Source organism: Gorilla gorilla, chromosome Y (genome assembly GCF_029281585.2).
Source record: "Gorilla gorilla gorilla isolate KB3781 chromosome Y, NHGRI_mGorGor1-v2.1_pri, whole genome shotgun sequence".
NCBI lineage: Eukaryota > Metazoa > Chordata > Mammalia > Primates > Hominidae > Gorilla > Gorilla gorilla.
Genome location: NC_073248.2, coordinates 19,217,207 through 20,223,799, shown reverse-complemented (window position 1 = coordinate 20,223,799; position 1,006,593 = coordinate 19,217,207). Strand labels below are relative to the sequence as shown.

The following is a 1,006,593-nucleotide window of genomic DNA, read 5'->3' as shown; positions in this document are numbered from 1 at the left end:
AATCTTGGAAGTAGTTTCTAGTAAGTTGATTTTTCTCCTATGACTATGCATTAGTAATTTGTGTTTTCTTAAATATAATTGTACACTTTTTAAATAAAACAAAATCTAAAATCCTTCTGGGTCCAAAAACTGAGCAGAATAAATACCCATAATGCATTTTTCACCTAGTACATTTTTGCAACCTATGCGTTTAATTTAACAAGTGTTTGTAATCTACCGTATACATGATCAGTGATCATTTTCTTTTCAGAAAGAGTACTTACCACAGGTTCCCTTCTGTTCTTAAGGAGAACCTGAAAGAGAAGTCTTATGAGCATGCTCCTATTTATATTAACTTAAGGTAACTAAAATCTTTCTCATTAAACTTTGACTAACAGAGAGCAACTCATATTAATGCATCTTAAAGCACAAAAGCTGTTCTATTAAAAAGAAATCATTAGTTTAATAATTTAAAATACTAATTTACATTCCGAACAACAGTGCACAAGGATTCTTTGTGCTCTACCTTCTCAAAAACACTTGTCATCTTTCATCTTGATAACAGCCATTGCAACATGTGTGAGAGGAGGGCTCACTGTTGGTTTTAATTTGCATTTCCCTGATGATTGGTGGTGTTGAGCATCTTTAAATATACAGTTGTTCAGAAATTAGCTGGGCAACATAGCGCACACCTGTTATCCCGGCTACTAGGGAGGCTGAGGCAGAATTGCTGGAAACCAGTCGGTGGAGGATTCAGTGAGCTGAGATCACATCACTGCACTCCGGCCTGGATGACAGGGTGAGAATCCATCTCAAATTGATCAATCAGTGAATCCTTCAATCAATCAATATTAAATATAGAGTTGTTGGCCAGTTGTAAGTCTTCTTTTGAGAAATGTAAATTCAGGTCATTTGAGCATATTTCATAGGCTTAATTTTTTGTTGCTGTTGTTAAATGGCTTGAGTTCCTTCTATGTATTTATTATTCATCCTTTATCATGCATATGGTTTGCAGATATTTTCTTCAAATATTTTGGTTGTCCCTTCACTCTACTCTTTGTTTCCCTTTTCCCTTTGCTGTGCAGAAACATTTTAGTTTGATGTAACCCGATCCAGTTGCTTTTTGTTGTGCTTTTGTAGCCTGTGCTTTTTGGGTTACAGAATTGAGGTTTTGAAAATAAAATAAAATTAAAAATAGAATTACCATATGATCGGGCTACTCCAGAATATGTACTCAAGGGATATAAAATTAGCATGTCAAAGAGATATCTGCACTCCTATAGTCATCTCAGCATTATTAATAACAGCCAAGATTTGGTAACAACCCAAGTGCTCATCAACAGATCAAGAGATAAAATGTGGCACATATACAGCCTTAAAAAAAGGAGGGAATTCTTTTATTTATTTGTGACTCAATGAATGTAATTGGAAGATATTATGCTCAGTGTAATAAGAGAGGCACAGAAAGACAAGTATGGAGTTATCACAATTGTATGTAAAATCTAAAAACGTTGAACTCATTCAAGCAGTGAATATGCGAGATGTGGTGGCTCATGCCTGTAACTCCAGCACTTTGGGAGGATGAGGTGGTTGAATCAGTTGAGGTCAGAAGTTTGAGGCCACAGTGAGCCATAGTTGCACTACTGTACTCCAGCCTGGGCAACACAGAAAGGCACTGACTCTTTAAACAAACACACAAAAAGTAGTCAGAGATTGGAGTGTGCAGTGGTGATGGGAGTGGATAGAGAAAGGGGAGATGTTCGTCAAATGGTAAAAAAAAAAAAAAATCAATGAGACAGGAAGAAGTTCTGGTGATCCATTGCACAGAATGGTGACCACTGTTAATAAATGTCAACTTCAAAATTGCTTAATAATAATAATAATAGTAGTAATAGTAATAAAAAAGGGCAGGCATGGTGGCTCATGTCTGAAATCCCAGCACTTAACGGCATCGGGAGGATCACCAGAGGTCAGGAATTGGAGGCCAGCCTGGCCAATATGATGAAACACCGTCTTTACTGAAAATACAAGAATTAGCCGGGTTCAGTGGCATGCGCATGTCATCCCAGCTACTCGAGTGGCTGAGGTAAGAGAATAACTTGAACTCGGGAGGCAGAGGTCGAAATGAGCTGAGATTGCACCACTGCACTCAAAGGTGGGCAACAAGAGCAAAACTCTATCTCAAAAAAAAAAAAAGATTGTTTAAAAAGGTTAATTTATACATTCTTACCACAAATAAAGAAATGATAAATATGTGAGGTGATGGATATGGTAGCTAGCCCAGTTTAATTCTTTTGCAATATATACATGCATTATAAAATCACTTTGTGTCCCATAAATATTTACATTTGTTAATTTAAAATAAAAATTTTAAAAGAATGAATTACAATTAAAACAAACTTGTCTTAATATACATAGACAGTAATATACGATAATGTTTTCTTCTATTTTGACTATTTGGTTTCTGTTATTTCTTGGGGAAAGAATCACCATGGGAAGGGATGAAGAACACTGAAGCTTAATATTGTACAATTTTTGTCATTTTGTTGTTGTTGTTTTTTTTTTCCTTTCCTTTTCTACCAAAGCAATGGAGGCAACTTTCTTATTCATACTTTCTTTTGTGTTTCTTTCTCAGAAGAAATCACCAGCAAAAATAAAGCTTGTGTAGATTTGTGTATGTTTTTTACTGTTCCTATCTATGACCCTCTTCACTTTTTTCTTTGGATTTCACAGCTTTGTAAAATACTGATTTACTTATTATTTGTTGTCTCCCTGTAGCATGACTTCTTCACTCTACCTGCAGGACCATTTTTTTACTTTTTATTTTATTTTATTTTAGTTTAGTTTTTTGAGACCGAGTCTCTGGCACAATCTCGGCTCACTGCAACCTTGGCCTCCCGGATTCAGGTGATTCTCCCACCTCAGCCTCCTGAGAATCTGACATTAGAGGCATGTACTACCATGCTTGGCTAATATTTGAATTTTTAATTGCGACGAGGTTTCACCGTGTTGCCAAGACTGGTCTCAAACTGACCTCAAGTGGTCCACCCTCTCAGCCTCCCAAAGTGCTGGAATTACAGGTGTTAACCACCACACCCAGCTTGATCATTTTCTTTACTAGATCTACATGCTGCTTGTCTTAGTCCTAGATATGCCATTCTCAACTCATTTGCTTATTTTCCATGATAGCCAGACTCATGGAAAGAGTTTGCCCTGACAAGGTTTAATTTTATTTCTCTTTACCCTCCTTTCTTCAGGCATTTACCCTGTTTTTTAGAATCATATCTTATACTTGTCACTAAATCCCATATTTCATTTGTCTGTTGCATATTACTCAAACAGTCATGTGTATCTATAGAAATGATTCACACCCTCATTCCTAAAATACTATTTTGCTTTGGATTACATGACTCAACTTTCTTCTGATTTCTCTATTTAATTGTCAGTGCCCTTTGCTTCATTTTAACTCATAGATATCTGTTCGTTAGACCACTAATGTAACTACGCAGAATACCTCTTTTAACTTCTCTTTCTTTTTTCCCTTTTCCCTTCCCTTTTTCTTTTTCAGCCTGGAGTGCAGTAGTGAGACCTTGACTGGTACAGCCTCAAATTCCTGGACTCAAGCAATCTTCCTACATTGGTCTCCTTGGTAGCTGAGACCACAGATGCACTCCACCACGCCTGGCTTTTTATTGATGTTGTTTTGAGACAAAAGCCTTTTAGGTTTTAAACCTGCAGTTCTAAGGAATTCAACCAGTGTTATGACCTCTGAATTCCTACACATTGTGCCTTTTTTTTCTTACTAGCACCCCAAGATTAAGAGAGCTAAATTGAAAACTTCCCCTGAACTTCTTTACACATTCTTCATGCCTCTCTCTTCTATCTTTTTTTTGTTCAAAAATACATCATTTATATAACATAAAAGCTGGGGATATTCCCAATTCATTATTTTTCCTCATCTCTTTCATATTTTATCTACAATAATATTTTTATTATCTACCACTTACAAATGTTTTTTTTTTTCTCGTTGCTGTTTATACATTCCAGTTGAGGTCATCATGCATTGTTCCCTAAATAATAATATCAATATTTTAATTTATTTCCTGCTTCTCTGTTGCTCTATTCAATTTATTTTTCATTGAGTGTCTAGAATTATTCTTCTTTTTAATGAAGAAACACATCCCTTTTAATTTTCTTTCTATTCTTCTTCCTTTCCGCTTTTGTATTAACTGTTACTTTATGAAGTCAGGAGCTATTTCAGTGTTATTTACTATTATATCCTCCATTTTAAGCTAAAATTATGAGATATAATAACCTCTCTATAAGTGTTTAACATTATAATGAATAATACAACTTTGCAATTTCAGTATTGAATTTTTGAATACCAAGTCTATACATTATTTATGAAACAAGATTTTATTTGAGTTATAGATAAGCTTATGTATTTTTTACTCTTTCCTTCCATTTCTATCCATCCTAGCTTTGAGACATTTAGAGGTGTGAACTTGACATATTCTTCCCTGTTGAAGTTATATGAATGTACACTGACCATTTAATTCATATAACTAAATATAAATGTTTTATATTTAAAATTTATTGAAATGTTTTTGTTACTTAAATTTATTAGGACATTTATTATTTAGATGTTTTATTATTTAAAACCCAAACAATACAGGAAACAAACATGTGGGAAAATCTCAAATAATTCATTATTTATCCTTCTTTTTATCATAGAAGACAGAAGCCATCACCTTATTGTTTAGGGCCATATTTCCAGAACAGTTATAACATTTCACTTTTCATTTCTCAGTGAAATCTGAGGAGTATGTTTTGAACTCCATAGTGATATGCTCACAACTACCCAGTGTAATTCTGTCTTCTTAGGAGGGTATGATTCTACAAAATGAATGTGATCATGTCCCAAAATATCACCCTTACATTTAATTATATAAAACACCACTAATGTAACAATAATATATAAGCTATACATTATGTAGTCTAATTAGAGAGTTAATTTTTACACTCAGATAGTTTAGTCAGAAACTGTGAGATTAAACTGGTCCAAGATGGAACTTAATTATTTGTTACAACTGCCATACTGTGGTGAAATGAATTAACTGAAGTCTTAATAATTTGGAAAATAATAAAGTTATATCACTTAAAAGTTACTAACAAAAATGTGTATTTATTAACTATTTCTTATTACATGAAAGACAGAATGGCTCTCATGATAATGATGGAAGCAGCCTCAAATAAAATCTTACAAAACAGTCTGGACACAATGGCCCGTGCCTGTAATCCCAGCACTTTGGGAGGCTGAGGCAGGTGGATGACTTGAGGTCAAGAGTTTGAAACCAGCCTGGCCAACATGGTGAAACCCCCTCTCTGCTAAAAATAAGAACATTAGTCAAGCATGGGGGTATATGCCTGTAATTCCAGCTACTCAGGAGGCTGAGACAAGAGAGTCCCTTGAACCTGGAAGGCAGAGGCTTCAGGGAGCTGAGATCACGCCACTGCCCTCTAGCCTGGGTGAGAGAGTGACTCCATCTCAAAAAAATCTCTCTGAACATTAAAAAGCAACATAAATTTAATCAAGTTTCTATTTTAAGCTGTCATTAAAGTTCACTGGCTTAAAAGTGAAGAGATATAAGAAAGAGAAAAAAAACTCAGAATTGATTTTCAGAGCTCTGGAATCTAATAAGGTAACTCAGGGGACTGTTTAATGGAAGGAAGACTGGGCCTCTAAGTTTGGGCAAGACATTTGTGATATTTTTACTGTCCATCAACACCCACTCCATGACTTCATGGCAAGTGTGAAGAAGATGAAATTCTAGATGCAGCTTTTGATGCATGTGGGGAAAATACAGAGCTTATCTCAAAGAATTGTGTTTGTGTGATTTAAAATGACTGAGGTTCCCTAGGAGATTATTAGCTCAGAGGCTTTTCTTTAGCCCTCCTCATAGCGTTTTTGGGGCCAGAATTTGACTCCTACGAGGCATTTGTGGAAAGGAAATATACTAGTCAGAGCCACCTGTAACAAGGAATAAGAGTCAGATCAAGCAGTACACAAACAAAATGCCTGGAAGGAAGAGGCTGGGGAAGAAAATGGATGTGGAAAATCAGCTCTGAAAAACTCTCAGTTTGTTGTTGTTTGTTTTGGATTGGGTTTTAAATAGAGACAGAGTTTGCCGTGTGGCCCATGTTGGAGTCCTGTGGCATGATCATGGTCCACTGCAACCTCAACATTCTTGGGTTCAAATGATCTTCCCACCTCAGCCTCCTGATCATCTCACTTCACTGGACTCCACCTATCCTCCCACCTCAGCATCTCACAGTACAGGCATGGGCCGCCACAACCAGCTTATTTTTGTATGTTTGTTTAATATGGAAGAGATCTTGCCATGTTGTCAAGGCTGGCTCGTACTTCTGGGCTCAAGTGATTTGTTCTCCTAAGCCTTTCAAATTGGTGGGATTACAGATATGAATCACCACACACAGACTCCTACTGGTATATTTAGTAGGATATAAGTATGTCCACTTTGGGATGCATGCATGGAGAAGACACCAAAGCTTTTCATTTTTCCCTGACTTGGGCTAAACACTAGAGTTCCTCAAAGATTCCATATGCAAAGTCTGGGCAGTGTTTTTTTTCTTTCTTTCATCTTTTTTTTCTTTGCTTGGATTGTTTTTTAAAAATGTGCCAAGAACAGTAGATGAAAAAAGGGTGACAGAACACAGGTTAAGTGGCCATGTATTACAAAGAATACAGACTACAAGAATAGTTCTGGAGCATTGCTAAACAACTAAACAACCAACAGACTAAGCAATTGTGGAGGTCATTAATTTGTTATCCAAATATGCTGAATAATATCCAAAGTGTTCAGCATTCAACAATAAAATAAAAGGCATTCAAAGGAAAACAACAAAAAGGCACACTCAAAGAAAACATAATTAAAAGAAACTACTTCAGGAATCCCAGGCGTGTACTAACTAGGGAAATATTTCTATTCATTTAATTTAAAAAAAAATTTTATTATTATACTTTAAGTTTTAGGGTACATGTGCACAATGTGCTGGTTAATTACATATGTATACATGTGCCATGCTGGTGCACTGCACCCACTAACTCGTCATCTAGCATTAGGTATATCTCCTAATGCTATCCCTCCCCCTTCCCCCCACCCCACAACAGTCCCCAGAGTGTGATGTTCCCCTTCCTGTGTCCATGTGTTCTCATTGTTCAATTCCCACCTATGAGTGGGAATATGCGGTGTTTGGTTTTTTGTTCTTGCGATAGTTTACTGAGAATGATGATTTCATTTCATTTTAATGTTCTCAAAGACCTTAGGGAACCCAGGAGAACTGTTATTCAAAATTGAAAATACCAATAAAGACATTTAAATTATTTTAAAAAATGAAATCAATAATCTGTAACTAGAAAGACTGAATAGCATGCATGCGCATGCAGAAAGCATAATGAGGCAATTTGAAGATGGATTGTTTGATATTATTCAGTGTAACGAACAAGAAGGGAAACAAGAATAAGAAAAAACTACGGTTGCCATGGGATGCCATCAAGAATATCAACATATTCATAATGGGAGTCTCACTGGAAAAAGAAAAACAGGGAAAAAATATATTTGAAAAAACAGTGGCTGAAACTTCCCAAATGTGCCGATAGATGCAAATCTACTGATCCAAGTATCTCCAAAGAAAAAGATACTCCAGGAAGAATAAACTCAGAGATATCCACACTGAAACACATGCACTGAAACTGACGGAAGACAAATAAATATGGAACTTTAAAAGAAGCAAGACACAAGTAACTGATCACATGCAAGTTATCTTCCATGACATTAACAGCCAATTTCTCATTAAAAATATGGAGGAAATAAGTCACTGTGATGAAATCTTTAAAGTGCTGAAATAGAAAATAAAGTCAATCATAAATTCAATATCTGGCCAAACCAAAATTCAAATTTATGAGCAAATAAGGCATTTTCAAGCAAACAGAATTAAAGGGAGTACACCACCACTACTAGATCAGTCTTACAAAAGAAGATAAAAACAAGTAAGGAATGAAAGAAAAATAGTTACTCATCTGCAGATAAAGAAACAAAGAACATCAATAAAGTAATTACTCCAGGAAATAGAAAAGCCAATATTATTGTATTTGGGAGTTCTGCGACTTTATTTTTCTACTAGATTTAAATGACCAGAAGTAAGGCACAGTATCTCACACCTGTAATCCCAACCAAGGTGGGAGATTTCCTTGAGCCCAGGAGTTTGCGACCAGCCAGGGCAACAACATGTGACCCTGTCTCTACAGAAAATAAACAAAATTAGCCAGCTGTGGTGGCATGCACTTCTGTCCCAGGTACATGGGGGGGCATGGTGGAAGGATCCCTTGAGCCCAGGAGCTCGAGGCTGTGAACCATGTTTAGACTGTGTGACTGAAACCCTGTCTCCATGCAGTAAAATAAAATTCAATGATAAAATAAATGACAAAGAATAAAACAATAATTACATATATGGGTTCTTAGCACATATTGTATAACAAACAATTTTTGACAAAAAAACATAGGAAGGTAGGGAGAACAGTATGGGAAAATGATTTTTGTATCATGTCAACACTCCGTTGTTATAATTCACACTATATTATTATAAATTTAAGATATTAATTGTAATACCATTAATGACCACTAAGAAAATAACTGCTCATATATACTTAAGAGAAATGAGGGAGTCAAATTGTACCCCAGAAAGGCAATCAAATGTAAAAATGAGTAGTTACAGAAGAATTTAAGAATAACAACAACAACAAAACTTGTAGATAAAAGGGGCCAAAATCGGAAAATAAATTATTGTCACCAATTATTTTCAATCCAAATAAACTAAAATCCAGTTAAAAATCAAAGACTGGCAGAATAACTTTTAAAATGTTTTAAAAGTGAGGGAAAAAATAATGCAAACAGTAACCAAAATAGAGCTAGAAGAACTATGCAAATATCAAAATATTTTAATTCAGGCAAGAAGATATGATACTTACATATATACCTACTGACAGATTCTCAGGATATATGAAACAAAAATGAATAGATTAGAGGAGATAGACAGTTCTGCAATAATAATTATAGTTGGAGATCTCAACACCCCACTTTCAACAATGTGTGAAATGACCAAACTGAAGTTCAATAAGGAAACAAAGGTCTTCAAAAGCAGTATAAACCAAGTAAGTCTCTCAGACATATACAAAACACTCCACTCCACAAGCTGACTACACATTCTTCTAAAGTGCATATGGATCATTTTCTGTGCTATCTTCAGAATAGACTTTATGGTAGGCCACAAAGCAAGTCTCATTATATTTAATATTACTGAAATCACACATGATGCTTTCTCCAACCACAATGGAGTAAAACTAGAGATGCATTTTCTTTTCTTTCTTTGTTTCTTCTTTTGTTCTTTCATTTCTTTTTTAAAATAAGATGGAGTCTCATTCTGTCACCCAGGCTGGAATGCAGTGGTGTGATCTTGGCTCATTGCAACCTCTGCCTTTCATGTTCAAGCGATTCTCCTGCCTCAGCCTCCTGAGTAGCTGTGACTACAGGCACACACCACCATGCTGCCTAATTTTTGTATTTTAGTGGAGACAGAGTTTCATCATATTGATGAGGCTGGTCTCAAACTCCTGACCTCAGGTGATCCACCCACCTCAGCCTGTCAAGGTGCTCAGATTACACACATGAGCCACTGCACCTGGCTGAGACTCATTTTCTAAAAACTGAAAAATATACAATATTTGGAAACTAAAAAAATACATTCTTCAACAACATATAGTTAACTGAAGAATCTGCAAGGAATTATATAATTTTGGCAGATAAATGAAAAATTAAAACATACTAAAACTACTGAAATGCAGCTAAATCAATGTGGAGAAATATATATGTGTAAACATATAGATAAACCAGAAGAAATGTAAAATTTATAACATAAATTTATACACAAGGAAGCAGCAAAAGTGCAAACTAAAGGAGAGTATTTTAAAAAACAATGTCATAATAAAGGAAGCTTCCATCATTCGTCTCCAACCCTAACCCCCCAAGAACACACACGGAAAAACCAAAACCAGGTATACAGTGCTGAGATATCACCAGTGATGTATCAGAGCTCAAATATGATAATGAGGCAGCTCTTAGGGTGACAGAGAAGTGAAGAAACCAGGCAGATGATATGAATGTTTGTCTTTTATATTCATGACACTCTTCCCCTAGTCTGCTGACAACCAAGTGTGAAAAAAAGAAAGAAAGAAAGAAAAAAAACCTCCTGTGACTCATGGTTACTACACTGGATAAAATAAAGTTGAAGTGGATGACCAGTTTCCCCACCACTTTGGATTCCCTGGCAGGAGACCTATTCCTGCCTTTGCCCAAGGAGGCATTGCTAGTGCCTGAAAAGAGAAAAAAATCTCAGGACAACCAGGAACGAAGCAGAAAGGTAGGACTACCATCTCCAGCCTGGGTATCTCAGTCACAGGAGATGCCAAACCCAACTGACTGTGCAGCATTACCATGAGGTAGGAGATATATTTCATAATTTCCTTAATCACAAACCTATAGACAGCCTTCCTACACTGTTAGGACATCCCCTTCAAGATCTCTCAGATAGGATACTAGCAGTGTTTCAAAGTTTGTTAGAGCTGAAACAAATCTGGGCTTAAGGCACCATCTATTGACAAAACAGAGTCACTGACTTAGCCAAAAGCAAGCAAATAAAACCCCCACAATTTTCTTAAAGAAAACTCAAAGCAATCACATACAATAAAATGCAAAATTAGACAGAGAATAAAATGGACTAAATAACTAGTCCTTCAATAAAAAGATATAGATGTATAACCACAAGAAATAATATGAAACAGGAAATTATAACCTCCCTAAATGGACAAAGCAATAAACCACTGACCCATGCTAATTAATGAGATGGCTATCAGTGGTTATTGGATCAATAATTCAAAATATCAGTTTTCAGGAATCTCAGATCTCTAAAACAACACAGAAAAGAGAATTTGTCTCAAAAAATAAAAAGAAAATTAACACAGGTAATTAGGCAATGCACAAACAACAAAACAGAAAAACAATCCAAAAGGATGATGAATATTTACCAGATATACAAAATTACCTAAACTAAGCAAACATAAGTTTTAGCAATATTCATGAAAGAGCTCAGCAAGAGGAAGGTATATACAGCACATTCAAATGAATAGTGAGAACTTTCAAAAATTTGAGAAAGATATAAATATACTGCCTCAGAAAGATGAGAGACTACAGAAAACATTTATACACCATAAAACTACACCAAAACAAATAAAAATCAAACTCTCAAATTTCAAGAAATAACGAAAATTCTAACAGCACTAAGAGAAAATAAACAAAAAATGGAGGAGCTTGAAATCATTCGGCAAAAAACTTGTCAAAAATAGATTTCTAAGGAAGACATAGTATTAAAAGATACAAATTGTGATGTCAAAAACATAATTGGAAGAGATGGTAAAAGTCTAGAGTTTTTATGTGACAAAAGTTGTCAGCTTAAACTAGTTGATTATTAACTGTAAGATGTTTTCTCTGAGCCTTTGATGACCATCGAAAACTATGGCAGCAACACCAATGGTAAAAGACAAACGAATTAAAGCATATCACTACTGAGAATATTTAAATGCTAAATATTTAAAAGCAGACATGAGAAGAAGAAAGGAAAAAATGAGGTATGACTCAATCAGAAAACAATTAACAAGGTAACAGTAGTAAGAACTTACTTATCAATACTTACCTTGAATGTAAATGAATTAAATTATGCAATTAAGAAACGTAGAGTGACCAAATGGATTTTTAAAATGAGATTCAACTACATGTTACCTAAAAGACACACTTAATCTTTAAGGACTAACATAGGCTGAAAATGAAGGAATAGAAGAATATAACCTATGCAAATGGTAATAAAAAAATTAGGAGTGGCTATCCTCACATCTGATAAAAGAGATTTCAAGTCATAACCTGTCATAAGACCGAGAAGGTCATCATTTAATAATAAAGCAATCCATTCATCAAAAGGATATAACAATTATATATCTACACAGATACACTCAACATTGGAGCACCTAAATATTTAAAGCAAAGATAAATAGAAATGAAGAAAAAACGGCAATAAAATTATAGTTGGAAAATTCAGTACCTCAGTTATCAAAAAGAATAAGGAAATGCTGAAAATTAATAAGGAAATGCTGGATTTGAATTGCATTTTAACTAAATAGACCCAACAGATATATACAGAACTTTTCACCCTGTAGCAGCCGAAAATATATTTTGCTGTAACACACATAGAAGATTCTCTAAGATAGACCATATGTTAGGCCATAAAACAAGTCTTAACAAAAGTAAGATGGCTAAAAGCATATTTAATATTGTTTCAGACCACCATGGTAGCAAACCAAAAATCAGTAACAGGAGGAATCTTGGAAAAAATAATCATGAATACATGAACATTTTTAAAACATCGCTCCTAAATAACCAATCAATGAAAAGAAAAATAAAAAGAAAAATTCAAAAATATCTTGAGACAAATGATAGTGGAAACACAACATACCTAAGCCTATTGTGTGCCGTGAAGCAGCATTATTATGGAAGATTATAGCAATAAATGCATACATTAAAAAAAGTATAATGACTCCAAACAAGCAACATTTCATTGTACCTAACATACTAGATGCAAAAACAACTAAATTCAAAATTAACACAATGAATAAAATAATAATAATTGAAATAGACATAAATCAAATAGGGAACATAAACATCATAGAAATAATCAATAAAATTCAGAGTTTTTTTGGAAAAAAATCAACAAACCCTTAGCTAGATATAAAAATTATATTACAGTTACCACAGGCACGTTAGAAACATAAAAGAATCAAAGGGAATAATTCTGAACACTTATATAATAACAACTTGGAAAACCTAGTGAAATGGATACATCCATAGAAAAATATAACCTACAAAGATTGAGTCAGGAAGAAACAATGTAAACAAATCAATTACAAATGAAGAATGAAGAGTGATTTTGTAAAGCTTTCCAACAAAGAAAAGCTAAACAACAGATGGCTTTGCAGATGAATTCTACCACATTTTCAGAAAAGAATATTAATATGCTTTAAAAAAAGCAGTTAAATGTAATGCTTCCAAACTTTTTTTTATGAGGCCTATATCACCTTGACACAAAGGCAAACAAAAATATGAGAAGTGAGAACTATAGGCCAATCTCTCTGATAAACATTGGAGCAAATATTCTCCATAAAATATTAGCAATCTGAATCCATCAACATGCCAAAAATATTATACATCATGGCCAAGATTATATATCCCTGGCATGCAAGGCTGGTTAGATATACAAGTAAATCAATGTGATTCATCACATTAACAGAATAAAATATTAAAAACATATATACATCCGAATTAATGTGGCAAAACAGTTTGAAAATTTCCAACACCCTTTCTTGATGAAAAACCCTCAACAGTTTAGATACAGAAAGAAAGAAAGATTATTTGTATGAAAGGCCATTTAAGAAAAAAAGCTAACTATATCATCAAAAGGAAAAATTGAATGGTTTTCAAATGAGATCTGGTATAACCAGAGGAGGCCCACTCTTTCCACTTGTATTTAACATAGTACTGAAAGTACTGGCAAGAGTAATGTGACAAGAAAAACAATAAAATGTAACCAAATTATAAAGCAAGAAGTAAAATTACCTCTATTTGCAGATGATAGACTCCAATCAAATTTTCAATGGCATTCTACACAGAAATAGAAAACAAAATATGAAATTTGAATAGCAATATAGAAGGCCCTATATGGTCAAAACAATTCTTGAGAAAGAAAAATGAAGCAGGAAGAATCACACTACCTTGTTTGAAACTGGCGTGAACACAGAAACATGGCCAAATGAACAGAACAGAGTCCAGAAATAAGTCCAAGCATATACAGTCAATTAGTTTTGGAAATGTGCAGCAAAATGTTATCATGAGAAGAGGATCATCTCTTCTCTGAATAGTGCTGGGAAAACTAGATTTCCACATGCAAAAGAACAAAATTGGACACACATTTTACATCATACACAAAAATCAACAGATGAGTTGAAAAATCCTAAATTTAAGACTGCAACCTCTAAAACACCTCGAAGAGAACATAGAAAAAGCTCCTGAACATTGGACTTGGTAATAATTAATTTGGATACCATATTAAAAACTCAGTCTGTGTAAACAAAAATAAATGAGCAAGACTACATAAAATGAAAAGCTTTGGCACAGTAAAGGAAAAAAATCAACAGAATACAATATCCTAAATATTGGGAAAAATATTATCAAGCTATATATCTGATGATGGGTCAAGATCTAAAATTTATAAAGAACTCGTACAACTTATTAGGAGGAAAACCAATTACCAAATTAAAAGATGAGCAGAAGCTCTGAATTGACATTTCTCCAAGGAACACATAAAAATGGGCAACAGTTATTTGAAACATTCAATATCATTAATCATCAGAAAAAATTTAAATCAAAGGTATTTTGAGACCTTGCATAACTCACGTGGGATAGCTATTATCAAAAACTCGAAAGATCACAAATGTGGGCTAGGATGTAGAGAAAATGAAACTCTTTTTATACTTATTTATTTTATTTTTTTGAGAAGGAGTCTCACTCTGTCACCCAGGCTGGAGTGCAGTGGCAGAATCTCGGCTCACTGCAAAAAGAAAATGAAACTCATGCGGAGTGTTGCTGGTAATGTACAGCCATTATAAAAATTGGCATGGAAGTCTCTGGAAAATTAAAAATAGAACTATCATATGCCTCATCAACTCTTCCTTTAGACATATAACCAAAGGAAATCACTACTTCTTAGAGATATCCGCACTCTCACATTCATTGCAGCATTATTAACAATAGCTAAGACATGAAAACAACCTTAATGTCCAGTACAATGAAATATTATTTAGCCCTAAACAAGAATGAGATCTTGCTATTTGCCAAAACATGGAGGAGCTCATAAGAAATTCTGCTACATGAAATAAACCAGACACAGAAGGAAAAATATTGTATAATCTCACATATATGCAACAGAAGGGAGGGTAGAGCCAGGCTTTTTTGTAAAATGACCTATCAAAATATAATAGAACAAGAACTCCCTTCTTATCATGAGAATAATACCAAGCTCTTCATAAGGTATCCAACCCCATGAACCAAGCATCTCCCACTCAACCTCACCTCCAACACTGGTGATCAAATTTCAGCATGAAGTTTGTAAAGGCAAATATCCAAACTATAGCAGTAACTATGTGAGATTACAAATATGTTAATATGCTTCAGTATAGCAGCCTTTGAAATATCAATATGTATCCCATAGCATCATGTCATACACATGAAATGCACATAATAGGATGCATTGTTATTTATTTATTTTTTAAAAAAATTATTATTATACTTTAAGTTATAGAGTATATGTGCACAATGTGCAGGTTTGATACATAGGTATTCATGTACCATGTTGGTTTGCTGCACCCATCAACTCATCATTTACATTAGGTATTTCTCCTAATGCTGTCCCTCCCCTAGACCCCTATTCCTGAGCAGGCCCCAGTATGTGATATTCCACCCCCTGTGTCCAGTTGATCTCATTGTTCAATTCCCATCTATGAGTGAGAACATGTGGTGTTTGGTTTCCTGTCCTTGTGACAGTTTGCTGAGAATGATAGTTTCTAGCTTCATCCATGTCTCTGCCAAGGACATAAACTCATCTTTTTTTATGGCTGCATAGTATTCCATGGAGTATATGGGCCACATTTTCTTAATCTGGTCTATCATTAGTGGACATTTGGGTTGGTTCCAAGTCTTTGCTATTGTGAATAGTGCCACAATAAACATACGTGTGCATGTGTCTTTATAGTAGCATGATTTATAATCCTTTGGGTATATACCCAGTAATGGGATTGCTGGGTCAAATGGTATTTCTAGCTCTAGATCCTTCAGGAATCCCCACACTGTCTACCACAATGGTTGAACTAATTTACACTCCCATCAACAGTGTAGAAGCGTTCCTATTTCTCCACATCCTCTCCAGCATCTGTTGTTTCCTAAGTTTTTAATCATCACCATTCTAACTGGTGTGATATGGTATACCACTGTGGCTTTGATTTGCATTTCTCTGAAGACTAGAGATGATGAACATTTTTTCATATATCTGTTGGCTGCATAGATGTCTTCTTTTGAGAAGTGTTTGCTCATATCCTTTGCCCAGTTTTTGATGAGGTTGTTTGGTTTTTTTTCATTCAAAACAACATGAAATTCATGTAAATTCATGTAAATTTGTTTGTGTTCTTTGTAGATTCTGGATATTAGCCCTTTGTCAGATAGGTAGATTGCAAAAATTTTCTCCCATTCTATAGGTTTCCTGTTTACTCTGATGGTAGTCTCTTTTGCCTTGTGAAAGTTCTTTAGTTTAATTAGATCCCATTTGTCTATTTTGCCTTTTGTTGCCATTGCTTTTCGTGTTTTAGTCATGAAGCTCTTGCCCATGCCTATGTCCTGAATGGTATTGCCTTGGTTTTTTTTTCTAGGGTTTTTATGGTTTTAGGTCTAAATCCATTTAAGTCTTTAATCCATTTTGAATTCATTTTTCTGTAAGGTGTAAGGAAGGGATCCAATTTCAACTTTCTACATATGGCTAGCCAGTTTTCCTAGCACCATTTATTAACAGGGAATCCTTTCCCCATTTCTTCTTTTTTCAGGTTTTTCAAAGATAAGATGATTGTAGATGTGTGGTGTTATTTCTGAGGCCTCTCTTCTGTTCCATTGGTCAATACACCTGTTTTGGTATGAGTACCATGCTATTTTGGTTACTGTGGCCTTGTAGTATAGTTTGAAATCAGGTAGCTTAATGTCTCCAGCTTCGTTCTTTTTGCTTAAGATTGTCTTGGCAATGCAAGCTCTTTTTTGGTTCCATGTGTGCTTTAAAGTAGTTTTTTCCAATTCTCTGAAGAAAGTCATTGGTAGCTTGATGAGGTTGGCATTGAATGTACAAATTACATTGGGCACTATGGCCATTTTCAAGATATTGATTCTTCGTATCCATGATCATAGAATAGTCTTCCATTTGTTTGTGTCCTTTTTTATTTTGTTGAGCAGTGGTTTGTAGTTCTCCTGAAAGAGGTCCTTCACATCCCCTGTAAGTTGTACTCCTAGGTATTTTATTCTCTTTGTAGCAATTGTGAATGGGAATTTACTCATGATTTGGCTTTCTGTTTGTCTGTTAGCGGTGTATAGGAATGCTTGTGATTTTTGCCCATTGATTTTGTACCCTGAGACTTTGCTGCAGGTGCTTATCAGCTTAAGGAGATTTTGGGCTGAGTCAATGGGGTTTTCTAAATATACAGTCATGTCACTGGAAAACAGGACAATTTGACTTCCTTATTTCCTAATTGAATACCTTTTATTTATTTCTCCTGCCTGACTGCCCTGGCCAGAACTTCCAACACTATGTTCAATTGGAGTGGTAAGAGAGGGCATCCTTGTCTTGTATATGCTGGTGATTTGGGTTGGAGTGTTCTGTAGATGTCTATTAGGTCTGTTTGCTGCAGAGATGAGTTCAGGTCCTGCATATCCTTGTTAACCTTCTGTCTCATTGATCTGTCTAATATTGACTGGGGTGTTAAAGTCTCCCATTATTATTGTGTGGGGTCTAAGTCTCTTTGTAGGTCTCTTAAGAACTTGCTTTATGAATCTGGGTGCTAATGCATTGGGTGCATATATATTTAGGATAGTTAGCTCTTCTTTGTGAATTGATCCCCTTACTATGTTGTAATGGCCTTCTTTGTCTCTTTTGTTCTTTGTTGGTTATAAGTAAGTTTTTATCAGAGATGAGGATTGCCAACTATGCATTTTTTTGCTTTGCATTTGCTTGGTAGATGTTCTTCCATCCCTTTATTTTGAGCCTATGTGTATCTTTGCATATGGGATGAGTCTCCTGAATACCACACACTGATGAGTCTTCACTCTTTTTCCAATTTGCCAGTCTGTGTCTTTTAATTGGGCCATTTTGCCTATTTACATTTAAAGTGAATATTGTCATGTGTGAATTTGATCCTGTCATTATGATGTTCACCAGGTAGTTTACCCATTAATTGATGCAGTCTCTTCATAGCATTGATGGTCTTTACAATTTGGCATATTTTTTCAGTGGCTGGTACCAGTTTTTCCTTTCTATGTTTAGTGCTCCATTCAGGAGCTCTTGTAAGACAGGCCTGGTGGTGACAAAATCTCTCAGCATTTGCTTGACTTTAAAGGATTTTATTTCTTCTTCACATATAAAGCTTAGTTTGGCTGGATATAAGATTCTGGATTGAAAATCCTTTTCTTTAAGAATGTTGAATGTTGGCCCCAACTTCCTTCTGGCTTGTAGGGTTTCTGCCAAGAGATCCGCTGTTAATCTGATGGGCTTCCCTTTGTGGGTAACTCGACCTTTCTCTCTGGTGAACTTAACATTTTTTCCTTCATTTCAACCTTGGTGTACCTGACAATTGTGTGTTTTGGGGTTGTTGTTCTTGTGAAGTATCTTTGTGGTGTTCTCTGTGTTTCCTGAATTTGAATGTTGGCCTGCCTTGCTAGATTGGGGAGGTTCTACTGGGTAATATTCTGAAGAGTGTTTCCCAACTTGGTTCCATTCTTTCCATCATTTTCAGGTACACCAATCAAACGTAGATTTGCCCTTTTCACTTAGTACCATATTTCTTGGAGGCTTTCTTTTTACTCTTTTTTCTCTAACCTTGTCTTCTAACTTTATTTGATGAATGTGATCTTCAATCACTGATATTTTTTCTTCCACTTGATGGAATCAGCTATTGAAGCTTGTGCATGCATCAGGAAGTTCTCGTGTCATGGTTTTCTGCTCCATCAGGTCATTTAAGTTCTTCTCTACACTGATTATTCTAGTTAGCCATTTGTTTAATCTTTTTTCATGGTTTGTAGCTTCCTTGCAATGGATTCGAACATGCTCCTATAGCTGGGAGAAGTTTGTTATTACCAACCTTCTGAAGCATACTTCTGTCAACTCATCAAAGTTATTCCCTGTCCAGTTTTGTTTAATTACTTGTGAGGAGCTGCAAACCTTTGGAGGAGAAGAGGTGCTCTGATTTTTATAATTTTCAGTTTTCTGCTTTGGTTTCTCCCCATCTTTGTGATTTTGTCTACTGTTGGTCTTTGATATTGGTGACCTACAGATGTAGGTCTGTACATCTGTACATCTGTTTTGGTGTAGATGATCCTTATATTGATGTTGATGCTATTCCTTTCTGTTTGTTAGTTTTTCTTCTAACAGTCAGGTCCCTCAGCTGCATGTCTGTTGGAGTTTGGTGGAGTTCCATTCCAGATTCTGTTTGCCTGGATATTACCAGTGGAGGCTGAAGAACAGTAAACATTGCAGAACAGCAAATATTGCTGCCTAATCTTTCCTCTGGAAGCTTTGCCCAAGAGGGGCAGCCTCCTATATGAGGTGTCTATCCACCCATACTGGGAGGTGTCTCTTAGTTAGGCTACACAGTGGTCAGGGACCCATGTAAGAAGGCAGTCTGTCTGTTCTCAGGGCTCAAACACAGTGCTAGAAGAACCACTGCTCTCTTCACAGCTGTCAGACAGGGATGATCAAATATGCAGAAGTTGTATGCTGCTTTTTGTTCAGCTATGCCCTGCCCACAGAGGTGTAGTCTAGAGGCAGTAGGCCTTGTTAAGCAGTGGTGGACTCCACTCAGTTCAAGCTTCCTGACTGCTTTGTTTACCTACTCAAGCCTTTGACATGGTGGATGCCCCTGCCCCAGCCAGGCTACCACCTCATAGCTTGATCTCAGACTGCTGTGCTAGCAGTGAGCAAGGCTCCGTGGGTATGAGACCCACCAAGCAAGGCATGGGAGAAAATTGCCTTGTCTGCGGGTTGCTAAGACTTTGGAAAAAGTGCAGTATTTGGGTGGGAATGCCCTGTTTTTCCAGGTAGTCTGTTATGGCTTCCCTTGGCTAGGAAAGGGAAATCCCCCAACTACTTGCCCTTCTCAGGAGGGATGACGCCCTGCCCTGCTTCAGCTCACCCTCTGTGGACTGAACCTGCTGTCCAACCAGTCCCAATGAGATGAAACAGTTACCTCAGCTGGAAATGCAAAAATCACCTGTCTTCTGCATCAGTCATGCTGGGAGCTGCAAACTGGAGCTGTTCCTATTTGGCCATCTTGGAACACCCCTAGTAAAAAATAGGATGCATTTTCAAAGGCAATTTTTTTTTTGAGATGGAGTGTCATTCTGTCTCCCAGGGAGGAGTGCAGTAGCATAATTTTGGCTGACTACAAGTTCCACCGCCAGGGTTCACACCATTGTCCTTCCTCAGCCTCCTGAGTAGCAGGAACTACAGGTGTGTGACACCATTCCGTTGCTAATTTTTTGTACTTTTAGTAGAGATGGTGTTTCACCATGTTAGCCAGGACAGCCTTGGTCTCCTGATCTCATAATCTGCCCACCTCAGCCTCCCAAAGTGCTGGGATTATAGGTATGAGCCACTGCAAGGTAAATTTTATATTTAAGTGCTTATACATCTAGTTTTATTGAACACATAATTTAAACCTGTACTACTGAAAAACCTGAATTGCAGGGGTTTTTTTGCTTTCTCCACCCTGTTCTCACTGGCTGGCCTACATCTTGTCTGGCCTTCACACCATGTGCACATTTGCTCCTTTCCACATACCATTATGATATTAGCATCTTTCTTGAAACCTCTTGTGCCTGCTTATATTTAGATCCTGCACTGCCCAGGTGTGTGACCCTAGGCATGTTCATGTGACCTCTTACCTGTAAAATAGAGATGGTACCAGAACCTGCCATGGGGATTGTGGTAAAGGTTAAGTGGTGGTGCTTATCCAAAGCCTAAGAGTACCATTAAGACACAGTGAGAATTCATGAAATACCAATTCTTTGTTATGAATGGCTGCCTAATTGTTCTTTATAATCAACCATCATTTACTCACATAAGTATTATGCTCTTGTTAATTGTTTTCCTATTTTCAATACTGGAGAACAATACTTCATTGAAGGTCATTGTAAATAAAGTGCTAACGTATTATGGGTTTTCAGTAATAGGCTTTATTAAGTGTCTCAAGGGGGCCAAGTCAATCATAGCCTGCCCCATCTTCGCAGCCACAGGGAAAATGGTAAAGGCATTGCAATTTGTGATATCCTGGGGCCCACAGCCACCAGTGGCCAAATTGAAACAGGAACACACATTCCTGAGCTTGGCTTCAGTTTCTTTCCAGGTCCTACCGCTCGGGCCTGAGAGAGCCTCTGCCCACTAAAATATGGTGTTCTCTGTGTCCTCCAGGTCAGTTCAGGGTGGTGAGATGTACCAGCAGTGGCCTGACCATGATGTTGCCACCCTCTTCCTCATCTTTTCTGACCCTTTCCTCTGCCTTCTGGCCATTTGCAGTAACATGATGGACCCCTCTATGGCTGCACTTCAATCGTGGCTTATGCCTCTAGCACTGGCATCCTCCAAAGAAGTTTCCTTCCAGACTGGACAGTTGGTCTACAGTCAAAGGCTGGACTTCATGATGCACACCGCAAACACCTCTCTGGCTGTGTCTGTTGATACCCTTGGTGATTCCTACATGTGGACCTGCTTTGGACAGATCTTGAGTTCTGAGCTGGATGTTGTGGTTACTTGTGTCTTGTTTGAGGGAGTAGAAGTGTGGGTGGAGCCAGGATTTTCTGCTAAAATCTGTAGTGTTTAATTAGACTTTGAACCAGTACAGCTGGAACGGAAATGCTTCCTAGAGTCTCTGATGCTACAGATTATTTCTCATATAATTTATTTTGAAAATAAAATATATGCACATGACTGAAAAATATAGAAGTGAGGCAAGAGTTACACAGAAAGAGCTGGCACCATGTGCACCTCACCCTAGTCCCCTGAATTCCCTGTTAACACCAGGTACAACAGAGGAAGGCTGACCTTCTTCAACTCCTGTCCTTTCCTCCACCCTCAGCCAATGGTAGGAATATCGTGATTTTAGTTTATTTCTTAGTTATCATTGAAGCTGCAAGTAACTGTAGAGTATATATATATTTAGATATCTATTTTGTCAATCGAATGGAATCTTGTGTCTTTCCTCTTGTAGGGAATATATTGGTACTGTGAATTCACCTACATTTCTTAGTATGCTTTTTGTATATAAATATTTTTCTTTAGCTTTCTGTTTTCTTGGAGCTTCTAATTGCCTTTTTGTCTTTCTTTCTATTTAAAAATAATTGTTTCCTTTTATCACATTGTTAACATCTTCCAGCATTTCTAACTTCTGATCTAAAAGTTCACTGCTGGACACCTTCCTTTTTCCCCTATTCAGCCAACATCTCTCTAGACCTGGGGTGGAGCTCTCATTACAAGAGCTTTTATAATTGCCTCCCTGGGCTTTTACATGTCAAATGCTATTTTGCTACTGCAACTCTGGGACCAATCTCCCAGAGAGCTAAACACCTTTCCTTTTTTTTTTTTTTTTTAATTGTATGGGGTTTTAGAATATTTTTTAGGTTCTGTCTTCCATTTTTTGAGATTTGTAGAATTTAAGAGAAGTTATTTATTTATTTATTTATTTGAAACGGAGTCTCGCTCCATCGCCCAGGCTGGAGTGAAGTGGCACGACTGGCTCACTGCCAGCTCCACCTCCTGGGATCATACCATTCTCCTCCCTCAGCCACCTGAGTAGCTGGGGCTGCAGAAGTGCACCACCACACCCAGATAATTTTTTTGCATTTTTAGTGGAGACAGGGAACTTAAGGGAATTTCAACCTGTCTCTCCTAATCTCTCAATTTTCCTATCGTCTTCCTAAATTTTGTTACTTTCTATGGATGCAATATTTTATACTTCTCTGAGACTGTAGGGAGCATGCCTTCTGAACTTTCCTTGAATAGAAGTCATGGCACCAGAAGGAAGAAGGAACTTAGAGACTTGTTTCTATGGAGGTAAGTTGTCTGTTTGAAAATATTTGTCTTTATTTTTTGCATTTTTAAAAACTGTTGAACACTCATGTTTGCCTGTGCAATTAGCAATAAGGCTGAAATAGAGATGGTCACAGGCTCATTTCACATTGGGACAAGAGGAAGTGGCCTTCACATGGGAAGAGTGATTTCCTCTGGGAATCCCTAAGCTGATGGTTTTCTCCATGTGAGTATTCCCTTCACTGTAAGGCCACAAGTGTGATGAATATGAAAACATACCCTCCTCCTGGCAATGACGATCTCTGCCTGGCCACCCTAGGACCACAGATCTGCTTCTTTCACTAAAACTTGGTGGTATCTTATAGAATTACATGTAAATTCAGTACGTACTCAGGTCTTTGTGCATCGTTCTGATCTGGCTTCTTTTATTCAGCAGAACTACTTTCAGAGTCACTCTGTTCTGAGTGAATCAATAGTCCATTCATTTTCACACTGAGCCACGTGCCATGGTGTGGACGTGCCACAACTTGTTCACCCTTCTTCTGTGTATGGGCATTTGGGGGCTCCTGGTTTGGAACCATTAAGCATAATGATGTCATGAATATTTCTTTATGTATGTAGCCTGTGAACTTTCCTTCATTTCTCATAGTTCATTCCTAGGAGTGCAGTGGCCACATCATGTCATGGTAGGTATGCATCGACCTTGCTAAGGAACCCCTGCCCCTTGTCGTAAGTGTTTGGTCCATTCTCTCATTTCTCCCTTGCTCCCTCTGATTTAGTCATACTAACTTCTTGTCTCCTTCACCCTCCAGGACAATAACTTCTTAGCATACCACCCTTCCTTTACACTTGGAACCACCCTCCTTCTCCATGTGCTGGCTCTGATGCCCTCACTAAAGTTGGCTTCTGTGACCCATGTGTAACACATTCCCCTTGAAACACTCTGTGAGAGGGTTTGGGGATAAGAGACTGTTCCTGATGAGTATCAAGTACCTACAATGGCTCTGAATGGGAGAAAGATGACTGGGTGGGTCTTGTCACCCATTGTCCATGGCACTCATCTTGGTTGTTAGAAAGAAGACTGGGTGTGGCCTAAGCATATGTTCAAGTGACTCACAAACTTTTTCTAAATGACAACTGGAGACCTGGCTGTGGGCTGGAACCTGAGTATGAAGTTACTTGGAAGCTGTGTGATTGAAAGTGAGTCACTCAATCACCTGATCCTGGCCTTTTCCTCTACATGTGGGACACCCATACCATGCAGAGTTGCTGTGAATTCACCTGAGCAAGACACCTGCTCATGGTGGTGCTCAGAAAATTTTAATTTCCCTTTATTACAATGGAACAACTGATGGATATTATGTGCTGAGGTCTGGATTACAATAGAGCAAGATACAGAAAACCTTGTAAATCCTGAGGAGGCATCACTGATCACTGGGTGTCTGCAAAGATGGCCCAGAAAAACTGACCTGGAGCTTGAAATTGTCAGTGGGTCTGTTACAGGTAGTTAAACAGGTATGAATGGGGCAGAAGAGGGTTCTCCCCATCCACCTACAAGGACTGTCAGGACATCAGGTGATGGTTGGAAAGTTGTCATATTGCTTCTCTAAAAATAATAATTTAGCAGCTGGAGGTGGGGATAGACAAATTCCCATTGATACACAGCTGGGAACATTAAAGTGTTAATTAAACTCACACTCCAGGGAGGAGGAAAAAGGGCTTCCAATAAAATCTCAGATATTGGGTGAGTGAACCCAGGTGTGCATATTAAAAGACAAAATGGCGTAGTATGAATTTCTGGGGTCACTCCACCAAAAAAAAGGAGGAAGCTTCAGATGGGCATGCATATAAATGCTCAAACACACTTCCTTTGCGCACTTTGCAAGTGTAAGGAGGGCACTGTGCCTGTGGGCAGCCCATGCCAAGGGAAGAATCATGGGAAAGGGTGCACCAGATGCTGGAGGTAGGCCAGCCTGTAAAGTCCCAGAATGAGGGTTAATGGCCACATTTGTTCTTCAACCCATTTGGATCTCTTCCAAGTGCACTTTTCATTCTTTCTTGCTCTAAAGCTTTTTTAATAAATGTCCACTCCTGCTATGAAACTTGCCTTGGCATTTTTTTTTCTTCTTTAGGCCCACACCTAAAGTTGGCCTAAAGTTGAATTCTTTCACTTGAAGAGGGAAGAATTGACATTGTTAAAGACCTGGATGGATTTACTGCCAGTAACTCAGATACCTTCCATCGGTAACAGGTCTAGGAGCTGGTGGACATAGTGTCTGGAGTATGTGTCCAGAATGTGCCTGCCCAGTCCCCAGGCAGTTCTGGACTGTGGAAGGACTGGAACACCAGGCTAAGGGGACACCATGGAAAGAGATTCAGCCTGCTGACGGAATACTGCAGATAGGACTTTTTTATTGAGGTATAATTCCCATAATATGTTAACTGTTTTTAAAGTATAACTCAATGAAACAGGAATATGCTTGTTCTACCACCTCTTAATTACAAGTTATTTTAATCATCCCAAAAGGAAATCTCCTAGTTATTAAGGAGCTACTACCCAATCTGTCCTCTTTCTGACCCCTGACAACTAGCAATCTGCTTTCTTTCTCTATGAAATTATTTATTCTGGACATTTATGTAAATAAAATCATACAGCATATGACTTTTGTGTTTACCTTCTTTAAACATAATGGTTTTACAGTATCTTCACATTGTAGTATGAGTGCCTCAATTCTTTTTACAGCTAAATATTATGCCATTGTATGGATATACTTCATTTTCTTTTCCTATTATTTGTCTGTGGACATTTGGTTTGTTTCCATGTTTTAGTTAGTGTGAGTAATTCTGCTATGAATATATGGGTACACTTTTTTTAAAATATCTGCTTTTCACGTTTTGTGTATGTACCTGGGAGTGGATTTGCTGATTTTCTATGATAATCCTATGTTTAGCTTTTTGCAGAAACACCAAATTATTTTCTACAGTAGAGAAAATATTTTACCTTTGCATTTTTCATTTCCATGTCATCCTTGTTAGTTTATGGTTTTTAAATAATAATAATGATAATGGTTGTGAAGTGGTGTCTTATTGTGGCTTCGGTTTGCATTTCCCTGAAGTGAGTGATGTTAAGATACTTTTTATGTGATTTTTTGGTGTGTATCTTTGGAGAAAAGTATTTTCAATTTCTCTATTTTTTTAATTGGATTATTTGTCTTTTTGTTCTTGAATTGTAAGAATTCCTTTTATATCTTGAATAGTAGACCCTTATTCTTATATATGACTTGCAAATATTTTGTCCTATGCTGTTGGTATTCTATTGACTATCCTGATAGTGTCCTTTGAAGCATGAAATATTTTAGTTTTAATAAAATTCAATTTATCTATTTTTTCTTTTGTTTTCTGTGCATTCTCTGTCTTACCCAAGAAACCATTGACAAATTCAATGCCAATAAGCACACAAAAATATGTTCAACATCACTAGCCATTAGGTAAATGAATATCTAAACCACAATAATGTTACCACTTTATACCTACTAGAATGCCTTTTTTTTTGGAAAAAGGGAGAGTTGAAGAGTATGTGGAGAAAACAGAACACTTGTACATTGCTGGTGAGAATGTGAAATGGTGGTGATGGTTGCACAATAACTTAAACATATTTAATTCCACTTACCTATATACCTACAAATGTTTAGATTGGTAAATTTTATGTTATGTTTCTTTTACCACATACAACAAAGTCTTCCTGAGAACTGCTCCTGAAATAGTTTCATGTGTAAAGAAAGGAGACCCTTCTCTTCTAGAGTGAGTAGGAGCCTTTTTTTTTTTCCTTTTTGAGACAGAGTCTCACAGTGTTGCCCAACCTGAAGTGCAGTGGAGCGGTCTCAGCTCACTGCAAGATCTTCCTCTTGGGTTCATGCCATTCTCCTGGCTCAGCCTCCTGAGTAGCTGGGAATACAGGTGCCCACCACCACACCTGGCTAATTTTTTGGTATTTTTTAGTAGAGACAGTGTTCCACCGTGTTAACCAGGATGGTCTTTATCTCCTGACCTGTTGATCCACCCACCTTGGTCTCCCAAAGTGCTGGGGTTACAGACATGAGGCACCGTGCCTGGCTGAGTAGGAGACTTTTTATCCATGAGGGTACTACACAGTCCTGGCTCTTCAAAACACATAGCATGACCTCACCAAACAGAGGGATCCCAATTATAACTGACATATTTGTACCTCTTTACAACAACCTATTCCCCTATTCAACTCACTCCCTGTCCCATACAAACTACTGTATATCACAGGTCTGTTTACCTTCTCTGTAGACTTTTCTATAATGTCATAGAAATGCAATCATACCATATGTGATATCTTCAGACTGGTGCTTTTTGTTATTATTGTTTTCTCATTATTTCATAATTGCTGCCAAAAGAAGCATGCATGTGTTGTGCCACAGAAAACTGATCGTACTCTGAGATCTACTTAGTAAAAACTAAAAAAAAAATTATGCGAGTTCATATTGTCGCATTTATCCTGTTTTTTAAATTCATGATTTCTATAAAGAGATGGTAAGCTGTAGCTAATGAAACAATGCGCTGAATTAGTGTGATACTTCACTTTGTAGAGAGCTCTTTCAACCAACTGATTCTTTTACAGATGTCTGCAGGGCTCTGTCCCACAGAACCTGACTCAATGATGGGTGAATATAGTACACTGACACACAGATATTCTGCTTTGCCAGTCCAGCTGAGCACTGGGGCTGCTTACAGACTCCAGGCAGAGTATTGTAAACAGTTTTAACTGTTGCCCTGGCCAGCAAGTGAGACTCACATTTATTCAGTAAAGATTAATTGACAAAGGCTTGAGTCAACATTACTAAAGGGTAATTGACAGTGTGGACTTCCCTATTAGAAAGCAATTGAGCACCCGTTGAAAGTCAAAGGTTTGTCTTAGGACCACACAAGTAAGCAAGCTAGTTAGATAAGCACCCCACATTCCTTTGTTTCTACTCTAACATATTTAACTAAAGGGAAACGGCTGCCTCCAGCCATGTTTGTTAATGGAGCTTATGCCAATCCCCCAGGCCTTCCAAGAAGGTTTGCATCTGAGAATTTTCCCCACCATCCTGACTGAACCCTCACAGATGTCAAAGCAGCAACAGGAATTTCTAGAGTACAAATTAGTTTCTGTGGGAACTGAAAAAAGCCATTGATGTCTCTTTCAGTACATAATTTGCAAGGCTTAATACTTGATATAGAATAGAACTCTGGAGGTTTTCCTTCTCAAATCTTCTTTTTCAAAAGTGAGCCAACATGTAAAATCACATGTTTTTGGTCTGTTAGTTTTTCTTCACCTTTCACATCACACTGCTTTTGATTGACATTTGAAGACAGAGACTAATTTATTAAAAAATTTCTCACTGTTCTTTTCCTTGTTGCTTTTACACATTACAAGTGAAACTTCTGGTAATTTCAACAGTGCACACTTTAAATAAGAATAAAAGCTGGTGGGCATCTGGCAAGATGGTTGAAAAGGAAGAGCTCTGGTCTGCAGCTCCCAGAGAGACCAACACAAAAGACTGATGATTTCTGCATTTCCACCTGAGGTACCCAGTTCATCTCATTGGGACTTGTTAGACATTGAGTGCAGCCCACAAAAGGCAGAAGAAAGAGGGTGAATGTTGCCCCACCGAGGAAATGCAAGGGGCTTGGAACTTCCTCCCCTAGCCAAGGAAAGCCATCAGAGGCTGTGCTATCAAGCCCACATCCTGCACATTTCCCATGATTTTTGCAAGCCACAGACCAGGAGAATCCCTAGTGTGCCTACACAACCACAGCCCTCAGTTTTAAGCACAAAACTGGGTGTCTGCTTGAGCAGATACTGAGTTAGCTGCAAAAAAACATTTTTTGTGCCCCAGTGGCACCTGGAACCTCAGTGACACAGAACCATTCACACCCCTGGAAAGGAGGCTGAAGCCAGGGAGCCAAGTCAACTCACTTATCAGGTCTCCACTCCCATGGAGCACAGCAAGCAAAGATCCACTGGCTTCAAATTCTCCCTACCCGCATAGAAGTCTGAAGTTAACCTGGAATAATCAAACTTGGTAGGGAGAAAGTAGACCACCATTATGAGACTTGAGTATAAAGGTTTCCCCTCACAGTGTCAAGAAAGCTGCCATGAAGTTTGGACTGCATGGAACTCATGGAAGCATGCAAAGCAGCTGTGGCCAGATTGGCTCTCTGGATTCCTCCTCACTAAGTAGGGCATCTCTGAAAGAAAGGCAGCAGCCCCAGTCAGGGGCTTCTATGTAAAACTTCCATCTCCATGGCACAGGACACCTGGGAAAAGGGATGGCTGTAAGTGCAATTTCAGCAGACTTAAACATTCCTGCTTAAATGTTTAACTCCCATCTCTGTGGCACAGAACACCTGGGAAAAGGGATGGCTGTGCGTGCAACTTCAGGAGACTTAAATATTCCTCCCTGCTCTGAAGAGAGCAGCATATCTCCCAGAACAGGGCTCAAGCTCTGCTCAGGGACAGACTGCTTTTTCAAGTGTGCCCCTGACCCATGTGCCTCCTGACTAGGAGACACCTCCCAGCAGGGTTCAACAGTCACTTCATACAGAAGAGCTGTGGCTGGCACCAGACAGGTACCACTAATGGACAAATCTTCCAATTATTGCTGTTCTGCAATCTCAGATGGTGATACCCAGGCAAACAGCATCTGAAGTAAACCTCCAGCAAACTCCAGCAGACCTGCAGAAGAGATGCCTGACTGTTAGAAGAAAAACTAACAAACAGAAAGTGGTAACGTCAACATTTACATCAACAAAAGGGACACAAACACAAAAGCCCAATCCAAAGACCATCAGTATCAAAGATCCCAAGTAGAAAAATCCATGAAAAATGAGGATTAACCAGCACAAAAGTGCTGAAAATTCAGAAAACTAGAATACCTTTTCTGATCCAAATGATTGCAACTCCTCTCCAGCAGGGACACAAAAGTGGATGGAGAATGAGGTTGATGAATTGGCAAAGTAGGCTTCAGAAGGCCAGTAGTAACAAAATTCCCTGAGCTAAAGGAGTATGTTCCAACCCAATGCAAGGAAGTGAAGAACCTTGATTAAATGTTACAGGAACTGCTGACTAAAATAACCGGTTTAGAGAAGAACATGTATCACCTCATGGAGCTGAAAAACACAGTGTAAGAAACATTGTGAAGCAAAAACAAGTATCAATAGCTGAATCAAAGACAGGGAAGAAAGGATATCAGAGATTGAAGATCAACTTAATGAAATAAAGCATGAAGACAAGATAGAGAAAAATGAATAAAAAAGAACAAACAAAAACTCCAAGAAATATGGGACTATGTCAAAAGACCAAACCTATAATTGATTGGTGTACCTGAAAGTGATGCAGAAAATGGAACCAAGTTTGAAAACACACTTCAAGGCATTATCCAGGAGAACTTCTCCAACCTAGCAAGACAGGCCAACATTCAAATTCAGGAAATACAGATAACACCACTAAGATACTCCTTGAGAACAGCAAGATCAACACATATAATTGTCAGATTCTCCAAGGTTGAATAAAAAGAAAAAAACTTAAGGACATCCAGAGAGAAAAGTCAGGTTATCTACAATGGGAAGCCCATCAGATTAACAGTGGATATCTCTGCAGAAATCCTACAAGCCAGAAGACAGTGGGGGCCAATATTCAGCATACTTAAAGAAAAAAAAATTTCAACCTAGAATTTTATATTCAGCCAAACTAAACTTCATAAGTAAAAGAAAAATATAATTGTTAACAGACAACCAAATGTAGATGGTTTTTCTCACCACCATGCTTGCCTCAGAAGAGGTCCTGAAGAAAACACTAAATAGAAAAAGAAAAAACCAGTACTCAGCACTGAAAAAAATATCAAAATATAAAGACGAACAACACTATGAAAAAAGTGGATCAACTAATATGCAAAATAACCAGCTAGCATTGCCATGGCAGGATCAAATTGACACATAACAATATTAACCTTAAGTGTAAATAAACTAAGTTTTCCAATTAAACTAAGCTTCATAAGTAAAAGAAAAATATCATTGTTACAGACAACCAAATGTAGATGGTTTTTCTCACCACCATGCCTGCCTCAGAAGAGGTCCTGAAGAAAACACTAAATAGAAAAAGAAAAAACCTGTACTCACCACTGAAAACAATATCAAAATATAAAGACCAACAACACTATGAAAAAAGTGGATCAACTAATATGAAAAATAACCAGCTAGCATTGCCATGCCGGGATCAAATTGACACGTAACAATATTAACCTTAAATGTAAATGAACTAAGTTTGCCAACTAAAGTACACAGACTGGTAAATTGGATGAGGACTCAAGACCCTTTGGTGTGCTATATTCAGGAGACCCATCTCATGGGTGAAGACACACATAGGCTCAAAATAAAAAGATACAGGAATATTTACCAAGGAAATGGAAAGTTAAAAAAAAAAGAGGGATTGCAATCCTAGTCTCTCCTAAGACACAATTTAAATCAACATAGATAAAACTGGCTAGCCATATGTAGAAAGCTGAAACTGGATCCCTTCCTTACACCTTATACAAAAATCAATTCAAGATGGATTAAAGATTTAAACGTTAGACCTAAAACCATAAAAACCCTAGAAGAAAACCTAGGCATTACCATTCAGGACATAGGCGTGGGCAAGGACTTCATGTCCAAAACACCAAAAGCAATGGCAACAAAAGACAAAATTGACAAATGGGATCTAATTAAACTAAAGAGCTTCTGCACGGCAAAAGAAACTACATCAGAGTGAACAGGCAACCTACAACATGGGAGAAAATTTTCGCAACCTACTCATCTGACAAAGGGCTAATATCCAGAATCTACAATGAACTCAAAGAAATTTACAAGAAAAAAACAAACAACCCCATCAAAAAGTGGGCGAAGGACATAAACAGACACTTCTCAAAAGAAGACATTTATGCAGCCAAAAAACACATGAAAAAATGCTCATCATCACTGGCCATCAGAGAAATGCAAATCAAAACCACTATGAGATATCATCTCACACCAGTTAGAATGGCAATCATTAAAAAGTCAGGAAACAACAGGCGCTGGAGAGGATGTGGAGAAATAGGAACACTTTTACACTGTTGGTGGGACTGTAAACTAGTTCAACCATTGTGGAAGTCAGTGTGGCGATTCCTCAGGGATCTAGAACTAGAAATACCATTTGACCCAGCCATCCCACTACTGGGTATATACCCAAAGGACTATAAATCATGCTGCTATAAAGACACATGCACACGTATGTTTATTGTGGCAATATTCACAATAGCAAAGACTTGGAACCAACCCAAATGTCCAACAATGATAGACTGGATTAAAAAAATGTGGCACATATACACCATGGAATACTATGCAGCCATAAAAAATGATGAGTTCATGTCCTTTGTAGGGACATGGATGAAATTGGAAACCATCATTCTCAGTAAACTATCGCAAGAACAAAAAACCAAACACCGCATATTCTCACTCATAGGTGGGAATTGAACAATGAGATAACATGGACACAGGAAGGGGAATATCACACTCTGGGGACTGTGGTGGGGTGGGGGGAGGGGGGAGGGATAGCATTGGGAGATATACCACCAGGATGGCACATGTATACATATGTAACTAACCTGCACAATGTGCACATGTACCCTAAAACTTAAAGTATAATAAAAAAAAAGAAAAAAAAAAGACAAAGAGAGTAATTGCATAGTGGTAAAGGGATCAATGCAACAAGAAGACCTAATGATCCTAAATATATATGAACCTAATACAGGAGCACCCAGATTTATAAAGCAAGTTCTTAGAGACTTACACAGACTTTGACTCCCACACAATGATAGCGGGAGACTTACCACCCTACTGCCAATATTACACAGATAATGAGACAGATAAATGAGACAAATAGTAGTAGTAGTAGATAAATAGTAACAAAAATACTCAGGACTTTAACTCAGCTCTTGACCAAGTGGAGCTAATAAATATCTATAGAACTCTCCACCTCAAATTAACAGAACATACATTCTTCTGAGCACCACATAGCCCTTATTCTAAAATTGAGAACATAATTGGAGGTAAAACACTCCTCAGCAAGTGCAAAATAATGGAAATCAAACAGTCTCTCAGACCAGAGTGGAATAAAATTAGAACTCAGGATTAAGAAATGCATTCAGAGCTGCACAACTACGTGGAAACTGTAAAACCTGCTCCTGAATGACCACTGGGTAAGTAATAAAATTAAGAAAGAAAGAAATAAGTTGATTGAAACCAATGAGAACAAAGACACAACCTACCAGAATCTCTGGGACACAGCTAAAGCAGTGTTAAGGGGAAATTAAGTGTTAAGTAGCACTAACTACTCACATCAGAAAGTAGGACAGATTTAAATCAACACCCTAAAATCAGAATGAAAAGAACTAGAGGGAGAGACATGGTGGCTCGTGCTGTTATTTCAGCACTTTGGGAAGTTGAGCCCGGCAGGTAGCCTGAGTTCACGAGTCCAAGACCAGCCTGGCCAACAAATGTTGTGAAACTCCATCTCTACAGAAAATACAAAAAAAAAAAAAAAATAGCCTGCCATGGTGGCACACAACCATAATCCCTGATACTCAGGCGGGTGAGGTGGGATAATCTGTTGAATCCAAAAGATAAAAGTCACAGTGAGCTGAGGCTGCACCACTCCACTCCGGCATTGGTTACAGGGTGAGACCAAGACACTTTATAGGAAAAAAAAAAAAAAAAAAAAAAAGCAAGGACAAACAAATTCAAAAGCTGACACAAAAAAAGAAATAACTGAGATCAGAGTGTAACTGAAGGTGATCGATACAGGAAAATCTTTCAAAAAATCCATGAATGCAGTAGCGCTTGTTGTTCTTGTTGTTGTAAAGATTAACAAAATAGATAGATACTAGCTAGACTAATAAAGAAAAAAGAAAGAAGAATCAATCAGACATAGTAAAAACGGATAATGGGTATGAAACCACTCATCCTCAGACATACAAACTACCATCAGAAAATACTGTAAACACCTCTATGCAAACAAACTAAAAAATCTAGAAGAAATAAATAAATTCCTGGACACATATACCTTTCGAAGACTAAATCAGAAAAAAGTGGAATCCTTAAAGAGGCCAACAAAATATCAAATTGAGACAGTTACTAGTAGCCTACCAAATGAAATGCCCAGACCAGACAGATTCACAGCCAACTTCCACCAGACATACAAAGAAAAGCTGGTGCCATTTCCTTCTGAAGCTATTCCAAACAATAGAAGAAGAAAGACTCCACCTGAAGTCATTTTATGAGGCCAGCATCATCTTAATACCAAAGCCTGTCAGAGACACAACAAAGAAAGAAAATTTTAGGACCATATCCCTGATGAACATGGATGTGAATATCCACAATAAAATACTGGCAAACTGAATCCAGCAACACATCTAAAACTTACCCATCAAGATCAAGTCAGCCCCACCCTTAGATTGTAAGGCTGGTTTCAACATAGCAAATGAATAAACATAATCCATCACATAAACAGAACCAGTTACAAAAACCAAGTATTATCTTTATTGATGCAGAAAATGCCTTTAATAAAATTCAACATCTCTTTTTGCTAAAAACACTCAATAAACTGGGTATTGATGGAATGTATCAGAAACTGAGAGCTATTTGTGACAAACCCATAGGCATTATTATACTGAATGGGCAAAAGCTGGAAACATTTCATTTGAAAACATAAAACACAAGGCACAAGACAAGGATGGCCTCTCTCACCACTCCTATTCAACACAGTATTAAAAGTTCTGGCCACGGCAATCAGGCAAGAGAAAGAAATAAAGGGTATTCAAATAAAAATAAAGGAAATCAAATTGCCTCTATTTGCAGATGACATAGTTTTATATTTAGATTCCCCCATTGTCTCATCTCTAATACTCCTTAACAATAGACAAAGAACTTGTCTATTGTATATGTGTACATTGCTTAAGCTTATGAGGAACTCCAGCAATCTCAGGCTTCAAAATCAATATGCAAAAATCGCAAGCATTTCTATACATCAATAATAGAGAAACAGAGCACCAAATCAGGAGTGAACTCAAATTCACAATTGCTCCAAAGAAAATAAAATAACTAGGAATACAACTTACAAGGCATAGGAAGTACTTCTTTATGGAGAACTACAAACTACTGCTTTAGGAAATAAGAGACGACACAAAAATATGGAAAAAATTTCAAGTTCAGCCGGTGCAGTGGCTCACGCCTGTAATCCCAGCACTTTGGGAGGCCCAGGCGGGCAGATCATGAGGTCAGGAGATCGAGACCACGGTGAAACCCCATCTCTACTAAAAATACAAAAAATTAGCCGGGCATGGTTGGCGGGCACCTGTAATCCCAGCTACTCAGGAGGTTGAGGCAAGAGAATGGTGTGAACCCAGGAGGCAGAGCTTGCAGTGAGCTGAGATCATGCCACTGCACTCCAGCCTGGGCAACAGAGTGAGACTCAAAAAAAAAAATTCATGTACACGGAGAAGAAGAATCAATATCATGAAAATGACCATACCGCTTAAAGAAATTCACACATCTACAACTATGTGATCTTTGACAAGCCTGAAAAAAACAAGCAATGGAGGAAGGATTGCCAGGTACTGGAAAAACTGGATAGCCATATGCTGAAAGCTGAAACTGGATCCCTTTCTTACAGCACATACAAAAATTAACTCAAGATGAATTAAAAAACTTAAATGTAAAACCTAAAAGCATAAAAACCCTAGAAGAAAACCTAGACAATACCATTCAGGATATAGGCATGGAAAAAGACCTCATGACAAAAACACCGAAAACAATTGCAATGAAATCCAAAATTGACAAATGGGACCTACTTAAATTAAAGAGCTTCTCCACAGCAAAAGACATATCATCAGAGTGAACAGGTGACATGCAGAATGTGAGAACATTTTTTCAACCTATCCATCTGACAAAGGTCTAATATCCAAAATTGAAAAGGGACTTAAAAAATTTTACAAGAAAATAAAAGACAGAAAAACCCGGTCAAAAAGTGGGCAAACAATGTGAACAGACACTTCTCAAAAGAAGACATTTGAGAACATATATGAAATGTTCATATATGAACAACAAACATATATGAAAAAAACCTCAGCATCACTGGTCATTAGAGAAATGCACATCGAAACCGCAAGGAGATACCATCTCACGCCAGTCAGAATGACAACCATTAAAAAGTCAGGAAACAACAGATGCTAGCAAAGATCTTGAGAAATAAGAATGCTCTGTACTGCTGGTGGGAGTGTAAATTAGTTCAATCATTGTGGAAGACGGTGTGGTGATTCCTCAAGGATCTATAACCAGAAATTTGACCCAGGAATTGCATTATGTGGTATACACCCAAAGGATTATAAATCATTCTGCTATAAGGAAACATGCACATTTATGTTTATTACAGCACTATTCACAGACAAAAAAAGACATGGAACAAACCCAAATTCCCATCAATGATAGACTGGATAAAGAAAATGTGGCACATATACACCATGCAATAATATGCAGCCACGAAAAAGCATAAGTGCATTTCCTTTTTCAGGGACATGAATGAAGCTGGAAACCACCATTCTCAGCAAGCTAAGACAGGAACAGAAAAGCAAACGCTACCTGCTCTCACTTGTAAGTGGGAATTGAACAATGAGGACCCAAGGAGGGACATATCATACAATGGAGCCTGTCAGGGAGTAGGGTGCAAGTGAAAGGAGATAATTAGGACAAATACCTAATGCATGGAGGGCTTAAAACTTACATGATGGGTTGATGGGTGCAGCACATGGCACATGTACACCTATGTAACAAATCTGCACGTTCTCCACATGTATCCTAGCACTTAAAGTGTAAATTTAAAAATAGTCAGGATAAATGACAGACTAAATAGTACCCATGAATTTATGAAGACTACCTATTTGGGTTTACTAAATACTTTTTCTGTGTTTTGCATCTCCAAGAAAGCAAAATAGCAATGCAATGTACCAAACGTTTTAAAAGAACTTTACTAAAAAGAAATTGGAGCCAGTTCTTTAATCTCTTTAGGAAAACAAGTATGGGTTAAAAACCAACTATCCTAATGCTTGTCAGTGCCCCAAGGTGCTTAGGATAAAAATAAAACTTCAAACCTAAGGATACTTGATAGCCCCCAGAACTTTAGGAAAAGCCGAGAAATAAAGTATCCAGGCCCCAGCTCTTTCTGGAAGAGCATGCCCAGTGCCTTGGGGATCCTTGGACCCCGGAAGAAGGGTGGAGGTGGGGTAGGTGAGGGAGGTCTTTGGAGCCACTGCTACTCCCCATGGGTTGGCTTGGAGTCTCAGTCTTCAGCAGAAGCAGCAGATTTTCAGCAAGCAGTGTTTGGTGTGCCTGCCTGTTTTCCATCACTATATCTTCCTTAGTGATGTATCTACTCAGGTTTTTACCTTGGAATTGGGTTGCTTATCTTTTTGAGTTTTAGAGTTTCTGTGAATTTTGTGCATACAAGTCACATTTCCGGTGAGTTTACTAAATTTTTCTATCTGTGGTTGGTTTTTTGATTGATTCTCTTAATGAATTTTTTTTTTTTGAGGCAGAGTTTCATTCTGTCACCAAGGCTGGAGTGCAATGACCCAATCTAGGCTCACTGCTATCCCTACCTCCCAAGTTCAAAGGATTCTCTTAGCTCAGACTCCTAAGCAGCTGGGATAATAGCTCAGACTCCTAAGCAGCTGGGATTACAAGCACACACCAGAACTCCCAGTTACTTTATTTTATTTTATTTTATTTTTGTATTTTTAGTAGAGATGGATTTTCATCATGTTTACCAAGCTGATCCAGAACTACTGACCTCAGGGGACAGAGCCGCTTTGACCTCCAAAAGTGCTGAGATTACAGGCTTGGATTACCATGCCCAACAGTAACAAGGTATATTACAGAGTAGACATTTCAGCTTTCAATAAAGTCCGTATTATCGATTTTTTTTTCATGGACTGGCTAATAACTCATTACCAAACCCAAGCCCATGAAGATATTTTCCAATTACAACTTTACATTGAAAAATTTTAATGTATGGGTATTTTTGACTTTTTTTTTAGCTATGATATTTGTGTCTATGTTCATTTGTTTCCATATAGTTTCTAGCTGTTTTGTCGCCACTTGTGGAACAGACTTATCGTTTCCAAAGAATATTCTTTGCATTTTTGACAAAATCAGTTGACTCCGGTCTGTTTTGGGGCTGTCTATTCTGTTCCACTTATCTGCTTGTCTAGTAAATCATCAATGCCACACTCTTGTTTATTAAGCTAGCTTTAATGCAAGTATTCCTATCCATAAGTGTAAGTCCTTTAACTTTGTTCTTTTTCCATCTTATTTCATCTATTCTAGGTTTAGGAAGAGATTGTTGATATATTTACCTGGAATTTGTTTGGGATATGGCTGAAATAATAACAAATGTTCTTCTCCAGAACCAGAAACATCTCTTCCTTTATTTATTGAGAAATAGTCTTGCTGTGTCACCCAGGTTGGAGTGCAGTAGCAGGATCTCAGCTCACTGAGATTCTCCCACTTCAACGCCCCAAGTACCTGAGACCACAGGCATGCATCACCAAGCTCAGCTTATTTTTTTGTATTTTTGGTAGAGAAGGGGTTTCACCATGTTTCCCCAGGCTGGTCTGCAACTCATGGGCTCAAGTGATCTGCCCGCCACAGCCTGCCTGTGCTGGGATTACAGGCTTGTTCTACTGTGCCTGGCCTGTCTGCATTTACTAATATTTCTTTTAATTTCTATGGTGACTCATTGTTTTCTGAATGATTTTTGCATATTTTGTTACATTTATATTTAATGGATTCAATTTTGTAGGTACTATTGTAAATGGTGTTTTAATATTTCAAGTTCCAATTATTTCTATTCATTATTGCTGATATAGAGAAAATCAATTGAGTTTTGTCTATTGACCATCTTGTTTGCTTCTTTTTATCTCCATTCAAGGTATGGGAAGGTTGGCTCTATTTCACTTCAACTTCTGGAGACTACAGCCTGGATTAACCCACCCCGAATTTCAGAGATTTTCCAGGGCTACCACCAGGGGGTGCACGGAGCCGACGCACTGAACTTGCAAACCAACTCTCTGAGGAGCAGGGTGTCCTCACAGTGCCTCGGACAGAGCTTCCTTCTCCTCAGGACACACCCGGGAGAGGCCGTGGTTTCCAGGTACCTGGGGACACCTGTGGCCACGTTCATGGTGAAGACTAAGACTATTTCATCTCAGGACCCACCCAAGAGTGGGTGCGGCTTTGGGACACCTGGGGTCGCATCCACCGTAAGGATGAAGTCTCCTTCTCTTCTGGACCTGCCCCGGAGTGGCCATTGCCACAAGACACCTGGTGCTAAGTCCAAGGTGAGAATAAAGACATCTCCTGAGGACCCTCCCAGGAGTGGACATGGCATTGAGACATCTGGTGGCCAGGTGAGGAAAAGACACCCTGTCTGCAGCACCCAGAACTGAGGAGGGGCACTGCCCTGGGCCTTACTTCCCAGCCCTGGCCTCCAATTCTGACCTTACAAAAGTGTCCCTTGAGTGAGGCAGTTACCACGCATTGTCACAGCTACCAAAGTGTGGTTTGCAGATGATCTGGGCTTGCTTCTGGGGGTAGATTTTGGTACAGAGGAAGGAGAGCCATTGAGTGGAGCCACCTTGACAGGCTGAGGCCAGGGGAGCCATCATAACTTCCATCAACACTTTTTTTGTGTGTGCTTCAGTGACTCATTTTTCTTAGAGAACTAAAGTGATTGAAACAATGTAGAAAAATTTTTAAGTAGGCATATAAGAACTTGAATGATTACTTAAGTTTAAAGATATGATGGTTACCAACATTTTTTCTTTTCCTGAGTCACAATTTAATTGAGATTGCATTTGTAATGGTAGTGAAAATGTCTGTTTTATAAAGATTGACATCCTACATTAGCTGAGATATACTAACAATATCAAACTTTGATATTATACCATAAAATTAATTGAAGAACTCTGAGACAAATATGAGTGAGAAATAATCCATGATACAGCCCTACTCAGGAGATCCTGAGAACATGTGCCCCAGGTTGTGTATTCACAGCCTACATTTATGTATTTTAGGGAGACATGAGACATCAATCAAACACATGTAAGATGTACATTGGTTTGGTCCAGAAAGAATGGACAATTTGAAAATAGTGATGGTGCAGGACTGGACTTTCAAGTTACAGGTAGATTTAAATGTGTTTTAATTGGCAATTGGCTGAAAGAGTAAAGTTATTATCTAAAAACATGGAATCAATAGATAGGAATGACTTGGTTACAATAAATAATAAGATCAAAGTTTTATCATGATGACGAAGCCTCCACGTAGCAGGCTTGAGAGAATAGAAGGTAAATATTTCTTACCAGAATTAAGGTAATGTCTGGCTGTTACTGATGGTCAACTCTTCCTAGAGTTCAAAAGGGAGGAGTGTCTTTCCTGTCAGGAGGTGAACCAATCTTGGAATTCGCTTGGTCAAATGGAAGGGTCCATTCAGATGGCTGTGGTGGGTGGGGTGGGGGGGGGAGAGACTTAATTATTTTTTAAGTGTTTCACTTCTTTTTAAAAATTATAACCTACTAAATTGTTATAAATTATAATTAGTCTAAGAGATAAAAGGGATTTCTTAAATCCAAAAAATAAATAAATAAAACATTAAAAAACCGGCCGGGCTTGGTGGCTCACGCCTGTGATCCCAACACTTTGGGAGGCCGAGGCGGGCAGATCATGAGGTCAGGAGATCGAGACCATCCTGTCTAACACGGTGAAACCCCGCCTCTACTGAAAATACAAAAAATTAGCCGGGCGAGGAGGCGGGCGCCTGTAGTCCCAGCTACGCGGGAGGCTGAGTCAGGAGAATGTCGTGAATCCTGGGGGCGGAGCCTGCAGTGAGCCGAGATCGTGCCGCTGCACTCCAGCCTGGGCGACAGGGAGACTCCGCCTCAAAAAAAAAAAAAAAAGAAAAACAAAAAACATTAAAAACCTAAGCCACCACACCTTGCCAGATTTTCTTCTTCTTTCTGTTTTTAAAGTTGCTAAGGAAGCTTTGCTTGTAAGTCATATAGTTGACTCGTTGACCATTTGGGTATAGTTCTGTTTCTTCTTCAAAAATTGTACTTAGTAACCTTCCAAAATTGTTTTGAAGTAAGGTTCTTACATTTTAGAAATAAACAAAATGATAAGACACCTTTAACCAATACTGGGGTTTATCAAAGGACATAAAAAATTCACCTCTTCTTTCTTTTCTTTTCTTTTTTTTTTTTTTTTTGAGACAGGGTCTCACTCTGTTGCCCAGCCTGGAGTGCAGAAGTGCCAGCATGGCTCACTGCAGCCTCTAACTGCCGAGCTCAATTGATCATGGGCCTTAGCCTCAGCCACCATATCTGGCTACCTTTTTGTATTTTTTGGTAGGGATGAAGGTTTGCCATGTTGCCTGGGCACGTCTCAAACACCTGGACTCACATGATCTACCTGCCTTGGCCTCAAAAAGTGCTGAGATTATAGGCATTGATAAAACATTTATGTTAGAGTTAGATAAAAATCAGTCTTTGGGCTAAGTTATGAACATGCATATAACGCAATTATTCATTTACGCCTAATTTTCACCATTTTCTGTGTCAACATTACTCATTTTAAAAGTCATATTCAAGGGATAAGGCAAAATAACCTATTTCTCTATTTGTGAAAATGTCCTTAATTTGATCACAAAACAGACAAATTTCAGTTCTGTTATGCGAAAAACAGAAGAGAATCTTCTTTGCAATTAATTTTATAGTTACCTTGCATACAGGGTATGTGCTATCTATAAAAAATACCAACTGAACTACAGGCCTTAAACACTGAAAAATTAACAGTTTATTATAATTTATTTTATTTTATCAATCAGTTGTATTTAAGTACAATCTAGAAAGTTCACAGTCATCAACAGTTCTAGTGCAGTTTCAGGTGAAATGGGAATTTAGGAATCTCTGTGGAGCTGCAGGTGTAGTGAAACATTTAGGTAAAATATGTGCATACTTCTGGCAGCTCTTGTGAAGGGATGTCTCTGAAATTGACCTCAATGCTTTCCTTCTCAGCAAGATGACCTGGGCCATTCAACATGGCTTTCATTGCTACTGATGTTCACACATGTTCTCCTTTTATCATAAATTTATGACTCTGAAGATATCCATTTGACATCACAGCATCAGGGCTTTCAAATCCGCTGTAGGTTTTCTACTCCTCATCCGCAATGTACTTAAATAATTCTAGTTTGATTCCCCAGGAACTTCTGCATTTTCTGGTTAGCCCCTTGGCCAGTGCAGCCCAGGTCCCAATGTAGCAGCACAGACTCCACTCCAAGGCCTCCCCCAGTCCCCAGCTGCCTGATCCTGTGGATTCCAGGGAAGTTGAAGGACACGCAACTTGTTGTTTTTACAAATAAATTTGTTGTATTAATTTCATTTTCATATGGCTTATTGCTAGTGTTTAAAAATATATTTCAGTTTATTGATATTTTATACTGCATGTTTGTCTATTATAATTCATTATTTTGGTTTATTTTGATTTTCTGTATATGAGGTCATGAGATCCAAGAGTAGATAGTTTTACTTTTAGTTTTCCACATATGAATGGCTTCATATATATTTTTCTTTTCCAATTGTTTTGGATGGAAATTCTAGTACAGTATTGAATACAATGATGAAAGTGAGCATCAGTGCTGTGTTCCTCATATTAAAGCTTTGATTCCCAACAATTCAGATGCTGATTGTTATGGCTTTTGCATAAAGATGTTTTATCATGTGAAAGAAATTTGAAGCACAGTTTATTGGATGTTGTTATCATTAAATATGTTGACTAACTTTTAATATTTTCTGTAACAGTTGAAACAAATATGTACTGTTTTCCCATCATTTAATTTACATGGTATATTGAAAAGGGATGGATTCAGAATGTGGAAGAACCCTCAATTTTCTACAAAAAAGATCTTAATCATTGAGGTGCATAATTTCTTCCCCATGTAGGACATTCCAGGTACTATTATTTGGTTAAACATTGTAATGACTCTAATTATCAGATTTATTAACATTTAGTGTTTTGTCCCAGTGATATCATCTGTTTAATTCAATTTTCAGTTGGAGTTAATGAGAGGTAAGGTTTAGTGTAATGGGCATTGGGGGTTAGAGGTTAGAGTCATAGAGGATATATTTAAATTCTTTTGAAGGGTGACAGGATAATATTAAGGAGGGGATAGACGTTTGAGATTAGGGATAGGGGTTTACAATTGCAGGAGAAAGGTTAGATTGAGAGTTAGCTCTGAGGTTGGCTTAGAGGTTACTGTTGTGTAGGATTAGGGTTATGGTTAGGATTAGGATTTCAGACAGCTGTCAAGGTTACCATTATGTTTAGGGCCAGAGTTGGAAGCAGGATTGGATGTTAGGTTTGGGGTCAGGTTATACTTAGTTTTAGGGTAAGAAATAGGCTCACAGTTAGACGTTGGGGTTAGTGTAGGGTTAGATTCTGGGTTAATGTCATGGTGAGGGTTGGCGTTAGTGCTAAAGGTGAGAGTTCAGGCGACAGTGAGGGCAAGAGGGTTAGTGCATTAGTGTTAGGGTTTGGGTTTAGGGTTAGTGTTAGGATAAGAATAAGCATTTGGTTTAGGATTTAAAGTGTGGGTCCTGGTTAGGGTTTCAGGTTAGTGTTAGGGTTATCATTTGTAGGGTTATTGTTTAGCATTTAGGTTTAGGGTTAGGGCCAGTTGAGTGTTAGGATAAAGGGTTAGGGCTTGTCCTGGTGTTAGGTTTTAGGGTTAGTGTTAGGGTTGGGTCAGATTAAGGGTTAGAGTTTAGGGTCAAATTTGGGATTGGGTTTATTTTATAGGATTATAGTCAGGGTTTAGGTTTTAGTGTTAGAGCTAGGGTCACATTAGGGTTAGGGTTACATGTTTGGGTTAGGGTTTATGATTAGGCTAAGATCAATGTTTAGTGTTAGGTTTAGTGTTAAGGTTTAGGGTTTGGGCTAGCGTTAGTATTAGGGGTTATTTGGGTTAGGGTTAGTGTTAGGGTTTTCTGGGTGAAGGTTAGTGTTATGGGTTACATTTAGGTTAGGATTAGGTTTACATCTTAGTGTTTGTGTTATGGTTATGGTTAGTTGTTAAAATTACAGGAGTGTTACCATTTTGGGTAAGTTTAGATTTAGGTTTAGTAGTAGACGTTTATCTTTTGGGTTAGTATTAATTGTTAGGGTTAGGTTTAGGGTTTAGTGTGTATGGTTAGGTTTAATGTTATGTTAGGTTTTGTGTTAGCATTAATTCCTACTTTTAGTTTCAGGATTATGGTTATGATTATGTTAAGATTGTGGTTGGATTCGTCGTTAAAGCTGATGGCTTTGGTTAGGGATAGTGTTAGGTTTTGGGTTAAGTTGAGGTTGGAGTATTTATAGGGTTAGGTTTAGTGTTAATATCAGTGTTATGGTTTAGGGCTGTAGTTAATGATTAGGGTTAGGGTTAGAGGGTAAGGGTTATGGCATAGGGTTAATGTTTGACTTAGTAGTTAGGGTTAGGCTTAGATTTAGGCTTTAATTAGTGTTAGGTTCAGCCTCTGGGTTCAGCATTAGATGCTAGAGGTTAGGGTTAGTGTTTATTGTTATGGGTTGGTCTTTAGTGTTTTTATTAGCTTTAGGGTTTTCGAATTAGTGATGGTGTTTAGTTTGTGGTTGGTGTTGTGTCTGCAGTTAGGGTAGAGGGCAGGGTTAGGGCTTAGGGTTAGGTTTAGTATTAAGGTTGGGCTAAGGGTTAGGGTTACAGATTAATATTTACAATTATGGTTTGGGTTGGGTTAGTGTTAGTTTTTAGGGTTAGGGTTAGGAATAGGGTTTACCATTAGGGGTATGGTTAAGGGGTAGGTTTGTGGTTACCATTGTATTAGGGTTGGGGTTGGTTTGGTTAGGATTAGGTTTATTACTAGGGTTCAGGTTAGGGTTTCTGAGTTTGCATTAAGTTTGGTGTTTGGGTTAGTGTTAAAGTGTTAGGGTTAAATTATAGTGCTAGTTTTTGGGTGAGGGTTTTGGTGAGTGGTAGCGGTAGGGTTACAGTTTAGCATTAGAGGTAGGGTTTTTATGTTAGGGTTTGAATTTATTTTTGTGTTCAGGTTAAGGTTGGCTCAGGGTTATGTTCAGCATCAGCATCAGGTTTAGGATTATGGGTTAGAGTTTGGTTTAGGGTTATGGCTTAAGGTATGGGTTGGTTTTGGCACTGGGGTTAAATTTAGGGTTATGGCTGGGGTTGTGTTTGAGGTTGTGGGTTAGAGTTAGGAGTGCTGTTCGTGTCAGTGTTTTAAGATTACGCATATGGTCAATGTATAGTTAGAATTAGGGTTGGGGGTAAAAGTTTGGATTAGGGATTTTGGTTAGGTATTAGGCTTACATTTTTAAGGTTACAGTTTTAGTTTCAGGGTTAGTGTTAAGGTTGCTTTTAGGGTTAGGCTTTAAGGTAGCTTTAGGGGTTAGAGTTAGAGTTAGTGGTTAGGTTTCAGTGTTTAGAGTTAGTGTTAGATTTAGTGTTTGGTTTTGTATTTAGGTTAGGATTTTGGTGAGTGTTAGGGTTTAGGGAAGATTTAGAGTTTGCATAGGTTTAGGGTTATGTGCTGGTGTAGGGGTTATGTTTAGGGTTATGGGGTAGGGGTAGGGTTACATTTAGGGTTAGGGATATGTTTTGTTAATTGTTCAGGTTGGGTTTATGTGAGGATTAGGGTTATGGCTTGAGGGTTATTGTTAGTGTTTCAGCATTAGTATTAGGGGTTATTTTTAGGGTTAGACATCTTTTTCTTTTTCACCCATCTCCACCCGTGAACCAACCAGCCCACTCTTTCTGCCTTCTGAAGCCCTTATGCATTCCATACTTATTTGGATTTTTATTTATTTATTTTTAGTTTTTGGAGACAAAGTTTCACTCTTGTTGCCGTGGCTGGAGTACTATGGTGTAACCTCAGCTCACTGCAACCTCTGCCTCCCAGGTTCAAGTAATTGTCCTCCCTCAGCTCCCAAGTAGCTGAGATTAAAGGCATGCACCATCACATCTGGCTAATTTTGTATTTTTATTAGAGATGGGATTTCTCCATGTTTGTCAGGCTGGTCTCAAACTTTCAACCTCAAGTTATTCATCTGGCTTGGCCTCCCAAATTCCTGAGATTATAGACGTGAGCCACCGTGTCCAGCATCAGATTTTGAAATATCGTGACTTAAAGAGGATCTACCAACTGCATGTCACCCCTCTGCTGTGAGTTGTACACTTCCTGGGATTGCATGGCTGCAAATACATAGGTCTCCTCCATACTTAAAGTTTCAGATTTATCTCAACAACCTTCCTGCAGATAGAAACTACCCACTCTGAAACTTCTCTCCACTGAGGGCTTCAGAGATGTTTTAACAGTCCATTGAAGCTGGTCACTCTTGGTCCTGTATTCACTGAGTGTTGCACAGATGCAGGTATGTCCTGTTTTTGAAATGGAGTTACCCACTTTCTGTCTCCTGAGAACTGTATCTTCACTCAATAAAGCATCTGTTTACTTTGATTATTCTCCTGTTGTCGCATCAAGAACTCAGAACCCACTTAATGGTGAACCTGAAAGATTAGTAATAGAAACAGGACTGAAACACACAAACCCACACTTACCACATTGTTGGTTACAGGGATAAAAAAAAAAGGATAGAAGAGGTTCATGTACATTATGGGTGATTTATCAATTTAATTTTGATAAAGTCATCTGTATGCTGACTAAAATTTTTAGATATATCTTCAAAATACATAATTTATTTGATGTGTAATATTTAAACAATAGTAATTCTCTAGTTGTCTTTCTTGTTCATTTGTATGATTATTAGAAAGTTTTTCTATTTAGAAATTAATAGAAATTAATTTAGAAATTAATAGAAATTAATTTAGAAATTAATAGATATTTATATAGAAATTAATAGAAAAAGTTTAAAATTGTCACAGAAAGGACAGGCACTATATTCTTTCACTTCTTAAGGTATAATTAACTTCTTATTATAAGAAGATTTGTAACCTATATAATCAAAATATAAAAATGAAGTCATCTCCTAGGTTTAACAGTTCTCTAATGAAGCAAATGCCAAGTATATATATTTTTATCTGTATAGATATTTTAATGCATCTCTAAATATTTTTAAAAATTTTATGACCAGGGCACTGTTATCACACATAATACAAATTATTTTACAAGCTTGGGAAAAGTGACAAAACCCTGTATCTACAAAAAAATACAAAAATTATTCATGTGTGGTGATATGAGCCTGTAGTATCAGCTACTTGGAAAGATAAAATACCATTTCATTTACTAACTTTTGCTATTTGTTTACACTTTCTTCATTATAGTGTCAAGTTAGAGTAGTGCATCAATGATGTCTTTTAGTTTCTAGAGTAACTTTTATCCTTGAGATTTTGTATACTAATTACCTCAAAAATCAACATTATTCATCATCAAATAAACATTTTTATTATCAAATGAATATTTTAATCACTGACAAAAATGTACTGCTTCCTAGCCCTGCAAGAATATATATATATATGATATACTTATACATGAATACATAATGTATAACTTTATATTTTATATATATATATATATATATATATATATATATAATTTGTGCAAGCCTGAATGTAATCTTATAGTTTTTGAGCCTCTTACAAAAGTGGCCAATAACACTTGGTCTTTTTTTTTTTTTTTTTTGGAGACAGAGTCTCCCTCTATCGCCCAGGCTGGAGTGCAGTGGCACGATCTCGGCTCACTGTAAGCTCCGCCTCCTGGGTTCACGCCATTCTCCTGCCTGAGCCTTCCGAGTAGCTGGAATTATAGGTACACACCACCACGCCTGGCTAATTTTTCTGTGTGTGTGTTTTTTTTTAGTAGAGACGTGGTTTCACCATGTTGGTCAGGCTGATCTTGAACTCCTGACCTCGTGATCTGCCTGCCTCGGCCTCCCAAAGTGCTGGATTACAGGCATGAAGCACCATGCCTGGCCAACACTTGGTCTGTTTTAAGATTTGAAAAAGCTCAATTAGGTAGGCCAGGCCCTGTCATGCACACTGATAGCCTTAGCACTTTGGGAAGCCAAGGCAGGCAGATTACTTGATTTCAGGATTTCAAAACCAGCCTGAGCAACATAGTGATATCCCATCTCTACTAAGATGCAAGAAAGTAGCTGAGTGTAATGGTCTGCACAAGTAGTCCCATCAACCTGGGACACTGAGGTGAAAACATCACCTGAGCTGTAATTGTGTTGCTGCTGTGCAGACTAATGAAGAGAAGCCATGCCACACACACAGGCACACACACACACCACCACCAAACATATACACACAACCAGAGAGAGAGAGGAAAAAATAGCTTTATAGCATCATGATTTTGTTTCCTTTGTTTCACTCATTTTATCAAGGCCAAATTTATGGTATGTATGGTAATAAAACACTATTGCACAACTTTTCACTATATACTGTAGTATATAGCTCTTTCTAGTTTGTAGAAGAAGCTGCACCCCCTCATAAGAGTTTAGTGTTCTTTCAAGAAGGTAGTTAGCTCAGAGGTAAGAATAAAAAGGGATCTTCTGATTTCTGGGCTGCCTTCTGTTTCACTCATAGCTGTCCACCTTCTATGTATCAGCACATCACTTAGACTTCTTTTAAAAGTCATTAGTGCACCTGTAATGCACTGACTCCCCATTATATCTTTCCGTACAAGTTTCTAAATTTCATAGCTAAACTGTAAGCCTAGGTTATAAGTATGACTTGCATATATGATTCTAATTTACCTATTTCAGTTCTCTGTCCTCACACATCCCTCACTCTCATTTTTTCTTGTGTCAACTATTTATTTTCATTAGCTTTCTCTACTCAAAATATTTCTTTTTCTGCAGTCTAGTCAACATTTCTGTTCTTGTTCTTTGAAATTATTATAACATTTTGAGCTTCTGTCTTCAAAACATTCACTCAAGAATTTATATGTGCAAGCATCTGTGTGTGATCATTTGCGACCATTTGGCACCAGGGACCGGTTTTCTGAAATATAAGATTTTCATGAACTGGGGCTGTGGGGACAGTTTTGGGAAGCTTTGAGCGCCCTATATTGATTTTGCACTCTATTTCTGTTATTATTACATTATAATATGTAATGAAATAATTATACAACTCACCATAATGTAGAATCAGTGGGAGCTGTGAACTTATTTTCCTGCAGCTATGTGGTTCTATCTGTGGGTAATGGGAGACAGTTATGGGTGATTAGCATTTTGATTTTTATAAAGAGTGCAAAAGGTAAATTTCTCACATGGGCAGTTAATAGTAGGGCCCTCGCTTCTACAAAAATCTGATGCTGCCACTGATCTTACAGAAAGTGGATCTCAGGCAGTGATGTGAACCATACGTAGTCCTTTAAATAGAGATAAGGCTTCTGTACGTGGTCACAGCTCACCTGCTGATGTGTAGCCCAGTTCTTAACAAGATACAGATGGATACTGGTTGGGGAAAATCCAGCTCAAGCCCAAGAGTTTGAGATCACAGTGAACTGGAATTGTGCCACTGCATTTTAGCTTCACTGACAAAGAACCTGTATTCACAGGAAAAAAAGTAAAGAATACATTTTATAATTTGTATTTTAAATAATATCTTTTGATACAAATGTGAGAAATCTTTTACAACTTTAAATGTGGACGTCAACAGTCATCAAAATCTTGATTCTTTGGAACAGTATATCAAATGGAAGGTGCAAATGCGTATCATTGTAAAATGTGATAAACAGTATGTTTTGTTCAGTTTTGAAAAAAATAATTACCTCATTGAACACAACCAGAAGACATTTAGAAGTGTTTATACTCATCCAAAAAGTTAACTTATGCTTTCTCTTTACTGTTTCAGTGGTATCAGAGAGGTAGTCAAGGTGATAACTGGTTTAAAGGGAAATGCTATTGACAAAATAGTGACTGACTAGAACAAAAGTTATTCTTATTAGGTGAATAATTTGGGATGTAAAAAAATCTCCCAGATTGTTTTCTTCCCTACTTTAAAATAAAGTACAATTTAATGATTGAATCTTGAAGAGTTGATGGAAGAAAGCATTATTCTTTTTCTACTACAGATATCTCTTGAAGCAAAAATGTTCCTTAATTTTATGGGTTTACAACAGATTTTAACAACCGCTTGTAATTTCAGAAACAGATTTCTTTCTTCAGGCATAACTAGCTAATTTTATTTCTTTGCAATTTGATTAGGAGATGCCATATTAAACTGTCTTTGAAGATATTATATGTTAAATAACATGCATGTCTTTCTTGACCTTCATAACATCTCACCTCCAAGCTGCCTGCATTATTTTGCACCTAGCTGCCATTTAAATTGTGGTTTATTTTTAACATCCTTCTGCCTGCTATTTACACCTCTGAGACTTGGAACAATTTATTTTCACCCTACCTGCCACTCTTAATCCACACCTTTTAAAGTAATTATATATAGGTTTTACCTTTTTATAAGACAGAGAGACCAGCCTGGGTGAAGCCCCATCTCTACTAAAAATATAAAAATTAGCCAGGCATGGTGGCAGATGCCTGTAATACTAGCTACTAGGGAGGCTGAGACAGGTGAATCGTTTGAATCTGGGAGGCACAGGTTGCAGGGAGCTGAGTTCCTGCCATTACATGGCAGCCTAGGTGAAGAGAGTGAAACCTTGTCACACAAAAAGAATGGACAGTGAAGATTAAATTTATTAATATGTGTGCAGCTCTTAGTGTATTACCTGGTCTTCAAGCACTATATTTAAGCACTATAAGTATTAGCTGCTATTATTATTGATTACTATGTATCTTTAGCTTACTCACACCAAATTCTGCTTAATTGCATAACAGAAAATGTTAGAGAAGTAACACAGATAGTAGTGGGCTATACAGAACCACATAGCCATCAGTATCTGTGTCAGTAACGTCTTCTGGTTTGCAACAAATAAGGGACCTTTTACGTACACAAGTTCTTCAAACACAGATTTCTCTAATCATATATTAAAATGTTTGGAAATTAAAAAATCAGTACTATAGTAAAATGTACAAATTTAAAATCTGTTAGAGTATAATATCTGTCTACATAGCATTTACATTTAATAATTTATGTAGAGATAAAGTAAACTACACAGGAGGATGGGTGTGCATTATATTTGTGTACTGCACCACTGTAAATTACAAGCTTGAGCAGACACACATTATAGTATTTAAGACAGTTCCAGAGCCAATCCCCTACAGATACCAAACGATTACTATATATAAATATTTTAAGTTTTGGTAAGAAAGTATTGCTTAAGGTATGGCATAATTACCCCAATGATATTAATGATTACTTACTTATCTCTTTATAAATAAATTAAAAAGATTATAAACTTTAAATTTATCATGAAATTGTTTTAATGTTTGCTCAGGCAATGAGAACATTTGTACATGTTCTCTGTTTATGGTATGTTAACACAATTAAGCACCTGCTATTTAAATAATTTTCTTTTGTTTTTGCGGCCAACACAAATGATTTCAGTAGGACTAAAAAATGTGCTATTACATTCAGTGATTACTTTGAATTTCCTTGGGAGCTGGATATGGGACCTTACACAGTAGCAGACATCGCAAAGCTGGAACAGTATAATGTTGAATCAGAAAATCAGTTGATTAAACAGAAAGAGTAACCTGAAAATAAAACTACAAAGATCACAGAATACAGATTTGTAGGTGTGCCTGTACAGAGTAATCAAGGAAGCAGTGGGCATTATTATTCGGTACATTATTCAAAAAATCATAGGATGATGACTGAGATTCCTGGTATAAATTTGATGATGAAGATTTAGCAGAATTTAAAATGGATGATGATAAAGAAATTTAAAAAAATAGTGTTTTGGTGGAGAGTACATAAATATATTTGATCACACACTGAAGTACATGTCATACAAGATGGCAAAAGAGGTGTTAAAATGCTTATATGCTTTTTAAACAGTAAACAAATGGACATGATAGATAAAGATGATGAGATGACAAGATATAACTGTGGCTAACTCTTGCAAGACTGCATCACATCATCATGTCACCAGCCTTTGAGAAAAGTGTATAGTAGCAAAATGTGACATTTATGCATAAATGAAAGTAATAAAGTTGAGAGTATTTGCAGTTTGTGAAAGAACTGCTTATATATAATGGTGTTTATTTAAACCCTGCTCATGGTAACCTTTTAGATTAGCTTCTTAGTAATAAAAATAACGTGTGTGTGGCTTGTATGATTGTTTACAAGGCATCAACATGTGTTTAATACTGTTCTTCAGTCTTCTTTTATCTATTTTCCTGGACTCATTAGCCTCAATATATGTGAGTGTGTTGGTTTAATTGTTTTAAAGTAAAAAAAATTTAAGATATCTGTACGTTAGAATAGTGGACCTTAGTGTAAGGAAATATGAAGAGCTTTTATTTATTACATGAATTATTATTTTTTACTCAAGCATTAATTTGAAATATGGGTTAGTGAAGTGGCAAGATAATCACTAAAAACTTGTCTTACCTAACAAAAATTTTATTAAGAAAGAGCTTGAAAATACAAATGTTTTTGACTGTATATGTACTTTTTATTTAAATAGCAGCATTATTTTTCGGCCTAAATCAAAATAAAGAACTATGAGTGGTATACAGATTGTTGCTATATTCTTCATTACCACTGGATTTTACATTTTAAAAAAAGTAGTTTGTGTTCCTGCCAGTGACTGGTATATGGCTTTAGATTTTATTCATAGGGAAATTATAATTGGTTTGTTTATTATACTGCTTTACATTATCCTAAGCATAAAAATACTATTTCAAATTTTAAATATAAAATAAACATTTTTGCAGTAATTGTGAGAGAATTCTAGGTAAACTTAAAATGGTCTTATCTAAATTGGTGTTTATTATTTAAAAATTGGCTCCTAATCCAATAAATTAGTATCACACTTTATTCCACTTTATCATTAAGTGTGAAGATTTATCTTTACTAGATAAAATATTAAGTGATAATTAAAAAGACAGCGTATTTTAGATGATGTCTTGTGGCTCATATTCATAATTCTGATAATTTGGAAGGCCAAGGCAAAAAGATTGCTTGAGGCCAGGAATTTTGAACCTGGTTTGGCAAAATAGTGAAACACCATCGCTACAAAAAGTTTTTAAAAATTTGGAGGACATAGTAGCTCACACCGGTAACCTTAGCAATTTATATGTCCAAGGTGGGTGGATCACTTCAGGCCCATAATTTGAGGACAGACTGAACAGCATAGCAAGATTCTGTCTCTAAAAAACATAAAATAATTAATTAAATTAAATAATTATCTGAGCCAACTGGCCTTTTCCTGGAGAACCAGCTAATTGGGAGGCTGAAGCAGCAAGAACATGAGTATCACAGGCTGTCACTAAGAAGTTCTGACAGACATCTTATTCTTTCACGTAGCTAAGTGGATATAGCCTACTTTACATTTGTGTTTTTCATATGAAATTGCTTATTTTCTTGCCTTTTTTGACTAAAGTTAGGCTTGCAGTTTGGAGTCAGGGGACAGATTTAGCTAAGCCATCTCCCTCTGAAAACACCAAGGCATTCTACCTCCCTAAACTGTCACCCATCTTAACTCCTCAAAACGCTCAGCCACAATTTGACTTAGATTGTCCTATATTTAATGTGATTTTGTCTTTTGATCCTCCCATTAACTCCCTCTTTTTTCCACACCCATGTCCCATCTTTTGCTGTTGTCAGTAATCATTCATCCCCTCCTGTCACAAAAGAAGCCTATACTCCCTTCAGATAGAGCAAGGTGAAAATTCCCCAGAGAAGCGAAAAATAAAAAATATTTTAATTTTGCACTTTTTTATATTAAAAAATGGTCAAAACTGAGGTACTACATGCATCTGGTAGGAGCACCTGTTTTATCTTCACAAAGAGTTTACTGATGTGAACATTTTTGTTACATAATGTTAATATGGAAAATTCTGAATTAAACAAGCAGAAAAAAACCCAAAACCTAAACTATATTAAGCCAAGAATCCTCTGAAAATGACACCTCTTTCCAGTATGAGAGGACTGCCTCCTACTGTATGAGAAATATTAATATTATATTTCTTTCTTCTACACATATTCAACACTTATCAATGCCAAGGTGTTTCAATTTTAATATATCAACTTTCAACCATAAACATATAAAAACTCTTAGTGTAAATGGGCATGGTTATTTTGTTCAATACTAAAACTAGTTAATAAATTCAAGTCCTGTTTAATGATGATACCATTATGTGTAGGACACAAAGATTATTCCTTACAAAATCTTTTTTTTTAATAGAGATTTGGCCCTTGGAGCCAAATTTTAAAAAATTGCTGCTTAGACACACATACATATTTACTTTTCTTAAAACATTTTCTTCTTATTTTTGTTATTATTATTATTTTCACATCTCCCTCTTTTTGGGATCTCCTTGCAACAAAATCACCTGTTTTTAAAATGTCTTTCATCATTACCATTTGTCAGAAATTTACAGACATACCAAATAAAATCATTGTTTATTTTTCTGATATGACTAGAAAATGTTTTGAAGAGATATGCACATAAATAACTTTTTATTCTGAAATGTAATCAGTTAGTTTTATTCACATTTGTTTTCTCCTTAATTTTTCAAGGTAAGTTTCACGTAATATAAAATTGCATTTGAGTGTACAATTCAATGGAATTTAATATGTTTATGATGTACAATCATCATCTATCTCTAGTTCCTAAACATTTCTATTGCTCAACATATCTACTACAGAGTTCTTTTTATTTTCCAGCACCTAACAACCAGTAACCTACCTTTTATCTCCATGGCCATGTCTTTTTACCACGTAGGTTTTGCACTGCATCAGTTTTCGATTGAACATGCCAAAGTGATAGAGGTTTTAAAATCGTTCATTTTTCTTTGTCTTTTTTTTTTTTTGCACTTTGCATTTTGCAATTACCAGGCCCTATGCTCCTCTCATGAATCTAGTAAGAGTGTGTGTGTCAGGGAGAAAATTACATTCATTTCAGTGATTGAGGACATCATTTTCTTATTTATTTAAATGATGCTGCAGGGATGAGACGTTGCAGCTTACACTGTGTAAGTGAGCAGTCTATATTTTATTTCCACTGGATACATTTCTCAGACTGGGAAGGAAACACTTTTGGCCAGATTTTTGTTGGTTGCTAGGAGACAAAAGTCTTCTTGTGATGTCATTGCTACTCAGCTTGGGAACCATTGTGATGGTCTAGATGACTATACCTGCCTAGGCCTTCTGCAGTAGCATTTGAAGCTGCAGTCTTGAAAACCATGCATGCTGGGAGAGTAGCTAAACAAATATTTGCTTGAGATGACACATGTTTCTTCAGAAACTCAAGATGTTTCTCCAGAAGATGAATTAACTTTTTCAGAAACATCCACTACATCTCTGTTGTGTGATCACACATTCCCTGCCAACTCAGACTTAAGGTCAATGATTGAAGAAAATGCTTTTCAGGTTTTGTCACAAGGATCCTTGTTAAAAAGGCCACGTTACAGAGTTTGTGTCTCTGAACCAGATAAAGATAATGACTTTTTTTCTCTGACCTTTCCCAGGAAACTTTGGAAAATAGTTGAGTGACCAATTCAAGTCTATTTCATGGGATGAGAATGGAACAAGCATAGTGATTAATGAAGAAGTCTTCAAGAAAGAAATTTTGGAAAGAAGTCTCCTTACAGAATATTTCAAACTGACAGTAGCAGAAGTTTTGTTCGACAGCTCAACCTTTATGGATTTAGTAAAATTCAACAGAATTTTCAAAGATCTGCCTTTCTAGCCACCTTTCTGGCTCAAGAGAAAGAATCCTCTGTCTTAAGCAAGGTATTTAACATATTTCAGTTACAACTTTACGTAGAGTATATATGTAATTATGTAATTTTACTTTGTACTTCAGTAAATATGTTAATACATGCATTAAGACCAGATTTTGAAAATTATATAAAATATTAAGGTAAAAATTATTTATTTTTTGAAATTATTGAGTTCAGCTTGAGCCTTAACCTTTCAGGGTTTTCAGAAATTTTGCTAACAGCTTTGAATCTTACCAGTGAACTCCAAATAGATGTACCGAAGCCACTTAATGAAATGTTACTATTAACATAAAACATGTTTTCAATTGAGGGCTTAACAACTTGAGTGCTTTTTTCCCAACAAGCATATTATTAAAAATGGTAAACAATGTTCATGAATTATTTGATGACGTTAAGTTTATGTGATATGATGAAAGAGGAATCTGAAATTTATTGTATTACATTTGTTATTGTCAGTTGTCTCTTGGTTTAAAATGGCACTGAGTTACCTTTTTGTTTGGTTTTAGTTAAAGTTCTATTATAATCCAAATTTCAAATGTGGCTGTCCCCAACTTTTAGTAAGAGTGAAAAGAAGAATTGGTGTTAAAAATGCTTCAGTTATATCTACTTTCTTCAATGAAGATTTCAACCAGAAGCATTTTAGAGCAGAGGCTAACATGGAGAATCATAATTCTGCCTTAGCTGCTGAAGCTATTGAAGAAAGTTCATTTTCAGCCTGTAAAAATTTAAATATGCCTCTAACAAGGGAGTCTTCCGTCAGACATATGATTGCTAATTCATCGGAACTAATTAGAAGTGATTTCCTTCCTCCTTCACCTTCAACCTCAGTGGGACCATCAGAACAAATTGCAGCAGATCAACCTGCTATTTTAAATCAGCTGACCACTATTCATACGCAGTCTCATAGCACCTACATGCAAGCAAGGGGCCACATTGTGAATTTTATTACAACCACAACTTCTCAATACCACATAATATCTCCCTTAGAAAATTGTTTTTTGGGTCTGACAGTGGAACCATCTGCTATTCCAACAAGATATCCTGTGGTATCAGTCAAGGAGGCTCCATATCCTAATCTGCTACCAGCAGGCAACCCGTGGTTGCAGATGCCTAATATAGCTGATACACCAGCTGTCCGATTGTTCCAGGCCAGCTCTTCAACCATCACCACTGGACAAATATCACCCTAATTACAACTGATCTTCCATTTAAAAAGTACCAGATTATGCCTGACAACAGAGACTAACATTCACATGGACAAAAAACTAAAATTTTCTGCAATTATCTTATTGAACAATAAAATTGCATGTTTATTTTTATGCCTGCTTTTTCTTTACTTCTAAAAGTATGGTTAAGAGTAAAATGGTGTTTCGTTTCAGTGGCAGCCTATTGTACTACTTTTTATAAAAATATATGTGGACTTTATGATCATTTGAAAGGAAATTTGACATGCGCCTTTGTAGAAATAATAAAGTCTTCGGGTCCATTTGCTGCTGAAACAACACATTATCACTGTCTGGGTACTTTGTAAAAAGACTTATTTTGCTCATGATCCTAGAGGCAAGGAAGTCCAAGGGGCTGCATCTGGTGAGATCTTCTATGTTACAACATGGCAGGTTAGCCTTATACGGTTAAGGGCATGAGATGAACAGAAAATCAGGGCTAAACTCGTCCTTTGATCCAAAGCCCACACACACAATAACTAAATTGTTCTCCAGATAATACCATCAATTTAGTCATGACGTTGCACTCACATGGCTAATCACCTCTTTAAAGTCCTACCTCTCAATACTATCACAATGAACACAGAATTTCAATGTGAAATTTGGAGGGAACATACCAAACCATGACAGCAGGCAAGGGAAAAGATGCAACTGGGATTAGGAAAAAGTAATAAGTGACTTCTCAAGTAGTGTGGCATAAATCAAATGAGGGCATAAATTTGGATGGCACAAAGGGAATACATGCTCACAGAAACACCCTGCCCCCCCACCCACACAGACACACACACACACACACAGAAAATCTAGAGAAAGGTTAACACACATGATATACTTCAGTATTTTCTCAATTACATTTCCCCAGTTCTTTTAAACTTGGATTTCAGTTGGCAAAGATTTTCTTCATTGAAGTTCATGCCTAGTGAGCTCAGTAACCATGATCACAATTATTTGTGTCATCACTTGAATAATAAAGTATACATCATATTATGCAAATGGATCGCATCAACTGTCAGCACATGGTGGAATTTTACAGCTGGCATTAACGGTACACTCTTTTGGTCTTACGTCAAAGCATTCCAAAATGTTTGCGCCTTTAATTACCTCCTCTTAGAGTCCATCTTTCATGTTTTCTAATGCACATTTCCTTGCTTTTTTTTTTTTTCGAGAAAATCTCCCTGTGTTATCCCAGCTGGAGAGCAGTGGCATTATTTCAGCTCACTGATATCTCAGCCTCTGGGTTCAAGCAATTTTTGTGCCTCAACATTTTGAGTAGGTAAAATTATATAAGCCTACCATGCTGGGCTAATTCTTGTATTTTTAATAGAAATGGGGTTTCACCATGTTGGCTAGGATGGTCTTGACCTTCAGGCCTCACCATGGCTCCAAAAAGTACTAGCATTAGAAGCTTGAGCCACCAAACCCCACCTCTAATGCAGATTTTCATCACATTGATTTCATGCTCCATACAAAGTCAGATTTAATTGCATTTGTCAGGATTTAATACCTTTTAGATTCTGAGTCCAGATTCTCAGCATGGCTGAACAAATCTCTTCCAGACTTGATATTTGTTTTCCTTTCAGCTTCATGTCTTTCTGTTTCACTGCAGTCCATTTGAAGCAACATTCAGACAACTTCACTTTCAGCCATACCCTTTCCCTTCTGGTAACTTGGGGCCCACTTTTTTCTTGGAGATAAAAGGCTCTCTCCCTGTTTGCCTACTTAAGACTCCAACAAAGATATCACTCTTTCCAGGAGGTGCTTCTTATCTATCACATTAGTTTTCTAGTCTGTCTGTCTGTCTTGGACTCCCAGCACTGATGTAACACAGTACCTGATACACAAATGTGTGTGTGTGCATATATATATATGCACTTACATTGGCAGTTGATTTGGTCCTGGAGAAACACAAGCATAACCTGTACCCCATATTATTATTTTACCTATTTCCCAGCTTTCTGTTATTGCGTCTCCCCACCAAACCAGTTTTTCTGCTTCTGTCTTTGCAGCTGGCTTCTGTACATACTGTTCAGCTGCTGATAGCATGTGGCCTCTAGACAGGCTCAAAAAATTTAAAGTCAATAATGCTAGATTCAGTTTCATACATGGTGTCCCGTAGTCCCTGTTTCCTCCTTTTGCTTTTGCAACTGCTGTTTCAGGGAGAGAATCATTTTTTCCACCATGGCTTGTCCTTGAAAATTATATGAAATACCAGTAATGCGTTTAATATTCCATATAGAGAAAAATGTAGCTAGAGCTTTGCTAGTATAGCCTGGGGCATTTTCCATTTTAAAACAAGCTGGAATGCCCATCACCACAAAACACTGCAAAAGGTGACATTTAACAAAGGCAGAAGACTCTCCTGATTGGCATGTAGCCCAGACAAAGTGAGAAAAGGGGTGTACACACAAGTACATAAGCTAGTCTCCAAAATGAGGGAACATATGTTACATCCATTTGCCAAAGAGAATTAGGTTTCAATCCTCGAGGATTAATTCCTCCTGTAAAAGATGAGGAATGGGCCATTTGGCAAGTTGGGTATTGCTGGATAATAACTTTAGCTTCTTTCCAGGTAATGCTGTATCTACGTTTGAGACCAAAAGCTTTAACATGAGTTAAATTGTGAAAGTGTTTGGCCTTAGATATTGTAGTAGCAACTAGGCGATCAGCCATTTGATTCCCTGCAGTCAAAGGCCCTGGAAAAGATGTATGAGCTCTCATATGAGTAATGTAAAAAGGGTGCATTCTACTCCTAGCAGCTGTTTGTACTTGGGTAAATAAATTCATCAGTTGCTTGTATGTATGGAATCGTAGCTGAGCATTTTCAACTAACTGTGTAGAATGAACCACATATGAGGAATTAGAAATCACATTTATAGACATATTAAAAGCAGTCCATACCTCAATTACAGCTGCAAGGTCTGCCTTTTGAGCTGAAATATAGGATGTCCAGAAAACTTTAACTTTTGAGACATAATAAGAAGGATTACCATTACTGGACCTATCTGTGAAGATATTTTTAGCATTTTCAGTGGGTTTACATTTAGTCATTTTAGGGAGAATCCAATTAGTTAATTTCAAAAATTGAAATAATTTTGTTTTTGGAAAATGGTTGTCGAGAATACTTACAAAGTCATCTAAATGGGTTTTTCAAGTAAGACTATTTATAAAAGCCTGTTGTATTTGTGCCTTTATAACGGGGATCATAATTTTTCCAAGATCATATCCATATAATTTAAAAATTCAAGTTCTCCCATTTCCTATCATAGTAGTGATTTGATCCAAATGAGGAGTCAAAGTCCGTGAATTAGTATCTTGAAGAAAAATCCATTCTACAAGATATTGCTCTTGAACAATAACACCAGTAGGTCAATGTTGAGTTGAAAAAATTAACAAATCTAGAACCAGAGCCCACACTTTTCCCATTGTTACCCTGATGCTTCCAAGCTCCCCTTCTTGCTCAACATGGGATTGCTTAAAAGTACCCAGGTGTCCTTCAGTGTAGTTCCACATTCTCCAACCATTGCTCTGGCAACCCTTTGACCTGGGTTTGGGCACCCACTATGGTCACCACTTGCCAAGGCCAGCTCGGTCATGGAGACCATAACCCAGTGGCGCTAGTGGCATTAAAGACACACACACAGAAATATAGAGTGCAGAGTGGGAATCAGGGGGCTGACAGCCTTGAAAGCTGAGAGCCATGAACAGTATTACACATATATGTATTGACAGCAAGCCGTTGATGAGCATTGTTTCTATAGATTATAGATTAACTAAAATGAGAGACAAAGGATGGGCTCTGGCTAGTTATCTGCAGCAAGAATATGTCCTTCAGGCACAGAACGTTCATCCTATTTTTTGTGCGTTGGGAATGCGTTAAGGGATTTTCTGCCCCAGGTGTGCCTGGTGTTCCTTGCCCTCATTCTGGTAAACCAACAATCTTCATCATGGGCATCATAGCAATCATGAGCATGTCACAGTGCAGCAGAGATATTGTTTATGGCCAGTTTTGGGTCCAAACTCTCACCAGATTTTGGGGCCTGTTCCCAATAAAGTCTTTATAATATAAGTAAAATAGCCAATGATTTATAGCATATTAATAATATAGATCAATGAAGAAAAAATAAAATAGCTGTCCTACACTTGGAAATAAAATGAAGTTGGCAAGGCTTCCAGAAATATAAGCAAAATGTGTTCTTCCTGAACAGCAGAAGGGTTATGGTAGAAATACCTTTGTCAGATGTTTTATTTGTTAAGTGACAGATGATTTAATAGAAATCAAGCACTTATTTCTAGTTTACTGGAACACAGTTAAAAGTTGCAAAACCAACTCTTATGAAAGCAGACACTGTAAGTGGAAGACAAATTTTAAAAAAATCACACTGACTATCAAGAAAAGAAACAGCTGTGAGGTTTGGACTCCAACAATATGAGTTTGAGATGAATTGAAACAGTCAACTGAGGAGTAAATTTAGATATATTCCAAGGAAAGAGACCATTTCTGTGTTCAGTGGGGTTGGGCTCCCTGCCTAAATAATTGGTGACAGAAAGTGTGGTTCAGACATTTAGGTAAAATATTTAAGTCAGTACAGAAAGTCATGTCCCACAGATATTAGGATCTAACACAGAATGAGGTTATTATTGAAATCCATGAGATAAAAGATTTTTATCTCAACCTCTATCCTGTGAAAAATTAATGAATGAGGTTAGATTTTTCATGTTACCTACAAACTATAACTACCCCAAAAGCAGAAACTGGTATAAAATACTAGATTTAACAATTAAGTTTTTAAAAACCTAAAAAGATTAACGTAAAACTGCCCCCCTAAGAATCATTTTACAATCTAGAAAGAAAGATTGGTTTACCACTTCACAGACAACATTAACAATTCACTAATGGATATTCCATGTCCTAGGAGGTAGCCAAGGAAGACACACTTGTGGGTCATACCCAAGGACAAAATGTTGACTCAAAAAAGTCTTCATAATGAGTAGGTTTAGATGTTGTCTGAGATGAAGAAATGGAATCTAAAGACAAAAACAGGTCGCCAGGAAAACAAAAATAATTTTTTAAATAGGTAATTTTACATTGTTGAAAAATGAACCATATATTAAAGGAATCAAATAATTTTTTATTTGTTTCTTATGCATTAGATTCCACACAAATAAAGCAAGAATAAGTACTTTCCTAAGTAGATCTGTAAGTAAGTTTGCCAGGTTCAGGAGGATAATAATAAAGTTGGAATGTCACATTTCAATTTAAAATTTGATTACTTGTTGGCATACAATAAAAGAATTTGTTATAAGCCTGTCCCATGGGATATTGAGAATATTACTAAATTATAAGCCTGTCCCATGTGATATTATAAGCCTGTCCCATGTGATTATAAGCCTGTCCCATGTGATATTGAGAATATTACTAAATTAGTGGAATATTGAGATTATACTAAAATACTATTTGTTACTTATTTAAAATGAAAATGTAACTGGTAATCCTGTATTATATCTGGTGATCATAGAGGAAACAGAAGCGAGGAAGGTTGAACTCACTGGTGGAAGCTGTTACATACATTTACGAGAAACAACAGAAGACAAAAATATGTAGAAAGGGAAACTCACATATTATGAAAATAATATCTACACAAAATATTTACGACATGTTATAATTTACTAAAAATATATTTTTATCTCAAAAGATTATGCCAACATTAAAGACTTATCAAAAGACCAAGGAAAACAAACATAAAGGCAATTTTATTTTATCAAAGAGAAAAATAAATATCAAAATAAAAGATGTATGAGGGAAGTTTTTTTTTTTTTGTTTCTTTTTTGTCTGTTTTCTGAACGGGGCTAGAAATATGTTTTACTTTGTTAATAAAAATGCCAACCAACTGGGTCCTTCTGATTAACTACAGAAAGTGTAGACATATGATGATTAATGTCACAAGCAAGAAGAGAAAAAATGAGTAAGAAAAGCAAATGAATATAGTTAGAAAAACAGCTGGCGGGTGGGGAGAGGGAGAGAAGAACAAGGGCAGATAGGAGACAAAGGCAGAGACAAATAAAATCTACGGTAAATAAAAAACTGTCTAAGCAGTTATTAGTTATGTAGATAAGAGAGTAACCATATAAGATGTAAGCTGTTTAAGCTTATGCATTAAAATATAAAATACTCTAACATTAGATTGAAAAAAATTTGCTCTCATGGAGTGATAATCACATTGAAATATTGAAAATAAAGGTTTACAGAAAATTAAGTATTTATCAAAAAAGTTAGGCCACTGTTGTTATATAAGGTAAAGGAGAATTTTAGAAAAAATGCAGGGAATAAAAACGGACAATTATAGATAACTTAAAAAGCAACAGACAAAATATGAAATGTCAAAACATTAAAAAATTAAAGATAATAGAACAATCACAAATGTAAATTCCTCAGTAGCATTGTCTCAATATACACCCAAGGCAAATTTTTTGAATATCTATTTAAGTAGACAAGTCCCAATTATAGTGAGAAGTATTATATATATTACTCATCTAGACTAATGACTATGCAGACATTTAGTAGTTAATAGAAATATTTTGCAATGCTTGTGTACTTACTTTTCTCCATTTATTTTTTTGAGACAGAGTCTCACTCTGTTGCCCAGGCTGGAGTGCAGTGGTGCTATCTCAGCTCACCACAAGCTCCACCTCCTGGGTTCAGCCATTCTCCTGCCTCAGCCTCCAGAGTAGCTGGGACTGCAGGGGCCCCCACCATGCCTGGCCGTATTTTTGGAATTTTTGTAGAGATGGGGTTTCACTGTGTTAGCCAGGATGGTCTCGATCTCCTGACCTTGCTGTCCACCTCCCTCGGCCCCCGAAACTGCTGGGATTACAGGTGTGAGCCACCGCGCCCAGCCACTTTTCTTCCATTTCTAGTGTGAAGTGAAGTAACAGAGCACATTACCAGGATTTCACAGCTCTGCAAGTAGAGCAAGTATTAATACAGAATAACCCTTATCCCCTTTAACGTCAAGGTCCATCTAATCTAACTAGCAGGATGCTTTGCCTTCTCACATGCTCTCTAGACATCATACTCACCTTTCTCTTCTAGATCCACTCTCTCAAGATACAGTGTTCTAACACAGCTTATTCGGATGCCAGCATAATGCAGTCTCCCAGGATATCCAAGCAAAGAAAGAACAGGAAATGCAAGATATCGAGTCATAGTAAAATGAATAACTCAATTCTTACACAGAAATATTTGCCAGAGTGTTTCATCTGAAGCATTTACAGCTCTGACAAATCATCACACAGCTGCTCTGCAGTACAGATGCCTATTGCACCAAGTTAATGTAGACGTTTGAATACCTCACTTTCTGTCTCAACCAGCTGGGATGTATCTCCAAGGAAAACTTCCAAGTGTTTAAGTATTTTTCTTTAGAGCAAATATTGGAGGTTTTAGATTAGCAGTTTTAAAAGGCAACACTTTGTTAAAATGATTGTTCATAGTTTGGAAATGTATGGCATGTTCCCATTTATCGCTAGAGCAGTTCTACTATGACAGTTATTGGAATACGTGGTACTTCTTGATAGGGACTTGTGACATGACAGCATCAAGGGATGAGACCACAAATTCACATGTATGCCATCTGTCCTCAAATAAGTGCTATCTACATAGGAAATAAAATTGAATTGGTGTGAAGTTTCAATTCTTACAGCTGATATTTATTAATCTTTCCTCAAAGATAATGTGATTTTTATGACAGACTTTTCAAATTAGCTTTTCTTCCCAAGTCCAGCCTCCCTTAATTTCCTCAACCAATAAGAAAATATTTTTCAAAAATGCAAAAATTAGCTACAGTTATGCTGGCTCTACTAATAAAGAATTTGGATTCTGACTCATTGATAAACTTTTCAGAGGCAATTTTATAATCTACTACTAAAGGATCTGAATTCTGACTCATTGACAAGCTTTCCAAAAAATGTTAAGGGCAGCCAGAGAGAAAGGTCGGGTTACCCTCAAAGGGAAGCCCATCAGACTAACAGCGGATCTCTCGGCAGAAACCCTACAAGCCAGAAGAGAGTGGGGGCCAATAGTCAACATTCTTAAAGAAAAGAATTTTCAAACCAGAATTTCATATCCAGCCAAACTAAGCTTCATAAGTGAAGGAGAAATAAAATCCTTTACAGACAAGCAAATGCTGAGAGATTCTGTCACCACCAGGCCTGCCCTAAAAGAGCTCCTGAAGGAAGTGCTAAACATGGAAAGGAACAACCAGTACCAGCCACTGCAAAATCATGCTAAAATGTAAACACCATCGAGACTAGGAAGAAACTGCATCAACTAACAAGCAAAACAACCAGCTAACATCATAATGACAGGATCAAATTCACACATAACAATATTACCTTTAAATGTAAATGGACTAAATTCTCCAACTAAAAGACACAGACTGGCAAGTTGGATAAAGAGTCAAGACCCATCAGTGTGCTGTATTCAGGAAACCCATCTCACGTGCAGAGACACACATAGGCTCAAAATAAAAGGATGGAGGAAGATCTACCAAGCCAATGGAAAACAAAAAAAGGCAGGGGTTGCAATCCTAGTCTCTGATAAAACAGACTTTCAACCAACAAAGATCAAAAGAGACAAAGAAGGCCATTACATAATGGTAAAGGGATCAATTCAACAAGAAGAGCTAACTACCCTAAATATATATGCACCCAATACAGGAGCACCCAGATTCATAAAGCAAGTCCTGAGTGACCTACAAAGAGACTTAGACTCCCACACATTAATAATGGGAGACTTTAACACCCCACTGTCAACATTAGATAGATCAATGAGACAGAAAGTCAACAAGGATACCCAGGAATTGAACTCAGCTCTGCACCAAGTGGACCTAATAGACATCTACAGAGCTCTCCACCCCAATTGAACAGAATATACATTTTTTTCAGCACCACACCACACCTATTCCAAAATTGACCACATACTTGGAAGTAAAGCTCTCGTCAGCAAATGTAAAAGAACAGAAATTATAACAAACTATCTCTCAGACCACAGTGCAATCAAACTAGAACTCAGGATTAAGAATCTCACTCAAACCGCTCAACTACATGGAAACTGAACAACCTGCTCCTGAATGACTACTGGGTACATAACGCAATGAAGGCAGAAATAAAGATGTTCTTTGAAAGCAACGAGAACAAAGACACAACATACCAGAATCTCTGGGACGCACTCAAAGCAGTGTGTAGAGGGAAATTTATAGCACTAAATGCCCACAAGAGAAAGCAGGAAAGATCCAAAATTGACACCCTAACATCCCAATTAAAAGAACTAGAAAAGCAAGAGAAAACACAATCAAAAGCTAGCAGAAGGCAAGAAATAACTAAAATCAGAGCAGAACTGAAGGAAATAGAGACACAAAAAACCCTTCAAAAAATTAATGAATCCAGGAGCTGGTTTTTTGAAAGGATCAACAAAATTGATAGACTTCTAGCAAGACTAATAAAGAAAAAAGGAGAGAAGAATCAAATAGACACAATAAAAAATGTTAAAGGGGATATCACCACCGATCCCACAGAAATACAAACTACCATCAGAGAATACTACAAACACCTCTACACAAATAAACTAGAAAATCTAGAAGAAACGGATAAATTCCTTGACACATACACTCTCCCAAGACTAAACCAGGAAGAAGTTGAATCTCTGAATAGACCAATAACAGGATCTGAAATTGTGGCAATAATCAATAGCTTACCATCCAAAAAGAGGCCAGGACCAGATGGATTCACAGCCGAATTCTACCAGAGGTACAAGGAGGAACTGGTACCATTCCTTCTCAAACTATTCCAACCAATAGAAAAAGAGAGAATCCTACCTAACTCATTTTATGAGGCCAGCATCATTCTGATACCAAAGCCGGGCAGAGATACAACAAAAAAAGAGAATTTTAGACCAATATCCTTGATGAACATTGATGCAAAAATCCTCAATAAAATACGGGCAAAACAAATCCAGCAGCACATCAAAAAGCTTATCCACCATGATCAGGTGGGCTTCATCCCTGGGATGCAAGGCTGGTTCAATATATGCAAATCAATAAATGTAATCCAGCATATAAACAGAACCAAAGACAAAAACCACATGATTATCTCAATAGATGCAGACAAGCCTTTGACAAAATTCAACAACCCTTCATGCTAAAAACTCTCAATAATTAGGTATTGATGGAACGTATTTCAAAATAATAAGAGCTATCTATGACAAACCCACAGCCAATATCATACTGAATGGGAAAAAACTAGTAGCATTCCCTTTGAAAACTGGCACAAGACAGGGATGCCCTCTCTCACCACTCCTGTTAAACATAGTGTTGGAAGTTCTGGCCAGGGCAATTAGGCAGGAGAAGGAAATAAAGGGTATTCAATTAGGAAAAGGGGAAGTCAAATTGTCCCCATTTGCAGATGACATGATTGTATATCTAGAAAACCCCATTGTCTCAGCCCAAAATCTCCTTAAGCTGATAAGCAACTTCAGCAAAGTCTCAGGATACAAAATCAATGTACAAAAATCACAAGCATTCTTATACACCAACAACAGACAAACAGAGAGCCAAATCATCGGTTGAGGTTTTTTTTGTTTGTTTGTTTTGGTTATTTGGGATGTTTTTCTTTTAAATTGGGAGAAGCTCTCTTCTGTATTGAATGGCTATTTCAAAATATCTCAGTGTTTTGTTTTCCTGTTGCATGACAGATTTAACTATTTTTTCCAGCCGTGGTGGTATGTCAGAGTCCAGTGTTCTAGAAGAGGCAGTGTCTGAAGCCTAATTTTACTTTTCTAATTCTGGTAGCTACTGGAATTTTTGAAAGTTTTGTTTAAGTAGTCTAGTATTTTTTACGTAAACAGCATTACATTTTGCTGTGTATAAATTGTCAGAATCTAAAAGTGAATCGACATTTTTAATCCTTGAATCCCAGCACTTTTGGGAGACTGAGGCGGGTGGATCATGAGGTCAGCAAATCGAGACCATCCCGGCTGATACGGTAAATCCCCGTCTCTACTAAAAATACAAAAAATGAGCTGGGTGTGGTGGCAGGCGCCTATAGTCCCAGCTACTCCAGTGGCTGAGGCCAGAGAATGGCGTGAACCTGGAAGGAAGGGAAGAGATTACAGTGAGAGGAGATTGCACCAATGCACTCCAGCCTCGGCAACAGAGCAGACTCCGTCTCAAAAGAAAAAAAAAAAAAAAAAAGAGAGAAAATTTCCAATCAGTGCCAAGGGCCAAGGGCTTCCTGAAGTTCTATTGAAGTGTTACAATAAATACTTGTAGACAATAGTACTTATGCATGCTTATTTTAAAGATCTATTTAGGTGGAAATAGTTGAAGGTGTACTAAGAGTAATGAAATAAAATTATAGTTTTATTTGCTTGCCATTTTACCATATATGAATCCTATGTTTGTCCTCAGTATGGTGTCACTTTTGAATAATGTGCATAGTAAAGATTTCACATTGTTATAAAAGTCAGGTTTGTGAGTGCTACTTGTTTTATTTCTGGCAAAAAGCTTCACCAATTTAAGAAACTATTATAATGCACTGGGCTGTATTGGGCATAAAAGTGCCACTAGCACTTCTGTAGTACTCTGTATAAAGTTATAAGTTTTTTGACTAGTTTTGCAATAAATAACATCCATATACCTGTAAGATTAACAAGGCTTAAACTTGGACAAAGTACAACAATAAGTGTCCCTGTGTAGTTCATTATTTTTTCAAATCCATGGTACAAAAACCTATGGAAAGATTTACTCAGGTATATAAAGAAACCTATTTCTAACAGTTACTCTCTAGAGTAGCAGAGCTAAATATGTTACTCAGGATTTTATTTAACAATCTGTTTGAACTCCTTATCTGTCAACACGATTCCAAATTTGGATTCTCTGCATCTGATGTTTCTTAGTGAGTCCTAGTCTTTGTCACTATTGACCATTCCTGATTGAGGTGCTGACTCTGGATCATCACTCTTCTTTCCTGCATGGCGGGAAGAGTCCACTGTTCAATTGGTGTGCTATTTGTCACACTACTTACTACCTTCTGTTTAAGTAGCATTTTGTGCAATTATTTAATTCACATGAATCAACATAGGAAACTGTAAATAATGGATAAGATCAACAGCAGTCTCTAAATTGTCAAAAGTGATCTTGCCACTTGAGGAGAAACCCTATATTTATAAACTAATGAAATATTTGAAGCCCAGTGATGAAGGATGAGTACCAATGTTTCCACCACAAAGATGCTATCTCAGTATGTTCCTGCTGCTATAACTCAATACCTTAGACTGGATAAGTTATGAAACCAGAAATGTGTTTCTTACAGTTTTAGAGGCTAGGAAGTCCAAGATCAAGGCACTGGCAGGTTCAATGTCTGGTGAAGGCCTGCTCTGTGTTTCCAAGGTGGCACCTTGTTGCTGTGTTCTCCAGACAGGACAAATACAGAGTCCTCAAATGGTGGAAGGGTGAAAGGGTCTAGTTAGTTCCATTGAGCCCTTTTATAGGGTTGCTAATTGCAGTCTTAATTGTCTCCAAAAGCCCCAACATTTTAATGCTATCACACCGGAGGGTTTAAATTAAAACATAAGAATTCTGGAGGGACACACACATTCCAACCACAGGTATCAAATGTAAAGACAAGAGGCAATATCGTACTATTCATGATGCCTACAGAAATCTGTATTTTTATGTTCAGGGAGAACACAGAAAAGTGCTGGGAAAAAATGACTTCCTGTTTTACAGATGGCAGCCCTTCACTGGAGAGGAAAGAAAACAGCTTAATCTTCAAATAGGAGGCCTGAAGTTGATCAATATGGTAGGTTATACTCATAAAAAAATTTAGGAAAAAAAAGATTTAAAAAACAGCTCTTTTTAGTATAAGGAAGGAGAAATTCTGTGACTGGAGAAGGTGTTTGACATGACTAGATTATTCTTGGTTCATACATTATAGTATCAAATAAAATTATGCGAAAAATACACGCTGGTGTACATACAAATTTTTATTGAGAGTTTTATCTGCTGACAGAGAAACATTTACAAAGGAGTAGATGTTATGTAGCTTCTCATCATATGTAAGTTAGAAGCTGGGTGGTAAACGTGGTTACCAAGAGTCATCTGGTTATTCATGAGAAAAACATGTTAAATTATTAAGGGAAAGACCACAGTTATAATATAAAAAAATAAAAATTTGTCTCAGATTTATTTGATATCTTCATAATGTTCTTAAATTCCTCCCCGGGGAGTTTCTGCCTTAGCTTACAAGTTATACTAGGATGAATTTCTCAAGTTAAAAAACTCAATGAATTGTTTTTATAGTCAGTAATTCTTAATGATTCAATAATTTCTTTCAGGCAAATTTGTAATCATTTCTCTAGCCTGACAAAATGAAGGATTAACAGTCTGTGTATGGAACATGGTGTGTTGGGAAACCAGGAACATTTCGACTTTGTCACTAGATTGAAGTATGTCCATACGGAGACTTCTTGGACCATCTGTCTTTAGCTCTGATTACATAGGGGAAAGGTAAGAATTTTGAAATTAGGTATGCATTAATTTTATAAAATACTTTGATCTAAGACTCATTATTGGAACATATATGTAATTTAAAAGCCTAAAAATGTGGTGACTTATAAAAATGAAATTTAGCAAGCACATCAAAATAAACCATCAGATATGCATTTAACACCAGTATACTTCAGACTTATGTAAAATATTAATGTCAGTGCTCATGTGCTAGTTATATGTTGATAGATCTTTTCTTTCTTATTCCTAAAATAATGAGCCAGCCCAACCTTCACAAACTCTGACAAATCAAAATCTCTTAAATATTTTACCTTAAGCAAAAAGCTATAAATTTTTCTCAAAAGAGTGAAACATTTAAAAGACTCAAGGATACATATAAACTTTGGATTTTTAATGCTTTTTATCTTCTTGTCTTCAATGAAGAAGAAAGATTCCCATTCCCAGAAGTTAAACACACACACACACACACACACACACACACACACACACACACACACAGAACCCCTGGGTGTCTTCCACCCACAGATTCCCCTGTCCCTGGGCATTGGCAACTTAACTGCTGACTCCTGGTCTTGCTTCCACTGGATGATTTTTATGTATTTCTCTAAAGAATTTTCACTGTGAGCAGATTTATCTTTCATTTATTCATTATTCATTTTTTTAATCTAATTCATTTTTTAAATCTAATTCATTTTTTTCAAACTTCACCGAATCCTGAATCATCTGCTTTAAAACAGATGGGCACCACAGCAGAAAATACACAAATACATTTGTAAAACATTTTAAGTGTTTAAAAATACAGGAATACAATCCCAATTCTTCAATTACAGTGTGTATGCCTGTGAACAAATTTTTAAAATTGAATTCATTGCTATCATCAACGGAAGACAAATAGGTCATCTCAATGAACGAAGCAATTAATTTCCCTCAAGTGTCCTGTGCTTTAGATTTGAATTAACCAGGAATCTAGGGAACACACATATGCTGCTGTAATTCAAGCAAGACTGAGCAGCTGTGTTAATCAGAAAAAGAAATGTATCTGCTAGGCCAGAATCAGAACATAGAAGGGAAGCAAAGAACCAGAAGAAGGAGGGAGGCAGTGTATGACCCTGGAAGAAACCATGGACTGGAGCACCTCCACCCTTGGGTTCTTCTACTGCCAGCTAGCTGATGTTGGCAGCCTCTTATTTAAGCTCTGTTTTTTGTTTATCTGTTTTAGTTGTTGTTTTGTTTTGAAATGGAATCCTGCAAATGGATGGCAGCCATTCCTAGGGTTTTAGCAATTACTCAGATGTGGATCCTTTCAATATCTTTTACTCTACTCCTGACCTCTATACCTAGCCTTGCATCCACATGTCTGGCAATTTCCTTCCATACACATGTAGAAACTCCACAGCACCAGCTTCATCCCAGGTGTGATCATCCCAGTCCTTTGCTCATGCTGTATCTTCCATCCACCCAGTAACCAGCACTGGCACATTCCCACTCCCTGTCCTGTGGCTGCAACAGGGGTCTTCCTCAGCATCTCCCTGGAGTACTGAAACAGCTCTGTCAAGGCTCTCCTTGAATTCAGTCTCTGCCTTCCAGAAACCTTTGGTCATCTGTACCAGGCATTCCCTGAGGGCAAGATGTATATTTCATGTGCAGTGTCTCTGCTCTGGTAGAGTCCAAGGCCATGGTGTTCTGGGCTCTAATAATCTGCCTTTTTCTTTACAGATTGATTTCCTATAACACCACCAATGTTGTACTAGAAATGTTTCATCTGTACCAACCCACTTGCTGAGGCCTTCCTATGGCTGTATCTTCCTTGCTTGGCATTTGCCTTCACTGTGTCCTAAGCCTGTGGCACTCCCATTCTGTCATAAAGGCTGATATGCTGTTGGAGACCCAATTGAAATTTCATCTGGTCCTTATTTCTGAAATGAAAGGTAAGCACTCCAATACCTTACTTGCACAATATCTTGTACCTTCTTCTTGAAAATACACACATACATGTTTCTTCTACTTCTATTTTTTCCTGGCAAGGCCCATATTTTAACACATTGTCTGTTCCCTCTGCATCTTGGCATGGGTCCCTACATCTCAAATGTTTAAACAGACATTCTCAGAGACAATTATGCTGATCTTTCACTTCCAGTTCTGACCCATAACCTATTTTTTCATAAGTTAGCAATGCAATAAGCATAACAATTTACAGGCTCACTGGAAGGCTCTACCTTGTTCTAAAGTCATCAGCAGGGACTGAGATAGTTTCAAAAATAGGAGAAAAGCAACATAGTTTTTTCTCTATCTCCACCCGCCATCTGTTCTCAATCCTTCTCATGAAATTAATATACCTGAAGAGACAGTTGATCATTTCTGCAGGCAGAAATGCAACTTCCTCTGCAAGAAAAAGAAGAAGAAGAAGAAGAAGAAGAGGAGGAGGAGGAGGAGGAGGAGGAGGAGGAGGAGAAGAAGAAGAAGAAGAAGAAGAAGAAGAAGAAGAAGAAGAAGAAGAAGAGGAGGAGGAGGAGGAGGAGGAGGAGGAGGAGGAGGAGGAGGAGAAGAAGAAGAAGAAGAAGAAGAAGAAGAAGAAGAAGAAGAAGAAGAAGAAGAAGAAGAGGAGGAGGAGGAGGAGGAGGAGGAGGAGGAGGAGGAGAAGAAGAAGAAGAAGAAGAAGAAGAAGAAGAAGAAGAAGAAGAAGAAGAAGAAGAAGAAGAGGAGGAGGAGGAGGAGGAGGAGGAGGAGGAGAAGAAGAAGAAGAAGAAGAAGAAGAAGAAGAAGAAGAAGAAGAAGAAGAAGAAGAAGAAGAAGAAGAAGAAGAAGAGGAGGAGGAGGAGGAGGAGGAGGAGGAGGAGAAGAAGAGGAGGAGGAGGAGGAGGAGGAGGAGGAGAAGAAGCAGAAGAAGAAGAAGAAGAAGAAGAAGAAGAAGAAGAAGAGGAGGAGGAGGAGGAGGAGGAGGAGGAGGAGGAGGAGAAGAAGAAGAAGAAGAAGAAGAAGAAGAAGAAGAAGAAGAAGAAGAAGAAGAAGAAGAAGAAGAGGAGGAGGAGGAGGAGGAGGAGAAGAAGAAGAAGAAGAAGAAGAAGAAGAAGAAGAAGAAGAAGAAGAGGAGGAGGAGGAGGAGAAGAAGAAGAAGAAGAAGAAGAAGAAGAAGAAAAAGAAGAAGAAGAAGAAGCAGAAGCAGAAGCAGAAGCAGAAGCAGAAGAAGAAGAAGGGGAAGAGGAAGAAAGTTACTCTTAAACGAGATTGCTTTCTTATATGGAATAGTAATTTCAAGATAGCAATGTCGTTTAAGCACCCTTTATTAAGAAAGACAGAGGAAGAAAAACTACTTCTCTGCTCTGGTGTATATTTTGTACCTACACGGTGGACTACTAAAACCTCTTTGGACACAATGGAAAGAAATGAAGTATGTCCATTGGGCACCTTATATCAGAGACAGCAAATTTCAGCCTTTTCAATTTACTTTGAGCCCAGATGAAGAAGTGAAACGATGAATATAAAAATTTCTCAATAACACCAATGTTACTCACTATGCTGATTAAAAATTTATTATTATTATTATTGTTATTATTACTATTGAGATGGAATTTCACTCTGCTACCCAGGCCAGAGTGCAGTCAAGCTGATCTTTCCTCAGCCTCCCAAACAGCTAGGACTACAGGCATATGCCACCATTTCTGGCTAATTTTTGTGTTTTTAGTAGAGATGGTGTTTCACCATGTTGGCCAGGATGGTCTCGATCTCCTGACCTCAGATCCACTTGCCTCAGCCTCCCAAACTGGTGGGATTATAGACATGAGCCACCGGACCCGGTGAATAATTTTTAAAGCCAATATTATAATCTACATTCCATCTGAGAGGCAGAACACCAAGTTATTTAGTTGAAATCCCTTATCTTACTACGTTATTTTTACTCCCTTTCTCAAGTCTGTGACAAATGGCTGCCAGTCAGAAACTCCCTCTTGTGGCCATGGCCCCTACTCATCTACTTGTGCCCATCCCTGCTGGAGTCCTGGGTAATGGCTTGCTGACCATCTGCCTCAGTGACTAGAAATTCAGGATGACACGAGCTTGGTTTGATTCACTGTTGTATGATCAGCCCCAAGGAAACTGCGTAGCGGAGACAGGCTCTAAATCAGGTCTTACAGAATGCTTTCCAAAGCACACTTACTCTGGAATCAGCAAAATCAAACTTCTTAAAATCCCTTACCTCTTTAAGTAATTCTATATGTTCCTGAATGCCATCACTATAACCAAGAAACTGCTAACCAGACATTTTGGAAGAGTTTTTAAGATGATGTGTTTCCAATATTTTGGGAGGGACTAAGAAATGGCTTTACTTGAGAAAATTTCTTTCATATTTGAGGATTAAACACTTTGATCCCAAAAGAAAAGGGTCTGGCTGTTTGCTCATCCCTGGAAGAAAGGATTCCTCATTGTAGGAAGTAAGGGACAGGAGAGACCAATGGATGGAACAGGAAGATTTTATTGGCTGTTCCTTGACTTAATGAAATGACATTTAAACTCTGAGACCTGAGCAAAGACAGGGCTTGAGTTTTATATATGTAACCAAAGCAGGTTGGCCTGTCTGCAGGACAGTCAAGCAAGCTTATAGAAACAGAACAAAGACAGTTTTTAAAAAAGTTACAGGTGTTGTAACTCAGGTGTGTCTCATGACCTTTGCAATAATACATGGATGGGAAAACAGAAACTTAAAACATATTTGTAAACTTCCAGAAGTAGTTATAAAAATAGCTGTGAAAGCAGAACAAAGAATAATGGTATGGGGTGAGAGTTCTAAAGAGGGGAAACGGCTAAGAATAACTTGTTTTTCTCATTCCTGCTCCTAGAACCCATTCTTTACAGACCCCTACTCTGCTGATAGTGCTATTAGAACCCCAGCAGGGCTTGGCTGATCGCTGGGTTCTGGAGCGAGTCAGCTCAGTACAGAGAACAGTTTTTTTTTTTTCAAATTCTCTTCTTCATTCCCCCCTTTGATGCTTTTTATAAATGAGGTTTAATAGAAAGCCTCATCACAATTTAATGCTTCAAGTGGGGGCAGTTCCCTATTTGGCAAGGGTTCATATTTAGTTAATGCCATTAATTGAGTGGTGGTGTGTTTGTTCACAAGAGCCTCTATGGCTGCTTGAATGTTTTTAGCAAGGAGTGTAAGAGACAAGTGAGAACAAGGCAGAATCCAAGTATGGCAAGAACTATTTTTACTAAGGTTTTAAATTCTTCAAGGGGTGAAAACCAGCCACCGAAGAGGGAAACTGGAGACCACTATTTCCAGGTCTGGGCTGTAACGTGGGCCAATTTTGGGATTTTGGCAGTTGCATTCTTGATGACCTTTCAGTTGGTATTAATTTCTAGGCAACAATTAGTTAGATTGAACTTTCAACATACCCCTCCTGCCTGGACTAGGAGGTAGTTTAAGGCATTCTTCACTTCTGTGGCTTGTTGGGCCTGCAGATTTAGGGCCATTGTAGTGTTATTAGTAATGATTTTCAGCACTGCCTGTAACCTTATAATGTGATAGAGCATATAAATTGGGGTGCAGTATCCCCATATCCCATTTTCTGCCCAGGTGGCTGGGCCATGGTATTGGAATTTTTTTAAGGGGCCATTTATTGTTTTACCAATTTACAAATTCTTATGTATTTGTTTGTTTGTTTGTTTTCCTTGTTTTGTATTTGTTCTATCATAGACCTGGTATCCTAAATATTTTCCCTATTCTAATGGGATGAGAAAGATGACAGCCTAATTTTTTTGAGTACACAGACCCCTGACCATTTAGCCAACAATGGGCAATATGCCCATGGCCCACAGACCCAGTAGAAGCCAGAGGGAACCTAATAGGTTTTGGGAGCATTAAGTTGTTACCAAGAATGATTTAAAGAAGGGAATCAGGAGAATGGACCTAGTTGGGGTGGTTTGGAGTTATTTTTACCCCAACATACACTTTTTCCTAGCGTTTTGTTCTAGTATTGTTGTTCTAGGCAAGCTGAATTTCCTACTGGGTCTGTAAACGTTTTTCTCCAATGAGCAATGCAGAATTTTCTGATAATGGAGGTCTTTAAGAATGAGGAGATATGTAAGCTGCTGGCTATGTTTTCAGCCAGGTGAGCAAACAGAATTCTGGTTAAGGGAGAGGGCTCAAACTGTTTCCAGTTGATATTTTTATAGAATGATTTAAAAGCTTGGAGTTTTTGGGTGGAATGGATCCGAGATTTCTTGATAATATATAAATAGACTTTTTTGAGTCTGTTTTCTGGCCACTAACTTGTATTCCTGGTGGAGCCTTTAAACTTGCAGTCTATATAAGCAGATCCGGTTTTAAGGTGGTGAGATTTACAAGATTGCAAGTGCTTGTCTTACAATTTGTTTTTGCTAGTAGTTTGGTAAGTATGACTGGCCCCAGTGATTATAGGTTAGAGGACTGAATTATGCAGTTCCAGCAAGCTGTCTCTGAGAAACTGGCAAAGCAAGCAAGGGGTGCACATATACTTTGGGGCAACTATTACAGTGCTTTTCAGAACTGGGATTATGGGAAAGGTTGAGGCTGTGGATGATAACTGGCACATATTAAAGGATAAAGTCATACTTCCCCCATGGGAGGGTGAGACCTTAGTTTGGTATAGTAGGTTTCCTTCTTTTGACCCATGAATTTTAAAAGAGGTCCCAGGTAGGAATTTAGGGTTATAACATGCATAACCATGGCCATTTCCTGGGTCACAGACTGAGTAGGTTGTCTGGTTGTGAGCACAAATTCGTAGGTGGGTCTCTGTACACATTTAATAAGTGTGGTATCTCAGGGTTTTGGTTATGGTGCTCCCTGACCAAGTATTGTGAGTGCAGTGGGGGTACTCTTCTATGGTCTCCTTTTCTGAAATCAATAAGGGGAGTATTACAGTTAGGAGGAAAAGAAGTGGGCTTAGTTTTCCCTGTGCCTAGAGCAGGAACTAAGTAAAGAGTAACATGTTTATACTCAGGAGGAAAATAAGAAGTTTTTACCCAGGGGAGGAGATTAAGAAAAGTGATAGACTTTGCTCACACTGTCATAAAGCCTGATATGCTATTCGAGATCCAACTGAAATACCATCTCCTCCTTATTTCTTTTTTTTTTATTATTATAGTTTACGTTCTAGGGTACATGTGCATAATGTGCACATTTGTTACATATGTATACATGTGCCATGTTGGTGTGCTGCTCCCATTAACTTCTCATTTACATTAGGTGTATCTCCTAATGCTATCCCTTCCCCCTCCCCCACCCCACTACAGGTCCCGGTGTGTGATGTTCCCCTTCCTGAGTCCAAGTGTTCTCATTGTTCAGTTCCCACCTATGAGGCAGAACATGCATTTTTGCTTTTTTTGTCCCTACGACAGTTTGCTGAGAATGATAGTTTCCAGCTTCATCCATGTCCCTACAAAGGACATGAACTCATCCTTTTTTATGGCTGCATAGTATTCCATGGTGTATATGTGCCATATTTTCTTAGTCCAGTCTATCATTGATGGACATTTGGGTTGGTTCCAAGTCCTTGCTATTGTGAATAGTTCCACAATAAATATAAATGTGCATGTGTCTTTATAGCAGCATGATGTATAATCCTTTGTGTATATACCCAGTAATGGGATGACTGGGTCAATGGTATTTCTAGCTCTAGATCCTTGAGGAATCGCCACACTCTCTTCCACAATGGCTGAACCAGTTTACAGTCTCACCAACAGAGTAAAAGTATTCCCATTTCTCCACATCCTTTCTAGCGCCTGTTGTTTCCTGACTTTTTAATGATCGCCATTCTAACTGGTGTGGAATGGTATCTCAATGTGGTTTTGATTTGCATTTCTCTGATGGCCAGTGATGATGAGCATTTTTCATGTGTCTTTGGCTGCATAAATGTCTTCTTTTGAGAAGTGTCTGTTCATATCCTTTGCCCACTTTTTGATGGTTTTTTTTTTTCTTGTGAATTTGTTTGAGTTCTTTGTAGATTCTGGATATTAGCCCTTTGTCAGATGCATAGATTGCAGAAATTTTCTCCCATTCTGTAGGTTGCCTGCTCACTCTGATGGTAATTTCTTTTGCTGTGCAGAAGCTCCTTAGTTTAATTAGATCCCATTTGTCAATTTCGGTTTTTGTTGCCATTGCTTTTGGTGTTTTAGATGTTAAGACTTTTCCTGTGCCTATGTCCTGAATGGTATTGCCTAGGTTTTCTTCTAGGGTTTTTATGGTTTTAGATCTAACGTTTAAGTCTTTAATCCATCTTGAATTAATTTTTGTATAAGGTGTAAGGAAGGGATCTAGTTTCAGCTTTCTACATATGGCTAGCCAGTTTTCCCAGCACCATTTATTAAATAGGGAATCCTTTCCCCATTTCTTGTTTTTGTCAGGTTGGTCAAAGATCAGATGCTTGTAGATGTGTGATATTATTTCTGAGGGCTCTGTCCTTTTCCATTTGTCTATATCTCTGTTTTGGTAGGAGTACCATGCTGTTTTGGTTACTATAGCCTTGTAGTATAGTATAGTTTGAAATCAGGTAGAGTGATGCCTCCAGCTTTGTTCTTTTGACTTAGGATTGTCTTGGCATTGGGGGCTCTTTTTTGGTTCCATGTGAACTTTAAAGTAGTTTTTTCCAATTCTGTGAAGAAAGTCATTAGTAGCTTGATGGGGATGGCATTGAATCTACAAATTACCTTGGCCACTATGGCCATTTTCATGATATTGATTCTTCCTATCCTTGAGCATGGAATGTTCTTCCATTCATTTGTGTCATCTTTTATTTTGTTGAGTAGTGGTTTGTAGTCTTCCTTAAAGAGGTCCTTCACATCCCTTGTAAGTTGGATTCCTAGGTATTTTATTCTCTTTGAAGCAATTGTGAATGGGAGTTCACTCATGGATTGGCTCTCTGTTGGTCTTTCATTGGTTTATAAGAATGCTTGTGATTTTTGCACATTAATTTTGTATCCTGAGACTTTGCTGAAGTTGCTTATCAGCTTAAGGAGATTTTGGGCTGAGACGATGGGGTTTTCTAAATGTACAATCATGTCATCTGCAAACAGGTAGAATTTGACTTCCTCATTTCCTAAATGAATACACTTTATTTCTTTCTCCTGCCTGGTTGCCCTCACCAGAACTTCCAACACTATGTTGAATCGGACTGGTGAGAAAAGTCATCCATGTCATGTGCCAGTTTTCAAAAGGAATGCTTCCAGTTTTGCCCATTAAGTATGATATCGGTTGTGGGTTTGTCATAAATAGCTCTTATTATTTTGAGATACATTCCATCAATACCTAATTTATTGAGAGTTTTTAGCATGAAGGGCTGTTGAATTTTTTCAAAGGCTTTTTCTGCATCTATCGTGATAACCATGTGGTTTTTGTCTTTGGTTCTGTTTATGTGATGGATTACATTTATTGATTTGTGTATATTGAACCAGCTTTGCATCCCAGGGATGAAGCCCACTTCATTATGGTGGATAAGTTTTTTGATGTGCTGCTGGATTCGGTTTGCCAGTATTTTATTGAGGATTTTTGCATTGATGTTCATCAGGGATATTGGCCTAAAATTTTCTTTTTTAGTTGTGGCTGTGCCAGGCTTTGGTATCAGGATGATGCTGGCCTCATAAAATGAGTTAGGGAGGATTCCCTCTTTTTCTATTGATTGGAATAGTTTCAGAAGGAATGGTACCAGCTCCTCATTGTACCTCTGGTACAATTCGGCTGTGAATCCATCTGGCCTGGATTTTTTTGGTTGCTAGGCTATTAATTATTGCCTCAATTTCAGAGCCTGTTATTGGTCCATTCATCTCAACTTCTTCCTGGTTTAGTGTTGGGAGGGTGTATGTATCCAGGAATTTATCAGTTTCTTCTAGATTTTGTAGTTTATTTGCATAGAGTGGTTCATAGTATTCTCTGATGGTAGTTTGTATTTCTGTGGGATCAGTGGTTACATCACCTTTATCATTTTTTATTCTGTCTATTTGATTCTTCTCTCTATTCTTCTTTATTAGTCTTGCTAGTAGTCTATCAATTTTATTGATCTTTTCAAAAAACCAGCTCCTGGATTCATTGATTCTGTCTGTCTCATTTGCTTCTTTTTGGTTTGATTAACCATCTCTGTATGTGTTAAATTCAACACCCTGAGGTCATATGGGCTATAGTACCAGAACTTACATTCCAATTTTTCTTCCAATAGTGGCTGTTAACCAAGTATTGGTGAGCATCCCATATGAAGATTCTACTGAAAATAAAGATACTCCGACTGCGATGCTTGGATGATATAATTTACTGGATTTAGGAAAGAAAAAGAAAGTGTGTGTTTTGTAATCTCTATTATTGATAAGTGCTGAGACACTATTAGCTGGAAGACAAACTATTTCTGCCCACTGAAAGGTAAAAATGAAGGAATTGTAGGAAAGTCATTTATTACAGTTAAAACATTCTAATTTTTATATTTAGTTTCTATCGATATCTATGCAGAGAAGTAAAAAAAAAAACACTAATAAAGAGCTACAGTGTAAACGTTATGAAAATTTAGGTATTCCATATTCACTTATTTGGAGGTATATCCTAAATAGGTAATCTGCCACTATAATCTAACTTTTTACTGCTTTATTTGCAAATGAATACTTTTCATAGGCAGCGTAATGATAATTCTTAACTAATATTTTTCACAAGTTCACAAAGCAGAATTTGAAGAACAAATTTGTTTCTTTAGCAGAAAAAGACTTCATTTGAAAAAATATATAGATAATTTAGAAATCAGCACAGCTTCTGACACACGAGTTATATAAATATGTCAGTCATAGTATCTCAGAGATTTTAGCCATATTATGAAAAAGTACATCCCGCATAATTATTTTAAAGTACAATAATTTCAGATAGAAAAACAATAGCTGCTATCAGAATCTTCAAAGTAATAGTGATTAATAATTAGAATTTACCTCACTGTTCTGCTTCTCATTTTTGAAAAATCATTGTCTGTATTTTTACCTATGCATTCATAATACTGTTTCCGGTGGGGGGGAAAAATATATATATATATACACACATATGGCTGCTGGATCACAGAATTCATATAAGTGACACCAGCATTTTTGAGTCCCACAAATCTTTCTGGTGGGTGAGATCTAACAGGGAGCAGATAATTCCACTCAAAAAATGCTTCACAACCTGAGATAAGAAGAAAAAATAATGCTTGTACTATGGAAAATAATAATTCTGCCCACTCTTCCATCAAGTGACAAATTAATATTAACACCAACTCATTTATCAATACAGCCATTTTGAAAGTGTAAATTTTCATATTAACAACAAATCAAGAAAAGACAAATAAAGATCTGACCTTTTAAGCAGTGAGTTTATCTAGAAATTCCTACAATGTGCTAAAAAATATACTCACACGGAGAAAAACAAACAAATATAATTTCACATTTTCCAATTAAGGATCTGTACAGAATGATGTTGTTAATTGTATTCTTAACCCTCAGTTTTCTCTTAAACTAAATTTTGTTATCATTTGTTAATTTACTTATATTACCTCCCACCCTGAGTTTCAGTTCTGTCTAAGACTTGAACATTGCTACTTACTTTTTTGGACCGATGTGGACATCTAGCAGTAATAAAATGCACTCAAAAGTTCTCTTCTCACATTATGATTTTTAAAACAACACCTTTCTTAGAATTTAACTAAAATAACATTAAGCAACTTCAAGGCTTGGTTTACGAAAATATTTTTCATGCCTACATTTTAAATATAAAGTTTTTGTAGCATTAAATTAAGCTTCTTGTTATTCTAAGGTTTCAGTATTTTTTTAATGTACGATTCAATAAAACCCACTTTGGTTACCAACACCAAGTATAGGGGAGTGCTTAAGAAACACTTATTTTTTTAAATTTAATGTTGTCTGATGTAAATGGTTTCAAATATGTATGTGATGGCTACAAAATGTAAAACTAGGTTATCAAAAACAAACAATAAAACCATGAGTTTTTTTCAAAATGAAAAAATAGACTTTCAAAGTAAACTATTATTTGTGAATAAAAACAGCTTTATAATGTAAAAACTCACTAGGTATTGCTTTGTCTATGTAATATATTGCATTCAAAGTCTACTATCTTTTTGAAGTTCCTTACATGGCCTATAACTGTTGCTACAAGTAGCGCAAAATCAGGATTGATGGTAATAGGAGAGCTACAGACTGGAAGAGCTGGCTGTACTGGCAGTTCTTTACTTCTTATGTATTACAGTTAAACTTTTGATGCAGGGATGATAACAACATCAATTAATTCTTAGTAAGTTAGAAAAAGGAATCACATATTATTAGCAGAAAACATATATTTAGAAAAATATGTCTTTTCAAGAAAATACTTTTATGTTTATTTGACATAATTAAACATCTCATTATATCTTGAAACAATTTTGAATTTTGTTCCAAAGAAAAATCATTTTAAAAACCCCAAGAAAAATCAATAAATGTAATTCATTTCCAAAATTAGATTTTTGAAGAAATTTTGAAAACCTGAGAACTTTACCCAAAGAAAAATAACATTCTGTATCAACTGACTCTTTTAATTACACACTAATGGAAATAAATTTATTTTCAATAAAAAGAAAATGCATTCAAATTATGTTATTTTTGTTGAATTATGAGACATATAAAGAAATTCATCAAAAATATGATATAAAAATAAGTTTTTGCAAGACAGATGTTTTCTCAATTAGAAATTCAATCAAGGGCCAGGCATGGTAACTCACATCGGTAATTTCAGCACTTTTGGAAGCCAAGACAGGCAGCATGCTTGAAGCCAGGAGCTTGAGACAAGCTTGGACAATATGGTGAAACCCCATCAGGTGTGGTGGTGCTCACCTGTAATTTCAGCTAATCAAGAAGCCGAGGCAGAATAACCACTTGAAACTGGGAAGCAGGTGGTTACAGTGTGCCAAGACTGCACTGCTGTACTCCAGCCAAAGAGACAGTGTGAGATTCCTTTATAAAAATAAAAGAAAATAAATTCAATCAATTAAGAATTGAGATATACTACTTATTTACTTTTCAATGCAGTTTGTGGCAACTCTGAATTGTAATTACAAAAATGTCTTAAATAAAGTGTGGCACACATTTGAAAGTTATTATAACCTCACCTCTACAAAAAGAAAGCTCTTTATTTTTGTTTAGTGTATTCAATTTTGTTTTATATTAAGTTCCAGGGTATATATGCAGGACATACTAGTTTATTTCTTAGGTAAACTTGTTCCATGATTGTTCACTGCATCTATCAACCCATCACCTATGTATTCAGCCCCACATAAATTAGCTATTTCTCCTGAAGCTCTTTTTTTTTCCCTGTCCCCAACAGACCAAGTTGAATGCTCTTCCACTCCCTGTGTCTATCATGTTCACTGTGACCATTTAATGATTGTGAATATGCAGTGCTTGTTTTTTGTTTCTGTGTTAGTTTGCTGAGGATGATGCCTTCCAGCTTCATCCATATCCCTTTGGGGAACTTGATCTCCTTCCTTTTAATGGTTGCATATTATTTCATGGTGTATATGTGCCATGCTTTCTTTATCCAGCCTGTTACCGATGGACATTTGAGTTAATTCAGTATCTGCTATGGTGATTAGTGCTGTAATAAACATACACATGCATGTATTCTTAAAATAGAATGACTTATTTTGAAGGGGGGCTATATACCCAGTAATGAAATTGCTGAATCCAGTGGTATTTCTGGTTCTAAATGATGAATTACTACACACTTTTCCACAACGTCTGTACTGATTTACACTCCTAACAACAGTGTAAAAGCATTGCTATGACTGCAGTAACTCACTACCATCTGTTGTTTCCTGGCTTTTTAGTAATCTCCATTTTGTCTGGCCTCAGGTGATATCTCATTGTGATTCTGGCTTGCATTTCCCTAATAATTAGTGATGCTGACCTTTTTGAGTTAAATGGCTTCTGAAATGAAAGACACATAACTCTTTTCTTACCCCAGTGTGGCCTCTTTATATCTGCTAATCAGCACCCATTTCACCTGTGTTTTAACACTACCCTACACAAGAAAAGTATTACAGGCTCAACTTATTAGATAGAGTATATGACAGATATTAGAATAGCAGAAAGTTAGAAAAAAATGAGATGTCATATAAAATTTCTGCAAATTTTTTTTGAGACAGAGTTTCACTTTTGTCGTGCAGGCTGGAGTGCAATGGTGCAATCTCAGCTCACTGCAACTTCCGCCTACTGGGTTCAAGCAATTCTCCTGCCTCAGCCTCCTGAGTAGGTGAGATTACAGGTGCCCGACACCATGCCCAGCTAATTTTTTTTTATTATTGTCACATCAAATCTAGAGCTAAGTGTATGAAAAGATAATTAGGTATCAGAAAAATGAAAAATCAAACCACAATGAGATACAAATTTATATTGAATAGAATGGCCTGTAATCAGAAAGAAATGACAGAAATGGGAAAGTCATCCACTTGCTAGTGGGAACATAAAGTGGGGTTGCTTCTTTAGAAAACAGTCAAGTAGTTTCTCAAATAATTGGACATCCATTCACCATATTTCCCAAGAATTAAGGTATATTTATGTCAATTTTTATAGGGATGTTTGTAGTAGCATTATTCACAATATAAATGTTTCCATCAATTCCTGATATGGAGGTGGACCTAGGCCGATGCTACCCTTGCAGTGCATTTGCATCATACATTCATTTACCATATGTCTGATATAATTGATGCAAATCCATATATTCTATAACGAAATCACCAAGATAAAGAATTCGGACAAAATCCTGAAACATTTTTGCCTCAGTATGCCTGGCTTAATAACAGGAGAGAATAGCAAGCCTGTTGCAGAAATCTCAAGCTTACAAAACCCCAGTGTTTTAAAGAAAGGGAACTCTGCTTTAGAAGGAGGCATTATCTTTATCTTTCATGGGTGTTTGTTATACATAGCCCTTTGAAGATAATCTATAACAGAAGGCTGTAAGTCACAAAGAGCCTCATATTGTATGAATCCATTTATATGAAGTGTCTGTAATAGGCAAATCCATGGTGATAGAAAATGGCTTAATGGATACCAAGGGCTCTAGGAAATGGGGAAGCTGAGATTGACTTGTAAAGGGTACAGAGGTTTTTGTTTGTTTGTGTGTTTAAGGTGACAGAAATCTTTTGTATTTAGAAAGTGGTGACGTTTGCACACCTTTGTGAATATCCTGAAAATCACAGAGGTGTACTTTAAAATGGCTAATATGGTAGTTGGTGAGTTATCTCTCAATTAAAAAATGTGTTGAAACCTCGGTCAAAGTTTTGAGCACTACAAGCCTTAGCAGGAATGTATATGCAAGTTAAACACACAGACAAAAGTACTGAATGGACCCCAGTCACATAAAGTGGCAGAGAAGTGAACAACTGAAAAACAATGTGAGCTAAACTCAAAATTGGAATTGAATATGAAAGAATGCTTTCTCCAGTCTACATAGGAATAATGGGAGGAAATGGCCATGTAGTTGGATGAGGCTTTCCTTATAAATAACGCCTACAAATGTGCCCCCGGATGTTAAACCATTTTTATAAGAAAGCAAAACTCAGAATCTAGAAAGAAGTTGGCAATACCAGCATTAAATTATAAATTGTTCAGTGTACACCTGAAGAATTTAATTTATGTTTTAATTCTTGTTATACATAAATAGAAGCAGACAGAATTATCTAGTTTGATGATAAACCACAAGGATAAATAATTTAGACAAATTACTTCACCTTTTATTGCTTCAGCCTCCACAGTTTAATAAAAAGACCGAATAATAAGTCTGTTACAGAAATTATGTCTGTGAACTTTTTAGAACAAAGATCATGCCAAGCGTGGTTACTCACACCTGTAATCAAAACAATTCAGGTGGGCCAAGGCAGGTAGACCACCTGAGGTCAGGTGTTTGAGACCAGCCTGGCCAACATGACAAAACCCCGTCTGTATTAAAAATGTCAAAAAAAGAAAATCCCAGTTGGGCTGGTGGGCGCCTGTGGTCCCAGCTACTCAGGAGGCTGATGCAGGAGAATAGCTTGAACCTGAGAGGCAGAGGTTGCAGTGAACTGAGATCCTGCCACTCCAGGATGAGCAACAGAACAAGATTTAATCACACCCCACCCACGTGCCAAAAAATAAAAGTAAAAATAAGAAAAAGAAAAGGATCAAATTAACTGCGAGTATATCAGGTATTGTTTGCACCAGTTCACCTGACAGAAGACAAAAACCTATGTGCTGGTGTAACTTATGTTTTGGCTTTAGTAAAAAGTAGTGACAACAACTAGTGATTTTCTTTTTAAGTAATAAGGGTAAGGATGTTGGGTTCATTTATAATCAGGTGAATAGTATAAGCTCAAAGGAGATTTGAGCACTCTTCTTGACACAACAAAGAAAGCAAAACCTCTGAAGTCATAAGGTATACTGAGGCTCTGAACAAGAAAGAGAATGGTAGAAGAAGCTATGCAAAAGATAAGAAGAAGAAAATAATATGCAGTTGTTTGTTACATTATAAAGACCATGGTTTTAGCTTAGGAAAAAGGGAAGCTAGGCTTGAATGCTCATAGGTAGAGTTACTTTCAAAGGTAAGGGCAACAGTCTATATTTAAATTATAGTGATGGTTGCACAACATTGGGAATACCCTGAAAATCATTGAATGTGTACTTTAAAATGGTTAATTTTACAGTATCTGAGATATAACTCACCTAGTTGTAAGAGTGGTAATAGTGTAATAGTTGTAATAGTGGAAGGAAGGAGATCACTAAAGAGGCTGAGTTAATCAGATGAGAAATGTGGATGACCTGTATCTGGGTGACAGCAAGAGAAACAGGGAAACGTGATTAGATTCTGGACCTGTTTTAAAAGGAAAACATGCAGAATTTGAGGATTAATAGAAAGGATGAGATGAAAAGAAAAGCATTGAGGATGACCTTACAGTTTTAGGCCTTTGCAACAGGATGTAATTACTATCAGGTGAAACGGGAAACACGGAGTAAGTTGTTTGGAAGGAGCATCAGAATTCAGTGTGTAGCCTTGAGATCAGATTGCCTGTTAAACATGAGCAAGTGCAATAGAGTCATATATGATTTGGGCTTTGGTAAGAGACTGGCTGGAGATAACAATTTGGGACTCATAGTACCATTCAGAAATCCATCGCACAGGAAGAGATAACTGGGAGATTGAGAGTAAATTCATCAAGAATAGCTCAAGGAAGAAGGAAGCTAAGAAATAACTGTTATATTTGGCCAGGCCTGGTGGCTCACACCTCCAGTGCCAGCACTTTGGGAGCCTAAGGTGGGCAGCCTGCTTCACCCCAGGAACTCAAGACCAGCCTGAGATACATGGAGAGGCCCTGTTTCTACCAAAATTAGCTAGTCTGGTTGGCCTGTAGTCACAGTCACCAAGAGGCTGAGGTGGAAAGATCGCTTGAGCCCGGGAGGTTGAGGCTGCAGTGAGTTCTTGATCTCACCACGGCACTCCAGCCCGGAGAACAGAGGCAGACTCTGTCTCAATAAACAAACAAACAACAAAGACAAGAAATTTGAAAAAAAACTATTATATTTGGCAAAAAGGAATTTGATTAACTGAAATATACTACATTTGGTAGACTGTTGGGGATGAAAGCCTGACTGATAAAGGTAAGTGAAAATTTCAAATGACAGTGTATTATCAATGGTAAAAATGTTCACCTGAAATTTAAGGTAACATTTTAAATTTAGCAATTAGGGTGTCACTGATGACATTTGAGAAAGGACTGTGACTTCACTGTTGTTGGATAAAACCTGAGACAGAATAAGAGCTGATGGAAAGGAAAGAAAAAATAAAAATTCTAAGTGGAAATTAAGAGCAGAGAAAAAGGTCAGTAACAAAAGAGACAGTTTTTGTTGTGGATCATGGAATATGGAGTGTTTTATACATATGTGATAAGGAAATCAGGGCAGTGAAGTACAGAATAAAATTACACTAAAGAGGAAAAGATTAATCATACTGATGGGTTGGTTCCAGGAGGATGTATTTTAAAATTTAATAAAGTTTTCATCTTTGAATAAATAAGAGCATATAGATAAAGGTGTGATTTAGATCAGAGTAACAAACAACAGAAGTTGAGGAATTTAATACTCTGCAGCATCAAACTTAACAAATTGAAGGAAAGGATATTTGTGATAAGTTATGAGAATAAAAGCAATGCAAAGAAAGTTCAGGAAATGAACATCTTATCCAATAAAAATAAAATAGGTAACTTATTGATTCTTCCCTCCCACTTTTTTAAACTGCTACTTCTATTTTTCCCATTGATATATTTTAACAAATTACCAACATCTTCTGGGGAAATATTATTGTTTAATATTGTTAATTATTAATATTGCTTCCCACACATAATGACTAATTGATCTTCACAATGTACCAGTAATTTCTCTAGCAGTTTGTCTAGGAAAAACCTAATATAGGCTATTTTGCCCACCTCCCAACAAAAGAGAGTTTAGATATTCTATAACCATGCAAAGTCTGGATTTCACATCTATTTAAACTGAAACTTTACTTGATTAATAACTTCAGAGCATTAAATCAAGCCTAGAAACAGTATTTTAAATGCGAAATGACCAACATCTAAAAATAAATGGAACTTAAAGGGCTCACCATTTTGTATTTCTTTCCCAATCAGAAATATCTGCTAGATAGTTTTCTTAGTGTTGTCATGGTTAGACTTGACTTAACCTTGTGCCATTTTATTTTAGTTGACGTCAGTGGCAGAGGTTGGCTGAAGGGCACAAAAAGAAAATTTATGAGAAATATACAGCTTTTTTTGTACTACTTGAAGACAGGACTGTCATCTTGGTGTTAAGAGGTAGTTAATGCCTGATAGAAGTTTTATTGTCTATTTCCTTAAAAGAATGTTTGCTGAAGAAATAATATGTCAAGTTATTTGACATATTGACTAAATTATGTCAAATAATTTAATTGTTTTAATTGACTAAATTGTGTCAAGTGGTGGTTCAATATTCCCTAAACCAGACTTAGATTGTTTTTATTGTGATTAGTAATCCCTATTTACATTTTTACATTTTCCATGAATAGAGAATTATACAGAACCTTATTTTCTTCTGTTTGGATTTGATACTGAACTATACTGGATTCACTGACAAGAAGAGTTTGAATTAGCAGGATGCTGAGAATGGGCACAGTGTTCGAAGAGGCTGATAAAGAATGTACAGGAGGAGTTTTATCTTTGGAAGGAGAAATGGTCCTTGGGCACAGACTGCAGATGAGCTTTCCTTTCAGCATTCTCTGCTTAACTGTTTCCTGCTGTGGTGAGGCCACCTATGCTTTGTATATGTTTGAAATTAATTGAAAAGCTAGTGACAGATTCTGATGTCATTTACCATGAGCTTTATTGTTGTGGAGGCAATTTTGGATCAAATTACCCTGATGTTTTTCAGCAAAGACTTGAGGAGACATAAAGCTGCATTACTTTTTTTTAGTGCATTCTTCCTTTAGGACCTATACTGAGGTAAGGGACACAAATATCTCTCACTCTCCGTTTCCAACAGGTAAATAGAATATAAATAATGTGCTAACAAGATTAAAGATGTCATAATCATCATTTCTCTAACTGAAATGCATCCCTGTTTAGTTTTATTTAGTTTTCCCACTTTTGAAAATTTTTCTATGCAATTTTTATCTGTCATAAGGTAATGACAGTTTTTAAAAGATGCAAATGGGATTAAGTCAGTTGTTTTTTCTGTTCCTTTTAATATTATTCTCATTCAGGCTAACGGGCATTCTAAATTGTTGTGAGGGATAGAAATACAACCTTAAATTAAGGAATGAGAGTAGAGTCAGTGAGAATAGAGTATGGCTTGAAAATAATCTCATAAATTATATGTCTACTGATGTGATATAACATACTAGTAGTAGATTTTCTTGTCATCCTTAAATTTGTAGCTGTGACTTGCAATATCAAATGAAGCTAAGCAATTCATTTCCATATGACTTCTGGCTGTTACTATACTAATTTGCATGAATACTATAAATTTTGTAAGAACCAGTTTCATTCACATCTGCATTTAGAGTTCCAAGATAGTAAAATGTATAACAAGTTATATACCTTTTATAGAATTAGGAGTCACTGGGGATAAGTGTTACCTTTCATTAAAAAGGTAAGTGCAGAGGTTTATAAACACATGCAAAAATGTGCAACCTCACAATTTAATCTTCTATGCAAATAAAAATTAGTAACAGCAAGGGCAATTAGTAGCACTGGCGGGGCAATAAACACTCCTGCAAAGCCAAAGAGTTAATCCCAGTGACAATGCATGAAGTGATTTTGGGCTATACTCCGGAGCTAATTTAAGTTTAATTGACTGAATCTCCTGAAAGAAAAGGACTTAGGCAGAAACAACAAAAATTGAACAATACATTAGCCAGAAAACTCAACAAATAAATGAAACCCTGGACAATATTAGAACCAATAAATCTCTGTGCAGTAAAAACATACCTAATTTTGTTGCCGTAGCTGTTGCTTGGAGACAGTGTCTCACTGTCTTACCCAGGCTGGAGTGCAGTGGCAAGATCTCAGCTCCCTGAAACCTCCAACTCCCAGGTTTAAGGGATTCTCCTGCCTCAGCCTCCCAAGTAGCTAGGATTACAGGTGCACACTACCACGCCCAGCTAATTTCTGTGTTTTTAGTTGACATGGGGTTTCACTAAATTGGCCCTGCTGATCTCAAGCTCCTCACCTCGTGATCCACCCACCTTGGCTTCCCAACATGTTGGGATTACAGGTGTTGCCATCATGGCTGGCCAACTTTTTCTTTTTCACGAGGTTAATTTAAGAAATTTATAAAATAAATTTCTTTTTATAAATTTATGCATAGGCATATAGGTGTGAGGCACCATGCAATAGGCCGAGCATGGTGGCTCACACCTCTAATCCCAGCACTTTGAAAGGCCGAGGCAGGCAGATCACCTGAGGTTGCCAGGTCGAGGAAAGTTTAGCTAATATGGTGAAACCCCATCTGTACTAAAAATACAAAACTAGCTGGGCGTGGTGGCACTTGCCTGTAATCCCAGCTACTTAGGAGGCTGAGGCCCTAGAAACACTTGAACCTGGGAGGTAGAGGTTGCAATTCTGTGATGATAAGAGATGTTGAGATTAATTTTTATATATAATATATATATACTATATATATAGTATATATAGTATATATATAGTATATATAGTATATATAGTATATATATAGTATATATAGTATATATAGTATATATATAGTATATATAGTGTGTATATATAGTATATATAATATCTTCAGTTTTCAAAATATATATTTTATCTTCTGTTTTCAAAATAATATATATATCTTCTATATATCTATAAAATCTATGAATCATATATCTATAAAATCTATAATTTTTTTATATCTATAAAATCTTTATATCTATAAAATCACATATCTATAAAATCTATAAATTTTATATATTTATAAAAATAAGTGTCTTCTGTTTTCAAAATAATACATATACACAGGTAACAAGGGTGTGTGTGTGTGTATACACACACACCCAGACACACACACACACACACACCCTTGTTACTTGTGTGTATATATTATTTTGAAAACAGAAGATACTTATTTTTAATCGGGTTATCATTTTCTTGTTCTTTGGAATCTGTTTTGAGTTCCTTCCGTGTTTTGATTAACACCTTGTCTGATGTACAGTTTGCAAATGTTTGCTCTCATTCTATTTCTCTGGTGATTTATTTTATTTTATTTTTATTTTTTGCTGTGTGGAAGTTTTCTAGAATGATGTAACCTCATTTTTCTGTTTGTGTGTTTTTTGCTTTTGTTTTTGAAATCTTATCCAAAAAATATTCTTTCCCAGACGAATGTCATTGAATGTGTTTTGTGATTTATTGTACTAGTTTGACAGTTTGCTGTTTTAATTACATCTTTAATTTTAAATGTTTTCCAAAATATATTCTTTTAGGTGAGGTCTCACTGTACTACCTAGTGTGGAGTGCAGTGACATAAGTGTTTCATGCTGTATCTTTGAACACCAAGGCTCAGGTGATCCTCCTGTCTGAGACCGCTGAGTAGCAGAAACTATAGGTGCATAGCAGTGCACTAGGCTTTTTCATCCATTTTAGTTAATTCTTGCATGTGTTGAGAGATAGCGTTCTAATTATATTCTTCTGCATGTAGCTCTCTTGTTTTCCCAGCACCGCTTATTGAAGAGACTGACATTTCCTCATTTTGTGTTCTTGGCACCTCTGAGGAATATGAGTTGGCTACACAGGTGTAAATTTATTTTTGCTCACTGTAGTCTATTGTATTGGTTTATAGCATTGTGACATCTCCAGTTCTGTGGGTTCACTCCCCAACCCCACTGTCATCTTCATGATGGCTTTGGCTATTCAGGGTTTTTTTTTTTTTTTTTTTTTTGTGCATGTGTGGTTTCACATTAATTTAGGATTTTTTTTCAATTTCTGTGAAAAATGCCATTGGTGTTTTGATAGAGGTTGCATTCAATCTGTGCACTGCTTTGGATCATATAAACCTTTTAACCATATTACTTTTTTCAATCAATGAACATAGATATCTTTCCATTTATTTATGTCATTTTAACATTTTATTAAAGTTTCATAGTTTTCAGCATGCAGATTTTTTTTTACCTCCTTGGTTAAATTTACTCCTTTTAATCCCCCATAGATATTGTAAATGAGATTGTTTTAAGTTTTTTTTTAAAATATATTTTGCTATTAGTATATGGAAATGCTGCGGAATTGTATATGTTGATTTTGTAAACTGAAACTTTACTCTGAATTATTTCTAACTACTTTTTAGTGGTGTGTTTAAGGATTTCCATATTATGTCATTAGCATATATGGAAAATTTTACTTCCATCTTTCCAATTTGGGTACCATTTCTTACTTTCTCTTGTTTAATTGCTCTGGCTAAGGACTTTTAGTATTATGTTAATATAAGTTGTGAAAGTTAACATCCTGGTCTTCTTTCAGATCTTCACAGAAAAGGGTTCAACATTTTACTCCCATTGAGTGTGATATTAGCTAAGGGATTGTCATATATAGCATCATCTGATTATTTGGGTCTATGTCATTTGTTGTATTAAGTTACAGTTGTTCCACACATAATTTGTTAAGACATTTCATTGTGAAGAGTGTTGAATTTTGTCAATGTTTTTTTCACATATTGAAATGACTTCATAGATTTTGTTCTTTATTTTGTTGATGTAATGTATGACATTTAATGATTCTTGTGTACTAAACCATTCCTGCATCCCTGTAATCTCACTTGATCATGGTGAATGATTTTCTGAATGTGCATTGTAAGTCATTTTCCCAGTATTTTGTTGAGGATTTTTACATTATGTTTATCAGATATATTGGCCCATAGTTTTCTCTTTTTTCTTGTATCCTTGTCTGGTTTTGTAATCAGCATAATGCCTTCCCAGTGGAACGAGTTGGAACCATTCCCATATCTTCCTTTTTGCTTTAGTTTTGTTTTTGTTTTGGCTAGGTTAAAAAAAAAGTGGCAGTAGTTCCCTTTCTGTGGTAGGTAGAATGCAGCAGTGAATACATCAGGTCCTGGGCTTTTCTTTAATAGGTGACTTTTTCTTGCTGATTTGATTTCTTACCATTAATTTGTTTCTTGGTATCACTTACGGTATCTCTTTTTTGGCTCTGATTTTCTTTACTAGGTGCTTTGTTTTTCTACTTTTGGGTTTAGCTTTTTGTTTTTCTAATTCCTTGATTGAAACATCAGATTGTGTATGTGATATTTTCTTTTAGATGAAGGCATTTATTGCCATAACTTCCTGCTTAAAACTGCTTTGGTTTTATCCTATAGGTTTTGGTGTGTTGCGTTTCAATTTTTGTCTCAAGAAATAGTGTTTTCTCTTTAATGTCTTCATTGGCTCATTCGTTTTTCAGGAGTATGTTGTTTAATTTTGATGTACTTATGAATTAGTGAGTGCAGAAGAGATATTTGATATGACTTCGATCTTTTCAAATTCGTTAAGATGTGATTTTGTGCCTAATGTGTGATATATCCTGGAAGATGTTCCATGTATGCAGTGGAGAAGAATGTTGATTCTATAGCTCTTGGATGGATGGTTCAGTAACTGTTTTTAGCATTTGCCCTACAGAGTATTTTAATCCAATGCTTACTTATTGAATTCTGTCTGCATTATCTATTCATTTCTGAAAGTAAGGTGCTGACGTTTTCTATTATTATCTTGCACGTTTTTTCTTCCTTTGGATCTATTAACATTTGTATTTCATATGTGCATATATACTTAGGAGTATTCCTGATATAATAATTTTTTTCCCCTGCTTAATTCTGTATCCTCTCTTTGTCTTTGGTATTTGGTGGTTTGATTATATTAAATCATGGAGATATTTTTATTGAAATTGAAACTGATTGGAAGCCTTCGATACTCCTGTAGCAGAATATTTATACTTTTTATTTAAGTTTGGAAAGGTTTCTGTTATTATTTCTCTAAATAAGCTTTCTACTCTTTTTTTTTTTTTTTTCAGACAGAGTCTCTCTCTCTCTCTCTGTCGCCCAGGCTGGAGTGCAGTGGCGCGATCTCGGCTCACTGCAAGCTCCGCCTCCCGGGTTCACGCCATTCTCCTGTGTCAGCCCCCCGAGTAGCTGGGACTGCAGGTGCCCTCCACCACGCCTGGCTAATTTTTTGTATTTTATTTTAGTAGAGACAGCGTTTCACTGTGTTGGCCAGGATGGTCTCGATGTGCTGACTTCGTGATCCACCTGCCTTAGCCTCCCAAAGTGCTGGGATTACAGGCGTGAGCCCCTGTGCCTGGCCTCTACTCTTTTTTTATACTTTTTTTTTTTTTTTGAGGGGGAGGTTGCTCTTGTCTCTCAGGTTGGAGGGCAATGGTGTGATTGTGGCTCACTGCAACCTCTATGTCCTGGGTTCCAGTGATTCTCCTGAGTTCCAGTGATGCTCCTGACTCAGCCTCCTTCTGAGTAGCTGGGATCACACATGTCAACCAATATATCCGGCTAAGTTTTGTATTTTAATAGAGAAATGGTTTCACCAGGTTGCCCAGGCTGCTCTCAAGCTCCTGACACATAATCCACCTGCCTTGACCTCGCAAAGTGCTGGGAATATAGGCATGAGCCTTGTGGCAACTCTACCACACTCTTGAATGCAAGTGTCTGAAACATTTGCTCTTTGGATGTTATCCCATTAATCTCACGAATCTTATTTATGTTTTCTCCTTTGACTGTATATTTTCAATTGACCTGTCTTTGAGTTTTGCTGCTTGACCTCTTCTGCTGTCACTGCTGTCAATTGCATTTTTTATTTTGTTGTGTTTTATTCTTCAAGATTTCTGTTTGCTTTTTCCTCCCATTATTTCAATCTCTTGGGTAAGTTTCTCTGATAAATTTCGGAATCCTTTGTGTTTTGCTGAAGCCCACTGCGTTCTCTTAAAATAACTATTTTGAATTCCTTGTCAGGCCATGTGTCCGTGTCCATCACTTTTGGGTCAGTCATCACTAGCACCTTGTTTTGACCACCTGATGCCATCATGTTTCTCTCATCGATGCTAATCCTTGTGACTATGCATCGATGTCTGCACAGTGATGTAGATTCCTAATTCATTGTTCATGGTTTGGCTTTGTTTGGAAGCTTTCTTCCACAGTAAGCCTCTCCAGAGATTCAGGGCAAGAAGAAGAAGGAAATTAAGGTATTTAAGCCTGTGATAGCTTCAACCCTGGTAGCACTAGGGGGAACAATAATGAGCAGATTTTCGTGGCTGGAATAATTTGACCACCAAAGCTAACTCAGTGCCAGGTTGCACCTATAGCACACGGTTGAGCACTGGGTGCACTCAAGGCCTGTAGGTTCCATGGTCTGTCTTCTGAAATTTATTCAGGGCCTGAGGTTGCTATAGTCCATCAGCAGGAATAGTGACTGGAACTCAAGTCCATTCTGCTGAGGTCATAGTTTCTAATCTGTTGCCATTGTTGTTCTACAAGATTACCCCGGGTATTAGCATCCCAAAGTGCTGGGGTTATGGGACAGTCAAAAGTCCCAAGGCAAAAACGTCCTATGCCTACTTCCTTTGCCCCAGCAATCCTCTTATCTCCATCTCCTGAATAGTTGAGACTACAGGCATGTGCCACCATGCCTGGCTAACATTTTGTTGTGTTTTGTTGTTGTTGTTGTTGTTGTCTTTGTTGGGCTCAAGTGATCTATTCACTTCAGCCTCCTAAAGTACTAGGATTACAGGTATGAGTCACTGCTTCCAGCCAAAATGTGCTTTCTAAAATTTAATTTTTAGGTCATCTATTTTTATTCCTTCTTATTTCTCATAAATGCAGTTAACAATGTTATTGCTTCAGAGTTTGTCTTTGGGTATTCCTGAAGGAATAAATGGACTGTTGGTATTTATTTTTTAAATGGTGTTAGAAAATGAATAATTACTTTAGGTGAGTAATGACTATTTGGCCTCTTTTTATTTTCTGGCTTCATTTCATTGTGCATGAAGAGTGTATTTTTTTAACCCGCCGGTATATGTGAAATGAATTTTTACTCTTTCAACTGAGTGTAGAATAAAATTGTTTAAACTGATCATAAAACTACTGCATAATTTTGGTTTTCTTCCTGTGTATATTAGTCTATTATTGGGAGAACAATGTCACAATTAAATTGCTTATAAAATTCTTTCTGGTAAAATTACATAAATACACACAAACAAAAACACACATACACATACCACTTAATTTCTAAAACTTTTAATTTTTCTGTTTCTCTAGTACCTTGTATTCCATCACTCAGCAAAATCTGTCAGCTCCACTTTCAGGATTTACTTTAACACCACAGCTTATTTCCTATTTCCCGTTATCACCACCATCTAAAACACAGTTTATATTTCATTCACGTCCTACTTTACACTATAATTTCCTACTTTACACTCTTTCTATAAAAAATGAAGCTACCTTTTTAAGATCTAATTCAGGTAATTTTATTTTTTCTTAATTGAGACTTCTTTCAATGTGCTGTCACACCTTATAGCATCAGATATGAATGTCTCTATCCAATTTCATCTGTTCCAGATGTTTTTTTGAGGGAATGTGTATATATGTTTATAAATGTGGGCATGTATGTATTCACTTATTATTTGTTGTTCCCAAGTGTTATACATGTTTTGCATGCATATATTTACGAAATCCCTGAAAATAGAAAGTTAACAAATCTTTTTTTTTCTTGTTTTAAGTAAATTATTTTCTGAAGGGGGTGGGTTGGGATAAATATATGTTAATATGGCAAATGTAAAAGAAAAAGTGGCCATTACTAATGAAAATTATTCTCTAACATTTTCATGTTTATCTTTAATAGCATTGCTGGTGACATGTTCCCTCTTATCAGTTGTGTATGAGGACATTCACTGCAATATACTGCCCATCCACACCGGCAACAACTTTACTGCCATGAAACTACTGGTGATAAAATTCATCTATGTCATGATATGGCATTCCTTGGTGATTATCTCACATGTCATGACTCTGGCATTTTCCTCCGCATCTGTGAAATTGAGGTGCCTAATCTTTCTATTAATCTTATATTTTGTATTATTGTTGGCACCATGGCTGGAGTTTTGGAAAAGTGGAGCTTGTCTTGCTAGCAACACAGAAAATACTTCCAGCATGGTGGGTATAATACAGATGCTTATCTTAATCTTGCTAGTATATGCAGCCATCAACTTCTCCTGCTGATCAGCAGTGAAACCGTAGCTGTCAAATGAGGAAATAATTGACAAGAGACAGACGTGGGGCCATATAATTGTACACCACAGCTTTCAGTTTTTACAAAATGTGATAATAATATTGGTATTTCGGTTCTTTGGAGGGAAAATTTTACTGAAGTCTTGTGATTCATTAATTGCCATGTAGCTCATCATAACCTACCTATTAGCCATTTGGCTTTATGCTCCCCTTCTGTCAGTATTTTGCAACCAAGTTGGTCAGGCAAAGTATTTCCAGGACATACTGAAAATCATCCAGAAGCACTAGGATATTGTGTAAACATCAAGAGAAAGTTCAATTAAAGGAATAGAAATAAGCATCTGAGGAATTACTATCACTCATGGAGAAGAGATGGATATTTTCATTAAAAAAGTATGCAATATCCATAAAATATACATGTATACTTTCACAGAACAAACAGTAAAGAGGCTGAATGTGACTTTATAAAGATACTCATAAAAATTATAAACAGCAAAATCTTGGAAGTAATTTCTAATAAAATTTATTTTTCTCCTGTGACTATGCATTAGTAATTTATTTTGCTAAATATAATTGTACAATATATTAAAGAAAACAAAACCAAAAATCCATCTGGGTCCAAAAACTGAGCAGGAAAAAATAACCAGAATGCATTTTTCACCTAGTACATTTTTGGAACCTATGCCTTTAATTTAACAAATGTTTGTAATCTAGTATATACATTATCAGTGAATATTTTCTTTTCAGAAAGAGTACAACAGGTTTCAATCTGTACTTAAGGAGAACCTGAAAGAGAAGCCTTATGAGCATGCTCCTATTTATTTTAATTTAAGGTAACTAAAGTCTTTCTCATTAAACTTTGACTAACATAAAGCAACTCATACTAATGGATCTTAAAGCACAAAACCTGTCCTATTAAAAAGATATCATGTTAATCATTTAAAATACTAGTTTACATTCCTACCAAGACTGCACAAGGATTCTCTGTGCTCTACATTCTCAAAAACATTTGTAATCTTTCATCATAATAATAGCCATTCCAACGTGTGTGAGAGAAGGGCTCATTGTTGTTTTAATTTGCGTTTCCCTGATAATTGGTGGTGTTGAGCATCTTTAAATATACAGTTGTTCAGAAATTAGCAGGGCCAAGTAGTGAACACCTGTAATCCCAGTTCCTAGGGAGGCAGAGACAGAATTGCTGGAAACTAGTGGGTGGAGGATTCAGTGAGCTGAGATCACACCACTGCACTCCAGCCTGGAGGACAGAGTGAGACTCTGTCTCAAATCAATCAATCAAACAATCAATCAATATTAAATATAGAGTTGTTGGCCAGTTTTATGTCTTCTTTTGAGAAATGTAAATTCAGGCCCTTTGATCATATTTAATAGGCTTAATTGTTTTTTGTTGTTGTTGGTAAATGGCTTTAGCTTCTTGTATATACTTACTATTCACCTTTTATCACATATATATGGTTTGCAGATACATTCCCCAAGTGTTTGGGTTGTGTCTTCACTCTACTATTTGTTTCCTTTTCCCTTTGATGTGCAGAAACATTTTAGTTTGATGTAACAAGATCAAATTGTTTTTTGTTTGCGCTTTTGGGATCATAGAATTGAGGTTTCAAAAATTAAATTAAATTAAAACATAGAATTACCACATGATCCAGCTACTCTACTTTAGAATATGTATTCAAAGGATATAAAATTAGCATGTCAAAGAGATATCTGCACTCCTATATTTATCTCAGCATTATTCATAATAGCCAAGATACAGTAACAACCTAAGTGCCCATCAACAGATCAACAGATAAAGTGTGGCACATATACACAATGAAATATACTATACAGCCTTAAACAAAGGAGGAAGTTCTGTTATTTATTTGTGACCAAATGAATGGAATTGGATGATATTATACTGAGTGTAATAAAAGAGGCACAGAAAGACAAGTATAGAATGATCAAAATTATATGTAAAATCTAAAAAAGCTGAACTCATTCAAACAGTGAATATGCCAGATGCGGTTACTCATGCCTGTAACTCTAGTACATTTGAAAAACAAGGTGGTTGCATCACATGAGGTCAGAAGTTTGAGCCCCAAGTAAGCCATAGTTGTGCCACTGTACTCCAGCCTCACAAGGTAGCAAGGCTCGATTCTTTAAACAAACACACAAAAAGTAGTCAGAGATTGGAGCGTGCAGTGGTGATGGGAGTGGATAGAGAAAGTGGGTAAAAAATTTCAGTAAGACAGCAAGAAGTTCTGGCGATCCATCGTACAGAATGGTGTCCACAGTTCATAAATGTCAATTTCAAAATTGGTTAGTAAAAAAAAAGGGCAGTCATGGTGGCTCATGTCCAAAACCCTAGCACTTTGGGCAGCCATGGCGGGAGAATCACTAAAGGTCAGGATTTCGAGACCAGCCTGGTCAACATGATGAAACACCGTCTCTACTGACAATAAAATAATTAGCTAGGATTGGTGGCATGCGCATGTCATCCCAGCTACTCAAGTGGCTGAGGCAAGATAATAAATTGAAACCAGGAGGCGGCAGTTGAAATTGAGCTGAGGTTGTGCCACTGCATTCAAGTCTGGGCAACAAGAGCAAAACTCTATCTCGAAAAAACAGATGGTTTAAAAAGTAGAATTTAGGCCAGGTGCGGTGGCTCACGCCTGTAATCCCAGCACTTTGGGAGGGCCAAGGAGGGTGGATCACAAGGTCAGGAGATTGAGACCATCCTGGCTAACACAGTGAAACCCCACCTCTACTAAAAATATATTTAAAAAATTAGCTAGGCATAGTGGTGGGCTCCTGTAGTCCCAGCTACTCTGGAGGCTGAGGCAGGAGAATGGCGTGAACCCGGGAGGTGGAGCTTGGAGTGAGTGGAGATAGCACTACTGCACTCCAGCCTGGGTGACAGAGCTAGACTCCATCTCAAAAAAACAAACAAACAAACAAAAAAAGTAGAATTTATATATTCTTACCACAAAGAAAGAAATGATAAGTATGTGAGGTGATGGATATGGTAACTAGCCCAATGTAATTCTTTTGCAATATACACATGCATTATACAATCACTTTGTGTCCCACATTAAAGTAAAAATTTTAAAAGAATGAATTACAATTAAAATAAACTTGTTTTAATATACATAGACAGTAATATATGCCAAGGTTTTCTTCTATTTTGACTATTTGGCTTCTGTTTTTTCTTGGGGAAACAATCACCATGGAAAGGGATGAAGAACATTAAAGCTTAATATTATATGATTTCCATTATTTTTGTTGTTGTTGTTGTTTCTCCTTTTTTTCTACCAAAGCAAAGGAAACAACTTCCTTATTCAAACTTTGTTTTGTGTTTCTTTCTCATGAGAAATCACCACCAAAAATAAAGCTCATGTAGATTTGTGAACATTTTTTTTCTGCTTCTATCTATGACCCTCTTTGCCTTGGCTTTAGATATCACAGCTTCTTAAAACACCGATTTACTTATTATTTGTTTTGTCCTTGTACCACTACTTCTACACTTTACCTGAAGGATCATTTTCTTTTCTTTTTCTTTTCTTTTAATTTATTTTTTTTGAAACAGATCCTCTGGCACAATCTCGGCTGACTGCAACCATGGCCTACCAGATTCAGGTGATTGTCCTGCCTCAGCCTCCTGAGCATCTGACATTACAGGCATGCACTACCACGCTTGGCTAATTTTTGAATTTTTAATTGCGATGGGGTTTCACTGTGCTGCGAAGGCTGGTCTCAAACTGACCTCAAGTGATCCGCCCCCTCAGACTCCCAAACTGCTGAAATTACAGGTGTTAGCCACCACACCCACCTTGATCATTTTCTTTACTAGATCTACATGCTGCTTGTCTTAGTCCTAGATATGCCACTCTCAGCTCATTTACTTATTTTCCGTGATAGCAAGACTCATGGAAAGACTTCGCCCTGACATGGTTTAATTTTATTTCTCTTAACCCTTCTTTATTCAGGCATTTACCCTGTTTTTAGATCATATATTTGTCACTAAATCCCGTATTTCATTTGTCTGTTGCATATTACTCAAACAGTCATGTGTATCTGTAAAACTGATGCACACCCTCATTCCTGAAATACTGTTTTGCTTTGGATTACATGACTCAATTTTCCTCTGATTTCTCTATTTAATTGTCAGTGCCTTTGGTTTCATTTTATCTCATAGATATCTGTTCATTAGACCACTAATGTAACTACGCAGAATACCTCTTTCTCCTTCCCTTTCTCCTTTCCCTTTTCCCTTTTCTCTTTTCACTTACCTTTTTATTTTCTTTTTTTTAAGAAAGGGTTCTGTCACCCAGCCTGGAGTGCAGTAGTGAGAACTTGACTGACTACAGCCTCAAATGGCTTTTAATTAATGTTTTAATTATGTGTTATTAATGTAATTAATGTAATTAATTATTAATGTTTTAATTAACCACACATAGCTTTTAATTAATATTGTTTTGAGACAAAAGCCTCTTATGTTTTAAACCTGTAGTTCTAAGGAATTCAACCAGTGATATCACCTCTGGATTCTTATACACTGTGCCTTTTTATTTTCTTATGAGTTCCCCAAGATTAAGAGAGCTAAACTGAAAACTTCCCCTGAACTTCTTTACACTTTCTGCATGCCTCTCTCTTCTATCTTTTTTTTTTTTTTGAGACGGCGTCTTGCTGTGTGGCCCAGGCTGGAGTGTAGTGGCAAGATCTCAGCTCACCCCAAGCTCCGCCTCCCGGGTTCAGGCCATTATCTTGCCTCAGCTCCCAAGCAGCTTGGGACTATAGGAGCCCACCACCATGCCCAGCTAACTTTTTTTTTTTTTTTTTTTTTTTTAAGTATAGACGGGGTTTCACCATGTTAGCCAGGATGGTCTCAATCTCCTGATCTTGTGATCTGCCCGCCTCAGCCTCCCAAAGTGCTGGGATTACAGGCGTGAGCCATCACACCTGGCCTCTTCTATCTGTTATTTGTCCAAAAATACTTCATCTATACAACATAAAAGCTGGGGATGTTCCAAATTCATTATTTTACCTCATCTCTTTCATATTTAACTACAATAACTTTTTTATTATCTACCACTTACAAATGTTTTTTTCTTGTTGCTGTTTATACATTCCAGTTGAGGTCATCACTTATTGTTCCCTAAATGATGGCATCAACATCTTAATTTACTTCCTGCTTTTTTGTTACCCTATTCAATTTATTTTGCATTGAGGGTCTATAATTATTCTTCTTTTCAAATAATAAAACATATCTCTTTTCTTTTTTCTTTTTATTCTTCTTTCTTTCTGCTTTACAACTAACTGTCACTTTATGAAGTGAGGAGACATTTCAGTGTTATTTACCATTATGTCCTCCATTTTAAGCTAAAATTCTGAGATATAATAACCTCTCTATGTGTTTAATATTATAATAAATAATACAACTTTGTAATTTCAGTATTAAATTTTTGAATACCAAATCTATAGATTATTTATGAAACAAGATTTTAGTTGAGTTGCTGATAAGCTGACATTATTTTTTTACTCACTTCTTCCATTTTTATCCATCCTAGCTATAAGACATTTAGAGGTGTGAACTTGGCATATTCTTCCCTGTACTTGACAGCCTGTTGAAGTTATATGAATAAAGAAATGTACACTAACCATTTAATTCATATAACTAAATATAAATAATTTATATTTACAATTTATTTAAATGTTTTTATTACTTAAATTTATTATTGCAGTTATTAGATTTTTTATTATTTAAAATTCAAACAATAGAGGAAATGAACAAGTGGGAGAATCTCAGGTAATTCATTATTTATCATTCTTTTAATCATAGAAGACAGAAGCCATCTCCTTACTGGTTAGGGCCATATTTCCAGAACAGTCATAACATGTCACTTGTCATTTACCAGTGAAATCTGAGGAGTGTCTTTTGAACTCTATGGTGATATGCCTACAACTAAGCAGTGTAATTCTGTCTTCTTAGGAGGGTATGATTCCACAAGATGAATATGATAATGTCCTAAAATATCACCCTTACATTTAATTATATAAAACACCACTAATGTAATAATAATATATGAGCTATACATTATGTAGTCTAATTATAGAGTTAATTTTTGTGCTCAAATAGTTGAGTTAGAGACTGTGAGATTAAACTGGTCCAAGATGGAACTTAATTATTTGTAACAACTACCATACTGTGGTGAAATGAATTTACTGAAATCTTAATAGTTTGGAAAATAATAAAGTTACATCAGTTAAAAGATACTAACAAAAATGTGTATTTCTTAACTATTTCTTATTACATGAAAGACAGAATGGCTCTCATGATAATGATGGAAGCGACCTCAAATAAAATCTTCCAAAACAGTCTGGACACAATGGCCCATGCCTGTAATCCCAGCACTTTGGGAGGCTGATGCAGGTGAATTACTTGAGGTCAAGAGTTTGAAACCAGCCTGGCCAACATGGTGAAACCCCCTCTCTACTAAAAATAAGAACATTAGCCAGGCATGGGGGTGCATGCCTGTAATCTCAGCTTCTCAGGAAGCTGAGATAAGAGAATCCCTTGAACCTAGAAGGCAAAGGCTGCAGGGAGCCAAGATCCTGCCACTGAACTCTAGCCTGGGTGAGAGAGTGATACTCCATCTCAGCAAAAAGTCTCTGAACATTAAACAGCAAGATAAATTTAACCACATTTCTATTTTATGCTGTCATTAAAGTTCATTAGGTTAAAAGTGAAGAGATATAAGGAAGGGAAAAAAACCTCAGATCTGATTTTTGGAGCTCTGGAATCTAATAATGTAACTCAAGGGAGTGTTTAATGAAGAAAGACCTGACCTCTAAGTTTGGGCAATACAGTATGTGGCATTTTAACTGTCCATCATTACCCACTCCATGGCTTCATGGCAATTGTGAAGAAAATTAAATTCTAGATGCCACTTTTGATGCATGTGGGGAAAATAACGGAGCTTATCTCAAAGAATTGTGGTTGTGTGATTTAAAATATCTGGGGTTCCCTTGGAGATTATTAGCTCACAGGCTTTTCCCTAGCCCACCTCAGAGCTTTCTTGGGGGCAGAAGTTGACTTCCAGGAGGCATTGGTGGAAAGCAGATATACTAGTCAGAGCCACTGGTAGCAAGGAATAAGAGTCAGGTCAAGCAGTACACAAACAAAATGCCTGAAAGGAAGTGGCTGGGGAAAAAAACTGATGTGGAAAATCAGCCTTGAAAAACTCACAGTTTGTTGTTGTTTGTTTTGGACTGGGTTTTAAATAGAGACAGAGTTTGCCCTGTGGCCAACATTAGAGTCCTGTGGCATGATCACAGCACACCGCAGCCTCAACCTCCTTGGGTTCAAATGATCTTCCCACCTCAGTCTCCTGAGCATCTCACCTCTCTGGACTCTACCTATCCTGCCACCTGAGCGTCTCACAGTACAGGCATGGGCCACCAATATCAGCCTATTTGTCATTTTTTTTATACAGAATAGATCTTGCCATGTTATCAAGGCTGGTCTTGTACTTCTGGGCTCACATGATTTGTTCTCCCAAGTCTTCCAAATTAGTGAGATTGCAAATATGAACCACCACACCCAGACTCCTACTGGTATATTGAGAAGGATATAAGCATGTCCATTCCATTTTTGGATGCATGCATGGAGAAGACCCCAAAGCTTCTCACATTTCCCTGACTTTAGGCTAAACACTAGAGTTCCTCAAAGAGTCCATATGCAAATTCTGGTCAGTTTTTCTTTTCTTTATTTTCCTTTTTTTATTTTATTTGCTTGGATTTTTTTTAAATATGTCAAGAACAGTAGATGACCAAAAAGGTGACAGATCACAGGTTAAGCGCCCATACATGACAAAGAATACAGACTACAAAAATAGCTTTAGAGGGTTGCTAAACAAGTAAACAACCCACAAACTAAGCAATTGTGGAGGTCAAGAATTTGTTATCCGAATACGATGAATAATATCCGAAGTGTTCAGTGTTCAACAATAAAATAAAAGGCATTCAAAGAAAAACAAACAAACAAAGGCACACTCAAAGAAAAAATAATTAAAAGAAACTATTTCAGGAAGCCCAGGCATGGTACTAACTAGGGAAATATTTCAATTCCCTTCATTTTAATATTCTCAAAAACTTAAGGGAACCCAGGAGAACAGTGATTCAAAATTGTAAATACCAGTAAAGACATATACATTATTTAAAAAAAATGATATCAATAATCCGTGACTAGAAGGATTGAGTAACATGTTTGAGCCTGCAGAAAGTATAATAAGGCAACTTGAAGATGGATTGTTTGATATTATTCAGTGTAAGGAACAAGAAGAGAAACAAGAATAATGAAAAAACTAAGGTTGCCATGGGACACCATCAGGAATATCAACATATTCATAATGGGAGTCCCACTGGGAAAGGAGAGAGAGGGGGAAAAAAGAATATTTAAAGAAACAGTGGCTGAAACTTCCCAAATGTGTTGATAGATGCAAATCTGCTGATCCAAGTATCTCCAAAGAAAAAATAATACTGCAGGAAGAATAAACTCAAAGATATCCACACTGAAACACATGCACTGAAATTTACAGAAGACAAATAAATAGAGAACTTTAAAAGAAGCAAGACAGAAATAACTGATCACAAGCAAGTTATCCTCTATGACACTAACAGCCAATTTCTCTTAAAAATTATGGAGGAAAGAAGTCACTGTGATGAGATCTTTAAAGTGCTGAAATAAAAAATGAAGTCAATCATAAACTCAATATCTTGCCAAACCAAAATTCAAATTTATGATTAAATAAGGCATTTCCAAGCAAAATGAATTAAAGAGAGTACATCGCTGCTAGATCAGCCTTAGGAAACATGATAAAAACAAGTGAGGAATGAAAGAAAAATAGTAACTCATGTACAAATAAAGAAATAAAGAACATCAATAAAGGAATTACACCAGGAAATAGAAAAGCCAACATTATTGTATTTGGGATTTCTGAGACTTTGTTTTTCTACTAGATTTAAATGACAAGAGGTATGGCACAGTGTCTCACAAGTGTAATCCCAAACAAGGTGGGAGATTTTCTTGAGTTTGAGACCAGCCAGAACAACAAAGTGTGACTCTGTCTCTACAGAAAATAAACAAAATTAGCCAGCTGTGGTGGTGGCATGCACTTCTGTCCCAGGTATATGGAGGGCTGAAGTGGAAGGATCCATTGAGCCCAGGAGTTCGAGGCTGTAGTGAACTATGTTTAGCCTGTGTGACTGAAACCCTGCCTCAATGAAGTAAAATGAAATACAATAATAAAATGAAGAAATGACAAAGAATAAAACAATAATTACATATCTGAGTTGTTAGCACATATTGTATATTGTATATCAAACAATTTTTGACAAAAAAGAATAGGAAGGTGGGGACAACAGTATGGGAAAACGATTTTTGTGTAATGTCAACAGTTTTCGTATTTCACACTATGTTAATATAAATTTAAGATATTAATTATAATACCATTAATGATCACTAAGAAAATAAGTGTTCAAATATACTGAAGAGAAATCAGAGAGTCAAAACGGTACCCTAGAAAAATGATCAAATGCAAAAATAAGCAGTTTTGGAGGAATTGAAGAACAACAACAACAACAACAGCAACAAACTTGTAGAAACTAAGACAAAAATAGGAAAATAAATTCTTCTCAGCAATTACTTTCAATCCAAATAAACTGAACTCCAGTTAAAAGTCAAAGATTGGTAGAATGACTTTTTAAATGTTTTAAAAGTGAGGAAAAAACAATGCAAACAGTAACCAAAATAGAGCTAGAATAACTATACAAATATCAAAATTGTTTAATTCAGTAAGAAGATATAATACTTACATATATACCTAATAACAGATCCTCAGGATGTATGAAACAAAAACAAATAGATTTGAGGAGCTAGACAGTTCTGAAATAATAATAATAATAATAATAGTTGGAGATTTCAACACCCCACTTCCAGCAGTGTATGAAATGACCAAAACGAAGTTCAATGAGAAAACAAAGGTCTTGACAACAGTATAAACCAAATAAGTCTCTCAGACATATACAAAACAATCCAATCCACAAGCTGACTACACATTCTTCTAAAGTGCATATGGGTCACTCTCTGTGCTACCTTCAGAATAGACTTTATGGTAGCCCACAAAGCAAGTTTCATTTTATTAAATATTATTGAAATCACACATAATGCTTTCTCCAACCACAATCGGATAAAACTAGAGATGCATTTTCCTTTTCTCTCTCTCTCTCTCTCTCTCTCTCTCTCTCTCTCTCTCTCTCTCTCTCTCTCTCTCTCTCTCTCCTCTTGCTCTGTCATCCAGGCTGCAGTTTAGTGGTGGGATCTCGGCTCACTGCAAGCTCTGCCTCATGGGTTCATGGCATTCACTTACCTCAGCCTCCCTAGTAGCTGTAGCTGGGAGTACAGGCACCCTCCACCATGCCTGGCTAAATTTTTTTTGTGTGTTTTTAGTAGAGAGAGTTTTTCACTGTATTAGCCAGGATAGTGGCAATCTCCTGACCTCCTGATCCACCCACCTCAGCCTCCGAAAGTGCTGTGATTACAGGTGTGAGCCACCGCACCTGGCCAACCTCTTCCAGTGTTTCCAACCTCCCATCTGAAAGTCACTGCTGGACACCTTCCTTTTTCCTGTTCCCATCCTCCCAACGTCTCTCTAGACCAGGGGTGGAGCTGTCATTCCCAGAGCTTTTATAAATTCCTCCCTAGGTTTTTACACGCCAAAGGCTATTTCACTACTACAACTGTGGTACCAATCTCGCAGAGTGCTAACCACTTTTCCTATGGTTTATTTTTTTTAATTCTATGTGGTTTTGAAATATTTTTTAGATTCTGTCTTCCATTTTTTGAGAGTTATACATTTTAAGAGAATTTCAAGCTGTCTTTCCTAATCTCTGAATTTTCCTATCATCTTCCTAAATTTTGTTACTTTCTGTGGATGCAATATATTATACCTCTCTGAGACTATAGGGAGCATGCATTCTGAACTTTCTTTGAACAAAGGTCAGGGGGACAGAAGGAAGAAGGAACTTAAAGACTCATTTCTCTGGAGGTAATTGTCTGTTTGATCATATTTGTCTTTTTCTTTTTTGCATTTTTTTAAACTGTTGGACACTCATGTTTGCCTGTGCAATTAGTAATAAGGCTGAAATGGAGATGGTCACAGGCGCATTTCACATTGGAACAAGAGGAACTGGCCTTCAAACCAGGGGCCTACACACGGGAAGGGTGATTTCTTCTGGGAATTCCTAAGCTTCCTTGTTTCCTCTGCAGAACCTTCACCTTCGGTTGCCCTGCCGCTGCTGTGGCATGGCGATGCTCTTCCTCCACTTGCAACCTGTTCGCACAACGGTGGAGATTGTGCTCATGGCTTTTCCGTATTCTTTGTCTTGAAGACAGAAGACGCAAACCATTTCTCTACTGTGATGGAACCAGAATGTCCACATTAGAACTTTGAACATCATTTCCTCTACATCAGAGGGCACATAAGCTTCTGCATGAAAAAGGAAATAGCAGAAACCAGACACATGGACAGGAATGTCGCTTTGACTTATAAAGGTCCTGAGGGGCAGGTGGGTACTGTGTTAGGTGGTCACTCTTTTGTGCAGAAGGAAGGATTGTGGACTGTGGACTGTGTGAGTCTTTCTCTCAGGTCTGTTCTGTGTCTCAGCTCAGGGCCAACTTAACTATCATTGTACAGCCTCATAAATTAGGAAAAGAAAAGAATCTGCTTACTCAGGCCTCCTGCCCATCCTTATTCTTAGCTCCTGATCGTGTTTCCTTATTTAAAAACAACTTTGGGTGAAACCCCGTCTCTACCTAAAATACAAAAACAAAATTACCCAGGTGTGGTGGTGGACACCTGCAATCCCAGTTACTCAAGAGGCTGAGGCAGGAGAATCACTTGAAGCTGGGAGACGGAGCTTACAGTCAGCTGAGATCTTGCCACTGCACTCCAGCCTAGGCAACAGAGGGAGGCTCCGTCTCAAAAAAAAAACAAAAACAAAAACAAAAACAGCTTTGTTGATGTGTGATCAGCATATGGTAAACTGTACATGTGTAGATAGAAAAACTGATGATTTTCTCCATGTGAGTATTCCCTTCACCACAAGGCCACAAGTGTGATGAAGGTCATGAAAATGTACCCTCCTCTCAGCAATACCGATCTCTCCCTGGCCACCCTAGGACTACAGATCTGCTTCTTTCACTAAAAATTAGTGGTATCATACAGAATTGCATGTAAATACAATGTGTACTTGGATCTTTGTGAATCTTTCTGATCTGGCTTCTTTACTTAAGCATAACTACTTTAAGATTCACACTGTTCTGAGTGCATCAACAGTCCATTCCTTTTCATGCTGAGCCACATGCTATGATGTGGAAGTGCCACAGCTTGTTCACCCTTCTTCTGTGTATGGACATTTGGGAGCTCCTGGTTTGGGACCATTATGTGTAAGGATGTCATGAATATTTCTTTATGTGGGTAGCCTGTGAACTTGCCTTTATTTCTCATGGTTCATTCCTAGGAGTGCAGTAGCCACATCATGTCATGGTATGTATGCATCGACCTTGCTAAGGAAACACTGACCATTGTCATAAGTGTTTGGTTCATTCCCTGCTTTCTTTCTTGCTCCCTCTGATTTAGTCATACTAACCTCTTTTACCCTTCACTCTCCAGGGCAATAACTTCTTAGCATATCGCCCTTCCTTTGTACTTGGAATCACCAGCTTCTTCTCCATGTGCTGGCTCTCATGCCCTCACTAAAGTTACCTTCTGTGACCCATGTGTAACACATTCTCCTCAAAACACACTATGTATGAGAGGGTTTGGGGATAAGAGACAGTTCCTGATGAGTATTTAGTGCCTACAATGGCTCTGAATGGGAGAAAGATGACTGGGTGGGTCTTGTCACCCATTGTCCATGGAACTCATCTTGGTTGATAGAAAGAAGACTGGGTGTGGCCTGGACATATGTTCAAGTGACTCACAGACTTTTTCTAAATGACAACTGGAGACCTGGCTGTGGGCTGGAACCTGAGTATGAAGTTACTTGGAAGCTGTGTGATTGAAAGTGAGTCACTCAATCACCTGATCCTGGCCTTTTCCTCTGCATGTGGGACTACCCATACCTTGCAGAGTTTCTGTGAGTTCACCTGAGCAAGACACCTGCACGTGGTGGTGCTCAGAAAATTTTAATTTCCCTTTATTGAAATGGAACAACCCATGGATATTATGTGCTGAGGTCTGGATTACAATAGAGCAAGATACAGAAGACCTTGTAAACCCTGCAGACGCATCACTGATCATTGGGTGTCTGGAAAGGCAGCAAAGAAAAAGTGACCTGGAGGTTGAAATGGCCAGTGGGTCTGTTACAGGTAGTTAAACAGGTATGAATGGGGCAGAAGAGGTTTCTCCTCAGCTACCTACCACCACGAATGTCAGGCCATCGGGTGATGGGTGGACAGTTATCATATTGCTTCTCTAAAAATAATAATTTAGCAGCTGGAGCCAGGGATAGACAAGTTCCTACTGATACACAGCTGGGAACATTAAAGTGTTAATTAAAGTCACACGCCAGGGAGGAGGAAAAAGGGCTTCTGATAAAATCTCAGATATGGGGTGAGTGAACCCAGGCATGCACATTAAGAGACAAAATGGCAGAGTATGATTTTCTGGGATCACTCCATCCAAAAAAAAAACAGAGGAAGCCTCAGATGGGCATACATATAACTGCTTAGACACAGTCCCTATACTCAGTTCCCAAGGGTAAGGAGGGCACCCTGCCTATGGGCAGCCCATGCCAAGGGAAGAATCATGGAAAAGGGTGCACCAGATGCTGGAGTTAGGCCAGCCTAAAAGTCCCAGAATGAAGGTTAATGGCCACACTTGTTCTTCACGTCACGCATTGGAATCTCTTCCAAGTGCACTTTTTATTCTTTCCTGCTCTAAAGCTTTTTAATAAATGTCTACTCCTGCTGTGAAACTTGCCTCGGCATTTCTTTTTCTCGTTTATGCCCATCAGTTGAATTCTTTCACCTGAGGAAGCAGGAACTGACATTGCTAAAGACCCGGATGGATTTGCTGCCAATAACTCAGATACCTTCCACGGGTAACAGGTCTAGGAGCTGGTGGACATAGTGGCTGTAGTATGTGTCCAGAATATGCCTGCCCAGGCCCCAGGCAGTTATGGACTCTGAGGGGACTTGAACCCCAGGCTAAGGGGACACCGTGGAAAGACAGCTCAACCTGCCGATGGAATACTGGGGATAGGATATATCTTACTGAGGTAAAATGCCCATAATATGTTAATTGATTTTTCATGTATAATTCAGTGACATAGGAATGTACATATTTTGTTGCCTTTTAATTCCAAATTATTTTCATCACCCCAAAAGGAAATCCCCTAGCTATTAAAGAGCTACCACCCAATCTGTCCTCTTTCTGACCCCTGATAATTAGCAATCTGCTTTCATTCTCTATGGAATTACTTACTCTGGATATTTATATAAATGAAATCATGCAGTATGTGACTTTTTGCTTAGCTTCTTTAAACACAATGGTTTTGCAGTATCTTCACATTATAGTATGAGTGTTTCAGTCCTTTTTATGGCTAAATATTATGCCATTGTATGGATGGATATACTACGTTTTGTTTTCCTATTGTTTGTTGGTGGACATTTGGTTCATTTCCATGTTTCAGTTATTGTGAATAATTCTGCTATGAATATATGTGTACACGTTTTTGTTTGAATACCTGCTTTACATTTTTTGTGTATATTCCTGGCAGGGGATTTGCTGGTTTCTATGATACTTCTATGTTTAGCTTTTTGCAGAAACACCAAACTATTTTCCAAGCAGATGAACTATTTTACCTTTGCATTTCTCCATTTCCATGTCAACCCTTGTTAGTTTATGGTTTTTAAATAGTAATAATTATAATGGGTGTAAAGTGGTGTCTTATTGTGGTTTTGATTTGCATTTCACTGAGGTGAGTGATGTTGAGCTACTTATTATGTGTTCTTTTGTGTGTGTATCTTTGGAGAAAAGTATTTTCAATTTATCTATTCATTTTTTTTAATTGGGTTGTCTTTTCATTCTTGAGTTGTAAGAATCCCTCCTATATCCTGGGTACGAGGCCATTACCCATATATATGACTTGCAAATATTTTGTTCTATGCTATTGGTTTTCTATTGACTATCCTGATAGTCTTCCTTTGAAGCATGAAATATTTTAGTTTTAATGAATTTCAATTTATCTATTTTATTCTTTTGTTTTCTGTTCATTCTCTGTCATTCCCAGGAAACCATTGACAAATTCAAAGCCAATAAGCACATAAAAATATGTTTGGCATCACTAGCCATTAGGTAAATGAATATCTAAACCACAATTAGATTACCACTTTATACCCACTAGAATGTCATTTTTTTTTGAAAAAGGGACGGTTGGAGGGTGTGTCGAGAAAATGAAATCCTTGTGCATTACTGGTGAGAATGTGAAATGGTGGTGATGGTTACACAATAACATAAACATACTTAATGCTGCTTATCTATACACCTAAAAATGTTTAGATCGGTAAATTTTATGTTATGTTTCTTTTACCACATACAACAAAGGCTTCCTGCGAACTGGTCCTGAAATAGTTCCATGTGGAATGAAAGAAGACCCTTCTTTCCTAGAGTGAGTAGGAGACTTCTTTTTTTTTTATTTTTTAATGGAGTCTTGCTCTGTGGCCCAGGCTGGAGTGCAGTGGTGCAGTCTTGGCTCACTGCGAACTCTGCCTCCCTTGTTCGTGCCATTCTTCTGCCTCAGCCTCCCGAGTAGCTGGGACTACAGGCACCCACCACCATGAGTGGCTATTTTTTTTTATTTTTAGTAGAGACCGGGTGTCACTGTGTTAGCCATGATAGTCTTGATCTCCTGACCTCATGATCTGCCCACCTCAGCCTCCCAAAGTGCTGGGATTACAGGTGTGAGCCACCACACCCAGCCGAGTAGGAGCATTTTTATTCATGTTGGTACTACACACTCCTGACTTTTCCACACACATAGCACAACCTCACCAACCAGAGGCAGTCTAATTCTAACTGGCCCATTTTTATCTCTTTGCAACATCGTATTCCCATATTCAACTCACTCCCTGTCCCCTACAACCCACTGTACATCACGTGTCTGCTTTCCTTCTCTGTAGATTTTCTATAATGTCATAGAAATGTGATCATACAATGTGTGATCTCTTCAGACTGGCATTTTGTTATTATTGTTTTCTCATTATTCCATAATTGCCGCCAAAAGAAGTACGTTGTGCTTCTTTCCATGTTGTGCCATGGAAAGCTGATCACACTCTAACCTCTGCTTAGTAAAAACTAAAAAAAAAATTTGCTAGTACAGATTGTTGCATTTATCCTGTTATTTTTTAATTTACGATTTCCACAATGAATAAATGGATGAATAAAGTACACCAACACACAGATATTCTGCTTTGCCAGTCCAGCTGAGCATCTGGGCTGCTTACAGACTCCAGGCAAAGTGTTGTAAACAGTTTTGACTGTGGCCCCAACCAGCTAGTAAGACTTGCACTTATCCAGTAAAGATTAATTGACCAAGGCTTGAGTCAACACCCCTAAAGGGTAATTGACAGTGTGAACTTCCCAATTAAAAAGCCATTAAGCACCGTGGTAAGTCAAAGATTAGTCTTAGGATGACATGAGTAAGCAAGCTAGTTAGATAAACACCCTACATTCCTTTGTTTCTACTCTAACTTGTTTAACTAAAGGAAAAAGGCTGCCTTCAGCCAACTTTATTACTGGAGTTTATGCCAACCACCACAGGCCTTCCAAGAAGCTTGGAATCTGATAATATTCCCCATCATCCTGACTGAACCCCCACAGATGTCAAGGCAGCAACAGGGATTTCTAGAGTACAAACTAGTTTTTATGGGAATTAGAAAAAATTGATTTCAATTTCAGTACATACTTTGCACTGCTTAATACTCGATACAGATTAGAACTCTGGAGGTTTACCTTCTTAAATCTGCCTTTTCCAAAGTAAGCCAAAATGTGAAATCACATGTTTCTGATCTTTTAGTTTTTCTTCACCTTTCACAACATGGTACTGCTTTTGATTGACATTTGAAGACAGAGATTGATTTATTAAAATATTTCTCACTGTTCTTTTCCTCTTTGCTTTTAGACATTACAAGTGAAACATCTGGTAATTTCAACAGTGCACACTTTAAATAAGAATAAAAGCCTATGGGCATCTGGCAAAAGGAACAGCTCTGGTCTGTAGCTCCCAGTGAGGCCAACACAAAAGACCAGTGATTTATGAATTTCCACCTGAGGTACCTGGACTTTCAAGTTACAGGTAGATTTAAATATATTCAAATTGGCAGTTGGCTGAAAGAGTTAAGTTATTATCTAAAAACACGGAATCAATAGATAGGAATGACTGGGTTACAATAAGTAATAAGGGTGTAGAGAACAAAAGCTTTAAGATGAGGAACACAGCACTGATGCTCACTTTCATTATTGTATTTGATACCGTGTTACCAGTTCCATCCAAAACAACTGGAAAACAAAAATATTTATGAAGCCATTCTAATGTGGAAAAATAAAAGTAAAACTAACTACTCATGGATCTCATGACCTCATATACAGAAAATTGTAAGAAACCAACAAGAAATAATGAAATCCAGTAAACAAACATGCATACAGTATAAAACATCAATATATTTCTATACACTACAATAAACCATATGAAAATAAAATTAATACAACAATTTTATTTGTAAAAACAACAAGCTGCGTGTCCTCCAACTTCCCTGGAACCCACAGGAGCAGGCACCTGTGGGATGGGGTGGCCTTGGAGTGATGTCTGTGCTGCTACATTGGGACCTGGGCTGCACTGGCCATGGGGCTAATCATAAACTACTCAAGATCCTGGGGAATCAAAGTAGAATTATTTAAGTACACTGTGGATGAAGAGTAGAAAACCCACAGTGGATTTGAAAGCCCTAATGCTGCCATGTCAGATGGATATCTTCAGAGTCATGAATTTATGGTAAAAGGAGAACATGTGTGAACATCAATAACAATGAAAGCCATGTTGAGTGGCCCAGGTCATTTTGCTGAGAAGGAAAGCATTGAGGTCAATTTGAGAGACATCCCTTCGAAACTGTTACTCAGTTCATCTCACTGGGACTGGTTAGATATTGAGTGCAGCCCACAAAAGGCAGCAGAAGCAGGGTGAGTGTTGCCTCACCCAGAAGTGCAAGTGGCTGGAAACTTCCTCCCCTAGCCAAGGAAAGCCTTAGGGGCTGTGCTATCAAGCCCATATCCTGCACTTTTCCCATGGTTTTGGCAACCCACCGACCAGGAGATTCCCTGGTGTGGCTACACAACCACAGCCCTGAGTTTCAAGCACCAAACTGGGCTGTTGCTTTGGCAGATGCTGAGCTGGCTGCAAAATATTTTTTTTTGGTACCCCAGTGGCACCTGTAACTCCAGTGAGACAGAACCATTCACACCCCTGGAAAGGGGGCTGAAGCCAGGGAACAAAGTGGTCTCACTCAGCAGGCCCCACTTCCATGGAGCACAGCAAGCTGAGATCCATTAGCTTCAAATTCTCACTACCTGCATAGAAGTCTGAAGTTTCATGATGATGATGAAGCCTCCATGTAGCAGGCTTGAGAGAATAGAAGGTAAATATTTCTTATCAGACGTAAGGTATGTGTTGCTGTTAATGACAGTCAACTTTTTCTAAAGTTCAAAAAGGAGGAGTGTATAATGAAGCATGTCTGTCCCTCTTTCCTGTCAGGACCTGAATCAATTTTGGAATGCCCTTGGCCAAAAGGAGGGGCCCATTCAGATGACAGGGGTGGTTAGGGGGGCGGGAGTTGTTGTTGTTTTTTTTTTACAACTGTTTCACTTCTGTTCACAAAATTGAAATATTAAATCTCAAAATTAAATCTCAAAATTATTAAATTGTTAAAATTATAATTAGCCTAAGAGAAAAAAAGAGATTTCTTAAATCCAAAAAATATTCAACATTAGAAAACCTAAGCCACCACCCCTTGCAGGATTTTTTTTTCTTTCTGTTTTCAAAGTTGCCAAGGATGCTTTGCTTTTAGTCATATAGTTGACTCATTGACCATCTGGGTATAGTTCTGTTGCTTCTTCAAAAATCATACCTAGTAACCTTCCAAAATTGTTTTTAAATAAATTTCTTAAATTGAAGCAATAAGCAAAATGACAAACCACTTTTAAACAATACCGAGGTTTATCAAAGGACATAAAATATTTCAACTCTTATTCCATTTATTTATTTATTTATTTATTTATTTATTTATTTATTTATTGTTGTTGTTGAGACAGGGTCTCACTCTGTTGCCCAATCTGGAGTGCAGAAGTGTCATCATGGCTCACTGCAGCCTCCAACTGCTGAGCTCAATTGATCCTCCACCTTAGCCTCTGCGACTATATCTGGCTAACTTTTTGTATTTTTTGGTAGAGACAAAGGTTTACCATGTTGCCTGGGCATGTGTCAAACTCCTGGACTCACGTGATCTGCCTGCCTTGGCCTCCAAAAGTGCTGAGATTATAGGCATTCATAAAACATTTATGTTAGGGTTGGAAAAAAATCAATCTTTTGGCTAAGTTATGAACATACATATAATGAAATTATTCATTTATGCCTAATTTTCTTCATTTTCTGTATCAACATTACTCATTTTAAAAGTCATATTCAAGGGATAAGACAAAACCACCTATGAATTGGCATATTTGTTTATTTCTCTGTTTGTGAAAATGTCCTTAGCTTGTTCACAATACAAACAAATTTCAATGCTGTTATGCAAAAAACAGAAGAGAATCTTGTTTGCAATTAATTTTATAGTTACCTTGCATACAGGGAATGTGCTACCTACAAAAAAATACTAACTGAACTACAGGTCTTCAACATTGAACAAAAATTTAACAGCTTATTATAATTTATTTTATCTTATCAATCAATTGTATTTATATAGAATCTAGAAAGTTCACAGTCATCAACAGTTCTAGTGCAGTTTCAGGTGAAATGGGAATTTAGGAATCTCTGTGGAGCTGCAGGTGTAGTGAAACATTTAGGTAAAATATGTGCATACTTCTGGCAGCATTTGTGAAGGGATGCCTCCCACAATGACCTCTATGCTTTCCTTCTCAGCAAGATGACCTGGGCCACTCAACATGGCTTTCATTGTTGCTGATGTTCATGCATGTTCTCCTTTTACCATAAATTTATGGCTCTGAAGATATCCATTTGATATTGTGGCATTAGGGCTTTCAAAACCACTGTAGGTTTTCTACTCTTCATCCACTATGTATTTAAGTAATTCTACTTTGATTCCCTGGGGTCTTCAGTAGTTTATGGTTAGTGCCATGCCCAGTGCAGCCCAGGTCCCAATGTAGCAGCACAGACACCGCTCCAAGTCCGCCCCATCCCACAGCTGCCTGCTCCTGTGGGTTCCAGGGAAGTTGGAGGACACGCAGCTTGTTGTTTTTACAAATAAAATTGTTGTATTAATTTTATTTTCATATGGTTTATTGCTAGTGTATAGAAATATATTGATGTTTTATACTGTATGCTTGTTTGTGTACTAGATTTCATTATTTCTTGTTGGTTTCTTATGATTTTCTGTATATGAGGTCATGAGATCCATTAATAGATAGTTTTACTTTTATTTTTCCACATATGAATGGCTTCATAAATATTTTCATTTTCCAATTTTTTTGTATGTAACTTCTAGCACGGTATCAAATACAATGATGAAAGTGAGCATCAGTGCTGTATTCCTCATCTTAAAGCTTTGGTTCTCAACCATTCAGTTGCTGATTGTTATGGGTTATGCATAAAGATGTTTTGTCATGTAAAAGAAATTTGAAACACAGTTCATTGGATGTTGTTATCATTAAATATGTTGACTAACTTTAAGTATTTTCTATAATAGTTGAGATAAACATGTACTGTTTTCCCATCATATAATTTACATGTTATATTGAAAAGGGATGGCTTCAGAATGTTGAAAGACCCTCAATTTTCTAAGAAAACAAAGAACTTAAACATTGAGGTGCATAAGGTCTTCCCCATGTAGCAAATTTCATGTACTATTATTTGGTTAAACCTTCTAATGTCTCTAATTGTCAGATTTATTAACATTTAGTGTTTAGTCCCAGTGATATCATCTGTTTAATTCAATTTTCAATTGGAGTTGATAGGAGGTATGATTCAGTGTACTCTTATGGGCATTAAGGGTTAGAGGTTAGAATCATAGAGGATATATTTAAAATTCTTTTCATGGGTGATAGGATACTATTAATGATGGGATAGAAATTTGGGATTAGGGATAGGGGATTACAACTGCAGAATAAAGGTTAGATTGAGGGTTAGATCTGGGGTTGGGTTAGAGGTAAGTGTGGTAGGACTAGTGTTATGATTTGGATTAGGATTAGGGACAGGGGTCAAGGTTAGGGCTATGTTTAGGGCTACAGTTAGAATCAGGATTACAGGTTAGGTTTGGGATCAGGTTATGCTTAGGTTTAGGGTAAGATATAGGCTTACAGTTAGAGGTTAGGGGTTAGGGTGGGGTTAGGTTCTGGGTTAATGTCATTGTCAGGGTTAGGGTTAGTGCTAAGGGTGAGAGTTAAGATGACAGTGAGGGTTAAGGTAAGAGGGTTAGTGCATTAGTGTTAGGGTTTGGGTTTAGGGTTAGCGTTCGGATAAGAATAAGGATTTGGTTTAGGGTTTAGGGTTCGGGTCCCAGTTAGGATTTCAGTTTAGCATTAGGGTTAGTGTTTAGGGTTCAGTGTTATTTTTAGGCTTATTGTTTAGCATTTAGGTTTTGGTTTAGCATCAGTTGAGGGTTAAGATAAGGGTTTAGGGTTTGGCCTAGTGTTAAGGTTTAGGGTTAGTGTTAGGGTTTGGGTAGCTTTAGGGTTAGAGTTTAGGGTTAAAGTTGGGATTGGGTTTATTGTATAGGATTATTGTTAGGGTTTAGGCTTTAGTGTTAGATCTAGGGTCAGATTAGGGTTAAGGTTACGTGTTTGGGTTCTGGTTTATGATTAGGCTAAGATGAATGTTGAGTGTTAGGTTTACGGTTTGGGATAGGGTTGTGTTAGGGGTTATTTGGGTTAGGGTTTTTGGGTTAAGGTTAGTGGTAGGGGTTGCATTTAAATTTAGGATTAGGATTACATCTTGTGTTTGTGTCATGGTTATGGTTAGTTGCTAAAATTAGAGGAGGGTTTAACATTTTGGGTTAAGTTTAGGTTTAGGTTTAGTGGTAGAGGTTTTTCCTTAGGGTTCGTGTTAATTCTTAGTGTTAGGTTTAGTGTTTAGTGTGTATGGTTCAGTTTAATGGTAGGCTAACACAGTTAGCATTAATTCGTACTTTTAGTTTCAGGATTATGGTTATGATTATGTTAAGATTATGATTAGGCTTATTGCTTAAGCTGATAGCTTTGGTTAGGGATAGTGTTACATTTTGGGTTGAGTTGAGGTTGTTGTATAGATAGGGTTAGGGTTAGTGTTAAAATTGGTGTTAGTGTTATGGGTTAGGGCTGTGGTTAACGATTAGGGTTAGGGTTAGAGTGTTAGGGTTACAGCATAGGGTTAATGTTTGGCGTAGGGGTTAAGGTTAGGCTCACATTTAGGCTTTGATTAGTGTTAGGGTCAGCGTCTGGGTTCAGCATTTTACATTGGAGTTTAGGGTTAGGGTTTAGTATTAGCGGTTAGTCTTTAGGGTTTTTATTAGGTTTAGGGTTTTAGAATTAGTGGTGTGTTTATTTTGTGGTGGTGTTGTTTTTGCAGTTAGGGTCAAGTTAAGGGTTAGGGTTAGAGTTTAGGGTTAGGTTTAGCATTAGGGTTGGGTTAAGGGTTAGCATTAAGTTTAGTATTTGCAATTAGGGTTTGGGTTGCATTGGTGTTAGTGTTTGGTTTCAGTTTTTAGAGTTACAGCTGCCATTGCAGAGGGTTTAGGGTTAGAGTTAAGGTTTTAGGGTTGGGTTAGTATTAGGGATTAGTGTTAGGGGTATGGTTAATGGGTAGGTTTGTGGTGAGTGTTGTGATCGCATTGGGTTAGGTTATGGTTAGGATTATTTTTTATTACTAGGGTTCAGGTTAGTGTTTCTGAGTTTGGATTAAGTGTAGTGTTTGGGTTAGTGTTACAGTGTTAGGGTAAGAATTATAGGGCTAGTTTTAGGGTTAGAGTTTGGGTGAGCGGTAGTGGTAGTGGTAGGTTTAGAGTTTATCAATAGAGTTAGGGTTTGAGTTTATTTTTGTCTTTGAGTTAAGGTTGGCTCAGGGTTATTCTCAGCATCAATGTCAGTGTTAGGTTTATGGTCATGGGGTAGAGTTGGGTTTAGGGTTATGGCTTAAGGTCTTCGTTGGTTTTGGCTTTGGGGTTAAAGTTAGGGGTTGTGGTTGGGGTTGCATTTGAGGGTGTGGGTTAGAGTTAGGAGTAGTGTTAGTGTCAGAGTTTTAAGGTTAGGTGTATGGTCATCATATGGTTAGAATTAGGGTTTGCGTTGAAGTTTTGATTAGGGATATTTGTTAGGTGTTAGGCTTACATTTCTAAGGTTGTAGTTTTAGTTTTAGGGTTGGAGTTAAGGTTGCTTTTAGGGTTAGGTTTGAAGATAGTTTTAGGGGTTAGAGTTAGAGTTAGGGGTTAGGGTTCAGTGTTTAGGGTTAGTGTTAGAAATAGAGTTTGGTTTAGTATTTAGGTTAGGGTTTTGGTGAATGTTAGAGTTTAGGGTAGATTTAGGGTTTGGGGTAGGTTTAGGGTTGGGGTAGGTGTAGGGGTGTGTTTAGGGTTGCATGTAGTGGTCGGGTTACATTCAGATTTAGGAATATGTTTTGTTGATGGTTCAGGTTGGGTTTATGTGAGGATTAGGGTTAGGGCTTGAGGCTTATTGTTAGTGTTTCAGTGTTAGTATTAGGGTTATTTTTGGGTTTAGATATCTTTTTCTTTTCACCCTTCTCCACCCATGGAGAAATCTGCACACTCGTTCCACCCTCTGAAGCCCATATGCACTGCAGACTCATTTTGATTCATTTATTTATTTATTTATTTTAAATATATATATGTCATATATATATGACATATATACACATATATATGTGTGTGTGTGTGTGTGTGTATATATATATATATATGACATATATATATGGCAGCGAGTTTCATGCTTGTTGCCATGGCTGATGTACTGTGGTGTGACCTCAGCTCACCACATCCTCTGCCTCCAAAGTTCAAGCGATTGTCCTGCCTCAGCTCCTGAGTAGCTGGGATTAAAGACATGCACCATCACACCTGGATAATTTTGTATTTTTAGTAGGGACAGGATTTCTCCATGTTTGTCAGGCTGGTCTTGAATTTTCAACCTCAAGTGTACCATTTGCCTGGGCCTCCCAAAGTGCTGGGTGCACAGCGGCAAATAGATAGATCTCCTCCAAACTTAGAGCTGCACATACAACTCAATAACCTTCCTGCAGGTAGAAGCTACCCACTCTGAAACTTCACTCCACTGAGGGCTTCAGAGATGTTTTAACAATCTGCTTTTCCACTGGAGCTGGTCACTCTTGGTGCTGTCTTCACTGAGTATTGCACAGATTCAGGTATGTCCTGTTTTTGAAATGGAGTTACCCACTTTCTCTCTCCCGAGAGCTGTATCTTCACTCAATAAAGCATCTATTTATCTGGATTATTCTCCTGTTGTCCACATACCTCATTCTCCCTGGATGTGTGTCTAGAACTCAGGACCCACTTAATGGTGAACCTTAAAGATTAGTAACAGAAACAAGACTGAAAAACAGAAACCCGCACTTACCAAATTATTGGTTACAGGGGAAAAAATGGATAGAAGAGGTTCAGGCCTTGAAGGAGCCCAGGCCGAAACCTTTTCCAAGCCAGGGCTGTAACACCGTCTTTGAAGCTTTGCAGTTTCTGGCATTCCTAAGCTTCTGGATGCCACTGCATTCCTGAGTGCCTCTGGAGGAAACAGCTTGTGGTATGCCTGATTCAGTCAAAGATATGCAGGAAGCTGGCACCTGAGCTGGCACCTGGAACTGTCACCTTAACACACCTTACAGGCCTAGATGTGGGAAGTGGCTGGACTCAACAGTTGCTCACTCAGGCACATCTCCCTACTCTGTGCCTGGCTCACCCATTGCAGGAATGGGTGATATTGTTTGGGGGTATGCAAATAAATTAGTTCATCTTGCAGCTAATGGTGTATTTTGCTCAGCTCAGTTCTTGAGTCCTGAGCAGAGCGGTTGACTATTAAAACTTATCAGTTTTCTTTTGCATATACTTGAACACAGATTCTATTCTTTGTACTGAGCTTCAGATACTTTCTGGCACTTCACACTCTCTCATTGGCCTGTTTCAACTGCATTTTAATGTTACAGTAAATAAAAGCCTTACATTTCTCTAGCACAACTGCATCATATGAGGCAAGCTCCTTAATTTGCATCATAGTCTTTTGGGGGAAAAGTTGCAGTCCAAGACACCTGAGAGATCAGGCCTTTGCCTACCCATCAACATTACATAGGCTGATGCTTTGCCAATCATCTTGAGAAATTTAATGGTAAAACAGCCACCTGGACTCTGTCCAAAAGTCATATACTGGGTTTAAAACCAAGCCTTTTGTTAGCCTAAACCAAATCACAAAGAGGCAGTATGGATGGAGCTTGTCAAATAACTGGGCTATTGGCTGATAAAACAATAGGCTTCTTAAACTAATAGAACTATTCACAGTGTTTTTTATAGTATCCATTATTTCCATGCTTGCCCTCATTCTGCCATTTCTTAAATGTACACAAAATCAAGACCTCAGCAAAAGACACAGCTGGCTGCACTGGGCAGCATAAGCTTCCTGTCATCTGCAGCAGCCCTATGCAGAGCATCCTCAATTTTTTTCATTACTTCTATATTTAGAGAGTTATTCTCTGTCAATCTTCTTGATAGCACTTTCTGGGTAAAGCCATCCTTTTCCCTCACCACAGTGTCTCTGAAACTGTTGGCACTTTCTGTTAGTCTTATGGTAAAATACATCCTTTTGATAAAATGTGGGTCTTTTTCATCGTCAATAATCTTTATTTTCCCACCTCTCATGCTTGGAACAAATGTATGTATTTTTTTTGTTCCATTGGCAGTTTATGAAATTGCTAATACCAATGTATCTTCCTTGTTAGCTGAGACTGTAACCACAGAAGCAGTAACCAAGTCAGACCCCTGAGACATTAGAGGGTGTATCTGGGGCCTGTTCTCCCCTCCAGCCTGTTCAGCACTGGAATATAATAAGCTCTGAAGGGCTTCTCTCCTGCCAGTTTGAGCACCGTGATGTCCTGCTGATCTGGCACAATAGGGCTCAGTTTCTTGAGTTCCTGAAAACCACATGTTCTTGCTGTTAAAAGGGCTCTGAGGTGCAAGTGTCTTGATAGTTTAATTTCCTAGCTCCATATTCCTTGGATTGAAGAAAGGTGAAGCTGTGTTTCTCCTAGCATTGTGGTTGGTAGCAAATAACTGGCAGTTTTTGGATGTGTGGGGTTTGCCTGTCACTAGGGTTTCAGGAAATTTCTTTAAAAATTTGGAGTTGGTAGATCTGGAAGTTCATTTTCTGGCATTGCTTGAAAAAGTTCTGCTTGTTTGCAGTCCATGTCCTTCTTTTCCTGTTTTTTAGTCTGTCATCTTTTAAACATTTTTCACAGTTTACAAGGTGTTGCTCCGCTTCCCAAGTGTCATCCTGTTTGTCATAGCCTTTCCACTGAATGAAATACTCTGTCTTCCCGTTTTTGTCTTGTCTTTTGTCAACACAATTTCAACCTCAAACTCCTGGGAAGTGATAAACGAAGAGACAGGACTGGAGCAATTACTGTGTCATTTTTCTTTGTATTGAGTCTCCACACAGTCACTGCTTTCTGCCCCCAGTGTTTCACTTGCCCTGGGTGTGGATTAGCCTGTTCCACTTCGTGACCACTGATGTAGTAAAAGTTGTGTGAATAAGCAGCTATGCTTTGTGCCTTAGGCTCTCCTCACTTACTCCATGGTGGGACAGCTCCGGATTCCACTTAGTGTGTCAAGGTTTCTGGCTAGGTAGCCTCAGGTAAAAGCAGCTGAATCCATAGCTCCTCCTTTCTTGTGTAGTGAGGAGAGCTTTCTACCTTGCTATTACTGCTTGCTTTGTAGTTGCTCTAGTGATTAAATTGAACATCCTAAAAGTAAAACACTTCTACAGTCACATTAGTTTACTCTCACTAACATACAAAACTCTTACTCCTTTATAGCATGGCCTGCTTTATTTCACTGAGTTCTTAAATTATAACTATAGTCATTCTATCTCAAAAACACAAGCTAGTGGGTTTTTTGTTAATATAACAGTGTTTTAAATTATGTGGAGAACATATGTGTAGATGCACTTTTTTAATATTTTATAATTGTTCATGTATTTATCCTTAGCTTAATCTTTGTTTATTCATACTGTTGTTCAGTGTCCTTTCATTTTACCCTGGAATAATCCATAAGGCATTCCTTAAATGGTTGTCTTGTGACAAAAGAATGCAATTTTATTTGGTAATTTTATAATTTCACCCTCACTTCTGATGGACACTTTGTTTAAACATAACATTTCTGTTTGAAAGTTTTTTCTTACTGCACTTGGAATACATGAGTCTACTCTGGGTTTTCAGATAAGAAATTCCCTGATTATTTATGAGGATTTTTTACACATTGCTCATCAAGATTTCTCTTGCTGCTTTCAAGATTTTCTTCATCTTTTTTTTAAAAGAGTTTAACTATCATGTATATTTGAGTGTGTTTCTTTGAGTTTATTTTACTTGGAGTTTGTTGAGCTTCTTAGCTATTTATTTGTTACCTTAAATTTGTGACATGTTTGACCACTTTTTTTGGTCTCCTCATTTCTTTGTCTCTTCTCTTTGAACTTCCAAAATGCATAAGTGAGTCTGTTTGATGGTGTCCCACTGGTTTCTAGGTTGTTTTCACATTTCTTTATTTTTTCTCTTCTTGAGTTTATAATTTCAATTGCTCCTTTTTCTAAATTTACTGACATTTTGTTCTATCTTCTTAAGTCTCTTTTTAAATGCCTGTAGTAATTTTTTTTTTTTGAGATGGATTCTTGCTCTGTCACCAGGCTGGAGTACAGTGGAGCAATCTTGGCTCACTGCAATCTCTGCCTTGTGGGTTCAACTGATTCTCTTGCCTCAGCCTCTTGAGAAGCTGGGACTACAGATATATGTCACCACGCCCAGCTAATTTTTGTGCTTTTAGTGAAGGTGGGGTTTCATCATGTTGGCTGGGATAGTCACAACTTCTCAACATTATGACCTGCCACCTCAGCCTCCCAAAGTCCTGGGATTGCAGGCCTTTAGTGAATTTTATGTAAATAATTGTTTTACTTTTCATCTCCAGATTTTTTATTTCTGAGAGCCACTGAACCTGGCCCAGAAGTTTTTTTCTAAGTTTGAAAATAAGTTGTCATGCTTTTCCAAGAACCTGTATTATTTATTTTCCATCTCTGTTTCTTTGAACTTAAAGTAAGACTTGCATAAAATCACATTAGTAAATTGTTCTTTTAAAGGTGCATTTGTACCAGTCTGTGTGTTTTTATGTAAGAGCTCACATTTAAAGTTATTCCAAGTAAAAAAAGTATTTACTCTGACACATACTTACTTTTTTTTACATATGTTCTTTATCTTATTTGATCCTCAATTTCTCCTTTGTCCATTTAAAAAATGTTGTTAACTTTTTTAAACATTTTTTCTGTATTTTCCTATTATAATTAGTTATATTTGGGACTTTAACTATATTCTAAACTTAATATAGCCTTCTTTGAATAATATTAACTTGTTTGAATCATCAAAATTTTAATTTCAACAATATAAATATATGCTGCTCTTGTACTTTTCTCTCTTTCTCGATTTATATTGTTGTCTCAGACTATATCTGTACACACTGAGTGCCCATTAAAGTAAACTTTTAATTTTTTATGTAATAGCTGCCTACCAGAACTGTAATAGTAATAGCTAATTTTGCCAGGGTTGTAATAATAATAGCATTTTTTTAGAGAAAGATTAATCACACATTATTTTAGCTTTTCTATATCTAGACATTTTTTGCTTGAGTATCACTTGTAAAAGTTATAGATTTTCTTCATTTCTCCAAGGTTTTTTTTACTTATTGATACTTTAGAATGCATTCCATTAGCATTCTGAATAAAAGCAATATAAAACTATTATTTTTTAAAAAAATGGGATCTGTATTAACAAATCTGTTTTATTGACTTTTGTATGAAATAACTATATTCTTTGCTTTCGACAACTTAAAATTTTGTTTGACCAATTCCTGGCATTTTCTTTCTTTCTTTTTTAAGCAAAGATTTCTTTTTTTTTATTTTATTATTATTATACCTTAAGTTTTAGGGTACATGTGCACAATGTGCAGGTTAGTTACATATGTACACGTGTGCCATGCTGATGTGCTGCACCCATTAACTCGTCATTTAGCATTAGGTATATCTCCTAATGCTATCCCTCCCCCCTCCCCCCACCCCGCAACTGTCCCCAGAGTGTGATGTTCCCCTTCCTGTGTCCATGTGTTCTCATTGTTCAATTCCCACCTATGAGTGAGAATATGCGGTGTTTGGTTTTTTGTTCTTGTGATAGTTTACTGAGAATGATCATTTCCAATTTCATCCATGTCCCTACAAAGGACATGAACTCATCATTTTTTATGGCTGCATAGTATTCCATGGTGTATATGTGCCACATTTTCTTAATCCAGTCTATCGCTATTGGACATTTGGGTTGGTTCTAAGTCTTTGCTATTGTGAATAGTGCCATAATAAACATATGTGTACATGTGTCTTTGTAGCAGCATGGTTTATAGACTTTGGGTATATACCCAGTAATGGGATGGCTGGGTCAAATGGTATTTCTAGTTCTAGATCCCTGAGGAATCGCCACACTGACTTCCACAATGGTTGAACTAGTTTACAGTGCCACCAACAGTGTAAAAGTGTTCCTATTTCTCCACATTCTCTCCAGCACCTGTTGTTTCCTGACTTTTTAATGATTGCCATTCTAACTGGTGTGAGATGGTATCTCATTGTGGTTTTGATTTTCATTTCTCTGATGGCCAGTGATGGTGAGCATTTTTTCATGTGTTTTTTGGCTGCATACATGTCTTCTTTTGAGAAGTGTCTGTTCATGTCCTTCACCCACTTTTTGATGTGGTTGTTTGTTTTTTTCTTGTAAATTTGTTTGAGTTCATTGTAGATTCTGGATATTAGCCCTTTGTCAGATGAGTAGGTTGTGAAAATTTTCTCCCATTTTGTAAGTTGCCTGTTCACTCTGCTGGAAGTTTCTTTTGCTGTGCAGAAGTTTTTGAGTTTAATTAGATCCCATTTGTCAATTTTTGCTTTTGTTGCCATTGCTTTTGGTGTTTTAGACATGAAGTCCTTGCCCATGCCTATGTCCTGAATGGTAATGCCCAGGTTTTCTTCTAGGGTTTTTATGGCTTTAGGTCTAATGTTTAAGGCTTTAATCCATCTTGAATTAATTTTTGTATAAGGTGTAAGGAAGGGATCCAGTTTCAGCTTTCTACATATGGCTAGCCAGTTTTCCCAGCACCCTTTATTAAACCCATCAGCATGGAATATTCTTCCATTTCCTTGTATCATCTTTTATTTCATTGAGCAGTGGTTTGTAGTTCTCCGAGAAGAGGTCCTTCACATCCCTTGTAAGTTGGATTCCTAGGTATTTTATTCTCTTTGAAGCAATGGTAAATGGGAGTTCACTCATGATTTGGCTCTCTGTTTGTCTGTTATTGGTATATAAGAATGCTTGTGATTTTTGCACATTGATTTTGTATCCTGAGACTTTGCTGAAGTTGCTTATCAGCTTAAGGAGATTTTGGGCTGAGACAATTGGGTTTTCTAGATATACAATCATGTCATCTGCAAACAGGGACAACTTGACTTCCTCTTCTCCTAATTGAATGCCCTTTATTTCCTTCTCCTGCCTAGTTGCCCTGGCCAGAACTTCCAACACTATGTTGAATAGGAGTGGTGAGAGAGGGCATCCCTGTCTTGTGCCAGTTTTCAAAGGGAATGCTTCCAGTTTTTGTCCATTCAGTATGATATTGGCTGTGGGTTTGTCATAGAGAGCTCTTATTGTTTTGAGATACATCCCATCAATACCTAATTTATTGAGAGTTTTTAGCATGAAGCATTGTTGAATTTTGTCAAAGGACTTTTCTGCATCTATTGAGATAATCATGTGGTTTTTGTCTTTGGTTCTGTTTATACGCTGGATTACATTTATTGATTTGTGTATATTGAACCAGCCTTGCATCCCAGGGATGAAGCCCACTTGATCATGGTGGATAAGCTTTTTGATGTGCTGCTGGATTTGGTTTGCAAGTATTTTATTGAGGATTTTTGCATCAATGTTCATCAAGGATATTGGTCTAAAATTCTCTTTTTTGATTGTGTCTCTGCCCAGCTTTGGTATCAGGATGATGCTGGCCTCATAAAATGAGTTAAGGAGGATTCCCTCTTTTTCTATTATTTGGAATAGTTTCAGAATGAATGGTAGCAGTTCCTCCTTGTACCTCTGGTAGAATTCGGCTGTGAATTCATCTGGTGCTGGACTCTTTTTGGTTGGTAAGCTATTGATTATTGCCACAATTTCAGATCCTATTATTGGTCTATTCAGAGATTCAACTTCTTCCTGGTTTATTCTTGGGAGGGTCTATGTGTCAAGGAATCTATCCATTTCTTCTAGATTTTCTAGTTTATTTGCATAGAGCTGTTTGTAGTATTCTCTGATGGTCATTTGTATTTCTGTGGGATCGGTGGTGATATCCCCTTTATCATTTTTTATTGCAACTATTTGATTCTTCTCTCTTTTCTTCTTTATTAGTCTTGCTAGTGGTCTATCAATTTTGTTGATCCTTTCAAAAAACCAGCTCCTGGATTCATTAAATTTTGAAGGGTTTTTTGTGTCTCTATTTCCTTCAGTTCTGCTCTGATTTTAGTTATTTCTTGGTTTCTGCTAGCTTTTGATGTGTTTGCTCTTGTTTTCTAGTTCTTTTAATTGTGATGTTAGGGTGTCAATTTTGGATCTTTCCTGCTTTCTCTTGTGGGCATTTAGTGCTATAAATTTCCCTCTACACACTGCTTTGAATGCATCCCAGAGATTCTGGTATGTTGTGTCTTTGTTCTCGTTGGTTTCAAAGAACATCTTTATTTCTGACTTCATTTCGTTATGTACCCAGTTGTCATTCAGGAGCAGGTTGTTCAGTTTCCATGTAGTTGAGCGGTTTGAGTGAGTTTCTTTATCCTGAGTTCTAGTTTGATTGCACTGTGGTTTGAGAGACAGTTTGTTATAATTTCTATTTTTTTTACATTTGCTGAGGAGAGCTTTACTTCCAACTATGTGGTCAATTTTGGAATAGGTGTGGTGTGGTGCTGAAAAAAATGTATATTCTGTTGATTTGGAGTGGAGAGTTCTGTAGATGTCTATTAGATCCACTTGGTGCAGAGCTGAGTTCAATTCGTGTGTATCCTTGTGAACTTTCTGTCTCATTGATCTGTCTAATGTTGACAGTGGGGTGTTAAAGTCTCCCATTATTATTGTGTGGTAGTCTAAGTCTCTTTGTTGGTCACCCAGGACCTGCTTTATGAATCTGGGTTCTCCTGTATTGAGTGCATATATATTTAGGATAGTTAGCTCTTCTTGTTGAATTGATCCCCTTACCATTATGTAATGGCCTTGTCTCTTTTGATCTTTGTTGGTTTTAAAGTCTGTTTCATCAGAGACTAGGATTGCAAACCCTGCCTTTTTTTGTTTTCCATTTGCTTGGTAGATCTTCCTCCATCCTTTTATTTTGAGCCTATGTGTGTCTCTGCATGTGAGATGGGTTTCCTGAATACAGCACACTGTTGGGTCTTGACTCTTTATCCAATTTGCCAGTCTGTGTCTTTTAATCGGAGCATTTAGTCCATTTACATTTAAAGTTAATATTGTTATGTGTGAATTTGATCCTGTCATTATGATGTTAGCTGGTTATTTTGCTCGTTAGTTGATGCAGTTTCTTCCTAGCCTCGATGGTCTTTACAATTTGGCATGATTTTGCAGCGGCTGGTACCGGTTGTTCCTTTCCATGTTTAGTGCTTCCTTCAGGAGCTCTTGTAGGGCAGGCCTGGTGGTGACAAAATCTCTCAGCATTTGCTGGTCTGTAAAGGATTTTATTTCTCCTTCACTTATGAAGCTTAGTTTGGCTGGATATGAAATTCTGGGTTGAAATTTCTTTTCTTTAAGAATGTTGAATATTGGCCCCCACTCTCTTCTGGCTTGTAGAGTTTCTGCCGAGATCCGCTGTTAGTCTGATAGGCTTCCTTTTGTGGGTAACCCGACCTTTCTCTCTGGCTGTCCTTAACATTTTTTCCTTCATTTCCATTTTGGTGAATCTGACAATTATGTGTCTTGGAGTTGCTTTTCTCGAGGAGTATCTTTGTGGCATTCTCTATATTTCCTGAATCTGAATGTTGGCCTGCCTTGCTAGATTGGGGAAGTTCTCCTGGATAATATCCTGCAGAGTGTTTTCCAACTTGGTTCCATTCTCCCCGTCACTTTCAGGTACACCAATCAGATATAGATTTGGTCTTTTCACATAGTCCCATATTTCTTGGAGGCTTTGTTGGTTTCTTTTTATTCGTTTTTCTCTAAACTTCCCTTCTCGCTTCATTTCATTCATTTCATCTTCCATCACTGATACCCTTTCTTCCAGTTGATTGCATTGGCTCCTGAGGCTTCTGCATTCTTCAAGTAGTTCTCGAGACTTAGCTTTCAGCTTCATCAGCTCCTTTAAGCACTTCTCTGTATTGGTAATTCTAGTTATACATTCGTCTAAATTTTTTTCAAAGTTTTTAACTTCTTTATCTTTGGTTTGAATTTCCTCCTGTAGCTCGGACTAGTTTGATCGTCTGAAGTTTTCTTCTCTCAACTCGTCCAAGTTATTCTCTGTCCAGCTTTGTTCTGTTGCTGGTGAGGAACTGCATTTCTTTGGAGGAGGAGAGGGGCTCTGCATTTTAGAGTTTCCAGTTTTTCTGCTCTGTTTTTTCCCCATCTTTGCAGTTTTATCTACTTTTGGCCTTCAATGATGGTGATGTACAGATGGGTTTTTGATGTGGATGTCCTTTCTGTTTGTTTGTTTTCCTTCTAACAGACAGGACCCTCAGCTGCAGGTCTGTTGGAGTTTGCTAGAGGTCCACTCCAGACGCTGTTTGCCTGGGTACCAGCAGTGGTGGCTGCAGAACAGCGGATTTTTGTGAACCGCAAATGCTGCTGTCTGATCGTTTCTCTGGAAGGTTTGTCTCAGAGGAGTACCTGGCCATTTGAGGTGTCAGTCTGCCCCTACTGGGGGTTGTCTCCCAGTTAGGCTGCTCGGGGGTCAGGGGTCAGGGACCCACTTCAGAAGGCAGTCTGCCCGTTCTCAGATCTCCAGCTGCATGCTGGGAGAACCACTGTTCTCTTCAAAGCTGTGGAACAGGGACATTAAGTCTGCAGAGGTTACTGCTGTCTTTTTTGTTTGTCTGTGCCCTGCCCCCAGAGGTGGAGCCTACAGAGGCAGGCAGGCCTCCTTGAGCTGTGGTGGGCTCCACCCAGTTTGAGTTTCCTGGCTGCTTTGTTTACCTAAGCAAGCCTGAGCAATGGCGGGTGCCCCTCCCCCAGCCTCGCTGCCGCCTTGCAGTTTGATCTCAGACTGCTGTACTAGCAATCAGTGAGACTCCACGGGCGTAGGACCCTCCAAGCCAGGTGTGTGATATAATCTCCTGGTGTGCCTTTTTTTAAGCCTGTCAGAAAAGCGCAGTATTAGGGTGGGAGTGACCCGATTTTCCAGGTGCCGTCTGTCACCCATTTCTTTTACTAGGAAAGAGAACTCCCTGACCCCTTATGCTTCCTGAGTGAGGCAATGCCTCACCCTGCTTCGGCTCGTGCACAGTGTGCTGTACCCACTGTCCTGCACTGTCTGGCACTCCCTAGTGAGATGAACCCGGTATATCAGATGGAAATGCAGAAATCACCCGTCTTCTGCGTTGCTCACGCTGGGAGCTGTAGACTGGAGCTGTTCCTATTCGGCCATCTTGGCTCCAGCCCCAGCATTTTCAACTAAGAGTGACTTCTGAGTTTGGCAAAACAGAAATAAATATGTTTCATCAATTTTTTATTTATTTTCTACATAGTCTAGAACAAACACAATAAATTAACATATGAGGGCTTTTCACTCCTCCCAGAATTAGGAACCAGGGCCTAAAATGGAAAAATGTAGATTTCAATTTTGAAGGCTTCATCTGTGCCTGGGAGGCAGTATGGCAATCTAAAAAAAAATTACCACTTTAAAATGTTCTCTTTTGATGCTTTGATTTTTTGATACAAACTACTGATTTACTGGGTTCAGACAGTTTTTGATTGGTTTGATGTTTCTTTGAATGGTTTGAAGCTGGCTGCCCTGCAGTTTTGCCTTAATTTTTATTTGGTGTGCACTGACTGTTTTCTAATATCAGAGTTTATTTTTATTTAGGAGATCTATGCTTTTGTCCTATGAAAGTGTTGTTTTAGATACTTAAATTGAATGTTACACTTTTTTGTTTCCAGTTGTTAGGCTTTGTTTTAGTGGTTAAGGCATGAAGTTTGTTGCTTGCTTTTTATTAATTGATGTTATCAATTTCATATAAAATGCAAGAGGCAAGATTCTCTATTATGAAGTACATTTTAATTTTATGTAAAACATGTATACAATAATTTGTTTCCAAAGTGACTTTCAAGTACATATCTAAATAAAACAATAAGGGAATAATAATATAAGCATGCAGCAAGATCTACAAGTGTGATGATCTCTGGCAGAAGCCTGCATAAATTGTTTGAAAAACAACCAGGTCACTGTAGATGGAGCAGACTGTGAAAGGAAAACGATTGTAGACAATGAGATCATAGGGGTAACAGACAATCAATGTGATTGTTTAGGGTTTCCATATGTCAGTAGAATTTACTTTAGTTTTACTCTAAACCATATTCATGACTGGAAGTAGAATTGGTAAGGTTGTTACTAGCTCCTAGTGCCAAGAGGCCTGAAATGCTACTGAACATCTTAAAATCTAGTCTCAGGCATCTTTGAGTAATTAAGTGTTGAACCTTGTCTCCAGAAAATTGTAAAAAAGAAGAAGCACAATTTTAGAACACTTTGATTTTATATTTTCAAGGTTACTTAACTCAATCTTTGGTTTTGGTAAATGAGAAGGATTTTAAGAAGTTCTGGTAAAGTTCAATTGATTCAAGTTAGGGTAACTGTTAGTAAAGTGAAGTCAGTTCAGTTAATCAATGATTAGAAAGTAAACTATATATTTCCTTTTTCTTCCCTTTTCTTTTGCATTACTTTTTAAATATTTCTGTAAAACAATAATATAGCAAAATAATACCCTAGGCACACTCTGTTTTTGGGATACCATGGAGAAAACTCAATCAAAGGCTTTTGGGATAGAACTAATCTTGAATACAACTGGAAGGCATACAGAATACAGATGCACACATGTGCATTGGCACCCTATGTTATGCATACACATTGGGCATAATATTTGTCATAAGACAAAGATTAAATGTGTCTTATGACATAAAAGTTGCTAAGATATTACAATAACCAAGCCAAATGAAAACCAAGAGTTCAAGGATTATATAGCCAGGGTTAGAGAATTCTAGGTGTTGAGTAGAATGAATACTCAAGCATCTTCTATGGGAGGCCATCACTGTTTCCATAACCAGTGTAGGGACTATCTCTACAGACACAGGTGGAAGGGCTGACGGCTGCATGAACCTCATTCTTTCTGGATGCAGAAAAATAATTCACCTGAAAGGCAGGGTTGAATGACCTGGAACACAAACAGGGATAGAAATTTTCCCTTGCTTATCACATTGTCGTAGACAAAAATAAAAAAAGAGCTGTGGCCCTTCAGGGTGCACAGACCTAGGAGCTTGCAAAACCAGGAAGGGCTGTGACACCCTCTTTGGGACTTTGCATTTTCTGGCATCTCCAAGCTTCTGGGCATCAGTATGTTCCCAGTATCAGCTGTGGAAGCTGCTTGCAGTAGGCCTGGACCAGCTACAGCTTCTCAGTGATCTAGCACTTCTGTTGGCACCTAAAAGTTCCTTCCCTGACACAACATGCATGACTGACCATGTTTAGTGGCTGGAGCCCACACTTGCTCATACACCACTCACCCACCACTCATCCATGTTTGACCTTGGCAGGTAATAAATCCTGGCCGGTAATGCCAGCTGAGTGCAGCCTCTAAGGTAGTATGGGTAGAACAAACTTAGCAGGCTTGATTAAAACTCAGGGAAAGGTACCGCTGGCCACAGAGGTTTTCATCTGGCAAAGTGACTCCCCTAAAATCCCATGGCAAAAGAAGCATAGCTGGTTGTGTTTAAGTGACTGACTTCTTTCGGTTCTTGAAATACTGATAATTCAGTGTCCTATATTTTGGCATTTTTAACCTTATTTGGAAACAATTATATTTCAAAATTTTTACAAAATCAAACTTGAGAGTTTATTATTTGATTGAACTACCTGATCCATCATACTAACACTGCATTTTTTTTTTAAGATGGAGTTTCACTCTTGTCATCCAGGCTGGAGTACAATGGCATGGTCTCAGCACCTTCTGACTTCCAGTTTCAAGCAATTCTCCTGCGTCTGCCTCCCGAAGAACTGGGATTACAGGCATCTACCACCGCACCCAGCATGGCATTGGGTTTAAGATTAGCATTCTTCTAGCAGATTATGAAGCTTACCTATGAAATAGTATTTCTAATCCCTGGACTGTGACATTTTGTACTCATATAATTTCTGTTTGGGAGGGGCTTTTGCTGGGCATTGTAAGATGATGAGCAGAATTTCTGCTATTGTCTGCTAAATGTAATAGTAACATTCCTTTTCTGTGGTTGAAATACCCAAATATGTTTGTGTCTCATGGAATCTAAATTGTTGACATTTACTATTCTAGAGAGTTCTGAAGAAGAAATTAAAAACCCCTTTTTAAAATTTTGCAGAGGCCAGGAGGGGTGGTTCACACCTGTAACCCCAGTACCTTGGGAGGCTGAAGCAGGAGGATAATGTGAAGTTAGGAGTTCTACACCAGCCTGGTCAATAGGGTAAAACCTCGTCTTCACTAAAATTACACACACACACACACACACACACACACACACACAGAACAATCAGCTGGGCATGGTGATAGACAGCTGTAATCCCAGCTACTTGGGAGGCTGAGGCAAGAGAATCACTTGAATCCAGGAGGTGGAGGTTGCGGTGAGCTGAGATTGCACCGTTGCACTCCAGCCTGTATGACAAAAGCAAAACTATGTCTTAAAAAAAAATTGTGAGAAATTTTATGTGAGATCTCATTTTTCTCTAACTTTCTGCTATTCTAACATTCTGTCATGTGTGAAATAAACCAGTATGTCCTGCATGTACACTGGAACTTAATATAAAACATAATTAAATTAATTAAATAAAAATAAAATGTTTTTTTTCTTTTTTTTCTGGTGGTGAGGTTACAGAAACTTTGAAATGTGTGACACACTTTATTTAAAACATTTTGTAAGTATAAATCAGAGTTGACAGAAACTGCATTGAAAAGTAAATAAGTAGTATATCTCAATTTTTAGTTGATTGAATTTGTTTTCTTGTATTTTTAGAATGAAATCTCACACTGTCTCTTTGGCTGGAGTGCAGTGGTGCAATCTTAGCACACTGAAACCCCCTGCCTCCCAGGTTCAAGTGTTTATTCTCCCTCAGCTCTTTGAATAGCTGAGCTTACAAGTGTTCACCACCACACCTGATTGGTTTTTACCATATTGGCCACACTTGTCTCAAGCTCCTGACCTCAAGTACCCTGCCTTGGTTTCCAAAAGTACCGGAATTACATGTGTGAATCACTATGCCTAGCCCCTGATTTGAATTTGTAATTGAAAAAAGAATTCCATCTTGCAAAACCTTATTTTTATATCATATTTTTGATGAGTTTCTGTATATGTTTCATAATTCAAGAAAAATAATATAATTTTTAATGCATTTTCTTGTAATTGGAAATGAATTTATTTTATTAATATGTAATTAAAAGAGTAGCTTTATTTAGAATGTTATTTTGCTTTGGTGTAAAGTTCTCACATTTTAGAAATTTCTTTAAAAATCTAATTTGGACAATTAGTTACATTAGTTGATTGTACTCAGGTTTTTTTCCTCTGAATTTTCTTTTTTAAGAAAATTCAAAATTGTTTCAAGATATATTGAGATGTTTAACTATGTGAAATAAACAAAGTTGTTTTCTTTGAAAAGACAAGTTTTCATAACCTATCTGTTCTACTAATAATATGTGATTACTTTTTCTAACTTACTAGAAATTAATTTGTTTTCATCTTCCCTGCATCAAAAGTTCACCTGTAATATATGAGAAGTAAAAAACTGCTAGCAAAGAAGCCTGTTCTATTCTGTAACTCACCCACTACCATCAAGCCTGGCAGTGAGCTACTTGCAGCACCAGCTATTGGGTGTGTAAAAAATCTCAGAATGATACTAGACTGTTTGACTGAAATATATTACATAGACAAAGCAATAACTAGTGAGTACTTTAAATTATAAGGTGGTTTGTTTCATTAATCATACTTTTGTTTAAAATTCTATTATTTCTTTTAGAAAAAAATTAACTCATGGGGTTTTTGTTTTTGATCAACTAGTTTCCCATTTTGTAGTCATCAGTTATAGAATTAAAAATATTTAAGTGAACCTTAATTTTTTAATAAGCATGTATTTCTTAACTGCTCTCTTATAGCTGCTTTTGGTAATTTACCACAGTGGGTTTTATTTAGTTGTATGTGAAAAAAATACTAAACCTTTAGAGTAACAAGAAGCCAAATTTAATGCTACAAAAAGTTTATGTTTAGAATGTGTGCATTAAAAATATTTTCCTCACCCAAACATTGAAGTTGCTTAATGATATTTTAGTTACATTCTAAGAGAGGTATTTTTTTAAAAAATCATAATATGAGAAGAGAACATTTGAATGAATTTAATTACTTTTAAACATCCACATCAGTTAAACAAAATGGGTAGCAATGTTTAAATCTTACAGAAAACTGAAACTCAGAGTGGGAGCCAATATAAGTAAATTAACAAATAATAACATGAAATTTAGTTGATTTCAAGAGAAATCTGAGGGTTAAGAATATAATAAACAACAGCATTCTGTACAGATCTCTAATTGGAAAACATGAAATTATATTTGTTTATATTTTTCTATGTGTGAATATATTTTTTAGCACGTTGTAGGAGTTTCTAGCTAAACTCACTACTTAAAGGGTGAGATCTTTTTGTGTCCTGTGGGATCTATGTAGACAGAAGAGTTTCCTTTTTAAAGACACTTTTTTTGTTAATTTGTTTAACTATTGTATTGGAATAGTAAATATATTTTCAAAACAGATTATCTTTAAACAAACACTATTGTTGTTGAACTATTTCACCAATGTTTTCTTGTGATTAATATATATTTTTAAATTTATAAGAGTACATGTTCTAAAAACTATTAACTTGCCAACAATATTATAATTCTTGTCCAGAGATTTTCCTTGAGGTATATGCACATCTTCATACACAGAGCTATTTTTTTTTTACAAAAATAAGTGTATGCAATATACAATATGGTTAAGTTTGCTTTGTACTTAGTCACATATCTGTCAGCACATCTGTTTTATTCTGTTTTGTAGCTACATAACTTTCAATTCAATGTGCTCTAATTTATGCAATCCACCTCTAAGATGGATTGATGTGTAAGTTGTAATCAGTTTTACAAAAAGTAGAGAAGCATTTACAATTTTCACAGGTATTTTAAATACACTACCTAACTGACTTCATCTCACAAAACTGTGAACATAGATAAAGCAATTATCACTATTAGTTGAGGAAGAAAGTGGTGTGTATGTGAAGGTTATAGTTTTTATGAGTCAGAACAATAATTTAAATGAAGTGCTCAATTAAAACAGAAAACTCTAATCTTCTATTTACATAAAGTTCTGATGAAAGTGTTTTGAATACACTAAGTGCAAACGTTTTTTAATATGTAAAGTCATGATTAATGCTAAGTCTGTTTAACACATAATTTAGTATTATACCATCGTATATGACTCTTTCGAAGAAAATTGTTACAGAAGCAATGTCATTAAAAATGTGAACTTAAGAATTCTGTAGTTAATTGTGTTTACAGTGGCTCACATTGCTGATGTAAAAGTTTAAAGCACTCTTTTACAATTGCTGTGTTAGTCTGATAGAGCAAATTTCACAGCCCGATTAAGAGAACAATGGCCTGTAATCCCAACGCTTTGGGAGCCCTCGGCGGGCGGATCACGAGGTCAGGAGATGGAGACCATCCCGGCTAATACGGTGAAACCCCATGTCTTCTAAAAATACAAAAGATTAGCCGGGCACGGTGGCAGGCGCCTGTAGTCCCAGCTACTCAGGAGGCTGAGGCAGGAGAATGACGTGAACCCGGGAGGCGGAGCTTCCAGCAGGCTGGGCGACAGAGCAAGACTTCCTCTCAAAAAAAAGAACAATGGACAGAATCATTATTTTTGTTGCATAAGAATTATTTTTTCTTAGCTTGTGAAGTACTCAGTGAGTAGGAGTATCTGCCCCCTGTTGGACCCAGCCCATCGAAAAGGTTGGTGGGACTCAAGAGAGGCTGGTGCTACTTTTCACATAAATTCTGTGATCCAGCAACTATACAGAATCCCAGTCATCAGCAACAGTATTTCTACAATTGAAAACACAGTTAGTGATAAAGACGATGATTGTTCAAAGATGAGAAACAAAATTGTGAGGTAAGTTTTAATTATCATTTTTTGAATATTCTGATAGTAGGTACTGTTGTTCTTCCTGAGATTAGTGTACTTTCATGAGATTTTATCAGGACTGCATTTTGATGATATGGCTAGAATATCTGAGATACTATGACTTGCATATTTATTGTGCTCACTAGTAACTTGAAATTTTAGTTAATAATATTTATCACTGTTGTTTGTTGTTTTGAAAGCATGGTTCATATAATCACATTTGTACGACATAGTAAAAGCAAATCAGTGTTTGAATAATGAGAAATTTTTATTTTTAATAATTATGTTCTCATTTTGTTTTTTAAATTAGGATATTTAATTTTTTTTTTTTTTTACTGCTGTTCTATCTGTGTTATATACGTTGTGCTTACTTTTAGGATTCTCTAAAGATTTTTCTCAAATTGGGGATTTTTCTGCTAAGGAAAAAAAATGTTTTTCAAATAATGCTACATGGACCTGTTAGCAACATGATATAACAATTACAGTCAGGCTGCTAAAAGTATAAAAGTTTCTGGTTGAAAATAAAAAGCAGCTGGTCGAAAATAAAGCAGCAAAAATGTTAGGTTTTAGTGGCAGATTACATATTTAAGATATAGCCATTAAATAACTGAATACAGAAAACTTGAATTTTGGAAATGTTTGTACTCAAGGAGCTCATCATTCCTTTACTTTTTTGCATAGATATTGATAGAAACTAAATACAGAAATTAGAATATTTTAACTGTAGTAAATGATTCTTGAATTTCTACATTTCTCTTCCTCAGTGATCAGAAATAGTTTGGTTTTCAAATAGCATCTGAGCACTTATCATTTATGGAGATTAAAAAACACACACTTGTCGCTGCCTTTCTAGATCTGAGAGATCACACTATGCATACATTACAACCTGGGTAGCATTTCTTTTAGTAGAATCTCCATATGGGAGGTCCACTCTTACTTGGTTAACAGCCACTAATAAACAACAATAACAAAAAGTGTAAAATTTAATTCCTGGTACTATAGTCGGTTTTACCCCTAGGGTTTTGAAATTAAAACAGATAGAGATGATTAATTTTACTAGCAAGAAGTGAATGAGGCAGACAGAATATAAAATTCAAATTAAGTCTCCATCTTTGTGCTTGGTTGCTTGTGCTTTATGTTGTCTCAGCACTTTACTGTGGCATACATGACTACCTTGCTACTTTTTCTATGTGATGAACTTCATCAGGGCACAAGCTGGATATTGTTTATTTTTGTATCAAAAACCTCAGATGTAGAGAAAAACATATAGAAATATTAAAGATATGTATAAAACAACTGTATTTTGCTCTGTAGCTACAAGGAAACTATGACCTTTGGAGCTGCTGTGTATGTATGCTCTTGTTCCTTCCACAACTACTCTTAATAGCCATATTTATTGTGTGGTAATAATTCCAAATACATCACATAACCTATATCATGAAATCTATAAAAATGCATTATACTCACAAGAAGACACTGAATTCTAGGAGAAAAAACTATCTTATTCCTCATAAGTTATGTATGACAGAGCACTGATTTGTTTTTAATCTTGTCTACTTGAAAAGATTATTGTATATTTCATTACCTGCAATATGTGCTATTGTTTAATTATTTCTAATAATTTTTCTGTGAGTTCTTTCTGCTATTCCCCCTGTGAAATAACCACTAATGCTAATCATTAAAAACAATAATTTCTTTGAAAATAATATTAAAAAATGCATATCATTTTATTAACTATGTTTTGGTATTTATTACAACTTATTTTATTATACGTATTAAGTTAGATTAGTGCATCAACAGTGTATTTTGGTCTCTAGAGTAATGCTTTTCTCCAAGATGATGTATTTAGTTAGCATCATAAATTTGAAGATGAGCCAGCACTAAACAAGACAGAAGCTAGAAAAGGGTACAATATTGGTGTCCAAAGACACCTTCAGGCCATCTTTTACATTTAGTTGCATTCTGACTACAATACTATGTACCCAAAATATTTTGGAAAGAGTTCAGGTAAATTATGGGTGATTTATCAATTTAATTTTGATAAAATCATCTGTACACTAATTTTTTAAAATATATTTTAAAATATATTTAAATACATTTTTAAATACATTCTTAAATATATTTAAAGTTTAAGTTATTCATATATTTAAATATATTTGAATAAATTTTAATTTATATATTTAAATGTATTTAGATAATTTTAAATATATCTTTAAAATTCATAATTTATTTGATGTGTAATATTTAAACAACAGTAATATTCTAGCTGTCTTTCTTGGTCATTTTTATTATTATTATCCTAATAGAAAAAGGTTAAAATTGTCCCAGCAAAGACAGGCAGTGTATTCTTTCATCTCTTAAGGTGTACTTAATTTCTTATTATAAGAATATTTATAATCCATAAAATCAAAATATTAAAATGGAGTCATCTCCTTGATTTAACAGTTTTTGAATGAAGCAAATGTCAAGGTTTTTTTATCTGTATAGATATTTTAATGCATCTCTAAAGTTTTTTAAAAATATATGACCAGGGTACTGTTATCACAAATAATACAAATTATTTTACAAGCTTGGGCAATGTGGCAAAACCCTGTCTCTACAAAAAAAAAAATACAAAAATTATTCAGGTGTGGTGATATGAGCCTGTAGTATCAGTTACTTGGAAAGATAAAATGCCATTTCATTTACTAACTTTTGATATTTGTTTACACTTTCTTCATTATACTGTTCAAGCTAGATTAGTACATCAATGATGTCTTTTAGTTTCTAGAGTAACCTTTATCCATGAGATTATGTATAATAATCACCTCAAAAATCAACATTATTCATCATCAAATAAACATTTTTATTATCTAATGAACATTTTAATCACTTACAAAAAAGTACCACTTCCTAGTCCTCCAAGAAAAAATATATATGTGATATACTTATATATAAACATATAATGCATAACTTTATATAATGTACATATAATTCTTGCAAGTCTGAATGTAATGTTATAGTTTTTGAGCCTCTTACAAAAAGTAACCAATAACACTTGGTCCATTCTTATATTTGAAAAAACTCAATTAGGCCAGGCCCTGTCATGCACACTGATAGCATTAGAACTTTGGGAAGCCAAGGCAGGCCGATTACTTGATTTCAGAAGTTCAAAACCAGCCTGAGCAACATGGTGATATCCCATCTCTACTAACATGCAATAAATTAGGTGAGTGTAATGGTCTGCACAAGTAGTCCCATCTACCTGGGACACTGAGGTGAAAACATCACCTAAGCTGTAATTGTGTTGCTGCTCTGCAGCCTAAGTAATGAAGAGAAGTGATGCCACATGCAGACACCCACACACACCCACACATGCATACACAACCCCCCCCCCACAGAGAGAGAGAGAGAGAGAGAGAGAGAGAGAGAGAGAGAAATAGCTTAATAACATCTTGATTTTGTTTCATTTGTTTCACTCATTTTATCAAGGCCAAATTTGTGGCATGTATGGTAATAAAACACAGGCGCACAACTTTTTACTATTTACTGTAGTATATAGCTCTTTCTAGTTGGTCCAAGAAACTGCACCCCCTCAAAAGAGTTTATTGTTCTTTCAAGAAGGTATTTCTTCAATAGCTCAGATGTAGGAAGAAAAAGGGATCTTCTGATTTCTGGGCTGCCTTCTGTTTCACTCATAGCAGTTCCCCTTCTATGTATTAGCATATCACTTAGATTTCTTTTAGAAGCCATTAGTGCACCTGTAATGCACTGACTCCCCATTATATCTTTCAGTACGTTTCTAAATTTCATAGGTAAACTATAAGCCATTGCATATATAATTCTAATTTACCTATTTCAGTTCTCTATCCTCACATCTCTCACTCTCCTTTTTTCTTGTGTCAACAATTTATTTTCATTAGCTTTCTCTACTTAAAACATTTCTTTTTCCACAATCTAGGCAACATTTCTCTTCTTGTTATTTCAAATTATTATAACACTTTGAGCTTCCGTCTGCAAAACTTTCACTCAAGAAGTTATGTGTGCATGTATCTTTGTGTGATCATTTGCAACCATTTGGCGCCAGGGACTGGTTTTGTGAAAGACAAGATTTTCATGACCTGGGGATTTGGAGACAGTTTTGGGAAGATTCGAGTGCCCTACATTGATTTTTCACTTTATTGCTGTTATTATTACATTATAATATTTAATGAAATAATTATACAACTCACCAAAATGTAGAATCAGTGGCAGCCCTGAACTTATTTTCCTGCAGCTAGATGGTTTTCTCTGTGGGTGATGGGAGACAGTTACAGGTGATCAGTTTTTTGATTCTTATAAAGAGTGCAAAACCTAAATTTCTCCCACATGCAGTTAATAGTAGGGCCTTCGCTTCTCTAAAAATCTGATGCTGCCACTGATCTTATAGAAAGTGGATCTCAGGCAGTAATGTGAACCCTACGTAGTGGTTTAAATAGAGATAAACCTTCCATGCTTGATCACCACTCACCTGCTGATGTGTAGCCCGGTTTCTAAAAAGACACAGATGGATACTGGTTGGGGACCCGCAGCTCAAGCCAAAGAGTTTGAGACCACAGTGAACTGGAATTGTGCCACTGCATTTTAGCTTCACTGACAAAGAAAAACTTGTCTTCACAGGAAAAAAAAGTAAATAATACATTTTATAATTTGTGTTTTAAATAATATCTTTTGATACAAAAGCGAGAACTCTTTTACAACGTTAAGTGTGGAAATTAACAGTCATCAAAATCTTTTTGATTCTTTGGAACAGTATATCAAATGAAAGGTGCAAATCCATATCATTTTAAAATGTGACAAAAAGTATGTTTTGTTCAGTTTTGAAAAAATAATTATCTCAATGAACACAACCAGAAGACATCAGAAGTGTTTGTGCTCACCCACAAAATTAACTTCTGCTTTCTCTCTACTGTTTTAGTGGTATCAGAGAGGTAGTTAAGATGATAACTGGTTTAAGGGAATGTTATTGACAAATAGAGTGACTGACTAGGAAAAAAAAGTTATTCTTATTAGGTGAATAATTTGGGATGTAAAAGAATCTCCCAGATTGTTTTAGTCCGTACTCTAAAATAAACTGCAATTTCATGATTGAATCATGAAGAATGGATAGAAGAAAGCATTATTATTTTTCTACTGTAGATATCTCTGGAAGCAAAAAAGTTCCTTATATTTATGGGGTTGCAACAGATTTTAACAACCACTTGTAGTTTCACAAACAGATTTCTTTCTTTAGGCCGAACCAGCTGATTTTATTTCTTTGCAATTTGATTGGGAGATGTAATGGTAAAATGTCTTGGAAGATGTCATATGTTAAATGACATGTATGTCCTTCTTGACCTTCATAACGTCTCACCTCTAAGCTGCCTGCATTATTTTACACTTAGCTGCCATTTAAATTGTGGTTTATTTTTAACATCATACTGCCTGCTATTTACACCTCTGAGACTTGGAACAATTGCTTTTCACCCTACCTGCCACTCTTAATCCACATCTTTTAAAGTAATTATATATAGGTGCTACCTCTTTATAAGACAGTGAGACCAGCCTTGCCAACAGGGTGAAGGCCCCTCTCTACTAAAAATATGAAAATTGGCCGGACATGGTGGGAGATGCCTGTAATACTAGCTCTGGAGAGGCTGAAATAGATGAATCTCTTAAATCTGGGAGGCATAGCTTGCAGTGAGCCGAGATCCTGACATTGCACTGCAGCCTAGGTGAAGAGAGTAAAACCCTGTCACACAAAAAGAATGGACAGTGGGGATTAAATTTATTAATATGTGTGCACTCTTAGTGTATTACCTGGTCTTTAAGCACTATAAGTATTAGCTGTTATTATTTTTGCTTACTATGTATCTTTAGTTTTCTCACATCAAATTCTGCTTAATTACATAAATGAAAACATTATAGAAATAACACAGATAGTAGTGGCTACAGGGAACCACATAACCATCAGTGTCTGTGTCAATAATGTTTTCTAATTTGCAACAAATAAGAGACCTTTTACAAACACAGGTTCTGCAAACACAGATTTCTGTAAACATGTACTAAAATGTTTGAAAACAAAAACAAAAAATACCAATGCTACAGCAAAAAGTAACAAATTTAAAATCCATTTGAGTATAATAACTGCCTACATAGCATTTACATTTCATTAATAATTTATGTAGAAATAAAATAAACTACACAGGAGGATGTATGTGCATTATATTTACATACTGAACCACTGTAAATCAGAGGCTTGAGTAGACACAAATACTACTATTTAAGAGGGTCCTGGAGCCAATCCCCTACAGACACCAAAGGATCACTATGTATAAATATTTTAAGCTTTGGTAGGAATGTATTACTAAAGTTAGTTATGACATAACTACCCTAATGATGTTAATTATTATTTACTTATATTTTTATAAATAAATTAAAAAGATCATAAACTTAAAAATTATCATTAAATTGTTTTAATGTTTGCTCAAGAAATGAGAACATTTATATGTGTTTTCTGTTTGTAGTATGTTAACACAATTAAGCCCTTGCTATTTAAGTAATTGTCTTTTCTTTTTGTGGCCAACACAAATGATTTGAGTATGACTAAAAAAATGTGCAATTACATTCAGTGGTTATTATGAATTTCTTTGGGAGCTAGATATGGGACCTTACTCAGTAGCAGGCATTGCAAAGCTGGAACAGAATAATATCAAATCAGAAAATCAGTTGATTCAACAGAAAGAATAATCTGAAAATAAAACTACAAAGATCACAAAATACAGACTTGTAGCTGTGCCTGTTCATGGTGGTCAAGCAAGCAATGGCCATTATTATTCTTATATTATTCAAAAAATGGTGGAATGATGACTGAGATTCCTGGTATAAACTTGATGATGAAGATTTAACAGAAATTTAAAATCGATGATGATAAAAAACTTAAAAATCACGGTTTTGGTGGAGAGTACCTAAATGTATTTGATCACACAGTGAAGTGCATGTCACATAGATGGCAGAAGAGGTGGTAAAATGCTTATATACTTTTTAAACAATAAACAAATGGAAATGATAAATGAAGATGATGAGATGACAAGATACATACTATGGCTAACTCATGCAAGATCACATCACATCATCACGTCACCAGCCTTTGAGAGAGGTGTATAGTAACAAAGTGTGACATTTATGTATAAATGAATGCAATAAAGTTGAGAGTATTTGCAGTTTGTGAAAGAACTGCTTATATGTAATGGCGCTTATTTAAACCCTGCTCATGGTAAGCTTTTAAATTACCTTCTTGGTCATAAAAATAATGTGTGCTTGGCTTGTAAAATTCTTTACAAGGTGTCAGCGTCAACATGGGTTTTAATACTTTTCTTCAGTCTTCTTTTACCTTTTTTCATGGAATCATTGGCCTTAATTTATGTGAACGTGTTGTCTTTCTGATTTAGCTATTTTGAAGTAAAGAGAACCTGTACCTTAGAATAGTGGATATTAATATATGGAAATATGAAGAGCATTTATTACATGAATTATTATTTTTTACTTAAGCATTAGTTTGCAATATGGGTTAGTGAAGTGGCAAGATAATCACTAAAAACTAATCTTACCTAACAAACATTTTATTAAGAAAGAGCTTGAAAATACAAATGATTTTGATTGTATATGTACTTTTTATCTAAAGGGCAGAATTATTTTGCTGCCTGAATCAAAATAAATTACCCTGATTGGTATACAGATTGCTGCTATATTCCTCATCATCCCTGGATTTTACATTTAAAAAAAGTAGTTTGTGTTCCTGCCAGTGACTGGTACGTGGCTTTGGATTTTATTCATAGGGAACTTATAATTGGTTTCCTTGTCTATTATACTGCTTTACATTTTCCTAACTGTAAAAATATTATTTCAAATTTTAAATATACAATAAACATGTTTGCAGTAATTGTGAGAGGATTCTTAGTAAACTTAAAATTGTCTAATCTAAATGTGTGATTATTTAAAAATTTGCTCCTACTGCAATAAATTTGTATCACACCTTACTCCACTTTATCATTAAGTATGAAGCTTTACCTTTACTAGATAAAATATTAAGTGATAATTTAAAAGATACAGCATATTTTAGATGAGGTTTTGTGGCTCATATTTGTAGTTCCAATAATTTGGAAGGCCAAGGCAAAAAGAAGGCTTGAGGCCAGGTATTTTGAATCCAGTTTGGCAAAATAGTGAAACATCACCTCCACAAAAAGTTTTTTTAAAATTAGAAAGATATGGTGGCTCACACCGGTAACCTTAGCAATTTGTAAGTCCAAGGTGGGTGGATCACTTCAGGCCTACAGTTTGAGGCCAGACTGAACAACATAGCAAGATTCTTTCTCTAAAAATTATTAAAATAATTAAATAAACTGAAAAATTATCTGAGTCTACTGGCCTTTTCCTGTAGAACCAGCTAATTGGGAGGTTGAAGCAGCAAGAATATGGGTATCACAGGCTGCCACTAAGGAGATCAGACTGACATCTTATTCTTTTACATAACTAAGTGGATACAGCCTATTTTACATTTATGTTTTTCACACAAAATTTCTTATTTTATTGCCCTTTTGTGACTAAAGGTAGGCTTGCAGTTTGGAGTCAGGGGACAGCTTTAGCTGAGCTATCTCCCCCTGAAAACACCAAAGCATTCTTCCTCCCTACATAGTCACCCATCTTAGCTCCCTAAAATGCTCAGCCATGGTTTGACTTAGACAGTCCTACATTTAGTGTGATTTCATCTTCTGATCCTCCCGTTAACGCGCTCTTTTCTCCACACTCATGTCCCATCTTTTGCTGCTGTCAGTAATCATTCATCCCCTCTCATCACAAAAGAAGCCTGCACTTCCTTTAGGTAGAGCGACATGAAAATTCCCCAGAAAAGCAAAAAAGAATTAAAAAATATTTTAATTTTGCATTTTTTAAATTAAAAACATTGTTAAAATTGATGAACCGTATCCATCTGGTAGGAGCACCTGTTTTATCCTCACAACGAGTTTACTGATGTGAACATTTTTGTTACAAAATGTTAGTACGGAAAATTCTGAAAAAACACAAAATCTAAACTATATTCAACCAAGACAATCTTCTAACAATGACACCTCTTTCCAGTATGAGAGAACTGCCTCCTACAGTATGAGAAATATCAATATTATATTTATTTCTTCCACACATATTCAACACCTACCAATGCCAAGGAGTTCAAATTTTAATATATCAACTTTCAGTCATGAACACATAAAAATTCTTACTGTAAATAGGGCATGGTTATTTTATTCACTACTAAAATTATTTCACAAGTTCAAGTCCTGTTTAAAAATGATACCATTATTTGTAGGACACAAAGATTATTCCTTACAAAATCTTTTTTTTAATAGAGATTTGGCCCTTGGAGCCAAATAAAAAAAATGCTGCTTAGACACATATACATATTTACTTTTCTTATACCATTTTCTTTTTGTTATTATTTTATTGTTATTTTTTACATCTCACACTCTTTGTGATATCCTTACAATTAAATCACCTGCTTTTAAAATCTCTTACATCATTAACATTTGTCAGATATTTACAGACATGGCAAATAAAATCACTATTTTTCTGATATGACGAAAAATGTTTTGAAGAGATATGCATATAAATAACATTTTATTCTGAAATGTAATCAGTTAGTTTTATTCTCATGTGTTTTCACCTTAATTTTTTGTTTGCATTTTGCAATTACCAGGCCCTGTGCTCCTCATACCAGTCTAGTAAGTGTGTGTGTCAGGGAGAAAATTACATTTATTTCAGGGATTGAGGACATTATTTTTATTTATTTATTTAAATTATTCTGCAGGGATGAGATTTTTGCAGCTTACACTGTGTAAACAAGCAGCCTGTATTTTATTTTCACTGGATACATTTCTCAGACTGGGAAGGAAACACTTTTGGCCAGATTTTTGTTGGTTGCTAGGAGACCAAAGTCCTCTTGTGATGTCATTTCCACTCAGCTTGGGAACCAGTGTGATGGTCTGGATTACTTTCCCTGCCTAGGCCTTCTGAGGCAGCATTTGAAGCTGCAGCCTTGAAAACCATGCAGGCTTCAACAGTAGCTAAAGAAATATTTATATGAAATGGCACATGTTTCTTCAGAAATTAAATATGTTTCTCCAAAAGATGAATTAACTGGTTCAGAAGCCTCCACTAGGTCTCCATTGTGTGAACACACACTGCCTGGGGACTCACACTTAAGGTCAATGATTGAAGAAAATGATTTTCAAGTTTTGTCACAAGAGTGCTTATTAAAATGGCCATGTTACACAGTTTGTGTCTCTGAGACAGATAATAATTTTTTTCTCTGGCCTTTCCCAGAAAACTTTGGAAAATAGTTGAAGTCTATTTCATGGGATGAGAATGGAACCTACATGGTGATTAATGAAGAACTCTTCAAGAAAGAAATTTTTGAAAGAAAGTCTTCTTACAGAATGTTTCAAACTGACAGTATAAAAACTTTAGTTCGACAGCTCAACCTTTACGGATTTTAGTAAAATTCGACAGAATTTTCAAAGATCTTCCTTTCTAGCCACCTTTCTGGCAGAAGAGTAACAATCCTCTGTCTTTATGTAGAGTATATATATGTAATTTTACTTTATACAGCAGTAAATATGTTAGTACATGCAGTAAGACCAGATTTTGAAAATTATATAAAATATTAAGGTAAAAATTATTTAATTTTTTGAAATTATTGAGTTCAGCTTGAGCACTAACCTTTCAGGGTTTGAAGAAATATTGCTAATAACATTGAATCTTAACAGTGAACCCCAAATAAATGTACCAAAGCCACTTAATGAAATGTTACCATTAATATATAACATGTTTTCACTTTAGGGCTTAACAACTTGAGTGCTTTTTTCCCAACAACCACCTTCTTAAAAATAGTAAACAATGTTCATGAATTATTTGATGATGTTAAGTTTGTGTGATGAAACAGAAATCTGATATTTTATGTGTTATATTTGTTATTGTCACTTGTCTCTTGGTTTAAAATGGCACTGAATTACCTTTTTCTTTGGTTTTAGTTAAAGTTCTATTATAATGCAAATTTCAAATGTGGCTGTCCCCAACTTTTAGAGTGAAAAGAAGAATTGGCATTAAAAATGTTTCACTTATGTCTAATTATTCAATGAAGATTTCAACAAGAAGCATTTTAGTGCAGGGGCGAACAAGAATAATCATAATTCTGCCTTAGCTGCTGAAGCTAGTGGAGAAAGTTTACTTTCAACCTCTAAAAATTTAAATATGTTTCTAATAAGGGAATCTTCTGTCTGACAGATAATTGCTAGTTCATCTGTCCCAATTAGAAGTGGTTTCCCTCCTCCTTAACCTTCAACCTCAGTTGGACCATCAGAACAAATTGCAACAGATCAACATGCCATATTAAATCAGTTGACCACTATTCATATGCAGTCTCATAGCACCTACATGCAAGCAAATGGCCACACTGTGAATTTTGTTACAACCACAACTTCTAAATACCGCATTATATCTCCCTTACCAAACTGTAATTTCAGGCTGATAGTGGAACCATCTGCTGTTCCAACAAGATATCCTCTGTTATCAGTCTATGGGGCTCCGTATCATAACCTGCTACCAGCAGGCAACCCGTGGTTGCAAATGCCTATGATAGCTGATATATCAGCTACCCCTTGTTCAAAGCCAGCTCTTCAACCATCTCCACTGGACAAATATCACCCTAATTACAACTGATCTTCCATTAGAAGAGTGCCAGATTATGCATGACAACAGAGACTAAAATTTACATTGACAAAATAACCCTAAAAATTTCTGCAATTATCTTATTGAACAATAAACTTGCATATTTACTTTTATATTTGTTTTTTTCTTTGTTTCTGAAAGTATGGTTAAGAGTAAAATGGTGTTTTGTTTCAGTGGCAAGCTATTGTAATACTTTTTATAAAAATATATATGGGCTTTTTGACCATTTGAAAGGAAATTTGACATGCACCTTTGTAAGTTAATTAATTTAGTTCTCTAAGGAGGAAGAAATAATAAAGTGTTTGGGTCCATTTGCTGCTCAAATAACATAATACCACTGCCTGGGTAACTTGTAAAAAGACTTATTTTGCTCATGGTTATGGAGGTGGGGAATTCCAATGGGCTGCATCTGGTGGGATCTTCTATCTATGTTACAGCATGGCAGGTTGGCCTCATACATTGAAGGGCATGCAATGAACAGAAAATCAGGGCCAAACTCTTCCTTTGATCCAAAGCCCACTCACAGAATAACTAACTTGTTCTCCAGATAATATAATCAATTCAGTCATGAGGTTGCAACCACATGGTTAATCACCTCTTAAAGTCCTGCCTCCCAATGCTGTCACAATGGACACAGTTGTCAATGTGAAATTTGGAGTGAACATACCAAACAATGATAGCAGGCAAGGGAAAAGAAGCAAGTGGAGTTAGGAAAAAGTAATAAGTGACTTCTCAAGTAGTCTGGCATAAATCGAATGAGGGCATACATTTGGATGGCACAAAGGGAATAGACACATAAACACATACAGACATACATACACACACAGAGGAAAAATCTGGAGAAAGGTTAACAAACATGATATACTTCAGTATTTTCTCAATTACATTTCCTTGGTTATTTTGAACTTGGATTTTAGTTGGCAAAGTTTTTCTTCATTGCAGTTGAACTGACCATTGCAGTTCAAATGTCGTTTCACCTATGTCCATACAAAGTAAGCTCAGTAACCATGATCAGAATTATTTGTGTCATCACTTGAATAATAAAATTTACATTGTATTATGCTCATGGATTGCATCACTATCAGCACATGGTGGAATTTTACAGCTGACATTAACAGTACACCTTTGTGATCTTACATAACAGCATTCCAACATGTTTGTGCCTTTAATTACCTCCTGCTAGAGTCCACCTTTTATGTTTTCTAGTGCAAATTTCCTTGCTTCTTTTTTATTTCTCTGAGATAGTCATGCTGTGTTACCCGGCTGGAGAGCAGTGGCATTATTTCAGCTCACTGCAACCTCAACCTCTGGGTTCAAGCAATTCTTGTGCCTCAACCTCCTGAGTAGGTAAAATTAGATATACCCACCAGACTTGGCTAATTTTTGTAATTTTAGTAGAAATGGAGTTTCACCACATTGGCCAGGATGGTCTTGAACTCCTGGCCTCAGGTGATCCACCCACCTTGGCCCCCAAAAGTGCTGGGATTGCAAGCTTAAGCCACCACACCCTACCTATAATGCAGACTTTCATCACATTGGTTTCATGCTCCATACAAAGTCAGATTTAATTGCTTTTGTCATCATTTAATACCTTTTAGATTCTGAGCCCAGATCCTCAGCATGGCTGAACAAATCCCCTCCAGACATGGTATTTGTTTCCTTTCAGCTTTATGTCTTTTTGTTTCACCACAGTCCATTTGGAGCAACGTTCAGGCAACTCCACTTTTAGCCATGCCCTTTCCCATCTGGTAACTTGGGTCCCATTTTTTCCTTTGAGATAAAACCTATTTCCTTATTTGCCTACTTAAGACTCCTGCAACACAGACATCACTCCTTCCAGGAGGTGCTTCTTATGTATCACATTAGTTTTTTTGTCTGTCTGTCTTGGACACCCAGCACTGATGTAACAAACAAAAGTAGGTAATACATATATGTATGTGTATGAATTAGTCAATGTTGACTGTGGACTTATAATCTCAAGTTCATTTTCATTGTCAAAAATGAGCATTCTTGGTGTTGTGGCATTACTTTTTCTTCTTTGTTCCTTACCACAACTTTTGGTAAAAGAGTAGGTCACATTATTGTTCACTAGAGATGCAATAATTTTGACTTACTGCGACTAGCATCACTGGTTATCACTTCAACTATCATGCTTTCTTTTTAGGGCTAGTTATGATTTTTCTCTGCTTCTTCTAAAAATTCCTTTTCATCTTTTGCTTTAACTGGCAGGTCGTTGTCTGAAAGAACTAGCTGTATCCTTACCACTCCTTCTTTTATGTACAGTAGAGATTCCCAGTTGTTGGGCTGAAATGGGTTCACTGGGGATTCAGCTGTACAACTTTTCAGAAGCAGCATTCACTGTGGATTTGGTAAATTATGCAACTTTTGGTTTCATAAGCTAAGACCTGACAAGATTCATCACTCAGTTTTCTGGGACAGCTGGAATTGGAATGGAGTATGGATTTGGACGCCCAGATTCCTCAGGGTGGAAACCTAGTGGTGCCATCTTACCATATGCATATATTTTCAAGTTGTGCATAAGTAGAAAAGTTTAGAATCAGTGATTTACATGGGGAATCCTATTTCCTTTCCTGGCAGACCATGATACCAGACAAAGGTCATTTCATGTATGTCCACATGCTATTAACTTTTTAGTTTTCAAACTGGATTTTCAGAGGCTTGTCTCATAGACATGGTTAAACAGTTAACATGAAGAATGTTTTTAAAAAAATTTCTGGCCAGGGGTTGTGGCTCAGGCCTGTAATCCCAGCATTTTGGGAGGTCAAGATGGGTAGAACGCCTGAGGTGCCAGGTTTGAGACCAAACTGGCCAACATGGTGAAAGCCCATCTTTTCTAAAACTTCAAAAATTGTGAAGAATTGTGACGGGTGCCTGTAATCCAAGGTAGTCAGGAGGCTGAGGGAGGAGAATTGCTTGAACCCAGGAGGTGGAGGTTGCAGTAAGCTGAGATCTTGCCTTTGCACTCCAGCCTGGGTGACAGAGTGAGACTTTATCTCAAAAGAATCAAGAACAATAAAAAGGCTAATACCAAATACAATAAAAAGTGAAAAGATTAACTTGGGTGAACAGCAAGACAACAAAGAAAAAAGAAAATGACATTTTAGAAAGTGGGGATAAAATAATGCAAGATGGAAAGAGACAGGTTAAAATGTGGAATACAGTATTGTAAGTTTAAGGCCAGATTAAGGCAAGTGTCAAACAAACAACAAAAGCAGCAATAAAACAAGCACAGGGAGGAGGAGGGGGAGGGTGAAGGAGGAAAAATAGTAAGCAAATGCAAAACATAAAGTGATCAGCATGATTAGAATGTCCATCCATTCCCACCCTCTGCAAGTTCTTTGTATTTTGAGGAATATCCTGACAAGATTTTAATGTAACCAATCACAGAGCAGTCCAACCCCGAAAATATCCAAGCTTCCTCTAGGATTCAAACAAAGACACTGTACCTTCTTAAGTATTCTCTCCCTATGTTGGTTAAACTAGCTTAAAGTGATTCAACAACAAAAATTACTTTGAATTTTATGCCCAAAAGCAACATCATGGATGTTCTTCATTTTGAGTCATCACTCCAGTAATAAAGTAGATGCAGCAGATGTACTTTCCCCCTCACATAAATACAATTAATATCCCTGAGTTATATATATATATATATATATGTATACACACACACACATATTTATACATATATATATACACACATATATATATATACATATAAAGCAAACGTAAGAGTGAAATAAGGAGCAAGAAGATTAACTGCTGAGGAAATTTAAGATGCAACAAGTGATAAGATGTGTGAGTTCCCTGGATTCTTTTTGCCTTATATTATCACAGACTTGATCCTGAAGGAGCTGGTACCCAAAAATGTAAACAGGTACAGACAAAAATGTCCCCCAAAGCCCAAATTCTACAGCCACAGGGCTAGAGAAGGGACATCTTACTAGGACAAAAATCTTTTTATAATAGCAATCCTACTTCAGTCAAACATTACAACACAAAAGAAAGCAAATTAATAAACCTACCCAGGACAACAAAGTTTAAGTTGGAACATAGAGAGCATGAGGCAGTAATGAAGCACCCCAACCCTCTGCTGGAGTGGAATCAGAGGAGGTAAAATAGGGAGCTAGGGTTTTCAACCCTGCCATGTGGTAACAAGACACCCTTCCACTTCTAGCCAGGGAGGTATAAGTAACGCCCAGGTTGAAGCTGGAATCTGCATATTTATTTATCAAGTAATGAGGAGCACTGCCTGGGGTGCCAAAAGAAGTGAAGAAGGGAATTTGGAATTGTGCCCATACTTGACAAGCATACACTTTCCTCTGTTAGGGTGGTATCAGACAAAGCCAGCTACAAAGAACAAATAGGCCATCATACTATGGTCCAGAGTCTCCTAACAGTTGCCCAAATGTTTAACTTTCAAACAAAAATCTCACACAGAAATGTTACTGCTACTGTTACGGGATCATTTGCGATGTCAATTTTTCTTGCCAGAAACCTCTGTGGCCATGACACATTTGCTTGAGTTCTTGTCCTGTCTTCAGGAAGAATGAGGTACACAGACAAGTGAAGGATACAGAAGAAGAGTTCTATTTAGTCTTAAAATGGTTCAAAGTGTTGGGATTCACTCAGGATGGTGGCAGAAATATTAAAGGGAAATATTAGGGAAAGATATAGGAATAGTCCCAACCTTTTGAAAGGCCGAAAGTTTACATAGCTTGTAATAATTGAACAGGCTGAAGGCAGCCAGTTCTTACCTTAGAGCATTAGGTCATAGCATAAATACTAGGGATAATAGAGGCTTCCCTAGCTAAGTCTATTTACCCTACCTCCATTAACTAACCTTTAAGCCAGATTGCTCTCTTGGAGGGAGGTTGATCAAGGATATTGCCCTTCAATGGAATTTACTTCAGACCACAGTACCTGAGCTTTAATCCTTCATAGAACAACTCTCTTAGTCATGTTACTTATCCACAAGTATGCTAACTCAGAGCTTCTCTTGTTAATTGTATACTAAATAAATGCCTGGATGGTGAGCTGCTCTAGGCCGGCTGCAGTGACAAGCTTTTCTTGGTATGCAGGCTCTCGGACACTCAGCTGGAGTGGCAAAGCAGAATATCTATGTGTCAGTTTACACTTTATTCACTCATCATTTGGGTGAAGGTCTCTGGGAAGACCCCCAAAGCTAGTGTCCTCTTGTGAGGAACAATACCTCACAAAGGGGCAGGTAGCTCTTCTCTATAGACAAGTCTTCCCATGGCGTGTTCACTCTACAGAGGGAGGCTCCTGTCTGCAGGCAAGTCATTTAGATGTCTCTGCAGGTCTCTGAAGTTCTCTGCTGCAGCTGCTGGTCTCAGCAGAGAGGGTAGTGCTCTGCCCCATTGTCTGCAGCCATCAGCAGCTTTGTGTAGCCGATTGGCTTTTTAGTTTCTTCATAAGATCCTTCACAGAGCAGCAGCTTTTAATTTTGATTTGATCCAGTTTATCAGTTTTCCTCTTATGGCTTATGCATTTGGTATCAAATTTAATAACGTTTACAACTAAGAGGCTTGAATTTTATGATTCTTTTTTTCTGAAAATGTTTTATAACATGTGTTATAATTTTATATTACATTCAAGCTATTTTGAGTTAATTTCTATACAGTAAGGTTTATGTTAAAGCTTTATTTCTTAAATTGATGGATGTCCACTTGCCCTAGCACCATTTGTTGAAAGACTGTTGTTCCTCTGCTGATTTTTGCTTGCCAGATTTGTGTCATATCACTTGGTCATATCTACACCAGTGTGGCTCTATTCCTGGGCTTTCCCTTCTAATCCATTTTTACATGAATCTATCTCTATGTCAAACTGTTATGATCACTTTAGCTATGTAATAATTCTTTGAAATGTTTTGTTGATGGATTTCTCCCACTATATACTTATATACTCATAACTGTCTTAGCTATCCTAGTGAGTAAGTTTGCTTTGTCTGCAGAAATTCTTGCTGAGATATTGACAGGAATTGCATCCAATATATAGATCAAGCTGGGTAAAATTAACAGCATATATTACATCTTCATATCCATGAACACGGTATAGCTCTCATTATTTCTATTTGATTTCTTTCACCAGTGTTTTATATGGGTTTCATCATACAGATCTCATACCTGTTTTCTTTTGTTTAAATGCATGTCTAAACATTTCATGTTCTTTGGAGCAGTTGTAGATGGTACAGTTGCTAATTTGGTGTCCTGCTGACCTATAGTGTGGGGAAATAGCAAAGTGCTAAGTAGTTTAGACTTACCTCAACTGTTTATTTCCTAGGAGGATGGGTGGTGGTAGATGGTTAAATCCCCACTGAAGCTCGCTTACATGATAGGGTAGAGAAGGGTAGTGGGGAGGGCAGGCAAGACACACAGTGCAATCAGTCTTACTTAGCTATGGCTCTTTATTTGCTGTTGGGTGGATCTGGATGCTCAGCTTGCTGTCGGACTCTGCTGAAACAAGGGAATTGGAATGCTCTTCTCTGCTTTCTCTGGGAGGATGATAGAAGACTCTCTCTAGCTGGGCATGGTGGCCCATGCCTGTAATCCCAGCACTTTTGAAGGCCAAGGTGGGCAGATTACCTGAGGTCAGGAGTTCGAGACCAGCATGACCAACATGGAGAAACCATGTCTCTACTAAAAATCCAAAATTAGCTGGGTGTGGTGGCACATGCCTGTAATCCCAGCTACTTGGGAGGCTGAGGCAGGAGAATTGATTGAATCTGGGAGGCGAAACTTGCAGTGAGCTGAGATTGTGCATCATTGCACTCTAAAGCCTGGACAACAAAAGAGAAACTCCATCTCAAAAAAAAAAAAAAAAGATTTCCTGCCTACTTTGACTTTACAGGGAATCAGAGCATCACTGACCTGTGAGAAGACTCTCTCTGTATATGGCTCCACAGAAATGGCAATACTAGTTTTTGTTTGTTTGTTTGTTTTCTGGTAGCATTTGTCTGGAATTGCTTGGTTATTACCCATAGAAGTGCTTTGTGCAGTTGTGTATGGTTAGGTCATCCTCTTCTGGTCCTTTGGCTGAAGGAGAACAGGATTTCCCTGAAGCCCCTTTTATCTGTTCCTATTGCAGATTCTGGATTGGAAACTCTTACAGTCCATCATCTGGGGTATATGGAAGACAATAGGAAAACCCAGTAAAGTGACCATGTTACCACTCTTCTAGTCCTACAGTCCCTAGATGAACTGTCTTCCTGTTTCTACTTTCAGAGTCTGTCCTTGTTTTTGTCATTATATCTGTAGTGTTTTAGTTGTTCAGGGGAAACACTGGAGTGTTGCCTTGTGACTGGAAATCCTAGCAAGTGAAAGTTTAAAATGGCTTTTAAAGGACCATGCAAAATAAATCTCATAACGCAAAACATGGGAAGATATAATTACAGAGAATGACATGATATGGTTTACCTACCATAAAGTGATTTTATAAAATAAAGTCTTCACCAAAATTAAATAATCTCAAAGAACTCTGCTGAGACCAGCTCAGTTGTGGAGACCCTAACCCAGTGGTGCTAGAAGAATTAAAGAGACACACAGAGAAACATAAAGTGCAGTTTGGGAATCAGGGGGATGACAGCCTTCAGAGCTGACAGCCATGAACAGAGTTTTACCCAAATATTTATTGACAGCAAGCCAGTGATAAGCATTGTTTCTACAGATTATAGATTCAGTAAAATGGGAGACAAAGGGATGGGTTCTCAGTAGTTATCTGCAGCAGGAACATGTCCTTGAGGAACAGATAGCGCATGCTATTGTTTGTGGTTCAGGAACATCTTAAGTGGTTTTCTGACCTGGGTGGGCCAGGTGTTCCTTGCCCTCATGGTAAATGCACAACCTTCAGCGTGGGTGTCATAGCCGTCATGAGCATGTCGTAGTGCTTCAGAGATTTTATTCAGGAGTCAGGTGTTCCTGGAATACTTTAAATATTTGTTCTTTTTTAATTTTGAAGTATCCAAAGACATGTTTGTAGAATGTCCTTCTTGATGCTTTTTTATTCTTTCCCAAATTTTGATCTTATTAAGAGCCATTAATAATTTCCACAAATCCTTATGTTTAGCTCCTAGAGCGGGCCATATCATTGGAGGTTGATGTGCCATTATACTGCCATGTTTCCAGAGGAACTCTTGCATATTTTTTACCATTTCTACAATCTGACCATTTTGTTCAGACCAGGTGAATATAGTGTGGTCACGACCTGCAGACTGAGAAATGCAATTTAAGCTAAACATCCCCTTAGGGGACCAATCAATAATGATTCCATAGGAATTGTTGCACAGCACCTCTGCCTGTTCTGCAGCGCAATTTTCCCAAACAAGTATGTTCATTTTTTCTAGCCATGTCTAATTCTGTTTACAAATAAATTTTTGAGGGTGATATGCCTCAATTATATGAGCAGATTTATTATGATAAATACTGAGACCAGAAAGCATGTGTAACTGCGTCAGCCGTGCTAAAGAAATACTCATGTCAATGGTGATCACTGCTATCATAGCTATCATTAAATGACTCATTGTGGCTAGTTGTCCCACTTTCCTCAGGTTGTCTTCTGCCATCGGTGACAGCTTCTTGATCTGTCCCCAGGTAGGTGGCTGCATTTGATGGTTGTTGTTCCTGATAGTTGGGATCCTCCTCAGCATCAACTTGGACAACACTCAAGCCGGTGGGTCTTTGGGATCCTCCCAAAATGTCTTCCTAGCTATCTGGCTCATAGAAGGGCTTTAAATGTCTCAGTGGCACCCACATTGGCAGTTGATTTGGGCCTGGAGAAACACAAGCATAACTTCTACCCCATGTTATTATTTTACCTATTTCCCAAATTTTGTCATTGGATCTCTCCACCAAACCAGTTTTTCTGCTTCTTTCTTTGCAACTGGCTTCTGTAGATGCTGTTCAGCTGCTGATAGCATCTGGCTTTTAGACAGGCTCAAAAATTTAAAGTCAATAACGCTAGATTCAATTTCTTGTGTCCCATAGTCCCTGTTTCCCCCCTTTTGCTTTTGCAACTGGTGTTTCAGAGAGAGATTCATTATTTCCACTATGGTTTGTCCTTGAAAATTATATGAGATACCAGTAATGTGTTTAATATTCCATATAGAGAAAAATGTATCTAGAGCTTGGCTAGTATAGCCTGGGGCATTTTCTGTTTTAATAGAAGCTGGAATACCCATCACTGCAAAACACTGCAAATGGTGATGTTTAACACAGGCAGAAGACTCTCCTAATTGGCCTGTAGCCCAGACAAAGTGAGAAAAGGTGTCCACACATACATGTACGTAAGCTCATCTCCCAAATGAGGGAATATGTGTGACATTCATTTTCCAAAGAGAATTAGGTTCCAATCCTCGAGGATTAACTCCTCTTGTAAAATATGAAGAATGCACCATTTGGCAAGGTGGGTATCACTGGATAAAACTTTAGCCTCTTTCCAGATAATGCTGTATCTGTGTTTCAGACTAAAGGCATTAACGTGGGTTAAATTTTAAAAGTGTCTGGCATTAGATATTGTAGTAGCAACTAGGCCATCAGCCATTTGATTACCTGTAGTCAAAGGTCCTGGACAAGGTGTATGAGCTCCAATGTAAGTAATGTAAAAAGGGTGCATTCTACTCCTAGTTGTTGTTTGTAATTGAGTAAATAAAATCATCAGTTGCTCATCTGTGTGGAATTGCCTCTGAGCACTTTCAACTAACTTTGTAGAATAAACGACATATGAAGAATCAGAAATCAGATTAATAGGCATATTAAAAGCAGTCCATACCTCAGTTACAGCTGCAAGCTCCGCCTTTTGAGCTGAAGTACAGAGCGTCTGCAAATCTTTAACTTTCAAGCCAGAATAAGAAGCTTTACCATTACTACAGCCATCTGTGAAGATATTTTCAGCATTTTCAACTGGTTTAAATTTAGTTATTTTAGGGAGAATCCAATTAGTTAATATCAAAAATTGAAATAATTTTGTTTTCAGAAAATAGTTATCGAAAATACCTACAAAGTCAGCTAGATGGGTTTGTCAAATAAGACCATTTATAAAAGTTTGTTGTATTTGTGCCTTTGTAAGGGGGACAAAAATTTTTCCAGTATGATATCTATGTAATATAACAATCCAAGTTCTTCAATTTCCTATCATAGAAGCAATTTGATCCAAATAAGGAGTCAAAGTTGATGAATTAGTATATGGAAGAAAAATCCATTCTACCAGATATTGCTCTTGCACAATAACACCAATACATGAATGCTGAGTTGAAAATATTAACAAATCTAGAGTCTTTTTTGGATCTATTCTATTTATTTGAGCCTTATGCACTTGCTTCTCAGTTGGTTGTAACTCTGCCTCAGCCTCCTTTGTTAATTGCTGAGGGCTAGTGAGTCTACGATCTCCTCTAAGGATGAAAAATAGATTACTCATGGCATAGGTAGACATGTCTAGAGCAGGTCTGATCCAGTTAATGACCTCTAGTAATTTTTGAAAGTCATTTAATATTTTCCATTGATCCCTATGTATTGTTACTTTCCATGGCACTATTGTAGTGTCATTTACTAAGGTCCCTAAGTAGGAGTAAGGAGTAGTAGTCAGAATTTTGTCAGGAGCTATAATTAAACCAGCACAAGAAATTGAATTTTGCAAGTCATCATAACATTGGATTAATATTTCTCGAGTTGGGGCAGCACAAAGAATATCGTCTATATAAGGAATAATGTAACACTGTGAAATTTTTTTTATAAGTAGGTTCAATTGCTTGCTCTACATAAGTCTGGCAAATTATTGGACTGTTTAATGTGCCTCGTGCCAACACTTTCCAATGAAAATGCTTAGCAGGCTGCAGTTGATTACCTTGGAAATTGTATATGCAAACCATTGGCAGCCTTGCTCAGCTAAGGGGATAGTAAGGAAACAGTCTTTTAAATCTATGACTATTAAACGCCAACTTTTTGGAATCATAGCAGTAGAAGGCAATCCTGGCTGTAATGTCCCCATAGGTTGTATAACTAAATTAATGACTCTAAGATCTGTCAACATTCTCCATTTACCTGATTTTTTTTTGAGACGGAGTCTCGCTCTGTTGCCCAGGCTGGAGTGCAGTGGTGCAATCTCGGCTCACTGCAAGCTCCACCTCCCGGGTTCACGCCATTCTCCTGCCTCAGCCTCCCGAGTAGCTGGGACTACAGATGCCCGCCACTGCGCCCGGCTAATTTTTTGTATTTTTAGTAGAGATGGGGTTTCACCGTGGTCTCGATCTCCTGACCTCGTGATCCGCCCACCTCGGCCTCCCAAAGTGCTGGGATTACAGGCGTGAGCCACCGCGCCCGGCCTGGATTTCCATCTTAATCAAACTTAGAATGACACTGATTAGCCCAATAATTTCCTTTTTTACATTTTAGACATATTCCAGACTCAGTAGTTTTATTTTTTCCCTCAACTGGTGGCCTGAATTGCTGATTTTTTCTACATTCTTTTTTAGTGTGACCATGCTTCCCATGGTTAAAACAAGCTCCAGGAAGTGGAATATTTCCTTTGCCCTCTTTCACTCCTGCCATGGCTTGCACCAACAAAGTAGCTTTATGCAGATTACCTCTGAGGCTGTCACAGGCCTTGATATAATCAAGTAAATACGCTTTCCCTCTAATAGGTTGCAGAGCAGCCTGGCAATCGGGATTGGCATTGTTGAAAGCTAGTAACCACACTATATCCTGAGCAGCCAAATCTGCAATCACCTTTTTAAGAGACTCATGTAACAGAGCTATAAAATCTGCATATGGTTCTTTTGGTCCCTGTTTTACAGCACTAAAGGAAGGGTGTTTTTCTCCTCCTGAAGTGATTTTTTCCCCCAAGCTTGAATGCATACTCCTCTAAGCTGTTCTATGGCATCCTGCATGACCACTTCTGCATATAAACTAGCCCAGCGGCAACCCCCAAAATTTGGTCTGCAATTATGTTAATTTGAGGTTGGGACTGGGCATTGCGAGTAGCCTGAATAGAAGCTTCATCTGCTCACCAAGTTTTAAAGTGTAAGAACTGAGCAGGAGTCTGGCAAGCTCAGGTAAGAGCATCCCATTCAGTAGGAATCATCTAACTGGAGATGGCAACATTCTTTTAACAGTCCCATTACAAAAGAAGAACCTGGTCCACATTGATTAATAGCTTGTTTAAATTCTTTGAATAATTTAAAAGGAAAAGGCTCAAATGTAGCTATAATATTTCCCTGTTGATCTGGGGGGTGTATCTCAACAGGGAACTGTCAAGCCTCTATATCACCCTCTAGTGTAGCTTGCTGAATTCCTGCCTGAATAGAACTGGCAGTGGTCGCTGGAGGTGCTGCTCGAACAGTCATGGGGGCAACTACTTTTTGGCCAGTGATCTCCAGAAAAGAAAGATCTGGAGGGTGAGGCAATTCTTTTTCTTCAAAATAATGAGGGGGTGCAGAAGGGAAGGGACAAACCTCTCTCTCCTTTGCCACTTTAGCTTTAGCTGGCAAACAAACCTGCTCTGTCACCTCTTCTGTTACTTTGTTATGCTCTCCTTCCTCCTCATCATCGGTGTGAAAAGGTTCCAAGGTGGAATGAACCAGAGCCCACACTTGTCCCATTGTTACCCTGATGCTTCTGAGCTTCCCTTCTTACTCACCACAGGGTGTCGTCCAGCATAGTTCCACATTCTCCAACCATTGCTCCAGCGAAGCTTTGACTCGGGTTCCAGCCCCACATATGGGCACCATTTGCCAAGGCTAGCTCAGTTGTGGAGAACATAACCCAGTGGCACTAGTGGCATCAAAGACACATACACAGAGATACAGAGTGTGGAGTGGGAATCAGGGGGCAGAAGCCTTCAGAGCTGAGAGCCACGAACAGAGTTTTACCACATATTTATTGACAGCAAGCCAGTGGTGAGGATTGTTTCTATACATTATAGATTAACTAAAAGGAGAGACAAAGGGATGGGCTCTGGCTAGTTATCTGCAGCAGGAACATGTCCTTGAGGCACAGATCACTTGTGCTATTGTTTGTGGTTCAGGAATGCCTTAAGCAGTTTTGAGCCCTGGGTGTGCCAGGTCTTCCTTGCCCTCATTCCAGTAAACCAACAACCTTCAGTGTGGGCATCGTAGCAATCATGAGCATGTCACAGTGCTGCAGAGATATTGTTTATGGCCAGTTTTGGGGCCAGTGTATGACCAGATTTGGGGGACTGTTCCCAACAAAGTCTTTATAATATATGTAAAACAGCCAATGATTTATAGCATATGAATAATATAGATCAATAAAGAAACAATAAAATACCTGTCCTACACTTGGAAATAAAATAAAGTTGGCAAAGCTTCCAGAAAATATAAGCAAAAATATGTTCTTCCTCAATGGCAGAAGGGATATAGTAAAAATACCTTTGTCAAGGGTTTTATTTGTTAAATGACAAATTATTTAATAGAAATCAAGCACTTATTTCTAGTTCACTGGAGCAAAGTTAAAAGCTGCAAAAGCAACTCTTATGAAAGCCAGAGATTATAAGTGTAAGACAAAATTTAAAAAAAAAGTCAAACTGATGGTTAAGAAAATAAATATCTCTGAGTTTGTACTCCAATAATACTAGTTTGAGATTAAAACAATCAACTGAGGCATAAATTTAGATATATTCCCAGGAAAAATACCATTTCTGTGTTCAATGGGGTTGGGCTCCCTGCCTAAATAATTGGTGAAAGAAAGTGTGGGTCTGACATTTAGGTAGAATGTTTAAGTCAGTACAGAAAGTCATGTCCCACAAATATTAGGATCTAACATAGAATGAGGTTTGTATTCAAATCCATGAGAGGAAAGATTTATATCTCAATCTCTATCCCATGGGATATTCAAGAATGAGGTTATATTTTGCATGTTACCTACAAAGTATAACTACCCAAAGAGCAGAAACTGGTATGAAATACTAGATTGAACAATTAAGTTCCTAAAAACCTGAAAAGATTAACATAAAACTGCCCCCTCCAAGAATCACTTTACACTCAAGTACTAAAGATTGCTTTACCACTTCACAGACAACATTAACAATTCACTGATGGATGTTCCATGTCCAAAGAGGTAGCCAAGGAAGACACACTTAAGGGTCATACTCAAGGATAAAAAGTTGAATCAAAAAAGTCTTCATAATGACTTTTTATGAAAAGGTTTAGGTGTTCTCTGAGATGAAGAAATGGAATCTAAAGGCAAAAACAGGTGGGTAGAACAAAAATAAAAATTTTAAATACACAATTATACGTTATTGAAAAACGAAACATATATTAAAGGAACTCAAATAATTTTTGTCTGTTTGTTTCTTATGCAGTAGATTCCACACAATGATAGCAAGAATAAGTACTTTCCTAAGCAGATCTCTAAGTAAGTTAGTCAGGTGCAGGGGGATAATAATAAAGTTGAAATGTCATATTTCAATTTAAAATTTGATTACTTGTTGACATACAGCAAAGAATTTGTTTTCAGTATGAGCCTGTCCCATGTGATATTGAGAATATTACTAAATTCAGGAATATTGAAAGTTATACTAAAATGCTGTTTGTTGTTTATTTAAAATGAACATGTAACTAGTAATCCTGTATTGTATCTGGTGACCATAAATGAATCAGAAGTTTAAAAAATTGAAGTCAGAGTTGGAAGCTTTTATATACATTTACAAGAAACAGCAGAAGACAAAAATACATAGAAAGGGAAACACACAGATTATGAAGTTAATCTTTAAACAAAATATCCACATGTTTTCATTTACTAAAAATATATTTTTAACTCACAAATATTAAGCCAATATTAAAGACTTACCAAAAAAAAACAAGGAAAAGAAACATAAAGGCTGTTTTATTTTAGAAAAGAGAAAAACAAATCTCAAAATAAAAGAGGTATGCAGGAAGTTTTTTTGTTTCTTTTTTTTGTTTATTTTCTGAACGGGGCTAGAAATCTGCTCTACTTTGTTAAAACAAATGTCCACCAATTGAGTCCTTCTGATTGACTACAGAAAGTGTAGATACATGGTGATTAATGTCAAAAGCAGGAAAAAAAAATAAATACAACCAAGAAAAGTAAATGAATACAATTAGAAAAGCAGGTGGCGAGTTGGGAGAGGGAGAGAAGAACAAGGGCAGGTAGGAGGCAAAGGCAGAGACAAAAGAAAATCTAGGGTAAATAAAAAACTGTCTAAACAGGTATTAGTTATGTAGATAAGAGAGTAACCATCTTAGATGTAAGCTGTTCAAACTCGTGTTAAAATATAAAATACTGTAACATTAGATTGATAAAAATTTGCTTTCATGTAGGAATAATCACAGTGAAATATTGAAAACAAAGATTTAGAGAAAAGTAGCAAGTATTTACCAAAAGTTAGGCCACTGTTATTAAATAAGGCAAAGGAGAATTTTATTAAAAATGCAAGGAATAAAGAGGGACAACTATAGATAAAAGGTGACAGACAAAATATGAAATATCAAAATATAAAAAAAGTAAAGATAATATAACTGTCACAAATGTAAATGCCTCAGTAGCCTTGTCTCAATGTACACCTGAGGCAAATTTTATTAATATCTATTTATGTAGATAAATCCCAATTTTAGTGAGAGCTATTTTATATATTACTCATCTAGACTGACAAGTGTACAGACATTTAGTAGTTAATAGAAATACTTTTCAATATTTGTGTACTTACTTTTCTTCAGTTTTTTAATGTGAGGTCAAGTAGTAGAGCACATTTCCAGGATTTCACAGCTCTGCAAGTAGAGCAAGTCTTAATACAGAATAACCCTTCTCCTCTTTAACATCAAGTACACCTAATCTAACTAGCACCTTGCTTTGCCTTCTCACATGCTCACTAGCCATCCTGCTCACGCTTCTCTTCCAGATCCACTTTCTCATGATATTATCTTTTAACAGGGCTTACTTGGATGCCAGCATAATGCAGGCTTACCAGGATATCCAAGCAAAGAAAGAATAGGAACTGCAAGATATCCAGTCATAGTAAAATGAATAACTCAATTCTTACACAGAAATATTTGCCAGAGTGTTTCGTATGAAGCATTTACAGCTCTGACAAAGCATCACACAGCTGCTCTGCAGTACAGCTGCATATTCCATCGAACTAATGTAGACGTTCAAATACCTCACTTTCTGTCTCAAGCTGCCGGGATATATCTCCAAGGAAAACTTTCCAGTGGTTAAATCTTTTTCTTTAGAACATATATTGGATGTTTTAAGTTAGCAGTTTTAAAGGGCAACACTTTGTCAAACTATTTGTTCGTAGCTTAGAAATTTGTGGCATGTTCACATTTATTGCTAGAGCAGTTCTACCACAACACTCACTGGAATACGTGATAATCCTTGATAGGGACCTGTGACATGCCAGCATCAAGGGATGAGACCATGAATTCACATATATGACGTGTCCTCAAATAAGTGCTATTTACATAGGAAATAAAATCGAACTGATGTGAAGTTTCAATTCTGACAGCTGACATTTATTAAAGTTTGCCTCAAAAAATAATGTGATTTTTATGACAGACTTTTCAAATTAGCTTTTCTTCCCAAGTCCAGGCCTCATTAATTTCCTTAGCCAATAAGAAAATGTTTTTCAAAAATGCTAAAATTAGCTACAATTATGCTGACTCCGCCACTGAAGTATTTGGATTCTGACTCATTGATAAGCTTTCCAGAAGCAATTTTATAATCTACTACTAAAGGATCTGGATTCTGACTCATTGACTAGCTTTCCAAAAGCAGCTTTACAATAGGTTATATTTCAACAACATACTCTTCCATTTTTCATTATTCCCGGGAAATAAATGTCAGCTCCAACTTAAGGAGTATTTGTTTAAATTTGTAAGAATTTATATCATAACCAGAGACCCAAGTATCTTCCACAGAATTTTGTTCCATAAATATTTTTCTTAGTTAAAAAGCACTACCTTATTAAAACGACCATAATTTTTAACCATTTTTCTGTGGTCTGGGTAAACAGTTTCATACCAACTCTCTAAAACCTAATTTCAAACTGACCACAGAACACTAATCTCCTATTTTTATAGACTTGGAGACATAATTTCAATTAGGGTTAGTATTTAATGTTTTTATCTAAATCTTAGTTTCCTGGAATAATGAAGTTTGATGTTCAGCAAGAAAACTGCTTGAGTTTCAGCCATTTTCAAAACAAGCTTGCCTTCTGAATTATTATTGTGTTCCAGACATTAAGTGACTATAGGTACTGGGTATTAGTGGTTGTAAACTTTGCGGTTTTCATTATGAAATAATCTATGTAACTGTTGGGTACATCAGTGCTTTTAAATGGGTTGCTTAATATTGGATTAACTATGTATATTCATGTTAAGAATTAACTTGTGACTTGGCTGTTTCTTGGATTTTATAATATACATGTGCAGAAATGTTTTCAAAATTGAGGAAGGAAGCACATCTTTATCAGGATGCTATTCAACTTGAACATCAAGTATCATATATCGGTTGAGTTTTTTTTTTTTTTTTTTTGACTACTCCCTAAAAACACCTATTTGGGATTTTTTTTTTTTTCCACTGGGAGAAGTTCTCTTCTGTGTAGAATGCCTATTTCAAAATATCTCTGTGTTTTGTTTTCCTGTTGCATGACAGATTGAACTATTTTGTCCAGCAGTGTTTAAGAAGAGGCAGTGCCTCAACCCTAATTTTAGTTTTCTAATTCTAGTAGCTACAGGAATTTTTGAAAGTTTGGTTTAAGTAGTCTACTATTTTTTATGTAAAGAGCATTAAATTTTGCTATGTATAAATTTTCATAATCTAAAAGTGAATCAACGTTTTCAATCATTGGATCCCAGCACTTTTGGTAGGCTGCGGCGGACGGATCACGAGGTCAGGAGATTGACCATCCACGGTAAAACCCCGTCTCCACTAAAAAGACAAAAAATTAGCCGGGCATGGTGGCGGGCTCCTGTAGTCCCAGCTACTTGAGAGGCTGAGGCCAGAGAATGGCGTGAACCCGGGAGGCAGAGCTTGCAGTGAGCCGCGATAGCACTAATTCACTCCCGCCTGGGCAACAAAGCGAGACTGTCTCAAAAAAAAAAAAAAATTCAATCAGTGCCAAGGGCTTCCTGTAGTTGTATTCAAGTGTTACTATACATATTTGTAGATAATTGTCAATACTTGTGCATGCTTATTCTAAAGATCTATTTAGGTGGAAATAGTTGTAGATGTACTAAGTAATGAAATAAAATGATAGCTTCATTTACTTGCCTTTTTACCATGTATAAAACCTGTCTTTGTCCTCAGTACGATGTCACTTTTGAATAAGGTGCGTTGCAAAGATTTCCCATTGTTACAACAGTCAAGTCTGTGAGTGCTACTTGTTTTGTTTCCAGCAAAAATCTCTTCAGCAATTTAAGAAAGTATTATAATCTACTGGGCTGTATTGGGCATAAAAGTGCCACTTTCACTTCTGTAGTTCTCTGTATCAAGTTATAAATTTTCTGGCTAGTTTTGCAACAAATAAAATCCATCTATGTATAAGCTTAATAAGGCTTAAAATTTGGCAAAGTACAATAAGGGACCCTGCGTAGTTGCTTATTTTTTCAACTTGATGGTACAAAAGTCTATGGAAAGATTTACTCAGGAATATAAAGAAACCTAGTTCCACTAGTTACTCCCTAGAGTAGCAGAGCTAAATGCTACATAGGATTTTATTTAATAATCTGTTCTAACTCCTTATCTGTCAACATGATTCTAAATTTGGATTCTCTGCATCTGACGTTTCTTAGTGAGTCCTAGTCTTTGTCACTATTGCCACATGGCCATTCCTAATTGAGGTGCCGACTCTGGATCATCACCCTTCATTCATGCATGGCAGGAGAACAGTCAGCAGTTCAACTGGTGTGCTGTTTATCCCACTACTTACTACCTTCTGTTTAAGCAGCATTTTGTGTTATTTAATTCACAGGAATCAACATAGGAAACTGTAAATAATAGATAAGATCACCAGCAGTCTCTAAATTGTCAAAAGGGATCTTGCCATGAAACCTAGGACCCTCTAAAGGTTTGAGTAGTTTTTTTTTTCCAAGTCTGCCTTGTAAAATTTGATTTTTGAGAGATGAAAACAAAGTCAATTAAAGGGGAGGAACCCTATATTTATAAACTAATGAAATACTTGAAGCCCATTTACTATGTATGAGGACCAATGTTTCACAATAAAGACGCTATCTCAGTATGTACCTGCTGCTATAACACAACACCTTAGACTGGTTAAGTTATAAAACCAGAAATGTATTTCTTACAGTTTTAGAGGCTGGGAAGTCCAAGATCAAGGCACTGGCAGGTTCAATGTCTGGTAAAGTCCTGGTCTCTGCTTCCAAGATGGCACCTTGTTGCTGTGTTCTTCAGAGAGGACAAATACAAGTGTCCTCAAATGGTGGAAGGGTGAAAGGGTCTAGGTAGTTCCACCGAACCCTTTTATAGGGTTGCTAATTGCACTCTTAATTGCCTCCAAAATCTCCCAGCTTTTAATTCTATCACTCTCGATGGTTTAAATTCCAACATATGAATTCTGGAGGGACACACACATTCAAACCACAGGTATCTAATGTACAGACCAGAGGTAATATCGTACTGTTCATAACGCCTAGGAAAATCTGTGTTTTTATGTTCAGGGAGAAAACAGGAAAGTGCTGGGAAAAAATGATCTCCTGTTTTACAGATGGCAGCCCTTCACTGGAGAGGAAAGGAAATAACCTTCAAATAGTAGGCCTGGAATTAATTAATATAACAAGTTATACTTATATTTACAAATTTAGGAACAAAAATAAGGTTAAAAAAACAGCTCTTTTTAGGGTAATGTATGAGAAATTCTGTGACTGGAGAAGGGGTTTAAAATGACTAGATTATTGCTTGTCCAATGAAATTATGGGAAAAAAACTCACTGGATTACACACAGACTTTTATTGAGTTTTATCTGATGACAGAGAAACATTTACAGAAGAGTAATTTTATGTAATTTCTCATCATATTTAAGTTAGAAACTGGGCGGTAACTGTGGTTACCAAGAGTCATCTGATTCTTCTTTAGAAAAGCCTGCTAAATTATTAAGGGAAAGACAATAGTTACAATATAAAAAAATTTAAAATTCATCTAAGATTTATTTGGTATCTTCATAATGTTCTCAATTTTTTGTAAACTTCCAGAAGTTGTTATAAAAATAGCTGTGAGAGCAGAATAAAGAATAATGGTATGGGATGAGAGTTCTAAAGAGGGGAAGTTGATAAGAAGAACTTGTTTTTCTCATTCCTGCACTTGGTTATTTTTAACAAGGAGGGTAGGAGACAAGGGAGAACAACACAGAATCCTATTATGGCTAGAACTATTTTTACTAAGGTCTTAAATTTTTCAAGGGATGAAAACCAGTCCCCAAAGAGGGAAACTGGATACTACCCTTTCCAGGTCTGGACTGTAACATGGGCCAGTTTGAAGATTTTGGCAGTTTTATTCTTGATGACCTTGCAGTTGGTATTAATTTCTAGGCAGCAATTAGTTATACTGAACCTTCCACATACCCCTCCTGCCTGGACTAGGAGGTAGTTAAGGACAGTCTATTTTGATGAATAGAATTCATTTTTGTGACTTGTTGGGCCAGCAGATTTAGGGCCTTTGTGGTGTTATTAGTAATGATTTTCAGCACTGCCTATACGCTTATAATGTGGTAGAGCATGTAAAATGAGGTGCAGTATCCCCACATTCCATTTTCTGCCCAGGTGGCTGGGCCATGGTGTTTGATATTTTTAGGGGGCCATTTATTGTTTTACCAGTTTCTTATGGTTATGTCTTTTGTTTGTTTGTTTTGCATCTGTTTTATCATAGACCAGGTACCCTAAAGATTCTCCCTTTTCTAAGGGGATTAGAAAGAAGGACAGCCTAATTATTCCTAGCACACAGGACCCTGACCATTTAGTGGCGATGGCCAAAATGCCCATGGCCCACAGACCCAGTAGAGACCAGAGGGCACCTGACAGGTATTGTGAGCATTAAGTTGATACCAAGAATGGTTTAAAGAAGGGAATCAGGAGAATGGGCTTGGTTGGGGCGGTTTGGAATTATTTTTACCCCAACATAGAGTTTTTTCTAGTGTTTTATTGTAATGTTGTTGTTTTAGGCAAGTTCACTTTCCTACTGGGTCTGTAAAGGTTTTCTCCAATTAGCAATGCAGAATTGTCCAATAATAGAGGTCTTTAAGAATCAGATGCTCTGGCTTGTGGACAGATGTTTGGCAGAAGAGACAGTAAGAGTGAAGTTATCTTGGAGCATTAGCTTTCTTTCCTCCCATGACCATTAGTGTCCCATGTTCGTCCCCCCACAAACATAGCATGAGGAGATAGGTAGGCTGCTGGCTATGTTTTCAGCCAGTTGAGCAATCAGGATTCTGGTTAAGAGAGAGGGCTCCAACAGTTTCTGGTTGATATTTTTATAGACCATTTTAAAAACTCAGGGTTTTTGGATGGAATGGATTTGAGTTTTCTTGACAATATGTAAATAGACTTTTGAGTGTGTTTTCTGGCCACTAACTTGTATTCCTAGTGGAGTCTTTAAACCTGTAGTCCATATGGGCAGATTCGGCTTTAAGAAGTTGAAATTTACAAGATTGCACGTGCTTGTCTTATGATTTGTTTTTGCTGGTATTTTGCTAAGTATGACTGGCCCTGGTGACTGTAGGTTAGAGGACTGAATTATGCTGTTCCAGCAAGTTGTCTCTGAGAAACTGGCAAAGCAAGTAAGGGGTGCACATATATTTTTGTGGCAACTATTATAGTGCTCTTCAGAACTGGAGATTACGGGAAAGGTTGAGCCCATGGATGTAAACTGGCACATATTAAAGGATAAGGACATAACACCTCTGTGGGAGGCTGAGAACTGGGTTTAGTGTAGCAGATTTCCTTCTATTTTTTTTTTTCTTTTGAGATGGAGTTGAGTCCTACTCTGCCACCCAGGCTGGAGTGCAATGGCACAATCTTGGCACACTGCAACCTCTGCCTCCCGGATTCAAGTGATTCTCCTGCCTCAGCCTCCCGAGTAGCTGGGATTACAGGTGCCCAGACCATGCCTAGCTAATTTTTGTATTTTCAGTAAAGACAGGATATCAGTACGTTGGCCAGGCTGGTCTCGAGCTCCTGACTTGGTGATCCACCCACCTTGACCTCCAAAAGTGCTGGGATTACAAGCATGAGCCACTGCACCTGGCAAGCAGGTTTCCTTCTTTTGACCCATGAATTTTAAAAGAGGTCCCAGGTAGGAACTTAGGGTTATAACATGCATAACAATGGCCATTTCCTGGGTCACAGACTGAGTAGGTTGTCTGGTTGTGAGTAGAAGTTCCTAGGAAGGTCCCTGTACACTTTTAATAAGTGTGATGTAACAGTTTTGGTTATGATGCTCCCTGACCAAGGATTGTGAGTGCAGTGGGGACAATCTTCTATGGTTTCCTTTTTGACTTGAATAAGCGGAGTATTACAGTTAGGAGAAAAGAAGTGGGATTAGTTTTCCTTGTGCCTGGAGTAGAAAATAAGTAAAGAGTAACATGTTTATAACCAGGAGGAACAGAAGAGGTCTTTACCTGGGGGAGGAGGTTGAACAAAGTGACAGAACAACACTAAAACAATGATTGGATTTAAGATTTTAATGATTATTTTATTATCATTTTACTCCAGCTTCAACCATACATAGACAAGTCAGCTTCCAGGGTGACTAGAGCAGGGCTGTTAACTCCTCAAGTTTTAGGTGAGCAAAGACTGATCAGCTTTTGGAGTGACACGTGCAGGGCTGTCATCGTTTCCAATGGCAGCTTGGTCCTGTCATAGGATGAGCTGGCTCAGATGGTCTGGTTCATGTTGGCTGGTCTACTTGTCTTGGGCTGCCAGTTTTAGTTGACTGGTAGATCCAATGCACAGTTTCTGCAACTTTAACAGCAGTGGGAGTGGACAAAGTACAGTATGGGGCCCATCCCAAATTGGTCCTAGAGAGGGAGGATTTTATTTCTGACATACGCAGAGTCCCTGGGTCTAAAGTGGTGTGCTGGGTTTGTTAGGCTTATGGGCAATCTTTCCCATACCCAGCCATAGACCATTTGTATGGCTCTCTTTAAGCCCTGCATTTGCCTTCTTAAAGTTAATTTCCCTAGTTTGCAAAGGTCACCCCTAATTTGAGCTACGCAGAGGAAGACCATGGGCATGACTTGGTTCCATCTCAGATGGGTTTCTTGGTTTCTTGACAATAATTTTTAATAGGTGTTTGAGTGTCCGGTTCATGCACTCCACTTTTGGCATGCAGTGTTCCTGTCTTTTGGTACCTACTGCAGTGCGTAACAGCTATCTTCTTTGGAGCCCATACACCGTCTAAGCATTGCAGACTTTTTTCTTTGTACTGTATTTTTTTGCCCACAGCAGTTAAGAGTCATTTTTCTTTATATGTAGACCCACGAACATGCAATGTGGCAAAATTACATTTGGAATCAGTATAAGCATTGACCATTTTGCCTTTTGCTAGCAGAATGCTCTTGTTAGGGCTATTAGCTCTGCCTTTTGGGCTGATGTTCTGGTGGGCAGTGGCTGAGCTTCTACCACTGAGTCTAATGTTATCACTGCATACCAAGCTTGGCAGACGCTTTCAGTATAAAGCTGCTTCTATATGTATAGTATTTAACATCTGGGTCCCAGAGGGGTTGCTCTGTAAGGTCTCTCTGGCTTGAGAATATTGCATCTACTGTTTCCATTGAGTCATGAAGGGGGGACTCCCAGTTCAACTGGGAGCAAGGTAGCTAGGTTAAGTGTGTTTATTATTTCCAAAGTTACGTGGGGATTTTTGCATAATAGTTCCTGGTACTGAGTCATCCTTGGATATGATAACTAATGGTTCCCTGTCTAATCCATTAACATTAGAACAGAGTGCAGTACCCAGATGGTCAGTTGTTGCCTTAGAGTCAGTTTTTTAGCTTTTTGTTCCAATAGGGTGGTGGCAGCTATTGCACTAAAGCAAGGAGGCCACCCAAGCACCACAGAGTTCAATTATGTGGATAAGTATGTCACTGGGGGATGTCATGATTTCACGACGTGAGTCAGGAACCCTACAGCCAATCCCTTTCATTCATGGACATACAGAAAGAAAGTCTTAGTTATATTTGGCAGTCCTATGACTGGGTCTGAATTAAGGCTTCTTTGGTTTGTTTAAACCCCTTCTTCTCCTGGACAGCCTCCCAAAGGAGGGATTGCCTTTCGCTGCTCTTTGTGCCTTTGTATAAGGGCTTGGCCATTAGTGAGAAATTTGAGATCCAGATATGGTAGAACCCTGCTTTCCCCAAGATCTTTCTTATTTGGCACTGGGTGGTTTGAGTTGGGAGTGCATAAACAGCTTGCTTTTGCTCACTGCCGAGCTGGTGTTCCCCTTGGCTTATTATGAAGCCCAGATATTTGACACTTTCTTGGCAAATTTGGGCCTTCTTTCTGAATACCTTATAGCCAGTTTTCCATAAAGATAGTGGAGGAAGTCTTGGGTTCTTTGGTAGCAGTCCCCTGGGGTTGGTGCTGCCAGGAGAAGGTCATTTATATATTGTAGCAAGGCACAGTTGTCATTTGCCGGGGTGTAGGCCTTGAGGTCTGATACCAGTGTGTCTCCAAAGATTGTGGGAGAGTTTTTGAATCTTTGTGGGAGTCTAGTCCATGTGAGCTGCTTCCCTGTGCCTGTGACTGAATCGTCCCTTTGAAATGCAAAGATGGGCTGACTAATTGGTGCCAGGTGAAGACAGAAGAAAGCATTCTTTAAGTCTAGGCAAGTAAATTAGGCAGCACTTGCCACAATGAGTCCTATTAGCATGTATGGGTTTGGTACCCCCGGGTGGATGGTTACTGTAGCCTGGTCTATGGCATGTAAGTTTTACACTGGCTTATATTTACCAGACCCTGGATTTTGTATTGGCATGAATGGAGTGTTCCAGGGTGACTGGCACCAGACTAAGATTCTGTGTTTGAGGAGTCACTTTAAATGTTTGTGAATGCCCCATGTGGCTTCTCATGGAAGTGGGTATTGGTGAACCTGAACAGGAGTTGCTTCTGGTTTTAGCTTTGCTATTACTGGTGCCTGATTTACCACCAGCCCTGGTGGGTTATTCTTAGCCCATACTCCAGGAATTTTACTAAGTAGCATAAACAGATTCTCCAGCCCTGACTTATGAGACAGTTCTGGTGACTGTTATGTGTATAGTCTTTAATCCTCAGCCTGTGGGATGACGAGGGTTAACACCATGGCCTTTGGGTGAGTTAGGCTTAAGGTTACATCCTCATGTGGCCCAAAAGCAATCTGTGCTTGCAGTTTCTGGAGTAGGTCTCTTCCAAGTAGGGGAACTGGGCAATTTGGGAGGTATAGGAATTCATGTTGGACTTCTTGTCCCCCTATGACACACTTTCTTGGCCAGAAAAATGGTGTCTTTTCTGGGACCCCTGTAGCCCCAATAATAGTTGTATCATGTTTAGACAGTGGCCCTATGGGCTGTGTCACTACTGAGTGTTTAGCACTGGTGTTCACCATAAAGTCCATCCGTTGCTCCCCTACTTCTACTGTGACCAAGGGCTCCTGGGGGCCTTGGGAGATGGAGCCTGATCTTGCATGTTCTTCATATTTTTCAGTCTCCACCAGCCTGATCAAGTTGACGCCTGGCTCCCTTGGGGCGTGGTGATGCTTGGCTGGCTGTTTTATAGTTTTATGTCCTCTGTTATTTCTTTTACTGCCCTATAGACACTTATTTTTCCAGTGTCCCCTCTTTCTGCATTGTGCAAATTGATCTGTATCATGTCTCAGTTGACTTTTGGGTCTCTCCCCTGCTTAGCTCCTTCCACATCTGTGTCCACACTGCATCTGATTGTGATGATAACTTCCCTTTCCATGAGGGCTGCTTCTAGCACATTGGCCTTTTTCCTGAGTCTCCAATCAGTCTCCCTTTGTGCCTCTTGGTCACAGTTAATTTACACCTTTGTGGCCACTTCTAAAAGCCTGGTGGCATTCAGGCCTGCAAAACCTCTAGCTTTTGCAGTTTTCACAGGATATCCCCCTGGACTTGTCCTACAAATGTTGCGTTTGCCATCTGCTGGTTCTCAGTATCCTCAGGGTCAAATGTTGTTTAAAGCCAGAATGTCTCACAGAGTTTCCAGTGAAACTGGCTAGGGCTGTCATCAGTTTCTTGAAGCACTTCTGAGATTTTTCCTGTATTGATTGCCTGTTTTCTACCTTCCTTTAGCCTTTGCAGGAGTGCTTCTCCGTACCTCTGCACGTGCTGAAACTAGGTCGAATCATGTGGGTCCCAATTAGAGTCTGTTTCTGGGAAATGGACCTGAGCGTATGCCAGGAAATTAAGTGTGCCTTCTGGCACATTGGCTTCTAGCCAGTGGAGGGCTGACTGTGTCATCCTACAGTGCTCTTTGGTGTTAAAGAGCACCAGGAGAAGCTGTCTACAATTTGGATTATGTGTCTGGAAAATGGGTTGCATCAGATCTATGAGAGCCTTGGGCTTCTCTGTGTAGGAGGGAAAATGTTATTGCCAGTTTATGGGATCAGTGATCAAATAGGTCAGTAGAAGAAGGTCCATTGGCTCCCTTAAATATGGCCAAGTTCATTATAGTAGAGGGGTCTCCAAGTCTCCCTGAGAGGCATCTACAGAACCAGGGCATGGCCAGACCAGAGGCAGTTCACTTGATTTTTCTGACACTCCTCCTTGACCTCCTGGGGCAGGGGCTCTGATTTCTCCCTTTGGGATGAAACCTGGGGTGTGTCACCATCTGAATTTGACTCCTCAGGGACAACTGGCCTTGGTAAAGGGGGGCAGATTAGGGTATAGGGAGGAGGGATTTCTCTCTCCTCTGGTGGTTTTTGTAAAGCCAGTTTTTCTTGCCCTTCTTGTGACTTTTCCTTTTTCTCCATAGCTGCTGGTGAAGCTGATTCCTCTTTTACTTTAGGCTTGCAAGTGTTTTGCAATAAGCTGTGAGGCAGAACTGTAGCCGTGCTAGTCAACTTTGGATATTTAGCCATGAGTCAATATAAGAAAATTGATCTGGATGCCCTGGCTGTCCTTTTACCCCAGTCGCCACTCAATGTACATGGCCAATTGTTTCCCTATCTGTTGTTTTTTCAACTGGCCACCTGACAATAAAAGAGGGCCACTCTATTTCACAAAGTCTTTTACTGGTGGGGAGTCAACTTGATCCTACAATTCCCAGTGTAACCTTTCTTAAACGTTTTTAACATAACATTCTAATGGGGGTGGTTTTGATGACTTTCCTCCCATTTCCTCCCAGTTATGGTGCCATACACTTGCTCTTTTACTTTTGCTTCAGACTGATTAGACCGCCTCCCTTGTGGGAGTATTTCAGATGCTGCTTAGCTTTAATGGAGGGTTTGTATAAACCCTGAACTCAGAACACAACAGTCACTAAATTGTGGGATGCCTCACTAAGCTGTATGTGGTAGTTTCGGAGAACTTTGCCAGTAATCCTGGTCCCACACTTCACTCGGGATGTATGGTCTATGCTAAGAGACCTGCAGCCCCACACACATCACTTCACTCTTCCACATGCATTCACACACTTTCCCACTGTCAGTTCCTCTTCCTAGGTTGGGGTGTAGGTTTCATCTGAATTAGTGAGCAAATCTTGCATCCTGGGTCAGATAACTAGATACACCCTGGGAGGTGATCAGGCTCCCATTCTGTCCTTATGGGATGGGTCCTTCCTTGGTCCCCAAACCTTCCCATGGTCCGGCAGCTCGCTGTCCCTGGAATTGTGCTGTAGCCCCTTAGGTTCCATTGTGCTGTTGGGGGGTGCACAGGGTCATGGAACAACTGATCTCTCTTCTGGGTTGAAGTTCTCCCAGTGTTGCACCTGGGGTCATGGATCTTTCCTGGCCTGGGGCTCCAGTCCAACAGGCGAAAGAAAGCATCCCTGTCTTCTCCAGTCCCGGATGAGCTCCCAGAAAATGTTGCAGGAATTAGGGAACAGAGGAGACCAGTGGGTGGAAAATGAGGATTATATTGTGTGCACCCTGATTTAGCAGATTAACATTTAAACACTGAGCCCTGAACAAAGACAGGGCTTGAATTTTGAGTAGCTTAGTTATTCCCCCTAGAAGTGTTTTTTGTATTTGTGTGTGGGTAGGTCATCCTCTCCTGGTACTTTGACTGGGAGAGAAAAGGATTTCCTTGAAGCCCTTTTAATCTGTGCCTATTGGAGATTCTTGATTGGAATCTTCTACAGTCCATCATCTAAGATACATGGAAGACCTAAAAAAAAAACCAGTAAATTTATCATACTGTCACTCTTCGAGTCATGAAGTCCCTAGAGAAACTGTCTTCCACTTTCTACGTTTCAGAGTCTGTCTTTGTTTTCTGACATTATCTCTGTGGTGTTTTGGTTGTTAAGAGCAAAAACTGGAGTGTTGCATTGTAACTGGAAATTCTAAAAAGTGAAAGTTATAGAAAGGCTTTTAAAGTACTATGCAAAGCAAATCTCATAATGCAAAACATGGGAATATATTATTACAGAGAATGACATGATGTGATTTACCTACAATAAAGTGATAGTATAAAATAAAGTCTTCACCAAAATTAAATAATCTCAAAGAAGTCTTTATAACATATGTGAAATAGCCAATGATTTATAGCATATACATAATATAGATCAATGAAGAAAAGATGGAATGTCTACCATACACTTGGGAAAATAATATAGTTGGCAATGCTTCCAGAAAATATAAGCAAAAATATGTCTTGCCTCAGTTGCAGAAGGGATATAATAACAATACCTTTCTCAGAGGTTTTATTTGTTAAGTAACAAGTGATTTAATAGAAATTAAGCACTTATTTCTAGTTCTCTGTAGCAAAGTGAAAATTTGCTAAAGCAACTCTTATGAAAGCCAGAGATTGTAAGTATAAGACAAAATTATTTAAAAAAAATCAAACTCACTGTCAAGAAAGAAATCATTTCTGAGGTTTGGACTTCAATAATATTAGTTTGAGATCAACCTTGGTAGTTTGTTGAAATAGTCAAGTGAGGAGTAAAGTTGGATATATTCCCAGGAAAGAGACAATTTGTTTGTTCAGTGGGGCTGGACTCTCTCTCTAAATAAGTGGTTGAAAATAAGTGTTGTTCAGACATTTAGCAGGAACATTTGAATCAATACTGCAAGCCTTGCCCACAGATACAAGGATCTAACACAGAATGAGTTTTTTATTCAAAGCCATGAGAGAAAAGATTTATATCTCAGCCTCTATCCTGTGTGATATTCTAGACTGAAGAAAGGATTTTCATATGACCTAAAAGATATAACTACCTAAAAATCAGAAACTGATATAAAATATTAGATTGAACCATTAAGTTCTAAAAAACTTGGAAAGATTAATATAAGCTGCCCCCCACAAGAATAACTTTACATTCAAGAACTGGAGATTGCTTTATCACTTCAAAGACAACATTGCTAATTCAATGGTGGATGTTCCATGCCCTAAGGGATAGTCAAGGAAGACACTTAGGGGTCACATTCAAAGACAAAAAGTTAAATCAAAAGTCTTCATAATAAGTAGGCTTAGGTGTTGTTTGAGATGAGCAAATGGAACCTAAAGGCAAAAACAGGTGGGTTGCAGGACAAAAATAAATGTTTTAAATAGACAATTATTTATAATTGAAAAATGAAGCAATGCTAAATGAAATCAAATAATTTATTTTTTGTTTCTTATACAGTAGATTCATCATAAATACAGCAAGAATAAGTAATTTCCTAAGTAGATCTGAAAGTAAGGTTGCCAGATGTAGGGGGAAAAACAGGAATTTAAATGTCACATTTTAATTTAAAATTTGACACTTTATTGACAAACAACAAATAATTATATTTTAGTATAAATCTGTCCATGCAATGTTGAGAATATTACTAAATTATGAGAATATTGGGAATTACATGAAAATGTTGTTTTTGTTTATGTAAAATGGAAAGGTAACTTGGAATCCTTCATTTTATCTGGAAAAGAAATAAACATGAGTAAGAAAACTAAATCAACGCAATTAGGAAAACAGGTGGCAGGTGGGGAGAGGGAGAGAAGAACTAAGGCGGATAGAGAGGAGGCAAAGGCAGAGACAAAATCTAGGTTAGAACAATTGTCTAATCAGATATTAGTTATATAGATAAGAGAGTGAACATATTAGATGTAAACTTTATATTTCTGTGTTAGAATATAAAATACTGTAATATTAGATTGAGAAAAAATGTATTTTATGTAGAAATAATCACACTGAAATATTGAAAATAAAGGTTTAGAGAAAATTAACAAGTATTTATCAAAAAAGCAAGGCCACTGATATTATATGAGGCAAAGGAGAGCTTTAAGAAAAACGCAAGCAATAAAGAGGGATAGTAATATATAACTTATAACATGACAGAGAAAATAAGAAATATCAAAATATGAAAAACCTTTTAAACATAATATAACAGTCACAAATTTAAGTGCCTCAGTAGCATTGTCTCAATATGCACCTGAGGCAAATTTTATGCATATGTATTTATGTGGACAAATCCCAGCTGTAGTGAGAGGTGTTTCACATATTACTCACCTAGATTGATGAGTATACAAACATTTAATAGTTAATAGAATTACTTTGCAATGTTTGTGTACTTACTTTTCTTCAGTTTTTTAATGTGAAGCCAAGTAGTAGAGCCACTTTCAGGATTTGACAGCTCTGCTAGTAGAGCAAGTACTAATACAGAATAATCCTCATCCTTTTCACCTCAAGTCCATCTAATCTAACCTCATCTAACAAGCACCTTGCTTTGCCTTCTCACATGCTCACTAGTCATCATGCTCACCCTTCTCTTCCAGATCCACTTTCTCATGATGCTGTCTTCTAACTCAGCTTACTTGGATGCCAGCAAAATGCAGGATGGATATCAAAGTAAAGAAATGAAGGATACCAAAGCAAACAAAGAACAGGAACTGCAAAATATCCAGTTTGAGTAGAAGGAGTAACTCAATTATTACACATAAATGCTTGCCTGAATGTTTCCGCCATCGCAAACTTATATCCAGAAAGGCTGAATATTGAGTAAAGACTGAGCAGGGATTTTATAAGCAAACTTACAGCAGCAGAACTAAAGCAGCTAATTATACAATGAAAGGTTATGTAATTTATAGCATAACTGTTGACTTAGCATAACTTCTTGCCTTGCATAGCTGGGTTTTGCAGCTGTGTTGAAAGAAAAACAGGAACCTACAAATTGTAATAAATATAAACATTGGTAAAAAGTCATAATGAATGCTTCAGAGAAGGAGAGACAGTAAGGTAATTTGCTTTTCAACGTTTCTCCAGTGGAGGGTATTTGCAACCCATTCCTTTGGCTTCAACTTTTTAGGCAGTGTTATTTTATAACTGTCTTTGGAGTGAGCTAGCTAAGCAGACAAAAACTTTTCTTTTTTTTTAACCCTCGTCTTGCCACATTTTTTCTTTTTTGATACCTTTTATAGGAGAAATTTAATAGAAGACTTTAGTATTATTTTATTCTTTACAGGAAAGCATGTTTTCTTCTTTGGGCAAAGCTTGATATTTAGTTAGAGCTATTAACTCAGTAGCAGTGTGCTTGGTTACATTGTTGTCAGACTATGTAGTATGTGGAGAGGGTGGGCATCCTTTTACGGGTGCTTTGCTTTTATCATCGTTAGTGAGGAAATAACAGCAAAGCAATGAGTAGCATATGTATCTTTAGCATGGTTAGAAGAGATTCATACCAAGGGGAGTAGGTTGAGCATAGCAACAGAATAACAATAAAATTATTAGTATTACAGTGCAAGTTATTAGACTTGAGATTTCTAATTATATTTACTTGCTTGACAAATTTTTAAGTTTTTGCTGTGCATAGACTAGCTATTTTCTGGAGTGTGACTAAACAAGGGCTTGTTGTCTGTTTATTAAGCTTTAGTCGTGCATAGACTGGTCAGTTTTTGGAGTGACAAGAGCAGGGCTGTTGTTCTCAGTGACAACTTGGTCTTGTTGCATCATTAGCCGGGTTTGATGGTTTGGGTCCTGCTGGCTCATTTACTTGTATTGGGCTGCCAGTTTCAACCAACCATGATGAATCTAAGGCATGATTCCTGCAATTTTAACAGAAGTGGGAGTGGATAAGATTACAGTATGGGGCCCATGCCACATGGGTTCTAGAGAAGTTGGGTTTCATTTTTTAACCCAAACAGAGTTCTTAAGTTTAAAGAAGCATGCTGGCTCTTTTGGGCTTAAAGGCATTTTTATTTAATGTACCTAACTATGAATACTTTGTATGGCTATTTTTAAAGACTGTACTTGCCTTTTTAAGGTTAATTTCTTTAGTTTACAGAGCTTACTTTTAATCTGACTTATGATTGGGTGTGGCTGATTGAACAAAATTTTATGGGGTGAATACCTCGTTTGTTTACTGGGGGTGCACCTGACCCAGATGAACACCATGGGCAGGATTTGATTTGATCATAGTTGAGTTTTTTGATTTTTTTTTTATTAACTGCTTGAGTGTTTGCTTTCTGAGTTTTATTTTCTTTTTTCAACTTTGTGGTTGGTAGGATGTGTGTAACTTCATTTTATTTTATGCAACTTTGCTAGATTTTAAATTATTTCAACTATAATTGCTGAACTATTGTTTGGCTTCAAAGTTAGAGGCAGTTTAAACCTGGGCATAATGTATTTTAACCGTATTTTAGCTGCTTTTTTCTTTTTCTGTCCTGGTGGGAAAGCCTTAACTTATTTTGAAAAGGTGTAAATAAGTGCTAGTATATAACAATAGCCCCTGGCAAGGGACAGTTTTGTGAAGTTTTCAAGTAAGTTTTTACAAGGCATAGCTTTTATTTTTTGGATTCCTGGGGGCTGGGTAGGCCCTTGCCTTGGGTTGTTTTGAGCATAAGTTAAGCATTGTTCACAAACCATTTGAGTGACAGCAGTGAGTCCTGTCACGTACAAGTGGCATTTCAGAAGTTTTTAGTGCCGTTTTTCTTATATGAGTGTTTTTTGATAAATTTGCTTTACAAATTTAGGGGTTATTTCTGGAATGGCTAATTTTCTATTATAGCATTTTTACCAATTTTTCTTAATTATTTTCTAGTTTTCTTGGGTAAACCAGGCCAACTCATTTGGAGTGGAACTTGGGGTCTTTTGAAGTGGAGGTTCTGGGATGAGAGGCATATTTAAGTTTGTTTTTTTTTTAGTGTGGCACAATTATTTCTTCCTGTTTTGCCTTCCTGTTAGCTTTCTTGTTTCTTTTGGCTTTTGATGTCCCTGCTTTTTGGTGCCCCCGATAATGCATTATTGCTTTTTCTGGAGCCTATACAGGTATTAAGGGCTGTAGAATTTTTTCTTTGTATTTTATTTCTTTGCCTCCAGCTGTTAAGAGATTTTCTTTTTATATATAGGTTTATGAACATGTAGTGTGGTAAAATTATATTTAGAGTCTGTATAAATATTGATCTTTTGGTCTTTTGGTAGCAAAAAGTCTCTTGTTAGGGCTATCAATTTTGCCTTTTGGGCTCACATTCCAGTAGGCAGAGATTGAGCTTCTACTAGTGCTTTTAATGTTACCACTGCATACCCGGCTTGTTGGATTCTTTCTAGCATAAAACTACTTCCATTTATGAAGTATTTGACATCTGGGTTTTTGAGGGGCTGATCTGTAAGATCTCCCTGTCCAGAAAATACCTCATCCACTGGTTAGACACAGTTATGGAGGGGAGCTTCAAGTTTGACTGGAAGCAGGGTGGTCAGGTTTAAGGTGTTTACTGTTTTTTAAGTAATGTAAGGGTTTTTGTATAGAAGCCCTTGGTACTGTATTATTCTCAGGTTTGATAACCAGTGGTGCCTCCTTTGGTTCATCAAAGTTTTGACTGAGTGTGTCATCTGGACAGTTAGCTGCTGTCTCAAAGTCAGTTTCTTATTCTCTTTCTTTAGCAAGGTAATGGTGGCTAATGCCTTAAGGCAAGGAGGCCATCCTAGCGCCACAGAATCTATTTGTTTAGATAAGTATGCCACTGGACAATGCTATAATTTTATAATTTGAGTTAAGACCCTTATAGCCATGTCTTTCATTTATGGATATATAGAAAGAAAGGTTTAGTTACATTTGGCAGTCCACACTCTGGGGCTTGAGTTAAGGCTTTTTTTGATTTTTTTAAAGGCTTTTTGCTGTTTAGTTTTCCAGAGGAGGGTTTCTTTCTTTCCCCTTTTGTAATTTTATAAAATGGCTTAGGCATCAGTGAGAAATTTGGGATTTAGATACGGTGGAATTTTGTTGCTTCTAAGAATTTTTTTTAATTTGATGCCTAGTGTTTGGGGTTGCGAGTGTACAAACGGCTTGCTTCTACATGGCTTACTATGAAACCTACATATTTGAGCTTTTTATGAAAAATTGTTTTTTGTTTTAAAGATAATTTGTAACCTGCTTTTCATAGGAGATGAGGAGATCTTTGGTTTTTTGATAACAGTCCTCCCAGGTTGGGGCTGCTAAAGGAAGGTCATCCACATAGTGCATGAAGGCACAGTTATCATTTGGCAGGTGGTAGGCTTTAAGGTCAGTGCTTCCCTAAAGATTGCGAGAGAGTCTTTTAACTTGTGGGAACCTGGTCCAGGTGAGCTGCATAGCTTTTTTGTTTTACTGAAATGCAAATATAGGTTGACTAAGTGGAGCTAAGCACATATAAAAGAAAACATTCTTTAAGTTACAACTGTAAATCAGGTAGCACTTGCTGGAATGAGATTTATTAAAGTATAAGCGTTTGGTACCACTGCTACCACTGGTACATCTGCAGGCACTGATGATGGCTTGGATTATCTGGGTCTCAGTTGGGTCCTGCTTCTAGCAACTGGCCTTGAGTATAGGCCTGAGCATTTTCTGTGTTTGCTGGTGAACTGGCTTCTAGCCAATGAAGGGCTGCCTGCATTGTCCTCTGGCACTCCTCTGTGTTAAACAACATTAGAAGTTGCCTGCAATTTTGCCAGGTTGGACTGTGTGTTAGAAACACGGACTGCATTAGATTTATGAAAGCTTAGGGCTTTTCTGTGTAGGAGACAGTGTGGTACTTTAAATTTAGTAGATTGGTGGTTGAAAAGGACAGATACATGAAGGTGTGTTGTCCCCATCCCCACCCGGATGTGGCACTGGTCATTATAATAGATGATTCCTCACATTTCCCTGAGAGGCAATGGCATAGCTTGAGCATGACCAGATTTGAGACAGCCTGATTGACTATTCTGACTCCCTGTCCTCTCAAGGCTCTGATTCTTCCCTCTGGGGTGAAACTTGGGGTGTGCTGGCAATGAAACCTGGCTCCTGGGGGTCCATTGGCCTCAGCAAATTGGGGTAGGCTGTGACATATGGAGGATACTTTTTTTTTCCTTTTGTGGTTTTTGTAAAACTGGTTTTTCTTGCTGTCCTTGGGACTTTCCCTTTACCTCAGTGTTTGCTGGTGAAGCTGCTTTTATTTTCACTTTTGGCTTGGCCTGCAATACAAGTGTTTTGTATTAAGCTGCTAAACGGGCTGGAATCATGCTGTTCTTGCTTGTGTTATATTCAATTGTAAGTTAATATAAGAAAATTGGTCTGGGTGCCCTGGCTGTCCTTGGACACCTGTCATTGCCTCAAACACATGGCCAGTTGTTTCCCTGAGTATAGTTTTTTTTTTCAGTCATCTATTTAACACCAAAAGAGGGTCATTTTAGTTTACAGAGAGGTTTTCACCTTTGGGAGGTTGGCTTAATGTTATAGTTCCCTGCAAAGTCTGTCTTAAAGTTTTGTTTAGCATATATTTGAATGGTGTACGTTTTGATGACTCTCTTCCCATTTCCTCCTAGTTATGATGCAGTACACTCATGTTCTCTTTTCACTTTTGTTTGGGACTGGCTATACCTTCTCCTGTTATGGGGGCTTTTAGATACCACTTAGCTTTGGAGAGTTTCTTAAGCCCACCACAATTGCTGAAGTTGTGGTGTAGTTTCTATTAGCCATGTGCAGATTGCCACTAGTCTTGGTCAGCTGCACACTTGGCTTGGAGCACAGTCTTTGCTAAGAGACTTGTGGTTCCTCACTTTGTTGCTGCTTAGCCTAGTTAGGCCTCTCCATTCACACACTTTCTCATACCACCCCGCTACCAGTTCCCATGTTCCCAGTTGGGTTGGTGAGCCACTTTCATCACCTGCAATTTCCTTCTGAGATGACTTAGCAAGCCACTCTCACATGCTGTCTTGGTTGGGGTGAAAGTTTCTTCTGAATTGGTAAGCCAGTCTCACTGCCTGCAGCCCCTCTGGCTGGGATTACCAGTCATACCCTAGAAGGTTAGGAGGTAATTAAGCTCCCCATTGGTCCTTATGGAATAGGTCCTGCCTTTGGTCCCAATACCTTACTGTGGTTTCTGAAGCAGGCTGTTGCTGGAATCATCCTGTAACCCCTTAGGTTATCATTGCTCTGCTGGGTAGGGACACTGGGTTGCAAAAGGGCTGATCACCCCTCCAGGCTGAATTTCTCTCGATGGTGCTCCTGGGGTTACAGGACTCCTGAGACCCAGGGCTTAAGTCCGTAGAGGCAAAGGACACAGTAAACCTGTCATCTCCACTCCTGGCTGCCTCGCCAATAATGTTGCTGGAAGCAGAGGAACAGAGAGTCTGATATGGGGAAAGAGGAGCATTTACTTATGTGCCCTGGCTTAGCAGACTTATATCCAAAAAGATTGAGCATTGAACAAAGACTGAGTGGGGTATTTATAAGCAAACTTACAAAAGCAGAACTAAAGCAGCTAATTATAAAATGACAGGTTATGTAATTTATAGCATAACTGTTGACTTAGTATAACTTGTAGTCTTGAATAGCTTGTGGCCTTGCAGATGCATCTAAAGAAAAACAGTAACCTTCAAGTCTTACTAAATACAAGCACTGGGAAACAGTCATAATTAATGGTTCAGAGAAGGAAAGAGAATATAGGTATTCACTTTCCTTTTCAACTTTGCTCCAGAGTTGGGTGTTTGGAACCCATTCCTTTGGCCTCGAATTTTCAGACAGTGTTATCTTATAACTGTCCTTGGAATAAGCTGGCTAAGCAGAGGAAAACTTGTTTTTCTTTTCTATTTAACCCTTGTATTGCCACACTGGCACTTGTGGGGAGAACTATATTAAACATGCAGACACTGAAGCTCAAACCTAGAACTATGGAGTCAGTTCACTCTGCTTTGGGGACCAGGTATGGGTAGAAGTCTGCCCATGACTCAACTCACAGCCTGTGTAAACCACTTGTCTGGTTACTAAAAACATCCACTTCTTACTGTTTCAACAATCATGCTCTAGAGCCCACTGCCACTTTTGAATTTATTGCAATTATATGGAAATGAGAACCTTATCCACACCAGGCACTGTGGCTTAAACCTGTAATCTCAGCACTTTTGGAGGCAGAGGTGGGCAGATTAACTAAGACCAGCCTGGTCAACATAGTGAAGCTGATTTCTACTAACTATACAAAAATTAGCCAGGTGTGGTGGCCCATGCCTATAGTCCAGGCTATCTGGGAGGCTGAGGCAGGAGAAGCACTGGAACTCTGGAGACAGATGTTGCAGTGAGTGGAGATCATGCCACTACACTCCAGCCTGGGAGACAGAGTAAGACTCTGCTCTCACACACCAAAAAAACAAAACAAAACAAAACAAACAAAAAATCTTACGTTTATATTTCAATACCAAAATTTTTTAAATGACTTTCTAATGATGTGTATAATCGTTCCACCTTTAGAAATTATCTCCATTTGTTTGCTTTCACAGATTTTGTACATTTGTTGTTTATCTTAATAAACTGTGCCTATTCACAGAACTATGAAGATGTTTATTATTACCATATTGCATGGTCTATATGTCAAGTTTAGCAAATGTGCATTATCTACTTATTTGCTAAAAGCCATCCTTTTTCCTCCTCATAATTTAGATGATTCTCAAAGATGACATATCATTTTGCAATCTAATTCTAACTTCTATACTCCCACATGATCTGCAAAATTTATCTCAAAAAAATATGAGTATAACGAGTGAAGGCTGACAGAGGAAGTAACATGATTCAGCTGAAACCAGTCAATCAGAAAGTTATGCTTACCACAGCTTCTGCGCTGGAAGGATGGAGAGTCTGTGCCTCGATTCAGTGGGTGACTGCTGGAGCATTCTGTCAGAATAAGGACTGGGGCAAGTCCCGTGTGATCTTGCCTAAGGTTCAGAGGGAACCAAGGCAAGAATATTACTAATTTCATGAAGATACCAAGAGGTTTCTAAATAGCTCTGTTAGTTTGAAAATAAATTGTTATCCTTGAAAATTAGAAGCAATCATGGGTGCAGGTAGGACAGGGAAGTTCCCCAACTCCAGAGCAGCACATAAAGCTTTGTTCAGGTGGCTAATCTTTCAGATACATTTCACTTTTAAGGCTTCTTTTTGCTTTTGGAAAGGATGTGGAGAAGAGTTGTCTGGAGGAACTGCCCCTGTGTAGCCTCGAGGCTGCACTGCCTGTGAGTGCTTCCAAGATGTCACTCCTTTATTTTTTAAGTGTTTTCATTGAGGCTGCGCAGAGACAACTCTGTCCTCTGCAAATATAAGTCTTTCTGGAGAACTGGAAGTAATGGTTTTGAAAGATTTCAGCAAGTGCAGAGATGGTGAGCTCTTTGCCAGCAGTGGGCTTTTGGCAGAGATGTTAAGGGCTATCTGATGGCAACTTCTGAAAGCCTTTTAAAAGAACCCTCTTGCTTAAGCTCTTTGACCCTTGCTTAGTATTAACTACAAACTCAAGGTCAGAATTGGAAGGACTACCCTCTACACCTCCATTTGGATAACTCGGGATGCTTGATGTAACCATACCTGCTAGAACGCTTTTCTGTTTAAAAGAATTGTTCAAGAAATCCTGATGTATAGCACCATTGCAAGGCACCATATTGCCACTTAGTAATCCACAGACAGAATGATCAATCAGAGATTGCTAGGGATTGCAAGACACTTCATTCTCTAGGGCTGCAGTGTACAAAAAGCTAATTTCAGAAGTGAGTGGACAAGGAGAGCAGAAAATTCATATGCTTGAGAATATTATTTTTTTTGAAAAATTGAAGAGAGCAATAATAAGGACAAACTTGTACATTAAACTGTTTCTGAAGCCATGGTAGTAATAACCACTAACATTCATTGAGGGCTTATTGTACCAGCTACAGCTTCATATGTCTTTTGTAACATAGTATAATTTCAGAATCCATTATGCACAATTTTTACATCCCAAAAGCTCTGAAAACCTAAAATTTATTCATAACTTATTTGGTGGAAAAGCCTAGCCAGACTTAAACTCATTTGGTTAAAAAGTTTGACATGAACTCTTGTGAACCCATTTATCGTCTGTATTTATCCCAGCATGAATATTCGTACGGTTGAGTGGAAAATAATTAATGCATTTCACTGCAGCAGGTGCCTCAGAAGTTGCATGCTGCAGATTTTGTATGCTGTGAAATCCACAGCATATGGCCTGAGTTTCAGGCAAGGAAGTAAGAATCTATATTCCAGCCAACACTGTGGTCAAGGAACTCTCACAGCTCCAATTTTATAGATGGGGAACTAAAGCTTACTGAGGCTAGGTCACACAGTTGGCAAGTCCAAGAGCTACTAGACTTTCCTAAGGCAAACCCAGGGCATGTGTCCCACTCTCCTGCAATGCCTTCCTATGTTGCTATGAGAGAGTTGCTTGCCCTCAGCAATGCATGCACATGCAAAAGTTCTATCCCCATTCAACCATTTTTATTCACACGAGACTGTGGTTTCAGCTGTGAGAAGTTTCACAAACACAACTGAAAAAAAAGGAAGAAAATAAATAAGTAGAAATATATAAAGAGATAACAATAAGTGAAGTGCTGGAAGAAGAGAGCAAGGGACTGATGAGGAAAGAGTGCAAATTGGAAAGAGGAAGGCTCAGAGCAAGTATGATAAACCAGTTGAACTTGTAACACATACATGCTTTCTTTGAGCTTGAAAGCAATGGAAAAAGAATGCATCTCAGCTTCAATATCCTCCTTATGAAGTAGGAAGGGGCAGAGATATATCCACAGTGAAGACACAGTAATAAAATCATACCAATCACCATTTATTGAGTGTTTTCTTATGTCCCAGGCACTGGACTGAAACCATTCTCATTTCATCTTTTTCATCATGGCTCAGTAGGTATTATTTTCCCCATTACAAATGAGGAAATTGAGGCCCAAGGAAGTTAAGGTAACTTGTCCAAGATCAAACAACTAACTTCAAAACTGGGGTCCAAAAGAAGAACAGTTCTCTGATTCTGAGGGCAACGTTCTCTTTGCTAAATCACCCTGCTCTTCCTGTGTATGCATATATGTCTCTATCAAGGAATGCATAAAACTACTGAACTGATGTTAACATTGGTGTAACAAATAGAAAGAAAATTCTAAAATAAACGTGGAGACTTCTATGTCACGACCATGCCTTTTCCATTTGGGACATGAGGCTCTCCCAAGCCACGAGGCACCTATGAAGCAAGTCACTTTTGCTGATGATCTAGGTGGTATTACCAAAGTAGATACGGAGTTTTACTTCTAAGATGACACATATTTCTGTGGCTTTTCCCCTAACATAATAATTACTTAATATTCAATAAGTTAGGATCATTACATTTTCACAAGAATCAGAAGCTTTATACACACAAAAATATTCATGAGTTTAAAATGTCTCTAACCTGTCTGAGTTTGCTTCAGTTGCAATTTTACATCGGCCACCTGAATAGTTAACTTTTTTACGGAAGTTTTGTAATCTAGTATCTGGGCCTTCAGCCCTCAGCCATGCAGAATGCTCAATCTCAAAAGATTCAGAATAAGAAAAGAAATTACCGTAAAACAAATCACAGCTTGCTTCAAAAGAAAAAGTTTCCTTATCCTGTTTGTACTCTTAGTCGAGAGATTTATGTCAGTAAATGACAGGGTCTGTATTTTAAAAATTACAAACAGAAGAAAAACAGGGTGTGTTTCACAGATTTCCCCATCTTTTTCAGTGATATCAAAAAATTCTGGGGCATGCGGGCAGAAGATACAGTGACTATTTTTAATCCTCAGGATCAAGAGATAATAGTGGATACAATCAGGCACTCCAAAAATTTTATGTTGAGGTGTGTTTGCTTTCTTCTCCATGTTATTACTATTATGAATATAAGATCATATTATCACTAGATAATTTTTTCAAAGATGACAAAGAATACCTTTTTTTATATTTGTGGGAGTAATGTTTGATGTTGAAATCATTCTGATTTACACAGGCCAAGTTTACATATTGACGAAGTGTACTGCTATCAAAGTGGAACTGGCAAGGAGCAACACTCACTGCATCTTGCAGTTGTACTGCAGAGCTGGCCTGTGGTTTTTGAACTCCTCATGCTCAGCTATGATAGCATTTCCTGTTTTTGCAGTTCTTTCTGAAATACCACAATTTCACGAGCCAGCTGATCTAGATCTAAGAAGGTCAAAAGAAATCCTAGTTATTATCAACCTTACGTTTTCTTCGTTCATTTAACAAAAACATTTAAAGCGGTTTTACATTGTTGTTTCTTTTCCTGGTACTCATGCAGTAAATATCAATTCTATTTAATGAGCTCAGAGTAATTCCAACACTCAAATTTCAGAACAAAAGAATTTAGTGCATTTTAATGCAAACATTATTAACTCCTGGAGTCATATGCCAAGTAAAAGAACTCTTTCAAATCCTCAAATTAACCTAAGAAGCTGTTTCTCCCCTCTACCACGCACAGAAGGAGCTCTCTATCTGGTCTACCTGTTGATGATGTCCCCAAGATCCAAAATAATCTTTACATCTGTCAGCAGCAGTTGGGATCCAGGCAGAAAGCACATGGCTCCCATAGTCAAAGTCATCTAAGAGGTCTTTAATAAAGGGTGACTTATGCAGCATGCCCACAAATGATGGTGAAGTTCCATGAGGCAGTAACACGGCTAGTCTATTAACATTCCTTGTACCTGGAGAATCAGAGAAGGGAGAAATTCTCAGCACTGGAGACAAACAGGTGGCACACAGCACTGGGAAGAGGTCATCACAGGCACTATGACCTCTCTTGGCTGTGAGGTACAATGGTGAGTCTTGGGCCAGTGTATGTGGAGGCTGTTGTCCTCACTAGCCAAACCCAATCAGCAAGCAGAGGGCAAGGGATGCCTTGATACCACCTAGAGGTGGTATCAAGTATCAATTTTTATAAATCTTTCAAGTACAAAGCATAGTTTTATAATACTGCCTCAATATAAATTACTAAAACATGCAAATCAGGAAAAAATATATATGGTTTAGGAGATGCAAGTTTTCATTTCTACTCTCTCCCAGTTGCTGCTTAAGTAATTTATTTTGTGCCAGAAGCTCCAGTTTCTCTTTTTTAAGTAGTGAATAGTCACTCATCTTTTCATTCAGCAAAAGGTTTTGTTTTGTTATTGGCAAGACTGGGCTTTGACACACTCTAACTCAACCTGAAATTTAAAAAGAAATATTTACAATTGAATAATGACTTTACAGTGCTGCAAAACTAAAATCTGGCATGCTCCTTTAGGCATAGGGTCACAATTTAATTAAGGTCACTAAAGGGAGGTCTGAATCTCTGCAATAAGGACCTAGCTACACTAACAAAAATTATCTTCTGCCCTGGACTTGAGGCAGAGAAAGCCTATAGGCCATATCCCATGAAGCAATTCCTTCTAAGATTATCACCACATTTTCCAGAGACAATCAAGAACCCAACAACAATCACACATTATAGCAATGTGTATTTTTTAAATACGAAAAGGTCAGTTAAAAATGGCTAGGCATGGTGGCCAACGCCTGTAATCCCTGTGATTTCAGAGTCTCAAGGGGGATAATTGGCTGAGCTCAGGAGTTCAAGATGAGCCTGGGCGACATGGCAAAGCCCTATCTCTACTAGAAAGGTAGCTGGGCATGGTGGCTCATGCCTGTAATTCCTGCACTTTGAGAGGCTGAGGCAGGCGGATCACTTGAAGTCAGAAATTCAAGAGCATCCTGGACAACATGGTGAAATCCCATGTCTTCTAAAAATACAAAAGTCAGCTGGGTTCCAGGCACATGTTGTTTCAGCTACTTGGGAGGCTGAATCAGGAAAAGCACTTGAATCCAACAGGCAGTTTGCAGTGAGCTGAGAACATGCTATAAACACTCCAGCCTGGGTGACAGAGTGAGACCTCATCTCTGGGGTTAGAGGTGGGGAAGGAATATAAAAATTACCTGGTGTGGTGACACATGATTGTAATCCAAGCTACTTGGGAGAATGAGACACAAGAATCTCTTGAAGCCGGAATCTGGAGGTTGCAGTGAGCTAAGATCCCACCAGTACACTCTAGCCTGGGTGACAGAATAACACTCTACCTTGTAAGAGAGAAAAAAATTAAATCTGAACATGTGAAGTGCCTCCATTTTTCTAGTATACTATATCTCATATTTGAGTATGAAAGCCTACAAAGTTCTCACATAAGTCAAAGTTGCAAAAATAAATTTTATATACAAAATATGTTGTAAGTACCTAAAGTTCTAGCTTCCAATGAACGAAGAGCACACAGATGAAGAGAAAAGTAAAGAAGTAATTTCATGTGAAAAATGCCCCTCATTTTGTTTTAATCTATAAGACAAAAATGTAATGACAGAATTTTTACCTTCTGCTGATGGAAAGAGTGAACAGGCTGATGTAGACAACAATAGTGTTGGCCACCTGCTATGAACTAAGCATGTCAGTTAGCTCACTGAATACCCTCAACGACCCTATAATGTGGAAAACCTTCTAGAGTTTTCAGCTCAGGAACGTGCAGTTGCAGAACCTGCCCAAGGCAAACGAGCAATTAAACAGACAGATTGGTTTGAAGCAGGACTTCAGGACCCAGGGCATTATCTTAATTTTTCTATGTGACATTGATTGAAAATAAACATTACTAAATTAACTTCAGCCATCATCATCTTAGCCATACAAATGGAAATCCAAACATCTCTAGGGGATGACTTAGGATAAATTATCACTGAAATTTCATATATTGCTTAAAATCTATTTCAAAAAACAATAATTAATTATTCTTTCACTTTCAATTAGTCAATCAGTATTAATAATGTAGTCATCCTTTAGTTCAAATTGTTGCCTGAGAATCAGAATGAGTTTCTCAGTTATCTTTCTAGAAAGCCCAATATCAATGCAGGAGCTTATGTGTGGCACAAGTATACCTGAGAGCACTTAACCCAATATTCTGTAAACTTCAAAGTCCCTCAGTATTAAAGCCATGGATAAAAAGTCCACTAAAACCCTGTCTTGATCCTATAAAGCTCAATCACACAAAATTAAGGGTCGTGTTGTCACAAGGTAGCTGAAATAATCCAACATACATTTTTATAGCTGGAGCAAGCCCAATTCCTAGGAATGCTACACAAAACTGTAGAAGGTGTGCCATTAGCATTAAACAACTAGATCTCATCGAGAAGCCTGGAGCAAGACTTGATGCTAGGGTGAAGCCTTGCTACTTTTAACATCTGGCAGCAGCAGTTGTTGATGTAGGCCAAAAACACTACTGTAAATCCAGTGTGATCCAAGACATATCCTTAGAAACAGAATATGATTTCTTAAAAAATATATTCAATCCCACTTGCTGACATAGACTCCCTGCCACCCTCATCCTCACCTCCTCTTCTCCAGTTAATTCCCAGATTACCAGATCAAATGGCCACATGGATGACCTTTGCAGCCCTGGTGACTCCTTTAACTCAGAAATCTTGAACTTTGCTCATTTCCATGGCTCCTTCAAAAGCAGCACAGTGCATTTGGTTTCCTGTTTCCATCTGAAACCTAATCCTGCAATTCCATACTCTTTGACAATTGTTATAATTCCACCTGCCAGTCTCTCCAGATCTAGTGCTTGAGCGCCGAGACTGCTATTCAACCCTCACTTTCTCCTTGGTTAGAAGCCACTTGCCCTCTCCTCTGCTTCCCTTCACTGCGCAAGGTAAGCCCCGAATCTTCAGTTAAATAGGCTGCCATTCTCACATCAAATAAGTTAGGCTCTGCAAAGCTCCAGTCCTTAAATATCTCCATCTTTCCACCCTCACTGAAAGGTGTGGAAGAGAGACACACCTATAATTCCTCCCCAGAGCTACCAAAAAAATAAAAATAAAAAATAAACTCACCTACAAGCACGTGGTTTGGTCTCTCTTAATTTCCCCCAACTACAGCTGGGCCCTCAATACAGCTGATCAGTCATCTGTGCCTTAAAGATAGGTTCTTCCATTACTCACAAGAGCTACTCTCCACCTCTGAGCTGCTCCTAAAACCCATGCTCTAACCCTCTAATCTGCCTAAGAAGCTGGAGCTTATTTAGGGTGTGTTTCTCATAATCCCAACTTGACTGTTGACCTCTGACACTCTTCCTTTTCCACTTGCCCCAGAGGAAGCATATCGGTGTATATATTTCAAGGGCCACCCTTCTTTTTCTCTGCACTGTTGACCCCAGTTCCTATTGCTCTTCTGGGGCCTTGTTACCTCAATTGTATCATCTCATTCCAGGATCTTGAACCAACCTACTAATAACTTCAGGAAATAGCTACACCTTTTGAATTCTCTCAAGGATACTCTTTTTTTGAAAAAATCATGGCTTCAGACTCTGATTGACAGTCCTCAAAATTGTTCCAGAACACAGCTAATTTCTTCTCATGCTTTCTTTTTACTTTCATTTGAATTTTTGCTATCTCAGCATCTTTACAAAACTTCAACTGCAAATTGATCACAAAAAATTAAAAATTTTAACTCTTATACTATATGAAGTGTAGCAAATACTCTCTCCACATCTAGGCTCAACATTAATGCTCTGTCCAAATATATTACATTTATTTCATCTTTAGTTTTATCTCACTCACTGTATTTGTAGGACTCACTCAAAAGGAATAAACAAATGTCAACAGAAATACAAGTAATGTGCACAACAGTACAGTATCCCATTCTTTATTAAAAGTTCTAGATTTTTTTTCGATATACCTAAGATTACAACTTAAGAAGACAAACAAAAATGTCATTCTTATTAACAGTAACAAGTTAAAGCTTACCTTTTGACACATTTCTGCCCGAACTTTCTCTTTTATTTCTCTCTCATATTCATTAGCTTTATTTCTAAAGACTCCTCAGCTATTAAAACAAAACATGTCAAATGAGGACATAGAAGCATGGTCAGGTGTGTTAGAGCCCAGGACTCTTTTTCAAAAGTAAAAAGTATACTTAGGGGAAAGCACGGGTGTCTGCAATTTCCTTTGAAATACACAAAAAAGTAAGATGGATGTGTGGATAAATAGGTAAAAGTAATGAAGCATATATAACGCAATTGTAATAGTGGAATCTAGGTAGGAGGTTTATAAGTGTTTGCTAGAATTGATTCAACTTTTCTATATGTTTCAAAAGGTTCATCATAAAATGTTGGAGGAAATAGAAATCCAAGAGTACAGTTTAAGTCACAAAATACAGGTGTCTCTTCCTACTCTCTAAGTGCTAAGGAAGAGAGTTCTTTATTGGACTTTCATTAAAGATGACTTTAGATTCAAAACAATAACTTAAAAAGAACCAAAGATCATGTACTTCAATGCCTCCCCTTTGCAGATAAAGAACAAATGCCAGTATAGCTGAATAAGTGACTATATAACAGCATACCCAGGACTAAAATGAGGCTTACTGACTCTTTCTTCCATTAGTCGAGTGGGCCTGAAACCAACTATGGACAAAATTGAACCACAGAGCAGAGTGCAAATCTGAACCCAGAGTACTATCTCAACCATGTTTAACACCCACCAAAAAAGTATGCCCAAAGGGAGAAAGGCTGGCAGAAGTAGATGATAACATTGATAGTGTTTGTCCCTGGTAGGCATGACCTTAGACATATTTTTCCATCTACTTTTCTGTATTTTTCGAAAGCTGTCCAATACAGGACTCTCCAGCTACATGGGGCTATCGGCACTGGAAAGGTGACACTCAGTGTGAACTGAGATGTGCCTTAAATGTAAAAAACACATGAGATTTCAAAACTTAGTGCAAAAAAAGTTTATTATCTCATTCGTATTTTTATATTGAACACATGTTGAAATAATATTTTGGATGTATCGGATTAAATATATTATTAAAACTAATTTTACCTATGTCTTTTTACTGTTTCCAATGTGGCTACTAGAAAACTGAACATTATGTGTGTGGCTAACCTATCGGACAGCACTGCTTGATAATTATCAAGTAATATGTTTCTAATGGAATTAAACCTACACTTAATTAGAGGCATAGTCATATAATTCAAATTATGAATTTATCTTCTAACATGTTACTGTTACAATTTAAGAATAAAGAAGGCCAAGACATCCATTAAGCACATCATTTTAAATAGCTCACTCCCATCTCTACTGAGTACAAAACTGAAGGGCAAGATAGTATTGTCGACCAGCTGTATAGTACAAAAAGCTCTAGATCATGGAATGGGAGAATTTGGACTTCACTAGCTGCTCTGAAGCAGACTGAATGTTTTCAATTTGCTCTCCATCTGAGGACCTCAGTTTCTTCAGCTATAAAATGAAGCAATGAGCCAATGACTTCTCTAGTTCTTTGCAAAACAAATAGTCTATAATCTTCTACCGTGGTGGCTGTAAAGTTAAGACAAGACACGAGGAAGGACCTCCTAGTTAAGAGAGGTAAAACTCAACAAACAGGGAAGATTATGCGCCTTCGAATCCCTGCATGCTTTGGTCAGTGTAGCTTTGGCATGCATGAGGCCAAGAAATGACACTGGAGAGCTCTTCCTGGGCCCATGGGATGATTCCAGAAAAAAGTAAATTCCTTTGTTGCCTGAAGGTTGCATCCCTCTAGTTCAAGAAGCAACCATACAATATGGTAAATCAGGTAACTTCCTTCATTCAAAATGAACACAACAGAATTAAAATTAAGAAACAAGACTATAATTACCCAGATCTTCACAGCAGTTTAGGGAAGGTCAAAATCTTATAGCGTCCAGCTCCCTGACACCTAAGCCATGGGCCCTAACCTTGTGGCTAGCTTCTTGTTCTGGTTTCCAGGCAAGAAGAAAGTACATCTTGGGAAGCAGCTGTCATCATCTTTGTTTTAGACTGTAGACTGTAAACCAGTTTCCTCCTAAAGTTGGTTCAGCCTAAGCCCAGTGATGGGCAAAGACAGCTTGGGGGTGGGAAATGAAGTAGATTTGTTTAGGTCAATTCTCTTTCACTATCTCCCATCACATTTTTTGCAATGAAAGATTCAAAATCTGACTATCATTGCTCTGAAAATACCTTGGACACTCGCGGTTAAGTAATAACCTGTGTTGGTATTATCTGTGAGGTTACATTTTGTAAAGTTTAAAAGCCAAAAATCTTAACTGCTTGGCAGGGCTAAAGTCAAGTAATATGAAGTTTTTAAAGAATTTTCTTAAAAAGTGTTCAGCTTAATTAAAAGTAGATATTCAAGTTATTGATATATTTTAAAATGTTTCTGGAAGAAAAAAGGCTCGTTTCTCTTCAGTCGACTTAATTATTTTTCTCCATTTTTTTTGTTACCACTCTTAATGCATGCCTGAGAAGCCCTAAGGTAACTTCTGATAGCATGGGACTCCTGGGAAAAAATAGAGTAGGTGCCAAAGTCCCCAAATGGGAAAACACACACACAAACACAAAACAAAACAAAACACCCATGTTTTCCTCATGAAAGCCCCCAAATTGAAAGCAGATAGTTCTCTCTCAAAACCATAGGCTCTATAATGTTAATGTATTGTGTTATTTACCCCTGTGAGTTGTGGGGATATCAAGTTCCTTCATATTATGAGAGAGCTTTGATGTGTAATAACTAGGTAGAAAACACACGGTATGAAATGGCTAATAGTAGTTATAAATCAGAGAAGCATCCTCTTGTCTACCTAAAACATGGAGAAACATCCTCACCATTCCCGCCACTAAGAATCAAGACACCCAAGGGGAATGGGCTAATTGCCGTCAGCTGTGTCTGCTTATTAGACCCTAAAAATGTGTGCTAATGACCCTGTTCGTCCAAGGGCTACAACCTGAAGCCAGTAATCCAATGAAGAAACTGGCAAATAAAAAATCTCTGAATCTTCTCTTTGTGTTGCCATGTGGTGTGTGTAGTAGCTATAAAAAGCTCTAATTGTCTTAAAGAAAGTAAGCACTTAAATCAAACATTTTTTAATTCACGTGAGTTTAAGAAATACAGCCTTAAGGATTACTGGTAAAATGCAAGTGTCATCAAAATGAAAATAGGTTGTCTAAATCATACAACTTAGACACCAGGTTTGCTAAATGTTCCAAGGTTGTTTCCTGCCTGCTTTTCAGGTTGGTAAAATGTGGGATACATGGAGATAGATGCTGAAAACTCACCCTTTATCTGAACTTCTGTCTGGGTTCTAGGATCCTCACCTTGTGTATAAGTAAAATCGCGTATTAACCAGGGTTTTCACCAAAAATGAAAGATGCTAAATGTCAACAGGGAACATTAACTAAACTCAAAGGTTATTGTGTGGTCTTTTTACAACTTGAGCATTGAAATAAAAGCATGCCAAAGAGTTCTTAAGAAACTAATCTGCCCTTTAGTAAGAGGGTTTTAAAAGGTTGTAAATATTTCACCTCGTGGTCAAATTGGTTAAAATTAGGTGAAATGACCTATAAGCTTTAACTTAAACAAATTGGGGTTTACCTAACAAACTAATACAAGGGTAAAATTTGCCTTTGAACACAATGTCATAGCCAAATGACATGTCATGTCATAACAAAAACTAATGAGTTGTTTTTGCCTTTTGAGCCATCATTTTGGCAAAACAAGTAATTTATGGCAATCTGGATTTCTATTTCATAAAATTGAGCATTCTAAACCTCTAATATGTAACAGGCATCCTAAAAGCATAATTCAAGTTTCAAAATTGTCCTTCCTAATGCTTGGCTTTCTGGGTGGCTTAGAGGGCTTCTGAAACATTCAGAAAAGACATATACAGGACATATTTAGTCACATGAGACTGCCAAAATGATGTCCAATTTTTCTTTAAGTTATATTTTGGTGAATAATACTAATAGATGTCCCAAAATTGTAGGGTGTTTATAAAATTAATGTCTAAGTATATGCTATCAATCATAATTAAGGGTAAAGTTATTGTAAACCATGGAGACAAACTTATTTGTCAGTCCTGTTTTTACCTGTAAATATCCTGGAAATTTTGTCATTCGCAGACAATTGTTGTCTTTCTTTTTTCCTTCTGAAAAGACGGTTTATAATCATGCTATATTAAGGACTTTAATAGGTGTTCTCAAATGCAGGTTTTTAATAGCTTTGACGATTGTAACATTAGCATAGAGAGAGAATGACAAAGAATTGACATGTTCACAAATATCAAGTGAAAGAAGAGTTAGTTAACTGGGGTGAACTCAGAAAGTTAAAGCAGCCTTTTTAACTTCTGTTCAGAATATTGCTTATCCTTGTTTTGTTTTGCAGAGTCAAGAAAACTTATTTTGAAATATTTATGACCTTTAAAAACTGGGTAAGATATTCTCCTGTGAACAAAATTTGGCCCATGTTTGTTTTAAACTGTTAAGTACCCTTAACTTATGGCAAGATAGTTGTTTGCATCAGTGCATTAAGAATCTGTTTGCTTTGTCAACAGAGCACAATTGGAGAAACTGGTTACTTGACCAAGGCTTTGACTGAAAAAATGTGTTTCCTTTTAAGGAATCAAGCTTGGCACACAGAGCCAATAAAAGCCCCTTGGGGAAACTGGCCTCATACCTTATCTACACAGTCCCTGCACAGGGTTCCTCACCTGTGGTCAGTAAGGAATGGTACTCTCTGAAAGGTCCGAGAGCTCCAACTTTATTTGGGACCTCTAGAAGAGAGGATCACCCAACCTAACAGGTATTTGAGAATAGGAACCATGGCTGGTCTCAGCTTTAAAGATCTTATCTAATATTCTTTCTGGAACAGAGTTGCATCAAAGCTAATCCAATAGGCCTATAAAAAAACCATTCTTGCTGCACTTAATGCAAGTAATCAGTCCAAGTATAAGACTACAGTTTATTTTATGAAAAACACACATGGTTCTATAAATTGCTTTTTTTTAACCAAAAATGAGGCCTGAAGAGAGAAATTGTGCTCCAAAGCTTATCATACATTTGTTATTAAATCCTAGCCCCCTTAACAGCTTTTTGTCTACCTTTCAGACCAACTATGCTTATTTGTGTGAATGAAGTGATTATCTCCTGCAGCTTGAAGAAAAAAAAGATAGGTAATGTAAATATCTGGATCATTATACTAGTTCTGGGAAATTATCCTGCAAAGTATTTCCAGTAATAAAATTGAGTAGGGTGCCCATAACTCGGAGGTTTCTTTGTTTGGGAAAACAAAAGCAAGGAACTTCATAGACTTAGATTAACACCTCTAGTCAAGCAGAGGGAAATCTACAGGTACGTAAAGATCAAATCAAAATTACTGACAGACTAAGAAAAAATGCAGGCTTCAGCCCCTGGTGGCTACAATTCCTCTTTAATGAAATCGAGTATTCTTTATGAAATTGGTTAATCCCTGTAATAAGCCCTCTCTTCCTTATATGTCTTGTGCTAATATTTGAATTTTGTATACTCAAAACTATAACTCAAATTGTTTTTTTTTTCGTGTAGAAGCCATCATACCTTACATAGTGCTGCAAACTGAACCATACATGGGCACACTCTTCTTCCAGGGACCCTTAGATCGACCCCAGAAGGAGCCCTCGCTGCTGTTCCCCATTTTATGTACCCTTTAAGCATGAAGCATCAAGAAAGTCATCGCCCTAACCCCTCTAACATCAGTTAAGGTGACTTCTGCAGACGGGGAGAGGTGGAATGTTAAAGGAGTTATTTAAAAATTATTTTAAGCAGATAGAGAGGAAAAAGGACCCTTAGAAAGTTTTTGTCTCTTTTAAAGCAGCTCCAGAAAGGTTTCTTGTTTAACAGGAAAGCTCATGTCTTCGATCAGGCAGGCAAACTTTGGTATGAAAATGCTGGCCAGAAGAAACTGGATCCACCCCAGCATTGCAATTCCTGTCCTCTTCTCTTTAATCTTGCCTTCACATGTCCCTAGCAGCATGGCCACCCCCATATATCCCCACATGTGTAGAATAGCACCTGTATTTTCATATTGAAAGGCTAGGGTAGGAGGGCCAGGTTTTTCAGAGGCTATGTGAGTGACATACCTGGTCAAGCCAATCCCCAGAGACTATGCAAATCAGACACCATCTCCTCCAGCCTCCTCATATAACTGGTTGATTTCCCCAGCACTTGGGGTTTCCTCACTCAGCTTTGGAGTTCCTCTCCCTCCGTCTCAGTACAGGGGAGCTTCTACCTTCTTTCTTGTGTATTATACTCTCTTCCTTAAAACTCCACATGTGTTCGTGTCATTTTATCCAATTTGCATGAGACAAAAGTTGTGGTGTTCTTCTACTCATCAGAGGCATATCAAAATCAGGACTAAAGTGAAGACATTTTCATAATTTCAACGCTCTTAAAAATCTATTAAAAAAAGAAAAATGGGAAAAACATGGACAGTTTGCAGCAGAAAACAAAATGTCAAACAAAGATGAACAAAATGTTAAACAAAGATGAACAAAATTTTTATATGTTGAATAAACAGGAACAAAACTATACATGCAAATTAATATAACAGAGAAATCATTATTTCCCCTATAACACCACTAAGATTAAAACTTTGATCATGCTAATGTTGGCAAGGGAGAGGCTGTATAGGTATGCTCATTCACTTTAGAAAGAAATTTGTCAGTGCTTACATATATTCAACGTGCAGATGCCCTTTAATGCACTCGTTCCACTTCTAGGAATTTACAGAGCTATCCTTTCACAAGAGCACAAAGAGTGCATACTGCACAATGGTTGCCTCTAATGGCCAAAAGCAAACAATAAACACTTAAATCTCCATTAATAGGGAGATTCTTTTAAAATACATGCTTTTAAAAATAATCAGTCTAAATATACAGCTATGGAAAGATATATTCCTGAATTAAAAAAGCACATTACTTACAGTATCTATAATAACATCCCATGTGAGTGTGTTTTAATTACAAATACATAGAGTTTTAAACTCAAACAATACTACAAGAATAACCAAGAAACAAAAGTATTAATTCTAGTCATCTTTGGAGCTTGAGATTAGAGAACATGGGCAGAAATTGCTACTTTGCTGTTACTGTATATCTTTCTGAATAGTTTGAAACTTTCTTTTAAACCACAAGCATAAATTATTTAAGAAATTTTTAGTTTCTTGGAACTAAAAACATTAGTCGGATCAGCACCTTTTCTGCATCCCTACCCCTTTCAGTGAGAGGATTACAGTTAGATTGTTTTATCACAGTCTGCATTTCATCCTAGGATCACCTGACCTAAATTTACCAACATTAACGTTCTCTCTTGGTGAGGTAAACTCTATGGGCTTTGACATTGGGTCTTTTCATTCTCTTAACAGTGTCTTCCACGGAGATGTTTTTAATTTCAGTAAAGTTTAACTCATCTACTTTTTGGTTCGATATATCTCACTTTTGAGGTTACAGCTCATCATGAAACCCCAGATCACATAGACTTTCTCCTGTTTTCATTTGGGTTGTTTATACTTTTGCATTGCACATTTAGATCTATAGTTCATTTTTGTGCATATGAATATCCAATTGTTCCAGCAACACTTGTTGAAAAGACTATCTTTACTCTATTGAATTGCTTTTGCAACTTGGTAAGATATAAGAAATCAATCAACTATATTTGTTTGAGTTGATTTCTGGACTTTCTAATTCCGCCCCCATTGATGTCTGTGTCTATTTACTTGCAAAATGCAGATAAGAATTTGAGCTTCCAAAAGGTGAAAGACCAATGTTCAAATCTTCTTCCCTAATTCTGTGTGCATCATTTTCTCAAGTATCATTATCTCTGAAAGGAAATATTAGGACTAGAAAAAAATAGATGAATGTAACATGGACATTCAACAACTTGGCACCACGGAACACAGATATAGTGAGATACGATAAAACCACAGGTGTGTGAGTCAGGGGGACAGACAACAGTTAGGTACAAAATATCTTCCCATAGGTTTTCTGTTGGTTAATTGAAAGCCATCAATTTTTAAAATTATTTTATTTTACCACGAGCTATTTTATTTCTAGCTAAAGTTCTATCCAAATTTTGTCACTGGGATGTCTGCCATGTGTGCTACTCAATGTTTTCTGACTTCTAGAAACTTTATTGGGATGCGAGGTAAAGCTGGTAAGGGCTGATGGCCAGATTTCTTTCTGAAACAGGTGCATTAAAAAAAAACTGTGTAAAGGTAATAAAATTTTTTTTAAATAACGTACCTACTGCAGATACATAGTCCTCCTTTTTCCTTCTTTCCTTCTTTCTTTTATTTTTTTTCTTGTTATCTTGTTGTTTGGCAAGGCATCTAGCTCTCTCACCCAGGCTGGAGTGCAGTGCCATGATTTCAGTTCACGACAACCTTCAACATCCAGGTTCAAACAATTACCCTACTCAACCTCCCAAGTAGCTGGGATTAATGCACTTGTCACCAGGTCTGGCAAGTTTTTGTACTTTTAGTAAATATAGGGTTTCACCATGTTGTCAAGGCTGATCTCAAACTCCTTACCTTAAGTGATATACCACGTCAGCCTTCCGAAGTGCTGGGATTACAGGCAAGAGCCACCACGTCTGGTCCACAGATTATTTCTTAAAATTCCTTAAAGCCAGAAATTTCTTTTCTAAGTAAGGGTTAAGCAATAGATACTAGCTATATACCTTAGAATTATGCTACCCAGTATGGTAGTCATTATGCACCATTATGCACATGTAGCTAATTAAACATAGATTTAAAACTCAGTTATTCAGTCACACTAGCCACACTTCAAGTGCTCAATAGCCACATGAGGCTAGCAGATGCCACATTAAACAGCATAGATACACACATTTCCATTTTCACAGAGAGTCACACTGGATGGTGCTTAAAAACACAGAATGTAGTAGGATCATTTACCATGCTGAAATTTTAGTGGGAATGGTCTAGTTTGCAGGCCGCCCAAAATGTCTTCTGATCCAGTTTCTTTACCATATGCTAACGTTACTACCAAAATCCTTGGCAATTAACTTACAGATTTATTTAAAGTCTGGCAGAAAGTAAGTACTCAAATGATTAAGTCCTGCATGAATTGATGAATGAATGAATGAATGAATGAGTGAGTGTCCCTGTGGGGATGATAGCAACACAGGCAACAGACAAAACCCAAGGTTGTACCAACACACAAAAAAACCATTAATAATTCACATATTATTTTTGAAGACCCAAAGAATAAGCATACATCAAAAACAAGTTTTCAGCTTAGGTTTATGCTACGAAGTCCATCATCAAGTATAACCCATGATCAAGAACCTTCAGTTCTAGCAGATTTTATGAAATGTTATTACCAAGTCTAAGGCAATTTATCAGGTCTGTATAAATATTTAAGAAAAAAATACACAATACATTGCTAAACCATATCTCATCTTTAAGGACATATTCATACATGTAATACTCTATGAATTGTACTTGAGTACTTGGATCTAGTCTACTTGAGAGGGATATTTTGTATGCAAAGACACTTGGCCTAAAAGTCAGTTTTTTGAGATTTTTCTTTTTCAGAAATGTTCCCAAGAGTAAACATGTTTAAGAACAGTATCTTTCAGCATGTCTGTAGGGCCCTTGATAGTGTCTGTAGTTTTCATATTTGAGTATCTAAAAGTTATTACAAAAATGAAAATATGGAAGAAATAACCTGCAGAAGATGTGAACTCTTGTTTAATAGATAAGGTGCGGTCAGTGAGGAAAATCAATTAATTTAAAGCAAATTAAATTTCTTACTCTTCTCCCTAAAAATTAGCTTCATTCTTTTATAAGAAAAATTACATAGAAAAATCTTGCTATAATTTACAAACATGTAGCCTCTTATCTTTTTGGTTTTCTTTATCAAATACTGAAACCTGTTGAGAGAAAATATTTTACCTTTATTCAGCTATTTAATTATAACTAACAAACCAAAATGATTACAGAAGAAAAGCAATCTTAACAGTGATTTGTAGAGACTGGAAGTAGAGCTGATTTTAATGAGTTATAATAGATCCTGCATAGGAAATATCTTAAGGAAATAAAAGTTTCCTAATTACATATAGTATTACAGTAATATTTGAATCACACATTATAATATGTTTCTGAACGTGAGATTAAGAAACATCCTTCAGAATAAATAAGATTATAGCTATGGTAACAAAGCAAAACTAAGCCCTTTCTTACACTGTTGGATAAATTACAATGAACATTATCAAAATGTTTATATGAATAAAATATCTTTCTTGATCAAGTAATTAACCTTTAAGTACTTCAAATAAAAAAAAAGTCTAAAGGAAATGACAGGAATGTTTACTGGCCTTAGGGATGACACTGAAATATCTGAGGAACCAATGAATACATGATGGAGTTATTGTGTCACTCAATTACATTACTTAAGTATTCATTGTTAAAAAATGTAAATAAACTAAATATTTACTCTCCTTACAATCATGACTATAGTGTACTTAAAATTGTGTTAAAGAGACATTTTAGATAGCTATTAATATATATTTCTACTACCGTGTATGTCATTTATTATGTTTACTCTGAGAACACCAATATGTTTTTCAACTGGATTTCCTTTAAAGAAAATATTCTGTGTGGTCATTTCATATTAGTAGAAACTGTTAACATGTGTGAGTGGGATAAGTTTCTGCTATATATTTATGCAAATAATTATTCCACAATATGCAAAGGTATAAAGCAGTTAAAAAGTTAGAGAAATATGGCCGGGTGTGGTAGCTCATGCCTGTAATCCCAGCACTTTGGGAGGTCGAGTCAGGCAGATCACGAGGTCAGGAGATCGAGACCATCCTGGCTAACATGGTGAAACCCCTGTCTCTACTAAAAAAATATATAAAAAATTTAGAAGGGCATGGTGGTGGGTGCCTGTAGTCCCAGCTACTCAGGTGGCTGAGGCAGGAGAATGGTGTGAACCTGGGAGACAGAGCTTGCAGTGAGCTGAGATCATGCCACTGCACTCCAGCCTGGGTGACAGAGCGAGACTCCATCTCAAAAAAAAAAAAAAAAAGAAAAGAAAAGTTAGAGAAATATGTATCAAAAATGAATTCCAGACCAAGCACAGTGGTTCACAGCTGTACTCCCAGTACTTTGGGAGGCCAAGGTGGGGAGATATCCCAGGGTCAGGATTGGAGCCAAGCCTGGCAAACATGGTGAAACCCCATCTCTACTAAAAATATAAAAATTAGCCAGGCTTGATGGTGTATGACTGTAATCACAGCTACTACAGAGGCTAAAGCAAGATAATTGCTTGAACCCAGAAGGCAATGGTTGCAGTGGCCCAAGATCAAGCCTTTCCACTCCAGCCAGGGTGATAGAGCCAGGCTCTGTCTCTAAAAAATAACTGAGTATAAATATAGTCCTAATGTTGATAAATTAAATTTGGTTGCTTATGAAGAAATCCAGCGTATCTAACACCAGATCAGGAAACCAAACTCTACATTTTCTCACCATAAGTAGAAGCTGAACAATAACACCAGGAAAGAGGGAAGGAAATATCACACACAGGGGTCTGTTGGGGGCTGGGGGGCTTGGGGAGGGATAGCGTTAGGTGAAATATCTCATGTAGATGAGAAGTTGATGGGTGCAGCAAACACCAATGGCAGGTATACACCTATGTCACAAACCTGTATGTTCTGCCTATGTATCCCAGAACTGAAAGCATAAAACAAAACAACAACAGCAACAAAAAATTCATTCAAATATTCTTCTAAGGCCAGGTGCAGAGGCTTATGCCTGAAATCCCAGCAATTTTGGAGGTCAAGGCAACTGAACTGGATCACTTGAGGTCAAGAGTTTAAGACTAACATGGCCAACATGCTGAAACACTGATTCCACTAAAAATACAAAAATTAGCCAGGTGTAGGGGCAGGTGCCTGTAATCCCAGAGTACAAATAGTGGAAAGATACCAAAAACAGTGGTATTAGGGAGCACTTTAAAAATGGATATTAAGCTACCACAATTTTAAACAAACATCTTTAAGGAATCAAGTCCGGGTGTGGTGGCTTACACCTGTGAACCCGCCAATTTGAGAGGTCAAGACATGTGGATCACCTGAGGTCAGAAGTTCAAGACCAGCCTGACCAATAGACTAAAACCCCATCTCTGCCAAAAATACAAAATGTTAGCCAGGCATTGGAAAGTGCTCCTGTAGTCAAACTACTTGGGAGGCTGAGGCAGGAGAATTGTTTGAACCTGGGAAGCAGAGGTTGCAGTGAGCCGAGATCATGCCGCTGCACTCCAGCTTGGGTGACAGAGAGAGACTCCATTTCAAAACAAAAACAAAACAAAAGAAAACAAAAAGAATACTGTGCTAAGCTTCTTGTGTCCTTAAAAGTTTGAAACATAAAACTTTGGGATAATTATAGACAAAATAAAGAAAATAAAAACATATGAACAACACCAAAAGTGAAATCTAACATAAAACTATGGAGTTTGGGTGATAATGACATGTCAGGATAGGGTTATCAGTTGTAGAAAATGTACCACTTTAATGCATGATGTTGACAGTTGGGGAGGTTGTGCATGTGTAGGAGCAGCGGATGTGTGGTAATGCTCTGCACTTCTCACTCAACTTTGCTGTGAACTCATAACTGTTCTCAAAAATGAAGTCTACAAAAACACACACGTATCCACAGGGAACATTTGCTGCATCTGGCTTCAAAATAATAAAGTGGGACTAATTTTCAACAGTAATAGTGAAGAAATTAGAATAATTAAAAATGTACTAAAAATAAAAGTCTTTTTAATATTTTAGAACATTACAGATTTTTTAAATTACATATTTCTCACTTAAATAGTTACAAAGAAGAGAAACATCTGAAAAGCCTAGGGCAGAAAAAAAAGAGCTCATTTTAGAGAAATAGTTTTACCACCCGCATTGTCACTTAAAATTACTTGATTCAACGCTCCAGACTCTGGTTCCTCATCTCTAACGCACAGAACACCTGCAGTGTGCCTATCACAGTGCCTACCTCACAGTGCACATTCAGCAGATTGGCAGTCTTATTAGACAACATAAAGGATATAGATAGATCAATTTTAGCTCTGAAACATTTAAGGATTCTATATCACAATTTTACAAAAGACAAAATCAGAGGCCAAGGAATTAATTTCAAATTTAGCACCCACTTGTTATATAACAAATATATTATGTGCAGGTACAATATGAATTCAAAGAGGAAGGAGAAATAGACCTAGTCAATAAACACTTGGCTATGATTCAGCATTTTACAGTTAGCAGAGAAATAAACTGTTAATAAATAATTCAAAAACAGACAAGGAAAGACTTTACCCTTTCTTTGGCTAAACCACTTTTTGGGAAAAAAGAGTAAAAGTAGAAGTGTGTAGTTAAAGCCACATCTTTGTAAGTGATCGGCCACTAAATAGAAGCACCTAGTGAGAGGGAGCGCCCTTCCACTGAAATAAACTGAGGATGCAGTTCTTCATTCAATACAGGGCGCATCAGCACGTGAATTAGCTGGTTTTGAAGTTGTGTCTAGCAAAGAAAGAAGACAAAAGAAAAGAAAGATAAAAAGACACAGGGATGAAATTTCAGCAGGATTGTCTCAGTAGAGATATAGACAGATAGTCTACATTCATTGGAAACCTTCCTTTTGTTTTCATAACCGTTCTAGATCCATGAACAGAAGTTAGAAACCTTCTCCTGCACATGTCTTATCCTATGAGAGAAGCAGTCCAGTGGCTTCTAGAAAAACTTGTCTTTCCCCAGCATCCAAGTGAAACTGGTGGTTAGCCAGACCCACTTACAGACTCTTAATTTTGATTCCCTAGAAGCCCATTTCAGCAGCTTACAACTGGGATATGAAGTATAGAAAAAATTCTGTCAGTTTATCACACTTCTGAGGACTGTTGGAGAATGTAATGAAATATTCAACAAGAGACTGCCACGTATATTACAAAAATATCCAAATATAAGACTGTTGAAAGTGAAAATGAAGATTTCAAGAAGCCCTTAAGAAAAGAAGGAATGTTCACCCCATCTAACTGAAATTAAAAAATGATATGTACACAGGATATATCTACATATTTTAAATGTAAAATATGCTTTTGGAATGTATATTGCAATAAAAACAGGTTGAGCTAAACCTACTCCTGGCTGTTAATACAAATACAAAGTGTACTAATAGATATTTGCTGCCCAAATTAAATATTCAGACATTTCAATATAGTTTAAGGATAAAATTTTTCATTCCCAAAACTATTATTAAACAGTACACTAGTATTTTCTATATGATGTTTAGGAATCTGTAAGCCAGATTTATAAAACAAGCCTAACCTTACTAAAATGTTTTCATTATATAAATGCTTCCTGCTCCGATCTTAATGTCATTTCAATTAATTATTTGAACATGCCCCTTTCAGTTGACTCAAACTCAATATTTTCTCAAGCGTTTGAAAGAGACTGTAGTATTTCAGGACAGAGTTATACGGGAATATATAAATGTAATTCACAAACACAATCTACATATCATACGATTATTGAAACCCAAACTTTGGATGAATTTAAATGTGAACTACCTGTTACAGGTTGCACTTGTAAAAGTTATGACACAAATATGCCCAAATCCGATACCTTGAGTGTGTCCAGTACACCGCGATTCTTCAACGTCTGGTATAGCTTTTTGCGCAGCTAACTTTGACTGAACACGTCAGACACGGGAAGCATGTTGGACTAGAAGACACAGTGGTTACAGGTTACCTGGCGGGGGCGGGGGAGGGGGATGCAGAGGGACCGTAAATGACTGAAAACAGACCAGAGGTCTCTGGGAAAGCCCTAAGAGGCCTAATGGGAAAGGGGTTTGAAGGCACATCAAGAAAACTTCATTTCTGCCTGTCCCCAGAGAAGGACACGTGTGCCTTCCTGAGCCATCATCAGGTCTGCTCTTCCTCCTGAGCCGCCTGGCTTGCCCCGCCGTGTCCCGAGGTGAGTGCCCATCCTGGGCTGCAGAGCCAACACCAGAGGTAATCGCTGCCCTCAGAGCCTTGCCTCTGTTCCGAGGGACTAACAAGAGTACTGAACGCTCTCTGCCTCGCACTTTGAACTAGGTTTTCTATGAAACTCGCGAGCTTCCTCTCTTCCAGCCACAACTGAAAGGCCCCTAATGAATGGGCAGGAACGCGGACACTACAGACGGAAGTAGGCGAAGCAGGACCACGAGGTGACAACCCTCACATCCCATCATTCCCCTCCTGGAGACCTACTAAGTACAGCCGTCCTGGTCTGCAGAGACAAGGCGGATGTGCTTGGCTGCCGAGCACCGCCAAGAATCTCCACCCACGTCTCGCAAGTGCACATCCGCAGGGTGTCCCGAGAACTGCGCGGGAGTGGGTCCTGGGGGTGGTGGCAGTGGGTAAAGCTGCTGAGGGCAGTCTCCGTAGCGGGACTGACAGGTTGTCGGCCTGTCCCTGCAAGCAGGGGATGGATAGAGTCGGGAGCAGGCGTTTTGGCTCCCTGTGAGACTTTGCAGGCCCTGAGTGAAGGCAGAGGTTGGTTCTGTATCTCCACCCTTCCCTGGGGAAGCCGGGTAACCTGCCAGGCCCCGACCGGCTCATTACGTAGCCAGCGCTTTCACCTGCAAGTGTCCGCTGTCTCGGGGACTTTGCTTTGCTGTTTACTGGGTTATTCAGCTGATCAATGGTTTCTTAACGGCTCCACGGTTGCTTTTGGAGCCAGAAGATTGTTTTGGGAGGCTGTCGTGTGCATTGTAGATTTAGCTGTCTCCTTGGTATCTATTTTGTCAGTAACATCTTCGACCCCAAGCATGACAACCAAAAATGTCTACAAACATTGCCATATGTTCTCTCAGAAGAAAGATGGCTGTGGGTTGAGATCCACAGAGCAAAACGTTTTTCAGTACCCACACTTACGTGTTGTGAGGAAAGGTGAGCCTTTTCTCACGATGCTTAAATATAATTAGAATGAAAAGGAACCAAACCTCTCAGAATCAATAATGAAAATATCACAGCCAGGGGGCTGAGCAAGAACTAAGGTAACATTATAAACTAAAGAGTTTAAAGGGGAGGTGGTTGAAGATGGAAGTGATCCAGATCGTCTCTTGGAATATGTTTGACTTCATCAGGGCCTTGGGTAGGATTTGGGTGGTGGGCAAAAAAGGAGACCATTGCTGGAAGGGGAAAATGAGCAAAGGAATAAAAAAGAAACAAACGAAAATTCAGGAATTTTTTGGGGGCAGTGAGACATCTACCTTAAGTCCAGAGTTGTGTGCTGGGAATTAAGCCTCATAAACTATCCAAGTCCTGTGAGGACAAATTGGATCAGTGTCAGCTTTGTACACAGCATTGAAGAAGTGTACAATGAGTTTTGATCTGTGGTTGTAAAAAACTTAAAGCCTTTAAGAGGCAGTAAAAGTGACAGGACTTCTTAGGACGTGCAGAACCTGTAGGTTTTTGTTGGAAATAATCCGTGAGGAGGAAAGGAATTTGAAATCTGTCTCTACTAAAAATACAAAACTTAGCCCGGTGTGTTGGCACATGCCTGCAATTCCGGCTTCTCAGGAGGCTGAGGCAGGAGAATCTCCTGAACCCAGCAGGTAGAGGTTGCAGTGAGCAAAGATCGCACCACTGGTTTGAAATCATTGATCTAGACCTGTGCTGTCTAGTACCATAGGCACTAGCCATATGTGGCTATTATTGTTTAATTACAATTAAATTTAAAAAATAGATTTGCAGACACGCTAGCCACATTTCTGATGTTCGCTGGCTCCCATATTGGACAGCACAAGTGTAGAACATTTGCATCCTTGCAGAAAGTCTCACAGATTGGATTGTGCAGAATCCTAGTGTATTTCTTTATCTTTTCCCAATACCCTCAAGTATTTGCTAAGTGGTGGCAGTTATTCCCTTTCAAAGACAACCGAGTCATTTTCTCTCAGGATTTTCAATGCTCTCAGTTCACCTGTCAGTTTTTCCTTGGCAGGAATAAAAGAAAAATTACAGCCTTTCTTGCTTCTTCAGCTGTTTACAAAATCAAAATCAAATTGGCAGTTCAACTTAAGCACGGAATGTATACAAAGAAAGCATTGTCTTATCTTCTGCCCATCTGGTTCATTGGTAACAGGGCCCTCAAGTGGTCTTTGGGTTCCCTTTCTGTCTGTCTTCCTGCTGACTTAGCATCATGCTTCTCGCCCATTTGTGGCTTTCCCTGTAGGGGTGAGTGTGGAGATGCATGTTATCTCCCTTATACACACACACACACACACACACACACACACACACACAGATTTCTTTCTGCCTTATTATTATTTTTTTTTTGCTGCTGCTTAAATTTTGAAGAAAGTAACAAGCCCTTCTCTTGGCCACCTCATTTTTAAAACCTCATGCAGCGAGAATTCATGGTATCGTTGTCTACTTTATTCAAATTTCAACTCCCCATACTTTCTTTCATTGGAGAATGATGGCCGGTTCATCCAGTTTTGCAAAGCTTTTATATCATTCTTGCTTGTCTTTGTTATCCACCTTTTCTATCTCAGTTTGTTTCTCAACTTTCTCCTAAAACAGGCTCAAACATTTTCTTTAGAGGATCAGATAGTGAATATTGTTGGCTTTATGGGACAGCTGGTCTCTATTGCAGGTGGTTAACTGCCATTGAAGCATGAAAGCAGTGTTAGATGGTAGCAATAAAATGTGCAAGTCTATTTTCCCCCACTGCAAATAGTATTTTAAACCTACTTCATCATACTAAGAGTCTTCTATCTGCCTTTTCTTCCACAGTTATTGCCTTCCAATCCTTAAGTGAAAAGTGCCAGTGGTGTCTTGATTTCTTTTATAACATGTGCCGTTCATTAGCAAGTACATATCAGGTTTCTTCTGATTTCATTGTGTGTATGTGAATAAGCAGAAGGCCCAGTGAGGCTTGATGAGTCTTGGCTTCTAACATACCTCAGATGTATGTTCCAGGAGATTGACTAAGTCCTGGCTTACTCGATTTCCACTGCATGTTGAGAAGTTACTAGTCAACATATCCTAGAGTGCATATGGCCTTCCATGTTATTCTAGATAACATTAATTGAGCACATACTGTGAGTCAGAAAGTGTGTCAGATATTTTACCTGCATTAGATTGTATAATCCTCATAAATGCATGATAAGGGGCTACAAAGTTGACACTCTATTACAGAAGAGAAAACCGACATTAGGAGATTGAGGGCTGCTTGTGCTCAAATTGCCAGTAAGTATCGGAGCTAGACTAAAACTTAACTTCCTTTGATTACAAAAACCTTTTGTTAAAATACACACTGTTGGATTACCATGGTATATATCCATCCATACTCCCAGCCATCCATCATTAATCTATATTTAAATTACCAGACCTAGAAGCCGTGATATCCCTTGTATTTTTCCCCACTTTATTATAGTTCTGTTTCTTTTGAGAATCTTTTTACCTTTTTTTTTTCTTTTTTTTCTCTAGACAGGATCTCATTCTGTCCCTTAGGCCAGAGTGCAGTGGTGGTATCTCAGCTTACTGCCACCTTGACCCCCACTGGCCTTGGGTGATCCTCCACCATCAGCCTCCAGAGTAGCTGGGACTACGGGCACACACCACCATGCTCAGCTAATTTTTGCATTTTTTTGTAGGGATGTATTTCTTCTTTCACCCTGTTGCCCGGGCTGATCTCAAACTCCTAGGCTCAAGCAGCCTGCCTGCCTCAGCTCTCCAAAGTACTGGTCTTACAGGCATGAACCATTATGCCCAGCCCAATCTGTTAAACCTAGTTGCAAAATCTCTCGATGCCTCAGAATGTCTTTCCTTATAGATTACTTTTTCCACCTTTTCCAGATGGAAATTTCCTTTCATATAAATTCCTTTTGTATAAATTGGTGTTTCAAGAGGCATATCATAGTCTCCAGACCATGAGAATTTTGCCTTTGTGATTTCATGTTGGAGATTTTCTGGTTTTCCTATAAAAATATATGGGATTCCACAAGAAATATCATAGTTATATAATTTGTTTGTTCCAGAAGCCACATATATTCACTAGTATACAGGAAACGGTGCCAAGCTTACTGGCATCTTCTTCTACAATGTCAGGTTTACTTTAGAAAGCAAAACAAAAGAATTCTACACTTGCCGTTCTTCATTTTTTGAGTTTCAATATTGACTACTAAAGATATGTACAATTTTACACTTAATTAGGAGCCATATGTTGTAGAACACATCTCGGATCTTCTGCTTTGTAATTGTTGGCCACCATGATAATACAGTTATTAAACTGAAGTGTTTTTTTCCAGCTGGGAAGGTGGAATCCAAAGTGCATGTGAAACTTAAATTTCATAAGAATTTTCATGCCGTTATAATAATGTGTTATAATATTATTTTAGAACTGAAAGATAGGGACAGCTGAAGTAAATGAATTCCACCACAATTAAATGAGGCTTGATCTGGAATCTCACAGATGGATAGAAGCCAGCCAGGGAATATCCTTGGAGTTGTTTATTTATCCTTCAATTAAGCATGGACTAGCATGACCTCTGGCATTCCCATGATATTCAGTTCACTATGTCACCCACCATGAATTAGTGCTGCTTAAGCACTTAAACATATAATTCACCTGTACCGGGTTGCTGCCTTGAAATGCCATCCATGAAAGTCCAGGTAGTTTTCATGAATCATGTTTTTCATTAGGACCTACTGGGTAAAAAATAAAAAGACCCTCAGTTACCTTCAGCAGCACTTCCTGGTTGGGTTGTGCATGCATGCTTCCCTCTCTAGTGACACCTTGGCAATGCACAGGAAGCTCAAAAGCAGCACCGTAGGTGATGACACTCGCCTTTGTCATCAAGAATGTTTCAAAAACCAAGCTGGGCTCAAGAACACATTGCCATTCAGAGTAAACAGACCTTTAGAGTTTTTACCTGAGAAGAACCCAGTCATTTCCAATTTATGTTTCTAATAAATTGTGGGCTTATTTGCTCTGTTTCTCACAATGCCCCAAATTGGCTTTGATGTCCTCTAAGGAGTTAATGGTTTAAGTTAATTGTAATGTATAATGTTCACTGTCTGATACTTTTCAACTCTTCAGGTCTTGTCACCAAAATATGATAGTCAGGATTATCTGCCAGGTGTTGTGGTGACATTATTTTCTCGTATGTTGAGAACACTACTCATTAAAACTTGTTTTGAGTACCTGTAGCAGTATTGCTTTCTGGGATGCCATTATTTATACATAATTTCTGTGCACTCCACTGGCCTTGTGGTGGACAAAGGAGCACACATAAAAATACTTTGCTGCATAACTTGATTTTAGTTCTTTCTCCTGCCACCACTCATCTTGTTAAGGTATTTTCACAATTTGCTCCAAATCCTTCAGGATTGATCATCACTGTAAAGGAAAACACTGCTGTGAGGCACAAAGAAAAACATGCATTCTTCTAAGGATTCGCTTAGCTTTTTCATGGCAACATGAGTGAAATAAAACATGATTTAACTGTGCAGGGGATTTCAATGCAACAAGCCACCTTCATCCACCCCAGGAATGGGAACAGCCTCCTCAGCAAAGAGGCTATTCTGGTTCCCTGTGCCTGCTGTAACTCAGTATGAAAAACGGAGTGGCTTTGGGCAGCATAAATTTATTGTCTCAATTCTGAGAGCCACTGTCTGAAATCAAGGTGTCAGTGGGGTCATGCTCCCTATACATGCCTCAAGACCTGGATCTGTTCAGCCTCTCTCCCAGCTGCCAGAAGTTCCTTGGCTTACGGCAACGTAACTCCAGTCTTCATGTGGCATTTTTCTTCTTGTGTGCATCTCCAAATTTTTGCTTTGTCTAAATACACCAGTGGTTGAATTAGAGGCCCACCCTATTGCTATATAAACTCAATAACCACATCTACAACAACCCTCTTTCCAAAAGAAGTCACATTTTGAGGTACTGTCACTTAGGACTTCAACAAAAAAAATTTGAGAGGACACACTTCAACCCCTAAGTAAGGTTGCGTTCAAAAAAATCTTATTTCAAACTTACATTGGAGTAAGATTGCATTCCAAGCTGTGAATTCCCTCTTCACATGATATTTAGACAGTCCCACCTTCTGTTCACTTTAGCCATTTCAGCAAAGGAAAAGGACACTCCCAGCTCTGACAGAACTGTGTTCTGTTGTTGACACACACAACTGCTTATAGCTGGGGCTGAGCATCATCTCCAGCTACTCTCAGGACATGCTTCCGTGTAATCTCCATGCACTGGAAAGAGGCCTCCTGTAGCCATCACAGGTACCATTTCAACTGTCTCTACTGCTTATATGGTGCAACTTTGCAAAAAGCCCATCTTTCTCAGCTTCCTCCTAGACATTGAGGCCTGCTGTGAATGGCACCTTTCCTTTACAGGATATATATTTATACAAACATTTTGCGTATTAATTGACTGTTTCTGTTCTTTGAGATTCAGATATCAAATTTAAAAATAAAATAGAATGTGAAAATAGATCTCTCATATTTCTCTTGATAACAACAACAAGTGTAAAGCAAACTTTTTTTTCCCCACAAAGAAAGCATCTATGCAATTTATGGAATGGAATGCGGGCATTCATTATTCCATATGAAATGTTAATCTATTATTTCTCACACTGTCATCTAGGACAACAATCATGATCTGGGTGAGTTCATAGCTCATGCTGCTCTTGACCTTATAGAAGAGAGCATGTGGTTGTTGAACTACATGTACTTGAAAACTGTGGACAAGTTCGATGAGCAGTTGTTGTCAACTTTCAACACTGCAGGCCATATCCTTACATTTTTAATAAAGATAACTAACTAAAATTTAGGTTCACAAACCAGAAGAACATGGAACACAGATGCCATGCTCTAAGTCTGTAGGCTTCACAGTCAAGTATAAATATGAACGTTTTTATTTATGGGGCTACATTTCTTTTACTGGGAGAGGGGACATATTATAAAACAGCTAATTTTAAAACTAAGTTTCATACAGAGAAAAAAGTTTTTCTGAATCATATCATGGGTTATCTTACTTTACAGTTATTTTTGTTTTTTATTTTTATGAAAGATTATGCCTTAATTATGTGACATATGAGATGTATTATGCTTCATGACATAAGGCAAGAAGATGGAATAAAGCACTTCTTTACAGATGTTTATGATTTACATATAAAGGTATGGTATTTCCTATAATTTAAAAAATCTGATGATTAAAAAACGAATTTGATCTTTGTTAGGAAACTGGCTTATGTAAGTAATTTCCTTTGACTGCGCAGTTTACCTTTCAGACAAACTTTTCCACATCAGAGGTATCTCTGGCAACTCTTATGGCAAGCAGGTCTTCACAGCCAGCTGAATAGATATTTAGGAACACAATTCATGGTAGTTATTTTTGAATAATTGTGAAAATAAATTGTTTTCATTCTTCCCCTTTTGGTATTCGTTGTTGACTTTATTAGGGAACCCTAAAGAGATCAAGGAAGCAGGCTATATGAGGGAGAACTGCTTCATAGTTTAATCTAAAATGTTTCCCTCTACTTTACAAGTAAGACAGTGTGCTGTTAATAAAGATCATAAACTGGCAGGAATTGATTTTTCTATGATCAAACAGTCACTCAAGAAGAATGGTGCCGCTTCCTTTTTTTTTTTTTTTTTTTAGATGGAGTCTCAATCTGTCGCACAGGCTGGAGCTCAACAGCACGATCTTTGCTCACTGCAACCGTTGCCTCCCAGGTTCAAGTGACTCTCCTGCCTCATGCTCCTGAGTTGCTGGAAATACAGTTGCCCAACACCATTCCTGGTTTCTGTATTTTTAGTAGAGAGGTAGTTTTGTATTTCTTTTTTTTTTTTTTTGTATTTTTATTGGAGACGTACGCCTGCTACATCTACTACATGTTGGTTAGTCTTATCTGGAACTCCTGACGTCAAGTGATACACCTGCCTCAGCCTCCTAAAGTTCTGGAATTACAGGCATGAGCCACCATGCCTAGCCCCGATAGGTTGATCTTAATGTAACAACACAAAAATAAATGTCATAGTCTAGATTTGGTAGACACATTCAAAACAATAATATTCTGCACTTGGGAATAAAATGTGATAGCATGTACATTCACATTGACTTGTTTGTACATTCAGAGATGCTATAAAAATGTAGAGCAGCATACACAGCAGTACTCAAGAAGACAAAAACACACTTGTGCAGTGCTGAGTGTCACATGTCTGCTTCTGCCAGTGGCTAGGAATAGTGATTCTGCTACATTTTGAGATTGTGGATCCCTGTTTATAAAATAGGAGGCTGTGAGCAGTTGCAGGCCACAGTAAGGTGTGCTGCATCTGTCATTTTATATTCTTAAATTTCCTTTGCCTCAGACAGTAAACTGTTGATACTCATACTTGTGAAATGTTGTAAGGCATTTTAAAGATAGTAGTCAAAGGAAAAGTTGGATTACATTAACATTCGTACTCAGGCTTTTAGAGGCTTCAAAGGACCCATTTAAGGCAGTGAAAAAATTAAGCAGACCATGAATATGCACTGATGCCAACACAGGTACTTCAGTTATGGCAGTTGTATTGTTTGTGTTATATATTGGAATTCTAAGTAATACTTGTTTTGTAGATGAAGCAAAGGTGGAGGAAGTGGCAGATGTTTTATAAAACGTTTGGAATATGCCTGCGTATGGTGGCTCATGCCGGTAATTTCAGCGCTTTGAGAGGCTGAGACAATAAAACAGAAAGTACTGAGAATGTTTTCTTTTTTCCTATAATAAGACCTTAACGTAAATTCATTAATGTTCATTGAAAAACAGGTAATACCACTGATGAGAACTTGCATAATTTAGTTCCAATCTGAATTGCCTTTCAGCAAGTAATTCTAAGTTTTTCTTGTGTCCTTGTATTAAATTGCTACCATCATTTTTACTTAATTTATTTGATTTCATCAATAAAGAGGTTTGTTCAAGATTGTGGTATTTTAATATCCTTTTTTTGCTTGTTTATTTGTTCTGTAATGGAGTCTCGCTCTGTCACCCAGGCTGAAGTGAAGCGGCATGATCTCAGTTCACTGCAACCTCTGCCTCTCAAGTAAAAGCGATTCTCCTGCCTCAGCCAACCAAGTAGCTGAAAATATGGGTGCCTGCCACCAAGCCTGGCTAACTTTTGTATTAATAGTAGAGACAAGGTTTTACCATACTGTATAGGCTGGTCTCAAACTCCTGGCCTTGTGATCCACCAGTCTTTGCTCCCAAACTGCTGGGATTACAGGCGTGAGCCACTACATTCAGCCATATATACATACATATATATATATACACACACACAGAGACATACACACATACATATATATCTGTGTGTGTGTCTGTGCCCCATATAGATATACAGAATATATAATATGGTGTATATATCTATGTATATGTATGTATGTATGTAGTGTGTGTGTGTGTATATATATATATATACACACACACACACATACATATTCTCTGTCACCCAGGCTGGAGTGTAGTGACATGACCTCGGCTCACTTTAACCTCCACCTCTGGGGACCAAGCAATTCCCTGCCTCAGCCTCCCAAGTAGCTGGGGTTACAGGTGCTAACTACAGCACCTGGCTAATTTTTGTGGTTTTAGTAGAGACGTGGTTTCACCATATTGACCTAGCTGTTCTGGAACTCCTATCCTCATGATTCACTCACTTCAGCCTCCCAAAGTGCTGTGATTACCGGCATGAACCAACGTGCACAGCTCCAGCCTAATATTTAAAGTGCTGCCCACCACGACTATTTTTGTCCTACTTTCTCTGTTGGTAGTGTGAAAATTAATTTGGTATCTTAACCTGTTACACAGCCCTCAGATTGACTTAAACTAAATGCTAGAGCTTTGGGAGCAGGAAAAGGCACATACACATCTAGAAATCTGGGAGTAATTTCAGCAAACAAGTATTTCTTAATATGGTTGGCTCTGGCCTCTGTGACCATATAATTCGGAGGGCTGTGATGCAAGCAAGCCAAGAGCAGCAGGGTGACTGACAGTGGGAAGTTATAGCTTAGCTGCACAATAGTGGTATCCTGAAAATAAACTTTTCTCCAGGCTGGGGAAAGTGGGGTAGAAACTAGTAATACATTTTTGTGCATATATTACTAAAGTTAAATGCCTATGTTTTTGTGTGTGACTGGTATTTGAAGAAGGTAGAAGGGAAGTGGAGCATTGAGTGGGACTTCCAAGGTGGGCTGCAGAGGAAAGCACTGCAGGTGTGAAGGTGTGAAGAAGGGCACTGGGGCACACTGATAGAACTGACAGCTGATAGACAGGAGAAGATTATGAAGAAAGCTAAGCTGGCAAAGCTTGGATCTGGTAGGGGATATCTTTTGAAGGTTCTTTAACACAAGAGGAATAGGGTGAGATCAGTCTTGTAATCAGGCTCACCTGAGCACACGTATGTTAGCACTATGTTGGTTATCTGCTTTCGTGCTCCAAAAGTGATCCAGATAAAATGCACACATCGAGTTTTGTCCTCTTGCTGTAGCTGGAAACTTAGAATACTTCCTTCAGCATGAACCTAGAAAAAAAAAAAACCTGAACCCTCTCAAGGGAAAGGTTTCCACTGATAGCTTGAACCTAGCTGGATGTATGAGAGACCATATGGAGCAACTCCTGTACCACTGGGTCCCACTCTTTCTTCAAGCTATGGAGCATGATCTATGGTTCTTTTGCCTAGTGAGGCTCTACAGCAGATTTCCACCACTCCAGCTGCACACTCACCACCTGCTTTATTCTCCAACCGTCTTCTATTGTATTTTCCATAAAATATTTACAGATGGCAAAATCGACCCTTATGTTAGGACATCAGACTTTCAAAAGCTTAGCTTACCAGAATGTTTTTACATTGATTCCCATTGGGTGGTGCCAAGAAGAGAAATGTTTTGATGTAATTTTTCAAAAACCCTTTCCCTATGTGGCAGCCAGCTCCCCTCATCCAGCATGTACTTTGATATCCCCATCATTTCCCAGTTGAGGGTCTCATTCACACTCAGTGTGGGCTTTGGTTATCCTCTGTAGAATCAGATAATCACCAACCACACAGCATATGAACTTCATGCATGAAAGATCACAATTTGCTTCATCAAGTCTGATCATTGGAACAAGTATTTGGGAATCAAAAAAAATTCCTTGAGATAAATAAGTATACAATGTTCAGTGATAGAGAAGAAACTAAATAAATACATAGCTAAATCAATTGAGAGCTATAATGTTAGCTTGTGTCTTGTGTTAAAAAGGAATGGTTTAACTTCAACTAGGAGGCTTTCTCCAAGTTTGAAGAAAGTAACACAAATATTACCTAGTGCATTAGTGGAATGGTAATTTTGTATCCTCCACACAGCACATTGTAACTGTGATATCAGATGCACATTTGTCTGTTCCCCAGGCTCAGTAGTTGGCCTTTTTCTTAAAACTGAACTCCGTTTATGGAAATGATTTCCATTCCTGGGTAGCCCAAATTCAGCTGGATGTATGACAAACTGTATGAAGCAACTCTTGTACCACTGGGGACCTACCCTTCTCCTGGGACCATGGAACATGATCTATGGGGGTCGAAGTGCCCTCATGGCACACAAATGATGAGCAATTACTAGTGAGAGTAATTCTAATGAAACACAGAATAAAAATAGGGAAGGTTAAGTCATTTTGAAGAGAATGAAGAAGTAAACTAAGTAACAATGCATTGCAAATACATTAGATTTTAGTCTTCTGTATCTAACATTTTTGCTTTAGGAAATTATTTCCTTGAAGCAAGAATGCAATGCTAGTTGCATAAAAACTTGTAGATATAAAAAGAAGTAATCCATTTCCCCAGGAAAAAAAAATTCATGTATAAATTGTAGCGTAGTCAAGTTTCTTATTTTAATTATAATTCATCTTGGTTATCTCATTTCTTAGCTCTGTAACCTACATATGTAAATCAAAGAAACGTTTTTAGACAAATATTACAATTTAGAAATGCACAGTGCCATTGTGGAGAAACCATGTTCTTCCATGAGTGGATGTGTCCCTTCCCCCACCAACTAATAAAGCAGGACAATACACTCATTTGAAATTTATTAGTAGATGATACCGTGGTGCAAACCCTAATTCTTTTTTATCCGCATGTCGATTTTGTGTATACCTGTGAGTTGATTAGAATGCAGCAGCAACCTCTAACAATCCACAGCAAGATGAGCTAGTCCTGGGCTTTCGATGAAGATTCACTGTGTCTGTGTGCATCAACTGATCCGACATATCCTCGTTCACAGAAACCCCTCAAACCACATCCTGAAAGGCTGCTGCCACACTTGTGGCATCTTTTGCACTTGTTTCAAAATAAAAATAGTGGTCGTCGTCCCTGCACAAGCTTGGGCTTCTTCTGAAGACATCTGCTGTTATCTCATGTCAGTCTTGTTACCCAGAATCACAAAAGGAAAGCTCTCGTGTTCTTCCACATTTGCATAATATATGAATTCTTTTTTCCAGTTACTAAAGTTCTGGAAGCTTTGAGAATCGTCGGTACTAAAAGTAAGCAGGCCGCAGACAGAATATCTGTAAAATGATGTCCTCAGGCTTCAGAACCCTCCTGACCTGCCATGCCCCAAATCTGAGTGGCACCAAAATGTTTATCCACATCCAAATCTTATTTAAAAATTCTGCACCTATTGTCTTAAAGAGCTGGATATCAAAATTATTAGTTACATATCTGTTTATAAATGAACACCTCCCAACTCCACCATCTCCAAGGATAATTACTTTAATAAGTGATGAATTTCCTGCCATCGTTAATCTCAAGAGCTTCAAGAACTCTGTAAAATGTAAATGCACCACTGCATTTCTTTTTACCTACCTATTCTTCTACAGGATTCTATGGATATCAGCATTTAGCCAAAGTAAATGTATAGCCCCAGGGAATACCAAATAATAAGACTTTTGTTTACAAGATGGAGCATTTAGCCATGTGCAGGCTACCATACTAGCAATATTATCTAAAACAGCTGGAAAGGGCTCATTCTTCTTCTTTCTCGGGTCACAGTTGACTGTGAAGCTAACACTAAAGCCTAAGTCTGACCCCAAAGCTCTTGCTCTGGACTGTTACTCTATGATAAGTCCCTCTCCGCTGATGGTAAGCCCCACCACAGTTGGTTAAAGATGGGTAAGAGATCAAAGTTTGCATGTTTCTGATACAGCAATATTTATACTTTAAAGAGCATGTTCATGGCCAATGTAAGGGGGGTCAGAGTTTACAGAGCTGGAAACTTTATCACTATATCAAGGCCAAAAATAAAAGCCTGGTTTGGATGAAACACACCACCACGTTAGATAAATGCTGTCACAGGCTGGGTAAAGTGGCTCATGTTTGTAATCCCAACAGTTTGGGAGGCAGAAGGGGGCAGATCACTTGAGGTCAGGAGTCCAAGACCAACCTGACCAATATGGTGAGAAACCCCATCTCTACTAAAAATACACAGAAACACAAAAGTTAGCTGGGCATGGTGGTGGGTGCCGGTAATCTCAGCCACTTAGAAGGCTAAGGCAGGAGAATTGCTTGAACCCAGGAGGCAGAGGTCACAGTGAGCCGAGATTGCACCACTGCACTCCAGCAAGGTGACAGAGCAAGACTCCATCTCAGAAGAAAAAGAAAAGACTGTCTACAGTTTATCCAAATGTAAACTTTAGATCCCAATAGACTGAGAATGTTCATGGTTTACACAGATTGGAAGACGCATCCATATTCCGCAAGCGCACTTTATGTATATTTACAGACAATTATACTTCTTTATCAGGAAGGAGGAGGCCAGATTTTATTTAAATGGTTAACTTATGTCCATCGGAAAGAGATAAAAGCATGAGCATGCTCCTGTGCAAAAGGCTAGTCCATAATTTATAAATCTGGGTTGTTACATTTATACCTAGAAAATGGAAGGTTCAGGGTTTCTCAGTCAGAGAATAGAATTCAATATGCAAGAAAACAGCAGTTTATTGATTGCACGGCTCTGAAGGTTATCTTTCAAATCAAAGAGAAAGGTGAAGATTGGCAAAGACAGGAAGCCTGCATACAGCCCATGAGCCCAAATCCACCCCAAGAAAGCCATCAAGCTTATGTACAGCCAGGAAGCTCTTATTCCCCTCCAAGTTAATGAAGTTTGTAATTTTAAAAGCCAGATATTTAGCATGAGAAAGTTACTAAAAATGCCAGAAATATAGCTAAGATTATATAATCAAGAATCTCACTGGCTCTTCAATAAAACGTTCTTTTTCAGTTAATTGAGGTCATCAAATTACTATTCATGCCAGGAGGGAAGGGCTATAAATCAGACCTTCTGCCTACGTATTACCTGAACTAACTTGTGCTGTTAAGGTTAAAATCTCTCAAGTATAAACCTGGAGATCTCTTTTTTTGTTGTTTTTGAAAGTTACGAGTGTTTGGGTTGTTTGAACCATGTCACTTGCATATGAAGAAGGTCGGATTTTATGAAAGTTAGAGTTTACTTAGCATTATGACAAGTGGAAGCCAGAGTTTACACAGGCAGGGGGCATGCTCATATCTGGGTCAAGTAGTCAGTGATTATGTAGCAAAAAATAAATTTTGACCTCTTATTTCTGTAGTAAATGTACAACTCTCTGGTGGAAAAACTGTTGTTACATATATATGAGCTCTGGTTGTAGACCGGTATGCTCTTCTGTGAATTTTTTAGTTGCCATGGTTGTAAGATCATTGCTGCATAAATCCTGTGTCCTACTGTATTGAAAGTAAATGAGTGTGCCCTGGCCCAAAAGAGCAAGATAAATGAGCTTGCCTTTTTGATATTTTGATTTATGTTTGTAATTCTGTGTTTGTGTTTGAGGTTTTTCAGTGTAGCTGATTATACTTCTTCTATAGTGAGTACCATTTCTGTTTTCTGGCACCCTTCATTCTCATTGTTAAATGTGAATTTTTGGTTCTATTAAGTCTTCGCCCAATGAAAATGTTCTTATTTGTGACGAAAATGACTGGTAGGTACAAACGCCACACTTTTTCTTCCATGAATATAGCATTTATCCATGTGATTTATAACCCCTAGGCTGTCTACATTGAAAGCAGTGTGTAAAGTTAGCTGTAAGAATTCTTCTTTACATTGCATACATACATAAGTACACACACACATATGTATACATAAATATAATATAAGAACAGTAACCTACTTTGATTTGTGTATTGACATGAATTTTCAGACTGGGTGGAAAAGTGGGGCCCTGCCTCAAAAAAATACATATATATATATATATATATACATAATATATATGTTGGAAAGGGATAAATGTCTCAAAAACTTTCATGTATCTGAGAGAAGAAAAGGCCAGCATTCATACAAATTTAAATTTAGCATCTCAGTTCCAAAAACTAGAATTGAGAAGATAGCTCCTAAGCTTTCTTTTTCATATGCAATAATTTTAAAAATGCAAGAGTGTGTGTGTGTGTGTGTGTCTGTCTGTTCATTCACAATCAAGAAGCTCACATTAGTGAGCGTGTAGGATTAACTCAGAACTTATCAGAAAGTTCTAGATCTATGTCAGAGAAAGAAAAATTTCAGTTTGTATACAGCCAGTAAGGTTGTGTTGATTTTCAGTTGATTTCAGTTGAAATCAGTTGATTTCAGTTGATTTCAGCCAAAGACGGTGGATATAAAGGTAAAAAGGGTGTGTTTCTGTTCAAGCAGTTTCCAACGTTCATTTAAGAGGGATATACAGTTTTATAATCAAACAAGTGGCCAATGTTTCTGTAACACACGGGCTACCTTATATGCAAACTAAACAAGGCATGAGAGTACTCTTGCAGACATTGGAAATATTCTGCCTAACTGTATACAATTGAGAAACTTTGATTTATATCAAAGTTAGAGCAAAGCTAGGTTTGATTTACCTGACACTATGCACTGTTAAAGAAGAATAATCATAATCATAATCATAATTGTAATAAAACCGAACAACCAGGATTCATGCAACCTGAAGGCTTATGGTAATACCCATGCATGTGTAGCACAGAATTTATATAGTGAGGAAGAACACATCTATGTCCAATAAAGAAGAAGAAGGAGGCCTATATTGATATAAATATAAGCTTTTATCCACTTACAGAAAAGCCAGGAGTGTTACAGAAGAGACTCCATTATCTTTGTAAAATGAGCAGAGAACGCTCTATTTTTTGGCAAGATATTCTATAAAATTGAACCAATTATCATCAAGATTAGTTTGAAGCAAACAGAAAACCTAAGAACAAGAGAAGATATTTCCCAGCTGCACCAGCGAAGGTCTAAAATTCAGCATCTACAGGAAACTTTAACACACCAACAAGAAAAACACAAATAGCTATTGAAAGTACTCAAAGACATGAACAGGCCTTTCTCTAAACAAGACATGTAAGTGGCCAATAAGCATATGATAACAATATTCATCATCATTAATTTTTTCATGAATGCAAATCAAAACCGCAATAAGACACCATCTCACACCAGTCAGAATGGCTGTTATTTAAGAGTCAAAAAATTAAAAAAAAAAAAAGACAGGTGCTCATGAAGCTGCAGAGGATAGAAAATGCTTCCCCACTGTTGATGAGAATGCATAAGAGTTCAGCCACTTAGGAAAGCAGGCTGAAGATTTCTCAAATGACTTAAAATGAAGCTAACATTCCACACAGAAATTCTATCACTAGATATGTGTCCAGAAATGAAAAGCACATTATCCCAACAAAAAGACACATGCTTTCATGTCTTTAATACAGCACTACACAAATTTGCAAAATCATGGAGTCAGCCTAGGTGGACTGCACACATAAAACTAGTATTCAGTTCATCAGTGGTAGATGGGATTTAAGAATGTACCTATACACGAAGGAATACTATGCAGCAATAAAACAGAATGAAATGATGACATATACAGCAACACGGATGCAGACAGAGGCCATATTTATTGCAGGAACAGAAAAAAAATCACGTTTTCACTTATAAGCAGAAGATGAGCATTGAAAATACACGCACGTAAATATGGAAACAGCAGACACTGTGGAAATACAGAGAATAAAAAAATGAAGTGGGCTAAAAAGCTATCTATTGGATACCGTGCTCACTAGCTGGGTGTTGAAATTCACACTGCATAACCCACCATCATGCAATATTTCCATGTAACCAACAAGGACGTGTGATACTGGTATTCAAAATAAAATAAAAATTTAAAGAAGAAACCAAAAAATGAGTGTAGACATGCCTCATTCAAATGTAAATTAAAATGGGCTGGAAAATTTTTATGTGAAATGCACACCCATACACAAGAAAAAGACTGGTTTACATAGTGAGCACATTGTTTCTTTGGTCAAGAAAAGGAGATTTTGTGTGTATGTGGTTACTTTTCTTTATATATATGTTCAAATATGTGTGTGTGTGTGTGTATATATACATGTATGCATGATTAAATATATATATATACACATATATATTCAAACAAGAAAAAATAAACATTGGTACACCTCAGAAATTTATTGTTATCCAACATTAAAGGTCATCCCCTATTAATACAGCCAAGAAACCCATCAAGATATGTAAAGTTATTAACTCAAAAGGATTACCTTATCAGCTAAACTTCTAAACAGTCTTACTGTAGTTGGGTAATTACATCCACGGGCAAAGAGGGAGGATTTGGGAATTTTCATACCCGACCACAATGCATTCATACCGAGAAAAGAAAATTAGCACACATCGTGCAGCTGAGAGTTTGCATTTTAAACTCAAGAACAAAAAAGTAATAATGTGTATTGTCAACTCATATCTATATTCAATAATATATGTGCTCACGTTGGCAGCAAACTCAGTGTAATGATAAGGGGAAAAATAAGGTTTGTAAGTCTCCGGTTCCATTAAATTCTAGGTGAGAATGACGACAGGGTTGATCACTTACATTTTCTTACAATGGAAGAGCACATATTTTATAAAACCTGGATGCTTTCTTCTCACAAAAAAAGGAGAAGGTAAAGTTTGTACATGCAGGTTTCAAGGTATAAAAAATACCTAGGTAGTATACCGCCAACTAATTTCTATACATGTGCAATAGAGGTGTGCTGACGGTAAGAATATGCATTAGTCTTCAGGAAAACTGCACAACATATGCACTCCTCACAAATGTGTTCACACTAAGTAGCCTTTAAGGTTTATACAACTTGAAATTGTATATACATATGTAAGAAACTAAGAAGAATTTATAAAGCCTAAAAGGTCACAACCGTATTACAATAATAATACGTATAAGATGAATGCAGTAACCACATCTCCATCCACATGCCAGGGAGACATGTGCAATAGTTACACAGCTGAGTATTTCATAACTTTGTCTAATAATAATGGCTGTCAGGCTGTATTCTGTCAGAAAACTATATTCATAACAAAAGATTGAGGAGCACAGATATTACACAACTAGAAAATTTACATCCATCATAAGAAAAGAACAGTATCGAGATTTATAAGTTGATAAACCCATGTATAATTTCAACATGAAGTAAAGAGTTGAGGAGAGGCAAGGAGAAGGAATGGGAAATGGAAAACTTCACCAATCCGCTCCCACTCGTAGAAGAATCAATATGAACAAATATCCACACTTGAAAATATGTGCTCATACATAAGACTGAAACCAGGTGGGTGATAGGAGTACTGGGTGGTAGCACAATAATAAGATAAGACATAATTTAAAAGGGTAGTAACGGGAGTTTTGTACTAGTCTCGTCATCCTTCTAATAACCTGTTAGCAAAGTGCAGAGAGAGAAAATGGCTGATTAAAGGAGAGGATGATGATAAGCAAACTTTCCTTAAATGCTAACATTGGCATGCCACAGAGCACTGAGAAGGCTCTCAGGGACCAGGCCTCCAGACTGGTACCTCTACTGAAAGATGCCAGACCCATCCTGGCATGACAATGATGAAAAATGCAAAATCCCAGAAGCTAAAATATATTTAACAAACATTAAAATAAAAAGAGCATCAACATCAAAATTAATCAGGCACAAAAAAACATGCTGGGAACTAAAGACCAGTTATTTCAAAATATAGGGTCTCAGAAGAAAACAGCAGTAAAAAAGGAAAAAAGAGAGCTTGCGGGATTTATGAAACAGCATGAAGACAGTAATGTTACTCATCACAAGAATAAAACAAGAAAAAAAATAAAGGTAGAAACAACAATTTTTAAATGACAGCAGAGAGCTTTCCAAACTGGCATAAAAATGTAAATATTTAGACATACAAAGAGACTCTTCCAATCAGATTGATTTGTACAAAACGACACTAAAATAGTTTGAGGTGAAACTTTCAAACGTTTTTAAAAAGACAAAAACACAGAAGAGCCAGTCCTGAAAGCAGAAGCACACACACACACACACACACACACAAACACAAAGAATAAAATCACCTACAAGAGAGTCCTCAACAGCTAGCAGATTTGTCAGTAGAGACACTGCAATTAAGGAGAGTGAGATAACATTTACTTATTAATAATAATATGAAGAAAAAAATCCTGCCTACTAAGAGTAATGCACACAGGAAAACTTTTCTCCAAAATAAAGGAAAGATGAAGTTTTCCAAATAAGCAAAATCTGAGGAAGTTTATTGCCATAAGACCTATCTTATAAGCCATGATAAGAGCGGTGTTCATGCTGGAAGAGAAAAACACTAATTAGTACATGAAAATGTAAGAAAGGATAAAGCTCACTTATAAAAGTACTCAGTAAAATAAAGAACATTTTGATACTGTAATGGAGGTGTGTTAATAACGTGTATCTTTAATGTGAAGGTGGAGAGATAAAATGATTGCAAATAATAATGGCTGCTTTAATTTGACAAGGAATACAAATCACAAAATTATACATTTTGAAATAAGTAAATAAATATATCTGTATAAATGTGTGTACATATATTATATATAGTATGTATGCGTATATGTAATATCTATTATATAATATATGGGTATATACACACATACATTTCTCTTTGCTTAAATATATTATATATTATGTATATGTTACATACTATACATTATATATTATGTATATGTTACATATTATGTATGTTATATTTACACAGTATAAATTATATATAATATATATGTTATATATTATATACGCATATATACTATATATAAAATATATACACACATTCATACCTATATCTTTATTTTATTTACATATTATACATATTATTCATACACACATATACTGTATATAATATATATATGCACACATATATACTACATGAAATATATAGTATGTGTATATATAATATATAATGTAGGTACACATATATATTATATATACAAATGATATAGACACATATTTTATATATTAAATGTAACTATACAAGTATATATAATATAACTGTATATATAGTTGAGAATGACTCCCTCTCTCTCTGTACATATATGTATATGTATGTATGTATATATGTATATATGTATATGTATATATGTACATATATGTGTATATATGTACATACGTGTATATATATGTACAGAGAGATATATTTATATGCGTGTGTGTGTGTGTGTGTATATATATAGAGAGAGAGAGAGAGAAAGAGAGAGAGTTGAGAATTGATCCAGAGCATAAAGTTCAGAATTGGTGCATGCAATCAATTTCAACGATGTTATTATCAACTTACAACCACCATATATTGCCTCAGATATTTTTACATGAGTTTCGACTACACAGAGAATCTAAAAGGTTCGGCAAATATCACTACAGGAAAACATCAGACACACAGATTCAAAGTTAAATAAGAGAGGAAGAAAAGGAAACAAAGAAATGATCAGAAAGCTCAAGGCATAATTCACAAAGTGGCACTATTAAGTCTTCATCAAGCAGTAATTACCTTCAGTGGAAGCTGATGGTAAAATTACACAATAACGAGGCCTGGGGAGGCTGAGTCAGTAAAAATATTTTAAAATCTGTGTTCTCAGAGACTAGGAATGCAACTTATTGTTATTCCTTTGCTTAAAACTATTGACAGAGTTAAACAACCTACAGAATAACAGACAATTTTGCAAACTATGCATCTGACCAACTTCTAATATTCAGCATCTATAAAGAACTTGAAAAGTGTACAAAAACTAACAAACGAATGAACAACCTCATTAAGAGCTGGGCAAAGGACATGAACAGACACCTCTCAAAAGAAGTCATACATGTGGCCCACAAACCTGAAAACAAAGCTCAGCGTCATGGATCGTCAAAGAAATGTCAATCAAAACCACAGTGAGGTACCATTTCACACCTGCCCAATTGGCTATTATTAAAAAGTCAAAAAATGACAGATGCTGGTGAGTTTGTGGGGAACAAAAGAAATGATTTTACACTGTTGGTGGGAGTGTAAACTAGTACAAAGAGAGTGTGGTGAGTCCACAGAGACCTAGACAAAGAAATACCATTCAACTCAGCAATTCGATTACTGAATATATCTTGAAAAGAATAGAAAGTGTTATTTTTATAAAGACACTTGCACGTGTATGTCCAGTACAGCACTATTCACAAGGACAAAGATGTAGAATCAATCTAAATGGCCATTTAGATTGGCATGATAGCCTGGATAAAGAAAATGTCGTACATATATGCCATGGAACACTCTGCAGCCATAAAAACGTATCAGATTATGTCCTTTTTAGGCACGTGGTTGGAACAAAAGGCCATTATACTTGGCAAAGTAACATAGGAAAGGAAAAGCGAATACCTCATCTTCTCACTTATAACTGGAAGCAAAATAATGAGAAGACTTGGACACATGAAAGGGAAGAATGCACACTGGGGTCTACCAGAGGGTGGAGGATGGAAGGAAAGATAAAAACAGGAACAGTAACTAATGGTTACTGGCCTTACAACCTGCGTGGTGAAATAGTCTGTAACAGCAACCCCCCATGACACACCTTGACCTGTGTAACAAACCTGCACATCCCACACATTTACCCCTGAACTTAATAAATATTAAGTGTATTTAGTTAACGTTTATATTTAAAGACTGTATTCAGACTCAACTTCTGTTGCCTCGAGATATTTACTTCACCTATAAAAAAACAAAAAAAAAAAGGCTGAAAGTAAAGCAGCAGCAGAAGACATTTGTGCAAACATAGACCAAAAAAAGGCAGATGTAGCTTTATTTAGAGGAGACAAAATAGAGTTCAAGTGAAAAATGGCAACAGGAGACAAAGAAGGATATTATATAATGAAAAAAGAGTCAACATGCCAAGATAATATGACTAGTATAAATATATATTCACCAAATATTGAAACATGTAAATAAATAGAGCGAACATTGATAGATCTCAAGGGAGAAATGGACCACAATTCAATATTAGTAGAGGATTTCAACACCCCATCATCAGCGAAGCACAAATTAAGCAGGCAAATCATCCAACTAAAACTACTCTTCAGCCCAAATGAACCTAGCAGTCATGTATAGAATATTGCATCCATCAGTTGTAGAAGCCCCGTGTTTTCTCAACTGCACGTGTCATATTCCTTAAAATAAATTCTATTCCAACACCAGAAGGAAGTCTAAGCACATCTTAAAAATAGAAATCATAATAAATATGTTTCCTCAACACAATCACAGCTGCATAAAAATTAAACAATCAGTGGGTCAATAAAACAGTAATATGGAAATAGTTTGAATAAATAAACACCTATATCAACAGAAAGCACCATGTCAAACAAACAACCTAACATTATCCCCAAAGTTAGCAGAAGAAATAGGTTAGAACAACAATAAAATAATTCTGTTCTACAGTAAAAAATATCAAGAAAATTAATAGTAGGGTTTACTGAAAGAGAGGCAAAATTGATGCATGTTTAGGAAGGGGAACAAAGACGAAAGACAAAATACTCAAACAATAAATATAAAATAAAAAATTAACCATGGATACCACAGGAATGCAGATAGTCATAGGGACTAAAATTGACAACCGTTGCAATTGCTACAGTTGTTTTCAGGTACAAGCAATTGCGCACAAAAGACCAATTGGATAACTCAGAAGAAAGAATAAGTTTCTTGGTGGATACACTTACTAAAATTGAATAATAAAAAATGGAAAAGCAAAACAGATCATGAATAAGGGAAGCTGGAAACCGTCATCCTCAGCAAACTAGCACGGGGACAGGAAAACAAACACCAGACTTTTTAATGACTGCCATTCTAACTGGTGTGAGATGGTATCTCATTGTGGTTTTGATTTGCATTTCTCTGGTGGCCAGTGATGGGTGATGGTGAGCATTTTTTCATGTGTTTTTTGGCTGCATAAATGTCTTCTTTTGAGAAGTGTCTGTTCATGTCCTTCACCCAGTTTTTGATGGGGTTGTTTGTTTCTTTCTTGTAAATTTGTTTGAGTTCACTGTAGACTCTGGATATTAGCCCTTTGCAAGGACAAAAAACCAAACACCGCATGTGCTCACTCATAGGTGGGAATTGAACAATGAGAACACATGGACACAAGAAGGGGAACATCACACTCTGGGGACTGTTGTGGGGTGGGGGGAGGGGGGAGGGATAGCATTCGGAGATATACCTAATGCCGCACACCAGATGGCACAGGTATACATATGTAACTAACCTGCACATTGTGCACAGGTACCCTAAAACTTAAAGTATAATAATAATAAAAAATATATATATACACAAATATTTTTATATGCAGTTGAAATAAAAAACAAACAAACAAACACCACATGTTCTCCCTCATAAGTGGGAGTTGAAAGATGAGAACGCATGAACACAGGGAGGGGAACATCACACACTGGGGATTGCTGGGGGGTGGGGTGAAAGGGAAATGAGAGCATTAGGACAAATACCTAATGCATAAGGGTTTAAAACCTACGTGACAGGTTTATAGGTGAAGCAAACCACCCTGGCATATGTATACATATATAACAAAGCTGCAACCTTAGCACATGTATCCCAGAACTTACAGCAAAATTAAAAAATATTAATAAAATAAAAAATACACCCCAAAATAAAAATGAAATAAATTAGGTTATTAATAGTCCTTAAAATAATTTTGGAACAGGCTTTTTGTATGTTTCCAGAAATTGAGAAATTGAAGAGAAAATGATTTTTGATGATAGGTCACTATGTGACTTGGAGAATGTAAACCCCAAAATAGTTCACATAGTTGATGAAGTTATCATAATGAAAGACCCTCGCTTCCCAGCAACTTACACATGTTAGCAAAGTTAATCAATGTGCACATCTGTAAAAGCAAAACAAGCTTCCAATGACTAATAGGTTGATTTATATCCTTTCTCATTGTAGCAAGAAGGAATATTTATTTTCCAACTGGCAGATCACACAATTCTCATTAAGAGATATAGCCCTGAAGGGGGCCTGCCGTTCCACACCTGTGGGTATTTCCAAACAGGTGAAGATGAGAGACTGAGAAAAGGAATAAGACACAGAGACAAAGTATAGAGAAAGAACAGTGGGCCCAGGAGACCGGCGCTGAACATGGGAGCACCCGCACCAGCGCTGGTCTCTGAGCTCCCTCAGTATTTACTGGTCACTATTTTTACTGTCTTGGTGAGGGGAGTGGGGCAGGGCAACAGGGTGATGGTGGGGAGAAGGTCAGCAGGGAAACATGTGAGCAAAGGAATCTGTATCATGAATACGTTCAAGGAAAGGAACTGTATCTGGATGGGCATGTAGGCTAGATTTATGGTTCACTTTACACAAACATCTCGGTGTGGCACAGAGTAATAGAGCAGTATTGCGGCCAGCATATCTCACCTCCAGCCACAGGGTGGTTTTCTCCTACCTCAGAATAGAAGGAATGGTCAGCTTTACACTGAGACATGCCATTCCCAGGGAGGAGCAGGAGACAGAAGCCTTCCTCTTATCTCAACCGCAAAGAGGCCTCCCTCTTTCTCTACTCCTCCGCAGCGCAGACCCTTCACGGGTGTCGGGCTGGGGGATGTAAGGTCTTTGCTTTCCCACGAGGCCATATCTCAGGCTGTCTCAGTGGGGGGAAACCCTGGACAATACCCAGGCTTTCTTGGGCAGAGGCCCCTGTGACTTTCCGCAGTGCATTGTGTCCCTGGTTAATAGAGAATGGAGAATGGTGATGACTTTTAGCAGGCACACTGTCTGCAAACTTATTGTTAACAAGGCACATCCTGCACAGCCCTAAATCCATTAAAGCTTGATTCAATACAGCACATGTTTCTGTGAGCGCAGGGTTGGGGCTAAGGGTATAGATTGACAGCATCTCAAAGCAGAACAATCTTTCTTAGTGCAGATCAAAATGGAGTTTCTTCCGTCTTCCTTTTCTACACAGGCACAGTAACAATCTGATGTCTCTTTCTTTTCCCCACATTCATCCCTTTTCATTTTGAAAAAAACTGCCGTCGTCATCAGGGCCCGCACTCGATGGTCGCTGTCTCGTTGGAGCTGCTGGGTATACCTGCAGACTAACAACAGACAGAACAGGCACAAAAGGATTAACACAAAATTTACAGTAGTGGAACTTCCGATGGTTTTTAACCCAAGTGACCAGGTTAAGATTTGGGAGGCCATCAGCAGCTTCTGTGATTGCCTCAGTTCCTGGCACCAAATTTAAATGGCCTTTTGATGCCTCAAAAATTTGAAGTAAAAATGAATATTTTGGATCTGTTTAGAACTCCTTTTATATGTCAGTTAAAATATGGACGGATGGCGATGACTCCCACGATCGGTCATGGACACGGGGATCCACACACCTTCTCCTGCTCTCACTAGTAGAATATAGTGCTGCCAATTAAAACTTGAATCAGTGCAAGTAAACAATCTACAGTTTTCACAGGTTATAGTTTGGGAATCTAGGTTAATAACTATTTTTCCTACAACTAGCATATAAGGGAGCTTTACTCAAGTTTGCAAAGGAATTGTGAGACTGGAATTTAGGTCGATAGCATAAGATGACTTACAGTCTCCTGTTCTTATAGCTTGATTTCCAGACCAAATTCTAATGTGGTATGAGGCCACAGTAAGCTTCCAAAGTTCCGGGTGCTCAGGACCAGTAACAGGACTAACTAACTTTGGTTGAGGTGATGAGATTCCCTTTTCACCCCATTCCCAAGGGTAGAGAAGCTCTATCCTTTTGTACTGACTTTTATCTAAACCTTCTGTTAAGTCACTGTTCACAGCTGGACTCAACATGTGCCCTGGGACACAACCGAGTTTGTCCTGTGCAATTGCGATAGAATTGACCTTGAGGTGCCCAATCTGTAATAGTTCCCAATTCATTGTTTTGTAATATCACCGCACTATCAGCCACACATTCTTCCCAAACTAAAACTTCTGGGCCTTTTGATCCTTTGGGAATTACCTTGGGGCAAGGCTTCCTCTTAGGCCTAGATTTTAATGATCTTTGATAAGAAGGGTCCGGCAAATAATTTGCCTGTGGCCTGAGTGACATTCCACTTACCATGTGATAAGTCAATCTGCCGGTGGCACTGACAGTAGGTACTTCTGCCAACCAATTTTGGGTTGCAGGCATTAAGCATCCTGGTGCCCTCCCTAGGCAAATAGGAGGATAACGATACCCAGTGGAAATATTCATCATCATTCCTTCTTCCTCAGGTTGGGAAGGGCAGCGATCATCTAGGCGGCCAGGTTCCCATGCAATATTATTAACATACACTTCAGTAGGATTATCCACCCAAGTAACTGCCCGGATTAAGGGCGGGAAAGGCACATAGGCCCAGTAAGTATAATTAGCTGCAGCTGCTCCTGCAGACATGGAGAGACTTACCACCATTGATACAATCATCAAAGCTGCAAGCAGCATACTCTCTGGAGCTCGTGTCCCCTTTGTGTTCTCTAGGCTTTTTTTCAGCTAACTGTGTCAGCTTCTTTAATTGTGCCCAACTCAGCGGCTCCGCGTTCTTGGTGGATGTCAACTTCTGTTCCTCTGATGTCCCCATATTGTTTCTCATATGAGGGAAGTTGGGTCCATATAGTTTAACTCGTTCCTTCATGTCTTTTAATATTTTCATGGTGAAATGTTCACATCTAGCAAGAGCCACCGCAGGTGCTCCTGCTGGAGCCCCTTCCCCGGCCATTACCGGTGGTAAAATTACCGGGAACTGCCATGCCTCAAGATCTCCCTGTTTTCTAGTTTCATCAATGACCGCGTGCAGTGTGCTACCGTGTCCACTAGGTGGTGCTGGTGGATGAAGTCTCATAGTGGGCGGCTGAGGATACACCGCCACGCCCTGTGGTGCTGATGGATTACACACCCGCGCTGTGGGTTGCTGGTATGATGCCTTGCTCTTTGGCGTGGGACACACCGCTTGAGGTCTGTACTGAACCTGTGGAGGCAGCCAATACTGAAGCTTGGCTGGCGGCCAGTATTGATAAGCTACCGGTGTTTGGGTTCTATTTTCTACCAGCTGATGTTGTGGGTATTGTATCTGGATTGGCACTGCCAAGGTAGAGACTCTATCCTTTTCTATTTGATATTCTCTTGGGGTTTGTACTTGTCTAACCTGCATTTGAGGTTGTAATGTTACAGGTGTCTGAACCGTGGGAGGAGGAGTTGGCCATCGTGGGTTAGACTCTGATGGCCCCAATAATTCTGGACCTTTTCCCCCAAATTTTGATGATTCAGGATATATTACCGCCCGTAATTGATAGTAGTCAACATTTTGCACTGACCGAGCCATTACAGATGCTGCTACATGTTTACAATGTGAACTTCCCTTTCCCTTTTTGAATTCTGTCCCTGCCTCTTCTTCACAATCTATTACACAGCTTTCAGGGGCGTCAGAAACTGAAACGCTGTCTTCTGCTGTTTGAAACCGCTTTAAAACTGCTTTAATAATGGCTCAGTCACTCCATACTGTAAGTGGGATGATTTTACCTTCCCTCTTTGCTTGTTTTAATTCTTTGCCAACTTCTTCCCAATCTTTTAGATCTAAAGTTCCTTTTTCTGGAAACCACGGGCGAAATTGTTCTATTGTTTGAAATAGCGTAACTAGATTTTCTGTAAAGGCTCTAACTCTCCCTCTTCTTAAAATAGTTTTAATAAAGCTGAGATAAGAGGCATATTTACTTTCAGTTTGTCCCATTGTTACCCTGGGTTCCTCTGAGCACACAAGCTTACCGCAAGGCTGGCCGTGGAGGTACTTGGGAGTCTCTTGTCAACTTGCCCCCAGTGATCACTCTCTGTCCTATCTTCACCTTAGAGAAAGGAACCCACGTTTGGTGCCAGATGAAGGGGGCCCGCCCCTCCACACCTGTGGGTATTTCTCATCAGGTGGAGATGAGAGACTGAGAAGAGAAATAAGACACAGAGACAAGCTATAGAGAAAGAAGAGTGGGACCAGGAGACTGGTGCTCAACATGCCAGGACCCACACCGGCGCTGGTCTCTGAGTTCCCTCAGTATTTACTGATCACTGTTTTTACTGTCTTGGTGAGGGGAATGTGGCAAGGCAACAGGGTGATGGTGGGGAGAAGGTCAGCAGGGAAACATGTGAGCAAAGGAATCTTTATCATGAATACGTTCAAGGAAAGGTACTGTGTCTGGATGGGCACGTGGGCTAGATTTATGTTTCACTTTACACAAACATCTCAGTGTAGCAAAGAGTAACAGAGCAGTATTTATTAATACTAAAGTTACAGATTAACAGCATCTCAAAGCAGAACAATGTTTCTTAGTACAGTTCAAAATGGAGTTTCTTCTGTCTGCCTTTTCTACATAGACACAGGGTGGTTTTCTGCCGTCTCAGAATAGAAGGAATGGTCAGCTTTACACCAAGACGTTCCATTCCCAGGGAGGTGCAGGAGACAGAAGCCTTCCTCTTATCTCAACTGCAAAGAGTCCTCCCTCTTTCTCTACTCCTCCTCAGCGCAGACCCTTCACGGGTGTTGGGCTGGGAGATGTAAGGTCTTTCCTTTCCCATGAGGCTGTATCTCAGGCTGTCTCAGTGGGGGAATACCTTGGCAATACCCAGGCTTTCTTGGGCAGAGGCCCCTGTGGCTTTCCGCAGTGCATTGTGTCCCTGGTTAATAGAGAATGGAGAATGGCGATGAGATTTAGCAGGCATACTGTCTGCTAACTTATTGTTAACAAGGCACACCTTGCACAGCCCTAAATCCATTAAACCTTGATTCAATACAGCACATATTTCTGTGAACGCAGGGTTGGGGCTAAAGTTACAGATTAACAGCATCTCAAAGCAGAACAATTTTTCTTAGTACCGGTCAAAATGGAGTTTCTTTTGTCTTCCTTTTCTACGTAGACACAGTAACAATCGGATCTCTCTTTCCCTTCTTCACATAGTCCCAGTAAAGTTCTACTATGTTTAAGTAAACATTGATACAATTTATGTTATATTTATGTTATTTTGTTAAAGTACACGCTGAATTGTAATAATCACTCATTGAAGAGGTAATATTAACATTTGGAAACTTATGGAAACATTAGTATTAACATTTCTGATTACACACACACACTCTCACACACACACGTGCGCACACAAAGAGGTTGAACCAGCATTGGCAAGTATCTCATCGAAGGATTGCTCAGCATCTGATGATTCCACAGCTGAATTATACCAAAAATGTGAGGAGAACTTCAATCAATTCTTCTCAAACTCTTTCCCTTAAGAGATAAACCTTGCAAGACAGCCAAATAGGATCAGCTCTGGTCTGCAGATCCCAGTGAGACTGATGCAGAAGTTGGGTGATTCCTGCATTTCCAGCTGAAGTACGTGGTTCATCTCATTGGGACAGCTTGCACAGTGAGTGCAGCTTATGGAGTGGGAGGCAAAGCATGGTGGGGCGTCGCCTCACCCGGGAAGTGCAAGGGGACAGGGAATTTCCCTTTTCTAGCCAAGGGAAGCCTTAAGAGTCTGTACCGGAAAGAATGGTGGATGCCGGCCCAGATACTGCACTTTTCTTATGGTCTTCACAACTGACAGACCAGGAGTTTCCATCCTGCGCCTGGCTCAGTGGATCCCACCCCCACGGAGCCCAACAAGCTAAGATTCAGTGGCTTGAAATTCACGCTGCTAGCACAGCAGTCTGAGGCCCACCTCAGATGCTTGAGCTTGGTGGGTGGAGGGGCATCCACCGTTGATGAGGCTTGAGTAGGCGGTTTTGCCCCCACAGTGTAAACAAAGCCCCCTGGAAGTTCAAAGTGCGTGGAGCCCACCACGTCTCCCTGGGACACAACACCTGGGGCAAGGGGCAGATGGGGGTGCAGCTTCAGCAGACTTAAATGCCCCTGCCTGACAGCACTGAAACGAGCAGCGGTTCTTTCAGCACAGTGTTCCAGCTCTGATAAGGGACAGACTGCCTTTTCAAGTGGTTCCCTGACCCCACCTTGTATCCAGACTGGGAGACACCCCCCCAGTAGGGGGTCAACAAACACCTCATACCAGAGAGCCCTGGCTGGAATCTGGCGGGTGCCCCTCTGGGACCAGTCTTCTGGAGTCAGAAGTGTGCAGCAATCTTTGCTGCTCTTCACCCTCCACTGGTGATACCCAGAAAAACAGCGTCTGGGGTGGGCCTCCAGCAAACTCCATGCGACATGCAGCAGAGGGGCCTGACTGTTAGAGGGAAACCTAACAAAGAGAAAGGAATAGTATCAATTTCACCAACATCAAAGACCAAAGTTAGATAAATCCATGAAGAGGGGAGAAGCCAGCACCAACCGTCTGAAAATTCCAAAAACTGAGAATGTTTCTTATTCTCCATAGGATCACAACTCCTCACCAGCAAGGGAATAATGAGTTTGACAAATTGACAGAAGTAGGCTTCAGAAGGTAGGTAGTAACAAACACCTCTGAGATAACGAACATAATCTAACACAATGCAAGAAAGCTAAGAACCTTGAAAAAAGGTTAGACGAATCACTAACTAGAACAACCAGTTGAGAGAAGAACATAAGTTACCTGATAAAACTGAAAAACACAGCACAAGAACTTCATTGAAGCATGCACATGTATAAACAGCTGAATCCATGAAGCAGAAAGAAAGATATCAGACATTGCAGGTAAACTTAATGAAATAAAGTGAGAGGAGGAGATTAGAAAAGAAAAGAATAAAAGGAATGAACAAAGCCTCCAAGAAATATGGAACTATGTGAAAAGACCAAATCTGCATTTGATTGGTGTACCTGAAACTGACAGGGAAAACAAAATTAAGATGAAAAACATTCCTCAGGGTATTATCCAGGAGAACTTCCTCAACCTAGGAAGACAGGCCAACATTCCAGTTCAGGAAAAACAGAGAACACCAAAAAGATATTTCTCAAGAAGAGCAACGCCAAGACACACAATCCTCAGATTCATCAAGGTTGAAATCAAGGAAAAAATGACAAGGGCAGCCAGAGTAAAAGCTGAGGTTACCCACTAAGGAAAGCCCATCAGACTAACAGCAGATCTCTTTGCAGAAACCCTAAAAGCCAGAAGAGAGTGGGGGCCCATACTCAACTTTCTTAATGAAAAGAATGTTCAACCTAGAATTTTATATCCAGCCAAACTAAGTTTCACAGGCAGAGGTGAAATAGAGTCCTTTACAGACAAGCAAATGCTGAGAGATTTTGTCACCACCAGGCCTGCCATACAAGAGCTCCTGAAGGAAGCACTAAACATGGAAAGGAATAATCAGCCACTTCAAAAACATACCGAATTATAAAGACCTTTGACACTATAAAGAAACTGCATCAACTAATGGATAAAATAACCTGCTCGCATCATAATAACACGGTTACATTCACAGATAACAATATTAACCTTAAATGTGAATAGGCTAAATTCCCCAATTAAAAGACACAGACTGGCAAATTGGGTAAGGAGTCAAGACCCACTGGTGTGCTGTATTTGGGATACCTATCTCACGTGCAAAGACAGGCTCACACAGGCTCAAAATAAAAGGATGAAGGAAGATTTACCAAGCAAATGGAAAGTGAAAAGAAAAGCAGGGGTTGCAATCCTAGTCTCTGATAAAACAGACTTTAAATCAACAAAGAGCAAAAGAGACAAAGAAGGATATTACATAATAGTAAAAGGATCAGTGCAACAAGAAGAACTAACTATCCTAAATATATATGCATCCAATACAGGAGCACCCAGATTCATAAAACAAGTTCTTAGAGACATACAAAGAGACTTAGACTCCCACACAATAATAGTGGGAGACTTCAACGCTCCACTGTCAATATCAGACAGATCAACAAGACAAAAAGTTAGCTAGTATATTCAGGACTTTAACTCAGTTCTGAAACAAAGGGACCTAGTAGACATCTACAGAGCTCTCCATCGCAAATCAAGGGAATATACATTTTTCTCACCGCCTCATCACACTTATTCTAAAACTACCACATAATTGGAAGTAAAACCCTCCACAGTGAATGCAAAAGAACAGAAATAAGAACAGTCTCTCAGACCACAGTACAATCGAACTAGAATTTAGGATTAAGAAACTCACTTAAAACTGCACAACTACATGGAATCTGAACAATGTGTTCCTGAATGACTACTGAGTAAATAATGAAATTAACGAAGAAATAAATAAGTTATTTGAAATTAATGAGAACAAAGACACAATGTACCAGAATCTCTGGGACACATTTAAAGCAGTGTTTAGAGAGAAATTTATAACACTAAATGCCCACCAGAGAAACCAGGAGTGATCTAAAGTCAACACAATTCCACCTGTATTATAAGAACTAGAGAACCAAGAGCAAGCAAGTTCAAAAGCTAGCAGCAGACAAGAAACAACTAAGATCAGAGTAATAACTGAAGGAGATAGAGACACACACAAAAAAACCTTCAAAAATTAATGAATGCATTTGCTGGTTTTCTGAAAAGATCAACAAAATAGATAGACCACTAGCCAGACTAATAAAGAAGAAAAGAGAGAAGAATCAAGTAGATGCAATAAAAAGGATAAAGGGTATATCACTACTCATCCCACAGAAATACAAACCACCATCAGAGAATAGCTTAAGCACCTCTATGCAAATAAATTAGAAAATCTAGAAGAAATACATAAATTCCTGGACACATACGCCCTCCCAAGTCTAAACCAGGAAGAAGTCAAATTCCCTGTATAGACCAAAAACAAGTTCTGAAATTGAGTGAGAAATTAAAAGCCTACCAACCAGAAAAAGCCCAGGACGAGATGGATTCACAACCCAATTCTACCAGAGGTACAAAGAGGAGCTGGTACCATTCCTTCTGAAACAATTACAAGCAATAAAAATAGAGGAAATCCTTTCTAACTCACTTTATGAGGCCAGCATCACCCTTATACTAAAACCTGGCAGAGACACACACACAAAGAGAAAAATTCAGGACAATATCCCCTATGGACATCAATAAGAAAATCCTCAATCAAATACTGGCAATTTGAATCCAGCAGCACATCAAAAAACTTGATCCACCATGATCAAGTCAGCTTCATACCTGCTACACAAGGCTAGTTCAACATACGCAAATCAATAAACCTAATCAATCACATACACAGAACCAATGACAAAAAGCACATGATTATCTCAATAGATGCAGAAAAGGCCTTTGATAAAATTCAACACCACTTCATGCTAAAAAGAAAAAAAAACTCTCAATAAACTAGGTATTGATGGAATGTATCTCAAAATAATGAGAGCTATTTATGACAAACCCACAGCCAATATCATACTGAGCGGGCAAAAACTGGGAGCATTTTCTTTAAAAACAGGCACAAGACAAGAATGTCCTCTCTCGCCACTCCTATTCAACATAGTATTGAAAGTTCTGGCCAGGGCAATCAGGCATGAGAAACAAATAAACGGTATTCCAATAGGAAAAAGGGAAGTCAAATTGTCTCTGTTTGCAGATTATATGATTGTGTATTTAGAAAAGCCCATCATCTAAGCCCAAAATCTCCTTACACTGATAAGCAACTTCAGCAGTTCCAGGATACACAATCAATGTGCAAAAGTCACCAGCATTCCTATACAGCAATAACAGACCAACAGAGAGCCAAATCATGAGTGAACTCCCATTCACAATGGCTACAAGGAGAATAAAATACCTAGGAATAAAACTTACAAGGGATGTGAAGGACCTCTTCAAGGGGAACTACAAACCACCACTCAAGGAAATAAGAGAAGACACAAATAAATGGAGAAACATTGCATGCCCATGGATAGGATGAATCAATATCATGAAAATGGCCATAGTGCCCAAAGTAATTTGTAGATTCAATGCTATCCCCAACAAGCTACCATTGTCTTTCTTCACAGAATTGGAAAAAACTACTTTAAAGTTCATATGGAACCAAAAAAGAGCCCACATAGCCAAGACAATACTAAGCAAAAAGAACAAAGCTGGAGGCATCAAGATACCTAATTTCAAAATATACTACAAGGCTACAGTAACCAAACCAGCATGGTATTGGTACCAAATCAGATATATGGGCCAATGGAACAGAACACAGGCCTCAGAAATAACATCACACATATCCAACCACCTGGCCTTTTCCAAACCTGACAAAAACAAGCAATGGGGAAAGGATTCCCTATTTAATAAATGGTGCTGGGAAAACTGGCTAGCCATATGTGGAAACCTGAAACTGGACCCCTTCCTTACACCTTATACAAAAATTAACACAAGATGGATTAAAGACTTAAACATAAGACCTAAAACCCTAAAAATCCTAGAAGAAAACCTAGGCAATACCATTCAGGACATATGCATGGGAATAGACTTCATGTCTGGAGCACCAATAGCAATGGCAACAAAAGCCAAAATTGACAAACAGGATCTCATTAAACGAAAGACTTTCTGCACAGCAAAAGAAGCTATCATCAGAGTGAACAGACACCTATAAAATGGGAGAAAATTTTTGCAATCTATCCATCTGACAAAGGGCTAATATCCAGTATCTACAAAGAACTTAAACAAATTTACAAAAACAAACAAACAACCCCATCAACAAGAGGTCAAAGGATATGAACAGACACTTCTCAAAAGAAGACATTTATGCAGCCAACAAATGTATGAAAAAAAGCTTATCATCACTGGTCATTAGAGAAAGGCAAATCAAAACCACAGTGAGCTATGCTGTCACACCAGTTAGAACAGTGATCATTAAAAATTCAGGAAACTACAGATACTGGAGAGGATGTGGAGAAATAGGAATGCTTTTACACTGTCAGTGGGAGGGTAAATTAGTTCAAACATTATGGAAGACAGTGTGGCTATACATCAAGGATCTAGAACTAGAACTACCATTTGACCCAGCAATCCCCTTACTGGGTATATACCCAAAGGATTATAAATCATTCTACTATAAAGACACATCCTACCATAAAGACACGTACCTTTATTGCGGCACTGTTCGCAATAGCAAAGACATGGAACCAACCCAAATGCCATCGGTGAGAGACTGGACAAAGAAAATGTTGCACATAAACACCATGGAATACTATGCAGCCATAAAAAATGCATGAGTTCATGTCCTTTGCAGGCACATGGATGAAGCTGGAAACCATCATTCTCAGCAAACTAACAACAGAACAGAAAACCAAACACCACATGTTCTCACTCATAAGTGGTAGTTGAACAATGAGAACACATGGACACAGGGAGGGGAACATCACACACTGAAGCCTGTCGGGGGGTCAGGGCCTAGGGGAGGGATACCATTAGGAAATACCTAATGTTGATGGCGGGCTGATGGGTGCAGCAAAACACCATGGGACACACGTGTATACCTATGTAACAAAACCGCGGTTCTGCACGTATGCCCCAAAAGTTAAAGTATAAAAATAAATAAATAAGTATTATCCAGGCATACTGATGGGTGCCTGTAATCTTAGCTACTAAGGAAGCTGAGACAGGAGAATCACTTGGACCGGTAAGCTGAAGGTTGCAGTGAGCACAGGTCATGACAATGCACTCCAGCCTCGGCAATAACAGAGAGACACCCTCTCAAAAAGAAAAAAGAAAAAAAAATCTATACAGATAAAACAATATACTTGACATTTGCTTCAGCTGAGAACTGTTGACTCAAGTTGATAAAGACATTTTAATATTTTGCTTTTACATAATTTATGTTTTCCAAAATAAAAAAGTTAATTATATCTTAAGAAATATCTATCTTGAGTCTGACATTTTTTACCTCTCTCTGTTGAAATAACAATAAAGAAAAACGTAATCAAGGAGCACACCAATCAAATGCAGATTTGGTCTTTTCACATAGTTCCATATTTCTTGGAGGCTTTGTTCATTCCTTTTATTCTTTTCTTTTCTAATCTCCTCCTCTCACTTTATTTCATTAAGTTTACCTGCAATGTCTGATATCTTTCTTTCTGCTTCATGGATTCAGCTGTTTATACATGTGCATGCTTCAATGAAGTTCTTGTGCTGTGTTTTTCAGTTTTATCAGGTAACTTATGTTCTTCTCTCAACTGGTTGTTCTAGTTAGCGATTCATCTAACCTTTTTTCAAGGTTCTTAGCTTTCTTGCATTGTGTTAGATTATGTTCGTTATCTCAGAGGTGTTTGTTACTACCTACCTTCTGAAGCCTACTTCTGTCAATTTGTCAAACTCATTATTCCCTTGCTGGTGAGGAGTTGTGATCCTATGGAGAATAAGAAACATTCTCAGTTTTTGGAATTTTCAGACGGTTGGTGCTGGCTTCTCCCCTCTTCATGGATTTATCTAACTTTGGTCTTTGATGTTGGTGAAATTGATACTATTCCTTTCTCTTTGTTAGGTTTCCCTCTAACAGTCAGGCCCCTCTGCTGCATGTCGCATGGAGTTTGCTGGAGGCCCACCCCAGACGCTGTTTTTCTGGGTATCACCAGTGGAGGGTGAAGAGCAGCAAAGATTGCTGCACACTTCTGACTCCAGAAGACTGGTCCCAGAGGGGCACCCGCCAGATTCCAGCCAGGGCTCTCTGGTATGAGGTGTTTGTTGACCCCCTACTGGGGGGGTGTCTCCCAGTCTGGATACAAGGTGGGGTCAGGGAACCACTTGAAAAGGCAGTCTGTCCCTTATCAGAGCTGGAACACTGTGCTGAAAGAACCGCTGCTCGTTTCAGTGCTGTCAGGCAGGGGCATTTAAGTCTGCTGAAGCTGCACCCCCATCTGCCCCTTGCCCCAGGTGTTGTGTCCCAGGGAGACGTGGTGGGCTCCACGCACTTTGAACTTCCAGGGGGCTTTGTTTACACTGTGGGGGCAAAACCGCCTACTCAAGCCTCATCAACGGTGGATGCCCCTCCACCCACCAAGCTCAAGCATCTGAGGTGGGCCTCAGACTGCTGTGCTAGCAGCGTGAATTTCAAGCCACTGAATCTTAGCTTGTTGGGCTCCGTGGGGGTGGGATCCACTGAGCCAGGCGCAGGATGGAAACTCCTGGTCTGTCAGTTGTGAAGACCATAAGAAAAGTGCAGTATCTGGGCCGGCATCCACCATTCTTTCCGGTACAGACTCTTAAGGCTTCCCTTGGCTAGAAAAGGGAAATTCCCTGTCCCCTTGCACTTCCCGGGTGAGGCGACGCCCCACCATGCTTTGCCTCCCACTCCATAAGCTGCACTCACTGTGCAAGCTGTCCCAATGAGATGAACCACGTACTTCAGCTGGAAATGCAGGAATCACCCAACTTCTGCATCAGTCTCACTGGGATCTGCAGACCAGAGCTGATCCTATTTGGCTGTCTTGCAAGGTTTATCTCTTAAGGGAAAGAGTTTGAGAAGAATTGATTGAAGTTCTCCTCACATTTTTGGTATAATTCAGCTGTGGAATCATCAGATGCTGAGCAATCCTTCGATGAGATACTTGCCAATGCTGGTTCAACCTCTTTGTGTGCGCACGTGTGTGTGTGAGAGTGTGTGTGTGTAATCAGAAATGTTAATACTAATGTTTCCATAAGTTTCCAAATGTTAATATTACCTCTTCAATGAGTGATTATTACAATTCAGCGTGTACTTTAACAAAATAACATAAATATAACATAAATTGTATCAATGTTTACTTAAACATAGTAGAACTTTACTGGGACTATGTGAAGAAGGGAAAGAGAGATCCGATTGTTACTGTGTCTACGTAGAAAAGGAAGACAAAAGAAACTCCATTTTGACCGGTACTAAGAAAAATTGTTCTGCTTTGAGATGCTGTTAATCTGTAACTTTAGCCCCAACCCTGCGTTCACAGAAATATGTGCTGTATTGAATCAAGGTTTAATGGATTTAGGGCTGTGCAAGGTGTGCCTTGTTAACAATAAGTTAGCAGACAGTATGCCTGCTAAATCTCATCGCCATTCTCCATTCTCTATTAACCAGGGACACAATGCACTGCGGAAAGCCACAGGGGCCTCTGCCCAAGAAAGCCTGGGTATTGCCAAGGTATTCCCCCACTGAGACAGCCTGAGATACAGCCTCATGGGAAAGGAAAGACCTTACATCTCCCAGCCCAACACCCGTGAAGGGTCTGCGCTGAGGAGGAGTAGAGAAAGAGGGAGGACTCTTTGCAGTTGAGATAAGAGGAAGGCTTCTGTCTCCTGCACCTCCCTGGGAATGGAACGTCTTGGTGTAAAGCTGACCATTCCTTCTATTCTGAGACGGCAGAAAACCACCCTGTGTCTATGTAGAAAAGGCAGACAGAAGAAACTCCATTTTGAACTGTACTAAGAAACATTGTTCTGCTTTGAGATGCTGTTAATCTGTAACTTTAGTATTAATAAATACTGCTCTGTTACTCTTTGCTACACTGAGATGTTTGTGTAAAGTGAAACATAAATCTAGCCCACGTGCCCATCCAGACACAGTACCTTTCCTTGAACGTATTCATGATAAAGATTCCTTTGCTCACATGTTTCCCTGCTGACCTTCTCCCCACCATCACCCTGTTGCCTTGCCACATTCCCCTCACCAAGACAGTAAAAACAGTGATCAGTAAATACTGAGGGAACTCAGAGACCAGCGCCGGTGTGGGTCCTGGCATGTTGAGCACCAGTCTCCTGGTCCCACTCTTCTTTCTCTATAGCTTGTCTCTGTGTCTTATTTCTCTTCTCAGTCTCTCATCTCCACCTGATGAGAAATACCCACAGGTGTGGAGGGGCGGGCCCCCTTCATCTGGCACCAAACGTGGGTTCCTTTCTCTAAGGTGAAGATAGGACAGAGAGTGATCACTGGGGGCAAGTTGACAAGAGACTCCCAAGTACCTCCACGGCCAGCCTTGCGGTAAGCTTGTGTGCTCAGAGGAACCCAGGGTAACAATGGGACAAACTGAAAGTAAATATGCCTCTTATCTCAGCTTTATTAAAACTATTTTAAGAAGAGGGAGAGTTAGAGCCTTTACAGAAAATCTAGTTACGCTATTTCAAACAATAGAACAATTTCGCCCGTGGTTTCCAGAAAAAGGAACTTTAGATCTAAAAGATTGGGAAGAAGTTGGCAAAGAATTAAAACAAGCAAAGAGGGAAGGTAAAATCATCCCACTTACAGTATGGAGTGACTGAGCCATTATTAAAGCAGTTTTAAAGCGGTTTCAAACAGCAGAAGACAGCGTTTCAGTTTCTGACGCCCCTGAAAGCTGTGTAATAGATTGTGAAGAAGAGGCAGGGACAGAATTCAAAAAGGGAAAGGGAAGTTCACATTGTAAACATGTAGCAGCATCTGTAATGGCTCGGTCAGTGCAAAATGTTGACTACTATCAATTACGGGCGGTAATATATCCTGAATCATCAAAATTTGGGGGAAAAGGTCCAGAATTATTGGGGCCATCAGAGTCTAACCCACGATGGCCAACTCCTCCTCCCACGGTTCAGACACCTGTAACATTACAACCTCAAATGCAGGTTAGACAAGTACAAACCCCAAGAGAATATCAAATAGAAAAGGATAGAGTCTCTACCTTGGCAGTGCCAATCCAGATACAATACCCACAACATCAGCTGGTAGAAAATAGAACCCAAACACCGGTAGCTTATCAATACTGGCCGCCAGCCAAGCTTCAGTATTGGCTGCCTCCACAGGTTCAGTACAGACCTCAAGCGGTGTGTCCCACGCCAAAGAGCAAGGCATCATACCAGCAACCCACAGCGCGGGTGTGTAATCCATCAGCACCACAGGGCGTGGCGGTGTATCCTCAGCCGCCCACTATGAGACTTCATCCACCAGCACCACCTAGTGGACACGGTAGCACACTGCACGCGGTCATTGATGAAACTAGAAAACAGGGAGATCTTGAGGCATGGCAGTTCCCGGTAATTTTACCACCGGTAATGGCCGGGGAAGGGGCTCCAGCAGGAGCACCTGCGGTGGCTCTTGCTAGATGTGAACATTTCACCATGAAAATATTAAAAGACATGAAGGAACGAGTTAAACTATATGGACCCAACTTCCCTCATATGAGAAACAATATGGGGACATCAGAGGAACAGAAGTTGACATCCACCAAGAACGCGGAGCCGCTGAGTTGGGCACAATTAAAGAAGCTGACACAGTTAGCTGAAAAAAAGCCTAGAGAACACAAAGGGGACACGAGCTCCAGAGAGTATGCTGCTTGCAGCTTTGATGATTGTATCAATGGTGGTAAGTCTCTCCATGTCTGCAGGAGCAGCTGCAGCTAATTATACTTACTGGGCCTATGTGCCTTTCCCGCCCTTAATCCGGGCAGTTACTTGGGTGGATAATCCTACTGAAGTGTATGTTAATAATATTGCATGGGAACCTGGCCGCCTAGATGATCGCTGCCCTTCCCAACCTGAGGAAGAAGGAATGATGATGAATATTTCCACTGGGTATCGTTATCCTCCTATTTGCCTAGGGAGGGCACCAGGATGCTTAATGCCTGCAACCCAAAATTGGTTGGCAGAAGTACCTACTGTCAGTGCCACCGGCAGATTGACTTATCACATGGTAAGTGGAATGTCACTCAGGCCACAGGCAAATTATTTGCCGGACCCTTCTTATCAAAGATCATTAAAATCTAGGCCTAAGAGGAAGCCTTGCCCCAAGGTAATTCCCAAAGGATCAAAAGGCCCAGAAGTTTTAGTTTGGGAAGAATGTGTGGCTGATAGTGCGGTGATATTACAAAACAATGAATTGGGAACTATTACAGATTGGGCACCTCAAGGTCAATTCTATCGCAATTGCACAGGACAAACTCGGTTGTGTCCCAGGGCACATGTTGAGTCCAGCTGTGAACAGTGACTTAACAGAAGGTTTAGATAAAAGTCAGTACAAAAGGATAGAGCTTCTCTACCCTTGGGAATGGGGTGAAAAGGGAATCTCATCACCTCAACCAAAGTTAGTTAGTCCTGTTACTGGTCCTGAGCACCCGGAACTTTGGAAGCTTACTGTGGCCTCATACCACATTAGAATTTGGTCTGGAAATCAAGCTATAAGAACAGGAGACTGTAAGTCATCTTATGCTATCGACCTAAATTCCAGTCTCACAATTCCTTTGCAAACTTGAGTAAAGCTCCCTTATATGCTAGTTGTAGGAAAAATAGTTATTAACCTAGATTCCCAAACTATAACCTGTGAAAACTGTAGATTGTTTACTTGCACTGATTCAAGTTTTAATTGGCAGCACTATATTCTACTAGTGAGAGCAGGAGAAGGTGTGTGGATCCCCGTGTCCATGACCGATCGTGGGAGTCATCGCCATCCGTCCATATTTTAACTGACATATAAAAGGAGTTCTAAACAGATCCAAAATATTCATTTTTACTTCAAATTTTTGAGGCATCAAAAGGCCATTTAAATTTGGTGCCAGGAACTGAGGCAATCACAGAAGCTGCTGATGGCCTCCCAAATCTTAACCTGGTCACTTGGGTTAAAAACCATCGGAAGTTCCACTACTGTAAATTTTGTGTTAATCCTTTTGTGCCTGTTCTGTCTGTTGTTAGTCTGCAGGTATACCCAGCAGCTCCAACGAGACAGCGACCATCGAGTGCGGGCCCTGATGACGACGGCAGTTTTTTTCAAAATGAAAAGGGATGAATGTGGGGAAAAGAAAGAGACATCAGATTGTTACTGTGCCTGTGTAGAAAAGGAAGACGGAAGAAACTCCATTTTGATCTGCACTAAGAAAGATTGTTCTGCTTTGAGATGCTGTCAATCTATACCCTTAGCCCCAACCCTGCGCTCACAGAAACATGTGCTGTATTGAATCAAGCTTTAATGGATTTAGGGCTGTGCAGGATGTGCCTTGTTAACAATAAGTTTGCAGACAGTGTGCCTGCTAAAAGTCATCACCATTCTCCATTCTCTATTAACCAGGGACACAATGCACTGCGGAAAGTCACAGGGGCCTCTGCCCAAGAAAGCCTGGGTATTGTCCAGGGTTTCCCCCCACTGAGACAGCCTGAGATATGGCCTCGTGGGAAAGCAAAGACCTTACATCCCCCAGCCCGACACCCGTGAAGGGTCTGCGCTGCGGAGGAGTAGAGAAAGAGGGAGGCCTCTTTGCGGTTGAGATAAGAGGAAGGCTTCTGTCTCCTGCTCCTCCCTGGGAATGGCATGTCTCAGTGTAAAGCTGACCATTCCTTCTATTCTGAGGTAGGAGAAAACCACCCTGTGGCTGGAGGTGAGATATGCTGGCCGCAATACTGCTCTATTACTCTGTGCCACACCGAGATGTTTGTGTAAAGTGAACCATAAATCTAGCCTACATGCCCATCCAGATACAGTTCCTTTCCTTGAACGTATTCATGATACAGATTCCTTTGCTCACATGTTTCCCTGCTGACCTTCTCCCCACCATCACCCTGTTGCCCTGCCCCACTCCCCTCACCAAGACAGTAAAAATAGTGACCAGTAAATACTGAGGGAGCTCAGAGACCAGCGCTGGTGCGGGTGCTCCCATGTTCAGCGCCGGTCTCCTGGGCCCACTGTTCTTTCTCTATACTTTGTCTCTGTGTCTTATTCCTTTTCTCAGTCTCTCATCTTCACCTGTTTGGAAATACCCACAGGTGTGGAACGGCAGGCCCCCTTCAGGGCTATATCTCTTAATGAGAATTGTGTGATCTGCCAGTTGGAAAATAAATATTCCTTCTTGCTACAATGAGAAAGGATATAAATCAACCTATTAGTCATTGGAAGCTTGTTTTGCTTTTACAGATGTGCACATTGATTAACTTTGCTAACATGTGTAAGTTGCTGGGAAGCGAGGGTCTTTCATTATGATAACTTCATCAACTATGTGAACTATTTTGGGGTTTACATTCTCCAAGTCACATAGTGACCTATCATCAAAAATCATTTTCTCTTCAATTTCTCAATTTCTGGAAACATACAAAAAGCCTGTTCCAAAATTATTTTAAGGACTATTAATAACCTAATTTATTTCATTTTTATTTTGGGGTGTATTTTTTATTTTATTAATATTTTTTAATTTTGCTGTAAGTTCTGGGATACATGTGCTAAGGTTGCAGCTTTGTTATATATGTATACATATGCCAGGGTGGTTTGCTTCACCTATAAACCTGTCACGTAGGTTTTAAACCCTTATGCATTAGGTATTTGTCCTAATGCTCTCATTTCCCTTTCACCCCACCCCCCAGCAATCCCCAGTGTGTGATGTTCCCCTCCCTGTGTTCATGCGTTCTCATCTTTCAACTCCCACTTATGAGGGAGAACATGTGGTGTTTGTTTGTTTGTTTTTTATTTCAACTGCATATAAAAATATTTGTGTATATATATATTTTTTATTATTATTATACTTTAAGTTTTAGGGTACCTGTGCACAATGTGCAGGTTAGTTACATATGTATACCTGTGCCATCTGGTGTGCGGCATTAGGTATATCTCCGAATGCTATCCCTCCCCCCTCCCCCCACCCCACAACAGTCCCCAGAGTGTGATGTTCCCCTTCTTGTGTCCATGTGTTCTCATTGTTCAATTCCCACCTATGAGTGAGCACATGCGGTGTTTGGTTTTTTGTCCTTGCAAAGGGCTAATATCCAGAGTCTACAGTGAACTCAAACAAATTTACAAGAAAGAAACAAACAACCCCATCAAAAACTGGGTGAAGGACATGAACAGACACTTCTCAAAAGAAGACATTTATGCAGCCAAAAAACACATGAAAAAATGCTCACCATCACCCATCACTGGCCACCAGAGAAATGCAAATCAAAACCACAATGAGATACCATCTCACACCAGTTAGAATGGCAGTCATTAAAAAGTCTGGTGTTTGTTTTCCTGTCCCCGTGCTAGTTTGCTGAGGATGACGGTTTCCAGCTTCCCTTATTCATGATCTGTTTTGCTTTTCCATTTTTTATTATTCAATTTTAGTAAGTGTATCCACCAAGAAACTTATTCTTTCTTCTGAGTTATCCAATTGGTCTTTTGTGCGCAATTGCTTGTACCTGAAAACAACTGTAGCAATTGCAACGGTTGTCAATTTTAGTCCCTATGACTATCTGCATTCCTGTGGTATCCATGGTTAATTTTTTATTTTATATTTATTGTTTGAGTATTTTGTCTTTCGTCTTTGTTCCCCTTCCTAAACATGCATCAATTTTGCCTCTCTTTCAGTAAACCCTACTATTAATTTTCTTGATATTTTTTACTGTAGAACAGAATTATTTTATTGTTGTTCTAACCTATTTCTTCTGCTAACTTTGGGGATAATGTTAGGTTGTTTGTTTGACATGGTGCTTTCTGTTGATATAGGTGTTTATTTATTCAAACTATTTCCATATTACTGTTTTATTGACCCACTGATTGTTTAATTTTTATGCAGCTGTGATTGTGTTGAGGAAACATATTTATTATGATTTCTATTTTTAAGATGTGCTTAGACTTCCTTCTGGTGTTGGAATAGAATTTATTTTAAGGAATATGACACGTGCAGTTGAAAAAACACGGGGCTTCTACAACTGATGGATGCAATATTCTATACATGACTGCTAGGTTCATTTGGGCTGAAGAGTAGTTTTAGTTGGATGATTTGCCTGCTTAATTTGTGCTTCGCTGATGATGGGGTGTTGAAATCCTCTACTAATATTGAATTGTGGTCCATTTCTCCCTTGAGATCTATCAATGTTCGCTCTATTTATTTACATGTTTCAATATTTGGTGAATATATATTTATACTAGTCATATTATCTTGGCATGTTGACTCTTTTTTCATTATATAATATCCTTCTTTGTCTCCTGTTGCCATTTTTCACTTGAACTCTATTTTGTCTCCTCTAAATAAAGCTACATCTGCCTTTTTTTGGTCTATGTTTGCACAAATGTCTTCTGCTGCTGCTTTACTTTCAGCCTTTTTTTTTTGTTTTTTTATAGGTGAAGTAAATATCTCGAGGCAACAGAAGTTGAGTCTGAATACAGTCTTTAAATATAAACGTTAACTAAATACACTTAATATTTATTAAGTTCAGGGGTAAATGTGTGGGATGTGCAGGTTTGTTACACAGGTCAAGGTGTGTCATGGGGGGTTGCTGTTACAGACTATTTCACCACGCAGGTTGTAAGGCCAGTAACCATTAGTTACTGTTCCTGTTTTTATCTTTCCTTCCATCCTCCACCCTCTGGTAGACCCCAGTGTGCATTCTTCCCTTTCATGTGTCCAAGTCTTCTCATTATTTTGCTTCCAGTTATAAGTGAGAAGATGAGGTATTCGCTTTTCCTTTCCTATGTTACTTTGCCAAGTATAATGGCCTTTTGTTCCAACCACGTGCCTAAAAAGGACATAATCTGATACGTTTTTATGGCTGCAGAGTGTTCCATGGCATATATGTACGACATTTTCTTTATCCAGGCTATCATGCCAATCTAAATGGCCATTTAGATTGATTCTACATCTTTGTCCTTGTGAATAGTGCTGTACTGGACATACACGTGCAAGTGTCTTTATAAAAATAACACTTTCTATTCTTTTCAAGATACATTCAGTAATCGAATTGCTGAGTTGAATGGTATTTCTTTGTCTAGGTCTCTGTGGACTCACCACACTCTCTTTGTACTAGTTTACACTCCCACCAACAGTGTAAAATCATTTCTTTTGTTCCCCACAAACTCACCAGCATCTGTCATTTTTTGACTTTTTAATAATAGCCAATTGGGCAGGTGTGAAATGGTACCTCACTGTGGTTTTGATTGACATTTCTTTGACGATCCATGACGCTGAGCTTTGTTTTCAGGTTTGTGGGCCACATGTATGACTTCTTTTGAGAGGTGTCTGTTCATGTCCTTTGCCCAGCTCTTAATGAGGTTGTTCATTCGTTTGTTAGTTTTTGTACACTTTTCAAGTTCTTTATAGATGCTGAATATTAGAAGTTGGTCAGATGCATAGTTTGCAAAATTGTCTGTTATTCTGTAGGTTGTTTAACTCTGTCAATAGTTTTAAGCAAAGGAATAACAATAAGTTGCATTCCTAGTCTCTGAGAACACAGATTTTAAAATATTTTTACTGACTCAGCCTCCCCAGGCCTCGTTATTGTGTAATTTTACCATCAGCTTCCACTGAAGGTAATTACTGCTTGATGAAGACTTAATAGTGCCACTTTGTGAATTATGCCTTGAGCTTTCTGATCATTTCTTTGTTTCCTTTTCTTCCTCTCTTATTTAACTTTGAATCTGTGTGTCTGATGTTTTCCTGTAGTGATATTTGCCGAACCTTTTAGATTCTCTGTGTAGTCGAAACTCATGTAAAAATATCTGAGGCAATATATGGTGGTTGTAAGTTGATAATAACATCGTTGAAATTGATTGCATGCACCAATTCTGAACTTTATGCTCTGGATCAATTCTCAACTCTCTCTCTTTCTCTCTCTCTCTCTCTATATATATACACACACACACACACACGCATATAAATATATCTCTCTGTACATATATATACACGTATGTACATATATACACATATATGTACATATATACATATACATATATACATATATACATACATACATATACATATATGTACAGAGAGAGAGGGAGTCATTCTCAACTATATATACAGTTATATTATATATACTTGTATAGTTACATTTAATATATAAAATATGTGTCTATATCATTTGTATATATAATATATATGTGTACCTACATTATATATTATATATACACATACTATATATTTCATGTAGTATATATGTGTGCATATATATATTATATACAGTATATGTGTGTATGAATAATATGTATAATATGTAAATAAAATAAAGATATAGGTATGAATGTGTGTATATATTTTATATATAGTATATATGCGTATATAATATATAACATATATATTATATATAATTTATACTGTGTAAATATAACATACATAATATGTAACATATACATAATATATAATGTATAGTATGTAACATATACATAATATATAATATATTTAAGCAAAGAGAAATGTATGTGTGTATATACCCATATATTATATAATAGATATTACATATACGCATACATACTATATATAATATATGTACACACATTTATACAGATATATTTATTTACTTATTTCAAAATGTATAATTTTGTGATTTGTATTCCTTGTCAAATTAAAGCAGCCATTATTATTTGCAATCATTTTATCTCTCCACCTTCACATTAAAGATACACGTTATTAACACACCTCCATTACAGTATCAAAATGTTCTTTATTTTACTGAGTACTTTTATAAGTGAGCTTTATCCTTTCTTACATTTTCATGTACTAATTAGTGTTTTTCTCTTCCAGCATGAACACCGCTCTTATCATGGCTTATAAGATAGGTCTTATGGCAATAAACTTCCTCAGATTTTGCTTATTTGGAAAACTTCATCTTTCCTTTATTTTGGAGAAAAGTTTTCCTGTGTGCATTACTCTTAGTAGGCAGGATTTTTTTCTTCATATTATTATTAATAAGTAAATGTTATCTCACTCTCCTTAATTGCAGTGTCTCTACTGACAAATCTGCTAGCTGTTGAGGACTCTCTTGTAGGTGATTTTATTCTTTGTGTTTGTGTGTGTGTGTGTGTGTGTGTGTGCTTCTGCTTTCAGGACTGGCTCTTCTGTGTTTTTGTCTTTTTAAAAACGTTTGAAAGTTTCACCTCAAACTATTTTAGTGTCGTTTTGTACAAATCAATCTGATTGGAAGAGTCTCTTTGTATGTCTAAATATTTACATTTTTATGCCAGTTTGGAAAGCTCTCTGCTGTCATTTAAAAATTGTTGTTTCTACCTTTATTTTTTTTCTTGTTTTATTCTTGTGATGAGTAACATTACTGTCTTCATGCTGTTTCATAAATCCCGCAAGCTCTCTTTTTTCCTTTTTTACTGCTGTTTTCTTCTGAGACCCTATATTTTGAAATAACTGGTCTTTAGTTCCCAGCATGTTTTTTTGTGCCTGATTAATTTTGATGTTGATGCTCTTTTTATTTTAATGTTTGTTAAATATATTTTAGCTTCTGGGATTTTGCATTTTTCATCATTGTCATGCCAGGATGGGTCTGGCATCTTTCAGTAGAGGTACCAGTCTGGAGGCCTGGTCCCTGAGAGCCTTCTCAGTGCTCTGTGGCATGCCAATGTTAGCATTTAAGGAAAGTTTGCTTATCATCATCCTCTCCTTTAATCAGCCATTTTCTCTCTCTGCACTTTGCTAACAGGTTATTAGAAGGATGACGAGACTAGTACAAAACTCCCGTTACTACCCTTTTAAATTATGTCTTATCTTATTATTGTGCTACCACCCAGTACTCCTATCACCCACCTGGTTTCAGTCTTATGTATGAGCACATATTTTCAAGTGTGGATATTTGTTCATATTGATTCTTCTACGAGTGGGAGCGGATTGGTGAAGTTTTCCATTTCCCATTCCTTCTCCTTGCCTCTCCTCAACTCTTTACTTCATGTTGAAATTATACATGGGTTTATCAACTTATAAATCTCGATACTGTTCTTTTCTTATGATGGATGTAAATTTTCTAGTTGTGTAATATCTGTGCTCCTCAATCTTTTGTTATGAATATAGTTTTCTGACAGAATACAGCCTGACAGCCATTATTATTAGACAAAGTTATGAAATACTCAGCTGTGTAACTATTGCACATGTCTCCCTGGCATGTGGATGGAGATGTGGTTACTGCATTCATCTTATACGTATTATTATTGTAATACGGTTGTGACCTTTTAGGCTTTATAAATTCTTCTTAGTTTCTTACATATGTATATACAATTTCAAGTTGTATAAACCTTAAAGGCTACTTAGTGTGAACACATTTGTGAGGAGTGCATATGTTGTGCAGTTTTCCTGAAGACTAATGCATATTCTTACCGTCAGCACACCTCTATTGCACATGTATAGAAATTAGTTGGCGGTATACTACCTAGGTATTTTTTATACCTTGAAACCTGCATGTACAAACTTTACCTTCTCCTTTTTTTGTGAGAAGAAAGCATCCAGGTTTTATAAAATATGTGCTCTTCCATTGTAAGAAAATGTAAGTGATCAACCCTGTCGTCATTCTCACCTAGAATTTAATGGAACCGGAGACTTACAAACCTTATTTTTCCCCTTATCATTACACTGAGTTTGCTGCCAACGTGAGCACATATATTATTGAATATAGATATGAGTTGACAATACACATTATTACTTTTTTGTTCTTGAGTTTAAAATGCAAACTCTCAGCTGCACGATGTGTGCTAATTTTCTTTTCTCGGTATGAATGCATTGTGGTCGGGTATGAAAATTCCCAAATCCTCCCTCTTTGCCCGTGGATGTAATTACCCAACTACAGTAAGACTGTTTAGAAGTTTAGCTGATAAGGTAATCCTTTTGAGTTAATAACTTTACATATCTTGATGGGTTTCTTGGCTGTATTAATAGGGGATGACCTTTAATGTTGGATAACAATAAATTTCTGAGGTGTACCAATGTTTATTTTTTCTTGTTTGAATATATATGTGTATATATATATATTTAATCATGCATACATGTATATATACACACACACACACACATATTTGAACATATATATAAAGAAAAGTAACCACATACACACAAAATCTCCTTTTCTTGACCAAAGAAACAATGTGCTCACTATGTAAACCAGTCTTTTTCTTGTGTATGGGTGTGCATTTCACATAAAAATTTTCCAGCCCATTTTAATTTACATTTGAATGAGGCATGTCTACACTCATTTTTTGGTTTCTTCTTTAAATTTTTATTTTATTTTGAATACCAGTATCACACGTCCTTGTTGGTTACATGGAAATATTGCATGATGGTGGGTTATGCAGTGTGAATTTCAACACCCAGCTAGTGAGCACGGTATCCAATAGATAGCTTTTTAGCCCACTTCATTTTTTTATTCTCTGTATTTCCACAGTGTCTGCTGTTTCCATATTTACGTGCGTGTATTTTCAATGCTCATCTTCTGCTTATAAGTGAAAACGTGATTTTTTTTCTGTTCCTGCAATAAATATGGCCTCTGTCTGCATCCGTGTTGCTGTATATGTCATCATTTCATTCTGTTTTATTGCTGCATAGTATTCCTTCGTGTATAGGTACATTCTTAAATCCCATCTACCACTGATGAACTGAATACTAGTTTTATGTGTGCAGTCCACCTAGGCTGACTCCATGATTTTGCAAATTTGTGTAGTGCTGTATTAAAGACATGAAAGCATGTGTCTTTTTGTTGGGATAATGTGCTTTTCATTTCTGGACACATATCTAGTGATAGAATTTCTGTGTGGAATGTTAGCTTCATTTTAAGTCATTTGAGAAATCTTCAGCCTGCTTTCCTAAGTGGCTGAACTCTTATGCATTCTCATCAACAGTGGGGAAGCATTTTCTATCCTCTGCAGCTTCATGAGCACCTGTCTTTTTTTTTTTTTAATTTTTTGACTCTTAAATAACAGCCATTCTGACTGGTGTGAGATGGTGTCTTATTGCGGTTTTGATTTGCATTCATGAAAAAATTAATGATGATGAATATTGTTATCATATGCTTATTGGCCACTTACATGTCTTGTTTAGAGAAAGGCCTGTTCATGTCTTTGAGTACTTTCAATAGCTATTTGTGTTTTTCTTGTTGGTGTGTTAAAGTTTCCTGTAGATGCTGAATTTTAGACCTTCGCTGGTGCAGCTGGGAAATATCTTCTCTTGTTCTTAGGTTTTCTGTTTGCTTCAAACTAATCTTGATGATAATTGGTTCAATTTTATAGAATATCTTGCCAAAAAATAGAGCGTTCTCTGCTCATTTTACAAAGATAATGGAGTCTCTTCTGTAACACTCCTGGCTTTTCTGTAAGTGGATAAAAGCTTATATTTATATCAATATAGGCCTCCTTCTTCTTCTTTATTGGACATAGATGTGTTCTTCCTCACTATATAAATTCTGTGCTACACATGCATGGGTATTACCATAAGCCTTCAGGTTGCATGAATCCTGGTTGTTCGGTTTTATTACAATTATGATTATGATTATGATTATTCTTCTTTAACAGTGCATAGTGTCAGGTAAATCAAACCTAGCTTTGCTCTAACTTTGATATAAATCAAAGTTTCTCAATTGTATACAGTTAGGCAGAATATTTCCAATGTCTGCAAGAGTACTCTCATGCCTTGTTTAGTTTGCATATAAGGTAGCCCGTGTGTTACAGAAACATTGGCCACTTGTTTGATTATAAAACTGTATATCCCTCTTAAATGAACGTTGGAAACTGCTTGAACAGAAACACACCCTTTTTACCTTTATATCCACCGTCTTTGGCTGAAATCAACTGAAATCAACTGATTTCAACTGAAATCAACTGAAAATCAACACAACCTTACTGGCTGTATACAAACTGAAATTTTTCTTTCTCTGACATAGATCTAGAACTTTCTGATAAGTTCTGAGTTAATCCTACACGCTCACTAATGTGAGCTTCTTGATTGTGAATGAACAGACAGACACACACACACACACACACTCTTGCATTTTTAAAATTATTGCATATGAAAAAGAAAGCTTAGGAGCTATCTTCTCAATTCTAGTTTTTGGAACTGAGATGCTAAATTTAAATTTGTATGAATGCTGGCCTTTTCTTCTCTCAGATACATGAAAGTTTTTGAGACATTTATCCCTTTCCAACATATATATTATGTATATATATATATATATATATATATGTATTTTTTTGAGGCAGGGCCCCACTTTTCCACCCAGTCTGAAAATTCATGTCAATACACAAATCAAAGTAGGTTACTGTTCTTATATTATATTTATGTATACATATGTGTGTGTGTACTTATGTATGTATGCAATGTAAAGAAGAATTCTTACAGCTAACTTTACACACTGCTTTCAATGTAGACAGCCTAGGGGTTATAAATCACATGGATAAATGCTATATTCATGGAAGAAAAAGTGTGGCGTTTGTACCTACCAGTCATTTTCGTCACAAATAAGAACATTTTCATTGGGCGAAGACTTAATAGAACCAAAAATTCACATTTAACAATGAGAATGAAGGGTGCCAGAAAACAGAAATGGTACTCACTATAGAAGAAGTATAATCAGCTACACTGAAAAACCTCAAACACAAACACAGAATTACAAACATAAATCAAAATATCAAAAAGGCAAGCTCATTTATCTTGCTCTTTTGGGCCAGGGCACACTCATTTACTTTCAATACAGTAGGACACAGGATTTATGCAGCAATGATCTTACAACCATGGCAACTAAAAAATTCACAGAAGAGCATACCGGTCTACAACCAGAGCTCATATATATGTAACAACAGTTTTTCCACCAGAGAGTTGTACATTTACTACAGAAATAAGAGGTCAAAATTTATTTTTTGCTACATAATCACTGACTACTTGACCCAGATATGAGCATGCCCCCTGCCTGTGTAAACTCTGGCTTCCACTTGTCATAATGCTAAGTAAACTCTAACTTTCATAAAATCCGACCTTCTTCATATGCAAGTGACATGATTCAAACAACCCAAACACTCATAACTTTCAAAAACAACAAAAAAAGAGATCTCCAGGTTTATACTTGAGAGATTTTAACCTTAACAGCACAAGTTAGTTCAGGTAATACGTAGGCAGAAGGTCTGATTTATAGCCCTTCCCTCCTGGCATGAATAGTAATTTGATGACCTCAATTAACTGAAAAAGAACGTTTTATTGAAGAGCCAGTGAGATTCTTGATTATATAATCTTAGCTATATTTCTGGCATTTTTAGTAACTTTCTCATGCTAAATATCTGGCTTTTAAAATTACAAACTTCATTAACTTGGAGGGGAATAAGAGCTTCCTGGCTGTACATAAGCTTGATGGCTTTCTTGGGGTGGATTTGGGCTCATGGGCTGTATGCAGGCTTCCTGTCTTTGCCAATCTTCACCTTTCTCTTTGATTTGAAAGATAACCTTCAGAGCCGTGCAATCAATAAACTGCTGTTTTCTTGCATATTGAATTCTATTCTCTGACTGAGAAACCCTGAACCTTCCATTTTCTAGGTATAAATGTAACAACCCAGATTTATAAATTATGGACTAGCCTTTTGCACAGGAGCATGCTCATGCTTTTATCTCTTTCCGATGGACATAAGTTAACCATTTAAATAAAATCTGGCCTCCTCCTTCCTGATAAAGAAGTATAATTGTCTGTAAATATACATAAAGTGCGCTTGCGGAATATGGATGCGTCTTCCAATCTGTGTAAACCATGAACATTCTCAGTCTATTGGGATCTAAAGTTTACATTTGGATAAACTGTAGACAGTCTTTTCTTTTTCTTCTGAGATGGAGTCTTGCTCTGTCACCTTGCTGGAGTGCAGTGGTGCAATCTCGGCTCACTGTGACCTCTGCCTCCTGGGTTCAAGCAATTCTCCTGCCTTAGCCTTCTAAGTGGCTGAGATTACCGGCACCCACCACCATGCCCAGCTAACTTTTGTGTTTCTGTGTATTTTTAGTAGAGATGGGGTTTCTCACCATATTGGTCAGGTTGGTCTTGGACTCCTGACCTCAAGTGATCTGCCCCCTTCTGCCTCCCAAACTGTTGGGATTACAAACATGAGCCACTTTACCCAGCCTGTGACAGCATTTATCTAACGTGGTGGTGTGTTTCATCCAAACCAGGCTTTTATTTTTGGCCTTGATATAGTGATAAAGTTTCCAGCTCTGTAAACTCTGACCCCCCTTACATTGGCCATGAACATGCTCTTTAAAGTATAAATATTGCTGTATCAGAAACATGCAAACTTTGATCTCTTACCCATCTTTAACCAACTGTGGTGGGGCTTACCATCAGCGGAGAGGGACTTATCATAGAGTAACAGTCCAGAGCAAGAGCTTTGGGGTCAGACTTAGGCTTTAGTGTTAGCTTCACAGTCAACTGTGACCCGAGAAAGAAGAAGAATGAGCCCTTTCCAGCTGTTTTAGATAATATTGCTAGTATGGTAGCCTGCACATGGCTAAATGCTCCATCTTGTAAACAAAAGTCTTATTATTTGGTATTCCCTGGGGCTATACATTTACTTTGGCTAAATGCTGATATCCATAGAATCCTGTAGAAGAATAGGTAGGTAAAAAGAAATGCAGTGGTGCATTTACATTTTACAGAGTTCTTGAAGCTCTTGAGATTAACGATGGCAGGAAATTCATCACTTATTAAAGTAATTATCCTTGGAGATGGTGGAGTTGGGAGGTGTTCATTTATAAACAGATATGTAACTAATAATTTTGATATCCAGCTCTTTAAGACAATAGGTGCAGAATTTTTAAATAAGATTTGGATGTGGATAAACATTTTGGTGCCACTCAGATTTGGGGCATGGCAGGTCAGGAGGGTTCTGAAGCCTGAGGACATCATTTTACAGATATTCTGTCTGCGGCCTGCTTACTTTTAGTACCGACGATTCTCAAAGCTTCCAGAACTTTAGTAACTGGAAAAAAGAATTCATATATTATGCAAATGTGGAAGAACACGAGAGCTTTCCTTTTGTGATTCTGGGTAACAAGACTGACATGAGATAACAGCAGATGTCTTCAGAAGAAGCCCAAGCTTGTGCAGGGACGACGACCACTATTTTTATTTTGAAACAAGTGCAAAAGATGCCACAAGTGTGGCAGCAGCCTTTCAGGATGTGGTTTGAGGGGTTTCTGTGAACGAGGATATGTCGGATCAGTTGATGCACACAGACACAGTGAATCTTCATCGAAAGCCCAGGACTAGCTCATCTTGCTGTGGATTGTTAGAGGTTGCTGCTGCATTCTAATCAACTCACAGGTATACACAAAATCGACATGCGGATAAAAAAGAATTAGGGTTTGCACCACGGTATCATCTACTAATAAATTTCAAATGAGTGTATTGTCCTGCTTTATTAGTTGGTGGGGGAAGGGACACATCCACTCATGGAAGAACATGGTTTCTCCACAATGGCACTGTGCATTTCTAAATTGTAATATTTGTCTAAAAACGTTTCTTTGATTTACATATGTAGGTTACAGAGCTAAGAAATGAGATAACCAAGATGAATTATAATTAAAATAAGAAACTTGACTACGCTACAATTTATACATGAATTTTTTTTTCCTGGGGAAATGGATTACTTCTTTTTATATCTACAAGTTTTTATGCAACTAGCATTGCATTCTTGCTTCAAGGAAATAATTTCCTAAAGCAAAAATGTTAGATACAGAAGACTAAAATCTAATGTATTTGCAATGCATTGTTACTTAGTTTACTTCTTCATTCTCTTCAAAATGACTTAACCTTCCCTATTTTTATTCTGTGTTTCATTAGAATTACTCTCACTAGTAATTGCTCATCATTTGTGTGCCATGAGGGCACTTCGACCCCCATAGATCATGTTCCATGGTCCCAGGAGAAGGGTAGGTCCCCAGTGGTACAAGAGTTGCTTCATACAGTTTGTCATACATCCAGCTGAATTTGGGCTACCCAGGAATGGAAATCATTTCCATAAACGGAGTTCAGTTTTAAGAAAAAGGCCAACTACTGAGCCTGGGGAACAGACAAATGTGCATCTGATATCACAGTTACAATGTGCTGTGTGGAGGATACAAAATTACCATTCCACTAATGCACTAGGTAATATTTGTGTTACTTTCTTCAAACTTGGAGAAAGCCTCCTAGTTGAAGTTAAACCATTCCTTTTTAACACAAGACACAAGCTAACATTATAGCTCTCAATTGATTTAGCTATGTATTTATTTAGTTTCTTCTCTATCACTGAACATTGTATACTTATTTATCTCAAGGAATTTTTTTTGATTCCCAAATACTTGTTCCAATGATCAGACTTGATGAAGCAAATTGTGATCTTTCATGGATGAAGTTCATATGCTGTGTGGTTGGTGATTATCTGATTCTACAGAGGATAACCAAAGCCCACACTGAGTGTGAATGAGACCCTCAACTGGGAAATGATGGGGATATCAAAGTACAAGCTGGGTGAGGGGAGCTGGCTGCCACATAGGGAAAGGGTTTTTGAAAAATTACATCAAAACATTTCTCTTCTTGGCACCACCCAATGGGAATCAATGTAAAAACATTCTGGTAAGCTAAGCTTTTGAAAGTCTAATGTCCTAACATAAGGGTCTATTTTGCCATCTGTAAATATTTTATGGAAAATACAATAGAAGACGGTTGGAGAACAAAGCAGGTGGTGAGTGTGCAGCTGGAGTGGTGGAAATCTGCTTCAGAGCCTCACTAGGCAAAAGAACCATAGATCATGCTCCATAGCTTGAAGAAAGTGTGGGACCCAGTGGTACAGGAGTTGCTCCATATGGTCTCTCATACATCCAGCTAGGTTCAAGCTATCAATGGATACTTTTCCCTTGAGAGGTTTCAGGTTTTTTTTCTCTAGGTTCATGCCGAAGGAAGTATTCTAAGTTTCCAGCTACAGCAAGAGGACAAAACTCGATGTGTGCATTTTATCTGGATCACTTTTGGAGCACGAAAGCAGATAACCAACGTAGTGCTAACATACGTGTGCTCAGGTGAGCCTGATTACAAGACTGATCTCACCCTATTCCTCTTGTGTTAAAGAACCTTCAAAAGATATCCCCTACCAGATCCAAGCTTTGCCAGCTTAGCTTTCTTCATAATCTTCTCCTGTCTATCAGCTGTCAGTTCTATCAGTGTGCCCCAGTGCCCTTCTTCACACCTTCACACCTGCAGTGCTTTCCTCTGCAGCCCACCTTGGAAGTCCCACTCAATGCTCCACTTCCCTTCTACCTTCTTCAAATACCAGTCACACACAAAAACATAGGCATTTAACTTTAGTAATATATGCACAAAAAATGTATTACTAGTTTCTACCCCACTTTCCCCAGCCTGGAGAAAAGTTTATTTTCAGGATACCACTATTGTGCAGCTAAGCTATAACTTCCCGCTGTCAGTCACCCTGCTGCTCTTGGCTTGCTTGCATCATATTCCTCCGAATTATATGGTCACAGAGGCCAGAACCAATCATATTAAAAAATACATGTTTGCTGAAATTACTCCCAGATTTCTAGATGTGTATGTGCCTTTTCCTGCTCCCAAAGCTCTGGCATTTAGTTTCAGTCAATCTGAGGCTTGTATAACCGGTTAAGATATCAAATTAATTTTCATACTACCAATAGAGAAAGTAGGACAAAAACAGTTGTGGTGGGCAGCACTTTTAATATCAGGCTGGAGGCTGTGCACGGTGGTTCTTGCCGGTAATCACAGCACTTTGGGAGGCTGAAGTGAGTGGATCATCAGGATAGGAGTTCCAAAACAGCCTGGCCGATATGGTGAAACCATATCTCTTCTAAAAATACAAAAATTAACTGGTGTTTTGGTCAGTGCCTGTAACCCCAGCTGCTTGGGAGGCTGAGGCAAAGAATTGCTTGGTCCCCACAGTGGAGATTAAAGAGAGTCGAGATCACACCACTGCACTCCAGCCTGGGCAACAGAATGAGAATCCATCTTATATGTGTATGTGTGTATATATATATATATGTACATATGTGTGTGTGTATATATATACACATTATCAAATATTCTTAAATAATTCAAATTGCCTTATCTTTAGTGCATCTGTTGACCCTTTCATGGATGTTTACTTCATTATGGTAACTTTCAGTGATTTCTGATGCTATGATTATTTCTAGTAGGCACTGTCTTTTCTGGGAGCACCCTGCATTTTGGATGCTAGTGCACACATGAGTTTCCATTGTACCTCTGAGAGGCAGCAAAATTTACTCACTGCAGTAGATGCTCATCCATAAAGTAAAAATTCTAATTGAATTGCATATGGGTAGGCTTGTGTTCCAATTGCTTACAGGCCAATCTCTCCCCTACCACCCCCAAGAGATATGCAGAAGGATTGCTGCCAATGCCATACTCCAAGAGGTAAATCAGATCATGTCTCATAGTTCCTGAGTTTTATGGAGGTTCTGTGCCCTTCAAGATATGAGAACCTCCTCTTGCACCCTTAGTTGGGAACCAGAACCCATGATCTCACCCTGCAAAGTGTAAATCTGTGTTGGAAAACACTAAGCTCACCTTGGCTTCAGCTCTAGCTTACTAGAAGTATGATCGCAAGATCCTACTTCATATCCCACACGTGATTTTTTTGAGTCCCACTATTAATATTTAATTGTTTTCATTTATGCAGCATTCATATGTTTTTGGAGGAAAAGTTCACTCTGTTGTGTCAAATGGACATCTTTATATTTCCAGTATCTTCCCACATCTGTGGGCCATGGTGGTGCCTCCTGAATTAACCATTTAATAAATGAATAAAGCAGGTGTGAATACCCTATGAGAGTCACAATGCTAATGATCATTGAGATGGTGGACAATAGATACCAAAACGTTTCAGGAAACATAATAAGAAATAACGGGAAACAGGAGAGTACAAAACAGCAGACAGTAAGTACAAAACCAAACACTAAGGAATAATTTCTGTGACTTGCAAAAACTGCCCAAGTCCTGATTTTTGTAAGAAAGTATTTTTAAAATCAGAATAATGACCCTAGTTTTGCCATGCTGATGACTTATTGCATTTTATTAAGGTTCTGTAGCTCTTCACTAAATACATGCTATAAAACTTCTGCCCAAATGAAGGAAGATGCCATCAAAAATAAATAGTTTGGAATAGTGGAAATACCATCTAATGCAAATTTCTGTTAGCAAATTCCTTTCTGTAACACACCTGGCTTGACAAATTTTGATCATACTACGGGTGGATTTTTTATTTTTTTGGCAATAATGTTAGTTTTCTCTCAAATAGAAACTTTGTGCTGACTGCTTTCCAGACGTACCTACCCTGGCTAATTCTTACAAAAAGGTCTTTCGTTGTTCAAAGAAAAAAGAATTGAACAAATTTATCTGTGTATTTATTTTTCATTTGATTAAAAAAAAGTTACTTTAACTAACTAGGACATGCATTCCATTCTCTCAGCCCCTGTGGTAACAGAGCATTTTTTAAACCTGCATTTGCTAAATATATTATGAATGGCAGGATAATATGTGCTAGGAAAGTAGATTATAAAGATAAATGTAAGAAGCATTATGTTATTTCTCCAAGCTGTTCCAAATATGCCTTTATGCCTATTATATCCCATAAACACCAGGACAACTACACCAGCTGCTCTCTACTCTCAGAGGGCATGATATTTCTTCTTCTTCTGGCAGCAGCCACCACCCTCAAAGGAAAGAACCCTCACAAGCCTGAAGTAAGCAGGTGGGGCTTTCACCAGTGCTACAGATAAAACAGTAAGACCTTGATAGGCAAGTGGAGCTTTCAACATTGCTATAGATAAAACACTAGGACCTGATAGCTCTCTTTTGACAATGTGTTTCCGTTAAAAAAAAGAAAAATAAATGGAATAGAAGACATGAAATTCAGACATTAAAAAGTTCTTTGGATATTAAAAATTGTAGTTTTCTGATATTTTATAACAGTTATATCTATTTCTCTTGGCAATGTTTCACTCAGCATTAGTGAAAACAAACAGACTGAATTCCGTAGACAGACTGAATAATACACTGCTTACTCGCTTCCATTAGTGTGAACACTTTGTGTTATTGCATTTTTGTACAATGCACTATACAAAATGTATTGTACAAAATTGTGTTACTGCATTGTACAAAATGTACAATGTGTTAGATTATGTTAAAAATCAGAAACACCATTCAAGTGCCATAAAATATGAGATGTATATTATTCTTTATTTTATGGGTTTTATTATATTTTATCAAATGGTGAGATTAGATATTTTCCTTCTCTTAATAAAAACATAAGACTACACTTTCAAAAAAGCCTGAGAAGTGCTGTCCTGCGCATGTTGATTTCTTGAGTACTGGCCGCAAATTACTAAGTTGCTGTTTGATACTGGAAATAAAACATCCCCACACAACTCCCACTAAGATATGGAAGTACATCATTCCAAGCTTGACAAACTACAACATGATGATTGCCTAAAGGAGATTCCAAATCTTATAGCAATTTTTTCTCCCTTCACACATACTCACTTTAAGAATTTATTGAATTACCATCATGAACTCACACATGAACACACAGCACCCCACCATGTTCTGCAGTGGAAACACTGCTGGCTTTGTCGTGGGAAGGGCAGAAAAATCAAAATCCATTGAGTCCCCATCAATAAGCTCATAGGTTGGTACCTCTAGAGTCCTCTGACACAGGCAGAAGTAGCTTCAGAAAAGTTTCCAGAAAAAATCTATATTCATAATTTAGCCCTAATACTTAGGAGAGTTGATATCGGTATTTATTTATTTTTTAACCTCTGTTTGATCATTTGTAAAATGACTAAAATAACCTGTGCTATTCCTTACCCAATGATTTTTATCATAATCAGGTAAGATAATATATGTAGAAATCTGGAAATTGTTTATAAAATTTAATATTCCTATTTTTGGAGGGTTTATATTTGGTATATGTAGCAAACGCGCATGCCTTTCTATGCGCCAATTAATGTTCTAAATGGCCTCAGGTTTTAACTCTTTTAATCATCCCAATCTCTGTATGAAGTATAAATGATTATCAGCAGGATTTGATTTATCAGTAAACTGAGACACTGAGAGGCAAAGTAATTCATCTGTACTCTTAATACCTAACACTATACCAATGTTTTATGGATGTCACTGACTGAACTCATGCCATATATATATGCAATCCCATGCTTAGGCTATAAGACCAGTGACTGGTATATAAATTGGTTTAACTATACAATGTAAAAGAGAAATTCCACAGAGAAGCCCTCAAAATTCAGTGCAAGCTAACCCTAGGAAAGAGATAGGCAAGTGGAGCCTATCTATCTAGAAGAGAGAAATCAAAATATCTAAATTGTCTAAATGGAAACAATGGACTTTGGGTAAGGAGGAACAAAGGATAATGATAGTGACCTGCTGCTGAACAGCCCTTACCTGCATAAGATTGGGCCCTTCAATTGTCCTTTGTTAGTATCGTTATCATATTACTTGTAAGCAATAGCAGAAATTTAAAATGTGACAAAGAAGTGTTTCAGATACAATACATCCTACTGGTGAGAGTAAGATGATGAAAACGTTATTACATTAAAATGAGCAAGGGAAAGATGGGAGTACAAAGAAGTATCATCAAATTGCCCGGATAATGCAGAAAGAGCTAAAAGAATGTATCAGAGTAATTCTACCCATAATGTACTATTTGACTAGAACACCACATCCTTAAGAGCTAACCTTAAGTAGGCATGGCACCAACAATACTTTTGTGGGGAAAGCAGAAATTTAGATGCATTTACAGAGTGTGTAATGGGGTATATGCGACTTCCTTTCAGCTACGCAACTTCTCTCTGTTTTTTTATGACTACTTTTTTAAGAGATTTTAATATTGCTTCTCAGTTACCAATTACCCAATCACACAACGTTAGTTTCTAGCATGGACTTTAGCTGCCAGAAGGAGAGATGACTTTGGTAAGGGGGCATTGCTAGTTTATTTGTGATCTATCACTGAGTAACAAATTATGGCAAAACTTAGTGGCTTAAAAAACACCATTAATTATTTCACAGTTTCTTTGCATCTGGAAAGTGGACATAGCTATCAGGGTATGTCTGGATCAAGGCTTCTCACAAGATTGCAATCAAGGTGTTAGCTAGAATTTCAGTCATTTTAAAACACATGTGGGGAAAGATGCGCTTCCAAGCTTGTTCATCTGGGTGTTCACAGGATTTAGTTCTCCATGGGCTGTTGGGCTAAGGACATCAGTTCTTGACTGGCTATTAGCTAAAGGCTGTCTCTGCTGTACTGACACATGAGTGTGCTCATAATGCAGCTCGAACATGACAGCCAGCTGTCCCAGAAACAGCTTGGACAGAGGATGGGTGAGGTGTTCCACATTTGGGCTTCCACAGGTGAGATGAATAGGCGAGGTACTTTAAAATATTAGTAAAATAAGTGGTTAAGGGGACCATGTATGCTGGCTTATTCCTATCATTCCAGCACTTTGAGAGGTCAAGGCAGGAAGATTGCTTGAGGCCAGGAGTCTGAGAGTAGCCTGGGCAACATAGCAAGACCCATCTCTACAATAAGTATATAAATAAAAATTTCACTTGGCATGGTAGCGTGCATCTGTTTCTCCAGCTACTTGGGAGGCTGAGGTTGGAGGACCACTTGAACCCAGGTGTTCAGGACAGCAGAGAGCTATAATCACGACACTGCACACCAGCCTGGGCAACAGAGTGAGACCCTATATCAGAAAACAACATAGTTAAGAGCAAACAGTGAAATAAAATGGCCGAACTAAAATGTAAGAGAAGGTCTTTGGAAACTGGGAATTTCAGGAACTGGTATTATTCAGTGAGCCTTTGTGTGAATGTTAAACTCACTGTAATCATTCGCAGGAATTGAAATGGAAAGGAGGATTGTGAGAACAAAGGGAATGAGTCATAAACTTGGGAAGTGTACTAGAATATGATATTAGAAAGGGACGAAGAAGAATCTGTGACCTCATTCAGACCTTCCAGTATATAGAGTGTGAGAGAGTAAGTGGCCTCTGCTTGGGTGGGCTGCAAGAGAAGTAGTGACCTCTATGGAGAACCCGTGTTATTTCAGGCACAAAGGTTGAAGGTTATTAATTGAGGTTGTTGTGTATACAGAGGAGTTTCTTTATCTGAAGTATTAACTCTAAAATTCCCTTTCAAACTGGCCTACTTGATAAAACATTATAGTAAATCTCCTTCCTTCTATGAGTTGCTTGTTCTGTATCTCATATACCCCACTAAAGTACTCCACACATGCTCTTTTATTTCAGGCTTGTTTTCCAGGGAACTCAAGGTAGGACCAAGGGAAAGGGAAACATAATACTGTTTATTAACAGGGGTTTATGTGTGCACAAGTATAATATACAGGATGTATACCAGTGAATGTTAGTAAATTATAATCAAACAAAAATTAAGATATGAATTATCCTGTTTCTAGTAATCACCATCATTATCATCACCATCATCATTGTCGCTCTTAAGAATTCATGGTGGGGTAACAAGCCGTATGATTTAATCTGGGATGCTTACAGGAGGAGGCCCAGGCCAGATTTCAGGAGAGGAGGAGAATGTTTTTCTTTACCCAATCAACATGGATTTCATTAAGAAGACTAAATTTGTTTTTCCCTTTAAATTTACATACTCTGTTCAGAAATCCCTTAGCTTACAAGAAGTTTTAAAAGATATAGCAACACTTTCTATACAGAAGTTGGAAATTATATATTTTTACTAGCAATGAGAAAATGTTGAAAAGATAACAATGAGTAGATAATTTATAATAGGGGAAAATTATAGTTCTGGGAATGTATTAGATTCCTAGAGCTACCATAGAAAAAATACCACATTTTGAATGGCTTTAAAATCATGATTTTTTTTTTCTGCATTCTGGAAACTAAGAATCTGAAGTCAATATGTTGCCAGACCTCTGAGATTTCTAGAGGAGAATTCTTCCTTGCCCTTCCCAGCTTCTGATTGTTGCTGGTAATCCTCGGTGTTCATCAGTTTGTAGCTATATCGCTTTAGCATCTACCTCTGTCTTCACATGGCTGTCTTCCCTCAGTGTGTGTCTCTGTGTCTCTAAATCTCTCTTTCCTTACAAGACGTTGAATTTACGGCATACCCTAATCTAGTGTGACCTAATCTTAACTTGATTATATTTGAAAGGTTTATATATCCAAATAAGGTTACAGTGACATGTCACCAGGGTTATTGTTTCAACATAGTTTTTTTTTTCTAGAAAATTCAACCAACTACAGGGTTATTATCAAATAATTATTGGAATTTTGACACTAATTCCTACAAATCAAAGCTCCTACTAAAATAAATAAATAAATAAATAAATAAATAAATAAATAAATAAATAAATAAATAGATAGATAAATAGATAGATAAATAAATAAATAAGGTAGCAAGGTAACAAATGTATTACTCAGGTAAACCAAATCTCATGACCTGGAAGCAGTCATGAGATTTAGCAGTTTACCTAAGTCAATAATTCCAAAGAAATTATCTCCCTAACCACAATTAAGATAGTTCTTAGATTAGGCATATCCTTAGTCCTGCTGATTTTGTAGCTTTGTTTTGCTGTTCCCAATTACTGGAGTTGAAAACACCTCAGGGGCCTCATCCATTAAAGAAAACAAAAATAAAAGGGACAGTACATCAGAGTTGTTTTCCTACTTCCAATGACTGGATTTTGAGCTTCCCCACTATCTCAAGGTTCTCTGAGGTGGAGTGCTTAGCATCCAAACAACATGCACATGCATACTGGGAAACACTAAGCTTCTTTCTTACTGGAAACACCACTGGGAAGAAAACAAGGGAGTTTCTCTATGTTGGCAAATGACTTTGCCATGAAGGATATGTGAAGGTAAAGAGATTTCGCTCCACTCTCGCAGCCTTCAGCACTGCAAATATGTGCTGTCACGAAGACCAGCTCTCAGTTCTAAAATGTAGGACCCTCTAGGAGACTGGCTATCTACAGAAAGTACAAAAGTTGAAAGTCTTCTTACATGGCCTCTTTAAAGATACATTAGTTTTGTTGTTCTTTGTTTCTTAAGGCCGCCATGTTTTATTAATTTTACACCACTCTGTGCAATAATTTTCAAGGAAATATGAATATGGAGTTCACTTAGTGTAATATTTATGTTATACCCACAAAAAATTCCAGATTGCAGATGTTTCACATCTTAAAGCTCTTTGTCAACTTTGATAATGGTTTTCCCACTTTATATATAATATTTTATTATTGTTAAAAAGTTTAGCCTGATTAATTTTAGGCTTAATAATCTGTTATTAGAATTTGAATCTTTTATATGAATATATGACACAATCCTCTTGTATTTTTCTTTACCCCATTCTATGGACTCACTTTATTGTCTTCATTTGCATTACTGTAGTCTTCCTCTAAAACCAAGTAAGTTTAGAAATGGATCAAAAATTGTTTTTGGTTTTCATTTCCTCACAGGTGTTTTTAGCTCCATTCTTTCATCATTAGTTCATTTTGTCAACAAGTATTGTCACAAACTATGTAATTGTCATATTAAATTTTATGCCATTTTTCAGGTGACTCCCCATCTTCTAATACACAAACCTGAAATTCATATTTGCTTTAAAACCTGCTACTGGTCCCCCAGTACTCACCATTATTGAACTAGTTACTAACATTTTTGGTTTATGCATGTTTACCTTCCACTACACCCACCTGTTTTCAAAGGTCCTGTTCAGAACACATTTCTCAAATAATTTCTGAACCTAAAAATGAAAGTTCCTTCAAAATAATTCCTGTTTACAACTTTGCCTTTTCTATATGACCTTCAGTTTATTTATCTGTAAAATAAGTGATTAGGTCATTACTATTCGAGTCTACTACATCTTTTGCAGCCTTTTAAACTTGACACAAGCCCTATATGCTACGCGCTACCGTGAATTAATATTACAAAAACTCAGTAAGAAAGTACACTTGATGTAAGGCCGAGGGTGGTGGCTCATGCCTGTAATCCTAGCACTTTGGGAGGCTGAGGTAGGTGGATCACGAGGTCAGGAGATAGAGGCCAGCCTGGCTAACACAGTGAAATCCCATCTCTACTAAAAACACAAAAAAATAGCCAGATGTGGTGGTGGACAACTGTAGTCCCAGCTGCTCAGGAGGCTGAGGCAGAAGAATGGCGTGATCCTGGGAGGCAGAGCTTGCAGTGAGCCAAGATTACTCCATTGCACTCCAGCCCGGATGACAGAATGAGCCTCCATTTCAAAAAAAAAATTACATTTGATATAATAATATACTTAATCATATTTGATAATGTTACTCAAATATTTCAAGTAAAAATGTAATGTAAAGATAAATTTAATAAGTAAGAATACATAATTTTCCAAAAAAATACATTTGAAGACCTTTGCTTACACCATTTGACCTCATATGTTGCTGGCCTGCAGCTAAGTGTACATTATTCAATTTGAATTTCACGTTAAAAGAAGTCAATACTTTTTGTTAGTTGTAATTTATGAGTGATGGGTGATTTTATTTGTAGAGCAAAATGGAAAAATAGTATCTGATTAGACATAATCCAGACCAAAAGCAAAACAGAAGTTGTAATGTGTAAAACAAGAACGTCTACAAAATGTGTTTTCTCTTTTTCTTCAATTTCCTTCTATTACTATGTGAACAAAGGGAATCCGGGGATCCTGGAGCAGAGGAGCAAAGGGGAAAGGCCCAGATATTTAGGTTGATGAGAATATGAGTAATGCTAAAAACACAATGAATAAATAAACATTGAAAAATCCATTATTCACATAATGGTTGCAATAAATAGTTAAAATAAGTATTCATAATGCAGAAACTTTTCAGCATCTGAACTAAATACAATATGTTGTATTTTATGATAATCTGAAACTGGAGGGATGGTCCAAAAGTGGCTCTTGTTGTCTGTGTAGGAATTAATAGTAATAAATATACAATCCATGTTAACATATGAATTAGGTATGATTAAAGCTAATAAAGGAGAAAAAGTGAGAGAAAATATTTGATACCACTTATTAAAGAGAGATCTTGCTAAATAAGATTTATCTGCTTAACTTGTAATGTTGCTTAAGTTCAATTGTTTGTAACATTGTTTAAGTTCAATTGTTTAAATAAAATACTAATTTTTAAATAATAAAGATGTGAGTAATTAATATCTTGTATCTCAGACACATCTCTAACCCCTAATTTTTGCTATTCACCTAGTGTGATGGTGACCACTGATGACAGTAAACAAATTTATTCATTCATTAAATCAATTGTATGGAATCAACAAAAATGTATTGCTTATCTAAATGTTGTCAGCATTGAATCTTGAAGCATAAACAAACAACATTTATTAACATGCATGGTACTGTGCTGGTCATTATGACTCTATTTGCCTATGTGACACCTTACAATTTTCCAGACCCATGGTATTATGGGCTGAATTCCCAAGCTCCCCACCCATTTATATTAAAGTCCTAACACCGTTACATCAGAATATTACTGTATTTGGAGATAAGGTATTTAAAGAGGTAATTTTGTTAAATTAAAGCAGTTGGATATGGCCTTATTCCAATCTCACTGGTGTCCTTATAAGAGAAGGACATTTTGACACACAATGGTGTGCCAGGAATGCATGAGCACAGAGATAACACCACATAAACAAAGGGTGGGCTGCCATCTGCACACCAAGGACAGACATCTCAGAAAAAAATCAAAGGTGATGACATTTTGACTTGGACTTCCAGCCTCCAGAACTATGATATAATAAATTTCTGTTTTCTTTTTCTTTCTTTTTTTTTTATAATGTTACCAAGTGTCACCAAGTGTGTGATGTTTTGCTATGGCACTAACCCACATAAGTCAAGGGCTGACACAATATAAAGGAGTTTCTTCAAAAATCTTTCCATTTACAACATTATATTACTAGGGCTTTTAGCTCTGGGGTATGACCGAATAAGGTTTTGTTTCAGATCTTTGGTGACCCATTATACTACAATAATATGCTACCAAGGAAGGCATGTCCACTGGCTTTCCTCTACTCTGCCTGCTGGACCTCAGTTTTGTTTTCACCAGGTTGATTTTCCAGGCACTACATAGGGTCTCCGCAGGCAGGAAAGGCAGTGGGGATCACAGCTGAGAACTAAGGTTGCTGAACTTCATTCAGACCATCTCAGTGAACTAGACATCCCCCAGCTGCCATAGGCTGTCCAGTGCCAGGAATGAGCTGAGTTGACCCAGCACTGGTGAGGTCCTGACAGTGAGACCTCCTGAGGTTTTGATGGCAGGCACCTTACTCTCTTCACTTGAGTTCCAGCCCTGCTGATGCCACACCCCTCACAAGCATTTCTTGACATTCCTTCAGAGCATTTACAGTTTTGTTGGAAGGACACAGGCGATCGCTACAGGAGATTAGAAAAATGTGTTAGCTCTGAAAATAAGTGCTAAATAAATGATCTATGTGAGCTCTTCATGAGTTAGGACATAGATTGCTTTGTGTCAATGCTATAAAAATAGCTTCAGAGAGAATGGGGAGCTTGGATGATGCATAAGATTTTCACAATGCCTGGAAGCTGTTATCTTCAAATCAAACAAGGTAAAAGGATGGAAAATAAGTATTATTATATATAATTTGGAAACAGCAGAGAAAACATGAGTTATAGAGCAAATTGCAAACCCTCTGAACTCCTATTTCCTCATGAGGTTGTTTAGATAATTAGAAATAACGTATATTAAATGACTGACTTTGTGCCAGGCAAATGGCCTGGACTCACTAAATGGTTGTACAATTATTAACATTGTTTCATGATTAATGCCAATCTAACCATGATCATCTCAGCAGTTCTTATTTTAGCACTCCCATGAATGAAAGACTTCAGAATTCAAAATAGACCTCAGCAGTGATTTAGACCAGTCTCCTCATTTTCTGGAGAAAATGAATGCCCAGAGAAATTAAATGACTTGGCTGAGGTTACAGAGCCAGTTGGCAGCAGAGATAGCATCAGTCACAAAACATACAATTTTTTACTCTGGATCGGAATATTTTTCATTTTAGTTTTTTTATTGAAAGCAGTGCACACACCTTAAGTATGTATTTTTAAAACCGTACCGATTATGTATGAAGAGCAAGTGAACTGAAATAGATGGAAGGACATTACATCTAATGTTGTGGTAGTGCTACAAATTTACACACAGAACAACTGTGATGTACCAGTACTTGAAAGTTTTTGCTTGTGTCTCATAAACCTAATCTTCCTCACAAGCTCTGATGCTAACAAATTCATGGTGGAGGTTTTAAGTGGCTAATAATAAGTATCTAACACTACTGTTTAATTTTTTTTTCAGGGAACAGTTTTGTTTTACAGAGTGCTACTAATAAGTCCCAAAGTAGCAAATGAGAATGCGTGGAGGGGCACAACTGGAAAACTTGCCCTTGCAAAATTAGAAAAGAGATGGGGGGACTCCTGACAGGACCTTTGGGCCCCTGGTTTCACCCAGATCTTTGCTGTAGGATTTCTGGTTCATTTCTGAGATTCTTGTTCTCTGAGTGACAGCATTAATTTGTGACTTATTGTATTGGATAATTCAAGAATTAGTTGTGCTCTTCTTTTATTTTCAAAAACTTGAAAAATAAATAAATAGATAAACCTTCTATTAGATGACCAACTAGCCTGTTTATGCGGTGGCTTCAGCACCATGACTACCTTATCTCTTGTCAGGGTAGACCCGGGAATGCCTCCTAGCACTGTGCTGAGTCCTCTCTTCCAGGAGACACGTGAGCACATCAGATTCCCAGATTCCTATCCTTGGCCCCCCACATCAGGGCATCTCTGAGACTTCTCTCAGCATCCTCTCTCTGCCTAACAATGCCATATCTACATTTTACTTTTTCTGTGCCATGGGTGACCTATGTTGCCACAAACACCACATGGTGAAGTTCTGTTTCAGAGATCAAATCACAAGTGGGCAAAACTTTCCTTTAACTCCACACCTCTGATTCTGGGATTTCAGAAGAGCAGGAAAAACTTATGCTCCTTATGTTTTACTATTTTTCTTTTTTTCCTTTCTTTTTGTGTGTTTCACTCTCATTGCCCAGACTGGAGTACAATAGAGCAATCTTGGCTCACTGCAAACTCTGCTTCCTGGTTTCAAGCAATTCTCCTGCCTCAGTCTCTTGAGTTATCTGGGATTACAGGCATGCACCCAACACCCGGATAATTTTGTATTTTTAGTAGAGATGGGGTTTCTCCATGTTGGGCAGTCTGGTCTCGAACTCCCGACCTAAGGTGCTCCAACTGCCTTGGCCTCGCGATGTGTCAGGATTACAGGCATGAGCCACTGCGCTTGGCCTACTTTTTGCTTTTTTCTCCACCATGGTTTCCTTCTTCCCAGACATCACATGTCCATAAAAATTTGCATTATATTTCTTCTCTGACTACCCAAAATTCCTCTTTGGTTATTATTTTTGTGCCTTCTCTGCACTTTGGCTAATGTTAAATATCTATAATTTGTGTCAGATAGGCTAGGATCTTCATAGTACAATCTCAGGTTTCTATAAGCTAGTGTTTAATTAGGGCAAATATTATATTGGTTTACAAGTCCACAGATACTTTTTCTCATACAGTACTTACTTTTATATAGACCTAAATGGGGCTATGTCAAAAATTTCGTGAAACTATTCAATAATGTTTCCTTTTCACTTAAAATAAAATACAAACTTCCTACCCAAACTTGAAGGGCCTGTCTTCCCATCCTCCTCTATCTTCCAATGTCAACTCAACCCCTTTCTCCCAGGTTCATTCTTCCCTAAAACACATGTTTAATCAACCTCCTCCCTTTTGGGTCTTTTTCTCATTCTATTTTTCTGTATCTTTGCACACCCAGTTTCTTCTCATCCTTTAGGTCTAGGCTGTAGAGTCATGCCCAAAGAGGAATTACCCAAGCTTCTTGTTGAAAGATTTTTGAAATGAACTTCCACTCTCTCAAGCAAATTATTTCTCATTCAGCACCTTGGTTATTTTTCTCACAGTGCTTAGGACAATCTGTAATTATTTGGTTCATTAATGTACTTGTTCATAGTTTTTTGATAGTATAGAAAATACAGAGATCAAAGGTTATTCTTACATTGTTCACCATTTTATGCTTAGAACTATTAAGACACATTCCCTGAATAACTGGTGCTCAATAAATAACTAATGAATAAGTAGTCTAATGAATGAAAATACTGGAATCTACTAGGAGTTTTCATGATGTGCACATTTCTTTATGTCCCTAAAATATTTATACTTTTGAGAATACTGTGAAGACTATAATTGTAAGAATTAAAGAAAGAGGAGAGAAACACAAAGGGTGGCTTGAGCATCAACAAGGAGAGATTTATTTTAGAAAACAAACCTGATAGGGGCTTCTGGCCAAGTTGAGTCAGAGCCACACTCTCTTACACATTAATAATTTTTAAGGATTCAGAGCAGGAGAGTTTATTAGAGGCTTGGGCTCCTTCTATGTCTCTTTGTTGTGCTTATCTGGGAGGGAGGGTTGCGTGTCTGTTTCCATACATCTTCCTGCAGCTGCAGGCATACCCCTCGAGACTGCTTTTAGCTTCCCTATCTTAGTGTACCTGAAGGAAATGTGCTTATAAAAGCCCACTGTTTTACTGGCACCCACTGTATGAGGGTGAAGTTTGGCAGTTACTCAAGAGAGTTTCCCCCACCTCCCTCTGTGCCCCAGCTGGCTTATCTGTGTTTTCCTGTCTGCTCTTTCTGCCTGCTTCTTAGAAGACAAGTGATTTCTTTAAAATGCATGAGGTTAGAAAGGAAGCTGGATCTTCATTTGGTGGTGTTTGTCTAACATGATGGTGCCCTTGCTCTGTCATTCCAAACCCTTTAGTTACAGAAGAATGGGGGTGACCTGTTATTTCTGGCTACTTCCTGCTAATCAGGGGGTGGGGAGAATAGTTTTTTTTATCTTGGATCGATTGCAGAAGTAACACCATCTGTAGATATTTTGGGGTAGTTGTAAGCAAAATGGCCATCATTCTGTCGTTTAAAATATTTTGGAAAAGGTTATCAAGGTAGGGCAAAAACATTAGCCCTGTGCTTTTCAGCAGCATTTCGTATTAGGCCCGGCTCCTTGAGATAGAAGCAACATTTATTTCCCAATGACAGGGAGAGGTGCATATTTGGAAAGACCCAAGTGTTATTGTTTTATTAGTAACTGTTGTATCTGGTATGATGATTATAATTAAAAAAATGCTACAGTAATTGAGATTCTTTGTTTGCTATTTTAGCTGCAGTGTATAGTCCTACTGCAAATAGGAGAGTGAGGAAAGCAATTCCCATAAGGTTGGCATAGTAAATAACTTCCATTAGAAAACAACAAAAAAAGTTTTAATATCTGGCTTAAAGGACAGGTAAGAATAACAAAAAGTATTTGGTAAAATAGGGTTGAGACTAAGATGAGTAATTTTGACTTAATTACATTCTATGATTTTCAGCTTAAGATAGTTTATTCTTTTACATTGATATTTAGGAAATTTTTCTGGGCTGCTAGGCATTGCTGTCTCAGCTCTTTAGGCCACAGCTTTAGTGTGTAGTATCTAGGAGTTGATTTCTGTAATGGATATAATTTAAACAGTAGTAAATAATAAAAATGAAAAACATTTGACAGACTAAAATGTAGCAACAGGCGCACTATCTTTTTTGAAACATAATTTTCTCTCTTCAATTTCCCATTTGCATTAAAAAATCATGGTAGGACTGCTTTCCTTTATTGTACTTGGCTTAATAAGTTGTATACAGTGCAGCAAGAATAATTATTTGCTACACAGGCCTTTTAAGTGAGCTTTGATGGAACTTTGTGTTATAGAAGGAATTTGAGATAAAACTTTTTAAAGCCAAGCCTGGCTATGGGTTTGTACCATTCAATACCTATGAGTTGGGTGAATCCCTCTCCTCTTGAGCTTTTAGGATAACTTGCCTTTCCTGGCCTGTCAGAAAATGACATTCCTTATTTAGCACAGATCAGAAATCCTGCACAGGGTCAGTGTACACAAAATATGAGGACAGTTTTCCAAGGGCTTTCTTGGCTTCATAAGTGAAGTTTGATTCCTTAAAGGAGATAATACCATTCCTGTCAAAACCTTGGTAAAATAACCAGTTTTTCCAATTGTGTTTTGCTGCAAAAGAAAGTAGAGTCTTATTGCACTTATGTAAATGACTATATTGTTGTAGTTTAAGAATATTTATAATTCATTTTCAAATTCTAGAGGAACTAGGGAGCGAGAAACAAACACACTTTAATTTCCATTTACAGGAGTGTACTTTTACTTAGTTTTCAAATGCTGTAGCTAGTTTAAGACAAGTTTTCTTGACTCTGAAACATCAGGTAAAGATTAGCAGTTTTCTAAGCAGAAGGTTAAAAACTTGTTTTTGTTTTTTGTTAATTAGTCTATTTTGTTTTGGTTGACATTTATAACCATTTTAGCTTTTCATGTATTCTATAATTTTGTTGTTGTTGTTTTTGTTGTTGTTAGAAACCCTCCTTTGGGAACAATTGTTAAAAGTTCACAGCTTGCTAATAAACCATTTTTGAAGAGAACTTTAGCAAAGTAACAATTGCCTGTAAATAACAAAATGCCCAAGTTGGAAACAGTTAGAAACACAATCAAAAAAGAAATTTGGTCATTGTGGTTCACAATAACCCAGCATAACAACTTTGTGATTAATAGCACATATTTACATATTTAGAAACTAGAACCTTAGACATGACATACAGCTTTGGAACATATTTTAATACTATGCCCTAAAATATAACCTATCTGACATTATTTTGGCAATTTTATATACCTAAATATGTTAAATAATCATGTTTATCTTTTTTTGTGATGTTCTACTCTTTTGAGTTTAGTTAATATGTTTACACACAGAGTTTTCTTTGCAAGATTAACATTTACAATGTTTTTACTATTTCCTTATACCTTCCACTTTACTTTATTTAATTTTAATACTTTTTTTACTACATAGTTATGCCTTCTTATAATTTTTAACTAAAAACAGTTTTTACCATTTTTATACACCTTTTATGGAAATCCATGTTTAGCAGTTTTAACTACATGTTATAATGGTAAGTTTTAGTAATTTTTAACATTAATGTAAAGCCTATTAAGTGTTTTTTGAGACGGAGTCTTGCTTTCTCACCAGGCTGGAATGCAGTCGCTGGATCTCGGCTCCCTGAAACCTCAGCCCCTTGGACAAGAGATTCTGCTGCCTCAGCCTCCCAAGTAGCTCGGATTACAAATGCCTGCCACCATGCCCAGTTAATTTTTGTATTTTTAGTAGCAACAAGGTTTCACCATGTTGGCCGGGATTGTCTTCATCTCTTGACCTTGTAATCAATCCACCTCAGCCTCCCAAAGTGCTGGGATTACAGGTGTAAGCTACAGTGTCCAGCCACATTTTTATTTGTTTTTGAATTATGTGCTAGATGCGGATGAAGCTTGACTTCTCCCAGCATAGTTAGGGGCATGGTTACTTCCATATGTTTCTGGTCTTACTACAATAAAGCACATGGAAATATGTACACTGTTTGAAATGAGGAACTCCATCCAGGCAAGCACATGATGTCAAGAGTGGCCTGTGGTATTGGGAATGAGGAATGTCAAGTAATTGACATGGTGTTGCGGGATTCAGGAGGATGAGAGAGACCTCAGGTTGAAACAAGAGAATATTTATTGAGTGCACTCAAGCCAGCTGACTCAACATCCAAAAGACTGGTCCAGAACAAAGACTGCATCTGACTTTAATACACACTTCACAAAAGGGGAAAGGTTAGCTTGAAGCAAGTTTACGGTGGCATGAAAGTTGGGATACAGAGGCAGGACAAAGACAGGATTGCACATGACCTTTGCCAAGCAACCCAGATGTCCATTATCTAGGTTTGTCTGGGCATGGGCTTATCCAATAACTTTCACTATGGTGCCCAGGCAGCTGTAGTTCAGGCCTACTCAGGCATCTCACGACCTTTCTTGTACTTCTTAGATAAAACAGGATACTTGAAGTCACTAGCTACAGAGAATAAGAATCTGTAAACTCGTTCCATAAAACAAAGGAAAATTTGTTTTATTCTCCCTGTGTTGAGGGAGTTCTGAGAGAGTCTCCAGAGCACGTTAGATAATATTATTGAGACTTTTCCTGTGTCTGGGCTGTGCCTGTTGCTGCCTCTGGGACAAGTTGGCCTAATACAGGAAAACTTATTTATCTTTCTTTTTAATTTTATTTGTCTTTAATTTCACACCTCAATGGTACTTGTTAGATTTTAGAAATACTGTTATTTAGGCATACTCAAAGAAAATACTGCCTGTACTAACAGGGATAAATATATAATTAAATCATTTAATATCCATAACCCCCCTCAAAAAGCCCTTTATTCCCAAGTAGCAAGTAGTGTGAATTAATTGTCATCTCTTTTCTACCCTTCCTTTGCTAGAATTACTTATGCATAACTAAAACACCCAAACAAGTCTCAGAAAGGAACAAATCCAGTTTTTTTTACTGTCACTTGGAACTAAAAACACTTACTCATTTTGTAATTTAGGTGAAGTAGCTCTCAAATATAATTCTTTTTGTTGTTTCAGTAAAACGTGAGTGCTTAGGTAGAAATAAGTAACTACTGAACCAGTAGGAGCAAAGTTCACCTGCACAATGCTCTTTATGATACTGATAAGTGCAGGGTTATTAGTTTCAAAAGTGCTGACCTTATTTTTGTTGTCACAGAGTTTTCTAAAGGCAAGGCTTACCCAGCTCCTGGGTCCCATATGTACATTATTTATTTATTATGCCAGAATTTTCTCAAAGCACACTAGCCACTCAGGATATTTTTACTGGTGGGAACTGAGGTTTTCCAGATGTATAAATTAACTGCTAATTCTGGTTATCTTAGGGACATGTTCATTGAAATAGTATTCTTATTCAGCTTGAAACCTAAATTTTGTTCCTTTATTATCTTGTTAAAGTGATGAATATATTTAATGAGGACAACTTTATTTTGCCTCTTTAAGCTAGAGCTTCAACATGAAAAGTAAACTTTGACACAATCAGGTCTATAAGTTAAGTATAATAAAGATTTCTGGAAAGAATGAGACTCTACCTTACAACCACAATATGTGGCACTAAGGCCTGGTTCCTCCTTCTCCCATTATTTTGTCATTTTTCCCTAATTTTGGGAGTCAAAATCACTTTACTCAAATGCTGAATCCATAAATTGAAACAGACAATTAGGTTCTGTTATAAAGGCAAAGTAATAGCATTTATATATATCTTACAGGGTTATATAGTATAATAACTCAAATCCATGGTTGGATTTGACTGAACCTACATAGATACTAATCTGAATGACTTACAGAAAATGTGCAATATTCTGAACATAAAAATTTAAACGGGACTAGTTTGCTTTTGTTTTATGGTATAAATGAAAATAACCTGAATCCAGACTATTCAATTATTAATGCAGAAATTATAAATGGAAGATGTATTCCATAGCTATATGACTGAGGGATATTTTAACTTAAACTCCACAGTGGCAAAAGTCGTGCATAAAGTAGTGCTAGTGTATACAATACTAAAGTGCCAAGTTAGGTAACATGTCCTAATCTAACTTTAAAAATGAAAGATTGTTCTTGATTTCACTGTGAAGCACAATAACACTAAATTTTCCCCATTGTTACAAGTGAATGATTTACATGGTACATCAATATACTTAACTACTACCATTTCTGGCAAGCTGAATTTGATATAAACTTATTTTGAAAACATACTCCAGGAGAATAACCAGATCATCTCTCACAGTTTCTGAGTTTATGTGGAGATTTTGGGTCTTTCAAGTTACGAGAACCTTATCTTGCACCCTTAGTTGGGATCAGAACTCATGATCTCACCCTGCAAAGTGTAAATCTGTGTTGGAAAACAGTAAGCCCACTTTGGCTTCAGCAGTAGCTTATTGCATGAGCTTCGTGATCCTGCTTAATACCCTGCAGGTGATTTGTTTGATTTCCACCATTAATATTTAATAGTTTTCATTTACATACCATTCCTACGTTTTTGGAGGAGATGTTCACTCTGCTACGCCAACTGCACATCTTTATATTTCCAGTGTCTTCCCAAATCTGTGGGCCATGGTTGTGTCTCCTGAATTAACCATTTAATAAATGAATAAAGCAGGTGTGAATATCCTATGAGAGTCACAATGTCGATGTTCATTGAGAGGGTGGGCAATAGACCCCAAAACGTTTCAGGAAAAATAATAAGATATAATTGGAAAGGGGAGAGTATAGAAAAGCAGACAACCCAACACTTAGGAATAATTTCTGTGACTTGCAAAAACTGCCTGAGACCTGATTTCTGTATGAAAGTATTTTTAAAGTCGCCATAATGACCCTAGTTTTGCCATGCTGATGCTTTACTTATTTCGTTTTATTAAGGTTCTGTAGCTCTTCACTAAATACACGCTACAAAACTTCTGCCCAAACAAAGGAAGATGTCATCAAAAATAAATAGTTTGGAATAATAGAAATACCAACTAATGCAAATTTCTGGTAGCAAATTCCTTTCTGTAACACCCCTAGCTTGACAAATTTGGACCACACTACAAGTGAATTTTTTGGGGGGCAATAATGTTAGTTTTCTTCCAAATAGAAACTTTGCGTTCACTGCTTTCCAGAGGTACTTCCCCTAGTTAATTCTTATGAAAACATCTTTCATTGTTCAAAGAAAAACAATTGAACAAATGTCTCTCAATATTTATTTTCCATTTGATAAAAAAATAGTTTAACTAGGACATGGATTCCATTCTCTCAGCCCCAGTGTTAACAGAGCTTTTTTTTTTTCTTCTGCATTTGCTAAATACAGTATGAACGGCAGGATAGTACTTGTTACAAAAGTAGATTATACAGATAAATGTAAGAAGCATTATGTTATTTCCCCAACCAGTTCCAAATGTGGCCTTATGCCTATTAAATCCCATAAACATCAGGAAAACTACACCAGCTGCTCTCTGCTCTCAGAGGGCATGATAATTCTTCTTCTTGTGGCACCACCCACCACCCCCAAAGGAAAGAAAGTCTCATAAGCCTGAAATAAGCAGGTGGAGCTTTCACCAGTATTATAGATAAAACAGTAGGACCCGACAGGCAAGTGGAGCTTTCACCAGTGCTATAGATAGAACATTAGGACTTGATAGCTCTCTGCTGATAGTATGTATCCATTAAAAAAAAAAAATCTAAAGTAAAAATACATGAAATTCGGACATTAAAAACCGTTCTTTGGATATTAAAAATTGTAGTCTTCTGATATTTTATAACGGTTATATCTATTCCTCTTGGCAATGTTTCACTCAGTGGGAGTGAAAGCAAGGAGACTTAACTGCCTCAACAGACTGAATAATACATGGCTTACTCGCTTCCTTTACTACGAACACTTTCCTTTGCGTTACTGCATTTTTGTACAACGCGATAACACAGAAGCAAATTTTATTATCGCATTGCACAACATGCACTGAACAAAATGCATTATACAAAATTGTGTTATTGCATTGTACAAAATGTACAATGTGTTAGCTTATGTTAAAATCAGAAACGGCCTTCAAGAATGTAAAAATATGAGATGTATATTATTCTTTATTTTATGGGTTTTATTGTATTCTATGAAATGGTGAGATTAGACATTTTCTTTCTATACAAACATAAGACTACGCTTTCAAAAAAGCCTGAGAAGTGTTGTACTGAGCATCTTGACTTCAACATTCTTGAATACTGGCCACAGATTACTATGTTACTGTTTGATACTGGAAAAAACATCCCAACATAACTCCCACTAAGATACAGAAGTACACCTTTCCAAGCTTGACAAACTACAATATGATGATTACCTAAATGGGATTCCAAATGTTATGGCAATTTTTTCTCCTTTCACACAAACTCACTTTAACACTTTATTGAATTCCCATTATGAACTCACACATTCACACACACCACATCCCACCATGTTCTCCAGTGGAAACACTGCTGGCTGTGTCCTGGTGAAGGGCAGAAAAATCAAAATCCATTGAGTCACCATCAATAAGCTCATAGGATGGTATCTCTAGACTCCTCTGAGATAGGCAGAAGAAGCCTCAGAAAAGTTTCCAGAAAAAAATCCATATTCATAATTTAGCCCTGATCCTTAGGAGAGTTGATGCTGGCATTTATTTATTTTTGAACCATTGTTCCTTCATTTGTAAAATGACTAAAATAACCTGTGTCATTTCTTACCCAATGATTTTTATCATAATCAGGCAAGATAATGTTGGTAGAAATCTGGAAATTGTTCATAAAAGAGGAAAGTTTATATTTGGTACATGTAGGAAATGTGCATGCCAATGTGCCAGTCAATGTTCTAAGTAGCCTAAGTTTTTAACTCATTTAATCATCCCAATCTCTGTATGAAGTATAAATGATTTTCAGCCCCATTTGATGTATCGGTAAACTGAGACCCTAAGAGACAAACTAATTCATCTATGCTATTAATGCTTACATTATACCAGTGTTTTGTGGATGCCAGTGACTGAACTCATGCCATGCATATGTGATCCCATGCTTAGGCTATAAGACCAGTAGACTGGTATATAAATTGGTTTAAGTATACAGTGTAAAAGAGAGAATCCACATAGAAGCCCTCAAAATACAGCATAAGCCAATCCTAGGAAAAAGTGAGAAGAGAGAAATCAAAATATTTAAATCATCTAAATGGAAACAATGGACTTTGGGTATGGAGGAACAAAGGATAATAATAGTGACCTGCTCCTGAACAGCTCTTCACTGCATAAGATTGGGCCATTTGATTGTCCTTTGTTAGTATCATTATCACAGTACTTGCACGCAATCACAGAAATTAAAAATGTGGCAAAGAAGTTTTCAGATATGATACATCCTATTGGGAGTAAGATGATGACATGAAAATGTTATTAAATTAAAATGAGCAGGGGAAAGATGGGAATACAAAGAAGTAAGTATCGCCAAATTGCTCAGATAATGCAGAAAGAGCTCAAAGAATGCATTAGAGTCATTGTACCCATAATAGACTATTTGACTAGAACACCACGTCCTTCAGAGCTAACCTTAGGAGGCATGGCACCAACAATACTTTCGTGGGGAAAGCAGAAATTTACATGCATTTACAGAGTGTGTTATGGGGTATATGCAGCTTCCCTTCAGCTACTCGATGTCTCTCTCTTTTTTTATGACAACTTCTTTAGAGATTTTAATATTGCTGTCTATTTACCAGTTACCTAATCACATAATATTAGTTTCTAGCATGTACGTTAGCTACCAGTAAGAAAGATGACTTTGGTAAGGGGACATTGCTAGTTTATTTGTGATCTATCACTGAGTAACAAAGTATAGCAAAATTTAGTGGCTTAAAAAACATTATTAATTATTTCACAGTTTCTGAGGGTCTGGAAACTGGGCATAGTTGTCAGGGTATGTCTGGCTCAAGGCTTCTCACAAGATTGCAATTAAGGTGTTAGCCAGGATTTCAGTCATTTTAAAACACGTGGGGAAAGATGTGCTTCCAAGCTTGTTCACCTGGTTATTGGCAGGATTTAGTTATTCGTGGGCTGTTGGGCTAAGAACCTCAGTTCCTAATTGACTATTGGCTAAAGCCTGCCTGTACTCTATTGACATATAAGCATGCTCATAATGCAGCTCAAACATGACAGCCAGCTGTCCAGGAAACAGCTTGGACAGGGTATGGGTGAGGTGTTCCACATTTGGGCTTCCACAGGTGAGAAGTATAGTCAAGGTACTATAAAATATTAGTAAAATAAATCATTAAGGGGACCATGCATGGTGGCTTATTCCTATAATTCCAGCACTTTGAGAGGTCAGGGCAGGAAGATTGCTTGAGGCCAGGTGTCTGAGAGTAGCCTGGACAACATAGCAAGACTCATCTCTATAATTAGTACATAAATAAAATTTTCACTTGGCATGGTAGTGTGCATCTGTTGTTCCAGCCAACTGGGAGGCTGAGGTGGGAGGACCACTACAGCCCAGAATTTTAGGGCTGCAGGGAGCTATAATCATGCCCCTGCACTCCAGCCTGGGCAACAGAGTCAGACCCTATGTCAGGAAACAAAAAGTTAAGAGGAAACAGTGAAAGACAATGGCTGGGCCAGGTGTGGTGGCTCACGCCTGTAATCCCAATACTTTGGGAGGCCAAGGCAGGTGGTCATAAGACCAGGAAATTGAGAAACATCCTGTGAATGGTGAAACCCCGTTTCTACTAAAAATACAAAAAAATTAGCTGGGCGAGGTGGCGGGTACCTGTAGTCCCAGCTACTTGGGAGGCTGAGGTAGGAGAATGGTGTGAACCTGGCAGGCAGAGCTTGCAGTGAGCTGAGATTGTGCCACTGCACTCCAGCCTGGGTGATGGAGTGAGACTCAGTCTCAAAAAAAAAAAAGAATAAAAAAAAAAGAAAGACGATGGTTGAATTAAAGTGTAAGAAAACGTCTTTGGAAACTAGGAATTTCAAAAACTTATATTATTTTGTGGCCTTTTTGTGAATGCTAAAGTCACTGTAATCATTGGCAGGAATTGGAATGGACAGGAGGATTGTGAGAACAATGGGAATGGGTCATAAATTTAGGAAACCGTACTTGAATATGATATTAGAAAGGGAGGAAGAAGGATCTGTGACCTCACTCAGGCCTTCCAACATATGGAGTGATACCACACTAAAGTACTCCACATATGCTCTTTTATTTCAGGCTTGTTTTCTGGGGATCTCAAGCTAGGACAAAGGGAAAGGGAAATGTAATACTGTTTATTCAAAGTGGTTTGTGTGTGCACACATATAATATACATGATATATACCAGTGAATGTTAGCAAATTATAATCAAATGAAATAATTAAGATATGAATTACCCTGTTTATAGTAATCACCATCATTATCATCACCACCATCATTGTCACTCTCTTAAATTCCCGGTATGGTAAAAAGCCATATGATTTAATCTGGGATGCTTACAGGAGGAGGCCCAGGCCAGATTGCAGGAGAGAAGGAGGATGTTTTTCTTCACCCAATCAACACTGATTTCGTTAAGAAGACTAAATGTGTTTTTCCCTTTAAATTTACATATTCTGTTCAAAAAGCCCTAAGATTACTAGAAGTGTTAAAAGATACAGCAACACCTTCTATACAAAAAGTTGGAAATTATGTGTTTTTATTAGCAATGTGAAAATGTTGAAAAAGATAACAATGAGTAGATAGTTTATAATCATGAAAAATTTATACCTCTGAAAATGTATTAGATTCCTAGAGCTACCATAAAAAATTACCACATTTTGAATGGCTTTTAAAAACATAAATAATTTTTTCTGCATTGTGTCAACTAAAAGTCTGAAGTCAATATGTTGCCGGACCTCTGTCGTTTCTAGAGAAGAATTCTTCCTTGCTCTTCCCAGCTTCTAGTTGTTGCCAGTAATCTTTGTTATTCATCAGCTTGTAGCTATGTTGCTTCAGCATCTACCACTGTCCTCATATGGCTGTTTTCCTTCTGTGTGTGTCTCTGTGTCTCTAAGTCTCTCTTTCTTTGTAATGATAGAAGGCATTGAATTGAGGGCACACTCTAATCTAGTGTGACCTTACCTTAACTTGATTCTATTTGAAAAGTTTATATTTCAAAATAAGGTTATAGTCACATGTCCCCAGGGTTATCATTTCAACATCTTTTTTTTTTTTTTAGAACATTCAACCAACTACAGGGTTATTATCAAATGATCATTGGAATTTTGACAGTAATTCCTACAAACCAAAGCTTCTACTAAAATAAACAAATAAAGATGAGGTAACAAGGAAACAAATGTATCACTCAGGTAAACCGTGAAATCTCATGACCTGGAAGCAGTGATGAGATGTGGCAGTTTACCTAAGTAAATAATTCCAAAGAAATTATCTCCTTGACCACAATTATGATAGTTCTTAGATTAGGCAGACCCTTCATCCTGCTGATGTTGTAGCTTTGCTTTGCTGTTCACACTTCTGGAGCTGAAAACACCTTAGGGGCCTCATCAAGAAAAACAAAAATGAAAGGGTCAATACATCAGAGTTGTTTTCCTACTTTCAATGCCTGGATTTTCAGCTTCCCCACTATCTCAAGGTTCTCGGAGGTGGAGTGCTTAGCATCCAAACAACCTGCAAATGTGTACCGTGAAACACTAAGCTTCTTTCTTACTGGAAACACCACTGGGAAGAAAACAAGAGAGTTTCTCTATGTTGGCAAATGACTTTGCTACAAAGGATATATGAAAGTAAAGAGACTTCCCTCCACTCCCATAGACTTCAGCACTGCAAATATGTGCTGTCATGCAGACCAGCTCTCAGGTCTAAAACATAGGCCCCTCTAGGAGACTGACTATCTTCAGAGAGTACAAAAGTTGAAAGTCTTTTTACATGGCCTCTTTAAACACACATTCGTTTTGTTGTTGTTGTTGTTTGTTTCTTAAGGCCATCACATTTTATTAATTTTACATCACTGTGCAATAATTTTCAAGGAAATATGAATATCGAGTTCACTTAGTGTAATATTTATGTTACACCTACAAAAATTCCAAATTGCAGATCTTTTACATCTTAAAGCTCTTTGTCACCTTTGATAATGGTCTTCCCACTTTATATATAATATTGTATTATTGTTAAAAAATTCAACCTGATTAATTTTAGGCTCAATAATCTATTATTAGAATTTGAATACTTTATATGAACATATGACACAATTTTGTTGTATTTTTCTTTACCCCATTCTATGGACTCACTTTATTCTCTTCATTTGCATTACTGTAGTCGTTCTCTAAAACCTAGTAAGTTTACAAATTGATCAATTTTTTTTTTCTCACAGGTGTTTTTAGCTCCATTCTTTCATCGTTAGTTCATTTTGTCAACAAGCATGGTCACAAAGTATGTAATTATCACATTGAAGCTTATGCCATTTTTCAACTGACTCCTCATCTTCTAATACACAAACCTGATACTCATATTTTCTTCAAAACCTGCTCCTAGTCCCCCAATACTCACCATTATTGAATAAGTTTTTAATACTTTTGATTTATCCATGTTTACCTTCCATTATGCCTACTTGTTTTCAAAGGTAATATTTGGAACACATTTCTCAAATAATTTCTGAAACTAAAAATGAAAGTTCCTTCAAAATAATTCTGCTATTGACAACTTTGCCTTTTCTGTATGGCCTTTAGTTTCTTCATCTGTAAAATGAGTGATTAGATTGTTACTATTCAAGCCTACTACGTTTTTTGAGGCCTTTTAGACTTGATACAAGCCCTATTTGCTAAGTGCTACTATCAATTAATATTACAAAAACTAAGTAAGAAATATATTTTATATAATGGTATACATATTTAATCATATTTGATAATGTTACTCAAATATTTCAAGTAAAAAGATTATGTGAAATAAATTTAATAAATAAGAACACATAATTTTCCAAAAAAATATATTTGAAGACCTTTACTTACACACTTTGACATCATATGTTGCTGGCCTGCAGCTAAGGGTGCATTATTCAATTTGAATTTTGTGTTAAAACAAGTCAATAATTTTTGTTAGTTGTAACTGGCCAAATGGAAAAATAGCATCTGATTAGACAGGATCCAAACCAAAAAAAAAAAGTTAGTAACGTATAAAAGAAGAAAATCTACATAATTTGTTTTCTCTTTTCCTTCTATTGCTATGTGGACAAAGAGAAACAGGGTCTTGGAGCAGAGGAGTAAAGGGAAATGGCCAGATATTTAGGTTGATGAGAATATGTGTAATGCTAAGAATACAATGAATAAATAAACATTGAAAGTATCCATTATTAGCATAATGTTTGCAATAAATACTTAAATAAGTGTTCATAATGCAGAAACTTTTTCAGCATCTGAACTACATACAATATATTGTATTTTCTGATAATCTGAAACCAGAGGGCCTGTCCAAAAGTGACTCTAGTGTCAGTGTAGGAATTAATCGTAATAAATATCCAATCCATGTTTAAGTATATGAATTAGGTCTGATTAAAGCTAATAGAGGAGAAAAAGTGAGGGAAAATATTCAGTTCTACTTATTTACTAAAGAGAGATCTTGCTAAATAAGATTTATCTGCTTAACTTGTAACATTGCTTAAGTTCAATTGTTTAATTAAAATACTAATTTTTAAATAAGAAAGATGCGGGTAATTAATATCTTGTATCTTAGACACATCTCTAACCCTTAAGTTTTGCTGTTTCCATAGTGTGATATTGACCACTGATGACAGTAAACAAATTTATTCATTCATTAAATCAATTGTATTGAATCAACAAAAATGTACTGTTTATCTAGATGTTGTCAGAGTTGAATCTTGAAGCATAAATGATCGATACTTACTTATTAATGTGCATGGCATTCTGCTGTTCATTATGACTATATCTTCCTATGTGACAGCTTAAAATTTTCCAGACTCATGGTATTATGAGTTGAATTCCCAAGATTCCCACCCATTCATGTTAAAGTCCTAACACCATTACATCAGAATGTTACTATATTGGGAGATAAGTGCTTTAAAAATGTAATTATGTTAAACCAAAGCAGTTCGATATGGTCTTATTCCAATCTCACTGGTGTCCTTATAAGAGGAGGACATTTTGACACACAAGGGTACACCAGGAATTCATGAGCACAGAGATAAGAGCGTGTAAACACACAAAGAGTGGGCCGCCATCTGCAAGCCAAGGACAGAGTTCTGAGAAAAAATCAAAGCTGATGACATCTTGACTTGGCTTTCCAGCCTCCAGAACTATGAGATAATAAATTTCTGTTTCTGCTTTTTTTTTTTTTTTGATAATCACACGCAAGTGTCACCAAGTGTGTGATGTTTTACTATGACACTAACCCACACAGGTAAAGGGCTGAAACAATCTAAAGGTGTTTCTTCAAAAATCTTTCCATGTACAACATTATATTACTGAGTCTTTTAGCTCCAGGGAATGACTGAGTGAGTTTTTGCTTCAGATCTTTGGTGTCCCCTTACACTATAATAATATGCTACCGAGGAAGGCATTTCCACTGGCTTTCCTCTACTCTGCCTTCTGGACTTCACTTTTGTTTTCACCAGGTTGATTTCCCAGGCACTACTTAAGAGTCTCTCTTGGCAGCCAAAGCAGTGGGCATCACAGCTGAGAACTAAGGTTGCTGAACTTCATTCAGACCATTTCAGTGAGTTAGCCATCCACCAGCTGCTATGGGCTGTCTAGGGCTGGGAACGAGCTCAGCTGACCCAGCACTGGTGACGTCCTGACAGTGAGACCTCCTGAGGTTTTGATGGCAGACACCATACTCTCTTCACTTGAGTTCCAGCCCTGTTGATGCCACACCCATCCCAAGCATTTCTTGACATTCCTTCAGAGCATTTATAGTTTTGTGGGAAGGACACAGGAGATAGTTACAGGAGATTAGAAAAATGTGTTAGCTTTGAAAATAAGTACTAAATGAATGATCGAAGTGAATTCTTCATGAGTTCAGGACATAGATTGCTTTGCCTCAATGCTATAAATAGAGCTTCAGAGAGAATGGGAAGCTTGGATGATGTATAAAATTTTCACAATGACTGGAAGCTGTTATCTTCAAATCAAACAATTTAAAAAGACAGAAAATAAGTATTATGTGTAATTTAGAAGCTTCAGAGAAAACATGAGTGAGAAGTCTGGCTATGCCAGTTACTAACTGTGTAGCGTGGAGCAAATTACAAACTCTCTGAACTTCTATTTCCTCATGTGGTTTTTTAGATGATTAGAAATAACCTGTATAAAATGACTTACTTTTTGCCAGGCAAATGGCCTGGACTCACTAAATGGTTGTGTACTTGTTAACTTTGTTTCATGATTAATGCCAGTCTAACCATGATCATCTCAGCAGTCCTTGTTTTATCACTCCTATGAGTGAAGGATGTCAGAAATCAAAATAGACCTCAGAAATGATTTAGTCCAGTCTGCTCATTTTCTGGAGAAAATGAATGCCCACAGAAATTAAATGACCTGGCCTAGGATACAGAGCCAGTTGGCAGCAGAGACAGCATCAGCCACAAAACATACAATTTTTTTTACTCTGGATCAGAATACTTTTCATTTTAGATTCCTTTACTGAAAGCAGTACACATATCTTAAGTATGTATTTTTAAAACCGTACGAATTACATATGAAATGTCAATGAACTGAAGTAGATGGAAAGACATTAAATCTAAGTGTTGTGGTAGTGCTACAAATTTACACATAGAACAACTGTGATGTACCAGTACTTGAAAGTTTTTGGTTGTGTCTTATCCACCTAATCCTCCTTACAAGTCCTAGACCCTGACAAACTGATGATAGAGGTTTAAAGTGGCTAATGAATAGTATCTAACATTATTGTTTGTTTGTTTGTTTTTCAGAAAAGGGCTTTGTTTTACAGAGTGCCACTTATGAGTTGCAAAGTAGCAAGTGAGAATGTAGGGAGGGGCACAAGTGGAACACTTACCCTTGCAAAAGTGGAAAAGAGTTGGAAGACTCTTGATGTGACCTTTGGGCCCCCGGTTTCACCCAGATCTTCGCTGTAGGATTTCTGGTTCGTTTCTGAGACTCTCATGCTCTGTTCTGAGTGGCAGCATAAATTCGTGACTTGTATTGGATACTTCAGGAGTTAATTGTGATCTTCTTTTATTTTCAAAAATTTGAATATAAATACATACATACATACATTAATAAATAAACCCTCTATTAGATGCCCAACTAGGCTGTTTATATGGTGGCTTCAGCACCATGACTACCTTATCTCTTGTCAGGGTAGCCCTGGGAATGCCTCCCAGCACTGCGCTGAGTTCTCTTCAGTCTTTTCCAGGAGAAACGTGGGCACGTCAGAGTCCTATCCTTGCCCCCATACATAAGAGCATCTCTGAACCTTCTCTCAGCATTCTCTCTCTGCTTAACAATGCCGTATCTTCATTTTACATTTTCTGTGCCATGGGTGACCTCTGTTGCCACAAACACCACATGCTGAAGTTCTTTTTCAGAGATCAAATCACAGGTGGGCAAATTTCCTTTAACTCCACACCTCTGACTCTGGGATTTCAGCAGAGTGGGAAAAACCTATGCTCCTTATGTTTTACTGTATTTTTTCCTTTCTTTTTGTGTGTTTCGCTCTTGTTGCCCAGGCTGGAGAACAATGGGGCCATCTCGGCTCAACACAACCTCTGCTTCCTGGGTTCAAGTGATTCTCCTGCCTCAGTCTCTGCAGTTATCTGGGATTACAGGCATGCACGAGAACACCTGGCTAATTTTGCATTTTATGGGGTTTCTCCATGTTGGACATCTGGTCTCGAACTCCCAACCTCAAGTGCTCCACCCACCTCACCCTTGCAATGTGCTGGGATTACAGGCATGAGCCACTGCACCTGGCCTACTTTCTGCTTTCTTCTCCACCATGGTTTCCTTCTTCCCAGACCTCACATGTCCATAAAAATTTTCATTGCATTTCTTCTCTGTCTACCCAAAATTCCTTTTTGGATATTATTATTTGTGCCTTCTCTGCCCTTTGGCTAATGTTAAATATCTGCAATTGGTGTCAGATAGGCTAGGATCCTCATAGTACAATCTCAGGCTTCTACAAACTAGTGTTTAATTAGGGCAAATAATTTATTGGTTTACTAGTCCACAAATATGTTTTCTTATTACAATACTTAACTTTTATGTAGATCCAAATAGGGCTATGTCAAAAATTACTTGAAACTATTCAAAAATGTTTCTTTTTCACTTAGAATAAAATACAAACTCCTACCCAAATTTGAAGGATCTGGCTTCCCCTTCTCCTTTATCTTCCAATGTCATCTCAACCCCTCTCCTCCAGGTTCATTGTACCCTGAAACACATATTAAATCAAAGCTCCTCCCTTTAGGGTCTTTTTTCTCATTCTATTTTTTTTTAACCTTTGCACACCTAATTTCTTCCCTTCCTTTAAGTCTAGGCTGTAGAGTCACCCCCAAAGAGGAATTTTCTAAGCTTCTTGTTGAAAGACTTGGAAATGACCTTCCACTCTCTCAAGTAAATTATTTCTCACACAGCACCTTGGTTATTTTTTCTTACAGTGCTAAAGACAGTCTGAAATTATTTTGTTCATTAATGTGCTTGTTCTTTGTTTTCTGATAGTATAGAAAATACAGGGATCAAAGGTTATTCTTACCTTGTTCACTATTTTATGGCTAGAACTCTTAAGATATAGTGCCTGAATAATTGGTGCTCAATAAATAAATAATGAATAAATAGTCTAATGAATGAAAATATGTGGATCTACTAGGAGTTTTCATGACATGCACGCTTCTTTACGTCCCTAAATTATTTGTACTTTTCAGAATACTGTGAAGACCATAATTTTAAGAATTAAAGAAAGAGGAAAGAAACACAAGGGTGGCTGGAGAGTCAACAAGGAAAGATTTATTTTAGAAAACAAAACTGACAGAGGCTTCTGGCCAAGTTGAATCAGACCCACATTCTTACAGATTAAGACTTTTTAAGGTTTCAGGGCAGGATAAATTATCACAGGCTTGGACTGCTTCTACGTCTCTTTTTTGTGCTTATCTGGGAGGGAGGATTGTGTGTCTGTTTACATATGTCTTCCTGCAGCCGCAGGCATACCCGCTGAGAATGCTTTTAGCTTTCCTATCTTAGTGAACCTGAAGGGAAAGCAATGTGTTTATTAAGGCCCATTGTTTTACTGGCCCCCACTGTATGAGGGTGAAGTTTGGCAGTTACCCAAGAGTTTCCCCCGACTCCCTCTGTGCCCCAGCTGTCTTATCTGTGTTTACCAGTCTGTTTTTTCTGGGTGTTTGTTGTTAGAACACAAGTGATTTCTTTGAAATACCTAGGTTAGAAAGGAAGCTGGATCTTCAATTGGCAGTGTTTGTCCAAGATGATGGTGCCCTTGCTCTGTCATTCCAGATCCTTTAGTTACAACAGAATGAAGGGTTACATATTCTTTCTGGCTACTACCTGCTGTGGAGGGGTGGTGAGGCAGAGTTTTTCTGATCTTGGATCCACTGCAGGAGCAACACCATCTGTAGATATTTTTGGCTAATTGTCTGTGGAATGGCCATGATTCTGTCGGTTAAAAATTTTTGGAAAAGGTTATCAAGGCAGGGTAAGAACATTTCTTTCCCAGTGACAGGCAGAGATGCATGCTTGGAAAGACCCATGTGTTATTGTTTTATTAGTAACTGTTATATCTGCTATGATGATAATAATTAAACAAAATGCTACAGTAACTGAGATTATTGGTTCGATATTTCACCCTTAAGGTGCTACAGTATATATTCCTACTGCAAATAGTAGAGTGAGTAAAGCAATTCCCATGAGGTTGGCATAGTAAATAACTTCCATTAAAAAAAACAGCAAAAATGTTTTAATATCAAGCTTAAAGGACAGGTAGGAAAGACAAAAAGTATTTGGTAAAATAGGGTTGAGACTGAGTAAGATGAGTAGTTTTCACTTAATTATATTTTATGATTTTCAGCTTAAGATTTCTTATTTTTTTACCTTGATATTTAGGACATATTTCTGGGCTGCTAGGTTTTGCTTTCTTAGCTCTTTAGGCTTCAGCTTGAGTGTGTAGTATCTAGGAGTTGATTTCTGTAATGTATATAATTTAAACTGTAGAAAATAATACAAATTGAAAAATATTAGGTAGACTAGAATTTAACAACAGGTGCACTATAGTTTTTAAAACAATTTTCTCTCCGCAGTTTCTCATTTTTATTAAAAGAAAAATTATGATAGTTCTGCTTTCCTTTATTGTACGGGCTTAATTAGTTGTATACAGTGCAGCAAGAATAATTATTTGCTACACAGGCCTTTTAAGTCAGCTTTGATGGAACTTAGTGTTATAGAAGGAATTTAGGATAAGACTTTTTAAAGCCAAGCCTAGCCATGGATTTGTACCATTAAATACTTATGAGTTGGGTGAATTCCTCTTCTCTCGAGGTTTTAAGATAACTTGCCTTTCCTGGCCTGTCAGAAAGTGACATTCTTTACGTACCACAGATCAGAAACCCTATACGGGGACTATGTACACAAAATATGAGGCCAGTTTTCCAAGGGCTTTATTGGCGTCATAAATTTGATTCCTTAAAGGAGAGTATACCATTCCTGTCAAAGCCTTGGTAAAATAAACAGCTTTTCCAATTGTGTTTTGTTGCAAAAGAAAATAGATTCTTATTGCACTGGTGCAAGCAAGTATATTGTTGTAGTTTAAGAATACTTGCAACTAGTTTTCAAATTCTAAAGGAACTAGGGAGAGATAAACACAAACACACTTTAATTTCCATTTACAGAAGTATATTTTCTTAGTTGTTAAAGACTGTAGCTAGCTTAAGACAAGTTTTCTTGACTCTGAAATGTAAGATAAAGATTACCAGTGTTCTAAGCAAAAGGTAAAAACTTCTTTTTTGTTTTGTTTTGTTTTGTTTTGTTTTTGTTCATTTAGTCAATTTTGTCTTGGCTGATATTTATAACCATTTCAGCTTTTCACGTACTCTGTAGTTTTGTTGATGTTGTTGTTGTTGTGAGAAACCCTCCTTTGAGAGCAATTGTTAAAGTTTCACAGTTTGGTAATAAACTATCTTTTTAAGAGAATGTAAACAAAGTAACGATAGTCTGTAAATACCAAAATGTCCAGTTTGGGTACAGTTAGAAACACAATTTACACATAAATTTGGTCATTGTGGTTCACAATAACCGATGATAACAACTTTAATTGTGATTATTAGCACATATTTAGACATTAGAATCTTAGACATGGCAGACAGCTTTGGAATATATGTTAATATTATCCCCTAAAATATAACCTATCAGACATTATTTTGGCAATTTTATGTACCTAAACATATTAAATAATCATGTTTACCTTTTTTCCCAATGTTCTACCCTTTTGAGTTTAGTTAATATGTTTACACACAGAGTTTTCCTGGCAGAATTAACATTTACAATGTTTTTGCAATTTCCTTAAACCATCCACTGTATTTTATTTAATTGTAAGACAATGTTTTTATTATTAAGCAAAACATAAAGTTATGCCTTCTTATAATTTTTAACTAAAACACTTTTTACCATTTTTATACACCTTTTATGCAAATCTCTGCTTAGCAATTTAAAATTACATGTTATAACAGTAATTTTTAGCAATTTTCAACTTTAATATAAAACCTATTAAGTGTTTTGTTGTTGTCGTTGTATGTTTGTTTTTAGATGGAGTGTTACTCTCTCACCAGGCTGGAATGCAGTGGCTGGATCCTGGCTCACTGCAACCTCCACCTCTTGGATACAAGCGATTCTGCTGCCTCAGCCTCCTGAGTAGCTCGGATTACAAATGCCTGCCACCATGCCCAGCTAATTTTTGTATTTTCAGTAGTGATGAGGTTTCACCACATTGGCCAGGATTGTCTCGATCTCTTGACCTGGTGATCTGCCCACCTCAGCCTCCCAAAGTGCCGGAATTACCAACAAGAGCCACCGCACCCAGCCACATTTTTATTTGTTTTTGAATTATGTGCTAGAGGCAGATGTACCTTGACTTCTTCCAGCATAGTTAGGGGCATGTTTCCTTCCATATGTTGCTGGCCTTACTATAATAAAATCACATGGTAATATGTACATTGTTTGAAATGAGGAGCTTCATCCAGGCAAGCACGTGATGTGGTATTGGGGTCAAGGAATGTCAAATAATTGACATGTGTCATGGGCTTCAGGAGGATGAGGGAGACCTCAGCTTGAAACAGGAGATTGTTTATTGAGTGCACTCAGGCCCAGCTGACTCAACACCTAAAAGACTGGGCCTGGAAAAAAAGACATCATCTGACTTTTATACACACTTTGCTAAAGGGGGTGGGCTAGCTTGAAGCAAGCTTACAGTGGCATGAAGGATACAGAGGCAGGACAAAGACAGGTTTGCACATGACAATTGCCAAGCAACCCAGATGTCCGTTATCTAGGTTTGTCTGGGCACAGGCTTATCCAATAACTTTCACTATGGTGCCTAGGCAGCTGTATTTCAGGCCTGCTCAGGCTTCTCATGACCTTCACTGTACTTCTTAGATAAAATGGAATACTTGAAGTCACTAGTTACAGAGAATAAGAATCTATAAACTCATTCCATGAAACAAAGGAAAATTTGTTTTTCTTCTCCCTTTGTTATGGTAGTGCTGGGAGAGTCTCCAGGACACATTAGATAATATTATCAAAACTTTTCCTGGGTCTGGGCTGTGCCTGTTTGTGCCTCTGGGACAAGACAGCTGAGTACAGGAAAACTTACTTCTCTGTCTTTTTAATTTTATTTTTCTTTAATTTCCCAATTCAATGGTACCTGTTAGATTTTAGAAATATAGTTATTTAGGTATACTCAAAGAAACTACAGCCTGTATTAATAGCGATAAGTATATAAATCATTTAATATCCATAACCCCTCAAGAAGCCCTTTATTCCCAAATAGCAAGTAGTGTAAATTAATTTACATCTCCTTTCTACCCTTCCTTTGCTAGAATGACTTATGCATAACTAAAACACCCAAACAAGTTTCTGAAGGGAACAAATCCATTTTTTTTACTGTCACTTGGAACTAAAAACACTTATTCATTTTGTAATTTAGGTGAAATAGCTCTCAAATATAATAATAATAATAATAATTATTATTATTATTATTATTATTTTTAGTAAAAGGTGAGTGCTCAGACAGAAATAAGTAAACACTGAACCAATAGGAGCAAAGTTTAGCTGCACAGTGCTCTTTATGGGATTAAGAAGTGCAGGCTTATTCATTCCAAAAGTGTTGACCTTATTTTTGTAGTCACAGATTTGTCTAAAGGCAAGGCTTACCCAACTCCTGGGTCCCACATTTACATTATTTATTTAGTATGTCACAATTTTCTCAAAGTGCACTAGCTACTCAGGAGGCTTTTATTGGTGGAAACTGAGATTTTCCAGATGTATAAATTAACTGCTAATTATGGTTATCTTAGGGACATACATGTTCATTGAAAGAGTATTTTTACTCAGGTTGAATACTAAATTTTGTTCCCTTATTATCTTGTTAAAGTGATAATGAAGACAACTTTATTTTGCCTCTTTAAGCTAGAGCTTCAGCATGAGAATCATACTTTGACACAGACAGTCAGGTCTATAAGGGAACTATAATAAAGCATTCTGGAAAGAATGAGACTCTACCTTACAACCACAATATGTGGCACTAAGGCCTGGTTCCTCTTCTCTCATTATTTTGTCATTTTTTCCTAATTTTGGGAATCAAAATCACTTTACTCAAATGCTGAATTCGTAAATTGAAACAGACACTTGGGGCCTGTTATCAAGGCAAAGTAATAATATTTCTATGTATCTTATAGGGTTACATAGTATAATAACTCCAATCCATGGTTGGATTTGACTGAACCTACATAGATACTAATCTGAATGACTTACATATAGAAAATGTGCAATATACTAAATATAAAAATTTAAACTGGACTAGTTTGCTTTTGTTTTGTAGTATAAATTAAAATAATCTACATGACAAACTATTCAATTGTTAGCACAGAAATTATAAATAGAAGATGTATTCCATAGCTATATGACTGAGGAACATTTTAACTTAAAACTCTCCAGTGGCAAAGTAGTGTATAAACTAGTGCTAGTGTATAAACTAGTGCTAGTGTATACACTATTAAAGTGCTGCCAAGTTACGTAACATTTCCTAACCTAATTTAAAAGATGAAACGTTGTTCCTGTTTTCACTGTGAAGCACAATAACACTAAATTTTCCCCATTGTTACAAGTGAATGATTTATATAGTACATTGATATGCTCAACTACTACAATTTCTGTTAAGCTGGCTTTGATATAAACTTATTTTGATAAACATGCCTTATGAAACTTGATAGTAAAATTATTAATAAAGACATTGTTTTTATAAACACCAAACGCAAATACCTGTTGTCACCATTTAAAATGTCAAAGAAAAAACTTTGAAACTTAATATAGTGATAATAGACATGTCCTGTGTTTGCTATTCAATTTAAGACCAAGAACAACACCTGGATTGATCCCTTAAGTAATTAAATTTTTGAACTGGGCAATACTGTTTAGTATGTTTTTGGAAAACCCAGGTAGAGCTGGAGAAACTATCTAAGACTTAAAACTTACTCCATAAATAATACTGGTATATCTCAGCACAGCCAACTGGGACATCTAGCAAAAGCACACATGCATAATAAGACCACACAATTTTGCTTCAACAGAAGAATAAAGTAAAATGGCAATATATACAGCTTTACTTTGCTTAACATTTTCCTTAAAAATATTTGATTTAAGCGCTTTCTTTTCTTAGGGCAATTAATTCATTAGAGTTCCTTTTAATAAACATAACCTACATAACACATGTATAGCCACACAAACAACCAGAAGAAGATCCAGTAGTTGTAAGATTTCCATTTGTTAATTTCCTAGTTGGGTTATTGGCCTCTGGGTGAGGCCTTCTAAGAGAAAGGGCTAGGTAAAGAAATTTTACAGCCTAATAAACAAGCATAGCTGGAAGATAAAGAAAGATTTTTGAGAGGTACTTATTCACCTTTAATTCCAGGGGTTCCATAAGGAAAAGAGTTATTTTTTCCAAGATAGGATTTGTGGCAAATTTTCTATCTTTCTAGGGAGTAGTAGGCCACCAGAAGTTATTCTGGGGTCTTTTATGCATGCACCAAGAGTGGCAAGACAGAGTGAAGAAAAGTAATTTTGACTGAGAGAAAAACGTTTTCAGGAAAACAAGATTTATGAAGAGAAAATCATAAAGGCCTTTTGAGTGGATTTATAGCTTAGATACCCATTTTAATTAAGCTGAGCACTCTTTTTTATTAAGGGTAAGGGTGGAGATTAGACTTATATAAATGTTATGCCAAGTTAAGTTAAAGGATTGGGTTATGTGCAGGAATTTGCTGTGATAATGAGAGGAATTTTTAGAGAAAAATCCCAGAAGCTATTCGATTTGCCACAAATTAGACTTGGAGAAGGGGACATGAATGTGAGGATTGCCTTTAACCCTAGCCACTTCCCAGACAGGGAGAATGGCAGAGAAGTTTTAAATCGTTGGAGTAGTTTTTGAACAGGTAGAGAAGGAGGGGTGGGATTGACGATAGAAGAAAGCCTGAATATGGGGAAACATCTTATCATTTGCCCTTTCTGGTGATAAAGTTGTTAAGGCCATGTTGCTATAGAAAACTGAATGCTTTGGCTTTAAGGTCCACCATAAGCCAGACTTGGCGAGGTTGTGAATATGGCAGTGCAGTGGAGAGGATGTAGGGATGTAAGATTGTTTGGCACCCACTGGACTGGTAAGAGGAAGCTGTTGGTGTCTATTTTGTTCTGGGCATCCCCAGACAAAAGACAGAGAACCAGATCCTCTTCCCAAAAGCGGATCATTAAGCTGAGAAGGAACTGGGTGCCAAGATTTCCTCTAGCTCTGCCCCATCAGTCCCATTGGTTCTCCCAGGAGCTGGAGACCATGCCTGCCTTTCTCTGGCACTGACAGAAAGCCAGGATAAGGCAGATCTCACCAGTCATCTGAATTAGTATCTGACGTTGGATCTTCCAGCTGCAATTGGTAAAGGGTCTCCCAAACTGTAGCCATCTGGGGAAGAGAGAGAGAGACAGACAGATAGAGAGAGAGAAAGAAAGAGACACAGTGAAGGAAAAACAGAGAGAGAGAAGATGAAGGAAGAGGTGGCAAGGGAGGGTGAGGGAACAAAATACCCGTTGTGAGTGTTCAGTGGTGGACTCCTGAGACCTCAGTGTTTTGAGAGCCCACTGGGGAGTAGCCTCAGCCTAAGCCACAAAGTCCCTTCAAGTTAGTTGTCCTCCTCATACAAATCACTGGAAAATGAAGCAAGAGAAAAGATGGAGCATGTGGTCAGAGACCTTTAGGATACAGGAGTTAAATCAGGATGAGCTGCCATTGCCCACTGCTTCCTGGGTTGCAAGAGAACCTCTGATCCCAGCACCAGTCACGGGTTTTGGCACGAAATGTAAGAACTGAAGAAAGAGGAAAGAACCATGAAATGTGGCTTGATGGTCAAAGACAGGTTTATTTTAAAGAAAACAAACCTGAAAGGGTTTTCTGGACAAGTTAGTTCGAAAGACAGTCTCTTACACACTAAGAGTTTCTAAGGATTTAGGGTGAAACAGTATATCAGAGGCTTGGACTGCTTCTGTGTCTCTCTGGTGCTTATCTGGGAGGGAGAGCTGTGTGTCTGTTCCCATACATCTTACTGCAGCTGCAGGCATACTCTCAGAGACTGCTACCCTATATCATCTCTCTCAAGTTCAAAGTTTCACAAATCTTCAGGGCAGGGGCAATGTGCTGCCAGTCTGTTTGCTAAAACATAACAAGAGTCACCTTTGCTGCAGTTCCCAACAAGTTTCTCCTCCGCATCTGAGACCACCTCAGCCTGGATCTATTGTTCATATAACTATCAGTATTTTTGTCAAAGCCATTTAAGAAGTCTCTAGGAAGTTCCAGACTTTCCCATATTTTCTCTCTTTTTCTGAGCCCTCCAAACTGTTCCAATATCTGCCTGTTACCCAGTTTCAAAGTCACTTCCACATTTTCATCTATCTTTTCAGCAGCACCCCACTCCTCATAACAATTACTGTTTTAGTCTGTTTTCATGCTGCTAATAAAGACCAATGCTCATTGAAAAGTTTGGTTAATACATGAGTATATTTTTTTTAAAAAGCCAAAGTTATTCACTTACCATCTTCAAATTGCTCTCCCAGAGGGCATAAATGAGAGGTCATTGTGTAAACTTGCATGATTTTTCTTTGAATATACACTGACACATTTATAAAAATATGCATGAATACATAAATGTGTATTTCTAAGTAAAAACTGTATCACAGAATACATATTGTTGTTAAACCAAAGTTTTAATGTTAATAATTTTACAAATATGTATATTCTTAAATTATTTTTAAATTAATTTATTAGAATAAGTAATATAGATATTGTATTATATAATAATTATCAAAATATTATATTTTCTTTTGCTGCTGAATGGAGAATCAAAGCAAAACCAAAACCAGGCATGGTTCAGGTGAAATTGTCTTAAATTTTAATTTGAGATTCATTTTAAATTCTAGCCTTTATCTGTTTGTCATCTAAGTTCACAAATATGAGATGGGGATGTCAAGATACTGACCCAGATGGTTTCTGATAACCTGTCATGATAACTTTATTTGATTCTGTAGTAAAGGTTGCCCATACAATAGTGGTAGGGATAGCAGCAACAGTGGAATCAATGAGTCATTCTTCATTAAAATGTAATTGTAGTTTTAAATGAGACTGAAGTTAATTTTTCTCTTATATCCAAATCTAAGCTGATGTGGTGGCTCTAATCCTCAACGTTTTGAGAGACCCATGTTCCCTCTATACCGTTGTTCTGCCATCCTCAACAGGCAGCCTCTTATGGTGCAAGAAGGCTGTTCCCACTCCTGCCATCATGACCACATTCTAGCCAGCCAGATGATTTATAAGGGCAATGGCATGACAGCTCCCTCCTTTGAAAGGCACAGCCCAGAAGTTGCACAAACTTCGTGCAATATTGCATCAGACACAAATTTATCACGTGGTTATATCTGACTTCAGACACAGCTATAATATAATGTATTGCTCTGTGCAGCTATACAATAAGCCAAAAATTCTGTTCTATAAAAAAATAAGAATCGATATGGGGAACAAGGGATATCAGGGGTAGCCAAAAATTTTGAATAATTCTTAATTCTTATGAAGTGTATGATTTTATGAAGAAACGTGCTGTCTAAAAGATTCAGGGATTAAAAATTAGTTAAGGAACCTGAGGCTCAATAGTAACTAAATGATTTACCCCCCATGCCAGTTCCACCATGCTCAGGCTTTGGTATTTCAGATTTTTTGGAGTTTTCCAGTCTTTACACTTTTAAGGAAAAGACTAGCATATCTACCTGACTTGTTTTACTGCAGTGAGAAACTGCATAAAATTACACCAGACGTTCACGGAAACTAAATCAGGATATTTTTCTAAGATGGGTGGTGTCAAAATCAAACATTTTGGTTCTTTCTACTGGAGGTTATCCTTGTGACACTATTTTCTCCTCATTTTATGGCTGACAAGTGATACTGCTTAACATCCACTGCACTCATCTTTAACTTGAATTCTTATTTCTCTCAGTCCACCGGTTTGCTAAGTCAGCACTGAAACTCAAGGATAGTTTGGCATGCGCTTGATGTGGTTGAGTGATTGTTGGGGACTATAAAGACATGGGAGTTGAACTGTCATTTCTCAGGATTATTACCTTCTCAGGTGGGCACTGTGCCCTGACATGAAAACCCAGATGCATTTTCATCATGGCTGATAACGGTGTACCTAGCTGGTGGGTAATTACAGGCTTTCAATCTGCAGTTCATCTTCATGAGATTAATGTTGATTCAGAACAATAAATGTAAGGTAAGGTCTATGACACCTACAAAGTTATGCTTAAATGTGAGTCTGTGACCACTGACGAATGATTACAGTTGTTTCATGACTTGATAATCATACTTGGTTTTTCACAAACAATAAATTTTTGAAGGAGAAGTATTCATAGTGGTTCTAGGAAGATACACACATTAATTCTGTAGAATGTAGCTAAAACTTGTGTTCAGTCCAAGGGATGACATTAACAGAGTCTTGTGATCCTTCTTTGCATCTCGTGAGTGCTGAGCTGTTGGTAGGGATGGATGGTATTTTCCATACATCAGCATCTGCTCTATGCTTGGGCTTTGTTCCTGACAAGGGAACTAGGACTCTCCAGACTTTTCAGAGATTCTGTGAGATGATATACTTTACTATTTTTTTGTCTAATCTAATCAGACTAGATTTTTCTGTTTGCAACTGAGATCCTAGAATATATCCATGACCCTTGGTTAAAAAGCTTAAAGGGAAAGAAAAATTCATTCATTCATTGAATAACTTATTTACTATTTCTTATTTATTCATGTTTTCTGTTTTGAATAACTAACTCATTTAAAGTGTTTATTGAGCACCAATTTCATGCATACTATTGTATTAATTTTCTGGGAGGAAAAAAATAAATAAATTAGATAAAAATCTCTTCCTCAAGCAATGTTTGTTAAGTTGATTAACCATGCTACAAAATAGAAAGTGAATGGTGCTGTGAGAGAGACACACAGGTACTATGAAGACACAGAGGTACTATGAAGACACAGAGGTATTATGAAGGTTGAATGGAGAGAGAGATTGAGTACAGCAGAAAAGAATCATTTCTTTCAGAGAGGAGAAGGCATAGGAGATAAGGAAGAAAGATTTAAAAAGATTTACACAGAAAGACGGAGAGATAAGTATCTCTTGAGTAGAGAAGGCAAGAAGAAGACAAACTGTATGGACACTATGAGCAAAAATTGAAAAAGTATATATATATATATATATATTTTTTTTTTTGGCCGGGTGTGTTGGCGCCGGGTGTGTTGGCTCACACCTGTAATCCTAGCACATGGGAGGCTGAGGCGAGTGGATCACCTGAGGTCAGGAGTTCAAGACAAGCTGGCCCAAATGGGGAAACCTCATCTCTACTAAAAATAGAAAAATTAGCTGGGCGTGGTGGCACATGCCTGTAATCCCAGGTAATCGGGAGGCTGAGGCAGGAGAATCGCTTGAACCTGGAAGGTGTAGTGAGGCGGGATTGCACCAACACTCCAGCCTGCGCGACGGGATGGAGACTCTATCTCTCACACACACACACAAAATTCTGTTCACAATAAAATGGACAATGCATTGACTCTCTTGGTGCAAAATATCATAGATGAGGTAGAGAACACGTTTGGGAATATATTCACCTTTGACTGGGCGCGGTGGCTCACGCCTGTAATCCCAGTACTTTGGGAGGCTGAGATGGGCGGATCACGACGTCAGGAGATGAAGACCATCCTGGCTAACATGGTGAAACCCCGTCTCTACTAAAAAGACAGAAAAAAGAATTAGCCGGACGTGGTGGCGGGAGACTGTAGTCCCAGCTACTCAGGAGGCTGAGGCAGGAGAACGGCGTGAACCCAAGAGGCGGAGACTGCAGTGAGCCCGCGCCACTGCACTCCAGCATGGGTGGCAGAGCAAGACTCCGTCTCAAAAACAAAAATATATATAATATATATATAAAAATATATATAATATATATATAAAAATATATATATATATATTTTCACGTTTTCAGGAACACAGCTAGTTTCCCTATTCAAGTCCCTGGCAGACAGGAGCAAACAGCATGAAAAAGCAAAGCTCTACGTTTTTGGAAATAGGTATCTAATTAATAAACCAAAAAATTGTCTTTATAGAGTTAAATGCATATTTAATCAATCTAATCAAATACAACCTCAGCTAAATTCTTCCCTAAGACATACACACACTTGCTAAGCAAAAGGAATGAGACGTCCTGTCTCTAGGAAGCTACAGAAGTTAATTAGCTTCAAAAATACTTTATAGTTGCAATTAAAAACAATTTTAAATCCACAGTAGCACCTCATTAGAACATAGAATATGGTGACGGCTTGGACTATTTTATTAAAAATGGCTATATTTGGTCCTTATCTCAACCTTTGTGTTCAGGTAGTTGATTATTAATGTATAGTTAATTAAGAAATATATTTGCATATTACTGTGAAATCATAATGTATGAAATGGATTAAATAAAGCCTATAATGCCCAGGAAAATGTTGCACACTGCAAAGTTCAGTTCTTTTATCTATAGTTTTATTACTAAGTTGTATTTATAGACAGATGGTAGGTAGATAGATATCAACACACACACGAGTTTTTACAAATTACTGAGGTTAGAAATCTAAAACCCACAATTTTTATCTCAAAATAATCAAGATTATAATGTTAGCAATGTTCACTAATTGGTCATAATTTTGCATTTTTGTCTTGGATTCTTGCTTATATCAGTCAATTTTAATCTAGATCAAAACAAATAAATGAAAATAACATTAAATTTGTTTATGCACTGCACTTCTCTTCTAATGGTATCATCTGAGATAGTGGAATGCATGATGTCACATAATTTATGACACTGTTCTAGTATTTCAATACCTAAATTTAAAGTTAATAAACTCTTTTAACAGAAATACTGAAAATGAAGAATTATGATGAATTGAGTACTGATTTAAAAAAAACTAAAAATGGTTCAACTTTATATAAGCAAATTAGATGTATGTTTTAAGAACTTTATACGAGGGCTTACATGTATCTGCATTGTACTCAGAGGTATAAACAAGTCATAACTTATTTATTATGTATTCAAGTTACCTGATGTTCCTCCTGAGCAACTCAAACCTCAGAATAGGGAAAAACGGTATTCAAGGAATCAAGTATATATATACAATGACTGTGTATTCACACACAAAAAAATAAAACACAGAAATTAAGCTGTCAGCTCAATGCAATAATAAAAATAGTCACTTAAGCACAATACTTAAATGGTGAGTTTTCTCATTTCACTTCTCTCTCCCTTTTCTTATCTAAGATGGTATCTCATGCATGAGATTGACTTTACTAATTACACCGGCAAATGAGGAGACACTGACCAACAGTGTATTGAATCTATAAATAAATTTAGGAAAATTTTAAATATTAAAAATATTGTGCTTAATCTGTGAAAATGTTATGTTTCTACTATTATTAAATATTTTCTAATTTATCTCAATAATGAGTTAGTTTTGGTAAAATATCTTGTAATTACATTTAAATCTAGATATTACATAATTTGCATAATAATACAAATTCCGTATTTTTAGAATTTTATTGTTGAAATTTTCTTTACTCTTACAGAGACATGAAATGGGAGATGACCTCCACTTTTTCCATTTTACTGTAAGTCTTTTGGGTGAAGGACTGACTCCTCAGTCCTTATTGTATCCACAACACTGAACAGGATATGTATGCCAAATAAAATATTTATTGAACACAAGAAAGAAAATTTTGTAGGACCACGTATACATATGCATCCAGAAAACTCACTTCTGCATTTTTTGTTTGCTCCTTCTTATGACTTCAAACAGTAAGTCCTTAGAAATAGCGTCCTCTCATCACAAAATGGATATGATATGGCCCAAATGCATAATGCTAAATTATTTGATCATAAATTGGGAGTCTCCACTCTCAATGCTAAAGACAAGCATTATCTCCAATAGTAACCACATGCAAAAAGTGTACTGAGATTACATTTAGAGATTGTTCAAACACCAAAACCACTAATAAGGAAACAATTCTCAAAGTTTAATTTTCTCAACAAGGTCCTTTAAAAAAATACCATACTTCAAGTACTGGGGTACATGTGCAAAACATGCAGGCTTGTTACATAGGTATACTCATGCCATGGTGGCTTTCTGCACACATCAACCTGTCATCTACATTAGGTATTTTTCCTAATGCTATCCCTCCCCTATGCCCCTACCACTGACAGACCCCTGTGTGTAACATTCCCCTCCCTGTGTCCATGTGTTCTCATTGCTCAGCTCCCACTGATGAGTGAGAACATGTGGTGTTTGGTTTTCTGTTCTTGTATTAGTTTGCTGAGAATGATGGTTTCCAGCTTCATCCATATCCCTGCAAAGGACATAAACTCATTTTTTTATGGCTGCATAGTATTCCATGGTGTACATATGCCATATTTTCTTTTTCCAGTCTAACATTGATGGGCATTTCAGTTGGTTCCAAGTTTTTGCTATTGTGAACAGTGCCATAATAAACATACACATGTTCATATGTTTTATAGTAGAATGATTTATAATCCTTTGGGTATATACACAGTAATGGGATTGCTGGGTCAAATCGTATTTCTAATTCTAGATCCTTGAGGAATCGCCACACTGTCTTCCTCAATGGTTGAACTAATTTACACTCCTACCAACAGTGTAAAAGCATTCCTATTTCTCCACATCCTCTCTAGCATCTGTTGTTTCCTGAGTTTTTAATGATCACCCTTCTAACTGGCATGAGATGGTATCTCATTGTGGTTTCGATTTGCATTACTCTAATGATCAGTGATGATGAGCTTTTCTTCCTATATTTGTTGGCTTCATAAGTGTCTTCTTTTGAGTGGTGTGTTCATATCCTCCTCCCACTTTTTGATAAGGTTTTTTTGTTTTGTTTTTCTCGTAAATTTGTTTAAGTTTTTTGTAGATTCTGGGTATTAGCCATTTGTCAGATGGATAGAGTGTAAAATTTTCTCCCAGTCTGCAGTTTGCCTGTTCAATCTGATGATAGTTTATTTTGCTGTGCAGAAGCTCTTTCGTTTAATTAGATCTCATTTGTCAAATTTGGCTTTTGTTGCCATCACTTTTGGTGTTTTAGTAATAAAGTCTTTGCCCATGCCTATGACCTGAATTGTATTGCCTAGGTTTTCTTCTAGGGTTTTTGTTTTTTCAGATCTTACGTTTAAGTCTTTAATCCATCTTGAGTTAATTTTCATATAAGGTGTAAGTAAGGGATACAGTCAGAATTTTCCGCATATGACTAGCCAGTTTTCCCAGTAACATTTATTAAGTAGGGAATCCTCTTCTCATTGCTTTGTTTTGTCAGGTTTGTCAAAGATCAGGTGTTTGTAGACATGTGGTGTTATTTCTGAGGCCTCTGATCTGTTGCATTGATGTGTGTGTATGTGTGTGTGTGTGTGTATATATATATACATACATGCCTATATACACATATATACCTATATATACCTATATATATACCTATGTATATACATATATATCTGTTTGCAGATAACATGATTATACATATGATTATATATATAATATATATAGTCATATATACAAAAAATATATGTTTTGGTAACAGTATCATGCTGTCTTGTTTACTGCAGCATTGTAGTTTAGTTTCAATTGAGGTAGTGTGATTCCTCCAGCTTTGTTCTTTTGCTAAGGATTGTCATGGCTATGTGGGCTCTTTTTTGGTTCCCCAGGAAATTTATAGTAGTTTTTCTAATTCTTTGAAAAAAGCCAATGTTATAGCTTGATGGGGATAGCATTATAGCTATAAATTACTTTGGGCAGTGTGGCCATTTTCATGACATTGATTCTTCCCAACCATGAGCATGGAATATTTTTCCATTTCTGTGTGTCCTCTCTTATTTCCTTGAGTGGTGGTTTGTAGTTCTCCTTGAAGAGATCCTTCATATACCTTGTAAGTTGTATTTGCAGAGATTTTATTATCTTGATAGCAATTGTGAATGGGAATTCACTCATCATTTGGCTCTCTATTATTGGGGTGTAGGAATGCTTGTGATTTTTGCATATTGATTTTGTACTCTGAGACTTTGCTGAAGTTGCTTCTCAGCTTAAGGAGATTGTGGGCTGAGATGACAGAGTTTTCTAAATGTACAATCATGCTATGTGCAAACAGAGACAATTTGATTTCCTCTCTTCCTACTAGAATACCCTTTATTTCTTTCCTTTGCCCAATTGCCCTGGCCAGAACTTCCAATACTATGTTGAATAGGAGTGGCGGGGGCTGGGGGTGGGGTGCGGACATCCTAGTCTTGTGCCGGTTGTCAAAGGGAATGCTTCCATTTTTTTCCTATTTGGTATAATATTGGCTGTGGGTTTGTGATAAATAGCTCTTATTAGGAGATAGAGTCCTTAGAGATCTAGTTTACTGAGAGATTTTAGCATGAAGGGGTGTTGAATCTATTGACATAATCATGTGGTTTTTGTCATTTCTTCTGTTTATTTGATAAATTATGTTTATTCATTGGCCTATGTTGAACCAGACTTGCTTCCCAGGGATAAAGCTGACTTGATTGTGGTGGATAAGCTTTTTGATATGCTGCTGGATTCACTGTGCCAGTATTTTATTGAAGATTTTTGCATCGATATTCATCAGGAATATTGGCCTGAAACTTTCTTTTTTGTGTGGGTCTCTGTCAGGTTTTGGTATCAGGGTGATGCTGGTCTCATAACATTAATTAGAGTGGAGTCCCTCTTTTTCTATTTTTTTTTCTTTTTCTATTCTTTTTCTTTTTCTTTTTTTTTTTTTTTTTTGAGACAGTTCTGCTGTGATACCCAGTCTGGACTGCAATGATGTGATTTCAGCTCACTACAACCCCTGCCTCCCAGGTTCAAGTAATTCTCTTCCCTCAGCCTCCACAGTAACTGGAAATCCAGGCACATGACACCACATCCAGCTAATTTTTGTATTTTTGTTAGAGATGAGGTTTCACCACGTTGTCCAGTTAGGTCTGAAACTCCTGACCTCAAGTGATCCACCTGCCTTGCCCTCCCAAACCTCTGGGATTGCATGCATGAGCCACCATGCCAGGCTGGTACTTTGTTTTTCAACTGAAAGAAAGAAATATACTGTAATACTTTACTCCTGTGAGAAAATCCAACAAAAGAAGGAATCTAATAACATCAAAATTTCCAATTGATTTTAATAAACATTTTCACATAATCTAAGAAATAGAAAGTGCAAACAAATTTGTATTGGGCATTAAACTGAGCCATTTCTATGCGCTAATTTGAATCCAAGATTTGGCCTCGCTGGCCTCACTCTTTGGAATGAAGTATTGGCCAGCAGTCAAATGTCAAGCAACATGAGGTTGAAGGAGGGAAGCAGAAGAGCAGATTGTGAAACAGAGATTGCTTCTGCTTACGTTGTCACATTTCTGCAGCATCCATGCACTGTTTTCATTAACCGTCAGGGTCTTTGGTCTAATATTCAGCCCAGTCCCAACACCTGGATGGTTCAATACACTTCTGCCAATTAAAAACTCAGTGTTTTTAATTATAAGGAGGTTTCTGTATCTAAATATGACTTCCTATATTTTTATTTGATGAAATAGTGAGTCATTGTTACTCTTATTTCTACCATTTTGGATTTCCTTGCTTTCTGAGATATCTTTCAGCATTTCATTAGGTAAAATATCTGAGAGAAGTTTATGTGTTTCTTAATGACATATTACTTGACCTAAGATTTGGGGTAATATCACCATTAATGATTTTGTGTGTTGTATTTTCTTTGAAAATTTCTAAGCTGCAAACACTTTAATCTTCCAAGACTCGGTTTGATTAAAAAATATGACAGATATATGGCAGGCATTTCTGAAGTCAAACACATTGTTTAATGCTTTCCAGAATTTAGATAATTAATAAAATAATATCCAAATAACATAAATTAAAGTTTAGGTATTCATCTTATATGAGTGTCTTGCCAAGGCCATATTCATTAACAAATTTCCATCTAAAAATTCTAAGTAGGCACCTCTCATTACATTTCATAATATGATACTGTATAAGCCAAATGAATACTTACATTTTAATAAGAGCATTGCCAGTGGAGAAAGATATTGAAATAATGCTTAAAAGCTGAACATCAGTATTTTCTTAATATTACACATAGGACACAGAGAGAAGCTACTGTCTCTGCTGACAGCTTCAGAGGTCTGCAGAGACCTCTGAATGACTTTGCTATGGAGAAGAACCACCCTCTCCAGGGCCTCCTCTCTGCTAAGAGCTGAACACTTGACTGGACAACCTGCCTACAGAGAGAAGCAAACCATTCCTCTGAGCTGTACAAACACTAAATAAAATTTATCTTCTTGTTCACCATTCACTTGTCTGCATATCTCATTCTACCTCATACTTCCTGACACAGGACAAGATCTCAGGCAAAGGCATCACAGCCACAGACATTTCTGGATAGAAAAAAATCCACACCCTAGAGATCAGTAACAGTAAAACAGAATTTCCAGTTCTCAAAAAAACAATGAAATTAAGATAATAGGTAAAACATTAATTAGTTTACACAAATAAAAACTAATAGCAGCATCCGCTGTTGATCAAATTGTTGGTACTAGAAGAAATATGATTACTACAAGGCTTTGGGAAGCAATTCGGTATTTAAATAGTTATAATTTTATTTAATATTACATAATTTAGTATTTAAATAATTTCAATATGTAGTACTCACAGCACTTGGCCCAGTTTTCACATTTTGTACCACTTATTACAAATAAAATTACTAGAATTAAAAGATAAATATGCCATCACGTTTATTATAGCATTGTTATTAATTTTCCTTAAAATTGTAAAGATTAAATGGTACAACCACTGAAACCTTGGTATAAATATAATATTGATTATTATGTAGCTGTTAATGCAAATAAGGTTCATATATGTGTTGCTTTGCAAGAAAATCTAAAATATATATTTTAGCAAAAGCAAATTATAGAATGTGCATGTATTGTGTGTGTACATGGACATGTGTATAGCAGTGTCATTTGTATGTGAACATAATCTTTGCAAATGTTTTATATGCAAAATTAACTTCATGAAAATTATCGTCAAACTGCTGTTAGTGTTTATATTTGAAATTGGAAGAAGAAAAGAAAATTGTTAATTTATTTTCCACACATCTACTTAATTTCAAATGTTACAATGATTAATTTTTTGTAAGAGCACTGAAAAACCAACAAGTACTTCTAGTTTTTAATTTTACAGTCAAATGTAATTTGGCTAGTATGCTTACAACAATATTGTGAGTAATAATATATGCTTTTGCTTATAAAAAATGAGTTTCATAAAAGTTAAATGGCATATATAATGACACATGTCAGAAAGTGCTAGTGCCAAGACTCAAAAACAAGTGTATTTGTTGTTCCAAGTTCATGTACTTTCCAATTTATCTCATTATTTCTTGGCTGTGTGTATGTAAATGTGTGTGTGAATGCTGAGTTTTTCAGATGGGCATATTTGGGTAACAAATTGGGTATACATTAATTCAGTTTATGTTTTCTGATGTGCAGACCAAGGAATTGAGTAAAAGTCTTATATATCTCAGAGAATCATAAAGGTGAGATAAATCATATCAGTTTCACAACTTTTTTTTTTTTTTTTTTTTTGGTAAAAAAGAAAACCCGGGACAAAGTAGAGATGATTTTTCAGCTTACTGTAGTAAAATAAAAAACAAGAGCTTTACATTCAGGCAGTCCCAGCATCATCTTCCAACTGAGTCTTTTATTAACAACGACATTCACTGCTAAATATCTGTCAGCCACTATCAACCCACTCAAGACAAAACTCCAAAGGTTTATCCTCAATTTCTTCCTTCCTTAAAACTTTACATCAAATCCATAATTAAGTCCTGCTGAAATTGGTTTCAGATTATCCCCAATCAGACTATGCTTGGCTCTCAATATCCACTGTAAATCCAAGCCACCATTATATTTGCTTCATCTACTGCAATAGCTTCCATAAAGTTTAACACCTTCTCACTCTTGCCTTCTCAAATTTATTCTCTGTAGTACTTCCTTTTGAAAAAAATATACATTATAGTAAGTCATTCTTCTTAAGGGATGTTTGTGGAGGATATGTCTCAGAAAGTAACTCCTTGCTTTACCAGCATCCACAAGGGACTCATGATGTGGCTCCTGTCCAAAGCTCTAGTCTCATATCTCAGGCCCACCCCTTTTTCCAGAGTCAATAATATTTTATTCAAGTTGCCCATGTTTTCAAGTTCTATATTGTTTCAGAGCTTTTCCTCTTTCCTTTTTCCTATACAATTTTCTGTTGGTCTTGTCAGAGCTGACCTTTATTTTTCTTCAGATCTTAGATTACAGTGTATTTTTTCACAGTTATGGATATCAGAAGTGTGAAATGGTTTCAGTAAACTGTATTCAAAGTGTAGGCAAGGCTGCATTTCTTCTAGAGTCTCTACCAGAGAGTCCATTTCCTTTATTTTGTCTAGCATCTAGAAGCCATACTGCCTACCACATTCTTGAACACTGATCTTTTTTTCTTCTCCAAGGTCTTGCTAAAAACATCCACTTTTTAAATTTATCAGATGTTGAATTATCTCTGCTAATATAGCCTTTTTATCTTGTCTTTTAATTCTTTGAACACATTGTTAAGAACTGTTTTAAGGTCCTTGTGTGTTAATTCCAATATCTGGGTCATGGAGGAATCTGACTTCTTATTTATCTCTCCTATGTCAATATGCTCCTGTTTCTATATACATGTAATAACATTTTTCTATGAACTGCAGTTGCAGGTTTAGAGAATGGATTCATTTTCCTTCTCTGAAGAAGGTTGGCATTTGTTCTAGCAGAAATTGTTGGCTAGTCATACTGATGTTGCAGAAGCATTGTCTTATACTTTACTGGGATGAGACTGTTTGGATTTTATCCTTATTCTCATTGTGAATTCTTTATTCCTAGCATATAGATTTTCTTCCTAAAGTGTATTATTTCTGTAATTTCAATAGGAAGCCAAAGGTTCTTGTTTACACTCTGTAACTTAGTGGGACTCAAACTCAACTAACCTCAGTTGAACTACCAGTAGTTTGAGTTTCCTAACTGAGGTACTTCTCCTCACAAGAGGGCATTAGCTGCAGGAGTCGGCCCATGGATCCTGGCCCAAATGGTGGATGAATAAAATGTACACTGACACAGATATTCTGTTTTGCCAGTCCTGCTGTGTCCGACCACCTGCACACAAAAAGAGGTTCGTTACTGCAGCCAGCCCTGAGCAGCTGGCACTTCAGGCATGTATTTAGCATACAGTTACCAATGGAAGCTTTGAGTAAATACACTTGAAGATAAAGAACATGGTTAAGACAGTAATTCTATGAATGATTAAAGCTCAGGTACCACAGTCTAAAGTAAATACCATTAGGGGGCAATATTCTTCGTCAATCTCCCCCTGAGAGGACCATTTGGCTCAAAGGTTAGTTAATGGAGGTAGGATAAACAGACTTAACTGGGGAAGCTTCTATTGTCTCTTGTATTTAGTCCATGACCTAACGTTCCAAGGTAAGAACTGGCTGCCTTCAGCCTGTTCAATTATTACAATCCCAACATTTCCCCATTTTTTTGTTTTCTGTATTAGGGTTTTCTGATTGCAGAGTGCAGATACTTGCAGTGACAGGTTTTTCAGACAAGGCGGTCACTGTTCTTATTCTGGCTTTCCATCCTAGGATTAGCAAATAACATAAGACAAACATGAGCATAATTAGCAACATTCTTTTCCAGTCAAAGAATGACCCCCAGGAGTGAGGGTCTAACCAGGAGAGATGATCTTGTACACCCTTCCACATGGCTGTTTCTTGGGTTTGCAGATCTATGGTGTGAATGGATTCTAAAATTTTAGTTTTAAGTTGCTTCATGTCGGCTGTTAAATTGTTATGAAATGGTCCCCAGAGGTGTTGTTTCACCTCATCCCAGCTATGTACTGATTGATTCCATGGTAGAGAAGTGGAACAGGTATGTTTATGTTCCCAGTAGCAGTTTAACTGTTGACAGAATGCTAGTGCATCTTGTCACTCTCCTGCACATTATTTCCTTACTGTAGGAGAAGTTCATTACATACGTTGCTGGCCAGATTATCTACAAAAGCAGCTGTTTGTACTCATTCAGTAATAGATGCAACAGCAACACTAGCAGTCGCCAGAACAACTATCGCTGAGAGTATGAAGGCCGTAAGTGTAAACGTGAATCTTTTGTGTCTGACCTGGCATAGGGCACATTCTAAGGTGGCAAGGGCAGAGGAACCTTGCCAATCATGTGTCAAATTGACTGGTAGAAATGCCTCAGATTGCAGTTTGGGAGGCTGAGATGGGCGGATCACTAGGTCAGGAGATCGAGACCATCCTGGCTAACACAGTGAAACCCTGTCTCTACTAAAAATACAGAAAACTGCCTGGGAATGGTGGTGGGCACCTGTAGTCCCACCTACTTTGGAGGCTGAGGCAGGAGAATGGGGAACCCGGGAAACGGAGCTTGCAGTGATCCAAGATCGCATCACTGCACTCTAGCTTGGGAGACAGAGCGAGTACTGTCTTAAAAAAAAAAAAAAGAAAAGATTTTTTTCCCCACTTGTTTCCAGAGTTCTATGTTTAGAGTTCCTTCTTCCTGGAACCATGGGCTTTGGGTTACAACAGTTTGCATTAATTGAGTTTTTGGTCCCTTAACTGAGCCTGAGCCTGCAAAACTGATGCTCCACTAGCCTTAAGTGACTGTTTCAACACTTTTATGTACTGTTTCTGTTGAGTTGATAACTGTTGTCCCATGATAAAACCTCAGCTTGACCAATGCCCTCTGAACTTGGAAATCCCAAGTGGGCACCAATGACTTACTGATTACTCACTGACTTGACTGCCTGTTCCTTCTTCACCTTTGTTTTTTGGGGGTCCATTGCAATCCCTTCACATTGTTCCTCACACAGGGGCACCAACTGTGGTAGGGCTCCTCACACAGGGGCACCAGGTGCAGGAGTCTGACCCACAGAACCTGACACAGTGACAGATGAATGAAGTACGCTGACACAGATATTCTGCCTTGCCAGTCCAGCTGAGTGTCTGAACTGCTTACAGACTCCTGGAGCATATCGTAAACACTTGCAACTTTGACCTCAATCAGTCAGTGAAACTCACATTTATTTGATAAAGATTAATTGACAAAGGTCATGAGTAAATACGACTAGAGGGTAATTGACACTGTGGACTTCCTGAGTAGAAAGGAATTAAGCACCCATTGTACATCAAAGGTTAGTTTCAAGACCACATGAGTAAACAAGCTAGCTAGATAACCTACTCTACCTTTCTTTGTACTCACTTGAAGCAGTTTACTCAAGGTAAGGATTAGGTTGCCTACATCCATAACCTTACCCTGAGACTTTTGTAAACAACTTCAGGCCTTCCAAGAAGGTTTGTGTATGCATCTATAACCATCTTTAAATTTTTTCCACCAGCCTGATTGAATCCCTACAAATTGATTCAATTTGAGGGGTACTACTGTAAATGGTGTGTTCATGTTTCAAATTCCAATTATTCCTATCCAGTATTGCTGATATAGAGAAAATCAATGGCGTTTGGTCTATTGACTGCCTTCTTTGCTTCTTCTTATCTTCATTCCTATCAAGGCACAGGAAGGTAGGCTGTATTTCACTTCCACTTCCTGAGATTACTGGCTGGATTCATCCCCCATGTATTTCACAGATTCTCTATGCCTGCCGCTGGGGGATCATGGAGAAGATGCAAGGAGCCCATGCAATGCACTGCAGGGCAGTGTCCTGGGGGCATCAAACAGGCCTTCCTTCTCCTTAGATCCCACCCAGGAGAAGCCATGGCTTTGGTGCACTTGGGACACCTGGGTCTGCATCCACGGTGAGGATGGCACCTTCTCTCCTCTGGACCCACCCTGGAAAGGCCAAAACATTGGGACATCTGGTGGCCAGGTGAGGAAAGTTGAGGAAAAGGTGTTCTATCTGCAGCCCCCAGTACTGAGGAGGGATCGCTGCCCTGGGCCTTACTTCCCCACCCCTGGCCTCCAACTATGACTCTACAAAACTGTTTCTTGAGTGAGACTGTGAATACGCATTATCACAGCCACCAACATGTGCTTCACAGATGAGTTGGGCTTGTTTCTGGGGAGAAATTGTGGTACAGAGAAAGGAGGGGCGCTGAGTGGCACCACCGTGATAGGCCGATGCCAGGGATACATCACACTCTCCATCAACACTTTTATTCACACTTTCATGGTTCATTTTTCTTACAGTGCTGAAGTAGTTGAAACAATACAGAAAAAAATTATTTTTTTGAGACAGAGTCTCGCTCTGTCACCCAGGCTGGAATACAGTGGCATGATCTCCACTCATTGCAAGTTCTGCCTCCTGGGTTCATGCCATTCTCCTGCATCACCCTCCTGAGTAGCTGGGACTACAGGGGACCACCACCATGCCTGGCTAATTTTTTTGTGTTTTTAGTAGAGACAGTGTTTCCCCATGTTATCCAGGATGATTTCTATCTCCTGATCTCATGATCTGCCCACCTCAGCCTCCCAAAGTGCCATCGTGCCTGGCCAGAAAAATTTTTAAGTAGGCATATGAGAACTTAAATCATTATTTAAGTTTAAATATATGATGTATACCCTGTTAGCAACCATTTTCATTTGTTTAGACAGCCACAGTTGAGAGTGCATTTGTAATGGTACTGAAAATACTGTTTCATAAAGATTGAGATCCTACGTTAGCTGAGATATACTAACTTTATCAAACTTTGATATTATAGCATAAAATTAATTAAAGAAATTTGCCCTTTTGTTTTCTCAACCTTTACGATTTTAAATAAAATCAGAATCTATTAAAGGTCAGTTAGTATTCAACTGTGAGCCTGCATGGTTCAAATGTGACTTCCAGTGAAAGCCTCTGTAATACAAACAAATTTCCCAAGTATGTCTTGTTAAAAAGTGAACAGATATTTACTGAACTTTTACAAATAACTATATTGCCATGAAAATAAGAACATTCTATAAGAGTTTCAGAATTCTGGAGGAAAAGGCAGAGAGAAGAAAGAGAAATGAAAATAAGAACATTTTATAAGAGTTTCAAAATTCTGGAGGAATTGGCAGAGAGATGAAACAGAAATGTGCGATGAAAACCCTCAAACTCCGTAAAATATTTAAAGAGATTTATCCTGAGTCAAATGAATGACCAGTCACCCATGACACAACCCTTCTCAGGAGATCCTGAAATACATGCGCCCAGGGTGTTCTTGGCACAGCCTAGTTTTATACATTTTAGGGAGACATGAGACATCAATCAAATGCATGTAAGATACACATTGATTTGGTTCCTAAAGGTGGGACAACTTAAAATGGGCGGTGGCACATTCTGACTGGCAGTTGGTTGAAAGAGTTATCTGAAGACATGGAATCAATAGAAAGGAATATCTGGGTTACAATAAATAATAAAGGGTGTAGAGACGAAAGTTTTATTGTGAAGATGAAGCCTCCATGTCACAGACTAGAGAAAAGATTATAAATATTTCTTATCAGACTTAAGGTCTGTGTTGATGTTAATTATGGTTAACTTTTTCTGAATTGCAAAAGGTAGGAGTGTATAATGAAGTATGTCAGACCCTCTCCTTCCTCTTAGGACCTGAACCATCTTTGCAATGCCCTTAGCCAAAAAGAGGGGTCCATTCAGATGGCTGGGGCAGGATGGGCTTAAAATTTCATTTTTGGTTTACCAGTGTTCGACTTCTGTTTACAAAAGTATAATCTATTAAATTGTTATGAGTTATAGTTAGCCTAAGAGAAAAAATTGATTTCTTAAATCCAGAAATATAGAATATTAAAGAATCAGCAATCTTCCAAATAAAAAAAGCTAGAAAATTATACACATTTTTATCAGTTCATTCAGTGCAATGTAATCAATTCCCAAATTGTTTGATCTTGGGTTAGCAGTGCCATGAACCCATCAGTTTGTCAACTAGAGCTCTGGATAGTGTTCCTCAGTCCTGTGTTATAATCTTAAAGTTATCTAAACATTGGCATCAGATTTTTGTACCCAGGGGACCCATCATAGTTATTTCCATGATCTCACAGGAAGTTCTTTTTTTCTGGAGACAAACATTCTAACCTGTAGCCAATGCAGATGCAGAACGTTTTGGGAAAAAATGAGATTGAAATCCTACCTACCTGTACATTACAAAAGGTGTAAAATGGCCATGGTTAAAACTCTAATGAAAGCTCATTATATCACAATTAACAAGGACATTTGTCCTCTTGTGTGGCATACAAAATTTAAAATAGTAACTGGAATTACGACTCATGATATTATGCTAGGGCATATAATAGATAGGGAGGTCATTTACAAATTTCTAGGACTCTCATACAGTTTCCGAAAAGATAACCTTTTACCAATAAAAATATAACCAAGAAAGTTTAAGCATCTTTTCTTATTCATATATTTTGTATACTTCTCATTTCATACTGTTTGTCACATGCTAGCATTCCATAGTAGATTAGAAAATTTATGAATATACCAGCTCATAATTTCTAGAATTATGGTATATGTTTCCTCAGAGTACAATGTCTTATTATTACAGAAAAAAAGTTTTTAAATTGACCAAAATATCTTCAATTCTGTGTAAAAATAAGAAGCTACAAGCATATACAGTTCAATTTATGTTCAGTAATTAAAGGTTTAGTAATTTATCTCATTTATAAATGTTCTAGATATTTCCTAAACATCTTTTACTTACCATAACTTTAAGGTAGCCAACTACCAGGAAGATTTTGTAAATAATCATGAGATTTACTGTAAAACATAATTATTACTATAATAATGTTGGTCATAAAAATGACAACTTAATTAAAATCAAACTATAACTTTTAAGATTTTAAATATCTAGTGAATATAATATCAGTTTGTATCACTGGTAACCATACAGAATAAAAATATATGTCTTTTTTTTACTTAATAGTGAAAACTCTGAAGACATACTTGTTTCAGTAAGTCAAAATTATTGAAATAGTGCTACTTACCTAAGGTTTATCAAAATAATCTGCACTTGAAAAAATGTGGATCGGTTCCTATATTTTCTGGGTGTTTTGTTAATATTCAACTTATAAGTGCTTTTTCCAAGCCAACTGAGAATGGAGCACTTTTAAATGATTTTAGAAGTTGTTTGCAATGCCATCCAGAGATTTGAAAATATCTCCTACAGAAAACATACACAAACACCATACAGACAGATCTAAATAGAGATTTATAGCTGTTGTTCTAAAATTTTAGCCACAAATCAGGCATAAAAATTGTGATTGTAAATTTTAGATGTTCAGTTGACAAGATTAAGGGATACACACATAGCTGGTAGAGTACCGTTTCTGGGTATATTTGTGAGGGTGCTTCTGGAAGTCTTTAATAAGAGCCTCTGTTGATTTAGTCATTATTCTCTTACTGGTACTGAGAGGTAGACTCCAATAAAATGGAGATTTCCTTAGTAGATGTGTATTTTCCTTACAAATAGCTAAGTTCTGCTCTGTTTTCAGTTCCCTTGTGTCTGCATTTTCTGAAAATAGGTTCAAAATGATTTTTATACCTAGGAGTCATATTTTGTGGTGGCATATTCTGGTCTTCTATAGTCATATATCGGGGAGGCATATTCTGGTCTTCTATATTCATATATCGGGGAGGCATATTTTGGTCTTCTACACTGCCTTCATAATTTCTGTACCATCATGCATTCCACCAGCAGTGAATGCAATCCTGTTTTTTTCTCCAGCAATTCATTTGTCATGTTTTAAAAACAATTTAGCAGTTCTAGCACATATAGATGGGCCACGCCACCGCATTGTTGTAATTTTTAGTCCCTTAATGATATATGAGGTTGAGCATGTTTTGGTTTGCTTGACATGTGCGTATATGCATTGGTGAGGTATATGCTCAGCTCTTTACCATTTTAATCGGGTAGTCCATTTTATTGTTGAGCGTCAAGATTTCTTTGTATATTTTGAGTGCAAGTTCTTGCTTAGATCTGTATTTGCAGATATTTCTTGTTGGCTGTGGCTTGTCTATTTCATGAAGTGGATTTTTCACAGAGTGTAAACTTTTACTATGAGAAAATCTATATTGCTAATTATTTTTTCTGTTATGAATCGACTTTGATGTCATATGTTAAAACTCATGACCAAACCCAAGGTCACATACCTTTCTTTTTGTGCTTTATTTTAGAATTTGTATATTTTTATATTTTAAATCTCAGGACTATGTTAGGGAAAACTTTATATGAGTTGGAAAGTTTGAAACTGTGTTCATTTTATTTCCTGTGGTTTCCAGTTAATGATTCTTTCATAATGAAAACACACACACACACACACACACACACACACACATGATAATAGGCTCCATTCCATTTGAATTTCCAAAATGATGACACTGAACAATCTGAACTCTGCCTTTATTTGGTGCCAAAGGCAAGCCAGGAGGGGACACATGGTTGCCGCACCATGACCACCACATCGGGCACGTGATGCCACCTTTTCTGATTATAGGAGCACCCACATATTCAGCATCAGCAGACTTAGACGAGACCTGCATTCTACTCAGCACACACTGAGCACCACCACCTCACTCTGGGACAGCTGGAAGCAGAGGTAAGTAAAAACCTTCCTCTGATTTATGATCACCAGGGACCCAGTAGAAAGGCTGTGTGGAGAAAATGAAAAATAAAAAATTCCATGGTTTTTAAGATACTTTTCTTGTACTGGAAGGCATACTATGGGAACAGCCTACTAAGTCTTAATTCTCTTTTTCTAACTTATACCTGGAAATAATTCAAAGTCAGTTTTTACCTAACACTCAAACCTTATAGCACCAACTAGTGGGATTTATTTCTCTGTATGTGTTCATTCAATTAGCTCTTTGTACAAACCCTCTAGTCTCCTAATACCTCTCTCTTTTCTGTTCCTTTTTTAAAAATCAGGCTCCATGCCTCAATTACACACAGAAAAACTTCTTTTTCAATAACCAGAAGAAAAAAACAACCCTTGAGTGAAAAATTCAGGCCTAAGTGCTGTCCCCATCAGAGGAAAAATAGGCATTCTATTTTTATATTCTGTTAAAATAGTTGTTCTAAAGTGAGTTACATTTGCATTTTAATGATAAAAAGAAGAATTACATGTTTAGTAGTTAGTTGTTCTCATTATTTGGAAATCCAAAGCTTTACTAGAGCCATAGCTACAGAAGGCAGAAATGGGTGTTAGAAACACTCTTTTCATTAAGAGATCTCACCGAATCCAACTACTGCATAGTCTCTCCCACAACCTTAGAATACCCTGGGAGACTTATGAATCAAGTGAGACTAGAAAACACAGAAGGGTAAAGAGCTCTAACCTTGGAAAAGTGAGCATGACTAAGTTAGACTAGCCCTTCCAGAAACATGGGTGAAAATTATGCTTGCATTTATAGGCTCCACCTCTAATGGTAACTGGGACCCAGAGGATGTGAAAAAAAAAAAGTGGAGAAGTCAGGTGCCCTTTCTATCACTCTCTCCTCCCTTGGTCACTTTGAAAACGAATAAGATGGAGGAATGCCTCTGCTCTTTCCTTTTCTGGATAGGTAATAAACCATCTTTAGATTGCACTTTTCTCAAGCATGTACTGAAGAACTGGGACTCTTTTAATCCTGAGGCTCTGGAAAAAGTAGATTTATATTCTCATGCACAAGGGCATGATTATGTTACTAGCTCCAGCATGAACAGGGCTTTATGCCTGAAAAAAAAGGAAATGTAAATTTTAGTACTCGTGCAGTCTCACCAATTCACTACACACAATGTAGCAAATTTTTTTTGTAAGGTATCATCCAGAGTTTTCTTTTCTCACAGCCAAAAAATTAAAAATCACGAACACAAAGGGTAACATCTGAGTAAAAGTTTAATAAGCAAAAGAAAGAAGGTTTCTGCAGTGGAGAGTGGGGTCCAAGTGGATTACCTACTATGAGGCAGGGTTGGAGGTGCTTATAAGCTTAGAAGAGAAGAAATGTGATGGCTGGTTTGTAACAGCATGACTAAGATTTGCTCAGGGTTTGACCCAGAACCAATCAGGAGCTGAAATGATTATTCATGGAGCTATTCAGATTTGCCTGGGACCTCGGCTCAGGGCCAGTCAGGAGGTAAAGTTAAACCTGGGCCTGAGATCTTAGCCTGAGACCTATCAGAGGCTGAAGTGATGATTCATAGAAACTCAGCTCCCAGTGCAAAGCATGTTCAAAAGTAGAAAGAAAAGTGCCCATCATAACCCACTGAAGCCCACTGTGTACATGCCCACAAACAAAGAATAGACTTTCTTGGAAGCCTACTGGCTGTAAAACACGAAGAGGAATTTTTATGTTAAACCTTGCTCTCTCACCAGAGTACCTGAGGGCTTTTCTTAGAAACAAGAAAGGCTTGTCTATGTTTGGCCTTTTTAAAAAACGTATATGAGCGGGCCAATGTTTGATCCAGGTTTCTTATCAGTGTCTCCAGCTTAATTTATCAGGCTTTTTCTCTGCTTCAAGATATTTTACCAAAAACCCACCCTAGCTACTTAAGATTTCTCTCTTATTTTCTCTTTCAGGAATGGAGACACTAACTGCTGTTAGAGAAGCGGAGTGATAGGCTGGGCGTGGTACCTCATGCCTGTAATCCCAGCACTGTGGGAGGCCAAGGCAGGTGGATCACAAGGTAAGGAGTTTGAGACCAGCCTGGACAACATGGTACCTTCTCTACTAAAGGTAGCAAAATTAGCCAGGTGTGGTGGCACACACCCGTGATCTTAGCTACTCAGGAGGCTGAGGCAGGAGAATTGCTTGAACCCAGGAGGCAGAGGTTGCAGTGAGGTGAGATCACGTCATTGTACTCCACTGTGGGTGACAGGGTGAGACTTTGTCTCAATAAAAAGAAGGTAGAGTGACAATATTTCTGGTTACTTTTTTCTAAAGATAGGTATTATGTAAGTAACAGAAGTTAGGGTCTCTTCTGGGGCTGGTATAAGTGTCCTCAGTAGAATGATGAATCCACACATCACCATTTGGAGCTTAATAGCCTCTAGATGAGAAGCAATAATTCTGGTTATACCACTGAGTATAGACGGTCCAAACATTAACACCACACATACAAGGAATAGAGGTCTTAGTGAAGGAGCTAGTTAGGTCTAAAGAGAAGACTTAAATCTATTGAGGAAAGATTGTAGCCAACTGGACTAGAGTCCTCACTTTCTTTCAGTCCACTGATGAGTTTAATTAGGTCATTTAGCACTTGTATTTATTTATTTATATTTTTACCTGACTAAAAGTGCCGATTCAGAAGCAGCATGTCTCATTGAATAGTGCATAGGCATTCTCTACTCAGGCCAAAAAGGCATCCAGAGTTTAATTATTCTGCATTATCACTGAGGCTCGGAGATTTACCAATTGGCATTGGGCTTCTGTGGCTTCTACAGTTGCCTTCCACCCTCGTTGCATCATGATGAAAATACTAATGGCTAATCTTTCAAGGAAAGTAATACCGGGAAACCAAAATAGTCCTCCTGATCTTGCATGTTTCAGTTCTAATTTTTACAGTATAGGATTATAATGTTCATATTTTCATCAGTTCTCTCTCTCAAAACTCCATGTGATAGCATAGAGACAAGTGATCTATTTTTGTGTGTGCAAGAGAATGTACTCCAAAAAGAGTCCCTACTGAAAATGTCACCAGATGATGCTGGCATGTTGATGAGATATAAGAATAACAGACTGGGACCACTCTTATTATAGCACCTGTTACCATTTAGTGCCTAGGGAGGATTAAATATAGCCAGGAACCACAGAAAAAGTAAAGCCCCGTTTCCTAAACAGATGGGTCTAAGTTGTCCTTTGTGATGGTTCCTGCTAGATTTAATTTAGGCCTTGTAAGGTTGCCCCTCCTATGTCTAATTAAAGTGTTTACAGATAGTGATGTCCATACTCAGTACAGTTATTCAGAGTGTCATTTGGAATTCTGCATGCTAGTTTGGAAGAATCTTTTTGGCAGGTGGAGTTTCAGAAAATCTGAGGCACAGCATGTTCTACCCGGTATCTTAAGTAACCATCATTACAGGAGCTATTAGTCCAGATGTTTCCAGTTCTCCTGCATACATGTAAGACACCACCATTATGAAATATTATACAAGGGTTCAGGGTTCCATCTGTGTGCACATTTGGTTGGAAACAAGTGTTATTTATTATCTGATAATAATGTTGGAAAGAGGCAGCATTTCTGCTTATGGGTAATAATTTCTACTAGAAATACCAAAGGAAAAGTCTGGTTAGATTGTTAATGTTTTTTCATAGTCTTTCCCAAAGTTGGGTGTCACCTATGCTTTTACTCTCCAGATCTCTACATTCTCAGCAATTACAAGAGTGGCACTGCCATATTTGAGATTCTCCAAGTATGGTTCCTTCTGCCTCTAAAGCAGAGAAAGGCATTTGCTTTATTCTATCAACTTCATCTAGCCTAAGGGTTTGAGTCTTACACTTGAGAACTGTGTCTTTCTGGATGGAGTTAAAAGTGATTCCATACAAGGTTCCATTCATCCCTATCAAGTGCTTAATTGTAAAAGGTAAGCTAACACATACAACACTAAGATAATGAGTTCATATAATTAAAGCATCTGTTTTAAATCTGATAAAATTTTTCAAGGCAAAACTAGAAGTTTGTCTTCTTGTATAGATGGGCAATGGCTAATATTGTAGGGACCTTGGGGTGTGTGTCAGTGCTACATCTAACAGTGAATGTTAGTAAACTTGACAGTAACAAAATCTTCATGTTTATTTTTTATTTGTCACTACTATTTTTGCTATGATAATAATTAAGTGAAATATTATGGTAATTGAGACTGTTTGATATTTAACTCAGAAGATGCCTCAGTGTATAACCCACTACAAGAAGTAAAGTAAGAAACGTAATTTCTGTAAGTATTGTGTATTAGATAATTTTTATCTGATTTTTTTATTATAATACTTCTAGACTGTCAGGGACTGCTTTCACTGGTTTCCAGGCTTTCACTCGAGTGAAATAAATATGAGTCAATTTCCACCATCTTCACAGCTGAGGGAGTAAGGAGAAGAATGGTGTTAGGTCCCTCCCAACTGGGGTGTAGGGACAGGAGAGAAAGAGGAGGAGCCTACCCCAGTACCAACTCTTCTGGGTTGAATACAGGGGGATTTGGATTTTTGGGGTTGGACTTCTGATGATGTTTTCATTCCTCTTGAAAGTGGGGTCAGGGGGGTTATATGTTTAAAAAATTCAGAAGTCACTCATCTACTAAAAATATCAATGGTAAGAAAAGGCCATACATACACAATTTTAACACAGCTCAAAGCCAACTTTGTAGGGATGTACTTCACCTGTGCTAAGGCCATGAAAATGATTAATTGAAAACAGGTAAGTTTCTTGAGGAAGCTTCCTGAGGGATCTCTTGATGATATAATTTATTTTCTTCACCTTTTCTGAAGACTGTGGTCTCCAGGAACAATGAAGTTTATATTGTATGCCCAGAGCTCTTGAGACTCCTTGGCTAATGGTTGCTTTAAATGAGCAACCACTGTTGTTTTGGAGACACTGAGGGAGGCTGAAGCAAAGAATTATTTTTTAAAATATTTATCTTACTGCATCAAGGGACTTTTCTGTTCTACATAAAATGCCTCCATACAGTTAGTGATACTGTCCACCTATACCAGGAGGTACTGCATATTTTTGGCATATGGTTAAAGTCCATCTGCCGACCTTCCCCTAGGTTTCTTTCCATTTTTCTGAGCTTGAGGGAGGAGAAGTTGTGCATTGAGGGGATTATTTTTAAGGCATATTTCACATGCATTAACAGACTGTTTGACTATTTTCAGTAGATTTTTACCTGAGAACATTCTCTGGATCAGTTGAGTAGTTATATTCCTTGTAAAGTGAAAAGTTTGCTGAAGGACATTAAGAGCTTTCCACTGACTGGACACGGAAAAGTGGGGTTTTCTGTCTTTCATTTGTAACCATACAGCAGTCTGAAAATGGATCCTCCAGAAGTGACCCATTCTATTTTTGCAGGGAGATACTGATATTTTGCAGGGAGATACTTTTCCTATAATGCTTTCCCACATAAGAAAGGGTTTAAGTGTTCTGGGAACTTGGGATCTTTTTGCTGCTGACTTGGCAACCTATTTTTTTTTTTTTTTTGGTTTTCTGGCTATTTTATTAATCATTTCCTGGTGTCCTCTGTAAATGCATTACTGCTACTTCCCACACAAAAAATTGAGGACAATAATCTATTTCCCGGTGATATTTAATGGGAGACCCATTCGCAGTAGGGAAATGTCCTTTTTTTGCTGTTGTTCTAAACAGTGGCATGGGAATGGAAAACCAGAGGAAGAGTACTTAGAATCAGTATAAATGTCCACTGCCTTTTCTCTAAATCAGTTAAAAGCCATTTAACTTAGCTAATTAAAGACCTGTGCTTTGTACATGCTCTCAAGAATATAAATCAGGGTGAATATTGCACACACTGCCTTAGAGGTATTTTGTTATACAAAATAGCTTTCTCCTCTAAAGGAAGTTCAGACTATGTTTTCTAAAGGAATTAATTTTAGGTTCTTTCTGGCTGCGCAGATTTTCGCTAATCTAGGTTCACAGTCATGTTCAGGTTACTTCTTAAAGGAAAGTGGCTAGGTTAAGGCAAAGACACGTTGGCTTTCTTAACAGAACTGCAGATTTCCTTAGCCGCAAAGCTTGATCTTTAAGAAGGTGATTATCTGTTATCCAAAGACTTCCTTTAGAGGACAGTGTTCATTTTGTGGGGTGTAAACAGTTAGCGCATTCCCCATGCTCAACTTCCTGATTTCCAGGACAAGCAAGACCACCACCACAACTGCTAGGAGGGAACTTGTCTATCCTTTAGCCACCCAGTCAAGCTCTTCGCTTATGGAACTTACTGGCTGCTGGGCTAAATCTCAAGCCTGAGTTAAAACTCCCAAGCTATCCCTATTCTTTTTTAAGAAATAAGGTACAGGCCGGGCGCGGTGGCTCACGCCTGTAATCCCAGCACTTTGGGAGGCCGAGGCGGGCGGATCACGAGGTCAGGAGATCGAGACCAAGGTGAAACCCCGTCTCTACTAAAAATACAAAAAGTTAGCCGGGCGTAGTGGCGGGCGCCTGTAGTCCCAGCTACTCGGGAGGCTGAGGCAGGAGAATGGCGTGAACCCGGGAGGCGGAGCTTCCAGTGAGCCGAGATCGCGCCACTGCATTCCAGCCTGGGCGACAGAGCCAGACTCCGTTTCAAAAAAAAAAAAAAAAAAAAGAAATAAGGTACAATGCCTTATTTGTGGGTACACTGAGGACAGGTGCCTTACATCAGGATTGTTTGATCTGGTTAAAGGTATTTTGAGTTTCAGCTTCCTATGTCAGGAAGAGAGCCAAAGCTGCTTGAGATTCTTTGTAAGATATTATAAAGAGTTAGCTCTTTCACCAAACCTGGGTATCCACTATTCTCAAAAACTTTAAAAATGCCCAATAATCCTTTTAGATGTTTGAGTGTTTGGGGAATGGGAAAGAAGGAGATAGGATTAATTCTCTCCTTTACTAATATTTTGTTTTTTCAACAGCCTTATTAATGAGACAGAGGTTCTGATCTAGCCTCCATTCTTCATTGTGTTTCTGTACCTCCAATATTTGGGTGTTGTTAACATGTTGCAGGGTTTAAGGAAGTATTTGGCCTTTAGGTTATCTCTGATGGCTTCTAACCCTTTTCTCGCTTTTGGCTGTAAAATATATTGCCTAGTGCTACGGTGAAAAACGAAACTCTCAAGGCTAATCTGGATGAGTATAGCAAATGTAGTTCAGTTAATTTTTCCTTGATGCAGCCAGACTTCTGGATTAATATTGGCTTTAATTAAGGGGAGACAAAGCTTTGTCCTCAAGTCATTGGAATGAGGGTGTCCATATGAGCTAAAATTACCTAGTAGAAGAGCGAAACTTTCAAGGATAATTAAATTGGGATATTTAAATACCAGATCTCCACAACTACAAATGAGGGGTTTAGAAAATATCCTCCCTATTTCTACATGATAACGAACTATCTGCAGTCTGTACTCCCCTGATGTTTATTCTTTAACACAAGAACTTCTTTGACTCTGAGACTCTGAAGAAAAAAAAATTGCTTATATTATTTTGCACGAAGAAGTGGCCATGTTATGAGCAAGAGTTTCTGACCTTCTAGAGGAAAAAAAAACACATAAGTTCAATGGTATCCAATGACAAAATCTTCATTTGCTACTCCAGACAACCCAGATCTTTGTAAGCATTGTAAAACTAACCCTGATTTCTTGGCAACCATAGTAGACAAGTGTACAAAAGGCAGTTTTCTAACCTCAGAGAAATAAACTTTTGGAGAATTCTCAAATGCAACTTTTGGGTGCTCCATCTGCCTCCTTTATAAAAGGTCCCCAGCAGTCATGTTATCAGCTTCTTTAGTTGTGCTACCCAAAAAGTTTACAACTTCAGTGTTGCAGAAAATGCTCAATGAACATGATGCTACTTAGGTTCAAGTTTTTTTTTTCCTCACAGCAGGACATTAAATAAATTAAATAAAAAAGACTTAAGGAAGTTATCTGATGACCTCGATAAGTGTTTGGAGGCTTCTAAAAATCTAACCCAAGTGTTTAATCTTATGTAAAGTAATGCTACACTATTTTTAAGCTATATTCTAACTGCTGTCAAGAAACAGGCGGTGCTAAAGGCAGCAGAGAGATTTGGAAATGAACAACAAGTATTCTGTAGCCAGTCAAATAAAAAGTCAAAAGTAAATAAAATAGCAAAATAGAAACTGAACACACATTTCCAACTGGAAGAGAAACAATGCTTTTTGAAAATCTGAATTGGAGCCCTAGTGGTCCTTACATAAGTGAAAAAATTTACTTTTTAATGTGCATATTAACAGGCTTGCAAAAAACCGAGATAAACATTTTAATTACTCTAAAATGTTCTTGTTGAATCAGAAACAAGATAAAAATTTATCATTCCTTTTCAAAAGGTTGAGAAAACTTTAGTAAAACACATCTTTCTATTTCTTAATTCAACTGAGACACAGATAATCTTAAAAGATAAGTTTATTTGTCAAGCAGCTCTTAATTTTAGAGGAAAACTACAAAAGCAATCTGTGGAATCAGATAGCACATTGGAAACCCTTTTTGGGTTTGCTTCCTCAGTATGCCACAATAAGAAACAGGAGAAGGAAGCCCAGGAAAACGAGTAGAGGCACAAGAGAATAAAAGAGGCATTAGTGGCCACTCCATAGGCCTGTAAGATCTATAATCCCCAAATACACTTGCTAATTGCTACTGGTGTGACAAGCTGGAACACTTCACAAAGGCTTGCCCAGGCATCCAGAGGAAGCTACCTTAACCCTGTCCAGCTTATGATGGAAACCACTGTTGAGAGACATAGGTCACCATGCCCAGGGCCAGTCTTCAGATGATCAAGCAGAACTCACCTGTTCTGGTTTTTAATTTTCTAGCTTCATTGGCTCTAACTACCATTACTATTTAGGAGTCCCAAGCAATTTGGGAGGCTACAGAAAAAGGAAGCAAACTTTCTTCTAAACATTACAACTAATCATTTTTTATTCCCCTGCAATCCTGGCCTCACCTATTCCCACAGTGAAGGAAGTTAGCTAGTTTGCCCTAGACAAATAGCAAAGAGAGTTTCTCAGAAAAATCCCAGCTAATGGGTCAGTGCCTTATTCTTGAAAAACATAAAACCAGTCTTGAAAAGTAAGCCGCAGCCACCAATAAAAATCAGTACAGGGAGTTGTTCTTGGAAATACGCCCATGGTTTCAAAGATAGGAGAATCTTTAGCCCACTTAAATAAAAACTTGCAGAAAACTCTGGCTCACAAATATAAGGGAACTAGGCCTGACATAAAAATGACTTTGACTTTTGCATAATCAATGGGCTTCATACAAAATTTCTTGTGTTTGTGGACATTACCACAGTGGGATCCAGTGGTTTTTGGGGAGTCACTGTTTTTTTGTTTGTTTGTTTGTTTAATTGTGATTTGTCCTCTATTAAGTATATCATACCTTGATTTGTGTTGATTTAAAGCTGTGGGCCAAGCTTTCATTTTAGCTGTGTATAGATTTTATGCCAAGCTGAACAGCCTCTATTAATCATCACATCAGCTCTGATTGCTACTGGACCAACATTTTGGTGAAAGGTTTCTGATTGATCTCAAGCCAAATTCCCAAGCCAAGGTGAGTCACATGTTCTCCAAGACCGCCTGCAGAATAAGCACACTCCTTCCCCTTCTTAGTTTATAAAGACCCTGGACCCCAGCCTCATATGATCTGATGGATTCAGTCTCTTCTCTTTGCTAGTGCGGTGCTTTCATCTCTCACGTGTTAAAGTTTTGCTCCAGCCACACCTATGTGGTTGGAGCCTGAATTCCTTAATCTTCTTGGATGTAAGACAAAAAACTTGATATTATCTTAGACAATGAGTGACTCTTCTATCTAGGTGCATTGCTGAGGACTTCTGTAGCATTACCGTGATGGGCTTCTTCATAATGCAGTGAAGCTCTTCTTAATTTCTTAGATGAAAAGAAATATAAGGTCTCAAAATCTAAAGTGCAGTTCTGTCAGACTTCAGTAAAGTAACTAGTCTGTTTGTATCAGAAGAAACTAAAGCACCAGATGAGAAAAGAAGTTCTTTTCCTTTATTTTATTTATTTTTTTGAGATGGAGTCTTGCCCTGTTGCCAGGCTGGAGTGCAGTGGCGCAATATCAACTCACTGCAACTCCACCTGTCTGGTTAAAGTGATTCTCTGACCTCAGCCTTCCGAGTAGCTGAGACTACAGACATGTGCCACCATGCCCAGCTAATGTTTTTGTATTTTTAGTATGGACAGGTTTTCACCATATTGGCCAGGATGGTCTGGGCCTCTTGACCTTGTGATCAGCCCATCTCAGACTCCCAAAGTGCGGGTATTACAGGCATGAGCCACTGCACCCAGCCACCTATTTCCTTTAAGAGTTGAAGGGATATTTAGGAATTACTGCATTTTGTAGACTGTGAGTACCTCGGTACAGTAAAATAACTCATCCATTATACCACCTCATAGTAGGAACACAGGAAGCTAAAATTTTCTTGCTCACTTGGAAGCATAAAACTCAAGGCTTTTAACCAGTTAAAGCAAGCCTCACTTAAAACACAAGCCCTCAGTCTTCTCATAAGTAAAGCATTTTATCTGTTTATGTAAGAGAGGGGAAAAAAAGCCCTGAAAGTTTTTTCTGAGGTCTGAGCTCCAGCAAAACACCCTGTGTGTTATCTAAGCCAGAAATTTAGCTTGGTGACTAAAAATTGGGCAGTGTGACTCAGAATATGCAGCAGTGGCTTTGCTGGTCCCAGAGCTCACTGGGTTAATTGTGAGACTAACTCAAGTTTTTGCACCCCACACAGTACAGCAGATCTTCTCTTCTCTAAGGAGAGCCTCTTGGAAAGCTTTTCTGCTAGAGGAATGTGTAGTCCAGTTGAATACCTGGCCTTGCCTAAGCACAAATGCTTTCTTTCAGAGAAAACAGAAGAACCTGAACATGGTTGTGAATGGGTATTAGTAAAAATCAGTAAAATAAATTATAAGGATCTCTGTATATATTTTCTGTAAAGTTTTGATTAATAAAATAGGAGATTCTTAAAGAGTTCTGTGGTTAACTAAAAGTGAATACCCATGCTATAGGTATATTTTAAAGGCATTTATGTTTCTTTCTTCATATATCTTGTTTTTCTGGAAGAGGATTTTTCTCAGTTGACCAAATTACTTTTTTCCACTCTTGTCTTGCCACTCTTGTTCCATGCATGTAACAGCCAAGGATAACTTCTAGTAGCTGGGGATTCCTTGGGAAAACAATAATTGTGTCACAAATCTCACTTTAAGAGAGATTTCTGTGTTTTTTTTTTTATGGAACTTTTGAAGTTAGAGGTGAATAAGCCCCTCTCATAGTCTGTATTTTTCTTAAAGCTATGCTTGTTTCTTAAGCCCTGATAACTGCATTAGTAACCTTGTCCTTAAAAGGCCTCACCCCCAGTACTTTGGGATCCTAAGGCAAGTAGATCACTTAAGGTCAGGAGTTCAAGACCAGGCTGGGCAACATGGTGAAACTCCATCTGTACTAAAAATACAAAAATTATCTGGGTATGTGCCTGTAGTCTCAGCTACTCGGGAGGCTGAGGCAGGAAAATTGCTTGAGCTCAGGAGATGGAGGTTGCAGTGAGCCAAGATTCTGCCATTGCACTCCAGCCTGGGTGACAGAGTGAGACTTCATCTCAAAACACACACACACACACACACACACACACACACACAGCCTCTCCATAGGCAAATAATCTGATGAGAAAAATGGAAAACAAAAAATTGTATAACTATATCTTCTGTTGGTTTGTGTGGTTATGTATGTGTTATTTTTATTAAAAGACTGCTAATTCATTAGCTTAAGAAAAGATAGCCACTTGACGAAAATATCATAAAAAGGGAAAATAAAGGCAATATTAGCTTTCAGTTCCTGTGACTTTAATTTTTTAAAAAATAAACCACCCTCTGCCAGGTGCGCAGGCTAACACCTGTAATCCCAGCACTTTCGGAGGCCAAGGCAGGTGGATCATGAGGTCAGGAGTTCAAGTCCAGCCTGACCAAGATATTGAAACCCTGTCTCTGCTAAAAATACAAAAATTAGCCGAGTGTGGTGCTTTGTGCCTGTAATCCTAGCTACTCAGGAGGCTGAGGAAGTGCAGTGAGCCAAGATCATGCCACTGCACTCCAGCCTGGCAACAGACTGAGCCTCTATCTCAAAAACAATAAAAAATAAAATAAATAAAATAATCAGCCTCCAGGATTACAGATAAAATGCAAATATCTTCAAGATGTTAATATGTAGTCTATATTATGCAGGTAAAATGTAAGTTTCCTAAGTGTTTTAAGGTTGTAAACTGCTTCTTTGTCCTTTAAAAACCATAGACTTGCCTGCTTCACTACTGGTATAGCCTGGGGACATATGAAAGTAACTGCCCCTCTAAGTATGCTGAGAGAGTCAGCCTCTATCTGCACTTAGCACATAATTAAAACAACTTACCAGGTTTTACATTCAAGTTAAATATTGCAGAATATTACCATTATAACATGTGATTGAGACTACTAAAATTAAATTTAAATGTAAGATTTATAAGAAAATTAAAATATGCTTTTAGTAAAAATTATAAAATGGCATGTTAATGCACATTTATCTTAGAGATAAAGACTTCTCTTAAATCAAATCATATAAAGCTAAAGATTTAAGCAGATTGTAAAAACTACTGTACATATTAATCTTGTAAAAGAAAACACTGTGTGAACACATTAAATACAAAAGGATATTATGTGGTTACTCTGTAAATGAAGGATTAGAATAAAAGTGCAGCATGGTTTTCTTGAGAGGCTAATCTGCTCTTTAGCAAAACTTGTAAAGAGATGTTAAAGGGTTTTAAAAAGTTTATGAAAACCTCACCTCATTGTTAAACTTATTAAGATAAATTTGTCTATAAGGTTTAATTAAAAATTAGTAGTAAATTTAATAGTAGACTAATGCAATGGTAAAAATCTGTCTTCCACTCTAGAACAAGATTTTCATGTAATAGTAAAGGCTAATAACAGTACCTTTTGGTCATTTCAATTTTTTTTTTAACATTTTGGCAAAACAAACGATTTATGGTAATGAACTTATTATATATTTGGCAGGCATGTCAAACTCAAACTTTAGTTACAGAGTTGTCTTTTCTGAGTACTTGATTTTAAATGCTACAAAGGGCTCCTGTTTCAAACATGTTTTTAACATGCATTTTTAAAAGTATTTAACAACCGTATTGTTTAAGTTGTTTAAATACATGTGGTTGCCAAGCTAATTTTAATTTTCTTCGGGTTATATTTTAGTAAATAATATTAACATAAGTTTTATAACCATGTGGGGTGTCAAAAGTTTTGACGTCTAAATATTGGCTATCAAGTTTACTCAAAATTATTATGTTTAGCCATTGTAAAGCATAAAAATAGCCATTTTTTTGTCAGTCAGTCTCTGTCTGTAACCACCATAGGCATTCTGTCATTTACTGATAATTGTGTCATTTTTATCCTCTTCTAAGGATGGTTTATAATTAGCTGTAGGACTTTAATAGGTGCTCTGAAATACAGGTTTCTAATTAGATAAATACATACAAAACTCATGAAAAGTTTGACAAAATGGACTAAAAAAACTGAAACCATTTTTTCAACATTGACTTTAAATATTTTTGTATATTTTGTTTTTCAGAGTTAAGGAAACTTTCTTTTGTGCAAGCAACAGCTTTCAACAACTGAGCAATGGATACTATTGTAAAAAATATTTAAAATACTTTATTTCTGTCTCCTTGCTTTCTCTAATATTTGGTAAATAGTTTTGACTCTTCTTAACTTACAGGAGTATAGTTGTTTGTATCAGTGCAAAGAAAATTATATTTGTTTTACCAAAACACAAATGGAAAAAACTGATTGTTTTACTGAGGCTTTGACTGAAAGGATGTGTTTCCCTTTAAAGGATAAAGCTTGACTTCAATAAACAATGTAAGTTCCTTAGGAAAAAAAATGGCTTCGTACCTTGTCTACACAGTTCCCATATAGGGTTCTGAACCTGTGGTAAGCAAAGAATATTACTTTCTCAAAAGCCCAAGAACACCATGCTTTTGGTAACTCAATAAGAGAGGAGTTTACTCAAGTCAGGTATTTAAGGGTACAAACTCATGGCTGGTCTCAACGTTAAACCTTCTGAGATTCCTTGTAGAACAGAGCTCCATAAAAGCCAACTGAAAAATATATATAAGGTTAATTATTCTTGGCTGCATTTTATAAATTAGGCCAAGTGGAAGACCAAAATCTATTTTCCAAACAACTTCGTTCTATCATGAATGTTTTTTACAAAAATATGAACTGAAGAGAAATACTGTGTTTCAAAAGTTATTGTAGTTCTATCATTAACGTGTAGTCTCGTAAGTTCTCATAAGTTGTTCTTAAGTTGTTGCCTGTATTTTAAACTAACCCTACTGATTCCCATGAGCCAACTAATAATCTTTAACTTTAGATCAAAGTAAACAGAATGTAATGGTTAATGTAAAAAATTGGTACAATATTCTAACTCTTGGCAAACATCCTACAAATCCTGCCAGTCAATGAAAATGAGTATGTTTCCAATAACACAGAGTTTTGTTTTGTTTTTCACATTTTGAAGGATAAAACTAAAACTACTTGTTAAAGCTGAGTTCCATATACCTCAATCTTAGCAGCTGTAACGTAGCCATCGGTTGTTAAGGGTATATCCCCATGTGTCTGGAATTGGCAGGTTCTTGGTCTCACTGACTTCAAGAATGAAGCCGCGGACCTTTGCGGTGAGTGTTACAGTTCTTAAAGGCGGCACGTCCAGAGTTTGTTCCTTCTGATGTTCGGATGTGTTCAGAGTTTCTTCCTTCTCGTGGGATCCTGGTGTCGCTGGCTCAGGAGTGAAGCTGCAGACGTTCGCGGTGAGTGTTACAGCTCTTAATGAGGCACGTCTGGAGTTGATCAGTCCTCCTGGTGGGTTTGTGGTCTCGCCGGCTTCAGGAGTAAAGCTGCAGACCTTCAAGGTGTGTGTTACAGCTCATAAAGGCAGTGTGGACCCAAAAAGTGAGCAGCAGCAAAATTTATTGCAAAGAGCAAAAGCACAAAGTCTCCTCAGTGTGGAAGGTGACCTGAGAAGGTTGCCACTGCTGGCTCAGGCAGCCTGCCTTTATTCTCTTATCTGACCCCACCCACATCCTGCTGATTGGTCCATTTTACAGAGAGCCCATTGGTCTGTTTTACAGAGCTGATTGGTCCGTTTTGACAGGGTGCTGATTGGTGTGTTTACAATCTCTAAGCTAGACACAAAAGTTCTCCACCTCCCCGCTAGATTAGCTAGATACAGAGTGTGGACACAAAGGTTCTCCAAGTCCCTAGCAGGGTAGCTAGATACAGAGGGTCGGTTGGTGCATTCACAAACCCTGAGCTAGGCAAAGGGTGCTGATTGGTGTATTTACAAACCTTGAGCTAGATACAGAGTGCCAATTGGTGTATTTACAATCCCTTAGCTAGACATAAAGGTTCTCCCAGTCCCCACCAGACTCTGAGCCCAGTTGGCTTCACCAGTGGATCCCATACTGGGGCTGCAGGTGGAGCTGTTTGCCAGTCCCATGCTGTGCCCCCGCACTCCTCAGCCCTTGGGTGGTCGAGGGGATTGGGCACCGTCGTTGGAGCAGGGGGCGGTGTTTGTTGGGAAGGCTCAGGCCGCTCAGGGGCCCACAGCATGGTGGGGGAGGCTCAGGCATGGCAGGCTACAGGTCCCGAGCCCTGCCATGTGGGAAGGCATGTAAGGCCCAGCGAGAAGTCTAGCACAGCAGCTGCTGGCCCAGGTGCTAAGCCCCTCACTGCCCAGGGCCAGAGGGCCAACAGGCCACTCAGAGTGTGGGGTCCCCCGAACCCACGCCCACGCAGAACTCACGCTGGCCACGGTTTCCGGCCATGCCTCTCCCTTCACACGTCCCTGCAAGCTGAGGTAGCCGGTTCTGGCCTTGGCCAGCCCAGAAAGGGGCTCCCACAGTGCAGCGGCAGGCTGAAGGGCTCCTCAAGCATGGCCAGAGTGGGTGCCAAGGCCAAGGCCGAGGAGGTGCCCAGAGCGAGCGAGGGCTGTGAGGGCTGTCAGAATGCTGTCACCTCTCACCCAGGCTTGGGACACTTAAGCTGTCCTTACCCAACTTTTCTTGTTTCAATACATGTCCTTTTTTAACTTAATTTTTTTTTTTTTTTTTTTTTTTTTGCTTAAGGCTATCAAGCTCCAAATAGTAATGCCAATAAGACCATGCTTAATTTCACCTATCTTCTAAGGACTCTTAAAGAGGCCTGAAGTAAATTCTAGCTGCTGTTCTTTACGCAACGCCCCTCTGCAGCAGAAAATAGCCAGAAAGATCAACAGTCAATCTCCCTAAAGCAGTTAGGGCCTTTATTTCTGAGGGCAGACGGAGAAAAGTTAGCTAGCTTGCCTTAGGTAAAAAGCAAGGCAAGGTTTTCCAGAGAGCCCCAAGCAGATGGGTCAGTGCCTCAACACAACATAGCACAAAAAAACAGCATTAAAAGAAACTAAGCTGAAAGCACTGATACAGGGACTGCCACAGTGGATACTGCCTGAACATATTCCTGCAGATTTGCATAGATAAGAGAAAGAGGTGTGGCATAGAATATTTTTTGTCCTTTGTGTAATCAGTGCCCCCCACAACCCCAGTGAGAAAACTTTCATTTCCTTTCACAGGCGTAAATTCAGTGAGCTTCAGTGGGTTCTCGTTGGCTTTTTTTTTTTTCACTGAGTGAGTTTGGCATGTAAGAATTATCACTTAAGCTCCTGATTGATCCTGGGCCAAACTCCCAAGCCAGTTTTTCATTTCAGGTTTTAAGTGTTCCTAGGCTAGGCTGAGCAGTCTCTATGAATTATCACTTCAGCCTCCATGAATTATCACCTCAGCTTCCGATTTGTCCCAGACCAAGGTCTTAGGCTATACTTTCTAATTGGTCCAAGACCAAGGATAAGACACATTCTGTAAGATAGCTGACGAACTAAGAACATCCCTTTCTCTTTTCAGTTTATAAAAATTTTGAACACTCGCCTCATAGTTTGCAACTCATGTGGGCCCATATCTCTGCTGGTGAAATGGTCTCTTCTTTTGCATATTAAACTTTTACTCAAACTTTACCCTTGTGTTCACACTCCTTAATCTTCTCAATTGTCTGTGTATGTATGTATGTGTGTATGTGTGTGTGTGTATATATATGTGTGTGTGTATGTATACATATGTATATATACATAACTATATATACACATGCATCCATATATACACATACAAACACATACACCTAAATATATATACACATACAAACACATACGTACAGATACATACATACATACACATACAAACACATATATACACATACATATACAGACATACACACATACATACACAGACACATACACACATATCGTATGTGTATTTATACATATATCTATGTACACATACCAGACTGTATATATACACATACATATGCTCTGGGTAGTACATATGTGTATGTGTTGCTGAGTAATATCTAAAACAAAAAAGAATTGTTTCATCTTGCTGCATTGGTAAAACTAGAACATTATATGGACATATGACCTGCTTTGTAGCTTTTTTTGTTTTTGTTTTTTTTGTTTTTTAATCAGGGACTGCCTGAAAAATAAACTTCTTCCTTAAGATTAACTCACACTTGACTGAGTCAGAAAATACAGACGTGTTTTTTAGTCACCCTCTCTCAGCCTTTCCATGAAGGCTGAGGGATTCTCATCAGGTTTTAATCTATTATGTTGATCGTAGAGTAATTAAGGTGTTTGGCCGTGTTCTTTCGCTAGTGTTCCAGTACACACACTCTAAAGTGTTATTCTTTTCCACTCCTCTATCAAATGATGGGGATTCCAATTAAGTTTTCAAAGAGCACTTTTTTCCTGTCAGAAAAAACCTTTATGCTATCTGTCCACCTTAGCTTTGTATTTCACCCTCCCAATTTCTAGATTTCTTTCCCTTTATACCTTTAGGCTGGGTCTAGTAAATGTATTGTTCACCTCCAAATGTTTCTGCTACTAGTAAAGCTGCCAAATTTTCTGCCACATATAGGGTTTGGTTTAGGAGTAGTAATGTAGCATCTCTCCACATAAAATGAAACATCTATGTTAGATTTTGGAATGCCTCTCTCTATATATTAGAGTCATCAGAGAACTTAACTAGATTTACATTTATTTTCCTAAGGTCCTGCAATGAAAAGGTAACTTGAAATCTAGGAGTACCATGATTTTTGGCATTTTCTACAGGGCCAACGTTCAAGTTGATGGCTTACTCGGTGGCACAGGGAGAGAAAGTGATGATATGGGCACTAGAAAGCCTGGAAAAGGGGTGCAGGTACAGCACTTAGAAGTAGCATTTAAGGGTTTACCAGGGATTTGTGTCTCTGACTTTGGGGAATTATCTTCTGTAGGCCTGCTTTACATGATGGCCTAAGGCCAGAGTCAGTTTTACAATGCTTACAAAGATCTCGGTTATCTACCAACGCAACAGAAGATTGTACATTGGAAACTCAAACTATTGGCTCTGCAATATTAAGAAGAGACCTAATAATTAGATATTATTAAAATGAACATTTCTCTCAGAAGGCCTGGCACGTCTGTCTTTGAGCTAGTATAATTTCCATGCCCTTGTGCAGTATAATATGAGCTTTTTTTTTTCTCTGAGTCTCAGGTGCAAAGAAATTCCAGTGTTTCTGAATGCACTTGAGAGAAGTACAGACTGAAGATAGGTTGTTACCAAACTAGAAAATTAAAAAGATAAAATGTCCCTTATTTATTTATTTATTTATTTTTGTCAAAGTGTCCCTGGGTGAAGAAAAAGAAAGAATGTTCCTCATTATTTCTTACCTCCCATCTCCTCTGTGGCGAGAGACCAACATAGGTGCCCCTCAGTGATGCCACCGTAAGCTTCACGTATGCTTTCAGAGAAGCTAGCAGGCAGGAGTAGTCCTGTTTACCTGTGCAAGGGCCTAGCTCTCCACTACTGATTCTTTGTTTCTCTCCTAAATTAATTCAATCCAAAATATTTCCAAGTACCCTGGAAGCATGGGAGAGATTATGCAGTAGGTGGATTCAAGCGAGAGCCTTTAATAGAGGTTTTGTCTCTGTACTGTCCCTAGCTTCTCTTACCATGGCCCTAGCAAAACATTGACATCCCAGTACAAAAGACTGATTGACTTTGAAACATAACATTCCCTTCTTGTTTAAACACCAGTGTAGCTGGATGCAGAGCAGGTGCCTCAAAAATATAAATATTTAATGGCTTTCCTTCTTCTATGAAAACATCAGTGAGGTTAGAATTTGTCTCTCAAGGGCAGCTTGTTTTTGACTGCTGAAAGTGGAGATTTTCTGCTTGCAGATGGGACACAGAGTCTTACCACTTTAGAGCGACATGGGAGGAAGAGAAAGTGGGAAACTAGACGTTTGGGGCAAAGGGCTGACAAGGCTCCTCACAGAGAAAAATCCCATCTTACTAGGTGGTGGTGTAAAATCTGAAATATTAGATGAAAACTCTGATTCCAAAGACTTTTTCATCAAAAGTTTAAAAAGGAGAATTAAGGCTTGATGGACTTTCCACCACAGTATACCTCTTAGATTAATAGGGCAGTGTTGAGCTCTTTCTTGAAGAAGGAAAATAATGGAGAAGAGAGTACTCGTTCGGTGGAAAATAACTTTCCATACAGCATTATCAATGCCTATCATTGGGAGCCAATAAAGGCTTTTACCAGGTTAAAATTTAGACTAAAATCTTGGATTTCCTTTGTTTCCAATACATCATAGAAACAACAACTTTTTGAATAAAATTCCTGACTACTAAGACACCACCTGACTTCACCCAAAAAGAAGATATCCCCAGGTGCAAAATTGCATACAAAGAAGAAATAAGAGACATAATAGCTATTAAAAGAAAAGCAGAAAAATGCAATAGAATAATCTGAAATCCCTTGTGCCAACACCCTAATGGGCTGTCATGGACTGCTGTTAGTTCAGAAGCCTACCTTGAGGGGTAGCCATGACCAGAAAATTTTTAATTACCTCATGACCTCTTTCAAGCCCCATGCATGGGCATGGACTAGCTGCTTTGTGAAGAAAAACTGGGTTGTAACAGAGCCAATCTTTTCAACACCTGAGGATGAAGCCGGATTGTCAAGGTTCTCTCCAGCAGGCCTGTCACCTCATAAGGCTGGAAGCCATCCTATTGATTTTAACTGACTGACACTTGTTCAGTGTTCTGTTTGCTCTTAAGCTTACAAAAAGGGACAAGAATTCTCAGAAATGAAAGCAAAACATAGAGTTTGAGGGAGTGCTTCTATGCTCTTACTCAGTTGTCAAAGAAATTGCTTTCTCAGACCAGGTATCAAATATATATAGGTTGCAGTCTCATGAATGTGCCTCTATCTGTCTGTCTATCTATCTATCTATCTATCTATCTATCTATCTATCTATCTATTATCTATCTATCTATCTATCTATCTATCTATATCAGTCTCTTATTGATATCAGTCTCTTATTGTGAATTATCTTGCAGAATGTATTCTCTCACTGCAATAATAATAAAAATAATAACAATGACTCTAGATGCAAAGGGTGAAGTCAGAGTGAAAGGATAATAAGCAAAAAAAAAAAAGAAACTATTCACAGTAGAGGCAGGGGACAGAGTGGGTTACTCACTATGAGATAGGTTCTGATGCTTTTATGAACTAAGAAAAGAGTATTGTTACTAGTCTTGAAGAAAGTACTAGTTGGCTTTGCTCAGAACCTTGACACAGGTCTAATCAGTAGCTGAATTGAAAATTTATAGAGACTCAGCTTACAGTCTAAAGCATACCCAGACCAAAAAAAAAAAAAGATTCATCAGAACCAAATTCCTCGTTAGGCTTTGTTTCTTTATATGAGTGGACTGTAGGTTTGCACAGGTATTTCTTTTTTAATCTGCCTGAATCCCTCTGAGTACAAGGAATGAAAAGGATTTTCTGGAATTATGTGCCTTACATAAAGAACAAAGGTGATTTTATGCAGGGTCTTTGTCTCTTCTCAGATTATCTGTGGGCATGTTTTAGGGAAAACAAAAACAAAATACAAAAATACAGTACAAAAAATACAAAAAAAAATTTATTAGGCTTTGTTTCTTTATATAAGTGGACTGTAGGTTTACGCAGGTTTTTCTTTTTAATCTGCCTGCATCTTGACTTTTTAGTCTGTTTCTTTGTTTAAAGTAGTTTTACCAGGAACCCACCCTAACTACCTAACATTTCTCTCCCAGGGCTATCCAACAACAAGATGCTTTCCACAAGTGAGAGGGCAAATGTTCTGAGGTCCACTACGTGCCAGCTTGTTTCGACCTGAGAAGCAACCCAGATCTTTGTCAACATGGTAGAGTTGGCCATGCCCTCTTAGCATATCAGGCAAGTCTACAGTGGACAATTCTCAAGAGTCAGAGAAATAACCCCCCAAGAAACCCTCAGAAGAGACTCCCAGATATCCCAGGTTTTCTTGTTTCACCTATCCAGACACTCCTCTGATCACATTATGATTCTCAACTCCTTCAGTTCTACGAACCAACACCCTATTCCACTGCTACCCCTAATGAAAATGCCCATGAACATAGTGCCACTAAACTCCAGTTTCTCCTCTTATTACAAGACCCTAAACAAATAGAGTGGGACCTAGAAAAGTATTCTGATAACCTCGATGAGTATATAGAGGCTTTCCAAACTCTTACCCAAAGTTTTGATCTTGCATGGCAAGACATTATGTCACCCCTAAGCCAAATCTTAAATACTGCTGAGAAACAGGAAGCCCCACAGGCAGCACAGAGATTCAGAGACAAATAGCATGTGTCCTATAGCCAGTCAAAGATGAAAACCCGTCAAGAAAAAATGAGTGGAAAAAAGAATCTCCATATACAATAGGAAGAGACACATTGCCCCTTGAAAAACCTAACTGAAGCTCTAGTGATTTCATGGATGAGTGGAAATAAAAACAGTTTCTGATGTGCATATTGGGAGAATTTAACACCCCACTGTCAATATTAGACAGATCAACGAGACAGAAAATTAACAAGGATACCCAGGAATTGAACTCAGCTCTGCACCAAGTGGTCCTAATAGACATCGACAGAACTATCCACCCCAAATCAACAGAATATACATTTTTTTCAGCACCACACCTGTTCCAAAATTGACCACATAGTTGGAAGTAAAGCTCTCCTCAGCAAATGTAAAATAACAGAAATTATAACAAACAGTCTGTCAGACCACAGTGCAATCAAAATAGAACTCAGGATTAAGAAACTCACTCAAAACCGCTCAACTACATGGCAACTGAACAACCTGCTCCTGAATGACTACTGGGTACATAACGAAATGAAGGCAGAAATAAAGATGTTCTTTGAAACCAACGAGAAAAAAAACACAATATACCAGAATCTCTGGGACACATTCAAAGCAGTGTGTAGAGGGAAATTTATAGCACTAAATGCCCACAAGAGAAAGCAGGAAAGATCCAAAATTGACACCCTAACATCACAATTAAAAGAACTAGAAAAGCAAGAGCAAACACATTCAAAAGCTAGCAGAAGGCAAGAAATAACCAAAATGAGAGCAGAAATGAAGGAAATAGAGACACAAAAAACCCTTCAAAAAATTAGTGAATCCAGGAGCTAGTTTTTTGAAAGGATCAACAAAACTGATAGACTGCTAGCAAGACTAATAAGGAAGAAAAGAGAGAAGAATCAAATAGGTGTAATAAAAAATGATAAAGGGGATATCACCACCAATCCCACAGAAATACAAACTACCATCAGAGAATACTACAAACACCTCTATGCAAATAAACTAGAAAATCTGGAAGAAATGGATAAATTCCTCAACACATACACCATCCCAAGATTAAACCAGGAAGAAGTTGAATGTCTGAACAGACCAATAAAAGGCTCTGAAATTGTGGCAATAATCAATAGCTTACCAATCAAAAAGAGTCCAGGACCAGATGGATTCACAGCCGAATTCTACCAGAGGTACAAGGAGGAACTGGTACCATTCCTTCTGAAACTATTCCAATCAATAGAAAAAGAGGGAATCCTCCCTAACTCATTTTATGAGGCCAGCATCATCCTGATACCAAAGCTGGGCAGAGACACAACCAAAAAAGAGAATTTTAGACCAATATCCTTGATGAACATTGATGCAAAAATCCTCAATAAAATACTGGCAAACCAAATCCAGCAGCACATCAAAAAGCTTATCCACCATGATCAAGTGAGCTTCATCCCTGGGATGCAAGACTGGTTCAATATATGCAAATCAATAAATGTAATCCAGCATATAAACAGAACCGAAGACAAAAACCACATGATTATCTCAATAGTTGAGAAAAGGCCTTTGACAAAATTCCATAACACTTCATGCTAAAAACTCTCAATAAATCGGGTATTGATGGGACGTATCTCAAAATAATAAAAGCTATCTATGACAAACCCACAGCCAATATCATACTGAATGGGCAAAACCTGGAAGCATTCCCTTTGAAAACTGGCACAAGACAGAGATGCCCTCTCTCACCACTCCTATACTGTATAGTGTTGGAAGTTCTGGCCAGGGCAATTAGGCAGGAGAAGGAAATAAAGGGTATTCAATTAGGAAAAGAGGAAGTCAAATTGTCCCTGTTTGCAGATGACATGATTGTATATCTAGAAAACCCCATTATCTCAGCCCCAAATCTCCTTCAGTTGATAAGCAACTTCAGCAAAGTCTCAGGATACAAAATCAATGTACAAAAATCACAAGCATTCTTATACACCAATAACAGACAAACAGAGAGCCAAATCATGAGTGAACTCCCATTCACAATTGCTTCAAAGAGAATAAACTACCTAGGAATCCAACTTACAAGGGACGTGAAGGACCTCTTCAAGGAGAACTACAAACCACCGCTCAATGAAACAAAAGAGGATACAAAGAAATGGAAGAATATTCCATGCTCATGGGTAGGAAAAATCAATATCATGAAAATGGCCATACTGCCGAAGGTAATTTACAGATTCAACGCCATCTCCATCAAGCTACCACTGACTTCCTTCACAGAATTGGAAAAAACTACTTTAAGGTTCATATGGAACCAAAAAAGAGCCCTCATCACCAAGTCAATCCTAAGCCAAAAGAACAAAGCTGGAGGCATCACGCTACCTGACTTCAAACGATACTTACAAGGCTACAGTAACCAAAACAGCATGGTAATTGTACCAAAGCAAAGATATAGATCAATGGAACAGAACAGAGCCCTCAGAAATAATGCCACATATCTACAACTACCTGATCTTTGACAAACCTGAGAAAAACAAACAATGGGGAAAGGATTCCCTTTTTAATAAATGGTGCTGGGAAAACTGGCTAGCCATATGTAGAAAGCTGAAACTGGATCCCTTCCTTACACCTTATACAAAAATTAATTCAAGATGGATTAAAGACTTACATGTTAGACCTAAAACCATAAAAACCCTAGAAGAAAACCTAGGCATTACCATTCAGGACATAGGCATGGGCAAGGACTTCATGTTTAAAACACCAAAAGCAATGGCAACAAAAGCCAAAATTGACAAATGGGATCTAATTAAACTAAAGAGCTTCTGCACAGCAAAAGAAACTACCGTCAGAGTGAACAGGCAACCTACAAAATGGGAGAAAATTTTTGCAACGTACTCATCTGACAAAGGGCTAATATCCAGAATCTACAATGAACTCAAACAAATTTACAAGAAAAAAACAAACAACCCCATCAAAAAGTGGGCGAAGAACATGAACAGACACTTCTCAAAAGAAGACATTTATGCAGCCAAAAAACACATGAAAAAATGCTCACCATCACTGGCCATCAGAGAAATGAAAATCAAAATCACTATGAGATACCATCTCACACCAGTTAGAATGGCAATCATTAAAAAGTCAGGAAACAACAGCTGCTGGAGAGGATGTGGAGAAATAAGAACACTTTTACACTGTTGGTGGGACTGTAAACTAGTTCAACCATTGTGGAAGTCAGTGTGGCGATTCCTCAGGGATCTAGAACTAGAAATACCATTTGACCCAGCCATCCCATTACTGGGTATATACCCAAAGGACTATAAATCATGCTGCTATAAAGACACATGCACACATATGTTTATTGCAGCATTATTCACAGTAGCAAAGACTTGGAACCAACCCAAATGTCCAACAATGATAGACTGGATTAGGAAAATATGGCACACATACACCATGGAATACTATACAGCCATAAAAAAAGATGAGTTAATGTCCTTTTTAGGGACATGGATGAAATTGGAAATCATCATTCTCAGTAAACTACTGCAAGGACAAAATCCAAACACCACATGTTCTCACTCACAGGTGGGAATTGAACAATGAGAACACATGGACACAGGAAGGGAACATCACACTCTGGGGACTGTTGTGGGGTAGGGGGAGTGGGGAGGGACAGCATTAGGAGATATACCTAACGCTAAATGACGAGTTAATGGGTGCAGCACACCAGCATGGCACATGTATACATATGTAATTATCCGGCACATTGTGCACATGTACCCTAAAACTTAAAGTATAATAATAATAAAATAAAAAAATATTAGATTGGTTAAAAATGGCTTATGTATAAGATTGGTTAATTTGCAAATGTCAAAATAATGTAGAAAATTATTTGGCGACATGGGAACAATATTCTTTATATATTGTTAAATTAAAAAATTAGATTATAAAAATAAATTAAAAAAATCCTTGCAAGGAACCAGAACCAAAACTCTTAATTAATCTAAACTGGCCATATTGAATTAAAAACCATATAAAAATATTTCAGAAATTATAGAAATGCTCAGAGAGGGTTTTTTGAAACAAACCTCTTTATCACCTTATTTAAATAAAATATAGATAATCTTAAAAGGCCAGTTTATTATTCACCCTTTAAATCAAAAGGAAACTACAAAAGCAGACTATGGGACCAGATAGCACCTTAGAAAATTTGTGGGTGGCTTTCTTGTTCTTCTGCAACAGGGCCCAAGAAGAGGCCCTAGAAAAAGAGAGAAAGTAATAGAAGGACAAAGGCACTAGTTACTGAATTGCAGGTCTATAAAATCCAGGATTTTTGAGCTGCAACTTGTAACTACCACCAGTGTGGCAAGCCAGGACACTTCAGGAAGAACTGCTGCCACCTAAGCCCTGGCCAGCCTGAGGTGGTGACCACTGGAAGGTGGACTGTCTGCAGAACCATAGATTACACTCCAGGGCCAGATTTTCAGATGGTCCAGCAAGACTTATGTGTCCCAGGGATCAATTCCCAGGCTCAACAGTTGCAGTCTCACCAATGCAACACAATGTAGCAGTCTTTCATCGTGAGGTATCACAAAGACATTTTTTGCCTCAGGGCCAAAAAAATAAGGAAAGTGTACACAAACTGAAGTTGGAATGAGAGTTTAAAAAGAAAAATAAAATAATTGTTCCCATTGGGAACCCAACTTAGTTGCCCGCTGTGACACTGGGTTTGGGGTCCTCCTGGACTGGGAAATTGGAGAATGTGATGACTGATCTTAGAAGAAGCATTAAGCTCCTTGGCTTTGGACTTTTTATGTGTGGGAGGTGGCAATCAGGTTCTGAAGTGAAAGCTTGGCCCACAACCTTGTCCCAGGACTAATCAGAGGCTGATGTGATGATTCACAGTGGTTCACCTTAAATTGCAAAGCATGTCCAGAAAAAAAAGAAACGAGCCCAATGAAACTAATTGTACCCGACTGCGTTCTCCTACCCACACAAAAAAAAAATGACTTATTTTTTGGAAGTCCACTGCTTATGCAAAAGACAAAGCTCTTTTGATATTGGATCATTTTTCTCAATTGGTTTTCTTGTGGGCGTATGTTTATGCACAAAGAACAAAGATATGTCTATGTTAGGCCTTGTTCCTTCATATGAGTGGCTTGAATGTTTGTGCAAGTTTACTAATCAGTGCCTGTAGCATATTTTTGTAGGCTGCGTCTCTGTTTAAAGAAGTTTTACCAAGGACCCCTGCTAACTAACTTTTCTCTCTCATTGTCCCCTGCAGGTGTGAAAACACTAACTGCTGCTAGGAAGATTGAGCATTGATGTTTCCAGCTACTTTTTGCTAGGTAGGGTCGTTGTGTAAGGAAAAATAACAGCTGGAGCTCATGCTGAGGTCAGCTTAAGGTTTTCCAAAACCATAGTGTTCTCATAAGTGGTTTCATTTGCAGTACAATTTGGAGTTTGATTGCCTCTATGTGAGAAGAAACAATTCAGGTTATCAAAATATAAAGTGTTAAAATGAGATTAGGTGAGGAAAAGGATAGCTTAAAAATTCTGAGGCTGCTGACTTGCCCTTATAACTAAGAGCTATAGATATGCCTGAGAAGTTTTGGGTGCATGGGGCTTGGCTTTACTTATCTTCCTTGGTCTTATCCCCCAGAACACAAATACCCTTCCATTATGAGTCCACTCTGTATTCCCATTACCTGGCAAGATTTGTAAAGTAATTGCCCACAACAAATATATTGTTACACATTTTGTGATATTAATCTTTTTGTATTTTCTACCTAGCTGCAGCTAGAGATTTCTGGCTGGTTCACAGGAATCAACAGGGATATCCTAAGATATAGGCAAATACTAACAACGAGAATATAGTGGTAAATGTATGATAAGATTAAAACATACAGGCCAGTTGAGGTAGCTCTCACCTGCAATCCCAGTATTTCAGGAGGCCAAGGCGGGCAGATCACCTGAGGTTGGGAGTTCAAAACTAGCCTGACCAACATGTAGAGATGCTGTCTCTACTAAAAATACAAAATTATCCAGGTGTGGTGGCACATGCTGGTAATCCCAGCTACTTGGGAGGCTGAGGAAGGAGAATCACAGGAACTCAGGAGGCGGAGGTTGTGGTGAGCTGAGATAGTGCCATTGCCCCTCCAGCCTGGTAAACAAGAGTGAAACTCTGTCTCAGAATGAAAGAAAGAAAGAAAGAAAGAAAGAAAGAAAGAAAGAAAGAAAGAAAGAAAGAAAGAAAGAAAGAAAGAAAGAAAGAGAGAGAGAGAGAGAGAGAGAGAGAGAGAGAGAAAGAAAGAAAGAAAGAAAGAAAGAGAAAGAGAGAGAGAGAGAGAAAGAAAGAAAGAAAGAGAGAAAGAAAGAAAAGAAAGAAAGATTTGAAACATAATTTTTTTCTCTTCATTTCTTATTACTGTAAAAAAACAAAGTATGATAGCCTGAGTTGATAATAGTAAAATGAACTATAATTGTATATTTAACCTAAGTATTTGCATGACATGAAGCAAAAATAATTATTTTAAAATAGTCTTTCTAAATTGGCTTTGATGAAACTCTTCTTCAGGAGGAACTTCTGATAAGAACTCTTAAAGTCAAGCACAAATATGGGTTTTACTTTTAAATACCTATGAGTTGGGTAAACTTTTCCCTTCTTGAGGTCCAAAAAACATGAAAATCCTGGGCCTTTTAACAAGTGACATTCTTTACTCACCACAAGTCTGGAATATTTTGTGGGTTTTTAATACATACCAGGAGCTGCTGAATGCCTCCTTTATTTGGCATATAAATGAAGTTCATCTATTAATCTTTCCCTAGATGTTTTTTCATATATTGAGCTTCACAGATAGAAGCTGTCTTTTGAGATTATTATTATTTGTTTTTGTTTGTTTGTTTTTTGTTTTGAGATGCAGTCATGCTCTGTCACCCAGGCTGGAGGGCAGTGGTGGGAACTCAGCTCACTGCAACCCATGCCTCCTGGGTTCAAGCGATTCTCCTGCCTCAGCCTCCTGAATAACTGGGACTACAGGCACATGCTACCACACCCATCTAATTTGTGTGTGTGTGTGTGTGTTTTAGTAGACACAGGGTTTCACCATGTTAGCCAGGATGGTCTCAATCCCCTGACCTTGTGATCTGCCATCCTTGGCCTCCCAAAGTGCTGGGATTATAGGCATAAGCCACTGCACCTGGCCTGAGAAGATTATTTTTAAGGCAGGTTTCAAAAGTATTAACAATCTGTTTGACTCTTTTCAGTAGTTTTTTTTTTAAGTCAAAATGTATGTGGAGGACATTAAAAACATTTTACTGACTAGAGGCTCGTAATGCAATTATAAATATCTGGAGGGCTGAAAAATGTATCTTTCAAAAATTGTCCATTCTATCTTTGCAGTGAGAATACTGAGGCTTTATTTCTCTAACGAAGCCTTCTAAGATAAGAGGGACTTCCAGTGTACTGGGAAATTGTTTGTTCTTATTGTTTACTTGGCTCTCTGGTTTCTCAACCTATTTCCCTTGGCTATTTTGTCAGTCCTCTACCGGTGTTCTCTACAATGTAGTACTGCTACTTTCCACAAAACAAAAACAGGAGAAAAATCTATGTATATCCTGATGATATTTAATGAGTGACTCTCAGAAAATTTATTTCTTTTCACAAAGTGGCATGGTCATAGATGACCAGAAAAGCATATTTAAAACCAGTATAAATGTCATAAATCTTTCTTTTCTTTTGCTTTGTTTCAGGGTTCTACAAGGACATATAACTCAGAGATTTGAGCTCTTGTGCCTGGTAACAGAGTCACATTCTCAGTAACATCATTCAAAGTGACTATTGCATACCCTGCCTTTGGTGTTTCTTGTGTTATGAAAGAGCTCCCATCTGTAAAAAGAACCCATTCTAAATTTGCTAAGGGAGTTTCTTTAAGGTCCTCTCTGACTCTATAAATTTTCACTACTCTCTGTTTACAATCATGTTCAGGTTCCTCAGTTAATTCTGGGAAGAAATTGGCTGGGTTCAGGCAAACTCAGGTTGTTAAGCAAACTGCAATTTTTTCAGCAGCAAAGCTTGATATTTTAGGAAAAATTTGTCTATTATCCAAAAACATTCTTTAGAGGATAGCAGTTCTCCTAAATTATGTGGGGTGCAAACAGTAAAATTATTCCCCATCGTTAACTTTGTAGCTTCCAACACCAGCATGTCCAACACTGCTACTCAACTGCTTGGAGGCAGTCTGTTTATTCTTCAGGCAGCAAGTTCAGATCTTGACTTAGGTAACTTACCAACTGCTTGTCTGGACCATGGGCCTGAGTTGAAACTCTCAAGGACATCTATTTCTTTTCTGAAGCATAAAATTTAAATGTCTAATTTATGGGAAGACTGAGGGAAGGTGCTTTAAGTAAAGCTTGTTTTAGCTGGTTAAGGGTATTTTGAGCTTGAAGTGCCCAGATCAGAAAGTCAGCCATAGCTGCTTGAGTTTATTTTATAAGGTGATATAAAGGGTTACCTAGTTTAACATACGTGGGTATCCACAATCTGAAAAATCGATAATGCCCCCAAATCCTCTTAGTTTTTGAGTGGGAGAAAATAAAAAAGAGGAAATGGGCTAAATCCTCTCCTCAACTAACGTTCTGGATTCTTCTGATAGGACCAGGCCTAAGTACTTCACTGAGGTCTGACAAATCTGAGCCTTACATTGTGATTCTTCATAACCTCTGCTTGCTAGATAATTGAGAAGCCTTCTCGGTTGGGGCACAGAGGAGAATGTCAAATTGTAAAACTTTAACCTGAGGATGAGAGAACTCAGAGAGGTCCCTTGATAATGTCTACTAAAACAGGTGAAGGCTTTCTTAAACCGCTTTGGCAATACTTTCCATGTTAACTGTGTATTCTGTTTGGACAGATTCTCAAAGAAAAAGAGGTATTGGAAGCCAGGGTGCAATGATAAAAATAAAAAAGGCATCCTTCAGGTCTAAAACTGTAAACCATTCAGATCCCTTGGAAATCTGAGTTAGTAAAATACAAGAAATAAGATTAGCCAGCTAGAATGGAAAGACTGCCTCAGTAGTGAGACAAAGTTCTTAACTAGCCTCCATCCTCATTAGGTTTCTCTACTCCTAATATTTGGGGTTTTTAAAATATTTATGCATGGTCTAAGGAGTCCTTTCTCCTATAACTTATTTATAATGGCTTCTAGCCCTTTTCTACCTTCCGGCTTTGGGAAATACTGCCCCTGTCTGGAAAGAATAGTGAGATCCTTAAGGTAAATATGGATGCATATAGTGGCTGCATTTCAGTAAATTTTTTCTTGACATCCCGCACCTCTTAGTTAATATTGATTTCCACTAAGGGGAGACAAAGAGTTTGTCCTGCAGCCCTTAAGATGGTGGCTTCTATATGGGCCAAAATATCTCTACCTAGTTAATATTGATTTCCACTAAGGGGAGACAAAGGGTTTGTCCTAGACCTATTAAGATGGCTCCTTCTATATAGGCCAAAATAGCTTTACCTAGTAATAAAGTGGGACTCTCGGGAATGATTAAATTGGCATGAGTAAATAGAAGGTCATCACAACCATAACTGAAGGGCTGAGAAATTACCAGGTAAAAGACTTTGCTGACACATCAATCATTGTCATATAATGGGAGGAAAGAAGGCCTAGATTGGAGAAGAGAACAAAGAGACCTGCTCCAGCTTCCAGAAGGAATTCTATCATCCTACCTTCTACTTCAAGAATCACTCAAGTCTCCTGAACAGTACGGCCTTCAAAGAGTTTAGCAAGTCTTAGAGCTGGGGAATTGATCTCCAGAAACTATTAGTCCTGCTGGAGCATTTGTGAGACTGGTCCTTTTCCTAGTGAGGTATGCCTCTGGAAATAGCACTCCTTTCAGGGGGTTACCACCACAAGTTGGACAGTGGTAAGTTGGCTTCCTTTGCTGTCTCAGCATTTCTTGCTGAAGTATCCTGTCTTGCCACACTGATAGCAGTTATCAGGTGCCCTCAGGGACCTGTATTTTACAGACCTGTATCGTGGTCCTTAGAGTCTGTGTTCTCTTCTTGTCTTTTCTCTTTTTCTGCTGTGCCTCCTCTAGTTCCCTATTGTAAAAGTCTGAAGGAGCACATTCAGAGGGTTCTCTAGAATGTTACTGAGAGGAAAAAGAAAGCTTCACTTAGGGAGACAGCAAGGAAATTGTTCCTGGAAAACCCTCAGCCTAGAAGTCAGTGCCTCATTTACACATACCACACTAAGCAGCCTGAGAAATAAATCAGGCTGCAGACTCCAATAACGTAACTACCTTAGGGGCATTGTACTTAGAGACACACCTATGTCTTTACAGACAGAAGAACCTTCAATCCATTCGGATAAAAAATCTTGCACAAATTTCTGGTTCACTCAGATAAGAAAACTAGGCCTGGCATAAAAATATCCTTGTCCTTTGTATAATCAGTGGGCTCTCAGGAAGCAGTTTCTTCTTCATTTGGAAGCATAAATGGAGTGGGTTCTGGTTGGCACTGTTTTTTTCTTTTTGGATTATGAGTCAGGCCTCTATGAATCATTATTTTAGGTATTAATTAGGCCCGGGCCAAATTCTTGGGCTAAGCTTTCACATCAGCTCCTGTTAGGTCATGGGATAAGCTGAGCAGCCACTATAAATTATGACTTCAGTCCCTGGTTATTTCTGTGCAAGCCTCCTGGGCTAAGCTTTCTAATTAGTCTCAGGCCAAGACCCTGGGCCAAGCTGAATGACATGTACTTCAAAACAGCCCACTGACTAAGCACATTTCTTTCTCTTCCTAGTTTATTATAACCCTGATACCCAGCCTCATAGTGGAAAACACATTTGGGCCTCTCTTTTCACTGGGAGAGAGCTTTCTTCTTTTACTTATCTCTTTTGTTTTAATCTCATATTTGTGCCATAGCTTCTTAATTTTTTTGGATGTAATACAAAAATCTTTGGGTACAATATCAGACAAAGGGGTACTTTTAAATCTTGGTGCATTGGTGAGACTACAATATATATTGGTGCATGGGCTGAGAAGCAAATAAGTCACAAGAGGGTAAGAGTAGACCTTAAACCTTTCACATTCATTTCAAAAATATGTTGTTTGTTTCAATCTAGTTTTTTTTTCATGGAGAGCCTGGCAATCACATGAGAATTAAAGGAGATCCTAGGGAAACTGAAAGTTTCTGGTTGAGGCTACACCTCAGTGTAACCTGATTGCCTTAGACTAACTCAGGTCCCTAACAGTTCATAAGGCGATTGGCACAAGGACTTACAGTTTTTATCTATTAAATTTACCATTTTTTAATCACATCTGTTATGTCTTTTATCTATTTTTTGTATGCAATGTTCTGGGCATTTTTACAGCCTAGGTGTATAATTTTGCTGGGTAGAGTTACTCGATGACTTAATACTCAGGAATGTAATTTAGAAATGTTTGCTTTTGTGATTTCCCTGAAAAAAAGGGGAATTCAAGAAATCAGTATGAATTTTTACCTATTAAGTGCCTTTTTGTCCATCAATAATAGGCATTTATGGCACTGTATGGGAGGATATTTTACCTCAAGTGAATAACCTTTTCTTTATTTGGTTTTTTAAAAGATATTATTTTTCTCCGCATAGCAGTTATATCATGAGACAAGTTAATTTTTGCCTGATTGGGTGGCATACCCTGGAGACAACCAATCAGACCCCAAACTCTCTTCCTAACGTTTGGCTGAAAAGAGTCTGGAGTCAGAATTGATGGAATTTTTGCTCTTGGCATCCAGGATGGAGTGCAATGGTGGGATCTCAGCTTACCACAACCTTGACCTGCCAGGTTCAAGTGGTTCTCCTGTCTCAGCCTTTTGAGTAGCTTTGATTATAGCTGCCCACCACCATGCCCACATATTTTTTTGTATTTTTAGTAGAGATGTGGTTTTACTATGTTGGCCAGGCTGGTCTTAAACTTCTGACCTCAGGTGATTCACCTGCCTTGGCCTCCCAAAGTGCTGGGATTATAGACGTGAGCTACCATGTCTGGCCAGGAGTCAGGATTTTTAACCTAGCATTTCTACCCTTACATTAACCCTCTAGTGAAGTGAGATTTATTTTCTACCGAAAGCCTTGGCAGCTTATTTTCCAAAACTTAAGGTTTCCCAATTATTTTCCCAATGACATTCCTCTATCAGTGATTAAGCCCCATGTTCTATCTGTAAGCAGGCAGCCTCCACTATTAACTGTGGGGAGGAAGACGCTGTTAATGGGCAGATTTTAATATCTTTGCTGTTCCCATCGAATGAAAGACTAACCATTCGGTTTCTGCCCTCTTTTGAGGCACCTGTTCTCCATTTCCCTAATATGGGATTTAAAATGTTTGAAAGTCAATCTCTCTAATTCTCTGAGATTCTGATGTTTCTCTGGAAACATAGTTAGGGAAACCAAAGTTAGTATGAGGACACATTTTCTCCATTAAAAAGTCGTGCACAAATTCTACTACTACATAACATGTCCCTAAAAGCAGAGCAGAAACTTCGTGCAGGTGAGCATGCCTAGTTGCTGGCTAGCTCCCCGCAGTCCATGAGTAAATGTTGTTATTTCATTTATTGGAAGGACTTATGATAGATTTTGGGACCCAGATGAGATAGAGGAAGTAGAAGGATACTCTAACATTTTCTGTTTATCCTGAGTCACAACAAAAGCAGCAAGCTGTCTCAAGGACGCCTTGTCTGCCCTCTGTTTCTAGATGGCAACAGTGCACCTATAGACTACACTCCTCTCAAGTGCATTTGGAACACTGGAATTCCATTGACCCTGAGACTGTGAATAGAAAAAAAAAAAACAGCTTAAGCCAGGTGTAGTGGCTCATGCCTGTAATCCCAACACTTTGGGAGGCCAAAGTGGGCAGATCGAATGGTCAGCATGGTGAAACCCCATCCCTACTAAAAATATAAAAATTAGACAGATGTGGTTGTAGTCACTTTTAGTCCCAGCTACTCAGGAATCTGAGGCAGGAAAATTGCTTGAACCTTGCAGGCAGATGTTGCGCTGAGGTGAGGTTGTGTGTGCAGTAAAGCCTGGGAAACAGAATGAGACACCATCTCAAAGAAAAATAAAAATAAAAATAAAAAATAAATATAAATTTTATTTTATTTTATTATTTTTTTTATTATACTTTAAGTTTTAGGGTACATGTGCACATTGTGCAGGTTAGTTACATATGTATACATGTGCCATGCTGGTGCGCTGCACCCACTAACTCATCATCTAGCTTTAGGTATATCTCCCGATGCTATCCCTCCCACCTCCCCCGACCCCACCACAGTCCCCAGAGTGTGATATACCCCTTCCTGTGTCCATGTGATCTCATTGTTCAATTCCCACCTATGAGTGAGAATATGAGGTGTTTGGTTTTTCGTCCTTGTGATAGTTTACTGAGAATGATGATTTCCAATTTCATCCATGTCCCTAAAAAGGACATGAACTCATCATTTTTTATGGCTGCATAGTATTCCATGGTGTATATGTGCCACATTTTCTTAATCCAGTCTATCATTGTTGGACATGTGGGTTGGTTCCAAGTCTTTGCTATTGTGAGTAGTGCCGCAATAAACATCCGTGTGCATGTGTCTTTATAGCAGCATGATTTATAGTCCTTTGGGTATATACCCAGTAATGGGATGTCTGGGTCAAATGGTATTTCTAGTTCTAGATCCCTGAGGAATCGCCACACTGACTTCCACAATGGTTGAACTAGTTTACAGTCCCACCAACAGTGTAAAAGTGTTCCTATTTCTCCACATCCTCTCCAGCACCTGTTGTTTCCTGACTTTTTAATGATTGCCATTCTAACTGGTGTGAGATGGTATCTCATAGTGGTTTTGATTTGCATTTCTCTGATGGCCAGTGATGGTGAGCATTTTTTCATGTGTTTTTTGGCTGCATAAATGTCTTCTTTTGAGAAGTGTCTGTTCATGTCCTTCACCCACTTTTTGATGGGGTTGTTTGTTTTTTTTCTTGTAAATTTGTTTGAGTTCATTGTAGATTCTGGATATTAGCCCTTTGTCAGATGAGTACGTTGCGAAAATTTTCTCCCATTTTGTAGGTTGCCTGTTCACTCTGACGGTAGTTTCTTTTGCTGTGCAGAAGCTCTTTAGTTTAATTAGGTCCCATTTGTCAATTTTGTCTTCTGTTGCCATTGCTTTTGGTGTTTTGGACATGAAGTCCTTGCCCATGCCTATGTCCTGAATGGTAATGCCTAGGTTTTCTTCTAGGGTTTTTATGGTTTTAGGTCTAACGTTTAAATCTTTAATCCATCTTGAATTGATTTTTGTATAAGGTGTAAGGAAGGGATCCAGTTTCAGCTTTCTACATATGGCTAGCCAGTTGTCCCAGCACCATTTATTAAATAGGGAATCCTTTCCCCATTGTTTGTTTTTCTCAGGTTTGTCAAAGATCAGATAGTTGTAGATATGCGGCATTATTTCTGAGGGCTCTGTTCTGTTCCATTGATCTATATCTCTGTTTTGGTACCAGTACCATGCTATTTTGGTTACTGTAGCCTTGTAGTATAGTTTGAAGTCAGGTAGTGTGATGCCTCCAGCTTTGTTCTTTTGGTTTAGGATTGACTTGGTGATGCGGGCTCTTTTTTGGTTCCATATGAACTTTAAAGTAGTTTTTTTCCAATTCTGTGAAGAAAGTCATTGGTAGCTTGATGGGGATGGCATTGAATCTGTAAATTACCTTAGGCAGTATGGCCATTTTCACGATATTGATTCTTCCTACCCATGAGCATGGAATAAATACAAATTTTAAAAACAGCTTATATTCTATTGACAACAAGGTGGCCATTTTACAGACTCGTGGGCTGGCCTCCTCAAAGAATCAGAGTTTCAATACTATCTAGCAACTAGGTCTTGTTTGCCCTTCAAGAAAACCTAGATTTTGTAAGCATTCTGGAATTTGCCTTGCCTTTTTCTTAGCCATACAAGGCAAGTGTACAATATATAATTTTCCAAAGTCAGAGAGAGAAATCTCTGGAGAACCCTCAGATGCTATTTCTGAGTGCCCGATCTGCCTTCTTTATCTGGGGCTACCAATAGCCATATAGAAACTCCTCTGGTTGTGCTACCTTAAGAAACCTCCGACTTTGCTGTTGCCTGTATAGCAAATGCCCAATGAACATGGTGGAACTAATTTAAATTTCCTTATCATTGCAGTAACATTAAACCAATAAAGCAGGACTTAGGCAAGTTCTCTGATGACCCTGATAGACAAATATAGGCTTTCCAAAATTTAAACCGAGTGTTTAATCTAATGTGCAGAAATGCTGTGAGACTTTTAAGCCAAATTTTAACTGCTGCTGCTGCTGCTGCTGAAAAACAGGCAGCATTGCAGGGAGCAAAGAATTTTGAAGATGAACAACTGGTACCCTATAGTCAGGAAAGAAACACAGTTGAAGGAAAAAAAATTAGTAAAATAGAGATGAATTACTATTTCCAATACATACAAAAACAGTGCTTTTTGAAAACCCCAATTGATGTCTGAGTGATCCCATGGATAAGTGGATAAGAAAACACTTTCTTACATGCATATTAGCAGGCTTCCAAAGAACTAGAACAAAACCTCTTAAATAATCTAAACTATCATTGTTGAATCACAAACCAGATAAAAATCTCTTAGGCTCTTTGGAAAGTCTGAGAGAAGCTTTAGTGAAACATACCTCTCTACCTCCTAAATCCATCAACAGACAGATAATGTTAAAATACATGTTTATTTCTCAGCCAGCCCCTAATATCAAAAGAAAACTACAAAAGCAGGCCATGGGATGACTCAGCACTATGGACAGCTTCTTGGGGTGGATTTTTCAGTCTTTTACAACAAGAAATGGAAGGAGGAGTCCCAGAAAATCCAGGGGGGGTCATAAGAGAATGAAAGAGGCGCTACTGGCCACATCACAGTCATACAAGATGCAGAATCACCAAGGTGCACCTACTAATTTCTAGTTCTGTGACAAGCCAGGAAACTTTCAAATGGATTGCCCAGGCAGCAAGAAAAATATTCCCAACTTTGTTCAGCCTGTGGTGGAGATCAGTGAAAGTAAAAATGACCCCAGAGACATACGTCATCAGATCAAATGTGTTTTTCCCTGATTGTTCAGCAGGAATAATGGGTCTCAGGCTCTAACAGCCATTATTACAGAGGATACAAGTAATTCTGGAGGTAAAATGGAAAAAAAAAATTCTAAATGCCAGAATTGATTTCTTTCTTTTTCTCCTCAATCCATGGCCCCGTCCTCCCATAGTGAAGAGAGTTAACTGTCTTTCCTTATATAGACAGAAAGGGAAGACTCCCCAGAAAGTTCTCAGATCACTGGTCAGTGCCTCATCTCCACATAAGAAAAAAATCATCCTGGAAAATAATTCAAGGTGCAGGCACCAATAAACAAACTAGCCCAGAAATTTGTGCCTTAAGACATGCCCTCAACTGCACAGATAGAAGAAACTCCACCTCACTCAGAAACTTGCAGTAACTTCACACTTGCTCATATAAGGAGACAAGACCTGCAGTAAAAATGGCTTTGTCCATTTTATAATTAGTGGGCTTCCAGAAATGTTTTTTTTTTTCTCCTTTTGTGAGTGTAAACACAGAGGACAGTGGAATCAAATGGCTTCCAGGGGGCACTTTTCTTCTTGGATTGTGAGTTCTGGCCTCTGTGAATCATCACATCAACCTCAGATTAGTTCTAGAGCAAGATCCTGGGCCATGCTTTCACTTCAGCTCCTGATAGGTTGTTGGCTAAGCTGAGTAGCCTCTAGGAATATTAACTTTAGCCCCTAATTAATACTGGACCAAGGTCTCTGGCTAAGCTTTCCGACTGATCTTGGGACTAAGGCCCCAGGATGAACTAACTTATGCATTCTTCAAAACAGCCCATAGAAGAAGCCCATTTCTACCATTCCCAATAGATGAAAACCCTGAAGCCAAGCGTCATGTGGGTCAAACCATTTTAACCTCATCACTCCTGGTAGTGAGTTTTTTTCTTTTGATTATTAAACTTTCTCTTCAACCTGAGTGACCTTTATTCTTCTAAAATGTATCTGTGCTTTTTAGTCTTCTAAAATGTAGGAGCCAAAAACTCAGCATTATTTTAGACAAGTAGAGACTGTTATGTGTTTCTGCACTGGTGAGATGACAACAATAGCACTATCATGATGGGATTCCTGGGAATGCACTAATGCTCTGCTAAACTAGTAAGGAAAAAAAATACACACACACACACACAGACATACACACACACACATACACACACACACACACACACACACATATATATGTATATATGGACTCAAAATATGAATCTCAACTGTGCAGTACAATTCCTGAGTCTGGTCTTATCAGAAAAAAACAAATCACAAGGTCAGGAAGCAATTAAGCTCATTTTCCTTAACAGTTAAGATTCTTGAATATTGTTTTATTTTGCAGATGGCACATACCTGGAAAAAGAGAAGTAGCTCATCTTTTATACCACCTCATATAAGACACTAAAGCAGATACAACTCACTGCTTAATAACCTACTACTCAAAAAATTTTAACCAGCTAAAGCAAACCTTACTTAATGCATGAGGCCTCAGCTTTTCAATAGAGTAGGCATTTAGTCTATATGTATCCGAAAGAAATAAAATAGACCTTGAAGTTTTGACTGAGAGTAGAGGTCCAACTCAACAACCCGTGGTTTACCTGAACAAGAAATTAAGCTTGGAGTCTAAAATATGGGCAGTCTACCATTGAGCAGTTACATCAGTGTCTTTGCTGGTGCCAGAGGCCATCAGGTTAACCATGAAAAAATAACTGTATTCACATCACACAGCATAGCAGGACTGCTGTTTTCTGAGAAAAGTATCCTGCTAACTGACAATCACCTCCTCAAATATCAAGCTTTGCTGCTAGAGTGATCTGCAGCCCAGTTGAAAGCCTGCCCTCATCTGAACCCGGTGAATTTCTATGAAGTGAAAGTTGAAAAGTTGAACATGGTTGTGAACAGGTAGTGGTGCAAACCACTGAAATAAATTATAGGGATCAGTGCTTATATCCTCTCTGAAGTTAAATTGATAAAAAATTCTTAAAAAACATTCAGCTTTGTTAAAAACGGAGATTCATGCTACAGGTATATTCAAAAGACATGTATGTTTTTCTCCTCATATATCTTGTTTTTCTAGAAAAGTTTTTTTCTCTCACTCAACTCAACTACTTTTCTCCACTCTATCTTGCCACTCTTGGTGCATGCATAAAAGGCTCTTGGATAAAAGCTGGTGGTCAGGGACTACAGAAAAGGTGAGGGTTACAGAAAATGCAGCGCAAATCTCCTTTTATAAGAAATCATTTACTTATGTAACTCTGGGAATTAGAAGTGAATAAGTCCCTCTAAAAATCTATCTCAGTATTCCAGCTATGCTTTTTTTATTTGGCCCTGAAAAGTGTATTCATAGCCCTGTTTTTAAAGGGCCTCACCGAGAGTTCAGTAATCCAATTTGAAAATTGGTAAAATGAAATTTATAACTCCTGGAACTTCTGTTTCTCTGAGTGGTTGTATATCTGTTATGTATATTAGCAAAGAGATCTAATTAATTAACTTAGTAAAGGATAGGTACATTAATTTTTTTTAAGGAAATGAAGGCTGTCATACTCTTCAGTTCACCTGATACTTAATTTGGAAAACAAATAGAGTCTCAAAGGTACTGGTAAAATGCAAGTGCTTTCAAGATGCAAACAGGTGGTCTAAATTTTTGGCATTTGTAAACTGTCAACTTGCCTCCTTTGCAAATGGTAAGGCCTGAAGACATACCTAAAAGTAAACATGCTCCTAACTGTGCTGAAATAAATTAGACTTTACCTGCACCCAGCATATAATTTTAAAAACTCACCAGGTTAGCCAGGTGTGGGGGCTCATGCCTGTAATCCCAGCCAAGGATTTGGGAGGCCAAGGTGGGTTGATCACCTGAGGTTGGGAGTTTGTGGTCAGCCTGAGCAACATGGAGAAAACCCATATCTACTAAAAAAATTGCAAAATTATCCAGCTATGGTGGTGTATGCCTGTAATCACAGTTACTCTGGAGGCTGAAGGAGAATCGCTTGAACCCAGGAGGCAGATGTTGCAGTAAGCCGAGGTCATGCCGTTGCACCCCAGCCTGGGCAAAAAGAGCAAAACTCCATCTCAAACAAACAAACAAACAAACAAACAAAAAACTCACCAGGACTTACAATCAAGTTCACTATATTTAAAAGGTATTATTAAAAACTATAATTGAGACTACTGAATATAAATTTAAATGTAAGGTGTGCTAGAAGAGTAAAATGTATTTGTAGTAAAAACAATTATAGAAAAGCATGGAAATAAACATTTTTGCCTAGAGTTAAAGAATTATCTTTAATTAAATAAAATGAAGCTAAATGTTTACACAAGTTGTAAAAAAACTATAAAAATTAATCTTGCATAGTAACTAAATTCATAAGGGAGTTATTTTTTTCAAGTAACTATTGAAATGAAAGCACAACAGAAATTTATTGAAACACTAATCTGCCCTTCAGTAAATTTGTAAAATGTTATTAAAAAGTTGTAATAGGTTTACAAAGATCTCACTTCATTGTCAAACTTTCTAGGTTAAATAGAATTTTATACAAAGTTTCATTAAACTTAGGGTTTACGTTAATAGTAGACTAATGCAAGGTAAAACTTGGCTTTCTTTCTGAAAGAAATAAATACATTAATAATTACATTATTATGTAATAGTGAAGGCTAATTAAATGTTTCTGCCTTTTCAAATGTTTTTACATATGACATTTTGGCAAAGCAAATGACTTATGGAAATCTGGAATTAGATTTTGTAAGATTAAGTGTCTTAAACCTCTGAAATATTTGACAGGCTTCCCATAGTAAGATTTCAATTTCAAGAATGTATTTTCTGAACCCTAAATTTTGGATGAATCAGAGGGCTTGTAAGGCATAAAAGAAAAAAGTGAACAGGATTATATAACATATAAATACATGTGATTGTGAAGGTAATATTTTATTCATTCAGAATACGTTTTAGTGTGTAATATTAACATAGGTCTCAAAATCACATGGGGTTTTTAACATTCTAATGTTTGAATATTTGCTATCAATTTAAATTAAAATTATTATGTTAAGCTATTTGTAAACCAGAGAAATAACCAAATTTATTTGTCAGATAAGTTTCTTGTAACCACCTTAGACATTTTGCCATTTACAGACAATTGTCTTGTTTTAATTCTCCCAAAAACAGATTTGTAATTAGCTGTATAATTTTAACAGGTGCTCTCTTCTGCAGGATTTTAATACCATAAAAACCTATAGAACTTGAGAATACCTAAAATATTTGTAAGTATCAAGCAGGAAAAATAAAAAATAGATTAAACTAATATAAATCCAATCTCTTAACCTTATGTTTAAAACATTCCTGATCCTTCTTTATTTTTCAGAGTCAAGAACTCATTCTTTCAAACTAGCTGTAGCTTTTAACAATGTAATTTGGTATACTCCTGTTAAAAAATTTTGGGAATATGCTTTTTTCTTTGTTCCTGGTTCATCTAAAATTTGGAAACTATGTGTGATTATTCTTAATATACCACAATATTGTTGTTTGCATCAGTTCAACAAAATTTATTTTTAGTTGCAAAAAACACAATAGGAAAACCTGGCTTTGACTGGAAGAGTGTGTTTTGCTTTAATGAGTTAAACTTGACTTAGAGAACCAATAAAATTCCCCTAAGAAAACTGACCTTACACTTTGTCTACACAGTCCCAGTACATGTTTTTTAACCTGTGGTCAGTAAAAAAAAGTCACTTTCCAGGCAGCCCAGGAACCCCACACTCTTGGAACCTCAAAGAATGGAGGAGTTTACCCAAATAATAGGTATTTAAGAGTACAAACCCATGGCTGGGCTCAGCTTTACATGTCCCATTTGAGATTCCTTATGGAACAGGGTTCCATAAAAGCCAATGAAGAAAGCATTTGTAAAGATAATTATTCTTGCAGCAATTTATAAGAATAGGTCAAGTGTAATACAAATCTTTTTTTCAAACAACTCATTTTATCACAATTTGTTCTTAACAAAAATGAGGAATAGAGGAAAGAAATACATTACATAAACTATCACAAGTCTATCACTAACTTCTATTCTCATAAGTTCTTTTTAAGCTTTGCCTACATTTTAAATTAACCCTATTTTTTTTTCTGTGAGCCAACTGGTGATCTCTAAGTACAGTTCAAGGAAAAGAGAAATATATGAGTAATGGGGAAATCTATAATAATATTCTAGATCTGAGCATGCATTCTACAAATATTGTCAGGTAATATAAGAAAATAGGGTTCCCATAACAGAAAATTTATGTTTTAAAGGATAAAACCAAGAAAGCTAACAAAAGCCAAGTCTTATGTAAACAAATCTTAACAGGCATGAATGTAGCCATGAATTTCCTGTGCATATCAGCAGACTTGAGGTATTAGTTGTGATACATATTCTCTAATAACACAAATTATTTCTTGCAGATTAAAGTCTGTTGAGCTTCAAGATGTAGTGCAAATAAAGCCATATATTAACATGCCTTTCTTCTAAGGACACTTAAACCAATCCTGGGTAGAAACCTAGCTGCTCTTTTCTACACAACACCCTTCTCCAGCCAAAAGTAGCCAGAAAGATCAATGCCCAATCTCCCTAACAGAAGTCAGGGTTTCCATTCTGGATGGAGGAAAAAGACAAGTTAGCTAGCATTTGTTAAGTATACAACAAGGGTCCCTGATGGATCCCCAGCCCACAAAACAGGACCTCATTCCAACATAATACAATAAGCAGCCTAAAAAGTTAACTGTGGGTACCAATAAGGGATCTAACACAGAAGTCCGTGCCTGAGGACATGCCTGCAGTGACACAGATAGTAGAAACTGCAGTCAATTCAGATAAAAACTCACATAAACCTTCAGCTTACTCAGATGGGAAAGCAAGGGCTAGTATAGAAATGGTGTTCTTTGTTTACTAAGTGGGCTTCCAGAAAACAAGGTTGTGTGTGTGTGTGTGTGTGTGTGTGTGTGTATAAACACAGTGGGTTCTGTTGGGTACTAGCTGACACCTTTTTTTTTCCTTTTTTGATTGTTCACCCAGACCATATGAGTCATTACTTCAGCCCTAATAGGTGCTAGCCCAGCATCCCAGGCTGACTTTTACTTCAGATTCTAATAGATCCTGGGCCAAGCTAAGCAGTGTTTACAAATTATCAGTTAAACTTCAGATTGCTCCCTAGCAAAGTTCCTGGGCTAAGCAATCTGGCAGATCCTGGGCCTGGGCAAAGCTAAATCACACATTCTGCAAGACAGCTTGCAAAATAAGCATATAGTTTTTTTTTTTTTTTTAGTTATAAAAACCTTAAACCCCAGTGTACAACTTATTCAAGCTTCTTTCTCAGCTGACCAAGTGTTTCTTTTGACACTTATTTGAACTTTTGCTCCAACTTCTTTCTTGTTTATAAAATCCTTAATGTTCTTAAATGTAAAATGGAAGACTCTGTGTTATCACTAATGAAAAATGACTATAACATTTTTGTGCGTTGTTAATACTACAATATTGTCTAAACCTATGACATGTTTTTTCAGCTTCATTTTGATGTCAGGGGCTGCCTGAATAATAAACTTGTTTCTTGAGATTAACTGTCTCTCAACTGAAAAAGGATATAGGAAACTGTGTTTCACAAAAGCCTCTCTCAGGTTTTCAATAAAGACTAAATAATTTTCATCTGGTTTTAATCTGTTGTAAGTATCTTAGAGTAATTAAGAAGTTTGGCGGTATTCTCTCTTAAGCCTTCCAGTATGCTAATTAGAATATTTTCGCTCATCTATAAGATCACCAAGATTCCAACCGGGTTTTCAGGAAATGCTGTCTCCCTTCTTATTAGAAATAAAAGTTTTGCCTTTTCTTTAACTTTTTTTTCCTTTCACCTTCCCTTCTTCTAGATTTTTGACTGGCTGTAAGAGACATGTAGTTCATCTATAAAAAATTCTGCTCTGTGTAAAGCTGCCTGCTTTACTGCAACATTTAGGGATTGCTTTAGGAGTAATGTAGTATCTTTACAAGTAAGATTGAACACTTGGGTTAGATTTTGAAATGACTCTATATATGAATCAGGGTCATCAGGGGACTGGCCTATGTTTCCCATTATTTGTGTAAGTTCCTGTGATGAGAAGAAAACTTGAACTCTATTAGCACCACGTCTATCAGATATTTCCTGAAGGGGCAGCAGTGAAGTTGGAATTTTCTCTGGTGGCACAAGAAAAAAGCTGATTAAATGACTGTTGGAGGGCCTGGATAAGGGTGGCAGAAAGGGCATTCAGAAGTCACACTTGAGGGTTCCCGAAGGGTTTGTCCCTGATTTTAACAAATTGTCTGTTTTAAACTTGCCTGGTATGACTGCCAAGAGCGCAGTCAATTTTACAATGCTTACAATGATCTCGGTTGTCTCCAAAGTCAAAGTAAGCTTACACATAGAAAATTTCAAACTATTTTCTTTCCCATCTGAAGAAAAGATCTAGTTGTTGAATAGTATTAAAATGAACACTGCCCTCAGGCAGCGAGGCCTGCCTGTCCTGGAGCTGGTAAGATGGTCATGTCCTTTTTCAAAAACAAACAAACAAAACCACTTTTTTTCAGAGTTGCCTTGTCAAATAAATTCCATTGTTTCTGAATGCAACCTAGAGAAGTCCAGAATGCAGAATGTTTGTGACTTCAAAATATATAGAAAGAGAAAGAATCCCATAGTCTCCTTCCTCTTTTTGAAAAACACCGAGTGAAAAGAAAGGTATAAAGATTGTTCCTTGTTTTTTCATTTTTGCTGTCTTTCATGGGTCTGGCAACTATCATAGATGTCCTTCACGGATGCAGCTATAATCTTCACCCATGCTTCCAGAGGAGCTAGTGAGAAGGAGAAGTAATATTCACCTGCACAAGGCGTTAGCTCTCCACTGGTGATTCTTTGTTGGTCTCTTTAGCATACTCAACCCAGAAGATTCCCAAGGTAGCTTGTGAAGCTAAGAAAGATTATGAGTGGTTGGATTTGAGCAAGGCCCTTTTATACAGGGAGAAGTTCAATGCTATTTCTGGCCATGCAGTTGCCCTAGCAAAACATTGAAATTCCAGAAAATGAGCTCAATTGACTTTAAAACATAAAATTCTCTTTTAGTTTAAATGCTGTTGCTATTGGATGCAGAATGCATGCCTCAAAAAATGTAAAGCTTGAATGGCTTGTCTTCTTAAAATAGCCCTGAGTGGCTGGGTGCAGTCACTCATGCCTGTAATCCCAGCACTTTGGGAGGCCAAGGCGGGCTGATCACAAGGTCAGGAGTTCGAGACCAACCTGACCAACATGGTGAAACCTCATCTCTACTAAAAATACAGTAATTAGCTGGGTGTTGTTGTGTGCACCTGTAAACCCAGCTATTCAGGAGGCTAAGGCAGGAGAATCACTTGAACCCGGAAGGTGGAGATTGCAATATCCGTGAATGTGCCACTGCACTTCAACCTATGAAAAAGAGTGAGACTCCATCTCAAAACAGAGAGAGAGAGAAAAGCCCGGAGCTAGAATATGTCTCTCAAAGGCAACTTTATTCCAACTATTGAAAGTGGAGATTTTCTGTTTACAGATACGGCATGGAGTCTTATTACTGTTAGAGAGACACAGGAGAGAGAGGAGTTGAAAACCTCGGGATTCTGTGCAAAGTACTAACAAGGCTTCCCACAGAGAAAAATTTCATCACACTAGGTGGCATTGTAAGATCTAAAATGTTAGATGAAAACTCTGACTCCAAGGTTTTTATAGCCAAAAGTTAGAAAAAGAAGGTGAAAACTCTATAGGCTGTCCCCACAGTTCCTGTCTCTGCAGAAAAAAAGATTAATGTGTCTCATAAAGAAACTGTTTAGATTTATATGGCAATGTTGAGTTTTTTACATAGAAATAACCAACAAAAAGAAAAACTTTCTTCTGAATGTATACCTTTCCATACAGTGCCATGAATATCTGTCACTGGGGGACAAAAAGACGATCACCAAATAAAAAATTTTAGAGTACAATTTGAGTTCTTTCTGGTTCCAAAAATAATCACAAAATAGCATCTCTTTTAATTACATTTCTAATTACTAACGCACCAGCTGACACTACCCCATAAGATTATATCTCCAGGTTGCAACATTCATACAAAGGGGAAATAGAATATATAGTAGTCACAAAAAGAAAAAAAATGCAACAGAAATTTCTGGAATTTCTGGTCACAACACAATGATGGGATGTCAGAAACTGTAGTTAGTCTCGATGCTTTCAGGTAACACCGTGGTGTAGTCTTAACCAGAAACCTTCAGTTTTTCTAGATTTTCTTTCAGCCCCACATGACGACTAGGTCCTCTGTGAAAGAAAACTGAATTGGAACAGAGGCAATATTTTCGACACCTGAGGGTAAAAGGGGATTGCCAGAGTGTTTCCCAGCATGCCTATCTCCTGAGCCTTGTAAGGATGGTAGCCATTTTATTGGATTTTTAACTGACACTGGCCCAGTGTTTTGTGTGCTCTTGAGAAATTAAAAAAGAAAACCCTGAAGACAACGAGCCTCAGAAATGAATGTAAATAGTTTGGAGGTGCACTCCTACTCATCTTTTTAATTAATCTTTTTCCAGTTCATGCACCAAAAACATAGCTGCTGTTCCCCAATGCACCACAGTGTATCAGTTTCTCATTCTGAGGTGTCACATAGATTTTTTTTTATCTTAAGGCCAAGAAATTAAAAGCCATGAATGAAAATGATGAGATTGTAGCAAAGTTTAATAGTTAACTTATTGTGGAGGAAAGTGAATTGCCCACGATGAGGAAGTGTCTGATGTTTTTTATGGAATGGGAAGAAACAGAATGTCCTAACTATTCTTGAAGAAAACACTACTCAACTTTTCCAGGGACTTTGACCTGGGACAAATTAGGAGCTAAAGTAATGACTCAGAAGTGATTCAGCTTGGCTCAGGAACTTGGCCCTGGACCATTCAAGAGCTAAAATAATAGCATGGCCTAGGACCAGCCAAACTCAAACTGCTTCAGAGAAACAGACAGCCCTACATGCAACAAGAGATTTAGGGACAACTGCATGTCTTCTACAGCCAGTCACAAAATACAAAAGGTACTCAAACGGACCATATTGAATCAGAGACCAGATAAAAAATGTTCAGCCTTTAAGAAAAGGCAAAGAGGACATTCATGAAACACACCTTTGTATCTCCTGAATCAATCAATGCATGAACAATCTTAAAAGGCAAGTTTATTACTCAGGCACCCACTAATATCAGAAGAAAACTGCAAAGGCAGGCTCTGGGATTGTACACCATCTTGGAAAACTTCCTGGGCATAGCCTTCTTTGTCTTTTATGACAGGACCCAGGAACAGCCATAGCAAAAAGAGAGGAAGCAAAAGAAAGTCAAAGACTAGTGACCCCATTACAGGCCTATGAAATCCAAGATATTTGCCATTCACCTGTGAACTCCTCTCAGTGAGTTAACCCAGGGTACCTTAGGCAGAATGGCTAAGGCATCAAAATGTATCTATCTTGACGCTTTCCATCCTGTGTTGGCAACTACTACGTGTAGGACTGCCTCCAAGAGTTTGCATCACAATGTGGGGCCAGTTTCCCCAATGGTCCAGTAAGACTAAGGCATCCCAGATCTCAATTCCCACACTTCAGTTATTGTCATCTCATTAATGCACCACAATGTAGCAATCTCTCATTGTGAGGTATCTAGCAGAGCTCTTTGTCTCATGGCCAAGAAAATTAAGGAGCATGGATGCAAACAGGTTGAGGCAAACGTTTTACAAGTGAAAGTAAAAAGCTCTTTTCTGTGGAGGTGGGGGGTAAGTGGTTTGCATACCATGAGGCTGGGCTTCAGGGTTGATAAAGATAGAAAAGGAAAGAAATGTGCTTAGTGGTCATGGAGAAAGCATTACTCAGCTTGGCTCTGAACCTTGGCCTGGGATTTGTCAGGAGGTGACGTGATGATTCATAGATGCAATTTATCATGGCCTTCACCCTTGGCCCTGGACCAAGCAGGAGCTGAAGTGAAAGCTTGGTCTGACACCTTGGCCTGGGACCAATCACATGCTGAAGTGATGTTTCATGACCAAGATAATTAAGGAAACTAGACACAAAGTTCAGTTAGGACAAAAGTTTAATAATCAAAAGAAGAAAACTCTCCACATTAAAGGGGGGACCTATGGGAGTTTCCAACTGTAATGCTGGGTCTGAGGTTTTTATGAAGTGGAAAGAGAGAAATATTCTGAATTGTATGTGGGCTACCTTGAAGAAAGCACTAATCAGCTTGGTTCAGGTCCTGACCTGGGACAAATGAGAGGCTGAAGTAGAAGCTTTGTCTGGGACATTGGGTTAGAAAAAAGCAGAAGCTGAAGGGATGATTCAGAAACACTTGGCTCACAGTTCAAAGCATGTACAAAATAGAAAAGTGACCCAGTAGAGCCCACTGGAGCCTACCATATATCATGCACATAAAGACAGAATTGTCTATTTTTTTAAAGCCTGCTGATTATACGAATGACAAAGATATTTCACGTTTGGTCTTGCCCCCATATCTTTGCAGCTGTGCATATGTTTTAGGCAAAAAACGAGAAAGGAATTTTCATGTTCTTCCTGTTTTCTTATTAGTGCAGCTATGAACATATCTTTGGCTATCCTCTTCTGGTTCCCTTATAGATGCCTGCAGCTTAATTTTTCAGGCTGTTTCTCTGCTTAAAAGAGTTTATCCAAGAATCCTTCCTGGTTTCCTGTTTTTTTTCCTCCCACCTCATGAAGGTAATTTTAATGTGTTTTGTGCATAAAACAAAGAAATCTTCTGTGGAGTTTTCCACTTGTATCATGTCATCACTCTAGTTTCACATTGGAGTACATTTAATGTTTTTGTATCAGCAATGTTAAACATGTACTTTCTTCTTTTAAAATAAATGACTTTGAAAAAAGGAATAAATTGTTTTAATTCTCAGATCATTTGGTAGAATTCAACATTTGAACACTCTGGTCCTGGGGTTTTTTCTTTAGTAGCTGTAAGATTGAGAAATACATTTGATGTTTGTCTCTTTTTTCTGGCATGCAAATCCTGAGTTCTTTGGAATCTCCAAAGTGCTGTTTTTTTATATGCTAATAACTGACAACTTGGGCTTCTCAATAAAAAGACAAAAGCATGATTAGAGTGTAGGGACTCTTAGGTTCACCCTGCATTATTTTGGTATGGGAGAGTTGCTGCAGGTACTGGCAGCAGCAGCCCATTTAAAGGGCTGCTGAAAAGATGCCAGATTCAGTGAGGGAGGGTCAGGTAGGGCTCCACACTCTGTGAAGCTGGAGGGAACAAAGAACAGGCAGAAGCCACACCCACATCCAAGTGGAATTAGCAGGAACCCTACCTATTCAGGCAGAGCTGCAGCTGCCTAGCCACAGCTGCAGACTCAGGCATCCCTGTGCTTTCTGGGGTCAGGGAAGCCATGTTTCCCACAAAGGGTCTGAAATGCCTGATCCCATTGCGTGGCCTCTCCCAGCTCCTAGTGCCCCCTCTAATGTTGAAGAACATTTTTGGCTGGGCCCAGGTGCTGTCATGACCTGGCCAGGTATGCTTACACTTGAGGTTGTGCTGAAACAAAAACCTTCTGCCACCTCAGTTTTTTCTGGTCTTTGGGCCCCAGTGAGCATAGAAGGCCCATGGAGTTGGGTAGGGGCTGAGGGCAGCTTGATATGGACCTGGAGGTTTCTCTTTGCAAAAAAAGCCTTGACACCATGCACTGTAGCAGGAGACAGATAGGCAACTAGGCAGAATGAAGCAGTTTCTCACTAAAACTCTCTTCAAGCCATGGATTTTCTGAAGACTGGCAGCTGGGCTGCATGTTCTGGGGATGAGGGTGAGAAGTTGTCTCTTTCTGGGCCCACCAATGGCCACCCATTGACCAATCAGCACACTATTTCTGCCCAGTAAAGCCCATATGAACCCCACAGTTAGGCAGATTATGGATAACCTGCTTGCAAATTTGAGCTACCAACTGTGGGTCTTGTTTCCACTGAAAGTTGTACACTTACTGGAATTAGATGTCTGCAGTTAGATAGGTCTCCTCTCCATTAAGGGCTGCAAAGATATCTCAATAACCTTCCTGCAGATAAAAGCTTGCCACTCTGTATCTCCTCCTTACTGAGGGCTGCAGAGATGTCAGCACAACCTGCCTGCAGATTGGAGCTCTTCATTCTAGTTCTCCTCTTCACTGAGTGCTGCATAGATGAAAGCATGTCCTGCTTGTAAAAAGGAGCTACCCACTTTATGTCTCCTGCAAACTGTACTGTCACTCAATACAGCACGTATTTACCTTGAATATTTTTTAGTTTTTCATGTGCCTCATTCTTCCTGGACATGAGACAAGGACTCAGGACTGAATGACAAAACTGAAAATTAATAACACAAACAGGGCTGAAACTCACAAACCCCACTTGCCACATTGTTGCTTACCAAAAATAAATAAATAAATAAATAAAATAAAATAAAAATAAAGGACAGCAGAGCTTTGACCCTTAAAGAACTCAGACCTAAATGTTTCCCAAGACAGGCTTGTGACACCTTCTTTAGGGCCTTGCAGTTTCTGGCATCTCTAAGCTTCTGGATTCCACTGCACTCCACAGTGCCTGCAGAGGATACAGCTTATGGTATGCCAAATTCAGCCAAAGACCTTCACAGAACTGGCCCCTGCGCTGGCACCTGGCCTGTTCACCTCATCATAGCTGATGTGCATAGCTGTGTGCAGTGGCTGGACATGACATTCACTCACTCATGCACCTATCTCTGTGCCTGTGACAAAGATCACACTGATCACCATTAGCCAGTGGATTACTCAATTATACCTACATAATGGAGCCTCCTTAAAAGCTCAAGCAGACAGGATTCCAAGAGCTTCTGGATAGCTGAACATATTGAGTGTTCTAAGAAATTATGTGTACATAAAAGCAAATACCAGTAATTTTAAATGTCGTTTATAGTGTAGGTATCTTTTCTTTGCTTTAAAGAAATTTCTGCCTTTAATAACATGTCCAAAATTTTAACTTATTAAATAGAACATATTCAAAGTTAACCCAAAAGTATGCATTCTAAACATCAACACTTGGATATTTCTACCTAAATGATTTCATGATTCACTAATATTGTACAACAAGTTTTGCTTTAGAGAGATAAAGATTTCTTCATGTTAACTGGACAAAAACTAGACATTTATAAAGAAAAGGAAAGTCAGTTGATATCTCAGTATAAATTGTAACCTATGTTCAGTTTGTGAAAATAATCATCAGTGAAATTTGTGTTGGAAATATCCTAAAATATTAGCCTTTTAATTTAGAATTTTGTGTCTCTGTGGTATTTTTGCCACTATAAAGTCAAAGGCACCATCTCAGATGTTTCTGTGTCTCTATATTGGGGAAAGGGGAAAAGGCTGCCTCATACCCCATTAAATTCTGCATTCTAGAATATAAATTTTTTTAAAAAAGTTATTACAGTGTTTTGTCATTCAAATCTAATAAATCACAATTCTGTTTTTTTATAGAGTAATAGCCATAGATAAAAATTAGAATTTGAAAGAACAGTCAAGTGCTCACCAGTCTGCTTTTATTTTGGGGCTTATATGTGCATCAAATTATGACATTTTGGTAAAGAAGCTGCTTCATTATTTATTTATTTATTTATTTTTGTTTTGTTTTGTTTTGTTTTTGAGACGGAGTCTCGCTCTGTCGCCCAGGCTGGAGTGCAGTGGCGCGATCTCGGCTCACTGCAAGCTCCGCCTCCCGGGTTCACGCCATTCTCCGGCCTCAGCCTCCCGAGTAGCTGAGACTACAGGCGCCTGCCACCACACCTGTCTAATTTTTTGTGTTTTTGGTAGAGACGGGGTTTCACCGTGTTAGCCAGGATGGTCTTGATCTCCTGACCTCGTGATCCACCCGCCTTGGCCTCCCAAAGTGCTGGGATTACAGGCGTGAGCCACCGCGCCCGGCCCCTCATTATTTATTTTAAAGTCACAGTAATTAAAACCTCCTTGATAATATTAAATAAATAGCTTGGACATTTCCAGTTCTCCTTCCAAACCTTAGGTATGGAGGAAATTGTTTTGGGCTATGAAGATGGGTTAGGGCATCTTGCAGCTAATGATGTCTTCTGCTCAACTCAGTTACTGTGTCCAAAACTTATGAATTTTCTTTTGCACTTACATTACCATGGATTGTATCCCATGGGCTAAGCCCCAGATTTTCTTCAGCACTTCACACTCTCTCTCATTGACTTGTTCCAACTCCATCTTAATACTACAGCAAGCAAGGGCCTTACATTCCTCCATCATAACTGGATTACATGAGGCAAGCTCATTAATTTGAATCATAACCTCTTGGGTGAAAGTTGCAGTTCAAAACACCTGAGAGAACAGGCCTTTGGCACATGCCTCCTGTACTGTCAGCTTTTGCCCAACAATCAACATTTTATTGGCAGTTGCTTCACCCATCATCTTGGGAAATGTATCACTAGAAAGCCATCTGAACTCTGTCCAAAGGTCATATAAGGGGTTTGAAACCAAGGCTTTCATTAACCCAAATCAAGTGACAAAGTGGCAGTATGGATGCACCTAGTCCAATGGCTGGCCCATTGCCTGATACGACAATAGGCTTTTTAAGTTGAATGAAAGTATTCACAAAATTCTTGATATTGTCCACCATTTTAATGCTTGTTCTCTTTCTGCCATTTCTTAAATGCTTCATGAATTACCCAAAATCAAGACCACAGCAAAGCCACTGCCAGCTGTACTGAACAGCACAAGTTAGCTATCATCAACAGCAGCCCTGTTCAGAGCTTTCACAATTTCTTTCATTACTTCTGTATTCACTGTGTTTTCTTCTGTCAATCTAGTTGATATCAATATCGAGGTGAATCCATCTTCTTTCCTCACCTACAATGTCTCTGTATCTGCTGGCATTTTCTGCTAGCCTTCTGGTGAAATACATCCGCTTGATAAAGGGCTGGTTTCTTTTATCATCAATAACCTTTCTTTGCCCACCTCTGCCTCTTGGAACAGGTATATGCATATTTGTTGTTCTGTTGGCTGTTAATGAGTCCATTAATACCAATATACCTTCCTTGGTAGCTGAGCCTGTGGCCATGGATGCAGTAGTAACTGAGCCAGACATCTGAGACAATAGTGCATGTATCAGTGGCCTTTTTCCTATTCCAGCTGGTCCTGCACTGGGATCTGATGAAGCTCTGACAGGCTTCTCTACTGCCACGTTGAACACCACTGTGTCCTGCTAATCTGGTGCAATAGGGTTTAGTGTCTCAGGTTCCTGAATGTCAGTCACTCTGTTCTTGCTGTTAAAGAGGCTCTGATGTGCAAGTGTCTTGATAGTTCAATTTACCATCTCCATATTCTTTGGATGAAAGAGAGGTGAAGCTGCGTTTTTCCTAATGTTCTGGCTGGTAGCAAACACCTGGATATTTACGGACTTGTGGTGCTTGCCAGTCAATAGCATTTTAGGAGAGATCTTAGAAAAGTTGGTGTTGGAAGATATGGAAGTTCTTTTTCTGGCATTGTTTGACAAAGTTCTACTTGTTTTGGTCCATGTCCTTGTTTTCTGCTTTTCAGTCTGTCATCTGTTAAAGACATAGAAACATTTTTCACATTTCATGAGGTGCTGCTCTGGCTTCCAAGTGTCATCTTGTTTGTCATAACCTTTCCACTGAACCAAATACTCTGTCTTCCCTTTTTTGTCTTCTCTTGTGTAAACAATAGTTTCAACCTCAAAGTCCTGGGAGTCCATGGAGAAAGAGACAGATTTGGGGCAGTTGCTGTGGCAACTTTGTTTCAGTTAGGTCTTCACATAGTGACAATTTTTCTGCCTCCAGTGCTTCATCAGGTGCTAAGTATGGCCACTTCCTGGCCACTGGTGTAGTTAAAGTTGTATGAACGAGGAGCTATACTATGTGTCTTAGGCTCTCCATGCTAATCCGTTGTGGGACAGCTTATGCTTGGTCTCATGGTGCTAAGAAGCTGAATCCCCCGCTCCTACTCTGGTGTAGTACAGAAAGCTTTCTACCTGCCTGTTATTCTTTCCTTTATGGTTGCTCTGATGATTATATAGAACATTCTAAAGTTATAACATTGTTAAAGTTATGCTAATTTACCTTAATAAAATACAAAACCCTTACCCCTGTATAGACTGGCCCCATTATTTTACTTTTTGAGTTTTCAGAATTATACCTTTATGCATTGTATGTCAAAAACACAACTTAGTGATTATATGTATGTGTGTGTGTGTGTGTGTTTTAAATTGTGTGGAGAACCAATTATGAAGGTGCACATTGTTAATTTTTACATATATGTTTTAAAATTGTTCGTGCATTTATCTTTACCTTAATTTTTTTTATTCATACTGCTGTTTAGTGCCCATTTATTTTGCCATGAAGTACCCCATAAAACATTTCTTAAAGGGTACTCTAGTGGTAAAAGACATCAGCTTTTTTTCTGGAAATGTCATAATTTCTCTCTCACTTTTGATGGACATTTTGAACACAAAATTTCTGTTTGAATGTTTTTTTGTTACATCACTTGAAATGTATTAGTCTACTGCTTTCTGGCCTCTGAGTTTTCAGATAACAAATCCACTGTTTATTTTTGAGGGTCCTCTGTACATGACTAGTCACTTACCTTGCTGCTTTCAAGGTTCTCTTCGTCTTTGTTTAAAAAAATTGAATTATCAAGTAAGTTTGCATATGTTTCTTTGAGTTTATCTTACTTGGAGTTTACTGAGCTTCTTGGGTGTTATTTTCTCACACTTGTCACATTCTTGATGACTATTTTAAAAAATATTCTCTTTGATTCTTTGTCTCTTCTCTTTAAACTTCCCAAATGCATAAATAAGGCTGCTTGATGGTGTCCCATAGGTATTAGATTCTGTTCACATTTCTTTATATTTTTTCTTTCTCTTTCTTACTTAATAATTTCAACTGCTCTTTCTTTAGGTTTGCTGATATTATTCTATCTGCTCAAGTTTGCTTTTAAATGTCTGTAGTGAATTTTTATTTCAGTTGTTTCACTTTTCATATCTAGACATTTTTTAGTTTTTAAAATAATTTTACCTCTCTTTATTAATATTTTTTGTTCATGACTGTCTGTGCTTTTTTATCTATTACCTTCCTAGGAACATTAATTTTTAAAATATTATTTTTTAGTAAGCCTGCCATTTGGTCTGTGTAGGAAAAGCTTCTGTTAGTTTTTTTTTTTTTCTTAGAATGAGCCCTACTTTTCTATTTCACTTTACGGTTAGTGATTTTGTTAATGCTGAAAAAGGTGATTTAAATATTTATATGCTGCAATTTTAAAATCAGATTTTCTTTCCCTGTGATTGGCTAGGGTTTTGTTTATTTATCATTTAGGATCTTTCTATCCTGAAAACCAGTCTTACTGAACTTCTTGGGTCTACTTTCAGCCTGCACCATCTGGGGAAGATATGGTTAACATCCCTATATATCATAAATTTTTATTTATATATGTTTTACTTTTGAATGTTGTTTTTACAGAAATGTCTGACCTCTTAAAAGGAAAAGAAGAAAAATTAGGAAAAAATATTCTGGCTCTTTCAATATTCTGAAAGTTGCTTGAGCAGGAGGAGGAAAAGGTTGCAAAAGGTTTGGGCAATGAAACAATGGCTATTCACCTATGTCGGGACCTCTATAATCAGAAGCAGCAACAGGTGCACAAGTCCTCCTGAGATTGAAATGGCAGGGCCCCTTCTGTTTATCATAGCTCTTGCTAGCTGCTCCAGAGGTATTTGCAAGGCAGCATATCACAGCGGTGATTAAAAAGAATAAATAGCTGTTGTTTATCTATGCTATAAAATTGATAAAATGTAATTATTGTTTACTATACAAATCTTCTTTTGGAAGCTGTAAACCTTCAGATAGACTTTAGAATTCCAAAATTATTGCATCATACCGATTCTGACCCTGCAGCTATTGTGTAGTTGAAGAGACAGATATATAGTGCTCTGTAGTCACTAGTGATGCTTTTCCCAAAACCTTGTATCATCTTACTTTTGGCGTCTGTGTCTTTAAACCTAAAGAAAGACTTTCAGATAAATCATATACATGAATTTTTCTCTAAGGGTGCATTTGTGCCAGTCTTTGCCTTTTTATGCAAGAGCTCATATTTAAAGTTATTACAAGTAAAACGTGACTTACTCTGAGATTTACTTACTTGTTTTTAATATTTGATTTATTTTATTTTATCCTTAATTTCTCCTTTCCTCATTTTTAAAATTTGGTTAATTTAGAAAATTTCTGTATTTTTTTATATTATAATTAGTTATATTTGGGACTTCAATTAGTATTGTGAATTCAAAATAGCCTACTTTTAATAACACTACTTGTTTCAATAACCTCAAGTTTAATTTAAACAATATAAAAATGTGCTGCTTTATGTGCTTTTCCATTCTTCTCCATTTATACTATTATCTCACATTATATGTGTAAACACTGAGTGTTCAGTAATACACAAGTTTGCCAGGGTTCTGATAGTAATAGCATTTTTCTTTTAGAGAAGGGTTAGTCGCAAATTCTTTTAGCTTTCCTTTATCTAGACATTTTTACTTGAGTATCATTTTAGCAGCTATAGATTTCAGGTTTGATAGCATTTTTTTCTATTAAAACTTTGATATCCTACTACCTTATGACTTCCGTGGTTTCTACTGAACAATCATGTGTTAATTTTGATCAAGATTCCCTTGAACATAACAAGTTGCTTATCGCTTTCTGGTTTTACAGTTTTCTTTGTCTTAGCCCTTGACTGACTATAATGTTTCTTGATGTGGCTATTGTTGACTACATTACGGATGAAGATTTTGTCCTTCTTTAACTTTTAGATTCCGATTTTTAATTAAGTTTGGGAAATATTCCGTCATCTTTGCTTTCAGTTTTTTTTTTTTTTTTTTTTTGCCTCTTCTTTTTCTGTATTTATGAGATGCCCATAATGCATGTATTGGTATAACTCATCGTGTTCTATTTACTTCTTAGGTTTTTTTCACTTAACTTTGTTTTGTTAATTCTCAGACTGGGTTATTTCAGTTTTCATTTCTTAAAAGTGACTGAATATTTTATGGCTCAAGTCTGCTATTAAGCTTATTTATTGTAGATTTTCTTTCAGTCATTGTGCTCTTTAACTCAAATTTTTCATTTTTTTTAAATATTTTGTCTCACTGATGCTCTCATACTATTCTTTCTCAGTTCTGTATCATCTTTCTTTAACCCAACTTAAAACCATTGTTTTAAATTCTTTGTGTATAAAATTTGGTATATTTCCAGTTTCTCCATTTACTTTACATTAGTCATCTGTTTCTGTTGGTTTTTATATTTTCGTTTTGCAGAAAACTATATTCAAAATGTCAAAATGTGCTAACTCTGAATTCTAGGCTTTCTTCATTTTTCCAAGGTGTTTTCTTAGTTATTAAAAGCTTAGTTTGCATTCCATTAGTGTTTTGTATAAGAGCAATGCTAAAACTATCACTTTTAAAAACCAGATCTGTGTATTAACACTCTTCTTTAATTCTCAGGGGGATTGCTTATAATTCTGTCTTAGCTTTCACATTCTTCTGACATTGAAGCTATAGATAACCTTGATAATTAATGCATATTACTTTACATAGTTTTTGAGAATGTTTCCTGTCGTGAGCATGGGCATGATTTTTTAAATCTTTCAGTATTTTAAACTGCTTTTGAATATTCAGATTTTTGCAAATAAAGATCTCTTCAACTTTTGCTCCTTTTTATAGTTGTCTGTTGTATAAAAACTGTATTCTTTGTTCTCAGCAACTTAAAGGTTTATGACCAATTTCTGGCATTTTCAACCAACAGGGAGTTCTGAGTTAGGCAAAACAGAAATAAATGTGTTTCATTAATTCTTTATGTATTCCCTAGATAGCCTAGAAAGAAACACAATAATTTACCAAATAAGGACTTCTTTAATCCTTCAAGAAGCAGGATTCAGGGCCTCACACTGAAAATGTGGATTTCAATTTTGATAAGTCTTCGTCTATGCTTAGGAGGTTGTATAGTAATTCACAAAAAATTTTTACAATTTTATAATGGTGTCTCTTGATTACATGTTCACTTGGCTAATATGAGCTATTTATTTCCAAGGTCCAGGCTGTTTATGAGAGGTTTTTGGTTTCTTTAAATGGCTTGAAGCTGACTTCCCTGCATGTTTGTTTTTGCTTTTATCTATGAAGCATTGATTGTTTTCTAATCTCATAGTTTATTTTTATCTATGAGATTTATGTTTTTTCTCTTAAAATGTTATTTAAAATACTTAAATTAAGTGTTATACTTCCAATTTGGGATTTTAGATGTTAGGTTTGTGTTTTAGTGGCTATGTTACAGAGCTTTTTTGTTTGCCTTTTATTAACTGAGGTTCTACATTTCATATAAAACATAGCAAGATCAATATAAAGTACATTTTGGTTTTATATACAACAAATGTAAAATAATTTGCTTACAAGTGACTTTCAAGTAAATATCTAAACAAAATAATAAGAACTCAATGATGTAAACATGCAGCAAGTTCAACCAGTATAATGATCCCTGGTGTAAGCCTGTTTAATTGTTTAAAAAATAGCCAGGTCCCTGTGGCTGGAGCAGGCTGTGGAAGGGAAACAATTATAGATCATGAGCTCATAGAAGTAACAAGACAGTCCCTGTGATTGTCTAGGCTTTATATAGGTTAGTAGATTACAGGATAGATTTCACTCTAAGCCTGGCTTATGACTGGAAGTGGAATTGGTAAGGCTGTTACTAGCATCTAGTACCGAGAGTTTAGAAATGCTGCTAAATATCCTAAAATCTAGAGTCTCAGGCACCTTTGAAAAATTAAGTGTTGAACAATATTTCAAGAAAATTATTTTAAAAACACACATTTAGAATTCTTTGATACTACATTTGAAGAATTCTTAACTCAATTTTCTTATATTAGACGGATATTAAAAAGCTTATGTAATGTGTAGTTGATTCAAGTTAGGGTAAGCATTAGTAAAGTGAAATCAGTTTAGTTATCAATGACTGCAAACTAAACCACATATTTTCTTATTTTCCTCCTTTTTCCCATTGCTTTTTCAATATTTCTGTAAACCACTAATATAGAAAATTAAAACTCTAGGCAGTCTCCATTTCGGGAGTACCAAGGGAGAAAACTCAACCAAGGGCCTTTGGGATAGAGCTAATCTTGACTAGAGCTTGAAGGTATACGTAAAACACAGGCAGACCTGTGCTTTGGCACACTATGTTATGCATTCACGTTGTGCATACACATTGTCTTATGACATGAAAGTTGCTAAGATATTACAATAAGCAAACCAAATAAAAACCAAGCTTTCAAAGATTATAGCTGGGGTTAGAGAATTTTTGCTTTTGTTAAAATTGTTGAGTAGAATAAATACTCAAGTGTCTTCTACTGCTTAAAAATATTTTATAGAATTTTGCATAGTGGGCATCAATTATCAGAATTATTTCTCCACCATCTTGTTCTAAAATAATAAAAGATAAATGCATTTACAAAAATACATATTAGACAATAAGAAAATAAAGATAAATGAATGAGAAAATTAATGTAAGAGGAAAGATATGTGAAATTATTAAGGTAAATCCAAAAAGGAGGTGAATTCATACAATGTAAAATCTTTTACGTTTGAATCAGAAATTTGTTTCAGAACGTTAGCGGGTAGCAATATGGTAGTAATCCACATTTATAATGCTCAAGTTGTTCTCATTTAGCACCTGGCCTGTTGGCTATGTAACTGATGCCAGGGATTTCTCCACTAGGCAGAATTCCTACTCGTATAGAGCTTGCTTTTCCTCCAAAATTACTAAACTGCTATTCAATGCCAAAAATAAAAAGACATAATTCATTTTTTTGCTTAATATACTAAGGGAGACCTATGCTGTTTAGACACATTCTTGGAAAAATGCAGACAGTGTGAAATCAAGGCATCAGCAGATATTAAGTTGTGTATAGAAGCTGACATTATTTGTAGAAAAGAAGTTATTCAGGCCAAACTTGTAGTGAAAGTGCTATATTTACTGAAGTCTGTGCTTTACTTACTAATTCTTCAAAGTGCTCTCACTGCTTTATTATTATTATTATTACTTGTAAAAGTTATTTCACTGAGGCAGTTAGGTTATAGATTGCTTACTTTTATAACTGATTTAAATGGTTATATTTTACCATGATTACAGAAACAGCATTTCCTAAATCTGCATGAAAGTTTAAATTGTCATTTTCTAAGAAGACATAATATACCTCTATTCTTAAAGAAATAAATAGTATATACTAATTCATAACTATTTATTAAGCAACTCTTCTGATGTAGATTCTAGAGCCTTGACAGTAACTAAATAGAAACATGAGTACCTTTGGAGTGTTTGTTTACAGCGATCATTATGGACCATTTAAACACACACACACACACGTATATATGTGAGATTTTTGTATAGAATTAGTTTATTTTATGACTCTCAAATCAGTTGACTTATTAAAACAAGATTTATAGTGTTAGTATGTATTCAAAGCATGCTTTTTAAGAATACATACAAAAAATGTATATTTTGCCATCCCTTTATATGTGTGTCATATATATATATATATATATATATGTACTTATCTATATATATATGTAGAGATACACACACACACATACACACAAGGGGTGTAATATGCACATATATGGGAGGTTATGAAGTATTAACTTAACATGATCACAATAGGCTTTTTGCTAGCTGAGGAACAAGGAGAAAAATCCAAGTCCCAAAACTGAAGTAGTTGGAGTCTGGTGTCCGAGGACAAGGAGCATCCAGCACAGGAGAAACATGGAGGCTTTGGAGGCTAGGCCCATCTCACCTTTTCTCATGTTTCTGTCTGCTTTACATTCGCTAGAAGCTGATTCGATTGTGCCCACCAGATTATGGTAGGTTTGTCTTCCCCAGCGCACTGTCTCAAATGTTAATCTATTTTTGGGAAACTACCAAGAGACATGCCCCAGATTAATACTTTGTATCCCTCAATCCAGCGAAATTGACACACAGTATTAACCATCACATGATCACCCCTTTTCAACTTGAATCTATCCACATCTCCTGAGATAATACGTACCCTTCAAATAAAGACAAAAATAAGGTTATAATTACACCTAACATAATACAAAAATGAGGTCATATTTACACCTAACATAATAGAACTATCCTTCATACAACCAAGAACACACCAATCCCCAACCTGAACACTATTATGTAAAGTTACCCATACTCAAATGATGATATGAAGTCAATATATCTTATGTCACATAATAAAAGGAAAGAAAAAATGAAGATATTTTCTTACTACATGTGTATATATGCACAAACTTTTTTAGCCAAAGAAGGAGGAAATACTTAAGACAATTAAAGTCATCATTTCTGCAGCTGGTCACATGTTTTCAGGTGGTATGGATGACTAGCTTCTACTCCCCATTCTGCATTTTCTTTGCCTTCAGTAAGGTATTCAGCAGGTCATTTTTTTTTCCTGGTTTGTGACCCAAACCTTAATTCCCGAAGGATCTGAACAATTTGTAGTCCTGTCAGGATCGGGCTCTTGTAGTTTCCTATTGACCTTAATCACAGGTCATAGTAATACTAACACGCATCCTAATGTATCTTCTGTATTCCACGCATACTGTTTCTTACCTAAATTGTGGAGCAGTAGACTGATTTCCTCCTTGATAGTTTGCGTCAATCACCTCAGTCAACACTGTACCTTCCTTCTTAGACTGTTGACTCAAAGGTAGGAGAGGGCCAAAGTGTTTAGGTGTCAGTCTTAACTTCCAGTTTAACGGAATCATGGCCGTGTCTTCTGGTGGCAGCATTCCTCCCTCTGGAACTAAGATCTCTAGGCCAACAGAACTTAACGTCTTGGAAACAGAAAGCAAAAATGTTGCTAGTGGATCTCTTGGGGTGATGGTGAGTGGTGACATTTCTACTTACAACCCTTGATTTTTGGACCCATGAATTCTTGCTTTGAGAGAAACAGTACAACATAGTGGATGCTGATTCACAGCACACATGGTCTTCTGGAGAACTTTGCCACAGACCCTTCAAAGTATTCTCTCATAATTGGCATTGTAATTGTAACTTCAAAGGGCCATTTTACCATTCTATTTATCTAGCTGCTTCAGGATGATAAAAAGCATGGTAAGACCAGAGAATTTAATGAGGAGAAGCCCACTGCCACACTTCTTTAGCTTTAAAGTGAGTGCCTTGGTCAGAGGAAATGCAGCGTGGAATAACATGATGATGAATAAAGCATTTTGTGAGTCCACTGATGGTAGTCTTGGTGGATGCATTACGTGCAGAATAGGCAAAGCCATGAGAAATGTAAAAATTTATTCCAGCGAGGACAAACCTTTGCCCTTTCCATGATGGAAGAAGTCCAATATATTCAACCTGCCATCACGTAGCTGTCTGATCACCCTGAGAAACTGTCCCATAACACGGGCTCAGTGTTGGTCTCTGCTGCTGGCAAATTGGGCACTCAGCAGAGGCCATAGCCAGGTCAGCCTTAGTGAGTAGAAGTCCATGTTGCTGAGTCCATGTGTAACCTCCATTCCTACCAACATGGCCACCTTGTTCATGGGCCCATTGGGCAATGCCAGGCTGGGGAAAGAGGCAGAGTGGTGTCCACACAATGGGTCATTCTATCTGCTTGATTACTAGACACTTTCTCTGCTGAGGTCACTCGTTGGTAAGTACTCACATAAAATAGAAGTATCTTCAGTTTTTCACCACTCAGAATGACCCATCCACTTATCTTTTCCCCAAATTTCTTTGTTGCCAATATTCTAATCATGCTTCTTCCAAATGCCAGACCTCCAGACAAACCATTGACTAAGGCCCATTAATCAGTATATAAACACATATTTGGCTGTTTCTTCTTCAATGCAAAGTGCACAACCAGGTTCACTGCTTGAAGTTTTACCCTCTGGGAAGATGTATCTTCACCGCTGTCCTTCAGGGATGTCCTAGAAAGGAGCTGTAGTGCTTCAGCTGTCCACTTTTGGGTGGTGGCTGCATATTGTGCAGAACCACTTGTGAACCAGGTTCCAGTGTTAGTTCCTCTGCCAACTGATCATAAACAACTTCCCATTAGGCCATCGGTGCAGGCTGGAGGAGAGAAGGTGCCATGGCCGGAGTGGAGACCCATGGGCATTTGAGCCACTTTCTCATGTAACTTACTTGTGCCTTAGGACCTGCTCAAGCCTTGTTACATATATACCACTTCCATTTGATAATGAAATGCTGCTGTGCACAACCCACTTTATGACTAGATGGGTTTGAAAGCACACAGTTTATGATAGGCAGTTCATCTCACACAGTGACTTGATGACCCATAGTCAAACGTTCAGTTTTCACCAAAGCCGAGTAATGGGCCAAGAGCTGTCTCTCCAAAGCAGAATATTTATCTACAGAAGATGGCAGGGCATTGTTGCAAAATCCTAGAGGCCTGTACTGGGATTCACCTGTGGGAGCCTGGCAAGGGTTCCAAACAGCATTCCTATCTGCCACTGACACATCAAGCACCATTGGATATGTGGGTCATGTGGCCCAAGTGGCAGAGGAGCTTGCTCAGCAGACTGCACCTGTTGCAGAGACTTCTCCAGTTCTGGATGCCACTGGAAGCTGGCAGCCTTTGGGTCACTCGATAAGTGGGCCAGAGTGACACATCCAAATGAAAAATGTGTTGTATCCAAAATCCAGCTAGTCCTATTAAGCACTGTGCCTCTTTCTTGGTTGTAGGAGGTGCCTAATGCAGCAACTTATTCTTTACCTTGGAAGGAATATTTTGATAGGCTCCACAAGACTGGACCCCTAGGAATATTACTGAGGTAGGAGGTCTCTGAATTTTAGTCAGATTCATTTCCCATCCTCTGGTACAAAAAAATGTCTCACCAATAAGTCCAGTGTTCTTGCTACTTCTTGCTCACTGGATCAAATCAGCATAATGTCATTAATTATATGGACCAGTGTGATATCTTACAGAAATGAAAAGCAATCAAGTTCTCTCTGAATAAGATTCTGACATGAAGACAGAGAGCTGATATACCTCTGAGGTAGGACAGCAAAGGTATATTGCTGGCCTTGTCAGCTGAAGGCAAATTTCTTCTGTTGGGTCTTATAGTTATTAATAAAGAAAGAGGCATTTTCCACATCAATGGCTGCATACCAGTTACCGGGAGATGTATTAATTTGCTCAAACAATAAAACTACATCTGGTAAAGCAGCTGCAATTTGAGTCATAACTTAGTTAAGTTTTGATAATCCACTGTTGTTCTCCAAGATCCATCTGTCTCCTACACAGTCCAAATGAAAGCGTTGAAGGAAAAGGTGCTGGTAATTACCACTGCTGCATCTTTGAAGTCCTTGGTGTTGACACTAATCTTTGCAGTCACCTCAGGAATGTGATATTGTTTTTGATCTACTGTTTTTTTATGTAGAGGCAGCTCTATTGGCTTCCATTTGAACTTTTCCAGTGTAGTAGCCCTCACCCTACACATCAGGAAACAAATGTGGGGTTCTGCCAGCTGCTAAGTATGTCTATGCTAATTACGCATTCTAGCACTGGGAAAATGACTCCAAGATGAGTCCTGGGACCCATAGGACACTCTGCAAGTCCAACCTAACCTAAAACTCCATTCATTACCTGACCTCCATAAGCTCCTACTTTAATTGTAGGATCACGCTTATATTGTCAGTAATGTAGTGGGGTCGTTCCTCAAGGGAAACTGGCCTCTCCTTCTTTCAAGGGGTTCTTGGTCTTTACACTGGCTCTAGTTTGGAAACTGATTGGGGAGGGGGCTGCAATTCTCTGCTTTTATAATTTAAAGTAATCTTTTTTTTTTATTTGACCCAAAAGTTATCTGTTGGTTTAACTTAAGTGTGAATGCAGTAGGCTTTCTCTCAATTTAACTTCCAGGAACACCTTGATTAATTAGTTAATGCCAGAGCTCCATAGGAGTCTCATTATTGTAATTGCCACTTCCCTTAGTTACATCCACCTTGCCTTTGATGGTTGAGTACTGCCACTTGGCGCCTGCCACCTGGGGATCCAATTTTTCTCATCGTATTTAAATTTTGCTGTTGAGTGATTGTGTTTCCCACCATTAAATCTGACATACACAGAAGAGAAATTACAGGGCTATTCACAGATGCAAGTGCTTCCCTCACCAGTCTATTTCACAAGGCATTGGTAAAGGGCATCTCTTCCAGACCCTCCAAAGTGGAATGAGTAAAGTCTAAGGAGATGAATCCACTCCACCATCCCAATTTCCCTAAGCCTCCAGATCTGTCTCTCTCTACATTAAGCCAACGGAGACTAGGCATTTCCAGCTCACTCACAGTGGGACATCTTTTCATCCATATTTCAGCTAACCAGGCAAATCAACTATTAGAATTTTTTTAACTACCTGAGCAGAAACATTAAATGCAAATTCCCTGCTTAGTGGGCTCTACTCAATAAATTCAGTCTGATACAATTCCATGATTCCTCTTCCCCCATTATCCCCTACACTTAATATTCATTCCCATACCTGTCCTCCAGATTGCTGTTCAAATAAATGAGATAACTCTAACAGTTCTTTTTGAGCGTAGCACACCACTTCATGGGTCACCTCACCTCTAGGAGCCCACCAGAACTTTAATCTACTTATAGGTCTAGAAACAAACAGAGGTGTTGGGGATGGCTTCTGAGGAGAAATCATATTATCTTTCCTGGAAACTGCCTCAGGGGTGGAAAACACTGTTGCCTCAGCCAGTGCAGGGTTTCTCTCTTCAGACAGAGTTGGAAAGGCTGATGGAAGTATGGATCAGAAAGGGGATGTTGACACTTCTCGAGATGAGGAAGCCATTCTTTCTGGCAAAAAAAAATATATATCTATATTCATCAGATTTAACCACACACTGTCACTGGATTCATCAGGGTTCTCCTACACATCCCCATTGCAATTTGCAGGGTCTGTTTCTTTTCCCATCAATGCCCTCACTATAACAGTAGACACCTGGTGAGGCTGTGCATGCATCTTTTATTGCAGGTCAGTGACTCACATGATAAGAGCCCGTGTCTGTTTTCCCAGAATTTTAGCTCTTGTCTACAAATGATAAGACTCTCAGGGCAAAATTAGCAGATTTGAGGCTCAGTATCTGCTTCTGAAGTTGGGAGACAGTATCCCTGAGTTCATCATTTTCTCTCGTCATATTGTTCATTGAACTTAGGAGCTACCAAGCAGCTTCGCTGTGTTCCTTGGTTCTCCACATATGGTCAAAGATATTATGTATAGAATCACTAAACTCCTTGACTCTCACAATCAGTGAATCAGGAATGCCAAGTTCATTTATTTTGCATAAGTCTCAAAATGGTTTCTACCAAGGACTATCAGTGTTCTCCATATTATTAGAAGCAGAGTCCATAGAATTTTTGCATGAAATTATATTAAACAGCCAACTTCAGAACCTCCAAAACCAATGAAATAACTTTATTTTTAATGTTCTGTTCCTCTAGAACCATTTCTGGTACCAAAATCTGTATTAATCAGGATTCTTTCACAGGGACAGAACTAATATCTATAGAAGAGTTTATTAAGTGTGAACTTACAGGATCACAATGTCCCACAATAGGCTGTCAGCAAGCTGAGAATCAACGAGAGCCAAACTGAGTACCGAAGTTGAAAAACTTGGAGTCGGCCATGTGAGGGCAGACAGCATCCCGCACAGGAGAAAGATGTAGGCAAGAGGTTAGTCCATCTCGCCTTTTCACGTTTTTTGCCTGTTTTATGTTTACTGGAAGCTGAATAGATTGTGCCCACCAGATTAAGGCTGAATCTGCTTTCTCCAGTCCACTGACTCAAATGTTAATCTCTTTTGGGCAACACTCACACAGACACACTCAGGATTAATACTCTGTATATCTCAATCCAATTAAGTTGGCACTCAGTGTTAATCATCACAGGCTCCTAGGCATAAATTTGCTGCTCCCCACTGAAGCTCCACCTTCAAGCCAGTGACATCCTGAAGTCTGGGACATAGGCTGATGGACGAGAATGGGAAATGATTTTACTTTTATTAAGTGAACCTATTGCTGCCCAATAATCCAATCTGGAAGCACTTTATTTTCTTTGAACAACAATATATTCCTGGACTCAGCCAGACTTGAAGACTTGACAGAATACCTACCAGCTGTGGAGAGGAGCAACCCACTGAAGGGCCTTCTCTCTGCTGAGAACTAAGGAGGCATCAGAACTCTCAGCAGTACACTGGAGCTACCCAGAACAGGGTTTGCTGAGAGCTAGGGAGATAATGGAACAGCCTGATAGATGGATAAGCTACCTACTCCAAGGTCTGTTCTATGCTGAAGGCTTAGATGTTGGGACCACCAGATATGAGGAGGATTTCCCCACTCCACGGCCTTCTCTCTGCACAGAGCTTAAAACTGGGCAAGATGACCAGCTGGATGGAGAAGCTACCCGCTCCAGGGTCTCCTCTCTGATGAGAGCTGGATGGTAACCACTGACATCCCTGCCTTTAGAGAGGAGCTACCCACTCTCTCTGCTGATAGCTGGACACTCATCAGGACATCTGGCCTGTGTGGAAGAGCTACCCAATGAGGGGCTTTTCTGTGTTATCTGATTCAGTACAGCTTCTCTTCACATTGCACAGTCTCTAATTGTCCATCTATGTCTTTATTCCTGAATGCAGAACAATTATTTGAGATAAGCTGAATGGTGAAGCTGAAAGAGCTGTAACACAAACTGGGGAAACAGAAGATATCCCTTGTCATCACATTGTGGAAGACAAAAATAAAAGGAGAGCTATGGCCCTTCACGGTGCACAGACCTAGGCACTATCAAAGCCAGGTCTGTGACATCTTCTTTAGGCCTTTGAAGTTTTTGGCAGCTTCAAACTTCTGGGCACCACTCCATTCCTTAGTATAAGCTATGGAAGCTGCTTGCAGCATGCCTGATCCAGCTACAGCTTCTCAGTGAGATGGCACTTCTGTTGGCATCTAAAAATTCCTGCCCTGCCACAGCTGTCTTGCCTGGCTGTGCTTAGCGTCTGATGCCCACCGTTGCTCATACACCCCTCGCCCCTCTTTGTCACATTTGCCCTTGGCACATGTTAAATCAATGCCCATTATGCAAGCTGAGTGCAGCCTCTCAGTCGGAGTGGATATATCAAGCTTACCAGGCCTAAGCAAAACTCAGGCAAAGTCACCACTGGCCAGAGAGGTTTCCATCTAGCAAGGTGACACCACTAAAATCCCGTGACAAAAGACGCATAGCTAGTTGTTTTTTAATGCCTTACATCTACTGGATCTTGAAATATTGATAATTGAGTGTCCTACACTTTGAGAGATAGAGAATAGATAGATAGATAGATAGATAGATAGATAGATAGATAGATAGATAGATAGATAGATAGATAAGGTCTGTGTGTGTGTGTGTGTGTGTGTCAGAGTCTCACTCTGTCACCCAGGCTGGAGTGCAGTGGCATAATCTCGGCTCACTGCAACTTCCACCCCCAGGCTTCAAGCAATTCTCCTTCCTCAGCCTCCCAAGTAGCTGAGATTACAGGCACCTGTCACTGCACTCGGCTAATTTTTATATTTTTTATTGAGATGGGGTTTCATTATCTTGTGCACACTTGTCTTGAACTCTTGATACTGTGATCCACCAACCTCAGCCTCCCAAAGTGCTGGAATTACAGGCATAAGACACCTCACCTGGCCACGATTTAATATTGTTAAAAATTATTTGGAAATTGTTATATTTCAAAATTTTTTAGAAATTAAATTTGAAAGATTGGTATTTGCATTGAGCCACCTGATCTGTCTTACTTACACCCTCTTACTCTTTTATATTCTATGAAACTATATTTCTAAAATATATGGCACTTGGGTTCAGATTAGCATTTTTCTGGGAGATTATAAAGTTTATTAATGGAACAGAATTTCTGATTCCTGGATTTTGACATTTTGTATTCATGTCATTTCTTTTTGTGAGGAATTTATGCTGTGCATTGTAGTATGATGAGTAGCATTTCTGGCCTCTTCCACTAAGTGGAATAGTAACCTTTTTCTTCCATGTTAGAAATACCCAAATATGTTTGTATCCTTTGCATCCTGTGAAAGCAAAATTGATAACATTTACTATTCTAGAAACTTCTGAAGAAGAAATAAGTACCCACTTTTAAACAATTTGCACAAATTTTACATGAGAGCTCATTTTTCTCTAACTCTGTGGTGTTCTAACATCCTGTCATTTTCTACCATTGTCATGTAAGTTAAGCCTATAATACTTTTCCTTTTGCAGGATAGTGTTAAAAACACAGGTTAAATGGATGTTGAAGAGCTGATATAAGAGGCCACATTTGGGTAAGAAGAGACTTCTTGGTCTTTATCTCAAAAAGCTCACCATCACGAAGCATTAGGTAAATGTAAATCTAAATTGCAATGAGATACCATCTGAGGCCAGTTAAAATGGTGATTACTAAAAAGCCAAGAAACAACAGACGAGAGTGAGGCAGTGCAATAATAGAAATGCTTTTACGCTATTATTCAGAATGCAAATCAGTAGACACTGAAAAAGTGTGTGATGATTCATCAAGTATCTAGAACCAGAAATACCACTGGCCTCAGCAGTTACATTACTGGATATATACCCTTCCAAAAACAAGCTATTCTATTACAAGAATACATACATGTATATGTTTATTACAGAACTATTCACAATAACAAAAACATGGAATTAACCCAAATACCTATCAATGACAGCCTGAATAAAGAAAGTGTGGTACATATACACAACGAAATTATATGCAGCCATAAAATGGAATGAAATCCTCTCCTGTGAAGGGACATGGATGAATCTGGAAGCCGTTGTCCTCAGCAAACTAACACAAAAACAAAACACACACACAAAAAAAACAAACACTGCATGTTCACACTCACGTGAGAACTGAACATTGAAGACACATAGACGCAGGGAGGAAAACAACACACACTTGGGTCTGCTAGGGGAATAAAAAGAGCTTCAGGGTAAATAGTTAAATTATCCAGGGCTTACTACCCATGTTATGGGTTGATATGTGCAGTTAACAACCATGACACGTGTTTAATTATGAAATAAACGTGCATGTCCTGCATATGTGCCATGAAATTTAATATAAAATAAAATTGAATAAAAATAAGAACGCATTTATTTTTGTAGAGGTTATAGTAGCTTTGGAATGTGTGCTACACTTAAGACTTTTCGTTTTAAAGATGGAATCTCTCTCTGTGGCCAGACTGGAGTGAAGTGGTGCGATCTGGGCTCACTGCAATCTCCGCCTATTAGGTTCAAGTGATTCTCCTGCCTCAGTCTCCCCAGTACCTGAAATTACAGGTGCTTGCTCCCACACCCAGCCTTAAGATATTTTTTAAAATAATTACAAATCAGTTTTCTACAAACTACTTTGAAAAGTAAATAAATAGTATATTTCTATTCTTAGTTGATTGAATTTCTTTCCTTTTATTTTTAGGGTGGTATCTCACACTGTCCCTTTGGCTGGAGAGCAGGGTGCAATCTTGGCACTCTGCAACCACCTGCCTTACAGTTTCAAGTGATTAATCTGCCTCTGCCTCTTGATTAGCTGAGATAAGAGGTGTGCTCCACCACAGCTGATGGGGTTCCACCATATTGTACAGACTTGATGCTTGCTCCTGACCTCAGGTAATTTGCCTGACTTATCCTCAGAACATGCTGGGATTGCAAATGTGAACCACCATGGCTGGCCCTTGATTGAGTGTATAATTGAGAAAAATATACATCTTGCAAAACTTTATATTTTGTATCATATTTTTATGAGCTTATATATCTCATAATTCATAAAAATAATATAACTTTAATACATTCTCTTTATATTGTAAGTGAATTTATTTCCATTTTTATGTAATTACAAGAGTAGGTTAATTTAGAATGTTATTTTTCTTTTGGGTCAAGTTCTCAGGTTTTAGAAATTTCTTTAAAAATCTAATTTGGGAAACTAATTATATGTATTGATTATACTTGGGTTTTTTTAAGACTTGCTTATGTAAAAAAATTCAAAATTGTTTCAAGATACAATGAGGTTTATGTCAAATAAAAGTATTTTCTTTGAAAAAACTTTTTTACCTACGTTTTCTACTAATAATGCTGTGATTACTTTTTCTTACTTACTAGAAATTAATTGATTGTTTCATCTTCCCTGCATAAAACGTTCACCTGCAATATCTAAGAAGTAAACAACCGCCAGCTGAACTGGCTGTTCCACTCTGTAGCTCACCAACTACCATCAGTCCTGGTTTTAAGCTGCTTGTAACAGCAGCTATTGGCTGTGTAAAAAATTCTTAAAAAGATAGTAGACTGCTTGGCTGAAACACATTACATAGACAAAATATAACTATTGACTATTTCAAATTATAAAGATGCTTTTGTTCATTAATCATAGTTTTGTGTGAAATTTAATATTCTCATTTATGCAAAATTAACTCGTTTTACTTTTTGGTTACCTATTTTAACATTCTGTAGCCATCAGGTATATAACTAAAACAGTTTTTGTCAGAGAGTACAATTTTTTAAAAACATCTATTTATTTAATGCTCCTCTATAGTTGGCTTTGGTAACTTAACACAGTGAGTTGTTTTAATCACATGTGAAAAAATACTGAAACTTTAGAGTAACAAGGAGCCAAATGTAATTGCTATAAAAAGTTTATATTTAAAATGCATGCATTAAAAACTTTTTCATAACCCACAAATTGAAGTTGCTTAATGTTATTTTAGTTAAATTCTAAGAAAGTTATGGTTTAAAAATCGTGATATGAGAAGAAAACATTTGAGTGCATTTTATTGCTTCTAAATACCACATCAGTCCCACAAAGAGGGTAGCAATGTTCAAATCTTACGAAGAATTAAAACAAGTTTGAGGTAATATAAGTAAATTAACAAATAATAACATAAAATTTAGTTTATTTTAAGAGAAAACTGAATGGTAAATATATAATTAACAGCAGCATTCAGTATAGACCTTTAATTAGTAAATGTGAAATTATATTTATATTTTTATCCGTGGGAGTACATTTTCTAGCACATTGTAGGATTTTCTAGCTAAACTCACTGCTTAAAAGGTCAGATATTTGTCTTGTGAGTTCTATGTAGAGGAAAGAGTTTACTTTTGAAAAACACTTTTTTCTTAATTTATTTAACTATTGTATTGACATAGCAAATACATAATTTCAAAAGAGTTTTTTGAAATAAACACTGCTGTTTCAACCTATTTAGCTAACAGTTTTATGGTGTTAATATATATTTCCAAATCCATAAGAGGATATGTACTACAAATTATTAACTTGCCACCAATATTATATTTCTTGTCCAGAGATTATCTCTATATGTACACTAGTCCATGCATGTAGCCATTTGTTTATTTTTACACAAATGAAAATATACAATATACAGTATTGTTAATTTTGTTTGGTACTTAGTCAAACACCTGTCAGTACATGAGAATCTGTTTAATTCTGTTTTGTAGCTACATAACTTGCAGTTCAATGTGCTGTAATTTATGCAATCCAACTCTAAGATGAATTGATGTGTAAGCTGTATTACATTTTACACAAAGTAGAGAAGAATTTATAGTTCTCATAGTGATTTTGAATACACAACACAATTATTCCTATTTACTGAGGAGTAAAGCAGATATCCATGTGAAGTTCATAGTTTTATGAGTCACAACAATAACTTTAAATGAAGTGCTGAATTAAAACTAAGAAAATTCTAATATTTTATTTATATAAAGTCCTGATGACAATTAATTAAATACACTTATTTTGAGCCCAAAATTTTATAATAAGTAAACTTGTAATGATTAAGGCTAAGTCCATGATTAACACATGAAAATTCAATACTATATCATCTCATATCACTCTTTCGAAGAAAGCATTTTTTTCTTATGTCAGCTTGTAAAGCACTTCCTGAGTGGGAATATCTGCGCCTGCAGGACCACGCCCACCAAAAAAGATTTGTGGGATTCAAAGAGGTTGGTGCTACTTATCACATAAATCCTGAGAATCAACAGCTATACCTGATCGCTGTCATCAGCAGCAGTATTTCTACCATTGAAAACACAGGTAGCAACATACACGATGATTGTGGAGCTGTTAAAAGAGGGCCTCCATCCTCCAGCCCCCAGAATGATAGATCCCCTGACAGCTTGAATTTTGTGCCCAGAAAACCACAGGCACTCAATGTCAGTTGGTGGAAGCAGTTGGGAGGAAGGCTGTACCCTGCAAAGCCTCATAGGTGGAGCTGCACAAGACCATGGGAACTCGTCTCTTGAATATCATTCTGAAGCTTTAAGATTGTATTGCCTCCTTGGATTTTAGACTTGCATGGGGCCTGTAGCCCCTTTATTCTGGTCAGTTTCTCACATTTGGAATGGCTGTATTTTCCCAATGCCTGTACCCTACTGTATCTAAGAAGTAACTAACTTGCTTTAAATTTTACAGGCTTATAGGCAGAAAGAACTTGGCTTGTTGCAGCTGAGAGATTGAACTTTGACAGTTCAAACAGTGAGTTAATGCTGAACTGAGTTAAGACATTGCAGGACTATTGGAAAAGCTTGACTGGTTTTGAAATGTGAGGACATGAAATTTGGGAGGAGCCAGGGTTGGAATGATATGGTTTGACTATGTTCCCACCCTACTTGAATTTTTACATGTGATGGGAGGAAAGAACTGAGGGCAATTGAATCATGGAGGCAGATATTTTTGTGCTTTTCTTGTGATAGTGAATAAGTCTCATTATATCTGATGGCTTAAAACATCAGAGTTTCCCTGCAGAATTTCTCTCTTTGCTTGCTGCCATCTGTGTAAGAGGTGACTTGCTTCTCTTTGCCATCTACTATGATTCTGAGGTCTCCCCAGTCATGTGGAACTCTTAGTCCATTAAACCTCTGCCTTTAATAAATTGTCCAGTCTAGCATATGTCTTTAGCATGAAAATGGACTAATAGAGTACAAATATCAGATTGACTGATAAAGCTCTGTAACTTTAATTTTACAGAGTCAAGTCAAAGATGTACGTAAGATACATATATGTGTAGGTCTCCAAAAATTCATATCAACCTTTTTCTAGTTCAGTAACATTTTCTTAAGATATAGTAATATAAACAATGCTAAAAGTCATTAAATCAAGTTATTATAATGTACTCTATACTTTTATAATTAGTGCTAACTTAAAACTAGAGTAATTTTAATTTTTTTAAGAGACAAAGTCTCTATTGCTGCACTGGAATGAATGCAGTGGTGGAATCATAGCTAAGTGCAGCTTCTAACTCATGGGCTCATGTTATCCTGCTTCCTCAGCCTCCCAATGAGCTGGGTCTATAGGAAGAGGAGAGTAGGCTCATCTAATTATTTAATTTATTTATTTTATTTTTTTGTTAGAGACAGAATGTTGCTGTTGCTCAAGCTGGCCTCAAACTCTAGGCCTAAAGTAATCCACCCACCTCGGCATCATAAAGTGCTAAGATTACCGGTGTGAACCACTATGTCTAGCTAATTTTTACAAACTTTTTGTAGAGATGGTGTTTAACTATTTTGCCAAATCAGGTTACAGATACCTGCCCTGAAGGTTATTTTTACCTTGGCCTTCCAAATTTTAGGAATTGTGAATATCAGCTGCAAAACCTGGTCTAAAAAATGATCTATGTTTTTAATTATAAGTTAAAATTTTATCTGGCTATAAGAGATAAAGCTTCATACTTAATGATAAAGTGGAATAAGCTGTGATACAAATTTATTGGTGTAGGAATCAATTTTTAAATTAATGCACGTTTAGATTACAGAATTTTAAGTTTACAAAGAATTCGCAATTACTGCAAAAATGTCTATTGTGTATTTAAAATTTGACATAATATTTTTATGGTTAGGAAAATGTAAATCAGTATAATACAGAACCAAACCAATTATAAGTACTCTATGAATAAAATGCAAAGCCATGGACCAGTCACTGGCAGGACCACAAAATATCTTTTTTTGGTGTGAAATACAGGGGTAATGTGAGATATACCAGCAATTTGTATACTAATCATAGTGGTTTCTTTTGTTTTAGGCAGAGAAATAGTTCTACTCCTCAAATAAAAATAAATATACAGTCAAAAACATTTGTATTTTCAAGCACTTTCTTAATGAAATTTCTGTTAGTTAACACTAATTCTTAGTGATTAACTTACCACTTCACTAACCCATATTGCAAACTAATGCTTGAGTAAAAAATAAGAATTATTATAAATAATGATCTTCCATATTTACATATATTAATAACCACTATTCTGATGTACAGATATCTTAAATTTTTCACTTTAAATAACTGAACCAAAAAGGCAACCCATTCACATAAATGCAGGCTAATGATTCAATAAGGAAAAGTAAATGAAGACTGAAGAAAAAAATTAAAACACATGTTGATGCCTTGTAAAGAATCATACAAGCCAAACACAAATTATTTTTTATTAGTAAGAAGCTAATCTAAAAGCTTACCTTGAGCAGGAGTTAAATAAACCCATTACATGTAAATACTTTTACTCCATTATGGATAAATTTCACATTTTGTTTCCCTACACTTCTCTCAATGGCTGGTGACATAATGATGTGATGTGATCTTGCAAGAGTTAGTCATAATATATATCTTACCATCTCATCACCTTCATCTATCATGTCCATTTATTAAAAATAAGTACATAAGCATTTCACCACCTCTTCTCATCTCTATGACATGCACTTCAGCGTGTGATCAAATACATTTGTGTACTCTCCACCAAAATACTGACTTTTTCATTTCTTTATCATCTTCCTTTTTCAATTCTGTGACATCTCCATCACCCAATTTACACCAGTGATCTCAGTCATTATCATACTATCCTTTGAATAATATAAGAATAATAGGCTGGGCACAGTGGTTCACACTTGTAATCCCAGTACTTTGGGAGGCCAAGGCGGGCAGATCACCACGTCAGGAGATCAACACAATCCTGGCTAACACCGTGAATACCCGTCTCTACTAAAAAAAAAAAAAATTATCCAGACATGGTGGTGGGCATCTGTAGTCCCAGCTAATCGCTAATAGGGAGGCTGAGGTAGGAGAGTGGCGTGAACCCGGGAGGCGGAGCTTGCAGTGAACCAAGACCCGCCACTGTACTCCAGCCTGGGCAACAGAGCGAGATTCTGTCTCAATAAATAAATAAATAAATAAATAAATAATAATAATAATAATAATGCGCATTACTTGCTTGATCACTGTGTACAGGCACACCTACAAGTCTGTTTTGTGATTTCTGTTTGCAACGCCTGCTACTGTGTAAGGTCCCATATCCAGCTCCCAAAGAAATTCAAAATAATCACTGAATGCAATTACACATTTCCCAGTCACATTCAAATTGTTTGAGTTAGCCTCAAAAACAAAAGGCAATATTTTAAATAACCAGTGCCTTACTGTGTTAACATACCTTAAACAGAATATAAACAAATGTTCTGTTGTTACCTGAGCAAACATTAAAATAATGTTGTGAGAATTTTTAAGTTTATAATCTTTCGGGCCGGGCGCAGTGTCTCACGGCTGTAATTCCAGCAATTTGAGAGAATAAGGCGGGCAGATCACGAGGTCAAGAGATCAAGACCATGTTGGCCAACGTGGTGAAACCCCGTCTCTACTAAAAAAAAAAAAAAAAAAAAATTAGCCGGGCATGGTGGCAGACACCTGTAATCACAGCTACTCAGGAGGCTGAGACAGGAGAATTGCTTGAACCTAAGAGGCAGAGATTTCAGTGAGCCCACATTGTGCCACTGCACTCCAGCCTGGGCCACAGAGCAAGATGCTGTCTCAAAAAAAAAAAAAATTATAATCTTTCTCAATGTTTTTACATACACATGAGTAAATGATAATTAACACCGTTAGAGTAATTATGTCATAACTAAAGTAAGTAATGCTTACTTACCAAAGTTTAAATGTTTATGTATAGTAATCCTTTGGCATCTGTAGGGGATTAGCTCCGGGATCCTCGTGATTACGATAATTTGTGTCTGCTCAAGTTTCAAATGAACCATGGTGCAGTATGTTAATATAATGTACATACATCCTTCTGTATAGTTTACTTCAACTCTACATAACTTAATTAATAAAATGCAAATGTTATGTAGACAATTGTACTGTAATGGATTTTAAATTTATGTTAGTTTTTTATTGTATTATTGCTATTTTTTATTTTTGAACATTTTAATATATGTTTAGAGAAATCTGTGTTTGCAGAACTTATAGATGTAAAAAGTCACTTATTTGTTGCAAATCAGAAAACGTTACCGACACAGACCCTGATGCCTATGTGGTTCCATATAGCCACTACTATCTGTTTTATTCCTCTAATGTTTTCTTTTATGCTATTAGTTAGAATTTGGTGTGAGTAAACTGAAGATACATGATAAGCAATAATAATAGCAGCTAATATTTACAGCACTTAAAGACCAGGTAATACACTGAGACCTGCACAAATGATAATAAATTTAATCCTCACTGTCTTTTTTTTTCTTAGATGGAGTTTCACTCTCTTCACTAAGGCTGGAGTGCAATGTCAGGATCTCTGCTCACTACAAACTATGCCTCCTGGATTCTAGCGATTCGATTCAGCTGTCTCAGCCTCCTCAGTAGCTAGTATTACAGGCATCTGCTACCATGCCTGGTTAATTTTTATATTTTTAGTAGACATGGGGATTCACCCTCTTGGCCAGGCTGTTCTCACTACTTATAAAAAGGTAATAACCATATACATAATTACTTTAAATGTGTGGATTAAGAGTGGCAGAAAAGGCCGGGCTTGGTGGCTCACACCTGTAATCCCAGCACATTGGGAGGCTGAAGTGTTCCGATCACGAGGTCAGGAGCTTGAGACCATCCTGGCTAACACGGTGAAACCCCTTCTATACTAAAAATACAAAAAATTATCCGGGCGTGGTGGCAGGAGCCTGTAGTTCCAACTACTCGGGAGGCTGAGGCAGGAGAATGGTATGAACCCAGGAGGCGGAGCTTGCAGTGAGCCAGGATCGTGCCACTGCATTCCAGCCCGGGCAACAGAGCAAGACTCTGTCTCAAAAAAAAAAAAAAAAAAAAAAAAAAAAAAAAAAAAAAAAGAGTGGCAGAAAGGGTAAAAAGAAATTGTTCCGTCTCAGAGGCGTGAATAGCAGGCAAGATGACTTCATAAACAAACCAAAATCTAAATGGCAGCTAAGTTTAAAACAATACAGACAGCTTGGAGGTGAGAAGTTATGAAGGTGAAGAAAGACATACGTGTTACTTACCATATAACATCTTCAAAGACATTTTACCATTTCATCTCCCAATCAATTTGCACAGAGAAAAAATTAGCTGGTTAGGCCTAGAGAATGAAATCTGTTTGTGACACTACAAGTGGGTGTTAAAATCTGTTGTAACCACATTAAATTAAGAAACTATTTTTACTTCAAGAGATATCTACTGTATAAAAAGAATACTGTTTTCTTCTATCAGCTCCTCATGATTGAATCATTAAATTGCAATTTATTTTAGAGATGAAAACAATATTTGAGATTCTTTTATATCCAAAATTATTCACCTAATAAGAGTGAATTTTTTCTAGTCAGTAACTGTATTTTGTCAATATTCTTTCCCTTTAAACCAGTTATCATCTTGACTACCTCTCTGATACCACTTAAACAGTAAAGACAAAGCAGATGTTAATTTTGAGGATGAGCACAAACAACTCTAATGTCTTCCGATTCTGTTCAATGACATCATTTTTTTCAAAACTGACCAAAACATTCTTTATATCACATTTTACAATAATATACATTTGCACCTTCATTTGATATACTGTTCCAAATAATCAAGAAGATTTTTATGTTTGTTAATGTCCACATTCAAAGTTGTAAATGATTCCTCACATTTGTACCAAAAGATATTATTAAAGAAACAAATTTTAAAATTCCCTGTATAAACAGGTGTTTTGTTGTTGTTGTTGTTACACAGGCTAGAGTGCAGTGGCACAGTTATAGGTCACTGTGATCTCAAACTCCTTGGCTTAAGGTAGGGGTCACCAAGCAGTACCCATCTGTGTCCTGTTAGGAAATGGGTCACACTTCAGCAGGTGATTGATGGGCAAGCATGGAAGTTTTATCTCTATTTAAACCATTACCTATGGTTCACCCTACTACCTCAACTCCACTTTCTGTAAGATCTTTGGCAAAATTAGATTTTTAATGAAGCTAGGACCCTATTATTAACTGTGCATGTGAGAAATCTAGGTTTTGCCCTCTTCATAAGAATCTAAAGCCTTATCATCCGTAACTCTCCCCATCACCTCCAGATAGAACCATCTAGCTGCAGGAATGTAAGTTCGGGGCTCCCACTGATTCTACATGATGGTGAGTTGTATAAGTATTTCATTTAACATTATAATGTAATAATAATATAAATAAAGTGCATAATAAATGTAGGGCAATCAAATCTTCCCCAAACTGTCCTGCTACCACAGGTTTAAAAAATTGTCTTTCAGAAAAACAGTCCCTGGTGCCAAATTGGTGCAAATGATCACACATAGATGCACACACACAGAAATACTTGAGTGAAAGTTTTGAAGACTATACTCAAAGTGTTATAATAATTTGGAAGAACAAGAACAGAAGTGTGGACTGGATTGCAGAAAAAAAATGTTTCCAGTAGAGAAAGCTAATAAAAATAAATTGTTAACACACTTAAAAAGGAGAGCAAGGCATATGTGAGGCTATCGAACTAAAATAGGTAGATAAGAATTATATATGCAAATCATACTTATAACTTAGGCTTACAGTTTAGCTATGGAATCTAGAAACTTATACTGAGATACATAATGGGAAATCAGTGCATTATAGGTGGACTACAAACTTTTAAAAGAAATCTAAGTGATAAGCTAATACATACAAGGGGAGCTGCTGTGAGTGAAACAGAAGGCAGCCCAGAAATCAGAAGATCCCTTGTTCTTCTTACCTCTGAGCTATCTAAGAACCACCCTCTTGAAAGAACACTAAACTCTTATAAGGGTGTGCAGCTTTTTTTTTTTCACAAACTAGAAAGAGCTATGTACTATAGTATATGGTAAAACGTTGTGTGACAGTGTTTATTATCATATATGCCACAGATTAGGCCTTAATAAAATGAGTGAAACAAAGAAAACAAAATCAAGATGTTATAAAGCTGTCGGGCGGGGGACGGGGGGCTTGATAAAATGAGTGAAACGAAGAAAACAAAATCAAGGTGTTATAAAGCTGTGTGTGGTGGGGTTGGGGAACATGGCTTGTCTTCATTGCTCAGGCTGAAGTGCAGCAGCACAATCACAGCTCAGGCAATGTTTTCACCTTAGTGTACCAGGTAGCTGAGACTACTGGTGCAGACCAATACACTCACCTAATTTTTTGCATCTTAATAGAGATGGGATATCACCACATCGCCCAGTCTGGACATAAACTTATATAATCAAGTAATCTGCCTACCTTGGCTTCACAAAGTGCCAAGACTACCAGTGTGAGAGATAGTGCCTGGCGTAATTGAGCTTTTTCAAGTGTAAAAAGGGAACAAATGTTATTGGCCACTTTTGTAAGTGGCTCAAAAGCTATATGATTACTTTACAGGCTTGCAAAAAAAAGTATATTATGTAAAGTTGTATGTTGTATATTTATATATAAGTATATTATGTATTTTTTTCTTACATGGCTAGGAAGGGGTACTTTCCTGTCAGTGATGAAAATGTTCATTTTATAATAAAAATGTTTATTTAATGATGAGTAATGTTGATTTTTGAGGTGATTATTATACATAATCTCAGCCATAAACATTACTCTAGAAACTAAAAGACATCATTGATTCACTAATCTAACTTTAAAAATATAATTAAAGAAGTTTAAACAAATACCAACAGTTAGTGAATAAAATGGCAGGTTTTCTTCCCAACTAGTTGAGACTACAGGCTCATACCACCACACCAGAATAATTCTGTTATTTTTTGTAAAGACAGTGTTTTGCCACATTGCCCAAGTTTATAAAATAATTTTTATTATGTGTGATAACAGCACCATGGTCATCTTTTTAAATTTAAACTGTAGAGATGCATTAAAATATCTATACAGATAAAACCATATACTTGGCATTTGCTTTAATAGAGAACTGTTAAATCAAGCAGATGACTACATTTCAGTATTTTGCTTATGTATAATTTATAAATCTTCTACTAATAAGTTAATTATATCATAAGAGATAAATACACTGCCTGTCTTTGCTGTGAAAATTTTAAACTCCTTCTGTCAGGAAAATACTAATAAAAATGACCAAGAAAGACAGTTGGAACATTACTATTGTTTAAATATTAAACACCTAATAAATTATTTATTTTAAGGTATATTTTAAAAATTTAGTTAGTGTACAGATGATTTTATACTATCTTACCCATAATTTACCTAAACTGTTTCCAAAACATTTTGGGTACAAGTACTATAGTTAGAAAGCAACTAAATGTAAAACGTGACCTGAATTTTTCTTAGTACATCAATATTGTACGCTTTCCTATCTTCTGTCTTCTTTGATGCTGGTTTCTCTTCAAATTTATAATGATATCTAAATACATCATCTTGGGGATGAACATTACTCTACAGACCAGATGACATTAGTGATGCACTAATCTAACTTTAAAAGTATAATGAAAGAAGTTGAAATAAATATCAAAAGTTGGTTAATAAAATTATATGCTCTTTTCATATTATTTTCAAAAAAATTATTGGTTTTAATATTTAGTATTAGTGCTTATTTCACAGATGAGCCATCATAAAGAGATCACAGAAAAGTTTTCACTAGAAATAATAAAATAATAGCAATTAAAATCTGCAATTCATTAAAGATTAAAGACAAACCAGTGCCCCTCATAAATAACTTATGAGGAATAAGTTACTTCATTCTCCAAGAATTCAGTGTCTTCTTGTGAGTGTAATGCATTTTTGCAGATCATATGATATAATTTATGTGATGTATTTAGAATTATTACCTCTCAGTAACACCGCTATTAAGAATAGCTGTGGAAGAAACAAAAGCATACACAGAAGCTCCAAAGGTCGTAATTTTCTTGTAGCTACGGAGCAAAATGCAGTTATTTTACACATATCTAACATGTTTCTATATGCTTTGCTCTTCATCTGAGCTTTCTGATACAGAAATAAACAATATCCAGTTCATGGCCTGATGAAGCTTATCACATAGAAAAAGTAACTAGGCAGACACGCATGCCACAGTAAAGTGCTGAGATAATATAAAGCACAAAAGTAGGGGACTCAACTTAAATTTTATATTCCGTCTGCTGCATTCACTTCTTGCCAGTATAATTAGCAGTCTCTATCTATTTTAAATTCAGAACCAGAGGGGTAAAAGGGGCTAGAGTATCAGGATTTACATTCTACTTTTTTGTCCAGTAGTGGTTGTTAACCAAATATTGGTGAACATCCCATGTGGAGATTCTAGCAAAAGGAATCCTTCCCAGATCGTAATTCCTGCATGGTGTGATCTATTAGATCTAGAAAAGCAGTGTTTTATAAACTTCATAAATGATAGGTGCTGAGATGCTCTTTGAAAGACAAACTATTTCTAACCATTGAGGGAAAGAAATGTAGAAATTTAAGAATAATTTACTACAGTTAAATTATTCTCATTTTCTGTTTAGTTTCTATCAATATCTATGCAAAAAATGTAAACGAATGTTAAACAACTTAAGTATAAGCATTTCCAAAATTCAAGTTTTCTATATTCACTTACTTAATAGCTATGTCTTAAATATGTGCTCTATCACTAAAACCTAAATTTTGCCGCCGCTGTCTCTTTTCTTTAATTTTAATTTTAATTTTTATTTTTGAGACGTAGTCTCACTCTATCACCCAGGCTAAGGTGCAGTGGAGCGATCTTAGCTCTCCGCAGGTTCCTCCTCCTGAGTTCACACCATTCTCCTGCCTCAGCCTCCCGAGTAGCTGGGACTACAGGCGCCCACCACCACGCCCAGCTATTTTTTTTTTTTTGTCGTTTTTCAGTAGACACGGAGTTTCACCATGCTAGCCAGGATGTTCTCAATCTCCTGACCTCGTGGTCCGTCCGCCTCGGCCTCCCAAAGTGCTGGGATTACAGGCGAGAACCACCGCACCTGGCCTGCTGCTTTATTTTCAGCCAGATACTTTTCATTTTTAACCAAATGCCTTTATACTTTTAGCAGCCTAATTGTAATTGCTATATAATGTTGCTAACAGGTCTATGTAGCATTATTAGAAAAACATTTTTTTTCTTTAGCAGAAAAAAATTCCTAATTTTAGAAAAATATACACAGAATCCTAAAAACAAGCACAACTTTTTTAACACAGATAGGATAAAAGTAAAAAGAAAGTAGATAGCATACTTAAAAAAAAGATGAGACTATAATTATTAAAAATAAAGATTCCTAATTCTTCACATATTGAATTGTATTTCCAAAACCTGACAACTTATTCAAAAGAAAACTAACATGCTAAATTAACCTTCTTTTAATTATATATTAATAGAAATATTTATTTCCAATAAAAATGCATTAAAATTATATTATTTTTCTTGAATTTTGAAACATATAAAGAAACTCATAAAATATATGATATAAAAAACTAAGGTTTTCAAGATAGATTTTTTTCTCAATTAGAAATTCAATCAAGGGACTAACATGGTGGCTCACACTTGTAATTCCAGCACGTTTGAAGGCCAGGGAAGGGAGGGTATTTAAGGTCAGACCTTCAGACAAGCTTGGCCAATATGGTGAAACCCTATCAGCTGTGGTGGTGCACACCTGTTATCTTAGGTAATCAAAAGTTTATGCAGAATAATCCCTCGAACTTGGGAACAAGGAGATTTCAGTGTGCCAAGACTGTACAACTGCACTCCAGCCAAAGGGACAGTGTGAGATTCCATTCTAAAAATAAAATAAATTCAATCAGCTAAGTTTGTGACAACTCTGATTTGTAATAACAAAATGTCTTAAATAAAGTGTGGCATAAAGTTACTCTAACCTCACCTGTGCAAAAAGAAAGCCTTTTTATTTTTAGTTAATTTATTTAGTTTTTAAAATAATTTTGTTTTATTAATTATTGTTCCAGGGTACATATGCAGGACATGCTGGTTCATTTCATAGATAAACATGTCCATGATTGTTCACTGCACCTAACAATCCCTCATTTAGGTATTCAGCCTGCATTAATTAGCTATTTGTCCTGAAGCTCTTTTTTTTCCTATACCATGACATACCTAGATGTGTGGTGTTCCCCTCCCTTTGTCTATGTGTCTTCAAACTTCAGACCCTCATACGAAGGTTAAAATGCAGGCTTTGATTTTTTTGTTTCTTTGTTAGTTTGCTGAAAATGATGGCTTCCAGCTTCATTCATCTCCCTTCACAGGACATGATCTCCTTCCTTTTTATGGCTGCATATTATTTCATGTTGTATATGTGTCATATCCAGTCTGTCATGGATGGGGATTTGAGTTAATTCCATGTCTTTGCTCCTGTGAAGCAATAAACATACAGATGCATGTAGTCTTTAAATAGAATAACTTATTTTTTTTGTGGGTGCTACATACCCGGTAATGAAATTGCTGAGTCCAGTGGCATTTCTGATATTTCTGTTTACACTGTAAACAACAGTGTAAAAGCATTCCTATTACTGCACTGCTTTACTAACATCTGCTGTTTCTTGGGTTTTTAGTAATCACCATTTTGACTGGCCTCAGATGATGTTTCATTGCAGTATTGATTTGCATTTCCATAGTAATTAGTAAAAGTAAGAGAAAAATGAGATCTCATATAAAATTTCTGCAAAATTTCATCTTTTTTTGAGATGGAGTTTTTCTCTTGCCATCCAAGCTGAAGTGCAGTGGGCAATTTTGGCTCACTGCAACCTCCGCCTCCCGGGTTCAAGCAATTCTCCTGACAAAGCCTCCCGAGTAGCTGGGATTATAGGTGCTCACCAGCACACCTAGCTAAGTTTTTTTATTTTTATTTTTATTTTTGTATTTTTAGTAGACACGGGGTTTAAAAATGTTGGCCAGGGCCAGAATGGTATGAAACGTCTGATCTCAGATGATCCTCCTGCCTCCACCTCCAAAAGTGCTGGGATTACAGGTATGAGCCACCACATGCGGCCTTTGCAAAAATTTTTTAAGTGTTTTTTAAATTTATTTTTCAGAACTCTATAGAATAGTAAATATCAACAATTTTGCTTCCACAAGACACACAAACATATTTGAGTATTTCAATCACAGAAAAAGGATGTTACTATTACACTTCATGGAAAAGGCCACAAAGGCTTCCCAGGCTGCTAATCATCCTACAATGCACAGCAAAACTTCTCCCCCACAAAATTGTATGAGTACAAAATGCCAAAATCCAGGTATAAGAAATTTTGTTTCATTACGAGCCTTCATAATATCATAGAAAAAATGCTAACCTGAAGCCCAATGCCATATATTTCAGAGATATATTCTCACATGATATATTTCTGTGTAAGAGGGATAAGCTGGTTCAATGTTAATGCTAACTTACAAATTATATTTTTAAAAAATTTAGAAATGTAATAATTTCCTAACAAGGTTAAAACTACCAAAATATAGGACACAGAATTATCAATATTTCAAGATCCAAGAGAAATTCATCACTTAAACAAAACCAGCTATGCTTCTTTTGTCATGGAATTTTAGGGGAGTCTCTTTGCCAGATGAACACCTTTATGGCCAGTGTTGCCTTTGCCTGAGTTTTGCTCAGGCCTGCTAAGCTTGTTCTACCCACTTAGCCTGACAGGCTGCATTCAGCTTGCGTTATGGGCCGGGATTCAACACCTGCCAACTGCAAGCATAAGTGTGTGGTGAGTGGTGTATGAGCAAGTGTGGTCTCCAGCCACTAAACACAGCCAGGCATACCAGGCATTGGAGGGCAGAAGGTTTTAGGTCTGAATAGAAGTACCAGTGAAATGAGAAGCTGCAGCTGGAACAGGAATACTGCAAGCAGCTTCCACAGCTGATACTGGGAAATGTAGTGGTGCCCAGAAGCATGGAGATTCCAGAAACTGCAAAGTCCCAAAGGAGGTGTCATAACCAGGCTCTAGGTCTCCTCTTATTTTTGTCTTCCACAATGTTATGAGCAAGGGGTGAGTTTTATTCCTGTTTGTGTTACAGGTCATTCAGCCCTGATATTCAACAGACCTCAAATTATTGTTCTGCATCAAGAAAGAAAGAGGTATATGCTGCCTTCAGCCTTCCATTTCTGTCTGAAGATATAAAGCCTGAGCTAGCTGAGGCAACAGTGATGGCCTTCCCTGAGTCAGTTGCCAGGCAATATAATGTTGATTCTCCTTAGAAGCCACCCCTAACACCTCTGTTTACTTCTAGACTTATAACTGGACTAAAGGTCTGCAGGAGTCTGTCCCGCAGACCCTGACCCAATGACAGATGAATAAAGTACACTGATTCACAGATATTCTGCTTTGTCAGTTTGACTGAGCATCTGGGCCGCTTACAGACTCCACACAGAGTGCCGTAAATGGTCGTCACTGGGGCCCTGACCAGGCAGTGAGAGTTGCACTTATTCAGTAAAGATTAATTGATAAAGATTGTGAGTAAACACCCCAAAGGGTAATTGACATCATGGACTTCCTGAGTAGAAAGCAATTAAGCATGTGCAGTAGATCAAAGGTCAGTCTTAGGACCACATGAGTAAAGAAGCTAGATAGATAAACTATTTTACCTTCCTTTACACGCTTTAAGCTATTTACTCAAGGTAAGGATTAGATTGCCTTCAGCCATAACCTTATTCTAAAACTGTTACAAAAACCTGCGGGCTTTGCAAGAATTTTCCCCACCATCCTGACTGAACACCTACCTCTCTCACTTTTTTTTTTTGTCTTCTGCATTAGGTTTTTTAAATTGGAGAGCATAGATATGTGCAGCAACTGGTCTGTCAGATGTGGCAGTCATTGCTCTTATTCCAGCTTTGCATCTTTGAATTAGCAAACAACATAAAACAATCATGAGTACAATTAGCAACATTCTTTCCTAATCAAAGAGTGACACCGAGGAGTGGGGGTGTAGCCAGGAGAAATGATCTTGCACACCCTTCCTTATGGCTGTTTTTTGCATGTCTACACAGGCAACATAGATCACAGGTCTATGGTGTGAAGGGATTCTAAAATTTTACTCTTAAGTTGCTTTACGTCTGCTGTTAAATTGTCATGAAAAGTTTCCCAGAGGTGTTGTTTCACCTCATCTCAACTATGTATAGATTGAGTGCCTGATAGAAAAGTGACATAGATATGTTTATGTTGCCAGTCACAGTTTAATCGCTTTCAGAATGCCAGCGGATCCTGCCATTCCCCTGAAGATTTTAAAGCAGCCTCGAGGGTTTGCAGATGTGCAAGAATTTTTTGATGTATACCATGCTGTAAGAGAAGTTCATTAGACACATTTTTTTGTCAGATTATTTACAAAGGCAGCTCTTTTTACCAACTCAGTAATAGATGCAACAGCAATGCTAGCAGTTGCCAGGATGACTGGCTGAGACTATAAAGGCACATAATGATAAATCTTTTGTGTCTGTCCTGGTACAGAGCACGTTCTAAGGTGGCAAGGGCAGAGGAAACTTGCCAATCACGTGTCAGATTGACTGGTAGGAATGCCTCAGATTGTCTCCTTAATCCCATGATGCTAGTAATTTTTAGATTATATATCTTGTGATTAGTGATACATGAGGCAAACCAAGCCTGTCTCTGCATCCGGGTCAAAAATGGGGAGTTTTGGTGTGTAATGGAAATGTTAGTTCCCATGAGGAAACATATGGATGTGTAGGGCAAATTAGGCACTGAACAGTGTGATTATGAACAAAGGTTATAGTATAGTTGCAACTGGAATTATGATATGTACCATGCCAGGTGTTAAGGGAGGGATGTCCCAGGTGCCATAAGGTGACTTGGGACGGCATGGACTTTACTCGGAGTCTGGAATATGCCATCCCCCCATTGGCCCAAATTATAGGGGAAAGAGATATGGCTATGGAACTGTGATTGATGCTATGATGGATGAAGACATTAGTAAGACTGCCTTGCAATAGGCCATGGGGGCTCCAGGCTAAGATGTTATAATTGCCTAACCAGAGGCTACGGGCTTGTTTTCTGTGACAGACCTCCCAGCTAAAGTGGAATCCATTACTTTCCTGGCTTTGTTCTTTAGCACAGGAAGGAATGTTTGGGAAAGTGGCATTGACTGCATTGCCTAGATTGAGGCTTCCTGCAGCAAAGAATGTTAAGGCATTTCTTTTGCCGTGATGTAGCCATACTTGTTTTTAGGCAGGTACACAGTAAGAGTTAGAGCCTTTATAACTAAGACACAGTGGGAGGATAGTGGAGTGATATGTAGTGTTATTTGACATCTCAGTCCAATGTGTGCCATTATTGAGGAATGCCATGGGGGATAAATCTATCCCTCCTGGCCAAGCAGTGAAGTTATTATAGGCTGGGAAGGAAGTGTCTGTCCAGGTGACAGGGTGAAAGGAAGACGGGTCTAAGATATGAGCTCAACAGAGCATAGTAGGTGCAGGTTGCAGACAAAGTGAGAACATGAAAAGGATTAATACCCTACATAAGTTGCAATATACAACAGAAAGCAAGCAATAAAGAAATTATCTGGAGTAAATAGTGCCTGTGTCCACAGGAAGATTTGCTCAGCCCCCTGAGTTGTCTTCAGCATCCCCCAGGTAACATCTGGTGCTTGTATCCTTCATGAAAGCCTCATCATCTGGAGCTGTGGATCTTACAGAGTTAAGACATTCATTTCTGGTACCAGGTTGGGTCCTAGCCATGCCATGGTGTGATTTGATGCATCATGCTGAAATCCAAAGAGGATCTTAGGGGTTGTGGACACAAGCATACCTTCTTCCCCACATTAATAATTCATTAGGACCACACCCTTCATTACTGTTTACATCTTTCCATTAAACTGTAGGTTTTATACCTTGAGAGGTTTTAGCAAAGTGCTTTTCTACAGCTGATTAAAATTTGTCATCTAAATTTTAAAAATTAAGGGTAAATAAGGCTTGTGCCAATAGTGTTGCAGGATACTGCCCTAGCTTTTTTGACCATATTTTTAAGGGTGGAGTGGACCCCTTCTACTGTTTCCTGTCCTTGGAGTTTTATGTGATGCCTGTGGAATGGTGGATGCTTCATGTGTGAAAAAAATATTGAAATTGTAAACTGACATGAGCTGGAGCATTATCAGTCTTAATTTTCATGGATGGTCCCATAAACGCAAAAGTTAAAAGAAGATGTTTAATGACATATCGAGTTGACTTTCCAGGCAGATCGTGTGCACTAATTAAATGAGTGTTCATCTTAATGGATACATGTATATATCTTTGTTTTCCAAATTCAGGGATGTGTGTATCATCTGTTTATCAAAATTGATTAGGTTCTGGTCCTCTAGGGTTAATACCTGTTGAAGGAGGGGCATGCCTGTGAGCTGGCAATCTGTGCATTGTAGAATAATTTGTTTAGGCAGTCTCTGGATAAGTTGAAATTGTTTAGATAAATTTCTCCAATTTTGGTGGCAAAATTGATGCAATTGGGTGGCTTGGTTAAGCAGTAATGTCGTAATCTGAAGGTCAGCTTGATTATTGTCATATCCCAATGGGCCAGGCAGTGAGCGGTGGACTCGAATACGTGTAATAAAAATAGGATGTGTACGTTGATCTAGCAATTGCTGAAGTCAAAGAAAAAGAGCACACAGGGCTGGCTCCAGAGTAAGCTTAATTAAGGCCTCTCAATGTTTTGCAGTGAATAAACAGAGTATGCAGAGTCACATACAATATTTATGGGCCGAGTGGAAAAAGTTTCCAAAGCCAGTATCAGAGCTCCAATCTAAGCTCTCTGAGTGCTAGTAAACCCCGATCAAGTGATTGAATTGTGTGGTCTCCACCAGACTGCTGCTTTTCCATGTTTACCAGACCCATCAGTAAACATTGTTAAAGCATTAGGTATGGGGATTGAAATCTTTCTGCGGGCAAAATTACCAGCATATGAAATAAGAGTATTAGGAGTTTATTAGCAGAAAGCGTGTGCTCTATTTGTCCTGTGTAATTGAGAAAGCTATTTGCAGATCTATCAATAATGGCAATACTGCGTTTTACTTAAAGGAATCCTGATGATATCAGGATCACAACCTAGCAACTGATTGCATCATTTGCAGCCTGAATAGATGACTTTAGTAATTAACCGAATATAGGGAAATAGTGTTTTAATCCCATTATGTGAGCAAAAAACCCATTCTAAGAATCACAGCCCGGGGACCATTTGTCCTATTAACCCTTTAGGGGAGTGCTTGGTGGGAAAGATAAACATCATGTACTGAAATGCCTGGGTCTGTGTGATCTAGCTTCCTCTGAGAGATGGTGAGTTCTATTTCCTCGATTTCCCTTTCTGCTGCAGTTCTAGTTCTAGTTCTATTTCCTTGATTTCACTTTTTGCTGCAGGGGTTAAATAACTGGGAGAATCTAGGCCTGGATTGCCCTTTAAGAGAGAAAACAGATTTTGTAGTTTATCAGTAGATAAACAAAGAGATGTCTCTCAGAAATTTTTGATGATCATTTAAGATGTGTGGGTTGCTAGTATTTAATTGAACATTTTGAGGTCTTACTGACTGGGGAGTTAGTAGGTACCCAGGGTATTTCCAATTAGAAAACATCTGTACTTTCTCAGGAGCAACGACTAAATCTCTTAGCTGTGTGTTCTTTACAACAGAGGAATATAAATTTAAAAGTATTAGCTCCATTGGGGCTGCAAGTAGAATATCATCCATAAAATAAATAATCTTGCAATCAGAAAACTCTTTTCTACTAGGAAGCAAACCTTGATTTACATGATACTGACACATGGTAGGACTGTTTAGCATTCCTTGAGGCAGCACTTTCCTATGAAATCAACAAACTGGCTTTTCATTATTGGAAACTGATATTGTAAACACAAATTTTTCTCTGTCCTGTGCTGCTGAAGGAATTGTATAAAAACAATCTTTAAGTCAATAATGATTACAGCAAATCTTGAGGAATCACCACGGAAGAGGGGGGAACAGTTGAAGGCACCCCATAGTCTGTAAATCAGCATTAATAGCCTGTAAGTCATGCAAAATTTTCAATTTCCCAGACTTTTGGGAATGACAAAAATGAGCAAATTCCAGGGGCTGTGAGATAATTTGATGTGCCCAGGCTTTACTTGCTTTTCAACTAATTCATGAGCCATCTGTAATTTATCTCCATTCAGCGGCCACTATTCTTCCTAAATCAGATCTTGAGAGAGCTATGTCAGGGGTAGGAGAGGAATAACGACAGTGGCCATTGTTAGAAAGGGGTATGCAGAGCGACCTCCCCACATGTATTCAGCTAATAGGTCATGCCCCCAAAGATTAACAGGGATGGGCATGATTAGAGGTTGAATAACTGTCTTTCTTACTTCAGAATCATAGCATGTTAGGGGAAGCATGCTCTGTTTGGCTGTGTGTGCTGATGTCAAAATTTTCTGTTTCTGAGTGACCCAAGGCCAAGTTTCTGGCCAGTTTTTATTACTAATGATTGAAATGTCCACCCCTGTGTCCAATAAGCCAGTAAAATTCTTATTTCCAATTTTTAAGGTAATCATGGGTCTCGGATCAGTGAATAATTGATTACAATATACTTCCATGGCTCTTGTGCTTCCAAAGCTTCCCTTTCCCCTTTTCTTTCTGTGGGCATTAGGAACCCAGTATGGTAAAATCAGTAACTGAGTTTGATCCAGGTGGAAGAATATGCAGAACTGTACATTCTGTCATAACCAATATCTCACCTTGATAATCACTATCAATTACCTTATTGAGCACATTAATTCCTTTACTGGGTAGGCTAGACTACCCTAGGACTAATCCTACTCTTCCCGGAGGCACCAGGCCACAGATCCCAATTGCAACCCTTTTAGGGTCTTCTCCTTCTTTTAACACTAATTCACTGCGGCAGAGTAAGTCCAGTCCTGTGCTCCCAGTGCTGGCCACTCTGAGAGAGAAGACTATGAGCTTCCCATCTGACCAAGGAAAGCTGCTGGCATTGCCCCACCTGGGAGTGGGGCCTGGAGCCATCCCCTCATGAAGTTTCCGACTGGTTTCTTATGGGGTTGCTGTTTGTATCAAATTTAGACCAGCATTGATTTGCCCAATGCTTTCCTTTCCTACACAGGGGACATACAGAAGGGGACTCTTTCCCTGAGTTACGTTGGTCTCTACTATGGGAGCATTCCCTCTTCATATGACCTGGCTCTCCCCATAGAACACAATTTTGGTCTCCCACCCTTTTCACTTTAGGAGGTGTTAATGCCATAGCCAGTATTTTGGCTTTGTGTATCTCAGTTCCTACAAGCGACATGCTCATATTAGCTCCCCAGTGGTGGTTGCCTTTCCTCTGATTGCCTGCATTGCCTGCTGGGAATCCACAGTAGCACTCTCAAAAACCAATTGCAATGATAAGATATCAGTGGTCTGGGTAGTCCCAAGCCCTGAGAGCACACAGAGAGACATCAGCATGGGCCTGAGGATCAAAATTTAGTTGTTGTTGTACATTGGCATGAGGACCCCTTCCCTGGAGCATGTCAGCTGTTATATTTTGCCCAGCCACCTGATTCTGATTGGCTTGTTGTTCACACATCTCATCAGATTCTGACTTCCAGAAGACATATTGTCTAGGCTGCAGAGTTGCTTTAGCTAGCATTAACCAGTCCCATGGGGTCTTACAAAAGTAGTCTGCAAAGGCCTCAATCATTCCTTCATAAATGGGCTAGTGGCTCCATTTTTATCATGCCTTTTCTTAGCTTTTTCTAAGCATTAAAAGAAATGGGTTCATGTACCTGATTGCCAGGTCGGTCTTGCATTACTGGGCAGGCTAAGAGCTCCCTCTCTAATGCCACTTTCCTAAGACAAGCTCCCATAGCTGGAGCATGTTTCTCATCTTTTTTCCTACTTATTGGAGGAAGGGGCTTATGTAAAACCTCTGTTTCCTCTTTGTTATTTTGGCCAAGTGATATCAGGTTTGATGAAAAGGAGGCAATAAGGCAGATGATATTTTCTCCTCCTTCCCTTTGTAGGCTCTTCTGTGTAAAATGGGACTAAAGCCATCCTTACTAGGGCCCATAGTGTTAAAGATGATACTGGGACCTGTTGCCCTTGTGCATAATGCTGTTTAAGATTTCTCCCCACTTGTTCCCAGAGTTCTACCTCTAGCATTCCTTCTTCTGGGAACCATGGATTATGTGAGACATCAGTTTGCATTAGTTCCCTTAACTGAGCACAGGAAGTTGATGCTCCCCTGCATTAAGCAACTGTTTCAACACTTTTCCATACTGTTTCTATTGAGCTGGTAACTGTTGTCCCATGATGAAACCTCAGCCTGACCATCCCCACTGAACTTGGAAATCCCAAGTGGGCACCAATGCCTTCCTGTTTTACTGATTTGACCACACAGTCTTCTTCAACATTTGTTTTCAGGGGGTCCATCTCACCTCTTCTGCAGCATTCTTCACATGGAGGCACTGGCTGTGGGGTCTGTCCTGCAGACCCTAACTCAATGATGGGTGAATAACAAACACTGACACACAGATATTCTGCTTTGCAAGTTTGACTAAGCATCTGGGCCACTGAGAGACTCCACTCAGAATGCTGTAAACTGTTGTGACCATGGCCCCGACCAGCCAGCAAGACTTGCATTTGTACAGTAAAGATTAATTGACAAAGGTCTGAGTAATCACCACTAGACTGTAATTGACATTGCAGACTTCCCCAGTAGAAAGCAATTAAGTACCTGCAGTAGATCAAAGGTTAGTCTTAAGACCACATGAGTAAAGAAGCTAGTTAGATGAACTACTCTACCTTCCTTTGTACCTATTTTAAGGCATTTCCTCAAGGTAAGGATTAGGTTGCCTTCAGCCATAACCTTATCCTGAGACTTTTACAAAAACCTTCAGGCTTTGCAAGAAGGTTTGTGACATAATTTTCCCCACCATCCTGACTGAACTCCTACAAAATTCTTGTGGGCTCCTAGAGGTAAGATTGAGACTGCGACTGCTAAGGAGGTGTGGTACACACAAGAAGAACTGTTTGAGTTCTCTAATGTATATAAAAAGCAGTCTGGAGAACAGGCATGGGAAAGGATAGCACAGGTATGAGAAAATAGTGGAAGAAACAGAAAATTGTATCAGGCTGAATTTATTGACCAGGGCTCACTAAGTAGGCTCTCTGCATTCGAAGTTGCAGCCCAGGGAATTTAAAAAAGTTCTAGTAGTTTATATGCTTCATTAGCTGAAATATAAATAAAAAAGATGGCCAACTGTGAATGGGCTGTAAATGTCTGATCTTTATTGTTTTAATGTAAAGGAAGCGATCCAAAGGCTTAGGGAGACTGGGATGGTGGAGTGGATTTGCCACTTTAAACATACTTATCCCAGTTGGGAGGGTTCAGAAGATACACCGTTGATCAGTGCCTTGTGAAATAGACTTGTGAGATCAGCACCTGCATCTTTCAAGAGCCCTGAAATTTCTCTTCCCTGCATGTCAGATCTAAGGGTGGGAACTACAGTAACTAAACTACAAAATTTAAATACAATGGGAATAATTGAATCCTGATGTGGCAGGGGCCAAGTGGCAGCAATCAACTATTAAAGAAAAGCTGGGTGTAGCTTCTTGCCAGCTGTGCATTAAAGAAAGGGAAATGATCAGACTTTTCAGGGACTACTGGACACTGTCTTTGAGCTGATGTTGATTCCAGGGGACACAAAACATCACTGTGGTCCTTCAGTTAAATTAGGACCTTATGAAGGTTGGGTAATTAATAAAGACTTACAGGGGGTCTACTGGGTCCCTAGGCTCACACTGTGGTCCTTTTCCCAGTGTCAGAATCTGTAATTCGCAGACATAATTAGCAGCTGTCAGAACCCAATATTTGCTCCCTTACTTGTAGGGTGAGGGCTACTATAATGGGAAAGGTCAAATGGAGGCCATCAGAGCTGCCTATACCTAGACAAATAGTAAATCAAAAACAATATCCAATTCCCAGAGAGATTGTGAAGACTAGTGGCACCATCAAGGACTTGAAAGACACGAGAGAGGTAATTAGCAACATATCCTCCTACAACTTTCCCATTTGGCCTATACGGAAAACAAATGGATTTTGGAGAATAATAGTGGATTATTATAAGCTTAACTGCATGGTGACTCCAATTGTAGCTGCTGTACTAGATGTGGTTTCATTGTTTGAGCAAATTAATACATCTGCTGGTACCTGGTACGCAACCATTCACTTGGAAAATACCTTTTTCTTCACTCCTGTTCATAAGGCTCACCAGAAGCAATTTGCCTTCAGTTGGCAAGGACATCAATATGCTTTTATTTTCCTACCACAGCGGTATATAAACTCTGTTTGTGTCATAATCTTATTCAGAGAGCCCTTGATTACTTTTGGCTTCTGCAAGATAGCACATTGTTCCTTTATATTGATGAAATTATGCAGATTTGATCCAGTGAGCAAGAAGTAGTAAACACACTGGACTTATTTATGAGACACTTTTCTATCAAAAAATGGGAAATAAATCTGACTAAAATTCAGGGATGTTTTACCTCAGTAATATTTTTAGGGTTTCAATGGTGTGGGGCATGTCAAGATATTCCTTCTAAGGTAAAGAACAAGTTGCTGCATTAGGGACCTCCTACAACCAAGAAAGAGGCAAAATATCTAGGAAGCATATTTGGATATTGGAGGCAACACATTTCTCATTTGGGTGTGTTACTCTGGCCCACTTATTTAGTGACCTGAAAGCCTGCCAGTTTTGAGTGGTGTGCAGAACAGAAGGAAGCTCTGCAGCAGTTCAAGGCTGCCATGCAAGCTTCTCTGCCACTTGGGCCATATTACCCAGAAGATCCAATGGTGCTTGAGGCATCATTGGTAGATAAGGTTGCTGTTTGGGGACCTTGCCAGGCTCCCACAGGTAATTCACAGCATTGATCTCCAGTATTTTGCAGAAAAGCCCTGCCATCTTCTGCAGATAACTACTCTCCATTTGAGAGACAGCTCTCAGCCTGTTACTGGGCTTTGGTGGAAACTGAACATTTGACTATGGGTCATCAAGTCACCATGTGAACTAAACTGTCTATCACGAACTGCTTGATGTCTTAACCATCTAGCCACAAAGTGTGTTGTGCACAGCAGCATTTCTTCACCAAATGGAAGTGGTGTATATGTGACCATGCTTGAACAGGTCCTGAATGGACAAGTAAGTTATATGAGGAAGTGGCTCAAAAGTCCATGTCTCCACTCCTGCCTTCTCTCCTTCAACCTGTAATGATGGTGTTGTGAGGAGTTCCCTATGATCAATTGACAAAATAAGAGAAGATTATGGCCAAGTTCCAGTTAGTTCTGCACAATATGTAGCCACCACCCAAAATTAGACAGCTGCAGCACTACAGCTCCTTTTTAGAACATTCCTAAAAGACAGCAGTAAAGGCAAATCTTCCCAATGAGCAGAACCTCAAACAGATGTGTGATTATATACTGATTCTTTAGCTGTAGCAAATGGTTTGGCTGGATGATCAGGAACCTGGAAGAACCATGATTACAAAATTGGTGAGAAAGGAATTTGAGGGAAAGGTATGTGCAGGGACCTCTCTGAGTGGTCAGAAACTGATGATATTTATGTTTCATGTGAGTGCTCACCAACAGGTTACCTCAGCAGAGAAGAAATTTAATAATCAAATGGATAGAATGACCTGTTCTGTGGATACCACTCAGCCTCTGTCCCGAGCCACCCCTGTCATCACCCAATGGGCCCATAAAAAAAGTGTCTGTGATGGCAGGGATGGAGGTTATGCATGGGCTCTGCAAAATGGACTTTTACTTACCAAGGGTGACTTGGGTATGGACAGCAATGAATTCCCAACTTGCCAGCAGCAGAGACCAACACTGAGCCCTCACTATGGCACCATTTTTGTAGGGTAATCAGCCAGCTGCCTGATGGCATGTTGATTATATTTGGCCTATTCCATTACGGAAAGGGAAGAGGTTAGTCCTCAAAGTGATATACACTTATGGGTTTGCCATGAGTGTAATTTGTCTCTCAGGTGTTTTGGGCTGCAACTTTCACCCAAGAGGTTAAGATTCCAATTAAGGAGCTTGCCTCATGTAATCTAGTTGTGCTAAAGGAATGTAACACCCTTGTTTACTGTAACACTAAGATGGAGATGAAACAGGCCAATGTGAGAGTGTGTGATGTGCTGGAGAAAATCTGGGGCTCAGCACAAAGGATAGAATCCATGCTAAAGTGTCTCCCAGTCTGTCTTATCACATGAGAAATGAGATAAGCAGAATACATCATTAGCGGCAAGATGCCCTAATCTGTCTTCACAGCCCAAAACAATATTACCTATAGCTAAGGCTTGAAATGAGAACAGAAAATGTACAAGCTATTTATTTAATATTATCAAGGCATTTTAAGCACTGTAGCTTTAAAACAAATAATAAAACAGCTTCTTTGCCCAAGTATCATTATTTTATGCTCACATAAGCCCTAAAATAAAAGCTGACTGGTGAGCCCTAGAGTGTTCTTTCAAGCTTTAATTTTTAATTATGGCTACTACTATATAAAAGAACAGAATTGTATTATATTAGATTTGGATGACAGAAAAGCCTGTAAGAATGTTTGTTTTTCTGATGTTTATATTGTAGAATGCAGAGTCTAATGGGGTATGGGGCACTTTCTGCTCCCCTCCCCCAAGTAGAGACACAGAAACATCAGAGACGGTGGCTTTGACTGTACAAAAGCACAAATAGCTCAGAGACACAAAATTCTAAACTGAATATATGATTAGAATTTATGTTGAGATATCAGTTGATTTTTGTTTTCTTTCATAAGTGTCTAGTTCTAACTCAGTTAACATGAAGAAACTGCTATCTCTGTAAACAAAACTTGTGTAGTATTAGTGAATCATAGAAACATTTAGGTGGAAATATTTAAATTTTTATGTTTATAATGTGTAGTTTTTGGGTTAAGTTAGAGTATGTTCTATTCAATAAGTTAAAATTCTGAACACATAGTCAAATGCAGAAACTTCTTTCAAAATAAAGGAAAAATGCCTACATTATCTTTGACATTTAAAATTATTGGTGTCTGATTTTATGTGCTAACAATTTTCTAGAAAACTCTACAAGTTTAGCTATCCAGTAGCTCTCTGGAGCCTGTCCTCTTGGATTTTCATGGAGGCTCCATTACATAGGCATGATTAAATAATCTACTGGCCACTGGCGAACAATTTACTTTTGTCACAGGATCTCTCTAGGCTGTTGCTTTACCAGTCAAAAATCTCTGTGGATGGTGGCAGCATTGCCCAAGTTTCTCCTGTGGCTGCTGAGCTAATTTTACCGACTCAGATTGACAGGTTGAACTCAGCTCAAACTATGGGCTCAGATTCCATTCCTGCTACGGGTGAACCAGGCACAGAGTAGACAGAGGTGCCTGAGTGACTGTTGAGTCCAGCCACTGCACACAGTTGGTCAAATTGTCTGTGATAATGTGAGCTGGTACAAGTGCTAGGACAGGGGCCAAATCCCTGCAAGTCTTTGGCTGAATCAGCCATACCACAAGCTGTTTTCTCCACAGGCACTGGGGAATGCATTGGCATCCAAAAGCTTAGAAATGCTAGAAACTGCAGAGCCCCAGTGATGGTGTCAGAGCTCTGACTTGGAACATGTTTAGTTCTAACCTCCTCCAAGGGTTGAAGCCCTTCTATTCCTTTATTATTATTATTATTATTATTGTTGTTGTTGTTGTTGTTGTTGTTGTTGTTGTTGTTATGATTTAACTCTGGTAACTAACAGCGTGGCAAGTGTGGGTTTCAGTGTTTCAGCCCCATTTCTTTTACTACACTTTTAGTTGTGCCGTTAAGTGGGTCCTGAGTTCTTGTCCCATGTCCAGAAAGAATAACACATGTGGGCAACTGGAGAATAAGTAAGGTAAATAGATGCTTTATTGAGTGAAGATACAGCTCCCAGGAGACACAAAGTGGGTAACTCCATTTTACAAAGAGGACATACCTGCATCTCTGCAACACTTAGTAAATAGGAGACCCAGAGTGACCAGTCTCAGTAGACACACAGGTTGCAAACACATCTCTGAAGCCCTTAGTGGAGAGGAAGTTCACAATGGATAGCTTCTATCTGCAGGAAGGTTGTTGAGATGTCTCTACATCCCTTAGTTGGAGGGAGACATATCTATCTGCAGGCATGCAATCCCAATAAGTGTGTAAGTCTCAGTGAAGAGGAGGCCCACAGTTGTTAGCTCCACCAAGAAGACAAGTTATTTCAAAATCTGAATAAGTCTGGAGTCCATATGGTCTTCAGAGGACAGAAAGAGTGTGATGATTGGTCCATTGGTGAACATGAGTGAGACAGAAAAAGACATCTAATGCAAACCCTAATCACTAACACTAATGATAAAACCCCAAAATAACCATAAAACCCTAACTCTAATCCTAACCTTAACCCCAACCCAAACAATAAAATAACCATATCTTTAAATGTAAATGTACCCCTACACCTATCCCTAATCCAAAAACTACCCCTAACGCTAAACCAACCCAAAACCCAAATTTTAACCCAACCCCTAACCCTAAACAAAACCCAGTCCTAACCCTAAACCTAAAACTAAAACCATAACTCTAAAATTGTAATTCTAACACCTTAAACAAAACCCTAACTCCAACTTCTACCCCAGCCCTAATCCTAACCATATCCTACCCCTACATTAAAACCCTACCAATAACAGTAACCATAACTCTAACAACCTCATCTGCAACCCTAACCATATCCCAAACTGAACCACAACCCCAAAACCAATCCAGTCCCTACATTGTAACTGTAAAACTAACTCTAACCCATAATCCTGCAATTGAGCATGACACTGACACTGAACCTGACCCTAAGCCAACCTTAACCCAAACCCAAATATAAACCCTAAGCTAAAACTAAAACCCAACACCAATGCAAAACACTAGCCCTAATATTACCACTAACCCTAAGCCAAATCCTAACCCTAACACTAACATTATAATCCAAACCCTAAACCCGTAACACTAACCCTAACATTAAACATAACCCAAACACATAAACTCTAATCTGAACTCTAGCCACAAACAATAACCCTAACCGTAAATTTACCCCAATCCTAAAACAACCCCAACAACAAACCTCCCCCTTAATTGTAACCCTAATGCTAAAACACTAACTCTAACTTTAACCCTAAAATGCCATTCCTACCCAACTGCAATGCCAACCGTAACTATAGATGCTGAAACCAAACACTATCACCAGCACAACCCAAACCCTAACAACTAATCCCTAACACTAAACCTGAACACTTAACAAAACCGTAACACTAAACCAAACCCTGAGCTCTAACCCTGACCCAGACTGTAACTGTAACCCCCAAAACCAACCACAAAGCGACCATCAACACTAACCATAAAACACTAACCCTATTAAAGTCTGTAACATCTAGCCCAAAAGAATACACCCTAGATCTAAATTTTAATCACTAATGCCAAACCCAGGCCCTGACCCTAAAGATAACCAAAGGTGAACACTAGACCTAACCCTAACCCCAAACTCAGAAGCTACAGCTGAACCTTAACCCTAACCATGAACACTATGCCCTAAACCCTAAACTTCAAACAGTAACCCTAACAGTTAATGATAAACCTAACACATAATGCTAACATTAATTATAACCCTATCTCTACTCCAACCCCAAACCTAACACAAACTCTAACCAAAACCAAAACCCCAAATAAAAAACCTAAACATAAACCTAACCATAATCATAACACAATCATAACCATAATGCTAAAACTTAAAGCAAGCGCTTTGCTAACACAAAACCCTAAACCCTAACATCAATTCTAACCATACACTCAAAACCCTAAATGTAACCCTAACAATTAACAATAACTCTAATGATAACCTTCTAACACTTTAAACCTAAACCTAAACTTAATCCTAAATGCTAAATCCTACCTTAAACCTAACAATTAACCCTAATCATAGAACAGAGCTAACACTAAATTATAAACCTAAGGCTAAACCTAAATGTAACCCCTAACACTAGCCCTAATCTAAACTCTCAACTCTAAAAGTCAACCTCACAATAAACCCTGAATCCAAGACTAACCATAAATCCTAACCCCTAATTCTAAACAACTTAAACCGTAATCGTAAGTATAAACCCTAACCATGAGCATAAACCAAAACATTAAACCCAATCTTAACTGTTATCCTAAACTCTAACCCTAACCTAGCCCAACCCTAATACTGAGCCTAACCCTAACCCTTATCCTAACCCTGAAGCAACCCTAACCTTAAATGCTATAAAATAACCCTAAATATAACACTAAACCCTAAACACTAACTCTAACACTGACACTAATCCGATCTCTAACCAGAACCCAAACCCTAAAACCTAAACCAAATTCTTGTCCTTATCCTTATCCTAAGCCTAACCCTAACCCTAAGTCCTAACCCTAACAGTAACACACTAACCTTCTTACCCTCACCCTCACCCTCATCCTTGCCTTAATTCTAATTCTTAACAACAACCATAACCCTGGCCATGACCCTAGCCCAGAACCTAATCCTACCTATCTTAGCTCCTAACCTCTAAGTGTAAGCCTATTTTTTGCCCTAAACCTAAGTGTAACCTGACCCCAAACCTAACCTAACCTAAATTAACCTCTAACCCTGACTCTAACTCTAGCCCTAAACTTAATACTAACCTTGATCCCGACCCTAATCCTAATTCAAACACTAACCCTAATTCTACCACAACACTAGCCCCTAACCCAATCCCAGCCCTACCCCTCAATCTAACACCAACATTTGTTCTGCAGTTGTAAACCACTATCCCTAATCCCCAACTTCTACCTTATCCTTAATGTTACCCCATCTTCCTTCAAAATGTAAATGTAAAATTTACAAAATGTAAAATTAAGTATATCCTCTATAACTCTAACCTCTCATCCCTAATGCCCATAATAGTACACCAAGCAATACCTCTTTGTAATTCCAATTAAGTATTGAATTAAGCATAAGATATCACTGGGACAAAAAGCTAAATTTTAGTAAATCTCATAATTATAGACATCATAATGTTTAAACAAATAATAGTATATGGAATTAGGTACATTGTAAAGATACTGTACACCAGAATGACTAACTTTGTTTTTCAGGAAATCAAGGATTTTTCAACATTCTAAAGCCATATTTTGTCAATGTACCATGTAAACTAAATAATGGAAAAACACAAATATTAAAGAAAGTACTTAAATATAGTCAACATATTTATAATAAAAACATCCAATAAACTGGGGTTTGAATTTCTTTCATATAATAAAATGTCTTTACGCAAAACACATAACAATCATCATCTGAATTGTTGGGAACCAAAGCTTTAAGATTAGGAATGCAGCCCTGATGCTCACTTTCATCACTGTTTTCAACACTGTGCTGGAAGTTTCAACCACAACAATTAGAAAAGAAAAATATAAACCAACTCATTCATATGTGAAAGAAAAAAGTAAAACTATCTACTCATAGATCTTATAAACTCATATACAGAAAATCATAAGGAACTAACCATAAATTATGAAATCTTGTAAACAAATTAAAACTTACAGGACTGGAATTACTCCAACTGCCCTAAAAGCCACAGGGGCAGGAAGATGGGCATGGAAGGCAGCCCTGGAGAGGAGGCTGTGTTGCTACATTGAAACCTGGGCTGCAGGCGCAGTGGGGCTAACAAAAGCTACTCAAGTTCCTGGGGATTCAAGTGGAATTACTTAGAAACATAATGGATGAAGAGGAGAAAACCTAAAGTGGTTGTGAAAGCCCTAATGCCACGATATCAAACGGATATCTTCTGAGTTGTAAAAGGAGAACATGCACAAACATCAGCAACAATGAAACCAATGTTGAGTGGTCCAGGCCATTTTTCTGAGAAGTAAATCATTGAGGTCAATTTGAGAGACATCCCTTTACAAGTGCAGCCAAAAGCATGCACATATTTTACCTGCATGTTTCACTAAACGTACAGCTCCACAGAGATTCCTAAATTCCCATTTTACCTGAAACTGCAATAGAACTGCTGATGGCTGTGAACTTTCTAGATCGTACATAAATACAATTGACTGTATATAAATACAATGAATAGATGTAATAAAATAAATTATAATAAGCTGTTAACTCTTTTCAGTATTTAAGACCTGTAGTTGAGATACTATTTTTCTCATAGTGCATTTGCTGTATGCAATATAACTATAAAATTAATTTTAAAGAAGATTGTCTTCTGTTATTTGCACAGCAGAGTTGAAATACTCTGGGGACTGTTGTGGGGTGGGGGGAGGGGGGAGGGATAGCACTGGGAGATACACCTAATGCTAGATGACGAGTTAGTGGGTGCAGCGCACCAGCATGGCACATGTATACATATGTAACTAACCTGCACGATATGCACATGTACCCTAAAACTTAAAGTATAATAATAAAAAAAAAAGGAAAAAAAAGGAAAAAAGGAAATTTGTTTTCAGTGTGAACAAACTAAGGACATTTTCACAAACTGAGGAATAAACAAATACACCAATTCACAGGTGGCTTTGCCTTATTGTTTGGATATGGCTTTTAAAATGAGCAATGATAACATAGAAAATGCTGAAAATTAGGTATAAATGAATAAGTGCATTATAAAAAGGGTCATAACTTAGCCAAATATTGATTTTTATCTAACCCCAACATGTTAAATATTTTAACAATACCGATAATCCCAGCACTTTGGGAGGCCAAGGCAAGCAGATCACTTGAGTACAGGAGTTTGAGTTGTGCCCAGGTAACATGGCAAAGCATTACCTCCACAAAAAATACAAAAAAAATTAGCCAGTTATGGTGGCTGAGGCTAAGGTGGAAGGATAAATTGAGCCTGGGAGTTAGAGGTTGCTGTGAGCCACGATGGCACCTCTGCACTTTAGCCTGGGCAACTGTGAGACACTGTCCCCCCCACCAAAAAAAGGAATAAAAGTTGAAATTTCATATGTTCTTTGATAAGTATCAGTATTGCTTTAAAGTGTCAGCTGGGAGCAGTGGCTCAGGCCTGTAATCCCAGAATTTTGGGAGGCTAAGGTGGATGGATCACCTGAGTTCAGGAGTTTGAGACCAGCCTAGCCAACATGGCAAAACCCTGTCTCTACTAAAAACATAAAAATTAGCCAGGTGGGGTGGCAGGTGCCTGTAATCCCAGCTACTTGGGAGTTTGGGAGACAGAGGTAGCAGTGAGCTGAGATAGTGCCACTGCACTACAGCCTGAGTGACAAAGCAAGACATCCTCAATAATAATAATAATAATAATAATGATAATAATATAAAATAAAAATGTCTAGTCTTGTCATTTCGTTTAATGGTACAATTTAAGAATGTTTTTTAAAAAACTATTTTGGGAGTTTACAAGGTACAATTGTTGAAAAAGTAACCGAACCAAACCCAGAGGGTCAATGAGTCAACTATATTGCTTAGAGTTCTGTGCATTATGCCTTTTGGCCAGTTCAAAGTACTATATTTTTATTGACTGTGAAACAAAACATCCTTGGTAAATTTCAAAATAGAAAAAAAAAACAAAAAACAGGCTAGGTGTGGTGTGGTGGCTTATGCCTGTTAACTCCAGTTCTTTGGGAGGGAAATGTGTAAGGACTGTTTGAGCCAAAGAGTTCGAAGCTGTGGTGAGCTACGATTGTACCACCACACACCCACCTGGGCCAGAGAGTGAGACCCTTCCTCAAACAACAACCAAATCTGCAGTAATAATGTTTTTAAGAATAAATTTAACCATGGTGCAGGACTTAGACATGAAAAATTATAAAATATTACTGAAAAAAATTTCAGAAACACTAAATAGATGTAAAGACACTTCATGTTTCTGGATTAAAAGATGATATTTCATACGATGGCAATAATACACAAAGCAATCTACAAATTCACTGTGATTCCTATGAAATATCAAAATCCTTTTGGCAGAAATGGGCAAGCCAATCATAACATTCATATACATTTCAAGGGATTCTTAGTAGCAAAAATATTCTTTAAAACAAAAACCAACTTGGAGGCTTACATTTCTCAATTTCAAATATTACTGCAAAGGAATAGTAATCAAAAGATCGTAATACTAGCATAAAGACAAACATATAGATCAATGGAACTGAATGTTGAGTCTAAGAATACCTCCATAGACTTAGACTGCCACACAATAATAATAAGAGACTTTAACACCCCACTGTCAACATTAGAAAGATCAATGGGATGGAAAGTTAACAAGGGTATCCAGGAATTGAATTCAGCTCTGCACCAAGTGGACCTAATAGACATCTACAGAACTCTCCACCCCAAATCAACAGAATATACATTCTTCTCAGCACCACACCGCACTTATTCCAAAATTGACCACATAGTTGGAAGTAAAGCACTCCTCAGCAAACGTAAAAGAACAGAAATCATAACAAACTGTCTCTCAGATGACAGTGCAATCAAACTAGAACTCAGGATTAAGAAACTCACTCAAAACCACTCAACTACATGGAAACTGAACAACCTGCTCCTGAATGACTACTGGGTACATAACAAAATGAAGGCAGAAATAAAGATGTTCTTTGAAACCAATGAGAACAAAGACACAACATACCAGAATGTCTGGGACACATTTAAAACACTGTGTAGAGGGAAATTTATAGCACTAAATGCCCACAAGGGAAAGCAGGAAATATCTAGAATAAAACCTTGGGCTCAGCCAGAATTTCAAACACTCAGCACATTTACTCACTTTGGACCTGGTAAAATAGAATCCTACACCAAATATAGAACTACAAGATTTATAGCATGGATCCAATGTGAAACTGATGTCTTCTTCCTGTGTACCCAATATGAAGTAGGTACAATGAGATCCCAGACCATTTCTGAAGCTGATATAGTAAAACCACGGATCCAGTCTGAAGAAGGCACAATCCACCCCTGGACTCAAGCTAAAACTAATACAATCCTTGTCTGATACACTATTATATCAGGCTGAAATGCAGGCAGCAAAGTGCTTGACCATGCCTGACATTAATACTCTGAGTGCTTGGTTTCAGACCCAAAACAACGCAAGAAGATATGGTACTTAACTTTATTCTCAAACAGTTACTACCTGGACGTAGCCAGAATGGCAAATAATCCACCCATTGTACCAATCTGAAAAGAATGCAGTCAGACCCTGGACCCAGTCTGAAGGTGATGTTCTGCAACCTTGGATCTATGCTGAAACCAATACAGTCAGACACTAGGCACATTCTGAAACTGATGAAATAGAACAATTGGCTGAGCCTGAATCTCAAGCAATTAGGACGTGGCATGAGGCAGGTATGTTGACATGTTTGTCCCCAACTCAAAGTGCTGCAGTTTGGCCCTGGACCCAAATTGAATCTCAAATGAGACACTCCTGGACCCAAAATTAAGTCAGCATAAATGACTCTTGGACTCAGCATGTACCTGCTACAATTAGACCCTGGACTTCCTCTGAAATTCATCCCTGGACCCACCCTTAAGCCAATATAGTGATAAGATACTGGTTCCAGACTCAAATAAAATCAATAAGATCCTGGAACCAACCTGAAACTGAAGTATTCCAAACTTGGACTGTAAGCCAAGGAATAAAGCCCTGAAATATGACTGAAATTGATATAGTCACATCTTGCTTACAGACTCAATGTGATACAGTTAGACCCTGGATTCATCCTGAGAATCAGTTGCTATCTCCCTGGCCACAGAGTGAAGTTGGTACATTTTGGCCCTGGACTCAGCCAAGAGCTGCTACTTATCAAACCTGGACCCACCCTGAAACCCACGCAGTGAGACCCTGGATCAAGCAGGAAACTGACATAGTCATATCTTCATTTTACATTCAAATGAATAAAGGCAGATCATGGGCTTATTCAAAATCTCAAATAGTCAGTCCTGGGATCCAGCTAGAAGTTGATATTATGCACCCTTTTATCCAGTCTGAAATCTTGCTACTAAGACTCTGGCCCAAGGTTCTATCTCCAGTAGTAAAAACATGCACCTTGCTTACAGGAAGAACACTGATATCTTGGATACTGCCTGTAACAAAAGCAGACAGACACTGGATCCAGTCTGAAGCTGATATTATTGAATGCTTTGCTGTTTTCAAAGCTGGAAAAGTAAGAACCTGGATCCAGCCTGAAACAGAAATACTAAGACCCAGAAACCATTATAGGGCTGATATAATTGCATAGTTTTCTCCTCCTGAAATTGAGCCTAATGGAGAAACACTATTAACCAGTCATTTTGGCTGCTTCTCTAAACGTGTACTCTTTTTGCCAGTAAAAATTGTTTCTTTCCCAGACCAGGATTTTATCTCTTTGTTAACTGAAATAACTGCCACAGAAAGCCAAGGTAAAATCAATTCTTTCCAACTGAGCCAGCTTACAAGCACTTGGCTTCCTGGAAGACTGGTTTACCAGCACTACAGCAGGAAATTAAAAATTATCCAGATAAAGAAAGCCCTGGTGTTCCCAGGTACCTCTCTTATCTCTCTTTCTTCCTCCGTTTTCCTTCTTGTTTCTTATTATCTTCCATCTCCATGTATGCTGTGCTCTTCTTGTTCAGTCTTTTCTTCTTGTACATTCCCTTCATTCTGCATGTTCCCATCTTGTTCAGTTATTTCTCCTCTGGTCTACTCTCCTATTCTCCTATCCATAGCCTCTTCTGCTAATGCTCTTCAGAAAATATCTTCCTCAATATTTACTAAAGAGTCCACTCTTTCTCATTGTTTTTCATCCTTGCATGCTTCTCCAGCCACACTTTTAACAAAACAACCTCTCCTAATGCCTGAATCTCAATCTGGACCCAAGCCTAGACAACAACCTCTTAGGCATTCAGAACTCAATGTTTCCCTCATTGAGTGTCAACCAGCTGTGATGTGGAAAGAAAGTTTCCAGGCTTTCTGGCTCTTCAAGACAGCTGCTGTTTCTCATGAAACAACAGGCACCTTTAGTCTAGCCGTATGTTTGAGTTAATATACTTGGTACAAAGACTCTTGCTGAACCCTAAAACCAGAGGTATTTTTAGGTTATGTCCTCAGACCTTTGCAAAACCAAAACCTAGGTTATTTTATGAATCAGCAGAGACGTCTAAATATTGAGAGAATATCTTATTTTTGCCAAACAGGATTTATGGGCTATATTTTATAAACAGAATTCTACTCAGAAAACAGTATGTTAAAGATAGTCTTGCTTCTTAGAAATGGTTTATTATTCCACCTGAGGTATATGAATATATACACACACTATTGGATAATAGTATAATATCTTGGATATAAATAATAAGATGTATTTTGTATATATATATATATTCTTTACATTATTATTTGAAAGGAAACTATGCAGATAACCTCTGTAGTATATCTAAAATTGTAGGATGAATAATGTATATTTCCAAGTAGTTTCTCAGAATTGAAGATACCGAATTTCCAAGCATATTCCTAAAAACCTAAAATTAGATTTTAGAACTGGGAGAGTAGTAACACTAATCTCAGTCTATTCCACATGTTTATTCCTTCTGCAGAGTGTGGATTATGCCCTGGCCATGTCACCCTCTGTCCCAACTGCTGGGAGGCATAAATTGGTGAATTCCTTTGGATACTTTCTATGCAACTGTCTTTCTCCCATTCTGTGCTGGCTCCATACTAAATGAACAGTGGATCTTTACCACAGCCAGATGTGCCAATTTTATGTAAGTTTAAGTAATTCATCTCAAGATTAAGATATCATTATAAAGCAATGACAACATTGAGATTATTAATGAATATCTTTCCCTTTGTGTGTGTGTGTGTGTGTGTGTGTGTGTGTGTGTCTGTGTCTGTGTGTGAGAGAGAGACAGAGAGAAAGAGATAGAGACAGGGTCTTGCTCTGTTTCCCAGGTTGAGTCCAGTGGCATATGATTCAGAGTAGCCTCAAACTCCCAAGATTAAGGGATTCTCCTACCTCTGACTCCTGCGTACATGGAACCACAGGCACAGACCACTGCATCTGGCTATTGTTTTTTGTGGCAGAAATAAAGTCTTAGGTTGTACACCTGGTCTCAAATGATACTTGAAAATAGTTTCTAAGGTAGTATTTGTACTTCAGTGCTTACCTGGACTTCATCTGATTCACGTGACCTCCAGGGCTTTATTCACATTTAAATGTGGAAATAATAAGACTTTTCTTGATTTTTTTTCCCCAGAAAAAGCTCAGGAGCCCTGGCCCTGGTCCAAGTGAGGCTTAGTCATCTTCTGGATTCTGCCCAAGTTCAGACTGTCAGCATTGAATGTGCCATACCCTACCTAGGTCCCAAGGGACCTCTGGGACCTGGGTTGATCTTCCTGAAGAAGCCAGTACATTTTCAACCCTTGGTCTTTCCTATATGACCAGAGGAAACTCTGGGACAGGAGAAATTTGTGTAACTATATGATCGTTGGCTACCTAGTTGGTCCTATATGAGGGTTCAGTAATGAAGAAGACAATGGGATAAAAGAGAAGCATGTTTGGAAAGAGAATAGTATCTTCACTTGAATAGTAAAAAATTTGTCTTTCTCTTCACTATACCTCTCTCTCTAATCTAGGCTAAGTTTGAAAACAAATGAACACAAACACCTCTTCTCTGTTTTCTATCAGGAAGTCCTGGAATTCTGGAGTTAGACTTTGAATTCTCAGCATCCTCAGGTGGGGGAGGGGTAGCTGAAGGGACAGGCTGATCAGACAACAAAGGCCCTGTGGGAGAGGAAGGTTGAGGAAGAGGTGGAGGGTCATCAGATTCAGAAAACTGTGGTAACTGTAGGGGGTCATGGGATTGGTATGTCAGTAGGAGGACACGTATCAAGGCCCAATCACCCAAAACAGTGAGGGGAACAGAATTCCCAGTGGAGACCAGTTCCTGGAATGTTGCACCAATGTGATCCCATAGTTGTACATCTAAGGTTTCTTTTTCAGGAAACCAAGGACGCTGTTCTTCCACTGCCCTGAATAGAGTGACCATATTTTCCATGGTTAATGGGACACCACCCTATTTAAACAAAAGTTTAATATAGCAGAGATAAGCATGATGTTTAGACTCCGTGTGACCCATAGTTAACCGGGACCATGCACAGACTACTCACCAGTTGTCAGGGAATTGAACAAACATTTCTGTGGACTGAACTGATGATGATTCTCTGCACCTACCAAAGGGAATCGGGTTCCCACATGCACTTGGGAAAAAAGAAAGACCACGTGGGTGCCAGATATCAGGGGAACAAGCCCCCAGTGTTTCAAGGTAGGTTCTTTTCTATTTTCCCTAAGTGTCAGCCGGTCTCAGAAATAAAGGGAAAGAGTACAAAAGAGAGAAATTTTAAAGCTGGGTGTCTGGGGGAGACATTACATGTTGGCAAGTTGCGTGATGACCCCTGAGCCACATAACAAGCAGGTTGTTATGGATTTCAAAAGGGGAGGGGTGTATGAAAAGTGTGTGGGTCACAGAAATCACAAGGGCAATAAAATATCACAAGGCAAACAGGGTCAGAGCAAGATCATAGGACCAGGCAAAATTAGAATTGCTGATTGATTAAGTTTCCTGTACCACTGGGCACACATTATCATGGATAACATCTTAGCAGGAGACAGGGTTTGAGAACAGACAACTGGTCTGACTAAAATTTACTGGGCAGGAATTTCCCAATCCTAATAAGCCTGGGGGTCCTACAGGAAACTGAAGATTATTTCATCCCTTATCTGCAACCATATAAGACAGACATTCCCAGATCAGCCATTTCAGAGACCTTCACCTGGGAATGCATTCTCTTTCTCAGGGCTGTTCCTTGCTGTGGAAAAAGAATTCAGCAATATTTCTCCTATTTGCTTTTGTAAGAAGAGAAATATGACACTGTGCTATCTGGCCCCGCAGGCAGTCAGGCCCACTGTTTATCTCCCTTGTTCCCTGAAAACCACAGCCATCCTGCTCCTTTTGGATGCCCAGATTTCACATCGTTCAAACACACATGCTCTTCAAACAATTTGTGCAGATAATGCAATCATCATGGGATCCTGAAGTGACATACATCCTCAGTTTAAGAAGATGACAGGATTAAGAGATTAAAGTAAATGCAGGCATAGGAAATTGTAAGAGTATTGATTGGGGAAGTGAAAAATGTCCATGAAATCTTCACAATTTATGTTCAGAGATTGCGGTAAAGACAGATGAAGAAAATTTAAAAGTATTAATTTGGGGAACAAAGAAATGTCCATGAAATCTTCACAATTTATGTTCTTCTGCCATGGCTTCAGCCAGTCCCTCTGTTTGGGGTCCCCAACTTCCTGCAACAGAGTATTCTTAAAGGAATTTGGCTAACACATTTCATCACTTCTTTTTTTGAGTACCTTACCTTTTGGTGGCCTGTCTGTGCAGCGCTGCTTGGGCTGTGGGGCTCCGTGTTCTTTAGTTTTCTGTGGATCATAAATTTCCTGTGAATTGGGAGGCAGGCAGAGACCCATCGGCATGAAAATCACATCCCCATCCAAAAAAAAAAAAAAACCACTCTTTTAGAAAAAAGGGGAGCACACCTTGCCAAAAAACAGACATCCCTGAGTGTTTCATTGTCCTCTGGCCAATGCTGGGAGAAACACTAGCAATCCTCTCCATAGGGCCCTTGAATTTTCCTAAAATTCAGGTCCCAGCTAAGCAGGTGCTTCACAATGTGAGGGAGCACTACTCCATCATCTTGGGTTTTCATTTTGGAACATAGAGTGTGAACTGCAACAAGGTCAGCTAGGGGTGAGGATTCAATCTTGTGAGAAGTGGATGGGATCCCACAACTTCACCTGCAAAAAAAAAAAAAAAAAAGAACAGAGATGACACAAAAGGTGCTTCCAACTCCAACCTGATATTCCCTTAATTTCACAAGCAGTCCACCCATGGCCTGGTGTTCATGTGAATGTACTCCAATGTGCAAGAAACATTTGTAGTGCAAATTGGGGCCGACATGGCAAACTTCCAATTTGAGGGCTTTCGTACCCGGAGCCAAATGGGAATTAAATGGTTTGATGCTGGGTGGGATGTGGCCTCCATACTTGCCTCTTGTTTCCTTGACTTCCATGTTTTTTGGCAGCATAGGTTTTCCTGTGTCTGGCTCAATGAATTTCACAATAAACATTTCCCAGTTCATCAAGAACAACCCTAATGGGAATCCATTGCATGAGTGTTTCTTTCTGAACACTGACACAATTTAATGACTGGGCAGCTTTGATACTTTTAAAACCGTAAATTCCCTTTACAGCAGCCAATAAGGAAACTCTTGTTCTGTCACTTCTATCAGGATTCTGCATGATTCCTGCAGGATGAGAAGCAGGCAGCCCTGTCTGGCTTTTGCCTGGTAATCTAGCCACTGATTTTTTTCATCTTCACGGTCTTCTCATTGTGGAGGGGTACCTTCATTGGGCTGTGGCTGGATGGGACTGCCTCTCGCCAAAGATAATTTTGCTGCCAGGGATTTCAAAGAGCAAAATGGACTTTTAGGAGTCTGGCTGCACTCCAGGTTTTGGGTCATTGTCCCAATGTGGGATATGAGGTTGTTTGCAATTTGCAGGAGGATTTTGGGTCCCCTGACAGGAAGCATTGAACATTCTTTGGACTCTAGCTCAATGCAGCTCATTCTCTCAGGTGAGCCTTGATTTTTCTTTGCTTTTATGGGCAACCCACAGCGTTCTTCAACAGCTCTACTGGGCATCCTTTTCAGGCTTGCCATCATCAAAGACGACCTCTGAGACATGGTCTCTACCTCATCTTCACCCATAAGAGGTCAGTCCAAGGTGTGAGAACATGGTTCAACTTTTGACTTGCCTTTGTCATGGTTTCTGCCTTTCTCTGAGAGCCCCTGAAAGGCCCAGGATGAACGGAGGGTCAAGAGTCCGGCCATCTTCACTGAAAAATGCCTCTGGGGTCTCAGGTACGATGCTGTCACCCAAAGAGCCCTCAACAAAACACCAGACTATATTCCAGTCACCATGGGACCTGATTCTTGCACACACCCATTCTGTTTTCGGAATGGAGTTCAAAGAGCAGTTTCCAGAGACCACCTCATGGTGACCCTCCTCCATCAGGATGAGACCACAGAGGTGGCCCAAGTGGGCCTAAGGTTGAGGTGTTTATGGTCCTGCCATGGGTTTTCACAGGCAGCCTTTTTCTCGATACAAGGCCAGCTCCGACTGTATCATTTTCCTCTGCTTAGGCAGACTGAATGCTCTTACAGCAGGGCTCCCAAGCCTGCCTCACAAATCTGCATGAGCTAGTCTCAGGGCACCAGGCCTGTGTGTGAACTCTGTCTCGAGTCACAGTGAATGTCACCATTGCCTAGTGACAAGTCCATGAGGCTTGACAGAGAAGGCCAAGGAGGAGTCCTCCATGGAGGTTTGTCAGCTGTGGTTTCTCGCCTGTTTTCTCTGTGGGATCCGTAGGATAGGCCCATAATCCTAGAAGAGGGCAGATGTGAGCCAGCCTGAAGAAATGTCAAGCAGAGCCCCCTGAATAAACTGCCAAATCCCTAAGGATCAAAAAGCATCTGCATGATGTGTAGATGTTGGAAGGGTGAGTCTTTTTTAAACTTGCCTTACTGTGATTTTAGGTACAGTCCGACTCTTTTCCTTGGGATTGCTCTCTCTCAGATGGGGCTTCCTACATAATCCTACAGCCTCAGGAGCTGCCGGGCTGTGTGTTTTTGTGGGAGTGTTGCAAGTGTTGGATGTCCACAAGTGTGTTTGCTATTGTGTTTGTGTGTGTGTGTGTCTGTGTTATGTGTGTGCCAGTAAGTGGAGTCTGCTTAAAGGAATGTGGCTAATGCACTTCAGTGCTTCTTTTTTTTTTGAGTTTACTAACATTTTGGTGGCCTGTCTGTGTGGCTCCGTGTTCTTTATTTTTCTGTGAATCATGAATCTGAAGTGAATTCAGAGGTAGGCCGAGACCTGTCAGTGACCAAGGTATCTCCCCTTGCAATAAAAAGTACTCTTCTAGAAAGAAGAGGAGAACACCATACCAAAAAAACAGACATTTCCAAGTGTTTCATTTTCCTGTGACCACCCCAGGAAGAGACACCAGCAATCTGGTCCACAGGGCCCCTATATTTACCTCAATTATATTCCCAGCTGAGTAGGTGCTTCACATTGCGAGGGGGCACTCCTCCCTCATCTTGGGATTTCATCTTCGGACATAGAGTGTCAGCAGAAATAAGGTCAGATACAGGTGAGGATACAATCTGGTGAGAAGTGGAAGGGGTCCTGCAAATTCACCTGCAAAAAGATAAGACAGATGACACAGAAGGTGCTTCCAACTTTATACCCGCCTTTCCTTAATTGCACAAACAGTACACACCATGGCCCAGTGTTCAGGTGGGAGTACTCCAGTGTGCAAGGAACATTTGGAATGCAAATTGAGAATATCCTGGCAAACTCCTGATTTGATGGCTTTCATACCCGGAGCCAAATGGGTGTGGAATGGATTGATGCTGTGTGGGTTGTGGTCTCCACAATTGCCTCTTCTTTTCCAGACTTCCATCTTCTTCACTGGTGTAGGGTTTCCCGGATCTGGCTCAATGATTTCTGCACTAAACGTTTCCTGGTTCATGGAGAATGATCCTTAGCGGAATCCATTGCGTGAGTGTTTTCTTCTAAATAATGTCATGTTTTAATAACTAGACAGTTTTGATACTTTCAAAATCATAAATTCCCGTTACAGCCACCAACAAGGAAACTGTTCCTCTCCCACTTCTATAGGAGGCCTGCATGATTCCTGTAGAAGGAGAAGCGGCCGGTGTGTGTGGGTTTTTCCTGGTAATCTAGGCTCTGCTTCATTAAATCTGCATGGCTGTCTCATTGTGGAGGGGCTCATTCACTGAGCTGTTGCTGGATGGGACTGCCTCTTGCCACAGATTGTATACAGCTCCTTGGGGTTTCAGAGACCAAAAGGGACTTCAAGTAGGCTGACTGTGCTCCAGGTTTTGGTCCATGGTCTCATTTTGGTGGCTGAGTCTTCTGACAGGAATCATTGAACATTGCTTGGACTCTAGCACAAGGCAGCTTGTTCTCTCAGGCAAGCCTTGTTTTTACTTTGCCTTCATGGAAAATCCACAGTGCCCCTTAACAGCACTGCTGGACACACTTTTCAGGCTTGCTATCGCCACAGACAGCCTCTGAGACACTGTCTCAACCTCATCTGCACCAATGAGAAGCCAGTCTGAGGTGTGAGAGAACTGCTCCACCTTAGACTTGCTTCTTTCGTGGTTCCTGCCTTTTCCAGAGAGCACCTGTGAGGCCCAGGATGAAGGGAGCACGTGAGATCAAGCTCAAGCATCTTTCACTGATGCCTGCCTCTGGGCTTTCAGGTTTAATTCTGTTACCCGAAGAACCCTCAACAACACAAAATATATATTCCAATCTCCATGGGACCTGATTGTTGCACACAACCTCTTTCAGAAATGGAGTCAGAAGAGCAGTTTCCAGTGACCACCTCACAGTCTTGAAATGCCTCCTCCTCCAGTGGGACCTAACCATGACGATGACCCAAAGAGACCCCGAGTTTGAGATTTTTAGGGTCTTGCAGTGGGTTTTCATAGGCATCCTTTTTCCTGATACAAGGCTGGCTCTGCCTGTAGCATTTTCCTCTGCTTAGTCAGGCTGACAGCTCCGACATCTGGGTGCCGGGGCCTGCCTCACGAATGTGCATGAGCTAGACTCAGGGCACCATGCCTCATTTTGAGTTCTGGCAAGTGTCACAATGAATGTCACTGTTGCCAAGAGACAAGTCCCTGCAGCTTGCGGAGAAAGAGTTCTCTGTGGAGGTGCACTGGTGGACTCTCACCTGTCTTCTCTGTGGGATCCGTGGAATAGTCCCATGATCCTAGGAGAGGGAAGATGTGAGTGAGCCTGAAGAAATGTCAAGCAGAGCCCCAGGAATAAACTGCAAAACCCCTATGGATACAAAATCTTCTGCAGGATTCCTTAGGCCTGCCTGGATGTTTTAGGGGTGAGTCTTTATGAAACTTGCCCCCCTGATATTTTTAGGTACAGCCTGCCTCTGTTCCCTGGGGTTGTTCTCTCCAAGGTGGGGCTTCCTGCAGAAACACACAGCCTCAGAAGCTGCTGGGCTGTGTGTTTCTTTGGGAGTGTTGTGAGTGTCGGATTTCTGCATGTGTTTGTGTGGCGTTGTGTCTTTGTGTGTGTGTGTGCCTGCAAATGGAGTCTGCTTAAAAGAATGTGGCTAACACCCTTCAGCACTTTTTTATTTGAGTATCTCAGCCTTTTGATGGCTTGCCTGTGTCACTTTGCTCTAGTTGCAAGGCTCTGTCTTCCTTATTTTTCTGTAGATCATGAATCCACCGTGTATTGGGAGGCAGGTCGAGACCTGCCAGCATCCAAATCCAGGGAGTGACAGGACCTAGCCATGGACCCTGGCACCACAAAAGGCCCATGACTACCTCTGCTTCTGTGACCCTTCCAGTCTACTCCTACAAATCCCTTGGCTTTTACCTCCACTCCCACTTCTATCTGGCCACACTTCATCTCTCTGCCACAGCCTCAGAGTAAGGCTCAAAAACTTGGTAGGAGAAGTAAAGGAAGAAGAGAATGGAAATAGAAAAGAATAGAGGGAAGGAGAGGGGAGAGAAAGCTCTTCCTGAGAAATGCATGAGTTTTTTATCTACCAAATCATAGAAATTATTTTCCTTTTGGCTTACAAAGGCATTTCATACTTGATATATGATTCAATTTCCATAGTATCCCTAAAGATTACTCTATGATATAGATCATATAACATGATTATTATAGTTATCTTAAATACATATTCTAATAGATAATTACAGCGGATTGATGAAGTTCTCATGGCAAAAGATGAATTGGCCTAACATTAAGACACACTCCTAACTCAAAGACATTTCTTTACTGCCACACAGTAGCTTACATTTGTAATAGAGTTATTTTAAATTAAGTGTATGTTAAGTTAAAGATATTATGATATTTGGGAACAGCATAGTAGTGTTGTCGGTGAGTAATGGGTTTTAAGTGCTGGTGTGCTGGAATGTATTACATTGCGATTATCAGTTTCTCCCTTCCCTTGGCTATCAAAAAACCTATCACAATATTAGCAATAGTTATTTCACATTAGTGTATGTCCACTTATTTCCTCGGAAATTGAGGGATCCCTTTTGATGTCGTGAATTAAATGTGCACTTAACCACAGCTATTTTACAGCTACCACCTATTGGCATAGCTAGAGTGAATAACACATGCAAAACATAAAGAGGGACATAATTATTTGCTGACATCCTCCAAAGTCTAATTTAAAGACAACACATAAGATCTTACTTATGCTTCTAATTTCGTCTATACTTCCTTACCCCTTCTATAGACAGGTTATCTTCACCATTTTTATCCCTCTCTATTTATATATTAACAAGCATTCTTTCAACCCAGTTTTCTGAGGAAATCTAAAATAATTTTAAAAATATGAGCTCTTTCCTAAATCTCAAACTTGAATTTTCTATTTAAACTATTGGTTTGGTATCTCACTAAGATTATAAGTTTATGAAGATAAGCCCCCTCCAATTTAGAGTTAGGTGCTTTATCTCCAAATTTTTCATCATTTATTTTCAAGTCATTGCATTTTTTGTTGCCTATCTACTTCAATGACTTCTAAGTGGCTAAAATCATAGATATATAAATGTTGCAATGCAGGAGAAAGTTGGAATGACTCTCAGTCATTTTGATTAAAGAAACTTAAGCTAGGACATATGGAAACTATGAATGGAAAGATAAAAGAGGAACACTTCTTTTCAAGAAAAATGCATAAACACAAAATAGGTAGAAGTTTGTCTTTGCTAGTCATATTTAACAAAGCTGACTCGGTTAGCAGAAATAGGAGGGATTTAAAACTTCAAAAAAATGGTCTACGGATGGCAATTCTATTCAGATTGGCACAATTAGCTTATTTTTTCTTCTCAGCTTTGGCAGATCAGATTTCTCTGCTACATGCCATGCCTTGGCAGGCTGGGATCATCAGCTGCGGCAGTCAGGTCTGCAGTGCTTCCATAGTTAGCAGCTTTTGGGTTCTCACAGCTGCCCCCTGTGTCAGGAACATGTAAGATTTTGCCTGCCTCTTCCCATACTCTGTAATTCATTATCCCATAATTACATTGCTGAAGGTTTCTCTGTCAAACTTCACTTCTATAATGCATGACCATCTCACTTATACAGATAACATTTTTGTTTTAGACTAAAAAGAAATTGTCTCACTGTGTTTGGCTTGCTAATACCTCTGTTAGTTAATTCCTCTGCAATCCCATCGTCTGTGGACTCTTTATTCACAGATTTCTAATTTCTCTGAAGATGAGCTAGGGACCTTGTGTATCACGACTAAAGAAATATGCTGGAAAGCCTGATGTAGGTTCAAAGTTCAGGTTTTCTAATGCATGTACTATAATAAATCTTTGCCTATGCACAAAGGAATCCTGAAGACACTGCTTTGATTCTAGGCCTGAGGCACCCGGGGGCACCACTGAGGGTTGTGAAGGTGTCTACCATTCTACTGCATGAGAGGTTCTGGTTGGTGAGTGGGGCAACAAGAAATGACCTGGCATTGCTGCTCCTCCAAGATGTCCAGACTCCCATTTGGCTCTTTGCACCCTTGGGATATCTGAAGAACGTGAATAGTTCAGAATGCTGGCTTTCTGGGCCACAGATTATTATACTAGGTCAGTGGTTAGATTTCTTATTAGGGTAGCAGTTCTAAAAAATGAGGTTCATATTTTTAATATTATGGTTCAAGGAATAAGTATAATCACAATTGTATACATTACTAATTATAAGATATTTAATCCACATAAGAGACCCACTGGGAGATTCGTTTTTGCTTTATAACATGATGGTTCTGATGATAACTTCATAGGCTTTTATATCTGAAAACAATTATATGAGGATCTTTCTCTGTACAGTCAATTTTGCAAACTAAAGTAGAAATGATTTGCTTTCCAACTATTTGCTAACTTCAAAACAAAGGAAAATAAGTTTTTTGTTTTGTTTTGTTTTTACCTCTTTATGAAAATTAAGCCTAAATTTACTTGGAATTTGGAATTTCATAAGTAAAAATTTACTTGTTACTTTTGAAGAGTAGAATTTAAAAAGTGATTAAAGTGTCACGATGCTGTCCACAGTGGCTCAGTCCTGTAATTCCTGCACTTTGGGAGCTTGATCTAGGAGAACTCTTTGGGCCAAGGCATTTGATACCCATCTGGGCAATATAACAAGACTTCATCACTGAACAACAACAGCAAATAGTCTGGTGTAGTGTTGCACACATGTCATCCCAGCTATGTGGGAGGCTGAGACAGGAAGATAGCTTGAGACCGGGAGGCTGAGGCTGCAGTGTGTGAAGACGGTGCCAATACACTCCAGCCTGAGTGACCAAGCAAAACTTATCTCAAAAAATTGGGGGCTGGTGTGGTGACTCATGCCTGTAATCCCAGCACTTTGGGAGGCTGAGACCGGTAAATCTCCTGAAGTCAGGAGTTTGAGACCAGTCCGATCAACCTGGGGAAAACCCACCTCTACTAAAAACACAAAATCAGCCAGGGGTGGTGGTGTGTGTCTGTAATCCCAGCTACTCAGGTGGCTGAGGCAGGAGAATTGCTTGAACTGGAGAGGCAGAGGTTGCATTGAGCCGAGATCAGGCCACTGCATTCCAGATTGATTGACAGAGCTAAACTCCATCTCAAAACAAACAAAAAAAAGTCACTAGAAAGAGAATGAAATAGATAAATATGAGATATAAAGTGTTAATGGTGATAAAATAAACCAAATTTCTTTTTATAAGTTATACATTCAAGTTTAAAGTAATGACGAGACTGTGATAAGACAAACATGGTTTTATCTCAATACTTAGTGTTTAAATGTAACGTGTTCTTTAGGATAGTTATAATCCATTTTTCTTTCTAGGAGAGGTGATGAGAATCCAGAAATGTTAAAGATGCAAGTGATGGAAGCTTCCAGCTGTGCTCACCTGTACTCTGGCATAGGCAGTTCCATTGTTTGCTTCATTACTGAGGCCAAAGACTCTAATGCAAATGTGGTACACAGTCAAATTTTTTTTCTACCTACATGTTAGAGACTATAACTTTGTCCCTATATAAAAGGGTATACAGCATATGATAAATTCAATAAGTTTAATGATAAAATAAATGATAAATGATAAATTTAAGTGGATCACTGACAGGAAACCATTTTATTTTAATTTTATTTATTTTTTATTTTTTTATTCTATTTTATTTTATTATTATTATACTTTAAGTTTTAGGATACATGTGCACAACGTGCAGGTCTGTTACATACGTATACATGTGCCATGTTGATGTGCTGCACCCATTAACTCATCATTTAGCATCAGGTATATCTCCTAATGCTATCCCTACTCCCTCCCCCCACCCCACAATAGTCCCTGGTGTATGATATTCCCCTTCCTGTGTCCATGTGTTCTAATTGTTCAATTCCCACTTGTGAGTGAGAACATGAGGTGTTTGGTTTTTTGTCCTTGTGATAGTTTGCTGAGAATCATGGTTTCTGCTTCATCCATGTCCCTACAAAGGACATGAACTCATCATTTTTTACGGCTGCATAGTATTCCATGGTGTATATGTGCCATATTTTCTTAATCCAGTCTATCATTGTTGGACATTTGGGTTGGTTCCAAATCTTTGCTATTGTGAATAGCGCTGCAATAAACATATGTGTGCATGTGTCTTTATAGCAGCATGATTTATAATCCTTTGGATATATACCCAGTAATGGGATGGTTGGGTAAAATGGTATTTCTAGTCCTAGATCCCTGAAGAATCACCACACTGACTTCCACAGTGGCTGAAATAGTTTACAGTCCCACCAACAATGTAAAACTGTTCCTATTTCTCCACATCCTCTCCAGCACCTGTTGTTTCCTGACTTTTTAATGATTGCCATTCTAACTGGTGTGAGATGGTGTCTCGTTGTGGTTTTGATTTGCATTTCTCTGATGGCCAGTGATGATGAGCATTTTTTCATGTGTCTGTTGGCTGAGTAAATGTCTTCTTTTGAGATGTGTCTGTTCATATCCGTCACCCACTTTGTGATGGGGTTGTTTTTTTTCTTGTAAGTTTGTTTGAGTTCATTGTAGATTCTGGATATCAGCCCTTTGTCAGATGAGCAGATTGCAAAAATTTTCTCCCATTCTGTAGGTTGCCTGTTCACTCTGAGGGTAGTTTCTTTTGCTATGCAGAAGCTCTTTAGTTTAACTAGATCCCATTTGTCAATTTTGGCTTTTGTTGCCATCACTTTTGGTGTTTTAGTCATGAAGTCCTTGCACATGCCTATGTCCTGAATGGTATTGCCTAGGTTTTCTTCTAGGGTTTTTATGGTTTTAGGTCTAACATGTAAGTCTTTAATCCATCTTAAATTAATTTTTGTGTAAGGTGTAAGGAAGGGATCCAGTTTCAGCTTTCTACATATGCCTAGCCAGTTTTCCCAGCAACATTTATTAAATAGGGAATCCTTTCCGCATTGCTTGTTTTTCTCAGGTTTGTCAAAGATCAGATAGTTCTAGACATGCGGCATTATTTCTGAGGGCTCTGTTCTGTTCCATCAGTCTATATCTCCATTCTGGTACCAGTACCATGAGTTTTGGTTACTGTAGCCTTATAGTATAATTTGAAGTCAGGTAGCATGATGCCTCCAGCTTTGTACTTTTGGCTTAGGATTGACCTGGCAATGTGGGCTCTTTTTTGGTTCCATATGAACTTTAGTTTTTTTCCAGTTCTGTGAAAAAAGTCATTGGTAGCTTGATGGGGATGGCATTGAATCTATAAATTACCTTGGGGAGTGTGGCCATTTTCACAATATTGATTCTTCCTGCCCATGAACATGGAATGTTCTTCCATTGGTTTGTATCCTCTTTTATTTCATTGAGCAGTAATTTGTATTTCTCCTTGAAGAGGTCCTTCACATCCCTTGTAAGTTGGATTCCTAGGTATTTTATTCTCTTTGAAGCGATTGTGAATGGGAGTTCACTCATGATTTGGCTCTCTGATTGCCTGTTATTGGTGTATAAGAATGCTTGTGATTTTTGCACATTGATTTTGTAATCTGAGAGTTTGCTGAAGTTGCTTATCAGCTTAAGGAGATTTTGGGTTGAGACGATGGGGTTTTCTAGATATACAATCATGCCATCTGCAGACAGGGACAATTTGACTTCTTATTTTCCTAATTGAATACCCTCTATTTCCTTCTTCTGCCTGGTTGCTCTGGCAGAACTTCCAACACTATGTTGAATAGGAGTGGTGAGAGAGGGCATCCCTGTCTTGTGCCAGTTTTCAAAGGGAATGCTCCCAGTTTTTGCCCATTCAGTATGATATTGGCTGTGGGTTTGTCATAGATAGCTCTTATTATTTTGAGATACGTCCCATCAATACCTAATTTTTGAGAGTTTTTAGCATGAAGCGTTGTTGAATTTTGTCAAAGGCCTTGTCTGCATCTATTGAGATAGTCATGTAGTTTTTGTCTTTGGTTCTCTTTATATGCTGGATTACATTTATTGATTTTTGTATGTTGAACCAGCCTTGCATCCCAGGGATGAAGCCCACTTGATCATGTTGGATAAGCTTTTTGATGTGCTGCTGGATTTGGTTTGCTAGTATTTTACTGAGGATTTTTGCATCAATGTTCATCAAGGATATTGATCTAAAATTCCCTTTTTTTGTTGTGTCTCTGCCATGCTTTGGTATCAGGATGATGCTGGCCTCATAAAATGAGTTACGGAGGATTCTCTCTTTTTCTATTGATTGGTATAGTTTCAGAAGAAATGGTACCAGCTCCTCCTCTTACTTCTGGTAGAACTCAGCTGTGAATCCATCTGGTCCTGGACTTTTTTTGGTTGGTAAACTATTAATCATTGCCTCAGTTTTGGAGCCTATTATTGGACTATTCAGAGATTCAACTTCTTCCTGATTTAGTCTTAGGAGGGTGCACATGTCGAGGAATTTATCCATTTCTTCTAGATTTTCTAGTTTATTTGAGTAGAGGTGTTTATAGTACTCTTTGATGGTAGTTTGTATTTCTGTGGGATCAGTGGTGATATCTCGTTTATCATTTTTATTGCATCTCTTTGATTCTTCTCTCTTTTCTTCTTTATTAGTCTTGCTAGGGGTCTATCAATTTTGCTGATCTTTTCAAAAAACCAGCTCCTGGATTCACTGATTTTTTGAAGGGATTTTTATGTCTCTATTTCCTTCAGTTCTGCTCTGATCTTAGTTATTTCTTGCCTTCTGCTAGCTTTTGAATGCGTTTGCTCTCGCTTCTCTAGTTCTTTTAATTGTGATGTTAGGGTGTCAGTTTTAGATCTTTCCCGCTTTCTTTTGTGGGTATTTAGTGCTATCAATTTCCCTCTACACACTGCTTTGAATGTGTCCCAGTGATTCTTGTATGTTGTGTCTTTGTTCTCATTGGTTTCAAAGAATATCTTTATATCTGCCTTCATTTCGTTATGTACCCAGTAGTCATTCAGGAGCAGGCTGTTCAGTTTCCATGTAGTTGAGCAGCTTTGAATGAGTTTCTTAATCCTGAGTTCTATTTTGATTGCACTATGGTCTGAGAGACAGTTTGTTATAATTTCTGTTCTTTTACATTTGCTGAGGAGTGCTTTATGTCTTTAATTATAGAAAAAAATCTGAAAAAATTTTGTTTTTAATCTGTGAGTTTTCTTACATGGTTTATTAATCTCTAGTCTTACTAAATAGCTAGTATGCTGCTCTTGAAACAAATTAGACATTTTATATAATTCCGGTATTCTAATAATAATAGCTTTACATCTCAGAGTTTAAAACAAGTACCATCTTTTTCTATTTCCCCAATTAAAATAACTTTTTTAAGGTTTAATCTTCAGTGATTTTTGTAGTAATATTTTTGAATGTATTTGATTAGGATGATTCACTTATGTACATATCTGATGTCTCACTTTCTTCTGAATACATCTTTTGTTATCCACTTATTAGATCTAAGGTTAAGAAGTTGGAATAGGGATTTAAATCCAAATGCTACATTTGAATTTACAGGAGTCAGTGAGTTCAGGAAGTGTCATTATGTGCAGACCAATATCTGGCAATGGCAGTTGGAGACAAATAGGCTTCACCAGTCTCAAAGCCCTAGCTACTACCATAAGTCAACACTTCTCCTGGATCTTATCTACTTCAGCAAAGGAAGGCTACCCACTAAACCAGGCCCATGTGCTTTGGGTGAAAACTCCTAAGTCCTCTAGCCTCCTTAAACAGCCAAGCACACTGCCACTTTCTTCAATAACAATTACTGCAGCCCTGAGACTTTGGTAGCCTAGTGACTATAACTAGTGATGCTACAGTCTGGTCACAGTGTGATAAAACACCAGAGCAACAACAACAAAATATTGACTTAAGCCTTCTAAAATCTCTAAATATACCTTCAATAAATATGTTTTTTGCTACATAACAACTGCTTTCTACTTCCTGGACTAATGCTTGGCCTTGGATTGTTTTCATTCTTGAAATTGATTCAAAATTGTATATTTAACATGAAGGTGAATACAGAATTTCATGCGTCAGCAAATAATATTTTCAAAATGATGCAAAATACGAATGTGAAATTGTATTTTTGAAGTTTACTATTCTTTCAAATTATATTCTAACACCTACCCACTCACACAATTTTTTATAACGATCTGCATGTTCTTTTCAGGTGGGAGAAAAACAGTATCAGAGTTCTTAATAATTTATAAAAGACAGAATGACAATACTATACAAGGTTTAATCAATTCACAATATTGTATTTACTGAATGAAAAACATTACTTTTAAAATCTTACTAAAGTATTAAGTAAATAAAGTATATGATTTCAATAACTCTAAAATACACATACATGAAGAAAATAGAACAAGGATTAAAATACATAAACAAACACATGAGGCCTGGTGTGGTGGCCCACACCTGGAAACCCAGCATTTTGGGAGGCCAGTGTGGTTGGATCACTTGAGGTCAGGAGTACAAGACCAGCCTGGCAAATATGGTGAAGCCCAGTCTTGACTAAAAATACGAAAATTAGCTGGACATGGTGGCATGCACCTGTAATCTCAGCTCCTCGGAAGGTTGAGGTAGGGGAATCCTTGAAGCTGGGAGGCAGAGGTTGCGGTGAGCTGAGATCATGCCACTTCACTCCAGCCTGGGTGACATAGTGAGACTCTATCTCAAAAGAAACAAACAAACAAAGAAACACCCCAAAAACTAATGAATAAAAAAAAATCAGTACTAGAAAAAGTGCTCACAGGAAACTCACATATCTGACAGAACACAAAATTCCTTTAAAACAAAAGTTCCAGAAGGGGCAAATAAGAAAACAAATTTAACATCTCATATATAGAGTACAAATAGTAAACTGAAAAGAACCACGGGGGGAAAAATCAAAGTTTACAACTAGTTCTCTAAAAGAAGCTGAAAATCCCTCAAAAACTTCCTAGTGTCCATGTCTCTGTATTGCGAAAACGATCATAAAAATTTCCAGGAGTAGAACAATAAAAATGTATCTTACAACTTCATAAACACTTCAAGTCTCACATACAAATTGTAATGGAAAATGGATCAGTCTGCAGTTTTTTCATACAGTTATGAACAAATTATATTTCCGCATAATTAAATTTGTTTTTTCAATATTCTAAGAAATTAACTTTTATATTAACAGTAGGTGATGTAACAAAGCAGGTCTTTATCAAGATAACTGACACTGGATGTCCATGGCATTACTCAGGTGGGTCTTAATTCCCAGCCAGATTCCCTCCCTGGACACACACTGAGGGTCCCCATCCATTTTGTAATCTCTTAACATTTCCTCCCCCGGAGGAAACTCTAAAATACAAGTACATGGAGAATGTAGAACATTTCCTCACACTGGAGCCCAGTGTTGTCTTCCAGATTCCCTGTGCAGTGGCCTGTCTTATCTGGGAAGGAAGGGCAGTTGGAGTGAAAATGACAGAGGGGAGAATGCATATCAGGGGAGCCTGGGCTCCTTGAAACAGAACATGACGGGCCTGGGAGAACCATTCCGAAAGGACGTAGACCTAGAAGGGCCTCAGGTAGACATCCGCACAGGGAGGGAGGGGGCCCTGGTTGAGCTCAAACTGAGCCCCAGTGGGTAGGAGGCCTCAAGGCAGACGAGGGAGGTGGTGCGTGATGATAAGACAGCTATCCCTTAAGCCTTGCTTCTCACCCACTGACTTTAGCCACATATGCATCATAGGTAGCTTAGGGTTCCCCAATCCTTAAATGTGGGTGTTACAGTTCCCTTATGGGCCCTTCTGCCCCAACCCATGGATGGCGTGGGATTGCTCACTGCAGTCTCCTCCATGATCCTTGGGTTCTCCAAGTAGGGCACAGATCCAGGACTCAAAGGCCTTTCAGTTCACATCCCTAGGCTCCTTGCCTGGCCTCCTCTCTGTTCCCTCTCTAATGCTGTCCCTCCCCTCCCTGGGGTAGAACTGCAAGGGATTGAGCCATAGGCCCTGGCTGATGATGTGGAGGAATGTAGAAGGGGGTCCACTACAGGTCACTTCAGGGTTCAAAGCCAGTTCCCCAAAGGCCAAGGAAAGACCAGTGAGGTCCTTTCCATGATGCCCCTTGGCAGACTCGACCTCAGAAATCCTGCAAAAACCCAGGCAGTCATGTTCAGCCAACCAACTGAACAAGCTCAGGTAGGCCATATTCTGCCTGCAGCTGGAGGCTTGACCTTCACGATCCCAGAACCAGTGGACTGCAGTGGAATGAGACACCCTGTATCCTGGAGGCAGAAGAGCCAGGAAGGTTCAAGCCAGGCTGACCCTCTCACACACCAGCTCCCCTACCATGCTGGGAGGCATTCCTTACCAAGGATGCCAACACAATACTCCTGAATGATCACTTCACTGTGGAAGTAAAGGTTGTGATGAAAGTAAATCTTCTTCCTGCGGCCAGTAACCTGGATGTCTGTGTTCCTCCATCTGCCTGACCAAGAAGGAGAAAGAGGATGGACTCAATGGGACCATTTCATCTAGCGGGGCTGAGGTGGCCTGCTAGCTGGAGTGAAGCATGAGTTTCCCCTTCCCAGCTCTGCCACTGAGACACCACCGGGGCCCAGGGGGACCTCAAGCTGACTCAGACACCAGACCCCTCCCATAGCCCCCAGCTCCCCAGCCTGACCATCATGTAGCACAGCAGGACTTCATTATGGTTTCTGACCCATGCCGACATCTGGGTGTGCCAAACAATCTACCTCTGGTCAAGGAGCCTCCAGATGATTGGGTGGGCAAGCCTCGTGAAACCCTGCAATTTGCAAGAGCACAGAGAATGTGGAGCAGGGCTATATCCCAGACATATGGCCTGTCACCCTCCCTTGTTTATCCTCTGCCTCTGTCTGGAGAGGAAGCAACGTCACAACTATGGTTGTTTTTGGGGTGGGTGGAGCCAGGCCAAGACAGCTGAGCTGACCCCGGACCGGAGGCGGAATAAGTGGGCAGGTGGTTGCAGCTTAGGGGCAGGGGGCGGGGTGATGTGAGGCGATTGCTTACTCAGGGTTCATGAGCTGCAGGAGGCCCTGGTGTGCAGGGTGCTGGACATGCTCTGCTGATGTCCGGGTGTATGGTGTCCTCTTATCCCGGTCTTCCTGAGGGTTGGGCCTGTACACTTGAGGGAAGCCCTGTAGGTAGAATGGGCTGCAGCGTTGTGCCTCGTGCTCCCCCTGGGGCTCGCGTGGGTGCAAAGGAGGTTATATATGCTCAGGGCCTACACCGCTTTGGGTGCAGCGCCGGCAGAGGGAAGAAAGCATACTGGGGAGCTGGTGCCTGCCTTGTGGAGGTCAGCAGCCCGATGCACGGCGAACCCGAGTCTTCAGCACCTTGTGTTTCTGGGGTGAGCCTGTTGGAAACAGGCACTCAGAGCGGGGGTGGTTCAATGGCTGGCACGGGCGTGCGGACTCCCCTTCCTCCAGGGCATTTCCCAAGGAAACGTACCCTTTAACTTTCCGCTGTGAGTGAAGGGCCCTTGGTACTGCGATTCTCCCTTGTGAGTGCCGTGCTTGGCTCCCCTTCCCTACCACGTACTCTCACGGCTCCCACTAGCAAGCTGGCCTCTGATCTGCAGAAACCTGGCCTCGACTCCCACCCTGTCCCCCATCTCCTGCCTCCTGGCTGACCCCTTGCGCCTCCCACCTGGCTCCTCCCCCCACCCAGCCCCCATTCCCCCCCCCGAAGCCCGATGCCTAATCCCCTGCTGCTAGCCATCCCAAATCGGCAGCTGCAAAGATATGGCTCTGGCCCAGAAGCCGGAGATGCCCTGTGGCCTTGGGCATTCACGGAGCCCAGCTCCAAGTGAAGGATCTCCAGCAAGTCCATTGACTCCCCAGGTATGCTGGGTCCAGGGCCAGGCTTGCCCGCTGGTTCACCTTCTGCCACTCCACGTCGGTCTTCTCCTCAACCACCACCTCCACCTCAGCCGTTATGTCTTCCAACCATCAGCACCACCTCCTCTTCCAAGGCTGCGTCCTTGCTCTGTGCCCCGGCTGTCCTCTCCAGCAGAGCCTCCAGCCTGAACACTGTGCCCCTCTGGTGCTCCCGCAGACCCGGGCCTATGGAGTCCAGCCAATCCTCGTCACCCCGAGGCTCTGGGGGCCGCTCCTCAGGAGGCCCCCTCCCCAAAAGGCCCATGGGCAGCGACCTGCTGAGAACCTAGTCCCACACCTATGTGGACCCAGGTTTCCTAAGGAGTCCCGATGGGCCCGCAGATTGCAGCACTCGCCTTGGGGCTCAAGTCCCCTGCAGGGTCAACTGCGCACAGGAGCTCGGGAGCCAGAGGAGGAGGACCTGGGCTTGCAGAGCCCCACCAGCAGGCACGGAAGCTGCTGCTGCGCGTGTGGGAGCCTCTGGATCAGCAAGGCAGTGCACAACAGCATGCACGCAGGCCGTCGATGGCCAGTCCTGGAGGCTGGCCTCCTGTTTGCCCAGGGCATAGGACAAGAGGCCCTTTGGAATGCTCCTTGGAATACAGCTTCCTCAGGGAGGAAGCATGGAACGCGGAGCCTGTATTTGCTTAGGCCTGGGAGAGTGCGAGCCGGGGTTCTGGCCTCTGGAGCAGACGAATTCCACCTCAGCATAATCAGGTGACTTTCCTCCCATGCTCCGCCCCGACCCCCTTTCCCCGGGACACCCGCCGCCGCCCTCATCCCAGCAGCCAGAGTGAGTTCTCTGGATCTGCAATATTCCATACCACCTACCTGGCCTGCCTAATGAAGTGAGATGTTTCACTGTGGGTCAATGATTTGTTCCCTGTGGGTCAATGATTTGCCACACTCAGGATGTCAGTTAGGGCACAGGGCTTCCATACCCACAGTTCCAAAGGCCACGCCGCCTGCGTGTGCCTGGACACAGAGCTACCTGGCACAAGCTCCGAGGGCTTCTCAGAGGAGGCTTAACCCAGGAGGCTGGGACTGCAGGCCAACCTGGGTTGGTGCAGCCCAGGGAGGGGCCCACATCCTTGCACTGATTGGCCACGCAGGGAGGCCGGCGGTCTTGGCACGGCTCCCGGAGCCCTTTGAGTGCAGTCCATTAGGAGGTGTCTGGAAGCCTGGGGCTGGCGCCCTGAGGGACCGCCGACCCACAAGCTCTAGTAAGGGCAGCGGCAGGGTTCCTGTGGCGTGGGTCGGGCAGCACAGGTGGTGGTCTGTGGGAGTCCGGAGAAGGGCACTGTCTTCAGGATGGAGGCTCTACAGGAGGGGGCTCCCTGGGCGCAGAGCGAGGAGGCAGCCTGGGTGGAGGAGGCGGTGCTGGTGTTGGATGACATAGTCACGGAGGTGGAGGTAGTGGCCCAGGAGGAGGCCGACGTGGAGCGCCTGGAGGAGGACCAGCGGGCACAGCCTGGCCCTGGGCCCATGACCCCAGAGTCGACACTGGAGGAACTACTGGCCATTCAGTTGGAGCTAGAGCCGGTTAATGCCGGAGCCAGGAAGGCCTTTTCTCAGCAGAGGGGAAAGATGGAGCGGAGGCGCAAGCCCCACCTGGACCGCAGAGGCTCATTCATCCAGAGCATCCCTGGCTTCTTGGCCAGTGCTGTAACCTTGTCAGTGTTTCTTCTGCCTTCTAGTTGAGAGGTGCTCTTGGAGAAGTGTAAGTAACTTAACGGGCAGCTCGGCATCGATGTGACTATTTGGGGAAAAACAGTGAGTTGCCATGGACAAGTGTGGTTGTAGAAAGCCGGAGCAGACGCGGGTACTCGTTTCCTGCATGCGGCAGAGAAACCCTTCGTGAGGCCCAGCAGCAGACGTTTGGGGCATCTTTTTCAAGAGCAGAAGCAAGTTCTCACCAGAACAGGTTTTTCTGTGAATCAAGCTATTGTTAAGGGAGTGTGATTGCTCCCCCTTGCCAGTCCGATCTGGGACTGGGCGTCTTCCGGTATAAGCAGATTCTGCCACTCCTCAGACACAAGCAACCCTCTGCAAATCGCCCCTCCCCATGTCAGTGCAGTCGGCCTCAGAAGTATACACCCTCTGTGAACCCAAGAGGCCTTACTTCAGGGGGAAGAGAGGAAAAAAGGAGGTCATATATGGAAGCACATCTGAGAAATCCCCCACCCCAGCCTCTGGGTGCTCTTCAGCCTTCTTCCCTGTTGCTTCTAGCTTTTCCTTCCATTGCATCTAAAGGCTCTTTGACCTAAATCAGATTGCAAACCACCTCCAGATGTCAGCCCTGATCTCTGACCAAGATGAAGACATGCTGAGCTACATGATCAACTTGGAGGTGAGGCAAGGAAGACTGAGTCTAGAGGGTTTAGTAGGGGAGGGTAAGGGAAATAATTTATTCCTGTAAGCAACAGTGGGCACCTTATCTGAAAACGTATTTAAGTTTTCTCCACCTTGTCCTGACAGGTGAAAGAAGCCAAGCATTCCGTTCTTCTCTGCAAGATCATGTTGTTCTTTCAGAGTAACCCCTACTTCCAGAATCAAGTGATTACCAAGGAATATCTCATGAACCTCACAGGTAACAGGTGGCTCCCAGGATGGGTAGTGGAAGGAAGATGGTGGGTGGATCATTGCCATCATGATCCAGCCCCCTTCCCACAAAATCCTGTCTCTGTGGAATACAGGGCTTCCCATTCCACTCCAATTCAGTGGTATTAGGATTATGAAGTTAAGGCCTATCGCCTATCACCACAGACACCACAACAGGAGCCTTAACTTCTTCAGCTGGTTTTCTGACCACAACTTCGCAGGATCTAATAGGATTGCTAACGTGAGTCCTCACTGGGAAACATCAGGAATGACCCTGGTATGTTCCCGGCCACATGGGTCACCAGTCTGAAACCTGATGAAGTCTTTCCCGATTGATTCTTCTGATAGATCCTATGTAAGGGCCTGTGGCCCAGTTCCCTGCAATACTACACGAGGATGAAGCCACCTGAAGAGCGAACAGAGATTTCAGGTGAGCTGCTCAGTTGGAACTGGAGCTGTTTGATGCCCACTATGAGGGGTTTGACACACCTCCCTATTCAGGGAGCCTGGGTGCTCATTTCATACATGTAGAAATTCCCTGAGAAGAAGACACAGAGTGACAGAATCTGGGAGATTCAAGGCATTGGGCTGAAAAAGGCTCATTAGAGACTGCACTGTCAAGCAGGTTATAGCTGTGGAGTCTGAAGCCCAGGGAAGCATAGTGCATGTCCAGACTCACTGAGAAGTAAAGCTGAATCATTAACTTCAATCTGTGGCACTTGATTCCATGGCCGTCAACCCTACCGGCAGTCATCCTACCAACCCCTTAAGATTGGGCTCCCTGAATGGGCCTCCTTGTCACCTTTGCCACCGACCACAAAAGACTGTTTCGATTGATGGATTTTCTTTTTTTTTTTTTTTTTTTTTTTTTTTTTTTTTTTTTTTGAGACGGAGTCTCGCTCTGTCGCCCAGGCTGGAGTGCAGTGGCGTGATCTCGGCTCACTGCAAGCTCCGCCTCCTGGGTTCACGCCATTCTCCTGCCTCAGCCTCCCGAGTAGCTGGGACTACAGGCGTCCGCCACCACGCCCGGCTAATTTTTAGTATTTTTAGTAGAGACGGGGTTTCACCGTGTTAGCCAGGATGGTCTCGATCTCCTGACCTCGTGATCCACCCGCCTCGGCCTCCCAAAGTGCTGGGATTACAGGCGTGAGCCACCGCGCCCGGCCTGATGGATTTTCTTAAGCTATTGCCCCATCAGATTTCTGTGTGCTTTTAGTATGCAATGCATCTTGTAAGCTGACTCCATCATAGAGAATACTGGGAATGGGGCAGGTATTGCAGAGAACAGTTTGTAACACATGGTAGGAAGAGGCTTAAGAGATCACAAATGGGGAAGGGGTAGTCTTTTCTCGGCAGGCCTTAAAATTAAAACATTTTAAAGTATGGCCCCGAGGAAATACATTTTGATATGCATTTGTGTTTCTCTAGGGGACTCCCAGATTTTGAGTTGAATATGATGGAGCATCAGACTTTACCTAAAACAGCACAACTCCTAAAAAGTTACTACAGTATGCAGGATATCAGTACTCAGCATGGTCTTATGCACAGGAACTAAAGGAAAAACAGACCCAGTACCAAAAAATGCAGACAGGAAAAGGGGGTAAACTTGGATTGTATGGAATGAAAAATAAATACTATTAAGGATGTATGATTCTGCATGTATGTGTGTGTGTATGTGTGTGTGTCTGTGTGTGTGGGTATGTTTATCCTTTGGATTCAGTTGTCATAATGAATTGGTCAATCTATATGTTTTATTCTCTTCATGGAAATGACCACTCCATGTCAGAGCTAGGCCTCCAATGTTGTAGAGTGAATGGGTATGGAATACTTCGGGATTCTTCCTGCAGGACAGAGTTGGGGAGGTAAAAGAAAGAGAAAGTTTAGTTGGAGGCTCACTTCATCCTATGGAAACAGAGGTAGTTCAACAAAAGGGGTTAATGGGCACTAAGATATCCAGGGCCTAGTTTGCTGGGATAAGGCACTTCCAAAATCCTTCATTTTGGGTGTCATCAGACACACTAAGATAGCACAAGACGATGGAAATCTGAAAGTTCACTTTCGTGTTGAAGTCACATGTTCTCCTTTTAAAGCGGAAAGCATAATCCTTTTCTGGGACAATCAGCATCTCAGGACAAGGGGTCCCATCACTGTGAGAAGAAATAGGTTTGTAAGATGTATGGAGGGACTGTGGAAAAGTTTACAGAGGTATGTGGGAAGGCATTCAGGATACAACTTTTTTTTTTTTTTTTGAGATGGAGTCTCACTCTGTCACTCAGGCTGGAGTGCAAATTTCGGCTCACTGCAAGCACCACCTCCTGGGTTCACGCCTTTCTCCTGCCTCAGCCTCCTGAGTAGCTGGAACTACAGGTGCCTGCCACCACGCCTGGCTAATTTTTTATATTTTTAGCAGAGACAGGGTTTCACCCTGTTAGCCAGGATGGTCTTGATCTCCTGAGCCTATGATCTGCCCACCTCGGCCTCCCAAAGTGCTGGGATTACAAGCATGAGCCACCGCACCTGGCTGCCTTTTTTTTTCTGGCATACTTGACTAAGGGAAAACACAAACATGCAGAAGTGAGGGGAGAGGGTGGATTTGTGGAATATAAGATGGTCAGAGGATCCACGCATGGACTTTCCATCACTTGATGAACCAGAATATGGACACTGTTATTGATGTTTGCATCTTTAGTTGGGCTAAGCTTTTCTCCAAGATTCTTATTAGGTGAGGCACCAATAATGTATGTAGCTAACGGCATTACCAGCGCATTTGGAGCTCAAGCAAACCCTAGTGAGACTCTATTCTCCCCACTGATTGGCACTGCAGATTGTTTCTGGAGCCCAGGGCCCTTTTATTCTCTGTGGCCTTTTCAGCATACTTTGCATAAGGTTAAGAATTTAAAGAGTGGGAATGGGGCAGCAGATTGGTGTGTGCACTCAGGGCAACTCAGATTGGGAAATGTGTGGGGACTTGCCTACCATAAGGTCGTTTGAAAATGTCTTGCCGCAAATTTAATGCATAGGAAAAAGTTGAGGAAAGGATCTTGCAATGATTTTTCTAGGAGGTAAATAGATAAGGAAAATACGATGAGTAGATGCCAGGGCTAGTTTCGGAGCTAGCCGGTTTTAAACTGGTAGTAGGGGAAGAGCTTTTCCCAAGGCAGGCAGCAAACCAGGAACTGTCTATAATGGACCGGCATGCCATGGGCTGGTGACTCCGCCATATTGGCCACCCCAAAGAGTGAACATGGCTGACTGTGCTTCTTCCTCGAATCCTGCATGCAGTTCAGTCTAGTGATTTCACATGAGCTCCATTGTTTAGGTATTATCAGAGATCATGCTGAATTATACAGTCTGTCTAATGCTTCTTCCACTGAATATCCATACATGTGGGCCACAGATGCTAAGGTCACTGACGAACTTGCATTCTGTCTCAGTAACTCTGAAACACCTCTGTTATTTCCAGTGTCAGGGTCTTGGTGTTTTTTTCATGTTTAAACTGCCAAGTGTGTGTCTGTATTTGCGTATGTTTATTTCTCTATGTGGTTTTGTATTTTTCTCTGACTCCACCTATGTCTCTGTCTGTCCCTATGTTTCCACACTGCCTGTTTTAATTTGTATACACCTATCTCTACAACTGTGCTAGACTTTGTATCTGTGTCTTTGAACATCTGTCACTGTCTCTCCCTTCCTTTGTTTCTTTCCTTCCCTTACACCCCTCCTTTCTTCCTTCCCTTCCTTTCCCATGCCCCTCTCTCCATCTGCATCATCTATCTTCCTATCCTTTATCTGAATTTAGTTTGTAATTCTGAATCTGTTGGCAGTGGCATCAGATTATTGTTTTCATATCAGGGTGAAATTCCTCTTATAAAGACTCTCAGCTGAAGGAGATGAGTTCTTTTTGTGAGACATCATGAACCATTTATTTCAAGCCTATCTAGAAATGACAGTGTTAAAAAAAATAACTGGGCATTACAGCAAAGCCAAAAGTCACAGGGATCCCACTCATACCACTCAGTATATCCAAAAGGTGGAAAAGAGGAAAAGCGAGTTATGCCTGTGGCCTCCAAAGCAGAGTGAGAATTTTCAAGAGATTGTGTCAGATTATTCTCCAGGAGGCAGCTGTAGTTCATAGGTATGTGTTGTGTAAACACAAGTGCGATGATGAACCAAAGAAAATGTACTTATCCCTATGTTTTTCTTTTGTATTATCATTTTAAGAAACATTGTGTATACAGAATTTCTTCATGACATGTCATAAACTATTGTTTAATGAACTCATATCTGAGTTATTCATTGTGTCAAACAATGTCAAGGAATCATGATTCGTTATGACCTGTTACAGATGGGTGATGTGAAACAACAAAATGAGAGCATACAGAAAGGGCAGATCATGGTCTGAGAACCTCACTGAGAGGTTCAGGTGAGCTGAATGCATGTCAGGGATATTTGTTATTATGGGCTTTGAAGCCAAAGGACGTACTCTTTGTACTTTCATGTCTTTTAACTCATTTGGGGAGTTCGGTTTATTATTTACAGTGTTCTCTCTGCCCTTTCTCATTGTTTTTTCCAGCTGGGGCTGTTACTATTTGAAAGCTGGTTTCTTTCATCAGATCTCATAGACTTTAATGATGTTTCATTTATTTTTATTCTCCTCACACTACATAGTTTTAATTTACCTAATTTGACTCTTTTTTGTTGGTTTGTTTTCTGAGAATGGGTCTTACTCTGTCTTCTAGGTTGGAGAGCAGCACCACAATCTCAGCCCACTGCAGCCTGGACACCCCACACCCATGTGATCCTCTCAACTCAGATTCTCACATAGCTGGCACTACAGGTGCATGCCACCCCTCCCAGCTACGTATTAACTAATTAATTACTTTTTAGACACGGGTGGGCCCATGTTGTCCCAGGTTGGTCTGGAACTCCTGAGTACGGGCAGTCCTGCCACCTCACCTCTCAAAGTGCTGGGATTACAGGTGTGACCCAGGGCCCTGGCATGGCTTTTTGAGTTTTTTGCTTTTTTCTTCTGCCTCCTCACGTCTTCTTTTGAAACATGCAGTGAAGGTTTCAATTCATAGACTATAGTCTCCAAGCCTGTAATTTCTATCTTTCAGTTGATCATCTACATTGGGATTTATTTTTATTTGAATGTATATGTTTTAACTTACCAAACGACATTGCATTCTTTCCTGTGTCATGAAAAATACATTGATACAGGTAGAAAGGAATAGCACTTCTTTATAATACAATACTTTATTGACATTTATTCTCGAGGTATTTACAATTTTATGTTTATTTTTTAAATTGTCTTATGAAATGATACATATTTATAATTTAAGGGGTGACGTTCAAAAGGTCATATACGTTATGCATGAGATACATCCAGCTGATCAGCACACGCATGATCTCACCTACTTGTCATTTTTGAGGTGATAAAACTCGACATGCACTGTCTTAGAATTTTGTAGAGGAATTATGCGTTATCACTAGTTATAGTCAGCATGCTGTAGAAAAGTTTTTAACCTATTCCTCCTTTCTAATTAGAAATATGTATTATTGATCCAACATCCTCTTCACTAAACACCACCCCACCAGTGGAGTCACTACTGCTGTGAGGTCCACTTTTTAGATTTCATGTAAGAATGAGGTCATGTGTTATTTGCCTTTCTGATATATGGCTTATGTCACTTTAACAAAATGGCGTGCATACATTCAGCAGATTCAGACATACTGTCACAACTGGCTATAGCGAAACTGTAAAGAGTGCAGCAATAATTGTATGGGTGCATGCACCGCTTCAACATGCTGATTTGTGTACTTGTGGGTGTGCCCTGGTATTCTGATTTGCTGCATCACATCGTGGGTGGTTCTACTTGTAGACTTCTGAAGAGTTTTTATACTTAAATAAAAGCCATAAAGTTTCTTGTAATGCCTGCACTAATTTACATTCTCACCAAAAGTGTGCAAGGATTTCCTTTTCTCTGCATCCTCACCAGAAATGAGGTGGTGTTTTTTTTTTTTGTTTTTTGTTTTTGCCTTTTGGATAATAGGCATTCTGACTGAAGTGAGATGAAATATCACTGTGGTTTTTATTTGCATTTTCCTGATGCATTAGGGATGATGAGCACTTTTTACTGTGTCTTCTGGGCAGCTGTATGTCTTAGTTTCACAAATGACTATTCACATCCTTAGTCCATTTGTTTTCATGCTATTGAGTTGTTGGAGTTCCTTATGTACTGTAAATATTCACCCATTAACAGATGTATGGTGATCCAATAATTTTTCCCATCCTATAAGATGTCCCTTCCCTCTGTTTAGTTTCCTGTGGTGTGCTGAAGCACTTTAGATTGATATAACCCTATTCTCTATTTTGCATAGTGTTTACTTTGCTCTTGCAGTCACTTTGAGACCATCATTGCCCATACCAATGTCATGGAGCTTCTTCCTTGTATTTTATTTTGGTATTTTTATCATTTTAGGTCTGACATTGGAGTTTGGTGAGAAATAATCTACTTTTAAAATCCTTTATGTGGACATTCAGGTTTTCCCCAACCTAGTTTATAGAAGATATTCGATTTTCCATTGGGTGTTCTTGCTTCTTTGGGAAAACGTCGTGAGCTGCAAACGCAGTGAGTTAGTTCTGGGCCCTGATTGTTTTTAATAAGCTCATGTCTCTCCTTTTCTGCCAGTATTGTTCTATTTTGGTACGTAAAACTTTGTTATATATTGTGAAGTTAGGTAGTGTGATACCTCGAGATTTGTGCTTTTTACAGGATTGCTCTGGGTCTTCAGGATCCTCTGCCATTTCATAGCAAATGGAGGATTCTCAGATTGTTTTTCTATGAAGAATGGGTCGTTGATATTTTTACAGGGGTTGTATAGAATCTGTAGATCACTTAGGTAGTGACGATGTCAATCACATTTAGACAATGTGTGTCTGTGTGCACAGGCTCAGGGCCAAGAGATACTGGGTGTCATCATCAATAGTGAGATGGGCCTTAATGTCCAGCCAGATTTCCTTGCTGGACACACACAGAAGGTCCCCTTCCATTTTGCCATCTCTTCACATTTCCTCCCCGGTGAACCTTGTGTGGTCCTCCAGATTGCCTGTGTGATGGCCTGTCTTTTCTGGGGGTGGGCAGGGGCTGAGTGAATGAGCATGGCAGAGGGGAAAAAGCATGTCAGCAGAGCCTGGAATCATCGAAACGGAATTTGACAGACCTGGGAGAGCCATTCTGGGAGGGTGTAGACCTAGACAGACCTCAGGTGGGCAACTGTGTGGAGGGTGAGAGCACCCTGGTTGAGTCCAAACTGAGCCTCAGGTGGTAGCAGGCCTCAGGGCAGGGAAGGGAGCTAGCAAAGGATGATGAGGCAGCCATCTCTTCAGCCTGACTTCTCACCCATTGACCTTAGTTACTTATGCCTCTTAAGCAGCTTAGGGTTCCCCCATCGTGAAATGTGGGTACTACAGTTCCCTGATTGGCCTTTCTCCCCCAGCCCATGCATGGTCTGAGTATGCTTACCGCAGTCCCTGAGCCTTGGCTTCGCTATGTGTCCTAGCTCCAGGACCCACAGGCCTCTCATCCCCCAGCCCTGGGCTGCTCCCCAGCCTCCTCTCTGTTCCCTCTCTGAGGGCCTAACTCCCTTGGGTAGTGCTGCATGAGATTGATCCACAGGCCCTGGCTGATGATCTGGGGGACTGGGCAAATTGGTCGTGACAGATCAGGTTCTGGTTCAAAGCCAATTCCTCTGACGCCAAGCAATGACCAGCAAGGTCCTTTCCCATGATGCTCCACCGCCACCCCACCTCAGCAACCCTTCATATGCTGGGCTGTCACCATCAGCCAACCAGCTGAAGAAACTCAGTTAGGTGTGTCCTGCCTGAAACTGGGGCCTTCACCTGCATGACCCTAGAACCACTGGACACAGTGGAGCCAGTCACCCTCTATCCTGGAGCGAGAGGAGTTGGGTAGGCTCATGCCAGACCTAGCTTCCCACATACCACACCCTCTACCATGCAGGGAGGCACTCCTTACTGAGAATTCCAATGCAGTACTCCTTAATGATCACTTCATTGTGGAAGTAAATGTTGCGATGAAAGGCATACTTCATCCTTCCACCAGTACTCAGGATGGCTGAGTTCCTCCACCTGCCTGTCCAAGAAGGAGAAAGAGGATAGTCAAGGGACAGTGTCATCTAGGTGGGCTGAGGTGGCCTACTAGCTGGGGTGAAGCATGCGTTTCCCCTTCCCAGCTCTCGCAATGAGACACCCCCATGCTCCAGGAGGACCTCAACCTGACCAGGACCTTGGAACCCTCCCCCATGCTCCACATCCTGACCTGCAAATCCATCTTGTAGCTTTGCAGGAGTTCCTCGTGCTTTCCGAGCTACTTGTTCTCACCAGAAATAATCATAACTTTTAAACTGTTCTTTATGTCAAATTAAATTTTTCATTTTTATTACCTCATGTGTTGGATGAGGCGTGTATTTTTAAATTTATTTTCACACTTATTGTACTTCTGTGATAAACAGTTTACTAACATTCATACCATAATTATCTTTCAGTTTTACTTGTCTGTTCCTAAAGATTCACTGAAACTAAGAATTCTATTTATGCTTGTATCTTTCAGCAACCATATGTCAGATAATGATGCCTATTACTGCAGAAATCACATATACAGGTCCAAAGGGAGATGAAGAAGAAGAAGAAAGCAAGCTTTAAAGTCTATACATTCCTAATACTGCATCAGAATCATAGTGAAATCAAAGAATGATCACAGTCAATTCCATCTCATACCTACACTAAAATATGAAACTTCAAAAGAAAAGAAAGTTAAGAACTTTTGGCTTGTAAAAATTTTCCTATATAGATAAAATTATTGGTAACTGTATCTCACTAGAAAATATAAATAAAAATCCATGTTTTGTATATGTCTAAATATAAATATTTTTATTTCCATCAGTTACGACATGCAAGCAAGTAAGAAAGGTACAATACAATGATATATAGAAATTTCTGTCTCAAAATATTCAATTGAGACTATTAACATTATGAAAACCATAAAGAATGCTTCATGAAACTACATTATACATTACTTTTTAGTACTTTAGTTACGTTCTAAATAAACGGCAAATTAAAGGGAATTCTTCAACATTATTTATTACTAGTACCGTTTTTGTACTTGAGTAATCCTTTTGAAATTAAGTATTTAAATAAAACATTAAAAACAAATTATACTGACTGATTTCAGCTTTTGATGAAATCATATGTCTGTATTTGTAGTAATGTGAAGTATAACTTTCTCCCCACAATTAATCTTTTATAACACCAGTGTTATTGTTTGCTCTGATACAAATACTGTGATATCTCATGGCTTTAATGTATCCATATATTACGTGCTTCCAGAGAGTAGGCTTCAGACAGTTGGAAAAATTACATTTGTGACAAAATTCTAGGAGAGAATGGTAAAATGGGAGAATAGTTTCTAACTGTTGGTTAATGGATTTGTATATATTTAGATATAGACATATTTGCACACGGCAAGTTTGCATATGTACATATAAATTTATATGACATACACATAATATATGGCTTGTGTAATCTTTTAATTCACAATTTTATATGTTTGAAATTTGACAAGCAGTTACCTTAGCTATACTCAATTTGATGGAAAGCCAACAAAATCTCTGTGAACATTCACTTTAATTAATCCAATAATGTTAACTGCCGATAGCTTCATTCTCCTTGTTAGTTGTTGGCAACCAGAAGGTTGATTCTCACTCTAATTACCTCTCAGGGTGAGATCCACAAGAGACTGCCACCTTGCTGTGCATTGTGACCTCTGACTCCTCGTCTTTTTTCCTATAGCAGTCTTACCATTGCATATTTAATAAACTTTGTGCATGGTTAAAAGGATAAAAGTTCAGCGAAATGTCAAGCCATGCTGTGAAATGTTCCATTGTTTCTACATCTCTAATTGACCTTTCACATTATACAGGACAAGAAAAACAATTCAATAGGTTCGTTAGTATCCAGTCCAATGCACTGTTTCTTATTAATATGCCAGAACCATCCCTTCAAGGCACCGACATTTAAACACAGCTGGACATCTCAAAATCTCTTCTCATTAATAACCATTATGTTAATCACTGTTGCCCAGAACTGGAATCTGACTGTGAAATCCCTGGGTGGAAATGGCTCTAATAACTCAAACTATAGGAATGACTGTTTCTCAGCATAATTACTGCTGTCATCTTACTGAAACATATCATATTAGATGGCAGCTTTTAGTTACATAAATCCTGTTATTAATTTTTAATGTCTCACATTTATATGATATTGCACAAGTAAAGAACTTGGATAACTTAAATGGTTAACTCAGCGACGGTTAACTAAAACAACTCATAGCAATTCAAACATTCATTTACTTACTAGGAGTTCCATACATCATTAACTTCTGATTAAAACAAAGTTGGGAAATTGGTTACTAAAGTAGGTATCTCAGGGTATTTTAAGAAACTACCCATGCCATATAGGATGCCTCACCTGCAAGGATAAAGCTTTAGCATAAATGTTTGAAAGCAAAAAAAATCTGAACAATACTGGCAACATGGCATCCCAATCGTGTGATCAAGTGCGTATTTATGCATCTAAGGAGGCAACTTAAATGATGTATAATAATGCCATCTTCATCCACCCCAGTACCTCTTTTATTTAAAACAAACAAATGTTTCACTATTTGCAAGAAAAAATGAGTTCTTACTCTTTTGTGTAATTGGTATTTCTATTGAGTTGTTTTAATCTTCCTATAAACTGTGAATGCTTACTAACTTTATCTGTAAAGTGAGAATGTAACTGTATTTATCTCGTAATACTATACTATGAGATAATATGACTCAAGAAATATAGATTTGCCTAGATAACACCTGGGATGTACTAAGCAATACGTAATTCTTCTCATATCAAATGCCTATCATAATTCTTCAAATATTGCCTTAATACAAATACAGGTGTTTTATATATAAAATAAATGTCTTTTGTCCTTAATATCTCTCTACATTTGTCTTCACAACCTCAACACAAAACACCCATGGAATCCGTTTTCAGCTGAGCTGACTAGCAGTTATTAGGTTTAAACAAACAGAATAAAGATTTCAAAAGTAGATGACTAGATACAAGAAATCACACTGTTATCATAAGAAATAATTATTCTCAAGTGCCACTGCAAATGCAAACTTGAACAAAAAATTAACTCTAACATATTGCAACATTCTAAAATCTAAAATTTCCTCTTTGAGATCCAGTGGTTCATGCCTGGAATCCCAGCTTTTTGGTGGCTGAGAAGGGAGGACTCTTTCAAGCCCAGAGTTGGAGACCAGCCTAGGCAACCTAGCAAGAACTAACTCTACAACAGTAATTAATTAATTAATTAGGGCATCATGACATGCATCTGTTGTTCTAGTTACTCAGGAGCTCAAGGTTGCAGTGGGCACTGATGGCACACTGCACTTCAGCCTGGGCCACAGGGCAAGAATTTGTCTCTAAAAAATAATACAATAAAACAAAACAAAACAAAATAAAAACACTTTCAGGTGTTTTTTGGAAGTTTGTATAATTGCTCCAAAAGCATAGACATTGTTTAAAGTTGAGCAGGTCATGGGGAATGGGCAGAGAAAATTGTTTGTATTTTTTTCCAAAAATCAAGATAAATATGTTAGAATATTAATATAAATATCTAATAATCCTTTGTAAAATAAATACTGACAAATGTCAAGCCATTATCTTTATAGTCTTTTCCTTCAAAACACTCATAGCTTAATTGGAGAATGAAGAGAAGAACAATATTTGCACTGTACTGTGACAAGTATCACAACATATTTGGTAACTTAGTAGGAGGGGAAGAAAGTTCTTAACTGGGTTTAGAGGGGTTTGGGGAACCTTCTTAGGGTAGGAACAATCTGCTGGATCTGTAAGAATACACATTTGCAAGAAGAATGGGAGGAAAACATTGTGGGAGAAAAGAAATATTTTTTCTGTCAATGATAGAAGTACTAACAGACCATATGATGCCATCTGCCCAAATATTAGACCATACTAACTCAGTAAATATTTCTTGAATGAATCAATGAATGAAAGATATTGGGAAAAGGGTTCCAGAAGGGATTTTAAAAACCATAAAAGGAAAGGTAAATACCCTTGACTTTATGATTTTGCCCTTTTTTCTTTGCATTCTTGTTATGTTTACTACCTCATAAGCTCTGTTTTACTTTTTCGGTCTTCACAAATATCATTCATGAATCGTTCCTCATACTACTCCTCTCTTGACCCTTTGTTATTACATTTGTCTCTGATATTCCTTTGTGTGTGGTCGTGGGTTTATATGCTCATAGATACATCAGTCGCTCTCCTGGCACTGTTCGGTAATAGAGAGGCCTAGCCCCTGGGAGACATGGTTCCTAGGCTCCCATACAAATTACTTCCTGTTTCAGTTCATTCGAGGGAGGGGTGACGCTACAGAGATTAGAGAACAAGAAGAGGAGAGAAGCCAGTTTGTGTCCCTCTCCTTCTCAATAGAGGATATGTTTCCGCAGTGATACCATGGCCTGCAGGACACCGTCTCTGTGTTTCCAATACCTATACCCTAACCCTAGACTCTTCTAATGCCATTTCCTCCAACTGTCTTCTCTAAAGAATTTGGGTATTACTATTGGAGATTTAAATTAAAACTATTGATATGGAAGAGAGGGCAGGCAAGTGCTGGGTAGAGCACGGCATGGTCCTTGGCTAGGGCTCCACCCTCAAGCCTGTGCTCACTGACCTAGGTGAGGACGCGCACTTCTGTTTTCTTGCCCAAATGTTGCATTTCCGAAGACCACCCTGGCCTGCCACACCTCCATCCCGTGATAAAAGAAACCCTGAGACCCCAGCAGGCATTGACACAGCAGCTGGGCGTCGAGAGGAACCATCAGCAGAAAAAGACACAGCAACTGGACCTCGAGAAGACACTGGAGGAAGGAGAGCACAAGGACAGAGGCAGCAGGCAATCCACCGCAGAAGAACATGGAGTTCTGCCAGGCTGTGGGAGGAGAGTCCTAAGCTGCCCCATTCCAAGGGAAAACCACTTTCCTGCTCCATCTCCCTTCTGGGTCCTCATCTATCTGCTGAGAACTTCCACTCAATGAAACCTTGCACTTATTCTCTAAGCCCACCTGTGAACCATTTCTTCAGGTTCACCAAGGCAAGAAACCCCTGAATTGAGATAGCTCTCTGTCTTTCCAGTAAGACAGGGTGTCTGATGGAGCTGACTAACACAAGCCACCTACAGATGGATGAATAAAACAACACCGTGTAACACATGACCGCTGGGGATTCTGGAGCTGTGAACATTTATCCCTAGATACTGCCTGGGATCAGAGCCCCACAACCTGTCCTCATTGCGTGCCCAGAGGGGGAGGGGATAAGGGACGTTTTCTCCTTTCAGTATGAGTCTGTTTCCAATGCAGTGTGCTTTCTATAATCCTGCAGTGTTACCTCATTGCATATATTTGACAAAATAAGTTACAAACTATAAGTAATGTGAGAAGAAAATAAATGGTGGAGAATAAGGAAAACAATGAAATATTGTGTTAGTAAGGAATGTTTTTTACTTCATACAACAGAAAAAGTAAACATGAATTAAACCAACAGGGATTTCTAGTTTTCACTTGTGAAGTAGCCATAGTTAGACAGTTGCTGCGTTTAATCAGTTGCTCTGCTGCATGCTAGTAGCAGAGCTGCAAGGTAGTAGCAGTGAATTTTTTTGCTTCCTGGAAGGTGAAATCTAGCTGAAATTCAACACCATGCTGGCTCCAGTTGTTCCTAGCCAGCTTTGCCCACACCCTGGTTTTCCACAGTCTTATCAAGTCCTAGTTTATGCAGCTATTTTCATAGTATATTTTTGTTAGTCATGTGAAACAGCTGCCTGAGATTTGCTATGCTCCTGCAGTCACCTAGTATTTTTCCTGTCTCAAATTACATGCCTTGCTCACTTTTTTCCTCAGGACACTATAGGATGTTCCTTAGCTAATTTTTTTTAAAGAGCATTGCTACACAAGTTTCATTTCCCTCAAATACTTTCGATAATTTCTGAGAAACTTATACAAGTCTCACCTAAACACCTGGCACTAGACCACTGCCCATTCAGCTGCCTGTTATTGATTTCTTTCGTTGGATAAGATTCCCCCGGCAGCAACTGCATGTGTCCTCCCACCTCCACTTGGTGTCCTAAAGACCAACATCTAATGTTTTAACTCTTAGATATAGCGTAAAGCATTTATAGGATACAAAACAACAATCAGATACAAAAGATTGAGTCACTCTTTTTTAAACTCTTATTTTATTTTATAGTTTGTCTTATCGGAAACTAGAGACCCAGAGAGTAGAAACAGTGCTTCCTCTTCATCCACCCTAATGCATCTCAAACATGTCTCATCACTTGCTTTGTATGAGATGTCCATGTATGAGCTCCCATAAAATGTTGCATAATTTATACATGCAAATAGTCCTATGAAACATTATTAATTTTTAAAGATAAATCCACATTCAAAAGTAAAGATTTTCAAAACCAGAAATAATTTACAGAAATGTTACATATTGTGGCATAATTATCATAATGTGGAAATGGAAATGTAGACAAACTTTCACATTGTTATTGAGAGTACTTTTCCTTGAAGACCTATAGTTCTGGCTATCTGCATTCCAGGAATATTTTTATTACTTTTTACCACCTCATAACCAAATGACCCACAAGGTTATATTTTCCATGATAGAGTGTTTGACTAAAGAGTCAATAACTCTTGCAACAGAGAACATCCTTAGCAATTAGTTGACCAAAGTCTCAAAGTTCCCAAGGCCAATCCTTAGGGTTCAATCTCAGACTGTTACAGTGCTTTCTGTAGAACAGTGGCTTTAAGTAGGCAGAAATTTCCACGTTTATAATCTATTGGTGGAAAGTCTGGTCATAATGTAAGAGTAGCAGATGTAACTCTCCTTTCATGACAAGTTTGACCCTCAGGAGATGATAAACTTATAGGAAAAAAAATAGCTTTCTCCATTTTCCAGATGAAATTAGAGTAAATATATGAACAATATTTCAAAACATTCTGGAAAAAATTAAAGAAGAATATATTAGAAAACAAAAGTTTAGCCAGTATCAGTCTTTGACAACAAAGTTAACCATTTTACCTATACAGTATAAATGTATTTACAAATAAAGTGTATGCATAGGGAGATGTTTCTTGCATTGTACAAACTTTCTCCAGTCATATCGTAGGCACTCATTTAAAATAGGTCATTGATTGAGTTACAACCATCACCTTAATGCAAATAATACAGTAGAAAGTTTTTTAAAACAGAAGACATGTACACATTTGTTGGTCTTCCAGTTGTACTGTTTCTTTTGTATGCATGTGTGTATGTCTATGTAATTTTATATAGTTATAGAGAATTGATTTCATGCAAGTAATTCGAAAGTAACCAGATTTCCTTTGTAATAAAAAGGAAAATGATTACTTGAAATTTTAGTTGAAGAGTAAAACTGTGTAAGAATTTATCCTTCTCAGGGAAAAGAAGTGTTGTGCTTTGCAGACTGAAAGAGTTCTTTCCTGAGTAAGCCAGTGTTGGTATTTACTGCAGAAATAGATTTGTTTTGGTAGACCTCTGTAGCCAGCTACCTGCAGAGAAGGAAATCCTATTAGAGATAATTCTAAATAGAATAGTTAAATATTCTTTCATTTGGGTGAAGCTTTCACATATGATATTCTTTTATATTCAGCATAATTATAAGCATTTAGTTTTAACACACTTTCCAAAAAACTAAATTTATTATAAAAATTAACAAGAGAATTGTATATCCCTCATTTAAAATTTTTAGCCTATTCAAATCTAAGAAGTCCACTCTGGAATACATGAAAATGAGATATGAAATGAATAAGAAAAGAAAATACAGCAGAATGTACCAGATGTTTTTCATGTGTTGGGTGTACATATGTCTGTTAGCTTTTAGTGGCAGACATCGTAGATGCCTATGCATCATATAGTCACAGATAAATATTATTTCTCTGAAGGTTTAAATAGAAAGCTAGGAAAACACAACACGGCACATATACTGAATTACATTTAAGCAAAAGTGGATTATACAGTTAAATGATATCTTCAAGGAGCTTCTGATGACTCTCTCACTCAGTAGTTTAAGGATTAATTAAAGTTCCTAGGCTCTTTCAAACTTAGAAACACTGTGTAAGTGCTATGCATTATCATGGTAAAATGAGAGTGAAGCATAAGTGATTTGCAGCCTCACAGGCTCTTTGAAATGTGTGTCTAGCCTGATGGACAGTTTTTACCAACAGTGTTGGAAAGTGCTTATCAGATTTGAAGATGAAATTTGCTCCATTAAAATTGTGCTAATCTGCCAAAGCAATCTTTGTTGTATATATATGTAGAGTGATGTTTCTCAAAATAGAAGAAAACTTGGGATATGATTTCAAAAGTAATAAAATAAGGTAGAATTTTGACATCAATTGTAACTTGTCTATTATCATTTCATTGACTCAGCTGTTGCTCTTTTAATTAGTGCAACTAAAGTCCAGTTAATTTGCATAAAGGTAGCCATCCCATTTTTATAGTTTTAAAGACACTCAGGAGACTTTTCACTGTTTCCATAAAGCTTATATAGATTTTATTAGCATGTTTCCATTATGTAGCCCTGCAATAATGTCAATTCTATAATGTAATATATCATTTCCTTTAATAATGTTTTTTATTTTTATTTCCATTTTTATTATAGATTCAGAGGACATGTGCAGGCTTGGTTCAAAGGTATATTGCATGATGCTAAAGTTTAGTCTTCTATTGATCCCATCACCTAGATAGTGAACCTTGTACCCGATAGGAGGATTTTCAGCCCCTGCCCCTCTCCCTCTGTCCCCACTTTGAAGTCTCCAGTGTCTAGTGTTCCTATCTTTATTTCTGTGTGCACCCAAGTTGTAGATCCTATTCATAAGTGCAGATATTCAATATTTGACTTTCTGTTTCCTCGTTAATTTGCTTAGGTTAATGACCTCCAGCTGCATCCATGTTGCTGCAAAGGACATGATTTTGTTCTTTTTATGGCTGCGTACTATTCCAGCGTTCATATGTACCACATTTTCTTTATCCCATCCACCATGGATGGGCTCCTATGTTGATGCCATGTCTTCGCTATGGTGATGAATATGAGAATTCTTGTGTCTTTTGGTAGCTTTAATGATTTATTTTCCTTTGAGCATATACTGAGTAATAGGATTGCTGGGTGGAATGGTAGTTCTATTGTTAGTTCTTTTAGAAATTCCCAGACTGCTTTCCACAGTAACTGAACACCCTCACCACCAGTGTATGAGTTCCTTTTTCCCTGGTACCTTGCCCACATTATTCTCCTTTTTATTATTTTGGCTTTTCAATAATAACAGTCATTCTGACTGTGTATGAGATAGTATCTTGTTGTGATTTTGATTTGGATTTCTCTGATGATCAGTGATGTTGAGCACTTTTCTTATGTTTCTTGGCCACTAGTATGTCTTAAGAAGGTATTTTATATAAACATACAATTATTTCCTGTACCGATATGTGAAATTCTGCCTATGTCCTTCTCCTCCTACTACATGTTTTTACATGGATAATGAGTCAAAAAATGTGATGTGCTGGTGATATGTTTTATTTCATACATGTAAAATGTTTTTCTTTGAAAAATACCACATGTTCTAATTTTTAATTTTCTTAATTCCTTGGAAGTGGCATTGGGGACAGGGGAATTTTAAAGCAATTACTTAACAAGGTGATTCCAATGTAAACAGTATATTGTTCATTATAAAGTTATTTTGTTTTTGAGTAAAATTTAAAAAAATATACAAATAGAAAATAATATAACAATACCAATTTAACCCACTTAAAAATAACAGCTATTAAGATATTCCATGTTCTATTTACATTACCTCTGGTTGTAATTGGAATATATGCCCTCAGGTTCATTTCCTTACTTCCATTTCCTGAGGCACCATTATCATGAACTTGGTATTACCTTCATATTTTTTAAATCTATTAAAATATTTATTTCTAAATAATACTGGTATTTTATAACTTTTTAATGTTTATGTGAATAAGGTATTATTTCACATATTTTATTCTGTTAACATTTTTGTTGAGAGTTGCCATTATTGATGGCATAGTTATCAGTCTACTGAATTCTCATATTCCATGATGTGTTTATTGAAATGCTACAATGAAAAACCTTCCCTATGCCTCTGGGTACACATGTGTGAGAGTTTCTAATGAATATGCTAGAAGAATGGCTGGACTGCAGTGTGTGTACAGTTTTAACCTTGAGGGGATGAAATATTCTCACTGGCTCCCTGGACTACCACTTTATTACTGTTGTTGATCCATGCTAATGGGCTTAGCATATGTCTTAGATTTTTCTTAGATTTTTCATTTTTAATGAAGTATTATTATAAGTTACATTGATTAGAACCAGCAAGCATGTGTTAAATGTTCATTTTGTTTAATAATTACAACTATTGTCAGGCCTCTATCAGTATATGAGAAGAATAAAATGTTAGCAGAATGATGACTTTAGTAGGGAGATAAATCTGAAAATCAACTTTATCTTCCTGAAACAGTTCATGCAAAACACAGATACTGCTACTTTTTCAAGGGCAGCATGCCGCAGACTGAGTGATAATAAATATGCACTGAGTCAGTAGTGGCTGGGGATGAGTAGTTTCTTCCAGTCTTGCCTGGTGATGGAAGAAGTATCTGACATAGTTTTTTTTTTTTCCTATGTGGTCCACTTACATGACACTCTCGGGTCATCATATGGTAGGTCTTGGGAAAATGAAGGAAATAATAGGCTAGATATATGTAAATTAAGTGCTGGAAATAGAAGCTTAGCAAACAGAAAGTAGTCGATTCGTCTGGCCACAGTGGTTTTCTCATCTCTTATATACTTACAACTACCTATTTATGGGCTGTTTGCTAATGACTATTTAAAAAAATCTGTTTCAGCAGCAATGGCCTAAAAATGCAAGTAGGTATTTAATTAAAAACTACTCAGTTTCCCTTTCAATCAAATTATGGGTTAAAGAGTGCCAATAAACACATGGTGTAATCATGAAGCCTTGTAGTCCATGTTGGGACCACAGGCTAAAAGTGATATCCTGAAATCCAGAATACAGAGGGCTGAAGGGAAAAAGCAGCTGCTATTTCAGAAGATAATACTTAGTTAGGCTAAGAGAACTATGCCTGAAGATGACATTTTCACAGGTTTAGAGTGTGAATTCGGAAAAATTAAGCATATAATTCTGAGATGCCTGGCTTTTTATTTATATTATATTACTATTTTTAAAAATCAATTGTGTACATGTTAATTCTAAGTTTTCTGCACTTAAGAAATATGCGTCAGTAATTGTTAGCATGTTAGCTCCATTAGCTACAGAAGAAATTCCAAATAATTGAATAATGCCATTTAGATGTTTCAAATAGAAAATTAAATTAAAAAATGGTTTAAATTTTTAATCAATCATTGCAAACAAAATAAAGCTGTTGAATTCTATTGTGTCAGAAATAAAACATTGAGGCCGGGCGCGGTGGCTCACGCCTGTAATCCCAGCACTTTGGGAGGCCGAGGCGGGCGGATCACGAGGTCAGGAGATCGAGACCATCCTGGCTAACATGGTGAAACCCCGTCTCTACTAAAAATACAAAAAATTAGCCGGGCGTGGTGGCGGGCGCCTGTAGTCCCAGCTACTCGGGAGGCTGAGGCAGGAGAATGGCATGAACCCGGGAGGCGGAGCTTGCAGTGAGCTGAGATTGTGCCACTGCACTCCAGCCTGGGCGACAGAGCCAGACTCCGTCTCAAAAAAAAAAAAAAAAAAAAAGAAATAAAACATTGAACAATGTGTGATAAATGATTTTTAATGTTCAGTTAAAATGCTAAACATTGGTGATAACTTTCATTGGTGACAACAAGAAGCAACTTTGGAAAAGCTTGCAAGTAACTTTATTTAAAAATCAATATAAAATTAAAAGAAATGCATTTTCCAGAAAAGAACTATGTATAATTATTGTTAAGAAACACATTAATTCATATAAATATGTTCCAGAATCGTTATTCTGCCTACTATTTCTAATATTTAAATAATAAATTTAAAGACGTTATTTTTCTCTTTTGCTTCAAGATATACAATTGTGGTTTTAAATTTTTGAAGGGATTTCATTTTCGAAAATATTTGGAAGATAACTATTTTATAGATCCATCCATACAGTAAAAACAATTTGCCTGTAAGGAAATAATATATTAAATAATAAATGGTTTTGTATATGTTAGTACTCTTTTATCCTAAAAAAGTTTCCATTGGAACAATAAAGGTTTTAGTCACTCTAATTTTACTAAATATCATTAGATTGTCCTGTGGATTGATGGGAAAAAAACTATCATTCCTTACATTCTTGACTACACTCAGTAATTATTATTTTAATAGTTGACAAGCTAATGAACAAAAGTTAGAACCTAATGTGGTTTTCATTTATATCCCCGGATTACTAATGAGCTCAAGCATCTGGCCATTTTTCATTGGTCATTTGACTTTCCTCTTTTCTAAAAAGGATCTAATTATTTACCTGTACTGCTTTCTTCTACTGCGCTAGATTGTATATATTTTTTCTTGTACATTTGTATGAGTTATTTTGATTATTTTAGATACTGGTATTTTTATTTATATTTTTCTTAGTAATGTTCTGGAGTTTTATAAACACCCAAGATAGTTTTTAGAATTTATCATCTGAAGATTTTCCAAAAGCTAACTCAGAAGTCATTTGAGGCCATAATGCTGACTTCAAATGAAAAAATTATTTTGCCACTTTAGCAAAACATACTTTAAAGATGCTAATTAAAAAGCACTGAAGCGCTCACTTCTATCTTTTTAATAAAACTTGCATTTAAATAGTCATTTCAACAAAATCCTTTACCCTTACAGTAAGAACGAATTATTAAATGTTGATTACCTAGCTCCTGGATGGTTGTCTAAATATTTCGCAATTGTCATTTTGGTAATAATCACTTAGCATACTTGTGAGAATTACTCGTTCTCCAGGTCTCATTCCAGGTGATTGAACCAGGATTTTGAAGGAAAATAGCTATAAGTTTCTGGGTATATATTTTATTTATGACCCATGTAATTATTTGAGGATGTTTGTGAAACTGATCTGACACATAACAGAAAGTAAAACGACAACAAAAAAATCAAAAACAGAACAACAACAATAAAAAAAAATAAGCCACACACAAAGAATATCGAGCCAGGAGTCAGGAATAAATATGATATCTTTTCCTAACCGCAGCCTTCTCAATTCATATGGCCCTATCTTCTTTTTCATTCTTGGTAAATACTACTCCAACTGTCTAGCACTTCACGGTAGTAATTAACCTGTTAGTTTGCAATTTAGCAAAATATATGAAACCTATTTCTGAAGATTTTCTTTAGGATCATTTTTCTAGCTATACAACATGTGTCAGTTAATGCTATGTATGGCTATAAAATAGCAGTATTTAACAAAAATATTTGACCACTGTGGCAAAATTATCTTCTGTAATGATCCACTGCTACTAAGATTACATTGACATTTTGGAGACTGTACTGACATTTTGAATATCATATACTCAAGGAAGATTGGAAAGCGTCTTCAGATGTCATTGTCTATAATGAAAAGAGTTAATACTCATATTAACTTTCAAATTTTTCTATGTTAAAGCATGTGTGCAGGTATTGGATGAACAGGTAGGCCACTGAAGCATGGCTGTGCTTAAAGTTGTAAAAGTTTTGGCAAAATTGTGCATACCAACCTCTCCACAGAAAATTTGATTTTGGCTCAGCTAGGAGATGTTGAAGAAAATTATATTTTTTATTCTAAAAGATCCCCAGCTGGTTCTTAAAGGGAGATAGCACAATATTGTGGAAAGAGGTAGTTTTGCAATCTGAAATTAGACTTTAAGAGAAGTTAGTGACTTTGAGAGTCAAATTTCAGATATATGAAGTGGGGTCTAAAATATCTAGTACCTGTGTGTGTACTTACAAAGATCATATAATAACAATTGGTTCCATTTGCCTTGTACTTTTCTGTAAAACAAAGACATCATTTAATTGTGTTACTTAGTATAGATTTGTGTGGGCATTTTTAAGGATCATTTATCTCATCATAAATAAAATGGTAATACTGGCAGAGAATGGTACTTACTCCAACATTGACATTGTAGAGCTCCAGCTGTTCTGTAGAGAAACTGGTGTGAATTGAAAAAAAAAAACTGGACGATTGAGGGTTACTTAGGGGCCACCCTTTACTTACTAAGACTATGTAATTCTTGGAGAGGACACACAACCTGTGAAGAGTTGGATGTAAATGATGAAGAGTCGTTGAGAAAAGGCTGCCTCAAGGATCATCCTCTACATTTCTAGCTTGAAATACACGGTATTTGGTGCTGTGAATTTCTGAAATAGTGGAAGACTGTAGGAGGAAACATGTTTTGGGCATGAAATGAAGGTCTGGTTTTGGTATGTGGAGATGTAAGGCATGCAGTTGGACTTGCCAAGTCTGAAGGTAGAACAAAGATCTGGCCTGAAGTTGAGAATTTCTTAATGGTCAGCATAGAAAGGGTGTTTTAGCCTTGAGAAAACCCAAGAGGATCCATGACTGAAATCTGAACAACTTCAACACCTGTAGATTTAGTAAAGATGCCAACAAACTACAAACCAGGTTCATATTAAATGTAATAGGAAAAGACAAACAACTTAGTGAGAGGCATTCAGGCAACTAGCATTTAGCTAGCTATTAGCTAGAAATTTTGGAAAACATAAAATGTATAAAGAATCTTTGATCAGGTTTCCAAATCTACAAAATAAAAACCACTTACATGTTAGAAGACAATATACAAAATGATATTATGATAATGGTACTATTTAATCCTAATACACAAAAATGAAAATTATTGTGAATGAAATCAATAGACAATATATTTTCTATCACTGTCTTTTCTTCTCAATTTGTGTGTTGTTTTAATTCACTAAGCAATGACTCCTCTTAATTCCACTACTTTTTATTTAACACTGCATTTTTTTTCATATGTGCAATATTACACTGCCCAATAGAGAGAAAATGCAGAATTTGGGCTATTATAAACACCTTAGTTTTTCAGCTTTGGGCTTGTGCAGTGTGGTTAATTTAAAGGTTCTCATCAGGCTTTGATTTTTCTAGTTTCTGTAATCACTTCTCCAAAATAAACAATGTCTGAAACTGATGACTACAATAAAATTAAAATTATGCTGGCTTTTAAGATAATTATGTTTATGTAAATTTGATGCTTTTTTGGGGGGGTGTGGGGTGGTGGAGACAAAGCTTTGGTCTTGCGACCCAGGCTGTAGTGCAGTGGCTTGATTTTGGCTCACTGCAACCTCTGCCTCTCAGGTTCAACCAATTCTCCTGCCTCAGCCGACCAAATAGCTAGGATTACAGGAACCTGCCACCACACCCAGCTAAATTTGAATATTTAGTAGAGATGGGGTTTCACCATGTTGACCAGGCTGGTCTTGAACTTCTGACATCTGTTAATCCACCAGCCTTGGCCCCCCAAATGTGGGGATTACAGGTGTGAGCCACACCACCTGGCCTTCAAATTATGTGTTCATACCCATTCACTTCCACAATTGTTTGGAACTATCTGCATGTTCTCCTCGGGGGTGGGGTGATGGAAACAGTATCAGAGTTCTTGAAAAATTTATGAAAGACAGAATGACAATACTATACAAGGTTTAACCTATTCACAATACTGTATTCACTGAATAAAAACATTACTTTTAAAATTCTACTATTGACTAAATAAATAAAATACATTCTTTCAATCACTCTAAAATGTGTGTACATAAAGAGAATAGAACCAGGGTTCTAATACATAAACAAATAAATGAGGCTGGGCATGGTGGCTCACGCTGTAAGCCTAGCAGTTTGGCAGGCAAAAGTAGGTGGATCACTTGAGATCAGGAGTCGGAGACCAGCCTGGCAAATATGGTGAAACCCAGTCTTGACTAAAAATACAAAGATTAGCTGCACATGGTGGCATGCACCAGTAATCCCAACTCCTCAGAAGGCCGAGGCAGGGGAATTGCTTGAAGCTGGGAGGCGGAGGTTGAGGTTGAGGCAAGATCCTGCCACTTCACTCCAGCCTGGGTGACAGAGCAATACTCCTCCAAACACACACAGACACCCCAAAACAACTAAAAAATGAAAATAAAAATTTTGTACTCACAGTTAAACTCACATATCTAACAGAAAACAAAAAGTACATTAAAACAAAGTTTCCACAAAAAGCAAATAAAACAAATTTATCACCTTGCATATAAAATGAAAATAATAAACTGAAGAGAACTATACGGAAAAAAAAAAACAAAATTTCAAGTAAGTACTCTAAAAGAAGCTGAAAGTCACTCAAAACTTTTCTGGATTCCATGTCTCTACAGTGCAAATATGATCATAAAATTTCCCAAGGGCAGAACAATCAAAATGTATCTTAAAACTCAATAAACACTTGCAAGTCTCACATAAGAATTGTAACGGAAAATGGACGCATCTGCAGTATTTCTACACAAATCTGAACAAACACTATTGCTTTGTACTCATTGTTACACTATTCCAAGAAAATAACTTCCACATTAATATTAGGGGATGTGACAAAGCAGGTCTTCATCATGATAAGTAACACTGGGTGTCCACACCACTACTCAGGTCGCCTTAATTCCCAGCCAGGTTCCCTCCCTGGACACACAATGAAGGGCTCATCCATTTTGCAGTCTCTTCACATTTCCTCTCCTGTGAGCCCAGTGTGCTTGTCCAGATTCCCTGTGTAATGGCCTCTCTTGTCTGGTGGGGCAGGGCGGGGCACGGCAGTGTGAGTGATGATGGCAGAGGGCAGAAAGCATCTCAGGGAAGCCTGGGATCATTGTAACAAAAAATGATGGGCGTGGGACAGCCCATCAGGGAAGACATAGAGAGGGGCCTTGGGAGGATATCTGGGTGGAGGGTGAGAGGGCCCTGGTTGAGCCCAAACTGAGCTCCAAGTGGTGGCCGGCCTCAGGCCTCAGCCGGTGAGGGATGATGAGACAGCTACCACTTGAGCCTTGCTTCTCACCCAATGACCATAGACACTTATTCCTCTTAGGTGGCTTAAGGTGCCCCAGTCCTAAAATGTGGGTGTTACAGTTCTTTGATGGCCATTTCTCCGCCAGCCCATGGATGACGTGGGATTGCTCACTGCAGTCACCTCCGTGAGGCTTGGTTTCTCCATGTGGGGCACAACTCCAGGAATCAACGGCCTCTCAGTCCCCAGCCCTAGACTGCTCACCTGGCCTCCTCTCTGTTCACTCTCTAATGGCCTCCCTCCCTGGAGAAGTACTGCAGGGGATTGAGCTACAGGCCCTGGCTGATGATCTAGGGGACTGCAGAAGTGGGTACAGGTTAGTTCAGGTCATGGCTCAAAGCCAATTCCCAAGAGGCCAACGAATGACCAGCAAGCTCCTTTCCCATGATGCCCTACCTGGCGCTCACCTAAGCAATCCTGCCAGAACCTGGGCAGTCATGGTCAGCCAACCAGCTGAAGAAGGTCAGGTAGGAGCTGTACAGCCTGCAGCTGGAGGCTTGACCTTCATGATCCCACAACCACTAGACTGCAGTGGAATGAGACATCCTGTATCCTGCAGAGAGAGGAGTCAGGAAGGTTCATGGCAGACCTACCCTCCCACACACCAGCTCCCCTACCATGCTGGGAGGCGCTCCTTACCGAGGATGCCAAGGCAATACTCCTGAATGATCACTTCATTGTGGAAGTAAAGATAGTGATAAAAGGAAAACTTCATCCTGCCTCCCGTACCCGGGATAGTTACGTTCCTCCCCTTCCCTGGCCAAGAAGGAGAAAGAGGACGTACTCAAAGGACCATTTCATGTAGCTGGGGTGAGGTGACCTGTTAGCTGGGGTGAAGCTCCTTCCCAACTCTCTCACTGAGACACCCCCGGGTCCCAGGGGTATCTCAACCTGACCCAGACACCAGACCCCTCCCGAAGACTCAGGTTCCTTAGCCTGACCTGCAAATCCATCACGTAGCTTAGCAGGACTTCATCACCATTTGTGATCCCGGCCAACATCTGGGTGTGCCGCACAATCTGCCTCTGGTCAAGGAGCCGCCAGATGACTGGGTGGGCGTGCAAGGAAACACCCTGCAACTTTGCAAGAGCACGGAGAGTGTGGGGCAGGGCACCTTCCCTTCCAGGTCCTCTGTCTCTGTCTGGCGTGGAGGGCACCATCACAGCTGTAGTGGTCTTGGTGGTGGGTGGAGGCAGGCCCAGACAACCTGCTCTGACCAAGGGCTGGCACTGAAGAAGTGGGCAGGGGGTTGGGGGCGGGGTGGTGTTGTGTGAGGCGGCGACTACTTGCTCAGCGTTTCTGAGCTGCAGGAGGCCCTCCTGTGCTGGGTGCTGGACAGGCTCTGCTGCTGTCTGGGTGTGTGGTCTCTCCTTCTCCGGGTCTCCCTGAGGGGTGCACGTGTCCACCCCAGGGAACCGCTGTGGGTAGAAGTAGCTACGGGGCAGTGCCTGGCTCTCCCCATGGAGCTCGAGTGGTTTCAAGGGAGCTTATATATACTCAGGGCCTAAACACCTTGGGTGCAGCGCTGGCAGCGGGAAGAAATTGTGTCTGGGGAGATAGTGCCTGCCTTACATAGGACAGCATCCCCGTGCACAGTGACACCGAGTCTTGAGCACCATGTGTTTCTGGGGTGAGTTTGCTGGACACAGGCACGGGTAGCAGGGAAGTTCCATGGCTGGCGTGGGCATGCAGACTCCACTTCCTCAAGCGACTTTCCCAGTGAAACGTATCCTTCAACTTTCTGCTGTTATGATGGGTCCTTGGCGCTGCTATTCTCCCTGGTGAGTGCTGTGCTTGGCTTCCTGTCCCTACCACATGCCCTCAGGGCACATGCAATTAAGCTGCCCTCCTATCTGCATGAGCCTGTTCTCGGTTCCCCTTGTTGTCCCCCATGCCCTGAATCCTGGCTGACCCCCAGTGCCTACCACCTTGTTTCCCCCACCTCCGCTCCCGGGAGCTCGGCGCCCATCCCCTGCTGCCAACCATCCCGAATTGGCAGCTGCAAGGATATGGCTCTGGCCCAGAAGCCGGGGATGCCCTGCGGCCTGGGACATTCACGCAGCCGAGCTCCAAGTGAAGGACGTCCAGCGAGTCTGTTGCTGGCCGGGGCGTACTGGGGCCAGGGCCAGGCTGTGCCTGCAGGTCCTCCTGCTGTGGCTCCACATTGGCCTCCTCCTTGGCCACCACCTCCATCTCTGCGATGATGTCATCCCCCACTAGCATGCCTCTTCCCCCAGGGTTGTCTTCCTGCTCTGTGCACAGGCCATCCTCTCCTGCACAGCCTCCAGCCTTAACATGGTGCCCTCCTTGAGGCTCCAACAGAGCAAAGCCTGTGCCTCCCACCCCACCCCACCCCCGGCACCCCTCGACTCTGGGGGCAACTCCAGGAGAGGCCTGCGGGCCTTGCCCTGCTGAGAACCACATCCTACACCTATGTGGAACAGGGTTCCTGGGGAGCCCCACAGCGCCCTTAGCCTGTCACACTCACACTGGGGCTCAGATACCCAGCAGGGTTAGCTGCGCACAGCAGCCCTGGAGTCGGATGCCAAGGCCCTGGCTTCCAGAGCCCCGCTAGCAGGCACCACGGCCACCACTGCACTTGTGAGAGCCTCTGCACCAGCAAAGCAGTGCACACGGATCACTGGATTGGCGACCATGGCGGTAGGCCTCCCATGTGCCCAGGGCACAGGATGAGAAGTCCTTTGGAATGCCCCTGTGAGTATAGCATTCTCAGGGAGGAACCGTGGAACTCGGAGTATGTATTTGCCTAGACCTGAGAGAATCCTTGCAGGGTTTCAGCTTCTGGTGCAGATGAATTCCACCTCAGCAACGTACCAGTCGACTTTAGTCCCATGCACTCGCCCTGCCCCAATCCCCCCAAGCCCCCGCCGGTGCTGTCCCAGCGGGCAGCGCTGGTCCCTCTCTCTCCCCTCTGGATCTGCAATATTCAGTACCATCAGCCTAGCCTGCCTAATGAAGTGAGATGTTTCATGTGTTCCCTGTGGGTTAATTAATGTCTTGCCACACTCAGGATGCCAGTTAGGGTGTAGGTCTTCCATGCCCACAACTGCAAAGGGCTCACACTTCGCGTGTGCCTTAATCCACCGCCGCCCGCCCCATGGCACAAGCGTGGTCTCGGAAGAGTTACCGCGACATGACGGAGCTGCAGCCCAGCCGGGGCGGGGGGCCTCAGGACACGCCCACAACCTTCGCAGTAACTGGCTGACGCCCACCGCCTTCGCAATGATTGGTCGCTGGAGGTAGGCGGGATTTCCGGGCACGGCTTCTGGCGTCCTTCCCTCTCAGGGTAGCACCAGCTGTCCTTCCCGCAGTTGGCCCTGTGGTGTTCCGAAGCCGGTTACGTACGGCCTGAGGGCCAGGCGAACCTCAGGCTCTTTGTCCTGCTAAAAAGCGCAGGTATTTTCTGTTTCTCTGGACAGCTGGGTCTCTCGGCAAGAATAGAAAGCAAAGGTTTGGGATTTTGTCTATAAAAGGGGATGGGTTTTCTATGTGTGGCTGTTGAATTACGGGAGGAGTCACTGGGGAAAGAACTCCTCATTGCTATTAAGAGACTCACTTTCGTTAAACTCATTGATTTTTCCTGAGGATTCTACCTTTAACTGCCTAATATGTCCGACTAGTTGTGGGAGATGGTGCTAAGGCGCCATTGTTTTCATGTGCACTTTTTATTAAAGCGGGTTTTCTCTGTGAATGTGGTCATGATTCAGAATACAGGCGATACACTTAACCACTGCGATTAAAAAGTCACACTTTTAGTTAGCACATGTCGCGTGTCTGATTTGCTTGGAAGAAATTATCAACTTTTGACATAAATTGTGTTACTTTAGTGTATGTGGAAATATGGGGCCATAAATAATCTCAGTTTCAGTTTGCCTCTGTAAAGGCTGTAATTGTCTCCTTCGTTGTATGACAGTATTTGAAAGATGTTTCATGTATCTTTGGCACCGTAAATAATTTAAACCGAATAAGTGGGTGTAATGGAGATAAATGGAGTTAGATAGCCGAAAACTGGAACAAAATAGATGCGCTTAAGTTATTCTGTTAACCTGGCACACTGCCTTACTCCTGTAATCCTAGCATTTTGGAAAGTGGAGGTCGGAGGATGGCGTGAAGTCAGGAGTTTGAGACCAGCCTGGGTAACGTAATGGACTCTTTCATTGCTATTTTCGCATCAGGGACTGGTTTAGTGGAAGCCAGTTTTTCCTCAGACAAAGGTTGCGCAGGGGAAGAAGGCGGCGAGGTGGACAGGTTTGGGAGTGGGGGCTGGCGGCAGGTCTCCGAGGGGCACGTGGTGGGGCGGGTCTTCCGGTAGGAGCAATGTGACAGAGGCCAGGTGGGGCAGTGAGGCTGTCACGGGGACAGGGAGGGCCAGCGAGGGAGTAGGGAGGATGGTTTCCGGATAAAACTGTACCACCTCAGGTCATCCTCAGGCGTTACATTCTCCACAGACAGGTATTACATGTCATCCTCTGGCATCACATTCAGGCCACAGATAGGTACGGGTTGAAGGCTAGGGTTTGGGGATCTTTGACCTATTGTATATTTCAAATCACTAAAAGATGGTAAAATATTTAAAATATTCTCCTCCTAGAACATTTTCAGTAGCTTGATTTCATCTCTTATCCAAATATCATGCTGAGTGTGGTGAGTCACCCTTGAAATCCCATCACTTTGGTAGTCCCAAGCCGGCAGAACACTTGAGCCGAAGATTTGGAGACTAGCTTGGGCCCTATGGGGAAACCGTTGTCTATTTTTGAAAATACAAAAAATTTCCCAGCTATGGTAGAAAGCGCCTGTAGTTCTAGCTACTTGGGAAGCTGAGATGTAGGAAGATCAGTTGAGGCTGGGTGGAAGAGCCTGCAGTGAGCAGTTCACTTTGGCCACAGGAGACATACATCTCAAGAAAGCAAATATGCAAAACATCACACTGTACCTCATAAATAGATTGTTTTCAAATAAAATTACTTAAATGGGGACATTCTTCATATTGCAACTTAGGAAAATTACAATAGCTTTTCTTATCTAATTTTTAGAAATGAGATTTTGTCAGGTACATACTAAAATGCAGCGTGTGTCCATGAAGTTACTGTCCCTTCGCTCTGAGTGTTACAAATTTTACATATTTAAAGTAAGAAATACTAAAAAGATGTCAGCCTCGCGAAGGGAATTTTACTTGGGTTTTCAGCACAGTATGTAATAAAATTTTATCTTTTTAGCTTATTTATATCTAAATATAGATAATGTTTTACCATTTACAGCACAATGGTAGAAGCAGATCATCCTGGCAAGCTTTTCATTGGTGGCCTCAATAGAGAAACCAATGAGAAGATGCTTAAAGCAGTGTTTGGGAAACATGGTCCCATATCAGAAGGTAACTCTGAAAACCGTGTGTGTGTGTGTGTGTGTGTGTGTGAGTGTGTGTGTGTGTGTGTATGTGTATTTTCACATGTATATTTCAATATGTTTGTTTAAAATATGTATGTTATATATATATATGTTTTGAAAAAATATATTTTTTCAAAGTTCATTGTATACCTACATTAAAATGCCTTATGCGTTTTGAACTCTTATTTTGTAGTATCTGTTTGATATTTGGAAAATTCTCATAGTAGTAGGTTAAGGTTCTATGGAAAGGATAACCTACTACTTAGAAAGGAAAATGAGGAAAAGTAAATGTGCTGTGGAGTTCCGAAACAAACTGGAATAAAGTAGACTGACTGTAGGGGTGACTGAGTATTAAGAACCATAACAGTGATGTGAAATGCAATTATTTTTTAGTTTGATGTAACTTTTAGATGGTTAGTGCCTTGATGAGTCCATTATATGCATGTAATATGTTTTCATATATTTTAGTTCTTTTGATAAAGGATCAAACCAGCAAATCCAGAGGCTTTGCCTTTATTACTTTTGAGAACCCTGCAGATGCTAAGAATGCTGCCAAAGATATGAATGGAAAGGTAAGAGTCCCTTATTACTAATATTCTAACTCTGTTCTTCAATTAACAATATTTCTAGGTCTTTTTAATATTACTAAACTTTTGAAGATAGTAGAATGACATATGAAGCCATCCTCTTTTTTGTGCCATATACGTGCAAGTGTAGTCGGAAGGGTATTGGAATTAACATTATATAAATTAATATTTGATAACCTTTTTCTATGTTTGTATTTCGATATGAGTGCAAATAGATTTTAAAAGGTTTTGAAGAGCTTTAAAACTTATAAGGAACCCTCATGTATATGAAAGTAATAAGTCAATATTTATTAAATGCTGTTAATTGAAGTACATCCAATTCATGGAAATACTTTTAGAGTGTAGACAAACTGGATAGACATCTAGACAGACTCACAAGAAGGAAAGACTCTTTCCTTCTTGAAGAATACATTTTATGAAAATATATTTTTGCAAAAGTATATTTAAATAAGACCTTTACATTTACGGAAAGGTTAAGTAGTTGAAAATAGAAAATAATATGAGAACATTGAAGTCAGATAGCAGAAGAAGTAACTGGCATTTTTGCTCCATGCTTGCTTTTTCTGCTAAGGACATTTCTTTCCTGTCACCAGAGTGATTTATGTAACATGAATAGCTAATTACTCATTTCCCCAGTGTGTTTGAGGACTTGTTTTGATTGAACCAATGGTCTCTTTTCCTGTTGAGTCTTAAATCTAGAGATTGTGTGTTTACTTAAGCTTTAAACTTGTATGTAATTATTTTAATTATTGAATTCCTTTACATTGTAGTCAAGAGCATTCCATTCTGTGCTCTTTAGTGCTTTTTTGCTTTATAACATTACCCCAATCATGCCGGGCATGGTGGCTCATGCATGTAATCCCAGCACTTTGGGTGGCCAAGGCGGGCAGATCACAGGCTCAGGAGAAAGCAACCATAATGGCCAACATGGTGAAACCCTGTCTCTACTAAAATAAAAAAAAAAAAATTAGCTGCATCTGGTTGTGTGTGCCTATAGACCCAGCTAGTCAGTAGGCTGAGGCAGGGGAATCAGTTAAACCCAAGGAGGCAGAGGTTGCAGTGAGCCGAGATCACGCCGATGCACTCCAGCCTGGCAACAGAGCAAGAATCCGTCTCAAAAACACAAAAAATAAATGAAATAAATAAATGACCTTATCCCAATCTGTTTTTAGGTCCTGTTAGTCTTCACGCTATCCCCAAAGTGCTTTTTTAGACTTCTTGAGAATTATCCTTCCCTGTGTGTGTCTCATACATAAAATTTATGCTTCAAAAACCACTTAGATTTCATATTTTCTTCCTCATTTCGTATTGTAGGTATTTTGTACTCACTGTACTGAGTATTAATCTGTTGATCGTGAAATTGTATATAGCGCATATTTAAGTCTTGCTAGTTGCTTTTCTTTCAGTTACATCTAGCACACTTCCTGTCACATAGCAGAAAGTACATTTTCATTCACCCTTATAAATTAGTATTTCAAGCTGTGGTAGAAACCAAGAGTTACTTTTGGTTCATGGTTTTGTGGTAGGTATGGAGATAATTTTGACTTCTGTATAGGAATCTATGATAATTTCTTTTTTCCCTCTAGTTTTCAAGCAAAAGGGCAGATAATTTGTGTAAAGTTTTTGTTCGTTTGTTTGCTTTTTAAGATGGAGACTCGCCGTGTGCCCTAGGCTGGATTGCAGTGGGGCCATCTTGGCTTACTGCAACCTCCGCCTCTCAGGTTCAAGCGATTCTCTTTCCTCAGCCTCCCAGTACCAGGGGCTACAGAGGCGCGCCACCACGCCCAGCTAATTTTGTACTTTGAGTAGGGATGGGGTTTCACCCTGTTGGCCAGGATGAGCTCTATCTCTTCACCTCATGATCCACCCGCCTCGGCCTCCCAAAGTGTTGGGATTACAGGTGTGAGCCACCGCACCCAGCCAACGTTATTTCTAAATTACTTCATCTCACATAATTTATTGTGTTAAAATAACTGTGAATGTTGTATGCACATTAATGTTAAGATGGCCAATAAAGGAGGTTCTTCGAGTTTTCAGGGGGAATTAACAGTTAAGGAATTTTGGCTGACTTCAGAACACTGGGAAGGAAGCAGCCGTGGGCAAATCTGGGGAGAATATTTTGAGCCCAGAAATAACAAAAGAAGTTTCAAGGTAGGAACAACTGGCGATGTGGCTGCAAGGGGTCTTGTTCGGGGATTTAAGTCCTTCCTCCAAATAACAAAAGCCATGTAATTTTTAAATCGCATTATTAGCTGAACTGTTTTCAAAAATTGCTGTGGCCTGTAGAAAAGATTACAGTGAAAAATGTTATTGTGAAATTAATTAGGATAGTTAAGCATTTCTGAGAAATTACCTGAAGTACTATATTAAGATTCATTTTTTAGGGGCACGTCTAAGGCAATGTAAGAAATGAGTAAGGGAAGAAAACTTAATGAGATCAAACAAGGATCACATTTACAGAAACATTTTTAGAGTCAATATAGAATTGTAAATCATATGGGGACATTTTATGTAAGTGTTAGCAAATCCAACAAGAAACAACTCATAATGAGTAATGTGACTAATCACTCTGAAAAAGTAAGCTCATTTTTTTTAAAATGACGCAAGTTTTGTTGGGACACTGCAACTTTCAAATCAGTGATGTGAATACAAAGATGAAGTGGATTATATCGTGTAAAAAACAGATGTGCCACATTCTTCCATAGAATGTGTGATGGGTCCATCTTTTTTTTTATGTTTGAGTTTTTTTTTTTTTTTAATAATGGAGGAGTTTTCAAGGAATTTGAATAATAGAATTTGTGTTTGATCCCTTAATGGAAGGCATGTGCTCAGTAACTATCTCAAATTTGGCATTGCGAAAGATGTGTTCATTTTAGGAGAAAACAAAGTTTCCTTTTGGGAGAAAATACCTCGAATTGAACTAGAGTTGATGTAAAACTGTTTGTAAAATGTGCTTACGTTAAATGTGCCAATGTTATTGATAGTACCCTTAATACTTCTAGTCTTTGGATGGAAAAGCAATAAAAGTAGAACAAGCCAAGAAACCATCTTTTCAAAGTGGTGGTAGGCGGAGACCACCAGCTTCTTCGAGAAACAGAAGCCCTTCAGGAAGTCTGAGATCTGCAAGAGGAAGCAGTGGAGGAAAAAGAGGGTGGCTTCCCTCACATGAAGGACACCTGGGTAATGTTTTAAAATATAAAGATGGAACCATAGGACTGAAAGAAAATAAGTTTTGACGATATCGAAATTTCTCAATTTTTTTATTTCCTGTATGAAGAGAAAATTAGCTTATTGATAATAAGCAAACTTATTTCTAAGTACTAAAGGTGTATTATAAAAATGATTGAACTAATATCTAAAATTTGTTTTAAAATTATAATAAGTTTGCATTGAAGTAACACACATTTGAAACTGAGTTGTGTTTATGAATGCTGATTGCCTGTACTCAACCGGTTTTCTGCAGAACTCATTTTTATTCATTATACTTTAGAGTTTTCTACTTTAGGGCCCAGAACTTCGTGTCAGTTGTATGATCAAAGTACGATGTAATATTTAAAATTTTCCAACAGGAAAAAGTAATTGAATACTGAAGATTGATTTTGCAGTATTTGTTTTCTTGTGTCTACATGTGGAAACATCTATGCAAATGTATTGCTTTGTAATTTTGATACAGAGAGTTTGTACATTGGCCTGCCATAAAGCATGTTCAATTGAAGAAATGTAGAACTTTAATTTCTGAAAAGAGTCTGTGACTCTGGAAAGATGTAAAAACCACTGCTTCACAGATATGTATGAATCTTTCTTTGCTGGAGGCTGAGTCACTGAAAATGATATTTATGAGTGACTTACTTAATAGAAATGAGGGGTCCATCTTTACATATAAAAGAAAAACAAACCATATATTTAAACAAAAGGAAAAAGAAAAAACTATTGGATGGGCTGTGCGAGGTGGCTCACGCCTGTCACCTCAGCACCTGGGGAGTACAGGGCAGGTGGACCACGAGGTCAGGAGTTCCAGACCAGCCTGGCCAACATGGTGAAACCCTGTCTCTCCTAAAGATACAAAACAATTTGCCTGGGTGTGGTGGCATGCACCTGTAATCCCAGCTACTCAGGAGGCTGAGGCAGGAGAATCACAGGAACCTAGGAGGCAAAAGCTGCGGTGAGCCAAGGTTATGCCATGGCACTCCAGCCTGCGTGATAGGGCAAGAGTCCATCTGAATAAATAAATAAACCTGTTGGTTAACTTGTATTATCTATTAACCAACCTTCAAAACTCTAACAATTAACGTGGAGTTTTAATAACCAGACGTGTAATTAATTGGAGATTTTTTTCAAGTTGAAATTGCAGTGTTTGCTCCATTTTAAGATGCATAGCTTCATGGCTGTTTTGTCTCCACTGATCTTGAGGGTGAGGTTCAATTATACTCTGCCACGGATGAGAACGTATATACAAATTCTAACCTGTAACACCACCTGGCAGTTGGCATATATCTACATTTTTGTAGATGTATAAAAATATGTTTATATTACCGATTATGCAACTTTTAAAGACTGTTACAATTCAGCATAATCTCAACTGAAAATTAGTGTCTCATAAGGGAATTTTAAGAAGTCTGTATTGTGTTAACAAATTTTAGAGACAATGTATTTTCCTGATATGTGACTTCTTGGTATTGGAAATATTTGAGTTTCTTTGAATGGAAATTAGTTTATCTTTATGATGTGCTTTGAAAATTTTTCCTCATTACACAATGATATAAACAGTCATTTGTCATTTTTCTTTTAATATTTTTATGCATTTTATAGTTAGATATTTTAGTGATAGATTTCTGCCCCCGTTCACTCCCCATTTTTCCTTACCTCTCCTTCATACCGACGTATTATGATACTTGCGTTTCTTTCTAGATTTTCTAAATGAACTTTTATTGCTTGAAGTGTACTAATACCATGTAGGAATGCTAATTTTATTAGTTTAGACAAAATGTGAATTTGTTATAAAATGTAGAAAATATTTATAAACAACTAAAACTTAGCCATTTAAGAAACAGTGATGTTAGTTAACTAAAAAGATTTTGTTTGAAATACAGATGATGGTGGATACACTCCTGATCTCAAGATGAGTTATTCTAGGGGACTCATTCCAGTTAAAAGGGGTCCATCTTCAAGAAGTGGAGGTCCTCCTCCGAAAAAATCTGCTCCTTCTGCTGTGGCAAGTAGCAATAGTGGGATGGGAAGCCAAGGTAAATGCTACCTGACAGAAAGACCGTAGTTTTTGTATGACTAAAAATGAGCTGTTTTCCCTGAATGCTTAGCTTTAAGTTCATTGAACAAAAGGGAAGTGACACATACGTGAGCATAATTACTGATTGATAGCTTTTATTATAGTTTCTATCTCACTAGGTACATTTCAGATTTATGTTGAAGAAATACTTGAGCTTCTCATTGCAGATCAAAGAAGTGATTAGAGTGAGGCCAACATTCCTTTTAATCCTGTGTTTGCTAGAAAATTCCCCTTAATTTTTCTAAAAGTTCCTAGCAGTATTCTTTGATGGTAGGCTTCTTGATCTAATTAATTCTTCCATTTCCTAAGTCCCCTGGTGTCGCATTCTAAAAACTGCTCGTTCGGTGACTTTGCTGGGTTGGAGTCTTGCTCTTACTAGGTGAGAGTGCACTATATGAGATGACGGCTTACTGTAGCCTCAAAGTTGTGAGATGACGGCTTACTATAGCCTCAAATTCCTGGGCTCAAGCAATTCTGCTGTTTCAGCCTCCCGAGTTTCTGCAACTACAGGCATGCAGCACCACACCTAGCTACAATTTTTCCCTATGTTTTTGTAGAGAGAGGATCTGACTACACTGTCAAAACTGATGTTAAAGCCCGGGGCTCAAGCGGTCCAGCTGCCTCAGCCTTCCACACTCACTCACAGTGTGAGCCGCTAAGCCTGGCCATCCAGCTTTTGAGACCTCAGTAATGCGTATGTGCAAGGCATACTCACTGCTTGCATGAAGATTCAAAAGAACTACAAGAGCATTTAGCAGACAAGGAGTCATTGAGCTTAAATATGATTTAAAAATAAATTTAAGGCTCGAAAGGTAGACACATAGGAGTCCAAAATTCTTAAATTAAGTGGATATCACAAAAATGCAGAGCTGTGAAATATAGGTGTATGTAAATCAGTAATTGAGATTGTACCGGGTTGTTTAAACATTAACACAAGATCCTTAGTGTAAGATTTGAAATTATTGGAGGAGAGAATTTAGAACTAAGCAACATGAGGTGAGCAGTAGGGTTGAATGCAAGTAATACTTTTGAGAAGAATTGTAAGACTGCAGACTGAACAGAAGAAAATAAGACAATAAATAAAAGTTGTTAGCAAGGAAGTTTAAGCAGAGCAAATTAAAATTCTTTCTTAGTCCTCCATCCTAATATGGAGGAAGTTAAAAACTGCCATTTTCAATTTTACATTTCATACGTAGAGTATCGGTGAAGGGAGGTATTTATTGGCTTCAGGACACCCAAGCCAACACATTTCCATTGGAAAATTAGCCAGTGAAGGTATCATATGTGAAACACTGACCTGTAAGGAATAGCAAGTGAAGAATATATTAAAGGAGAAACTTTCTAGTTTGAAATAGCAACAATGTTGTAATGACCCCTTGAATAGCATTGCTTTCTTGGCAGTAAAAGCAAATCTTGACCATCATTAGAAAATCTTCACTAATACATTTTAATTTGTCAACATTTAAGATAGAGCCAACCAGTTAGAGATAAAGAACTTTTATGTAAACATTTAGCATATAGTCATTTACAGGTAGCTGTATTTATGTGTGTGTGAGATGGACTGAATGATTTTGGAAAATCCACCTTCTTTGGCTGAGAAACGACAATGTATGTAAACTTTAAAATCAGTGAAGAGTTTGATGGTTTTACATGTTTTGCCTGTGTCACTCACAGTCATCAGTAATTTATATGAAAAGGAAAATAATAACTAAGTAGTTATTAACCATTACATATCAACTTTTACCTAAGCATTAATGTTTGCCTTCAGCTTCATTAGAAGAACTGGCCTTGCGGGAGCCATGGGATTATCCAAAGCCATGAGAAATATTCACAGTGTCATGACTGTCTAGTAATTTAGGAAACAAAGAATGGAGTCATAGAAGAAATAATTTTAAAAAGTTGTTTGAGAGAAGAGAAAATAGTGTTTCAGATTTGGTGTTCTTTACATAATGTTCCATCATTTGAATGTTAAAGGTCCCATGTCACAAAGAAGAGAGAATTATGGAGTTCCTCCACGCAGAGCGACAGTATCTTCCTGGAGAAATGATCATATGTCACCAAGAGATGATGGTTATGCAACTAACGATGGGTAAAGGAAAAATTAAAAAACACGGTTGATTTTTTTTTTCTGTGGTGATGAAATTCACATGGCAAAATTAAATATTATAAGGTGATCAGTTAAGTGGTGTTTAATACATTCTGTGCCACGCAACAACTACCTCCATCGAGTTCCAAAACATTTTCATCACTCCAAATTAAAACTCCTACTACCAGTTAAGCAGTCCCTCCCATTTCCTCCTTTTCCTTAGCTGCTAGCAAACACCAGTCAGTGTTCTGCCTCTGAACTTACCTGTTGTGGGTATTTAATGTTAATGTGCTCAAACAGTACATGACTTTTTGTATTTGTCAGCTTTCCTTTTGCATGATATCCTGAAGGTTCATTTACATCACAGCACTTCACTCCTTCCACAAGCTATTAGCCCATTATTTTATCTGGGTGGTTTCCACCCCAGTATTTCTACGCACCAATATTTGTTTGAGTATGCTTATTCAGTTCTGGGTGTATATGAGTGGAATTGCATGGTCCTATGATGATGATGTTTGTTTTCTTGAGGAACCGCCACATTTCTCCATAGTAGCTGCATCATTTTCCGTTCCAACCTAGCGTTGTATCAGCATTCCAATTTGTCTACATCCTCTCAAACACTTGTTATTTCCTGCTTTTGGAAATTTATTCCCATTCAACTGTCTGTGTGAAATATGATATGTCATTTTGGATTTGAAATGCATTTTCTGCACCCATTAACTCATCATGCACATGTATCCTAGAACTTAAAGTATAATAAAACAAAAAGAAATGCATTTTCTGCATCACTGAATATGAGTATCTGTCCCGTGTGCTTTTTGGGCATTTGTCGATTTTATGTGGAGAAATATCTGTTTAGATGTTTGGCCTTTTAATTTTGTTTAAGTTGTAAGTTAGTCATGTATTGGAAACTAGAAGTTGAAAATTTAAAATTTGTTGCTTAAACTTATGCACACAGAAATCATCCAAGTTGCCAAGAAACGAGGGATTATGCTCCACCATCTAGAGGCCATGCATACCGTGATTATGGTCATTCTCGACAGTATGAAAGTTATTCTAGAGGATATAGGTACTGTAACTTTTTCTGGATTTGTCAAATAGATTTCTTAAATTGTTCATTCCAACTAACATTGTATCAGGGCTCCAATTTATCTACATCCTCTCAGACACTTGTTATTTCCTGCTTTTGAAAATTTATTGCCCTTCCAGTGTGTGTGTGTGAAATATGATATCTCATTTTGGATTTGGAATGCATTTCCTGCACCCATTAACTCATCATGCACATGTACCCTAGAACTTAAAGTATAATAAAAAAAAAAGACATGCATTTTCCGAATCACTGAATATGAGTATCTGTCCCATGTGCTTTTTGGGCATTTGCCTATTTTATTTGGAGAAATATCTATCTAGATGTTTGGCCTTTTAATTTAAAGTTGTAAGTTAGTCATGTATTCGATACTAGAAGATGAAAATTTAAAATTTGTTGCTTAAATTATGCACACAGAAATCATCCAAGTTCCCGAGAAACTAGGGATTATGCTCCACCAACTAGAGGCTAGGCATACCGAGACTATGGTCATTCTAGGCAGGATGAACGTTCTTCTAGAAGATATAGATACTGTAACTTTTTCTGGATTTATCAAATAGATTTCTTCAATTGCTCATTCCAACTAACATTGTGTCAGGGCTCCAATTAGCTACATCTTCTCAAACACTTGTTATTTCCTGCTTTTGAAAATTTATTACCCTTCCAGTGTGTGTGTGTGAAGTGTGGAAGCTCCTTTTTTATTTGAAATGCATTTCCTGAATCATTGATCATGAGTATCTGTTTCATGTGCTTTTTGGGCATTTGGGCATTTTGGGCATTTGGGCTCTGTGGGCATTTTATTTAGATGTTTGGCAATTTAATTGTGTTTAAGTTGTAATTTAGTTATGTTTTGGATACTAGAAGTTGACAATTTAAAATTCCTTGCTTAAACTTGTGCACGCAGAAATCATCCAAGTTCCCGAGAAACCAGGGATTATACTTCACCACCTAGAGACTATGCATACCGTGATTATGGTCATTCTAGTTGGGATGAACATTCCTCTAGAGGATATAGGTACTGTCATGTCATCTGGATTTATCAAATAGATTTCTTAAATGGTTCATTCTGAAATTGAAAAGACTTTTTTTTTTTTCAATTTAGTTATCATGATGGCTACGGTGAGGCCCTTGGTAGAGATCATTCTGAACATCTAAGTGGAAGTTCTTATAGAGATGCATTTCCGAGATACGGTAAGGGTCCAGGATGGATTTGTAAATTACAGAATTTTATTGAATAGACCAGATTGTTATTTTAATGAAATTCTAAGGAAAATTGTAAAGGACATATGCAACATGTTTAAATATTGAGTATTCTTAACAGTATAAAGCCTAGGGAATGATATGAAGGTGAGAACTTCAGTTAACGTTAAGAAAATGTGACTGAGCATTTACTTTAGAATTAAGTTTGTTAAGCTGCAAAATACTACTACTCTTACACTTCTCTTAAATAAAACCTTCTGACTATTGAAGACTTGATTAATATCCTGTCAACAAAGGCGGAGGAAAGCAGATATTTCCAAATAGTACTTTAACTAATTCATGCTTTAATGATAGCAGTAAAAATGTTTAAATGTAGTCCCACATATTATTTTATCAACCCTGCAGGGACCTCTCATGGTGCACCACCTGCACGAGGACCTCGGATGTCTTATGGTGGAAGCACCTGCCATGCATACAGTAATACACGAGATAGATATGGCAGAAGTTGGGAGAGTTACTCAAGGAGCTGTGGTGATTTTCATTATTGTGATCGTGAGCATGTTTGCAGAAAAGACCAAAGGAATCCGCCTTCTCTGGGTAGGGTGCTCCCTGATCCTCGTGAAGCATATGGTAGCTCAAGTTATGTGGCATCTATAGCAGATGGTGGGGAGCGTCGATCTGAAAAAGGAGACTCGAGCAGATATTAAAGCAAGCATTCAAAATAATAGTTATTGCATACCAAACCTTGTTTGCAAATCAAAAATTGAAATGTTATTTCTGCATCGTTACCTGCATATTACTAAAAGAAACATGTTGGTTTTGTGGAGAGAGGTAGATACTAACTTCCTCCATGAATTTTTTGAGGTATTCAAAGGAAAAGGAATTGTTTTCAAAGTAATTTCATACTTGTTGATGCTATTTGAAAAGTGTTTAGATGTAATATCTGCCTTAAAATTTTCACAATAAAATTTTACATGTACTGCAAGATGCCTGGTGTTATTGGTTAGCCACACATGCTTAAAGCAAATTCAATAGGAGAGTAAATTGTGTAGTTTGTTGTACGTTTTCCTTTGTTTCTTTGAACACAGATACAAAATTAGGGATGTGTTATGTCGCCCTTGCAAGCTGCTCAAGTTTTCTAATTAAGCTTTTTCTCTTTAAAAACTAACAAGGTTAAAATGTTTGAGAAGTCTTCAGAAAGACTACAAAACTGTCTGCCTCACCCTAAAATGTTTATTTTTTAGAGGAATAGTACAGGTCAAAGGAAATAATTAGATGTCATTGATACTAAAGTTTAAGACATCCGGAACATTCTCTGTGAAGCATTCTGTGACTGAAGAAGATAACGGTAATGAAAACTTTTTTTTCACCTAAATCAGAAGCGAACCAGCTAAGTTTCTCAGGTCCATAGCATAATGAATTTAAATGTTCGTAGTTTAAATAGTGGAAAGGAAGTGTTTTTTCTTGTGAGGTACCCACGTTAATTTTTTCTTGAATATTTTGACAATGGATGTTGTAAGTAATGGTTTAGTAATATGTTCTTACAAATAGGAATAATCTAGAATGGTTGGGATAGTATCAATTTTTTTTGAGATGAAGTGTAGCTTTGTCGCCGAAGCTGGGGTGCAGTGGCTCTGTCTTGGCTTATGGCAACCGCTGCCCTCTGGGTCCAAGCTATTCTGCCTCAGCATCCTGAGTAACTGGTATTAGATATGTGTGCAGCACAGCTGGGCCAATTTTTGTATTTTTAGTGCAGACAGCGTTTCACCTTGTTTGCCAGGCTGTTCTAAAAATCCTGATCCACCCTCCTCAGACTCCCGAAGTGCTGAGATTATAGGCATGAGCCACCACTCTCACCCTATCAGATATAATTGATAATATGAATGGAAACACTTTAAACCTCATACTTAGGGGAAAGTGAAGTATATAAAACATAAACAACAGCATAAAGTTTCTGATGGGATTGCTTAAAGTTTTCAGACATCATTGAATGATAAAAATATTTGGACCGAAATAACTAAATGAATTAATTTTCCTGATTATACAAACTAAAGAAATGAAATACATCAAGTTCCAGAAGTTTTGCAGTCCATAATTCTTAGAATTGACAGACTAATAGGCAGGAGGAAGTATTTTCTTGAAAAATTTTGACACAATCATCAATTTTTATAGGGTAAGGGTACAAATAATTTTAAAGGGAGAAGTTGCCAACTTTGATTTTGAAGTGAGTTATTCATGTTATGAAGTGTTTTCATTCACCTGTAGCATTGTGAGGATGAAGTGAAAAGATAAATCTCCCGAGTCTTATGTATCTTACTGTCCAGGTGTGGTGGTTCAGGTCTCTAATTCTAACACTTGGGGAGGCCGAGGCTTGCAGAGCACTTTAGGACAGGAGTTGAAGACCAGGCTGGCCAACACCGTGAAACCCCATCTCTACCAAAAATACAAAAATTAGCCGGGCATGGTGGTGCCTGCCTGTAGTACGTTGCAGTTAATTGGGAGGCTCAGGCAGGACAATGGTTTGAACTTGGGAGCCTGATGCTGCGGTGAGCCGATATCGCACCATGCACCCTAGGCTGGGTGACAGAGTGCGACTCCAACACAAAAATAATTATATCCATCAACAAATATATAAATAATAAATAGGGTATCCTTCAGTTCAAGCACTTATCGATTCTTTTTTCTTGTTTAGAGACAAGGTCTCACACTGTTGTCCAGCCTAGACTGCAGTGGCACCATCATAGCTCACTGCAGCCTTGAACACGGGGTTCAAATGTGCAAGCCTTCTGTTTCAGCCTCCCAAGTAGCTGGAATTACAGACACACACCAACCACCATGCCCAGCTTTTGTGTTTGTGTGTGTGTGGTAGGGACAATGCTTTGGACATATTGTTCAGGCTGGTCTCAAACTCCCAGACCGAAATAATCCTCCTTCCCTGGCTTCCCAAAGTGTTGTGATTATAGCCGTGAGCCACTGAGTCTGGCGTATCTTTTCGTATTATGAGCGACATTCCACCTCACTGAGTCTGGCATATCTTTCCTTGGTATCAGTGACATTTCACCTTTGCTCTTTTAATTATTTTGAGATGTACAATAAATCCTTATTAAGTGTAGTCATCGTGTGCCACTGAACACTAGATCTTATTCCTTCTAAGCAAGTATAATTTAACCCACCCCCATCCCCTCTTTGATCCCTCCCTTACCAGTTCACATTACTTGTATCAAAATATCACGTGTATGCCAAAAGTATTTACAACTGTTAGGTACAAATTTTCATTCCCTTCCTCCTTCCCTCCCTTCCTCTCTTCCTTCCTGTCTTTCTTTCTTTTTGTCTCTGTATCTTTTTCTCTCACTGATTTTTTTTTTTTAGGATAGAATCCTGCCCTGTCACCTAGGCTGGAGTGCAGTGGCGTGATCTCAGCTCACTGCTCCCTCCTTATCACGGGTTCAAGCAATTGTCCAGTCACACCCTTCTAAGCAGCTGCGACTGCAATCATATGACACCAATCCTGGCCATTTTTTTGTATTTTCAGTAGAGACCAGGTTTCACAATATTTGCTCAGGCTGGTCTTGAATTCCTTTCCTTTAGTGATGCATCCACATCAGCCTCTCAAAATGCTGGGATCCAGGCATGAGCCACAGTGCCCACCCAGTTGTATGCATTTCTGTCTCCCGTGATCTCTCCTATTTTATTATTTTATTCTCTTTTTATTTCTGAGACAGCGTCTTGCTCTGGTGCCCAGGCTGGAGCACAGTGGTGTGATCTCACGTTACTGCAAACTCCATCACCAGGGTTCAATGGATTCTCCTGCATCAGCCTTCGAAGTAGCTGGGAGAACATCCATGGGCCACCAAGCTTGGCTAGCTTTGGTATGATACTAGACGTGGCATCTTGTCATGTCTAACTCCGTATCTGTTTTAAAGCTCGAGTGATAAGCAATATTGACTTCCTGGAATGTTTTATGTTTACAAAACTATTATAGTACTACTATTTAGCCTCCTCCTATAAAATATGGTAACACACAACACATACATACACAGACAAAGACACAGTCAGTGATCAAAAAAATCAGTGTAGGCCATGACCTAAATGAAAGGTGAACTGCTGCAGTTGCCTAGAACTAAACCAGACCAGAGTTGACCCATACCAGTCGGAGAGATGTGAACAGAGGCTTTCAAACAACTCTATCAGATACATGTTAGATTATTCTCCAGCCATAGCGAAGGGACATTAAAGATCTGTTGTGCTTAGAAGAGTCTCGATGATTTGACTTTTCCAGGGTATTAGCATTCATGATGTTGGCCTTTACAGCTCTCTGCAATTAAGTCAGTAGACAACGCAGTTTTTCTAGGAGTCTAAAGTGCTTTTCAGAATTAGCTAAAACTTAGTGGCTTAAAACCATAATTATAATTTCCTAACTGTCAGTCTCTGCAATCGCCCTCAGTCTCTCAGCCAAATGAATGTGGTTCAGGGACACTCAGGAGGATGCAATCTAGTGATGGCCAAAGATGGGGACATTGGCGGGTGTCTTCTCATCTCCCTGGTGCCATGGCTAGCGTGACTCAAATGGCAGGGGCTGGACTGCTGAGATGCTCAGACATCTTGTTCTGTTTCTTTGAGTCTCTCCATTGGATGTCCCTTCTGCATAGTGTCATCAGGGTGTTAGACTTCGTGATGTACTGGTCGGGGGCTCCTAAGGGGGATGAGAGCAGGAGACTTGGGCAGAGCTGTGGCACCTTTTCTAAACTAGGCCAGAGGTGGTCCAGTATCCAGAAAATGCTTGTACTGTTTTCTATTCATTACAAGCAAGTACTGTGTTCAGTCCCATCAGGAATATTTTCAAATGGGTTTGAGAAGAATTTCAAAGTGTGTTTTAGACCACTACAGTGACCATGCCTATGAATTCCTTATTTTTACAAGTGCTGGATGGGTTTTTCCCAAAATAATGCTTTTTTCGGGGGTGTGGGGTGGTGGAGACAAAGCTTTGGTGTTGTGACCCAGGCTGTAGTGCCGTGGCGTGATCTTGGCTCACTGCAACCACCGCCTCTTGGGTTCAACCGATTCTCCTGCCTCAGCCTCCCAAATAGCTAGGATTACAGGAACCTGCCACCATGCACAGCTAATTTTCAAATATTTAGTAGAGATGGGGTTTCACCACGTTGACCAGGCTGGTCTTGAACTTCTGACATCTGGTAATCCACCAGCCTTGGCCTCCCAAAGTGTGGGGATTACAGGCGTGAACCATCCCCATCCGGCCTTCAAATTATATTTTCATACCCACTCACTTCCACAATTTTTTGGACCTATCTGCGTGTTCTCCTCGGAGGCGGGGGGACGGAAACAGTATCAGAGTTGTTGAAAAATGTATGAAAGAGAGAATGGCAATACTATACAAGGTTTAACCTATTCACAATACTGTATTCACTGAATAAAAACATTACTTTTAAAATTCTACTATTGACTAAATAAATAAAATACATTCTTTCAATCACTCTAAAATGTGTGTACTTGAAGAAAATAGAAGAAGGGTTCTAATACATAAACAAATAAATGAGGCTGGGCATGGTGGCTCACACTGTAAGCCTAGCAGTTTGGCAGGCAAAAGTGGGTGGATCACTTGAGGTCAGGAGTCGGAGACCAGCCTGGCAAATATGGTGAAACCCAGTCTTGACTAAAAATACAAAAATTAGCTGCACATGGTGGCATGCACCAGTAATCCCAACTCCTCAGAAGGCCGAGGCAGGGGAATTGCTTGAAGCTGGGAGGCGGAGGTTGAGGTTGAGCCAAGATCCTGCCACTTCACTCCAGCCTGGGTGACAGAGCAATACTCCTCAAAACACACACAGACACCCCAAAACAACTAAAAAATGAAAATAAAAATTTTGTACTCACAGTTCAACTCGCATATCTAACAGAAAATACAAAGTACATTAAAACAAAGTTTCCACAAAAGGCAAATAAAACAAATTTATCACCTTGCATATAAAATGAAAATAATAAACTGAAGAGAACTATACGGAAAAAAATTCAAAATTTACAAGTAAGTACTCTAAAAGAAGCTGAAAGTCACTCAAAACTTTTCTGGATTCCATGTCTCTACAGTGCAAACATGATCATAAAATTTGCTGGGGGCAGAACAATCAAAATGTATCTTAAAACTCAATAAACACTTCAAGTCTCCCATAAGAATTGTAATGGAAAATGGACGCGTCTGCAGTATTTCTACACAAATGTGAACAAACACTATTTCTTTGTACACATTGTTTGACTATTCCAAGAAAATAACTTCCATATTAATATTAGGGGATGTGACAAAGCAGGTCTTCATCATGATAAGTAACACTGGGTGTCCACACCACTACTCAGGTCGCCTTAATTCCCAGCCAGGTTCCCTCCCTGGACACACAATGAAGGGCTCCTCCATTTTGCAGTCTCTTCACATTTCCTCTCCTGTGAGCCCAGTGTGCTTGTCCAGATTCCCTGTGTAATGGCCTCTCTTGTCTGGTGGGGCAGGGCGGGGCACGGCAGTGTGAGTGATGATGGCAGAGGGCAGAAAGCATCTCAGGGAAGCCTGGGATCATTGTAACAAAAAATGATGGGCGTGGGACAGCCCATCAGGGAAGACATAGAGAGGGGCCTTGGGAGGATATCTGGGTGGAGGGTGAGAGGGCCCTGGTTGAGCCCAAACTGAGCTCCAAGTGGTGGCCGGCCTCAGGCCTCAGCCGGTGAGGGATGATGAGACAGCTACCACTTGAGCCTTGCTTCTCACCCAATGACCATAGACACTTATTCCTCTTAGGTGGCTTAAGGTGCCCCAGTCCTAAAATGTGGGTGTTACAGTTCTTTGATGGCCATTTCTCCGCCAGCCCATGGATGACGTGGGATTGCTCACTGCAGTCACCTCCGTGAGGCTTGGTTTCTCCATGTGGGGCACAACTCCAGGAATCAACGGCCTCTCAGTCCCCAGCCCTAGACTGCTCACCTGGCCTCCTCTCTGTTCACTCTCTAATGGCCTCCCTCCCTGGAGAAGTACTGCAGGGGATTGAGCTACAGGCCCTGGCTGATGATCTAGGGGACTGCAGAAGTGGGTACAGGTTAGTTCAGGTCATGGCTCAAAGCCAATTCCCAAGAGGCCAACGAATGACCAGCAAGCTCCTTTCCCATGATGCCCTACCTGGCGCTCACCTAAGCAATCCTGCCAGAACCTGGGCAGTCATGGTCAGCCAACCAGCTGAAGAAGGTCAGGTAGGAGCTGTACAGCCTGCAGCTGGAGGCTTGACCTTCATGATCCCACAACCACTAGACTGCAGTGGAATGAGACATCCTGTATCCTGCAGAGAGAGGAGTCAGGAAGGTTCATGGCAGACCTACCCTCCCACACACCAGCTCCCCTACCATGCTGGGAGGCGCTCCTTACCGAGGATGCCAAGGCAATACTCCTGAATGATCACTTCATTGTGGAAGTAAAGATAGTGATAAAAGGAAAACTTCATCCTGCCTCCCGTACCCGGGATAGTTACGTTCCTCCCCTTCCCTGGCCAAGAAGGAGAAAGAGGACGTACTCAAAGGACCATTTCATGTAGCTGGGGTGAGGTGACCTGTTAGCTGGGGTGAAGCTCCTTCCCAACTCTCTCACTGAGACACCCCCGGGTCCCAGGGGTATCTCAACCTGACCCAGACACCAGACCCCTCCCGAAGACTCAGGTTCCTTAGCCTGACCTGCAAATCCATCACGTAGCTTAGCAGGACTTCATCACCATTTGTGATCCCGGCCAACATCTGGGTGTGCCGCACAATCTGCCTCTGGTCAAGGAGCCGCCAGATGATTGGGTGGGCGTGCAAGGAAACACCCTGCAACTTTGCAAGAGCACGGAGAGTGTGGGGCAGGGCACCTTCCCTTCCAGGTCCTCTGTCTCTGTCTGGCGTGGAGGGCACCATCACAGCTGTAGTGGTCTTGGTGGTGGGTGGAGGCAGGCCCAGACAACCTGCTCTGACCAAGGGCTGGCACTGAAGAAGTGGGCAGGGGGTTGGGGGCGGGGTGGTGTTGTGTGAGGCGGCGACTACTTGCTCAGCGTTTCTGAGCTGCAGGAGGCCCTCCTGTGCTGGATGCTGGACAGGCTCTGCTGCTGTCTGGGTGTGTGGTCTCTCCTTCTCCGGGTCTCCCTGAGGGGTGCACGTGTCCACCCCAGGGAACCGCTGTGGGTAGAAGTAGCTACGGGGCTGTGCCTGGCTCTCCCCATGGAGCTCGAGTGGTTTCAAGGGAGCTTATATATACTCAGGGCCTAAACACCTTGGGTGCAGCGCTGGCAGCGGGAAGAAATTGTGTCTGGGGAGATAGTGCCTGCCTTACATAGGACAGCATCCCCGTGCACAGTGACACCGAGTCTTGAGCACCATGTGTTTCTGGGGTGAGCTTGCTGGACACAGGCACGGGTAGCAGGGAAGTTCCATGGCTGGCGTGGGCATGCAGACTCCCCTTCCTCAAGCGACTTTCCCAGTGAAACGTATCCTTCAACTTTCTGCTGTTATGATGGGTCCTTGGCGCTGCTATTCTCCCTGGTGAGTGCTGTGCTTGGCTTCCTGTCCCTACCACATGCCCTCAGGGCACATGCAATTAAGCTGCCCTCCTATCTGCATGAGCCTGTTCTCGGTTCCCCTTGTTGTCCCCCATGCCCTGAATCCTGGCTGACCCCCAGTGCCTACCACCTTGTTTCCCCCACCTCCGCTCCCGGGAGCTCGGCGCCCATCCCCTGCTGCCAACCATCCCGAATTGGCAGCTGCAAGGATATGGCTCTGGCCCAGAAGCCGGGGATGCCCTGCGGCCTGGGACATTCACGCAGCCGAGCTCCAAGTGAAGGACGTCCAGCGAGTCTGTTGCTGGCCGGGGCGTACTGGGGCCAGGGCCAGGCTGTGCCTGCAGGTCCTCCTGCTGTGGCTCCACATTGGCCTCCTCCTTGGCCACCACCTCCATCTCTGCGATGATGTCATCCCCCACTAGCATGCCTCTTCCCCCAGGGTTGCCTTCCTGCTCTGTGCACAGGCCATCCTCTCCTGCACAGCCTCCAGCCTTAACATGGTGCCCTCCTTGAGGCTCCAACAGAGCAAAGCCTGTGCCTCCCACCCCACCCCACCCCCGGCACCCCTCGACTCTGGGGGCAACTCCAGGAGAGGCCTGCGGGCCTTGCCCTGCTGAGAACCACATCCTACACCTATGTGGAACAGGGTTCCTGGGGAGCCCCACAGCGCCCTTAGCCTGTCACACTCACACTGGGGCTCAGATACCCAGCAGGGTTAGCTGCGCACAGCAGCCCTGGAGTCGGATGCCAAGGCCCTGGCTTCCAGAGCCCCGCTAGCAGGCACCACGGCCACCACTGCACTTGTGAGAGCCTCTGCACCAGCAAAGCAGTGCACACGGATCACTGGATTGGCGACCATGGCGGTAGGCCTCCCATGTGCCCAGGGCACAGGATGAGAAGTCCTTTGGAATGCCCCTGTGAGTATAGCATTCTCAGGGAGGAACCGTGGAACTCGGAGTATGTATTTGCCGAGACCTGAGAGAATCCTTGCAGGGTTTCAGCTTCTGGTGCAGATGAATTCCACCTCAGCAACGTACCAGTCGACTTTAGTCCCATGCACTCGCCCTGCCCCAATCCCCCCAAGCCCCCGCCGGTGCTGTCCCAGCGGGCAGCGCTGGTCCCTCTCTCTCCCCTCTGGATCTGCAATATTCAGTACCATCAGCCTAGCCTGCCTAATGAAGTGAGATGTTTCATGTGTTCCCTGTGGGTTAATTAATGTCTTGCCACACTCAGGATGCCAGTTAGGGTGTAGGTCTTCCATGCCCACAACTGCAAAGGGCTCACACTTCGCGTGTGCCTTAATCCACCGCCGCCCGCCCCATGGCACAAGCGTGGTCTCGGAAGAGTTACCGCGACATGACGGAGCTGCAGCCCAGCCGGGGCGGGGGGCCTCAGGACACGCCCACAACCTTCGCAGTAACTGGCTGACGCCCACCGCCTTCGCAATGATTGGTCGCTGGAGGTAGGCGGGATTTCCGGGCACGGCTTCTGGCGTCCTTCCCTCTCAGGGTAGCTCCAGCTGTCCTTCCCGCAGTTGGCCCTGTGGTGTTCCGAAGCCGGTTACGTACGGCCTGAGGGCCAGGCGAACCTCAGGCTCTTTGTCCTGCTAAAAAGCGCAGGTATTTTCTGTTTCTCTGGACAGCTGGGTCTCTCGGCAAGAATAGAAAGCAAAGGTTTGGGATTTTGTCTATAAAAGGGGATGGGTTTTCTATGTGTGGCTGTTGAATTACGGGAGGAGTCACTGGGGAAAGAACTCCTCATTGCTATTAAGAGACTCACTTTCGTTAAACTCATTGATTTTTCCTGAGGATTCTACCTTTAACTGCCTAATATGTCCGACTAGTTGTGGGAGATGGTGCTAAGGCGCCATTGTTTTCATGTGCACTTTTTATTAAAGCGGGTTTTCTCTGTGAATGTGGTCATGATTCAGAATACAGGCGATACACTTAACCACTGCGATTAAAAAGTCACACTTTTAGTTAGCACATGTCGCGTGTCTGATTTGCTTGGAAGAAATTATCAACTTTTGACATAAATTGTGTTACTTTAGTGTATGTGGAAATATGGGGCCATAAATAATCTCAGTTTCAGTTTGCCTCTGTAAAGGCTGTAATTGTCTCCTTCGTTGTATGACAGTATTTGAAAGATGTTTCATGTATCTTTGGCACCGTAAATAATTTAAACCGAATAAGTGGGTGTAATGGAGATAAATGGAGTTAGATAGCCGAAAACTGGAACAAAATAGATGCGCTTAAGTTATTCTGTTAACCTGGCACACTGCCTTACTCCTGTAATCCTAGCATTTTGGAAAGTGGAGGTCGGAGGATGGCGTGAAGTCAGGAGTTTGAGACCAGCCTGGGTAACGTAATGGACTCTTTCATTGCTATTTTCGCATCAGGGACTGGTTTAGTGGAAGCCAGTTTTTCCTCAGACAAAGGTTGCGCAGGGGAAGAAGGCGGCGAGGTGGACAGGTTTGGGAGTGGGGGCTGGCGGCAGGTCTCCGAGGGGCACGTGGTGGGGCGGGTCTTCCGGTAGGAGCAATGTGACAGAGGCCAGGTGGGGCAGTGAGGCTGTCACGGGGACAGGGAGGGCCAGCGAGGGAGTAGGGAGGATGGTTTCCGGATAAAACTGTACCACCTCAGGTCATCCTCAGGCGTTACATTCTCCACAGACAGGTATTACATGTCATCCTCTGGCATCACATTCAGGCCACAGATAGGTACGGGTTGAAGGCTAGGGTTTGGGGATCTTTGACCTATTGTATATTTCAAATCACTAAAAGATGGTAAAATATTTAAAATATTCTCCTCCTAGAACATTTTCAGTAGCTTGATTTCATCTCTTATCCAAATATCATGCTGAGTGTGGTGAGTCACCCTTGAAATCCCATCACTTTGGTAGTCCCAAGCCGGCAGAACACTTGAGCCGAAGATTTGGAGACTAGCTTGGGCCCTATGGGGAAACCGTTGTCTATTTTTGAAAATACAAAAAATTTCCCAGCTATGGTAGAAAGCGCCTGTAGTTCTAGCTACTTGGGAAGCTGAGATGTAGGAAGATCAGTTGAGGCTGGGTGGAAGAGCCTGCAGTGAGCAGTTCACTTTGGCCACAGGAGACATACATCTCAAGAAAGCAAATATGCAAAACATCACACTGTACCTCATAAATAGATTGTTTTCAAATAAAATTACTTAAATGGGGACATTCTTCATATTGCAACTTAGGAAAATTACAATAGCTTTTCTTATCTAATTTTTAGAAATGAGATTTTGTCAGGTACATACTAAAATGCAGCGTGTGTCCATGAAGTTACTGTCCCTTCGCTCTGAGTGTTACAAATTTTACATATTTAAAGTAAGAAATACTAAAAAGATGTCAGCCTCGCGAAGGGAATTTTACTTGGGTTTTCAGCACAGTATGTAATAAAATTTTATCTTTTTAGCTTATTTATATCTAAATATAGATAATGTTTTACCATTTACAGCACAATGGTAGAAGCAGATCATCCTGGCAAGCTTTTCATTGGTGGCCTCAATAGAGAAACCAATGAGAAGATGCTTAAAGCAGTGTTTGGGAAACATGGTCCCATATCAGAAGGTAACTCTGAAAACCGTGTGTGTGTGTGTGTGTGTGTGTGTGAGTGTGTGTGTGTGTGTGTATGTGTATTTTCACATGTATATTTCAATATGTTTGTTTAAAATATGTATGTTATATATATATATGTTTTGAAAAAATATATTTTTTCAAAGTTCATTGTATACCTACATTAAAATGCCTTATGCGTTTTGAACTCTTATTTTGTAGTATCTGTTTGATATTTGGAAAATTCTCATAGTAGTAGGTTAAGGTTCTATGGAAAGGATAACCTACTACTTAGAAAGGAAAATGAGGAAAAGTAAATGTGCTGTGGAGTTCCGAAACAAACTGGAATAAAGTAGACTGACTGTAGGGGTGACTGAGTATTAAGAACCATAACAGTGATGTGAAATGCAATTATTTTTTAGTTTGATGTAACTTTTAGATGGTTAGTGCCTTGATGAGTCCATTATATGCATGTAATATGTTTTCATATATTTTAGTTCTTTTGATAAAGGATCAAACCAGCAAATCCAGAGGCTTTGCCTTTATTACTTTTGAGAACCCTGCAGATGCTAAGAATGCTGCCAAAGATATGAATGGAAAGGTAAGAGTCCCTTATTACTAATATTCTAACTCTGTTCTTCAATTAACAATATTTCTAGGTCTTTTTAATATTACTAAACTTTTGAAGATAGTAGAATGACATATGAAGCCATCCTCTTTTTTGTGCCATATACGTGCAAGTGTAGTCGGAAGGGTATTGGAATTAACATTATATAAATTAATATTTGATAACCTTTTTCTATGTTTGTATTTCGATATGAGTGCAAATAGATTTTAAAAGGTTTTGAAGAGCTTTAAAACTTATAAGGAACCCTCATGTATATGAAAGTAATAAGTCAATATTTATTAAATGCTGTTAATTGAAGTACATCCAATTCATGGAAATACTTTTAGAGTGTAGACAAACTGGATAGACATCTAGACAGACTCACAAGAAGGAAAGACTCTTTCCTTCTTGAAGAATACATTTTATGAAAATATATTTTTGCAAAAGTATATTTAAATAAGACCTTTACATTTACGGAAAGGTTAAGTAGTTGAAAATAGAAAATAATATGAGAACATTGAAGTCAGATAGCAGAAGAAGTAACTGGCATTTTTGCTCCATGCTTGCTTTTTCTGCTAAGGACATTTCTTTCCTGTCACCAGAGTGATTTATGTAACATGAATAGCTAATTACTCATTTCCCCAGTGTGTTTGAGGACTTGTTTTGATTGAACCAATGGTCTCTTTTCCTGTTGAGTCTTAAATCTAGAGATTGTGTGTTTACTTAAGCTTTAAACTTGTATGTAATTATTTTAATTATTGAATTCCTTTACATTGTAGTCAAGAGCATTCCATTCTGTGCTCTTTAGTGCTTTTTTGCTTTATAACATTACCCCAATCATGCCGGGCATGGTGGCTCATGCATGTAATCCCAGCACTTTGGGTGGCCAAGGCGGGCAGATCACAGGCTCAGGAGAAAGCAACCATAATGGCCAACATGGTGAAACTCTGTCTCTACTAAAATAAAAAAAAAAAATTAGCTGCATCTGGTTGTGTGTGCCTATAGACCCAGCTAGTCAGTAGGCTGAGGCAGGGGAATCAGTTAAACCCAAGGAGGCAGAGGTTGCAGTGAGCCGAGATCACGCCGATGCACTCCAGCCTGGCAACAGAGCAAGAATCCGTCTCAAAAACACAAAAAATAAATGAAATAAATAAATGACCTTATCCCAATCTGTTTTTAGGTCCTGTTAGTCTTCACGCTATCCCCAAAGTGCTTTTTTAGACTTCTTGAGAATTATCCTTCCCTGTGTGTGTCTCATACATAAAATTTATGCTTCAAAAACCACTTAGATTTCATATTTTCTTCCTCATTTCGTATTGTAGGTATTTTGTACTCACTGTACTGAGTATTAATCTGTTGATCGTGAAATTGTATATAGCGCATATTTAAGTCTTGCTAGTTGCTTTTCTTTCAGTTACATCTAGCACACTTCCTGTCACATAGCAGAAAGTACATTTTCATTCACCCTTATAAATTAGTATTTCAAGCTGTGGTAGAAACCAAGAGTTACTTTTGGTTCATGGTTTTGTGGTAGGTATGGAGATAATTTTGACTTCTGTATAGGAATCTATGATAATTTCTTTTTTCCCTCTAGTTTTCAAGCAAAAGGGCAGATAATTTGTGTAAAGTTTTTGTTCGTTTGTTTGCTTTTTAAGATGGAGACTCGCCGTGTGCCCTAGGCTGGATTGCAGTGGGGCCATCTTGGCTTACTGCAACCTCCGCCTCTCAGGTTCAAGCGATTCTCTTTCCTCAGCCTCCCAGTACCAGGGGCTACAGAGGCGCGCCACCACGCCCAGCTAATTTTGTACTTTGAGTAGGGATGGGGTTTCACCCTGTTGGCCAGGATGAGCTCTATCTCTTCACCTCATGATCCACCCGCCTCGGCCTCCCAAAGTGTTGGGATTACAGGTGTGAGCCACCGCACCCAGCCAACGTTATTTCTAAATTACTTCATCTCACATAATTTATTGTGTTAAAATAACTGTGAATGTTGTATGCACATTAATGTTAAGATGGCCAATAAAGGAGGTTCTTCGAGTTTTCAGGGGGAATTAACAGTTAAGGAATTTTGGCTGACTTCAGAACACTGGGAAGGAAGCAGCCGTGGGCAAATCTGGGGAGAATATTTTGAGCCCAGAAATAACAAAAGAAGTTTCAAGGTAGGAACAACTGGCGATGTGGCTGCAAGGGGTCTTGTTCGGGGATTTAAGTCCTTCCTCCAAATAACAAAAGCCATGTAATTTTTAAATCGCATTATTAGCTGAACTGTTTTCAAAAATTGCTGTGGCCTGTAGAAAAGATTACAGTGAAAAATGTTATTGTGAAATTAATTAGGATAGTTAAGCATTTCTGAGAAATTACCTGAAGTACTATATTAAGATTCATTTTTTAGGGGCACGTCTAAGGCAATGTAAGAAATGAGTAAGGGAAGAAAACTTAATGAGATCAAACAAGGATCACATTTACAGAAACATTTTTAGAGTCAATATAGAATTGTAAATCATATGGGGACATTTTATGTAAGTGTTAGCAAATCCAACAAGAAACAACTCATAATGAGTAATGTGACTAATCACTCTGAAAAAGTAAGCTCATTTTTTTTAAAATGACGCAAGTTTTGTTGGGACACTGCAACTTTCAAATCAGTGATGTGAATACAAAGATGAAGTGGATTATATCGTGTAAAAAACAGATGTGCCACATTCTTCCATAGAATGTGTGATGGGTCCATCTTTTTTTTTATGTTTGAGTTTTTTTTTTTTTTAATAATGGAGGAGTTTTCAAGGAATTTGAATAATAGAATTTGTGTTTGATCCCTTAATGGAAGGCATGTGCTCAGTAACTATCTCAAATTTGGCATTGCGAAAGATGTGTTCATTTTAGGAGAAAACAAAGTTTCCTTTTGGGAGAAAATACCTCGAATTGAACTAGAGTTGATGTAAAACTGTTTGTAAAATGTGCTTACGTTAAATGTGCCAATGTTATTGATAGTACCCTTAATACTTCTAGTCTTTGGATGGAAAAGCAATAAAAGTAGAACAAGCCAAGAAACCATCTTTTCAAAGTGGTGGTAGGCGGAGACCACCAGCTTCTTCGAGAAACAGAAGCCCTTCAGGAAGTCTGAGATCTGCAAGAGGAAGCAGTGGAGGAAAAAGAGGGTGGCTTCCCTCACATGAAGGACACCTGGGTAATGTTTTAAAATATAAAGATGGAACCATAGGACTGAAAGAAAATAAGTTTTGACGATATCGAAATTTCTCAATTTTTTTATTTCCTGTATGAAGAGAAAATTAGCTTATTGATAATAAGCAAACTTATTTCTAAGTACTAAAGGTGTATTATAAAAATGATTGAACTAATATCTAAAATTTGTTTTAAAATTATAATAAGTTTGCATTGAAGTAACACACATTTGAAACTGAGTTGTGTTTATGAATGCTGATTGCCTGTACTCAACCGGTTTTCTGCAGAACTCATTTTTATTCATTATACTTTAGAGTTTTCTACTTTAGGGCCCAGAACTTCGTGTCAGTTGTATGATCAAAGTACGATGTAATATTTAAAATTTTCCAACAGGAAAAAGTAATTGAATACTGAAGATTGATTTTGCAGTATTTGTTTTCTTGTGTCTACATGTGGAAACATCTATGCAAATGTATTGCTTCGTAATTTTGATACAGAGAGTTTGTACATTGGCCTGCCATAAAGCATGTTCAATTGAAGAAATGTAGAACTTTAATTTCTGAAAAGAGTCTGTGACTCTGGAAAGATGTAAAAACCACTGCTTCACAGATATGTATGAATCTTTCTTTGCTGGAGGCTGAGTCACTGAAAATGATATTTATGAGTGACTTACTTAATAGAAATGAGGGGTCCATCTTTACATATAAAAGAAAAACAAACCATATATTTAAACAAAAGGAAAAAGAAAAAACTATTGGATGGGCTGTGCGAGGTGGCTCACGCCTGTCACCTCAGCACCTGGGGAGTACAGGGCAGGTGGACCACGAGGTCAGGAGTTCCAGACCAGCCTGGCCAACATGGTGAAACCCTGTCTCTCCTAAAGATACAAAACAATTTGCCTGGGTGTGGTGGCATGCACCTGTAATCCCAGCTACTCAGGAGGCTGAGGCAGGAGAATCACAGGAACCTAGGAGGCAAAAGCTGCGGTGAGCCAAGGTTATGCCATGGCACTCCAGCCTGCGTGATAGGGCAAGAGTCCATCTGAATAAATAAATAAACCTGTTGGTTAACTTGTATTATCTATTAACCAACCTTCAAAACTCTAACAATTAACGTGGAGTTTTAATAACCAGACGTGTAATTAATTGGAGATTTTTTTCAAGTTGAAATTGCAGTGTTTGCTCCATTTTAAGATGCATAGCTTCATGGCTGTTTTGTCTCCACTGATCTTGAGGGTGAGGTTCAATTATACTCTGCCACGGATGAGAACGTATATACAAATTCTAACCTGTAACACCACCTGGCAGTTGGCATATATCTACATTTTTGTAGATGTATAAAAATATGTTTATATTACCGATTATGCAACTTTTAAAGACTGTTACAATTCAGCATAATCTCAACTGAAAATTAGTGTCTCATAAGGGAATTTTAAGAAGTCTGTATTGTGTTAACAAATTTTAGAGACAATGTATTTTCCTGTTATGTGACTTCTTGGTATTGGAAATATTTGAGTTTCTTTGAATGGAAATTAGTTTATCTTTATGATGTGCTTTGAAAATTTTTCCTCATTACACAATGATATAAACAGTCATTTGTCATTTTTCTTTTAATATTTTTATGCATTTTATAGTTAGATATTTTAGTGATAGATTTCTGCCCCCGTTCACTCCCCATTTTTCCTTACCTCTCCTTCATACCGACGTATTATGATACTTGCGTTTCTTTCTAGATTTTCTAAATGAACTTTTATTGCTTGAAGTGTACTAATACCATGTAGGAATGCTAATTTTATTAGTTTAGACAAAATGTGAATTTGTTATAAAATGTAGAAAATATTTATAAACAACTAAAACTTAGCCATTTAAGAAACAGTGATGTTAGTTAACTAAAAAGATTTTGTTTGAAATACAGATGATGGTGGATACACTCCTGATCTCAAGATGAGTTATTCTAGGGGACTCATTCCAGTTAAAAGGGGTCCATCTTCAAGAAGTGGAGGTCCTCCTCCGAAAAAATCTGCTCCTTCTGCTGTGGCAAGTAGCAATAGTGGGATGGGAAGCCAAGGTAAATGCTACCTGACAGAAAGACCGTAGTTTTTGTATGACTAAAAATGAGCTGTTTTACCTGAATGCTTAGCTTTAAGTTCATTGAACAAAAGGGAAGTGACACATACGTGAGCATAATTACTGATTGATAGCTTTTATTATAGTTTCTATCTCACTAGGTACATTTCAGATTTATGTTGAAGAAATACTTGAGCTTCTCATTGCAGATCAAAGAAGTGATTAGAGTGAGGCCAACATTCCTTTTAATCCTGTGTTTGCTAGAAAATTCCCCTTAATTTTTCTAAAAGTTCCTAGCAGTATTCTTTGATGGTAGGCTTCTTGATCTAATTAATTCTTCCATTTCCTAAGTCCCCTGGTGTCGCATTCTAAAAACTGCTCGTTCGGTGACTTTGCTGGGTTGGAGTCTTGCTCTTACTAGGTGAGAGTGCACTATATGAGATGACGGCTTACTGTAGCCTCAAATTTGTGAGATGACGGCTTACTATAGCCTCAAATTCCTGGGCTCAAGCAATTCTGCTGTTTCAGCCTCCCGAGTTTCTGCAACTACAGGCATGCAGCACCACACCTAGCTACAATTTTTCCCTATGTTTTTGTAGAGAGAGGATCTGACTACACTGTCAAAACTGATGTTAAAGCCCGGGGCTCAAGCGGTCCAGCTGCCTCAGCCTTCCACACTCACTCACAGTGTGAGCCGCTAAGCCTGGCCATCCAGCTTTTGAGACCTCAGTAATGCGTATGTGCAAGGCATACTCACTGCTTGCATGAAGATTCAAAAGAACTACAAGAGCATTTAGCAGACAAGGAGTCATTGAGCTTAAATATGATTTAAAAATAAATTTAAGGCTCGAAAGGTAGACACATAGGAGTCCAAAATTCTTAAATTAAGTGGATATCACAAAAATGCAGAGCTGTGAAATATAGGTGTATGTAAATCAGTAATTGAGATTGTACCGGGTTGTTTAAACATTAACACAAGATCCTTAGTGTAAGATTTGAAATTATTGGAGGAGAGAATTTAGAACTAAGCAACATGAGGTGAGCAGTAGGGTTGAATGCAAGTAATACTTTTGAGAAGAATTGTAAGACTGCAGACTGAACAGAAGAAAATAAGACAATAAATAAAAGTTGTTAGCAAGGAAGTTTAAGCAGAGCAAATTAAAATTCTTTCTTAGTCCTCCATCCTAATATGGAGGAAGTTAAAAACTGCCATTTTCAATTTTACATTTCATACGTAGAGTATCGGTGAAGGGAGGTATTTATTGGCTTCAGGACACCCAAGCCAACACATTTCCATTGGAAAATTAGCCAGTGAAGGTATCATATGTGAAACACTGACCTGTAAGGAATAGCAAGTGAAGAATATATTAAAGGAGAAACTTTCTAGTTTGAAATAGCAACAATGTTGTAATGACCCCTTGAATAGCATTGCTTTCTTGGCAGTAAAAGCAAATCTTGACCATCATTAGAAAATCTTCACTAATACATTTTAATTTGTCAACATTTAAGATAGAGCCAACCAGTTAGAGATAAAGAACTTTTATGTAAACATTTAGCATATAGTCATTTACAGGTAGCTGTATTTATGTGTGTGTGAGATGGACTGAATGATTTTGGAAAATCCACCTTCTTTGGCTGAGAAACGACAATGTATGTAAACTTTAAAATCAGTGAAGAGTTTGATGGTTTTACATGTTTTGCCTGTGTCACTCACAGTCATCAGTAATTTATATGAAAAGGAAAATAATAACTAAGTAGTTATTAACCATTACATATCAACTTTTACCTAAGCATTAATGTTTGCCTTCAGCTTCATTAGAAGAACTGGCCTTGCGGGAGCCATGGGATTATCCAAAGCCATGAGAAATATTCACAGTGTCATGACTGTCTAGTAATTTAGGAAACAAAGAATGGAGTCATAGAAGAAATAATTTTAAAAAGTTGTTTGAGAGAAGAGAAAATAGTGTTTCAGATTTGGTGTTCTTTACATAATGTTCCATCATTTGAATGTTAAAGGTCCCATGTCACAAAGAAGAGAGAATTATGGAGTTCCTCCACGCAGAGCGACAGTATCTTCCTGGAGAAATGATCATATGTCACCAAGAGATGATGGTTATGCAACTAACGATGGGTAAAGGAAAAATTAAAAAACACGGTTGATTTTTTTTTTCTGTGGTGATGAAATTCACATGACAAAATTAAATATTATAAGGTGATCAGTTAAGTGGTGTTTAATACATTCTGTGCCACGCAACAACTACCTCCATCGAGTTCCAAAACATTTTCATCACTCCAAATTAAAACTCCTACTACCAGTTAAGCAGTCCCTCCCATTTCCTCCTTTTCCTTAGCTGCTAGCAAACACCAGTCAGTGTTCTGCCTCTGAACTTACCTGTTGTGGGTATTTAATGTTAATGTGCTCAAACAGTACATGACTTTTTGTATTTGTCAGCTTTCCTTTTGCATGATATCCTGAAGGTTCATTTACATCACAGCACTTCACTCCTTCCACAAGCTATTAGCCCATTATTTTATCTGGGTGGTTTCCACCCCAGTATTTCTACGCACCAATATTTGTTTGAGTATGCTTATTCAGTTCTGGGTGTATATGAGTGGAATTGCATGGTCCTATGATGATGATGTTTGTTTTCTTGAGGAACCGCCGCATTTCTCCATAGTAGCTGCATCATTTTCCGTTCCAACCTAGCGTTGTATCAGCATTCCAATTTGTCTACATCCTCTCAAACACTTGTTATTTCCTGCTTTTGGAAATTTATTCCCATTCAACTGTCTGTGTGAAATATGATATGTCATTTTGGATTTGAAATGCATTTTCTGCACCCATTAACTCATCATGCACATGTATCCTAGAACTTAAAGTATAATAAAACAAAAAGAAATGCATTTTCTGCATCACTGAATATGAGTATCTGTCCCGTGTGCTTTTTGGGCATTTGTCGATTTTATGTAGAGAAATATCTGTTTAGATGTTTGGCCTTTTAATTTTGTTTAAGTTGTAAGTTAGTCATGTATTGGAAACTAGAAGTTGAAAATTTAAAATTTGTTGCTTAAACTTATGCACACAGAAATCATCCAAGTTGCCAAGAAACGAGGGATTATGCTCCACCATCTAGAGGCTATGCATACCGTGATAATGGTCATTCTAATCGGGATGAACATTCCTCTAGAGGATATAGGTACTGTAACTTTTTCTGGATTTGTCAAATAGATTTCTTAAATTGTTCATTCCAACTAACATTGTATCAGGGCTCCAATTTATCTACATCCTCTCAGACACTTGTTATTTCCTGCTTTTGAAAATTTATTGCCCTTCCAGTGTGTGTGTGTGAAATATGATATCTCATTTTGGATTTGGAATGCATTTCCTGCACCCATTAACTCATCATGCACATGTACCCTAGAACTTAAAGTATAATAAAAAAAAAAGACATGCATTTTCCGAATCACTGAATATGAGTATCTGTCCCATGTGCTTTTTGGGCATTTGCCCATTTTATTTGGAGAAATATCTGTTTAGATGTTTGGCCTTTTAATTTTGTTTAAGTTGTAAGTTAGTCATATATCGGATACTAGAAGTTGAAAATTTAAAATTTGTTGCTTAAACTTATGCATACAGAAATCATCGAAGTTCCCGAGAAACTAGGGATTATGCTCCACCATCTAGAGGCCATGCATACCGTGATTATGGTCATTCTCGACGGTATGAAAGTTATTCTAGAGGATATAGGTACTGTACCTTTTTCTGGATTTGTCAAATAGATTTCTTAAATTGTTCATTCCAACTAACATTGTATCAGGGCTCCAATTTATCTACATCCTCTCAAACACTTGTTATTTCCTGCTTTTGAAAATTTATTGCCATTCATCTGTGCATGTGAAATATGATATCTGATTTTGGATTTGAAATGCATTTCCTGCACCCATTAACTCATCATGAACATGTATCCTAGAACTTAAAGTATAATAAAACAAAAAGAAATGCATTTTCTGAATCACTGAATATGAGTATCTGTCCCTTGTGCTTTTTGGGCATTTGCCTATTTTATTTGGAGAAATATCTATCTAGATGTTTGGCCTTTTAATTTAAAGTTGTAAGTTAGTCATGTATTCGATACTAGAAGATGAAAATTTAAAATTTGTTGCTTAAATTATGCACACAGAAATCATCCAAGTTCCCGAGAAACTAGGGATTATGCTCCACCAACTAGAGGCTAGGCATACCGAGACTATGGTCATGCTAGGCAGGATGAACGTTCTTCTAGAAGATATAGATACTGTAACTTTTTCTGGATTTATCAAATAGATTTCTTCAATTGCTCATTCCAACTAACATTGTGTCAGGGCTCCAATTAGCTACATCTTCTCAAACACTTGTTATTTCCTGCTTTTGAAAATTTATTACCCTTCCAGTGTGTGTGTGTGAAGTGTGGAAGCTCCTTTTTTATTTGAAATGCATTTCCTGAATCATTGATCATGAGTATCTGTTTCATGTGCTTTTTGGGCATTTGGGCATTTTGGGCATTTGGGCTCTGTGGGCATTTTATTTAGATGTTTGGCAATTTAATTGTGTTTAAGTTGTAATTTAGTTATGTTTTGGATACTAGAAGTTGACAATTTAAAATTCCTTGCTTAAACTTGTGCATGCAGAAATCATCCAAGTTCCCGAGAAACCAGGGATTATACTTCACCACCTAGAGACTATGCATACCGTGATTATGGTCATTCTAGTTGGGATGAACATTCCTCTAGAGGATATAGGTACTGTCATGTCATCTGGATTTATCAAATAGATTTCTTAAATGGTTCATTCTGAAATTGAAAAGACTTTTTTTTTTTTCAATTTAGTTATCATGATGGCTACGGTGAGGCCCTTGGTAGAGATCATTCTGAACATCTAAGTGGAAGTTCTTATAGAGATGCATTTCCGAGATACGGTAAGGGTCCAGGATGGATTTGTAAATTACAGAATTTTATTGAATAGACCAGATTGTTATTTTAATGAAATTCTAAGGAAAATTGTAAAGGACATATGCAACATGTTTAAATATTGAGTATTCTTAACAGTATAAAGCCTAGGGAATGATACGAAGGTGAGAACTTCAGTTAACGTTAAGAAAATGTGACTGAGCATTTACTTTAGAATTAAGTTTGTTAAGCTGCAAAATACTACTCTTACACTTCTCTTAAATAAAACCTTCTGACTATTGAAGACTTGATTAATATCCTGTCAACAAAGGCGGAGGAAAGCAGATATTTCCAAATAGTACTTTAACTAATTCATGCTTTAATGATAGCAGTAAAAATGTTTAAATGTAGTCCCACATATTATTTTATCAACCCTGCAGGGACCTCTCATGGTGCACCACCTGCACGAGGACCTCGGATGTCTTATGGTGGAAGCACCTGCCATGCATATAGTAATACACGAGATAGATATGGCAGAAGTTGGGAGAGTTACTCAAGGAGCTGTGGTGATTTTCATTATTGTGATCGTGAGCATGTTTGCAGAAAAGACCAAAGGAATCCGCCTTCTCTGGGTAGGGTGCTCCCTGATCCTCGTGAAGCATATGGTAGCTCAAGTTATGTGGCATCTATAGCAGATGGTGGGGAGCGTCGATCTGAAAAAGGAGACTCGAGCAGATATTAAAGCAAGCATTCAAAATAATAGTTATTGCATACCAAACCTTGTTTGCAAATCAAAAATTGAAATGTTATTTCTGCATCGTTACCTGCATATTACTAAAAGAAACATGTTGGTTTTGTGGAGAGAGGTAGATACTAACTTCCTCCATGAATTTTTTGAGGTATTCAAAGGAAAAGGAATTGTTTTCAAAGTAATTTCATACTTGTTGATGCTATTTGAAAAGTGTTTAGATGTAATATCTGCCTTAAAATTTTCACAATAAAATTTTACATGTACTGCAAGATGCCTGGTGTTATTGGTTAGCCACACATGCTTAAAGCAAATTCAATAGGAGAGTAAATTGTGTAGTTTGTTGTACGTTTTCCTTTGTTTCTTTGAACACAGATACAAAATTCGGGATGTGTTATGTCGCCCTTGCAAGCTGCTCAAGTTTTCTAATTAAGCTTTTTCTCTTTAAAAACTAACAAGGTTAAAATGTTCGAGAAGTCTTCAGAAAGACTACAAAACTGTCTGCCTCACCCTAAAATGTTTATTTTTTAGAGGAATAGTACAGGTCAAAGGAAATAATTAGATGTCATTGATACTAAAGTTTAAGACATCCGGAACATTCTCTGTGAAGCATTCTGTGACTGAAGAAGATAACGGTAATGAAAACTTTTTTTTTCACCTAAATCAGAAGCGAACCAGCTAAGTTTCTCAGGTCCATAGCATAATGAATTTAAATGTTCGTAGTTTAAATAGTGGAAAGGAAGTGTTTTTTCTTGTGAGGTACCCACGTTAATTTTTTCTTGAATATTTTGACAATGGATGTTGTAAGTAATGGTTTAGTAATATGTTCTTACAAATAGGAATAATCTAGAATGGTTGGGATAGTATCAATTTTTTTTGAGATGAAGTGTAGCTTTGTCGCCGAAGCTGGGGTGCAGTGGCTCTGTCTTGGCTTATGGCAACCGCTGCCTTCTGGGTCCAAGCTATTCTGCCTCAGCATCCTGAGTAACTGGTATTAGATATGTGTGCAGCACAGCTGGGCCAATTTTTGTATTTTTAGTGCAGACAGCGTTTCACCTTGTTTGCCAGGCTGTTCTAAAAATCCTGATCCACCCTCCTCAGACTCCCGAAGTGCTGAGATTATAGGCATGAGCCACCACTCTCACCCTATCAGATATAATTGATAATATGAATGGAAACACTTTAAACCTCATACTTAGGGGAAAGTGAAGTATATAAAACATAAACAACAGCATAAAGTTTCTGATGGGATTGCTTAAAGTTTTCAGACATCATTGAATGATAAAAATATTTGGACCGAAATAACTAAATGAATTAATTTTCCTGATTATACAAACTAAAGAAATGAAATACATCAAGTTCCAGAAGTTTTGCAGTCCATAATTCTTAGAATTGACAGACTAATAGGCAGGAGGAAGTATTTTCTTGAAAAATTTTGACACAATCATCAATTTTTATAGGGTAAGGGTACAAATAATTTTAAAGGGAGAAGTTGCCAACTTTGATTTTGAAGTGAGTTATTCATGTTATGAAGTGTTTTCATTCACCTGTAGCATTGTGAGGATGAAGTGAAAAGATAAATCTCCCGAGTCTTATGTATCTTACTGTCCAGGTGTGGTGGTTCAGGTCTCTAATTCTAACACTTGGGGAGGCCGAGGCTTGCAGAGCACTTTAGGACAGGAGTTGAAGACCAGGCTGGCCAACACCGTGAAACCCCATCTCTACCAAAAATACAAAAATTAGCCGGGCATGGTGGTGCCTGCCTGTAGTACGTTGCAGTTAATTGGGAGGCTCAGGCAGGACAATGGTTTGAACTTGGGAGCCTGATGCTGCGGTGAGCCGATATTGCACCATGCACCCTAGGCTGGGTGACAGAGTGCGACTCCAACACAAAAATAATTATATCCATCAACAAATATATAAATAATAAATAGGGTATCCTTCAGTTCAAGCACTTATCGATTCTTTTTTCTTGTTTAGAGACAAGGTCTCACACTGTTGTCCAGCCTAGACTGCAGTGGCACCATCATAGCTCACTGCAGCCTTGAACACGGGGTTCAAATGTGCAAGCCTTCTGTTTCAGCCTCCCAAGTAGCTGGAATTACAGACACACACCAACCACCATGCCCAGCTTTTGTGTTTGTGTGTGTGTGGTAGGGACAATGCTTTGGACATATTGTTCAGGCTGGTCTCAAACTCCCAGACCGAAATAATCCTCCTTCCCTGGCTTCCCAAAGTGTTGTGATTATAGCCGTGAGCCACTGAGTCTGGCGTATCTTTTCGTATTATGAGCGACATTCCACCTCACTGAGTCTGGCATATCTTTCCTTGGTATCAGTGACATTTCACCTTTGCTCTTTTAATTATTTTGAGATGTACAATAAATCCTTATTAAGTGTAGTCATCGTGTGCCACTGAACACTAGATCTTATTCCTTCTAAGCAAGTATAATTTAACCCACCCCCATCCCCTCTTTGATCCCTCCCTTACCAGTTCACATTACTTGTATCAAAATATCACGTGTATGCCAAAAGTATTTACAACTGTTAGGTACAAATTTTCATTCCCTTCCTCCTTCCCTCCCTTCCTCTCTTCCTTCCTGTCTTTCTTTCTTTTTGTCTCTGTATCTTTTTCTCTCACTGATTTTTTTTTTTTAGGATAGAATCCTGCCCTGTCACCTAGGCTGGAGTGCAGTGGCGTGATCTCAGCTCACTGCTCCCTCCTTATCACGGGTTCAAGCAATTGTCCAGTCACACCCTTCTAAGCAGCTGCGACTGCAATCATATGACACCAATCCTGGCCATTTTTTTGTATTTTCAGTAGAGACCAGGTTTCACAATATTTGCTCAGGCTGGTCTTGAATTCCTTTCCTTTAGTGATGCATCCACATCAGCCTCTCAAAATGCTGGGATCCAGGCATGAGCCACAGTGCCCACCCAGTTGTATGCATTTCTGTCTCCCGTGATCTCTCCTATTTTATTATTTTATTCTCTTTTTATTTCTGAGACAGCGTCTTGCTCTGGTGCCCAGGCTGGAGCACAGTGGTGTGATCTCACGTTACTGCAAACTCCATCACCAGGGTTCAATGGATTCTCCTGCATCAGCCTTCGAAGTAGCTGGGAGAACATCCATGGGCCACCAAGCTTGGCTAGCTTTGGTATGATACTAGACGTGGCATCTTGTCATGTCTAACTCCGTATCTGTTTTAAAGCTCGAGTGATAAGCAATATTGACTTCCTGGAATGTTTTATGTTTACAAAACTATTATAGTACTACTATTTAGCCTCCTCCTATAAAATATGGTAACACACAACACATACATACACAGACAAAGACACAGTCAGTGATCAAAAAAATCAGTGTAGGCCATGACCTAAATGAAAGGTGAACTGCTGCAGTTGCCTAGAACTAAACCAGACCAGAGTTGACCCATACCAGTCGGAGAGATGTGAACAGAGGCTTTCAAACAACTCTATCAGATACATGTTAGATTATTCTCCAGCCATAGCGAAGGGACATTAAAGATCTGTTGTGCTTAGAAGAGTCTCGATGATTTGACTTTTCCAGGGTATTAGCATTCATGATGTTGGCCTTTACAGCTCTCTGCAATTAAGTCAGTAGACAACGCAGTTTTTCTAGGAGTCTAAAGTGCTTTTCAGAATTAGCTAAAACTTAGTGGCTTAAAACCATAATTATAATTTCCTAACTGTCAGTCTCTGCAATCGCCCTCAGTCTCTCAGCCAAATGAATGTGGTTCAGGGACACTCAGGAGGATGCAATCTAGTGATGGCCAAAGATGGGGACATTGGCGGGTGTCTTCTCATCTCCCTGGTGCCATGGCTAGCGTGACTCAAATGGCAGGGGCTGGACTGCTGAGATGCTCAGACATCTTGTTCTGTTTCTTTGAGTCTCTCCATTGGATGTCCCTTCTGCATAGTGTCATCAGGGTGTTAGACTTCGTGATGTACTGGTCGGGGGCTCCTAAGGGGGATGAGAGCAGGAGACTTGGGCAGAGCTGTGGCACCTTTTCTAAACTAGGCCAGAGGTGGTCCAGTATCCAGAAAATGCTTGTACTGTTTTCTATTCATTACAAGCAAGTACTGTGTTCAGTCCCATCAGGAATATTTTCAAATGGGTTTGAGAAGAATTTCAAAGTGTGTTTTAGACCACTACAGTGACCATGCCTATGAATTCCTTATTTTTACAAGTGCTGGATGGGTTTTTCCCAAAATAATGCTTTTTTCGGGGGTGTGGGGTGGTGGAGACAAAGCTTTGGTCTTGTGACCCAGGCTGTAGTGCCGTGGCGTGATCTTGGCTCACTGCAACCACCGCCTCTTGGGTTCAACCGATTCTCCTGCCTCAGCCTCCCAAATAGCTAGGATTACAGGAACCTGCCACCATGCACAGCTAATTTTCAAATATTTAGTAGAGATGGGGTTTCACCATGTTGACCAGGCTGGTCTTGAACTTCTGACATCTGGTAATCCACCAGCCTTGGCCTCCCAAAGTGTGGGGATTACAGGCGTGAACCATCCCCATCCGGCCTTCAAATTATATTTTCATACCCACTCACTTCCACAATTTTTTGGACCTATCTGCGTGTTCTCCTCGGAGGCGGGGGGACGGAAACAGTATCAGAGTTGTTGAAAAATGTATGAAAGAGAGAATGGCAATACTATACAAGGTTTAACCTATTCACAATACTGTATTCACTGAATAAAAACATTACTTTTAAAATTCTACTATTGACTAAATAAATAAAATACATTCTTTCAATCACTCTAAAATGTGTGTACTTGAAGAAAATAGAAGAAGGGTTCTAATACATAAACAAATAAATGAGGCTGGGCATGGTGGCTCACACTGTAAGCCTAGCAGTTTGGCAGGCAAAAGTGGGTGGATCACTTGAGGTCAGGAGTCGGAGACCAGCCTGGCAAATATGGTGAAACCCAGTCTTGACTAAAAATACAAAAATTAGCTGCACATGGTGGCATGCACCAGTAATCCCAACTCCTCAGAAGGCCGAGGCAGGGGAATTGCTTGAAGCTGGGAGGCGGAGGTTGAGGTTGAGCCAAGATCCTGCCACTTCACTCCAGCCTGGGTGACAGAGCAATACTCCTCAAAACACACACAGACACCCCAAAACAACTAAAAAATGAAAATAAAAATTTTGTACTCACAGTTCAACTCGCATATCTAACAGAAAACACAAAGTACATTAAAACAAAGTTTCCACAAAAGGCAAATAAAACAAATTTATCACCTTGCATATAAAATGAAAATAATAAACTGAAGAGAACTATACGGAAAAAAATTCAAAATTTACAAGTAAGTACTCTAAAAGAAGCTGAAAGTCACTCAAAACTTTTCTGGATTCCATGTCTCTACAGTGCAAACATGATCATAAAATTTGCTGGGGGCAGAACAATCAAAATGTATCTTAAAACTCAATAAACACTTCAAGTCTCCCATAAGAATTGTAATGGAAAATGGACGCGTCTGCAGTATTTCTACACAAATGTGAACAAACACTATTTCTTTGTACACATTGTTTGACTATTCCAAGAAAATAACTTCCATATTAGTATTAGGGGATGTGACAAAGCAGGTCTTCATCATGATAAGTAACACTGGGTGTCCACACCACTACTCAGGTCGCCTTAATTCCCAGCCAGGTTCCCTCCCTGGACACACAATGAAGGGCTCCTCCATTTTGCAGTCTCTTCACATTTCCTCTCCTGTGAGCCCAGTGTGCTTGTCCAGATTCCCTGTGTAATGGCCTCTCTTGTCTGGTGGGGCAGGGCGGGGCACGGCAGTGTGAGTGATGATGGCAGAGGGCAGAAAGCATCTCAGGGAAGCCTGGGATCATTGTAACAAAAAATGATGGGCGTGGGACAGCCCATCAGGGAAGACATAGAGAGGGGCCTTGGGAGGATATCTGGGTGGAGGGTGAGAGGGCCCTGGTTGAGCCCAAACTGAGCTCCAAGTGGTGGCCGGCCTCAGGCCTCAGCCGGTGAGGGATGATGAGACAGCTACCACTTGAGCCTTGCTTCTCACCCAATGACCATAGACACTTATTCCTCTTAGGTGGCTTAAGGTGCCCCAGTCCTAAAATGTGGGTGTTACAGTTCTTTGATGGCCATTTCTCCGCCAGCCCATGGATGACGTGGGATTGCTCACTGCAGTCACCTCCGTGAGGCTTGGTTTCTCCATGTGGGGCACAACTCCAGGAATCAACGGCCTCTCAGTCCCCAGCCCTAGACTGCTCACCTGGCCTCCTCTCTGTTCACTCTCTAATGGCCTCCCTCCCTGGAGAAGTACTGCAGGGGATTGAGCTACAGGCCCTGGCTGATGATCTAGGGGACTGCAGAAGTGGGTACAGGTTAGTTCAGGTCATGGCTCAAAGCCAATTCCCAAGAGGCCAACGAATGACCAGCAAGCTCCTTTCCCATGATGCCCTACCTGGCGCTCACCTAAGCAATCCTGCCAGAACCTGGGCAGTCATGGTCAGCCAACCAGCTGAAGAAGGTCAGGTAGGAGCTGTACAGCCTGCAGCTGGAGGCTTGACCTTCATGATCCCACAACCACTAGACTGCAGTGGAATGAGACATCCTGTATCCTGCAGAGAGAGGAGTCAGGAAGGTTCATGGCAGACCTACCCTCCCACACACCAGCTCCCCTACCATGCTGGGAGGCGCTCCTTACCGAGGATGCCAAGGCAATACTCCTGAATGATCACTTCATTGTGGAAGTAAAGATAGTGATAAAAGGAAAACTTCATCCTGCCTCCCGTACCCGGGATAGTTACGTTCCTCCCCTTCCCTGGCCAAGAAGGAGAAAGAGGACGTACTCAAAGGACCATTTCATGTAGCTGGGGTGAGGTGACCTGTTAGCTGGGGTGAAGCTCCTTCCCAACTCTCTCACTGAGACACCCCCGGGTCCCAGGGGTATCTCAACCTGACCCAGACACCAGACCCCTCCCGAAGACTCAGGTTCCTTAGCCTGACCTGCAAATCCATCACGTAGCTTAGCAGGACTTCATCACCATTTGTGATCCCGGCCAACATCTGGGTGTGCCGCACAATCTGCCTCTGGTCAAGGAGCCGCCAGATGACTGGGTGGGCGTGCAAGGAAACACCCTGCAACTTTGCAAGAGCACGGAGAGTGTGGGGCAGGGCACCTTCCCTTCCAGGTCCTCTGTCTCTGTCTGGCGTGGAGGGCACCATCACAGCTGTAGTGGTCTTGGTGGTGGGTGGAGGCAGGCCCAGACAACCTGCTCTGACCAAGGGCTGGCACTGAAGAAGTGGGCAGGGGGTTGGGGGCGGGGTGGTGTTGTGTGAGGCGGCGACTACTTGCTCAGCGTTTCTGAGCTGCAGGAGGCCCTCCTGTGCTGGGTGCTGGACAGGCTCTGCTGCTGTCTGGGTGTGTGGTCTCTCCTTCTCCGGGTCTCCCTGAGGGGTGCACGTGTCCACCCCAGGGAACCGCTGTGGGTAGAAGTAGCTACGGGGCAGTGCCTGGCTCTCCCCATGGAGCTCGAGTGGTTTCAAGGGAGCTTATATATACTCAGGGCCTAAACACCTTGGGTGCAGCGCTGGCAGCGGGAAGAAATTGTGTCTGGGGAGATAGTGCCTGCCTTACATAGGACAGCATCCCCGTGCACAGTGACACCGAGTCTTGAGCACCATGTGTTTCTGGGGTGAGTTTGCTGGACACAGGCACGGGTAGCAGGGAAGTTCCATGGCTGGCGTGGGCATGCAGACTCCACTTCCTCAAGCGACTTTCCCAGTGAAACGTATCCTTCAACTTTCTGCTGTTATGATGGGTCCTTGGCGCTGCTATTCTCCCTGGTGAGTGCTGTGCTTGGCTTCCTGTCCCTACCACATGCCCTCAGGGCACATGCAATTAAGCTGCCCTCCTATCTGCATGAGCCTGTTCTCGGTTCCCCTTGTTGTCCCCCATGCCCTGAATCCTGGCTGACCCCCAGTGCCTACCACCTTGTTTCCCCCACCTCCGCTCCCGGGAGCTCGGCGCCCATCCCCTGCTGCCAACCATCCCGAATTGGCAGCTGCAAGGATATGGCTCTGGCCCAGAAGCCGGGGATGCCCTGCGGCCTGGGACATTCACGCAGCCGAGCTCCAAGTGAAGGACGTCCAGCGAGTCTGTTGCTGGCCGGGGCGTACTGGGGCCAGGGCCAGGCTGTGCCTGCAGGTCCTCCTGCTGTGGCTCCACATTGGCCTCCTCCTTGGCCACCACCTCCATCTCTGCGATGATGTCATCCCCCACTAGCATGCCTCTTCCCCCAGGGTTGCCTTCCTGCTCTGTGCACAGGCCATCCTCTCCTGCACAGCCTCCAGCCTTAACATGGTGCCCTCCTTGAGGCTCCAACAGAGCAAAGCCTGTGCCTCCCACCCCACCCCACCCCCGGCACCCCTCGACTCTGGGGGCAACTCCAGGAGAGGCCTGCGGGCCTTGCCCTGCTGAGAACCACATCCTACACCTATGTGGAACAGGGTTCCTGGGGAGCCCCACAGCGCCCTTAGCCTGTCACACTCACACTGGGGCTCAGATACCCAGCAGGGTTAGCTGCGCACAGCAGCCCTGGAGTCGGATGCCAAGGCCCTGGCTTCCAGAGCCCCGCTAGCAGGCACCACGGCCACCACTGCACTTGTGAGAGCCTCTGCACCAGCAAAGCAGTGCACACGGATCACTGGATTGGCGACCATGGCGGTAGGCCTCCCATGTGCCCAGGGCACAGGATGAGAAGTCCTTTGGAATGCCCCTGTGAGTATAGCATTCTCAGGGAGGAACCGTGGAACTCGGAGTATGTATTTGCCTAGACCTGAGAGAATCCTTGCAGGGTTTCAGCTTCTGGTGCAGATGAATTCCACCTCAGCAACGTACCAGTCGACTTTAGTCCCATGCACTCGCCCTGCCCCAATCCCCCCAAGCCCCCGCCGGTGCTGTCCCAGCGGGCAGCGCTGGTCCCTCTCTCTCCCCTCTGGATCTGCAATATTCAGTACCATCAGCCTAGCCTGCCTAATGAAGTGAGATGTTTCATGTGTTCCCTGTGGGTTAATTAATGTCTTGCCACACTCAGGATGCCAGTTAGGGTGTAGGTCTTCCATGCCCACAACTGCAAAGGGCTCACACTTCGCGTGTGCCTTAATCCACCGCCGCCCGCCCCATGGCACAAGCGTGGTCTCGGAAGAGTTACCGCGACATGACGGAGCTGCAGCCCAGCCGGGGCGGGGGGCCTCAGGACACGCCCACAACCTTCGCAGTAACTGGCTGACGCCCACCGCCTTCGCAATGATTGGTCGCTGGAGGTAGGCGGGATTTCCGGGCACGGCTTCTGGCGTCCTTCCCTCTCAGGGTAGCACCAGCTGTCCTTCCCGCAGTTGGCCCTGTGGTGTTCCGAAGCCGGTTACGTACGGCCTGAGGGCCAGGCGAACCTCAGGCTCTTTGTCCTGCTAAAAAGCGCAGGTATTTTCTGTTTCTCTGGACAGCTGGGTCTCTCGGCAAGAATAGAAAGCAAAGGTTTGGGATTTTGTCTATAAAAGGGGATGGGTTTTCTATGTGTGGCTGTTGAATTACGGGAGGAGTCACTGGGGAAAGAACTCCTCATTGCTATTAAGAGACTCACTTTCGTTAAACTCATTGATTTTTCCTGAGGATTCTACCTTTAACTGCCTAATATGTCCGACTAGTTGTGGGAGATGGTGCTAAGGCGCCATTGTTTTCATGTGCACTTTTTATTAAAGCGGGTTTTCTCTGTGAATGTGGTCATGATTCAGAATACAGGCGATACACTTAACCACTGCGATTAAAAAGTCACACTTTTAGTTAGCACATGTCGCGTGTCTGATTTGCTTGGAAGAAGTTATCAACTTTTGACATAAATTGTGTTACTTTAGTGTATGTGGAAATATGGGGCCATAAATAATCTCAGTTTCAGTTTGCCTCTGTAAAGGCTGTAATTGTCTCCTTCGTTGTATGACAGTATTTGAAAGATGTTTCATGTATCTTTGGCACCGTAAATAATTTAAACCGAATAAGTGGGTGTAATGGAGATAAATGGAGTTAGATAGCCGAAAACTGGAACAAAATAGATGCGCTTAAGTTATTCTGTTAACCTGGCACACTGCCTTACTCCTGTAATCCTAGCATTTTGGAAAGTGGAGGTCGGAGGATGGCTTGAAGTCAGGAGTTTGAGACCAGCCTGGGTAACGTAATGGACTCTTTCATTGCTATTTTCGCATCAGGGACTGGTTTAGTGGAAGCCAGTTTTTCCTCAGACAAAGGTTGCGCAGGGGAAGAAGGCGGCGAGGTGGACAGGTTTGGGAGTGGGGGCTGGCGGCAGGTCTCCGAGGGGCACGTGGTGGGGCGGGTCTTCCGGTAGGAGCAATGTGACAGAGGCCAGGTGGGGCAGTGAGGCTGTCACGGGGACAGGGAGGGCCAGCGAGGGAGTAGGGAGGATGGTTTCCGGATAAAACTGTACCACCTCAGGTCATCCTCAGGCGTTACATTCTCCACAGACAGGTATTACATGTCATCCTCTGGCATCACATTCAGGCCACAGATAGGTACGGGTTGAAGGCTAGGGTTTGGGGATCTTTGACCTATTGTATATTTCAAATCACTAAAAGATGGTAAAATATTTAAAATATTCTCCTCCTAGAACATTTTCAGTAGCTTGATTTCATCTCTTATCCAAATATCATGCTGAGTGTGGTGAGTCACCCTTGAAATCCCATCACTTTGGTAGTCCCAAGCCGGCAGAACACTTGAGCCGAAGATTTGGAGACTAGCTTGGGCCCTATGGGGAAACCGTTGTCTATTTTTGAAAATACAAAAAATTTCCCAGCTATGGTAGAAAGCGCCTGTAGTTCTAGCTACTTGGGAAGCTGAGATGTAGGAAGATCAGTTGAGGCTGGGTGGAAGAGCCTGCAGTGAGCAGTTCACTTTGGCCACAGGAGACATACATCTCAAGAAAGCAAATATGCAAAACATCACACTGTACCTCATAAATAGATTGTTTTCAAATAAAATTATTTAAATGGGGACATTCTTCATATTGCAACTTAGGAAAATTACAATAGCTTTTCTTATCTAATTTTTAGAAATGAGATTTTGTCAGGTACATACTAAAATGCAGCGTGTGTCCATGAAGTTACTGTCCCTTCGCTCTGAGTGTTACAAATTTTACATATTTAAAGTAAGAAATACTAAAAAGATGTCAGCCTCGCGAAGGGAATTTTACTTGGGTTTTCAGCACAGTATGTAATAAAATTTTATCTTTTTAGCTTATTTATATCTAAATATAGATAATGTTTTACCATTTACAGCACAATGGTAGAAGCAGATCATCCTGGCAAGCTTTTCATTGGTGGCCTCAATAGAGAAACCAATGAGAAGATGCTTAAAGCAGTGTTTGGGAAACATGGTCCCATATCAGAAGGTAACTCTGAAAACCGTGTGTGTGTGTGTGTGTGTGTGTGAGTGTGTGTGTGTGTGTGTATGTGTATTTTCACATGTATATTTCAATATGTTTGTTTAAAATATGTATGTTATATATATATATATGTTTTGAAAAAATATATTTTTTCAAAGTTCATTGTATACCTACATTAAAATGCCTTATGCGTTTTGAACTCTTATTTTGTAGTATCTGTTTGATATTTGGAAAATTCTCATAGTAGTAGGTTAAGGTTCTATGGAAAGGATAACCTACTACTTAGAAAGGAAAATGAGGAAAAGTAAATGTGCTGTGGAGTTCCGAAACAAACTGGAATAAAGTAGACTGACTGTAGGGGTGACTGAGTATTAAGAACCATAACAGTGATGTGAAATGCAGTTATTTTTTAGTTTGATGTAACTTTTAGATGGTTAGTGCCTTGATGAGTCCATTATATGCATGTAATATGTTTTCATATATTTTAGTTCTTTTGATAAAGGATCAAACCAGCAAATCCAGAGGCTTTGCCTTTATTACTTTTGAGAACCCTGCAGATGCTAAGAATGCTGCCAAAGATATGAATGGAAAGGTAAGAGTCCCTTATTACTAATATTCTAACTCTGTTCTTCAATTAACAATATTTCTAGGTCTTTTTAATATTACTAAACTTTTGAAGATAGTAGAATGACATATGAAGCCATCCTCTTTTTTGTGCCATATACGTGCAAGTGTAGTCGGAAGGGTATTGGAATTAACATTATATAAATTAATATTTGATAACCTTTTTCTATGTTTGTATTTCGATATGAGTGCAAATAGATTTTAAAAGGTTTTGAAGAGCTTTAAAACTTATAAGGAACCCTCATGTATATGAAAGTAATAAGTCAATATTTATTAAATGCTGTTAATTGAAGTACATCCAATTCATGGAAATACTTTTAGAGTGTAGACAAACTGGATAGACATCTAGACAGACTCACAAGAAGGAAAGACTCTTTCCTTCTTGAAGAATACATTTTATGAAAATATATTTTTGCAAAAGTATATTTAAATAAGACCTTTACATTTACGGAAAGGTTAAGTAGTTGAAAATAGAAAATAATATGAGAACATTGAAGTCAGATAGCAGAAGAAGTAACTGGCATTTTTGCTCCATGCTTGCTTTTTCTGCTAAGGACATTTCTTTCCTGTCACCAGAGTGATTTATGTAACATGAATAGCTAATTACTCATTTCCCCAGTGTGTTTGAGGACTTGTTTTGATTGAACCAATGGTCTCTTTTCCTGTTGAGTCTTAAATCTAGAGATTGTGTGTTTACTTAAGCTTTAAACTTGTATGTAATTATTTTAATTATTGAATTCCTTTACATTGTAGTCAAGAGCATTCCATTCTGTGCTCTTTAGTGCTTTTTTGCTTTATAACATTACCCCAATCATGCCGGGCATGGTGGCTCATGCATGTAATCCCAGCACTTTGGGTGGCCAAGGCGGGCAGATCACAGGCTCAGGAGAAAGCAACCATAATGGCCAACATGGTGAAACCCTGTCTCTACTAAAATAAAAAAAAAAAAATTAGCTGCATCTGGTTGTGTGTGCCTATAGACCCAGCTAGTCAGTAGGCTGAGGCAGGGGAATCAGTTAAACCCAAGGAGGCAGAGGTTGCAGTGAGCCGAGATCACGCCGATGCACTCCAGCCTGGCAACAGAGCAAGAATCCGTCTCAAAAACACAAAAAATAAATGAAATAAATAAATGACCTTATCCCAATCTGTTTTTAGGTCCTGTTAGTCTTCACGCTATCCCCAAAGTGCTTTTTTAGACTTCTTGAGAATTATCCTTCCCTGTGTGTGTCTCATACATAAAATTTATGCTTCAAAAACCACTTAGATTTCATATTTTCTTCCTCATTTCGTATTGTAGGTATTTTGTACTCACTGTACTGAGTATTAATCTGTTGATCGTGAAATTGTATATAGCGCATATTTAAGTCTTGCTAGTTGCTTTTCTTTCAGTTACATCTAGCACACTTCCTGTCACATAGCAGAAAGTACATTTTCATTCACCCTTATAAATTAGTATTTCAAGCTGTGGTAGAAACCAAGAGTTACTTTTGGTTCATGGTTTTGTGGTAGGTATGGAGATAATTTTGACTTCTGTATAGGAATCTATGATAATTTCTTTTTTCCCTCTAGTTTTCAAGCAAAAGGGCAGATAATTTGTGTAAAGTTTTTGTTCGTTTGTTTGCTTTTTAAGATGGAGACTCGCCGTGTGCCCTAGGCTGGATTGCAGTGGGGCCATCTTGGCTTACTGCAACCTCCGCCTCTCAGGTTCAAGCGATTCTCTTTCCTCAGCCTCCCAGTACCAGGGGCTACAGAGGCGCGCCACCACGCCCAGCTAATTTTGTACTTTGAGTAGGGATGGGGTTTCACCCTGTTGGCCAGGATGAGCTCTATCTCTTCACCTCATGATCCACCCGCCTCGGCCTCCCAAAGTGTTGGGATTACAGGTGTGAGCCACCGCACCCAGCCAACGTTATTTCTAAATTACTTCATCTCACATAATTTATTGTGTTAAAATAACTGTGAATGTTGTATGCACATTAATGTTAAGATGGCCAATAAAGGAGGTTCTTCGAGTTTTCAGGGGGAATTAACAGTTAAGGAATTTTGGCTGACTTCAGAACACTGGGAAGGAAGCAGCCGTGGGCAAATCTGGGGAGAATATTTTGAGCCCAGAAATAACAAAAGAAGTTTCAAGGTAGGAACAACTGGCGATGTGGCTGCAAGGGGTCTTGTTCGGGGATTTAAGTCCTTCCTCCAAATAACAAAAGCCATGTAATTTTTAAATCGCATTATTAGCTGAACTGTTTTCAAAAATTGCTGTGGCCTGTAGAAAAGATTACAGTGAAAAATGTTATTGTGAAATTAATTAGGATAGTTAAGCATTTCTGAGAAATTACCTGAAGTACTATATTAAGATTCATTTTTTAGGGGCACGTCTAAGGCAATGTAAGAAATGAGTAAGGGAAGAAAACTTAATGAGATCAAACAAGGATCACATTTACAGAAACATTTTTAGAGTCAATATAGAATTGTAAATCATATGGGGACATTTTATGTAAGTGTTAGCAAATCCAACAAGAAACAACTCATAATGAGTAATGTGACTAATCACTCTGAAAAAGTAAGCTCATTTATTTTAAAATGACGCAAGTTTTGTTGGGACACTGCAACTTTCAAATCAGTGATGTGAATACAAAGATGAAGTGGATTATATCGTGTAAAAAACAGATGTGCCACATTCTTCCATAGAATGTGTGATGGGTCCATCTTTTTTTTTATGTTTGAGTTTTTTTTTTTTTAATAATGGAGGAGTTTTCAAGGAATTTGAATAATAGAATTTGTGTTTGATCCCTTAATGGAAGGCATGTGCTCAGTAACTATCTCAAATTTGGCATTGCGAAAGCTGTGTTCATTTTAGGAGAAAACAAAGTTTCCTTTTGGGAGAAAATACCTCGAATTGAACTAGAGTTGATGTAAAAATGTTTGTAAAATGTGCTTACGTTAAATGTGCCAGTGTTATTGATAGTACCCTTAATACTTCTAGTCTTTGGATGGAAAAGCAATAAAAGTAGAACAAGCCAAGAAACCATCTTTTCAAAGTGGTGGTAGGCGGAGACCACCAGCTTCTTCGAGAAACAGAAGCCCTTCAAGAAGTCTGAGATCTGCAAGAGGAAGCAGTGGAGGAAAAAGAGGGTGGCTTCCCTCACATGAAGGACACCTGGGTAATGTTTTAAAATATAAAGATGGAACCATAGGACTGAAAGAAAATAAGTTTGACGATATCGAAATTTCTCAATTTTTTTATTTCCTGTATGAAGAGAAAATTAGCTTATTGATAATAAGCAAACTTATTTCTAAGTACTAAAGGTGTATTATAAAAATGATTGAACTAATATCTAAAATTTGTTTTAAAATTATAATAAGTTTGCATTGAAGTAACACACATTTGAAACTGAGTTGTGTTTATGAATGCTGATTGCCTGTACTCAACCGGTTTTCTGCAGAACTCATTTTTATTCATTATACTTTAGAGTTTTCTACTTTAGGGCCCAGAACTTCGTGTCAGTTGTATGATCAAAGTACGATGTAATATTTAAAATTTTCCAACAGGAAAAAGTAATTGAATACTGAAGATTGATTTTGCAGTATTTGTTTTCTTGTGTCTACATGTGGAAACATCTATGCAAATGTATTGCTTTGTAATTTTGATACAGAGAGTTTGTACATTGGCCTGCCATAAAGCATGTTCAATTGAAGAAATGTAGAACTTTAATTTCTGAAAAGAGTCTGTGACTCTGGAAAGATGTAAAAACCACTGCTTCACAGATATGTATGAATCTTTCTTTGCTGGAGGCTGAGTCACTGAAAATGATATTTATGAGTGACTTACTTAATAGAAATGAGGGGTCCATCTTTACATATAAAAGAAAAACAAACCATATATTTAAACAAAAGGAAAAAGAAAAAACTATTGGATGGGCTGTGCGAGGTGGCTCACGCCTGTCACCTCAGCACCTGGGGAGTACAGGGCAGGTGGACCACGAGGTCAGGAGTTCCAGACCAGCCTGGCCAACATGGTGAAACCCTGTCTCTCCTAAAGATACAAAACAATTTGCCTGGGTGTGGTGGCATGCACCTGTAATCCCAGCTACTCAGGAGGCTGAGGCAGGAGAATCACAGGAACCTAGGAGGCAAAAGCTGCGGTGAGCCAAGGTTATGCCATGGCACTCCAGCCTGTGTGATAGGGCAAGAGTCCATCTGAATAAATAAATAAACCTGTTGGTTAACTTGTATTATCTATTAACCAACCTTCAAAACTCTAACAATTAACGTGGAGTTTTAATAACCAGACGTGTAATTAATTGGAGATTTTTTTCAAGTTGAAATTGCAGTGTTTGCTCCATTTTAAGATGCATAGCTTCATGGCTGTTTTGTCTCCACTGATCTTGAGGGTGAGGTTCAATTATACTCTGCCACGGATGAGAACGTATATACAAATTCTAACCTGTAACACCACCTGGCAGTTGGCATATATCTACATTTTTGTAGATGTATAAAAATATGTTTATATTACCGATTATGCAACTTTTAAAGACTGTTACAATTCAGCATAATCTCAACTGAAAATTAGTGTCTCATAAGGGAATTTTAAGAAGTCTGTATTGTGTTAACAAATTTTAGAGACAATGTATTTTCCTGATATGTGACTTCTTGGTATTGGAAATATTTGAGTTTCTTTGAATGGAAATTAGTTTATCTTTATGATGTGCTTTGAAAATTTTTCCTCATTACACAATGATATAAACAGTCATTTATCATTTTTCTTTTAATATTTTTATGCATTTTATAGTTAGATATTTTAGTGATAGATTTCTGCCCCCGTTCACTCCCCATTTTTCCTTACCTCTCCTTCATACCGATGTATTATGATACTTGCGTTTCTTTCTAGATTTTCTAAATGAACTTTTATTGCTTGAAGTGTACTAATACCATGTAGGAATGCTAATTTTATTAGTTTAGACAAAATGTGAATTTGTTATAAAATGTAGAAAATATTTATAAACAACTAAAACTTAGCCATTTAAGAAACAGTGATGTTAGTTAACTAAAAAGATTTTGTTTGAAATACAGATGATGGTGGATACACTCCTGATCTCAAGATGAGTTATTCTAGGGGACTCATTCCAGTTAAAAGGGGTCCATCTTCAAGAAGTGGAGGTCCTCCTCCGAAAAAATCTGCTCCTTCTGCTGTGGCAAGTAGCAATAGTGGGATGGGAAGCCAAGGTAAATGCTACCTGACAGAAAGACCGTAGTTTTTGTATGACTAAAAATGAGCTGTTTTACCTGAATGCTTAGCTTTAAGTTCATTGAACAAAAGGGAAGTGACACATACGTGAGCATAATTACTGATTGATAGCTTTTATTATAGTTTCTATCTCACTAGGTACATTTCAGATTTATGTTGAAGAAATACTTGAGCTTCTCATTGCAGATCAAAGAAGTGATTAGAGTGAGGCCAACATTCCTTTTAATCCTGTGTTTGCTAGAAAATTCCCCTTAATTTTTCTAAAAGTTCCTAGCAGTATTCTTTGATGGTAGGCTTCTTGATCTAATTAATTCTTCCATTTCCTAAGTCCCCTGGTGTCGCATTCTAAAAACTGCTCGTTCGGTGACTTTGCTGGGTTGGAGTCTTGCTCTTACTAGGTGAGAGTGCACTATGTGAGATGACGGCTTACTGTAGCCTCAAATTTGTGAGATGACGGCTTACTATAGCCTCAAATTCCTGGGCTCAAGCAATTCTGCTGTTTCAGCCTCCCGAGTTTCTGCAACTACAGGCATGCAGCACCACACCTAGCTACAATTTTTCCCTATGTTTTTGTAGAGAGAGGATCTGACTACACTGTCAAAACTGATGTTAAAGCCCGGGGCTCAAGCGGTCCAGCTGCCTCAGCCTTCCACACTCACTCACAGTGTGAGCCGCTAAGCCTGGCCATCCAGCTTTTGAGACCTCAGTAATGCGTATGTGCAAGGCATACTCACTGCTTGCATGAAGATTCAAAAGAACTACAAGAGCATTTAGCAGACAAGGAGTCATTGAGCTTAAATATGATTTAAAAATAAATTTAAGGCTCGAAAGGTAGACACATAGGAGTCCAAAATTCTTAAATTAAGTGGATATCACAAAAATGCAGAGCTGTGAAATATAGGTGTATGTAAATCAGTAATTGAGATTGTACCGGGTTGTTTAAACATTAACACAAGATCCTTAGTGTAAGATTTGAAATTATTGGAGGAGAGAATTTAGAACTAAGCAACATGAGGTGAGCAGTAGGGTTGAATGCAAGTAATACTTTTGAGAAGAATTGTAAGACTGCAGACTGAACAGAAGAAAATAAGACAATAAATAAAAGTTGTTAGCAAGGAAGTTTAAGCAGAGCAAATTAAAATTCTTTCTTAGTCCTCCATCCTAATATGGAGGAAGTTAAAAACTGCCATTTTCAATTTTACATTTCATACGTAGAGTATCGGTGAAGGGAGGTATTTATTGGCTTCAGGACACCCAAGCCAACACATTTCCATTGGAAAATTAGCCAGTGAAGGTATCATATGTGAAACACTGACCTGTAAGGAATAGCAAGTGAAGAATATATTAAAGGAGAAACTTTCTAGTTTGAAATAGCAACAATGTTGTAATGACCCCTTGAATAGCATTGCTTTCTTGGCAGTAAAAGCAAATCTTGACCATCATTAGAAAATCTTCACTAATACATTTTAATTTGTCAACATTTAAGATAGAGCCAACCAGTTAGAGATAAAGAACTTTTATGTAAACATTTAGCATATAGTCATTTACAGGTAGCTGTATTTATGTGTGTGTGAGATGGACTGAATGATTTTGGAAAATCCACCTTCTTTGGCTGAGAAACGACAATGTATGTAAACTTTAAAATCAGTGAAGAGTTTGATGGTTTTACATGTTTTGCCTGTGTCACTCACAGTCATCAGTAATTTATATGAAAAGGAAAATAATAACTAAGTAGTTATTAACCATTACATATCAACTTTTACCTAAGCATTAATGTTTGCCTTCAGCTTCATTAGAAGAACTGGCCTTGCGGGAGCCATGGGATTATCCAAAGCCATGAGAAATATTCACAGTGTCATGACTGTCTAGTAATTTAGGAAACAAAGAATGGAGTCATAGAAGAAATAATTTTAAAAAGTTGTTTGAGAGAAGAGAAAATAGTGTTTCAGATTTGGTGTTCTTTACATAATGTTCCATCATTTGAATGTTAAAGGTCCCATGTCACAAAGAAGAGAGAATTATGGAGTTCCTCCACGCAGAGCGACAGTATCTTCCTGGAGAAATGATCATATGTCACCAGGAGATGATGGTTATGCAACTAACGATGGGTAAAGGAAAAATTAAAAAACACGGTTGATTTTTTTTTTCTGTGGTGATGAAATTCACATGACAAAATTAAATATTATAAGGTGATCAGTTAAGTGGTGTTTAATACATTCTGTGCCACGCAACAACTACCTCCATCGAGTTCCAAAACATTTTCATCACTCCAAATTAAAACTCCTACTACCAGTTAAGCAGTCCCTCCCATTTCCTCCTTTTCCTTAGCTGCTAGCAAACACCAGTCAGTGTTCTGCCTCTGAACTTACCTGTTGTGGGTATTTAATGTTAATGTGCTCAAACAGTACATGACTTTTTGTATTTGTCAGCTTTCCTTTTGCATGATATCCTGAAGGTTCATTTACATCACAGCACTTCACTCCTTCCACAAGCTATTAGCCCATTATTTTATCTGGGTGGTTTCCACCCCAGTATTTCTACGCACCAATATTTGTTTGAGTATGCTTATTCAGTTCTGGGTGTATATGAGTGGAATTGCATGGTCCTATGATGATGATGTTTGTTTTCTTGAGGAACCGCCACATTTCTCCATAGTAGCTGCATCATTTTCCGTTCCAACCTAGCGTTGTATCAGCATTCCAATTTGTCTACATCCTCTCAAACACTTGTTATTTCCTGCTTTTGGAAATTTATTCCCATTCAACTGTCTGTGTGAAATATGATATGTCATTTTGGATTTGAAATGCATTTTCTGCACCCATTAACTCATCATGCACATGTATCCTAGAACTTAAAGTATAATAAAACAAAAAGAAATGCATTTTCTGCATCACTGAATATGAGTATCTGTCCCGTGTGCTTTTTGGGCATTTGTCGATTTTATGTGGAGAAATATCTGTTTAGATGTTTGGCCTTTTAATTTTGTTTAAGTTGTAAGTTAGTCATGTATTGGAAACTAGAAGTTGAAAATTTAAAATTTGTTGCTTAAACTTATGCACACAGAAATCATCCAAGTTGCCAAGAAACGAGGGATTATGCTCCACCATCTAGAGGCTATGCATACCGTGATAATGGTCATTCTAATCGGGATGAACATTCCTCTAGAGATTATAGGTACTGTAACTTTTTCTGGATTTGTCAAATAGATTTCTTAAATTGTTCATTCCAACTAACATTGTATCAGGGCTCCAATTTATCTACATCCTCTCAGACACTTGTTATTTCCTGCTTTTGAAAATTTATTGCCCTTCCAGTGTGTGTGTGTGAAATATGATATCTCATTTTGGATTTGGAATGCATTTCCTGCACCCATTAACTCATCATGCACATGTACCCTAGAACTTAAAGTATAATAAAAAAAAAAGACATGCATTTTCCGAATCACTGAATATGAGTATCTGTCCCATGTGCTTTTTGGGCATTTGCCCATTTTATTTGGAGAAATATCTGTTTAGATGTTTGGCCTTTTAATTTTGTTTAAGTTGTAAGTTAGTCATATATCGGATACTAGAAGTTGAAAATTTAAAATTTGTTGCTTAAACTTATGCATACAGAAATCATCGAAGTTCCCGAGAAACTAGGGATTATGCTCCACCATCTAGAGGCCATGCATACCGTGATTATGGTCATTCTCGACGGTATGAAAGTTATTCTAGAGGATATAGGTACTGTACCTTTTTCTGGATTTGTCAAATAGATTTCTTAAATTGTTCATTCCAACTAACATTGTATCAGGGCTCCAATTTATCTACATCCTCTCAAACACTTGTTATTTCCTGCTTTTGAAAATTTATTGCCATTCATCTGTGCATGTGAAATATGATATCTGATTTTGGATTTGAAATGCATTTCCTGCACCCATTAACTCATCATGAACATGTATCCTAGAACTTAAAGTATAATAAAACAAAAAGAAATGCATTTTCTGAATCACTGAATATGAGTATCTGTCCCTTGTGCTTTTTGGGCATTTGCCTATTTTATTTGGAGAAATATCTATCTAGATGTTTGGCCTTTTAATTTAAAGTTGTAAGTTAGTCATGTATTCGATACTAGAAGATGAAAATTTAAAATTTGTTGCTTAAATTATGCACACAGAAATCATCCAAGTTCCCGAGAAACTAGGGATTATGCTCCACCAACTAGAGGCTAGGCATACCGAGACTATGGTCATGCTAGGCAGGATGAACGTTCTTCTAGAAGATATAGATACTGTAACTTTTTCTGGATTTATCAAATAGATTTCTTCAATTGCTCATTCCAACTAACATTGTGTCAGGGCTCCAATTAGCTACATCTTCTCAAACACTTGTTATTTCCTGCTTTTGAAAATTTATTACCCTTCCAGTGTGTGTGTGTGAAGTGTGGAAGCTCCTTTTTTATTTGAAATGCATTTCCTGAATCATTGATCATGAGTATCTGTTTCATGTGCTTTTTGGGCATTTGGGCATTTTGGGCATTTGGGCTCTGTGGGCATTTTATTTAGATGTTTGGCAATTTAATTGTGTTTAAGTTGTAATTTAGTTATGTTTTGGATACTAGAAGTTGACAATTTAAAATTCCTTGCTTAAACTTGTGCACGCAGAAATCATCCAAGTTCCCGAGAAACCAGGGATTATACTTCACCACCTAGAGACTATGCATACCGTGATTATGGTCATTCTAGTTGGGATGAACATTCCTCTAGAGGATATAGGTACTGTCATGTCATCTGGATTTATCAAATAGATTTCTTAAATGGTTCATTCTGAAATTGAAAAGACTTTTTTTTTTTTCAATTTAGTTATCATGATGGCTACGGTGAGGCCCTTGGTAGAGATCATTCTGAACATCTAAGTGGAAGTTCTTATAGAGATGCATTTCCGAGATACGGTAAGGGTCCAGGATGGATTTGTAAATTACAGAATTTTATTGAATAGACCAGATTGTTATTTTAATGAAATTCTAAGGAAAATTGTAAAGGACATATGCAACATGTTTAAATATTGAGTATTCTTAACACTATAAAGCCTAGGGAATGATACGAAGGTGAGAACTTCAGTTAACGTTAAGAAAATGTGACTGAGCATTTACTTTAGAATTAAGTTTGTTAAGCTGCAAAATACTACTCTTACACTTCTCTTAAATAAAACCTTCTGACTATTGAAGACTTGATTAATATCCTGTCAACAAAGGCGGAGGAAAGCAGATATTTCCAAATAGTACTTTAATTCATGCTTTAATGATAGCAGTAAAAATGTTTAAATGTAGTCCCACATATTATTTTATCAACCCTGCAGGGACCTCTCATGGTGCACCACCTGCACGAGGACCTCGGATGTCTTATGGTGGAAGCACCTGCCATGCATATAGTAATACACGAGATAGATATGGCAGAAGTTGGGAGAGTTACTCAAGGAGCTGTGGTGATTTTCATTATTGTGATCGTGAGCATGTTTGCAGAAAAGACCAAAGGAATCCGCCTTCTCTGGGTAGGGTGCTCCCTGATCCTCGTGAAGCATATGGTAGCTCAAGTTATGTGGCATCTATAGCAGATGGTGGGGAGCGTCGATCTGAAAAAGGAGACTCGAGCAGATATTAAAGCAAGCATTCAAAATAATAGTTATTGCATACCAAACCTTGTTTGCAAATCAAAAATTGAAATGTTATTTCTGCATCGTTACCTGCATATTACTAAAAGAAACATGTTGGTTTTGTGGAGAGAGGTAGATACTAACTTCCTCCATGAATTTTTTGAGGTATTCAAAGGAAAAGGAATTGTTTTCAAAGTAATTTCATACTTGTTGATGCTATTTGAAAAGTGTTTAGATGTAATATCTGCCTTAAAATTTTCACAATAAAATTTTACATGTACTGCAAGATGCCTGGTGTTATTGGTTAGCCACACATGCTTAAAGCAAATTCAATAGGAGAGTAAATTGTGTAGTTTGTTGTACGTTTTCCTTTGTTTCTTTGAACACAGATACAAAATTCGGGATGTGTTATGTCGCCCTTGCAAGCTGCTCAAGTTTTCTAATTAAGCTTTTTCTCTTTAAAAACTAACAAGGTTAAAATGTTCGAGAAGTCTTCAGAAAGACTACAAAACTGTCTGCCTCACCCTAAAATGTTTATTTTTTAGAGGAATAGTACAGGTCAAAGGAAATAATTAGATGTCATTGATACTAAAGTTTAAGACATCCGGAACATTCTCTGTGAAGCATTCTGTGACTGAAGAAGATAACGGTAATGAAAACTTTTTTTTTCACCTAAATCAGAAGCGAACCAGCTAAGTTTCTCAGGTCCATAGCATAATGAATTTAAATGTTCGTAGTTTAAATAGTGGAAAGGAAGTGTTTTTTCTTGTGAGGTACCCACGTTAATTTTTTCTTGAATATTTTGACAATGGATGTTGTAAGTAATGGTTTAGTAATATGTTCTTACAAATAGGAATAATCTAGAATGGTTGGGATAGTATCAATTTTTTTTGAGATGAAGTGTAGCTTTGTCGCCGAAGCTGGGGTGCAGTGGCTCTGTCTTGGCTTATGGCAACCGCTGCCTTCTGGGTCCAAGCTATTCTGCCTCAGCATCCTGAGTAACTGGTATTAGATATGTGTGCAGCACAGCTGGGCCAATTTTTGTATTTTTAGTGCAGACAGCGTTTCACCTTGTTTGCCAGGCTGTTCTAAAAATCCTGATCCACCCTCCTCAGACTCCCGAAGTGCTGAGATTATAGGCATGAGCCACCACTCTCACCCTATCAGATATAATTGATAATATGAATGGAAACACTTTAAACCTCATACTTAGGGGAAAGTGAAGTATATAAAACATAAACAACAGCATAAAGTTTCTGATGGGATTGCTTAAAGTTTTCAGACATCATTGAATGATAAAAATATTTGGACCGAAATAACTAAATGAATTAATTTTCCTGATTATACAAACTAAAGAAATGAAATACATCAAGTTCCAGAAGTTTTGCAGTCCATAATTCTTAGAATTGACAGACTAATAGGCAGGAGGAAGTATTTTCTTGAAAAATTTTGACACAATCATCAATTTTTATAGGGTAAGGGTACAAATAATTTTAAAGGGAGAAGTTGCCAACTTTGATTTTGAAGTGAGTTATTCATGTTATGAAGTGTTTTCATTCACCTGTAGCATTGTGAGGATGAAGTGAAAAGATAAATCTCCCGAGTCTTATGTATCTTACTGTCCAGGTGTGGTGGTTCAGGTCTCTAATTCTAACACTTGGGGAGGCCGAGGCTTGCAGAGCACTTTAGGACAGGAGTTGAAGACCAGGCTGGCCAACACCGTGAAACCCCATCTCTACCAAAAATACAAAAATTAGCCGGGCATGGTGGTGCCTGCCTGTAGTACGTTGCAGTTAATTGGGAGGCTCAGGCAGGACAATGGTTTGAACTTGGGAGCCTGATGCTGCGGTGAGCCGATATTGCACCATGCACCCTAGGCTGGGTGACAGAGTGCGACTCCAACACAAAAATAATTATATCCATCAACAAATATATAAATAATAAATAGGGTATCCTTCAGTTCAAGCACTTATCGATTCTTTTTTCTTGTTTAGAGACAAGGTCTCACACTGTTGTCCAGCCTAGACTGCAGTGGCACCATCATAGCTCACTGCAGCCTTGAACACGGGGTTCAAATGTGCAAGCCTTCTGTTTCAGCCTCCCAAGTAGCTGGAATTACAGACACACACCAACCACCATGCCCAGCTTTTGTGTTTGTGTGTGTGTGGTAGGGACAATGCTTTGGACATATTGTTCAGGCTGGTCTCAAACTCCCAGACCGAAATAATCCTCCTTCCCTGGCTTCCCAAAGTGTTGTGATTATAGCCGTGAGCCACTGAGTCTGGCGTATCTTTTCGTATTATGAGCGACATTCCACCTCACTGAGTCTGGCATATCTTTCCTTGGTATCAGTGACATTTCACCTTTGCTCTTTTAATTATTTTGAGATGTACAATAAATCCTTATTAAGTGTAGTCATCGTGTGCCACTGAACACTAGATCTTATTCCTTCTAAGCAAGTATAATTTAACCCACCCCCATCCCCTCTTTGATCCCTCCCTTACCAGTTCACATTACTTGTATCAAAATATCACGTGTATGCCAAAAGTATTTACAACTGTTAGGTACAAATTTTCATTCCCTTCCTCCTTCCCTCCCTTCCTCTCTTCCTTCCTGTCTTTCTTTCTTTTTGTCTCTGTATCTTTTTCTCTCACTGATTTTTTTTTTTTAGGATAGAATCCTGCCCTGTCACCTAGGCTGGAGTGCAGTGGCGTGATCTCAGCTCACTGCTCCCTCCTTATCACGGGTTCAAGCAATTGTCCAGTCACACCCTTCTAAGCAGCTGCGACTGCAATCATATGACACCAATCCTGGCCATTTTTTTGTATTTTCAGTAGAGACCAGGTTTCACAATATTTGCTCAGGCTGGTCTTGAATTCCTTTCCTTTAGTGATGCATCCACATCAGCCTCTCAAAATGCTGGGATCCAGGCATGAGCCACAGTGCCCACCCAGTTGTATGCATTTCTGTCTCCCGTGATCTCTCCTATTTTATTATTTTATTCTCTTTTTATTTCTGAGACAGCGTCTTGCTCTGGTGCCCAGGCTGGAGCACAGTGGTGTGATCTCACGTTACTGCAAACTCCATCACCAGGGTTCAATGGATTCTCCTGCATCAGCCTTCGAAGTAGCTGGGAGAACATCCATGGGCCACCAAGCTTGGCTAGCTTTGGTATGATACTAGACGTGGCATCTTGTCATGTCTAACTCCGTATCTGTTTTAAAGCTCGAGTGATAAGCAATATTGACTTCCTGGAATGTTTTATGTTTACAAAACTATTATAGTACTACTATTTAGCCTCCTCCTATAAAATATGGTAACACACAACACATACATACACAGACAAAGACACAGTCAGTGATCAAAAAAATCAGTGTAGGCCATGACCTAAATGAAAGGTGAACTGCTGCAGTTGCCTAGAACTAAACCAGACCAGAGTTGACCCATACCAGTCGGAGAGATGTGAACAGAGGCTTTCAAACAACTCTATCAGATACATGTTAGATTATTCTCCAGCCATAGCGAAGGGACATTAAAGATCTGTTGTGCTTAGAAGAGTCTCGATGATTTGACTTTTCCAGGGTATTAGCATTCATGATGTTGGCCTTTACAGCTCTCTGCAATTAAGTCAGTAGACAACGCAGTTTTTCTAGGAGTCTAAAGTGCTTTTCAGAATTAGCTAAAACTTAGTGGCTTAAAACCATAATTATAATTTCCTAACTGTCAGTCTCTGCAATCGCCCTCAGTCTCTCAGCCAAATGAATGTGGTTCAGGGACACTCAGGAGGATGCAATCTAGTGATGGCCAAAGATGGGGACATTGGCGGGTGTCTTCTCATCTCCCTGGTGCCATGGCTAGCGTGACTCAAATGGCAGGGGCTGGACTGCTGAGATGCTCAGACATCTTGTTCTGTTTCTTTGAGTCTCTCCATTGGATGTCCCTTCTGCATAGTGTCATCAGGGTGTTAGACTTCGTGATGTACTGGTCGGGGGCTCCTAAGGGGGATGAGAGCAGGAGACTTGGGCAGAGCTGTGGCACCTTTTCTAAACTAGGCCAGAGGTGGTCCAGTATCCAGAAAATGCTTGTACTGTTTTCTATTCATTACAAGCAAGTACTGTGTTCAGTCCCATCAGGAATATTTTCAAATGGGTTTGAGAAGAATTTCAAAGTGTGTTTTAGACCACTACAGTGACCATGCCTATGAATTCCTTATTTTTACAAGTGCTGGATGGGTTTTTCCCAAAATAATGCTTTTTTCGGGGGTGTGGGGTGGTGGAGACAAAGCTTTGGTGTTGTGACCCAGGCTGTAGTGCCGTGGCGTGATCTTGGCTCACTGCAACCACCGCCTCTTGGGTTCAACCGATTCTCCTGCCTCAGCCTCCCAAATAGCTAGGATTACAGGAACCTGCCACCATGCACAGCTAATTTTCAAATATTTAGTAGAGATGGGGTTTCACCATGTTGACCAGGCTGGTCTTGAACTTCTGACATCTGGTAATCCACCAGCCTTGGCCTCCCAAAGTGTGGGGATTACAGGCGTGAACCATCCCCATCCGGCCTTCAAATTATATTTTCATACCCACTCACTTCCACAATTTTTTGGACCTATCTGCGTGTTCTCCTCGGAGGCGGGGGGACGGAAACAGTATCAGAGTTGTTGAAAAATGTATGAAAGAGAGAATGGCAATACTATACAAGGTTTAACCTATTCACAATACTGTATTCACTGAATAAAAACATTACTTTTAAAATTCTACTATTGACTAAATAAATAAAATACATTCTTTCAATCACTCTAAAATGTGTGTACTTGAAGAAAATAGAAGAAGGGTTCTAATACATAAACAAATAAATGAGGCTGGGCATGGTGGCTCACACTGTAAGCCTAGCAGTTTGGCAGGCAAAAGTGGGTGGATCACTTGAGGTCAGGAGTCGGAGACCAGCCTGGCAAATATGGTGAAACCCAGTCTTGACTAAAAATACAAAAATTAGCTGCACATGGTGGCATGCACCAGTAATCCCAACTCCTCAGAAGGCCGAGGCAGGGGAATTGCTTGAAGCTGGGAGGCGGAGGTTGAGGTTGAGCCAAGATCCTGCCACTTCACTCCAGCCTGGGTGACAGAGCAATACTCCTCAAAACACACACAGACACCCCAAAACAACTAAAAAATGAAAATAAAAATTTTGTACTCACAGTTCAACTCGCATATCTAACAGAAAACACAAAGTACATTAAAACAAAGTTTCCACAAAAGGCAAATAAAACAAATTTATCACCTTGCATATAAAATGAAAATAATAAACTGAAGAGAACTATACGGAAAAAAATTCAAAATTTACAAGTAAGTACTCTAAAAGAAGCTGAAAGTCACTCAAAACTTTTCTGGATTCCATGTCTCTACAGTGCAAACATGATCATAAAATTTGCTGGGGGCAGAACAATCAAAATGTATCTTAAAACTCAATAAACACTTCAAGTCTCCCATAAGAATTGTAATGGAAAATGGACGCGTCTGCAGTATTTCTACACAAATGTGAACAAACACTATTTCTTTGTACACATTGTTTGACTATTCCAAGAAAATAACTTCCATATTAGTATTAGGGGATGTGACAAAGCAGGTCTTCATCATGATAAGTAACACTGGGTGTCCACACCACTACTCAGGTCGCCTTAATTCCCAGCCAGGTTCCCTCCCTGGACACACAATGAAGGGCTCCTCCATTTTGCAGTCTCTTCACATTTCCTCTCCTGTGAGCCCAGTGTGCTTGTCCAGATTCCCTGTGTAATGGCCTCTCTTGTCTGGTGGGGCAGGGCGGGGCACGGCAGTGTGAGTGATGATGGCAGAGGGCAGAAAGCATCTCAGGGAAGCCTGGGATCATTGTAACAAAAAATGATAGGCGTGGGACAGCCCATCAGGGAAGACATAGAGAGGGGCCTTGGGAGGATATCTGGGTGGAGGGTGAGAGGGCCCTGGTTGAGCCCAAACTGAGCTCCAAGTGGTGGCCGGCCTCAGGCCTCAGCCGGTGAGGGATGATGAGACAGCTACCACTTGAGCCTTGCTTCTCACCCAATGACCATAGACACTTATTCCTCTTAGGTGGCTTAAGGTGCCCCAGTCCTAAAATGTGGGTGTTACAGTTCTTTGATGGCCATTTCTCCGCCAGCCCATGGATGACGTGGGATTGCTCACTGCAGTCACCTCCGTGAGGCTTGGTTTCTCCATGTGGGGCACAACTCCAGGAATCAACGGCCTCTCAGTCCCCAGCCCTAGACTGCTCACCTGGCCTCCTCTCTGTTCACTCTCTAATGGCCTCCCTCCCTGGAGAAGTACTGCAGGGGATTGAGCTACAGGCCCTGGCTGATGATCTAGGGGACTGCAGAAGTGGGTACAGGTTAGTTCAGGTCATGGCTCAAAGCCAATTCCCAAGAGGCCAACGAATGACCAGCAAGCTCCTTTCCCATGATGCCCTACCTGGCGCTCACCTAAGCAATCCTGCCAGAACCTGGGCAGTCATGGTCAGCCAACCAGCTGAAGAAGGTCAGGTAGGAGCTGTACAGCCTGCAGCTGGAGGCTTGACCTTCATGATCCCACAACCACTAGACTGCAGTGGAATGAGACATCCTGTATCCTGCAGAGAGAGGAGTCAGGAAGGTTCATGGCAGACCTACCCTCCCACACACCAGCTCCCCTACCATGCTGGGAGGCGCTCCTTACCGAGGATGCCAAGGCAATACTCCTGAATGATCACTTCATTGTGGAAGTAAAGATAGTGATAAAAGGAAAACTTCATCCTGCCTCCCGTACCCGGGATAGTTACGTTCCTCCCCTTCCCTGGCCAAGAAGGAGAAAGAGGACGTACTCAAAGGACCATTTCATGTAGCTGGGGTGAGGTGACCTGTTAGCTGGGGTGAAGCTCCTTCCCAACTCTCTCACTGAGACACCCCCGGGTCCCAGGGGTATCTCAACCTGACCCAGACACCAGACCCCTCCCGAAGACTCAGGTTCCTTAGCCTGACCTGCAAATCCATCACGTAGCTTAGCAGGACTTCATCACCATTTGTGATCCCGGCCAACATCTGGGTGTGCCGCACAATCTGCCTCTGGTCAAGGAGCCGCCAGATGACTGGGTGGGCGTGCAAGGAAACACCCTGCAACTTTGCAAGAGCACGGAGAGTGTGGGGCAGGGCACCTTCCCTTCCAGGTCCTCTGTCTCTGTCTGGCGTGGAGGGCACCATCACAGCTGTAGTGGTCTTGGTGGTGGGTGGAGGCAGGCCCAGACAACCTGCTCTGACCAAGGGCTGGCACTGAAGAAGTGGGCAGGGGGTTGGGGGCGGGGTGGTGTTGTGTGAGGCGGCGACTACTTGCTCAGCGTTTCTGAGCTGCAGGAGGCCCTCCTGTGCTGGGTGCTGGACAGGCTCTGCTGCTGTCTGGGTGTGTGGTCTCTCCTTCTCCGGGTCTCCCTGAGGGGTGCACGTGTCCACCCCAGGGAACCGCTGTGGGTAGAAGTAGCTACGGGGCAGTGCCTGGCTCTCCCCATGGAGCTCGAGTGGTTTCAAGGGAGCTTATATATACTCAGGGCCTAAACACCTTGGGTGCAGCGCTGGCAGCGGGAAGAAATTGTGTCTGGGGAGATAGTGCCTGCCTTACATAGGACAGCATCCCCGTGCACAGTGACACCGAGTCTTGAGCACCATGTGTTTCTGGGGTGAGTTTGCTGGACACAGGCACGGGTAGCAGGGAAGTTCCATGGCTGGCGTGGGCATGCAGACTCCACTTCCTCAAGCGACTTTCCCAGTGAAACGTATCCTTCAACTTTCTGCTGTTATGATGGGTCCTTGGCGCTGCTATTCTCCCTGGTGAGTGCTGTGCTTGGCTTCCTGTCCCTACCACATGCCCTCAGGGCACATGCAATTAAGCTGCCCTCCTATCTGCATGAGCCTGTTCTCGGTTCCCCTTGTTGTCCCCCATGCCCTGAATCCTGGCTGACCCCCAGTGCCTACCACCTTGTTTCCCCCACCTCCGCTCCCGGGAGCTCGGCGCCCATCCCCTGCTGCCAACCATCCCGAATTGGCAGCTGCAAGGATATGGCTCTGGCCCAGAAGCCGGGGATGCCCTGCGGCCTGGGACATTCACGCAGCCGAGCTCCAAGTGAAGGACGTCCAGCGAGTCTGTTGCTGGCCGGGGCGTACTGGGGCCAGGGCCAGGCTGTGCCTGCAGGTCCTCCTGCTGTGGCTCCACATTGGCCTCCTCCTTGGCCACCACCTCCATCTCTGCGATGATGTCATCCCCCACTAGCATGCCTCTTCCCCCAGGGTTGCCTTCCTGCTCTGTGCACAGGCCATCCTCTCCTGCACAGCCTCCAGCCTTAACATGGTGCCCTCCTTGAGGCTCCAACAGAGCAAAGCCTGTGCCTCCCACCCCACCCCACCCCCGGCACCCCTCGACTCTGGGGGCAACTCCAGGAGAGGCCTGCGGGCCTTGCCCTGCTGAGAACCACATCCTACACCTATGTGGAACAGGGTTCCTGGGGAGCCCCACAGCGCCCTTAGCCTGTCACACTCACACTGGGGCTCAGATACCCAGCAGGGTTAGCTGCGCACAGCAGCCCTGGAGTCGGATGCCAAGGCCCTGGCTTCCAGAGCCCCGCTAGCAGGCACCACGGCCACCACTGCACTTGTGAGAGCCTCTGCACCAGCAAAGCAGTGCACACGGATCACTGGATTGGCGACCATGGCGGTAGGCCTCCCATGTGCCCAGGGCACAGGATGAGAAGTCCTTTGGAATGCCCCTGTGAGTATAGCATTCTCAGGGAGGAACCGTGGAACTCGGAGTATGTATTTGCCTAGACCTGAGAGAATCCTTGCAGGGTTTCAGCTTCTGGTGCAGATGAATTCCACCTCAGCAACGTACCAGTCGACTTTAGTCCCATGCACTCGCCCTGCCCCAATCCCCCCAAGCCCCCGCCGGTGCTGTCCCAGCGGGCAGCGCTGGTCCCTCTCTCTCCCCTCTGGATCTGCAATATTCAGTACCATCAGCCTAGCCTGCCTAATGAAGTGAGATGTTTCATGTGTTCCCTGTGGGTTAATTAATGTCTTGCCACACTCAGGATGCCAGTTAGGGTGTAGGTCTTCCATGCCCACAACTGCAAAGGGCTCACACTTCGCGTGTGCCTTAATCCACCGCCGCCCGCCCCATGGCACAAGCGTGGTCTCGGAAGAGTTACCGCGACATGACGGAGCTGCAGCCCAGCCGGGGCGGGGGGCCTCAGGACACGCCCACAACCTTCGCAGTAACTGGCTGACGCCCACCGCCTTCGCAATGATTGGTCGCTGGAGGTAGGCGGGATTTCCGGGCACGGCTTCTGGCGTCCTTCCCTCTCAGGGTAGCTCCAGCTGTCCTTCCCGCAGTTGGCCCTGTGGTGTTCCGAAGCCGGTTACGTACGGCCTGAGGGCCAGGCGAACCTCAGGCTCTTTGTCCTACTAAAAAGCGCAGGTATTTTCTGTTTCTCTGGACAGCTGGGTCTCTCGGCAAGAATAGAAAGCAAAGGTTTGGGATTTTGTCTATAAAAGGGGATGGGTTTTCTATGTGTGGGTGTTGAATTACGGGAGGAGTCACTGGGGAAAGAACTCCTCATTGCTATTAAGAGACTCACTTTCGTTAAACTCATTGATTTTTCCTGAGGATTCTACCTTTAACTGCCTAATATGTCCGACTAGTTGTGGGAGATGGTGCTAAGGCGCCATTGTTTTCATGTGCACTTTTTATTAAAGCGGGTTTTCTCTGTGAATGTGGTCATGATTCAGAATACAGGCGATACACTTAACCACTGCGATTAAAAAGTCACACTTTTAGTTAGCACATGTCGCGTGTCTGATTTTCTTGGAAGAAGTTATCAACTTTTGACATAAATTGTGTTACTTTAGTGTATGGAAATATGGGGCCATAAATAATCTCAGTTTCAGTTTGCCTCTGTAAAGGCTGTAATTGTCTCCTTCGTTGTATGACAGTATTTGAAAGATGTTTCATGTATCTTTGGCACCGTAAATAATTTAAACCGAATAAGTGGGTGTAATGGAGATAAATGGAGTTAGATAGCCGAAAACTGGAACAAAATAGATGCGCTTAAGTTATTCTGTTAACCTGGCACACTGCCTTACTCCTGTAATCCTAGCATTTTGGAAAGTGGAGGTCGGAGGATGGCTTGAAGTCAGGAGTTTGAGACCAGCCTGGGTAACGTAATGGACTCTTTCATTGCTATTTTCGCATCAGGGACTGGTTTAGTGGAAGCCAGTTTTTCCTCAGACAAAGGTTGCGCAGGGGAAGAAGGCGGCGAGGTGGACAGGTTTGGGAGTGGGGGCTGGCGGCAGGTCTCCGAGGGGCACGTGGTGGGGCGGGTCTTCCGGTAGGAGCAATGTGACAGAGGCCAGGTGGGGCAGTGAGGCTGTCACGGGGACAGGGAGGGCCAGCGAGGGAGTAGGGAGGATGGTTTCCGGATAAAACTGTACCACCTCAGGTCATCCTCAGGCGTTACATTCTCCACAGACAGGTATTACATGTCATCCTCTGGCATCACATTCAGGCCACAGATAGGTACGGGTTGAAGGCTAGGGTTTGGGGATCTTTGACCTATTGTATATTTCAAATCACTAAAAGATGGTAAAATATTTAAAATATTCTCCTCCTAGAACATTTTCAGTAGCTTGATTTCATCTCTTATCCAAATATCATGCTGAGTGTGGTGAGTCACCCTTGAAATCCCATCACTTTGGTAGTCCCAAGCCGGCAGAACACTTGAGCCGAAGATTTGGAGACTAGCTTGGGCCCTATGGGGAAACCGTTGTCTATTTTTGAAAATACAAAAAATTTCCCAGCTATGGTAGAAAGCGCCTGTAGTTCTAGCTACTTGGGAAGCTGAGATGTAGGAAGATCAGTTGAGGCTGGGTGGAAGAGCCTGCAGTGAGCAGTTCACTTTGGCCACAGGAGACATACATCTCAAGAAAGCAAATATGCAAAACATCACACTGTACCTCATAAATAGATTGTTTTCAAATAAAATTATTTAAATGGGGACATTCTTCATATTGCAACTTAGGAAAATTACAATAGCTTTTCTTATCTAATTTTTAGAAATGAGATTTTGTCAGGTACATACTAAAATGCAGCGTGTGTCCATGAAGTTACTGTCCCTTCGCTCTGAGTGTTACAAATTTTACATATTTAAAGTAAGAAATACTAAAAAGATGTCAGCCTCGCGAAGGGAATTTTACTTGGGTTTTCAGCACAGTATGTAATAAAATTTTATCTTTTTAGCTTATTTATATCTAAATATAGATAATGTTTTACCATTTACAGCACAATGGTAGAAGCAGATCATCCTGGCAAGCTTTTCATTGGTGGCCTCAATAGAGAAACCAATGAGAAGATGCTTAAAGCAGTGTTTGGGAAACATGGTCCCATATCAGAAGGTAACTCTGAAAACCGTGTGTGTGTGTGTGTGTGTGTGTGAGTGTGTGTGTGTGTGTGTATGTGTATTTTCACATGTATATTTCAATATGTTTGTTTAAAATATGTATGTTATATATATATATGTTTTGAAAAAATATATTTTTTCAAAGTTCATTGTATACCTACATTAAAATGCCTTATGCGTTTTGAACTCTTATTTTGTAGTATCTGTTTGATATTTGGAAAATTCTCATAGTAGTAGGTTAAGGTTCTATGGAAAGGATAACCTACTACTTAGAAAGGAAAATGAGGAAAAGTAAATGTGCTGTGGAGTTCCGAAACAAACTGGAATAAAGTAGACTGACTGTAGGGGTGACTGAGTATTAAGAACCATAACAGTGATGTGAAATGCAGTTATTTTTTAGTTTGATGTAACTTTTAGATGGTTAGTGCCTTGATGAGTCCATTATATGCATGTAATATGTTTTCATATATTTTAGTTCTTTTGATAAAGGATCAAACCAGCAAATCCAGAGGCTTTGCCTTTATTACTTTTGAGAACCCTGCAGATGCTAAGAATGCTGCCAAAGATATGAATGGAAAGGTAAGAGTCCCTTATTACTAATATTCTAACTCTGTTCTTCAATTAACAATATTTCTAGGTCTTTTTAATATTACTAAACTTTTGAAGATAGTAGAATGACATATGAAGCCATCCTCTTTTTTGTGCCATATACGTGCAAGTGTAGTCGGAAGGGTATTGGAATTAACATTATATAAATTAATATTTGATAACCTTTTTCTATGTTTGTATTTCGATATGAGTGCAAATAGATTTTAAAAGGTTTTGAAGAGCTTTAAAACTTATAAGGAACCCTCATGTATATGAAAGTAATAAGTCAATATTTATTAAATGCTGTTAATTGAAGTACATCCAATTCATGGAAATACTTTTAGAGTGTAGACAAACTGGATAGACATCTAGACAGACTCACAAGAAGGAAAGACTCTTTCCTTCTTGAAGAATACATTTTATGAAAATATATTTTTGCAAAAGTATATTTAAATAAGACCTTTACATTTACGGAAAGGTTAAGTAGTTGAAAATAGAAAATAATATGAGAACATTGAAGTCAGATAGCAGAAGAAGTAACTGGCATTTTTGCTCCATGCTTGCTTTTTCTGCTAAGGACATTTCTTTCCTGTCACCAGAGTGATTTATGTAACATGAATAGCTAATTACTCATTTCCCCAGTGTGTTTGAGGACTTGTTTTGATTGAACCAATGGTCTCTTTTCCTGTTGAGTCTTAAATCTAGAGATTGTGTGTTTACTTAAGCTTTAAACTTGTATGTAATTATTTTAATTATTGAATTCCTTTACATTGTAGTCAAGAGCATTCCATTCTGTGCTCTTTAGTGCTTTTTTGCTTTATAACATTACCCCAATCATGCCGGGCATGGTGGCTCATGCATGTAATCCCAGCACTTTGGGTGGCCAAGGCGGGCAGATCACAGGCTCAGGAGAAAGCAACCATAATGGCCAACATGGTGAAACCCTGTCTCTACTAAAATAAAAAAAAAAAATTAGCTGCATCTGGTTGTGTGTGCCTATAGACCCAGCTAGTCAGTAGGCTGAGGCAGGGGAATCAGTTGAACCCAAGGAGGCAGAGGTTGCAGTGAGCCGAGATCACGCCGATGCACTCCAGCCTGGCAACAGAGCAAGAATCCGTCTCAAAAACACAAAAAATAAATGAAATAAATAAATGACCTTATCCCAATCTGTTTTTAGGTCCTGTTAGTCTTCACGCTATCCCCAAAGTGCTTTTTTAGACTTCTTGAGAATTATCCTTCCCTGTGTGTGTCTCATACATAAAATTTATGCTTCAAAAACCACTTAGATTTCATATTTTCTTCCTCATTTCGTATTGTAGGTATTTTGTACTCACTGTACTGAGTATTAATCTGTTGATCGTGAAATTGTATATAGCGCATATTTAAGTCTTGCTAGTTGCTTTTCTTTCAGTTACATCTAGCACACTTCCTGTCACATAGCAGAAAGTACATTTTTATTCACCCTTATAAATTAGTATTTCAAGCTGTGGTAGAAACCAAGAGTTACTTTTGGTTCATGGTTTTGTGGTAGGTATGGAGATAATTTTGACTTCTGTATAGGAATCTATGATAATTTCTTTTTTCCCTCTAGTTTTCAAGCAAAAGGGCAGATAATTTGTGTAAAGTTTTTGTTCGTTTGTTTGCTTTTTAAGATGGAGACTCGCCGTGTGCCCTAGGCTGGATTGCAGTGGGGCCATCTTGGCTTACTGCAACCTCCGCCTCTCAGGTTCAAGCGATTCTCTTTCCTCAGCCTCCCAGTACCAGGGGCTACAGAGGCGCGCCACCACGCCCAGCTAATTTTGTACTTTGAGTAGGGATGGGGTTTCACCCTGTTGGCCAGGATGAGCTCTATCTCTTCACCTCATGATCCACCCGCCTCGGCCTCCCAAAGTGTTGGGATTACAGGTGTGAGCCACCGCACCCAGCCAACGTTATTTCTAAATTACTTCATCTCACATAATTTATTGTGTTAAAATAACTGTGAATGTTGTATGCACATTAATGTTAAGATGGCCAATAAAGGAGGTTCTTCGAGTTTTCAGGGGGAATTAACAGTTAAGGAATTTTGGCTGACTTCAGAACACTGGGAAGGAAGCAGCCGTGGGCAAATCTGGGGAGAATATTTTGAGCCCAGAAATAACAAAAGAAGTTTCAAGGTAGGAACAACTGGCGATGTGGCTGCAAGGGGTCTTGTTCGGGGATTTAAGTCCTTCCTCCAAATAACAAAAGCCATGTAATTTTTAAATCGCATTATTAGCTGAACTGTTTTCAAAAATTGCTGTGGCCTGTAGAAAAGATTACAGTGAAAAATGTTATTGTGAAATTAATTAGGATAGTTAAGCATTTCTGAGAAATTACCTGAAGTACTATATTAAGATTCATTTTTTAGGGGCACGTCTAAGGCAATGTAAGAAATGAGTAAGGGAAGAAAACTTAATGAGATCAAACAAGGATCACATTTACAGAAACATTTTTAGAGTCAATATAGAATTGTAAATCATATGGGGACATTTTATGTAAGTGTTAGCAAATCCAACAAGAAACAACTCATAATGAGTAATGTGACTAATCACTCTGAAAAAGTAAGCTCATTTTTTTTAAAATGACGCAAGTTTTGTTGGGACACTGCAACTTTCAAATCAGTGATGTGAATACAAAGATGAAGTGGATTATATCGTGTAAAAAACAGATGTGCCACATTCTTCCATAGAATGTGTGATGGGTCCATCTTTTTTTTTATGTTTGAGTTTTTTTTTTTTTTAATAATGGAGGAGTTTTCAAGGAATTTGAATAATAGAATTTGTGTTTGATCCCTTAATGGAAGGCATGTGCTCAGTAACTATCTCAAATTTGGCATTGCGAAAGCTGTGTTCATTTTAGGAGAAAACAAAGTTTCCTTTTGGGAGAAAATACCTCGAATTGAACTAGAGTTGATGTAAAAATGTTTGTAAAATGTGCTTACGTTAAATGTGCCAGTGTTATTGATAGTACCCTTAATACTTCTAGTCTTTGGATGGAAAAGCAATAAAAGTAGAACAAGCCAAGAAACCATCTTTTCAAAGTGGTGGTAGGCGGAGACCACCAGCTTCTTCGAGAAACAGAAGCCCTTCAAGAAGTCTGAGATCTGCAAGAGGAAGCAGTGGAGGAAAAAGAGGGTGGCTTCCCTCACATGAAGGACACCTGGGTAATGTTTTAAAATATAAAGATGGAACCATAGGACTGAAAGAAAATAAGTTTGACGATATCGAAATTTCTCAATTTTTTTATTTCCTGTATGAAGAGAAAATTAGCTTATTGATAATAAGCAAACTTATTTCTAAGTACTAAAGGTGTATTATAAAAATGATTGAACTAATATCTAAAATTTGTTTTAAAATTATAATAAGTTTGCATTGAAGTAACACACATTTGAAACTGAGTTGTGTTTATGAATGCTGATTGCCTGTACTCAACCGGTTTTCTGCAGAACTCATTTTTATTCATTATACTTTAGAGTTTTCTACTTTAGGGCCCAGAACTTCGTGTCAGTTGTATGATCAAAGTACGATGTAATATTTAAAATTTTCCAACAGGAAAAAGTAATTGAATACTGAAGATTGATTTTGCAGTATTTGTTTTCTTGTGTCTACATGTGGAAACATCTATGCAAATGTATTGCTTTGTAATTTTGATACAGAGAGTTTGTACATTGGCCTGCCATAAAGCATGTTCAATTGAAGAAATGTAGAACTTTAATTTCTGAAAAGAGTCTGTGACTCTGGAAAGATGTAAAAACCACTGCTTCACAGATATGTATGAATCTTTCTTTGCTGGAGGCTGAGTCACTGAAAATGATATTTATGAGTGACTTACTTAATAGAAATGAGGGGTCCATCTTTACATATAAAAGAAAAACAAACCATATATTTAAACAAAAGGAAAAAGAAAAAACTATTGGATGGGCTGTGCGAGGTGGCTCACGCCTGTCACCTCAGCACCTGGGGAGTACAGGGCAGGTGGACCACGAGGTCAGGAGTTCCAGACCAGCCTGGCCAACATGGTGAAACCCTGTCTCTCCTAAAGATACAAAACAATTTGCCTGGGTGTGGTGGCATGCACCTGTAATCCCAGCTACTCAGGAGGCTGAGGCAGGAGAATCACAGGAACCTAGGAGGCAAAAGCTGCGGTGAGCCAAGGTTATGCCATGGCACTCCAGCCTGTGTGATAGGGCAAGAGTCCATCTGAATAAATAAATAAACCTGTTGGTTAACTTGTATTATCTATTAACCAACCTTCAAAACTCTAACAATTAACGTGGAGTTTTAATAACCAGACGTGTAATTAATTGGAGATTTTTTTCAAGTTGAAATTGCAGTGTTTGCTCCATTTTAAGATGCATAGCTTCATGGCTGTTTTGTCTCCACTGATCTTGAGGGTGAGGTTCAATTATACTCTGCCACGGATGAGAACATATATACAAATTCTAACCTGTAACACCACCTGGCAGTTGGCATATATCTACATTTTTGTAGATGTATAAAAATATGTTTATATTACCGATTATGCAACTTTTAAAGACTGTTACAATTCAGCATAATCTCAACTGAAAATTAGTGTCTCATAAGGGAATTTTAAGAAGTCTGTATTGTGTTAACAAATTTTAGAGACAATGTATTTTCCTGATATGTGACTTCTTGGTATTGGAAATATTTGAGTTTCTTTGAATGGAAATTAGTTTATCTTTATGATGTGCTTTGAAAATTTTTCCTCATTACACAATGATATAAACAGTCATTTATCATTTTTCTTTTAATATTTTTATGCATTTTATAGTTAGATATTTTAGTGATAGATTTCTGCCCCCGTTCACTCCCCATTTTTCCTTACCTCTCCTTCATACCGACGTATTATGATACTTGCGTTTCTTTCTAGATTTTCTAAATGAACTTTTATTGCTTGAAGTGTACTAATACCATGTAGGAATGCTAATTTTATTAGTTTAGACAAAATGTGAATTTGTTATAAAATGTAGAAAATATTTATAAACAACTAAAACTTAGCCATTTAAGAAACAGTGATGTTAGTTAACTAAAAAGATTTTGTTTGAAATACAGATGATGGTGGATACACTCCTGATCTCAAGATGAGTTATTCTAGGGGACTCATTCCAGTTAAAAGGGGTCCATCTTCAAGAAGTGGAGGTCCTCCTCCGAAAAAATCTGCTCCTTCTGCTGTGGCAAGTAGCAATAGTGGGATGGGAAGCCAAGGTAAATGCTACCTGACAGAAAGGCCGTAGTTTTTGTATGACTAAAAATGAGCTGTTTTACCTGAATGCTTAGCTTTAAGTTCATTGAACAAAAGGGAAGTGACACATACGTGAGCGTAATTACTGATTGATAGCTTTTATTATAGTTTCTATCTCACTAGGTACATTTCAGATTTATGTTGAAGAAATACTTGAGCTTCTCATTGCAGATCAAAGAAGTGATTAGAGTGAGGCCAACATTCCTTTTAATCCTGTGTTTGCTAGAAAATTCCCCTTAATTTTTCTAAAAGTTCCTAGCAGTATTCTTTGATGGTAGGCTTCTTGATCTAATTAATTCTTCCATTTCCTAAGTCCCCTGGTGTCGCATTCTAAAAACTGCTCGTTCGGTGACTTTGCTGGGTTGGAGTCTTGCTCTTACTAGGTGAGAGTGCACTATGTGAGATGACGGCTTACTGTAGCCTCAAATTTGTGAGATGACGGCTTACTATAGCCTCAAATTCCTGGGCTCAAGCAATTCTGCTGTTTCAGCCTCCCGAGTTTCTGCAACTACAGGCATGCAGCACCACACCTAGCTACAATTTTTCCCTATGTTTTTGTAGAGAGAGGATCTGACTACACTGTCAAAACTGATGTTAAAGCCCGGGGCTCAAGCGGTCCAGCTGCCTCAGCCTTCCACACTCACTCACAGTGTGAGCCGCTAAGCCTGGCCATCCAGCTTTTGAGACCTCAGTAATGCGTATGTGCAAGGCATACTCACTGCTTGCATGAAGATTCAAAAGAACTACAAGAGCATTTAGCAGACAAGGAGTCATTGAGCTTAAATATGATTTAAAAATAAATTTAAGGCTCGAAAGGTAGACACATAGGAGTCCAAAATTCTTAAATTAAGTGGATATCACAAAAATGCAGAGCTGTGAAATATAGGTGTATGTAAATCAGTAATTGAGATTGTACCGGGTTGTTTAAACATTAACACAAGATCCTTAGTGTAAGATTTGAAATTATTGGAGGAGAGAATTTAGAACTAAGCAACATGAGGTGAGCAGTAGGGTTGAATGCAAGTAATACTTTTGAGAAGAATTGTAAGACTGCAGACTGAACAGAAGAAAATAAGACAATAAATAAAAGTTGTTAGCAAGGAAGTTTAAGCAGAGCAAATTAAAATTCTTTCTTAGTCCTCCATCCTAATATGGAGGAAGTTAAAAACTGCCATTTTCAATTTTACATTTCATACGTAGAGTATCGGTGAAGGGAGGTATTTATTGGCTTCAGGACACCCAAGCCAACACATTTCCATTGGAAAATTAGCCAGTGAAGGTATCATATGTGAAACACTGACCTGTAAGGAATAGCAAGTGAAGAATATATTAAAGGAGAAACTTTCTAGTTTGAAATAGCAACAATGTTGTAATGACCCCTTGAATAGCATTGCTTTCTTGGCAGTAAAAGCAAATCTTGACCATCATTAGAAAATCTTCACTAATACATTTTAATTTGTCAACATTTAAGATAGAGCCAACCAGTTAGAGATAAAGAACTTTTATGTAAACATTTAGCATATAGTCATTTACAGGTAGCTGTATTTATGTGTGTGTGAGATGGACTGAATGATTTTGGAAAATCCACCTTCTTTGGCTGAGAAACGACAATGTATGTAAACTTTAAAATCAGTGAAGAGTTTGATGGTTTTACATGTTTTGCCTGTGTCACTCACAGTCATCAGTAATTTATATGAAAAGGAAAATAATAACTAAGTAGTTATTAACCATTACATATCAACTTTTACCTAAGCATTAATGTTTGCCTTCAGCTTCATTAGAAGAACTGGCCTTGCGGGAGCCATGGGATTATCCAAAGCCATGAGAAATATTCACAGTGTCATGACTGTCTAGTAATTTAGGAAACAAAGAATGGAGTCATAGAAGAAATAATTTTAAAAAGTTGTTTGAGAGAAGAGAAAATAGTGTTTCAGATTTGGTGTTCTTTACATAATGTTCCATCATTTGAATGTTAAAGGTCCCATGTCACAGAGAAGAGAGAATTATGGAGTTCCTCCACGCAGAGCGACAGTATCTTCCTGGAGAAATGATCATATGTCACCAAGAGATGATGGTTATGCAACTAACGATGGGTAAAGGAAAAATTAAAAAACACGGTTGATTTTTTTTTTCTGTGGTGATGAAATTCACATGGCAAAATTAAATATTATAAGGTGATCAGTTAAGTGGTGTTTAATACATTCTGTGCCACGCAACAACTACCTCCATCGAGTTCCAAAACATTTTCATCACTCCAAATTAAAACTCCTACTACCAGTTAAGCAGTCCCTCCCATTTCCTCCTTTTCCTTAGCTGCTAGCAAACACCAGTCAGTGTTCTGCCTCTGAACTTACCTGTTGTGGGTATTTAATGTTAATGTGCTCAAACAGTACATGACTTTTTGTATTTGTCAGCTTTCCTTTTGCATGATATCCTGAAGGTTCATTTACATCACAGCACTTCACTCCTTCCACAAGCTATTAGCCCATTATTTTATCTGGGTGGTTTCCACCCCAGTATTTCTACGCACCAATATTTGTTTGAGTATGCTTATTCAGTTCTGGGTGTATATGAGTGGAATTGCATGGTCCTATGATGATGATGTTTGTTTTCTTGAGGAACCGCCACATTTCTCCATAGTAGCTGCATCATTTTCCGTTCCAACCTAGCGTTGTATCAGCATTCCAATTTGTCTACATCCTCTCAAACACTTGTTATTTCCTGCTTTTGGAAATTTATTCCCATTCAACTGTCTGTGTGAAATATGATATGTCATTTTGGATTTGAAATGCATTTTCTGCACCCATTAACTCATCATGCACATGTATCCTAGAACTTAAAGTATAATAAAACAAAAAGAAATGCATTTTCTGCATCACTGAATATGAGTATCTGTCCCGTGTGCTTTTTGGGCATTTGTCGATTTTATGTGGAGAAATATCTGTTTAGATGTTTGGCCTTTTAATTTTGTTTAAGTTGTAAGTTAGTCATGTATTGGAAACTAGAAGTTGAAAATTTAAAATTTGTTGCTTAAACTTATGCACACAGAAATCATCCAAGTTGCCAAGAAACGAGGGATTATGCTCCACCATCTAGAGGCTATGCATACCGTGATAATGGTCATTCTAATCGGGATGAACATTCCTCTAGAGGATATAAGTACTGTAACTTTTTCTGGATTTGTCAAATAGATTTCTTAAATTGTTCATTCCAACTAACATTGTATCAGGGCTCCAATTTATCTACATCCTCTCAGACACTTGTTATTTCCTGCTTTTGAAAATTTATTGCCCTTCCAGTGTGTGTGTGTGAAATATGATATCTCATTTTGGATTTGGAATGCATTTCCTGCACCCATTAACTCATCATGCACATGTACCCTAGAACTTAAAGTATAATAAAAAAAAAAGACATGCATTTTCCGAATCACTGAATATGAGTATCTGTCCCATGTGCTTTTTGGGCATTTGCCCATTTTATTTGGAGAAATATCTGTTTAGATGTTTGGCCTTTTAATTTTGTTTAAGTTGTAAGTTAGTCATATATCGGATACTAGAAGTTGAAAATTTAAAATTTGTTGCTTAAACTTATGCATACAGAAATCATCGAAGTTCCCGAGAAACTAGGGATTATGCTCCACCATCTAGAGGCCATGCATACCGTGATTATGGTCATTCTCGACGGTATGAAAGTTATTCTAGAGGATATAGGTACTGTACCTTTTTCTGGATTTGTCAAATAGATTTCTTAAATTGTTCATTCCAACTAACATTGTATCAGGGCTCCAATTTATCTACATCCTCTCAAACACTTGTTATTTCCTGCTTTTGAAAATTTATTGCCATTCATCTGTGCATGTGAAATATGATATCTGATTTTGGATTTGAAATGCATTTCCTGCACCCATTAACTCATCATGAACATGTATCCTAGAACTTAAAGTATAATAAAACAAAAAGAAATGCATTTTCTGAATCACTGAATATGAGTATCTGTCCCTTGTGCTTTTTGGGCATTTGCCTATTTTATTTGGAGAAATATCTATCTAGATGTTTGGCCTTTTAATTTAAAGTTGTAAGTTAGTCATGTATTCGATACTAGAAGATGAAAATTTAAAATTTGTTGCTTAAATTATGCACACAGAAATCATCCAAGTTCCCGAGAAACTAGGGATTATGCTCCACCAACTAGAGGCTAGGCATACCGAGACTATGGTCATGCTAGGCAGGATGAACGTTCTTCTAGAAGATATAGATACTGTAACTTTTTCTGGATTTATCAAATAGATTTCTTCAATTGCTCATTCCAACTAACATTGTGTCAGGGCTCCAATTAGCTACATCTTCTCAAACACTTGTTATTTCCTGCTTTTGAAAATTTATTACCCTTCCAGTGTGTGTGTGTGAAGTGTGGAAGCTCCTTTTTTATTTGAAATGCATTTCCTGAATCATTGATCATGAGTATCTGTTTCATGTGCTTTTTGGGCATTTGGGCATTTTGGGCATTTGGGCTCTGTGGGCATTTTATTTAGATGTTTGGCAATTTAATTGTGTTTAAGTTGTAATTTAGTTATGTTTTGGATACTAGAAGTTGACAATTTAAAATTCCTTGCTTAAACTTGTGCACGCAGAAATCATCCAAGTTCCCGAGAAACCAGGGATTATACTTCACCACCTAGAGACTATGCATACCGTGATTATGGTCATTCTAGTTGGGATGAACATTCCTCTAGAGGATATAGGTACTGTCATGTCATCTGGATTTATCAAATAGATTTCTTAAATGGTTCATTCTGAAATTGAAAAGACTTTTTTTTTTTTCAATTTAGTTATCATGATGGCTACGGTGAGGCCCTTGGTAGAGATCATTCTGAACATCTAAGTGGAAGTTCTTATAGAGATGCATTTCCGAGATACGGTAAGGGTCCAGGATGGATTTGTAAATTACAGAATTTTATTGAATAGACCAGATTGTTATTTTAATGAAATTCTAAGGAAAATTGTAAAGGACATATGCAACATGTTTAAATATTGAGTATTCTTAACACTATAAAGCCTAGGGAATGATACGAAGGTGAGAACTTCAGTTAACGTTAAGAAAATGTGACTGAGCATTTACTTTAGAATTAAGTTTGTTAAGCTGCAAAATACTACTCTTACACTTCTCTTAAATAAAACCTTCTGACTATTGAAGACTTGATTAATATCCTGTCAACAAAGGCGGAGGAAAGCAGATATTTCCAAATAGTACTTTAACTAATTCATGCTTTAATGATAGCAGTAAAAATGTTTAAATGTAGTCCCACATATTATTTTATCAACCCTGCAGGGACCTCTCATGGTGCACCACCTGCACGAGGACCTCGGATGTCTTATGGTGGAAGCACCTGCCATGCATATAGTAATACACGAGATAGATATGGCAGAAGTTGGGAGAGTTACTCAAGGAGCTGTGGTGATTTTCATTATTGTGATCGTGAGCATGTTTGCAGAAAAGACCAAAGGAATCCGCCTTCTCTGGGTAGGGTGCTCCCTGATCCTCGTGAAGCATATGGTAGCTCAAGTTATGTGGCATCTATAGCAGATGGTGGGGAGCGTCGATCTGAAAAAGGAGACTCGAGCAGATATTAAAGCAAGCATTCAAAATAATAGTTATTGCATACCAAACCTTGTTTGCAAATCAAAAATTGAAATGTTATTTCTGCATCGTTACCTGCATATTACTAAAAGAAACATGTTGGTTTTGTGGAGAGAGGTAGATACTAACTTCCTCCATGAATTTTTTGAGGTATTCAAAGGAAAAGGAATTGTTTTCAAAGTAATTTCATACTTGTTGATGCTATTTGAAAAGTGTTTAGATGTAATATCTGCCTTAAAATTTTCACAATAAAATTTTACATGTACTGCAAGATGCCTGGTGTTATTGGTTAGCCACACATGCTTAAAGCAAATTCAATAGGAGAGTAAATTGTGTAGTTTGTTGTACGTTTTCCTTTGTTTCTTTGAACACAGATACAAAATTCGGGATGTGTTATGTCGCCCTTGCAAGCTGCTCAAGTTTTCTAATTAAGCTTTTTCTCTTTAAAAACTAACAAGGTTAAAATGTTCGAGAAGTCTTCAGAAAGACTACAAAACTGTCTGCCTCACCCTAAAATGTTTATTTTTTAGAGGAATAGTACAGGTCAAAGGAAATAATTAGATGTCATTGATACTAAAGTTTAAGACATCCGGAACATTCTCTGTGAAGCATTCTGTGACTGAAGAAGATAACGGTAATGAAAACTTTTTTTTTCACCTAAATCAGAAGCGAACCAGCTAAGTTTCTCAGGTCCATAGCATAATGAATTTAAATGTTCGTAGTTTAAATAGTGGAAAGGAAGTGTTTTTTTCTTGTGAGGTACCCACGTTAATTTTTTCTTGAATATTTTGACAATGGATGTTGTAAGTAATGGTTTAGTAATATGTTCTTACAAATAGGAATAATCTAGAATGGTTGGGATAGTATCAATTTTTTTTGAGATGAAGTGTAGCTTTGTCGCCGAAGCTGGGGTGCAGTGGCTCTGTCTTGGCTTATGGCAACCGCTGCCTTCTGGGTCCAAGCTATTCTGCCTCAGCATCCTGAGTAACTGGTATTAGATATGTGTGCAGCACAGCTGGGCCAATTTTTGTATTTTTAGTGCAGACAGCGTTTCACCTTGTTTGCCAGGCTGTTCTAAAAATCCTGATCCACCCTCCTCAGACTCCCGAAGTGCTGAGATTATAGGCATGAGCCACCACTCTCACCCTATCAGATATAATTGATAATATGAATGGAAACACTTTAAACCTCATACTTAGGGGAAAGTGAAGTATATAAAACATAAACAACAGCATAAAGTTTCTGATGGGATTGCTTAAAGTTTTCAGACATCATTGAATGATAAAAATATTTGGACCGAAATAACTAAATGAATTAATTTTCCTGATTATACAAACTAAAGAAATGAAATACATCAAGTTCCAGAAGTTTTGCAGTCCATAATTCTTAGAATTGACAGACTAATAGGCAGGAGGAAGTATTTTCTTGAAAAATTTTGACACAATCATCAATTTTTATAGGGTAAGGGTACAAATAATTTTAAAGGGAGAAGTTGCCAACTTTGATTTTGAAGTGAGTTATTCATGTTATGAAGTGTTTTCATTCACCTGTAGCATTGTGAGGATGAAGTGAAAAGATAAGTCTCCCGCGTCTTATGTATCTTACTGTCCAGGTGTGGTGGTTCAGGTCTCTAATTCTAACACTTGGGGAGGCCGAGGCTTGCAGAGCACTTTAGGACAGGAGTTGAAGACCAGGCTGGCCAACACCGTGAAACCCCATCTCTACCAAAAATACAAAAATTAGCCGGGCATGGTGGTGCCTGCCTGTAGTACGTTGCAGTTAATTGGGAGGCTCAGGCAGGACAATGGTTTGAACTTGGGAACCTGATGCTGCGGTGAGCCGATATGGCACCATGCACCCTAGGCTGGGTGACAGAGTGCGACTCCAACACAAAAATAATTATATCCATCAACAAATATATAAATAATAAATAGGGTATCCTTCAGTTCAAGCACTTATCGATTCTTTTTTCTTGTTTAGAGACAAGGTCTCACACTGTTGTCCAGCCTAGACTGCAGTGGCACCATCATAGCTCACTGCAGCCTTGAACACGGGGTTCAAATGTGCAAGCCTTCCATTTCAGCCTCCCAAGTAGCTGGAATTACAGACACACACCAACCACCATGCCCAGCTTTTGTGTTTGTGTGTGTGTGGTAGGGACAATGCTTTGGATATATTGTTCAGGCTGGTCTCAAACTCCCAGACCGAAATAATCCTCCTTCCCTGGCTTCCCAAAGTGTTGTGATTATAGCCGTGAGCCACTGAGTCTGGCATATCTTTTCGTATTATGAGCGACATTCCACCTCACTGAGTCTGGCATATCTTTCCTTGGTATCAGTGACATTTCACCTTTGCTCTTTTAATTATTTTGAGATGTACAATAAATCCTTATTAAGTGTAGTCATCGTGTGCCACTGAACACTAGATCTTATTCCTTCTAAGCAAGTATAATTTAACCCACCCCCATCCCCTCTTTGATCCCTCCCTTACCAGTTCACATTACTTGTATCAAAATATCACGTGTATGCCAAAAGTATTTACAACTGTTAGGTACAAATTTTCATTCCCTTCCTCCTTCCCTACCTTCCTCTCTTCCTTCCTGTCTTTCTTTCTTTTTGTCTCTGTATCTTTTTCTCTCATTGAATTTTTTTAAGACAGGATCCTGCTCTGTCACCTAGGCTGGAGTGCAGTGGCGTGATCTCAGCTCACTGCTCCCTCCTTATCACGGGTTCAAGCAATTGTCCAGTCACACCCTTCTAAGCAGCTGCGACTGCAATCATATGACACCAATCCTGGCCATTTTTTTGTATTTTCAGTAGAGACCAGGTTTCACAATATTTGCTCAGGCTGGTCTTGAATTCCTTTCCTTTAGTGATGCATCCACATCAGCCTCTCAAAATGCTGGGATCCAGGCATGAGCCACAGTGCCCACCCAGTTGTATGCATTTCTGTCTCCCGTGATCTCTCCTATTTTATTATTTTATTCTCTTTTTATTTCTGAGACAGCGTCTTGCTCTGGTGCCCAGGCTGGAGCACAGTGGTGTGATCTCACGTTACTGCAAACTCCATCACCAGGGTTCAATGGATTCTCCTGCATCAGCCTTCGAAGTAGCTGGGAGAACATCCATGGGCCACCAAGCTTGGCTAGCTTTGGTATGATACTAGACGTGGCATCTTGTCATGTCTAACTCCGTATCTGTTTTAAAGCTCGAGTGATAAGCAATATTGACTTCCTGGAATGTTTTATGTTTACAAAACTATTATAGTACTACTATTTAGCCTCCTCCTATAAAATATGGTAACACACAACACATACATACACAGACAAAGACACAGTCAGTGATCAAAAAAATCAGTGTAGGCCATGACCTAAATGAAAGGTGAACTGCTGCAGTTGCCTAGAACTAAACCAGACCAGAGTTGACCCATACCAGTCGGAGAGATGTGAACAGAGGCTTTCAAACAACTCTATCAGATACATGTTAGATTATTCTCCAGCCATAGCGAAGGGACATTAAAGATCTGTTGTGCTTAGAAGAGTCTCGATGATTTGACTTTTCCAGGGTATTAGCATTCATGATGTTGGCCTTTACAGCTCTCTGCAATTAAGTCAGTAGACAACGCAGTTTTTCTAGGAGTCTAAAGTGCTTTTCAGAATTAGCTAAAACTTAGTGGCTTAAAACCATAATTATAATTTCCTAACTGTCAGTCTCTGCAATCGCCCTCAGTCTCTCAGCCAAATGAATGTGGTTCAGGGACACTCAGGAGGATGCAATCTAGTGATGGCCAAAGATGGGGACATTGGCGGGTGTCTTCTCATCTCCCTGGTGCCATGGCTAGCGTGACTCAAATGGCAGGGGCTGGACTGCTGAGATGCTCAGACATCTTGTTCTGTTTCTTTGAGTCTCTCCATTGGATGTCCCTTCTGCATAGTGTCATCAGGGTGTTAGACTTCGTGATGTACTGGTCGGGGGCTCCTAAGGGGGATGAGAGCAGGAGACTTGGGCAGAGCTGTGGCACCTTTTCTAAACTAGGCCAGAGGTGGTCCAGTATCCAGAAAATGCTTGTACTGTTTTCTATTCATTACAAGCAAGTACTGTGTTCAGTCCCATCAGGAATATTTTCAAATGGGTTTGAGAAGAATTTCAAAGTGTGTTTTAGACCACTACAGTGACCATGCCTATGAATTCCTTATTTTTACAAGTGCTGGATGGGTTTTTCCCAAAATAATGCTTTTTTCGGGGGTGTGGGGTGGTGGAGACAAAGCTTTGGTGTTGTGACCCAGGCTGTAGTGCCGTGGCGTGATCTTGGCTCACTGCAACCACCGCCTCTTGGGTTCAACCGATTCTCCTGCCTCAGCCTCCCAAATAGCTAGGATTACAGGAACCTGCCACCATGCACAGCTAATTTTCAAATATTTAGTAGAGATGGGGTTTCACCATGTTGACCAGGCTGGTCTTGAACTTCTGACATCTGGTAATCCACCAGCCTTGGCCTCCCAAAGTGTGGGGATTACAGGCGTGAACCATCCCCATCCGGCCTTCAAATTATATTTTCATACCCACTCACTTCCACAATTTTTTGGACCTATCTGCGTGTTCTCCTCGGAGGCGGGGGGACGGAAACAGTATCAGAGTTGTTGAAAAATGTATGAAAGAGAGAATGGCAATACTATACAAGGTTTAACCTATTCACAATACTGTATTCACTGAATAAAAACATTACTTTTAAAATTCTACTATTGACTAAATAAATAAAATACATTCTTTCAATCACTCTAAAATGTGTGTACTTGAAGAAAATAGAAGAAGGGTTCTAATACATAAACAAATAAATGAGGCTGGGCATGGTGGCTCACACTGTAAGCCTAGCAGTTTGGCAGGCAAAAGTGGGTGGATCACTTGAGGTCAGGAGTCGGAGACCAGCCTGGCAAATATGGTGAAACCCAGTCTTGACTAAAAATACAAAAATTAGCTGCACATGGTGGCATGCACCAGTAATCCCAACTCCTCAGAAGGCCGAGGCAGGGGAATTGCTTGAAGCTGGGAGGCGGAGGTTGAGGTTGAGCCAAGATCCTGCCACTTCACTCCAGCCTGGGTGACAGAGCAATACTCCTCAAAACACACACAGACACCCCAAAACAACTAAAAAATGAAAATAAAAATTTTGTACTCACAGTTCAACTCGCATATCTAACAGAAAACACAAAGTACATTAAAACAAAGTTTCCACAAAAGGCAAATAAAACAAATTTATCACCTTGCATATAAAATGAAAATAATAAACTGAAGAGAACTATACGGAAAAAAATTCAAAATTTACAAGTAAGTACTCTAAAAGAAGCTGAAAGTCACTCAAAACTTTTCTGGATTCCATGTCTCTACAGTGCAAACATGATCATAAAATTTGCTGGGGGCAGAACAATCAAAATGTATCTTAAAACTCAATAAACACTTCAAGTCTCCCATAAGAATTGTAATGGAAAATGGACGCGTCTGCAGTATTTCTACACAAATGTGAACAAACACTATTTCTTTGTACACATTGTTTGACTATTCCAAGAAAATAACTTCCATATTAGTATTAGGGGATGTGACAAAGCAGGTCTTCATCATGATAAGTAACACTGGGTGTCCACACCACTACTCAGGTCGCCTTAATTCCCAGCCAGGTTCCCTCCCTGGACACACAATGAAGGGCTCCTCCATTTTGCAGTCTCTTCACATTTCCTCTCCTGTGAGCCCAGTGTGCTTGTCCAGATTCCCTGTGTAATGGCCTCTCTTGTCTGGTGGGGCAGGGCGGGGCACGGCAGTGTGAGTGATGATGGCAGAGGGCAGAAAGCATCTCAGGGAAGCCTGGGATCATTGTAACAAAAAATGATGGGCGTGGGACAGCCCATCAGGGAAGACATAGAGAGGGGCCTTGGGAGGATATCTGGGTGGAGGGTGAGAGGGCCCTGGTTGAGCCCAAACTGAGCTCCAAGTGGTGGCCGGCCTCAGGCCTCAGCCGGTGAGGGATGATGAGACAGCTACCACTTGAGCCTTGCTTCTCACCCAATGACCATAGACACTTATTCCTCTTAGGTGGCTTAAGGTGCCCCAGTCCTAAAATGTGGGTGTTACAGTTCTTTGATGGCCATTTCTCCGCCAGCCCATGGATGACGTGGGATTGCTCACTGCAGTCACCTCCGTGAGGCTTGGTTTCTCCATGTGGGGCACAACTCCAGGAATCAACGGCCTCTCAGTCCCCAGCCCTAGACTGCTCACCTGGCCTCCTCTCTGTTCACTCTCTAATGGCCTCCCTCCCTGGAGAAGTACTGCAGGGGATTGAGCTACAGGCCCTGGCTGATGATCTAGGGGACTGCAGAAGTGGGTACAGGTTAGTTCAGGTCATGGCTCAAAGCCAATTCCCAAGAGGCCAACGAATGACCAGCAAGCTCCTTTCCCATGATGCCCTACCTGGCGCTCACCTAAGCAATCCTGCCAGAACCTGGGCAGTCATGGTCAGCCAACCAGCTGAAGAAGGTCAGGTAGGAGCTGTACAGCCTGCAGCTGGAGGCTTGACCTTCATGATCCCACAACCACTAGACTGCAGTGGAATGAGACATCCTGTATCCTGCAGAGAGAGGAGTCAGGAAGGTTCATGGCAGACCTACCCTCCCACACACCAGCTCCCCTACCATGCTGGGAGGCGCTCCTTACCGAGGATGCCAAGGCAATACTCCTGAATGATCACTTCATTGTGGAAGTAAAGATAGTGATAAAAGGAAAACTTCATCCTGCCTCCCGTACCCGGGATAGTTACGTTCCTCCCCTTCCCTGGCCAAGAAGGAGAAAGAGGACGTACTCAAAGGACCATTTCATGTAGCTGGGGTGAGGTGACCTGTTAGCTGGGGTGAAGCTCCTTCCCAACTCTCTCACTGAGACACCCCCGGGTCCCAGGGGTATCTCAACCTGACCCAGACACCAGACCCCTCCCGAAGACTCAGGTTCCTTAGCCTGACCTGCAAATCCATCACGTAGCTTAGCAGGACTTCATCACCATTTGTGATCCCGGCCAACATCTGGGTGTGCCGCACAATCTGCCTCTGGTCAAGGAGCCGCCAGATGACTGGGTGGGCGTGCAAGGAAACACCCTGCAACTTTGCAAGAGCACGGAGAGTGTGGGGCAGGGCACCTTCCCTTCCAGGTCCTCTGTCTCTGTCTGGCGTGGAGGGCACCATCACAGCTGTAGTGGTCTTGGTGGTGGGTGGAGGCAGGCCCAGACAACCTGCTCTGACCAAGGGCTGGCACTGAAGAAGTGGGCAGGGGGTTGGGGGCGGGGTGGTGTTGTGTGAGGCGGCGACTACTTGCTCAGCGTTTCTGAGCTGCAGGAGGCCCTCCTGTGCTGGGTGCTGGACAGGCTCTGCTGCTGTCTGGGTGTGTGGTCTCTCCTTCTCCGGGTCTCCCTGAGGGGTGCACGTGTCCACCCCAGGGAACCGCTGTGGGTAGAAGTAGCTACGGGGCTGTGCCTGGCTCTCCCCATGGAGCTCGAGTGGTTTCAAGGGAGCTTATATATACTCAGGGCCTAAACACCTTGGGTGCAGCGCTGGCAGCGGGAAGAAATTGTGTCTGGGGAGATAGTGCCTGCCTTACATAGGACAGCATCCCCGTGCACAGTGACACCGAGTCTTGAGCACCATGTGTTTCTGGGGTGAGTTTGCTGGACACAGGCACGGGTAGCAGGGAAGTTCCATGGCTGGCGTGGGCATGCAGACTCCACTTCCTCAAGCGACTTTCCCAGTGAAACGTATCCTTCAACTTTCTGCTGTTATGATGGGTCCTTGGCGCTGCTATTCTCCCTGGTGAGTGCTGTGCTTGGCTTCCTGTCCCTACCACATGCCCTCAGGGCACATGCAATTAAGCTGCCCTCCTATCTGCATGAGCCTGTTCTCGGTTCCCCTTGTTGTCCCCCATGCCCTGAATCCTGGCTGACCCCCAGTGCCTACCACCTTGTTTCCCCCACCTCCGCTCCCGGGAGCTCGGCGCCCATCCCCTGCTGCCAACCATCCCGAATTGGCAGCTGCAAGGATATGGCTCTGGCCCAGAAGCCGGGGATGCCCTGCGGCCTGGGACATTCACGCAGCCGAGCTCCAAGTGAAGGACGTCCAGCGAGTCTGTTGCTGGCCGGGGCGTACTGGGGCCAGGGCCAGGCTGTGCCTGCAGGTCCTCCTGCTGTGGCTCCACATTGGCCTCCTCCTTGGCCACCACCTCCATCTCTGCGATGATGTCATCCCCCACTAGCATGCCTCTTCCCCCAGGGTTGCCTTCCTGCTCTGTGCACAGGCCATCCTCTCCTGCACAGCCTCCAGCCTTAACATGGTGCCCTCCTTGAGGCTCCAACAGAGCAAAGCCTGTGCCTCCCACCCCACCCCACCCCCGGCACCCCTCGACTCTGGGGGCAACTCCAGGAGAGGCCTGCGGGCCTTGCCCTGCTGAGAACCACATCCTACACCTATGTGGAACAGGGTTCCTGCGGAGCCCCACAGCGCCCTTAGCCTGTCACACTCAGATACCCAGCAGGGTTAGCTGCGCACAGCAGCCCTGGAGTCGGATGCCAAGGCCCTGGCTTCCAGAGCCCCGCTAGCAGGCACCACGGCCACCACTGCACTTGTGAGAGCCTCTGCACCAGCAAAGCAGTGCACACGGATCACTGGATTGGCGACCATGGCGGTAGGCCTCCCATGTGCCCAGGGCACAGGATGAGAAGTCCTTTGGAATGCCCCTGTGAGTATAGCATTCTCAGGGAGGAACCGTGGAACTCGGAGTATGTATTTGCCTAGACCTGAGAGAATCCTTGCAGGGTTTCAGCTTCTGGTGCAGATGAATTCCACCTCAGCAACGTACCAGTCGACTTTAGTCCCATGCACTCGCCCTGCCCCAATCCCCCCAAGCCCCCGCCGGTGCTGTCCCAGCGGGCAGCGCTGGTCCCTCTCTCTCCCCTCTGGATCTGCAATATTCAGTACCATCAGCCTAGCCTGCCTAATGAAGTGAGATGTTTCATGTGTTCCCTGTGGGTTAATTAATGTCTTGCCACACTCAGGATGCCAGTTAGGGTGTAGGTCTTCCATGCCCACAACTGCAAAGGGCTCACACTTCGCGTGTGCCTTAATCCACCGCCGCCCGCCCCATGGCACAAGCGTGGACTCGGAAGAGTTACCGCGACATGATGGAGCTGCAGGCCAGCCGGGGCGGGGGGCCTCAGGACACGCCCACAACCTTCGCAGTAACTGGCTGACGCCCACCGCCTTCGCAATGATTGGTCGCTGGAGGTAGGCGGGATTTCCGGGCACGGCTTCTGGCGTCCTTCCCTCTCAGGGTAGCTCCAGCTGTCCTTCCCGCAGTTGGCCCTGTGGTGTTCCGAAGCCGGTTACGTACGGCCTGAGGGCCAGGCGAACCTCAGGCTCTTTGTCCTACTAAAAAGCGCAGGTATTTTCTGTTTCTCTGGACAGCTGGGTCTCTCGGCAAGAATAGAAAGCAAAGGTTTGGGATTTTGTCTATAAAAGGGGATGGGTTTTCTATGTGTGGCTGTTGAATTACGGGAGGAGTCACTGGGGAAAGAACTCCTCATTGCTATTAAGAGACTCACTTTCGTTAAACTCATTGATTTTTCCTGAGGATTCTACCTTTAACTGCCTAATATGTCCGACTAGTTGTGGGAGATGGTGCTAAGGCGCCATTGTTTTCATGTGCACTTTTTATTAAAGCGGGTTTTCTCTGTGAATGTGGTCATGATTCAGAATACAGGCGATACACTTAACCACTGCGATTAAAAAGTCACACTTTTAGTTAGCACATGTCGCGTGTCTGATTTTCTTGGAAGAAGTTATCAACTTTTGACATAAATTGTGTTACTTTAGTGTATGTGGAAATATGGGGCCATAAATAATCTCAGTTTCAGTTTGCCTCTGTAAAGGCTGTAATTGTCTCCTTCGTTGTATGACAGTATTTGAAAGATGTTTCATGTATCTTTGGCACCGTAAATAATTTAAACCGAATAAGTGGGTGTAATCGAGATAAATGGAGTTAGATAGCCGAAAACTGGAACAAAATAGATGCGCTTAAGTTATTCTGTTAACCTGGCACACTGCCTTACTCCTGTAATCCTAGCATTTTGGAAAGTGGAGGTCGGAGGATGGCGTGAAGTCAGGAGTTTGAGACCAGCCTGGGTAACGTAATGGACTCTTTCATTGCTATTTTCGCATCAGGGACTGGTTTAGTGGAAGCCAGTTTTTCCTCAGACAAAGGTTGCGCAGGGGAAGAAGGCGGCGAGGTGGACAGGTTTGGGAGTGGGGGCTGGCGGCAGGTCTCCGAGGGGCACGTGGTGGGGCGGGTCTTCCGGTAGGAGCAATGTGACAGAGGCCAGGTGGGGCAGTGAGGCTGTCACGGGGACAGGGAGGGCCAGCGAGGGAGTAGGGAGGATGGTTTCCGGATAAAACTGTACCACCTCAGGTCATCCTCAGGCGTTACATTCTCCACAGACAGGTATTACATGTCATCCTCTGGCATCACATTCAGGCCACAGATAGGTACGGGTTGAAGGCTAGGGTTTGGGGATCTTTGACCTATTGTATATTTCAAATCACTAAAAGATGGTAAAATATTTAAAATATTCTCCTCCTAGAACATTTTCAGTAGCTTGATTTCATCTCTTATCCAAATATCATGCTGAGTGTGGTGAGTCACCCTTGAAATCCCATCACTTTGGTAGTCCCAAGCCGGCAGAACACTTGAGCCGAAGATTTGGAGACTAGCTTGGGCCCTATGGGGAAACCGTTGTCTATTTTTGAAAATACAAAAAATTTCCCAGCTATGGTAGAAAGCGCCTGTAGTTCTAGCTACTTGGGAAGCTGAGATGTAGGAAGATCAGTTGAGGCTGGGTGGAAGAGCCTGCAGTGAGCAGTTCACTTTGGCCACAGGAGACATACATCTCAAGAAAGCAAATATGCAAAACATCACACTGTACCTCATAAATAGATTGTTTTCAAATAAAATTACTTAAATGGGGACATTCTTCATATTGCAACTTAGGAAAATTACAATAGCTTTTCTTATCTAATTTTTAGAAATGAGATTTTGTCAGGTACATACTAAAATGCAGCGTGTGTCCATGAAGTTACTGTCCCTTCGCTCTGAGTGTTACAAATTTTACATATTTAAAGTAAGAAATACTAAAAAGATGTCAGCCTCGCGAAGGGAATTTTACTTGGGTTTTCAGCACAGTATGTAATAAAATTTTATCTTTTTAGCTTATTTATATCTAAATATAGATAATGTTTTACCATTTACAGCACAATGGTAGAAGCAGATCATCCTGGCAAGCTTTTCATTGGTGGCCTCAATAGAGAAACCAATGAGAAGATGCTTAAAGCAGTGTTTGGGAAACATGGTCCCATATCAGAAGGTAACTCTGAAAACCGTGTGTGTGTGTGTGTGTGTGTGAGTGTGTGTGTGTGTGTGTATGTGTATTTTCACATGTATATTTCAATATGTTTGTTTAAAATATGTATGTTATATATATATATGTTTTGAAAAAATATATTTTTTCAAAGTTCATTGTATACCTACATTAAAATGCCTTATGCGTTTTGAACTCTTATTTTGTAGTATCTGTTTGATATTTGGAAAATTCTCATAGTAGTAGGTTAAGGTTCTATGGAAAGGATAACCTACTACTTAGAAAGGAAAATGAGGAAAAGTAAATGTGCTGTGGAGTTCCGAAACAAACTGGAATAAAGTAGACTGACTGTAGGGGTGACTGAGTATTAAGAACCATAACAGTGATGTGAAATGCAATTATTTTTTAGTTTGATGTAACTTTTAGATGGTTAGTGCCTTGATGAGTCCATTATATGCATGTAATATGTTTTCATATATTTTAGTTCTTTTGATAAAGGATCAAACCAGCAAATCCAGAGGCTTTGCCTTTATTACTTTTGAGAACCCTGCAGATGCTAAGAATGCTGCCAAAGATATGAATGGAAAGGTAAGAGTCCCTTATTACTAATATTCTAACTCTGTTCTTCAATTAACAATATTTCTAGGTCTTTTTAATATTACTAAACTTTTGAAGATAGTAGAATGACATATGAAGCCATCCTCTTTTTTGTGCCATATACGTGCAAGTGTAGTCGGAAGGGTATTGGAATTAACATTATATAAATTAATATTTGATAACCTTTTTCTATGTTTGTATTTCGATATGAGTGCAAATAGATTTTAAAAGGTTTTGAAGAGCTTTAAAACTTATAAGGAACCCTCATGTATATGAAAGTAATAAGTCAATATTTATTAAATGCTGTTAATTGAAGTACATCCAATTCATGGAAATACTTTTAGAGTGTAGACAAACTGGATAGACATCTAGACAGACTCACAAGAAGGAAAGACTCTTTCCTTCTTGAAGAATACATTTTATGAAAATATATTTTTGCAAAAGTATATTTAAATAAGACCTTTACATTTACGGAAAGGTTAAGTAGTTGAAAATAGAAAATAATATGAGAACATTGAAGTCAGATAGCAGAAGAAGTAACTGGCATTTTTGCTCCATGCTTGCTTTTTCTGCTAAGGACATTTCTTTCCTGTCACCAGAGTGATTTATGTAACATGAATAGCTAATTACTCATTTCCCCAGTGTGTTTGAGGACTTGTTTTGATTGAACCAATGGTCTCTTTTCCTGTTGAGTCTTAAATCTAGAGATTGTGTGTTTACTTAAGCTTTAAACTTGTATGTAATTATTTTAATTATTGAATTCCTTTACATTGTAGTCAAGAGCATTCCATTCTGTGCTCTTTAGTGCTTTTTTGCTTTATAACATTACCCCAATCATGCCGGGCATGGTGGCTCATGCATGTAATCCCAGCACTTTGGGTGGCCAAGGCGGGCAGATCACAGGCTCAGGAGAAAGCAACCATAATGGCCAACATGGTGAAACCCTGTCTCTACTAAAATAAAAAAAAAAAAATTAGCTGCATCTGGTTGTGTGTGCCTATAGACCCAGCTAGTCAGTAGGCTGAGGCAGGGGAATCAGTTAAACCCAAGGAGGCAGAGGTTGCAGTGAGCCGAGATCACGCCGATGCACTCCAGCCTGGCAACAGAGCAAGAATCCGTCTCAAAAACACAAAAAATAAATGAAATAAATAAATGACCTTATCCCAATCTGTTTTTAGGTCCTGTTAGTCTTCACGCTATCCCCAAAGTGCTTTTTTAGACTTCTTGAGAATTATCCTTCCCTGTGTGTGTCTCATACATAAAATTTATGCTTCAAAAACCACTTAGATTTCATATTTTCTTCCTCATTTCATATTGTAGGTATTTTGTACTCACTGTACTGAGTATTAATCTGTTGATCGTGAAATTGTATATAGCGCATATTTAAGTCTTGCTAGTTGCTTTTCTTTCAGTTACATCTAGCACACTTCCTGTCACATAGCAGAAAGTACATTTTCATTCACCCTTATAAATTAGTATTTCAAGCTGTGGTAGAAACCAAGAGTTACTTTTGGTTCATGGTTTTGTGGTAGGTATGGAGATAATTTTGACTTCTGTATAGGAATCTATGATAATTTCTTTTTTCCCTCTAGTTTTCAAGCAAAAGGGCAGATAATTTGTGTAAAGTTTTTGTTCGTTTGTTTGCTTTTTAAGATGGAGACTCGCCGTGTGCCCTAGGCTGGATTGCAGTGGGGCCATCTTGGCTTACTGCAACCTCCGCCTCTCAGGTTCAAGCGATTCTCTTTCCTCAGCCTCCCAGTACCAGGGGCTACAGAGGCGCGCCACCACGCCCAGCTAATTTTGTACTTTGAGTAGGGATGGGGTTTCACCCTGTTGGCCAGGATGAGCTCTATCTCTTCACCTCATGATCCACCCGCCTCGGCCTCCCAAAGTGTTGGGATTACAGGTGTGAGCCACCGCACCCAGCCAACGTTATTTCTAAATTACTTCATCTCACATAATTTATTGTGTTAAAATAACTGTGAATGTTGTATGCACATTAATGTTAAGATGGCCAATAAAGGAGGTTCTTCGAGTTTTCAGGGGGAATTAACAGTTAAGGAATTTTGGCTGACTTCAGAACACTGGGAAGGAAGCAGCCGTGGGCAAATCTGGGGAGAATATTTTGAGCCCAGAAATAACAAAAGAAGTTTCAAGGTAGGAACAACTGGCGATGTGGCTGCAAGGGGTCTTGTTCGGGGATTTAAGTCCTTCCTCCAAATAACAAAAGCCATGTAATTTTTAAATCGCATTATTAGCTGAACTGTTTTCAAAAATTGCTGTGGCCTGTAGAAAAGATTACAGTGAAAAATGTTATTGTGAAATTAATTAGGATAGTTAAGCATTTCTGAGAAATTACCTGAAGTACTATATTAAGATTCATTTTTTAGGGGCACGTCTAAGGCAATGTAAGAAATGAGTAAGGGAAGAAAACTTAATGAGATCAAACAAGGATCACATTTACAGAAACATTTTTAGAGTCAATATAGAATTGTAAATCATATGGGGACATTTTATGTAAGTGTTAGCAAATCCAACAAGAAACAACTCATAATGAGTAATGTGACTAATCACTCTGAAAAAGTAAGCTCATTTTTTTTAAAATGACGCAAGTTTTGTTGGGACACTGCAACTTTCAAATCAGTGATGTGAATACAAAGATGAAGTGGATTATATCGTGTAAAAAACAGATGTGCCACATTCTTCCATAGAATGTGTGATGGGTCCATCTTTTTTTTTATGTTTGAGTTTTTTTTTTTTTTAATAATGGAGGAGTTTTCAAGGAATTTGAATAATAGAATTTGTGTTTGATCCCTTAATGGAAGGCATGTGCTCAGTAACTATCTCAAATTTGGCATTGCGAAAGCTGTGTTCATTTTAGGAGAAAACAAAGTTTCCTTTTGGGAGAAAATACCTCGAATTGAACTAGAGTTGATGTAAAAATGTTTGTAAAATGTGCTTACGTTAAATGTGCCAGTGTTATTGATAGTACCCTTAATACTTCTAGTCTTTGGATGGAAAAGCAATAAAAGTAGAACAAGCCAAGAAACCATCTTTTCAAAGTGGTGGTAGGCGGAGACCACCAGCTTCTTCGAGAAACAGAAGCCCTTCAGGAAGTCTGAGATCTGCAAGAGGAAGCAGTGGAGGAAAAAGAGGGTGGCTTCCCTCACATGAAGGACACCTGGGTAATGTTTTAAAATATAAAGATGGAACCATAGGACTGAAAGAAAATAAGTTTTGACGATATCGAAATTTCTCAATTTTTTTATTTCCTGTATGAAGAGAAAATTAGCTTATTGATAATAAGCAAACTTATTTCTAAGTACTAAAGGTGTATTATAAAAATGATTGAACTAATATCTAAAATTTGTTTTAAAATTATAATAAGTTTGCATTGAAGTAACACACATTTGAAACTGAGTTGTGTTTATGAATGCTGATTGCCTGTACTCAACCGGTTTTCTGCAGAACTCATTTTTATTCATTATACTTTAGAGTTTTCTACTTTAGGGCCCAGAACTTCGTGTCAGTTGTATGATCAAAGTACGATGTAATATTTAAAATTTTCCAACAGGAAAAAGTAATTGAATACTGAAGATTGATTTTGCAGTATTTGTTTTCTTGTGTCTACATGTGGAAACATCTATGCAAATGTATTGCTTTGTAATTTTGATACAGAGAGTTTGTACATTGGCCTGCCATAAAGCATGTTCAATTGAAGAAATGTAGAACTTTAATTTCTGAAAAGAGTCTGTGACTCTGGAAAGATGTAAAAACCACTGCTTCACAGATATGTATGAATCTTTCTTTGCTGGAGGCTGAGTCACTGAAAATGATATTTATGAGTGACTTACTTAATAGAAATGAGGGGTCCATCTTTACATATAAAAGAAAAACAAACCATATATTTAAACAAAAGGAAAAAGGAAAAACTATTGGATGGGCTGTGCGAGGTGGCTCACGCCTGTCACCTCAGCACCTGGGGAGTACAGGGCAGGTGGACCACGAGGTCAGGAGTTCCAGACCAGCCTGGCCAACATGGTGAAACCCTGTCTCTCCTAAAGATACAAAACAATTTGCCTGGGTGTGGTGGCATGCACCTGTAATCCCAGCTACTCAGGAGGCTGAGGCAGGAGAATCACAGGAACCTAGGAGGCAAAAGCTGCGGTGAGCCAAGGTTATGCCATGGCACTCCAGCCTGCGTGATAGGGCAAGAGTCCATCTGAATAAATAAATAAACCTGTTGGTTAACTTGTATTATCTATTAACCAACCTTCAAAACTCTAACAATTAACGTGGAGTTTTAATAACCAGACGTGTAATTAATTGGAGATTTTTTTCAAGTTGAAATTGCAGTGTTTGCTCCATTTTAAGATGCATAGCTTCATGGCTGTTTTGTCTCCACTGATCTTGAGGGTGAGGTTCAATTATACTCTGCCACGGATGAGAACGTATATACAAATTCTAACCTGTAACACCACCTGGCAGTTGGCATATATCTACATTTTTGTAGATGTATAAAAATATGTTTATATTACCGATTATGCAACTTTTAAAGACTGTTACAATTCAGCATAATCTCAACTGAAAATTAGTGTCTCATAAGGGAATTTTAAGAAGTCTGTATTGTGTTAACAAATTTTAGAGACAATGTATTTTCCTGATATGTGACTTCTTGGTATTGGAAATATTTGAGTTTCTTTGAATGGAAATTAGTTTATCTTTATGATGTGCTTTGAAAATTTTTCCTCATTACACAATGATATAAACAGTCATTTATCATTTTTCTTTTAATATTTTTATGCATTTTATAGTTAGATATTTTAGTGATAGATTTCTGCCCCCGTTCACTCCCCATTTTTCCTTACCTCTCCTTCATACCGACGTATTATGATACTTGCGTTTCTTTCTAGATTTTCTAAATGAACTTTTATTGCTTGAAGTGTACTAATACCATGTAGGAATGCTAATTTTATTAGTTTAGACAAAATGTGAATTTGTTATAAAATGTAGAAAATATTTATAAACAACTAAAACTTAGCCATTTAAGAAACAGTGATGTTAGTTAACTAAAAAGATTTTGTTTGAAATACAGATGATGGTGGATACACTCCTGATCTCAAGATGAGTTATTCTAGGGGACTCATTCCAGTTAAAAGGGGTCCATCTTCAAGAAGTGGAGGTCCTCCTCCGAAAAAATCTGCTCCTTCTGCTGTGGCAAGTAGCAATAGTGGGATGGGAAGCCAAGGTAAATGCTACCTGACAGAAAGACCGTAGTTTTTGTATGACTAAAAATGAGCTGTTTTCCCTGAATGCTTAGCTTTAAGTTCATTGAACAAAAGGGAAGTGACACATACGTGAGCATAATTACTGATTGATAGCTTTTATTATAGTTTCTATCTCACTAGGTACATTTCAGATTTATGTTGAAGAAATACTTGAGCTTCTCATTGCAGATCAAAGAAGTGATTAGAGTGAGGCCAACATTCCTTTTAATCCTGTGTTTGCTAGAAAATTCCCCTTAATTTTTCTAAAAGTTCCTAGCAGTATTCTTTGATGGTAGGCTTCTTGATCTAATTAATTCTTCCATTTCCTAAGTCCCCTGGTGTCGCATTCTAAAAACTGCTCGTTCGGTGACTTTGCTGGGTTGGAGTCTTGCTCTTACTAGGTGAGAGTGCACTATGTGAGATGACGGCTTACTGTAGCCTCAAATTTGTGAGATGACGGCTTACTATAGCCTCAAATTCCTGGGCTCAAGCAATTCTGCTGTTTCAGCCTCCCGAGTTTCTGCAACTACAGGCATGCAGCACCACACCTAGCTACAATTTTTCCCTATGTTTTTGTAGAGAGAGGATCTGACTACACTGTCAAAACTGATGTTAAAGCCCGGGGCTCAAGCGGTCCAGCTGCCTCAGCCTTCCACACTCACTCACAGTGTGAGCCGCTAAGCCTGGCCATCCAGCTTTTGAGACCTCAGTAATGCGTATGTGCAAGGCATACTCACTGCTTGCATGAAGATTCAAAAGAACTACAAGAGCATTTAGCAGACAAGGAGTCATTGAGCTTAAATATGATTTAAAAATAAATTTAAGGCTCGAAAGGTAGACACATAGGAGTCCAAAATTCTTAAATTAAGTGGATATCACAAAAATGCAGAGCTGTGAAATATAGGTGTATGTAAATCAGTAATTGAGATTGTACCGGGTTGTTTAAACATTAACACAAGATCCTTAGTGTAAGATTTGAAATTATTGGAGGAGAGAATTTAGAACTAAGCAACATGAGGTGAGCAGTAGGGTTGAATGCAAGTAATACTTTTGAGAAGAATTGTAAGACTGCAGACTGAACAGAAGAAAATAAGACAATAAATAAAAGTTGTTAGCAAGGAAGTTTAAGCAGAGCAAATTAAAATTCTTTCTTAGTCCTCCATCCTAATATGGAGGAAGTTAAAAACTGCCATTTTCAATTTTACATTTCATACGTAGAGTATCGGTGAAGGGAGGTATTTATTGGCTTCAGGACACCCAAGCCAACACATTTCCATTGGAAAATTAGCCAGTGAAGGTATCATATGTGAAACACTGACCTGTAAGGAATAGCAAGTGAAGAATATATTAAAGGAGAAACTTTCTAGTTTGAAATAGCAACAATGTTGTAATGACCCCTTGAATAGCATTGCTTTCTTGGCAGTAAAAGCAAATCTTGACCATCATTAGAAAATCTTCACTAATACATTTTAATTTGTCAACATTTAAGATAGAGCCAACCAGTTAGAGATAAAGAACTTTTATGTAAACATTTAGCATATAGTCATTTACAGGTAGCTGTATTTATGTGTGTGTGAGATGGACTGAATGATTTTGGAAAATCCACCTTCTTTGGCTGAGAAACGACAATGTATGTAAACTTTAAAATCAGTGAAGAGTTTGATGGTTTTACATGTTTTGCCTGTGTCACTCACAGTCATCAGTAATTTATATGAAAAGGAAAATAATAACTAAGTAGTTATTAACCATTACATATCAACTTTTACCTAAGCATTAATGTTTGCCTTCAGCTTCATTAGAAGAACTGGCCTTGCGGGAGCCATGGGATTATCCAAAGCCATGAGAAATATTCACAGTGTCATGACTGTCTAGTAATTTAGGAAACAAAGAATGGAGTCATAGAAGAAATAATTTTAAAAAGTTGTTTGAGAGAAGAGAAAATAGTGTTTCAGATTTGGTGTTCTTTACATAATGTTCCATCATTTGAATGTTAAAGGTCCCATGTCACAAAGAAGAGAGAATTATGGAGTTCCTCCACGCAGAGCGACAGTATCTTCCTGGAGAAATGATCATATGTCACCAGGAGATGATGGTTATGCAACTAACGATGGGTAAAGGAAAAATTAAAAAACACGGTTGATTTTTTTTTTCTGTGGTGATGAAATTCACATGACAAAATTAAATATTATAAGGTGATCAGTTAAGTGGTGTTTAATACATTCTGTGCCACGCAACAACTACCTCCATCGAGTTCCAAAACATTTTCATCACTCCAAATTAAAACTCCTACTACCAGTTAAGCAGTCCCTCCCATTTCCTCCTTTTCCTTAGCTGCTAGCAAACACCAGTCAGTGTTCTGCCTCTGAACTTACCTGTTGTGGGTATTTAATGTTAATGTGCTCAAACAGTACATGACTTTTTGTATTTGTCAGCTTTCCTTTTGCATGATATCCTGAAGGTTCATTTACATCACAGCACTTCACTCCTTCCACAAGCTATTAGCCCATTATTTTATCTGGGTGGTTTCCACCCCAGTATTTCTACGCACCAATATTTGTTTGAGTATGCTTATTCAGTTCTGGGTGTATATGAGTGGAATTGCATGGTCCTATGATGATGATGTTTGTTTTCTTGAGGAACCGCCACATTTCTCCATAGTAGCTGCATCATTTTCCGTTCCAACCTAGCGTTGTATCAGCATTCCAATTTGTCTACATCCTCTCAAACACTTGTTATTTCCTGCTTTTGGAAATTTATTCCCATTCAACTGTCTGTGTGAAATATGATATGTCATTTTGGATTTGAAATGCATTTTCTGCACCCATTAACTCATCATGCACATGTATCCTAGAACTTAAAGTATAATAAAACAAAAAGAAATGCATTTTCTGCATCACTGAATATGAGTATCTGTCCCGTGTGCTTTTTGGGCATTTGTCGATTTTATGTGGAGAAATATCTGTTTAGATGTTTGGCCTTTTAATTTTGTTTAAGTTGTAAGTTAGTCATGTATTGGAAACTAGAAGTTGAAAATTTAAAATTTGTTGCTTAAACTTATGCACACAGAAATCATCCAAGTTGCCAAGAAACGAGGGATTATGCTCCACCATCTAGAGGCTATGCATACCGTGATAATGGTCATTCTAATCGGGATGAACATTCCTCTAGAGGATATAGGTACTGTAACTTTTTCTGGATTTGTCAAATAGATTTCTTAAATTGTTCATTCCAACTAACATTGTATCAGGGCTCCAATTTATCTACATCCTCTCAGACACTTGTTATTTCCTGCTTTTGAAAATTTATTGCCCTTCCAGTGTGTGTGTGTGAAATATGATATCTCATTTTGGATTTGGAATGCATTTCCTGCACCCATTAACTCATCATGCACATGTACCCTAGAACTTAAAGTATAATAAAAAAAAAAGACATGCATTTTCCGAATCACTGAATATGAGTATCTGTCCCATGTGCTTTTTGGGCATTTGCCCATTTTATTTGGAGAAATATCTGTTTAGATGTTTGGCCTTTTAATTTTGTTTAAGTTGTAAGTTAGTCATATATCGGATACTAGAAGTTGAAAATTTAAAATTTGTTGCTTAAACTTATGCATACAGAAATCATCGAAGTTCCCGAGAAACTAGGGATTATGCTCCACCATCTAGAGGCCATGCATACCGTGATTATGGTCATTCTCGACGGTATGAAAGTTATTCTAGAGGATATAGGTACTGTACCTTTTTCTGGATTTGTCAAATAGATTTCTTAAATTGTTCATTCCAACTAACATTGTATCAGGGCTCCAATTTATCTACATCCTCTCAAACACTTGTTATTTCCTGCTTTTGAAAATTTATTGCCATTCATCTGTGCATGTGAAATATGATATCTGATTTTGGATTTGAAATGCATTTCCTGCACCCATTAACTCATCATGAACATGTATCCTAGAACTTAAAGTATAATAAAACAAAAAGAAATGCATTTTCTGAATCACTGAATATGAGTATCTGTCCCTTGTGCTTTTTGGGCATTTGCCTATTTTATTTGGAGAAATATCTATCTAGATGTTTGGCCTTTTAATTTAAAGTTGTAAGTTAGTCATGTATTCGATACTAGAAGATGAAAATTTAAAATTTGTTGCTTAAATTATGCACACAGAAATCATCCAAGTTCCCGAGAAACTAGGGATTATGCTCCACCAACTAGAGGCTAGGCATACCGAGACTATGGTCATGCTAGGCAGGATGAACGTTCTTCTAGAAGATATAGATACTGTAACTTTTTCTGGATTTATCAAATAGATTTCTTCAATTGCTCATTCCAACTAACATTGTGTCAGGGCTCCAATTAGCTACATCTTCTCAAACACTTGTTATTTCCTGCTTTTGAAAATTTATTACCCTTCCAGTGTGTGTGTGTGAAGTGTGGAAGCTCCTTTTTTATTTGAAATGCATTTCCTGAATCATTGATCATGAGTATCTGTTTCATGTGCTTTTTGGGCATTTGGGCATTTTGGGCATTTGGGCTCTGTGGGCATTTTATTTAGATGTTTGGCAATTTAATTGTGTTTAAGTTGTAATTTAGTTATGTTTTGGATACTAGAAGTTGACAATTTAAAATTCCTTGCTTAAACTTGTGCACGCAGAAATCATCCAAGTTCCCGAGAAACCAGGGATTATACTTCACCACCTAGAGACTATGCATACCGTGATTATGGTCATTCTAGTTGGGATGAACATTCCTCTAGAGGATATAGGTACTGTCATGTCATCTGGATTTATCAAATAGATTTCTTAAATGGTTCATTCTGAAATTGAAAAGACTTTTTTTTTTTTCAATTTAGTTATCATGATGGCTACGGTGAGGCCCTTGGTAGAGATCATTCTGAACATCTAAGTGGAAGTTCTTATAGAGATGCATTTCCGAGATACGGTAAGGGTCCAGGATGGATTTGTAAATTACAGAATTTTATTGAATAGACCAGATTGTTATTTTAATGAAATTCTAAGGAAAATTGTAAAGGACATATGCAACATGTTTAAATATTGAGTATTCTTAACAGTATAAAGCCTAGGGAATGATACGAAGGTGAGAACTTCAGTTAACGTTAAGAAAATGTGACTGAGCATTTACTTTAGAATTAAGTTTGTTAAGCTGCAAAATACTACTCTTACACTTCTCTTAAATAAAACCTTCTGACTATTGAAGACTTGATTAATATCCTGTCAACAAAGGCGGAGGAAAGCAGATATTTCCAAATAGTACTTTAACTAATTCATGCTTTAATGATAGCAGTAAAAATGTTTAAATGTAGTCCCACATATTATTTTATCAACCCTGCAGGGACCTCTCATGGTGCACCACCTGCACGAGGACCTCGGATGTCTTATGGTGGAAGCACCTGCCATGCATATAGTAATACACGAGATAGATATGGCAGAAGTTGGGAGAGTTACTCAAGGAGCTGTGGTGATTTTCATTATTGTGATCGTGAGCATGTTTGCAGAAAAGACCAAAGGAATCCGCCTTCTCTGGGTAGGGTGCTCCCTGATCCTCGTGAAGCATATGGTAGCTCAAGTTATGTGGCATCTATAGCAGATGGTGGGGAGCGTCGATCTGAAAAAGGAGACTCGAGCAGATATTAAAGCAAGCATTCAAAATAATAGTTATTGCATACCAAACCTTGTTTGCAAATCAAAAATTGAAATGTTATTTCTGCATCGTTACCTGCATATTACTAAAAGAAACATGTTGGTTTTGTGGAGAGAGGTAGATACTAACTTCCTCCATGAATTTTTTGAGGTATTCAAAGGAAAAGGAATTGTTTTCAAAGTAATTTCATACTTGTTGATGCTATTTGAAAAGTGTTTAGATGTAATATCTGCCTTAAAATTTTCACAATAAAATTTTACATGTACTGCAAGATGCCTGGTGTTATTGGTTAGCCACACATGCTTAAAGCAAATTCAATAGGAGAGTAAATTGTGTAGTTTGTTGTACGTTTTCCTTTGTTTCTTTGAACACAGATACAAAATTCGGGATGTGTTATGTCGCCCTTGCAAGCTGCTCAAGTTTTCTAATTAAGCTTTTTCTCTTTAAAAACTAACAAGGTTAAAATGTTCGAGAAGTCTTCAGAAAGACTACAAAACTGTCTGCCTCACCCTAAAATGTTTATTTTTTAGAGGAATAGTACAGGTCAAAGGAAATAATTAGATGTCATTGATACTAAAGTTTAAGACATCCGGAACATTCTCTGTGAAGCATTCTGTGACTGAAGAAGATAACGGTAATGAAAACTTTTTTTTTCACCTAAATCAGAAGCGAACCAGCTAAGTTTCTCAGGTCCATAGCATAATGAATTTAAATGTTCGTAGTTTAAATAGTGGAAAGGAAGTGTTTTTTCTTGTGAGGTACCCACGTTAATTTTTTCTTGAATATTTTGACAATGGATGTTGTAAGTAATGGTTTAGTAATATGTTCTTACAAATAGGAATAATCTAGAATGGTTGGGATAGTATCAATTTTTTTTGAGATGAAGTGTAGCTTTGTCGCCGAAGCTGGGGTGCAGTGGCTCTGTCTTGGCTTATGGCAACCGCTGCCTTCTGGGTCCAAGCTATTCTGCCTCAGCATCCTGAGTAACTGGTATTAGATATGTGTGCAGCACAGCTGGGCCAATTTTTGTATTTTTAGTGCAGACAGCGTTTCACCTTGTTTGCCAGGCTGTTCTAAAAATCCTGATCCACCCTCCTCAGACTCCCGAAGTGCTGAGATTATAGGCATGAGCCACCACTCTCACCCTATCAGATATAATTGATAATATGAATGGAAACACTTTAAACCTCATACTTAGGGGAAAGTGAAGTATATAAAACATAAACAACAGCATAAAGTTTCTGATGGGATTGCTTAAAGTTTTCAGACATCATTGAATGATAAAAATATTTGGACCGAAATAACTAAATGAATTAATTTTCCTGATTATACAAACTAAAGAAATGAAATACATCAAGTTCCAGAAGTTTTGCAGTCCATAATTCTTAGAATTGACAGACTAATAGGCAGGAGGAAGTATTTTCTTGAAAAATTTTGACACAATCATCAATTTTTATAGGGTAAGGGTACAAATAATTTTAAAGGGAGAAGTTGCCAACTTTGATTTTGAAGTGAGTTATTCATGTTATGAAGTGTTTTCATTCACCTGTAGCATTGTGAGGATGAAGTGAAAAGATAAGTCTCCCGCGTCTTATGTATCTTACTGTCCAGGTGTGGTGGTTCAGGTCTCTAATTCTAACACTTGGGGAGGCCGAGGCTTGCAGAGCACTTTAGGACAGGAGTTGAAGACCAGGCTGGCCAACACCGTGAAACCCCATCTCTACCAAAAATACAAAAATTAGCCGGGCATGGTGGTGCCTGCCTGTAGTACGTTGCAGTTAATTGGGAGGCTCAGGCAGGACAATGGTTTGAACTTGGGAACCTGATGCTGCGGTGAGCCGATATCGCACCATGCACCCTAGGCTGGGTGACAGAGTGCGACTCCAACACAAAAATAATTATATCCATCAACAAATATATAAATAATAAATAGGGTATCCTTCAGTTCAAGCACTTATCGATTCTTTTTTCTTGTTTAGAGACAAGGTCTCACACTGTTGTCCAGCCTAGACTGCAGTGGCACCATCATAGCTCACTGCAGCCTTGAACACGGGGTTCAAATGTGCAAGCCTTCCATTTCAGCCTCCCAAGTAGCTGGAATTACAGACACACACCAACCACCATGCCCAGCTTTTGTGTTTGTGTGTGTGTGGTAGGGACAATGCTTTGGATATATTGTTCAGGCTGGTCTCAAACTCCCAGACCGAAATAATCCTCCTTCCCTGGCTTCCCAAAGTGTTGTGATTATAGCCGTGAGCCACTGAGTCTGGCATATCTTTTCGTATTATGAGCGACATTCCACCTCACTGAGTCTGGCATATCTTTCCTTGGTATCAGTGACATTTCACCTTTGCTCTTTTAATTATTTTGAGATGTACAATAAATCCTTATTAAGTGTAGTCATCGTGTGCCACTGAACACTAGATCTTATTCCTTCTAAGCAAGTATAATTTAACCCACCCCCATCCCCTCTTTGATCCCTCCCTTACCAGTTCACATTACTTGTATCAAAATATCACGTGTATGCCAAAAGTATTTACAACTGTTAGGTACAAATTTTCATTCCCTTCCTCCTTCCCTCCCTTCCTCTCTTCCTTCCTGTCTTTCTTTCTTTTTGTCTCTGTATCTTTTTCTCTCATTGAATTTTTTTAAGACAGGATCCTGCTCTGTCACCTAGGCTGGAGTGCAGTGGCGTGATCTCAGCTCACTGCTCCCTCCTTATCACGGGTTCAAGCAATTGTCCAGTCACACCCTTCTAAGCAGCTGCGACTGCAATCATATGACACCAATCCTGGCCATTTTTTTGTATTTTCAGTAGAGACCAGGTTTCACAATATTTGCTCAGGCTGGTCTTGAATTCCTTTCCTTTAGTGATGCATCCACATCAGCCTCTCAAAATGCTGGGATCCAGGCATGAGCCACAGTGCCCACCCAGTTGTATGCATTTCTGTCTCCCGTGATCTCTCCTATTTTATTATTTTATTCTCTTTTTATTTCTGAGACAGCGTCTTGCTCTGGTGCCCAGGCTGGAGCACAGTGGTGTGATCTCACGTTACTGCAAACTCCATCACCAGGGTTCAATGGATTCTCCTGCATCAGCCTTCGAAGTAGCTGGGAGAACATCCATGGGCCACCAAGCTTGGCTAGCTTTGGTATGATACTAGACGTGGCATCTTGTCATGTCTAACTCCGTATCTGTTTTAAAGCTCGAGTGATAAGCAATATTGACTTCCTGGAATGTTTTATGTTTACAAAACTATTATAGTACTACTATTTAGCCTCCTCCTATAAAATATGGTAACACACAACACATACATACACAGACAAAGACACAGTCAGTGATCAAAAAAATCAGTGTAGGCCATGACCTAAATGAAAGGTGAACTGCTGCAGTTGCCTAGAACTAAACCAGACCAGAGTTGACCCATACCAGTCGGAGAGATGTGAACAGAGGCTTTCAAACAACTCTATCAGATACATGTTAGATTATTCTCCAGCCATAGCGAAGGGACATTAAAGATCTGTTGTGCTTAGAAGAGTCTCGATGATTTGACTTTTCCAGGGTATTAGCATTCATGATGTTGGCCTTTACAGCTCTCTGCAATTAAGTCAGTAGACAACGCAGTTTTTCTAGGAGTCTAAAGTGCTTTTCAGAATTAGCTAAAACTTAGTGGCTTAAAACCATAATTATAATTTCCTAACTGTCAGTCTCTGCAATCGCCCTCAGTCTCTCAGCCAAATGAATGTGGTTCAGGGACACTCAGGAGGATGCAATCTAGTGATGGCCAAAGATGGGGACATTGGCGGGTGTCTTCTCATCTCCCTGGTGCCATGGCTAGCGTGACTCAAATGGCAGGGGCTGGACTGCTGAGATGCTCAGACATCTTGTTCTGTTTCTTTGAGTCTCTCCATTGGATGTCCCTTCTGCATAGTGTCATCAGGGTGTTAGACTTCGTGATGTACTGGTCGGGGGCTCCTAAGGGGGATGAGAGCAGGAGACTTGGGCAGAGCTGTGGCACCTTTTCTAAACTAGGCCAGAGGTGGTCCAGTATCCAGAAAATGCTTGTACTGTTTTCTATTCATTACAAGCAAGTACTGTGTTCAGTCCCATCAGGAATATTTTCAAATGGGTTTGAGAAGAATTTCAAAGTGTGTTTTAGACCACTACAGTGACCATGCCTATGAATTCCTTATTTTTACAAGTGCTGGATGGGTTTTTCCCAAAATAATGCTTTTTTCGGGGGTGTGGGGTGGTGGAGACAAAGCTTTGGTGTTGTGACCCAGGCTGTAGTGCCGTGGCGTGATCTTGGCTCACTGCAACCACCGCCTCTTGGGTTCAACCGATTCTCCTGCCTCAGCCTCCCAAATAGCTAGGATTACAGGAACCTGCCACCATGCACAGCTAATTTTCAAATATTTAGTAGAGATGGGGTTTCACCATGTTGACCAGGCTGGTCTTGAACTTCTGACATCTGGTAATCCACCAGCCTTGGCCTCCCAAAGTGTGGGGATTACAGGCGTGAACCATCCCCATCCGGCCTTCAAATTATATTTTCATACCCACTCACTTCCACAATTTTTTGGACCTATCTGCGTGTTCTCCTCGGAGGCGGGGGGACGGAAACAGTATCAGAGTTGTTGAAAAATGTATGAAAGAGAGAATGGCAATACTATACAAGGTTTAACCTATTCACAATACTGTATTCACTGAATAAAAACATTACTTTTAAAATTCTACTATTGACTAAATAAATAAAATACATTCTTTCAATCACTCTAAAATGTGTGTACTTGAAGAAAATAGAAGAAGGGTTCTAATACATAAACAAATAAATGAGGCTGGGCATGGTGGCTCACACTGTAAGCCTAGCAGTTTGGCAGGCAAAAGTGGGTGGATCACTTGAGGTCAGGAGTCGGAGACCAGCCTGGCAAATATGGTGAAACCCAGTCTTGACTAAAAATACAAAAATTAGCTGCACATGGTGGCATGCACCAGTAATCCCAACTCCTCAGAAGGCCGAGGCAGGGGAATTGCTTGAAGCTGGGAGGCGGAGGTTGAGGTTGAGCCAAGATCCTGCCACTTCACTCCAGCCTGGGTGACAGAGCAATACTCCTCAAAACACACACAGACACCCCAAAACAACTAAAAAATGAAAATAAAAATTTTGTACTCACAGTTCAACTCGCATATCTAACAGAAAACACAAAGTACATTAAAACAAAGTTTCCACAAAAGGCAAATAAAACAAATTTATCACCTTGCATATAAAATGAAAATAATAAACTGAAGAGAACTATACGGAAAAAAATTCAAAATTTACAAGTAAGTACTCTAAAAGAAGCTGAAAGTCACTCAAAACTTTTCTGGATTCCATGTCTCTACAGTGCAAACATGATCATAAAATTTGCTGGGGGCAGAACAATCAAAATGTATCTTAAAACTCAATAAACACTTCAAGTCTCCCATAAGAATTGTAATGGAAAATGGACGCGTCTGCAGTATTTCTACACAAATGTGAACAAACACTATTTCTTTGTACACATTGTTTGACTATTCCAAGAAAATAACTTCCATATTAGTATTAGGGGATGTGACAAAGCAGGTCTTCATCATGATAAGTAACACTGGGTGTCCACACCACTACTCAGGTCGCCTTAATTCCCAGCCAGGTTCCCTCCCTGGACACACAATGAAGGGCTCCTCCATTTTGCAGTCTCTTCACATTTCCTCTCCTGTGAGCCCAGTGTGCTTGTCCAGATTCCCTGTGTAATGGCCTCTCTTGTCTGGTGGGGCAGGGCGGGGCACGGCAGTGTGAGTGATGATGGCAGAGGGCAGAAAGCATCTCAGGGAAGCCTGGGATCATTGTAACAAAAAATGATGGGCGTGGGACAGCCCATCAGGGAAGACATAGAGAGGGGCCTTGGGAGGATATCTGGGTGGAGGGTGAGAGGGCCCTGGTTGAGCCCAAACTGAGCTCCAAGTGGTGGCCGGCCTCAGGCCTCAGCCGGTGAGGGATGATGAGACAGCTACCACTTGAGCCTTGCTTCTCACCCAATGACCATAGACACTTATTCCTCTTAGGTGGCTTAAGGTGCCCCAGTCCTAAAATGTGGGTGTTACAGTTCTTTGATGGCCATTTCTCCGCCAGCCCATGGATGACGTGGGATTGCTCACTGCAGTCACCTCCGTGAGGCTTGGTTTCTCCATGTGGGGCACAACTCCAGGAATCAACGGCCTCTCAGTCCCCAGCCCTAGACTGCTCACCTGGCCTCCTCTCTGTTCACTCTCTAATGGCCTCCCTCCCTGGAGAAGTACTGCAGGGGATTGAGCTACAGGCCCTGGCTGATGATCTAGGGGACTGCAGAAGTGGGTACAGGTTAGTTCAGGTCATGGCTCAAAGCCAATTCCCAAGAGGCCAACGAATGACCAGCAAGCTCCTTTCCCATGATGCCCTACCTGGCGCTCACCTAAGCAATCCTGCCAGAACCTGGGCAGTCATGGTCAGCCAACCAGCTGAAGAAGGTCAGGTAGGAGCTGTACAGCCTGCAGCTGGAGGCTTGACCTTCATGATCCCACAACCACTAGACTGCAGTGGAATGAGACATCCTGTATCCTGCAGAGAGAGGAGTCAGGAAGGTTCATGGCAGACCTACCCTCCCACACACCAGCTCCCCTACCATGCTGGGAGGCGCTCCTTACCGAGGATGCCAAGGCAATACTCCTGAATGATCACTTCATTGTGGAAGTAAAGATTGTGATAAAAGGAAAACTTCATCCTGCCTCCCGTACCCGGGATAGTTACGTTCCTCCCCTTCCCTGGCCAAGAAGAAGAAAGAGGACGTACTCAAAGGACCATTTCATGTAGCTGGGGTGAGGTGACCTGTTAGCTGGGGTGAAGCTCCTTCCCAACTCTCTCACTGAGACACCCCCGGGTCCCAGGGGTATCTCAACCTGACCCAGACACCAGACCCCTCCCGAAGACTCAGGTTCCTTAGCCTGACCTGCAAATCCATCACGTAGCTTAGCAGGACTTCATCACCATTTGTGATCCCGGCCAACATCTGGGTGTGCCGCACAATCTGCCTCTGGTCAAGGAGCCGCCAGATGATTGGGTGGGTGTGCAAGGAAACACCCTGCAACTTTGCAAGAGCACGGAGAGTGTGGGGCAGGGCACCTTCCCTTCCAGGTCCTCTGTCTCTGTCTGGCGTGGAGGGCACCATCACAGCTGTAGTGGTCTTGGTGGTGGGTGGAGGCAGGCCCAGACAACCTGCTCTGACCAAGGGCTGGCACTGAAGAAGTGGGCAGGGGGTTGGGGGCGGGGTGGTGTTGTGTGAGGCGGCGACTACTTGCTCAGTGTTTCTGAGCTGCAGGAGGCCCTCCTGTGCTGGATGCTGGACAGGCTCTGCTGCTGTCTGGGTGTGTGGTCTCTCCTTCTCCGGGTCTCCCTGAGGGGTGCACGTGTCCACCCCAGGGAACCGCTGTGGGTAGAAGTAGCTACGGGGCTGTGCCTGGCTCTCCCCATGGAGCTCGAGGGGTTTCAAGGGAGCTTATATATACTCAGGGCCTAAACATCTTTGGGTGCAGCGCTGGCAGCGGGAAGAAATTGTGTCTGGGGAGATAGTGCCTGCCTTACATAGGACAGCATCCCCGTGCACAGTGACACCGAGTCTTGAGCACCATGTGTTTCTGGGGTGAGCTTGCTGGACACAGGCACGGGTAGCAGGGAAGTTCCATGGCTGGCGTGGGCATGCAGACTCCCCTTCCTCAAGCGACTTTCCCAGTGAAACGTATCCTTCAACTTTCTGCTGTTATGATGGGTCCTTGGCGCTGCTATTCTCCCTGGTGAGTGCTGTGCTTGGCTTCCTGTCCCTACCACATGCCCTCAGGGCACATGCAATTAAGCTGCCCTCCTATCTGCATGAGCCTGTTCTCGGTTCCCCTTGTTGTCCCCCATGCCCTGAATCCTGGCTGACCCCCAGTGCCTACCACCTTGTTTCCCCCACCTCCGCTCCCGGGAGCTCGGCGCCCATCCCCTGCTGCCAACCATCCCGAATTGGCAGCTGCAAGGATATGGCTCTGGCCCAGAAGCCGGGGATGCCCTGCGGCCTGGGACATTCACGCAGCCGAGCTCCAAGTGAAGGACGTCCAGCGAGTCTGTTGCTGGCCGGGGCGTACTGGGGCCAGGGCCAGGCTGTGCCTGCAGGTCCTCCTGCTGTGGCTCCACATTGGCCTCCTCCTTGGCCACCACCTCCATCTCTGCGATGATGTCATCCCCCACTAGCATGCCTCTTCCCCCAGGGTTGCCTTCCTGCTCTGTGCACAGGCCATCCTCTCCTGCACAGCCTCCAGCCTTAACATGGTGCCCTCCTTGAGGCTCCAACAGAGCAAAGCCTGTGCCTCCCACCCCACCCCACCCCCGGCACCCCTCGACTCTGGGGGCAACTCCAGGAGAGGCCTGCGGGCCTTGCCCTGCTGAGAACCACATCCTACACCTATGTGGAACAGGGTTCCTGGGGAGCCCCACAGCGCCCTTAGCCTGTCACACTCACACTGGGGCTCAGATACCCAGCAGGGTTAGCTGCGCACAGCAGCCCTGGAGTCGGATGCCAAGGCCCTGGCTTCCAGAGCCCCGCTAGCAGGCACCACGGCCACCACTGCACTTGTGAGAGCCTCTGCACCAGCAAAGCAGTGCACACGGATCACTGGATTGGCGACCATGGCGGTAGGCCTCCCATGTGCCCAGGGCACAGGATGAGAAGTCCTTTGGAATGCCCCTGTGAGTATAGCATTCTCAGGGAGGAACCGTGGAACTCGGAGTATGTATTTGCCTAGACCTGAGAGAATCCTTGCAGGGTTTCAGCTTCTGGTGCAGATGAATTCCACCTCAGCAACGTACCAGTCGACTTTAGTCCCATGCACTCGCCCTGCCCCAATCCCCCCAAGCCCCCGCCGGTGCTGTCCCAGCGGGCAGCGCTGGTCCCTCTCTCTCCCCTCTGGATCTGCAATATTCAGTACCATCAGCCTAGCCTGCCTAATGAAGTGAGATGTTTCATGTGTTCCCTGTGGGTTAATTAATGTCTTGCCACACTCAGGATGCCAGTTAGGGTGTAGGTCTTCCATGCCCACAACTGCAAAGGGCTCACACTTCGCGTGTGCCTTAATCCACCGCCGCCCGCCCCATGGCACAAGCGTGGTCTCGGAAGAGTTACCGCGACATGACGGAGCTGCAGCCCAGCCGGGGCGGGGGGCCTCAGGACACGCCCACAACCTTCGCAGTAACTGGCTGACGCCCACCGCCTTCGCAATGATTGGTCGCTGGAGGTAGGCGGGATTTCCGGGCACGGCTTCTGGCGTCCTTCCCTCTCAGGGTAGCTCCAGCTGTCCTTCCCGCAGTTGGCCCTGTGGTGTTCCGAAGCCGGTTACGTACGGCCTGAGGGCCAGGCGAACCTCAGGCTCTTTGTCCTGCTAAAAAGCGCAGGTATTTTCTGTTTCTCTGGACAGCTGGGTCTCTCGGCAAGAATAGAAAGCAAAGGTTTGGGATTTTGTCTATAAAAGGGGATGGGTTTTCTATGTGTGGCTGTTGAATTACGGGAGGAGTCACTGGGGAAAGAACTCCTCATTGCTATTAAGAGACTCACTTTCGTTAAACTCATTGATTTTTCCTGAGGATTCTACCTTTAACTGCCTAATATGTCCGACTAGTTGTGGGAGATGGTGCTAAGGCGCCATTGTTTTCATGTGCACTTTTTATTAAAGCGGGTTTTCTCTGTGAATGTGGTCATGATTCAGAATACAGGCGATACACTTAACCACTGCGATTAAAAAGTCACACTTTTAGTTAGCACATGTCGCGTGTCTGATTTTCTTGGAAGAAGTTATCAACTTTTGACATAAATTGTGTTACTTTAGTGTATGTGGAAATATGGGGCCATAAATAATCTCAGTTTCAGTTTGCCTCTGTAAAGGCTGTAATTGTCTCCTTCGTTGTATGACAGTATTTGAAAGATGTTTCATGTATCTTTGGCACCGTAAATAATTTAAACCGAATAAGTGGGTGTAATCGAGATAAATGGAGTTAGATAGCCGAAAACTGGAACAAAATAGATGCGCTTAAGTTATTCTGTTAACCTGGCACACTGCCTTACTCCTGTAATCCTAGCATTTTGGGAAGTGGAGGTCGGAGGATGGCTTGAAGTCAGGAGTTTGAGACCAGCCTGGGTAACGTAATGGACTCTTTCATTGCTATTTTCGCATCAGGGACTGGTTTAGTGGAAGCCAGTTTTTCCTCAGACAAAGGTTGCGCAGGGGAAGAAGGCGGCGAGGTGGACAGGTTTGGGAGTGGGGGCTGGCGGCAGGTCTCCGAGGGGCACGTGGTGGGGCGGGTCTTCCGGTAGGAGCAATGTGACAGAGGCCAGGTGGGGCAGTGAGGCTGTCACGGGGACAGGGAGGGCCAGCGAGGGAGTAGGGAGGATGGTTTCCGGATAAAACTGTACCACCTCAGGTCATCCTCAGGCGTTACATTCTCCACAGACAGGTATTACATGTCATCCTCCGGCATCACATTCAGGCCACAGATAGGTACGGTTTGAAGGCTAGGGTCTGGGGATCTTTGACCTATTGTATATTTCAAATCACTAAAAGATGGTAAAATATTTAAAATATTCTCCTCCTAGAACATTTTCAGTAGCTTGATTTCATCTCTTATCCAAATATCATGCTGAGTGTGGTGAGTCACCCTTGAAATCCCATCACTTTGATAGTCCCAAGCCGTCAGAATACTGGAGCCGAAGATTTGGAGACTAGCTTGGGCACTTTGGGGAAACCGTTGTCTATTTTTAAAAATACAAAAAATTGCCCAGCTGTGGTAGAAAGCGCCTGTAGTACTAGCTACTTGGGAAGCCGAGATGTAGGAAGATCAGTTGAGGCTGGGTGGAAGAGCCTGCAGTGAGCAGTTCACTTTGGCCACAGGAGACATACATCTCAAGAAAGCAAATATGGAAAACATCACACTGTACCTCATAGATTGTTTTCAAATAAAATTATTTAAATGGGGACCTTCTTCATACTGCAACTTAGGAAAATTACAATAGCTTTTCTTATCTAATTTTTAGAAATGAGATTTTGTCAGGTACATACTAAAATGCAGCATGTGTCCATGAAGTTAGTGCCCCTTTGCTCTGTGTGTTACAAATTTTACATATTTAAAGTAAGAAATACTAAAAAGATGTCAGCCTCGCGAAGGGAATTTTACTTGGGTTTTCAGCACAGTATGTAATAAAATTTTATCTTTTTAGCTTATTTATATCTAAATATAGATAATGTTTTACCATTTACAGCACAATGGTAGAAGCAGATCATCCTGGCAAGCTTTTCATTGGTGGCCTCAATAGAGAAACCAATGAGAAGATGCTTAAAGCAGTGTTTGGGAAACATGGTCCCATATCAGAAGGTAACTCTTAAAACCATGTGTGTGTGTGTGTGTGTGTGTGTGTGTGCATGTGTATTTTCACATGTATATTTCAATATGTATGTTTAAAATATGTATGTTATATATATATGTTTTGAAAAAAATATATATTTTTTTCAAAGTTCATTGTATACCTACATTAAAATGCCTTATGTGTTTTAAAGTCTTATTTTGTAGTATCTGTTTGATAACTGGAAAATTCTCATAGTAGTAGGTTAAGGTTCTATGGAAAGGATAACCTACTACTTAGAAAGGAAAATGAGGAAAAGTAAATGTGCTGTGGAGTTCGGAAACAAACTGGAATAAAGTTGACTGACTGTAGGGGTGACTGAGTATTAAGAACCATAATAGTGATGTGAAATGCAATTATTTTTTAGTTTGATGTAACTTTTAGGTGGTTAGTACCTGGATGAGTCCATTATATGAATGTAAAATGTTTTCATATATTTTAGTTCTTTTGATAAAGGATCGAACCAGCAAATCCAGAGGCTTTGCATTTATTACTTTTGAGAACCCTGCAGATGCTAAGAATGCTGCCAAAGATTTGAATGGAAAGGTAAGAGTCCCTTATTACTAATATTCTAACTCTGTTCTTCAATTAACACTATTTCTAGGACTTTTTAATATTACTAAACTTTTGAAGATAGTAGAATGACATGTGAAGCCATCCTCTTTTTTGTGCCTTATACGCGCAAGTGTAGTCGGAAGGGTATTGGAATTAACATTATACAAATTAATATTTGGTAACCTTTTTCTATGTTTGTATTTCAATATGAGTGCAAATAGATTTTAAAAGGTTTTGAAGAGTTTTAAAACTTATAAGGAACCCTCATGTAAATGAAAGTAATAAGTCAATATTTATTAAATGCTATTAATTGAAGTACATCCAATTCATGGAAATACTTTTAGAGTGTAGACAAACTGGATAGACATCTAGACAGACTCACAAGAAGGAAAGACTCTTTCCTTCTTGAAGAATATATTTTATGTAAATATATTCATGTGAAAGTATATTTAAATAAGACCTTTACATTTACGGAAAGGTTAAGTAGTTGAAAATAGAAAATAATATGAGAACATTGAAGTCAGATAGCAGAAGAAGTAACTGGCATTTTTGCTCCATGCTTGCTTTTTCTCCTAAGGACATTTCTTTCCTGTCACCAGAGTGATTTATGTAACATGAATAGCTAATTACTCATTTCCCCAGTGTGTTTGAGGACTTGTTTTGATTGAACCAATGGTCTCTTGTCCTGTTGAGTCTTAAATCTAGAGATTGTGTGTTTACTTAAGCTTTAAACTTGTATGTAATTATATTAATTATTGAATTCGTTTACACTGTAGTCAAGAGCATTCCATTCTGTGCTCTTTAGTGCTTTTTTGCTTTATAACATTATCCCAATCATGCCGGGCATGGTGGCTCATGCATGTAATCCCAGCACTTTGGGTGGCCAAGGCGGGCAGATCACAAGGTCAGGAGAAAGAAACCATAATGGCCAAGATGGTGAAACCCTGTTGCTACTAAAATACAAAAAAAAAAAAATTAGCTGCAACTGGTTGTGTGTGCCTATAGTTCCAGGTAATCAGTAGGCTGAGGCAGGATAATCGGTTAAACCCAAGGAGGCAGAGGTTGCAGTGAGCCGAGATCAGGCCGATGCACTCCAGCCTGGAAACAGAGCAAGAATCCTTCTCAAAAAAACAAAAAATAAATAAAATAAATAAATAACGTTATCCCAATCTGCTTTTAGGTCCTGTTAGTCTTCACGCTATTCCCAAGGTGCTTTTTTAGACTTCTTGAGAATTATCCTTCCCTGTGTATGTCTCATACATAAAATTTATGCTTCAAAAACCACTTAGATTTCATATTTTCTTCCTCATTGCGTATTGTAGGTATTTTCTACTCGCTGTACTATGTATTAATCTATTGATCGTGAAATTGTATATAGTGCATATTTAAGTCTTGCTAGTTGCTTTTCTTTCTGTTAGGTGTAGGACACTTCCTGTCACATAGCAGAAAGTACATTTTTATTCACCCTTATAAATTAGTATTTCAAGCTGTGGCAGAAACCGAGAGTTGCTTTTGGTTCATGGCTTTGTGGTAGGTATGGAGATAATTTTGACTTCTGTATAGGAATCTATGATAATTTCTTTTTTCCCTCTAGTTTTCAAGCAAAAGGGCAGATAATTTGTGTAAAGTTTTTGTTCGTTTGTTTGCTTTTTAAGATGGAGACTCGCCGTGTGCCCTAGGCTGGATTGCAGTGGGGCCATCTTGGCTTACTGCAACCTCCGCCTCCCGGGTTCAAGCGATTCTCCTTCCTCAGCCTCCCAGTACCAGGGGCTACAGAGGGGCGCCACCATGCCCAGCTAACTTTGTACTTTGAGTAGGGATGGGGTTTCACCCTGTTGGCCAGGATGAGCTCTATCTCTTCACCTCATGATCCACCCGCCTCGGCCTCCCAAAGTGTTGGGATTACAGGTGTGAGCCACCGCACCCAGCCAACGTTATTTCTAAATTACTTCATCTCACATAATTTATTGTGTTAAAATAACTGTGAATGTTGTATGCACATTAATGTTAAGATGGCCAATAAAGGAGGTTCTTCGAGTTTTCAGGGGGAATTAACAGTTAAGGAATTTTGGCTGACTTCAGAACACTGGGAAGGAAGCAGCCGTGGGCAAATCTGGGGAGAATATTTTGAGTCCAGAAATAACAAAAGAAGTTTCAAGGTAGGAACAACTGGCGATGTGGCTGCAAGGGGTCTTGTTCGGGGATTTAAGTCCTTCCTCCAAATAACAAAAGCCATGTAATTTTTAAATCGCATTATTAGCTGAACTGTTTTCAAAAATTGCTGTGGCCTGTGGAAAAGATTACCGTGAAAAATGTTATTATGAAATTAATTAGGATAGTTAAGCATTTCTGAGAAATTACCTGAAGTACTATATTAAGATTCATTTTTTAGGGGCACGTCTAAGGCAATGTAAGAAATGAGTAAGGGAAGAAAACTTAATGAGATCAAACAAGGATCACATACACAGAAACATTTTTAGAGTCAATATAGAATTGTAAATCATATGGGGACATTTTATGTAAGTGTTAGCAAATCCAACAAGAAACAACTCATAATGAGTAATGTGACTAATCACTCTGAAAAAGTAAGCTCATTTTTTTTAAAATGACGCAAGTTTTGTTGGGACACTGCAACTTTCAAATCAGTGATGTGAATACAAAGATGAAGTGGATTATATCGTGTAAAAAACAGATGTGCCACATTCTTCCATAGAATGTGTGATGGGTCCATCTTTTTTTTTTATGTTTGAGTTTTTTTTTTTTTAATAATGGAGGAGTTTTCAAGGAATTTGAATAATAGAATTTGTGTTTGATCCCTTAATGGAAGGCGTGTGCTCAGTAACTATCTCAAATTTGGCATTGCGAAAGATGTCTTCACTTTAGGAGAAAAAAAAAAGTTTCCTTTTGGGAGAAAATACCTGGAATTGAACTAGAGTTGATGTAAAAATATTTGTAAAATGTGCTTACGTTAAATGTGCCAGTGTTATTGATAGTACCCTTAATACTTCTAGTCTTTGGATGGAAAAGCAATAAAAGTAGAACAAGCCAAGAAACCATCTTTTCAAAGTGATGGTAGGCGGAGACCACCAGCTTCTTCGAGAAACAGAAGCCCTTCAGGAAGTCTGAGATCTGCAAGAGGAAGCAGTGGAGGAAAAAGAGGGTGGCTTCCCTCACATGAAGGACACCTGGGTAATGTTTTAAAATATAAAGATGGAACCATAGGACTGAAAGAAAATAAGTTTGACGATATCGAAATTTCTCAATTTTTTTATTTCCTGTATGAAGAGAAAATTAGCTTATTGATAATAAGCAAACTTATTTCTGAGTACTAAAGGTGTATTATAAGAATGATTGAACTAATATCTAAAATTTGTTTTAAAATTATAATAAGTTTGCATTGAAGTAACACACATTTGAAACTGAGTTGTGTTTGTGAATGCTGATTGCCTGTACTCAACCGGTTTTCTGCAGAACTCATTTTTATTCATTATACTTTAGAGTTTTCTACTTTAGGGCCCAGAACTTCGTGTCAGTTGTATGATCAAAGTACGATGTAATATTTAAAATTTTCCAACAGGAAAAAGTAACTGAATACTGAAGATTGATTTTGCAGTATTTGTTTTCTTGTGTCTGCATGTGGAAACATCTATGCAAATGTATTGCTTTGTAATTTTGATACAGAGAGTTTGTACGTTGGCTTGCCATAAAGCATGTTCAATTGAAGAAATGTAGAACTTTAATTTCTGAAAAGAGTCTGTGACTCTGGAGAGATTTAAAAACCACCGCTTCACAGATATGTACAAATCTTTCTTTGCTGGAGGCTGAGTTACCGAAAATGACATTTATGAGTGATTTACTTAATAGAAATGAGGGGTCCATCTTTACATATAAAAGAAAAACAAACCATATATTTTAAAAAAAGGAAAAAGAAAAAACTATTGGATGGGCTGTGCGAGGTGGCTCACGCCTGTCACCTCAGCACCTGGGGAGTACAGGGCAGGTGGACCACGAGGTCAGGAGTTCCAGACCAGCCTGGCCAACATGGTGAAACCGTGTTTCTCCTAAAGATACAAAACAATTTGCCTGGTCATGGTGGCGTGCACCTGTAATCCCAGCTACTGAGGAGGCTGAGGCAGGAGAATCACAGGAACCTAGGAGGCAAAATCTGTGGTGAGCCAAGGTTATGCCATGGCACTCCAGCCTGCGTGATAGGGCAAGAGTCCATCTGAATAAATAAATAAACCTGTTGGTTAACTTGTATTATCTATTAACCAACCTTCAAAACTCTAACAATTAACGTGGAGTTTTAATAACCAGACGTGTAATTAATTGGAGATTTTTTTCAAGTTGAAATTGCAGTGTTTGCTCCATTTTAAGATGCATAGCTTCATGGCTGTTTTGTCTCCACTGATCTTGAGGGTGAGGTTCAATTATACTCTGCCACGGATGAGAAGGTATATACAAATTCTAACCTGTAACACCACCTGGCAGTTGGCATATATCTACATTTTTGTAGATGTATAAAAATATGTTTATATTACCGAATATGCAATTCTTAAAGACTGTTACAATTCAGCATAATCTCAACTGAAAATTAGTGTCTCATAAGGGAATTTTAAGAATTCTGTATTGTGTTAACAAATTTTAGAGACAATGTATTTTCCTGATATGTGACTTCTTGGTACTGGAAATATTTGAGTTTCTTTGAATGGAAATTAGTTTATCTTTATGATGTGCTTTGAAAATTTTTCCTCATTACACAATGATATAAACAGTCATTTATCATTTTTCTTTTAATATTTTTATGCATTTTATAGTTAGATATTTTAGTGATAGATTTCTGCCCCCGTTCACTCCCCATTTTTCCTTACCTCTCCTTCATACCGATATATTATGATACTTGCGTTTCTTTCTAGATTTTCTAAATGAACTTTTATTGCTTAAAGTGTACTAATACCATGTAGGAATGCTAATTTTATTAGTTTAGACAAAATGTGAATTTGTTATAAAATGTAGAAAATATTTGTAAACAACTAAAACTTAGCTATTTAAGAAACAGTGATGTTAGTTAACTAAAAGGATTTTGTTTGAAATACAGATGATGGTGGATACACTCCTGATCTCAAGATGAGTTATTCTAGGGGACTCATTCCAGTTAAAAGAGGTCCATCTTCAAGAAGTGGAGGTCCTCCTCTGAAAAAATCTGCTCCTTCTGCTGTGGCAAGAAGCAATAGTGGGATGGTAAGCCAAGGTAAATGCTACCTGACAGAAAGACCACAGTTTTTGTATGACTAAAAATGAGCTGTTTTCCCTGAATGCTTAGCTTTAAGTTCATTGAACAAAAGGGAAGTGACACATACGTGAGCATAATTACTGATTGATAGCTTTTATTATAGTTTCTATCTCACTAGGTACATTTCAGATTTATGTTGAAGAAATACTTGAGCTTCTCATTGCAGATCAAAGAAGTGATTAGAGTGAGGCCAACATTCCTTTTAATCCTGTGTTTGCTAGAAAATTCCCCTTAATTTTTCTAAAAGTTCCTAGCAGTATTCTTTGATGGTAGGCTTCTTGATCTAATTAATTCTTCCATTTCCTAAGTCCCCTGGTGTCCCATTCTAAAAACTGCTCGTTCGGTGACTTTGCTGGGTTGGAGTCTTGCTCTTACTAGGTGAGAGTGCACTATGTGAGATGACGGCTTACTGTAGCCTCAAATTTGTGAGATGACGGCTTACTATAGCCTCAAATTCCTGGGCTCAAGCAATTCTCCTGTTTCAGCCTCCCGAGTTTCTGCAACTACAGGCATGCAGCACCACACCTAGCTACATTTTTTTCCTATGTTTTTGTAGAGAGAGGATCTGACTACATTGTCAAAACTGATGTTAAAGCCCGGGGCTCAAGCGGTCCAGCTGCCTCGGCCTTCCACACTCACTCACAGTGTGAGCCGCTAAGCCTGGCCGTCCAGCTTCTGAGACCTCAGTAATGCGTATGTGCAAGGCATACTCACTGCTTCAATGAAGATTCAAAAGAACTGCAAGAGCATTTAGCAGACAAGGAGTCATTGAGCTTAAATATGATTTAAAAATAAATTTAAGGCTTGAAAGGTAGACACGTAGGAGTCCAAAATGCTTAAATTAAGTGGGTATCACAGAAATGCAGAGTTGTGAAATATAGGCGCATGTAAATCAGTAATTGAGATTGTGCCGGGATATTTAAACATTAACACAAGATCCTTAGTGTAAGATTTGAAATTATTGGAGGAGAGAATTTAGAACTAAGCAACATGAGGTGAGCAGTAGGATTGAATGCAAGTAATACTTTTGAGAAGAATTGCAAGACTGCAGACTGAACAGAAGAAAATAAGACAATAAATAAAAGTTGTTAGCAAGGAAGTTTAAGCAGAGCAAATTAAAATTCTTTCTTAGTCCTCCATCCTAATATGGAGGAAGTTAAAAACTGCCATTTTCAATTTTACATTTCATACGTAGAGTATCGGTGAAGGGAGGCATTTATTGGCTTCAGGATACCCAAGCCAACACATTTCCATTGGAAAATTAGCCAGTGAAGGTATCATATGTGAAACACTGACCTGTAAGGAATAGCAAGTGAAGAATATATTAAAGGAGAAACTTTCTATTGAAATAGCAACGATGTTGTGATGACCCCTTGCATAGCATTGCTTTCTCTGCAGTAAAAGCAAATCTTGACCATCATTAGAAAATCTTCACTAATACATTTTAATTTGTCAACATTTAAGATAGAGCCAACCAGTTAGAGATAAAGAACTTTTATGTAAACATTTAGCATATAGTCATTTAAAGGTAGCTGTATTTGTGTGTGTGTGAGATGGACTGAATGATATTGGAAAATTCACCATCTTTGGCTGAGAAAGGACAATGTATGTAAACTTTAAAATCAGTGAAGAGGTTGATGGTTTTACATGTTTTCCCTGTGTCACTCACAGTCATCAGTAATTTATATGAAAAGGAAAATAATAACTAAGTAGTTATTAACCATTACAAATGAACTTTTACCTAAGCATTAATGTTTGCCTTCAGCTTCATTAGAAGAACTGGCCTTGTGGGAGCCATGGGATTATCCAAAGCCATGAGAAATATTCACAGTGTCATGACTGTCTAGTAATTTAGGAAACAAAGAATGGAGTCATAGGAGAAATAATTTTAAAAAGTTGTTTGAGAGAAGAGAAAATAGCATTTCAGATTTGGTGTTCTTTACATAATGTTCCATCGTTTGAACGTTAAAGGTCCCATGTCACAAAGAAGAGAGAATTATGGAGTTCCTCCACGCAGAGCGACAATATCTTCCTGGAGAAATGATCGTATGCCACCAAGAGATGATGGTTATGCAACTAACGATGGGTAAAGGAAAAATTAAAAAACACGGTTGATTTTTTTTTTCTGTGGTGATGAAATTCACATAACAAAATTAAAGATTATAAGGTGAACAGTTAAGTGGTGTTTAATACATTCTGTGCCATGCAACAACTACCTCCATCGAGTTCCAAAACATTTTCATCACTCCAAATTAAAACTCCAACTACCAGTTAAGCAGTCCCTCCCATTTTCTCCCTTTCCTCAGCTGCTAGCAAACACCAGTCAGTGTTCTGCCTCTGAACTTACCTGTTGTGGGTATTTAATGTTAATGTGCTCAAACAGTACATGACTTTTTGTATTTGTCTCCTTTCCTTTTGGATGATGTCCTGAAGGTTCATTTACATCACAGCACTTCACTCCTTCCACAAGCTATTAGCCCATTATTTTATCTGGGTGGTTTCCACCCCAGTATTTCTACGCACCAATATTTGTTTGAGTATGCTTATTCAGTTCTGGGTGTATATGAGTGGAATTGCATGGTCCTATGATAATGATGTTTGTTTTCTTGAAGAACCACCACATTTCTCCATAGTAGCTGCATCATTTTCCTTTCCAACCTAGCATTGTATCAGCATTCCAATTTATCTACATCCTCTCCAACACTTGTTATTTCCTGCTCTTTGAAATTTATTGCCATTCAACTGTGTGTTTGAAATATGATATGTCATTTTGGATTTGAAATGCATTTTCTGCACCCATTAACTCATCATGCACATGTATCCTAGAACTTAAAGTATAATAAAAAAAAAAGAAATGCATTTTCTGCATCACTGAATATGAGTACCTGTCACATGTGCTTTTTGGGCATTTGCCGATTTTATCTGGAGAAATATCTGTTTAGATGTTTGGCCTTTTAATTTTGTTTAAGTTGTAAGTTAGTCATGTATTGGATACTAGAACTTGAAAATTTAAAATCTGGTGCTTAAATTTATGCACACAGAAATCATCCAAGTTGCCAAGAAACGAGGGATTATGCTCCACCATCTAGAGGCTATGCATACCGTGATAATGGTCATTCTAATCGGGATGAACATTCCTCTAGAGGATATAGGTACTGTACCTTTTTCTGGATTTGTCAAACAGATTCCTTAAATTGTTCATCCCAACTAACATTGTATCAGGGCTCCAGTTTATCTACATCCTCTCAAACACTTGTTATTTCCTGCTTTTGAAAATTTATTGCCCTTCCAGTGTGTGTGTGTGAAATATGATATCTCATTTTGGATTTGAAATGCATTTTCTGCACCCATTAACTCATCATGCACATGTACCCTAGAACTTAAAATATAATAAAAAAAAAAGACATGCATTTTCTGAATCACTGAATATGAGTATCTGTCCCATGTGCTTTTTGGGCATTTGCCCATTTTATTTGGAGAAATATCTGTTTAGATGTTTGGCCTTTTAATTTTGTTTAAGTTGTAAGTTAGTCATATATCGGATACTAGAAGTTGAAAATTTAAAATTTGTTGCTTAAACTTATGCATACAGAAATCATCGAAGTTCCCGAGAAACTAGGGATTATGCTCCACCATCTAGAGGCCATGCATACCGTGATTATGGTCATGCTTGTCGGCATGAAAGTCATTCTAGAGGATATAGGTACTGTACCTTTTTCTGGATTTGTCAAATAGATTCCTTAAATTGTTCATTCCAACTAACATTGTATCTGGGCTCCAATTTATCTACATCCTCTCAAACACTTGTTATTTCCTGCTTTTGAAAATTTATTGCCATTCATCTGTGTGTGTGAAATATGATATCTGATTTTGGATTTGAAATGCATTTTCTGCACCCATTAACTCATTATGCACATGTATCCTAGAACTTAAAGTATAATAAAACAAAAAGAAATGCATTTTCTGAATCACTGAATATGAGTATCTGTGCCTTGTGCTTTTTGGGCATTTGCCTGTTTTATTTGGAGAAACATCTATTTAGATGTTTGGCCTTTTAATTTAAAATTGTAAGTTAGTCATATATTCGATACTAGAAGATGAAAATTTAGAATTTGTTGCTTAAACTTATGCACACGGAAATCATCCAAGTTCCCGAGAAACTAGGCATTATGCTCCACCATCTAGAGGCTAGGCATACCGAGACTATGGTCATTCTAGGCAGGATGAACATTGCTCTAGAGGATATAGATACTGTAACTTTTTCTGGATTTATCAAATAGATTTCTTAAATTGTTCATTCCAACTAACATTGTAGCAGGGCTCCAATTAGCTACATTCTCTCAAACACTTGTTATTTCCTGCTTTTGAAAATTTATTGCCCTTCCAGTGTGTGTGTGTGTGTGTGAAGTGTGGAAGCTCCTTTTTTATTTGAAATGCATTTCCTGAATCATTGATTATGAGTATCTGTTTCATGTGCTTTTTGGGCATTTGGGCATTTTGGGCATTTGGGCTCTGTGGGCATTTTATTTAGATGTTTGGCAATTTAATTGTGTTGAAGTTGTAATTTAGTTATGTTTTGGATACTAGAAGTTGACAATTTAAAATTCCTTGCTTAAACTTGTGCAAGCAGAAATCATCCAAGTTCCTGGGAAACCAGGGATTATACTCCACCACCTAGAGACTATGCATACCGTGATTATGGTCATTCTAGTTGGGATGGACATTCCTCTAGAGGATATAGGTACTATCATGTTATCTGGATTTATCAAATAGATTTCTTAAATTGTTCATTCTGAAATTGAAAAGACTTCTTTGTTTCAATTTAGTTGTCATGATGGCTACGGTGAGGCCCTTGGTAGAGATCATTCTGAACATCTAAGTGGAAGTTCTTATAGAGATGCATTTCCGAGATACGGTAAGGGTCCAGGATGGATTTGTAAATTACAGAATTTTATTGAATAGACCAGATTGTTATTTTAATGAAATTCTAAGGAAAATTGTAAAGGACATATGCAACATGTTTAAATATTGAGTATTCTTAACAGTATAAAGCCTAGGGAATGATACGAAGGTGATACCTTCAGTTAACGTTAAGAAAATGTGACTGAGCATTTACTTTAGAATTAAGTTTGTTAAGCTGCAAAATACTACTCTTACACTTCTCTTAAATAAAACCTTCTGACTATTGAAGACTTGATTAATATCCTGTCAACAAAGGCGGAGGAAAGCAGATATTTCCAAATAGTACTTTAACTAATTCATGCTTTAATGATAGCAGTAAAAATGTTTAAATGTAGTCCCACATATTATTTTATCAACCCTGCAGGGACCTCTCATGGTGCACCACCTGCACGAGGACCTCGGATGTCTTATGGTGGAAGCACCTGCCATGCATATAGTAATACACGAGATAGATATGGCAGAAGTTGGGAGAGTTACTCAAGGAGCTGTGGTGATTTTCATTATTGTGATCGTGAGCATGTTTGCAGAAAAGACCAAAGGAATCCGCCTTCTCTGGGTAGGGTGCTCCCTGATCCTCGTGAAGCATATGGTAGCTCAAGTTATGTGGCATCTATAGCAGATGGTGGGGAGCGTCGATCTGAAAAAGGAGACTCGAGCAGATATTAAAGCAAGCATTCAAAATAATAGTTATTGCATACCAAACCTTGTTTGCAAATCAAAAATTGAAATGTTATTTCTGCATCGTTACCTGCATATTACTAAAAGAAACATGTTGGTTTTGTGGAGAGAGGTAGATACTAACTTCCTCCATGAATTTTTTGAGGTATTCAAAGGAAAAGGAATTGTTTTCAAAGTAATTTCATACTTGTTGATGCTATTTGAAAAGTGTTTAGATGTAATATCTGCCTTAAAATTTTCACAATAAAATTTTACATGTACTGCAAGATGCCTGGTGTTACTGGTTAGCCGCACATGCTTAAAGCAAATTCAATAGGAGATTAAATTGTGTAGTTTGTTGTACGTTTTCCTTTGTTTCTTTGAACAGAGATACAAAATTAGGGATGTGTTATGTCGCCCTTGGAAGCTGCTCAAGTTTTCTAATTAGGCTGTTTCTCTTTAAAAACTAACAAGGTTAAAATGTTTGAGAAGTCTTCAGAAAGACTACAAAACTGTCTGCCTCACCCTAAAATGTTTATTTTTTAGAGGAATAGTACAGGTCAAAGGAAATAATTAGATGTCACTGATACTAAAGTTTAAGACATCCGGAACATTCTCTGTGAAGCATTCTGTGACTGAAGAAGATAACGGTAATGAAAACTTTTTTTTTCACCTAAATCAGAAGCGAACCAGCTAAGTTTCTCAGGTGCATAGTATAATGAATTTAAATGTTCGTAGTTTAAATAGTGGAAAGTAAGTGTTTTTTCTTGTGAGGTACCCACGTTAATTTTTTCTTGAATATTTTGACAATGGATGTTGTAAGTAATGGTTTAGTAATATGTTCTTACAAATAGGAATAATCTAGAATGGTTGGGATAGTATCAATTTTTTTTGAGATGAAGTGTAGCTTTGTCGCCGATGATGGGTTGCAGTGGCTCTGTCTTGGCTTATGGCAACCACTGCCTTCTGGGTCCAAGCTATTCTCCTGCCTCAGCATCCTGAGTTACTGGTATTAGATATGCATGCAGCACAGCTGGGCCAATTTTTGTATTTTTAGTGCAAACAGCGGTTCACCTTGTTTGCCAGGCTGTTCTAAAAATCCTGATCCACCCTCCTCAGACTCCCGAAGTGCTAAGATTATAGGCATGAGCCACCACTGTCAGCCTATCAGATTTAATTGATAACATGAATGGAAACACTTTGAACCTCATACTTAGGGGAAAGTGAAGTGTATAAAACATAAACAACAGCATAAAGTTTCCGACGGGGTTGCTTAAAGTTTTAAGACATCATTGAATGATAAAAATATCTGGACCGAAATAACTAAATGAATTAATTTTCCTGATTATACAAACTAAAGAAATGAAATACATCAAGTTCCAGAAGTTTTGCAGTGCATAATTCTTACAATTGACAGACTAATAGGCAAGGAGGAAGTATTTTCTTGAAAAATTTTGACACAATCATCAATTTTTATAGGGTAAGGGTACAAATAATTTTAAAGGGAGCAGTTGCCAACTTTGATTTTGAAGTGAGTGATTCATGTTATGAAGTGTTTTCATTCACCTGTAGCACTGTGAGGATGAAGTGAAAAGATAAATCTCCCTAGTCTTGTGTATCTTACTGTCCAGGTGTGGTGGTTCAGGTCTCTAATTCTAACACCTGGGGAGGCCGAGGCTTGCAGAGCACTTTAGGACAGGAGTTGAAGACCAGGCTGGCCAACACCATGAAACCCCATCTCTACCAAAAATACAAAAATTAGCCGGGCATGGTGGTGCCTGCCTGTAGTACGTTGCAGTTAATTGGGAGGCTCAGGCAGGACAATGGTTTGAACTTAGGGGCCTGATGCTGCGGTGAGCCGATATGGCACCATGCACCCTAGGCTGGGTGACAGAGTGCGACTCCAACACAAAAATAATTATATCCATCAACAAATATATAAATAATAAATAGGGTATCCTTCAGTTCAAGCACTTATCGATTCTTTTTTCTTGTTTAGAGACAAGGTCTCACACTGTTGTCCAGCCTAGACTGCAGTGGCACCATCATAGCTCACTGCAGCCTTGAACACGGGGTTCAAATGTGCAAGCCTTCCATTTCAGCCTCCCAAGTAGCTGGAATTACAGACACACACCAGCCACCATGCCCAGCTTTTGTGTTTGTGTGTGTGTGGTAGGGACAATGCTTTGGATATATTGTTCAGGCTGGTCTCAAACTCCCAGACCGAAATAATCCTCCTTCCCTGGCTTCCCAAAGTGTTGTGATTATAGCCGTGAGCCACTGAATCTGGCATATCTTTTCGTATTATGAGCGACATTCCACCTCACTGAGTCTGGCATATCTTTCCTTGGTATCAGTGACATTTCACCTTTGCTCTTTTAATTATTTTGAGATGTACAATAAATCCTTATTAAGTGTAGTCACCGTGTGCCACTGAACACTAGATCTTATTCCTTCTAAGCAAGTATAATTTAACCCACCCCCATCCCCTCTTTGATCCCTCCCTTACCAGTTCACATTACTTGTATCAAAATATCACGTGTATGCCAAAAGTATTTACAACTGTTAGGTACAAATTTTCATTCCCTTCCTCCTTCCCTCCCTTCCTCTCTTCCTTCCTGTCTTTCTTTCTTTTTGTCTCTGTATCTTTTTCTCTCACTGATTTTTTTTTTTTAGGATAGAATCCTGCCCTGTCACCTAGGCTGGAGTGCAGTGGCGTGATCTCAGCTCACTGCTCCCTCCTTATCACGGGTTCATGCAATTGTCCAGTCACACCCTTCTAAGCAGCTGCAACTGCAATCATATGACACCAATCCTGTATGTATGTATGTGTATGTATTTATATATATATATGTTTTTTGTATTTTCAGTAGAGACCAGGATTCACAATATTTGCTCGGGCTGGTCTTGACCTCCTGTCCTCTAGTGATCCACCCACCTCATCCTCTGAAAATGCTGGGATCCAGGCATGAGCCACAATGCCCACCCAGATTTATGCATTTCTCTCTTCAGTGATCTCTCCTATTTTATTATTTTATTCTCTTTTTATTTCTGAGACAGAGTCTCACTCTGCTGCCCAGGCTGGAGCACAGTGGTGTGATCTCACTTTAGTGCAAACTCCATCACCAGGGTTCAATGGATTCTCCTGCATCAGCCTTCCAAGTAGCTGGGATAACATCCATGGTCCACCAAGCTTGGCTAGCTTTGGTATGATACTAGACATGGCATCTTGCCACGTCTAATTTCGTATCTGTTTTAAAGCTCAGTTTATAAGCAATACTGACTTCCTGGAATGTTTTCTGTTTACAAAACAACTATAGTACTATTATTTAGCCTCCTCAGATAAAATATGGTAACACACAAAACATACACACACAGACAAAGACACAGTCAGTGATCAAAAAATCAGTGTAGGCCACGACCTAAAATGGAAGGTGAACTGCTGCAGTTACCTAGAATTAAACCAGACCAGAGTTGACCCTTACCCGGCCGAGAGATGTGAACAGAGGCTTTCAAACATCTTTATCAGGTGCATGTTAGATTATTCTTCAGCCATAGCAAAGGGGCATTAAAGATCTGTTGTGCTTAGAAGAATCTTGATGATTTGACTTTTCCAGGGTATTAGTATTCATGATGTTGGCCTTTACAGCTCTCTGCAATTAAATGAGTAGACAACTCAGTTTTTGTAGGAGTCTAAAGTGCTTTTCAGAATTATCTAAAACTTAGTGGCTTAAACATTAATTATAATTTCCTAACTGTCAGTCTCTGCAATCGCTCTCAGTCTCTCAGCCAAATGAATGTGGTTCAGGGACACTCAGGAGGATGCAATCTAGTGATGGCCAAGGATGGGGACGTTGGCGGGTGTCTTCTCATCTCCCTGGTGCCATGGCTAGCGTGACTCAAATGGCAGGGGCTGGACTGCTGAGATCCTCAGACATCTTGTTCTGTTTCTTTGTGTCTCTCCATTGGATGTCCCTTCTGCATAGTGTCATCAGGGTGTTAGACTTCATGATGTACTGGTCGGGGGCTCCTAAGGGGGATGAGAGCAGGAGACTTGGGCAGAGCTGTGGCACCTTTTCTAAACTAGGCCAGAGGTGGTCCAGTATCCAGAAAATGCTTGCACTGTTTTCTCTTCATTACAAGCAAGTACTGTGTTCAGTCCCATCAGGAATATTTTCAAATGGGTTTGAGAAGAATTTCAAAGTGTGTTTTAGACCACTACAGTGGTCATGCCTAATAATTACTTATTTTTACAAGTGCTGGATGGGTTTTTCCCAAAATAATAGCAGATACAGACTTTTAAACTTGAAACCTGTGTATCATAGCTCTGAACATTTGGCTATAAGTTGAAATAACTCTTGAGCAAAAATTGATTTTGAAATGAGAGTTGTAAATAAAATACATGAGATAAAGTCATAAATATATGGATGAAATGCTTATAAAGAGATCAGCCTTAAAAATGTCAATGGGTCTAATGTGCCACTATTTTACTATTTCTATGGATATTACTTGGATAAGAGGACAAGGACTCAGGGGTCTGCTGGTCAGTCTCTGCACCTTGAAACAGCAGCTGGGGCACCAGGAGTAGCAGTTCCAGCTAACACCATGTGGTGAGGACAAGGAGTCCATTCAGGTAAAGGAGGGTGTGAGCGTATTGTGATCTGGAAGAGAGGTACACCTGGTATGGCAATGAGGATCAAGTTCCCCGGCACACAGTGAAATTCCCCATGCCCAGCTGTGGCAGAGTCAATCCCTCAGCTGGTGCTGGGCTTCCAGGTATGTTCTGAAAGCAGCTGCCTGGGCTGAGAAGGATCCCCTCATTCCCTTGCCATGTGGGAGGGTGAGGCTTGTGGCCCTCGCTCTGTCTGTTCCCGCTCTTTGCCTTCCCATTATTCCACTGCTGGGTAAGGTGGCAGGACCCCGGAATGTAGAAGGGCCCTGGGTTGTTGACAGTGCCTGTGGGTGGCCATGTACTAGGAGGAGAGTCCCCACTGAGCCTCCCATGAGCTTGGCAGCTGGGAAGGAACAGTCCTGGGGCACTGGCTGTTCCAGAGTTCGGGGGCCTGTCCCAGAGAAGGCTGGGGGGAGGTTGTAAGCCTGTGGATCTGCAGTGTAGGTGGAAGAGCTGTATCTGCCATGGCTGACATCATCGGGGCAAGACACCCACTGGGTGGAGAGCTGGGCTTACGCATTTTACCCCTGTCCTGAAGAGACCCTGCATGCCTGGTTCTCCTGGTAGCGGTGATCCTAGGGACCCCCCAATCTGGGTCCACTTATGACCATAAGCTTAGGATCTTGTGTGCCTTGCTTCCTGTCTGCCCAGTTGAGGCATCCTGGAGAGGATGCATGGGGCAAAGCTCATGTGTGTACACCCAGCACTGGAACGGGGTGTCACCGGCCAGTTAGGCCGCTGCTCACCAGGCCTTCTCCTGAGCTCCCACCTGGCTAAGTGGTAAGTGTCCCATCTACCTGACCCCACAGCCCAGGTTACTCTTCCACCTACCAACCCATGCCCTCTTGGGGAGAATGCCAGCCTCCCTGGAGACTCAGGCCCTGCCGGACCCACATGCTGTCCTCTCTCATGGGCCGGACACTCTGGTGCACAGGGATTCCCGAATAGCGAATCCCAAAGCCCTGCAGGTTTCACTGATTCTTACCTGAATGCCCTGGCTGAACACACAGGTAAACACAGGTAGCTACTAGGTTTTATATCCCTCTGGGTGTCATTTCAGGTTTATGACATCTCCTCTAGGTAGCTCATGCCAGCCACCCTTTTCCTCCTCCCTATGCCACTTGTGAGAACCATGAGGACTCTGCTTCTCCCTAGCATGCAGACTTCATGGGTCCTGAAGTTGGATTGCCAAACCCAGCGGCACCCTGCTTGCCAGCTTAAGAGCTGGGTTTGAGGCACACCTGTGGGTAGGAGTGTTGGCCCTCCCAAAACCAAGGTACACAAAGGCACACAGGCACAGGTGTGCACATGCGTGCATCAGCTTAGACACACAGGCTGGACACACGAGCTGGAACTTGCCCATACCCACACTGGTACGAGGGAAACTGGGTGTCTACACCAATACTCAGGTGAGGCTTACTGCTCAGCCACCTTCCCTCCCTGGACACACACTGAAGATCCCCTGCCATTTAATTGATCATCTACAATAGCATTTATTTTTACTTTTATACTTTTTTAACTTACCAAAGTATGTTGCGTTCTTTTCCCCATCATGAAAAAGACTTTGATACAAGTAAAGAGGAAAAGCACTTTTTATAATAAAATCTTTTATCTGCATCTGTATTATTAAGGCATTTTAAAAACTTTATGTCTATTTTTTAATGTCATAGGAAATGTCTTGAGAGCCGGGAAAGCATGAGTGAGGATGGCAGAGGGGATAAAGCATGTCAGGGGAGCCTGGGGTCGTTGAAACAAAACATGACACGGCTGGGATAGCCATTCTAGAAGTAGGTAGACCTAGGCATGCCCTGCGTGCACTCTAGTTGAGCCCAAACTGAGCCCCAGGTAGTAGCAGGCCTCAAGGCATAGAAGGGAGCCAGAGAAGGATGATGAGACAGCTATCCCTTGAGCCTTGCTTCTCACCCATTGACCTTTGCCACTTCTGCCTCTTCGGCACTTCAGGTTCCCCAGTTCTGAAATAGGAGTGTTACAGTTCCCTGATGGGCCTTTCTGCCCCAGTCCAGGGATGGCCTGGGATTTCTCACTGCAGGCTCCTCCCTGAGCCTTGAGTTCTCCATGTGTGTCACAGCTGCAGGACCCACAGGCCTTTGAGCCCCCAGCTGTGGGCTGCTTACCTGGCCTCCTCTCTGTTCCCTCTCTGAGGACCTAATCCTTAGGTAGTGCTGCAGGGGATTGAGTCGGAAGCCCTGACTGATGATCTGGAGGAGTGGGGAAAGTGGTCTGTGAAAGGTCAGGTCATAGTTCAAAGCCAGTTCCCAAGATGCCAAGGAAAGACCAGCAAGGTCCTTTCCCATGACGCCCCACAGTGGCCCCTGCCTTAGCAGTCCTGGCTGACCCTGAGTGGTCACAGTCCGCCAACTAGCTGAGGAAGCTCAGGTAGGCTGTGTCCTTACTGAAGGTGGGGCTTCTTCTGATGACTCTAGAACCACTGGACTACACTAGAGCCAGAGGCCCTGCATCCTGGAACAAGAGTCAGAAAGGCTCATGCCAGGCCTAGCGTCCCACACTCCACCCTCTCTACCACACCAGGAGGCACTCCTTACCAAGGATGCAAACACGATATTCCTTAATGATCACTTTATTGTGGAAATAAAGGTAGTGACGAAAGGAACACTTCATCCTGCTGCCGGTACCCTGGATGACTGAGTTCCTCCACCTGCCCTGCCAAGAAGAAGAGGACAGACTCAAAGGATCCATTTCATCTATCTGGGCTGAGGGCCTGCTGGCTGGGGTGAAGCATGTGTTGCCCCTTCCCAGCTCTACCACTCAGACACCCCTGTGCCCCAGGAGGACCTCAACCTGAACAAGACCCTGGACCCGTCCCGCAGACCCCAGCTCCTCAGCCTGAGCTTCAAATCCATCCTGTAGCTTACTTAGCAGAACTTCCTCATGGTTTCTGAACTCTGCCGACATGTAGGTGTGTTGCACAATCTGCCTCTGGTCAAGGAACCTCCAGATGATTGGGTGGGCATGCCAGGAAACACCCCACAACTTTGCAAGAGCTGGGAGAGTGTTTGGCAGGGCTGTCCCAAAACCTTTGACCTGGTACCCTGCATTCGTGGTCCTGTCTCTGTCCAGTGTTGGGGGCATGGTAGTGGTTGTGGTGGTCTTGTGGGAGGGTGGAGGGAGGCCCAGAAAGCCCCTGCCAACAAGCAGCGGGCAGCACAAGCAGGGGACTGGGTGTGGGGTGCTGTTGTGTGAGGCGGCTGTATCTTCAGAGTTGCTGAGCTGCACATGGTCATTGTGTGCTGGATGCTGGACTGGCTCTGCTGAGGGTGTCCAGGTGTGCAGTGCCCTCTTCTTCTGGTCTCCCTGAGGGGTGGGCGTGTCCACTTGATGGAGCTGCTGTGGATAGAAGGGACTGCAGGGCTGTGCCTGTCACTCCCCATGGAGGCTCCCATGTGTGTAATGGAGGTGTTTGTGCAACGGAGGTTGTATATGCTCAGGGCCTACAGCTCTTTGGGTGCAGTGCAGGCAGAAGGAAGAAAGCCTATCTGGGGAGTTTATGCCTGCCTTGCAGACGACAGCAGCCCCGTGCACCGTGAACCTGAGTCTGAATGAAGCACCTTGTGTTTCTGGGGCAAGCCTGCTGGCCACAGACATGGGCAGCCAGGGTGGTTTCTATGGTGGGCATGGGCATGCAGACTCCCATTCCTCCAAGGAATTTATCATGGAAACATGCCCTTCAAGTTTCTGCTGTGCGTGAAGGGTCCATGGGGCCGCTATTCTCCCTTGTGAGTGCTGAGCTTGGCTCCCAGTCCCTACCACGTGCTCTCAGGGCACCCCCAAGCAAGCTGCCCTCCTATCTGCAGGACCCTGGCCTCAAGTCCCCTCACTATCCCCCATTCCCTTCCTGCTGGTTGGCCCCGTGTGCCCCTTGCTTGGCTCCCCTGCTCCCCACCCCAGGAAGCCAGATGCCCACCCCCTGCTGCCAGTCATTCCGAATGGGCAGCTGCAAAGATGTGGCTGTGTCCCAGAAGCTGGAGATGGCCTGGCTGATGGCCCCTGCGCCATCCAGGCCAGGGAGGCACCTCTGCCAAAGCTTCCCTCTCAGCTGTGGGCAGGCCATGTGGCCTGGTTATTCATGGAACTCTGCTTCAAGTGAAGGACCTCCAGCGAGTCTGTGGCTGGCCAGGGTGTGCTGGGGCCAGGACCAGGCAGTGTCTGCTGGTCCTCCACCAGGCTCCGTGTTGGCCTTCTCCTCAACCACCACCATGATGTTGTCCACCACCAGCACCTTCTCCTCTCCCAAGGGCGCCTTCAAGCTCTGCACCCTGGCTGCCCTCTCCTGCAGTCCAATTTGAATGGGGTGCCTCCTTTGGCGGTCCCACTGACCATGACCTGCACTGTCCACTCCATGTCTGAATAAGTATATCCTTAAAATATACTTTAAAAAAACTTAAAAGCATCCCCATTTCTCCACATCCTCTCCAACATCTGTTGTTTCCTGACTTTTTAATGATTGCCGTTCTAACTGACATGAAATGGTATCCCTTTGTGGTTGCAAGGTCATGGATGAAGCTGAAAACCATCACACTAAGCACACTATCACAAGGCCAGAAAACCAAACACCGCATGTTCTCACTCATAAGTAGGAGTTGAACAATGAGAACACATGGACACAGGGCGGGGAACACCACACATGGGGCGGTCGGTGGGATGTGGGGCTCGGGAGAGATAGCATTAGGAGGAATACCTAATGTAAATGATGAGTTGAGGTGTGCAGCAAACCAACATGGCACATGTATCCATCTGTAACAAAATTGTACATTGTGAACATGTATCCTAGAACTTAAAGTATAAAAAAAAAGAAAAAAAAAAACGAAAAGGAAAAATAACTCTCCAAACCCAAATACTAAATAGAAAATTAATATCAAGTGGCCTAGAATCTAACTTGCATGAAAATGTCACAAACATTCAGCAGATAGTTTCTAAATGCCACAATAAGCCTGGAAGTCTGCAAGAAGCTCAGAAAAACATGGTCCTTGCTCTTCTGAGAGTGCAGTTGTTACAGGCACAGAGATAAATGAGGGATAATAAGTGTGATAAATATTGTAATAGGCAAATACAGGAAATCAAAACCACATTTTCCTCATTTATGAAACACAAGTTTAAAAACCCTTTTGAAGTTCAAGTGAGAATATTTGCTGTTACTGTATAAACTGTGAAGTAGCTACACAAATTTTTTTTTTTTGTTCTCACAGTGATTTATCTTGTGTATATTACACGGTTAGTGTAGCATTCTCATAACGGAAACCTTGAAATGTGTCTGCTGCTGAGTTTTTGTTGTTCAACTGTTTCAGTCATTGTTATTTATCATATTTTTCCTAGGGGATCTTGAATTTTAAAGAGAATATGTAAAAACTGAAAAGAGAAGGACAATGAAATTGCAAGACTACAGTCATAATAATTTCATTGATTAATTCAATTGCTTATAGAGCAAAATTTGATTATATTTCTCCCAAAAGATTCTTGGAGAAATTCTAAGATGATGCACTCATTGTTAGAAATTGCCATAAAGGTTTTGCTTAAGTTAGCCTTAACACTTTTTAAAGCCTGAAGATACAGTAATAGTTATGTATTTAAACAGGGAAAATAGGATTTTTAGTGCTACTTTCTTTCACCTGAAATAATTTTAACTTTTAAATTGGTCTTCATGTCAAATTAAATTTTTCATTATTCTACATGATGTTTTGGATGAGGCATGTATTTTTAAATTTATTTTCACCCTTTTTGTACTTCTATGAGAAACTGCAGACTTAAATTCATATCACAACTATCTTTCAGTTTTACTTGTCTGTTCCTAAAGGTTCACAAAAATAAAGAATTCCACCTACACTTGCAACTTTCAGCAACCTTATTTCAGAAAACGGTGCATATTACTGCAGAAATCATGTAGACAGATCCAAAATGGGGAGGAGGAGGACAAGGAGGAGGAGGAGGTGAAGAAGAAGAAGGAGGAGGAGGAGGAGGCAAGCTTTTAAGTCTATACATTAGTATCACTGTTTCAGAAACTCAGTAGTCACAGTGAAATAAAAACAATGATCACAGTCAATTCCATCTCATACCTAGACTGAAATATGAAACTTCTAAAGAAAAGAAAGTTAAGAACTTTGGGCATATCAAGATTTTCCTATACTGATAAAATTATTGGTGACTTTTTATCACTAGAAAACATAAAATTCCATGCTTTGTATATGTGTAAATAAAAATATTTTTATTTCCATCAGTTATGATATGCAAGGAAGTAGTAAAGTGAAAGTACAATAATAAAATGATATAAGGAAATTTCTCTGTGTCAAAAAATTCCATTGAGGCCATTAATTTTACAAAAACCATAGAGAATGCATCATGAAACTTCATTATACAGTACTTTTTAGTATTTTACTTACATTTTAAATAATCAACAAATGAAAGGAAATTCTTAATCATTATTTATTACCAATAACATTATTCTACTCAAATAATCCTTTTGAGATTAAGTATTTTAAATAAAACATTAAAAACAAATTGTATTGACTGATACCAGCTTTCAATGAAATAATACTTCTGTATTTGTAGTCATGTGAAGTATAAGTTTCTCCTGACAGTGGATCTTTTATAACACCGGTTTTACTGTTTTCTCTGATACAAACCCTGTGATATCTCATGGCTTTACTGTATCCATACATTACATGACTCCAGAGAGTAGGCTTCAAACAGATGGAAAAATTATATTTGTGACGAAATTCTAGGAAAGGGAATGGTAAAATGGGAGAATAATTTCTAAATTTCTAACTGTTCATCAATGGATTTGGATATATTTAGATATAGACAGATATTTGCACACTGCAGGTTTGCACATGTGTATATTAAATTTATATGAGATACTCATAAGGTATGGGTTGTGTAATCTTTTAATCTCAATTTTACATGTGGGAAATTTGGTAAGAGTTTATCCTTATCAAATAATCAATTTGAAGTACTATACTCAATTTGATGTAAAACCAACAAAATCTCTGTCGACATTCACTTTAATTGATCCAATAATGCTAACTGCTGATAGCTTCATTCTCCTTATCCCTTGTTGGCAACCTGAAAGTTGATTCTCACTCTAATTCAGCACTTGGGGTGCCATCCACAAGAGACTATTACTTTGCTGTGGATTGTGACTTCTCAGGCCAACACTTTTTTCCTGTAACAGTCCTACCTTTGTATATTTAAAGAATTTGTACATGGCTAAAAAAAATAAAATTGGAGCGAAATGTCAGGCCATGCTGTGAAATTTTCCATTGTTTCTATATCTCTGATTGACCTTTCATGTTGCAGAGAACAAGAGAAACAATTCAATATGTTTCTTAGTATCCAGTCCAATGCACCCTTTCTTATTAATACCAAACCCATCCATTCAAGGCACTGACATCTAAACACAGCTAGATATATCAAAATCTCTTCTCATTAAAAACATTTATATTAATCACTATTGCCCAGATCTGGACTCTGACTATGAAATCCTCGGGTGGAAATTGCTGTAATGGCTCACACTATGGGAATCACTACTTTTCGGCATAATTATTGCTGTCAACTTACTGAAGAATATCACATTAGATGGTAGCTCTTAGATACATAAACCCTAGAGATTAATTTTTAATGTCCAGCATTTATGATATTGCACAAGTAATAATCTTTGGTAACTTAAATGATTAGCTGAGCAATGACTTAAATAACAGCAATTCAAACATTCATTTACTTATGGGAAGTGCCATACATCATTAACTCCTGGTGAAAACAAAGTTGGGAAATTTCACGTGCTGAATTGGTTACTAAATTATGTACTTCACGGTATTTTATATAACTATCCTTGCCATGTATGATGCCTCACCTGCAAGCATGAAGCTTTAGCACATATATAATGTGTATATATATACCTATATATGCGTATATATATACATATATATGTGTATATATACGTGTATATATGTATATGTGTATATATGCATATATATGTGTATACATGCGTATATGTGTATATATGCGTATATGTGTATATATGTGTATATATGTATATATGTATATATGTGTATATGTGTGTGTATATATGCGTATATATGTGTATATATGTATATGTATGTGTATATATGTATATATATGTATTTATGTGTATATATGTGTGTATATGTCTGTATATTGTATATGTGTGTGCATATATGTATATATGTGTGCATATATGTGTATGTGTGTATATATGTGTACATATATGTGTATATATGTGTACATATATGTGTGTATATATGTGTACATATATGTGTATATATGTGTACATATATGTGTGTATATATGTGTACATATATGTGTATATATTTGTGTATGTACGTGTATATGTGTATGTATATATGTGTATATATGTGTACGTATATATGTGTATATGTATGTGTACATATATATGTGTGTATATATGTGTATTTCTCTGTGTATATATGTGTGTATATATGTGTATATGTGTGTATATATGTATGTATGTGTATGTATAAATGTATATATGTGTATATATGTATATGTGTATATATATGTGTATATATGTATGTGTGTATATATGTATATGTGTATATGTGTGTATATATGTGTGTATATATGTATATAGATGTGTGTATATATGTGTGTACATATGTATATATGTGTATTTATGTATATATGTGTGTATATATGTATATATGTGTGTATATATGTGTATTTATGTATATATGTGTGTTTATATGTATATATGTGTGTATATATGTATATATGTGTGTATATATGTATATGTGTGTATATATGTATATGTGTATATATGTATATATGTGTATATATGTATACGTATATATGTATATATGTGTATGTATATATGTGTGTATATATGTATATGTATATATGTATATATGTGTATATATGTATATATATGTGTGTGTGTATATATATGTATAATGTCTTTGGTTCTTAATATCTCTCTACATTTGTCTTCAAAACCTCAACACAGAAACACCCATGTACTTGACTTTCAGCTGCCTTGACTACCAGTTATTAGGGTTTAAGTAAACAAAATAAAGATTTCAAAATTCGTTGACCAAATATGAGAAATCACACTCTCGCCATGAGAAATAATTATTATCAAGTGCCACTGCAAATGCAAAATTGAAAGAAGAAATGAAGTCTAACATATTGCAATATTCTGAAATCTAAAATTTCCTCTTTGAGACCCCGTGGTTCATGCCTGGAATCACAGTTCTTTGGGAGGCTGAGGTTGGAGAATTGCTTCAAACCCAGAGTTCGAGACTAGCACAGGCAACATAGCAAGACCAATCTCTACAAAGGTAACTAATTAATTAATTAAATTGGGCATGATCGCACACACCTATTTTTCTATTTACTCAGGAGTTCAAGGTTTCAGTGAGCTGTGATTGCACGCTGCACTTCAGCCTTGGCCACGGGGAAAGACATTGTTTCTACAAAATGATTCAATATAACGAAACAAAGTCAAACAAAATAGAAACATTTTCAGGTGTTCTTTGGAAGTTTTTATAATTGCTCCAAAGCTTAGACATTGTTTAAAGTTGAGCAGTTCATGGGGAATGGGCAGTGAACATTGTTTATATTGTTTTCCAAAAATTAGGATAAATATGTTAGAATACTATGTGTAAATATCTAATAACCTTTGGTACAATGAGTTTTGACAAATGACAAGCCATTGCGTTTATAGACATTTCCTTCAAAATATTCATAGTTTAATTGGAGAATAAAGAGAACAGCAATAATTGCAATGTACTCTGACAAGTGTTACAATAGACACAATTTAGTAACTTAGCTGGAGAAGAAAGAAGTTCTTAACGGGGTTTGCAGGGGTTTGTGGAACATTCTGAGGGCAGAAACAATTGACTGGATCAGTAAGGATTCGAATTTGCATGAAGAATGTTTGGGAGAAAAACATTGTAGAGAAAAAGAAACATTCTTTCTATCAATGAAAGAAGTACTAACAATGCATGTGATGCCATCTGACCAATTCTTAGACCATACTAGCTCAATAAACATTTCTTGAATGAATCCATGAATGGAAGCTATTGGGAAAAGGATTGTGGAAGGAATTTTCAAAATCCTGTAAAGGAAAGTTAAACACCCTGGACTTTACAATTTTGCCTGCTTTTCTTTATGTTCTTGTTATATCTACTACCTCATAAGCTCTGTTTTACTTTTTTGGTCTTTTCATAAATATCATGCATGAATAGTTCCTGATACTACTTCTCTCTTAATCTCTTGATCCTATATTTCTCTCTGATACTCCTTTGTGTGAGGTCCTGGGTTTGTATGCCCACAGATACATCACTCACCTGTCTCTGGCACTATTCAGTAATAGGCCTGGCCCCAGGGAGGCACGGTTCCTAGGCTCCCATAAAATTGACTTCCTATTTTAGTTCAGTTAATGGGTGACACTGCAGATATTAGACAACAAGATGAGAGAAGCCAGTTTGTTTCCCTTTCCTTCTCAGTAAGAGATACGTTTCCACAGTGATTCCACAGCCTGCAGGACATGCTCCCTGTGTTTCCATTTTCTATGTAGTGACCCTAATCCCAGACTGGTTCTTCTAATGCCACCTTCTCCAATTGTCTTCTCTAAAGGATTATGGTACTATTTTTGGAGTTTTAAATTTAAAAAATATTGATATGGAAGGGAGGCAGGGAAGTGTCTGGTAGAGGTGGGTGTGGTTCTTGGATAGGGATCCACCCTCAGGCCTGTGCTCACTGACCTAGGTGAGGACACACACATCTGTTTTCTTGACCAAATTGCTGAGGACATGCCCTTCTGTTTTTTTGTTTGTTTGTTTTTTTGCCCAAGCGTTGCACTTTCCAAGACCACCCTGGCCTGCCATAGCCCCATCGTCTGCTATAAGAATCCCTGAGACCCTAGCAGGCACAGATACAGCAACTGGACATCAACAGGAACAATCAGCAGATACAGACACAGCAACTGGACCTCGAGAAGACACCAGAGAAAGGAGAGCACACGGATGGAGGTGGTAGGCCATCCACCACAGAAGAACATGGAGTTCCTTGGGGCTGTGAGAGGAGAGCGCTGAGCTGCCCCATTCCAGGGGAAAAGCACCTTCTCACTCCATCTCCCTTCTAGCTCCCCATCCATCTGCTGAGAACTTCCACTCAATGAAACCTTGCACTTACTGTAGAAGCCCACGTGTGAGCCAATTCTTCAATTACATCAAGGCAGGAAATCCAGGGATCCAGAAAGCCCTCTGTCTTTGCAGTAAGGCAGGGTGTCTAATTGAGCTAACACAACCTGCCTACAGATGGATAAACTAAATTAACACCGTGTAACATATGCCCAATGGGGATTCAGGAGCTGTAAAAATTCACCCCTGGATGCTGCCTGGGGTCAGAGCCCCCCAACCTGTCCTCATTTCTTGCCCGGTAGTGGGAGATAAGAAACATTTTCCTGTTTCAATATGAGTCTGTTTCCAATGCAGTGTGCTTTCTGCAATACTGCAGTGTTACTTCATTGTATATATTTAACAAAATAAGTTACAAACTGTAACTAATATGAGAAGAAAATAAATGGTGGGGAATAAGGAAGAAAAATGAAACATTGTGTTTCACAATGAATGTAAACAATTATAAGTATGATTAATCAATATGTCAGACCAGCCAGGCAGGTGCTTAACATCATGAGGGGGCACTACTTCACCATCTTGGGATTTCATTCTGGGACAGAGAGTGTGAGCAGCAATAAGGTCCGATAGGGAAAGGGATACAATCTGGTGAGGTGTGGATTGTGTCCCACACCTGCACCTGAAAAAAAGGTGAAGACAGATGACACAGAAGTTGATTCCACCTGCATCCCCACATTCCGTTGATTGCACAAGCAGCCCACACCATGGCCCCGTGTTCAAGTGGGTATTCTTCAACCTGCCATTAACATATGGAGTGCAAACTGGGGCTTTGCACTTTGACGATTTTCATACCCAGGGCCAAATGGGAGTGGGATGGATTGATGTGGGTGGGATGTGGCCTCCACACTTGCCTCTTCATTTTCTGACTTCTGTGTTCCTCATCGAATTAGGGTTTCCTTGGTCTGGTTCACCATCTTCCACACAAAACATTTCCCAGTTCATGAAGGATGACCCTCATGGGAATTCATTGCATGAGTGTTTCCTTCTTAACACTCATGTTTTAGATGGCTGGACAGCTTTGATAGTTTTAAAATGTAAATTCCCACACCACACAGCACCAACAGGGAAACTACTGATCTCCCACTTCTATTGTAGGGTGGCATGATTCCTTTAGGATGAGAAGTAGGCAACAGTGTCTAACTTTTGCCTGGTTATCTAGGCTCTGTTTCATTTCATGTGCACATCCTTTCTCACTGTCGCAGGGCTCCTTCGTCGGGCTGTTGCTGGATAGGACTGCCTCTTGCCACAGATCTTTTGGCTTCCAGGGATTTCAGAAAGGAAACGGGACTTCAGATAGACTGGCTGAACTCCAGGTTGTGGGTCCTGGTTGCATTTTGGGGGCTGAGGATGTTTGCACTTTGCAGAAGGATTTTTGGTGCTCTGACAAGAATCATTGAACATTGCTTGGACTCCAGCACGAGGCAGCTCATTCTCATAGGTGAGCATTGATTTTTCTTTGCTTTCCTGGGGTGTCCACAGTGCCCATCAATAGCATTACTGGACACCTTTTTCAGGCTTGCCATCGCCACAGACGGCCTCTTAGACACTGTCACAAGCTCATCTGCCCACAAGCGAGGCCAGATCAAGGTGAGAGAACACTGCTCAACCTTGCATTTACCTATGTCGTGGTTCATGCCTTTCCCAGATAGGCTCTGTGAGGCCAAGGATGAAGGGAGGCAGTGAGGTCAAGTGATGAGCCATCTTTGTTCTCTGAGGTATTAGGTATGATTCTATCACATAAAGAACCCTCAACTACTCACCAGACTCTATTCCAAACCCCGTCGGACCTGATTTTTGCCCACAGCTCTTTCAGGAATGGAGACAGAAGAGCCATCTCCAGTGACCACCTCACAGTCTTGAAATACCTCCTTCTCCACTGAGACCTGACCAGCGAGATGACCCAGAGGGGCTATAAGGTCAAGACTTTTAGGATCCCACAGTAGGTTATCACAGACAGCCTTTTTCTCAATACCAGTCTAGCTCTGCCTGTACCACTTTCGTCTGCTTAGGCAGCCTGACAGTTTTGACAGCCAGGCACCCAAGCCTGCCTCATGAATGCACCTGTGATAGCCTCAAAGCACCAGACCTGAGCAGAGAGCTAGTGCTAGCTTCGCAGTGAATGCCACCACTGCCTAGTGGCAAGTCCCTGTGGCTTGACGGAGAAGGAGAACTCCCTGGAGGTGTGTTGGCAGTGGAATCTTGCCTGTCTTGTCTCAGAGATCCACAGGACAGTCCCATGATTCTAGGAGTGGGTAGATGTGAGTCAGCCTGAAGAAACATCAAGCAGAGCCCCAGGAATGAACTTCAAAATCCCTAAGGATCCATAACTATCTACAGGATGCCTCAGGCCTAATTAGATGTTGTAAGGGTGAGTATTTTTGAAACTTATCCCACAGTGATTACTAGATACAGCCCGCCTGTGTTCCCCGGGGTTGTTCTCTCCTAGGTGTGTCTTCCTGAAGAACCACTCAGCCTCAGAAGCTGCTGGGCTGTGTTTCTGTTAGAGTGTTGCTAGTGTTGGATGTCTGCTTGCGTGTGTGGCTTTGTGTATTTGTGGGTGTATGTGTGGGTGTGCATGTCTGTAAGTGGAGTCTGCTTATAGTAGTGTGGCTAACACATTGCAGAGCTTCTTTTTTTTTAGTAACTCAACATTCTGGTCACCTGTGTGTCTGTGGCTCTGCTTGGACTGTGGGTCTCTGTTTTCTTTATTTTTCTGTGGATCATGAATCTGCAGTGAATTGGGAGTCTGGCTGAGACCCGCTGGAGTCCAAATTACCTCCCCCTGCAAAAAAAAAAAAAAAAGTTACTCTTCTGGAAAGAAGAGGAGCACGTCATACCCAGGAACTGACATCTCCCAGTGTTTCACTGTCCTGTGGCCAAGCCAGGGAGGGACACTAGCAGTCTTGTCCACAGGACCCCTTGAATTTACTTCCAATTCGGTTCCCAGCCAAGCACGTGCTTAATGTCATTAGGGGACACTCCTCCATTGTCTTGGGATTTCACTCTGAAACAGAGAGTGTGAGCAGCCATAAGTTCACATAGGGGTGAGCATACAATCTGTTGAGGGGTGGATGGGGTCCTGCAACTTCACCTGCTAAAAAGGTGAAGACAGAGAGTGCTTCCAAATGCATCCCTGCATTCCCTTAATTGCACCAGCAGTCTGCACCATGGCCCTGTGTTCACCTGGGAGTACTCCAACGTGCAGGGAACATTTGGTGTGCAAACTGGGGCCATCCTGGCAAACTCCTGATTTGAGGGCTTTCATTCCCATAGCCAAATGGGAGTGAGATGCATTGACGCTGGGTGGGATGTAGCCTCCATACTTGCCTCTTCCTTTCCTGTCTTCCGTGTTCCCTGTTGGCCTAGGGTTTCCTTGGTCTGGCTAAGGTCTTACACACTAAATGCTTCCCCATTCTTGGAGAATGACCCTCATTGGAATTCTTTGCATGTTTCCTTCTAAACACTGTCACATTTTAATGACTGGGCTCCTTTGATACACTTAGAACCATAAATTATCATTACAGATGCCATGAAGGAAACTCTTTTTCTCCCACTTCTGTTGGAGGGCTGCATGATTCCTGTAGGATGAGAAGCAGGCAGGCATGTCTGGCTTTTGTTTGGTAATCTAGGCTGTGTTCCATTGTGTCTGCACATCCTTTCTCATTGTGAAGGAAGTATTTCATTGAACTGTGGTTGCCTCTCTCCACAGATCTCTTGGCTGCCAGGGATTTCAGGGAGCAAAAGGGAAGTCGGATAGGCTGGCTGCACTCTAGGGTGTGGATCCTGGTCTCTTTGTGGGGACTGACTTTGCTTGCACTTTGCAAGAGGATTTGGGTCCTCTGACAGGAATCTTTGATCACTGCTTGGACTCCAGCACAAGTCAGCTCCTTCTCTCAGGTGAGTTTTGATTTTTCTTTGCTCTGCATGGCAGAGCTGCATGGCACAAGGCAGCTCATTCTCTGCAGGTCCACATTCACTGTGGGTCCACAGTGACTTTCAACAACACTACTGGACACGCTTTTCAGGCTTGCAATGGCAACAAATGGTCTCTGAGACACTGTCTCAACCTCATCTGCACCTGTGAGTTCCCACTTTGAGGTGTGAGAACACTGCCCACCTTGGACTTTCCTTTGCCATGGTCCCTGCCTTTCCCAGAGAGCTCTTGCAAGGTTCAGAGTGAAGGGAGGAAGTGAGGTAAATGGCCCGGCCAACTTTCACTGACAATGCCTCTGTGGTCTCAGGTATGATTCTGTCAATCAAAGACCCCTGAACAACTCACCAGACTATATTCCAAACCCCATAGGAACCAGTTCTTGCACACAGCCTCTTTTGGGAATGGAGTCAGAAAAGCAGTATCCATCGATCACCTCACAGTCTTGAAACTCCTCCAGCTGGACCAGGCCACAAAAATGGCCCGACGGGGCCCTAAGGTCGAGACTTACAGGGTCCCACAGTGCGTTATCGCAGAAAGCCTTTCTCCGGATACCAGGCTGGCTCTGCCTGTAGCATTTTCCTCTGCTTAGGAAGGCTCACAGATCTGATATTTGGGCTCCTGTGCCTGCCTTCCGAATGCACATGTCCTCTTCTCAGGCTATCAGGCCTAAGCTGTCAGCTCTGTCTAGCATCAAAATGAATGCCACCATTGCAGAGCAGCAAGTCCCTGCGGCTTGGTGGAGAAGGAGACCTCCGTGGAGGTATATAGGTGGTGGATTCTGGCTATTTTCTCTGTGGGATCACGGGATAGTCCCATGATCCTAGGAGAGGGCAGACGTGAGCCAGCCTGAAGAAAAGTCAAGCAAAGCCCCAGGAATAAACAGTAAAATTCCTAAGGATCCAAGTGTATCTGCAGGATGCATCAGGCCTGCCTAGACGTTGTAGGAGTGAGTCCTTTAGAAACTTGCCCCAATGTGATTTCGAGGAACAGACCACCTGTGTACCCCACGGTTGCTCTCTCCTTGGTGGGGCTTTCTGCAGAACCATGAAGCCTCAGAAGCTGTCTGGGTGTGTGTTTCTGTGGGATTGTTGTGAGTGTCGGATGTCTGCTTATGTGTGTGGCTTTGCCTTTGTGTGTGAGTGTGTGTGTGTTAGTGGAGCCTGCTTAAATGAATGTGGCTAACACTCTGTAATGCATCATTTGTTTGAGTCTCCCCATCTTTTGGTGGCCTATCTATGTGGCTCTTCCTGGGCTGTGTGGCTCTGTGTTCTTTATTTTTTTGTGGATAAAGAATCCTCAGTGAATTGGGAGGCGGATGTGACCTGACAGGGTCCAAATCACCTACCCCTGCAATAAAAGCCACTCCTCTTCACACAAGAGTAGACATCTCCCGCCATGTTTCATTGTCCTGTGGCCAAGCCCGAGAGAGACACTAGCAGTCCTGTCTGCAGGGCCCCTTGAATTTACCTAGAATTCTCTTCCCAGCTGAGCAGGTGCTTCAAGTTGGGAGGGGGCACTCCTCCATCATCTCGGGATTTCATCCTGGGACATAGAGTGTGAGCAGCAATAAGATCAGATAGGGGTGAGGACAAAATCTGGCTAGGGATGGATGGGGTCATGGAACTTTACCCACACACACACAAAAATGAATGCAGATGACACAGAAGGTGCTTCCAACTCCATACCCGCACTCAGTTAATTGCGCAAGCAGTCCACACCATGGCTTGGTGTTCAGGTGGGAGTACTCCAATGTTCAAGGAACACTTGGAGTGTAGGTTTGGGCTATCCTGGCAAACTCTGGATTTCAGGGGTTTCATACCCAGAGACAAATGGAAATGGTATGGATTGATGCTGGATGGGATGGGGCTTCTGCAAGCCCTTCTCATTGTGGAGGGGCTCTTTCATTGGGCTGTTGCTGGATGGGACTGTCTCTTGCAACAGATTATTTTGCTGCCAGGGATTTCAAAGAGCAAAAGGGACTTTGGGTAGACTCATTGCACTCCATGTTTCAGGTCCTTGTCTCATTGTGGGGGCTGAGGTTGTTTGCACTTTGCAGGAGGCTATTAGGTCCTCTGACAGGAATCATTGAACACTGCTTCAACTCCAGCACAAGGCAGCTTGTTCTCTCAGCTGAGCCTTGCATTTTTCCTTGCTTTCTTCAGGAATCCACAGTGCCCCTCAATAGAATTGCTGGACATAGTTTTCAGGCTTGCCGTCACCACAGATGGCCTCTGAGACACTGTCTCAACCTCATCCATACCCGTGAGAGGTCAGTGCAAGATGTGAGAACACTGCTCCACTTTGGACTTGCCTTAGTTGTTGTTCCTGCCTTCCCCAGAGAGCTCCTGCAAGGCCAAGGATGAAGGGAGGCAGTGAAGTAAAAAGCCTGGCCATCTTTCACAGACACCCACGTCTGGGGTTTCGGATATGATTCTATCACCCAAAGAACCCTCAGAAATACAGCAGACTATATTCCAATCTTCATGGGACCTGATTCTGGAACACAGCCTCTTTGGGAAAAGAGTGAGAAATGCAGTTTCCAGGGACCACCTCAGGGTCTCGAAGCACATCCACCTCCAGGGGTACCTGACCACGGAGACAGCCTGAAGGTGCTTTGAGATTGAGACTCTTAGGGTCCTGCAGTGGATTTATGCAGGCAGCCTTTTTACCGATACCAGACTGTCTCTGCCTCTACCATTTTTCTCTGTATAGGTAGGCCGACAGCTCTGATAGCCAGGCAGTTGAGCCTGCCTCGTGAATGGGAATAAGCATGTCTCAGGGCACAATGCCTGATTATGAGCTCTGGCTGGTGTCACAATGAAGGTCACCATTGCTTAGCCAAAAGTCCCTGTGGCTGGGTGGAGAAGGAGAACTCCATGGAGGTTCGTCAGTGGTGGACTGCCACCTGTCTTTTCTGTGGGTTCCACTGGATAGTCTGATGAACTTAGGAGATGGTAGAGTTGAGCCAGCCAAAAAAAAAAGTCAAGCAGAGCCCCAAGAAAAAACTGCAAAATCCCTAAGGATCCAAAAGTATCCGCAGAATTTGTCAGTCCCGCCTAGACGTTGTAGGGGTAAGTCTTTTTGTAAGTTGTCCCACTGTTATTTCTAGGTACAACCCACCTGTGTGCACTGCGGTTGCTCTCTCTCAGGTAGGACTTCCTGCAGAACCATGCAGCTTCAGGATCTGCTGGGCTGTGTGTTTCTGTTAGAGTATTGTGATTCCTGGATGTCTGCATGTGTTTGTGTGGCATTTGTGTGTGTGTGGGTGTGTATGTATGTGTGCACCTGCAAGTGAAGTCTACTTAAAGAAATGTGGCTAACACACTTCATGGCTTTATTGTTTTGAGTGTCTTAATGTTCTGGTGGCCTATATGTGCAACTCTGCTTGGGCTGCGGGGTTCCATTTTTTTTCTTTTTTCTTTTTTTTCTGTGGATCATAAATCCTCAGTGAATTGGGATAGAGTCCAAGAACCTCTGGCATCCTAATCACCTAACACTGCAAAAAAAAGAAAAAGCCACAACAGAAAACAAACATCTCCCAGTATTTCATTGTCTTGCAGCCAACCCAAGGACAGACACTAGCAGTACTGTCCACAGGGCCCCTTGAATTTACCTCGAATTCAGTGCCCAGCCAAGCAGGTGCTTCAAGTCATGAGGGGGCACTCCATCATCCTGGGATTTCATCCTGGGACATAGAGTGTGAGCAGCAATAAGGTCAGATAGTGGAGAGGATACAATCTGGTGAGGGGTGGATTGGGTTCCACAACTTTACCTGGAAGAGAAATGAAGACAGATGACAAAGAAGGTGATTCCAACTCCATCCCTGCATTTCCTTAATTGCACAAGCAGTCCACACCATGGCCCAGTGTTCAGGTGGTGAGGAAAGATGCCACCTCTCTTATTGTCTCATAAATCAGAAAAAGAAAGAGGAAGTAAAAACCAAAGAAAGGCAGAAGTGAGATCAATAGTCAGACAGATGGCACCACACTCCAGGCCTGGTACTTAAAAATCAACGCTGACCTAACCACTTGTATTATCCATAGATTCCAGACATTGTATGAGGAAGAATTGTCAAAGTTTCTGTTCTGTTCTGTTCTGTTCTGCCCTGATTACTGATACATGCAGCCCAGCCACATACCAATGCTTGATCAATTGATCACGACCCTTTCACATGGACCCCTTAGATTTGTAAGCTTTAAAAGGAGCAGGAATCTCTCTCCCAGGGAGCCTGGTTTTTGAGACACAAGTCTGCTGATGCTCCTAGCCAAATAAAGCCACTTCCTTCTTTAAGCCGGTGTCTGAAGGGTATTGTCCATGGCTTCTCCTGCTACAATTTTCACTTCCTTGACTGGGAAGCAAGGTGATTAGCAGAAGGTTGAGGCAGCCCATTAGGTGGGTTAGGTCTGCCCTGTGGAGCATCCTTGTGGAGGGCTCCATCCAGCTTGAGTGACGTGGATCCTGAGAGCGCTCTTGGGTAGGCAATTGCCCCAGTGGAATGCCTCACCAGAGCAGTGCACAGCAGGCACCCACAAAGGATCGATGTAGTGGCTGTACACCAGGGAGGAACTGGTACTTGGAGTCTGGACATCTGGAACATGGTATGGCTGGTCTTGGGAACTTGCCTACTCCAAGTGGAAGCATGGCCTGATACCCACAACATGCCTTTATTGGCACTTTGGTTTAGGTTTTGATTTTGACTTGGATTGAATTACTTGATTTAGTGTGAATTAGAGTGTGTGACTTTTACCCTTTCCCTCTTGCAGTGTGAGTATTGTCTTTTCTTGGGAGAAAAATGGATCAGACACAAAGTAAGCCCACCCTGCTAGGAATTATGTTGAAAAATTTCAAGAAGAGATTTAAAGGAGACTATGGAGTTACTATGACATCAGGGAAACTTAGAACTTTGTGTGAGATAGACAGGCAAGCATTAGAAGTGGGTTGGCCATCAGAAGGAAGCCTAGATAGGTCCCTTGTTTTAAAGCAATGGCACAAGATAATCTGTAAACCAGGGCACCCAGATCAGTTCCCATACATAGACACTTGGTTATAGCTGGTTTTAGACCCCCTGCGCAGTGGTGAAGAGGACAGGCAGCAGCAGCAGTGCTAGTGGCAATGGGACAGATAGCCAACGAAGGATCCAACTCCACCCGCTGAAGGAAGTCAGCTCCTAAAGTTCTGTCTGACCCAATATGAGAAGACTCATGGCAGGAAATGGCACCGACGATGCTCCCAACCTTACCGAGAAGAGAGACTCCCTACTCCCGAGCCCACAGCATCTGTGCCTCTGCAGGACACACACCCACCCCTATGCCACCACAGTAGACAAGAGAGGATGTGAAGCCATGGGAGAAACCCCACCCTTGGCAGCTCACTGATGACCTAAGGCTGGGATTCAAATTCCCCTGCAGGAGCAGCAGTGTAGTGGGGTAAACGAGGATGGGCGTATGTTGAAAAGACGTGCCTTCATGTATCAACCCATTACATCTGCTGAATTCCTAAATTGGAAAAATAATACCCCATTTTATACTGAATAGCCTCCAACTTTAATTGATTTGCTCCAAACTATTATCCAGACCAGGCCATGTTTTAAAGGACCCCAGACTGTCATTTTGACCACTCCCACCCGGTGAAGGTAGAAGGAATCCCAGCCTGGATCCATCACCATCGTGTAACACCTGCAGTGCCTGAGACCTGGGAGGTAAGACCAAGGCCAGACAACCACTGCAAAGTGACACTCAGAAAGATGACAAGGCCTGCTCCAGTCACACTTTTAAGCTGACTGGTATACACATGGTTGAAGCATGAGAAAACTCATTGTGGGACTTACTCTCCTTAAAATTTGGACTTGTATAATAAAGACTGCTTATACAATGTTTACTGTGGGTGTCTTCCACACTGCACGTTTCCCAGTTCATGGAAGAGGATCCTCAAAGAATCCATTGCATGAGTGTTTCCTTCTAAACACTGTCATGTTCCCAAAATGGAGGACTGTTCCCTGTATATTCATCGTGTTACTGAGGTAGGGAAACAAGTTAAAACAGTCTTTCTCTTTTATAGATATTTTGAATGCCTAGGAACTTTAAAAGAAAATTGCCTGTGTAACTTCACTCAGATGTGTTATAACACATCTGAATCTCCTGTGATCACAGTCTTTGAAATAATATTAAGAACTCTTCTTTTTCTAAGTGATACAAGTAAAATAATAGCTAAAACAGAAGAAAAATGAATCCTCAAACACAAAATCTTACATTCTGATGCTTGTGCCACCATTAATATTAACCACCAAGGATAAGGATGTGGCTCTCTAGACCGAGAAAAAAGTTATACAGCAGAGAATAAGTATATTTGCCATGAGTTAGGCCGATGTGATAAAGCATGTAATTATGGGTCTTGTGTCATTGTGGCTACCTGGAAAAATAATGAAAAATATCCAGTATGGCTTCAGAAAGGAAAGGGTGATTCCTCTTGCACAAGCAGCTATGGTAACACCTTAGAACCAATAATCACCAGTCCCCCAGACCCCACTGGAAAAAGGGAAAACATGTAACTCTTGGGATCAATGTAGCTGGACCTGGGTCCTTGAGCAAATATTTCAGTCAGACAAGAGGTCAAAATGTGTTCTCACAAACCAATGTTTCAGACCATCTGCAATGAATTAAATGTACCTGTACCAGAGTTCCCAGGGAAGACAAATAATTTTTTCCTGCAGTTAGCAGAAAATGTAGTCCATTCCCTCAATGTTTCTTCCTTTTATGTATGTGAGGGAACCACTATGGGAGACCAATGGCCTTAAGAAACCTGAGAATTAGTGCCTACTTATCCAATTCCCAATATGATTACAATCCAGAAGACCCACACTGGCAACTTCTGTGTCCTAAGAACCTCAATTATTGGGCAGTATTGAATAGCTATAGAAGGAAACAACTTCATCCTCCCTGTGGGAAGCTTCACCTGCCTTGGGCAAAACTGTATAACAGCACAGTAAAAACAGCCACATGGTGGGGTTCAAACCACACTGAGAAAAATCTGTTTCATAAATTTCCAAAGTTGCAAACCATGTGGACCCACACAGAGTCTCAGTGGGACTGGACAGCCCATGCTGGACTATGCTGGATATCTGGGCATAGAGCCTACACGATGTTACCTGAACAATGGGCAGGTAGTTGTGTTATTGGCACCATTAAACCATCCTTTTTCCTACTGCCCATGAAAACACATGAAATCCTGGACTTCCAAGTCTATGCTTCCTGTGAAAAGAGGAGCATAGCTATAGGCAAATTGAAATATATTGAGTGGCTCCCTAAAAGGATCATACAATACTATGGGTCTGCCACTTGGGCAAAGATGGCTCATGGGCATACTGAAACCCCATTTACATGCTTAACCAAATCATATGGTTACAAACTGTCTTAGAAATAATCACTAATAAAACTGGCAAAGCTTTGAGTCTTTTAGCCTGGCGGGAAACCCAGATGAGAAATGCTATCTATCAAAATAGATTAGCTCTTGACTACTTGCTAGCAGCTGAAGGAGGGGTCTGTGGAAAATTGAACCTACCCAATTGCTGTCTGCATATAGATCACCAAGGGCAAGTGGTCAAAAATATAGTCAGAGATAGGACACACCTTGCACATGTGCCATCATTTTGGCTACCTGGAAAAAGAATGAAAAATATCAATTGACATTGGTTTGATCCTGGATCAATATTTGGAAAATGGTTTCCAGTGCTAGGAAGATTTAAAACTCTTATAGTAGGAAGAATAATAGTAATAGGAACATGCTTATTTCTCCCCTGCTTGCTACTCATACTCCTTCAAATAACGTGAAGCTTTGTTACTGCCTTGGTCCACCAAAATGCTTCAGCACCAGTACATTACATGAACCACTATCGATCTGTCTTGCAGGAAGACCTAGTTAGGGAGGATGAGAGTGAGAACTCCCACTAATAAGTGAGATTCTCAAAGCAGGGAATAAGGAGGGAGACCACCTCTCTTATTGTCTCATACCTTAAAAAAAGAAAGAGGAATCAAAACATAAAGAAAGGCAGAAATGATTTCAATTTTCAGACAGAACACACACCACACTCAAGGACTAGTAATTAAAAATCAACTCCTCACCTAACCACTTGTATTATCTATAGATTCCAGACACTGTATGAGGAAGCATCGTGAAACTGTCTGTTTTGTTCCCTTCTATCCTGATTACCCATACATGCAGCCCCAGCCACATACCCCATGCTTGCTCAATCAATCATGACCCCTTCACAGGGACCCTCTTAGATTTGTAAGCCTTTAAAAAGGGCAAGAATCTCTCTCTTGGGGAGCTTGGTTTTTGAGACACAGTCTGCTGATGCTCCCAGCTGAATAAAGTCACTTCCTTCTTTAAGCCGGTGTCTGAAGGGTTTTGTCCATGGCTTATGCTGCTACAATGGGAGTACTTCAATGTGCAAGGAATATTTGGAGATTTGGATTGCAAATTTGTGCCATCCTGGCAAACCCCGATATGAGGGCTTTCATACCAGGAGCCAAATGGGAGTGAAAGTCATTGATACAAAGTAGGACACAGCCTCCACACTTGCCTCTTTGTATTCTGTCTTACATGTTTCTCATCAGCCTAGTGTTTCCTGGGTCTGGCTCGTTGTCTTCCACACAAAACGTTTCCCAGTTCATGGAAGATGACCCTCAAAGAATCCATTGCATGAGTGTTTCCTTCTAAACACTGTCATGTTTTAATGACTGGGCATCTGTGATAATTTTAAAAACAAATTCATGTTACAGCCACCAGCAAGGAGACTCTTGCTCTCCAGCTTTTACAGGAGGGCTGCATGATTCCTGTAAGAGGAAAAGCAGGCAGCCATTTCTGGCTTTTGCCTGATAATCTAGACTCTGTTTCATTCCATCTGCATGTCCTTCCCCATTGTGGAAAGGGTCTTTCATTGGGCTTTTGCTGGGTTGGGCTGCCTCTCACCACAGATTTATTGGCTGCCAGGGATTTCAGGGAGGACAAGGGACTTAGTGTAGGCTGGCCACAACCCAGGTTATGGGTCTTGGTCTCGTTATGGGGGATGAGGTTGTTTGCACTTTGCAGGAGGCTTTGGGTTCTCTGACAGAAATCACTGAACATTGCTAGGACTCCAGAACAAGGCAGCTCATTCTCTGTAGGAAAGAGAGTTTCTGGGATGCCAGATGAGTTGATCTCCCCTGTGTGAGACACCCACGGGAGCCATGGGTGGCCTCTGAGGAGAAAAGGCTCCTTATTGCCTTCATGTCATGTTGAGAGCATAATAGCTCAGTGGCATGCTACAGGTTGCTCAGGGAAATAACACTCCCTTGAAGCAGTGGCATATAATCAAACATCTTATCTTCTCCTGAAACCCACTTCCACCCATTTCAGTCCCAATAAGTTATTTTTATTATTATTTTTCAGACAGAGTCTCACTCTTTTGCCCAGGCTGGAGTGCAGTGGTGCGATCCACCCTGTCTCTCTCTCAATTTCTCCATTTTAAAACCTGGTGGACAGGAGAAGCAATAAATCAGGCAAGCACAAATGCTCAAGCCCAACCTCCCATTAATACAACAGGCATTCAGTACTGTAAATCAACAGATGGTAATGGGTGATGAGGCTGTTGATCAGCTCAGAACTATATACTTTAGATACCAGGAAAAAAATTAATGACCCTATTACAACTTATCCTTCTTTTAACTCAGTTTGACAGGGTCCAAGGGAGATTTATCCAGATTTTATCACCCCATTTGCAAGAAGCTGCTCAAAAGGCTTTTTCAAATTCTTGTGCCAGGAAAATGGCCATTCAGCTGCTTGCTTATGAAAATGTCAATACAGAATAGCAGGCAGAAATTAGACCTACTAGATCTAAATGAGGAAAAAAACTTTAAGTGAATATATTAAAGCCTGTGATGGCATTTAGGGGCCCTTATATAAGGCCAGGCTCCTTTCTCAGGCAATGGCTAGACTAAGGTTAACAAAAAACACATGAGTGTTCCCTGGATCTTGATATAATTGTGGACAGATAGGACATGCAAAAAGAGAGTGTACAAAGAGCCAAAAAAGGCAAAACTCAGGACCAGGCCCTGATTCAAAACAGGGCATTCCCAATTCAGGGCAGGTCATCCCTGACTCCAAACAGAGTATTCCCATCCCAGTCTATCCCTTTACATATGTACAGCAACTGTCCCCCTCCACAGATAAAAGTGGGGCAGTAAATACATGCTGTACAAAAGCTGTATTCCTCCTTCTTGGGGAGAATCCCAGGAAGATCCCGATGGGAGTCTATGGCCCATTGTCAAATGGCATGGTGGGACTTATACTGGGAAGGTCCAGCTTAAAATTAAAGGGAATTCAAGTACATACTGGAGTAGTGGACTCTGGTTGCCAGGGAGAAATTCAAATTTTTATCTCCTCCACTGTTCCCTGGAGTGCTAATTCAGGTGACAGAATATCTCAACTGTTGCTTTTACCATGTTAAGTTAGGGGAAAGCTCTGAAGAAAAGGAGGACTTGGAAACACAAATTCAGCAGGCAAGGCTGCCTATCGGGTAAATCAAGTCTCTGACAATAGTCCTATTTGTATGATCACTATTCAAGGAAAACAATTTGAGGGTCTGGTCGACACAGGAGCAGATGTGTCAATCATAGCTCTTTATCAATGGCCCAAAAACTGGCCCAAACAAAAGGCCCCAGTGGGTCTTGTTGGGGTTGAGGATTTGCTTGTATCTTACTAGGAGAGAATCAGCTTCTTGTCTGGGTACCCACAAGACATCTTCAGCCGTGCCAGGAGCCAGAATTCAAGGAAGAGGAAAAGACCTCAGAAAGTCCCTACACCCCCAGTTCATCAGATGGTTCAGACGAACATCTCTATTGAGCAGATGGAAACCAGTAAAACTCACTAAGCAACTCCACTGACCTGGGGGCAGAAGAGGAGACTAGCTCACATTGAAGAAGAGAAACTGAGGTCTCAGCACAAGCTGCTGACCACCAGTAATCTAATGGTGGCTATGATGGTGGTAATCCCCTTGGTGGTGAGTCTCCCTGCAGAGGGGCAGATCAAAATTACACTTACTGGACCTACATTCCATTCCCACCACTGATTAGTCCTGTTTCAAGGTTAGATGCCCCAGTGGAGGTTATGTTAATGATAGTGTCTGGATGCCTGGACCAATAGATAACCAAGGTCCTACTCATCCAGAGGAGGAAGGAATGTTAATAAATGTTTCCATTGGTTATCACTTTCCTCTCATCTGCCTGGGGCCAGCAGCAGGATGTTTAATTTATGATAAACAATGTTGGATGGTTTATGTCCCTGCACATAATGGATGAAAGACCTCTATTCATGTAATCAGTGGAAGAACATTTCAATCTTTGGACACTATTAAATACCTTGAGCATGGCTATGTTATGACACATCATCAGATTAATAAATGTAAACCTAATAAGAAGTCCTGCACCAGGCAGGCCACTAAATGGTCTGAAAATCTAGAGGTGCTAACATGCGAAGATTGTATTGCAAACAGCACTGCAGTATTGTGAAATAATTCCATTGGAATCATCACCGATTGGGCCCCTAGGGGTCACTTTGCCATAAATTGTACCGGACACAGCAAAGACTTTAGAGAGACTCCTTTGCAAACGACTTCCCAGATAATGCACTAAAATTATATAGAAGAATTGAAAAAATTGCTGTATTAAGTAGGAGGAGAACGGTATGGCTCCTCCAAGGCCAAAAATGATTGATCCAACTATAAGTCCAGAACATCCAGAATTGTGGAAATTAATGATTGCTCAAACCCCAGTAGGGATTTGGAAAGGAGAATATAAAACAGAGACCCAGAGTAAAAAACTTCAATTTTTTGTAGCCATGGTCTCTAATCAGACAGTCCCATTGCAGAGTTGTGTTAAACCTCCTTTTATGTTAGCAGCAGGAAAAGTTAATACCCTACTTGACTCTCAAACCATATCATGCCTCAGCTGTCATATTTTTACCTGCATTAATTCTACCTTTAATAAAGATAATAGCATTTTACTGGCTAGGGCCGGAGAGGGAGTTTGGATACCTGTTTCCCTCAATAGACCTTGAGAGGCCTCTCCCTCCATATATATTATCACTGCAGTACTAAAAGGCATACTTAATAGATCAAAGAGATTCATATTTACTTTAATAGCTGTCATCATGGGCCTTATAGCGGTCACAGCTATAGCTGCTGCTGCTGGTGTAGCTTTGCATTCTTCTATTCAAACTGTGAGCTCCGTGGATAGTTGGCAGAAAAATTCTTCCAAGCTTTGGAATTCCCAAAGCCAAATAGATCAAAAATTGGCAAATCAAATTAATGGTCTTCATCAAACAGTAATTGGAATGGGTGGTCGGATTATGAGCTTGGAGCATAGAATTCAAATGCACTGTGATTGGAATACTTCTGATTTTTGTATTCCTCCTAGCTCTTATAATACCACTGAACACCATTGGGAGTTGATTAGACATCACCTACCAGGAGAAGATAATTTAACATTAGATACCGTTAAACTGAAAAAACAACTTTTTGCAGCATCTCAGGCTCATCCCAGCCTGTGTTGTCTGGAGCTGATATTCTTGCTGGAGCCACTGATGGCCTTTTTAACAATAATCCTTTTAATGAATTAAAACCATAGGTGGATCATCAATTGCAAGTACTATTTTGGTTTGTGTCTGTTTATGCTGTTTTTTTTTTTTAATCTACAGTTGTGGACAGCACCTTGGGAGAGAAGACAGACACTGTGAATGAGCTATGATAGCAATGGTGGTTATTAATTTAAAAAAAATAGGGACAAAAAAATGGGACATGTGGGAAAGAGAGTTTCTGGGATGCCAGATGAGTTGGTCTCCCCCGTGTGAGACTCCCATGGGGAGCCATGGGTGGTCTCTGAGGAGAAAAGTCTCCTTATTGCCTTCATGTCCTTATGCCTGGAGAGCATAACAGCTCAGCGTCATGCCACAGCTTGCTCAGGGAAATAACACTCCCTTGAAGCAGTGGAGTATAATCGAACATCTTGGCTTCTCCTGAAACCTACTCCCACCAATTTCAGTCCTGATAAGTTAAATATATTAAGTAGTTCAGACACACGCCTTTGCTCAAGGAAATTCACAGAAACCACCACTGCTATACATCTTATTGAATGACTCATGAGTTCTCCTTCACTCATTAATCCTTTCCCTCATCGCTTCCTACCCCTCCTATCTGCCCTAAGAACAAAGAGCTTGTAAACCAATAAATTGAGTGGAGGCTGAGAGCTCCAGGCCATGAGCAAGCCTCCAATTGTCTTGTCCCCTGGACCTGCCTTTTAAATGCTCTTTCTGTCTCTTTCTAACTCCTTTGTCTCCACTGGACTCGGGGTACCTGCTGGGCAGTGTGGGGCTGGTTTCCCAACAATTCTCTCAAGTGATTTTTTTCTCTCTGGGTATAAGGAATCCACAGTGCTCTTACAACAACACTACTGGATACCCTTTCCAGGGTTGCAGTCGCCACCGACAGCCTCTGAGACACTGTCTCAACCTCATCTGCACCCATCAGAGGCCAGTTCAAAGTGTGAGAACATGTCTCCAATGTGGACTTGCCTTTCTTGTGGTTCTTGCTTATCTGAGAGAGCCCCTGTGAGGCCCAGGATGAAGGGAGGCAGTGAGATTAAGGGCCTGGCCATCTTTTGCTGACACCTGCCTCTGGGGTCTTAGATATGATTCTATCACCCAAATAACACTGAATAACACAACAGACTATTTCTCAATCCCCATGGGATCTGATCCTTGCACACACATTCTCTTTCAGGAATAGAGTCATAAGAGCAGTTTCCAGCCACCATCTAACAGTCTTGAAATGCTTACTCCTCCAGTGGGACCAGACCATGGAGACTGTCCATGGGGCCCTAAGGCTCAGAGGTTTAGGGTCCTGCAGTGGGTTTTCGCAGGTAGCCACTTTCCCGATATGAGGTCAGCTTTGCCTGTGCATTTTCCTCTGCCTAGGCAGGCTGACATCTCTGACAGCAGGGTGCTTGAACCTGACCCAAGAATGTGCATGAGCTAGTCTCAGGGCACCAGGCCTGACGGTGAGTTCTGGCTAGCTTCACAGTGAATGTCACTGTTGCCTAGCAACAAGTCCCTGCAGCTTGGTGGAGAAGGAGACCTGCTTGGAGGTGCATTGGCAGTGGACTCTCCATGTCTTTTCTGTGGGATCCACAGGATAGTCCCATGATCCTATGAGAGGGCAGATGTAAGCCAGCCTGAAGAAATATCAACCATGATCAGAGGGCTTATGGGAGTCAGCCTGAAGAAACATCAACCACAGCCCCAGAAATCAACTGCAAAATCCTTAAGGATCCAAAAGGATCTGCAGAATTCCTCAGGCCAGCCTACAAGTTGCATAGGTTTTGAAACCTGCCCCAATGTGATTTATATGCACAGCCTGCCTGTGTTCCCTGGGGTTGCTGTCTCCCAGGTGGGACCTCCTGCAGAACCATGCAACCTCGGGATCTGCCATGCTGTGTGTTTCTGGGGGTGTGTTGTGAGTGTTTGACATCGAGTGTGTGTGGCATTGTGTGCGTGTTTGTTTGTGTGTGTGTGTGTGTGTGTGTCTGTAAGTGGGGTCTGCTTAAAGGAATGGGGCTAACAAACCTCAGTGCTTATTTTTAGCCTCACTACCTTTTGGTGGCCTGTCTTTGTGGCTATGCTTGGGCTGCATGGCTCCGTGTTATTTTTCTGTAGATCCTGAATCCCCAGTGAATTTGGAGGTGGGCCAAGACCTGCCAGCGTCCAAAATCACCTCCCCCTGCAGAAAAAAACCACTCTTCTAGAAGACGAGCACACCACACCAAAAACCAGGCATCTCCCAGTGTTTCCATCATCTTGAGGACAACGCAGGGAGACACACTAGCAGACCTGTCTGCAAGGCCACTTGGATTAACCTCGAATTTGGTTCCCAGCTGTGCACATGCTTCACATCATTAGGGGGCACTACTCCATCTTCTTGGGATTTTATCCTGGAACATAGAGTCTGAGCAGCAATAAGGTCACATGGGGTGAGGATACAATCTGCTGAATGGAGAATGGGTTCCAGCAACTTCACCTGCAAAAAAAATGAGTAAATAAATAAAGACAGATGACACAAAAGGTGCTTCTAACTCCATTCCAACGTTCCCTTAATTGCAAAAGCAGTCCACACCATGGCCCAGAATTCAGGTGGGAGTACTTCAACATGGAAGGAACATTTGGAGTGCAAATTGGGGCCATTCTGGCAAACTCCCAATGTGAGAACTTTCATACCCAGAGCCAAATGGGAGTGGAATGGATTGGTGCTGGGTAGGATGTGGCCTCTACACTTGCCTCTTCTTTTTCTGACTTCCATGTTTCTCTCCAGCCTGGGGTTTCCTGTGTCTGGCTCAACGACTTCCACGCTAAATGTTTCTCATTTCGTGAGAATGACCCTCATGGGAATCCATACCATGAGTGTTTTCTTCTAAAAACTCTCAGGTTTTAATGACTTGGCAGCTTTGATACTTTTAAAACTGTAAATTCCTGTTACAGCAGCAAACAAGGAAACACCTGTTCTCCCACTTCTATCGGAGTGCTGCATGATTCCTGTAGGATGAGAAGCTGGCAGCTGTGTCTGGCTTTTGCCTGGTAAACTAGCCTCTGTTTCATTTCATCTGCATAGCCTTCTCATAGTGGAGGGGCTCTTCCATTGTTCTGTTGCTGGATAGGAATGCCTCTTCCCACCAATTATTTAGCTGCTAGAGATTTCAGAGAGCAGAAGGGACTTTGAGTCATCTGGCTGCACTCTGGATTGTGGGCTGTTGTCTTATTGTGGGAGCTGAGGTTGTTTGCACTTTGCAGGAGTCTTTGGGGTCCTCTGGCAGGAATCACTGAACATTGCTTGGACTCCAGCTCAAGGCTGCTCATTCTTTCAGGCGAGCCTTGATTTTTCTTTTCTTTCATGGAGAATTCACAGTGCTCCTCAACAGCACTACTGGACACTGTTTTTAGGCTTGCCATCACCACAGACACCCTCTGAGATGGTGTCACAACCTCATGTGTACCCATGAGGGGAAAGTTCAAGGTGTGAGAATGGTGTTGCTCTTATACTTGCCTTGTCTTACATCCTGCCTTTCCCAGAGAGCCTATGCAAGGCCCCAGATGAAGGGAGGCAGAGAGGTCAAGAGCCTGGTCATCTTTTCCTGACACCCATCTCTGGGGTCTCAGGTATGATGCTATCACCCAAAAATACCCTCCAGAACACACCAGACTATATATTCACCCTTATGGGACCCAATTCTTTCACATAGCCTCCTTCAGGAATGGATTCAGAAGAGCAGTTTCTACGACCACTTCATGGTCTCGAAATGCCTTCTCCTCCAGTGGGACACAACCATGGAGATGGCTTGAATAACCCCCAAAATTGAGACTTTTGGGTCCTGCAATGGGTTTCACAGGCAACTTTTTTCCTGATACCAGACTGACTCTGCCTCTGCCATTTTCCTCTGCTTAGGCGGGCTGATGGGTCTGAGAGCCAGCACCCGAGCCTTCCTCATTAATGTGCATGTGCTAGTCTCAGGGCACCAGGCCTGATTGTGAGCTCTGGCTAGCTTCACGATGAATGCCACCTTTGCCTAGCGACAAGTCCCTGCAGCCTGGTGGATAAAGAGACCTCCATGGAGGTGTGTCAGCAGTGGACTCTCACCTGTCTTCTCTGTTGGATCCATAGGATAGTCCTATGATCCCAGGAGAGGGCAGACATGAGCCAGCCAGAAGTAACATCAAACAGAGCCCCAGGAATAAACTGTGAAATCCCTAAGAATACAAAACAATCTGCAGAATTCCTCAAACCTGTTTAGACTTTGTAGGGGTGAGTCTTTTCGAAACTTGCCCTACTGTGATATCCAGGTATAGGGGCTGTGTTCCCCAAGGTTGCTCTCTCCCAAATGGGGCTTCCTGCAGAACCACCCAGCCTCAGGAGCTACCAGTCTGTGTGTTTCTGTGAAAGTATTGAGAGTGTTGGATGCTGCGTGAGTGTGTGTCTGTGTGTGTGTGTGTTAAAATATCAGTGTATTCTTAAAGGAATGTGGCTAACACATTTTATCACTTCTTTTTTTTGAGTCTCCCAACTTTTTGGCGGCCTGTCTGTGCAGCACTGCTTGGTCTGTGGGGCTCCATGTTCTTTAGTTTTCTGTGGATCATAAATCCCCAGTGAATTGGGAGGCAGGCTGAGACCCACCAGTGTCAAACTCACCTCCCACTCCAAAAGAAAGCCACTCTCAGAAAAAAGGGGAGCACACCGCATGAAAAAACAGACATCTCTGAGTGTTTCATTGTCCTGCAGCCAATGCAGGGAGAGACACTAGCAGTCCTTTCCACAGGGCCCTTGAATTTACCTCAAATTCAGGTCCCAGCCAAGCAGTTGCTTCACATCATGAGGGGGCAACACTCCATCATCTTGGGTTTTCATTTTGGGACATAGTGAGCAGCAATAAGGTCAGACAGGGGTGAGGATACAATCTGGTGGGAAGTGGATGAGATCTCACAACTTCACCTGCAAAAAAATGAAGACAGATAACACAGAAGGTACTTCCAACTCCATCCCAACATTCCCTTAATTGCACAAGCAGTCCACACCATGGCCCCGTGTTCAGGTGAAAGTACTCCAATGTGCAAGAAACATTTAGAGTGCAAATTGGGGCCATCCTGGCAAACTCCCAATTTGAGGGCTTTCATACTGGGAGCCAAATGGGAATGAAATGGATTGATGGTAGGTGAGATGTGGCCTCCACACTTGCCCCTTCTTTCTCTGACTTCCATGTTTCTTGTCAGTGTAGGGCTTCCTGTGTCTGGCCCAATGACTTCCACAATAAATGTTTCTCAGTTCACAGAGAATGACCCTAATGGGAATCCATTGCATGAGTGTTTCCTTCTAAACACTGTCACAATTTAATGACTGGGCAGCTTTGATAATTTTAACACCATAAATTCCCTTACAGCCGCCAACAAGGAAACTTGTTCTTTCACTTCTCTTGGCATTCTGCATGATTCCTGTAGGGTGAGAAGCAGACAGCCCTGTCTGGCTTTTGCCTGGTAGTCTAGCCTCTGATTTTTTTCATCTGCACAGTCTTCTCATTGACGAGGGATTCTTTCATTGGGCTGTGGCTGGATGGGACTGCCTCTCACCAAAGATTATTTTGCTTCCGGGGATTTCAAAGAGCAAAAGGGACTTTGAGGAATCTGGCTGTGCTCCAAGTTTCGAGTTGTTCTCTCATTGTGGGGGCTGAAGTTGTTTGCAATTTGCAGGCTTTTGGGTTCTCTGACAGGAAGCATTGAACATTGCTTAAAATCCAGCTCAGTGCAGCTCATTCTGTCAGGTGAGCATTGATTTTTCTTTGCTTTTATGGACAATCCACAGTGTCCTTCAACAGCTCTACTGGACATCCTTTCAGGCTTGGCATCATCAAAGATGACCTCTGAGACATTTTCTCTACCTCATCTTTAGCCATAAGAGTTCAGTCCAAGTTGTGAGAACATGGTTCAAACTTTGACTTGCCTTTGTCATGGTTCCTGCCTTTCTCAGAGAGCCCCTGCTAGGCACAGGATGATGGAGGCAGTGAGGTCAAGAGCCCAGACATCTTTGCTGACAAATGCCTCTGGGGTCTCAGGTGTGATGCTATGACCCAAAGAACCATCAACAACACACCAGACAGACGATATGCCAATCACCATGGGACCCCATTCTTGCAGACACACATTCTCTTTTGGGAATGGATTTCAAAGAGCAGTTTCCAGTGACCACCTCACAGTCTTGAAACACCTCATCCTCCATGGGGACATGACCACAGAAATGGTCCAAATGGGCCCTGAGGTCGAGGCTTTTGTTGTCCTGCCATGGGTCTTCACAGGAAGCCTTTTTCTTGATACCAGGCCAGCTCCGACTGTACCATTTTCCTCTGCTTAGGCAGGCTGAATGCCATTACAGCAGGGCACATAAGCCTGTCTCAGTAATCCACATGAGCTAGTATCAGGGCACCAGTCCTGAGTGTGAACTCTGTCTAGAGTCACAGTGAATGTCACCGTTGCCTAGCGACAAGTCCCTGCGGCTTTGTGGAGAAGACTCCGAAGGAGGAGACCTCCATGGAGGGTTGTCGGCTGAGGTCTCTCACCTGTCTACTCTGTGAGATCCACAGGATAGTCCCATAATCCTAGGATAGGGAGGACGTGAGCCAGCCTGAAGAAACATCAAGAAGAGCTCCTGCCAAATCCCTAAGGATCAAAAAACATCTGCATGATGTCTAGATGTTGGAAGGGTGAGTCTTTTTGGAACTTGTCTTAACTGTGATTTTTAGGTACAGCCCATCTCTTTTCCTTGGAGTTGCTCTGTCTCAGATGGGGCTTCCTGCATAATCCTGAAGCCTGAGGAGCTGACAGGCTATGTGTTTTTGTGGGAGTGTTCCAAGGGTTGGATGTCTGCCTGTGTGTGTGTTATTGTGTGTTTGTGTATCTGCGTGTGTGTGTGCCGTTAAGTGGAGTCTGCTTAAAGGAATGTGGCTAAAGCACTTCAGTGTTTTTTTTTTTTTTTTTGAGTATATTGACATTTTGGTGGCCTGTCTCTGTGGCTTTTTTGGGCTGTCGGGCTTGTGTTATTTATTTTTCTGTGAATCATGAATCCTCAGTGATTTTGGAGGCAGGCCAAGCCTGCCGGCGACCAAAGTATCTCCCCATGCAACAAAAGCCACTCTTCTAGAAAGAAGAGGAGCACACCATACCAAAAAATAGACATTTCCTGATGTTTCATTTTCCTTCAGCCAACCCAGGGAGAGAAACTAGCAGTCTGGTCCTCAGGGCCCCTATATTTACGTCAAATTCAGTTCCCAGCTGATCAGGTGCTATACATTGTGAGGGGACACTCCTCCCTCGTTTTGGGATTTCATCCTGGGACATAGAATATAAGCAGAAATAAGGTCAGATAAAGGTGAGGATATAATCTGGTGACAAGGGGAAGGGGTCCCACAACTTCACCTGCAAAAAGATAAAGACAGATGACACAGAAGGTGCTTCCAATTCTATGCCCGCATTCCCTTAATTGCACAAGCAGTCCACACCATAGCCAGGAGTTCAGGTGGCAGAACTCCTACATGCAAGGAACATGTGGAGTGCAAATTAAGGCCATCCTGGCAAACTCCTGATTTAAGGGCTTTCATACCTAGAGCCAAATGGCAGTGGAATGGATTGATGCTGGTTAGGATGTGGCCTCCATACTCGCCCCTTCTTTTCCTGACTTCCATGTTCCTGGTCAGCCTAGGGTTTCCTGGGTCTGGCTAAATGACTTCCACACTAGACGTTTCCCTGTTGCTGGTGAATGACCCTCAGTGGAATCTACTGCACGAGCGTTTTCTTCCAAACGCTGTCACATTTTAATGACTGGGCAGTTTTGATACTTTTAAAACCATAAATTCCAATTTCAGCCACCAACAAGGAAACTCTTATTCTCCCACTTCTATCAGAGGCCTGCATGATTCCTGTAAGAGGAGAAGAAGGCAGCTGTGTGTAAATTTTACCAGGTAATTGAGGCTCTGTTTCATTAAATCTGCATGGCTCTCTCACTGCGGAGGGGCTCATTCATTGAGCTGTTGCTGGATGGGACTGCCTCTCACTATAGATTGTATAGCTTATCAGGGTTTCAGAGAGCAAAAGGGACTTTGAATAGGCTTACTGTGCTCCACATTTTGGTCTATGGTCACATTTTGGGGGCAGAAGTTGCTTGCACTTTACAGTAGGCTTTTGGGTCCCCTGACAGAAATCATTGAACATTGCTTGGACTCCAGCACAAGGCAGCTCGTTTCCTCAGGCAAGCCTTGTTTTTTTCTTGCTTTCACGGAAAATCCACAATGCCCCTTAACAGCGCTTCTGGACACAATTTTCAGGCTTACTATCACCACAGATGGCCTCTGAGACACTGTGTCAACCACATCTGCACCAAGGAGAGACCAGTCTGAGGTGTGAGACAACTGCTCCACCTTGGGCTTTCCTCTGTCATGGTTCCTGACTTTTCCAGGGGGCCCCTGTGAGGCCCAGGATGAAGGGAGGCCATGAGGTCAAGCTTGGGCATCTCTCACTGATGCCCACCTCTGGGCTTTCAGGTATAATTCTATCACCCAAAGAACCCCAACAACACAACAGATTCTATTCCAATCTCCATGGGACCTGATTCTTACACACAGCCTCTTTCAGGAATAGAGTCAGAAGAGCAGTTTCCAGCGACCACCTCACAGTCCTGAAGTGCCTCCTCCTCCAGTGGGACCCAACTACGGAGATGATCCAAAGGGGCCCTGAGGTTGAGACTTTTAGAGTCTCACAGTGGGTTTTCATAGGCATCATTTTTCCTGATACCAAGGCGTCTCTGCCTGTAGCATTTTCCTCTGCTTAGTCAGGCTGAGACTGACATCTGGGCACCAGAGCCTGCCTCACGAATGTTCATGAGCTAAGCTCAGGGAACCATTCCTGATTTTGAACTCCAGAGGAGACCTCTGTGGAGGTGCGTTGGTGGTGCACTCTTTGCCTGTCTTCTCTGTGGGATCCACAGAATAATCTCATGATCCTATGAGATGGCAGATGTGAGCGAGCCTGAAGAAATGTCAAGCAGAGCCCTAGGAATAAACTGCAAAATCCCTAAGGATCCAAAAGCATCTGCAGGATTCCTCAGGCCTGCCTAGATGTTTTAGGGTTGAGTCTTTTTGAAACTTGCCCCTCTGATATTTTTAGGTAAAGCCTGCCTCTGTTCCCTGGGATTGCTCTCTCCCAGGTGGGGCTTCCTGCAGAAACATGCAGCCTCAGAAGCTGTCAGGTTCGTGTTCCTTTGGGAGTGTTGTGAGTGTAGGATTTCTGTGTGTGTGTTTGTGGCATTGTGTGTTTGTGTCTGTGTGCCTGCAAATGGAGTCTGCTTAGAAGAATGTGGCTAACACACTTCAATCCTCTTTATTTGAGTCCCTCACCTTTTATTTTGGTTGCTTGTCTGTGTGGCTCTGCTTGGGCTCTGGGGCTCCATGTTTTTTATTTTTCTGTGGATCATGAATACGCAGTGTCTAAATCACCTTCCCCTGCAAAAAAAACAAAACAAAACACTCTTCTAGAAAGAAGAGGAACACACCACACCAACACACCAAAAAACAGACATCTCCCAGTGTTTCATTGTCCTACGGTCAACCCAGCAAGAGACACTAGCAGTCCTGTCTGCAGGACCAATTGAATTTACCTTGAATTCGGTTCCCAGCTGAGCAGGTACTTCAGGTTAAAGGGGCACTCCTCAACTGTCTTGGGATTTCATCCTGGGACATAGAGTGTGAGCAGAAATAAGGTCATATAGGGGTGAGAATACAATCTGGTGAGGAGTGGATGGGTCCTGCAATTTCAACTGCAAAAAAAATATGAAGACAGATGATACAGAAGGTGCTTCCAACCCCATCCCCCTATTCTGTTAATTGCACAAGCAGTCCAACCATGACCCGGTGTTCAGGTGGAAGTAATCCAACATGCAGAGAACATTTGGATTGCAAATTGGGCCCATCCTGGCAAAGTCTGGATTTATGTTTTTCATACCCATAGCCAAATGGAACTGGAATGGGTTAATACTGGGAGGGGTGTGGCCTCCAAACTGGCCTCTTCTTTTCTTGACTTCCATGTTCCTCATTGGCCTAGGGTTTCCTGGGTCTCCACCCAATGACTTCCACACTAAATTTTCCCAATTCTCGAGAACCACCCTCACGGTAATCCATTGCGTGAGTGTTTTCTTTTAAACCCTGTGAGGTTTTAATGACTGGGCCTCATTGATAATTTAAACCTGTAAATTGCCTTTACAGCTGCCAACAAGGAAACTTTTGTTCTTTCACTTCTTTCGGAAGGCTGCATGATTCCTGTGGGGTGAGAAGTAGGCAGCCGTGTTTGGCTTTTGCCTGGTCATGTAGCCTCTGTTTTGTTTCATCTGCAGGGTCTTCTCATTGCTGAGTGGATCTTTCATTGTACTCTTGCTGAGTGGGACTGCCTATCACCACACATCTTTTGGTTGCCAGTAATTTCAGGGAGCAAAACAGACTTTAGGTAGGCTGGCTACCCTCCAGGTTTTGGGTGGTGGTCTCATTTTAGGGGCCGAGTTTGTTTGCACTTTGCCAGGGGCTTTTGGGTCTTCTGACAGAAATCTTTTAACATTGCTGTGCCTCTGGCACTAGTCAGCTCGTTCTCTCAGGCGAGCTTTGATTTTTCTTTGCTTTCATTGGGGAGTCCACATTGCCCTTCCAAGAGCCCCTGTGAGGCCAGGATGAAGGGAGGCAGTGACATCAAGAGCCCGGCCATCTTTCACAGACACCCTCCTCTGGGGTCTCAGGTATGATTCCATCACCCGAAGACCCCCAGAAACTCACCAGACTATATTCCAGTTCCCATGGGACCTGATTCTTACACACAGCCTCTTTCAGCCATGGAGTGAGAAAAGCAGTTTCCAGCGTCCTCCTCACAGTCTCAAAATGTGTCCTCCTTCAGCGAGACCAGACCACCGAGACGACCCGACGGAGCTCTGAGGTCGACGCTTTTAGTGTCCCACAGTGGGTTACTGCAGTCAGCCTTTTTTCCCATACCAGGCCGGCTCTGCCTGTACCATTTTCCTCTGGTTAGGCAGGCTGACAGCTCTGACAGCCGGGCGCCCAACCTTGCCTCGTGAATGCGCATGCGCTAGTCTCAGGGCACCAGACCTGAACTGTGAGCTCTGGCTGGTGTCTCAGTGAATGCCACCGTTGCCTAGAGACAAGTCCATGTGGCTTAGCGGAGAAGGAAACATCTGTGGAGGTGGGTCGGCCACAGACTTTCACTTGTACTGTTTGTGGGATCCTCAGCATAATCTCATGATGCTAGGAGAATGCTGATGTGAGCCAGCCTAAGGAAACCTCAAGCAGAGCCGCAGGAATTCACTACGAAATCTCTTAAGTGTCCAAAAGGATCTGCAGGATGCCTCAGGCCTACCTAGACTTTGCAGGGGTGAGTCTTTTTGAAAATTATCCCACTGTGTTTTCTAGATACAGCCTGCATGAGTTCCCCAGGGTTGCTGTCTCCCAGGTGAAGCTTCCTGCAGAACCACGCAGCCTCAGGAGATGCCGGGCTGTGTTTTTCTGTCAGTGTTGTAAGTTTTGGATGTCTGCATCTGTGTGTGGCTTTGTATGCTTCCCTGTGGAAAAGACTGCTAGTGTCTCTCTCTCTCTGGGTTGGCTGCAGGACAATGGAACACTGGGAGACCTGTTTTACGGTGTGGTGTGCTCCTCTTCTTTCTAGGAAGGAAAAGTGTTTGTTGTTGTTCTGCTGGCAGAGGTGATTTAGACGCCAGCGGGTCATGGCACGCCTCCTAATTTGCTGTGGATTCACGATCCACAGAAAAATAAAGAAAACAAAGCCCTGCAGCCCAAGCAGAGCCACACAGATGGGAAAACACTAGGTTGGGAGACCAAAAAAAAAAAAAAAAAAAAGATGGGTGCTTAAGTGTGTTAGCCTAATTCCTTTAAGCAGACTCCACTTACCGGCACATACACACACGCACACACATACACATATACACAGTCAAACATCTAACACTTGCAAGTCTCCCAGAGAAACACACAGTCCTGCAGCTCCTGAGGATGCGTGGTTCTGCAGGAAGCCCCACCTGGGAGAGAGCAAACTCGCGGAACACAGGCGGGCTGTATCTAGAAATCACAGTGGGGCAAGTTTCAAAAAGACCCACCCCTACAAAGTCTACCCAGGCCTGAGGAATTCTGCAGATCCTTTTGGATTCTCAGGATTTCTCAATTTATTCCTGGGGTTGTGCTTGAGGTTTCTTCAGGCTGGCTCACGTCTGCCCTCTCTTAGGATCATGGCACTATCTGGTGAATCCAACAGACAAGACGCAAAAGCCCACTGCCAACGCACCTCCACGGAGGTCTCCTTCGCCGCAAAGCCGCAGGGACTTGTAGTTAGGCAACTGTGACATTCGTTTTGACGCAAGCAAGGGCTCATAATCAGGCTTGAGTCCTTGAGTCTAGCGCATGCGCATTCGTGAGGCAGGGAAGGCCTCCAGGCTAGCAGAACTGTCAGGCTGCCTAAGCACAGGAAAATGTACAGGCAGAGCCGGCCTGGTATTGAAATAAAGGATGCCTGCAAACACCCACTGTGGAGCACTAAAATCCTCGACCTCAGGACCTCTTGGGCCATCTCCGTGGTTGGATCCCACTGGAGAAGGAGGCGTTTTGAGACTGTGAGGTGGTCGCTGGAAACTGCTCTTCTGACTTTATTCTCCAAAGAGGCTGTGTGCAAAAATAGGGTCCCATGGGGATTGGAATATAGTCTGGTGTGTTTTTGAGGGTTCTCTGGGTGATAGAAACATGTCTGAGACCCCAGAGGTTGGTGCCAGTGAAAGATGGTCAGACTCTTGACCTCACTGCTGCCCTTCATCCTGAGCCCCATAGGAGCTCTCTGGGAAAGGCAAATACTACGACAAGGGAAGTCCAAGGTGGGGCCGTATTCTCACACCTCGGACTGGCTTCTTGCGGGTGCAGATGAGGTTGAGAGAGTATCTTGGAGATGTGTGTGGTGGTGCCAAGTATGAAAGTGTGTCCAGTAGTGTTGCTAAGGGGCACTGTGTATTCCCCTTGAAAGCAAAGAAAAATCAAGGCTCAACTGAGAGAAAGAGCTACCTTATGGTGGAATCCAAGCAATGTTCAAAGACTCTTGTCAGAGGACCCAAAAGCTTCCTGCAAAGTGCAAAAAACCTCAGTCCCCACAAGGGGACAACAACCCACAACATGGAGCACAGCCGACCTACCAGAAGTCCCTTTTGCTCTCTGAAATTTCTGGCAGCTTAATGATCTCTGGGAGAGGCAGTTCCAAGCAGCAACAGCCCAGTGAAGGAGCCCCTCCACAATGAAAAGGCCATGCAGATGAAGTGAAAAAGGTGCCAGATTGTGAGACAAAAGCCAGACATGGCTGCCTGCTTTTCATCCTGCAGAAATCATGCAGCCCTCTGTTAGAAGTGGGAGAACAAAAGTGTCCTTGCTGGTGGATGTGATGGAAATTTATGGTTTTAAAATTATCAAATCTGCCCAGTCATTAAAACTGACAGTGTTTAGAAGGAAACTCTCACACAGTGGATTCCCATGAGGATCATTCTCCATGAACTGGGAAAGGTTTACTGTGGAAGTCTTTAAGCCATAACCAGGAAACACTAGGCCTACAAGAAACATAGAAGTCAGGAAAAGAAGAGGCAACTGTGGAGGCCACATCTCACCCAGCATCAATCCATTCCATTCCCATATGGCTCTGGGTATGAAAGCCTTCAAATCGGGAGTGAACCAGGATGGCCTCAATTTGCACTCCAAATATTCCTTGCATGTTGGAATACTCTCACCTGAACACCGGGCCATGGTGTGGACTGCTTGTGCAATTAATGGAATACAGGGATGGAGCTGGAAGCAACTTCTGTGACACCAGTCTTCAATCTTTTTGCAGGTGAAGTTGCAGGACCCCATCCACCCTTCACCAGTCTGTATCTTCACCCCTTTCTGAACTTATTGTGTCTCACACTCTATGTCCCAGAATGAAATCTGAAGATGATGGAGAAGTGTCCCCTCATGATGTGAAACACCTGATCTCCTGGGAACCGAATTCGAGGTAAATTCAAGGGGCACTGCAGATAGGACTGTTAGTGTTTCTCCCTGGGTGGGCCACAGGACAATGAGACACTGGGAGATGTCTGTTTTTTCATGTGGTGGGCTCCTCTTCTTTCTAGAAGAGTGGTTTTATTGTGCAGAGGGATGCAATTTGAAAGCTGGTGGGTTTCAGCCTGGCTCCCAGTTCACTGCAGATTCAGATCCACAGAAAAATAAAGAACATGGAGCCCTGCAGTCCAAGCAGAGCCACAGAGACTGGCAACCAAAAGGTTTGGAGACTCACAAAAAGAAGAAGAAGAAGAAGAAGAAGAAGAAGAAGAAGAAGAAGAAGAAGAAGAAGAAGAAGAAGAAGAAGAAGAAGAGGAGGAAGAGGAAGAGGAAGAAGAAGAAGAAGAAGAAGAAGAAGAAGAAGAAGAAGAAGAAGAAGAAGAAGAAAAGGAAGAAGAAGAAGAAGAAGAAGAAGAAGAAGAAGAAGAAGAAGAAGAAGAAGAAGAAGAAACAGAAGCAGCAGCAGCAGCACTGAAGTGCATTAGCCACATTCCTTTAAGCAGGCTCCACTTAGAGGCAAACACACCCACACACATAAGCACTCACAAACACATAATGCCACACACACACACACACACACACACGCAGACATCCAACATTCAAAATAATTCCAGAGAAATTCCAACCTGTCAGCTGCTGAGGCTGTGAGGTCTGCAGGAAGCCATACCGGGGAGAGAAGAACCCCAGGGAGCACAGGTGTGCTGTACCTAGAAATCATAGTGGAGCAAGTTTCAAAAACACTCACCCCTACAAACACTAGGCAGGCCTGAGGAATCCTGCAGATCATTTTGGATCCTTAGGGATTTCATGGTTTATTCTTAAGACTGTGCTTGATGTTTTTTCAGGCTGCTTCATGCCTGCCCTCTCCTAGGATTATGGGAATATCCCATGTATCCCACAGAGAAGACAGGTGAGAGTCCACCACCGACACACCGCCACGGAGGTCTCCTTCTCTGTCAAGCTTCGGAGGCTTGTCCCTAGGCAGCAGTGACATTTGTTTTGATGCTAGCCAGGGCTCACAATCAGGCCTGGTGCCCTAAGACTGGCACATGCATATTCATTAGTCAGGCTCTGGTGCCAGGCTCTCAGAGCTATAAGCCTGCCTCAGCAGTGGAAAATGGTACAGGCAGAATGAGCCTGGTATTGTAAAAACGGCTGTCTGTCAAAACCCACTGCAAGATGCTAAAAGTCTTGAACTCAGGGACCCTTCAGGCCATCTCCGTGGTTGGGTCCTGCTGGAGAGAAGGCATTTCTATAGTGCGATGTGGTCACTGGAAACTGCACTTCTGACTCCATTCTTGAAAGAGGCTGTGTGCAAGAATCAGGTCCATGGGGATTGGAATATATTGTGTTGTGTTGTTGAGGGTTCTCTGAGTAACAGAATCATACCTGAGACCCCAGAGGCAGGTGTCAGTGACAGATGGCTGGGCTCTTGCCCTCACTGCCTCCCTTCATCCTAAGCCTTGCAGGGGCTCTCTGGGAAAGGCAGGAATCACGACAAAGGAAAGTCCAAGGTGAAGCAGTGTTCTCATTCCTCAGACTGGCCTCTCATAGGTGCAGATGAGGTGGAGACAGTCTATCAGAGACTGTCTGTGGTGATGGCAAGCCTGAAGATGGTGTCTGGTAGTGTCGCTGTGTGTCACTGTGGATTCCCTATGAAAGCAAAGAAAAATAGAGGCTCACCTGAGAGAACGAGAAGCCTTGTGCTGGAGTCCACACATTGTTCAATGATGCCTGTTGGAAGCCTCCTGCAAAGTGCAAACAACCTCAGCCCCCACAATGAGACAATGGCCCACAACCTGGAGTGTAGCCAGCCTACCCCAAGTCCCTTTTGCTCCCTGAAATCCCTGGCAGCCAAAAGATCTGGGGTGAGAGGCAGCGCAATGCAGCAACAACCCAATGAAAGAGCCCCTCCGCAATGAGAAAGGACTTGAAGATGAATTGAAACAGAGGCTAGATTACCAGGCAACACCAGACACAACAGCCTGCTTCTCATCATACAGGAATCTTGCAGCCCTCTGAAAAAAGTGGGAGAATAGGAGTTTCCTTGTTTGTGGCTGTAACTGACATTTACAGTTTTAAAAGTATCAAAGCTGGCCAGTCATTAAAACATGACAGTGTTTAGAAGGAAACACTCACACAATGGATTCAAATGAGGGTCATCCTCCATGAACTGGGAAGCCTCTATTGTGGTAGACATTTAGACAGACCCAGGAAAACCTAGGCCAATAGGGGAAATGGAAGTGAGGAGAAGAGGAGGCAAGTGTGAAGGCCACATCCCACCCAGCCTCAATCCATCCCACACCCTTTTAGTTCTGACTATGACAGCCCTGAAATCAGGAGTTTGCCAGGATGGCCAAGTATGCACTCCAAATGTTCCCTACACGCAGAAGTACTCCCAGGCCATGAAATGGATGGCTTGTGCAATTAAGCAAATGTGGGGATGCTGTTGGAAGCACGTTCTGTGCCATCAGATCTTCACTGTTTTTGCAGGTGAAGGTGCAGGTCTGCATCCAAACCTCACCAGATTACATCCTCACCCCATCTGACCTCACTGCTGCTCACACTGTTTGTCCCAGAATAAAATCCCAAGATGATGGCGGAGTGCACCCTCACAACATGAAGCACCTCCAAATTCAAGGTAAATTCAAGGGGCCCTGCCATCAGGACTGCTAGTGTCTCTTCCTGGGTTGGCCATGGGACAATGAAACACTGGGCAATGTTGCTTCTTGGGTGAGGTGTGTTCCTCTTCTTTCAAGAAGAGTGACTTTATTTGCAGGTGCAGGAGATTTGGACCATAGCAGGTCACAGCCAGCCTCCCAAATCACTGCAGATTCTTGATCCACAGAAAAATAAAGAACACAGAGCCCCACAGCCCAGGCAGAACCACACAAACAAGCTACCAAAAGGTTGAGAGACAAAAAAAAAAGCACTGCAGTGTGTTAGCCTAATTCATTTAATTAGACTCCATTTAAAACACACACACATACACACACAACACACAAAGCCACACACACATGCAGACATCCAAACTTACAACACTCCCACAGAAACTACAGGCCTACAGGTTCTGAGGCTGGGTGGTTCTGCAGGAATCCCAACCTGGGAGAGAACAACACCAAGTAACACAGGAGGGCTGTACCAAGAAATCATACAGGGCAAATTTCAAAAAGATTCACCCGTGCAACATCTAGGCAGGTCTGAGGCATCCTGCAGATTCTTTTGGATCCTTAGGGATTTTGCAGATTATTCCTGAGGCTCTGTTTGACCTTTCTTCATGATGTCTCACATATGCTCTCTCCAAGGATAATGGGACTATCCTGTGGATCCCACAGAGAAGACAGGTGAAAGTTCACTGCCGACTCACATACACAGAGATTGCCTTCTCCACCAAGCCTCAGGGACTTATTGCTAGGCAACGCTGTCATTCATTGTGATGCTTGCCAGAGCTCACAGCTCTGGTCCGATGCCAGGAGACTAGTGCATTTGCATTCTTGTCACAGGCTCAGCAGCCCAGCTGTCAGAGCTGTCAGCATGCCTAAGCAGAGAAAAATGGTACAGGCAGAGCTGGCCTGGTGTTGGGAAAATGGCTGCCTGAGATAATCCACTGAGAGACCCTAAAAGTCTCAACCATAGGTCTTCTTCAGGCCATCTTGTTGGTCAGGTTTCACTTGAAGGAGGAGGCATTTCAAGACTGTGAACTGGTCACTGGAAACTGCACTTCTGACTTCATCCCTGAAAGAGTGCAGAAATCGGGTCCCATGGTGATTGGAATATAGTCTGGTGAGTTGTTGAGGGGTCTCTGGTTCATGGAATCATACCTGAGACCCCAGAGGCAGGTGTCAACAAAAGATGGCTGTGCCCTGGACATCACTGCCTGCCTTCATCCTGGGCCTCGCAGGTGCTCTCTGGGAAAGGCAGGAACCACGACAAAGGCAAGTCCATTGTGGAGTAGTGTTCTCACACCTCCAACTGGCCTCTCATGGGTGCAGATGAGGTTGAGACTGTGTCTCAGAGGCCATTTGTGGCAATTGTAAGCCTGAAAAGGGTATGCGGTAATGCTGTTTAGGGGCAATGTGTACCTTCCATGAAAGCAAAGGAAAATCAAGGCTTGGGTGAGAGAAACAACTGACTTGTGCTGAAGTCCAAGCAATACTGAAAGATTTCTTTCAGAGGACCCAAAAGCCACCTGCAAAGTGCAAATAACTTCAGTCTCCAAAATGAGACCACAATCCACAACCTGGAGTGCAGCCAGCCTACCTGAAATCTCTTTTGCTCCCTGAAATCCCTGGGGGCTAAAAGATCTGTAGTGAGAGGCAGTCCCATACAGCAACAGCCCAATAAGCAAGGACATGCAGGCACAATGAAACAGAGCCTAGATTACCAGGCAAATGCCAGACATGGCTGCCTCCTTTTCATCCTACAGGAATCATGCAGCCCTCTGATAGAAGTGGGAGAACAAGAGTTTTCCTGTTGGTGGCTGTAATGGGAATTTACAGTTTTAAAATATCACAGCTGTCCAGTCATTAAAGCATGACAATGTTTAGAATGAAACAGTCACACAATGGATTCTCATTAGGGTCATCCTTGGTGAACTGGGATACGTTTAGTGTGGAAGACATTGAGCCAGACCTAGGCTCCAAGTATGAAAGCCCTCAAATTCGGAGTTTTCCAGGATGACCCCAGTTTGCACTCCAAATATTCCCTGCATGTTGGAGTACTCCCACCTGAACACCAGGCCATGGTGTGGACTGCCTGTGCAGTTAAGAGAATGTGGGGATGCAGTTGGAAGTATCTTCTGTGTCATATGTCTTCACTTTTTCTCAGATTACATGCACACCCCTAAATGACCTTACTGTTGCTCACACTGTGTCCCAGAATGAAATCTCAAGATGATAGAGGAGTGCCCCCTCATGATGTGAAGCTCCTACTCAGCTGAGAACTGAATTTGATGTAAATTCAATGGGCCCTGAGGATAGGAATGCTAGTATTCATCCCTGGGTTTGCCACAGGACAATGAAACACTAGATGTCTGTTCATGGGTGTGGTGTGCTCCTCTTCTTTCTGGAAAAGTGGCTTCTGTTGCAGGGGAAGGTGATTTGGACCCTGGCAGGTCTCAGTCAATCTCCCAATTCACTATAAATTCATGATCCACAGAAGAATAAAAAACACAGACCTCTACAGCCCAAGGAGAGCCACAGAGACAACCCACCAAAAGTTTGGGAGGATCAAAAAAATGAAGGGCTGCAGTGCATTAGGCACATTTTTTTAAAGCGGACTCCACTTACAGGCATACACATACAGACACACACAAACACACACACACAGCCACTCACACAGGCAGATATCCAACAATTACAACACTACCACAGAAACGCACAGCCCGGTAGCTTCTGAGGCTGCCTGGTTCTGCAGACAGCCCCACCTCAGAGACAGCAACTTCGAGGAATACGGATGGGCTGTACTTAGAAATAACAGTTGGGCAAGTTTCAAAAAGACTCACCCCTACAACGTCTAGGCAGGCCTGAGGCGTCCTGCAGATCCTTTTGGATTCTTAGGGATTTCGTGATTTATTCCTGGGGCTCTCCTTGAGGTTTCTTCAGGCTGGCTCATGTCTGCCTTCTCTTAGGATCGTGGGACTATCCCGTGGGTCCTACAGAGAAGACAGGCGAGAGACCACCGCTATCGCACCCCCACGGAGGTCTCCTTCTCGGCCAAGCCACAGGGACTTGCGGCTAGGGAAAGGAGGCATTTATTGTGACGTTAACCAGAGCTCATAGCTCAGGCCCTGTGCCCTAAGACTAGCGCATGTGCATTCGCGATGGAGGCTCCCGCGCAAGGCTGTCAGAACTGTCAGCCTGTCTATGCAGAGGAAAACGGTACAGGCAGAGCCTGACTGGTATCTGGAAAAAGGCTGTCTGTGAAAATCCACTGAGAGACCCTGAAAGTCTCAAATTTAGGGCCCCTTCGTGTCATCTCCATGGTCCGGTCGTGCTGGAGGTCGAGCTGTTTCGCCACTCTGAGGTCAACGCTGATAATTGCTCTTCTGACTGCATTATTGAAAGAGGTTGTGTGCAAGAATCGGGTCCATGGGGATTGGAATATAGTCTGGTGTGTTGTTGAGGGTTCTTTGGGTGATAGAATCACACCTGAGACCCCAGAGGCGGGTGTCATCAAAATATGGCCAGGCTCTTGACCTCACTGCCTCCCTTCATCCTGGGTCACACAGGGGCTTTCCGGGAAAGGCAGGAACCACGACAAAGGCAAGGCCAAGGTGAAGCAGTGTTCTCAAACCTCGGACTGGCATCTCATGGGTGCAGATGAGGTTGAGACAGTGTCTCAGAGGCCGTCTGTGGTGACGGCATGCCTGAAAAGGGTGTCCAGTGGTGCTGTTGAGAGCCACTGAGGATTTTCTATGAAAGCAAAGGGAAATTAAGGCTTACCTAAGAGAATGATCTGCCTTGTGCTGGAGTCCAAGCAATGTTCAATGATTCCTGTCAGAGGACCCAATAGCCTCCTGCAAAGTGCAAATAACCTCAGCACACACAGTGAGAGAATGACCCACAACCTGAAGTGCAGCCAGCCTATCTAAATTCCCTTTTGCTCTCTGTAATCCCTGTCAGCTAAATAATCTGTGATGAGAGGCAGTCCCACTGAGCAAAAGCCCAAAGAAAGAACACTTCCACAATGAGAAGGCCATGCAGATGAAATAAAGCAGGGGCTGGCTAGGTTACCAGGCAAAAGCAAGAGACGGGTGCCTGCCTCTCATCCTACAAGAATCATGCAGCCCTTTGATAGAAGTGAGAAAACAAGAGTTTCCTTGTTTGTGGCTGTAGTGAGAATTTATGGTTTTAAAAGTGTCAAAGCAGCCCAGTCATTAAAATGTGACAGTGTTAAGAAGAAAACACTCACGAAATGGATTTCCATGAGGCTCATTGTCTGTGAAGTGGGAAACGTTTAGTGTGGAAGTTTTTGAGCCAGAACCAGGAAACCCTAGGCCAATGAGGAACACAGAAGTAAGGAAAAGAAGAGGCAAGTCTGGAGGCCACATCCCACCCAGCGTCAATGCATTCCACTCCCATTTGGTTCTACATATGAAAGCCCTCAAATAGGGAATTTGCCAGGATGTCCTCAACTTGCACTCCAAATGTTGCTTGCACATTGGAGCACTCCCACCTGAATACCGAACCATGATGTAGACTGCTTGTGCAATTAAGGGAATGCAGGGATGGAGCTGGAAGCACCTGCTGTGTCATCTGTCTTCATTTCTTTGCAGGTGAAGTTGCAGGACTGTATCCACCCCTCACCAGGTTGTATCCTCACCTGTATGTTAATGTATTGCTGCTCACACTCTATGTCCCAGGATGAAATCCCAAGATGATGGAGGACTGCCCCCTCAAGATGTGAAGCACCTGATCATCTGGGAACTGAATTTGAGGTAAATTCAAGGGACTCTGCAGACATCCAACACTCACAACACTCCCATGGAAACACACTGCCCAGCAGCTCCTGAGGCTGTGTGGTTCTTCAGGAAGCCCTAAACCACTCCAGATTTCAATCTGTCCACTCCATTGATCTTACTTTTGTCAAGGTCTTCAGTGACTTCCACATTTCCAATTTTCCTAGGGAAAACAGTGGGGAGAATTTTATAAAACACACACAGAAATAAAGCAGATTGTATCTGATTGGTTACAATTATACAGTTGTCTCATTTGATCTATCCCATTGGAAAATCTTAATTATATAAGTTCCTTAACTGCTTCTGATCAGTTGATATACATTCTGTTTTTCTGTGATATAAACATTAGAAGAAGTAGCTCAAGTTAGTTTTGCTTATGTTTGCAAATCAAGCAAGACTGAAGTTACTTATGAGGCCTAACTTTGTTTTTCATCTAAGAGATTCTTCAGGCCTGGTCTCTATTTTAATTTGTTTCAGCATCAATCGACCTGTTGTCCTCGGTGTGTTTATTTTGTTTGTTTTGATTTTTACCTTTTTATTTTAATATAAAACTCAGATATGGAAAACACATAACACAAGTGTATGGTTTTATTTCTGCCCCACAGATATAAAGCAACAGAATATTGCCAACCAAACTAGTGTTCCAATGCAGATGTCTTGTCCAAATCACCATTCCCTTTACGACTTTTCACAAAACTGAGACATTTGTCTGTGTTATTAGGAAGCCACTCAGTGGCCAATGAAGAAATGAAAACCAAAGACAGTTAGACTAAGAAGAAATACATGATGAATCTAGGTCTCGAATAAGGCAGGAGTGGAAAGAATCAGATAAATTCTACATCATTGACAAGGTTTGGTCTCAGAAAAAAGAAATTTCTCTTACTGCAAGTAAGAGAAAAGAGAAGACAATACAATTTCGTTCAAACTGTCATTTAACAAACATTTATTAAGCTCCTATTAACTGGCAGTAGTGTAGAAAGCACTAGAGAAAGATTTTAACGACGAAAATAAACTTTACTTGGGCTCTCGTGCTTGATGGACTTAATCACTTTGAAAAAGGAGGAGATGAGGTTGTGGTTCTCAATAAAAGCTGTTTAGGGAATTCTAGATTTTGACATTGAAAGAGTGAGAACACAATTTCAAAAAGCTACAGTAGAGAAAGCCCTACAGAATCAATACATTTTCTGTGCAGGACTCTAGATAGAGCCAAGCCTAGCGTTTTGTTTTAAAAACTAACCTTGGAAGTCTTACATCAGACATCACAGTGAATCCAGTTGATTCTATTTTTAAAACTGCACCTGCCATTGGAGTGATGCCAAAACACACATACCAAATTAAAGCACAAACACCAATAAAACATAACAGGAGCAGAATGCTGCAAACTCAATTGCTTATCAAAAAACTATTAGCTTTAAAATGTTAGCATGTCAGGAAACAATTTCCTTCTACTAACATCAGCTTTGAAGATCAGCTAATCAGAAATATACAGAATTAGGACAGGCAGTGAATTCAATAAAGTAGATCTTGCAGTAAAATAAAATAAACTTTGCTCCAGGCCCATGCTGTTGGAATTAGAAAGGCATCATCAGGCACATGTCTGCAGATCAGAGGTCTTAGTAAGCCAGTGGTAATTCTGGTATTTACAGTCCATCTATTATAACTTAAGTCATCTTTTTAAACATCTTATTTGTTACAATATTTAATTGTCTCTTTAAGAGTGCTAAACACTTTAGAAATAAACTAGGATGCCAGAACACTTTAGAAATAAACATATCTGAATGAGCTAGCCAGTGGGACTTCTTTTGTGTTTTCCTTTCTTTCAGCAGGATTTTTTTTTTCTTTAAGTTCTTTCCTTCTGTTCTCATAAGTTAATCTGCATTTGTGATTTTGGAATTTTGCAGAGTGGAATGTGATTGCTGAAGTCTTAATCAACATTCAGGCTGACAGAGAACCGTTGAACCAGCTATTATCTTTTGTGCAGAGAGATAGATTTATTGTAAATGCTCTGGGCTCTCTGAAAAGTTGGGAGAATAGGACTTTGAAACTAATGAGGGTGTCAATGTTTGGTTTTAGATTCCTGTATAATTGAGAGAACTGCAAAGGTGACTTGGGGAAGAGTTATTTATAAGATCATTGAATGGAAGTTTAAAAGGACATTATCTTACTTTAAATATGATATGTTTTGTAATCATTAACTGAATCATAGAATCTGAATTGAATGAGATTTCATAAGGCAATCAGTCTAGTGATTTCCCAATACTGATTTCCAGACAGACATAAGACTGGGATAATATTTTTACTAATTCATGGCAAAATTAAAAAAATAAGATAACAATATAGACAGGTATTCAATGAAGCTAGGTTTATTATTTGATTTTAATCTTAATATTAAATTCTTTTTATTTTTAGTCGTAAAATACTCTTTCTTCTTTGAGATGACAGATGTACATGGTGGGATGTGTAAAGTGCTCTTGGTTAGATTAAATGAAACAATCATTGTTCTTTTGGAAATTGGAGTAGGGCTGATGTGAAGCTAGACTAGGAAGCAGGCAGCATTTGGTTGGAAGACCAAGATACTGTTGTGCCTGAGCTCTTTTCTTTTTATATGGTACTCAATATCCTTATTTTTCTATGCAGTTTACAATGGCATTTTGTTCCCTACTCCATTCTCTCCTAAATAGAAACCAGCTTTGAAAAAGTATCAGCTTTTAGCCATTTATCCAACTCAAAGGCAAACTGACAGTGAACTGTAGGTGCTAGAAACCACAATCCACTGCTCTCAATTTTATTTTCTCATGTACATTAATCTCTCCCTCTCTACCAGCTCAGTATACATATACAACTGTGATATAAATTCTTTTATTGCTTTCATAAATTAGAATTTTTCCCAATGTTTATCCCCCTGCCACCTACCCCTCATTTCTTTTCTCCACTAAACCCACAGTACCCACTTTCCTCATTTCTTCCCACTCACTATTCAGTTCAGTTCAGTTTGGTTTTGTTCTCATTTCAGTGGAAGTGCTTTTATCAAGAACAGCATCACCACTTGTACTATTAAAACTGTTGGTTACTTTACCATGTTCCTCTTACTCCAATTCTCGACATTATTCTGCACATTAGCAACTTTCTGTTCTTCAAACACAGAACTATGCCAAAATTGTCCTATTTTAGAGCCTTGGCAGCTGTTTTTTTTTTCTGCTTTTCAAATGGTTGATCTTTCTGATATATCAAATAAGACTTCCTTGGAGAAATATTCACTTAGTACCCAATACACAGTAGTTCTGTGTATTACACCAACCATCGCTACTCTCTGTTACTCTCTTTCAGCATCCCCAAATTTCCTTCACATCATTTACAAGTGCCTGTGTCTTCTATTTTTTAACTGTCTCTCCCTGTACATCAAGGTTTATGCAGTCAGGGACCATTAATCCCATATTCATTGTTATACCTCCAGAACCCAGCACAGTGCTTGTTTCATAGTAGTTTTTAAATAAAGATTTGTTGAATAATTTGATGGATAGATGAATGCCAAGAATCCCACAATATTTATTTTTTACTAACCTCAACTTAAAAACTCATGCTAAGACTTTTATACTTTACCTTTGCAATGATTCTCACATCTTTCTCTTTCTTCCAGTCCTTGCTTCCGCTTTCCTTGACCAGGCCACCATCATCATTAGTTTAACCATTTAATAAAACTCATAACTCACCTCCTGTCTTCTCTTGCTGATCTTCATTTTGTCTTATAATCTTCCTGAAACTTTGATCTTATTTTCCTATGAAAAAGGAAATGAAATAAAAAACAAACTCCCTTTTGTTCAGACAGTTTGTTCTAAACTTTCTATCCTGGCATTTATGGTCCTTCAAGACCTGGCTTTAGCTGATACCAGCTGTAAGTAATCATAATGTCCCACGAATTTGCCTAGCTATTTTTTGTGTGTGTACTTCTCTTTTGAAAATTTGTGACTCAATCTTGTGTTATTACACCATTTAGTAGGATGAGAACATGTTGAGGGCATATTACATGGTATGTTTTTCTAATCTCAGCAGTTAACACAGTTTTTGATACACACAAGCTCTATACATATTTACTGAATAAATCATTGTGTGACCCTCTTCTTGAAGTTCTATGTTCAGTAACAAAGAGAATACAGAATATAAAAACGATTAATTGCAAACTCTATATAGTGTTTGGGTTTAACTAAAACATTGATTTCTGTACATTTTGTTTAAGGCAATGGATATGACTTATTCTCTGTGCTAATATTAAATATTGTTGTGCAACTGATGCCTGAAGTTTCCTGAGCCAAAAGAGGAAAAATCTTCTCCTTGAAATTCTTCGACTGAGAGGCCATCCAATTAATTAGAAGACCCTCAGCAAAAAAACTGTTGATGTATGTGGCCTTTTCCACAGAAAGATCTGCAAGATATGAAAAGAACAACAGCCTCAGGCAGTACACTCAGCAGATCAGACTGTAAAATGTGAAAAAACCCACTCTGAACATTTCTAGCATAGGCTGGCTCCCTGCAGGTCCTGATATTGACCCTGAAGCATGCTGCTTAGACTTCCATTGCAGATGAAATAAGTGGCCAAACATGTATGTATGCATGTATTTTTATACACACACACACACACACACACACATACACTCCTATATATATATGAGAGAGCCTCCCTTTGTTTCCCAGACTGGACTGGATTGCAGCAGCTCAATCTCTGTGCACTGGAGCCTCAACCTCCTGAGCTCAAGTTATCCTCCTGAGAAATTCTCTAGCCTTATCTTCCTGAGTAACTGAGACCACAGGCACACACCACCAGGCCTGGATAATATTTTGTATTTTTTTGCAGAGACAGGGTTTCACCATAGTTTCAAGCTGGTCTGGAACACCTCGCTTCAAGTGATCCACCCACCTCAGCCTTGAAAAATGATGGGATTACAGGTGTGAGCCACTGCACCCTACAACACATATTTCTAAATATTTTAAAATATTAATTTTGGCTGAGTGTGGTGTCTCACATTTGTAATTCCAGCCAAGATGGGTGGATCATGAAGTCTGGAGTTCCAGACCAGCCTGGTCAGTGCAGTGAAACCCTGTCTCTACTGAAAATACAAAAGTTAGCTAGGCAGGGTGGTGGGTGTCTGTAATCTGAGCTACTAGGGAGGCTGAGGCAGGATAATTGCTTGAACCTGGGAGACAGAGGTTGCAGTGAGCCGAGACCGGGCCAATGCCTGCCAGCCTTGGTGACAGAGCTAGCCTCCATTTCAAAAAAAAAATTAATTTTTACTTGTATCATGCTGCATGAGAACAGTGCAATATAATTAAGGGCAGATGAGTAGATAGGAACTTACTTTCATGGATTATTGTTCTTAACCTTGTGGTTTTCAATTTTAAATGCATATTAATGTTACCTGTCAAGCCTTCAAAAGTTCAGATGTCCAGGATCTATTGATCGCCATACATTCTGATTTAATTGGTCTGGGATAGATCTCAGATGTGGTATGCTTTTTGTAAACTCCCCCAGTAAATCTAAGCTTTTTCTATGATTGAGAAGCATTTATACTCATTGAAGGCTGCCATTCTGCTGTAAGTTACTAAGGAATCAAATAATTGATGTAGTTGTGGAGGGGCTTTTTGTTTCATTCTAACATTGATTTTTCTTTTTTTTTTTTTAAATAGTAAGTCTCTTTATCTTTTTTTTTGTGCTGGCATCTTATTGCTTCAAAAAACTGATGACAATGGTAGTTACAATTTATCAAGCATTTACTGTGAGAAACAATGATTTTAAGTCTTTGACACATATTACAGTCACACACTGCATAGCAACATTTTGGTCAATAGCAGATGGCATATATGATGGCAGTCCCATAAGATTATAATAGAGCTGAAAAGTTCCTGTCACTTAGTGATGTTATAGCCATTGTAAGGTCATAGTGCAATGCATTGTTCATGTGTTTTTGGTGATATAAGAATAAACACACCTACTGTGCTACCATTCATATAAAAGTGCAATATATACAATTATGTACAGTACATAATACTTGATAGTGATAATAAATGATCATGTTACTGGTTTATGTATTTATTATACTATACATTTTATTATTTTAGAGTGTACTCCTACTTATTTTAAAAAAATGTTGATTGGTGGCTCACGCCTGTAATCCGAGCACTTTAGGAGGCCAGGTTGGGCAGATCACTTGAGGTCAGGAGTTCAAGACCAGCCTGGCCAACATAGTGAAACCCCGTCTCTACTAAAAATACAAAAATTAGCTGTGCATGGTGGCATGCATCTGTAATCCCAGCTACTCAGGAGTCTGAGGCAGGAGAATTTTTGAACCCAAGAGGTGGGGGTTGCAGTGAGCCGAGATTACACCACTGCACTCCAGCCTGGACGATGGAGTGAGACTATGTCTAAAAAAAAAAAAAAATGTTGATTGTAAAACAGCCTCAGGCAGATCTTTCAGGTGGTATTCCAGAAGAAGGCATTGTTATCATAGCAGATGACAGCTTCAGGTGTGTTTTTGCCCCTGAATACCTTCTAGTAGGGCAAGATGTGGAGGTGGAAGACAGTGTTATTAAATGATCCTCACCCCGTGTAGGCCTAGGCTAATGTATGTTTCTTACTTTTTAACAAAAAAGTTTAAAAAGTAAAACAAAATTAAACTTTTATAGAGTAAGAATATAAAGAAAGAAAATACTTTTGTACAGCTGTAAAAAAGTATTTGCTTTAATTCTAAGGGTATATACAAAAAAATAAAAAGCAAAAGGATACAATAACAAACCAGAAGATAATAACCAGGGTAATTATCTTTAGATAAAACAAAGCCTACTTTAAGAAAAGCAGGATTATCAGAGATAAAAATAGACATTTTATAATGATGAGAGGGTCAATCCACTAGGAATATGCAATAATTCTAAATCCATGTGTACCTAATTAACATCGTTTTGAAACTTATCAAGTAGATATATGGACAACCATAGTGGAGCTATAATTTTCTCTGAGCTGAGAGAACAAACAGATAAAACGTCAGTAAAGATAGAGAAGATCTGGTTCCAATTGACCTAATTTTCATAAATAGATCTGATTTACTGAATTGAACAAAACTAGCTGACTTAATTGAATACTAATTTAGTGTTGATAAAATATTTTTTAACACCACATATGCACTATTAAGTAAAATTGATTATATTTTGGAAAAGAACTCAGGTTTCACCAAATTTAAAGCATTAAAACTGTTCAGCATATATTCTCTGACAGCCATGGAACTGAGAAACAAATAACAAAAATAAAATTAGAAATGCTTAAATATTTGGATATTAAACATTTCATTTCTAAATAACCTGTGAGTCAATAATAAATTACAGTAAAAATTAGATAGCATTTTGGACGATAAAATCATGAAATATGAAAACATTTGGAAGCAGCTAATGTTTTCTTAGAGGGAAATGTATAGTCCCATATTTTTATATGCATAAAGAAGAGAAGCTAGAAATTGATCACCTAAGTATTAATCTCAAGAAGTTAGAAAAAATTAAACACAAAGAATATGCAAAGAATATGAAAACACAAAGAAATAAAATAACACAAATCAATTAATAATACAAAATTAATAAATGATAAAACAAATATATGATAAAGACAAAAAAACCAAAATGTTGATTATTAGAGAGACTAAATAAACATATAGCAAGACTAATCAGACAAAAATTAGAGATGGCAAAATTACAAAATGAGAAAAGAGATATTAATATAGATTATATAAATATCAAGGATATAATATAAAATTTTATGCTGATTCATTAAAAAATGAAGATTAATGATAAAAATTCCATAAACAACATGATTTATCAAATTTGACCTATAACAAGAAAGAGACTATGTGACCAGTTAGAATGGCAATCATTAAAAAGTCAGGAAACAACAGGTGCTGGAGAGGATGTGGAGAAATAGGAACACTTTTACACTGTTGGTGGGACTGTAAACTAGTTCAACCATTGTGGAAGTCAGTGTGGCTATTCCTCAGGGATCTAGAACTAGAAATACCATTTGACCCAGCCATCCCATTACTGGGTATATACCCAAAGGACTATAAATCATGCTGCTATAAAGACACATGCACACGTATGTTTATTGCGGCATTATTCACAATAGCAAAGACTTGGAACCAACCCAAATGTCCAACAATGATAGACTGGATTAAGAAAATGTGGCACATATACACCATGGAATACTATGCAGCCATAAAAAATGATGAGTTAATGTCCTTTTTAGGGACATGGATGAAATTGGAAACCATCATTCTCAGTAAACTATCACAAGAACAAAAAACCAAACACCGCATATTCTCACTCATAGGTGGGAACTGAACAATGAGATCACATGGACACAGGAAGGGGAATATCACACTCTGGGGACTGTGGTGGGGTGGGGGGAGGGGGGAGGGATAGCATTGGGCGATATACCTAATGCTAGATGACGAGTTAGTGGGTGCAGCACACCAGCATGGCACATGTATACATATGTAACTAACCTGCACAATGTGCACATGTACCCTAAAACTTAAAGTATAATAAAAAATATATATATATATTTGATTTTTCTTTTATGAAGCTGTAAGCTTGAGGTTTGAGCACTCCACATTCAGCATCTACAGTGAATGCTAGTGAAACCTTACAGTCAGAACGTTTAATAGTATTCCACTGGGTACTAGCTGTTCCAGTTGTATTTGTTAACAGTTAGAAGATGGTGGACATGATGTCCATAATTTCAATCAATCATGGTCTTGTCTCTGAGTAAACAAAGTGCATGACTGATATTTGTGATACTTCATGCTTTATCCCAGGCTATCTTCTTATCTTCTATTTTTTCTTTTTCTTTTTGAGTTAGAGTTTCACTCTTGTTGCCCAGGCTGTAGTGCAATGGCATATTGTCAGCTCACTGCAACTTCCACCTCCCAGGTTCAAACAATTATCCTGCCTCAGCCTCCTGAGTAGCTGGGGTTGCAGGCACCTGCCACCATGCCTGGCTACTTTTTCTGTTTTTAGTAGTGAGAGGGTTTTGCCATTTGGGCAAGGCAGATCTCGAACTTCTGACCTCAGGTGATCCACCTGCCTGGGCCTCCCAAAGTGTAGTATTACAGGTGTGAGCCACAGGGCCCGGCCTTCTATTTTCATCTTATACTATGACTGGTTAATCTTCCAGCTTATGCATCTTGAGTTACGTTTTAGTCACGTTGATTCCAATAATGCACAAGCCTTTGTGTCTGCAGGTGCTTGCACATGCTGTTTCCTCTGTTTGGACTCCCCTTCCCTTCTTGTCTGCCTAAAACATTCCTACTGACTCTCCTATATCAAGAGCTCTTGATGATGCACATTTGTGTTAGTAAGTAAAATATATGTGTATTTTTGTTATGTAAATTTTTATTGAAAGAATCATCATAAATTTCATTACATCCTTAAAAAGGGTCTGTGACCCCATAAATATTAAGATTCATTTGTTTCTGCCTTTAGTCAAATGTGACACAATGAAAGGATACTCTGAGACCTCGTTTTCAACTGCCCAAAACAAGTTATCTGTCACACATATTCTGTCCCCTTTCTCAGTTTTTATGGCACTTTACATATCCCTCCTTTTTTTTTTTTTCTTTTTGATATGGAATCTCACTGTGTCACCCAGGCTGTAATACAGTGGCGTGATCTTGGCTCACTGCAACCTCTGCCTCCCGGGTTCAAGTGATTCTCCTGCCTCAGCCTCCCAAGCAGCTGGGACTACAAGCATGTGACACCACACTTGGCTAACTTTTTGTATTTTTACAACAGACAGGGTTTTACTGTGTTAGCCAGGATGGCCTTGATCTCCTAATTGCATGATACCCCCACCTTGTCCTCCCAAAGTGCAGGGATTACAGGTGTGAACCACCATGCCCATCGTACATATCTCTCTTTGTACATCATTTGTATTTGTCTCCCTTTGGACTGAAGGCAGAAACAAGGTCTTATTCACATTTGATCCCAGAACTTAGCACAAATAGATCATTTTAGCTGGGAGAATGTTGACGCTTAAGTCAACTTGCCTGGAATTTAAAGGTTTTCACATACTAAAGTTCTGAGGATACAGTGCTTTCATCTTCTAACTGTTACTCATACATTTCAATTTCTGACCAGTCATTGCCCTTTTTCAGGTAACAATGTGAATATCAAGAAATACAACATTTCTCCATAATAAAATATGAAAATCTTGAGCTGTGATAGTTTGACACAAACAGAATTAGTGTGGTGCTATCTTCTTCTCCAAGATAATTTCTTCCAATACTTAAATTATATGTGTTATAGAAAGAAAAGAAATAAATAAAACTAAGTGGAATAAATTGTTGGCAAAATAATTTAATAAAAAGTCTCAGAACTTAATGATGCTCTATTTGTAGATTAAAAGGCTAACACCTAGAAAAACAGATGAAAATAGATGCATCTCAAGATATATCAATGTAAAATTTGAGAACACTGAAAACAAAGAGAAAATTGAATGTTTCCAGAGGGGTAAAAATAGGTCAGGTACAAAGGATGAGGAATCAGATGATTTAAAAATTTTCAACACTGGCCAGGAGTGGTGGCTCATGCCTGTAATCCCAGCACTTTGGGAAGCCAAGGCACACTTTGGGAGGCTAAGGTGGGCAAATAACCTGAGGTCAGAAGTTTGAGACCAGCCTGACCAACAAGGAATAACCCCATCTCTACTAAAAATACAAAATTAGCTAGGTGTGGTGGCACCTGCCTGTAATCTCAGCTACTCAGGGGGCTGAGGCAGGAGAATCGCTGGAACCCAGGAGGCGGAGGTTGCAGTAAGCTGAGATCATGCAATTGATCTCAAATAATTCTCAACAATTCATTACACAATAGAAATTTAAAAGTACTTAGAACTTAATGATATTGAAAATATTACAGATTAAATTTGCGAGTAGCAGGAAAAGTGATATTGCAATAGGGGTTTATACACTTAAGTGTTTTTACAACAACCTCAAAATTAATGTACTAGGTATTTAAATAAAGAATTAGAAAAGAAACAACAGAATCAATTCTGAAAAACTAAAATGAGGGGATAATGATGTACAGAAAATTAATAAATCATACAAAGATAAGGTTTGATTGTTGGAGAAACATAATAAAAGGTGCAAACCTCAGGCAAGTTAAGAAAAAAAGGGAGAAAGCACAAATAAAACTAAGAATTAAAAAGATACATAATAATAGATACAGTACAGGTTAACAAGCTAATAAGAAAATATGATTAACACTTTATGCTACAAAGTTGAAAACTTAGATCAAATAGACTTTTATAAATATACAGCTAAGAAAAATTGATACAAGAATAAGTGTGTAATCTGAATAGTCTCATAAATGTTAAGGGAAATAAAGGATTGTTCCTACAGATAAAACACTAGGCCCAGATTTATTTTCCCAGACAGAGCATTTCAATATATGTGAAGAACTCTATAAAATAAAAAAGGGAAAATCCTAAACTTATTCTGTGAGGCAAGCAGAACTTTGATACCAATGCCACATAAATTGAGTATACAAAAAGATATTTTTTAAAAAGTCCATTATCATTCATGAAATAAATGGTAAAATCCCAAAAGTGGATTCCTTGAGGGTTAGGATGAAATTTACTATTGCCTGATCCTGCTACTTTGGGATAGCTCACACACAAATTGATGTTTTGAGTTTTTCTGCAATACCCAAGCAATATGGAACTGGCTTGACAATCTGTGTGATGGCCAGCCTGTGGCCATGACTTCTCAGGCACATAATTTTTTTTCTGTTTTCCTCCTTATTCTTCTCATCTCCAAGATAACTTTGGCCAAAGTTCTTTGAGCTTGGAAATAGGAATGGGTTTACTTCTGTTTCACCCTTACCATAAAGATACAGTCCTATGGAATTCCAGATCCATTTGGAGAGAGTTGGCTATTAAACTCTTTTCATAAGTAGGCCCTGGGCCTTGACTACAGTCTTTCTTGAGATATGAGGCTGAGAGTTCCTTCCTGGCCTGCCAGTTTTTGGCATGATTAATGTTCTTTCCATTCAGAATTTTTTAATTGTTTGGGAGGTGATATAGTTTCATGTGCCTCCCTTCAAATCACAACTTCAATTGTATGTCCCGAATTCTCACATTTTGAGGACGGGACCCAAGGAGAGGTAAGTGAATCATAGGGGCTGGTCTTTCTCAAGCTATTCTTGTGATAGTGAATAAGACTCACAAGATCGATGGGTTTAGCAGGGGTTTCTGCTTTTGCTTTTTCCTCATTCCCTCTTGCCACCGCCATGCAAGAAGTGCCTTTATTCCTATGCCATGATTCTGAGGTCTCCCTAGCCATGTGGAACTGTGAGTCCAATTAAACCTCCTTTTCTTCCCAGTTTCAGATATGTCTTTATGAACAGCGTGAAAATGAACTAATACAGGAGGATTGGTCCAAATAACCTGAGCTTCCAATATCGAATGTGGAAGTTGGTGAAGTTTTTATCATTTCTGTGGCAAATTTTAGTAGCGGGTATTATTTTCCTAATTTTTTTTTTGTTCTTTTCACCTTTGTTTCTCATAGGGTACTATCACTCTGTAGCACAGGCTGCAGTGCAGTGGCACAATCTTGTCTTACTGAAACCTCAGCCTCCTGGGTTCAAGCAACAATCCTACCTCAATCACCTGAGTAGCTGGGATTACAGGCATGCATCACCATGCCCAGCTAATTTTATATATTTTTAGTAGAGATGGGGTTTCACCGTGTTGGCCAGGCTGGTCTCAAAATCCTGACCTCAGATGATCTGCCCGCCTAGGCCTCCTAAAGTGCTGGGAATACAGGCATGAGCCACTGTGCCCAGCTGACTCCAGTATTTTTACCTAAATGCTCTTGCCTTATTTTATTTTATTTATTTTATTTTGTTTTATTTTATGAGAAAGGTTCTCACTCTCTCATGCAGGTTGGAGTGCAGTGATATGATCTGGGCTTACTGCAACTTCTGTCTCCCAGGTTCAGGCAGTTCTCCTGCCTCAGCCTCCTAAGTAGCTGGGACTACAGGAAAGTGCCACTAGAACTGGCTAATTTTTGCATTTTTCTTTTTTTTTTTTCTTAATTATACTTTAAGTTTTAGGGTACATGTGCACATTGTGCAGGTTAGTTACATATGTATACATGTGCCATGCTGGTGCGCTGCACCCACTAACTCGTCATCTAGCATTAGGTATATCTCCCAATGCTATCCCTCCCCCCTCCCCCCACCCCACCACAGTCCCCAGAGTGTGATATTCCCCTTCCTGTGTCCATGTGATCTCATTGTTCAATTCCCACCTATGAGTGAGAATATGCAGTGTTTGGTTTTTTGTTCTTGTGATAGTTTACTGAGAATGATGATTTCCAATTTCATCCATGTCCCTAAAAAGGACATGAACTCATCATTTTTTATGGCTGCATAGTATTCCATGGTGTATATGTGCCACATTTTCTTAATTCAGTCTATCATTGTTGGACATTTGGGTTGGTTCCAAGTCTTTGCTATTGTGAATAATGCCACAGTAAACATACGTGTGCATGTGTCTTTATAGCAGCATGATTTATAGTCCTTTGGGTATATACCCAGTAATGGGATGGCTGGGTCAAATGGTATTTCTAGTTCTAGATCCCTGAGGAATCGCCACACTGACTTCCACAATGGTTGAACTAGTTTACAGTCCCACCAACAGTGTAAAAATGTTCCCATTTCTCCACATCCTCTCCAGCACCTGTTGTTTCCTGACTTTTTAATGATTGCCATTCTAACTGGTGTGAGATGGTATCTCATTGTGGTTTTGATTTGCATTTCTCTGATGGCCAGTGATGATTAGCATTTTTTCATGTGTTTTTTGGCTGCATAAATGTCTTCTTTTGAGAAGTGTCTGTTCATGTCCTTCGCCCACTTTTTGATGGGGTTGTTTATTTTTTTCTTGTAAATTTGTTTGAGTTCATTGTAGATTCTGGATATTAGCCCTTTGTCAGATGAGTAGGTTGCGAAAATTTTCTCCCATTTTGTAGGTTGCCTGTTCACTCTGATGGTAGTTTCCTTTGCTGTGCAGAAGCTCTTGAGTTTAATTAGATCCCATTTGTCAATTTTGTCTTTTGTTGCCATTGCTTTTGGTGTTTTAGACAAGAAGTCCTTGCCCATGCCTATGTCCTGAATGGTAATGCCTAGGTTTTCTTCTAGGGTTTTTATGGTTTTAGGTCTAACATTTAAGTCTTTAATCCATCTTGAATTGATTTTTGTATAAGGTGTAAGGAAGGGATCCAGTTTCAGCTTTCTACATATGGCTAGCCAGTTTTCCCAGCACCATTTATTAAATAGGGAATCCTTTCCCCATTGCTTGCTTTTCTCAGATTTTTCAAAGATCAGATAGTTGTAGATATGCAGCGTTATTTCTGAGGGCTCTGTTCTGTTCCATTGATCTATATCTCTGTTTTGGTACCAGTACCATGCTGTTTTGGTTACTGTAGCCTTGTAGTATAGTTTGAAGTCAGGTAGTGTGATGCCTCCAGCTTTGTTCTTTTGGCTTAGGATTGACTTGGCGATGCGGGCTCTTTTTTGGTTCCATATGAACTTTAAAGTAGTTTTTTCCAATTCTGTGAAGAAAGGCATGGGTAGCTTGATGGGGATGGCATTGAATCTGTAAATTACCTTAGGCATTATGGCCATTTTCATGATATTGATTCTTCCTACCCATGAGCATGGAATGTTCTTCCATTTGTTTGTATCCTCTTTTATTTCATTGAGCAGTGCTTTGTAGTTCTCCTTGAAGAGGTCCGTCACATCCCTTGTAAGTTGGATTCCTAGGTATTTTATTCTCTTTGAAGCAATTGTGAATGGGAGTATAAAAAGAGTAAGAGAGTGTAAGTAAGAGAGATCAGGTGACTCAATGCAAATGCCAATTTTTCAAATTTAATTCCTAAAAAAATTTGAAATATAATAATTTCCAAATAAGGTTTAACAATATCAAAGTGTCGCCAGATGAGGTAGTTTATGTTTGTAATCCCAGCACTTTGGGAGGCTGAGGTGGGTGGATCATGATGTCAGGAGTTTACCACCAGCCCGCCCAAGATGCTGAAATCCCACCTCAACTAAAAATACAAAAATTAGCCATGTGCGGTGACAGATGCCTGTATTCCCAGCTACTTAGGAGGCTGAGGCAGGAGAATCATTTGAACCCAGGGGGCAGAAGTTGTGGTGAGCTGAGGTCACACCACTGCACACCAGCCTGAGTGACACAGTGAGACTCTGACACACACACACATACACACACACAGATAAACACACACAATCTATCTATCTATCTATGTATCTATATGTCAAATTGTAAGACACTCAATTATCAATATTTCAAGATCCAGTAGATGTAAGGCATTTAAACACAAGTAGCTATGCTTCTTTTGTCTTGGAATTTTGGTGGAGTCACCTTGCCAGATGGAAACACCTGTGGCCAGTGGTGCCTTTGCCTCAGATTTGCTAAGGCCTGCTAAGCTTGTTATACCCACTCTGCCTGAGAGGCTGCCTTCACCTTGCATTATAGGCATGGATTTAACACCTGCCAAGGGCAAGTGTAGTATAGAGTGGCGAGGGCTGTATGAGCAAGTATGGGCATCAGCAACTACACACAGCCAGGCATGCCAACTGTGGCAGGGCAGGAATTTTAAGTGCCAACAGAAGCATCATCTCACTGAGAAGCTGCAGCTGGATCAGGCATGCTGCAAGCAGCTTCCACAGCTTATACTAAGTAATGGAGTGGTGCCCAGAAGTTTGAAGATGCCAAAAACTTCAAAGCCCTAAAGAAGATGTCACAGCCCTGGCTTTGAGAGCACCTAGGTCTGTGCACCCTGAAGGGTCATAGCTGTCCTCTTATTTTTGTCTTCCACAATGTGATGAGCAGGGGATATCTTTTTTTTTCCCAGTTTGTGTTACAGCTCTTTCAGCTTCACCATTCAGCTTATCTCAAATAATTGTTCTGCATTCAGGAATAAAGACATAGATGGACATTTAGAGAGTGTGCATTGTGAAGAGAAGCTGTACTGAATCAGAGAACACAGAAAAGCCCCTCACTGGGGAACTCTTCCACCCAGGCCAGATGTCCTGATGAGTGTCCAGCTATCAGCAGAGAGAGTGGGTAGCTCCTCTCTAAAGGCAGGGTGTCAGTGATTACTGTCCAGCTCTCAACAGAGAGGAGACCCTGGAGTGGGTAGCTTCTCCGTCCAGCTGGTCATCTTGCCAAGTTTTAAGCTCTGTGCAGAGAGAAGGCTGTGGAGCGGGGAAATCCTCCTCATATCTGGTGGTCCCAATATCTAGGCCTTCAGCATAGAACAGACCTTGGAATAGGTAGCTTATCCCTCTATCAGGCTGTTCCATTATCTCCCTAGCTCTCAGCAATGCCTGTAGTGGGTAGCTCCAGTGTACTGCTGAGAGTTCTGATGCCTCCTTAGCTCTCAGCAGAGAGAAGGCCCTTCAGTGGGTTTCTCCTCTCCACAGCTGGTAGGTATTCTGTCAAGTCTTCAAGTCTGGCTGAGTCCAGGAATTTTATGTTGTTCAAAGAAAATAAAGTGCTTCTTGATTGGATTATTGGGCAGCAATGGATGCACTTAATAAAAGTAAAATCATTTCCCATTCTTGTCCATCAGCCTATGCCCCAGACTTCAGGATGTCACTGGCTTGAAGGTGGAGCTTCAGTGGGGAGCAGCAAATTTATGCCCAGGAGCCTGTGATGATTAACACTGAGTGTCAACTTAATTGGATTGAGATATACAGAGCATTAATCCTGAGTGTGTCTGTGTGAGTGTTGCCCAAAAGAGATTAACATTTGAGTCAGTGGACTGGAGAAAGCAGATTCAACCTTAATCTGGTGGGCACAATCTATTCAGCTTCCAGTAAACATAAAACAGGCAAAAAACATAAAAGGCGAGATGGACTAACTTCTTGCCTACCTCTTTCTCCTGTGCGGGATGCTGTCTGCCCTCACATGGCTGACTTCAAGCTGTTCAGTTTTGGTACTCAGATTGGCTCTTGTTGATTCTTAGCTTGCTGACAGCCTATTGTGGGACATTGTGATCATGTAAGTTCATACTTAATAAGCTCTTCTATAGATATTAGTTCTGTCCCTGTGAGAGAATCCTGACTAATACAGATGTTGGTACCAGAAATGGTTCTAGAGGAACAGAACATTAATAATAAAGTTCTTTCATTTGTTTTGGAAGTTTTGAAGTTGGATGTTTAATACCGTTTAATGCAAAAATTCTATGGACTCTACTTTTAATAATATGGAGAACCCTGATAGTTGTTGGTGGAAACCATTTAGAGACTTACCCAAAATAAATGAATTTGGCACTCCTGATGCACTGATTGTGAGAGTCAAAGAGTTTAGTGATACTATACATAATACCTTTGACCATATGTGGAAAACCAAGGAACACAGTGAAGCTGCTTGGTAGCTCCTACGTTCAGTGAACAATATGATGAGAAAAAATGATGAACTCAGGGGTACTGTCTCCCAACTCCAGAAGCAGATACTGAGCCTCAAATCTGCTAATTTTGCCCTGAGTGAGAGTCTTATCACTTATAGAGAAAGAGCTAAAATTTTGGAAAAACAGACATAGGCTTTTATCATGTGAGTCAATGACCTGCAATAAAAGATGCATGCACAGCCTCACCAGGTGTCTACTGTTATAGTGAGGGCATTGATTGGAAAAGAAACGGACCCTGCAAATCACAAGAGGGATGTGTAGGAGAACCCTGATGAATCTGGTGACAGTGAGTGGTTAACTGTGATGGACATTTTTTTTTTCCCAGAAGGAATGACTTCCTCATTTTGAGAAGTGTCAACATCCCCTTTCTGATACGTACTTCCGTTAGCCTTTCCAACTCTAAGAGAGAAACATGCACTGGCTGAGGCAACAGTGATTTCCACCCCTGAGGTAGTTTCCAGGAAAGATAATATGATTTCTCCTCAGAAGCCATCCCCAACACCTCTGTTTGTTTCTAGATCTTTAAATAGATTGAAGTTCTGGTGGGCTCCTAGAGGTGAGGTGGAGAGTGTGACCCATGAAGTGGTGTGCTACGCTCAAAAAGAACTGTTAGAGTTATCTCATTTATTTGAACAGCAATCTGGAGGACAGGCATGGGAATGAATATTAAGTGTATGGGATAATGGGGGAAGAGGGACATGGAATTGTATCAGACTGAATTTATTGAGTAGAGCCTTCTAAGTAGGCAATTTGCATTTAATGTTGCTGCTCAGGTAGTTAAAAAAATTCTAATAGTTAATTTGCCTGGTTAGCTGAAATATGGATGAAAAGATGTCCCACTGTGAGTGAGCTGGAAATGCCTAGTCTCCGTTGGCTTAATGTAGAGAGAGAGAGATCTGGAGGCTTAGGGAAATTGGGATGGTGGAGTGGATTCATCTCCTTAGACTTTACTCATTCAACTTTGGAGGGTCCAGAAGAGATACCCTTTACCAATGCCTTGTGAAATAGATTTGTGAGGGAAGCACTTGCATCTTTGAATAGCCCTGTAATTTCTCTTCTGTGTATATCAGATTTAGTGGTGGGAAACACAATCACTCAACCACAAAATTTAAATACGATGAGAAAAATTGGATCCCCAGGTGGCAGGCGCCAAGTGGCAGTACTCAACCATCAAAGGCAAGGTGGATGTAACTAAGGGAAGTGGCAATTACAATAATGAGCCTCCTATGGAGCTCTGGCATTAACTAATTAATCACGGTGTTCCTGGACGTGAAATTGAGAGAAAGCCTACTGCATTCACACTTAAGTTAAACAAACAGATAACTTTTGGGTCAAATAAAAAAAAGATTACTTTGAATTATAAAAGCAGAGAATTGCAGCCCCATCCCCAATCAGTTTCCAAACTAGAGCCAGTGTAAAGACCAAGAACCCCTTGAAAGAAGGAGAGGCCAGTTTCCCTTGAGGAACGACCCCACTACATTACTGACAATATAAGCGTGATCCTACAATTAAAGTAGGAGCTTATGGAGGTCAGGTAATGAATGGAGTTTTAGGTTAGGTTGGACCTGCAGAGTGTCCTCTTGGTCCCAGGACTCCTCTTGGAGTCATTTTCCCAGTGCTAGAATGCATAATTAGCATAGACATACTTAGCAGCTGGCAGAACCCCACATTTGCTTCCTGATGTGTAGGGTGAGGGCTACCACACTGGAAAAGTTCAAATGGAAGCCAATAGAGCTGCCTGTACATAAAAAAATAGTAAATCAAAAACAATATCACATTCCTGAGGGGACTGCAAAGATTAGTGTCAACACCAAGGACTTCAAAGATGCAGCAGTGGTAATTACCAGCACCTTTTCCTTCAACGCTTTCATTTGGACTGTGTAGAAGACAGATGGATCTTGGAGAATGACCGTGGATTATCAAAACTTAGCCAAGTGATGACTCAAATTGCAGCTGCTTTACCAGATGTAGTTTTAGTGTTCGAGCAAATTAATACATCTCCCGGTAACTGGTATGCAGCCATTGATGTGGAAAATGCCTTTTCCTTTATTAATACCTGTAAGGCCCAACAGAAGAAATTTGCCTTCAGCTGACAAGGCCAGCAATATACCTTTACTATCTTACCTCAGAGGTATATCAGCTCTTTGTCTTCATGTCAGAATCTTATTCAGAGAGAACTTGATTGCTTTTCATTTCTATAGGATATCACGCTGGTCCATATCATTGATGACATTATGCTGATTTGATCCAGTGAGCAAGAAGTAGCAAGAACACTGGACTTATTGGTGAGACATTTTTTTGTACCAGAGGATGGGAAATGAATCTGACTGAAATTCAGAGACCTTCTACCTCAGTAATATTCCTAGGGGTCCATTCTTGTGGAGCCTATCAAAATATTCCTTCTAAGGTAAATAATAAGTTGCTGCATTAGGCACCTCCTACAACCAAGAAAGAGTCACAGTGCTTAGTAGGACTTTTTGGATTTTGGATGCAACATATTTTTCATTTGGATGTGTCACTCTGGCCCACTTATCGAGTGACCCAAAGGCTGCCAGCTTCCAGTGGCATCCAGAACTGGAGAAGTCTCTGCAACAGGTGCAGTCTGCTGAGCAAGCTCCTCTGCCACTTGGGCCATATGACCCACATATCCAATAGTGCTTGATGCATCAGTGACAAATAGGAATGCTGTTTGGAACACTTGCCAGTCTCCCACAGGTGAATCACAGCACAGGCCTCTAGGAATTTGTGACAATGCCCTGCCATCTTCTGTAGATAAATATTCTGCCTAGGAAAGAAAGCTCTTGGCCTATTACTCGGCTTTGGTGAAAACTGAACGTTTGACTATGGGTCATCAAGTCACTGTATGAGCTGAACTGCCTATCATAAACTGTGTGCTTTCAAACCCATCTAGCCATAAAGTGGGTTGTGCACAGCAGCATTTCATTATCAAATGGAAGTGCTATATATGTGACCAGGCTTGAGCAGGTCCTAAGGCACAAGTAAGTTACATGAGATAGTGGCTCAAATGCCCATGGTCTCCACTCCGGCCATGGCACCTTCTCTCCTCCAGCCTGCACCAATGGCCTCATGGGAAGTTATTTATGATCAGTTGACAGAGGAACATAACACGGGCCTGGTTCACAGGTGGTTCTGCACAATATGCAGCCACCACCCAAAAGTGGACAGCTGAAGCACTACAGCTCCTTTCTAGGACATCCATGAAGGACAGTGGTGAAGATACATCTTCCCAGGGGGGAAACTTCAAGCAGTGAACCTGGTTGTGCACTTTGCATTGAAGGAGAAATGGCCAAATATGTGTTTATATACTGATTAATGGGCCTTAGTCAATGGTTTGTCTGGAGGTCTGGCACTTGGAAGAAGCATGATTCGAATATTGGCAACAAAGAAATTTGGGGAAAAGATAAGTGGATGGGCCATTCTGAGTGGTGAAAAACTGTGAAGATTCTTGTATTTTACGTGAGTGCTCACCAACAAGTGACCTCAGCAGAGAAACTGTTTAGTATTCAAGCAGATAGAATGACCCATTGTGGGGAGAGAGCTCTGCCTCTTTCCTCAGCCTGGCATTGCCCAATGGGCCCATGAACAAGGTGGCCATGTTGGCAGGAATAGAGGTTACACATAGACTCAGCAACATGGACTTCTACTGACTAAGGCTGACCTGGCTATGGCCTCTGTTGAGTGCCCAATTTGCCAGCAGCAGAGACCAACACTGAGCCCTTGTTATGGGACAGTTTCTCCGGGTGATCAGCCAGCTACGTGGTGGCTTGTTGAATATATTGGATCTCTCCCATCATGGAAAGGGCAGAGGTTTGTCCTCAGTGGAATAAATGCTTACATTTCTCATGGCTTTGCCTATTCTGCACGCAATGCATCCACCAAGACTACCATCAGTGGACTCACAAAATGCTTTATTCATCATCATGTTATTCCACGCTGCATTTCCTCTGACCAAGGCACTCACTTTAAAGCTAAAGAAGTGTGGCAGTGGGCTTCTCCTCATTAAATTCTGTGGTCTTACCATGCTTTTTATCATCCTGAAGCAGCTGGATAAATAGAATGGTGAAATGGATGTTTGAAGTTACAATTACAATGCCAACTATGAGAGAATACTTTGAAGGGTCTGTGGCAAAGTTCTCCATGTATGCTGTGAATCAGCATCCAGTATATGGCACTGTTTCTCTCATAGAAAGAATTCATGGGTCCAAAAATCAAGGGATGTAAGTAGAAATGTCACCACTCACCATCACCACAAGAGATCCACTAGCAACGTTTTTGCTTTCTGTTTCCAAGACATTATGTTCTGCTGGCCCAGAGGTCTTAGTTCCAGAGGGAGGAATGCTGCCACCAGAAGACACGGCCATGATTCCATTAAACTGGAAGTTAAGATTGACACCTAAACACTTTGGCCCTCTCCTACCTTTGAGTCAACAGCCTAAGAAGGAAGGTACAGTGTTGATTGAGGTGATTGACCCAAACTATCAAGAGGAAATCAGTCTATTGCTCCACAATTTAGGTAAGAAACAGTATGCGTGGAATACAGAAGATACATTAGGATGCGTGTTAGTATTATTATGACCTGTGATTAAGGTCAATAGGACAAGAGCCCAATCCTGAGAGGACTAGAAATGGTTCAGATCCTTCAGGAATTAAGGTTTGGGTCACAAACTAGGAAAAAAAAATGACCTGCTGAATTGCTTACTGAAGGCAAAGAAAACACAGAATGGGGAGTAGAAGCTAGTCATCCATACCACCTGAAAACGCATAACCAGCTGCAGAAATGAGGACTTTAATTGTCTTAAGTATTTCCTCCTTTTTTTGCTAAAAAATGTTTGTGCATATATACACATGTAGTAAGAAAATATCTTTATTTTTTCTGTCCTTTTATTATGTGACATAAGATATATTGATATCATATCATCATTTGAGTATAGGTAACTTTACATAATAGTATTCGGGTTGGGGATTGGTGTGTTCCTGGTTGTATGAAGGATAGTTCTATTATGTTAGGTGTAAATATGACCTTATTTTTGTATTATGTTAGGTGTAATTATAACCTCATTTTTGTCTTTATTTGAAGAGTATGTATTATCTCAGGAGATGTCTATAGATTCAAGTTGACAAGGGATGAACATGTGATGGTTAGTACTGTGTGTCAATTTCACTGGACTGAGGAATACAAAGTATTAATCTGTGGCATGTCTCTTGGTTGTTTCCCAAAAATAGATTAACATTTCAGTCAGTGGGTTGGGGAAGACAAATCTACCTTAATCTGGTGGGCACAATCAAATCAGCTTCTAGTGAATGTAAAGCAGACAGAAACATGAGAAAAGGTGAGATGGGCCTAGCCTCCAAAGACTCCATGTTTCTCCTGTGCTGGATGCTCCTTGCCCTCGGACACCAGACTCCAACTACTTCAGTTTTGGTACTTGGATTTTTCCTCCTTGTTCCTCAGGTAGCAAACAGCCTATTGTGATCATGTAAGTTAATACTTCATAACCTCCCATATATGTACATATTGCACCCCTTGTGTGTATGTGTGTGTGTGTGTGTGTGTGTGTGTGTGTGTATATATATATGATACATAAAGGGATCCAAAGTATACACAGGGATCCACATAAAGGAATCCAAAGTATACAGTTTTTTTGTATGTATTCTCAAAAAGCATTCTTTGAATAAATACTAAAACTGTAAATCTTGTTTTAATAAGTCAGCTGATTTGAGAGTCATAAAATTAATTCTATACAAAAAACTCACATATATACGTGTGTGTGTGTGTGTTTAAATGGTCTATAATGATCTCTGTAAACAAACACTCCAAAGGTATTCGTGTTTCTATTTAGTTACTGTCAAGGCTCTAGAATCTACATCAGAGGAGTTGCTTAATAAATAGTTATGAATTAGTACATACTATTTATTTCTTTAAGAATAGAGGTATATTATGTGTTCTTAGAAAATGACAATTTAAACTTTCACGCAGATTTAGGAAATATTGTTTCTGTAATCATGGTAAAATGTAACCATTTAAATCAGTTATAAAAGTAAGCAATCTATAAATGTAAATGCCTCAGTGAAATAGCTTTTACAAATAATAGTAACAGTAATAATAATAAAGCAGTGCCAGCACTTTGAAAAATTAGTAAGTAAAGCACAGACTTCAATAAATACACCTCTTTCGCTACAAGTTTAGCCTGCATAACTTCTTTTCTACAAATAATTTCACCTTCTCTACACTATTTAATATCGGCCAATGCCTTGATTTCACACTGTCTGCATTTTTCCAAGAATGTGTCTAAATACCATAGCTCTCCCTTAGTACATTAGGGAAAAAGAGAAATTTTTTCTTTTTATTTTAGGCATTGAATAGCAATTTATTAATTTTGGAGGAAAAGCAAGCTCTATACAAGTAGGAGTTCTGCCTAGTGGAGAAATCTCTAGCATCAGTTACATAGCCAACAGGTCAGGTGCTAAATGAGAAAAACTTGAGCATTATAAATGTGGATTACTACCATATTGCTTCCTGCTAACATTCTGAAACAAATTTCTAATTGAAACATAAAAGATTTTACATTGTATGAATTCACCTCCTTTTGGATTTACCTTAATATTTTCACATATTTTTCTTCTCATATTAATTTCCTCATTCATTTATTTTTAATTTATCTTATTGTCTAATATGCATTTTTTGTAAATGTATTTATGTTTTATTATCTTAGAACAAGATGGAGGAGAAATAATTCTGAGAAAAGATGCCCACTATGCAAACTTCTATAAAATATATATTTTTTAATTTTTTTATTTTTTTATTTTTTATTTTTTATTTTTTATTGATCATTCTTGGGTGTTTCTCACAGAGGGGGACTTGGCAGGGTCACAGGACAACAGTGGAGGGAAGGTCAGCAGATAAACAAGTGAACAAAGTTCTCTGGTTTTCCTAGGCAGAGGACCCTGCGGCCTTCTGCAGTGTTTGTGTCCCTGGGTACTTGAGATCAGGGAGTGGTGATGACTCTTAACGAGCATGCTGCCTTCAAGCATCCCTTTAACAAAGCACATCTTGCACCGCCCTTAATCCATTCAACCCTGAGTGGATACAGCACATGTTTCAGAGAGCACAGGGTTGGGGGTAAGGTCACAGATCAACAGGATCCCAAGGCAGAAGAATTTTTCTTAGTACAGAACAAAATGAAAAGTCTCCCATGTCTACCTCTTTCTACACAGACACGGCAACCATCTGATTTCTCAATCTTTTCCCCACCTTTCCCCCCTTTCTATTCCACAAAACCGCCATTGTCATCATGGCCTGTTCTCAATGAGCTGTTGGGTACACTTCCCAGATGGGGTGGTGGCCGGGCAGAGGTGCCCCTCACCTCCCGGACAGGGCAGCTGGCCAGGCGGGGGACTGACCCCCCCACCTCCCTTCCGGGTGGGGCGGCTGGCCGGGCGAGGGGCTGACCCCCCCACCTCCCTCCCGGCCGGAGCGGCTGGCTGGGCAGAGGGGCTCCTCACTTCCCAGTAGGGGTGGCCGGGCAGAGGCACCCCTCACCTCCCGGACAGGGCGGCTGGCCAGGCAGGGGGCTAACCCCCCCACCTCCCTCCCGGACGAGGTGGCTGGCCGGGCGGGGGGCTGACCCCCCCACCTCCCTCCCGGACGAGGTGGCTGCCGGGCGGAGACGCTCCTCACATCCCAGACGGGGGTGGCTGCTGGGCGGAGGGCCTCCTCACTTCTCAGATGGGGCGGCTGCCAGGCAGAGGGTCTCCTCACTTCTCAGACGGGGCGGCAGGGCAGAGACGCTCCTCACATCCGGGACGGGGCGGCAGGGCAGCGGTGCTCCCCTCATCTCAGAGGATGGACGGCCGGGCAGAGATGCTCCTCACTTCCCAGATGTGATGGCGGCCGGGAAGTGGCGCTCCTCACTTCCTAGATGGGATGGTGGCCGGGCAGAGACGCTCCTCACTTTCCAGACTGGGCAGCCAGGCAGAGGGGCTCCTCACATCCCAGACGATGGGCGGCCAGGCGGAGACGCTCCTCACTTCCCAGACGGGGTGGCGGCCGGGCAGAGGCTGCAATCTTGGCACTTTGGGGGGCCAAGGCAGGCGGCTGGGAGGTGGTTGTAGCGAGCTGAGATCACGCCACTGCACTCCAGCATGGGCGCCATTGAGCACCGAGTTAATGAGACTCCGTCTGCAATCCCGGCACCTCGGGAGGCCGAGGCTGGCAGATCACTCGCGGTTAGGAGCTGGAGACCAGCCCAGCCGACACAGCGAAACCCCGTCTCCACCAAAAAAATATGAAAACCAGTCAGGCGTGGCGGCGCACGCCTGCAATCGCAGGCACTGGGCAGGCTGAGGCAGGAGAATCAGGCAGGGAGGTTGCAGTGAGCTGAGATGGCAGCAGTACCGTCCAGCTTCGGCTCGGCATCAGAGGGAGACCTTGGAAAGAGAGGGAGAGGGAGACCGTGAGGAGAGGGAGACCGTGGGGAGAGGGAGAGGGAGAGGGAGAGGGAGAGGGAGAGGGAGAGGTTATAAAATATTTTTTAAGCAGTAGAAGATACTTGAGTATTTATTCTACTCAACAATTTAGCAAAAGCCAAAATTCTCTAACCCCAGCTATAATCTTTGAAAGCTTGTTTTTTATTTGGCTTGCTTGTTGTAATATCTTAGCAACTTTCATATCATAAGACAATGTGTATGCACAATGTGAATGCATAATATAGTGTGCCAAAGCACAGGTGTGCCTGTGTTTTATGTATACCTTCAAGCTCTAGTCAAGATTAGCTCTATCCCAAAGGCCCTTGATTGAGTTTTCTCCCTTGGTACCCCTGGAATAGAGACTGCCTAGAGATTTAATTTTCTATATTAGTGGTTTACAGAAATGTTGAAAAAGCAATGGGAAAAAAAGCAGAAAATAAGAAAATATATGGTTTAGTTTGTAGTCATTGATTAACTAAACTGGCTTCACTTTACTAATGCTTACCCTAACTTGAATGAACTAAACATTACATAAGCTTTTGAAAATCCTTCTGATATAGGAAACCAAAAATTGAGTTAAGAAATCTTCAAATGTGATATGAAATAATTCTAAATGTGTTTTTTTAAAATAATTTTCTTGAGAGATTGTTCAACACAGTTAATTTTTCAAAGGTACCTAATACTCTAGGTTATAGGATATTTAGCAGCATTTCTAAACTCTCAGTACTAGATGCTAGTAACAAGCTTACCAATTCCACTTCCAGTCATAAACCAGGCTTAGAGTGAAATCTAATGTGGAATCTACTGACCTATAAAATCCCTAGACAATCACAGGGACTCTCTGTTACTTCTATGAACTCATCATCTATAATTGTTTCCCTTCCACAGCCTGCTCCAGCCACAGGGACCTGGCTATTTTTTAAACAATTAAGCAGGCTTCCACCAGGGATCATCATACTGGTTGAACTTCCTGCACATTTAAATGATTATTTCCTTATTATTTTATTTAGATATTTACTTGAAAGTCCCTTTTAATCAAATTATTGAACAACTGTTTTATATAAAACCAAAGTATATTTTATACTGATCTTGCCTCATATATTTTATATGGAATTTAGAACTTCAATTAATAAAAAGCAAACAAAAAACTCTATAGCATAACCATTAAAACAAACATCTAACATCTAAAATCCAAAATTTGAAGTACATGTAATTTAAGTATTTTAAACAACATTTTAAGAGAAAAAACACATCTCATAGATACAAATAAACTATGAGTTTAGAAAACAATTAATGCTTTGTAGATAAAAATAAAAAGAATAGTGCAAGGAAGGCAACTTCAAACCATTTAAAGAAACTTCATGCCTTTCACAAGCAGCCTGGACTTTCAAAATAAATAGCTCATATTAGCCAAGTTAACATGTAATCAAGAGAGACAATTATAAAATTGTAAATTTTTTTTGTGAATTACCATACTGCCTCCTAAGCACAGGTAAATGCTTATAAAAATTGAAATCCACATTTTCCATGTGAGGCCCTGAATTCTGCTTCTAGAAGGAGTAAAGAAGCCCTTATATGCTAAATTATTGTGTTTTTTTTTCTAGTCTATCTAGGGGATACATGGAGAATTGATGAATCACATTTATTTCTGTTTTGCCTAACTCAGAATTCACTCTTGGTTGAAAATGCCAGAAATTCGTCATAAACCTTTAAGTTGCTGAGAACAAAGAATACAGTTTTTATACAATAGACAAACTATAAAAAGGAGCAAAAGTTGAAGAGACCTTTATTTGAAAAATCTGAATATTCAAAGGCAGTTTAATGTATTGAAAGACTTAGAAAATCATGCCCATGCTCACAACAGAAAACATTCTCAAAAAGTACATAAAACAATAGGTGTTAATTCTCAAGTTTATCTATAGCTTCAATGTGAGAAGAAAATGAAGGCTAAGACAGAATTATAAGCAATCCCCCTGAGAGTTAAAGAAGAACGTTAATACAGATCTAGTTTTTAAAAGTGGTAGTTTCAACATTGCTCTTATTCAAAACAGTAGTGGAATGCAAGCTAAGGTTTCAATAACTAAGAAAACACGTTGGAGAAATGAAGAAAACCTAGAATTCGGAGTTAGTACATTTTAACATTTCAAATACAGTTTTCTGCAAAACAAAAACATAAAAACCAACAAAAACGTGTTGCTAATGTAAAGTAAATGCGGAAACTGAAAATATTCCAAATTTTATTGACAAAGAATTTAAAACAACAGTTTTAAGTTGGGTAAAAGAAAAATGACAGAACCGATGAAAGAAAACTATGAGAGCATCAGTGAGAAAAAATATGTAAAAAAAAAATGAAAAATTTGAGATAAAGAGTACAATGACTTGAGCAGATGGAACATAATATCAGCAAACCTAAAGAAAAAGCAGTTGAAATTACTAAGTAAGGAAGAGAAAGAAAAAATGTAAAGAAATGTGAACAGAGCCTAAAACATGTGGGACACCATCAAGCAGCCTTACTTACACATTTTGGAATTTCAAAGAGAAGAGACAAAGAATCCGAGAGACTATTTTTAAAAATAGCGGTCAAGAATGTCAAAAGTGTGAGGAAATAAATAAATATCCAAGAAGCTAAATAAACTCCAAGTAAGATAAACTCAAATAAACACACTCAAACTTACTTGATAATTCAATATTTCTAAACAAAGACAAAGAGAACCATGAAAGCAGCAAAATAAGGGATTAGTCATGTACAGAGGACCCTCAAAAATAAACAGTGGATTTCTTATCTAAAAATTCAGAGGCCAGAAAGCAGTGGACTAATATATTCCAAGTGATGTAATAAAAAAAATTCAAACAGAAATTTTATGTTCAAGGTGTCCATCAAAACTGAGAGGGAAATTATGACATTCTCAGATAAAAGCTGATGTCTTTTACCACTGGACTACCCTTTAAGAAATGCTTTATGGGGTACTTCATGGCAAAATGAACACTAGACAGGAGTATGAATAAATAAATATTAAGGTAAAGATAAATACATAACCAATTAATGATATGTATATATAAATTCAAAATGTGCACCTTCACAAGTGATTTTCCACATAATTTAAAACACACACAAACATATATGTGTGTGTATATATATTATTTATATTTTATATATATACACTAACGTGTGTTTGACATACACTGCATAAAGATATCATTTTGAGAACTCAGTAAGTAAAATAATGGAGGCCAGTCTATACAGTAGTAAGAGTTTTTATGTTATCGAAGGTAAATTAACGTAACTTTAACAATGTTATAACTTTAGAATGTTCGATATAATGGTCAGAGCAACTGTAAAGGAAAGAGTAACAGGCAGGTAGAAAGCTTTCTGCACTACACCAGAGTAGGAGCGGGGGATTTAGCTTCTCTCATGTGACAAGCAAGCTATCTTGGCACCATGGGACCAAGCCCAAGCTCTCTCACCAGGGAGTAAGTGTGAAGAGCCTAAGGCACATACCCGAGCTGCTCCTTCACGCAACTTTTACTACACCAGTGGCAACGAAGTGGAAGAGGCTCATCCATACTTAGCACCTGGTGAAGCACTGGAGACAGAAAAATGTAACTATGGGAAGACCCCACTGTAATAAAGTTGGCACAGCAACTACTCCAAATCGGTCTCTTTCTTTACGGATTCCCAACAGTTAGAGGTTGAAACTTTTGTTTTCACAAGACAAGACAAAAAAGAGAAGACAGAGTATTAGGTTATGACAAACAGGATGACACTTGGGAACCAGAGCAGCACATCGTGAACTGTGAAAAATGTTTCTATGTCTTTAACAGATGACAGACTGAAAAGCAGAAAACAAAGACACAGATCAAAAGAAGTAGAACTTTTTCAAACAATGCCCAAAAAAAAAGAACTTCCAGATCTACCAACACCAACTTTTCTAATAACTCTCCTAATATGTTATTAACTGGCAAACACCACAAGTCCTAAAACAGCCAGTGATATGCTGCCAGCCACAACGTTAGGAAAAATGCAGCTTCACCTCTCTTTCACCCAAAGAATACGGAGATAGTAAATTCAACTATCAAGACACTTGCACATCAGAGCCCCTTTAACAGCAAGAACAGAGTGACTGACATTCAGGAGCCTGTGACACTAAACCCTATTGCACCAGATTAGCAGGACACAGTGGTGTTCAATGTGGCAGTAGAGAAGCCTGTCAGAGCTTCATCAGATCCCAGTGCAGGACCAGGTGGAATAGAAAAAAGGCCACTGATACATGCACTATTGTCTCAGATGTCTGGCTCAGTTACTACTGCATCCATGGCCACAGGCTCAGCTACCAAGGAAGGTATATTGGTATTAATGGACCCATTAACAGCCAACAGAAGAACAAATACGCATACACCTATTACAAGAGTGAGAGGTGGGCAAAGAAAGGTTATTGATAATAAAAGAGACCAGCCTTTTATGTAGAGGATGCTTGTCACCAGAAGGCTAACAGAAAGTGCCAGCAGATACAGAGACATTGTAGTGAGGAAAGAGGATGGATTCACCTAGATATTGGTATCAGCTAGATCGACAGGAGAAAACATACTGAATGCAGAAGTAATGAAAGAAATCATGAATGCTCTGAATATGGCTGCTGCAGAGGATAGCAAACTTGTCCTGTTCAGCACAGCTGGCAGTGTCTTTTGCTGTGGTCTTGATTTTGGGTACTTCATAAAGCATTCAACAAATGACAGAAACAGAAGAAGCATTGAAACGGTGTTCAATATTAAGAATTTTGTCAACAATTTCATTCAATTTAAAAAGCCTATTGTTGTATCAGTCAACAGGCCAGCCATTGGACTGGGTGCATCCATACTGCCTCTTTGTCACTTGATATGGGCTAATGACAGCTTTGGCTTTGGTTTCAAACCCCTTATACCACCTTTGGACAGAGTTCAGATGACTTTCTAGTGTTACATTTCCCAAGAAGATGGGTGAAGCATCTGCCAATAAAATGTTGATTGCTGTGTGAAAGCTGACAGTACAGGAGGCATGTGCCAAAGACCTGGTTTCTCAGGTGTTTTGGACTGCAACTTTCACCCAAGAGGTTATGTCAAATTAATGAGCTTGTCTCATGTAATCCAGTAGTGCTGGAGGAATGTAAGGCCCTTGCTTGCTGTAATATTAATATGGAGTTTGAACAAGTGGATGAGAAAGAATGTTAAATGCTGAAGAAATTCTGGGGCTCAGTCCATGGGAAACAATCCATGTTAATGTAAGGGCAAAAAAAATTGATGAGTTTTAACTGTCAGTCTGTCTGCTCAGGGCACAATAACTGAGCTGAGCAGAAGACATCATTAGCTGCAAGATGCCCTAATCCATCTGCATAGCCCAAAACAATTTCCCCCATACCTAAGGTTTGGAAGGAGAACTGGAAATGTCCGAACTATTTATTTAATATTATCAAGGAACTTTTAAGTACTGTAACTTTAAAATAAATAATGAAGCAGCTTCTTTGCCAAAATGTCATAATTTTATGCACATATAAGCACAAATATAAAAGCAGACTGGTGAGCGCTTGGTTATTCTTTCAAATTCTAATTTTTAATCCATGGCTGTTACTTTATTAAAAAACAATTCTGATTTATTAGATTTGAAATACAAAAAACTGTAATAATGTTTTTTTATTTTATATTCTAGAATGCAGAATTTAATGGGGTATGAGGCAGCCTCTTCCCCTTTCCCCAAAATAGAGACCCAGAAACATCTGAGATGGTGCCTTTGACTTTAAAGTGGAATAAATACCACAGAGACACAAAATTCTAAATTTAAAGCCTAATATTTTAGGATAAATATTTTCAAAACAAAATTCAATGATGACTTTTCTCCCAAACTGAAATAGGGTGCAATTTATGCTGAGATTTCAATAGAATTGCTTTTTCTTTATAAATGTCTAGTTTTTACCCAGTTAACTTGAAGAAATCTTTATCACTCTAAAACAAAACTTGGTGTACAATATTAGTGAATAATGAAATCATTTAGGTAGAATTATCCAAGTGTTAATGTTTAGAATATATACTTCTGGGTTAACTTTGAGTATGTTCTATTTAATAAGTTAAAATTCTGGACACATTATTAAAGGCAGAAATGTCTTTCAAAGGAAAGAAAAGATGCCTACACTGTATCTGACATTTAAATTACTGGTGTTTGCTTTTATGTGCACACTATTTCTTAGAACACTCTTCATGTTCAGCCATCCAGAAGCTCTGGAGTCCTGTCCTCTTGGATTTTTATGGAGACTCCATTATGTAGGTATGATTGAATAATCCACTGGCAAATGGTGATCAATGTCAACTTTGTCACTGGCACAGAGTTAGGTGCATGACTGAGTGATGGTTGAGTCCAGCCACTGCACACAGCTAGCCATATTGGCTATGATGGATGAGCAGTTCCAGGTGCTGGCACAGGGGCCAGCTCCCTGAAGTTCTTTGGCTGAATTTGGCATACCAAAAGCTGTTTCCTCTCCAGGGACTGGGGAATACAGTGGAATCCAGAAGCTTAGCAATGCCAGAAATTGTAGAGCCCCAAAGAGGGTGTCACAACCCTGTCTTGGGAAAGGTTTAGGTCTGAGTTCTTTTAGGGCCAAAGCTCTGCTGTCCCTTTTTTTGTGGTGAGCAACAATGTGACAACTTGGGGGTTGTAAGTTTCAGTCCTGTTTGTGTTACTAATGTTTCAGTTTTGCCATTCAGTCCTGAGTCCTTGTCCCATGTCTGGGAAAGATAAGGTATGTGAACAACTAAAAAATAATCAAGGTAAATATGTGCTTTATTGAGTGACAGTGAAGTTTTCAGGAGATGTAAAGAGGGCAGCTCCTTTTTACAAGCAAGACCTACTTTCATCTGTGCAGCACTCAGTGAAGAGTAGAACCAGAGTGAGGAACTCCAATCTGGTGGCAGGTTGTGCTGATATCTCTGCAGCCCTGAGTAAGGAGGAGATGCAGAGTGGCAAGCTTTTATCTGTAGGAAGGTTACTGAGATGTCACTACAGCCCTCAATGGAGAGGAGACCTATCTAACTACAGGCATGTAAAGCCAGTAATTGTGCAACCCTCAGTGGAGAGGAGACCCACAGTGGTTAGCTCCAATATGCAAGCAAGTTATCCATGGTCTGACTAACTCTGGAGTTCATATAGGCTTCAGTGGGCAGAAATAGTGTGCTGATTGGTCAATGTGTGTTCATTGGTGGGCCTAGAAAGAGCCATAACTTCCCATCCTCATCTCCAGAACACGCAACCCAGCCCCCAGTCTTCAGAAAATCCATGGCTTGAAGATGGAGTTTTAATGAGAAACTGCTTCTTTCTGCCTAGGTGCATGTCTGTCTCCTGCTACAGTTCATGGTGCCAAGGCTATTTTTGCAAAAAGAAACCTCCAGGACCGTACCAAGCTGCCCTCAGCCCCTAACCAACTCCATGAGTCTCCTATGCTCACTGAGGCCCAAAGACTAGAGAAAACTAAGGTGGCATATGGTTTTTGTTTCAGCACAACCTCAAGTGTAAGCACACCTGCTCAGGTCACGACAGCACCTGGGCTCAGCCAAAAATTGTCTTCATCATTAGCGGGGACACTAGGAGCTGGTAGAGGCCAGGCAATGGGAGCAGGCATTTCAGAGGCTTTGTAGGAAGGATGGCTTCCCAGGCCCCAGAAAGCATAGGGATGCCTGATGGCTTCCGAGGCCCCAGAAAGCACAGGGATGCCTGAGTCTGCAGCATGGCTAGGCAGCTGCAACCTGCAACTGTGCCTGAGTAGGTGAGGTTTCTGCTAATTCCACTTGGATGTGGGTGTGGCTTCTCTCTGTTCTTGGTTCCCACCAGCTTCACAGAGTGAAGAGCCCTGGCTGCCCCTTCCTCACTACACCTGGCATCTTTTCAGCAGCCCCTCTAAACAGGCTGCTGCTGCCAGTACCCGCAGCAACTCTCCTATTCCAAAATAATGCAGGGTGACCCTGGGAGTCCCTGCACACTTATCAAGTCTTGTCTTTTTATTAACAAGCCCCAAACTGAAGCTGTCAGTTATTATCATATAAAAAGACATCACTTTGGAGATTCCAAAGAACTCAGGATTTCTATGCCAGAAAACAGAGACAAACACCAAATATATTTCACAATCTTACAGCTACTTAAAAGAAACCCTAGGACTAGAGTCCTGGGTAGAATGCCACTGTTGAATTCTACCAAATGATCTAAGAATTAAAACAATTTATTCTCTTTTTCAAAGTCATTTATTTTGAAAGAAGAAAGTGCAAGTAAAACATTGCTAACACAAAAACTTTAAATGTACTCCAGTGTGAAACCTGAGTGATGACATGACACAAGTGGAAAACTCTACAGAATATTTCTTAACACAGCTTTGTTTTATGCACAAAACACATTAAAATTACCTTCATGATGTGGGAGAGAAAAAACAGGAAACTAGGAAAGGTTCTTGGTAAAATTCTTTTAAGCCCAGAAACAGACTGAAAAATTCAGTTGCAGGCAACTGTAAGGGAACTAGAAGAGTAGGATAGCAAAAGACATGTTCACAGCTGCACTAATAAGAAAACAGGAAAGAACATGAAAATGTCTTTGTCATTTTTGCCTAAAACGTATGCACAGGTGCACAGATAGCGGAGGAAGGCCAAATGTAGAAATACCTTTGGCTTCAACCAGCAGGCTTCAAGAAAATAGACAATTCTGTCTTTGTGGGCATGATACCTAGTAAGCTCTAGCGGGCTCTGCTGGGACACTTTTCTACTTTGAATATGTTTTGACCTGTGAGCCAAGTGTTTCTGAATCATCCCTTCAGCTTCTGCTTTTTCCAGACCCAATGCCCCAGACAAAGCTTTTACTTCACCCTCTGATTTGTCCCAGGTCAGGTCCTGAACCAAGCTGATTACTGCTTTCTTCAAGATAGCCCACATACAACTCAGAATATTTCTTTCTTTCCAGTTCATAAAAACCTCAGACCCAGCATTATAGATGGAAAATCTCATAGGTCACCTCTTTAATATGAACAGCTTTCTACTTTTGATTATTAAACTTCTGTCCTATCTGAACTTTATGTCTAGGTTCCTTAATTATCTTGGTCATGAAACATCACTTCAGCATGTGATTGGTCCCAGGCCAAGGTATCAAGCCAAACTTTCACTTTAGCTGCTGCTTTGTCCAGGGCAAAGGGTGAAGGCCAAGCTAAGTTGCATCTATAAATCATTACTTAACCTCCTGATGAATCCCTGGCCAAAGTGCAGGCCAAGCTAAGTAATGTTTCTTCAAGACCACTAAGCACATTTCTTTCCTTTTCTGTCTTTATCAACCCTGAAGCCCAGCCTCATAGTAAGCAAACCACTTACCCCCCACCTCCAATGTAAAGAACTTTTTACTTTCACTTATAAAATTTTTGCTTCAACCTAACTGTTTGCAATCATGCTCCTTAATTGTCTTGGCCGTGAGGCAAAGAGCTCTGCTTGACACCTCACAAAAAGAGATTGCTACATTGTGGTGCATTAATGAGATGGCAATAAATGAAGTGTGGGAATTGAGATCTGGGATGAATTAGTCTTACTGGACCATCTGGGAAACTGTCCCCACACTGTGATGCACACTCTTGGAGGCAGTCCAATATGTAGTAGTCACCAACACAGGATGGAAAGGGTCAAGGTAGCTATGTTTTGATGCCTTAGCCATTCTTCCTAAGGTACCCTGGCTTCCCTCACTGACAGAACTTTACAGGTGAATGTCAAATATCTTGGATTTTATAGGCCTGTAATTGGATCACTAGTCTTTGTCTTTCTTTTCCTTCATCTCTTTTTGCTGTGGCTGTTCCTGAGCCCTGTCATAAAAGATAGAGAAGGCTATGCCCAGGAAGTTTCCAAGGTAGTATGCAATTCCAGAGCCTGCCTCTGCAGCTTTCTTCTGATGTTAGTAGGTGCCTGAGTAATAAACTTGCCTTTTAAGATTATCCATGTATTAATTGATTCAGGAGACACAAAGGTGTGTTTCATGAACGTCCCTCTGCCTTTTCATAAAGGCTGAAAAATTTTTATCTGGTTTCTGATTCAACATGGTCCCTTTGAGTACCTTTTGTATTTTACGCTGGTGTAGAAGACATGCAGTTGTCCCTGAATCTCTCTTGTTACATGTAGCGCTGTTTCTCAGAAGCACTTTGAGTTTGGTTGGTCCTAGGCCACGCTATTATTTTAGCTCTCGAATGGTCCGGGGCCAAGTTCCTGAGCCAAGCTGAATCACTTCTGAGTCATTACTTTAGCTCCTAATTTGTCCCAGGTCAAAGTCCCTGGAAAAGTTGAGTAGTGCTTTCTTCAAGAATAGTTAGGACATTCTGTTTCTTCCCATTCCATAAAAAAACATCAGACACTTCCTCATCATGGGCAACTCACTTTCCTCCTCAAGAAGTTAACTTATTAAACTTTGCTACAATCTCATCATTTTCATTCATGGCTTCTAATTTCTTGACCTTGAGATAAAAAAAATCTATGTGACACCTCAGAATGAGAAACTGATACATTGTGGTGCATTGGGGGACAGCAACTACGTTTTCGGTGCATGAACTGGAAAAAGATTAATTAAAAAGATGAGTAGGAGTGCCCCTCCAATCTATTTACATTCATTTCTGAGTCTCGTTGTCCTCAGGGTTTTCTTTTTTAATTTCTCAAGAGCACACAAACACTGGGCCAGTGTCAGTTAAAATCCAATAAAATGGCTACCATCCTTACAAGGCTCAGGAGATAGGCATGCTGGGAAACACTCTGGCAATCCCCTTTTACCCTCAGGTGTCGAAAATATTGCCTCTGTTCCAATTCAGTTTTCTTTCACAGAGGACCTAGTCGTCATGTGGGGCTGAAAGAAAATCTAGAAAAACTGAAGGTTTCTGGTTAAGACTACACCACGGTGTTACCTGAAAGCCTTGGGACTAACTACAGTTTCTGACAGCCCATCATTGTGTTGCCACCAAAAATTCCAGATATTTCTGTTGCATTTTTTTTTCTTTTTGTGACTACTATATATTCTATTTCCTCTTTGTATGAATGTTGCAACCTGGAGATATAATCTTATGGGGTAATGTCAGCTGGTGTGTTAGTAATCAGAAGTGTAATTCAAAGAGTTGCTATTTTGTGATTTTTTTTTTTTGGAACCAGAAAGAACTCAAATTGTACTCTAAAAATTGTTATTTGGTGAGTGTCTTTTTGTCCCTCAGTGACAGATATTCATGGCACTCTATGCAAAGGTATACATTCAGAAAAAAGTATTTTTTGTTGTTGGTTATTTCTCTGTAAAAAGCTCAGCATTGCCATATAAATCTAAACAGTTTCTTTATGAGACACATTAATCTTTTTTTCTGCAGAGACACGTACTGTGGGGACAACCTATAGAGTTTTCTAACTTTTGGCTATAAAAACCTTGGAGTCAGAGTTTTCATCTAACATTTTAGATCTTACAATGCCACCTATTGTGATGAAATTTTTCTCTGTAGGAAACCTTTCCAGTACTTTGCACAAAACCCCGAGGTTTTCAACTCCTCTCTCTCCTATGTCTCTCTAACAGTAATAAGACTCCATGCCCTATCTGTAAACGGAAAATCTCCACTTTCAATAGTTGGAAGAAAGTTGCCTTTGAGAGACATAGTCTAGCTCAGGGCTTTGTTTGTTTCTCTTTTGAGATGGAGTCTCACTCTGTTGCCTAGGCTGAAGCGCAGTCACGCAATCTCAGCTATTGTACCACTTTCGAAGTTCACGTGATTCTCTGCCTCAGCCTTCTGAGTACCTGCAATTACAGGTGCATGCCACCATGCCCAGCTAATTTTTGTATTTTTTGTAGAGATGAGGCTTCATCATATTGGTCAGGCTGATCTCAAACTTCTGACCTCATGACCTGCCCACCTCTGCCTCCCAAAGTGCTGGGATTACAGGCATGAGCCAGCACACCCGGCCACTCAGGGCTATTTTAAGAAGACAAGGCATTCAAGGCTTATGTTTTTTGGAGGCACATATTCTGCATCCAGCAGCAATGGCATTTAAACCAAAAGAGAATTTTATGTTTCAAAGTCAATTGATCTCATTTTCTGGAATTTCAATATTTTGCTAGGGCAACAGCAAGGAAAAACAGAAATAGTATTGAACGTCTCCCTGTGTAAAAGGGCCTTGCTCAAATCCAACTACCCATAAACTTTCTTAGGTTGCCAAGCTACGTTGGGAATCTTCTGGGTTGAGTATGCTTAGGAGACCAACAAAGAATCACCAGTGGAGAGCTAACGCCTTGTGCAGGTGAACATTACTTCTCCTTCTTACTAGCTCCTCTGGAACCATGGATGAAGATTATGGTTATATCCATGGAGGACACCTATGGTAGTTGCCAGATCCATAAAAGACAAGAAAAATGAAAAAACAAGGAACACACTTTCTATCTTTTCACTCAGCGTTTTTCAAAAAGAGGAAGGAGACTATGGGATTCTTTCTCTTTCTATATATTTTGAAAGGTCACAAATCTTCTGCATTCTGGACTTCTCTAGATTGCATTCAGAAACACTGGAATTTATTTGACCATGCGACTCTGAAAAACAAGTGGTTTTGTTTGTTTGTTTTTGCAAAAGGGCATGACTATCTTACCAGCTCCAGACAGGCAGGCCTGGCTTCCTGAGGGAAGTGTTCATTTTAATACTATTCAACAACTAGATCTTTTCTTGAGATGGGGGGAAAAAAAACACTTTGAAATTTTCTATGTGTAAACTTACTTTGATTTTGGAGACAACCCAGATTATCAAAAGCATTGTTAAAATTGACTGCCCTCTTGGCTGTCATATGAGGCAAGTTTAAAACAGATAATTTATTAAAGTCGGAGAGAAACCCCGAGGAACCCTCAAATGTGACTTCTAAATGCCCTACCTGCCAGCCTTATCCAGGCCTTCCAACAGCCATTTCATCAGCTTTTCTTCTTGTGCCACCAAGGAAACTTCCAACTTCACTGCTGCCCCTGCGAGAAATACTCGACAGACGTGGTGCTACTAGAGTTCAAGTTTTCTTCTCATTTCAGGGCCTTACACAAATAACAGGAAACAGGAAAGTCTTCTGATGACCCTGATTCATATACAGAGGCATTTCAAAACATACCCCAAGTGTTCAATCTTACTTGTAAAAATACTACATTACTCCTAAAGCAATCCGTAAATGTTGCAGTAAAGCAGGCAGCTTTATAGAGAGCAGAATTGTTTATAAAGGAAATACGTGTTTCTTACAGCCAGCCACAATTCAAGAAGAAGGGAGGGTGAAAGGGGAAAACAACTTAATCAAATAGCAAAATTTTTATTTCTAATAAGAAAGGAAACACTGTTTCTTGAAAACCCAGTTGGAATCTTGATGATCTTGTAGATGAGTGAAAAAAATTCTAATTAGTATACTGGAAGGTTTATGAGCGAATAGGGCCAACTTCTTAATTACTCTAAGATACTGATAACAGATAAAAACTAGATGAAAATTATTTAGCCCTTATTGAAAACCTGAGAGGGGTTTTTGTGAAACACACTTTCTTATATATTTTTTTCAGTTGAGAGAGAGTTCATCTTAACAGAAAAGTTTATTACTCAGGCAGCCACTGACATAAAAATGAAGCTGCTAAAACATGTGACAGGTTTAGATAATATTGTAGTTTTAACAACATACAAAGATGTTATAGTCATTTTTCATTAACAATAACATACAAAGTCTTCTATTTTACATTTAAGAAGATTAAGGATTGTATACACAAGAAAGAGGTTGGTGCAAAGTTTAAATAAGTGGCAAAAGAAACACTTGGCCAGAAGAAATAGGTGCCTGAACAATTTCTACACTGGGGTTAAAGGTTTTTATAAACTAGAAAAAATAAGTATCTGCTTTGTTGGCAAACTGTCTTGGAGAATGTGTGACTTAGCTTTGCACAGGCCCAGGACTTGTAAGATAGCTTAACCCAGGAACTTTGCTAGGGAGCAATCTGAAGCTTAATTGATAATTTATAAAGACTGTTCAGCTTGGCCCAGGAACTGTTAGAATCTGAAGTAAAACTCAGCCTGGGATGCTGGACCAGAAATAATCAGGGCAAAGTAATGATTGATATGATCTGGGCAAACAGTAAAAAAAAAGAGAAAAAAAGGTGCAAATTAGTACCCAAAAGATCCCACTGTGTTTATACCCACACACACACACACAGACTTTTTTTCTGGAAGCCCACTGAGTATAGGAAGAACATCATTTCTGTGCTAGCCATTGTTTTTCCATCTGAGTAAGCTAGAGGTTTATGTGAGATTTTATCTGAACAGACTGCAGTTTCTACCATCTGTGTCACTGCTGTCATGTCTTCAGGCACAAACTTCTGTGTTAGATCCCTTATTGGTGCCTAGAGTTAATTTTTTTAAGGTTGCTTATGTGTTATGTTGGAATGAGGCCTTGGCTTGTGAGCTGGGGGTCCCTCAGGGACCCTTTACTTGTTGTATACCTAACAAAAGCTGGCTAAATTGTCTTTTCCCTCCATCCAGAACAGAAACCCTAACTGCTCTTAGGGAGATTGGGCATTTGTCTTTCTGGCTACTTTCTGCTGGAGAAGGGTGTTTTGTAGGAAACAGCAGCTAGGTTTCTACCCAGGGCTGGTTTAAGTGTCCTTAGGTGAAATGCATGTTAATGCATGATTTTATTTCCATTACAATTTGAAGTTTGACAGGCTTCAATCTATAAGAAACAATTTATGTTATTAGAGAATATGTATAACAACTATACAAGGAGAATAAGACAGCTTAAATACCTCAAGGCTGCTGACATGCACAGAAAACTCATGGCTATATTTATGCCAGTTAAGACTTGTTTACATGAGACTTGGCTTTAGTTAGCTTTCTTGGTTTTATCATTTTAAACACAAATTTTCTGTAGTGGGCACCCTATTTTCTTATATTACCTGACAACATTTGTAGAATGCATGCCCAGATCTAGAATATTGTTTTGGATTTTCCCATTACTCATATCTTTCTGTTTTCTTGAACTGTAGCTAGAGAACAACAGTTGGCTCTCAGAAAAAATAGGGTTAATTTAAAATGTAGGCAACATTTAAAAAGAACTTATGGCAATAGAAGCTAGTGATGGACTTGTGATAGTTTAACATATTTATTTCCTCTTTTCCTCATGTTTGTTAAGAACAAATCATGATAAAATGAGTTGTTTCAAAAAATAGATGTCTTACACATGCCCTATTCTTACAAAATGCTGCAGGAATAATTATCTTTACATATGCTTTGTTCACTGGCTTTTATGGAATTCTGTTCTACAAGGAATCACAAATGGGACATATAAAGCTGAGCCCAGCCATGGGTTTGTGCCCTTAAATACCAATTATTTGGGTAAACTCCTCTGTTCTTTGAGGGTTCAAGAGTATGGGGTTCCTGGGCCTCCTGGAAAGTGACTTTTTTACTTACCACAGGTTAAAAAACATGTACTGGGACTGTGCAGACACTGTATAAGGCCAGTTTTCTTAGGGGGCTCTTATTCTTTCTGCAACTCAAGTTTAATTTATTAGAGAAAAACACATTCTTCCAGTCAAAGCCTGAGAAAAGCAACCAGGTTTTCCTATGCTGTTTTTTTTGGCAAATAAAAATAAACTTTTGTTGTACTGATGCAAAAAACTATATTTTAGTAGATAAAGAATTATCACACACAGTTTCCAAATTTTAGAGGAAATGAGAACAAAGAAAAGAAGCATATTCCAAATTTGTTAACATGAGTATACCAAACTATATTGTTAAAAGCTGCAGCTAGTTTGAAAGAAAGAGTTCTTGACTCTAAAAAACAAAACAAAATTCAGGAATATTTTAAACAAAAGTTAAGAGGTTTGATTTATTATTATATTAGCTTAGTCTATTTTGTCGTTTTTCCTGCTTTATATTTAGACATATTTTAGCTATTCTGAAGTTCTATAGGTTTTTATGGTATTAAAAACCTGCAAAGGAGAGCACCTGTTAAAGTTCTACAGCTAATTACAAAACTTTTTTTGGAAGAACTAAAACAAGACAATTGTCTGCAAATAACAAAATGTGTAGGGCGGTTACAGTAAGAAACATAATTGACAAAGAAATTTGGCTATTTCTCTGGTGTACACATAGCTTAAAAGAATAATTTTAATTTTAATTGATAGCAAATATTCACATATTAGAACATTGAAAAACCCATGTGCTTTTGAGACCTGTGTTAATATTAGTCACTAAAATGTATTCTGAATGAATAAAATATTACCTTCACAATCACATGTATTTATATATGTTATATAATCCATTTCACTTTTTTCTTTTATGCCCCACAAGAATTCTGATCATGTAAAATCAAATATTCAGAAAATACATTCTTGAAATTGAAATTTTAGTATGGGAAGCCTACCACAGATTTTAGAGGTTTAAGACTCTTAATGTTACAAAATCAAATTCCACATTTCCAGAAGTCATTTGTTTTGACAAAATGTAATAGGTAAAAATATTTGAAAAGGCAGAAATGTTTTATTAGCCTTCACTATTACACAATAATAGCTTTCAGAAAGAAAGCCAAATTTTACCTTGCATTAGTCTACTGTTAATGTTAACCCTAAGTTTAATGAAACTTTTTATAAAATTCTATTTAACCTAGCAAGTTTGACAATGAAGTGAGATTTTCATAAACTTATTACAACTTTTTAATAACCTTTTAAAAATTTACTAAAGAGCAGATTAGTGTTTCAAGAAATTTGTTATGCTTTCATTTCAATGCTTAATTGAAAAATAACATAATACCCTTATGAATTTTGTGACTATGTTCAGAGTTTTCTTTTGCAAGATTAATTTTTACAGTTTTTTTTACAACTTGTGTAAACATGCAGCTTCATTTTATTTAATGAAAAATAATTATTTAACTCTAGGCAAAAATGTTTTTTTCCGTGCTTTTCTATAACTGTTTTTACTAAAAACACATTTTACTCTTCTAGCCCCCCTTGCATTTAAATTTTATTCAGTAGCCTCAATTACACACTGTAAGAGTACCTTTTAACTTTTTTTAATTGATTGTAAACCCTGGTGAGTTTTTTTTGTTGTTGTTGTTCGTTTGTTTGTTTGCTTGTTTTTGAGATGGAGTTTTTTTCTTGTTGCCCAGGCTGGGGAGCAATGGCACAGCCTTGGCTCACTGCACCATCTGCCTTCTGGGTTCAAATGATTCTCCTGCCTCAGCCTCCAGAGTAACTGTGATTATAGGCATACACCACCATGTCTGGATAATTTTATACTTTTTTTTTTAGTAGAGATGGGTTTTCTCCATGTTGCTTAGGCTGGCCACAAACTCCCAACCTCAGGTGATCCTCCTGTCTCCTCCTCCTAAATCGTTGGCTGGGATTACGTGCATGAGCCACCATGCGTGGCTACCTGGTGAGTTTTTTAAATTATATGCTGGGTGCAGGTAAACTCTAATTTATTTCAACATAGTTAGGACCATGTTTATTTTTATGTATGTCTTCAGGCCTTACCAATTGCAAAGGAGAAAACTTGACAGTTTACAAATGCCAAAGAAGCAGTTTGCAACCAAAAGAAATGTAGAAAACATAGTATTGGAACTGCACAATTTAGGCTACCTGTTTGCACCTTGAAAGCACTTGCACTTTACCTGTAACTTTGAGACTCTATTTGTTTTCCAAATTGAATATCAGGTGAACTGAAAAGTATCACAGCCTTCATTTCCTTTAAAAAAATTTGGTTAATATACCTACCCTTTACTAAGTTAATTAATTAGATGTCTTTACTAATATACATAACATATATACAACCACACAGAGAAATGGAAGTTCCAGGAGTTATACATTTTATTTTACCAATTTTCCTATTGGATTATTGACCTCTGGAGGAGCCCCTTTAAAAACAGGGCTGTGAATACAATTTTCAGGGTCTAATAAAAAGCATAGCTGGAATACTGAGATAGATTTTGAGAGGAACTCATTCACTTCTAATTCCCAGAGTTACCTAAGAAAAAGTTTTCTCATAAAAGGAGATTTGTGGTACCTTTCTGTAACATGCAAGAAGTCCCTGACCACCAGCTTTTATCCAAAGGCCTTTTATGCATGCACCAGGAGTGGCAAGATAGAGTGGAGAAAAGTAATTTAGTTGACTGAGAGAAAAAACCTTTTCTCAAAAATCAAGAGGTATAAGGAAAAAACAAAAAATGTCTGTTGAATATACCTATAGCATGAATCTCCACTTTTAATAAAGCTGAATGATTTTATTATTATGTTTATTCTTATACTTTAAGTTTTAGGGTACATGTGCACAATGTGCAGGTTAGTTACATATGTATACATGTGCCATGCTGGTGTGCTGCACCCATTAACTCATAATTTAGCATTAGGTATATCTCCTAATGCTATCCCTCCCCCCTCCCCCCACCCCACAACTTAACCAAGTTGACTGATTTTTAAGAATTTTTTATTAATTTAACTTTAGAGAGGATATAAACACTGATCCCTATAATTTATTACAGTGGTTTATACCACTACCTGTTCACAATCATGTTCAACTTTTCAAATTTCACTTCATAGAAATTCACTGGGTTCAGATGAGGGCAGGCTTTCAACTGGGCTGCAGATCACTCTAGCAGCAAAGCTTGATATTTGAGGAGGTGATTGTCAGTAAGCAGGAGACTTTCCTTAGAAAACAGCAGTCCTGCTATGCTGTGTGATGTGAATACAGTTATTTTTTCATGGTTAACCTAATGGCCTCTGGCACCAACAAAGACACTGATATAAGTGCTCAATGGTAGACTGCCCATGTTTCAGACACCAAGCTTAATTTCTTGCTTAGGTAAACCACTGGTTGTTGAGCTGGACCTCTAGCCTCAGTCAAAACTTCAAGGTCTATTTTCTTTCTTTCTGATACATGGAGATTAAGTCACTGCTCTATGGAAAAACTGAGGTCTCATGCATTAAGTAAGGTTTGCTTTAGCTGGTTAAATGTTTTTGAATACTAGGTTCTTAAGCAGTGAATTTTATCTGCTTTAGTGTCTTCTCTGAGGTGCTATAAAAGATAAGCTACTTCTTTTTTCCAGGTAAGTGCCATCTGAAAAATCAAGTAATGACCAAGAATCTTCTTAATTGTTATGGCAAATGAGCTTAATTGCTTCCTGACTTTGTGCTTTGGTGTTTTCTGATAAGACCAGAACCAGGAACTGTACTGAAGTCTGACACAGCTGAGATTTAGATTTTGAGTCCATATATACATATATATAGCTAATATATATATATAGCTATATCTATATATAGATAACTAGTTTAGCAGAGCATTAGTGCATTTTCAGGAAGGCCATCCCAATCCTGCTATTTTTGTCATCTCACCAGTGCACAATCACATAACAGTTTCTACTTGTCTAAAATAATACCATGTTTTGTCCCTACATTTAGGAAGCTAAAGAACACAGATAGATTTTAGAAGACTAGGCCGGGAGTGGTGGCTCATGCCTGTAATCCCAGCCCTTTGGGAGGCTGAGGCAGGCATATCACAAGGTCAGGAGATCGAGACCATCCTGGCTAACACAGTGCCATTGCACTCCAGCCTGGGTGACAGAGCGAGACTCCGTCTCAAAAAATAAATAAATAAATAAAAGACTAATGAGCACTAAGGTTAAAGAGAAAGTTTAATAAGTAAGAGAAAAAGCTCACTGCCAGAAGTGATGAGGTCAAAATGGGTTGAACCATATGAAATTTGGCTCCAGGGTTTTCATGTATTGGGAATGGTAGAAATGAGCGGCTTCTATGGGCTGCCTTGAAGAATCTGTGTCTTAGTTCAGCCTGGGGCCTTACAGCCAAGACCAAGCAGAAAACTTAGCCTGAGACCTTGGTCCAGTATTAATTAGGGGCTAAAATTAATATTCCCAGAAGCTACTCAGCTTAGCGAACAGCTATCAGGAGCCGAAGTGAAAGAATGGCCCAGGATCTTGGTCTAGAACTAATCTGAGGCTGATGTGATGATTCATAGAGGCCAGGCTCAAAATCTAAGAAGAAAAGAAAAGTGCCCCCTTGTAGCCACTTGATTCCATGGTCCCAATGTGTTTATGCCCACTAAAGGGGAAAAAAACATTTCTGGATGTCCATTGCTTATAAAATGGACAAAGCCATTTCCACTGCAGGCCTTGTTTCCCTAAATGAGTAAGTTTGAAGTTTCTGCAAGTTTGTGAGTGAGCTGAAATTTCTTCTATCTTTCTGCAAGTTTGTGAGTGAGCTGAAATTTCTTCTATCTGTGCACCCGCAGGAAGGTCTTCAGGCACAAATTTCCGAGCTAGTTTGTTTATTGGTGCATGCAGCTCGAATTTTTTTTTCCAGTCTGATTTTCATCTTATGTGGGGATGAGGCATGGACCAGTGATCTGAGAACTTTCTGGGGACCCTTCCCTTTCTGTGTATGTAAGAAAAGCTAGCTAACTCTCTTCACTATGGGAGGAGGGGGACCATGGATTGGAGAGAAAAAGAGAGAAACCAACTCTGGCATTTAGAATTTAATTTTCAATTTTACCTCCAGAATTACTTGGATCCTCTGAATCACAATGGCTGTTAGAGTCTGGGATCCATTATTCCTGCTGAACAATCGGGGAAAACACATTTGATCGGTGATGAATGTCCCTGGGGTCATTTTTACTTTCACTTGTCTCTACCACAGGCTGGACAAAGTTAGGTATATTCTTTTTGCTGCCTGTGCAATCCCTTTAAAAGTGTCCTGGCTTGTCACACCAGTAGAAATTAGCAGGTGCACCTTGGTGATTCTGCATCTTGTAGGCCTGTAATGTGGCCAGTAGTACCTCTTTCATTCTCTTATGACCCCCCTGGATTTTCTGGGACTCCTCGTTCCAGGACTTTTTGTAAAAGACTGAAAAATCCACCCCAGGAGGCTGTCCACAGTGCTGAGTGGTCCCATGGCCTGCTTTTGTAGTTTTCTTCTGATATTAGGAGCTTCCTGAGAAATAAACATGTATTTTAACATTATCTGTCTGATGATGGATTTAGGAGATAGAGAGGTATGTTTCACTAAAGCTTCTCTCAGACTTTCCAAAAAGCCTAAGAGATTTTTATCTGGTTTGCAATTCAACAATGATAGTTTGGATTAATTAAGAGGTTTTGTTCTGGTTCTTTGGAAGCCTGCTAATATGCACATAAGAAAGTGTTTTCTTATCCAATTATCCATGGGATCACTCAGACATCAATTAGGGGTCTCAGAAAGCACTGTTTTTGTATGTATTGGAAATAGTAATTTGTCTCCTTTTACTCATTTTCCTCTTTCAACTGTGTTTCTTTCCTGACTATAGGGTACCAGTTGTTCATCTTCAAAATTCTTTGCTTCCTGCAATGCTGCCTGTTTTTGAGCAGCAGCAGCAGCAGTTAAAATTTGGCCTAAAAGTCTCACAGCATTTCTGCACATTAGATTAAAAACTTGGTTTAAATTTTGAAAAGCCTGTGTATGTCTATCAGGGTCATCAGAGAACTTGCCTAAGTCCTGCTTTATTGGTTTAATGTTACTGCAATGACAAGGAAATTTAAATCAGTTCCACTGTGTTCACTGGGCATTTGCTATACAGGCAACAGCAAAGTTGGAGGTTTCTTAAGGTAGCACAACCAGAGGAGTTTCTATATGGCTATTGGTAGCCCCAGATAAAGAAGGCAGATAGGGCACTCAGAAATAGCATCTGAGGGTTCTCCAGAGATTTGTCTCTCTGACTTTTGAAAATTATCTATTGTACACTTGCTTTGTATGGCTAATAAAAAGGCAAGGCAAATTCCACAACGCTTACAAATCTATGTTTTCTTGAAGGGCAAAAGAGCCTTATTGCTAGATAGTATTGAAACTATTCTTCTTTCAGAAGGCCAGGTCTCTTCTCTGTAAAATGGCCACTTCATTGTCAACAGAATATAAGATGTTTTTTAAATTTATATTATATTTATATTTACATTTATTTTTATTTTGAAATAGAGTCTCATTCTGTTGACCAAGCTTTAGTGCAATGGCACAATCTTGTCTCAGTGCAACATCTGCCTCTGGGGTTCAAGGTATTCTCCTGCCTCAGCTTCCTGAGTAGCTGGGAGTAAAGACAACTGCCACCACATCCATCTAATTTTTGTATTTGTAGCAGAGATGGGGTTTCACCATGCTGACCGGTTGATCTGCCCACCTTGGCCTCCCAAAATGTTGGGATTACAGGTGTGAGCCACAACACCTGGCTTAAGCTTTTTTCTTTTTAATTCAGAGTCTCAGAGTCTATGGAATTCCAGTGTTTCTAAATGGACTTCAGAGGATGCATTGTTGCCATCTAGAAATAGAGGGGAGACAAGGTGTCCTTGAGACCTGTTCCTGCTTTTGGTGTGATGCAGGATAAAGAGAAAATGTTAGGGTACTCTTCTTCTACTTCCTCTGTCTCATCTGGGTCCCAAAATCTATCATAAGTGTTTCCCATAAATGAAACGACAACCTTTACTCATGGATTTGGGGAGAGCTAGTCAGCTTACTAGCCATGCTCACCTGCACGAAACATCTACTCTGCTTTTAGGGAGATGTTATTTAGTAGTAGAATTTGTGCAAAACTTTTTAATAGAGAAAATGTTCTCATACTAACTTGCTTTTCCTAACTATGTTCCCAGAGAAACATCAGAATCTCAGAGAATGAGAGAGATTGACTTTCAAATATTTTAAATCCCAAATTAAGAAAATGGAAAATAGGTGCCTCAAAAGAGTGCAAAAGCTGAATGGCTGGTCCTTCATTATATGTGGACAGCAAAGAGGTTAGAATCTGCCCTTTAGTAGTGTCTTCCTCCCAACAGTTAAAGTGAAGGCTGTCTGCTTACAGATAGAACATGGGGCCTAATCACTGCTAGAGGAATATCATTGGGAAAATAATTGGGAAACTACAAGTTTTGGACAATGACTTGCCAGGACTTTCAGTAGAAAAGAAGTCTCACTTCACTAGGGGGTATTGTAAGGCTAGAAATGCTAGGTTAAAAATCCTGACTCCTGGCCAGACACAGTGGCTCACAACTGTAATCCCCTGCACTTTGGGAGGTCAAGGCGGGTGAATCACCTGAGGTCAGAAGTTTAAGACCAGCCTGGCCAACATGGTAAAAACCCATCTGTACTAAAAATACAAAAAAAATCCAGGCATGGTGGTGGGCACCTTTAATCACAGCTACTCAGAAGGCTGAGACAGGATAACTACTTGAACCTGGGAGGTGGAGGTTGTAATAAGCCAAGATCCCACAATTGCACTCCATTCTGGATGCCAAGAGCAAAAACTCCATCAAAAAAAAAAAAAAAAAAAAAGAGAAAGAAAGAACAATAATTCTGATTCCAAACTGACTTCAGCCAAAAGTTAGAAAGACAGTTCAGGGTTTGATCAGTTGTCTCCAGTGTATGCCCCCAATCAGGCAAAATTTAACCTGTCTCATTATGTAGCTATTATATGGAAAAAAATAAAATCTCTTAAAAATCCAAATAAAGAAAAGAGTATTCACTTGGGGTAAAATATCTTCCAATACAGTGCCATAAGAGTCTATCATTGATGGACAGAAAGGCCTTTAATAGGTAAACATTTATACTGAATTCTTGAATTCCCCTTGTTTCAGGGAAATCACACAAAAAAAAAACCTTTCTGAATTACACTCCTGCTTATTAGGTCATTGAATGACTCTCTTCCCAGCAAAATTTTATACCTAGGCTGCAAAAATGCCTAGAACATTCCATGCAAAAAATGGATAAAAGACATAATAGCTGTGAGAAGAAAAATGGTAAATTTAATAGATAAAAACTGGAAGTCCTTTTGCCAACAGCCTGATGAGCCATTAAGAACGAGAATTCGTCTAAGGGCAATCAGATTACATAATTGTAACCTCAATGAGAAACTTGCACTTTCCCTAGGATCTCCTTTATGTCCCATGTGGTTGCCAGGCTCTTCATGAAAGAAAACTAGATTGAAATGAACAATCAAACAACCATGTTTTTGAAATGAATGTGAAAGGTTAAAGATCTATTCTTCCCCTCTTGTGAATTAATTGCTTCTCAGCCCATGCAACAATATATGTTGTAGTCTCACCAAGGCACCAAGATTTAATAGTGTCCCTTTGTATGATGTTATATCCAAAGATTTTTGTATTACATCGAAAAAAGTTAAGAAGATATGGCACCAAAGATGAGATTAAAACAAAAGAGATGAGTAAAAGAAAAAGCTCTCTCCTAGTAAAGAGAGAGGCCCAACTGTGTTTTCCACTATGAGGCTGGGTTTCAGTGTTATCATAAACTGGGGAGAGAAAGAAATGTGCTTAGTCCGTGGGCTGTTTTGAAGAACATGTGATTCAGCTTGGCCCAGGGTCTTTGCCTGAGATTAATTAGAAAGCTTAGCCCAGGAGGCTTGCATAGGAATAATCAGGGACTGAGGTCAAAATTTATAGTGGCTGCTCAGCTTATCCCATGACCTATCAGGAGCTGATGTGAAAGCTTGGCCCAAGAATTTGGCCCAGGCCTAATTAATACCTAAAATAATGATTCATAGATGCCTAGCTCATAGTCCAAAAAGAAAAAACAGTGCCAACCAGAACCCACTCTGTTTATGTTTCCAAATGAAGAAGCAACTGCTTCCTGAGAGCACACTGATTATAAAAAGGACAAGGATATTTTTATGCCAGGCCTAGTTTTCTTATTTGAGTGAATCAGAATTTGTGAAAGATTTTTATCTGAATGGATTGAAGGTTCTTCTGCCTGTAAACACACAGGTGCATCTCTAGGTACAACACCCATGTGTTAGTTATCTTATTGAAGTCTGCAACCTGATTTATTTTTCAGGCTGCTTAGTGTAGTATGTATAAATGATACAGTGACCTCTAGGCTGGGGGTTTCCCAGGAACAATTCCTTGCTGTCCCCCTAAGTCAAGCTAGCTTTCTCCTCTCAGAAACATTCTAGAGAACCCCCTGAATGTGGCAATTTCAGACTTAAAACAGGGAACAACAAAAAGCATAGCAGAAAAAGAGAAAAGAAAAGAACAGAGACTCTAAAGACCACAATACAGGTCTATACAATGCGGGTCCCTGAGGGCACCCGATAACTGTTATCAGTTTGTCAAGACAGGACACTTAACAAGAAATGCTGAGACAACAAAGGAAACCAACTTAACACTGTCCAACTTGTTGTGGTAACCACTGAAAGGAGTGCTGTTTCCAGAGGCATACATCACTAGGCCCAGGATCAGTCTCACAAATCCTCTAGCAGGACTAATAATTCCTAGATATCAATTCCTCAGCTCTAAGAGCTGCCATACTCCTAAAGGGCCATACTCCTTAGGAGCCTTGAGTGATTCTTGAGGTGGGAGGGAGGAAGGTAGAATTCCTTCTGGAAGCTGGAGCAGGTCTTTTTGTTCTCCTCTCCAGTCTAGGTCTTCTATCCTTCCATTATGTGACAAATGATTGATGTGTCAGCAAAGAACTTTACCCAATATTTTCTCAGCTCACAGTTATAGTTGGAACAACCTTCTATTTACTCATGCCAATGTAGTCATTTCTGAAAGTCCCACTTTATTACTAGGTAGAGATATTCTGGCCTATATAGGAGGCATCATCTTAATGGCTCCAGGACAAATGCTCTGTCTCCCCTTAGTGGAAATCAATATTAACTAGGTAGAGATATTTTGACCCATATAGAAGCCACCATTTTAATGGCTCTGGACAAAATCTTTTTCTCCCCTTAGTGGAAATCAGTATTAATGAAAAGGTGTGGGATATCAAGAAAAAAATTACGGAACTACGGCCATTACATGCATCAATATTTACCTTAAGGATCCCACTATTCTTTCTAGCCAGAGGCAGTATTTCCCAAAGCCATAAGGTAGAAAAATGCTAGAAGACATTATAAATAAGCTATAGGAGAAAGGCCTCCTTAGACCCCACATCAGTCTTTAAAAAACTGCAAATATTAGGAGTAGAGAAACCCAATGAGGATTGGAGGCTAGTTAAGAACACTTGTCTCACTATTGAGGCAGTTTTTCCACTCTATCTGGTTGTTCTTAATTCTTGTACTTTGCTAACTCAAATTCCCAAGAGAACTGAATGGTTTAAAGTTTTAGACCTGAAGGATGCCTTTTTTATTTTTATCATTGCACCCTGGCTTCCAATACCTCTTTTTCTTTGAGAATCTGTCCAAACAGAATACACAGTTAACATGGAAAGTATTGCCAAAGCGGTTTAAGAAAGCCTTCACCTGTTTTAGTAGACATTATCAAGGGACCTCTCTGAGTTCTCTCATCCTCAGGTTAAAGTTTTACAATTTGACATTCTCCTCTGTGCCCCAACCGAGAAGGCTTCTCAATTATCTAGCAAGCAGAGGTTATGAAGAATCACAATGTAAGGCTCAGCTTTGTCAGACCTCAGTGAAGTACTTAGGCCTGGTCCTATCAGAAGAAACTAGAGCATTAGTCAAGGAGAGGGTTTAGCCCATTTCCTCTTTTTCTTTTCTCCCATCTCTAAAACTAAGAGGATTTGGGGGCATTATCGATTTTTGCAGATTGTGGATACCGACCTATGGTAAACTAGGTAACCCTTTATATCACGTTATAAAATAAACTCAAGCAGCTAAGGCTAACTTTCTAATCTGGGCACTTGAAGCTCAAAATACCTTTAATCAGTTAAAACAAGCCTTACTCAAAGCACCTACCTTCAGTCATCCCATAAAGTTGACATTTAAATTTTATGCTTCACAAAAGAAATGGATGGCCTTGAGAGTTTCAACTCAGGCCCATGGTCCAGACAAGCAGTTGGTAAGTTACCTAAGCCAGGATCTCAACCTGCTGCCTGAAGAATAAACAGACTGCCTCCAAGCAGTTGAGTAGCAGTGTTGGACATGCTGGTGTTGGAAGCTACAAAGTTAACGATGGGGAATAATATTACTGTTTACACCCTACATAATTTAGGAGAACTGCTATCCTCTAAAGAATGTTTTTGGATAATAGACAATCTTTCCCTAAAATATCAAGCTTTGCTGCTGAAAAATTTGTAGTTTGGTTAACAACCTGACTTTGCTTGAACCCAGGAAATTTCTTCACAGAAATAACTGAAGAACCTGAATATGATTGTGTTGGGAACATGCCTCCCAAAATCTGGCCAAAAACTGGCCCCAAAGCTGGCCACAGACAAAATCTCTGCAGCATTGTGACATGTTCATGATGGCCATAAAGCCCACTCTGGAAGTTTGTGGGTTTACAGGAATGAGGGCAAGGAATACCTCACCTGCCCAGTATGGAAAACCACTTAAAGGCATTCTTAAGTCACAAATAATAGCATGCATGATCTGTGCTCCTGCTGCATTTATCTAGCCCAGCCTATTCCTTTAATTCTGCCCATCCCTATGTTTCCCATAAGGGAGACTTTTAGTTAATTTAATATCTATAGAAACAATGCTAATGACTGGCTTGCTGTTAATAAATATGTGGGTAAATCTTTGTTTGTGGCTCTCAGCTCTGAAGGCTGTGAGACCCCATTTCCCAAATCACACCTCTATATTTCTGTGTGCGTGTCCTTAATTCCTCTAGCACCACTGGGTTAGGGTTTCCCAGACTGAGCTGGTCTTGGCAAGTGGTGTCCATCATAGGGGCTTGAATCCAGGTTGAAGCATCACCAGAGTGATGGTTTGAGAAGGTGGAACTAGCTGGAGGACACCCGAGTACTCTTAAAACAATCCCCGTGGTGAGTAAGAAGGGGAGCTCAGAAGCATCAGGGTAACAATGGGAGAAGTGTGAGGTGTGTTTCGTTCCACCTTGGAACTTTTTCATACTGATGATGAGGAGGAAGGAGAATATAAGGAAGTAACAGAAGAGGTTACAGAGCATGTTTATTTGCCAGCTAAAGCTAAAGTGGCAAAGGAAGGAGAGGTTCATCCCTATAGTTCTGCACACCCTCATTATTATTATGAAGGAAAAGACCCTCCATATCTTTCTTCTCTGGAGGACACTGGGCAAAAAGTATTTACCCCCATGACTGTTCAAGCAGCACCTTGAGTGACCACTCTTAGTTCTGTTCAGGCAGGAATTCAACAAGCCAGATGGGAGGGTGATTTAGAGGCTTGGCAGTTCCCTGTTAGAATACACCACCGAGATCAACAGGGAAATATTATAGCTAAATTTGAACCTTTTCATTTTAAATTACTCAAATAATTTAAACAAGCTATAAATCAGTATGGACCAGGTTATCCTTTTGTAATGGGACTGTTAAAGAATGTTGCTGTTTCCAGTCGGATGATTCCTAGTGACTGAGACTCTCTCACTCAAGCTTGTCTAACTCCTGCTCAGTTCTTACCATTTAAAGCTTGGTGGGCAGATGAAGCTTCCATTCAGGCTGCTCACAATGCCCAAGTCCAACCTTAAATTAATATAACTGCAGACCAACTTTTGGGGTTGGCGGCTGGGCTGGTTAAGATGCACAACTGGTCGTGAAGGATGATGACATCGAAGAGCTTAGAGGTGTGTGCATTAGAGCTTGGGAAAAAAATCACTTCATGTGGAGAACAATATCCTTCCTTTAGTGCTATAAAACACGGACCTAAAGAACCCATACACTGATTTTATAGCTCTGTTATAGGAGTCTCTTAAAAAGATGACTGCCGGTTTGGCTGCTCAGGATATAGTGTTGCAGTTATTAGCTTTCAGCAATGCTAATCCTGATTGCCAGGCTGCTCTGTGACCTGTCAGAGGGAAAGCACATTTAGTTCATTATATTAAGGCCTGGTATGGCATCAGAGGCTATCTGCATAAAGCTACTTTGTTGGCACAGGCAATGGCAGGACTGACAGTGGATAAAGGAAATACTCCATTTCCTGGAGCTTCTTTCAACTGTGGGAAGCATGGTCATACTAAAAAAGAATGTAGAAAAAATCAGCGAGTCAGGCCACCAGATAGGAGAAAAAAGAAAACTGCTGAGCATGAAATATGTCCAAAATATATGAAAGGAAAACATTGTACTAATCAGTGTCACTCTAAGTTTGATAAAGAAGGGAACCAGATTTCAGGAAATGCCATGACGTGCCTGTTCTGGGCCATGTTTTAAACTGAGGCATTTCCAGCTCAGGCTCTTCACTCACCTCTGTACAATATCTGTCCACTACCACAGCCGGTAGTGCCTGAGTAGATTTATGCTGCACAAAAGCTGTGAGGCTTCTGCCTGGGGAACCCCCACAAAAGGTCCCAACAGGAGTCTGTGGACCCTTGCCAGCGGGGACAATAGGATCACTTCTAGGCAGGTCTAGTTTAAGTTTAAAAGGAGTATAAATACATACAGGAGTCATTGATTCAGATTATAATGGGGAAATTGAAATTGTTACATCTACTTCTGTTCCCTGGAAAGCAGAGCCAGGAGAGTGTATAGCACAGCTCCTGATTGTGCCATGTGTGGGAATGGGAAAAAGTGAAATTAAATGAACAGGAGGATTTGGAAGCACAAATAAACAAGGCAAAGCACCTTATTGGGTAAATCAAATTACTGATAAACATCCTACTGTGAAATAACTATTGAGGGAAAGAAATTTACAGGTTTGGTAGATACAGTAGTGGACACTTCAATCATTTCTCTACAACACTAGCCATCCAGATGGCCAATTCAACCCGCTCATTTTAACAGAGTTGGAGTTGCTAAAGCCCCTGAAGTATATCAAAGTAATTCTATTTTGCTTTCTGAAGGGCCTGATGGACAACCTAGGACTATTCAACCAATTATAACTTCTGTACCTATAAATTTATGGGGAAGAGACTTATTAAAACAATGGGGAGCACAAGTTCTAATTCTAGAACAGTTGTATAGCCCTCAAAGGCCACATATGGTGCATAAAATGGGGTATGTTCCTGGTATGAGACTATAAAAAAATTGCAAGGGTTGAAACAAAACCTCCAAGTGGAAAGACAAATTCTCATCAAAGATTAGGAAACAATTTTTCATGGCGGCCATTGTTAAGCCTCCAGAAACTATATCTTTAAAATGGTTAAGAGGTAAGCCAGTTTGGATAGAACAATGGCTTCTAAGTAAAGAGAAACTGGAGGCTCCAGAGAAATTAGTTACTGAACAATTAGAAAATGTGCCCGTAGCTCCAACATTTTCCCCTTGGAATTCTCCAGTTTTCATAATTAAGAAAAAATCAGGTAAATGGAGAATGTTAACTGACTTAAAAGCTATCAATTCAGTTATAAAACCTATGGGAGCATTACAGCCAGGATTGCCTTCTCCTGCTATAACTCCAAAAAGAATTGGTCTTTAGTAGTCATAGATTTAAAAGACTATTTATTAACTGTCCCCTTAGGTGAGCATGACTGTGAATGGTTTGCATTTACAATCCCTGCGGTAAACAATCTGCAGCCTGCTAAGCGTTTTCATTGTTTTACAGATGGGTCTGATAATGGTAAAGCTTCTTATTCTTGGTCAAAAAGTAAAGTTTTTCAGAAGCCCTATACTTCAGCTCAAAAAGAGGAACTTGTAGCTGTAATTGAAGTGTGTACTGCTCTGATATGCCTATTAATGTGATTTCTGATTCTTCATAGGTGTTTCATTCCACACAGTTAATTGAAAAGGCTCAGTTATGATTTCATGCAGATGAACAACTGATGCCTTTATTTACCCAACTACAAACAGCAGTTAGAAGTAGAATGTACCCTTTTTACATCATTCACATTAGGGCTCATACGCCTCTTACACGACCTTTGACTGAAGGGAATCAAATGGCTGATCACCTAGTTGCTAATGCAGTATCTAATGCTAGACACTTTCACAATTTAACCCATATTAATGCCTCTGGTCTCAAATGCAGATACAGCATTACCTGGAAATAAGTTAAGCTATTATCCAGTGATGCCCAAGTTGCCAAATGGTACATTCCTCATCTTTTATAGGAGGAATTAATCCTCGAAGATTGGAACCTAACTCTCTTTGGCAAATGAATGTCACACGTTTCCTCATTTGCGAGACTAGCTTACGTACATGTATGTGTGGACACATTTTCTCACTTTGTCTGGGCTACATACCAATCAGGAAAGTCTTCTGCCTGTGTTAAACATCACCTTTTGCAGTGTTTTATGGTGATGGGCATGCCAGCTTCTACTAAAACAGATAATGCCCCAGGCTGTACTATCCAAACTCTAGCTACATTTTTCTCTGTGTAGAATATTAAACACATTACTGGTATCCCATACAATTCTCAAGGACAAGCCAAAGTGGAAAGAATGAATCTTTCCCTAAAACATCAGGTGCAAATGGAGAAAGGGGGAAATAGAGAATATGGAACCCCACAGATGCAACTGAATCTAGCATTATTAACTTTAATTTTTTTGAGCCTGTCCAAAGGCCAGATATTATCAGCAGCTGAACAGCATCTCCAGAAACCAGCTGGAAAAACAGAAGCAGAACAACTGATTTGGTGGAGAGATCCAATAATGAAATTGGGAAATAGGTAAAATAATAACTAGGGGTAGAGGTTATGTTTGTGTCTCTCCAGGCCAAAATCAACAACTGATTTGGACACCATCAAGACACCTGAAACATTATCATGAGCCAGACGTCAAGGGAGAGACTCCGTGAGGATCCCGAGGACTCCCCAGTTGCACCCATGTCAAGGCTGACACTGAGGAGGACTCCAGATGTCATGAGCACCACCTGTTGAACATGTCCACTGACCTTGGGACAGATCGAGAAGCTGTCAAAGATGGTGGAAGAAAATCTGAGGAAAGCAGTACAACCAGTCACAATGAGTAATTTAATGGTAGCTATGATAGCAGTTATCACCACTGCTGTGAGTATTCCTTCAACAAGGGCTGACACAGAGAACAATTATACTTATTGGGCATATTTATCAATCCTGGCTGGTAATAATGCCTGGATATAATCACTCTATGCCACAGTTACACATGCTTTGTGATCTCAGTATTTTCCATAATAAATCTGCTCCTATAATTAAGGCATATCACCGTCAAAAACCTATTTGTAAACAAAATAGAACCTGGACAGAAATAATGAATGTAATTGTTTAGGAAGATTGCTTTGCAGAACAGGCAGAGGTGCTGCACAATGATTCCTATGGAATCATTATTGATTGGTCCCCTAAGGGGATGTTTCTCTTGAATTGCACCTCTCAGTCTGCGTGCCACGGCCACACTATGTTCAGCTTGTCGAACAAAATGGTCAGATGGTAAAAATGATAATAAGTATAGCAAGAGTTCCTATTATCTGGAACCATGGCAGTAGAGTTACACCTCAACCTCAAATGATATGGCCTGCTGTAGGAGCTAAGCATAAGGATTTGTGGAAACTATTAATACATTTAATAAGATCAAAATTTGTGAAAGAATAAAAAGCATATATTGCAAAATTAAAAGAACAAATATTTAAGGCATCCCAGGCACACATGACCTTAATGCTAAGAACTGGAGTGCTTAAAGGAGTTACAGACAAATTAGAAGTTAGTTACCCATTAAAATGGATCAAAACATTTGGAAGCTCTGTGATTTCAATGATGACTGCACTTTTAATCTGTGTTGTTTTTCTTTGTGTAGTCTGCAGATGTGGATCCTGACTCCTGCAAGAAGTAGCTCACCATGACAAAGCTGCCTTTGCTTTTATCAATTTGAAAATCAAAGAAGGGGGCATGTTGGGAACAAGCTCCTCCCCCAAATCTGGCCATAAACCGGCCCCCGAACGGGTCATAAACAAAATCTCTGCAGCACTGTGACATGTGCATGATGGCCATAAAACCCATGCTGGAAGGTTATGGGTTTATGGGAATGAGGGCAAGGAACACCTTGCCTGCCCAGGGCAGAAAACCACTTAAAGACATTCTTAAACGCAAACAATAGCATTCATGATCTGTGCCTTAAGAACATGATCCTGCTGCAGTTAACTAGCACAACCTATTCCTTTAATTCAGCCCATCCTTTCATTTCCCATAAGGGATACTTTTAGTTAATTTGATATCTATAGAAACAATGCTAATGACTGGCTTGCTGTTAATAAATATGGGAGTAAATATCTGTTTGAGGCTCTCAGCTCTGAAGGCTGTGAGACCCCTGATTTCCCACTTAACACCTCTATATTTCTGCTTGTGTGTTTAATTCCTCTAGCTCCACTGGGTTAGGGTCTCGCCAACCGAGCTGGTCTCAGCGTGGTTGTTAACAGAGAGTAGTGAAAACTTACACAGCCAGAGAGGACCTCAAAGAAACTCCCTTAGTAAACATAGAATCGGTTCTGTTTACAGATGGGAGCTCTTTCCTAAAACAAGAAACACAAAAGGCAGGGTATGCAGTAGTCCCTTTGAATGATATTACTGAGAATATGCCTCTCTTACCAGGCACCAGAGCTCAAATCACTGAGTTATTCATGAGAACACTCAAATGAAGCAAAAAAAGAAAAAAGAAATGTTTATAACATTTATATTGGTTTTAAATATTTTCTGGTCATCTATGACCATGTCACTTTGCGGAAAGAAAGAAATTTTCTGACAGTCACTCATTAAGTGTGATCAAGATATACATAGATTTTTCTCCTGTTTTTCTTTCATGGAAAGTAGTAGTACTACATTGTAGAGGACACAATTAGGGGACTGATAAAACAGCCAAGGAAAATAGATTGAGAAACCAGAGAGCCAAGCAAACAAACAACAACAACAACAAAAACAAACAAACAAACAATTTTGCAGTATACTGGAAGTCTCTCTTGTCTTAGAAAGCTTCATTAGAGAAATAAAGCCTCAGTATTCCCACGCAAAGATAGAATGGACCACTTTTGAAAGATACATTTTTCAGCCCTCTAAATATTTATAATTGCATTATGAACCTCCAGTAAGTGAAATGTTTTTAATATCCTCCACCAAGTTTTGACTTAAAAAACAACAACAAGAAAAAAACTACTGAAAAGAGTCAAACAGATTCTTAATACTTTTGAAACGTGCCTTAAAAATAATCTTCTCAGGCCAGGTGCAGTGGCTCATGCCTGTAATCCCAGCACTTTGGGAAGCCAAGGCAGCAGATCACAAGGGCAGGAGATTGAGACCATCCTGGCTAACATGGTGAAAACCCATTTCTACTAAAAATACAAAAAAAAAAAAATAGCTGGGCATGGTAGTATGTACCTGTAGTCCCAGTTGTTCAAGAGGCTGAGGTAGAAGAATCGCTTGAACCCAGGAGTCAGGAGTTGCAGTGAGCCCAGTTTGCACCACTGCACTCCAGCCTGGAGGACAGAGCATGACTCCATCTCAAAAATAATAATAATCTCAAAAGACAGTCTCTATCCCTGCAGCTCAATATATGAAAAGCTATCTAGGGAAAGATTGAGAGAAGAACCTCATTTATACGACAAATAAAGAGGGCATTTAATACCTCCTGATATGTATTAAAAACCCACAAAATATTCCAGACTTGTGGTAGTAAAGAATGTCACTTGTTAACAGGCCCAGGATTTTCATGCTTTTTGGACCTCAAGAAGAGTAAAGTTTACCCAATTCACAGGTATCTGAAAGTAAAACCCATAGTTGTTCTTGGCTTTAAGAGTTCTTATCGGAGGTTCCACCTGAAACAGTATCATAAAAGCCAATTTAGAGAGACTATTTACAAATAATTATTTTTTGCTGCACTTTATGCAAATACTTAGGTTAAATATAAAATTATAGTTCATTTTACTATTTTCAACTCAGGCCTAACATACTTTGTTTATTTACAGTAATAAAATGAAGAGAGAAAAATTGTGTTTCAAATCTTTTCTTTTTTCTTTTTTTTTTTTTTTGAGGTGAAGTTTCACTCTTGTTTACCAGGCTGGAGGGCCAATGGCACTATCTTGGCTCACCACAACCTCTGCCTCCTGAGTTCATGTGATTCTCATGACTCAGCCTCCCAAGTGGCTGGGATTACAGGCATGTGACACTATGCCTGGATAATTTTGTATTTTTAATAGAGACGGTGTTTCTGCATGTTGGTCAGGCTGATCTTGATCTTGAAGTGCTGGGATTACAGGTGTGAGCTACCTCAACTAGCCTATATGTTTCAAATCTTATCACATATTTGCCATTATATTCTCATTAGTTGTCTTTAGTATTTGCCTATATTTTAGACTGCCCTGTTGATTCCTGTGAGCCAGCCAGAAATCTCTAGCTGCAGCTAGGTTGAAAATATAAAAATATTAATATTGCAAAATATGTTAACAATATATTTGTTGTGGGCAATCACTCTACAAATCTTGCCAGGTAATGAGAGTATATAGTGGACTCATACTTGAGGGGGTTTTGTGTTTTGGGGGATAAGACCAAGGAAGCTAAGCCAAGCGAAGCCCCATGCACCCAAAACTTGTTAAGCGTATCTATAGCTATTAGTTATAACAGCATGTCAGCAGCCTGAGAATTTTTAAGCTATCCTTTTCCTCACCTCGTCTCATTTTAACACTTTATATTTTGATAACCAAAATTGTTTTATCTCACATAGCGGAAATCAAACAAATTGTATTGCAAACGAAACCACTTATGTAAACACCGTGGTTTTGAAAAACCTTACCCTAACCTCAGTGTGAACTCCAGCTGTTGTATTTCCCTACAAGATGACCCTTACTAGTAAAAAGTAGCTAGAAAGAGCAATGCTCAATCTGCCTAACAGCAATTAGTGTTTTCACACCTGCAGGGGACAATGAGAGAGAAACTTAGTTAGTAGGTGTCATTGGTAAAACTTCTTTAAACAGAGATGCAGCCTAGAAATGTACAATGTTTCCAAAGTACAATCTTCCGTTGCCTTGGTAGATAACCCAGATCTTTGTAAGCATTGTAAACCTGTCTCTGAGCTTTGGCCATCATATAAAGCAGGCGTACAAAAGATAATGCCCCAAAGTCAGAGATACAAACCCTTGGTAAACCCTTAAAAGCTACTTCTAAATGCCCTACCTGCACCTCTTTTACAGGCTTTCTAATGCCCATGTCATCATTTTCTCTCCCTGTTCCACCCAGTAAACCATCAATTTCAATGAGGGCTCTGTAGAAAATGCCAAAAAACATGGTACTACTAGATTTCAAGTTCTCTTTTCATTGCAGGGCCTTAGAAAAATAAATGTAAATCTAGTCGCGTTCTCTGATGACTCTAATAGATACATAGAGGCATTCCAAAATCTAACACAGGTATTTCATTGTATGTGGAGACATGGTACGTTAATCCTAAACCAAAGCTGCAGAAAATTTGGCAACTTTACTAGCAGCAAAAGCATTTGAAGGTGAACAATATACTTACTAGACCCAGCCTAAAAGTATAAAGTGAAAGAAATCTAGAAAAAGGGATGGTGAAAGACAAAACTAACGTGAACAGATAGCCTAACTTTTATTCCTAACAGGAAAAAAGACAGTGCTCTTTGGAAACGTAATTGGAATCCCTGTCATTTGATAGAGGAGTGGAAAAGAATAACACTTCAGAATGCATTTACAGGAATGCTAGTAAAAGAACAGTGCCAAACCTCTTAATTACTCTAAGATAAGCATAATGATTCAAACTTGATGAGAATCCCTCAGTCTTTATGGAAAGGCTGAGAGAGGATGAGTAAAACACACGTCTGTATTTTCTGACTCAGTTGAGTGCGAGTTAATCTTAAGAAATAAGTTTATTTTTCAGGCAGTCCTGATTAAAAAAAAAAAAGCTACAAAGCAGGTCACATGTCTGGATAATGTTCTAGTTTTACCAGTGCAGCAAGACGTAACAATTCTTTTTTGTTTTAGATATTGCTCAGAGCAACACATACACATATGTACTACTCGGTATATGTAAGTGTATATATACAGTCTGGTTTATGTATATAGATATATGTATAAATACACATAGCATATGTGTGTGTGTGTATATATATGTATATGCACACACACATACACACACACACACATCTACACAGACACACAATTTAGAAGATTAAGGAGCATGAACACAAGGGTAAAGTTTGAGCAAAAGTTTAATACGCAAAAGAAGAGACCATTTCACTAGCAGAGATATGGGCCCACATGAGTTGCAAATTATGAGGTGAGTGTTTAAAATTTTGATAAACTGAAAAGAGAAAGGCATGTTCTTAGTTTGTCAGCTATTTTACAGAATGAGTCTTAGCCTTGGTCTTGGACCAGCCTAAGACCTTGGTCTGGGACCAATCGGAAGCTGAAGTGATAATTCATAGAGACTGCTCAGGATAGCCCAAGAAGACTTAAAAATGCAAATGAAAGACTGGCTTGTGAGTTTGGCCCAGGATGAGTCAGGAGCTTAAGTGATAATTCTTAGAAGCTGAACTTACTGTCTGAACAACAACAACAACAAATAGAGCAAATGAGAACCCACTGAAGCTTGCTGAATGTATGCCTATGAAAGGAGAATAAAATTTTCTCAGTGGGGGTGTGGGGCACTGATTATAAAAAGGACAAAAAAATATTCTATGCCACACCTCTTTCTCTTGTATGTGTAAGCCTGAGTTTTGTGCAAGGTTTTTGTTTGTTTGTTTGTTTTCCCAGAATGGACTGGAGGTTCTTCTGTCTGTGTAGCTGCAGGAATATGTTCAGGCAGTAGCCACTGTGTTAGGTCCTGTATCAGTGGCTTCAGCTTAATTTCTTTTAAGGCTGATTTTTGTGTTATGTTTTGTTGAGGCACTGACATATCTGCTTGGGGCTCTCTGGAAACCCTTGCCTTGCTTTTTACCTAAGAGAAGCTAGCTAACTTTTCTCAGTCTCCCCTCAGAAATAAAGAACCTAACTGCTTTAGGGAGATTAAGTGTTGATCTTTCTGGCTACTTTCTGCTGCAGACGGGTGTTTGTAAAAAACAGCAGTTAGAATTTATTTCAGACATTGTTTCAGAGTCCTCAGAAGATAGGTGATTTTATTTGTGCTCTTACTTGCATTATTACTATTTGGAGTTGACAGCCTCAAGGAAAAAAAATAGAGTTACTAAAGGACATGTATTGAAACATGACAAGTTGGCTAAGGACAGCTTAAGTGTCCCAAGCCTCGTGACACACCCTTATAACTGATGGCTACAGTTATGCCTGCTAAGATTTAGGTATATGGAACTCAGCTTTAATTAAAAAAATACAAACAAGCCTCTGTACTATGGGAACCATATTTATTTTCATCAGCTGGCAGGATTTGTAGGATTTTTGCCAAGAATTGTATATAATATTGTAACAAATTTTTAAATTACGCATTACTTTCTGTTTACTTTGATCTAAAGTCAAAGATTATTAATTGGTTCATGGGATTCAGCAGGGTTAGTTTAAAATGTAGGCAACAACTTAAAAACAACTTATGAGAACTTATGAGACTATGTGCATTAATGACAGAAGTACAATAAGTTTTGAAACACATTATTTCTCTTCAGTTCATATTTTTGTAAAAAAAATCATGATAGAACTAAATTGTTTGGAAAATAGATGTCAGTCTTCCACTTGGCCTAGTTTTATAAAGTGCAGCCAAGAATAATTACCTTTACATTTTTTTTTCAATTGGCTTTTATGGAACTCCGTTCTGCAAGGAATCTCAGGAAGTTTTAACGCTGAGACCAGCCATGAGCTTGTACCCTTAAATACCTGAGCTGGGTAAACTCCTCTCTTATTGAGTTACCAAAAGCATGGGGTGTTTTGAGGCTTTTCAGAAAGTGATATTCTCTACTTACCACAGGTTCAGAACCCTGAATGGGAACGGTGTAGACAAGGTTTAAAGCCATTTTTTTCCCTAAGGGACGTATGTTGTTTATTGAAGTCAAGCTTTATTCTTTTTTTTTTTTTCAGAGGAAGTCTTGCTCTTGTCACCTAGGCTAGAATGCAATGGCATGATCTCAGCTCACTGCAACCTCTGCCTCTCAGGTTCAAGTGATTATCCTGCCTCAGCCTCCCAAGTAGATGGGGTTACATGTGATCACCACCACGCCAGGCTATTTTTTTTTTTTTTTGTATTTTTAGTAGAGATGGGGTTTCACCATGTTGGTCAGGCTGGTCTTGAACTACTGACCTCAGGCAATCCACCCCCACCTTGGCCTCCCAAAGTGCTGGGATTACAGGTGTGAGCCACCATGCCCTGCCTCAAACTTTATTCTTTAAAGAGAAACATATCCTTTCAGTCAAAGCCTCAGTAAAATAACCAGTTTTTTTCCAGTTTTGTTTTGTTAAAACAAATATAATTTTTTTGCACTGACAAACAACTATATTGCTGCAAGTTAAGAAAAGCAAAAATTAGTTACCAAATATTAGAGAAAACAGGGAGGGAAAAACAAAATATTTTTATATTTTTTACAATAGTATACTTTAATCAGTTGTTGGACATTGTTGCTTGCACAAAAGAAAGTTTCCTTAACTCTGAAAAACAAAATATACAGAACTATTTGAAGTCAATGGTGAAAAAATGGCTTCAGTAATTTTAGTCCATTTTCTGAAGCTTTTCATGAGTTTTGGTTATATCTAATTAGAAACCTGCATTTGAGAGCAGCTGTTGAAGTCCTACAGCTAATTATAAACCATTTTAAGAAAAGGATTAAAACAAGACAATTGTCTGTAAATGACAGAAAGCCTATAGTGGTTACAGACACTTGTTGACAAAAAATGGCTATTTTTATGGTTTACAATGGCTAAACATAATAATTTTGATTAAGTTTGATAGCCCTTTTTTAGACCTTAGAACTTCAAAACCCCACATGGCTATAAAACTTATGTTAATATTATTTACTAAAATGTAACCTGAAGAAAATTAAAATTAACTTGGAAACCACTTGTATTGAAACAACTTCAATGTGCAAGGTTGTTAAATACTTTTAAAAATACCTGTTAAAAACATGTTTGAAAGAGGGGCCATTTGTAGCATTTAAAATCGAGGACTCAGAAAGGACAACTCTGTAACAAAAATTTGATTGTGAAATGCCTGCCAAATACGTAAGAAATTTAAAACATTTACTGTTATAAAATATAAAGATTACCATAAGTCATTTGTTTTGCCAAAATAAATAAAAAAATTTGAAGTGACAAAAAGCTACTGTTATTAGCCTTTGTATTACATGAAAAACTTGTTCTAGAGTGGAAACAGATTTTACTGTTGCATTAGTCCATTATTAAATTTACCGCTATTCTTCTTTTTTTTCCTTTGTTTGTTTAAGATGGGGGTCTCACTCTATTGCCCAGCCTGGAGTGGCACATTCTCGGCTCACTGCAAGCTCCATCTCCCAGGTTCATGCCATTCTCCTTCATCAGCCTCCTGAGTAGCTGGGACTACAGATGCTTGCCACCACACCCGGCTAATTTATTGTATTTTTTTTTATTAGAGATGGGCTTTCACCATGTTAGCCAGGATGGTCTGGATCTCCTGACTTTGTGATCTGTCTGCCTTGGCCTCCCAAAGTGCTGGGATTACAGGCGTGAGCCACTGTGCCAGGCCAATTTACTGCTATTTTTAAATTAAACCTTATAGACAAATTTATCTTAATCAGTTTAACAACGAGGTGAGGTTTTCATAAACTTTTTAAAACCCTTTAACAACTGTTTACACATTTTGCTAAAGGGCAGATTAGCATCTCAAGAAAACCATGCTGCACTTTTATTTCAATACTTCACTTATAGAGTAACCATATACTATATCCCTTTTTATTTAATGTGTTTAGACAGCATTTTCTTTTGCAACATTAACACGTACAGTTGTTTTTCAATCTGCTTAAATCTTCAGTTTTATATGACTTGATTTAAGAGAAGTTTTTATCTCTAAGATAAATGAGCATTTACATGCCATTTTATAAATTTTACTAAAAACATATTTTACTTTTCTTATACACCTTACATGAAAATTTAATTTTAGTAGTCTTAATCACATGTTATAATGGTAACATTTTGTAATTTTTCACTTGAATGTAAAACCTGGTAAGTTGTTTTAATTGTGTGCTAAGTGCAGATAAAGGCTGACTCTCTCAGCATACTTAGAGGTGCAGTTACTTTTATATGTCCCCAGGCTGTACCAATAGTGAAGCAGGCAAGTCTATGGTTTTCAAAGGACAAAGAAGCAGTTTACAACCTTCAAACAAGTAGCAAACTTACATTTTTTACCTGCATAATATAGACCACATATTAACATCTGGAAGACATTTGCATTTTATCAATAATCTTGGAGGCTGCTTTTTTTTTTTTTTTCAAACAGAGCCTCCCTGTGTTGCCAGGCTGGAGTGCAGTGGCATGATCTCGGCTCATTGCATTGCCTCAGCCTCCCAAGTAGTTAGAATTACAGATGCCAACCACCATGCTTGGCTAATTTTTGTATTTTTAGGAGAGACAGGATTTCACCACCTTGGCCAGTCTGGACTTGAACTCCTGACCTCGTGATCCACCTGTCTTGGCCTCCTGAAGTTCTGTGATTACAGGTATGAGCCAACATGCCTGGCAGAGGGTGCTCTATTTTTAAAAAGTTAAAGTTACATGAACTGAAAGCTACCACAGCCTTTATTTTTCCTTTTTATAATATTTTTGTCAAGTGGCTATCTTTTCTTAAGCTAATGAATTAGAGATCTTTTAATAAAAATAATGTATACATAACCAAACAAACCAACAGAAAATATACTAGTTATACAATTTTTTGTTTTCCATTTTTCTCATCAGATTATTCACCTATGGAGGGGTGTGTGTGTGTGTGTGTGGGTGTGCGTGTTTTGAGATAGAGTCTTGCTCTGTCACCAAGGCTGGGGTGAAATGGCAAAATCTTGGCTCACTGCAATCTCCGCCTTCCAGACTCAAGTGATTCTCCTCTCTCAGCCTCCCTAGTAGCTGAGACTATGTGCACACATACCCAGATAATTTTTGTATTTTTACTGCAGATGGGGTTTCACCATGTTGCCCAGGCTGGTCTTGAACTCCTGACCTCAAGTGATCCCTTGCCTTGGGATCTCAAAGTGCTGGGCATGAGGCCCTTTAAGGACAAGGTTAGTAATACAGTTTTCAGGGCCTAATAAGCATAGCTTTAAGACAAACACAGATTATGAGAGGGGTTTATTTAACTCTAATTTCAGAAATTCCATAATAAAAACAGAAATCTCTCTTAACGTGAGATTTGTGGTGTTATTACTGTTTTTCCAAAGAGTCCCCAGCCAAGAGAAATTATACTTGGCTGTTACATGCATGGAATAATAGTTGCAAGACAGAGTGGGAAAAAGTTATTTAGTCAAACGGGAAAAAACATCTTAAAGAAAAACAAGATATATAAAGAGAGAAATATAAATGCCTTTAAAATATAACTATAGTCTTTATATAACATACCTATGCCGTTAAAGCATGCCTATAGTGTGGGTATTCACTTTTAGTTAAGCAGAGAACTCTTTAAGAATATCCTATTTTATTAAGCAAAACTTTACAGAGAATATATACAGTGATCCTTATAATTTATTTTACTGATTTTTACTACTACCTATTCTCAATCATGTTCAAGTTCTTCAGTTTTCTCTGAAAGAAAGTGGTTGTGCTGAGGCATGGCCAGGTATTCAACTGGACTGTACATCCCTCTAGCAGAAAATCTTTCCCAGAGACTCTCCTTAGAGGACAGAAGACCTGCCTTACTGAGTGGGGGGCAAACACTTGAGTTATTCCCGTCATTAACCCAGTGAGCTCTGGGACCAGCAAAGCCACTGCTGCATATTCTGAGTCACGCTGCCCAGTTTTTAGTCACCAAGCTAAATTTTTGGCTTGGATAACACACTGGCTGTTTTGCTAGAGCTCTGAACTCAGACAAAACTTTCAGGGCTTTCTTTCCCCTTTCTTACATAGAAAGGTAAAATGTTTTACTTATGAGAAGACTGAGGGCCTGTGTTTTAAGTAGGGCCTCCTTTAACTGGTTAAAAGCTTTGAGTGAGTTTTATGCTTCCAAGTGAGCAAATACATTCTAGCTGCCTGTGTTTCTACTATGGGGTGGTATAATGGATGAGTTATTTCACTGTACAGAGGTACCCAGAGTCTACACAATTCAGTAATTCCTAAAAATCCCTTTAACTCTTAAAGGCAATAGGCAGCCAAGTGCAGTGGTTCATGCCTGGAATCCCAGCACTTTGGGAGGCCGAGGTGGGCAGATCTTGATGTGAAGAGATTGAGACCATCCTGGCCAACATGGTGAAAACCTGTCCCTACTAAAAATACAAAAATATTAGCTAGGTCTGGTGACACATATCTGTAGTCTCAGCTACTCGGCAGGCTGAGACAGGAGAATCACTTTAACCAGACAGGTGGAGTTTCGGTGAATTGAGATCTTGCTGTTGTACTCTAGCCTGGCAATAGGGAAAGACTCCATCTCAATAAATAAATAAATAAATAAATATAAATAAAATAAAATAACTTCTTTTCTCACCTGGTGCTTTAGTTTCTTCTGATACAACCAGGCTAGGTACGTTACTGGAGTCTGACAGAACTGAGTTTTCAATTTTGAGACATAATATTTCTTTTCATTTAAAATAAATTAAGAAGAGATTCGGTGCATTATGAAGAAGCCCATCATGGTAATGCTATGAAAGTCCTCGGCAATGCATCTAGATAGAAGAGTCTCTCATTGTCTAAGATAATACCAAGTATTTTGTCTTACACCCAAGAAGATTAAGGAATTCAGGCACATAAGTGTGGTTAGAGCAAAATTTTAACACTTGAGAGAAGAAAGCTCTTCAACAGCAAGGAGGGGAGCCTGAATACATCAAATCATATGAGGTGGGGGTCCAGGGTCTTTATAAACTAAGAAGGGGAATGAATGTGCTTATTCTATAGGCTGTCTTGCAGAATGTGTGACTCACCTTGGCTTGGGGATTTGGCTTGAGATCAATCAGAAACCTTTCCCCAAACTCTTGGTCCAGTAGCAATCAGGGTTGATGTGGTGATTAATGGAGGCTGTTCAGCTTGTCATAAAATCTATACACAGCTAAAATGAAAGCTTGGCCCATGACTTTAAACCAGCACAAATCAAGGGATGAAATACTTAATAGAGGATAAATCAGAATTAAGAAACAAACAAACAAACAACAACAACAAAATAGTGACTCCCTGGAAACTACTGGATCCCACTGTGTTAATGTCCACAAAGAGAAGAATTTTTTTTTAATGGAGCCCATTGATTATGCAAAAGTCAAAGTCATTTTTATGTCAGGCCTAGTTCCCTTATACATGTGAGCCAGAGTTTCTGCAAGTTTTTATTTAAGTGGGTGAAAGATTCTCCTATCTTTGGAGCCATGGGTTTATCTGCAATAATAACTCCATGTACTAATTTTTGTTGGTGCCTGAAGCTTATTTTTCAAGACTGGTTTTATGTGTTGTTGAAAATAAGGCACTGACCCATTAGCTGGGATTTTATGGGAAACTTTCTTTTGCTGTTTTTCTAGAGCATATCAGCTAAATTCCTTCACTGTGTGAATAAGTAAGGCCTGGACTGGAGAGGAGAATAAAATGATTCATTGAAATGTTTAGAAGAAAGTTTGCTCTTTTTTTTTCCTCTAGCCACCCAAATTACTTGGGACTCCTAAACAGTAATGGTAGTTAGAGCCATTGAGGCTCAAAAATTGAGAACCAGTACAGATGAGTTCTGCTTGATCATCTGAAGATTGTTCCTGGATATGGTGACCTATGTCTCTAAAAAAAGGGTGTATTTCAGTGGTCTCCATCAAAAGCTGGACATGGTTAAGACAGCTTCTTCTGAATGCCTGGGCAAGCCTTGGTGAAGTGTCCCAGCTTGTCACACTGGTAGCAATTAGTAAGTGTATTTGGGGATTATAGATCAACTGTCCTGTGAAGTGTCCACTAATGCCTCTTTTGTTCTCTTGTGCCTCTACTCATTTTCCTCAGCCTCCTTCTCCTGTTTCTTTTTCTGGCATACTGAGGAAGCAAACCCAAGAAGGTTTTCCTTGTGCTATCTGATTCTACAGACTACTTTGTGGTTTTCCTCTAAAATTAAGAGCTGCTTGATAAATAACTTTGTCTTCTAAGATTATCTGCATCTCAGTTGAATTAGAGAAATAAAAATATGTGTTTCACTAAAGTTTTCTCAACCTTTCCAAAAAGGATGATAAAATTTTATCTTGTTTCTGATTCAACAAGAACATTTTAGAGTAATTAAAATGTTTATTTCGGTTTTTATCCAAGTCTTTTAATATGCACATTAAAATGTGTTTTTTTGTTCATTTACCTTAGGACCACCAGGGCTCCAATTCAGATTTTCAAAAATCATTGTATCTCTTCCATTTGGAAATGGGGTTACAGTTTCTATTTTACTGTTTTGTTTACTTTTGAATGCTTTGTTTTAAAATTTGACTGGCTACAGAATACTTGCTGTTCATTTCCAAATCTCTCTGCTGCCTTTAGCACTGCCTGTTTCTTGACAAAAGTTCGGATATAGCTTTAAAGTAGTGTAGCACTACTACATATAAGATGAAAACCTTGGTTAGATTTTTAGAAAGCTCATATACTTATTAAGGTCATCAGATAATTTCCTTAAGTCTTTTTTATTTAATTTATTTAATGTCCTGCTGTGAGAAAGAGAAAATTGAACATTAGTAGCTTCAAGTTCATTGAGCATTTTCTGTGACACTGAAGTTGTAAACTTTTTGGGTAACACAACTGAAGAAACTGATAATATGGGTGCTGGGGGCCTTTTATAAGGGAGGCAGATAGAGCACCCAAAAGTTGCATTTGAGAATTCTTCAAAAGTTTATAAATCTGCCTTTTGTAGACTTACTTGCAATAGTTACCAAGAAATCAGGGTTATTTTACAAAGCTTACAAAGATCTCAGTTGTCTGGAACAGCAAGTGAAGATGTTGTCATTGGATACCATTGAAATTATGTTTTTCCAAGAAGTTCAGAACTCTTGCTTATAAAATGGCCACATCTTTGTGCAAAATGATATAAGCCACTTTTTTTTTCTTCAGAGTCTCAGAGTCAAAGAAGTTCTTGTGTTAAAAAATAAACTTCAGGGGAGTATAGACTGCATATAGATTTTTAACAGGTAGAAATACAGAGTATATTTTCTAAACCCCTAAGTTGTAGTTATGGAGACCTGGTATTTAAATGTCCCAATTTAATTATTCTTGAAAGTTTCACTCTTCTACTAGGTAATTTTAGCTCATAGGGACACCATCATTCTAATGGCTTCAGAATAAAGTTTTGTCTCCCCTTAGTTAAAACCAATATTAATACAGAGGTGTGGCCACGTGAAGGAAAAATTTCCTGAGCTACAACTGCTATACTTGTCCGGATTAGCCTTAAGAGCTTTACTTTTTTACCCTAGCACTAGGCAATATGTTTTATAGCCAAAAGCTAGAAAATGGCTAGAAGTCATCAGAGATAACCTAAAGGCCAAATACTTCCTTAAACCCTGCAACATCTTAACAACACCCAAATATTGGAGGTACAGGAACACAATGAAGAATGGAGGCTAGATCAGAACCTCTGTCTCATTAATAAGGCTGCTGAAAACACAAAACGTTAGTAAAGGAGAGAATTAATCCCATCTCTTTCTTTCCCATTCTCAAAACACTCAAACATCTAAAAGGATTATTGGACATTATAAGTTTTTGAGGATTATGGATACCAAGGTTTGGTGAAACAGCTGTCTCTTTATATTATCTTATAAAAGAATCTCAAGCAGCTTTGGCCCTCTTCCTGACATAGGAAACTGAAACTCAAATACCTTAACCAGATCAAACAAACCTGACAAAAAGCACTGGCCCTCAGTGTACCCACAAATAAGTCATTGCATCTTTATGTCTTATAAAAGAAAAGGGATAGCTTAGGAGTTTTAACTCAAGCTTGAGATTTGGCCCAGCAACCACTAGGTTACATAAGCATAGAGCTTGACTGGGTGGCTAGAGCATAGACAAGTTGCCTCCAAGCAGTTGTAGTGGTGGCCTTGCATGTACTGCAAGACAGTAAGTTGAGCATGGGGAATGTTCTAACTGATTACATCCCACATAACGTAGGGTGTCCTCTAAAGGAAGTCTCTGGATAACAGATAATCACCTTCTCAAATATGAAACTTTGCTTCTGAGGAATCTGCAGTTCCATTAAAAAACCCAACCTGTCTTTGCCTTAACCTAGCCACTTTCCTTTAAGAAGTAACCTGAACATGACTGTGAATAGATAGTAGTGAAAATCTGCACAGCCAGAAAGAACCTAAAACTAATTTCTTTAGAAAAATAGTCTGAACTCTCTTTAGACGGAAAAGTTATTTTGTAAAACCAAATACCTCTAAGGCAGTGTGTGTAATATTCACCCTGATTTATATTCTTGACAGCATGACTCTGACAAAGCACAAGACTTTAATTAGCTATGTTAATTGTCTTTTAACCATTTAGGGAAAAAGGCAGGGGACACATACTGATTCTAGGTATGCTTCTTCTGGTTCTCTATGCCCATGTCACTATTTACAAAAAAAAAAAAAAAGACATCTCCTGACTGTTAATGGCTCTTCCATTAAATATCACCGGGAAATAGATTATTGTCCTCAGTTTTTCTTTTTTCTTATTTTTTTTTTTTGGGAAGTAGCAGTAATACATTACAGAGGACACGAGAAAATGATTAATAAAATAGCCAAAAGCAAAAAAATAAGTTGCCAAATCACTAGCAAAAAGAGCCCAAGTTCCCAGAACATTTAAACCCTTTCTTATTTGGGAAAGCATTATAGAAGAAATAAAGCCTCAGTATCTCCCTGCAAAGATCGAATGGGCTACTTCTGGAGAATCAATTTTTCAGACTGTTGTATGGTTACAAATGAAAGGCAGAAAACCCCACTTGTCAGCATCCAGTCAGTGGAAAGTTCTTAATGTCCTTCAGCAAACTTTTCACTTTACAAAGAATATAACTTATCAACTGATCCAGAGAACGTTCTCCAGTAAAAATGTACTGAAAATAGTCAAACAGTTTGTAAATGCATGTGAAATATGCCTTAAAAATAACCCCCCCAACAGATAGCTTCTCCTCCCTCAAGTTCAAAAAAATGGAAAGAAACCTAGGGGAAGGTTGGCAGATAGACTTTACCCGTACACCCAAAATATAGAAAGCCCAGTATCTGCTGGTATAGGTAGACAGTATCCCTAACTGTATGGAGGCATTTTTATGTAGAAGAGAAAAATCCTCTGAGGTAGTAAAAGAAATATTTTAAAAAATAATTCTTTGCTCTGGCCTCCCTCAGCGCCTCCAAAACAACAATGCCTCCTCATTTAAAGCAACCATTACCCAGTGAATTTCAAGAGCTCTGGCCATACAATATAATCTTCATTGTGCCTGGAGACCACAGTCTTCAGAAAAGGGGAAGAAAATAAATTATATCATCAAGAGATTCCTCAGGAAGCTTCCTCAAGAAACTCACCTCTTTTCAATTACTCTTTTTCATGGCCTTAGTGACAGTGAAGTACATCCCTACAAAGCTGGCTTTGAACTACTTTAAATTTATGTATGTATGGCCTTCTCTTAACGTTGATATTTTTAGTAGATGAGTGACTTCTTAATTTTTTAAACATATAACCTCCATGAGCCCAATTTCAAGAGGAATGAAAACATCATCAGAAGTCCAACCCCAAAAATGCAAATCCCCCTGTATTCAACACAGAAGAGTTGGTACTGGGGTAGGCTCCTCCTCTTTCTCTCCTGTCCCTACACCCCAGTTGGGAGGGACCTAACACCATTCTTCTCCTTACTCCGTCAGCCGTGAAGATGGTGGAAATTCACTCATATTTATTTCACTCGAGTGAAAGCTTGGAAACCAGTGAAAGCAGTCCCTGACAGTCTAGAAGTATTATAATAAAAATCAGATAAAAATTATCTAATACACAATACTTATAGAAATTACATTTCTTACTTTACCTCTTGCAGTGTGGTTATACACTGAGGCACCTTCTGAGTGAAATATCAAAGACAGAGTCTCAATTACCATAAGATTTTACTTAATCATTATTATTATAGCAAAAATAGTAGTGACAAATAAAAAATAAACATGAAGATTTTGTTACTGTCAAGTTTACTAACATTCACTGTTAGATGTAGCACTGACACGCACGCCAAGGTCCCTACAATATTAGCCATTGCCCATCTATACAAGAAGACAAACTTCTAGTTTTGCCTTGAAAAATTTTATCAGATTTAAAACAGACGCTTTAATTATATGAACTCAATATATTAGTATTCTATCTGTTAGTTTCACCTTTAACCGTTAAGCACTCGATAGGGATGAATGGAACTTGTATGGAATCACTTTTAACTCCATCCAGAGAGACACATTTCTCAAATGTAAGACTCAAACTCTTAGGCTAGGTGAAGTTGACAGAATAATAAAAAATGCCTGCTTCAGAGGCAAAATGAACCATACTTGGAGCATCTCAAATATGGTAACACTATCTTGTAACTGCTGAGAGTGTGGAGATCTGGAGAGTAAAAGCACAGGTGACCCCAAACCTTGGGAAAGACTATGAAAAAATGTCAACAATCTAATGAGAATTTCCCATTGGTATTTCTAGTATAAATCACTACCCATAGGCAGAAATGCTGCCTCTTTCCAACATTATTATCAGGTAATAAATAATACTAGTTTCTAACAAAATGGGCTCACACATGGAATTCTGAACCCTTGTATGATATTTTATAATGGTGGAGTCCTACATGTACGCAGGAGAACTGGAAACATCTGAACTAATAGGCCCTGTAATGAGGATTACCAAAGATACTGGGCAGAACATGCTGTGTCTCTGATTTTCTGAAACTCCACCTGCCAAAAAGATTATTCCAAACCAGCAGGCAGAATTCCAAACAACATGGTGAATAACTGTACTGAGTATGGATATTACACCTCCTCTTAGACATAGGAGGGGCAACTTTACAAGATATAAACTAAATCTAGCAGGAACCCTCACAAATGACAACTTAGAACCATCCGTTTAGGAAATGGGGCTTTACTTTCTCTGTGGCCCCTGGCTACATTTAATCCTCCCTAGACACTAAACAGGAACAGGTACTATAATAATAGTGATCCTGGTATGTTATTTTTATATTTCACCAAAATGACACCATCATCTGGTGACATTTTCAGTCGAGACTCTTTTTCAGAGTAGATTTTCTTGCACACACAAAAATAAATCTCTTGTCTCTATGCCATCACATGGAGTTTTGAGGGAGAGAATTGAGGAAAATATGCACATTATAATCCTATACTGTGAAAATTAAAATTGAAACATGCAAGATCAGGAGGCCTATTTTGATTTCTCTGTATACTTTTCTTGAGACACTAGCCATTAGTATTTTCATCATGATGCAACAAGGGTGGAAGTCAACTGTAGAAGCCACAGATGCCCAATGCCAATTGCTAAATCTCCTAGCTTCAGTGATAATGCAGAATAATTCAACTCTGGATGCCTTTTTGGCCTGAGTAGAGAATGCCTATGCACTATTCAATGAGACATGCTGCTTCTGAATCGGCACTTTTAGTCAGGTAAAAATATAAATAAATAAATACAAGTGCTAAATGACCTAATTAAACTCATCAGTGGACTGAAAGAAAGTGAGGACTCTAGTCCAGTTGGCTACAATCTTTTCTCAACAGATTTAAGTCTTCTCTTTAGACCTAACTAGCTCCTTTGCTAAGACCTCTTTTCCTTGTGTACGTGCTGTTAATGTTTGGACCATCTATACTCAGTGGTATAACCAGAATTATTTCTCATCTAGAGGCTATCAATCTCCAAATGGTGATGTGTGTGTTCACTTATCTACTGAGGACACTTATACCAGCACCAGAAGGGACCCTAACTTCTGTTACTTACATAATACCTATCTTCAGAAAAAAGTAACCAGAAATATTGTCAGTCCATTTTTTTTTAATTGAGATAAAGTCTCGCCATGTCACCCATGCTGGAGTACATGATCTCACCTCACTGAAACCTCTACCTCCTGGGTTCAAGCAATTCTTCTGCCTCAGCCTCTGGGGTAGCTGATATTATAGGTGTGTGCACCACACCTGGCTAATTTTTCTGTCCCTTTAGTAGAGAAGGCGTTTCACTATGTTGGCCAGGCTGGTCTCAAACACCTTACCTCATGATCCACCCTCCTCAGCCTCCCAAAGTGATGGGATTACAGGTATGAGTCACTGCACCCAGGCCATCACTCCACTTTTCTAACAGCAGTTAGTGTCTCCATTCCTGAGAGAGAAAATATGAGAGAAATATTAAGTTATGGTGGATTATTGGTAAAATATCTGGAAGCAGAGAAAAAGCCTGATAAAATCAAGCTGCAGGCACTGATAAGAAAACTGGGTCAAACACTGGCCCATTTATATGTTTTTTTTTTGTTGTTTGTTTGTTTGTTTGTTTTTAAAAAAGGCCAAACATAGACACACCTTTCTTGTTTCTAAGAAAAGCCTGCAAGTACTCTGGTGAGAGAGCAAGGTTCGACATAAAAATTCCTGTGTTCTTTGTACAGACAGTAGGCTTCCAGGAAAGAGTCTATTCTTTGTCTGTGGGCATGTACACAGTTGGCTTCAGTGGGTTATGCTGGGCATTTTTCTTTCTATTTTTGAACATGCTTTTCACTGGGAGCTGAGTTTCTATGAATCATCACTTCAGCCTCTGATTGGTCTCAGGCTAAGATCTCAGGCCAAGGTTTAACTTTACCTCCTTTTTGGCCCTGGGCCATGGTGCCAGGCAAATCTGAGTGGCCTCCATGAGTAACCATTTCAGCTCCCGGTTGGTTCTGGGTCAAACTCTGAGAAAATCTTAGTCATTCTGTTCCAAACCAGTCATCACATTTCTTCTCCTCTGAGCTTATACAAACCTCCAACCCTGCCTCATAGTGGGTAATCTACCTGGGCCCCACTCTCCACTGCAGAGAGCTTATTAAACTTTTACTCAAATGATACCCTTTGTGTTCATGATTTTTAATTTTTTGGCTGTGAGAAAACAAAATAAAAACCTGGGTGATACCTTACAAAAAGAATCTGCTACATTGTGTGTGGTGAATTTGTGAGACTGCAAGAGTACTAAAATTTACATTTTTTTCAGGAGTAAAGCCCTGTTTATTCTGGAGCTAGTAACATAATCATGCCCTTGTGCATAAGAATATAAATCTCTTTTGTTTCAGAGTCTCAGGATTAAAAGAATCCCAGATCTTCAGTACACACTTGAGAAAAGTGCAATCTAAAGATGGTTTATTATGTATCTGGAAAAGGAAAAAGCAGAGGCATTCCTCCCTCTTCTTCCTTCTTTTCAAAGTGACCCAGGGAGAAGAGAGTGATAGAACGGGCATCCCACTTCTCCACTTTCTTTACATCCTCTGGGTCACAGCAACCATTAGAGGTGGAGCCTATAAATGCAAGCATAATTTTCACCCATGTATCTGGAGGGGCTAGTCTACAGAAGTATCATCCTCACTTTTCTGAGGCTAGAACTCTTTACCCTTCTGCATTTTCTAGACTCACTTGGATCATAAATTCCCCAGGGTATTCTAACTTTGTGGGAGAGACTATGCAGCAGTTGGATTTCAGTGAGATCTCTTAACGGAGAGAGTGTTTCTAATACCCATTTCTGCCTTCTGTAGCTATGGCTCTAGTAAAACTATGGATTTCCAAATAATGAGCCAATTGACTACTATCCATGTAATTCTCCTTTGTTGTTGTTAAAATGCCAATGTAACTCATTTTAGAAAAACTATCTTAATAACATAAAAATAGAATGACTATCTTTCCTCCTATGGGGACAGCAGTTAGGCCTGAATTTTTCACTCAAGGTTTTTTTCCTCTGGGTTATTGAAAAAGAATTTTTTCTGTGTGTAAGTGAGGCATGGAGGCTGATTTTGAAAAAAGGAACAAAGAAGAGAGAGGTATTAGGAGACTAGAGGGTTTGTACAAAGAGCTAATAGAATGAACACATATGGAGAAATAAATCCCACTAGGTGGTGCTATAAGGTTTGAATGTTAGGTAAAAACTGACTTCAATTTTTTTTTTTTTCCAGGCAGAAGTTAGAAAAAGAGAATTAGGGCTTTATAGGCTGTTCTCATAGTATGCCTTCTACTACAAGAAAACGGTCTTAAAAACCATGGAATATTTTATTTCTCATTTTCCCCACAAGGCCTTTCTACTGGATCCCTGATGCTCATAAGTCAGAGGAAGATTTTCACTTACCTCTGCTTCCAGCTGTCCCCCCGTGAGGTGATGGTGCTCAGTGTGTGCTGAGCAGAACGCAGGTCTCGTCCTCTAAGGCAGCCGATGTTGAACACGTGAGAGCTTCCATGGTCGGAAAAGGTGGCATCACCTGCCCCCTGTGGTTGTCATGATGCGGGAACCATGCGCCCCCTCCTGGCTTACCTGTGGCACCAAATAAAGGCAGAGTTCAGATTGTTCAGTGCCATCATTTTGGAAATTCAAATGGAAATGGAACTTATTCTTGTGTGCATGTGTGTGTATGTGTGTGTGTGTGTGTGTGTGTGTGTTTTAATTATGAAAGAATCATTAACTGGAAACCACAGGAAATAAAATGAAAACGGTTGCAAACTTTCCAACTTAAATAAAGTTTTCCTTAACATAGTCCTGAGATTTAAAATATAAAAATATACAAATTCTTAAAGAAAGTACAAAAAGAAAGGTATGTGACCTTGGGTTTGGTCATGAGTTTTGACATATGACATCAAAGTTGATTCATAACAGAAAAAATAATTCACAATATAGACTTTCTCATATTAAAAGTTTATTCTCCGTGAAAAAATCTAGTTCAGGAAATAGACAAGCCATAGCCAAGAAGAAATATCTTCAAAATACAGATCTAAGTAATAACTTTCACTCAAAATATACAAAGATTCTTGAAGCTCAACAATAATATAGACTACCCAATTAAAATAGTAAAGAGCTGAGCAGATAACATCACCGATGAATATACACAGATGGCAAGCATACAGAAACATGTACAACTTCATATATCATTAAGGGACTAAAAATTACAACAATGAGATAGTGTGGCCCATCTATATTTGTTGGAACTGCTAAACTCTTTTTAAACCATGGCAAATGAATTGCTGGAGGAAAAAACAGCATTTCATTCATGGCTGCTGGTACAGAAATTATGAAAAATACATAAATTATGAAAAATTATGAGAAATCATGATGGTACTGAAATTATGAAAGATGGTGTTGAAAACCAGAATATGCCTCTCCAATATATGACTATAGGAGACCAGAATATGCCACCACAAAATAAGCCTCTTGGGTATAAAAATGATTTTGAACCTATTATTTTAAGAAAATGCAGACACAAGAGAACTGAAAACAGAGCAGAACTTACCCATTTGTAAAGAAAATGCACATCTACTAAGGAAATCTCCATTTTATTGGAGTCTACCTCTCAGTACCAGTAAGAGAATAATGACTAAATCAACAGAGGCTCTTATTAAAGACTTCCAGAAGCACCCTCACAAATATACCCAGAAACGGTACTCTACCAGCTATGTGTGTATCCCTTAATCTTGTCAACTGAACATCTAAAATTTACAATCACAATTTTTATGCCTGATTTGTGGCTAAAATTTTAGAACTAAAGCTATAAGATATCTGTTTAGATCTATCTGTATATGTGTTTGCATATGTTTTCTATAGGTGATATTTTCAAATCTCTGGATGGCATTGCAAACAACTTCTAAAATCATTCAAAAGTCTTCTATTCTAAATTGGCTTCAAAAAAATAAGATATTATAAGTAAAATATTAACAAAACACTCAGAAAATATAGAAACTGATCCAAATGTTTTTCAAATGCAGATTATTTTGATAAACCTCAGGTAAGTTGCACTATTTTAATAATTTTGACTTACTAAAACAAGAATGTTTTCAGAGTTTTCACTATTAAATAATAAAACAGACATACTTTTTATACTGTTTTGTTACCTGTCAAATAAACTAATATTATATTCAGCAGATATTTAAAATCTTTAAAGTTATATTTGATTTTAATTAAGTTGTCATTATTATGACCAACATTATTGTAGTAATAATTATGTTTTACAGTATATCTAATAATAATTTATAAAATCTTTCTAGTGATTTGCTACCTTAAAGTTATGGTAAGTAAAAGATGTTTATTAAATTTCTAGAATGTTTATAAATGAGATAAAATGCTAAACTTTTCATTATTCAACATAAATTGAACCATATATATTTGTAGCTTCCTATTTTCACAGAGAGACTGAAGATATTTTGATCTATTTAAAAACATTATTTTCTGCAATAATGAGACATTGCCTCATTATTATAGAGAAAACATATGCCTCTAGAAATTATGAGATGGTGTATTTATAAATTATCAATCTACTATGGAATGCTAGCATTTGATAAACAGTATGAAATGAGCAATATACAAAATATACAAATAAGAAAATATGCTTAAACTTTCTTGGTTATATTTGTATTGGTAAAATATTATCTTTTCAGAAACTGTATGGAATTGCTGGAAATTTGTATATGTCCTCCCTATCTATTATATGCCCTAGTATAATATCATGAGTCATAATTCTAGTTACTATTTTAAATTTTGTATGCCACAGAAGGAGACAAATTCCTGGTTAACTGTGATATAATGAGCTTTCATTACAGTTTTAACCGTGGCCATTGTACACCTTTTGTAATGTACAGGTAGGTAGTATTAAAATCTCATGTTTTCCCAACAGGCTCTGCATCTGAATGGGCAACAGGTCAGAATGTTTGTCTTCAGCAGAGAACATCCTTGAGACCTATAAAAACAACAATGATGGGTCCTCTGGATATAAAAATCTGATGCCAATGTTTAACTAACCTTAAGATTGTAACACATAACTGAGGAACAATATCTAGAGCTCTAGTTGACAAACTGATGGGTTCGTGGCACTGCTAACCCAAGATTAAACAATATGGGAATTGATTACATCGCACTGCATGAATGGATAAAGAATGTGTAAAAATTTTACAGCTTTTTTTGATCTGGAAGATTCCTGGTTCTTTAATATTCTATGTCTCTGGATTTAAGAATTTTTTATTAAGTTAACCCTAACTCATAACAATTTAATAGATTACACTTTTGTAAACAGAAATGGAACATTTGTAAACCAAAACTGAAATTTTAAGCCCAAACTGCCCCAGCCATCTGAAAGGACCCCTCTTTTTGGCTCAGGGTATTCCAAAGTTCGTTCAGGCCCTAAGAGAAAGGAGGGTCAGACATACTTCATTATACACTCCTACCTTTTGCAATTCAGAAAAAGTTAACCATCACTAACATCAACACAGACCTTAAGTCTGATAAGAAATATTTATAATCCTTTCTCTAGCTTTCTCTTCATGATAAAACTTTGGTTTCTACACCCTTTGTTATTTATTGTAACCCAGATATTTCTTTCTATTAATTCCATGTCTCTGGATAACTTAACTCTTTAAACCAACTGCCAATCAGAATGCACCACCACCCATTTTAAGTTGTCCCACTTTTGGGAACCAAACCAATGTATATCTTACATGTATTTGATTTATTTCTCATGTCTCCTTAAAATGTATAAAACTAGATTGTTCCCAGAACAGCTTGGGCACACGTTTTTCATAATCTCCTGAGAAGGGTTGTATCATGGGTGACTGGTCACTCTTATTTGACTGAGAGTAAATATCTTTAAATATTTTACAGAATTTGAGGGTTTTCATCAGGACATTTCTCTTTCATCTCTCTGCCCATTCCTCCAGAATTCTGAAACTCTTATAAAATGTTCTAATTTTCATGACAATATAGTTATTTGTAAAAGTTCAGTAAACATCTGTTCACCTTTTAACAGGACATACTTGAGAAATTCGTTCATATTATGCAGGCTTTCACTGGAAGTCACATTTGAACAATACAGGCTCATGGTCGAGTACTAACTGACCTTTACTAGGTTCCGATTTTATTTAAAATTGTGAAGATTGAGAAAACAGAAGGGCCAATTTCTTTAATTAATATGCTATAATATCAAAGTTTGATAGAGTTAGTATATCTCAGCTAAAGCAGGATGTCAATCTTTATAAAACAGCATTTTTGGTACCATAACAAATTCATTCTCAATTAAACTTTGACTGTCTAAACAAAAGAAAAATGGTTGCTAACAAGGTATACATCATATATTTAAACTTATATAATAATGTGAGTTCTAATATACCTACTTAAATTTTTTTCTGGTTGGGCGCGGTGGCTCACACCTGTAATCCCAGCACTTTTAGAGACCAAGGCGAGTGGATCACGAGGTCAGGAGATCCAGACAATCCTGGCTAACTCGGTGAAACCATGTCTCTACTAAAAATGCAAAAAAAAAAAAAAAAAAATTAGCGGGCATGGTGGTGGGTGCCTGCAGTCCGAGCTACTCAGGAGGCTGAGGCAGGAGAATGGCATGAACTGGGAGATGGAGCTTGCAGTGAGTGGAGATCACACCACTGCTTGCCAGCTTGGGGGACAGAATGAGACTCTGTCTCAAAAATAAAATCTATATTGTTTCAACTACTTTAGCACTGTAAGAAAAGTGAACCATGAAAGCATGAGTAAAATTGGTGATGGAGGATGCGATGTGTCCCTGGCCTTGACCTGTCATGGTGGTGCTGCTTAATACCCCTCCTTTCTCTGTACCAGGATTTCTCCCCAGAAACAAGCCCAGATCATCTGTGAAGCACATGTTGGTGGCTGTGACAATGCAAGGTCACAGCCTCACTCAAGAAACACTTTTGTAACATCAGAGTTGGAGGCCAGGGTTGTGGAAGTAAGGCCCAGGGCAGTGATCCCTCCTCAGTACTGGGTGCCACAGACAGAACACCTTTTCCTCAGCTTTCCTCACCTGGCAACCAGACTTCCCAATGTTGTGGCCTTTCCAGGGGAGACGAGGTGCCATCCTCACCATGGATGCAGACCCAGGTATCCCAAGTGCACTGAAGTCATGTCCTGGGTGGCATCTGAGGAGAAGGAAGGACTGTTTGATGCCCCCAGGATGCTGCCCTGCAGTATGTTGCATGGGCCCCTTGCATCTTCTCCATGAGCCCTCAGTGGCAGCCATAAATAATCTCTGAAATACAGGGAGGATGAATCCAGCCAGTAATCTCAGGAAGTGGAAGTGAAATAGAGCCTACCTTCCTGTGCCTTGATAGGAATGAAGACAAGAAGAAGCAAAGAAGATGGCCAATAGACCAAACTCCATTGATTTTCTCTATATCAGCAATAATGGATAGGAATAATTGAATTTGAAACATTAACACACCATTTACAATAGTACCCCCAAACTGAATCAATTTGTAGGGATTCAATCAGGCTGGTGGAAAAATTTTAAAAATGGTTATAGATACATACACAAACCTTCCTGGAAGGCCTGAAGGTTTTTACCAAAGTCTCAGGATAAGGTTATGGATGAAGGCAACCTAATCCTTTCATTGAGTAAACAGCTTAAAGTGAGTACAAAGAAAGGTAGAGTAGGTTATCTAGCTAGCTTGTTTACCCATGTGATCTTAAAACTAAGGTTTGATGTACCATGGGTCCTTAATTGCATTCTACTCAGGACGTCCCCATTATCAATTACCCTCTAGTAGTGTTTACTAAGGATCTTTGTCAATTAATCTTTACATAATAAATGCTAGTCTCACTGAATGATCAAAGTCAAAGTCAGAAGTGTTTACAGTACTCTCCAGGGAGTGTGTAAGCAGTTCAGACACAGCTGGACTGGCATAGCAGAATATCTGTTTGTCAATGTACTTCATTCATTCATCGCTAGGTCAGGGTCAGACCCCTGCATCTGGTGCTCCTGTGTGAGGAGCACAGTTGGTGCCCTTGTCTGAGGAACACTGTGAAGGGAATGTGATGGATCTCCCAAAAATGAAGGTGAAGAGAGACTGTACAGTCAAGTCAGTGAGTAATCAGTAAGTCATTGGTGCCCACTTGGGATTTCCAAATTCGGAGAGGATTGGTCCAGCTGAGGTTTCATCTGGAGACAGCAGTTATCAACTGAACAGAAACAGTAAATGAAAGTGTTGAAACAATTGCTTAAGGCTAGCAGAGCATCACTTTTGCCGGCTCAATTAAGGGACCAAATAATGCAAACTGTTGTAACCCAAAGCCCATGGTTCCTAGAAGAAGGAACGCTAGACATAGAGCTCTGGGAACAAGTCGGGAAAAATCTTAAACAACACCAGAAGCAAAGGCAACGGTTCCCAGTAACAGCTTTAATATTATGGGCTTTAATTAGAGCAGGCTTTTTTCCGTTATACACAGAAGAGCCTAAAAAGGGGAAGCAGGAGAGAACGTGACCTGCCTTATCACTTCCTCTTCCCTCAGTGGCGGGCAAAAGCTGGCCAGCGGTGAAGGAAGTGGCACAAGTAAAAAGCCAGCAAAGGAAAAAAAGCAGCACCTTTACAAGTAAAGCAGCCACCACTCCGGGACCCTCCTGGTCAGCTCTCTAGCACTACACATGATGCACCCACAGCAAAATATCTTGTTTCTTGTTTACAAATGACATCCCAGATTATAATGCTCTACTAAGATGTACGTAAAATTTAAGAATTTGAAAAACCTCTTTCTAATTGTGGCCACTGTTACCTCTCCTTACACCTAACATGATTCTCTCCAAATCCAATTTAAATAAAAAGTAACCTCTAAAGGGAGAGACATTAAGATAGGACCATGGGTTAGTTAAGGAATAATTACAAGTGAACTTTCCTCCCCAGTAGAAGAGTTTCCTGATTGCAAAGTTATTCATCTATCGGTGATATTCTACTAACAGCCCTTAATATTCAGCCATTTTTGTGATTACCAAAAGTCTAGTAAATGCTTTCCTGACAAAATAGTTCACTCCTCCACACCTAATGCTTTAACACTGTTTACACTTGGTTCTGATCAACATGGAAAGGCAGCAGTCTAGTAGATGCCACATAATTCACTCACTCAGTCTGAGTTTACTAGCAATCAGAGAGCTAAAGTTAAAACCTTAATATTGACTCTAAAAAGCTTTTACAGCCCTAAGTAAGTCCACTCTACACTCTACCCTATGTGCTCATTTTTTCTGTCTTCAGCAATGGTGAGACCAAAGTACACGTCCTATTTTGTCACACATATTTAAGTATACAGCTCTCTGCCTGGCCCATTGTCTTATGGCAATAATCAAGCAGACCTTCAAGTTATGACATCACTGCTTGAACAAGTCACCCGGTCGCATCAATTTTTCCACCAAAATTGGAGAAACTTATCTAAACAACTTAAACTTACCCAGACACTGACTAAACACATTATCCTACAATGCCCAGATTGCCAGCTTACAGACACATTCCCTCCTTCAACAGGTGTTAACCCTACAGGACTAGAATCTAATAAGTTATGGCAAACAGATGTAGACACATCCCTGAATTAGGAAAAATAAGATATGTATATGTATCAGTTGACACCAACACTCATTTAATTAGTCCACATACTCTGCCTGGAGAGTCAACTCGATATGTCATTAAACATCTTATTTTAACTTTTGCATTTATGAAGTGACCCACAAAAATTAAGACTGATAATGGTATAGCTTATGCCAGCTCACAATTTCAACTATTTTGTCACACGTGGGATATCCAACATTCCACAGGTATCTCATATAACCCCCAAGGACAAGCAATAGTAGAACATGACAACTTCACTTTTAAAAATGTGCTCAAAAAACAAACAAACAAAAAAAATAAAAGGCAGAAGTGGTAAAGACCCTGCAACATTATTGGCAAAGACTTGTTTATCCAACAGCTATAGAAAAGCACTTTGCTAAAACCTCTCAAGGCATAAAAGCTGCAGTTTTATGGAAGGATGTAAACAGTAATGAATGGCATGATCCTAGTGAATTATTAACATGGAGAAGAAGGTATGCTTGTGTCCACACCCTTTCAGGTCCTCTTTGGATTCCAATACAAAGCATCAAACCATTCCATGGCAAGGCTAGGACTCAATCTGGTACCAGAAATGAAGGCATTAACCATGCAAGACCCACAGCCCCAGATGATGTGGCTTCCACAGAGGCCACAGGTCCCAGGCATTATGCTGAAGAAACAGAAGGCTAAGCAAATCCTGCTCTGGACATAGACACCATTCACTTCAGCTAATTTATTTCTTTTTATTCTCCCACTGTGCCTACTACCTGTACTTGCTACACTCTAATAAACCCATCTTCTAAATCTGACATTTTTCAGCCCTGTCATCTGGGGAGATACTCCATTTTCAGCTTCTAACAACATAACTGCTTGGCTGGAAGGAGTTAACAAACCCCCAATGGGGTACCTTAGTAACAGCACTCATCAAACTGAAGTACCAGGTCACACTTTGACTGGAAAAGAATGTTGCTAATTGTACTCATGATTGTTTTGTGTTATTTTCCAATTTTAGGATGCAAAGCCAGAATAAGAGCAATGACTGCCTCACCTGAAAAAAATTGGTCCTGCACACATCTACACTTTCCAATCAAAAGGACACAATTCAAAAATGAAAAGGGGGAGATGTAGGAATTTAATTAGGCTGGTGGGAAATATTTTAGACATAGTTATATAAATAAACACAAACCTTCTTGGAAGGCCTGAAAGTTTTTACAAAAGTCTCAGGATAAAGTTACAGCTGAAGGCAATCTAATCCTTACCTTGAGTAAACAGCTTAAAGTGGGTACAAAGAAAGGCAGAGTTGTTTACATGGCTAGCTTGTATACCAGATAAAACAAACCTTTGATGTACCATGGGTGCTTACTTGCTTTCTACTCAGGAAATCTACAGTGTCAGCTATACTCCAGTGGTGTTTACTCCCTACCTTTGTCAATTAATCTTTACCAAATAAATGCAAGTGTCACTGACTGATTGAGGCTGAAGTCACAAGTGTTTACAGTACTCTCCAGGGAGTCTGTAAGTGCCACATACACTCAGCTGGACTGGCAAAACAGAATAGTTTTGTGTCACGGTACTTGATTCATCCATCGCTGGGTCAGGGTCTGCAAGTCAGACCCCAGCACCTGGTAAGGAGTGCTACCATGTCCATTAAGTATAAATGTAAAAAAATATGCAAAATTCATTTAGAAAACCATGAGTCACCATTGAGATAAATCAAAAGAAATATAAATAAATGCAGACAGGCCATGCATGGTGGCACACAACTGTAATTACAACACTTCCAGAGGCTGATGCGGGTAGATCACTTGAATCCATGAGTTAGAGACCTGACTGGGCTACATGATGAAACTGAGGTGGGAAATTAAAGATATAAAGAAAAATAATAAAAAAAGAAAGAAGTAAGCATTCCTGTATTAGGCTGATCTGTCCTGCAGGCAGCAACAGTCACAGATCAGACTCAGGAAAAGTCTTGGTAAACACTATCTGAGATGCTCATACACAAAGCAATGTGCTCTGGAGACTCTCCCAGCACTCCATCAACACAGGGAGTAGAAAAACAAATTTTGCTTTGTTTTGGTGTATGAGTTTGTAGATTCTTGTTCTCTGTAGCTAGTAACTTCAAGTATTCTGTTTTATCAAGGAAGTACAATGAAGGTCACAAGAAGCCTGAGCAGACCTGAACCACAGCTGTCTGGGCATCATAGAGAAGGTTATAAGATAAACCAATGCAAGGCTCTTTAGAGCAAAACCTAGATAATAGATATCTGGGTTGCTTGGCAATAGTCATGTGTAATTCTGAATTATGAACCTGTCTCAATTTGATAAATTGTTCTGCCTCTGTCAACTTGCTTTTGTGCCACTGTAACTGTAAGCCTGCTTCAAGCTAGCCTACCCGCTTTTTGAAGTGTGTATAAGTCAACTGTTGTCTTTATTCTGGGCCCAGCTTTTTGGATGTTGTGTCCACTGAGTGTGAGTGCACTCAGTAAAAATTCTCCTCTACCCCAAGACCTCTCTGGGCCTCCTCATTCCACAACAAAATCTCATCTCTACCAAAAATACAAAAAAAAAATAAGCCAAACGTGGTGTTGCACACGTGTGGTCCAAGCTACTTGGGGTGCTTAGGTCAGATAATCTCAGTGATCTGAGATCTTGCCACTGCATTCCAACTTGTGTGACAGAGTGAGACTGTGTCTCAATAAATATAGGAAAGAAGTTTCTTGTTTAGGAGCAATACACTAATTATTGTTTCTGCCAAATCCCAATCAAAATCCAGGCAAAGACATTGACAAACTTTTCCTAAAATTAGAATGAATGAAATAAGGCTGAGGAAGGACAAAGTTAAAAAACTTACACATCTGGGTCAGAATACTTACACTAAGCTAGAGCAATAGAGTGTGGCATTGATGATTTAATAGACAAGTAGATAAGTGGAACTGAATTGGCAACCCCCAAACAGACCCAACTCAACAGATTTTGTCAATGGCACAAAAAGTTTTCAATGGAAAAGATAAATCTGTCCCGCAAGTGGCAACAGAACAATTGGAAACTATATGAAAAAAATAAACATAGACACAAACTTCATAGTTTTCCTGAAAAAAATTACTCAAAAATATTCATACATTGAAATTTTCTAAGGTAAATTTGTAAGAGAAGAAAATCTGCATATCCTTGGATTTGGTAATGAGTTATTGTCCAGTCTATGAAAGAAACAAAAATTGATAATGTAGCCTTTATTAAAATTTGAAATATCTACTCTGTAAAACACATTTTTAAAGTCAGGCATGGTGGCTTACATTTGAAATCCCAGCACTTTGGGAGGCTGAGGTGGGCAGATCACCTTAGGTCAGGAGTTCCACATCAGCATGGCTAACATAGTGAAAGATGTTCTCTGCTAAAATACAACACAATTAGCTGGGTGTGGTGGCAGTCACATGACATTCCAGGTACTTTTGAGGTCGAAGCAGGAGAATCCCTTGAACCTGAGAGCCAGAGGTTGCACTGGGCTGAGATCACACCATTGCACTCCAGCCAAGGTGACAGGGCAAGACTCTGTCTAAAAAAAAAAAGGAAAAGAAATAGGATCCAAAGAGAACCAAAAAGCCACAGGCTGAAAAATGACTTGTTTGCAAAATATACAAAGAAACTCTAAAACTGAAGAATATAACACAATTAAAAGGAAAATACCTGAATAGATACCTCACTTAAGGAAGATAATGGAGATGGAAAACAGGCACACAAAACATTTCTCACTGATCTCCTGCTGCTTCTGCTGAAGGCTGAGGCTCCATGCTGTCCCCTAAAGAGCAGCAGTGTCTGCCAGAGCAGCAGTGGCTCCAAAAGCTATCCCCACATACCCCAGCTCTGCCCTTCCTCCAGGGCCCAAGAGTCCCCCAGGCACTGGTGATGCTCTCCTGAAATGAGCTGGAAGCTGGATGTTTTATTTCTCAGCTTTTCTTAAAGTTCTAGAGGCTGCCAAGTGTCCTCAGGTTGGAAGATTTATTTTTATCCTAACAGCCTTGAGGCACTTATAAGTATTAGAAGGTTGGTTTTCAACCCAAACTTTCCTCCATAAAGGGATAAAATAATTGACTCAGCTGGGCACAGTGGCTCATGCCTGTAATCCCAGCACTTTGAAACGCTGAGGAGGGTGGGTCACCTGTCAATTGTTTGAGACAACACTGGCCAATATGGGTAAACAGTGTCTCTACTAAAAATAAGATTTAAAAAAATAGATGAGTGTGGTGGTAGTCTCCTGTAATTGCAACTACTCAGGAGGCTGAGATAGGAGAATTGCATGAACCCAGGAGGCAGAGGTTGCAGTGTGCCAAGATTGCACCGTTGTATTCCAGCCTGGGTGAGAGGGAAAAATATCCCACACAAACAGCTTGTGCTAAAGAATTCCTGTTGCTCCCTTAACACCAGTAAAATAATCACTTGACTGAAAGTGTTCTCTATATTATGACGCATCAGATTAATTCACCACATTGTCTCATTAACTAGAGTTTACTATCTCCTTCTAGAAACCATAAAATTAGAACAAATAACAGGATAAATGACTATGTGTACTAGCATTTTTTTAAAGTTTTTACTAGGTAGAGCTTAGAGTGCATATTTTTTAAACTCTTTCTCTTTGGCATAGCGCATGCATGCTTTTTGGCAGCAGTCATAGAATAATGAACAAACAATAACAGCCAAATAATGTTAAAAGTCACTTGCTCTCAGGGGAAAGCCAATTAACAAACAGAGCACAGACCATCTATATTATGTCTAAAAAATTTTTAAATGCAATGAAAACGGTGAAAGGAACACTGTTCTTTGCTGGTGGAATGCATAATTGTAAAGCAAAGTTAAAATGTGTTTTTTTCTTCAGCCACAGTTTTGGCAGGTTTTTTTTTTTTCAAAGCTAAACATAGTCTCACCATATAAGCTAACATTTGCACACTGATGTATTTAGACAACAACTTTGGAAACTCGCAATTAACCAGAAACCACGTGCAATTTTGTATACCTGATCTCTTGATAATGACCAAATACTTTAAGGAATCAGGATACCCTTAAATAATAACCAAGCCAGGTAAATCCATGAAATGGAATACATTCATCAAGACAAAGGGATGATTTATGAGGTCATGCAAAGCTGTGAACTCATCATACACATATAAAGAAAAGCAGAAGAAGCCAGTCTGAAGAGACCACATATTGTATGATCCCATTTCCATGACATTATAGAGAAGAAATGTGTAGAGATGGTAAACTGACCTGTAATTTAAAGTGGTTTGTAGGTGGCAGGTAGTGAGCTGAGTAGGAGAACAGGCTGATGGAAAGAGGCACAAATGGGCCAGGTTGGAGTCAACTCCTCTGGCTGGTGCGATCATGTTGGGCATATGGAAGAGCCAAGAGTATGTAGTACCAGCATGAATAAAAAGGCTCCTACTCATCCTAGGAGTGGAGCATCTTCTTTCTTCACACATAGAACTATCTTAGGAACAGTTCTGAGAAATATTTTGTTGTATGAGATAAAACATACATAACAAAATTTACCATTTCAAACACTTTAAGTGAGTATTTCAGTGAAATTAACTCTTCTCAAGTTGTGCAACCATCACCACCATCTCACTTTCTCACCAGCAATGCACAAGAGTTCTACATTTTCCACATACTCTCCAACTCTTCCTTAAAAATAATAGATGTTCCAGTGGGTAAAACGTGGTAATCTCATTGTGATTTAGATATTCGTTTAGCTTATGGCTAGTGATGTTGAGCATCTTTTAATGTACTTATTGATTCTGGGTTTGTCAATGATTCTATGAACAGAAGAAAAAGAAAAAATAGATAGGCAGATGGTTCACAAGAGCAGGAGATTGAGACCATCCTGGCCAACATGATAAAATCCTGTCTCTACTAAAAATGCAAAAATTAGCTGGGTGTGGTGTTGCACACCTGTAGTTCCAGTTCTTCAGGAGGCTTTGACAGGAGTATCATTTGAACCCAAAAGGCAGAGGTTGCAGTGAGCTGAGATCACGCCATTACACTCCAGCCTGGGTGATGGAATAAGACTCCACCAAAAAAAAAAAAAAAAAAAAAAAAAACAGAGAGAGAGAGAGAGAGAGGACTTGCAAGGGTTTTTCTCCAAAGATACACAAATAGCACATGAAAATATGTCCAACATCACTCACCTCAGGGAAACACAAGTCAAAGCCACAGGAAAACATCACTTCATATCCATTATAATTGCTATTATTAAAGAAAAGCTAACAAGGGTTGACATGAAAATGGAGAAATGTGAATGTAAAATTGTGCAGTTGCTGTGGAAAATAGTTTTGTGGTTCTTCAAAAAGCTAAACACAGAATTACCATAGAACCCAGCAAATCCACTCCCAGATATATACACAGAAGAACATAAAATGGGTATTCAAACAAAAAACATGTACACATATGTTCATAGCAGCATTATTCACAATAACTAAAAGTAGAAACAAACCAAATGTCTACCAACAAGTAATAGGAAAACAAAATTTAGTATTCCCATACAATGGCATAATATTCAGCTGTAAAATATATTGCAACTCTAACACTGCAATATGGAGGAACTTCATAACCATTTTGGTTAAAGAAGCTGAACATAAATGGTCACATACTCTATGATTTCATTTATATAAATATCCAGAATACGTAAGTAGATAGAGACAAAAAGCAGATTACTGGTTGCTAGGGGTCAGAAAAAAAGGACAGATTAGGAAGTACCTCCTTAGTAGGTATAGGATTTCCTTTTGGGATAATAAAAATTGGAACTAAGAGGTGGTAGTTGCCCAGAAATGTGCATGTACTAAAGGTCACTGAATTATTCATGTAGAAAGTTAATTTTATGTTATGGAAATTTTACCTCAATAGAAAGACAAAATTTCTTTCCCAGCATTCTCTAACCAGGGTGAGCTCTCTCCATGGGGTGACATCACCCTTGGGTGCAAGTCCCTCCACAGTCCAGAATGGCCTGGAGCCTGGCCAACCACATTCTGGGCACATACTCCAGCCACACCGCTCACCAGCTCCTAGACCTGTTACCAGTGGAAGATATCTGAGTTACTGGTGGCAAATCCATCCAGGTCTGCAGTAACCACAATTCTTGCCTTCTTAGAAGAAAGAATTTGACTGAGGGGTATAAAGTAGTGAAAGATACTGAGGGAAGTTTCATAGCAGGAGTGGACATTTATTAAAAAGCAATCTCTGAAAGTCATACACTGAGGGTTTGTCTCTTAATGTGCATGCCTGAGCTCACTTGCCCAATAACTGAGATTTTATTGGAAGCCCTTTTTCCTTCTCCCTGGTTCCTGCATTTAATTAACACTTTAATGTTAACAGCTGTGGATCAGTAGAAGCTTGTATCTCTCTGGCTCCAGCTGCTAAATTATCATTTTTAGAGAGGCAATATGAAAACTGTCCAACCATCACCCAATGACCTGACATTCCTGGGGGGTGAGTGGGATGGGAGAAACCTCTCCTGCCCCACTCGTTCGTGTGTAACTACCTGTAACAGACCAAATAACTGGCCATTTCCAACTCCAGGTCACTTTCCATTTGCTGCCTTCACAGACAGCCAGTGATCAGTGATACCTCCTCAGAGTTTACAAGGTCTTCTGAATCTTGTTCTGCTGTAATCCAGAACTCAGCACATAATATCCATGGTTTGTCCCATTTCGACAAAGGTAAATTAGCTTTTTCTGAGCACCACCACCTGCAGCTGTCTTGCTCAGGTGAACTAACAGCAACTCTGCAAGAAATGGGTAGTCCCTTGTGCAAAGGGACAGCCAAGATCAGGTGACTGAGTGACTTACCTGCAATCACACAGAGTCCAAGTGGCCTCATACTCAGTTTCCAGCCCACAGCCAGGTCTCCAGGTGTCATTTAGAAAAAGTTTGTGAGTCACATGAACATGCATCCAGGACACACCCAGACTTCCTTTTATCAACAAAGATGAGCTCTATCTTCTGGGACAATGGATGACAAGACCCACCAAGTCTTCTTTCTCCCATCCAGAGCCAATGTAGGTATTTGATGCTCATTAGGTAACAGACTCTTCCTAAAACCCTTTCATATATAGGGTTTTTGGAGGGGATTGTGTTACACACAGGCCAGAGAATGCAAGTTTAGAGAGCGCATCAGAGCCAGCACATAGAGAAAAAGCTGGTGATTTCAAATGTAAAGAAAGGGCAGTATGCTGAAAAGTTACTGCACTGAACTGTGAAGGAGACAAGGGGTTATTATGACTAAAGGTTATTATGACTAAAGATCAAACACGTAGGACAAGAACCAGTGGTTCCTTATTGAGGTCAGTTCATACCTACCAGGACATGATTTGGCCACTGTACTCATAAAATGAACCATGAGAAATGAAGACAAGTTCACAGGCTACATACATAAAAAATGTTCACAGCAGCCCCACGTATACTAGTCCCAACTGAGAGCCCCAAACGCTCATCTACAGGAGAAGGGTGAAGAAGCTGTGGCATATCAACACCCTGGAATGTGGCTCAGTGTGCAAAGGAATGGATTGCTTATGCACTCACCACAGGGTGACTCTCAAAGCAGCAGAGCTGAATAAAAGGAGCCAAATCAGAACAAAACACAAAGACCCAAGAACTTACCATATCTATATGAAACTAAAAAATTCAGCTAAATTTTAGTAACAGAAGCAGATCTGTGGTCCGAGGGTGGCCAGGCAGAGATCAGTATGGGTCAGAGGAGAATATGTCTTTGTGAGCTTCATCAAGGGGTGGCCTTGCAGTGGATGGAATACTCCCATGGAGAAAACCATTACTTCTTCTATTTGAGGGACTGCTGCCCCTCAAATCATATGTCTGCTATAATTCTGTCCTCACTGGGAAACTGACTTGAGCCAACCTGGTCTCAGCTCCTACACAATGGAGACCCCCATACCCTGGGAACTTGGTTCTGGTGGCCCATAATAAACACTGGCCTGGAGGGAGAAGCACAGCTCACGTGTGCTACGAGCAAGACTGTAAAGTACAGAAGTGGACACAGCATTCAGCCCAGTGGTCCCAGGCCACATGAACTAGGCTAACCATTCATGGGTCTCAGCTGTCCTCTGTGAGAAAAGTAACTGTCACAACCGTCCATATCAAAAGCTTTTCCAGGACTCCAGAGGCAGTACCCAGTTTCCCAGGACCTCCCCTAACCCTAAACCTAACTGTAACATTAACCTTAACCCAACCCCTACCCCTAAACCTAACCCAAAAACCCTAAATCTAACAGCAAGCCTAAACTCCAGCCTCAACCCCAACATCAACACTATGCCTAACCTTACTTAATGCCTAACCCCTCAAACAAACCAAAAACCAAAACCCAACCCAACCCTAAATCCTAATGTTAACCCCTGAACCTGACACTGACCCTGATAATAACCATAACCCAGCAGCAACCCAATCACACCATGAACTGAACCCAAAACGCAACCATAAACCCAAAACCCTAACCGCAAAAAACTAACCCTAACCATAAAACAATAACTAACCCATCTCTACCAATACTCCCTTAAAACCTAATACTAGCACTAAAATCCTTCCCCTAACACTAACCATAACCCCTAACACCTAATTCTAACCCTAGCCACTAAACCTGAATCCTGAACCTGACACTAACACTAACCTAAGACTGACACTAACCTATAATGCTAACCCTAACTCCCTAATTCTAGCACTAACCATTACCCTAAACCTACACCTACACCAACCTCAACCCCAAAGCCAAACCTAACCCTGTTACCTAAACCCAATCCATAACATTAGCACTAATCCTTAGACCAATCCTAAACCTAAAGCTAAAACTAACCCCTAGCCCTGAGCCTAACCACTAACAATGACTTTGACCCTAATGTGTTACCCAAATATCTACCCTAATGATAAACCTAACACTAACCCTAACCAGTAATCCTAACCCTCACTGTAATCATAATATTGAACATAACCTTAACCCCTTAACCTAAACCTAAACACTAACCATAACCAAAATCGTAAAGCCTAACCCCACAACCACCCTATCTCTAACAATAACCTTATACAATAATTCTAAACTTAACCCTAATCCTAACCCCAGGCTCTCACCATAAACTAAGACCCAGAACCCCTAACTCAATAAAAGCACAAACACTAACAATAAGCCCAAACCCTAACACTAAACCCTGAGACTAATCCTAACTCCTAGAACTAACCCTAATCTTAAACCCTAACCAAAACCATCTAACCCTAACAATAACCCTAAACCTACAACTTACCATATCTGATAACCTAATCCTAACCCTTACACTAAATACTAATCCTAATGCCTAACCCTAATCCTAACCTTGAAACCCTAACCCCAAACAAAGCCAAAATCCCTAAATAAAACTCTAACTATAAAACCCTAAAACACTAAACATAACCCTGATCCCAACACATAAACCTAACAATAACCTTAACCCTAATTGCAAAACCATAAAAACTGAACCCTAAAACTAAAACTAAACTAAGTCTAAACCTAAACATAAAATTAAACCTAAGGCATGACCCAAATCCCAAAGTCTGAAAACTAACCATAACCCTAACCCTAAACCATAAAGGCTAACCATAAGTCTTAACCCTTATCCTAAACACCAAATCTAACCCTAGCCCCTAAGACTAACCCTATCACAAATGCTAATCCCTAACACTAATCCTAAACTCTAATGCTCATCATGAATCATAACTCTAATCTGTAACATAAATTTCAACCTTAAATCCTAACCCTAAATCTACACCTGTACCCAACACTAACTGTAACCCCTATCCTTAACCCAACCCTAACACTAACCCTAAACTTTAACCCTGACAGTAAGCCTAACACTAACCCTAACCCCAAACATAACCCTTACCCCAATCCTAACTGTGATACCCTAACTTTAACCCTACACCTACACCAACACCAATCCCAATCATAAACCTAAACCACACCCTCCCTTAAACACAGGACAAACCCTAACCCCTAAACCTAATATTAAAAATTAAACCCAAGTTTTAACCCAGCCCCAACACTAGCCCAAATCTTAACCCATAACCACAACCCTAACAATAGCCAAACAACAACAAAAAGCCCAAAACCAACCTGAACACTAATACTAAACCCCAACCCTAATCCTAACCCCTGATCCAAACCCTAAACCCTAATACTAAACCAAACACTTAACCACAACCCTAAAACTGAACCTAAGGCTTATCCTAAGCATAACAATTATTCTGAATCCTAAACCTAAGATTAACCCTAAGACAATAACCCAAAACCTAACTCTAATGCCTAAACCTAACTTTAATTCTAACTGTAAAATACAAAATACAAAAACACTAAAAATAACTTAAACTGCAGCCCATAATGCTAACACTAATACTAACCAAAAACCCCTAATCTTAACACTAATACTAACATAATGCTAACATAATCTTAACCGTAGCAATAAAACCAAACCATAACTCTTGCACAGAACACTAAAACAAAACTGTAATATTTGCCCTAACCCCTAAGACAACCCCTACCCCTAAACCTAGACCAAAACCCTAATCCAAACTAACCCTAAACCATAAACCTAACCTTAATCTTTGCCCCAACCCTAGAAATACCTTAATGCTAACCCTAACTGTAAGTGCTAATCGCTAACCCTAACACTTAACTGACCCCTAACCATAAACCCTAACCCTACTCCTAAACTCTAAACCCAACCCTAACTGTAATGCTAACCATGACACTAACCCTAATGCTAACCCAGCCCTAACAGTCATGCCAGCCCTAAATCCAAAACCCTAACCATATTCCTAACAGTAAAACTTACAACTAACCATAACCATAACCATAACCATAAATGCTAAATGCTAAACCTAACACTAAGCTTAAACCCCAATCCTCAACTCCAAACCTGAACCTAAATGTAACCATAAACAGTAATCCTAATGGTAAATTCTAACCCTAAAGCTTAACCAAACACTAACCCTAACACAATCCCTCTAACACTTACCCTCAACATAAAGCTTAACACTAACCCTCATCCAGGCCATGACCCTAATGCCTAACACCCTTCTGTATGTCTACCTTTTTACCTTAACCCTAAGCATAACCCAATCCCAAACCTAACCTCTAACACTGATTCTAACACCTAACTCTAATCCTTGACCCTGATCCTAACTCTAACTCTAAAGCTAATCCTACCACAGTACTAACCCCTATCCCAACCCCAGCTCTACCAGACAATCTAATCCTAAACTTTGTTCTGCAATTGTAAACCCCTATCCTTATTTCCCAAAATCATCATCTTCTTCTTCTTCTTCTTGTTCTTCTTCTTCTTCCTCTTCCTCTTCTTTCTTCTCTTTTTTTTGAGATGGAGTCTCCCTCTGTTGCCAGGTTGGAGTGCTGTGGCATGACCTCAGCTTATTGCAACCTCTGCCTTATGGGTTCAAGTGATTCTCCTGCATCAGCCTCCTGAGTAGCTGGGAATACAGGCATGTGTCATCAACCCCAGCTAATTTTTTCTTGTATTTTGAGTAGAGACGGGTTTCACCATGTTTGCGAAAATTGTTTTGATCTCTTGACCTCGTGAACGGCCCACCTTGGCCTTCCAAAGTGCTGGGATTATGGGCATGAGCCACTGAGCCCAACTTAATCCCCAAATTCTATCCTATCCTTAATATTTCCCCATCGTGCTTCAGAAAATATTAAATACTTCCTCTATGACTCAAACCTCTGACCCCTAATACCCATGATATTACACCAAACCATATATTTTCTAACCCCAATTGTGTATTGAATTAAACATATGGTATCAGTAGGATAAAAAACTAAATGTTAATAAATTTGATAATTATAGACATCATAATGTTTAATCAAATAATAGTACATGGAATTTGGTACATAGTGAAAACATTACACACCACAATTATTAAGTTCTTTTTTCAGCCAATCAAGGGTTTCTCACCATTCTAAACCCATCCCTTTTGATATACTATGTAAAGTAACTGATGGAAAAACATCACGTTTTTCTCAACTGTTACAGAAAGTACATAAAGATAGTCAAAATATTTTAATGATAACAAAATCCGATAAACAGTGTTTCAAATTTTTTCACATAATAAAACCTCTTTATGCAAAACCCATAACAATCATCATCTAAATTGTTGGGAAGCAAAGCTTTCAGTTGAGGAACAGCACTGATGCTCACTTACATCACTGCATTCAACACTGTACCAGAAGTTCCACTAGAACAATTTGAAAAGAAAAATATATACAAAACCACTCATATGCATAAAAAAGAAGTAAAACCACTCACAGATCTCATATACAGAAAACCAGGAGGAACCAACAAGAAATTATAAAATCTAGTGAACAAATTAAGCAAGAAAACAAAACAAAATATCAACACAAAAAATCTTTCTCTATACACTATAAATTAACCATGTGAAAATGAAATTCGGACAATTTTTCTAAAAAATTGTCTAAAAATAACAGGCCAGAATTTCTCCAACTGCCCTGGAACACACAGATGCAGGCAGCTGGGGGTGGGGGAAATCCTTCGAGTGGAGGCTGTGCTGCTACACTGGGACCTGCCTGCAGTGGCTGTGGGGCTAAACAGAAACCTTTCAAGCTCCTGGGAAATCAGAGTAAAATTACTTAAAACCATAATGGATGAAGAAGAGAAAACCTACAGTGTTTGTGAAAGCTCTAATACCATGATGTCAAATGGATACCTTCTGAGTCCTGAATTTCTAGTAAAAATAAGAACAGCACAAACATCAGCAACAATGAAACCCTTGTTGACGGGCCCAGATCATTTTGCTGAGAAAGGCACTATTGAGGTCAATTTGAGAGATATCCCTTCACAAGTGCTTCCAAAAGCATGCAAATATTTTACCTACATATTTCACTACACCTACAGTTCCACAGAGATTCCTAAATTCCCATTTCACCTGAAACTGCAGAACTGCTGACAGCTGTGAACTTTCTAGATTCTATATAAATACAACAGATTGTATATAAATACAATAGATGGATATGTCAAAATAAATTATAATCAACTGGTAACTCTTTTCAGTGTTTAAGACCTGTAGTTGAGTTTGTATTTTTTCATAGATAGTACATACCTTGTATGCAACGTAACTGTAAAAGTAATCACAAAGAAGATTGCCTTCTGTTTTTTGCATAATAGAGTTTAAATTTGTTTACAATCTCAGCAATTTAAGGAGATTTTCACAAACTGAGAAATAAACAAGTATCTCAATTCATAGGTCGTTTTGCCTTATCCATTGGATATGGCTTTTGAAATCAACAATGATCACATAAAAATGCTGAAAATTAGAAATAAATGAACTTGTTCTACAATTAAATAATGGGGCTAGGTGTTTTGATATTTTTAGTGTTTTTCTAAATAACACCATTTTGATTTTGTACATGCCCATAGCATTGCTGGAGTTGTGCAAATAATTACATTATAAGTATGTGTATAACTTAGCAAAAAAAAAAATGGTTTTTTTAACTGACCCTAACTTAATAAACGTTTTATCAATGCCTATAATCCCAGAATTTTGGGAGTTCAAGGTTGGCAGATGAGTTGAGCTCAGGCATTTAAATGAGCCCAGCCAACAGGGAACATCCTGTTCTCTACAAAAGATAAAAATGGGCCAGGTCGGTGGCTGAGGCTAAAGCAGAAGGATCAATTGAGCCCAGGAGTAAGAGGCTGCAGTGAGCCATGATGGCACCGCTGCATCCAGCCAGGGGAACAGAGTGAGACCCTGTCTCAAAAAACAAACAAACAACCACAGAAACAAACAGTATAAGAGTTAAAATTTCTTACGTCCTTGGAAAAACTTCAGTATTGTTTAAATGTGTCTTGTCTTGTCGTTATTTTTATTGCTACAATTTAAGAACTTTAAAGACAATTTGGGAAGCTTACCAGGTACAAATTTTGGAGAAGCACTTGAAGTTTACCCAGATGGTCCAGAAGACAACCATACAACTTAGAGGTCTTGTGCATTATGACTTTTGGGCAATTCAAAGTACTATGTTTTCACTGATTATAAAGCAAACATCCTTTTCATCTTTCAGAACAGTAAAAAAGAAAAGGTTGGGTGTGGTGATTTACACCTGTAATTCCAGTACTTTGGGAGGCCAATGTCGGAGGACCGCCTGAGCCAAAGTGTTCAAAGATGCAGTGAGCAATGATCACATTACCACACTCCCACCTGGGCAACAGAGTAAGACTCTGTCTCAAAAAATAAAACAAAAAAATCAACAGTAATAATGTTTTAAGAATAAATTTAACCAAGGTGCAAGATTTAGACATGGAAAATTACAAAATATTGCTGAAATAAATTCCAGAATCCCTGAATAAATGTGAAGACATTCCATGTTTCTGGATTAGAAGATTTTTTTAACATGACAATAGTACACAAACCAATCTAGAAATTCATTGTGATTTCTATGAAAACACCAAAGTTATTTTGACAGGAATGGGCAAGCCAATCCTAACATTCATATAAATTTCAAGTGACCCTGAATAGCCAAAATAATCTTGAAAACAAAAACCAACTTGGAGTCTCACATTTTTCAATTTCAAATATTACTGAAAAGCAACAGTAATCAAAACAGTGTAATATTGGCATAAGGACACACATAGAGATCAATGAAACTGAATGTCAAGCCCAACCATACCTCTATGGTCAATTGATTTTGTCATGTAGCCAAGACCATAAAAATTCAACAAATGCTGTTAGACAACAAACTAACCACATTCAGATAAAAAAAATTGTGTCCTTTCCTCATAAGTCAATGGTTCAAAAGCCTACATATTAAAGGTAAAAACATAAACTCTAGAAGAAAACCTAGGGATACTTCTTCATAACCTAGGATTTGGAAGTGGTTTCTTAGATCTGATACACCCAACTAAAGAAATAATTTCCTCAAAATTAAACATTTTTTGCATTGAAAGACACTACCAAGAAAGTGAAAAGACATGCCACAAAAAGGAAGATTTGCACGTTATAGATGTAAGAAGTCTGTTATCTACAATATATGAAGACTTGTATAACTCAAGAAAAAAAAAGACAATAGAAATACAAAATGGAGAAATAGTTGAACACAAACTTCACCAAAAATAAATATGAGAGAAAACAACTACATAAAAAGATGAACAGTAAAATATATAAGTTTTACACCATGAAGTGTTTCATATGTTAGCTTTTCTCATAGTCATGGGATTCTGTATTGTAAAATTAGTCCTTTCCAGCTCCACCTGAGGGTGAGTCAACGTAATAGTATGGCTGGGTAGCAGATTTCCTTGGATGAGAAAAGAAAATACCTGACAGGAAAACATATGCTGACATGAAGACTTTTCTGCTTAACTTGAGTTTCCACTAAAGGTAACAGTTTGTCCCTCAGTCTCCATGGGTCAAGAATTTGCCATCCAGTAGGAAGTAAAAGAGAGAACCTTAAGTTCATGGGGTACATGGATACACAACTGTCCCAAGTCCTGTACCAGAGCTGTGACATACTTACATTCCTTCTCAGAATTTCAATATATAAATATTAATAATTCATTTGCTGAAATATCTAGGCTTACTTTATTCCTTTATACAGTTAAGGACGTTTAGAAATATTTATATAGATTATCATGATGTGGGCTAGGACTTTTTGTCAGTTAACTGTATTGATGTACTACACAGAATGTAAGTATTTAAACCTAAAATATCTTGAAAATAGTAACACACAGTTAGAACATATAGCAAGGTAATAGTCTCTCCAATAAATTATTATGTTATTTCAATAATCAGTTGTGTCATTTGTCTTCAGCACTGAGCCTTTTTTTTACTCATTATCCCAAGCATGGGCTTTTTTTATTTACTATTACTTTCTTGATTTATAAATTGAGAGTGATCACATCAACAATCTAACAAATAACAAATCATTTATCTTTAGAAACATCACATTATTAACTTTTCTACTCTTAGATAGCACAACTGATATGACTTTAAGGATTCAGTTGGACAAACCCTTAGAAAATTAGATAAATTAGGTAAGGATGGGCACCGGGTGAATGGATTGCAAATGCACATAAAATCCCTAAGACACCCAAGAACCCCAAAAGTGGGAGCAGACAAGGCTGCAAGCAGTTGAGCACACTAAATGGGAGAGGGCAATAGGAAGGACCACTTGGGGTTGGCAGCCATGTTGAGTTCTATGGTCCTTTTTGTAAGCTCAGTGGGAAACTGTGTCCAGAATTGGTTCCTTCCAGTGGGTCCTTGGTCTCACTGACTTCAAGAATGAAGCCACAGACACTCACAGTGCATGTTGCAGTTCATAAAGATGATATGTCTGGAGTTTGTCCCTTCAGATGTTCAGATGTGTGTGGCGTTTCTTCCTTCCTCTGGGTTCATGGTCTTACTCTCTTCAAGAGTGAAGGCACAGACCTTCACACAGAGTGTTACAGCCCTTTAAGGTGGCATGTCCAGAGGTGCTTATTCTTTCCAGTGGGTTTGTGGTCTCGCTGTCTTCAGGAATGAAGCTGCAGGCCATCTCAGTGAGTGTTACAACTCTTAAAGTTAGTGTGGAACCAAAGAGTGAGCAGCAGCAAGATTTATTATGAAGAGTAAAAGAACAAAGCTTCCACAGCATGGAAGTGGACCTGAGTGGGTTGCCACTATTGGCTGGGGTGGCCAGCTTTTATTCCCTTATTTGTCCCCACCCACATCCTGCTGATTGGTCCATTTTACGGAGTGCTGATTGGCGTGTTTACAAACGTTTAGCTAGACACAGAGTGCTGATTGGTGTGTTTCTACAGAGTGCTTATTTGTGCATTTATAATCCTTTAGCTAGACAGAAAAGTTCTCCAAGTCCCCAATCGAACCAGGAAGTCCAGCTGGCTTCACTTCTCAATACCCCCTCTAAAAAGGACACCCCAACTGCTGTTGGGAATAGGGCGATGACTGCTCTAGCTACTTCCTGCTAGATAGGGGCAAAGAAGGGGCCCTGCATTTGTAATGTCCCGCAGAGGGGAACCCTTTAGGGCAGTGAAAGGACCAGTGGGCTGATCCAGGGGCCTGCGGTAGAAGTTGTTAGTTGAGCTCATTTTCAGTTCTAGTTGTAAGATCATCTGTAGATTGACGGCCCCAATCCTAGAGGAAACAAATTTGACAAGGAGGTTAAAAATACAGGGCCTGAAGGCAACTAATATCAAGATGGCTGTCATAGGTCCTAGAAAGGGTAGAAGCCATGTTGCCCAACTCCAGAGGTTGGTATAAGAGTCTGAAATCTGTTGTATGATTTCAGAAGCCTTTTCTTGTAAATGCCGGTCATTGTCTCATACTATCCTTGGCTGGTTAGTGTGAAAACAAATCTCTTCCCCTAAGAAGGTGCAGAGTCCTCCTTTCTCAGCAGTGAGGAGGTCTAGGCCTTGGTGGCTTTGGAGAGTCACAGCTGACACAGAGTCTATTTGGGACTGTAGCGTAAGGACAGATTTTGTTATTTCTTGCAAACTGTCTGAGAGGCAGATATAGGTTGAAGATCCACATAAGAAGAATATGCCTTGGCTGGGTAGACAGAAAATTACCCTGGCTTTTAAAAGAATAGGGTACACTGTTTTTTCTTTACTACTTCCATCTCTCTTTCTTTCTCTTTGACTTCTTATTTGTTTCTCTCTCTCTTTCTGAGTCCCTCTTTGTCTCTTCCTCCCTGACTTTCTCTCTCTCTCTCTCTGTCTCTGACTCCCTCTTTTTCTGTCACTTCCTCTCTCTCTCTCTCTCTGTCACTTTCTGTCTCTTTCTCTCTTTCCTTTCTGCTGGTCTTTCCATGCCTCTGCTAGCCACTTAAAGCTACTGCTCTCCACTCCCCTTCCCATTTTGATGGCTTCAGCAGTGTAAGACTGCCACCTCCTTGGGTTTTTTGCACTGCATGCAATAACTCCATAATTTCCTTGTGTATTTAATGGGGGTTCACTCCAACGTTAGGAACTCCCTTTCTTCCCATATTGCAGCATGGGCATGTAGGATTAGATAAGCATACTTTCTATCTGTATGCACATCTATTCTTTTTCCCTTTCCCAGTTCTAAGGCTCAGGTAAGTGATGCTAGCTCTGCTAACTGGGTTCTTGTCCCTGGGGGAAGATGCTTACTTTCTAGTATGGTTACATTACTAATTATGGAGAAACTTACCCTTTTTATCCCATTCTCCACAAATGAACTTCCATTGGTATATAGGTTAAGGTCAGGATTAGCTAAGGAGACTTCTAAGGTATCATCTTGGGCAGCATAAGTCTGGACTATAATCTGTTGGCAGTAATGCTCGATTGGTTCCCCATCCTCTGGGAGAAAAGTGGCAGGGTTTAGGGCCAAAACATGCATATTTGAAGCACCAGCCCCTCAAGGAGTAGCACCTGGTATCTCAGCAGGCGATTGTCTGATAACCATAAACTTCCTTTGGCACCTAGTCTGCCATTTACGTCATGAGTAGTCCAGAGAGTGAGATCCTTTCCTTGTATTATTTTGATAGCCTCTGACACTAAGACAGTCACCACCACAACCAAATGTAAACAGTGAGGCCAGCTTTTTGCTACTACACCAATTTCCTTACTTAGGTATGCCACTGGTTTTGAGGTTCTCCCACAAGTCTGACTAAGGACTCCAAGATCTATCCCTGCTCTCTCTGTGATGTACAAACAGAAGTTTTGTTCTGTGGGAAGGTTTAAATCTGGAGCTTGTACTAGGGCCTGCTTTAAGGGTTTGAAGGCTCTTTCTGCCCCAGGTCCCATTCTACTAAATGAGTATTTGCTTTCTGGGTCTCCTTGATTAGAGTATAGAATGGTCTGGGCATCTTGCTGTATCCAGGGATCCATTGTTGGAAAAAGCCGGTGGTTCCAAGGAACCCCCACAGCTGTTTTAATGTCTTAGGGTGAGGATAAGCCAGCATAGGCTGTATTCATTCCTTGCTGAGGGCCCTGGTCCCTCTGGCTAAGATTAAACCTAGATATTTGAGCTGGTCTAGGCAAAGCTGGGCCTTCAACCAAGAGGTCTTGTACCCCTGAGTAGCTTGAAAGTTCAAGAGATCTAGAGTAGCCTACTGGCATGAGGCTTCCAGCCTGGTAGTCAAACGTAAATCATTCACATACTGAAGGACCAGATTGCCTGGACTTGAGAAGTGGCCCAGATCTTGGGCCAGTGCCCAGTGAAACAGGTGAGGGCTGTCCCTAAACTCTTGGGGCAAGACCGTCCATGTAAGTTGGGATGTGTGGTCTGTGGGATCCTCAAACACAAAGGGAAACTGGGAGTCAGAGTGTAGGGGAATACAGAAGAAGGCACCAATGAGGTCCAGAATAGTGAACAATTCTGCTTCCTCTGGTATTTGAAAGAGCAGGTTGTAGGGGTTTGTTACAACTGGATATACAGGAATTACTGCTTCATTGATGAGTCTGTGATCTTGCACTAGACTCCACTGATGGTTCTGTTTTTGTGCTTCTAGAATTGGGCTGTTACAGGGACTGCTGCATTGCCTTACTAAGCCTTTAGCTTTTAAATGTTTAACAATATCCTGTAATCCTTTATGAGCTTGAGACCTTAAGGGATATTGCCTTTGATAAGGAAAAGAGGTGGGGTCTTTTAGCCTCACTTGGATGGGGCAGGCATTTTTTCCCTTCCAAATTGTCCTTCCAGTACCCAGATTTCAGGGTTGATTCCTTTCTCAAATAGGGAACAACAAATGGGTAACTTGTTCCCCATATTCATGTAGATAATAACTCAAACTTTGGCTAATATATCTCTCCCTAATAAGGGTGTGGGACTCTCAGGCATAATGAGAAAGGCATGTGAAAAGAACAAAGTCTCCCAATTACAACTGAGGATGTGGGAGAAATACCTGGTTACAGGCTGTCCCAGAATTCCTTGGATGGTAACGGACCTTGAGGACAGTCATCTCTGACAGGAGGTTAACACTGAGAAGGCTGCACCAGTGTCTAGGAGGAAGTCAATTTCCTGGCCCTTAATAGTTAAATGTACCCGGGGCTCAGTGATGGAGACGACATGAGCTGGTGCTTGCCTGAGGCAACCTCAGTCCTGTTGTTGGTTCATCTGGTTGTGGGCTCCTGGGACAGAGAACCTTTGCCCTCTGAGGCAGTGGGCCTTCCAGTAATTGCCTCAGCATTGTGCATATGGATGAGGGGGTGGCTTTTTTCTCATTGGACAATCTTTTTTAAAATATCCTTATAAACCACACTTGTAAAATGCCCTATCAGGTGATTGGCCTGCTCCGTTTTCTGCCCTCTCTGAACCACCAAGATTTCTTTGCCTGAGGCCATGACTAAGGTTGTGGCCTTTCTCTGATCTCTCTTTTCCTTTTGGGCCTGTTCCTCTCAGTCCCTATTGTAGAATATCAAGGTTGCCAGGTTTAATAATGCCTCCAGATGGCAGAGCTTGCAGTGAGCTGAGATGGTGACACTGCACTCCAGCCTGGGCAACAGAGAAAAACTTTGTCTCAAACTAATAATAATGCCTCCAGATTTTGTTCAGGGCCCAGGGCTTGCTTTTGGAGCTTTCTCCTGATATCTGTGGCTGATTGGGTAATAAATTTATCTTTTAGAATCAACTGAACCTTGAGTCAGTCAGGTGACAGGGGTGTATATTTTCTTAAGTCCTCCCATAGCTTCTTAAGGAAGGCAGAAGGATTTTCTTCTTTTCCCTGAGTTAAGCTGGACACCATTGAATAATTCATGGGATTTTTTCCTAATTCTCCTCAGTCCTTCTAGAACACAGGTCAATAGATATTTATGACTCCCAGTCCCCATGATCTGAGTCAAGGTCCCAGTGGGGATCCATACAAGTGATGGCTTGCTTGACCGGTTGGGAATTTTTGCCTTTCTTCGGCTGTCATTCTATTATTTACTTGACTAAGACACCAGGTATCTCCAAACTCTCAGGCTGCAGCTAAAGCCGCAATCTTTTCATTAAAGGCCAGGGTTTGATCTAACATTAGCATGACATCTCTCCAAGTGAGATTGAAGGTTTGCCCTAGACCCTTGTAGGACATCTATGTACCTATCAGGATCATCTGAAAACGTCCCCAGGTTTGCCTTGATCTGCTTTAAATCAGAGAGGGAGAAGGGGACATGTACCCAGGTTAGGCCAATTTCCCCTCCCCCTACAGCTTGAAGTGGACATAACTGATAGCCTGGGGGTTTTTGTGGTCCTTTGGAGATTTCTTTGCTTGTTTCCCTCTGGGCAGGGGAGTTTAGTGGAGGCTGGGTATGAAGGTAAGCTGAGAGGTCCTCCTCTAGGATGTAAATTGCAAGCTTTGCATAGTTGTGTATTCTCCTTCAATGAAAAGAAAGCTTGGACACAAGGTATTTCACTCCATTTGCTTCCCTCTTACAGAAAATGTCAAGCTGTAGGAAAGTATGGTAATTTATACTTCCCTCAGGTGGCCATTTTTGCCCATCAGGGAGAGAATATTGGGGTCAGGCCATAGTGCAGAAAAAAATAAGCCACCTCTTTTTCAGGGTTTGTGGGTCAAATTGGTCCCAGTGGCTTAGGATGCATTCCAAGGGTGAACCTGTTGATGTCTGAGTGTTTCCCATCTGAAAGACAAAACCACCAGCAGTTTTGGTTTGTTTGTTTCTCCCCCTGCCCAAGAATCCACAATTGTCCCTGGACCCTGCTGATCAGAATAGTTGTGCTCACCAATGCAACAGCAGAAACACCTCTTGCCCAAGAAGCCACAACAGTCACTGGACCCTGCTGATCATAATAATTGATTTACTGATCCAGCAGCAGAATCACCTCTTTCCCAGAAACCCACAATGGTCCCCGGACCCTGCTGATTGGAAAAGTTGCACTCACTGACGCAGCAGCAGAAACATTAGTTTTCCTCCTAGACCACAAAGAGGACTGAAGAAGGTTGGATTTAGTGGCCCTTACTGACACATTCTCAAAAACCTGCACCCTTTCCTGTCCTCCTTGACCACAAAGGGGACCAAGAAAAATTGGATTTAGTGGCTCCTACTGACACATTCTTGAAAACCTTGTAGAGTCCTAAGCATTCTCCTGTTAGTATTGGGACCTTACAACTGTCCTACAATGATGTTACACCCCAAATATGAAGTGGAGGACCATACCCTGAGTAAGGGAAGGGATCTCTAGAGTTGGAAGAGTGATGCTTTTTGTCCTCATATGAATAGGAAAGATACCATTTGTGAAGCTCCCCATATCCTAGCTTCAGGCATTGCTTTTTTTAGACCTGCTAGTCTAAGGAAGGATCCTAAAATTCCAGATAGTAACCCCAACCCATGATGGGGCTTTGGGCAAAAATTATGTCTTTGTGATTGGTGAGCCTGGGTAGCTAAAGAAGGTAACAGCATCCTGAAGTTTATACTAGAAATCATTCTTATAGGATGAACTAGAAAACACCAGTGACAAGGAGTGGTTTTAAGAAGCAGGACTAACCTAGGAGAAGAATGGCAAGAGGAAGTTTGTCTGACAAGCATTAGGACCCAGGAGGCAGGCATCATGATAGATAGGATAGATGGGCGAGTCTCGCTTGGGCGACATGACTTTGAGAGTTCTGCTCATGGCTGCTGGGTCAATCAACTTGTTGGGACCCCACAACTGAATGGCTTTCCTCTCTGGTGACCTGCGGCTCGTCCCAGAAGTACAGGAAAAGCAGAAGCTGGTTCCAGGCAAATCAACACTCCCAACTCTGAAGAGTCTGAGTTTGTTAGAGAGCCTTGTCCCAGAAAGCCTTACACCCAAGTCTTTAGTCTGGTGGCCGTGCTAGTTGCTCTTAACAGGCCAACAGGTACCCAGCATTTAGCCTCTGAATCCTAAGGAAAAATAGGACAAAATAGCAAGTGAAAGGGGTCTCATGATACTCACTGCTTGGTGAGTGTCCCTTCAGGGTCGCCAAAATGTGTCCAGAATTGGTTTCTTCTGGTGAGTTCTTGGTTTCACTGACTACAAGAATGAAGCCTTGGACCCTCGCAGTGAGTATTACAATTCTTAAAGATGGTGTGCCCAGAGTTTGTTCTTTCAGATGTTCAGATGTGTCTGGAGTTTATTCCTTCCGGTCAGTTTGTTATCTTGCTGACTTTATGAGTTAAGCCACAGACCTTGGCAGTGAGTTTTACAGCTCTTAAACGTGGCGTGTCCAGAGTTGTTTGTTCCTCCTGGTGGGTTTGTGGTCTTGCTGACTTCAGGAATGAAGCCACAGACCTTCGTGGTGAGTGTTACAGCTCACAAAGGTAGTGCAGACCCAAAGAGTGAGCAGCAGCAAGACTTATTATGAAGAGCAAAAGAACAAAGGTTTCACAGAATGGAAAGGGACCCAAGCAGGTTGCTGCTGCTGGCTGGGGTGGCCAGCCTTTATTGTTTTGTTTGTTCTCACCCACATTCTGTTGGTTGGTCCATTTTATAGAGTGCTGATTGGTTTGCTTTACAGAGTGCTGATTGGTGTGTTTACAAACCTTTAGCTAGACACAGAGCACTGATTGGTGCGTGTTTATGGAGTGCTGATTGGGGCATTTACAAACCTTTAGCTAGACACAGAGCGCTGATTGGTGTGTTTCTACAGAGTGCTGATTAGTGCACTTACAATCTTTTAGCTAGACAGAAAACTTCTCTGAGTCCCCACTCAACCCAGGAAGTCCAGGTGGCTTCACCTCTCACAACCATTAGCAAAATTAAATCAGGAAAGTGACAGGATTAAATTTGTGCTTGTAAATAAATATTTTGCCATTACAATTACCAATACTAACCCTGTATTTCCTGATTTGGTAGCTACATGATGGTAATTTGGGACAGTGTTTCTCCTTTTTGTAAAACACAGTGGGATATTTTGAATGAAGCTGCAAATATGGCACAGCAACAACCAGTGGGGAATCTGGGAGAAAGGATAAAGTATACTAACTGCTATTTCAGGTTTCCTAGAGGTATAAAACTATTGGGAAGTAAACTCCTTTTCAATAAAAACAACCATGTCAATACCATGTCACTAAAGCAGAGACAAAAACATCAAACTTCATTATAGGAGCGAAATCCAGCTCAGTGGAAGCTGTGAAACCAAGTGCCTTTGTAAGTGTAGGAATGTTATGTCAGTATTACAGGTCTTACATCTGTATGACAGGTGTCACATCAGTATTTATGGGTGTTACATCAGTGTTATTGTTGTTCTATTTGTATTACAAATGTTACAGTGGTATTAGGAGTGTTATATAGTATTATATGTGTTAGATCAATATGAAAGTTGTTACATCAGTTTGAAAGTTGTTATATTTGTATTGCTGATGCCATATTGGTATTATGAGTGGTATGTTGGTATTGTGAGTGTTACAATTGTATTACAGGTGTCAAGACAGCACTATAGATGTTACATCAGTGTTACGGATGTTTCATTTGTATTGTGAATCGACATTGGTGTTATGAGAGTTAGAGTTCTATTAAGGGTGGTAGATCAGTATTAGGGTGATTATATTTGTATTACAGATGCTATATTGGTATTCTGAGTGTTTTATTGCTGTTATGAGTCTTACAGTTGTATTACAGGTGTCAGATCAATATTACAGGTGTTACATTAGTATTACAAGTGTCACAACTGTATTATGGGTGATATATTTGTTTAAAGATGTTGTATATCCATTGTAGGTGTTATAATTGTGTGACAAATGCTATATTTGTGTCACGAGGTCATGGCGTGCACCTGGCATTGTGGTCACCACACCTTGGGTGTGGGGAAAGTCCTTGGGGTGCACTAGAGCCATAGGAATTTTTTTTGGTTTCTAATTTTCCACACAAAACCCTTCTAGTGGGTCCCTGATCCTCAGAAGTTAGAGGAAGGTTTTTACTTATCTCTGCCTCCAACTGTCCTGGAGTGAGGCAGTGTGGCTGGAGTCTGTGCTGAGGAGAATGGAGCTCTCTCATCCTCAGGTGGCATGTGCTGAACACGCGGGTCCTCCAAGGGTCAGAAAAGGCAGGCTCATGTGCCCCGTGCTGGCTGCCGGCAGAACTGCAGGACCCAGGTAGTCGTGGTGAGGCAGCTGTGCATTCTTTTCTGACTGGCCCGGGGCACTAAATAAAAGCAGACTTCAGATTGTTCAGTGCCATCATTTTGGAAATTCCAACTGAAATGCTGCCTATTATCCTGGGTTTTCTTGTTGTTGTTTGTTTTTTGCTGAAAATGATGAAGGGACCATTAACCGGAAACCGCAGACAATGAAATGAACAGAGATGGCACATTTTATAACTTACAGAAAATTTTTCTCAACATAGTTCTGAGACTTACAGTGTAAAACTATTCAACTTGTAGAAGAAACCACAGAAAGAGACCTATGTGACCTTGGGTTTGGTCATGAGTTTTAACATAAGACACTAAAGCTTATCCATAACAGAAAAAATAATTAACAATGTAGGCCTTCTCATATTAAAAGTTTACACTCTGCATAAAATCTTCAGGAAACAGAAAGATAAGCCAGTCTGAGAAGAAATATCTGCAAAATACAGATCTAAGCAAGAACTTGCCCTGAAAATACACAAAGAAATATTGAAACTCAACAATAAGACAGACTATCCAACTAAAAATGGGTAAAGAGCTGAGCAGATACCTCATCAATGAAGATACACAGACAGTAAGCAAACAAAAATATGCTCAATCTTGTATATCATTAAGGGAGTGACAGTCACAACAGTGAGATAGCATGGCCCATCTACATTTGCTAGAACTGTGAAACTCTGTTCAAAACATGACAAATGATTTGCTGAAGGAAAGACAGGTGACTTGGGATAAATTATGTATGACTAAAATTTCATATACTGCTTAAAATCCATTTCGAAAAACAATATGCTTAACAATTACCTTAAGTTCTTTCATACAATTTACAGATTGATTGAGTTCCTCCTTTTTTGCATTAATAACTAGGAGCTCCCCTTGCAAACAAACAGCTTTTCCTGAAATAAAGAGCCCATTAAACACCACAATGTTTTCCTAGTTAATATAAAAGCTGTTTAACATTCATGGCCAGTATGCCACACCTAATGATCATTATTTTAAAATATGAAATAGCATATGTAGGAGTTAAAACTTTCATGGGCAAGTGAGAAATAATACTGCATCTGCCATGTATGTCATGAAATTCCACCTGCTACACATGTTAAGCAGAGTTACACCATCTGCTCAGAGCATAAGGCCCTAATACCCACAGTTCTTAACTTCCTTGAAGACAAAGATCTGTCTGTTATTATATTGTAACAGTCAATAATGTTACTGTACTAAAGTTATTATTTTGTCATTTTCATTTCATCTGTCATGAATCTCTGTAGACATATCACCAAAGTATAATTTATTACCTAGCTGATGGTACTAACCCATAAAAGAACAGTTAGTCTCCACAAGATAGTAGTAAAAGGTGAAGTCACATATAGGGTGTCTGGTCAACATCGAGTACCCATCCTTGGTTCACTTCCAAGAATCTATTTGAAATTTCTACCAAAAATTTACTTCTCATTATAGGCAATTTCCTAGAGACACATTGAAATGTAGAATGTCAGAAGATTGAAAAGTTACTCATCTTCCAGTCTCAGGCCAATACATACAAGAATTCAGGAAGTTATATATCAAGTAAAATATTATAAATAAAAAATACATTAGAAGCCAATGAGATAAGAAACTATGCCACATGGGACAGAGAAGTTAAACTTTTTTGTAAGTGTAAAATAAAGTATCTCATGGTTAGGAGTAATATGTACCAGAGGCAATAAGTTGCTGCCAACTTCTGGACACTTACGCATTTATCAAAATATCTTGAAATCAAGTTGAGTAAAATATCCAGGATAAATCACAGGCCTTTCTGAATGCATATAATATTAAACATAAGGGTTTCTCAAAACTCAGTGAAGACAATGTTTTTAATTTTTTATAATTAGAATTACAAAAAAATGTGTAATTTTGTAGGAACAATGGAGTATAAGCTATATTTTTTCAGAATACAGGACAGGAACAGACCCAACTTGGGAAGCTAATCAACTTTATCAGAACTGAAAAATACAGCTTCTTTCCCCACTCAAACATCACCTTTATTCTTCTTTTCATCTTCAATCAGTCCATTAGTTCTAATGATGTGGTCCTCCTTTAGTTGAAGTTGATACATGCGAATCAGAACGACTAAATATGAGTTCCTCAGTTATCTTTATGTAAAGACCATTATCAATGCAGATAATCTATGTCAGAGCTGCAACTGAGGGCACTGAACAAGACATTCTGTAAACTTCAAAGTCCCTTAGTGCTAAATCCAGGGATCTAACTCCCGAACAACATAAAATGTCCAGTAAAACGTTGCGCTGATGCTATAAAGCTTACTCACACAAAATGGAGGGTCGTGTTTTTATGAGGTTACTGAAAGCATCACTTTTCAGTTGGTCTCAGCTGACCCAAAGAGCACAGAAGAAAATTAAATTTACAGAGCACACAACAGACTCAATCCCAAATGATAATTAGACAGTCACTTCCAATCCACTTGTTGTATCTGCCAACCCCAAACCAATGTAACAAATTTTGTGCCCAGGGACTAAGCACAGTCCTGGGAAACATGTGCCAAGAGCATTATATCTGAATTAGCAATACCCAAAGGCACATTTTCAAATTTTCGCTTTTCTTTCCAAGCGGTTACAAGCTGCCCTTTTGGTTCCAAGAGGACAAATAAACACTCCTGTGGTGAACAGTTTCCAAACTCCAACACTCGCCAAAGTCATATGAGAAGCACCAAAGCCAGACAGACCCCATGAAGACTGTGGAAGCTGTAACAATGATACCAAATAGTTCACTAGCTCCACAACAGTATAAATTAACACACATACTTTAATTCATTTATTCCTAAAATTTCAGTAAAGAACTTTCCAGGTTTGCTATTTTAGTATAGAAACAGACACAGAGAATGTGGGTAAAATACATCATTTCAGAATTGATTAAAAAAAACTGTCCAATAAAAAACATAAAATTTGTATGAAGAATAACTTCAACAAGTGTTTGCAAGTATTATGTAATGGAATATTGATGGTAAATTATGAGGAAGGCAATAAAAATAGGCCACATAAATGCCCAGAGCACGTGAGTCCTTTCCTCATGACACATTTATGACAAATATTAACTGAGCACTTTTTATGTGTCAGATGCTATCACCCCCACTGAAAATTACCACAAGTACATAGTATCTTAGCACTGAGATATTACTCACTGATACAAAAGTTCAGAGTAAAGAAAAGCCAAAATAACAAAAGTAGTCTATTTTTTCCTTTCCCTATATCACATTTTCCTCACATAATTAATTTTAGCTCTTTTGATTCTGACTTTGCAGAATCATAAAGGAATACAAGGCACATGGACACTGACAAATACTATGACAACTATGTATAATTTATATATTGTTAGATATTCCCATCTTTGTGCCAGTATGAGTGGGATAGAGGAAAAGGTGACTAAAAGTGATTATATTTCAACTTTTGCTGCTTATCAACTATGCAACCTGAGCAAGTCACAAGGTGCCCTGAAAGTTAAAGCAAGTTACAGCCCTCAACAAATGTTAGAGATGCCATGAGTAACAAGAAAAGAGGGTGTGTTTCTCTATAGCTTATCTTTTAAAAACTACCTTAACTCAGATGCAGGAAAGTATTGGCTATTGATAGACATATATATTTTTTCAAACACTAAAGTGCATAAGATATTAATAATAGACTACTTCCTCAGTTTTTGTTATACTTCTACCAACTTAATTTATACATACTGCTTCTTTAAAAGTGCCAAACAATTACTTTAGAATTTTGCTCCTGAGCTTTCTGTCATAGCTCTCCTCAAGAGACTTTGTACTCTGCTCCCATCTTCTAAGTCCTCACTCATGCTGTTATGTTTTTCTGGAGCTTCTGGGTCCAGAAATTAGCCATAAATAAATAAATAAATAAACAAATACATGAATAAAGTAAATGAACCATAATAACTGAGTTAACAAATTTAGGAAAAACATCATGTGACATGCTTTTAGTTTAACAGATGAAAACTGCTAATGACCATTACTGCTGGGAAATAGAAGAAAATAGCCAGAAGTCCTCAGCGTATTTCATGAACTGGCCTGGTTACAGTGTATTAAAACCAGCAGAACCAGGGGGCTGTGGCATCTGACTGAGAAGAGTGGGAGAGTCTCTGACTAAGGGAAGTGGGAGAGCCTCAAGAGGGAAGTGGTTTCTCATGGTAGATAATTAACACTTAAACAATAGTTACAGTGATAAATGGCCAAAATCAATTCTGGGATGAAAGAATGATACTATTAGTTACAAACTAATAAAAGTGTACTTATGGGCTGGACACTTTGGCTCATGCCTGTAGTCCCAGCAGTTTTGGAGGCCAAGGTGGGTGGATGACCTGAGTTCAGGAGTTTCAGATCAGCCTGGACAACATGGTGAAACCCTGTCTCTACTAAAAATACAAAATTAACTGGGAATGGTGGTGCATGCCTGTAATCCCAGGTACTCAGGAGGCTGAGGCAGGAGAATCACCTGAACCCAGAGGCAGTGGTTGCAGTGAGCCAAGATTGTACCATTGCACCCCAGCCTGAGCGACAAGAGTGAAACACCATCTCAGAAAAAGAAAAGAAAAGAAAAGAAAAGAAAGTATACTTATGTACCCGAATCTCCTATAATGCTATTTCTAACTCTGGGGTTCAATTAATTAGTCCATATATATTTACATTACAATATTTGCTTTTGTCGCTTAATAATGAATCAGCTTTAGCCAAGTGTGGTTGCCTACACCTGTAATCAGAGCTTTTCAGAAGGCTGAGGTAGGAGGATCACTTGAGCCCAAGAGTTTGAGATCAGCCTGGGCAACATAGGAAGACCCTGTCTCTTAACCCAATACCAAACCAAAACCAAAACAAAACAAAACAAGAAAACCATGAAAAACAAGGACCATTGATTGAATATGGAAGTATTCAAAGAGAGAGCAAAAGATAGATGTATCATTCAGGACTTCCAAATACTTAAGAATAGAATGGTCTTCATAGTGAGACTTCAAATCAATCATAATTTAGTCTTAACCATACTTATTCTTAACTATTCCAAATACTTAAAAACAGAATAGTCTTTATAGTGTCCATAGTGAGACTTCAAATCACCATAGTATCAATTCCATATGTGTGTATATATGTATATCAATTCCATATGTGTGTATATATATGTATTTCAATTCCATATATATATATGAACAGAGAGAGAGACAGGGTCCTGCAGTGTTATCCATGACTGTATATATATATGTACGTATGTGTGTATATATGTATGATATATATGATATATTTTATATATATATTTGATATATATGATATATTTTATATATATATATTTGATATATATTTGGATAAGGGACTGAGATGTTAAAGAACTAAGTAGTATACATTCCAGAAGGCATGTTAGGAATATATGGAAATGTAGTTTAACAGGATTTGGAGGAGTAAATATTATGAAGCTAGAATAACTAGTTGAATAAGGCTGAAACCTTGCATTCCAACAAGGAAGACGTATATTCGTTTAAACCTGTTGTGTTTTCACTAGCTTTGAATGACACTATGCTTTTATCAGGGAGAGAAGGTGGTTGATATTCCAGGTGAGGAAATACAAACATGGTGCTTTTTATGAGGCTGGCAGTCTTCCTCAAAGCTTTCAGATACTTGCAGTTAAATACACAGGAATCTAGTCAGTCAACTATCTTGAAGATGAAGTTATTAGTCTAAAAACATTTCAATCACCTTGAAGATCTGTGCTTCCAAAACTCATTTTTATAGCTGAAGCAAGCCCAATTCACAGAAGTGCTATACAAAATTTTAGAGGGGTGCCCCTCACATTATATAACTAGGTCTCAGTGAGAAGCCCTAAGCAAGAGTGGACCCTAGGGGGACGCCTTCCTACTGTTAATGTCTGGAAGCAGCCATTCTGTATGTATGCTGGAAATACTGCAGTAAATCCAGTCTGTTCTGAGACATACCCTTGGAAAAGGACTAAGATTTTTTAAAGGAGTAGATCTAATCCCACTTGCCAACTTGGGACTCCCTGCCACTTCTCATCCTCTTCGTGTCCTATCCAGTTACTTTCCTGCTGATGATGTCAAATGGCCACATGGATGACCCTTGTGGCTCTGGTGACTGCTTTACCCCAGGGATCTTCACTCTTGCTCATTTCCATGGCTGCCTCCAATGGCAGCACGCTGTCTTTGATTTCCAGTCTCCACCTGAATGCTCATTCTGCAGTTCTGTACTCTTGGGCCATCCTTATTCTTCCACCTGCCAGTCTTTCCAGATCTGGTCCTTGATCACTGAGACTGCCACTGAACCCTCCCTTTCTCCCAGGTTAGCAGCCACCTGCCGTCTCCTCTGCTTCCCTTCACTACCCAAGAGAGCCCCAGAATCCTCAATTAAATAGGCTGCCTTTCTCAATTAAAACAAATTAGGCTCTGCAAGCCTCCATTTCTGAAGCATCTCCATCTTTCCACCCTCAGTGAAAGGGACAGGAGAGAAAGACACTTACAATTCCTCCACAGAGCTAGAACAGGAAACTCACCTACAAGTATGTGGTTTGGTTCCTCTCAATTCCAGGCTAGCCCAACCACAGTTGGGCCCTCAGTACAGGTGATCAGTCCTCTCTGCTTTAAGGAGCTATTCTTCCCTTACCCACATGAGCTAGTCTGCACCTCCAAGCTGTTCCTACAACTCATGATCTATCCCTCTAAATAGTCTGAGTAGATGGAGCTTTTCAAGGGTGTGTTTTTCATTATCCCAAGTTGACTGTTCATCTTTGCAATTCTTGCCTTTTCACCAGTCTCAGAGGAAGCAAATATGTGTATCCTTTTCAAGGTCCATCCTTCTTTCTATTTGATTCTTTTGCACTCTTGGCTCCAGTCCCTATGGCACTCCTGGGGCATTGTTCCATCACTTGTACAATCTTGTTCCTGGATCTTGAGACAACCTACTGATAGCTGCAGGAATTAGCCACCCAGTGAAATATTTGTAAATACCACCTCATGGTGCTTTTCATTTATCTAAGGGATACTCTTTTCACAAAGAATGAGGGCTTCAGATTTTGCTTGACAAGCATTATCAAAATCATTCTCGAACACAACTAATTCCTTCTCATACTTTCTTTTCACTTCCATTTGAATTTTTGTTATCTTGGCATCTTAAAAAAACTTCAATGGCAAATTGATCAAAAAATTAAAATTCCAACTATTACACTATAAGAACAGTAACAAATTATTTCTCCAGAGCTAGGCCCAACATTAATGCTGTGTCCAAATATGTTGTCCAAATATGTTCTATTTATTTCATCTATAGTTTTTTCTCATTCACTGTATCTGTAGGACTCACTCAAAAGGCATAAACAAATGTCGTGGGAAAAATATGCACAACAGTGTACTATCACATTCTGTAGTAAAAGTTCTAGATATTTTTGATAGACCTAAGATTAAGTCTTTAGAAGACAAACTTGTGAAGAGTAATAAGATAAAACTTACCTTTTGACATGTTTCTCCCAATTTGCTCTTCTATTTCTCTTTTATATTCATTTGGCTTTATTTCTAAAGACTCAATCTTGATATGCTGAGGGTAAGCCTCTGCAAACTGATCATCTATAAGCCCAAACTTCTCAGCTATTGAAAAGTAACAGGTCAAATTAAGACAGAGAAGTGTGGTCAGGTGTGTAAGAGGGCAGATGTCTGGTTTAAAAGTAAAGATTATACTTAGGGGAAAGCACAGGTGTCGTCAATTTACTTTGAAATACACAAAGACAGTAAGATAGATGAATGAATGAACAGATAAAAATGATGAAGCAAGTATAATACAAATACAATAGTGCCATCTAGGTGGTATATAAGTGTTAGCTAGAATTGTTTCAACTTTTCTATGTTTTGAAAGTGCTCATGAAAAAATGTTAGAGGAAAAAGAAAACCAATAGTAGAGTTTAAGCTAGAAAATACTGGAGTCTTCTTCTACTCTCTAAGTGCAAAGGCACAGAGGTCTTCACTGGACTTTGGTTAAAGCTGATTTCACATTCAATGCCAATATAGATGAATAAGTGATTACATAACAGCACAACCAGCACACACTTCAAACCCTCCGCTTTACAGATAAAGAACAAATGCCACTATAGGTTAATAAGTGACAACATAACAGCATAACTGGGACTAAAGTGGGGTCTACTGACTCTTTCTTCCATTAGTCCAGTGGCCCTCAAACCAGCTGTGGATCTGAATCAACCACAAAGCAGAGTGCAAATCTGAACCCAGAGTACAATCTCAACCATGTATAGCACCCACCAAAGAAGTATGCACACAGGAAAAAAGTCTGGCTGAAGTAGATTAAAGCACTGATGGTGTTTGGCTCTGGTGGGCATGACTTTAGACATGTTTTTACATCTACTTTTCTGTATTTTCCAAATGCTGTCAAAATCAGAACCTTAAACCACATTGGGCCATTGACACTTGCAAGATGTCAGTCTGAACTGGGATATGATTTAAATTTAAAAAGCAGATGAGATTTTAAAGATGTCATACAAGCTATAAATGTAAAATATCTTATTAGAATTTTTATACTGAATACCTGTTAAAACAATATTTTAGATGTATCAGATTAAATATATTGTTAAAAATTTCACTTTTTTTTACTGTTTTCAATCTGGCTGCTAATGTTGTGTAAAAGGTTAGGTATAGTCAGCAAGAAAATTCAAGTAATTTAAATCAAATTAAATTTATAATCATTCTCCTTAAAAATTAGCTTCATTATTTTATAAGGAAAATACGTAGAAAAATCTTGTTAGGGTTTACAAAGATGTAGGCTCCTATCTTTTTGGTTTTATCAAATCCTAAAACCTGTTAAAAGAAAATATTTTGACCAGGTGCGGTGGCTCATGCCTGTAATCCCAGCAGTTTGTGGGGGCTGAAGCGGGTGGATCACGAGATCAGGAAATCTAAACCATCCTGGCTAACACGGTGAAAATCCATCTCCACTAAAAGTACAAAAAATTATCTGGGCGTGGTTGGACGCACCTGTCGTCCCAGCTACTCGGGAAGCTGAGGCAGGAGAATGCCATGAACCCGGGAGGTGGAACTTGGACTTTAGGAAAAGGCAGCTAGTTCTCTCAGAGGAGCTTTGATTTTTCTTTGCTTTCATTGGGGAATCCACAGGGCCCCTCAGCAGCACTACTGGACACCATTTCCAGGCTTGCCATCGCCATTGACGTCCTCTAAGACACTGTCTCAACCTCATCTGCACCAGTGGGAGGCGAGTCCAAGGTGTGAGAACACGGCTCCACATTGGACTTGCCTTTGCCGTCGTTGTTGTCTTTCCTAGAGAGTCCCTGCCAGTCCCACAATGAAGGGAGGCAGTGAGGGCAAGAGCCGGCTGTCGTTCGCGGACATCCGCATATGCGGTCTCAGGTATGATTCTATCACCTAAGGAACCTGCAACAACACACCAGACTATATTCCAGTCCCAGTGGGACCGGATTCTTGTACATAGCCTCTTTCCAGAATGGAGTCAGAAAAGCAATTTCCAGCGACCACCTCACAGTCTTGAAATGCCTCCTCCCGCAGCAGGTCCAGATCATGTAGACGACCCAAATGGGCCTGAGTTCGAGACGTTTAGGGTCCCGCAATGGGTTTTCGCAGTCAGCCTTTTTCCCTGTAACAGGCTGCCTCTGCCTGAACCATCTTCTTCTTCAGCTCTTACAGCTCCGACAGTCAGGCTCCCTGGACCTGCCTAAGGAATGCACATGCGCTAGTCTCAGGGCAGGAGGCCTGATGGTGAGTTCTGGCTAGCGTCAATATGAACGTCAGCGTTGCGTAGTGACAAGTCCCTGCATCTTGACGGAGAAGGAGACCTCCGTGGAGGAGTGTCGGTTGTGGACTCTTGCCTGTCTTATCTGTGGGAATCCGCAGGATAGTCCCATGATCGCAGGAGGGGGCAGACATGAGCCAGCCTGAAGAAATGTCAAGAACAGCCCCAGGAATAAACCACGAAATTCCTAAGGATCTAAAAGGATCTACAGGATTCCTCAGGCCTGCCTAGACTTTGCAGGGGGAAATCTTTTTGAAACTGGCCCCACTGCGATTTCTAGATACAGCATTCCTGTTTTAACGGGGGTTGCTCTCTCCCTGGTAGGTCTTCCTGCAGAACCATGCAGCCTCAGGAGCTGCTGGCTGTATGTTTCTGTAAGAGTGTTGGGAGTGGTCATGTCTGAGTGTGTCTGTGTGGCATTGTGTGTGTGGGGGGGGGGAGGGGCAGGGGGGAATGTGCCTGTAAGTGGAGTAGGCTTAAAGGAATGTGGCTAACACACTTCAGCACTTCTTTTTTTTGAGTCTCCCAACCTTTTGGTAGCCTGTGGTTGTGGCTCTGCTTCGGCTGCGGGGCTCTGTGTTCGTTATTTTTCTTTGGATCATTAATCCGCAGTGAAGTGGGAAGCTAATTGAGACCTGCTGGCATCCAAATCACCTCCCCCTGAGAAAAAAAAAGCCACCCTTCTAGAAAGAAGAGGAGCACACTACACCAAGAAAAACAGGCGTCTCCCAGTGTTTCATTTTCCTGTGGCCAACCCTGGGAAAGACATTAACAGTCCTGTCCACAGTGCCCCTTGAATTTACCTCGAATTCAGTTCCCAGCTGAGCAGGTGTTTCACAACATGAAGGGGCCCTCCTCCATTGTCTTGGGATTTCCTTCTGGGAAACAGAGTTTGAGCAGCAATAAGGTCAGATAGGAGTGAGGATAAAATCTTCTGAGGGGTGGATGGGGTCCCACAACTTCACCTGCAAAGAAATGAAGACAGGTAACAAAGAAGGCACTTCCAACTCCATCCTTGCATTCCCTTAACTGCACAAGCAGTCCACACCATGGCCCAGTGTTCATGTGAGCATACTCCAACATGCAAGGAATATTTGGAGTGCAAATTGGGGTGAACCTGGCAAATTTCCGATTTGAGGGCTTTCATACCCAGAGCCAAATGAGATTGGAATGGATTGATGTTGGGTTTCATGTGGCTTCCACACTTACCTCTTCTTTTCCTGACTTCCATTTTCCCAGTCAGCCTAGGGTTTCCTGTGTCTGGCTCAAGGACTTGCACACTAAACTTTTCCCAGTTCACAGGGAAAGACCCTCATAGGAATCCATTGCAAAAGTGCTTCCTTCTAAACACTGTCGCATTTTAATGACTGGGCAGCTTTGATAATTTTAATACTGTAAAGTCCCATTTCAGCTGCCAACAAGGGAAGTCTTGTTCTCCCACTTCTTTTGGAGGGCTGGATGATTACTTTATTATGAGAAGCAGGCAGCTGTGTTTGGCTTTTTCCTGGTAATCTAGTCTCTCTTTCATTTCATCTGCACAGATTTCTCATTGTGAAGGGGCTCTTTCATTGAGATGTTGCAGGATGGGACTGTTTCTTGCTACAGATTATGTAGCTGCCACAGATTTCAGAGAGCAAAGAGACTTTGGGTAAGCTGGCTATGCTCCAGGTTGGGGGTCGTTCTCTCGTTATGGGAGTTGAAGTTGTTTGCACTTTGCAGGAAGCTTTAGGGTCCTCTGACAGGAATCTTTGTACATTGCTTAGACTCAAATACAAGGTGTCTTGTTCTCTCAGGTGAGCTTTGATTTTTCTTTGCCTTCATGAGGAATCCACTGTGCCCCCCAACAGCACTACTGGACATCCCCATCACCACAGGCAGCCTCTGAGACACTGTTTCAACCTCAACTGCACCTGTGAGAGGCTAATCCGAGGTGTGAGAACACTGCTTCATCGTGGACTTGCCTTTGTCATGGTTTCTGCCTTTCCCAGATAGCCCTGCAAGTCCCAGGATGAAGGGAGAAAGTGAGGTTATGAGCCTGGCCATCTTTTACTGACACCCACCTCTGGGATCTCAGGTATGATTCTATCACCTAAAGAACCCTTAATGACACAACAGACTATGTCCCAATCCCCAAAGGATTCGATTCTTGCACACAGCCTCTTTTGGGCATGGAGTCAGAAGAGCAGTTTCCAGCGACTACCTCACAGTCTCAAAACACCTCCTCCTCCAGTGGGACCGGTCCACGTACACAACCTGAAGTGGCCCTGAGGTGGAGATTTCTAGGGTCCTACAGCGGGTTTTTACAGGGAGCCTTTTTCCCGACATCATGCTGGCTTGGCCTGTACCATTTTCCTCTGCTTGCCTGCCTCAGGAATGTGCATGGGCTAGTCTCAGGTCACCCGGTGTGACTGTGAGCTCTGACTAGTGCCATAATGAATGTCACCATTGCATAGCAACAAGTCCCTGCAGCTTAACAGTGAAGGAGACCCCCATGGGGGTGCATACGTGGTGGACTCTCACCTGTCTTCTCTGTGGGATGCAAGGGATATTCCCATGATGCTAGGAGGGGACAGAAGTGAGCCAGCCTGAAGAAATGTCAAGCACAGCCCCAGCAATAAGCGGTGAAATCTGTAAGGATCCAAAATTCTCTGCAGGACTGCTCAGGTCTGCTAGACAATGTAGGGGTGAGTCTTTTTGAACCTTCTCCCACTGTGATTTGTAGGTACAGCCCACCTTTGTTCCTTGGGGTTGCTCTCTCCTGGGTGTGGCTTCCTGCAGAACCATGCAGCCTCAGGAGCTGCTGGGCTGTGTGTTTCTGTGGGAGTGTTGTGAGTGTCAGATGCCTGCATGTGTCTGTGTCATTGTGTGTTTGTGTGCATTTGTGTGTGCCTGTAAGTGGAATCGGCTTAAAGTAATGTGGATAATGCACTTCAATGTTTCTTTTTTTGTCTCCAAACCTTTTGGTGGCCTGCGTATGGCTCTGCTAGGGCTGAGGTGCTCAGTGTTCTTTGTTTTTCTGTGGATCTTGAATCCACAGTGAATTAGGAGGAGTGCCAAGATGCACTAAATCACCTCCACCTGAAAAAAAAAAGCCACTCTTCTAGAAAGAAAAGGAGCATAACACACACACACACACACACACACACACACACACACACACACACACACATTTCCCAGTGTTTCACTGTCTGGTAGCCAACCCAGGGAGAGACATTAGCTGTCCTGCCTGCAGAGCCCATTGAATTTACCTAGAATTCAGTTCCCAGCTGAGCAGTTCCTTCAAGTTCCGAGGGGGCACTCCTCAATCGTCTTGGGATTTCATCCTGGGAAGTAGAGTGTGAGCAGCAATAAGGTAAGACAGAGGTGAGGATACAATCATACAACCTCTTGAGGGGAAGGTTGGGTCCTGCAACTTCACCTGCAAAACAAAAATGAAAACAGATGACATAAAAGGTGCTTCCAACTCCATCCTTGCATTCCCTTAATTACACAAGCTGTCCACATCCTGGCTCGGTGTTCAGGTGGGGGTACTCCAACGTGCAAGCCACATTTGGAGTGCAAATTGAGGCCACCCTGTCAAATTCCCCATTTGAGGGCTTTCACACCCAGAGCCAAATGGGAGTGGAATGTATTGATGCTGGGTGGGATGTGGCCTCCAGACTTGCCTCTTCTTTTCTTTACTTCCATGTTCCTCATTGGCCTAGGGTTTCCTGGGTCTGGCTCAATGACTTCCACACTAAATGTTTCCAACTTCACAGACAACGTGACTGATGGGAATCCATTGTGTGAGTGCTTTCTTCTTAACACTGTCACGTTTTAATGATTGGGCTGCTTTGACACGTTTAAAACCATAAATTCTCACTACAGCCACAAACAAGGAAACTCTTTGTTTTCTCACTTCTATCAAATGGCTGCATGATTCCTGTAGGATGAGAGGCAGGCAGCCATGACTGGCTTTTGCCTGGTAATCTAGCCCCTGTTTTATTTCATCTACATGGCCTTCTCATTGTGGAGGCGTTCTTTCTTTGGGACTGGATGGGACTGCGTCTCATCACAGATTATTCAGCAGACAGCGATTGCAGAGAGCAAGAGGCACTTCAGGTAGGGTGGCTGCACTCCAGGTTGTGGGTCGTTCTCTTATTGTGGTTGCTGAGGTTCCTTGTACTTAGCAGGAAGCTGTTGGGTCCTCTCACAGAAATCATTGAACATTGCTTGGACTCCAGCACAAGGCAGCTCATTCTCTTAGGCAAGCTTTGATTTCTCTTTGCTCTCATAGGAAATCCTCAGTGCCCCTCAACAGCACTACTGGACATCCCTATCACCACAGATGGCCTCTGAGACATTGTCTCAACCTCATCTGCACCTGTGAGAGGCCAATCCGAGGGGTGAGAACACTGATCCACTTTGGACTTGCCTTTGTCCTGGTTCCTGCCTTTCCCAGAGAGCCCCGGTGAGGCCCAGGATGAAGGGAGGCAGTGAAGTCAAGAGCCTGGCCATATTTCATCACTACAACTGCCTCTGGGGTCTCAAGTATGATTCTATCTCCCAAAGAACCCTCAACAACACACCACACTATATTCCAATCACCATGGACCTGAGTCTTGCACACAGCCTCTTTCAAGAATGGAGTCAGAAAAGCAGTTATCAGCAACGACCTCACAGTCGTGAATTGCCTTGACCTCCAGCGTGACCCGACTACAGAGATGACTTGAAGGGGCCCTAAGATCAAGACTTTCAGTGTTTCCCAGTGGGTTTTCATAGGCAGACTTTTTCCCGATATCAGGCAGGCTTTGCCGGTACCATTTTCCTCTGCATAGGCAGGCTGACAGCTCTGACAGCCTATCGTGGGCGCCTCCATCGCGAATGTGCATGCGCTAGTCTTAGGGCACGGGGCCTGAGCTGTGAGCTGTGGTTAACATCACAATAAATGCCTCCGTTCCCTAGCCACAAGTCCCTGTGGCTCGATTTAGGAGGACACCTCGGTGGAGGTGCGTCCGCAGTGGTCTCTTGCCTGCCTTATCTGTGGGATCCATGGGATAGTCCCATGATCCTAACAGAGGTCAGACATGAGCAGCCTGAAGAAACCTCAAGCAGAGCCCAAGGAATAAATCACAAAATCCCTAAGGATATAAAAGGATCTGCATGATGCCTCTGACCTGCCTAGACGTTGTAGGGGTGAGTCTTTTTGAAACTTGCCCTACTGTGATTTATTGGTACAGCCCTCCTGTATTCCCAGAGATGCTGTCTCCCAAGCGGGGCTGTCTGCAGAACCATGCAGCCTCAGAAGCTACTGGGCTGCGTGATTCTGTGAGAGTGTTGCAATTGTTGGGTATCTGCCTGTGTGTGGCTGTGTGTGTGTGTGTGTGTGTTGGGGGGGGTGTGGGTGTGTCTGTGTCTCTGTCTCTTTCTGTATGCCTGTAAGTGGAGTCCGCTTAAAAAAATGTGGCTAACACGCTGCAGAGCTGCTTTTTGTATTTTTTTTTTTATTCTTCCAAGCTTTTGGTGGGCTGTCTCTGTGGCTCTGCTTGGGCTATATGGCTCCGTGTTTTTTATTCTTCTGTGGGTCATGAACTTATAGTGAATTGGGAGTTTGACTGAGACCAGCTGGGATCCAAATCGCCTCCCCCTGCAAAAGAAGCCACTCTTCCAGAAAGAAGAGGAGCACACCACACCCATGAACAGACATCTAGTGTTTCATTGTCCTGTGGTCAACCCAAGGAGGGATACTAGCATTCCTGTCTGCAGGCCCCATTGAATTTATATCACATTTGGTTATTGGTTGAGTAGGAGCTTCACATCATGAGGGGACAGTCCTCTGTCATCTTCGTTCTGGGACAGAGAGTGTGAACAGCAATAAGGTCAGTTAGGTGTGTGGATACAAACTGGCGAGGGGTGGATGGGGTCCTGCACCTTCACCTGAAAAAAGGTGAAGACAGATGACACAGAAGTTACTTCCAACTGCATCCTTTCATTCTCTTAACTGTACAAGCAGTCCACACCATGACCCAGTGTTGAGGTGGGAGTCAACGTGCATGGAACATGTGCAGTGCAAACCAGGGCCATCCTTGCAAACTCCTGATTTGAGGGCTTTCATACCAGGAGCCAGATGAAAGCAAGATGGATAGTTGCTGGGTGGGATGTGGCCCCTACACTTGCCTCTTCTTTTCCTTACTTTCATCATCCTCATCCTGGATCTGGTCAACGCCTTCCACACTAAATATTTCCTAGTTCACAGAGGACGACCCTCATGAGAATCCATTGTGTTAGTGTTTCCTTCTAAACACCGTCATGTTTTAATGACTGCACATCTGAGATTTAAAACTGTAAATTCCTGTTAAAGCCACCAACAAGAAAACTCTTGTTCTCCCACTTCTATGTGAGGGCTGCATGATTCCTGTAGGATGAAAAGCAGGTAGCCATGCCTGGCTTTTGCCTGGTAATTTAGACTCTGTTTCATTGTGCTTGCATGTCCTTTCTCACTGAGGAGTGGGTGTTTCATTGGGCTGTTGCTGTATGGGACTCTCTCTCACCACAGATCCTTGCGGGAGATTTCAGAGAGCAAAAGAGACTTCAGGTAGGCTGACTTCACTCCAGGTTGTGGGTTGTGGTCTCGTCTTGGGGATTGAGGTTGTCTGCACTGTGCAGGTGGATTTGGGTCCTCTGAAAGTAGTGTTTCAGCATTGTTTGGACTTCAGCACAATTCAGCTGATTCTCTCACAGGAGCATTAATTTTTTCTCATTTTCATGGAGAGTACACATTGCCCCTAAAGAGTATTACTGCACACCCTTTTCAGGCTTACGGTCACAACAAATGGCTTCTGAGACACTGTCTCAACCTCATCTGCACCCATGCGAGGCCAGTTCGTGAAGTGAGAACACTACTCCACCATATACTTGCCTTTGTCGTGGTTCCTGCCTTTCCCAGAGAGCACCTGTGAGGCCCAGGATGAAGGCAGGCAGTGATGTCCAGGGCACAGACATCTTTTGTTGACACCTGCCTCTGCAGTCTCAGGTATGATTCTATCACCCATAGACCCCTCAACAACTCACCAGACTATATTCCAATTGCTATGGGACTGGATTCCTGCTCACAGCCTCTTTCAGGAATGGAGTTAGAAGTACAGTTTCCAGCAACCAGGCCACAGTCTCAAATTGGCTCCACCTCTAGTGAAACCTGACCAAGAAGATGGCTTGAAAAAGACCTAAGGGTGAGAATTTTAGGGTCTCTCAGTGGGTTATCTCAGGCAGCCATTTTCCCAGCACCAGCCTGGCTCTGCCTGTACCATTTTTCTCTGCTTAGACAGGCTGACAGCTCTGACAGCTGGACCCCCAAGCCTGTGACACGAATGCAAATGTGCTAGTGTCCTGTCACCAGGCCAGAGTTGTGAGCTCTGGCAAGTGTCACAATGAATGACAGTGTTGCCTAGCAACAAGTCCCTGGGGCTTGGTGGAGAAGGAGGCCACCGTGGATGTGTACTGGAAGTACACTTTCACCTGTCTTCTCTGTGGGATCCACAGGATGTTCTGGTTATCCTAGGAGAGGGCAGACACAAGCCACCATGAAGAAAGATCAAACATAGCCCCAGGAATAATCTGCAAAATCCCTAAGGATCCAAAAGAATCTGCAGGATGCCTCAGGCCTCCCTGGACATAGTAGGGTTGAGTCTTTTTGAAACTTGCCCCTGCTGTGATTTCTTGGTACAGCCCACCTGTGTTGCCTGGGGTTGTTCTCTCCCAGGTGGGGATTCCTGCAGAACCATGCAGCCTCAGGACCTGCAGGGCTGTAGTTTCTGTGGGAGTGTTGTGAGTTTGGTTGTCTCTGTGTGTGTGGCTTTGTGTGTGTGTGTATGTGTGTGTGTGCGTTTAAGTGGAGTCTGTGCAAGTGAATTAGGCAAATGCACTGCAGCACTTTTTTTTGTTTCCCATCCTTTTGGTGGCCTGTGTGTCTCTGCTTGGGCTGTAGGTCCCTGTGTTCTTTATTTTTATGTGGATCAAGAATCCACAGTGATTTGGGAGGCTGGCTCTTACCTGCCATGGTCCAAATCTCCTACCCATGCAAAAAAAACAGCCACTCTACTAGAAAGAAGAGGAGCACACCTCACCCAATAATGTACATCTTTGACTGTTTGATTGACCTGTGGCCAACCCAGGGAGAGACACTAGCAGTTCTGTTGGCAGGGCCCCTTGAATTTACCTGTAATTCAGTTCACAGTAGAGCAAGTGTTTCGCATTGTGAGGGAGCACTCCTCAATTGTCTTGGGAATTCATCGTGGGACATACAGTGTGAGCAGCAATAACGTCAAATAGGAGTGAGGATACAATCTGGTGAAGTTTCAGTGCGGACCCACACCTTCACCTGCAAAAAAGCTGAAGACTGATGGTGCAGAAGTTACTTCCAACAGTATCCCCACATTTCCTTAATTGCACAAGCCATCCACATCATGGCCTGGAGTTCAGGTGGGAGTACTTCTACATGCAGGGAACGTTTGGACTGCATACTCAACCATGCTGGCAAACTCCCAATTTCAGGGCTGTCATACCCAGAACTAAATGGATGTGGTATGGATTGATGCTGGGTGGGATGTGGCCTTCACACTTGACTCCTCTTCTCCTGACTTCCATTTTCCCTGTTGGCCTAGGGTTTCTTGGATCTGTCTAAATGTCTACTACAGTAAATTTCCCAGTTCATGGAGGATGACCCTCATTTGAATCCACTGTGTGAGTGTTTCCTTCTAAACACTGTCAAGTTTTAATGACTGGGCAGCTTTGATACTTTTAAAACTGTAAATATCAGTTACAGCTGCCAACAAGGAAACTCTTATTCTCCCACTTCTTTCAGAGGGCTGCAAGATTCCTGTATGATGAAAAGCAGGCAGCCGTGTCTGGCATTGCCTGGTAATCTAGCCTCTGTTTCAATTCATCTGCAAGTCCTTTCTCATTGTGGAGGGGCTCTTTCATTGGGTTGTTCCTGCATTGCCCTGCCTCTCGCCCCAGATCTCTTGGCTGCCAGGAATTTCAGGGAGCAAAAGGGACTTCATGTAGGCTGGCTGCACTCCAGGGTGTGGGCCATTGTCTCATTGTGGGGGCTGAGGTTGTTTGAACTTTGCAGGAGGCTTTGGGTCCTCTTACAGGAATCATTGAGTATTGTGTGGACTCCAGCACAAGGCATCTCGTTCTCTCAAGGGAGCCTTGATTTTTCTTTGCTTTCATGGAGAATCCACAGTGATACACAACAGCACTACTAGACACCCTTTTCAGGCTTGCCATTGCCACAGACGGCCTCTGATACACTGTCTCAATCTCATCTGCATCGGTGAGAGGCAAGTCCAATGAGTGAGAACACTGCTGCACCTTGGGCTTGCCTTTGTCATGGTTCGTGCATTTCCCAGAGAGCGCCTGTGAGGCCCAGGATGAAGGGAGACCGGGAGGACATGAGCCCAGCCATCTTCCTCTGATACCCACCTCTGGGGTCTCAGGTATGATTCTATTGCTCAAAGAACCCACAACAAACAACAGACTATATTCCGATCCACAGTGTACCTGATTCTTGCATGCAGCTTCTTTCAAGAATGGAGACAGAAGTGCTGTTTCCAGTGACCACTTCAGAGTGTCAAAAAGCCTCCTACTTCAGCAAAAGCTCACCACCAAGACAGCCAGAAGTGTCTCTGAGATTGAGACATTTAGGGTCCCACAGATGGTTTTTGCAGGCAGCCTTTTTTCCGATACCAGGCTGGCTCTGCCTGTCCCAGTTTCCTCTGCTTAGGGAGACTGACAGCTCTAACAGCATGGTGCTGAAGCCTGCCACATGAGTGCACATATGCTAGTCTCAGAGCATCAGGACTGCCTGTGAGCTCTGGTTAGCCTCACAGTGAATTTAACCATTGCCTAGCGACCAATCCCTGTGGCTTGGTGGAGAAAAAGTCATCCATGGAGGTCTGTCAGTGGAAGACTCTCACCTGTCTTCTCTGTGGGATCCAGGGGACAGTCCCATGATCCTAGGGGAGGACATACATCAGCCAGCCTGAAGAAACATCAAGCAGAGCTCCAGGAAGAACCTACAATATATCTAATGTTCCAAAAGGATCTGCAGGATTCCTCAGGCCTGCCTAGACATTGTAGGGGTGAGTCTTTTTGAAACTTGCTGCACTGTGATTTCTAGGTACAGCCCGCCTGTGTTCTCCAGGTTGCTCTCTCCCATGTCGGGCTTCCTGCAGAACTATGCAGCCTCAGGAAATGCTGGGCTGTGTGTTTCTGTGGAATTGTTGGGAATGTTTGATGTCTGTGTGTGTGCTGGACATTTTTTTTTGTGTGCGTGTGTGTGACTGTAAATGGAGTCTGCTTAAAGGAACATGGCTAACGCACTTCAGCACTTCATTTTTTTGAGTCACACAACTTTTGTTGGCCTGTCTGTGTGGCTGTGCTTGGGCTGTGGGTACCTGTGTTCTTTACTTTTCTGTGGTTCACGAATCCGCAGTGAATTGGGAGGCAGGCAGAGACCCGCTGGCATACAAATCACCTCCCTTTGCAAAAAAAAAAAAAAAACTGGACACAGCACAGTACACCAAAAAACAGACATCTCCCAGTGTTTCATTGTCCTTTGGCAAACTCAGTGAGAGACATTAGCAGTCCTGTCCACAGGGCTCCTTTTATTTACCTCGAATTCAGTTCACAGGAGAGCAGGTGCTTCATGTCATGAGGGTACACTCCTCCATCATGCTGGGATTTCATCCTGGGACATAGAGTGTGAGCAGCAATAAGATAAGATAGGGGTAAGGATACAATCTGAAGGGTGGATGGGGTCCCACAACTTCACCTGCAAAAAAAATGAAGACAGATGACACAGAAGGTGCTTCCAACATCATCACCATATTCATTTAATTGCACAACCAGTCCACACCATGGCTGTGTGTTCAGGTGGGAGTACCCCAACCTGCAAGAAACATTTGGAGTGCAAATTAAGGCCATTTTAGAAAACTGACAATTTGAGGGCTTTCATGCCAGGAGACAAATAGGAGTGGAATGGATTGATGCTGGGTGTGATGTGACCTGCAGATTTGGCCTCTTCTTCTCCTGACTTCCATATTTGTTATCAGCCTAGGGTTTCCTGCATCTGGCTCAAGGACTTCCACACTAATCATTTCCCAGTCACAGAGAATGACCATTACTGGAACCCATTGCATGAGTGTTTCCTTCTAAACACTGTCAGGTTTTAATTACTGGGCTGCTTTGATACTTTCAAAACCATAAATTCCCATTACATCTGCTCACAAGGAAACTCTTGTTCTCAAGCTTCTATTGGAGGACTTCATGACCCCTGCAGGATGAGAAGCAGGTAGTCATGTTTGGCTTTTGCCTGGTAATCTAGCCTCTATTTCATTTCATCTGCATAGGCTTTTCATTGTGGAGGGGTTCTTTCATTGGGCTGTTGCTAGATAAAGCTGTCTCTCACCACAGATTATTTAGATGCCAGGGATTGCAGAGAGCAAAAGGGACTTTGGGTAGGCTGTCTGCACTCCAGATTGTGGGTCATTGTCTCTTTTTGGGGGTTGAGGTTGTTTACACTTTTCAGGAGGATTTTGGGTCCTCTGACAGGAATCAGTGAACATTGATTAGTCTCCAGCACATGGCAGCTCATTCTCTCAGGTGAACTTTGATTTTTCTTTGCTGTCATGGGGAATCCACAGTGCTCCTCATCAGCAGTACTGTACACCCTTATCATGCTTGCCATCAACACATATCGCCTCTGAGACAGGGTATCAACCTCATCTGCACCAGTGAGATGTCAATCCGAGGTGTAACAAAACTGTTCCAAAGTGGACTTGCCTTTATCATGGCTCCTGCCTTTCCCAGAGAGCTTCTGCAAGACCCACAACGAAGAGAGGCAGTGATGGCAAGAGCCCAGCCATCTTCCTCTGACACCCGCCTCTGGGGTCTCAGGTATGATTCTATCACCCAAAGAACCCTCAACAACCCATCAGATTATATTTCATTTCCCAGCGGACCCAATTCTTGCACAAAGCCTCTTTCTGCAACGGAGTCAGAAGATCAGTTTCCAGCGACCACCTCACAGTATCGAAATGTCTTCTCCTCCAGCACGACCCGACCACAGAGATGGCACAAATGGTTCCTGAGTTTGAGACTTTTGGGGTCTTGCAGTGGGTTTTGACAGGCAGCCTTTTTCACAATAACAGGTCACTTCTGCCTGTACCATTTTCCTCTGCTTAGGCAGCCTGACAGCTCTGATGGCCTGGCACCTGAGCCTTCCTCACAAATGCACATGCACTACTCTTGGGGCACCAGGCCTGATTGTGAGCTCTGGCTAGAGTCACAACATATGTCACCGCTGCCTAGGGACAAGTCTCTGCAGCTTGGCAGAGAAGGAGAACTCCGTGGAAGTGCGTCAGCAGTGGACTCTCGCCTGTCTTCTCAGTGGTACATGGGGCATATTCCCATGATCCTTGGAGAGGGCAGATGTGAACCAGCCTGAAGAAACATCAAGCACAGTCCCTGCAATAAATTGTGAAATCCCTAAGGATCCAAAAGGATCTACAGGATTCTTCAGGCCTGCCTAGTTTTTGTAGGGGTGAGTCTTTTTGAAACTTGCTCCACTGAGATTTCTAGGTAGAGCCCGCCTGTGTCCCTGTGATCACTCTCTCCCAGGTATGGCTTCCTGAAGAACCACATAGCCTCAGGATCTACCAGGCTGTGTGTTTCCATAGAATTGTTGCTAGTGTTGGATGTCTGCATGTATATATTGCATTGTGTGTTTGTGAGTGCTTGTGTGTGTGTGTTTGCCTGTAAGTGGAGACTTCTTAAAGGAATGTGCCTAATGCACTTCAGCACTTTTTTATCATTGTTGAGTCTCCAAACATTTTGGTTGCTTTTCTGTGTGGCTCTGCTTGGGCTGTGTGGCTCCATGTCATTCATTTCTCTGTGGGTCTGAATCCACAGTGAACTGGGAGGTGGGCAAAGACCCACCGGCTTTCAAATCACCTCCCCCTGCAAAAAAACAAAACAAAACAAAACAAAACAAAACAAACCTCTCTTCTAGAAAGAAGAGGAGCCCCCACCACATGAAAAACAGACATCTCCCAGGTTTTCATTGTCCTGTGGCCAACCCAGGGAGAAACCCTCACAGTCCTGTCTGCAGTGCCCCTTGAATTTACATTGAATTCGGTTCCCAGGAGAGCAGGTGTTTCACATTGTGAGGGGACACTTCTCCATCATCTTGGGATTTCATTCTGGGACATACAGTGTGAGACGCAATCAGTTCAGAAAGGGGTGAAGATACAGACTGTTGAAGGGTGGATGGGTTCCTGCAACTTCAACTGCAAAAAGATTGAAGACAGGTGTCACAGAAGGTGCTTCCAACACCATCTCTACATTCAATTAATTACACAAGCAGTCCACACTATGGCCTGGTGTTCAGGTGAGAGTATTCCAATGTACAAGGAACATTTGGAGTGCAAATTGGGGCCATCCTGGTACACTCCTGATTTGAGGGCTTTCATACCCAGAGCCAAATGGGAATGGAATGGATTGATGCTGGGTGAGATATGACCTCCACACTTGCCTCTTCTTTTCTGGAATTCCATGTTTCTCATTGACCTAGGGTTTCCTGGTTATGGCTCAAAGACTTCCACAGTAAACTTTTTCCAGTTCATGGAGAATGATCCTCATGGGAATCCACCGTGTGAGAGTTTCCTTCTAAACACTGTCATTTTTAATGACTGGGCAGATTTGATACTTTTAAACTGTAAATTCCCGTTACATCCACCAGCAAGGGAACTCTTGTTCTCTCACTTCTATCAGAGTGCTGCATGATTTCTGCAGGATGAAGAGCAGGTAGCCATGTTTGATTTTTGCCTCATAATCTAGTGTATTTTTCACCTCATCTGCATGTTCTTTTCACTGTGGAGGGGCTGGCTCCTTCATTGGGCTGTCGCTGCTTGGGACTGCCTCTTCCCACAGAGTAGTTAGCTGCCAGGAATTTCAGACAGCAAAAGGGACTTCGGATATGTCAGCTGCCCTTCATGTTGTGGGATGTTGTCTCATTGTAGGGGCTGAGGTTGTTTACATTTTGCAGGAGTCTTTTTGGTCCTCTGACAGGAGTCATTGAACATTGCTTGTACTCTACCATAATGCATCTCTTTCTCTCAGGCAAGCCTTGATTTTTCTTTGCTTTCAAGGGGAATACACAGTGCCCCTCAACAACACTACTGGACACCCTTTCAGACTTTGCACTGCCACAGACATCTTCTGAGATACTTTCTTAACCTCATGTGAACCTGCAAGAAGCCAGTCCGAGGTGTGACAACACTGCTCCACCTTGGACTTGCCTTTGTTGTGGTTTCTGCCTCTCCCAAAGAGCCCTTGTGAGGTTCAGGATGAAGGGTGGCAGTGAGGTCAAGAGCCTGACCATCTTTTGCTGGCACCCACCTCTGGGATCTCAGATACGTTTCTATCACCCAAAGTACCTTCAGAAACACACCAGACTATATTCCAATCCCCATGGGACCCTATTCTTGCCCACAGCCTCTTTGGAGAATAAAGTCAGAAGAGCAATTTCCAGTGACCACCTCACAGTCTGAAAATGCCTCCTCCTCCAGTGGGACCAGACCACAGAGATGGCCGAAGGGGGCCCTGTCATGGAGAAATTTAGTGTCCCATAGTGGGTGTTCGCAGGCAGCCTTTATTGCAACACCAGGCCAGTTTGGTCTGCAGTATTTTCCTGTGCTTAGGCAGGCTGACAGTTCTGACAGCCGGAAGTCCTTGCCTGCCTCAGGACTGCGCATGTTCTAGACTCAGGGAATGAGGCCTGATTATGAGCCCTGGCTTGTGTCAAAACTATTGTCATTGTTGCCTAACTACAAGGCCCTCGGCTTGGAGGTGAAGGAGGCCTCTGTGTAGGTGCAGCGGCAGTGGGCTCTCGCCTCTTTTCTGTTGGATTCTCCAGATAGTCCCATGATTCCAAGAGAGGGCAGATGTGAGCTAGCCTAAAGCAACCTCAAGCACAACCCCAGGAATAAATTGTGAAATCTGTAAGAATCCAAAAGTATCTGCAGGATTCCTCAGGCCTGTATAGCTGTTGTAGGGGTGAGTCTTTTTTAAGCTTGCCCTACTGTGATTTCTAGATACAGCCTGCCTGTGTTCCAACAGGTTACTCTCTCCCAGGTGGGGCTTTTGGCAGAACCATGCATCCTCAGTAGCTGCTGGGCTGTGTGCCTGTGGGAGGCTTGCGAGTATTGGATATTTGTGTGTGTGTATGTGTGTGTGTATGTGCATCTGCCTGTAAGTGGAGTCTGTTTAAAGGAATGAGGCTAACACACTTAAGCGCTTCTTTTTTTTTTTTTCAGTCTCCTAACCTAGTGTTTTCCTGTCTATGTGGCTCTGCTTGAGCTGCAGGGCTTTGTTTTCTTTATTTTTCTGTGGATCATGAATCCACGGAAAATTGGGAGGTGTGCCATGAACCGCCGGCTTTCAAATCATCTCTGCCTGCAAAATATAAACAAACAAACAAACAAATAAATGCCACACGAAAAAACAGGCATCTCCCAGTGTTTCATTGTTCTGCAGCCAACCCAGGGAGAAACATTAGCAATCTTTTCCACAGGGAGATACACAAAGCCACACACACGTGCAGACATCAAACACTCACAACACTCTCACAGAAAAAGACAGCCCAGCATCTCCTGAGGCTGCCTGGTACTGCAGAAAGCTTCACTTGGGAGACAGCAACCCTGGGGAACCCATGTGGGCTGTGCTTAGAAAACAGAGTGGGGCAATTTTCAAAAAGACTCACCCCTACAACATCTAGGTAGAACTGAGGCATCTTGAAGATCCTTTTGGACCCTTAGGGATTCCCCGGTTAATTCCTGCAGCACTTCTTGAGGTTTCCTTGGGCTGGCTCACGTCAGCCTTCTCCTAGGATCATGGGATTATCCTGAGGATCCCACAAAGAAGACAAGTGAGAGTCTCCCACTGACCCACCTCCATGGAGGTTTCCATCTCTGCCACCCTGCAGGGACTTGTCTCTAGGCAACGGTGGCATTCATTGTGATGCCATCCAGAGCTTACAGCTCAGGCCTCCTGCCCTGAGACTAGCACATGCAAATTCGTGAGGCAAGGTTGGGTTCCCAGCTGTCAGAGATTTCTGCCTGCCCAAACAGAGGTAAATAGTACAGGCAGAGCCGGCCTGGTATCAGAAAAAAGCCTGACTGTGATAATTCACTGCGGGACACTAAAAGTCTCAACCTTAGAGCTCCCTCCGGTTGTCTCCATGGTCTGGCCTTACTTCAGCAGGACACATTTTGAGACTGGGAGGTGGATGCTGGAAACTGCTTTTCTGACTCCTTGCCCAAAAGAGGCTGTGTGTAAGAATCAGGTCCTATTGAGAGAAGCTGGCTGGGCTTCTGGGTCCAGTGGGGACTTGGAGAACTTTTCTCTCTAGCTAAATGATTGTAAACACACCAATCAGCACTCTGTAAAAACGGACCAATCACCACTCTGTAAAATGGACCCATCGGCACTCTGTAAAATGGACCAATCAGCAGAACGTGGGCGGGGACAAATAAGGGAATAAAAGCTGGCCACCTGAGCTAGCAGTGCCAACCCGGGGGGTACCTCCCATGGTGTGGAGGGTTCCTTCTTTTGCTCTTCACAATAAATCTTGCTGCTGCTCAGTCTTTGGGTCTGCACTACCTTTATGAGCTGTAACACTGACTGAAAGTGTCTGTGGCTTCACTCCTGAAGTCAGCAAGACCATGAACCCACCAGGAGGAACAAGCAACTCTGGAGGCGCCACCTTTAAGAGCTGTAACACTCACTGGGATGGTCTGCAGATTCACTACTGATGTCAAGTGGGACCATGAACCCACCAGAAGGAAGAAACTCTGGACACATCTGAACATCTGAAGGAACAAATTCTGGACACACCATCTTTAAGAACTACAACACTCACCCTGAGGGTCCACAGCTTCATTCTTGAAGTCAGCAAGACCAAGAACCCACCAGAAGGAACAAATTCTGGTCGCACCATGGGGATTGGAATATAGTCTGGTGAGTTTCTGTGGGTTTTTGGGTGATGGAATCATACCTGAGACCCCAGAGGCAGGTGTCTGCAAAAGATAGCTGGGCTCTTGACCTCATCCTCCCACTGCCCACTGCCTCCCTTCATCCTGGCCTTATAAGGGCTCCCAGAGAAAGGCTGGAACCATGACAAAAGTAGTTCCAAGTTGGAGCAGTGTTCTCACACCTCAAACTGGCCTCTCAAAGGTGCAAACGAGGTTGAGACAGTGTCTCAGAGGCTGTCTGTGACAATTGCAAGCTTGGAATGGTGTCCAGCAGTGCTGTTGAGGGGCAATGTGGACCCCCCATGAAGGCAAAGAAAACTCAAAGCTTGCCTGAGAGAATGAACTGACTAGTGTCAGAGACGCAGCAATATTCAAAGGTATATGTCAGAAGACCCAAAAGCCTCTGTCAAAGTGCACATAAATTCAGCCCCCAAAATGAGAACACAAGCCACAACCTGGAACATAGCCAGCCTACCTAAAGTCCTTCTTGCTCCCTGAAATTCCTGGCATCCAAAAGATGTGTGATGATAGGCAGTCCCATTCAGCAAGAACGCAATGAAAGATCCACTCAACAATGAGAAGAACGTGCAAATAAAAGTGAAACAGAGTCTAGATTACCAGGTAAAAGCCAAACACAGCTGTCTGCTTCTCATCCTACAGGAATCATGAAGCCCTCTGATAGAAGTGAAAGAACAAGAGTTTCCTTGCTGACAGCTGTCACGGCAATTTATGGTTTTAAATTATCAATGCTGCCCAGTCATTAAAAAGTGACAGGGTTTAGAAAGAAACACTCATGTGATGGATTCCCATGAGGGTCGTTCTCTGAGAAGTGGGAAAGATTTAGTGTGGAAGCCATTGGGCGAGACCCAGGAAACCCTAGGCTGACGAGGAACCTGGAAGTCAAGAAAAGAAGAGGTAACTCCTCCCAGCATTAACCCATTCCATCACCATTCCAACCCATTTGGCTATGGGTATGAAAGCCATAAATCAGGAGTTTGTCAGGATGGGCCCAATTTGCACTCCAAATATTCCCTGAACATTGGATTACTTCCACCTGAAAAATAGGCTGTGATGGGGACCGCTTGCACAATTAGCAGAATGGGGGGATGGATTTGGAAGCACCTTCAGTGTCATCTGTCTTCATTTTATTTTTTTTTTTGCAGTTGAAATTGTGGGACCCATCCACTCCTCACTAGATTGTATCCTCAACCCTATCTGACCTTATTGCTGCTCACACTCTATGTCCCAGGATGAACTCTCAAGATCATGGAGGAGTGTCCCCTTTGACCTGAAGCACCTGCTCAGCTGGGAACCAAATTCAAGGTAAGTTACAGAGTTACTGGGGAAACGACTGCTAGTGTCTCTCATTGGGTTGACCACAGGACAATGAAACAGTGGGAGATGTCTGTTTTTTAGTGTGGTGTGTTCCTCACCTTTCTAGAAGAGTGCTTTTTGTTCATTTGTTTGCTTGTTTGTTTTGCAGGGGGAGGTGACTTGGATGCTGGCAATTCTCGACCCGCCTCCCGATATACTGGGGATTCATGATCCACAGAAAAATAGAGAACACAGCCCTGCGACTAAAGCAACGCCACACAGACAAGCCATCAAAATGTTGAGAGACTCAAATAAAGAAGCACTGAAGTGTGTTAGCCACATTCTTTTAAGCAGACTCCATTTGCAGGAACACACACACACAAAGACACAATACCACACAAACACATGCAGAAATCTGACACTCATAACACTCCCACGGAAACACACAGCCCGGCAGCTTCTGAGGCTGTGTGTTTCTGTAGGAAGCCCCACCTTGGAGAGAGCAACCCCAGGGAACAGAGGCAGGCTCTAACTAAAAATATCATGGGGGCAAGTTTCATAAAGACTCACCCCTAGAACTCCTAGGGAGGCCTAAGAAATCCTGCAGATGATTTTGGATCCACAGGGATTTTGCAGTTTATTCCTGGGGCTCTGCTTGACATTTCTTCAGGCTCACTCACATCTTCCCTCTCCTAGGATCATGGGATGATTCCATGTATCCCACAGAGAAGACAGGTGAGAGTCCACCAGCACACTTCCACAGAGGTCTCTTTCTCCACAGGCTGCAGGGACTTGTCTCTTGCCAATAGTGACATTCATTGTGACACTTGCCAGAACTCAAAATCAGGCATGGTGCCCTGAGTCTAGCCCATGCACATTTGTGAGGCAGGCTCTGGCATCCGGCTGTCAGAGCTGTCAGCCTGACTAAGCAGAGGAAAATGCTACAAGCAGAGCCGGCCTTGTATCAGGAAAAAGGATGCCTATGAAAACCTACTGCGAGACCCTAAAAGTCTCAAACTCAGGGCCTCTTTGGGCCATCTCCATGGTCAGGTCCCACTGGAGGAGGAGGTGTTTCAAGACTGTGAGGTGGTCGCTGGAAACTGCTCTTCTGACTCTATTCCTGAAAGAGGCTGTGTGCAAGAATCAGGTCCCATGGAGATTGGAATAGAGTCTGTTGTGTTGTTGGGGTTCTTTGGGTGATAGAATTATACTTGAAACCCCAGAGGTGGGCATCACTAAAAGATGCCCGAGCTTGACCTCATGGCCTCCCTTCATCCTGGGCCTCACAGGGGCTGTCTGGAAAAGTCAGGAACCATGACAGAGGAAAGTCCAAGGTGAAGCAGTTGTCTCACACCACAGACTGGTCTCTCCTTGGTGCAGATGAGGTTGACACAGTGTCTCAGAGGCTGTCTGTGGTGATAGTAAGCCTGAAAATTGTGTTCAGCAGTGCTGTTAAGGGTCATTGTAGATTTTTCATGAAAGCAAGGAAAAAACAAGGCTTGCCTGAGGAAACGAGCTGCCTCGTGCTGGAGTCCAAGCAATGTTCAATGATTTCTCACAACTTGGACTGAACTCTTATGGGTAAAGATAAGGTAGAGACCATGTCTCAGAGGTCATCTTTGATGATGCCAAGCCTGAAAAGGATATCCAGTAGAACTGTTGAAGGACACTGTAGATTGTCCATAAAAGCAAAGAAAAATCAAGGTTCACCTGATAGAATGAGCTGCATTGACGTGGAGTTTAAGCAATGTTCAATGCTTCCTGTCAGAGGTCCCAAAAGCCTCCTGCAAATTGCAAACAACCTCAGCCCCCATAACGAGACAATGACTCGAAACTTGGAGCACAGCCAGACTCCTCAAAGTCCCTTTTGATCTTTGAAATCTCTGGAAGCAAAATAATCTTTGGCAAGAGGCAGTCCCATCCAGCCACAGCCCAATGAAAGAATCCCCACTCAATGAGAAGACCATGTAGATGAAAAAAATCAGAGACTAGATTGCCAGGCAAAAGCCAGACAGGGCTGCCTGCTTCTCATCCTACAGGAATCATGCAAAATGTCAAGAGAAGTGAAAGAACAAGAGTTTCCTTGTTGGCAGCTGTAAGGGAATTTACAGTTTTAAAGGTATCAAAGCTGCCCAGTCATTAAATTGTGACAGTGTTTAGAAGGAAACACTCAGGCAATGGATTCCCATTAGGGTCATTCTCTGTGAACTGAGAAACGTTTACTGTGTCATTGAGCCAGACACAGGAAAACCTGCACCAACAAGAAATGCAGATCAGAGAAAGAAGAGTCAAGTGTGGAGGCCATATCCCACCAGGCATCAATCCATTTCATTCCCATTTGGCTCCCAGTATGAAAGCCCTCAAATTGGGAGTTTGCCAGGATGACCCCAATTTGCACTCCAAATGTTCTTGCCCATTGGAGTACTTTCACCTGAACACCATGCCATGGTGTGGACTACTTGTGCAATTAAGGGAATGTTGGGATGGAGTTGGAAGTACCTTCTGTGTCATCTGTCTTCATTTTTTTGCAGGTGAAGTTGTGGGATCTCATCCACTTCCCACCAGATTGTATCCTCACCCCTGTCTGACCTTATTGCTGCTCACACTCTATGTCCCAAAATGAAAACCCAAGATGATGGAGTATTGCCCCCTCATGATGTGAAGAAACTGCTTGGCTGGGACCTGAATTTGAGGTAAATTCAAGGGCCCTATAGACAGGACTGCTAGTGTCTCTCCCTGAATTGGCTGCAGGACAATGAAACACTCAGAGATGTCTGTTTTTTCATGTGGTGTGCTCCCCTTTTTTCTGAGAGTGGCTTTCTTTTGGAGTGGGAGGTGAGTTTGACACTGGTGGGTCTCAGCCTGCCTCCCAATTCACTGGGGATTTATGATCCACAGAAAACTAAAGAACATGGAGCCCCACAGACCAAGCAGTGCTGCACATACAGGCCACCAAAAAGTTGGGAGACTCAAAAAAAAAATTGCTAAAATGTGTTAGCCACATTCCCTTAAGTATACTCCACTTATATTCTAACACGCACACACACAGACACACACACACATGCAGACATCCAATACCCTCAATACTTTCACAGAAACACACAGGCTGGCAGCTCCTGAGGCTGTGTGGTTCTGCAGGAAGCCCCATTTGGGAGAGAGCAACCTCGGGGAACGCAGCTGCTGTATGTGGATATCACAGTAGGGCAAGTTTCAAAAAGACACACCCCTACAAACTCTAAACAGGTTTGAGGAATTCTGCAGATCGTTTTGTATTCTTAGGGATTTCACAGTTTATTCCTGGGGCTCCGTTTGATGTTATTTCTGGCTGCCTCATGTCTTCCCTCTCCTAGGATCATGGGACTGTCCCATGGATACAACAGAGAAGACAGGCCAGAATCCACTGCAGACAGACCTCCACAGAAATCTCTTTATCTGCCAAGCTGCAGGGACTTGTCGCTGGCAAAGGTGACATTCATTGTGAAACTAGCCAGAGCTTGCAATCAGGCCTGATGCCCTGAGACTAGGGCATGCACATTAATGAGGCAGGCTCTGGCACTGGCTGTCAGACCTGTCAGCCTGCCTAAGCAGAGGAAAATGCAGAGGCAGAGTCAGTCTGGTATCGGGAAAAAAGCTGCCTGTGAAACCCACTGAAGGACCCTAAAAGTCTCAACTTTGGGGGTTATTCAAGCCATCTCCATGGTTGTGCCCCACTGGAGAAGGAGGTGTTTTGAGACCATGAGGTGGTCGCAGAAACTGCTCTTTTGAGTCCGTTCCCAAAGGAGGCTGTGTGAAAGAATTCGGTCCCATAGGGATTGATATATAGTCTGGTGTGTTCTGGAGGGGTTTTTTTGGGTGATAGCAGCAGACCTGAGAACCCACAGGTGGGTGTCAGCAAAAGATGACCAGGCTCTTGACCTCTCTGCCTCCCTTCATCGGGGGCCTCCCATAGGCTCTCTGGGAAAGGCAGGAAGCCAGACAAGGCAAGTATAAGATCAACACTGTTCTCACACCTTGAACTTGCCCCTCATGGGTTCACATGAGGTTGTGACACCATCTCAGAGGCTGTCTGTGGTGACGGCAAGCCTAAAAACGGTGTCCAGTAGTGCTGTTGAGGAGCACTGTGAATTCTCCATGAAAGCAAAGAAAAATCAAGGCTCACCTGAAACAATGAGATGCCTTTTGCCAGAGTCCAAGCAATGTTCAATGATTCCTGTCAGAGGACCCCAAAGACTCCTGCAAAGTGCAAACAACTTCAGCTCCCAAAACAAGACAACTCATAATCCTGAGTGCAGCCAGATGGCCCACATTCCCTTCTGCTCTCTGAAATCTCTGGCAGCTAAATAATTGGTGGCGAGAGGCATTCCTATCCAGCAACAGAACAATGCAAGAGCCCCTCCACTATGAAAAGGCCACACAGATGACATGAAACAGAGGCTAGTTTACCAGGCAAAGCCAGACATGGCTGCCAGCTTCTCATCCTACAGGAATCATGCAGCACTCCAATAGAAGTGGGAGAATAAGAGTTTCCTTGTTGGTGGCTGTAACAGGAGTTTATGGTTTTTAAAGTATCAAAGCTGCCCAGTCATTAAAACGTGAGAGTTTTTAGAAGAAAACACTCATGCTATGGATTCCCACGAGGGTCATTCTCATGAACTGAGAAACATTTAGTATGGAAGTCATTGAGCCAGACACAGGAAACCCTAGGCTGGTAAGAAACATGGAAGTCAGAAAAAGAAGAGGCAAGTGTAGAGGCCACATCCTACCCAGCACCAATCCATTCCACTCCCATTTGGCTCTGGGTATGAAAGCTCTCATATTGGGAGTTTGCCAGGATGACCCCAATTTGCACTCCAAATGCTACTTGCACGTTGAAGTACTCTCAACTGAATTCTGGGCCATGGTGTGGACTGCTTTTGCAATTAAGGGAATGTTGGGATGGAGTTAGAAGCACCTTTTGTGTCATCTGTCTTTATTTATTTTTATTTTTTGCAGGTGAAGTTGCTGGACCCCATTTTCCATTCAGCAGATTGTATCCTCACCACATCTGACCTTATTGCCGCTCAGACTCTATGTTCCAGGATAAAATCACAAGAAGATGTAGTAGTGCCCCCTCATGATGTGAAGCATGTTCACAGCTGGGAACCAAATTCGAGGTTAATCTAAGTGGCCTTGGAGACAGATCTGCTAGTGTCTCTCCCTGCGTTGTCCTCAAGATGATGGAAACACTGAGAGATACCTGGTTTTTGGTGTGGTGTGCTCCTCTTCTGGAAGAGTGGTTTTTAGTGCAGGGGGAGGTGATTTGGACGCTAGCGGGTCTTGGTCCACCTTCAAATTCACAGCGGATTCATGATCCACAGAAAAATAACACAGAGCCATGCAGCCCAAACATAGCCACACAGACAGGCCACCAAAATGCAGTGAGGCTAAAAAAAAAGAAGCACTGAAGTGTGTTAGCCCCATTCCTTTAAGCAGACTCCACTTACAGGCACACACACACACACAATGCCACACACACTCGACGTCAAACACTCGCAACACACCCACAGAAACACACAGCATGGCAGATCCCGAGGTTGCATAGTTCTGCAGGAGGCCCCACCTGACAGACAGCAACCCCAGGGAACACAGGCAGGCTGTTCCTAGAAATCACATTGGGGCAAGTTTCAAAGCCCATACAACTTATAGGCTGGCCTGAGGAATTCTGCAGATCCTTTTGTATCCTTAGGGATTTTGCAGTTGATTTCTGGGGCTGTGGTTGATGTTTCTTCAGGCTGACTCCCATAAGCTGTCTGATCTTGGTTGATATTTCTTCAGGCTGGCTCACATCTGCCCTCTCATAGTATCATGGGACTATCCTGTGGATCCCACAGAAAAGACAGGGAGAGTCCACTGTCAATGCACCTCCAAGCATTTCTCCTTTTCTGCCAAGCCACAGGGACTTGTTGCTAGGCAACAGTGACATTCACTGTGAGGCTAGCCAGAATTCACCATCAGGCCTGGTGCCCTGAGACTAGTACATGCACATTCATGGGGCAGGTTCAAGAACCCAGCTGTCAGAGATGTCAGCCTGCCTAGGCAGAGGAAAATGCACAGGCAAAGCTGACCTCACATCGGGAAAATTGCTACCTGCGAAAACCCACTGTGACACCCTAAACGTCTCGACCTTAGGGTCCCATGGGCAGTCTCCACGGTCTCCTCCCGCTGGAGGAGTAGGCATTTCAAGACTGTTAGGTGGTCGCTGGAAACTGCTCTTCTGACTCCATTCCTGAAAGAGAATGTGTGTGTGCAATACCCCAATCCCATGGGGATTGGGATATAGTCTGTTGTGTTGTTCAGTGTTCCTTGGGTGATAGAAGACCCCAGAGGCAGGTGTCAGCAAAAGATGGCCAGGCCCTTAATCTCACTGCCTCCCTTCATCCTGGGCCTCACAGGTGCTCTCCCAGATAATCAAGAACCAAAAGAAAGGCAAGTCGATGTTGGAGACATGTTCTCACACTTTGAACTGGCCTGTCGTGGGTGCAGATGAGGTTAAGACAGTGTCTCAGAGGCTGTCTGTGGAGATTGCCACTCTTAGGGTATCCAGTGGTGTTGATGTAAGAGCACTGTGGATTCCTAATGACAGGAGAAAAAAATCACTTGAGAGAATTGTTGGGAAACCAGCCCCACACTGCCCAGTGGGTACCCCAAATCCAACAGAGACAAATAATTAGAAAGAGACAGAATGAGAGTTTAAAAGGCAGATCCAGGGGACCAGAGAACTGGAGGCTTGCTCATGGCCTGGAGCTCTCAGCCTCCACCCAATTTATTGCTTTACAAGCTCTTTGTTCTTAGGGCAGATAGGAGGGGTAGGAAGGGCTGAGGGAAAGGATTAATCAGTGAGGGAGAACCCGTGAGTCATTCAATAAGATGTATAGCAGTAGCAGTTTCTGTGAATTTCCTCTAGCAAAGGCGTGTGTCTAAACTACTTAATATATCTAACTTATCGGGACTGAAATGGATGGGAGAAGCCTTCAGGAGAAGCCAAGATGTTTGATTATACTCCACCGCTTCAAGAGAGTGTTATTTCCCTGAGCAACCTGTGGCATCCCACTGAGCTCTTATGCTCTCTGGGTATAAGGACATGAAGGCAATAAGGAGACTTTTCTCCTCAGAGGCCACCCATGACTCCCCATGGGAGTCTCACACCAGGGAGATCAACTTATTTGGCATCCCAGAAACTCTCTTTCCCACATGTCCCACTTTTTTGTCTCCATTTTTTTAAATTAATAACCACCATTGCTATCATAGCTCATTCACGGTGTCTATCTACTCTCCCAAGATGCTGTCTGCATCAGTAGGTTAAAAAAAAGCATAAAAAGACACACACCAAAGTAATATTTGCAATTGATGATCCACCTATGGTTTTAATTCACTTTAAAGGATTAGTGTTAAAAAGGCCATCAGTGGTTCCAGCAAGAATATCAGCTCTAGGCAACAGGATGGGATGAGCCTGAGAGGCAGCAAAAAATTGTTTTTTCAGTTTAGCAGGATCTAATGTTAAATTATCTTCTTCTCCTGGTAGGTGATGTCTAATCATCTCCCAGTGGTTTTCAGTGGTATTATAAGAGCTAGGAGGAATACAAAATCAGAAGTATTCCAATCACATTGCATTTGAATTCTATGCTCCAATTTCATAATCCGATCTCCAATTCAAATTACTGTTTGATGAAGATCATTAATTTGATTTGCCACTTTTTGATCTGTTTGGCTTTGGGAATTCCAAAGCTTGGAAGAATTTTTATGCCAAATATGCACAGTGCTCGCAGTTTGAATAGAAGAGTGCAAAGCAAAGCCAGCAGCAGCAGCTGTAGCTGTGACAGATTTAAGGCCCATGATGGCAGCTATTAAAGTAAATATGAATCTCTTTGATCATTAAGTATGCCTTTTAGTACTGCAGTGATAATACATATGGAGGGAGAGGCCTCCCAAGTTCTGCTGAGGGAAACAGGTATCCAAACTCCTTCTCGGTCCCTAACCAGTAAAATGCTATTATCTTTATTAAAGGTAGAATTAATGCAGGTAAAAATATGACAGCTGAGGCATGATATGCTTTAAGAGTCAAGTAGGATATTAACTTTTCCTGCTGCTAACATAAAAGGAGGTTTAACACAACTCTGCAATGGGACTGTCTGATTAGAGATCATGGTTAACACCAAATTGAAGTTTTTTACTCTGGGTCTCTGTTTTATATTCTCCTTTCTGAATCCCAGCTGGGGTTTGAGACATCATTAATTTCCACATTTTGGATGTTCTGGACTTATAATTGGATCAATCATTTTTGGCTTTGGAGGAGCCATACCATTCTCCTCCCACTTAATAGGGCAATTTGTTTCAATTCTTCTATATAATTTTAGTGCATTATCTGGGAAGTCGTTTGCAAAGGAGTCTCTCTAAAGTCTTTGCTGTGTCCAGTACAATTTATGGCAAAGTGACCCCTAGGGGCCCAATCGGTGATGATTCCAATGGAATTATTTCACAATACTGCAGTGCTGTTTGCAATACAATCTTCCCATGTTAGCACCTCTAGATTTTCAGACCATTTAGTGGCCTGCCTGGTGCAGGACTTCTTATTAGGTTTACATTTATTAATCTGATGATGTGTCATAACATAGCCATGCTCAAGGTATTTAATAGTGTCCAAAGATTGAAATGTTCTTCCGCTGATTACATGAATAGAGGTCTTTCATCCATTATGTGCAGGGACATAAACCATCCAACATTGTTTATCATAAATTAAACATCCTGCTGCTGGCCCCAGGCAGATGAGAGGAAAGTGATAACCAATGGAAACATTTATTAACATTCCTTCCTCCTCTGGATGAGTAGGACCTCAGTTATCTATTGGTCCAGGCATCCAGACACTATCATTAACATAACCTCCACTGGGGCATCTAACCTTGAAACAGGACTAATCAGTGGTGGGAATGGAATGTAGGTCCAGTAAGTGTAATTTTGATCTGCCCCTCTGCAGGGAGACTCACCACCAAGGGGATTACCACCATCATAGCCACCATTAGATTACTGGTGGTCAGCAGCTTGTGCTGAGACCTCAGTTTCTCTTCTTCAATGTGAGCTAGTCTCCTCTTCTGCCCCCAGGTCAGTGGAGTTGCTTAGTGAGTTTTACTGGTTTCCATCTGCTCAATAGAGATGTTCATCTGAACCGTCTGATGAACTGGGGGTGTAGGGACTTTCTGAGGTCTTTTCCTCTTCCTTGAATTCTGGCTCCTGGCACGGCTGAAGATGTCTTGTGGGTACCCAGACAAGAAGCTGATTCTCTCCTAGTAAGATACAAGCAAATCCTCAACCCCAACAAGACCCACTGGGGCCTTTTGTTTGGGCCAGTTTTTGGGCCATTGATAAAGAGCTATGATTGACACATCTGCTCCTGTGTCGACCAGACCCTCAAATTGTTTTCCTTGAATAGTGATCATACAAATAGGACTATTGTCAGAGACTTGATTTACCCGATAGGCAGCCTTGCCTGCTGAATTTGTGTTTCCAAGTCCTCCTTTTCTTCAGAGCTTTCCCCTAACTTAACATGGTAAAAGCAACAGTTGAGATATTCTGTCACCTGAATTAGCACTCCAGGGAACAGTGGAGGAGATAAAAATTTGAATTTCTCCCTGGCAACCAGAGTCCACTACTCCAGTATGTACTTGAATTCCCTTTAATTTTAAGCTGGACCTTCCCAGTATAAGTCCCACCATGCCATTTGACAATGGGCCATAGACTCCCATCGGGATCTTCCTGGGATTCTCCCCAAGAAGGAGGAATACAGCTTTTGTACAGCATGTATTTACTGCCCCACTTTTATCTGTGGAGGGGGACAGTTGCTGTACATATGTAAAGGGATAGACTGGGATGGGAATACTCTGTTTGGAGTCAGGGATGACCTGCCCTGAATTGGGAATGCCCTGTTTTGAATCAGGGCCTGGTCCTGAGTTTTGCCTTTTTTGGCTCTTTGTACACTCTCTTTTTGCATGTCCTATCTGTCCACAATTATATCAAGATCCAGGGAACACTCATGTGTTTTTTGTTAACCTTAGTCTAGCCATTGCCTGAGAAAGGAGCCTGGCCTTATATAAGGGCCCCTAAATGCCATCACAGGCTTTAATATATTCACTTAAAGTTTTTTTCCTCATTTAGATCTAGTAGGTCTAATTTCTGCCTGCTATTCTGTATTGACATTTTCATAAGCAAGCAGCTGAATGGCCATTTTCCTGGCACAAGAATTTGAAAAAGCCTTTTGAGCAGCTTCTTGCAAATGGGGTGATAAAATCTGGATAAATCTCCCTTGGACCCTGTCAAACTGAGTTAAAAGAAGGATAAGTTGTAATAGGGTCATTAATTTTTTTCCTGGTATCTAAAGTATATAGTTCTGAGCTGATCAACAGCCTCATCACCCATTACCATCTGTTGATTTACAGTACTGAATGCCTGTTGTATTAATGGGAGGTTGGGCTTGAGCATTTGTGCTTGCCTGATTTATTGCTTCTCCTGTCCACCAGGTTTTAAAATGGAGAAATTGAGAGAGAGACAGGGTGGATTGCACCACTGCACTCCAGCCTGGGCAAAAGAGTGAGACTCTGTCTGAAAAATAACAATAAAAATAACTTATTGGGACTGAAATGGGTGGAAGTGGGTTTCAGGAGAAGATAAGATGTTTGATTATATGCCACTGCTTCAAGGGAGTGTTATTTCCCTGAGCAACCTGTAGCATGCCACTGAGCTATTATGCTCTCAACATGACATGAAGGCAATAAGGAGCCTTTTCTCCTCAGAGGCCACCCATGGCTCCCGTGGGTGTCTCACACAGGGGAGATCAACTCATCTGGCATCCCAGAAACTCTCTTTCCTACAGAGAATGAGCTGCCTTGTTCTGGAGTCCTAGCAATGTTCAGTGATTTCTGTCAGAGAACCCAAAGCCTCCTGCAAAGTGCAAACAACCTCATCCCCCATAACGAGACCAAGACCCATAACCTGGGTTGTGGCCAGCCTACACTAAGTCCCTTGTCCTCCCTGAAATCCCTGGCAGCCAATAAATCTGTGGTGAGAGGCAGCCCAACCCAGCAAAAGCCCAATGAAAGACCCTTTCCACAATGGGGAAGGACATGCAGATGGAATGAAACAGAGTCTAGATTATCAGGCAAAAGCCAGAAATGGCTGCCTGCTTTTCCTCTTACAGGAATCATGCAGCCCTCCTGTAAAAGCTGGAGAGCAAGAGTCTCCTTGCTGGTGGCTGTAACATGAATTTGTTTTTAAAATTATCACAGATGCCCAGTCATTAAAACATGACAGTGTTTAGAAGGAAACACTCATGCAATGGATTCTTTGAGGGTCATCTTCCATGAACTGGGAAACGTTTTGTGTGGAAGACAACGAGCCAGACCCAGGAAACACTAGGCTGATGAGAAACATGTAAGACAGAATACAAAGAGGCAAGTGTGGAGGCTGTGTCCTACTTTGTATCAATGACTTTCACTCCCATTTGGCTCCTGGTATGAAAGCCCTCATATCGGGGTTTGCCAGGATGGCACAAATTTGCAATCCAAATCTCCAAATATTCCTTGCACATTGAAGTACTCCCATTGTAGCAGCATAAGCCATGGACAAAACCCTTCAGACACCGGCTTAAAGAAGGAAGTGACTTTATTCAGCTGGGAGCATCAGCAGACTGTGTCTCAAAAACCAAGCTCCCCAAGAGAGAGATTCTTGCCCTTTTTAAAGGCTTACAAATCTAAGAGGGTCCCTGTGAAGGGGTCATGATTGATTGAGCAAGCATGGGGTATGTGGCTGGGGCTGCATGTATGGGTAATCAGGATAGAAGGGAACAAAACAGACAGTTTCACGATGCTTCCTCATACAGTGTCTGGAATCTATAGATAATACAAGTGGTTAGGTGAGGAGTTGATTTTTAATTACTAGTCCTTGAGTGTGGTGTGTGTTCTGTCTGAAAATTGAAATCATTTCTGCCTTTCTTTATGTTTTGATTCCTCTTTCTTTTTTTAAGGTATGAGACAATAAGAGAGGTGGTCTCCCTCCTTATTCCCTGCTTTGAGAATCTCACTTATTAGTGGGAGTTCTCACTCTCATCCTCCCTAACTAGGTCTTCCTGCAAGACAGATCGATAGTGGTTCATGTAATGTACTGGTGCTGAAGCATTTTGGTGGACCAAGGCAGTAACAAAGCTTCACGTTATTTGAAGGAGTATGAGTAGCAAGCAGGGGAGAAATAAGCATGTTCCTATTACTATTATTCTTCCTACTATAAGAGTTTTAAATCTTCCTAGCACTGGAAACCATTTTCCAAATATTGATCCAGGATCAAACCAATGTCAATTGATATTTTTCATTCTTTTTCCAGGTAGCCAAAATGATGGCACATGTGCAAGGTGTGTCCTATCTCTGACTATATTTTTGACCACTTGCCCTTGGTGATCTATATGCAGACAGCAATTGGGTAGGTTCAATTTTCCACAGACCCCTCCTTCAGCTGCTAGCAAGTAGTCAAGAGCTAATCTATTTTGATAGATAGCATTTCTCATCTGGGTTTCCCGCCAGGCTAAAAGACTCAAAGCTTTGCCAGTTTTATTAGTGATTATTTCTAAGACAGTTTGTAACCATATGATTTGGTTAAGCATGTAAATGGGGTTTCAGTATGCCCATGAGCCATCTTTGCCCAAGTGGCAGACCCATAGTATTGTATGATCCTTTTAGGGAGCCACTCAATATATTTCAATTTGCCTATAGCTATGCTCCTCTTTTCACAGGAAGCATAGACTTGGAAGTCCAGGATTTCATGTGTTTTCATGGGCAGTAGGAAAAAGGATGGTTTAATGGTGCCAATAACACAACTACCTGCCCATTGTTCAGGTAACATCGTGTAGGCTCTATGCCCAGATATCCAGCATAGTCCAGCATGGGCTGTCCAGTCCCACTGAGACTCTGTGTGGGTCCACATGGTTTGCAACTTTGGAAATTTATGAAACAGATTTTTCTCAGTGTGGTTTGAACCCCACCATGTGGCTGTTTTTACTGTGCTGTTATACAGTTTTGCCCAAGGCAGGTGAAGCTTCCCACAGGGAGGATGAAGTTGTTTCCTTCTATAGCTATTCAATACTGCCCAATAATTGAGGTTCTTAGGACACAGAAGTTGCCAGTGTGGGTCTTCTGGATTGTAATCATATTGGGAATTGGATAAGTAGGCACTAATTCTCAGGTTTCTTAAGGCCATTGGTCTCCCATAGTGGTTCCCTCACATACATAAAAGGAAGAAACATTGAGGGAATGGACTACATTTTCTGCTAACTGCAGGAAAAAATTATTTGTCTTCCCTGGGAACTCTGGTACAGGTACATTTAATTCATTGCAGATGGTCTGAAACATTGGTTTGTGAGAACACATTTTGACCTCTTGTCTGACTGAAATATTTGCTCAAGGACCCAGGTCCAGCTACATTGATCCCAAGAGTTACATGTTTTCCCTTTTTCCAGTGGGGTCTGGGGGACTGGTGATTATTGGTTCTAAGGTGTTACCATAGCTGCTTGTGCAAGAGGAATCACCCTTTCCTTTCTGAAGCCATACTGGATATTTTTCATTATTTTTCCAGGTAGCCACAATGACACAAGACCCATAATTACATGCTTTATCACATCGGCCTAACTCATGGCAAATATACTTATTCTCTGCTGTATAACTTTTTTCTCGGTCTAGAGAGCCACATCCTTATCCTTGGTGGTTAATATTAATGGTGGCACAAGCATCAGAATGTAAGATTTTGTGTTTGAGGATTCATTTTTCTTCTGTTTTAGCTATTATTTTACTTGTATCACTTAGAAAAAGAAGAGTTCTTAATATTATTTCAAAGACTGTGATCACAGGAGATTCAGATGTGTTATAACACATCTGAGTGAAGTTACACAGGCAATTTTCTTTTAAAGTTCCTAGGCATTCAAAATATCTATAAAAGAGAAAGACTGTTTTAACTTGTTTCCCTACCTCAGTAACACGATGAATATACAGGGAACAGTCCTCCATTTTGGGAACATGACAGTGTTTAGAAGGAAACACTCATGCAATGGATTCTTTGAGGATCCTCTTCCATGAACTGGGAAACGTGCAGTGTGGAAGACACCCACAGTAAACATTGTATAAGCAGTCTTTATTATACAAGTCCAAATTTTAAGGAGAGTAAGTCCCACAATGAGTTTTCTCATGCTTCAACCATGTGTATACCAGTCAGCTTAAAAGTGTGACTGGAGCAGGCCTTGTCATCTTTCTGAGTGTCACTTTGCAGTGGTTGTCTGGCCTTGGTCTTACCTCCCAGGTCTCAGGCACTGCAGGTGTTACACGATGGTGATGGATCCAGGCTGGGATTCCTTCTACCTTCACCGGGTGGGAGTGGTCAAAATGACAGTCTGGGGTCCTTTAAAACATGGCCTGGTCTGGATAATAGTTTGGAGCAAATCAATTAAAGTTGGAGGCTATTCAGTATAAAATGGGGTATTATTTTTCCAATTTAGGAATTCAGCAGATGTAATGGGTTGATACATGAAGGCACGTCTTTTCAACATACGCCCATCCTCGTTTACCCCACTACACTGCTGCTCCTGCAGGGGAATTTGAATCCCAGCCTTAGGTCATCAGTGAGCTGCCAAGGGTGGGGTTTCTCCCATGGCTTCACATCCTCTCTTGTCTACTGTGGTGGCATAGGGGTGGGTGTGTGTCCTGCAGAGGCACAGATGCTGTGGGCTCGGGAGTAGGGAGTCTCTCTTCTCGGTAAGGTTGGGAGCATCGTCGGTGCCATTTCCTGCCATGAGTCTTCTCATATTGGGTCAGACAGAACTTTAGGAGCTGACTTCCTTCAGCGGGTGGAGTTGGATCCTTCGTTGGCTATCTGTCCCATTGCCACTAGCACTGCTGCTGCTGCCTGTCCTCTTCACCACTGCGCAGGGGGTCTAAAACCAGCTATAACCAAGTGTCTATGTATGGGAACTGATCTGGGTGCCCTGGTTTACAGATTATCTTGTGCCATTGCTTTAAAACAAGGGACCTATCTAGGCTTCCTTCTGATGGCCAACCCACTTCTAATGCTTGCCTGTCTATCTCACACAAAGTTCTAAGTTTCCCTGATGTCATAGTAACTCCATAGTCTCCTTTAAATCTCTTCTTGAAATTTTTCAACATAATTCCTAGCAGGGTGGGCTTACTTTGTGTCTGATCCATTTTTCTCCCAAGAAAAGACAATACTCACACTGCAAGAGGGAAAGGGTAAAAGTCACACACTCTAATTCACACTAAATCAAGTAATTCAATCCAAGTCAAAATCAAAACCTAAACCAAAGTGCCAATAAAGGCATGTTGTGGGTATCAGGCCATGCTTCCACTTGGAGTAGGCAAGTTCCCAAGACCAGCCATACCATGTTCCAGATGTCCAGACTCCAAGTACCAGTTCCTCCCTGGTGTACAGCCACTACATCGATCCTTTGTGGGTGCCTGCTGTGCACTGCTCTGGTGAGGCATTCCACTGGGGCAATTGCCTACCCAAGAGCGCTCTCAGGATCCACGTCACTCAAGCTGGATGGAGCCCTCCACAAGGATGCTCCACAGGGCAGACCTAACCCACCTAATGGGCTGCCTCAACCTTCTGCTAATCACCTTGCTTCCCAGTCAAGGAAGTGAAAATTGTAGCAGGAGAAGCCATGGACAATACCCTTCAGACACCGGCTTAAAGAAGGAAGTGGCTTTATTTGGCTAGGAGCATCAGCAGACTTGTGTCTCAAAAACCAGGCTCCCTGGGAGAGAGATTCCTGCTCCTTTTAAAGCTTACAAATCTAAGGGGTCCATGTGAAAGGGTCGTGATCAATTGATCAAGCATTGGTATGTGGCTGGGCTGCATGTATCAGTAATCAGGGCAGAACAGAACAGAACAGAACAGAAACTTTGACAATTCTTCCTCATACAATGTCTGGAATCTATGGATAATACAAGTGGTTAGGTCAGCGTTGATTTTTAAGTACCAGGCCTGGAGTGTGGTGCCATCTGTCTGACTATTGATCTCACTTCTGCCTTTCTTTAGTTTTTACTTCCTCTTTCTTTTTCTGATTTATGAGACAATAAGAGAGGTGGCATCTTTCCTCACCACCTGAACACTGGGCCATGGTGTGGACTGCTTGTGCAATTAAGGAAATGCAGGGATGGAGTTGGAATCACCTTCTTTGTCATCTGTCTTCATTTCTCTTCCAGGTAAAGTTGTGGAACCCAATCCACCCCTCACCAGATTGTATCCTCTCCACTATCTGACCTTATTGCTGCTCACACTCTATGTCCCAGGATGAAATCCCAGGATGATGGAGTGCCCCCTCATGACTTGAAGCACCTGCTTGGCTGGGCACTGAATTCGAGGTAAATTCAAGGGGCCCTGTGGACAGTACTGCTAGTGTCTGTCCTTGGGTTGGCTGCAAGACAATGAAATACTGGGAGATGTTTGTTTTCTGTTGTGGCTTTTTCTTTTTTTTGCAGTGTTAGGTGATTAGGATGCCAGAGGTTCTTGGACTCTATCCCAATTCACTGAGGATTTATGATCCACAGAAAAAAAAAGAAAAAAGAAAAAAAATGGAACCCCGCAGCCCAAGCAGAGTTGCACATATAGGCCACCAGAACATTAAGACACTCAAAACAATAAAGCCATGAAGTGTGTTAGCCACATTTCTTTAAGTAGACTTCACTTGCAGGTGCACACATACATACACACCCACACACACACAAATGCCACACAAACACATGCAGACATCCAGGAATCACAATACTCTAACAGAAACACACAGCCCAGCAGATCCTGAAGCTGCATGGTTCTGCAGGAAGTCCTACCTGAGAGAGAGCAACCGCAGTGCACACAGGTGGGTTGTACCTAGAAATAACAGTGGGACAACTTACAAAAAGACTTACCCCTACAACGTCTAGGCGGGACTGACAAATTCTGCGGATACTTTTGGATCCTTAGGGATTTTGCAGTTTTTTCTTGGGGCTCTGCTTGACTTTTTTTTTTGGCTGGCTCAACTCTACCATCTCCTAAGTTCATCAGACTATCCAGTGGAACCCACAGAAAAGACAGGTGGCAGTCCACCACTGACGAACCTCCATGGAGTTCTCCTTCTCCACCCAGCCACAGGGACTTTTGGCTAAGCAATGGTGACCTTCATTGTGACACCAGCCAGAGCTCATAATCAGGCATTGTGCCCTGAGACATGCTTATTCCCATTCACGAGGCAGGCTCAACTGCCTGGCTATCAGAGCTGTCGGCCTACCTATACAGAGAAAAATGGTAGAGGCAGAGACAGTCTGGTATCGGTAAAAAGGCTGCCTGCATAAATCCACTGCAGGACCCTAAGAGTCTCAATCTCAAAGCACCTTCAGGCTGTCTCCGTGGTCAGGTACCCCTGGAGGTGGATGTGCTTCGAGACCCTGAGGTGGTCCCTGGAAACTACATTTCTCACTCTTTTCCCAAAGAGGCTGTGTTCCAGAATCAGGTCCCATGAAGATTGGAATATAGTCTGCTGTATTTCTGAGGGTTCTTTGGGTGATAGAATCATATCCGAAACCCCAGACGTGGGTGTCTGTGAAAGATGGCCAGGCTTTTTACTTCACTGCCTCCCTTCATCCTTGGCCTTGCAGGAGCTCTCTGGGGAAGGCAGGAACAACAACTAAGGCAAGTCCAAAGTGGAGCAGTGTTCTCACATCTTGCACTGACCTCTCACGGGTATGGATGAGGTTGAGACAGTGTCTCAGAGGGCATCTGTGGTGACGGCAAGCCTGAAAACTATGTCCAGCAATTCTATTGAGGGGCACTGTGGATTCCTGAAGAAAGCAAGGAAAAATGCAAGGCTCAGCTGAGAGAACAAGCTGCCTTGTGCTGGAGTTGAAGCAGTGTTCAATGATTCCTGTCAGAGGACCTAATAGCCTCCTGCAAAGTGCAAACAACCTCAGCCCCCACAATGAGACAAGGACCTGAAACATGGAGTGCAATGAGTCTACCCAAAGTCCCTTTTGCTCTTTGAAATCCCTGGCAGCAAAATAATCTGTTGCAAGAGACAGTCCCATCCAGCAACAGCCCAATGAAAGAGCCCCTCCACAATGAGAAGGGCTTGCAGAAGCCCCATCCCATCCAGCATCAATCCATACCATTTCCATTTGTCTCTGGGTATGAAACCCCTGAAATCCAGAGTTTGCCAGGATAGCCCAAACCTACACTCCAAGTGTTCCTTGAACATTGGAGTACTCCCACCTGAACACCAAGCCATGGTGTGGACTGCTTGCGCAATTAACTGAGTGCGGGTATGGAGTTGGAAGCACCTTCTGTGTCATCTGCATTCATTTTTGTGTGTGTGTGGGTAAAGTTCCATGACCCCATCCATCCCTAGCCAGATTTTGTCCTCACCCCTATCTGATCTTATTGCTGCTCACACTCTATGTCCCAGGATGAAATCCCGAGATGATGGAGGAGTGCCCCCTCCCAACTTGAAGCACCTGCTCAGCTGGGAAGAGAATTCTAGGTAAATTCAAGGGGCCCTGCAGACAGGACTGCTAGTGTCTCTCTCGGGCTTGGCCACAGGACAATGAAACATGGCGGGAGATGTCTACTCTTGTGTGAAGAGGAGTGGCTTTTATTGCAGGGGTAGGTGATTTGGACCCTGTCAGGTCACATCCGCCTCCCAATTCACTGAGGATTCTTTATCCACAAAAAAATAAAGAACACAGAGCCACACAGCCCAGGAAGAGCCACATAGATAGGCCACCAAAAGATGGGGAGACTCAAACAAATGATGCATTACAGAGTGTTAGCCACATTCATTTAAGCAGGCTCCACTAACACACACACACTCACACACAAAGGCAAAGCCACACACATAAGCAGACATCCGACACTCACAACAATCCCACAGAAACACACACCCAGACAGCTTCTGAGGCTTCATGGTTCTGCAGAAAGCCCCACCAAGGAGAGAGCAACCGTGGGGTACACAGGTGGTCTGTTCCTCGAAATCACATTGGGGCAAGTTTCTAAAGGACTCACTCCTACAACGTCTAGGCAGGCCTGATGCATCCTGCAGATACACTTGGATCCTTAGGAATTTTACTGTTTATTCCTGGGGCTTTGCTTGACTTTTCTTCAGGCTGGCTCACGTCTGCCCTCTCCTAGGATCATGGGACTATCCCGTGATCCCACAGAGAAAATAGCCAGAATCCACCACCTATATACCTCCACGGAGGTCTCCTTCTCCACCAAGCCGCAGGGACTTGCTGCTCTGCAATGGTGGCATTCATTTTGATGCTAGACAGAGCTGACAGCTTAGGCCTGATAGCCTGAGAAGAGGACATGTGCATTCGGAAGGCAGGCACAGGAGCCCAAATATCAGATCTGTGAGCCTTCCTAAGCAGAGGAAAATGCTACAGGCAGAGCCAGCCTGGTATCCGGAGAAAGGCTTTCTGCGATAACGCACTGTGGGACCCTGTAAGTCTCGACCTTAGGGCCCCGTCGGGCCATTTTTGTGGCCTGGTCCAGCTGGAGGAGTTTCAAGACTGTGAGGTGATCGATGGATGCTGCTTTTCTGACTCCATTCCCAAAAGAGGCTGTGTGCAAGAACTGGTTCCTATGGGGTTTGGAATATAGTCTGGTGAGTTGTTCAGGGGTCTTTGATTGACAGAATCATACCTGAGACCACAGAGGCATTGTCAGTGAAAGTTGGCCGGGCCATTTACCTCACTTCCTCCCTTCACTCTGAACCTTGCAAGAGCTCTCTGGGAAAGGCAGGGACCATGGCAAAGGAAAGTCCAAGGTGGGCAGTGTTCTCACACCTCAAAGTGGGAACTCACAGGTGCAGATGAGGTTGAGACAGTGTCTCAGAGACCATTTGTTGCCATTGCAAGCCTGAAAAGCGTGTCCAGTAGTGTTGTTGAAAGTCACTGTGGACCCACAGTGAATGTGGACCTGCAGAGAATGAGCTGCCTTGTGCCATGCAGCTCTGCCATGCAGAGCAAAGAAAAATCAAAACTCACCTGAGAGAAGGAGCTGACTTGTGCTGGAGTCCAAGCAGTGATCAAAGATTCCTGTCAGAGGACCCAAATCCTCTTGCAAAGTGCAAGCAAAGTCAGTCCCCACAAAGAGACCAGGATCCACACCCTAGAGTGCAGCCAGCCTATCCGACTTCCCTTTTGCTCCCTGAAATCCCTGGCAGCCAAGAGATCTGTGGAGAGAGGCAACCACAGTTCAATGAAATACTTCCTTCACAATGAGAAAGGATGTGCAGACACAATGGAACACAGCCTAGATTACCAAACAAAAGCCAGACATGCCTGCCTGCTTCTCATCCTACAGGAATCATGCAGCCCTCCAACAGAAGTGGGAGAAAAAGAGTTTCCTTCATGGCATCTGTAATGATAATTTATGGTTCTAAGTGTATCAAAGGAGCCCAGTCATTAAAATGTGACAGTGTTTAGAAGGAAACATGCAAAGAATTCCAATGAGGGTCATTCTCCAAGAATGGGGAAGCATTTAGTGTGTAAGACCTTAGCCAGACCAAGGAAACCCTAGGCCAACAGGGAACACGGAAGACAGGAAAGGAAGAGGCAAGTATGGAGGCTACATCCCACCCAGCGTCAATGCATCTCACTCCCATTTGGCTATGGGAATGAAAGCCCTCAAATCAGGAGTTTGCCAGGATGGCCCCAGTTTGCACACCAAATGTTCCCTGCACGTTGGAGTACTCCCAGGTGAACACAGGGCCATGGTGCAGACTGCTGGTGCAATTAAGGGAATGCAGGGATGCATTTGGAAGCACTCTCTGTCTTCACCTTTTTAGCAGGTGAAGTTGCAGGACCCCATCCACCCCTCAACAGATTGTATGCTCACCCCTATGTGAACTTATGGCTGCTCACACTCTCTGTTTCAGAGTGAAATTCCAAGACAATGGAGGAGTGTCCCCTAATGACATTAAGCACGTGCTTGGCTGGGAACCGAATTGGAAGTAAATTCAAGGGGTCCTGTGGACAAGACTGCTAGTGTCCCTCCCTGGCTTGGCCACAGGACAGTGAAACACTGGGAGATGTCAGTTCCTGGGTATGACGTGCTCCTCTTCTTTCCAGAAGAGTAACTTTTTTTTTTTTTTTTTGCAGGGGGAGGTAATTTGGACTCCAGCGGGTCTCAGCCAGACTCCCAATTCACTGCAGATTCATGATCCACAGAAAAATAAAGAAAACAGAGACCCACAGTCCAAGCAGAGCCACAGACACACAGGTGACCAGAATGTTGAGTTACTAAAAAAAAAGAAGCTCTGCAATGTGTTAGCCACACTACTATAAGCAGACTCCACTTACAGACATGCACACCCACACATACACCCACAAATACACAAAGCCACACACGCAAGCAGACATCCAACACTAGCAACACTCTAACAGAAACACAGCCCAGCAGCTTCTGAGGCTGAGTGGTTCTTCAGGAAGACACACCTAGGAGAGAACAACCCCGGGGAACACAGGCGGGCTGTATCTAGTAATCACTGTGGGATAAGTTTCAAAAATACTCACCCTTACAACATCTAATTAGGCCTGAGGCATCCTGTAGATAGTTATGGATCCTTAGGGATTTTGAAGTTCATTCCTGGGGCTCTGCTTGATGTTTCTTCAGGCTGACTCACATCTACCCACTCCTAGAATCATGGGACTGTCCTGTGGATCTCTGAGACAAGACAGGCAAGATTCCACTGCCAACACACCTCCAGGGAGTTCTCCTTCTCCGTCAAGCCACAGGGACTTGCCACTAGGCAGTGGTGGCATTCACTGCGAAGCTAGCACAAGCTCCCTGCTCAGGTCTGGTGCTTTGAGGCTATCACAGGTGCATTCATGAGGCAGGCTTGGGTGCCTGGCTGTCAAAACTGTCAGGCTGCCTAAGCAGACGAAAGTGGTACAGGCAGAGCTAGACTGGTATTGAGAAAAAGGCTGTCTGTGATAACCTACTGTGGGATCCTAAAAGTCTTGACCTTATAGCCCCTCTGGGTCATCTCGCTGGTCAGGTCTCAGTGGAGAAGGAGGTATTTCAAGACTGTGAGGTGGTCACTGGAGATGGCTCTTCTGTCTCCATTCCTGAAAGAGCTGTGGGCAAAAATCAGGTCCGACGGGGTTTGGAATAGAGTCTGGTGAGTAGTTGAGGGTTCTTTATGTGATAGAATCATACCTAATACCTCAGAGAACAAAGATGGCTCATCACTTGACCTCACTGCCTCCCTTCATCCTTGGCCTCACAGAGCCTATCTGGGAAAGGCATGAACCACGACATAGGTAAATGCAAGGTTGAGCAGTGTTCTCTCACCTTGATCTGGCCTCGCTTGTGGGCAGATGAGCTTGTGACAGTGTCTAAGAGGCCGTCTGTGGCGATGGCAAGCCTGAAAAAGGTGTCCAGTAATGCTATTGATGGGCACTGTGGACACCCCAGGAAAGCAAAGAAAAATCAATGCTCACCTATGAGAATGAGCTGCCTCGTGCTGGAGTCCAAGCAATGTTCAATGATTCTTGTCAGAGCACCAAAAATCCTTCTGCAAAGTGCAAACATCCTCAGCCCCCAAAATGCAACCAGGACCCACAACCTGGAGTTCAGCCAGTCTATCTGAAGTCCCGTTTCCTTTCTGAAATCCCTGGAAGCCAAAAGATCTGTGGCAAGAGGCAGTCCTATCCAGCAACAGCCCGACGAAGGAGCCCTGCGACAGTGAGAAAGGATGTGCACATGAAATGAAACAGAGCCTAGATAACCAGGCAAAAGTTAGACACTGTTGCCTACTTCTCATCCTAAAGGAATCATGCCACCCTACAATAGAAGTGGGAGATCAGTAGTTTCCCTGTTGGTGCTGTGTGGTGTGGGAATTTACATTTTAAAACTATCAAAGCTGTCCAGCCATCTAAAACATGAGTGTTAAGAAGGAAACACTCATGCAATGAATTCCCATGAGGGTCATCCTTCATGAACTGGGAAATGTTTTGTGTGGAAGATGGTGAACCAGACCAAGGAAACCCTAATTCGATGAGGAACACAGAAGTCAGAAAATGAAGAGGCAAGTGTGGAGGCCACATCCCACCCACATCAATCCATCCCACTCCCATTTGGCCCTGGGTATGAAAATCGTCAAAGTGCAAAGCCCCAGTTTGCACTCCATATGTTAATGGCAGGTTGAAGAATACCCACTTGAACACGGGGCCATGGTGTGGGCTGCTTGTGCAATCAACGGAATGTGGGGATGCAGGTGGAATCAACTTCTGTGTCATCTGTCTTCACCTTTTTTTCAGGTGCAGGTGTGGGACACAATCCACACCTCACCAGATTGTATCCCTTTCCCTATCGGACCTTATTGCTGCTCACACTCTCTGTCCCAGAATGAAATCCCAAGATGGTGAAGTAGTGCCCCCTCATGATGTTAAGCACCTGCCTGGCTGGTCTGACATATTGATTAATCATACTTATAATTGTTTACATTCATTGTGAAACACAATGTTTCATTTTTCTTCCTTATTCCCCACCATTTATTTTCTTCTCATATTAGTTACAGTTTGTAACTTATTTTGTTAAATATATACAATGAAGTAACACTGCAGTATTGCAGAAAGCACACTGCATTGGAAACAGACTCATATTGAAACAGGAAAATGTTTCTTATCTCCCACTACCGGGCAAGAAATGAGGACAGGTTGGGGGGCTCTGACCCCAGGCAGCATCCAGGGGTGAATTTTTACAGCTCCTGAATCCCCATTGGGCATATGTTACACGGTGTTAATTTAGTTTATCCATCTGTAGGCAGGTTGTGTTAGCTCAATTAGACACCCTGCCTTACTGCAAAGACAGAGGGCTTTCTGGATCCCTGGATTTCCTGCCTTGATGTAATTGAAGAATTGGCTCACACGTGGGCTTCTACAGTAAGTGCAAGGTTTCATTGAGTGGAAGTTCTCAGCAGATGGATGGGGAGCTAGAAGGGAGATGGAGTGAGAAGGTGCTTTTCCCCTGGAATGGGGCAGCTCAGCGCTCTCCTCTCACAGCCCCAAGGAACTCCATGTTCTTCTGTGGTGGATGGCCTACCACCTCCATCCGTGTGCTCTCCTTTCTCTGGTGTCTTCTCGAGGTCCAGTTGCTGTGTCTGTATCTGCTGATTGTTCCTGTTGATGTCCAGTTGCTGTATCTGTGCCTGCTAGGGTCTCAGGGATTCTTATAGCAGACGATGGGGCTATGGCAGGCCAGGGTGGTCTTGGAAAGTGCAACGCTTGGGCAAAAAAACAAACAAACAAAAAAACAGAAGGGCATGTCCTCAGCAATTTGGTCAAGAAAACAGATGTGTGTGTCCTCACCTAGGTCAGTGAGCACAGGCCTGAGGGTGGATCCCTATCCAAGAACCACACCCACCTCTACCAGACACTTCCCTGCCTCCCTTCCATATCAATATTTTTTAAATTTAAAACTCCAAAAATAGTACCATAATCCTTTAGAGAAGACAATTGGAGAAGGTGGCATTAGAAGAACCAGTCTGGGATTAGGGTCACTACATAGAAAATGGAAACACAGGGAGCATGTCCTGCAGGCTGTGGAATCACTGTGGAAACGTATCTCTTACTGAGAAGGAAAGGGAAACAAACTGGCTTCTCTCATCTTGTTGTCTAATATCTGCAGTGTCACCCATTAACTGAACTAAAATAGGAAGTCAATTTTATGGGAGCCTAGGAACCGTGCCTCCCTGGGGCCAGGCCTATTACTGAATAGTGCCAGAGACAGGTGAGTGATGTATCTGTGGGCATACAAACCCAGGACCTCACACAAAGGAGTATCAGAGAGAAATATAGGATCAAGAGATTAAGAGAGAAGTAGTATCAGGAACTATTCATGCATGATATTTATGAAAAGACCAAAAAAGTAAAACAGAGCTTATGAGGTAGTAGATATAACAAGAACATAAAGAAAAGCAGGCAAAATTGTAAAGTCCAGGGTGTTTAACTTTCCTTTACAGGATTTTGAAAATTCCTTCCACAATCCTTTTCCCAATAGCTTCCATTCATGGATTCATTCAAGAAATGTTTATTGAGCTAGTATGGTCTAAGAATTGGTCAGATGGCATCACATGCATTGTTAGTACTTCTTTCATTGATAGAAAGAATGTTTCTTTTTCTCTACAATGTTTTTCTCCCAAACATTCTTCATGCAAATTCGAATCCTTACTGATCCAGTCAATTGTTTCTGCCCTCAGAATGTTCCACAAACCCCTGCAAACCCCGTTAAGAACTTCTTTCTTCTCCAGCTAAGTTACTAAATTGTGTCTATTGTAACACTTGTCAGAGTACATTGCAATTATTGCTGTTCTCTTTATTCTCCAATTAAACTATGAATATTTTGAAGGAAATGTCTATAAACGCAATGGCTTGTCATTTGTCAAAACTCATTGTACCAAAGGTTATTAGATATTTACACATAGTATTCTAACATATTTATCCTAATTTTTGGAAAACAATATAAACAATGTTCACTGCCCATTCCCCATGAACTGCTCAACTTTAAACAATGTCTAAGCTTTGGAGCAATTATAAAAACTTCCAAAGAACACCTGAAAATGTTTCTATTTTGTTTGACTTTGTTTTGTTATATTGAATCATTTTGTAGAAACAATGTCTTTCCCCGTGGCCAAGGCTGAAGTGCAGCGTGCAATCACAGCTCACTGAAACCTTGAACTCCTGAGTAAATAGAAAAATAGGTGTGTGCGATCATGCCCAATTTAATTAATTAATTAGTTACCTTTGTAGAGATTGGTCTTGCTATGTTGCCTGTGCTAGTCTCGAACTCTGGGTTTGAAGCAATTCTCCAACCTCAGCCTCCCAAAGAACTGTGATTCCAGGCATGAACCACGGGGTCTCAAAGAGGAAATTTTAGATTTCAGAATATTGCAATATGTTAGACTTCATTTCTTCTTTCAATTTTGCATTTGCAGTGGCACTTGATAATAATTATTTCTCATGGCGAGAGTGTGATTTCTCATATTTGGTCAACGAATTTTGAAATCTTTATTTTGTTTACTTAAACCCTAATAACTGGTAGTCAAGGCAGCTGAAAGTCAAGTACATGGGTGTTTCTGTGTTGAGGTTTTGAAGACAAATGTAGAGAGATATTAAGAACCAAAGACATTATACATATATATACATATATATACACATATATATACATATATACACATATATACATATATACATACACATATATACATATATACGTATACATATATACACATATATACATATATACACATATACATATATACACACATATACATATATACACACATATATACATATATACACACATATATACATATAAACACACATATATACATAAATACACATATATACACACATATATACATATATACACACATATATACATAAATACACATATATACATATGTACACACATATATACACACATCTATATACATATATACACACATATATACACACATATACACATATACATATATACACACATACATATATACACATATATATACACATATACATATATACACATATATACATTTATACATACACATACATACATATATACACACATATACACATATATACACACATATATACACAGAGAAATACACATATATACACACATATATATGTACACATACATATACACATATATACGTACACATATATACACATATATACATACACATATACACGTACATACACAAATATATACACATATATGTACACATATATACACACATATATGTACACATATATACACATATATGTACACATATATACACATATATGTACACATATATACACACATACACATATATGCACACATATATACATATATGCACACACATATACAATATACAGACATATACACACATATATACACATAAATACATATATATACATATATACATATATACACATACATATACATATATACACATATATACGCATATATACACACACATATACACATATATACATATATACATATATACACATATATACACATATACGCATATATACACATATACGCATGTATACACATATATATGCATATATACACATATACATATATACACGTATATATACACATATATATGTATATATATACGCATATATAGGTATATATATACACATTATATATGTGCTAAAGCTTCATGCTTGCAGGTGAGGCATCATACATGGCAAGGATAGTTATATAAAATACCGTGAAGTACATAATTTAGTAACCAATTCAGCACGTGAAATTTCCCAACTTTGTTTTCACCAGGAGTTAATGATGTATGGCACTTCCCATAAGTAAATGAATGTTTGAATTGCTGTTATTTAAGTCATTGCTCAGCTAATCATTTAAGTTACCAAAGATTATTACTTGTGCAATATCATAAATGCTGGACATTAAAAATTAATCTCTAGGGTTTATGTATCTAAGAGCTACCATCTAATGTGATATTCTTCAGTAAGTTGACAGCAATAATTATGCCGAAAAGTAGTGATTCCCATAGTGTGAGCCATTACAGCAATTTCCACCCGAGGATTTCATAGTCAGAGTCCAGATCTGGGCAATAGTGATTAATATAAATGTTTTTAATGAGAAGAGATTTTGATATATCTAGCTGTGTTTAGATGTCAGTGCCTTGAATGGATGGGTTTGGTATTAATAAGAAAGGGTGCATTGGACTGGATACTAAGAAACATATTGAATTGTTTCTCTTGTTCTCTGCAACATGAAAGGTCAATCAGAGATATAGAAACAATGGAAAATTTCACAGCATGGCCTGACATTTCGCTCCAATTTTATTTTTTTTAGCCATGTACAAATTCTTTAAATATACAAAGGTAGGACTGTTACAGGAAAAAAGTGTTGGCCTGAGAAGTCACAATCCACAGCAAAGTAATAGTCTCTTGTGGATGGCACCCCAAGTGCTGAATTAGAGTGAGAATCAACTTTCAGGTTGCCAACAAGGGATAAGGAGAATGAAGCTATCAGCAGTTAGCATTATTGGATCAATTAAAGTGAATGTCGACAGAGATTTTGTTGGTTTTACATCAAATTGAGTATAGTACTTCAAATTGATTATTTGATAAGGATAAACTCTTACCAAATTTCCCACATGTAAAATTGAGATTAAAAGATTACACAACCCATACCTTATGAGTATCTCATATAAATTTAATATACACATGTGCAAACCTGCAGTGTGCAAATATCTGTCTATATCTAAATATATCCAAATCCATTGATGAACAGTTAGAAATTTAGAAATTATTCTCCCATTTTACCATTCCCTTTCCTAGAATTTCGTCACAAATATAATTTTTCCATCTGTTTGAAGCCTACTCTCTGGAGTCATGTAATGTATGGATACAGTAAAGCCATGAGATATCACAGGGTTTGTATCAGAGAAAACAGTAAAACCGGTGTTATAAAAGATCCACTGTCAGGAGAAACTTATACTTCACATGACTACAAATACAGAAGTATTATTTCATTGAAAGCTGATATCAGTCAATACAATTTGTTTTTAATGTTTTATTTAAAATACTTAATCTCAAAAGGATTATTTGAGTAGAATAATGTTATTGGTAATAAATAATGATTAAGAATTTCCTTTCATTTGTTGATTATTTAAAATGTAAGTAAAATACTAAAAAGTACTGTATAATGAAGTTTCATGATGCATTCTCTATGGTTTTTGTAAAATTAATGGCCTCAATGGAATTTTTTGACACAGAGAAATTTCCTTATATCATTTTATTATTGTACTTTCACTTTACTACTTCCTTGCATATCATAACTGATGGAAATAAAAATATTTTTATTTACACATATACAAAGCATGGAATTTTATGTTTTCTAGTGATAAAAAGTCACCAATAATTTTATCAGTATAGGAAAATCTTGATATGCCCAAAGTTCTTAACTTTCTTTTCTTTAGAAGTTTCATATTTCAGTCTAGGTATGAGATGGAATTGACTGTGATCATTGTTTTTATTTCACTGTGACTACTGAGTTTCTGAAACAGTGATACTAATGTATAGACTTAAAAGCTTGCCTCCTCCTCCTCCTCCTTCTTCTTCTTCACCTCCTCCTCCTCCTTGTCCTCCTCCTCCCCATTTTGGATCTGTCTACATGATTTCTGCAGTAATATGCACCGTTTTCTGAAATAAGGTTGCTGAAAGTTGCAAGTGTAGGTGGAATTCTTTATTTTTGTGAACCTTTAGGAACAGACAAGTAAAACTGAAAGATAGTTGTGATATGAATTTAAGTCTGCAGTTTCTCATAGAAGTACAAAAAGGGTGAAAATAAATTTAAAAATACATGCCTCATCCAAAACATCATGTAGAATAATGAAAAATTTAATTTGACATGAAGACCAATTTAAAAGTTAAAATTATTTCAGGTGAAAGAAAGTAGCACTAAAAATCCTATTTTCCCTGTTTAAATACATAACTATTACTGTATCTTCAGGCTTTAAAAAGTGTTAAGGCTAACTTAAGCAAAACCTTTATGGCAATTTCTAACAATGAGTGCATCATCTTAGAATTTCTCCAAGAATCTTTTGGGAGAAATATAATCAAATTTTGCTCTATAAGCAATTGAATTAATCAATGAAATTATTATGACTGTAGTCTTGCAATTTCATTGTCCTTCTCTTTTCAGTTTTTACATATTCTCTTTAAAATTCAAGATCCCCTAGGAAAAATATGATAAATAACAATGACTGAAACAGTTGAACAACAAAAACTCAGCAGCAGACACATTTCAAGGTTTCCGTTATGAGAATGCTACACTAACCGTGTAATATACACAAGATAAATCACTGTGAGAACAAAAAAAAAAAATTTGTGTAGCTACTTCACAGTTTATACAGTAACAGCAAATATTCTCACTTGAACTTCAAAAGGGTTTTTAAACTTGTGTTTCATAAATGAGGAAAATGTGGTTTTGATTTCCTGTATTTGCCTATTACAATATTTATCACACTTATTATCCCTCATTTATCTCTGTGCCTGTAACAACTGCACTCTCAGAAGAGCAAGGACCATGTTTTTCTGAGCTTCTTGCAGACTTCCAGGCTTATTGTGGCATTTAGAAACTATCTGCTGAATGTTTGTGACATTTTCATGCAAGTTAGATTCTAGGCCACTTGATATTAATTTTCTATTTAGTATTTGGGTTTGGAGAGTTATTTTTCCTTTTCGTTTTTTTTTTTCTTTTTTTTTATACTTTAAGTTCTAGGATACATGTTCACAATGTACAATTTTGTTACAGATGGATACATGTGCCATGTTGGTTTGCTGCACACCTCAACTCATCATTTACATTAGGTATTCCTCCTAATGCTATCTCTCCCGAGCCCCACATCCCACCGACCGCCCCATGTGTGGTGTTCCCCGCCCTGTGTCCATGTGTTCTCATTGTTCAACTCCTACTTATGAGTGAGAACATGCGGTGTTTGGTTTTCTGGCCTTGTGATAGTGTGCTTAGTGTGATGGTTTTCAGCTTCATCCATGACCTTGCAACCACAAAGGGATACCATTTCATGTCAGTTAGAACGGCAATCATTAAAAAGTCAGGAAACAACAGATGTTGGAGAGGATGTGGAGAAATGGGGATGCTTTTAAGTTTTTTTAAAGTATATTTTAAGGATATACTTATTCAGACATGGAGTGGACAGTGCAGGTCATGGTCAGTGGGACCGCCAAAGGAGGCACCCCATTCAAATTGGACTGCAGGAGAGGGCAGCCAGGGTGCAGAGCTTGAAGGCGCCCTTGGGAGAGGAGAAGGTGCTGGTGGTGGACAACATCATGGTGGTGGTTGAGGAGAAGGCCAACACGGAGCCTGGTGGAGGACCAGCAGACACTGCCTGGTCCTGGCCCCAGCACACCCTGGCCAGCCACAGACTCGCTGGAGGTCCTTCACTTGAAGCAGAGTTCCATGAATAACCAGGCCACATGGCCTGCCCACAGCTGAGAGGGAAGCTTTGGCAGAGGTGCCTCCCTGGCCTGGATGGCGCAGGGGCCATCAGCCAGGCCATCTCCAGCTTCTGGGACACAGCCACATCTTTGCAGCTGCCCATTCGGAATGACTGGCAGCAGGGGGTGGGCATCTGGCTTCCTGGGGTGGGGAGCAGGGGAGCCAAGCAAGGGGCACACGGGGCCAACCAGCAGGAAGGGAATGGGGGATAGTGAGGGGACTTGAGGCCAGGGTCCTGCAGATAGGAGGGCAGCTTGCTTGGGGGTGCCCTGAGAGCACGTGGTAGGGACTGGGAGCCAAGCTCAGCACTCACAAGGGAGAATAGCGGCCCCATGGACCCTTCACGCACAGCAGAAACTTGAAGGGCATGTTTCCATGATAAATTCCTTGGAGGAATGGGAGTCTGCATGCCCATGCCCACCATAGAAACCACCCTGGCTGCCCATGTCTGTGGCCAGCAGGCTTGCCCCAGAAACACAAGGTGCTTCATTCAGACTCAGGTTCACGGTGCACGGGGCTGCTGTCGTCTGCAAGGCAGGCATAAACTCCCCAGATAGGCTTTCTTCCTTCTGCCTGCACTGCACCCAAAGAGCTGTAGGCCCTGAGCATATACAACCTCCGTTGCACAAACACCTCCATTACACACATGGGAGCCTCCATGGGGAGTGACAGGCACAGCCCTGCAGTCCCTTCTATCCACAGCAGCTCCATCAAGTGGACACGCCCACCCCTCAGGGAGACCAGAAGAAGAGGGCACTGCACACCTGGACACCCTCAGCAGAGCCAGTCCAGCATCCAGCACACAATGACCATGTGCAGCTCAGCAACTCTGAAGATACAGCCGCCTCACACAACAGCACCCCACACCCAGTCCCCTGCTTGTGCTGCCCGCTGCTTGTTGGCAGGGGCTTTCTGGGCCTCCCTCCACCCTCCCACAAGACCACCACAACCACTACCATGCCCCCAACACTGGACAGAGACAGGACCACGAATGCAGGGTACCAGGTCAAAGGTTTTGGGACAGCCCTGCCAAACACTCTCCCAGCTCTTGCAAAGTTGTGGGGTGTTTCCTGGCATGCCCACCCAATCATCTGGAGGTTCCTTGACCAGAGGCAGATTGTGCAACACACCTACATGTCGGCAGAGTTCAGAAACCATGAGGAAGTTCTGCTAAGTAAGCTACAGGATGGATTTGAAGCTCAGGCTGAGGAGCTGGGGTCTGCGGGACGGGTCCAGGGTCTTGTTCAGGTTGAGGTCCTCCTGGGGCACAGGGGTGTCTGAGTGGTAGAGCTGGGAAGGGGCAACACATGCTTCACCCCAGCCAGCAGGCCCTCAGCCCAGATAGATGAAATGGATCCTTTGAGTCTGTCCTCTTCTTCTTGGCAGGGCAGGTGGAGGAACTCAGTCATCCAGGGTACCGGCAGCAGGATGAAGTGTTCCTTTCGTCACTACCTTTATTTCCACAATAAAGTGATCATTAAGGAATATCGTGTTTGCATCCTTGGTAAGGAGTGCCTCCTGGTGTGGTAGAGAGGGTGGAGTGTGGGACGCTAGGCCTGGCATGAGCCTTTCTGACTCTTGTTCCAGGATGCAGGGCCTCTGGCTCTAGTGTAGTCCAGCGGTTCTAGAGTCATCAGAAGAAGCCCCACCTTCAGTAAGGACACAGCCTACCTGAGCTTCCTCAGCTAGTTGGCGGACTGTGACCACTCAGGGTCAGCCAGGACTGCTAAGGCAGGGGCCACTGTGGGGCGTCATGGGAAAGGACCTTGCTGGTCTTTCCTTGGCATCTTGGGAACTGGCTTTGAACTATGACCTGACCTTTCACAGACCACTTTCCCCACTCCTCCAGATCATCAGTCAGGGCTTCCGACTCAATCCCCTGCAGCACTACCTAAGGATTAGGTGCTCAGAGAGGGAACAGAGAGGAGGCCAGGTAAGCAGCCCACAGCTGGGGGCTCAAAGGCCTGTGGGTCCTGCAGCTGTGACACACATGGAGAACTCAAGGCTCAGGGAGGAGCCTGCAGTGAGAAATCCCAGGCCATCCCTGGACTGGGGCAGAAAGGCCCATCAGGGAACTGTAACACTCCTATTTCAGAACTGGGGAACCTGAAGTGCCGAAGAGGCAGAAGTGGCAAAGGTCAATGGGTGAGAAGCAAGGCTCAAGGGATAGCTGTCTCATCATCCTTCTCTGGCTCCCTTCTATGCCTTGAGGCCTGCTACTACCTGGGGCTCAGTTTGGGCTCAACTAGAGTGCACGCAGGGCATGCCTAGGTCTACCTACTTCTAGAATGGCTATCCCAGCCGTGTCATGTTTTGTTTCAACGACCCCAGGCTCCCCTGACATGCTTTATCCCCTCTGCCATCCTCACTCATGCTTTCCCGGCTCTCAAGACATTTCCTATGACATTAAAAAATAGACATAAAGTTTTTAAAATGCCTTAATAATACAGATGCAGATAAAAGATTTTATTATAAAAAGTGCTTTTCCTCTTTACTTGTATCAAAGTCTTTTTCATGATGGGGAAAAGAACGCAACATACTTTGGTAAGTTAAAAAAGTATAAAAGTAAAAATAAATGCTATTGTAGATGATCAATTAAATGGCAGGGGATCTTCGGTGTGTGTCCAGGGAGGGAAGGTGGCTGAGCAGTAAGCCTCACCTGAGTATTGGTGTAGACACCCAGTTTCCCTCGTACCAGTGTGGGTATGGGCAAGTTCCAGCTCGTGTGTCCAGCCTGTGTGTCTAAGCTGATGCACGCATGTGCACACCTGTGCCTGTGTGCCTTTGTGTACCTTGGTTTTGGGAGGGCCAACACTCCTACCCACAGGTGTGCCTCAAACCCAGCTCTTAAGCTGGCAAGCAGGGTGCCGCTGGGTTTGGCAATCCAACTTCAGGACCCATGAAGTCTGCATGCTAGGGAGAAGCAGAGTCCTCATGGTTCTCACAAGTGGCATAGGGAGGAGGAAAAGGGTGGCTGGCATGAGCTACCTAGAGGAGATGTCATAAACCTGAAATGACACCCAGAGGGATATAAAACCTAGTAGCTACCTGTGTTTACCTGTGTGTTCAGCCAGGGCATTCAGGTAAGAATCAGTGAAACCTGCAGGGCTTTGGGATTCGCTATTCGGGAATCCCTGTGCACCAGAGTGTCCGGCCCATGAGAGAGGACAGCATGTGGGTCCGGCAGGGCCTGAGTCTCCAGGGAGGCTGGCATTCTCCCCAAGAGGGCATGGGTTGGTAGGTGGAAGAGTAACCTGGGCTGTGGGGTCAGGTAGATGGGACACTTACCACTTAGCCAGGTGGGAGCTCAGGAGAAGGCCTGGTGAGCAGCGGCCTAACTGGCCGGTGACACCCCGTTCCAGTGCTGGGTGTACACACATGAGCTTTGCCCCATGCATCCTCTCCAGGATGCCTCAACTGGGCAGACAGGAAGCAAGGCACACAAGATCCTAAGCTTATGGTCATAAGTGGACCCAGATTGGGGGGTCCCTAGGATCACCGCTACCAGGAGAACCAGGCATGCAGGGTCTCTTCAGGACAGGGGTAAAATGCGTAAGCCCAGCTCTCCACCCAGTGGGTGTCTTGCCCCGATGATGTCAGCCATGGCAGATACAGCTCTTCCACCTACACTGCAGATCCACAGGCTTACAACCTCCCCCCAGCCTTCTCTGGGACAGGCCCCCGAACTCTGGAACAGCCAGTGCCCCAGGACTGTTCCTTCCCAGCTGCCAAGCTCATGGGAGGCTCAGTGGGGACTCTCCTCCTAGTACATGGCCACCCACAGGCACTGTCAACAACCCAGGGCCCTTCTACATTCCGGGGTCCTGCCACCTTACCCAGCAGTGGAATAATGGGAAGGCAAAGAGCGGGAACAGACAGAGCGAGGGCCACAAGCCTCACCCTCCCACATGGCAAGGGAATGAGGGGATCCTTCTCAGCCCAGGCAGCTGCTTTCAGAACATACCTGGAAGCCCAGCACCAGCTGAGGGATTGACTCTGCCACAGCTGGGCATGGGGAATTTCACTGTGTGCCGGGGAACTTGATCCTCATTGCCATACCAGGTGTACCTCTCTTCCAGATCACAATACGCTCACACCCTCCTTTACCTGAATGGACTCCTTGTCCTCACCACATGGTGTTAGCTGGAACTGCTACTCCTGGTGCCCCAGCTGCTGTTTCAAGGTGCAGAGACTGACCAGCAGACCCCTGAGTCCTTGTCCTCTTATCCAAGTAATATCCATAGAAATAGTAAAATAGTGGCACATTAGACCCATTGACATTTTTAAGGCTGATCTCTTTATAAGCATTTCATCCATATATTTATGACTTTATCTCATGTATTTTATTTACAACTCTCATTTCAAAATCAATTTTTGCTCAAGAGTTATTTCAACTTATAGCCAAATGTTCAGAGCTATGATACACAGGTTTCAAGTTTAAAAGTCTGTATCTGCTATTATTTTGGGAAAAACCCATCCAGCACTTGTAAAAATAAGTAATTATTAGGCATGACCACTGTAGTGGTCTAAAACACACTTTGAAATTCTTCTCAAACCCATTTGAAAATATTCCTGATGGGACTGAACACAGTACTTGCTTGTAATGAAGAGAAAACAGTGCAAACATTTTCTGGATACTGGACCACCTCTGGCCTAGTTTAGAAAAGGTGCCACAGCTCTGCCCAAGTCTCCTGCTCTCATCCCCCTTAGGAGCCCCCGACCAGTACATCATGAAGTCTAACACCCTGATGACACTATGCAGAAGGGACATCCAATGGAGAGACTCAAAGAAATAGAAAAAGATGTCTGAGCATCTCAGCAGTCCAGCCCCTGCCATTTGAGTCACGCTAGCCATGGCACCAGGGAGATGAGAAGACACCCGCCAATGTCCCCATCTTTGGCCATCACTAGATTGCATCCTCCTGAGTGTCCCTGAACCACATTCATTTGGCTGAGAGACTGAGGGCGATTGCAGAGACTGACAGTTAGGAAATTATAATTAATGTTTAAGCCACTAAGTTTTAGATAATTCTGAAAAGCACTTTAGACTCCTACAAAAACTGAGTTGTCTACTCATTTAATTGCAGAGAGCTGTAAAGGCCAACATCATGAATACTAATACCCTGGAAAAGTCAAATCATCAAGATTCTTCTAAGCACAACAGATCTTTAATGCCCCTTTGCTATGGCTGAAGAATAATCTAACATGCACCTGATAAAGATGTTTGAAAGCCTCTGTTCACATCTCTTGGCCGGGTAAGGGTCAACTCTGGTCTGGTTTAATTCTAGGTAACTGCAGCAGTTCACCTTTCATTTTAGGTCATGGCCTACACTGATTTTTTGATCACTGACTGTGTCTTTGTCTGTGTGTGTATGTTTTGTGTGTTACCATATTTTATCTGAGGAGGCTAAATAATAGTACTATAGTTGTTTTGTAAACAGAAAACATTCCAGGAAGTCAGTATTGCTTATAAACTGAGCTTTAAAACAGATACGAAATTAGACGTGGCAAGATGCCATGTCTAGTGTCATACCAAAGCTAGCCAAGCTTGGTGGCCCATGGATGTTATCCCAGCTACTTGGAAGGCTGATGCAGGAGAATCCATTGAACCCTGGTGATGGAGTTTGCACTAAAGTGAGATCACACCACTGTGCTCCAGCCTGGGCAGCAGAGCGAGACTCTGTCTCAGAAATAAAAAGAGAATAAAATAATAAAATAGGAGAGATCACTGAAGAGAGAAATGCATAAATCTGGGTGGGCATTGTGGCTCATGCCTGGATCCCAGCATTTTCAGAGGATGAGGTGGGTGGATCACTAGAGGACAGGAGGTCAAGACCAGCCCGAGCAAATATTGTGAATCCTGGTCTCTACTGAAAATACAAAAAACATATATATATATAAATACATACACATACATACATACAGGATTGGTGTCATATGATTGCAGTTGCAGCTGCTTAGAAGGGTGTGACTGGACAACTGCTTGAACCCAGGATAGGGAGGGAGCAGTGAGCTGAGATCACGCCACTGCACTCCAGCCTAGGTGACAGGGCAGGATTCTATCCTAAAAAAAAAAAAAAATCAGTGAGAGAAAAAGATACAGAGACAAAAAGAAAGAAAGACAGGAAGGAAGAGAGGAAGGGAGGGAAGGAGGAAGGGAATGAAAATTTGTACCTAACAGTTGTAAATACTTTTGGCATACACGTGATATTTTGATACAAGTAATGTGAACTGGTAAGGGAGGGATCAAAGAGGGGATGGGGGTGGGTTAAATTATACTTGCTTAGAAGGAATAAGATCTAGTGTTCAGTGGCACACGGTGACTACACTTAATAAGGATTTATTGTACATCTCAAAATAATTAAAAGAGCAAAGGTGAAATGTCACTGATACCAAGGAAAGATATGCCAGACTCAGTGAGGTGGAATGTCGCTCATAATACGAAAAGATACGCCAGACTCAGTGGCTCACGGCTATAATCACAACACTTTGGGAAGCCAGGGAAGGAGGATTATTTCGGTCTGGGAGTTTGAGACCAGCCGGAACAATATGTCCAAAGCATTGTCCCTACCACACACACACAAACACAAAAGCTGGGCATGGTGGTTGGTGTGTGTCTGTAATTCCAGCTACTTGGGAGGCTGAAACAGAAGGCTTGCACATTTGAACCCCGTGTTCAAGGCTGCAGTGAGCTATGATGGTGCCACTGCAGTCTAGGCTGGACAACAGTGTGAGACCTTGTCTCTAAACAAGAAAAAAGAATCGATAAGTGCTTGAACTGAAGGATACCCTATTTATTATTTATATATTTGTTGATGGATATAATTATTTTTGTGTTGGAGTCGCACTCTGTCACCCAGCCTAGGGTGCATGGTGCGATATCGGCTCACCGCAGCATCAGGCTCCCAAGTTCAAACCATTGTCCTGCCTGAGCCTCCCAATTAACTGCAACGTACTACAGGCAGGCACCACCATGCCCGGCTAATTTTTGCATTTTTGGTAGAGATGGGGTTTCACGGTGTTGGCCAGCCTGGTCTTCAACTCCTGTCCTAAAGTGCTCTGCAAGCCTCGGCCTCCCCAAGTGTTAGAATTAGAGACCTGAACCACCACACCTGGACAGTAAGATACACAAGACTAGGGAGATTTGTCTTTTCACTTCATCCTCACAATGCTACAGGTGAATGAAAACACTTCATAACATGAATAACTCACTTCAAAATCAAAGTTGGTAACTTCTCCCTTTAAAATTATTTGTACCCTTACCCTATAAAAATTGATGATTGTGTCAAAATTTTTCAAGAAAATACTTCCTCCTTGCCTATTAGTCTGTCAATTCTAAGAATTATGGACTGCAAAACTTCTGGAACTTGATGTATTTCATTTCTTTAGTTTGTATAATCAGGAAAATTAATTCATTGAGTTATTTCAGTCCAAATATTTTTATCATTCAATGATGTCTTAAAACTTTAAGCAATCCCATCAGAAACTTCATGCTGTTGTTTATGTTTTATATACTTCACTTTCCCCTAAGTATGAGGTTTAAAGTGTTTCCATTCATATTATCAATTAAATCTGATAGGCTGACAGTGGTGGCTCATGCCTATAATCTTAGCACTTCGGGAGTCTGAGGAGGTTGGATCAGGATTTTTAGAACACCCTGGCAAACAAGGTGAAACGCTGTCTGCACTAAAAATACAAAAATTGGCCCAGCTGTGCTGCACACATATCTAATACCAGTTACTCAGGGTGCTGAGGCAGGAGAATAGCTTGGACCCAGAAGGCAGCGGTTGCCATAAGCCAAGACAGAGCCACTGCACCCCAGCTTCGGCGACAAAGCTACACTTCATCTCAAAAAAAATTGATACTATCCCAACCATTCTAGATTATTCCTATTTGTAAGAACATATACTAAACCATTACTTACAACATCCATTGTCAAAATATTCAAGAAAAAATTAACGTGGGTACCTCACAAGAAAAAACACTTCCTTTCCACTATTTAAACTACGAACATTTAAATTCATTATGCTATGGACCTGAGAAACTTAGCTGGTTCGCTTCTGATTTAGGTGAAAAAAAAAGTTTTCATTACCGTTATCCTCTTCACTCACAGAATGCTTCACAGAGAATTTTCCGGATGTCTTAAACTTTAGTATCAGTGACATCTAATTATTTCCTTTGACCTGTACTATTCCTCTAAAAAATAAACATTTTAGGGTGAGGCAGACAGTTTTGTAGTCTTTCTGAAGACTTCTCAAACATTTTAACCTTGTTAGTTTTTAAAGAGAAAAAGCCTAATTAGAAAACTTGAGCAGCTTGCAAGGGTGACATAACACACCCCTAATTTTGAATCTGTGTTCAAAGAAACAAAGGAAAACGTACAACAAACTACACAATTTACTCTCCTATTGAATTTGCTTTAAGCATGTGCGGCTAGCCAATAACACCAGGCATCTTGCAGTACATGTAAAATTTTATTGTGAAAATTTTAAGGTAGATATTACATCTAAACACTTTTCAAATAGCATCAACAAGTATGAAATTACTTTGAAAACAATTCCTTTTCCTTTGAATACCTCAAAAAATTCATGGAGGAAGTTAGTATCTACCTCTCTCCACAAAACCAACATGTTTCTTTTAGTAATATGCAGGTAACGATGCAGAAATAACATTTCAATTTTTGATTTGCAAACAAGGTTTGGTATGCAATAACTATTATTTTGAATGCTTGCTTTAATATCTGCTCGAGTCTCCTTTTTCAGATCGACGCTCCCCACCATCTGCTATAGATGCCACATAACTTGAGCTACCATATGCTTCACGAGGATCAGGGAGCACCCTACCCAGAGAAGGCGGATTCCTTTGGTCTTTTCTGCAAACATGCTCACGATCACAATAATGAAAATCACCACAGCTCCTTGAGTAACTCTCCCAACTTCTGCCATATCTATCTCGTGTATTACTGTATGCATGGCAGGTGCTTCCACCATAAGACATCCGAGGTCCTCGTGCAGGTGGTGCACCATGAGAGGTCCCTGCAGGGTTGATAAAATAATATGTGGGACTACATTTAAACATTTTTACTGCTATCATTAAAGCATGAATTAGTTAAAGTACTATTTGGAAATATCTGCTTTCCTCCGCCTTTGTTGACAGGATATTAATCAAGTCTTCAATAGTCAGAAGGTTTTATTTAAGAGAAGTGTAAGAGTAGTATTTTGCAGCTTAACAAACTTAATTCTAAAGTAAATGCTCAGTCACATTTTCTTAAGGTTAACTGAAGTTCTTACCTTCGTATCATTCCCTAGGCTTTATACTGTTAAGAATACTCAATATTTAAACATGTTGCATATGTCCTTTACAATTTTCCTTAGAATTTCATTAAAATAACAATCTGGTCTATTCAATAAAATTCTGTAATTTACAAATCCATCCTGGACCCTTACCGTATCTCGGAAATGCATCTCTATAAGAACTTCCACTTAGATGTTCAGAATGATCTCTACCAAGGGCCTCACTGTAGCCATCATGATAACTAAATTGAAAAAAAAAAGTCTTTTCAATTTCAGAATGAACCATTTAAGAAATCTATTTGATAAATCCAGATGACATGACAGTACCCATATCCTCTAGAGGAATGTTCATCCCAACTAGAATGACCATAATCACGGTATGCATAGTCTCTAGGTGGTGGAGTATAGTCCCTGGTTTCTCGGGAACTTGGATGATTTCTGCGTGCACAAGTTTAAGCAAGGAATTTTAAATTGTCAACTTCTAGTATCCAAAACATAACTAAATTACAACTTCAACACAATTAAATTGCCAAACATCTAAATAAAATGCCCACAGAGCCCAAATGCCCAAAATGCCCAAATGCCCAAAAAGCACATGAAACAGATACTCATAATCAATGATTCAGGAAATGCATTTCAAATAAAAAAGGAGCTTCCACACTTCACACACACACACTGGAAGGGCAATAAATTTTCAAAAGCAGGAAATAACAAGTGTTTGAGAGGATGTAGCTAATTGGAGCCCTGACACAATGTTAGTTGGAATGAGCAATTGAAGAAATCTATTTGATAAATCCAGAAAAAGTTACAGTATCTATATCTTCTAGAAGAACGTTCATCCTGCCTAGAATGACCATAGTCTCGGTATGCCTAGCCTCTAGTTGGTGGAGCATAATCCCTAGTTTCTCGGGAACTTGGATGATTTCTGTGTGCATAATTTAAGCAACAAATTTTAAATTTTCATCTTCTAGTATCGAATACATGACTAACTTACAACTTTAAATTAAAAGGCCAAACATCTAAACAGATATTTCTCCAAATAAAATCGACAAATGCCCAAAAAGCACAAGGGACAGATACTCATATTCAGTGATTCAGAAAATGCATTTCTTTTTGTTTTATTATACTTTAAGTTCTAGGATACATGTGCATGATGAGTTAATGGGTGCAGAAAATGCATTTCAAATCCAAAATCAGATATCATATTTCACACGCACAGATGAATGGCAATAAATTTTCAAAAGCAGGAAATAACAAGTGTTTGAGAGGATGTAGAAAAATTGGAGCCCTGATACAATGTTAGTTGGAATGAACAATTTAAGAAATCTATTTGACAAATCCAGAAAAAGGTACAGTACCTATATCCTCTAGAATAACTTTCATACTGTCGAGAATGACCATAATCACGGTATGCATGGCCTCTAGATGGTGGAGCATAATCCCTAGTTTCTTGGGAACTTCGATGATTTCTGTATGCATAAGTTTAAGCAACAAATTTTAAATTTTCAACTTCTAGTATCCAATATATGACTAACTTACAACTTAAACAAAATTAAAAGTCCAAACATCTAAATAGATATTTCTCCAAATAAAATGGGCAAATGCCCAAAAAGCACATGGGACAGATACTCATATTCAGTGATTCAGAAAATGCATTTCTTTTTTTTATTATACTTTAAGTTCTAGGGTACATGTGCATGATGAGTAATGGGTGCAGGAAATGCATTCCAAATCCAAAATGAGACATCATATTTCACACACACACACTGGAAGGGCAATAAATTTTCAAAAGCAGGAAATAACAAGTGTTTGAGAGGATGTAGATACATTGGAGCCCTGATACAATGTTAGTTGGAATGAACAATTTAAGAAATCTATTTGACAAATCCAGAAAAAGTTACAGTACCTATATCCTCTAGAGGAATGTTCATCCCGATTAGAATGACCATTATCACGGTATGCATAGCCTCTAGATGGTGGAGCATAATCCCTCGTTCCTTGGCAACTTGGATGATTTCTGTGTGCATAAGTTTAAGCAACAAATTTTAAATTTTCAACTTCTAGTATCCAATACATGACTAACTTACAACTTAAACAAAATTAAAAGGCCAAACATCTAAACAGATATTTCTCCACATAAAATCGACAAATGCCCAAAAAGCACACGGGACAGATACTCATATTCAGTGATTCAGAAAATGCATTTCTTTTTGTTTTATTATACTTTAAGTTCTAGGATACATGTGCATGATGAGTTAATGGGCGCAGAAAATGCATTTCAAATCCAAAATGAGATATCATATTTCAAACACACAGTTGAATGGCAATAAATTTCCAAAAGCAGGAAATAACAAGTGTTTGAGAGGATGTAGACAAATTGGAATGCTGATACAACGCTAGGTTGGAACGGAAAATGATGCAGCTACTATGGAGAAATGTGGCGGTTCCTCAAGAAAACAAACATCGTTATCATAGGACCATGCAATTCCACTCATATACACCCAGAGCTGAATATGCATACTCAAACAAATATTGGTGCGTAGAAATACTGGGGTGGAAACCACCCAGATAAAATAATGGGCTAATAGCTTGTGGAAGGAGTGAAGTGCTGTGATGTAAATGAACCTTCAGGATATCATGCAAAAGGAAAGCTGACAAATACAAAAAGTCATGTACTGTTTGAGCACATTAACATTAAATACCCACAACAGGTAAGTTCAGAGGCAGAACACTGACTGGTGTTTGCTAGCAGCTAAGGAAAAGGACGAAATGGGAGGGACTGCTTAACTGGTAGTAGGAGTTTTAATTTGGAGTGATGAAAATGTTCTGGAACTCAATGGAGGTAGTTGTTGCATGGCACAGAATGTATTAAACACCCCTTAACTGTTCACCTTATAATATTTAATTTTGTTATGTGAATTTCATCACCACAGAAAAAAAAATCAACTGTGTTTTTTAATTTTTCCTTTACCCATCGTTAGTTGCATAACCATCATCTCTTGGTGACATGCGATCATTTCTCCAGGAAGATATTGTCCCTCTGCGTGGAGGAACTCCATAATTCTCTCTTCTTTGTGACATGGGACCTTTAACATTCAAATGATGGAACATTATGTAAAGAACACCAAATCTGAAACGCTATTTTCTCTTCTCTCAAACAACTTTTTAAAATTATTTCTTCTATGACTCCATTCTTTGTTTCCTAAATTACTAGACAGTCATGACACTGTGAATATTTCTTATGGCTTTGGATAATCCCATGGCTCCCACAAGGCCAGTTCTTCTAATGAAGCTGAAGGCAAACATTAATGCTTAGGTAAAAGTTGATATGTAATGGTTAATAACTACTTAGTTATTATTTTCCTTTTCATATAAATTACTGATGACTGTGAGTGACACAGGCAAAACATGTAAAACCATCAAACTCTTCACTGATTTTAAAGTTTACATACATTGTCGTTTCTCAGCCAAAGAAGGTGGATTTTCCAATATCATTCAGTCCATCTCACACACACATAAATACAGCTACCTGTAAATGACTATATGCTAAATGTTTACATAAAAGTTCTTTATCTCTAACTGGTTGGCTCTATCTTCAATGTTGACAAATTAAAATGTATTAGTGAAGATTTTCTAATGATGGTCAAGATTTGCTTTTACTGCCAAGAAAGCAATGCTATGCAAGGGGTCATTACAACATTGTTGCTATTTCAAACTAGAAAGTTTCTCCTTTAATATATTCTTCACTTGCTATTCCTTACAGGTCAGTGTTTCACATATGATACCTTTACTGGCTAATTTTCCAGTGGAAATGAGTTGGCTTGGGTATCCTGAAGCCAATAAATACCTCCCTTCACCGATACTCTACATATGAAACGTAAAATTGAAAATGGCAGTTTTTAACTTCCTCCATATTAGGATGGAGGACTAAGAAAGAATTTTAATTTGCTCTGCTTAAACTTCCTTGCTAAGAACTTTTATTTATTGTCTTATTTTCTTCTGTTCAGTCTGCAGTCTTACAATTCTTCTCAAAAGCATTACCTGCATTCAACCCTACTGCTCACCTCGGGTTGCTTAGTTCTAAATCCTCTCCTCCAATAATTTCAAATCTTACACTAAGGATCTTGTGTTAATGTTTAAACAACCCGGTACAATCTCAATTACTGATTTACATACACCTATATTTCACAGCTCTGCATTTCTGTGATATCCACTTAATTTAAGAATTTTGGACTCCTACGTGTCTACCTTTTGCGCCTGAAATTTATTTTTAAATCATATTTAAGCTCAATGACTCCTTGTCTGCTAAATGCTCTTGTAGTTCTTTTGAATCTTCATGCAAGCAGTGAGTATGCCTTGCACATACGCATTACTGAGGTCTCAGAAGCTGGAGGGCCAGGCTTAGCGGCTCACACTGTGAGTGAGTGTGGAAGGCTGAGGCAGCTGGACCGCTTGAGCCCCGGGCTTTAACATCAGTTTTGACAATGTAGTCAGATCCTCTCTCTACAAAAACATAGGAAAAAAATGTAGCTAGGTGTGTTGCTGCATGCCTGTAGTTGCAGAAACTCGGGAGGCTGAAACAGCAGAATTGCTTGAGCCCAGGAATTTGAGGCTATAGTAAGCCGTCATCTCACAAATTTGAGGCTACAGTAAGTCGTCATCTCACATAGTGTACTCTCACCTAGTAAGAGCAAGACTCCAACCCAGCAAAGTCACCGAACAAGCAATTTTTAGAATGGGACACCATGGGACTTAGGAAATGGAAGAATTAATTAGATCAAGAAGACTACCATCAAAGAATACTGCTAGGAACTTTTAGAAAAATTAAGGGGAATTTTCTAGCAAACACAGGATTAAAAGGAATGTTGGCCTCACTCTAATCACTTCTTTGATCTGCAATGAGAAGCTCAAGTATTTCTTCAACATAAATCTGAAATGTACCTAGTGAGATAGAAACTATAATAAAAGCTATCAATCAGTAATTATGCTCACATATGTGTCACTTCCCTTTTGTTCAATGAACTTAAAGCTAAGCATTCAGGTAAAACAGCTCATTTTTAGTCATACAAAAACTACGGTCTTTCTGTCAGGTAGCATTTACCTTGGCTTCCCATCCATCTACTGCTTCTTGCCACAGCAGAAGGAGCAGATTTTTTCGGAGGAGGACCTCCACTTCTTGAAGATGGACCCCTTTTAACTGGAATGAGTCCCCTAGAATAACTCATCTTGAGATCAGGAGTGTATCCACCATCATCTGTATTTCAAACAAAATCTTTTTAGTTAACTAACATCACTGTTTCTTAAATGGCTAAGTTTTAGTTGTTTACAAATATTTTCTACATTTTATAACAAATTCACATTTTGTCTAAACTAATAAAATTAGCATTCCTACATGGTATTAGTACACTTCAAGCAATACAAGTTCATTTAGAAAATCTAGAAAGAAACGCAAGTATCATAATATATCGGTATGAAGGAGAGGTAAGGAAAAATGGGGAATGAACGGGGGCAGAAATCTATCACTAAAATATCTAACAATAAAATGCATAAAAATATTAAAAGAAAAATGATAAATGACTGTTTATATCATTCTGTAATGAAAAATTTTCAAAGCACATCATAAAGATAAACTAATTTCCATTCAAAGAAACTCAAATATTTCCAGTACCAAGAAGTCACATATCAGGAAAATACATTGTCTCTAAAATTTGTTAACACAATATAGAATTCTTAAAATTCCCTTATGAGACACTGATTCTCAGATTATGCTGAGATTTAACAGTCTTTAAGAATTGCATATTCAGTAATATAAACATATTTTTATACATCTACAAAAATGTAGATATATGCCAATTGCCGGGTGGTGTTACAGGTTAGAATTTATATATACATTCTCATCCGTGGCAGAGTATAATTGAACCTCACCCTCAAGATCAGTGGAGATAAAATAGCCATGAAGCTATTCATCTTAAAATGGAGTAAACACTGCAATTTCAACTTGAAAAAAATCTCCAATTAAGTACACGTCTGACTATTAAAACTCCAAGTTAATTGTTAGAGTTTTGAAGGTTGGTCAAGAGCAAATACCAGTTAACCAACAGGTTTATTTATTTATTTATTCAGATGGACTCTTGCCCTATCACGCAGGCTGGAGTGCCATGGCATAACCTTGGCTCACCGCAGCTTTTGCCTCCCAGGTTCCTGTGATTCTCCTGCCTCAGCCTCCTCAGTAGCTGGGATTACAGGTGCATGCCACCACACCCAGGCAAATTGTTTTGTATCTTTAGGAGAGACAGGGTTTCACCATGTTGGCCAGGCTGGTCTGGAACTCCTGACCTCGTGGTCCACCTGCCCTGTACTCCCCAGGTGCTGAGGTGACAGGCGTGAGCCACCTCGCACAGCCCATCCAATAGTTTTTTCTTTTTCCTTTTTTTAAATATATGGTTTGTTTTTCTTTTATATGTACAGACGGACCCCTCATTTCTATTAAGTAAGTCACTCATAAATATCATTTTCAGTGACTCAGCCTCCAGCAAAGAAAGATTCTTACATATCTGTGAAGCAGTGGTTTTTAGACCTTTCCAGAGTCACAGACTCTTTTCAGAAATTAAAGTTCTACATTTCTTAATTTGAAAATGCTTTATGGCAGGCCAATGTACAAACTTTCTGTATCAGAATTACAAAGCAATACATTTGCACAGATGTTTCCACATGTAGACACAAGAAAACAAATAGTGTAAAATCAATCTTCAGTATTGAGTTACTTTTTCCTGTTGGAAAATTTTAAATATGACATTGCAGTTTGATAATACAACTGACATGAAGTTCTGGGCCCTAAAGTAGAAAACTCTAAGGTATAATGAATATAAATGAGTTCTGCAGAAACCCGGTTGAGTACAGGCAATCAGCATTCATAAACACAACTCAGTTTCAAATGTGTGTTACTTCAATGCAAACTTATTATAATTTTAAAACAAATTTTAGATATTAGTTCAATCATTCTTATAATACACCTCTAGTACTTAGAAATAAGTTTGCTTATTATCAATAAGCTAATTTTCTCTTCATACAGGAAATAAAAAAATTGAGAAATTTCGATATCTTCAAACTTATTTTCTTTCAGTCCTATGCTTCCATCTTTATATTTTAAAACATTACCCAGGTGTCCTTCATGTGAGGGAAGCCACCCTCTTGTTCCTCCACTGCTTCCTCTTGCAGATCTCAGACTTCCTGAAGGGCTTCTGTTTCTCGAAGAAGCTGGTGGTCTCCGCCTACCATCACTTTGAAAAGATGGTTTCTTGGCTTGTTCTACTTTTATTGCTTTTCCATCCAAAGACTAGAAGTATTAAGGGTACTATCAATAACACTGGCACATTTAACGTAAGCACATTTTACAAACAGTTTTACATCAACTCTAGTTCAATTCGAGGTATTTTCTCCCAAAAGGAAACTTTGTTTTCTCCTAAAATGAACACATCTTTCGCAATGCCAAATTTGAGATAGTTACTGAGCACATGCCTTCCATTAAGGGACCAAACACAAATTCTATTATTCAAATTCCTTGAATAATAGCAATCTGCTATTATTCAATAGCAATAATGCTAGCAATGAGTAAGGTTCCATCAGTGTAGGACCCTCTGATGCAGGCACGGGATATCATCTTCTGGTGTGCCATTTGCTAAGACCATTGGAAAAGCACAGTACTAGGGTGAGAGTGACCTGATTTTCCAGGTGTCCCTTTCTTTGACTAGGAAAAGGAATTCCCTGACCCCTTTTGCTTCCCGGGTGAGGTGATGCCTCACCTTGCTTCAGGTCACAATTGATGCACTGCACCCACTGTCCTGCCCCACTTCCCAGCACTCCCAGTGAGATGAACCTGGTACCTCAGTTGGAAATGGAGAAGTCACCCATCTTCTTCCTTCAGGTTTTGAGCTGATCACTATCCCTAGGATACAATCAAAAAACATTATTTGAATAAATATTAAAACTGTAAACCTTCTTTTAATATGTCAGCTTGTTTGATGGTGATGCCATAAACTAATTCCATAAAAAAAAAATCCTGACCTATATGCACAATGCACATGTGCGTATGTGTTTCAGTGGTCCATATGCATCTATGAAAAAAAAAAAACCTTTAAAGTACTTATTTTCCTATTTACTTACTTCCAAGGCTCTAGAACATATATCAGAGTAATTATTTAACAAACGGTTACCAATTAGTAAATACTCTTCATTTCTTTAAAAACAAAGGTGTATTATGTCTTCTTAAAAAAATGACAATTTAGACTTTCAGAAATATTTAGTAAATAGTGGTTCTGCAATCATTGTAAAATGTACCCATCAAATTCAGGTTTAAATTTAAGTAATCTATAAAGCTTAACTCCCTTAGTGAAAAAGCTGTTACAGGTAATAATAGTGATAGTAACAGTAATAATAATAAAACAGTGCCAGCACTTTGAAAAATTAGGTCAGTCACAGATTTCAATAAATATTCCTCTTTCACTACAAATTTTAGCTGAACAACTTTGTTTCTACAAATAATGCCAGCTTCTGTGCACAACTTAATGTCTGTCAATGCCTCAATTTCACACTCTCTGCATTGTTCCAAGAATGTGTCTAAACAGCAGAGCTCTCCCTTAGTATATTAAGCAAACAACATTAAACTTGCCTTTTCCTTTTAGGTGTTCAATGGCATTTTATTAACCTCAGAGAAAAAGCAAGCCCTATATGGCTAGGAGTTCTGCCTCATGGAAAAGGCCCTAGCATCAGCAACAGAGCCTACATCTCAGGCGCTAAGTTGGAACTAAGGAAACGGTGTAAATTTGGATAATTACCATGTTGCTGCTACTTGCTAATGTTCTGAAACAAATTTTTGATTGAAATGAAAAAGATTTTCCACTGTAGAAATTCACCTCCTTTTGGATTTATCTGAACATTTTCAGAAATTGTTCCTATTACATCAGTTTCCTCATTCATTGATTTTTATTTTCTCTTATTCTCTAATATGCATTTTTTGTGAATGCATACTTTTATTATGTTGGCAAAGAACTAATAATTCTGATTAAAGCTGTCCACTATGCAAACTTCTATCAAATAATTTTTTTAAAAGTAGGAGATACTTGAATATTGGTTCTACTGAACAACTTTAGCAAAATTGAAAATCCTGTAACCCCAGCTATAATCCTTGCAAACTTTGTTTCCATTTGACTCACTTATTGTAATATCCCAGGATCATTCATGACTATATTATGACTAGGATCATTCACGACTGTATTATGGATACACATTGTGCTTTCTGAATGCACAATGTGTATCCATAATATAGTGTGCCAATGCACCTGTATGCATGTGTATTATTTATGCCTTTCACTTGTGTGAAAGATTAGCTCCATTCCCAAATACCATTCATTGAGATTTCTCCCTTGGTACCTCCAAAACAGAGGCTGACTAGGGTTTTATTTTTTCACATTCATGTTTTACAAAAATATTGAAAAAGTAATTGGAAGGAAAAGCAGCAGAGAAATAGAAAACATATCATTTAGTTTCTAATCATTGATTAACTGAACTGACCTTACTTTACTAATGTTTACCCTAAGTTGAATCAATAGAACTTATGTACACTTTTTCAAATCCTTCTGCTTACGGAAACCAAACTTGGACTTAAGAAACCTTCAAAATATAACATCAAAGAGTTCTAAATGTGAGCTTTTAAAAATAATTTTCTCGAGAGATGTTTCAACACTGTTAACTTCTCAAAGGTGCCTGAGACGCAAGATTTTAGGATATTTAGCAGCATTTCTAACCTCTCAGCAATAGATGCTAGTAACAACCTTACCAATTCTACTTTGAGTCACAAACTAGGGTTAGGGTGAAATCTAAAGTAAAATCTGAAGACCTATAAAAACCCAAGAAAATCATTGGGTTTTACGTCTATGAGCTCATCCTCTATAATTTTCCCCCTTCTACAGTCTGCTGCAGCCACAGGTAGCTGACTTTTTAAAAACAATTTATACAGCCTTCCACCAGGAATCATTCTACTTATTGATCTTGCTGTATGCTTATATTATTTTCTTATTATTTTCTTTAGATAATTATTTGAAAGTCACTTTGTAAGCCACTTATTGTATGTTTGTTTTACAAAACCAAAATGTACTTTATAACAGAGAATCTTACCTCATACATTTTATACAAAATTGATAATTTCACTTAATAGAAAAACAAAAACTTTATAACATGACCACTAAAACAAAAACCTAACACCAGGGATTGCAAATTGGAAATGTAACATTCACTTTAAGTATTTTAAACAAGAGACAAAACATAAACCTCATAAATAACAATAAACTCTGAAATTAGAAAACACTCAGTGCTTCGTAGATAAAAATAAAAGTAAAACGGCAGGGATGGCAGTTTCAAACCATCCCAAAAAAAAAAAAAAGTTTCAAACCATCAAAAATGGTCTGGACCCTGAAAATCAATAGTTTATATAAACCAAGTAAACATTTAATCCAGAAAGACAATTGTAAAATGGAAAAGTTTTTTTTTTTTCTTTAAGGATTGTCATATCACCTCCTAGGCACAGATGAAGTTTTCAGAATTTAAATCCACATTGTCAAAATGAGGACTTGATTCCTGCTTCTCAAAAAAGCAAAGAAACCCTTATGTGTGAAATTATTGTGTTTTTTTTCCAGTCTTTCTAGAGGATATATGAAAATTTGATAAAATAAACATTTATTTCTCCTTTGCCTAACTCAGAAGTCACTCTCGGTCAGAAATGCCAGGAATTGGTCACGAACGTTTAAGTTGCTGAGTACAAAAAATACAGTTATCTTTTACACTAGGCAAAGGATAAACAGGAGCAAAAGTTGGAGAGATTTGTATTTGCAAAATTCTGAATATTCAAAAGCAGTTTAATATACTGAAGCACTTAGAAAATCATGTATATGCTTATGACAGGAACATTCTTAAAAAATGTAAAACAATATACTTTAGCTCTCAAGTTTATCTATAGCTTCAGAGTCAGAAGAAAGTGAATGTTAGGAAAGAATTATAAACAACCCCCCTAAGAGTTAAAGGAGAGTGTTAATACATACCCTGTATTTAAAGGTGATAGTTTTCATATTGCTCTTATTCAAATTGCTAATGGAATGTAAGCTGAGCTTTTAATAACTAATATGTTGCATTTCAGAAATAGCAAAAAGCATTCGGAGTTAGCACGTTATGACATTTCAAATACAGAGGTAACATTCAGTGTTAGCACATTATGGCATTTCAAATATAGTTTTCTGAAAACCAAAAACACAAAAACAAACGGAAAGTTTTGAACAATGTAAACTAAATGCAGGAATTAAATGTGTCCCAGATTTTATAGACAAAGAACTTAAAACAACAGTTTTAAGTAATGCTAAAGAGAAATGATGGACAAATGATGAAAGAATAACCTGAGAGCATCAGTGAGACAAATTATAAAAGAACCCATAAAAATGGGAAAACTACTGAAGATATTAAAGGGATTTAACTGCAGATTTGAGCAAGTAAATATTCACTCAATCTGAAGGAATAAAAACTGAAATAACCCAGTCTGAGAAGTACAATTTAAAGAAAGTGAAAAAAAAAAAAAACAAAACTGAAGAGTAAATAGAACACCATGCGTTATACTGGTACGTGCATTATGAGCATCATATAAATGAAGAAAAACAGAAGCCAAAAACTTTTAAGGCGAAAATGACTGAACATTTACTGAACTTAAAAATCACAATCTGAAAGATGAAAGAGGACAAAAATCTTCAACCACAATATAGTCAGTGATAGCCATATCAGAAAACATTATAGGCAATCAAGAGCCAATACAAAGAAAATTATAGAAGCAGAAAGGGAATAGCAACTTGCTATGTACAAGAAGGTCTCAATTAAAATAAACACATGATTGTTCAGCTGAATCCATGGAGTCAGAAGGTGGTGGGATAACCAAGTTTTAAGAAAAATGCTATGAAACCTGAAATATATAACTGGTAAAATGAAACTAAGAAAACATATATAGATAAAGAAAAGCTAAAGGAAATTGTGACTTAAGCTTCTCTATAACAAAATGCTATTGCTCTTTCAACCCTGGAAAACTTAACTGCTAACGAACCATCTGTGTGCACAGATAAAATCAGAGAAAGTAATATAAATTGAGAAGGATGGAAAACTACAAGAGCAGCATATTTTTATACTGCTGACCTTAAACATTAAATTATTCACACAAGTTAGTATTCTTCATAGTAGGCTATTTTACTTTTTCAATAATAATTGAAATCCCAAGTACACCTAATAGTAATATGAAAAATACAACAGCAGTTTTTAAAAATTATCCAGATTTTTTAAATGAGCAAAAAAGAAATTGAGGATCAAGCAAGAGAAAGAGCATATAGAAAACATGTAAGTCAATGTCAGAGTACGTAATATTTTACTTGTAAGAACTGTAAATGTGAGCTCTTGCTTAAAAAGGCACACACTGTTGCAAGTGTACCCTTAAACGAAGGAGTCACTTTTGTGACTTCTATGCAAGGCATACTTTAGGTGCAAAGACAAATAGGTCAAAGTAAAATAATACTAGATTCTGGGAAAGTTCTGCAATGCACAAGGGATCACTGTATATCCGTCTCTTCAACTATACAATGGGTGCAGTGGCAGGATTAGTATGATGCAATTACTATAGAATTCCGAGTCTACCTGAAGGTTTACAGCTTCCAAAAAAAGATTTGTAAAGTAAATAAAAATTAAATTTTATCAATTTTGTAGCACAGATCAACAGCAGCTACTTATTCTTTAATCACCACCACTGTGGGATGCTGCCTTGCAAATATTTCTGGAGCAGCTTACAAGAGCCATGGCAAACAGAAAGGACCCTGTCCTCCAAATCTCAGGAGGACTCATTTGCCGATTGCTGCTTCTGCTTATGGAGGTCCCGACAGAGGTGAATAGTCATTATTATATTCCCCAAATATTATGCAGGCTCTTTGTCCCTCTGTGCAACCAACTTTCAGTAGATTTAAAAAGTGAAAATATTTTTTCCTGATTGTTCTTCTTTTGCTCTTAAGACATTTGTAGACTAAAACATTCAAAATTAATCATATATATATATATACACACACAAACACACACACATATATATATATATATAATGAATTGTGGTTTTAATGATATGTGCCCCAAAACAATGTGCCTCAAAAGAGACCCAAGACGAAGCTCAGTACAGCTGATTTACAGGAGAGAAAGAGCCTTTTTAATGAGTAAACAAAACTCTACCAACCCATAGAAGTAGAAAATCTTATTTTCAATGTTACAGCACTTTAAAATTTAAATGCTCTTTTTCAGCACCAGCAAAATCACAAACCACAGAGTGAAACAGAGAAGTATGGCTCATTTTAATAACAACTACAAAATAATTACGAGAAAATAAGCTTTTTTTGACAGCCCAAATGGCAGCCTTACTAAAATATAATATTTAAAATTAAGCTACATAATAAGCTAATAGAATGAACAAAAGAAGCACAAACAATTACGGACAAAAATTATTAATCAAAAGAGTAAAATTATTTTAAAACCTAAAAAAGTCTAGAGATAAACCACAGAGTGAAGCAGAGAAGTATGGCTCATTTTAAGACGTAAAAAAAAACTATGGTCTGAAACTTTTTTTAGACAGCCCAAATGGTGATCTTACAGAAACACAACATTTAAAATTAAGTTTCACAGTAAGCTAATAGAAGAAACAAAAGAACCACAAAAATTATGAACAAAAATTAATAAAAAAGTAAAATTATTTTGAAACCTAAAAAAGCCTAGGGATAAAAAGAAAAAAATATTCACTACAGATATTTAAAAGCAGACTTGAGCTGGGGGAAGAACAAACTATCAGCAAACCAAAGAAAGGGTGTTGACATAATTAAGTTAGGAAATGATAGAAAAAGTATAAAGCAATGGGAATAAAGCCTAAAATGCCATGGAACGCTATCAAGAAGCCATATTACGCATACTGGAAGTTCAAAGGATGAGAAAAAGAATCGGGAAGACTATTTAGAAACAATAATGTTAAAGAATGTCAAAGGCAACAAACTCCAAGTAAGAGAAACTCAAATAAACAAACTCAAATTATATGATAATTAAACTCTTCAAAAGAAAGACAGAGAAAATCCTGAAAGCAACAAAAGAAGTGGTTAGTTATGTTACTGGCTAGTAACCCTCAAAAATAATTAGCAGATATCTTATCTGAAAACTCAGAGGACAGAAAGCAATAGATTAACATATTCCAAATGATGTGAGAAAAAACTTTTGAACAGAAATCTTATGTTCAAAATATTGTCCCTTATAAGTGAGGGAGAAATTATGACGTTTCCAGATAAAAGCTGGGACATTTTACCAGTAGACTATCTTTTTAAAAAATGCCTTATGGGATACTTCACGGTAAAATGAACAGATAATAAAGAGCAGTATGAATGAATATGTATTAAGGTAAAGATAAATATATAAGCTATTATAAAACATAAAGAATAACAGTGTACACCTCCACAATGTGTTTCCCATGCAATTTAAAACACAAATATATTTAACAAAAATACTATCACTAACTTGCGTTTTTGACATACAATGCATAAAGGTATCAGTTTGAGAACTCAATAAGGAAATCATGGGGGTGCAGTTATACAGGGTTAAGGGATTCGTGTGTTATTGAAAGTCAGCTAGTATAACTTTAAAAGTGGAATACCTTTAGAATATTCAATGTAATCACAGTATCAATGACAATTAAAAAAGAAAAAGAGTAACAGACAGGTAGAAAGCTTTCTGTACTACACCAGAGAGTAAGAGATGTGGATTTAGCTACTCTCACTTGAGGCTACTAAGCCAGTTATCATGCACCATGAGACAAAGCCCAAGCTTTCCCACCAGGGCGTAAGTGTGGAGAGCCTAAAGCCCATAGCATAGCAGGTATTTCAAACAATTTTCACTACATCAGTGGTGATGAAATAGAATAGGCTCATCCATACGCAGAACCTGGTAAAGAACTGGAGGCAGAAAGAAGTGGCTATGTGGAGACGCAAACGGAACAAATTTGGCACAGCAACTGCTCCAATCCTGTGTCTTTCTTCCTGGCTTTCCAGGAGTTTGAGGTTGAAACTATTGTTGACAAAAGATGAGACAAAAATGGAAAGACAGAGGCCAGGCACAGTGGCTCATGCCTGTAATCCCAGCACTTTGCAAGGCTGAGGCGGGCAGATTACGAGTTCAGGAGATGGAGACCATTCTGGCTAATACAGTGAAAACCTCTTTCTGCTAAAAATCATAAAGTTAGCCAGGCGTGGTGGCAGGCCCCTGTAATCTCAGCTACCCGGGAGGCTGAGGCAGGAGAATCGCATGAACCCAGGAGGTGGAGGTTGCAGTGAGCCGAGATTGTGCAGTTGTGCCACTGTACTCCTGCCTGGGTGATAGCTCAAGACTTTGTCTAAAAAAAAAAACAAAACAAAACAAAACAAAACAAAACAAACAAACAAACAAAAAAATTTTGGTGTTGGAAAGGTTAAGAAGAAACAATATGACACTTGGGAACCAGAGCAGTACTGGTCAAAAATGTATACATGACTTTAACAGATGACAGACTGAAAAACAGAAAAAGTAAAAAAGTGGCATGGACCAGAACAACGAGAACTTTTTCAAACAATACCAGAAGATGAACTTCTATGTCTATCAAGCCCAACTTTTCTAAGAATACTCCTAAAACGCTAGTGTCTGGCCAACACCACAAATTCAAAAGCAGCCAGTTGCGTTCTGCCAGCCAGAATGTTAGCAGTAATCCAGGGTCACCTCTGTCCGACCCAAAGAATATGGAGCTACTGTGTTCAACTATCAAGAAAGACACTTGCCCCTTACAACCCTTTTAACAACAAGAACACAGTGAGTAGCATTCAGGAACTCTAGAATCTGGACCCTATTGCAGCAGATCAGCAGGATACAGTGGTCTTCAAGGAGGAGGAAGGGAAGATCATCAGGGCTTTATCAGATCCCAGGGCAGGACAGTGTGGAATAGAGAGCAAGACCCAGATTCACCCACTATTTTCTCAGAGGTCTGGCTCAGTTATGGCTTCCATGGCTGCAGACTCAGCTACCAAAAAAGGTATAGTGGTATTAATGGGCCAATCGGCAGCCAATGGAAAAACAGATGTGCATACATTAGTTGCAAGAGTGAAAGTTGGGCAAAGAAATGTTACTGACAGTGTCAGAGACCAGCTTTTTATCCAGAAGATGTACCTCATCATAGGCCTAGCAGAAAGTGCCAGCACATACCGTGATATTGCAGTGACGAAAGAGGACAGATTCACCCAGATGTTGCTATAAACCAGATGGACATAAAAAATGTACTGAATATAGAAATAATTAAAGAAATGGTTAGTGCTCTGAATAGGGCTGCTGTGGGTGGCAGCAAGCTTGTGCTGTTCAGTGCAGCTGGAAGTGTCTTTTGCTGTGGTCTCGATTTGGGGTACTTTCTGAAGTATTTAAGGAAGGACAGAAACAGAACAAGCCTTGAGATGGTGAACACCATCAAGAACTTTGTGAATACTTTCAATCAATTTTAAAAGCCTATTTTTGTATCAGTCAGTGGCCCATCCTTTGGAATAGGTGCATCCACACTGCCTCTTTGTGATTTCTTCTGAGCTAGTGAAAAGCCTTGGTTTCAAACCCCTTATATGACATCTGGACAGAGTCCAGATGGCTGTTGTGTTACTTTAGTTCCTACTTGAACTTTGCATCATCCAGCCTCCTTAATTATTGTGGCCATCTGACATTACTTCATCCCTTGATTGATCCAAGGCCAAGGTCTCAGGCCAAGCTGTCACTTCAGCTCCTTCTTGGTCCAGGGCCAAGTTCCAATGCTGAGCCTTGTAGCTTCTACAAATCATCACTTCAGCTCCAGACGAACCCAAGGCCAAGTTTCAGGGCCAAGCCGAATAATGTCTACTCCAAGAACACTAAGCACATTTCTTTACTTCTCTGCCCTTAGAAACCATAATGCACAGCCTCATAGTAGGTAAACCACTCACATGCCACCCCCACTGTGAAGAGTTTTTTACTTTCACTTATAAAAGTTTTGATTCAGCCTTTTTGCACCCATCCTCCTTAATTTTCTTGGCCATGAGACAAGGAACTCTGTGTGATACCTCACAATTAGAGATTTCTAGATTGTAGTGCACTAATGAGACTGCAATGATTGAAGTCTGGGAATTGAGCTCTGGGATGCATCAGCCTTGCGAGACCAACTGACACACTCTCCCCACACTGTGATACACACCCTTGGGGTCAGTCAACCATATAGTGGTCACCAATGGGGTCTGAAAAGGGGCAAGGCAGATTTATACAGCCTAGAAACCTGAGGGACACCATCAAGCAGCCGTACATATGCATTTTGGAAGTTCCAAGGAAGAGACAAAAAATCATGGATACTATTTAACAACACAGTCATAAAGAATGCAACAATTTAAGACAGTAAGTAAGCACCCAAGGAGCTCAACAGACTCCAAGTAACAAAAACTCAAAGAAGCAAACACAAACTTACCTGATAATTAAACTGTCTAAAATAAATACAAAGAGAATCTTGAGGATTTTCAAGGGAAGCAGGGGAAGTAGCTAGTCATGTAAAAGGGACCCTAAAAATAACCAGTGGATCGCTTATCTGAATAACCACTGAAAAGCAGTAGACTTCTTATCGGAAAACTAAAACGATAGAAAGCAGTAGCCTAATATATTCCAAGTGATGTCAGAAAAAACTGTCAAGCCTAAACATTATGATCCACCAAACTGTCCATCAAAGGTGAGGGACAAATTATGACATTCCTGTATAAAAACTGGCACCTTTTACAAGTAGACTACCCTTTAAGAAATGTCTTATGGAGTACTTCAGGGTAGAATGGACAGACACTCAAAAGCAGTATGAACAAACAAAGATTAAGGTAAAGATAAATACATGAACAAATATGTAAGATAAAAAATTTGGCCGGGCGCATTGGCTCACACCTGTAATCCCAGCATTTTGGGAGGCTGAGGTGCGTGGATCACGAGGTCACGAGATCGAGACAATCCTGGCTAGCACGGTGAAACCCCATCTCTACTAGAAATACAAAAAATTCGCCGGGCCAGGTGGCAGGTGCCTGTAGTCTCAGCTACTCGGGAGGCTGAGACAGGAGAATGGCGCGAATTCGGGAGGCGGAGCTTGTAGTGAGCCAAGATTGCACCACTGCACTCCAGCCTGGTTGACAGGGCGAGACTCCATCTCAAAACAAAACAAAACAAAACGAAAAGAACAATCAACAATGTGCACCTCCACAGTTTGTTCTCCACATAACTTAAAGCACAAATATATTTAATAAAAAAATACCACTAATTTGTGTTTTTGTCATAAAATGAATAAAGGTATAATTTTGAGAACTCGGTAAGTGAAATAATGGAGGTACATTATACAGGAGTAAAGGTTTTTTATGTTACTGAAGGTAAGCTAGTGTAACTTTAAAAATGTTATAACATTAGAATGTTCCATATAATCGTCATAGCAACCACAATTAAACAAAGAAACACAAAAGAGTAACAGGCAGGAAGAAAGCTTTCTGTACTACACCAGAGGGTTGGGGCTGTGGATTTAGCTACTCTCACCTGAGGCTACTGGGCAAGCTGTCATGCACCGCCGCCCAAGCTGTCCCACCAGGCAGTAAGTGTGGAGAGGTTCAGGCACATGGCATAGCTGCTATTTCGCACAATTTTCACTACACCAGTGGTGACAAAATAGAAGAGGTTCATCCATACACAGAACCTGGTGAAGAGCTGGAGGCAGAAAGAAGTGTCTATGTGGAGACGCAACTGAAACAAAGGTGGCACAGCAACTGTTCCAATCCCGTGTCTTTCCTCATGGCTTCCCAGGAGTTTGAGGTTGAAACTATTGTTGACAAAAGACAGGATAAAAATGGGAATACACAGTATTTGGTTCGGTGGAAAGGTTATGACAAACAGGATGACACTTGGGAACCAGAGCAGCACCTCATGAACTGTGAAAAATGCGTACATGATTTTAATAGACGACAGACTGAAAAACAGAAAAAACTGACATGGACTACAACCAGTAGAATTTTTTCAAACAATGCCAGAAGAAGAACTTCCAGATCTACAAAAGCAAACTATTCTAAGAACTCCCCTAAAACGCTAGTGACTGATAAACACCACAGGTCCAAAAACCGCAAGTTATTTGCTGCCAGCAAGAACGTTAGGAGAAAGTCAGCTTCAACTCTCTCCGACACAAAGAATATGGAGATAATAAATTCAACTATCGAGACCCTTGCACCTGACAGCCCCTTTAACCACAAGAAAACTGTGAGTGGCTTTCAGAAACTTGAGAAACTGGACCCTATTGCAGCAGATCAGCAGGACACGGTGGTCTTCAAGGTGACAGAAGGGAAACTCCTCCGGGACCCTTTGTCACGTCCTGGTGCAGAACAGACTGGAATACAGAACAAGACTCAGATACACCCACTAATGTCGCAGATGTCTGGCTCAGTTACTGCTTCCATGGCCACAGGTTCAGCTACCCGAAAAGGTATAGTGGTATTAATAGACCCATTAGCAGCCAATGGGACAACAGACATGCATACCTCAGTTCCAAGAGTGAAAGGTGGGCAAAGAAATATTACTGATGACAGCAGAGACCAGCCTTTTGTCAAGAAGATGCACTTCACCATAAGGCTAACAGAAAGTGCCAGCACATACAGAGACATTATAGTGAAGAAAGAGGATGGATTCACCCAGATAGTGCTATCAACTAGATCGACAGAAAAAAATGCACTGAATACAGAAGTAATTAAAGAAATGGTTAATGCTCTGAATAGTGCTGCTGCAGATGACAGCAAGCTCGTGCTGTTCAGTGCAGCTGGAAGTGTCTTTTGCTGCGGTCTTGATTTTGGGTACTTTGTGAAACACTTAAGGAATGACAGAAACAGAGCAAGCCTTGAAATGGTGGACACCATCAAGAACTTTGTGAATACTTTTATTCAATTTAAAAAGCCTATTGTTGTATCAGTCAATGGCCCTGCCATTGGACTAGGTGCATCCATCCTGCCTCTTTGTGATCTCGTGTGGGCTAATGAAAAGGCTTGGTTCCAAACCCCTTATACGACCTTTGGACAGAGTCCAGATGGCTGTTCTTCTATTACATTCCCCAAAATGATGGGTAAAGCATCTGCCAATGAAATGTTAATTGCTGGGCGAAAGCTGACAGCACGGGAGGCATGCGCCAAAGGCCTGGTCTCTCAGGTATTTTTGACTGGAACTTTCACCCAAGAGGTTATGATTCAAATTAAGGAGCTTGCCTCATACAATCCAATTGTACTGGAAGAATGTAAGGCCCTTGTTCGCTGTAATATTAAGTTGGAGTTGGAACAGGCCAATGAGAGAGAGTGTGAGGTGCTGAGGAAGATCTGGAGCTCAGCCCAAGGGATAGAATCCATGTTAAAGTACGTTGAAAATAAAATTGATGAGTTTTGATTGTCAGTCTGTCTGCTCAGCACACAAGAACTAAGGGGCAACAAATGCACCATGAGTTGCAAGATGCCCTAATCCATCTTCATAGCCCAAAACAATTTCACCCATAGCTAAGGCTTGGAAACAGAACTGGAAATGTCCAAGCTATGTATTTAAATTATCACATCATTTTTAAGCACTGTAGCTTTACAAGGAGTAACAAAACAGCTTCTTTGCCCAAATGTGATTATTTTATGCACACCTAAGCCCAAATATAAAAACAGACTGTTGGGTACTAGACTCTTCTTGCAAGCTCTAATATGTATCTATGGCTACTACTATATATAAGACCAGAGTTGTGTTTTATTAGATGTTTATGACAGAGAATCCTGTAAGAATGTTGATTTTTTCTTATTTTTATATCCTAGAATACCTCTATTGGGATATAAAGCAGCCTTAGCTTCCCTCCCAGAAAGACACAGAACTATCAGAGATGGTGCCCTTGACTTTACAGTGGCACAAACGCTTCAGAGACACACAATTATAAAAGACTTATCTTTTAGAATAAATACTTATGGCACAAAATCCACTGATGATCATTCTCCTAAACTGAACACATCACTAGAATTGGTGGTGAGATATCACTTGATTTTCTTTTCCTTTATAAATGTCTAGTTCTTACCCAGTTAACAAAAGAAAACTTTATTGCTCTAAAGTAAAACTTGTTACACCACATTAGTGAATTATGGAATGATTTTGGTGGAAATATCCAGGTTCTAATGTGTGGAATGTGCAGATTTAGGTTACCTTAGTGTATGTTCTAGTTAATAAGTTAAAATTCTGGACACATTATTAAAGGCTGAAACTTCTTTCAAAACAAACACCCCTACACTTTGTATGACCTTTACAATTATCAGTGTCTCTTTTTAGGAACACACCATTTTCTAGAACACTGTACGTGCTCAGTTATGCAAAAGCTCTATGAACCCTGTCTTGTTGGTTTTTATCGAGGCTCCATTACATAGGCATAACTGAATAATCCACTGGCCACTGGTGATGAATGTCATCTTTGTCACAAGATCTCTAGGGTGTCACTTCACCAGCCAAGAATCTCTGTGGATGATGGCACCTTTGTGCAAGTTTCCCTTGAGCCTGCTTTTCTAATTTTATGAACCCATCTTACAGGCTGCACTCAGCTCAAACTATGGGTTTAGGTTTCGTTTTGCTATGGATGCACCAGGCACAGAATGGAGGCAGATGCATGAGTGAGTGTTGGTTGAGTCCAGCCACTGCACACAGCTTTGCCTGTTATCTGTGATGAGGTAAGCAGGTCAGGTGCTGGTACAGGTGACAGCTCCCTGCAAATCTTTAGGTGAATCAGGCATACCACAAGCTTTCTCTGCTGCAGGCACTGAAGAATGCAGTGGCATCCACAAAACAAGAAATGCCAGAAAATGCAAAGACCCAAAGATGTCATCCTAGCCCTGGCATGGGAAAGGTTTAGAGCTGGGGTATCTAAAGGTCAAATGTCCTGCTTTCTTTTTACTTTTTGCTTTTTTTTCTTATCTGTGGGATCACTATGACTTAAATTAGGGTTTTCAAAGGGCTCTGTCTCTCTTTCTACTGGAAATTAGCATCTTGTCTTTTCTTCACTCTTTCTCTCTTTGACTGCTTTTTATTTACTATGGCATGCTATAGAAGAAATGCATTTTGGCCCAGCATCTTTCTGTTGACTGTAGGGCTATTTGTCAGAAGCAGTAAGATTTTGGCTTAGCAATAACGTAACATCTTCCCATTTAAGATCAAAAAAAGGGCTAGATATTAGAAAGGCTCTATATATTTATTGATGTATCAGAAAACTTCCCCAGGTCTTACTTTATTTGTTTAAGGTACTGCAATGAAAAAGAAACTTGCACTTTACTGGCACCTCATTCATTGGGCATTTCCTGTAGGGGTAGTAAGGAACGTGGAGGGTTGGATGTAAAAACTGGAAAAGCTGATGATGATGTGACTAAAAGATTCTCTGCATCAAGAAGATGAGAAAGCCTGTGGTAACAAATGCGGTTTTGAGTGTTTCCAGGGAGAATGTTTCTCTGACGTTTGGGAGTTGTTTCTTGTGGGCTTTTCTGATATGACTGCTAAGAAAGCAGGAACAATTTTACAGTATTTACAAAGATGTGGGTTGTTTCACAGGGCAAAAATCCTTGCACATAGGAAATTTCAAACAATGTGCTTTTGACTCTCAGAAACTATCTAGGTCTCCAATAGTATTGACAAAGAAAAGCTACACAGTTGTGGTGGATTATTGGTAAAATTTCTGCAAGCAGAGAAACAGCCTGAAATATCAGGCTGCAGACACAAATTTAAGAATCCTGCACAATCCTGTGGCCCAAGCAAATAATTTTTTTTAAAAAGCCCAACTTTGTGTGTGTGTGTGTGCTTAAGATATGCCCACAGCTACTCAGATAAAAACAAACAAACAAGACCCCGCATTAAAATGTTGTGTCTTTTGTGTAACCAGAGTGCTTCCAGGAAATAGTCTCTCTCTTTTTTAGAACATGTACATATTGGACTCCAATGTGTTACAAAGGGTACCTTATATTACTAAACATGCTTCAGACTCCGAGCCAAATTTCCGTAAATTATCATTTAAGACTCTGGTCCCAGGCCAAGGTCCTGGGCCATGCTTTCCCTTTAGCTCTTGTGTGGCTCAGGGCCAAGTTCCTGAGCCAAGCTGAGTCATTACATCAGCCATTAATAGTTCCAGGCACAAGGACCCAGAAAAGATGAGAAGTGCTTTCTTCAAAACTAGTTAGTACCTTTTCTTCCTTCTGAGTCCATAAAAATATCGGACTCTTTCTCAAAGTGGGCAACTGACTCTACTCCACCAGAAGTTAACATATTAAACATTTATTGTCATCTCGCCTTTTGCATTCCTAATTTTTAATTTTCTTGAGATTAAAAAGATCTGTGTGTCACCTAAAAATGAGAGACTGATACATTGTGGTTCACTGGGGGACAGCAAGGTTTGTTTTTGGTTCATGGACTTGGAAAGGCCTTAATTAAAAAGGTCAATAGGGGCTGGGCATGGTGGCTCATGACTGTTATTGAAGCACTTTGGGTGGCCAATGCAGGAAGATCAGGAGGAGATCAAGATCGAGATCATCCTGGCTAACATGGTGAAGCCCCCATGAAGTCTACCAAAAATACAAAAAATTAGCAGGGTGTGGTGGTGGGCACCTTTAGTGACAGCTACTTGGTAGGCTAAGGCAGGAGAATGGCATAAACCCGGGAAATGGAGCTTGCAGTTAGCCAAGATCATGCAACTGGACTCCAGTTTAAGTGACAGAGAATCCATTAGAAAAAAAAGTGAATAGGGGTGCCATTCCAAACTATTTACATTCATATCTTCAGCTTGTCCTCTATTTGCTTTCATATCTGCAGCTTGTTCTCAGTTTTTGTTTGTTTGTTTTTGTTATTTGTTTTTTTCTTTTTTTAATTTCTGGAGAGCAAACAAAGCTCTGGGCCAGTGCCAGGTAACATCCAATGGATTGCCTGCCATTCTTACAAAGCTTAGGAGAAAGGGATTCTGGGAGACACACTGGCAGTCTCCTTTCACCCTCCACTGTTGAAAATGTTGCCTCTGTTCCAACTGTTTTCTTTCAGAGAGGATCCAGCTGTCACATAGGACTGAAAGGATATCTAAGTTAATTGAAGATTTCTGGTTAAGACTATACCACGGTGTTACGTGAAGGCCTCAAAACTAACTCGTTTCTGACAGCCCATCAGAGTGTTGCCACCAAAAATTCCAGGCTTTTCGGTGGCATTTTGTTTATTTGTTTTTTTGTCATTGTGTGGCTAATGCCTCCTATTTCTTCTTTGTATGCAATGTTGAGACCTGGAGATACAAGCTTACTGGTAAAAGTCAGTCAGTAGAAATATAATTCAAAGAGTTGCTATTTTTTTTCTTTCAAAAGAGGAAGAATTCAAAATTGTGGTCTAGAAATTTTTATTTGATAAGGGTCTTTTTGTACGCCGATGATAGACATTCATGACACTGTAGGGAATGGCATACATTCAAATAAATTTTCCGTGTTTAGTGGGTTATTTCTCTTTAAAAAGCTCAGCACAGCCATATATATCTAAACAGTTTCTTTGTGAGACACATCTTCTTTTTTCTGCAGAGACACATAATGTGGGGACAGGTGATAGAGCATTAACCTTCCCTTTCTAAGTTTTGACTATATAAACCTGGGATTCAGCATTTTCATGGAATATTTGAGAACTTAAAATGAAACTTAATGAAATGAGGTTTTTCTCTTGGGGAAGCCTTGTCCGTACTTTGCACAAAACCCTTGGATTTTAATTCCTCTCCCTGCTAGATCTCTCTAACTCTGTGCCCTATCAGTAAACAGAAAATTTCCACTTTCAATAATCAGAAAGAAGGTGTCTTTGAGAGACATATTTTAGCTAAGTGCTGTCTTATGAAAGCCAGCCATACAAGCTTTACTTGTTTTGAGGCACACCTTCTTCCTCCAGCAGCACTGACATTTAAACTAACAGAGAATTTTATGTTTCAAAGTCAATCGATCTTATTTCCTGCAATTTCAGTATTTTTTCTAAGCCATAGCAAGGGAAGCCATAAATAGTATTAAAATTCTTACTCTATACAAGTGTCTTGCTAGAATCCAATGACTATATAATCTTTTTTTTTAGGGTCCCAAGTTACTCTGGGTATCTTCTGGGTTGAGTAGGCTTAAGAAATCAACCAAGAGTCACCAGTAGAGAGCTAAAGCCTGTGCAGGAAAACGTTACTTGTCCTGCTGTCTAGATCCCCTAGAACTGTGGGTGAAGGTTTAGCTTGCATCCATGTGGGACACCTATGTCAGTCACCAGACTCAGAAAAGACAAGAGGAATGCAAAAACAAGGAATATCCTATCTTTTTATTCAGTCAGGGCTATTTCAAAAGGGGGAAAAAGAGAATAGGAAATTTTTTTATTTATTTCTTTAGAAACTTCACAAACTGTCTGCAGTACGCACCTCTCTAGATTACATTCTGAAACACAGAAATTTCATTGACTGTGAGACTCTGAAAAATGAAAGTGGTTTATTTATGTATTTATTGCTCAAGGGCATGACAGCCCTACCAGCTCCAGGACAGACATGCCTGGTTTTCTGAGGGAAGTGTTCGCTTTAGTACTATTCAACAGGTATATCTTTTCTTCAGATGGCAAAGAAAAGAGTATGATTTTTTTTTTCTTTTTTGGACAACCTTACTTTGACTTGGGAGACAACCCAGATCTTTCTAAGTATTGTAAAAATGACTCCGCCCTCTTGGCAGTCATAACAGGCAAGTTTCAAAGAGATAATTCATTAAAGTCAGAGACAAGCCCCTGAGGAACACTCAAATGTATCTTCTAAATGTCATACCTGCCACCCTCATTTAGAAGTTCCAATAGCCATTTCATCATCTTGTCTTGTTGTGCCACTAAGGAAAACCCAAACTCACCGTTGCCCCTGTAGAAAATACTCCATAGATGCGATACTAGTATAGCAGAAGTTTTCTTCTTATTGCAAGGACTTAGACAAAAAAATGAAAAAGATAAGCAAATGTCCTCTGACGACCCTGGTGGATATACAGAGATATTTCAAAATCTAACTCAAGTGTTCAATCATACCTGAATAGATGATACATTACCGCTAAACCAAACCCTAACTGTTGCCCTAAAGCAGGCAGCTTTACAGAGAGCAGAGTTATCCATGGATGAACCACATGTCTTTTATAAAATCTTGAAAAAGGGAGGGTGAAAAGGAATAAAAAATGTTGAACTGATAACAGAATTCTTGTTTGTAATAGGAAAGGACGGAGTGCTGAAAACTCGATTGGAATCTTATTGATCCTATAGAGGAGTGAAAAAAAAATTAGTGAGCCTACTGGAAGGCTTACAAGTGAAGAGGACAAAACTTTATAATTACTCTAAACTATTCATAATAGGTTAAAACCACAGAAAAATTATAGAGCCTTTTTTAAAATCCTGAGAGAGGCTTTAGTGAAACACATGTTCCTATCTCCCTATTGGGTTACGATAAAGTTAATCTTAAGAGAAAAGTTTATTACTCAAGCAGACCCTGACATCAAAAGAAAACTGCAAAAATGTGTCATAGGTTCAGATAATATTGTTCTTTTAACAATGCACCAAGACGTAACAGCCTTTCTTTCATTTGAGATTACACTAAGAGTCTTTTATTTTACATTTAAGAAGATTAAGGACTGTAGACAAAGGAAACTGTTCGGAGTAAAGTTTAAATAAGTGGCAAAAGAAGCTCTCTGCCAGCAGAGATAGAAGCTTGAATAAGTTGTCCACTGGGGTTTAAGGTTTTTATGGCCTAAAAAATAAAGATATATACTGAGTTTGCAAGCTGTCTTGGAGAATGTGTGACTTAGCTTTACCCTGGCCCAGGACCTATTAGACAGCTTAGCCCAGGCACTTTGCCTGGGAGCAGTCTGAAGTGGTAATTTGCAAAGACTGCTTAGCTCGGTACAGGACCTAAAGTAAAAGCTTGTTCTGGGATGCTGGCTCAGGACCAATCAGGGACTGAAGTGATGATTCATATGGGTTGAGCAACCAGTAAAATACAAAAGTAAATATTTCATCCAATACCCGCTAGATCCCACTGCGTTTATGCCCACAAAAAACAAAAAAAAAACAAAAAACAACTTTATTTTCTGAAAGCCCTCTGAATATACAGAAAACAACAAGCCTATGCCAGGCATTGGTTCCCCATCTGAATGAGTGGGAGGTTTGTACAAGATTTTATCTGAATGGACTGAAGGTTCTGTTATCTGTGTTGCTGCAACCATGCTGTGAGGCACAAACTTCTGTGTTAAATCTCTTACTGGTACACACACGTTTTTTTTTGGTCTGGTTATTATGTTATGTTGGAATCAGGCCCTTACTTGTTTACTGGAGGTCTTCCAGGAACCCTTTCCTTGCTGTTTACATGGGAAAAGCTGGCTAAGTTGTCTTTGTCCTCCCTCAGAAATGAAAACTCTAACTTCTCTTAGGAGATTGGGCATTGGTCTTTCTGGATACTTTCTGCTGGAGAAGAGTGTTGTGTAGAAAACAGTATGTAGGATCTACTGAGGGTTGGTTTAAGCGTTTGTAGAAGAAACGCCTGTTAATGCATGGTTTTATTTGCATTACGTTTTAAAGTGTGATAGACTTTAGGCACAAAAAGAAAACCAGTTTGGATTATTAGAAAAAGCATATCACAACTAGACAAGGAGAGTAAGAACAACTGAAGTACTTCAAGGCTGCTGATGTGCCCGTATAACTGAGGCTATATTTACACCCGTTAAGATTTTGTTACATGAGACTTGGATTTATTTAGCTTTCTTGATTTGATCCTTTGAAACAAAAATTCTGTTACAGAAACCCTATTTTCTTTTATGACCTGCAAATATTTGTGGAATGAGTTCCCAGAATTAGAATGTTGTTCTAGATTTCTCTATTACTCATATCTTTCTGTTTTCCAAGAACTGTAGCTGGACCTCACCAGTTGTCTCACAGAAAAAAAAAAAAAAAAAAAAGGTTAATTAATATTGTACGAACATCTTGAAAACAACGTATGAGATGAGAAGTTAGTGACAGAGGTGTGACAGGCTGTGAGACATCTATCTTTTTTTCAGTCCTAATTTTTGTTAAGAAAAAATTATGACAACAGTTAGTTGTTGGCAAAACAGACTTGTCCTATACTTAGCCAGAATATTTTTGTACTGCTGTGAGAAATACCTTTACATGTGCTTTCCTCATGGGCTTTTATGAATCTATATTCTACAAGGAATCTTAAATAGGACATTATAAAGCTGAGTCCAACTACAGGTTTGACCCTTAGATACATATTATTTGGATAAACTCCTCTATTTTTTTGAGATTCCAAGTGCGTGTCGTTCCTAGGCCTGATAGAAAGCGGCTTTTTTTTTTTTCCTCTTACTGCAGATTGGAAAACCTGTATTGGGACTGTGTAAACAAAGTATAAGGCTGCATTTCTTAGGGGGCTTTTATTGGTTCTAGAAGTCAGATGTAAGTCATTAAAGAAGGCACACTCTTCCAGTCAAAGCCTTAGAAAATCAACCAGCTTATTCTATTGGGTTATGTTGCAAATGAAAATACATTTTTGTTGCACTGAGTAAAACAATTATATTGTTGTAAGTTAAGAATAATCACACATACTTTCCGAATTTTAGAGGAAGTAGGCACAGAGGAAAAAAGCATCTTTCGAGTTTTGCTAACAGGAGTATACCAATTGACAGTGCTAAAAGCTGTAGCTAGTTTAAAAGAAAGTGCACTTGACTTTAAAAAACAAAACAAGAATTAGAAATGTTCTAAAACAAAGGTAAAGAGATTGTTTCATTCTTCTGTTAGTTTAGTCTATTTTAACATTTGTCCTGTTTGACATTTATAAGCATTTTAGCTATTCCAAAGTTCTGTACATTTTCCTGTTATAAAAAAACCTACAGTTGAGAACAGCTGGCACAGTTCTACAGCTAATTATAAGTCGTTATTCTTGATGAAGATTAAATGTCTGTAAATGACAAAATGTCTAGTGTGGTTAGAAACAGAATAGGCAAAGACATTTGGTTACTTCCGTTGTTTACAATAGTTTAACATAATAACTTTAAATAAAAATGGTAGCACGTATTCAGATATTAAGAACATTAAAAACCTCATGTGGTTTGGAGCCCTGTGTTAATGTTACCCACTAAAATATATTCTGAAAAAAATAAAATATTACCATCAAAATCACATGTATTTAAATGTGTTTTATAATCCTGTTTAACTTTTTCTTTTATGCCCCAGGGACTCTCTGAGGCATCCAAAATATAGGGTTCAGAAAATACATCCTTGAAGTTAAAATTTTATTCTGGGAAGCCTGCCAAATATTTTAGAGGATTAAGACACTTAGTGTTATGAAATCCAATTCCAGATTTCCATAAATCATTTGTTTTGCCAAAATACAGTAGGTAGAAATGTTTGAAAGGGAAGAAACACTTTTATCAGCCTTCAATATTACATGATAATCTCTTTCAGAAGGACAAATTTTGCCCTTGTAGTTGTCTCCTAATGTTAACCCTCAGCTTAATGAAACCTTATGTAAAATTATTTTAACCTTAGAAAGTTTGACAAAGAAGTGAGATTTTCACAAACTTATTACAACATTTTAACAACCTTTTGCAAATTTGCTAAAGAGAAGATTAATGTTTCAAGAAAGTTTTGTTGTGTTTTCACTTCAATGCTTAATGGCAGAAATAAACATAATACCCTTTTCAATCTAGTTACTAGGTTCACAGAGTTTTCTTTTGCAAGATTAATTTTTTTGCAGTATTTTTCACAATTTGTGTAAACAGCTTTATTTTAGTTAATTAAAGAAAATTCTTTAACTCTAGGCAAAATGCACATTTCCATGCCTTTCTATAATTTATTCTCACTACAAACACATTTTACTCTTCTACCACACCTGGAAATTAAATTTATATAGTTCAACTACCTATTCTTCACTAAGTTAATTAATTAGATTTTTAAAATATATACATAACACATACGTAAACACAGAGAAAACAGAAGTTCCAGGAGTTATAAAATTTTATTTGACTAATTTTCCAATTGGATTATTGACCTCTTGCTGGGGCCTTTAAGAAATGGGCTATGAATAGTTTCCAGGGCCTAATAAAAAAAGCCTCACTGATGCTGGGCATGGTGACTCACACCTGTAATACCAGCACTTTGGGAGGCCCATGTTTGGAGATCAAGAAGTCAAGAGATCATGGCCAAAATGGTGAAACCCCATCTCTACTAAAAATACAGAATTTTTTTTTTTTTTTAGTTTTTTTTTTTTTTTTTTAATTTTTTTTTTTATTATACTTTAAGTTTTAGGGTACATGTGCACATTGTGCAGGTTAGTTACATATGTATACATGTGCCATTCTGGTGTGCTGCACCCACTAACTCGTCATCTAGCATTAGGTATATCTCCCAATGCTATCCCTCCCCCCTCCCCCCACCCCACAACAGTCCCCAGAGTGTGATATTCCCCTTCCTGTGTCCATGTGATCTCATTGTTCAATTCCCACCTATGAGTGAGAATATGCGGTGTTTGGTTTTTTGTTCTTGCGATAGTTTACTGAGAATGATGGTTTCCAGTTTCATCCATGTCCCTACAAAGGACATGAACTCATCATTTTTTATGGCTGCATAGTATTCCATGGTGTATATGTGCCACATTTTCTTAATCCAGTCTATCATTGTTGGACATTTGGGTTGGTTCCAAGTCTTTGCTATTGTGAATAATGCCGCAATAAACATACGTGTGCATGTGTCTTTATAGCAGCATGATTTATAGTCCTTTGGGTATATACCCAGTAATGGGATGGCTGGGTCAAATGGTATTTCTAGTTCTAGATCCCTGAGGAATCGCCACACTGACTTCCACAATGGTTGAACTAGTTTACAGTCCCACCAACAGTGTAAAAGTGTTCCTATTTCTCCACATCCTCTCCAGCACCTGTTGTTTCCTGACTTTTTAATGATTGCCATTCTAACTGGTGTGAGATGGTATCTCATAGTGGTTTTGATTTGCATTTCTCTGATGGCCAGTGATGATGAGCATTTTTTCATGTGTTTTTTGGCTGCATAAATGTCTTCTTTTGTGAAGTGTCTGTTCATGTCCTTCGCCCACTTTTTGATGGGGTTGTTTGTTTTTTTCTTGTAAATTTGTTTGAGTTCATTGTAGATTCTGGATATTAGCCCTTTGTCAGATGAGTAGGTTGCGAAAATTTTCTCCCATGTTGTAGGTTGCCTGTTCACTCTGATGGTAGTTTCTTTTGCTGTGCAGAAGCTCTTTAGTTTAATTAGATCCCATTTGCCAATTTTGTCTTTTAGCTGGGAATGTTTGTGTGCACTTTTAGTCTCAGCTAATCAGGGGCTGAGGAAAGCAGAGCCATTTGAACCCAGGAGGCAGAGGTTGCAATGATTCAAGGGTGAACTGCTGCACTCCAGCCTGGTGACAGAGTGAGACCACACCTCAAAAAAAAAACAAAAACAGAAACAAACAAACAAACAAAAAAAGCAGAGCTGGAAGAGACAGCCTTTCATTTTCAGAAGTATTATTCACTTCTGATTCCAAGAGCTATGTAAGAAATGCAGATTTCTCATAAAAGATGATTGGTGGTGTCTCTTCTCTTAGCCTCAAGATGTCCCTGACCATCAGCTTTTATCCAAGAACCTTTTATGCATTCACCAAAAGTGTCAAGATAGAGTGGAGAAAGGCCCCTTAGTCGACTGAAAGAAAAAACATTTTCAAGGAAACAAGATTTATGAGGAGAAAATCATGAACGTCTTGAATACATGTATAGCATAAATCTCCATTTTTAATTAATCCGATTGCTTTCTAAGAGTGTTTTCATTAATTTAACTTTACAGAGAATATCAAGAGAAGTGTCTATTATTTATTTCACCGGTTTACACCACTATATGTTCACAATCAGGTTCAACAGCTCAACTTTCCCCTGATAGAAAGCCGCTGGGTTCAGGCAGGTACACGCTTTCAAATGTGCTGCAGATCCCTTCAGTAGCAAAGCTTGATATTTAAGGAGGTGACTGTCAGTTCGCAAGACACTTTTTTAAGGAAACACAGTACTACTATGCTATGTAGTGTAGAAACAGATATGTCATTTTCATGGTTAACCTGATGGTTTCTGGCACCAACAATATCACTGATGCCGCTGCTCAGCGGTAAGTTGCCCATTTTTTTTTAGAAACCAAGCTAAATTTCTTCCTTAGGTAAACCACTGGATGTTGATCTGGACCTCGAGCCTCATCCATAATTTCAACATCTGCTTTCTCTATTTCTGATACATGGAGATTAAGTGGCTTTACTATGAAAAAACCGAGGGCTTCTGCTTTAAGTAAGGTTCATTTAACTGGTTAAATTTTTTTGAGTATTAGGTTATTAAGTTAAACATGAGTTTTATCTGCTTTAGTTTCTTCTATGAGGTGGTATAAAAGATGAGCTACTTCTCCGTACTGAGGTACCTGCCATCTGAAAAATCAAGTACTGCCCAAGAATATTCTTAACTGTTAAGAAAAATGGGCTGAATTGTTTCATGACCTTGTACATTGGTCTCTTCTGATAAGAGCAGATCCAGCTACTGTACTGAAGTCTGAGAGAGCTGAGCTTTAGAGTTTGAGACCCAATAGTCTTTTTATTTTTAATTTTTGTCAGATAGTTTAGCAGAGCATTAGTACATTCCCAGGAAGCCCATCACAATCTTGCTATTATTGTTAGCTCACCAGTACACAAACACATAACAGTCTCTACTTATCTAAGGTAATACTGGAGGTTTCTTTTCTATGTTTTAGAAGAATAAAGATCCCAGACACATTTTAAGAAGGCTAAAGAGCACTAAGGTTGAAGAGAAAGTTTAGTCAGTGAAATAAGAAAGCTTGATGCCAGCAGTGATGTGGTCAAAATGGGTTAACCAATATGAAACTTGGATTTAGGGTTTTTGTGTGTTGTGAATGGCAAGAAATACACTTTGTCTGTGGGCTGTCTTAAAAAATGTGTGACGTAGTTCGACCTGGGGCCTAAGATCCCAGCCCAATCACAAAGCTTAGCCTGACACTTTGGTCCAGTACTTAGTGGCTACAGTGAATATTCATAGGGGATACTCAGTTTAGACAACCTTTCAGAAGCTGAAGTGAACCTATCGCCTAGGATTTTGTCCAGAACTAATCTGAGGCTGAAGTAATGATTCATAGAGGTGGAGGTCACAATCCAAGAAGAAAAGAAAATTGTTCCCTGGAAGGCACTTGCTCCCACTCTCCCACTCTCTTTATGTTCACCAAAGGAAAAGAAATATTTCTGGAAGTCCACTGATTATAAAATGGATAAATGCATTTCTATTTCAGGCCTTGTTTTCCCATTTGAGTAATCTTGAAGTTTCTGCAAGTTTCTGAGTGAGCTGGAGGTTCTTTTATTTGTGCAACTGCAGTCATGTCTTCAGACACAACTTTCTGTTCTAGTTCATTTATTGGTGTCTGCTGCTTGAATGTTTCTTTCCAGGCTGATTTTTATCTTATGTGGAAATGAAGCACTGTTCAGTGGGCTGAGAAGTTTCTGGAGACATTTCTCTTTCTGTCTATAGAAGGCAACCTAGCGAACTCTCTTCACTATTGGAGGAGGAGAACCCTGGATTGGAGAGAAGAAGAGAGAAACAGCCTCTAGAATTTAGAAAAACATTGTTATTGTTGTTGTTGTTTAATTTCCATTTTACCTCCAGAATTACTTGAGTCCTGTAGATCACAATGGCTTGTAGAGCTGGGGAACCATTATTTCTGCTGAACAATCTGGGAAATACACACTGGACCTGGTGACCTATGGCTCTGGGAACACTTCTACTTTCACTGGTCTCCCCCACAGGCTGGACAAAGTTGAGATATATTTTTTTTTCTGCCTGAGCAATTCATTTGAAAGTGTCCTAGCTTGTCACACTAGTAGAAATCAGCAGGTGCATCTTGGAGATTCTGGATCTTGTAGGCCTGTGAAGTGGCCAGTAATGCCTCTTTCATTCTCTTGTGACTCCCCTCTTCTTTCTAGGTCTCCTCTTCCCAGTTCTTGTTTTAAAAGATAAAAAATCCACCCCAGAAAGTTTTTCAAAGTGATATCTGATCCCACGGCCTGCTTCTGTAGTTTTGTTCTGATATTAGAGGATGGCTGAGAAATAAAGTAGTATTTTAAAATTGTGTATCCCTTGATTGAATTAGGAGATAGAGACATATGTATTGCTAAAGCTTCTCTCAGCCATTCCAAAGAATCTGTGAGATTTTTTTCTAGTTTCTGATTTCAACAAGAACAGTTCAGAATAATTAAGAAATTTTGTTCTGGTTCTTTCGAAGCCTGCTAATATGCACAGTAGAAAGTGTTTTTCTTTTCTATTCATCTGTAGGTTTACCAAGGCTTCATTTGGGGTTTTCAAACAGCACTATTTTTCTTTCTATTGGAAATAGTAATTATGTCTTCTTTACTCATCCATTTTCATCTTTCACTTCTGTTTATTTTTTGACTGACTATAGGATGTCAGTTGTTCATCTTCAAATTCCTTTGCTGTCTGTAGTGCTGCCTGTTTTTCAGCAGTAGTTGAAATGTGGCTTAAAAGTTGCACTGCATTTCTGCACATAAGAGGAAACAGCTGATTTAAATGTTGCAAAGCCTGTCCATGTCTATCGGGTTCATCAGGGAACTGTCTTAAGTCCAGCTTTATGTATATAAGTTTACTGCAATGAGAAGGAAATTTAAACCTTAGTAGCACCATATTCATTGTGCATTTGTTATAGGGGCAACAGTAAAGTTGGAAGTTTCCTGGGCTTGCACAACAAGAGGTGCTTTTATACGACTATTCTGAGTCCCAGTTAAAGGAGTCAGATAGGGCACTCAGAAATTGCATTTGACAGTTCTCTAGAGATTTCTCTCTTTGACTTTGGAAAATTATGTATTGTAGACTTACCTTGTATGGTTCCCAAAGGCACAGGGGTAATTTTACAATGTTTACAAAATCTAGGGTTTTTTTGAAGAGCAAAAGGAACTAGTTGTTAGATATTATTGAAATTATGCTTCTTTGAGAAGGCCTGTCCTCCTATCGGGAACATGGCCATATGGCCGCCTTGTTGCCAGTTGAATATCATTATTATTGTTTATAAATTTAGAGACTCAGGGTCAATGGAGTCCCAGTGCTTCCAAGGGCACTCAAGGGGAGTGCAGTCTACAGATGCTTTGTTGCCATCTAGAGACAGAGGGTAAACAAGGTGTCATTCAGATGACTTCCTCCTTTTGGTGTTACCCAGGATAAATAGAAAGTGTTACAGTATCCTTTTTCATCTTTTTCCTTTGTCTCATCTGTGCCACCAAAACTGAAATAGGTGCTGCTCAGAAATGCAAGCATAGCCTTTGCACAGATATCTGGAGGAGCTAGTCAGAAGCACTAGCCACACTCACCTGTGCAAAGCTGTAGCTTTCTGTTCTCCTTTTGTCCTAGACCCACTGAACCCCAAAGGCTTGAAAGTTACCCCAGAGGCCTTGCAAATGTTATGTAGTAGTAAAATTTGTTCTAGATATTTTAATAGAGGAAGTGTCTTCATACTAACTTTGGCGTTTGTAACTATGTTCCCAGTGAAACATCAGAATCTCAGAGAATGAGACAGATTGACTTTCAAATATTTTAAATCCAACATTATTGCAATGCAGAACAGGTGGCTCAAAACTGTAGAAACTGAACGGGTGAATGGCCCTTCATTAGACGGGGAAAGCAAAGAGGCTAAAATCTGCTCTTTAACATTGTTTTTCTCCCAATAATTAATAGTGGAGGCTGCCTGTTTAAAGATAGGACATGGGGGCTAATCGCTGATGGCAGAATGTAAATGGGAAAAGAATTTCAAAACTGTAAGTTTTGGACAATGGATTCACAAGGCTCCAGGTAGAAAATAAATCTCATTTCACTAGGGAGTGATGTTAGAAATGCTAGGTTAAAATTTCAGACACAATATTATCTTTATTCAAAAGTTAGAAAGAGAGATTTTGGGTTAGATAGGTTGTCTCCACTAAATACCCCCCAACAGGCAAAAGTTAACTTGTCTCATGATGTAACTTTTATGTGAAGGAAAATAATATCTTTCTAAAAAATTCCAGATAAAGGAAAGAGTATTTACTTGCAGTCAAATCCCTCCCATACAGTGCCATGATTATCTGTTATTGAGGGACAAAAAGGCCCTTTTATAGGTAACAATTTATAGTGAAATCTTGAATTCCCCTTGTTTCACAGAAATCACAAAAACAAACCTTTTTAAATTACACTACTAATTACTGAGACAAGGAGTAACTGTCTTAAGCAAACCTGTATACCTAGTATACCTAGGCTGTAAAAACGCCCACAACGCTGCATAGAAAAAAATATGAAACATATTATAGCTGTGAAAAGAAAAAATTTTAATTCAATAGATAAAAATAGGAAGTCCTTGTGTTAATGGCCTGATGAGTTGTCACAGACCAGAATTAGTCTAACGATAATCAGATAAAACTGAGATGTAGCCTCAAGCTGAAACTTTTAGTGTCCCTGGGGTCTCCTCTAAATCTCATGTGACTGCCAGGCTCTTTATGAAGAAAAAGTCTTGAAATAAACTAGACATTTTTGAAATGAATTTGGAAGATTAAAGTCTATTTTTACCATTCTGATGAATTGTTTCCTTCCCAGCCCATGCAGAAACATATGTATAGTCTCACCAATGCACCAATATATGTTGCAGTCTCACCAATGCACCAAGATGTAAGAGTATCCCTTTGTCTGTAATTATACCCAAAGATCTTTCCTTTAATAAAAAAAAAATAAGAAGCTGAGAAACAAAGTTGAGATTAAAGAAAAAAACAGCACAAGAAGAAAGCTCTCTGCCAATCAAAAGAAGGACTCAAATGTGTTTCCCACTATGAGGTTGGGATTCAGGGTTATTACAAACTAGCAAGAGAAAGAAATGTTTTTAGTCCGTGGGCTGCTTAGAAGACCATGCAATTTAACTTGGCTCAGGGTCTTGGCCTGAGAATAATTCAAAAGCTTAACCCAAGAAATCTGCCTAGAAATAATCAGGAGGTGTAATCATAGTTTATAGCTGCTGCTCAGCTCATCCCATGACCTATCAGGAGCTGACGTAAAACCTTGGCTCAAAAATTTGGCCCAGGCTTAATCAGGAACTAAAACAGTAATTTATAAAGGCTGGGCTCACAGTCCAAAAGGAAACAAATGTGCCAACCAGAAGCCACCAGGACCCACTGTGTTTATGCCAAAAAAAATGGACAAGAAACTATCCTGGGATAGTTGGTTCCTGGGAGCCAACCGATTACACAAATACAAGGGTATTTTTGAGCCATGGCTGGTTCTCTTATCACAATGAGCCAGAGTTTGCACAAGACTTTTCTCTGAATGGACTGAAGATTCTTCTGTCTGTGAAAATACGGATCTTGAGATACAACCCTCTGTGTCAGTTATCTTGTTGGTGTCTGCAGACTGATTTTTTTAAGGCTGCTTATGTGTTAAATGTAAATGAGAAATGAACCTGCAGAATGGTGGTTTTCCAGGGACCCTTTCCTTGCTGCCTCTCTAACTAAATCTAGCTTTTTCATCTCAGTAACACTGTAAAGAGCCTCCTGAATGTGGGTACTTCAGACTTTACAATAGGAAACATGAGGAGGCACAAAAGAAGAAGAGTAAAGGCAAGAGAAGAACAGAGACTCTAGCTAATGCAATACAGTTTTGTAAAAATCCAAGTCCCTGAGTGGCACCTGCTAACTGCCATCAGTGTGGCAAGACAGGACACTTTCCCAACAAATGCTGAGAAAACAATAGAAAGCCACCTCAACACTCTCCAACCAGTGGTGGTGACCACTGAAGGGTGTGCTGATTAATGAGACATACACCACTAAGTCCAGAACCAGTCTCACAAATGGTCCAGCAAGACTGATAGTTCCTGGAGATCAATTCCCCAGCTCTAACAGCTGCCATAGTCTTTGGGTTCCAAACTCTTCAAAATCCTTGGATGATTCTGAAGGTGGAAGAAGGGAGGAAAGTAGACTTCCTTCTCAAAATTGGAGTGGGTGTCTTTGTTCGGCTTTTCAATCTAGGCTTTCTCTCCTCCCATAATGTGACAATGATGGATGTGTCAGCAAAAGTCCTTTATAGAATATTTTCTCAGCCCATTAGTTATAGTTGAAACAACCTTCTATTTAGCCATACCAATTTAATAATTCCTGAAAGTCCCACTTTATTACTAGGTAGAGATATTTTGGCCCATATAGAAGCCTCCATATGAATGGCTGCAGGATAATCTCTTTGTCTCCACTAAGTGGAAACTAATATTGACTAAGAAGCATGGGATGTCCAGAGAAATGTTGCTGGGCTACAACCACTGTAGGCATCTGTATTTACCTTAAGGATTGCACTATTTTTTTTTTCTGACCAGAGACATTATTTCCCAAACCAGAAGGTAGAAAAGGGCTGGAAGTCATTATAAATAAGCTATAAAACAAAGGCCATTTTAGACCCTGCAACAGTCTTTACAAAACCCCAAATATCAAGGAAGGTCACTTTTTAACATGTCCAGAAATCCCGTTTGCTTGGACCTCAAGAAGGAAAATGTTTAACCAACTCATAGGTATTAGGGAACCAGCCCCCGATATTTCAACCTCAGTTCTTTTCTATTTTCCATAAGTGGCAGCCCGTCTGAGAAATAAAAGGATAGGTTAGAAAAAAAGAAAGAAATTTTAAAGCTGTGTGTCTGGGGGAGACATCACATGTCAGCAGGTTCTGTGATGCCCCCTAAGCCAAAAACCAGCAAGTTTTATTAGCAATTTTCAAAGGGGAGGGAGTGTACAAATAGGGTGTGGGAGACAGAGAGCACATGCTTCAGAGGGCAATGAAAGATCACAAGGCAGAAGTTCAGGGCAAAATCACAATGTCAGGGTGAACCTAGAATTGCTAATGAAGTTCCATGTCCTGCTGTGCATGCAGTGTCATGATAAACATCTTAACAGGGTTCCAGATCAGAGAACTGGTCTTACTAGAATTCACCAGGCTGGAATTTCCTAATCCTAGCAATCCTGGGGGTGCTGCAGGAGGCCAGGGTGTGTTTCATCCCTTACCTGCAACTGCATAAGGCAGACACCCCTAGAGTGGCCATTTTAGAGGCCTCCGCCTGGGAATGCATTCTTTTACCAGGGCTGTTAATTACTAATATTCCTTACTGGGGAAAGAATTCAGTGATATTTATCTTACCTGTTTTTGGCAATAAGACAAATATGGTTCTGTCCTGCCCAGCTCCCAGTCAGTCAGACCTAATGGTTATCTCCAATGTTCCCTGAACATCACTGTTATCCTGTTCCTTTTTCAAAGTGCCCAGATTTCATATTGTTCAAACACACATGCTTTACAAACAATTTGTGCAGTTAACACAATCATCACAGGGTCCTGAGGTGACATACATCCTCAGCTTACGAAGATGATGGGATTAAGAGATCAAAGTAAAGACAGGCATAGGAAATTATGAGAGTATTAATTTGGGGAACTAATAAATGCCCATGAAATCCTCACAATTTATGTTCTTCTACCACAGCTTCAGCAGGTCCCTCTGCTTGGGGTCCCTAATTTCCTGCAACACATCAGTATTTGGAAGTAAAACCCATGGTTGTGCTTGGCTTTAAGGGGTTTTATCAGAGTTTCCTCATGAAGAAAAGTTTCATCAAAACCAATGTACAAAGCCTATTTAAGAGCAATTATTTGGCCCACAGTTTATGCCAATAGTTATTTTAACTATTAAATTATAGACCATTTTGCTGTCAACCCAGGCCTATTAAATTTGTTTTTTACAGAAATGAACAAGGAAAATAGAAAAAAAATTGTTTCAAATCTTACATTGGCCATTGTCTTCTAGTCTCATTAGTTGTCTTTAGAATTTGCCTGTATTTTAAACTAACCCTGTTAATTTCTGTGAGCCGGTCAGAAAACTCCAGCTACAGCTAAGTAGAAAACATAAAAAAGGTTAACATTTTAAAGTATGTAACAATATTTTCTTCTGGGCAATTATTCTACAAATCGTGCCAGGTAATGAAAGTATAGTGTGGACTCATAGTTAAGGGGTGTTTGTCTTTGTGGGGATAAGACTAAGGACACTAAGCAAAGCTAAGCCCTATGAATCCACAATTCTCTGGCATAATTATAACCCTCAGTTTTCAGGGCATGTGAGCAGCCTCAGAATTTTTAAGTTGTTTATTGCCTCATCTCATCTCATTTTAAAACACATATTTTTATAACCCAATTTTTTCTTCTCACATAGAGGAAATCAAATTCTAAATGGTACTGGAAATGAAACCACTTATGAAAAACCATGCGTCTGTGAAACCTTATCCTGACCTCAGACAGAGCTCCAGCTGTTGCGTTTCATTGCACTACCCCCCTCCCTAGCGGGAGGTAGCTAGAAAGATCAATTCTGTCTAACAGCAGTTAGTTAGGTAGTAGGGTTGTTCTCTCCCTAACAGTAAAGAAAAGTTAGGTAGTTGGGGGGGCCCTTGGTATAACTTCTAGGAACAAAGATCCAGCTTACTGAAAAATAGGCTACAGACACATATTAGTAAACTCACACAAACCTTCAGCCCACTCACATGAAGAAACACAGTCCGACATAGACAGAACTTTGTTCTTTGTGCACAAATATATGCTCACAAAGATACTGATTGAAAAACAAGAACAACAAGAAAACACCCTTGTCTTTTGTATAAGCAATGGACTTCCAAAATTAGTGGCTTTTTTGGGGGGTGAGGAAAGTACACGGTGGGTGACAATAAATTTTAGTGGGCACTTTTCTGGACATGCTTTGGAATGTAACCTGAAGTGGTATGAACCACCACGTCAGCCTCTGATTTGTCATGGGTAGAGGTTGTGAGCCAAGCTTTCACATCAGCACTTGTTTTGTCCCAAGCAAAAGTCCAAAGCCAAGCTGAGTAATGCTTTTTCCGAGATCAATCATCACATTCTTCCATTTCCCAGCACATGAGGACCCCAAACACCAGGGTGACACCTGACAACCAAATTGGGTTTCCACCGTGGAGAGCCATTTTAATTTCCTTCTTAAACTTCAGCGCTAACTTCACTTTGTGTGCACGTTCCTCAAGTTTTTGGACCCCAGATAAATAACTCTTTGTGATGTCACACAGTGAGAATTTGCTACATGTGGTGAACTGGTGAGACTACAATTGAAGCCTGAATTGAGCCCTGGGATGCATAAGTCTTACTTGATTATCTAAAATCTGGCCCTGTAATGCAAACTATGTCTCTGCAGGCATTCCACCTTCCAGTGGTCACCACCACTGGCTGGACAGAGTTGAGGTGGCATTGTTTTCTTTTCTCTGCTGTTCTTCCTGAAGAGTCCTGGAGCTTGCCAAACTTTCAGCAGTTAGAAGGTCCAGCTCAAAACTCCTGGAGTTTGTAGACCTGTAATTCTGTCACTAATGCCTCTGCCTATCTCTTACTTTTTCTGCCTTTCCTGTGCCTCTTTGTGGGCCCTGCTGTAAAATACCAAGGATGCCACCCACAATTTTTCTACTGTGATATCTGGGACCATAGTCTGCTTTTGTAGTTATCTTCTGATTTAAAGTTTGAGTAATAAACTTGCCTATTAAGATTACCTGTATTTTATTTAAACCAGGAGATAGAGAAGATTGTTTCAAAAAATCCACAGAATCCTCTCTCAGCCTTTCATTAAGGCTGGAATATTTTGATTTGGTTTTTATTTCAATATGGCCAGTTCTGATTAATTAAGAGGTTTGATTCCAGTTTCTTGGAAGCTTTTTAACACGCACATTAGAAACTCTTTTTGTTTCCACTCTTCCATAAAATCAGTAGGTCTTTAGTTATGGTTTTTAAGGGGCAATGTCTCCCTTCTTATTGGAAATGAGGCTTCTGTCTCTTTTCCCATCATTTTTTTTTTTTTGGACTGGTTTTCTTCTTTGCCTGGATATATTAAACATGCTATTTGTCTCTGAAACTCTCTGTTGCCTGTGCGGCTTCCTGTTGCTCAGCAGTACTTAACGTTTGGCTTAGGAATGACATAACATGTTGCCATGTAAAACCAAACACTTGGGTAACATTTTGGAACACCTGTCTGTATTCATTTGAGTTATCAGAATACTTTTCTAGGCCCCAATCTATCTGTTTGAAGTCTTATAATAAAAAGAGAACCAGTAATTTAGATGCACCATGTTTATTGGGCATTTTCTTTAGGGGTAACAGTTTAATGGAGGGTTGCTTGGGAGAATTGAAGAAGATAAGGATGATAAAGTGACTAGAGGAGTCTGTGGATGGGGGGCGCAGGAGAAGCTGGAACATCTGGAAGTTTCTTCTGAGGGTTTCCTGGAGGTTTGTTTCTCTGACTTTTGAGAATTGTTCACTATAGAAAAGTCTGATATGCTAAGAAGGCATGGTCAACATTACAATGTTTACAAATACCTGGGTTGTTTGCCGGACAAAGAAATCTGACATATATGGTACCTCAGACAATTTGCCTTCTCAATTGCAGAAAATATCTAGATGTTGGATAGTATTGAGAGAAAAAAGTCAAGTAGATAGGCTGGATTCTTGCTAAAACTACTTTAAGCAAAGAGACAGACTGAAATACCAGGCTTCATGCAGATTAAAAAAAAAAAATCCTGCGCAAACCTGCAGTCCACTCATATAAAGGAACATAGCCTTATAAATAAACTCTTTTGTAATTTTTTTTGACCTAAAACATGCCTAGATTTAGACAAACTAGATTTAAAGCGTAGATTTAGACAAACTTGACCCCAACATCAACCCTATGCCTAGCCACTCACCAAAATCTAAACTCTAAAACAAATCCCAACTCTAAATCCTAAAGCTAACAGCTAAACCTGAATTTGACCCTGACCCTGAAAATAACCCTAATCCAAGTGTAATGCAAACATTACAGAAACCTGAACTTAAGCTCTAAGCCTAAATCCTTAACCCTGAAACACGAACCCTAAGACAAAAACACTAACACTAAACAAAAAACCATCTCTAACCCTGAAAAGCTAACGTTAACCCTAACACTAACAACAACCCCTAAATCTAACCCTAAATTCTAACTTCTAAACCTGCTTTTTGAGCATGATCATAACATTCACAATAAGTCTAATACTAACCCCTGACCCGAATGCTAAAACTCTTATTACAACCCTAATCCTACACCAACATGACACCGAAACCTAGCTGTTACATAAAACCCAAACCCTAATCCTAACATTAATCTTTAGGTCAACGCTAACCCTATACCTAATCCTAACCCCTGACCCTAAGCCTGACTACTAACATTAACTCTAACCCTAATGTGTTACTGCAATCTGTACCCTAATGCTCACCCTAACACTAGTTCTAACCAATAATTGTAACCTCAACTGTAATCATATTAATAAACATAACCTTAACCCCTTAATCTTAATTTAAACACTCACCATAACTATAACCCTAAAGCTTAATCTACTCTTACCCTAACCCTAAAAATAACATTAAAGAATAATTCTAATCTTAATCCTAATTCTAACACTGTGCCCTATCTGTAACACCAACAGACCCACAACCACTAAACTCCAACCTTAATACTAACCCCTAACACTAATTCTATATCCTAAAGCTAACTCTAACCCTGAATTTTAACCTGTAACGCTGTAACGTAAATGCTGTACGCTAAACACTAAACGCATAACCTGTAACACTAAACATAAAAGTTACTCTATCTGGTAACCTAAATGTAATCCTTCCCCTAAATACTAACCCTAACACTTAGCCCAAAATCTAACCTTGAAAACATAACCCAAAGCAAACCCCTTATTTTTAAATGTAATCCTAATGTTAACAATAAAACACTGAAAAACTACACCTAACCACAAACTCAACACATAACCCTAACAATAACACTAATCCTAACTGTAAAAGCATGAAACCTGAACTTTAACATTAAAACCAACCTAACTGTAAACCCATTAATAAAAATAAGCCTAAATCATTACTCTAAACCTAAAGCCTAAAACCTAACTATAATGGTAATCCTAAACCATAAACTCTAACTATAACCTGTAACTGTATCCAGAAACCAAAACCCTAACCCTAAATGCTAAACTAAACCTTAGTCCCTAACTGTAACACTAACTAAAATGCTAATCCACAACACTAATCCTAAACCCTAACACTAACTGAAAACTCTATTTCTAATCCCTACCCCAAATCCTAACCCGAACTTCAACACTAACACCAACCCCAAATGTATGCCCTAACAGTAAGCCTAACACTAAGCCTAACTCTTACCACAAATCCTAACCCTTTTACCCTTAACTTAACCCTACCCCTACATGAACACCAACCCCAAACACAAACATAAACCTTACCTTACACTAAACAGAGAATCCTAAGCCCAAATCCTAACCCTAACTATAACACTAACCATAAACAATGCCCTAAACTTTAGCCAAACCCTAAACACTAACTCTAACACTAACACTTCATCAAAATCCCTACTCTAAGCCTAACACTAACCCTCAGCCTAATCTTTAGCAAAATGCTTTAACCATCATCCTAACCCTAACTCAACCACAACCAGGCACCCAATGTTAAACCACAAACTAACCTTAAACCCTAATCCTAAATTTTAACACTAAACCAAACATTTTAATTATAACTCTAACAATAAGTATAACACTTGCCCTACTTTTAACCCTCATCCTGAATCCTAAACCTAACCCTCACCCAAACTCTAATCGGAACCCTTACACTACCACCCAAAGCTAACCCTAATTCTAACTATAAATCCCCAAATCCCAAAAACACTGAAGGTAGCTTTAACTGCATCCCATAACTCTAAAACTCACATTAACACTAACCCTAATACTTTTATCCTAAGAGTAAAACTAACATAATTCTAACATAATCTTAACCTTAGCACTAAACCTAAAAATAACTCTTATCCTAAACACTGAACCTAATCATAACCTGAACCCTAAATCAGAAAACCTAACCCTTAACACTAACCCTAGTCCTAAAGCAAAATCTGTAACCCTAATTAAACCTAAACCCTAAACCTAAACCTAATCTTAGCCCCTAACTCTACAAAAACCTTAATACTAACGCTAACAATAAATGCTAACCCCTAACGTTAACACTAAACAAAACCCTAACACTAAACCCTAACCCTAAACTCTAAACTGAACCCTAAGTGTTACCATAATGGTGACCACTAACCTCAGCCTCAACACAAACTCAGCCTTAACAGTCATGCTAAACTTAAATCCAAAACCCTAACCATATGCCCAACACTATCACTAACATCTAACCGTAAATGCTGAACACTATCATTAACAATAACCCTAAACCCTAACCCAGAACCCTGAACTCTAACCCTACATGTAACCCTAAGCCCTATCCTAATGCTAAACACTAACCCAAATACGGAAATACTCCAACACTTACCCTCACGCTAAACATTAATATTAACCCTAACCCCAGCCAGGACCCTAATTCCTAACCTCTAACTGGAAGCCTATCTTTTTACCCTAAACCTAAGCATAACCCAACCCCAAACCTAACCTCTAACCCTGATTCTGACCCCTAACCCTAAACTCAACACTAACCCATAAACCTAATCTTAACTCTAACTGGAACCATAATCCTACCACAACACTAAATCTTATTTCAAGCCCAGCCCTAACCCTCGATCTAATCCTGAACTTTTTCTGCAATTGTAAACCCTATCCCAATCCTCCGTTTCTATTCTATCCTTAAGGTTACACCATTATGCTTAAAAAGCTTGAATACATCCTGTATGACTCTAACCTCTAGCCCCTTATGCCCATAAGAGTACAAGAAGTCATATCTCTTTCTAAGCCCAAATTAGTATTGAATTAAACAAATGATATCACTGGGATGAAAAACTAAATGTTAATATATCTGCTAACTGTAGACATTATAATCTTTAACCAAATAAGTGAAGACGTTATAAAGCAAGATGTTTAAGATCTTTTCTCAGAAAATCAAAGTTTGTTTTTTTTTTACCATTCTAATGCCATCCCTTTTCAACATATTATGTAAATCAAATATTGAAATACACCACGTTTGTCTCAACTTTTGTAAAAAGTACTTAAAGACAGTCAACATATTTAACAATTAAAAATCCAATAAACTGTATTTCAACTTTTTCCCATGATAAAACATCTTTATGCAAAACCCATAACAATCATCATCTAAATTGTTGGGAACGAAAGCTTTAAGATGAGGAACACAGCATTGATGCTCAACTGTATTAAACCCCGTACTAGAAGTTCCAGAAGAACAATTACATATATACATATACATATATATGCAAACACGCACAAAGCTATTCGTATGTGGAAGAGAAAAGTAAAACTATTCACAGATCTCATACACAGAAAACCATAAGGAACCATCTAGAAATTATGAAATCTAGGAAACAAATTAAGAAAAATAACAGGACAGAATATCAACACAAAAAACACTTTTTTTTTCTTTTTGATGGCGTTTTGCTCTTGTTATCCAGGCTGGAATGCAATGGCACGATCTCGGGTCACCGCAACCTCTGTCTCCTGGGTTTGAGCAATTCTCCTGCCTCAGCCTCCTGCGTTCAAGTGATTCTCCTGCCTCAGCCCCCTGAGTAGCTGGGATTCAGACATGTCCCACCATGCCCGGCTAATTTTGTATTTCTAGTGGAGACTGGATTTCTCCATGTCAGTCAGGCTGGTCTTGAACTCCTGACCTCAGATGATATGTCCACTTTGGCTTCCTAAATTGCTGAGATTACAGGCGTGAGCCACTGCACCTGGCCACAAAATCTATTTCTATTCACTAGCAATAAACCCTATAAAATGAAATTAAGATGACAACTTTATTTCTAAAAAAAAAAAAAAAAAAAAGAAGAAGCTGGAATATTTCCCACTGCCTTGAAAGACACAGATATCAGGCAGCCGAGGTCTGGGACAGCCTTGGAGTTGAGGCTGTGCTACTATATTGGGACCTTGCTGGAATCACTGAGGGGCTAACCAGAAACTGTTCAAGTTCCTGAGAAATCAACGTCAAATTCCTTTAAAATATAATGGGTGAAGAAAAGAAAACTTCTAGCGGTTTTGAAAACCCTAATGCCATGATGTCAAATAAATGTCTTTTGAGCCATAAATTTTTAGAAAAGATCATGCACAAACATCAGCAATAATGAAACAGTGGTTGAGTGGCCCAGGCCATTTTGCTGAGAAGAAAACCATTGAGGTCAATTTGAAAGACATCCCTTCATAAGTACTGTCAAGAGCATGCACATATTTTACCTACACATTTTACTACACCTACAGCTCCACAGGGATTTTTAAATTCTGATTTCACATAAAACTGCACTAGAATTTCTGATGGCTGTAAACTTTCTAGATTGTATGTAAATACAATTGATTGTATATCAATACAATAGACTGATACAATAAAATAAATTATAATCACCTGGTAACTCTTTTCAGTGTTTAAGACTTGTAGTTGAGTTTGTATTTTTTCACAGACAGCACATTCCCTGTATGCAATGTAACTATAAAATTAATTGCTAAGAAGGTTGTCTTCAGTTTTTCATAACAGAGTTGAAATTTGTTTGCAATGTCAACAAATTAAGGACATTTTCATAACTGAGAAATAAATATGGCAATTCATAGGTGGTTTTGCTTTATCCTATGGATATGACTTTTAAAATGAACAATGATGATCTAGAAAATGCTGGAAACTAGAAATAATAAACATGTTTTTCAGTTAAACAATTGGGCTAAGTGTTTTTATGTATTTAGTTGTTTGCTAATAGAATTCTTCAGTTTGTAGCTGCCCATAGCATTGCTGCAGTTATTCAAATAATTGCATTATAGGTATGTCCATAACTTAGCCAAAACATTGATTTATTTTTACTGACCCTAACACAATAAATGTTTTATTGATGCCTGTAATCTCAGCACTTTGAGAAGTCAAGGCAGGCACATCTCTTGAGCCCAGAGGTTTCAGAAGAGCCCAGGCAACATGGCAAACTATTGTCTCCAAGAAAATAAAAAAGAAAGAAAAAGAAAAATAATTAGCCAGGTATTGCAGCTGTAGCTAAGGCAGACAGATTCAAAGGAGCCCAGGAGTGAGAAGCTGCAGGCTGCAATGAGCCATGATGGCACCGTTGCAGTCCACACTTGACAAAAAGTGAGACCCTGTCTGAAAGACAAAGAAAGAAAGAAAGAAAGAAAGAAAGAAAGAGACATATGAGTTGAAATTCCTTAAGTCCTTTGATAAACTTCAGTATTGTTTAAATGTGCCTTGTCATCTCATTTTTTTTATTCCTACAATTCAAGGAGTTTATTTGAAAAAAATTTGGGAAGGTTAACAGCTACAAATTTTTAAGAAGTAATTGAACTTTACCCAGGTGGTTGATAAGTCAACTATACAACTTAGAGTTCTTGTGCATTATGTCTTCTGGCCAATTCAAAGTACTATATTTTCATTGATTATAAAGCAAATTATCCTTTCAACTTTCAAAACAGAAACCAAAAACAAACAAACAAACAAACAAACAACAAAAAAAAAACAACAGGCTGAATGTTGTGGCTTACACCTGTAATTCCAGTACTTTGGGAGGCCAAGGGGGAAGGATTGTTCAAGCCCAAGTGTTTGAAGCTGCAGTGAGCTATGATGGCACAAGTACATTCCCACCTGGGCCAAAGAATAAGGCCCTGTCTCAAAGAGAAACAACTAAAAGCCAACGACCATAAAGTTTTCAAGGCGAACTTTTATCAAGGTGCAAGAATTAGACATGAAAAATTACAAATACTGCTGAAATAAATTCCAGAAACCCTATATAAACGTAAAGACACTCAATGCTTTTGGATTAGAAGATGATTTTTTATGTGACAATACTGCACAAAGCAAACTGCAAATTCATTGTGATTTCTATGAAAATACCAAAGACCTTTTGGCAGAAATGGGCAAGCCAATTCTAACATTCATATACATTTCAGGGGATCCTGAATAGCCAAAATATTCTTGAAAACAAAAACCAACTTGGAGGCTCACATTTCTCAATTTCAAATATTACTGCTAAGCAGCAGTCATCAAAACAGCATAATACTGGTGTAAGGACACAGAGGTCAATGGAACTGAAGGTTAAATCCAACCGTACCTCCATCTTCAATTGATTTTTGACATGTAACCAAGATCAGTAAATACAACAAATGCTGTTATGCAACTGAATACTGCATTCAGACAAAGAAATTGTACTTTTCTCACAACAGAAAATAAAATTAAGAAAATGTGTCAAAGCCTACATATTAGAGGTAAAAAAAGAAACTTTAGAAGAAAATATGGGGATAGATCTTCATAATGTTGGATTTAGCAGTTGTTTCTTAGCTCTGATACCAAAAGCACAGTCAACTAAAGAAACAATTTTCTCAAAATGAAACATTTTTGTGCATCAAAAGACACTGTCAAGAAAGTGAAAAGACATGGTACAGAAAGGAAGGCTTGCATTTTATGTATGAAACAACAGTCTGTTATCGACAATGTATGAAGACTTTGCATACCTCAGTAACAAAATAAAAGACAAACAATCCAGGTACAAAACAGAGAAGTAGTTGAATACACACTTCACCAAAAAGAGATGCATATGGAATACAAGCACATAAAAAGATGACCAGTAAAATATATAAGTTTTACTCCATCAGGTGTTTCCTAAATAAGCTTTTCTCATAGTCATGTGATTCCGTGTGGGAAAATTAGTCCTGTCCAGCTTGACCTGAGAGGCAGCTAAGGTAACAATACTGCTGGGGAGCAAGTTTGCTTGGATGAGAAAATAAATACCTGGCAAGAAATAATATTCTGAAATGAAAACTTTCTTGCTGGACTAGAGTTTCCAATAGAGCTGACAGTTTGTCCCTCAGCCTCCATGGGCCCAAAATTTATCATCCAGCAGGAAGTAATAAGGGAAGTCATTAAGTTAATGAGGTACATGGATACACAAATGCCCCAAGTCTCATATCAAAGCTGTGACATAATTACATACCCTCACAGCATTTCAATATTCAAATATTAACAATTCATCTGCTTAAATATCTAAGCTTACTTTATCTTACACTGTACAGTTAAGGAGGTTGACAAATATTTATATGAATTGTCATGTCGTGTTCTAGGACTTTTTTGTCACTTAAATGTATTGATGGACTACGTTACATGTAAGTACTTAAACCTAACATAACTTGAAATTAATAACACACAGTTACAGAAGATAGCAAGGTAACAGTCTGTCCAATAAATTCTTATGTAATTTCAATAATTAATAGTGTCATTAGTCTTCAGCACTGAGATGTTTTATTTACTAATTTCCCCAAACATGAACTTTCATTGCATTAACTATTATTTCCTTGATTTATAAATTGAGAGTGATCTCATCAATTATCTAACAAATAATGAATTTCTTTTTATCTTTAGAAACAGCACATTATTATCTTTTCTACAGTTAAATAGCACAAGCTCTGACTTTATTATTAGCTGGACAAAGCCTTGGGAAATTAGATAAGTGTGGGCACTAGGTGAATAGATTGAGAGATAGCACATAAAATTCCTGAGACACTCCAAACACTGTGTTCCCACAATTACAATCAGATGAGACTGCAGGCAGTTGAGCGGACTGAGTGGGCACGGGAAACAGGCAGGAGAACTTGGGGTCTGCAGCCATGGTGAGTTCTATGGTTCTTTTTCTAAGGTCGGTGGGAAGCCATTGGCAAAATTAAATCAGGAGAGTGACAGGATGAAACTTGCATTTGTAAGTGAATATTTTGCCATTACCATTACCAGTACCAACCCTGTATTTCCTGATGTTGTAGTTATGTGGTGGTACCCTTGGAGAATGTCTCCAATTTTTGTAAAACCCACTGGGATATTTTGCATAAAGCTTCAAATCTGGCACAGCAGAAACCACTGGAGATTCTGGGAGAGAGGATTAATCTGTACTAATAGCTATTGGAAGTTTCCTAGAAGTATGAAATTATTGAGAAATAAACTACTTTTTAATAAAAACAACCATGTCAATATCTTGTCACTAAAGCAGAGACAACAACATCAAACATCATTATAGAGGCCAAATCCAACCCAAATCCAGCTCAGTGGAAGCTCTGAAAAAAAGTACCAGAGTAAGAGTAGGAATGTTATGTCAGCATTGCAGGTGTTACATCTTTATGATGAGTGTTACATCAGTAATTATGGGTGTTACGTCAGTATTATGGTTGTTTCATTTGTATTACAAATGTTGTGTTAGTATTATGGGTGTTAGTACTACCGGTGTTACATCACTATTACAGTTGCTACATCAGTATTACAGTTGCTATATTTGTATTGCAGGATGATATATTGGTATTATGAGTGGTATCTTGGTATTATGAGTGTTACAGTTGTATTAGAGGTGTCAGGACAGCATTACACGTGTTACATAAGTGTTATGGATGTTTCATTTGTATTGTGGGTTGTATATTGGTATTATGAGAGTGACACTTGTATTATGGGTCTTAGATCAGTATTATGGTTGTTATATTTGTGTTTCACATGGTATACTGGTATTATGAGTGTTTTATTGCTGTTAATGAGTGTTACGGTGGTAATACCGGTGTTAGATCAGTATTTCAGGTGTTACATTAGTATTACGAATGACACATCTGTATTATGGTTGACATATTTGTTTACAGATGTTACATTTCTATTACAGATGTTATATGACGAATGATACATTTGTGGCACGAGGCCACGGTGTGGACCTGGCATTGTGGCCACCACACCTTGTGTGTGGGGAAGGATGTTGGGGTGCACTAAAGCCATGGGATATTTTTATGTTTAATTTTCCACAAGAAGCCCTTCTCCTGGGTCCCTGATCCTCAGCAGTCAGAGGGAAGTTTTTACTTACCACTCCCTCCAGCTGTCCCACAGCAAGGCGTTGTTGCTCTGGTCTGTGCTGAGAAGAACGCTGCTCTCCCCCTCAAGCAGCATGCGCCGAAAACACCTGCACTCCCAGGATCAGAAAAGGCAGACTCTTGCGTCCCCTGCTAGCAGCCGGAAGAACTGCAGGACACTCATGGTCAAGGTGAAGCAGCCGCGTGCGACGCCCCGCCTGGCTGGCCTGCGGCACCAAATAAAAGCAGAGGTCAGACTGTTCAAAGCCATCATTTTAGAAATTCAAATGGAAATGTTGCCTATTATCTTGGTTTCTTCTTTTATTATTATTTTAGTTTCAGGCGTACATGTGAAGGTTTGTTATATAGGTAAACTCCTGTCATGGACGTTCGTTGTACAGATCATTTCATCACCCAGGTATTAAGTCTAGAACTCAATAATTATTCTTCCTGCTGGTCTCTCTTTTCCCACCCTCCACCCTCAAGTAGGTCCCATGTCTATTGTTCCCTTCTTTGTGTTCATGAGTTGTCATCATTTAGCTCCCACCTCTAGTGAAAATATGTGGTATTTGGTTTACTGTTCCTACATTACTTTGCTAAAGATAATATCCTCCAGCTCCATCCATGTTCCCTCAAAGGCATAACTGTATTTTTTTTATGGTGGCATAGTATTTTTTGTGGGTATGTGCCACATTTTCTTTAATCCAAACCATCATTAATGGGCATTGAGATTAATCCCATGTCTTCTGTTGGGAATAGTCCGCATGAACATTTGCATTCATGTGTCTTTACGGTATAATGATTTATATTCCTTTGAGTACATATCCAGTAAAGGGAATGCTGGGTTGAACAGTAGTTCTGCTTTCCAGTCTTTGAGGAATTGCCCTGCTGCTTTCCACAACAGTTGAACTAATTTACATTCCTACCAAGAGTGCATAATTTTTCCTTGGTTTCTGTAACTTTGCGTGCATCTGTTATAAGTTTTCTTTATGATAATAGCCATTCTGACAGGTATGAGATGTTATCTCACTGTTTTTTTTTTTTGCTTTGATTTGCACTTCTGCAATAATCAATAATATCGAGCTTTTAAAAATAAGTTTATTGGCCGCCTGTATGTCCTCTGAAAAGTGTCTGTTCACACTTCTTAAAAGAAGACATTTATGCAGCCAACATACGAAAAATGCTCATCATCACTGGCCATTAGAGAAATGCAAACTACCATGCCATGGTGGTTTGCTGCACCCATCAACCCATAACCTGCATTAGGTATTTCTCCTAATGTTTTCTCCACACTATCCCACCACCGCCACCATGTGATGTTTTTCTCCCTGTGTCCATGTGTTCTCATTGTTCAACTCCCACTTGAAAATCAGAACATGTGGTGTTTGGTTTTCTATTTTTCTGATAGATTGCTGAGAATGATGTTTGCCAGCTGCTTTCATGTCCCTGCAAAAGACATGAACTCATCCACTTTTATGGCTGCATACTGTCCCATGGTGTATATGTGTCATTATTCAGTCTATTATCGATGCACATTTGGGTTGGTTCCAAGTGTTTGCTACTGTGAATAGTGCTGCAATAAATATACGTGTGCATGTGTCTTTATACTAGAATGATTTATAGTCGTTTGGTTATATGCACAGTAAGGGGATTGCTGGGTCAAACGGTATTTCTCGTTCTAGATCCTAGTCTTCCACAAGGGTTAAATTATTAACAATCCCACCAACACTGTAAAAGCATTTCTATTTCTCCACATCCTCTGCAGCATCTGCAGTTTTCTGATATTTTAATGATCGGCATTCTAACTGGTTTGAGAGGGTATCTCACTGTGGTTTGGATTTGTGTTTCTCTAATAACGAGTGATAACTTAAGGAGCATTTTTTCATATGTTTGTTGGCTGAATCAAAGTCTTCTTTTGAGGAGTGTCTGTTCATTTCCTTTGCCCACTGTTTGATGAGGTTGTTTATTTCTTGTAAACTTGTTTAAGTTCCCTGTAGATTCCTGATATTAGCCTTGTCTCAGATAGATAGATTGCAAGTTTTTGATCCATTCTGTAGATTGTCTGTTCACATTGTTGATAGCTTATTTTGCTGTGCGGAAGCTTTTTAGTTTAAGTAGATCCCATTTGTCAATTTTGGCTTTTATTGCCATCGCTCTTGGTGTTTAAACATGAAGACTTTGCATACGCCTATGTCCTGAATGTTATTGCCTAGGTTTTCTTCAAGGTATTTTATGTTTTTAATCCTTATGTTTAAGTCTTTAATCCATCTTGGGTTCATTTTTGCATAAGGTGTAAGGAAGTGTTCCAGTTTCAGTTTTCTGAATAGCTAGCCAGTTTTTTCAACATCATTCATTAAAGGGAAAATATTTCCCCCATTGCTTGCTTGTTTCAGGTTTGTCAAAGATCAGATGGTAGTAGATGTGTCGTATTATTTCTGAGGCCACTGTGCTGTTCCATTTGTCTATGTATCTGTTTTGGTACAAGTACCATGCTGTTTTGGTTACTGTAGCCTTGTAATATAGTTTGAAGTCAAGTGTGATGCTTGACTTTGTTCTTTTTGCTTAAGATTGTCTTGGCTGTGCAGGCTCTTTTTTGGTTCCATATGAATTTTAAGGTTTTTTTCCAATTCTGTGAAGAAAGTGATTGGTAGCTTGATGGGGATAGCATTGAATCTATAAATTACTTTGGGCAGCATGGCCGTTTTTACAATATTGATCTTCCTATCCATGAGCATGGAAGGTTTTTTCATTTCTTTATGCCCTCTATTATTTCCTTGAACATTGGTCTGAAGTTCTCCTTGAATAGTTTCTTCACATCCCCTGTAAGTTGTATACCTAGGTATTTTATTCACTTAGTAGCAACTGTGAATGGGAGTTTATGCATAATTTCACTGTCTGTTTCTCTGTTTTTGTGCATAGGAATGCTTGTGATTTTTGCACATTGATTTTGAATCCTGAGGCTTATCTGAAGTTGCTTACCAGCTCAAGGTGATTTTGCGCTGAGATGGCAGGTTTTCTAAGTTTATAATAATGATCTCTGCAAACAGAGACAATTTGACTTCCTCTCTTCTGATTTGAATACTCTTTATTTCTTCCTCTTGCCTGATTGCCCTGGCCAGAAGTTTCAATACAATTTTGAATAAGAGTGAAAACAGAGTGTATCCTTGCATTGTACAGGTTTTCAAAGGGAATGCTTCCAATTTTTGCCCATTCGCTATGATATTGGCAGTGGCTTTGCCATAAGTAGGTCTTATTATTTTGAGATACGTTCCATCCTTACCTAGTTGATTGAGAGATTTTACATAAAGGGGTGTTGAATTTTGATGAAGGCCTTTTCTGCATCTATGAAGATAATCATGTGGTTTTTTTCATTTGTTCTGTTTATGTGATATGTTGCATCTATTGATATGCATATGTTGAACTAGCCTTGTATACCAGGGATAAAGCTGATGTAATTGTGTTGGATAAGTTTTATGATGTGCTGCTGGATTCAGTTGGCCAGTATTTTATTGAGGATTTTCACAGCAATGTTCATGAGGGATATTGGTCTGAAATTTTCTTTTTTGGTGAGCGTCTGCCAGTTTTAGCATCAGAATGATGCTGGCCTCATATTTAAGGAGGATTTCCTTTTTTTATTGTTGTAATAATATCAGAAGGAATGGTACCAGTTCCTCTTTGAATCTCTGGTAGAATTCGGCTATGAATCTCTCTGGTACTGGATTTTCTTGGTTGGTAGGCTATCAGTTACTGCCTCAGTTTCAGAACTTGTTAATGGTCTATTCATGAATTTAACATCTTCCTGGTGTAGACTTGGGACGGTGTATATGTCAAGGCATTTCTCCATTTCTTTTAGATTTTCTAGTTTATTTGCATAGAGCTATTTATAGAATTATCTGATGGTAGTTTGTATTTCTGTGAGATCAGTGGTGATATTGCCTATATCACTTTTTACTGCATCTATTTTATTTTTCTCTCCTTTTCTTCTTTATTACTTTGGCTAGTGGTCTATGTATTTTGTTGATATTCTCAAAAAAACAGTGCGTGGATTTATTGATCTTTGAAAGTTTTTTTGGTGTCTCTATCTCCTTTAGTTCTGCTCTGATGTTAGTTATTTCTTGTCTTTTGCTAGCTTTTGAATTGGTTTGCTGTTACTTCACTAGTTCTTTTCATTTTGACGTTAGTGTATCTATTTTAGACCTTTCCTGTTTTCTCTTGTGGGCATTTAGTGCTATCAATTTTTCTCTACACACTGCTTTAAATGTGTCCCAGAGATGGTGATACGTTGTGTCTTCATTATCATTGGTATCAAAGAACGTCTTTATTTCTGCCTTCTTTTGTTACTTACTCATCAGTGATTTAGGAACAGGCTGTTCAATTTCCATGTTGTTGTGTGGTTTTGAGTGAGTTTCTTAATCTGGGTTCTAATTTGATTGCACTGTGGTCTGGAAGGCTCTTTGTTATAATTTGCATTCTTTGGCATTTGTTGAGGAGTGTTTTACTTCCAATTATGTGGTCAATTTTTGAATACATGTTATGTGACACCGAGAAGAATGTATATTCTGTTGATTGGGGGTGGATAGTTCTGCAGATGTCTGTTAGGTTTACTTAGTCCACAGCTGATTTCAAGTCCTGCAAATCCTTGTTAATTTTCTGTCCATTGATGGCTGCCTGTTCTTTTCTCTGGAAGCTTCATCCCCAAGGGACACCTTCAGATTCCAGCCAGTGCTCTCCTGTATGAGGTGTCTCCCAGTCAGGATACACAGAGGCCATGGATCCACTTGAGAAGGCAGTCTGACCATTAGCAGAGCTCAAACGCTGTGATGGGAGGTCTGCTGCTCTCTTCACAGCCATCAGGGAGTTATGTCGAAGTCTCTGACGCTGCATCCATGGCTGCCCCTTCCCCTAGACGCTCTGTCCCAGGGAGACAATGGTTTTATTTATAAGCCCCTGACTGGGGATTCTGTCATTTTTTCAGAAATGTCTTGCACAGAGAGGAGAAATCTGGCAGCCTAGCCACATCAGCCTTGCTGAGGTGCAGTTGGCTCCAACCAATTCAAACTTCCCTGTGGCTTTATTTACACTACAAAGGTAAAATGGCCTACACAAGACTCAGCAATGGCAGATGACCCTCCCCCCAAACAAGCTCGAGTATTTCAGGTCGATCTCAGACTGCTGCTGTGCTGGCAGAGAGAATTTCAAGCCACTGAACCTTAGTTTGCTTGCCTCTGTAGGGGGTGTCACTCCCCAAGCCAGACAACTTGGCTCCTTGGCCTCATCACCTCTCTCCAGGGGAGTGAACGGTTCTGTCTCCTTCACATTCCAGACACAATTAAGGTATGAAAACAAACAAACAAACAAAAAATTCCTCCAGCTAGTTCAGTGTTTACTTCAACAGCTGCCCAGTTTTGTGCTTGAAACCCATGGCCTTTATGGGGTAGGCACCAAAAGGAACATGCTGGTCTGTAGGTTGTGAAGACCATGGGAGAAAGGCATATCTGGAATAGGGCCCTTGGTTTCTTGGGCTTCCCAGGTGAGGTGATGCCCCATCCTGCTTCATCTCGCACTCCATGGGCTGCAACCAGTGTCCAACAATTCCCAGTGAGCTGAACCGTGTACCTCAGGTGGAAATGCAGGAATCACTCACCTTCTGCAACGATCTCTCTGGGAGCTGCAATCTGGAGCTGTTTTTATTCAGCAATCTTGCCAGCAATTCACCCTCATTTTCTTTTTAAACGGTGAAGGAGCCATTAACTGGAAATGTAAAACTATGCAAATTCTAGAAGAAAGCACAGACATAAATGTATGTGATCTTGGATTTGGTCATAAGTTTTAACAAATGACAACAAAGCTGATCAGCAATGGTAAAAAGAAAAATTAATAATTTAAGATTTCTCACATTAAAAGCTTATACTCTGAGTAAAATCTTGTTCAGGAAATAGAGAGATAAGCACCACACTGAAAATAAATATCTGCAAACTACAGTTCTGGGTAAAAACTTGCACTTAAAATAGACAAATCTTGAAACTCAACAATAAAACAGACTACCCAATTAACAATGTGTAAAAAGCTGAGCTCACCAATGAAAATACAAAGATGGCAAGCAAACAAAAAGATGCTCAAACTCATATATCGTTAAGTGACTGAAAATTACAACAAAGAGTTAGCATGGCCCATCTATGTTTGTTGGAACGTGCTAAACCATTTTTAAAACATGACAACTGATTTGCTGCAGGAAAAACAACAACTCATTCATTGCTTGTGGAATGCATGATGGTACAGAAAGAAAAAGAACTCTTTCAGACTCTCATATTAACCTGAAAGTCTGTTTCTGTCCTCTACCATAAACACAAGGTGCTATCTGGTCTACCTTTTGGTGACAGACTCAAGACCCAATATGATCTGTGCATCTGTAAGAAGCAGCTGGGATCCAGACAGAAGGCAGATGGTCCGCAAAGTCAAAGTCATCTAAGAACTTTTTAATAAAGAGGGACTTATTCAGGGTATCTACAAAAGATGGTGGAGTTCCCTGGGATAGTAACAGGACCATACTCTTTGTACTCCTTGGGAATGGAGAATTAGGGGAGAGATTAAATTCTCGGCACTGGAGAGACAGAGATGGTTCAGAGCACTTGAAAGATGTCATCACAGGCACTATGACCTCTCTGGGACTTGAGATGAAGCAGCCAGTCTAGGGCCACTGTATGTGGAGGCTGGTGTCCCCACTAGCCAAACCCAATCAGCAGGCAGAGAGCAAAAAAATGCCTTGATACCACCTAGAGGCAGGTTAGCAGAGTTTAATCCAGAAATCATAATTTTATAAATCTTTCCAATTTAAGCCTCCTTTACAAGTATAAAACATAGTTTTATACTGACTTAGTATGAATCACTAATACATGCAAGCCATGCACAGTGGCTCATGTCTGTAATCCCGGCTATTTGTGAGACCCAGACTAGTGGAACATTTTGATCAAAAGATTGAGACCAGCCTGGCCAACATGGTGAAACCCTGTCTCTATTAAGCATATAAAAATTAGCTGTGTGTGGGGGTAAATTCCTGTAGTCTTACCTACTTGAGAGGCAGAGGCAGGAGAATTCCTTGAACATAGGAGGTGGACATATGGTTTAGGAGATGCATGTTTGTATTTTTATTCTCTCCCAGTTTTTCTTCCTTTAGTAGTAAATAGTCACTTATCTCTTGAACACTTCCATTCACAATATATTTGTTTTGTTATGCCAAAGACTGTGCTTTGACAGACATTAACTCAATCTGAAAGTTAAAAGGGAAAATTTGCATTTGAATGATGACTTTACAGTGCTGCAAAAGTAAAAGCTGGCAGGCTCCTTTTAGCATAGTGTCACAATTTAACTGAGGTCACTGAACCGATGTCTGACTCTCTGCAATAAGACCCAAACTACAGTAACAAAAATTGTCTTCTGCCCTGCAGTTGGGGCAGAGGAAGTTTTATGGACAACATCCCATGAAGCAAGTCCTTCTAAGTAAGATTACCACCCCATTTTGCATAGGCATTGAAGAACCTAAAACAATCACTCATCATAGCAATATAGATTTGTTTTAAATATGAAAAGGTAAGGTAAAAATGGCCAGGCATGGTGGCTCCCACCTGTAACTCCAGCACTTTGGGAGGCCAACATGAGAGGATAGCTTGAGCTCAGAATTTCCAGACTACCTTGGGCATCAAGGAAAAACCCGGTCTCTACTAAAAGTGCAGCCGGACACTGGCTCAGGCCTGTAATCCCAGCACACTGGGAGACCATCATGGGCAGATCACTGGAGGTAAAAAATTTGAAACCACCCTAGCCAACATGGTGAAACCCAGTCTCTACTAAAACTATAAATAGTAGCCAGGCATGGTAGCAGGGGTCTGTAATCCCCGCTACCCAGGAGGTTGAAGCAGGAAAAATCACTTGAAAACAAAGGCAGTGGTAGCAGTGAGCCCAGCTTGCATCATTACACTCAAGCCTGGGCAACAGAATGAGACTCCATCTTAAAAAATTAAAAAGTAAAAAAGTAAAAAACAAAAAACAAAAACACACACAATTTTCTGGGTGTGGTGGGGTATGGCTATAATCTGAGCTTCTCAGGAAGTGGAGACACAAGAATTGCTTTACCCTGGGAGGTGATGATTGTAGTGAGCCGATATCACACTAGTGCACTCCACACTGAATGACATAATGAGGCTCAGTCTCAAAAAAAAAAGTAACATTTTATGTAGAGCTTTTCTTTTCTTAGTATACTGTATGTCATATTTGAATATGAAGGCATACAAAGTTCTCACAAAAGTTCAAGTTGCAAAAATGTTTGAAGTGCCTAAAATTCCAGCTTCATCTTCAGACAGCAAGCATAAAAATAAACAGAAAATTAAACAAGCAATGGTGGGTGATAAATGCGTTGCATTTTGTTTTAATATGTGAGATAACACTATAACGTCAAAAATTTTAGCTGCTGCTGATGAAAGGAAAGAACAGGTTAATGTAGAAACAGAACAATAATAATATTGGCCACCTGCTATGAACTAGGCTCATAAGTTAACTCACTGAATTCCCTCAACAACCCTATAATGTGGAAAACATCCTAGAGTTTACAGCTGAGGAATCTGCAATCAAAGGACCTGCCCAAAGGCACACAAGCAATTAGGCCACGGATAGGATTCAAGGAGGACTCTAAGACTCAAAGCACTGTCTACACTTTCATATATGATGTTGATTGAAAGTAAGAACAGTTGAGTTAACTTTAGTCATCCCCCTCTTTGCCATAGAAATGGCAGTTTAAACATCTCGAGAGAAAGACTTTGGATAAATCATACATGACTAAAATTTTATATATTCATTAAAATCTACTTCAAAAAATATGCTAAACAATTCTTTGAGTTCTTACATAAAACTTACAGATTGATTGAGTTCTTCCTTTTTTGGATTACTAACTGTGAGCTCCTCTTGCAAGTAAACAGCTTTTCCTGAAAGAAATAGCCCTTTAAACGCCATAATGTTTTCCTTGTGAATACAAAAGCTATTTAATATTTACGGCCAGTATGTCAGACCTAATGATCATTATTTTATAATATGAAATAGCCTGTGTAGGAAACAAAATTTTCACAGGCAAGTAAGAAATAAGCCCTGTTAGCTAACAGGTGATGTGAAGCTATAACTGTCATCTATGTGGTGAAATTCCACCATCTACACCTGCTAACCAGAGAGGTTTTAAGTTCCTTAAAGAAGAAGATCTGTCTGTTACTATATTGTAAAAGACAATATTGTTACTGTATTGTAGGTATTACTTGTCATTTTCATTTTATCTAACTTGAATCTATGTAGATATAATATCAAGGCAAAATTTGTTACATAGATGATGGTATTAATTTATAAAAGAAAGGTTATTCTCCACAAGATAGTAGTAAAAGGGGAAGCCACACACTGGGTGTCTGGACAACAGCAAATAACTACTTTGGTATACTCCCAAGAATCTATTTGAATATTCCACCAAAACATCACTTCTCAATACAGGCAATTTCCTAAAAATATATTGAAATATAAAATATCTGAAGATTGAGACATTACTCATCTTCCAATTTCAAGTGCAATATACACAAGAATTCAGGAGGTTATATGTAAAGTAAAAATATTATAAATAAAAAATATTTTAGAAGGCCACAAAATAAGAAGCTATGTCACAGGAAACAGAGAAGTTAAAATTCTTCCATAAGTGAAAAAGAACATATCTCATGGCTAAAAGTAATAGGCACCAGAGGCAATAAGTTGCTGCCACCTTGATAATTACAGGTTTATAAAAATATATTGAAATAAAGCTTATTTAAAATATAGAAACAATCACTGGCCTTTCTGACTATATAAAATATTTGAAATAATGGTTTCTCAAAAGGCAGTGAAGACAATTTTTTTAATTTTACATAATTAAAATTACAAAAAATATGAACTATTGAAGAGACAATGAAACATAAAGGTTTTTTTTTTTTTTTAGAATATAAAACAGACCCAAATTGGGAAGCTAATAACCTGTATCAAAACTGAAAACTACAGCTACTTACCCCACCCAAACCTCACATTTATTCTTCCTTTTCTCTTCAATCAGTCAATTAGTTCTAATGATGGAGTCATCCATTAGTTCAAGTTGTTACCTGATATTTAGAATGAGTCAATATAAATTTCATAGTTATCTCTCCAGAAAGATGGTTATCAATGTAGGAACTTATCTATGGTACAGGTGAACCTGAGGGCACTGAAGACGACATTACGTGAACTTCAATGTCCCTCAGTACTAAAGCCAGGGATAGGAATTTCAAACATAACATGTCCAGTAAAACCCTGCCTTGATGTTATAAAGCACCATCATATGAAATGGAGGGTTATGTTGTCATAAGGTTACTGAAAGCATCATTTTCCAGTTGGCCTCAGGTGACCCAAAGAGCAAGGAAGAAAAGTAAATGTACACAGCACACGACAGACTCAATCCCACATGATAATTAGACAATCACTTTCATCCCACCTGTACTATCTGCCCAGGCCAAACAAATGTAAGGACTTTTGTGCCCAGGGAACAAGCACAGTCTGGGGAACTAGGTGCTAAGAGCGTTGTATCTGAATTAGCAATACCTAAAGGCATATTTTCACAGTTTTACTTTTCTTTCCCAGCTTTTACAAGCTGCCTTTTGATTCCAAAAGGATAAAGAAACACTCCTGTGGTGAACAGTCCCCAAACTCCAACACTTGCCAAAGTCATACGCGAATTCCCAGTGCCAGAAAGACACCATGCAGACCGTGGAAGCTGTCAAAATGATACCAAATAGTTCAGTAGCTCCATAACAAAATAAAATTAACAAACATACTTTAATACATGTATTCCTGACAATTCAGTAACTACAGAAACTTCATGTTAGCTCTCTTAATGTAGAAACTGACAAAAAATTGGATAAAATACACCATTTTACAAGTAAAAAATAAAGTTTCTCATGGTTAGGAGTAATATGTACCAGAAGCAATAAGCTGCTGCCAACTTCTTGACAACTACGGAGTTATCAAAATATATAGAGAATATATTAGGAATTCAGAATCTATAAAAAAACTAGTCTATTTTTTAAAGATAGAATTTGTTTATAGAATAACCTCAAGAAAGCTTTGCAAGTTCTGTGTAATGGAATATTGATGATAAATTATGAGGAAGGCAATAAAAAGAGGCCAAATAAATGCCCAGGGCACCTGAGTTGAGTCATTTCCTCCTGATACGTAAACTACAAATATTAACTGAGAATTTTTTATGTGTTTGATGCTTTCAAACCCACTGAAAAGTGACCACATGGGCATAAGGTCTTAGCACTGAGGTATAACTGGTATAAAAGATCAGAGTAGAGAAAAGCCAACGTAATCATAGTTGTCCATATTTTCTTTCCCTCTATCAATTTTTGCCTCAAATACTTAATTTTACCTCCTTTCTTTTGATTCTGGCTTTGCAGAATCATGACGGAATACAAGGAACATGTTCACTGACAAACATTCGGACCACTAAGTGTAATTTATACATTGTTAGATATCCCCATCATTGTGGCAGTATGAGAGGAAAATGTAACTGAAAGTGATTATAATTCAAACTTTACAGCTTATCAACTATGCAACCTGAGTAAATCACAATGTGCACTGCCCTTGATAAGTATTTGAGAAGCCACAAGGAAGAATAACAGAGGATGTGCTTTTCTATACCTTGTCTTTTAAAAACTACTCTAACTCAAATATGGGAAAGTATAGGCTATAGATAAACATATGTATTTTTTTGAACACTAAAGTTTGCATAAGATGGAAACCTTAGAATACTTCCGTAGTTTTTGTTTTATGTCTCTGCCAATGTAATTTAAACAAATTACTTCTTCAAACGTGCCAAACCATTACGCTAGAAGTTTGTATTTTAGGTTTCTGTGATAGGTCTCCTCAAGACACTTTGTATTCTGCTCCCATCTACTAAGTCCTCAGTCATGCCTTTATATTTTTCTTCCTGGAGTTTATGGGTTCTGAAATTAGCAAAAACATAAAGTAAATAAACTATAATAGCTGAGTTAACACATTTAGGAAAAGCATCATGTGACATGTTTTTACTTCAACAGACTAAAACTAGTACATGACAGTTACTACTGGGACGTAAAACAAGGGACCAGAAGTCCTCAGTGTATTTTATGAACCGACCTAGTTACAATGTGTTGAAACTAGCAGAAGCAGGGGGCTGTGGCATATGAGTGAGAAGAGGGGGAGGGTCTCTTACTGAGGGGAGTGAGAGAGTCTCAATGAAGAAGTGATTTCTCATAGAAGATAATTAACACTTAAACAATAGTTAAAGGTGATAAACGGTCCAAATCAATTCTGGGATGAAATAATACTATTAGTTACAAAGTCATAAAAGTGCACTTATGGGCTGGGAGCTGTGGCTCATGCCTGTAATCCCAGCACTTTGGGAGGCCAAGGCAGGTGGATCATCTCAGGATAGGAGTTCAAGACCAGCCTGGCCAACATGTTGAAACCCCATCTCTACTAAAAATATAAAATTAGCCAATCATGATGTCACACACCTGTAATCCTAGCTATTGAAGGGGCTGAGGAAGGAGAATCGCTTGAACCCAGGAGGCAGAGTTCACAGTGAGCTGAGATTGTGCCATTGCACTCCAGCCTGGGTAACAAGACCAAAACTTTATCTCAAAAATAAAAAAAGTGTACTCATGTATTTGAATCTTCTATAATGCCATTTGTAACTCTGGAATTTAATTAATTGTCTCATAGATATGTAAGGTACAATATTTGTTTTTCTCACTTAATAATCTATCAGCTTTAGTCAAGTATGGTAGCTTTCAGCTATAATCCCAGCTTTGCAGAATGCTGCGGCAGGAGAATCACTTGAGCCCAAGAGTTTCTGACCAGCCTCGACAACATAGCATGACCCTGTCTCTTAAAATCAAAACAACACCAACAAAAAAACCCTACAGAACAAACAAAAAAAAACCTATTGATTGAATACTGATCAAGTACCAAAAGAGAGGGCAACAGATAGATGAGTCATTCCAGGCTTCCAAATACTTAAGAATAAAATAATCTTCATAGTGAGACTTCAAATCACCCATTGCACCGATTCCTAAGCCAGGGAGGTGGATTTACAGGAGATGAGATTCAGCCATCCTGAGAAGTTCTGTAAAACACTGACTAGTCTAAGAACAGTTAAAGGTTCCAGGTATTAGCTCCCACTGCTGGTAATCTGGAAAGCCATGGAGAGATAAACTACATTGATTTAGTATATATGCTGAGAGAAGGGAAAAGGAGTAGAGAAAATGGAGGTTAAAAAAAGTGGCACACTCTCTCTGACCAAAAGTTGTTTCTCTTTTTTTCTCTATCTCAATTAATTTACCTTTTCACTGTTCCCAAAAAGAGAGTAAGGTACACAGCAAGCTGAAATAAAAAAAAAAAATTCAAACCTAGAGAAGTGAGAAAACAACATTAAATAAGATGGAGACAAATTCTTTAATTAGCTAAAATCCCTAAATTTTCTATGGGTGTCAATTAACAGCACATTCCCAATAAAAAAGAAGGCTTCTTGTGCAAACCACAGACAGGTGAGATTGCTGTCAATCCCAGATAATATATGAATGATAAAACATTTCTGAGCACTTGGACAACGTGAATAGCATTCAGAAATAGTTTCATCCAGTACAAGTCAAGTCAAACCACAATACTTCCTTTTCTTGAGCACAGAGCTGGTAAAAGACGCAGGCCTGGATATTTGGAATTCAGTCACAACATATAAACACACAAAACTATCAGACCTGAAGGACTGAAGTTAACTTTAAAACATATGATCTGTTCAAGTATTAACAGTGTCTCCAAATTTTCTGTTTGATGTTACTGTAGCCTGGTGATAACATCTCATTCTGCCTTTCATCTTAATAGTTAACATTTCAAAAGCACAGCCTTAGCGTTTGTTTCTCTTAAAGTGTAACTTCCAATGCTGTGTGATATCACCTTTACAAAAAAAGAATTCTACTTGGTAATAAACATTAGAACATTTAGACATATATTTAGTAATTCTTTTTAATCTCATCATTCTGAACATCCAAAATAAACATGCATACCTGCAATTCAAAAGCTTCAACTCTCTGCTTCAGCTCTGCTTTTCTTTCTCTTAACAGATACATATCTTTAAGTAAAAGAAGACTTTCAGCATAAAGTTTCTCATTTCAACTGGTAAAAAAGCATTAATTCTGGCCACTTACAGTGGCTCAACACTTTGGGAGGCTGAGGCAGGAAGGTCATGAGGTCAGGAGTTCAAGATCAACCCAGCCAAGATGGTAAAAACTCCATCTCTACTAAAAATACAAAAGTTAGATGGGCATGATGGCAGGCTACTCAGGAGGTTGAGGCAGGGAATTGCTTGAACTTGGCAGGCCAAACAGCAATGAGCTGAGATCATGCCAATGCACTCCAGCCTTGGTGACAGAGCAAGACTGTCTCAAAATTAAAAAAAAAAAAAGCATTACACTTTAGCAAGCAAGTTAATGAAAGCATAACAAATTTGAGTAAATACACTCCTTCCTGAATTCCAGAAAACAAAGTACAGAAATACAGAATAACAATTTCACCTTCAAATGATTGCAACTCAGTTGGGCATGCTGATTCACTCTTATAATCCTAGTCATTTGTGAGACCAAAACAGGCCGATAACCTGAGGTCAAATTTTGAGACTACACTGGCCAATATGGTGAAACCACATCTCAACAAAAATTACAAAAATTAACTTGGTATGGTGGTGGGCATCTCTAATCTCAGCTAATTGGGAGGCTGAGGCAGAAGAATCTCATGAACCTGGGAGACAGAGGTTGCAATGATCTGAGGTAGTGCCATTGCACTCCAGCCTGGGCAAAAGATTAAAACTTCATCTCAAAAAAAAAAATCCACTTCAATGTATTCCACAACTAGCTATTCCAGCTGCATAAATATTTACTTTTTCAATTTATGTTAAACTACCTTCCCATTTATTTTTAGCATCCCTTGTGTAATTTATGCTACTTAGTTAACTTCTCTCAGTCCCTTATGTATTTTTTTTTTTTTTTGAGACTGGGTTCTCCTCTGTTGCCCATGCTTGAATGCAGCATTGTGATTTTGGATAACTGCAACCTCTGCATCCCAGAATCAAAGGATCCTCCTACCTCAGCCTTCTGAGTAGCCGAGACTACAAACACTGACCACCAAGTTCAGCTACATTTTCTGTAGAGATGGGGTTGTGCCATGCTGCACAGGCTGGTGTTGAAGCTCTGGGATCAAATGAATCACCATCTCAGCCTCTCAAAGTGCTAAATCTATAGACATGAGCCACACACCTGGCCTCCTTAACTAAAATTTGGTAAGTTCTTCAGGAAAAAATAATTAAAATGTACATTCAGAAATAAAACTCCAAAGGAGTGAAATCCCCATGGTTTTCAGTGGTGCTGCTGTCTGAAAGTTTCAGTTTTATGAGTCATCATGACTGAGAGTTAGCAAGCTCATATGAACTTGTAAAAGAATGAGCCAACCTTCCACTTATGTCTTCACAGAGTAAGAATTTACTAACTACCTGTCATATATCAAGCAGCATACTGGGAACTGGATATAAAATGTAGGCAGATACAGTCCTCATCTCTGAAGACCTCACAGTATAGTCAGGGAGAAACAATCACACTATGATAGGATAAATTTATAACTGAACTTAATAAAGACCGCATGCAGGAATGAGACCTAAATGAGTTGCTCAGTGGCAGTCAGGGAAGGCATCGCAAGGGTGACATCCAAGCTTGGCCTTGAATGACACTATGGTTTTATCAGGGAGAGAAGGAGATTGATATTCCAGGTGAGGAAATACAGGCATAGTGGTTTTTATGAGAAGGACAGTCTCCCTCAAAGACTTCAGATCCTGGCAGTTGAATAAACAGAATTCTAGTCGGTCAACTATCTTGAAGATGAAGTTACTAGTCTAAACACAATCTAATCATCTCTAAGATCTGTGCATCCAAAATTCCATTTTATAGCTGAAGCAAGCCCTAAATTTCCAGAAATGTTATAGAAAATTTTAGAGCTGGTGCCCTTAGTATTAAAGAGCTATGTCTCATTGAGAAGTTCCAAGCAAGAGTGGGAACTAGGGGGAAGCCTTCCTACTTTTAACATCTGTCAGTAGCTGTTGTAGATGTATGTTTGAAATACTGCTGTAAATCCTGTCTCTTCTAAAACACACACTTGGAAAAGGAATAAGATTACCTAAAGGAGTATATCCAATCCCACTTGCCAACTAAAACTCCTTGTCATTCCTCATCGTCTTAATCTCCTTTCCAGTTACTTTCCTGGTGATGAGATCAAATGGCCACATTGATGACCCTGGGGACTCTGGTGAATCCTTCACCCCAGGAATATTTACTCTTGCTCATTTCCATGGCTCCATCCAATGACAGCCTACTGCTTTTGATTTCCAGTCTCCACCTGAAACCTCATTCTGCAATTCCGCACTCCTGGACCATCGTTATTCTTGCACCTGTCAGTCTCTTCAGATCTAGTTCTTGATCACTGAGACTACCACTTAACCCTCCCTTTCCCCAAAGGTTACCAGCCACCTGCCCTCTCCTCTGCTTACCCTCACTACACAGGAGAATGATATAATCTTCAATTAAATACTCTGACTTTCTCAAGGAAAATGAATTATGTTCTGCAAAGCTCCACTTCCCAAGTATCTCCATCTCTCCACCCTCACTGAAAAGGGCAGCAGAGAGAGAGCCTTAAAATTTCTCCCTAGATCTAGAACAGAAAACTCAACTATAAACATGTGGTTTTGTCTCTCTCAATCCCAGGTTACTGTAACCAAAGCTGGGCCATCAGTACAGGTAACCAGTCTGCTCTGCTTTAAAGAGCTGTTCTTACCTTACCCACATGAGCTACTCTGCACCTCTGAGCTGCTCCTAAAACTCATGACCTATCTCCTTAATTGGCCTGAGAAGATGAAGCATTTTTATGGTGTGTTTCTCATAATTCCAAGTTGACTTGTCACCTCTGCAATGCTTTCCTTTCCACTAGTCTCAAAGGACACAAATCTATGTATCCTTTTCAAGGTCCATTGTCCTTGTTTTTTTGCACTGTTAGCCACAGTCCGTACTGCTCATCTGGGGCTTTGTTCCATCAATTGCAACATCTCATTCCTGGATCTTGAGTCAACCCTGTAATAGCTGTAGGAAGTAGCCACCCAGTAAAATATTCATAAATACCACCTCTTGGTGCTTTTGATTTCTCTCAAGGATACACTTTTCCTGAAGATTGAGGGCTTCAGATTCTGCTTGACAAGCTCTCTCAAAATCACTTCAGAACATAGCTAATTCCTTCTCATACTCTCTTATCACTTCCATAAAACTTCAACTGCAAATTGATTACAAAAATATAAAAGTCCCAATCACTATACTATTAGAAAAGCAACAGATCCTCTCTCCACCACTAGGCTCCATATCAATGCTCTGTCCAAATATGTTATATTTATTTAATCTACAGTTTTATATCATTTACTGTATTTGTAGGACTCAAACAAAAGGGATAAACAAATCTCATAAGAAAAAATTGATATGTGCAACAGTGAAGTACCCTATTTTTTATTAAAAATTCCAGGTATATTTTTAACATACCTAAGATTAAATCTTTAGATGACAAACAAAAATATGACTCTTGTTAACTGTAACAAGGTACAGATTACCTTTTGACACATTTCTGCTGGAAGTTGTTTTTCTATTTCTCTCTTATATTCATTTAGCTTTACTTCTAAAGACTCAAGCTTTATATGCTGAGGATAAGCATCTGCCAATTGGTCAAGTAGCTGAAGGTTCTCAACTATGAAAATATAGCAGGCCAAATTAGGACACAGAAGCATGGTCAGGTGTGTAAGAGGCCAGATTTCTGGTTCGAAAGTAAAAAGTATACTTAGGGGAACCTATCGCTGCCTGCAATGTACTTTGAAATACCAAAAAAAAAGTAAGATGAATAGATGCACAGATTAAAATGATAAAGCATATATAACACAAATGTATTAGTAGAATCTAGGTGGTAGGTATGTAAGTGTTGACCAGAATTGTTTCAACTTTTCTGTATGATGAAAATGCTCAGGAATTTACCACAATGCACCAGGCCCAGCTATTTTTTTTTTTTTTTTTTTTTTTTTTTTTTTTTTTAGAGAGAGAGGGTCTCGGTATGTTGCCTTCCTGGCTGATTTCAAACTCATGGCCTCAAGTGATCCTCCTTCCTGGGCATCACAGTGTGCTGGGATCACAAGAATAAGCCACTTTGTCTGGTTATAGCTTTTAAGAATAAATCTTAAAAAAGTCTTTCCCAAGCATGATATAAAACCTGAAAGGAATAAGGAGAAATATTTATCAATCTCACTACATATAAATAACAAATTTACATATGGCATAAGATAAAGATAAATAATACACTGGAAAAGTAGTTGCAACAATATGGAGGCACAACCAGGACTAAAGTGATGACATTTTAATATTGTTAAACAGCTCTTACAAATCAGTTAAAATAAAAAAAACTGAAAAATGGGGGAAAACATGGACAGATTGTAGGAAAAATAAAAAGTAAAATGGCTCAAAGATGAGCAAGATTATCAGATGTTGAATAAATGTGAAGAAAATCATAAATGCAAATTAGCAAAAAAGAAACCATTATTTTCCCTGTAACACCACTAAGATTAAAACTTTGTTAACGCTAATGTTGGCAATGGAGTGGAAGTATAACTATGCTGATACACTTGGAAGAGAAATGTGTCAGTGCTTACATATATTCAAAATGCAAGTGCCTTTTTATCTACTCATTCCAATTCTATGAATTCACACAGCTATATTTGTACAAGCACACAAAGGGTGCACCCTGTATATTGGTTACCTCTATTGGGAAAAAGCAAACAAGAAGACAGCTAAATTTCCTTCAGTAGGGGGTTAAATATTTACTTTAAAAATAATTAGTCTCAATATACTGCTACAGGTATATATATTGGTGGATAGAAAAAGCAAACTGCCTACAGGATCTATAATATAATTTTATTTGATTGTGTGTTTTAATTAGAAATACATAGAGTTTTAAACACAAACGATTCTACAAAAATAACCAAGAAACAAAATTGTTGAAATTCTGGTTATCTCAGATTCTCTTTTTTGGTTGTGTCTCTGCCCAGCTTTGGTATCAGGATGATGTTGGCCTCAGAAAATGAGTTAGGGAGGATTCCCTCTTTTTCTATTGATTTGAATAGTTTCAGAAGGAATGGTACCAGTTCCTCCTTGTACCTCTGGTAGAATTGGGCTGTGAATCCATCTGGTCCTGGACTGTTTTTGGTTGGTAAGCTATTGATTATTGCCACAATTTCAGAGCCCGTTATTCCTTGATGAACATTGACGCAAATATCCCCAATAAAATACTGGAAAATCGAATCCAGCAGCACATCAAAAACCTTATCCACCATGATCAAGTGGGCTTCATCCCTGGGATGCAAGGCTCATTCAATATACACAAATCAACAAATGTAATCCAGCATATAAACAGAACCAAAGACAAAAACCACATGATTATCTCAATAGATGCAGAAAAGGCTTTGACAAAATTCAACAATGCTTCATGCTGAAAACTCTCAATAAATTAGGTGTTGATGGGACGTATCTCAAAATAATAAGAGCTATCTATGACAAACCCACAGCCAATATCATACTGAACTGGCAAAAACTGGAAGCATTCCCTTTGAAAACTGGCACAAGACAGGGATGCCCTCTCTCACCACTCCTATTCAACATAGTGTTGGAATTTCTGGCCAGGGCAATTAGGCAGGAGAATGAAATAAAGGGTATTCAATTAGGAAAAAAGGAAGTGAAATTGTCCTTGTTTGCAGAAGACATGATTGTATATCTAGAAAACCCCATTGACTCAGCCCAAAATCTCCTTAAGCTGATAAGCAACTTCAGTAAAGTCTCAGGATACTAAATCAATGTACAAAAATCACAAGCATTCTTATAAACCAATTACAGTCAAACAGAGAACCAAATCATGAGTGAACTCCCATTCACAATTGCTTCAAAGAGAATAAAATATCTAGGAATCCAACTTACAAGGGACCTGAAGGACCTCTTCAAGGAGAATGACAAACCACTGCTCAATGAAATAAAAGAGGATACAAAGAAATGGAAAAGCATTCCATACTCATGGGTAGGAAGAATCAATATTGTGAAAATGGCCATGCTGCCCAAGGTAATTTATAGATTCAATGCCATCCCCATCAAGCTACCAATGACTTTTTTCACAGAATTGGAAAAAAACTACTTTAAAGTTCATATGGAACCAAAAAAGAGCCCGCATCACCAAGTCAATCCTAAGCCAAAAGAACAAAGCTGGAGGCATCATGTTACCTGACTTCAAACTATACTACAAGGCTACAGTAACCAAAAGAGCATGGTACTGGTACCAAAACAGAGATGTAGATCAATGGAACAGAACAGAGCCCTCAGAAATAATGCCACATATCTACAACTATCTGATCTTTGACAAACCTGACAAAAACAAGCAATGGGGAAAGGATTCCCTATGTAATAAATGGTGGTGGGAAAACTAGCTAGCCATATGTAGAAAGCTGAAACTGGATCCCTTCCTTACATCTTATACAAAAATTAATTCAAGATGGATTAAAGACTTAAACGTTAGACCTAAAACCATAAAAACCAGAGAAGAAAACCTAGGCATTACCCTTCAGGACATAAGCATGGGCAAGGACTTCATGTGTAAAACACCAAAATCAATGGCAACAGAAACCAAAATTGACAAATGGAATGTAATTAAACTCAAGAGCTTCTGCACAGCAAAAGAAACTACCATCAGAGTGATCAGGCAACCTACAAAATAGGAGAAAATTTTCACAACATACTCAACTGACAAAGGGCTAATATCCAGAATCTACAATGAACTCAAACAAATTTACAAGAAAAAAATCAAACAACCCCATCAAAAAGTGAGTGAAGAACATGAACAGACACTTCTCAAAAGAAGACCTTTATGCAGCCAAAAAACACATGAAAAAATTCTCACCATCACTGGCCATCAGAGAAATGCAAATCAAAACCACAATGAGATACCATCTCATACCAGTTAGAATGGCAATCATTAAAAAGTCAGGAAACAACAGTTGCTGGAGAGGATGTGGAGAAATAGGAACACGTTTAGACTGTTGGTGGGACTGTAAACTACTTCAAACATTGTGGGAGTCAGTGTGGCAACTTGTGGACAGTGTGGATCTAGAACTAGAAATACCGTTTGACCCAGCCATCCCATTACTGGGTATGTACCCAAAGGACTATAAATCATGCTGCCATAAGGACACATGCACACGTATGTTCATTGTGGGACTATTCACAATAGCAAAGACTCGGAACAAACCCAGATGTCTAATAATGATAGACTGGATTAAGAAAATGTGGCACATATACACCATGGAATACTATGCAGCCATAAAAAATGAGTTCATGTCCTTTGTAGGGACATGGATGAAATTGGAAACCATCATTCTCAGTAAACTGTCGCAAGGACAAAAAATCAACTACCACATTTTCTCACTGATGGGTGGGAATTGAACAATGAGAACACATGGACACAGGAAGGGGAACATCACACTCTGGGGACTGTTGTGGGGTGGGGGGAGGGGGGAGGGATAGCAGTAGGAGATATACCTAATGGTAAATGACGAGTAATGGGTGCTACACCCCAGCATGGCCCATGTATACATATGTAACTAACCTGCACATTGTGTACATGAACCATAAAACTTAAAGTATAATAATAATAAAATAAAATAAAAAATTCAAGTTATCAGTGGTGAGTGAGATTAGACAAAATGAGCAGAAATTGCTAGTTTCTTTTCACTTTATATCCTTCTGAATAGCCTGAAACTTTGTTTTAAACCAGAAGCATAAATTATTTAGAAATTTTTAGTTTCTTGAAACTAAAATCATTAGTCAGCTCAACACCTTATTACCATCCCCATCCTCTAAGTGAGGGGATTACAGTTAGATTGTTTTGTCACAGTCTGCATTCCATGCAGAAATCACCAGACCAAAATTTGTGAACATTAATGTTTACTCTTGGTGATGTAAACTTCATGGGTTTTGACAGTGGGTCATTTTCATTCTCTTAACAGTGTCTTCCAGAGTGATGCTTTTAATTTCAATTAAGCATCTATTTGTTTTTTCATTTATCTTTTATATATCATATATCACAAAACTCAGGATCACATGGACTTTCTCTTGTTTTTACCTGGAAATTTTATAGTTTTGCAATTTGCATTTAGGCCTATGGTTCGTTTCCCTGCAGGCCTATGGTTCATTTCCCTGCATGTGAATATTCAATGGTTCCAGAACCACACTTTGAAAAGACTATCTTTCCTCTATTGAATTGCATTGCTCCATTGTTTGAAAAATCAATTGACAATATTTGTGTGAATCTATTTCTTGATTCTCTATTTCTGTTCCCATTGATGTATGTGTCTATTCTTTGCCAATTATAGATAGAATTTTAAGTTTCTAAAAGCAAAGGGCCAATGTCCAAATTTTCTTTCCTCATCCAAATTTTGTGCATATCACTATCTGTGTATCTTTATCTCTCAAAGGAAATATTAAGAGTGGGAAGAATGGGTGACTAGAATCTAGGAGGAGAGTATTGTGACTATTCAACAGCTTAACATCCCCTGAGTGTAGGTATACTAGGATAAGATCAGATCACAGGTGTCTGAGTCAGAGCACAGAACAGAGTTCTGTACAATATATCTCCCTATAAGTTTTCTGTTGTTTAATTGGAAGCCACCACTTTTTAAAATAATTTTGTTTTACCAGAAACTATTTTATTGTTAGCTAAGTGTTCTATCCAGATTTTGGTACTAGGATGACTCACATGTTTCTTACTCATCATTTTTCTGACTTTCAGAAATTTTACCAGGATGCTAGGTAAAGCCAGTAAGGTTTGACAGCCAGATGTTTTTGTAAACCGGATATAGTCAAAGAGACTGTGTAAAGATGGAAAAACTATTTTTAAGGATAATGTAATATAGTAAGTATATAGATTCTTTCATGTTGGGGGCTCAGTCAGGCTGGTGGGAAAAATATTAGATAGTTATAGAAATAGCCACAAGCCATCTTGGAAGGTCAGAGAGTTAGCATAACTTCAGTTATAGATATGGTTGAAGGTAACCTGCTTTACTTTTAGTTAAATAAATTAACGTAATAACAAATGAATGTGGGGAAGTTATCTAGCTAGCTTGCTTACTCACATGGTCTTAAGACTCACCTTTGATATACCATGTGTGCTTAAGCGCTTTCCACTCGGGAAGTCCACAATGTCAATTACCCCCAGTTTCACTTACTCAAGTCTTTGTCAATTAAACTTTACCGATAAATGCGAGTCTCAGTGGCTGGTCAGGACAACAGTTGCAACTGTTCACAAAACTCTACTGGAGTCTGTAAGTGGCTCAGAAACTCAGCTTCTGCTGGACTGGCAATGCAGAATGTCTGTGTGTCAGTGTACTTCATGCATCCATTGTGGGGTCAAGTGTCTGCAAGAGACAGATCCTCGAAGCTGGTGTCACCATGTAAGAAGTGCTACAAAAGCTTCCTTTATTTTCTTTATTTTTTCTTTCCTTCCTTCCTTCCTTCCTTCCTCCTTCCCTTGCTTCCTTCCTTCTTCCTCTCTTCTTTCTTTCTTTTCTTTTCTTTCTTTCCTTTCTTTCTTGTCTTTCTGTCTTTGTTTATTTCTTCTTTCTTTCTTTCTTTTTCTTTTCTTTCCTTTTCTTTTTTTTTTTTGGTGGGGAGTAAAATGGCATCTAGTTTTGTCACCCAGGCTGGAGTGTAGTCATGTCATCTCAGCACACTACAAACTTCACTTCCCAAGTTCAAGTGGTTATCATGCCTCAGCCTGCAGAGTAGCAGGGAAAAAAGGCACTTGCCACCACACCTCACAAATTTTTGAATTTTTGGTAGAGATGGGGTTTCACTCTTCTGGCCAGGCTGATTTAAAACATTAGACCTTCAGTGGTCCTCCTCCTTCAGCCTCCCAAACTCCTGGGATTGCAAGCCTGAGGCATTGTTCCTGGCCCATAGATTATTCCTTAATATCACTTGAAGCCATCCATTTTCTTTTGAAGTAACAATTAAGTAATAGATACCTGCTATATACTTTAGAATTATGCTGTTCATTATGGTAGTCACTGGGCATATGTAGCTAACTAAATGTAAATTAAAAATTTATTCAGTTATATTAGCTACATTTCAATTGCTCAATAGCCACATGAGACTAGCAGCTACCACATTAAACAGTATAGATAAAGACATTTCCACCATCAAAAAGAGTTACTCTGGATCATGCTTAGAGCACAGAATATAGAATCACTTACCATACTGAATTTCAGTAGGGATGGTCTAGTGTGCAGGCAGCCTAGAAAGTCTTGTTCAATTTGTGTATCTTCTGCTAACATTATTACAATGAAAGTTGGCAATTAAGTCACGGACTCAATGGCTGGCAGAAAGTATGTACTCAAATGATTAAGTTCTGAATCAATGGATGAATGAATAAATGTCTCTGTGGGGATGATAGAAATGCATGCAACAGACAAAATCCCAAGGGGGTAGCAACAAAAAAAGACTATTACTAATGCACAGATTATTTTAAAAGACCTAAGGGATAACTTAGAATAAAGTGCAAGTTGCCAGCTTATGTTTATGCTACAAAGCCCATTATCAAGTCTAACCAATGATCTGGAACCCACAGTAGTTACAAACTTCATAAAAGTTTTATATAAAGGCCAAAATTTAGTCAATTAATCAGATCTGTGCAAACATTTAAGAATAAAAGGAATATTACATATTACTAAACATGTATTTTCTTCTTTAATGACATATTAATACATTTAATGGTCTATCAGTTGTACATGAGAGGCATACTTATTATACAAGACAATTGGCTTAAAAGTCAGTTTTTTGAGGGTTTTGTTTTTTTTTAAGAAGTGTTCCCAACAGTGGATATTTTTACAAGCAGTATCTCTCAGTGTCTGTAGGACCCTTGGTACTGTCTGAAGTTTTCTTATTTGACTATATAAAAGTTATTACAAAAATGAAAATACGGGAATAATGACCTGCAGAACATGTGAACTATTGTTTAAAAAGCAAGATATGGTCAGTAAGGAAAAACACGTAATTTAAATCAACTTAAATTTCTTACTCTTCTTCCTCAAAATTAGCTTAATTCTTTTATAAGAAAAAGTACACAGAAAAATTTTGCAATAGTTTACAAAGTTGCATGCTTCTACCTTTTTGATTTTCTGTATCAAATCCTGAGACCTGTTAAAATAAAACATTTTACCTTTATAAAGCTATTCAGTTATCGTTAACAAACCAAAGTAGATTATAGAAACTAAGTAATCTAACAATGATTTCTAGAAACTGGAAGTAGGGTGATTTTTTATTGAGTGTAATCAATGCTGCAAAGTAAATACCTTAAAAAAATAAAAGGTTACTAATCAGACATAGTTTTATAGTGGTGTTTAAATGACACAATATAATATGTTTATGAATATGAGATTAAGAGACACCTTTCAGAAAAAGTAAGATTATGACCATGCTAACAAAGCAAAATTAAAGCTCTTTCTTACACTGTTAAATTACAAATCATATTGAGGTCAAAATAATAAAAAGTTTTTCTTGATCATGTACTTAACCTCTAAGTATTTTACATCAAAGTTCATTCAATTACAATTTTTTAAAAGTAGTGTTGAAAAATGTAAACAAACCAAATTTTCACTGTCCTTAAAATCATAATTGAACTGCACTTACAATACTGTTAAACAGACATTTTGGACAGCTGTTTATATATATTCCTACTACAGCATGTATCAGTAATTATGTCTAGTCTGAGAACACTGACGTGTTTTCAACTGGATTTCCTTTAAATAAAATATTTGAATGGGTAATGTATATTAGCAGAAGCCATTAAGTTGTTTGAGTGGGATTAATTCCTGTTATAACAACTATACAATTGGTAAATACACAATAAGTAGAAGTATAGAGTGATTAGAAAGTTAGAGAAAGATGTATCAAAAATGAATTTCAGGCATGGCACACTGCCCTACAGTTATAATTACAGCTCTTGGGCAGGCTAAACGGGCAGAATACATGAGCTCATGATTTGAAACAACACTCACCACCATACGAAACACAGTCTACCAAAAAAAAAAAATAGCAGAATGTGGTGTGCACCTGTAATCCCAGCTGCCTGAAAGTGTGTAGTAGTATAATTGCTTGAATCTGGGAGGCAGATGTTGCAGTCACCTGAGAATATGCCATTGCACTTCAGTCTTGGTGACAGAGCGAGACCCTGCTACTAAAAATTAAATACATATACAAATATATTCATAATGCCGGTAAGTAAAATTTGGTTGCTCATGAAGAAACTCAGCATACTTAAAGTTTTCATTCAAATACTGTACTAAGGCCAGGCATTGTGGCTCACATCTGTAATCCCAGCATGTTTGGAGGCCGAGGCAAATGGATTACTTGAGATCAGGAGTGTGAGACCAACCTGGCCAGGATGGTGAAAACCCACCTCTAGTAGAAATACAAAAATTAGACAGGTGCTTGGGCAAGTGCTTGTAATCCCAGGTACTTGGGAGGCTGAGACAGGATAATCACTTGAACTCGGGAGGTGAAGTTTGCAGACCAAGATCATGCCACTGCACTCCAGCCCGAGCAACAGAGTGATACTCCATCTCAAAGAAAATAAATATGATACTAAGCTTCTCGTGTTCTTAAAACTTTGGAATAGGAAATCTTTATATAATTATAGACAACATAAAGAAAGTAAAAAATATATACACACCACCAAGAGTGAAATTTAATGTTAACTATAGATTTTGGGCAATAATGACATGTCAAGGTAGGTTTATCAATTGCAGCAAATGTACCACCTTGATGCAAAATGTGACAGTGGGAGAGACTGTGCATGTGTAGGGGCAGTGGGTGTATAGGAGTTCTTTGTACATCTCCATCAACCTCACTGTGAACTAAAAACTTCTCTGAAAAGCAAAGTCTATGAAACATGCACACAAACTCACACACACATGCCCCTATATTTACAGGGAAAAGTTTGCTGCCTCTACCTTTAAAATAATAAAGTGGGACGAATGTTCAACAATAATAGTGAAGAAATATAGTTAAATAATTAGAAATATACTAAAAATAGGATGAAAGTCTTTTTATTATTTGGAAACTTTACAGGTTTTTAAGAATTAAATCATTTAAGTTACTTAATTCACTTCTCCACAGCCTGGTTCCTCATGTGTGACAGACAAAACATCTGTTGTGTGCATATCACAGTGCCAAGCTCAGAGCAGACATTCAGCAGGTTGGCAGAGTCTTATCAAACAACACAGAATATAGATAAATCAATTTTAGCTCTTAAACATTTAGAGATTGTAGATCACAATTTTACCAAAGACTAAATGTGATACCAAGAAATCAATTTCAAATTTACTACCCACTTGTTATATAACAAATGCATTATATGCAGGTACAATGTAAACTCCAAGAGGAATGAGAAATGGACCTAGCTTAAAAGCAATCCACTGTAATGCAGCATGTTACAGTCAGCGAAGAAGAAACTGTCAATAAAAAGTTCAGAAACAGAAAAGGAAATATGTTAGCTTTTATTTTGCTAAACAATTTCTGGAAAAAAAAAACAGAAAGTGAATAGTCATAGCAGCATCTTTTGTAAGTTATCAGCCACTAAAGAATTAGAGGCTGCTAGTAAGAGGGAGTTCCTTTGACATGAAATGGACTGAGGTTGCAATTCTCCATTCAATACAGGGTGCAACCGCTCATGAATTAGCTGGTTTTGAGTTTGCGTCTTGCAAGAGAGAAAGGAAGGAAGAAAGAAAGAAAGAAATGAAGAAAGAGAAGAAGGAAAGAAGGAAGGAATGAAGGAAAGAAGGAAGGAAGTGAGGGAGGGAGAAAGGAAGGAAAGGAGAAAGGAAGAAGGAAGGAAGGAAGGAAATAAAGAAGGAAATCAGGCAAGGGAAAAAAATCTCAGTACGATTGTCTCAGAAGAGATATACCAGATGTAGTACATTCATTAGACAACTCCCTTTTACTTCCATAATGTTTCTAGATCCATGACCAGAAATTAGGAACCTTCCCCTGCACAAGTGAGAAAAGAAGGCCAGTGTGTTCTAGAAAAGTATTTCTTTCCTCAGCTTCCACGTGAAACTAACCCATTTGCAGACTCTTCACTTCACTTCCCTAGAAACCCATTTCACCAGCTTACACTTGGGATATGAAGTATAGGAAAAAATTCCGCCAGTTCATCACACCTCTGTGGAATGCTGGAAAATATAACCAAAATATTCAACAACAAGGGACTGCTATGTATGTTACAAAAATTTCCAAAGATCAGCCTGTTTCCACTAAGAAAGGGCATTTCAAGAAACTTTTAAGGAAACAGAGAAATGCTCACACCATATAATTTAAATTTAAAATGGATATATACAGAGCATATATACATTTTAAATGTAAAATATGCCTTTGAAATGCATATTGCAATGAAAACACGTTGAGCTAATCCAATTCCTAGCTCTTAATCCAAATATAAACTATACTACCAGATATGTGCTGTTCAAAGGAAATATTCAGGCATTTCACTAGAGTTTAAAGATGAAAGTATTCGTTCCCCAAACTATTAAAATGGTACACTAGTATTTTCTATATGGTGTCAATGTCCCTCATCCAAATGTATTACAAACCCTTTTGTTAGTTTAGGAACCTGTAAGCCAATTTATAAAACAGGCCCAATCTTATTAAATTGTGATCATTACATAAATGCTTTCTACTCCTTATTGTCATCTCAATTAATTATTTGAATATTCTCCTTTAATGTGACTCAAATGCAACATTTTCTCAGTGGTTTCAAAGAGACTGTAATATTTCATTATAGAGTATCAAACTGAAAAACACTGGGTGAATTTAAATGTGAACTACCTGTTACAGGTTACACTTTTAAAAGATATGGAACAGATAAACCTAAATCCGACACTTTGAGTGTGCCCAGTACACCCCAATCCTTCAACATTTGGTGTCGTTTTTTGCACAGCTCATCTTAACTCAACACATCAGACATAGGGAGCAAGTTGGACTAGAAGACAAAATGGTTACAACTTACCTGGGGGATAGAGGGAAGGTGGACAACTGAAAAAAGACCAGTGGCCTCTGGGGGAGCCCCGAATGTCCTAGTGGGGAAAGAGGTTTTAAGGAACATCAAGGAGACTTCATTTCCACCTGTCCCCGATGAAGGGCACTTGTGTACTCCTGAGTCATCAGGTGCCAGCTTTCTTCCATCGTCAGCTTCCTCCCAAGTCTCCTCACTTGCCCGGCCATATATACAACCCTCCAATTCTAAATTTAAAACCGCCAGCTGTGCCTTGATTTTCTTGATAAAATGTAGTTCTGTGTAGCTACCTCCTCAGGGTCTCTGGGACAAGTGTTCCTTGGAAATTCTTCAAAGGACCCTATTTTAATCAATGGAAAAATTGAGCAGACCATGAATACACACTCATGCCAATGCAGGTATGTCAGTCATGGCAGCTGTGCCTTGATTTTCTTTATAAAATTTGTCATTCATTAGCAAGTACATATCATGTTTCTTCTGATTTCATTGTGTGTATGTGAATCAGCTGAAGGCCCGGTGAGGCTTCATGAGACTTGTCTTCTAACCCACCTCAGATGTATCTTCCAGGAGTCTGACTAACTCCTTGTTTACTCAATTTCCACGCCATGTTGAGAATTTTACTAGTCACCACATATCAGTGTGAATTTGGTCTTCCATGTTATTCTAGATAATATTAATTGAGCATGTCCTGTGAGTCAGACATTGTGCTGGGTACTTTACTGGAAGGTGCTACAAAGTTACCACTATTCCATAAAGGAGAAGACCAACAATAGATGATGGGCTCCCTCTGGTCACATTGCAAGTAAGTAGCAGAGCTATATAGAAACTAACTTCGTTGGATTTTAAATCCCTTGTGTTAAAAATACACACAGATGGGTTCCCATTGATTATATCCACCCACGTTCCCACCCATCCATCATTCATCTATATTTTAATTATCTGAACTAGAAGAAATGAAATCGCTTATATTTTCCCGTTTCTCATAGATTTATTTCTTTTGTTAATATGTTGATTTTGTTGTTGTTGTTGTTGTTGTTGTTGTTTTTTGTTTTTTTTTTTTTTTTTTTTTTTGGTCAGGGTATTTCAGCTTACTGCTGCCTGGAGCCCTGCTGGGATCAGGTGATTCTCCCCTGTCAGACTCCAGAGTAGCTGGGACTACAGGCACACACCAACTCACCCAGAAAGTTTTAGTATTTCTGTAGTGATGTATTTTTTGTAGAGATGTATTTCTTCTTTCATGTTGTTGCCTTGGCTGGTCTCAAACTCCTGGGCTTAAGCAGGCTGCCTGCCTCAGCCCTCCGATGTGCTGGGGTTACAGGCATGACCAACCACACCTGCCCTAATCTGTTAAACTTAGTTTTAAGATCTCTCAGTGCCTCAGAATGTTTTCCTTTATGGATTATTTCTTCCATCTTTTATAGAATACGAAACTTTCTTTCTTAGAAATTGGTGTATGACGAGGCATATCATAGTCTCTTTTATTAGCAAGGACATATATTTATAGTACACATAGTTCAAGTAGAAAGAAGACAAATGGAGCAAAAAGGGCTACATAGCCTCTCTTTTTTCTGTGAGTGACAGGAGGGATAGTTGGTTTTATCTTCCGCCAACGGATGTCTTATGGAAATTTCTAAGGCAAGCTAATTAATTCCTTCATCTTCTCACCACTCGATGGTCCTTAACTTACCATCTACCTCTGTTAAGCTTTTTTTAAGTGTCAGTGCTTCTGCTAACTGGTCCAGTCCAAGTGGAGTCCAAGTCCACTAGACACTCAGGGTCCCTTGAGCTGAATGTGCCATGCTTTCAGATCATGAGAATGTTGTCTGTGATTTTATCTTAGGGATCTTTTAGTTTTCTTATGGAAACACATAGGATTCTACAAGAAATATCAGTTTTATGCTTTGTTTATTCCAGAAGCTACGTATCTTCACTAGTATGCGGGAAATGGTGACAAGTTTACTGGCATCATTCAGGTTTAAGTTAGAAAGCAAAACAAAAGAAGAATTTTACACTTCCCATTAGTCACATTTAAATTTCAGTATTGACTGCTAAAAACATATACTATTTTTTACTTCATCAGGAGCCACATATTTAAGACCATGTCTAGGAGCTTCTACTTTGTAATTGTTGGCCACCATGATAATCCAGTTTTTGAAAGGGAGGTTTTGCCAGCTGGGAAGGCAGAATCCAAAGTACATGTGGAAGCTTAAATTTCATAAGAATTTTTATTCTATTGTAATAATATAGTGTAACATAATTTAAATGAAATCCAACACAATTAAATAAGGCTTACTCTGGAGTCCCAGAGCCTGATAGAAGCCAGCTGGGGAGTATCCTGTGAGTTGATTATGTATACTTTATTTCAGCACAGACTAGCATGACCTCTGACTTTCCCATGATATTCAGTTCACTGTGTCACCGACCATGAATTGCTGCTGCTTCAGCACTTAAAAACCTAGTCCACATGTAGCAAGTTGTGGCCTTGAAATGTCATCCATGAATATTTAGGCAGTTTTCATGAATCCCGTTTTCTCATCAGGACCTATGGGGTAAAAAAGACCTTCAGGGACCCCTAGCAGCACTTCCTGGCTGGGTCATACGTGCATGCTTTCCTCCCCAGTGACCACCATGGCCGTGCACAGGGAGATCAAAAGCAGCACCAGAGGTGATGACACCTGACTTTCTTGTCAACAATGTTTCCAGAAAGCAGGCTTGGCTGGAGAACATGTTGCCATTTGGAGGAAACAGGCTGGTAGATTTTTTATATAAGAGCCCAGTCCTTTCCAATTTATGTTTCTAATATGTTGCTGTCATGTTTGCACTGTTTCTCTCAAGCACCCAAGTCAGATTTAATGACCTTTAAGGAACTGACATGGTAAGTTACTTGCAATGTATAATGTTTATGTGTGTGATATTTTTCAACTATTGAGGACCTGTCACCAAAATATGATAGACAGAATTATATGACAGGTGTTGTTGTGACATTATTTTTTCATATTATGAGAACACTACTCATTAAAACTTGTTTCCAATAGTTGTAGCAGTATTGCTTTCTGGGATACAGCTATTTGTATATATGTTCTGTGCACTCCACTGGCCCTCTAGTAAACAAAGGAGAACACATAAAAATAATTTGTTGCATATATTGATTTTAGTTCTTTCTCCTGCTACCATTCACCTCGTTAAGGCATTTTCACAATTTACTCTTGATCTTTCAGTATTGATCATTATTGTAAAAGAAACCACTGTGGGATTGAGATAGAAAAACATCCATTTATCTAAGGATTCACTTAGGTTTGTTGTGATGATATGAGTGAAGTAAAACATGCTTTAGATGTCTGAGGGATTTTGGGGCATTTGGCCACCCTCTTCCAGCCCAGGATTGGGAACAGCTTCCTTGGCGAGGAGGCTCTCTCTGTTTCCTGTGCCTGTTGTAACAAAGTACCAAAAATTTAGTGGCTTTGGACAGCAGAAATTTATTGCCTCATTTCTGAGGGCCACTGTCTAAAATCAAAGTGTCAGTGATGCCATGCTTCCTATGTGGGCCCTCAGGTAAATATCTGTTTGGTTTATCTCTCAGCTTCTGGAATTTCCCTGGCTTGTGGCAATGTAACTCCAGTCTTCCTGTGTCATTTTTCTCCCTGTGTGCATCTCCAAATGTTCCCTTTTTCTATATACACGAGTGGTTTTATTAGGGGCCCACCCCACTCTAAAATGACCTCTTCTGAAATAATGACATGTACATGTAAACTCTCTTTCTCAGTGAGGCCACATTCTATGGTACTGCCCCTTTGGACATCAATAAAGGAATTTCGGAGAGAAGACACTTCAACCTGTAACTGAGGTGTTATTTTAAAACTATATTTTTAAAGAAATAATTACATTGGTGTAAGATTACATTCCAAGTTGTGAATTTCTTCTTCATATCATGGTCAGACAGTTCCACCTCCTGTTAACTTTAGTCATTTCAGCCCAGGAAAAGGACACCCCCAGCTCTAACAAAACTTTTTCCTTTTGTTGACACAGATGACTGCTCACAGTCGGGGCTGGGCATCATCTGTAACTACGCCCAGGACCGGCTACCATGTTAACTACATGCACTGAATAAAGGCATCTGTAGCCCTTCCAAGTGTCATTTCAACTGTCTCTAGTGCTTACCTGGTGATACCTGGTGCTAATTTGCATAAAGCCCAGCCTGCTCAGCTTCCTCTCAGACCTTGAGGCCTGGTGTGAATGGCACCTCTTCTCTACAGGATATGTGTATGTGTGTGTGTCTATGTGTCTGTGTGTATGTGTTTGTGTATCATTGATTAATTGACTGTTTCTGTTCTTTGAGTTTTAGATATGAAATTTAAAAATAGAATAGAATGTGAAAACAGATCTCTTGTGTGTCTCTTGACAATAATAAACACAGTAAAATTAAACTGTTTTTTTTTCCTGCATGCACAAAACAATCTATAGGATTTACAGAATGAAATGTTGGCATTCTTCATTCCATGTGGATATGTTAATCTGTTGTTGCTCACACTGTCATTTACAACAACTGACATCATCTGCACCAGTTCATAGGCCATGCTGCTCTCGACCTCATAGATGAGAACATGTGACTTTTGAACAACATGTACTTGAAAACTGCAGAAAAGTCCAGAAACTGGTTTGTGTCAGTATTCATTACTCCAGGGTATACCTTTACCGTTTTAGTAAAGATAATTAACTAAAGTTTGGGTTCACAAACTAGAAGAACATGTAACACAGATGCCAGGCTCTGACACTGTACATGACACAATTTGTATGCATGTAAAAGTTTCCATTTATGGGGCTACATTTTTTATTAGGGGAGAAAATATTTTGTTGAACAGCTAATTTTTAAACTAAGTTGCGTACACACCAAAAAGTTTATCTGAATCATATCGAGGGTGATGCTACCTTATTTTGTAGTTATTTTTTCATTTACAATGCTTATATTCACTTTCTGATACAACTAAGATAATTTTAAACACAGGTAAAGTATTCAACTCTTCCATCAGAAATACGTGGCACATGACCAGTTTGAAGACTATTATATCAATGAACTGGTTGCTTTTTGTTTTTTATTTATAAGGAAAATATTGCCTTATTTATGTCACATATGAGATTTATTATGCTTCATGGCAAGAAGATGGAATAAATCACATCTTTACTGATGTTTATGATTTACATATAAAAGTAAGGCATGTTCTATAATTTTTAAATTTTAAAATCTGATGATAGAATAAAGGATTCAATTTTTGTCAGGAAACTGGCCTTTTGAAGTAACTTCCTTATGCTGCACAGCTTACCTTTCAGAGGGCCTTTTCTCATCAGAACTATCTCTGTCAACTCCCTTGGCAAGCAAGTCTTCACAGCCAGTCAAATGGGTATTCAGGAACACAACCTATGACAGTAATTTGTAGAATATTCTGGAGGCAAATGGTTTTTATATTTTCCCTCTTAGCGCTCATAGTTGATTTTATTAGAGAACTCTAAAGAGAGCAAGGAAGCAGCCTATATAAGGGAAAACTAATTAAAATTTAATCTGAAATGTTTCCATCTGCTTTCAAATAAGTTGCTGTGCTATTAATAGAGATCATGAACTGGCAGGAATTGAGTTTTCCATGATCAAATCATCAATCGAGAATAATGGTGCCACTTGTTTATTTGGTTTGTTTGTGATTTTATTGCTGTTGCTGTTGTGATGAAGTCTCGTTCTGTTGCCCAGGCTCGAGTGCAATGGCATGATATTGACTCACTGCAATATTTCCCTCACGGTTTCAAGTGTCTCTGCTGGCTCAGTCTCTGGAGTAGCTGGGACTACAGGCCCCAACACCATGTGTGCTGAATTTTTGTATTTTTAGTAGAGACAGGGATTCACCATGTTAGCCAGACTGGTCTCGAACTCCTGACCTCAGGTGATTTACCCACCTCTGCTTTCCGAAGCCCTGAGGTTACAGGTGTGAGCTACGGAGAATGTCCTAGGTGGTTGATTTTAATGTAACAATCCAAAAATAAATGTCAGAGTCAAGATTTGGTAGATAGATTTAAAACTAACATATTCTGCAGCTGGGAATGAAATGTGATACCACATACATTCACAGTAATTCATTTATACATTTAGGGATGTTATAAAAATGTATAGGCAGTATAGACAGCAGGAGTCAAGAAGCCAAGGAAACATGTGTGCTGTGCTAAGTGTTGCATATATGCTTCTGCCAGTGGCTAGGAATAGTGGTCCTGCTGATGATTTCCTTTCCCTCAGAGAGTAAACCATTGATACTCATACTTGCAAAAAGTTGTAAGGCAGTTTTTAGGAGAGTTGTCAAAGATAATCCAGGATTACATTAACATTTGTGCTCAGCTACTTAGATGTGTCAAAGGCCGCTATATATATATATATATATATATATATATTTTATATTTTTATTATACTTTAAGTTTTAGGGTACATGTGCACAGCGTGCAGGTTTGTTACATATCTATACATGTGCCATGTTGGTGTGCTGCACCCAGTAACTCATCATTTAACATTAGGTACATCCCCTAATGCTATCCCTCCCCCCTCCCCTCATCCCACAACAGGCCCTAGGGTGTGATGTTACCCTTCCTGTGTCCATGTGTTCTCATTGTTCAATTCTCACCTATGAGTGAGAACATGCGGTGTTTGGTTTTTTGTCCTTGTGATAGTTTGCTGAGAATGATGGTTTCCACCTTCATCCATGTCCCTACAAAGGACATGAACTCATCATTTTTTATGGCTGAATACTATTCCATGCTGTACATGTACTACATTTCCTTAATCCAGTGTATCACTGTTGGACATTTGGGTTGGTTCCAAGTCTTTGCTGTTGTGAATAGTGCCACAATAAACATACATGTGCATGTGTCTTTATAGTAACATGATTTATAATCCTTTGGGTATATACCCCATAATGGGATGGCTGGGTCAAATGGTATATTTCTAGTTCTAGATCTGTGAGGAATTGCCATACTGACTTCCACAATGGTCGAACTAGTTTAACGTCCCATCAACAGTGTAAAAGTGTTTCTATTTCTAAACGTCCTCTCCAGCACCTGTTGTTTCCTGACTTTTTAATGATCACCATTCTAACTGGTGTGAGATGGTATCTATTTTGGTTTTGATTTGCATTTCTCTGATGGTCAGTGATGATGAGCATTTTTTCATCCGTCTTTTGGCTGCATAAAAGTTTTTTAGACAAGTGTCTGTTCATATCCTTCGCCCACTTTTTGATGGGGTTGTTTTTTTCTTGTAAATGTGTTGGAGTTCATTGTAGATTCTGCATTCTGGATATTAGCCCTTTGTCAGATGAGTAGATTGCAAAAAGTTTCTCCCATTCTGTAGGTTGCCTGATCACTCTGATGGTAGTTTCTTTTGCTGTGCAGAAGCTCTTTAGTTGAATTAGATCCCACTTGTTATTTCTGGCTTTTGTTGCCATTGTTTTTGGTATTTTAGACATGAAGTCCTTGCACATGCCTATGTCCTGAATGGTATTGCCTAGGTTTTCTTCTAGGGATTTTATAGTTTTAGGTCTGACATTTAAGTCTTTAATCCATCTTGAATTAATTTTTATATAGAGTGTAAGGAAGGGATCCAGTTACAGTTTTCTATGTATGGCTAGCCTATTTTCCCAGCACCATTTATTAAATGGGGAGTCCTTTCCCCATTGCTTGTTTTTGTCAGGTTTGTCAAAGATCAGATAGTTGTAGATATGCGGCATTGTTTCTGAGGGCTCTGTTCTGTTCCATTGGTCTATATCTCTGTTTTGGTACCAGCACCATGCTGTTTTGGTTACTGTAGCCTTGTAGTACAGTTTGAAGTCAGGTAACGTGATGCTGCCAGCTTTGTTCTTTTGGCTTAGGATTGACTTAGCAATGAGGGCTCTTTTTTGGTTCCATATGAAATTTAAAGTAGTTTTTTCCAGTTCTGGGAAGAAAGTGATTTGTAGCTTGATAGGGATGACATTAAATCTATAAATTACCTTGGGCAGTATGGCCAGTTTCACGATATTGATTTTTCCTCCCCATGAGCATGGAATGTTCTTCCATTTGTTTGTATCTTCTTTTGTTTCGTTGAGCAGTGGTTTGTAGTTCTGCCTGAAAAGGTCTTTCACATCCCTTATAAGTTGGATTCCTAGGTATTTTATTCTCTTTGAAGCAATTGTGAATGGGAGTTCACTCATAATTTGGCTCTCTGTGTGTCTGTTATTGGTGTATAAGGATGCTTGTGATTTTTGCACACTGATTTTGTATCCTGAGAGTTTGCTGAAGTGGCTTATCAGCTTAGGGATATTTTGGGCTGAGATGACGAGGTTTTCTAGATATACAATCATGTCATCTGCAAACAGGGACAATTTGACTTCCTCTTTTCCTAACTGAATACCATTTACTTCTTTCTCCTGCCTGATTGCCCTGTCCAGAACTTCCAACACTATATTGAATAGGAGTGGTGAGAGAGGGCATCCCTGTCTTGTGCCAAGTTTCAAAGGGAATGCTTCCAGTTTTTGCCCATTCAGTATGATACTGGCTGTGGATATGTCATAAATAGCTCTCATTAGTTTGAGAACATTTCATTCAATACCCAATTTATTTAGAGATTTTAGCATGAAGCGCTGTTGAATCTTGTCAAAAGTCTTTTCTGCACCTGTTGAGATTATCATGTGGTTTCTGTCACTGGTTCTGTTTATATGCTGGATTACATTTATTGATTTGCATATGTTGAACCTGACTTGCATCCCAGGGATGAAGCCCAGTTGATCATGGTGGATAAGCTTTTTGATGTGCTGCTGGATTCAGTTTGTCAGTATTTTATTGAGGATTTTTTCATCAGTGTTCATCAGGGATATTGATCTAAAATTCTCTTTTGTGTGTGTGTGTCTCTGCCAGGCTTTGGTATCAGGATGATGCTGACCTAATAAAATGAGTTAGAGAGAATTCCCTCATTTTCTATTGATTGGAATAGTTTCAGAAGGAATGGTACCAGCTCCTCCTTGTACCTCTGGTAGAATACAACTTTGACTGCTTCTGGTCCTGGACTTTTTTTGGTTCGTAAGCTATTAATTATTGCCTCAATTTCAGAGCCTGTTATTGGTCTATTCAGAGATTCAACTTCTTCCTGGTTTAGTCGTGGGAGGGTGTATGTGTTGAGGAATTTACCCATTTCTTCCAGAATTTCTAGTTTATTTGTGTAGAGGTGTTTATAGTATTCTCTGATGGTAGTTTGTATTTCTGTGGGATTGGTGGTGATGTCTTCTCTATCATTTTTATTGCATCTAAAAGGCCTCTATTTAAAGCAATTTTTAAAAAGTTTAGCAGACCATGAATACACACTCATATCAAGGTAGGTTCTTTGGTCACAGCAGTTGCTTTATTTGTAGTATATATTGGAATTCTCAGTAATGCTTGTTTTGTAGGTGAAGGGAAGTCGGAGGAAGTCACAGAACCTTTATAAAACTTTTGGATTTGGCCTGTACATGGTGGATCATGCCTGTAATCTCAGCATTTTGGGAGGCCGAGGTGATACACCAGTAAAGGCTGGGAATGGTCTCCTTGTTCCTATAATGTCTTACTTTAAAATAGGCAATATCCATTGAATATCAGGTCATACAGCCTGTGCTAATGGTGAGCACTTGAACCATTTTGTTCCATTCTGAATTATCTTTAAGCGAGTAATTGCCAATTTTTGTCTTGTGTCCTTGTGTGAAATAGCTACCAACATTTTTCCCTGCTTATTTGACTTTTAAAATAAACATGTTTGTTCAAGATTGTTTAAAATAAATGTGTTTGTTCAAGATTCATTTTTTAAGTGCTGCCCACTACAGTTGTTTTTGTTCTATTTCCCCTGTTAGTATTGTGCAAACTAATATGATTTCTTAACCTGTTATACAGCACTCATATTGAAACAGACCAAATTCCAGAGCTGTGGGTGCAGAAAAATGTAAGACACATCTAGAAATCTGGGAGTCATTTCAACAAACATGTAATTTTTAATACAGATTTTTCTGCCCTCAATGAGCATATAATCCCGAGGGTTATGTTGAAATCCAGCCAAAAGCAGCAGGATGAGTGACAGCAGGAAGATGTGGCTCAGCTGCACAATAGTGGCACATTGATAAGAGTCTTTTTTCCATGCTAATGAAGTTGAGGTAGGCACTAGTAATTCAGGTCCTGGGTGTGTATGAGTAAAGTTAAGTGACAAATTTCATGTGTGACAAATTTTTTGATGGAGCTGGAAGGAAAGTGGAGCATTAAGTAGGACCTTCAATGTGGGCTGCAGATAAAAGTATTGCAGGCATGAAGGTTTGAAGGAGAGCACTCCTGGGGGCACATGGGTAGAACTGTTAGCTGATTGATAGGAGCTGATCATGAGGAAAGATAAGCTGGCAAAGCTGGGATCTTGCAGTAGATTTCCCTTGAAGGCTCCTTAACATAAGAAAAATGAAATGAAATCAGTCTTAAAATCAGGCTCCCCTTAGCATCTGTATGTTAGTACTAAGTTGTTGATCTGCTTTCGTACTCCAAAAGCCATCCAGAAGAAATGTGCATATGAAGTTTTTTCCTCTTGCTATAGCCAGAAACTTCCTAGGATACTTCCTTTGGCATGGACATAGATACTTTCAATCCCTGTTTTGCCCATGCTGTACTTGTGATCTTTAACTTTTCAGTCACTTTAACACTTCCTGGTTGTCAGTCCAGAGTTCCAGAAAGCACTGACTGCCCAGATTCCAGCTTTCACTGGGTACCGCACTGGTGTGTTTCTCTACTTATCACTTTACTACTCTACATGACATGTTTATTGTGAGAAAACTTACATGGTGGTGTCATAATATAAAAGTGAAAACAGGTTTGTACAGAAACATAAATAGTTTTCTTCTAAGACAAGAAACAGTATAAATATTTTATCTTCAGCTAGGAAACTTTTCCCAATGATGAAAATTAACAAAAATATTTATTTGATTGGAATGGAATTGTAATTTTCTATCCTCTACTCAGCACATTGTAATTGTTACAGAAGTTATTAAATGTACATTCGTCTATTCTCCAAGTTCTGTAGTTAGCCTTTTTCTATAATCCAAACTTTCTCTATGGAAAAGCTTTCCATTCATAGCTCAAGTCTAGCTAAATATATGACATACTCTATGGAGCAACTTCTGCACCACTGGGAACCACACTTCCTTCAAAGTATGGAGCATCATCTCTGGTTCTTCTGTCCAAGGTGGCTCTGCAGCTGCTTCTCACTGCTCCTGCTGCTACACTCACCACCTGCTTTGTTCTTCTATCATTTTCTATTGTATTTTTTATTAAATGTTTCCAGATGGCAATATTGAGTGAGGCCAGGAAGAGAAATGTTTTGATGTAATTTTTCAAAACTCCCCTCCCTATGTGAAAGCCACCTCCCCTCACCCAGCATGTCCTTTGATATTCCCATCACTCCCCAGTTGCAAGTCTCATCCACATTCATTCCAAGCTTCAGTTAACTTCCATAGAATCAGATACTCACGAATTGCACAGAATATGAACATCCACAAGAGGCCACAATTTGCTTTAACAAGTCTGATTATTGCAGCAAGGATTTTTTCTGAAACAAACACAAAAATCCTTGAGAGCAACTCACTGAACAATGTTCAGTAATAGAGGAGACACTAAGTAAATACATGGCCTAATAAAGATGTCTTGATTTACCCTCTGACAAAGTACAATCCTTCTTAGTATTTCCTCTGAAAGTGATAAAAAGGAATGCATTAACTTGAACTAGAAGACTTTCCACAGGGGTCAAGAATGTGACACAAATATTAACTATCCCATTAGTGGAATTGTCAGTTTGTATCCTCCACACACACGTTATAATTGTTAAATCAGTTATCAAATGCAAATTTGTCATTTCTCCAAGTTCAGTAGTTAGCCTTTTTCTGAAAACTGAACTCTGTATGGAAAGATTTTTTATTCATAGACAGCTCGAATTTAGCTGCATGTGTGACAGACTGTCTGAAGCAACTCTTTTACTTCTGTTGGCCCTTCATCCTCCTGGGGCTGTGAAACATGATCTATTGTGGTAGAACTTCATTAATGGCACACAAATGGTGAGTCATTACTAACGAGAGTAATCGTAATGATATGTAGAATGAAAATAAAAAATGTGAAGTAATTTTGAAAAGGATAAAGAAGTAAATTAAATAAGAATGCATTGCAAATACATTAGATTCATATCTAACATTATTGCTTTAGGAAATCGTTATCTTTCACCAAGAATACAATACTAATTGCATAAAAATCATGTACATACAAAAGTAGTCTCCCGTTTTTCCAGGAAAAAAATCTGAGTATAAATTCTAGAGTAGTCAAGTTTCTTATTTTAATTATAATTTAAGTTTTGGTCATCTCATTTATTAACTCTCTAATTTGCATATGTAAACCAAGCAATGTTTTCAGAAAACCATTACAATTTATAAATGTAAGGTGCCATTATTGAGAAAATATATTCCTCCATGAGTGGATGTGTCCCTTCTCCCACCCACTAATGATACAATAATATAGACTCACCGAATTCTATTAGTAAAGTAATACACTGCTACAAACACTAATTCTCTTCTCCAAGTACATGTTGATTTTCTGTATACATGTGAGTTGGTTAGAATGCATCTGCCTTATCTCTAACACTCAACAGAAAGATGAGCAAGGCTTGGGGTTTAGGTGAAGGTCGACCATGTCTTTGTGCATCAAGTGATCTGACATATCCTCAGTTGCACAAATGTTTTTAAACCCTTCCTCAAAGGCTGATGCTGCATTTGTGGCATCTTTTGCACTTTTGACAAAGTAAGGATAGTCACTGTTCTCACTGCATAAGCTTCACTTCTTCTATAAACACCTGCCATTGGATTATGCCAGTCTTGGAATCCAGAATCACAAAAGGAACGCTCTCGGGTTCTTCTACCTCTGCATAACTTATGAACTCTTTCTTCCAGTTAGTTAAGTTCTGGAAACTTTGTAAATCACTTATACTAAAAGTAAGCAGACAACTCTCAGAATCTCTGTAAGATGGCATCCTCAGGCTTTGCAATATCTCTTGACCTGCCGTGCCACAAATTTGAATGGTAAAAAAAAAATGTCCATCCCTTTCAAATCTTATTTAAAATGTTCACGTCTATTGCATGGAACAGTAGAGTATCAAACTTATTCATTACATATCTGTTCATAAATGAACTCCTCCCAATCCCACCATTTCCAAAGATAATCACTTTAAAAAGTGATGAATTTCCTTCCACTGTTCATCTCAAGGGCTTCAAGAGCCCTAGAAAATAAAAAAGGTACCATAACATTCCTTTTTACCTACATATTCTTCTATATGAGTCTATGAATATCAGCATTTAGCTGAAATAAAACATAGCCCTAGGGAATATGTAATAATAAGACATTGTTTACTGAGCATGTAGCCATGAGCGGGCTACTATACTACCATGATTCTCTAAAACAACTAAAAAGGGCTCACTCTTCCCCTTTCTCAGGTCACAGTTGACTGTGAAGCTGGCACTTTAGCCTAAATGTCACATCAAAGCTCTTGTTATGAACAGTGATTCTATGATAAGCGCCTCTCTGCTCATACTAAGCTCCACTACAGTTTGGTTAGAGATGGATAAAAGACAAAAGTTTGTAGGTTTCTGAAACAGCAAGATTTATACTTTAGGGAGTATATTTATGAGAAATGTAATAGAAGTTAGTGTTGAGAGAGCAGAAAACTGTATAGTTATGTCTGGGCCAAAAAGAAGAGCAAGGTTGAAGCTGTACATTTTGATCCACGCCTGTAATCCCAGCTCTTTGGGAGGCTGAGACAGGTGGATCACAAGGTCAGGAGTTTGAGACAAACATGAAAAACATACTGAAACCCTATTTCTACTAAATATACAAAAATTAGCCAGCTGTGATGGCGTGCACCTGTAAACTTAGATACTCAGGAGGCTGAGGCAGGAGAATCCCTTTAACCCGGGAGGAGAAGGTTGCAGTGAGTCAAGATCATACCCCTGCACTCCAACTTGGGTAACAGAGAAAGACTCCATCACAAACAAACAAACAAGCAAACACAAAAACAAACTAGCAAAGTAGGTTTAGTCTTGTCACATAGTCCCACATTTCTTGGAGACTTTGTTTCTTCCTTTTTATTCCATTTTTCTAATCTTTTCCTCATGCTTTATGGCATTAACTTGATCTTCAATCTCTGTGCTGTGTTTTTCGGCTCCATCATCTTGTTCATGTTTTTCTCTAAAATGGTTATTCCAGTAAGCAATTCCCTGACCTTTTTTTTTGAGGTTCTTAGCTTCCTGGCTTTGGGTTAAAACATTCTCCTCTATCTCAGAAGAGTTTGTTGTTACCCACCTTCTGAAGCCTACTTCTGTCAATTCCTCAAACTCATTCTCTATTCAGTTTTGTTTTCTTGCTGGCGAGGAATTGTGATCTTTTGGAGGAGAAGGGCCATTCTCGTTTTTGGAATTTTCTGCCTTTTTGCCCTTGTTGTTGTTGTTGTTGTTTTATCTTTGTGCATTGATATTCCTTTGGTCTTTCACGTTGGTGACTTTTGAATAGTTTCTTTTTTTTTTTTTTTTTTTTTGGAAATCCTTTTAGTAGATGTTGATACTGTGCCTTTCTCTTACTAGTTTTCCTTCTAACAGTCAGGCCCTTCTGCTGCAGGTGTGCTGGACTTTGCTGCAGGTCCACTTCTGACCATTTTTGTCTGTGTATCACTATCAGAGAATGCAGAAAAGCAAAGATTGCTGCCTATTCCTTCCTCTGAAAGCTTCATCCCAGAGGGGCAGCCTCCAGGTGCCAGCCAGAGCACTCCTGTATGAAGTGTCTGTCAATACCTGCTGAGAGGAGTCCGCCAGTCAAGAGGCATGGGATTTATGGATCTGCTTGAGGAGACAGTCTGTTGGAGATCTGCAGCTTTCTTCAGAGCCAGCAGGCAGGAAGGTTTAAGTCTGCTGAAGCTGCACCTACAGCCACTCCTTCCCCCCAGATGCTCTGTTTCAGGGAGATGGAAGTTTTATCTATAAGCCCCTAAATGGGGCTGCTACCATTCTTTCAGAGATGCCCTGACCAGAGAGGAGGAATCTAGGGAGGCAGTGTGGCTACAGCAGCTTGGCTGAGCTGCAGTGACTTCCCAGTGGCTTTGTTTACACTGTGAAGGGAAAACCACCTACTCGAGCCTCAGTATTGGCGGGTGCCCCTGTCCCCACCAATCTGAAGCATCCCAGATTAACTTCAGACTACTGCACTGGCAGCAAGGATTTCAAGGCAGTGGATTTTAGCTTGCTGGGTTCCATGGACATGACATCCACTGAGCTAGATAACTTGGCATCCTGGCTTCTCCCCCCTGTCTAGGGAGTGAACCATTCTGTCTTTCTGGCATTTCAGGAGCCACTAGGGCACGAAAAAAAAAAAAAAGAAAGCTTCAAGCTAACTCAGTGTCTTCCCAAACCAATTTTTAAATTTTTAATCAAAATGTACATTTTTATATCTTTTTACAATTTTTTTATTGTTTTTATACACCTCACATGAAAATTTATGTTTAGCACTTTTCATTACATGTTATAATGAAATTTTATCAATTTTTAACTTTATGTAAAATGTGTTAAGTTGTTTTGTTTGTTTTTCCTGAAAATGGCAGTAACACTAAACCTTTCCCCTTGGTACAATTGAATAATATATTTGTACATTCTCATACTTAACAATTAGCATTTCTGGGAAGCTGGATTTGCTATAAAGGTATTTTGAAAAATGTCTGTTTTGTTCTAGATGTCCCCAGACAATAGACAGAGACCCGGAATCCTCTTTATGAAAGAGGACAGTTACACTGAGAAAGCACTACATGTCCCCATGGTTTCCTCTAGCTTAGTCCTATTGGTCCTTCGAAGAACTGGACAGCAGGCTGGACTTTCTCCAGCACCAAGAGAAAGCCAGGAAAAGGTAGATCTTACCAGACGACTGAATTAGTGTTGTCTGTTGGATGTTCCACTTGGAATTGTCAAAGGGACTCCAAGACTGGAGCTATATGAGGAACAGAGAGTAAGAGAACTAGAGAGAGAGAGAGAGAGAGAGAGACAAAGGGAGAGAGAGAGAGACAAAGGGAGAGAGAGAGAGAAAGGGAGAGAGAGAGGAAGAGAGAAGAGGAAAGAGGGAGCCAGTGTTAGGGGTGGATTCCTGAGACTTGAGGGTTTTATAGACCTGGCCTGAGCCTTGCAGTTTCCTTCAGGTCATTTGTCCTTCTCACACAAACTGCTTGAAGAGTAAAAGGAGAGAAAAGATGGGGCAGGTGGCCAGAGACTCTCAGGATCCAGGAGTTAACTTAGGATAAGCTGCCACTGCCCACAGCTTCCTGGGATCCAACGGGGCCTCTACCCCCAACACTGGTCCTGGGTTTCAGCACCAAATGTAAAAATTAAAGAAAGAGGCGAGAAACCCAAAGGGCAGCATGACTGTCAACAAGCACAGGTTTATTTTGAATCAACCTGAGAGGGGTGGCTGGCCAGGTTAAGTCAGAGCCACACTCTCTTAACAGACTAAGAGATTTTCAAGATTCAGTCTCAGAGAGTTTATCAGTCTTGGACTGCTTCTGTGTCTCTTTGTTGTGGTTATCTGACAGAGAGAGCTATGGGTCTGTTTTCATACATCTTTCTGGAGTTGCAGGCATATTTCCCATGTCTGCTTCTAGCTTCCCTATCTTAGTGCACCTGAAGGGAAAGGAATGTGCTTATTATTTATAGTTAGAAGACAAGTGATTTCCTTGAAATGCATGAGGCTAAAAAGAGAGTTGGATGTTAAAGTGGTGATATTTGTTCAAGATGAAGGTGTTCCTGTTCTATCAATTTCTAGTCAGGTAATTGCACAACTATTAGATTTTGTTTGTTTGTTTTTGGAGTAATTATATATAATTATATACTTAGAAGTAAATTCTGTTGTCTGTAAATTCAAATCAGCAAATTTATATGACTCTATTTAATGTATTTGCCTTACACAAATGCATGCTTTATATTATAGATACATTATAACACTTGGGAGTTTTAAAAATTATTTTATGGTGATGAAGAGTGATTTCTTGGCCCTCTGAAAAACAAGATTAAATTATTTTGTGTATTGAATATTCACAGTTATTAAGGAAATCTGTAAGGTTTATTTTTTTAAATTAACTTTTCATTAAATTGAAAGGTATTTTAGTAAAAACACTGTAACATAAAATTAAAATTAGTGATAATACAAATAACTAAATGGCTTTAATTATTCTGTTGAAGTTGTGGAAGTGTTGTTGTTATTTTAATTAGAGCAGCATACAATATCTACAAAAAAATTTACCAAAGCTCTTTATTTTCTCTCTCAAATAGGAATTTGTATTTAATAATTTTCTTTGTGAGATGTTTGCTCTTTATAAGAACAGGACTCTTTATTCAAATAGAAGCTGTTTTGTAATCTTGATTCTATTACACCAATGAATACTTCTTTTTCACAGAAATGTAACAACTTGAACAAGGGTGATCAGTTACTAAGAGGAGTATTTAATCTCCTGAGAAGAAAATATACAGAGCATAGCTATTATATTTACAGAAATATATTTAATTGTTTGTAACATATGCCAGTTTAGGTAACATAATTTCATAATTTTATATCAATTAGGTTTTTATTTTTAAATATTAAATGAGAAGCACATTTTAATCATTATAATATGTAAAGCATCCTAAAGTACAAGCAATATTCCATATACATACATATACATATAAATACATATAAATGCATCCCAAATGTATGTAACTTTAATGTATTTCATGTATTCTCAGGTTATTTATGCACTTGTTTCATTTTTCCGGTAATCTTTAAGTTTAGATATTGTAACTGATTGATGTTGTCTTTCTCTCTCTCTTTTTTTTTTTTTTTTTTTTTTTTTAGATGGAGACTAGCTCTGTGGCTAGGCTGGAGTGCAAGGGCAAGATATTGGCTCACTGCAACCTCCGCCTCCTGTGTTCAAGTGATTCCTCAGCCTCAGCCTCCCTAAAAGCTGGGACTGCAGGCATGCCACCATGCCTGGCTAATATATATATTGGCCAAGATGGTCTCTCTCCTGACCTTGTGATCTGCACGTCTTGTCCTCCCAAAGTGCTGTGATCACAGACTTGAGTCACTGTGCCCAGCAAATGTTATCTCTTAGTATTGCTTTTTGAAAACTACTGGCTTCCAGGTCATATGCCACACTATCTAAATCAGAATTTCTAGAACTTGGAAAAGGAATCTATATCCTTAAGGGATCTCAATTGGTCATTTTGTTTGTCAGTTTTAAAAATGTCTTCTATGAGAAACTTAGAATGTATGTGTGTTTTTGTTAAAATAAAGTAAAATAGTGATAATGTAAATAAATAATTTACTTAAACTTTTTGTTGATGTTAACATAAATTAAGAAATGTGATTTTCAGTAAATCTCTCTTAGGGTAGCCTGATTTTTCTCACATCAACCTATTGCACAGTACTACTAAAGGCATTAATAGATTGTCAAAAATGTAAAACAAAAATATTTGTACTGTTTTCAGTGTTAGGGCAACATTTCAAAATTACTAACATGGATACAGTTAAAATTTAATTACTATTAAATTTTATATTTATATGTGATGTTGATAAATATTATGTGACACTTATATGAATGATTGACTCAGACAATTAGGGTTTCACTTTATGTAACTTGTTAAAGTCACAAACATTTTACTATCAAAACTAAGTTCTATGGTCACACATTCCTGTAATGAAAGTGTTATTTTATTTACCTTCAAGAGGAAATAAATTTTACCCTTTACTCTTCCTGCTCTGATCATCTCTGTGCTTTCTTTTTTCTCATCCTTGCCTGACTACATCTGAGATGCTGGGATACTTTTAGTAGAGTAGCAGCATATATCATACAAACATAAATACAATATTTATTTTAAATGTAAAAGTATAAAACTTAAGAACTCAAAAAAAATTGTTTTCCCCAATTTAACTTGAGATTTCAGTGGCTCATACACAACACATGATTGGTTTATAATATAACCTAAGCATAATTTTAATTGACAAGGTTCATTATACATTTACACATCTTAAGGCATTTAGGCAGTGTGTTTTAGGTTTTAGGAATTTTTGAATTTGAGGAAACTGAGTCAACACATTTGCAACACATTGTGTACTATTCCTTGTGAGGCCCCAAAGGTACCCAAGAATCAAACATACTAACGTTTCTATGAAGAGAAATGAATATTCCCTTTAAGGGTGAAAGGTACATGAATGAAGACTTAATAGATTCCATCAATTAAGTCTTTATTACATCAGAAATCAAATTACATACCAACTTTATTTTTAAAAGTCTTGCTTAATTGAGCATTTTGAATTTCAGATAAAGTGTTTTGAATCTGTCTTAATTATGATTATGAAAATACAGCACTGAATAAACAGCCCTGGTGGGATACAAAGCATCATAATAAACAAGAAAAATGCAAAGTGACCTGCTGCCTGTTGTAGGGAGTATATGACTTAGATTTGGAGGTAAAAACCATCTTGCAGTAGAAAAGACTTGCTTTGTTAAGCTTTTTTTTTTTTTTCTAAATAGCTAGTTGGTACAGACTTAGTATTGACATAACTTGATTTTTAGCAATTATGTGCGATATTCAGTGTGACTTGATAAACCATTAGAGGATCACAAAAGTCATAAATTAGTAATATCTCACTGGCTATAACATAGAAAGTTTCACAATAGACCACAGTAAGGAAGTATTCAAAATTATGTGTAGAAAAAGATTGTGGGTACTCTATATTATGTAACTAACCTGCACGTTGTGCACATGTACCCTAAAACTTAAAGTATAATAAAAAGGAAAAACTGGCAATGTGGAACATATGTGTTGACAGATTTATGAGCTCTTTATGAGTTACAATAGATAGGTGCTGGTAATTGGATATTTGAGGAAGTGGAATAGGAAAGCGATGTTAACACCTTTGTCTCTTGTGTGATTTGATATGCCGAGGGAATAGTAATGCACTTTACTGATAGAAAGAAAGGAATCTGTTTGCGCGGATTGCGATTTAGAAGCATATGGGAGATCAAATAGAAAATTTTAATGGGGACTTGCATACCTATGTCCAGAATTTGCAATCATCTAAAAGGATACATGTGTTACTACAGATGTAATAATGAAAAAAAGTCATAGAAAGGAATGTCATTGAATGGAAACTTTTTTAAAAAAAGTGAATGTTATCATGGTAGATAACATTAAGTTATCCAAAAAACAATCCATAGCCTCTAAGTAGTTAGTTTAACTTGTATGTAAGAAGGAGAGTTTTTTGTTTGTTTGTTTGTTTGTTTGAGGGAGTCTCACTCTGTCACCCAGACTGGAGGGCAGGAACACAATCTCGGCTCACTGAAACCTCCGCCTCCTGGGTTCAAGCAATTCTGTGTGTCAGCCTCCTGAGTAGCTGGGATTACAAGTGTCCACTACCACATCTGGCTAATTTTATATTTTTAGAAGAGATGGGGTTTCATAATCTTGGACAGATTGGTTTTGAGAAAAATTATAATTTTAAAAAACTGTGGTTACACTCAAGACAGATCTTTAGCCTTCTTCTAGAGTTCTTAGCTGTATCATCTGCAGTAAAATAAGACCAAGATTGGCCAGTTAGTTACCCAACTCTGCTAGGAGATTAAAAGTTTTATTGTTCTAGGATTTTAGAAACAAATCATACTATATAACTGAAAACTCTATACACACACGCCCCCACACACGCAAAATCATACACAATTTTCACTCAATAGACATTATAATAAGCATACCAAAAACCTGATTTTCACTCAATAGACATTATAATAAGCGTACTGAAAACCTGATAATAAACTAAATGTATTATAAAGCTGTAGAACACAATGATTAAAGCCAAATCATAATCTTAAATTTTAAACAACTGAAAATGTTAGATTTTAACAATTAAATTTTTCTAATTGTTCTTTTGTCCACCATCATAGATTTCAAGCAGATTAATTAATGTTGTAAAATGATATTAAGAGTTTCTATCAATGGAGTTTAATTTATACCATTTAAAAATAGTTTGTAGTCTTATATTGTTTACTATGTAACTTCTTTTATTTGCTCTAAAGTAAGGCTAAATCACATCTTAACCTCATCTCATCCAAGGAAGTGATTACAGTAAAATTATACATGTCGGGTCAATGTGGAAAACAGTGAATGTAGATTAATGTGGGTTTTTTGCAAGAATTTAGTATTCTCCTTATTAAGATTAGCTTGAAATGTTTTGTGTAATGAATATTTAGTCTATTCAATAGGCGTTATTCAGATATATATCAACATCTGCTATGTACCAACCACTGTTCAAGGCAGCAGATAACAATATAGGCAAAGATAATATTAATCCAAATTGCATGTGAAAACAAATGATACTATTGATAATGTGGCAGATGAAATGATTTTCACTTTATTATAATTTTTAAGAGAATAATACAATGAAATATGTACTGTAAGGGTTACAAGAAGTCTATCCATGTTATTCTTTACCTGAAATAATTAGATTACACAAATTACCTTTTCAAAAGGAAATTTATATTATAAATGCTCCTATGGCAAAAAAAAAACCTAGCTTCTGACTTGGAATATAATATTACTATATTAAGTAAACACGTGGTATAGAGAAAAAAATTTATTTATCTTTCATGGTAATGACAAAAAAGTTAGAAGTCTCTTTTTTTGCATTTTTAATATTGACTCTTAAGAAGAGTAAACAATTTTCAGTGTCAATATGTTGCAATTTAGCCAGACCTAAAAGAAAAATGACTGATTATTAGCAAATCAGGAAAATTTTATTGTTGCCATTGTAAGTTGCTTTAGCCATCATGTGTGTGTTCTTACACCATTAGAATTGAAATCAATTTTCTACTGCCAATTTATATTGCTGTTCTATAATCATGGGATTCTTGCTTTACATTCTTAAATGTTGTCTCTGAAAAATGAGTGAATACCAAACAAGTTTTTCTTTTTTATTCAAAAAGTTAGTCTTAAAAGGCTATTCCTGTTTAATAAAAAATAATGAGGTGATTGGCATATGGTGATGCATTTCTCTAATCCCAAGTAGTTGGAAGGCTCAGGCAGGAGTATTCCTTGAACCCTGGAGTGTGAGACCTCATTGAGCTATGAGCTATCATCATGTCACTGTAGTCCAGCCTGGGCCACAGAGCATAATCCTAAGTATAGAATAAAAAATAGAACTATGAAAAGTAATATAGCCTGACTGTTTTTAATTCACTTTTAATAATGCATGGATAGTATATTTAGCCAAAACATTTTAAATTAGTAACATGCCAAGAGATCAGATGTTTTAGTCAGATTGCTAGCTCCTCAACTGGCTAAATATGTAATATTTGACAAAGTATTTCTCCTAACAGTAATTGATTTTTTTATTTGTTAAATGGATTTACTAGGGCTACCCTCTTAGGGAACTAACTCTGATATTAATTAGATTACCTCAAAAACTTGTTACATATTAAGCAATAAAATATTAGCACATGTTTGGCAATAAAATATTAGGCACATATTAGGCAATAAAATATTAACTACTACTAGATATTACAGATTATTTCCATCTGCTTATTTTAAAGCTCACAGTGCATATAATAAAATTCCAGCCACCGAAAATGACTGTTAGATACAATAAAACACTCTAAGAGTCATTATCAAAAATGAGCATATCAGTGTATAAAATGTATGGTAGTTTTATTTAACGGTTGTTTCATTGTTTACCATAGTGTTTTGTCTTACAATTTTGTGGAAGCCTGTGTCAGAGTTAAGAACTTTTATAGAAGAGAATAATCATGGATGATTGAAATTGACATTTTAAGCTGATACCGACAATTATTGTAACTTCTATTACATTTATAGTTGTATTTTCTTTCAAAGGATAATGGAAGTCTTAAAAAGAAAATGGATACTTCCCTGACAGGGGAGATACCTAGGAATCCAACTTCCCAGGGCAAGGCTGATCTATTGCACTCTGGATGTGCCGACCCCTGAGATTTACAAAATTGTGGGAAACTCAACTGCATAATTTATGGAAATGAAGGACTGTGTTTGCACTTTCACGTGGAAAAAAGAAAAAAACAGAAAAGAAAAGAAAAATGACTTGTTTAGCGGATGTAGAAACTTGAAACTAGACCATGTACTGGAAACAATTCAGTATGCCTACAAAAGTTGATCTCCAGCACAAAACAATAAAATATCAAATGGTTATTTCTTAGGCAGATCAAATAGTGTTAGGATGACACTTGCAAAACCTTGCAAACTGAGTCCATATGAGGAGATGAGGGGCAGCACCCAAAGGAAGCAGATAAATCTGGGAAAAAGAGAAGTCATTGTTAAATGTGTAAGCCAATGATCATGTATTAATATTTCCCTTAAAAATACTTATTTTATTAAATGGTTAACATTGATTTCTTTGACCTTAAAAAGTAGGTTTTCTTTTGGAAACGACTGGTGTGAAATGGTCTAGAAATTATATAGCTAAAATAATTCAGATTTTTCCCTGAATTATAAATCATTTGCAGGAGTTGTGAAGATGTTAAAGATGCCAGCTTTTTTGCATTTCTTAAAAGTTTATTCTAAATGAAGAAAATTAAATATAAAGTATAAAATTACTTTCATAATAAAATTGTCAATCTTTTTACATATTTTGAATTTGAAGCCAGATAATCAAGATTCCTTAGATGAGCACTAAATGCTCTCCAACAGAAGATGCTACATTATGTCCTCATCCAACAGGCTTTATGTATCAACAGGTAAAAATAAATACACACATACATACATAAACTTTTTATTTTTCTTTTTCAAACTCATTTTGATCTTTACTTGTATGGTTTTCAATTTTATTTTCTTACATATTTGGTAACATATCAGCTGTGACTTCAAATTAAGAAAAAAATTATCGAAAGAAATAAAGGTTATTCAATTAGGAAAAGAGGAAGTCAAATTGTCCCTGTTTGCAGATGACATGATTACATATCTAGAAAACCCCATTATCTCAGCCCCAAATCTCCTTAAGCTGATAGGCAACTTCAGCAAAGTCTCAGGATACACAATCAATGTGCAAAAATCACAAGCATTCTTATATGCCAATAACAGACATAGGGCCAAATCATGAGTGAAATCCCATTCACAATTGCTTCAAAGAGAATACAATACCTAGGAATCCAGCTTACAAGGGACGTGGAGGTCCTCTACAAGGAGAACTACAAACCACTGTTCAATGAAATAAGAGGATACAAACAAATAGAAGAACCTTCCATGCTCATGGGTAGGAAGAATGAGTATCATGAAAATGGCCATACTGCCTAAGGCAATTTATAGATTCAATGCCATCCCCATCAAGCTACAAATGACTTTCTTCAAAGAATTTGGAAAAACTACTTTAAAGTTCGTATGGAACCAAGAAAGAGCCCACATTGCCAAGTCAATCCTAAGCCAAAAGAACAAAGCTGGAGGCATCAAACTACCTGACTTCGAACTATAGTACAAGGCTACAGTAACCAAAACAGCATGGTATTGGTACCAAAACAGAGATATAGACCAATGGAACAGAACAGAGCCCTCAGAAATAATGCCACATATCTACAACTATCTGATCTTTGACAAACCTGACAAAAACAAGAAATGGGGAAAGTATTCCCTATTTAATAAATGGTGCTGGGAAAACAGGCTAGCCATATGTAGAAAGCTGAAACTGGGTGCCTTCCTTGCACCTTATATAAAAATTAATTCAAGATGGATTAAAAACTTAAATGTGAGACCTAAAACCATAAAATCCCTAGAAGAAAACCAAGGCAATACCATTCGGGACATAGGCATGTGCAAGGACTTCATGTCTAAAACACCACAAGCAATGGCAACAAAAGGCAGAATTAACAAATGGGATCTAATTCAACTAAAGAGCTTCTGCACAGCAAAAGAAACTACCATCAGAGTGATCAGGCAACCTACAGAATGGGAGAAAATTTTTGCAATCTACTCATCTGATAAAGGGCTAATATCCAGAATCTATAATGAACTCTAACACATTTACAAGAAGAAAAAAAAAACACCACCAAAAAGTGGGCAAAAGATATGTACAGACTCTATTCAAAAGAAGACATTTATGCAGCCAAAAGACACATGAAAAAATGCTCATCATCACTGGCTATCAGAGAAATGCAAATCAAAACCACAATGAGATATCATCTCACACCAGTTAGAATGGCAACCATTAAAAAGTCAGGAAACAACAGGTGCTGGAGAGGATGTGGAGAAGTAGGAACACTTTTACAGTGTTGGTGGGACTGTAAACTAGTTCAACCATTGTGGAAGTCAGTGAGGCAATTCCTCAGGGATCTAGAACTAGAAATATCATTTGTTCCAGCCATCCCATTACTGGGTATATAACCAAAGGATTATAAATCTTGCTTCTTTAAAGACACATGCACAGGTATGTTTATTGTGGCACTATTCACAACAGCAAAGACTTGGAACCAAGCCAAATATCCAACAGTGATAGACTAGATTAAGAAAATGTGGCACATATACACCATGGAATACTATGCAGCCATAAAACCTGATGAATTCGTGTCCTTTGTAGGGACATGGATGAAGCTGGAAACTATCATTCTCAGCAAACTATCGTAAGGACAAAAAACCAAACACTGCATATTCTCACTCATAGGTATGAGTTGAACAATGAGAACACATGGACACAGGAAGGGGAACATCATACACTGGGGACTGTTGTGGGATGGGGTGAATGGGGGGAGGGATAGCATTTGGAGATGTACCTAATGTTAAATGACAAGCTAATGGGTGCAGCACACCAACATGGCACACATATACATATGTAAGTAACCTTCACATTGTGCACATGTACCCTAAAACTTAGTCTAATAAAAAAATTGTATCAAGCACCTACTAGAAAAAAAAAGAAAAGAATTATCTAGGACAGCTTTGGCAAGATGATCAGAAGAAGAATACTTTAAGTGTGGTCATGTTTTATTTTACCCTTGTGATATTTTCTTTGTAAGTAGGTACTACCTTGCCCTAGTTCATAAAAATTTGTGATATTTCAATAAGAGCATAAAGTAATTTATTTATTCTTTCTCAAAATCCAGAGACAGTAAAAATTAACCATTTTACGGGCTTTAATACAAAGTTTACTAAAAAAACAAATACTGATCAAAATATAAATAAATACCATTTATGAACACTTCTAAGTTAAAACGAATATTTTTGTTAAAATTTTCTGGGAAGATTAGCCACAACAAGGGTAATGCAGTCTTCTCTTTTCTTTTCTTTTCTTATCTTTTTTCTTTCTCTTTCTTTCTTTTTCTTTCTTTCTTTCTTTCTTTCTTTCTTTCTTTCTTTCTTTTCTTTTCTTTCTTTTCTTTCTTCCTTTCTTTCTTTCATCCTTTGTTTTTTCTCTTTCTTTTCTTCCTTTCTTCTTTCCTTTCTTTCTTTCTTTCTTTTTTTTTTTTTTTTTTGATGGTGTTTTACTCTTGTTGCCTGGGCTGGAGTGCAATGGTTGTGATTTTGGCTCACTGCAACTTCCACCCCAGGAGTTCAATTGATTCTCCTGCCTCAGCCTCCCAAGTAGCTGGGATTACATGCATGTGCCACCACACCTGGCTAATTCTGTATTTTTGGTAGAGACAAGGTTTCACCTTGTTAGCCAGGGTGGTCTGGATCTCCTGACCTCACGATCCACCCTCCTCAGCCTCTCAAAGTGCTGGGATTATTTTGAGTCATGGCACCCAGCCAGGTTAATCATTTAAAAGATTTTAGTGTGCTATAACATTTAGCATGACTTCTCACCAAGTTCATGTAGCCAAAAATTGGAATTACCTAAATTACAGCAGTTGTCCAGAGTAACAGCTCTATTGCTCAGAAACCTTATTTTTTATAACCAGAAAAAATCAAAGACAGGGGAAAAAATGTAAAAAACAAGCAGATTTTAATTCTACACATTCTTCACCTTTAATGTTTGATAGCTTAATTTCTTGCTGAGATAAAGATATTGCCATATTTTTAATAGGAATTCTTAAATATTACAACCAATATACATACTTTTCATGTGTCACAATGTTTGGAGCATGGTAGGTTGTATTTTTTGTGCTGGGGGCACTTTTGTGGCAGAATTTACTAAGGGATGCTTCTAAAATTCGCTTCACCTAATTCCAGTAAAGTGCATATTATCAGAATCCACAGTACTTTGAAGCACCATTGTGCCAAGATTTCTGACTGTTTTGCTAGCCAGTCACAATTTTCCTTGAAAGCAGTAAGTCTCCTAGTTTATTTCTACATTATTTTAAAGCTTTTGTCATTAGATGTAGGGTTTACTGAAGATAAAAGTGCCTTCCGATTTTAAATAATTAATATTTTTTAATTTGATGTAATATCTCCATGCCCATGTTGGAAACAGTAGGATATGAAGTGTGTTGCATAGTGTGAGGATCAGCAATTCATTTGTTTGAACCGGTTACAATATACTATGTTTTTATCTTTTTACAGTATATAAGCATTAGCATTGAACACCACGAATGCAAAATGCAGTCTACATTAGTCAAGACCTATAAATACACTATCAGGGCTACTGATATTGGTATATTGTAATCCAACTATGTCATGTGTCTTCCTATATGGACTATTGTTATTTGCAGTCTATGTTTCTCTTCTGGCCTAGACTTAGATTTTGGAATTTCTGTTCCTTAGAAAGTACGAGAGAAGTACGTTTAGATTAATCCCATTTCTGCATTACTGCTGCACCTCTTTAAGGTTGCCACCTCAAGGGACTACATCATGATATCCTGTTTCTAATGACCTCCCAATCATCCTTCAGAAGATTCTTCAAATGGGGATCAACATGTCCTTATTTAAGGTACCCCTTAAATTTCTACTATTAAGTGGATGCCAGGATATGATTCAGCCCATTGAAAGTCTGTGTATCACATACTGGCATCTGTTTGAAAGTCCAGTTTTCTATTGTTCACATGGCCAGGATACTGATTACTCTTTACGACTCATGAATTCAAACAATTGCCTTTATAAAACAATCATTTAACAGCTTAGAGTTCAATCATTGAGCTAATTTACTCATTCAATCTTCAATTGGTCTTCATTTCTTGTCTCTATGAAAGCCTGCCAAGAGGACATTATACATCCACCTTGAAACTGCCATTCATCAACTAAGCAGGTTGTTGTTGTCAATAGGGAGCTCTTCAAAGGGCATTGCCCATGTGACAGTGGGATCCAGTAATTCCTGAGTTTATTGCAACCTACATGCTAGAAAATACCAGACTGCCTGCTTTTGAACAGGATCATCACCTCATTGCACTTCCCTGGTAATATTTTCCTCTATAAAACCATCTTTTTATGTTATTTGAAAGTCTTCTGAGCACTTCCTCATTAGACTGTTTCTTTAATTTGCCCAACACTTTATACGTGTTGCAAGTTTTATAATTATTTTATGGTCTTCAGTCAAAGAAGCTGTCTCAACACTAAGGCAAGAAAACCTAGTAATTTTCTTTCCAATGGCACATATTGTTTCATGGCATCCAGGAGTGCCCTGGACCACAATTTCCAGCTAATGCTGAAGAGGGGCATGTGTGGCTTTTCTGCCATTTCCTCAGTCTGCCCAAGAACATGTTGCAAGTACTTCTAAAATCAGAAATTGGATCACAAAGTCCCAATGTGTAGAGAGAAGGAACTTTTTACAATTCAGAAATGGCCACATTTAGTGAAATTTCTGATTTAAACAGACCATTATTTATCATTTTTTAAACTGATGCATTATAATTTTGCATATTTACAATGTAGAACTAGTATCTTGATACATGCACACGATGAGCAATGACCAAATTTTTAAATGGCATATTGGTAATTGGTATATTAGTCATTTCCGACATATATGACATATTTGTTTCAAGAACTTTCCAAATCTAAACTTCTAGTTATTATGAAATCTATAATAAATTATTCATACCTATAACCTCCCTCCTATACAATCAAACTTTAGAACCTATTATTTCTAACTATTTTTTACACATTAACTAACTCACTTATTTATTTGCTTAATGTCTTTCCCAGCCTATAATAGTCTGTCATTCTATTCTCTACCTATGTGAGATCAACTTTGTTATTTCTCACATATGAATAAAAACAACCAATCCTTGTGCTTTATATTTCCTGGCAAATTTCACTTAATATAATGTATCTTAAATGAAGTATTTTGCCCCGGTAATATTTATTTAACTTATGGACGCTTTTATACAACTGAAATAATCACTCAGCTAAAATTTACCTTAACTGTTACCAAAATTCTTTGGGTACATAGGATTGTACTTTGAAAACAGCTCAATGAACAGAGATGTCTTGAAGATGTCTTAGGACAAAAATATTGTTCTCTTTTCTATCTCCTGTCTTTATTAACTCTGGATTGTCTTCCAATTAATAAAAATATTCTGATAAATTATCTTGGGGATCAACATTAAAGACCAAAAAATCAATAATGCACTCATTTAACTTTATAAATATAAGGAAAGAAGTTGAAACAAATTAAAAACTTGCTGAATAAAATTATATACATTTTGTACACTCCTAACTTTCAAAACACTTAAATTACTTTTTATTTTTTACTCTTATTGCTCAGTTCAAACATAGACTATTATAACTGGGTTTACAGAATAGTTATCATAAAAGATTCATAAAATAATAACCTACACTGGAGATAATACAATATAGTAAAATTTGTTCCAGCAGGCAGGAGTAAGACAAATGAGTCCTCTGCCATGAGTAACTTTGGGGAATAAGTAACTTTGGGGGAATAAGTTACTTAGTCTCTGTAGGATTCTGTATCTTCTTCTGGGAATAATGCATTTTCCAAATTACATAAGATTATTTACATGATGAAATAAGAATTATTAACACCGAATAAATATACCTATTAACCCTAGTTTTGGAAGGATGGGGTGGGGAGCATAGACAGAAACTCCAAAAGTCAAAACATGATTGTAGCCATAAAACAAAGTACAGTTGCTTTCCAAATATCTGAGAGGTCTCTGTATGCTTTTCATTGTATCTTAGGTTTGTGATGAAGAAATAAACAATACCCAGTTCCTGCCCTAGAGAAGCTCATTGCATAGAAAAAGGAAAAAGGCAGATATACCTGCCACAGTATAGTGCTGAGACAACATAAATCACAAGCAACCAAGTCCAAAGGTAAGATATCTAATTTGAAATTTTATATTCTGTTTCTATTGCTTCTTGCTGTTGTGATTAGCCATCTCTATATGTGTTAAATTCAACACCCTAGGGGTAACACGGGCTATCGTGTCAGAAATTACATTCCAACTTTTCTTCCAATAGTGCCTGTTAACCAAGGATTGGTGAATATCCTATATGAAGATTCTACTAAAAGTAAAGCTACCCCAACTGCAATGCTGGATGATATAATTTTCTGGGTCTAAGAAAGAGGAAGAAAGTGTGTGTTCTGTAATTTCTATAAATCATTAAGTGCTGAGACACTGGTAACTGAAAGACAAACTATTTCTGCCAACCGAAAGGAAAAAAAGAAGAAATTGTAGGAAAGCAATTTATTACAGTAAAACTATTCTGATTTTTTAATTTAGTTTCTATCAATATCTACACAAAAAGTAAAATTCATAATAATAATAATAATAAAGATCTTGAGTATAAACATTACCAAAATTTAGGTGTTCCATGTTTACTTATTTGGATGTGTATGCTAAATAGGTGACCACCACTGTAACCTAATTTTTTACTGCTTTATGTTCAAATTAAACTTTTCATAGGCAGTGTTATGATAATTCTTAACTAATATTTTTTACAAAATCACGGAGCATAATTTGAAGAACGCATTTGATTCTTTAGCAGGAAAAGCTCTAATTTCATAAAAACATATTAGAGAATTTTAAAAATAAGCACAGCTTACGAAACACAGACAATATAAATATAGTAGTCATAGTTTCTTAGCGATTTAAGCCACATTATGAAAATGTACTTTCCACAAATTCTTTTAAAGAAGAATAATTGCAGAGAGAAAAACTGTAGCTGCTATCAGAATCTTCAAACTATTAGTAATTAATAACTAGAATTTACCTCACTGTTCTGCTTCTCATCTTCAAACAATCATTATCTATATTTTTACCTATGCATTCAATTGCAAGAATACTGTTTCCAGTGTAGGGGGAAACACATACACACACGTATGTATATCTATAACATGTACATAGATATATGTGGCTGCTGGATCACAGAATTCATATGATAAGTAGCACCAGCATTTTTGAGTCCTACAAGTCTTTCTGGCAGGTGAGATCTAACAGAGAGCAGATATTCCCACTCAAAAACTGCTTCACAACCTGAGATCAGAAGAAAAAACAATGCTTGTACTATGAAAATCATAATTCTGCCCACTCTTCTTTCCATCACGTGACAAATTAATATTGACAACAACTCATTTATCATCACAGCCATTTTGAAAGAGTACTTTGAATTTTCAAACTAACAACAAATCAAGTGACCATTACAGATTTTTAACTTCAGACCCCTTAGGTACATAGTTTAATGCCATTACATCTGTTTGTTTGTTTAAAAAAGTGTTTATTTTAAAAAATGTCTTTTGAATATATATATACATATATAAACTATGTCAATTCAATTGTTAAATAAATTAACATACAAGGCATTTTTAAGAGGGGAAACTCTTCTCTTTGCATAGATCTCACGAGACAAATAAAGATCTGACTTTTTAAGTGGTGAGTTTAGCTAGAAACTCCTACAATATGCTAGAAAATATACTCACCCAGAGAAAAACGTAAACAAATAGAATTTCACATTCATCAATTAAAGATCTGTACAGAATGCTGTGTTAACTGTATTATTAATCCTTGGTTTTCTCTTAAAATAAACTGAATTTTGCTATCATTTGCTCATTTACTTATATTAACTCCCAGCCTGAGTTTCTGTTCTGTGTAAGATTTGAACATTGATACTTACTTTGTTGGACTTATGTGGACATTTAGAAGTAACAAAATTCACTCAAAAGTTTTCTTCTCACATTATGATTTTTAAAGCCATACCTCTCTTAGAATTTAACTAAAATAACATTAAGTAACTTCGAGGTTTGGGTTATAAAAATCATTTTAATGCACACATTTTAAATATAAAATTTGGACCATTAAATTTGGCTTCTGGATACTCTGAGGTTTCAGTATTTTTTAACATGTGATTCAATAAAACCCACTTTGGTTACCAACACCAAGTATAGGGGAGCACTTAAGAAATACATATATTTTTTAAAATTTAATATTGGCTGACATAAACGGTTTTAAATATATACCTGATGGCTACAAAATGTTAAACTAGTTGATCAAAAACAAACAAGCAAGAAAACTATGAGTTAATTTCTTCTAAATAAAAAATAGACTTTCAAAGTAAACTATTATTAATGAAGAAAAACAGCTTTATAATGTAAAAATTCACTAGTTGTTGCTTTCTCTCTGTAATATATTGCATTCAAACAGTCTAGTATCTTTTTGAGGTTCTTTACACAGCCAGTAGCTGGTGCTACAAGTAGATCAAAACCAGGACTGATGGTAGTGGAAGAGGAACAGACTGGAAGAGCTGGCTCTTCTGGCAGTTTTTTATTTCTTATACATTACAGTTAAACTTTTGATGCAGGGAAGACAACAACATCAATTAATTCCTAGTAAGTTAGAAAAAGAAATCACATGTTATTAGTAGAAAATATGTGTTATGAAAAATATGTATTTTCAAGAAAATACTTTTATGTTTATTTGACATAATTAAACATCTCATTATATCTTGAAACAATTTTGAATTTTGTTCCAAAGAAAAATCATTTCAAAAAACCCAAGGACAGTCAATGAATGTAATTCATTTCCAAAATTAGATTGTTGAAGAAATTTCTAAAACCTGAGAACTTTACCCAAAACAAAAATAACATTCTAAATTAACCTACTTTTTAAATTACATATTAATGGAAATAAATTTATTTTCAATAATAATAAAAGGCATTAAAATTACATTATTTTTCTTGAATTATGAAACATATAAAGAAAAACATCAAAAATATAATATAAAAAATAAGTTTTTGCAAGATGGATTTTTTCTCAATTAGAAATTCAATCAAGGGACAGGTGTGGTGGCTCACACCTGTAATTCCAGCACTTTTGGAGGCCAAGGCAGGCAGCATACTTGAAGCCAGGAGCTGGAGACAGGCCTGGCCAATATGGTGAAACCCCACCAGGTGTAGCCGTGCTCACCTGTAATCTAAGCTAATCAAGAAGTTCAGGCAGAATAATCACTTGAAACCAGGAAACAGGGGTTTGCAGTGTGCCAAGATTGCACTGCTGTACTCCAGCCAAAGAGACAGTTTGAGATTCCTTTATAAAAATAAAAGAAAATAAATTCAATCAATTAAGAATTGAGATATACTACTTATTTACTTTTCAATGTAGTTTCTGGCAACTTCGAATTGCAATTACAAAAATGTCTTAAATAAGGTGTGGCACACATTTCAAAGTTACTGTAATCTCACCTCTACAAAAAGAAAGCTTTTTTTATTTAATGTATTCAATTTCATTTTATATTAAGTTCCAGGGTACATATGCAGGGCATACTGGTTTATTTCATAGGTAAACTTGTTCCGTGATTGTTCACTGCAACTATTAACCCATCACCGAAGTATTCAGCCCCACATAAATAAGCTATTTATTCTGAAGCTCTTTTTTTCTCTGCCTCCGGACAGACCAAGTTGAAAGCTGTTCTGTGTGTCTTTAATGTTCAGTGTGAACGTTTAATGATTGTGAACATGGAGTGCTTGTTTTTCATTTCTCTATTAGTTTTCTGAGGATAATGGCTTCCAGTTTCATCCATTTCCCTTCAGAGAACATGATTTCTTTCATTTTAGTGGATGCATATTGTTTCATGATGTATATGTGCCATGCTTTCTTTATCTAGTCTGTTACTGATGGGCATTTGAGTTAATTCAATGTCTTTGCTACTGTGATTAGTGCTGTAATAAACATACACATCCATGTATACTTAAAATAGAATGACTTATTTTGAAGGGGAGCTATATACCCAGTAATGAAATTGCTGAGTCCAGTGGTATTTCTGGTTCTAAATATCTGATGAATTACTACACACTTTTCCACAATGTCCGTACTGATTTACACTCCTAACAACAGTGTAAAAGCATTGCTATGACTGCACTAACTCACTACCATCTGTTGTTTCCTGGCTTTTTAGTAATGTCCATTTTGTCTGGCCTCAGATGATTTCTCATTGTGATTCTGGTTTGCATTTCCCTAGTAATTACTGATGCTGACCTTTTTGAGTTAAATGGCTTCTGAAATGAAAGACACATAACTCTTTTCTTACCCCACTGTGTCCTCTTTATATCTGCTAATCAGCACTCATTTCACCTGTGTTTTAACACTGCCCTGCAAAAGAAAAAGTATTATAGGCTCAACTTATTAGATAGAGAAAATGATAGGATATTAGAACAGCAGAAAGTTAGAGAAAAATGAGATCTCATATAAAATTTCCACAAGTTTTTTCTTTTTTTTTTGACAGAGTTTCTCTGTTTTCATGCAAACTGTAGTGCAATGGTGCAATCTTGGCTCGCTGCAACCTCAGCCTCCCCGGATTAAGCAGTTCTCCTGCCTCAGCCTCCTCAGTAGCTGAGATTACAGGTGTCAGCCACCACGCCCAGGTAATTTTTTATCATTGTCACATCAAATCTACAGCTAAGCATATGAAGAGATAATAAGTTATCAGAAAAATGAAAAATCAAGCCACAATGAGATACAAGTTTATATTGAATAGAATGGACTGTAATGTGAAATAAATGACAGATGTTTTCGAATATATGGAAAAATTGGGAAACTCATCCAATTGTTATTGAGAACATGAAGTGAGGTTGCTTCTTTAGAAAACAGTCTAGTAGTTTCTCAAATAATTGGATGTACATTCAGCATATTTCCCAAAAATTAAGGTATATTTATGCCAATTTGTATAGGAATGTTTGTAGTAGCATTATTCACAATATAAATATTTCCATCAACTCCTGATGTGGAGGTGGACCTAGGCCGACACAACCTTGCAGTGCATTCACATCATACATTTCCTTACCATATATCTGATACAATTGATGCAAATTCATATATTTCATAATGAAACCACCAAAATAAAGAATTTAGACAAAATACTGGAACTTTTTTGCATCAGTATGCTTGGCTTAAAAATAGGACAGAATATCAAGCCTGTTTCAGAAATCTCAAGCTTAGGAAATGCCGGAGTTTTAAAGAAAGGACACTCTGCCTTGGAAGGAAGCATTATATTTATCTTTCATGGGTGTTTGTTATACATAGCCCCATTGAAGATAATCTACAACACAAGGCTGTAAGTCACAAAGAGCCTCATATTGTATGAGTCCATTTATATGAAGTGTCTGTAATAGGCAAATCCATAGTGACAGAAAATGTCTTATTGGATACCAAGGGCTTTAGGAAATGGGGAAGCTGGGATTGAATGGTAATGGGTGCAGTGGTAGTTTTTTATTTATTTAAAGTGATGGAAATCTGTATTTAAAAAGTGGTGATATTTGTACACCTTTATGAATACCCAGAATATCATGAAGTGTGTACTTTAAAATGGCTAATATGATAGTTTGTGCGTTATCTCTCAATTAAAAACGTGTTGAAACCTCAGTGAAAGTTTTGAGCACTACAAGCCTTAGCAGGAATGTAGATGCAAGTTAAACACACAGATATGTGTTTAAAAGCAAGTTAAAAGTACTGAATGTGCCCCAGTCACATAAAGTGGCAGTGAATTGAACAACTGAAAAACAATGTGAGGTAAACTCAAAATTGGAATTAAATATGAAAGAATGCTTTCTCCAGTCTATGTAGCAAAAAGTGGAGGAAAAGGCCATGTAGTTGGACGACACTTTCCTTATAAATAAGGCCTCTAACTTTGCCTTAAATGTTAAATCATTTTTTATAAGAAAGTGAAACTCAGAATCTGGAAAGAAGTCAGGAATATCAGCATTAAATTATAAATTGTTCAGCATACATCTGAAGAATTTAATTTACCTTTTAATTCTTGTTATACATAAATAGAATCACACAGAATTATCTAGTTTGTTAATAAAACCAGCAGGATAAATAATTTAGACAAATTGCTTAACCTTTTATTGCTTCAATCTCCACAGTTTAATACGAAGACCAAATAATAAGTCTGTTGCAGAAATTATGTCTGTGAATCTTTTAGAATAGAGATCATGCCAGGCATGGTTAATCACACCCGTAATTGAAACAATACAGGGGGCCCAAGGCGGGTGGACCACCTGAGGTCAGGAGTTTGAGACCAGCCTGGCCAGCATGGTGAAATCCCGTCTGTACTAAAAATGTCAAAAAAAAAAACAACAATCAAAAAAGAACTGCCAGTTGGGCTGGCAGTCCCCTGTGTTCCCAGCTACTTAGGATGCTGACACAGGAGAATTGCTTGAACCTGACAGGCAGAGGTTGCAGTTAACTGAGATCCTGTCACTCCAGCTTGAGCAAAAGAGCAAGACTTAATCACACCCCACTGCAGGCCAAAAATAGGTAAATAAATAAATAAATAAGAAAAAAGGATCAAATTAACTGCAAATATATCAGGTATTATTTACTTTAGTTCACCTGACAAAAGACAAAAATCCACATACTGACGGAACTTATATTTTGGCTTTAGTGGAAAGTAGTGACAATATCTAGTGATTTAATTTTAATTAAGAAGGACAAGGATGGTGGGTTTATTTATGGTGGAAAGTAGAAGATAACTAAAGGGGATGAGTGAATCAGAAGAGAAATGTGGATGACCTGTATCTGGGTGACAGCAGGAGAAATAGGGAAAAGTGGTTAGATTGTGGACCTGTTTTAAAAAGAAAACATGCAGAATTTGAGGATTAATAGAAAAGATGAGATGAAAATAAAAGCATCAAGGATGACCTTACAGTTTTAGGCCTTTGCAACAGGACGTGATTACTATCAGGTGAAATGGGAAACAATTGGGGAAGGTTATTTCCTCACCCAGGAAGTACAAGGGGTCAGGGAATTCCCGTTCCTAGTCAAAGAAAGGGGTGACAGAAGGCACCTGGAAAATCGGGTCACTCCCACCATAATACTGCACTTTTCCAATGGGCTTAACAAATGGCACACCTGGAGATTATATCCCACACCTGGCTCAAAGGGCCCTACACCCATGGAGCTTTGCTCATTGCTAGAACAGCAGTCTGAGATCAAACTGCAAGGTGGCAGTGAGGCTGGGGGAGGGGCGCCCACCATTGCTTAGGCTTCAGTAGGTAAACAAAGCCGCCAGGAAGTTCAAACTAGGTAGAGCCCACCATAGCTCAAGGAGGCCTGCCTGCCTTTGTAGGCTCCACCTCTTGGTGCAGGACACAGACAAACAAAAGACAGCAATAACCTGTGCAGACTTAAATGTCCCTGTCTGACAGCTTCGAAGAGAGTAGTGATTCTCCCAGCATACAGATGGATATCCGAGAACAGGCAGACTGCCTCCTCAAGTCGGTCCCTGACCCCTGACCCTGAGCAGCCTAACTGGGAGGCACCCATCAGCAGGGGCAGACTGACACCTCACACAGCTGGGTACTCCTCTGAGACAAAACTTGCAGAGGAACGATCAGGCAGCAGCATTTGCGGTTCACCAATATCCGCTGTTCTGCTGTCACCACTTCTGATACCCAGGCAAAGAGGGTATGGGTAGACCTCCAGTAAACTCCAACAGACCTGCAGCTGAGGTTCCTGACTGTTAGAAGGAAAACTAACAAACAGAAAGGACATCCACACCAAAAACCCATCTGTAAGTCACCATCATCAAAGACCAAAGGTAGACAAAACCACAAAGATGGGGAAGAAACAGAGCAGAAAAACAGAAACTCTAAAAATCAGAGTGCCTCTCCTCCTCCAAAGGAAAGCAGCTCCTCACCAGCAATGGAACAAAGCTGGATGGAGAATGACTTTGATGAGTTGAGAGAGGAAGGCTTCAGAAGATCGAACTACTCTGAGCTAAAGGAGGAAGTTCAAACCAATGGCAAAGAAGTTAAAACTTTGAAAAAAATATTAGATGAATGGATAACTAGAATAACCAATGCAGAGAAGTCCTTAAAGGACCTGATGGAGCTGAAAACCACAGCATGAGAACTACTTGATGAATGCACAAGCCTCAGTAACCGATGCCATCAACTGGAAGAAAGGGTATCAGCGATGGAAGATGAAATGAATGAAATGAAGTGTGAAGAGACGTTTAGAGAAAAAAGAATAAAAAGAAAAGATCAAAGACTCCAAGAAATATGGGAGTATGTGAAAAGACCAAATCTATGTCTAATTGGTGTACCTGAAAGTGACGGGGAGAATGGAACTATGTTGGAAAACATTCTGCAGGATATTATCCAGGAGAACTTCCCTGATCTAGCAAGGCAGGCCAACATTCAAATTCAGGAAATACAGAGAATGCCACAAAGATACTCCTCGAGAAGAGCAACTCCAAGACACATAATTGTCAGATTTACCAAAGTTGAAATGAAGGAAATAATGTTAGGGCAGCCAGAGAGAAAGATCAGGTTACCCACAAAGGGAAGCCCATCAGACTAACTGCTGATCTCTCAGCAGAAACTCTACAAGCCAGAAGAGAGTGGGGTCCAATATTCAACATTCTTAAAGAAAAGAATTTTCAACCCAGAATTTCATATGCAGCCAAACTAAGCTTCATAAGTGAAAGAGTAATAAAATATTTACAGACAAGCAAATGCTGAGAGATTTTTGTCACCAGCAGGCCTGCCCCAAAAGAGCTCCTGAAGGAAGCACTAAACATGGAAAGGAACAATCAGTACCAGCCACTGCAAAAAACATGCCAAATTCTAAAGATCATTAAGGCTAGGAAGAAACTGCATCAACTAACGAGCAAAATAACCAGCTAACATCATAATGACAGAATCAAATTCACACATAACAGTACCAACCTTAAATTTAAATGGGATAAATGCTCCAATTAAAAGGTACAGACTGGCAAATTGTATAAACAGTCAAGACCCATCAGTGTGTTGTATTCAGGAAACCCATCTAATGTACAGAGGCACACATAGGCTCAAAATAAAGTGATGGAGGAAGATCTACCAAGCAAATGAAAAACCAAAATAGGCAGAGGTTGCAATCCTAGTCTCAGATAAAACAGACTTTAAACCAAAGAAGATCAAAAGAGACAAAGAAGACCATTACATAATGGAAGACTTTAACACCCCACTGTCAACATTAGACAGATCAATGAGACAAAAAGTTAACAAGGATATACAAGAATTGAACTCAGCTCTGCACTAAGTGAACCTAACAGACATCCACAGAACTCTCCACCCCAAATCAACAGAATACACATTCTTTTCAGCACCACACCACACTTATTCCAAATTTGAAAACATAGTTGGAAGTAAAGCACTCCTCAGTAAATGTAAAATAATGGAAATTATAACAAACTGTTATAATTTCCCCATTTATTAAATGGGGAAAGATTCACCATTTAATAAATAGTGTTGGGAAAACTGGCTAGCCATATGCAGAAAGCTGAAACTGGATATATTCTTTACACCTTATACAAAAATTAATTAAAGATCAATTAAAGACTTACATGTCAGACCTAAAACCATAAAAACCCTAGAAGAAAACCTAGGCAATACCATTCAGGACATAAGCATGTGCATGTCTAAAACACCAAAAGCAATGACAACAAAGCCAAAATTGACAAATAGGATCTAATTAAATTAAAGAGCTTCAGCACAGCAGAAGAAACTTCCATCAGAGTGAACAGGCAACCTACAGAATGGGAGAAAATTTTTGCAACCTACTCAGCTGACAAAGGGCTAATATCAAGAATCTGCAATGAACTCAAACAAATTTACAAGAAAAAAACAATTCCATCAAAAAGTGGGTGAAGGATATGAACAGACACTTCTCAAAAGAAGACTTTTATGCAGCCAAAAGACACATGAAAAAATGCTCATCATCACTGGCCATCAGAGAAATGCAAATCAAAACCACAATGAGATACCATCTCACACCAGTTAGAATGGCTATCATTAAAAAGTTAGGAAACAACAGGTCCTGGAGAGGATGTGGAGAAATAGGAACATTTTACACTGTTGGTGGGACTGTAAACTGGTTCAACCATTGTGGAAGTCGGTGGATTGCTTCCTCAAGGATCTAGAATTAGAAATACCATTTGATCCAACCATCCCATTACTGGGTATATACCCAAAGGATTGTAACTCATGCTGCTATAAGGACACATGTATGTGTATGTTTATTGTGGCACTATTCACAATAGCAAACGCTGGGAACCAACCCAAATGTCCAACAATGATAGTCTGGATTAAGAAAATATGTCACATATACACCGTGGAGTACTATGCAGGCATAAAAAATGATGAGTTCATGTCCTTTGTACGGACATGGATGAAGCTGGAAACCATCATTCTCAGCAAACTATTTCAAGGACAAAAATACAAACACCGCATGTTGTCACTCATAGGTGGGAATTGAACAGTGAGAACACATGGACAGAGGAAGGAGAACATCAAACCCCAGGGACTGTTGTTCGGTGGAGGAGGGGGGAGGGATAGCATTAGGAGATATACCTAATGTTAAATGATGAGTTAATGGGTGCAGCACACCAACATGGCACATGTATACATATATAACAAACCTGCACGTTGTGCACATGTACCCTAAAACTTAGAGTATAACAATAAGAAGAAGAAGAAGAAAAGTAATTACACCAGGAAATAGAAAAGCCAATATTATTGTATTTGGGGATTCTGCAACTTTATTTTTCTACTAGATTTAAATGACAAGAGGTAAGCCACAGTATCTCACAAATGTAATACCAACCAATGTGGGAGATTTCCTTGAGCACAGGAGTTTGAGACCAGCCATGGCAACAAAGTGTGACTCTGTGTCTACAGAAAATACACAAAATTATCCAGCTATGGTGGCATGCACTTGTGTCCCAGGTGCATGGATCCCTTGAGCCCATGAGCTTGAGGCTGTAGTGAACAAGGGTTAGCCTGTGTGACTGAAACTCTGTCTCAATAAAGTAAAATAAGATAAAGAAATAATAAAGAATAAAACAATAATTACATATCTGTGTTGTTCTCACTTATTGTATAACAAACAATTTTTGATAATAAAATAGGAAGTTACGGAGAGTAGTATAGGTAAATGATTTTTGTATAATATCAACACTCAGTTTTTATAATTCACATTACATAATTACAAAGTTAAGATATTAATTATAATACCATTAATAATCACTAAGAAAAATACTGTTCAAATATACTGAAGAGAAACGTGGAAGTCAAAATGGTACCCTAGAAAAACAATCAAATGCAAATTGAACAGTTTTGGGGAAATAGAAGAATAATAACAACAACAAAACTAGTAGAAAAAATGACACAAATAGGAAAATAAATTCTTGTCAGCAATTGCTTTCCATCCAAATAAACTAAAATCCAGTTAAATGTCAAAGATCAGCAGAGTAACATTTTCAGTGTTTTAAAGGTGAGGAAAAAAATAATGCAAACAGTGACCAAATTAGAGCTGGAAAAACTATACAAATATCAAAATTTTTGTTTAATTCATCAAGAAGATACAATACTTATGTATATATCTAATAACATATTCTCAGGATATATAAAACAAAAATGAACAGATTAGTCTTGGACACCACTCCTGGCCAAGACTCATTTTTTAAAAACTGAAAAATATATAATGTTGGTAACTAAAAATTACACTCTTCAACAACCTGTGATTAACTGAAGAATCTGCAAGGAATTAAATAATTTTTGCAGATAAATAAAAAATTAAAACATACTAAAACTTCTGAAATGCAGCTAAATCAATGTTGTGAAATATACACATGTAAACATATAGATAAATAAGAAGAAATGTAAAATTTCTAACATAAATTTACACACAAGGAAGCAGAAAATGTGCAAAGTAGAGGAGAGTACTTTTACAAAAAAAAAAAAAAAATGGCCTAGTAAAGGAAGCTGCCATCATTGGCCCCCAACACTAACCCCAAAGAACACACACAGAAAAACCAAAACCAAGTACACAGTGCTGAGATTATTACCAGCAATAATGCAGAGCCCAAATATGATAATGAGCAGCTCCTAGGGTGACAGAAAAGTGAAGGAACCAGGCAGATGGTAAGAAAGTTTGCCTTTTATATTCATGACACACTTCCCCTAGTCAGCTGGCAACCAAGTGTGGAAAACAAAAAAACAAAAAACAAAACTCCTCTGACTCATGATTACCACACTGGATAAAATAAAGTTGAAGTGGATGACCAGCTTCCCCATGACTTTGGATTCCCTGGCAGGAGATCTATTCCTGCCTTAACCCAAGGAAGCCTTGTGAGTAACTCAAAGAGACAAAGTAGAAAGGCAGGACTCCCATCTCCAGCCTGGATATCTCAGTCACAGGAGATGCCAAACCCAAGTGCTGGTGCAGCATTACCATGGGGTAGAGGTATATTTCATAATTTCCTTGATCACAAACCTATAGACTGCTTTCCCACAGATCCTATAGATCACCTTCAAGATCTCTCAGATAGGAGACTGACTGTTTCAAAGTTTGTTAAAGCTGAGACACACCTGGGATTAAGGCAACATCTACTGCCAAAACAGAGGCACTGAGCTAGCCCAAAGCAAGTAAACAAAACCCCAACAATGGTTATGTGTTAAAGAAAACTCAAAGCTATCATATACAATAAAATGCAAACTAAGACAGAGAAAACAAAGGACTAAATAACTAGTCTTTCAATAAAAATATATAGTTATATAACCACAATAAATAACACCAAACAAGAAACTGTAACCTCCTTAAATGGACAAAGCCATAAACCATTGACCAGCGCTAATTAATGAGATGGCTACCAGTGGTTATGTGATCAAGAATTCAAAATACCAGTTTTCAGGAAACTCAGATCTCTAAAACAGCAGAGAAAAGGAACTGATATACTTCTGAAAGAAATTTTTAAAAATGGACTTAATTAATTTAAAAATAAAAAAATTTCTGGAACTGAGAACTATATTTTCTGAAGTAAAAAATTCAAAAGGCTTTCAACAACAGAATAAAGAATGATTAGCTTTAAAATGAATTATTAGGGCCAGGTGTGCTAGCTCATGACTGTAATCACAGCACTTTGGGAAGCTGTGATGGTTTGATCACTTGAGGTTGGCAGTTCATGACCAGTCTGGACATCATGGTGAAACTCAGGCTCTACTAAGAATACAAAAAATTCTCTGGGCATAGTGGTGCACACCTCTAATCCCAGCTAATCAGGAGCCTGAGAGAGGAGAATCACTCGAACCTGGTGGGCAGATGTTGCAGTGAGTTAATGTCGTGCCATTGAACTCCAGCCTGGGCAACACAGTGACACTTTGTCTCAAAGGAAAAAAAAAAAAAAGAAAAGAAAAGAAAAGAAAATTAACACAGGTTATTAGGAAACGAACAAACAATGAAACACAAAAACAATAAAAAATAGAACATTTACATGATATAAAAATTACCTAAAATAAGCAAATCGAAGATTTAGCACTATTCATGGAAGAGCTTAGCAAGAGGAAGGTATATACAGCAGATTTACATGAATAATTACAGCTTTCAAAAATTTGAGAAACAGCTACTTATACAGCTTCAGAAAAATCCTAGACTACAAAAAACTTTAATACCCCATAAAACTACCCCACAACAAATAAGAATCTAACTCTCAAAGGCCGAGAAATAAAGAAAATTCTGAAAGCAATACTGGCAAACAAAAATTGGAGGAGTTTGAAATCATTCGGCAAAAGACTTGTCAGCGATAGGTTTTTAAGGAAGACCCAGAATTAAAAATATAAATTGTGACGTCAAAAACATAGTTGGAAGAAAGGGTAAAAGTCTAGAGTTTTTATGTCACAAAATTTTCAGCTTAAACTAGTTGATTATTAACTATAAGATGTTTTCTCTGAGCCTTTAATAGCCATCAAAAAGTACAGCAGCAAAACCAACGATAAATACAAAGGAATTAAAGCTTAGCACTACTGAAAATATTTAAATGCTAAACATTTAAAAGCAGACATCAGAGGAAGAAAGGAAATAATCAATCAGATTTTTTCTTGTTTTCTGACTCAATCAGAAAACAACTAACAAGATAACAGTAGTAAGAACTTACTTATCAATAATTATCTTGAATGTAAATGAATTAAATTATGCAACTAAAAGACATAGAGTGACCAAATGGATTTTAAAAATGAGATTCAACTACATTTTAACTACGAGACCCACTTAATCTTTAAGGACAAACATTGGCTGAAAATGAAGGAATAGAAGAAGTTAACCTATGAAAATGTGAATAAAAATATTAGAGGTGGCTATACTCATATCTGATAAAAGTGATTTCAAGTGAAAACATGTCATAAGACTGAAAATGTCAGCATTTAATGATAAAGCAATCAATTCATCAAAAGTATACAACTGTCATATATACACACATATGCACTCAACATTGGAGCACCTAAATATGTAAAGCAAAGATAAATAGAAATGAAAAAAACAGTAAATAAAATAATAGTACGTAAAATAGTACATAGCAAATAAAATAACAGTAGGAAATTTCAGTACATCAACTGCAACAAGGAATAGATAAACTTGACAGATATTTAACAAGTCTTAACAAAATTAAGATGGCTGAAAACATATTTAATATTGTTTCAGGCCATCATAGTAGCAAACCAAAAATCAGTAGCAGGATGAATCTTGAAAAAAAATCATGAACACAAGAACATTTTTAAAATATTGCTCCTAAATAACCCATTGATGAAAAATAAAAATGAAAATGTATAAATATCTTCAGATAAATGACAATGGAAACACAACATACCTAAACCTATGATGTTCAGTGAAGCACTATTATGATGGAAGATTATAGCAGTAAGTGCATGCATTAAAAAAAAGATACAGATTCCAAATAAGCAACATCTCATTGTACCTACTGAATTAGAAGACAAAACAACTAAATTCAAAATTAACACAATAAATAACATAATAATTAAAACAGAAGCAAAGCAAACATAGCTAGATGAAGAAAAATATGACCAAAAAACAATAAAAAATTAAATTATAGAAATTACAAAAAACAAACAAAACAATTACAAATGATGGATGAGGAGTGATTTTATAAAGCTTTCCAACAAAGAAAAGGTAAGAAACAAAGGGCTTTGGAGATAAATTCTACCATATTTTCAGAAAAGAATATTAATATGTTTCAAAGTCTTCAAAAAAAGCAGTTAAATGTAATACTTCCAATTTTTTTTTATGAGACCTATATCATCTTCATACTAAGGCAAACAAAAACATCATGAGAAGTGAGAACTATAGGCCATTACCTCTGCTAAACATTGGACCAAAAATCCCTGATAAAATATTAGCAATCTGAATCCAACAACATGCCAAAAATATTATACATCATGGCCAAGATTTTACATCCCTGGCATGCAAGGCTGGTTATGTATACAAATAAATCAATGTGATTCATCACATTAACAGAATAAAAGATTAAAAGCATGTATACATCCCAATTAATGTGGAAAACACTTTGGAAAATCCCAACAATCTTTCTTGATTAAAAAACCCTCAACAGTTTAAGTATAGAAATAAAGTTTTTTTTTGTAATAAAGGCCATTTAAGAAAAAAAGGAAAAGCTAACTTTATCATTAACAAGGAAAAATTGATGGTTTTCCAAAGAGATCTGGTACAACACGAGGATGCCCACTCTCCTCACTTGTATTTAACATAGTTCTGAAAGTACTGGCAAGAGTAATCGGATAAGAAAAAGACAATGAAAGGCAGACAAATTACAGAGCAAGAAATAAAGTTATCTCTATTTGCAGATGACAGACTCCTATATGTATAAACAGTTCGAATATTCTATTTAGGAAACTTTTATAAGTAATGAATAAATTTAGTAAAGTCATTGTACACATAGTTACCTAACTGAAAAAGAAATAAAGAAACTCTTCTCTTTTATAAGCATATCAAAGAAGTTAAATTCTTAAGAAAAAATTTATCCAGAAAGTAAAAGATGTCTCCACTGAAAACGATTAAATGTTGATAAAAGCAATTGAAGAAGACACAAATAAATGGAAATGTGGTCCATGCTTATGGATTGGGAGAGTTAATATTGTTAAAATGTTTTTAGCATCCAAAGCAATACACAGATTCAATGCTAGCCAATCAAAATTTCAATGGCATTCTTCATAGAAATAGAAAACAAAATATAAAATTTATATAGCAATCTGGAAGTCTTTAAATTGTCAAAACAATTCTTAATAAAGAAAAATGAAGTAGGAGGAATCACCCTACCTTATTTGCAACTGGCATGAACATGGAATCCTGGCCAAATGAACAGAGCAGAGAGTCCAGAAATAAACCCAAGCTTATATAGTCAATTAATTTTTGAATTGTGCAACAAAATGATATGATAGAAGGGGATCATCTCTCCTATGAGCAGTGCTGGGAAAACTAGATTTCCACATGCAAAAGAACAAAATTGGACCCACATTTTACATCATACACAAAAATCAACTGAGGATGTGTTGAAAATAAATGAGCAAGACTACATTCAATGAAAAAGCGTTTGCACAGTAAAGGAAACAATCAACAAAATAAAAATAGACTAAATGTTGGAAAAGTGTTTTCAAGCTACATATCTGATGATGGGTTAAAATCTAAAATTTATAAAGAACTTGTACAACTCAATAGTAGGAAAACAAATAAACACACTAAAAGATGGGCAAAAGCTCTGAATTAACATTTCTCCAAGGAACACAAAAATGGGCAACAGGTATTTAAAACATATTTGACATCATTAATCATCAGAAAATTTTAAATCAAAAGTACTTTGAGACATTACATAACTCACATCGGGATGGCTATTATCAAAAACTCAAAAGATCACAAATGTTGGCTAGGATGTAGAGAAAATGAGACTCTTGAAGAGTGTTGTTGGTGATGTACAGCCATTATAAAAACTGATATGGAGGTTTCTGGAAAATTAAAAATAGAACAACCATATGCCTCACCAACTCTTCCTTTAGGGATATAAACAAAGGGAATCACTACCTCATAGAGGTATCTGTACTCTAATGTTCATTGCAGCATTATTAACATAGCTAAGATATGAAAAAAATCTTATTGTCCAGTATAATGAAGTACTATTTAGCCCTGAACAAGAGTGAGATCTTGCCATTTGCCAAAACATGATGACCTTGGAGGAAAATATGCTAAGTGAAATCAACTAAACACAGAGAGAAAAATATTGTGTAATATCACAATATTTTTGTGAGGGAGGGTGATGCCAGCCTTTTTTTTTTAATCCATTTTCAAAAGCTAATAGAACAAGATCTCCCTCCTTATCACAAGAATGATACCAAACTCTTCATAAGGGATCCACCCTCATGAACCAAGCATCTGCCACTCAACCTCACCTCCAACACTGGGGATCAAATTTCAACGTGTAGTTTGTAAAGGCAAATATCCAAACTATAGCAGTAACTATGTGAGATTGCAAACATGTTAATTTGCTTCAGTATAGTAGCCTTTGAAATATCAAAATGCATCCCATAGCATCATGTAGTACACATGAAATGCACATAATAGGATGCATTTATTTATTTATTTATTTATTTATTTATTTATTTATTTATTTATTTATTTATTTATTATACTTTAAGTTCTAGGGTACATGTGCACAACAGGCAGGTTTAATACATACGTATTCATGTGCCATGTTGCTTTGCTGCCCCCATCAATTCATCATTTACATTAGATATTTCTCTTAATGCTATCCCTTCCCAAGCCCCCCACTCCCCACCCCCAGACAGGACCCAGTGTGTGATGTTCCCTGCCCTGTGTCCAAGTGATCTCACTGTTCAAAATTTCCACCTATGAATGAGAACACGCAGTGTTTGGTTTTCTGGCATTGTGATAGTTGGCTGAGAATGATGGCTTCCAGCTTAATCCATGTCCCTGCAAAGGACATAAACTCATCCATTTTTATGGCTGCATAGTATTACAAGGTGTATATGTGCCACATTTTCTTAATCCAGTCTATCATTGATGGACATTTGGATTGGTTCCAAGTCTTTGGTATTGTGAATAGTGCCACAATAAACCTATGTGTGCATGTGTCTTTATAGTAACATGATTTATAATTCTTTGGGTATATATCCAGTAAAAAGATTGCTGGATCAAATGGTAATTCTAGTTCTAGATCTTTGAGGAATTTCCACACTGTCTTCCAAAATGGTTGAAGTAATTTACACTCCCACCAACAGTGTAAAAGCATGCCTGTTTCTCCACATCCACTCCAGCATCTGTTGTTTCTTGACTTTTTAATGATTGCCATTCTAATTGGTGTCAGATGTTGTGTCATTTTGGTTTTGATTTGCATTTCTCTGATAACCAGTGATGATGAACATTGTTTCATGTGTCTGTTGGCCACTCAGATGTGTTTTTTTTTGAGAAGTATCTGTTCATATACTTTGTCCACTTTTTGGTGAAATTTTTTTCATGTAAATTTGGTTTCTTTGTAGATTCTGAATGTCAGTCTTTTGTCAGATGGGTAGATTGCAAAAATTTTCTCCCATTCTGTAGCTTTCCTGTTCATTCAAATGTAGTTCCTTTGGCTGTGCAGAAGTTCTTTAGTTGAATTAGATTTCATTTGTCTATTTTAGCTTTGGTTGCCATTGCTTTTGGTGTTTTAGTCATGAAGTCCTTGCCCATTGCCTATGTCATGAATGGTATTGGCTAGGTTTTCCTCTAGGGTTTTTACGGCTTTAGGTCTAATATTTAAGTCTTTAATCCATTTTGAATTAATTTTTGTGTTAGGTGTAATTAAGGGATGCAGTTTCAACTTTCTACAAATGGCCATCCAGTTTTCCCAGCACCATTTATTAAACAGGGACTCCTTTCCCCATTTCTTCTTTTTGTCAGGTTTGTCAAAGATAAGATGATTGTAGATGTGTGTTTTTATTTCTGAGGCCTCTCTTTTGATCCATTGGTCAATGTATCTGTTTTGAAAACTGCAGTAACCATGCAGTTTTGGTTACTGTAGCCTTGTAGTATAGTTTGAAGTAACCATGCAGTTTTGGTTACTGTAGCCTTGTAGTATAGTTTGAAGTCAGGTAGCGTGATGCCTACAGCTTTGTTCTTTTTGCTTAGGATTGTCTTGACAATGTGGGCTTTTTTTTGTTCCATATGAATTTTAAAGTAGTTTTTTCCAATTCTGTGAAGAAGTCTTTGTTAGCTTGATGGGGATGACCTTGAATGTACAAATTACTTTGGGCACAATGGCCATTTTCAAGATATTGGTTCTTCTTATCCATGATCATAGAATATTCTTCCATTTGTTTGTGTCCTTTTTTATTTCGTTGAACAGTGGTCTGTTGTTCTCCTTGAACAGGTCCTTCACATCCCTTGTATGTTTCATTCCTACATATTTTATTCTCTTTGTAGCAATTTCGAATGGGAATCCACTCATGATTTGGCTCTCTGTTTGTCTGTTAATGGTGTATAGGAATGCTTGTCATTTTTGCACATTTATTTTTGTATCCTGAGACTTTATTGAAGTTGCTTATCAGCTTAAGGAGATTTTGGGATGAGATGACAGGGTTTTCTAAATATACAATCATGTCATCAGAAAACAGGGATGATTTGACTTACTCATTTCCTAATTGAATACTCTTTATTTCTTTCTCTTGTCTGATTGCCCTGGCCAGAACTTCCAACACTATGTTGAATAGAAGTGAGCATCCTTGTTGAGAGAAGGCATCCTTGTCTTGTGCTGCTTCTCATAGGAAATGCTTCCAGTATTTGCCCACTCAGTATGATATTGGCTGTGGGCTTGTCACAAGGAACTTTTATTATTTCGAGATACATTTCTATCAATACCTACTTTATTGAGAGTTTTTAGCATGAAGGGCTATTGGATTTTGTTGAAGGCTTTTCTGCATCTGTTGAGATAATCATGTGGTTTTCGTCATTGGTACTGCTTATGTGATGGATTATATTTATTGATTTGTGTATGTTGAACCAGACTTGCATCCAAGGGATGAAGCTTACATGATCATGGTAGAGAAGATTTTTGATGTGGTGGTGGATTCTGTTTGCCAGTATTTTATTGAGGGTTTTTGCATTGATGTTCTTCAGGGATATTGGTCTAAAATTCTCTTTTTTTTATTGGTATCAGAATGATGTTGGCCTCATAAAATAAGTCAGGGATGATTTCTTATTTTTTATTGATTGGAATAGTTTCAGAAGGAATGGTACCAGCTCCTCTTTGTACATCTGGTAGAATTCAGCTCTGAATTAAACTGGTCCTGGACTTTTGTTTTTGGTTGGTAGGCTATTAATTAGTTCCTCAATTTCAGAGCCTGTTATTGGTCTATTTAGAGATCCAGTTCTTCCTACTTTTGCTTTGTGAGGGTTTGTTTGTCCAGGAATTTATCCATTTCTTCTAGATTTTCTAGTTTATTTGCGTAGAGGTGTTTACAGTTTACTCTGATGGTAGTTTGTATTTCTGTAGGGTCGGTGGTGATATCCCATTTATCATTTTTATTGCATGTATTTGATTCTTCTCTCTTTTCTTCTTTATTAGTCTTGATAGTGGTCTATCAATTTGGTTGGCCTTTTCAAAAAAGCAGTTATTGATTTCATTGATTTTTTGAAGGTTTTTTTTTTGTCTCTATCTCTTTCAGTGTTGCTCTCATCTTAGTTATTTCTTGCCTTCTCCAAGCTTTTGATTTTGTTTGATCTTGCTTTGCTAGTTCTTTTAATTGTGATGTTAGGGTGTCAGTTTTCCTGCTTTTTCTTGTGTGTTCAGTGCCACACATTTCCCTCTACACACTACTTTAAATGTGTCCCAGAGATTCTGGTACATTGTGTCGTTTTTCTCATTGGTTTCAAAGAACATCTTTGTTTCTGGTTTCATTTCGTTTCTTACCCAGCAGTCATTAAGGAGCAAGTTGCTCAGTTTTCACATAGTTGTGAAGTTTTCAGTGAATTCCTTAATCCTCAGTTCTAATTTGATTGCACTGTGGTCTGAGAGACAGTTTGCTGTGATTTCTGTTCTTTTACATTTGCTGAGGAGTGTTTTACTTCCAGTTACTTAGTCAATTTTAGAATAAGTGTGATGTGTTCTGTAGATATCTATTAGGTCTGCTTATTGCAGACCTGAGTTCAGGTCCTGAATATCCTTGTTGATCTTCTGTCTTATTGATCTGTCTAATACTGACTGTGAGGTGTTAAAATCTCCCATTATGATTGCATGGGAGTCTAAATCTCTTTGTAAGTCTCTAAGGACTTGCTTTATGAATCTGGGTGCTCTTGTATTGGATGCATACATATTTAGGATACTTAGCTCTTCTTCATGAATTGATCCCTTTATCATTATGTAATGGTCTTCTTTGTATCTTTTGATCTTTGTTGGTTAAATATCTGTTTTATCAGACTAGGATTGCAACCCCTGCTTTCTTTTTCTCTGTTTTTTTTTTGTTTGTTTGTTTTTGTTTTTTTGTTTTTTGTTTTTGCTTTCCATAGACTTGGTAGATCTTCTTCCATCCCTTTATTTTGAGCCTATGTGCATCATTGCATACGAGATGGGTCTCCTGAATACAGCACATTGATTCATCTTGACTCTATGCAATTTGCCAGTCTGTGTCTTTTAACTGGGGCATTTAGCCCATTTACATTTAAGGTTAATATTGTTATCTGTGAATTTGATCCTGTCGTTATGACGTTTGCTGGGTAGTTTGCCCGTTAATTAATGCAGTCTCTTCATAGCATTGATGGTCTTTACAATTTGTCATGTTTTTGCACTGGCTGGTACCAATTGTTTCTTTCCAAGTTTAGTGCTTCCTTCATGAGCTCTTGTAAGGCAGGCCTGGTGGTGACAAAATCTCTCAGAATTTGCTTCTCTGTAAAGGATGTTATTTCTCCTTCACTTACAAAGTTTAGTTTGGCTGGATATGAAATTCTGGGTTGAAAATTCTTTTCTTTAAAGATGTTGAATGTTGGTCCCCACTCTCTTCTGGCTTCTAGGGTTTCTGCCAAGAGATTCGCTGTTAGTGTTATGGGCTTACCTTTGTGGGTAACTCAACCTTTCTCTCTGGCTGCCCTTAATACTATTTCCTTCATTTCAACCTTGGTGAACCTGACAATTATGTGTCTTCAGGTTGCTCTTCTCGAGCAATGTCTTGGTGGTTTTTTCTGTATTTCCTGAATTTGAATGTTGGCCTATCTTGCTAGGTTGGGGAAGTTTTCCTGGATGATATCCTGAAGATTGTTTTCCAGCTTGGTTCCATTCTTTCCATCACTTTCAGGTACACCAATCAAATGTAGATTTGGTCTTTTCACTTAGTTCTATATCTTTTGAGGCTTTGTTTATTTCTTTTTGCTGTGTTTTGTCTAACCTTGTCTTCTTGTTTTATTTTATTAATGTAATCTTTAGTCACTGATATCCTTTCTTCCACTTGATTGAATCAGCTACTGAAGCTTGTGGTATGTGTCACAAAGTCCTTGTGCCATGGTTTTCAACTCCATTAAGTCATGTAAGGTATTCTGTACATTGTTTATTCGAGTTAGCCTTTCATCTAGTCTTTTTTCAAGGTTTATAGCTTTCTTGTGATGGTTTTGAACATGCTACTTTAGTTTGGAGAAGTTTGTTATTGCTGACCTTCTGGAGCCTACTTCTGTCAACTTATCAAAGTGATTCTCCATCAGGTTTTGTTCTGTTGTTTGTGAGGAGCTGTAATCCTTTGGAGGAGAAGAGGTGCTCTCATTTTTAGAATTTTCAGCATTTCTGCTCTAATTTCTCCCCATCTTTGTGGTTTTATCTACCTTGGATTTTTGAAGTTGGTGATCTACAGATGGGGTTCTGCATAGATGACCTTTTTGTTGATGTTGCTGCTATTCCTTTCTGTTTCTTAGTTTTCCTTCAAACAGTCAGATCCTTCATCTGCAGGTCTGTTGGAATTTTGTGGAGTTTCGATACAGATTCTGTTTGCCTGGGCATCACCAGCAGAGGCTGCAGAACAGCAAATATTGCAGAACGGCAAATATTGATGCATGATCATTTCTCTGGAAGCTTCATCCCAAAGGAGCTGCCACCTATATGAGGTGTCTGTTGACCCCTACTTGGAGGTGTCTCCCAGTTGGGCTACATGGGGATCAAGGACCCACTTCAGGAGGCAGTCTGTCCATTCTCTGCACTCAAACAGCATTCTAGAAGAACCACTGCCCTCTTCAGAGCTGTCAGACAGAGACGTTTAAGTCTGCAGAAGCTGTCTGCTGCCTTTTTTTCAGCTATCCCCTGCCCACAGAGGTGGAGTCTTGAGGCAGTAGGCCTTGTTGAGCTGTGGTGGTTTCCACCTAGTTTGAGCTTCCTGGCTGCTGTGTTTACCGACTCAAGCCTTAACAATGATGGCTGTCCCTCTACCAGCTAGGCTGCCACCTCGGAGCTTGATCTCAGAATGCTGTGTTAGCAGTTACCAAGGCTCTGTGAGTGTGGGACCCACCAAGCAAGGCATGGGAGAGAATCTTTTTGTCTGCCAGTTGCAAAGACCTTGGGAAAAGTGCAGCATTTGGGTGGGAGTGTCCTGTTTTTCCAAGTAGTTTGTCACAACTTCCCTTTTCTAGGAAAGGGAAATCTCCTGATCCCTTTTGCATCCCAGGTGGGGTGACTCCCCAACCTGTTTTAGCTCTCCCTCAATGGGCTGCACCCACTGTCCAACCAGTCCCAATGAGAAGAACCAGGTACCTCAGTTGGAAATGCAGAAGTCACTCACCTTGTGTGTCGATCATGCTGGGAGCTGCAGACTGGAGCTGTTCCTATTTAACCATCTTGGAACACCCTCATAAAAATAAATAGGATGCATTTTTAAAGGTAATTTTTTTTTTAGATAGAGTCTCGTTCTGTCACTCAGGCTGCAGTGCAGTGCCATGATTCAGTCTTACTGCAAGCTCCGCCACCTGGGTTCATGTCATTCTCCGGCCTCAGGCTCCCAAGTAGCTGGGACTACAGGCACCTGCCACCACGCCTGGCTAATTGTTTGTATTTTTAGTAGAGATGGGGTTTCACCATGTTTGCCAGGATGATCTTGATCTCATCACATTGTGATCTGCCCCCCTCAGCCTCTCAAAGTGCTAGGATTACAGGCATGAGCTACTGTGCTTGGCCCAAGGTAAATTCTCTATTTAAGTGCTCATACATCCAGTTTTGTTGAACACATACTTTAAACCTGTATTACAGATAAACGTGAATTGCAGGGTTTTCTTCACCCACTTCCCTGTCCCTTTCAATCAGCTGGCTGTGAGATCACTTAAACCAGGGACATGAGGCTCAGGACTGGCCCAAGGTGTGTTGTGGTTGCCCCTCTACATTTCAAGGTCACTGTGTGGCAGGGTCAGGTCTTTGGCTGGAGAAAAGTGCATTGTGTCACCAGAGGAGGTCTTGGTCAGTTGATTTGAGAAACAACACAAGCACTAATATTTGGAATGTCGCAGGTTAGTGTTGGGGAAGCCAGCCCCACACCACCTGATGGGTACCCCAATACTGGCAGAGACAAATGAGTTGGAAAGAGACAGAATAACTGCTTAAAAGATGGGTCCAGGGGTCTGGAGCATAGGAGGCTTGCTTACAGCCCAGATCTCTAGGGCTCCACCCAATTTATTGGTTTACAAGCTCTTTGTTCTCAGGGCAGTTGTGAGGATGAGGAAGGGATGAGGAAAAGGATTAGTCATTGAAGGAGAAATCATGAGTCATTCAATAAGATGTATACTGGTGGCAGTTTCTGTGAATTTCCTAGAGCAAAGGCGTATGTCTAAGCTACTTAAGATCTTTAAATTATCGGGGCTGAAACAGTTCAGAGTGGGTTTCAGGAAGAGCCAAGATGTTTGATTATGCTCTACTGCTTCAAGGGAGTGTTATCTCCCTGAGCAACCTGTGGAATGCTGCTGAGCAGTTATGCTCTCAGGGCATACAGACTTCAAGGCAATAAGACTTTTCTCCACAGAAGCTGCCCATGGCTCCCCATGGATGTCTCACAGAGGGTAGACCAACTCACCTGGCACCTGAGAAACTCTCTTTTCCAATTACAGATTGTTGGTTTAGACTAAAAGCAGTAAAAGAGATAAACAAACCATATCGGAGTGGCCCTGTGGTGACAGCATTTTCTGGCTGGGCCTCAGAGTCCCACAAAACCTCCCCTGCCATCTGATCTCTTGTAGAGGGACATGAATAAAATGGACCACTCAAGGACCATCACAACCACTGGGCTTGGCCTTGGACTTTCCAGGAGACAAGAACATTTGAAAGCCACTGACTGCCAGATACTGTCATCCTATGGGCCATGGGACCATCTCACCTATTCAGTTCCCCTCTACCATCTAGTAGCGAGTAGAGCATGGAGTGGGCATAGGGATGACAGGGCCCTGTCACTGTGATCAAGTCAGACCCCAGGGAGGAGAAAACCACCAGCAAGGAGCCCATGTCACGGGCCAGGTTTGGGGAGCAGCTTTCTCTAACCTTACTCTTGCTCCTGCAGCCTGACTCATCACCTGAATTTACATATATATTTGGAGAATGGAGACAACAAACTTAGAACAAGACACACAGGCCTGCCACCTAAAGACAAACCCAGCTATCATTGTGGGGTGTTTATTTTTATTATTTTCTTTGTTTTACTCTTCTCATGTTTCTGATACATATCAGTGCCTTTTGAGCACCCTCCCTGCACTCTGTGATCTTCCTTTGATGAAGAGGATCCTTTAAGGATAAGAGAAGTACATAGGTTGGCCAGCTGTGGCTCTGGTCTACATGTGGGGTAGGCCTACATCTTGGCTGGCCTTCACACCATGTGCACATTTGCTCCTTCATTTCACATAACATTATGACTATAGCATCTTTCTTGACACCTCATGTGCCTGCTTATATTTAGATCCTGCACTGCCCAGGTGTGTGACCCTAGAAAGATTCATGTGACATCTCACCTGTACAGTAGGGATGCTGCCAGGACCTGCCATGGGACTGTTGCAAATGTTAAGGGGCAGTGGTTATCAAAAGCCTGAGTACCATTGAGACACAGTTAGCATTCACAAAATGCCAATTCTTTTTTTATCAACTGTTGCCTAATAGTTCTTTAGGATAAACTGTCGTTTATTCACATAACTAGTAAGCTCTTGCTAATTGTTTTCCTAGTTTCAAAACTGGAGAACAATACTTCATTGAAAGTCATTGTAAATAAAGTGCTAACATATTATCGTTTTCCAGTAATAGGCTTTATTAAGTGTTTCAAGGTGGCCAGGTCAATCAGAGCCTGGACAAAGTCTTTGCAACCACAGGGAAAATGGTAAAGGCATTGCAATTTGTGATATCCTGGAGCCCACAGCCACTAGTAGCCAAATTGAAACAGGAACCCACATTCTTAGCTTGGCTTCAGTTTCTTTCCAGGTCTTACTGAGAGGTGAAGCCAGGCTTCTGGGTGGGTGGGGACTTGGAGAACTTTTCTGTCTAGCTAAAGGATTGTAAACACGCCAATAAGCACTCTGTGTCAGGCTAAAGGTTTGTAATTGTACCATTCAGGGCTCTGTGTCTAGCTAATTGGGTGGGGACTTGGATAACTTTTGTGTCTAGCTAAAGGACTGTAAATACCCCAATCAGCACTCTGTGTCTAACTGAAGGTTTGTAAATGCACCAGTCAGCACTCAGGTCAAAAGGGACCAATCAGCTCTCAGTAAAATGGACTAATCAGCACTCTGTAAAATTGACCAAACTGAGCTCTGTATAATGGAACAATCAACGCTCTGTAAAATCAGCAGGACATGGATGAGGCCAAATAAGGGAGTAAAACCTGGCCACCTAAGCCAGCAGTGGCAACCCGCTTCAGTGTCCTTCCATACTGTGGAAGATTTTTCTCTTGCTCTTCAAGATAAATCTTGCTGCTCCTCACTCTTTGGGACAGCACTGCCTTTATGAGCTGTAACACTCACCATGAAGGTCTGCAGCTTCACTCCTGAAGTCTGCGATACCACGAACCCACCAGAAGGAAGAAACTGGACACATCCGAACATCAGAAGGAACAAATTCCGGACACACCATGTTTAAGAACTATAACACTCACCATGAGGGCCCGTGGCTTCATTCTTGAAGTCAGTGAGGCCAAGAACCCACGAATTCTGGACACAGTACTGCTCTGGCCTGAGAGAGCCTCTGCCCACAAAAATATGGTGTCCTCTGTGTCCCCCAGGTCACTGCAGGGTGGCGAGATGTACCAGTAGGGGAATGACCATGATGCTCCCACCCTCCCCTTCATCTTTTCTCGTCCTTTCCTCTGCCCACTGGTTGCTTGCAGTAACATGCTAGACCTCTCTATGGCTGCACCTGAATCATGGCTGATGCCTCTACCACTAGCATCCTCCAAGGAAGCTTCCTTCCAGACTCGGCAGTTGGTCTACAGTTAGGGGCTGGACTTCATGACACACACTGCAAACACCTCTGTGGCTGTGTCTATTGACACCTTTGGTGATGCCTACATGTGGATCTCCTTTGACAGATCTTGATTGAGTTTTTGAGCTGGATATTGTGACTACTTGGTTCTTGTTTTGAGGGAGCAGAAGTGGGGTAGAGCCAGGATTTTCTGCTGGAATCTGTGGTGTTTAATTAGGCTTCAAACCAGTAGAGCTGGAACAAAGACTCTTCCTAGAGTCTCTGAAACCACAGATTATTTCTCATATACTTCATTTTGAAAATAAAAATATATGCACATGACTGAAAAATACAGAAGTGAGGCAAGAGTTACACAGAAGGAGCTGCCACCATGTGCACCTAATCCTGGTGCGCTGAATTACCTGTTAACACCAGGTACAACAGACGAAGGCTGAGCTTCTTAGACTCCTGACCTTTCATCCACTCTCAGCTAATGGTAGGCATATCATGAGTTTAGTTTCTTTCTTAGTGATCGTTGAAGTTGTAAGCAACTGTAGAATATATATATTTAGATATCTATTTCATCAGTCCAATACAAGACAATCTCGAGACTTTCCTCTTGTAGGGAGTATATTGGCATTGTGAATTTACCTACATTTCTTAGTATTCTATGGGTAATAGATATTTTGTCTTTAGCTTTCTGTTTTCTTGGAGTTTCTAATTGCCTTTTCTTCTTTCCATTTTAAATTAAACTGTCTACTTTTATCACTTCCTTAATGTCTTCCCACATTTCTAATCTCCCATCTGAAAAGTCATGGCTGGACACCTTCCTTTTTCCCTTTCCCATCCAACCAACATCTCTCTAGGCCTGGGGTGGATCTGTCATTCCCAGAGCTTTTATAATTGCCTCCCTGGGTTTTTACGTGTGAAATTCTATTTCACTACTGCAGCTTTGGAACAAATCTCCCAGAGAGCTAGACAGTTTTCTTATGATTTATTTTTTTAATTGTATGTGCTTTTGAAATATATTTCAGATTCTCTCTCCCATTTTTTTTGAAAGCTACACATTTTAAGAGAATTTCAAGCTATCTTTCCTAATCTCTGGATTTTCCTCTTATCTTCCTGAATTTGGTTACTTTCTATGGATGCAATATTTTATACTTCTCCAAGACTTTAGGGAGCATGGGTTTTGAACTTTCCTTGAATAGAGGTCATGGGGCCAGAAGGAAGAAGGAATTTAAAGGCTCATTTCTCTGGAGGTGGGTTGTCTGTTTGATCATATTTGTCTTTTTTATTTCAGTGTTTTAAATTGTTGGACACTCATGTTTGCCAGTGCAATTAGTACTAAGGTGGAAATGGGGATGGTCACAGACTCATTTCATATTAGGACAAGAGGAACTGGCCTTCAAACCAGGGGCCTACACATGGGAAGTATAATTTCCTCTGGGAATCCCTAAGCTTCCTTGTTTCCTCTGCAGAAACCTTCATCTTCGGTTGCCCTGCTGCTGCCTTGGCATCGTGATGCTCTTCCTCTACTTGCCCAACTGTGGACATTGTGCTCATGGATTTTCCCTTTTCTTTCTCTTGAACAGAGAAGATGCAAACCATTTCTCTACTGTGATGGAACCAGAATGTCCACATTAGAACTTGAACATTATTTCCTCTACATCAGAGGGCATGTTAGCTTCTCCATGAAAAAGGAAATAGCAGAAAACAGACACATGGACAGGAAGGTCACTTTGACCTGTAAAGGTCTTAAGGGGCAGCTGGGTACTGTGTCAGGTGGTCACTCTTCCATGCAAAAGGAAGGACTGTGTGAGCCTTTCTGTCAGACCTGTTCTGTTTCTGAGCTCAGGGCCAACTGAATTCTCATGTACAGACTCACGCATTGAAAAAAGAAAGAACCTGCCTTCTCAGGCATCCTGCCCATCCTTATTCTTAGCTCCGGATTGTGATTCCTTATTTAAAAACAGCTTCATTGATGTGCGATCGGTATATGGTAAACTGCACATGGGTAGACAGAACTGATTATTTTCTCCATGTGAGTATTCCATTCACCGCAAGGCTACAAGTGTGATGAAGGTCATGAAAACGTATCTTACTCCCAGCAATAATGATCTCTCACTGGCCACCCTACGACCACCTACCTTCTTCTTCCACTAAAAAGTAGTGGTGTTTTATAGAATTACATGTAAATACAATATGTACTTGGGTCTTTCTGAATTGTTCTGATCTGGCTTCTTTTATTCAGCAGAACTACTTTAAGAGCCACACTGTTCTGAGTGCATCAACAGTCCATTATTTTTCATGATGAGCCACATGCCATGGTGTGGATATGCCACAGCTCGTTCACCCTTATTCTGCTTATGGGCATTTGGGGGCTCCTGGTTTGGCACCATTATGTGTAAGGATGTCATGAATATTTATTTATGTACATGGCCTGTGAACTTGCCTTCATTTCTCATGGTTCATTCGCAGGAGTGCATTGGCCACATCATGTGATGCTAGGTATGTGTTGACCTTGCTAAGTGACCAGTGATCTTTGTCCTAACAGTTTGATCCATTTCCTGTTTTCTCTCTTGCTACCTATGATTTAGTCATACTAACCTCTTGCCTCCTTCACCTCCAGGGCGATAACTTCTTAGCACACCACCCTTCCTTTACACTTGGAATCACCAGCTCATTCTCCATGTACTGACTCTGACGCTCTCATTAAAGTTGCCTTCTGTGATGCATGTGTAACACATTCCCCTTGAAACACCCTATGTATGAGAGGGTTTTGGGATAAGAGACTGTTCCTGATGAGTATCAAATACCTACAATGACTCTGAATGGGAGAAAGATGACTGGGTGGGTCTTGTCACCCATTGTCCTTGGAGCTCATCTTGGTTGATGGAAAGAAGACTTGGTGGGGCATGGACATATTTTCAAGTGACTCATAGACTTTTTCTAAATGACAACTGGAGACCTGGCCATGGGTGGAAACCTGAGTATGGAGTTTTTCGGAAGCTGAGTGATTTTAAGTGAGTCACTCAATCACCTGATCCTGGTCTTTTCCTCTATGTGTGGGACTACTGTTACCTTGCAGTGTTGCCGTGAGTTCACTGGAGCAAGACACCTGCAAATGGTGCTTCTCAGAACATGTTAATTTCCCTTTATTGAAATGGAATAACCCATGGGTATTATGAGCTGAGGTCTGAAATACAATTGAGCAAGATGCAGAAGAACTTGTAAACCCTGTGGAGGCTTCACTGATCACTTGGTCTCTGGAAAGACAGCAGAGAAAAAGTGACCTAGAGCTGGAAATGGCCAGTGGGTCTTTTAAAGGTAGTTAAACAGGGATGAGTGGGGCAGGAGAGAGTTCTCTCCATCCACCTACCAGGAATGTCACCCATTGTGTGACGGTTGGACAGTTGTCATATTTCTTCACTAAAAATAGTAACTTAGCAACAGGATCCAGTGATATACAAGTTCCTTCTGATTCACAACAGCTGGTAACATTAAAGTGTTAATTAAACTCACACACCAGGGAGGAAAAATGGTTTCCAACAAAATCTCACATATTGAGTGAGTGAACCCAGGCATGCACATTAAGAGACAAAATGGCAGAGTATGACTTTCTGAGGTCACTCCACCAAAAAAAGGGAGGAAACCTCAGATGGGCTTACAAATAACTGCTTAAACACACTGCCTATACTCACTTCCCAAGGGTAAGGAGGGAACTGTGTCTATGGGCAGCCCACACTAAGGGAAGCATCATGGAAAAGAGTGCACCCGTTGCTGGAGGTAGGCCAGCCTGAAAAGTCTCAGAATAAATGTTAATGGCTACACTTGTTCTTCAAGTCACACATTTGGATCTCTTCCAAGTGCCGTTTTCATTCTTTCCTGCTCTATACCTTTTTCATAAATGTCCACTCCTGCTGTGAAACTTGCCTCAGGTTTTTTTTTTCTTCTTCTTTATGCCCATCAGTTGAATTCTTTCACCTGAGGAGGCAAGAATCACCATTGCTAAAGACCCGGATGGATTTGCTGCCAGTAACTCAGATACCTTCCACTGGTAACAGGTCTAGGAGCTGGTGGACATAGAAACTGGAATATGTGTCCAGAATGTGCCTGCCCTGACCCCAGGCCGTTATGGACTGTGCAGGTACTTGAACCCCGGGTTAAGGGGACACCATGGAAAGAGAGCTCAGTGTGATGTTGGAATACTGGGGATAGGATATTTTTTACTGAGGTAAAATTCCCGTAATATTTCAACTGATTTTTAAGATATAATTCAGTAACACAGGAAAGTACATGTTCTACCACCATTTAATTCCAAATTATTTTCTTCATCCCAAATGGAAATCCCCTACCTATTAAAGAACTACTACCCAATCTGTCCTCTTTCTGACTCCTGACAATTAGCAATCTGCTTTCTTTACCTATGAAATTACTTATTCTGGAGATTTTTATACAAATAATGTAATACAGTATGTGACTTTTGTGCTTAGCTTGTTTAAACACAATGGTTTGCACTATCTTCACATTGTAGTATGAGTGTCTCAATCCTTTTTATAGCTAAATATTATTCCACCGTATGGATATACTACGTTTTGTTTTTCTATTATTTGTCAGCGGACGTTTGCTTTCTTTCCATGTTTTAGTTATTGTGAATAATTCTGCTATGAATATATGTGTACAGGTTTTTGTTTGAATACCTGCTTTATATTTTTTTGTGTATACACCTGGGGAGGATTTGCTGGTTTCTAGGATAATTCTATGTTTAGATTTTTGCAGAAACACCAAACTCTATTCCACAGCAGATGAACTATTTTATCTTTGTGCTTCTCCATTTCAATGTCAACTTTTTTAGTTTATGGTTTTTAAATAATAATAATTATAATAGGTGTAAAGTGGTGTCTTATTGTGGCTTTGATTTGCATTTCCCTGAGGTGGGTGATGTTGAGCTACTTTTTATGTGTGGTTTTTTGTATATTTTTTTAAAAATATTTTCAATTTCTCTATTCCTTTTTTTTAAATTGCATTGTTTGTCTTTTTGTTCTTGAATTGTAAGAATTTCTCCTACATGCCAGACACTAGGCTCTTACCTTTATATATGACTTGCAAATATTTTGTCCTATGCTGTTGGTTTTCTACTGACTATCCTGATAGTAGTGTCCTTTGAAGCATGAAAGATTTTAGTTTTAAAGAGGGTCAATTTATCTATTTTTTCTTTTGTTTTCTGTGCATTCTCTGTCATACCCAGGAAACTTGATGAATTCAATATCAATAAGCCCATAAAAATATGTTTGACATCACTAGCCATTAGGTAAAGGAATATCTAAACCACAATTATATTACCACTTTTTACCCACTAGAATGTGATTTTTTTTTTGAAAAAAGGACAGTTGGAGAGAATGTGGAGAAAATGGAACCCTTGTGCATTGCTGGTGAGAAAGTGAAATGGTGGTGATGGTTTCACAATAACACGAACATACTTAATGCCACTTACCTATACACCTACAAATGTTTAGATTGGTAAATTTTATATTATGTTTCTTTTACTACATACAACAAAGTCTTCCTGAGAACTGGTCCTGAATTAGTTTCATGTGAATGAAAGAAGACCCGTCTCTCCTAGAGGGAGTAGAAGATTTTATTTATTTATTTACTTTGAAATTGAGTCTTGCTCTGTGGCTCAGGCTGAAGGGAAGTGGTGCGGCCTCTGCTCACTGCCAGCTCTACCTCCCATCTTCACACCATTCTCCTGCATCAGCCTCCTGAGTAGCTGGGACTAAAGGTGCCCATCACCATGCCTGGCTAATTTTTTTTCTACTTTTTAGAAGAGACAGGATGTCACCATGTTAGCCATGATGGTCTCGATCTCTAGAGCTTATCATCCACCCACTTTAGCCTCCCAAAGTGCTGGGAATACAGGCTTGAGCCACCACACCTGGCTAAGTAGGAATCTTTTTATTCATGCTTGTACCGCACACTCCTGGCTCTTCCACACACAAAGCATGACCTCACAAATCACAAGCAGTTCAATTCTAACTGGTCTATTTGTACCTCTTTCCAACATCCTGTTCCCCTATTCAACTTACTCTCTGCCCCCCTACAAGCCACTGTACATCACAGGTTTGCTTACCTTCTCTGTAGACTTTTCTATAATGTCATAAAAATGCGATCATACAATATGTGATCTCTTCAGACTGGCACTTTTTGTTACTAATGTTTTCTCATTATTCCACAATTGCTGCCAAAATAAGCATGCATGTCTTGTGCCACAGAAAACTGATCACACACTATGCTCTACTTAGTAAAAACTAAAAAAAAATAAAAATGCTAGTACATATTGTCACATTTAAACTCTTTTTTTTAAATTCATGATTTCTACAATGAATAAATGGATGAATAAAGTACACTGACACACAAATATTCTGTTTTGCCAGTCCAGCTGAGCATCAGGCTGCTTGAAGACTCCAGGCAGAGTGTTGTAAACAGTTTTGACTGTGGCCCTTACCAGCTAGTGAGACTCGCATTTAGTAAGTAAAGATTAATTGACCAAGGCTTTAAGTCAACACCACTAAAGGGTAAATGACAGTGTGGACTTCCCAATTAGAAAGCAATTAATCACTGTGGTAAGTCCAAGATTAGTCTTAGGACAACATGAGCAAGCAAGCTATTTAGATAAACACCCCATATTCCTTTGTTTCTACTCTAACTTATTTAACTAAATGGAAAAGGCTGCCTTTAGCCAAGTTTATTACTGGAGCTTATGCCAACCCCCAAAGCCTTCCAAGAAGGTTTGCATCTGATAATTTTCCCCACCATCCTGACTGAACCCACACAGATGTCAAAGAAGCAACAAGAATTTCTGGAGTACAAACTAGTTTCTGTGGGTATTGAAAAAGCTATTGATTTCAATTTCAGTACATATTTTCATTGCTTAATACATGATACAGATTAGAACTCTGGAGGTTTACCTTCTTGAATCTGCTTTTTCAAAAATCAGACAAAGTGTAAAATCACATGTATTTGGTCTGTTAGTTTCTCTTCACCTTTCACAAGATGGCACTTCTTTTGATTGATATTTGAAGACAGAGACTAATTTATTAAAATATTTTTCACTGTCCTTTTCATTGTTGCTTTTACACACCACAAGTGAAATTTCTGGAAACTTCAACAGTGCACACTTCAAATAAGAATAAAAGACAGTGGGCATCTAGCAAGATGGTTGAAAAAGAACAGCTCTGGTCTGCACCTCCCAGTGAGATCAACACAAAAGACAAGTGATTTCTGTGTCTCCACCTGAAGTACACAGTTCATCTCATTGGGACTGGTTAGACATTGAGTGAGGCCCACAGAAGGCAAGCAGAAGCAGGGTGATTGTTGCCTCACCCAGGAAGTGCAAGGGGCTGCAAACTTCCTCCCATAGCCAAGGGAAGCCATCCCGGGCTGTGCCATCAAGCCTGTATCCAGCACTTTTCACTGGTTTTTGCAACCCACAGACCAGGAGATTCTCTAGTGTGCCTACAGAACCACAACCCTGGGTTTCAAGCATGAAACTGGGTGGCTGCTTTGACACATACTGAGCTAGATGCAAAAGATTTTTTTTGTACCCCAGTGGCACCTGGAACCTTACTGGGACAGAACCATTCACTTCCCTGGAAAGGGGGCTGAAGCTAGGGAACCAAGTGGTCTCATTCATCAGGTCCCATTCACATGGAACACAGCAGGCTGAGATCTACTGGCTTCAAATTCTCACTACCTGCATAAAAGCCTGAAGTCAACCTTGAATGATCAAGCTTGGTGGGGAGAGGGCCGACCACCATTACTGAGACTTACGTATAAGGGTTTCCCTAACAGTGTTAAGAAAGCTGCCAGGAAGTTTGCAGAAGCATGCAAAGTAGCTGTGGCCAGATTGGCTCTCTAGATTCCACCTCACTGATTGTGTCATTTCTGAAAGAATGGCAGCAGCCCCAGTCAGGGGCTTATACTTAAAACTCCCATCTCCCTGGGATAGACAACCTGGGAAAAGGGATGGCTGTGAGTGAAACTGCAGCAGAATTAAACATTCCTGCCTGCCTGTTGTGAAGAGAGCAGTGTATCTCTGAGAACAGTGTTCAAGCCCTGCCCAGGGACAGATTGCCTTTTCAACTTTGCCCCTTACCCCTGTGCCTCCTTACTAGGGAACACATCCCAGCAGGTTTCAACAGACACTTCATACAGAAGAGCTCTGGCTGGCACCAGTCAGGTCCCACTCAGGGCAAAATCTTCCACTTATTGCTGTTCTGCAACTTCAGATGGTCATACCCAGTAAAGCAGCATCTGAAGTAGATCTCTTGCAAACTCCAGCAGACCTGCAGAAGAGATGCTAGACTGATCAACATCAACAAAAAGGGTGCTCATACAAAAACCCAATGCAAAGACCATCGGCATAAAATATCCCAGGTAGATAAATCCATGAAAAATAGGAATAACCAGCACAAAAGAGCTGAAAATTCAGAAAATTAGAATGCTTCTTCTCCTCAAAATGATTGCAACTCCTCCCCAGCAAGGGTACAAAAGTGGATGGAGAAGGAGGTTGATGAATTGGCAGAAGTAGGCTTCAGATGGTGTGTAATAACAAAATTCTCTGTGGTAAAGGAGTATGTTCTAACCCAATGCTAGGAAGCTAAGAACCTTGATAAAATGTTACAGGAACTAAAACAACCAGTTTAAAGAAGAACGTGTATGATCTAACGGAGCTGACAAACACAGTGCAAGAAACATTGTGAAGCAAAAACAAGTATCATTGGCCGAATCAATGAAAAGGAAGAAAAGATATCACAGATTATAGATCAACTTAATGAAATTGTAGGGAAAAGAAAGAGAGATCAGACTGTAACTCTATCTATGTAGAAAGAAGTAGACATAAGAGACTCAATTTTGCTCTGTACTAAGAGAAATTCTTCTGCCTTGAGATGCTGTTAATCTGTAACCCTAGCCCTGACACTGTGCTCACAGAGACATTTGCTGTGTTGACTCAAGGTTTAATGGATTTAGGGCTATGCAGGATGTGCTTTGTTAAACAAGCTCTTGAAGGAAGTATGGTTGTTAAAAGTCATCACCATTCGCTAATTTCAAGTACCTAGGGACACAATACACTGCGGAAGTCCACAAGGACCTCTACCTAGGAAAACCAGGTATCGTCCAATGTTTCTCCCCATGTGATAGCCTGAGATATGGCCCCATGGGAAGGGAAAGACCTAACCATCCTCTAGCCTTAAGGGGTCTGTGCTGAGGAGGATTAGTAAAACAGGAAGTCTTCTTTGCAGTTGTGATAAGAGGAAGGCATCTATCTCCTGCTCATCCCTACCATTCCCCTCTCGAGATGGTAGAGATAATGATTAATAAATACTGAGGGAACTCAGAGACCAGTGCTGGCATGGGTCCTACATATGCTGGGAGCTGGTCCCTTGGGCCTACTTGTCTTTCTCTATACTTTGTCTCCGTGTCTTATTTCTTTTCTCAGTCTCTCATTGCACCTGATAAGAAACAGCCACAGATGTGGAGGGGCAGTCCACCCCTTCAGAAATAAAGCATGAAGACAAGATTAGAGAAAAATGTTTGAAAAGGAAGAAATAAAGCCTCCAAGAAATATGGGACTATGTCAAAAGACAAAACCTACTACTGATTAGTGTACCTGAAGTGAGGGGGAAAATGGAACCAAGTTTGAAACTACACTTCAATGCATTATCCAGGAAAATTTCCCCAACCTAAAAAGACAGGCCATCACTCAAATTCTGAAGATACAGATAACACCACTAAGATGCTCTTTGAGAAGAGCAACATCAAGACATATAACTGTCAGATTCTCCAAGGTTGAATCAAAAGAAAACTAATGTTAAAGACAGTCAGAGAGAAAGGTGAGGTTACATAGAAAGAGAAGCCCATAAGAATAACAGTGGATCTCTCTGAAGAAACCCTACAAGCCAGAAGAGAATGGGGCCAACATTCAACATCCTTAAGAAAAAAACCAACAACCTAGAATTTTATATTCAGCCAAACATATCTTCCTAAGAAAAAGAAAAAATTGTTACACACAACCAAGCATAGATGATTTATGTCACCACCATGCCTGCTTTAGAAGAGCTCCTGAAGTAAACACTAAATATGGAAAGAAAAAACTGTACTCACCACTGAAAAAAAAGCAAAATATAAAGATCAACAACACCAAGAAGAAAGTGCATCAACTAATATACAAAATAACCAGCTAACTATGCCAATGCAGGATCAAATTTACACATAACAATATTAACCTTAAATGTAAATGAACTACATTTGCCAATTAAAGTACACAGACTAGCAAATTGGATAAAGGGTCAAGACCCTCTGATGTGCTACATTCAGGAGACTCATCTCATGGATGAAGACATGCATACACTCAAAATAAGTAGAAAGTCAAAAAAAAAAAAACAGGGGTTGCAATACTAGCCTATCTTAAGACAAACTTTAAACCAATATAGATCAAAAAAGACAAAGAAGGGAATTACATAATGGTAAAGGAATCAGTGCAGCAAGAAGAACTAATGATCCTAAAAATATATGAACCTAATACAGGAGCACGCAGATTTATAAAGCAAGTTCTTAGAGACCTACACAGACTTAAACTACTACCCAATCATAACAGGAGATTTTAACAGTCAGATATATTATTCAGACAAATGAGACAGCATATTAACAAGAATACTCAGGACTTGAACTCAGCTTTTGACCAAGCAGAACTAAGAGACATCTACAGAACTATCCACCCCAAATCAACAGAATATACATTCTTCTCAGCACCACATATCACTTATTCTAAAATTGACCACATAATTGGAGGTAAAACACCCCTTAGCAATTGCAAAAGAATGGAAATCAAAACAGTCCATTATGCCAAAGTGGAATAAGATTAGAACTCAGGATTCAGAATCTCATTCAAAACTGCACAACTAAAAGAAAACTGTAAAACCTGCTCCTGAATGACCACTGGGTAAATAATAAAATCAAGAAAGAAAGAAATAAGTTGTTTGAAATCAATGAGAACAAAGACACAACCTACCAGAATCTCTAGGACACAGCTAAAGAAGTGCTAAGAGGGAAATTGATAGCATGAAATATTCATATCAAAAAGTAGGAAGGATATAATATCCACACCCTAAAATCACAATGAAAAGAACCAGAGGGATGGACATGGTGGCCCATGCCTCCTATTTCAGCACTTTCAGAAGGTGGGCCAGGAACGTCCCCTGAGTTCAAGAGTTCTAGAGCAACCTGGCCAACCAACATGGTGAAACTCTCTCTCTACAGAAAATACAAACAAAACAAAACAAAAAAAACCTGGCCTGGTGGCACACACCTGTAATCCCAGGTACTTGGGAGGCTGAAATGGGATAATTTCTTGAATCCAAAAGATAAAGATCACAGTGAGCTGAGGTTGCACAACTCCCCTCCAGCATGGGTGACAAAGCAAGGCACCTTCTCAGAAAAAAAAAAAGACAGAAAGAAAAGGAACTAGAGAAGGAAGAACAAACAAATTCAAACAGTGACACAAAAAAGAAATAACTGAGATCGGATAATTGAAGGTGATAAAGTCAGGAAAATC

The 1,006,593-nt window shown here is 39.2% G+C and overlaps 7 protein-coding genes, 1 long non-coding RNA gene and 9 pseudogenes across 22 annotated transcripts; 14 read left to right on the top strand and 3 right to left on the bottom strand.

Moving 5' to 3' along the window:
* Window positions 55,518-57,401, top strand: LOC129530387 (heat shock transcription factor, Y-linked-like; annotated as a pseudogene).
* Window positions 98,251-98,747, top strand: LOC129530206 (testis-specific XK-related protein, Y-linked-like; annotated as a pseudogene).
* LOC129530244 (heat shock transcription factor, Y-linked-like) lies at window positions 150,658-152,677 on the top strand (annotated as a pseudogene).
* On the bottom strand, window positions 190,958-1,003,397 carry LOC129530205 (centriole and centriolar satellite protein OFD1-like; annotated as a pseudogene).
* On the bottom strand, window positions 225,941-226,570 carry LOC129530179 (ras-related protein Rab-9A-like; annotated as a pseudogene).
* Window positions 268,353-268,982, top strand: LOC129530399 (ras-related protein Rab-9A-like; annotated as a pseudogene).
* LOC129530246 (testis-specific Y-encoded protein 2-like) lies at window positions 463,030-465,785 on the top strand (annotated as a pseudogene).
* On the top strand, window positions 492,874-506,222 carry LOC129530242 (RNA-binding motif protein, Y chromosome, family 1 member F/J-like). 2 transcript variants are annotated; one of them, XM_063703399.1, is made up of 11 exons: window positions 492,908-493,004; window positions 493,686-493,744; window positions 494,867-494,979; window positions 495,462-495,565; window positions 498,583-498,760; window positions 500,671-500,823; window positions 502,839-502,953; window positions 503,909-504,019; window positions 504,942-505,052; window positions 505,140-505,228; window positions 505,643-506,222. In XM_063703399.1, exons 3-11 carry the CDS (start codon window positions 494,871-494,873, stop codon window positions 505,942-505,944), a joined length of 1,272 nt encoding a protein of 423 aa, XP_063559469.1. In that variant the 5' UTR covers window positions 492,908-493,004; window positions 493,686-493,744; window positions 494,867-494,870; the 3' UTR covers window positions 505,945-506,222. The 2 variants fall into 2 exon arrangements, with proteins under 2 accessions (XP_055233082.1, XP_063559469.1); XM_055377107.1 differs by lacking the exon at window positions 493,686-493,744 and having other exon boundaries at window positions 492,874-493,004.
* LOC129530241 (RNA-binding motif protein, Y chromosome, family 1 member F/J) lies at window positions 515,269-529,194 on the top strand. 7 transcript variants are annotated; one of them, XM_055377102.2, is made up of 12 exons: window positions 515,303-515,432; window positions 516,114-516,172; window positions 517,295-517,407; window positions 517,890-517,993; window positions 521,009-521,186; window positions 523,097-523,249; window positions 525,265-525,379; window positions 526,335-526,445; window positions 526,886-526,996; window positions 527,917-528,027; window positions 528,115-528,203; window positions 528,615-529,194. In XM_055377102.2, the coding sequence occupies exons 3-12, from the start codon at window positions 517,299-517,301 to the stop codon at window positions 528,914-528,916; spliced, it is 1,383 nt and encodes a 460-aa protein (XP_055233077.1). In that variant the 5' UTR covers window positions 515,303-515,432; window positions 516,114-516,172; window positions 517,295-517,298; the 3' UTR covers window positions 528,917-529,194. The 7 variants fall into 7 exon arrangements, with proteins under 7 accessions (XP_055233076.1, XP_055233079.1, XP_055233075.1 ...); XM_055377101.1 differs by lacking the exon at window positions 516,114-516,172 and having other exon boundaries at window positions 515,269-515,432; XM_055377100.1 differs by lacking the exon at window positions 516,114-516,172 and having other exon boundaries at window positions 515,295-515,486.
* On the top strand, window positions 538,275-552,162 carry LOC129530238 (RNA-binding motif protein, Y chromosome, family 1 member F/J-like). Of its 3 annotated transcripts, XM_055377092.1 has the most exons (12): window positions 538,309-538,405; window positions 539,087-539,145; window positions 540,268-540,380; window positions 540,863-540,966; window positions 543,982-544,159; window positions 546,069-546,221; window positions 548,237-548,351; window positions 549,307-549,417; window positions 549,858-549,968; window positions 550,889-550,999; window positions 551,087-551,175; window positions 551,583-552,162. In XM_055377092.1, exons 3-12 carry the CDS (start codon window positions 540,272-540,274, stop codon window positions 551,882-551,884), a joined length of 1,383 nt encoding a protein of 460 aa, XP_055233067.1. In that variant the 5' UTR covers window positions 538,309-538,405; window positions 539,087-539,145; window positions 540,268-540,271; the 3' UTR covers window positions 551,885-552,162. The 3 variants fall into 3 exon arrangements, with proteins under 3 accessions (XP_055233066.1, XP_055233067.1, XP_055233068.1); XM_055377091.1 differs by lacking the exon at window positions 539,087-539,145 and having other exon boundaries at window positions 538,275-538,405; XM_055377093.1 differs by lacking the exons at window positions 538,309-538,405; window positions 539,087-539,145 and having other exon boundaries at window positions 540,330-540,380; window positions 540,877-540,966.
* On the top strand, window positions 561,223-575,130 carry LOC129530240 (RNA-binding motif protein, Y chromosome, family 1 member F/J-like). Of its 3 annotated transcripts, XM_055377097.2 has the most exons (12): window positions 561,257-561,373; window positions 562,053-562,111; window positions 563,234-563,346; window positions 563,827-563,930; window positions 566,946-567,123; window positions 569,033-569,185; window positions 571,201-571,315; window positions 572,271-572,381; window positions 572,822-572,932; window positions 573,853-573,963; window positions 574,051-574,139; window positions 574,551-575,130. In XM_055377097.2, the coding sequence occupies exons 3-12, from the start codon at window positions 563,238-563,240 to the stop codon at window positions 574,850-574,852; spliced, it is 1,383 nt and encodes a 460-aa protein (XP_055233072.1). In that variant the 5' UTR covers window positions 561,257-561,373; window positions 562,053-562,111; window positions 563,234-563,237; the 3' UTR covers window positions 574,853-575,130. The 3 variants fall into 3 exon arrangements, with proteins under 3 accessions (XP_055233073.1, XP_055233072.1, XP_055233074.1); XM_055377098.1 differs by lacking the exon at window positions 562,053-562,111 and having other exon boundaries at window positions 561,223-561,373; XM_055377099.2 differs by lacking the exons at window positions 561,257-561,373; window positions 562,053-562,111 and having other exon boundaries at window positions 563,296-563,346; window positions 563,841-563,930.
* On the top strand, window positions 584,179-598,085 carry LOC129530239 (RNA-binding motif protein, Y chromosome, family 1 member F/J-like). 4 transcript variants are annotated; one of them, XM_055377095.2, is made up of 12 exons: window positions 584,210-584,326; window positions 585,008-585,066; window positions 586,189-586,301; window positions 586,780-586,883; window positions 589,900-590,077; window positions 591,988-592,140; window positions 594,156-594,270; window positions 595,226-595,336; window positions 595,777-595,887; window positions 596,808-596,918; window positions 597,006-597,094; window positions 597,506-598,085. In XM_055377095.2, exons 3-12 carry the CDS (start codon window positions 586,193-586,195, stop codon window positions 597,805-597,807), a joined length of 1,383 nt encoding a protein of 460 aa, XP_055233070.1. In that variant the 5' UTR covers window positions 584,210-584,326; window positions 585,008-585,066; window positions 586,189-586,192; the 3' UTR covers window positions 597,808-598,085. The 4 variants fall into 4 exon arrangements, with proteins under 4 accessions (XP_055233069.1, XP_063559460.1, XP_055233070.1 ...); XM_055377094.2 differs by lacking the exon at window positions 585,008-585,066 and having other exon boundaries at window positions 584,179-584,326; XM_063703390.1 differs by lacking the exons at window positions 585,008-585,066; window positions 595,777-595,887 and having other exon boundaries at window positions 584,198-584,326.
* Window positions 607,156-621,046, top strand: LOC129530243 (RNA-binding motif protein, Y chromosome, family 1 member B-like). Its single transcript, XM_055377108.2, has 10 exons — window positions 607,156-607,293; window positions 609,152-609,264; window positions 609,735-609,838; window positions 612,859-613,036; window positions 614,946-615,098; window positions 617,112-617,226; window positions 618,182-618,292; window positions 618,733-618,843; window positions 619,967-620,055; window positions 620,467-621,046. Exons 2-10 carry the CDS (start codon window positions 609,156-609,158, stop codon window positions 620,766-620,768), a joined length of 1,272 nt encoding a protein of 423 aa, XP_055233083.1. The 5' UTR covers window positions 607,156-607,293; window positions 609,152-609,155; the 3' UTR covers window positions 620,769-621,046.
* Window positions 815,010-815,784, top strand: LOC134757956 (uncharacterized). The gene is made up of 3 exons (XR_010132640.1): window positions 815,010-815,055; window positions 815,304-815,463; window positions 815,624-815,784. It is a non-coding gene; the product is annotated as an uncharacterized lncRNA (long non-coding RNA).
* Window positions 855,102-861,082, bottom strand: LOC129530245 (RNA-binding motif protein, Y chromosome, family 1 member F/J-like; annotated as a pseudogene).
* Window positions 874,454-876,880, top strand: LOC129530247 (testis-specific chromodomain protein Y 1-like). Its single transcript, XM_055377109.1, is given in 3 exon segments — window positions 874,454-876,367; window positions 876,803-876,833; window positions 876,836-876,880. Coding segments are annotated over 3 exon segments (1,671 nt in total). The 5' UTR covers window positions 874,454-874,772.
* On the top strand, window positions 960,274-960,427 carry LOC129530445 (uncharacterized; annotated as a pseudogene).
* Window positions 1,003,398-1,006,593: the final 3,196 nt, after the last annotated feature.

Excerpts from the sequence above, each read along its gene's own strand:
- LOC129530239 (XM_055377094.2), top strand. The coding sequence starts at position 586,193 with ATGGTAGAAGCAGATCATCCTGGCAAGCTTTTCATTGGTGGCCTCAAT. Across the intron at positions 590,078-591,987 it reads CTCACATGAAGGACACCTGG|ATGATGGTGGATACACTCCT; the intron begins GTAATGTTTTAA and ends TTTGAAATACAG. Across the intron at positions 595,337-595,776 it reads CATTCCTCTAGAGGATATAG|AAATCATCGAAGTTCCCGAG; the intron begins GTACTGTAACTT and ends TTATGCATACAG.
- LOC129530242 (XM_055377107.1), top strand. The coding sequence starts at position 494,871 with ATGGTAGAAGCAGATCATCCTGGCAAGCTTTTCATTGGTGGCCTCAAT. Across the intron at positions 500,824-502,838 it reads TAGTGGGATGGGAAGCCAAG|GTCCCATGTCACAAAGAAGA; the intron begins GTAAATGCTACC and ends TGAATGTTAAAG. Across the intron at positions 505,053-505,139 it reads CATTCCTCTAGAGGATATAG|TTATCATGATGGCTACGGTG; the intron begins GTACTGTCATGT and ends TTTTCAATTTAG.
- LOC129530241 (XM_055377101.1), top strand. The coding sequence starts at position 517,299 with ATGGTAGAAGCAGATCATCCTGGCAAGCTTTTCATTGGTGGCCTCAAT. Across the intron at positions 521,187-523,096 it reads CTCACATGAAGGACACCTGG|ATGATGGTGGATACACTCCT; the intron begins GTAATGTTTTAA and ends TTTGAAATACAG. Across the intron at positions 526,446-526,885 it reads CATTCCTCTAGAGGATATAG|AAATCATCGAAGTTCCCGAG; the intron begins GTACTGTAACTT and ends TTATGCATACAG.
- LOC129530238 (XM_055377091.1), top strand. The coding sequence starts at position 540,272 with ATGGTAGAAGCAGATCATCCTGGCAAGCTTTTCATTGGTGGCCTCAAT. Across the intron at positions 548,352-549,306 it reads GGTTATGCAACTAACGATGG|AAATCATCCAAGTTGCCAAG; the intron begins GTAAAGGAAAAA and ends TTATGCACACAG. Across the intron at positions 551,000-551,086 it reads CATTCCTCTAGAGGATATAG|TTATCATGATGGCTACGGTG; the intron begins GTACTGTCATGT and ends TTTTCAATTTAG.
- LOC129530240 (XM_055377098.1), top strand. The coding sequence starts at position 563,238 with ATGGTAGAAGCAGATCATCCTGGCAAGCTTTTCATTGGTGGCCTCAAT. Across the intron at positions 567,124-569,032 it reads CTCACATGAAGGACACCTGG|ATGATGGTGGATACACTCCT; the intron begins GTAATGTTTTAA and ends TTTGAAATACAG. Across the intron at positions 572,933-573,852 it reads AGTTATTCTAGAGGATATAG|AAATCATCCAAGTTCCCGAG; the intron begins GTACTGTACCTT and ends TTGTGCACGCAG.
- LOC129530243 (XM_055377108.2), top strand. The coding sequence starts at position 609,156 with ATGGTAGAAGCAGATCATCCTGGCAAGCTTTTCATTGGTGGCCTCAAT. Across the intron at positions 609,265-609,734 it reads ACATGGTCCCATATCAGAAG|TTCTTTTGATAAAGGATCGA; the intron begins GTAACTCTTAAA and ends CATATATTTTAG. Across the intron at positions 618,293-618,732 it reads CATTCCTCTAGAGGATATAG|AAATCATCGAAGTTCCCGAG; the intron begins GTACTGTACCTT and ends TTATGCATACAG.